General features: G+C 43.3%; 3 protein-coding genes and 11 long non-coding RNA genes across 38 annotated transcripts; 9 read left to right on the top strand and 5 right to left on the bottom strand.

The window, feature by feature from the left end:
* The first annotated feature begins 72,105 nt into the window (after positions 1-72,105).
* Positions 72,106-72,548, top strand: LOC308593967. The gene is made up of 2 exons (XR_014011160.1): positions 72,106-72,166; positions 72,364-72,548. It is a non-coding gene; the product is annotated as an uncharacterized lncRNA (long non-coding RNA).
* A 5,622-nt stretch (positions 72,549-78,170) lies between these two features.
* LOC308593934 lies at positions 78,171-452,037 on the top strand. Of its 4 annotated transcripts, none has more exons than XR_014011092.1 (3): positions 78,171-78,248; positions 450,081-450,232; positions 451,849-452,037. It is a non-coding gene; the product is annotated as an uncharacterized lncRNA (long non-coding RNA). The 4 variants fall into 4 exon arrangements; XR_014011093.1 differs by lacking the exon at positions 78,171-78,248 and adding an exon at positions 447,470-447,538; XR_014011094.1 differs by lacking the exon at positions 78,171-78,248 and adding an exon at positions 449,658-449,680.
* LOC308594001 lies at positions 169,372-192,818 on the top strand. The gene is made up of 3 exons (XR_014011207.1): positions 169,372-169,431; positions 190,394-190,545; positions 190,579-192,818. It is a non-coding gene; the product is annotated as an uncharacterized lncRNA (long non-coding RNA).
* On the bottom strand, positions 187,676-606,883 carry LOC308593732 (cadherin-10). 8 transcript variants are annotated; one of them, XM_081206334.1, is made up of 12 exons: positions 606,802-606,883; positions 237,552-237,600; positions 228,561-228,855; positions 215,960-216,079; positions 214,759-214,926; positions 207,866-208,053; positions 203,213-203,466; positions 198,776-198,912; positions 198,013-198,134; positions 194,523-194,631; positions 192,825-193,076; positions 187,676-189,161 (listed from the first exon to the last, which is right to left on the bottom strand). In XM_081206334.1, exons 1-12 carry the CDS (start codon positions 606,816-606,818, stop codon positions 188,668-188,670), a joined length of 2,205 nt encoding a protein of 734 aa, XP_081062460.1. In that variant the 5' UTR covers positions 606,819-606,883; the 3' UTR covers positions 187,676-188,667. The 8 variants fall into 8 exon arrangements, with proteins under 8 accessions (XP_081062460.1, XP_081062456.1, XP_081062457.1 ...); XM_081206330.1 differs by lacking the exons at positions 237,552-237,600; positions 606,802-606,883 and adding exons at positions 268,700-269,075; positions 326,622-326,745; XM_081206331.1 differs by lacking the exons at positions 237,552-237,600; positions 606,802-606,883 and adding exons at positions 268,700-269,075; positions 324,611-324,842.
* Positions 303,952-304,968, top strand: LOC308592625. The gene is made up of 2 exons (XR_014010585.1): positions 303,952-304,028; positions 304,722-304,968. It is a non-coding gene; the product is annotated as an uncharacterized lncRNA (long non-coding RNA).
* Positions 434,836-446,995, bottom strand: LOC308593993. Its single transcript, XR_014011197.1, has 2 exons — positions 446,837-446,995; positions 434,836-435,121 (listed from the first exon to the last, which is right to left on the bottom strand). It is a non-coding gene; the product is annotated as an uncharacterized lncRNA (long non-coding RNA).
* Positions 545,019-575,500, top strand: LOC308594010. Its single transcript, XR_014011219.1, has 3 exons — positions 545,019-546,447; positions 570,745-570,819; positions 575,336-575,500. It is a non-coding gene; the product is annotated as an uncharacterized lncRNA (long non-coding RNA).
* Positions 564,782-575,618, bottom strand: LOC308594049. 2 transcript variants are annotated; one of them, XR_014011265.1, is made up of 3 exons: positions 575,542-575,618; positions 573,415-573,579; positions 564,782-565,462 (listed from the first exon to the last, which is right to left on the bottom strand). It is a non-coding gene; the product is annotated as an uncharacterized lncRNA (long non-coding RNA). The 2 variants fall into 2 exon arrangements; XR_014011266.1 differs by lacking the exon at positions 564,782-565,462 and adding an exon at positions 572,209-573,030 and having other exon boundaries at positions 573,072-573,579.
* On the top strand, positions 580,311-584,367 carry LOC308594033. Of its 2 annotated transcripts, none has more exons than XR_014011247.1 (2): positions 580,311-581,412; positions 584,072-584,367. It is a non-coding gene; the product is annotated as an uncharacterized lncRNA (long non-coding RNA). The 2 variants fall into 2 exon arrangements; XR_014011248.1 differs by lacking the exon at positions 580,311-581,412 and adding an exon at positions 581,536-581,918.
* On the top strand, positions 590,803-603,497 carry LOC308593987. The gene is made up of 5 exons (XR_014011191.1): positions 590,803-590,883; positions 593,176-593,314; positions 596,098-596,170; positions 599,556-599,650; positions 601,673-603,497. It is a non-coding gene; the product is annotated as an uncharacterized lncRNA (long non-coding RNA).
* An 84-nt stretch (positions 606,884-606,967) lies between the features above and the next one.
* LOC308592626 lies at positions 606,968-610,299 on the top strand. The gene is made up of 3 exons (XR_014010586.1): positions 606,968-607,112; positions 607,625-607,739; positions 610,191-610,299. It is a non-coding gene; the product is annotated as an uncharacterized lncRNA (long non-coding RNA).
* A 196,746-nt stretch (positions 610,300-807,045) lies between these two features.
* Positions 807,046-808,973, bottom strand: LOC308592606. Its single transcript, XR_014010578.1, has 3 exons — positions 808,872-808,973; positions 807,688-807,873; positions 807,046-807,136 (listed from the first exon to the last, which is right to left on the bottom strand). It is a non-coding gene; the product is annotated as an uncharacterized lncRNA (long non-coding RNA).
* Positions 808,974-826,898: 17,925 nt separating this feature from the next.
* On the top strand, positions 826,899-1,015,839 carry LOC308593896 (uncharacterized protein). 13 transcript variants are annotated; one of them, XM_081206694.1, is made up of 9 exons: positions 826,899-827,544; positions 837,756-837,854; positions 876,304-876,426; positions 923,576-923,759; positions 992,864-993,107; positions 994,055-994,277; positions 997,389-997,492; positions 1,014,222-1,014,324; positions 1,015,478-1,015,839. In XM_081206694.1, the coding sequence occupies exons 6-9, from the start codon at positions 994,272-994,274 to the stop codon at positions 1,015,703-1,015,705; spliced, it is 441 nt and encodes a 146-aa protein (XP_081062820.1). In that variant the 5' UTR covers positions 826,899-827,544; positions 837,756-837,854; positions 876,304-876,426; positions 923,576-923,759; positions 992,864-993,107; positions 994,055-994,271; the 3' UTR covers positions 1,015,706-1,015,839. The 13 variants fall into 13 exon arrangements, 6 of the variants coding, with proteins under 6 accessions (XP_081062820.1, XP_081062819.1, XP_081062821.1 ...); XM_081206693.1 differs by lacking the exon at positions 923,576-923,759 and adding an exon at positions 952,440-952,511 and having other exon boundaries at positions 992,868-993,107; XM_081206695.1 differs by lacking the exon at positions 923,576-923,759 and adding an exon at positions 945,198-945,296 and having other exon boundaries at positions 876,304-876,421.
* LOC308593579 (tigger transposable element-derived protein 1-like) lies at positions 893,226-896,644 on the bottom strand (the record flags this gene model as incomplete). Its single annotated transcript, XM_081206041.1, has 3 exons — positions 896,470-896,644; positions 894,712-896,291; positions 893,226-893,258 (listed from the first exon to the last, which is right to left on the bottom strand). Exons 2-3 carry the CDS (start codon positions 896,263-896,265, stop codon positions 893,226-893,228), a joined length of 1,587 nt encoding a protein of 528 aa, XP_081062167.1. The 5' UTR covers positions 896,266-896,291; positions 896,470-896,644.
* Positions 1,015,840-1,061,165: the final 45,326 nt, after the last annotated feature.

A 1,061,165-nucleotide genomic window follows, 5' to 3' on the forward strand; every position in this document is an offset into this window, starting at 1 on the left:
TGTTTCAGGCCTTTTTGGGGATGGATACTTCAGGATCAACATATGGAACCCAGTGAGGCTTCGGATTAGACCTGAGTAGGACTGCACTGTAAATATCTGAAAAAAAGAAGGAAGTAAGTTGCAAGCTCTTCCTTCCAGTGGGTAGAGACAGAAGGAACCATTGCAGGTGAACACGGGTTGTAAACAAAACAGAGAAATGTATCTCAAAGATGCTGCAAAGGATGAATGTCTATTATTAAATCAACCCAACACATTTTGGATCAAGTACCATATTTTTAGGGACACGGGTGGCACTGTGGGTTAAACCACAGAGCCTAGGGCTTGCCGATCAGAAGGTCGGAAGTTCGAATCCCCGCGATGGGGTGACCTCCCATTGCTCGGTCCCTGCTCCTGCCAACCTAGCAGTTCAAAGTGCAAGTAGATAAATAGGTACTGCTCTGGTGGGAAGGTAAACAGTGTTTCCGTGTGCTGCTCTGGTTCGCCAGAAGCAGCTTAGTCATGCTGACCACATGACCTGGAAGCTGAACGCCGGCTCCCTTGGCCAATAAAGCAAGTAGAGCGCCGCAACCCCAGAGTCGTCCGTGACTGGACCTAATGGTCAGGGGTTCCTTTACTTTTACCTTTTACCATATTTTTTAATCTGTCCCTATGTATTTTGGGGGAGACAATTTTAAGAAAATGAAGGGAGATGGCCCAAAGTTGTTGAGCTTCTCCCCCCCCCCCACAGCTGTGGGCAGGAAACACTCCCTAGATCATTTTCTGTGCACAGTGGCATTGGGGGAAATTGCACTCCTGCCAACTGGCTGGTGGGTGCGCTGTTTCTCCCCCCCCCCATGCCATTATCCATGTATAGGATGACCCCAGTTTTTTGAAATGATTTTTGAGTCAAAAAACCTTGTCTAATACACAGAAAAATATGGTATCTATTTCAAGGGTTTAGCAGAAAGGAAAGGAACAAGGGTTGCTAAACCATGCCCAAAACCTTTAAAAAGCTTTTAAACTCCAAGTGTGCATCATTATAAGTATTTTTAAGTCACGTTAACAGAAAGAAACCCATTTCAACCAGAACCAACCAAATCTTGTGGCACAAACAAACGTACCATTTGTTTCTTTACAAACTGCTTAAAAACCACCCATTTTGATTGCATTGCAGGACAAAACTACCAAGAAACTGACCTCAAATTGCAAACAGCTTGCAACCAGACCAAGATGTCTTAACTTTGCAAGAAAGGGGGGGGGGATGGGACCATTTGCAAATTACCAAGCACTTGCAGTGGTTCGAATCCCCACAAAGGGGTGCGCTCCCGTTGTTTGGTCCCAGCTCCTGCCAACCTAGCAGTTCGAAAGCACGTCAAAGTACAAGTAAATAAATAGGTACTGCTCCGGCGGGAAGTTAAATGGTGTTTCCGTGCGCTGCTCTGGTTTCACCAGAAGCGCCTTAGTCATGCTGGACAGATGACCTGGAAAAACTGTCTGTGGACAAACGTCGGCTTCCTCGGCCAGTAAAGTGAGATAAGCGCTGCAACCCCAGTGTTGTTCACGACTGGACTTAACTGTCAGGGATCCTTTACCTTTTTAATGTGTTCTGAGATATATATATATAGTCTTTTTATATACAGTGGAAATTGGTTTATCCATACATTGCATAACCTTACTGCTCTTTCACTCAATTAATATATTAATTGAGATAAAATGGGGTGAAGGAAAGCTCCTCATTTTGGTGCTGGGGATGGCTGTGCAGTTGGTTCACTAATTGAATTTCTTCCACACCTGTGGCAGAAGCTTGTGTTGGAATTCTGCCTGGGTCAGAGGAATGTGCCACAGCGTAGGCACCGGCAGATATTCCTGTCGACCTCCCCGCGTCTCCACTCTGCTGATAAGCAGGCGAGGTCCCGGCGATTCATCTCAGATGTGTGAGAGGAACACACCGTTCTTCCTCTCTCCCCTTTGGTGTCCCCCAGAGAGGGGAAAGAAGCAGACAGATAACTATTTACATCTTTTATTTCTGTCTCTCATATCAGTACAGAGAAACATGTCTGCACTCGACAACAGCAAGAAGAAACTCCACCCATGTACTTCCAGTACAGGTCATATGACACACACACTGAGCTAACATCCGGTGCTCAGTACGGATTGGACTGCCCCTTTGTTTCCATGGCAACAGTCACAAACATCCTGTCTGGCTTTCCAGCCACAAGCAGCTGACTGAGCTGCTGGAGCCTTTGCTTGCTGCAGCATTGGTGCTTTATGGTAACATACTCCCCCTAAAGTATCAATGCGTGCCGCGAGCAAAGCGTCATCCAGAGAAGAAAACAAACAGTTGTTATACTTATAACATTCCCCTGTTGTTTCAGTTCCACCCTTGGAACTACCCGCCACTGGTTTTACCAATGTACCTCTCTGGTTGTGTGACTTCACATTTCTTTGGTTAACAACTCTCTGTTGTGCCTTTGTCTCTGACTCAGACACAGCTTCAATCTGTCCTTGATCGTTTACAACAGCAACATATGCAAGGTTAGCAAACTCTTTTGAATACCTCTTGGGTGGTACACCCTTCGTTGCTCTCTCAGATCTTCGTAAGAGCTGCTGCTCTTCTCTGCTTTCTGGTTCAGCCTCTGAACACTCTGGAGAACCAGTAGTAAGCTTAATCAGTGGTTTATCCTCCTCTTCTGAGGGTCTAGTCATTATTTGAGATTTCCTCTCAATGACTGTGACAACTGAGCTGTCTGAGCTATCAGTGTCATCATCATCAGTACCACTGAACTCAATAAGATCAAACTCATCATCATCATCATCAGAATCATCTGTGGAAAAAGTGTGAACAATCACTCTCTCCCGTTCAGGAGCACTCTCTAGAAATTTTGTGAGAATCACCTGACCAGATTCAGACAAAATTACTCTGTAGAGACCCTTTTCATAACCCACAAAGATGCCTCTGGCATTCTTTACACCACTTGGAGCTTCTGTTCTCACATGAGACCCGAAAACCTTGAAATAGGCAACAGAAGGTTTTCTATTAAACAGCTTCTCAAAAGGAGAACATCCCAACTCTGTTGAGACTTTTCTCAACCACACATGAAGATAGGACGCTAGAGATTCGGCCCAATAATCATGTGGCAAATGTGAACTCAGCAATTGCGCATGCATCCCCTTTTGCAATTCTTTGTTCACCCTAACACAGACACATTTCTTCCATGCTTCTTCGGAACTAGCAAGTTTGTGTCTTATCCCTTTTCCATCCAGGAACCTCTGGAAATCCTGTAAAAGAAAAACTGGCTTGTCATCTGTGAAAAGACAATCAATGTTAGCATCATGCATACTTTTAACCTTGTCACAAAACTCCTGAAACTTTTCTAAAGTTTCCTGCGGTTTCTTCATCATATAAACCCAAGAATAATTAGTGTAACAATCAACACACACAAGGTAATATTTTGCACCGCCCCTAGATGGTTCTAGAGGACCAATCACATCAGCATACACCCGCTGAAAAGCTCTGTGGACCTTCTTAGATACCTTCCTGGTGTCCACACTGGTCAGACCTGCAAGAGAAATTTCGTTAGAACCAGAAGTATTACATTTCATGTAATCACTTTGATCAAAAGTCAACAAATACAGTCCATCTTTCTCTTTGGCAGTAAGAAACAGTTCTCCATCTTTGTAGATCTTGCATCTTTTAGCATCATAGTACAGTTTTAGTCCCTTCTTTGCAATCTGCGAAGCACTCAGCAGACTAAATTTCAGTTCTGGAACCAGATAAACATCGTTTATAGTCAAGTTCAGACTCTCAAGATACACAGTTCCAATTCCGGTCGCTTCCAGTTCTTGACCGTTGGCTTGTTTCACAGTGAAGCTTTGCTTCTTCAACGTCGAAAACAGTTCTCTGTGTGGGCAGAGATGCTTTGTGGCACCCGTATCGATTATGAATGCATTCCCAACATCTGGCGTGGTTCCTTTCGCCATCATCACCTTTGCAGGTTTCACCTGGCACTTGGTACGGCTTTTGCTTGACGCCTCAGGCTTCGTAGAGCTGTTCTTGGCTCCTTTTGACTGTCGCGGCTTCTTACAGTTTCGCTGTAGATGCCCAGTCTGTCCACAATTGTAGCATCGGACGGCACTCAATGCTACGGCATGCTCTCCAGTAGCATCAGCAGTGAGAAGATTTGAACTCTGTTCTTGCCTCCCTCTGTTGTTCACTTCCAGTGCAGCAAGTCTGTCGTGTTCGTTCAGGACCACAGCACACACTCTTTCCGCGGTTAGCTGAGCCGCCGGTAGGGAACCAAGCTGACTGGCAACAACCTTATAGGTGCGATTAAGGCTGTTTATCATCATGAAGCAAAACACTTCCTCCTGTAGACGGAAATTGCGTTCCACCATCTGTTGACGCAGGAACTTCATTTCTGTCAGGTGCGCTTGAACATCTCCATCAGGCGCTAATCTCAGATTGGTCAACTTCTCAAAATACAGCAACGCTGAAGAACCAGCATCTCTCTGATGCGTTGTACGCAGCGCGTTCCAAACCTCTTGCGCAAATTCCAAATGCTGTACATGCACAAGCTGCTCATCTGAGACACACAGAATTATAGCAGTCCTAGCCTTCACATTCTGTGACTCCCAAGCACGCGTTGGTGCTGCTGGGATGGGATTCTCAATCACCCCAAACAGTCTCTGATTCTGCAGCAGGGCCTTCATCTTTACAGACTAAGATGAATAATTGTCATTGGTCAGGAGGGGTGGAGAAGGCAAGCCTCCCCCCTTCTTGGCATCCATTTTGAGTCCTTGCATTGACTCTAAAACACAAGCCTCTAAAATCCAATAGCTGGCTTGTTTACACTCTTGACACCTGGCAACTCTGACACTGGCTGCGTTGGAAAGTCCCTTCCAGCAGTTCGTGAGGACCTAGTCATAACAAAACTTTGTTTTCGCCTCTCTGAGGCATAGACTGACTGTCCAGCCCTCTCGAGTTTCTTTCCATTTCTCCTCTCTGAGGCACAGCCTTCTGAAGGATGTTGCTTAGCAACAGCGCATTCCTTTCCTTGGACAGGAAACCACAAAAATGCCTGGTATGCAGGCCTCTTCTAAGTTGGAGCTACTTTCCCACACTCGCTCTCCGTGAAGCAGAGAATGAATCAATCTGCATTCACACTTTTAAGCCTTTAAAGTCTCATACCTTGGGCATCGGCTTGGCTGTCAGCTTCTTCTGGTCAGCTTCTGGCTGCAGAGAATCAGCCTCTGAAATCAGGCTTCCATGGAGCAGAGGAGGACAATTCACAAGCCTCTCATTCAGATGTCCGATGGATCGAAGAAAACAGCAACCATCCGAAGGCTGCCACTGTTGGAATTCTGCCTGGGTCAGAGGAATGTGCCACAGCGTAGGCACCGGCAGATATTCCTGTCGACCTCCCCGCGTCTCCACTCTGCTGATAAGCAGGCGAGGTCCCGGCGATTCATCTCAGATGTGTGAGAGGAACACACCGTTCTTCCTCTCTCCCCTTTGGTGTCCCCCAGAGAGGGGAAAGAAGCAGACAGATAACTATTTACATCTTTTATTTCTGTCTCTCATATCAGTACAGAGAAACATGTCTGCACTCGACAACAGCAAGAAGAAACTCCACCCATGTACTTCCAGTACAGGTCATATGACACACACACTGAGCTAACATCCGGTGCTCAGTACGGATTGGACTGCCCCTTTGTTTCCATGGCAACAGTCACAAACATCCTGTCTGGCTTTCCAGCCACAAGCAGCTGACTGAGCTGCTGGAGCCTTTGCTTGCTGCAGCATTGGTGCTTTATGGTAACAAAATGCATTTCCAGTTGGACTCCATAATGTTGATTGATATGGTAGGGAATGAATATCTGTATATTCTATCTGCCACCAATGTGTGTGATTTTTTAAAGAACACAGAGAGAGAGAGAGACACACAGAATTAGTTGTACACAGCATGTTTTGTGCATAGCTTTTTCTGAATCAGGGACCTTTCCTGCTTGCGTTCAAGAAATGCTCCTGAATGGCAAATATCTTGCTTGTATGTTCCCTTTCTACTTAAGTATGAACTATTATTCTGATGGTAAGGTGACCACTGGCTGTCATTACTTTAAGCAAAAATTATGACACCGTCACATTGTGCCTTATGAGAAATGGTGTGTTCTCACAGGATATGAATGTCAGCCCCAAATGCTTAATGCCTGAGTAAAAACACTTCAGTACCTTTCTATTTTCAAGGCACTTAGCTTCCATTTGCAAATTGCACTTTACCATGATTTCTTATATATATTTCCAGTTCATTTTTAGCACCTCATCAGGACACTGCTAGAATTCCTGAAGTCATGTGTAATGAAAAGTGCTGCTATTAAGCTAAGAGCGAGTCTTTATCATAATTCTCCTATGGTGAAGTTTTCTTATTAATATAGCCCAATGCAACCCAATTTGTGTTTAGCCATGTCTTAAACAAGACTCATGAGTTACCCTTGTCACAATGGATAAATATACCTGGCTGCATCTCACATTATGAAGGAAAAACACAATAGTGGAATGCTACCAATCAGTGACTTTCTGCAACCCCTCCCCATTAAATCACCGAGCCATTAAATGAAACTTTCATTTCATTAAATGAAACTTTCAAGGGCCTATCTATGGTTGCAGTTTGATTTGCTAACAATATCATACCAGATATCAGATATAGTGAGAAAAAAGTATTCATAACCCTTTATTGGGGAAATTCAACAATGAGGATGAATTAGCAGAGAACTTGGGTCTGTCTCACTGCAGGCCCTGTACATAGCAGGAAGACATTCAACCAAACATACAGAAGAAAATCTTCCTCAGAACTACACTACAGGCCAATCTAAATAGGTGCCACCACACTGAAGATCATGCCACTCTGGTTCCCGAGCAACATTTCCTGTACTCCTCTCTTGGTTACTATTAACAGAAATAACCCGTAAGTTAAAAACTGCTGCTACACTCCCAAAGTTATTTACATCGTTTTAGTTACATTATTATAATGTTTTATACCTGGAGCCACCTCTGAGTAGTGTTTGGAAACTGCATTTAGTGGGGAAAGTTTTACTCAGACTGCTGTATCTTGGATTCAAACAGAAAAAAAGACATTTGACATCTATCACGGAGTCACTTTCCTTTGTTTCATTTAATGGCACATCACCCAGGCTATTTCCTGAACACAGGAACTTAGCCTGCTTCCTCCCTAACAAACTCATAACAATTATTTCAGCTTTGTTTCCCCCAACTATTCTCTTTAAATTTGGGATATTTTATATCATTCCTTTTTTTTGAGAGACTTTGAAAGTTTGTCCCAAGCACTGCATCAAAATGACACACCACCCCCAATGTCAAGGGCACTTGGAGCAGCCTTTCAATCTCTTTCCATATTTGCTATAGAAGGAAGGAAAAGGCAAAACAAATGAAGCGCTCCAATCTATTTCACCCTTTGATTCTACATGAATAGAAATGGAGATCTAACTACATTATTTCTCCAAAGACCCATTGGAAGAAGAAGAAGAAATGAGAGGGAAAGGTTTAAAGGGGAGCACAATGTTTCCAAAAATCAAGACAGGACATAAAGCAATCTTTTTAGCTTTTGTTCTACATGGCTTATTCTGGTAAACAACAGGATTTCAAAATGTATGAACGATTTTGTTTCCTCCTAGAGTGGCTAGTCCTAGCACACAAAAGGACAACCATCAGCAGCCAAAATAAATCCTAGAACTGGAGATGTTTCAAGGATCTGATCTCTGCGAATTTTGATATGAATTGAGCTGACTTCCACTAATGTGCAGATTTGAACTTTCGGATCCACTGGCTTTCATACTGCTTGATACTCCTTGGCTCGAAACAGAACACATTTCAGTGATCACTTGCTGCTGTCAATGAACAGTCTCCAGTCTTTGGGTTCATACTGTGGCACTCCAAGCTTGAGCAGAAGCTGCACAATATCTGCACAGTACACCAAGTCCTTCTCTTCCGAGAAAAAACGGAGGTACTCTTGATGCCTGTTGCGGAAGAAGCTGATGCGAGCACTGTCAGAGAGGAGGTTTTTTTCCTTCAATCTGGATGCCAACAGTTCGGCAGAGTCCTTTGATAAGCTGAGGTCGCGAACTAGATCATTCAACTCCTTTTTGGGAAAATGGATGTGGAGCATCATCTTCAAGAACCACTTCTTCTTCTTCATCTCCTTCAACAACTGATCCCTTTTTGACATAATCACCCAGAACTATCGGACCTGAATACTTCTTGTCATTAAAATAATCATTTCCAATCAAAACAATTATTCGGAATGGCATTTTACCCCCACCAACTTCTTCTAAAATGCTCCACACAAGCGTACATGTGAACAAAAACGTAAAAAAATGACATGTGGCCATAGCTCAAAAACTTGACCTGATTGAGCAAAACCAATGTGATTTTTGGATTCAGCGCATTAGATTCGTCCTAAATCAACTGAAAAAACGCAGACAACAAATTTGTTGTTGACCAGTGACACTAAAGTCATAACTTTATAAAAATATATTATAAATATATAAACAGGATCATAAATTAAAATATATTTTCAAATATGATCCTGTTTAAGTTCCTGTGATATAAATTATTCATTATAACAGCAATGAAAAAGCTTTAAATAATTCTAGTAGATGTTGTTGTTTCATCTCTTTAATAAAGGAGGACCATGAAGCTCTTAAATTGTTCATTTCTTTTTCTCCCTTTAATTTACCCATTTTGGCAAAGAACCAATTTTTATTAAACCACTCTTGTTCTGTTCAAACTGTTGGGGGAAGCCATTTGGCTGCTATCACTGTTTTGGAAGCAGTTATCAAAACCCATATAAATTTCAGTGTTCTGATCTCACATCTTCTGTAAGATTTTCCAGCGCAATCATTAAAGGATTCATACGTATGAAGTATCCAATTATTTCTTGCATATGCCTAATTAACTTCTTTTTTAAAAAATCTTAATCTTCACACATGTCACCAAATGTCCAACACACTCGCCTAATCTATGGGTATATATTTCAGAGATAGAATCAAAAATTATGACACATACACCCCACCCACACACCACATGGTAAACCTACTGTGGACGATATATTTCTTTCCAGATTTCACCTGAGACTTTTATTTCTAAGGACATCTTCTGTAAATCCGGGACTGTCTCTAGAAAATAGGGATATTTGAGGGGTCTGCAAGCTTATGTGATTTATCTGAGGCTAGAATTAATCGCTTTAGATGACAAGCGACCAAATATTTGGATGGTTCCCTACCAAAATACACAGAAACACACTCCCTACAAGTATAGAAATGGTACTTTGGGGGGCAGGCTAGGTTAAAACCTTCTCTCTAGCATGCTTGCTTTTTAATTTTCTGCACGTTTTCACCTGGTCTGCTTAACATGAGAGCTGCATTTGTATGATTCTTTTTAGCTGCAGCACAAAAGCTTGCCATCAGAAACAGGTCACGGGAGTCTACTGAAGGCTGTTGTTGCATTAGCTGAGGACTTGAAGTTCTCAGGTTACCTAAACCACATAGCGTAGAGATAGGATTGCCATACATCTGGATTTTCCCAGACATACCCAGGATTTCAACGGTGGAATTGACATCCGGGAGGAATTTCTGAAATGTTACGCTTTGTCCCAGATCTCAGGCAAGTAGAAAAATCGCGGGGTCTTTTATGGAAAGTTTTGGGGTGTGCTGGTTTTTATTTTTTTTAAATATGGCAAACCTTGCAGAGATGTTCGCTAGGAGAACTGTGACTGTTTTCAGGAAGCTTTTCAGCTTGGTAGTGAATCACAGTGATTTAAGCAGACACATACAACTTGTTGGATGAAAGGTGAGGATATTTGGAAACGCTTTTCAAAATGTAGAGCATGTTTCACTTTCATTTCTATTAAGTTTCTAAATGCCCGTATTGATTTAATCATTAGACTTGTGATGACCTCTGAAAACCAATATTCTTTTCCTTTTCTTTTTTTTCAAGAGAAGAATGATATCAACATGGACTTTAGGGAAGGACAGTTTCCCCTCTCCTTGACAAAAAATATAGAATAATTTCCTCTTATATTGTGAGCTTGGGTGATTATGGAAGCTATTTCTCAAACAGGTTGTAAGCCATACTTGCTTGAAGCCAAAGTCGCCTGGATGAGAAAAAAGTCAGGTACACAAACATGGTTAAAGTGCAGGTTTATGCTGAATGTTTCAGTGATACATTTCAGCCAGCCAAATTGGAGTACGAGAACAGTCATACCAAGCACTTTCAGGGACACAGGCCAGATTACCCACTAATAGAGGCTCTGTGAGTAAAGAGCAAGATTTACTAGCAGAAAAAAAGAACAGTTCTGTAGCTTTGTTTAAATGCTGCACGTACGGTTCTGTCAGAAGCAACTTTCTGGGAATCTAAAACTTAACACTTCACCTGTGCTGACATGCCAGTTCTGATTGAAAACAGCAGACCCTCCAAGTGTCCCACTTTTCCTTAGGATGTCCCTATTTTCACTGGAGAAATGTTGGAGGGCAGGAATAGGCACACTCGGCCCTCCAGATGTTTTGGGACTACATGGGATTTTTATCCATTTCCACAGTCACACAATCAATCAATCAGTAGCTGAACTGGGTTCCACACAGTCACAAAAACAAATTAACTGAAAAAGCCTCAAAAACACAAAATAAATGGCAAAAACAGAAGCACCAAACTTAATCCACTCCAGGAGTCGGTTTTGAAATGTTCAAAAACCAAGGCACAGCTTCTGATTGGTGCAGGTGCCCTGGAAACAATAGCCAACAGTTGCATCAGATGATCAGCTTCTGGAAAAAGTTCAAAAACCGGAACACTTACTTCCAGGTTTTCAGCATTTGAGAAAAGAGGCGTTTGAGTATTAAGGTACAACTGTACAAAATCATTGTAAACAGGTTAAAACGTTAGCAGGATTTTAAATACACTTGTAATGTAACAGAATGTATAGACCGGGGATGTCCAACAGGTTGATCATGATCTACTTGTAGATCCACGTTAGGTTTTGGTAGATCATGGTTGCTCGCTGGGTCCCTTTCCTTAGTGTAGGTAAAATAGAATCTGGACTTGCCCCGTCCAGATTCTCTGGAAGATGGAATTTACTCAGTGAGACTGTTTATTTCCCCAGAGATGTGTTGGTGAGTGGCCATTCACCTTTCTTCTTCAAGTTTAGGCTTGAATTCCCCAAAATAGCTTTTCCTCCTCCCTAAAAAAAGCTCAACAACTTTGACCTGAACCCCCCCCCCCAAAAAAAAAAAACACCAGGGTTTTCCTTCCTAAAAAAGGGGGGGTAGATCACTGCCAGTTTTTAATTCTGTGAGTAGATCACAGTCTCTTGGGAGCTGGCCACCCCTGGTATAGACAACTAAGGAAGATGAAAAATTGGAGAAGTATTGATATACATTTGGAAATAGAATCAAAAGGACCCATGGATGGGATGGGGGGGAGTCAAGAGATTCAGAGTAATCTTGATATTGGATTCTGTACAGTTTTGGTATGTTTTTGTTTTTTATTTTATTTTTGTTTTCTTTGAAAATAAAATAAAAAGATTTAAACACGACAATAGGATGAAAAGTCTCTTCTGTTCCCTTGGGATGTCAGTACCTACAATCAGTGCTTTTTTTCTTTAAAAATGTTTAGGGGTACTCCCATTTTGACTCAAGATAATCACCATTTTATAGTTGAAATCGGGAAAAATAAATACAGTAAATGGACAAAAGTACAAAGATTCACAAAATGTTTGGGGTATGCTTACCCCTGCATCCCCCCAGAAAAAAGCAATGCCTACAATTCCTAATAAGAAGGCCTCTGTGTTGTTGTTTTTTAAAACAACAACAACAAAAGTTAGCACCCGATAACAAAAGTTATTTTAAACATTTATTTCAGTTCTTTATATATCATTTCCCAGAAAGCCTTTATTACTCTACATGACCACTACATATGATAAAAGGTGCCTTTTTTCTTTACATTTCAAGCAGATATTTGTTCTTGTTCTATACATTTTTGCTAGCTTACTAGGAGTCAAATACCACTGGTAGATCAATGAATATAACCTTTGACCAAATACTCAATTTGTCAAATCTTCATTCCGGGTGTGAGGTTAGCAGCGTTAGTCTGTGGAAACCCAAACCACTGATCTTTCTCTCTGTGTGCTTGCATGACAAGTTATATTCATTCTGCAGACCTCATGCCGAATCATATTTAACATTTTAAATAAAGATTGGACAGGGAAAGTTAGAACAAATGTTTTCTTTTCCTACTTAACACAAGTATGTGTTTTGTTTTGACACACCATCCATCAACTGTTTGCACCCCAAAGCAGCATGCCTGGTGTAATTGACTGCATGTTCAGAAAAGGTTTGATGTTGCAGTCATCGAGTGATGAATATGCACATGAGACTCAACCCTAAATGTCAGCCGGAACTGTCTTTCACTAAAGCATTTTCTCCTTCATGGAGAGCATGTGTTGCGGTGGGAGCCGCCAGGACACTCCAAAGTTGTGGGGCGGGCTAATTGACCGCTGACCACTGATGTGAATGGGCTTCCCTTGTTGTTGGGAAGAAGTTAATGTTGCCATTTGTTGATTGACAGCCAGAAATGCTAAGACTCCTTGCATGAGGCTAGGGCTTCCTCTTTTCACCTGTGCATCGGATTGACCGTCCCCCCCCCCCCGTCCCTAGAATTAGGGTTGTTCGCTTGACCTTGCTATTCCTGTCATGGGGTCGTCTGCTCTTGGGGCAGGGGCCCAATAGGAATTTTGTCCCTCTGGCTGATTGGCTGGGGCCATTTGGTTTTGGCCTACTGCGTAGCTAATCGTCACAACTTGTAAGGTTGCGGTTAGGCATTGGTTTATGGTTTGGTTGCTTGAGGGGCATGGATTGGCCTGCCCCTCTAATGCTGCTGCTGCAAGGGATTCCTTTAAAGGAATTGGGGGCTAACTATTGCTTGTCCACCCTGTCAAGGGGGCTCGGGCCACTGCAAGAGCTCCTGGCTGCATTTGGGGAGGGCTGAGGGCAGGTTCCCTGCTCCGTCGCTACCCCCAAGTGTATTCCCCTTTTGTGACTTTCGCAGGTGTGCCGAATGTCAGACTGTCCCCCACAGTGAGGGCAGCTAGTCGCAACCAATGCCTAAGCAACCACTCACATGTTTGTATTTTAATAAATTTGTGGTCAAAATTATGCCAAAAACCTTAAACAAAAATATTGGTGTGATGTGTGAGTTATTGGGGTGGCCCTGGGGACTTCGACACACAACAGACATGTGGTGGAAACCAAAAGCATGCTTCTTCTATTCTTCACATTGTATCGGTGCCCATTTACTCTACAAGCCGTTGCGTAAACCATACACACTCTTGCATTTTTCATTTCTTCACAAGGGTTAGGAAGATGTTTATCTGTCCCACGACACATTCAGCAGTAGTCAAGTTCCCCCCATATTTTGTGCTTTGTCTCTCACAGCCAATGACTCTCCAGGGTGCTATTAGGACCTTACGTATCGCAGAAGTCACCTTCAGCCGCCATGGTCTGTAAGTTTCCTGCATAATACACACTGTGCTCTCCTTAACACTGCAGGAACCATTTTTATTTCTTGCTCTCCCAGGGTGTGCTGTGAGTTAAAAAACTGGTCACCTAAGTGCACCTTCTAGGTTCTTAAGTATGGAAAACGCACAGGAGGAAATATTTCCTTTCCTTTGGGCTAAATCCAGCCCTCCACCTTCCAGCAGTCCTGTTTCCTAACTAACCCTTGGGACCCTGTTTCAAGTTCATTTCAAGGAAAATATTGTCTGCTTCCTAGATAGTGGCTCTATGTCATTTCCCGGAGGGCAAACTCTTAAAACGGAACAAGCTTTCTGTTTAGTACCGCTGGGAAACGCTAACCGCAATCTGAAATGGATGCTGTTAACATTCTGGCGGTAAGAAACTTTCAGAGAGTCTCTTTGCAATGTGGACTTCACTCGCCTTGCTTGCTAAGTCACAGGTTACAAGTCCCTTTTTTGTGTAACCTTTCCGAACCTGGTGCTTTCTCCAGATGTTTTGTGCTACAGATCCCATTATACCTGACCTTTGGCTGCACTGGTTATGGCTGTTGGAAGCTATGATCCAAATGATCCAGGAATCACCAGGTTGGGGAAGACTGGTATAGACAGAGACAATATTATTGTATCTAGAAGGCATACATGAAGCTGTGTACGCATGTATATTTATGTACAGTGGTCTCTCGGGTTACAAACGCTTCGGGTTACAAACTCCCCTAACCCGGGAGTAGTACCTCGGGTTGTGAACTTTGCCCCAGGATGAGAACGGCAATCACGCACCGGTGGCACAGCGGCAGTGGAAGGCCCCATTAGCAAAAGTGTGCCTCGGGTTAAGAACAGTTTCGGGTCAAGAGCGGACCTCCGGAACAAATTAAGTTTGTAACCCGAGTGTCAGGGAACTGACATCAGAGAGAGAGGCGAAGGGGAGGCTCCCAGATTCTGCGGGCGAAGGACCCAGCACCAGGGGGAGAAGCAGCTCGGTAGAGGAGGAAGGTAATCAGCGCAACACCAGGGATAAAGGGGGGCAAATGGGGGAAGCGGAGGGAGAGCTCCGGGATTCTTCTCTAGAGATTAGTGAGGAGAGCACAGGCCCTCCACTACCCACGCCCTCCCTGCGCAGAAGACTCCCGCGCAGTGAGAGAAGGCGGCGACTGGGAGTCAGACAGCTTTTATGCTGGAAAAGGTTTAAGAAACGCCCACAGACAGATTCTGCCAGCGACTGAGACAGCCACACGGAGATGGGCTGTGTAGTCAGAACGGTTTAACCAAGGCAATTAAGCCTAGAGAGGTGGCAGTTTACGCACGAGTAACTCATACCCATTACACCGAGGTACCACTGTACTTGTATCAACTAAATAAAGGTTAGCTAAAGTATCCAGATTTAGTTGGGAGCATATTCTACCTGTAGAAGTTTGAATTATGTTTCACATCCTTAAGCATCCCTAGAACAGGAACTGAGAACGGGATTTTTGACCTTCAAGATCTGAAATCAGTTGCCTACAGATTTCTCGCAGAAATTATTAGCCAAGGTCTGCATTAACTGAATCCCAAACTACGTTACCGTAAATGTATGCACAGGAAGGACTTAAATCTCCTCCTTCAAGCAGATGAAAAATGCATGTAAGCTGAAAAAGGATGCTTGCTGTTCTGTAGGATTTTGAAAATAGGGGTGTGTGTGAGGAAACAAGCTTTTTTTTTTTTTTGCATTGGAGGGAGAATTGATGCAAGGTTATTTGTCAATGCAAAGAGCCTTAAAACTTCAGGCTGAGATCCATCGAGTGAACCAAATTTACCAAATTGTCTCTGAGCTCGCTGATGTCCCTTTCTTGCCTATCAACCCCCCCCATCTGGACCTATCCTTTTTCACCTGTGCTGGGAGTGGCATAAAAATCAAAACCAAATGCAAGCTATTCGTATTCAGAACCAGCCTGCCAGCCGTGCTTTCCAAGGAATGGGATACGGGTGGCACTGTGGTCTAAACCATTGAGCCTTTGGGGCTTGCCAATCAGAAGCTCAGCAGTTTGAATCCCCACAGTGAGGTGAGCTCTCATTGCTTTGTCCCTGCTCCTTCCAACTTAGCAGTTTGAAGGTATACTAGTGCAAGTAGATAAATAGATACCGCAGTAGTGGGAAGGTAAACAACATTTCTGTGGGCTCTGGTTTCCATCATGGTGTTCCATTGTGCCAGAAGCGGTTTAGTCATGCTGGCCACATGACCCGGAAAGCTGTTTGTGGACAAACACCGGTTCCCTAGGCCTGAAAGCAAAATGAGCACTACAACCCCATAGTCACCTTTGACCAGACTTAACCATGCAAATTCCTTTACCTTTACCTTACCTTTCCAATGAGATATGGCAAGACTTCTGGCAGTTGATTAAAATTTCGTGTTCTGGCATGCTCCGTTTTTCCAATTGCATCTCACACCTAACTCCAGTTTTGTGTTTCTTCTTGCTCCTTCAGAGTAGATTTTTTTTTTTTTTGGTTTTTTTTTTGGACCAGCCTATTCTGTTAAGTTGTGGGTGAACATTTCAGATGACACAGAGATTCTTCAAACAGCTCTTGTTTATTCACGGGCCAGAACAGAACTGAACTGAAGGGTTCAGTCAGCCTGCTTATATAGAGCTCCAGTACAATGTAACTGTAACAATTTTCTAAAACTATCCAATCACTGAACATCACTTTTGATCCCTTATTTGCATAACTACCTACAGTATCCCCCTGCTGGCCCAGGGTGAGAACTTCAGTACATAACATATTCTATTCCCTCATCTCCCCGGATCCAGCCCATTATATATTCCTGGGTTCCTGAATTCTGCAGGGAATGACAAGGAAGCCTCATTCCAGTATATTATGCTGCAGACTCAATGACACGTTTCAGAGGCAAAGGATCAACCTTCCCCAAGGCATATTTCTGTCCTTTCTTCTCGGCTCCCGCCGTTAACTAGATGTAAATCCATGCAGCCAGATTGTATACCCTTTTGTGTCATTTTAATATGTTCTTAATTTGCAATCATGCACCTGGGCTCTCTTTCGTCTCAGACTTCCACGTTGAATTAAGATGAGGCTGACACCCTCCTTCCCCAAACGCTGGTTTTGAATTTCCACTTTCATAAGAGCAGCCACTCATCTTCCTTATTGTACATCATTGAGCTGGCCGGGCTCACAAATCTCGCACTCGCCCTTTTGACATGAGCAGACATTTCTCCTCCCAGTACTGTAGTGCAAAGTCTATTTCGCCAGAAATATGGTACTGCCAAGAGGAAGGAAAAGGATCAAGTGGACATTTGAGGGACATTTATGACATATCTCAATAACCATCCCCATCTCAATATACTCCCCGATTCACTCGAAAACGGTGCCAATCACCTGCAAATTGGCCCCTGCAACGCTTGGCGGTGCAAATGCCACATTTCCAGGTAGGCCAAAAAATGAGCCCTCGTCATCCTTACCCTTGGGTCACGGTTTTCGTCAAAATACCAACACCCTCTGATTCACTAACATGGCGTTTGCACCTCCAAATGTTGCAGCGCTCCTTTTGTAGCTGTTTGGCATCATTTTCGAGTCAATCAGACGTTGTTGTGTTTCTGACAAAAACTGTGACCCTGTGGATTATGGTGCCAAGGGCTCATTTTGTCACCTACCATGAAACGTGGAATTTTGCCCACAAAACATTGCAGGGGGCCATTTGCAGGTGTTTGGTGATGCTTTTAAGCAAATCAGACAACATTGGGGTTTTGTCAAATACCGTGACACCCCGAGATCTCATTTTATGCGCTACCGTGAAACACGGTGTTTGCACCGTCAAATGTTGCAGGGGATCATTTGCAGGTATTTGTTGCCCTTTCTGAGTGAATCAAAAGATGCCAGGTTTTTGGCAAACACCATGACCTGTGGGTCAGGGTGACAGGGGGCTCATTTTATGGCCTATTTAGAAACGTGGTGTTTGCACCGCTAAAGGTTGCAGGGGGGGGCATTTGCAGGTGTTTGGCGCCCTATTCGAGTGAATTGGAAGACGTCAGGTTTTTGCAGAAACTGTGACCCCATGGGTTAGGGTCCGAGGGCGCATTTTTTCACCTACCGTGAAGCATAGGGTCTGCACTGCCAAACATTGTAGGGGGGGTTGCAGGTGTTTGGCACCTTTTCTGAGTGAGGGTTTGCCAAGCATGCCTTCCTCTTAGCTTGTTTCTCCCTTTCGTCCTGAGTTCGAGCGTCTTCAAAGTCCAGGACACCTTTGGTAAAGGTTGTTCTCCAATTGGAGCGCTCACAGGCCAGTGTTTCCCAATTGTCAATGTTTATACTACATTTTTTAAGATTTGCCTTGAGAGAGTCTTTAAACCTCTTTGATTGACCACCAGCATTCCGCTTTCCATTTTTAAGTTCGGAATAGAGTACTTGATTTGGCAGACAATAATCAGGCATCCGAACAACATGACCAGTCCAATGAAGTTGATGTTGAATAATCATTGTTTCGACACTGATGATCTTTGCTTCTTCCAGTACACTGGCATTAGTTTCCCTGTCTTCCCAAATTATGTGTAAAATTTTCAGAGACACCATTGGTGGAATCTTTTGAGGAGTTGGATATGGCATTTATAAGTCTACGTTTCACAAGCATACAGTAAGGTTGGTCGTTCAATCACTTTGTAAACAAGCACTTTGGATTCCCAAAATATCAAAATACTCAAAGTGTATTTAGACTCTTTCACAGTGTGGGTTGTGTAAACCTCACTGGGCAACAGAAATACTGGTCAAAAGAATCAGTTCTGATATATTTTTCAGGATTATTTCCTTTTGAAATCTGTGATGGATGCAGTATTTATATGTATACTTTCATTCACATTCATAGAATATGAATGTAGAAAGTGGGGAGACCAGAACAATATTAATAGAATCCCTTAGGAATCTATTTCATGTGGAAGCACATAGGTCCCATAATTTATTATGAGACATTTCCCCTTCATGTCAGGTCATCTTTCATGAGGGTTTATGGTTCCTTCTTTTGCTACCTTGTCTTGAGGGTGATGACGTGGACATGTTTTTAGAGTTTCCATCCAGAGTTATTTTTCAAGTTCCCTCTGCCTCCCTTAATGCAAATATTGAATGAGCCAAGTTACAAAATGCATTCCGTTCTTGAAAGAGGCAATGAATAAACTCTTCAAAAACCTATATTAAAATAAATAACTTTACCGCTTGTAATGTAAGGAAACAAACAGAAATATAAAAGCATGATGAGGAGAATTGTTCCAGAGTGACATCTTGTGGTGTGTAGACTAACTGCAGTCTCTACAAAATTCAGATTTTCGGTACTGAATCACAATCCTGGAGACACAGATGAGTCAGGAAGCAGCATTTTGTGTTTTTAACCTGCTCCCCCTGCAGGAACACTGAGTATAGTTGAAAGCTCATCCTAAAATAGACTGGTATAGGGAGGGACCTCCACAGGAATATGCCCCTTCCAGCAGTGAAATTCATATCTCCTTCCTTTCCACCTCTTCCCAACCAACTTAGAGGTTTGTCTAAAACAAAGCTCAGCAACTTTCGAGTTTTCCTTAGAAAAGCTCAACAGTTCCAGGGTCTTCCTAAAATAAGTTCAACAACTTTCGGGGTGGGATTCTGAAAACCAGGGCTGAATCGTCAGCATATTGTAACCAGGCGTTGAATCATGAAATAATTTAGAAGCATGAAACGGGGCTGCTGCTAGATAGAATCTAAACTGAGCTGATGAGTGAAGAATTCAATCCGGCTTCCTGCAGGGATCAGTTTGTGCAGCTAAATAAAGCAGGATTGAACTCCCAAATTACTGGGGATTTCACTCCTGTTTTCTGCGGGGATTGGTTGCACAAAAAGTTGACGCAGTTACGTCGCTACCTGCCTTACACTGACATATATGATGTGTTGGAGAAATCCCCTTGTGGGCCAAATTTGGCCCGTCTACTTAGGTTCCCAATCTGGGGACAGATCCACAAACTATTCAAAAATAAACTATACTGTATAGGACCTGAGAGTCATTCCTGATGCGCCAGGGTATGTCATTTTAGGGGTGAAACTTAATTTCTGCAAATTTCTTCAGTGAGGGGTCTTAAAAAATTGGTTTTGGGTGCGTGGAATTCAAATCTGCTATTGTTTTGTGATTGGACGACATTTAGCTTGGTCAGCCTGCATTTGATGAAGAAGCGCACAAACTGTTTGAGGAAAACCAAAGAAATTAAATTTTACCTTCTGCAAATGTCAGGTAATGCTAAATAATTTATAATGACGAGATTTAATAGGACTGCAAGTACTTGGCAATCATTTTAATGATTTCTATGCAATTTTACGCACTAAAACTAAATTATATTAATTTGACTCAAATGATATTTTGAATTCCCAAGTCCTGTTACAACTTTTTAGCACTTCTCATTCTTGGGATGTGAAAGCTAAGAAATTTAGTACACCCCACCGATGCACTCCTGTTGTTGTTGTTGAAAGTAAGTATTCTCAAAAAGGAGCCATTATTACTGCAACACAATAATAAGCTTTAATCACTTTTAATAACCCACTGCTGCCATCTTACTTAATTTCTCCCTCAGCTTTCATCAGCCTGCTAAATCAAATGTCCCGCTGAGCTCAATGAAGGCAATGTAATTTACTTTATTATTTCCCTCATTCCATTTAACTAACCCATAATTTAATGCAAAGCCGTGATGGAGAAATGAATGCCCGTATCTGGAGCCAGTTTGCTCTTCTTGTAAAATGTTGGTAGCGCTTATCTGGAATGGAGGGGTCTTAGCATATGTTAACCATTCTGAAATGAGAGAATTTGTAATAAATGGTGCATGCTGCCCAGCTGCCCAACATAACTGCTTTGTTTTGCCACATTTGCAATTTATAGTACAAAATTCCACTCACACTTCTGGTGTGGCAGTGTTGCTGGACGGCACAGGCTCCACTGGGGTCCCAAGGAGGGAATCCTAGTTTCTGTGCCCCTTCCTGATGGGTGGCGTGGGCGTAAGCTTGTGCCACCTATCAGGAAACGGATCCAGAACTGCATTCCGGTTTGGCGAATGGGGATGCAGGATTGGACACAGGTTGTGCCAGGGGGTGCAACCAATGAAAGCCTTCCCTCCATGTCGCCACTGCTCTCTGCTGCTTAGATACCAGCGGGCATGGCTGCAATTTTTAAATGGGGCCTACAGTGGTACCTTGGTTCTCAAATGCCTTGGTTCATAAAGGCCGAAATCCTGGAAGTAAGTGTTCCGGTTTTTGAACGTTTTTCAGAAGCCAAACATCTGGTGCAGCTGTCAGCTATTGTTTCCGGGGCGTCTGCACCAATCAGAAGCTTCGCCTTGGTTTTTGAGCATTTCGGAAGTCAAATGGACTTCTGGAACGGATTAAGTCTGGCTCTTTTGTTTTTGCTATTTATTATACGTTTTTGTTTTTGAGGCTTTTTCGGCCGATTTGCTTTTGTGACTGTGTGGAACCCAGCTCGGCTACTGATTGATTGATTGTGTGACTGCAGGAAATGGATAAAAGCCCCCCATCCAAATGATGACTATCATCAGAGCAGGTAAGGAAAAGAATTAATTTTAATTTTTATCATCTACAATACTGTCTTATTTATTTTATTTTATAGTACAGGACATGGATTATTGCTTTCATTTTATGGATCAATGCTCTTGTTAGATAGTAAAATTCATGCTAAATTCCTGTTTTAGGGGTTGTTTTTAAAAGTCTGGAATGGATTAATCCATTTTGCAAAATAAAAAAATTTATTCCAGTAGCACCTTAAAGACCAACTAAGTTAGTTCTTGGTATGAGCTTTCGTGTGCATGCACACTTCTTCAGATACACATTTTGCAATACTTTCTATGGGAAAGCGCACCTTGGTTTTAGAACGCTTTGGTTTTGGAACAGATTTCCGGAACTGATTAAGTTGGAGAACCAAGGTATCACTGTAATTGGAGCAGGAGAGTGTTTTTTGTGGTTTTTTTTTTTTTTTTTGCCGGTTTAAGAAGTGAGCACTGCTTCCTGCAGCCTCCTACAGGCTGAGCCCCATGCGCCTTGGGAGGCATGTCTGCTAGCAGCCGAACATATTGCGACCCTGCTTGCTCAGTTATATTTAAAATCATGCTTGCTTGTGTCAAGCTTGAGGAATTCTCTCCCTCCCTCCGATGGCACCAAGAGGCAGGGAGGAAGCAAGAAAGTTCTTACGTATGATTTATTCAGTCATCACAGTAAAAGGCAAAGAATTCCGGTCATTCCTCCATATTGGCATTGCTCGCACTCAGCTACTCCTCCTTCCCCCTCTAGCAACAACACCTGCTTCGACGGCATCTGTCCGTGGACAATTGTCTCTTGGCTCCTTGCACCCTTAGCGAACGCTGCGTTTTAGGAGAAGGCTGTTCGCCCGTCTCTGAGCTGTTACCTTCCTCAAATCCCTGCTGTAATTCAAGACTGCCTCCTTCCACTCTGGAAGCTACAGGAGAAAAGGAGAGGGAAGACCCTCCACCAATTCCCTTCCTCTTCAGTACAATCCCTGACACTTGGTACAAAGTGGGAGCGGCCGCAGAGGCCACATAACACTGTCGTGAAAGACCTACACTGGCTTCCAGTATGTTTCCGAGCACAATTCAAAGTGTTGGTGCTGACCTTTAAAGCCCTAAACGGCCTCGGTCCAGTATACCTGAAGTAGCGTCTCCACCCCCATCATTCTGCCCGGACACTGAGGTCCAGCGCCGAGGGCCTTCTGGAGGTTCCCTCGCTGCGAGAAGCCAAGTTACAGCGAACCAGGCAGAGGGCCTTCTCGGTAGTGGCACCCGCCCTGTGGAATGCCCTCCCACCAGATGTCAAAGAGAAAAACAACTACCAGACTTTAAGAAGAAATCTGAAGGCAGCCCTGTTTAGGGATGCTTTTAATGTTTAATAGACTACTGTATTTTAATATTCTGTTGGAAGCCGCCCAGAGTGGCTGAGGAAACCCAGCCAGATGGTGGGGTATAAATAAATAAATTGTTGTTGTTGTTGTTGTTGTTGTTGTTGTTGTTAGAAATGAAATGAAATAAACAATAAATTGTTTGTGACTTCTGCTGGCATTGCGTTTCTGGTTCCCCTAGGTATGCCACATGGGTGCCTCCTTGACTGCGTCTGGTCGGAAACTGAGAATGAAATTTTGCTGGGGGGTGGCCCTTGTTTACTGCACTTTTTGAATTGAATTAATGGTGCTGGTGGTCCACTCTTGCCCTGCATTGTTTTAAATCGGCAGGGTGGTTGTAAGGCCTTGCTTTGGTGGGGGTTTTTTAGGGGATGGACGGTTTAAAGGGGCCGGCGATTATTGCTGGGGTGCATTTTTATTAATCTGCCGGTGTGTTCCTTTTACTTTAGTGTGCCGGTTATCGTTCAGAACCCTAGGGAGCGTTTTGAGGTGCAGCTAATTAATTTGTTGCTGCTACTTATCTTGGCGGGGGTTATCATTTGCAATTTATAGCTTTGGTTATATGCAAGGCGAGTCGTATTAAGTGTGCTGGTGGCTCCTGCTGGTGGTTGCTGTATTTTGTACGAGTATTGTGTAATTGCATCCACTTTTGTGGCTGTGTGTGGAGCTGTGATTGGTCTCTGCTTGAGGTTTTTTGTATTTTGTTTTGGTACCTTGCAATTGCTTCCACGTTGGCGGCTGGGAAAGGGATCAGGGCTGGAAGCCCAGTTGGGCTGCTGTCAATCAGTGTGAACAAGACTGAGTAGGTTGATCAGTGGTGCTGCTGCCAGCCAGTGTTGACTCTACTGAGCTCGGTGGATTAGTACACCTTATGCCAGTGTAGTGCTGACAACAAACAGGTTGACCAAGAGAGCTGCTTCCAGTCAGTGTAGACAATAGTAAGTTGGGTTTGCAAGCTCAGTTGCTGCCTGCCGGTGTTGACATTACAGTGGTATCTTGGTTCTCAAACGCCTTGGTACTCAAACAACTTGGGACCCAAACCCGGCAAACCTGGAAGTAAGTGTTCCAGTTTGAAAACCTTTTTCGGAAGCCGAACATGCTCCGTTTTGAGTTTTACACTTCCGTTTTGAGTGCCACACTTCCATTTTGAGTGTTACGCTGAGGTCTTTATAATATAAAGGTCTCGGATTACAGCATGGGTTGTGGGTTGTTGGTCAGTATCAGGAAGGTTCCTTGTGGGACTGCAGAGTTATCTGAGCCCTTTGAGAAGAACCTGCCTGAGAAGAAGTCCCGGAGAATCAAATGGTTGGCATGGCAAATTAAGAAAGGGAAATCTCAGAATACAATCAACAAAATCAGAACTGAAGAAAAAGAAATAGAAATAGAAAACCCAAAAGAGATAAGAAAAGGTTTCGTTAAATTTTATAGACAACTGTATAAAAAAACTGGAAAGGAAAACACAGTAAAAAAATAAAGAATATTTTAAAAAGAGAGAGGTGCAACGGATTCTGACAGATAAGAAAGGCCGACTGAATGAATCAATAGGAGGAGAAGAAATTCTGAAAGGAATTAAAAATCTAAAAAGTGGGAAGGCACCAGGACTGGATGGCTTTACTGCAAAAAATTATAAAATACTGAGTTACATCCTACTTGTACCTTGTTGTTGTTGTTATCATCAGTGGGGGCAAAACAGAAAAATGGAATGGAAAAACAGCAAAAATGGGAAAATAGCAAAAACGGCAATGCTGACTGTTAAGTTGTGGGTGAACATATCAGACGACACAGCGATTCTTCAAACAGCTCTTGTTTATTCACAGGCCAGAACAGAACTGAACTGAAAGGGTTCAGCCAGCCTGCTTATATAGAGCTCCACTACAATGCAACAGTAACCATTTTCTGTAACTATCCAATCACTGAACATCACTTTCAATCCCTTATTTGCATATGTGGACCTGAGTGAAAACTATCTACAGTATCCCCCTGTTGGCCCAGGGTGAGAACTTCAGTACATAACACCGACATGGGCTGCCACACATTCAGATTTTCCCAGACAGTTTACCCGATTTCTGCCCAGACACTGCTGCTGACTGCAGTATTCTGGATATGTCCGGAAAAATCCAGACGTACAGCAACCTTAGGATATAAACACACATTCAAAAGGGGGACACAATTCTGGTCATCTTGGGGGGAAAAGTGACAGCTGTCAATAATTCTGTTTACTGTTATGGTTTTTGGTACTTTGATTATTACACTGTCATTCAGTGTGCTTTGAATCTTGCTGCCTCAGGCATTGGCCATGCTTGCTTTCGTTGGTTTGGGCCTGTGTCATCTGAGGAGAAGCATGCCTAAGAAGGAATGGATGTGTGAGCAAATGCAGTTTCAATTGCAGAGGGTTTTTTTCCCCTTTCCAGCTGGGGATGAAGGCCAGCGGGTGAAATAAGGGTTTCATGAAAAAGAGAGGTTTTGAGATGAGATCTGTTAAGGAAGTGATACTGAGCAATGGAAAAGCTAATGGAGGATAATATTGAAAGGTGCTTCGCTTTTCCATCCCCTACGGCAAGCTGGGATTTTTTGCTTCATTGGATTTCTCACAGCGCTTCGATTTTCTTTGGTGTTGTCTTATTTTGATGGCAGATTCCTATGGATAATCTTTCCCTAAGACGGGAAATTTATCCTTAATTCTATTTCAGTTCTGCGCCAGTTCTGTACATGGTGGATAGTGCCAATTTACTGTATAACTTTCACCCTCTTCTCCCATGATGCTTTGGTGCCCCTAAAGCTGTACCATACTGAGAAAAGGAGAGGATTAGGAGACAGGAGGGGATGCAGTGAAAATCTGTTCACAACAAACACAGCTGCCAGCGTGCTCTGCATAAGCTTCCTGGAAATCTCCTGCAAAGCCAAACCGATGGTCAAATGTAAAGCAGAAAGGATTTCACGTTTCCAAGGTATTTTGCAAACAGGAGGGAAATTTTAGTGCTGTCCAGGCTTAAGTGTGCAGGCTTAAGTATGCATCTCAAAAAAAAAAAATAATTCTTTTAAAAATAGTAATCATAGGTATGGTACATTTTTTAGTTTACCTTTCATGGTGCATATCTTCCTCATTATTACACCTGTCGTTTTCTTGCTCATCACACTAGATTTGAAGGGTGTAACCTCTGGGTAATAATTTTCCTCCAATCCCAGAAAGAGATAATATAATTAAATTAATTTCATAGCATACACTCTCTCCTTCAATGTGTCAATTCTCTTCTGTTCTCAGGATAGCTTAAAAGCAAATAAAATAAATAGCATGTGATTTAAAGAAATGACATGAGAAAAGCAAGTTCAGTGGAACCTCGGAAGCCAAACACCTTGAAACTCATAAGTTTCGCCTCCTGAATGATCAAAAATCGGAAGTGACTGTTCCGGTTTTCGAATGATTTTTGGAAGCCGACTGTCTGGCACAGCTTCTGATTGCATGCAGGAAGCTCCTGGAGCCAATTGGAAGCTGCCCCTTGGTTCTCGAACTGTTCTGGGAGTTGAACGGACTCCCGGAACGGATTAAATTCAAGAACCAAGGTACGAATGTATAGCATCTGTAACAATGTAACTCATATTTATCTATCTATTGAATGATATTGCAAGAGATTGCAAGTATTTTTGTTGCTGTTTGCTTTTAGACTTTTGCTAAAAGCTATATACAATTGCGGGGATGTGGGTGGCGCTGTGGGTTAAACCACAGAGCCTAGGGCTTGCCGATCAGAAGGTCGGCAGTTCAAATCCCTGTGACGGGGTGAGCTCCCGTTGCTCGGTCCCTGCTCCTGCCAACCTAGCAGTTTGAAAGCACCTCAAAGTGCAAGTAGATAAATAGGTACCACTCTGGTGGGAAGGTAAACGGCATTTCCGTGCGCTGCTCTGGTTCAAAAGAAGCGGCTTTGTCATGCTGGCCACATGACCCGGAAGCTGTACGCCGGCTCCCTCAGCCAATAAAGCGAAATGAGCGCCGCAACCCCAGAGTTGGTCACGACTGGACCTAATGGTCAGGGGTCCCTTTACCTTTTTATATACAATTGCAAGCTATACCAAATTCTATACCAATATGTTTTTTATATGTTTATATAATAAACATATGCTTTTTAAAGACTAAAAAGCAATTGTAACAGATTTAATCAACAAAGCCATAAAACAAAGCAAGACACAGCAGTGATTAAAAACTTAAATGATTTAAAAGTGTAGTTGTTTTTTGTTTTGTTTTTAAAGACTCCTTACCTCATAACACACCTAGGGAGATAATCTTGTATACCAGGTGATAAAACTGGCTGCTTTTTAGTCAGAACCTGGAAGCGGAAGGGGCAAGGTGAATATAAAATGGAAGAATGGTATAAAGAGGTGTGGGATATAGCTATTAATGATAAATTAACATGTGCTATTAAGGTAAGACGGGGAATATGCAGGAGAAATGATTTTGAGGAGATATGGGAAGAATTTGTAGAATTTTACTGTTAAAATGGAAAGGGATCAAACCATGGCAAGAGGTGCTGAAATTTTGGGAAGCTGGATAGTTACAATGGAATGGTCTCGTTGGTGGGCTACACATTTCTATTTTATTTCTTAATTATTACTTTGTCAAAATAAATAAAGAAATACAGTGGTACCTTGTGTTAAGTACCTAATCCATTCCGGAGGTCCGTTTGTAACCTGAAAACACTCATAACATGAGGTGCGCTTTCTCTAATGGCCAGTGTGGTGTAGTGGTTATGAGCAGTGAACTTGTAATCTGGTGAACTGGGTTCGCTTCCCCGCTCCTCCACATGCAGCTGCTGGGTGACCTTGGGCCAGTCACACTTCTCTGAAGTCTCTCAGCCCCACTCACCTCACAGAGTGTTTGTTCTGGGGGAGGAAGGGAAAGGAGATTGTTAGCCGCTTTGAGACTCCTTCGGGTAGTGATAAAGCGGGATATCAAATCCAAAATCTTCTTCAAACTCTTCTTCCCGCTGCTGCCATGCTGCCGGAGCATGACTTCCACTCACACCCCGGGGCAAAAGTCGCTACAAGGGGCATCTACTTCCGGGTTAGAGGAGCGTGTAATCCACAGCATTTGTAAGGGGGACGGTCCGTAACACGAGGTACCACTGTAAAATAACCTGTTTAACTCACAAAGGTGGCGGGACAGGGATAAGTGTTTTGGGATAAGTGGGTCAAATGTAGCCTGCTTTCTCCACATTGCATGCCACGAGTGTCCTTCATCGGTGCGCTGGTACAGAGCTGCAAAAGCACTAAATATTTTGTCATACCAATTTGATTTGAGTGCAAGGCCCTTTCGAGCCTCGCCTCGGAAGCCCATTTCTCTCGTCTGACCTTGTAAACGTGCACCAAGCACACAAAACACGGGGCTCTGTAATACCCAGTGACATTATTCAAATGCCAGCAATGATCGATGAACAAAGTCTTTATATGCTCAGTGCAAACAGTGCCAGTCACTTCACTGAGGTTGCATGTTGCAGAAGTCTGAGCAAATCGTAAGCTCCCGGCCACACACGAGGGTGAACCACAAAGCATATTTCAAGTGACCCAGATGCAGAGGATAGACAAAGAAAAAGAAATGGTGTCTGACTGACACAGCAAGTTTGTTTTTAACTGTAGGTTCTGAGTGGCAGGGAATGGTACTATTGGGCTCGGGCAGGGGGTTGGACTCGATGGCCCTTGTGGTCTCTTCCAACTCTATGATTCTATTCTATGGGCTCCTCTTCAGAATAACTTCCCAGTTGTAACTTACTGTGTTTTTTCAATGGGACGGCTTTTTGGGGTTGTTGTTTTTTATGGAAAGATTTTCATGGATAACAAAAGTGCCTCTCTGTTTTCAGTTCAATGGGATAGTTTTATTGTGCATTTTCATTATAGATTTGTGCATCTCTCTCTGTCTGTATGCTTGCATAAAACCTGCTTAGAAGCTTACTTTAACATTAAGAGGCATGCTAATCAATTTCAAATGTGATAATATAGGTACAAAAAGCAACTCCTGGACTCCGTCATTCTAATACTGGAGAATGACCAAAGTAAGGGCCGGTCTATTCAGAACAACATAGTAGCAGTTTCACTTTTATATATGTATGACTGCATTTAATGGGGCAATCTGAGTCAAATGTGGGCATGAAATATACTCTCTGTCCCAGATCCTTTGCTAACTGGGAATCCCTGAAATATATGGGCAATCCTTCTGCCTCTTTCCCCTACCTGTTATCCTGACTGGGCATTTTACGAGCATTATATAATAAGGAAATAGGTGTGATGGTTCCCTAGTGGGGAAATATCTTAAGTCTTACCCATTTGCCAGAAATTGTATTCAGCCATAGCCACTCCAGCGTTAGCAAAGCTGTTTGATGTGGCTGTATTCTGCGTGCTTTATTCAGAATTTCTTACCGATGCCTGATTTATCCTGATACAAATCCTGTGTGTGTGTAAAAAAGACAAAAATCAGATTTTTTATTTGTTTTTGTTTTTTTAAAGCCACTGCATGGCAGCATAATATCTAATTAACCTAATCCCTTTATGACAATCTGAGCAGTATACGCCTAACATTTAAATACACTTCTAAATCTGAGGTTTTGTCTCTGTGGGTTATGTGAGGTATGCACTAAACTATTAGCATTCACCGTTGAGACACGAGGGAAATCCCAATTATGCTTAGAGCTTGTAGTAAACTGATAATAAATTAATCAACAGACCCAGGAAAGCTCAAGCAACAGGCATTTGAATTCCTAAGGCCAAGAGCAACTGTGTCTTTAGTGTTAATTTAAAAGCGATATCGCTCCTCACTGAATATTAACGTTTATTCATGAGACATTAAATTAATGCACTTTGTCTAATACTTTTTGCTGTAATTTCCCCCCTTGCCAGTTATGGCTCCTGGAATGATTCCATAACACAATTAAGAGGGATTGGGAGATGGGGTGGGGTGGAATGAAAGTAATCAGTAGACTGAGACAAGTATGTATGTAAAAGGCATTAAAGGGTGGGAAATGAATAAAACTACTCTGAAATAATTTATTTGGCTGACCTTGTCTGTGGCTGAGACATTCAGTTCTGTGTGCTTTTTGTGGAATTTGCAAGTGGCGCTGGTTTGAGCTAAAGATGAGTAATAGAGACCCTCATTAATTCTATTTAAATATTTACCTTGCAAGATGTATCTGCTCTGTGTGATTAAAGGGGGATAAGGTTTTTCAAGCTTAAATTATTTCAACCCGTATTTGGAATTCGAACGTGATTTTATACCAATAGATCAGTCCAGTGCTACGGTTTTCCCCTTTCCCCACTGTGTAATTGGTTGGGGCCCATTGCACTCATTTGTCAGGCTTCAGGGAACTGGAAGTAGATAAGCAGAACAAAGGAAAAGGAGTCTTCTTACCAGTTAGAAACTTGAATGATCACAGCAGTATTCAGACTGGTGTGTAATTTGTGTGGAATTTGTAAGTTTTTGGAATGCAGATTGGAAGTGAATTATCAAATCATCAATTCTAGCACCTGGGACCCCACAAAACAACAAACAGTGATACCTCGGTTTACGAACAGTCCTGTTTACGAACTATTTGGTTTACAAACTCCACAAAACCGGAAGTACTGTCCCGGTTTACGAACTGTACCTCGGTCTACGAACGGAAGCCGAACGGTGGAAGGGCAGGGAGAAGCCGAACGGAAGGCGCAGGAGGCCTCATTAGGGAAAGTGCACCTCGGTTTAAGAACAGATTTGGTTTAAGAACGGACTTCAGGAATGGATTAAGTTCATAAACCGAGGTACCACTGTAATTTGGCATCTGAACAATTGGCTTTATTAATTGTATTATAATTTGGTATTGTGACAACGAGGCTTTTACTGGGTTACTGTAACTGAAAACTAATAATAAATTATTGCACACACAAAAAAGTTTCCTGTACATAGGTTTTGTTTAGCTTCAGTAAGGAAAAAGGATTAAAGCCATTGATTTTGGGGAGGGGATATGTGGAGTTTTGAAGAGATGTTCCTTCGTTCTCCATGAGAGTAGCACCACAGAGGTGTTCAATGAAAAAAATATGATTCAAATCACAGCATGTTGCCTTCGTATAGAGGATTAAGTGTACAAATGAGGTTAAGACTTACTGGCTCCATTAAAGTCTTTAAGGACACGGGAACGGACTTTGAACTCAGGAGGAAAGTCTATTCCCACTAGAGTTGCCAGGTATGTTCAGCATCAATTAGAAACTGGACTGAAGACTTATCAGAGTGTGTGAGTTCTCATCTAAGCAAGATTTCCACTTTGTCCTTTCCTAATCAAAGTTCTTTTACTCTCTGAACCATCTGCATCTTGCTGGGATTTGAAGCACGACACAATCTCAGTTTCAAAAGTGGCTCTTTGGTTTCTCCCTCCTTGATCTAGTTGTCTGGGCTGTGGCACTTCATACCGCAGGTGTAACAGCTCAAGTGAACAAAAACGTGCTTCCTTGCAAAAAATAAAAAAAATAAAAATCCTGCACATAGGAATCCAGGAGAAAGCGTTCTAGCTTAGCCTTCTTTTTTGGTCATGATTGTTTTCTATGTGTAGGATAGGGATTTAAAAATGCACTCTTTCCCCCTCTTGCCCTGAATTTTTGCCCCACTCAGTTTGCTTTCCACCAAAAACGACACCATGTTTCTCACTGTCCACTGTAGCAGAGTTACATGAACTTATGTCAGTTACATCGTCACTATGTTATTCCACCCCCCCCCTTCATTTCAGTGCAAAGGAAATGCAATGCAAATAAGAAAAAATAAATAAAGAGTAAGTGGTCAACGCTGGCCACTTAGAATGCTAAAATTGTGTTATTAAAATGTGACAGCAGAGGGTGCTGTTGAGCTGTGAGCAATGAAAAAGCGTTACATTTATAACGTTTTACAGATCAATGTAGATCCAGCCAGGTTGCATTTCATGGATAGATTTCTGTTCCAGGTACGGGACAAATATGCAAACACCAATAATTTCCTCTCTTGATTCCTTTTTAATTGCAATTCTTCAACATTCTTAGTATAGGAAAGTTTTTGGGTCGGGGAGATTTTTCGTTCATTGGTGTCGCCTCTAGGTTTTAAACACCCCATATTCATGGCTTAGAGTTGTTGCGTGTCGAGGTCCCCAGGGCCACCCCAATAACTCACACATCACACAGAATTTTTTGTTTAAGGTTTTTGGCATAATTTTGGCCACAACTTTATTAAAATACAAAAATGTGAGTGGTTGCTTAGGCATTGGTTGCAACTATCTGCCCCCACCATGGGGGACAGACTGACATTATGCATGATGCGAAAGTCAGAAAAGGGGAATACACTTGGGGGTAGCGACGGAGCAGGGAACCTGCCCTCAGCCCTCCCCAAATGCAACCAGAAGCTCATTGCTATGGCCCGAGCCCCCTTGACAGAGTGGACAAGCAATAGTTAGCCCCCAATTCCTTTAACGGAATCCCTTGCAGCAGCAGCAGCATTAGAGGGGCAGGCACAGCCAATCCATGCCCCTCAACCAACCAAACCATAATCCAATGCCTAACCGCAAGTTGTGACGATTTGCTACGCAGTAGGCAAATCCAAATGGCCCCAGCCAATCAGCCAGATGACAAAATTCCTCCCGGGCCCCTGCCCCAAGAGCAGACGACCCCATGACAGGCATAGCAAGGTCAAGCGAACAACCCTAATTCTAGGGATGGGGGGGACGGGCAATCCAATGCACGGGTGAAAAGAGGAAGCCCTAGCCTCGTGCAAGGAGTTTTAGCATTTCTGGCTGTCAATCAACAAATGGCAACATTAACTTCTTCCCAAGAACAAGGGAAGCCCCAATCGCATCAGTGGCCAACGATCAATTAGCCCGCCCCCAACTTTGGAGTGTCCTGGCGGCCCCCACTGCAACACGTGCTCTCCATGAAGGAGAACACACTTTGCCAAATACCTTTTATTGTAGCCTTCTTAGACTGCTGGAATTTCTACATATATCGAGCTCTGTCCAAGAAACTTGACTGCTGCTGCTTCATTAATTGCTTTTGATTTCTGGTCACGCCAAGAAGAATTCCAGATCCATTTGCATCGCCTACCACAGTGCTTAACCTGCTGAGTAATTGCAGTATTTTGTCTCTGAGACTTGTCGTGCAAATAGGAGAGAAGCTGGTGTAAAGCAAGCCAGTGTAGATTATGGCCTCCTAAAATTACCGCAGATCTGTACCCTGTTTATCAGCAGACTGCTGCTGCTGCTTTGCCTAAGCCTAGCAGAGGGAGAGCAAACCTTTAAAATTGTATTCTATGCTGGGTTCCCAGGTCATGTGACTGAACTGAATGAGCATAAGTCCTTCTTCTCTGGTCCCACTGCCTTAACTTTATTGGGGGGCGGGGACTTGCATAGGCCTTGGTTCATGCAACTGAGCTGAGAAGAGGAAGTTATCACAGTATATCTTCAACTAAGCTGGGGCTGAGCCTGGCTAAGCCAGGAAGTAGCCAGCTGAGCCAGCAATCCGCTGCCTCCTGAATTGTTCATTCCAGGAGATCTTACCGTAGGATTGTTCCCTCAATTCAAATTCTTGTACCCGAAAAAGGTGGCGTGCTGGAGTGCAATGGGCACACTATGTTGCAAAAAACAAGGTGCTGCTGATTTTGTTTTTAACTTCAAGTATCATTTTGTTTTTTATAATATTTTTTATTAAGTTTTAAATAACAAATTTCAATTCAAACACATCAATCACCTCCTATTTTTTAAAACCAGCAACTGTAGAAATAATTTTTCATTTGTTTATATTGCTAATGTAATTACCTGGACGTAGTTGGGGCTGTTTGGGGAGTGGGGTAGGGGAAAACTGTATTTGATTGCTTGTATTTGATTATAAGTTGTGCTTATATTCAACTAATAAAATATTTTTTTAAAAAAAAATCACCTCCTCCTTTAGGACCCCTTGACTTCCCTCCGCCCCTCCATGGTTACCATTATCAATCCAATTTTTCATCTGCTTATCTTATTTCCTCTAAGTTGTTAAAAGAATAGTGTTGATTCTCTCTCCCCCCCCCCTTTGTACATTACAAGCATTACTCAAATCCTGCCAAAGTTTTTAGTTGTTTACAATGTTCTCTTAAGTACATTATGAATTTCCCCCATTTCTTCTTAAAATTCTTCTCTTCCTGGTTTCTGAATTTCCCCAGCCATTTTCACCATTTTAACATAGTCCATCATCTTCAAGCATCATTTTGAGTACCTCTCTTTTTCTGGCTTCCATTTTTGTAACAAGAACAACACAAATAATCCTGTGTAGGGACAGACCAATAGTATCTATCTAGGTTAGATTGCCGCAACATTTTATATGTGGAGCTTTCTTTGAAAGTGGTTTGGAAACTTCAGCTGGTGCAGAATTTGGTGATCAGGTTCCTCAGATCCAACTGCCCTGACTGCCAGTCAATTTCTAGGCCCAATTCAAATTGCTGGCTTTGACCTATAAATGACTCAGGACCACAAATACCCCAAGGACTGCCGCTCTCCATATGAACCAACCTGGACCCTCCGATCATCATCTGAGGCCGTCCTCTGTGCGCTTCCTTCGCGAGAGGCTGGAGGGTGGCAACACAAAAACATACCTTTCCCATGGTGACTCCCTGCTTGTGAAATGCTCTCCTCTGTAAGACTCACCTGATGCCTTCATTATATATCTTGAGGCACCAGGCAACACCATTCTTCTTTCCCCAGGCCTTTGGCTAATAAAACAATCTATGGTCTTTTAAATTCTTGCACTTTGACGTGCTTTCGAACTGCTAGGTTGGCAGGAGCAGGGACCGAGCAACAGGAGCTCACCCTGTCACGGGGATTCGAACCTCAGAGACCAACTAAGTTTGTTATTGGTATGAGCTTTCATGTGCATGCACACTTCTTCAGATACACTGAAACAGAAGTCACCCGACCCATATATATAGTGAGAGGGTGGGGAGGGGTATTATTCAGAAGGGTGGTGGGAATGGGTGGTTGTCTGATAGGTGTGGTAAGCCAGTTGACAACTGTTAACGACTGCAATTGGTCTTACAGGAAAAAGCAAAGGATGACATGGCCAAAAATAGCTTTATCATGTATAATGAGATAAGAATCCAATGTCTCTATTCAGACCAGGTCTCTCCGTGGCTTTAAGTTTGGTAATAAGTTGTAATTCAGCAACTTCTCTTTCCAGTCTATTTCTGAAATTCTTTTGTAATATCACAGCTACTTTGAGATCTTGTATAGAATGTCCTGGGAGACTGAAGTGTTCTCCTACTGGTTTCTCTGTCTTGTGATTCCTGATGTCAGATTTATGCTAATTTAAACTTTGGTGTAGGGTTTGGCCTGTTTGTCCAATATAGAGAGCTGAAGGGCACTGTTGGCATTTGATAGCATACACAATGTTAGAAGATGAGCAATTAAATCGTCCTGAGATGGTAAGTTTGATGTTGTTGGGCCCAGTGATGGTGTTGTCTGGGTGTATGTGGCAGCAAAGTTGGCATCTGGGTTTATTGCAGGCTCTGGTACCAGTGTCCATGTTAATAAATAACAGTTTAAAGACCAAGAAATGCAGGGTGACATGAGCTTTCAAAGGTAAGAACATACTTCATCAGCTGTATAAAGTGCACATTGAATTTCTTGGCCACATATAGACGTGGGGAGCCAGGGGAAATCTGTTTTATAAGGTGAGATTAAAAGATAGAGATGCATCCTGAGTCCTGGGATACAAGATATGACTTCATCAAGGCCTGTCTAGTCCAATTTTCTGTTTCTGACAGCAGCCAGCCAGATGCCTCTGGAAATCTTCCAAACAGAACAAGATGATGGCATTCCAGGTTGTTTCTCTCCCAGATCTGACAATCAGAAGTAGGGATGGGGAAGAAATCTGGTTCCATTGGCATTTTAACATGAAACTGCCCTATCTGCATTTCTCAAAACAATATATGAACTGCAGCCATAAATTCCCACTTTTCTGAATTTTGCGATGCAGCCCTGTATCCAAATAATATGAAAAACATGTGTATATTAAGAAAAAGTGTGCATTAAAATGCATAGGTTTTAAATGTATACAAATTAGTGTTAAGGGAAATGCCATACAGAGGTGTATATTAGGAGCTCCAACATGGTGACCAGTTGTCATGAGAACTTAAAAAGAAAAGGATAATTCTCACCTGGAAATGTGTAGAACTGAAAATATGAACTATCTTCAGTTGTGAAGATCTGAAAAATAATAAGTGGAGAGAAACTGAAACCAACAGAGTTGTTCACCCCTGTTCAAAAGTATATTGCCTTGGTTCATGAACTCCTACCCTTTTCTAGCTTCTGCTGAAAAAATGACACTGGTTTTCTGGCCATTCAGGAGGAGGTCAGCAAATGGGGGGCCCTGAATCAGCTTCAGCTTTGCAAATATTTTGGTGTATATTAGATGAGATGGACCTTTGGTTTGAATCAGCAGGGCTCCTTGGTATTCTTCAATTAAGTGTCATTTGTAGCATGCAATGCCTCTAACAAGAGTCTGATTCTATGCCAGTTGGTACGCTTCTTTAAGAAACATGACCTGGCCACAGTAAATCACCCGTTTTCTGATAACACTTGGGATTGGCTTGGTGTAATGAGCTCTACATGGGGCTGCCTAAAAAGGATGCTCAGAAATTAAAAATTACTAGGCAACAATTCTGATAGAAGAGGGCTAGATAGAACAGTGAACTGACTTGGTATAGGGCAGTTTCTTATGTAGGTGTGCCAAGTAAAAGGTACCCCTGCCGGTACGGGCCAGTCTTGACAGACTCTAGGGTTGTGCGTTCATCTCACTCTAGAGGCCGGGAGCCAGCACTGTCTGCAGACACTTCCAGGTGACGTGGCCAGCGTGACGAAGCTGCTCTGGGGTACCGGCACCAGAGCAGCACACGGAAATGCTGTTTACCTTCCCTCTATCATAGAATCATAGAACCATAGAGTTGGAAGAGACCACAAGGGCCATCGAGTCCAACCCCCTGCCAAGCAGGAAACACCATCAGAGCACTCCTGACATATGGTTGTCAAGCCTCTGCTTAAAGACCTCCAAAGTAGGAGACTCCACCACACTCCTTGGCAGCAAATTCCACTGTCGAACAGCTCTTACTGTCAGGAAGTTCTTCCTAATGTTTAGGTGGAATCTTCTTTCTTGTAGTTTGGATCCATTGCTCCGTGTCCGCTTCTCTGGAGCAGCAGAAAACAACCTTTCTCCCTCCTCTATGTGACATCCTTTTATATATTTGAACATGGCTATCATATCACCCCTTAACCTCCTCTTCTCCAGGCTGAACATGCCCAGCTCCCTTAGCTGTTCCTCATAAGGCATCGTTTCCAGGCCTTTGACAATTTGGTTGCCCTCCTCTGGACACGTTCCAGTTTGTCAGTGTCCTTCTTGAATTGTGGTGCCCAGAACTGGACACAGTACTCCAGGTGAGGTCTGACCAGAGCAGAATACAGTGGCACTATTACTTCCCTTGATCTAGATCACGGGTGTCAAACACAAGGCCCGCGGGCCGAATCCGGCCCGCCAGACCTCGTCATGTGGCCCGCGTAGCCGCCGTTCTCGCCCGTCCAGTGCACCATCGCCTGGTTGTGCGCCGCGTCGCCTTTCAGCACGAAGGAGGTGGTGAGCAGAGAGGCCGCCTCCGGAGGTCCCCCACCGGCGCGACCCCGCAGGCCGCCCGCCTCGTCCCACGGGCTGCCGCGTCTCTGGCGGGGGGGGGGGAGGCTTCGCAAGGCTAAAGAGGAAGCCAGGGCAGCGAGCGCGATCCATCCCGTTCGCTGCTCTGGCTTCCTCTTTAGACTTGCGCGCCTCTCCAGGGGGGGGGGGGAGGCTTCGCAAGGCTAAAGAGGAAGCCAGGGCAGCGAGCGCGATCTATCCCGTTCGCTGCCTTGGCTTCCTCTTTAGCCTTGCGCGCCTGGGGGGGGGAGGAGGCTTCGCAAGGCTAAAGAGGAAGCCAGGGCAGGGAACGCGATCCATCCCGTTCGCTGCCCTGGCTTCCTCTTTAGACTTGCGCGCCTCTCCAGCGGGGGGGAGAGGGGGAGGAGGCTTCGCAAGGCTAAAGAGGGAGCCAGGGCAGGGAACGCGATCCATCCCGTTCGCTGCTCTGGCTTCCTCTTTAGACTTGCGCGCCTCTGGGGGGGGGGGAGGCTTCGCAAGGCTAATGAGGAAGCCAGGGCAGCGAGCGCGATCCATCCCACTGCCCTGGCTTCCTCTTTAGCCTTGCGTGCCTCTCCAGCCGCAAGAGATCTACCAGAGGTAGATCTTAACCCTTGCCTCACCTGGGAGCTTCTCTGGGCAGGAATTCCCTTAGCTTAAGTGGGGTGGGGGAAGTGTGGCAGGTAGGGGGGTACCTGCCTAGACACTGAAGCCACATGTCTCTCAGATGAAAATTGGGAGTGGGCATTGTGTGAAGTGGTCTGATGGTGGGCATTGTGTGAAGTGCTCGGATGGTGTGGGCATTGTATGAAGTGCTCTGATAGTGTTTCCTACTTGGCAGGGGGTTGGACTTGATGACACTTGTGGTCTATTCCAACTCTATGATTCTATGATTCTAAGTGGCTGTGGATCTCCTGCTGCAGAACTGTAGGACTGTATAGAGTTGGGAGGGCCACCCGAGGGTCATCTAGCCCAGCCCCCTCACAATGTAGGAATCACAGCTAAAGAACGCCAGACAGATGGTCCCCCAACCGCTGCTTAAAAGCCTCCAGTGGTGGAGACCCCAAACACCTTCCGAGGTCATAGAATTGCAGGGTTGGAAGGGAACCCCTGGAGTCATCTAGTCCAGCCCCGGTGGACAGCGGGCACAATCCATCCCATTGCGCAAGACTAAAGATGCTGCGCAAGGCTAAAGAGGAAGCCAGGGCAGTGAGTGGGATGGATCGCACTCACTGCCTTGTCTTCTTTAGCCGCGCTGGAGAGGTTTAGCTCCTGGCTGGAGAGGTTGCGCGGCTATGGATCCCGTGCGCTGTCTTGGCTTCTTTGCTCTTTGGGGCTGGTGGGGGAACCCGGGCTTCCCCCGCAGCCCCGAGAAGCTCTGGGAGAAGCAGACAGGCTGCACGCAGCCTGTCCGTTGCTCTTTGGGGCTGGGGGGGGGAGGGATAATATTTTTTTCCTTGATTTTCCCCTGTAAAACTAGGTGCGTCCTGTGGTCCGGTGCGTCCAATAGAGCGAAAAATACGGTAAAAGCCCATCAACTTCAGGGGTCTCAGCCTGCTCAAATATTTTAGGCCGATACAACCGGCCCTTTGAGGGTGACCAAACTGCTGGTGCGGCCCCCGATGAATTTGAGTTTGACACCCCTGTACTACTGTATCATTTTTTCATTCTGCCCTGCATTCATCACATGCAACAAAGCTTCCATCTCACTGCAATGCATCTTCCCCCAGTGATCCCCAACTCATTTCTCCCTTCGCTGTGACAGCATTACATAACTTACATAATATACACAAATTACCTTGCCGTTATCTCATTCTACCCCATTCATTTCAATGAGAAGGAAATGGCATGCAAATGCAGAGAGGAGTAGGGACATAATCAATCATGTGTCATCCTTGTACTGAAAGCAACAGCAGCAAATACCAATTGTAGTCACTGGATTAATTTCTTTTTCTGGACATGGGATGAGTAAGTGAACATTAGCCATCTGCTTCCATTTCAATTTCTGTTGGGATTCTCTGACACTCCTACTTAGTGGTAAATGCAGGGATGGGCACCATTGCCACCATCTCAGATGGGCACCATTGCCATTATAAGAGAACAAGGGAAGCGTTCATGGTGAGATCCGGCACCTCTTTTTCTAGAAAGATAGCACTGGGTAATTGATATAATAATTAAAAGGTACTAGATGTGGGTGGCGCTGTGGTCTAAACCACTGAGCCTCTTGGACTTGCCAATCAGAAAGTCAGCGGTGCAAATCCCCATCACTATGAGCTCCCGTTGCTCTGTCCCAGCTCCTGCCAACCTAGCACTTTGAAAGCACAGCAGTGCAAGTAGATAAATAGGTACCACTGCGGCAGGAAGGTAAATGGTGTTTCCGTTCATTCTGCTTTCCATCACAGTGTCCCATTGTGCCAGAAGCAGTTTAGTCATGCTGGCCACATGACCTGGAAAGCTATCTGTGGACAAACGCCAGCTCCCTCGGCCTGAAGCGAGATGAGCGCTGCAACCCCATAGTCGCCCTTGATAGGACTTAAGCATCCAGGGGTCCTTTACCTATTTTTTTACCTTTTTACTTGGCACACCTAGGGATGCGGGTGGCGCTGTGGGTAAAACCTCAGTGCCTAGAACTTGCCGATCACATGATCGGCGGTTCGAATCTCCGCGGCGAGGTGAGCTCCCGTCATTCGGTCCCAGCTCCTGCCCACCTAGCAGTTCGAAAGCACCCTTAAGTGCAAGTAGATAAATAGGTACCACTTTATAGTTCCGCTTTATGGTTCCTCTTCATCCTGGAGAAGAGTGACTAGTGGGGTGCCACAGGGTTCTGTCTTGGGCCCGGTCTTATTCAACATCTTTATCAACTACTTGGATGATGGACTCAAGGGCATCCTGATCAAATTTGCAGATGACACCAAACTGGGAGGGGTGGCTAACACCCCAGAGGACAGGATCACACTTCAAAATGACCTTGACAAATTAGAGAACTGGGCAAAAACAAACAAGATGAATTTTAACAGGGAGAAATGTAAAGTATTGCACTTGGGCAAAAAAAAATGAGAGGCACAAATACAAGATGGGGGACACCTGGCTTGAGAGCAGTACATGTGAAAAGGATCTAGGAGTCTTGGTTGACCACAAACTTGACATGAGCCAACAGTGTGACGCTGCAGCTAAAAAAGCCAATGCAATTCTGGGCTGCATCAATAGGAGTATAGCATCTAGATCAGGGGTGTCAAACTCAAATTCATCGGGGGCCGCACCAGCAGTTTGGTCACCCTCAAAGGGCTGGTTGTATCGGCCTAAAATATTTGAGCAGGCTGAGACTCCTGAAGTTGATGGGCTTTTACCGTATTTTTCGCTCTATTGGACGCACCGGACCACAGGACGCACCTAGTTTTTACAGGGGAAAATCAAGGAAAAAAATATTATCCCTCCCCCCCAGCCCCAAAGAGCAACGGACAGGCTGCGTGCAGCCTGTCTGCTTCTCCCAGAGCTTCTCGGGGCTGCGGGGGAAGCCCGGGTTCCCCCACCAGCCCCAAAGAGCAAAGAAGCCAAGACAGCGCACGGGATCCATAGCCGCACAACCTCTCCAGCCAGGAGCTAAACCTCTCCAGCGCGGCTAAAGAAGACAAGGCAGTGAGTGCGATCCATCCCACTCACTGCCCTGGCTTCCTCTTTAGCCTTGCGCAGCATCTTTAGTCTTGCACAACGGGATGGATTGCGCCCGCTGTCCACCGGGGCTGGACTAGATGACTCCTGGGGTTCCCTTCCAACCCTGCAATTCTATGACCTCGGAAGGTGTTTGGGGTCTCCACCACTGGAGGCTTTTAAGCAGCGGTTGGGGGACCATCTGTCTGGCGTTCTTTAGCTGTGATTCCTACATTGTGAGGGGGCTGGGCTAGATGACCCTCGGGTGGCCCTCCCAACTCTATACAGTCCTACAGTTCTGCAGCAGGAGATCCACAGCCACTTAGAATCATAGAATCATAGAGTTGGAATAGACCACAAGTGTCATCAAGTCCAACCCCCTGCCAAGTAGGAAACACTATCAGAGCACTTCATACAATGCCCACACCATCCGAGCACTTCACACAATGCCCACCATCAGACCACTTCACACAATGCCCACTCCCAATTTTCATCTGAGAGACATGTGGCTTCAGTGTCTAGGCAGGTACTCCCCTACCTGCCACACTTCCCCCACCCCACTTAAGCTAAGGGAATTCCTGCCCAGAGAAGCTCCCAGGTGAGGCATGGGTTAAGATCTACCTCTGGTAGATCTCTTGCGGCTGGAGAGGCACGCAAGGCTAAAGAGGAAGCCAGGGCAGTGGGATGGATTGCGCTCGCTGCCCTGGCTTCCTCATTAGCCTTGCGAAGCCTCCTCCCCCCCCCAGAGGCGCGCAAGTCTAAAGAGCAAGCCAGAGCAGCGAACGGGATGGATCGCGTTCCCTGCCCTGGCTCCCTCTTTAGCCTTGCGAAGCCTCCTCCCCCCCCCCCGGAGAGGCGCGCAAGTCTAAAGAGGAAGCCAGGGCAGCGAACGGGATGGATCGCGTTCCCTGCCCTGGCTTCCTCTTTAGCCTTGCGAAGCCTCCTCCCCCCCTCCCCCCCGCTGGAGAGGCGCACAAGTCTAAAGAGGAAGACAGGGCAGCGAACGGGATGGATCGCGTTCCCTGCCCTGGCTTCCTCTTTAGCCTTGCGAAGCCTCCTCCTCCCCCCCCCCAGGCGCGCAAGGCTAAAGAGGAAGCCAAGGCAGCAAACGGGATGGATCGCGCTCGCTGCCCTGGCTTCCTCTTTAGCCTTGCGAAGCCTCCCCCCCCCTGGAGAGGCGCGCAAGTCTAAAGAGGAAGCCAGAGCAGCGAACGGGATGGATCGCGCTCGCTGCCCTGGCTTCCTCTTTAGCCTTGCGAAGCCTCCCCCCCTGCCAGAGACGCGGCAGCCCGGGGGACGAGGCGGGCGGCCTGCGGGGTCGCGCCGGTGGGGGACCTTCGGAGGCGGCCTCTCTGCTCACCACCTCCTTCGTGCTGAAAGGCGACGCGGCGCACAACCAGGCGATGGTGCACTGGACGGGCGAGAACGGCGGCTACGCGGGCCACATGTCGAAGTCTGGCGGGCCGGATTCGGCCCGCGGGCCTTGTGTTTGACACCCGTGCAGTAGTACCTCTGTTTTCAAACAATCTGTTCCAGAAGACCGTTCGACTTCTAAAATGCTCGAAAACTGAAGAATGCATTTCCGGAAGCATTTACGTCCGGAAAACTTAATATGGAAGCCGCGTGGCACGTTCAGCTTCTGAAAAACGTTCAAAAACTGAAGCAGCTACTTCTGGGTTTTGGCGTTCGAAAGCTGAAACGTTTGACTTCTGAGACATTCAAAAACTGAAGTACCACTGTACCTCCATACATCCCTATCTCAGAGTAGACCTTGGATGTCTTGCATGAATTTAGTTCCACCCTGAGTTAATACCACTCAACTTGGAACGTAAAGAATTTCTGAAATTAAAAAGGGGGTAGTCAATTTGCATGAGCAGAATATTTAGAATGAATTACGCTAGAATGTGTTGTGTTTATCATATCACATTTCTTGTTCCTTTTTGTAAAAGGGAGAGCAATTATATAACTACACAAATTTGGTTCCCAAAGAGCAGATCCTTATCTAGGTCATGTGTAAGTGGGTGGGCAGTTGGGGGGGGAGAGAAAGTTAATTGCATAGAAAGGTCAGATGCAAGGCTAATAATCACAGGGACAAGACCTCTTTAAATGATAATGAGAAAGAAGATAAACATGAAATTTCATTACCAAAGTGATAAATGACTTTTGATTGATTTAGTTTTCACAAGTCTCACATTTGGAAATGTCACATTTACACTCCGGTTTGGAGAGAGGCTTCCGGTTTGGATCGCGGACGGCGAGGAAGCGCAGAGGGCCTTGTAAAAGGCTTTCTGAGCAGTTCGGAGGCTTGGGGGAGTTGCAAGGGCACTGCACCCCCCATAAATCCCAGGGGGGGAAACCCTGGGGGATAGGCTTCCCAGCAGCGTGGGAGCGGCTTTTGCACAGCTTGGAGTTTTTTCGCAACAGTGGAAAGACGCCGAGGGTGGAGCCGCGAGCGCAAGAAAGGGAGAGCACCGACTCCGTGCTGCAATGCCCCCAGCTTCTGCCGAGAAGGGCGATAAATCTTCGTCAGATAAGAAAGGACTCTCCAGTGTGTGGTGTGCTGAGGTATTTAGAGAATTTGGAAACTAAACTGAGAGAGTCCGGGATGATTAAGGATTTACAAAAGGAATACACCCGTTGGTGAGCAGAAAATGGCGCAGTCAATTATATCGCAGACAGTTTAAAAGGGCAATATCTACAAACGGCCGGACTGAGTGAGTAGTGAATGCTGCAGCATTTCTTGACAATTTGAAATAATTATTGGCCATAAAGTTGGCCTAAAAAGAAGATATAAAGTGACAAAAGAGGGTACCAGTTGGATGAGAAGCTTGTCGGATGGATTTTTACTTTTTAATGTTTTGTAATACACTGTTTCTTTTTATGGAGGACAAAGCCGCAGAGAAATTTTGGACTTAAAAGTTAGGAGAAGGGGACCGAAGGCGGCATAGAGATAAAGGGACAAATAAGGATACTTTAATAGGAGCTCTGTGGGAGAAACCGTGGAGGAATTAAACAAAGCGAAGAGTACTAAACGCTAAGGGGACTCCCCCACGTGGGTCCTGCTTCCTTCGCCCATTTCCTCCCTAGTTGGATTTATTGTTTGCTGCTACCCGACGCCCTCGCCCACCCTGCTGGACCTTTCTCCTCCTCTGCTTTGTCCCCCTTGCCCCTCACTTCTATACTCCTCTTCCTACATTTAATTAAGGCAATGGACAGATTGGTGGACCTTTCTTTATTTGCTGAGGAAAGAGAAATGGATTATAAAACCTAAAAGTGGCTTTGCCTTTTAGACTGGAAGGAAAATAGACTTTTGGTGTGACAACATTGGCTAAACAGCTAATTTAAAACAGTCTCATAGCCTAATAGATTTATTGGCTCTCACCTTAATAGACTCTGGGGAGCTTTCACCTAATATAGTAAGCTTAATAGTCTCATTGGTTTATTATTGATTTAAGTGGACTACTCTAATAAGGGACAAAGGGACAAAGTACTTCGGTTTGAGAGTTATCACTAAGACTTACAACACCTCCCTTTACATGGATTAGGCCAGCAAGTGGCTGAAGCTTGGAGAAATCAAATCGAATCGATCAGAAGGAGATAAAAAGCATAGACAAACTTGAGAAGACACTTTAACACCTTAAGTGTGAGCCCCTAAGGGGAGAGATCTAGTGACAACATATATAGTGGAAAGAAGGTTTAAGATGTTGGGGAAAAATGGGAAAAAGGGGGGAGGAACCCCAACGGATAGAAAGACATCTAGACAAGAGGAAATTAAAGACCTTGATATTCTATGGCTTAAAATCAAAGAGGAGTTTAAACAAAATGAAAGCCATCTAGAAAGTAAACTAGAAGAAATGCAGGAGATGATAGATAGGAGGATAGAAGGAGCAGTAGGAGAACTCTCCACAAAAATTCAAGAACTATCTGTCAAATCCAAAGCATTTGAGGAAACCAATAAAAAACTGCAAAAAGACATGAGAGAACAGAAAAAAGAGACTGAAAAAATAAAGGAAGAGATGAGAGAGGTGAATAAAACGCAAGAACAAATCTGGGATAATATTGCTATGACAGAAATGCGGCAGAAACAATTACACCTAAAATTCAGAGGAGTAGAGGAAGAGACAAATGAGAACATAAAGGAAAAGATGACCAAAGAGTTAGCAAAATGGTAAGATCTGAAAGAGGAAGATGTCGCATACACAATTGAAAACTCTTTTAGAATAAAAATGAGAATAGCCCAAAATAGGACAAAAAGACCTCTTGGAGACTGTTTAGTAATATTTAACTCAATTGAGATGAAGAATTTAATATTAAAAACGAGTTATCATAAAAAGCTAATAATTGGTGGCAGGCCAATAATCGTTCTGAAGGAAATCCCAGTTAGAATTTTACGCAAAAGAGAGGGATATAGACAAATAGTAGCAGTCCTGAAAAGAAACAGGATACGATACAGATGGGAATTTCCTGAAGGAATTGCTTTCTTCTTTAAGGATAAGAAATTTAAGTTGACAGACCAACAGGAAGTGGAAAAATTTATGAGGAGATATGAGAAAGAACTTGGCAAGGCAGAAGACAATACCAGAGACAGAGAGGGAGGTAGGGGTGGGAGGGGGGAGGGGGGGAGGGAGGGAGGTTGGGAGGGGGGAAGGAGGGAGAGGGCGGGGGGGAGAGGAATGAAGAGGGACTAGAGAGCGGCGAAGAAGCGGAGGAAGCAGAGGAAGAAGGTTAGGAAGAGAAAGAGGAGCAACCAGAACTTAGTTTTAGTAATGTCTTTGAAGTTTTTGTCCTGGAATGTAAATGGCGTAAATGAAAAATCCAAAAGGAATAAAATAATGAAAGTTTCGAGGAACAAAAATTATGATGTGATATGCTACCAAGAGACTCATATAGCTAAAAAACATAAACATGTATTGATTAATAAAAAGTTGGGGGTGGAATTTATTAATTCTGATGTCAGTAAAAAAAGAGGACTGGTGGTTTATGTTAAAGAGAAATGGGAACCGACACTAATATGTAAGGATGAAGAGGGAAGAATTCTGGGAGTTCAAATTAATCATCAAGGAGAAAAATTTAACCTAATAACGGTCTATGCCCCCAATACAAAAAAAGCAGAATTCTTTAAAAAATTGGAACAAATGTTATTAGAATTAGAGAGCCACAAATTAATTCTTTTAGGAGACCTAAATGGAGTCCCCGACCCTGAAATGGATAGGAGTGAAAAAAAGAGAAAGACGAACCAAGGGAAACTCCCAAAATCTTTTAAAGATTTACAGGAAAATTTAGATCTGATTGATATTTGGAGGTACAAAAACCCAACAATAAAACAATTTACACACTTTTCAGATGCACATCAGAGTTGGGGCAGAATCGATCAGATTTGGATTTCAAGAGAGTTATCATTAAGAACAAGGAAATGTGAGATAGAACCTAGAACACTCTCCGATCACAACCCAATTATTTTGGAAATAAAAGGTAGATCATTGGGACAGTACAGGTGGAGAATGAACGAGTACCTATTAGAAAACGAAGAGATTATTGAGAAAGCAAAAAACACCCTGAAAGAGTATTTTGAATGGAATTTAAACAAAGGAACCAAAATTGACATAGTCTGGGAAGCAAGTAAAGCGGTCCTCAGGGGATTCTTGATTCAGCAGAATAGTTATAGAAGGAAGTTAAGAGAATTAAAAAAGGAAGAAATAGTGAAACAACTGAAAGAATGTGAGGAAAAATTAATAATAAACCCAGAGGATGAAAAGATGAAACAAATATCTAAAGTGCTGCAAACTCAATACTCAACATTATTAGGGCAAGAGGTAGAATGGAGGATAAAATCAATGAAACAAAAATACTTTGAGTCTGCAAACAAGACGGGGAGATTGTTAGCATGGCAACTAAGGAAAAGGAAAAAACAAATGGTGATTAATAAGATTAAAATAGAGGAACATATAATAGAAGACCCAAATGAAATAAAGGGAAAGTTTCTTCAGTTCTATGAAACCTTGTACAAAAGAAAGGAGGATGAAGATACAATAGAAATAGAAAGATATTTGGAGAAAAATGGGGGTGAGCGGCTGACAGACGATGAAAAATCCCATCTAAATAAACCAATAACGACGGACGAGGTTAAGGAGGCTATTAAAAAAATGAAACCAGGGAAAGCTCCAGGTCCAGATGGTCTGTCACAAAAATACTATAAAGTCCTGGAGGAATATGTAACACCTGTCTTATGTGACGTATTTAATAACATCTTACAGGGAGGGAGGATACCGGACTCGTGGAGAGAGGCCCATATTACCCTAATACCAAAACCAGAGGCGGATAAACTTGACGTAAAAAACTACAGGCCGATATCACTACTCAATAACGATTATAAAATATTTGCTGAGATAATGGCAAAAAGACTGAAAAAATATTTGACAAAATCAATTTATAAAGACCAAGCCGGCTTTTTGCCAGGCAGACAGCTGAAGGACAACATAAGAAATATAATAAACATCATTGAATATTTAGAGTTTAAAAATGAAATTCCTGCAGCTCTGGTATTTGTTGACGCCGAAAAAGCTTTCGACAATGTATCCTGGTGTTTCCTTATAAAGTGTATGGAAAGGGTAGGGATAGAGGGGCCCTTCTTGGAGGGTATCAAAGCAATTTATTCGAGCCAAAGAGCGAAATTAATTATTAATAATAACTTAACAGATTCATTTATGATATCAAAAGGTACAAGACAGGGGTGCCCTCTGTCCCCCCTCCTGTTTATTATGGTACTGGAGATAATTGCAAATAAAATAAGGGAAACACCGGAAATAAGAGGAATTAAACTTGGAGTGAAAGAATATAAATTAAAGGCTTACGCCGATGATTTAGTGATATCATTAGAAGAGCCATTAAAAAGCGTGGAAAAAGTCTTGGAAGTGCTTGAGGAGTTTGGGAAGTTATCTGGGTTTAAGCTAAATAAAAATAAGACAAAAATACTGACTAAGAACTTGGCGGAAGACTTAAGAAATCAATTAGAACAACAAACAGGAATCAAGGTAGTGAAAAAGGTGAAGTATTTGGGTATTTGGGTAACTACAAAAAATATAAATTTAGTGGAAAATAATTACAAAAAAACCTGGAGTGAGATTAAAAAAGATTTAGACATCTGGAGTAGATTAACACTCTCCTGGGAGGGACGAATGGCAGCCATAAAAATGAACATCCTTCCAAAAATATTATTTTTATTTCAGAATATTCCAGTAATTAGAGGAACAACAATGTTTAAGGAATGGCAGAGGACCCTGTCCAGGTTTATCTGGCAGGGGAAGAGAGCAAGAATTAAGTTTAAACTGCTCACAGACAGGAGAGAAAGAGGGGGGTTTGCCGTCCCAAATTTGCAATTATATTATGAGGCTGCATGCCTATGTTGGGTTAAGGACTGGATAGTTCTCGAAAACTTAGATGTGTTAGACCTGGAAGGATTTGATGCTAGATTTGGCTGGCACGCCTATTTATGGCAAGATAAAGAAAGGGTGCATAAGGGTTTCTCCCACCATATTGTTAGAGGAGCGTTGTTAGAGGTTTGGAATAGAACTAAAAGACTGTTGGAAAAGGGCATACCGTGGTGGCTATCTCCAGTTAATATCTCATCCCTTAAAAATTTAAACACGAGAAGCCAAAGATGGACCTACGAAGATCTCCTGACCAAATCGGATAAGGGGTGGAGAATTAAATCATTTGAAGAACTAAAAGATAAGTCAATAGGGTGGTTACAGGTTCACCAAATTAACGCCCTATGGAATGAACACAAAAAAATAGGGATGAATGAGAAAAAATCAAAATTCCAAGTGGAAATATTAGAAGGAAAGTGTAAGCTTCTATCCAAAATGTACAATCAATTACTGGAATGGGATACAAAAGACGAGGAGGTGAAGGAGGTCATGATAAAGTGGGCCATAGATTTGGGATATAGTTTAGAATATGAGAGATGGGTGAAACTTTGGACTAAGGACATGAAATTTACAGCATGCGTTAGCCTCCGTGAAAATATGGAAAAAATGATGTATCGTTGGCATATTACTCCTGTTAAGCTTGGAAAAATGTACAAGACTGGAGACAAAAGATGTTGGAAATGCAAAAAAAAAGAGGGCGACTTCCATCATATGTGGTGGTCATGTGAAGAAGTGAAGAGGTTCTGGGGTTCTATCTATGATGAATTGAAAAAGATACTGAAATACACATTTCCTAAGAAACCAGAAGCATTTCTTCTGGGAATGGTCGGTGAGGAGATTAGAAAAGAAGATCAAACCATGTTCCAGTATGCAACGACAGCAGCAAGACTGCTGTTGGCACAGAACTGGAAATCATCTAAAATCCCAACTATTAGTGAATGGCAAAACAAGCTATTTGAGTACTCTGAGCTAGCAAAAATGACACAGAAGATCAGGCATCAGAGTAATAAAATCTTTATTAATGATTGGAATAAATTTATATCATACATGGAGAAAAACTTAGGTAATATTAAAATAACAGTAGGTGAATTATAGAATCTGCGAAGTAAAGATAAAGGTAAAAAGAAGGAACTGCAAGAAGGGTATCAATGGGATATAGCTTAAATCGTGGTGGAGGGAAGTCAGAATGATGTTTTGATAATTAATACTTTTGGAGAAATGTATTTACGTCTTGATATTTTATTGTCTACATCTGTTTATTTTGTGATGTCTTTTTTCTTTCCTATTGTGATTTTAAAAGAGTGAATATTGGAAATAAAAGTTATTAAAAAAAAAAAAAAGGAAATGTCACATTTACACTCAAATAACCTTTCAGAGGAAACAAGGATCTGTACGCATGTATTTTGCTAAATGCGTTCTTGCTTCGCTGCATTCTCCACATTTGAGAGTCATTATTTTGTTAATTGAAATGACAATTGGAGCACAGTAACTTACACACAAAATGGGAAAAGTATCAGGATCACTTACTCGTTGCCTCGATGCAATGTTAAGAGAGGCTCCGCTGCTGCCTTCTCAATGGTCTTCCAGCTGCCATGGAAGACCTTTCCATTTGCCTTTAATTAGGATAGCTTTCCGTCATAATTATAGTGGTTTCGTTGTAGCACTGCTTTGCCACAGGATATTTTTAGCATTGCTTTAGCACAAAATATTTACACACAGGCATTTTCATCCTTAATGCGCTTTGCGCGTTGAGGTGCCCAAGACACCCCCCAAAGGAAAACACAATTGACACTTAATTTTTGTTTAAGGTTTTTGGCATAATTTTGGCCACAACCTTATTCAAATTACAGCAATGTGAGTGGTTGCTTAGGCATTGGTAGCACTAACTGACCCTGCACGGGGACAGCTCTGACATTCGCACCCCCCCCCCCGCAAAGTCAGCAAGGGTAAGTCACCTGGGGAGAGAGACAGGACTGGGAACCATGCCTCACCTCTCCCCAGAATGCTCCCAGGGGCTTGTGTGGCCCTAGCCCCTTGCCATGGGGTTTCGGACAAAAGCATGGCGAGCCCCTGGGTTCCTTTAACAGAAAACCCTTGCAGCAGCAGCAGCATTTTGGAGGGGTAGGCAGAGCCAAATCCATACCTCTCCACCAACCAATTCCCAAACCAATGCCTAACCGCAACCTTACAAGTTGTGATGATTTGCTACGCAATAGGCAAAAACCAAATGGCACACACTAATCAGCCAAATGGACAAAATTCCTACCGGGCCCCTGCCCCAAAGCAGACGACCACATGACAGGCATAGCAAGGTCAAGCAAACAGCCTAAAATTAGGGAAGGGAGGGCAGGTGATCCGAAGCACGCAGCGAAAAGAGGAAGTTTGTCGCTGCGTGCATTGTATTTAACAAATAGGGCTGTGAATCAATAAATGGCAACATATAAATCTTCCCAGTAACAGTCCGCCTCTGTTTAAAGATGGCCAAACTCTTTTGCCCAGCAACAGTGAGGTGTCTTGTCATCCCCAACCGCAACCCGTGCTCTCCATGAGGGAGAACACGCTTTGTTAAATACTGGTGCAAAGCCAGACGGCATTAAGGTAGGTTTATAAGGGAAGTATGCTGCTTCTCCCATTTTTTCCAACTTACCTTTTTCTCGAAGGAGCTACCAGTAGGGGCAGCTAAGCTGTGAGCCAATTCTGGCTCACCAAACCAGAGAAAATGGTTTGCCAGCCTCCAAAGGTTTATCTCCTGGTCTCTAAGGAGAAGACAGTGGTGATAAAATCCCGCTGAAGAGCAGGCAGAGGGATCTTTTATCTCCAGTCTTCTTCTTCTTTTAATTTTTGACTTTCGATTTTACACATTTCAATAATTTTGCAATCATTTTAAGATTTCAAAACTCAACCTCCTTCCCGCTCTTTCTGTGCTTCCTTAAATTTATCTTTTATATTTTCTGCATATTCCAAATTAACTTAATTTAATCATTTATTCATCTACTTTAAATATAAAACTGCAGGTTGTTGCAATAATCCTGCCAATGTTCTTATCTGTTTACAGTTTGTTTGTAAATACTCAATAAACCATTTCCATTCTTTTATAAAAAGTTTGTGTCAGGGCTGCCTCAGGTCTCAGCTCACAAAAGACCAACCCCAAGTTCTTCTTATATACAAGGATGTTTATTGCAGTTCATAGTAAGTTCCACAACCGAGGCGTGCAGCCCCCACGTCTGTTAACCTTAGACGGTAGAAGTCCCCTCTGAGTCGGTCCCTCCCCTACACCAGTTTAATAGGCTTACGCTGCTCCACCTTTTTCTCTCTTTCCTTTTCCACAGGGTCTTTCTGCCCGCTGGGGTTCCGCCCCTCCTGGATTCTCCTGACGCGGAATCTCCAGACTACTCTTCCCCCCTCCTGCGCGCTTTGGGACCTGGCTCCTCCTCCGGGCTCCCTGTTCTTCCGTGCGCCTCCTCATTTGAACTTGGCGCGCGCGCCCAACCTCTAACCTTCCTTTTGACAGTTATGCTACTCCCCTCACTGCCCTCCTCCCCTTCCGGGAGAATGGCTTGTTTCTGACCCCTCCTCCTTCTCTGCCGCCGGAGCTGCTTCTCCTGACACACTGGAACCTCCCCCCCCTTCGCTGCGCTCTGGTGGGGAGGCTGGCCCTGATTCCCAGCTGCCGCTTTGGGGTCCCCTGCTGGCCTCCCGCTCCTGACACTTTCCCCCTGGGGCTCCCCTTGCCCTGACCACAGGCGCCCCCTTCTGGGAATCCTCTGATTCGCTGGAGAGACTCATGGAATCCCTTGCGTCATTGCTATCCTCTTCCTCGCTGTCCTGGGATTCCTCTCCATCGCTCTCCATTTCCTGCCTTCCCTGTGCCTCTGTCCCTGTACCCCTGACAGTTTGTTATCTTGATTTCTTATTTTTCTGGTAAGTTTCACCATTTCTGCATATTCCATAAGGTTTTGTATCAATTCTTCTTTCGTTGGGACTTCTTCTTCTTTCCATTTTGGGGCAAATAACATTCTTGCCACTTTAGTTGCATATATGAATAGATTTCTATACAGTTTGTGTAATTCTGTCCCTATAATTCTCCAAAGGAAAGCTTCTGGGTATTTTTAAACAAATATTACTTTAAACATCTTTTTTGATTCATTATGTATCATTTCCCAGTAAGCTTTAACCTTGCTGCAAGACCACCATATATGATAAAATATACCAAGAAGGCCCTCTGCCTGGTTGCCTGTAACCTCACTTCCCACAGTGAGGGAACCACCAGAAGGCCTTTGGAACTGGACCTCAGTGTCTGGACTGAACGATGGGGGTGGAGACACCCCTTTATGTATACTGGGCTGAATTATCTAATTCACATGTCCATATCGGCAATGTTAATAAAATAAAAAGAATAGGCTGGGGAAATAGGGAAAAGTGAGCACACAAAAACTTAATTTGGGGGCTCCAATTACTGAATAAGTTTTTACTAAGAACAAACTTAGTTGGTTTCTAAGGTGCTACTGGACAATTTTTTTATATATTAAGTTTCAAAGGTTATACTAGTTGAACTGGGATTTGAGGGGAGTGGAACATAGGGCAGACTGAACCAGGAAAACCTCATCTTGAACACCTATTTGTTGTACAAAGAGAGTCTGAAACATGAAGAGACTCATAGATGTATTTCCTAAGGTATGTTTTCCTGAAATGAAAGAGTTGAGCGGCAATCTTACACACATCTCCCATTGAATTCAATAGAACTGAGGAGATGAGCAAAGGACTTCAGCCCTTTTCTGCATCTGTACCTCCAACATATACTGCTATCGTTGTCACAGTTCTTCTGGAATAAGAGAGAGCTCAGCGTGGTACACCATTGCCGGCTTGTCTCTTGGGGTTTATGACTTCTTCTTTTTTACCTTTTGAAATTCCAAGCTCATCTGCCTGCGCATCAAGACTTGCAAAACCAGTGGAGGGTATTTCTTGAATACACAAGCTCTTCTTCACGGAAGGCATCACATTTGGCAGGAAATCAATTCTAATCAACCCTATTCATACATACAGGCAGACTCTGAAGAAAAAAAAGATGAGAGAGAAGCAGTGAGCAGCGCTTTACAATAAGTAAGGCTGTCTCCCAGCTAAGGAGTGTTATTTGACTAATTAATCAAATTGTATCTGCTAAAATGTTCATATGAACCAAATCCTCATTCTGAAGGAAATGGTATTTTCCATTATTATTATTATTATTATTATTATTATTATTATTATTATTATTTAATGCAAAATGTGTAGGAACCACCTTAGAAATAACATTTCCTATTCATGAGAAAAGGACTCACACCTCTCCTGATATTATAGGTCAGGGATCAAAAAATCATAGAATCATCTTTTAAAAATATATATTTAAATACCTGTTTCAACTTTAAACATACATCATAGAACTGTAGATTTGGAAGGGATACTGATGATCATCTTGTCCATCTCCCTGCAAATGCAGGAATATGCAGCTGTCCCATACGGGGATTGCACATGCAACCTTGGCATTATCAGTACCGTGCTCTAACCAACTGAGCTATCTGGTGAGCTTGTGTTGCAGGATCAACATCATGTATGATTACTGACCAATCACGCGGGTGGCGCTGTGGTCTAAACCACTGAGCCTCTTGGGCTTGCCAATCAGAAGCTCGGCGGTTCAAATCTCCTCAATGGAGTGAGCTCCTGTTGCTCTGCCCCAGCTCCTGCCAACCTAGCAGTTCGAAAGCATGCCAGTGCAAGTAAAGAAACAGGTACCACTGCGATGAGAAGGTAAATGGTGTTTCTGTGCACTCTGGCTTCCATCACAGTGACCTGTTGTGCCAGAAGTGGTTTAGTCATGCTGGCCACATGACCTGGAAAGCTGTCTGTGGACAAAGGCCGGCTCCCTTAGCCTGAAAGCGAGATGAGTGCTGCAGCCCTATATTTGCCTTTGACTGGACGTGACCGTCCAGGCGTCCTTTACCTTTACCTTTACCTTATATGCCTGATTATTGACCATGCTGGCTCTGGCTGATGGAAACAAAAGCCCAACAAAATGCATGTCTACTCAGAATTAACGAGATTTAATGAGACTTTTCTCGGTATGTACAGTATTGCAACCGTAAACCTGCATTCCTAATGAATTTATAAAAATCCTGAAATGTATTTGTGGGTACATTTCCCTTCCACTGAAATGTGTTACACCAATTACGTAATTAATTGCACAACTTATGACCTTAGCTTCAGCCATAGCAGATAACGAGACAAATGACAGAGGATTTAGGAGAAGGCAAAGGGAGCTGAATGGAAACTGTGCTGCTTGTGATGTACACAGGATGAAATAGAAATTGTTGCCTCCTTATATCGCTACCTGAGGCTCAGTCACATGGTGACCTGTGCCCAGGCTAGTCATGGCACTGAGACAAACTTTAGGGCATTCCCTGTGTGTCTGAGCTTGGTAGACAAAGAACTAGCATGCCGATGTGGGTTTCACTTTATTAGTATTATTATTATTAAAGATTTTCTTGATTTACCAAAGTATCTGCAATGTCTCTCTCTCGTATTTCCCCCCCCCCCCCCATGTAACATTTTTACAAATCAGTTTCATTTGTTGAGACATTAGGAAGAAAAGGGGGAAAGAGGTGGAGGGGGGAAAGATGGGTGGGGGTGGGGTCGGGTGGCGATGTTTCTATTTTACTTACTATATGTAGGGTTTGATGTCAGCGCTGCTTGTGCAGGTTCTTTGCTGTTCACTTGTGTTCCTTTGGTGATGAGCGATGTTGGGGTTGGCCTAGGGTGTGGTTATTCATTTGTGGTTGGCTATGTTGGTCTTTGTTTTCATGTGTGAGTGGGGTGGGTGGGCGTTTTGGATCAGGTTAGCCATATTGATTTGTATGCCGTTGGTGGATTTTTGTCGTTGCCTTGTTGGACTGTGTATGTGATAAAGGGGAGCCATACTGGGGTAAAGGTGTCTTCTTCTATTTGTCCCTGTGTCAGTTTCAGTTTATTGGTTAATTTTTCTAGTAGGGCTGTTTCCCATACTATTTGGTACCATTGGTACATGCTTACTCCTGACAGGTCTCTCCAGTGTCTGGCGATGATGCTTCTGGCTGCTGAAAGTAGGTGGGTTATGAGTTCTTTGTGGTGTAAGTGGGCATTATTGTCTTGGAAGATGTTTAGTAAGGCCAATTCTGGGGTGATTTCTAATACTTGCTTGGTTATTTTACTTATTTCTCGTATGGTTGTTGTCCAGAATAGTTGGATTTTGGGGCACTCCCACCACATGTGGAGGTATGTGCCTGTGGAGGTGCACCCTCTCAAGCATTTTGGTGAGGTTCCTGGGCGTATTAGCAATGTGGGTTTTTACTGATGCTCAATTGTCCTGAGATCCACTGTAGTTGTTTTCTGCTCTAATTTTGGCCTAAAAAGATTATCAGTTTACATTGGAAGTGGAAGTGAAAGGTGCAACTGTTGCTTTTAAAAGTCCCAGCAGGGGTGTTTAAAAGCACACACAAACACCTCTCTAAATCTACAAATGCAACATCCTGTCTTAAGAGCCCTGCAAATAAATGCAATGCTATGTAACCGAGTCAACTCTGTGTAGGGAAGAAAGTAGACTAGGACTTTTTCAATATAGCAAATAGGCTTTCAAGAAGCGACACACTCATCTGGAAGGCTTACAAAAGCAAGAGATGGCGCTTTGACAAAGTAGGGAAAGTGTCTTCTGCTTCAAAGCTGAGACAGATTTCTGGATCTCTTCTTGCTATAGTGTTAAATGTCTTTGAAAAGCAATTGTCCGCCTGTTAAATGTTATTGGTTTTTCCCCAACTTGCAAGTTGCAGGTGTTCTCTTTTTGGTTGAAATTATATTCCTGAGTGGTCCCTAGGTTCATCGCACAAAGCAGGCGTCCCTGTGATAAATGATCTAACACTTTCTCAGACAAATCAACCTCTCTCTGAGAATATGCTTTTTGTTTTATGGTGAGCACTTTGAATACCTGTTTTATTTTATTTTTTTTTAAAAAACCACCTTTTGACTGGCAGAGATTTAAATGACGAATCCTCTGACCCCAATCATTTCATCATCATGCTCCAATGCTGTTCCACAAATTCTCCGTTAGGGAGGGAAAGTTGGCATTCCTTTTATGATGGGGATCTTCTTTCTTCCATGATTCTGGCAGCTCGCCTGTATTTAAAACCATATACACAATGCCCTTTAATGGTTGTCTAAGATAACCCTGCAACTTCTTATAATATGTTGCTGAAAGAATGGAAATGGTTTATTGCATATTTACAGATAAATTGTAAGCAGGTAAAAACATTAGCAGGATTATTGTAACAACCTGCAGTTTTGCAAGAGTATATACTTACAGTAGATAGTTAAATGAGCAAGTTAAATGAATTTGGATATGCAAAAGGTATGAAAAAATAAATTTAAGGAACTGCAGAAAGAGGGGGAAGAAAGTCAAATTTTGAAATGCTAAATGAATTGTAAAATTAATAAAATGTATAAATTTGAAAAGTATAAATAAATAAAATAAATAAATAAAAACAAGAACCTCTTTCAGCCTGAGGGCTACATTTCTTAATAGACAACTTTATGGTGGGTGGAGACAGTTGCAAAAGTGGGCGGGGCAGAGGTAAAAGTGGGTGGAGCAAAGGATGTGCCTCTTATTTTTTTGCAGTAGACTGCATTGCAGTCCTGAAAAAGTCAGATTTCTATGCGTGTATACACACCTCTGTATCTTCCATCCTGGTATGCAAAGAAGCATTATTATTATTATTATTATTATTATTATTATTATTATTATTATTATTATTATACTGCCCTATACCCGGGGGTCTCAGGGCGATTCACAGAATAAAATCAATATATATATAAGTTAAGGGCATTCGCAGATGACTTAGTATTGACCCTACAAGAGCCAAACACTAGTACGAAAAGGGTGTTGGAGATAATTCAACAATTTGGCCAGGTAGCCGGATTCAAACTGAACAAACAAAAAACTAAAGTCTTAGAAAAAAACTTAACAGTCATGGAGAAGGAGAAATTTCAAGAAGAGACAGGTTTGACAGTGGTTAAGAAGGTGAAATACCTAGGGGTTTATTTGACATCTAAAAATTTGAACCTGTATAAGGACAACTATGAAAAATGTTGGTCAGAAATTAAAAAAGATCTAGAAATATGGTCAAATTTGAAACTGTCAATGTTAGGCCGAATTGCAGTTATTAAGATGAATGTATTGCCTAGAATGTTATTTTTGTTTCAAACCTTACAGATTCTTGACAAGATGGACTGTTTCAAGAGGTGGCAGAAAGACATTTCGAAATTTGTCTGGCAGGGCAAAAAGCCCAGAATTAAATTTAAAATATTGACAGATGCTAAAGAAAGAGGGGGATTTGCCCTGCCGGATTTAAAATTGTATTATGAAGCAGCAGCGTTTTGCTGGCTGAAAAAGTGGATGCTCCTCGAGAACACAGACATTTTGGACTTGGAAGGATTTAATAATGCATTTGGTTGGCATGCATATCTATGGTATGATAAAATCAAGGTGCATAGGGCCTTTAAAAACCATATTGTCAGAAAAGCATTGTTTAATGTCTGGATAAGATATAAAGACTTGTTGGAAAATAAAACCCCTAGATGGTTGTCACCTTTGGAGGCTAAAGCGTTGAAAAAACTCAATATGGAAGCTGAATGGCCAAAGTATTGGGAAATTTTGGAACAAGATGGAGATAAATTGAAATTACAGAGTCATGAGAAATTGAAAACCAAAGTACGAGATTGGCTCCATTATTATCAAATAATGGAGGTTTACAAACAAGATAAAAAAATTGGCTTCCAGGTGGAAAAATCAAAATTAGAGACTGAACTGTTAGAACCCAATACTAAGAATTTGTCAAGAATGTATAATTTGCTGCTGAAATGGAATACACAAGACGAAACAGTTAAATCGGCTATGATTAAGTGGGCACAGGACATTGGTCATAACATTATGTTTGCTGACTGGGAATGGTTGTGGAACACCGGTATTAAATTCACGGCATGTAATGCCTTAAAGGAAAATATTATGAAAATGATTTACAGGTGGTACATGACCCCAGTCAAGCTAGCAAAAATTTATCATTTGCCTGACAATAAGTGTTGGAAATGTAAAGAAACTGAAGGTACTTTCTATCACCTTTGGTGGACATGCCCGAAGATTAAGGCTTTCTGGGAAATGATATATAATGAAATGAAAAAGGTACTTAAATGTACTTTCCCTAAGAAACCAGAGGCCTTTCTCTTGGGCATTGTCGGCCAATTGGTGTCAAAGAAAGACAGAACTTTCTTTATGTATGCTACAACAGCAGCAAGAATACTTATCGCGAAGTATTGGAAGACACAAGATCTACCCACCCTGGAAGAATGGCAGATGAAAGTGATGGACTATATGACATTGGCTGAAATGACTGGCAGAATCCGTGATCAGGGAAAGGAGACGGCGGAAGAAGAATGGAAGAAATTTAAAATCTATCTTAAGGACTATTATAAACTTGATGAATGTTAGAATGTCGAGGTTTTGAGAAAGAAAGGGTTACAGCGATACAAGACTAGACTGAAGGAAAGATTAAAAGGACAGAGACTTGACAGAAATATTTAGAAGTTGCTAAAAAATTTTGGACATTGGGATGCAGAAAGGGGAGGTATGGGGGAGTCTGAGAAACAAGGTTCATGAAAAAAAGGTTATGAAACTATACGTGTTTGTATGTCTTTTTATATGTTTGTATTGTTTTAAAAATCTTTTGTAAAATCAATAAAAAATATTATAAAAAAATAAAATCAAAATATAAAACAACAAAATACATAATAAAAACAACCCAATAGCCTACCCTCCAACCAAAAAACACATTTTAAAAGGGTCTAGGATGTAAAGCAGATCAACCAAAGGTCTGGTTAAAAAGGAACATTTTTGCCTGACGCCTAAAGGTGTGTAATGAATTTCTTCACAATTATGCCTGCAGTTCCAAAGGCCATAAGCACTGGGATTTCTCTTTTCCATTTTTAGGGAGGAATGTAGTTCCTAAATCTCTCGGGTACAAATGGGGATTTTTTTCCTTCCCACTGACTGCTGTGGGAAAATCTCATGGGTTTGTGTGTGTGTGTTCGTTCTTCGTATTTGTAATTTTTTTTGGGGGGGTTGCATCCAACTTATTGTCGGATTGGGGGGGGGCACATCCAATTTCTTGAATGTTTGCATCAACCCTGAATATATGGTGGTCCTTTGGGGTTTCTCTGAAAGAAAATAGTTAGCCAAAACTTATCTGAAGCATTGTTCACATTTGATTCATTTTATGAATCTTCCCAGTGAATAAGTGGTATCAATGATGAATTACAAGTTGTGAATTAGCAAATAAAGCAAAGTCAATTGAAATTCTGCCACAGTGTAAAAAAAGGTGCAAAGTTGTATATTTATCAAAGAGAGCAATTTATTGAAGTGAAACACTGATTAGCTTTTCATCAAAATGCTATCATCTGTGATTCTACTACCTGCCTTTAAAAATCAGACATGTACCTTGAACTTCATGTTTACACAGAAACCTGGCTAGAAATTAATATTTTTTAAAAAAAAAAAATGTCTAGATTGATCATTTTTTTAGGCCATGACTGCAATTTCAAATTACTTTTGGCTGTGATTTGTCTTTCATAATAATGTAGTCAGACGTCAGTAGCAGAACTGGAAAAAAATAGAACGAAATGAATAAAATATATATGATGCTTGCAAAATTTGATCCTCTGCCAACTGCTTACTGGATATTCTCTGAATAGAATACTGGCATCCAATGTTATTTGATTTAAATATTTGAGATTTTACTTTGATATATGTTTTCAATATTTGACACTTAACACTTTTTGGATAATAGACTTGCCATAATATTTAGACTCTGACAGCATATGAAAGCTGATGTGGAATGGAACTTGTTTGGCTTTGACAATATTTGGTGGCCACAGAGGCGAGGAAAATGACAGTGAGGTCCAAATGGCTGCAGTAAGATTACGGATATAAGATGGATTTGGGCACAGGCATTGGGTTTGTACCCTGGATGAGTCAAGCCTCTTCCTGGCTGATATCTCCATCAGGGTTGATCCTGACAAAATAATAACCCCATTGGTTCAGATCTCATGGTGGAATCCCACCAGGATGCCATTCAGCAGGGGCGCCAACTATAGGGAGCCCCGGGGGTCCAAGCACCCACAAAAAAGTTGTAGGTGCTCAGCACCCACAAGGGCCCCGGGTGCAACTTCCAGTGCCTTCACAAAGCACTGGAAGTCACATCCAAGGCTTCGTGAGACCTCGGAGATGCTGTCCAAGGCCTTGCAAGACCTTGGAACCTGACTTCTGGAGGCACCGGAGGTCAGCTTCTGAGGCTTCCAGGCGCGTGACGTCATGATGCCATGTCGCAACTTGATGTCATGACATCACAGCGCACGTGCTGGGCACCTGTAACGTGGGGCCCAAGTCAGCATCCCTGCCATTCACGGGTGTTCTATTGCACTTCAGATCCCAACTCGGCTTTCAGACAGAACCCAATCATTGTGCTTCCTCATTATTTGGGGACATTTTGGGTTGACCCTAATAAAGAATCTGCCCAATGGTGAATTCTGGCATGTTAAAGGTAAAGGTAAAGGGACCCCTGACCATTAGGTCCAGTTGTGACCGACTCTGGGGTTGCGGCGCTCATCTTGCCTTATTGGCCGAGGGAGCCGGCGTACAGCTTCCGGGTCATGTGTCCAGCATGATTAAGCTGCTTCTGGCGAACCAGAGCAGTGCACAGAAACACCATTTACCTTCCCGCCAGAGCGGTACCTATTTATCTATTTGCACTTTGATGTGCTTTCGAACTGCTAGGTTGGCAGGAGCAGGGACCGAACAATGGGAGCTAACCCCATCACGGGGATTCGAACTGCCAACCTTCTGATCGGCAAGTCCTAGGCTCTGTGGTTTAACCCACAGCGCCACCTGTGTTCTGGCATGTTAGGGTTATCCAAATTTGTTCTAAATCGTGGTTCCTTCAACCCAAGGATTTCTGCTTGTGCATTAGGAGTCCACCCCCACCCCACCCGTTTTCCTCCTAAATATTTTCTCTGGGTTCTTCCAACCTTCTGGAGCAGATTTGTAGAAAGCATGGGCTGGGAGGAGAGAGGGAGAAAATCCCATTGTGCAAGTAGAAATCATAGTTCCACAAGGACACATTAGTTGCACTCAGGGTTTTGTGGATGTAATCCACTATGGAACTGCTTCTCACAGTGGGTTGCCCCAGCTTCTGGGATGTGAGACACCATCACTGATAGTATCTGTGTCACCTGATTGTTAAACACGGCCTTGCAATTCTGACATTATGTGAGTGGTGCAGGAAAGAGAGCTGGTGTGAGAACTTTGGCATCACTAAAGTACTGCTGGAGGTTGTGAGAAGATTCCATAAACATGGAAGAAGCTGTAGTGGCATCAACTGCTGCAATTATATTCTATACTCCAACTCAGTTCCTTATAGTGCTTTTTGCAGTGCTGTGCACTGTAAGAAATTTCCTGTATGGCTTCTTCTTTTGAAACCACCAAAGATGTGGAAATACATCCTCATGTCCACAAGATGGTGCTCTTTCCATTTCCAGCACAATGTAGAAAGAACTTCTACCCAGTTAAACTTTTGAGACATAAATTACTGAGGATACCTTTGCCATAGGAGCTGGTCTTGCTCCCGAGGCTAGCACATTTACAAATAATTTGCATAACATTTCCACACGAGAGATTATAAAATGCAGCACTACTTCGATAATCTCACATTTAATAACAACTATGGAGTTGAAGTGATCATAATCCATTATCTTCTGTCAGTAGGTTGTGCAAGTATGTGTTAAGACACAGGGGGAGTGGGAGCAAATACTATTTTTGGTTTCCCATTTACTGTTCTGAAATATATATCTATTAAAAAAATCAGCATGAGATCAATCAGTCATGCTGATAGAATTAATTTATGAAATATTTTCGGCCAAGCTTTATATATATATATATATCGGTATATGAAAGATAGCTCTATCCTATATCTGTTGTGTATTCTGCATAGACAATTTTATGAATACATTCATTCTTGGCCACGGCTTTATCAAGTGCAAACACAAAGCCCAGGTATATGATGCGCATCATAGGGGGAAAAAATGTGTCCCTATCCGGTGTAATTTGAAAGCTAGCTATTAACAATCTGTGGGCTGATGGACAATGAGAAATTTCAGCTTCAGCTAAATCGTAAATCCTTCCTTCTTAACAAACTATCTGGAGGGAAAATAAAACAGCTTATAAAAATTTGAGTGCTATCAAATAAATAGGCTTACCATTTGCACATTGACACCCGACTGCAAGAAGGGAGGTGTACAATGTAAAGTGCCCTATCCCACAGCCTGGGGTAGGCCCCAGCATCTTCCATAGCAGTTGCCTTGCTTCACTGGGGTCAATAGACACAGGATCAATGATGGACACTGAGATGAGGTCAAGTTGGACTGGCTGAGGAAAGCATGATCTAAATAAATTGTACAGTGGTACCTTGGTTCTCAAACTTAATCCGTTCAGGAAGTCCATTCCAAAACCAAAGCGTTCCAAAACCAAGGCACGTTTTCCCATAGAAAGTATTGCGCAACAGATTAATCCATTCCAGACTCTTAAAAACAACCCCTAAAACAGCAAATTAACTTGATTTTTGCTATCTAACGAGACCATTGACCCATAAAATGAAAGCAATAATCAATGTACTGTACTATAAAATAAATAAGACAGTATTGTAGATGATAAAAATTAAAATGATTTTTCCCCCTTACATGCACTGATGATAGTCATTGTTTGGATGGGGTTTTTTTATCCATTTCCGCAGTCACACAATCAGTCAATCAGTAGCTGAACTGGGTTCCATACAGGCACAAAAACAAATGAACCAAAAAAAGCCTCAAAAACAAAAACACAAAATAAATAGCAAAAACAAAAGATCCAAACTTAATCCGTTCTGGAAGTCCATTAGACTTTCAAAATATTCGAAAACCAAGGCAAAGCTTCTGATTGGTGCAGGCGCCCCAGAAACAATAGCTGACAGCCGCATCGGATGTTCGGCTTCTGAAAATCGTTCGAAAACTGCAACACTTACTTCCGGGTTTTCAGTGTTTGGGAACCAAGGTGTTTGAGAACAAAGGCATTTGAGAACCAAGGAGTTTGAGAACCAAGGTACCACTGTACTACCCTTTTCAGGACGAGTGGAGGGGGGCAAGCTGAAGCTGGTGATGGAAGCTGCCACACCAGCCACAATGTTGCCTGCAAAAGAGGCCAATTGGCACAAGATAATATCACCAAGGCTCTGGGTCATTTTGGAAACTAGATGTAGGCAACATAGCCGTGATTGTGACACATGCAGTGCACTCAAGGTGGGTCCAAAAACGGGAACAGTCATCTTTTCCCTGGGTAGCGTTCTGAGCAGGTGAAGTAAATCTGATGGAAGTGCAGCGGTAAGAATGGTTTAGTTCATGGGTAGGCAAACTAGGGCCTGGGGACCTGATCCGGCCCAACCGCCTTCTAAATCCGGCCCATGGATGGTCCAGGAGTCAGCATGTTTTTACATGAGTAGAATGTGTCCTTTTATTTAAAATGTACCTCTGGGTTATTTGTGGGGCTTGCGTGGTGTTTTTACATGAGCAGAATGTGTGCTTTTATTTAAAATGCATCTCTGGGTTATTTGTGGGGCATAGGAATTTGTTCATTTCCCCCAAAAAAATATAGTCTGGCCCCCCACATGGTGTGAGGGACGGTGGACTGGCCCACGGCTGACCCCTGATTAGGGGCATTATGCTTCCATGCTGCTGTTGCATACAGAATATGCACATATACATTTGAACCCACAGTGCAAATTGTGCTAGCATTTACTATGAAGGGCATTAAAACAAAAGCAAATGGGCACAGCATTTATAAACTTAAACGTTCCTTTTTTTGAGCATTCCTGGATCCAGCACAGTAATATACCTACACGCATTTTACTTTTATCTAATTCAAATTGTGATTGTGTTGATTTTAACTCCTGGAATTTGTGTAGATATATGAGACAAGGAAATCAAACAAAACTAATTAATTTAGTGAATGTATTTTATTTTCAAACTTCTTACCACCACCAGTAATTAATAGCACTTCATTTACACTAATGGGATAAGCATACGCAGCGGTAGATATTGAAAATCTTTTACAAGTTGTGGAATGTAAGCACGACCCCCTCCCTCCCTCACCGTCACACATGCAGAGTTTTCTAAATATAGACTGTTGAGTCAATTAACTGTTGAGCGTTTAACTGATTCATCAATTAAGCAATTAAAAATTGAAATCCACTGCTAGCTTTAGCACCTTCTCCTGCTTTTGTCACTGTAATTCTGCTGCACTCTTCAAAAATGACTGCAATAGCTGTTTCGCACTGGGTTCATTTTGCAGTTCTCTTTTCTATTGAGGTCTCCTTCCGGGGCCATGCTTTTTAATTCCCTTTGCCTTATGAAAAATAATAACACTAACTTCAAAAGTGTGCACGCTGACCTTCAGTTTGTTGAACCCAAAAGCAGCTTGCAGGCACCAGAGGACGAGTTCACAAAACACCTCCTTCTCCAGGGATCTTAAACTTAAGCTGAACCTTTTTGTATCCCCCTTCCCCTCTAACCATTATTTGAGAATCCCTTGAACTTCAGCTGAAGCAGAACCCTTAAAAGAAAAATAGTTTCAAGTGTCCCAAAAAGTAAAGTAAAATAATGACAGTGTGCATTCCAATGATTGTCCCAAACTAAAATGAATCATGAGCATATATAAACCTGGACAAGTATGATGTCGGGTTGTTGAAGTTTCTGTAAAAAACTCAATCTGGGTTTTTACTCTGCCTTTTCAAAGAAGAAGAAGAGTTTGGATTTGATATCCCGCTTTATCACTACCCTAAGGAGTCTCAAAGCGGCTAACATTCTCCTTTCCCTTCCTCCCCCACAACAAACACTCTGTGAGGTGAGTGGGGCTGAGAGACCTCAGAGAAGTGTGGCTAGCCCAAGGTCACCCAGCAGCTGCATGTGGAGGAGCGGAGACGCGAACCCCGTTCACCAGATTACGAGTCTACTGCTCTTAACCACTACACCCCACTGGCTCTCCAGTGCAAGAATGGGGAACCTGTGGCCTTCAAGATTTTGTTGGACTTCCATCAGCCCCAGGAAGAATAGCCAGGGCTGATGGGTGCTCTCCATTTTGAACTGTTAGGAATCTGTCAGCACAATAAATGCTTACTGTTTGAAAAGTGGAGCCAGTCTACTCTGGGAGAGTTTGAAAATGGAAAACTTGGGGTATAGCACTTTTCGGCTTCTTCTGATCGGTTAGCATCCAGAAGCTATAGCCTTCTCATTCACTTGAGAAAGAGCGATCTCGGCTCCTTGTCGCAGGGGGAAAGCAGGGTCAGCCCTGTTTTTAAAGTAGGATGCTTCAGTTAATGGGATTTAAAGGGATAAATAAAGGCAACAATCAATGTCTGAACAGCATGGCAAGGCTGAAAAGTGCTGGTCCTGTTGTGACAGCAGGATGCCACTTTGTATTCTGCCTCAGGTTGCTAAATGTCTTGCTCTAAGACTGGTGATAAAGGGTGTTGAATTTTTATGGATATATATACTTTCGCCATCAAGGTACTCGATCCACTCAGAGATCAATGCCCAAGTAACAGGGCTGTATTCTGCCAGGAACTGGAGGTTAATGCAAATGCCTTAGTGCAAATCTGTTCTCTGGAACTTACGAAGGGGTAAAAGAAATGTATCTTGCCACAGTTCTTTATAATTTGTTTTCATGATTCGAGATTGAATCCTTACATAGGAAACAATTTCTGAGAATAAGCTCTAATGGTGTACACTTTCTCACTTATTTGCTCTTTCTCTGTCTTTCATTTCCTTTCTGCAGCAACCCCCAGCCTGTTTTTCCTTTCCACTCCTTCTTCCTGACTAGAGATGGGAAGGCCTGGAAAACCCCTGGAAAAAATGGGGAAAGACCAGGTTCCCCCCCTTCCATTCCCCCCTCCCCGGGAAAAAACGAAAAAAACCTGTTTGCTATAGTTTGAATTTTCCACACACTCCCCCCCAATCCCCCCCCCAAAAAGGGCTTTGGAAAAAACCAGGGGGGGACCTGTCCCCCCCATTTTTCTGGCTTTTTCCATGCCTTCCCCCATTCCTTCCTTCCCCCCTCCCTCCCACTTGTTTTACCACCTATATTCTATTGTTTGCTTCTTACAAGGCTAGCATCCTTAATATGAATATCACCCCATCCCTGGTATTAATAGATTATAATTACGTAGTCTGCTTAGGTAAGATGACTCTTCTCTCAAAGTCCAATCTCCCATTTCCAAGGGTAAGATTCCATTAGGAAGAGGATGCTGTAGCTGCCTAAAACTGGGCAGGGAATAAAGTTTTATTTTTTTTACCCTTGTCTTGCTATTTGTCCTCATCCTTAAATCCTCTTGCAAAGAAAGTGTGTGTCTCAGGCCTGATCACCTTGGCACAAGCAACAAGGTTGTTATTTCAAAGTTAACAATCCAGTTCTGATTTCCGAATTGGGTGATAACATACTCGGCTGTAGAGGCAAGACAGTTTGCCAGCATCATCCTGGTTCTTGGTCACATTTCTCAGAGATAGTAAAGGTAAAGGGACCCCTGACCATTAGGTCCAGTCGTGACCGACTCTGGGGTTGAGGCGCTCATCTCGCTTTATTGGCCGAGGGAGCCAGCGTACAGCTTCTGGGTCATGTGGCCAGCATGACTAAGCCGCTTCTGGAGAACCAGAGCAGAGCATGGAAACACCGTTTACCCTCCCGCTGGAGCGGTACCTATTTATCTACTTGCATTTTGACGTGCTTTCAAACTTGGCAGGAGCAGGGACCGAGCAACGGGAGCTCACCCCATCGTGGGGATTCAAACCGCCGACCTTCTGATCAGCAAGTCCTAGGCTCTGTGGTTTAACCCACAGCGCCACCCGCGTCCCCTTCTCAGAGATGGGAGGTGGCAATATGACTGGAGAAAGCATTGATGACTTGGTATCTAAAAACATAAGAAGTGCCTTGCTGATTCAGGCTAAAGGCCCATCTACTCCATCATCTGATTCTTACAGTTGGGCAAGCAAATGCCATGGGGAAGCTCTGAGGCAGGAAAGGAATACAACATTTCTTCCGCCACTTGTAATTCCCACAACTAATATACAAAGGCATATTGTCTCCACATTGGAGGGAGAACAAAGCCATCTAGACTAAACTGGAGAGAGGTGCAAGGAGCTTTTTTTCACATCTGGTGGACGTGTAAAAAGATAAAAGTGTACAGTGGTACCTTGGCACTCGAAAGACTTGGCTCCCGAACAATTCAGCTCCTGAATGCTGCAATCCGGAAGTGAATGTTCCAATTTGCGAATGTTTTTCGGAAGCCAAATTCCGGATGAGGCTTCTATGACTTCCAATTGAGTGCAGGAAGTGTTTGGGGAGTTGAACGGACTCCCAGAATGGATTAAGTTTGAGAACCAAGGTACCACTGTATTGGAAAATGATTTATAATGAATTGAAAAAAATGTTTAAAACTACTCCCCAAAAACAACAACAACAACAACAACAACAAACAGAGTCCTTTTTCTTGGGAGTAACCCATACTGAAATTCCTAGGTGTCAGAAAAGGTTATTTATGTATGCAACAACTGCACTCCATGTTTTGTTAGCCCCAAAATGGAAAGTGAGCGAGGTCCCAACTAAAGAGGACTGACAACTTAAGTTGACAGAGTATGCACAACTTGTAGATTTAACACATATAATAAGAGAGCAAGAAGAAAATACATTTAAAGAAGAGTGGAAAACATTTATTGAATATATGGGAAATCATTGCATACAGCTGAAAACGCCGGTAGCACTAAGATAAATTCAACAGAGTAAATAATTTTTGATGGATGTAAAAGTGGAAAACTGATTTGAATGGTTATAGTAAAATATGCAGGGATGTATGATATGCAAAATGAACCATGGAAAGAAAAGAAGGGAAGTCATTGGATATTTTAAAGTTTGTCAAATGTTCATTTGGAAATGTAAAATTTAAAACTTAATAAAGATTATTAAAAAAATAGAAGACATCTGAAGGCAAAATGAAAATAAACTGGGGAGAGTTGCGAGCTGGGGAAACATGCTTGGGATGTTGCCTGATGTGTCCAAATTGTTCCTGGTATCCCAAAGTATTTAGCATGCCGTTGTAAGACTGTTGTCCTGTGGAGACTCAGTAGCGCACTTCCTGAAAGAACTGCAAAGGGAAGTAAATCTGCCTTAAGGAGGAAAAGCGAGGGTGAAGGAAACAGCTGCCAAGTGCAGTTGTGTGAGTCAGAGCCACAGATTAAACCTAAAGAGAAGAGAACCTTGGATTAGTAGAACTTGATAACTGAGTTTGGAGAGATCGTGTTTCGACTGCTGGTAGGGCTTGTTGGCAGTTTACGATAACACCCCCACCAGCTGTCCTCTTTAAACTTGAACCAGGGCTCCATCTGCTTCATAGGCTTTGTTGGGTAAGATCTGCTTGGTGATGTGAGTCTTTGGCAAATTTCTGGTCTCCCCAAAGGGCACAGGAGATTGGAACAACTGGCAGGGAAATCCCAAGCACCAGATGGCAAACGAGACATTTATAATGACCAATACATGTGAAAACATCCTTGGTTGTTTGCTTGTTTATTGGAGAATGCTTGGCTTCTTTGACAAGCAGGGGGAGAGATAATGTTTGCTCGGCAACACAGTAGATGCAGCAGAGCATATGATTTCAGGATCAAGATGGTTGAAATCACAGATATCGAAGTTATCGTATTTATGAGGTTTGGGTGCCCATAACTAATATTCAGTGGCGAGAAAATGTAAAATTAAATAGTTCCTGCATTTGGAGACTAGAATAGAATCCTGTGTTATGACATGAACACAGTAGCAAAGCTTTATTCACACATGCACACGATCCTGCTTCCTTGCTCTGTTTACATGTGCTGTATGGAAATAATGAATCGGGTGAGAAAGGAAGAAGAATGGCTTTCATTTCAATGGTTGCTCCTCACTTGTACCCTTAAACCTGCTCTTGGTTTTCCCTTAAAGATCAGAAAAGCCCCATTGCATGAGCAGACCTCATTCCACTTGTGCAACAACTTTCTTTCTTTCTTTCTTTCTTTCTTTCTTTCTTTCTTTCTTTCTTTCTTTCTTTCTTTCTTTCTTCTTTCTTTCTTTCTTTCTTTCTTTCTTTCTTTCTTTCTTTCTTTCTTTCTTTCATCTCCTTTTTCTTCCAATGATCTCGAGGTACTGTACATGGTTCTCTTCCTCCCCATTTCATCCTCACAACAACTCTGTAAATGTCAGGCGCCAGAGGATCCAACCCCCACCGTAGGTTGCCAGGAAGGATAAAACCAGGAAAGTTCTTACCAATGCTTTTTAGAAATGCAGCTACAGTGATGCCCCGCAAGACGAATGCCTCACAAGACGAAAAACTCACTAGACGAAAGGGTTTTTCGGTTTTGCGTTGCTTTGCTAGACGAATTTCCCTATGGGCTTGCTTCGCAAGACGAAAACGTCTTGCGCTTTTTTCTTAAAGCCGCTTGAAGAGGCGCAGTTGCGACGGACCGTGCTTCGCAAGATGAAAAACATCGCAAGATGAAAAGACTCGTGGAACGAATTATTTTCGTGTTGCGAGGCACCACTGTACTTGGAGTAATGGCACTGTTCTGAGTGACTCTCCACCCACTCCCTCTCTCCCATTATGTGTCATCACTACAGGTGCTTCTGAGCTCTCTGCTCTCCTATTTTCGATGCCCACCGGGTTCTGGAAGGGAGGTCTGTAATGCTTTCTAAAGACACTGTGTCCATCAGCTGTTGCTTCTCTGGTGCTTCTTCCTTCTCCTCTCCCATTATTTCCCATCTTTCCCCCCTCATCTGCCTCTGAGCTGTGATCTCCCTCCAACCCCTGTTGTAATTCTGAACTGCCTTCTTCTTCTCTGGAAGGGTCAGGCTGGGGAGGTAGTCTCCACCATTCCTCCTCTGCCCAGTCCCTGACATTGAGGTGGGGTAGGCTGAGAGGTGGTGACTGGCCCAAGGTCACCCAGTGAGCTTCATAGCTGAGTGGGGATTCAAACCCTGCTCTCCCAGCTCCTAGTCCAACACTAACTGCTATGCCACCCAAAATATTCCACTCAGTTGAAATATTCACCAGTTGAATTGCACCCAAAATATGGAGGGTCATAGGTTCACCATACTTGGTATAGGCCCTGATCTAAATAACACACCCTTCAAATATGGATTCAAGATGCTGCCCCAACTTGGCCCTGACATTTTCTGGACTTACATAATTTTCCTCCAAGTTGGTAGGTATGCGTTTATAAATAGGAGCCTCTAAAATCTCTCTTCAGTATAACATTATTTGGGCAAAGGGCAATAAAGTGAAAGGCACTTTCTACAATGGTGAAGATAAATTGTTCCTTTTGGACATTGTCACTGAGGTCTCTCTCCCTTTCTCCTCCCGAAACTGATTCAAATTTCAACAATGTCTTTAAATTTAGAATGGCATCATTCAGTTCTGTCTTACATTCTTCACTTATTTTGGGGTTGTTGCAGGTCCTGGGGACTCTGAGAAAGCTCGTGCTGTGTGTAAGATATTGCACAGGCCACCATAAAAGACAGCGTTACCTCTAAGAACATTCTCCAAGGAACAAATTAAGTGAGAGTGCGTAAAGCACAGGTTCTTCCTTCTGTTTGAAAGTAGAAAGCAGAGGCAAGAATAGAGTTTCTACAAAGCTGCCAAGTTGCTGTACAAAATTCCTAAAGCAAATCCAGCGCTAGAGACAGGTAGGTAGGCATGAAAAATGCAAACTGGCTGTTACAAATGAACATACCTGGTTGGCCAGGAAAAGACAAAGGCATTCACAAGCATTATGGGTTTCAGGAGAGCCCTGGAGCACCTAAAATGATAGCAGATTTCTTGTGGCATACGCTTTGTAAGCCCATTTGGTCAGATAATGCTCCATGTAACTTTGCTGGTGGCACTTGGTCTAAACCACTAAGCCTTTTGGGCTACCACCTGTTCTGGCTGTAGAGACCAATAGAGGAGGAACATGTTTTGTTGCACCTGGGGTCAATGAAGGTGTCTGGTCATGTTGCTGCAGATGTACCCACTACCTCCAGAAGAAACAAAAGTGGTTCATGCAGTTATTGGCCACCAGTGCTCATTTTACCTCGGTAGATATTGTTAAAGCATCACGATGGACAATGAGAGAACCTATCTGTCAGGATGCTGTCAGGGGCTCCTGGCTAGTTGCCCAGGAAAGTATAAAGACAAGGAAAAGTTTCTTACCATCCTTTTTTTTATTTCAGTCTTTGCAGAGAGAGACTATAGAACACAGCCTCTTGGATAATGGTATTGTTCTGAATAATCTCCACCCACCCCCCCTTTCTGGAATGCTTTCTACTGACAATGTGTCAGCTGGGTGTTGTTCAGGCTCTCCCATGATTTCCCAGCTTTCCTCCTCATCGGCCTCTGAGCTGCTCAAACCCCTGTTGTAAATCTATACAGTCTTCCTCTTTCCTGGGTCACCATTCCTCCTCTGCCCAGTCCCTGACAATTCATTTTCTTTAACATGGAAACAGGTTTTCAGATGATATGCAGCTCTTCTTCAGGCTTTGATTATGAGAGCAACAAATAAACATCCAGTAGTCTACATAGAAACAACTGGGTAGTCAGGCTGGTGGTTACTTGGTTGCAGAGGTTTACTGGCCATTGCTGCTGGCATGGAAATAGTCTAGGTTGAATGCAAACAGGTTGTTCTGGTGACATGTGTGATGTCACAAAGAGGATATGTTTTAAGTCTCGGTAAAGCCAGAAGCAGTTAACAGTCAGACTGTATCTCAGCACAGTCAAGATGGATCTCCATAACAGGTGATGAATAGTTTTATTTGGGGGATATATTAACTTTTACTATTGGTGAAAAGTTTTAGATTGGTTTGCCAGTTTGTAACCCATCAGGTTGAGGTCAATAGATATACATTCACAACCCTTTACCTATCAAATAATCAACTTTATGTGTGACTTTGGGACTGATTCATATAACCACATTTCCTTTATGCACTCTATAGCAGCTTTTTCTCTGTATTTGAAAAAATAACCAAGAAGGAGAAGATAAGGAACCAGGAATAAGATTTGGATGAGTATGGTGAGGATCTAAGCTTTACAAGTGAGGGGGCTAGGATGATGGCTTTGTGGTCCAGCATAGGAATGATAGGTGCTTCATATTATTGAATTCCTCTTCCACTAAGAAGAAGACTTTGAGCTCTTTGCTCTCCTACTTTTAAGGCTCGCCAGGTTCTGGGAGATGGATGGTCTGGAATGCTCTCTAGTGACAACATATCAGCCAGCTGCTCTGGCTCTCCCATGATTTCCAAACTTTCCCCCTCATCTGCCTCTGAGCTGCTACCTCCCTCAACCCCCTGTTGTAAATCTATACTGTCTTCCTCTTCCCTGGAAGGGTCAGGTTGGAGAAGTGGTCTCCACCATACTTCCTCTGCTCAGTCCCTGACATTATCACACTCAGTTAGCCCAGAACCTGTTATAATTCTACCCATGAATTTAACAAGGGAAAATCACACAGAGAATTGTTCTTGAGCTTATTTTGGATAAGTAATTTCAGAGCTCCCAAAATTATTTGGCAGATTCACATACATTTTTTGGGGGGGGGGGCGGAGATATTAGAATGCCTGCATAGTTCCTGAAGTAATACACAAATTGTAATGTTGTTGTTCTATGAAATTCACAGTTCTTGTGAACTGTGGTTATCCAACAACAGAAAGAAACACGGAGATGCATATATCAGGAGAAAGCAGGTATATCACTGAAGGAAAAATATAAAAATGTATTAGTGACAACTGATGATAAAATTTACATTAGGAGAAATGCACACTAAAATACTGGCAAATCACTAATAAAATAAAATAAAATAAATGCAAACCAATGTGGAACTGTGGCAAACAGAACTTAAGGTTGATTTTTAAAATGTGAGAAACCAAAACAGTTTCATCTCTCCGTAGCATCAAGTAGAATCTCCACATTTGCTTCCAAAGACCAAACCAGTCTCCCAAAAATTCTCACCCTGTTTACAGGTAGTGAAACTGATAATACCACTTTGCTCAATATTCTTTGGGAGGAGGAGAAATTCTCTGGCCATTTCTTAGGAGCCAGGATGCTCATCTCGCATTCAAAAGCTTTTTCTCAGACCCTCCTCTTTGGTGTTGTGATGGCAATGATATTGGCAGCAGAGACATCATTTCCTCCCTACCCATGCTCCAATCCGAGCATTGCTTTGGGGCATTTCAGGTGGGATAGGGTGGTGCCTGCCCCCACAAAAATGGTGGAAAATATGCATTCAGCAAAATTCCTCCCTTTTGGGGGAAATGTTGGCTTAGTTCTAATGGTGTACATAGCTGGGATCGTCTGGTTTCTGAACTACTGTGGCTCTCCCTGATGTATGTTCGGAGAGTTTACAGATTCTGATTTGTGGTATGAAATGCTTTTATGATACGATAATCTTTATTGTCATTGTCCCATACAGAACAATGAAATTGAAAAATCTACATAAAACATTCAAAAACCAAGAAGCCAGCTATCCCAGCTATCCCAACCTGGTTAGCCCCTAAAAACTCTGATGCCCCATTTTAAAATACAATATACTCCCATACAGACTCCTTACAATGCGTTTAAAACCAAAATCGCATTTGGGTAGAAACTGTTTCTCAGGCGGCTCGTCCTAGTCTTTATAACTCTGTACCTTCTTCCAGAAGGCAGAAGCTGAAAGAGATCATTTCTGGGGTGCGCACTATCCTGCGGTACCTCTGCAGCTTTCTTATGGCACCTGGAAGCATAGATTTGATCCAAGGTGGGAAGAGTGCACCCAATTATTCTCTCTGCAGTCTTTACAACCCTGGACAGCATTGTTTTTCCCCTGACCATGCAGCTCCCAAACCACACACACAGACCATAAGTTAATACACTCTCCACAGTACAGTGGTAAAATGCCATCAACAGGTCCTTTGAGAGATTGTTTTTCCAGGGGATTCTCAGAAAATATAACCCCTGCTGTGTTCTCTTCATCAGGTCTTAAGGAAATGAAATGAAATGAAAGCAGAGCTTTCCATACTTTTCATGCTAGCCACACACTTTTTAGACATGCATCATTTTGTCACACAATAATTCAGTTTTACTAGTAAACCAGAGGTTAAACTAACCCTTTTCAGCTCCAGGAGGAGCATAGAGAGCATTCATGCAACACACCTGCGCACTGCAGCCAACACACCAATGTGTCGCGACACACAGTTGGGAAAACTTTGATGTGCATTCTGAAAGTGGAGGTTGTGCATTCTGCAAAGCGTTCTCCTGTGCACTTATCTTTAATTTAGCGCTAGCACAACTCAGAGGTGAGGGTGGCCAAATGCAAAGAGGGCAGGGAAGGTGTCGCATGCCAAATTCCCTTCTTCTACACAGCCATTAAAGATCCAAGAGCCTTGCTATCTTTGTTATGTGTCCACCCTACATGTGATATAAAATAAGTGTTATTCCCATTTCACAGATGTGGTGCTGAGTCCGAGGTAGCGACTCGCTCAAACCTGCTGGGGGATGAGTGTTGCATTTGAACTTTGATCAAGGCTTAGAAATGCCAACGTGCGATTCATTTGATTATCTTCTCTTTGCTGATTTTCAGCCTGCAGTTTTGAGTGGGTATCATCACAAATAAATGATGTATTCAGTTACTGAGATAGGAGGGAACTGAATAGGAGGGATGCGGGAAATGACAAAAGATGAGCAGCTGTGATATAGCATTGTTTGCTTTGCAGCTGACCAGCTGAGATTTTGGACTAACATGCTAAAAATTTGGATTCTATCAGCATTGCTGTTCAGTTTCTAACTGTTGGCAAAGATAATGATATTCTATGATGTTGAGAGCTAGATTCAAGGCTCCGATACCTACAGTGTAATCTAAACATATCATACCCTCCAAGTGTCCCTATTTTCCAGGGACAGTCCTGGAATTACAAAAGTCACCCCAGCTTCTGATTTGATCCTGAAGTGTCCCTATTTCTCCCACCAGTGCTTTTGCCAAGCCCAGAGAGTAAGATGAACCGGTGTTTCTCTCGTGCAGGAGCAGCAGTGAGGAAGCATCCCATTGCCTCTCCATGGCTGCTGCTGCCAACCTCCTCCCTTGGGCATTTTTTTTTTTTAAATCATATTTATTAAAATTTCCAATAATAACAGAGTAAGAAAAATAGAAAAGATAGAGAAAGAAAGAAAAAGAGAGAGAAGCTTAAATCCTTACTTTCATAACCTTCTTTCTGGGACTCCCTCCTTCCCCTCCCGACTGTATTCCCCTTTCCTTAAGTTGGTTCCACAAGCTCTCATTCCCAATTTAAAACCAATATGTTTAACCCATTAGCCAAAGTTTATACAATCTTACCATCACTCCTCATCTTTAACAGAAAGAATAAAAAGATTTTTCCCCCAAGATCTGTCCCAATTTCCTTCCACGAGCTCCCCCTTTTTTAAAAAAACATGTTAAATTAAAATACCAAAGTTATATGAAAAAATAGAAGACAAAAGATATAAAAAATCAGAAAATTGGTTACATAGCCTTTGGATTCCAAAACTCCCCCTCCCTTCCCCGGTTTGAATTCCCCATGTCCATCAGTCTATATGTTATCAGCCTGGAGATCTCAAGTCCATAGCCAGATTTTTCCCCGTTTCGCCTTGCCGGTTTTCTTTTAATTTGTTTATTTTAATGATGTTTAACTTCAAAAATCCAGTCAAATAGAGGCCTTTAGTTTCCTTAGTCTTTGTTGCTCCTCCCATTGTTCTTTCCGTGTCGTAATTAGTCCTTTGATCTTTTTATTCCTTACTTTCTCAGGTTTCTTATCTTGTTCAGCTGCTAAAACGTTCTTTTTCCGAATTCTGGTATCTCTACAGAGGTTTGTTATTCAGGAACAAAAACTTATGTCCAGTCCCTTCCTTTCTTCAATAGAAAATTCTATTGTCTCCTTTTAGTGTAAACACCTCTGTAGACAAAATACTGTTTCCGTTTTGCCGCTTTCTCAGAGAATAAGTCCTGTGCTCAGCCCAGAGTAATTTTCCACATACGACCACTTGTAATGTCCCGAAACCCCTCTAGGGGGGTTGCAGTAACTTTGTATCCTCTAATCCAAAAGTCAAGTTGTTGTTTCTTTTCTTCCCGACAATTTATGTCCAAATAATGTCAGTTTGTAACAGAGTTAGCCAACAAAATACTTGTAACAAAGTCCTCTTTATATTCTCAAGCTTTGACAGCTACTTTGACAGCTGTCAAAGTCTCCGTCTCTCTTCGCCAGGCTTTGCGAATCGCCCCGGTTCCCAGGGGGGGTTGCCTTTTCCTTCTCACCCTCCACTCTTCTCCTCCAGCACAATTCTTGTAATTTCGCATCGTGGAATTAATGATTTTTATCTGCGGTAAACTTCTGAATCGATCTTGGTTACCCAGTCCTTGTTTTAGAATGTTTACAGTCAGGGGGGGATTGACTTCCTTTTAAGATCGCCCCCGCTCGTGCCGAATCCGAAAAAAAATTTCTTTTTTTCTCCTTTTGTGCCCGGTTTCCCAATTACTCACGGGTTGTTGTTGATAGTCCGAATTTCAAATGGAAGAAGCCAGCGCTCTCCGTCGAATGGCATGCGGCTGCGCTCGGCAGGGGAAGCGATAGACCCAAAGCACCACGCCACTCCCCGGCACCCGATCCGAAGCCTTTAAAAAGGCTCTTTCACGAGTCGGGAGGGCGCTAGCGGTGCCAGCCGGGTCCCCATGTCCACGGGCTCCGTGCCCGTGGTTTTTGAGGGTCCCCGCGTCGCCGGCGCGGTAGGACCCAGCCCCTGCCGAGCAGACTCCCTCCGGAGCTCGGAGGGAGTCCGCCATTCGGCGATGGCGCCAACCCGGAAGTCCTCCTCCCTTGGGCATTTTGAAGTGGATGCTGAAGAGCAGACAAGGAAGAGGAGAGGCTGCCACCACTGAGGTCCAGCCCCACATGACACGCCTGTTCTGAGGCGGGAAGAAAGGGGGAGCAGAGTGGAATGCAATGAGCATTAAAAAACCACACACCTTTATATGTCTGCATCTAATCTATTCATCGGCGTGTGTCAGGAAGCTGTCAGCAGCTCCCGGCTGGTTGCCCAGAAAAGTATAAAGACAAGCAAAAGTTTATTACAGTCCTTTTTTATTTCACACTTTAGAGAAGCTATAGAAGCCAGCCTCTTGGATAATGGTGTTGTCCTGAGTGAATTTCCACACACACCCGTCTTTCCAACTTCCTCATTCATCATCATCACCACCACCTCCTCTAGGGGTACTGCTATGTGCCCTCTGTCTTAGAGCTCTTTGCTCTTCTACATTTAAGGCTTCCTGGGTTCTGGGAGATGGAGGGTCTGGAATGCTTTCTAGTGACAACGTGTCAGCCAGCTCCTGCTCCAACTCTGCCTGCTCCTCCTCTCTCATTATTTCCCAACTTTACCCCTCATCTGCCTCTGAGCTGCTACCTCCCTTAAACCCGTGTTGTAAATCTATACTATCTCACTCTTCCTCCTTCCTGGGAGGGTCAGGATAGAGAGGAGGTCTCCACCATTCCTCCTCTGCCCAGTCCCTGACAATGTTTTCTTTAACAGTGGAAGCAGGTTTTCAGATCATACAAAGCTCTTCTTCAACCTTTGATTATGAGAGCAACAAATAAACATCCAATAGTCTAGAGAGAAACAACTGGGTAGTCAGGCTGATTGTTACTTGGTTGCAGAAGTTTACTGGGCATTGCTGTTGGCATGGAGATAGTCTAGGTTGAATGCAAACATGCCATTCTAATGTCATGTGTGATGTCACAAAGAGGACATGCTTAAAGTCTTGGTAAAGCCAAAAACAGGTAACAGTCAGACTGCATCTCAGCACTGTCAAGATGGATCACCATAACAGGTGATGAATAGTTTTATTTTGGGAAATATATTAACTTTTACTATTGAGGGAAAGTTTTAGATTGGTTTGCCAGTTTGCAACCCATCAAGTTGAGGCCAATAGATATACATTCACAACCCTGTACATATCAAATAACCAACTTCATGTGTGACTTTGGGACTGATTCATATAACCACATTTCCTTTATCCACTCTATAGCAGCCTTTTCCCTGTGTTTGAAAAAATAACCAAGAAGAAGAAGATAAGAAACCAGGAATAAGATTTGGATGAGTATGGTGAGGATCTAAGCTTTACAAGTGAGGGGGCTAGGATGATGGCTTTGTGGTCCAGCATAGGAATGATAGGTGCTTCATATTATTGAATTCCTCTTCCACTAAGAAGAAGACTTTGAGCTCTTTGCTCTCCTACTTTTAAGGCTCACCAGGTTCTGGGAGATGGATGGTCTGGAATGCTTTCTAGTGACAACTTATCAGCCAGCTGCTGCTCATGCTCTGCCTGCTCCTTCTCTCCCATGATTTCCCAACTTTCCCCCTCATCTGCCTCTGAACTGTGACCTTCCGCACACCCCTGTTGTAAATCTACACTGTCTTCCTCTTCCTCCTCCTTGGAAGGATAAGGATGGGAAGGCAGTCTTCACCACACTTCCTCTCCTCCTCTGCCCAGCCCCTGACAGCATGTGTACTTCATTTTGGTCGACCGAATAATAAAATAAAATCAGGATTAAGGTGTTTTCTCAGGACAGTGGAAGGCATGTGTGCTGTGTCCCATCAATGAAGTGCTGGTGGTGTGGGGAACATAAAGTGGGGGAGGGGTTGAAGAGGGTCAGTTGAGGGGAATGACAAATATTTCTATTTTCATCTGTTGGAAGGTAGCACATATTTACTCACTAAACAAATTCAAACATGCTTATGTGGATGTAAATTCAGTGGTAAGGTAAAGGACCCCTGGATGGTTAAATCCAGTCGAATTTGACTATGGGGTGCGACACTCATCTCTGTTTTCAGTTTGAGGGAGCTGGTGTTTGTCCGCAGACAGCTTTCCGCGTCATGTGGCCAGCATGACCAAATCGCTTCTGGCACAACAGAACACTGTGATGGAAACCAGAGCGCACGGAAACGCCATTTACCTTCCCACCGCAGTGGTACATATTTATCTACTTGCGCAGGAGCTGAGACAGAACAATGGGAGCTCACCCCATCATGGGGATTTGAACTGCTGCCCTTCTGATCAGCAAGCCCAAGAGGCTCAGTGGTTTAGACCACAGCACTACCGGCTCTCATGTTCCTCAAAGTAAGCTCCATCGAGAATGGTGGCACTTACTTCACATTAAATATATACAGGATTAGGTTGTTCACTAGCAGTGCTATGCTGTAACTGCCTACTCAGTGATCCTGGAGTATTTATTTCCAGGCCTGAGGTTTCCCACTCTTCTTGGAGTAGGGGGAAATAAAGCCATCATAGTGACTGGGCAAATATGACTGCCCTCAACGGCTGGGATTTAGAACAAAACTGCCAATCAGCTTTCAGAAGAAGTAGCTTGTTTTTGCCAGTATCCCAAGGGCATTGCTGCAGCTGTTAGTTGCATCCCTCTGCTGATCACATGGCTTCTCCAAGGAGTCTTTCTTCTCCCAGCTGTAAAGAGTGAGAGAAAAATATCAAGGCATCATTTCCTGCCGGATAAAATAGTAATTTACAAAGGAGAATCGGAAGGCACCTGAAGAGCGATTGATAGAGAAAATTATTTATCACAGCCTTAGAATATGTCTGAAGTCTCTGCCTGATTCCCCAAGCATCTGAAAATATTAGTCTGGCACTTGAGGTTCCTCCTCCTTTGACAGCTCAGTGTCTGTTTATGCATAATAAGTCTTCCTTGTGCTGTATGTTCACCTTAAGTAGGGAGAAAACTCGATCCAGGCAGGCATCATGATTTGTTTCACCAGGGATATCATCTTCTTCTTTTTTAACAGTCACATTTATTTAATGTGTGTGAGTCAGAGACTCACAGTGTAACTGTGCGGAATGAAAGTCCTATTCCCATAACTCCTATAGGTTATAAAAGTATAGAGACCGTATACTGAACGAGAATTTCCCCCATCTGGTTCAGTACTGAAAAAATAAATGGGAGGAAAGAAAAGTAGATAACTCATGGACCAATTAATAAAAATGCTCCCCCCCACCAGTGTTATCAAAGATACAGCAGTGAACATTATATAGCAAAATTGGATACAATGCAAAATATCTGCTGAGAAAGCAATGCAAAATAGATTGAAGGCTATGTACATGTGCACCACACTCAAAGCATTTGCAAGGCATACTAAAAGCTCAAAAATATCTGACTTACCTACCTGCCAGCATGCCCAGTGGTCAGGGGTGGTGGGATTCATAGGCCAGCAATACCTAGAGAGCTACAGGTAAGCCATCCCTGATTTATTTATTTTATTTTATTTATTGAATTCATATACCCCCCTATACCCTCAGGGTGGTGCACAGAATAAAATCAAAATATAAAAAACCACAAAATACATAATCAAAATAAAAACAACTCAATAAACCCCTCCAATAAAACCCACATTTTAGAAGGTCATAGAATGTCAATCAAATCAACCAAATGCCTGGTTAAAAAGGAATGTTTTTGCCTGGTGCCTAAAGATGTATAAAGAAAGCGCCAGGTGACCTTCCCTGGGGAGAGCATTCCACAGACAGGAAGTCACTGCAGAGAAGGCCCATTCTCATGTTGCCATCCTACAGACCTCTCAAGGACGAGGCACATGAAGAAGGTAGTTTTGCATGCAGGGAGTTTCTGGTACGTGAATCTTTGTTGGAAAGGATCTGTAAGGGTGTATGGGCAATCTATCCAGAAGATAAATTTTATTTTGAGGAGTTCGTGATCTGACTTGGTTGCCCCCTTCCTGCCTCTGTTCCTTCTCCCTCTCCTTGTCTCTTAAACTCTTTGATGTAGGCACGCTGGTGGCACTGTGGTCTAAACCACTGAGCCTCTTGGGCTTGCTGATTGGAAGGTCAGCGTTTTGAATCCCCATGACGGGGTGAGCTCCCGTTGCTCTATCCCAATTCCTGCCAACCTAGCAGTTCGAAAGCACACCAGTGCAAGTACATAAATAGCTACCACTGTGGTGGGAAGGTAAACAGCGTTCCTGTGTGCTCTGGCATTCGTCACAGCCCTCCGTGCGCCAGTAGCAGTTTGATCTTGCTGGCCACATGACCCAGAAAACTGTCTGTGGACAAACGCCGGCTCCCTTGGCCTGAAAGCGAAATGAGTGCCGCAACCCCATAGTCACATTTGACTGGACTTAACCATCCAGGGGTATTTTACCTAAGTTCTTTGATGGCATGAGAACAGCCTATAATGTCCTAATCAGTTAGGAGGAAGTGATAGTGATGAGTACCTTCTTTGATGTTGGACATTATTTTGGGAAAGTGAGGCATTGGGAGGAGGTGGCTAATGAATAATCTGCACATAGCCAGTAATGAAGTATCTGCACGTAGCCGGTCGGATAAGTCACACAGGCTAGCTATCTATAAATTTGATGGTTTGGGGCAGAATTGACAGATTGCACGGACTGACAGCTGCAGAGCCATGCAAACTGAGGCTATCTGGGGGAATCACTTTGCCGCTTCTTGAGGGCTTCCAAATGGCAGACTGAAGTTCTTGCTTGGTATGTATATATTGCTTGCTGCTTAGAATAACATCTTTAATCTTCTCACTCACTTGTGTTTTGTATTACTTCCGAATCTCTTTTTTTAAAAAACACCTTGCATTTGGCAAGACAAAGGGTAAGCTAAGGAAGACCTCTGTCTGTGGCTTTGGACAACCATCTGCCTGATTTCATTTCACTGATTTCATTGATTCAGCCAGCGTGGTGTAGTGGTGGACTTGTAATCTGGTGAACCGGGTTTGATTCCCTGCTCCTCCACATGCAGCTGCTGGGTGACCTTGGACTAGTCATACTTCTTCTGAAGTCTCTCAGTCTCACTTACCTCACAGAGTGTTTGTTGTGGGGGAGGAAGGGAAAGGAGATTGTTAGCCGCTTTGGCACTCCTTAAGGGGAGTGAAAGGCGGAATATCAAATCCAAACTACTCTTCTTCTTCTTCTTTCATTTGACACAAGGCAGATTCATAAGCTGAAGTGAATTCCTTAGAACTGCATGGGTCTGCCTCTAGGTTTGTGGCTTAGCTGTTCTCTCACAGGGGTACCATTTTATTTCTTTGGTCAAAAAGGTCCCAGTTTTAAGCAGCCATGGTCATGCACTTCGTTGCAATGTCACTGGGACAATCACATGCGGCCTTTACCTGTAAGGTAAAAGCTCATGCAGAGAAGCATCTCTGCAGCAGTGCTGCCAAAGAGCAAACTTGGTGGTAGTCTTGTGTGATTCCAGTCGCTTGCAAATGAGCTGTCAACTAGTTTCAACTGGCCCTCTGGCTATTTTAATGACATCCAGCCAAGCATTTTACGATTTCCACACAGTGGCAGCAATTAGCAGTGACTCCGAATTGATAATGGATGGTTTCAAACATGCACTCCCAAATAATAAATAATAAATAATAATATTTTGCCTTCTTGTGTGGCTTTACATTTCTCTCCTCATGCCCAACGTTCCCTTTGTGCATGTGATAATTTATTGCATATTTCAAAACATTAAATTTCATCTCTCTTGAAATCAGTCCCAGAGCAATAAAAAAAAAGTTCAATTTTTATGTGTAAAATACATGCAGCAATGAAAGGCATGTTATGAATCCAGGAGGTTGGAAACCAGGAGATAATGAGATCTTGGGTAGAAACAACAAGAGCTAAAGGGGATCCGTGCATCTAGGAGTAATGAAATTAATCGTATTGCACAGAAACTCGGAAACAATCGCCACAAACAGATCCAAGAGAAATTGACTTTAAGCAGAGAGGTCTCAAACTTTGTTGCAGCAAGATGCAATAAGAGGCGAAAATGCACTTTTTCCTAAGCCAGTTGTAAATAAAGAAAGACAAGAAAAAGCAACAAGTATTTCTTTTGGCAGAAGGGAATCTATTACCAGGCATAGAGCCAGACCAATAAAGCCCCAAAATGATGGGCCAAAATAAAATGATCAGCCAGGACCAGAAGGATGGTCGCCAAAATGCCCTGAGTAACAACTGAATGGGTAAATTTAATCCCTGGCATCTCCCGAAGAGGCCAAGTAGATACAAAATAGAGATCCTCACCCATCAAAAATAGAAAATAACTAATTTCAGAGAAGAGTAGAAAGGTGTAATGTTTTATACATAGGCATTAGATGGACAGGACAGAAATTTATATATTTCTGAGTCTGGACTCAGCTACATTAGTCAAAAAACAACATTTAAACATGCAACACCAGATGCAGATGTAGAGCAAAAAACATTTTACGTGATTTTACATAGAGTTTTTTCTTTTGTTATAACGATTTAATTTATGACTTATTTATAGCGTTTTCGCCCCTGTGTGTAGATCTACCCTCTGTCTCTATGTGTGTCTCATTTTCCTCCCTCCCTTTTTCTTTCTTTCTTTCTCTCTCATATATTCTTTCTCTTTAAGAACATATGTGCAAGAACATGGTATCTAGCAGAACAGTCTATCATGGGAAAGGGGATCTATAATGGGGCCATTTTGTTCTAAATTCAATAAAGAATTAAGACTAAGCACTCTCAGAATCCACTTTCTAGGTGTGACACACCTCCTGCTTGAAGTGGGATCTCTATATATTTTTTAAAAACCTCAAAAGAAGACTGAGCTTCTAATACTGTATATCGTAACTCACCGGTGGGATAGGAAATAGGAAAAAGCCTATAGGAAATAAGTTGTGGATTTGTATAGCTAAGCAGCATTCAGCTGGTTTATATTGTAAATTTCCAATGTTGTTTTATCTCCTTGCTATGTTCATACACAGATATTACTTTTTTATGTCCCCCGTACTTTATTGTTTGATTTTTTTCATTACTAAAGATTTCTGTGGAAGATTTGATAAAATTCTCTGCTGCTTTTTTATAATAAAATATCTGCCTGTGGTTTTAAGATTACATTTAATACTTATTTCCTTGTGCTGTTTATTGAATATATCCAAACTCACTTGGAAGTGGGAAAATGGAAGCATTTGATATGAGAAATCTCATAGTATGAGAGCACTCAAAACACTGTAAATAAATTGGACACACGGCAAATCACATTGCTATTGGCTCCAAATTTGTAGTGTGTTATACAGATTGTCATTGCTGAGTGTCAGAATATACCCCCCAATGCAGCTTTAAAATCATGTCACAGGCTCAAACGTTCACATAGTGGGGCACAATTTGAGCAGATTTGAGCAGTGATTTTTGCAGTTGAGAAGACAATGCAGTGCAAATGACCCAAAACATTATTGTGCGATGTCAGTTGGCTTTGCAAAAGAAATATCCCCGGAGCACTGTACCCATTGTTCATGCATTCTTATCAAAACTAAAACTGAACGGAAGGACTGCAACAAATAAGCACATGCGTGTGTGCGTGTGAGCGAGCATGTGCAGAGCTTGAAGGAAGTACACTCGCATACCGGTCAGAAGTCCCGGTTCCTGTCTTGATAACACAGCAAGCGTAGTTAATTAAAAAGGAAGATTTATTGCAAAAACAAACAGAGTTCTCCGGATGGCTCTAACAAGCCGCCAGTCTCACCAATCATGATGACCCTTCTGAAGACTCCTTCCGGTTACAGAAGATACTGAACTTTCTCACTTTGCGCCTTTTGCCTTGTTTCCGGACTAATAGCCCTCCCCTTAGCCTATTCTAAGGAGGGATTGGCTCAGCTCCAATCTCGCGCCAGTAGAGTGTTGGCTGGGTTCCGGCTCACTCCCAGCCATTCTCTTAACCACTGGCATTCCAAGGGGCGGGAGAGTGGGCACTCGCTGATGCTCATCCTGCCTGGCAGTTAACCCTCTCTGTTCCTGGCAGCTTTCTTCACTAGTTGCAAACCTTCACTGGGATCTGGTTGCAAACCTTCAGAAGGGGTTGGCTGCAAACCTTCCTTGGTGGCTGGCTCATTCATGACAACACCCATAGCTGAATTTCATTTCCACCATCAACAAATTCTTCTTTTTTAAAGACCTCTCATAAAATATGTGTCTAAATGATTGCTTTATCACAGAATGCACTATTTAAGTGTACATTCTGATACATGGAAACTGCTAAGAATTTTGTTGGAACTTTTCAGAGAAGTGAGAAATCCGCTGGATAACCAAGTTCTGATCTGCGTATTAGAGCAAAAGGTGTTCATTACATCTTTTGCATAGGAATTCACAATGTTGAATTCCTTTAGCATCCCTGCCATAAATATATATAGACCAAGTTCCATGATGCTGTTTCAGGGCCAAAGGGAATTTTTGTGTTCTGCTCTATATTATACGGCTGTCATACAACAGGATTCATCCATCAAAAACAGCATCCTGGTGGAATCCCCAAAAATCTCAGAAGTGTTGTTTTTTTGGTGAATCCCCCCCCCCCAGCTCAAAAACTCCAACAGCTTTTGTGTCCAGATTTTCACTTTTTGAAATATGGCAACGCTAATATATTTTTCCAGAAGCAGGACATGCATACCAGGTTCCATCTAAATTTCTCAGTGTTCAAAAGAGATGTTGCATTACAAACAAATAAGCCAAAGTTTTCAGAAGTGACTAGGGTGGAGGAACCAAAGAAAATTAAATGTGGACTGAGCATGGAAAACTGAGGGAAACAGGGATGGAAAGTACTATACTGGAAAAGGTGGTATGAACGGGAAGACTCAACACAGTGACATTTTATTTAATGTCTCACTTCTTGCAATCTATTTTTCATCCCTCCTTTGAAAAGTGGGTGTCCTAGTTAAGCTAGGGTTGATATTTGAAATGGATGGTGGTGATCAATTTTTGTCCACCAACCTAAATTCCAATATCTGAATTTTCAAAGAGAGATTCCTGCACTTGTTGAAAATGGGGATGGGAGACAAATTGGGGAATCGTATCAGAAGAGTGAAATAAATATCTAAAATAATTAAATCACCTGTTCAGACCTCTCCACAACTGTCCTTACTAAATATCTGGATTAGTGACATGAAGGCTTGTCACTCTAATCAGTGTTTTTTTCTGGGGTACGCAGGAGTACGCATACCCCTAAACATTTTGTGAATCTTTGTACTTTTGTCCATTTAGTGTATTTATTTTTCCCAATTTGAACTACTAAATGGTGATTTTTCTTGAGTCAAATGAGAGTACCCCTACACATTATTATTTTTAAAAAAGCACTGACTCTAATGAACTTTGGACATGGATGTTAGCTGCAGCTAGGATTTCAATAACCCAGCAATGGAAAACCTAGAGGCTCCAGAATGCTTTTATGTCATCTGATGGGGTCTTATGTCATCTGGTGGGTTCTTATTTCCATATATATATATTGGACTTTGCTGCTGATTGCTCACCATCCATCCCAGTTCGGAAAATAAGGATTTCTTTATTTAAGTTGATGTGCCACCATTTTTTCCTCTTACTACCTTTCATCTATTTCCCTTTTTATATGGTACTATGTAATATCCTGCTACCACAGTTTTGGGTTGTTAGTAATAGTCATTAGGTTACAATGCAATTTAGAAAGGACAAAAATGAAGAGGAAGGGGGATAGCTGTCTTCAACATAACAGCAGAAAGGTCAAATATAATTCTAACAAACAAATGCTAGAGTATTATCTTAAATGTGTGCAGCAGTGTTCATTTTGAGGTCTCCGATTTTATTCTTGATATCCCTCCTCACAGAAATACCACATACAGTACATTTTCCATGTCCTTCCCTTTTCACAAAATTATTATCCTAAATGTGTGTAGAAACATAAGAAAGGCCTTGCTGCAGCCGACAAAAACTTCATTTGGGTCAGAATCATTCTGTTACTGTGGATAACCAGATGGCCATGGGAAGCCCACAAAATAATAATAATAATAATAATAATAATAATAATAATAATAATAATAATAACAATAAATTTATTTATACCCCCACCCATCTGGCTGGGTTTCCTCAGCCACTCTGGGTGGCTCCCAACAGAAAGTTGTTGTTGTTGATGTTGTTGTTATCATTATTATTATTAAATTGATAAAACATCAAACATGAAAAACTTCCCTAAACAGGGCTGCAACAGTACTCTCCCATCTTCAGCTCCCCAGCAAATGCATTTCAAAATTATCAACGGGGAAATTAAATTGTTGCAGAAAATGGTTCCCTTAAACAAAATAAGTGGGTCTGCCAAGGTCGGGCACCAATTAACAACAACAACAACAAGGCCTAGAACTTGGGTCTCTTGTCATCACTATTTGCCTCAGTTCCTCAGACTCCGTCCCAATAAAATTAGTTCAGGCAAGCGGATCTTCCCTACATGTTCCACTTGGAAGAAAGGGGCATCAAATTCAATCAGCTTCCATAAGCCTCCTGCACTAAATTTCATTTTGATACCTCATTGTCCAACACTAACTGTTATGGACAGTCTAAAAACATAAGAAGAGCCTGCTGGATCAGGCCAATGGCACATCCAAATGAGGATCCACTTTTCACAGTGGCCAACCAAATGTCTGTGGGAAACTTGAAAGCAGGATCTGAGCACGAGATCATTTTTTCCCTTTTGTAGTTGCGTGTGGAGGTCCCCAAGCCACCCCTCAAAAAAATTCACAAATCACACGTAATTTTTGTTTAAGGTTTTTGGCATAATTTTGGCCACAACTTTATTAAAATACATAATCTGTGAATGGTTGCTTAGGCATTGGTTATAACTATCTGTCCCCCCCCCCCCCCCGCCTGGGACAGAACCGACTTTCTGAACTGGTCCCATTTCAGGGATTGGACGAAATTGTGGCAAGCCTCAGGATTCCTTTAACGGAATTCCCTTCCACACCACCACTGGAGGGGCAGGCACAGCCTATCCTGACTCCTCCTCCACCATTTTTTATACCCAGTGCCTAACCTCAACCTTACAAGTTGTGACAAATTGCTAAGTAGTAGGCAAAAACCAAATGGCACCAGCCAATCAGCCAAATGGACAAAATTCCTACTAGGCCCCTGCCCCAACGGCAGATGACCCCATGACAGGCATAGCAAGGTCAACCAGAACACAGGGTGGGTGGGTGATCTGATGCACTCAGTGAAAGAGAAAGCAAAAGCAGAGTGGTCCCACCCACCCAATTTGCAACATGCAATTTGCCTCAGCAACCCGGTCATCCAATCGTTGCTTCAGGCAATCACCATTAACCTGCCTGGCAACAGAGGGTTGGCCTGGCAGACCCCACTGCAACACATGCTCTCATTTTAGGGAGAACATGCTTTTTCAGCTGCTGGTCTTCAGAAGCATTATGAGCCTAACCATCATGGATGGCAGCCATTGATAGCCTTTTCTGTCTTGACTTCATTAATTCTCTTTTATGCATGAATTAGGCCCAAATTCTGGGTTCAGCTTAGCATTGTTCATGCCTGTCAATGATGAGTATTAAGTTTAGAATGGATGGTGCACCGAGTCATCTAAGGAATGATATAAATACACCTATGACAGAAAACAGAATTTCCCTTCCTCCTGGATTATGCAGTGACGTCTATATGAGCGGATTTTAAATATTCAAATGTTTCTTTGATTTACTGCTTTCTGAACTTTTAAAAATGAAACATGAATGCACTTTTATCTGCCACCCCAATAGTGTCAACTTTTATTTTTGATATTTATTTACGTCAATATTTCTATTCTTCCTTGGATAACATTTCACCGCCTTTTGTTGTTTATAGGCCCTTCTATGTTTGAACAAGGATTGCATCTGTTGGAACTCACAATAAGTTATATATCAGGATTGGACATGAAACGAGTCCTCTCAATCCTTCAGCCACTAACTTTGTCTATACCAGGCTTCCTCAACCTCAGCCCTCCAGATGTTTTTGGCCTACAACTCCCATGATCCCTAGTTGGCAGGACCAGTGGTCAGAGATGATGGGAATTGTAGTCTCAAAACATCTGGCGGGCCGAGGTTCAGGAAGCCTGGTCTATACCTATTTTCATATTGTTTCTTATCTAATACTGCCACTCAACATATTTAGCAGCCATACTATGGGACAGAGTTCTTACTGGACACAGCAAACCTCACTCTGGCTAGTTAGCAGTGGGGCTTACTGGAGCAGTGTAGACCTGATGCTCAAGCCAGATGGGGCAGAAACCTGTGGGGACAGGGAAAACTCTAACTGGAGTTGGTGTAGCAAGTAGGCCTGGATTGAGTCTGATGCCATCAAGTAATGGCAGTGATACCAGCTTGGGATTTGGTGGGTCTCTGGTTGGTTCAGCACCTCCCCTGCCTATGGAACACCCCATTTGGGAAAATTCTGTAGGGTACTGCCAGTGAGAATTGTGTTTGTGGCTGAAATAGAGAGTTCTTCACAGGAGGTGTGATGTTGGCATCCCTTTCCAGGTGGAGAGTGGTGGGACCTGTTTTGGTCCAGCCTAAGGGACATGTGTGCCTCATCCAGCCCCGCCTCTCATGCCAAATAGAGAAGAACTTTGAATGCAGCTTAACACTGTTAGATGCAATTTCTTTTGAAATCCGTCTTATTTTGATTTCCTTCCAGCTAATGCCAAAATTAGTGTTTGCTCTCATGTTTTGGGTTTTTTGTTGTTTTTGTTTCTAAAATGTGTTCTGTTTTGCAAAGAAGAACTGTTTTGCTAAAGGCATTACAGTAGATATTACAACTAATAGTGAAATGGCTTTCTTATTAATTCTGAGATGTCCTCATTACATTTCCTGGATATTTAAAAGGCAGCAAGGGATTTCATTATGCAGACGGAGCTTCTAGCTGCTCAGGTGATGGTTCTTTGAATTAGATATTTGAATTTTGTTTGGGGAGTTGAATAATGTGTCTTACCCTTCTAATTATATACCAATAAATCAAGCTTGGCAGATTCTCAATTCTTGTCATGTAAGGAACAATTCTGGAAAATATTAAGGGAGAAAGGCAAATATCTCGGCACTGCTTTAGTGATTTAGAAAGAGTGAAAACAAGATATAATTCCTCACTGCATGTTTTTTATTAATATGTGTTTTTTCTGTGCTGTTCACCAATTTAGGACATGAGATTTGACTTTCACTTGTGCACTGTGCTGCCATAGCCCTACCCATCAGCATCATGGTAGCTGACTGCTACCAAATCCCAGACAACCTGGGAGCTGGAATCTGCAATCATGTATCCACTCCTACAGGAAGATATGGCCCTCTAGATTGGTGTTGAATGCCAACTTTGATCAGTTCCAGCTAGTTAGGGAAATGGTCAAGGATGGTGGACAGTGGAGCCCAGCAACACCTAGAGGGACTCAGGTGTGAGATTGTGAGAAGGATAGTAGGATAGATTGATTAAATATTATCCTTCCTTCACTCACGCTAGTGAGTCATGTAGCAGAGTTTGGAGAGTTTGGATTTGATATCCCGCCTTTCACTCCCTTTAAGGAGTCTCAAAGCGGCTAACATTCTCCTTTCCCTTCCTCCCCCACAACAAGCACTCTGTGAGGTGAGTGGGGCTGAGAGACTTCAAAGAAGTGTGACTGGCCCAAGGTCACCCAGCAGCTGCATGTGGAAGAGCGGAGACGCGAACCCGGTTCCCTAGATTACGAGACTACTGCTCTTAACCACTACACTACACTGGCTCTCAAGCAGAGCAGATTCGCCTCAATACAGCAGGATGCTAATTTGCAGATTCATTCAAATCTCTTTAGTTAAGCAATCCAGTCTGGCTTGATGAGACTGGATTATTCCTGGTGTCCCCTTTGATCCCTCTTAAAAGAATAAAGACAGAAGAGTCTTTCCTTAAAAGTAACAAGACGTTTACTCACATTCAGTTCACAGTATGATCCCTGAAGGCAGACTTTAGCTTGTGGTTACAAAACATAGTGCGAGTTCATCCCATATGGGGATTGAGCCCATGTGCTGCTGGCTAAGAGCCAGCAGAAAGCAAAATACATTAAGAGAACAGCATCAAGAAAACAAAATGGCTGCAGGAGAGCAGCATGGCATCAAGAGAGAAAGATGGCTGTGTGACTCTGCTCTTTTATGGAGTCAGCCAGGGTCAGACCCATCCCCCTGGTCACATGCAGGGGGAGGACACTCCAGACCAGTGGAACAGGAAGCTATACTGACTGGAGTAACATCCCCCTGCCTGTGCCCACTCTAGGGAAACAAGGAATGTTGTATTTGACTGCTCCAATGGATTACATCCCACATCAGGTTCTCCACCTGTGCATTCCTTGTGGGATAAATCAGCCTCGTATATCCAACATACTTCAATCTAATTCATGCATGGAGGAGTTAAGACCATAGAGCAAGCTGTCCTGCCAAGGCTTAGCTAGATCACTTCTCCTCAGCTTGGGAAGAAGGCTGGCCAAGCACATTGTCTTCTCCTTTCCACCATGTGAATTCTACCAGTGAGGAGGTCTAAGCTGGATGCTCCATATGGCTTAAGCAAGCCATATTTGTGTTTCCAGGCAAATAATCCAGAAATGTGTTTTAGAACCTAAGTTATAGTGCCTATCTTTTCTTGCTGTATGGAAAAGGGCATGAATCTAAAATGACATGAATCTGACCTCTGAAGAGGTCAGAGTAAGTAAACAATTTTAACTTACCAAACAGGTAACTATTTATAGGGGACTGGGGAACTTTGGAAGACTTTTAAAATGTCCCCTTCTAACAGCCTATATTTCCATGCTTTGCTTTGCTGCATATTTTGCAATTTTGAATCTCTGCTGGAGTTCCCTGACCAAAGAGTACTTGCCCCCAAAACTGGATCTAGGCATCCAGGGAATTTTTCTTTTATTTTACCATATCTATTTTATCTTTTAACTCAATACTTAAATTCCTACACTCCTAGGATGTCGTGTGTGTGTGTGTGTGTGTGTGTGTGTGTGTGTTTGCTGCACCAGCATGCGGTCAGGCAACAGGATGCTGAAGACAGGACTTGTGGATGTGGGAATTGAAACTGCCCCTTCCATGTTAATTTCACTTGGCATCAAAGTTACATTTACTACTGATTTCCTTCCTTTCTTTTTGGCCCCTGTTAAACCTTCATCTGAGCCCTGCGTACACTGATATTACAGTCAACATTTTCGATATAAGATTTGACTTTGTATAATGTAAGGAAATACTGTATGTCTGAAAAGCAGGCCTCAAACCAACAATACAAAGGCAACTTCTCCTTCACTTCAATGGTGCAACATGACTGGGAAAGTAAGTGCTCATTGATTTTACAAAATGAACAAAAGCCATTTAAATAGCTTAGATTGAGGTAGGCAGCTTGACATTAAGAAATGCCTCTAACTTATTTCACTTAATACCAGGGGCATCCTTCAAATGTATAAGTCATGAAAACACAAGACATCCAGAGATCAATATGTAATTGTTTACCATCCTTGAAGGACTGAAGAATTAATTTAATGGTGAATGTTAACATAACGTCAATTGATTTCGTGAAGAAATATTAGAAGGATTTGTGAACTATAGTAACAGAGTTGCACATTTTGGACCACAAGTTTTTTGGGTGGGGTTTTTTTTCTTCCTGTGTGTGTGTTTTAAATCTCCTTTTTTACATATCTATGACTAGCCATAACAATAAAGCTTTATCCAAACTCTAGAAGAGTCTCCCTTGAAATTACTCAGATGTTTCACCTGATGAAGAACCTGTAAAGTCTGCAAAATTTCATTGGCAACTTGTAATAGGCAGTTGTGGAACGCAGTTTAATAACGCAGTTGAATGTGGTGCCAAAACAGGTGTTAGCTTGAGAAGAAATAAAGTAAACTGATACCTTTGGCGGTTTTCACAGGATCTACTACAGAAAATTACACAAAGAGGTAACTTAGCCTGCAAGACCATATTCTGTTATCTTTCACTGTTTGTGCTCCACTTCCTAGTCCTGTCATGCAAATGTTTGCATGTCCCATTAAAGAGGCAGAAGCATTTGCATGGCAACTTGAGGCAGTCGTCACCTACTCTACCATTTTCTGCCTATTGTCCTGTCATTCTCATACCTCCATTGTCAGGAGTTATACAGCAAACTAAAGTTGGTGACCCTGAACCTATGAAAAGGTGAGTAGAAAATAAAATCTGTGCGTCTCCTTTTCATACATTTTCATGATTTGTGTATGTCAAGTGGGTGTTTGTGTTCACAAAAACAAGTGTGAGAGAAGCCAATCTGGAAGCTAAGTTCTGTCTCTACTGATGTGTTAAGTCTGCTTAAATTATTTGGTGGGTAGCATTGCGGCTGGGCCCCAAGCCTTGTGTAACCCAGCTGAGGGTTGGAGAAGAAGAAGAGTTTGGATTTGATATCCCGCTTTATCAGTACCCTAAGGAGTCTCAAAGTGGCTAACATTCTCCTTTCCCTTCCTCGCCCACAACAAACACTCTTTGAGGTGAGTGGGGCTGAGAGACCGGAGAAGTGTGACTAGCCCAAGGTCACCCAGCAGCTGCATGTGGAGGAGCGGGGAAGCGAACCCAGTTCATCAGATTACGAGACTACCGTTCTTAACCACTATACCACACTGGCTCTCGAGCTAAGGGTTGGAGACTGGCGTGCTCCCCACTGTCGCCTCCCTGCACCGTTGGCGCTGGGCGGGGCCCTTGCCAACCAATCAGCGCCAACGGAGGGGTCGTCTGCAGGGAATTTAACCTCCAGTGCAGCAGGGAGGCCATCCTCTCACACTGTTCATCAGAACTCCCACACTCCTTGCCCTTTTTTCTGCTTTGATGCGTTACAACCTTTCTATGGAGTAATCGTCTGTTGCCATATTGTTGGGACTGGGCAACCTGATCACTCATCCATTTGGCCTTCTGTGTAGCTACCATATCTGCTCTCCTTGACCTTGGACTGAGCATTTGGACACATTCCAGCAAAAGGGAGCCTGTTAATTCTCTCTCTCCCTGTTCTTCTCCTAGCTGTTCCCAGAACCGGATCCTTCCCTGACAAATCATGTAATTTCATTTGATTTTTGTAACTCTGTTCAGCTGGGTTGTTTCCAATCAGAAATGTCATGGCCTCTTGTAAATAATGGAATTAACTAATGCCATGGGCATCCTGAGGTCTGGATGAAAAGTTGACATTGTAAGCCAACTGTGATCTAGCCACTATGTTCATCTATATTTCAGGGGGAGGATAGAATTTTAAAATTACTTTGTGAGCTATAAATTCAAGGTATTACTCACCCAAGTGAAATCTGAGAACTTCTAAAAAAAAGTGGAAATGGCCTGGCAAAACGAAGCTTTTATTGAAAAGGGAGATGTACGGCCAAGATATTCATTAACAGGGTGAGGTTTTATGGAGAAGAAATAATGTAGGATCAGAGGGCTGGAAAGCCAATTAGAGAATCCAAGGGTGAAAAGCCAAACCTTGAAGAAAGAAGTGATAATCTTAGTCAGCTAGAGAAAGGATTAGCATGGAGAGGTGATAATAACAGTTTTGTGGCTGAGAAGGGGGAAAAAATCTGAACTGAAAAATGAAGCTCAGAAAAAGGTGGGGGGAGGAAGAAAGATTGGGGGGAAAGTTAGATTGTATTCAGTTTTAATTACTGAATTACTGGGGTGTTCAGAACCCTTTCCTACTTTTCTATCTGCTCAATTCATCATAATTTTCTCAGAAGGAGGGTTTGCAGCTGAGAAGTGGTGCCTCAGATTCAGCCTTTGAGCCTGCAATCATATACTTCAGAGTAAGCCCAATTGAACTCAATGAGTTTTATTTCTGAGTACTCGCATCCAGGATTGCACTGTATGGCATTTATCTCTGTCCGATTTAAGGGCAGCAGGAATCCCATTCTAAGCTCACTTATCTAAGGAAAATGTGGTTTTGTGATTAAAAGTAGGATGCTTTGTCCCAGAGAGGGTTTTTTTGTTCTAATCCTGTCATCTTTAGGAAGGGCTGTGGCAGAGTGGTAGATGCCAGGTTTTGCATGAAGAAAATCGAAGGTTCATTTCTTGGCTCCTTTAGTGCATATAACAAGGCTGAGAGAGTCAACTATCTGAGGCAATAAAGAACTGTTGCCAGTCAGAGTATGCATCCCAGATCCAGATGCATTCAGAATCAGACAGCTTCATGTACAGGTCAGTCTCAATGAGTGAATTATAAAGACTGCACAGATGTTCATGCTAGGACGTTTGTAATGATGATAGCTACATACTCTATTTCAACATACTTTGGTGCACAAGTTGCCCTAGAGAAGAAACATACTCAATATCTACAAGCTAAAAACATAACAGAGCCAGTTGGTTGTCTCTGTGCCCAATCACAGAACCTGCCAATTTTTCCTCAGCCCCACAATTTTGGCAGCAAATTTCCCACCTCATTAACAGCATTGTCAAACTGTAAATAGCCAGTGTGCTTCAGTTTTTGCATTCTGCTTGTATTCTAATCGATTCACCCATTTGCTTTCCAGAATGTACGGTAGTACCAGCGTTTAGGGGTGTGCAATATGTAGAAATCTGTGCACAGTGTTGGCGTCACTTAATCAAAGCCATCTCAAAGGAGGTAGATTTAAAAATGTCGCGTTCCATGTTCTCCAAATTGCCAGTTGCTCCTCCACAAAATAAAATGTCCAGAAGTGGCTTGAAATGAGTACGTTAATCGCTTTTGGATTGTCTACCTGGTGGTGTGGCTTGGTAGGCAGCTGTATTGGAAAGATGTTTTGTCTTACTGAGTTCCACCCATGAAGAGTATGTGGGCAAAATCTTCACTGATTTTTGTTGGGCATTAAGGATTCATAGGACATTGGAAATAACTCTCAGCAATATGCAGGTTTAGGCTCTTAATTAATCAGCACTTCCCCTAGGGCTTCTAGATATAATTGTGGTAGTTGAAGACGGGTTGAATTGCACATATCAAGCATTGAATTCATAAAACGTAGTCATAAAGAAGCTGTGCTTCAGTAGCTGGGTTCTATTAAATATAGTAAATATGCACGCTCTTCTTCTGCTTTTAAGTTACAATTATGTTACAAATGTTTTAAAATGTTTTAAATGGTTCTAATTTGGGTTCCTCTGTTTCCTTTTTGTCAGGCTAGTGTTGGTTAAATGTTTAATTGGGGTTGCTGGTTACTTTAATTTGGGTATACAGTGGAACCTTGGGTTGCGAACATGATCCGTGCGGAAGGCATGTTCACAACACACAGCGCTGCATCTGCGCACGCACGAGTCGCGATTCGGCGCTTCTGCGCATGCACAAAGCATGATTTAGCACTTCTGCACATGTGCGAGTGCCGGAACTCAGAAGTAACCCGTTTCAGTACTTCTGGGTTCGGCGCGGTGCGCAACCCAAAAATGTGTAACCTGAAACATTTGTAAACTGAAGTACCACTGTAACTGTAAACTGCTTGCTGTTGTTGTTGTTGTTGTTGTTACTGTTCTTATTGTTGTTGTTATTGGTTTCTATTGATTTATTGGTTTGTTGCTTGTATAGGATCTTTTGTTTTTAATGTTTGCTGTTTGGTTTTTTAAAACAGTGGTACCTCAGTTTTCGAACGTAATCCGTTCTGGAAGACAGTTCGAGTTCCGAAACGTTCAAAAACCGAAAACTCAAGACGGAAAACTCAATATGGAAGCCGCGTTTCCTCTTCAACTTTCAAGGCATGTTCAAAAACCAAAGCATTTACTTCTAGGTTTACAGCATTTGAAAGCCGAAATGTTTGTCAACGGAGACGTTCGAAAACCGAGGTACCACTGTATATGTTGCAAGCCGCCCAGAGTGTCTGGGGAAACCCAGCCAGATGGGCGGGATTTAAATTAAAATTTATTTATTATTTTTACAAGTGTTGATTCATGGCAACAATATTGGGCACCAGTTTTTCCTGGTAGTATATTTTTCTTTCCAGATTGATGCCAACTCTGCACGTGATCCAGCCAATGTTAAGTGCCTTCAAGCCATTTTGCTTTTCAGTACCAGAAATTTAAGCACCTGTTTAGCTCTCCTTTTTTAAAAAAAAAAAAATAATAATGATATTTATTACTTTTAGAACAGTTTCAACACAACACTACAAACAGAAAAAAGAAAAAAGAACAATACAAATACAATACAAAAACACCACATACAAAAAATAAAAACAATTTAAAAACACCTCAAACATTTTCAATATCTTATCTTTCATTCACTTATTTCCAATGACCTCCTCACACCTCCCTTTTTGTATTCCACTTCTATTAATTGTTTCAGCAATTCCTTTCCATCTTCCTCTGTTTTCTATCCTATAATTATCTCAACACATTCTTGCCTTATTTTTTCCTTTAATTTTCTATTAATCTATTTATACTTAATTCCTTATAACATTTCTACTAAAGCCATATAACTTCATTCCAACAGTCTTCTAACATTCATTAATTTTACAATATTTCTATAAATAGTCTTTAAACTTTTCCCAGTCTTCTTCCCCCGACTCTTCTCCCTGGTCTCGAATCTTGCCAGTCATTTCCGCCAATTCCATATAGTCCATCAACTTCATCTGCCATTATCCAACACTTCAGTGCTTTCAAGAAGCAACCATTCTCTCAGCCAGCAAAAAGCAGATGGTTCCCAACAAAGTTTAGGGGTCTGGCAGGGCAAGTCCACCTCCTTCTTTGGCATCCGTCAATATCTTAAATTTTACTCGAGGCTTCCTGCCCTGCCAAACAAATCTAGAGACGTCCCTCTGCCACCTCCTGAAACAATCCATCCCATCCAAAGCTTGCAATGTTTGAAACAAAAGCAACATCCCCAACAACACAGCAACCCTCATCCCCACCACAGCAACTTGGCCCAACAATAACAACTTCAGATTTGTCCATATTTCCAAATCCCCCTTCTCTTCAATCCAACGTCCTTCACAGTTATCCTTGAATAAATTCACTTGTCCAATTGTTACATAGCACAGATTTGTGGTCACTGAGCTGATGTGTTCCTGATGGTCCCGAATACATTTTTGAGGCATGGCTTCCAAGTATACCCAAGTTTTGCTTTTTTGCAAAAGCTCATCTTTTAAGAAAGTTAAATACTGGCTAAGAATTTAGATTTTACGCAACATGCAAGTTTATATGAGTACTCTTTTAAAGTTACCATAAAATAATTTGCTTGTCCTTGGTTTGCTTAGTGATAATAATTATTATTTTAACAATAATTTTATTCTTTATACTCCTCCTATCTGGCTGGGTTTCCCCAGTCACTCTGTGGGCAGCTTCCAGTGACCAATGCATTCTGTACATTTCATTCAAAACCTGAAAGTAACACTGAAATAGCTTGTCACATAGCAGTAAACCTGTTTCTGGTCTGTGCTATTGGAGATTTTTCCTTCCTGTCTTCTGCATGGTCTTTTCAGTTCTGTATGCTAAAAACTTACGAACCTAAGTTAAACATGCCCATTAATATCAGTGGGCTTACTCCAAGTATGATTGACCTTGGATATAACCCAGAGGCTTGAATCTTTTACCTGGAAAAGTGGAGCGAATTGTTTTAATCTCTCTGCTTTCTTGCAGGCCAGGCAGGGCAGAACACAACAGGGCACCTCTCCTTTTACTTGACACTTTAATGAAGCATCAGCTGAGAGGACAAAGGGCTTGCCCTGCCTGTAAAATACCTGGAACAGACAAACCTGCAAGCAAGGTTTTCTGGAATCCTGCCATCAAAAACACGATACCCTGGTTTATCAGAGGTCAGAATCTTTAAATTTTGTATGCAGTATATGAGGCTTCTGTTGTAGATGGGTCAACCGTAGCATAAAGATGGTTTAAATGAAGCAAAGAAAATGTAATCCATGTGAACTGTACTGGCACAGGGCTGGATATTTTGTCTTATTTTACTATCAGTGCTTTGACTAAACAATTTAGTCTTAGCAATGGTGCAATGCCAATTTTAAATGCCCAGCAGACTTTGGACATGAATGCTCTTTTCGGCCCCAAAGAGAAAAAGCTTAAAACTGCCGTAACTGATGAGTGTCTACCAAAATTATAAGTAATACATTCTGTTATCCAAAGTGAACTCGTGTTGAAGCTTTGCTTTGGGTAGCAAGGCAGAATATCACTGAATGCCTGTTACCCGCACAACTCCTTGTTTGATAAATTTCTCTGTTCCCATCATATTTGCTCTAGTAATCAAAATAATAAAGTTTCCTTCTCTCTTCTACTTGGCTGGATCCAATTGGAGTTGCAACATCTGAATCATTAAGTAGTAGCCAAAGTGAAATATGTTTATAAGGCTTTTTATTATTATTCAGGTATTAACTAATGGATGCACACCATCAAGCCGCATTATCTTATTTCTGCAGCAAATTGTTTAGGGGGGTTGGGTGCTTCATGCTCAGCTCAGCATTGACGGAATGTAATGCAATTCAGAATAATGAAGAACTTGGAATGGGAAGCAGAGTCACTTAGAAATGTTACGGGAGAAGCAGCAATGCTAATGCGTGGCTTTTTCATTTGCTTCCGAAAGGCAGCTGAGGGAGGATATATCCTGATGCGGCTCTATTAATGTAGAACATTTTCTCTTGATCTGTAACTACTTCTTAAAAATAGAAAAAGGCAAAATGGAAACTTCAACAGTTATCGCAGAACACAAAGAGCCTCCATTCATCTTTTGATAGAAGTAATGAGCAGCAGGCAGCCGTTAGTCATCCGCTGCAGATTTCCAGTGGAGAGACTCTGATAATTTGATTGCTCATTTTGAAATAGAATTTCTCCCTCTGTCCCTGGAAGGTTTTTCTTTTCTGTGGCAGCTTTGATAGGTAGTTGGTTTCACAGGAAGGAAATGAATAATGACTCACAGAAGCCTCCTTGTCAGGCTTGCCATGTTTCCAGTCTCCCCTATAGTCATCCTGAGAATTAGAAGCCCGAACCTGCATACCTGCAGGACACTCAGAAAGCAAGGAAGAAGGAACTCAGTGTGCTTCACCTGAGTTACTTTCAGGCCAAGGAGTGGGGGTGGTTGGGCTCTGGTTTGTAGTAACAGATGTAACTTCAAGAAGCTGCATAAGCCAAAAATGTGAAACACCCCAATGTTGTTGGCCTTACCCAAACTCCTCTGACTTCCCTTAAAACTACAGTGGTACCTTGGTACTCAAACTTAATCTGTTCCAGATGAATGTTAGAGTGTTGTGGTTTTCTGGAACAAAGGGATGCAGTGATATAAGGTCAGAATACAGAGATGACTAAGATGACAGAGGTTGGAAAGTAACAATTGGGAGTTGCTTAAAATTATGGACATTGGGATGCAGAAAGGGGGGGTATGGGAAAGTCCCAGAAAAGAGGTTTATGAAATTATGTTATGAAACTATACGTGTATGTTTGTCTTTTTAATTGTTTGTTTGTTCTTTAAAATTTTGTAAAACTAATAAAAATTTTATTAAAAAAAAAACAAACTTAATCTGTTCCAGAAGTACATTCCAAAACCAAAGTGTTCCAAAACCAAGGTGCACTTTCCCATAGAAAGTAATGCACAATGGATTAATCCATACCAGACTTTTAAAAACAACCCCTAAAACAGCAATTTAACATGAATTTTACTATCTAACGAGACCATTGATCCATAAAATGAAAGCAATAGTCAATGTACTGTACTATAAAATAAATAAGACAGTATTGTAGATGATAAAAAATAAAATTAATTCTTTTTCTTACCTGCACTGATGATAGGCATTGTTTGGATATGGGGCTTTTATCCACTTCTGCAGTCACACAATCCATGCATCCATCCATCCATCAGTAGCTGAACTGGGTTCCACACAGTCACAAAAACAAATTAACCAGAAAACCTCAAAAACAAAAAACAAAAACGCAAAATAAATAGCAAAAACAAAAGCCCCAAACTTAATCCGTTCCAGAAGTCTGTTTGACTTCTGAAATGTTCGAAAACCAAGGTGTGGCTTCTGATTGGTGTAGGTGCCCCAGAAACAATAGCCAACAGCCGCATCAGATGCTGGGCTTCCGAGAATTGTTCAAAAACCTGAAGTTTTCTGCGTTTGAGAACCAACACATTTGAGAGTCAAGGTACCACTGTACTCAAAAACTTTGCCTAAGCAGGAAGCTCAAAATTCACCTTTTCCCTGAATCCCACTTTGAGTAACCTTTTAGTGGCAATCTACAGCAGCATAACATAGTTGCTAGCATAACTGAAACATTGAAACTCCCTTGAACATGTTTCTAAACGTATTTATATTTTTGGTTTCAGGTCAAATTTAGTAGCAACTATGCAGAAAGCCACTGTCATCACTTCCGACCATCTCTTACATAGATACTTGGTCAGGAAAAGAGCAGTAACTTTGTGGCTGAGCCCATTTCCCATTTCCAACTCTCTTTGCTCTCTTTTTAAAATATTTGCTTGTATTTAATGTTTGTCTGTGTAAGCTGTTTTGTGTTCACCTTTCTGAAATGACACCATGGTCATCATCGCAGATGACCTCCACTCCACCTCCTTTTAGACAAACCAACAAGTGTTTGTTTAGATCTGCAAACACACCTGGTTTATGGTGACCAGTTATACATTGCCGAGAGACCATCCTGCATAAAATTTGCATATAGTAATTTATATGCCTGTCTAAATTTTTGCCTACAGTTAACTCACATTGTATTTTATACATCCCACCATAGCAGGGTGTCTTGCCAAAAGCAAGGTGGTTCTTTTAAAATGAGATTCAGAAGTAATACAAAACACAAGTGAGTGAGAAGAGTAAAGATTTTATTATAAACAGCCAGCAATATATACATACCAAGCAAGCACCTCAAGCTGCTACTTGGAAGCCCTCAAGAAGTGGCAAAGTGACTCCCTCAGGTAGCCTCAGTCCATGCATGAACTGCCCACACACATCCAATTTATAGATAGCTAACCTGTGTGGTTTGCCGACTATGTACAGATTATTAATTAGTCACCCCTTCCCAATGCCTCACTTTTTCAAAACAATGTCCAACATCAAAGAAGGTACTCCTCATTATCACTTCCTTCCAACAGATTCGGACATTAAAGGCTGTTCTCATGCCATCAAAGAGCTGAACAAAAGATAGGGAAAAGGAAGGAACAAGGGGCAGGAAGGATAACCATGTCATATTGCTAACTCCTCGAAATACAAAAATCTTCCAGATAGATTGCCCACACACTGGGAAAACACCATTTGACTTGCATGCCTGTTCAATGTGCTGACCAGGTACTGCAACTTTGAGTTTCCTACCTTCTATTTTTATGGTTCCTTGGCTTTAAAGCAGACTTGGTAGCCCTCAAACAGAGGACCCCTACAAATACACTACTGTCCTCTGACAGTCCTTCAAAATTGAGGGCTGTCCTTTGTAAAGTAGGACACGTAATTACTCTAGTCGTTTTTGTCCCTACTAAGCTAGATGGACCGACAGCGCCTTCCTAGGATTCATTGCTGCCTTCCCTCTTGTATGAGACAATTATTTCCCATATAAAGCCACAGTTTGAGAACTCAAACTTCAGGGACAGAATCTCCACCATCTTTTGCCCTGAGTTGCAATTAAGCTTTGATTAACAATGTTAAATAGTATGCCATTATTGTAGAGGCATTAAGAATCTTCTATCTACAAACCCCTGTTTTTGTTTTCCGTAACCTGAAAAGAACCCAGAGATTACACTAGTCAGAAGACTCTTCCCCTTCCCCAGCCCTCCACAAGATATCCCTAGTCCTGGTTTTCCAGCCCTACACTCAGGTGTGCAACATACCTGTGTGTGTGTCTTCCAGAAGTCCACTTCTTCACCCTCCTGAATCCCTGTGCATGTTTCACTGCCTTTTGGTCATCCATTTTCTAAGCTGTGTTGCAGTTGGAATAAATGTCGATGTTCTATTATGATTTTAGATTAGGGCTGTCATACTTCCAGATTTTCCCAGACATTATTGGGGGGCGAGATTTCCAAAAGGTGGCAAGTCAAAGGAAAATGTTCAACAATTTTCGGAGTGTCCTGGTTTTTACTTCTTGAAATATGGCAACCCTGCTAGAGGTAGGCTGAAAAACTGAGAAGGAAACAATATTTCAGTTTGTTGTCAGTTCATTTGAGTCCCAAGAAGATATCAGGGTTGCTTCAAGCTCTTCCTAAATTTTGGGATCTTCCTAAAAAAAAAAAAGCTGAACAACTGGTGTCCTGGTTTTTCTTTTTGAAATACGGCAACCCTATTTTAGAGGATCTTTCTGGTTTTAGACAAGAGTTCCTGAGAGGTGAATTACAAAAGTATGTATGTCCCCATGACACACATTTAGAAGAGAATTTTATAATATCTGTTGAACTGCAGCTGTACTCTTTTTTGTTGTTTCTCAATTCTCCACTGGTGCTACAACCAAGCCTAACCATCCTATGCCTCTTAGAAATAATTCTCCCTTTAATCAATGTGGTTTCTTCCTAAGTATGTGTGTTTGGAACTGCAGCCTAAGGCTGTAATCCTATGCATGCTTGCCTGAGGGTGAGCCTCATTGAACTCAGTTGGATTTATTTATGGGCAGACTTTCATGGTTTGCACTGTTAAGTCTCTCCTCTAGGTCTGGAGTTATAGCTGTGGGTGTATTCCTGTTAAGCGAGGATTCATAGCAGTCAAGCAAGCTGTAGCTAAGAGACTTTATTTTATGTTGCTGCTTCCTTCTAATGCCTGCTCTATTCTTCATGTGGCAGGAAGAACGTGAAGTGCTCCTAAATATTTCTGTTTCAGGCTTCCTGGACTCTTCCCATTCACCATACTCCCAGCACCTCTTTACATCAGCCTTGTCTGATTCATCGCGAGGACCAGTGGAATAAATTACAGTGGTACCTTGGGTTAAGAACTAAATTCATTCTGGAGGTCTGTTCTTAACCTGAAACTGTTCATAACCTGAGGTACCACTTTAGCTAATGGGGCCTCCCACGGCTGCCACGCTGCTGCTGCACGATTTCTGTTCTCATTCTGAAGCAAAGTTCTTAACCTGAGGTCATTTTCTAGGTTAGCGGAGTCTGTAACCTGAAACGTCTGTAAAATGAAACATCTGTAACCCGAGGTACCACTGTACGTGAAATCTCAAGTTCTTTGATTCTCTTCAGGAGCTTCTAGATGGGAATTGATGTTTTAAATGGGTGGTTGAGATATCCTAGATGGGTCATGGGCAAGGGTTTTTTTTAAAAAAAAAAGATTTTTTTTTTTTACAAAAGCTTCTTGGATTTTCCGTGGAAAGGGTATGTCTGAATTAAATGGCAGAGGGAGGATGCAAGATGGCACTATGATCCCAACAATATTGTGTGGTCACGGGGGGGGGGGGTACACCTTTCTGTGCATGAAAAGTCCTGGTTGCTGAATAAAACAACCATCTGTAAGCACCCTAATTATTTGCATTTGTGCCTAACAGCAATAAACCTTGCGGATTGTTTTGTGACTACCACAAAGCAGGCATTTGGGGTAGATATCTCAGGATGGAGATTTGTATAACGTTTGCATATTCTAACCTAGATGTGGAGATGCAAATTTAGAAATCCTTGCTATAATTTAACTGTAAATACAATACAGTCTCACCCCAGGGAGGAGTCTGTCAACATGTGACCAGTCAAACTGTTGATGGACAACTTCAAAGTCCCTTCTGATCTCCCTTTTTATGGGTCTTTGGCATCAAGCTGGACTTGGACCAGACAACACGTCAGGCAGAGGACTGTTGTCTGTAAGGTAGGACCCATGTCCTGTTTCCTTTATCAATCTGCCAGTTTTAAATCAGCTGTTCACTTTTGTACTTGCCGTTAAAATAATGTGGCATTTGTTGAATCCGTATAACTAAAATGCAGACAAAGCAGGTGCGTTTAAACAGCATGGAGGATTCTTTTATCTACCCACTTCCCTCTGCTTCCTAACAGTGACAAAGATGTGATTCTCCATGAACAGCACTGGGGAAGCGACACTTGATTTCTGGATTTTAAAAAAGCACTGGCAATCATACAGCACAATGTGGCATTGCTCAGCACAGATGGCAAACGAACAAAAGTGGAAAGGGAAATATTTTTTTTTTCCTGGAAAAGGGTGTCAATATGTGTGTGTGTGTGTGTGTGTGTGTGTGTGTGTATGGGGTGTTAGGGGAGGGGCAGTACCTCTGGCAGGGGACATGCTGTGCTCCTTCTGTTGTAGTTTGTCTGCCTTTGGTCCTCACCCTGTGCTCAGCTCTCACCTGTGGCTCTGAGAAGCTGTCAGCATGTGACAGTGGCCACTCCCAGGGAATGGCATCAACTGGTTGGCTAAACCAGGTGAGGATACCCTCGGTGAGTTAGGGACTTCCTTGCATGTGAAGACAGGATTCAGCAGACTAAGCAGACAAGACCAATAGTGGGTTCAATGGTCAAGGAGGTGGTTTCTGCATTTGCTGTAGAGGAAAGTGAGTGGCAGATGGATCTTGCTAGCCTGGGAAGCTAGGAAAAACTCTGATCCTAAACCTCCACTGCCTTGAGGAATATCTTCAAGAGAAGAGAAGACTAAGGAGTAAACCCTACACAAATCCAGAGTGGGATACCTAAGATGGTTGGATGGCATCTGCTACACCTCCTTCTAGCAACACGTTCAATCAAGCTGGTGCCGAACATATTGCTTTCCTTTCCTCTGAATCTCATCAGCTTATATTAGCTTTGTTGGATATTCATGTTAAAATATGCAGCACCTGGTCTCTCAACAGAGGTTTGTTTGAGAGCAAAGTTCTTTTGTTCATGGTTGGACCACTCTTGGTGTCTCTCTGCTGCAAGCTACAGCTTGATAGTGCACAGCAATGAATTGCTAGCATATTTGCAAAGCTAAGCAGGGTCCGGTGTGATTTCAAATTGGATGGGGAACCATGTGTTGAGATTCCTACATTATGGAGGGTTGGGCTCGATGACCCTCTGGGTCCCTTCCAACTCCATGATTCTATGATTAAACTGATGGTCCATAAGGATCTGGTGGAGTTATGGAATCTGAGCACGTCCTCATCACATATCCCCTATAGTGTGCATAAATGGTTAGACAACAAATAGGTTTGTGCTTTCTTAATCGGATCCACCTCCTAGATTAAATAACCAGTTCCTCTTACCTTACCCTATAAAGAAGTATATAGACTGTACAGCAGTACATTTCATCACCTCATTTGGCATTCCTTCTTTGGATGGAATGGCATTATATAATTTGTGATGACTTTGTTCTGACATCGAGTCTTCATAAAGGATGGATGGCCCAGAGTCATGGAAGTGTCACCTGTAATAAATTCTAGCTTGGCTTTAATCTTTTCCTCACTTGAGGTAACATCAAAGAAGAATATCATAGACTGCAAGATGTTTTAGACAAATTATCAGAGGAAAGGAGAAGGGGGGGGGAGAGATCAGCAACTGACAGTCTCAATGAAAATTGTATGGGTATTTTTGTTGTCATACTTCTGAGCATCTAAAGGGAATATTGCAGGTAAAATTACAAATCGAACTCAAATTTGCAATAAAAATCTCAAAACCAGATCCACTCCCTCCACAAAATTATGGGTTGTGTATCTATCTCCAGCAACAACTGCAGCACCAAGTGACGACTTGCGTGTGTGAATGTTGGGCAGGTGTTTGGAGGCAGTGATGGACTGGATGAAACCGATAAGCCCCAGAACTGCTGTGGGTAGTTGATTAGGTATATGATGTGTTCTGGGATGGGTTGCAGTCCCTCAAGGGAACATGTTCATAGTCTGGAGGTACTTCTGGATTGCAACTTGTCACTGGAGTCTCAAATGGTTTTTGTGATTAAGAGTACTTATGCCCAGTTTAGGCTGGTTAGTCAACCACGGCTATTCCTGAACCAGTACATTTTGATACCTAATACCATTGCCTTAAAATCTATTAGCCAAATTTAAAGTTAAAGTTAATACTTAAAAGACAAAGTTCCAAAGCAAAATTTTAACTTTCCTGTTGTTGTGTATTTTATTTTATTTTTCAGCTGGTCAGAAATTAAGGCTTATATTTTGGCAAATTCTGCCTCATGTCTGTAAAGGGGGGAAAAGGTAAAGGACCCCTGGACAACTTAGTCCAGTCAAAGGCGACTATGGGTTGTGGTGCTCATTTGGCTTTCAGGTTGAGAGAGCCGGTGTTTGTCCACAGACAGCTTTCTGGGTCATGTGGCCAGCATGATTAAACCGCTTCTGGCACAACGGAACACCGTGACGGAAACCAGAATGCATGGAAACGCCATTTACCTTCTTGTCTGTAGCAATAGGAAGAACAACTACCTTGGTAAAATATATTCCTTCAGTTCCTTGAAATGACAATGTGGTTTTGATAATACTGAGGGAACTCAATGAGATCCATGACAATGGTATATCAAATTATTTGGCATTTCCATCACAACTTGGTCTTCCCTTAAGCAATCTTTTTCATTACAACGAAGCATAGTGCTACATACTGACGGAGCTGACAAAATTCACACATGCATTTTTGTGTGTTTATATTACCTTCTGAGTCTGTTTCACGGTATGAACTTACACAAACAACACAATTCACACTTACAAACCATTCACACACTGCCTCAGGCACCCCCACACACTTTTTCCACACGCAGATTTAACACAGTTGGTTGCTATTGTGACAGTGCTTCTCCCTTCGCTGTCTGTACGCTTTGCAGCCAACTGCTCCATTTCGTTCCTAATGCTAATGTGCTATTAGGTTTTCTATTTCTAGTTTGAATGGAGAGGAAGGTTGTAGCCTCTGCCTGCCCTCCCTCATTAAAGATATCCTGTTAAAGGGATCCGGGTGTGTGGATCCTGTCCAATACTCATATGTGGGCTATGGCCTTGCCATGACCCCAATGGGGACCCCTCGGGATGGCCCTATTTGATTTAAGTCACAGGGCTCCCCCTACTGGTGGTTTAACCTTTAGATGGACTCCCTGAAGACAGGCAGGAGTCGAGATATAGCCTGGCTTCACCCCAGTGCCTAAGCCAAACCGTTCAAGTCTGTAACCAATAAAGTTGTGGCTTATTTGAACCCATAAGCCTAAATACTCATGTCTGTGTGTTTATTATCCACTAGGAAACTGCAGGTCATGGGGCCTTGGCACTTAAGTCTGTTCTCCTTTTCTAGTGGGCAGCATTGCGGCCAGGCATTCTGGCCCCTGCAGTGATCCAGCGGGGGGGGGGGTAGAGATTGATGCCCCCCTTTTGCTGACCCAGCCACGTCACCAGTGCTGGGTGGGGCCATGCCTAGGGGTGGCCCCCTGTCCAATTAGTGCCATTAGGGGGCTTGGCCACAGGATATGTAGACCATGGCGCGGCCGGGGGGGGGGGCTTCCTCTCTTGCTCTTCACCAGATCTCCTAACCGACCCACTGGTGATGTGGCCGCGTCAGCACAAAGGGGGCGTCAATTTCCGCCCCCTGCCCGATCACTGCAGGGCTCTGATGCTTGGCCACAATGCCGCCCACCGGAAAAGGTGAGTGGGATTTTTTAACAGCTGTAATGTAAGCCCTAGGGAAATTACATTTCAGTATGCTGAAGTTTGAGCTCCTACAAGGAATAGCAATGAAAGTTTCAAAGATTCTAACTGGTATGCAAAAGTAACATGTGTGTGCCTTACTTTGGTGAATTTATTTGACTTGAGACGGGGGGGGGGGAATTGACTAAACCAGTGTTTCCCAACCTTTTTTGGGCAAAGGCACACTTGTTTCATGAAAAAAATCTCGAGGCACACCACCATTACAGCCCCGTGACGTCAGCGCGCAGCGTCACGCCGGGAGGGACAGGAATTGCTAGCAAATTACATAATCACCTCCTTGAGGGTTGGCTCATCTTCTCCGAAGGCAGAACCCCATTAATTAACAGCACAGACTCACACCATAGCCAAGACGAGGGGGGAAAACCTCAGTCATGCACAGTCATGCACATGTGGGGGCTAAATGAGGACAAAGACCGGGCAGAGAGCAGGGTTCAAATCACCCCACCTGGCCAGGACAATCCCTGGGTGCTCCCTTGGGCCACTCGCCTGACCCACCTCGCAGGGCTGTTGTTGCGAGGATAACACGGGGAGAACCACGCGCGCCCCCGGGAGCTCCTTGGAGGAGAAAGCGGGCGATGAATGCAATGCACGAAATATATGAGAGGCGACCAGGTTTTGCAGGTGAGGGGCCCCTGCCAGCCTCTGCTTCCAACACCTGGCGCAATGACGCCGAAGTTTCCCCCCGGGCTCGGCTCGGGGAGCAGCGCTGCTCCCCCCCGGCTCCCCTTCGCCCTCCCGGCTCTCTCTGGCGCCCACTGGGCCCCCCCCTCACCTGCCAAGTCCGGAGCGCCGGTGGAAGTTGCATGCATGCATGCAGGGCGCCGCGTTGCCATTGCATTGCACTGCACTCCATGCAACGCCTGCACGCATGCATTGCCTTGCACGCCCGCCAAGGAGTCTCCCCGCGGTCAGATGCGTCCCCTCCGGTGCGGATGCAGCATTGCAAAAATAACCCCCCCCCCGACGCAGCCCTACCTGGGGGGCAGCCTCCGCCGCCGCCGCTCCGCCTCCGCGGGGATCCCCGGGCTCCATCCTGCCGCCCGATCTCCGCGGGGACGCAGGCAGGCTGCGCGGGGTCTGCGCGGAAGAGCCCCTGCTCGCCCGGCCGCCGCCGCTGTGCTCATTCCATGGCTGGGAGAAGAGCGCTTCAAACAAAACGCCCGGCCCGCCAGGCCACGCTGGGAAACGTAGTTTGCGCACCCCGCGCGGGCGCGGAGCCCAAGGGCGAGGGGACTACGGATCCCGGCAGCCCCCGCGCCGGGGACGGAGGGGGAGAGGCCAGGTGCAGGGATGGAGGGACGGGTGGGCGAGCGAGTGAGTGAGTGGCAGCCGCCAAGCCTTGGCCGAGAGCCAGGAAGGGCCTCCCCGGAGGAGGAGGAGGAGGAGGAGGAGGAGGAGGAGGAGGAGGGAGGGAGGGAACCCCAGGGGTCATCTAGTGACGGCGCCCCAATCGGAAAATTGACTTTAAAAAAAAAAATTTCCCGCGGCACACCAGGCAACATCTCGCGGCACACTAGTGTGCCGCGGAACAGTGGTTGGGAAACACTGGACTAAACCACTGAAAATTTAGTCCTCACTTTCATCTGATACCTCATGTGCCTCTTTGCAACCATACTAAGTGCTCCAAGAGATGATCCAAACTGACCCTGGCTTCATATATTATTATTATTATTATTATTATTATTATTATTATTATTATTATTATTATTATTTCATTTCTATACCATTTTATATTTTTAAGAAAAATCTCAAAGCAGTAAACAGCATATTAAAACATCAATAAAACAATCCAGAATTATTTCTGAAAAAAAGTCATATGCCTGTGATTCCATCCATATAATAGAAAGGAAAGAAAAATGCCTTAAAAAGAAAAGGAAAAGGTTTCTATATATATTGTTTCCTTTCATTCTGTCCCGTCCCCGACCCACTCCCTGTTTCATCATGCATACATTTTGAGAGGCATGGTTCTATGAATGGGAAACACCATTAAAATAATAATAATAATAATAATAATAATAATAATAATAATAATAATAATAATAATAATTGTAGATTCCTGGTGATTTTGCCCTGCTCTTGATTCACTGGATTAGGTGGGAATCATGAACACAGGACATTATCTCTCCTATAGTAATTTGCATGACATTCCCCCCCCCCCCCGCTCTGGAAGACTTGTAATACAGGTGGATGATTTGTAGGGATGTCTTAAGTGGCTTTTTCTTTAAAAGCAATTTCAACTACATTCCCTTTTTTATTTTTTTATTTTTTAAAAAAGATATATGTCGAAGCCCAAAAAGGTATTGACATTTATCAGAGGAAATGGATCTCAAGTTGCTGCCCAGTAAAATGTGGCTAGGGAAAAAAATTCTATATATTTCACCAAAGACAATGCAATTGACCTTGGGTCATTGGATAAAAAGCTACCATTATGAATTGACGGAATAGCATGCCGTCGTCTAATGCTTAGCATTCCATCTTATGCTCTGTCAAAGCTTGGTCTTTAGGTGGAAGGGAAATGCCAGAAAGGCTTGCAATATTGGGATTTGTTTCCTAGTGTAGATCGTAGAAAGTATATGCTGTGGTTTAAAATAACTGTAAAAAATTGTTTAAGAGAAGTATAAATAAACGTAATGGCACAAAACAGCAAATTGCTCCTTTAGTCCAAGTTGGTGGGGATGCATATGATGTCCAGAAGTCATTTCACCCTAGATCGAAGAAACTTTTTAATTTTCATTTCTAAGGATTGCAAGCCACAAAACATTTCTTCTGTTCTATAAAGAGAAGCATGCAGATAAGTGGAAACCGATCCACAGATCTGTGGCCAGCTTTCAATGGTTGGAACATAAAGGACTGCCATGAATATGCAGAATGATCCACGAAGAATCAGACAGCATAGTGATAACTTTTTAAATCACCTCTCAGTATTTCAAATGCCATGCTTTTCAGATGAGTCATTTCAAATGTTTATAATCTGGTTTATTCATAAGCAGTGCTTTTTTCTATATATAAAAAGAATGTTTAGGGATACTCTCATTTTCCTACTCATATTGAAATAGTGCCCCTCAATGAAGCCAAACTTAGATTCACAAAATGTTTAGGTGTATGCGTCCCCCTGCGTCCCCCAGGTAAGGTAAAGGGGCCCCTGACCATTAGGTCCAGTCAGGGATGACTCTGGGGTTGCGGCGCTCATCTCACTTTACTGGCCAAGGGAGCCAGCATGCAGCTTCTGGGTCATGTGGCCAGCATGACTAAGCCACTTCTGGCGGACCAGAGCAGCGCACAGAAATGCCGTTTACCTTCCCGCCAGAGTGGTACCTATTTATCTACTTGCACTTTGACGTGCTTTTGAACTGCTAGGTTGGCAGGAGTAGGGACCGAGCAATGGGAGCTCACCCCATTGAAGGGATTCAAACCGCCGACCTTCTGATTGGCAAGCCCTAGGCTCTGTGGTTTAGACCACAGCGCCACCCACATTTTATCTTGATATAAATGTCATATAAATGATATAAATGTCATGGGTGCTGGAAGAAAATGGATGCCTTGAGAAGCCCCCCCAAAAAGCCAGTGAGTTCCAACAGAAAAAGTGCTGGCGCCCTTCCTCTGACATTATGAGTACACAACAAGGTCTTGGCTAATACAGCAGCCCAGTGTAGCTTCCCACCCATTTTCCACTCCTGTTGAGTCAGCCTTCGTTGCTGACATTGCCTTGTTTCTTCCTAGCTCTTTGTTCCGCTTCCACTTTGCTCCCATCTGACTACATCTGAGAAGTCATGCTTCAAGTGGGTTAAAGAAACAAAAAAGTAAGAGATTCCTGGCAGCAGTAAAGTAACTCCCCGGCAGCAAAATATCTATCTATTCTGGGGTTAAAGGGGTTAAAGGGAGGGAATTCAGTGAGTGTGATATTACCCCTATTCAGGGGACCACACATGTCTGAACGTGGTCAGAGGAATGACAGAGATCTACACCCCTGTGTTTTAGAGATGGAATGTATCATTTACCCTATTAGAGATGAGATGAATCATTTATTTATTTATCATTTGATTTGAGGGGTGGTAGGCGCAGGAGAACTGGCATTTCCTACAGAAACAATGCCGTCTCATGGGGTAGTGGCCATTCCTATTCAGATTCCATCAATTAAAAAGAGGCAACAAGCTAACACATGGACTTTCTCTGCCACTTCAGGCCTCAGCAAATCATTTGCAATCCCCATACAGGTAAGCCCTCACTTCCTCCCGAAAAATGTCAAATTCACCTCTCCCTGCAAAAGTGATAGGAAATCCACCTCACCATTCACAGAGAGAGAGAAATAGGAACCCAAAAATAGGAAGAGATGTTGTGTCCACTTTTGCTCTGCATTCTTCTGGAATTGGGATTCCTTATACCTAGTTGGGGCTTATGTCTGCATAGGATTGCTTTCAAGCACAATTCAAAGTGTTTGGTGCTGACCTTTAAAGTCCTAAACGATCTCGGCCCAGTATACCTGAAGGAGCATCTCCAACCCCATCGTTCAGCCCGGACAATGAGGTCCAGCTCCAAGGACCTTCTGGTGGTTCCCTAATTGTGAGAAGTGAGGTTGCAGTGAACCAGGCAGAGGGCCTTCTCGGTAGTGGTGCCCACCCTGTGGAACGCCCTCACATCAAATGTCAAAGAAATAAACAGCTACCTGACTTTTAGAAGACATCTGAAGGCAGCCCTGTTTAGGGAAGTTTTTAATGATTGATGTTTTGATGCTTTATTATTAATATTCTGTTGGGAGCTACCCAGAGTGGCTGGGGAAACCCAGTCAGATGGGTGGGGTTTAAATAAACAACAACAACAATTGCTCTTCAAGCTTACCAGTAGCATACTGACAATTGGTAAGGGTAGACACCTGTTCAGTTGTGATTCCTGTTCAGTTGTTTTTTCCTATCTGTGTGTCCTGATTTCCAGTAGACCACCTTCTGGGCATGACACCCACTGTCAGAGGCAAAGCTAGGAGAAGAGGGCTTTCTCATTGGTGGTGGCCTGCTTATGGAATGCTTTCCTCACAGTGATCTCCCTAGCGCCATCTTTGTCAGCCAGCAAAGACCCATCTATTTTCCCCAAGCCTTTTAGACATAATTTCAGTTCTGTTGACTAATTTTATCTGGCTTTTAAGTTCCTGCAGCCCTTTAGTTCTTGCTATGTTTATGATTTGCTCGGCCTCTTTATATTTTCTTACATCAACTGCTCTGGGGATTTTTTTTGGTGAAGGCTGATCTAAAACATCTCAAAGAAACAATACTTGTGGCACATTCCCCTAGCATGGTTCCTTTCTTCCCTTCTGTCAAGTGTCATTTTCCACATGAATACTTTGGCATTGTGCCATAATTGACCTCCCCAAACCAAACAAGGGCTTAAGTACATTTTGTAAGAGAGAATTATTTCACTTCTGCAGCTCTGGACAGAAGCAAAAGGTGGGTTGGGGGGGATATGCACCTGATATCCCATAATTATCCTGCATACTTTAAACTGAAGTCCAGTCTTGAAAAGAAGGTGCAGCATGTGACCACTGTTACAAAGAGGTTACCGGAAATTGTGAGAGGATTCATTCTTCACCTGATTGAAGAGACTATTTTCATTTTCATAATTTTGTTAAAGACCTGGCTAGACGGTATCGATCAAAGAAAGGCAGTATCTGATAAATCAGTTACACGCCAGGCATTATGCATTTGCTGAGGGCAGTAAAACTTAAAAATGTCTTCTGGTAAGTGATGCAGAGAAGGGCTTTGAGTACTTGAATGCTTCTGGCACATATATCTGCTGAAATTTGAGATCCATTGATTTGATATCCTGTGTTATTTTCTCCTCTCAAGAGAAACAAAAAGAAAACAAGAAAACAGGTTGCACCTATCATAAAAGGTACATTTTAAAATATGTGCTATTTCTGCAGTTGAAATATGCATTGATGGCGTCTGGTATCCTGCTACATGATGTCTTTTGCCTGACAGCCAGATCCTAAACATTGCTTTAGAAGCAAACAACATTGATGCTGCTAGCCCAGAGATGGAAAGAAGATAAAATCCCTAGCAGAGAAGAATGACAAATTTAGTTGCTGGACTATGCCAAAATGGCAAGATTGAACGGGAAGCTCAGAAACCAGGAAGACCAAAACTTTAATAAGAAATGGGGAAAAAATATAATTTACCTAGAAAACCACTGTAAGCAGCTGAAAACACTAGTAGGACTGCAATAACACTTGCAGTGCTACAAGAACTATGGATATAATGGAGTTATAAAAAACTTGGTTTATGAGAAAAAGGTGCAGCAGAAAAGAAGTAACAACAGAACCCATAGAAGGGAAGGTGGGAAGTCCAGAGATTCAGAGGAATCTCTTAACTGTGGATTTGATGTGGTATGATTATAATTTTAAATTTGTAAAACCAAATAAAAATCATTTTGAAAAAATAGAAAGAAACAACATTGGGTTGAATCCTAAGATGCATAGCTAGAACTTCATTCTTACAACAGGGTTGTTTCCCCCCCCCCCAATCCCATCCCCCATTGCAGCCTTCTGCACCCTCTGGAGAGCCAGTGTGGTGTAGTGGTTAAGAGTGGTAGTCACATAATCTGGGGAACCGGGTTCGCGTCTCCGCTCCTCCACATGCAGCTGCTGGGTGACCTTGGGCTAGTCACACTTCTCTGACGTCTCTCAGCCCCACTCACTTCACAGAGTGTTTGCTGTGGCGGAGGGAGGGAAAGGAGAATGTTAGCCGCTTTGAGACTCCTGAAGGGGAGTGAAAGGCGGGATATCAAATCCAAACTCTTCTTCTTCTCTAAAAATCCAGTATTGAGGATTAGGGGGCCTTACAGAATATTATGGGCTGGGACATGAGAGGCTGGTGCTGGAAGGAAGGAGGGATTGATGGGAATACAAGGGGGGAACACATTTTAAGAATGAAAGTCACTGCAAGAGCAAAAACATCAATTTCAGCTAAACCTATTATGAAGTAATTGTACTTAGAATCTGGATCCTCTGGATTTTTCACTTCTCCTTTGCTTCTTGAGCATCAACACAAATATACACCATGTTCTTGCAATGTCACCTTTTGCCACCCCCAGCGTGTCACATAACGAAGCAACGTTTATTTAAACATGTAGCAGAATTCAGTTCTTATTACAGGGAGAAAGTGATTGCATGGTATATTTCCTCTTTCATTCACTTAAAAAAATATCTCTAGTGTTTTCCCACTTGAGCAGCTATGCATCTGGTCACTTCCGGCTGAAAGATGTGGGAAATGGTGTGTTATAAATCTGACCAGGTGAGGGTGCTTTTACCCCATAAGAAAATGATAAAGAAGTGTGGCTTTTTGTGGGTTTCAGTACCAAGATAAGTACCTGGATCTCTTTGTTCAGGAACAGTACACCTTTAATTGTTGGGTGCTGGGGGTGGGGTGGGGAGACCAAGGATGGTGATCACTGAGATGCTCTGCATGCGAATTCTAGAAGCATCCTGACTGCTCAGCATTGGAAATTGCATGCTGGTCTAGATGTCCTTCTAATTTGATCCAGAAAGACAATCTGTACATTCTTGCATAAACTTGGAGGCTGTTAATGTGGTTAAGAAGCAGAAGTAATGAAGAGGCACGAAGACTTCCTTCAGAAAATTGAGGTCTTGCGCAAAGCAGAACTAAAGGAAAACAAACTTTGGCAAAAGATATGACAAGCAGTCAATAAGGGATGCAAAAAAAGAGATTTCTAGAAATGCATGGCTAAAAGACCAGCAACAAAAATATATTTTGGTACATTAGTAGCAGGAAATCAGTTTGGGAAGCAGTTGGATCTTTAGATGATCAGAAGTGAGGTAAAGGGGGAAAATAAGACAGCTGGAAATCTGAATGAATTCTTTGCATTTGAACTAACTTTCAACGAAAGGGAAACTGAGGAACTAAGGCAAATGAGATGAAATTCTATGCCTAATTGTCTAAATAATAATAATAAAAAGCCCTAACAAATCACCAAATCAAGAGGTCAAGAACTGGAGAGAACTCATCATGTGAAATTTAGAATCTTCTAACAAAAATACGTAGCTTGTTCCTAAAATAACCCCTATACCTGAGGATTGGAATGTGGCCAATGTAGAACCATTTTTTGAAATAACATTTGAGGGGAATTTTCAAAATTACAGGATGATTAGCATAACATCTCTTCTGGGAAAGCTAGTGTAAAGCATTGTTAAAGACACAGTTACCAAGCACATAGACAAAGAAGATCTCCTGAAGCACAACAGTGGGACTTCTCCCAAAACACACACACTCTCTCTCCTTTTCCTAATGTAATATTTTGGTTGGAAAACTGCATCATAGAATTTGAAGAAGTGCAAATGTAAAAGGGCAACTTCTCTACCTTTCAGAGTTCTCTGAGTATGTCTATAAACATAGAGACGATCCAGTCAACGATGTGCTATCAGACTTCATCAAAAAGCTTTTGATAAAGCACATCACCAAAGCTTCCTGAGTAAGCTTAGCAGTCATGGAATAAGGAGAGGGGCCCTCTTACAAATCAGTAATTGATATGTAACACATGTGTTACACATGTGTTAACTGCCATGGGTATGGGTTCAGGTACGTAGCCGTGTTGGTCTGAAGCAGTCAAAATATATTTTTAAAAAAATTAAAAAATTGTTCAGTAGCACCTTAGAGACCAACTAAGTTTGTTCTTGGTATAAGCTTTTGTGTGCCATGGATTATATATGCCATGGATATGATTAGGGAGAAGCAGTGGATTAGTAATAGAGATTGAGGCTTGGACAGTGGTTTACTTAGGATCACCTAGGGAGTTCACAGCAAAGGTAAGATTAAAATCCTGGTTTTCCTGCTTCCCTGCTCCGTGCTGCTACTCTAGCTCTCAGTATTGTTACAGGCAACACAGTTGCAAACAGATTCTTATCACATAGCCATAGAGTTAGTTAATAGGTACAGAACATGTTTCTTTCAGCCTGTGATAAAGAGTTCTGGGAAGGCACATCGACCAAATAGCAGAGCTGAATTTAATTTTCTTGCAAGTAAATATTAATTGCATTACAGGAACAAAATGGAGGACAATGAGTGGGGTTGAGGGAGGGAGGGAGGAAGGGAACAGAAGAATGACACACTGAGGCTAGAATCCTCAAATGTTCCTTCACAGGCTTAAATATTCCCTGAAGGAAAATAACAGATTGGCTAACATCTGTAGATTTTAGTATTTCAATCAATAACTTAGCTTTAGGCTATTAGGCAAACATCTAGTAATGCTTCCACTGTGTTTTGGGTGCAGTCACTATTTTAATCAAAGCCATAAATATTGTCAAATTATTCAGGGAGGGAGAGAGAAACCCTGCAGAGAATGTTCCTTCCCTCCTTCAAAAGTTTGCTAATAACTATTGAGCAAGGCCTAATCATTACTAAATGGCCCTTTAAATTGCATTCAGGTTTTAGCCATTTTTAGGAGCTGGGGGAGGAGACCTACACACACATGAACAAATGCATTACATTCCTTTTGGTTCATCATAATTAAGTTTATATATCTGGACTCACTAAAGTCTTGAGCCTGTATTTTGAGTGTTTTGATTAGCTTGTATGTAAAGTAAAGTGTTAGGTCCAATCAAAGGTGACTATGGAGTTGTGGCAATCATCTCACTTTCAGGCCAAGGGAGCTGGCATTTGTCCACAGACAGCTTTCCACGTCATGTGGCCAGCATGACTAAACCGCTTCTGGTGCAACGAAACACCATGACGGAAAGCAGAGCACATGGAAACGCTGTTTACCATTCTGCTGCAGCAGTACCTATTTATCTTGCACTGGCGGGCTTTCGAACTGCTAGGTTGGCAGGAGCTGGAACAGAGCAACGGGAGCTCACTCCATCACAGGGATTCGAACTGCTGACCTTCCGATTGGCAAGCCCAAGAGGCTCAGTGGTTCAGACCACAGCACCACCCTTTCCCTAGCTTGGGTGTGTTTTTCTGTTGCTATGAGAGGCGGGGATGGGAGTGGAATTCAGTGTACTGCATTTCCAACTTGGACTCCTGATCCACTCAAATCAACATGTGGATTGGACCGAAGCCCATTTTGAAATTTCCAGATTCCAATATCACTTAAGGATTTCTGTTGCATGGTGGTCCAAGGACTGCCTGTGTCTTGTTGTTTTGCTGCTGTTTCTTAAAAGTATTACAGACACCTATCAGGCAGAAAAGTTAATTCAAAGGGCTCCTGCCACTCCTGTATAGTATATGTAGAAAACAATACAGCACTGCCTTCTGGGACTGCTGGGACTTGATGATATCCCCTCACTCTCGGATGGATTAGTACAGAAAACAAGATGAAACATGACATGGAGGCAACTTTGTTTTTATTGGTACAAATCATACTGAGAATGAGGGGACATCATTAAATTCCATCACTCTCAGAAGGCATTGCTATATAGTTTTCATGGAGGAGGCCTTAATAACTAGCTAGCCACTCATTTAAATGGCTGTAATACCTTATTTAAAAAACAAGAGGCAGAGAGGCAGATGTCTTTGACCCCCTTTTTATCCTAATCAGTGTAGAGTTTATTATTATTATTTTAAAAAACAAGTGGATGTTATCTGGCTGAACAATTGTGAGAGAGGAATTTCTACCACTTGCACATCTCGACTTCTGCCCCTCTTCTCCCTCCATGCGCAAGGAAGAGCTATGCATGCTGAAGAACATTGATTTCTATGGATTTGAGTACACTTAACGGTCTTGAATTGGGTCTAAAGTATGTTTGTTTTCATCTGTGAAGCACAATTAATCTGTAAAAGCCATTTTCATGTTGTAGCTTGTCATTATAATATATACCGTGAATGATGAAACAGACTGGAATGATTAGGAAAGGGTTTGAAATTGACTAGAAATCTTCTCTAAATTGTTTACTTTTAGAGGATGCTACTGGTGTTATAGTTTGCTTTAAATATCTCTTAGTGCTAAATGTGTCTTTTTAAATCATAAAGAAAACATTAGCAGAGACTCAGCAGAGATGCCCCAGATAACCCAAATGCCAATGCCTTCATGTAAAACCAAAGGTCTCAACGTGCTTATCCCTATAAAATATAATTTTATTTTCAAAGATGTTAGGAGCTTTTGTTATCGCCACATATTTAAAGAGCACCTTTTCGGAGACTAATTTTAATTTTAGCTTAGCTTGGGTTGTCAAAAGATTATGCATGCAAATGAGGAACTGGTTTATAAAGTGTGGATATTGCAAAAGGCTTGTGACAACCTAAAATTACTGTAATAGCTTTGACCATGGCTTAAAAGGCATGTTTGCACCAGAACATTCTCCAGTCTTCGGTGGTGGCGGTGGTGATGATGATGATGAATATCGCATCCTCCATCTGTAGATCTCAGGGAGGTTCTGTATCTTGGGAATGGATCTTGGTTCACTAGTTCTGTCAATAAACAGTTGATGACTGTGGCTAAAGGTGAAAGTGGATTAGATGTTTTTCAGTACTTCCAGAACTGATTCAAACATACACGTTCATCGCAATCCATATCCTGACCTGCAAAGTTGTTTTTCTGTGTTCTTCACCCTACCTGGCAATAGACCATGTTCTCTTTCCTCCTTCTTATTCAGACAGGCCTTTGTAAACTATGGGGCAGACGATGCTGATTCCTTGGGGCAAACTGTATCTTAATGCCAGTTTGAATTGCGTTTTGATGTATTTTGACTTTTGCTTTTAACCAGTTTGCTTTTATTACTTGGCATTTGATAACTATGTTCTTAAAACTTCTAAGCCATCTTGAATCCGGGCCTGGTAGAAAGGTGTTATATAGAAACGCTTAGAAATAATTAAAATTCTATACTTGAAGGACATCTTCTTCTCCCATTCTCCTTTGGCCCATCCCTGTCACTCATTCCCTGGTGGTGAATTACATGTGTGAACGAGTCATCACAGACAGAATTGCTATCTGGTGTCATTTGAAACGTGGTACTTTTTGATAGCCACTTCTCATATATAGCTGACGATCAAGTAGTGAGTAAAGGAAGGCTGTGCACAGTGTTGGGGGACATATTCAGTTTGGTTTGGATATATATGTGGACATTGTTTGCAAAAATGGGTATTTCAGTCAACATGGCATAAAAATGGTTATCTATTGTAGGATTGAATTGGGTCACAGCATCAAGTACCTTTAAACCGTTGAGAACTATTCCAGCGATGTTTTTCAGAAATATTATATTTTATTTATTTTCAGAAATAAAGCCCTATACAGTGGTACTTCAGGTTACATACACTTCAGGTTACACACGCTTCAGGTTACAGACTCCGCTAACCCAGAAATAGTGTTTCAGGTTAAGAACTTTGCTTCAGGATGAGAACAGAAATCAGGCTCCGGTGGCACGGCAGCAGCAGGAGGCCCCATTAGCCAAAGTGGTGCTTCAGGTTAAGAACAGTTTCAGGTTAAGTACGGACCTCCAGAACAAATTAAGTACTTAACCTGAGGTACGACTGTACTTTAAAGTACTTGTTACTGGACTTGAGCTGAAATTTCTCAAACACATCCCCCCCCCCAAGAAGAAAATATTTCATTTAATCCCTCCCCGTCCACCACAATGATGCAATGGGATGATGCTCGGGCCAAGGCCTGGTGAAAACTGTAGCATGGTGGCCAAGCTGCCAATAATGTTGCTGCTAGGAATGAGCTCCACCTTTAGGAAATAGATAATTTCTTATTCTTTGGGAAATTATGCCCACCTCCCCCATTTCCTCTGTTCACAGATAGGGTGGAGAATTTCAAGGAAGCAATTTGTGCATAGCTTGTCTTGGAATGGGATGCAATAACTTGTGGACCAGGAAATGTTTGATGAGAAAGGTTTGCTTAAAGAGTGGGCAGCAGCTGGGTTCAGGGGTACCAACTTGAATAAAATATTGGGGGGCTAGGTAAGCCCTGCCCCCGCATATTATGTCACAAGATGCGGTGCACATATACCTTTTGAATGACAATGCCCATCCACTTTAGGGGGCCTGACCCCTTCAAATATTTTATGGGAGGGAGCTAAGGGACTTTGGCCCCTGGGAGTTGGCTCCTATGTCTGGGTGAATCTATCTTCTTGGTTTATATTCAGGTTGACTGGGCCAGGGGGCTAACAGTCTGCAAACCCCAATTCCTATTCAGTTCAACAGAGGCGAACTGAACTTTTGATGAACTCCAGTACAATTGCAGCTATGAAGTATGTAGAGAATCTGTTTCATCGCTGTGTATGCAAGTTGCTACAGAACAGGAACCTCATAATGAAAGTGATGAGTCAGACAAAAACATTTTCAGCAAACGGTGTTGTTCGTAGATAATTCCAGTGTCGCTGTCCATCTCATAGCTGCTTTGAAACTGTGATGAAAAGGTAGAAGGAGGAGGAGCAATCTCACCATAGTGGCATCTCACTGAAGGGAATTACACATGTGCTCTCTTTTATCTGTACTTGTTATCGGCTGATAATGGATAGACTTTATCCTGATGTGTTTGTGTGTGCTTTCCCCTTTATATAGTGGTACCTTGGTTCTCGAACGGCTTGCCTCCTGAAAAAAACAGCTCCCGAATGCCGCAAACCCGGAAGTGAGTGTTCTGGTTTGCGAATGTTTTTCAAAAGCCGAATGTCTGATGCAGCTTCTGCGGCCTTCAACTGAGTACGGGAAGCTCCTGCAGCAAACTGGAAGCTGTGCCTTGGTTTTCAAACGGTTCCAGAACGGACACCCAAAATGGATTAAGTTCAACAACCAAGGTACCACTGTAATGGTCCACTATCTTGTTTTGGTGAGAGCTTTATTGGTTAACTCAGTGCTGTTACATAATTGCACTGAGCCAAGGTTTAGCATGGCAGAATTATGCTCAGTCTCCCCATAGAGTTTTTCAGTGATGACCTATGGTAGCTATGGGGTGGGGGTAGGGAGGAGAGAAAAGCAAAACCCAGCATCATTCATACATATAAAATGTGGTTCCCGGGTTTCCATCACATGCTAGTATTGCATGAAGAAACTAAATGGAAGTGGAGATAAGCAAAGGAAGGGGTGGGCACAATTCTTCTCAGATGCAAGCTCCTTCAGAATGCAGGTGCCTGGGCAGTAGACCTTTCAGAATATTGTGCCCAGTAACTTTCTCTTGCAAACTTACATGCTGTGTCTGTCTGTACAGTGGCGTTGCATTCTTTATTGATGCTCAGGATGTGGGACCAAGCGGGACCAGGGACTGGGCACAGAGGGCGAGCAAAACCTCCCATGCCAACCCAACCCTCACCACCACCACTAATGGGCAGGGGCGGAGCACAGAGGATTCACAGGGCTGGACTGTGCAGGGGGGGAGCCCAGCTGGCCAATGTGGCCCTTGGTGAGGGGCCCAGGAACATGATGGCAAGGCCTGACTCTGGGGCCCAAGATACCCCCGGCGGTGAGCAGGGTGAGGATCCCTGCCTGGGGGTGACTGCCTCGTGCCTCCTCAAACTATGTGCCCGGGCCTCCCCATGTCTCTGTTACTTGTTGTGAAGAGTCTCCATCCACAAAATATTTATTAAAGCTTTGGTAGTGTCTCTGAGTGCAAAGCTGCAACCCAACATAGAATTAAGCATGCCTAAGCCCACTGAAATCGATGGTCTTAAATGTGTGTACTCTGTGCTGTATTTTGGCCAAAGAAAACAGGGGGGGGGGCGGGTGGGTTGTGATTCAGTCTGAAAGAATAACTCCAGCAGTTTCAAAGAACATTGTAGGATTAAGATCTCCGGCGCTGTGGATCATGCATCCTCTGTTTCACCTGGTTGCACACTTTCCATTTGTGTTTGTGTGTGTGTTGAACTGGAATGTATCTTCATTTGCCATGCTTTTCGGCGTTTAATAGTTTAGCAACGAATCCAGATTATTTCAGCACTGGTATGCCTGTTACGATGCATCAAAAGGGACCATCAGTACACCACAAATGTCTGATTTATTAAATCTTACTCCAGCTGATAACCATTACCTCCATAAAAAGAAAAGCTCTGTTAAAACCAGGTGGGCATAAATACATTCCATTGCATGCAAGAATGAGTCCTGAGTTAGGCATTTGAAGCAGTGTGAGAGCAAGACTGCTTGCTGTTGGTACATAAGTGAAATTATCCCTATTGATCTTTTGCGCCTGAATTGGATCAGCAACTCTTTCCATTAAAATAGTGTGCATAGATTTTGCCACACCTAGGTAATGGTATTTGAAGAAAGACCCTAATAATTCTTTGTTTACTTAATTACAGAGTGATCCTAAGTGTAGGAAAGTGTAGGAAATTTATGACATTTTAAATGAAGTGTGTGCAAATTACCACCATTCCAAGCTCCATTGAGGAGCTGGAAAGCAATGTGTTATGCATGGGGCTGCATTAGAACACAGGTTGAACACTGCAGCTGGTTCAGAATTCAGTGACCATGTTGCTCACCAGTGCAGGGCAGTCTGAACATAATCCTAGCCTGACTTCAGTGTCTACCAATTAGCTTGCAGGCCTGATTCAGAGTGCCAGTTTTGACCTATAAAGCCTTTGGCTCAGGACCACAATACGTTAAGGACCACTTATTATTGTTGTTGTTGATAAAATTAGATAGGTAAAGATAAAGGTACTCCTGACCGTTAGGTCCAGTCGCAGATGACTCTGGGGTTGCGACGCTCATCTCGCTGTATAGGCCGAGGGAACTGGCGTTTGTCTGCAGACAGCTTCCAGGTCATGTGGCCAGCATAACTAAGCCGCTTCTGGCAAACCAGAGCAGCACATGGAAACATCGTTTACCTTACCGCCAGCATGGTACCTATTTATCTACTTGCACTCTGACGTGCTTTTGAAATGCTAGGTGGGCAGGAGCTGGGACCGAACAACGGGAGCTCACCCCGTCGCAGGTATTTGAACCGCTGACCTTCTGATCAGCAAGTCCTAGGCTCAGTGGTTTAGACCACAGCGCCACCCGTGTCCCTATACCCAGAGATCTCAGGGCAGTTCACAGAACCAAAACAAAATATAAAACCACAAAATATATAATCAAAATAAAAACAACAACCCAATAACTCCCCCACCCCCACCTCCAATTTTAAAAGTACATATGATGTCTAGGGGGACCATTGGCTGATCAGGAAGCTTTCCATAACTGTATGATCCCCGAACCCACTTGGACCTAGTATAGGTATTCCCAAACAAATCAATGTGAAAATATGATGCACCAAATATAAGCTTTATAAAGAGAAGAAATGAAGCAATTCCAAAGCTGAATTGATACGAATCACACAGTCCTATTTAACAGAATCTCACAGAAGAGTATTTTGGGATCTTCTGAGCAGACAGGTAGCCTGTGTGCAGACAGGTAGCCTTGAAGACGGGTGATGGCACTGTCTGTCACATTAAATATTCACATTGAACTTTATTTTTTTTAATTGTTCCCTCTATTCCTTGTATTGCATCGTACTGCATCTCCCCACATGAACGAACCCATACCCTTGGTTCTTCTTCTGAAAGCCCCTCTCAGAGAGGCGTGCAACCAGATTGGGCCTTCTCAGTGGTGGCTCCTTGTGCAACCAATGCGCTCCCCAGGGAGGCATGCCTGGTGCCATCGCTAACTGTTTGTAGGTGCCAGGCAAAAATCAATCTTACTTACTCACTCAGGCTTTTGCATCTTTATTTTCATTTTATAGCACGGTAGGGTGGAGTTGGATCTGGTGTGTGTGCACATGCAAACTGTTATGCACTAAGCTTGGATCCTAGAATGCAACAACTGACTGGCTTGCAGGAAAAGACCAATCAGGCTCCAGGAGGAAGTTAATCAGCCTATTAGGCTGGTAGGATCGTAGAATGCAACAACTGATTGGCCTGCAGGAAAAGACCAATCAGGCTCCAGGAGGGAAGCAGAATCAGCCAGTCAGATGGGACTCATTGTGTAAATAATGTATATAAAATCCTGAGGTTTGGGGGGCAATTCATTCACTGTTTTACAAGCTGCATTAAAGAGCATGGAATCACTACAGGACTCCAAATATATTTCACAAACACATACAAACACACAAATTACTAGTGCAGAGGTTGTCAACCTTTTGGGGTCCACTGCTCCCTTGACCAACTACATTCTTTCTGTGGCACCCCTGTGGGGCTCAGGAGCCCAGTTATGCTGCCCCTTGCCTGCAGAGCCAGCAGCCCCTCACCCCTTTTCAAACACCCTCCCTTGTGGGGTTTTCCCTCAGCATCCTCTCCCCTCTCCTTGGGAGTTCTCTGGGCAGCACACCGTCCCAAATAGAGGTGCCTCCTCACACTGCCCCACAGGGGCTTGGGAAGTACCCCCTGGCCAGCCCCAGAGGCACCATTCGCCTGCGGAGCACACTGCAGCCAGGGCTGCTGCAACAAACAGCTTTGCCAGCCTTTGGGAGGCAGAGACACTAGAGGGCATCAGAAGAGGGATGGAAGGAAAGAGGGACAGAGGCCAGTGTTGCCCGTGGCACCCCTAACCATCATTCATGCTTGTGTATTTCTGCTTGTTTCATCCTTTTTTGCAATGTTCATTTATGTCAGTTTTGTTTGGGGTGGGGGGAGGGGAGCTAACATCAATAACAAATAAACAATATATTTCGTTTCGTGTTGACCTTTAAAGCCCTAAACAGCCTCGGTCCTGTATACCTGAAGGAGCGTCTCCACCCCCATCGTTCAGCCCGGACACTGAGGTCCAGCGCCGAGGGCCTTCTGGCGGTTCCCTCATTGCGAGAAGCGAGGCTACAAGGAACCAGGCAGAGGGCCTTTTCGGTGGTGGCGCCCGCCCTGTGGAACGCCCTCCCATCAGATGTCAAGGAGATAAACAACTACCTGACATTCAGAAGACATCTGAAGGCAGCCCTGTTCAGGGAAGTTTTTAATAGTTAATGCTGTATTGTTTTTAACACTTGATTGGGAGCCGCCCAGAGTGGCTGGGGAGGCTCAGCCAGATGGGCGGGGTATAAATAATAAATAATTATTATTAATTATTATTATTATTATTATTATTATTAGTGAATAATTTGCTTTCCCTGGGCACCCTTGTTGTTGATCATACAGATCCACGCACTGCACGATTATCCTTGCAGTGATTCGGGCAGTTGAGCAAATGCTTGGGACAAATAATATGGGCTGACCGGTCACCTTCATGTCTGGCTTATGAGCTTCCTGGGACAGGTGACTGGCTTTGGACAGAGAGAGAGAGCCATGGACTTTATGTACCTAGGCCTGATTCAGCAAGGCAGTACCTATCTTCCTAAAATAGCAGGGCTATATATTCTGCTTGACTTGCGTTCTCCATGAGGTACAGCCTGCCTTTTAAACATCTTTATTCTCTGTTGCAAAATTGATATTTTTGTTAGCCAGTAAAAATCCCTTTGATAAGACTCATTGTAAAACATTTTTAAGAGCTGCTTTGGGGTCAGTAAATTTTCAACCGCGTTCCATTTTGCCACTTATCTTGCCTTTTTTCACTTATATGAATGCCGTGTTTATCCAATTGGTAAATACTGTCACGAGCAGTAATGTCGTGCTTGAAAGATGTATTTTTTTATCTTGTTTTCTTCCCTGCCAGCCTGTGCAGATTGAAATGTAAATGAATCTTCTTGTCTTCGTTTCAAGTTCACCACCGAACTTGTGTTTAAACTTCCAGTATTTCACTGTGTATGTACTTTACATTTTGAAGGCTTATTATGAATCTTGCTTGTATATGTATAGCCCTCAGGGTTTGACTTTTGTTTTATTGCTGACTTTGTTATATGGATTAGGTCACTGAAACTGATAGAATAATGGACTGGAGAATTTCATTTAAAATATATGCATAGCTCCAGTGAGATATTTGCATTCACTTTTATCTCATTTATTCCCCGTTGATTGAACTGAGATTTTTTAAATATTTTTTTTTAAGGAATAGATTAGGAGACAAAGTAAACAAAGGGTCTAACAATCATGTGAAAAACACCAGTCAGTGGTGTTAGCTCAATTACTAGCTAATTGATTTCACTTTAAAAATAGAGTCCGGCTAGATTCATAGGTGGTCGTTTTGATTTTCTATCTGTCACTGTTGAGATTCTTGCTGTATCAAACTGTTTAAATTGATAAATTAACTGGCAGCAGTTATTCCATTGACTAGGGACTCAGCTATACAGCTGCCAATAAAACAATTTGTGTTGTAAAGTGCAATGTGCAAACATGACAATAGATGGGGACGGCGAGCTATGGCAAATTCAATGTATTTTTCAAAACGTTTTTTAAGAAAGCATGTTCACAGCATTTTTTAAAAAAATATGTGTGTTGATTCCACCTAGGAATACTTTAGAGAGACAGACTCTGTTGTAAAATCTTAAATAATGCCTCTCCTGGGGGGGGGGGCAGAGCTTGACAGTTGTAGCCACATAGAACCTGAACAATATCATCCTTCCCCAAACAGAGAGGCAGTAAAAATGTGGATAAAGCACTTTTTGTGGCAGGGGTAGCCAACGTGGTGCTCCAGCCAGAATTGCCAATAGTCAGGGGGGTTATTAAAGTGGTACTTCAGCAGCATCTATAGGGTACTGTGTTGGTTATTCCTGTTTCATTGCAATGAAAATGTTGATAGCCCATTTTAGGGGATGGAAGATGAGGTGCTGGCTATTCACCCCTTCCTCCCCACTTTTAAAAATGAGTCCTCCAGCAAACACTAGTTGCTGATCAGATTTATAGAGTTAAGCTAATGGAGCAGCCAAGATAGTTTCTTGTGATTTTTTATTATTATTATTATTATTATTATTATTATTATTATTATTATTATTATTATTATTATGGCACACAAAACCAAGGCACTTGCAACTTGTATTGTTGCTCTTACGGGGTTTCTGTAACATTCAATTTTTCCTGGACCACAATGCATTCTGAAGTGAATGTTGGAATGAGCGGGGAGTACTTCAGGTGATAGATTTCAGCCATAAAGAACTCAAAACCTGGCATAAAATTGGCTTGGAAATTACTAATTTAAAACCTTCATTGGATGCAGAGAGCATGCAGTTTGCACCACACTGCTACGTCAGGCATTTTCGTGACAAGTTAAAAACTACATATTACGACTGCTGTTACGTTTTATCACAGCAGAGCCTGGTTCATCCACTGGGGTGCTTTGATATTCAGACTGCAAGCAAGAAATGTAAACTATCTCATTCAGTCTTTAGCATTTATAAGCATAGATTTGATTCTTTAAAAAACTGAATCTTGCAGTTTTTATTTCACCCACTGGCAGAGAATCCAGGATGCCTGTGAGGATAAAGGAGTTGTTTTTTGTGCAATTTAGAAACTACTGTTATGGTTCTCATGGAGGTATCCAATGCTGAATCTTGTCTGAATTTGTAGGATCTGTTTCAGCTTATGTGGCTGAAACGGGTGATATGGACAGGGTGTTTGCAAGGATGCACTGGCATAATAAAAATAAATATAAATAATATAAATATAAATATAAAAAATACCACATTGGCCGGAATGTAAGCTGCACCTGAATATAAGCCATGCCTTTAAAATTCAACTGAGGGGGGAACACAATACCCGAATATAAGGTAAAGATACCCCTGACCGTTAAGTCCAGTCATGGACGACTCTGGGATTGCACACTCATCTTGCTCTATAGGCCAAGGGAGCTGGCATTTTCTGCAGACAGGTCATGTGGTCTGCATGACTAAATTGCTTCTGGCTGGGTTGCGGCAGCCAATCTGGGAGGCTTCCAGCATATACAGAAACATTATAAAACATCAAACATTAAAAACTTCCCTATACAGCAGGGGTAGGCAACCTAAGGCCCATGGGCCACAAGCGCCCCACGGGGTTCATTTAACTGGCCCACGAGATGCCCCCGAACTGAGCCGCCCACCCGAACCAAGCCGCCTACCCGAAACCAGCGCAGCACGGCGACTCGCTTCCGCGGCACCGGAAATCACATCTGCACGTGCGCAGACGCCGGAAATCATGGGCGCAATTCAGCCCACGGAGATATCTCCACTCGAGTGAACTGACCCAGGTGAGGTAAACCTTGCTGACCCCTGCTATACAGGGCTGCCTTCAGATGACTTCTAAAAGCTGTATAGTTACTTATCACCTTGACATCTGATGGGAGGGAATTCCACAGGGTGGGTGCCACTACTGAGAAGGCCTTCTGCCTGGTTATCCATGTCACAGAGAGTCACAAACCATGGATCAACACAAACAAACCATGAACTGATGCACACTGCTAAATTGCTCCCATTGTGCCCTTCCTTTCAATGACCTGGGAGTTCCACCCTACAAACTACTATCAGTAAGCCAAAAGGAAACCGTGAGAGTTTCTTTGGAGATAAATAAGCCATGAGTGATCCTTCATGCGGCACACGGAGTCAATGCTTGCAGCTTGCAGTTCTCAGTTCAAGAGAAGGAGGGGCAAAAGGGGGCTAACTTGCTACTTGTCCATGGCAATCCATGTTTCATGGTTTGCTGGGTCATTGATTCAAAATATCCAGTCACGTTTTGAGCCATAGATGTAGGCATTGTGCCTGCTAATGTTTTTGTCTGGTCTAGTCCAATCAGATATGTCAAACTGCAGTAATTAACCTCTTTGATATTCAAATGGATTGGGCTCACCGTGTTATCTGTTTTACACATTGAGTATCGATAGATACTTAAAGCTTTGCTTTCCCTTTCCCTTTCTTCTTCCTTTCAGGGGTGACTTCTTGTGCCAACTTCCTATTTGGCTGAAAGCCAGCCCTGTATTATCAATCACAGAGGAACCCACTGTCATACTGGAATCAGTCTGTCAGGTGCTTTCTCATTTCCACTGATTAGTTATTACTTAAATATCACATCCAACATATGGGGACTATCATTTTGTGAGCTGTATTTTTTCCCTTGAGTTCTATTTCACGGAATTTACCGTATTTTTCGCTCTATAACACGCACCAGACCATAACACGCACGTAGTTTTTAAAGGAGGAAAACAAGAAAAAAAATATTCTAAACGAAATAGTGGATATATGATTTTTGTGGTTCATGCTGTGGCCACAGACATGTGATCTGACAGTGAGTTTGGAGTAGCCCAATGCAAAAATCCTGAGGATCCATGTGGATCCATGCTTTGTCACCAGGGAGGAGGGAAGGAAGGGGAACCATGGATCCTCTGCTCATGACTGCAGCAGATCCCCCCGCCAGCCGCAGGCATTCACTCCATAACACGCACAGACATTTCCCCTTACTTTCTAGGAGGAAAAAAGTGAGTGTTATGGTGCAAAAAATACGGTAGTTTTCTTCCTTTGCCAGGCCCTGATTTACCAAGCAGGGATAAACACAAGGATCATTCAAATCAGTAGAGTTGTGTGTATATTTTATAAACAAATTTTATTTGTAAATTTTATCCTCTTTAGTTACTACATTTTTATTTATTTTTAATCAACCTCCTTTCCCTTTGGCTTATAATTGGTTTCTTCTCCCTCATGTATAAGGACTCAGATATACAGGACGCCAAGACCACATATCACCGGTCCTGAAAGACCTACAGTACGTTAGCTCCCAGTACATTTCCAAGACAATTCAAAATGTTGGTGCTGACCTTTAAAGCCCTAAATGGCCTCGCTCCAGTATACCTGAAGGAGCGTCTCCACCCCCATCGTTCTGCCTGGACACTGAGGTCCAGCACCAAGGGCCTTCTGGCGGTTCCCTCACTGTATGAAGTGAGGTTACAGGGAACCAGGCAGAGGGCCTTCTCGGTAGTGGCACCTGCTCTGTGGAATGCCCTCCCATCAGATCTCAAGAAAATAAACAACTATCTGACATTTAGAAGACATCTGAAAGCAACCTGTTTAGGGAAGTTTTTAATCTTTGATGTTTTGTTGCTTTAATAATAATAATAATAATAATAATAATAATAATAATCTGTTGGGAGCTGCTCAGAGTGGCTGGGGAAACCCAGCCAGATGGGTGGGTATAAATAAATAATAATAATATTGTTGCAAGGGGATATTTACTGGACTAATCACTGATCCACTGTTTTGTAGCTCACCAGCCACAGCAGAAGGTGGTAGAAGAAGATAACTGGGCCCAGATCAACCCTGGTGGGTTCAGATCAAACCTGATGCTGTCACATAACAACAGCAATACTGCCTTGGGATCCCTCACGTCCTAGGGAGACTCAGCTGCACACCCTTCCATGCTTGAGACTACCTCCTTCAAGGCTTTCTGCTGGCCTCCACCATTGGAGAACTCACCAGTGGACTTCCCACTCCCATGCACCTTCGGCAGGTGGAAAAGGGACGTTGGCACTGACAAGAAGCCAGCTTGGTTGGGAGAACTAATTGAAGGGACATTTCCACTCAGCCTGCCAGCCCCTAAGCCTGGCATAAGGGTTTTAGATGAGGGGGTAGGGGCAGTAGCTCGCTCTGCCCATCAACATGGAAATGTGAAGACATGCCAAATTGCCCTGTCCATTAGCCTTCATGTGAACACCATGACTGTCTGTACTGTTGGGGTCTTCATGCGTAAACCAGTTTGTCCATGGGACCAGGAACTCTGATTGCAAAGGGATCAGGGCCATGGGGAAGTCTTTGTGCATGCAACTGTACAGGCAAAGGATCCATTGATACTCATGGTTGTGTTCTTTGTGTGAAGGCAAAGGGCTGAAGCCACTTGACAAGCATGTTCCCTATCCCCCTTGGGAACATTGATGTCTGAAGAGGGCCATTGTGTTTCTGGTTTCCCTAGTGGAAATCTCTCCCCCTCCCCCATTTAAATCTGAAATGAGAAAGAAAGACAAGAAACTGTCCCTCGAGGAGGTGAAAAAGGGGTAATTAGCCCAATTCATACATTCTGCTGAGGCAGATGGATCATTCTGAAAACTCCTGCTTTGCTTGCCAGGAGGAGAGGAAATCATCTTTGAAGCAGAGCTTGGCATATGAGATCAAACCTTCTTGTGACTTTCAGAGCATCTGCAGCATCTTTGAATCATATGTTTAAAAATGAAGATCTGTCTGTTTATCAGTCAACACCAATCACAGGCAACTACCTTTCTTCTACATGTGACATATCCTTTGATCTTCATGCCAGTGATCTTCACCTTCATGTATCCGAGCCTCCTGAGATTTTTAACTGTGAGGTGGCCTGATGCATTACTCAGGTAAAAATGTGAGTTATTCATCTTTTCCCCATTCCGTTGCATTGTTGAAGTACTTTGAGAAGTGGGATACGGAATTCAGTTCACACTGAGAGACCTAACCTGATTTGCACTTTCCTAAACAATATGGAAGCCAAAACACAGCCATTCTTTGAAATTTGCACTTCTTCAGAAGAGCACATAACAAAGGAAATTGTAGCAATGCATATATTAGTGAGTATAAAGCACTAAGATGCATTATATGAAGGGAAATTGCTTTCAAAAATGTGTCTATTATGTAAAATTGCATACAAAGATCTGTATATTAGGAGAAATTTGCACTACAATGCTTATGGTGTTGTTGTTTTTTAATGACCCTTTTAAAAAAACCTGATATGAAAATGAGAAGAAGTGAAATTAAGATTGGAAAAATGATAAAGAAAAAAACTGAAATTGCTAGATTGATCCATCCTCATTAGACCTTTTTTTTTGAGAGAGAGACACCTACCTCTCTATGCTTCCAGTTCTGAAGCTAAGGATATCTGGGACTGTTCACTGCTTACAGGAGAGATTGTATATGTCACCCTCCCCAACTGGTGCCCTCCAGACATTTAGGGCTGCAACTGCTGGGGCTGGCAGAAATTATAGTTCAAATCTTTCGACTGGGGCATTACTAACCCAGGCTAAAGGCTGTATATGTCAACTTTCCTCAACCCAAGTACCCTCCAAGATTCAAACTATAATATCTGCCAGAGGGTATTATGCCTGAGACAGATCTGTGAAAATAACTGGACTTTGGAGAGTATATTTTCCAGCTTGGGAAAATCCCTGCATTCAGTAAATGGGGTCTGAAAAGTAGCAAGCAGACATTCCTGTTCCATAGACATCAAGCCCTTGCCAAAATTCATGATTGGCATGCCTGAAATCCTCACTCCCAAGTCTACCTTCCTTGCATATGTGCACTAACTCACTAGGCAAAAGCCCAAGGACGGGACAGAGCACTTGCTCCCATATTGTTATTTTGCACAACCCACTATAAAGCAGATACGTTTCATGTTTTTGACTGCATGCAGATAGATTTTAGTGTTTTGTACACAATGGCGATGGGTGCAATTGTTCCATCTTGGGTTACAATTTGATGCACACTTACTTGTGAGCAAGCACCATTGAGTGCAGAGGGATTTACTTCTGGGTAAACATACACAGGGTTAAGTAAACTAGTATTTATGTGCTACAGTACTTTACAGCTGTTCCCCCCCCCCAAAGGTTGAAGCACAATGGGCCATTTTCTAAAACAGTAAAACTTGTCTTCAGCTCTTTCATCTGATTTTAAATCCCCACTTTCCTGCTTTACTAAACAACACATTGTTTGAAAAATTCCTTTTCTAAGCCATGTATATGCCATGCACACACACACAAACGCAAATCTCAGTGTATATTGTATGTATATTTCCAGGTATATATTTCCAGGTGTATATACCGTATTTTTCACTCTATAGGATACAACTTCCCCCCTCCAAACATGAAGGGGACATGTATGTGAGTCCTATGGGGCGAATGCAGGCTTTCGCTGAAGCCTGGAGAGCGAGAGGGGTCGGTGCGCAGTGCTGCGCACCCCGGGCTTTGGGCAGCTATCCGCAAGCCTTTGGAGCCCGGCTTGCGGATAGCAGCAAGCTCTGGGGGCGAAGGGGAGGTTGCACGCAACCTCGCCCTCGCTCCCGGACTCGTTCTGGGGGTCGGGGGAAGCTTGGGCTTCCCCCACCCCAGCCCCACGGCTAAAAAGGAAGCCAAGACAGCAAGCAGGATCCATCCCGCTAGCTGTCTTGGCTTCTGCCAAAGCCGCGAGCAGCCTCTCCTGGCTGGAGAGGTTGTGCATGGCTAAAGAGGAAGCCAAGACAGCCAGCAGGATGGATCCCACTGGCTGTCTTGGCTTCTTTGCTCTTTGGGGCTGGGGGGGGGAAATAATTTTTTCCCCTTTATTCCCCCCCCAAAAAAAAACACAACTATGGTCCGGTGCACCCTATAGAGCGAAAAATACGGTATACAATGAAGACATAGCATAGGAATCAGGAGAAACAAAATGACATTGGGAGTCATCCTCAAACTTTCCTCCCAACAACCCCCCAGCTAAACCCTTACCTTTGTAGGCAATTTGGGTAATGTGGTTTCTCCAGTAATAGACTTCTTGATGGGCAATGTCCCAGCAGGCTGGGTAAGGCATACCAGGGTCGTCCGAGATGTTTCAGTGCCTGACATGAAACATCCCCCTACTGCAATCATGAGGGGGAGGGGGCAGGCAAACTTTGCAAGTTGGGAGGGCATTCCACAGGGCGGGTGCCACTACTGAGAAGGCCCTCTGCCTGCTTCCTTGTAACCTCACTTCTCGCAGTGAGGGATCTGCCAGAAGGCCCTTGGAGCTGGACCTCAGTGTCTGGACTGAGCTTGAGGAGAAGCCATTACCAAATCTCCCTTTCTACCCAGCCTCAATACTGGGTGGCAGAACGCCTCCCCTCTCACCAACTTGGAGAGAGTGGGGAGTATTCTGCAAGGCGTTCCCACTTTTCTTTTCCAGCCAGGGGTGGGGAAGAGGAGCAGCTGAGTGGCACACTGGAACATCTATTGCCTACTTGGCAGAGGTGGAAGCAGTGGGCAGGGCACCAGTTCTTGTATTTCCACCGCCTGAGGCAGCTGCTTCACCCCACCTTATCAGTGGGCTGTCTCTGAAGCAGACACTCCATGTCAAAAGACAGGTAGTCAGCAGCCATTGATCATTCAGCAGTTTCATAAACGGTATGTTTAGTCAATCGGATCATGCATAGTTGTGTCCACTGTAAGTATTGAGCTTGAGTCATCTCAGGAAATACAGTGAAGGATGTTTACTATAATTAGAGTGGAATATGCTTGCAGGAAGAAATCCATTACTTGCAAAGGATAATAAATGACTGAATTAGAGCCCTAACCTGCATTAGATATGGCAGTGGTTCCGGATGATTAATTAGAGAGGTGCATAATTATTGGTTACCACCCCACTACAGCAGCCACCCTGGGGAGAATCATTGGCAGATACTGCTGGGGTTTCCCATGAATAAATGAAATTGGGCTTGAGCTGCCTCAGTTGCTTGCACTGCCACTATACTTGTAGCTCAGAGTGAAGGCAAAATAAACACATAGGTTTTGAGTTATGTGCAAAGATCCAGTCGAATCAAGCTTCTTGCATCAATGCAGCAAGGTCTTTTTGTTGCTGGCACCACTACTAGCGGGTCAGTTTCCACTGGAAAGGGAGAGGAACCCGCAGCAGCAGGAAGGCATTGATGTATTTGGAATGCTGATGGAGGAGGGTGTCAAGTCGCATGGAGGAAAAATTTAAACACATAGCAGAGTTCCCAAAAAACAGACCAGAGGCAATGGTACTTCATCCAGCAGAGCTTTACTGCTGCTGAAGGCAAATGAGCATAATGGTCACAAATCCAACGCATTCAGGATTGGCACAGTCCATAAAGTATCCAGTTGCAGAACTTACAATAAAACTTATAAACTTATAACAAGACTAAAACTTAACACTAAGCATTTCATGGACTGAAATTGCACATTCAAGAGAGGCAACTGAAACCTAAAGAATGGCAACACTGGTGATTCGTAGTAGCAAGTTGAAACAAGTACACTACAAAGACAAAATGGAGAGAAGCGGATACGGTAACAAAATGTAAATAAGGAATGCATCCAGATCAGGCATGGAGAGCCTGTTTGCACTTCATGTGTTATTGGACCACAACTCCTATCATCCCTGACCAATGGCTATACCGGCAGCGGCTGATGGGAGACACAATGTAACAATATCTAAAGGGCAACAGATTCCCTATTCCTGATCCTACCAGCAAAGCATGGAAAGAAAGAAACCACAGAGTAAGGGCTCCAGTGCTACAAATGTCTGGTGAGATGAGTCATTATTGAATCTAAAGCAGCCTTAGTAATTCACACACCCTGCATTTCCATCTCGCTTTGAAGAGATTTATATGCTGAAATAATACTGTAAACTGGGAGAGGGTTGTGGTCTTCACAGGAGAGTTATCTCTATTGTAGCCATTCAAACATATCATTTCCCCGGGATGTGTCTCCAACGAGGGCAGATGGAAACATTTCCCAGAACATCTGTTACCCATCATTCTTCTGTGCGGCAACCCAGATGCTGATGACAACTTGTATGCAAATCACACCGACAATTTGTTCAATGTCTTTCCTGTTGAGACTGGGGTGGTTCTGGTCATAGCATTTATCTGATAGAGAAGATGTTGCCATCTCAAAATAAGAGGTGCAAATGTTTAGTCAGGGAATGGGCGTGCAGCAACCAATATGTATATGAACAAATTTATGTACCTTGGTTTGATACACGTTTGATGGCAAGAAAAAGTTTCTTATACTTTTAAACATGGCCATCAGATTACATATTTCTGTCTAGAGAAATGCCATTCTCATATATATATATATATATATATATATATATATATATATATATGCACCCCCTTCTCTTTCTGACCTTGTATTTCAAAATTACTTTTATCTCCAGGATGTGACATATAAGAGAAAGAGACTGTGCAAGTATTACTGTATAAATGTCAGCCTTTTTAAGTTTGCAAATGCCTGCTATAAAACATTCGCATTACAAGAGTTTGATTTACAACCTGTTATCAGTCTAAGATCTATCTTTCTCCAGTTCTGAACTCTAAACGAGACAGGAACATTTGGATAGTGTTGAAAAACATAGATTCAAAATGGATCCCCTCTTTTAATTAACCCAGCTCCTTGGGTTGAAAACAAAACCGCTGGCATTTAACAGATTATTATGGCATCATGCATCAACCTTCGATAATATCAAGCCATCGAGAACAAGGACTTTTAATGCGCAACTATAGAACATAAGGGCAAGAAAGGTGCAGGCCTTGAAAACTAAATTATCTTTACAGCATTAACATTTACGTCTCTAAAAGTATTTCAGCATCAGAGGCCATAGTCATCAAATGGCCTTGGAGTATTCAGGCTGAAATCAGTAGAGCTACTCCAAGACAAGTGGTTTGTAGTTGGATCACTGCTGTTGATCTCTTTCAGGTGCAAACTGTACGAGCATCTTTGAGACAAATGGTTGCCTTACAGCAGTGCTGGATGGATTTGTGGATTGTAAAGTCCCCCCCCCCCTTTCAGGGAGCTCTTTGTTTATTGGCATGACTGCTAAGCAACTCTTGCAAATCTCTCATGGGAACTTTGTGACTCATGTCATTCTTTGTTTTATTTTTTAATTATATTTTATTAAGGTGATTTCAACTAAAAGAAATAAAGTGATATGGGGGGAGAAGGAGAAGCGAGAGGGAGAAAAATGACGGCAACAAAGATGCAAATGAAAGTGAAAATATGCAAAAAATAAAGAGAGCAATATACAGTATTCCCATACTTGAATCTGAAAGGATGTGCTGTAGCGGTTGTGAATTGTTCTATCAGTTGTGATGGGGCGACTTGACTGGACCTCATTCTCATGTTATTTTCTGCCACATTTAAGCTTCTACACCAAAACGCAGGTGGCGCTGTGATCTAAACTACTGAGCCTGGGCTTGCCGATCAGAAGGTCGGCGGTTGAAATCCCCACAATGGGGTGAGCTCCCATTGCTTGGTCCCAGCTCCTGCCAACCTAGCAGTTTGAAAGCACACAAAAAAGTGCGAGTAGATAAATAGTGGGAAGGTAAATGGCGTTTCCGTGCGCTTCTCTGGTTTCGCCAGAAGCGGCTTAGACATGTTGGCCACATGACCCGGAAAACTGTCTGCGGACAAACGCTGGCTCCCTCGGCCTGTAAAGCGAGATGAGCGCCGCAACCCCAGAGTTATCTGTGACTGGACTTAACTGTCAGGGGTCCTTTATCTATACCTTTTTACCAAGGCATAGCATGCACCATCCAAAAGAAAAAAGAAAAGAAAAGGGAATGGTAAGCGTTTCAGCAGCTCTTTTTAGAAACATTCTCACATGCTGTGTGTGTTGCCTATAGGCATATGTAAAATCCCATTCCCTACTGGTCTTTCAAAAATGAATGTTGTGACCTTTCCAGCAGAGAAAGTAAATTCATATGAAACTGAATGTTCTGTGCAAAGAGATTATGTATGCAGATGGATATATAATCTTGTTACCTAACCTATGGCATTACCACTGAGCTAGGTAATTTTGAAGACATTTTTTTCCTTATCCGCTCCTTAAAACTGTCTTCAGAACCCCCTTAATAGTTTGTTCTGTTGCAGTGGGGGAATCACTACCACAGACCACTTCTACCGCAAAGCATGTACCTTATTTAAACCCTCCTTCTAAAGCCATCCACTAATTTTAATTGGCTGAATTCGCCAAGATGAGCAACTGGGGCCCGGTGAATTTCTGGCAAAACCAGCTGATTCCCAGCTCAGCTGGGAATGATGGGAGTTGTAGTTTGAGATTAATATCGACTCTCCCCTCATCCACATTGACAGTTAATTGGTGGCACAATTAACGCCTGCTCGCCTTCCCTTGCCACACTCCTCAAGCTGTTGGGTGTGATGTTTTTTCTCTTGACTATCTTATATTTTCAGGAGCAGAAATCTGCATGTGGAAACTCTTCTTACACGTGTGAATAGCACAGGTTGAATCTTATATTTTCAGGAGCAGAAATCTGCATGTGGAAACTCTTCTTACACGTTTGAATAGCACAGGTTGAATCTGGAAAATTTGACTCCAATTCCAACTGATGCAATGCACACCAGTGGTTTTTCCTGTACTTTCAGGTGCTTTTACACTCTTCTTGTGGGAATCAGGAGCAGCACTCTTTGCGGTTCTCTGTCAGGGACTGTGCTGAAGAGGTCTACACTAAGGAGGAATAGTGGGAGCTTGCCCCTCCCCCTCCCCCTACTCCTGATCAGGATCCTGATTCTTCCCAGGAGCAGGGAAGTAGTATAGATTCAGAACAGTGGTTTGCAGAGGGACATAGTTCAGAAGGCAGAAGCTGGGAAGTAGTGAGTGGAGAACAGCTAGGAGGAGAAGAACTTGGAGGAGAGAGAGAGAGAGAGAGAGAGAGAGAGAGAGAACACAGATTCACTGTCACTGGAAAGCGTCTAGCTGCTAAGCCCAAGGTCAAGGAGAGCAGACAAGTTGGCGGCACATAATGCACAGTGGTTGCAAGATCAGGTTGCAAGACGCGGAAGTGAAGTGGGTGACTAGGGAGGAAGTGGGTGGAGCCCTTAATTGGGAGCACCTTCATTCTGATAAATGGATTCTTTGTTCTCTCGCTGTGATCATCAACATTTTTAACTGGTAAGAGACTCCTTCTGCTTTGTTCTGCTTATCTACTGCCAAGGGGGGGGGGAGCTGATTCCCTGAAGCCTGACATTCTCTGAATGTCTGCTCCAAGGTCACAGGGAGCAGAGCATTCAGGGCTGAAACACCTGCCTCCTAGAATTCACTTTGTATTAATGCTAGGCAGGTCCCAGATGTATGCCCCCCTGGCCAACATGGTACAATGTTGTTCTGAATTTTATACTATTATTGTTTTTACATGCTTTGATTTTTTTTATATATGTTGAGCAGTATATAACTATGTGCAGTGAAATATGTGCTCGTCAAATTTGCAGATGGCAACAAACTGGGAGGGGTAGCTAATGCCACAGAGGACAGAATCAGAATTCAAAATTACCTTAATAGATTGGAGAACCAGGCTCTAGAGGAGATATGATAGCCATCTTCAAATATTTCAAGGCCTGTCACATGGATGATGATGAAGCAAGCTTTTTTCCCTCCTGCTCTGGAGAGTAGGACTTGAACTGATGGCTTTAAATTACAAGAAAGGAGATTCTGACCAGACATATGGGAAATCTTTCTGACACTAAGAGCTGTCCGACAGCAGGGGCGCCGACTTATAAAATATATTGGGGGAGCCCGCGAAAGCTCATGAATAATAAATAAGCTCATGAATATGCAGATAAAGTGGCGCCGCCTCCTCGTGAGCGAATAGGTGAGAGCGTGCTGCGCCTATTAATCAGCTCCGAAGGAAATTGGGTGGAGCTTTTGCTCGGGAGGGAGGGCAGAAGGCATGCAGCCCGACCCTGTGCATTTTGGGCTGGGGGAGGGGCGGCAGTGGCGCTCTGCTGGAGGGGCGCCCGAGATTATTGGGGGGGCAGAGCCCCCCCAAACGAATTTTTGAGGGGGCTCGGGCCCCCTCAGGCCCCATGGAGTCGGCGCCTATGTCCGACAGTGGAATGGTCTCCCACGAGAGGTGGTGGACTCTCCTTCCTTGGAGGTTTTTAAGCAGAGGCTGGATGGCCATCTGTCATGGATGCTTTAGCTGAGATTCCTGCATTGCAGGGGGTTGGACGTGATCACCCTCGGGGTCCCTCAACATTTTGACAATTCTATGATTCGATGATTTTATGAATACATAAGCAAATAAATTACTGTAAAAAACACTGTCTTGAAAGATTTAAGGGTTTGCTGAGCGCAGAACCGATAGAAGAAGAAGAGATGCCAGTCTCTGGTGCTACCATCAGCGTACGTACAAAGGGTTTCATGCACACCACAGCTTGAAAAAAATGTGGACTTCTTTCCCTTTGACACACAAAAATCTGCTTTTCTGCAGGTCAGAGGACCAGCCTGAGGAGGAGCTGCCATCAGAAAGTGAAATCTGTGCACAGATACACACAATATGCACACAGGAAGTTCACTTTGCACATGAGACTGACTTAAATCCTGCTTAGATTGTACAAAGACTAGTGTTTAAGCTACTGTTCACCAAATTATATTTTAAATATTCATTGGTTTTTGCAAAAGGAATAAGAAACTGCATAGCTGATGATACGCATGTATCCTGCGATGATACGCATGTAGATAATTTATAAATCTTTATACACGGATATATATAGAGAGAGAGAGAAAGAGAGAGAGAGAAGTTAATCTTTACTAGGCTTCTTAAAAAAGGTTAAGATACATTTGGATGAAAGTATGCACACAAACACAGCTTTGGGGCTGATAAGCCAGGTTAACTGTGTATATATTGAATACTGCTGGACATGCAACCTGTCTGTGACTGATTCGTAGACTGTGTTTCTAAATCCTGCCTTTGACAAATGTACTAATTGAGTTATTCATTAGTTCTGTTCTCCTGGGTACTGGGTGTCAACCACAAGCCGGCAGAGGGTACACATTGTCAGATGGAGCAATGGTAGGTTTTTATGGTTCCACAGACAAACAGCGAGCCCATCAAATAATCAGCTTTTTAGATTATGACAAGGTTGAAAGCAAATAGCTCCCTGGGACTGGACCTATGAACTTAACAGTTCAGCAGTATCTGTGTAAAACGATGCAACCATATGCTGTGCTTGTGAATGACAATTTGATGATTCCTTCAGTGGCAAAGGGAGGCAGATTCGGGGTGGAGAAATTTATGGTGCCATAACACTTCACAAATTATATTTAAGTGGTTTTCCAGGGTATGAAGGTCTTTGTAACATCTGCAAAGAAAAATCCTGGCTGTATTTTATTTTATTTTGATATTATTATTATTTTGCTTTTTAATCTTTATTGTTTTACATATTAAATTCCTTCACCACAAACAGAACAAAAGATAAAAACAAATCACATCAAATACAAAGAAGATGTAACTTGTAAAATAAAGGATTTCCATATCTTAAGACTTTCCTCATCCTCAGTAGGAGTCCTCTGTTTCCTTGTTGACTGAATGTTTATATATCATTTAACTTATCATAACATCATCATAATCTTTGTATCATATAGCATTGCAGAAATTAATCGAAGCATTTCAGAGATTTCATATGAGAACAATGTTCTTTTAAACATATTCTGAATAAATCCCATTCTTTGTTAAACTTTTGGTTTGTCTGATTCCCATTTTTTCCTGTCATCTTCGCCAATTCTACATATTCAAATAATTTCAACTGCCACTCCATTTTAGTTGGTATTTTCTCTCTCTCCCACCCTTTAGCTATTAACATTCTTGGAGCAGTAGTTGCATACCTTTCTCTGTTCCTTTGGAACCTCTGCAGCTATGATTCCTAAAAGAAAGGCTTCTTTTTAAAAAATAAAAGTTAATTTGAGCATTTTTTTTAGCTCATTATAAATTATTTCCCAAAAGGTTTTTTTTTTATCTTATTACATTTCCACCACATGTGATACATTGTTCACTTGGATTATTTACATCTCCAACAAAGGTTTGAGCTAGTTTTAGACATTTCCACCAACTTGCTGGGTGTAATGTACTATCGATAAAACATCTTCATGTAATTTTCTTTTAAGGTATAGCATGCTGTGAGCTTATTTTGATATTTTAAGTATGGATAATGTGATGGTTGATACAATCAGGGCTGTACCAGTATGGCTTTTTAAACAATTCGTCATTTCCATAACACTGTTTAGTGTGGAAAGTGCTTTATAAACTCTCTTTTCAGCTCTGGGACAAGCCTAGGAAATTGACTATTAATATTTTCTTTGGAGCATTAAAGCAAACCTTAATTCGCACAGCACAACAAACATTGAGCCTTGAGCTGTTAGAAACATTTTGGGTATCTTTGTTCTGGCTGTTTATGGGGCAGTTGGTGGTGGTTCAAAATCTCCCAAATTGGTTGGGGGAGTTTGAGGAATAACCCAAAGTCTTTGAGGGTGGGATTGCCACTTATCCTATCGATATGAGCTGGTGATGGATTTTTTAACTTTAAAAGCATGTGTCTTGCACTGCCCACAGGTCCTATCCTTCAATTTTTAACACCTGCTGTGAATGGCACAGCCCCTTTTGATTTTAACGTTTACAAAAGAAAACAAAGTATCCTTTTAGAAAATGGTTTTAATTGAAGATTTTCTCGAATTGCAAAAGTACATGCAGTGTCTCTGTTTTCCGTTTGTAGAATCTTTTCTACAGATCAGTGATATTCGACATGAGACACTCATTCCCAGGAGCACCATCGCTGGACCCAGGAGGGAGCTGTCAGGAGTGAACATAGACCACTGGTACCAAGCCATATGGGAAGCAAAATACCTTCTGACACCACATATGGTTAAGATAAGTGACAGCCCTCACTCCTCCAGTATTTCAATATATGTTGTTGTTATCTTTTTTAAAAAAACCCTCTGGAAATCTACAGAATGTTGCACCCTGTTATTGTGATAATAATGTTTATTAGTGTTCAATTACAATCCAATAATAGCCTCTGTCCCTGCTCCTGCCAACCCAGCGGTTCGAAAGCACGTCAAAGTGCAAGTAGATGAATAGGTACCGCTCCGGCGGGAAGGTAAACAGCGTTTCCGTGCGCTGCTCTGCTTCACCAGAAGTGGCTTTGTCATGCTGGCCACATGACCCGGAAGCTGTATGCTGGCTCCCTCGGCCAGTAAAGCGAGATGAGTGCCGCAACCCCAGAGTTGGCCATGACTGGACCTAATGGTCAGGTTTCCCTTTACCTTTACCTTTAATAGCCTCATTATAACAATACCAATTTGGAATGCAATTATTAATAGCAATAGTTCAAGTACCGAATTATATAATTTAGATAAGGTGGCCCTCCATGTGCTAGAATTGATGGCTTGATTATTTGCTTTATTTCTGCGTTCCAAAATCTTATTAATTTCCATTACATTCCGGTCATAATAATAACCCCTTATACGACAACTGCAATATTAGTAATTTTTATTTGTGTTGACACATTACATGAATTATAAAGCTACAAGTGAGGAACTCAAACTATATCTTTGTTCTTCCTGTGTGTGGCAATTATTCTATCTGTGGTGTTTCTTCCTGTCCTTGTAAGATGTTATGTCTTTCTTTCCCCCGTTCATTGCTGTTATTCATCCCTGATGCACCCTGTTATCATGACTGCATGACCTGGAAAGCTGTCTGTGGACAAACACCGGCTCCCTTGGCCTGAAAGCGAGATGAGCGCCGCAACTCCATAGTCATCTTTAACTGGACTTAACCGCCCAGGGGTCCTTTACCTATATAAACTATGGTGTGATGGTTCTGCATATTGTTTAAGCTTCTACATTTTTCATGCATGTTGGAAAGCAGCACATACATTTAAATAACAACAACAAGGTTCAGATACATCTGACATAATTAACGCTTTGCCAGGATCAGAGATGACAAGTATTTGGGAACGCCCCTCTACCTTGAAGCGCTGGGGCTATAAACTTAGCAGCTGCCTCCTTGGATTTACCCAGAGCTAATGGTCTCCCATGCTGCCACTGGAATGCCTAAAGGCCACCAAAGTCAAGTGCTTCGTTGTGCAATGATTCTAGACTGCCAGTCATTGTTTATTAGTCTTTGAGGAATAGAGCAACAGCTGTTCCCATCGCTAAAGCAATTCAGATGATTTTATTTTTATTTTTTGGGTGGGTGGGTGGGGGGGGGAGAGAGAGAGAGAGAGAGAGAGAGAGAGAGAGAGAGAGAGAGAGAGAGAGAGAGAGAGAGAGATGTATTTTTGTCCACAATGCTTTTGTTGGTTTGTTGGCAATCATATGGTTTTGCTAATATTGCAAGCTAACGATTATGGAGAGCTGCCCAAATCTACCACCTCCTTCTCTCATGCACACAAAGCTCTTCCCTCCTTGCAAGGACTTTCTAATTCACTTCAGTGAAGTTACTAGGGAAAACATGCATAAACAGTAATGCAAAGTGGGCTCAGCATTGGGATGAGCATCTAAAAATGATTTGAAGGGCTGGCTGAATAAAAGCCTCATTTCTGAATCCAGGCTGATAAGCACGGTACTCCCCACCTACTCTCCATTGCCTACTTTCCCCTATTTCATCATTCTTAATCAATATTTCCCCATAAATCAGCTTCTCCCCACTGTTTTCTATTTCATATTTCATCATTTTGAATCAATATATTTTTTCCATAAATCAGGCTCTCCCCACTGTTTGAACCATATATTATAATGGCAAAATGTTCAAGTTCTCTGATGCGCCGAAAGGGAGGGGGGCAGAACACGATGAGTGGCTTCTAATACCAATCAGGACGAATAACCCCAGGAAAATGAATGTCTTCAACTGGTGAATTATATTTTTTTAAAAAGATGTTTGTAATCTGTTTAGTCAAAAAAATTAATTTTTTTCTATATTTCTCCAAGCGCAGTAGCCGGAGGAGGTCATTTAGCTGATTTTGTATTAGACTTTGTTTTAATGGAGAGACAAAAGCATATATACTTTTTCACGTTGTGCTAGACACGCTCTACTTTCAGCTGTGCGTCATCCGAATTCTGTAGTCTGAATGTGGCTAAGGGTTGTTTGTTTCGTACTGAAGCACAGTCCTAGCTTGTTTGATAGCACATCTGTATTCTGATGACAAGCAAAGTCTCAAATGCTCTGTGTCTATGAATGAAACAGCTGTTTGGGGCTACATTTGAGCCAGTACACATAGAACTTCTGACTCGCCAAGCCAGATGCAGCTCACTGGCCAGAGATTGTGACCTGCCAGTTTGTTAACAATGTTGTATAATTGTTAAAGTCATAGATAGGCCATAAAAGACTCTGTATGACTGAGATACTGGTTTCAGCTTGCTGCTCGTGAGATTTGCAGACTTATGAAAATACCTCAGTTTCTTGTGTGCAAATGGCCTCTCAGAATCCCCCATCTCATTTGTGGCCAGGAAGAGTGCCAACTTGCCACCACGACCAAGGGTGTCTGGGGTCATGTGTGCCATGCAGTGTGCATGGCCCTGGCACTGAAATCATGGGGAATTTTGTGGGTGTTCAGGCAGGAGTTGGCACTATGGTGGCCAGAGAGACATGGGATGGAGTTCAGTGATTTTGTCCAAGTGGATGAAAAATTTTCCAATCATTTTCTTCTTCTCTTTCTTTTGCTGCTGCTGTAAGTGGCACCACCAGACGTAACTGTGTTGGCAGCCTTGCTACTATTTTTCATCTTCCACAATGCCCTTGATCTAGTATCATTTCATGGGTGGGTGTGTGAGAGATAGAGAGGTGGAATCTACACACATACTAAAAAACACTGTGAAAATGCTTTATTTAAAAAACGTTTTGAAAAATGCATTGAATTTTGCATAGTTCACTGTCACCATCTGGTGTCACATTTGTTTATCGCATTTTGCAACACATTTAAAACGTTCAATTTGCCGCTGTGCAGATGAGTCCGAGAGAGCGAGAGAGAGAGAGTGCAGAAAATGATGGAGAATATGCAGAGAGAATTCTGCAATGTGATCTTATGGGACCAGTAGGAGTAGGAAGGTGGAAGTGAGTAAAATGAAAGTATCAAAGGGGGTTTCCCTCCTAGAAAAATGTTATCTGATAAATTTTGGCTCAGCTCTTATCTTCACATGCATAAATGCTTAAAATCACCTGCAATGCAGGAAGTCTGTTGGTACCTTAAAAACCTCAAAAGATTCATTGTTGGGTGAAAGAGAAAAAAGCTTATGCTGCCACAAATCTGTTAGGATGCCACAAGACACATTGTTGTCACTGCAGCTTATTTCCATGCAAACTTGCTTAGGATCACCCTATTGATGTATTATTATTTTTTTCCCATTCTGGTGGGGGGATGACTAAGGGGTGGAATGAAACACTTCAAAGGATGTGAGGGGGTTGTGCATTCCTTTTCTGTACAGCTACTGGGTTTAAGTTCCTGCTTCACTCCATAATCTTTCCGATGCCATGCTGTTTCAGCATAAAAATTAGGGGGGAAATGCACTCGAAAAGATTATGGTCCCTGATAAACACAATTTAAACCGTGCCAGCTGAATCAACGGCGCTAAGCAAGACAGAGATGCATTTGCAATGTGCTCTTTGTTTGATGCTTAATCCTTTCTTGAGCTGGAATGAATTAAAGCAGGTTCTACCTTTTGATGAAATTTGTTGTATGCCCCCAAATGATTGGTTTGAGCTATCTTGCACTTCTGAAGACCTAGCATTTGCGGAAGCTTAGTGACAATCTCGGCTGGTGTCAGGCCTTAGTATTCCATTAAGCTCCCTACATATGATCTTTCTACCGTGGGAGGAAAATAAAACTATGTTTCTTCTCTCCTTTACTTTTTTTTTGCTGGGGGTGGGGAGTGTATAGCTTTGGTATGTATCCTCTCAACAAGACATTTGTTTAAAAGTCAGGTAAGTGATCATATGTAAATAGGCAGTCCCTTTAACTTGCCCAGGGAGAGTAAATGATATTTTCGATATTCCCACACCCTGGTGCTACTCCGTTGCACAATGGCATGCATACTTAGCACCATTGGGCGCGGTGGAATTCCTGAGTAAAACATGCATAGAATTTATTTGAGAAGAAAAGCATAATTTGGCCTGCAACATGAGCTAGGAGACCCCTCTTGCTTTTTCTACAATACAGGTACTTTTATCTATTATTACAGTAAGAGCCTACCTTTTCCTCCAGAGAACTCCAGGTAGCGTACATTGCTTTCCCTCTCCCCATTTTATCCTCACAGCAACCCTGTAAGGTAGTTTAGGCTAAGAGACAGTGACTGTTGGGTTGACCATTGCGCTCCAGGGCTGGGGAACCTCTGTCCTGGTGGGCATACTTGGCCCATAAGAACTCAGTGCCCATATACATTACTTTGTGCATGCCGCCACATACATACAAATAAGCAGTGGCGTAGCGGGGGGTGCAGGGGGGGCCGGCCGCACCGGGCGCAACATCTGGGGGTTAGGGTTAGGGGGCGCAAATCCACGGGTTAGGGGGTGCAAATCCATGGGTTAGGGGGCACAAATTACTTGCCTTGCCCCGGGTGCTGACAACCCACGCTACGCCACTGCAAATAAGAGAGAGAGAGAGAGAGAGAGTTGGGAGTGTAGAAATGAATTAATCCAAATATATACTTTGTTGTTATAAATTCCAATGATTTGCCAGCATTCATGTTGAGCTTGAATGCTGTGCTGTACTAGTAACGTTTAGACTTTGTATTGTGGCCAAGAATGTTCTGTTTCTCTCTTTATGTATTTGTTTCTGTCCTCCTGAGCGTAGTTTCTGTGCATTTCTGCATCTTCACTAGAGGGTAAAGGCATAAAGGATATGGAGAGTTTTAACCGCCCTGAGACCTCCGGGCATAGGGCACTATATTATTATTAATAGTAGTAGTAGTAACAACAACAACAAGAAGAAGAACAACAATTTATTTATAATCCCAGCCACTCTGGGCGGCTCCCAACACAATATTAAAAAGCACAATAAAGCATCAAATTCTAAAAACTTCCCTAAACAGGGCTGCCTTTAGATGTCTTCTAAAAGTCAGATAGTTGTTTATTTCATCTGATGGGAGAGTGTTCTACAGAGTGGGCGCCACTACCGAGAAGGCCCTCTGCCTGGTTCCTTACTTCTTCCAGAGAGGGAACCACCAGAAGGCCCTTGGAGGTGGATCTCAGTGTCCAGGCTGAACGATGGAGGTGGAGACGATTAAATAACAATTCAAACTTATTGTTAGGGGCAGCATGAATAGCAACTATGTACTCCTTGACTGATCATAAGCGTGCATTCAGTTTAGAAAAGTAGGAATGTGAAACATTCATTGCAACCAAATTCAAGGTGATGGTGGGAAGATTCACACTTAAAAATGCTTGACCTAGATACATGAATTTGGCTGGTATCCTTTTCCTCTGCAGATTGCTGGGATAGTGTTGAAGACATCAGAGGAAGTTTTCAGGCAGAGCAACCAGTTCCACCACACCGGACACCAAGCCTAGGGGCACCACAGCGCATCACAACTATAATGTAGTGATTTGTACTAAACAGAAGGTGAGATGCAAGGGGTGGGATGCTGAATTCTGGGCTTGCTCAGGGCTCTGCTCAAATCTGAAAGACCAAAGCCCACCCCTCAAGGTATCTCCACCAGTCAAATCATCATCATTATTTTTTAAAAAATAAGGTGATGCTGATAAGTGGAAGAGCTTGAAATGCGTCAGGAAATGCAAAAGGGGAACTTGGTTTAATCAAGGCAGGATATGCTGGCTGGCGATAATCCATTCACTCCGAAGGGGTGATTAATTGTCAAGCGATAGGTATCATTTGCATTAGGTATGCTATTGATTTCTGGGGGGTGACTCAAGCAGATCCAGCTAGGCAGCCTTCTGACTGATGCTGACACATATTGGGATCTGTGCAGAAAAGCTTTCTCGGGCTTACCACAATGCCACTGCTCAGAGTAAAGCCAAAACACATGCATAGCCTTGGGGCACATCCATCATTTCAACTGAACCAAACTACTCAGTTACACGGGAGGGCAAATGGTCCATGAACGTCATTGTCCCACGCACATGAGTGTCCCATGAACCCCTCCATCCCCAATGTGCATGTAATGGTAAAAAAGTTTTTGTTTTTGTTTTAAAGTAAAGGACTCCTGGATGGTTAAGTCCAGTCAAAGGTGACTATGGGGTTGCAGTGCTCATCTTGCTTTCAGGCCAAGGAAGCGGGCGTTTGTCCACAGACAGCTTTCCAGGTAATGTGGCCTGCATGACTAAACCTCTTCTGGTGCAATGGGACACTGTGATGGAAACCAGAGAAGAAGAAGAAGAAGAAGAAGAAGAAGAAGAAGAAGAAGAAGAAGAAGAAGAAGAAGAAGAGGAGGAGTTTGGATTTGATATCCTGCCTTTCACTCCCTTTAAGGAGTCTCAAAGCGGCTAACATTCTCCTTTCCCTTCCTCCCCCACAACAAACACTCTGTGAGGTGAGTGGGGCTGAGAGACTTCAAAGAAGTGTGACTGGCCCAAGGTCACCCAGCAGCTGCATGTGGAGGAGCGGAGACGCGAACCCGGTTCCCCAGAATACGGGACTATCACTCTTAACCACTACACCACACTGGCTCTCAGAGTGCATGGAAACGTCATTTACCTTCCTGCCACAACAGTACCTATTTATCTACAGTGGTACCTTGGGTTACAGATGCTTCAGCTTACAGATGCTTCAGGTTACAGGCTCTGCTAACCCAGAAATAGTACCTCGGGTTAAGAACTTTGCTTCAGGATGAGAACAGAAATTGTGTGGTGGTGGTGTGGTGGCAGCGGGAGCACCATTAGCTAAAGTGGTACCTCAGGTTAAGAACAGTTTCAGGTTAAGAACGGACCTCCAGAATGAATTAAGTTCTTAACCGGAGGTACCACAGTACTTCCACTGGCGTGCTTTCAAACTGCTAGGTTGGCAAAGGGAGCTCACCCTATCATGGGGATTCGAACCGCCGACCTTCTGATCAGCAAGCCTAAGATGGTCAGTGGTTTAGACCACAGTGCTACCCACGTCCCTGTGTAATGGAAAGTGTGCATGGATAGCATCTGGAGTAAGGGAAAGTTGGCACATTTCATCTGTATATGAAAGGGACATATTCTTATTCCCTAACCCTTGTCCCCACTTCACAAACAGTTTTGCTCCTTTTCTGGAATGGGAAACTGCAAAGAAGAGGTCAGCATTTTGTGGAAAGCAAATGTATATTTCACTACCTCTGTTTTTGTTTCACCAGTCATGTATAGTAGAGTGCACACTCCTTTCAGAACCAGTTCTAAAGTTAATAATATAGGATGCCAGGAGATATTAGGAAATTTAAAAATACAACTTTATGTTTTTAACTTATGCCTCATTGAATAAAACAAAGGGAAGGATATTATGACTACAAGCATAGGTAAAAGACTCTGTCCTCACCACTACTGATATATTCAAATACTTATTTTCTAATAGTTCAACAGACTATATGTATTTTATTTTAGTTTGCTTGAGCAAATGATTTGTTTCAATTACCATGGATTTATCATTTCTCTGTTTCATAAGAGATCAGGCACATACCATTCCAACAGTGTTGTTAGAACTATCAGAGGTTGCTGCATTAGTTATGAGTCATTAGCCTGAGACAAGTAAACTGTACATTGTTTGTTTGTTTGTTTAAAAAAATATTTTAAAGACATCTTGAAATGGTTTTCAATGGATGTGAAGCTCCATCTTTACAGCAAAAATGCTATAGATAAATAAACTATGGGCCAAATTGCACCAGGAATCTTCCATGCGCAAAATGGGGCTTTTTGGGTAGCGGGTGGTGCTGTGGGTTAAACCACTGAGCCTAGGACTTGCCGATCAGAAGGTCGGCAGTTCGAATCCCCGTGACGGAGTGAGCTCCTGTTGCTTGGTCCCTGCTCCTGCCAACCTAGCAGTTCAAAAGCACATCAAAGTGCAAGCAGATAAATAGGTACCACTCCGGCAGGAAGGTAAACGGCGTTTCCGTGCACTGCTCTGGTTCGCCAGAAGCGGCTTAGTCATGCTGGCCACATGACCTGTAAGCTGTACGCCAGCTCCCTCAGCCAATAAAGTGAGATGAGCTCCGCAACCCCAGACTCGGCCACAACTGGACCTAATGGTCAGGGGTCCCATTACCTTTAGCATCCACCCCGGTGCCACCCCACAGACAAAGCCACTCCTGATACTCAGAGATATCATAAAGTTCCTTCTGTTGTAATACTGGGAGCTGAGATTTGAAAAGATATACAGTCCATTATTCCATGGAGAGGACTATCATCAGAGGGCTAAGGGCAAGAAAGCACTGACATCTACTAAAAAACCCCAGCAACAACAATATGGTCAGAATGGCACTGGATCAAATAAGCAGTTGTACATTGAAAAGTGAGGAAGCAAAGTTAAGGTTTTATACTTGGCCTTATTTGCCCAGCGTTTCCTGCAGTCTCAGTTGGGCCTTGACCCTGAGTGCACCTGAGTTCATGGCGCTACCAATGGCCATCCCTTGATTTGAAGCTAGCATCCTACTGTTAGCTGTCAGCTGAACTCTTTGTACCGTTTCAATTGACCCTGCTGTAGCCAGATAGGAAAACTGGCCGGAGGTTAAAGAGGGAGGGAGGGAGAGAATGAGAGAGAAAAAGAGGTGGCCAGCAGGTCAAGGCTAGTGCCTCTGTTCCTCTCCAAACATCCAGTTAACTTAACAAGATTAGTGTGCTGTGTATTTGCGCCAGGCATGTAGTTATCCCAGAACTGCAAGAACGCTCAGCAGCCGACACATTGTAAAAAAAAGAGAAGAAAGATGCCGCTTCAATAAACAGCCACTCTGTGACCAATTACATAAAGTGTCAGAGGCTTCTGGGACTTGTAGAAGTCTGGTTTGAAAGCATAATGCCGACTGCGGCGCCACTTGGTTAGCTTGCAGTAAAGGGATTCATATTGATTGCATAGCTGATTTTATTTGGGTTCCCCCTCCTTCTACACTTCCTCCCTTCATTTGTTGCATTTGCTTGACATATGCTCCTGAATACTGACATCCATTGGGATTTTATTTTGGCTTGGGTTTTTCTTTTTTTCTTTTTGCAGCTCTCAACTGCAAAAGATGTAAGCGATGGTTTAATCAGCAGAAAAGTAGTACTTTGCTCCTTAGTTCTAAACACCCATAGTAAACAGGGACACTTGCCATGTAGATGGTTCCCAAAATGGCTTCCCCGTTGCAACTGAGAAATCTCCTTTCATCTGATTTTTATGCAGGGGGAGAGGGAGCTAATGCTACTCTAGACTGCATCAACAGAAGTATAGCATCCAGGTCAAGGGAAGAAAAAGTACCACTCCATTCTGCCTTGGTCAGACCACACCTGGAATACTTTGTCCAATTCTGGGCACCATAATTTAGGAAAGATTTTGACAAGCTGGAATGTGTGCAACCAAGATGATCAAGGGTGTGGAAACCAAGCTTTATGAGGAACGGTTGAAGGAGCTGTGTATGTTCAGCCTGTTAAAGAGAAGGCTAAGAGGAGATATGATAGCCATCTTCAAATTTCTCAAGGGCTATCAAATGGAAGATGGAGGAAGCTTCTCCTGAGCATATGACTTGAACCGATGGCTTCAAGTTACAAGAATGGAGATTCTGACTGAACATCAGGAAAAACTTTCTTATGGTATGAGCTGTTTGACAGTGGAACAGCCTCCCCCAGAAGGTTATGCACTCTCCTTTAAAGCAGAGTTTGGATAGCCATCTGTCATGGATGCTTTAGCTGAGATTCCTGCATTGCAAGGAATTGGACTAGATTACCCTTGGTGTCCCTTCCAACGCTACAAGTCTATTATTGAGAGATGGAGATGTGGACTGGGGTGTAGAGACTGAAAACACAATGGCTTCAACTGACCTGGGAAGAGCTTGTTGTAGGGTTCGGGTTGCCTGTCTTACTCATAAGGTTGGGCAACTTTTGAGCAGGGCAAGGAGCTTCAGTGTGGTTGATGATGCAAGAGGGAAGCCAAGATATCAGGACTTGCATCCAAGTCTAGCTATTTGACAGAATGAGATGTTTTAGTAGCAACAGTCAAACATTAAGTGAAGGGTTTTATAGTTGGTCTCTTCCCCACTGCTTCCTGGAACATCATGAGGACCTGATTCTAGACTGCACCTCAGTTCATGGTTTGTTTTTCTCAGAAGTGTTCAGAGACAGCAGTCCTTATACTCTTAGATTTCTAATACACCTTCTGAACAGAGGCAAACTCCATCACATCTCTGCTTGTGGCTTCCCCAGCCTTATCATGGAGGGTCCAGAGCTAAGATGTGTGAACAATCCCATTGAATCATCTCTCCAGTTCTGTGGACTGACTTGGTGTTTTCCAGGTTGGTAGTCTCAATATGCTTCACAGGAATCATGGTCTCCCTTGGTCCCTGCCAATTCTGGTGCTCCTGAGAAGGAGGTCTCATCTAGATCTGGTCCTGATGGGAACATTTTATTGATATGTTTTAGCAGAATCATTATGGTTAATGTAAAATTTGCTGTGACCATTTCATGGATGAAAGTTGAACCTTGCATTTTACAGCAGTGACCACCTCAAAAAATCATCTGCATGATCGGGTTGTCATACACATGCTGCAAAATATTTAAATACCATGTCATATTTTCCTTTTTCATTGTACGGTATATCTCCATGTTTATTGATCTGTGAAGGGTAAACAAGCAGTTCAGGTGACAATTTCCCCACCTATTAAATTATTTTTCTTTCTTGCATAGTCAGCAGATGGTCTGGTCCCCATGAAACTGGGCTGAATGGAAGGGTTCAATATGTCGTCTATTTCAAAGCTGCTACCCTTTCAGGAAGCCTTCCATGTTGGTACAATACGCCCAATTTAAGCATCCACAGCATCACTGCTTTCATAAAAGATCTGCTTGATATCGCTTAAATTATTCTGCAGTTTTTTGCCAACATGTGTAGTAACAGCTGCTCCTGTGCGTAAGTTAAGTACTGAATACTCTTACGTCTTATAAAAGTATCCTGTAAATCTTACTAAACTAGCAATAAGGATTGCACAATTGCTGTGTAGATCTTATTAATATCAGAATAACCATTAGAGGGTTAATCTATATATCTCACTAATATAGCAGTAACCATTAAGGTATTTTAATAATAATAAAAGTGAACGTCACCTTAATATATAGCACTAATGGCTTTTGTATATACAGCGAATCTACTTTATTATTGTAATAAAAGAGGAAATACTACTCAATAAAAATAGCAGGAAAGAGAAAGAGATAGCTTATACAGCATGAAAGTAGTAAAAAAAAGAAACCCTGGGAAGAAATGAAATACCCGCATGCACACACACACACAAATTTTGCTGTAATATAAGTCTAAAGTACTGCAGGCATAAAGAGAATAAATTGCAGAACTGTGTTATGGAAGTTCATTATATGAGCACAGATTATTTCACATGTATTCTGTCCACCCTATCCATCTTTATTAAAATATTGTTTAATAATGGGATTCCTGATCAGCACCAAGAAGCAACTATAAAACCATATGACATTTTTCTTTTAATGTTCTATTTTCTGCCCAACCTGCTGTTTTTGTAACGGGACTTAAAAGAGGCATAGTTACATTGGCACTTGCCAAATTATTATTGTTATGGCCTTGAGTTTATAACCTGCAGTCTGGCAGGACTTAAAATATTAATGCCTTGTATTGATACTCTGCAAATCACCTCTATTCGACCCAGTAAGTGCTTGCATGGGAAATCTCCTGGCAGCTTGTAATGTTTGAGGTATTACAGATAGGGGAGAGGGGAAAAAACTATTTTATGTATTAGAAGGACATCTAAATCATGCTGCTTTGTTTTCCTATATGATGGAAAACAAATTCCTATATATTTCCTATATTACCAGGGCAGATTTAGGGGCACTTTAAGCCAATATTAAGGTCATGCAGCTCTCTACTGCATTTCTGCTAGTGCTAAACTGAAAGTTCTCGGGTGAAAACTTTTCTTTCAGAACTGCACATTGGGGGTGGGGGGTGGAGCACAGTGAAGTGAAATTGCTCTCCCTCCCCCTTTTTGGTGCTGCTGCTCCCAGTCTTGGAGAGTCTTTCCTGGTGGGAAGTCGCCTCTGTATTCAAGGGAAGGAGAAGAGCTCTCTTTTCATCTGCTCCTAACAGGAAGCTAGCAATGTTGTCGTCCTGAAAAATCACCAAAATGCTATTGCCCATTGATCTATCCACAAACAGGGGAGAGGTGGCCTTGCCCCTGTTTACAAAAGCATTTTTAAATTGTCAGAATCCACTGTGTGGCACGATGGGCAGAATTCAACATTGCGCACGGGGGGGGGGGGGGAGAGATTCTGTCTGCGTAAGCATTTCAGCCTGCCAGATGAGATGAGCACCCCTCTGACCTCGCTGCCTGTGCACCCTTCTCCATCTCTGTCCGAGTATGCTTTAGCGATGCTATCAGGGGCAGGGCAGGTGAACAACACAGCCCCAACACAGCCTTCATATGAAGAGCAGAGGCACCATCTTCTAAAAAACATTGAGGGAGCCCGATGTGATATCCTTGCACAACATCCTGACATCACTCTGCACCTGGCTCGGTGTTCGCCCTGAACAATGGGGTCCAGTCATGACCGACTCTGGGGTTGCGGTGCTCATCTCTCTTTATTGGCCGAGGGAGCCGGCGTAGATCTTCCAGGTCATGTGACCAGCATGACTAAGCTGCTTCTGGTGAACCAGAGCAGCGCACAGAAATGTCGTTTACCTTCCCGCCGGAGTGGTACCTATTTATCTACTTGCACTTTGACGTGCTTTCGAACTGCTAGGTTGGCAGGAGCAGGGACGGAGAAACGGGAGCTCACCCCATCGCAGGGATTTGAACCGCCGACCTTCTGATCGGCAAGTCCTAGGCTCTGTGGTTTAACCCACAGTGCCACCCACATCCCAGAAACAATGGGGAGCCACCCCCAAAAAAACCAACAACAAGGGGCCCTAGGAGCCAGTGCCTATGGTGAGGAGGCAGTATATTTCCAATTACCAAATGCTGAGGACAAACAACAGATGAACAACTTCATAGCCTGCTTCTTTGCTTTTAGAAGCGTCTAGCTGGCTGCTGTTGAATTCAGGACCGATGGGTGTCAATCTGATCTACCACAGCAAGGTCTTGAGCAAAGTGGTGGAGCTTTTTCTTTTTAGGAAGACTTCAGCTTTCTTTAAGAACAAACACAAATTGTTGATCTGGGAGGAAGAAATGTAAACCTCCCCCCAAAATAGTTATTTTAAGCTTTGGAAGTTGTTTCTGCTGCTTTTTCCATTGTGATGCCCTACATACGGGTTTTTCTGGACATTTTGCCAATTTGGCAAAATTCCACCCTGCCACCATTTTTATACCTGAAAACCAGGAGATGTTAGTAATTTCCTGACATATGGCAAGCCTACCCCACCATGATGTATGCTGTTAAATATGTGTATATATAAATGTGTATATATATGTGTGTGTGTGTGTGTGTGTGTGTGTGTGTGTGTGTATAAGAATCAGATGACAATGATGCCCTAAATATCACTTTGTAGAATGATGAGCTGATGGAAGATGGAATGCTAGCAATGTTAGTAGCCATGCAAATCAAGCTATATATGCGTTACAGATAGACTTCTGGAACCACAGCTGTGAAGAGGTTAGTCCTCGTGGACCATTTTTGCTGTGGCAACCACAATACCAAGCAATCAGGTTCATCGGATCTAAGGGTCAGTGCAACTGGAGTCTTCCATTGCTTGTCTAGTAGAAATTTATCAAACATTCAGGAAGAAGAAAAAATGTAAAATGTAGTTACTGAGCTTGGGGGGGAGAAACAGGCAAAATATAACCTACCAGAGTTTTTGTTTAAACAACACAGCAACATCATGATGTTTTAGATATCCATGATTTTCCATACCCCCACACAAGAAACCTATCAATGATGATGATCATACTAAGCCACCATAGGGTTGAGTTGCACCAATGGATTGATGGGGGGAGTCATGAGCCATGACATTTTTGCTCAGCTAAGTAATTAGACATGTGTTGTGCACTGCTTAATTGGATCTGCATGGTAGGACTGTGTAGGGGAACAATGAGCCTGAAACAATATGCATTAGCCCAGCTTGTGTTTTTGAAGAGGAAACAACTTTCAGTAGCTCAGAACGTTGTGCAATAGGTCAACCCCTTTCTCTTTGGAATGAGCCCTAGAATTTATCGGATGAGACTATTCCATTCCATTTGAAATCTCCCTTCTTTGTCCTGTTCCTGAAACCAAATTTCCAAGGTCATTCATTCAGTTTATTTTAGATAGCAACTCTGGTTTTCAATAGCTACAGCTTTAAAATTGTAGCCCTTGCATTTGCATTAATAGGACTTGATCCCGTTGAATGTCACACACATACACAGAAGAGTCATCCAAAGCTCAACAGAGACATGCCCCCCCCCCGGTTTATGGGCACCACAAGAGGGCATTTCAGTGGTGTCAAAGATACTTCCTTTATCCCATTCATTGCTGTGTACAATGTGTCCCTATGTACACCCATATACTGTGATTCATGGAGAGATGGTAACTTCCCTCAGGTAGGCTAACTTTGGCTTGAGAACTCATAGGAATATAATAAGTGCTTGCTGGATCAGGCCCATTGCCCAAGTCCAGCATCATGTTCTCACAGTGGCCAAACAAACTAACAAATACCTGTGGGAAACCCGTAAGCAGGACTTGGGCACAAGAGCATTCTCCTATCTCTTTGTGGTTTCCTGCAACTGGTATTGTGAAGCATATACCTTTTAAGTTGGAAGTTGGAAGGGAAGCTGGGTATCTAGTTCAACCCCCTGCAATACAGGAATAGGCAGCTGTCCAATACGGAGATCGAACCTGCAACCCTGGCATTATCGGTACCATGTTCTAACCAGCTGAGCTATCCAGCTGAGCTATGGAGGCACAGCATCATGGCTAGTCAAGTTGTCCAAGACAGACAACTCCCAATTTACATTATGGTTACATTTCAAGCACACATCCACACTCCCACCCCCCCCCACCTCTCCCACACACATATAATATATATATTTAATTTATATACATTGCAACAATTATTCAACCATAATTTTAAGATTTCCGACTTTGACTCCCTTCCCCCCTCTTTCTGTGGTTCTTTACATTAATTTTCGTCCTTTCCTGCATATTCCAAATTATCTTCACTTATTCTTTTATCTATCTATTTTCATATACATCTCATATAGATTTTTTGAAACTGCAGGTTTTTGCAGTAATCCTGCCCATGTCTTGATCTGTTTACAGTTTATTTGCAAATGCTAAATAGACCATTTTCATTCCTTTCCCAAAAGTTTATTAACTTTATTTCTTATTCTTCTGGTAAGTTTTGCCATTTCTGCATACTCCATTAGTTTCTGTAACCATTCACGATGGTTGCATTTCAAGGCACCACACATTTAACTGAAATTGCATATATTTGAAACACCATGGAAAAGCCTGCAAACGCCCCGTTCTGTCCTGCCCCGCCCCTTTTTGTTACTTTTCTGTGATGTTTTCAGATCGTTTCTGGGTTTGGCATGATGGATGTGTGTGCAGTTGCATATAGGTAAAGGTAAAGGTACCCCTGCCCGAACGGGCCAGTCTTGACAGACTCTGGGGTTTGTGCGCCCATCTCACTCTATAGGCCATGGGCCAGCGCTGTCCGGAGACACTTCCGGGTCACGTGGCCAGCGTGACAAAGCTGCATCTGGCGAGCCAGCGCAGCACACGGAACGCCGTTTACCTTCCCGCTGGTAAGCGGTCCCTATTTATCTACTTGCACCCGGGGGTGCTTTCGAACTGCTAGGTTGGCAGTTGCATATCAGACATGCCTAAAACGGTCGCTGCCTGTTTACAATATTGTGCACATTTTAACAGTAAACTGAATGCAGTCGATTCATAAGACCCTGATCTGGTTGCCTTCATTTGCACACAGAGCTCTATTTCTGTGGAAGCTCAGAGCCTCATATCAGGGCTGCAAAACTCTGGAGCATACGGTGGGTCTCAATCCATGAAAGTATACCTACCTCCATCAATGGATTGCCTCTCACTCAATGAAAAACCATTGTTTTCAGCAGAAGTTAGACAACGCCTTGAAGAGCAATCTGTTATGATCAAAAGGGTAGCTCTTTGCCGAGACTGAGACAAATCCATTGCTACTAACCTCCAAGCTCTATCAGGCAGCTCATGACTAATTGAAAGCTCCTTTTGATTCATGTTTCGGTGTTGCCAGCCTAGTGAGCATTTTCAGCAAAGACTCATTCTATGAGCTGACAATTCAGACCAAAGACTAATGTGTCTTCTTCCCTGCCTGTGAGTGTTTCTACGGTGTGGGTTTGCCTCCCCCCCTACCCGACTTCATATTCCCAATGGGCTCAGGTAAGGAATTTGCAGCATTTCATTTCTTATAATAGCTGGCACAATGTATTTCTGTCTCTTAAATAGCAATCCATCATACTCGTCAAGCTCCTCTCTTGAAATACTATACTGTAATCTTGCGTAGCGCTGCCTCTCTCCCATCAACAAGCCATCTGAGGTTCATCTATGCTCCTAACCTTTATCTGAGACACTTGTCTATTAATGCCTTTTTTGAGGTAAGCAACCTCTCTGGCTACAACATCAATTAATGTCCATTTAGAACATTACCCACCCTCTCGAGTTTACTTTTGGTTTGCACCCACATCATTCTCCCACTTCCCTCAATGCACACATTTCCCTCAATATGCCACACTTGTTTCTTATGCTCCCATTTTGATTCCTTAGAGGATTTCTAGAACTAAGGAAGAGAAACTCAAGATCTAAGGGATGGTACTTATTGAGGGAGGAAGTCTGGAAGAGTTGGGATGGAGATTAGTGGGTAATGTGTAGAACTCTGTGAGCAAGAAAATGGAGCCTGGCTCAGGGCTAAAGCCTGATAAGACATGGGGGCTCAGCTAATAGCAAATAAATAAGTAAATTTCACAAGCCAGCCATAAAACTGATCGGACCCGCCTTTGAATTGTCTCCTACTCAGGAGGAGGGGCTGGTGTAGTGCAGCAGCCCTGCAGAACTTTGTCATCACTGCCACTAATCTGGATGATGTGGGTGCCTTGCAGGGCAATGATAAGGTTGGGAGAGGGGGTCATCCGTGTATCAGTGCATGTCAAACATCACAGCTGCCCTGCCCAGCCTCTGCATTATCCTTTTAAGTGTCAATGATGCCTGTGTCAAGAGAGTGGCTCCGTATCACTGCTCCACTGTACCATAATAATAATATTTTATTTTTATTTGCATGATGCCCCTCTGACTGGGTGGCTCCCAACACAATATTAAAAGCACAATAAAGCATCAAACTCTAAAAACTTCCCTAAACAGGGCTGCCTTTAGATGTCTTCTAAAAGTCAGATAGTTGTTTATTTCCTTGACATCTGATGGGAGGGTGTTCTACAGGGTGGGCGCCACTACCGATAAGACCCTCTGCCTGGTTCCCTGTAACCTCACTTCTCGCAGAGAGGGAACCACCAGAAGGCCCTTGGAGCTGGACCTCAGTGTCCAGCCTGAGCGATGGGGGTTGAGATGCTCCTTCAGGTATGCTCCTGCTCCCAAGAGATCTCATACTTTCTCCTAGAGACCATGAGAAGACAGCTAAGAACTCCCTATGTATAATCTTACCATTTAAGTAAGATTTGAGTTCTAATAAATATTTATATCATTTCACTGTAGTATTTCTGCCCCAAGTACTGGTGCAGATTCTTAGGATGAAAACTCTGGATTCAGCCATTTTTCAGACTACAACTCCCATCATCCCTAGCTAGCAAGACTGGGAGTCAGGGATGATGGGAATTGTAGTCTGAAAAAAACAGTTGGAGACCCAAGTTTGGGAACCCCTACCGTAGATCAAGAATAGGGAACTTGTGGCCCTTTGTATGTTGTTGGACTACAACTCCCATCCTTCCTGATCATTGGCGGTTCTTGCCACAGCTAATGGGAATTGTAATCCAACAGCATCTCAAGGAATGCAGGGTCTGCATTCTTGCTTTAGACCATAGACTTGGAGTCTCACAACCATCAAGTGACAGAAATGAAGAAAGGTGAGTGTGACACAAAAGAACAGTGGGGGAAAATACAAGGTGAACATAAGGAGGGGAATCTGGGTCAATAATTGTTATCACACAGTGGAAACTGAAGAAGGTACTTCCTATTAATGGGGGTGTGCAGATGTCATCGCTCAGTCTTTATTAAACAGATGGCTTCTCCTCTTCAGTTTCCGTCAGAGAGTTTGCTGAGGCACAGAACAGTGTTCAGGAGAATTCACTTTGAATGGTTGGGGGACCATGGAAGAAGCAAACCCTGAACATTGTTGAACTTGACTTGACAGATGATGTGTGGTCTCTTCCCATTATGATCAAATTATAGCTCTATTATAGATAACTCAAATGTAGGTATCTATAACTCTCTCAGATAACGATGGCACAGACAGGCTTCAGGGAAAGGTCTAGCATAATTGTATCTAATACAAGTTATAAATAGCTTCAGTCTCCCAACTGTGCCTCAAATATTGGGACTGGCTCCAAGTACAATATTGTACCCTTTCTCCTAATCAGAAAAAGTAAGACAAAGCACATTAACTTCTTGTTTATATAGTAGATTGTCAAATAGGCAAATTCTATCCTACAACTGTTTTACAGAAGAGAAGATTTTGGCAGGTGTGGGTGATCAGTTTCAGACTTGCTGAATCCACTAACTTCTACAGGGGTGGAGGGCCTATTGTGATGGCCTTCCCCAAGAGATAAACGGATCCAAGTGGCTTTCTTGTGGCTCTTGGGAATTATCCCATCATTTTTGGAGGTAGTCTTGCTAAAGCCCTGATGGACCTCTGGAATGGGGTAATGACCCCAGCAGTTAACATGATGCTCTTGGATATCATCCTTCCATTAGCAGAGCAAAACTGGTTCTCTTGTGGTCTAAGGAGCTAATGAAGCAACAGGGTTCTGATGACAGAAGACTTGTGTTAAATCTGATCCAGCGTGGGCCAGAGCTCACCTTTTAGTGCTTACTGTGTGGTAGTGATCACGGGAAATAAATCTTCATTTTCAGTCACCTTTGTGTCCTCCTCAGAGTTGTCTAATGGAGACTTTGCAGGTACAGTGGTGCCTCGCAAGACGAAATTAATTCGTTCCGCGAGTTTTTTCGTCTAGCGAATTTTTCATCTTGCGAAGCACGGTGTCGGAAAAGTTTTGGAAAAGCTTCAAAAATCACCAAAAACCTCAAAAAAGGCTACCACACCGCGTTCTATGAGTTGCTCCTCGAAGTCAAGTCGCAACTGTATTAACGGTGTTAAGAAAAAGGAAACAAACTTGCAAGACGTTTTTGTCTTACGAAGCAAGCCCATAGGGAAATTCATCTTGCGAAGCAGCTCAAAAACCGCAAAACCCTTTCGTCTAGCGAGTTTTTCATCTTGCGAGGCATTCGTCTTGCGGGGCACCACTGTAGTCAGTTGACCATTATATGCTGGGCCCCAAGTAGGAAGAGGGGGAGCTCTTGGTAGCCTTTTGTGACCAGTTTGCTAGGCAATTTGCAGGTGAAGTTGCTCACATCTATTCTGACTTGCACAATGCAATTAAGGCAGGTCTAATAAATGATGGTGATGGTTATGCTTATTATTATTATTATTGAATTTATATACCACCCTATACCAGGAGGTGTCAGGGCAGTTCACAGAATAAAATCAAAATGTAAAGCCACAAAATACATAATCAAAATAAAAACAACAAATCCAATAACCCCCACCCCCCAAAAAACACATTTTAAAAGGGCATAGGATCCTCACAACATTTAGAGTAAGACAATTAACAAACCTGGACAGGAGCCACTCATTGGAAAGACCATGATTTCAGAAATGTCTGCAGCAATATTTATTGGCAACCAAATTGGCCGGGTGCCTTTCTGATACAAAGACAAAAATAGCTTTGAAATAAGAGTGGGAGGGGGAAAGATTAGCTTTGGTTGTAGGGCAGATGTAATACTAATGTTTCATCTTCCGCAAGGGAAAGGCCTGTATCTAATGTTGCAAACGAGTCCTTCGAAACTTCCTTATATAGTTTTCTGAGATACTTTGTAATTTGTGCAGCCTGAGGATATGCAGAGAGACCTTGGAGAAATAAGAACAACCATTTGTTTTCTTGATTCTTGCCTTTCTTGGCTTTTACAGATTGCCAAAGGTTGATTGGGTGATGGGAATGTTTAACACTGCCGTGTGTGAAGAATTAGCTCCGGCAAGACTAAAAGGAAACATTAGTTGGACCATGGGGGGGGGGTATTCCTTGGTCCCACCACAATGAAGAACTTTCAGCTTTATCAGTTGCAGGCATTCCATGCTTCGGCAGGCTGTTTGCATGTGTGGAGTCTTCTACATATTTCTGGAAAAGACAGGTTATTTCAATCCATTCCAGTTCAGATCGAGGGCAGTTTTGGTCTGGAGGCAGCCCATTGAGGATTTTTTGTTAACAGTCCAGCTCTATCATTTATGTCTACTCAGAAATATTCTGCACTGAGGTCAAAATGGGTTGTGGCCAACTAAATGTGCATAATGTGTCACACCACCCAAATCTCTGAGTGGGTTGAGATTCCAGGAATTCCAGCCACCTTTGCAGTGTTTGTGTTTCCAGTTAAGACTATGGTGTTTTTATGGTGTATGGTTGATTTACACATATATACAACCTGAGCCTATGGTGGAGGGGTTCACACCATTAACACTCAAAGAGGTCCTTGCTTCTTCCATAGCCTTGGATTCCAGCATAATTCAGTCCCTCTGCCTTTCCAGGCTGCTGCCTTGCTTTTAGTTTCTAGAATCTCCTCTTTGTCTTTCCAACCACCAGTGCATTGAATGAAGGGGCCCACCCATTTGCAATCTAGTAGAGAGCTACTCTTCTCATTTCCTAAATTTGCTACCTAGGATAGTGCCTAGATGTTACGTACTCAGTTGCTAGATTTTGTGCTGCCATGATGGATACTCGCCAAAGGATGGTTTGTGCTACAAACTAGGCCCCGAATGGAAGGCCTGCGCTCCTTTACACTCCTGCCCTTACAGTCACTTTTAACCGTTTGTCCTTGTTTCTATCTTTTTATTATGTAGGATATAATCTATCCATCTATCTATCTATCTATCTATCTATCTATCTATCTATCTATCTATCATCTATCTATCATCTATCTATCTATCTATCTATCTATCTATCTATCTATCTATCTATCTATCTATCTATAATATTTTTGCATAAACAAACGAATTAAAAACATAAACATATAATCCCCTTTGACTCCCCTCCTCCCCTCCATTGTGGATCTTAATAGAATGATTTCCCCCTCTGCATCTCTTTCATAACTCTATTCTTATAAGTCATTTTACTACAAGTCTTCTGTCAATCCTACCAATGTATGTCATTGTTTACAATAGCTTTTCAAATAAATCATAAACTTTCTCTGTTCTTTATTAAATACCTCCTCTTTAACGGCTAGTTTTTATCCTTTACCTGATTTTAGTCTCGTGTGTTCAGTTTATCCATATGTTTTATCTCATGCTGGTCCATGACTGAAATATAGTTTGGTACTGATAACGATACTATAGGCTATCACCTCACCAGGCAATTCCAGGAATTTGAATCACTGCTGAAATTTTAACACTTGCAGGATCCAGGAATCAGAAAGGTCTCAGCATACAGCCTTACTTACCCCCTCAACCCATAACAGTATCACAGCCTTAACAGAGCAACCCAACCTCCCTTTGTGCTGGGTGTGGGAGGAAGTTGGAGTAGAAGGCAATACCCCTCTGAATACTGAAACCCTTTTACACTGCATTTGAAGAAATACCAACTCTTCAAGCTCAATGTCTCTTGGCCTGGCTGGGCAATAGTGATATTTAGACTGCAATTGACTTCCCTGGGAGTGAGGTCCATTAAACCCAATGGGGCTTAGTTTTGAGTAGACATCGCTAGGATTGTGCCATTAATAAAACCACGCTACTTAATAAAAGGCAAATGCAACTCTACCCAGTTCATCATACAAATGAAGGAGGTAGACTGCATTATAAGAAGATTAAAACACCAGTTCAAAGGGAACGGGGAATGATGAAAGAGAGATAAATGGTGCAATAATAAAGCTATAAAATAGGGGGCTAATAGCAGATAATCATGACATAAAAGGTTTCCAGACGACGCCTTTGGAAGTCTACGACTGTAAAGGTAGCAAGCAGGCTCTAGTTAAAGCTGCAGGTGGAAACAATAAATTTATGATTATTATAGCAATTATGCCCTCCTGTAGAGCAGAAGGAACCCTTTTTACCAGTCTTATGAATCAACCGTCACTTGCAGATAAAGCTGTCCCACAAAGAAACTTTATTGCAAAAATCTGTGTGTGTCTTGGGCATCTCCGATCTAGTTTTACTAGCTTTTCTCCCTCGTTCTGTTTTTATATCTGTTTCTGCTACAACTGTGATTTTCAAAGTGAGGCAGCCTCTCTAATGATGCGGACAGGGAAGAGGGCCCCTATCCTGTGTGGCACTCAGTCACTACCCTGAAAGATACCCCAGATTCCGTCCTTGTATTCCTTTCTTCTGACATCAAAGTGCCTTTTATTCAGGAAGAAGCATTTTTCTTCTCGCTGTTTTTAGTGTGTTGCTAGGTGGCTGAGTTGAGCTTTAAATGGATATTTTATTGCTGCTGGTTGTAAATGACAGCTAGTTTAAAGTTTTGTTTTGTTTGTTTTCTGTTTTATGGTTTGCATAAAATATGGGGAGCCGCTTCGGTTCTGAGACAGACCACTGGTCCATCGAACCCAATATTGTCTACTCTGATTGGAAGCAACTGTCCAGGGTTCTCTGGAGCTGCCAGGAGACTGAATGGGGAAAGTCAGACAGACAGAGAGCACTTTAGATGTTGTTTTAGCATTAATCACTCTCAAACCCATTCTGACTCATATATGCTCATGTGGTCTGAACTGGCAGTGACTGACCAGGAAAGAGACATTGAAATCATGGTAGATAGCTCCATGAAGATGTCACCCCAGCTGTGAAAAAGGCAAATTCTATGCTAGGGATCATTTGGAAAGGATCTGAAAATAAAAATTGCAGATGCACAAGGCCGTTATAGAAATCCATGCTGTAAAGGTAAAGGACCCCTGGACGGTTAAGCCCAGTCAAAGGTGACTATGGGGTTGCAGTGCTCATCTCGCTTTAGCTGGATTCTTTTTCTCTGGAAGTCCTGCAGCACTATGGGGGCCAGGCGGAGAGGAGGACTGCCGTTAGGGAAAAGCTCTTTCAGAGTCTTAGCAGATATTATGGTGAGGGGTTCCCTCTATCTTGAGTTGTACCTTAAGCTTATTGGACTCCAGGGACGGAAGTTCAATTACCCTGGCTGGAGAGGTGGACTGTAACTCCTTCTCTATGTAGGCCCCATGGACTCGTTGCTTGGAGGTCTTGGAGTGGCAGACTCGACCAATGTGCCCAGTCTTCCCACAGCAGCGACATGTGGCGTCCCGAAACCTGCATGTCCGATGCTCATGGTTTTCTCCACAGCTGGTGCAGGTTCCTTGAGGTGCATCAGATGACCACTGGTTTGACAATGCGCTCGTAGCTTGGGAACAGTGGTGTTGGTCAGATCGGGTCCAAAGCTCAGTGGACATCCTCATTGTGGGAATCTACAGAAGACGACCAGTCTCGCAGGATGCAGTGAGTTCTCCTTTCGGTACACGGTCTGTGGGCTGCCTCATGGGCGTTATCCTTCTCAAAGACCGTGGCCATATTCATTCCTTCCATCATCATGATGTCGTCTTTTGCCAGCAGCTTGCAGCGGAGATGGCTGTCGCGCACGCCACTGATGAACCTTTCGAGAAGTCGTTCCTTGATGTCAACAAATTGGCAATACATTGCAATAGCTCGAAGCGCTGTGATGTATTCACTCGCTGACTCTTCCCCCCATTTTTTTTCCAAATTTATAACAAACATATCAACAAATATCAAAAAACAAACAAACAAACATAGATCCTAACTGTAATAATTCCACTTTTGTTAACATTGTTAGGTGACTTCCTTGAATCCCCCTGGCTGAGTTTCCATGTATATCATTGTAACAGTTTTCCAAAACTATTTTCACATAAAATTTACTTAGTCAATTAACATCTTTCTTTCTTTTCATTTTAACTTTAAACATATTATTCTATAACATCCCATATTTAAATCCTAGGCCAATCTAGTACTTGCAAGTAGTTCTATTTAAGTTATCTTAGCATATATAGCTAAATAGTCTTTAAATTTCTTCCATTCCTCCTGGTGCTCCTCCTCCTTCTGGTTGCGGACTCTTCCTGTCAGGTCGGCTAGCTCCCAAAAGTCCATCATCTTCATCACTGACTCTTGTGCTTGTTGCTCTCCGTGTGCAAAGTCGTAGCGGTAGTGGTCCTTAGTTGGCTGAGGCGCAAGGTGTCTTGTCATAGCCTATGTCAGCTCATCGAAAGTGCATGCCTCTATGTCCCTGGGTGCCATCAGACCTTCCAGTAGAGTGATGGCGGAACTTCCCAGCACCGTCAGTAGCCCATCCATCTTGTCTGCCTCCCTAGTGAAGCCTTGTAGTAGGACGTAGCTCCTTATTTGGTGGAACCACTGCGGCCATTCTGCAGGATGGCCCATATCGAAGTCTGGTGGCGGCTGACTATGGCTGGTAGCCATCCTCAGACCTGGAGCAGTCATTTGTGCTATTGTGGGTGGTTGCGATGATGCGGCAGGTGCGGTCTCGTTTACGGGACTATTTGCTGAGTCCAGCATGGCGGTGAGGTTGTGCTTACTGCGAGGTGGCAGGCACCGATGCTGCGGTGCAGTCTTGGGCCTCTGGCAGCCAGCGGGAGCTCATGCATCCCATCCTCATTGCCAATGTTAAATATTCAGAAAAAGTCAGAAGCCCAAGGCAGTATAAGTTCCTCAACTAAGTTTATTCAACATTTGTCAGTGACAACAGCTCACCCATAGGAACACAAGAACCAAAACAGACTGGACAACACAATAATAATCCCGAGCATGAACTGACCATTGACAGTTGACAGTTGGAAGTGGATGCGCTTACTTGCCATTAGAATGTTCATCTCCAACGCTTAGAAGAAGAAAAAGAGTTTGGATTTGATATCCCGCCTTTCACTCCCCTTCAGGAGTCTCAAAGCAGCTAACAATTGCCTTTCCCTTCCTCCCCCACAACAAGCACTCTGTGAGGTGAGTGGGGCTGAGAGACTTCAGAGAAGTGTGACTGGCCCAAGGTCACCCAGCAGCTTCATGTGGAAGAGCGGAGATGCGAACCCAGTTCCCCAGATTACGAGACTACCGCTCTTAACCACTACACCACACTGGCTTATACGATTGGTTAGAAGGCACCTTATAACATGAAATGTGTTAAACCCAATACATAGCAGTTAGTAACTCAGAGAAAGTTTGGGAACCTTCAAGCTTCCAAGAGGTCCAAAGTTTAACCTCAGAGGGTGCTGAGCCAGGGTTAAATGCCATGAAGGCTGAACTTCATTCCTTAGAGACGAACAAGACATGGGAACTAGTTCCAGGCCACAAAAGGTTTACAAACTTCAGTTATTGCAAAGGTTTTTCAGTGTTAATTTTATGCATTTTTAAAAATCACCATGGTATTTAACAATAATATCTTATTATTCTTAGAGGAGAAATTGTGAATTGTAGAATTTTAAATACCCGTCATCATCCTTGGTTTCACTCAGTTTTGTTTATAACACTCTTCCATTTTTTTTCTAGTTGTGAGGGTGGGGGATGGGGATGGGCCTCACAAGTGGAGTAGCCTAGGGCCTCTCTTCATCTAAATCTGGCCCTGGCTACAACCATTTTCTGTCTCACATAGATTCCTTTCCTTAGTTCCCCTTAATGGTTCATCACCCAGGTTGTCTCCTTATGAGGAGGCTAGCCTGGCTATTCCAAGAATTTGAAGCCTCAGTTATTATTATTATTATTATTATTATTATTATTATTATTATTATTATTATTATTATTATTATTATTATTATTAAAAACCAACAACAAATTTTATTGGTTTTTAAACAAATACAAATACAATAACCATTATCCACTAGATCCAGGGATTAGAAAGGTCTCAGCATATATCTTAACACCACAAACTCATTCATTCACATATATGGCTCTTTTGAGCCTTTGGCACGTGTCAGGGGCATGCCTGTGAAATTATTTCAAGCCCTGCAGTTATGGATCATTTCACTCTTAGCACAAAAACAGTGTGCCTCTTCACACGCTTGCCAATAACTTGCTTCACGGTACGAATTGTGTGCCTCGGAAAAGTTCGGCACGAACCCTTTCTCCTACCCCATACTGTGTTGTTGTGACTTGGTCTGCCTGAGAATGAGAGAAGAAATGACCCAAGACAATCAGTCCCATTGTGTTGAGATCAAAGGCAGCGAGAAGCACCCGAAAAAATAGCAGCATGAAGGGAAATAATTGCTTGCATTCCCAGGAAGATACTGCAGGTGGTGATAGCATAATGGGATCTGTCCCATATACAATAAAAACCCATACGCATGTCGCACAGTGCTGTGTTTTTGACGCTGTAAAATAGGCTTTCCATACATCAGAAAAATTCCTGGCATGTCCTGGTTTTCGGGTGTAAGAATGGTGTCAGGGGAAATTTTGCCAAAATGGCAAAATGTCAGGGAAAACCCAGATGCGTGGCAATACGATGGAAAAAGCAGCGGAAACAGCTGCAAAACCTTAAAATTACTATTTTGTGGGAGGGAGGTTTAGGGTCTTCCTGAAACAGCTTTGCTGGTGTCAGGAATGTTACTTTTTAAAATATGGCAACCCTATATAAGACCTTGCTGTGATAGATCAGATTGACACCCATCAGTCCAGAATTCAACAGCAGCCAGCTAGATGCTTCTGAAAGCAAAGAAGCAGGCTATGAAGTTGTTCATATGTTGTTTGTCCTCAGCAATTGGTACAGTGGTACCTTGGGTTACAGACACTTCAGATTACAGATGCTTCAGGTTACAGACTCTGCTAACCCAGAAATAGTACCTTGGGTTAAAAAAATTGCTTCAGGATGAGAACAGAAATTGTGTGGTGGCGGCAGCGGGAGGCCCCAATAGCTAAAATTAAGAACAGTTTCCGGTTAAGAACAGTTAAGAACAGTTTCCGGTTAAGAACGGACCTCCAGAATGTATTAAGTTCTTAACCCAAGGTACCACTGCAATTGGAAATATACTGCCTCTTCACCGTAGGCACTGACCCCTAGGGCCCCTCATTGTTGTTGTGTGTTTTTTTAAAGGGGGCCAGGCTCCCCATTGTTCAGGGTGAACATGGAGCCAGGTGCAGAGTGACTTCAGGATGTTGTGCAAGAACATCACATCAGGCTCCCTCCATGTTTTTTAGAAGTTGGCGCCTCTGTTCCCCATATGGAGGTTTTATTTGGCTTAGCTATCATAGCTAATCACTCTTGATAGGCAAATTTTCAGAGGAAATGTCTATCAAAAAGTCATCTAAGGTAACTGGCACCGCCAGTGAAACCAAGGATGATGGCTGGTATTGAGAATTCTACAATTCACAATCTCTCCTCTAAAGGACATAAGATATTATTGTTAAATACCATGGTGACTGGCACCGCCACATCTTGTGGCACTGAAAGCCGCACATAGACTTTGCAAGATTCTGAAGATGGTGACATCATGCATTTTCTTTTGGCTGTCCGTACGGTTTATTGTCAAATTTGTGCTTCTTGCATTTGATGGCATATGATAATAAGGTCTTAAGACTTAAAGTCTAAAGTTGGCTTTTATAAAATGTTGTTCAGATACACCACACTGTTGTAAAACCATTCAGTTGAAAGAAAGAGGAGAAATGGAAGCAAGGAGAATGCTGTTTTTCTGCAACCTGGACATAAGACAGCTGGGGATAATACCATTAGTCTTAATAACTCCATGGCTGGGGGTCTAATAAATGAGCGATGAAGACCACATATTGATGTCTTCTGAAAGAGAACAAAGTAGGATTTCTAGCATGGTTCTTTCTACGGTCTTATTTAACTTTGTACACTTGGTGTCCTTTGCTCTTAGTCAAAATGGCTGTCCGTAGCCAGACAACTGAAGCCTGGGAGCACTTTTCTTCTTGATGAGCAATCTGCTAGAAGACCTGTGCCTCTGCATGTATGAAGGACTAAGGCCATCTGTATATTAAAAGGCAGCAGTTCAGGGAATGTCCCTCAAAGAAACCAGGCTGGCACATCCAACCCCCCTGTGGTGATAGCTGTGAAATGCACATTGTAAAACAAAAGATTAAAGGCAATGCAAAATGTAATATCTTTCCTGGTAATCTTGCCATTCCTGTGGAGAAAATTAGCATTCTCTTTTTTGGGGTGTCAAACTTCAATCATAAAGTTGATAGTTAACGCTGCAGGTGAACTCCCGATTTAGCATCCTTGTAACTAGAAGGTCTAATGGCTTTTTCAGATAATTCAGGATATGATCAAACCTTTTCTGTAGGAAGGGAGAGGTGGGGAGGAGGGGAAGGCCTGGAAAAGCAAGTCAGGAAGATTGGAAGCTGCCGATAAAAGGTGGTTCCTTTGCTTTCATGCGTAACGCACTATTATTTCTGCAAATTGGCTACTTCTTCTTGGACCTGTTCAATCACTTCCCATATTGAAAAATGCAAGACAGCGAATGAGCAAAACTTTGAGAGTCAATTAATCTTATATCAAATGAATAGTACTTTGATATATAAATCAGCATATGCACATTTTATGCAAATCCCTGCTCACTCTCATTCCCTTTGTGTTAAGTTGTCACCCTGTATGTTAGGTATATTAGAGCATTTGCTCCATCCCCATGTGGGAACACTAAAACATACAATCCACCCTCCTGAAGTGCCAGTACATGATGTGTGGGTTCTGTGGACAGGTTCCTAAACCAGAGCAACACATTGTATGACATTATTCCCAACTAGTGATGCTAGTATTCATTTCCTTCTTTGCTCTAGACAGTGTGGTGTAGTGGTTAAGGGTGGTAGATTCGTAATCTTGGGAACTGAGTTCGCGTCTCAGCTCCTCCACATGCAGCTGCTGGGTGACCTTGGTCTAGTCATGCTTCTCTGAAGTCTCTCAGCCCCACTCACCTCACAGAGTGTTTGTTGTGGGGGAGGAAGGGAAAGGAGAATGTTAGCCACTTTGAGACTCCTTTGGGTAGTGATAAAGCGGGATATCAAATCCAAACTCTTCTTCTTCTCTAAGATCCAGATCCAGCCTCTTTTGTGGGGAGATGGAAGCAGTTGCAGAGGAAGGGGCTTCGGTACCCGGGGCGGTGGGGACATGGCACGTTGCACGTGGGGGTATGGCATGTCACACATGGGGGCATGGCACGTTGCACGTGTGAGCGTCCCAAGGGGGAGGCATCCGCCCGTCCGAGCATCATCCCAATGGGGCAGTGCCTGCCTGGGCGAGCATCCCAAGGGGGAGGCGCCTGCCCACAGCTATGTCACCCCCCAGGCTGGCACCCAGGGCTGCCCCCACACCCTTCCTCTGCCACTGGGTGGAAGAGACGAATGCATTTCAGAAATAACAAGAACTTAAGTTTTCACAGAGAGTCTTTCATTCCCCCTGCCCGCTGGCTCTGGGATGGAGAGTGAGACTGGAATCACAAAGTTTATAAAAAGGACTGAGCTGATGCCATCTGTGCCCCAACTCAGATATATATATATATATATATATATATAGAGAGAGAGAGAGAGAGAGAGAGAGGGGAGACATATATTCAATCTCCTGGAAAGTTAGATTTCATACAATTTCCAGGCTTCTTTCCAAGCCTAGCACTATGCTTTCTCTGACACCTTCAATCAGAGTTAAAGGAAATAAGGAAAAGCTGCAGGATTAGACCATAAAAGGGTTTAGATAAGCTTCAAATTTAATCAGGCACACTTTGGAGTGCTTATCAGAACTGCACCTCTGAAGTGTTTGAGGTTCACCCATCACTAACATGGGAGAAATGTGATAGAGGAAGCCATCTGTCAGTAATGCAATATGACCTTCCATTGTCACCTTAATGCTTAGTGTAGCTTCCTGCCACCCCCTTCAGTAAAACGTTTACCATAAGTGCAGTGCACCCACACAAAATGAGACCATTCAGTTTATTAGCCAGTGGTTGGAATTCGTAGTGTGTGGATAGGAGTAATTATTTTGAGATCGAGTTGCATCTTGAATCGGTGCTGGTTTACTTTATAATGTTCCAACACTGTCTGCAAGCTCTACTGTTTTGTGCCAGAGCAGAAGGGCTGGGATGAGTGTTTCTTTTAACTTCTGGGCTGGGTTGCTGTTCACTTCATTAAATACAAAGGCAGTGAGCACGGGCTAAGGAGAAAAGTTACCATGAAGTGATATGTAATTAGCACAGGGGTCGGCAAACTAAGGCCCCCGGGCCGGATCAAGCCCACCTGGCTCCTAAATCCAGCCCGCGCCACGAAGCCGAGACTCCTGGCAATGGTAACAGGAGGAAGAGGCCGAGCGGCGGTGGCTCTGCCTGGTCTACCTCAACGATGTTTGATTGGCAGAGTCACCACTGCTCGGCCTCTTCCTCCCCCCACCGATCCTTGCCCTGGTGCTCGTGTGGGCCAGAGAGTGGAGCAGACATGCTTGCTCTGCCTACCCGCTTCACTAGAAGCAGCGGCAGCAGCAGTGGTGGTGGTGGTAGCCCCTGGGAACGTAAGCGCACTGCCTTCGTTCTCTAGCTGGGGAGGAAGCCTGTTTCATGCCACCAGCCCTTTGGCGAATGAGGCAGGTGGCAAACCAAGAAGGCAGGTGGGGGTGAGGACTACTTCCCCCCTCTGTGTGCATAGGAGCATAGGAATATATATATATATTCTGGCTGTAATGGGTATGAGTTACTTGTCCGTAAACTGGTGCCTTTCTCGGTTAATTTGCCTTGTAAAACTTTCTGACTGCGCAGCCCATTCTCATGGTGGCTGCCTCAGTCACTGGCAGAATCCGTCAGTGGGCGTTTCTTGAACCTCTTCCAACATAAAAGTTGTTTGACACCCAGTCTCCTCCTCCTCTCACTGCGCGGGAGTCTTCTGCGCATGGAAGGCATGGGTAGCGGAGGACCTGGGCTCTCCTCACTGATGTCCAGTGAAGAGTCCTGGAGCCCTCTCTCCAATTCCCCCGTCTGCCCCCCTCTATCCCTGGTGTTGCGCTGATTGGCTTCCCCCTCTACTGAGCTGTTTCTCCCCCTGCTGCTGGGTCCTTCGCCAGCATCATCTGGGAGCCTTCCCTTCGCCTCTCGTTCCGATGTCAGTTCCCTGACACCGGCCTTCTACAAGGTCTGAGGGACAGTGGACCAGCCCCCTGCAGAAAAAGTTTGCTGACCTCTGAATTGGCATCTCTGTACTCAGCAAACAGATCCAAGGAGCTGTTAAAGATGCACATCAATGCAGCCAAACTGAGGGGCCCAACGACATGCTGACGTGGCATGTGACATTAACACCCAATATTGAGGGCTTCTAGCCTCCTCCTCAAGAACTTGGGGGGGGGGCAAAGCACCTCCGCCCCCCCAGCTAGCATGCTCGATTCAAATCAATATGGAAAATGCATTACCTAGATTATTCTCTCCCCCCCCCCGAATTATCTGTTTGGCCGTCATGACTTTGGTCTCCATGGCTTCCTGCTTCCTAACAGGTGTGCTGCTTTTACATACCAGTAAGTTTAGGGGCAAGGTGGCGGGGAGGTTGGTAGTGTGTGAACACATTGGTGGAACAACTCTTCCTGCCAGCGTGTTTGCACTTATCTGACTTCCTTACTGCCTCACCCCCACCCCCTGGCGTTCCTGTATGTATTTGCCTTAATTGTCTCTTACTGCACGTGTTTATACAGGTCCCGCTAATGTTCTAATTCATTTACAATGTATCTTCAAATAGTCAATAAATTTTCCCCGTTCTATTTTTTAAAAGTCTCTCTTCTTGATTTCTTATTCTTCCGGCATGTTTAGCCATTTATCCACATTCTGTTACTTTTAATTGCCGATCTTCCTTTGTCAGAACTGTTTCTTCCTTCCATCTTTGGGTATAAATCATTCAAGCAGCCGTAGTAGCATACATAAACACCCCCCCCCATTCACTAGGTACTTCTCTACCAATTATATCCAGTGCTTTTTTCTGGGGGGACACAGGGGGACGCATACCACAAATCATTTTGTGAATCTTCGTACTTTTGTCCATTTACTGTATTTATTTTTCATTATTTTAACTACAAAATGGTGATTTTCTTGAGTCAAAATGAGAGTACCCTTAAACATATTTTTTTAGAAAAAAGCACTGATTTTACCTAAGAGAAAATCTTCTGTTCTCCCCCCCCCACACACAAAAGTCATCGTCATTGTTTTCTTTCAACTCATAAATCATTTCCCAAAAAGCTTTTGCTGTCTTACATAACCACCACATATGGAAAAATGTAACTTCTTACATTTCGGACAGGTATTTGATTCCGACTGATACATTTTTGGAAGTTTGCTGGGAGTCAGATACCATCTATACATCATTTTCAAACATTTTCTTTTATCACATAACATGCTTCAAATCCACATTCCACAATCTTTCCCATTTCAATATTTTGCCCTATACCCCCAACACTCCTTTAAATACCAATGACCCACTTTGCTGTGAAATTAGCCCAGCAGTTTTGCAACACCCACTGAGCTGCTTCTCTTTCTTGGGATGGTTGGGGCTGGGATTCATTGGGTTCACATGTTAATGCAAGCCTGTTTAGTTCACACAATTCATAAACTGAAATGGAACTGCCCTTCTGAATCTGCCGTACTCTGAATTTTGTGATGCAGTTCTTCAACCCAAAAACATGCACAGGAAAAACATGCACACGTAAGGGGAAAGTGGACACGGAAACAAATACAAGTAAAAATAACATTTAAAAGTGTGTTGTGTTGTGGGAAATGGCTGCAAAAATGCATACGTTAGGGGAAATGGCTCCTGAGAATTATACCGGCTTTTCTGCTTTCAAAAAACATAATACTCAACTGGTGAAGAAAGGGGCCAAATGGAACTTATGGTGAGAAAACATGAGAAATAGCTTGACTGATTCACCCATCCTTTCTGCCTTCCAGCCCTCAAATCATCCTCATCTATACCTCCACTTTTTCCCTGTCTCTTTACAACTCTCCCTACTTTTCAGTCTCCTTACTATTGGATTTCAAATTATTTATTATATTTATAACTAAGTTTTTCCTGTGTTTATATACACCAGTTGTTTTATATGGGTCTTTTTAAAATCAAGTTGTGATTCATAGGAAGTGATTAATAAATACTGGGTAGGAACCAAGTAACTTGCTTAACCAGTGCAAGGATTTACACTTGTGTAACAAAACTTCCCCTTTTTCTACCCACCTGCCATGCAACCTTTAAATCTGTTTTGGGTTCTCCCCAATCTACTTAAGAAGACATTATGAGGGCATGGAGTTCTGCTGCATGCACTGATGAATAATGCCTGAAAGATAATAGCCTCTTCATCCCAAAATTCTCTTTCTCACCTACCCCTCTTTCCCTGAATTTCGCCTTTCCTTCTTCTTTCTCCTTCTTTTAGCTACCTTCCTCAAGGTCTCCCATTCCTTATCTTCCTAACTCCTGAGCATCTCTTCTCATGAGACTCTCCATCAGCACAAAAAGCACTTGACAAACATTTTGACCCAGCTGAATTCTTGAAGTTTTCAAACAGCCGGGAGGAAAGACTACTGAAAATTGTTGCATTCCTCCTGTTGCCATCTTTCCTCTCCCATATTATGCCTCAGAATGAGGCTAGGCCTGGGCCATTGTAGCGGATGAAAAATGGTGGTCAGCCTGCCAACACAGTAGGGGGGAGAATACAACAGTGGGGTGGGGGAAGCAGATTTTCCACTGCTCCAGCTAAATGGTAAGCAACATCCCTGAGAAACTTCTAGAGAATTTCTCTTACCCCATGAGGAGTTTGTGAAAACCCCAGCACAATGCTTCATCTCACCACAAATAAGGTGGATAGTTTTGAGAGGACAATTGCACACAGATTTACACGTGACTGAGCAGACTTTATAGTTAGCCCATAATGATTTGGGAACACTGTGAAAAGCTGCCGCTCACTGCTGGCCATGTGTAAGATGAGATAAAACAGAACCATATTTGCATAAGTCTGACACCAGATAAAAGCCATAGTCTTTATGAGCTGAGGGACTGGAGAAATTTCAGAGCTGCTTCATCCAACTGTTCCTACTTTGATATCCCTGTGCAATTCCTGTCATCCTAATTAATGAAGTGAGTCCTGTGAGACTTAAAAGGATTCTGTTACAGAGACCAAATTGCCCTTTATGAAAGTTTTTGTTAAAAAAATAATAATTAAAAAATGCATTTCGCAAATGGGCTTGGGCGAGGAAAGCTGACAGCCTGGTATCTCCCTGGTATCTGTGTGATGTGTAGTCAGAACGTGGCATCAGGAGTGACTACGGTTTCCATATTTCAAAAAAGTACAAACCAGGACCTCCTGAAAGCTGTTGAGTGGTTTTTTTTTACACAAATGAGTTGCCTAAGATCCAGAACAAAGTGCTGCCTTCTGGAAATCCCAGTAATGTCTTGGAAAATATGGACATATGGCAGCCCTAGGAGTGGTGGAGAACACATGGCTTTCTGGTTACTGCCATCAACACAACTTCATGAAAAGGATGAAACAGTGGGGTAGTCTGCACTCTGAGGACACAACAGCAGAGCCATCTGGTGCTGCACAAGCCTCACTGCCACCTTGTCCCTCTGTCAGGTGACCTTGTGATTCTGTAACCTTTGGCCTTGTAGTAATAGCTAGGAAAGTCCTACTAATGATCCATACCATGATAGAACAGAAGGCTTTATGCTACTTAGACCTGGACTATTGACCTTCATCAAGCTTCATCCCCAGATGAAGTTCTTTAATTTTGAGAGCCAAATAGACATGCTGCAGAGAAACAGTTGGGGACAAAAGGAAGGAACAGTTAAAGAATCTGAGTAGTAATGGTAAGAGAAGGCCAGTGAATCTGAAATATGGATGTGTCAGAATGAACGATTTGTTGGAATTATGAGGCTGAACTCACTGATCAGAACTCCTTCATGTGATAATATTTTTACCGGTGTTGGGCACAAGTGTTATGGAGTTTCATGTGATGCTTACTGCTGAGTCATTTCTCCCCCCCCCCACACATTATATTTATTAATTTTTCAAATGATTGCAAATCAAACTTAATTAAATTAATTTAATACAATTTCTTAAAACCAGGTTTTCCACTCCTGTTCCAAACATATTGTCAGGGGTTCAGGAGCAGAGGCACAGGGGAGAGAGGAAATGGAGAGTGAAGGGGAAGAATCAGAGGGCAGCGTAGGGGAGTATGGCAGTGACCCGAGAGATTCCATGAGCTTCTCCAGCGAATCAGAAGATTCCCAGAAGGAGGCGCCGATGGTCAGGGCAAGGGGGGCCCCCAGGGGGGACGCACCAGAAACAAGGGGCCAGCGGGGACTCCCAAAGCAGCAGCTGGAAATCAGGACCAGCTTCCCCACCAGAGCGTAGTGGGGGGGAAGAGTCCCATGTGTCAGGGCCAGTGTCTCCTCCAGCAGGGAGAGAAGGTGAGTCAGGGCTGACCACGCCTCTATCGGAGAGTGGGGGAACGGAGGGGAGGTCAGGTCCAGCTAGCCTCCCCGAAGGGGAAAGCAGTGACAGGAGCAGTGTAACGGTCAGGAGGAAGGTTGCCGGCTGGGCGCGCGCGCCAAGTTCGAATGTACAGGCGCGTGGGACAGCAGAAAACCCGGATTGGGAACCAGGTCCTAAAGCCCGCCGGAGGCAGGGGGAAGACTCAGGGGACTCAGCGTCAGAAGAGTCTAGGAAGGGCAAGACCCTAGCGGACAGGCGGACCCAGAGGAGGAAAGAGCAAAGGAAGAGGTGGAGCAAGGCTAGAGTCTTAAACTGGTGTCTGGGGGAGGATATTCAGACGGAGCTTCAGCGGTCTAGAGTTTCAGACGTAGAGCTGCACGCTGCGGCTGTGAAAGTGGAACTGAACTTCAATAAAGACTTTTGTATATAACAACGAACTGGCGTTGGTCCTTTGTGAGCTGGGACCTCGGGCAGCTCTGACACATATGATCATCATTTCCACACATTGCTGCATTGTTTCTTATTTGGAGTCCAACTGATATCCTTCACTTGCTGTTAAACCATTTTTCCAGCTGACCGTTCCCCCCCCCACCTTACGAACAGCACCTCTGTTACATCTTATAAGTAGGCATACACATACACATACACATTGTTGTTCCAGATCTGGTGTGCTGGGAGCTGTGGCCATAAAGAACTCACAGAGTGCATGTCTGGTCTCCGCCAGTAAAATTCTGCTCTGGAGTTCTTCCTCGGCACACAATTAAAAACAAGATCTTTTTTCTCAAATTCAGCCTTTTTGCCAGATCTGTTCAGCTGCATTTCATTCACACTCCTGGTCCAATCCAAAAATAATTTTAAATAAAGTCCGTTTTTTTTGGGGGGGGGATTTAATATCCTGCTTTATCACTACCCTAAGGAGTCTCAAAGCGGCTAACAATCTCCTTTCCCTTCCTCCCCCACAACAAACACTCTTTGAGGTGAGTGGGGCTGAGAGACTTCAGAGAAGTGTGACTAGCCCAAGGTCACCCAGCAGCTGCATGTGGAGGAGTGGAGACACGAACCCGGTTCACCAGATTACGAGTCTACCGCTCTTCACCACTACACCATACTGGCGCATACACCATACTGGCTCATACTGGCACCATACAAGGCTGGTTCAGCCTTGGTTGAGAGGAGAGGGCATAGTAAAACCTTGTTAAATTCCTTGTTGAGCATAGAAAAGCTAAAGCACAGAAAGAAAAGCTAAAGCACAGAATGAACTCAGGCTTGCTAGAGAGGTTAAAAGCAACAAAAAAGGCTTTTATGGGTATGTTCGTAGCAAAAGGAAGAACAAAGAAACAGTGGGGTCACTCAGAGGAGAAGATGGTGAAATGCAAACAGGGGACACAGAAAGGGCTGAACTCCTCAATGCCTTCTTTGCCTCAGTCTTCTCCGATAAAGAAAACAATGCCCGACCTGAAGAATTTGGAGCAAATGATTCAGCAAAGGAAACACAGCCCAGAATAACTAAGGAGACAGTACAAGAATATTTGGCTAGTTTAGATGTATTCAAGTCTCCAGGGCCAGATGAACTGCATCCAAGAATATTAAAAGAACTGGCAGATGTGATCTCAGAACCACTGGCAGTCATCTTCGAGAAATCCTGGAGAACAGGCGAAGTCCCGGCAGACTGGAGGAGGGCAAATGTTGTCCCTATTTTCAAAAAGGGGAAAAGAGAGGACCCAAATAATTACCGCCCAGTCAGTCTGACATCAATAGCAGGGAAGATTCTGGAGCAGATCATTAAGCAAACAGTCTGTGAGCACCTAGAAAGGAATGCTGTGATCACCAATAGTCAGCATGGATTTCTGAAAAATAAGTCATGTCAGAGTAACCTGATCTCATTTTTTGACAGAATTACAAGCCTGGTAGATGAAGGGAACTCAGTGGATATAGCCTACCTTGATTTCAGTAAGGCATTTGACAAGGTGCCCCATGATATTCTTGTAAAGAAGCTGGTAAAATGCGGTCTTGACTCTGCTACCACTCAGTGGATTTGTAACTGGCTGACTGACCGAACCCAAAGGGTGCTCATCAATGGTTCCTCTTCATCCTGGAGAAGAGTGACTAGTGGGGTGCCACAGGGTTCTGTCTTGGGCCCGGTCTTATTTAACATCTTTATCAACGACTTGGATGATGGACTCAAGGGCATCCTGATCAAATTTGCAGATGACACCAAACTGGGAGGGGTGGCTAACACCCCAGAGGACAGGATCACACTTCAAAACGACCTTGACAGATTAGAGAACTGGGCAAAAACAAACAAAATGAATTTTAACAGGGAGAAATGTAAAGTATTGCACTTGGGCCAAAAAAATGAGAGGCACAAATACAAGATGGGTGACACCTGGCTTGAGAGCAGTACATGTGAAAAGGATCTAGGAGTCTTGGTTGACCACAAACTTGACATGAGCCAACAGTGTGACGCGGCAGCTAAAAAAGCCAATGCAATTCTGGGCTGCATCAATAGGAGTATAGCATCTAGATCAAGGGAAGTAATAGTGCCACTGTATTCTGCTCTGGTCAGACCACACCTGGAGTACTGTGTCCAGTTCTGGGCACCACAATTCAAGAAGGACACTGACAAACTGGAACGTGTCCAGAGGAGGGCAACCAAAATGGTCAAAGGCCTGGAAACGATGCCTTATGAGGAACGGCTAAGGGAGCTGGGCATGTTTAGCCTGGAGAAGAGGAGGTTAAGGGGTGATATGATAGCCATGTTCAAATATATAAAAGGATGTCACATAGAGGAGGGAGAAAGGTTGTTTTCTGCTGCTCCAGAGAAGCGGACACGGAGCAATGGATCCAAACTACAAGAAAGAAGATTCCACCTAAACATTCGGAAGAACTTCCTGACAGTAAGAGCTGTTCGACAGTGGAATTTGCTGCCAAGGAGTGTGGTGGAGTCTCCTACTTTGGAGGTCTTTAAGCAGAGGCTTGACAACCATATGTCAGGAGTGCTCTGATGGTGTTTCCTGCTTGGCAGGGGGTTGGACTCGATGGCCCTTGTGGTCTCTTCCAACTCTATGATTCTATGATTCTATGAAAGCCTCCCCCCCCCCTCTTTTCCACGGTAACAGACAGGATAAAGTAGCAGTGGCTACACACATCTCTTTATGGCTGAGTCCTTTCAGATGTTCCAGAGCATGGATAACTTTTGCTTTCCCTCCAAACATTTCCAGGTGTTGTCCAACAAAGGAAGTTGGGAATTCTGTTCTTGCTTTCTCGCTTGCCAATTGTGTGGCTATTTGGAAACAATGCATAGGTAAGCTATGGTATCCACTCCCACAATATTTAGTGATGGCCACCAACTTGGATGGCATTAAAAGAGGATTAGGCAATTTCATGGAGGATAATTAGACTGTACCAATTATCAGAGGCAAAATGCCCCTGAATACCAGTTGCTTGGAATTGCGGGTGAGGGGAGTACTGTAGTGCTCACTTTCTGCTTGTGGCGTGACGTAACATGGGTTTCTGGCACCCGGGGCAGGCAAGCCACCCACACTATGGAGCGCCCCTGCCCCCACTGGAGTGAAGCAGGGCCAGGCTGCACTGCCTGCCTGCCTGCCCATATATAAAAGAATAACTTTCCTATAGATGTCCTCTAAAGATTGTATTGTTACTTATCGCCTTGGCTCAGGAGTTGCATAAGTCCATTCCCTCCAACATTTCTCTGATGAAAATAGGGATGTCCTAAGGAACAGCGGGATGTTCCGGGGTCAAATCAGAAACTGGGATGGCTTCTGTCAATCAGGGAGTGTACCTGGGACACTTGGAGGGTCTGTGCTCACAAATATCAGGTGGCAGCCTGATCATCATATAGTTTCTTCATTTGCAATTGATTGATTAGCCTGGAGCGCTGTTTGAGGCGAGAAACATTTTGAGGTGAAGAAATTATCACCATGACAATTGCCCATGTGAAGTGTCTCAAAGTGCAAGGCCCAAATGAGATTTCAGAAAGAGAAAGCTGCTCTTTCAGGGGTGCTCCCCCTCCATAACATTTCATATAATTAAGGATCCGAAATCAGGCTCCTTTCACTGTGACTGTCGTCTTCAAAGGTTACTATGACATTTCCAAAACATTCTGTTGCACATATGAATGAACCATGTTTGTTCCTTTGCCGTTGCTATATCTACAACACCAGATCCTTTGGAATGGAACTTGACATTTTACATGGCAAAACAGATTTCTTTTTTGTTAATTAAATTTGAGGAATTAATGGTCTCAAGTTGTAATGTTTAATAAAGTATAAAACAAACATGACAGAATGCTTGCAGTCAAAGCAGCAAGGATCCAACTGCAGCACTTTAATAGCTAATCCTGAGGAAAGCACTATTATTGATGGGAGGTATATCTAAATAAGGGAGAAAACCTAATTTTCCAGTAAGGACAGTGGGAAGGCTGAGTTAGAAGGAGGTCTGCAGTCAGAGGAAGGGATTTGAGGTGTGTGGTCATTGAAAAGCTCAACCACCATTGCTTCTTATCCTCAGTTTCCCAAGTCAGTATGGCTAAAAAGGGAGCATTACGGGGCCAGGGCGGGGGGCAATTAAATTGTCAGGGACAGTGCTGAGGAGCAGGAGGACAGTATAGATTTGGAACAGTGGTTTGCAGAGGGACATAGTTCAGAAGGCAGAAGCTGGGAAATACTGGATGGCGAACAGCTAGGAGAAGAAACACTGGGAGACAGGAGATTAACAGATTCACTGTCTCTGGACTGCATTTCTCCACTCTTCCCAAGGTCAGGAAGAGCTCAGAAAGTGTCAGAACAGAAAGCACACAAAGCACTGAGGGTACAAACACAGATTACAATACGTAGAAGTGATGTAGATTAATGGGGACATAAGGGGGTGGGATCCATCACAGGGATTCAACCTGCCGACTTCTGATCGGCAAACCCAAGAGGCTCAGTGGTTTACATCACAGCGCCACCCCCATCCCAGCCACACTAAATGAGCTCCATGCCTATACTTTAGTATGTGGATGTATCTTGTGCAGGCTTGCAACCTCCTTTGCATGTTTTTCCAATGTGTATGGGTAGGGGGTCATCTCTACTTCCTGAAATTTAAAATATATTAGAACGGCTAATTCTGCTCTTAAAATACTTCATATCAAACTGGCAACCTTCCCTCTCAATATGTTTGGCATTTGATAGCACATAAGTGTTCAAAATAATTTATCTTCATAAGCAGAATGGATTGAGCCCTCAGGTTAGAATCATGTCCATCTGAAGGTGTTCTTTGTTTTGGCCCTGAAGCAGGATATTTAATTTAGTTAGCAGACGTGAAGTTCCTCATTCTCTGTGGGCTTAAGCAGTTATTGAAAAAATGATAAACGGGCTTGAAAATTTGTACAGTGTTTTATTCCACTGCATGCACAGTTACAATATTTGTTTCAAATGACCATGGTTTGATTCTGTCTCTTCAGAAAGTTATTCTGTAACTGACGTTCGCTTTATAAGAAAAGGCAAGAAGATTTTCCCACCTCAAAAGTAAATAGTATAGATGAACATTCTTAGATTGAATTACCTAATGTAATTGCCAAAAAGTAGTAGTAGTAGTAGCAGTAGTAGTAGTAGTAATAAATTTATTTTTTTATACCCCACCCATCTAGTCATCAGGCAAAGTCAGTGAGTGATCCCTTGTCAAAAAATGATTGCTCATCCTTCCATTGACAGGAATATTCAACTAGAGAGCCACCAGCATTGTCAGATCCAAAACATGACTTGGGCCAAACCACACATTCTGCTAATACAGTGGTACCTCGGTTTTTGAATATCTCAGAAGTTGAACGTTTCGGTTTTCAAACACCGTAAACCCAGAAATAAATGCTTCGTTTTTCGAACACACCTCAAAAGTCAAACATGTTTTGCGGCTTCTGCTGAGTGCAAGATCCTGAAGCCTAGCTGTCAGCTATTGAGTTTTCAGTTTTTGAACATTTTGGAACTCGAACGGTCTTCCAGAACAGATTACATTTGAAAACCGAGGTACCATTGTATACTATACTACCTCCAAATGGTTCTACAAGGGTGTCTCAGCTACCTCTACAGCACTTAACTTCATCCTCTCTTCCAACACACATCAGAACTGCTAGATTCAGACTATTGGTGGAAGACAATATATCTGCAGAAACCTGCTTAGAGGAGGAAGTGAAGTCTCTCGACTTGAGGTAGGTTTGTTCTAAATGGTCTTGTCTAAATGAACACCAGATACAGGTAGTAAAACAAAGCACATTAGGAGGGTTGGAGTCCAGTGCCATCACTATGCTGATGTCATCTAAATCCACTTTTCTGAATCACGAATCAGAAGAGGTTGTACATCCGAATCATGAGGTCTTAGCCTGGTGTTTGGACACAGAGGTGTGCTGGATGACTGAATCCTGGTAAGATGGATGTCCTGTAGGTGTGTGTGTGGTTTCTGGGTTCAGAAGTTAAACATCTTACTTGTCCAGGATGGGATTGCACTGCCCTTGAAGAAACAAGTCTGTAGTCTTGAGGTGCTCCTAGAGCTATCATGTCACCACAGGCCCAAGTGATGAAGAGCCCCTCTTATCAGCTTCAGTTGGTGTACCAGCTACAGCTTTTCCTAGGTGGGAATAGCTTGGCCACAGTGACCATTGTTATCTCTGTGTCTTAGTTACTACAATATGCTTTTTGTGGGGCTCTAGAAGCTGGATCTAGCTAGGCTGTTGTGTGATGCATCTGGCCTCTGCCATGTAACACATTTAATGAAAGAACTGTACCAGCTGCCATTTTGCTTTTGGATCAAGTTGAAACTTTATGTATGAATAAGCCCCTGAACAACTTGGGACCAGAATACCTGAGATAATGGCTTCTTCCATGTTGACCTGCCCAAACACTGTGTTTACCATCAAATGACCTCCTGTTTATACCACAACTTGCAGACATCCATCTGCTACCAACCATGAAGAGGACTATTTCTGTGACAGCCAAACTCTGAAATAGCCTCCCCCCAAAAAAACAAAGAATGTGTACCAATTGTGTTGCAGTTCAGGATTTGCTGAAAATATGTTTGCCTCACGGTTTGATGGTTCAGTTGCTAGGATTTTAAGCTTTGGATAGGGTTAGCATTTGCTACACTCCAATTAGTTCTGCTATTAAATTCAGGGTAAATTGTTCTAGGCCAGTTTGGGGTAATCTGGCTCATCGGCATTCATGAATGGGAGCAACATGTTGGATGTAGTCCCTCCCTCCAAGCAAACATACCTTCTGCTGAGTAGTTCAAAGCTGAATCAGGGCCACTATTTGAGATGGCTTCTTATATTGGTTAAATAATGGGATCCCATTTTTTCACTTCCTTCATACCAGATTCCCTTGTGGAAGAGCTAAAGTGTAACCATTTCCAGGCAATATGGTCAAGAGTCAGACCAGCGATTAAATTGGGTTGTGATCCTAATCCTATATCCATTATTTGCCTGGCAGTAAGTCCCATTGCAATGCATAGAACTGCACTTAAGCTAACATTGCAGTATAACTAGTATACAGCCACTAGCTGTATTGCATGACTTTTTTTGCATAGTTATAATGGGATACACATAAACTCACATACATTAGATGGTAAGGATTGAGTGGGAGTCAGCTTCAAAATGAGGTTGCAATTCCTTAATATTTTCAAGGTCAGTGATTCTATTTTTCTTCATAGATATAGATACTGTATATCTATCTGCTGAAATTTCCCATTGAGTTCAATGGGGCTTATGTGCACCTAATTGCAGCTGCTATTAGATGAGTTCTGTTTTACACTATGATTTTATGCTTGGATTATATTGTATTTAAATATTTGCGAGCTCCTTGGAAGGACAAGTGGTCTAGAAATAACAAAATAAATGTGTATAAAAGCACAACCCTCTAAACTGATAAAAGGCCATGTTCTTTATAAATCAGGCAGGCAACAATATCGTTATAAAACTGGTTTATTTCTTAAAAATAAATACAAAAATATAAATATAAAACATTGGCAGATAGAATCTGATGAAATGAAGTTGCACAAAGTTTTTTTTTTCTTTTTTAAACCAGCTGCATATCACATTAACACCACGTGTATATTTTCAGGGAAATTTGTAATGTACAGAATAAGGACATATGTTTTCTTCTTCTTCCAGGGCCACAATCTCTAAAAAGAAGTGCACAGAGGTCCCGTGCATTCATTTTAATTGTTTTCCACTTCCTTTTTCAGAAATTGCACAAACAGAACCCACAAACTAGAAGTGCCACTGAAATTTCACCTATAGCAAAATTCAAAGAATTTATTGGAAAATCTGATGGGTTTTGCACACTGGGCTGTTATTCAGAAGATTAATTTTTTTTTTTTGTAACAGAAAAGGAAGCCCCTTGTTTTCTAGGCATGTCGATTCTGGGGAGAATGCTCTCTATGCAAGATTTTGGAGAGCTCCCCAGGGGTCTTGTGTGGGCAGTTCCTGAAAAAGAAATAAAATTCTAAGGAAAAACATAGGAGTGCATGTGGAACGTGCATTCATGACCCTCTGTGGATCACGGTCTGGGTCTTTTAAAAAAGCTGTATTTGCAAGTGTAGAACATGTATTTAACGAAAGCAACTCAAATCTATGGTTGCTTGGGAGATTATAAACCTGCACAAAGGTAGTGTATCCTTTATTTCATAAATTGGACCACACTGAATTTCAATAGCTTTGGCTTTTGGAAAGGGGTTAAATAAAATGCTGTATATATTCCATGTGACATTCTACGAGAAAGAATAAAGGACATTAATGAGCAAATTCGAAACGAAATGAGAAAGAAAGGAAAGGAAAAAAAACCCATTGTGCTGAGTGGCAGGAAAATGTTCCTGAACATCAAATATTGTCACGTGGAGAAGGTGTCTGTAAAGTTACTTCCTCTCAAATGAACAAAAACTGTATATCCTACGGTCGGTTAGGAAGTGTCTTTATCGCTTTCGCCTCCACCATACATCTCAGCAAGCTTATTAAACCGAGGCCCCCATTCCTTGAGGTAATCATAGTTTTGGTCTCCCTCAGTAGTGCCAGACTCTAAAGAACTCAAGGATTCAGCTATAGAATCATTTCCTTCATAGGCGTAAGTTGCCAGGGAATCGTACGGTGGCGCAGAGGGGTCATTATCATGCTCTTTCAACCTTTGGTTAATGAAATCCCGGACATCCGTGTTATCTGGGGCAGAAGGAGTCCTCCGTGGTATAAATAATGTTTCCGGGATGATATCTCGGCGTAGCTTCTTATCTTCGATAGCCGCAGGATTCCTCAGTGTGCCAATATCAAAAGCCTGTGTGTCTTCTTCTCCACCACCTTCATCATTATAACTCACAATGTTGTCTCTGATATCTTCCTTAGACAAGATCAGAGGCTCTTTCTTTCGCTGCCTCTTTAGAGCCGCAAACAACACCACTATAACTTGGAAAAAAGAAAGAATACCATTAAGAAGGAATTGCAGTTTGTGATACTAACAAACATGTCTGTCGTGTCCATCTTTGTTGTTATTATTATTACTATTTTTTACCAGCTCAGTGCAAGACTTCAGCCATGCTCTATTTGGTAATACAGTGGTACCTCGGTTTTCAAACGTAATCCATTCCAGAACACCATTCAAGTTCTGAAACGTTCAAAAACTGAAAACTTAATAGCTGACAGCTAGGCCTCAGGATCTTGCACTCAGCGGAAGCCACGTGGTATATTCAACTTCCAAGGCGTGTTCGAAAACCGAAGCATTTACTTCCGGGTTTACGGCGTTTGAAAACTGAAATGTTCGTCAACTGAGATGTTTGAAAACCAAGGTACCACTGTACTCTATGATGTATTTGGCATCCTGTATCAAATCAGCACACTGTTGTTGTGTGTTTTTATACCAAATATATGAATATTGGACCATATTGTTTCAAAAGTCATGTGCCTGCCCCTCTCTCTGCCAAGCGGTGGCAAGAGCCCAGCCATGCACTCGCCAAAGGTCTGTCCTTCTTTGGAGAATTGAATGTGCAGCAGAGACTGCCATGCCTTTAAGAAATATGGTTTATTAGCCTTTTTACACCCTCAGTCTGCATGGAGGGAGTCCAGATCTCATGGTATGGTCATTTCAAGAGGCAGCAGGGCAAGCAGCCTCCCCCAAAGATGGATCTCAACTCTTCTTCCTGCTTCTTCTTCCCAGAAATCCTTTTCCTGTCCCCTCAAACATACACCCCACCCCCTTGGTAACATCTCACTCTCCAGTGGGCCATCAACACCTTTTGTCATGTTATCAAGTTTGCTCTTCAGCCAGCCAGCCAGCCAGCCAGGCTGGTTTGCATAAGTCAGCCCAGGAATTCCCTATCTGGCACAGTTCTGCACTTTAATCCATATCCCAATTATTTGAAACCCTGGCATGTATGGGGTTTGGGGGCATTACCCCCTTAAATCTATAACAATATTAATCTATGTGCAACCATTGGTAGAAACCTACCAAGAAACATCATGGGGGATTTGTAATCCTGACCTTTGACGTCCAGAATAGATGAAATGAGAACATATGAAATTCCTTGGATTAATCAAACCAAGAAGGTCAATCTGTTTTGTTTTTTACCGCAATACTTCTGGAAACTCACAGGAAGGGTGTGAGGTTTCATTATTTATTATTTATTGCTCTAGCAATGAAGATGTTGTTATGCATTTGCAAGGGCACAAGACTCCCCTAAATTTAATGAAGGGTAGAATTTGGCAAATATTTAGATTATGAAGGGAAGATGCCAGGCCAATGAAAAACGCAGGTTGAACCAATTCTTCTGTTCAGAAGATTGCTGACAGTGATGCCATTAAGAACCCAAAGGCAGCTAAGCACCAGGCCATTAAGAACACTTGACTGTGTAGATGCCATCCTTCTTCCCAGCTGAGAAGTGGACAGTAACAGAAGAACTGAGAGGGTGAAGTTACCAGGGGTAACAGAGTGTGTTTGGAATCAAGTTTGCTGAAGCTATTAGAGGAACAACGAGAGACACTCTTGGGGTGTAATGTTCTCCACACCCTCCACCAAATCTCAGGTTGTAAATATGTGCAAAAATAAACCATATTTCATAAAGACACGGCAGTCTCCTCTGTGCCTCATTCCCAAGAAACACAAACCCAGGTTAAGTGCCAAGACCCCTAAAATATGGCTTCTGCTCGGGACAGATTGGGGTGGCCTGTAACAAGGTATTTATTCTGAACGTGGATGTTTCTCTTAGCTATCCTAACAGCTGAGAGTTCTATCCCCCTTGAATAAGACTAAACTTTTTTTTAAAAAAAAAAAAATCATCTGTATGCCATCACTGCATATTTTGGTCGTGAATTCCTTAAATTACTTATGCATTATGTGAAAGAATTTCCTTTTGTCTGCCCAGAACCTACGGCAAGTGCACTTTAACCAAATACTGAAAACAGTCTGCCCAAAATAGCCTTCTTCTTTTTTAGTGCTATAGTCTGTAAAATGCAACGCTTAACTAATGCTTCCTTTGTTCTTTTGCTTCGAAAAGTAGCTGCTAATTGTCATTTCAAACTTGACAGCTGTTCTTTGACATATCCCATCTCGTTTCCCTCAGATCTGCTTGCTGAAGCAGGAACTATGCCTTCTTTTGAGGAAATAAGTGACAGCAAAGCTAATTGGAAATCCACAGTTAAAAAAAAAAGTTTAATTGACCCCATAATCCCTATTAAAGAGTGTACTATTTTCAGCTAGGGTGGCTTGGTGGGGCTGTTTTGCGCACCTGACCTCTGTGTGGCTGAGTCACTGCAGTGTACTGGGATGGTAAGGAGGGGGCCAGGATGGAAGAAAGGTTTTTGCAATGCAAATTTGCCAGCAGAGCCAGTCACCTTTCTACTGGCACCATTTTCCCTCCCCAAAGTGCTGCAATTGGTTCCACCAGCCAGCGGTAAGGTAAGCAGCATAGCTTCACCGTGAAATCTGCTGCTGACTATTTTAAGTCATTCACTCATTTCTTCATACATTGCACAATTTGTTTACGTGGATAAAGTATTCCTAATTTAGGCTGAAAAGTGCCCTGGAAGTTTATTTTAAAGGAGGGGGTAGGAAACTTAGGATTGTTTTAATTATTATTTTGTTAAAGGAAGAAAGAGAGAGAATAAAAGAATTCCACTCGAGCTTGTTATCTCCAAAGAGTAGAGGCTGATTCACACTTTTAATTCAATTTCCTCTTTTCTTTTTTAAGGTATGGCAGCATTTCTTCTCGTCTGCTCTTTCCTTTACTCTCTAATGCAAAAGTTCCCCTTGTAAAAAATGAGGTGCTCGATTCACCAAATGATTCGGAAATAAATGCGTGAATCTTGGAAGAGGCACACTTTTTACTCTATGTGAAGCTCTCCAGAGAGGTAATGGTGTGTGCATATTTTATATCTATATATAGTTTTAATTCTATGAATGTTCAATTGTGTTGGGTTTTTTTTAGTTGTTCCTATTTTTTCAGTAAGTAGCCTTGATTATTAATGTCCTGGGACAAAAATGCCTCAAATTTGATGCCTGTGGGCACCTTGCCAGCCCCTTGTTGCCCACCAAGGCCCCTTGACCCTCTCATTTTTTGTTAAATAGGGATGTTCTTCAGTTTTACTTTTTGTTGTTGCTTGGTTGGGGTTTTTTGGTGGTGGGGATGTTGCCTGTTTCATTCATTCATTCATTTGCTTTATTTGCTTATCTTGCCCTGTATAAATGTATTGCCTGTTGCTTGGGCTGGTTCTGAGCACCGCCAGTTTTTCTTCTTCTATGAAATGGGTGTTTTGTGGTGCCCACAGCAGTTGCCTAGATTTCCTAATGTGCCCATGCACCCGACAAAAAGGTTGGCGATCTCTGGAGCAGCAGCTTGCAACCTGGAACGTGCTGAAGTGGTTATGCAGTTCCGACTTCATCTGTGCAGATAAGATAATATTGTACCCTAATCCAATTTCAGGGACAATCAGTGTATCAATTTGATTACTGAAAGGTGGTGACAAGTAAGTAAGGCTGAAAAAAAAAAAAGACTGCAGGATGCAGCTTGGCAGGGCCTAATATCTCTTTATAGTGCCATTTCATTTAGCAAAGAGTAGCGTTCCCCTGCAACTTACCCAGGAGAATCACGATGCAGAGCAGAATGGCAATGAGTGCTCCTGTGCTAAGACCTGCTGGAAGGAGCAAAGCTTCAGCATTGCAAGACTGCATGTTTCCCCGGCTGTCGCAGGCACACACCCGAATAGTCAGTGTGCCAGTGCTGCTTTGGATGGGGTAGTCATTGTCGGATATCACCACTGGCAGAAGGTAAGTACTGATTTCATGCCGGCTAAAGCCATTCCTCCTCGTCAAAATCCGGGCAGTGTTATCTAGACCAGTTAGCCACAAACAATGTACACATTACAACAAAACCACAGAGCCATGCACTCAGTGTTACATTAAGAAAACTTGAACAGACTTCCCATTAAATATTTCCCCTGAAGCAAGCAGTCGGCTATCTTGTGTGCGCAGCCTTCTGACCCAAAGCCACAGTTCCACATTTATTGACATTTCCCCTTGCCATTGTGTTTTAAATGAAGAACAAAACCCCCACAAGTTTGCCGTTAATAATGCGAGCTAGCATGAATAATATTCAAGGCCATGAATGTTCCCCTCCATTTCCCCTTCACTCAAAAGAACCGGTTTGTTTCCTTAATGAGCAATTTTGTTGTTGTTGTTGTTTTGTCCCCTAACAGGAATTGAGTGGTGTGGGACATGGGATATGACTCCATAATCAATGCATCATAGACAAAACGCAATGAAAACCCCAAGAAATTTCTAGCTAACCCCATAGACTATCTGAATGATTGAAGGTGCACACTAGTAACTGAACGTTTTCTGGATTAAGCTAGGTAGATGACAGATATCCATTATTGGGTCTCTCATCTCTGAAAAAAATGGTGGCTGATGTGTTGCTGGGGGATGGATTTTTCACTGACTATTATATATGATGATTAATCGCAAGCAAGAACAGTATACATTCACTGATCACATACTAGGTAGGACTCTGCCGTCATACCCTGCTTGTGGGTGTCTCAGAAAACAAAAAATAAAGTAAAGGTAAAGGACCCCTGAACGGTTAAGTCCAGTCAAAGGCGACTATGGAGTTGTAGCGTTCATGTTGCATTCAGGCCAAGGGAAGCCAGCATTTGTCCACAGGCAGCTTTCCGGGTCATGTGGCCAGCATGACTAAACTGCTTCTGACGCAACAGGACACCATGATGGAAACCAGAGCACACGGAAATGCTGTTTACCTTCCCACTGCAGTAGTACCTATGTATTTATCTACTTGCACTGAAGTGCTTTCAAACTGCTGGGTTGTCAGGAGTTGGGACAGAGTAATGGGAGCTCACCCATTGCAGGGAATTCAAACCACTGACCTTCTGATTGGCAAGCCCAAGAGGCTCAGTGGTTTAAACCCAGGGTGTCTCAGAGGCAGCCAGCTGGACACTGTTGGAAATTAAATGCTTGAGTAGGTGGACCAGCCCACCATTTTGCTACTACAAAAATCACTGCGGAATGGGAAATAAGAGTTTATCTGGAGCTAATCTACGGCAACTTGAAATGATGGGATAGGTTTTGTTCTAGAGCACTGTTCAGTGGTTCAGTGGGCCAGAATAGTGCCTATTCGTCCTTTGAAAATGAGTTGAAACGTGTCTTTATTTCTATGCCGTGCTTCTGAATCCAGTTACCCAACTACACAAAAATGGGAATACTGCAGAAATGTGTGCAAAGAATCACTCCTCTCAGATCCCCAGATGTCTTATTCATTATACCTTCATTGTCCTGGACTGTGAAATTTGGATTAACAGCAGCTAAACTGAAGAAAAACTTTTGTCCTCCGAGGGGATCATCTTTGTCAACTGCACTTATGGTTTGTATTAGCTGCAGAGAAGGGCAAGGAAAAACAAGTTGACATTTGTAAGAAGGTTGTCTGATTGCTCTGAGAAGTACAAGTGGCCTTGAAGGACGCTTTCAAAATATGTTTCTGTGTTTGCATGGTACGTAACATTTATCCACCCCAAACAACACAGTAAAGTCAAATGCACATTACATTGTTTACTTGGTTTCTTTTTATTCCCCAGAGCTTTAGTAGGCAACTGGAGGCTCAGGGGCCAAATCTGGCTTCAGAAAACTTTGCATTTTGCCCCATATCCTTTGTGGCCCCCCCCCCAACACACTATTATTCACTTGAGCTGCTTTCTTCCAAAAGGAGATATAGGCAATCTTTAATCTATCTTCCTGCAGTAGGAACACGTAAGACACGTTTGGATAGTTTATCCTTGCCCCATCTCCCACAATGTTATGCCTTTCAACTCCTCTGCACAAGAAAACAGATGGGAAAATGTAGTAGGAATGCCTAAGGGAAGGACTTTGGCTACCATGATTCATCTTTATGCAAATCAACTTCAGATTTATCTTAACTATGATTTACTGAAACAAACCAACTTCAAACTGTGATTTATGAAGCCAACCTGTTTCAACGAGCCATAAGCTGAGATTAATCACAGTTTAGGCTTCACATGTAACACTAAATGGCGGTAAAATGAAAATTTCCTCTCTCCTCCTTGCGGCTGCTTTGAAAAAGGATAGGGAAAGCGAGAGTAAATGAAATCAAGCCTTAGTCACATAATAATAAACCATGGTTGAACGTTCTATTCAAATGATTTTGTTATGTCAGAACCTAAACAAACTGCAATTAATCTTAATTGTGAATTAGGGAAACAAGCCAACTTTAAACATTGGTTTACAGTTCTGGTTTGTCCCCCTATATCATACTTGAGGTTCAGCTAACCACAGTTTCCGGTTCATACATAATTATAAACCATGGTTAACTCAAATCAGAAGCAAAAGTTTCTGGCCTTTTTGCAACCCCAGCAATGGAACTCAGTGGGTGATATTGGGCCAATAGCTGTCTTTCAGCCTAATTTAGCACATAGGATTGCTGTGAAGATAAAATGAAGAGAAGGAGAATAATGTGTGCCACTTTGTGCTCCTTAGAGGCAAGACAGAATAGAAAAGTAATAAATAAATGCATAACTCCCAACTAAATCAATATGGAAGAGGAAATTAAAATGTCTTTGCCTATTTATCCATTTGGGAAGAATGCAGTTGTGGACACAGTCAAATGCTACAGACTCTTTAGCCTTTGTTCAGTTCAAAATATGAAATCTGTTGAAAATTAGTTGTAAACCAGAAAAATCAAAAAGCTTTTTTCTGCCCCGCACAGGTATGTGACTTGCAATTTGTTTTGTAGCCTGGTCATGTGTATCAAATTCAACAGGCATGGCATAAACTTAAGACCTCAAATGTGACATGGGAAGTAATGTAAATACATCTAAATCTTACTCTATTTGTCACCCTATATCTGAGAGCTTATATTGGGGTTTAGCTAAAGCAGCGGTTCTCAACCTGTGGGTCCCCAGATGTTGTTGGATTACAACTTCCATCATCCCTGAGCTCTGGCCTTGCTAGCTGGGGGTGATGGGAGTTGTAGTCCAACAACATCTGGGGACCCCCAGGTTGAGAAAGGCTGGGCTAAAGGAATCCAAAGTGCTACCCAAGATGTTGATAGCTGGGGGATGCAGTCTGTTCTCTCTACAGGTGAACTCAGGGGTGATGTGTCCCTTTACACCATCTGAGGTGAAATGAGAAAGTGCTGCTCTCTGCCAGCCCCTGCCATTGTGCCCCATCCCCTATTTCCACCATTGCCGGGGAGTGCCCCCACTCTAGCCAAACTTGGCAAGAGCTGAGGCGTCCCTCAAAACATTGCCTCTTGTCTTCTCCACCCAGGGGCAGGGGGAAAGATGAGCAGCAAAACTGTGCACACGGATGCTCCTTCTCACCAGTGAGAAGTGGGTGTTCCACCAGCAGCACCAGTGATGATACAGGTGGGACAATGCCACATGCTTCCACCACCTGAAGCACCACCTGAAGCTTTCTCATTGGTGTGCTGACTCCGGGTTGAGTAAAAAGGGAGATGGTTGCTCTTTCTGGCTTCAGGGTGCTGCTAAATCACCCCGAGGACAGAGAGTGTGGGACCATTTTTTTTTTCCTGTCCCCAACCTGCCTGCTGCTCTGTCTGCATGGGGAGTGGGTGGCCGGCTAATGATATTCCAGTGCATGCCTTAGCTGCTGACAGAAAGTGCCTGGCAGCATAAATGAAAATGGTGAGTCGAGGGAGAAGTTTGTCAAATTCCCCCTCACCCTTTCTGAGTAGAAAACTCTGGCTCAGCCTCCGATAGAAGTAAACCCTGTGGAAGGATGGAGCACAAAAGCTTCCCTTAGATACTCCTCTGCTCCCCTCTGACACGAAACATAATAGAAGCAATGTCACATTATTCTCCCTGCCAATTCTGGCAAACCTTTTAAAAAATCCTCCTCCCTAAAGGTGAGACTGTGTGCCCCTCCATCACCCCCACAAAAGTGGGAAAGCGGTTTGGGGGGAGGAGTGATTTGAGCAGACAAACAGCAGGAAGTGAAAGAGTTAAGGTGCCCCTGTTCTCTCACTCTTCCCATTTTCTTTCTCCTCAGGAGGCACAATTGTGAGTTGCAAGAAGCCCTAATGGCCGGTACTTTGCTGCTCTTGACGGCAAAGTCATTTCACATTGATCCGAGTACAGTTCAAAGCATCTCCTAAAGAGGCAAAGCAAAACAAATGTTTGTCCTTCTGATGCAAACAACTTTTTATGCTGTTGTGTGATTTGCCCACAGAAAGCCTTTTGAGATAAAAACCGGCATTTGCATAAAAATAGAAGGCTGACAGTGATGTTTTAGAACACTATCCATGTCAAGTCAAAGCGCAATTGAGTTATGTAGCAAAGGATGCTTAAAAAATGATTACAAATTACTGTTTGTAACATATAACGCTTTCCTCCATGAAGGCGGCACTGAATGCAATTAAGAGGGTGGTTTTTTTAAGGGCAAATCCGAGAAAACAACTGAAGAGAAACTGTTTTCTTTTGGGGGGTGGGGGGAGGGAGAAAGGAGCTTGATGTCTTCCGAGCACAAAGCTTCCTTTTGTGGATCTGCAAGAAAGTCATTTGGTAATTTACATGTTGATGTAGCTGGGAAGCATTGCTGTACAAGGCTGGAGTCTGATTTGCTGGCAGCCATTTCCCCCCTTTTCATGTTAAGTTCCCCAAAATGCTCTCAAAAGCAATCTTTCACTCTTAAGGAATAGACACATTATTGTAAATGAATGACTTGGTGCCTGTTCCCATAACAGAACCAAATAGCTTTAAACATTTCCATAAATTGACTTACTTGGCCCGCTCTCGCATTTTCACACACAAAAGTATCATAAAACACAGCAAACTGTGGTGCGTTGTCGTTCACATCCAATATCCGAACGTAAACAGAAACGCGAGTCATCTCTTTGGGGTTATCTGTCAAAGCAGGGGGGAAATCAGTAATCTTTTAAAAAAATAGATTCTCTTTGCTATCAGAACTAAACTAGGAGGCCATGGATACATGGCACTTTAAGAACAAAAATGGGGGGGGGGGCGACCCAGCAGTTTCACTATATGAATTTCTACCAGCTAAGGCAGAATCTTCGATGCCACAACTTCAACACACAGAATTATAGATGACTAAACTAGGAGGTCCTTTAATGTGTTACTCATACTTTTTGAGGGAGAGTCTCACCCTTAGGGGACCCTCTGACAGCATCTGTAGGATGTGGGATCTGCTGCAATCCATGCTCCTGTCACGCTACTCTGCTCACACAAAAGGTATGGGGGGCCCCCTACACCATAGCTCCTTCCCAGACCAGCATTGACCCTCCCCTAAACAGAAACAATTCTGACATGGCGAGAAGCTCCTAAGAGCCTACCTACATGGACTTCTCCAGTGTGGGTCTACCAGTGTCCTGAAGGAACAGACACTGCAGCAGCTCCCACATACTGAAGCTTAACATCACATGAGGTACTGGGTCTTCCACATAAATCCAAAGAAAAATTATTTTGCACAATATTCTCTTCTCATGCAAACATGAAGAAAACACTTGCGTCAATAGCAATGAGCTTACTGATTTCAGCTGCTATCACACTAAGATTGTGCCACTGTGATATTTCTCGGTCAAGCATCTTGGAAGTATAAATAGATCCATTTCCAGAATGTATGTTGAAGATTCGGTCAAGGTCAGTGTGGCGATCCAAAGAAAACCTAAATTGGATCAAGTAGAGAAAGATTTGCCAACTGAACACTTTCATCTTCCTATAAGAAACAGCCATTCCAATTCAGTGTTCAGACAGATGTTGCATCACTAGAGTCATGGAGCCACCGGGAAGCTCCCGATCCAAATTCTATTCAGACCTATCTCTTCCCAAGATTCTTAAGAAATCATGAAAAGCTCTCTGCACCCCTCCCCCATGACAGTTCCTGAAGCCATTTTGCATGATGGATCATGGACTCGATGATACAGAAGCACTTCCAATTCCCACTTGACTATTCTCATGCATGAAGCAGAAGAACCATGAGGAACGGAGCAGCCCCACAGGCGGCCATCAGAAATGCCTCTGAAATGTTACTGAGTCTATGTTCCCTTTGCTGAAAAAGTATCCAGCTCGTTGACATGTGATACGTAAATTGTAATGCTGGGCTCACACCGGTGGTGGTATAAAACCTGCTTCAACTTCTACTTCAGTGATATGTCTGTCTTTGCTCTCTCTTCCTCCTCATCTCTTATACTGACTATGATAATTTCCTCCCAGCTTTGTCCTCAATGTTATTTGCTTTCTTAATCTTTGCTCCCTTTCATTCTCTTCTCTTTTGGTGACAGATCCCTGTTTGCCCTAAACAACAGAAACTCAGTTCCATATAGCATGTGCAACTTTGGGTTCTGGGCTGTGCATGTGCTTTTAAGATGGAGGTCTTTCTCTATTCTTGATGTTGGCCTTTCTAATAAAGGTCCAAAAAAATGTTCAGAGTATCGATGCCTCAGAGTTGCACTTCCATGAAGAAAGCAACCCAAAGAAGGCGGCAGCATTGTCAGTATGAAAAAGAATTATTGCTCCATTTGCCGAGGCAGAAAAGATGTGTGCAAGCCTGTGTGCCAAAGACTTGTGTTAGCACAAATATATATAATCATCACTGAGGAAAATTCATAGTTAATCTCTGTTTTTTTATATGTACAGTGTTGCTGCATCAAGTGTTTTCTGCATTCTGTTAAAAGGTAGAACTGTAAGAACCAAAAACTGTGCTTTAATAAGCAAAAAGGTAACTTTTCTTTCCCTGTGAACTGAACAAGATAAATACAGTCATTTACCTTTATTAGCTCTATTATCTCTGTGGTCCAAAAATATTTAATTAGAATGGTACAGTGTAACCCTGCTGCTCCTTCCTCAAACCCCAGATAATTTCATGGAAAATTGCAAAAATTGTAGGGACAGTTTTTCCCCCGTCCATTACTATCAATAGTTCTAGTTAATTATTCACCTGCAGCTTATTTCACAGAAAACAGGTGATTTGGCCATACTGAACAATGGATTGCAACTGACATCAGTGTCAATGTTTCCTCTTCATTATCTTCTCACAAACCACTATTTATTTTGGCATGGCCGGATTGTGTTGGGTAGGGGTAAGGGGTGTGTTGGCAGGGAATAATTACTGTTAAATTCTTTGGATGCGAAGACCTACCTTACTATATAATAAAAGCGCAAAGCTGTCAACATGCAACCTCCTCCATTGGAGGATTTGTCCTGCTGAACCACAGTCCTGGATGTGCATGAAATCAGGGAACCCGCTATGATATGAAAGTTGTTTTTCACTTTGTTCTCTATGCAGTAGGACAGCTCTTAAGATAACATAACAAAGTTTTGCACAATAGCTCCAGAGATTACGGAGCAAGTGTTTGTCTATGTTTGGTGGGAAATTGACTGCCATTTTAAATCAAGATGGGAGACTGCACCTTTCAAAACTGCAGTGATTTTTTTCTTTTTTTGGTTTCTTGGTGCCTGCCATTAAGCCTCTCCTCCGTACAGAGGGGAGGAGTTGTGAGCAGGAGCCGTTTCCCGCGTTGGCAGGGGGCGTTCCAGCCCCTGCCCAGCTGGCCTGGCCTGGCTGCTGTGCCATGTCCCCAGGCAGCCAACCAATCAGGTGGAGGTTTGGGGGCGGGGTTTTGCTGCTCACATGTGGCCACGGCAGCACTTTCCTTTCATTCCGCTGCTGGTTTTCATCGGATCAAGACCTCTGGAGGAGCTTGTTGTTTTTCGGCTGGTTTGGGAGTGTGGCCAGCGAGAGCCAGGAGGAGCCAATCCTGCAGGGAAGCAGGGGCTCAAGCATTTTGTCTTGGCAGCAGATTTCTGAGTGGAGTGCCTCAAGGGAAGCGGAATCATCAGCAGTTTGGAGACCGTGAGGTTTGGAGACTGGCTTGGGGGGCGGCGGTTGCCTTGCATTTTCTGTGGGTTTCTGTTGCTTTGTCCCCTCTGGGTTGAACTGGCAAATTGGCATCATCCACTTGGTTTTTCGCCTACCTCATAGCAAATCGTCACAACTTTTAGGTATAGGCGGTTAGGCATTGGAATATGTTTGTGTATTGGAGGGCAGGGTGTGGCCACCGCCTTCCCCTCTACTTTATGGGTATTCCGGTAAAGGAATCCGGTGGTCGTGGATCCTGTCTGATGCCCTTGCTGGTGGCTAGGGCCATGGCACGACCCCCGCTGACATCAGGGGGAGCTTTCAGTTGTATTTGCATAAACAGGCTCCTCCCACTGGTGGTTAACCCTTGTTAGACTCACCACTCCCTGAGGGGGTGGAGTCACGCTCTGTTATTTTATCCAATGCCTAAGCCAATACCTCTCACATGCTGTAATCAATAAAGTTGTGACCTTTTTTTAGCTCATTAACCTAATATACTGTGTCCATGTGTCTTTCTTATCCCCATGTGGGTGGCAGGTCCTTGAATCACAACTTAGAAATTATTTCTTCTTGTGGATTCCTAAATAGTGACTCTGGATAGCTGGATTTGAGGAAAGATGTATCTTTTCTTTTATTTCCTAGGAAAAACATCAGGTAATATATCCTATAGAAATATTAACTGGTTTTCTGATGCCATATCCAAGCTTGCTGAATACATTTGCCAGTACTTGTTTGCCCATTTTTTCTGCCATACATTCACATCTTTCATTAACTGTTGCTGAAATTCCTATTGTCATTCCAATAAATAACCAAACTGCATGGACATACATTAATAAAGCTGTCATATAATGGAAACAATAGAACAGGATGAGAGAGGAGCTTATACCAATACAGAGCTTCAGGTCTTGGCATGGCCAGCTAACCTTCCTTTTCAGCTCATGTTTGGCTTATGCTATTGTCAAATATGACTGAAATTGATGAAGAAGCCAAACCAGAGTTCTCGTTACTTCTTGGTTGTATAAATATCACATATAAACAGTTGAGGAGGAGAAGTAAAATAACATGCTTCTGAAAACAAAACAAATCCATAGAGCTGAACCAAATATTCATGATAATGCTCCATTGTTCTCTGAACATTCATTGAATATGTAATAGCTGCAAAATGATATCTAACAATTGATTTTGAGATGTGTTTTCAATAATTACAACAATATTTGGCAGTAGATGGTATGCTATACTTAAGTCTTGGACTGCATTTGGAAATTGATATGCTATGGCATAAGTTGAGTTTGGAGAAGCATATCTGCTTAATAAGCTGAAATATCAGTGAATTGATTAGTTGTGCTTATGGGTCTTTGCTCCTGCTTTTACTTGAGGAATGGAATGAATAAACCAGCAACTCTTCCATTAACTGTAGTTGCCTGGTAACAGCTTCAGAATAAGCCAGGACAATATACAGTGGTTTGGTTGAAAACCTAGCATGTCCTGAAGCTGTTAACTATGGTTTTCCAATTAGTAAAAAATGGCAAATAATGAAAGATTTCATTGTTTGCTCCCACTGCGAAAGGGACATTCTAACTCACCCATTTTGAGATTTCATATTTGATGTTTGTCAAAACATTTGAATGTCAATTTTAGATTTAAAGTTGCATAGTCAATTTCAAAATTCTGCGTTTCAAGTTTAGTTTTTTTGGGGTAACATTTTGGCTCTACAAAATAAGCTTGGGGGGGATGACACAATGTTGTTTTGTCTTGTGTAGTGAGTGAGATATATACCTATAGACTAGTTTTTTGGCCAAAAGTAAGTATCTGTCCCTAATCGTATCAGAGCAGAGACAGAAATGAGAGACAGAAAGTCACAACATTGCCTTGAAGTTTCATACTCTGGCCTGATAGGCTTCTGAGAATGTCATTCTACATGATCAAAACAATCTTCTTCAAGAATACAGTATCACTCAGTCCAGGATAGAATACCTTAGATATTCCTCTTTATCAAGTACCTCATGCCTACATTTCTATGCATCTCGCCAGTCAGAGTAACAATATCAGCTGAAATAACTAGATATAAAGATGTTATCAATCTAGGGTTTTTGATTCTGGCCTTTACCTGATAGGACCTGCAGCAGAATCTGGATCTCGGGCCATCACAGTGCCTATGATTGTGCCCACCTCAATATCTTCATGGATCTCAAAAAGGTAAGAGGATCTGCTGAAAATGGGAGGCTCGTCCACATCTTCCACTGATATTTTCACAGTGGTTGTATCTTTGAAAGGTCCGAGGTAATAAAATCGTGGGTCGACATATAGATTCTCTGCCTCTACTTTCAAAGTATATAGCCTTCGATTCTCATAGTCCAGTGGCTGTAAGACAACATAGGGGGGGGAACAAAGTCAATAACATGATGACACAACAATGTGTTAGGTGTCAGAAAGTCACACTGTGAAAAGTGGGATAGCATAGCAAGCACCATTTGCCATTTATGTAATGGCAGCAATATCCTAGGTACCAAAGCACATACAATAATGACATATTCCAAGATACATATTGCTTGCTTTATGGTGTCGCACAGGAGTGGCTAACATGTGCCACTCCAAAATGTTGGGATACACCTGACTGTTGACCATGGGTTGGGTGGGAGTTTAGAGTCCCGGATGTAGTGGGTTAAGTGTTGGGTCTCTATCCTGCTTTTGCCATGGACAAGTAGTCATGTATAACAACTAGTGACTCTAGATGGGGAGGGCAAATTTGTATTAAACACAAACACACACACACTCATCTAGCCAATTTGATGAGGACTGGGTGATCACGCAACCGAGGATAGGATTTTACATGTGCACTGGAAGGCTTTTCTTGAATACTGATTTCCCTTGAAGAACTGGAACGCTGGGTTTAGACTGGTAGGGCTAGCCCAACCGTTAGGCAGAGTTAAACATGCAGCTCAGATACACCCCGGTTCTTCCTCCTGAGCCATTCCCCTCTGTCAGATGACAGAGTTGTCCATGCACAAGGCCTGTCCTAATTAGCCAGTTGGCTCTCACATATTGGAAAGAGATTTTCCACTGTCGTGCTTCTGTATATGAAATGGTGAGAGGGCACCATCTTGTCACTAGGCAAAGCAGTGGCAGACTTTGGGCTCTCAAATTTCAGCAGCACCTTTTGGAACGCTAACATTTGGTGGTGCCCACCACCTCTCACAGTCCGTTCTGCAGCATCACTGTGGTGTCCTTTGCAGTGTTCTGCCCAGCGCCACCGTACCGACAACATCACCCTAAAACCAACTCTGGGAAAGAGTGAATAGGCCCTCTCCTCCTCCTCCCCACTTGCCATCTCCCTGTGGACACAACCTGCATCACTGCTCAGAAGAAGAAAGCAATTTGAGTGGAGACTGCTATTATTTTCCCTTGCTTTTGGAACTGCTCGCAGAAGAAGCAGAGGGTTCTGGGATGTGGCCGTAAGCCTCCTGCTGGGATCTGAGTAGTTGCCCAATGGTGCCAGTCCTGAACTTGGCACTGAATCAGACTCTTCTTCCAATTGGGGGAAAGGATGGGTGTGCATTGTTGGGAAGATGTCCACCACTAGAACAGTTGCCTGGCCACTGAATCAGCTACTCATGTCCTCCTTGCCCTCAATAGTACCGCAGCTGAAGCAGGAGCACTGCATAATTGTTCAGACCATGAACTGGCACCCACACTGTGGAGAATGCACATGTGCCAAAATGTTATGATCCAGTTTAGTACCTAGGGATCTGTTTTTCCCAGCCATTTGCCAAGAAAGTTTGAAATGAGTGTCTCAAATGCAATTTGAGAAGAGGCAGATCTACACATCATTGCATCAGATCAGAGGTGGTGACATGACTGAATGCCATTACACCTGGAAAACTTGATTCCAGAGAAAAGGATTCAAGCTTTCCTTTTGATACACTAGCTTTGAAAGTGCAGGGTTCCTCCCTGCCCACTGGCAAATAATTTTAGAAACACTGTTCTCAATGAAATGACCTGGTCTAGTTTTATCAGCATATCAGCTGTTTTTGTGACCTTGGATTCATTGGGCAAGTCACTACTTCCTAACTACCTTCTAATGCAATGGAGTGGTTGCGACTATGCAATGAGACAATCCCATCCATGCCTGTATGAATCAAATTGTCAGAAGGGTTTGATGTAAAAACAAATACTTCACTTGACTCTTCTTTTGCGAATCTTTAGGTAATAGCAGTTTCCATGCAAAATCCAGGGTTTCATCATCAGCACCATATCAAGCAGTTTTATAGTCCACAACATTGGTCAAGTGACCACCATAAGGTTAATTTTATGAATATATATATATATCCTGAATTTAGATTATCTTATGGAAAATCTCTGCATAATCTGGTTCATTTACATTGCATTTCATGAATCTGACATCAGTGAAATTTTGGCAAAATATATGTGACATTTTGTCAGCAAGTGCTTTTTAAAGGGAGAAGATGAAAAGTTTGGAGTTATAATTAGAATACTTCTTTTTTTTGGGGGGGTGGATAGACAAGAGATTCCATTCTCCGATTTCTCTGTGACTGCAGATAAAAAGTGCTAGCTAATTAATGATTTCCAGGGAATGAACAAGCTGAGAGAAAGTGAAGCTTGTCTGACATTGGAGCAAAGCTTCATTAGCATGCACAATATAACAGAGAGATATCAAAAGGTGGACCCAAAATGAATTCTGGAGACATTTTTGAATTTATTTCCCCTCAAATCTTTAAAGTTAAATTAGTGCTCATGAAGGATGCCAGACTGTCTTGGTGCTTAAATCTTCTATTTACTCTGAAGTTACGTTGGCAACAGACACTCCCTTCCCGCATTATTGAGACTCTCCTCCCTCCATCTTAACCTTGTTCTCAAGGAGAACTTTACGTTGTACATGCTAATTATGTCTCAGATATATTCTCAGGTTTTCAAACTGCCAAAGGTTCTGCACCTCAATGCAACAATCTGTCTTCCGAATAGATACTGAGAGGGTGACACAGAATAGCTATGTGGACACCCATTCATTGTGGCTATGCAGGACCTTAACCCCTTGAGAAACTGCTCTGGAACTATGAAAACTGTGTTGGCTTCCCACAAATCTCTAAGGCAGTGTTTCCCAACCCGTGTTCCCCAGCACACTAGTGTGCCATGAGACGTTGGCTGGTGTGCCGTGGGAGGGAGGCGGGCGAGTCGGGCGGTGAGAGGCGGCGGCGGCGAGGATCCGCGTCGAGCCGGGGGCGGCTCCGCGGTGGTGGTGCCGAGCGGCGGGGCAGCGCGTGCAAAAGGGAGGAGCGCGAGACAGCGGAGGAGGAGGAGGCCGGCATGTCCGGGCAGCAGCAGCAACAGCAGCAGCAGCAACTCCCGGCGACGGCTCCTCAAGCCCCGCCGCCGCCCCCTCCTCCGCCCGCTATCGCCACCACCACAACAGCCGCCGCCGCCTCAGTTGCCGCCGTCCCTCAGTCCCTCGCTCTGCTGCCTCCTCCCACCCCCAAAGCTTGGAGGTTCCCCGGCAAGGGGGAGGGAAAAAACTTTCACTTTCGTGCGTCCCTCCCGGCGTGACGCTGCGCGCTGACGTCACGGGGCTGTAATGGTGGTGTGCCGCGAGATTTTTTTCATTAAACAGGTGTGCCGTTGCCCAAAAAAGGTAGGGAAACACTGCTCTAAGGCACTTCCTCTCAAATTTTCCCTGAATTTTGCTTTGGCAAAATATGACAACATCTCTAATGATGACAGCCTTTCCTCTTTTGATACAAATATGAAATACTTTGCATTTGGGTCCACTCTTCTACCTCTGAATGCATTACTGTTAAAATATTTTTCCTACAATAAGCAACCTTTGCTAAATTGAAAGGTATGGCAAATAACTTATGGTTACCAGACGTCCCCGTTTCCTGGGGATAGTCCCCAGATTCACAAAATCCCTCCCTGGAATGTCCCCAGATTTCATTTAATGTCCCTGGATTTATATTTTAAGTGTTCCAGATTTATTAGTCGGGAATGAATGTTGCATGATTGGTTCAGTGGCACAAGACCCATCATATGAGGACTTCCGGTGAGGCAAAATGGCAGGCGCCACATCAGCAAGCAGCTCCTGAAGCCAGCCAGAGCCAACTGTGCTACCAGTCTGGCTCCGGACTGCTGAGACTGCTGCTGCTGCTACTGCCAAGGGGGAACCGGGGAAGCCTGGCACGTCCACTGGGGGAACCGTTGACACGCACACCCCGCAACCCAAATCAAGCCAGGAGCGAGAGCACCCGGTCGACTGCCCAGCAGTGCTCCGGGGCCAGGAAAACCCTGGAGCCGACACAGGGAGAAAGGGGAGAGGAGAAGGAGAAGGAAGAGAGAGAAAGAGGAAGGAGAAAAAAGAGGGGATCCCTGACCTTGCCGCACTGCTGCAGGCGCCACCGCTGAGGAGGAGAGGTAGGAGAGCACCGAGAAGACAAGGACACGTGGCCAATCCCAGGCCTGACCTGAGCCTACTTCATGGCACCTAGCGCTCCAAGAGAGCAGGCCGAGACCCAGAGGAAGGTCTGGCAACAAAGGAGACCACAGAAGAGAAGTGTCCCCGGATTCTTTGAAAAAAATCTGATAACCTTAAAATAACTGCACAGCTATAACTGTGGAATCTAAAACAGAGCTACATGGCATTTCTGGACAACCAACAAACTTTTAATAATGGTTCCAAACCTGCAAAATATAAAATGTAATTTCAAAGCTGATTATTTTAAAGCGCCCAGTAATTCATGGAGATAATACACACCTTTCGCACTGTTATAACTCCTTCCTGTGTCTCCTTCTGTGTAACAATGTCAAACATATCCCTTCCATCACCATCAATAATGCGGTATTCAAGTTCTGCGTTCCTCCCAATGTCTGCATCAGAGGCTTTTATAGTTCCAATGGCAGTGCCAACCGGGGAGGATTCTGGGATACGAAGGTGGACTGAGCCTGTAAAGAAGAAACAGTCAGAAATACATAAGCATTTGTTAGTTACAAATCATGCGGGATTAACAGCAGAATCCCATAATGTCTACCCAGAATCAGAAGAATATCCCACTGAATTCATTGGAGCTTACTCCAAGGTATAGGATTGCAGTTTCATGACTCCATAGCTTTAGCCATTAATTCAAGAAAGTAACGCTTTGGGTTATACTGATTTCATTCAAGAGACATAACTTTGGAAAACCTTGTATGTGAGAAGGCTTATTCTATCTGTCCAACTTCCCAATGGGCTTTTCCAACAGCGAGCCCCTATCATAACTTTAGGTTTGAACATTTAAAGTGGATTAAAGGGCTCTTCCACCCTACTGCAACAAATCCAGTTAAAAATGGACTTTTGCGGTTTGGAAAGTGATGTGAAATGTATTGCAAAGTGTGGAATGAGTGAATGATTAATGGGAAGCCTTGAAGCAGGTCTTAGTTCTGGAACATTAGTTTTCCACACCAGAATTTATCCTATATATGCCAGTCTTTCTCATTTTGAAGTTGACTGAATCCACGAAGTCATGCCTTTAATCCAGCAAGTTTGTCTTATTTGAAGTTCACTTTCAAACATGGCATTAAAGCACTTTTAACAAAGGAGGAGCAGATGAGTTGCCCAGCAGCACCAGCAGTTGCTTGGCTGCAGGTAAAATTTCACCTAATTATGTGTATATTCAAACACATACACATGCTTCCAAAAATGCTCCCCAGTTATGTTTAACATTGATGCTGGAAAACAGTTCTCATGTCTTTGGGAGCTTCCCGTAAGTGTGAATAAGCCTTCCTCATTGATATTAATATTACAGCATTCTGATAATAACTGCCTAAGAGGTGTTCAATTTCATTAGTACCCTTGATACATGGTCAAGTCAGCAAATCAGATAAGAGATAAGAGCAGTTTAGTGTACAATTTCACATTTGACATGAATTTTATTGATTCCTCTTTTAAGAAAGAATCAATAAGGCCTTCAGCACTTCCATGAATCAAGCACTTTTTAGGCCCTTTCATGAACCCATTAGTTTTGTTACTTTTAACGTGATATAAGTCTCCTTAATAAAGAGTCTGTCAAGGGAAAGGGGAGGAATGCTTAATAAAAAAGATGACCCATTGCAGAAGGAGGGAGTTTGGGTTATGTATGCATCTGTAGATATAAATTTGCTCTGAGGGGACTTAGCAAACATCCTCTACAGTAGATGGAAGGAGCGTGTGACCAAAATAACAATGGAAATGAAATGAAATACAGGAAATCTATTTAGAACAGAGAGTGAACCTTCAGCTGATAACATACTGATGTCTAGAATACTGTATTATTCGCTTTCATACGAATCACAATCCCAGTACCAAAACATATGCAGGGAAATACTAAATAAGCTATGTCAATCAGTCAGAAGAAAACATTGTTTTCATAGGAACTAAGCAGACTTTCCTCTGAAAACAATGTACACTGCAACAATTTTTTTAAAAAATCAAAATGCTCATGGTTAAAGGGTTATGATTGCAGCTATGCAGATTACAGTTTACTTTCCATTAAGTTGTAGGAAAACTTGATTACAATAAGATCAGAAAGCTGAAACATTATCCCACTTAACCCCCCCCCCTTTTCTGCTGCCGGTACTTAAAATTGGTCTAAACATCTGAATATTATTGTTGATTGCCCGCATTCTATATGCACATTTTATGTGAACTGTGCAGAAGTAGCAAATGGGTTCTCTCTGTGTGTGCATGGAGAACCAATAATATGGCATGTGTCATTCCCACATCTTGTCACCGATAGACAAGTCAGCCTTCAGAGATGAAGCACACATTACTAAGATGAAAAAGGTAAAGGACCCCTGGATGGTTAAGTCCAGTCAAAGGCGACTATGGGTTTGTCACGCTCATCTCACTTTCAGGCCAAGGGAGCCGGTGTTTGTCCACAGACAGCTATTCCGGGTCATGTGGCCAGCATGACTAAACCGCTTCTGGCACAACAGAACACACAGCGGTACCTATTTATCTACTTGCACTGGTGTGCTTTTGAACTGCTAGGTTGCCAGGAGCTGGGACAGAGCAACAGGAGCTCACCCCACCGTGGGGATTCGAAATGCCAACCTTCTGATCGGCAAGCCCAGTGGTTTAGACCACAGTGCCACCTGCGTCTTTACTATTGCCTCCTGGTTGTAGACATGCCCCATCCAGTGAGCAGCATTTAGAAGTACTTATCTAGTGACTCATCATCACCATCAGGTTGGCCATCTCCATGCCTCAAGTTGACCCTCTTGAAAGATGTCTGGGCCTATGCTCACCTGTTGAATACATGCAAATAGTATGTCCCTTGCCACAGGGACCATGTATGATAGCATTGCTGGGATAACCCTGGTCTGTGGCTCCAACTCTTAGATATCTTCCAGATTAGCCATCCCATCTGGAATCGCCACCCTGTGTTCATTCACGTATGGACACAGACACTATTCTTGCAAAATTCTTTATCAACTCTTTTTTGTATTGCATTCCTGTTGTTTTTCTTGTTGTTGTTTTCAGCCCTGACTCGTGGCAATTTTTGTATAATTTAAACAAATTTTTTAAAAATCCTTCCAGTAGCACCTTAGAGACCAACTAAGTTTGTTATTGGGACGAGCTTTTGTGTGCATGCACACTTCTTCAGATTGGTCTTCAGAAGACATGTGCATGCACACAAAAGCTCATACCAATAACAAACCTAGTTGTCTCTAAGGTGCTACTGGAATAATTTTTTTTTATTTTGTTTTTACTATGGCAGACCAACATGGCTATCAACCTGTATAATTTAAAATGCAATTACCACTCCAACCTGTCCAATGTGGACAAGGAAAGCACTGTCAAGTCTTTAAGTTACTTGTTTGTTGGCAGTTCAATGATAAGTAAAGAGCCAAGTCTTTATCAAGAGGAAACAATACAAATATGTAAGACCATTCAATGGCAAACTTTTAAATACACTAGAAAGGAACTTTGTTGAGTGGAACTTACTTGTAGATAACAGTACAGAAAGGGTCTTTGTCATAGAGAATTACATTGTGGCATTATACACCATGACAGTGTGTAAACTCTATTCCCTCGTATGTTATTGCAGTGGTGCAGAACCTGCTATTCTGTGGCTTGATCTTGACACTGGAACGGGAAGATCTAGACCTTCCTTTCCTATCAGATGCACCCTTCCTTCTAAAGCTTCTGAACAAGAGTCAAAGTCAATGTTACCATAGTAATCTCAGATTTTTGTATTCCTTTTGACACTTGGGAACAATAATAACTCAATTTAAACAAGCAAAATCATCCAACTGATAATGGTGAAATAATGGGTACTGCAAAAATCAGCCACCTTTGATATGTTATCAAAGGGTTGCAGAAGAATGTGACGGCACCAAACAAATGGAAAACAAAAGGAAACTGTTTCTTGATACCAAGAGTTTTCAGTCTCTAAAATATGCTTTCTAAGGGGGTGGGGGAAGAGAGAAAGATTCAATATATTACAAAGTACAAACTCCCTCTGTTTTCCTTGTGCTTTTTCAATACAGTCATACCTTGGGTTACAGACACTTCAGGTTGCGTTTTTTCAGGTTACGGACCGCCGAAACCCGGAAGTACTGGAACGGGTTACTTCCAGGTTTCGATGATTGCGCATGAGCAGAAGTGCTAAATCACAACCCGCACATGTGCAGAAGCGCCGCTGCAGGTTACGAACACTGCGAGCTGTGAATGTGCATCCCGCATGGATCACGTTCACAACCCGAGCATCCACTGTATAGACAATGTTATTCAGGAGGCATTTTTAAGCCTGGTTGTCATTGTTTTCTTAAAAAAAAACCCCTTGGTAGCTCAGGACGCAGGGTTTAAAAACCTGAGTAGTACTTTTACTAATGTGCTTTTAGTAACATTTATTTACTTTAATTCAGTATGCATATGTTACACCTCCAACAATATTTTTAAAAGGGATTCTCTTTTCCAGATATTTCACCAAAGAAGGATTGAACAGGCCTTTTGCGGATCAATAAATATGTCAATACAAATATTCTGGGCACCTCTGTTTTATGTTATGGTATGCTAAGACTGAATATCACCTCACACAACTTGCAGCAGATCTTAAAGTTGTTAAAAACCATGACACATAGAATTTGCATCCATGGGACAGCTGGAGGTGGGGGCTATGCTCCTACTTCTTCCTCTCTCAGGCTAGTCTCTCTCTCTGTGTGTGTAATCTACAAAGTTAATAAGTCAAAAGAATTATTCTAGAGAGTGCAAGTCTAACCAAAAGTGACACGTGGATGCTAAGTTCAAATGAGAATATGTGTGTGTGTGCAAGTGTGTCTGTGTAGAGGAGGGAGGTTTGAAATATCCATTGAAGCCTATGTTTGACCATGACATGAACCTCAATATTACGACGGGCCTTTCCTCGCAACTTGAGCCAATGCGTGGTAAAAGCTGCACAGAATTAGGTGGGTGCTCAGCCAGCGCGCTGGTGCTTCCAGGGCAGTGCCTTGCCAATCGCCTGGGTGGTGCTCAGTAATTTTCAAAAAAAGCATATGGCGAGAAAGATGGCAAGCAAGTTAAGAGAGCGTGAGAGGAGTTCTGTGCAGTTCAGTAGGCCAGATACATGTCTTTATCCTGCTGTGTGTTGTGTGTATGTCTGTAACCTCATTGACTTTAGCACAGTAACCTGATTATTTACTAGGTCGGAAGCACATACAGAAGAATGTGCCTTCTACACCCATCCCACTGGCTTGGGTGCAGCATCTTCATCCATGACCCAACTAGCGTGCTGCTGCGATGTCACGATTTGGGGGCCAATTTGGTGCCCCTGCCTACCACAATGGCTTCTCATGCAAAGTCATTGTACGATTAATAAAGGTGCAATTTCCTCCTTTGCATCCAATCACCCTATTCTGGAAAAGTCATTTTTGTCATATCTATTTCTTTAGTATGGAGTCTAGTGAAGAGCTTACAAATTAAAATAAATGTAAAAGTTTGTGTTGTTTAGTCTAATCAGAGGAATTAATCTGCTGAGAGTAGGAATTGTGGTGCTCTGTACTTTATCTTCTTTCTTTCCTCCTCCTCCTCCTCCTCCTCCTCTTTTTTCTTCTTCTTCTTTAAAAAAGTTTTTCAACTGTAATCCAGCTTGGTGTTAGAACCACTTTGGCCTAGTAAAAAGGTAAAGGTAACGGACCCCTGACAGTTAAGTCCAGTCACGAACGACTCTGGGGTTGCAGCGCTCATCTCACTTTACTGGCCAAAGGATCCAACGTTTGTCCATAGACTGTTTTTCCTGGTCATGTGGCCAGCATGACTAAGCTGCTTCTGGTGAACCAGAGCAACACACAGAAATGCCGTTTACCTTCCTGCCAGGGCGGAACCTATTTATCTGTTTGTACTTTGACGTGCTTTCAAACTGCTAGGTTGGCAGGAGCTGGGACCGAGCAACGGGAGCTCACCCCGTTGCAGGGATTTGAACCGCCGACCTTCCGATTGGCAAGCCCTAGGCTCAGTGGTTTAGACCACAGCGCCACCCGCGTCCCTTTTGGCCTAGTAATGATGCTCAAATTCAGGAGTCAGAAGTGAACTCTCCCTGCTCAGAAAAACAAGTCATTATTAACCAAGCCCCCAAATTTGGGTTTGGCTTGTAATGACCCATCTTGGTGCCAAAACTCATTGCCATTCTATTGCAATTCTCCACTTTCCATGGCAAAGGACAGGGTTGTAGGAATGATAGGGCGAGCTAGTTTGGTGGGCTTCAGCAGCTTTCAAGACCTCATCTTTTAAGGTATTGTTGGGTCTGGATAATTCTGAGTCTTCTCAGAAAGAGCCCGTTGCTTCTGGGGAGCTTCTGGGGAAATGGAGTTTCCAATGCCTCTCTGCTTAACAGATTGACAGGTGTGAGTTTCTCAAGTTCTTCCATAGCAATTAACTGAATCCAGCAGCAACCAAGCCTTACATATGCAGTTTCTGCAGCCCCCCCCCATACCGACCCATTGGTGGGAAGGGCTTGGGTTCAGCCGCAAGGGCTTGATTTTCCCAAACTTCCTTGGGGAAAGCTCTGAAGTAAGATCCACAAGCTCTTCCTGAGACCAGAAAACATGGGAAAACTTCAACAAATTGCATTGCCATTGCAAAGGAGCTTTTCCACCAGTACTCATGCCTCCATGATTTCAATAGGCTTAAAATGCACATAACTGTGAAGTGGATAGCCTTGTATTTACAAAGTACCTTAGCTTTTTAAAAAGCAGCTTTTGCCCTCAGGTTAGATGTGTCCTGCTTCAGCATTTAATCAGGGAGTTCATTGTACTCACCCCTTCCTCTCTCTTTTTGTTTTGTTAATTCCATTGATAAAATTATTAATCTCCAGGTCGCAGCAAAGGATGATTCGTTCTTAAAGCTGTGCTTATTTCCCTCTCCCCTTCTCGATTCCCACCTTCACCCCAAATACCAAGAATTATTGTGGGGTTCCTGCAACTGTGTCTGCTGCTGCCCCTCCCCCAAACAAGGATGTCCCCGTTTCATTAAATTTTTGTTTTTAATAACAGTGAATAAATCCGTGTATAAGCCTTGTGTTCGAGTGTGTGCCCCATAATCTAGATTTGCTTTAAATTAAACCAGATGGCAGTTGCCTCACTCTTTTATTCTGATGCTTTTGTAGTACAGAAGGGCTATTAAAGGAAGCTTACTCTGGGGGAATCGAGGCGGATTGTCGTTGACATCAGTCAGGGTGATGTTGACTGTCGTGGTCCCCGATAATCCACCCATCTGGCCTCCCATGTCTTTTGCCTGAATGACAACTTGGTACTGCTCTCGGTTTTCCCTGTTCATGTTTGGTAGAGCTGTCCTGATGATGCCTTGGAAGAAAACAAGCAAGCATTTGTTAACATTGCTGGCATTCACTTTGCACGGCAAGTCACACACACAAACACACAAATAATGTACCCATTATAACATTGAGAGGGTATATTTTAAAATATCAGGAATGATTCAGCAAAAGATTGGCCAACACGCTGAGAGATCAAAGCAAGACGTAGAGAAAAATCTATATATTAGTGGGTACAAAACTCTTTGCATGTATTATTATTATTATTATTATTATTATTATTATTATTATTATTATTATTATTATTATTTCATTTTATATACTACCCTTTAACCAAAGATCCCAGGGCAGTGTTTAACATTAAGAACATAATTTATGCAGCATAATAATAAAAACATAATCATAAAATAATCATAATAACAGCCCCCACCCTGTGTTTAACAGGCCATAGCTTATTTAATGGCTGATGGCCTGGGTAGAGAGGAATGCTTTTGGCTGGCATGTAAAGACATGAAATGATGGCACCAAGCAATCTCTTTGGAGAGAGCATTTCATTGATGGGGAGCCACCACAGAAAATGCCTGTTCTCATGTTCTCACCCTCCAAACCTTTCAGGGAGGGGGGACATATAAGCTAGAACAGTGGTACCTCGGTTTTCGAACCCAACCACCGATCCGATTTACTAGTTTAGTAAATGCGGATGACATTTTACACAGGAGAGCATTAAAAAAAACCCCCCACTCCTTCCTTGCTTATAAATCTGAAGTGGTACAGTCCAGAAATCTACCACCTCTCGCTGTATACTGTATATAAATTAGCTCTTACGTTGCATCCCCTATATTTTTCCCACCCCTTTTCTGTTTTCAAAGTAGAAAATTAATACATCCAGGATTTATTCAGATTACAGTCATCAAATTTGCATTTTAATACTTCTCACACTTCAGAGTTTCTGAAGTTACCAGAATATGGCATGCAGCTATAGGTACTCTGCTTCACTGAGTGACTGGCAAAAAGGCATTTGAGTCCTTCTTGAAATATAGAAAAACAGCAACAGCATCCCTGACCTGTTTCTGGCTCCACGGAGAAATATGGTTGGCCTTGAAGTATGCTATAGATGATTCTGGCACTGTTGCCATAGGAAGGGTCATCCGCATCAGTGGCTGTAACTTGCACAACAGAAGTACCTATTCAAATAAAACATAGTTCCGTCATCTCGGATGCTGAAAGCATTATACACTGCATTCAAAGTAGCCCTATTAACAACTCCAATTTTCCGTTCTGCCTCTGGAATCTCTTGTCATAGAAGCCCACATTTTAAAACAAAGAATCTTGGGTGGAGAGTCAAGGACATCTGGGTACCAATTTATATCATCAGTGCCTCTGCATGATGCCCGGTGGGTCATGGACACTCCAGAAATCTTCAAAGCATGGAGGCTAGCAAAGGTCTAAATCAACACAGTTTTGAGCTGCAGGACTCAAGGTTACCCAGATGCCTCTCCCTGCATAAATTAACTCCTGAAACACCCCCTCCTTGCATGAATTAGTTGAGTGTCACCAATTTCCCTTGTAAATGCTGAACAGAGTTTCAAGGCTGTATTTCATTTCACATTGACAAAAATATATCGTGGTGTGAGCAAAATAAAAATGGGTTGAGACACCACTGGTGGCAGACCATGGGGTCTCAAATTTCAGTGGTGTGCTGTGTAATACCAAATCTATACACACACACCGGCTTCTCATGATCCATTCTAAATAATAACTGTGGCAACTCTTGCAGTGCCCCTGAGCTTTGGCACCCAGTGTGACAGAACCTGCCATGCCCCCCTAAATCCACATATGATACCATCACCCGCATACAGAAAAGAAGGTTCTTGTTTTCAGTTCTAGGTGGTTTTCCCTGATTATAATATATAGGGGAACTCAGTGCTGAAGGAGCATCTCCAACCCTATCGTTCAGCCTGGACACTGAGGTCCAGCTCCGAGGGCCTTCTGGAGGTTCCCTCACTGCGAGAAGTGAGGTTACAGGAAACCAGGCAGAAGGCCTTCTCAATAGTAGCACCCGCCCTGTGGAATGCCCTCCCATCAGATCTCAAGGAAATACACAACTATCTGACTTTTAGAAGACATCTGAAATCTGCCCTGTTTAGAGAAGTTTTTAATGTTTGATGTTTTATTGTGTTTTAATATTCTGTTGGGAGCCGCCCAGAGTGGATAGGGGAACCCAGCCAGGTGGGCAGGGTATAATTAATTTATTTTTATTTTTATTTTTATTTTTATTTTTATTTTTATTTTTATTTTTATTTTTATTTTTATTTCTACTACTACTACTACTACTACTACTACTACTACTACTACTACTACTACTATTATGGGACCTCTTTTTCTAGTAAGATAGCACTATTGGTATGTATTTTAGATGTCCCTCTGCCTACAAAACCAGTATGTCACAGAGAATGCCAGGACAGAAGTCTCTCCCTTCCCATGCTAGCTTCCTAGGTGGAGGATTTTTAAAAAAATATTTTGTACATTCAGTCATCTGCAGCCTCACCTGATGTCGGAAGTGGCAAAGGAATGTAAGGATCTGCTTTACGCTTGCATGCTCTCCAGATATTTGGGACTTCCATTGCTGACTGGAGCTGAAGTTGTAGCACAAAAGATCTAGAACGTATCAGGTTGAGGAAAGCTGACTTACACTGCTCCAGAGGGGTCTCTCTTTTTTAGATCTACCTATAGATACCCAGGTAGGGACACGGGTGGCACTGTTCAAATCCCTGTGATGGGGTGAGCTCCCATTGCTCAGTCCCTGCTCCTGTCAACCTAGCAGTTCAAAAGCACATCAAAGTGCAAGTAGATAAATAGGTACTGCCCCGGCAGGAAGGTAAACGGCGTTTCCGAGCGCTGCTCTGGTTCGCCAGAAGCGGCTTAGTCATGCTGGCCACATGACCCAGAAGCTGTACGCCGGCTCCCTCGGCCAATAAAGCAAGATGAGCGCCGCAACCCCAGAGTCATCTGCAACTGGACCTAATGGTCAGGGGTCCCTTTACCCTTTACCTATAGATACCCAGATAGCCGTATAGTAAAAGCTATGGTTTTCCCAGTATGTATGGAAGTGAAAGCTGGACCATAAAGAAGGCTGATTGCCGAAGAATTGATGCTTTTGAATTATAGTGCTGGAGGAGACTCTTGAGAGTCCCATGGACTGCAAGAAGATCAAACCTATCCATTCTGAAGGAAATCAGCCCTGAGTGCTCACTGGAAGGACAGATCGTGAAGCTGAGGCTCCAGTACTCTGGCCACCTCATGAGAAGAGAAGACTTCCTGGAAAAGACTCTGATGTTGGGAAAGATGGAGGGCACAAGGAGAAGGGGACGACATAGGACGAGATGGTTGGATAGTGTTCTCAAAGCTACCAGCATGAGTCTGACCAAACTGCAGGAGGCAGTGGAAGACAGAAGTGCCTGGCGTGCTCTGGTCCATGGGGTCACGAAGAGTCAGACACGACTAAACGACTAAACAACAACATAGATACCCAGAACTGAACTTGGGGACCTTTTAGATGCAAAGCACATTCTCCAGCACTGACCTACAGTGATTTCTGCTGAAAGGGCCTTATGCAAGTTAGCTACCTATGCAAGACCCAAGCCATGATGATTCTGATGGAAAGACGTACCCCTCCTGTTGTTGTTCTTGCTATTCAGCAAGAATTAGCTTTCTAAATTCCAGCTCAAGGCTATCCACTTTTTCTTCATCATTTATACTGTGCCTTGTGAAATCACTGTTTCTTTAAAAGAAAACCTCTTCAGCATCTTCCTTGGAGGTTAATACGAAAGAAAAATGGTGCAGTATCTAAACGTTCCTAAATCCGCCGCTGAACAGTGCATCGTATTTCTTCCCTCTTACAATGACTGTGATTTTGCCTTATGTTGTGGAGTAGACATTTTAACGAGGAGATTGAATTAGTGGCCACAAATGCGAAGTTACCGTGCTAATGCTTGCATGTGTTTCTTTATTTCTCCCTGTGGGATTTGAATGCTGAATGTAGTCTTTTCACGCATTATGTGACAGCAAATCTGGGTTTGCCAAAAGATTTTGCATTCAATAGGGAGCTGCAGCACATTCGGGCTCTCGGCTGAGTGTGCCTGTAAGGTAGATGGTTGTTTCAGTCACACATAAGTTTTGTGGGTATGAATCAGCCCTCAGTCAGTCTCCAAGACTTTATTCTCATTGAAGAGAATGAGGCATCCCTTCCTCATTTGTAACCTTGTGTATACTTGCTGAGAATGGTGCAGACATGGATTGATGACCTTTGCTCTTTTTATTGCAATTTGTGCCCATATATGAAATATACTGAAGATCAGGTAACATGCAGTTTCCTTATAAATAGTAGAAAACACTAATGAGATCCATATAGATGCTATTATTTTAAGTACAGTGCTACCTCGGTTTTTGAACGTCTCAGAAGTTGAAAGTTTCCGTTTTCGAATGGCGAAAACCTGGAAGTAGCTGCTTCGGTTTTTGAACACTTTTCAGAAGTCAAACATTCATGCTACATGAGTTTTCCATAAGTAAATGCTTCTGGAAGTAAATGCTTTGGTTTTCAAATGTTTCGGAAGTCAAACAGTCTTCCGGAAAGGATTACGTTCGAAAACCAAGGTACTACTGTATAGATTTAGAATTTGATTCAGGAGGCAAAAATAATTGTCCCTGGGGATGCAAGGTGGCTACAAAAAACTATAGGCTCGTGCCTCCTCCTTCTCTCTTCCTCTCTTTGTGGGATATGACATCATAGAATCATAGAGATGGAAGGGACCCCTAGCGTCATCTAGTGCAACCCCCTGCAATGCAGGAATCTCAGCTAAAGCATCCATGACAGATGGGCCTCCAATATGTGTTTAAAAACCTCCAAGGAAGGAGAGTCCACAACCTCCTGAGGGAGACTGTTCCACTGTCGAACAGCTCTTACTATCAGGAAGTTTTTTCCTGTTTCTTAGTCGGAATCTCCTTTTTGTTTTCCTGCTTCCACTCTTCACTGGTTTATCTTTGTGGGTGAAATCAGTGATAGTACCACATCATATCTGACACATGGCAAGGGGAGCAGGGGGAGGAAAAGATGCAGGGCTACTACTTTTGATGGTTCTTTTGTGTCTGAGGAAAGGCTGTGACTCAGTTGCAGAGCATGTGTTCTGCATGCAGAAGGTCCCAGTTTAACCCCCTGGCATCTTTGAAATATTGTGTTTTAATGTTGTAACCTGCCTTGGGACCTTCGGGTAAAGGGCAGGCAATTAGTTAGCTAACAATATTGTTGGGGCAGGACTTTGGGGCAAATGTCCAGGGTTTCACTCATCACAGTACGCTAGGGCTACCATGTTTCAAGCAGTGAAAATCCGGACAGAAAAGTTGTTGAGCTTCTTTAAGTTTTGCCTAAAATTGCTGAACTTTTTGGGCAAAATCACAAAAGCAAAGGCCAGGAAATGGGGGGGGGGACGGAACTCCCAACATGGGCTGTCATGTGTCCAGGTGTTCCCAGATATTGGACTGATTTCCACCTCCACACTGCTGCCAACTGCACTATTCCGGATATGTCCAGACACATGGCAACCCTAAAATATGCAGAAGAACTCCCAAAATAAAGCAGAACACTACACTCTGGGGAAGAAACCTCTGCAAAGCAGGTAAATCTGAAGACTAAAATTACCTAACTGCATTGCCAAGTTCTGCTTATTCATCAGTCAATTTGCAATGGGTATTCAAGGTAGAAAGTATTTATTCCTAAACTTTAGAGTTGGGGTCTTTTGCAAAGAAGTCCTGAAACACTACCACTTGCCTCCAGAACACTTGCACTCTTGCTAGAGGCTCAGGCAAAGCACAGTTTCATTCATTGCCGATAAAATGATGGATAATTAAAGCAGGAGATGGGATTCAGTCTATTGAATTCGATAAGTTTGTAATGAATAATTTGGCCAGCTTTAAAGGCATGGTGGGTTCTTTGCTGTAGCTTCCTTGCCTTCCGCTTTGCCGTGCTGAAATGTATGAGCTTCTAATCAGCTGGAAGACTTAATCCGTTCCAATCCATTTGAATACATTAAGGGCCTTTCCCTTCTGTTTCATCTCAACATTTAGCCGGTTTAGAAACCGCACAGCCTTCAAAGGATTCTGAGGTACAATTAAAGCGAGCCCTGACTCACCCTTGCAGCACCACCCGGCTTGTTACTTTTCTGCTTATTATACTGTTACCTTTTTAGAAAAATCGTTTTATTCCTTGCCTTGCCAGCCAGTTTCTAATCCCTTTCAGTGGCGCACCCAATGCCCCGTGCTTTGTAGATCAAATCTTTTGAATAATAATAATAATAATAATAATAATAATAATAATAATAATTTATTATTTATACCCTGCCCATCTGGCTGGGTTTCCCCAGCCACTCTGGGCGGCTTCCAAAAGAATATTAAAATACTATGGTACATCAAACATTAAAAGCTTCCCTAAACAACGAGTCAATCAACGAGTCCTTTAGCAATGCATCGGAGGGTATCAGAAGCATTTTGGAAAGCCAAACAAATTGCAAGACACCATTTCCCACTTCTTCCTTTTCGTTTCGTTTCGTTTTTCTCAGTTCAGGAATAAGCTAAAATATTATTCTGGCTCACCAGGCAGGTATCGCTTAACACTCTTCCTCATATTTGCTGAAAGCAAATTCTGCAGCACAATGTAACACTTCTTCTTTAGAAAGCTGAAGTGTACTACTAAGCTATGGAAGGAGGCAGGGGGTCAGAGCTTCCTAACACAGCACCTATTTTGCAAAGACAAGATCCCAGGATTCAGTCTCTGCGATTTATCTCAACATCTGAGGTAACACAGGGGAGAATGGATTGCATCCCATGAGGCAGCAGTGGTTGGTGGGAAATGACATTTTAAAACATTCTTCCCTGTGTTAAAAACTCTCTGAAACACCAGCGCAGGTGGGAAAGGGTTGGAACAGCATGTTTCTCTTGCTTTCAAAGATTTCTAGATTCAGGAGGTGCATTCAGAACTTGAATCCCCAACTAGCAGGCTGAATTAGTGCAAGCCATATGGTAATTGTCACCTCATTTCCACCTCATTTTTCTCTCTCTGTGTGTGTTTGTGTGTATTTTGCCCAAGCTTAAGTCTTTCGAGCTTCCAGAACCAAATTACATAGGATGAGCAGGTATAACGACACAACTAAGTTAGTTCTTGGTATGAGCTTTCGTGTGCATGCACACTTCTTCAGATACACTTCTTCAGATACTTCTTCAGATGTGTATCTGAAGAAGTGTGCATGCACACGAAAGCTCATACCAAGAACTAACTTAGTTGGTCTTTAAGGTGCTACTGGAAGGAATTTTTTTATTTTGACTATGGCAGACCAACACGGCTACCTATCTGTAACTATAACGACACAGAAACAGATACCTGGATGACACCACCGAAAACTGCAGATTGGGTGAGCGCCAAAACTATTTTTGAATGCTCTTTAAAATCAACAACACCTTGCATGCAGCAAACGAGTATATATTAGATGGCCCTCTTTCTGGTGCAGCTACTACATGCAATAAACTTTCTTTGAAACAAAAATGGAAGAGCATTTGACAACTTGACACTCTGCCTCCAGACAGCAGCGCTACAGTGTCAAGAGTCTGCCACTTATTCTTATTTCCCTCCTTATTCTGCAAAATGGAGAGCTCTCAAAAAGATTCTTTCAGGTCATTCTTTAAATGAGATCCCTGTGATAGTCTTCTTAATGTGACAGGAATGACTCCAAGCGTGGTGATCATAGCAGATAGCCACAAATTCAAAGGGGGTGGTGGTGGAAGGAGATGAATGTCCCAGGCCACTCCTGTAAAATGCAGAGTAAGTATGTTTTAAGTCTGTTTGTTCTGCCTTAAGGGGCAGAGCAGTTTGCTGGGTGGAGAAGGGATGCACTGTGCTTGCATGTCCCCCACTTCAGAGCAGTGCTGCAGTTCTGTAATTTTAAATTCTGGACCTAATGCTCCTGTTGGGAGGGGGCAGGGGTGCCAACTTGAATAAAAGATTGGGGAGGGGGTGTGTAAGCCCCACCCTATATAATTAATCATATGACACGGTGCACAAACACCACTTGAATGGCAATGCTCATTAACTTTGGGGGGCACAGACCCCTCAAATATTTTATTGGGGGGGGCAATGCCTCCTTGGCCCTTAGGAGTTGGCTCCTATGCAAGAGGGGTGATGTTCTCCTTAGATTGCAATATGCATTACTTGTTCTCTGGTCCATAGATCAATATTGAAATATAATTGGAATTATTGTTTTTCAAATGAAATGCGATAGGTACATCAAATGAAACAAGGATTTTAAAGGGAGGCTAAAAGGGACGTGGGTGGCACTGTGGGTTAAACCACAGAGCCTAGGACTTGCCGATCAGAAGGTCGGTGGTTCGAATCCCCGCAATGGGGTGAGTTCCCATTGCTCGGTCCCAGCTCCTGCCAAGCTAGCAGTTTGAAAGCACGTCAAAGTGCAAGTAGATAAATAGGTACCGCTCCAGCAGGAAGGTAAACGGCATTTCCGTGCACTGCTCTGGTTCGACAGAAGCAGCTTAGTCATGCTGGCCACATGACCCAGAAGCTGTACGCCGGCTCCCTCTGCCAATAAAGTGAGATGAGCGCCGCAACCCCAGAGTCGGTCACGACTGGACCTAATGGTCAGGGGTCCCTTTACCTTTTAAAAGGCATTTTAGAAATGGACAGTAGGGAAAAACACAACTGGGTACATCGTACCTCCCGAGTGCCCTGGGAAAAATGGGACAGCCCAGTTTTTTGTGCGCGATCATAGTGGCCATTTTGGGTGGCTTAACCTCATTCTCTTGCCTCAGAAAAGTGCTTTCTAGGGGCAAGAGTGAAGCACGGCTCCCAGAAGACAAACATCCTAGTTTGGGGCTTGAAAAAGTAGACGTTATGGGTACAGGTCCTACATCTGAGTGGGCAAAGAACAACAGGTTATTAATGCCTGAATCTCTCTTTGTAGTTGGCATTGCCATTTTAATTGTTTCGTTTGAAGGCACACTAACTGCGGAAAGTGCTGCCCCTACTATTGTGCAGGTTGAGGAAGAGCGCTTCAGGCAGCAGATTTTGGCCTAACGTCAAAGAGGTGAATGTTATCATTTATTTAGCATATTACTTGACTTTTATTGCCATGGAGTGGGGCATTTTGAGTGGGGTTCACCCCACTCCCACATGCACCAAAGCATACTGAGCTGTCTCTGAAAAGTGGTTTCACAGTTGCCAGTTTCCTTCCCCTGTAACTGGGCTGAATTCTTTTTGGAGAGGAAATATACAGTAAGCCCCATATATATTGCATAAGTCAGAGGTTTTCAACTTTCTGAGCCCACGGCTCCCTTGACTAATTACCTTCTTTCTGTGGTACCCCTGTGGGGCTCAGGAGCCCAGTTATGTCACCCTTTACCTGCAGAGCCGGCAGCCCCTCACCCTTTTTTTAACACCCTCCCTTGTGGAGTGTTCCCTTGGCCTCCTCTCCTCCCCCATCTCTCTTGGGAGTCCTCTGGGCAGCCAAGGCTGCCACCCCTGGTCTCTGAACTGCCCCCCACCCCAAAGAGAGGTGCCTCCTCACACTGCCCCACAGGAGCCTGGGAAAAGGATGTCCCCATTCCCCTGGGGAGCTTGTAGCCAGGGCTGCTGCAAAAAACAGCTGTGCAAGCCTTTGGGAGGCAGAGATGCAAGAGGGCATCAGAGGAGATAGGGAAGGTAAGAGGGACAGAGGCACCCCTGACCATCATTCAAGGGTGCCACGGCACACTGATTGAAAACCACTGGCATAACACCATTAATACCCCCTGATCTGAAATCGTGCTCAATGCATAAGGGGATTGATAATATGTTTTGCTGTGGATTTTTGCTGTGTATTGTTTCTTAGTTGTGTGGTGGAGTAATAATAATCAAAGAGCACTTGCGCAAATGAAGGAAATATGATGGGTGCCCAGTTGAGAAGAATTATTGTGCCTTTGGAAACAGGAAGAGAGGACATATCATACTAATGATGGAGTGAATGAAAAAGCCTGAGGACCAAAAGTATGCGGTAGCTGCTATAAATAGTTGGTGGGACTTCTGAAGAGAAAGACAAAGGGAACGCTAGGTGGAAATGATGGCAGGATAACGGCTGCAAACCGCCTGTGAACCCAGAGGGAGGTCACACCTGTGTGAAGTTTGCATTGATATCCCTGAGGTAGGAGGGTAGAAGAGATTAGAGGGCAGAGGGACCAACGAGGAAGGATGACAGCAATCAGCAATGCTGAGAAACGTAGGTGGGGTAATTCATAGGATGAGCTGCTAAAGCCCAAAGATCCAAACGTAGTAAAAAGGTGGGCAGAGAAATTAAAGACAGAGAATAAGTAGGTTAGGAGAGATGAATAGAAGGGACACAGTGAAAGAACAGCGAAGGATAAAAATCCTAAAGAGTTTTCAAAGCCGCAAAGTCTTTCATTGGCCTTAGCAAGTCAACAGAAAAGCCGTGGTGAAGATAACTCACCCAGAGATAATAAAAGAACGGGGGCGTCGTGTTGCAGCCAAGGAAGAAAAATCATATCCAATATATATTTCTCTACAAGTTGCTGCCATGTGAGAGACAAATTGCACTGTGGAGGGGGCTCCTCAAACCAGGGCTTAGACTAGAGCTTCTAGATCTTTTAATCCAGCCCTGAGACTCCCGGGATAATCACCGATTGTTTCATAGACAGTGGATTAATATTTAGGACATAAGTACTACTTGTTGAGTGATGAGACAGAGAGAGAGAGAGTTAAACAGCTGGTGTGGCAGGATCTTGTTAAGAATGCAACCGTAATGTGATGTGTTCCAAATGTAACGTGTTCCAAAACAACTGTGCCGTGCTATACGGGACTCTCCGGAAACATAAGGACACACAACCTGCATCCCATTTTAGTGCATAGAAATAAAATGAGACTTGTGAACTAGGGAGAATGGAGGAGAAATTCAATTTGTTTGGATTTTAATGAGAAACTACCTAATTTGCACTTGTCAGATCAACACGTAAACCAAAACACAGCTGTCTCTTGAAATTCGCACTTCTCTGAATTTTGGGGTGTAGTTCTACAACTAAACAGTGAGTACTAAAATGCATATACTTGGGGTAAGTGTGCATAGAAATGCATTATATTAGGGAAAATTGTATGCAAAAGTAAAAACTGCATAAAGAAATATGCACCAAAATGCTGACAAGTTATGAGAATTTTAAAGCAACAAATCCCAAATTGCTGCAGAAATGTGGAGAACTGTATTGAAGACTGGAAAAGTGAGAAGCTGCGAGAAAGCAAAATTGAGGTTGTCCATACCTAATTATGACCCTTCCTCACACTGCTATTTATCTGGCAGACTCCTGAAATATTGGGATGCCAAGTTTGTGGCACATCATGAATTATTTGTTTTTAATTGGCCCGTTCAGAATTTTTGAGGGGTGAAACCAAACAGCATTGTGGCTGCCTGATGCTACATGTGAAAAGCTATTCATGGGAAGCACTCAGCCATGTACAGATAGTTCAACTGGTAAAGCATGAGACCCCTGAATTTTAGGGTCATGAGTTTGAGTCCCACAATGGGCAAAGGATTCCTGCCCTTGCAGGAGGTTGGACGAGATGATTCTTGTGGCCTCTTCCAACTCTACAATTTGATGACCCTTTGATCCTATGTCAAACAGATCCACTGATTTACTTGTAAATACAGTTTCCATTCTACAGGCACAGACTCATGATCTAGTATGCTTCTGAGAAACGCCATTAGTTCAAAACCAAGTAAAACAAATACAAAAAATGAATGAAGCTTACTTATTGTTGTTAGCTGCCCTGAGCCTGGCTTCGGCTGGGGAGGCTGGCATATAAATTATTATTATTATTATTATTATTATTATTATTATTATTAATGCAACAACTAATGGTGTAACAGTGCAAATCCATGAAAGCTCATTCAGAAGCAAGTCCCAGTAGGTTCAGTAGGGTTTACTCTCTACTAACCAAGCTTGGGACTGTAGGCTAAGAAATCTAGTTTCCATACAGATTGCAACATGAAATTGAATCTCCTTCCATGGAGCACACTCAATGTATATGGGAATCGGATTGAATGACTTGCCACCAGATTTGCTCTGTGACACAGATGTGCACCTGCAGCTATTCTCTGTGCATGGCTCCTAGTCCAGAATGGAAATCTGCACATCAAACCTTGCTTCCACACATAGACCTGCTTTGCTGGGTCAGTGTGCACTAATTTGCCATTTGTGTCTTGGTGACGGAGGTCTATTGAATTAAGGAGCATCCCGTCCTGCGTTCTGGGATGGCTAAAAGTGCACAGCTGGGATTTTACACCAGATAGCTAAGAACATTTTCTGTTAGGGAACTCTGAGTGAACAACTCATGCTTTTATGCTCGGGATGTAATTGGTTGCGACATTTGCAAATGGGGGATGAATATTCCTTCTGGTCAAATAATGTTTTAGAATCTTTGTTTTATGGCTTCCAATGGGTTGGTGCACTTTCTCCTCTACGCATGCTATGGACATATCAGTGAAATGTATCTGAAGCCTGATCCAGGAGTTTATGCTAGATTACCTTCCAGTTCTGTAATACTGTGACAATAAAAGTTATATCCTAGTACTCTGGTACGTGCATTTATTCATTAGTAACCACTATGGAGTGATGGATTCTCACTAAGTTTTAATCACAGCCATTCTCCCAACTAGCTGTTTAGTCTCAAATAACCGTCTTTTTTGCTCTATAACACTCACTTTTTCCCTCCTAAAAAGTAAGGGGAAATGTGTGTGCGTCTTATGGAGCGAATGCAGGCTGCACAGCTATCCCAGAAGCCAGAACAGCAAGAGGGATCGCTGCTTTCACTGTGGCTTCTGAGATTCAGAATATTTTTTTTCTTGTTTTCCTCCTCCAAAAACTAGGTGTGTCTTGTGGTCTGGTGCGTCTTAAAGAGCAAAAAAAATACGGTATCCTCTGTTCCTTCACTTTTTATGGAGAATATAGATCACTGGGATACAAGTAATAGGCAGGGATCCATAATGGATATAAAATGCATCACAACAGCAGCACTACTACCATAAGGATATGAAGTGTGTCCCCAAATACATGTTTGGGTTAAAAGTGGATCCCAGATCCAAAAACATTGAAAACTATGGATCTAGATCTGTGGTTCCCAATGTGGGGCACGGGGTTCCCGAAGCGAGCACGGGGGCACATGCCCCACAGGGGGGCAATTTGATTTTTAAGGGAGGGCGATTTGATTTTTAAGGGGGTTAATTTGAGAATGAGTTATTAACAGTGAATGGCCTTTTAGGCTTCCTCCACGTGAATAGGAGTCCATGAATAATAAGAATTATATGTCATGGGGGGGGCATCAGGATTTTAGAGACGCTTAGGTGGGGCATGGCCCCCCAAAAAGGTTGGGAACCACTGATCTACATAATGCAGTTCCTCATTCCATTCCATTCCACTGTTTTTCCTTAAAAAGAAAAAAAAAAGACCTAATTTATGGCATCTCCCCCGAAAAACGCAATTCCCACCCTGGCTGCCTGAATTTACAAGAACAGGACATATGTGGCATCTCACCTTTGCAGACATTTATTTCCATTTGAATGTAACACTCACCAACAACTGACATTTCAGGAACACTTGCGGTGTAAACTTCTTCAGGAAATGTTGGTTCGTTGTCATTGATGTCATGGATTTTGATGACAAACTCTGATTCAGGCTCCACCGGCCTGAGTGTTCTCCTGTTAATAGCCTGGGCACGTAGGGTGTAGTAAGCTTTCTCCTCCCTGTCAATTCTTCGTGTGGCATGAATGTCACCTGTTCGCTCATCAATAACAAAAAGAGTGCCAGCTCCGTCTCCTGACAAAATGTACTTGAGGGACCCATCTCCTTTGTCTTGGTCAGAGTGAAGCTAGGGTTGGGTGGTGGGAGGAGAGAGAGAGGGAGGGGTGTTTAATAAAATGGGTCCACTTCTTCAGAAGACAGCGAGTCACACAGGGTGCTTCAAACAAAATATGCATTGACAAAGGCAAGTCCCTTTCAATTTATGCTGACTCAATACATCACCAAGTGTGTGCGTAGAGCATTGAAATTTTCATTTCCCAATAATGCACAGAATATTCGTTAAGAGCTCAGCTCCCATGGCAGATTTTAGTTTCTCCGGCAACACCTGTTCCGTGCTGTGGAACATTTCTGTCACAAATCTTAAAGAAGAATTTTATGGTAATGCTGACCTTTTCTTCCCTTGGAAAAGAATCTATTAAACATTCACAACCTGCTGTGTTAGTTGTAAATTCTCTAAACAGATAAAGGACAAGGCGGGGTATGTGATAATTAAGAAAAGCTGCATAACTAGTGCCGGAACTGCAAAATTTTCGAAAGAAAGCTTGTTATTTCTTCCCAAAGAGCAAATGGGGAACAAAATCTTATGGAGAATCTTGCAGTCTCCCTAGGTGCTCTGCCTGTGATCTTAAGGTTAATATATTTCCTCGGCTTTCTCATTCACCAAACAGTGCTATCTCCCAAAGAGCTGAAGCTGGCTAGTGATTCATAAAGCTGTTTCAAGTATGGTTCAACACATGTTCTGCATGCAGAATGTCCCAGCTTCCATCTCAGGCATTGCTTATTAACAGAATTCAGAGGGCAGAACCAAGAGGACCATGACCTGAAACTTTTCATTCCTAGTAGACAATAGCAGTGTCTCCATCAGTATGGTCCTCCAGATTAATATTATTTATTTATTTATTTATTTATTTATTTATTTATTTCTCATCCATCTGGCTGGGTTTCCCCGGCCACTCTGGGTGGCTCTCAACAAAATATTATTAATAATAAAGTGATAAAACATCAAACATTAAAAACTTCCCTAAACAGGGTTACCTTCAGGTGTCTTCTAAAGGTCAGATAGTTGTTTATTTCCTTGACATCTGATGGGTGGGCATTCCACAGGGTGGGCGCTACTATGAAGAAGGCCCTCTGCCTGGTTCCCTGTAGCTTCACTTCTTGCAGTGAGGGAACCACCAGAAGGCCTTCAGCATTGGACCTCAGTGTCCGGGCAGAACGATCGAGGTGGAGATGCTCCTTCAGGGATACAGGGCCAAGGCCATTTAAAAGTCAGCACCAACACTATGAATTGTGCTCGGAAACGTACTGGGAGCCAATGTAGGTCTTTCAGGACTGGTGTTATATGGCCTCAGCGGCCGCTCCCAGTCACCAGTCTAGCTACCGCATTCTGGATTAGTTGTAGTTATATGTGGTTAGACTTCACATCCCAACAGTCCTAGTCAGCATGAGTTTAGTTGTAATCTGAAAACAGAGAGCCACAGGTTTCCCCTCCTGTCCATAGAGACACATTTTATCTTACAAAGGAAAAAAAAAATTCTCCCCTCTGTTATTCTTCTAACAGCTTGGTCAGACCTCACTTGGAGTACTGTGTCAAGTTTTGGGCAACACAGTTCAAGGATCCCAATAAAGTGGAACAGGGGATAAATAAAGTATGACCAGGGGATAGTGACAAAGCTGGTTAGGGGCCCAGAGTTTGAGTCCTATGAGAAAAAATTGAAGGGGGGGGGAGATATTATTCCTGGACAAGTGATTATTAAGAGGCAATATGATCTTCAAATATCTGAAGGTCTGCCACATAGATGTGGAAGCAGATTTGTTGTAAGTACCTCCATAGGGTAGGGCACAAACCAATAGGTTCAAATAACAAGAAAGGGGATTTAGGGTAAGCATTTGGGGGGGGAAAACCTCTTGATAGTAAAAAGACTACTCTGGTTAGAGGTTTCCAAACTTGGCCCTCCAGATGTTTTGGAACTACAACTCCCATCATCCCTAGTTAACAGGAACAGTTGTCAGGGATGGTGGGAAACGTAGTCCCAAAACATCTGGAGGACTGAGTTTAGGGATGCCTGCACTAGATTTTCAGGAGGGGTTCTGATGTTCTGTGAAAGATCACATCAAATGTGGAAACCATCAAGGAAGGAAATATCAGGAAAACGGAATAAAGTGTTGTCTGAATGCAGTCCACAAACCCAATTCCCTTAATTATTCAAAATGGAGGTCCCTGGAAATGTATCAGAACCCTTCCTCAAATTCAGCTGTTATTTGCCATCAACCTCATGCATCTTCTGCTACTCAGCATATCTTAAGATCTAAGGCATCCTTCCATATCCGATACCTTCATGAGAATGTGGCAGCATTCTTTTCCCCATTTTATGAGCTTTTCATGCATCAATACAATAAAAAAGTATTTGACAGTGAGGAAGGACAAATCTTTAATGTTTTCTACACCTGTCTACTCAGAAATAAGCACCATAGAGTTCAATGGAGCTTCCTTCCCAGATAAGTGTGAAAAGGATTAAAGATTTAATGGGCTCAACTCAAAATTGAACTTACGCCAAGGAGACCGATTTCATCTCACATTAGTAACACTGATGCAGGAAGAAATACATGCAGAAGAAAGAATGTAGCTTTCATATTATGTGCATCAAGCAAGTTCAAGCAAACAATCTGGGGTTTCTCCCCCCCCATACAAATAATCAGCCATACGGTTATGTCCCTAATGATCATATTTGCATACTGATTTCATTATATTTAAATGTTAACAGCAGCAACAACTTTTTCTGTGTGTAAGCAATCTGCTAGACATTTGCATGCTATAAAATGCATCCTGGATAATGTGCTTAAGGAAATATGTATCAACCTTATGTGGGGGGGGGGAGAATATATCAGAAAACCTATAATGAGTGAAGAAACCATTGCAGGCTTTTTTTTAAAAGAGCAGATTCTTTGAGGGGCTGCCCCCATCCCACCTCGCAACTTCGATTAAGAACAGAGGGACGCTAATCAAAAACTGGAGCAGTGATTTGCATGATCATCTTCAGTCATATCAGCCAATATAGAAATTAATCACACAATCATTAATTCAGTTTTGAGATGAAGGATGGGATAGGAACGGGGGGACGGACTACATTGATACCTCTTGCTGCCTCAACTATTTTATAACCAGTGCTGTATTTTGAAATAACCACAGGTTTCAGGACCCAGTAACATCAGCCGTGTCCAATGATAACTTATCTCCTCCACCAACAACAACATCAACTGAGGTTTTGGCAGAGCCTTCACTTTAAACAAATCAGAATCCGCATTTGCCCACCCTTCCAAATGGGGCATACGGGGCAAAATCTGCTCAAATCTTTCCGGATCTGGCCCAATCGCCTTCTAAATCCGGCCCATGGACAGTCCGGGAATCAGCATGTTTTTGCATGAGTAGAATGTGTCCCTTTATTTAAAATGCATCTCTTTGTTATTTGTGGGGCATAGGAATTCGTTCATTATTATTTTTCAAAATATAGTCCGGCCCCCTCACAAGGTCGGAGGGACAGTGGACCGGCCCCCGGCTGAAAAAGTTTGCTGACCCCTGCTCTAGTCCCACATCCACTGTCAGGGCCATCCCACCCATGAGGCAAGGTGAGGTGATCGCCTCGGGCAGCAGGATACACAAGGGCAGTGGATCTAGCCCACTGCCACAGGGACAGCTCCTTGGAGGTCAGATCTGCCACCTCCTTGGCATCTCCCATGCTTCCTTTATAGTGAGCTCTTGGCAAATAAGAAGCACTGCTGGTCTTTTCCCACTGCTTGGGAAGAAATGGCAGAGACTTTCCTCTGGGGTCTCCCCCTGCCTGGCCAGATTCAGAGAAGGACCCTCCCCAACGACAACAGCCTTTGATCACCTTTTCAACCATAAGGTAAGGATGATTATTTATTTATTTATTTATTTATTTATTTATTTATTTATTTATTTATTTATTGTCATTGTGTCTTTTATTAATGAAATTCATTAATGTCATTACAGATTTAACTTCACCCATACACGTACATACTATATATACGGTATATATATATATATATATATATATATATATATATATATATATATAGTATATATATATATTCTTAAATTAGTTTAACTTAGAATGTAAATTAGACCTCCTAATTCCACTTAGATTTCAGCTAAGCTAAACTTATATAATGGTACATAAAATAAAATAAAACAACAACAAACTGAAGTAAAATAAATATAGACTTCCCATCATTCCCTGATATAGTTGACATTTGTGATTTTGAATGTACTTATAATAATTATCTTACATTTAATATACTTTCTAATACTTTCTTGCAACCTAGTGTACTGATTTTCCTTTATTTCTTAATATTTTATGTACACAAGGGTCATTTAAACACCACCATAGATAATATGTTGCTGTTATTTTTTTGTAAGTATCTCTTAAACATTTCCCATTTTTGAGAAAATAATTGTTTGGTGTTACCTCTTAACCTATTTGTTAGTTGAGCCATTTCCACATAGTCTAATAATTTATTTTGCCATTCTGTTAGCGTTGGTATCTTTCCCCATAAGGTAAGGATGATTTGACCCCCCCCCCCCGTTCCTGAGGTAGATTTTCACGCACCTCTTTCTTCCCAGTATAGATCTCTATAAGAGTGTGGGTTGGAAAGACCTCAGTTCAAAGTTCACCTCTGCCACAAACTCATTAGCCAGCTTTTGTCAAACCCGTCAAGTTCTTTTTTCAGCTTCCTTCTCGTGACTGCAATATGTGCAGCATTGACCTAATTTAGGACCCAGGCTGGTAAATTTTATTCAGGCGCAGCGGTACATCACTGCTATTTGGTGGTGATGGTGCTGTTTGTGGAGCTTCTTTATGTTCCTTGGAAGCCATTCTGTAATGGGAAGAGAAGGTTTTCTTCCCCTGTGCCTGTTCACCTTTTCTGATCATTTTAACTCTGGGGAGGCAAGTAGAAAGACAGCTTGACAACATGTCATACATGGGAAAGCAGGTATCTTTCCTCCCTCAACTCAATTCAATGAAAGAAGGATATTGGTTCTTTGGGTACAACATAAAGTGTCCATTGGCCATCTTAGGCTGTGGTCTAAACCACTGAGCTTCTTGGGCTTGTCAATCAGAAGGTCGGTAGTTCAAATCCCTGTGACGGGGTGAGGTCCTGTTGCTCTGTTCCAGCTTCTGCCAGCCTAGTGGTTCAAAAGCATGTCAGTGCAAGTAGAGAAATAAGTATTGCTATGGCAGGAAGGTAAATGGCATTTCCATGCCCATCATGGTGTTCTATTGCACCAGAAGCAGTTTAGTCATGTTGGTCACATGACCCGGAAAGCTGTCTGTGGACAAACACCAGCTCCCTTGGCCTGAAGCGAGATGAGCACCACAACCCCATAGTCACCTTTGACTGGACTCCAGGAGTCCTTAACCTTTTCCTTCTGATGTATGCACATTATTAGAGAGCAGAGGGCATATCAGTGCCCTATTACCTATAAAGCTGAAGAACCACACACCCCTTTCTGCAAAATAGCTATAACTGTGACAGGTAGGGTTATTGCAGTGACTGCTCAAGGGTGAATTGTATCTTTGAGTGCTCCTCAACAGAATAGAATCCTCATTGACGGATCTCTGTCAGTGAAGACCATACTGCATAGAATCAGTAGTAGGAATAGCCACGAAACTGGCTGCAAGACGGTGATCTTACAACAGTCCCTGAAGTCATGGAACCTTGAACAATCTGGTCATTCAGAGATCTCCCCCAAGGAGATCAAGAGATCACACCAAAATATAAATTTCATTTGCCAGTGGGCCACACTGCCGAGCCCCTAATTATGCCTGTGATTATTTACTGCTAGTACTATCTATTTACTAGTTCATATTAAAAAACACACAACTATTTTCTTTCTCTGTCAGAACAACAACAAAACAAAAGGGGGGGATTAAGCTGTCAGAAGGAGCAGGGAGCTCACAAATAACAGTGAAGTTCTCATTTTCTGTCTTACACGTAAAATGTTCACACACGTCTTTTGGCTAATGGGCATCTGCGATTTATGTCAGCCAAGCTGAGAAAGGAAAAGACATCTGTTTCACTTAGCAATTTTGTTTCCCAAAATGATCTGCTGTAAAGATGTGGTTTTGTTTTTATATCTGTCTCGGATATTTTGCAAACTGTTATTGCAATGAATTCCTTTCTTCTCTCCCCAATGGTAGCATTCCATTCTTCAGCAGTCAACACCGCATTTTCCTCTGCGGAAATTTGAATAAATCTGAATATTTTGCACATTCATTACCCACATTCATTTCTTTATCATCGGGACTTCACCTACAGCAACCGCAATTACTGAACGTGATAGCCCTGCATTCCAGTAATAACATATGGTTCTTCCCTATGAATATATTAATTGGTGTGATCTAACATAGTGTTGTTAAGATGAAAACTATTTAAGTGTTGTGACTCATAAATGCTTCATAACGTCAGGAAGGAGATTGCATGAAATGGGTTCTTGCATATTCAAGTTCAGTAGAGATCTGACAAGGAAAAGTGACACAGCGGCTAGAAAATTTAAATGTGTTTTTTTTTAGTATGCTTTCTAAATTAATTTTTCATCCTTTTCAGAATATTCAATTCTCTTGATGCTGGTTGTTTTAAGCGCTGCCCAAATCATATTTAAATTGTCAAACTTTTTTCTTCCCATCGGCATAGATCTTTTCGAATGTGCTTGCCTCCTGTTGTAAATCCTTGCCTCTGACCCGGGTGGAATCTACAGGCACATAAAAACCATTCTGAAAATGCTTTTTTTTAAAAAAGCGCTTTAAAAAATACATTGAAATTTCCATAAGGATCGCCATCTAGTGTCACATTGTATATTGCACTTAAAACACATTTAAAACGTTTTATTTGAGCTGTGTAGCTGAGTCCCTGGTGTCGAGATGCTGCCCCTTAATCCTCTGGGACTGCCTTGCGGGCAGGGGAGGCTTGGTAATCCAACAAGCTGACTGGAGCTTGGTTGTCTCAGCTGCATCCAAGCAGCAAACAGAAAGGTGTGTTCTAAGGTTGCCACCTTTGTTCTGGGAAAATATAGGACAGAGCAGGGCAGGATGGTTGGGGGACACCCCCCCCCAGTGGCGTAGCGTGGGGGTGCCAGGGGGGCCGGCCGCACCGGGCGCAACATGGGCGGGGGGCGCGCTCGCACTAGCAGCTCTCTGCCCCTACTAAAATCCACGGGTTAGGGAGCCCGCGCTCGCTCGGCTTGGCGAGGAGGTCGCGGAAGGGGGAGAGCGAAGCCTTCTGCCGCGGGCAAAAAAAGGAGAGGAAGCCGGGCGGGCGGGCTGGCTGGCTGGCGGGGGTCTGGCTGCGCCTGCTGCTGCCGTTGCCGCTGCTGCCGGGGCTTTGACAGCTTGGCGAAGCGGAGGGAGAGGAGCTTTATGGTAATTGCGGCTCTCTCTCCACTGGCCGCCTGGGTAGTGAGCCGAGCCAAGCAGGGAGTCTGGCGAGGGGGCGGGAAGGGACTTTTCCACCTCGCCTGGTCAAAAAGGAGAGCGGCGTCTCCTCAGGGCGCCCTCAGGCAGGGCAGGGCAAGGCAAGCAGAGCGAGGAGGAGAGAGAGGGGAAGGGGGGAAGCAGCCAGGAAACGCTGCGGTGTGGAGGAGGAATCAATTAAGGAGAGAAAGCGAAAAGCCTTGGAGAAAGGGAAAAAAGGAAAGAAAAGAGGCAGCTCCAGGAGAGCGCGGGGGAAAGAGAAGCCTCGCTGCTGCTGCTTGGGAGAGTAAATTACTGTACTTGCCTTGCCCCGGGTTAGGGGGCGCAAATTAATTGCCTTGCCCCGGGTTAGGGGGCGCAAATTACTTGCCTTGCCCCGGGTGCTGATAACCCACGCTACGCCGCTGCCCCCCCCATCTGGTGCTGAAGTGACCAAAGCAATCTATTGCAGCCTAAGAGGATGGCCTCTCTGGAATTTGTCGCACACAGACATGTGTGGCATTTTACATGATTTTGTAAAACTGTCTGTGCTCAGCTATACAGAGTTTAAATGCATGATCTTTTGCACATCCTTTCAAACAGATGCATTTGGAGAGGATCCCTAACTTGGCAGAGAGCGAGAGAGCGAGAGAGCGAGAGAGAGAGTGCATGAGCGACGGAGAGAAGACCTAAAATTCAGGACAAAACGATCAATACAGGACATAGCATATTCATAGAATTGTACTGGGAAGGGACCCTGAGGGTCATTGAAAAATGGGACAATCCTGTATTTTATGGGATAAGGGGCAAGCCTAGATGCTTACACCAAACTTCAGCAAAGAATAGCTGGTATGAGCACTGCTTGACAGATGGTCCTCTCAAGATGTCTGATTTCCACTACCAGAATGATAAAGGGATGCAGGTGGCGCTGTGGTCTAAAAACCACTGAGCCTCTTAGGTTTGCCAGTCGGAAGATCGGCAGTTTGAATCCCCGCAATGGGGTGAGCTCTCGTTGCTCTGTCCAAGCTCCTGCCAACCTAGCAGTTCGAAAGCACATCAGTGCAAGTAGATAAATAGGTACTGCTGCAGAGGGAAGGTAAATGGCATTTCCGTGCGCTCTGGTTTCCATCATCGTGTCCCGTTGCACCAGAAGCGAATTTGTCATGCTGGCCACATGACCCGGAAAGCTGTCTGCGAACAAACGCTGGCTTCCTTTGCCTGAAAGTGAGATGGGTGCTGCACCTCATAGTTGCTTTTGACTGGACTTAACCATCTAGGGGTCCTTTACCCTTGCCTTTTTACCTTTTACCAGGCAGATGGCCTTCTCGGTAGTGGTGCCTGTTCTGTGGAAAGACCTCCCATCAGATATCAAGGAAATAAACAACTATCTGACTTTTAGAAGACATGTGAAGGCAGCTCTGTTTAGGGAAGTTTTAATGTCTGATGGTTTATTGTATTTCTAATATTTTGTTGGAAGCCACCCAGAGTGGCTGAGGAAACCCAGTCAGATGAGCAGGATATAAATAATAAATTATTATTATTATTATTATTACCTTGCTGTTCTGCTCTCAGAGATCTCCACCCCTTCCCACCAATTATGATGTACCTGCCAAGGCTGTATGCATGTACCTCGGGATTGCTGTCATATTTCACAAGCTCTCTTTCCCGAGGCAAGAGGTGTGTTGTCAGTGTATGGTGGAGGATACTCTCTCTCTCTCTCTCTCTCTCTGTGTGTGTGTGTGTGTGTGTGTGTTCGAGAGAGAGAGAGAGAGTTTTAAAAATAATCAGGTGGTGGCTAGCTTGGCATATATATGATTACAGAAACTCACTTTATTATTTTCTACATTTTTTAAAAATGTATTACTTTTTCTGCAACAAGATAACACCTATCCCCACGTTAAATCAGTTTAGCACAGGGCAGCAGAAGCAGCATCCATTTTATGTCTGTAGCCCTGCTGCTGCCATGATCAAAGCAAGTTTACAATGCAAAATGGCACATGCTCTGAGTATTTCTCTTCTTCAAAAATCAGGATTGGTAAAGTGGGTTCTTGTGTCAGGGACTGGACAGTGGAGACAGCCTCCCCATCCTGACCCTTCCAGGGAGGAGGAAGAGGAAGACAATATAGATTTACAACAGGGGTTTGAGGGAGGTAGCAGCTCAGAGGAAGGTGAAGGGGGGAAAGTTGGGAAATCATGGGAGAGCCAGAACAACACCTGACTGACACATTGACATTAGAAAGCATTCCAGACCCTCCATCTCCCAGAACCCGGTGTACCTTAAAAGTAGGAGAGCAAAGAGTCCAAAGACTTTGTGGCTTCTTCTTTGTGGAACAGGAATTCAATAATATGAAGCACTAATCATTCCTATGCTGGACCACAAAGCCATCTTCCTAGCCCCCTCACTTGTAAAACTTAGATTCTCACCATACTCATTCAAATCTTATTCCTGGTTCCTTATCTTCTCCTTCTGGGTGTTGGTGTTTTTTTTTCCAAATACAGAGAAAAAGCTGCTATCGAGTGAAGGCAATATGGTTGTATGAATCAGTCCCAAAGTCAAACATAAAGTTGATTATTTGATGGGTACATGATTGTGAATGTATATTTATTGGCCTCAACTTGATGGGGTACAACCTGGAAACCAATCTAAAACTTTTCCCCAGTAGTAAAAGTTAATATATTCCCCAAATAAAACTATTTATCACCTATTATTGAGATCCATCTTGACACGGCTGAGATGCAGTCTGACTGTTAACTGTTTCTGGCTTTACCGAGACTTAAAGCATATCCTCTTTGTGACATCACACATGACATCAGAATGGCCTGTTTACATTCAACCTAGACTATCCCCATGCCAACAGCAATGGCCAGTAAACATCTGCAACCAAGTAACCATCAGCCTGACTACCCCGTTGTTTCTAGCTAGATTATTGGCTGTTTATTTTTTCCTCTCATAATCAAAGCCAGAAGAAGAGCTGTGTATGATCTGAGAACCTGCCTCCACTGTTACAGAAAACTAATTGTCAAGGACTGGGCAGAGGAGGAATGGTGGAGACCTCCTACCCATCCTGACCCTTCCAGGGAGGAGGGAGAGGAAGACAGTATAGATTTACAACAGGGGGTTGAGCAGCTCAGAGGCAGATGAGGAGGAAAGTTGGGAAATCATGGGAGAGGCAGAACAACACCCAGCTGACACGCTGTCATTAGAGATCCCCATCTCCTAGAACCCGGTGAACTTTAAAAGTAGGAGAGCAAAGAGCTCAAAGACAGAGGGCATGTAGCAGCACGTGTAGAGGAGATGATGAGAATGACAAATGAGGAAGGGAGGGGTGGAGATTCACTCGGGACAACACCATAATCCAAAAGGCTGAGTTCTATGGCCTCTCTCTGTAAAGACTGAAATAAAAAAGGACGGTAAGAAACTTTTTCTTGTCTTTATACTGTTGTTCTGGGCAACCAGCTGGGCACCCCTGACAGCACCCTGACATGTTGTTTGTTTGTTTCATGCTCAAGCATATCAGGAACGTAGAAGTCATTGTGAGGTGGCAGCTGATGATTGGTGAGGGAGAAATTATAGTTCTGTCTTGCACAACTGAAGTCATGCATATGGCTGTGTCAAGAGGGCTCCCTCTGTTAGATTGTTAAGTCCAGAAGTGGCTGATATGCTTGGGTGTGACTCCCTACCTAACGCTGGCCTTGGAGCAGCTAGCCTGGATGGGACAGGGGGATGCAGGGGCAAACTGCAGCAATTTCAGTTCTATTAGGGGTGGGTAGGTAGTTCTGTGAATCTTTCCAGCCACCCCAGTCACTACTGACTTAAGTTCAGGGTGTCAAAAATACTTAGGTGGAATCTAGACACATAAAAAACACTGTGAAAATGCTTTTAAAAAAATACAGTGGTACCTCTAGATACGAACAGGATCCATTCCGGAGCCCCGTTCGCATCTAGAAGTAAACGTATCTAGCGACAGCATGTCTGTGCATGCGCACATCGCTTTTGGCCGCTTCTGCGCATGACATCATTTTGAGCGTCTGCGCATGCGCAAGTGGCGAAACCCGGAAGTAACACGCTCCGTTACTTCCGGGTTGCCGTGGAGCGCAACTCGAACGCGTTCAACTCGAAGCGTATTTAACCTGAGGTATGACTGTAAATTGAAATATATATTGAATTTGCCATAGCTCTCCATCACCATCTAGTGCCACATTTGTATAATGCACTTTACAACACTCTTAAAATGTCTTATTTGTAGCTGTATAGCTGAGTCCTTAGTTGCAGCAATGACAGTGTAATCACACAGGCATATTCAGCATACAGGTCATGGCTTCTCCTTATATCTATGTTCATAGATAGAAACATATTTGTTCCCTTGTAGTGTATTAAATGGCCTTTAAGCTACCCAACAATCAGAAGCAGAACTGTGTGTGAGAGAGATAGTCTAGATATTCTGTTTCTTTGCCACACATTTGGTCATTTTTTCTTTTCACTTCATAATTCTCTTCGCAGGACATATACCCTCTCCATCTCTTCTATGACATCTCACTTTTAATGTGACTCAGCTTGGTGCCAACTTTCACTCATTTGTACCGCGAATCACTTATTCCAACTTTACACTGAAAGGCGTGTTAAAAGTAACTCTTTGGTGATGAAGAATTTTACACTGTATTTCAAACAGACACTTAAAGTCTCACCCTTAATAGACTGAATTCTCACTCATTTATGCTGCGATACTTTGAAGTTCCCTTTAATTCAAAGTTGAAGAGAGAGAAAAGAAGAAAAAGAATCATACTGGTGTGGGGGGGGGTGGGTGTGTGGGTGTGGGTGTGTGTAGGAACAGGCCTTGATACCTATCAATAATTGTGAGCATCACAACACAGACAAAGCAATGCTTTCCAGAACTGATAATGGGGGTCAGCATCCCACAATAAGACCCCATACAAGCTGCGAAAAAATAAAATAAAATAAAACAAAATCTCCATAATTCGAAAGCACAAGCAATAAGCACATATATTGTGGGGGAAATTGTGTGAAAAACATCTTCATGGGGTTTTCTGATCCCCACTTTTTTGTTTGTTTGTTACAATGTCATTATTAAAATATCTGCAGCACAACTGTAACATTTACAACTTGTGATGTAGTACAGTACTATTTTTATCCTGTCCTCATTTTCTTACTAAATTGCATCCTCCAATTCCCCTTGAAAGCATGCTAATCATTCAATTTTACTCATTTTTAATTACTCAGGACAGCAAGCTTTAGTACTGGACAATTAATTTTAAGGGTGTTTTCACACATTGTGCAGAGGCAGCTCCTATTTTATCACTGTTATTTTTAAAAAAGCAAGTTTCAGCCAATATTAGTTTCCAGGGTAGTGTGCCTGCAAGAGACAAACAACTGCATGTTTATAGTTCTGCATGTACACTTACAGAATCTCACATGTACACACACGAGCACAAAAACAGAGTTAGAATGTACAAGGTAAAAAGGTAAAAGGTAAAGTACCCCTGGACGGTTAAGTCCAGTCAAAGGCAAGTATGGGGTTTCGGAGCTCATCTCACAGGTAGCTGCTGTTTGTCCACAGACAGCTTTCTGAGTTATGTGGTCAGCATGACTAAACTGCTTCTGGTGCAATGGAACAAGAGCTGGGACACAGCAACGAGAGCTCACTCCATGACGGGGATTCGAACCACCGACCTTCCGATCGGCAAGCCCAAGAGGTTCAGTGGTTTAGACCACAGCGCTACTCGCGTCCCTTTTTAGAAGGTATAAACAACTCCCGTACACATTGAAAACATGTGGAAGCAGTCACAGGGCCATGGGGTTGTAGTCCATACCCTACAAGTGTCCCAATTTTCCAGGGACAGTCCTGGAATTATGAAAGCCACCCTGGCTACTGATTTGATCCTGGAATGCCCCTATTTCTCCCACCAGTGCTGTCTCTGCTGAGCTTGGGGAAGAGGATGAGCTGGTGCTTGTCATGAGCAGCAACCGTGGCAGCTGCAAAGGAGCACCCTGCTGCCTCTCCATGGCCTCTGCTTCTGGTCTCCTCCCTTGGGCATCTCATAGTGGCTGCTGGAGAGCAGGTGAGGAGGAGAAGAAGCTGCCACCATTGAGGTCCAGCCCCACATGATGGGTTGGCTCTGAGGAGCAGGCAGGGGGCAGGGCCACGCTGAGCAAGAAAAAAGGGAGAGTGGAACAAAGCGCTAGGAGTCTTGGTTTTTTAAAATGCTTTGCAAGTCCGCATCCATGTCTAATGTTGCCCCTTTCTAAAGTTTATTTTTCTATTTAAATAATAATAATTTTCCAAACTATTACGGCATACAAGCTGCAGCCATAAATCTCACAGAATGCACATCCAAACTCTGCCATTAAAATTCCGCTCTGGAGTTCTTCCTCAGCACACAGTTAAAAGCAAGGTCTTTTCTCAAATTCAGCCTATTTACCACATCTGTTCAGCAGCAGTTCATTATCTCCCTCCCCCCCCACTGCATTCCTCCAACAGCAGTCCAGGAATAATTTTAAATAAAGTCCATTCAGCCTCGGTCGAGGGGGGAGGGCATAGTAAAACCTTGTTAAATACCTTGTTGAGTACAAATCAAAAGCCTCCCCCCTCTTTTCCGAAGTAACAAACAGAATAACATAACAATGGCTACACACATCTCTTTCATTTTGCAAGGAAGGACAAGAAGAAAGGAGACCATTTGAAAACCATAAAAAAGCACAAAGCGCCTTGTCTTCCCCCTTTCCCAGCTGTTGCAAGGATTCTTAAGCTTCAAAGAAAACATTCAGATACCTTCAAATGGCGAAGCCCAGTCCTTTCGGCAGCTGATTGCGGCCTGTTAGCATATGTCAGTCAAGGAGCGCCTCTTGATTAATGCCAATTGTCCAAATTATAGAGGAACTACAAATCATGCCGGAGACTGAGACGGAGGCTCATCCATGGTAGGGACACACTCCCAGGTTGCACCCATTCTGCCTTTCAAGTTGGCAGACATAGGCTTGAGCGGCATAGTGGGATGCAGTGAGCTGCCCAGACTCCACTGGGCAACATTGTCATGATTTTTGCCTCATAAATCCTGTTTCCCCCCTTCCTGAACCTCCTTGCTACCCGCAGAGTGCATTGAGGAGCTATCACCACTGACTCGTGATGTAGCCAGGAACCATCTAAGGTTTATTTACTGGTGTTTTGATTTTTGTAAATCTACCAAAGAACAAAATATAATATAATTGGAGTTAAGGGGCTTTCTCCAGACGGTGGAGGGCATGTGTGCTGTGTCAGTTTGGTGTAGCAGTGATGGCAATTGCCCTTCTTCTGAGACCAAATGCTCTGTGGGGAAGGGGTTAAAAAATGTGGGGTCAAGGAGGGTCAGTTGGGGGGAGTGACAAAAGTCTCGATGCTAGTCCTGCCCATCATTAATCAACAGTGCTGCCCTCCCCTTGCTGAAAGCCCCTTTGGTGTTTGTTGGAATTAGTTCTTGCTGGGTACAGATGTATGTGCACATACGAAGCATCTAAGTTATCAAAAAGGTGAACAGATCCCTGCAAGAATGTTATTTGCCCCAAAATGGAAAGATGAAGAGGTCCCAACGAAATAAGATTGGATACAGAAACTAAAGGAGTATGCAGAAATGGTGAAACGTACCGGAAGAATAAGAAATCAAGACAACACACATTTTAGAAAACAATGGAAGTGGCTTATTGAGTATTTACAAATAAACTGTAAACAGAGTAAGACATTTGTAGGATTATTGTAAAAACCTGCAGTTTTAAAATATATATATATGAGATATATATTAGAGTAGATGAATAAAAGAATAAGATAAGAAGATTTGGAGTACACAGGAAAGGACGGAAATAAATGTAAGGAACCGCAGAAAGAGGGGGAAGGGACTTGAAAGTTAAAATGGCAAAATAATTGTTGTAATGTATGTAAATGAAAATTATAGATAAAATTGTTAAAAAGGGGGAGGAAGGTGAACAGATCCTGTGTAGTGGTTTCAGCTAGGTGGACAACAAGCAGTGATTTTGGAGATAAATTTATTTCCTTTTTTCCTCTGTTTGCAGGAGGTGGGAATTCTTTAAATTCTGTAATGCTTACTCATTGTAAATTGTATTTCCAGTTCACACCAAAGCACACACCACTCTCCCTAAATTCACTGACCTTTTCTCTTCAAGATTCTCCTCCTTATGGTTCTGCTTTTATAGAGGGAAAGAAAATATCGGGGTGCTCATTCATTTCCTGTCTTTTCCTTTATTACTAGATTATTCCCCCCCCTCAATAATAAGGCAATGAAAATTCTGCAAACAATTCATAATTTAGACATCATTGGGGGGGAAACCCAATCATCACCTGGCTGGGTAATATTACTTCTAGGCAGCAGATATTTTAATTGAAGAAAACATGTTCTTGCAATCCTCAGGAGCCTTCCGTTTGTCACATCTTACCATTTTCCTTGCACCTTCACTATTTAATATCCATCATTACCCATTTAGTCATTCATGTCGGGCAAAATTTATACCTTGTTTGCTTTTAGAAACATCATTTTATTTCTACCCCCCACCCTCTGGCTAGTACTGAAATATTCTCCCTAATTGTGTGTATATTATATCCACCACTAGCTCTTTATGTGTTTGTATGAAATGAGAAAACCACAGGATGATTTGCCTAGCTACCAGCGGGAAACATTTATACTATAATCAAATAAATTATAAATCACTCGTTATTTTTGTCATGGCTTCAAATCAGTTACTCTTACTTCCAGGTAAGTGGGTAATGAGACAGAGGGAGACGTTTGCTTGTTTACTGCTCAGCCTCATTGAGCAGACTTCTCATTTTGTTAAATGTTGCCCTGCTGACATTCAGCATCATTGTTTATTATCTCTTTCTCACTTTAGCACTCATTAAACGGGCAAGACTGGAATCTATTTGCTTATGCAAAATATCACTAGCAGAAGACACCAAAGCAGTGAATTCCCAGTCACTGAATCAGGTCATTTTCCATGATTTATAGCAGGTTACAGAATTCACTGGGCACTGAAATTCTTCCATGGCTCGTGGAAATGTAATTTTTTGTTACACGTCACCCCGGCTCTGGGTAGGGTTAGATTCCAGGGGTTCCAGGCACTTATCAAGGGTTTGCTTTCCTTGGAATGAGGGACAATGGAAACTTTGATGTTCTTGTGATACAGTTGTACATTGGATCCCGAATGCCTTGCAAGTCAAACATTTTGGCCCCTGAACACTGCAAACCCGGAAATGAGTGTTCCGGTTTGCAAACGTTCTTTGGAACCTGAAAGTCCAATGTGGCTTCTGATTGGCTGCAGGAGCTGTGGCGTGTTTTCTGAATGTTTTGGAAGTCAAACGGACTTCTGGAATGGATTCCGTTAGACTTCCGAGGTACCACTGTATATGACCTATTTATACATACAATCAACCTGAGCCTATGATGGATGAACATCACCCCCAGCATTAACACCCCAAAAAGATCTTGCTTCTCCCATAGCCACAGCCTTGGATCCCAATAGAAATCAGGCATGACTCTGCCTCTCAGCTGCCCAGCCTATAGTCTGCTTCTGGCATCTAGCTTCTAGCTCACATGCCTGAACTCTGGCTTTGTCTTTCTGACTATAAGACAGTTGAGTGAGGTAAGCTGTTACCATACTGGATAAAAGTGCAATTGTGTTTTTACTATCTGTTTCAGTGCCTTGCTCATTCTTTCCTTTGTTTCTCTTTGTGCCCCCCACACACCAGAACAATTCCTAAGCAGCTGGCACCATCTGTTACTGGAGTATCAACCTGAATTGCTCTATGGGTTTTTCTGTTCCTCCCTCTATTTTGGCTCAGGCACAGCTCACCCAAAGATCCTCCTCCAGGAAACACAAATCCCACTTCTAACGCCAATGTTGCATGCTACCCAGATATCTGAACTGGACAAGATTCCAGGGGTCCCAGGTGCTTACCCAGGGTTCAGATTCCTTGGAATGAGGGACAGCAGAAACGGTGGTGCCTTTATGATATATGGCTTATTTACACATATGTGCAACCTGAGCCTATGATGGAAGGGATCACAGCATTAATACTACCAAAAGGTATTATTTCTCCCATAGCCATAGCTTTGAATCCCAGCAGAAATCAGATGTGGCTCTGTATCTCAGCAGCCCAGCCTGCAGCCTGCTTCTAGTTCACACACCTCAACTCTGGCTTTTGTCTTTCTAACTACCAGACGGTTGTGGGAGTGGGATCGACCCATCTGATCTCTGGCACAGAGCCATCTCCTTTGTTACCTTGATGACTCATACTTATGGGCCATTACCAAAAAACTTATCTGGCTATTCCAACAATTGGATCCTTGTTTGCTCCAGGGACGAGAAGGAAATCAGGCATATAGCCTCCCTCCCTCCAAAAAAACCACAAGCATACTTCACAACAATATACCCATGTTTTATTCAATTAATTTTAGTCCTCAGTTTCAGCAGAATTGCGTCCTAAGTTCCCCCCTCTCTCCCACACTTGTACTTTCATGCTCTGAAGAACAATCTTTATTGTTTCTGGTATCTAATAGAGAATGTTACATTGCACTTTGAGAATTTCATTCATTAAAACAAGCTCCTAATCTTCACGGCTTGAGAGGAAAGGTTAAACTGTTTTCTTCAGCCATGATGGGCATGAGCGTTCTTTTAATGAAATAAAACTGCAACTCTCAAAGTTCTTATATGGATTATATACATAGCTACGTATTTAGTCAGAAGAAAAGAGAGCTTTTGGGAATGATTCAGACAATGCTAAGCACCTTTATCGTTTTCTAGGGGGAATAAGGGAGCATGTGCCCTATTTCTCCAGTTATATCAATGGGAGCGGAACATGATTCTGAGGTAACACTGTACAAGTGACAAACAAACCAATAAATCAATAAAAACCAATAACAATAATAATAGCAACAACAATCATAATTGGTTTACAGTTATACCCAAATTAAATAACCACCAACCCCAACAAAACATTTAACCAACATCAATCTGACAGAAAGAGTTTGGGAAATGATGGACATGCTTGCATGAGATGCCTGAGAAAAGGGCTGATGTGCTCTCTCTCTTTGCCACCCATCCTTTCTAAGTTTTGCTGGTTAGGGGAGGCCAACTGAAGGACTCATTTTCAATACAGTGGTACCTCAGGTTACATACGCTTCAGGTTACATACGCTTCAGGTTACAGACTCCCCTAACCCAGAAATAGTGCCTTGGATTAAGAACTTTGCTTCAGAATGAGAACAGAAATCGTGCTCCGGTAGCGCAGCAGCAGCAGGAGGCCCCTATTAGCTAAAGTGGTGCTTCAGGTTTCAGGTTAAGAACGGACCTCCGGAACGAATTAAGTACTTAACCCGAAGTACCACTGTATGTCCAAATCAACCGTCTTACTGCCACTTGCCTTCAAGGTGCCAGATACAGCCCAGTGGTTGCTATCTGCTGATCCTTCTTTTAGGGCAAACCATTTTACACAACATGGGAAGCTTCGGGGCTCTATGTTTATTATAAGCCTTGCTGTTCTGTACAGAAGGGACAATGAACTTGATCCGTAATTATACCTTGAATCACAACAGAAAATATGCCAGCTGGGAGCAAGCCCCCAAAACAAAGCAAAAACCCTCTGCTGTAATCATTAGTTAACTTTTTTTCCAGGCTCCATGGACAAAAGAATCCTGACAAACATACACACATAAGCAAGGCTTCCAGCAGAGAGACATTATTTTTAAAAGAGAAGCAAAGAAACATTCATTCTTTAACTTTTTCGTTGCAGTCAAATACCCACAAGGGATATGTAAGTCGCTGATTTCCCCCCGCACCGCCCCCCATCAAACAGCCCACACTCATCCCAAATGCCCAAATAACTAGGCGATTTAAAAGATCAACAATGCTTGAGAAGGAAAGGGGGGGGGAATGGCCCTTAAGCACCGGATTTAAAATCGCTACTCAAATAACTGAGCTGCAGCTATTGCAGCCAAATATAACTTAGAACAACCATTTTGGATGACCTCTCTCTATTATTATTTTATTCATTCTTCTTATTATTGATAGTTGTGTCGCAATGGATGTTTTGCTTTTCCCCTCCCCTCCTCCATTAGCCGCCGCTTGAATACCAATTATCCCATTTTAATCTTCTCTTGTAGAGGGCAAGGGAAGGCTTTTGCGATGGGGAGCCACCGACTCAGAAAGAGAAACTTGTTTCCCAAGACATTGATTTAAGCCATGAATACGGTTTTACATAGTGTTTTCTTCCCCTGAAAGGGAGAAAAGGGAAAAAGAGACTGCCTATAGTCTCACATCGTTTGCAAGGGAGAGTCTGGCTGTTTCCCAGCGCAACAGTAGCTAAGTGCATCTCACTAATGATCCTCTTGTGTTTCTTGTGGAAAGATGCCCATTGCTTACACTGCCCCTACTCTAATTCTCCCGGCCAGCTGATCAATGAGATTCCATTTCTTTGCTGGCACTCGGCTGCACCAATTGTCTCATTTAGATGTGAGAAGCAGCCATGGCAGATCAATGCCACAATGGGGGCTGCGGTGGATGGGCTCAGGAACTTTTCAAAAAGGATTCCTTGGAAAAGGTCTGTACGGAGCAAGCCACCTGATGGCAAGGGAGACACCGCTGGCGTTTCTCAGTTGTAAAAACGTAGCTGACCGGTCTACTGACTACCCTAATTAAAGCCCACGAGCCCAGTTTATGTCAGAGCACCCTAAAATTCTCAGTGCTTGGAGCTGAATGAATTAGCAACTAGCTCCCCCGGACACTTTCTTCACTATCAGACATTCTGGAAATACTGAGAATTGCTGCTGATAATAACCATGGTTACTTGCTTTGCACATTATCCTTTGCCTTGTGAGTCTGTACTGCGGGGGAATAATTGAGACTGCTTGTAAGAAGCACAAAAAGTGCGAAGAAGCCCACTGTTGCTTACTAGCTTCTGGAAATCTTCAAACTGACCACAACTCCCATCACAACATCCAGCTTAGCAGCCTCTCTCTCTCTCTCTCTCTCTCTGTGTGTGTGTGTGTCTGTGTGTGTGTATTCTGATTAACATAACAGAAGATTTCTTATTTATGAGGCACAAAATTTTGGCTTCTGCCTTCATTGGCTGCTGTTTGATGCTTTCCTACACATCATACTGCCCGATCTCACTGATAAACCAAGACAACAAGATATTCACATCAATCTAGGCTAATTGCCTAAAAAAAAATCCTGCACAAATTAATAGCACCAGACAGGCTTTGTCCCTGGTTGCAATAGTGTAGCAGACCCCATTAGGAAATTATTGAATCTGATTGAACATACCAAAGCAATTCAGCTCCCACTGACAACTATGTCCCAAGATACCCTCAAGGCTTTTGATTGCTTAGAACGAAGCTGCCTATCACGGGCTTCAATTCTGGGTGCAGACAGAGGACAGATGGAACAAGCATGGAGTTTCATGTACAGAGGTGGTTTTGGGTTGCTCCGGGTGCCACCCTGCAGGGCGCGCCAAAACAAAGTTGCAGAATAGAGCACAAGAGGTGGGGGTGCCTATTTTTTTGCATCGAATGGGGCACCACTGAAATTTGCAAGCCCAAAGTCCGCCATTGTCATGTGCTTGTGTGAATGAAGTTTCTTAACACTACTAGGCAAGTGCTTAGACACCAGGCTTATCCAGGGCAACTCTTTCTCTCTGTATTTTTAAAAAACATCTTTTTTATTAAAGATTTCCTTGAATTACAAAAGAACGTGCAATGTCTCTCTTCTTTTTTTCAGATCATAGAGTATCATAATTATGTTCAATATTAGACAGTGTTGTATCTAGTATAGGGTTGAAGGGGAAGAGAGGTGGGGTGGAGAGAGAGGACGCTAAACCTACATATTCTTATTCTTTTTTCAAAATTGGTATATTTGTGAGGTTTTTGTGTCAGCGTCAGTTGGGCAGGTCCTCTTTCTTTTTGTTTAGGGAAGTTTTTAATGTTTGATGTTTTATCGTGCTTTTCATATTCTGTTGGGAGCTGCCCAGAGTGGCTGGGGAAACCCAGCCAGATGGGCAGGGTATAAATAATAAATTATTATTATTATAAATTATTGTTATTTGTTGGTTTCCATTGACAGTGAGAGAGGGGGGCAGGTCATCAACCAGTCTGGTGAGCCAGTGTGAAGTAGTGGTTAGAGCACTGGACTACGACCTGAGAAATCAGGGTTCAAATCCCCACTGAGCAAGGAAGCTCACTGAATGACCTTGGGCCAATCACTCATTCTCAACCTATCTTACCTCATAGGGTTGTTGTGAGAATAAAAAAGGGCAAATGAGAAATATGTATGTCAAACCTTGAGCTTCTTTGTGGAAAGATAGGATACCAATGTAGCAAATAAGTAGTAAATGAATCTCACTTCCAGTTGCATTTCTTAGACAAGACGGCATGTGCTCACCAAACGGAAACACTCTATTTCCCTTTCCAGAAAGTAATTTAAAAGTCTAAGAATTATTAACAATAGCTACAATTAATACTACACAGTAAGAACCAGGGATCCTTGGTTTTCAAAGGAAGATTCTGCTTATTGCCACATTGTTTCTAATTGAGATTAAATAAGATTAAAGGGGCAATTATCTATGTGTTTAATTATAAATCAATACTACTAATCTCAAGGGATCTTACATCATAGTATGTGTGAGTCTAAATTATACATTGCCCCATGCGTACTTGGACCATGCAATGAGAATGTTCAACACAATTCTGGCATCTTTCCTATTACTTCTCATTCCTCTGTGATTTGGGGAATGGGATGTGATACCAGAGAGCTTGCAGGAATTATTGCAGTGGAGTGCACCTCTAAGGTTCCTGTGCCCTGGTAAACAGCAGCGATGGCATCACTTCGTGGCAGCACCCATTACGGACCAGAATTCAAAGTCGGCATTGTCTTGCGAATATACAGCTGGCATTCATGAAAACAATAACTTTCCCCAAAGTTGTTTCCTGAGTGGAATGGGTTTTATTCCACCACAATCACTAATCTGGAAGACCAATCCAGCCAACGTTAAGCATCATAATAGTTAGTTGGAAGTTAGTCATATTGTTTGAAGCAATGCTCATTTGAGTACAATCATAAAACATTGTTCAAACGACAACCACAAAAGGCCGCAGAGCCTCTTGTTTAACCCCAACTCTCTGAATTCCCAAGCAAACGGTCTTCTTTGCTCTGCAACTTTGAGAAAAGCCATGCAAAATTGTCCTTTCAAACTATAGTGGCTAAAATGTCTTAATTAAGTGGAATTGTGTTCTGAGCACTTTGTCGGGGGCATTGAAATAGCAGAAGGTTCTTTCAACATTTTCACAAACACAGGTAGCATTTCATAATCCTAATTATTCAGAAACACGCCTTCTGCCATAGGAAATATAAATGCGGAATTTCCAATGAGATCACTTACTGAAGCGCTCTCTCTCTCTCTCTCTTTACCTCATTATTTTTTATGAATGATGGAGAGAGAGAGAGAGAGAGAGAGAGAGAGAGAGAGAGTTTACCTTTTAATGATTTAGGTCAAGTGAAAGGCCGTTCAGTATGAATATTCTCCAAAGAACTGCAAGCTGGAACAACATGCCAGGTGATATGTGTGAAAGGAAACCCTCTTTATTTGATCATTCTGGATAGACCAAATGTGTACAAGAGGAGGAGGAGGAGCAGGAAAACCAGTGCTCTTTATAAAGGGGGGGGGGGAAATGGTGCTGGTGCTCACCAGAGCCGTCTTTATTGTGCCAGGGTGCCAGCCTCTTGGGGCACCCCAGCGAGTGGGGGAGCTGCACGGCTTTGCCAGTGGCCTCCCCTTTCCCTCCTGCATGCCTGCCAGCTGTGCCCCATCACCCATATGGCTGGCGGGCATGCAGCTTGCCTCCCAAGCCTCCACAGGAGGAGAGTGATCCCCGCAGAGGCTTGGGAAAAGGTCAACAACTCTGGGAAACAGGGGGGATGGTGCTGGAGGGATCTTTGCACCACGGTGCCAGATATGCTTAAGACAGCCCTGGTGCTCACCATGAAGTTGTGACAGTAAGTGTCACACTTTTAACATGGGGGGAGGTGCCAGGGCAGCGTACCCTTGAGTACCCCCTGGAAAAAATGCACTGAGGAGAACATTAGCTAGCCTTGCACCCACCCTGATGTACTGAATGATTTCTATAAAGAGACTCTGTGTGCATGCAAACTAAAACTACATAGGTTTCATGGTTGGGGAACCTTCAAAAAGCAGAGCAACACAGCCCCTCAAATCTCGCCTGCAGATTTACTGACCCTGCTAAGAGCACAAACCATCATTATTAGCCCCCAATAAGTTATTGCACTAATAAAACCCCATGAAACTAATTTTCCTCAGTGGAAACCAACAGACAGATTGCTTCCTTGCCTTGTTAGGATACCCAGAATTAACAATAAATTTTATTCCTGGCACAGTAGCCCATTATTTTTTGATCTGCTTGTACGATGGTGCTGAAAATAAGTGGATGCTTTCAGCATACATGCTAACTAAGGAGGTTCAGGGAATCTGAATATCTTTGCATATCCCCAAGCAAGCTCACCTGATCCACTCCTCCTGAGCCAATCTGTGGATTGAAACATAGTTCTCCTTTAAAATGGTTTTAACTTCCACACAAGACTTTTTGCTCTCCCCCCTATTTATTATTATCATAAATAAATAATGATAATTTAATAAGAATAAAAATGTGCACCCCACCACTGAGTCCATTCCATTGTAACTATCCAGCCTCCCAAAATTTCAACACCTCTTGCGATGGTTTGATCCTAACAGTACAAATTCTACAAACACCTTCCCTATCTCCTCAAAATCATTTCTCCTGCGTATTCCCCTTCTTACCTTAATGGCACATGTTAATTTATCATTAATAGCTATATCCCACACCTCTTTGTACCACCCTTCCATTTTATATTCTGTTTGTCCCTTCCACTTCCTAGCTATCATAATTTGTGCAGCTGTCAATAAATTTGTGAGCAAGTCCTTCATAATGCCTCTGGACTTTCGGTCAGCTTTAATCCAGTGATTTTTGTTCTCTCTTTAAACACCTTTTGCCAGAAAAATTGCACATATTCACACCCCTACTACATGTGTACATAAGTCCCGGTTTCCTGGCATCCCCTCCAACATAACACCAAATATTCATTGTTTATTTGATTTCATCTGACTGGTGTTAAATACCATCTCCAAACTAATTTATAATAATTTTCTCTTTCTGTATGATTAAATATTTTTCTGGCACATATTTTTTGCTAGGCTTGATCATTATTGTGAATTGTTCATATTTTGCTGGGTTTTGCTATTTTTTAAAACTAGAACCTAGGAAGCTGGCTTATACTGAGGTAAACCGTGGGTCCATTTCGCTCAGTATAGTTTACACACTAGGCTTTCATGCATGAAAAATATCCATTTTTAATGGATAAATAAATTTATATTCAGCCCTACCTGGAGATGCCAGGGATTAAAGCAGATGTTCTACCACTGAACTTCAGTGATTATTGTTTTTTGTTTTATATTACTGTTGTAAATTGCCTGAAGGCTTATTGCAGGAAGTGACTGCTAAATACAACAAATAAATGAATCGGAAGATTGGGGGGGGGTGTGCAATTGCAGGGAGAATAAAATTTAAGATATTAACTGATGCCAAAGAAAGAGGTGGATTTGCCCTGCCAGACCTGAAACTTTATTATGAATCAGCTGCTTTTTGCTGGCTGAGAGAATGGCTGCTTCTTGAAAACACTGATGTGTTGGATTTAGAAGGTTTCAACAATGCATTTGGCTGGCATGCATATTTGTGGTACGATAAGGTAAAAGCACATAAAGCGTTTAAAAATCATATTGTTAGAAAAGCATTGTTTAATGTTTGGATAAGATATAAGGATTTGTTAGAAAAGAAAACCCCAAGATGTTTGTCACCAATGGAAGCGAAGGCACAGAAAAAACTCAATATGGAGGCTAAATGGCCAAAATATTGGGAAATTCTGGAACAAGATGGAGACAGAATAAAATTGCAGAGCTTTGAAAAATTGAAAAACAAAGTGCGAGATTGGCTCCATTATTACCAAATAATGGAGGCATACAATTTGGACAAAAAAGTTGGTTTCCAGGTGGAAAAATCAAAATTGGAAACAGAATTGCTAGATCCAAAAATCAAGAATTTGTCAAGAATGTATAACTTGCTGTTGAAATGGAACACTCAGGATGAAATGGTGAAATCAGCTATGATTAAATGGGCACAAGATGTTGGACATAACATAATGATGGCTAACTGGGAACAGTTATGGACCACAGGTGTGAAATTTACGGCATGTAATGCCTTAAGAGAAAATTTAATGAAAATGATTTATAGGTGGTACATGACACCAGTCAAGCTTGCAAAAATTTACCATTTGCCCGACAATAAATGTTGGAAATGTAATGAGACTGAAGGTACATTTTTTCACCTTTGGTGGACATGCCCAAGGATTAAGACATTCTGGGAGATGATTTATAACGAAATGAAAAAGATATTTAAATATACTTTCCTGAAGAAACCAGAGGCCTTTCTCCTGGGCATAGTCGGCCAAATGGTGCCAAAGAAGGATAGAACTTTTTTTTATGTATGCAACAACAGCAGCAAGAATACTCATTGCAAAGTATTGGAAGACACAAGATTTACCCACCCGGGAAGAATGGCAGATGAAGTTGATGGACTATATAGAACTGGCGGAAATGACTGGCAGAATCCGAGACCAGGGAGAAGAGTTGGTGGAAGAATACTGGAAAAAAATTAAAGACTATTTACAGAAATACTGTAAAATTAATGAATGTTAGAAAAATGTTGGAATGAAGTTATATGGCTTTAGTAGAAATGTTACAAGGAACTAAGTATAAATAGATTAATAGAGTATTAAAGGAAAAAATAAGGTTAGAATGTGTCAAAATAATTATAGGATAGAAAACAGAGGAAGATGGAAAGGAATTGCTGAAACAATTAACAGAAGTGGAATACAAAAAGGGAGGTGTGAGGAGGTCGTTGAAATAAGTGAATGAAAGATAAGATATTGAAATTGTTTGATGTGTTTTAAACGGTTTTTGTTTTGTTTTGTTAGTTTAATGTGTTAGTGTTATGTAGTGTCTTTGTATTGTATTGTATTGTCTTTCTTTGTTGTGTTTAAATTGTTGGAAATGTAATAAATATTATTTAAAAAATAAATAAATTGCAGGGAGATCAGCTCCTAACAGAAGAGGATGAATATTCATCCCCCCCTTTGTTGCCAGCATTTTCAGAAGCAGGACAGGCAGACACAGAAGCTGCACAGTTGAGAGAGGAGATACCCAGCTATGAGATAGTAGCTAATCAACCAGAAGGGAGGGAGCAGCTAGGAGGTACATCAATCAAGAGGGGGGGACCCCTCCCTTCCCCCAAACTCGGAGGTCCGAGCAAGTCAGAGAACAAAGGAGACACGGGGGGGGGGAGGAACTTCCCATTGGTGCACTTCTTGTTGAGGAAGTGGGGAGGAGTCAGAGTAGGCAACTTGCGGAGGGTTACCTGTATGTGCTTGTAACAGAATGCTGCAATAAAAGGACTATAAATTTACCAAATGCTCATTCATTCTTATCAGTGAGCCACCGGAAGGGAAGGGGAACTCCCGTACTTGACAATGAAATGCAATAAATTCTCCAAAAATTATGAGGGTTAGGGCGGCCAAAGGTATTCTTTAGAAAATAATAATCCAGTCTGGTTTCACAGGTAAGAGCTGACCCAAGTAACTAGGAAGCCTAGTTGCCAATGGCTCTATGATAAGACAAGATGGTGCCAGCACTCTTTGGAGATCTGCATAACGTCATGGAACTTTGCTGCTGCGTAAATGTCTTGAGGACTTTTATTGCACAAAACCTGTTTAAGGACAGGCAGCAAGAAGGGCAAAAGGATTCTAAGCTATATTAGAGTTTGGTATTATTATGTTTGCACTGCAAAATGTGCTTCCTACACTCAGAGTCAAAGTCAGTGAGTAGTCGGAGGATGCAGAATATATTGCTTTTAAGCGTTTCCCTCAAGAGTCAACGTACCTTTTCACAATGTACAAAACGCTTTGGGCAAAGGTTTCATAAATGGATCTTAAATATCAGATTTCAATAAGAAATTAACTAGATTCCTAGTTCTATATTTAATCACTGTTGAGGGGAAAGTCTCAGTTTGACAAAGTTTGAGAGATATTACTGATGCAAGATAAGGTTCAAGGATTCAAGTCCTTTCTAAAAACTATATTTTCAAAGAGGATCACAAATTGTACTGAGAGATGGTAGATTCTCATTTTTCAATTCTAGAGTTTATTTGATTACCGGTATTTCCTTATAACAAATCATGCCAGTAAGTCCATCTAGTTCAGTGTTGTCCCCTCTGACTCACAGTGGCTCTCTAAGGTTTTATAGACAGAGAGTCCCTTCTAATCCTACCTAAAGATGCTAGGGATTTAACCTGAAACATTCTTGCTCTGGCACTGCTTCATAATGTGTTACCACTCACACATTCTTCCTCCTTTCACCCCCCCCCCCCCAGTTTTAAAGAATCTTTACTTTGCCAGTTATCCCAATGGGAAAGGCACAGAATTCAGTGGCCAAGTTGCTCACTGGAGCCAGATGGTTTGAGCATATTACACCGATCCTGGTTCAACTGCACTGGCTACCAATTAGTTTCCGGGCCCAATTCAAAGTGCTGGTTTTGACCTATAAAGCCTTAAGCAGCTCAGGATTGCAATACCTCAAGGACCACCTCTTTCCCTGTGAACCTACCTGAAGAAGAAGAAGAAGAAGAAGAAGAAGAAGAAGAAGAAGAGGAGGAGGAGGAGGAGGAGGAGTTTGGATTTGATATCCCGCCTTTCACTCCCTTTAAGGAGTCTCAAAGAGGCTAACATTCTCCTTTCCCTTCCTCCCCCACCACAAGCACTCTGTGAGGTGAGTGGGGCTGAGAGACTTCAGAGAAGTGTGACTAGCCCAAGGTCACCCAGCAGCTGCATGTGGAGGAGCGGAGACGCGAACCCGGTTCCCCAGATTACGAGACTACCGCTCTTAACCACTACACCACACTGGCTCTCACCTGGACCCTGAGATCATCTTCTGAGGCCCTCCTTTGTGTGCCTCCTCCTCGAGAGGTCCGGAAGGTGGCAACACGAGAATGAATTATTATTATTATTATTATTATTATTATTATTATTATTATTATTATTATTATTATTATTTATGTATACCCCAGCCATCTGGCTGGGTTTCCCCAGCCACTCTGTGGCTCCCCATCTGTGGAATGCTCTCCCTGGGGAAGTTCGCCTGGCGCCTTCATTATAAACCTTTGGGTGCCAGGCAAAAACGTTCTTTTTTAACCAATCCTCTGGTTGATCTGTTTGACATCCTGTACCCTTTTAAAATATATCTCTTTGGGTTGTTGGTTGGGTTGTTGTTTTTATTCTGATTATATATGTTGCTATTTTTCTTGTGAACTGCCCTGAGACCTCCAAGTATAGGGCGGTATATAAACTCACTCACTCACTCACTCACTCAATCAATCAATCAATCAATAAAATAAGTATGCCAATCCCAGGGCTAATATACTTTGCTCCTATTCCAGGAGCATTGCAGGGAACTTAAAGTGCCCTCAATCTAGTGGGTCAAAGACTACTTCCCATCTGTTACTGACATGTCCTCAGAATGCCTCACTATGGCTTATTGGGACAAACCTCTTGTGGAGATAATGATCCACAGAATTTTCTGGATCCTGGGATGTCCTTCCAGGGACCACGGGATTGTGCTGTTCAGCTATAATCCCCAAACCAGCTATTCTGACACTGCCATGGCACATCTTAGGGTAAACAATTTCATGCTTATGAACAGAATATATCTACTATGTCAGTTATGAATTCTTGGAATGTCCCCCGCCCCTTCATCCAATGACAGATATTGCTATAAAAGTTATAGTCCAATAATAAAATCCAATATACCTCCTACATGTATATGCCCTACAGATTCATCACTGTTTTCATTAGCTGGGGAAGCATATTTAAATATATCGATTTTCATTTACAAAGAAAAGAATCAACTCACAGCTGAACTGATGAATATCATATTTCTAGAACTCTACTCTCCTTTTTTTTAATTGACTTGTATTACTCTACACAGCCTTTAAGTTTGAAATCTTTTACTTGGACAATAGCTTGTGCTTCTAGACTTTAGCACTGTTCGTGAAGCCAATCTGGGTCAACTGAATGTCCCTGTGGAAGGCAGAAAAAATATGCGTCCACGGGCACATTCACTCTGCATACAACCATCCATTTAAAGCACATTTAAAGCAAAAACAGCCCCAAATAATCTGGGGAACTGATTCTGTACCCCTGCAGCAGTTCTGTCCCTTATCACTTCCCTCGCTTCTCCTAAACTGGCCGAATGACCCAGATCCTGTCAAGACTTGACCACACACTATCAAAGGAAGAGGCCAGGATTTAGCTCATCCTTCCAACTGAAGCTCTCAATGCAAAACATCTGTGAGGAACATGGTTTTCAAGTTTTCTAGTGCCTGAAAAGTCTGGTTCTGTCATGAAACAAGGCGAAGCAACTTTCTTCAGGCAGCAGGAGAGGGGAGATAGAGGAAGGCAAGAATTGATGTCAGACTACCACAGCAATTTTTAAAAATTATTCAGGGGGCACTCTTTGGATGTCTCTTCGGGAATGAAAATGTCTGGGGCATGTACCTCACTACTGAGCTAAGTGGACAGTCTAGAATACATGAAATGTTCCCCAGAATAACAGTGTCTGGAAGAATTGGTGGTCTGAGAAAGCTGTCTTCAGAGATGCATATTGCCCATTGCTGGTATTATCTAGAAGCCCAATGAGCTTCTAAAAAAACCAAACAAACCAGTATTCCTCAAACACCTTGTTTTAAAACCATTGGATTAGGACATGAATGCAAGGATATGGCCTAGGAAAGAACATTTTGCACAGTCCTCAAATCCATTTGCACATATCAGTTTGCATTGACAGCGGACAGTATAGTGTGTGGGGGTGCTCATCCAAACTCATGAGGTCCAGCGCCGAGGGCCTTCTGGCGGTTCCCTCGCTGCAAGAAGCCAAGTTACAGGGAACCAGGCAGAGGGCCTTCTCTTTTTTTTTAAAAAAAAATAAAAATATTAACCGACCAATCAAATCAAATCACATCACATAAATTCCGAATTACAGAGCCGAATTTTAATTTTTTGTTGAAGGCAGAGGGCCTTCCCAGCAGTGGCACCCACCTCGTGGAACACCCTGCCAACAGATGTCAAAGAGAAAAACAACTACCAGACTTTTAGAAGACATCTGAAGGCAGCCCTGTTTGGTAAAGGTAAAGGGACCCCTGACCATTAGGTCTAGTCATGGCTGACTATGGGGTTGCGGTGCTCATCTCGCTTTACTGGCCAAGGGAGCTGGTGCACAGCTTCTGGGTCATGTGGCCAGCATGACTAAGCTGCTTCTGGCGAACCAGAGCAGCGCACGGAAACGCCATTTACCTTCCCGCCAGAGTGGTACCTATTTATCTACTTGCACTTTGACATGCTTTCGAACTGTTAGGTTGGCAGGAGCCGGAACCGAGCAATGGGAGCTCACCCCATCGCGGGGATTTGAACCGCGACCTTCTGATTGGCAAGTCCTAGGCTCTGTGGTTTAACCCACAGCGCCACCCGTGTCCCAGCCCTGTTTAGGAAAGCTTTTAATGTTTGACGGACTATTGTATTTTAATATTTTGTTGGAAGCCGCCCAGAGTGGCTGGGGAAACCCAGCCAGATGGGCAAGGTATAAATATTATTATTATTATTATTATTATTATTATTATTATTATTATTATTGTTATTGTTATTATTATTATCATCATCATCATTATTATTGACAGCTGAATCACTGCTGCTTACAGGAAGGAAGAGGGAGAAGGGCCAAACAGCAGGGAGGTGGGTGCAGTGCAAACGCACCAGTAGAGCCAGTCTGATATTTCTGCTACTGCATCAGAACTGCACTGCCCTTCCTGACACCTTCCCCCCCCTCCAGGTTAGCAACAGTGCTTAGTTGCTAACGATGGCGATTTTTCTATTTGTACCCTGCCCATCTGACTGGGTTGCCCCAGCCTTTTCGGGTGGCTTCTGGCAAAATATAAAAACACCACAAAACATCAAACATTTAAAAAATCCCCTATACGGGGCTGCCTTCAGATGTCTTCTAAAAGTCTGGCAGTTGTTTTTCTCTTTGACATCTGGTGGGAGGGCGTTCCACAGGGCGGGCACCACTACAGAGAAGGCCCTCTGCCTGGTTCCCTGCAACCTCACTTCTCACAGTGAGGGATCTGCCAGAAGGACCCTTGTTTTGTTTCCTTATTGTTCCATGTGTTGGCGGTGTCCAATGTGAGCACTGTGCATATGCGCATTCACCCACAAAAAGAAGTCATGATGTGATTTCATCATCAATGGTTCCTCGTTGCACAGTAACCTAGACTGCACTCCAATACACAGTTGCTTGGAATGTACCCTAGTGAACTCAGTGGGGTTTTACTTCTCAGTAGACGTGCAAAAGATTAAGTCACAAAACAAATATATGATGGGATTGCATGATGACAACAATTGTCCTTTGTGTGGTAATTGCATTCATATTGCTCATATTTGTCTGAAGGAAAGTGCCCAGTAGTCTCAACAAAGCTTGGGGAGAAAAATAAACAAATGAACCCCAAAGATTGACAATGCTTTTCAATATACAGGTAGTTTGGTATCCAAAAATTTAGTCAGGAAAATGATGGGGGTAATTTGGAAAGCATCCTTAAAAAGAACAAACGAAGGCAAGTAAATATTTTTTAATACAGTGGTACCTCAGGTTACATACGCTTCAGGTTACAGAATCCGCTTACCCAGAAATAGTGCTTCAGGTTAAGAACTTTGCTTCAGGATGAGAACAGAAATCATGCTCCGGAGTGGCACGGCGGCAGCAGGAGGCCCCATTAGCTAAAGTGGTGCTTCAGGTTAAGAACAGTTTCAGGTTATGGACCTCCGGAACAAATTAAGTACTTAACCTGAGGTACCACTGTAAATGAAGCCATCAGCCAAGAGCTTTTGTTCCTTGTTATTTTTCCTCAAAGTAAAATCTATGCAACCAAGTTTCTAAAAGAAGCTGCAAACAACCAAATAGGAAGAAGAAGTCACTTTAGATCTTGGGTAGGAAGTGTCGATCAGAATTGTTGATTACTAACACCAACTTTCACTTACAAATAAGCTGTAGCCTCTGAGAATTTTGCCGCTATCTAGTGCCATGTTCCTTTGGTGTTAATGAATGAGAAACATTCAGCTTCCTTCCTACTTCCTTGCACCCCAGCGCCTCATTATCTCCGAGTACACTTTATAGATGGGAAACTGAAGGCCTCTTGTAGAACACTTACAAACCCATTAACATTTACCGTATTTTTCGCCCCATAAGACGCACTTTTCCCCCTCCAAAAATGAAGGGGAAATGTGCCTGCGTCTTATGGGGCGAATGCAGGCTTTCGCTGAAGCCTGGAGAGCGAGGGGGGTCGGTGCGTACCGACCCCTCTCGCTCTCCAGGCTTCAGGAAGCTCTGCGCAACCCTCGGGAGACCGGCTCCGAGGGTTGCGCAGAGCTGCCTGCAATCCCGGGACCAGCGCAGCTCTGCCCGGCCACCGGGAGCCTGGGGAGAAGCTCCGCCCCGCTCCCGGTGGCCCTGCAGAGCTGCCTGCGCTCCTGGGACCAGCGCAGCTCTGCCCGGCCACCGGGAGCCGGGGGAGAAGCTCCGCCCCGCTCCCGGTGGCCCTGCAGAGCTGCCTGCGCTCCTGGGACCAGCGCAGCTCTGCCCAGCCACTGGGAGCTGGGGGAGAAGCTCCGCCCCGCTCCCGGTGGCCCTGCAGAGCTGCCTGCACTCCTGGGACCAGCGCAGCTCTGCCCGGCCACCGGGAGCCGGGGGAGAAGCTCCGCCCCGCTCCCGGTGGCCCTGCAGAGCTGCCTGCGCTCCTGGGACCAGCGCAGCTCTGCCCGGCCACCGGGAGCCTGGGGAGAAGCTCCGCCCCGCTCCCGGTGGCCCTGCAGAGCTGCCTGCGCTCCTGGGACCAGCGCAGCTCTGCCCGGCCACCGGGAGCCGGGGGAGAAGCTCCGCCCCGCTCCCGGTGGCCGTGCACAGCTGCCTGCGCTCCTGGGACCAGCGCAGCTCTGCCCGGCCACCGGGAACCGGGGGAGAAGCTCCGCCCCGCTCCCGGTGGCCGTGCAGAGCTGCCTGCGCTCCTGGGACCAGCGCAGCTCTGCCCGGCCACCGGGAGCCGGGGGAGAAGCTCCGCCCCGCTCCCGGTGGCCCTGCAGAGCTGCCTGCGCTCCTGGGACCAGCGCAGCTCTGCCCGGCCACCGGGAGCCGGGGGAGAAGCTCCGCCCCGCTCCCGGTGGCCGTGCAGAGCTGCCTGCGCTCCTGGGACCAGCGCAGCTCTGCCCGGCCACCGGGAGCCGGGGGAGAAGCTCCGCCCCGCTCCCGGTGGCCCTGCAGAGCTGCCTGCGCTCCTGGGACCAGCGCAGCTCTGCCCGGCCACCGGGAACCGGGGGAGAAGCTCCGCCCCGCTCCCGGTGGCCGTGCAGAGCTGCCTGCGCTCCTGGGACCAGCGCAGCTCTGCCCGGCCACCGGGAGCCGGGGGAGAAGCTCCGCCCCGCTCCCGGTGGCCCTGCAGAGCTGCCTGCGCTCCTGGGACCAGCGCAGCTCTGCCCGGCCACCGGGAGCCGGGGGAGAAGCTCTGCCCCGCTCCCGGTGGCCGTGCAGAGCTGCCTGCGCTCCTGGGACCAGCGCAGCTCTGCCCGGCCACCGGGAGCCGGGGGAGAAGCTCCGCCCCGCTCCCGGTGGCCCTGCAGAGCTGCCTGCGCTCCTGGGACCAGCGCAGCTCTGCCCAGCCACCGGGAGCCGGGGGAGAAGCTCCGCCCCGCTCCCGGTGGCCCTGCAGAGCTGCCTGCGCTCCTGGGACCAGCGCAGCTCTGCCCGGCCACCGGGAGCTGGGGGAGAAGCTCCGCCCCGCTCCCGGTGGCCCTGCAGAGCTGCCTGCACTCCTGGGACCAGCGCAGCTCTGCCCGGCCACCGGGAGCTGGGGGAGAAGCTCCGCCCCGCTCCCGGTGGCCCTGCAGAGCTGCCTGCGCTCCTGGGACCAGCGCAGCTCTGCCCGGCCACCGGGAGCCGGGGGAGAAGCTCCGCCCCGCTCCTGGTGGCCCTGCAGAGCTGCCTGCGCTCCTGGGACCAGCGCAGCTCTGCGCCGCCATCCCGAGCGGGGCGCTAAGTCCCGCCCCGCTCGGGATGGCGGCACAGAGCTGCCTGCCGTCGCGGGACTGCAGGCAGGTCTACGCCGCCATCCCGAGCGGTGCGCTAAGTCCCGCCCCGCTCGGGATGGCGGCAGAGATCTGCCTGCCGTTGCGGGACCGCAGGCAGGTCTACGCCGCCATCCCGAGCGGGGCGCTAAGTCCCGCCCCGCTCGGGATGGCGGCACAGAGCTGCCTGCCGTCGCGGGACCGCAGGCAGGTCTACGCCGCCATCCCGAGCGGTGCGCTAAGTCCCGCCCCGCTCGGGATGGCGGCAGAGATCTGCCTGCCGTCGCGGGACCGCAGGCAGGTCTACGCCGCCATCCCGAGCGGTGCGCTAAGTCCCGCCCCGCTCGGGATGGCGGCAGAGATCTGCCTGCCGTCGCGGGACTGCAGGCAGGTCTACGCCGCCATCCCGAGCGGTGCGCTAAGTCCCACCCCGCTCGGGATGGCGGCAGAGATCTGCCTGCCGTCGCGGGACCGCAGGCAGGTCTACGCCGCCATCCCGAGCGGGGCGCTAAGTCCCGTCCCGCTCGGGATGGCGGCACAGAGCTGCCTGCCATCGCGGGACTGGTGCACTTCTCCCCATCGCCAGCCCCACAAGCTCGGGGGACAGCGGGGAGGCAGAGCGTGCCTTCCCACTGTTCCCCGACCTGGTTCTTCCAGCCCCGCACCTGGGGGGGGAAATAAAATTTTTTTTCTTTATTTCCCCCCAAAAAAACTAGGTGCGTCTTATGGGCCGGAGCGTCTTATGGGGCGCAAAATACGGTACACACAATATGTTATCCTTTAGGCACTCCTGTGGTTAGTTCTATTACATTTGCGAGAATCATCCCCCAGGGTCCTTGTTCATTGGCCTCATTGGACGTGTTAAAGCTGTCAAACCATGAACTCCACTCAATTGCGGTGAGAGTTGGCTTGGATTTTGCAACCATTCCTAAGAGTAAGTGTGGCTCACCACATTGTGATCTTCTGGCAGGGCAAAAATAAGGAAGACGTTATGAGAAAATGGCTCAAATTCCTTGCATGGGCCAAGTCAAGGCTTGAATTTTCTACCTCCTATGCCTATATTATCCAATTGTTTTATAGTGCATAGTTTAACAATATATTTAAGACCAAAGTACAGTGTTACCTTGGTTCCTGAATGGCTTAGCTGACAAACAAATTGGTTCCCGAACTCCACAAACCCGGAAGTAAGTGTTTGGGTTTGTGAAGGTTTTTCAGAAGCTGAACGTCTGTTGTGGCTGTCGGCATTGTTTCTGGGGCCAATCAGCCAATCAGAAAAACCTTGGTTTTCAAATGTTTTGGAATTTGGATGGACTTCCAGAATGGATTCAGTTCAAGAGCCAAGGTACTACTGTACACATTCTGTATTCAAGAAAAAGCCCAATTCTGGAATGTGCTCCCTTGCTCAGATCAGGACTCCACTCCTGTTACCTGCTGAAAATCCTTCCTCTTGCAGTTGTTCACTCTCAAAGATGTTTTGAACATTGTCAGATCTTATGTTTTAGCTCTGGAGTACTCAATAAATTGATTTTTTATGAGCTTCCTTAGCCAAAGAGGACAAAATGATCCCCCCCATTCAATTTGGCCTATCTGAATTAATAAAGCATATGTAATATGGCATGTTACATTACATTATGTGAGGTTATTTGAGTTGAGTGTCTGTTCTGGAGCAAAGCAACATAATGCAATGTGGATGTTTAGTCAGGGTAATGTGGCATAAATGGAATGCTTTCAGGCTAGCTTCCACTGTTATATGACTTATTGCAAATCCATATTTATCTATTTTTGTTCCCTTCCAAGAGAATCTGCTGCTTATCAAAAGGCATAAAATATAACATCTCCATTCATAGATGCAAAAATATTTTGCTAATTAACAATAGAGATGAACGGTTTGAGGAAGGAGAGATCTCCTGTTTCAAATGCCAGAGTTTGAATGCGCTTGAATAACCTCAGCTAGAAAATTTGCACAGGAGCACAAAGCCTTCTGGCTATCCCTGAATGGCTCCAAATGAGTCGCTGATGCTGAGAATGGCACACTAATTTGTAGGCATAGATCTGTGTGAATAGCTCCCCCAACTATTTGAATTGTTTTGTGGTCTAGTGGCCTTATACCAAAACACAATTCCCTGGAAGTTTTCTACTAATTTCATTGGGGCTGAAATCCAACTGCACATAGATTTGAAGCATGAATCTACTTGAACTCAACAAAAATAGAGAAAATGTCCACAAAGCCAGGCAGCAAGTCCACCATAATAACTAATTCTGATCTTTGTTTTGAGTCTATGTAGCTGAGCAACAAACCCAATATATGAAAAAGAGAACATCACTGTTTTAGCCAGACAGTCTTCATCAAGACCTGCTAACATGGTTAGGATCAGGCTATAGGAGCATGAAATGTCTTCAGACCTGTTCTTGGATTATTATTATATTTTAAAAAAACAATGACTTGTCATTTCTTCCCTTGAAATATCCCTTTGCCAACGTGTATAGAGATTTATCTAGATATTATATAATTAGGCCATCAATATTCTCTGCATAATGCTGGGACCCAGTCCTTCTATTTGATTCCAAATAGGTATTATAAATACTTGTGGAAGTATTTACTGTGGAAATAGGTATTATAAATACTGTGGAAGACAGGAGTGCCTGGCATGCTCTGGTCCATGCGGTCACGAAGAGTCGGACATGACTAAACAACAACAACAACAACAAGGTATTATAAATATCAAAAGAGTTCCATCCAGAGCTTTTTTTCTAGATAAAGATGTGCCGGAGATTACCATGAACTTCTCATAGATTGTTCTCATAGATTGGCAATGGTGCCCACCTGAGAGGTGCTGGAGCTGAGCTCTGGTGAGTTTTGGCTGAAAGAAATCCCTGGTTCCCACAGTCCCAATCTAGTTGTGGAATCCTCTTCTAGATTTCATGATGCCATAATTGTGGCCCTGAGGGCAACTTATGGTTGCTACAAGAAATGCACCTTCATAGGACACACAAGTAACTCACAAGTGTTTGTGTGCATTTCTACTGTAACACTGGAAGTGGTGTCTCTTAGATCTTCCTGACAGCGATATGCAAGAGTCATCTCCAGAATCTAGGGATTTATCCATAGGGAAGATACACACGGCCACTTCTGACATAGAATCACTCATGTATCATCTCTGAGTGTTTCTAAGCATGGATTTTATCTGACATTCTACTATGGAAGATTACGCACTGACAGGACTTTGGGTAATGTAAGCTACAGGCCTCTCTGCACTTCTAGTGTAGTAGTTTTCAGACTTTCTCCTCCAGCGAACCCTTTCCAGGTTGACTCACCCAATCAGAAATCGCTAAATGTACTGCACAGAAAAACAAGCATATTGCTGAGAATTATGCTCACTGAGATCATAGGAGCGTACTCCTAGGGGCTGAGGTCCCTTCACCCCCCAATAAAATATTTGAGGAGGCTGCCCCCCGAGTTGATGGACATTACCATTTAAATGGTGTGTGTGTTGAGAATTTGGTTTTCTAGCAGCTTTTGGAGTGAACAATTAGTGGGTTGGCAACAAGCCAAGTTAAATGAAGTACATGAGAGAGTCTGCTTGGAGATAAAGGAAGCCTAGCAACAGGTGGTAATTGGCTAAGTTCTTCCTTATAAGCAGAATGACAAAGCAGTTTTCTTGTTGGAACATTGGAGTGTTGAAGTTTGGAAAGAAGTTTGAATCTGGTCTGTGTATACAGTAACTTGTACAAAGCTGTGCTTTACTCTGCTGTATATAATAAAGCTAACTAAAAATCAAGTTACTAGTCAAGCAAGTTCTGCTCCTGTTCGTCGTCCTGGAATTGTACAATTTGGCAGCTGGTAGCAAGAGTTTTGGTTGAGATCCATCAACAGTGTGCACACCACGTCAAGTGCTCCGTTATGTCAGTGTACCTGGACCCCCCAATATTTTTTTCAAGTTGCTACCCCTGAGGGACAATGGCCAGGTCTGTTCAGCCTTAATGTTACTTTGATTTGATTAAGAATGAACCCTACAGCATACCATGTATTTGTTTGTGGCCTGTTCATTGCAGGGTAATCGATAGACACCATTTATGAAAGTCTGGGTAACTAATTTTCCAAGGAACCCCCACCAGGGCTTTCCTAGTGTATGGCATGTTGTCATAATGGAGTGGTAGGGATGGTGTCAGCTGCTACGCAAACTTTTCACATTTGAGGAAGATTTAATAAATCTAGGTCACATGCAGTTTGGCTATAGGTATTAAATCACTGAAATGGCCACCTACTGCAGCCAGATTTTGTGATACATAAATGATACTTAGGATAGGGTCCTATAAAACATACTTGGAAAACTATACTACTACACTAGAGCTGCAATTTTCTTTCAAACCAGGCGAAAGTACTTGAGAATAAGGCTTTGTCCTTTTTTTAAACCTATGCTTCAACTGAACATAAAACTCTTTCACTCATGAAATTACTAATCCAATTTTTCACTTCATGTTAAAACAAAAACTCTGAACAGGTTTGTTAGCAAGGGTCACCTTTTTCATCAGAGGAAGAGTCAATGTTGGAAGATGAAGGATAGTTTGTGTTCCAGAGGAAGGTGTACAAAGTATAAAAGTTAAGTCATACTCAAAAATGCTGCTTTTTGTGTATAAAAATCAAATAAAAAAAATCAAAAATCACATGATTATTTATCCACATTAGAACATGGGTGTTTCAATCCAATACTCCCATTTCCAAAGCTTTTGGTTTTATTTTTTTCAACAGAACAAACAAAAGGTCTCTATATACAGTGGTGCCCCGCAAGACGAAATTAATTCGTTCCGCAATTTTTGCCGTCTAACGAATTTTTCGTCTTGCGAAGCACGGTTTAAACGGTTTAACAAAGTCGCAAGACGTTTTCGTCTTGCGAAGCAAGCCCATAGGGGAATTCGTCTTGCGAGGCAAATCGCGAATGAAAAAACCTTTCGTCTAGCGAGTTTTTTGTCTTGCGAGGCATTCGTCTTGCGGGGCACCACTGTATTTGAGAATGAAGTCCTCAAAGATAATTTCCTACCATTAAATTGCTGCAATGCATAAGAAGAATAGGAGAAGATATACATATGGCCTACCTTGCCTACATATTGGTTATCTGAGCCAGTATATTCCTCCAGCAAGAAGAACTGGTTCCACATCCAGCCTCGCTTCTGGCGGTGCAGAGCTTTTCCTTCATTCCCTATTCCACGTGCAGCAAAACTTTTGGGCTGCTGGTCCGTAGTCCTGCTGAATACCATTGCTGTTAAGCAGGGGTGGAGGAGGCACACCCAGAGTAGTACCACCAGCAAGCCTTGTTGTATTATCATGGTTCTCCTCTGCTGACTGTCTTCTCAAGTGCCTTTGGCTGCAAGTTGGACACTTTGCCTTCAACTGAGCTCTAGATATTCTTCAGTGGAACGTGAAGCCAAGCTGTTTATACCAGCTCATCTCTCGTCTGGGCATATCCAAAATCTGAAAAGGAAACAGCAAGAGAGAAAGAGAGAGAGAGAGTGCAATACAGTTACAGATATATAATTGCAAGCTAAAAATGTTCCCTTTGTTTGCATTAGATTTCACATTGTTCCTGGCAGAATAGCTGTAAAATCTTACAGCAAATTGGTTAGCTCCCCCAAGCATAAAACAAACAGCTGATGTGGCAAGTATAAAGGTTATCTAGAAACTGTCACCTAATCAGAGCTTTGTAAAATATATTCAGCATGAAATGCTCGGGAAAAATGAATTGTGCAGATAAACGTGTTTTCCTCTGCCCCTCACCAACTACCCTTACCTTTAACTTTTGTATTTACATTCATCATGTAGACTAGGGGATCTGCACCATTGGCACTTACATATTAAATACTGCAGTCTTTACTTGAAATGTTTTCCACCTGATTTGACTTACAAGTAACCCAGTGTTTTATTAATCTTGTTACCAAGAGGCACTTAAAGGCTAATGCAAAGGCCGTTTTCGAAACCACAGAAATGGTGGAATACTAGTTCCCCAGGGTGCTTTAAATGGCAAAAGAGGACATCATATGCATCGGAAGAAATACAACATGACAAGAAGCAAACTTTCTAAGAGAGAGAGTTTCTGGGAAGCAAAGTTCTAGCAAAATCCAACGCAGGATACAAAGCCAATGTAAATGGAAGGACTGATGAAATGGAAGGTGGCCTTTGTTTTTTGCCATATTGGATATACAGGGTCAAGCACTGCATACCAAAGACATGTCTTTACTTGTTCCTAAAATATTTGTTAGGGAATTGTCAAATTGGAACTCCAATCTGTGCTCTCCTGTCCGTTAACTTCTTTGGCAACACTAGCTCACAATGGTATTAGAATCCCTAAAATGCAACTATCTTTGTTAAAGTCAGACTTAGTGGTCAATCAAACCTTTGACAGCTGCCTATTGTTGAACTTCTTGTTGTACTATAGATAGGTTCTACGTGATTATGATATGACATTAATGGATGAACCTAAATTGAACAGATTCGCTCCATGCCCACCCAGGAGCCCTCCCTAAAAGCTGAAGCTCAACACTTCTCCCCACATCCCTCTGCACCCTTCCGTAACTTTGGTTATATTTGAACTTGCATAGCCCAGCTGGGTAGAGTGTGGTGCTGATAATGCCAAGGTTGCAGGTTCATATATATGAATTTTCTGTTTTACATTTTAGAATATTCATTTAACCAAAATTAAAATATCAATGACTTCCCTTCTCCTTTTATTATTGATTAATATCTCCATTATTACATCCATCAAAACTTATTTACACTATTGAATTTATCTTAATGCTGCCAACATTTTCCATAGTTTCCCCTCATATATTCAATAAATATTTTCCAATCTTTAAATGTATGTTCTTCTTGTTCTCTTATTCTATATGTTAGGTCTGCAAGCTGCTCATATTCCATCAGTTTAAGTCACCATTCTTCTTTGGTTGGAACCTTGCTTGTTTTCCATTTTGCGGCTACCAAAACACGGGCCGCAGTAGTGGCATACATAAATAACCTTTTTTGACGCCTGGGAATTTCCGTCTGAATTCTCCCCAACAAAAAGGACTCTGGGTTGTTGTTTTCTGTTTTGTTTTTTGGAAAAGTATACTTTTAAATATTTTTGAAATTTGTTATGAATTATTTCCCAATACTCTTTTACCCTTTTACAGGTCTACCACATATGAAAGAATGTACCCTCAGCCACATTGCATCTCCAGCACTTATCTAATTCAGTCTTATACATCTAAGTCTACTCAGAGTTAAATTCAGTCTTATACATCTAAGTCTACTCGGAGTTAAATACCATTGGTACATCATTTTCGGGTAGTTCTCCTTCGAGGAATAACATTCTGTAAACTTCAGGTCTAAGTCTACTCGGAGTTAAATTCAGTCTTATACATCTAAGTCTACTCGTAGTTAAATACCATTGGTACATCATTTTCGGGTAGTTCTCCTTCGAGGAATAACATTCTGTAAACTTCAGATCACTCTTCCAAAGTTTCCCCCAGAGATTAAAATCTATATTACGTCCTATATCTATTGCCCAATGTGTCATAGAGGCTTTGACAAGCTCGTCTTTTGTTTTCCCCAATGTTGAAGGTTTGAACCCCATATGGAACAGCTGCATATTCTTGCCTTATAAGGAGGTTGGACTAGATGATCCTCAGGGTCCCTTCCAACTGTACAACTCTACGACTCTCCCTTCTGATGGTAAAGCCATTTCTCCTTCCTGGGGAGATGATGTTGAAGGCTGGGAGCAAGCCCTCCCCACGCGCATGTGGTGGGATAGCCCCTGCGCCATTGGTTGGTCCTTGGCCACATCATCCTTAGGCCGTCCAACCCGGATGGTCCGGGGGTGTGGCACAGGCTTTTTAAACTGTCCGTGGCTGAGGACTCACCCCTGTTTTCTCCCTGCTCGGTCAGTTCTCCCGCCATCCCTCCCTTAGGTTAGGCTCTTTATTTCTTGACCTTGCTAAGGACCTTGGTTGGTCACCTTGGTTGTCCAAGGGGCCTGGTAGGAATTTTTTCCACTTGGCAAATTGGCACCAGCCATTTGGTTTTTCACCTACCTCATAGCAAATTGTCACAACTGTGTAAGGTTTGGCAGTTAGGTATTGGAGTATTTGGTCGAAGGGGAGGGGAGGTAGTGGCCATCACCTACCCCTCCTAATTCAAGGGTATTCCGCTAAAGGAATCTGGGGGGCATGGTCTCTGTCTGAAGCCCCAGACGGGGGGGGGGGGGTTGTGGCACGACCCCTAGCAGTGACCCTGGGGGAGTTCCTAGTTGATGTGCATCAGCAGGGCTCCCCCTACTGGTGGTTAACCCTTCCAAGACTCCTGCAGATGGGCAGGAGTCAGATATAGTTGTGTGGTTTCCAATGCCTAAGCCAATACCACTCACATTCTGTAACCAATAAAGCTGCGGCTTTTTTCACCCATTAACCTAAAATACTGCTTCATGTGTTTTTATTCCACTTCCCGGGTGGGTTTGGGACCTTGCCACACAAAGGAGGAGTCACGGAAGCTTGTGCATCTCATCCCACTCTCAATGACATACCTGGGAGTACACAGGGCCACAATTTAATATAGAGTTATCTGAGCTGGATTAAATTTAGAGCATCAAGCAAATACTCTCCAAAGGAATCCACTTTAACACCCCCTTCTGAATCAGATGAGGGAGCTATGCCCATTATTACAGTACTTCAAAAAAAGAAAAGAAAAAAATAATGAGGCTTGCCTTGACCGATTAACAATGTATACGCTTTGCAAATCGTTTTGTTCCCTAGAAATGAATTAGCAATCAGTAGACTCTGTAATTCTAAGTGCAAAGCCCTGACCTTTATCACTTTATATCTACACAGAGTATTAGTTAGAAATTACTGCTGTTGTGTTTTTTTTTTAAAAAAATGGTTTTGTGTTTTCCTGACAAACTCACACTTGCATTTTCAATAGACTGTTTTGCAATGAGTTTAGTACTATAACCAAACCATGACAACCACTTTGCCTGCTTTGATCATCATATTTTTAGAGCAGTGTTTGTGAACCAAGGGGGAAGCTAAGCCCAGAGAGAGGGCATACGAAAATCTTGCAGGGGGTGAGTGTTCCTCCCAGAAAGTATAAGTACAGTGGTACCTTGGTTCTCAAACTTAATCTGTTTCGGAGGTCCGTTCCAAAACCAAAGCATTCCAAAACCAAGGTGCGCTTTCCCACAGAAAGTAATGCAAAATGGATTAATCGATTCCAGACTTTTAAAAACTACCCCTAAAACAGTAATTTAACATGAATTTTACTATCTAACGGGACCATTGATCCATAAAATGGAAGCAATAAACCACAGTCACACAATCAATCAGTCAATCAATCAATCAATCAATCAGTAGCTGAACTGGGTTCCATGGTAAAAAAAAAGAGCTGCTAAAACAAAAAGGCAAAATAAATAGCAAAAACAGACTCAAAATGGAAGTTTTGCGCTCAAAAGCAGAGCACGTTTGGCTTCTGAAAACAGTTCGCAAACCGAAACACTTACTTCTGGGTCTGCAGTGTTTGGGTTCCAAGCTGTTTGAGTACCAAGGCGTTTGAGAAACAAGGTACCACTGAATAAAATTAAAGTCACATTTTTTCAATCCATTTGAAAATTCAGATGAAGTAATCTGGGGAGCCAGGTTTGAAGAGTGGGGGTTATGTTAGCAAAAGGAGGCATGGGTTTAAAAGATTGAGAAGCAGTGTCTTAGACAAATCAGAGGACATGCAATAGTAAGCTGGAAATCCACCTGAAAGAAATAAGAAAGGTGCACATCAACCTGAGACAACTTCACCCTTCCTGGAGTTCCAGGAACTCTTCTTCCTGGATCCAGTTTTGGACTACAACCTGTGAAACCAGAGTTCAAAAATGCACTCAGCCACCAAGCTCACTGGGTGACCTCAGCCTTATTTATTGTGGGAATAAATGGGGAGGAGTATCATGTATGCCAGGGACGCGGGTGGTGCTGTGGGTTAAACCACAGAGACTAGGGCTTGCCGATCAGAAGGTTGGCGATTCAAATCCCCACGACAGAGTGAGCTTCCGTTGCTCAGTCCCTGCTCCTGCCAACCTAGCAGTTCGAAAGCAAAAAGTACAAGCAGTTAAATAGGTACTGCTCCAGCGGGAAGGTAAACAGCATTTCTGTGTGCTGCTCTGGTTTGCCAGAAGCGGCTTAGTCATGCTGGCCACATGACCCAAAAGCTGTATGCCGGCTCCCTCGGCCGGTAAAGTGAGATGAGCACCACAACCCCAGAGTCATATGTGACTGGACCTAATGGTCAGGGGTCCCTTTATCTTTACATTTGCCATGTATGCCACCTCAAGGTCCTTGACAGAAAAGTGGGATATCGTGATCTAAAAAGTAGGGGTAGCAGCTCCCAGTCTTGGGTAAAGGTAAAGGTAAACGGACCCCTGACCATTAGGTCCAGTTGTGACCGACTCTGGGGTTGCGCGCTCATCTCGCTCTATAGGCCAAGGGAGCCAGCGTTTGTCTGCAGACAGCTTCCAGGTCATGTGGCCAGCATGACTAAGCTGCTTCTGGCGAACCAGAGCAGTGCACGGAAATACTGTTTACCTTCCAGCCGGAGTGGTCCCTATTTATCTATTTGCATTTTGACGTGCTTTCAAACTAGCATTAAATTCTGGTTGGTGTAGCTTCAGCTGTGGTTATTAAAATAAACCAGAGTAGCTCTCAGAGTATTCAGTCACTCTCTTTCACACACACACAAATACACACAGGCATTTACAAATTACTGCCATTTTTTTATCTGCATGTGACTTAAAGAATTAACTACAAATTAGGAAGCTTCAGGTCTTGCATCTGCTTAGGTGGCTTTGAACAAGGCACCCTCATTCAACTGAATGGTTGTAAGAATTGCTGGGGCAATTAAGAGAAAAGTGTTTCAAATATTCTAAAAAAGCAATGGAGAACCTTTGAACTACAACTCTGTTGAGCCCTGACCACTGGCCATACTGGCTGGGGCTAATGGGATTTGGAGTCAACAGCCTCCGGATTGCCACAGCTTTCCCACCCCTATTCTAATGCATGGGATAAATGCTAAGCATGGTTGTGCTGCTGTGATACATACTGGACTGAATTCATGTTAACCGTACCCTTTTAGAATCATAGAATCATCGAATCATAAAGTTGGAAGAGACCACAAGGGCCATCGAGTCCAACCCCCTGCCAAGCAGGAAACACCATCAGAGCACTCCTGACATATGGTTGTCAAGCCTCTGCTTAAAGACCTCCAAAGTAGGAGACTCCACCACACTCCTTGGCAGCAAATTCCACTGTCGAACAGCTCTTACTGTCAGGAAGTTCTTCCTAATGTTTAGGTGGAATCTTCTTTCTTGTAGTTTGGATCCATTGCTCCGTGTCCGCTTTTCTGGAGCAGCAGAAAACAACCTTTCTCCCTCCTCTATGTGACATCCTTTTATATATTTGAACATGGCTATCATATCACCGCTTAACGTCCTCTTCTCCAGGCTAAACATGCCCAGCTCCCTTAGCCGTTCCTCATAAGGCATCGTTTCCAGGCCTTTGACCATTTTGGTTGCCCTCCTCTGGACACGTTCCAGTTTTTCAGTGTCCTTCTTGAACTGTGGTGCCCAGAACTGGACACAGTACTCCAGGTGAGGTCTGACCACAGCAGAATACAGTGGCACTATTACTTCCCTTGATCTAGATGCTATACTCCTATTGATGCAGCTTCTTACCCAACTCATCTGTTGATTAAATACAGAAGTTGAGCTTCACGCATCATCTGAAAGTGACAGGGATATTCACACCAAAACTACTGAAAACAATGTGCATTTTTGCATAGGCCAGAACTTGCAGCAATGAGTCATTCAGCTTAACGTTGAATTGTAAATGATTTGTCGCCTTGTATAACGTGCATTTTTTTTAGGGAATCAACTGAGCTGTCTTCTCTCAAAGAAGATGCCTGTAGACCATATCTAATGAGTATAACAGCTTGAATGACACAGATTGGAATCCAAAATACTATGCCAGTTACAAGTGGTTACATTTCCCCTGAAGTCAAAATTACTTGATATATGGGGGGGGGGCTGTGTGCCCATAAAAATGTGTGTGTGCGCACACACACATATACAGCTCTAATGCAGGCTATAAAAAAGGTAAAGGTAAAGGATCCCTGGATGGTTAAGTCCAGTCAAAGGCGACTATGGGGTTGAGGCACACATTTCGCTTTAGGCTGAGGGAGACGGTGTTTGTCCACAGACAGCTTTCCGGGTCATATGGCCAGCATGACTAAACCGCTTCTGGCACAATGGAACACTGATGGAAACCAGAGCACACAGAAATGCCATTTAGCTTCCTGCCACAGCGATACCTATTTATTGCACTGATGTGCTTTTGAACTGATAGGCTGGCAGGAGTTGAGACAGAGCAATGGGAGCTCACCCCATCGCACAGATTTGAACCACTGATCTTCTTATCAGCAAGCCCAAGAGGCTCAGTGGTTTAAACCAGTGTTCCTCAACCTTGGGCCTCCAGCTGTTTTTGGACTACAATTCCCATCATCCTTGACCACTGGTCTTGCTAGCGAGGGATGATGGGAGTTGTAGTCCAAAAACAGCTGGAGGCCCAAGGTTGGGGAACACTGGTTTAGACCACAGTGCCACCCACTCCTTACCATGCCTGACTAATATATTGGGCTGCAGTCCTAACAGCCCATGTGGGACAGAGCCAAAGAGATGCCCAGCAGATTGTATCCACTCTTCCCTGGCACCCTCCAGAACTTGGCACCCTGGCGCCCCACGCCACTAGCCTCTATGGGTAAGACGCCCATAGCAGGATATCAAATCCAAACTCCTCCTCCTCCTCCTCCTCCTCCTCTTCTTCTTCTTCTTCTTCTTCTTCTTCTTCTTCTTCTTCGCCATGCTGACTGGGGATGATGGGAACTGGAGTCCAACAACATTTGGAAGGCTACAGGTTCCTCGTCCCTGTATCAGTGATTAAATTTATTACATTGTCCTGCAACTAATTTTGTTCTCTCTAAAGGTTATCACCAATGGTCATGCATCCTTCATTACAGAGCATTATCCATAAAATACCTGTAGCTCACAGCCATGGTGTGAATCTTATTACAGGTGTGGTACTAATGCTGTTGATAGATAAGCTTTGGACCGAAATAACTCATTGTGGTCTTCCTAGTAATCTTGCGAGAAAAAATGGGTTTGCCAACCATGCCCTTGCTTTTTCTGTAGGGATATTATTGAGAAATTTACATTGGGGAAAACAAAGGCTCTTTGGTTTCAAATAACCATTATGGTACAACATCACTAAATTATAAAGTGTGATGAAACATTTATGTTGCCCAAAACAGATGTAAATTGTTAAGTACCGTATTTTTTGCACCATAACACTCACTTTTTTCCTCCTAGAAAGTAAGGGGAAATGTCTGTGCGTGTTATGGAGGAAATGCCTACGGGTGGCATGCCTACAGATTTTCCTCCTCTAAAAACTACGTGTGTGTTATGGCTGGGTGTGTGTTATAGAGCGAAAAATACGGTATAATGGTTTAATTCACACAGAAATGAAAAATGTATACAAATTAATGAAGGTTTAAAATGGAAAATGGGTAAATGTGGATTTCTGAAGGGTTGCTAACAATGGAGTTTTTCCAACGTTATTTTCTAAAGGACTCTGAGCTCCTTAATGGGTTAATGATTAACTAACTGTTCTCTGGTAACTAACATGTGAGGGTTGTAACCTGGGATCATATGAGAGGTATTGAGCCTCGATCTTCATTTTAAAAGGAGTTGCCTTGAGTCTTTGTCTTCCAAACTCAATAGAGTGAACATGCAGATACAGTTGTCTCTCTGAATGCTACAGGGAGAACAATGCAAGGAAATGGTTGCTCTCCTGAAGGGAGAGCAAACAACCCGGAGGCTGGAAAGTAGGCTGGAGAGAAAGAGAGGGGCCTTTGCTTATAAATTCTTTTGGATTATTTCATATTTGTAAGATGCCGAGCCTGTGCTGGACAGCACATGACATTGTATAGGTATTTTTGATGTTTTAATTCTGTTTTAAAGAAAGTTCTATCAGAAAGTTTAAAGAATATTTCCATGGGCCTGGGCAATGTTTCATTTCCAAAGGAGTCAGTTCTTATGCTTCCAGTTGCTTCAAACTGCAATATTCAATCTGCAGCATAAATGAAACAATATAGGGATTTTTAGTCAAACTATCGTGCCAGAGAGCATACATAGTCAGACATATATGCCCCTATACATCAAGGACAATTTGTTCATGGAAACAAGACTCCCATGTGTGGATCATTTGTCTGGGAAAATGACATCCAGCGATCTGAGAACCGCAAGCACATTCTACCAGAGAGATGGTCTCTGCTGTCATTTCTGACAACGTCCATCACTCATTGTGAAGTGAGGGGGAGCCAATTCTAGGTACCCTCTCTCCTGGTCCTGCCAAGTGATAATCAGCTCTGTTCACAATGACAGCAGCATTGAAGATTCTCGTGTCATCATCAACAAACACACAATCTCCTGCTGCTCATGGAGATCTTTGGAGGAAGTTTTCATGTGGCACAAAGATTCTGCTTCAGGAAAACATTTCCCTGACAGGTGGTGTACAAATAGATGCACATTTTTAATATTTATATAGCAGAAAACACTTGGCTTTATTGCTCAGAGTTCAGTATGTGGCAATAAGGACTGCCCACTATATCTATAGCTTTTTTTAAAAAAAGCAACAACAGATTAATCAAATGGAGCACTTTTTGGACTACCAGTGTGAGAGGGATACACTTTACACAGGTCTGTTTCTTCGCTCCTAGCTTCATAGGCATATATATTCTACTTTCCGCACTTTCCCATTTGATGTCAAAGTGTTGTTAGATTTCTCTGGGGAAATAATTCTTGGATGTTAGCAGTTGTTATTGAATTTCCTTCTTGTTAAATTAGGTCAGTGGAATGAAAGCTTGGATGGAATTTGTCGAAGTTACAAAACTAGCTAATGCACATGGAGATGGCAGGCAAGGCTGCTTAATGGATTCCTATAGTAGTTTCACGTCTCTCTTCCACCCCTGGCCTGCCATATCTACCCCTTTTGAGACTCCTGCTTGAATTCTGTTTGTTGCCTTAAGTGCAGGAACTTTCATGATCACCTAGCTGAAAGCAATGGTGTATTTCTGTGCATTTAAAAAGCCCTGGTAATCGAGAGCAGCCGTGTTCGTATAGTGAACACAAGGGAATCTTTCCCTTAGAAAACTCTTAAAACATAAAAGAGTTGCCATAAAGTCAACAAGACTCACTCTGTGCTGTATTACATTGTAAGTACAGTTTAGGTAAGCAACCTTTAACGCACTAAGCATTATTTTTTTACAGTACAAAAATAACTTCTGGATATTTTCATTCTGTACTCATTAAAGTGTATGCATAGTATAGAATTAATTTGACAAGTTAATAATTTTAATCTACAGCAAGACTGGGTAGTGTGCAGCTCTGTAAGGCCTAGTCCAAAATATTCATTTTTCAGAGTTTCCTGTTTCTGTTCTCTCTTGAACCCATATACACCATATACCCGGGGATATTTAACCCCAACCCCACTGACCCAAGGTATTTCATTCATCTTATTGAAACTCTTTTGGCTTCTTTCAAAATTCTTCAAATTTTCATCTGAGGGGCAGTCTTCAAAATTATTATTTTTTTCCAGTGACCTAAGAACATATGAAAAACCCATACAGAGAAATTCTGCTAATTGCATCAAATGAAAATAAATTCCTCAGATTCTCCATCTGAGGATAAAATCCCACATTTATTTCAAAACTGGTGTGTGTGCATGCAAAATGTTTCTGTTAACCTCATGTGCATTCCCACTTTCTCTCTTTGTTGTGCACCTACACAGTACTCCATATATTTCCCTCAGCCCACCAGCTGAGGTCCGGGTCATAAAGGGATATGTACTGCAATGGGAAGTTACGGTACATGGCTGCCTCATCTTTGCCTCATTCCCATATGTCAAGTCTGGAACAAAGCAGCTGCACAGTTAACCACATATGAACCAGCATGCTGCTCACGCAGCCATAAATTTTCCATCTGTGACCTATAATATGCTTATTTTTTAAAAAAGACAAGCACAGCATACAAGCATTTATGACATTATTTGCATTCTTATGCACCTCAGAACATAAACCAGTCTCCATCTATAGCTACTAAAATTCGCACTGTTACTTTCCAGTACAGGCAAAACCCTCTAAAGGGCTTGATTTCAGCTTCGTAATGCACGCATCCTTTAATCAATGTTTGCTAACAACAACAACAACATGAAAGTTACAGTTAGGATGCACAGTTTCTCATCTTCTGTGTAGGAACGAAAGACAGTGGTAACTCGGTTCTCAAATGTAATCCATTCTGGAAGACAGCTCAAGTTCTGAAATGTTCAAAAACTGAAGCAGAAAGTGCTGTCTGCAAATTCAATTGAGAAAATTTAAAAACATGCAATGGAAGCCATTCAACTTCTGAGGCACATTAAAAAATGGAAGCATTTACTTCCGGGTTTTCGTCGTTCGGGTTCTGAAATGTTTGTCAATGGAGACGTTCGAGAACCGAGGTACCACTGCAATTATGATTATAAACCAACCACCAACAGAAGGGTGGGGAAGCTAGGTCCACTGGCTTCTCGCAACAACCTTGATCCCATCTGTAAGTCTTGCACACCTTTTTTCTGCATTCTGAGAGTCTCCATTTATTTTCCTCCTTAACTTTATAGTTGCAAAGAAAACCCTGAAGTCACGGGGCCTGTAAAAATGACACAGGCTTGCCAAAACATTTGAAGTTATCTATGAAAGTATATTGTAACAAACATACCTCGGTATACCAACTGTAGCAATTATTTCTTGGGCCAAACGTATACATAAACTGAATCTGCAATTTTGTATATAGACCTCCACCATCCAGTTTTGCTTCTGATATCCACTAAGGCAATGCAGGCTAATTATTAAGTATATTAAAGTGTTGTCTGATGTAAATCAAATATGATAATTAACTGCACAATTCTTATGTCCATAGGAAAATTAATACAAATGACTATGGGGAAAGGTGTGGAAAAATGTTGAACCAGTATAAAAGGATATAATAATAATAATAATAATAATAATAATAATAATAATAATAATAATAATAAAAAATTTATACCCCACCCATCTGGCTGGGTTTCCCCAGCCACTCTGGGCAGCTCCCAACAGATTTAAAACAGAATAAAACATCAAATAATAAAAACTTCCCTAAACAGGGCTGCCTTCAGTTGTCTTCTAAAAGTCAGATAGTTGTTTCTTTCCTTGACATCCGATGGGAGGGCGTTCCACAGGGATGGCGCCACCACCAAGAAGGTCCTCTGCCTGGATACAGGTAGTTTATATTTATTATAGGAAGTAACTTGGATGATTATAAATTTGACCCTTTAAAAACAAAAAGTGTCTGAAATAGTTGCACCTGATATTTATTCTGTTTATTGAGCATTTTTAATTTATTTTTTTAAATGGTGGATGCCCTAGGATAGAGAGGGCACAATATGCTAGCATGCTTTCAACAATCTAGATTAAAACTGAATGAACCAGGTTAACATTTCCTGTGTCCTCCAGGTAATTTCCTGCCCTGAAGTGTGATTTCCATTGAATGACACTGACTGCCTATAGAAAGACACTTTCTCCCTCCAGGGGAGATAAAATGTGGAGTCTCTGGGCATTTGCTTTTCAGCACTCTCACCCTGTCAGTCAGCTACTGAGTTTATCAGAGAAATGGAAGCAGTATAAAAACTTGGCAAGCATCTAAAAACCAGCCCTTAGCTCATCAAGAGTTTGCAGCGTCTGCTCAGGCTGAAGCCTTGCAGCTTCAGAGAGCAGAACCGGCTCACCAAGGCATGAAGAACTGGGGCACGGAGAAACAGTGCATGCTTAGGAGACTGTGTAATTTAATAATGTGCTCACTGATGTCTGTATGCAAGCGTCTCAAAGTTGTGCTACAGCCCAAGCATAAACCATGGAGAATACCATTACTGCTAATTAGATGGTGGCAGTACGAGTAAGCTCTCTTGTATAGACAGACAGGTGCCAACAGAACAAGTCTCACGATGAAAATAATCATCTTCCAGATGAAAACACCTTTATAAAGCTGAATAATTATTCTTCCAGTGAAATGCAACTTCCTCTTTATTTTTACTTTCAAAACCTTTCCCTTTATCATTCCCAGGGATGCTTGAGGAAATTGGAGTTATATGAAAGTACCTGACCTGCACCTCTTGGAATAATGTGGAGATCAGAATTTAGCTATGGGTATGATTTTGCACTCCTCTGCTCATTGCAGCACGGATGTGAGTGAATCAAAAATGGCATTTGTGCTTAATGGTACATATTTTGATACAAAAAGTCAGTAAGACTAGTGAATGTTTTTCAAGAGTATTTTGCATATCCCCGCAGTGTCACCAGAAAAGTGTTGCCAGGATAGCATGCTCCCCTGTAACTTTGAGTATTATCTCAGCAACTGAGTTCAAAACTCATGGAAACCTCTCAGGATCCATCATCCAGTGACAAGAAAGTAGTTTACACTGGCTATACTCTATTAGCATAGACCATGCGAGTGGTTCTCCAGGGAGACTGGAACCTCTGGAATCTGTATCCGTCTATTGATTGGCTATCGAGGGCCCCGAAGCATCACATAGACACAACCAAGCATCGCATTAGCATGACAACACAGTACAGTGGTACCTTGGGTCAAGAACTTAATTCATTTTGGAGGTCCATTCTTAACCTGAAACTGTTCTTAACTTTAGCTAATGGGGCCTCTCGCTGCTGCCGCACAATTTCTGTTCTCATCCTGAAGCAAAGTTCTTAACCTGAGGTACTATTTCTGGGTTAGTGGAGTCTGTAACCTGAAGTGTCTGTGACCTAAAGCATCTGTAACCCAAGGTACCACTGTAAATGCACTTGCACCCACTCAAGTTAGGGACCTGAAACCAAAAGGATGCACACACATTCCCCCCTTATTTGCATCTCACTTACACCCTTTTTCATAGCAAGAAAGGGGACGTCCCATTAACTCAGAGGTACCCACTGTAGTTCTTTTCAGATGTTGACTACAACTCCCATTATCGCTGGCCATTGGCCATACTGGCTGAGGCTGGCAGAAACTGCAGTCTCAAACAATTGAAGGACACCATGTTGACAACCTCTATATTACTCTTCCCCTCCTTTGTTCCTCTGAAGAAAAAGAAGAGTTTGGATTTGATATCCCACTTTATCACTACCCGAAGGAGTCTCAAAGCGGCTAACATTCTCCTTTCCCTTCCTTCCCCACAACAAACACTCTGTGAGGTGAGTGGGGCTGAGAGACTTCAAAGAAGTGTGACTAGCCCAAGGTCACCCAGCAGCTGCATGTGGAAGAGCAGGGAATCGAACCCGGTTCACCAGATTACGTGTCCACTGCTCTTAACCACTACACCACACTGGCTCTGCAACTTCGAGCATTCTTTCTCTTACACACGTACCTAAGCCCTTAATGGGATTCCCAAGCTAGAACTGGCATGCAGTCTGGGTCCTTCTCCTCCCCTCTTCCGTATTTATTATTTGCATTTATTATTTGCAAGGGCTTCAAGAGACTACATAGCTTGTCAGTACTTGTATTCCCCTTCATAAACTTTAAGCAAGTATTTTTTGAAGTGCAGAGGAGGCTCAAGGAGTCTAAATGAGTTCAGCCTCCCTTTATTCCCCCATCATAAACTTTTGACAAGATGCATTAGAATTAGATTGTGTATGCAACTGAGTATTCATTAGGAACTAGGGAAGGGGAAGAAATTTGATTCCGTTCAGATAAAAAGGTGAATCTAACTAATTTGCAGTTTCTGAAAAAATGTCCTAACTGAAACACACCCATCCTTGGAAATTCGTATCTCTCTGAATTTGTGACGCAGTTCTTGAGCCAAGTACTGCGTACAGAAGTACATACACATTTGCCGGGATAACATTTGCATAAAAATGCCTATATTAGTGGAAATAAGTTAAAACATTGCTTTGCAAATATGTGTACATCAGAGAAATTGCATAGAACCAATGTGTATTAGGATAACTCATACTGAAGTGCTGGTGAATTTTCATGAGGATTTTTAAAAGAAAAGAAATCTCAAACTGAGTCGGAGGATTGAATTTATAACTGGGAAAATGAGAATCTGAAAAATGGACAGATTTGCCCATCCCTAGAAACAACCTAAGCAATCCCAGGGCCCAGGAGAATCATTTTCTTGCATGTATATGCCCATATTCAAATATTGCTGGGCTTACAGTCAGTCTGCCTCAATCATCTCCAGATCCAAATCTCAATGGGATGTGTGGCTGCTCCCTTGTATGCTGCCACCCAATCATACTCAACTGGAAGGCAAAGAGTCATGCTCAGGGAGGTTAGAAAATTAGAGCTATGAGATGTGCAGAAAAATTGCAAGTCATACTGAGCATCATATTGGGAGGAACAATATGATACCTACCCACCCTGCAATGTGATTTCTAGAGTCCCGATAATCAGTATCCCAAAGCCAGTGAATGTCAGATTTGGGAAAGGGTGTTGCATGCAGCTAAAACCTGCTGCATAAGCATCAACAGGCTTTTAAATCCAAGGACTAACACAATCTAATTGAAGCTGGTTCAGGTCTTATCCAAATAGGAATGCAAAATGGATCCTTTGGGGTTACGTATATTGTCTCCTTGTTATATTTCTAAATATTAGCCATTACATTGGCCTAGGCTTACAAATCCCACTACAATTTCACCTAAAGTCCAAAAGGCACTCTAAAGTGAGCTTGGGGTTTTCCTCTTCACGAAATCTTAATAATAAAGAAAAGCTAAGACTATACTGTACAAATAATACCATACTAGCAGAACTTGAATGATACCCGTAAGTAAAAAACATGTAACAAATATTTTCCTGGAGTATATGAAAAAATATGATATAACGCAAATCTGTGTGAGAAAACCATGACGATATAAATAGTATAATAAGACAATTGGAAGTTTTATACCCAAAATTTTTATTTGATTGTTATCCTTTTGTATACAGTTTTTGTTTTTCTTTCTTTATCCTGATTCTTTTTCTTTCTTTTTTCTTATTCGCTTCTGTTGTAAATAATCTTTTGTGTCTTTATTTTAAACAAAAAAAGATTTACTAAAAAAAAACAAAAACAAAGGAAAGCTTTAAACTACTGGAATTTCCTCAGTGTGTGAACACATCTGCATGAGCATTTTCTATGGCAAAATCCAACTGTGGAAGGACTGCCTGAGCAACAACAACAGATGAATTTCAAGGGAAACAAAAGCATTTTGGAAAAGGGGTAGGAAAATTGCTCAACTGGGAAGTTTGTGTGTGTTGCACATCTTGCAAATATTTGACTGCATGTAACTTTCCAGAAGTAAAATAGGCATCGATCCATAGGGATGATAATCTTATTTTTATATTGCAATGTAAAACTTCAAGGTTAGAACTATGGGGGGAACGCTGCCAGAATCCATGCCACATCTGAACCATTTTGAACTTAGAAAAAATGATGCTGAAATCCAGAAAAGGAGACGAAAGTCACAGTGGGGGGAGGGGGAGGGGGAGGGATATGGAGCATCCCTTGGCAGCAATTTGCTAAACCAAGTATGTAATATCAGGTAGCTTACTAGTTATGTGCCTTACATCAGTTTGTCACTAGTCTCCAGAGTATGCTTAAAAGGGAGAGAGGGAGAAAGGGAGATTAGGAGTGCTTATATCTGCATGTACTCCATTAAGAAATTATCCTTTAAGAAGCTTTACAATGAAAGATTGCATTCTCCAGAGAAACTCTGGGCACATGAGTCATTTTTTAACAAAAGGGAAAGCCACAATCTAGAAATCAAACTAACAAAAGTGTGCGTAGGTTCATTGCAAATAAACGAATTCTTACAGAATGTTAATTTCAGTGATGTGGGATAATATGTATCTAGATCTGCGCATTGTTATTTTCATTATTTTGAAAAGAAACAACAACCTATTTTTGTCTGAGTTGCTCTGTGCTCTCTCCACTTTGAACTATGAAAATTCACTATACTGGAGAATTTGAAAAAAAGCTCTAACTTTCCCCCTTCTGGCTGAAGTGGGTGAATTTATAGGTAAAAAAGGTAAAGGACCCCTGGACGGTAAAGTCCAGTCAAAGGCCACTATGAGATTGCAGTGCTCCTCTTGCTTTTCAGGCTGAGGGAGCCACCGTTTGTCCACAGAGAGCTTTCCAGGTCATGTGGCCAGCATGACTAAACCGCTTCTGGCACAACGGAACACCGTGACAGAAACCAGAGCGCACAGAAATGCCATTTACCTTCCCTCCACAGCAGTATCTATTTATCTACTTGCACTGCTGTGCTTTCGAACTCCTAGGTTGGCAGGAGCTGGGGCAGAGAAACGTGAGCTCACCCCATCATAGGGATTTGAACTGACCTTCTGATTGGCAAGCCCAAGAGGCTCAGTGGTTTAGACCACAGCGTCACCCGCATGAATTTATAGGGCCAGTAGTCACTTCAGAATAGATTAAGCCTGCCAAATTGTAGGCAGAAGCACGCAGGGGTTTTCATGCAAGGCACCTTTAAAGTTTGATTCTTTCTTTCATAAAAAGGGGCCAGGGAGCCTATAACTTCATTATTATCCAAACTGGATGCAATTCACTGACACAGTCGACCCTTCTGAGGAGATGAAGCCCGCCAAATTTCAAAGCGGTAGCTGCAATGCTTCTTTCACAAGGGCAGACTTTGTCATTTCAGGATGAGTGTAGTAGAAATCAGAGGAGGCTGAGACACTGAAGGCGGGGGTGGGGTGGGGTAGCATTGATTCCCAGGAAAAACTGGGGTGGGATGAAGGGAAGGAAGAGGAGGGAGATCTGTGTTTGTGCATATGTTGGTAGAGGAGCAGGTCTCCCCATCTTTCCCAGTCTTCTTATGATCTCTGTGAATATTCCTAGCATTTTAAACCTGCAGTTTGAATCCTTCGTGCATAGTGCTGCTTAGTTTGTAAATCTAAATCACCAGCGGAGGGCCTGTGTTTTCCTTTGGCTGTTTGAACATGCTTATTAGCATTCTCTATCCTTTTGACTTTTCCTTTTTCTCTGACTCACGCTTCTTTCAGAATTAAAGGATCTGGAAATGTTACATGGGCTTACGCAAGATGATTGAATCTCACTGAGGATAAATTATTGTAATTAAAACAAAAAAACCTTAACAGTACTTTCAAGAGTTGCTATCCCCCCCCCCCCAAGTCCAGGAACAGGCCTTTGTGATGGGCCTGGAAGCAAGAGACCTTGTGACAACAGAATCCCATAGTGCCTTTAAAAACTAGCAAATTTATTGCCGCATATGCAAATCCACTTCTTCGGATGTGTGAACCATTATCCTAACTTGCAAGAACACAGATCCCTGGTTGGGAAGGACGTTGAACACAACAAGACCAGAAAAGTACAGCTAGCACCAGGGTGGTTATCATTAACATTATCATGTTAATTTACAGTGGACATTCTCAAAAAACAGTAGTTGACGACACAGAAATCCTAGCATTGGTAATCCAGTTAATGGGGCAAGTGTGCAGTTGTTTCACACTTTCATCCCCAATTTTACATTGGTTGGGGAGATGGAGCTGTGTATTGACCTGTGTGTTTGATCAAACACGGAAGGGATTTTGACTTAAGTCAATCCCTACTTCTATAAAACATAAGAAGCTTAAATATATTTTGTGTGAATATCTGACTGACTGCACCAGAGGAGTAGTGATTAAGGAACTTGCTATTACACTACTTGGAACTGATGGTGATGATGGTGATTTATATTTATATACTGCCAGTGCTTTTTCCCCCCTTAATTTTTTTTTAGGGGTACTCTCATTTTGACTCAAGAAAATCACCATTTTATAGTTCACATCAGGAAAAATAAATACAGTAAATGGACAAAAGTACAAATAGTCACAAAATACTTAGGGGTATGCATACCCCTGCGTACCCCCAGAAAAAAAGCATTGTATACTGCCCTTCATCACAAGATCTTAGGGTCGTTCACAATATAAAAATAACAAGGTAAAAGCACAAATAAATACTTAGAACAAAAACAACAAAATATTAACCCTCCTTTCCAGAAAAAAACATTTAAAAGGCTGTAGAATGTTAATCAGTCAACATATAATATTCTTTAATATTGCTTCCCTCCAAAACATTTTGGCTTCTTGTAACTCCCCAACTCCTGTGTCTAGGAGCTTACAGTTTGCAGTATGGACTTAATTTTTTTTCTTAAAGGAACTTTGGAGATCTTTGGTCATTGTCTATTTCTTATGACACTCTGCTTCTGTTTTCTAGATCTGTGTACCAGGGAATAAGCCAGCTGTAGCTTAAATGAAAATAGATATTGCTAAAGGTAGCTGTCAGAGCTGCTTCCAGATCCTAGCTCACAGAGGATCACGCTAGCCAGCGTTCACTTTATAAAAGTCTTTATTGAGTTACAGTTTCCATTCTCAAGCTGCTGCGTGCAGCTCTACGTCTTATGGGTTAGACCGGCGAAGCTCCATCTGAGTCTCCGCCCCCTGTACACCAGCTTAATACCCTAGCCTTACTCCACCTTTTCCGCCTGACCATTCTTCTCTGGGTCCCTCTGCCCCCCGCGGTCTCTTCCTTCCTGGACTCTTCTGACGCGGACCCCCCGGACCCTTCTGTCTCCTTGCGTCGGGCTTTAGGACCTGGCTCCCTTTCCGGGCTGCTTACTGCGCCACCTTCCTGTGCATTTGAACTTGGCGCGCGCGCCCAACCTTCCACTTTCCGCTTAACCGTTTCTTCGCTCCCCGATGGAGGTGTGGCCACTCCTGACTCATGCCCTCCCCCCTGCTGTGAGCTGCCAGAGCTCGATACCTGGCGCCCTTCCTCTCCACTGCGCTCTGTTGGTGACGCTGGCCCCGATTTCCAACTGCTGCCCTCTGAGCCCCCTCTGGACCCTTCTTCCTGGGGTGTCCCCCTAGGCTCCCCCCTTGCTCTGGCCACTGGCGCTCCTTTCTGTGAATCTTCTGATTCACTGGAAAGACTCGGAGATCTCGGGTCGTCGTCATCACTCATTTTCTCTTCGGACTCCTCCCCCTCACTCTCTGTTTCCTCCCTTGCCCTCGCCTCTGCTCCTGAACCCCTGACAGTAGCATTTGCTCTTTATAGGTCTGATGTTCTCACATATGTAATGGTTAATTGTATCGTGAAGCTATGACTTAGCTGTGGTTACTAACACAATTCTATTCATTTTACTCAGAAGTAAGTAAAACCCAGTGGAATATTTTTTAGCGAGTATGGGACCAGAGAACCAAATTGAATCTATTTCCCTTTCTGTTTCCTCTTTGTTGTATTTTCAAGATGCTCAAGGCAGGGGCCTGTGACAGGTACATTAAGGGTGGAAGATAACTTCTGTGCTGTTTTTCCCCATTGTATACAACTTCACCGTAATGACACAATAATTATATTAGTTGTCACTGAATCGATGTTTTCATTAATCATCTTTATCATTAAGATATTATCATTGCAATAATGTTAAATAACTCACTGGCTTCACCCCCACTTAGCCAACAAGCCACTCATTCTGCCCCCTGGTCCAAAAAGTAACAACTACCATTAACAATTAGTGAAAATAGGGTTGAGTCAAATGTATTTATCAGCATAGTATCTACTACCCCAAGATCCAATGAAAGGTAAGAGAACTCGAAGGTGACTTAAAAGGAAAATGAGTAACGACAAAGAGTTGAGAAGATGGGACTGAAAACATCATTGTAAACATGAAAGCAGCAGAAATATAGATGATTGGACTCCTGCCGATCGCGAAGCATGGGTACCCCCCACAAAAAATTATAATTTGGAAAACATTTGGACTTTATGATGTGTATTGATATAATTTGGACTAATTGGTATGATAAGTTTAATTTGGTAAATGGAAACTTAATAAAAATTATTTTTTTTAAAAAAGATCCAATGAAAGGTTACATTTATTACAATGGTGCTGCAGTCCCAACTATTGCAATATAAGGTCTACTTCTCACATTCATTCATTATGCCAAAAGTAATTTTAGGGTTATTTGGGGAAGTTTTTATTGTTTGATTATTTGTTTGTTTTTAATATTCTTTTGGGAGCCACCCAGAGTCATTGGGGAGGCCAGATGGGTGGGGTATAAGTAACAAATAATAATATTATTATTGACATTTTCCAACAGTGAGGTGAACAAGCAGCCTCCTTCTTGAGCAACCCTCAGAATATGTTATAGCATGACCACCTGATGTTGAGCTATATGCACAGGTGAGGAGTCAGTACTTCAGGCCTGTTGAAACCAAAGAGTGTCAGTTTCTGGGTGTAGATAGCTAGGACTTTACATCAACTCTAAATGCTAATACAAATTATACTAACTGTATCTAGTGATTTGCATTTTCAGTATCATAACTTTGTAAAAGTTTGTTTGAAAGAAGTAATCAAGGAAAGAGTTGCATTTCAAACAGAAAAAAAGGATCAGAAGGATGAAAGAAATCATTGTAAGAGACTTTAGCATGGATGTAGCACTTTATACTATCAAAGGATGTTGCAGAATATTCACTAATTAACGCCCTCTGTGCTATTAATTACTATCAACCTCATGTACTAGTATGAAAGAAGTATATTCAACGTACATTTGTAGCAAAAGGGGACAAAATGAAGGAATTGTGTCTCATTGTAATTTGTCCCCCAAGAATTCAAAATCAGGTCTCTGCATGGCTATACAAGTAAAAAGGTAAAGGAACCCTTGATATTTAAGTCCAGTCAAAGGCGACTATGGGGTGCAGCACTCATCTCTGCTTTCAGGCCGAGGGAGCTGGCATGGGTCCACAAACAGATTTCTGGGTCGTGTGGCCAGCATGACTAAACCGCTTCTGGCACAACTGAACACCGTGATGGAAGCCAGGGTGCATGGAAACGCCATTTACCTTGCCACCACAGCTGGAAGCATGGTTTCAAACTGCTAGGTTATCAGGAGCTGGGACAGAGCAATGGGAGCTCACTGTATCACATGGTTTTGAACCTCCCACCTTCCGATCGGCAAGCCCAAGAGACTTAGTGGTTTAGACCACAGCACCACCCATGTCACCAATTAGCGATCTCTAACAATTTATCCCCAGAGCAGTCCTTTCTTTTACTCAAGGTTCCCCTTTGATACCTGAAGGAGCATCTCCACCCCCATAGTTCAGCCTGGACATTGAGGTCCAGCTCTGAGGGCCTTCTGGCAGTTCCCTCACAACAAGAAGTGAAGCTACAGGGAACCAGGCAGAAAGCCTCCTTGGTAGTGGTGCCCACCCTGTGGAACGCCCTCCCATCAGATGTCAAGGAAATAAACAACTATCTGACATGTAGAAGACACCCGAAGGCAGCCCTGTTTTTAAAGTTTTATTATTATTATTATTATTATTATTATTATTATTATTATTATTATTCTGTTGAGAGTCACCCAGAGTTGCTGGGGAAACCCAGCCAGATGGGCGGGGTATAAATATATTATTATTATTTGCTTCTCCAATGTTATCACCTCTCACAACATCACGTGCAGATCCTTGAGAAAAGAGAACATAAAAATGGCAAATCTGTGAATGCTCTTTCGCTTTTTCATTGTTAGAGGGTTTTTGTTGCAATACTACTACTAGCAGGTTGGTGTAGATGGGGAGAGTTGTTGTTGTTGTCAGAGGTGGATTTATACCAATGTGACCAGTTCTGCCAAACTGGGCGAGGGCATAACATGGTGTCACATCCATGACATGATGAAATGAACAGAACGGAAGGCGAGAGGTGGCATGCCCAATTTTGGCCTTGCACAAGGCACAAAGGAAATTGGAAAGACCAAAGTCTGCCCTGTTGTTGTTTTCGAAAGGAGACAGTCCAGCTCTATGTCAACACTTCACTTCTATCCATCTCTATATGTAAGTGGCTTTACGAGAGCGCTGCAAACCACTAGCAGTCGAGCAGCATGAATGCTACAAAGCTTTCAACAAGCCTAAGGTAGCTGCATTATTCACTTGCACTGGCCATTTAAAGATAACCTGGTAGTTCTTTAATGCAGGATGACAACTTGAAAGCGGAATGTAGCATGGCAACTTGAAGCCTGCTTGTGTAGTCAACATCACCTCCACCCGAACCCACCCTATGACACCAGCATTTGGGAATTATGGTTCTAGGGGGGAATAAAGATCACTTGACCGAGATTCAGCATCAGCTGCTCAAAAAGCCTACCTACTTTCCCCCATGCCCTGCAGGGTTAAATATAATTTGACTGCCGAAAGATCCACTCCTATTATGTTTAAAGGTAGCTTGCTTGGCTAGACTTGTGGTTTAAATTGTCACTTTAAACTACAAGTTTTTGAGGAGTACCTTTTACCATTATGGGCAACGGGAAATATAGCTCGAGGGCATGACTGTACAACCCTGTACAATGCCTACATATATCGTGTAGTCAAAAGGAAAGTGGAACAGTTCCAAACGCATGGAAGAGATGCAGTCTGAAATACACAGGAGATTATCCGATATAAATACATCAGTGGTGCCACTATTACGAGAAGAATGTCATGTCTTCAGTATAACGGGTGACTTTGAATTTAAGAGTGTAGCTCAGCCCTTTCAAATCACATTTAATTCAAAGTTGCTAAGTAGGGACATGATTCAGGCACTTCGTCCCCCTAACTTCAGGGAGAGCTCAGTAATCCGCTCCCATTAAATTCTAAAGCACACAGAAGTGCTTAGAGTCTGCTGGATCGTGTCCTAATAATTATAAACAGACCAACGCAAATTTGCTTTCAAAAGGAGATGATTAGTACAATTAGATTTCAAAGAAAAGCTGATTTTCCCCCACCTCTCTCTAAAACACAGTGACTTATTGGAAGAAATCACAAAACTCAGCTATTCAGAACAAGAGTAGCAAAGGAAACAAAGTTGCACAAAATATATTTAATTATGGGGAACAACAGCATCAATTGGAAAAGAAAAGAAAAAAGAAGCCAACAAAATCGGGTCACCATATGTAAGTGTGTAACAATATTCAGCAGGTGTCTAGAATAATTGGAAGATTCTGATTGTTCGTTGAAAAGAGTTTTATCAAAGCATGCATGGCATCTCCAAGTCAGTAACTGTGACAGAACTCTGGCAAGATTCTACAGCTTTGCCCTGGACAAAGATTGCTTAGCAACCATGACCCATGAATTGGTAACCTGGCAATTGGATTATTGCAATGTGCTCTATGTTGGGCTGCCCTTACATTTGGTTCAGAAGCTGGAGCTAGTCTAGAAAGTGGTGGCATGTTTTGTAATAAGGGTTGGCCCCTGTCCACTGCTGAGAAAACTCCTTAAATCCAGATTGTTTGGCTATGGACAGAGGACTGACAGACGACTGTAGTCTTGGTCATTCCTGCAAATTGTGTGTCTCCCATTGCAAACCTACTTTCAACATCACATCAGTCACAACAGCTTGCAGTGCAACACGCAGTGTTACTGTCTAAAGCCCTGAGCAACGTGGGATCAGGATATCTCAGCGAGCGTCTTACTCCCTATATATTTGCCTAGTCTTTGAACTGGTCATGTTGTTCAGATGCCTGATTATCGTCTTCCCAAGCAACTACTGTATTCCGAACTCAAAAATGGAAAGCGTAATGCTGGTGGTCAACAAGAGAGGTTTAAAGACTCTCACAAGGCACATTTTTTAAAAAAAATGTAGGCTAACACCGACAATTGGAAAACACTGGCCTATGAGCGCTCCAGTTGGAGAACAGCCTTTACCAAAGGTGTCATGGACTTTGAAGATGCTCAAACTCAGGAAGAAAGGGAGAAACGTGCTAAGAGGAAGACACACTTGGCAAACCCTCACTGTGATCAACTCCCATCTGGAAATCTATGACCCCACTGTGGAAGAACATGGGGATCCAGAATTGGCCTCCACAGTCACTTACGGACTCACTGTTAAGACCGTGTTCATGGTAGGCAATCTTACTGGGCTACAAGTAATAATAATAATAATAATTTATTATTTGTACCCCGCTCATCTGGCTGGGTTTCCCCAGCCACTCTGGGCAGCTTCCAACAAAAACGAAAGATACACTAAAATGTCACATATTAAAAACTTCCCTGAACAGGGCTGCCTTCAGATGTCTTCTGAATGTCAGGTAGATGTTTATCGCTTTGACATCTGATGGGAGGGCGTTCCACAGGGCGGGCGCCACTACCGAGAAGGCCCTCTGCCTGGTTCCCTGTAACTTGGCCTCTCGCAGTGAAGGAACCGCCAGAAGGCCCTCAGAGCTGGACCTCAGTGTCCGGGCAGAACGATGGGGGAGGAGACGCTCCTTCAGATATACTGGACCGAGGCCGTTTAGGGCTTTCAAGGTCAGCACCAACACTTTGAATTGTGCTCGGAAACGTACTGGGAGCCAATGTAGGTCTTTCAAGACCGGTGTTATATGGTCTCGGCGGCCACTCCCAGTCACCAGTCTGGCTGCTGCATTCTGGATTAGTTGTAGTTTCCGGGTCACCTTCAATGGTAGCCCCACGTAGAGCGCATTGCAGTAGTCCAAGCGGGAGATAACCAGAGCATGTACCACTCTGGCGAGACAGTTCGTGGGCAGGTAGGGTCTTAGCCTGCGTAACAGGTGGAGCTGGTAGACAGCTGCCCTGGACACAGAGTTAACCTGCGCCTCCATGGACAGCTGTGAGTCCAAAATGACTCCCAGGCTGCGCACCTGGTCCCTCAGGGGCACAGTTACCCCATTCAGGACCAGGGAATCCTCCACACCTGCCCGCCTCTTGTCCCCCCAAAACAGTACTTCTGTCTTGTCAGGATTCAACCTCAATCTGTTAGCCGCCATCCATCCTCCAACCGCTTCCAGACATTCACACAGGACCTTCACCGCCTTCACTGGTTCTGATTTAAAAGAGAGGTAGAGCTGGGTATCATCCGCAAACTGATGAACACCCAGCCCAAACCTCCTGATGATCTCTCCCAGTGGCTGCATGTAAATGTTGAAAAGCATGGAGGAGAGGGCAGAACCCTGAGGCACCCCACAAGTGAGAGCCCAGGGGTCTGAACACTCATCCCCCACCACCACTTTCTGGACAAGGCCCAGGAGGAAGGAGCAGAACCACTGTATGACAGTGCCCCCAGCTCCCAGCCCCTCAAGACGGTCCAGAAGGATGTTATGGTTGATGGTATCAAACGCCGCTGAGAGATCCAGCAGAACTAGGAAACAGCTCTCACCTTTGTCCCTAGCCCGCCGGAGATCATCAACCAGTGCGACCAAGGCAGTTTCAGTCCCATGATGAGGCCCAAATCCCGACTGGAAGGGATCCAAATGGTCCGCTTCTTCCAGGCGTGCCTGGAGTTGTTCAGCAACCACTCGCTCAATCACCTTGCCCAAGAATGGAAGATTTGAGACTGGGCGATAATTGGCCATCGTGGCCCCATCTAAAGATGGTTTTTTAAGAAGCGGTTTAATAACCGCCTCTTTCAGCGGGTCTGGGAAGGCTCCCTCACGGAGGGAAGCATTCACCACCCCACGAAGCCCATCGCCCAGTCCTTCCCGGCTAGCTTTTATAAGCCAGGATGGGCAAGGATCCAGGAGACAGGTGGTTGGCTTCACTCGTCCAAGCAGCCTGTCCACATCCTCGGAGGTAACAGATTGGAATTGATCCCACACAACTTGACTAGACAGGACTCTAGCACTCTCCCGCCCTGGCCCTGCTCCCACGGTGGAGTCTACTTCTTCCCGAATCTGAGCGATTTTATCTGCAAAAAACTTTGCAAAATCATTGCAGGAGATCATGTGGCCCGTATGCAATAGAGTCTTCTTTGCCGTCACTATCGCCACTTGGTAGGCTCGACATTGAGCTCTAACCTGTGTCCGGTCAGATTCGGAATGAGTTATCCGCCACCGGCGCTCTAGCCGTCTCAACGATTGTTTCATTGCCCTCAGATCCGTGGAAAACCACGGGGCTGTCCGGGCTCCATGCAATCGGAGAGGGCGCTTTGGAGCCAAATAGCCCTAGTTCACATTCCAGCGGGCCACCAGGGAATCAGCTGAAAGGCCATCAACATGGGATAAAGCATCCCCTACCACTCTCTGGAAACCATTTGGATCCATTAAGTGGCGGGGGCAGACCATCCGAATCGGTCCCACCTCCCTGCAGAGGGGATGGGTGATCGCCAAAGAAGAAGAAGAATATATTTGCTAAGCACCATGGTCATTTACAGTCTCTTTAGGTGCTACGTGTGCTGGAGTTAAAACTCCATGGGAGTTAAAACTTGATCCTCCAGTGCAATGGCACCTGCCCTGTAGAACACGTATCTGATTGAAATTAGAAAGGCCAAATTCTCGTAAAATATCTATGTTGGTTCCCAGTACATTTCTGAGCACAATTCAAAGTGTTGTTGCTGACCTTTCAAGTCCTAAATGGCTTTGGTCCTGTATACCTGAAGGAGCATCTCCACCCCCATCACTCAGCCTCAGGTCCAGCTCCGAGGCCCTTCTGGTGGTTCCCTCCCTGTGAGAAGTGAGGTTACAGGAAACCAAGCAGAGGGCCTTCTCAGTAGTCGCACCCACCCTACTGAGTGGGTGGGTGGAATGCCCTCCCATCAGACCTGAAGGCCGTCCTGGATCGGAAAGGATTTAGTGGATGAAGTTATGTTGTGTTTAGGTATATTCTGTTGGAAGCTGCCCAGACTGGCTGGGACAACCCAGTCAGTTGGGAGGGGTACAAAAATATGTCCTCCTCCTCATTGATACCTTTGTTGTTATTTAGTCGATTAGTCATGTCCGACTCTTTTGTGACCCCATGGACCAGATACCTACATCTCGTTAAATGTTTTAAAAAGCCATTTTATTTTTACAGGCTTTCCTGGAAGAGTGTCTTGACTTGTGGGCACTGTTTGATTTTGTGTGTGTGTGTGTGTGTGTGTGTGTGTGTGTGTGTGTGTGTTAGAAAAGTTCATCTGTTTTTAATTGTTTTCATTGCTGTGCATTATTGTGGCACTATCTTTAGCAGTTTATAAATATTCCTGATAAATAAATGATAACATTAAAAAATTGCACTACTCAGGCATAGGGATGGCCAAATACACCAATTCTGGTTTCTCTCTGTTTCTCTTTTTTCTTCTTCCAATTTTCAGTTCAGTTCTCCACATTTCTACACCACTTAGCAATTTTTTAAGTCCTCATGAACAGCCACCAACATTTTTGTGTGAATTTCCCCAACTATACATGTTTGAATACACAATTTTGCTTAGAATACACATTTTTGCAAAGCGATTTCCCCTAATATATTGCTTTTTTGTATGCTATTTTCACCAACATACTTATCTGTACGCTTTCCATAATATATGCATTTTTTATTTTTGTAAATGGCTTGGCTAGAGAAGTGTACTGCAATAGACAGATAAGAGTAAATTTTGAGTGATAGCAGTGTTTTTGGTTTGCATGCTGTTTTGGAAAATGCCAATTTGGAAAGTTTGCTTTTAAATGCAAACTGAATTGAAATTCTCCCCCATCCGTGTTTGACAAACACCCTGCACCTTAGGGAAGTACCAAACCTTCCCACTATTTTATTCAACGATTCTGATCTCATGAATATTGGCAATGTTCAGAACCGCTATCCACCAAAAGGATAATTGATTTTCACAATGGTATGATTTTTGCAGTTCCAGAATGGTTTCTACACATGTTACATACTGCATGCATAATTAACTTGATTGCATATCATTCCCTATTCAAAAGAACAAACTTGGCTTTTTCACAGTTTTCCCCATTCATACTCACTCATATGGATGTACATTTCACCCTCAGATATTTTTGCCTTCCCAAACATTGGCATTATATTTTCAGGACAATTTTCTCCAATACCCAATTTTAGCAAGTGACACAATTCTCCATTTAAATAATTGCCAGCTTTTACAAATTGTTCCTAGCTCTTGTTCTCCATGCAGAGTCCAGCTATTGCACTTTGCTATTACAATTTCTGTCAGCCCTATTCTGATCCTTTCTTCCTATTTAAAAAAAATCAAGCATGGTGAGATATTGTGCAAATGCTGGACTTTGACATCAGTTCCCCCATTTAAAGCCCAACTCCAGCAATATTTCACACCACACTGTTTCTCATGGAATCACATAACTGCAGAGTTGGAAGGGATCTGTAGTGCAGGAATCAGAGCTAAAGATACCCTGACAGATGGCCGTCCAACCTCTGTTTCAAAAACCTCCAAGGAAGGAAAGTCCACAGCCTTCCGAGGGAGTCTGTTCCACTGTCAAACAACTCTTACTGTCAGAAAGTTCTTCCTAATGTTTAGCTGGAATCTCCTATCTTGTAATTGAAATCCATTAGTCTAGGCCTACCTTCTGAGGCTCCAATAATTTGGCCACCTCATGAGAAGAGAAGACTCCCTGGAAAAGACCCTGATGTTGGGAAAGATTGAGGGCACAAGGAGAAGGGGAAGACAGAGGACGAGATGGTTGGACAGTGTTCTCTAAGCTACCAGCATGAGTTTGACCAAACTGTGGGAGGCAGTGGAAGATAGGAGTGCCTGGCGTGCTCTGGTCCATGGGGTCACGAAGAGTCAGACACGACTAAACGACTAAACAACAACAAAACAACCCTTTGAAGCAGCAGAAAGCACACTTGCTCCATCTTCCATGTGACAGCCCTTCAGACATTTTAAGATGGCTATCACATCACCCCTCAGTCTCTCTTCTCCAGGCTAAACATACCAAACTCTTCCAACTCTTCCTCATAAGGCTTGGTTTGTGTGCTTCTCACATTACACTCCCATTCAACACATAGCCTTACTTAGCTATAACTCTTTTTGTTTGGCTATTACTAATTGGGGAAGCGGATGAGGTTTTCTGCTTGTTAAAATTTTGGGAAACACACCAGCAACCCCGTACTCTAGCCTCCATTAATTAAGTATTGTTATAACTTTGGAAAGATAATGCCCCCCCAGTGCTTAATTTTGGAACCTTTTGTTTTGATAATTTGATAACTGGCCAAGACAGTTAATGAACCACATGACTCAAAATCTCAAAATCTCTGTCTGACATGCCAGTTGCCCCTCAAATTACTCACATCTTTCCTAGTTTTTCTCTTTTTGAAAGTCTGCAGAATCAGTGCGTCGTGGAACATTACAATACGGCGCTGAGGCTGTCAAAGAGAGAAATCACCAGCGAGAGAGCTGGGCTCACTTTGCATAAGTATATTCATTCATTCTCTCACTCGCTTGCAAGCGAGCAATGTTAAGAGAACAAAATGGAGAGAACTATCGGAGCTTCCTGAGTTTCCCACTGGGCAGCTTGGGACCACAAGAAATGGAATCAAATCATATCTGAGACGGCAGCCATGATCACACCAGGGGAACTAAATGTGCCCCGGGATTGGTGTTTGATGACATCTGGGCTTTGTAAACTCCTTTCTTCCCAAAGGGGCTCCATATGTAAAAATCTGATTCTGTTTCAGCCTAGCCGCAAATATTACTGACAAGCGGGATGTTTGGTAAGGCATGTAGCGCATATGGCACAGCAGAAAGCCTGATTATAAAATAAATACAGAAAATGAAATGGAAAGCCTGTAACAGGGCCATGTGGCACTACCCGAGTCCTGTAAAAGCTTTCAGGTCAGGCTTGCATGTCGATCGTAGCAGCAAGGGAATTCTGTTGTAAAATCACTCGCTTCACTTTGTCCATTCCCAACTTGAAAGGACTCAGAATGATACAGTAACAACCTGTGGCTACATAGACACATTTTATTCCAGAATCAATGGAGGTCAAGGACTTGGTATTTTGCTTCTAGGTTAGGTAAAGGGTAAAGGGACCCCTGACCATTAGGTCCAGTCGTGGACGACTCTGGGGTTGTGGCACTCATCTCGCTTTACTAGCCGAGGGAGCCGGGGCACAGCTTACGGGTCATGTGGCCAGCATGACTAAGCCGCTTCTGGCAAACCAGAGCAGCACACAGAAATGCTGTTTACCTTCCTACCTATTTATCTACTTGCACTTTGATGTGCTTTCGAACTGCTAGGTGGGCAGGAGCAGGGACCGAGCAACGGGAGCTCACTCTGTCACAGGGATTCGAACCGCCGACCTTCTGATCAGCAAGTCCTAGGCTCTGTGGTTTAACCCACAGCGCCAACCGCATCCTGCTTCTAGGTTACCCACACCCAATCTAATTCCATTGTATCTTCCCTCCCTCCCTCTAAAGAATACTTATTGAGAAACTCATTTAGTTATTGGGGCAGTGGTGGGGAGAAGGTTCACTGCATTGATTCTGCATTACCCTGCAGTGTGTCCATTTGAAAACAGGTGCGGGTGGTTCTGGCAATGGGGGTGTGTATCTGCCCAAAGATGTTGTGGTTGGGTGTAGACTACGATAGCAATCGCCACTTTCTTCGTTCTTCACTCGGGGCAACTGCAAAGAGGAAAAGGCATGGATAACCTAACTGAGGAGGGTTTTCAACTGTGTCCAACTAAAATCAATCTAGATTGAAAGCAGCATACAGTGGTACCTTGGTTCCTGAACTCAATCCGTTCTGGAAGTCCATTCGACTTCCAAAACATTCACAAACCAAGGCATGGCTTCTGATTGGCCCCAGAAAGAATGCTGACAGCCAAAACAGATGTTCGGCTTCCAAAAAAATTCGCAATCTGGAACAGGTTTGCAACATTTGGGAGCCAATCAATCAATCAATCAATCAAATTTTTACTATGATCATAGACCAGCATAAATAGGGTGGGGTACAATCATTAAAAATCTGTAAAACATTTTGGAAAGTTAAAATTCTTCAAACAGAAGGTACATATAAAAGGAAGCTAAAAGAAGGGTTAGGAGCATTAAACGGATATGGAAGAGCATAAAAGGTTAGTATATAAAGGGCTATGGTTATCAATTTACAAAGCACTCTGATATGAGTGTTCATTAAATCCAGTTTGTGGCACAGGTCTTCATCTGACGAATTTTGATCGCTGCTATGCAGAACCTGGCAACATTGTATCTTGCAGCAGGGTTGGTATCTGAAAGCAGCAGGGAGGTATAAACTTGTCCTGTGCGCCCTGGGTACTTACGGAGTAAAAGTAAAAAAAATGTAGTAGACCCCTGGACGGTTAAGTCCAGTCAAAGGCGACTATGGGGTTGCTGCACTCATCTCGCTTTCAGTCCAAGGGAGCAAGAGTTTGTCCACTGGCAGCTTTCTGGATCATATGGACAGCATGACTAAACCACTTCTGCTGCAACCGGTCACCGTGATGGAAACCAGAGAGCACCGAAACGTTGTTTATCTTCCCGCCACAGTGATACCTATTTATCTACTTGCATTGGCGTGCTTTCGAACTGCTAGGTTGGCAGGAGTTGGGACAGAGCAACGGGAGCTCACTCCATTGCGGGGATTCGAACCGCCGACCTTTTGATCAGCAAGCCCAAGAGGCTCACTGGTTTAGACCACAGCACGACCCGCGTCCCTACTTATGGAGTAGTGGGGAGATGAGGCTAATATGGATGCCATTCGGTAGCCAAGCCATTCAGGAAGCAAGGTACCACTGTATTCCATCCATATTTTTTTTATGATATTTGGATAACTAAAGGCAGATAGGCGGGGTTTCTTTGGGGGGGGGCATGTCCTTTAATGCTAGCAGTCTAACAGACCTTCGCCTTCAAGATAAGTGGGAAAGAAACACACCCTACAATCATCATGGTACTTCCACACTACCCGGAATACTAAAATAACCCAAGACGCATTGGTTCTTTCAAGAGTCTGAATATGGGAGATACACACACACACACACACACACACACACACACACACACACACCCTTCAGAAGCATAAAGATTACCACAAAATAGCAGTCAGTATTCTAGCACAGAGCAAGTCAAAACTTAACATGAGATGCATTGTTGCCATGTTTTGTTGGATTTGGAGGAGGCTGAATTTCCAGTAGTATCCAAACTCTATGCATCTATGCTTGCAGAATGCAAGCTTCATTTACTGGGAGTCTATAAACCAGTTTCCAGCTCTCTCACACAGAGCTATATACATATGCATATTTCTGAAGGCTTGGAAGATAAACAGGAATTAGGGTCATATTTTGTCAAGAGAACTTTGCCGGGGTGAGAAAATGTAACCTATAAACTGAAAATCCCATGTTAAATTGAAATGCCAGATGTTGTATCATATCACATTTACTAGCAAGCATCTGCATGTTAATATTGGTTTATTCCTCTTTGGCTTTCTGTATGTGTAGCCTCTGGCTAAGCAGTCAGCTGTAATAAGGGAAAGCAACATCCACAAACATTGAGAGATTTCTGAAACAAATGAAGTTTCCTAGAGTTTTCCCTTCAATGGATATTTATGTGCCCTTCAAATTGAACGGGTCAGATAGAGTCCTGGTGATTAGACTTTTGCAAACAATTTTCACAGAAAAGAGAAACTTGGTTCCTTGGTTTCAGGAACGGTGATATAGCAAGGAATCATTATATTACAGGGTTGATATGTACATCATTCTGAGAACGCTTCATTAAGCACAGCTAGATCCAAGCAGGGGGTATGTAGCAGAGTATTTTAACCTATATATTTCTACAAATATGTCCCATGCCAACAAGAAAAAATACTGGGAATTATAGTTGCAGAATATCTGAGTGTAGAGATGAAATGAAGGAATTCAGTCTTTTTTAATTCTTTTCAGAAGTCAACATTTTCCCTACCATACGTCCTTCTGACATACAGCCCTCAGTTTGATGACCCATGCACAAGACTTTTGTAGAGGTTTCAACAGACACTGAAGAATTAAACTCTAGAACAAGCAACACAGATGACCTTTGAAAGAGGATGGTCTAGGCTGATTTGCCTAGAATGTATTTAACCTACATATCTGGTGAAGTAAGGGACTGAAAGTTGCTAGTTTTCTCTTCCATTTGGAAGACTGATTCACCGAGAAAAGTCACATCCCAAAAAAACTAAAGGAAAAGACACATACCTTCTTTAACTTTTTTTAAAAATGTATACTACAGTTATTTAGTTTGTGCGTCACAATATATCACAAGCACAAAAGTTCAGTGATCCCCACACTGAAGGTTTGTAATCTAATCTATATAACTATTTATCACCAGGTTTTTGAGAGAGCATGAGGTTAGAAATTCAAATTTTAGCTTTGGGACTGGAACTAATGTTTCAGATTCATAATGTCCCATTAGCCTAATTAAGAACAGTCAACATTTTCCACCTGATGTGGAATTACATTGCAAACTTTTGTAATGAGATCAGAAGGAGCATGCATGGTTTGTAGGCTTCTCATGAGTACCTGGTTGTCCACTGTGGCAAGGAAGTGTTGGGCTAGATGGGCCTCTGGCTTGACCCACCATGCCTCTTCTTATGTTCTTATGAACATTAATTATGAGTCCTGCATTATACACTGCATAGGCCTATTGCTAAAGATAAGGACCAAGCAGGCAAAGCAACTGTAAAACACTCTTATCTGCAATTAAGATAAAGCAATTAGGATGTCCTTTTCTCCAGCTTTAACTTCTTCATACGGATATATGAGATCAATCATATTAAAATCAGTAGCACTACTGTAATATAGCCAGTTACAGATTGACTTGTGCCTCCATGGACAGCTGTGAGTCCAAAATGACTCCTTTATCATCCCATTGTCAGTGGAATCATGCACGTATTGCCCATCCCACTGGTCCCACTCTAGTGCTCCTTGCTGCCATTGTTGTGGACATTGCCTAGGCAACTCTGACAATCCACACGATGCAAAAAGTCAAGTGGTATAGAGGCAATGTGGGAGCCAACCACAATGAGAGGCAAACACATCACAAAGATGATGCTTGAATCAGGCCTGAGAGACTCCTATTGATTTCTATATTTTTCCTGGAGTCATCATCTTAGTCATTTCATATTTTCGGAAATTTTACAATATGGCACATCTCCCATCCTATGATATGTTTAAAAGAATTCGATAGTTACATACTCCTCAAAACATATTCCTCTCAAAAACTGTTATGCAGACCACAAGATGGCACCAAAGGATTTAAAATCACAAACCTTGAAGGAGGAAGCAAGAAAGAAACCTTGATGGAAATTTCATCAAGAAACTCTACTGTTCACCTTCAGGTGGGTCAATACATTATTAACATAACCCTGCCTGCTCTGACATGCCACTATAATGCCTAATTTAGATTCATTTAACATGCTTAATGTTTCCCTTTTGTGTGTGTGTTCAGAGAAACAGTAAGACTTTTGAACGAAGGGCTTCAATTGTTAAACCGTGGTATGTATGGGAAATGGCCGATTTCAGGGAGAGGTTTCAAGGGTAGCCAAAGAATGTATCATTAGCGTGGCTTAAAGGTAAGTGACTTTTGAAGAAAGGATTGATTTAAATGAGAATTTAGCTAGTGTTGTTATCCTACGACAAGACACAGAGAAAGACAAATTGCAATTTCTATAACCCAGCGATAATGTAAATTGTCTCATTTACACACATACACGCTCACACATTACAGCAATATCCTTTTTCCTTGGAACTGCATCACAATCCCTACAATATTTTGGCGAATAAAGGGTTAAGTATCCATAGCAATGTTAAAGAAAATTATTTCTAATACATTAAAAAGAAAACTGGCTTGCACATAAGCAGGAGCTCCTTGTCATTGGATCTGGGCTTTGAAAAGTACAAGGCAATTGGGGGAGGGGATTGTTTAAGAAGAACTTTCTGTTGTAAACACAAGGCTTTCACATCTTGATACACCCTGTTTTATGGTATTCCTTGGACTGCAAAAACATGAAGGGTTTCACACATCTGGCTGCACCACAAACATAATTTAAGGCGACAGACAAATACAATTTTGTAATTTTATCCACATGATCTTTTGTCTTCTCCTTCTCTTCTATCCAATTTAAACCGGCTCTGGCATCCTGATCTCTGTTACTCAAAGCACAGACTTCTGAATTGGTCTGAATATGTATAGGTAGCAAACCTTTAATAGGATTATTTCTACAGTACTCCAGATCATCATTCAGTTTTCAATTCTTATTTCTCAGGGCTCTGCAGAAAAGTCTCTCTGTGACTGTAGAGACAGGCACTCCTTAAGAGAAATATATGCATAAATCATTCTCCTTTGAACCAGCGTATTCGTAAAAGCTGAAAAAGATTCAAGGTTGTAATCCTGCACAGAAAATTAGATGCAAAGATACTGTCAGAAGCTTTTGCACTGGGTCTCAAATCTTATGTGTCTTCTCTTCCTTAAAAAAAAAAAAAAGTAAAATTTTTACTATTTACAATGCTGCTTTGCATGCTAAAGAACATGGTTGTGGTGAGACTCCCAGTCACCCATCATCTTAATTTGCTCAGAGATTGTGTGGAGCGAGTTGTGTGTTTGTGTATGTGTGTGAAAAGCTAGCTGGCAAATTTGAGAGATCATGTAGTTCACTGATATGATTGATTGATTTCAAATATTTATTTGCTGCCCTTCATTATAAAATTCCTGGTCAGTGTACAAGGTACATTAGCAAAACAAGGAACTAAAATTATAGTGACAATCCACAGAAGAAAGCATATCAACATAGTCATACCTTGGAAGTCGAATGGAATCCGTTCCGGAAGTCCGTTCGACTTCCAAAGTGTTCAAAAACCAAAGCGTGACTTCTGTTTGGCTGCTGGAAGTTCCTGCAGCCAATCAGAAGCTGCAGAAGCCCCATTGGATGTTTGGTTTCCAAAGGAACGTTTGAAAACTGGAACAGTCACTTCTGGGTTTCGATTGTTCGGGAGCCAAACGTTTGAGAACTAGGCTGTTCGAAAACCAAGCTACAACTGTATAAAAATCACTTAAAACTGGCCATTTAATTCAGCAGGTGTTTTGTTGACTATACAGTGGTACCTCGGGTTAAGAACTTAATTCGTTCTGGAGGTCCATTCTTAACCTGAAACTGTTCTTAACCTGAGGTACCACTTTAGCTAATGGGGCCTCCCGCTGCTGCTGCGCAGCCACCACACGATTTCTGTTCTCATCCTGAAGCAAAGTTCTTAACCTGAAGCACTATTTCTGGGTTAGCGGAGTCTGTAACCTGAAGCTTCTGTAACCTGAGGTACCTGAGGGAAGCGTCTTCATCAACAAGCCCTGAAATACAACTAAGATTGAAGCCTGTCATCCTTCAGGGGTGAGGCGATGCCACAGCAAGTAATACCCCCCCCCCATTGCCACAAGATATACATGTGCAGATGATTGAAGAACAAGGAAGTCCTGATCTCTTGTTGTCTGTCTCGAGAGACAATGGAATATGCCTCCAAGGGTGAAGTCAAACAGCTGCATTTGCAGTGACCTCCCCAAGGTATACCTGAAGGGACAGGTTTGTAAGGGGCAATGCATTCTCTTGGATAGCCAGGTCGCAAGTCGCTCAGGACTTCATATGTCAGCAGCATTGCTGTGAACCTGGCAAAGTTGGAGTTCAAGTTGTGACTTCTCCTTTTGCCAGCATCCCAATTTCAAGAACATTTGTGCTGGCACAGAGTGGCCAATTATGCCTCATGCATGCAAGAAGAGGTCACAGGTGCACATAAAATTCACATATGCTATATATAGCTACACATTTTAAAGTACCTACTATAATTTGAAAAGAAATAGAATCCATCACACATGGTGATGATTGAATGACCTGTGACCACTCTGTCTACTCATACATTCTTTCATTCATTCAGCCTTTATTGGCATAATTTAGACAATAAAATCATAAAAGAGAGAGAGAAAAGGGGGGGGGGGACCCAACTAACCATAAAACGTTGGTAATCCAGATATTTTAAACACATAAAACATGTTAAAGATTCAGTAGCCACCATTAAGTAAAATTAAGTTGTTTTAAATTTGACTTTAAAAATCTCCACTAAATATCCTAAAACAATCTCAGTAGTTCCGGGTATATCATCCCTCAACAGATACTGGATTACAAATCCTTTGCAAGTAGATACTTTAAGCTTCAAAGGGACCATGAGTTGGTCTTTCCGAAGAATGTTGAAGAAAGGGCAGTCCAAACTTTTATGGTATATTGTATCTGGTGTATTCATACCACAAGAGCAAAGTCTATTCTGGAAGGGGATGTTTGGCAACCTTCCGGACAATTCAAATGAGAGGGATGCATTTAAGAAGGCTGACATAAAAACTCGTCTCTCTGTGTGCAACTTCAAGGCCCTGTTCTTGGTTCTTTGCTTCAAACCAGATTTGGATTGGAAGGTCCTTCAAACAGAGAGGATACTTTGAAGTAGAGGACTGTCTCTGCCATGTGGTACTTGTAGCCACTCTGCATTGGCATGTTAGCGGCTGAGGTTGCCCCATGTTACCCTGGCAGCGAAAGAATTGGCAGTGCTGCAGCAGCTCCCATGCCATCAGAAAAGCATGGGGTGGGGATGCCTTGGTGATGCACCTGAAAGCATAAAGTAGGCATGTGACAAGTAAAGGTAAAGGGACCTATGACCATTAGGTCCAGTCGTGGCCGACTCTGGGGTTGTGGTGCTCATCTTGCTTTATTGGCCGAGGGAGCCGGCGTACAGCTTCCGGGTCACGTGGCCAGCATGAATAAGCCGCTTCTGGTGAACCAGAGCAGCACACGCAAATGCCGTTTACCTTCCCGCTGGAGCGGTGCCTATTTAACTACTTGCACTTTGACGTGCTTTCGAATTGCTAGGTTGGCAGAAGCAGGGACCGAGCAACGGGAGCTCACCCCCTCGCGGGGATTCGAACCGCCGACCTTCTGATCGGCAAGCCCTAGGCTCTGTGGTTTAACCCACAGCACCACCCGCATCCCATGTGACAAGTAGATGCAAATACATGCTCATGCTACACAGGAGTTGTGCCAAGTGAGTGCACCCTCCGCAGCAATCCTAAGAAGCTGGAAGGATGCATTTAAATTTCACAGTTTGAAATGTTTGGGTATGGCACACTGGCTCCTAAAATACGCTGTCACCCTGTTGGTAGCTTATTGCATAAAGCTACCTAAATACCCCTAGTCAGGATCACCCTTGCATCTTCCCTCACCTAGTTCCCATGCCATAATATTCTGTTCAGTCTATTTTAAGCAGTAAGCTCATCTAAGGCCAGTTAAGGCAAAGAAGAACATGCCAAAACTGTGCATAATCTAAATCTATGTCTATATAAGTATTAATGCTCTCAGGTTGTTAGTTAGTTTTTTTAAAAAAAAAGAATTAACTCTACCTGCAGTAGATATTCATAGTCAGAGCTAATCTCCAGAAAAGTAGATCTGGCCTATGACTTACTGAAAATAAAATAAATCTACTTCATTCCCCATGTATCCATTAGTCTCTCTCTCTCTCTTCCCCCGCCAACGTCCTTTAAAATTTATGCTTGCATTTTGTCACTAGCTGAAGATTAGCATTAATGGACAGCTATGTAGCACATTCTCTATCAGAGGAGGAATCCCCCCCCCAAAAAAAGTCAAAGTGCATAAGACTTTAAAACTGCAAGAGGTGTATATTTAACCAGAACTTGCGCCAGAGAGCAAGGACTATTTTTGCTATGATGTCTCTCTCCTTTACAGGGCTATGACTCTCCACATGGCTAATGCAATGCCCTGTGTCACCAGCAGGGGTGCAATTTCAAGTTTCTGTAGGGGAGGCAAGATTCGAAACAAGGTTCAAAGCCCTGTTCTAGTATATATTCAATATTAACCTGCAAGAGGCCTACGTCATCTTTCAAAACTCCCCTCAGGTAACCAGTTAGTTTAACCACCGCTTTGTATTGCTTTTAAACGTTTTTGTGTTGTTGTACACTGCCCCGATGATTTGAAGATATGCCAGTATATAAATACTTTACTAACTGAATAAAAAAAAAGTTTTAAAGTCTGCATGCTAATATTGATTCAGGTTTTCTCAGAGTTGTACTTCTATCTTCTTCTTTGGCGATCACTCGTAGCCAAGTAAGATTGTCTTCCATAAACACGGGTTTAACAATGAGTCTGTAAGTGACTGTGGAGGTCAATTCTGGATCCACACATCCTTCCACAGCGGGGACATTGGTTTCTGGGCAGGAGCTGATCACAGTGCGCATTTGCCAAGCGTGCCTTCCTCCCAGCACATTTCTCCCTTGCGTCCTGAGTTCGAGTGTCTTCAAAGCCTGTGGCACCTTTGGCAAAGGCAGTTCTCCAACTGGAGTGCTATACAACAACTGATACACAAGAGAGAAGTACTGGCAGATTCAGGATAACCCCAAAATAAACACAATTGCCCACCCACCCCCAACAACAAAAGAAAAGTCTGTAGGGTAAAAAGCTTTAAAACGCCAGTCCCATAATAACTCAAGGGAATGGAATGGGGAAAACTTGCAACCAGGTAGGAGGTGGGAACAGAATGTAATGCCTGGATTATGAGAGGAGAAGATTTAATAGACCTGTTTCACACATCATCAGAAGCTGAACTATGCAAATACATGAAATTGTGGTCTCCAGGAGAGGAAAACACAGCCTTTCTGCTGAGATCCAAGGTATGGATCAGCATGTTATCCTAACTGAAGCTCATAGTTTCCTGGACACCCCACCAGTTGTAAATTATAGGACAAACTTGGGTAACAGCATATGGTTAATCTGTCTAAAGGTAAGCCACAAGCTGATGTCTGGACAAAATACTAAGCCACATCATGTCTTAGTGTGGCACAGTAGACAACAAGCAGGAAGGATCAAACTGAGCATAGAATCATAGAATCATGGAGTTGGAAGAGACCACAAGGGCCACCGAGTCCAACCCCCTGCCAAGCATGATGTCTTCTGTATGCTTGCGCATTCACAAAATGCCATGGTCTGGCTTAGTGTGATATAAAAACCCAAGAAATGTCTGAATAACCCCGCTTCCTGAAATCTCTGACTAGCCCAGCTTCCGGCCTCTGGGCTGGGTCATTTGAATTGGCCTTCTTGAAAAAATGGCCCATCTTGGGCTCAGAGGTGGGCTCATTCGTAAGGTTGCCATATGTCCTCTTTTCCCAGGACACGTCCTCTTTTTCATGGAGATGTAAAATGAGAGCTGTCATAACAATCCATAGTTAAAAGGAGAAGTTGGCAAATGTTTCCTTTTGTTTGCTCTTCAAAATATGGCAACCCTAATTGGTGGGTGGGGTAGACCTGACAGGGTCCACCAAAGACTTCATTCAGGTCCGCTCCTGTAGGGCAGTGTTTTTCAACCACTGTTCCGCGGCACACTAGTGTGCCGTGAGATGTTGCCTGGTGTGCCGCGGGAAAAATTAAAAAATTCGAAAGATTTTTTTTTAAAAAAAGTCAAATTTTCAATTGGCCCGCCTCCCCGGAGGGAGGCGGGAGAGTCGGGCGGAGAGAGGCGGGGCGGTGGCGGCGAGGAGAGGCCGCCCAGCGCGGGGCTCTCGCCGTCTGCCTGCCTGGCTGCCTGTGAGCTCGGCGGGCAGCGCCTCCGTCCGCAGCGCCCGCCTCGCGGCTCTCATTCCCTGGCCCTGCCAAAGCTCACCCAGCCAAGCCGCGCTCTCCTTCCTGCCTCGCTTTGCTGCCTCCTCCCCCCCCACCCCCAAAGCTTGGAGGTTCCCCGGTGCCGACCCGCAAGTTTGACCCCCTTCTCACACCTGTTCGCGCTCCTTGCACGGAATGGGGCGGATGGGGAGGAACGGGGCTCGCCGCTGCCTCTGCTCACCCTCCCCCCCTCCGCCGGCGGTCCCGCGATTCTTGGCTTTTTGGCGGTTAGCACAGAAGGAAGGCAAGGGGGAGGGAAAAAATTGAAACTTATACTTTCGTGCATCCCTCCCGGCGTGACGCTGCGCGCTGACGTCACGGGGCTGTAATGGTGGTGTGCCTCGATATTTTTTTCATGAAACAAGTGTGCCTTTGCCCAAAAAAGGTTGGGAAACACTGCTGTGGGGATAAAAGTAGGCCTGCCTCTCACAGGGCACTGCAGTCATTCCTGAATTTCTCACCTACCCTCCATGTTGCTGTTCTTGTAACTACACATTGCTGTGGAGTTAATTGGCCACCATATTTAGGGCCAGGGAGCAGTTGGCCGACCTGGGGTTTTGTTTTGTTTTTGTTTTTTGTTTTTTGCCTTTCTCATAGCAATTGTTACAGCTCTGGGAGGGAAGACATTGGGTGAAAACAAGTTGTTGGAGGGGAGGTTATAAATCTCTGCCTGCCCCTCCAAGGGAATAGGGGTTTCCCATTAAAGGGATCATGGAGGAGATGTTTCTGTCCAGACACCCAGGCTAGAGCCATAGCACTTCTTGAGTTGGTTGTTCTTGTGAGGTGGCACCTATTTTATGCATGTCGTAGGGCCTCCTCAACATTTGTCTGACCCCTGGGTCAATCATCCACCAGTTGGGCATGACTTGGATTTGATATCCCGCTTTATCACTACCTGAAGGAGTCTCAAAGTGGCTAACAATCTCCTTTCCCTTCCTCCCCCACAACAAACACTCTGTGAGGTGAGTGTGGCTGAGAGACTTCAGAGAAGTGTGACTAGCCCAAGGTCACCCAGCAGCTGCATGTGGAGGAGCGGAGACGTGAACCCGATTCACCAGATTATGAGTCCACTGCTCTTAACCACTACACCACACTGGCCGGTTGTTACCCAATGCCTTTGCCAAACCTCTTACGGTTGTGATCAATAAGGTTGTGGCCTAAATTGAACCATACAATGTCATCTTGAGTGGTCTTTTGGTCAGCAGTGACCTACAGGGTGGTGGGCACAGGGTACCTGGACGTTGAAATTCACCAAAGGACTGACATTAACTAATGACAACCTGAGATCTTTTATCTGATGGGCCAGTTCACATGCTTATACAACTTGGTACAGTGATACCTTGGTTCTTGAACTTAATCCATTCCGGGTGTGCGTTCAACTCCGGAAAATGTTCGAAAACCAAGGCGCGGCTTCCGATTGGCTGCAGGAGTTTCCTGCAGTCAAGCGGAAGCTGCATCGGATGTTTGGCTTCTGAACAATGTCCTCAAACTGAAACAGTTACTTCCAGGTTTGCCACATTCAGGAGCCAAAACTTGTGAGTACCAAGGTGTTCAAGAACCAAGGTATGACTGTATTACTCTTACTCTGGTGACAAAGAGGATGAGTCCCTTCCCACCTTGGACAAGCAAGCAGTTCACTTGGAAACTAGTGCATGAAGAGGTCCGACTGGCAACAGTTTGCAGACAGATGGAACTTATTATTACTACTACACCTGGAGAAAAAATGTTGAGAGACAACAGATGTTTTACTCTGTCTTTTTCTCCCTTCCTTCTTATCTGCATCTGTTAAGAAGAAATGTGATTCTTTTTTAACCTTTCAAAATGGCATGTTACATGTTTTTACATATTTGAAAATATTTTGCAGAAGGAAATTAAGCACACACACAATATGTTATGTATTGTTGTGGAGCAAGGAACATTGGCTCTATCCTGTGCTATGGAAAGAGAATTACAGGGCCAATCAAACACATGAACCAAAACGAATTGTAAGGTTATAAGAAGATAGGTGGATTATTATGACTCCTAAGAAAATATTGGTTTGCAAAAGTGCCATTTGAGCCCATTGCACATCCACAGAAGCAAAATGCTCTTTTATACATGCAAGCAGATTGGCAGATATAGATATACAGTCCCAGTTCCCGAAAGTTCACTTTGCTTGCCTTGGCTCAGAAAAAAAATCCTTCGAAACCAAGGTATATTGCTGATAAATTTAATAACCTGGCATACTGCAGAATTATAAGACTAGAGGAAAAAATGTAGTAATTTTTCATCTGATATTTTCACTTCCATTCCTTTCATAAGAGCACACCATCTAAAAATAATGCAGTTAACAATAGCAAGTTGCAGTGTGCATTTTATGTTGCTTCTCTCAGTGAATTAAGCATTCTAATTAAACTTCATCCACCCTTCTGGAATCCAGTTTGCGGGCCATTCCACAAACGCATGCTGTGATCCAGTTCATGCATAAAATGACTGCATGCAAGCTAGCATTAGAATAGCTAAGCAAGAGGAAGAGCCTGCATAGTTTGCAGCCTTCACCAACCCGGTGCCCTCCAAGTGTTTTGGATTATAACTCCCAATATTCACAACCTGTATGGCCATGCTGGCTGGGGCAAGCAGGAAGAGCACCAAATGTCTGGAGGGAACCAGGTTATCAAAGGTAAAATGCCAGCAATGTGAACATTTATAATTGATATCCGAGAGAGGCCTGAACAACCTATTATCCACGAAGGCAATTTCAGCCCACAAATCAAGTATGGTTGCCACCAAAGTTTCACTTAGTCCCATTAAAGGAGAATTCAAAATATGACCTGTTTATAAAGCAAAGACGAACTGGATTGTGTGCGGGAGAGGGAATGAGCAATGCAGGGAAACCATAAAAAATGAGGAGGAAAATGGGATTCCTTCAGGAGAACAGCAGATAAGTTCTAAACATTAGTGGCCAAAAGGACACTTCCCATTTGTTGATAAAGGCAGAATCAAGTAGTAACTCAAATGTGTTTGCATGATCACCCCGTTCCCCAAGACACCACACAAGATACTGGTTTTGGGATCAAATAAGGCCACAACTTTATTGGTTACAGATGTGAGGTTTGGCCATAGGCATTGTGGTAAGCAACTTCACATGTCACTCCTGCCCATCAACTGGGAGGGTTTCTAGGGATGCAGCTGGTGGGGGGCACACCCCATGATCTATGTCAAATTGGGTAATCCCCCGAGAGGTTCCTGTTGGAGGAATAGTATGGCCCTAGCTCCCACCTGAGCATCGGACAGAAGCCACTCCTCCTGGAACCTTTTAACATGATACCCTTATCCGTGGAGGAGCAGGCAGAGGCTACAGCCACCCCTCCAACCATGACTAGGCCTACCCAATGCCTATCCACCTTACAAAGTTGTGACGATTGCTATAAGGTAGGTGAAAACCCAAATGGTGGTGCCAATTAACCAAGAGGGGGAAATTTCTGCCTGACTCTGAGAAGGTTAGGTGACCGACATTTTCCATAGCAAAGTCCAAGCATCCATGAAAACCCTAATCTGAAGGAGGGTGGGTGGAAGAACCGGCACAGCGAGAGAAAAAGCCAAAAGGTCCCACCATCCGGGTAATAATAATAATAATAATAATAATAATAATAAATTATTTGTACCCCGCCCATCTGGCTGGGTTTCCCCAGCCACTCTGGGCAGCTTCCACAAAGACCAAAAATAAACTAAGATGTCACACATTAAAGATGCCTTCTGAATGTCAGGTAGTTGTTTATCTCTTTGACATTTGATGGGAGGGCGTTCCACAGGGCGGGCGCCACTACCGAGAAGGCCCTCTGCCTGGTTCCCTGTAGCTTTGCTTCTCGCAATGAGGGAACCGCCAGAAGGCCCTCAGCGCTGGACCTTAGCATCCTGGGCATGGTCGGGGGAAGCCCAGGATAACATCCCCTTACTCCTGCTGCAATTGGCCCATTTGGTGTCAGGAAGACGATCCAGCCTGCGATAGGCCAGTTTTGCGGGGAGGACCAGGGCTCATCCGAAAAGCCACCCACCCGAAAAGGTACCAAACGGACATATCAGCAATCGTAAGTCAAAAACACAAAAGATGGACGTTGCAGAGCATCTCTGCTGCTCTGTAAAGTCTCACCATTGTGGCCAGCCAGTGTCTGATACACAACTTCACAGAGGGGTAGTGTGTGATAGGCACAGTGCACATGTGACAAAGAGCTGAGAGAAGAGGGGAAGGATTCAGTTAATGGCCTCTGTAAAATGTGGCACTGGGCACGTGAAATAGAACAAGCTTTCTTTCTGTACAATGCATTTGTTTGACTTTGCCGGGAATTAGCACCTCCCACTGTGACACACCCATCGTTGGGAAACTCTTACAGTTGTGCAAAAACGAACACAGACAGAACCCCTGGTGAACACGTGTGTTTTTTCTCCCCGCCCCCTGCCGCCATAGGGTAACCTCTTGCAAGACTGACCCACAAAGTCATTCCCTAAGAGCATCAAACAAATTTCTATTTTGTAAACCGGTTCCCAGTTTTAGTTGACGTATGATGTGGGTTTTCAGAGCCTCCTCTATCTGTGCCTCTATCTAGTGCTTTTTTCCTAGAAAAATAGGTGCCGGTACTCACCATGAAGTTGTTACAGTAAGTGCCATGCTTTTAAACAACAACAACAAATGGTGCTGGTATTGAGTACCGGTACCCCTGAGTACCCCCTGAAGAACAGCACTGCCTCTATCCCATGCCAACTGGATCAACTATGTGATATGTTTGATGACATTATGCTCCTAGGACTCAGCTACATTGGCAAAGAAAAAGAGCTTTATATGCGTTGTTTTAGGCATTCTAACACAATGACACCAGATGGCGCTGTGGATCTCCGCTTTTGCCAACCCGATTTCTCATACAAAGTTTACAACGCGTTTAACTGAAATGCTTTTTTGATGTGTCTGGATCCAGCCTAGATCCAGCCCTTGTCTGCATATAAATGGGAGTTAAATGTGCTTAACTTTGGCTAGATATGCCCCAGAGTGGTAGGTGCTGATGAGAAATGATAGCATGTAATATGTAATGGGAAGACAGTAAAAAATGGTCCCCAGTGGAGTATTTTTGCAGTAAACACAGTGAAATAATATGAACACCCTATAACCCAATTTGCAAAACAGATGATAGGATGTATTCATGTTTATAATTAGGATTGGGTCATAACTATTCAAATGTCCATTTAATTAACAGAGACTCTCATATGCAATGTTAATGCTTAGGATGAAATCAGGACAAAAGTGTTATGCATATGCAAACTGAAACAAGCATCATGTTATTCAACATATTTTGAATGCTTTGCCCCCAAGAGAGAGGACTGCATTGTCACCAACCATTTATGACTTAAAAGCTCGAGTGTTATAACATCTGCAAATATTATAAGGCTACATCAATTTAAAATCATGCAGTCTAGGCACACTGTAGAGAGGTATTCTATATTGTTTATAGGGTGACACAAAGCATCAAGACAGGATAAATGTAATACAGTCAGCCTGTAGCACACGACGTGGCCAGTGATAAAATCATAATAGCAAAAAATAATAATAATGCATATATAGCGATATAAAAATGCATAGAATCCAAAATGGTGCAATGACTTCTTTGTTCTTCAAAACAAAACAAAAAAAGTCCTTTATCTTTTGAGCACTAGCAAAACCTGGAAGATTTTTTGGCCGTTTCATTTCCTGATAGGATTTCTTTTTCTTTTTCCACGGGCTGCTTTGCAGCAACCATTTTCTTTTCATATTTTGATTTATGTGCACTGCCCACAAAAAAGGAGAGAAAGTATAAAGTTTAGGTTGGCAACAAAGAAAGTTCAGAAAGGCAGTAGCATGTTGCTGGGTAGGTGGGGGGAAGCATATATGTAGAGGCAATTCCCCCACCTCACTCCATGTTTTATATTCCCTTGACTCAAGCTACTGGTGCTGAGAAAATATTACACACTGCCAACTAGCAGCCTTTAGTTCAGAAGCTGCTTCTCCAATCTTATCCACTCTGCTAGAGCAAGCGAAGCAATATCTCAAAAGATACTTCCCGCACTCGTGCCACCTGCAGCACACAATTCTTCCTTATCAACTGAGTGCACAAGAATCTATTCCACATACAGTCCTGGGAGGCATTTTTTTTTTTTTTAAAAAAGGAGGGGGCGAAAAAGAGCTGCTTCTAGCAAGATACCAGAACTGGATGCAGATTGTAAATTAAAGAAAAAGAATATGTGAGTACTTCGAATGCAACTTAACAGCTGACTCAGACCCGATTCTTGGTATGGGAGATTGACACGGTTCCATCTCATGCCTGTTTAGCAACAAGATAATGTAGAAAGCACAGACTACGGACATATTTATGCGGACAGGACTTCAGAAACATCAGAGGTAGAATGGGCAGATGAGGTTGGAGTGGTTCATCTCTCATTATCCCCTTCCCTCCTGCGTGGTTTATGCAACACTGTATCTCTGGGGGGGGGGGGCAATGGGATTGCCAACCATGCCACTCTCATAAGAGTTAAGCCTTAGCCTGGCCAATTTATACAGTCAGAATAATCATCTGATACAGTCCTGTGTGAATAATACCTATTTGCAATTGGGGGGGGGGTCTGCATTTCAAATGCTCCCATGCATTAAAAAACAAAACAAACAGAAAGTTATTCACATGTAGAAGAGGACTAGGACAGACCCCAGTCCCTGATGTGCCAGTATAAGGGATTGTGGGCTTTTAAAAAAGGAAACAGAAAGACAGAAAGAAAACAGGAATACAATTGAAGTGTGTTCCATTCCTCAGTAGTCTGAAGGGGTACTATCTGAACAGGACTGTATTAACTCCTACATGAGAGTTCTTACTATAATTATATGTGTTATATTAAAGAAGTAATATTTGATCTATTGATCTATCTAAACCATGGTTCCCAAAGTCTATTGCCATTTTGAGAAAAAGTCTATGGGGGTTTGAGTGGCGTAAGGGATGGGAACACCTACATTACAAAATCAGAATGGTTCAGCTGTCACTGGGTTCTGTTTGGTATTCTTTGTTGCAGATAAATAAGCTTGCTTACAAAGTTCTAGGTTCCAGGTACCTCAGCCGACAATCATAACAATAAGAGAGTCTGAACCTGGTTAAAACCAGTATTTCAGGTCGAATAAGGAGCATAGAAGCACAAATTGTAGACCGTCTAAAAACAAGTGAATTGCCATAGCTTCCTCCAAAAACTCCACCTCCATTTCCCTGCATTTTCCTAATCCTACAGTTTCTAGGAAGATCTAGGTTCAGAACTTTGGCAACTAAACATATCTGAAACTGATTAGAAGTATGTGAGGCAGTGTAAATGTATTGAATGGTTCAATAGGCCTTGATTTAAAAGATTTCTCAACATAAATGGCTGTACTCCAAGCACACTTACTTGCAGGTAATACTGTTTGCAATGAATCGATTCCCCTTAATTGTGTTTAGGGCAGGCACACAAAGAAAAACAGGATGGACTTCCATGGATTAGCAAATGTGCTAAAGGATAAGAAGCAAGAAATCAGCCTAATTCAGGGCCAAATTTAACAGCAAACAAAATACACCTATGGCCTTGATTTTTTTAGATGCTCAATAGTCTCTGAGGGAAAATGAATGGGTTCTCACCCAAAACAATCCCCTTTATTAAATAAAAGGTTGAGAGTATAGTGCAAAAAAAGCTATTGGTGGTTGGTTTTTCAAACCAGTTTCACAGCAGCATCAAAATAATCCAAGTTACTTTAGTGGGGAGGTCAGCTCTGATACCTTGGACCAGTCAAGCCAGAATTGAGACTTCTTAAAAAAGCAGATCTGATTGCTATAGGCATGTTGTAGTCAAAGGTTAGCATTTTAAGTCTCTTTGGACTTAATGGAAAATGTAAGCCTAAATTGAACTATCTACCAATGATATCAGTGGAACTTAAACATGCTTCATTTGGGTTTAACTGTGTGCCCTGTATCTTTCATTATTTTGAGGCAATAATTAGATACCACATGAGTGAGTTAGTCTGGAATGAGGGCCTCAGTTTGTAGAACAACAAGCATCTCCATATTAAAAAAAAAATGGAAAAAAGATTTCATACTTGGGAAGAAATAGTCTGCTGCACTGAGAAAGTACTGGGATAAAAAGTTTAGGGGTTATACTAGATAAGATAGTTGAAAAACACATCTGCTTCCAAAACATGTCAGTCGTACACCTGGTCTTCTAACTTATTTGATAACACCACACCAGTTCCGATTTCCCCATCCACATCTGCTATAAACAGTCAGTGATGGAGTTAGGGAGCCGAGAAACATATAAGATCATGTAAAACCAACACAATTTATGGGTTGAGAGGTCTCAGTCTTAAGACTTCTTCTGCCCATCATTTCATTGGCCTGTTTAGTGAATTCATTCGTTGAAGGATGGGCTATATTTTGGAGATGCTTAAACTTGTGGTGGGAAACAAGTTCAGCATCAAGTAACCCTGCAATTTCTTTACTATCGTATGTTCAAGTTATAAGGAATGCCTTTCAAATGGGAGGCAAAATTTGTGCAGGCCACAAAGAAGACCCATGGAGTCCACCAATTGTGTACTTCTCACCAGTGGCAAAGTATATCTTATACACTTGGGAGCATGTGTGTGTATCTTGTATCTCTTCCTGAAAGTATTCAAGCACATTTCTAATTCTGAGATGAAAGCCCAGGAACAAATGGATATGACAAAGTGATAGGAAGAGTTTTCAAATGTGTTTTTGGGGAAGGCCATGTACATTGACATGCTGCATGTGGATGTATTTATTTTTGTTTTATCATGGGTGATATCCAACGAAATCGTCAATAACTTAGGTCTGTTGATTTCAGTTGGTCTTCAGTTGGACTAACACTATATATCACTCATATTTTTAGACCATCTTTTTCAACTGAAATTCCCAGGGTGCCACAGAATCAGAATACAGAATAGATGACCAACAAAAAGCACCATAAAATAATAATAATATAATAATTTATAACAATATACAGTTTATAATAATTTATTATTTATACCCTGCCCATCTGACTGGGTTTCCCCAGTCACGCTGGGTGGCTTCCAACAAAATATTAAAATACAAAAATAAAATAAAATAAAATATTAAAATGCAGTAATCCGTCAAACATTAAAAGCTTCCCTAAACAGCCAACAGCAGCAGATTGCATAGTCACACGACAGCAGATGATGAGCCTTCAATGGCTAAGCAAAATAAACAGGTCTTCAACTGGTGAAATGTTATCAGAGGAGGGAGTCTATATGACTCCAATGAAGGGAATTCCACATTCAGGGAATCATGACCAAGAAGGCTCTACAAGATGGAACTCTTAGCATCATTAGCTTCAGTACTGTCTAAAGTTAACCTCTGACATCAAACCTAAGTGACTGCTCAGAGAATGCAGGGCAAATGGGGTGACAGCAGAGTATGAGACTATTAATCTCAGGGTTTGGGGTTCGAGTGCCACATTGGGTAAACGATTCCTTCATCACAGGGGGTGAGGCTGGATGGTACTTGTGGCCTCTTCCAACCCTACAAGTCTATGATTCTGTTTATCACCTGTTCTGCCTTTTCTGTTGTATCAACTGCACCTCATTGTACAGAGTACAGTGGTGCCTCGCAAGACGAAATTAATTCGTTCCGCGAGTTTTGTCGTCTTGCGATTTTTTTCATCTTGCGAAGCACGGTGTCGGGAAAGTTTTGGAAAAGCTTCAAAAATCACCAAAGTCTTTAAAAACCTCAAAAAAGGCTACCACACCGCGTTCTATGAGTTGTTCCTCGAAGTCAAGTCGCAACTGTATTAACGGTGTTAAGAAAAAGGAAACAAACTTGCAAGACGTTTCCGTCTTGCGAAGCAAGCCCATAGGGAAAATCGTCTTGCAAAGCAGCTCAAAAAACAAAAAACCCTTTCGTCTAGCGAGTTTTTTGTCTTGCGAGGCATTCGTCTTGCGAGGTACCACTGTATCCTGATGGATTGCTTTGAACATTATGTGGAAGTGAGAAAGCAAGAGGAAGGTGTGCAAAGGGGCAAATCGTGCATCTCTCCCATGAGAGATGTGCCTGTGAAGCAAAGATAGCTTGCAGCAGATGTGTGACTCCCCTTTGAGATGTTGTCCCCAAAGCATGGAAACTGGAAGGACTCACTTATGCTTCCTGCTTCAATGCTACCATGCGCCTTGTGGGAATTCTTTGTTCTCCAGTGTGTAGAGATCCACAATGGATTAAATCCTACATGTCATTTCTTTTGGGGCACCTGTAAAGTTTTCAGATCAGCCATAAAGAGTCCTTCACCTGATGGTTTCTTGTTCAAAATCTGGTCTTTCTGCAGCATTAGCTAAGATGTGAACCAGTCTCCCTGTCGCCTATTAAATAAGAAAAACTCTGGTGCATCTACAGTGGAAATTTTATAGCTGAGATGTATGTTGCATAAGTTGTTCTCACTTCTGGATGTCTCTGTCTCTTCCCTCTGTTGCTTTCTCCAGGTCATCTGGGCCAACATTGGTGTTACATAGAAGCCAGAACTTGTGGAGGAGTCCAATGAGGAGAGTGGGCAGAATATTTCAACCACTGACAATAAATCAATTGGCAAATGGACAGTACTTAATACAGTACAATGATACAAGGCATGTCACTTTGTTAACACTTCCTCAAGCAGTCGTCCAACCCTTTACTGACCCTTGTGAGCTACTGCTGCAGCCTAGTGGCATTATATGGGATGATTTTTTTAAAAAAACAACAACACAAAAACAAAACATTTTTAATCAAAAATATCTAGACAATAAGTCATCTGAGCAAGTATTGCAGAGGGAGAGAGAGAGGGAGAGAGAGAGACCCTCATCACCTATTTCCCTAAGATATCACACTGAGATCAGGAAATGACTTTCTGAGTGCTAGAAATGCTTACCATTTTCAAATTAACCCTCTCTGCCTTCAGCACTGAGTCCTTTAATGAGAAAGATGAAACAATGTAGTCTTTGTTTAACAGCCACATTCATTGCAGAGCTCCCTGGATTGCTTTTAACTTTAACAACAAATTACTTTGGACGATATAATACAAGAGAAATGATGCTCATCTAGGGACCATGGCACTATGTGTAGTGTTTCAATTTTTTAAAATTGCACTTCTGTTTTTGGCACACAAACCCTTTTGAAGCTATGTATTCCTGTACTGGGAAGATTCCTACATATTTTTGAAGTAACAAATGACTGCGACTCCAAATAAAAATCAATACACTGTCAAACATTGCTTAAGTATGCCCACACATAACATTCTGCATATCATGATAGCTACAAGGGAAAGGTTATGCCTTTAAGACTAGTCTGTTCCACCCAAAGTTGCCAACCTAAATTGGAGACAGACATGCCAATATAAAATGAGTGCAAAGCAAGCAGCAAGAGCTGTATTCTCCCCCATAGTTACCCCCCAAAAAATCAATCATATGGTATGACAAACATAAAATGAAAACAGTGTAAGTGACGTCATTTGTTGTGACATTGAGCCTCTAATAAAATTAAATCCATCTATTTAAATGCCATATTGATACTCAGAACCAACTAAAATCTTAAAAGAGAGGCATTGCATTATGGAACGGTCACCCACACTCACTGAAACACATTGCACAGTAAATCAGATTCCTTCAGCAGGGCAGGCTTGAAATTGAGGAGTTTGCAGAGCTAGAACCAGGTAATTTGATTATGTTCCAAAACACAGCATCTCTCTCCTCACCCAACCACACTGACGGCATGAATCTAGAGGAGTCTCTTCTCCTCAGAGTAGAGAACTTCTCTCACTCATTCTTTCCTCTCAGCCAGCTTTTACACCCACCTTTCCTTTCGCTCTCATGCAATTTCCCTTTGGAACAGTTAACAAACAAAAACAATCACAGCAGAGGAAGGTATTTCGGATGAAAGCATATTAGCATGCAGGGTGATATGCAAGAGTGCTGAGCAGCAGCTCTCAAGAACAAAACATTTCTGGAAGGAGGTCATTTGGAAATTTGGTACTGAACCCTAAGCCAAAATTTGGCCAGATATGCATATGAAGCCAGCTGCCACACACACAAAAATGAAGTAAATGCTTTCTCCTCCCTCCCTCCCGCAGAATCAAAATAATGCCCCTCCAAGCATCTTGGAAGTAATGGATATGCAGTTTTGAGCAACACAGATGCTCCTCTCTCTCTCTCTCTCTCTCTCTCTCTCTCTCTCTCTCTCTCTCTCTCCTTTACCAGAGTGAAAGACGAGGACAAGAGGAAATGGCTCCATTTGTGTGCAAGCAAACAAAGATGATAGGTCAGGTTCCACTGGCTGCCGTTTGTCACAGACCGCACGTGCGGTCGGTGGCATCCTTTATGCTAAAAGCCCTGTTAGGTTTAGGTGGCTACATCTGGCACTGTGTCGCACGTTCGCTTGCTGCTAATTTTTGCAGCGCAGCCGTAAGAGCAGCTGACAATGCCACCAACGGTGACTTGTCAGGAGCATGGATGGGGACTTGCAGCATGCTGCATTAATTTAACACCACATCAAATATGGATTTTATTGCAGCAACGACAGTAAAGACTCGCACAACTGCTGCCTGTATTCCCACATAATGTGTTCTCTCTCTCTCTCTCTCTCTCTCTCTCACACACACACACACACACACACACACACTGCTTTACTCTTTCTCAAGTACACAAAGCGCGATGGGTACACACGCTTAGCATTCTCTGCGTATCCTACTAGCCATCAAGACAGGCGCATAAGTTTAGCCCATGTGCATCAATCCATCCCCACTGTCTACAAGGAGTAGCCTGAAGCAGGATTCGCACTGTGTGTGTGTGTCACATTTCACAGTGAGATATTACTCAGAAGGAGGAGGAAAACTATGATAGTGTTATTGATGGAAAAAGAAAGCCATTATCCGCCGTGCAAGGATGCTGCAAGACCTGGCTTGTGCGTTTGCAACTGAAGCTCTGACCATGATAGTTACCCTTGTGAGAGATTAAGCTTTTCAAGTGCACACAGAATTTATCTCCCTCCTGGTTACCCTCCTACCAATTCCTTCACAACAGCAAAATGCCGGTGGGCTGTGTGTTGTAAGGAATTATATGTTACTCTGACTCTAGCTTGGCAATTAATGAACCGGCTTTGCAAACTGCATAGCTCTGTCATTCTTGAGCAGGTAGAAATGCAGCCCAGCTAGAATTGCACAGATATATATATATACGGTATATGTGCAATTCTACCTGGGCTGCACACACACACACACACACACACACACACACACACACAAACACACACAACTTCTCTCTTACGACCATCATGCAATCCTGGAGAAAGTTACATCTTTCAGATCTCTGCTGTTGCCACAATAAACCACACTGCTGTTAACAAACTCTCTCACACACATAATGAAAGCTAGAAGCAAGAGCGTTCCTACCTTCTGCCGCGAATGAAGTAGCGTCCAACAACCTATGCAAAGCCGTGGGATAATTGCAATAGCTTCCTTCCTCTTTGTTTTAGTGGTTTTCTCCTATTTCTCTCTTCCCCCCGCAAGACTGATCCTACTTGAATTTAATTCAGGCTTATTCTCCGAGCATCACTTAACTCTGGACAGCAGGGAAAGGAGGGGCGAGGGGGGGAGCATTAGCTCTCGCTCTCTCCCTCTCCTCTCTGACTGGCTTTCATTCAGAGCGCCTGATTAAAAAAAAAAAAAAAGGAAAAAAGCCACCACACAGGAAGAGAGAGAGAGAGAGAGAGAGAGAGAGAGAGAGAGAGAGAGGTTCTGATGATAGAGGCGAAGCACTTGCCATGGGAAGGTTACACAGACTGGAAGGAAGAGAAGGCTTTTCCAGGCTCACAGTGATTTGCAAGTGAATGTGGTGGGAGGGGAAGAAAGAAAGGAGGGCTTTCTGTGGAAGACTCCCTCCTCCTGCTCCTGACAGAATGGCACTCTTCTGCTTCAAGTCCAAGGTAATCAGTTCATCTATTCCGCTTGCTGTAATAATACACAATCACAGCATCGCCACTCCTGGGCTTTTCTTGCCGGTTTGTTTTTAAAACCCCCTCACCCCACACTTCCTCGTTAGATATCTAATTTTCCTCCCTCCTCACCGAGAGAGAGAGAGACTGCGGCACTTGTCATGTCAAATCCAACAGACACCCCCCCACCACCTCTCAAATTAAATTACAGCCCTCTCAGAGATGATATCGAAGAAATTGGTGTTTCCAATTCACACACACTCTTCAACTGCCTGGTCCGGGAGAGATGGGGTTTATCTGCTGCTCATCCTCAGCTATGTTACGATGAGTTTGCTCCCCCCCCCCCGTTATTGCAAGAAAGGAGTTGTACTGGACGCCTTTCTGGCAACCTCTGCCCCTCCAAAAAAAAAAAAAAAAAAAAAAAAAAAAAAAAACCCTACACACCAAACAAACTTAAGTTATTCCGACCTCTTTGGGGTCCAGCGTTTTTTTGTTCCAGCTGATCTCTGGCATCACATTGTGCTGGTAACGTTTACTGGGATCGCCGCCCTGTAGCTTTCCATTCTGCGGATGTAATCCTTTGCGCAGATTAAATCTGTAACAGTTGATGCTCCCTAATGCAACAAATTGGACTCAGCACAATCCCTTCTTGGATCCCACTGAACCCAAACCTTCAGCAGTGGGAGAGAGAGAGAGAGAATTGCAGAGACTCCACGGCACTTTGGGGGCAGATGCTGCAAACACTCCCCTAAGCCTAAACCAAAGGATGTCAGTGTTGCTCCATCCACTCTGTGCCATGAGGAATATTTTTTAATTTTTTATTTTTTAAAAAAACCCTCTTTAAAATATGAGAATTGGTTCAAGTGTCCACTTACGATGGAGGGAATTTTCCAAACAATAAGGTAGGCTGTGAAGTACTGCTGTATTTTGCTCCACACCACCACATAATTTAAATTGGCTACAGACATATTTAATAATTTAATTTGTTGGTGTATGTGTTATATTTCAGATCCTGTCGGTGAGAGCTCACAGTAATATCTATATGGCCCACAAAAAAGGAAACAACGCCTATTAAATAATAAGCCTCAACAAAGAGAGTAGACTTGCCAGAATAATAAACAAACATATCCCTAGAGGCCCTCTGAATGAATGAATGAACAAGGATCAATTCTGCCCTTTATCCTGTAAGTCAAAAGAGAACAGATCCGAGATTACTTGTCACATGGGGCACAAGTAACCTATAGAATAGTGATTAGCAGCTGGAAGTCCCTAGATCAGTACCCATCAGGAACTGGGAGTCATAGCAAAGGCAATAATAGGATCTCCAAGAATCACAACTGTCGCAATAGGACTATCTCAAAAAGCTACATTTGGAGGTCAGTTTGCTATCTTGGTTTTGAACATCTCCATCCAATTGTCAAAGTGGCCTTCTAATTGCTGACCAGAGGACAGCTGGCCTGTGCAACAATACGCATTTCTTGTCCTCCCAGGCTGAAGTGCCTGAAAAGTAAGAACACATTCTGTCATTGCAATTTTATAGAATTTTATATAAGGTTAGGCGGCACTGGTTTGCACTGTTCTGAGGCGAGGTAGAGACAGCACCCTTGTCAAAGTTATACCTATTTGAAGGACTGAGGAAACACCACAAGCAAAATGCTGTATTTGTCAGAAGATGCTAGCCATAGTTGATGCCTGGCAAATAGATGGCAAGGAAGAAGCAACAAAATAGTCAGGTAAGGCTGAAATCCACACACTTACCCGGGAGTAAATGCCACGGAATTTACTGAAACTTCTGTCTAAAAGTACACACTGTAAAGGATCTGAGTCTGGGAAACCCACTGTGTGTATAGCAAAGAGTTTGGGGCTGAAATCCCCCCCAACTTACTCAGAAGTAACTATAATTTAACATAGTGATACTTACCTCTGAGTTGTATATTGTACTTTAGGATTTGGAGTAGGCAGACTTGAGTTCAAATTCAGCCACACAACACAGCGGGATGGTCTTAGACAAGCTACTATCTCACAGCCCAACCAGCACACCGGAGACAGGGTGACATTTGTGCGACTATAACATTGAAAAAGTCTCTGCCCTAAGCTTTACTGAGGAAAGGCAGGGAAATTTGCTTGTAACTGATAAGCAAAGCTTGCCTGTAAAGCTATTCACCATGAGAAGCAAGCTACAAACACATAAATGCTACAACTGAAGTGTCATGAATTGGTATACTTCAAATAGTTCAACTGAAGGAGGAAAAATATCTGAGGGAACTGGGGGCGAGGGGGATACATCACATCAAAACACAGTTCCTACTTATTACGTCGTGCTGGCTCCACACCCTACAACAGACACCTCAAAATCTTGGTCTTTCCTTAAAAAAAGCAAGGCAAAAATTGCAACCACTTTTCCTCAAGGACACACAGCCACTTGCCATACTCTCTCTCTTTCCTTTAACTCCAAGTTGCATCAGTCACACAGACATACCTGAGCAGTCCACCTCCTCAAATCGTTTCCCTCCATTTACCCGAAGCTCGGAATGAAACAGTCCTTGGTTTTTTGTAAATTCTCCACAGACAGAGTCAGCCATGTGAAGTCCTGCAGAAACTACAGGCGTTTCCAGCAAAGCCTATTCTGCTTCTGTTTCATAAAGGCACCAGACCTGCACACTTTCTCTCCGTTGCATGAGGTCAAAGCAGCCTCTTCAAGCAACAGCTACCGCAGCTCAGGACTGGGAGTTAGCGAGCGCTGAATTTAGGAAATATGGCACACCTGCAACAGAAAAAGGATCAAGGATGAGAGCTGCTAGGGCAATTCTGGTCCCCTGGGAGATACTGCCTGACCCTTCAGTTTCCAGCGCAGGCAAAGAAACTGGATGAGCTACAGTCATGACAATGAACATTTCTGCCATAATTTGTGATATATCTGTTTGTGACGTATATGTAACAGTGAATGCCCTGGATATGGTGAATGCTAAGACTCATATATGAATGTTGATGCCCCAGGATATCTTGAAAAATTGTCACAGCCCTAATTCCCCCCTCCCTTTCAGACATGCCGGTGAATGTCAGTAGGTAGCATGGAGCAAATGCTAAATGTTAGCTATCAACATTTACTAGTATGTCTGATAAGGGGGGCAAATTAGGGCTTCGCTGCATTTATTTTATTTTTTAAAAAAATATACTCCTCCTTTCCTCCAGTGAACTCAAGGTGCCATGCATGAATCATCCCTCACCTCAAAGCTTTTCGTGGGCATTTTGACATGCTGTGAAAACGACCCCTTTTGGTGTGTGTGGTTTTTTTTGAGGGGTGATAGAGTGTCTTTAGTCCCAAGGTAACTGTCTCAAAAAAAGCCCCACCCCACATTTTAACAGTGTCCTTCCTTGCAATTCTTTTCCTTTTACTAATTCTACACACCACCTCCTTGTTTCTTCTCATTGTGATCCCAGCCAGTGTGTTCCTTGTGATGTCATAAAACCACGAAGCAACTCATACTGGATTATGTGTCAACATTACTGAGGGCAAAAAAGCCAGTCCTATTCCCTAATCATCATCATCATCATATTAATAATAATAATAATAATAATAATAATAATAATAATAATAATACCCCACCCACCTGGCTGGATTTCCCCTGCCACTCTGGGTGGCTCCCACTGAATATTAAAAACACAATAAAACATCAGAGATATCTCTGCTGTTAATACCTGCATTTCCACAAGGTGGGATCATAACAAAGTAGCCTGAAGGTGACAAGTTATAGATAATAATAATAATAATAATAATAATAATAATAATAATAATAATAATTTATTATTTGTACCCCGCCCATCTGGCTGGGTTTCCCCAGCCACTCTGGGCGGCTTCCTACAAAGATTAAAAATACATTAAAATGTCACACATTAAAAACTTCCCTTAACAGGGCTGCCTTCAGAATGTCTTCTAAATGTCAGGTTGTTGTTTATCTCTTTGACATCTGATGGGAGGGCATTCCACAGGGCGGGCGCAACTACCAAGAAGGCCCTCTGCCTGGTTCCCTGTCACCTCACTTCTCATAGGGAGGGAACCACCAGAAGGCCCTCGGAGCTGGACCTCAGTGTCTGGGCAGAACGATGGGGTGGAGATGCTCCTTATTAGAAGGGGAGGAAACACTGTTGCCAAGGCAATTACAGCGCTCTGAAAAGATAGAAAACATTAACACAATCCTAGGGTTGCCATGTATCCTCTTTTTCCAGGACACGTCCTCTTCTTCAGGGCTAAAATTTCTGTCTGGGTGGATTTTTAAAATTTGCCAAAATGACTTTGGCTAAACTTTCTGGATGAGACCAAGGCATAACTGGTGGTTGAAGACTTGCTTTCCTCTTCTCTTCTCCTGCCCCCCTCAGCAATATATCACATATTCTATAGCCTACATATAGTAGGGACATTTAAAATGAGAGTCGTCATAGCACCCTCTTTTTTCATCTTCGAAATATGGCAGCCCTAGCCCAATCAGCTTTTGGGATAGAGGATGGCTGCCATGTCTGGGGCACCCCATCCACCATACTCAAAAAGATGGTTCATAAAAGTACCATAGTTTTTGCACCATAACACTCACTTTTTTCCTCCTAAAAAGAAAGGGGAAATGTCTGTGCGTGTTATGGAGGGAATGCCTACGGGTGGCATGCCTACGGATTTTCCTCCTCTAAAAACTATGTGCGTGTTATGGTCGGGTGCATGTTATAGAGCGAAAAATACGGTACCCATTCCCCAACTGCAGATCAAAACTTTCCTAAACAGGGGAATGAATGTTCAAGCCTTACATTTACACATTTACACATTTACATCACTGGGTTGCAACAGCCAATAGCTCTCCAGGTGTTATATTATTAAATATAATATAATAGTTCCCCACTTGGTGCTTAATTTAATTAATATTAATATAATGTTGTAACTAAGGTCCAAAACCCACCTGGAAGCTTTCCTGCATCCTAACTGATCCCTGAAGGCAGCGGTGAAAGAAAAACACTCTGCATATGTTCAAAGACACTGTTTCCCCTAAAATAATTCAACATTTGTCCATGGATGAACCTTGGCATTGAAAAATTAGCTAAACTTTGATCAGGCATTCTCAGCCTTGGTTTAAAATGAGAAATGGCTAAGGGGGCAGTAATATCCTTGCAGTAATGAGTTTGTGTGTGTGTGGAACGTGACATTTTAAAATATTCTCATTTTATGTCAAATGAACATAAAATGGGTATTTTTGTTTGATAAAGGATCACGATCAGGAATATCCATTATGTTTCCAGAGGTGGGGGCAGGGGGCCTGAATCAATAGTTTGACATTCACCTCAAGCTCAAAAGCACATTGAGTGAGAAAGGACGCATATATGAACTAAATATCTGGTATTTTGTCTTCAAAGTAGTTCTCCATGTCTCCAGGCTCACCCATTGGCAGTCATCAAAGCGTGTGCTGCCCCAGCAGTGTGGAATTTTTTCAAGGTCCATAAATTTAAAGGACAAGTTGGAGCCAAATATTGCTGTGATTTGGGCACATTGAGATGTTAGCTACTGTTGCATGCCACCCCAGTCTCTGATCAAAGACACACCAATCTCCAAGTGGCATGAGATTCCAGGCACTTACTGAGGGCTTGTGTCTCCTTTTGGAAATGAGGCACAGTTGAGACTGTGGTGTCTTTAGGATGTAAGGTTTGTTAACACATAAAGGGAAGGTAAAAGTTGACGGACCTCTGGACGGTTAAGTTCGACAATGGGGTTGTGGCACTCATCTCGCTTTCAGGCCAAGGGAGCCAACGTTTGTTCACAGACAGCTTTCCTGGTCATGTGGCCAGCAGGACTAAACCACTTCTGGCACAACAGAACACCGTGACGAGTGCCAGAGCGCACAGAAATGCTGTTTACCTTCCCACCGCAGTGGTACCTATTTATCTACTTGCACTGGCATGCTTTTGAACTTCTTGGTTTGGCAGGAGCTGGAACAAAGCGATGGGCGCTCACCCCATCGTGCGGATTCAAACCGCCAACCTTCTGACTGGCAAGCCCAAGAGGCTCAGTGGTTTAGACCTGCAATGGAGGGGTTCACCCCCCCCAATGTCTTGCTTCTCCCTCTCTTCAGCTCGCTGTTTTGCTTCTAGGTCACATCCTTGCAAAATCTGCTCTAAAACACTCAGGTTTTTTCTAAGAGTTGAAGGAATTTGACATCTGGCCCGGATCCCCCATTCCTTTGTTATCTTAATGACCCATCACCCACATGATCACCACAACAGGCAGCTAGCCTGGCTTGATTAACATTTAACACTTGTTGAACCCAGTGATAAGAATGGTCTGGCATCCACAAACTCGTAACAGTACTATTTTAATCCTTTTCAAGGCTGAAAAGCTTGATAGTTCCCATTTATGTATTTTTATTCATATGGTACGAAAAATGAAATTTCAGAATTTTTAAAATGCAGATGAGGACATTTTATAGATGAACGTGGTAGGGAGAGGGGAAGAGGATGTTCCTATTTTACCAAGAGAAATGTTGGAGGGTATGAAGTCATGTGACCACTGAGCCAAGGCAATAAGTAACTATACAACCTTTAGAAGACATCTGAAGTTAACCCTGTATAGGGAAACTTTTTAACGTTTAGTATTTTATTATGTTTTTTATATATGTTGGAAACCGCCCAGAATGGCTGGGACAACCCAGTCAGATGGGTGGGGTATTATTATTATTATTATTATTATTATTATTATTATTATTATTATTATTAATACCCCACCCACCTGCCCATTTTCATCGGAGAAAAGTTGGAGGGTATGAAATCCCCCCTTCTGGAACTCTGTGAGGGGAAGAGAAAAGTTAAAGAGAAATGGCAGCGGAGAGTGAAATAATTTAGTATCCCATCACCTTATTTTCTGCTGAAAATCACCTAGTTTCCCCCTCTGTTTGGCCCCATCAGTTTCATTTGTTGGTAGGTCAGTGTGCTGTGGGTGGGTGTTGGGTTATTTATTTTAAGACTATGTCCCATTTCATTACAGGATTACTGTAAATGACTTTCGTTGTATAAAAACGCCATCGCTTGATGGAGCATTTTGAATATCAGGGACACAGTGTTGTTCTCCCAAGTTTTTTCAGCCTTTCCTTAACTCCAGCAATGACAGTGGCATTTGAAAATAGCAAAGCCAGTTTGCTCAACCCGTTTACTCGATCCTTTCCTAACGTAAATAAATTACCCCCATTCCAAGTGTCAGCGTAGCATTTTTCAGAGGGAAGATTTAATCAAAAGTGTATTTTAGTTGGCACGGCTGTAAATTTTAGCGCATTGCTTCAGTAGTGTTGCGAATGCATCTCTTCCTGAAGAGGTGACAGGTAGTAACACTGCCATCCCATTATGCTGAAATAAGCATATATGTGCATATGCAATTGCACGGAAATGAACAAACGAGCAAACCCTCCTCCTTTGATAAGGTTAATCTGTGTTTTCCCAGATACATTGTCTAAACTTTGCACTTGCCAAAATGCGATGGCTTAAACGATAGAAAACGACAGCTAACTAGCTCCAGTCCCATCGCTCACACGAGGAAGAAGCAGAACTTGTGCAGCGAAGCGTTTGCGTGTTGAGTCCCACAAGCCACCCCCCAAAAAACTCACACTTCACACTTCAATTTTTGTTTAAGGTTTTTGGCATAATTTTGGCCACAACTTTATTCAAATACAAAATACGTGAGTGGTTGCTTAGGCACTGGTTATGACTATCTGTCCTTGCCCTCAGGGACAGAGCTGGCCTTCCGGACACCAACGGAAGCCAGTGTGGGAAACAAGTATTGGGTGAGAATGAAGCTGGGAATCAGACTAACACCTCTCACCCTCATGTTCCGGTGGGGCTTGCCCGGCCCAAGTCCGACTCCGGGGACAAGGACGAAAGAATGGCAAGCCCCTGGATTTCCTTTAACGGAATTCCCATTCGCATCATTTGGAGGGGTAGGCACTTACCCCTCCAAGCACCATTTAACCAATGCCTAACCGCCAACCTTACAAGTTGTGACGATTTGCTACGCAGTAGGCGAAAACCAAATGGCACCAGCCAATCAGCCAAATGGCAAAATTCCTACCAGGCCCCCGCTCAAAGGCGAACGACCCCATGACAGGCATAGCAAGGTCAAGCAATCAAAACCACCCTAATAAAAGGGAGGGAGGGCGGGTGATCCGGTTCAAAACGGCCAAGAGGACGTTCCCTCGTCTGGCCCCTGTATTTATAGCCTCTGGCCCCTCCTTCAAATTGCCAAATTAGAACTCCCCAGCAACCCAATTAACCCTTTAGTGCTTGGGTTGCTAACAATTTGCCGAGTCACTGTAGGGTGGCCTGTTTCCCCAACCGCAACACGTGCTCTCTGTTAGGGAGAACACGCTTTGCGTGTTGAGTCCCACAAGCCACCCCCCAAAAAACTCACACTTCACACTTCAATTTTTGTTTAAGGTTTTTGGCATAATTTTGGCCACAACTTTATTCAAATACAAAATACGTGAGTGGTTGCTTAGGCACTGGTTATGACTATCTGTCCTTGCCCTCAGGGACAGAGCTGGCCTTCCGGACACCAACGGAAGCCAGTGTGGGAAACAAGTATTGGGTGAGAATGAAGCTGGGAATCAGACTAACACCTCTCACCCTCATGTTCCGGTGGGGCTTGCCCGGCCCAAGTCCGACTCCGGGGACAAGGACGAAAGAATGGCAAGCCCCTGGATTTCCTTTAACGGAATTCCCATTCGCATCATTTGGAGGGGTAGGCACTTACCCCTCCAAGCACCATTTAACCAATGCCTAACCGCCATGGAGCCCTCAGCTCCCCGCCAACCACTCACAGCCCCAGCCAAGACCTCCGCTTGGCCACCACTGCACCTATCCAAGCCTCATTCCCAGAAGCCGACAGGTGCACTCCATCAGCCCTAAAAAGGGCTGCCGCTTGAAAGGTGATTTCGGGATGAAAAATCACCTCTCCACCCAACTCCACAATCCTTCTGGAAACAGCAGCATTGAAAGGATGGCCTCTCAAAAAGAATCTCGGGGTGGGAAATTGCATCGCCACCCAGCTCCAAAACTTTTCTGACCACAGCAGAATTGATGCGTTTTCTGGCCCTTTCAGTGGCAGCCGGGCAACGACTGCCCTTCCAAACGCAGCGTTGCAAAAGCTTTGACCAAAAATTTTTCGCTGTCGGCACCATTGCACGCAGCGTCTCCAGGTCACCCAAAATTGCAGCACGTAGTGACAAACAGTCCATGGGCACCAGGTCGTTCTCACCAAGCTGCACCACAATAGCAGCTGGCGGCCCCTCCAAGAGCAACTGCCTCCGGATACTTGGCAGGAACTCCGACCAGCGCATCCCACGTCTGGACAGCCAAGACAAGCGAATATGTGGAGGAAAGCCGAAATCTGGACCCAATCCAGATTGCCGTGCTGCGACGCCAGCCCAATGGACGATACTGTGCCCCACAATCCAAACACGGGTCACCGCTAAACCTGATAAATAAGATAAAACAAGCAAAAATTGTAAGACACCAATAATGTTAACGAACATAATCTTTGAATGCATTCGATTTCCAACGACCTGTATTTTATTTCCACTGCCTTATTAACATGCTTTCCGGCCTTCTTGGTGGTACGTTTGTCTAGGAATTGGTTCCCAACTAGCTGCACCTGACCTCAGCAGGGCAGCACTGACGACTGGGCCCCACCATATCGTCAGTACCAGCAAACATTGTGGGGGAGCAATGAATCCCAAGGCAATCGCATCCCGCCAGGTGTCGTTCCCCATAGGGGAAAGATGCACCCCATCTGCCCTAAAGAGGGCAATAGCCTTTAAGAAAATTAGGAGGGTGCAATATTACAGAACCACCTAAAGCAAGGACCTATTTTATTTTATTTGTTATTTTATTTACTTTATTTATTTTATTCTATTATCCACCACCTTATTAACATGCTTTCTGGCCTGCTCGGTGGTAGTTTGTCTAGGCATTGGTTCCCGACTAGCTGCACCTGACTTCAGCAGGGCAGCACTGACGACTGGGCCCCACCATATCGTCTGTTCCAGTAAACAGTATGGGGGAGCAATGAACCAGGATCAGACTCAAGCTCACCCCAAATGCTCCCAGGGACTCTGGCATGGCCCTAACCCTCGAAAGGGGTCGACAAAAGCATGGCGAATCCTTGGATTCCCTTAATGGAACATCTTTGCGCATTGGAGGGGACAGGTGCTCCAACCCCCCCTCCAAACCACCTTGAACCAATGCCTTAAATTATTTTGAGTCCAGGGAGAGCTGCCATCAACTCAATCCAAGCCCTCTTGCATGCAGGAATGCAAACTTATGCTGGAGGAAGACAGCAAACATTCTCGCCCAGCTGTACCACCAGCACTGCGGGAGGACCTGCACAGGTCACACTCGACCGCACCAAAGGAAGGATCTCCTCCCAAAGCATTCCCCATCTGGACATCCAGTATATGTTCACATGGGCAGGAAGACTGAGATGGCGCCCGAGTCCAAACTCGTCAACATGCTTGCCAGCCTAGTGTACAATGCTGTGGCTCAAATGTGCACAGCTGCTCCTATGAAAAAAGGAAATAACAGACAAGCATCAGCACAGACATCATTGTGACACTTCCTGATATAACCCTTGTCAGCGTCAGACTTCCAATGACCCATATTCACAATCCTGTCTACTGACAGGCCCCCAGTGTGCAGCCTTTGCAGCAGCACCTAATCGTAAGGAATGAGGAGTGTTCAGCGGTAAGCAAGCCGCAGGCTGTAATAACTGGTGCACGATGTAAGCACATTGATGCCGGGCTAACGGGAACCCATTTTCATGCACTAGGAGCGGGCCAGCCCCCAGGGAATAAAAAGCCAAATATTCTGTTATCCATAACAAGGCAAGGGCCCTCCTCACCTGTGGTGGGAAGCCTGATTGTGGCACTCCTGCCCACTAAGTCTGTTTTAGAGTTACCAACTCTAATGACAAGCTCCAAAGGATAAGGAAAAGTCCTGAAGCAATAAGCCTCCAGACTCTCAGCCCCGTGCTGGCTCCAACAACCATTTCCCCAACCCTCAGTGCGAAAATGCAATGGACTACTGAAAGGAGTCTCACCTTGATCTTTAACCCGCAGACAAGTTTTAACTTGTTGCAGATACTGCATAGGTAAAAATTGACCGACTTCCTGCCCACTGTCCTATGAGGTTGGAGCCTATTCCAACCTTCCAAGGCCCTGCGCACTGCAAACTTTATACAAGGGTCTCTGAAAAATAAAGCTTCAATGTAACAGACATTGCAGCGGACTGAATTCGGATAGTTATAACCGCATGCCCAATCTGCAGCAGGTGGACCAAATACTGCAGGATCTGCTCAGAGGATGGGGGCCAATTCTTCTGAATGGCCGAGAACTGCCAGCTTAAGGCTAAGAAATCCATCCAGGCCTTCCCATAAGAGGTAAAAGCAGAAGGGGAAATGGAAGCTGCCGCTCTCTGAAATTACTAATTGTTGTCAAAATGCCACAGGTCTGGAAAAGTCTGGCAATAGCTGAGTCTGGAGCCCAGGATCTGAAGCGCTTCATCTGAAAATCGGATAGTGTCAGCGTAATTTGGAGAGTAGAAAGCACAATATTAAACCTTAAGTGGCGCAGCTCGAAAGCATGAGCGGAGGGGCAGAGACTGTGCTACAGCATGAGGACTGTTTTGCCAAGACGCTCACCACTACCTGGTTATCAGACCAAAAGCAGATCCGATGGTCACTGAACTCCTCGGGCCACGTGAACTGCTACTACAATGGGGAAAACTCAAGAAAAGTTATGTCACATGATTGCCTCACCACACCAGGCTTGAGGCCATAGCTTTGCACACCAGCAGCCCTTGAAATAAAAACCAAAGGGCAAAGATCCAGCAGCACCAGCATGAACCTGAAAATCCCTGAGCGGGTTCAAGGTATCCTGCCATGGCGAACTACTATTGCATACATTCAGGAATTGCTACCATCGCCTGATATCTGCCTTCACCACACTTGGTAGGCATACACAAAGGTAAGGGGACCTCTGTCAGCATCGCCCTTGAGCCAGTGCCACCAACTGGACTCATCCACTTCAGCCCCAACTGGGCTAGGCGAGCTGGGTAGCACTTCCAGAGACCACCTTCTGCACAGGAACAGGTCAAAGTGCTGTGGACTCACAGCTTAGAGTTGCGAGCACCGGATTCACTCCAACAAAAGACAGTCATCGCACAGCAGAGTCTAGCAGAGTATATAAACAACTCGGAGAGCAGCTCTGTAGAATATCTTCTTTATTCTATCTACAACTATACAAACTATATACAGAGCTTAATAGGTCTAAGTATAAATAAACGCTGCACTGCACTGAGTGTCTGCAGCTGCCCTTAGCAGCAACCTTATCTCTACACATGATCTCTAACACTCAGTCTCTCTCCCTCTCCGACACTCACTGACTGACTGACTGACTGACTGACTGACTAGGTGCTGGAGCAGAATAAGTAGAGACCAGAACACGCCTCCTCCTCTCTGGAGAATCAACAGACTCCTCAGGAGATTCTTGGATATGGGAGGGGTGAAATCTAGGCAGCCTGGCCTAGTGGGAAGATTAGTTAAGTGACCCAGCAAGATCGGATCTGGTGAAGCATCACTTGCTACAGAGGAAGTATTACAAATTAACTTCCTTCAAGGCAGACAGCTTCTCCATAGCCAAGTGGTATGTTTTAGCAACGATATCCAACTGGATCCCTAAATAAAATGGGAATAAGGGCCAAAGGTATTGAGCTATTGCTTGCCAGCTTCCAGCCCCCGCTTGGGCAGGGGGCATCTTGTGCTGCCATCATGATATGTAAATTTACAGGGCCGCGCTGGCCAGAACCCCTAAAGAAGTCCCAACCAAGCTGCCGCCAAGCCAGCTTCCTTTTCAGACACACACTCTGTGCAATGCAAAAAACACACTCCGTGCAGTGCACACACTCTCCATGCAATGCAACTACACACTCCGTGCAATGCCAAAAGCACGCTCTGTGCAATGCAACTACACACTCCGTGCAATGCACACACAAACCCTCCGTGCAATGCAACTACACACCCCTGCAACTACACTCCATGCAATGCAACTACACACTCCGTGCACTGCACACCCTCTGTTCAATGCAACTACATACTCCGTGCAATGCACACACACTCCGTGCAATGCAAAAAAAAACAACAACACACTCTGTGCAATACGACTAGACCCTCCATGCAATGCACACACACTCCATGCAATGCAGCTACACACTCCCTGCAATGCACACACCCTTCATGCAATGCAACTACACTCCATGCAATGCAACTACACACTCCGTGCACTGCACACCCTCTGTTCAATGCAACAACAAACTCCGTGCAATGCAACTACACACTCCGTGCAATGCAACTACACACTCCGTGCAATGCAACTACACACTCCGTGCAATGCACACATACCCTCCATGCAATGCACACACCCTCCGTGCAATGCAACTGCAAATCTCCTAGCAATGCAATGCAAATGCAGCCCGTGCAGCGCCGTGCTCTGCAACGCACAGAGCAAACTGCAATGCGGGCACGCAAAGGTGCTTTCTCCCAGTTGCATATTGCAAACATGGCACCCGTTACATCCCTCGCAGTGAGGTAACCACCAAAAGGACTTAAGTGTCCAGGTAGAGCAATGGGGGAGCATGCAGCTGTCCCATACAGGGACCAATCCTGCAACCTAGGCATTACCGGCACTATCCGCTGACCCAGTGAAACCAATGCTTCATGGACCACATGGGGACACTATTGAGGCCGGAAACGCTTCCAGGCCATCGAATTCTAGGGCAAAGCCCTAGGATCACCTGCTAGGCCAGGCATAAATGTTTCCAGTGAAATAGCAGAGTTGAGGTAGCCCACAGCTTGTCCAGGTACCCCTGCTTGCCCTTTTAGAGGGAAGCACCCCTTCAAGAAACCCAAAGTTCTTTTATCACAAATGGGCCGAACTACCCAGCAACAGAATAGCTCAAAAGGAGCAGTTTGTTTTGTTTTGTTATAACAATGGCTAAGAGGGGTATATGAACCCTGTCTCCCAGGTCCTAGTCCTACACTTTAGCCACTAAGTCACGATGGCGCATCTCTAAAATGGCAGTCGCCACTATCAGGGCAAAACAAACTTAAAGAAAATAAACTTGTTCAGAAACAGCATACTTCAAGAGCATATACAGAGTGCTCATAGTCCTTGGAGGCACAGGGAGCCATAAAGCCAACCTTCAGGGATACTATAAATGAAAGTGATACCAGCTAAGCTGGGAACAGCCCTGACTAGCCCCACAATTTCAACAAGAGAAATGGGGGAAACCTTTTTGCGAAAGAAAGCCCCTAACGGGGGCTCTCTCACTATTGGGAAAGGCAAGCCACAGATACAGGGAGAATCTTCCTACAGGGCAGGGTAAGGGGTGGGGTGGGAAATTGAACAGGAAAAGGGGGGAATTAAATTATTTAAGGGACTAGAGAGGATTAAAAAGAAGGGGAAAATAAAGAAATAAAGAAATGTAACCAGACAATGAGAAGATTGTCCAAGTGCTCCATGTGATCCGGTTCAAAACGGCCAAGAGGACGTTCCCTCGTCTGGCCCCTGTATTTATAGCCTCTGGCCCCTCCTTCAAATTGCCAAATTAGAACTCCCCAGCAACCCAATTAACCCTTTAGTGCTTGGGTTGCTAACAATTTGCCGAGTCACTGTAGGGTGGCCTGTTTCCCCAACCGCAACACGTGCTCTCTGTTAGGGAGAACACGCTTTGTCATCAAAACAACATCACAAACATTTTTCATTTTTAAAAAATGTAGTGTGTAAAATTAGGACGGGTGCAGCTACTATACTATATAATTAAGAAAAGGGATGGGGAAGAGAGACCAGTTACTTATATGAAAGTAGTTCTTTGACTGGCTATCTGTACAGTCACACATATGGACTGGCACCTGTGCAGAGCAGCATCTTAGAAACTTTGCCCCTATAGATATTTTTGGACTACAACTCCCATCACTCCTGACATTTGGCCGTGTTGGCAGGGTCTGTTGAAAGCAGGAGTCCAACGAAATCTGGAGGCCCATGCATTTATTTCATTTGTATTGTGCCTTCCATCCAAAGATTCCAGAGAGGTTCACAACATAAAAATGAAAACACAATCATATGTGGTGGACTTCTAAAAGGGTAAAAGAGTACAGTGGTACCTCAGATTACATACGCTTCAGGTTACATACGCTTCAGGTTACAGACTCCGCTAACCCAGAAATAGTGCTTCAGGTTAAGAACTTTGCTTCAGGATGAGAACAGAAATTGTGCTCTAGTGGCACGGCAGCAGCAGGAGGCCCCATTAGCTAAAGTAGTGCTTCAGGTTAAGAACAGTTTCAGATTAAGTACGGACGTCCGGAACAAATTAAGTACTTAACCTGAAGTACCACTGTATTGGGAAATGATCCATAATTAATTGAAAAAAAAATGTTGGAAAGTACTCCCCCCCCGAAAAAAACAAACAAACAAACAAAAAACAACCAGAGTCCTTTCTGTTGGGGATAATTCAGACTGAAATTCCCAGGTGTCAAAAAAGGTTATTTATGTAATCCATTACTGCGGCCCATGTTTTGTTAGCTCCCAAATGGAAAACCAGCGAAGTCCCAACCAAATGGCAACTTAAGAATGGCAACTTCAGTTGACAGCATATGCGCAGTTTGCAGACTTAACATATAGAATACAAAAACGAGAAGAACATGCATTTAGAGAAGATCGGAAAACGTTTATTGAATATATGGGAAATAATTGTGTACAGCTGAAAACACTGGCAGCATTAAGATAATTTCAACAGTGTTATTAAGTTTTGATGGATGCAGTAATGGAATACTGAATGGTATAGGGTTTTTTTCTTTTTGTAAAATAGGCAGGGATTTATGTTATGTAAAATGAACCATGGAAAGAGAAGAAGGGAAGTCATTGATATCTTAAGGTTGGTTAAATGAATATTCTGAAGTGTAAAACAGAAAATTCAATAAAAATTATAAACAAAAAAAATATGAAAACACAAAATACATAATAAAACAAAAGTGAAAATGAAAGAAACCAATAACCCCTCTCCTATAGACACATTTAAAAGGTGATAGAATGTTAACCAGTCCAAGGCCTAGTTGAAGAGAAACATTTTCGCCTGGTGCTGAAAGATATGTCATGAAGGTGCCAGTCGAGCATCCCTGGGGGAGAGCATTCTGCAATCAGGGATCCACCACAGAAAAGGCCCATTCCTGCAATGCTACTCTCCAGACCTCTTGTGGATAGATTTCCCCTTTCCTCCCATAGATACCCCATCTGTGTCCTTGAGCTTGAAATATTTTGCAGCCCCTGTTCTAGAGCAGGAACCCCCTCCCCCATGTCACTGCATATCTCGATGTCATGACCAAAACATTCTCCCCAGTTGCTTGGAGAATGCCACAAACACAAGACAAAGGCCCATGGGGTGGGAGTGGGGAGAATGGGTTGCACAGAAGTCTGCTAAGAAAAGTGTGCTGGAAGTCTGCTAAGAAGTCTGCTGGAGGAGACTCTTGAGTCCCATGGACTGCAAGAAGATCAAATGTATCCATTCTTAAGGAAATCAGCCCTGAGTGCTCACTGGAAGGACAGATCCTGAAGCTGAGGCGCCAATGCTTTGGCCACCTCATGAGAAGAGAAGACTCCCTGGAAAAGCCCCTGATGTTGGGAAAGATGGAGGGCACAAGGAGAAGGGGATGACAGAGGACGAGATGGTTGGACAGTGTTCTCGAAGCTACAAACATGAGTCTGACCAAACTGTGGGAGGCAGTGGAAGACAGGAGTGCCTGGCCTGCTCTGGTCCATGGGGTCACGAAGAGTCGGACACGTCTAAACGACTAAACAACAACAACATAGCTGTCGTTCTTCTTAATGGGTTTTGAGCAGTCGCATATATGAGAGATTAAGAAGCTGACCAACTCGGAAGTGGGTGCACTCAGGTCACCAAAGGTCCTATGACAAACATGGCATCCATGAGACATTGGATTCTCTGGAGGTGTATTTTCTCAGCCTATTACAGCAGCATTAGGGTTGGTTTGGACAGACAAAGATGTCAGCTCAAAGGTGTTTAATTCCCATAATCCGAGAGGCATGTGGTTTTTAGCCGATCCTGTATTGCTTGTTGGAGAAAAATCAAGCAGTTCAGGTAGAGAGTTGATGGTATGAATCCAGGTGGCGCACAACACTGAGAATTTCCTTCAGGTGCAGGGAATTCTCTACTCAAGTATGGCACCTTGCAAAGGAACAGAAGACACCTTTTCTTCCTTTTTTAAAAAATAAAAATGGAGGAAATATCAACAAAGGGCAGTGGAAACTGAGGAAAAATACTCATGAAACTTAGCCCACCCATTCCCCCCTTCCTCTCCCCCTTTTTGGTTGAAGGTGAAAACTGAGGCAAAATATACCAGAAGTGGAAGGAGGCAACTGAGCGCCACAGAGTGTTTTGTATTGTGCAGGAAATGAAAAAAGAAACTGAGAAATGTGTCCTGGCCCTGCTCTTGACTCATGCCATGTCGAAAGAGCTCCTCCATTTGAGGACAGGGACTGCAAGCTCTTACAAACTCCAGAAATGCTGCTCTACTGCAGGCCCAGATACCATAATTCTGACTGCACAAAGCCCACAAAAAGTGCCTGTGAGAACATTTTATAGAATTATAACTGCTGCTCAACAAGAGTAGGAGGAATACATTTACATAGTCATGTTTCTACTCTGTGGTGGTGACAAGTGATTTCATCTCCAGGGATTCTTGACTAGTGGGTGGTTCCCCCAAGAGTAAGGGCAACTAACTCACCACCAGATCCTGAAGAAAAAATGACACCCCGAGGTGCTGCACCTTTCACAACCCCCCACGAATTTACATCTGCCTGTCTGTGAGCTGAAGATGGTGAACTCCACTATTATGAAACAGTGACACCTTTTGTCTTGAAAGAACACCACACATGCTGTTGTGATTTGGCTTTGACTGTTGTATCAGGGCCTATCATTATGGCAAGGAGCAAGACAAAAGGTGTCACTGTTTCATAATAGTGGAGTTCACCATCTTCAGCTCACAGACAGGCAGATGTAAATTCGTGGGGGGTTGTGAAAGGTGCAGCACCTCGGGGTGTCATTTTTTCTTCAAACATGCTGTTGTGCTGTTCTTATATATATTCCTGTGGATGGTGTCAGGTGATTCTGACTCATCATTAGCAGAGCTTGTAATGCTCATGCTGATCTCAGTCTGACTGAGAAGGTGTTGGCACTCTGATGATACTGCAGAAAGTCACCCAATGGTGGAGAACACTGTTGTGTGAAACCGCCCACAACAAGCCGTGCCTCAGGACCTTGCTGAAATGCAATGAATCATTTTATCCATTCCAAAATCAAAACACAAAAAGGAGCTGTGACGTTTGTTCAAAACGTTTGTGTGTGCGTGTGTCTTCATATACACTTTTGTTCTGCTGCAGTTTAGAATCGTCATGAGCTCCAGCATGATGACAGAACAGCAGGCAGGTGAGCCAGCAAGAAACATGAGTGTCAGGCACCCCGGGCGAGCTGTTTAATGGATGCAGAGAGGCACTTCAGAGGGAAGTTTGGCAAACTTCTCTCTGAAGCACCTCCAACTCGCCTCAAATGAGTGCATCACGTAGGGATAAAAGGTAAAAAAGGTAAAGGACACCTGGATGGTTAAGTCCAATCAAAGGCGACTATGGGGTTGCGGCGCTCATCTTGCTTTCAGGCCGAGGGAGCCGGTGTTTGTCCACAGACAGCTTTCCGGGTCATGTGGCCAGCATGGCTAAACCACCTCTGGTGCAACGGGACACCGTGATGGAAGCCAGAGTGCATGGAAATGTTGTTTACCTTCCTGCTGCAGCGGTACCTATTTATCTACTTGCACTGGTGTGCTTTTGAACTGCTAGGTTGGCAGGAGCTGGGACAGAGCAACAGGAGCTCACCTGGTTGCAGGGATTCAAACCACCAACCTTCCAATCGGCAAGCCCAAGAGGCTCAGTGGTTTAGACCAAAGTGCCACCCGCGTCCCTTGCCATGTAGGGATAGGCCAAGGTGGGTCAGGTGTAAATAGAGAAGTGGTTGTGCAGGTGCACAAAAAGTGGGCTTGGAAAAGGGATCGACAGGATTGCTGAGTGGATAAAGCAGGAGCCGCATGTTAAAATGAGAAGTTTAATGTATACAACATGTTGGGTTTGAATTCATTGCATTTGGAATGCTGCAAAGAGAAGTGTACCTGAAGCAAGAGTTTCCACTTAAAGCAGAAGGCTGGCATTTTCCCATTTCAGCGAGCTAAACTACCTGATGACTTGTCTGCCAGAAACAAAGCTGCAGCTCTCACAGCAGGAGAGGAAACTTGAGATGGCTGGCAGTATTTGTTGCAGACAAGCTCTGCAATGTTGAACAAGCTCAGGAACTCTCTCTGGGACCAGAGAGAGGAACGTTGACTGAACTGCATAAAGAATAGAAAGGGCTGAAACACATTTCATGTTTGCAATGTGCTCCTTGTTTATTTTGTTCTTAACAATATTTAAATGTAGTTAATGTTAAAACTATTCTGCAGGAAAGCTTTGAAACTCATCATTGGGGTGGAAAGCTGATTTGTTTCTACAGAAGGTCCAGATCAGGGATTCCACTGAACAACTCTAACACAGCAGTCCCATGTGTTTATTTCATAGAATCATAGAATCATAGAGTTGGAAGAGACGACAAGGGCCATCGAGTCCAACTCCCTGCCAAGCAGGAAACACCATCAGAGCACTCCTGACATATGGTTGTCAAGCCTCTGCTTAAAGACCTCCAAAGAAGGAGACTCCACCACACTCCTTGGCAGCAAATTAATGTGTATCATTAAACATTTACAATTCATAAATAAAAGTACAATTTAACAAACCACAATGAATCTGGAGCAGCCAGACAATTCTTAATGGCCTGGTGTCAAGAAGCAGCAAAAGCATGGGTGAATAAATATGTATTCAGGAGGTACTGAGAACCTGGAGGAATTGGTGCCTGACTTATTTCAGGGACAAGACTATTCCACAAATTAGGCACCACAACATAAAATATCTCCCCCACCCCCATGTTGTTGTTGTTGTAGTTGTAGTAATAAATTTTATTTATACCCCGCCCTCCCCAGCCAAGACCGGGCTCAGGGCGGCTAACACCAGGGATAAAAATAATTGATTAAAATACAACTTAGAAACAAGATTAAAATGCAACATTAAAATGCAGTCTCATTTCAATAGAAACTCAAATCAAAAACTTTTTGGGGATGAAAACGTCAAATCTTCACCAAGGCCAACTACCCAGACTGGTCCTACATGGGCCAGAAAAAAGCCAGGGAAGTCCCCAGTTAGGAATTCCATTGCAGAAGTAGAAAGGAAAAAGGAAAGAGGGGGAGGGGATCAAGTTGATTCCAAGCCAAAGGATGAGTCAAGGCAATTCTCTCATACACTTTCACAGGCTGTCCACTGCAGACATAACCTTTTTATTTCTTTTCCATACTCCAGGGAACTTCGGTCTACTGTGCCCATACTGTTTAGGGAAGCTTTTTAATGTTTAATGTTGTATTGTGCTTTTTAATATTTGGTTGGGAGCCACCCAGAGTGGCTGGGGAAACCCAGCCAGATGGACAGGGTATAAATAGTAAATTATTCTTATTCTTATATTTGACCCTTGTAAACAATGTTCTGTGTTGTTAAATAATGGTTTGATTTTGTTGCTAGATGTCTTGAGGTTTTTAAGGAGAAATAGTAGAGTATTAATGTTTTAAAATAAATCAACATTATCTCTGTGGTTCCTATTGCAATCTCTCTCTTGCTTCCTCGTGGTCCTAATTTGACTCCAGTCCTGTCAGCACCCAATCACCTAAGTCTGCTGTTGGAGAACTTGGTGATGGTTTTGATGGCTATATGGAACCTCCAAGTTTAAATGTCTTATGATGCTGAACACAAGTTGCCAGGAAGCAATAGCTGGAGAGAGCTATTGACCTCCATACCTGCTTCTGTACTCCCTTGAGGGATTTGACTGGCCACTGTGGAAGACAGGATTGTGGCATTGACACATCTTTGATCTGATCCAGAGGTTTTTATGTTCTCACACATATGGTCCTCAGATGGATGAGGCTGCCACAACCATGAGGCATGCAGGACTCACGATACAAATTCTAGCTAAGTTAAGTATGTTTCCCAAAACAAAAAACCCCCACACATTTACTGAGATTCTTGGACTTTTAAAAAAGCATTTAGCATTGTTTAAAAAAGAAACTATTCAATCTGGAGCAATGAAATAAAACTATGTATCAGATACTTCTAAAGAATGAAAGCATATGAGAGGAAAATATATGCCAGTAGAAACAAATGTGTTTGTTTGTTTTGTTTTTTAATGACCTGATGCACAGATGTTGTATTGAGAGCAAACTGAATAAAAGCAACTGCTTGTGGCAAGGGCAGGTATAAAGGAAAATTGACCCAGAGCCCACACAATCCATAGGGCTCTCAATAGATTAAATGGAATTGTACCAGACACATGATCCATTACTTAAAATATAACCATCAGTCAATACATTTTCAAAGCCTTTGCCATGTATGTGCAGTTCAAATCCTATCACTTGCCAATGAGTAAGAATCATTTCAACTGGGATTTTTTCTTTTCTTTGTTGTACTTCCCACTATGTCAATTTCCTTATGCTCACTTTCTAACATTTCCAAACAAGGATATGAAAACATCTGAAAGAACAGCCGAAACACAAAGTTGAGCGTCCTTGGGATGACTCAGTCATTGGCAAATGATAAAAACCTGACAAAGAGAGGGGAAGAAACGCTGAGGAAGAAAACCAAAGCAATTGACAAAGGTCACCAGGCAGATGAATGACAACAATCCTATGGCCTAAATTATCCTAATGTCAAAGGGATGGGAACACCATCACCCCCAACAATCTGTTTTACCCTAAGATCCTGTCATCCCTTATTAATCAATACCCACAGTACTGATTGCCGAAGAATTGATGCTTTTGAATTATGGTGCTGGAGGAGACTCTTGAGAGTCCCATGGACTGCAAGAAGATCAAACCTATCCATTCTTAAGGAAATCAGCCCTGAGTGCTCACTGGAAGGACAGATCCTGAAGCTGAGGCTCCAATACTTTGGCCACCTCATAAGAAGAGAAGACTCCATGATGTTGGGAAAGATGGAGGGCACAAGGAGAAGGGGATGACAGAGGATGAGATGGTTGGACAGTGTTCTCGAAGCTACCAGCATGAGTCTGACCAAACTGTGGGAGGCAGTGGAAGACAGGAGTGCCTGGCGTGCTCTGGTCCAGGGGATCACGAAGAGTCGGACATGACTAAACAACTAAACAGCTAAACAACAACAAATCCAGAGAATTCACCTTTTGTTGTGGGGTGTGTGCCTGTGATAGTCACCCAGGACTCATCTACATTAGTCAAGAAACAGCGTTTTGAATGCATTATAAACATGCAACTCCAGATGGTGCCAGAGAGCAAAAATAAATAAATCCCATAGTGTTTTTTCCTTTTGTTATAATGATTAATTTCTGCCATTATTATTATTATTATTATTATTATTATTATTATTATTATTATTATTATTATTATTTCTATACTGCCCTATAGCCGAAGGTCTCAGGGCAGTTCCTTATTTATAGCATTTTTCCTGTGTGTAGATCCAGTCCTTCACTTTGCTTACGAAAGAACACAAGATTCACACAACCGTTGAATCACTGGGTTGAGGGCATGAGCACAAAACACCCAACAAGGTCTACATGCGTACATGGATTCTCCTATACGCAAGCATTTCCAAGTCTTGAGCTCAGAATCATGGCATGCCATAAAAGAAGTTATATTTAGTGCTTAAAAGTTTTCATGCATATTTTCCAACCGTTCTCCATCAACTAATGTGTGTGTGGTGTGTGTGGAGGGAGAAATTTCATTAAAAATTATTGAACATAAGAATTTTGGTAAATTGTCAGCTTGAAGGAGAAAGACATTGAAAGAGACTTGCTTAGCCAATGAGGGTACATCTTTGTGGATTAATGTACCGTATATGGAGGGCAGCACATAACAAGTGTGGCTTTCTTGCCATGTATACCTAAGTTTTTGCTTTCCTCAGTTTTCCCTCAAACCTGGACATTTCTGGAGTTAAGAGATAAGGGGCATAATCAAAATTAATAGAAAGGCTAAATTCAGTAACAATCTGGTTACTCATGAGACACCAGAACGTATATTCTTCCCATGATGCATTAGCCATCTTGATACAACCCATGGTCACACAAAAAATAATTGATGGGATACATGACATAGGGTTGCAATATGTCCAGAATTTCCTGGACATATCTGGAATACTGCAGTTGGCAGCAGTGTCTGGGCAGAAATCAGTAATAATGTCGGGGAAAATCTGGACATATGGCAGCCCATGATGGCAGTGTCATTTTTGCTGATTTGCCAAAAAATTCATTATTATTTTTTACTACGACAGCCCTACATGACAACGCCATCATTCCCTTATAACAGTTTCAAATCCTGTCAACGCTAATTTCATTTCTTTCTTTCTTATACCAACATATTTCTCCCGAATTACTGTATTTTTTCCCCTTTATTCTGTCTGAAAACAGATGATCATTTACCAAGTGGTAATTTATCATGTTATCATGTCATCAGTTTGGTAAGCTGGTTGTCTTCTGCATTGTCCTGACAAGTGAGCTGCAGAATATTATCATGATTCTGCACCTGATTGGAAATTTGGGGAAACAGGAGACTGGTGAAATTATTTTTACCACTTAGGAGAACAAAAGAAATAGCCAATTTGCCATGTGGGTCTGCGAACTAACTGGCAAGTAACGATATCTGATGAATAGGAGTCTACATTCAGCCACTGTGAGTCACTGAAGTGACTCACAAAATGATATCCTTACAGTGATTTAGAAGACTCAGAAGCATAATTTCTCATTTTAACGACAAGTAATTGAGAACTGAAAAAATCAGCCCACAGATGTAAGTGCAAGGAGATGAGATGGGTTTTTTTTAGGGGGGGGGATTTATTAAAAACGGAGAAAATGCTTTGAGGAAGGGGTTTTCTGAACAAATGGTATTTACATTTTATGAAAGAAAGAAAGAAAGAAGGGGGGGAGGAGGAGGAGGAGGGGAAGAAGAAGGAGGAGGAGGAGGAGGAGGAGGAGGAGGAGGAGGAGGAGGAGGAAGAGGAGGAGGAGGAGGAGGAGAGCCAGTAAAATGTCCAGGATGGAAGACATTTTTGCAAAAATTTGTACACAAAACCACTACAGGTGGTAAGATGTTGCAATCCACTCCAATCTCTGAATGGTGTAAGATTCCAGGGGTTCATGTTTCCTTTTGGAAATGAGGTATAGTGGAGAGTGTGGTGTCTTCATAATATATGGTTTCTTTACACATATTTACAACCTGAGCCTATGATGGAGGTGTGCACAGCATCAACACCCCAAAGGGGTCTAGTTTCTCCCATACCCGCAGCCTTGGGTTCAAACAGACATCAAACACCTTGCTCTGCCTCCCTGGCTTTACTTCTAGGTCATATCCCTACATACTCTGCCTTACACTCTGGCTTTTGACCTAATTATATACAAGATGGAGGAGGAGCCCCACCTATTTTCCATCCAGTCAATAGCCCCCTTCCTTTGTTCTCAGAATGGCCCATCTTCCAGGCGATTACCTCATTCGGAAGCTGGTGTAGCTTACCGTATTTTTCACTCTATAGGACGCACCAGACCATAGGAGGGGGAGAACAGGGGGAAAAAATTCTCCCCCTCTCTGCTCAGCGCTCCTTCAGCGAAGCAGCAGGAGAAATGGAGCCCTTCCATTTCTCCTCCCGCTTTGCTGAAGGGGCGCTGCTCAGAGAGGGAAAACTGTGCAGTGCCTCTCCAGCGAAGCGAAGCCTGGAGAGCAAGAGGGATCGGTGTGCACCGACCCCTCTCACTCTCCAGGCTTCAGGTGGCTATCCGCAAGCCTTCAGAGCGCAACGGGAGCTCCTGCATGGAAATTTACATGGGAATTTATTATTATTATTATACCTTCATTAAATTTGTATACCACCCTTCATCTAAAGTTCTTGTTGCAGTTCACAGCAAAAAATACAAGACAAACACACGAAATACATAAGGGAAACGAGAACCAAAACAAATCAAGTTAATACCCACAAACACATTTAAAGGGATATAGGATGTTAGGCCTGGCTGAAGAGAAATGTTTTTGCCAGGTGCCTAAAGGCACATAAGGTACAGTATAAGAAGGTGTAGACTGAACCTCCCTGGGGGAAGCAAATGAGGAGCCACTGCAGAAAAGGTCCATTTTTGGGCCACCCTCTCAACCTCTCACTGCAGAGGCATAAATAATGCTAGTACCTCCTTTTTTATTTCGGAACAAATGTTGAGTAAATCTGAATAAATCCACGCACCGGAGACAAATCAGCATGAGAAACAGTCAAAGGGACAGATTGTATGGCAAAGGTGTGGAACCTGTAGACTCCACGCAACTCCCAATTGTCCCCACCAGTATGATGAAGTCAGGGATGGTGGAGTGGTAACTAGTAACCTTATGATATATGTTGTACAAACTCCTATCAGTTTATGGTAGATGGATGAAGCACTAAACATATTAAACTGACTGTTCAATGGGGCCATCTTTGAAGGCCTGCTTCTGGTATTGCACTGTCTGAGTTGTGGCAGAACACTTATGGATTTCTCGGCCAAGAGGGGGACACTTTAGTGTTTGTTCAGCACTGGTAAGAGATCTCTTCCCCCCCCCCCCATGCCCTTTCACCTTTTTAAATCTCATTGTTTTCTTCTGCATTTTCTCTTTTCTTTTTCTTTCCGTTTGAACTGCCATAAAAAATATCATTGTTTTAGGTGTTCCCTATTCCTCTCTCTCTCTCTTTTTTAATGTTCACTGCCCTGAAAATTTAAGGGCAGCATACAGATTCATTAAAAATAAAACGACTAAAACGAATCCATAAGGGGCAAGGATATGAACACTTGAGGTTCAAATTGTCACATGAAATGGAATGCCTGAGGGAACTAAGAAGAATTGACTGGCGTAGAAAAACGGAATAGCTTCATTAGTAAAAACTTGCCCTGTAATTGAAGCTTTGTTCCAAAAGATGTCTTTGATTCCAGCTGAAGCAAAACAAAAAGTGAAACGGCACATTCTGAGTGAGGCTACAAGTGAGAATGCATGTCCAAACCACACTTTGTGCTGCACTGACATCCTTCATTTGAACTGACAGAAAATATGGCGGCTGTTGTGTACCTGTAGCTGAAAGAGAGAGGTTGTAACCATGCTACCTGCTTGGACTGATTCCTTAATGCCTCCAGCAAAACAAGGCACAACTGGCTGTGGTTGTTTTTAACAGCCCCACTGAAATCTAGGGCATATGCAAGTATTTTCTGCCCTACATTAAAGCCCAGCTCTCACAGGGAGGTGCTTCAATCACCACAAGAACACCAAAAACTTTGGGTTCTCTTTTTCTCTTAATTGCAGTTTGTCATATTTTCCAAACCTGACAAAGATAAGATGGACTGTGGTCAGCCTTAATGATAATTTGTTTGAAATAAGCCAGCTTTGAACCATAGGTTATGCAGTGGGGCTGTTTGCATGTCGAGGTCCCCAATACACCCCAAAGGAAAACACAATTGACACTTAATTTTTGTTTAAATTTTTTGGCATAATTTTGGCCACAACTTTATTCAAATACAGCAATGTGAGTGGTTGCTTAGGCATTGGTAGCACTAACTGCCCCCGCACGGGGACAGCTCTGACTATCGCACCCCCCGCGAAGTCAGCAAGGGTAAGTCACCTGGGGAGAGAGACGGGACTGGGAATCATGCCTCACCTCTCCCCAGAATGCTCCCAGGGACTTGCGTGGCCCTAGCCCCTTGCCAGGGGGTTTCGGACAAAAGCATGGGGGAGCCCCTGGGTTCCTTTAACGGTAAAACCCTTCAGCAGCAGCAGCAGCATTTTGGAGGGGCAGGCACAGCCAAATCCATACCCCTCCACCAGCAGCAGCATTTGGGGGGGCAGGCACAGCCGAATCCATACCCCTCCAGCAACCAATTCCAGACCAATGCCTAACTGCAAACCTTACAAGTTGTGACGATATGCTACACAGTAGGCAAAAACCAAATGGCACACACTAATCAGCCAAATGGACAAAATTCCTACCAGGCCCCTGCCCCAAAGCAGACGACCCCATGACAGGCAATAGCAAGATCAAGCAAACAGCCTAACATTAGGGAAGGGAGGACGGGTGATCCGAAGCACGCAGCGAAAGAGGACGTCCGTTGCTGCGTGCCTTGTATTTAACAAATAGGGCTGTCAATCACTAAATGGCAACATCTAATTTTCCCCAGTAACAGCCCGCCCCTGCTTACGAGTTGGCCAAACCATCTGCCCAGAAACAGCAAGGTGTCTTGGAATCCCCAACCGCAACAGGTGCTCCCCGTGATGGAGAACATGCTTTCAACAAAACATTGCTAAGGTTTACCATAATTTAGACAATAAAGGTAAAGGGTAAAGGGACCCCTTACCATTAGGTCCAGTCGTGGACGACTCTGGGGTTGTGGCGCTCATCTCGCTTTGCAGGCTGAGAGAGCTGGCGTACAGCTTCCGGGTCATGTGGCCAACATGATTAAGCCGCTTCTGGTGAACCAGAGCAGTGGACGGAAACACCGTTTACCTTCCTGCCAGAGCGGTACCTATTGATCTACTTGCACTTTGACGTGCTTTTGAACTGCTAGGTTGGCAGGAGCAGGGACAATAAACTGCAGTAAATGATAAACTAGTGTTGACCTTTTTTTTTTTTTTTTTTTGAAAGGAAGAGCAGCAAAAATGATACTGATGATACTGCCGACACGGGTTGCAATACAGCCAGATTTCCCCAGACATTTTAGGTGATTTCACCCGAACACTTCCTCCAACTGAAGTATTCCAGGTATGGCCAGGAAATTCCGGACATATGGCTGAATCAGAAACTTCTGATGTCCTAACAGGTACACCAGTGAAGAGGGGAGGAAACAGTATGAGACCCCACAGCTCACTATGGTTCATTCTCAACACAATAAACTTTACTTGGTTGGGTATGAGCTTGTGGTCAGGGTGTTCAAGCATTTCCCCTGATCCTGGCTGATTACTATTCTCAAAGTAACAGGATTGATCAAGCACGCGCTAAAAAATAAATAAATTACAGAAATCCATCCTTCATTCCCAATGAAATTCAAGGTTTCGAGTCAGTCATCAGTCAAACCTGCTTATTTGTACTATCCACTCAATGATCACTGAAAGGGTCGAAGGCTCAAGAAGCCTTAAATCTTCCTTTAATGTATGTTTAAGTCAATGAAGTTGGAATCCATTCATATTCGCTTCAAGAGAATGACTGAAAAAAGTCTGTTGGAAAAAAGAACGAACCTCAACATCACCATCTGTCCTGTGGAATGTTTTCACTGTATTTCTTTTGCCTCTTGGTTTAAATGTATCTGTGTGGGGTTTTTGGATTGGTTGGTTGGTTGTAAGTTACTTTAGGTTGCTGTGGGCAAGATAAAGTGACTAACAAATTTCTTGAATAGAAAAAAGAGCAAGAGAGCAGGAAGACAAAGATGACATTTTTGTGGAGCCATCTTCAATTTGGACTGAAAACCTTGGGTCTACCTTATATCATGTATTAGCGAAAAAGGTGATATACATACAAAAGAAATAAAATGTATTCAAATTAAGGATCCAGACTTTTTCTATACAGTTAGTGATGCCTGATTATCATGGCTGCTATTTCCCTCAGTTTGGAGCAATGGTTGGTGATTTGGGCCAGAATGATAAATATAACCAAATCTCCATATCACTGTGTGTGAAGAGCCTTTCAGCTCTTTTTTTGTCTGCTCAGCTGCTCGGTGAAGTCAGTCATTATTATTCCCATTATTCTCAGGAGCACAGACTGACACCAAATCTACATATGCTAATGGAGATTTAATCTCTCCCCTCCCCCACCCCAAACTGCACCACTTAGATGGCAAGTGGCTTGAGATTATGCCATCTCTCTGCCATGTTTGTTTTGCATATGCAAACAGCTTTATTTGCATTTGTTGTTACTGGAGCAACCTCGAACTTTTCCTGTTATCAGGAAAAGATCTCTCATGCAAGACTGCTGTATACAAAGTTGGGCATGATCATGAATTTCCCAGTGCCATTCTGCAAATTCACCAGTCAGACATGAGTCTTAATGCCAACTGCTTCATTCTAGCCTCAAAACATTGCCTTCTCGTTTTTAATTCCTTGGCTCAGAATGCAAACCTGACTGACTTGTAATGAAGTGAGTATTACAACCAACATCCGGAAGTGATCTGATCATGGCACTTCTTTTGTTTCACTTTTACTTAATGTCAGATCACCAACATCCATTGAGGTGAGCACCAGGTCTAATGCATGTCCGCAGCTATGAGTTGGGCCAAACTTATTCAGGGACAGCCCCATGGAGGCCATGTTTTCCACGAAATGTCAATGTATTTTTAAAACCGCTTACAGTGGGACCTTGGGTTACAGACACTTCAGGTTACAGACGCTTCAGGTTACAGACTCCGCTAACCCAGAAATAGTACCTCGGGTTAAGAACTTTGCTTCAGGATGAGAACAGAAATCGTGCTCCAGTGGCACAGCGGCAGCGGGTGCCCCATTAGCTAAAGTGGTACCTCAGGTTAAGAACAGTTTCAGGTTAAGATCGGACTTCCAGAATGAATTAAGATCTTAACCTGAGGTACGACAGTATTTTTAAGCACTTTGTGACTTTTTATTGGATCATATTATTAATACTACTGGTTTGAGCTTTATTTTCTATTATGTTGTTTCTTCTACTTGTCAATCTTGTGACTAGTGATGCAGAAAGGCAGTATACAAATTAAAAATGAGATTAAATGAAGCAACAGCCACAGAAGGAGTTGCTGCAAAAGTCACCAAATAAGGTGGATTGTGAAAAAGGAGGAGTTACAGTGGAAGGGTTAGCAGTTTTAATAAGTTTTGTGCTACCCCCCATCTTTCCCCCACATAGTATTTTTGACCATTTCTCCTTGTTATTGCCTACCCTGATTCAAACCAAGCTAGAGGGAATTTGCCTAACTCTGCTGTAACCCATAAGCCATGTTGCCTTTCAACGTCTGGGTCTCTTTGTACACTTTGAGAATCTTTGCTGGACAATATCTGAATGTGACAATGCAGTCACAACTCCATAGCCAGGTGATGAGCTCCTAAACTCATCATGCACAAAGTTACGCATATATGCTACACTTCTGGTTTTCCACAGGCTGTTGCTTATATTTGCGTGTTGAGTCCCACAATTGCCACCTCCCAAAAAATTCACACTTCACACATCAATTTTTGTTTAGGTTTTTGGCATAATTTTGGCCACAACTTTATTCAAGTACAAAAAATGTGAGTGGTTGCTTAGGCATTGGTTATGACTATCTGTCCATGCCCTCAGGGACAGAGCTGGCATTCCGGACACCAACGGAAGTCAGTGTGGGAAACAAGTATTGGGTGAGAAGTGAAGTCGGGCATCAATCTCCCACTACTCACCCTCATGTTCCTGTGGGGCTTGCATGGCCCAAGTCCATCTCCATGAACAAGGACGAAAGAATGGCAAGCCCCTGGATTCCTTTAACGGAATTCCCATCGCATCATTTGGAGGGGCAGGCACTTACCCCTCCAAGCACCAATTTAACCAATGCCTAACCGCCAACCTTACAAGTTGTGACGATTTGCTACGCAGTAGGCGAAAACCAAATGGCACCAGCCAATCAGCTAGATGGCAAAATTCCTACCAGGCCCCCGCACCAAGGCGGACGACCCCATGACAGGCATAGCAAGGTCAAGCGAACCATAGAACCATCCCATTAAAGGGAGGGAGGGCGGGTGATCCGATGCAAAACGGCCAAGAGGACGTCTAACGTCTGGCCCCTGTATTTAAAGACTCTAACCCCTCCTCCAAATTTGGCAACAACAAAACTGCCCCAGCAACCCAATCTTAACCCCTTAGGAGGCTTGGGTCTCTCACAAATCATGCCTAGTCATGGCAAGGTGGCTTGTTACCCCAACCGCAACACGTGCTCTCTGTTAGGGAGAACACGCTTTAGGAGCGTGAGCAAAGATGAAAGCACCCTCTTTCTTTTCCTACCAGATTTTTCTTAATGCACATATAATAGGGTTGCCATATTTCAAACTGTCAAAATCTGGTCATTTTCAGATTTCCGCATGGATATGTCTGGGAAAATCTAGATGTACGCAACCCTAACACGTATAACAGTCCTGCTTGCTCTTTCTCACACTTGAAACCGAAGGATTGCTGCTTTTTTATATCATTCCAAATCATCAGATATTGAACTCTGCCGTTTTGTGGCTGCAGTTTAAAAAATTCAGTACTGTTGCTACGCCGTTCTCATCCATTAGTCATCCTTTCATAAATAAACTCTGAGGTATCTAATAGGAAACAGTTAAGTGAATAAGCAAAGCACATTTCAACCTGTTTTCCTTCCTAGGCAGTGATTCCATCCCTCATTGAATATTTTAAGGGATTCTTAGTATCCTTATAAGAGGTCCTGCCTTCAAATTTTGCCAGCTGTCCCCCCCCCATAGGAATTCGCATGGCAGTCGCTGAGCTTGGCTGTTTATTGCCCTCTCTCATCTCTCAAAAATGTCACCAAGTAGCATGAAATGAATTTTGCATAAAGACTTCTATGAGACCATACTGTTTTTGCTTCAGGTCAGTAGCATTCGAGAGAGAGCGGGGGATTAAACAAAACATATCTCCCTTACAAAAAAGAAAAGGGATTTCGAAATTCAGCTGGAAACCTGACAGCAGCCAAGGGGCTTGGTTTCAGTCTCTCGTTAGGTCATTTAGTACATCTTTCCCCTCCATCTCCTTCCAAGGAAAGCAACTATTCAAGGAGTTAGGAGTACTGACATTTCCCAATTACGCGACTGTACAGCATAATACAGAGTTATGAGTTATAATGAAGGCCTACGGGAGACTATTAGCACAGTTTTTTGGGAGATAGCAAAAGGCTTTCTTTAAATATTTATTTTAGTCACTAACCTATATGTAGGAGCAGCAGTTGAAAGAGATGTTAGTGAATAGGCATCATCTTCTAATGTAAAGGACAGAGTGGAGCAGGTGAGCAGCTGCTTCCGCTGCTACAGTAAGGATTTTTATTTTCTCTTAAGCATCGTGGCAATTGAAAATAAATCTATTCTTTCATCCTCCTCGAAGACAAACTGGGAAATAGATTGCTCCAAGCAGAAGCACACCGAGAGCAGTGCTCTGGTGGGACAATGTGCCAGTTTGCCCATCCCATAAGACAGATTTCCAAATGTTCATTGATAGTCAATGTGACTTTAGAATACTTGATAGTTAGAAATAAATGCAGGGGGCCATATCGAGGTTTGTTAATTGTCTTACTCTAAATGTTGTGAGGATCCTATGCAGTATTAAAATGTGGGGTTTTTGGTGGGGGGATGGGGGATTTTTGGGTTGTTGTTTTTATTTTGATTATGTATTTTGTGGTTTTGATTTTATTCTGTGAATCAACCTGAGACCTCCGGGTATACGGCAGTATAATAATAATAATAATAATAATAATCTTGCTCACATTTGTTTTTGTTTTTGTTCTGAAGGTCTACAAAAGTGTCTCAGAGCACAGTTCTGATTCACACACTTTTTCTTTTTCTTTTTACTATCTCACTAACTGATGATTTGTCACAGATATATACATATGACTTGTCTGCATTGCAAAATATGCATCTGAGGGAATGTGGGAGCTATGACTAAGGTGTCTGACACGGCGCTTTCATGCAGGCCATCACTTGATATTGTGTGTCCCACTATGTAAACCCACCATTTGCTCCATCTAACATGCCCATGTTCGTAATTTCTCAACATCAGACAAGAGCTTGCATGTGTGAATGTGCAGACTGCAGACTAATCACTTCAGAAAGAAAAATATCACATGTGTTATTATTGTTGGGATACTGCCAGGGAGACAAAGTCCATCATGGCCCCAAGCCGTCTGCCGGACGATCCATCGATCTCCCATAGGCACGCAGTATCAGCAATTAGCGACATAAGTTTCTAGAAAATATCTTGCCACATTCTACAGCTCATGCACACTCTATCAGCAGATAGTCACAGCAAAAGTCACACTCAGGAGAGCATTATTTACAAGTTTTAATAAGCGTTGATCAGAACAAAGAAAGACATGACTGCCTGCGTCAGTGTCTCCAGCAGAGAGTGAAACAAAAGCAAAGACACAACAGAAACATCCTGTGAAAACAGGAAATACACAGGCTGTGACACAAACATCCTGCTCCTTTTTAAGGTGGAACGGAAATATCCTAACAATTATATCGATATGCTATATGTGTGAATCGGGTCCTCCCTTAAAGAGGGCACGTATTGCAGTGAGACCTGGACAACCAACACTCTGTGTTGTGGGTGGGTACAATTGGTAAGCCACAACACCCAATTGGTAGGTCCCTCGAAGCTGGGTACAATCTGGTCAATGGGACACAGTTCAAATTGTTTGAGAGACCTATTTATGCCCATGCACGTGACCCAGAGCTTCCTCTTTCGGTGTGTGCATTCAGAACATCGGCCCACCTCTCAATGCTTTTAGGGCTTTGCGCTTGACCTTGCTATGCCGTCGTGTGTCATCTGTCGTTGGGACAGGAGCACAGGAGGAATTTCCCCCACTTGGCTGATTGGCTGGTGCCATTTGGGTTTTGCCTGCCGTGTAGCAAATTGTCACAGCTTGTAAAGTTGCGGATAGGCTCTGGTTCAGGTGATAAGGATGGGAGAACGCTCTCACCATCCCTATGTGAAGGGTATTCCATTAAAGGAATCCAGGGACTCGATGGTTTGGTCAACCCCTGTGAGGGGGTTGTGCCTGTGCCTGAGTCCAGGGGAACATTTGGGTGGCGGAACTAGCCCGTTCCTGGATTTCCACTTATCCCAGTGTTCACCTTTGACTGACCTATGCTGGAACCCTGGGTCAGCACTATCTGCATGGCAAGGAGCTAGTCGAACCGGAGCCTATGCATTCAGTCACTTTCTGTAATCAATAAAGTTGTGGCCTAAATTCTGCCAAAAAACCAAACCAAAATTTTGAGTCAACTGTGAATTTATTTAGGGGGGAGGTCTCTGGGTCTGAACACACAAAGGACTCCCACACCTGCGGGGGAGTGGGGCATATCCTCAAAACGCCCCGATTTTCTGGGGGCGGTCCCAGTATTACAAAAGCCATCATGGCTTCAGATTTGATCCTGGAATGTCCCTATCCCCACCCCACCCCCGTGCTGCCACTGTCGAGCTCAGGGAGGAGGAGGACCCAGTGCTTGTCCCGAGCGGCAGATAGGGAGCATCCTGTGGTCTCTTCATGGACACTGCTGCTGGCCTCTTCCATTGGGAAGTTTGTGTCACGATCTAGTTGGCTCCTTGGCTTAATTAGGCAGCAAGCAGACATCATCATCATCATCATCATCATTTATTTATTATTTATACCCCGCCCATCTGGCTGGGTTTCCCCAGCCACTCTGGGCAGCTTCCAACAGGATATTAAAAACACAATAAAACATCAAACATTAAAAACTTCCCTAAACAGGGCTGCCTTCAGATGTCTTCTAAAAGTCAGATAGTTGCTCATTTCCTTGACATCTGATGGGAGGGCGTTCCACACGGCAGGTGCCACTACCAAGAAGGCCCTCTGCCTGGTTCCCCGTAGCTTTACTTCTTGCAGTGAGGGAACCACCAGAAGGCCCTCGGAGCTGAACCTCAGTGTCCGGGCTGAATGAAGGGGGTGGAGATTCTCCTTCAGGTATACTGGGCCAAGGCCATTTATGGCTTTTAAAGATCAGCACCAACACTTTGAATTGTGCAAGGTAAGCTGCTGCCCCTCTCCTTTCTCAGAAAGTTGAAGCCACCTCAATCCACTGTGGCTGGGCTACACAGAGCCATCTGGGTAGCTTGGGGTCATCAATCTGCGCCTGCTTGTCCAGTCCTAGCAACAGAATTGTCACTCAAACCCATGACTTCTATCAACACTTTTTAAAAAGCGGCAGATGCTATATGCAATCTTTGTGTCATATCTGGATAGTGACCTTCTCCTTTCCTTCCTTCCTTTCTTGAGCACGTGAGGCAGCCAAGATACAAGGAAAGAAGGAAGGATACATCTGGGAAACTGCAAGCTAACAGGCAATAAATTGCTGAAGAATTTAGGCACAAAAAAGGCTGGATAATTTTTTTGTAGGTTTAAGGAATAGGAGGGCAGAGTCACAGGATGTAGGGTTGCCGTTCGTCCACCATCTTCATACAACCCAAGTTCACACAAAAAATAATTGATGGAATACATGACGTAGGGTCTCAATACATCTGAAATTTCCTGGGAATAGCTGGAATACTGCAGTTGCCTGCTGTGTCTGGGTGGAAATTGGATCAATGTCCAGGAAAATCCGGCATCCCATGTTGGCAGTGCCATTTTTCCATAAAAATATCTGAAAAATGGAATTTATTAAAGCAATTTTGCCCAAAAAGCTCAACAACTTTTCCGTCTGGATTTTCACTGTTTGAAATATGGCAGACTTACAGGATGTAGAGAGGTAGAGGGGTCCATGAAAATACAGCTTCCTTTGGGACAGAAGGGCTGCGTATCTCATTCCAGCTGAGATCTCCTTGAATACTTGAATGCTAAGAACCTATATTTAGTTTTGGTCTCTGCTGATCACTGTGACACTTCCTCCAATTTAAAAGAATTCCCCTTTGGTCTTAGCAAATGATGAAACAGAGTGAATAGCATTGAAGGAGGAGAGATTCATGACATCCTTTGAAATGCAACGGTACCTAATTGCACCAATAATCTACCTTGAATATTTTTTTCAAGATCTCTCAAAACATATTGATCCAAGCATTACTTATTCATCCATCTGAACGTTTCTCTCTCTCTCTCTCTCTCTCTCTCTCTCTCTCTCTCTCTCTCTCTCTCTCTTTGCTTTCCCTTCAAAGACAGAAGGAAGCCCCACACAACCCCTCCCCATCGTTCACAAAATTAGCTGCAAACTGTAAGGTTATTGCATTATCCACTTAACGTTCAGTATAAACAGATCAGCTCCATGTAATAATGCACCTCTGTAAGTCACCACTGACTGTCAGATTCGCAAGTTTTGAACAGGATTTGTATTCACCTGAGGAGGAATATCAGAAGGAGGCTGCATTAGTGTAAACAGCTTTCTTATTAATCCAGGAGAGATGACATTGACGTGCTAAGCCAGATTTAGCAAATACCTTCATCTAAATCACACAGTGAACTCAAAATGGATCATTTTTAATCTAGGCAATTGTACACAAATCATCTGGCACTCAGAGACATTTTGAAATTAAATCAATAGCTAAGCCTTTCACAAGGGAAGCGTAATTATCGCAGGCAAAATATTCCAACTAACTTGCTGCTAGTCACCATGGCCTGTTTATATTTCATGACAAAAGAAACTGGTGTACAATTGGGAAGCACACAGCTAAGTACAACCGGGATGAAAGCAACATCCTGCATTACAGAACACAAAATTATTATTATTATTATTATTATTATTATTATTATTATTATTATTATTATTATTATTATTATACCACCCTATACCCAGGGGTCTCAGGGCGGTTCACAGAATAAAATCAAGATATAAAACCACAAAATACCTAATAAAAATAAAAACAGCAACCCAATACACCCCCCAAAAAAAAACATTTTAAAAAGGCATAGGATGTAAATCTGATCAACCAAAGGCCTGGAAACGTTTTTGCCTGGTGCCTAAAGGTGTCTAATGAAGGCTCCAGGTGAACTTCCGTGGGAGAGCATTCCGCAGACAGGGGGCCACTGCAGAGAAGGCCCTGCTCTTTTGTTGCCACCCTCTGGAACCTCTTGAGGAGGAGGCACATGAGGGAGGGCTTCAGAAGACTATCTCAGGGTCTGGGTAGGTTCATATGGAAAGAGGCGGTCCTTGAGGTATTGCGGTCCTGAGCCGTTTAAGGCTTTACCAAGGAAAGATAATTTCTGCTAATCACAAAGTTTAAGCAAACATGCACAATTCCATTCATTTCACACTACATTCTGCTTTCCCTTTTTACTGGTACTGTTTTGTGTAATACCTTCCATTTTTTTCCAAATATAGCAAGGAACACGCTTGAACTCTCGACAACTCAAGAGTTCCACAAACGTCCGCAAACTTCCGAACATATATCAGCACCCAGGAGCATTAGAAACTTAGCTTTCATGGATTCTGGGATTTTATAGGCATGATATGCTCAACCATACATTCTCCTTTTCCCACGCCACAGGATCCCACAAGATTGCAGCATACAGAGAGCTCGTACAAAGATCTGCTTTGTGTTGCAGACATGTGTGCTGTTTCTAAACTGCTGCAAACACACAGTGTGTGTTCGGAGGGCAGACATGCATTCCCAAGGAGTCCTAGCGAACACGATTGTAGCATACAGTGAGAAGCAACAGCATTTCTCAATTATCCGTTTCCAACTCTCCCAAGCTATCAGCCAGTTATCTAGGATCCTTGCAGGTACTTAATAAATCATAGATAGAAAAGCCCTTTGGGCATACTTAGCCCATATTGAATGACCTCTATTATCTTACTATATGTATTTCCTATGCCCACGAGAAATACAGCACATCTCTAGTTCCCTTTAAATAATAATGTGTTAAAGAAGAAGGGGGGAAAGCTCTTGGCTGCTAAGATTAATGTGATGCACAGAAAAACTGCAGCAATCCTAAAGCACACCAATTTACTCCCAAATGCTTTCGCCGTGTGGGGCTAAGAGAACGTTGGGCAGGCATCAGAGTTGCTGGGGTTATTTTATTGTATGCATTAATGCACTTACTATTATAGTAAAAGGTAAAGGTAAAGGACCCCTGGGCGGTTAAGTCCAGTCCAAGGCATCTATGGGATTGCGGCATTCATCTCACTTCAGGCTGAGGCATTTGTTCACAGACAGCTTTCTGGGTCATGCAGCCAGCACGAATAAACCACTTCTGGTGCAACAGAACACTGTTACAGAAACCAGAGTGCATGAAATGCCGTTTACCTTACTGACGCAGTGGTACCTATTTATCTACTTGCACTGGTGTACTTTTGAACTGCTAAGCTGGCAGTAGCTGGGACAGAGCATTGGGAGCTTATCCCATCGTGGGGATTCGAACCACCAACCTTCTGATCGGCAAGACCAAGAGGCTCAGTGTTTTTTTTGAGTTAAAATGAGAGTAACCCTATATATAGATGTGTGTGGGGGGGAAAACATTTGCAGAGGCCAGGACTAGAAATACTAGGTGGAAATTGGAGAGGAGCAGATTTAGACAAAATTCAGAATAAACTTCGTAATTGTAGGAAGCTGTTCACAGCAGAACAGTGTGTCTTGAGGGCTGGTCAGTTCTCCTTTGCTGAAGGGTGGACAGATCAAAACATACTCAAGAGGATTCAAAGGGAATGCAGGACAAAGCTCCCAAGCAGTTTATAGTGTCAGGATTCAAGCCCAATCTGGGACTTGAGGGCTGTCAGGTGTGGATTCAATTCAAGCATCTCTGCCAAAAAGGGGAAACTGCAGATGCCACCAACAAGCCAAAGGTCATAGTGCATTATGGGATATTCCTTGATCATTCCAATGTCAGCAATGCTTGCTCATTAATCAGAGCAACTTGACTACATTGCTCCTGGCTTCAGAAATCATGTTCCCTTTAGGGCTTTCCTTGAAGAGGGAATATTGGAGGGTATGGAGTCATCTCACCCCCAACCCATTTGAAGGGAGCCCTATATAGGGAAGTTCTTTCATGTTTGATGTTTTATTATGTTTTTATATATGTTGGAAGATGCCCAGAGTGGCTAGGGCAGGCATGGCCAAACTTGGCCCTCCAGATGTTTTGGAACTACAACTCCTGTCATCCCTAGCAAACAGGACCAGTGGTCAAGGATGATGGGAACTGTAGTCCCAAAATATCTGGAGGGCCAAGTTTGACCAGGTCTGAGATAGAGCAATCCAGTCAGATGGGCAGGTATAAATAACAACATTATTATTATTATGGAATAAAGGTAAAGGTAAAGGGACCCCTGACCATTAGGTCCAGTCGTGACCGACTCTGGGGTTGCGGCGCTCATCTCGCTTTACTGTCTGAGGGAGCCGGCGTACAGCTTCTGGCTTATGTGGCCAGCATGACTAAGCCGCTTCTGGCGAACCAGAGCAGCGCACGGAAACACCGTTTACCTTCCCGCCGGAGCGGTACCTATTTATCTACTTGTACTTTGATGTGCTTTTGAACTGCTAGGTTGGCAGGAGCAGGGACCAAGCAACGGGAGCTCACCCCGCCGTGGGGATTCGAACTGCTGACCTTCTGATCGGCAAGTCCTAGGCTCTGTGGTTTAACCCACAGTGCCACCCGCATCCCTATTATGGAATAAGACGTCCCTATTTTCATCAGAGAAATGTTGGAGGGCTTGACATTGCACCTTCCACACAAACAGTTTATTTGTGGGAGCAAATGGCACAAATGCGATGGCTAAAAGATGGCTGAAATACTATAAGACCCAGGCAAGGAACAATATATATATATGAGAAACAGAAAGCTGGGTGTAGCCATTTCTATCTCAGTGATGCCTGTTCTGCTGCTATCACAATTAAGAGAGACCAAGCTGAACAGCCATCAGGTGTGTAGACATGTGTACAGTCTACGCCTGTTCTCAGCCTAGAGAGGTGATGATGGCTCTCGGCTTTTCTCTGCTTCCTCTTGTCTATTCTGTGCTGGATAATTAAGCCCAGAGTGAATTTGCCAAGTGATCATTTTATATTACCTTTTAAGATAGGCAAAAATCACAGAATTTCTCATTAATGAGCCTCTGTGATGTTTCTGTATTTTAATCAAGGGCAAACCAAGCACACAGGTTTACGGTAGCCTATTCCCCCCCATCCCCACCCCCCAACGTTCATTTAGATTATCCTGCTTTTGTTTTACTAATTGTGTATCTTTCTTGAGGGACCAATATATTTATTAGCAAGCAGGTGGCAACATACCTGAGAGTCACCGTGCCTCTTAGACCTGTTGAGATTGCAAATCTTAGCTGTCATTTTTTAAATAATTGATTCTCTTGAAGCGGCAATTTTATATTTTATTTAAAAAAATGCCTTTTGGTCAGCTTGCAGCAATGAAACACAAGATGGCTGGCTGGCTTTATTGTTAGCAACCATACCTTGGTTTAAAGAGCAACATCATTGTCTTGGGAAGTAATGAAAATTACTCTTGCCACACTGCAATTAGCATCAGTGGGGTGAATCCCATTTGAAAGCAATGAGAGCGTTTTCGTAGTGCAAATGTTTATTGCAGCATGGGTGGATTTTTGTCAGGCTTCTGGAGCCACCAAAAGGCTACCAAAAGCCGCATGGATATCCACACCAGTGGTAATTCGGGAGAGGAGATTCCTGAAGCAGGGCAGAGGAGAGATCAAGTTCCCATTCATTCATCCAACTCAGTCTGGATTGTCTGTCTTGCCAAACACAAGGTGGCTCGTTTAAAATGAGATTCAGAAGCATGGGCAGGCAAACTAAAGCCCAGGGGCTGGATCCGGCCCAATCGCCTGAGGACAGTCCGGGAATCAGTGTGTTTTTACATGAGTAGAATGTGTCCCTTTATTTAAAATGCCTCTTATTTGTGGGGCATAGGAATTCATTCATTTCCCCACCCCCCCAAAAAAAAATATAGTCTGGCCCCCCACAAGATCTGAGGGACAGTGGACCTCTGCTGAAAAAGTTTGCTGACCCCTGTTCAGAAGCAATACAAAATACACACGCGAGTGAGAAGATTAAATGTTTTATTCTAAAACAGCAAGCAATGTATACATGGTTCTGACCTATAAGGTAAAGGTAAAGGACCCCTGGACGGTTAAGTCCAGTCAAAGGCAACTATGGGGTTGTGGCACTCATCTCGCTTTCAGGCCAAGGGAGCCAGCATTTGTCCTCAGACAGCTTTCCAGGTCATGTGGCCAGCATGACTAAACCGCTTCTGGCACAACAGAACACCACAGCGCACGGAAACACCGTTTAACTTATTGCCACAGTGGTACCTATTTATCTGCTTGCACTGACATGCTTTCAAACTGCTAGGTTGGCAGGAGCTGGGACAGAGCAACAGGAGCTCACCCCGTTTTGCGGATTCAAACTGCCAACATTCTGATCGGAAAGCCCAAGAGGCTCAGTGGCTTAGACCACAGCGCCACCCACATCCCTTGACCTATAAAGCCTTAAACGGCTCAAGACTGCAATACCTCAAGGACCGCCTCTTCCCAAATGAACCTACCCAGCCCCTGAGATAATCTTCTGAGGTCCTTCTTCATGTGCCTCCTCCTCGAGAGGTCTAGAGTGTGGCAACACGAGAACGGGTCTTCTCTGCAGTGGCTCCCCGTCTGTGGAATGCTCTCCCCAGGGAAGTTGGCCTGGCGCCTTCATTACACACGTTTAGGCGCCAGAAAAACATTCCTTTTTGACCAGGCCTTTGGTTGATCTTATTGACATCCAACACCCTTTCGGAATGTGGCTTTCTTTTTTCGGCGGCGGCGGCAGCGGGGGTGTGTGTGTTATTGGGTAACTGCTTTTGCTTTGATTTTATATGTTGTGGTCTTGTCGTGAACCGCCCTGAGACCTCTGGGTATAGGGTGGTGTATCAGTTGAGTAAATAATACATACATACATACACACATACACACATACACACATACATACACACATACACACATCCATGTTGTTGTTTAGTCATTTAGTCGTATTCGACTCTTCGTGACCCCATGGATCAGAGCACGCCAGGCACTCTTGTCTTCCACTGCCTCCCGCAGTTTGGTCAAACTCATGCTGGTAGCTTCGAGAACACTATCCAACCATCTCGTCCTCCATCATCCCCTTCTCCTTGTGCCCTCCATCTTTCCCAACATCAGGGTCTTTTCCAGGGAGTCTTCTCTTCTCATGAGGTGGCCAGAGTATTGGAGCCTCAGCTTTATACATACATACATACATACATACATACATACATACATACATACATACCAAGCAAGCATTTCAAACTGCCACTTGGAAGCCCCCAAGAAGCAGCGAAGTGACTCCCCCGGGTAGTCTCAGTTTGCATGGCCCTGCAGCCAATCAGTCCATGCATGAGCTTCAGAGAAACTCTGCCCAAACCATTTGATTTTATTGATAACCTGTGTAGCTTTCAAGCCCGACCATCAAGTGCAGATCATCCATGAGTCACCCCCTCCCAATGCCTTCCTTTCTCAAAACAATGTCAAACATGAAAGTAGTTACCCTTCACTATCCCCCCGAACTGATAAGACACGGGGAAGGGGGCTTCCACCTCCTCCCAACGTTCCCAAAACATTTAAGACTGCTCTCAAAAAAATCAAGAGAGAGGGAGGGGGAAGGAACAGAGGCAGGAAGGACTCCGTGTCAGACCACTAACTCCTCGATACATTTTGTCTTCCAGGTGCATTTCCCATACACTGTGCCACTGCAAACTGCAGATGGCAGTAAACATGACTGACTGCTTCTTCATACAAATAATAATAATAATAATAATAAATTCCTGCATGTGGAAAGCTAGCATGTCAGGGGAAAAGATTCCAGGCTGGCCTCTGTAAAGACAGGTCACGTTTCTGCTCAGAGCACCTGTCCTTATATTGATCAACCCATCATTTCTGTCCCCTTGAACATTCTGACGTTGTACAAGCAAGACTGAAATTTATTACCCTCAATGTGAAGTAAGGGCAGAGAGCTTTTTGTTGTAGAATCCACTGCTTGAAGCATCAAGGGTTGCCAAGTGTCGCTTTGACAGAAGTTTGATCTGCAGCAGTTAACTGCTGATAACATTTAGCCTTGTACCACTGGAAGTTTCACTTGTTGATTTCATTGCAGCAAACTTCCTCTGCTCCAAGCGACAGAAGCAAGCGAGCCTGCTTTTTAATAGTCAAGCAGCATGCTTTTGTGCCGCTATATATCTAGTGCAGTGTAATAGTCCAAAGAGATTCAAAGGGCAAGTCCAGTTCACATGAAACCTGCTGATCATGGCACATTTAGTGCTTCTTCATATTGCTCAATAATCCCTCAAACCCTCATTTAAAACAAAAATGATACAGAGGCTGTTTACAGAGTAAATTAATTTTTCACAAATACTGTCGCATCAGCTGTTATTAGACTCTCATCCTAGCAAAGTACCCAAAATTGTTGTGCTGCTGGTAGTCATGACTGAAAACACAAATTTGCCAATATAACTATATTGTTTTCAGAGTCAATGAACTCTACATGATATGGAAGAATGCAGCTTATCTGGGAAGTCTGAGGAGATTACGTGCACTCAGAGATAACAAACAGCATAAATTATGTTACTTGGACACTTAGAGAGACGAGGGCTGAAGAGAAAGGACAGTGTTTATCCTTAGTAGGAAATAGAATTATACAGAAATATATAGGAATGAGGAGCATGAAGTTTGCTTGGTGTAGTGCATTTTCTGAAGGCAGTCACGTTGGTGCTAAATAATCCTGTCAAGCAGATACACAATACCTTCCGACATTCTCTTCTGTGGCAAATAGTTGTCTGCTATAAGAAACTAAAATTAGCAAACTTGAGTGAGACAGTCACCAACGCACTAACACAAAATGTGATGAAGCAAAAATTAGAAGAGGCTATATTGGAGACAGAAGAATACACAAGGGCACAATTTCAGACCCTCCTAGTCTCCCTATTTTCCAGGGACAGTCCAAGATTTACAGAAGCCCTCTCAGTTTCTGATTTGATCCCCAAATGACCTGCTTTTCCTTAGGACGTCCCTATTTCCTTTGGAGAAATGTTGGAGGGTATGGAATTATGTGACCCCCTGAGCCGAGGAGAAAAGTAACTATACAATCTTTAGAAGGCGTGTGAATGCAGTCCTGTATAGGGAAGTTTCATCAGAGAAATGTTGGAGGATATGGCAGGATATCCCTATTTTCATTGGAGGGTTTGGAATTATGTGACCCCCGAGCCAAGCAGATAAGTAACTATACAAGCTTTAGAAGGCAACCATGCACAGGGAAGGGTTTTTTTTATGTTTAAAGTTTTATTATGTTTATTGTGCTTTTGCTGTAAACAAAAACTGGTGAAGGATCTAAGGCAGGCTTCTTCAACCTCGGACCATCAGATGTTTTTGGCCTACAACTCCCATGATCCCTAGCCAGCAGGACCAGTGGTCAGGGATGATGGGAATTGTAGTCTCAAAACATCTGGAGGGACAAGGTTGAGAAAGCTTGATCTAAGGCGCTCTCCAGAGCACACCCACCAGCCTCCTATGTTGCATTTGGAACAGACAAGAGCATATTCACTTCAAGAAACATCATAGACCACCGGTCTTCAACTGGTAGGTTAGGACCCATCAGTGAGCCACAGCCTGGTCCAAGATGGATCGAAACAGGAGCACAATCATCATGCAAATTATATGGTAAAAGATTAAGGAATTGGGTCCCCAAATGTAAGTTTGAGTTAAAATTGTGTCCTGGGTCTGAAAAGGTTGAGGATACCTGCTGTATCCTCATGCAATGAACCAATTCACAAGCCAGTATAACATATTCTGTTATTTGTTTTAACAAATTTTATATACCGCTGGATGTTGGTAAAATCTCTAAGCGGTTCCAAGGGGATGTACAACTGTCACAACTTCCTGTATCGGGAAGTTTCTAATGGTTGACATTTTATTGTGCTTTTATTTGTGCTGGAAGCTGCCCAGAGTGGCTGGGGAAACCTATTATTGTTGTTGTTGTTGTTGTTGTTGTTGTTGTTGTTGTTGTTGTTGTTGTTGTTGGAAGCCTCCCACAGTGGCTGGGGCAACCCGGTAAAATGGGTGGGGTATTATTAGTAATCGTATTAGTATTATTAAATAGGACATCCCTATTTTCATCGGAGAATTGTTGGAAGATATGTTATATGGGAAGGGAGATATGGGGAAGCTGTGAAGATGTGCTGAACGGGAGGATGACTAAGAGGGTGCTGTTGTGAGTGTGTTGTTGCTTTGCCTGGGAATTAGGTGGGTGACATTCTCTGAAGGGGGTTGCACTCTGGCTGAGGGAGAATCTCCATACTTTGTAAACACTCCTGGATTTCAGCTTGTCACTGGAATGTATAGTGGTTTCTGTGACTAGGAGTGCTTATGCCCAATTTCAGCTGGTCTACAGCTTTGGCTGTTCTGGACTGGAATAGTCTGGCCTCAGTTGTCCAGTTGCTCTCTATTCTTTATTATTCTTTATTTAATTTGTATACCACCCTTTATCAAAAGATCCCAGGCAGTGTACAACATTCTGAACATCAATGATAAAAAGCATAGTGACAGACAGCCTAATAATAAAATAGTCACCATAATAACAGTCCTCTCCCCCATACTTTCACAGGCCATAGATTATTTAATAGCCACAGGCCTGGGTAAAGAGGAATGTTTTTGCCTGGAGCCTAAAAACATGCAATGATGGCGCCAGGTGAGTCTCTCTGGGGAGAGTGTTCCACAATGGGCCTACCCTTGAAGAAGGTCTGGGGGCTAAGGCTAGTGCTTGGTTGATAAGCAGGGCAGCCTATGGGACCACGAGAGCATTGCATTGTCTGCAAGTGAGCCACTGGACCCAATTTAAGAGGCTGACATCTTTCCGCAGGGCCTGCAAGACAGAGCTGTTCCACCAGGCCTTTAGCCAAGGCAAAGTCTGATCCCCCTCCTTCTGTAATCCTCATAGAACTCTAGCCCAATGGTTGCCATTAATTTGACTCTGAATTGATTTTAGAATGAATTGATTTTAGAATGTATTTCAACTAATTGATTGTGATTTTATGTAAACTGTGTTATTTTTACTGTTGTTAGCCACTCCGAGCCCGGCTTTGGCTGGGGAGGGTGGGATATAAATAATGTATTATTATTATTATTATTATTATTATTATTATTATTATTATTATTGTAAAGGGACCCCTGACCATTCGGTCCAGTCATGACCGACTCTGGGGTTGCGGCGTTCATCTCACTTTATTGACCGAGGGAACCGCTGTACAGCTTCCGGGTCATGTGGCCAGCATGACTAAGCCAATTCTGGCGAACCAGAGCAGCACACGGAAACATCGTTTACCTTCCTGCCGGAGTGGTACCTATTTATTTACTTGCACTTTGACGTGCTTTCGAACTGCTAGGTTGGCAGGAGCAGGGACTGAGCAACGGGAGCTCACCCCCTCACAGGGATTCGAACCGCCGACCTTCTGATCAGCAAGTCCTAGGTTCTGTGGTTTAACCCACAGCGCCACCCACGTCCCATTATTATTATTATTATTATACAAATCCCTAAATGACAAAGTACCTAAAACAGTACTTTAAATTCAACCATCTTGGGTCCTATGATCTGCAGGGGACCTCTTGTGGCAATGTCACTGGGGAGCTGTATAAATGGCATTGACTCATGACAATAAGTTCTCGGTTGCAGTTTTCAATTTGTGGAATACCCTTCCTAGTCGAGGGCATCTGTCACCCTCTTTATTAACTTTCAGGGAGGATTTAACAACATCCCTGCACCACCACCAGCAGCCCTTGCACGGACTTCTCCTGGCAGACTGGCCCAGTTGACTTTACTACCAAACTCAGGAATTTGTTCATGCCATGAATAGATGTGTATACAATTGGGATGCAAGGATCTGACTGGCCTGGAAGGGAGGGGGCATTTAAGTTAGAAAAGCCTCATTTATGAGGAGCAAGAAGTGGCTAGAGCAATCCTTACGCATTCTTTATATTTGCTCTTAATCGTTCCGACAGGTCACCGGTTCTCACATTAATGTGAAGTTTTCTAGAATTCTGCCGACATCACCTTTCTAACCATTAGTGGGCTCTGGGGCATTCTGGTTCATGTGAGAGGCATTCCAGAACTGGGAGCAAACTGCACAAAATGTCAACATATCCTCTTCTTCCCCTGCCCGCTGCAACACACAGTACTTACAAAACGATTTCGCCCCTGTGGCAAAGAGGAGATAAACAGCTGGTACGCTGCTGTCTTTTATACAACTGGCTGTAAGTTTTCACAGGGACCTCTATAATGGCTAGCCTATAATTTATCTCCCAGGACTGTGAAACCATAAGGGCTGCTTCAGTTGTCCTGCCTGGAGGTGATATTCGAAGAAACGTAATAGCACATCAGAATAAGCCATTGGGGAGAATGACACCTATGGAGAGGTAGAAAGTTTGCAGTGTGGAAAACAATCTGTGGAAACCAGCAGTCATGTTTTTCTGCCTGTTTCTTTCACATATTTCAAGACCTATAACTGACTGCCAGCATTGTACAGAATTGCATGTGCCTTATTTATCCATAATAATAATAATAATAATAATAATAATAATAATAATAATAATGCAGTCATACCTTGGAAGTCGAACGGAATCCGTTCTGGAAGTCCATTCGACTTCTAAAATGTTCGGAAACCAAAGCGTGGGTTCTGATTGGCTGCAGGAAGCTCAGAAGTCGCGGAAGCCCCATCGGACACTCAGCTTCCAAAAATAGTTCGCAAACTGGAAGAGTCACTTCCGGGTTTGCAGCGTTTGGGAACCAAAATGTTCGAGAACTAAGCTGTTTCCAAAACAAGATATGACTGTAATTATTATTATTATTCCACTCTGGGCAGCTCCCAGCAGAATATTAAAAACACAATAAAACATCAAACATTAAAAACTTCCCTAAACAGGGCTGCCTTCAGATGTCTTTTAAAAGTCAGATAGTTGTTTATTTCCTTGACATCTGGTGGGAGGGCGTTCCAGGGGGTGGCCGCCACTACCAAGAAGGCCCTCTGCCTAGTTCCCTGTAACACACCTTTTTGCACAATGCATATTCTCCATCACTTCTCTGGTGCATCTTCCACTGACCTAAAGAAATGATAGCTGAAACCAGCAAATGGACAACAGAAACCACCATCATCAACAGCTGCTAGTCACAATGTCTATATTCCACTTCTGCTGTGGAAGGCAGTAAAACCTCTGAATACCAGTTGCTGGAAACCAGAGGAAGGGAGCTTGTGGGTTTTCCATGGGCATTTGGTTGGCTTCTATGAGATCAGGATGTCGAACTAGATGGTACAATGCCCTAATCCTGAACTGGCACATGGGTTTTGCTTCCATTGCAATGTCCTCAAGTCCACCCATGTGACTCTCCAGTCTGAGGCCGGGGACAGATTTCACCTGCAAGATTTCAGCCTGCTTGCTTTTTCCAACAGAACTCGATGGCCTTATATGTTGGTGCCCTTCGTTCGCGAAATCAGACTGAGGCTACCCAAGCAGTTTATCCAGCATTTGTTTTACGCTTCAGAAAATGTAAGCAGGGGGGAGAGATCAGCCCAGCTAGTCTACTCTTTTATAAAAAGTCGGCAGAAAAATCCTCTTTTGTACACTTCAGATCAGCTGAAGCTGCACTTCAATATTGCACAAAACCAATTTTATGTCCCTGCACAAATACACATTTTCCAGGAACTGAGACTCCACAGAGGGAGAGAGCGTTTTCTCAAGTAATTACTTAAACATTGGTTTGCAAAAAGTAATAAAAAATGCAGGGTCGATGCACTGGTTTTATTTTATTTAAATGCTGAGTCATCTATAAAACTAAAGAAATTAAAATGTTCTATGCCAGTTAATTAACTTTCCTCCATTCTGCATCTTTTCAGACCCACAAATTATTAGAGATTAACAGTGTAATTTCTGAAGATTTGTGCAAGTGCATTTGACTGCTGCATGGGAGTATTTGTTACGTTCTGCAATATTATATGGTGAAGCTGACAGTACAGATCACCTTAGGAACCACTTACCTGCCAACGAAATGATATTCATGAACGGGCCAGAAAATGGTTTGTTATATGAACAGCTGAATGTAAATAATATATTGCAATGGTCTGAAATGTTTTGAGTTTCGTGGTGAATTCAGGTGCTTTGCTTGATCCAAGGTTCTCTGCCATCACTGAAGAGTGTGCGTTAGGATACATCATAGAAGCCCCCTCCTCCCAGAATCTATTCCAAGAATGACTGGGGTGGGAAGGGAGGGATGGAGGGATGAAGGACTCAGAATGACTTCTGAATGGAGACTTCTGGGGTGGCGCCATCGGCAAAGGCGGACTCCCTCTGAACCGGAGGGACCAGCTCCGCGTCAAACGGGTCCTTTCCGCTGCAGCGAAGTGGGGACCCTTTCAGAAATCACAGGCGGATGAAGCCTGTGACCGTGGGACTCGGTGGGCACCCTTAGCGCCCCCCCAACCCGCAAAGGAACCCAATAATGGGCTCCGAAGCGAAGAGGGGGAAGTGGCGCGGTGCTGTGAGTCAATTGCTTTTTCCGTGGAGCGAAGCCGCATAGCCGTTGCCAGAGAGTGCTGCCTTTTTCCTGGGACAATTTGGCATCTAAAATAATCACCTGTGAGTACTTAAACATTGAACAATTGGACTTCAAATAAGAACTGGCGATTAGAAAGGAATTGGACTTAAAATTCACCTTAATTTGGTACTGAAACGGGAAGGTCTAAACAGGAAGTCAGCCTTCCGTTTCCTTGTAGTTAGAAGAAAGCAAAGATAACGCGCACTAGAGCTAAGAAAATCACTTTCAAAGGATCGGTTTTCACCATTTAAAATCGTTGAACCCCCCCCCCCTTCGGTAGCAGGAGAAGGGGGATCTTTCTTGGACTGTTTAAACCTGCAGGAGTAAGTTTAAAGTAAAGTAACTTTCCACCGTCCTGACCCTGGAGCGGGGTGTCAGAATTGACGTTTTGAAGCTCATTGACCAGAGACAAAGGTTTCTGACAGATAGTTAAAAGAAGAGTAACATTGTGATTCCATTGTTTCCTTTCGCATCTTAAAGGAACAAATATTGACAAAATATTTTTAAAAAGAAACTTTGTTGCTATTGTTCTTAAAAGAAAGAACAACCAGAACTGTAACCAATTCTAGGGAGCTTGCAGCTGCTACAGATTACAACCGTGGGAAAGGACTTGTGACCTTGCTGGACAATGCCTTCAGAAGCACTGTTGGGTGCTTTCTGTAAAATAAATGCCCTATTGGATCAGTTAAGTCAGAAGACGGATTTGATGACTAATGCGGCCAGAACATTTGAACAGGTAGTGGGAAAATATATGGAACCCACCCAGGAACTTAAACAGGAGTGTGTCCTGACAGAGCAGATGAGAGAAGAGGATGTTGCAGAATCTGGGGCGCCAGAGATGGAGGGACTTTTGGCCCAGCAGGAAAATAAGCCTTTGGATTTGACAAATGAACTTGGAAAAAACCAGACTTGGAAAGACAAAGTTTGGACTGATTTGGAAATGGGGGGTTGGATTGACCCCCCCCCCTGTGCAGGGATGTTTGGACTTTCCGAGTCTGGCAATGGGCCGTCAGAGGTTTGGAGCTGTTGGGACTTCCAAATTTGGAGGGAATTTGAAACATGTCTTAAAATACCACATGGAGCCTAGTCTGGACTATGGGAAAGGGGCTGATTTGTTGAAAAGGGTCGAAAAAACTACCAAGCTGGAGTTCCCACGAGTGAAAGGAAAATATGAAGAAGAGCTGCGGAAGGGACATGGAAGAGATTTGAAGGCCTCGGATATAAGATCACCAGGTTAATGTGCCAGACTAATGGGATAAAAAGGACTGACAATCCCGGGACCGGGGGGAGGGGACGCTGGAAGAAGATTGGATTGTTTTTATTTTCGTTTTTTATCATTAGAAATGTTTTATAAAATTGATGAACGTTGGAAAAATGTTGAAATGAAATTACTCGGCTCTTGTAAAAATGTTTTAAGAATTAGGTAAAAAGGTAATGGTTATGAGAAGTTGGTAAAAAATTAAGATTTAAGTCTTAAGTTTTAAGGTATTTTATAAGATAAGATGAAAATAGAGTAAGGTAATGTAATGACAGAATATTATGAATTATGGAAAGGATTTGCTGCAACAATTATTAATTAAGATACAAGAGATGGGAGGAGGAGGAGGTCATGGAAAGAAGGCAATGAAAGTGGAGAATTTGAAAATGATGGTTTTATTTTTTCTTTTTCTGTTTTTGTCTTTTTTCTTTGTAACTTTTTTAAAAAATCTTTTTTTCAATAAATATCATTTTAAAAAAACAAAAACAGAATGACTTCTGAATGTTTCACTACAAAGGAAGCCTTTCACCAGAAACGAGCCTCAAGGCTACCTCTTGAACTTGACAGGCTAACTACCTTCTTGAATAAATCTATTGATGGAAGGTAACCTGGATACAGTGGTACCTTGGTTCTCAAACTTAATCCGTTCCAGAAGTCTGTTCCAAAACCAAAGTGCTCCAAAACCAAGGCATGCTTTCCCATAGAAAGTAATGCAAAATGGATTAATCCATTCCAGACTTTTAAAAACAACCCCTAAAACAGAAATTTAACATGGATTTTACTCTCTAACGAGACCACGGATCCATAAAATGAAAACAATAATGTACTGCAGTCACACAATTAATCAATCAGTAGCTGAACTGGGTTCCACACAGTCACAAAAACAAAACAAAAAGCCGCAAAAACAAAACGCAAAATAAATAGCAAAAACAGACAGACCTCAGTGTAACACTCAAAACGGAACACGTTCGGCTTCCGAAAAAAGTTCGCAAACTGGAACACTTACTTCTGGGTTTGCAGTGTTTGGGTTCCAAGTTGTTTGAGTACCAAGGCATTTGAGAACCAAGGTACCACTGTGATTTATTTCCATCAGATGAGTGTAGCCAGTGACATGGGATAGAAGGCAGTACACAATCTTTACTACCTAGTTGTTTGGTAAGCAGAGGGAAGCCTCTGGGCAGAAGTAGGTACAACAGCAGCAACGTCGTGCTTCCCAATGCTGTGCGCACCATCAAACAGGTGAATTGGCCAGGTACAAAAGAGAACATGGCTTCTACAACTTTTAAGAGTGCCAATTTCAAGAGGTATAGTTTGTCACTGTTGTCTGGGTGGGTGGCAGTGCTGTCATTGGGAGGGTGCCCCTTCTGCTATTCCTTCCCTCATGTGCAGTGGCTGTTCTGAACATGCACAGAGTGTGCTTTTTCCCCACGAGTGAACAACAGCAACAAGTAACGCCAGCAACTTCAGAATTGAGCACAGGTGCTCACTATGTATGTGACTGGAAGCAAAACATACATGCTCAATAACCTGTTGAGCGAGCTTGCTTGCTTCCTTTGACTCAGTAGACACCTGAGGAGTGTTAAGAGTAAGGCAGATCTTCAACATAATTTGTCAGCTGATGAAGAAGAAAAAGAAACTAGGAGTACAGTGGTACCTCGGGTTAAGTACTTAATTCGTTCCAGAGGTCCGTTCTTAACCTGAAACTGTTCTTAACCTGAAACACCACTTTAGCTAATGGGGCCTCCTGCTGCTGCCGTGCCGCCAGAGCACGATTTCTGTTCTCATCCTGAAGCAAAGTTCTTAACCTGAAGCACTATTTCTGGGTTAGCGGAGTCTGTAACCTAAAGCGTATGTAACCTGAAGTGTATGTAACCCGAGGTACCACTGTAAATGTATCCAAGAAGGCTGTGGGGAAACAAACTAGCTACGAAATTCTCCAGGTAGGTTCTGCATGTACCAAACATTTCCTGCCCCCCGCCCCACAATTTCTTGAAAGGAAAATTTCCCCAAACCATCCACAACTTATTGGCTTATTGGACAATACTGGATAGGCAGCATGTTTTTAAAAGCTTTAGATCACTTTAAATAGCTTTGAAAGCTATTTTTGAAAACTTGTAGTGCATCTTATTTTAAAGAACAGGGAAATATTTAACAAAATAGGAACAAGGGTAGATTGGGGATAAATGGCAGGGATTGCAGTGAATTAGCACAGTCTTTTCTTGAACTTCCATTAATTTATATTACAAGTCCATTGATTAATATAAATTAAATATTTTGGTGGAAATACATAAGACATACTGATTAGGAATATGGGGGGACTACCTTAATTCTGCCTGATACTTTAAAGGAAATTTTGCTCAGAAAAATACTCAGTTTTCTCAGCGCAAATTAAAACCACTAACAGTCATCATATAGACATGGCTATCTATGTATCACCTCTTGGCAAATAGAAGGGGAAGAAATGGAGGCAGTGAGAGATTCTACTTTCTTGGGCTCCATGATCAAGAGACGCCTGCTTCTTGGGAGAAAAGCAATGACAAACCTAGACAGCATCTTAAAAAGTAGAGACATCACCTTGCCAACAAAGCTCCATATAGTAAAAGCTATGGTTTTCCCAGTAGTGATGTATGGAAGTGAGAGCAGGACCATAAAGAAGGCTGATCGCTGAAGAATTGATGCTTTTGAATTATGGTGCTGGAGGAGACTCTTGAGAGTCCCATGGACTGCAAGAAGATCAAACCTATCCATTCTTAAGGAAATCAGCCCTGAGTGCTCACTGGAAGGACACATCGTGAAGCTGAGGCTCCAATACTTTGGCCACCTCATGAGAAGAGAAGACTCCCTGGAAAAGACCCTGATGTTGGGAAAGATGGAGGGCACAAGGAGAAGGGGACGACAGAGGACGAGATGGTTGGATAGTGTCTTCAAAGCTACCAGCATGAGTTTGACCAAACTGCAGGAGGCAGTGGAAGACAGAAGTGCCTGGCGTGCTCTGGTCCATGGGGTCATGAAGAGTCAGACACGACTAAACAACTAAACAACAACAACATCTATGTATCATGTGTGTAAATGGCTGAATTTTGCATTATCCTGAGCATCCAATTACACATACCCTCCCCAGGGATCAGATGATATCCCCAAGCCTGTTTCCTATTTGGGGCACTTCTTCATAAGAACAATGTGCAGCTTTTGCAATGGAGCGGGAAATCATGGCCATCTGCAGCATTCTCCGTACTATTCATGTAAGTTGTACACAATTGTTTAAAATACAATATGCATTTCTATTAATATTTTATAAATTCACTGGTTTCCCCTTTTATAACAGGGCAGATAGATAGTCACAGCTGGGGGAAACTATGGGAGAAACATATGTTGAAAATGCTGTCTATAAGAATAAAAGAAAATTATTATAAATTAATCTGGAGATTGTATTTAACACCAGTCAGGTTAAATCAAATAAACAAGGAATATTTTGTGTTACGTTGGAGGGGATGCCAGGAAACAGGGACTTATGTTCACATGTGGTGGGGGTGTAAATATGTACAATTTTGAAGAGCATCATCTTGATTATTTGACTTTGGGTTTAGAAGTATCTAGTGCCACTGCAGACGAAGGAAGTTAAGTAGCTATCTCCCACTGGCATTCAGGAGCAGTTGGCTACTGCCCTTGTTTGAAAATCACACCCAGTGAGATTCAAATATATTAAAATTCAGCATTCAATGAGTTGAAATGTGACTTCATTAACACATACTGTGAAAAGGTATTGGCAAAATGAAACCGATGAGCCTAGTTGGTTCCCTTAGTACCCCAAGATGAATGAACTGCTTGAGCTTTCCAAGATATGTGTGTGTGTGTGTATTTATATTCACCCTTGGGTAAAAAAGGAAGTCTTTAAAAAAATCAGCTTGGTAGATAGGAGACCACAACTACAGCTCTCATTTAATGTAGTTATTGCTCTCCATATTCCGTTTAGCCTACCAGTGTATTAGCAGAGTCCCCTGGAATCGTGTAATGGCAATGTTTAAGAGACCTTGCTTAAAATAGAGCCCACAGTTCTTTTTCTGTCTCGGAAAAGTAAACGGTCAATGCACTGTGCAACTTCAAAGAGTTATTTTGATCTCCTTTGAAGTTTCCCCAATTCACTTTTGTTAAATAAACTTAACACAGACTCCTAAATTTGGGCTCTTGCAGGAATTTTCCTTCCCCTTGGCAGCAGCCTACCATAGACGATTATGTTGATTCTGAAACTAGGAGACTTGCATAAATATGCCCTGTAGGGGAGCGAGTTCTTGATGAAATCGTAGATGTTCCAGCCGTCATTTTCAAATATGAAAACAGAATACTAGAATATCACTACCGGCAAGTTATGTTTCAAATCAATATGTGACAGGGCATATCGACACCATATACTTGAAGCTCTCTTATACTACTTTAGCAGTCATGGGAAATCCTGGGAACTGTAATGTGTTAAGGGTGTTGATCCAGCACCCTTAGCAAATGCAGGACTTTCCAAGGCTGTTCAGGTGTTATAAGAGTGCTTTAAGAATACTCGAGGCAACAATAACAGAGCCTCCATGTGTCCCTATTTTCCAGGGACGTCCCAGATTTACACAAGCCGTCCCAGTTTCTGATTTGACCCCAGAATGTCCCACTTTCCCTTAGGGCATCGCTTATTTTCACTGGAGAAATGTTGGAGTGTATGGAGTTATATGACCCCCGAGCCAAGGAGATAAGTAATTATACAATCTTTAGAAGACATCTGAAGGCAGCCCTGTGTAAGGATTTTTTTTAAAAAAGTTTAATGTTTAATTCTGTTTTTATATATGTTGCAAGTCACCAGGGTGGCTGGGGCAACCCAGTCAGATGAGAATAATAATAATAATAATAATAATAATAATAATAATAATAATAATAATAATAATAATAATTATTGCTGTCCCTATTTTCATCAGAGAAATGTTGGAGGGTATGACAGGTTTCTTCACATCAGCATGCACTTCACCTCCATTCTCTCCCATGCTCTCTCCCCTTCAGACTGTTCCTTCAGGATGTTCTCCTCTTCTCTCAGTCCCTTGGGACCATTATTCTCACCAATATCCTGTAATGGCTTGGGTCTCTCCCACGGACACGAGACAACTCCAGCAGTCAATTATTTCAGATCTATTGCTCAAACAAACAAATCATGATGGGGCTCAGCTACTCAGCAACCTCCCCAATGAAGCAGTTGCTGGGACTGAGCTATGCCCCCTTTCCCCCCAACAGGAAAACACCCACTTTTTGCGCCTCTCACAAAGTCTCGAGAGCCTATGAGTTTTTGGGGAGGCTATTGTCGGTCTTCCTGTGTCTGATTCACTGCTGGAGTTGACAGGCTGCTTATTCTCACTTGGACTTTCCCCTCCCTGATCTCTGTGCTCAGAGAGCAAGTTACGGCTGCAGCCTGCCATCGCCTCCTCCCTGCATTCCAGCCTTATCTGTTCCCTCTGTCTGCCAGTGTTCCTATTTCCTGTCAGCAAAGGGCCATCGCTGACATTTTCCTTTCCTAGGTCCAGGGCTTTTTTCCAGCCACAATTCACTGGAACTCAGTTCCTGTTAGAATTCCTGCTCCATGATTGCAGTCATAGGATTGTTGTCTTTCACATGACGGTGTATGTTTTGACTCCACAGAGTGGAAGTGACAGAGACAGGATGTTTGTGTTACTGTGTTCTGTGAAGTGGGACTATTGTCCTTTGTTCTTTTTCTCTTTGCTGTCTGATGCTAGAGAGCGAGAGAGCCATGTTGCAGTGCTCCGTGTGTGTTTATATGTAAATAAAGTAGATTAGCCAAAATGCTGAGTTGCTGAGGTCTGTCAAGCCCATGATGCACAAACTCTGTGGATCCCTAAGTGTGCCGGTGTCGGTTGGCATCGGTCGCTGTGATGTTCAGGCTGAAGAAAGCTTATGAAGCTCCCGAATGATCGACCAGGAAGGAGAGAACATGCCAGTCAGGCATGTGTCTCTGCCAGGGTCCTGAATTCCTGACAGTTCCAACCCCTCTCGGTTGGGTGCCATTGCCATGATAAGAGAAGGGGGGGGTGGTTCATGGTGAGTTCTAGCTCCTCTTTTCCTAGAAAAATAGCACTGCCTAGGTCCTGTGCTTGTCTAAGCCTGTTACCTCCTCAGCCTCCACATTTTCTCTGCCCCTGCTACTCTTAACTAGTTCCTTTAGTCAAGGATGGCTAACCTGTGATCCTTGAAATGCTGTGGGACTACAACTTCCATCATGTCTGACAATTGGACATGCTGCCGGGGGGCGGGGAGTTGGAGGGCCACAGCTTTCCCACCCCTGATGTAAATGAAGAATAACCTTCATTCTGAATACATTTCAGAATCCATGTTACAGAGGCAGGAAGAGGAAGTAAATTATACAGAAACTGGAATAAACCAGGCTGCTTCTTGCATGTTCTCCGAGAGCTAACCTTTTTAATGAGTGCTCCATATTTTCCTTCTTCTAACATAATGTCTCCTCACTGAGAGAAATGTCCTTCAATCTACGGGCACTGCACGGTTCGGAAAACTACACAAATATCAGATTTCTATTGCTAATTTTGTGAAATGCTGGAAACTGTTGTTGGAGAAGCAGTGTGAAGGGTGACAAATTACAGCACATATAAGCGGTGAATTTCTTTCTCTGCATTTAATAATGTTGACATTAAACTAGACATTCTACTGTCCTTTAAACAATGGTAGCTGAAATCAATAAAATGTCATGTTCACCTTAGTTTTGATTATTATGTTAATGTATGTGGTAGTTGACAAAAGCACACTATTTTTGCAACCTTAAAATGTTGTGCTAGCTTGTGGCTGGATTTGTGCCTCTTCTTTACAACCTATTTAGCATATCCCATCACCTCTCACTTCTGTGCCTAAAGCAAAGTTTGAAAACAAACTAAAGCCTCATGCTCAAAGATTTCTTTAGTAGCGCACACGCTAACAAACAGAAGATCTAGTGACCAAAGAAAATGAAATCCATGTTCATTTGGGGAATGAGGTGGCTTACTAGGCATAGAAAGAGGATATCAGGGATATATGAAGTTTTTTTTCATTATTTCCAGGACCTTAAAAAACTCAGCTAGAGTGGGGAGAAAGCATACATACACTGAAGCAGACAGACCTATTGAATCAAATTAAAAAACACAGCATTTCCGCTTAACCAGATATTGGATTGGGTTCAGAGCTTATCAGCCTATTGACAAATTGGACATTTAGCTGCCCAGTGGGAGGATGCTAAGCAACTGAGCCCCAGCCATCCTCACCATTCCTGATCAATGTACTTTTTCTCCTCTGTCCATCACTTGTGCCGTGATGCAAAATTAAAAGGGAAGGATATGGAATGAAGGAATAGGAGAGCAAAACTGGACACTTGGACAGAAGAGGACTAATGGGACCAGAGGAATAACGGGACTAATGTGTGAGCAGCTTAAAGCTTAACCCATAACAAACTACAGCTCCCTGGATTTTGAGGGGGAAGTGACTTAAGTGTATGGTGTGCAGATACCTCAAATAAATAGAGAAAAGATTTTTAAAGCCCTATGTTGGAAACAATATCTGATGAATGGCTAATTATTAGCCAGACTTAGCTTTCATTTACACAAGATCAATTATTATCGAAGTTAGCAAGAACTGCCATAGGCAGCATTTAGCTTAATAAATAGGTCGGTTTTCAGGGTCAACTGCTGCTCTAACATCTTCCAGCTCCCTATAATCTCGTTGCCACCTCACCCCGCCCTGTCTCCATCCTGACCAAAAGCAGTTGGAACAGCCCTCCTCAGGTTTTCTCTTGCTTCGTATTTGCACAGTTTACAAGGTACAGTGGTACCTCGGGTTACATACGCTTCAGGTTACATACATTTCAGGTTACAGACTCCACTAACCCAGAAATAGTACCTCGGGTTAAGAACTTTGCTTCAGGATGAGAACAGAAATCACGCGGCAGCGCAGCGGCAGCAGAAGGCCCCATTAGCTAAAGTGGTGCTTCAGGTTAAGAACAGTTTCAGGTTAAGAACGGACCTCCAGAACGAATTAAGTAACCAAGGGTACCGCTGTACTTGCATTTTCTCCCCTTGGTTTTAACAAACCTGTATTTGGGATGTGGAGAACGTAATTCATTTTTTTCTAGAAAGCGATCTCCCTGAAGACTACCCAGACTACCTCCTTATGTGCACGGCGCCATGCGCCCCTGCCTGGCACATGAGTGTTTGCCTGATGGCAGCGGGGGATGGGAAACTTCACCCTCCGCATGTCCTACCCCTGCCTGGCGCACCAGCACTCTCCATTTTGGTGGTGGGGAATGGTGGTCCCCTGCCCACAAATATTGAGGGCCCCTTCTGCCCCCCATAGTTGGCACCTCTGGCTCCCACACTTATTCTAGGAAGCCACAACTGTTTACAATGGTATCATATCACAGTGCTTTAAATATATAGTGTGAATGTGGCCTATATCTGGTCTTAGAAGCTTACAAAAAGCTTGGCCTATTACTCAACATCCAAAACACCAAAGTGCTGCACGGGCAAGCACAGAACAACCCATCTGCAGTGCCACAAATCCAACTCAATGGTGCAGTGTTGGAAAGTGTCGATCACTTCTCCTACCTGGGCAGTTTCTTTCCACAAGGGCCGACATTGAAACCGAAATCCAGCATCGCCTGAGCTCTGCAAGTGCAGCTTTCTCCTGATTGATGTGCAGAGTGTTTGAGGACTGGGACATTCACAGGGAAACCAAAATGATTGTTTACAAAGCTATTGTACCACCAACCTTTCTGTATGCTTGTGAAACATGGACCACTTATCAACGTCATCTCCAACTCCTCAAAAGATTCCATCAATGGAGTCTTCCTATTCTGGGCTTCTGGTGCACCGGGGTTTACACAAGCGTAATAGAGTTAGCCAGGATGCCAGAAGGGATACAATTTATGAGCTTTCTCCATTATCTGCACTGCAGGGGGTTTTCAGTCAACAGTGCAAAGGCTGAGCTGAAGCATTCCCTGCTGGTTACCTGCTTTCAGCAATAGAGGTTGCTATTTGATAGTACCTGTGATGGGATGATGAGCTGCTTGTGCGTAAAATCCAAGTCCCTCAGAGTTTGTTCAAGTCCGCAAACCTCTGTCTGTAACGGAGCCCCTTAAGCATGGCTCCGTCAGTCACTGGCAGATTCCGACAGTGGTTGCTTTCGGAATCGCTTCCAACATAAAAGCTCCTTAACGGAAACACGTCTTCTGGACTCACGGCGTGACAGTTTCCGGCGAGGCGTGGGTGTCCCTATAGGAGGTCCAGAAACCTCCCCACTGTTCTCGCTGGAAGTGTCTCTGAGCCATCCCTCCTGCTCACTTTCCCTCAGAGACCCGCCTCTCCCCCTGCTGGTTCCCTCCTCATCTGCTGAGTCTCTCCCAACCTCCGTGAGCCCTTCCACCACCTGTCTTTCCGATGGCAGTTCCCTGACAGTACCCAATTGGTTAACTGTCAGATTCTAGAGCTCCCTATTGGTGGCTCTTAGGTAATTCACAAAATACAGAGTTCATTCATAAAACAGTGTTCATTCATAAAGCAGTAACACAAATCTCCATTGCTACATATTGGGTGTATATTTCAGCAGTTCAATGTACAAGTTTATGGCCGTGCTGTAGTGTAGTGCTTATGCAACTATGAATAAAAGGTGGCTGGGCTCATTGTCTCAAGGTCTGGGGGGGGGAGAGAGGTGACAAAACTGATTTCCAATAAGTGCCCCCCCCTTTATTTCCATAACAAGTCCTTGAGTCTGTACTCTGAATGGTGACACCAGTGACCTAGAAGGTGCAGGGCTTGTCAGTCCAACCCTTGCACAGTCTCATCAGGGCTGACCTTAAGGCAATTGGAGCAACTGGGCCAAATTTGGCCCTGTGGGCTGCTCCCAAAAAGGCCCCCACACCAGGGCAATCTAGATGGATTTTATTTATATCTATAAGATTTTGCAGACTTTGGCTGTGAACTGGGGCCCTACCAAACCAAAAACATAAAATAAAATAAATGAAGTTGCACCCCACTGCTTCAATTTGGGCCCCACTGGCTAGCCCTGAGTCTAAGAGTTCCTGGGCCTGAGTTGCTCAGCCCTTGCATGAAGTCTTGGGTTTCCATTTTTCGGAGAGGGGAGACTGAGGCACTGGGGAGCTGGCAGGCTGGCGAGGCCCCCTAGATTTAGAGGCCCAAGTTGTCCTGCCCTCACATGAATATTGGGTTTGCAATTTTGGGAGAGGGAAGACTGCGGCACTGGGGAGAGGGCAGGCTGGCGAGGCCCCCTAGATTTAGAGGCCCTAGGCTTCAGCCTACTTAGCCTATACATAAATCTGGCACTGCCAGTAAGCAACAGTGATCCACCTGCCAGGAAGCTGATATAGCACTACATCCCCCCAGCAAGCCACCTCTGGCTATTATTTGCAGGAAGGTTTTGCTCCAGTCAGCATTGAACCTGAAGTCATCCTGATTTACCTGCTCTCCATTTATTTGTATTCCTGTTGATGGTTTGTTCATTCCACACCTTTCGCCCCATCACTTTTCTAACTGCAAAAGAAACCATTTTTGAAATGTAGGTTTGTTGTGCTAGGGTAGCAGAGATTTAGTCTACTTTAATTGTGCAAATCTAAACTTCCAGGTATGCTCACAAATCCCTTCTGGAACAAACTGACAGTCTGGAGGCACCCAAAGACCCAGCAAACTAATGATCACTTTTGAAGAAGCCAGCAGGTGGATCAACTACCTGCAGTGAGAATGCAACAGGGACAGAAAAAGAAAAAAAAAACACACCACAAAATGGGACCATCTCTTTGTTAAACTCTTCAGTTTGCCTAATGAAATCCTGACACTGCAGCATTTTCAAAGCTCCACTCTGGGCAACATTCCGAACCGTTTTCCAGATTGGCTGACCCACTGCTTGGAGAGTAATTTATTTATTGAATTTATATTCCACCCTTCCTCCTGAAGAGCAGGCTGGGGAGCTGCATGTGATGGATTGCTTAGTTGCCCACTGGGAAGATATATATAACAGACTCTGGCATATGTAGCAGGAGGAAAGAAACTGTATTTTCCTAAAGCTCTTCTCTTAACGTGATGAAAGAAATATGCATAGTTCTTGCTACACATTCCTGGTATGGCAAGTTATTCAATTGCAGCCATTTCCCAGGTTTCCCCAGGTGAGACTTCAGGCAACTGAGAGAAGCAGCTGTGGAGTTGGAGGACTCTTGCAATTTATGGACCTGGTTCAATATTAGCATGATTAACCAGATATGGGACTGCAGTTATAGGTATTAAAAGGGAGAGGGGAGCTATGCTGAACATGGGAGATCTTGAGTTCTAGGGGACAAAGCATTTGTTGGAGGAGACCCACACCCCACCCCACTCACAGTGTTCCTAAAAACACACCTTCACTTTGGTACATCTTGACTTTGACACATACAAGTGAGTAGAGTATCTGTCATTCATGCCTTTTGTTGTTGTTATTGTTGTTGAGTCGTTTAGTCATGTCTGACTCTTCATGACCCCATGGACCAGAGCACACCAGACACTCCTGTCTTCCACTGCCTCTGCAGTTTGGCCAAACTCATCTTGGTAACTTCGAGAACACTGTCCAACCATCTTGTCCTCTGTTGTCCCCTTCTCCTTGTGCCCTCAATCTTTCCCAAAATCAGGGTCTTCTCCAAGTAGTCTTCTCTTCTCATGAGGTGGCTAAAGTATTCATGCCTAGAGGGGCAGAATAAAAAAGGCTTTGGGATGGCATTGCCCTTAGTCAAAACTTGCCCACTATACCTGAAAATGGCCAATTCAGCCTCAATAATAGGTGCTCTGAAATATCCAACAACCCCCCATCATAATGAATGCAATTTTGCTAGTTATAAAGATAAAACACATCTACAAGGTTTGCTTGTAATAGGACATGCTGTTTTCTGTGGGCTGGCTGTGATTATGAAACAAAATGGGGAAAAAATAATAATAATGTGAAATCCATCACCTCTTTAAAATGGGCAATTTAACAAAAGCCTTATTAACAACAAAAATTGAAGTTCTAAAGAAGCTGTTCTTGGTGAAACTGTAACTCTTGGGGTGGGGAAAGGGGAGGGGGGAAAACAGTGCTGGCAATTAAAATTCAAGTCCAATCTGCAAGTGTTATCAAATTAGAAAGACAGGAATTAATTAAGTTCTAGGAATGAGAATCCAGCATTTTTAATGATAAGCTAGGAAAGAATTTGCTTAATCAAATGCCACACTGACATTGGTTTTATTGATCCTTTTGCATGGCTGCCTTATTGAACCTCAGTTTTAAGGAGAGAAATTGGAGGATCAAAACAGCTGCAGTGTTGCCAAAGGAATGATCTGCATACCGGTGGGTGTCAAATTCCGGTGACATTTAGGTTTTCAGCATTGCAAAATCCATTTTTTTGATTTTTCTCAAAAGCTGCTGGCTATCCTTGTTCTCTTTTCAATGTTGTCAGCTCTCTTCAACAGACACTTTGCACTTTTCCCTTACTTGGTAGCTTGATAAAAAGGCATTCATTTTTCTTCCTTAATGGCATTGTTCTCGTTTTTCTCCCTTCTTCTTCATTTTATTCCCTGGATGATGTCTGTACAACTTGCAACCCACTGAGTTGAGCAGAACCAACCCAACGTGGATTTTGGTTTGCCAAAGAGGTGAGTGCCATTGTGTTTTGTAGTACAGTGGTACATTGGGTTAAGAACTTAATTTGTTCTGGAGGTCCATTCTTAACCTGAAACTGTTCTTAACCTGAAGCACCACTTTAGCTAATGGGGCCTCCCGCTGCCGTCGTGCCGCCGGAGCACAATTTCTGTTCTCATCCTGAAGCAAAGTTCTTAACCCGAGGTACTATTTCTGGGTTAGCAGAGTCTGTAACCTGAAGCGTCTGTAACCTGAAGCGTCTGCAACCTGAGATACCACTGTATTCAGTTGCACACATAGGGGTTCTTTATCCACATTATGATGCACATGCATAGGTCAAGGCAGAATTTGTTGCCTCAATGATGCTTCCACTCATTAATTTCTTTTCTCTTGAATATCCTTCTGAAGAGAGCAATGGAAAGTCGGAAGCTAATTTTTTCTGCCTGTGGATTCTAACATATCTATTGCTCTTTATTGCAAGCACTTATTTACACGGATATAAGAAGAAGAAGAAACACCTCTCTCTCTCTCCCTGGCGTATGTTTGTTTATGATCACAGAAAATTTCGATGGGCATGTTCTGAGCTCCGGAATACTCTACCATATTCTGCACAAAACAGGTGATTACAGATAAGAACACCCAACATGCTTAGCTTTGCAGTATATAGATTTCCATTCATTTTGAATGAATGGCGCTGCGAAGGAAAACCCTGCAGACATCCTGTCATGTGGAGGAACACATCTTTTACAGGTACCTTTCTAAGAGCTTATTGCTGAATTGGCTCCTTTTTTTATTCCTCCTTCAGGAAAGCATTGTTCTACTGAAAAATAGCATCCCACCCATCCAGAGAGTATTTCTGAATATGCTCCAGGATACATTTGAAGATTCAGATCTATTTACGAGGTGGAAGATCAGGAGGAGAGCACGGGGGGGGGGGGATTATTACCCAATTGTTTGCCTGTGTCCCCAACTGCACTTCTTAAAGTTGATGCAAAGCTCTTAGATTTCTGTTCTTCTGTGCATACATTTACAGCTAAAATGCAGGTGCTAATTACAAACTACCTCACAGTTTAGCATCAGCTGAAGGAAGAAATTTGAACAAAAGCAACTAGCGAAAGGGTATAAAAGGCATAGCATGAACCAATAACCTCGTAGGCTTTCCACCATACTCTTTTCTAAGGCCTGTATTGTTTTACTGCTTAACATCCATAACATTTATTTTAAAAGCTAGGCTAGCGGGCCTTGATTTCATGAAGAAAATGGTCCAAAAATAGCTATCAGCCATAGATTCAGTGGCAGTGTGAGTCTGAGTACCAGCCGCTGGTGAAAAATAACAATGGTTCCCAACTATATTCATGCTGTTGTGAGTCTGAGGATTGCACAAAAGAGTGTTAATAGGCTGGGATGACTAGTTAGCGGCTCTTAATAGCTCGATAGGAGAAAATGGTTGAGTTGGACATACCTCATCCATTGAGAATTAGGAGAAAGTATGGAAAGGTGAGTTATCTTCCTTGTTCCCTATGTTTGGGAATGGGGCTATGGCTTGAAGGGAGGGGGACTGACATTTATAGGGCAGAGATAGAGGCAGAGTGAGTTTTAAGCCAAAGGCACATAGGAACTGCTTGTATTATTATTATTATTAATTGAATTTATATACCACCCTATACCCAGGGATCTCATGGCTGTTCATAGAATAAAATCAATATATAAAAACACAAAATACCTAATAAAAATAAAACAACACCCCAATAGACACCCCCCCACACAAACTTTTTTTTAAAAAAGGGGGGGCACAGGATGTAACTCGGATCAACCAAAGGCCTTATTAAAAAGGAATGTTTTTTGCCTGGCACCTTAAGGTGTATAATGATGGCACCAAGCGAACTTCCCTGGGGAGAGCATTCTACAGACGGAGAACCACTGCAGAGAAGGCCTGTTCTAATGTTGACACCTTCCGGACCTCTCAAGGAGGAGGCACATGAAGGAAGACCTCAGAAGAGGATCTCAGGGTCCGGGTAGGTTCATATGGAAAGAGGCGGTCCTTGAGGTATTGTGGTCCTGAGCCGCTGTATATCTCTCAGGGGGTCTGATGAGTGTCAGTGGAACTATTGCCTGCTAGAAGGGCTTATGCTGTTTGTTCCACCTCTATTATTCAATAATTATAATTCTTTTTTATTAATTATTATTACTATTATTTAAATATCAATACCGTCCTTCACCCGAGGTTCACAGGACAATTTGTAATAATAATAATAATAATAATAATAATAATAATAATAATAATAATAATCATACATACATACATACCATACCATAGTAACAAACAAAAAGCAATAAACCCCTCACTGTTGTTGTGGTTGCTGCTGGCATCTGACTACCTTGGGAGGAAATGGAACAGTGGAGCCAGTGTGGTGTACTGGTTAAGAGCAGTGGACTCGTAATCTGGTGAACCGGGTTTGTGTCTCTGCTCCTCCACATGCAGCTGCTGGGTGACCTTGGGCTAGTCACACTTCTCTGAAGTCTCTCAGCCTCACTCACCTCACAGAGTGTTTGTTGTGGGGGAAGGAAGGGAAAGGAGATTGTTAGCCGCTTTGAGGCTCCTTAGGGTAGTGATAAAGCGGGATATCAAATCCAAACTCTTCTTCTTCTTCTTTTTTGGGGGTGAAGTCAAACTGCTGAAGAGTTTAAAAGGCCATAGATTGCTTACTTAGTCAAAGGCCTGGGAGAAGAGGATGTTTTTGTCTGGAACCTAAAGATATGCAACCAAGGTGACAGGTAAGCCTCCCTGCGGAAAACATTCCACAAATGGGGAGCCACCACAGAAAAGGCTCCTTCTTGTGCTGCCACCCTCCAGACCTTTTGAGCGGAAGGCATATGAAGAAGGGCCCAACATGATGATTGCAGGGCCCTGGTCAGTTCTTTTGGGAATAGGCGGCCCTTAAGGTATTGTGGTCTTCAGTCATTTAAGGCTTTGTAGGTCAAGACCAGCTCTTTGAATAGGCCCCAGAAACAAATTGGCAGCCAGTGCTGTCGGGCCAAGACAGGTGTACCACCTTGGCCCATCATGACAGTGCTGATGTCACTACAGCGTCAGCATGCCCTGTGGCATGCTGATGTCACTTGTACACACCGGGGGAGGGCTTGCTACACATGATGTGCACATGGCCCAAGGCATGTGCACGCTGCCGAGTGGAACATTGGAGGCCCTGGCACCTTCATTTAAAATTTGAGGGTGCCCGGGCAGTCAGGGCACTGCATAGTTGACGCCTGTGGGCCAGGATTGGCACTATGTGCTCAAACCATCTTACCCCAGTGAGTAACTTGGCCACTGAATTCTACACCAGCTGAAGTTTCTCAACTGTCTTCAGAGGCAGCCCCAGATACAATGCACTGCAGTGATCTAACCTAGAGGTTACCAGAACATAGATGACAGCATCTAGATCAAGGGAAGTAATAGTGCCACTGTATTCTGCTCTGGTCAGACCTCACCTGGAGTACTGTGTCCAGTTCTGGGCACCACAATTCAAGAAGGACACTGACAAACTGGAACGTGTCCAGAGGAGGGCAACCAAAATGGTCAAAGGCCTGGAAACGATGCCTTATGAGGAACGGCTAAGGGAGCTGGGCATGTTTAGCCTGGAGAAGAGGAGGTTAAGGGGTGATATGATAGCCATGTTCAAATATATAAAAGGATGTCACATAGAGGAGGGAGAAAGGTTGTTTTCTGCTGCTCCAGAGAAGCGGACACGGAGCAATGGAGCCAAACTACAAGAAAGAAGATTCCACCTAAACATTAGGAAGAACTTCCTGACAGTAAGAGCTGTTCGACAGTGGAATTTGCTGCCAAGGAGTGTGGTGGAGTCTCCTTCTTTGGAGGTCTTTAAGCAGAGGCTTGACAACCATATGTCAGGAGTGCTCTGATGGTGTTTCCTGCTTGGCAGGGGGTTGGACTCGATGGCCCTTGTGGTCTCTTCCAAGTCTATGATTCTATGATTCTATGACAGAAGTTAGGCTGCCCCTGTCCAGATAAGGGCACAGATGGGTCACCAGCTGAAGTTGATGGAAGGCACTCCATGCCACTGAGGCCACCTAAGGCCTCAAGAGATACCAATGGATCCATAAATACCCCCAAGATACATACCTGCTTCTTCAGAGGGAGTGTAACCCCATCAAGAGCAGGCAACCTCACATCCATCTGCTCTGGGGAACCACCCACAAACAGTATGCAGAATACTGAGAGAGCCAGTGTGGTGTAGTGGTTAAGAGCGGTAGACTCGTAATCTGGGGAATCGGGTTCGCGTCTCCACTCCTCCACATGCAGCTGCTGGGTGACCTTGGGCCAGTCACACTTCTTTGAAGTCTCTCAGCCCCACTCACCTCACAGAGTGTTTGTTGTGGGGGAGGAAGGGAAAGGAGAATGTGAGCCGCTTTGAGACTCCTTCGGGTAGTGATAAGACTCCGCTAACCCAGAAATATTACCTCGGCTTAAGAACTTTGCTTCAAGATGAGAACAGAAATTGTGTTTTGGCGGTGCAGCAGCAGCAGGAGGCCCCATTAGCTAAAGTGGTGCTTCAGGTTAAGAACAGTTTCAGGTTAAGAACAGACCTCCGGAATGAATTAAGTACTTAACCCAAGGTACCACTGTACTTTACCCTGTGCATAGTTAAACTATGGAATTCACTCTCAAGAGATCTAGCGATGGTCACCAACTTAGCATTTAAAAAAGGATTAGACAAATTCATGGAGGGAAAGGCTATAAATGGTTAGCTACAATGGCTATGCCCTACCTCTGTGGTCAGTGGCAGTGTGTGGTCCAGCTTGTGGGCTCCCCACAGGCATTGGGTTGGTCACTTAGAGTTGGCCGTTGGTGTGATCCAGAAGACTTTATGTTATTAACCTTATGCTCCACACCCACAATGCTTAGCCTGTATATTCTGGTGTATTTCAGAGACCTATCACTGGAGAAGCAACAGAACCACAACAATGTTAATGCAGATCAGGCTTGCACAAGTTGTGATCCATCAAGACAAATGCATACCACCACCCATGTATTGTGGCCCGACAGGTGTTTGATTTGAGGTTTACCAAGCCCTTTTTGCGTCATGTTTGGCTTAGCGTCTTGCAACTTGCACAGGGTCGATGCTGACATTAAAAATATATTTCACGTCCCTCATCAATCTATGACAAGGAAGAATAGATATTTAGTATCTTACTAATTCTAAACTAGACTAGTGGGAAATAAGTAATTGATAAGAGTCTGCTAATTGTTTCTTGAAAACAGCTGTGGGAGATCCTAATGTCATTTTGAAAGCTTGTAAGCTACACATCAGAAGACACAGTGGTAGGACCCACTGTTTTGGTGCGCTGGGTTCCCCCCCCCATTCCAACTTTAAAAAGACAGAGTGCAAAGAGCTATGCACCATAGTTAGAATCACTGCATTTCTTCTAGAAAAAGAAGTGCCAATGCTGCGTACCCTTGAGTACGCCCAAGAAAAAGCACTGGCTAGAATGTTAGCTGAAGCTAACATGACAGTTCACTGAAGGCTCCAGACTAAACCAGCATGTGAACCTAAGGCAGGGTTTTCCAACCATGTACAAATTTGGATTTTTGGAGTGACTGCTGTGGGTTCCAGACCCAATAATCAGGACCAGTGGTCCTAGCTAGCAGAACCAGTGGTCAGGGTTGATGGGAATTGTAGCCCAAAAAATAGCTGATCTAAACTGTCTGAAGTCTCCACTGTGTTGGAGGGACAGAGGCTAAGAAAAATGAATCAAAGACTGAAAAACACGGCTCCCAAGTAAAGGATTAAATGAAACTGAAGTAGAGTCACTTGATAGACAGCAAAATCAGAAGAGGAAAAAGTGTGGTTATAGTAGAGAACACTGACAAGTTCTTTAGATGGAACTTTGGGGCCATGGAATAGAATCCTAGAATTTTAGAGGTGGAAGGGACCGCAAGGGTCATTGAGTCCAACTCCCTGCAGTGCAGGAATATTTCACCCAGCATGGGGCTCAAACCCACAACCCTGAGATTAAGAGTTTCATGCTCCACCAGCTGAGCTATCCTCCTCTGCAAGAATTCTGTTGTCCTTTCTTCCTCTCCTTCCATTGATCTCTTCTTATCTACTTCTGCTCTAAATTGCCTCCATTTATTTCCACCAAATTCTCTTTCCCCCATCTCTTATTCATTTTCATCTTTCCTCCACCTGCTTCTATCCCCTGGTAGTATCACCGTTCCTTTTGAGATCCTCAAAGCTGTCCCATGAACCCGTTCATGACTCTGACTCATCTTCCATGTACCATCACATTTGTCACCTTCTCTTTAGCTTCTAATTCATTTTTTCAGGAGGTATATGGATAAGGTCCTGAGGTACCCTGCGAAATTGGGGCCTGAAGCTCAACGGTGCCCCACTTCAGGGTGGTAAAAGAGGCTTTATTTGAAAGCTCTTGATCCTGGAGAGAAAGGTGCAGAAACTCCATACTACTACTTCAACTAGGCATCTCAGCAGATTACAGTCCAAAACACCACATCCTCACTTAGTACAAGAAAGAGGTCTGTAGTGTAAACACTGACAACTGGGAAACACTGGCCTGTGAGTACTCCAGTTGGAGAATAGCCTTTACCAAAGGTGCCATGGGTTTTGAAGATTCTTGAACTCATGATGAAAGAGAGAAACATGCTAAGAGGAAGGCACATTTGGCAAACCCTCACCATGATCAACTCCTGCCCAAAAATCTATGTCCCCATTGTGGAAGGACATGTGGATCCAGAATTGGCCTTCACAGTTGCTTACGTATTCACTTTTAAAACTGTGTTTATGGAAGACAATTTTACTCAGTTACGAGTGATCGCCAAAGAAGAAGAAGACAGAAGAGAGGGGTTTGGAGGAGACAGTACTGTGGGTAAAGAAATGGGCACATGTGCCATTGGATGGCATCAGCATGCTTCCTTTCTTCTGCACTAAACAATTTATTGTGCTTTTATCTATTTTATTTTAGAAATGTAATTAAGTTTGTGTTTGGGTACCTCACATCATTTACTCAAAGCGATGGAGATGGCCATCCATTTTGTGCAGATACAGATAGCAGCAATGATGAATTAAGAGGGAAATTAATCATAAAGGTAATTAAAATATATTTGTTACTCTCATAAAGCTGTCACGGAGAAATGGAATTTGTTTGTGCAAATTCTTTAATTGCAGGCTATACAAGACTAATATCTCCGTACGTATCTCTCGTTCATTATTCACCAAGCAATCTGTTGCCACTGACGTTCCAAACGAGCATTTCAATGAAGTTTGCTCTGCATACAGTATGGCGTTTCAAGACACATTTCTGTAACCCAAACCATTCGCCTTCCCTGAGACACAGGCTGAGCACATGAGTGGAGTCAAACAGGTTTTTTTAAAGGCATTAGTTGCGGCAAAATAAATAAATAACTCGGTGGCAAAATTCTAGATGCTAAAGGGTCTGTGCTAAAATCCTCTTTAGGCTTATCACTGAGAGCCGTACATGGAAATTTTGACTAAAGGGACAATACAGAGTGCCACCTCTCCCAAGTCTTTCCAGATATTTGCACATAGGCACTGGGGCTTTCAAATCTCTCCCCCCCCCATCTCCTTTGGGCACCAGATCCCTGTGCTGCATGAGAGTGCTCCATTTAAAAAATAATAATAAATAAATTCTTCCAGTTCTGAAAAGTGCCTTTTTCTTTTTTGAAATAATTTTCATTTGATTTTACAAGCATAAAATTATAACAATACAACTATACACATCCATATTTAAAGATTCCTCCAGATCTCTGGACTTCCCACCTTCTCCTCCATGGGTCCTATTGTCAACATTTTCAACTGCATATTATTCATTAGTCCCTATTTTATATCACTCCATTATCTCCATAGTATTTGCTACATTGCAAGTGTTATTGCAATCCTGCTAATGTTTTCATCTGCTTACACTGGTCTCCAAGATAAATTATTAATTTAGAACCAAAAAGACCAAAACTTTAACAAAACTGAAAAGTGTCTTATTACTAAGTGTCATGGGGGCTGCTTTTGAAAAACGGGAATGTAGTTTGTGGTTTATAGTTGCATTTGGATATTTTCATCATTATTAAGCTGCTTGGAGAACCATAGTTTAACCCTCGCAGAGCTACAATTCCCAGGTTCCTCAATGAACTATAGATCCAGGATTCTTTGGGTTCATCCTGCTGCATTCAGCAATGTGTTCATCATTCCAGCTTTCTAGATTCTCTCTCCTCCTTGGTTTCTGTGGGTCTAGCTTTTGACAGTCTCCTTATATCACTTCCATTTAATCATTTCAGTGTTCTGTAAGTATTCCTCCAGTTGACAGATCAATGTATTCCAAGCAGGACTTGGGCTCAGCCTCTGGCAACTCCACTTAAAAGGATCTCTGGGACACGCCATGAAGAACCAATCAGAGTGCTGGGCTACAATGGGATAGGCCAATGGCAGGACTTGCTGTAACTCAGGTAACTTCAAGAATTTCAATGTGTCCCTTTAGGGCTCTGTTAAGACATCTTTTCCACAATCTGCATCCTCTCTAGGTTTTCTCACTTATGTCAATGTCTTCAAAGCCACCTGTCTGCTGATTAGCCCCAAATCCATCTCTACACACCTGCATTTTCATCAATTTTTGAATCTAAATGTGTCATTTAGATATCAACATTTATTATACATTGCACTCATTTTAAAATGGCTCTTCGCAAACCAGATGGCATGGTAATGCACAAAATAAGACCAAAAATGGTGAAACCAACATAGATGCAACCCTCAAACATAAAACCCTAACAGGCAGGAAAACACAGTCGGATAAACAGAACTCAGTAGGACACACTAAACAACAAAAATGCCCAAGGGAAAGCAGAAAGGCTCTGGTATCAAACTACATGAACAACAGAGTTAGTGCCAATTGAGCTTCTCTGGGGAGGTTGTTCAATAGTTAGGGTGCTATGACAGAGGCAGCTCTCTCCTTTGTCAATATAGAATGTGTAGAAGGTACAGACAAGGGAGAAATTTTATTCAGCTCACATTTAAAGGGAAACCTTCAGAATTCATACTTTCCGAATCAACACAAGAACTGTAACACACTGTTCTGAATTTTGCAGTGCAATTCTCCAGTTAAATAGTGAGCGAGATAGGCAGGGGAGCAGGGTTTATAAATTAGTGGGAATAAGAGAAAATGCATTATATTAAGGGCAATTGCTTTGCAAAAATGAGTTTGTTGATTAAACCTGCATAATAAAATTCTATATTAGAAGACGTTTGAGCTAAAATGCTGGTGACATTTCATGACAGCTTTGCCTTTTTAAAAAATAATAATTGCAAACTGATAGAAATGCTAATAAACACATTTATTACAGTGTGGTGTAGTGGTTAAGAGCAATAGACTCATAATCTGGGGAACCGGGTTCGCGTCTCCGCTCCTCCATATGCAGTTGCTGGGTGACCTTGGGCCAGTCACACTTCTTTGAAGTCTCTCAGCCCCACTCACCTCACAGAGTGTTTGTTGTGGGGGAGGAAGGGAAAGGAGAATGTTAGCCGTTTTGAGACTCCCTAGGGTAGTGATAAAGTGGGATATCAAATCCAAACTCTTCTTCTTCTTCTTCTTCTTAAAGAGTGGAGAAATTAGAAACTGAGAGAAACTAAAATTGACAGGTTTGCACACCTAGGAGCTGACGGTATATGTTCCTCGCCATGGCTTCTCTCATCTTTTCCACAGGGCACATGCGTCTTTAAACAGCCCCTGAGGAGGTGAGAAGGTGGTTGTCTGAGCTGGTCTGGTCTCCTGGCATCTCTCAAGAGTGAGCTCACTTTCCTGGGCTTGTATCAGTGTGACAAAACCATGATCTTATGCTGATGCACTATTGCACTCAAATGTTTGGGCTCTGGATGCCAGAAGACTTCGTTATCGCTAAATCATCTTACATTGTAAGATGTACATTGTAAGATGTATCCCTAGCCTGGTTTAATGTTTCTTAAAACACCTGGAAAGAGCAAGAACTGGAATTTCCTTGATGTCTTTGTTTTATTGCTGCTTGCTTTCGCTTAGGCCCAGTTCATACATTATACAAGGACATAGTTTCTTCTTCCTTGAGGCTGCAGTAATGTATGAACTAGCAAAATCACGTTGGGGAGGAGACAAGTCGCATAGGAAGCTGAAGGGGAGAGCAATTCAAACTGAGGAAATTCTCACACTGTCTGTCCCACCTGCTCGTGTGATTTTAGCATTTCATAATGTTATGCTGGCAACAGAAGATGCAGCCACAGGAAAGCAACAATCTCACAATTTGAGTAGCTTATGAATCAGGCCTTTGTGCGTCACCTTCAGTAGATAATAGTACATTCCTCAATTTTAAATACAGGATCTTGAAGATTTCTGGCTCTTGGTTAATTTCTGGGTTGGGGGGGGGGATATTTCACTCAGTCTTGTACGACTGAAAAATCTGGCCATTGTGTTAACACTGCAAAGCAATGCCATATTACAGGAATTCCAAGATTGCTTTTGTCCAAGCTACTTTGCTTTAATGAGCAAAATCACTTAAAACCACCACAAAAAGCCCTTATTGTATAATAATGGTAAGAGTTCATGAGCATTCTGAATCTATGGTGGGGGTGGGTGGGTACCACTTAGGAGCCAGACAGAAAAAAAAAGTTTTAAAATATATGGCACTGTTGCCATGTCGGAACATTAAGCTTGTGTGATTGACATAATGGCCTCATTGAAGCAAAACATTATTCATCTCTGGTAAGACACATTAGAATTAAGGTTAGCCCCATTTGGGGCTGGGGGAGGGGAGGCAGCAAATTAGCTCCACAATCATATAGTCAATTATATTATTCATTTTGCCTTCCCTGTTTAGTTTTCCTTTGTCAAATATAGTTTTAAGAGTTTTTTCGATAAAAAGAAAGTACAATGGCATATGCAGGATAGCGTCAGCTTCCACCCCAATCTACATAAAGAAGCTAAATGATCAGCTGAATCTTACTTCAACACTCATGATGGAACAGCCATTCCACTACACTCAAGGGCAGAAGGATAGTGTAGAGGATGCAGGCCAGCCCACATGGCATACATAGCTATGTATCTTCTTTTCTGGCGATCACTTGTAGCCAAGTAAAAATGTTTTCCATAAACACAGTCTTAAAAGTGAGTCCGTAAGTGACTGTGGAGGCCAATTCTGGATCCACATGTCCTTCCACAGTGGGGATATAGGTTTCCGGGTGGGAGTTGATCATGGTGAGGGTTTGCCAAATGTACCTTCCTCTTAACACGTTTCTCCCTTTCGTCCTGAGTTTGAGTGTCTTCAAAACCCATGACACCTTTGGTAAAGGCTGTTCTCCAACTGGAGCACTCGCAGGTCAGTGTTTCCCAGTTGTCAATGTTTATTCTACATTTTGTTAGATTTGCCTTGAGAGAGTCTTTGAACCTCTTTTGTTGACCACCAGCATTACGTTTTCTATTTTTAAATTTGGAATAGAGGAGTTGCTTTGGAAGACAATGACTGCTCCCCACTTAAAAAGGGGGGCGCCCTTTGCGTGGACGCGTGCAGCCCCGAGATCTGGAACGGCCCCAACAGCATAGGCTTGGCTTTGCCTTCCCTCAGGTGGGATACCTGGAGGTCTCCGCCTACCTCAGTCAGTTGTCCAATCCCACCTCGGGGAAGCGTTGCCAAGGAGACCAGGTCAGGTAGGGGAGGGATTACCTGCCCACACAATAGAGGGAGGATCTTACCTAGGAATCCTCACTTGGCTCCAGAGCTTCTCCCACCCTTCCCACCCTCAGTTAATGTCTTATTTTGCAGGTTAACTTTTCTTCACAGGTTTTGCAGGTTAACTTTTCTTCACAGGTATGCGGGCGCTGCTACGTTAAGGTCGCTGTTAAAGGGCCGGAAAGGAATTTCCCTGCATTGGCAGGTTTCGCCTTTCCCGTAGCAAAACGTCACAACTTTGGTGGTATCAGGCCTTGGGCGGAATCCTTTTGTCCATCTTCCTCTTGTGGCGGCGATACCAGGGTTCCCCGTTAAAGGGGTTTTCTGAAGGGAGGCTTTGGCCGTACACCGAAAGGTCGTCATTGCTCTCTCCTGCGGCGGCGGCGTTACGGGGGCGGCCATCTCTGCTTGAACATATGTTCTCCAGAGCCGGCCCATCCCCCCACACACTGGATAACCCTGATGCTCCCTAGGTCCCCGGCTGGGGACCGGGGAGGGATAACGCCCAATGCCTGAGCCAAGGTCTACCCACATTTGAAATTTAATAAAGTTGTGGCCAATTTAATCCCATAGCACGTTGTCTTGAGTCGTTATTCCACATGACGGGGGGACCGTGCAGGATCTGGGGACTCCGCCTGTCCACGCAATAATCAGGCATCCGAACAACATGACCAGTCCAGCAAAGTCGATGTTGAAGAATCATTGCTTCGACACTGATGATCTTTGCTTCTTCCATTACGCTGGCTATGTGTACCAGTAGAGGGGGAGAACTTGCTGGCTCAGGAAAAATGACTGTGAGCTGCCACGGCTGTCATTCTACATCTTTTCAGCATCTCCTTGAGACAACCACCTCACTATGCTCAATGGTAGGACCGGCCCTTAAAGTAGCCTCTAGAAGGCAAATGAACTGGCTACATGAGCAACAATAAATAGAACCCTCAGGGAGTAGGGCATATTGTCTATGAATTCCCCCTAAGCCCTGATTTTACCATCATTTTCTACCCAGTGGTCCTGGATATACATGGAAACTTTGAAGAGTGTCTCAGGTAGTTTTGATTTTAAGAACTGCGATTGTAAATTCGCAGCAAAAAAGCAAATCAAGCAAATCAAGCAAAAAGAAAGAATGGGATAAATGTCTGAAGAATATCACAGTATCCCTAAACAGAAATTATATTCTTATTTAAAGAAGAAGAAGAAGAAGAAGAAGAAGAAGAAGAAGAAGAAGAAGAAGAAGAAGAAGAAGAAGAAGAAGAAGAAAGGAAGGGAAGGAAGGAAGGAAGGAAGGAAGGAAGGAAGGAAGGAAGGAAGGAAGGAAGGAAGGAAGGACTCAAATGATGCATTTCTGATGATGGTAAGAAGCACGATGGCCAATGTATTCACAAATTCTGGCAGTATTGGTGGGTTTGGGTTTCTATCCCCACCCTCCATCAAAATCTAATCCTTTCATGCCGAAGTACAGCTCATTATTATTCCACCGTTGGCATTTGGATGACAATGTGACAACTTGTTATTTCCTGTACAAAGCGAAGCAGGCTCATTTCATTACAATTATTGCAAGACAGGCCATTTTGTATAGTCTTTTTTGTTGTCGCTGTGTTATACTCTACTCCACATACCCTGGGGCCACAATGCAGCGCTTCAAGCACAGCCTCTCTTGCTAAGAATTGCGCACACACTATACGGCTGAACACGTCGTTTTAATTTGCCTAAGAATAAAGAATAGAGAGGAACAAGAGGCATCTCCCTCTGCCACCCGGTGGAAAATAAACCTATGGGCTTACTGACGCACTTGAGCCCAGAACACCCTGAACATTTGCTGGCCCATGGGCAACAGCACCGAGCCAGACATAGCACTGAGGGCCAGGGGCAACAAGGAATTTGGTATGTGAGCCTCCAAGGGCAGCATACTATGTTCACCCTGTCAATTTGAAGAATCATGTTTTGGTTGGATGCAGAATGGCCTCCAAGGTCCCTAAGTAAGCAATGTATGAGTGAGCAGCCAGCGTCTCTTTTGTCACAGGAAAAGGACAAGAATCTCCCTTCCAGGGCCAGTCTTCTGCAATGCTCACATCAGGCTTGGATGGGGGCTACTTTCCTTTTAAGCACTGTAGGCAGAGGTCATGCCAACTCATGTCTTCTGTGCAGCAGGCACATTTAAGTTAGTTGTAGCAATGGCACCACCATTACTAATAAGAGAGGAATCTTTTTATTTTTAAAAAATATTTTTATGTGTTATTATTTATTATTTTAACAAATTAATAATAATAAATAAATATAAATAAAAATGTGCACCCCACCACTGAGACCATTCCATTGTATCTATCCAACCTCCCCAAAAATTTCAACACCTCTTGCGGTGGTTTGACCCCTTTCTGTTTTAGCAGTACAGATACCTTCCATATCTCCTCAAAATCCTGCATATTCCCCATCATACCTTAATAAAGGTAAAGGTACCCCTGCCCGTACGGGCCATTCTTGACAGACTCTGGGGTTGTGTGCTCATCTCACTCTATAGTGTCCGCAGACACTTCCGGGTCACGTGGCCAGCGTGACAAAGCTGCTCTGGCGAGCCAGCGCAGCACACACAGAAACGCTGTTTACCTTCCTGCTAGTAAGCAGTCCCTATTTATCTACTTGCACCCGGGGGTGCTTTCGAACTGCTAGGTTGGCAGGCGCTGGGACCTTAATAGCATGTGTTAATTTATCATTGATAACTACATCCCACAACTCTTTATACATTTTTTCCATTTTATATCCACCTTGCCCCTTCCACTTCCTCGCTAGAATAACTCGTTCAGCTGTCCATAAATTTGTGAGCAAGTCCTTCATAGCCTGTGAACCTTCCACCCTGCTGTAAATTGATAACAATGCTACCTGTGGAATTTCGGTCAGCTTTAGCCCAGTGATTTCTGTTATCTCCTTAAACACCCTTTTCAAAAAAATAAAATAAAATGTGCATATTTAAACCCCACCACATGTGAACATAAGTCCCGGTTTTCTGGAATCCCCTCCAATATAACACTGAATATTCCTTGTTTATTTGATTTAATCTTGCTGGTGTTAAATACCATCATACTGACTTACAGTAATTTTCTTTTATCCTTAGAGACAACGTTTTCGAAGTGTGTTGCTCCCATATTTCCCTCCAACTTTGACTATTTATCTGCCCTGTTGTCTCCTTTCCCCACACCTTTTTTAATTGATCTTGTTGATCCTCCATTTTATAAATTTCACTGGTTTTCCCTTTTATAAGAGAGAGGACTCTTATAGGCTTATCTGATGATACTCGGGGCTGCAGTCTTGTGCATGTTGTTCACTAAATCTACCTACCCATGGACCTCCCCACTTCCATTGACATTCCCTTACAGCTGCCCCACATCACTCCATCCCTTAGAAAACAATAATTGCTCTTTGTGTGTAGGAATTATGGTCCACTCTAATAGTTCAGAGTATTTCACATATATAGGTCACATTCACATCATATACAGTGGTACCTCGAGTTAAGTACTTAATTCGTTCCGGAGGTCCGTTCTTAACCTGAAACTGTTCTTAACCTGAACCACCACTTTAGCTAATGGGGCCTCCCGCTGCTGCCGCGCCGCAGGAACACGATTTCTGTTCTCATCCTGAAGCAAAGTTCTTAACCTGAAGCACTATTTCTGGGTTAGCGGAGTGTGTAACCTGAAGCATATGTAACCTGAAGCCTATGTAACCCGAGGTACCACTGTATTTGAAGCACTCATATCACTAGTAGTCATAGTTTCCCCCAAAGAATCCTGGGAAACGTAGTTTTTAAAAAGGTGCTCACCTCACAGACCTACGTTCCCAACTACAGTTCCCAGGATTCTCCACGACGGCATGGAGAAGTGGTATAAGAGTACTTTAAATGTATGGTTTGGATGTGACCATAATCTCAGTAATTGTGAAAGCTCTGTCAAGGTTTTGAGAAAGCTTTTCCTCTCCCGGCTACAGCAAGAGCAGAGAAAACAAGGCAGAGTCCTTTTTAATGAGTTATATTTAACCCTAATAGTGAGAAACAAAAGAATGCAACAAGCCTTAAAATGGCGTTGCTCCAAACTGGGCTCCCCCTCCCTCCCTAGGAACAGTACCTTCCTTTACGGTGGCCACTTGTGATGGCCTGGGATTCGGACTCAGAGGCTGAACCTGAGGAATCCCAGCCTGCACAGGATTCCCCGCCTCCAGAACCAGCTGAGCTGGGGCTGGGGCCTGAGCCTGATGGGTCCTCACCTGTGCTGGATCCTCAGGTGCAGGCACCAGCTGAGTCTGCTCTGGCCCCTGAGGGGATGAAGGACCCATTGCCTGCAGGTGCTCCACTCTCAGCCCCGTCAGGGGAAGAGGAGGTTGCCTCTGGGTCCAGTAACCCTCCAACCTCTCCTGAGATGCAGAGGCTCAGGGAAGAGATGCAGAGGGAACCAGGTTCCTGCAGGAGGAGTGCTCGCCTCCAGGCCAGGAGAGGCAAGTCACTGGTGGACAGTGACCGCCCTATGCCTCGGGGCAGATAAAAGCCAGCAAGCCCCAGTCCCAGGTTGCGGGAGCAACGTTGTTGCTGCCTGCTCCCTGTCCTGCTCTTCTGCCAGAGTTCCTGACCCACCCGACTCCCCGCCTTGGACCCAGCTACAGCTTTGACGGACAGCCTCCATACTACACCATCGACCTTAGACTGGACTCAGACCTCGCCTCTTGGTTAGCCCCCGGGACCAGCACACCACTCATGGCCAAATGCTGCTGATTTCATTGTTCCTGCACTCCTAACGAACACCGAGTTCTGGGAGAAGGGGGATCAGAACTACTCTCCAGTGACAACATGTCAGCTGGTTGCCCTGTCACAGTTTTGCCCCCTCCTTCTCCTAACTGTGCCCGACTCTTCTGTTCATTTTTCTCTGAGCTATATCTTCCCTCAGATTCCTGCTGTAACTCAATGCTGTCTCCCCCTTCTCCTGCCGCATCAGGAGAAGGGGGGGTGGGATCTCCACCACTCCTCTTCCTCTATCTTGCCCTCTTGAGTCCAACCCCTGACAGAAATCTTTAAAATGACCATGCATGTTAAGGTCAGGTCACTATCATTTTCTTCATATTGTCCCTAGATCAGCGGTTCTCAACCTGTGAGTCCCCATATGTTGTTGGACTACAACTCCCATCATCCCTGAGCTCTGGCCTTGATGGCTAGGGATGATGGAAGTTGTAGTTCAACAACATCTGGGGACCCACAGGTTGAGAAAGGCTACCCTAGATGAAGGGTTGGTAGATTTTAGGGTGCTTAGAGCCTACATAGGAACACAGGAAGTTCATACTGAGTCAGATCATTAGAGTGTCTACACCATGGGTAGGCAAACTAAGCCCTGGAGGCTGGATCCGGCCCAATCACCTTCTAAATCTGGCCTGGACAGTCCGGGAATCAGCGTATTTTTAAATGAGTAGAATGTGTGCTTTTATTTAAAATGCATCTCTGGGTTATTTGTGGGGCCTGCCTGGTGTTTTTATATGAGCAGAATGTGTGCTTTTATTTAAAATGCATCTCTCGGTTATTTGTGAGACATAGGAAATCATTCATTCCCCCCCCAAAATAAATAAATAAATACCGTATTTTTCGCTCTATAACACGCATCTGACCATAACACGCATGTAGTTTTTAGAGGAGGAAAACGAGGAAAAAATATTCTAAATGAAACAGTGGATGTATGATTTTTATGGTTCATGCTGTGGCCACAGACATGTGATCTGACAGTGAGTTTGGGGTAGCCCAATGCAAAAATCCTGAGGATCCATGTGGATTCGTGCTTTGTAACCACATTTTAAGTGGGGAGGGAAGGAAAAGAACTCAAGGGACAAGGAGCTTTTCCGCGGGGAGGAGGGAGGGAAAGAGCACTGTTGCTTTAAAGGTATACTTAAGGTATTTGCCCTGTGCCTGGGTTTTTTTTCCATTTAACAGTTTGCAGCCTTTTCCTTCCGCTCCTTGTTTTGAGGCCGAATAGATTTGAGCAAGTGAGGAGGACTTGAATTGCAGGGGATTTGCCATTAGCTGTGTAAAAGTGCTCCTCCTTGCAGCCTGAATGATAAGCAGCCACCAGCAGCAATAGAATGGAGCACAAAAAAGGGGTAGGGGCACTAGGACCCAGACAATGCTCAAATCTATCCTGCCTGAAAACAAGCTGCTCCATCCAGGGACGCGGACTTATAAAAAATATTGGGGGGGCCCGGGAAAGCTCATGAATAATAAATAAGCTCATGAATATGCAAATAAAGTGGCTCCGGCCCTAAATAGGGCAAGCCACGCCCCCCCAGCCAGCCGATTGGCTGGCTGGGAGGTGTGGCCAGTCGGGATTCCCCTGTTCTCGCGGGATTTCCGGCAGTGCCTTGGCAGTGGCGGTGGTGCTGCGAAGCAGCGAGGCAGGAGCCCCCGCCCCCGGGGATTCCCTAATCTCGCGGGGGACGGCCGGGGCTCTCCGATTAGGGCGCGCGGCTGGCTGGCTGGCTGGCGAAGGAGCAGGTGGGGAGGAGGCGGGGGACGGCGGCGGCGCTCTGCTGGAAGGGCGCCCGAGATTATTGGGGGGGCTGAGCCCCCCCAAAAATTTTTTTGAGGGGGCTCGAGCCCCCTCAGGCCCCATGGAGTCGGCGCCTATGGCTCCATCCCAGCCGATCAGCTGAGACGCAGGGATTTGCGAAGTTTCCCCCTCTCCCTCATGCCCTCCCCAGCCTTTTTTTTTACTTCCTGGTTTTCACTGCGCTGGCTCAGAGCTCGAGGTTGGTTTTATTTTGCTGCTGGTTGCTTAAATTTTATCTTTCCTGCCGTCTCTCTGCAGCCTCATTGCTCTGTTTAGAGAGCGTGCAGACCTTTGCTAGCGTCTGTCCCTCCTCCCGTGTAAGCGGCTGCTGCCGGCTTTGCTGCTATGGCTCTCCTTCCCTCCCTCCTTCCTGGCTCCAGGTCGCTTTAAAGAAAGCAAAGTGAGAGCCTCGCAGAGCGTGTAAGTGGCTCCCGCTTTGCCTGACTGACGGCAGCCATGGCTCTGATCTGTGCATTCGCTCCTTAACACGCACAGGCATTTTCCCTTACTTTCTCGGAGCAAAAAAGTGCGTGTTTTGGAGCGAAATTTACGGTAAATAAATAAATAAATAAATAGTCCGGCCACCCACAAGGTCTGAGAGACAGTGGACCACTCCCCTGCTGAAAATGTTTGCTGACCCCTGGTCTACACTGTCTACACTGAGTGGTAATGGCTCTCTAGGAGTTCAAACCGGTGGTCTTTCACAGCCCTACCTGAAGATGCCAGAGATTGAACCTGATACCTTCTTCATGAGAAGCTGATGTTCTACCACTGAGCTACAATTCTTCCCTTATAGGTATGGTCACAGCTGATGTGCTCCCCCCCCCCCCCGAACTCAAGCTCTTGGTTATTGTCATATACGTGCTCTCCATGGTTCACAAATACCTGATCATGGGCAAAAATTCCAGTCCCTTCCCCCAGTCTTTTATATGTGCTTCTTCAGCAATTAATGAGAATCTTGTCAAGGAAATGAAAAATGCCACTTTCTTTTACACCAGCTTTCCCAAAGGAGTTTTTTAAAGAAGAAATGGCTAGAAGTTAATTACTTATGAATGTTGACAGGTTGGCTGGCCTGAGTAGCATTTTTCTCTCTGTGTGTTATTTATTGAAGATCTACAAGAGGTCTCTGGGGAGCCATGCACAATGAATACTCTCTTTTGACAAGCCTTATTTTCCTTTCATTTTAAAGTGATCATTGTATAGCAAAACTCAGATATACACAAGAACTGGTATCTTAAGGGAGCATCCCCAAACACAGAAAGCCCATACATTCTCTTTCTGAAATATACTTTGCTTATATAAAATATTTTCAACTAAGCAGACTACCCAAAGAACATTCTGAGTCTAAAGTCATATGCCAAAAATCTGAATTCTCTTCCTCTTATACTACGTTTTTCTAGATTTGCCTTGGGAGAGTCTTTAAACCTCTTTTGCTGTCCACCACTATTTCGCTTTCCATTTTTAAATTTGGAATAGAGTAGTTGCTTTGGAAGATGATAATCAGGCATCCGAACCACATGGCCAGTCCAACGAAGTTGATGTTGAAGAATCATTGCTGGTGATCTTTCTTCTTCCAGTACACTGGCATTAGTTCACGTGTCTTCCCAAGTGAAGTGTGAAAGGTCAGAAACTATAGACAGACAAAAGAAAGTACTTCTGACACAGTGCACACTATAGAATTAATATTGTCAAACTGTGGCTTGTACAAATGCCTGTATATTCTGCATCCATGCACTCCCACTACTGGTTTAGGAAGCAGTGTATTCATGTCATTAGCCTCCTTTTCTTCAAGGAGCTCACAACTGCATCTGTGGCTCTCTCCCTCTCCATTATTACACTCTCAACAATTTAGTGAGGTAGGCTAGGTTGGGAGTTGGTGACTGCACCCAGGTCACCTAGTGAGCTTCATGGTCAAATGAGGATTTCAACCCTGGTCTCCTGGATCCTAGTCTGACACGCTAATACACCACACTTGCATGTACTTGGAAGCAGGGGAGGCACAAATGAGATAATGCTATTCCATCATGCATTTATTGTACCTAGCTTGCCATTCACAAGAAAGCCTTCTTCTCTGTTCATATTGCCTATCGGACAACCCTGTAGGAGTCAAGAAGGAAAACAAAAACATGGACAGCAACAGTCATTCTTGCTTCCCTATTCTTTCTTTTCCTCTTTTGAAACCAAGGGAAGTGTGGGGTCTGCTTGGGAATGTTTATGAACCTTCTTTCCGGAATAAGACCCAGGAGGTGACTCATTTCAGCCTAATATTGTAGATTGAGGAGTTCCATTTTGTATCCATTGGAACTATTAGCGCAATTCACAATTTGAAGAAAGCCCTGTGCTGATGATAAGTCGTACATTCTCAAACTATCAGTATATGGTTGCAGAAACTAGAATCAATTCAATCCAAGCCATTTCATTTGCAATTCAAGGAGGTAAAAAAGTACAAGAAACCCCAGAGGTCCTAGTTTAGTGGTTATATGGACATAAAACTCCTAGATGTTTATGGGCAGAGCTACACATGAACTTATTTTGAACTCCTTTTCCAGGGATGATTAAGTGTAGGCTTTCTGTAGTTTGTTGCAATATCGATATGAATGGCCACAGGTGATTGGTGTTGACAGGTCAAATATACATATCTTCCACTTGGGTTGCCGTTGGCAGCCACAGTGAACAGTGAAAGCAACCCTAGTTTCTATCATGAAAGCTTGATGGTATTTGCTCCCACTTCCTGTAACCTGCAGGTGCCTTTTTAAAAAACACACACGATGCCATGCACTTTTTCCTGATCTTAGAAGCTGAATCTCTAAGTGGGAGTTCAGATGTACACATACATTTTACACATGCACACAAACACATAGTAACAGTGCATTCCATCCCTGAGATTTTCCCCACCTCTCTCTATTAGATAATAAATCTTGAGACTTGCACCTGACCAGACTATTTGTGAAATTTAGTCAGACTTGCATTTAAGGACTAGCCTAATTATTTCAGAGAGAAATAATTCCATGCTGGGGAGTGAAAGGGCTGGCAGAGGAGAGCATTTCTACTTTTTTCTGCCAACCCCAAGTGGATAAGGGTTTCTTTTAGGACTTATTATTTACAAATTAAATATTAGAATTAAATATTCTATGAAAAAAACAAACAAACAAGCAATTATGTTGAAAAGCACTTCTCAATACTCAAGGGGGTACAGACCTGGTTATTGTAGAATAAATGTCCATGATAGGCAGCTGTCAGAAAAGCACCTTTAGCTATGTTTAAGCATTTAAACAGTAATCTCGGTATAAGAACAGAAGCATTAAAATGAACACAAAAGAGAGTTTCTGCTTGTAAACTGTGAAATTTTGTAAGCTAGGCACAGATCAAAAGCCGGTTATGAATCCCAGAAACAAAGTCAATATTAATAAAACAAAACAAAAACCCTCAAGAACTAATGAAACACAAACAGCACAATGCCATTTTGTTAAATGCTTCACACCATTCCAAATGTATTCTGAAAAAAAGTTCTTCTAGTCATTCAGTGGCTCGGGCCAAAAGGAGTCTTCCAAAAGGAGTTCCGTACCCATGGCGCCATGACAGAAAAGTTCCCATGTCTTTAGACCTGCCAACCTAGCCTCCAAAGGTGGGAAAGTTTATGGAAAACTGATTTGAAATTCTTGGTGTGCTGTATGTTGAAAGAAAACTACAGTGGTACCTCGGGTTAAGAACTTAATTCGTTCTGGAGGTCTGTTCTTAACCTGAAACTGTTCTTAACCTGATGTACCACTTTAGCTAATGGGGCATCCCACTGGCACCGTGCCGCCATCGTACGATTTCTGTTCTCATCCTGAAGCAAAGTTCTTAACCCGAGGTACTATTTCTGGGTTAGCAGAGTCTGTAACCTGAAGAGTCTGTAACCTGAAGAGTCTGTAACCTGAGGTACCAAGAAGACCAATATTTCAACCAAAAATGGGGGGAAATTATAATTTATCTTGGAGACCAATGTATGTCGATGAAAACACTATCAGGATTGCAATAATGCTTGTAATGTAGCAAGTACTATGGAGATAATGGAGTTATATAAAACATGGACTAGAAAAGGTTTAATAATAGGACCCATTGAGGGGAAATTAGGAAGTCCAGAGATTCGGAGGAATCTTGTAATTGTTGATGTGTATGGTTATATTGTTATAATTTTAAATTTGTAAAATAAAATAAAATAAAGAGTCAGTGGGGCTTTTTCTCTGTGTGTGAGAACATACTGACCCGATAATATCTATGTTGGTCAAGTAGCTTGATATGAAGTTTCCAATAATCATGTGCGGAGGGAACCTGAAAATAGAATTTGGCGTCCATAACCAACAATGAGAAAGTTCTCTGGAAACACTTGAATATGTTGCTACAACCTCCACCTCCCTTTTATTGACCTAACAAATTGCAAGTTCCAAGGCCAAGAAGATGCCATTGTGGTTAATGAGCAGGGTTAAGGAAGCGATTAGAGGCAAGAACACTTCCTTCTTATCCAAATGAGAACAAAAAGAAGCACGACCTTTGGCAAAAGAAATACAATAATGGATGCAGATCTGAGGAGCACATTACTAAAAACATGAAGACATATATATATATATATATATATATATATATATATATATATATATATTAGAAGAAAACTGGCTAAGGAAATGTTTGGACCTTTAGATGACAAGGGAATTAAAGGTGCACTAAAGGAAGAAACTGAGATTGCAGAGAAGCTGAGTGATTTTTTTATTTTATTTTTTAAAAAAGATATTTATTAAAATTTTCAAAATATTACAAAATGAAAAAATAAAAAATAAAAATAAAAAATAAAAAACAGTTAAAAACAACTCAATCTTTCCATTACTTATTTTTCATTAGCTTGTTTCCCGGACCTCCTCGCGCCTCCCTTTTTTGTATTCCAGTTCAGTTTGTTAGTTCAGCAAATTCTTCCCCTCTTTATTTATCCTAATCTTTAATCTTAAAATATTGTGACATTAAATTTTTACCTATTAGTAATCCATTTTTCATATTCCCTTATAGTATTACAGCTAAAAACCACTTAATTTCTATTCAACATCATTCTAACATTCATTAATTTTACAATATTTCTGTAAATAGTCTTTAAACTTTTTCCAATCTTCTTCCACCGACTCTTCTCCCTGGTCTCGGATTCTGCCAGTCATTTCCGCCAATTCCATATAGTCCATCACCTTCATCTGCCATTCTTCCAAAGTGGGTAAATCTTGTGTCTTCCAGTACTTTGCAATAAGTATTCTTGCTGCTGTTGTGGCGTACATAAAAAAAAAAGTTCTATCCTTTTTTAACACCAATTGGCCGACTATGCCCAGGTAGCTGAGTGATATTTTTTTCTTGTGTCTTCTGTGATGGAAAAGTTTGTGTGCTGGGTAGTTTGGGTCACCAAGTGTTTCTTTTTTCTTCTGCCAGCAAATGGTTGACTGGCAACAGCGTCTGATTGGCCAGAGTTCTGGGGGAAGGATATGGTTGGTTTGGAGAGGTTAGACAGGTTTCAGACTGGGAGAGAGGGTGAAGGGGTTCTGAGGGGAAAAGGAGATACACACTGAGGAGACTATCCATAGGGAGAGGACAGAGCCTAACAGCTGGAATAGGGAGACCAGGCTGAGGGTCTGGGGAAGGTATCCAGACAGGAGTTTGCTGGGAGGGCTGAGTCTGAACCAGGAGGGACAGATCCTGTGGGAATTCAGGCTCCCTGGGTGTCAGTCTAGCTAGGAGGGGAGAATTCTTCTAGGTACTGAAGACTCCCAACCCAGTAACAAGGGGAGAAGGGATGCCCTGGGTCTGTAATATCATTTATAATACCTCAGGCATGGGATTGTTAAGAGAGGGGGTAACTGAGGAAAAATGCCCCTCGCTCATGAACCAAAGTATTAAGCTGGGAAGGAAGTGGTATAGTGTTGAGAGTATTGTATTATCTAAGTCAGTGTTTCCCAACCACTGTTCCGCGGCACACTAGTGTGCCGCGAGATGTTGCCTGGAGGGAGGCGGGCGAGTCGGGCGGCGAGAGGCGGGGCGGCGGCGGCGAGGAGAGGCCGCCCAGCGCGGGGCTCTCGCCGTCTGCCTGCCTGGCTGCCTGCGAGCTCGGCGGGCAGCGCCTCTGTCCGCAGCGCCCGCCTCGCGGCTCTCATTCCCTGCCAAAGCTCACCCAGCCAAGCCGCGCTCTCCTTCCTGCCTCGCTTTGCTGCCTCCTCCCCCCCACCCCCAAAGCTTGGAGGTTCCCCGGCAAGGGGGAGGGGAAAAAATTGAAACTTACACTTTCGTGCGTCCCTCCCGGCGTGACGCTGCGCGCTGACGTCACGGGGCTGTAATAGTGGTGTGCCTCGAGATTTTTTTCATCAAACAAGTGTGCCTTTGCCCAAAAAAGGTTGGGAAACACTGATCTAAGTGACAGACACTGATTTGAACATTTTACCATCTTTTCTGGAAACCTGAATATTTATTTACCTGAAGTGTTCCAACTGATGTTTAGTAACTGAAGTTTAAGAAGAGTTGTACCTATAATATTGTGTTTAAGCCTGAGACATCTTATAGTTAAAGTAACTGAGTTGATTTCTACCTGAAATAACTCGTTTCCTGACCCACTTTATGTCATAAACTTCCTTTGTTTAATAAAACCTTTTGTGTTTGTTTGATCAACTCCTGCCTGAGACTCCAAATCATTAAGTTTTCCCCTCACACAAGTCCCCCACTAGATAATCTGGGATAAATTGTAGAAATTCGTGTAATTGGTGTACTGTGAGATGGCCACACTGTATTTCATTGAGGGCCAGCCCAACGCAGACAGGGTGAGAAAGTGCCATTGTTATAAGAAATGTTATAAGGAATTAAGTATAAATAGATTAATAGAGCATTAAAGGGAAAAATAAGGTTAGAATGTATTAAGACAATTATAGGTTAGAATGTATTAAGACAATTATAGGATAGAAAACAGAGGAAGATGGAAAGGAATTGCTGAAACAATTAATAGAAGTGGAATACAAAAAGGGAGGTGTGAGGAGGTCGTGGAAATTAGTGAAAGAAAGATAAGATATTGAAATTGGACAGTGTTTTAAATGGTTTTTGTTTTGTTTTGTTAGTTGTATGTTAGTGTTTTGTAGTGGGGTTTTTGTATTGTATTGTTGTATGTTTTTTCTTTTTTGGTTTTTTGTAGTGTTGTGTTCAATTTGTTGGAAAACTAATAAATATTATTATTTTAAAAAAAGAAGAGAAAGTGCCATTGTGTTGTCTCATCTTCACTGTCAAATATGTAGGGCAGATCCTTCTATCTACACTTAACTTTATTAGGAAGGGAGTCTGAAGAACTGAGGCAAATGGAAGTAAGAAGTGACAAAGTTCTATATTGTATCAACACATTAAAGGGGGGGGATAATCTGGTTCAAATGGAACCCCCAATAATTCTTTAAAAACCTCATGTGTGAATTGCTGATCTTCTACCAAAAAAATGTACCTTGTCTCTAAGATCAGCCTCTGCACCTGTAGACTTGAAAGTAGTCATTTTTTCCCCAAAGAGATTCAAGAATGCAGTCCAATCAGATTAATATTTGCCCTGAGAAAATTGATGGAAAGTTTTATGAAAGATAGAATTACCAACCATATAAAAAAGCAAGCCTTGCTGAAAAAGTAACAACTGCCTTTGGAATTGACTATTATTTGTGAAAGCATAGAATGAAAAACAATATTCTTTTCCCTTTGGACAAACGTCATATTAAGCCCCCCCCCCAAAAAAAAAAAAAAATGTTACAAAACAAGTTGGCTCCAGAGATATAAGAATGAGAGCTCTTAAATATGCATAGGAGGGAGAATTTGATAAAGCAACACAAGGTTTTCATTTTCATATTTATAATTTATTACTTCTTCCTACCACTAGGTTTCAGTGTGAATGATATACACTAATGAATGATTAGGTCCAAGAAATTATTATGAACTGCACGACTCAGACTTGAGTTAATAAAAAAACCCACCCTTTGGCAAAACGTACTAAGTAACTACAATGTTTCAGTATTATGCAATGAGCTGCAGTGGTCAAACTGCAGCTTCTTAATAATAAGCTAAAGGTTTGCTTTGTTTCCAAACTAACCAAAGTTCAGGACTTGGTTGGGGGGGGGGGTATGTGGCTCTCCAAAACTCTCTATCTTGTCCTGAGGCCACACCTGTTGGTAGAGTAGCTAAATTGCAGCCCGGAAGCCAAATCATGTGCAATTTAATCAAAGCTATTGCAATACTTCAAATTCATGACATTAGTGTTCCTGTTTGAAATTGGGTTCTACAGGGTCCAAAATTGGTTAATCTGCCCCCTGCTCTTACATGTACTGGGCATTTTACTCTGTCCATCATGTGTACTTTCTTAAACAACATATTTCTCAGCCCAGCAGCAATTAATTTACTTGTAGGGTGAGAATTTTCAATGCATCAGCATCAGAGTAGTTTCGATTCCCATTTCCTTTTCATTATCGCCTTACTACTTGACAGTGAGCATTAATTAAACAATGATGCTGGAATATCGAAGAACATTTGAGCCTTGGGTGTGGGGTTGGTTTTTGTTTTTTGGTTTTTGAAAACGATATAAAACCTGTGAAAGACATGATGGGCAGTTTGCAACAGCCTTAAATAAGAGTATTTTGGAGAACCAGGAGCCATCAATTCCAGGTGGCCTAGATAAGAAGAAACATCTTTTGTTATCTGGAGATGGCAGTTGGTATCACACCTTTTGCAGAGACAGGGGTTCAATTCTTACTGTGGTTCTTGCAGGCTGGGTGGGGTGGCAGCAGCAACAAGAGAGCAGGAGACAGAACTATTTCCAACATGCTTCTCAGGACTGGGTCAATACAGTGGGTTGCTTAAGGCAAAAGATGGTTCCCCTCCTCATTCAGCGTGGGAAAGTCAACTAGACTGGCAGTAGACTCCAATACTGTAAAAGAGCCAGTGTCTACTGTACTTGAGAGCAGCCTCTCCATGGCTGCCAGCACCCTCGGTATTTGTGAAAGGTATGCTCAGACCTGACTATTCCCTCAGCAGTGAGCAATGCAAGTTCAAAGAGCCATTGAGAATGATCTCATGGAAGAGTTATAGGTTGAGCAACTGGGTGATGTCATCTGTTTCACTCAATTTTGTGCTGCTGCTGCTGCTGCTACAACAGCAAGGAGCCCCTGCAGACTGGTGCTGCTCGCTGATGTATTCTGCAACATGCCAGACACTGCATTCACATCAGATACATAGATCACAACAATGCCAATTTAAACAGTCATGGCTTCCCCCAAAAATTCAGGGAGATGTACTTTGTTATTTCCCTCGCACAGCTACAGTTTCCAGAGTTCCCTGTAAAGAGAGACTGACCATTCAACTCCTCTAGGGATTGCTTTGCAAAAATGTGTGCATTAGGAAGAAATTCACACTAAAATGCCGCTGAATTTCCATCAGGATTATTTAAAAAATAATAATATCACAACATGATATGGATATATGATTAACTGCTCTTAAGAATGGAAGAACGAGAAACGAAGAGAAACCAAAATTAACCGATTTAGCCATCCCCACCAGAAAGGGGTAAAAAAAGGTAAAAAGGTAAAGGACCCCTGGATGGTTAAGTCCAGTCAAAGGCCACTATGGGATTGTGGCGCTCATCTCGCTTTCAGGCTGAGGGAGTTGGCATTTGTCCAAAGATAGCTTTCCAGGTCATGTGGCCAGCATGACTAAACTGCTTCCTGTGCAATGGAACACCATGACGGAAACCAGAGTGCATGGAAACACCATTTACCTTCCTGCTGCAGTGATACCCATTTATCTACTTTCACTGGCGTGCTTTTGAACTGCTAGGTTGGCAGGAGCTGGGGCAGAGCAATGGGAGCTCATCTCATCGTGGAGATCCGAACCACCGACCTTCTGATCGGCAAGCCCAAAAGGCTCAGTGGTTTTAGACCACCGCCACTCCACCTGTGTCCCACCAGAAAGAGGAGTGCAGGCTGCAAGTGGTAATGGGATGGAGGCTTCTGCTGTAGAGTGAAGCAGCTGCAGCCATCCCTACCACAATTTTGACTTTCCTCTTGAGGACTCAGAATGCTCAGACCAACCTTATCCACATTAAATTAATTTGCACCATGCTGTGTACTTCTGCACTATAGACACTGCAGCCAGATCTGCAAGTATGCCATTTCTAACGAACCCCAAATGTGTGCAAAACCTTTTCACTTTGCCGCTTGGAAGGATGCATATATAAAAATACACAAAAGAGAGAGCTGTTGCACAATCCTGTCATTTCTATCCAGCAAAGGCAGAAAAGCATTAATCTGTTTGCTTCGCAGGTGCACTTATCAAGTTTCATATCAGGATGATTTGAAGCAGAACCAAATTTAAACTCAAGGACAAAGGGTACTGATTCACAGAACTGTCATTTAGTGCTTCGGGCGATGCCTTTGCCTGCCTTACACACCTTCAGCATCTGCTTGTTACTCACACAGTTATGTTGCATTCCCAACATGTCCACATTTCCCTTCCAGCACATTGATTTGAGGATTGGATCTGAACATATTCTTTCAGCAGAGATAGTATCTGCCAACCAAACCGACCCCCCTCCCCACGAGAATGTGACTCCACCCACAGCCAGACAGCAATAAAAGAAAATGACTTCTGGGAACAGAAGCTTCTGGAGGGAGGTGAATTGGAGCACAAGCATGCATATGGATGTTTCAATTTTTATTTATTTTTAACACTCCAGAGGACGAAATGTTACGACGGGCACCGAAAGCCCGATACATAATATCTGTAGCAAGCTGCTAGGGTTAAAAGAGAAGAGACGTTTCATAGCATGTTTGAACAAAATGCAGGCAAGGAACTTGTCACACATGAAAAGGAAACAGCTATGGAGTGGGGATGATCTCTGGAAATCAGCAGCAATGCCAGACCTCTGCCCCGGCAGAGAGGGAGAGAAAAATAACTTGCCAGTGAGAACTGGTACCTCATTGACACTACAAAGTAACTGCCGGGAGAGGAGAGACAATGAGAGCTTAGACCTAAGATGTGGACTCGTGAACCTCAGCATCAGCCAAGTAATGTGCAGAGCTGAGTGAATGCTGTGTCTGGATTTTAACCTTTCCCAGGAATACTAGGAAAGGGAACATGAACTATCTAATGCTTCAACCCTGTAATGGACACTGAAGGGTTGTTACACGCCACCAAAATCTCTGAGCCATGAGAGATGCCAGGGGTTCTAGTGTTTACCCACGATTTGGTTTCCTTGGAATGAAGGTGTCTTTAGGGTATATTGTCTTTATTTACACCTATATGCAACAGGAGCATAAGATGGAGGGACTCGCAGCATTATGCTGACTGACCCTCTGGTCCTCCGTACAAGGGAAGCGGGTGGCGCTGTGGTCTAAATTACTGAGCCTCTTGGGCTTGTCAATCAGAAGGTTGGCGGTTCGAATCCCTGTGATGGGGTGAGCTCCCATTGCTTTGTCCCAGCTCCTGCCAACCTAGCAGTTCGAAAGCACACCAGTGCAAGTACATAAATAGGTACCACTGTGGTGGGAAGGCAAACGGCATTTCCATGCACTCTGGTTTCCATCACTATATTCTGTTCTGCCAGAAGCAGTTTAGTCATGCTGGCCACATGACCCGGGAAGCTGTCTGTGGACAAACGCCAGCTTCCTGGTGCCACAACCCCATAGTCGACTTTGACTAGACTTAACCGTCCAGGGGTCTTTTACCTTTTCGTTTCTTTTTACCTCCACCCCCCCCAGCCAAAAAAAGACCCGCAGCAATATAAAAAGCAGACATTCCTGAGAGTGAAGGTGTTTCAAGGAGATGGGAATGCTTTAGGTCCAGGGGTGCATAATCTTTTTTTTTGGCGGGGGGTGGGGAGGGAGATAATATGCTTTGTGTATATGCTCGCAGAGCTCAAGTCAGTCGTGGGTAAGGCCAGAGTCAAAGGAATCTCTCTCTCTCTCTCTCTCTCTCTCTCTCTCTCTCTCTCTCACACACACACACACACACACACACACTCACTCACACATACACAGAGCCCATCTTCCTTCTCTCCTTTCTTGCTCTGTCCCTTTCCCCCTCTCTTTGTTCCTCTCCACCCAGCAGGCTGCTGGGAGAAGAACAGGTCACTCTTTCAAGTGTTCTGAACAGATTGCTTGCAAAGGTCTTTTGAAATAAGGCTGAGGGACACATGCAGCCCAAGCCTGATTCAGGAAGATTGCTTGATACCTAAGCTGCCTATTTACAAATCGCCAGAGAAAGAAAGCATCACCGAAGGGAGGGCACAGATTTGCATGAATTTGCTTATGCTACTTGACACATACATATGTGAATTAAGAAATATGTTCTATTATGTAAATAGAAGTATAAAACCTCTCACCCTAACAAAGGAGACTCTTATCCCAATGCTTACTGGTGCTGGGCAACTACCAGAGCCCTGCTGCTCTCCATTTTATGGTAGTTTATCTTTAATCTGGACTTGGACCAGACAGCCCTTCAAATAGAGGACTCTGAAGACAGCCAACTCTATTAGTATATAACATCTGAATGAAGAGAGGCTATGCGGGCCCTGGAGCAGGGCCTGGACTCTGTGGTGAGCTGGATAATGGCCAAGAAACTAAGTCTAAATTCTGGCAAGACAGAGGAGCTGTGGGCAAGTGGTTCCTGAGTGTGGATAATTGGTCAATTGCCTGCTTTAGATAGGGTCATAGTCTGGGTGTGCTCCTCCATCTATCTCTGCTATTAGAGGCCCAGGTGACTTCAATGTCTTGGACTTTGGCTACAATGACAGCTATGGCTGTTTCTGGACTGGGACATTCTGACCACTGCCATCCATGTACTAGTATGCTCCACATGGGATTACTCCAAAGTGTTCTATGCGGGGCTGCCCCCGAGGTTGGTCTGGAAACTGAAGCAAGTGCAAAATGCTTTAGCTGGTCTGCTCACTGAGGCAAAATAACACAAATCATGCCAATCCTGTTCTATAATGTCCTCCTATATCTTTTTATTTGACAAATGCTCTGGTTTGTTTTTGTCCCACATTCACTGAACAAGAGTGAACCTCCAGATGGCAATATAGTTGTACCTTGGCAGTTGAACGCCTTGCAAGTTGAACATTTTGACTCCCGAACACCACAAACCCAGAAGTGAGTGTTCTGGTTGGTGAACATTCTTTGGAACCTGAATGATGTGCGTTCTGCGGTTCTGGTGTGGGTTCTGCCGCTTCTGATTGGATGCAGGAGCTTCCTGCAGCCAATCAGAAGCTGTGCCTTGGTTTCCAAATGTTTTGGAAGTCAAATGGACTTCCAGAATGGATTCCGTTTGACTTCTGAGGTACGACTATAAAGTGCTGGGGAAGCATCACAGAACAGCTAATCAAGTGGAATGACGTGGGGACAGTCCAGTAGAAGTCCACCACTAATGCGCTCTTATGGCATCACTGACATATTGCAGAACACATTCAGAAAAAATACACCAGTCTGAAGGGACCCTCAGTGAATTACAATTAATTGCTAGTCAGATCAACCACAACTACTTGTTGAAGGTCACTTTAAAGAGGGGGCTGGTAGGAAATCCTTCTTTAATGATTTGTAGCTGTTTGAGACCACTGGTGGGAAGTAGCTTCCTCCTTAAGGATTTGAAGCATATGGAGGACATAGTATTACTTAATATTATTGAGTGATTGCATTTATTTCCACCTTCTTCCATGACTTTTAGAGAGAGGGGGGGGGCCAGGCCCCCTTTTGTTCTAGTGAGGTATGTTAGGTTGAGTTTTCATAGAATCATGGAGTTGTAGAGTTGGAAGGGACCCTTTGGATCATCTAGTCAAACCCTCTGCAATGCAGGGATCGAACCTGCAACCTTGGCATTATCAGCACCACGCTCTCACCAAGTAAGCTAACCAGGCTGACAGTTCTACATTGCCTTCTCTGAAAGTTAGCTGCATTAAACTCTTGTGAGTATATCCTGTGATATTGCTCACAGATTCACTGGCAACATGTGATTTGAGCTCATGATGAATCTTTTCTATAACTAGCTTACAACAAACACTGCAACCCAAGTTCAGAACGATACCCGGGCAAATCATCTCAGAGTTAGCATTAATTGACAGTTGCAAAGCAGAAAAAAGTCTCTTTGTTCTCTCTCTCTCTCTCTTTATAAAGTGGTGCTATGCACAGCCAGCTGTATTATAATCTCAACAATTACTTATTGGGCTGAAAAGTGTGTCTCTGAGAATGCCCTCAGTGCAACTTGGAGCTTGAATACATTATATTGTACTGCAACCCACAGGCAGATTTGTTCTACTTCCAAATATGTATTCTAGTTGATATATAGTGTAAGGTGCATTGTTACTATGTCACTGATTGTCAAATTTATTGAGTTAACAAGGAAGAAATATGTCAGGTAAAACCTTAGAAGTTGCTTCAAGGTTCTGGGTAGCAGATGTTTAATGGCTTCATCTATAGCCAGAGGATTTGTTTGGAGACTGTCCTGGAATTAATGGAGTAAGATCTTTTTTCTAGCAATATATTGTGTCCTTTTTAGTGACTTCATATCAAGGGCTTTCGGAAGCTGAGAGAGCTATTTAAAAAAAGGCATGTGTGTGTGTGTGTGTGGCCTGTTCTATAGTTTCTTCATGCATTCAAAAGAACAAATGCAGACATCAAATCTAGTATTGGGAGTGGGCACAGTGTTTGCCACTCAGACCCCAATGTCCCTGCTGATGTTGAGTACGATTTCTGTAGCCTCGGCCTTCCCAAGTTGAGCAGGAAGGTCTGAAGCGGGCTTCTAACTGCATTCGCCTAAACATGCTTAGTAGCCTCCTTTCAACTCAAAATCCTGAGCGTGTAGGTATCACAGCACTGTCAACAAGCCAGGACATCCCCAGGGCAGGCGCACACACAGAAGGCACAGAATGCTATTAGCTATTTATTAGCAGAAATAACAACCCTGGTTCATCTTAACTCAATGAAAGTGTTGCTGAAACTAAGCTCTAGGCACACCTGTCTGAGGACGATTGGTGGGAGCCACCCCCTCCCACTGATCCTGAATCTTCCCAGGAACAAGAGGACAGCATAGGTTTGGAACAGTGGTTTGCAGAGGGGCATAGTTCAGAATGCAGAAGCTGGGAAATGCTGGATGGGGAACAGCTAGTAGAAGAAGAAATTCTGGGGGAGAGAGGGTTAACAGATTCACAGCGATTGGACAGCATTTCTTCACTGCCCTCCCCAAAGTTGAGAAGTGCTCAGGAAGTCACAGATTAGAAAGTGCAGAGGGTATAAACTCAGATTCCAAGATGTAGGTGTGACGTAGATTAATAAGGACAGAGGGGTGTGTGCTTTAATTGGGAGCACCGCCATTTCTAGGGAGACGTGTTCTTTTATCTCTCACTGTGATTATTAAAGAAGCTAACTGGTAAGACGTTCCTTTTGTTTGATCTTCTTATTTACTGCCATGGGGGAGGAAGCTGATTCCCTGAAGCCTGATAATGCCCTTCCCCTCTAGCCTTTAATTCTGGATCCCTCCCAAGCAGACAAAGGCTGCGTCGAGCGGTGGTCTCCTCCTCTGGACCTGTCTGGCACATTGCTCAACAACATGCAGGAGCCTCCTCAAGCGGGGTATCCTAGGGGGAGGAGAGTCAGCAGGACTGGGATTGTCTGCATGCATGCTGTGACTTTCATGTTCTAATCTTGTCCTGGGGGGCCCTCCTGACCCCCCTTAATCACTCAAGTCTCCTGCTTCTATCAGCTCCCAGCTCATCCCTTCAATAATCCATAATCACTTCATTCCTTTCAGAGAACATTTGGAGGGATGATATAAACATTTTATTTTTGGGGCTGGGTGTTTTTATTCTTTTTTAACTGATGTCTGCTTTACTGAGCTGTAATCTGATATTGGTCCAATACGTGGGAACAGGTAGGATCAAAAGAGAACAGTACAAATAAATACATATGAATCTTTCCAGCTGGACACACAGAAGGCTTAGCTCATTCCACAAATTAAGCCAAACTCATTACTACTTTCTTTATCAGTCTCCAGCTAATATTATTCACCATCATTTATATTATTCATTGTTGATAGCTCAGCCTTCCTCCAAGGATCTCAAAATGACGGCTTGGCTCACAAGAACTTTACGAGGTCCGGTTGGGTTGTAAACGAAGGCTTTGTCCAAGGTTAACTTCAAGGTGGGCGGCTGCATACACATTGCCAGAAAAGAAGCAATTCATCATCAAAACCAGGGGACAATAGTTGAAGATTTATGTATATTAATGCATAGGCATAGAGGAGAATTGGGAAATGATTTTCATAATTTAAAATGGAAAATGATCCATCTTACCATCCCCACCACAGTGGGGAGGACTGTGATCAGGTGACCTGTCTGCTTGCTCAGTTTGCTATCCAACAAACTGATGGTGAGCCATTTCAAAGCCCCTGGCTTCTGCTCTCCCTTCTCATGGCTCTTTATGCATCAGCTTCACTTGGACTAGTCACTAGACAGTCCTTCCAATATGCAGGGTTGTCCTCTGTAAAGTATGACACATGTTCCACCCCCTGTTCAAAATTAGCTGTTCCACCATCTGGAGATGCATTCCTGGGAATCATAGGATCTTGAATGTTTTCACACACTAATACCCCTACTATATAATTTTATCAGTTATATGAATTATTATTATTATTATTATTATTATTATTATTATTATTATTATTATTATTATTATTATGCCACCCATCTGACTGGGTTCCCCCAGCCACTTTGGTCAACTTCCATCAAATCAAAAGACAATAAGACATCAAACATAAAAAGCTTCCCTGAACAGTTCTGCCTTCAGATGTCTTCTAAAAAGCGTGTTCTCCTTCATGGAGAGCACGTGTTGTGGTGGGGTCTGCTGAGCCACTCCTCTGTTACCAGGCAGGGTCTCTAAAGATGGCCTGGGGCAGTGATTGGTTCACTGGATTGCTGGGGTAAAAGTTATGTTGCAATTTTGGTGGGAGAGGTAAAATGTTTAAGTACTCTGCACGCAGCCTGGAGCTTTCTCTTTGCTGCGTGCAACGGATCACCCGCCCACCCGCCCTTGAGTAAGGGGTTGTTGCATTGACCTTGCTATGCCTGTCATGGGGTCATCTGCCGTTGGGACAGGGGCCTGGTAGGAATTTTGTCCATCTGGCTGATTGGCTGGGCCATTTGGTTTTTGCCTACTGCGTAGCAAATCGTCACAACTTGTAAGGTTGCGGATAGGCATTGGTTATAAATTGGTGGAGGAGGGGTTAGGATAGGCTGGGCCTGCCCCTCCATGGTTGCTGCGGAAAGAGAATTCCGTTAAAGGAATACTGGGGCTTGCCATCTTTTCGTCCAATCCCTGGAATGGGACTAGGGCTGGCAAGCCTTCGGGGAGCATGCGGATGAGAATTGAGGGTCTGTGACTCAGCTCCATTTTTCCCCGACTTGCTTTCCCCCCGCACTGTCTTTCGGTGGTGCCCGGAAGTCAGTTCTGTCCCCAGGCGGGGGGACAGATAGTCTTAGCCAATGCCTAAACAACCACTCACGGTTTGTATTTAAATAAAGTTGTGGCCAAAATTATGCCAAAAACCTTAAACAAAAATTAAGTGTGCATTGTGAGTTATTTGGGGGATGGCTTGGGGACCTCGACACGCAAGTTAGATAGCTGTTTATTTCCACAGGGCAGGTGCCACTACCAAGAAGGCCCTCTGCCTGGTTCCCTGTAACCTCACTTCTCTCAGTGAGGGAATCATCAGAAGGCCCTTGGCGCTAGACCTCAGTGAGCAATAGGGGTGGAGAGACTCCAGCCAAAGCCGTTTAGGACTTTAAAGGTCAGCACCAACACTTTGAATTGTGCTTGGAAATGTACTGGGAACCAATGTAGATCCTTTTGGACTGGTGTTATAAGGTCCCGGCAGCTGCTCCCAGTCACCTGACTGGCAGCCATATTCTGGATTAGTTGTAGTTTCTGAGTCACCCTGAAAGGTAGCCCCATGTAAAGTGCATTGCAGTAGTCCAAGCGGGAGATAACCAATGCATGCACCATTCTGGTGAGACAGGGCATAGGCAGGTAGGGTCTCTGCTGGCGTACCAAATGGATCTGGTAGACAGCTGCCCTGGACACAAAAGTGGCCTATGCCTCCATGGCTTTTAATGGTTTCAATGGCTTGTAAGCTGGCTTTCAGGAGCTCTTGTTGATCCAAGCAGCTCCTATGGAAATGCATTGCTGCTCTTGTTTTGATCATTGTTGAAAATATTTTCTTGAAAGTTAAGGTAAACATACTTGCAGTAAACAAATAAGGAAACAAAAATGAATAAATGATGCACTTGCTAGCTAGCACATTTGGCTAATCCATGGCATTTCATCCATTGCTCTGACTGAACCTTCTGCTTAGTTTAAAAATGATTTCTTAAGTTAAGCAAACAGAGTGCTAAGTTTTAGAAATAAGAGAGAGGTTTTACTTCATGGATATAATTTTGCAAAATCAGTCTTTGCTTTGTCTATGAATCAGGCAGACCCATTCAAATGATATTGTGAATAAGGCAGAGGATTTACTTAATTAAAATCATACCAAGGCATTTCCTATTTCATGAAAAAAAGGCAATTGCCTTCTTTCACAAATTAAGCAATTCCACTAGTTCAGCACAACATCTATATAGTGCACACAATGGATAACTATGAACTAATGAGCCAAAAACTCTGCGTTGTTGTTTTATGTGAATTACCAGAATAAAAGTGTCTTGCCCTTTTCCTAAACAGAAGAACAGAAATGTGTAACAAATGACAAAGACAGTCCGCATGCACATTGCAGGTAACCTGCAGATAAGCTGGAAGTTCTTCTGTTATTATTATTATTATTGCAAGGGGGGGGGGGTTGGAGGGTTCCCTCCTTACTGCTTTTGCTGTCATCCCCACATATTTTGCAGCTGTGGTGTTTTAGCAATGGTGTTTCATGGAACCTGGTTGGCTGCCATTTTTCTTCTTCTCTGCACTCCCTGGAATGTGGGCAGCAAGCATTCTCTCTGATAGCCTTTGTAGAAACTGCTACCTCCCTAGGTATTGCACTTAAACCTTGTGAGTCAAAGAGTAAGAGTAGATGTTTCTTTGTCTTGTGGCTCTCAGCCAAGGGTTCCCAGGCTGAGCACAACATGGTGGCCAACAAGACATCAATGGAGCTTGAGATGGAGCAGGCAATGTTGCTGGTGGTGAAGGGGAACCTAGCATCTGGTTGGCTGCAACAGTATGAGTTTATGGTAACCTTCAAAGCCACCTTCAGTATGAGGTTGATGTTGATGTCTGCTACCAGTACTGTTTGTTTGTTTATCAGGTGTTTATCAGGTTGTGCCTGGCCGCGTCTCCCTAGCCACTCCGGGCGGCTTCCAACAGAATATTAAAAACACAATAAAACATCAAACATTAAAAACTTCCCCAAACATTGGGCATATTGCCTCCTTGCATGACTTAATACATATTTGGTGAATTGGCCAAATAAAGCATTTTTCTGTTTCTCTTCCCGTAGATCTTGCAACATTATTCTTGGCTTGCTTGCTTGAAGAAGAACAGGAAAAAAGAGAACTGTAGGTTTCCCAGAAGCAAAAATTTTAATTGCTCAGCAACAGAACTATTAAAGGATGCTGCTTTTTGATTCATTGATGATTAAGTAAGTTTTGGGACAATGCAAACATTCATTCCGTAGGTAACTAAAATGATAACATTCAAGGAAGATATAATAGCAAATCTTGGAGTGTCTTAGACAAGGAGCGGACAGCGTTTTTTTCAGCCGAAGAGTCACATTTCCTCATGGCCAAACCTATGGGAGTAAACATGCCTGTGTGGATGGGGACAAAGCCAAAAAGGGGGCATAGAGCAATTGATGTGACTCTATCCTTTGTAAGGCTATATTCCAGCCATACCAAACTCAGACACAGATCCATCTAGGTAAGCAAGAGTTCAGAGACACATTCCAGACCATTAAAGCACCTGAAGAGAATGCAGGGTTAGTCCAGTAAGGGACATGGCTTGGGAAGAATCCTGAGGTTCACACAGACAGGTCTGAAGAAGTGCATTTGGTCCCCACACCGGAGGATCCCATCATTTCCTTGGCTTTAAGCCTTGCTCAACTCTTCAGTACCTACAGATACAGAGTATGGAAAGAGGATTCCAAAGAAGCAGCTGGCTAGCCTCACTGTCAGGCTTTGTGGGATCAGCTTCCTCCCCAGTGACCGTAAATGAGCAGATCAAACGAAAGGAAATTATTACCAGTAAGTTTCTTTAATAAACACAGCCAGGGGCAAAGGAAAGCATCTAACCAGAATGGTGGTGCTCCCAATTAAGGTTACTCCCCCCTCCACCCCTATTAATCCATGTCACTCCTATGTCTTGCAATCTGAGCTTGCAGCCTCCGCGCTTTCTGTTCTGACACTTTCTGAGCTCTCCATGACTTTGGAGAAGGGGGGTGGATGTTATCCAGAGACTGTGAATCTGTTAACCCTCTCTCTTCCAGTGTTTCTTCTGCTAGCTGTTCGCCATCTGGTATTTCCCAGCTTCTGCCTTCTGAACTATGCCCCTCTGCAAACCACTCTTCCAAATATATACTGTCCTCCTGCTCCTGGGAAGATTCAGGAGCACGGGGAGGGGGTGGATCTCACCATTCTTTCTCAGTGAAGCCTTCCTCAGCACAGTCCCTGACACACATATTCCAAAACAGGGATGGGGATTTGGATCAAGTCAGCAGGCCAGTTCTGATATCCACAAGTATGACACGAAGCCACTCACCTGTCAAACACTTTATGTCCTGATGATATCAGGTGAGCCATTTTGCCTGCGTGGCTTGAAAACAAATTTCAAGAAATATGTGCAGTGCTTTCCAAGTGCCAACAATCAGCTGAGTGTTGGTGTGGGTGCCAGGGAAATCCTAGGAAGACTCTTCCCAAATGATACCTGTGCTTGGGATACACTGTGCATAAGGCTTCTTAGTGGTGATAATCAGTGGACTGGCAGTGTCTGCAAAGCTGATTTTGTCTAAGCCCTGCCATGACCTGCTCCATACGTGGCCTAATATATGACATCATTACTTGGCTGAATTGGCCTGCAGGCCAAATGGGGAGGCCTGGTGGGCCCTAAGTGTAATGATCTCTGGCAGGCAAATAACCCTCAATAAGAAGCAATGACTCTGGCAGTTTTATTTATGTTTATTTACAGAAAGACACATCCAGAGCACGCCTGCTCGCCTGCTCACATTTACGATAGTTGGTCAGTCTGAATTTTCACCTCTCCAACAGCAGGAAGGACTCCAAACTCCCGCTTTCCCCCTCTTGCCCTTCCTTTGCCATCTGATCTTATCCATATGCCTAGAACAGAGACTAAGAGGCTGGGCCTGCCCCCTCCCCACTTCCACTCGACACAGACTCAGACCTCTGCTTATCTGCTGATTGCCTAGCAATGCTCTGGCTGCCTTCCAACTCTTCCTCTTCTTGAGAGCTAACAGAGTGTTCCCCGAGAAGGGGGGTTTACTGCCCTTTCTCTACTCTGTCAGCCACCTGTAGAGTAGGTCCCTCATTCACTGAGTTCAATTTCTGAGTCTTACACTTCCCCTGTGCTCTGGGGGGCCACGTTCCTGACCCTAAGCATATATAGATGTGTGCACTTAGGACCATTTTCATGGGAATGCAAACTCTGATCAACCAGAGTTTGTGTCCTCATGAAGGATACCTTACATAGATGCATTTATATGTGCTTAAACTCCTTCAGACTGATGCTGATCACATGATGGCCAAGGTGAGTGGCCATCAGAATGCACATTGACGTTGAGAGTGGGACGAGACTGGACAGTTTTTTAGAAGCCCCTTTGTGCTGTCCATGACTCCTTGATACTGAAGACCTGACAGGGCTTTGGTTTTAAAACTAATCCGGAATAAGGACAAATGTCTGTTTACATGTTATATATGCAATTTATCTTCATCTCTGTAGTGGACTGTGAAAGTGGAAAGCATAAGATAAAAGATAAGATAACAAAGGCCTCCTGTCGGCCCGTTTAGATTGCTTTTTTTACATATAACCTAATTTTATGGTAATGGAAAATAGGGCACAGGTTCTGTATTGCATTAGATAACAGAATGATTTGATAACAAAATGATACGCGAATGACACTGTTGCAGCATTTAAAGTGTTAAACCTGAGAACAAGGGCTTTGAAAATGTGCTCATAGTTTTTTCAAGAAATGACTTGGATATATTTTAGCCCCTCTTTTTTTACCGCATTATAAAACATTTTGTTTGTTTCAATGAGTCTAATTTCTATTTGTTCAATTTCCTGCTGTCCCAGGTTTTCTTTTGTATTTTGCTCTATTCATTCCTGTGCCTTTTCAGCAGTCCCTTGTTATTTTCCTTTTCATTTGCATGTTATCTTGTTGCATCCATACTTTTGATTTCAGTTTTATTTTCTCCCCAGCCTGGTTTCTTTTTGTTTATCTTGATGCCTTCTTTTATTTTACAAATTGTTCTCTCAGAGTCTTTTGTCTTTTGCTTTCTAGCTTTAAAGTGTGTTGCTTCTCCCTCTCCTAGTTTAATACACATCTGACCATCTAGAACGCCATATGGCTGACTGATGTAATTCCAATAAAGTTACTGTGTGCCTGTGTGTAAAATGGTAGGTACCCAGATATCATTTATCCTTTTCCTTTGTTTACAAAGCTATTGTACTACCAACCTTACTGTATGCTCATGAAACATGGACTACTTATAAATGCCATCTCCAACTCCTCAAAAGATTCCATCAACGGTGTCTCCGAAAAAATTTACAGAACACTTGGGAAGACAGGCAAACTAATGCCAGTGTACTGGAAGAAGCAAAGATCACCAATGTCAAAGCAATGATTCTTCAACATTAACTTCGTTGGACTGATGATGTTGTTCGGATGCCTGATTATCTTCTTCCAAAGCAGCTACTCTATTCTGAACTTAGAAATGGAAAGCATAATTCTGGTGGTCAACAAAAGAGGTTTAAAGACTCTCTCAAGGCAAATCTAAAAAAATGTAGTATAAACACCGACAACTGGGAAATACTGGCCTGTGAGCGCTCCAATTGGAGAACAGCCTTCACTAAAGGTATCATGGGCTTTGAAGACACTCGAACTGAGGAACTGAGGAGAAATGTTCCAAGAGGAAGGCACGCTTGGCAAACCCCACCATGATCAACTCCCGCCCGGAAACTTACGTCCCCACTGTGAAAGGACGCGTGGATCCAGAATTGGCCTCCACAATTGCTTATGGACTCACTTTTAAAACCGTGTTTATGGAAGTCAATCTTACTCAGCTACAAGTGATCACCAAATAATAAGAAGAAGTCTGCCGTACTGTAGATTGTGGCTTCATGCATTTTGTAGCTTGTTCAAGGTGCCAGCAAATTTTGCATGAGGAATAGAAGTAGCAAACCTAACCCCAATGAGCTCTAGGTTTTACTCCTTAATAGACATGGTTAGTGTTGCCCTGTGGGACTCTTGTGCCTCCTTTGCCAGCTGCCTTCAGTTTGAGTGTTTGGTCACCTTCAGTGCAAATGGCACTGGGAGCATGGAGGTCAGATCTGCTCAGAAAAGATAGCTGATACCAGGAGCCTCTCTCTTTCTTCTCTTTGTGAAATAAAGATCTGATTGGGGGGTTCATCCACACTTCTGCTTGTGCCAGCTGTTTTCTGCTTGACTCACATTTTCTAGTTTAGCTTCTATGATGTGGGTGGGCAAACTAAGGCCCGGGGCCCGGATTCGGCCCAATCACCTTTTAAATCTGGTCTGTGGATGGTCTGGGAATCAGCATGTTTTTACATGAGTAGAATGTGCCCTTTTATTTAAAATGCATCTCTGGGTTATTTGTGGGGCCTGCCTGGTGTTTTTACATAAGTAGAATGTGCCCTTTTATTTAAAATGCATCTCTGGGTTATTTGTGGGGCATAGGAATTCATTCATTCCCCCCCCCCATATACTCCAGCTGCCTACAAGGTCTGAGGAACAGTGGACCAGCCCCCTTCTGAAAAAGTTTGCTGACCCCTGCTCTATGAGAACAGGATGCTGGAACTGAGGGGCCTGAAGTTCTTACTCTGCCTGCTTTTTGGAAACCAAAACAAGTGGTAAATGCAAAATGGTGCAACAATATTTTATATAATGCAGATGATCATTCATCTTGATGTGTTTGAGCCAAAGATTGTCATCTGTGATTTATGATTCAATGGTCTTTCATAGTAAATAAAAAAGGGGGGGCGTTGTTCACAACTTGCAGGTAATTTCTGGCTTGAAATATGTTAGGATAAACAATCCCCATGTCACAGTCAATATTTTTGGATCTTTCTGATTTGATGCAACACCTATTCTTTTGGACTACTTCTTCTGGTGCAAGAGACCATGGCAAAACCACATTGGCTGTTGTATGTATAATGTAATGCACACTTAAGTGGTATACTATCTCATCCTTTCATCTTGCCCTCTGACTCACATGTAAAAAGCTTGGCCACTTCCACTGATATATGCCAAATATCTTCTTTGGGATTGACATCTCTAGAATGCACAGAAAAGGAAACAGGGGTTTGCATCTAGGATTCCATTTGGATTCTTTTTTCCCAGACTTAAAGCAAGACGCTCTCAACGCAATCATGTAACATTAACTTATATAAATAACCTAGGCGTTTTACTGTGACACAATATTCTGCAGACACAAATTGTACATTCAATCATCTTGTCAGCCAAAGTAAAGAAAAACATATTTAATAGAGCCCAGAGCCTCAGGGACAGAAATAGATGCCCTTGCTAACCAAATTTGCCAGCAACAAGAATGTTTGTATAGAGTTTAAATTCAAAACAATTTTTCTCAGACAAGTTTTCTCCGATGCAGTATGCTGTGCCATTGGAGTATGTAGTGTTGTATAGTATCTCAATATACAACTTCAATATAACTTTTAGTAAAGGTCTGTCTCTGCATCAGTTGTGGTACACTTTTCCATTTAATGTAGCCAAAGTGCTTGAAGTGTCAAGAATAAATGCTTAAAGTGTCAATAGAGGAATCAACTGTTATAAGGGGAAGAGAAAGATGCACCACCACACAGCAGTTTTGATTGCCTTTGTTCTCCTTGCTTGCTTGTTCCCCAGAAGATGCTGATGTAGTCATTGGGATGATAGGTTGAGTTCATGGCTGAGAATAGGGACGTGAGTGGCGCTGTGGACCAAACCACTGAGACTCTTGGGCTTGCTGATCAGAAGGTCGGTTGTTCAAATCCCCATGACAGGGTGAGCTCCCGTTGCTCTGTCCCAGCTCCTGCCAACCTAGCAGTTCGAAAGCACACCAGTGCAAGTAGATACATAGGTACCTCTGTGGTGGGAAGGTAAACAGTGTTTCCATGTGCTCTGGTTTCCGTCACAGTGTTCCGTCGTACCAGAAGCAGTTTAGTCGTGCTGGCCACATGACCCAGAAAGCTGTTTGTGGACAAATGTCAGCTCCCTCGACCTGAAAGTGAGATGAGCCACCACAACCCCTTGGTTGCCTGTGACTGGACTTAACTGTCCAATGGAAAAGTCAAAATTGTGGTAGGGATGGCTGCAGCTGCTTCACGCCACAGCAGAAGCCTCCATCTCATTACCACTTGCAGTCTGCACTCCCCTTTCTGGTGGAATGCAGGTGGTGTTGTGGTCTAAACCATTGAGCCTCTTGGGCTTGCCAGTCAGAAGGTTGGCGATTCGAGTCCCCATGACAGGGTGAGCTCCCATTGCTCTGTCCCAGCTCTTGCCAACCTAGCATTTCAAAAGCACACCAGTGCAAGTAGATAAATAGGTACCACTGCTATGGGAAGGTAAATGGCATTTCCATGCGCTTTGGTTTCTGTCATGGTGTTCCGTTGCACCAGAAGTGGATTAATCATGCTGGCCACATAACCCGGAAAGCTGTCTGTGGACAAATGCCAGCTCCCTCGGCCTGAAAGCAAGATGAGCACCGCAACTATTTAGTCACCTTTGACTGGACTTAACCATCCAGGGGTCCTTAACAATTAACTTTACTTGGCTGAGTGGGGATATGAACCCTGGTCTCTGAGGTCAAAATCTGATACTCTAAATACTACATTTCCAGCATATGTTTTCTGCACCAAGCTCTGGCTGATGGATCTTAGAAGCCTGAAGTCTGTGCACCCTTGACTGACATCCTATTGATTTCAGTGACAAAGGAATCCTTGGCTTTTTAACTAGCTGAAAGTAAAGTTTTCGGGCAGGATGATGCTTCACTCCAACTCCCATCAACTCCAACCAGCTACCAGTGGTCTGAGATGAAGGATGCAATAGTCCATCAACATCTGGAGGTCCGCAGGTGTCCTGTCCCTGTTTGGGGAGAATTCTCCAATTTGGCCTTGTCGCCTTTGATTCAGATATGACTTAAGTAAATCTTTTAGTTGACATTGCTGCATCACAGGGTCAGAAGGGATGACCCTCGGGGTCCCGTCCATCTTTAGAGATCTGTGATTCTTTGTTGCCATTGATTACTGAAGAAAGAGAAGTAGCAGGTGAGTCATGAATGCCAATGGATTTAAACTAAAGACAACCACAAGTAGGGATGATTCAGTTTCTTCAGGAGCAGAGCAGATAATAGGACTAAGTTGAATCCCACCCTATGTACAGCCTTACCTTGGAAGTCGAGCAGAATCCGTTCTGGAAGTCCGTTTGACTTCCGAAACATTTGACTTCCAAAACGCGGCTTCTGATTGGCTGCAGGGAGCTCCTGAAGCCAATCAGAAGTGGTGGAAGCCCCATTGGATGTTCGGCTTCCAGAAGAATGTTCAAAAACCGGAACACTCACTTGAGGTTTTCGATTGTCTGGGAGCTGAAATGTTTGACTCCCAAGGCATTCAGGAGCTGAGATACAAATGTATTTATATGCCTGTAATATTAAAGTCATACTTCATGGGTAGGGAAACTAAGGCCCGGGGGTTGGATCTGGCCCAAATCGCCTTCTAAATCCGGCCTGCAGACGGTCTGGGAATCAGTGTGTTTTTACGTGGGTAGAACGTGTGCTTTTATGTAGAATGCATCTCTGGGTTATTTGTGGGGCATAGGAATTTGTTCATCCCCCCCCAAAAAAAATATATTCCTGCCCCCCACAAGGTCTGAGGGACAGTGGACCGGCCCCCTGTTCAAAAAGTTTGCAGACCCCTGTCATACTTGAGGGTCAAACTTGATAGGCACTAAAATAAGCAGCAGACACCTGTGGGAAATTTTTCCTCAAAGGCTTCTATCCCCACACAGAAATGGAGGTGCAGAAGGAAATATCCATTCTAATGTTAGTGGATAAATTCCACCTTCACAGTAAGAATCAGAGTGCATTCAGATATGCAGGTTATTGCATTAGTTTTCTTGGTCATAATCTTAGTGCTTCTTCCGGCTTCTAGTATTCCTTTTACACTGCATTACCTTTTGTATTATGAACCTTTTGTCAATATGCAGCCATTTGCACCGCATTTCACTCACATCAGTGGACATGGCAGGACACAACAGCAGATATTATTGGACATGTTGGCATCTTTTATTCCCCAGATTCTGGTCATGTAAAGTAATAAAGGCTTTCTGGGTGAAATGAAAAAAAAAAAAGTTTAAAATGACCTTTGTTAAAAAACCAGAAGTCTTTTTATTAGGAATTCTAAGGTACTGACATCCCAAAGGAACAGAAAAGACTCTTTATGTATGAGACAACAGCAGCATGGTTGCTAGTAGCGCAGAGATGGAAAGAAGAAAGAGTCCCCATCAGAGACGAATGGCAAACCAAGCTGTTAGACTACACCGAAACAGCAAAAATGACAGGAAAGCTCAAGAACCAAGAAGACAAAAACTTCAATAAAGAATGGGGGAAATTTATAATTTACTTGGGAGACCACTATAAGCAGATGAAAATGTTAGCAGGATTTTAATTTCACTTGTAATGTAACAAATACAGTGGTACCTCAGGTTAAGTACTTAATTCATTCCGGAGGTCTGTACTTAACCTGAAACTGTTCTTAACCTGAAGGACCACTTTAGCTAATGGGGCCTCCTGCTGCTGCCGCACCACCGGAGCACGATTTCTGTTCTCATCCTGAAGCAAAGTTCTTAACCTGAAGCACTATTTCTGGGTTAGCGGAGTCTGTAACCTGAAGCGTATGCAACCTGAAGCGTATGTAACCTGAGGAACCACTGTACTATGGACAATATGGACAAATATAAAATATAGATTATGGTATAATATGCAGTTGAAAATGTTGGCATTAGGACCCATGGAGGGGACGGGGGGGGAAGTCTCGAGATTCAGAGAAGTCTCTTTAAATGGATATGTATTTGGCTTTGCTAGAAATTTATATCTGTAAAATCAAATAAAAACATTTTAAAAGGAATGCTGCCCCAAATTCCATGGTTAATGAGGTTACAAACAGAATTTCTTACTGGAACCAATTAACATGACAACAAGCACTCAATTTCCACTGGATCCTGCTAGATCTCCAGACTTGGCTTTTAAGCCATGTGAAAAAGCACATAAAACATGGAAATTATCAGGTAAAGAAAATTCAGGAAAATGGAATAAAATGTTGTCTGAACAGAGCCTCAGGGCTCCCTTTCTCCTGTAATTAGTTAAGGGGGAAAAACCTGAGCTGCCTGTTAGGCTCATATCTAGTTAGAGAAAGAAAAATAAGTGCCTACTGAGAACAGAGAGCTACTGTATCATAATGACAAAGAACATTTGCACGGAACATAAACATTTTTAAAAGCGCAGAATGTTACATCCTATTACTTAATTTCGTTGACCTGTGACTTTGTTTAGCAGCAGCAGCACAATAACAGGGAAATGCAGAGTTTCAATTAATGAAATATTAAAACAAATGGTCCAATCAACAGCACAGTTGTTGCATTATTTAGAATAATATTTAATTCATCACAATTGCTCCTCTTTCCGAATTATGTTGATATTTTTATATGGTGCACTTCCTCGGGAAATTCACCTTCCTGCAAAAGGCTGCAGCAATGACGATGAGGTACCACTGCCTGAGTATGTTCGCACAATTGTCAAGGAGAAGTGGGAAACTTCAGCCTTGGCAGAAGGTGGGTGGGATGGAAGACCCTCTGCCAGCTTCAGTGACAGCTCAAAGCATCGGAGATGAAGGGAGATACGGGGGGAATCTCTGGCACCTCAAACAACAGAGTACATTTTGTCATGCAAGCTTCCACACAAAGTGATCCTCAGCTCCCAACTTTTGTTTGACACTCAGAGAGAATAAATTACATAAGGCATATGTGTTTGCCCAGACAGGCGCATCATGTGACCCATGAGAGCAGCAAAATAACCAGACTGTACAACGGTGGTGGGATAAAATCAGGCCAAATCTTTATCGACAGCAGCAGGCAGGGCAAAGCTTGGCATGGCATTGGGTCCCAGGATCAGTTCATCATTCAACAAGCCCCATGTTGATGGAATGGATCCGCTGGGTTTGGACCGCTCCAAATATGTATGATGGGAGTTGGCCAGTGTTGAACCTTGCCATGCTGCAAGCCAAGCAAGCAAGGTCTCACAGGGGACCAGGGTGCAGATTCCAACCAGGCAGATATCGAACCCACGCTTTGGTTTGCCATGGCCAGTCCTCTCTTCAGGCCCCTATACAGTGGTACCTTGGGTTAAGAACATAATTCATTCTGGAGGTCAGTCCTTCACCTGAAACTGTTCTTAACCTGAGGGACCACTTTAGCTAATGGGGCCTTCCGCTGCCGCTGTGCTGCTGCTGCACAATTTCTGTTCTCATCCTGAAGCAAAGCTCTTAACCTGAGGTACTATTTCTGGGTTAGCGGAGTCTGTAACCTGAAGCATCTGTAAGCTGAAGCTTCTGTAACCTGCGGTACCACTGTAATATGTTGATCCTGACCAATGCCAGTTCTGCCCTCATACAAACAATGTTCTTCTGCCTAACAGAGGAAAGCCATAATTTCATTAAGGGAAAGGGGGGGGGACAACCAAGTGCCAATCAGGGGGGGGGGGAGTTCCTTTCCAGCCCTGTCAACCAGTGACCCAAAATTGTTCAGTGAAGGCTCTAACTTGAGGCTGGGTGGGTGGGAAGCTCTCAAAGCAAAATGGTTGTGAGTTCGAAGGGAAGCAGCTTTTTATAGCCTTTCCCCTCCCCTCTTCAGCAAGGGCTCATGGGACAGTTTCCCCCCCCATGAGGCCATCATACAGAGAAGGTAGACCAACTGTCATTCTTGCCTCATGGTGTTGTTTCAGTTTCTCTCAGACAGTATGTTATGGCGTTACCATTTTCTTTATTATTCAAGCTTTGTCTGACATAGACATTAGCCCCTTGCTTCGCTGAAAGGAAAGAAATGCTGCAGAAGAATGGTGGAATATCCTACACTGGGTGTGTGAGGGGATATTCCCAGTCTGACAGGAGGACTGTTTTTTTAAAAAAAAAATCACCCCCACCCTCCACAAGAGTCATCCTAGATGAATCAACAGCCATATGTTGTGTGGGGAGGGCACAGATGCCTAACAGCATCCCTGCTTCCCCCCATACCCTCCAACATTTTTCTGATAAAAATATGTACATCCCATTCCATAATGATTTTTTTTTTAAAAAAAACAACCCCTTCCCTATACAGGATTACCTTCAGATTGCTCGGGGGGGGGGTGTGTGTGTCAGATAACTCTATACCCTCCAACATTTCTCCAATGAAAATAGGGACATTCTAAGGAAAAGCGAGACATTCCAGGATTAAATCAGAAACCGGGACTGCTTCTCTAAATCAGGACCATCCCTGGAAAATAGGAAGACTTGGAGGGTCTGTTTTCAGTCCTGACAGGAATGGCTCTGCCCTTGTGAACTGAGGAAGGGAACCCTCCTAATGAAAGGGGAGCATAATGGCATCACTGTCTTTGCTTATTTTGGTCCAAATCAGCCAGCAGTCATGCAGCAAGGAGTGAAGCCTGCAGTTAGTCACATGACAACCCAGAGCTATCTAATGTCTAATTGGAATATAGTCAAACTACAATGCCCACACTATACTTTTAGAGCACATTTCCACCCTTGAGAATTCTGGGTATAGTAGTTTATCCCTCACAGTGTTACAATTCCTAGCACCCATTAACCATAGAGGATGGGGGTCAGTGCACAGGAACCAGAGCAGCAGGAGCCATCAGCATAGCCAGAGGGGACTCTGTCTTCATGAACATGGTGGGCTCTGAGGCATAGGGAGCAGTGGGCAGAGAGCTCCAGGAGGCTGGGGTAGGCAAGAGCCCACAGCCCAGTTCCCTAGTTGGCCAGGTGGGACTTGCTAGCTCTGGGAGGAAGTGTGTGATTCCTCAGCTGTGGTCGGCTTGGAACAGGTGAGGGTCACCTGCCTCATCAAGCCCAGATGCTGCAATCAGCAGGCAAAGTATAAAAGGGCAGCACAGCTGAGGTCTGCTTAAGTGCCCAAGTTGAAGAATCTCAGCTCTGATACTCCATTATCTCTGTGGGACTGAGCTTTGCTTTGGACACCTGGATTGAGAGTGGAATGGAGACTTGACATACTGACCTGTTGCCAGGTAGGCCAGAGGTTCAGAGCAGCTGCTGAAAGACGCTCTTGTCCCATGGATTCTGTGTTTTCTTTATTGGTCACATGCTAGCGTGACAAAATGCAGAGAGCTTTTTTTTAATATAAAGATCTTGCAAGAGAGGGCTGCATATTCTTGCATGGCTGAGGATTGGACCAGGTGGTCCTCAGAGTCTTTTCCAACTCTACAATTCTGTGATTCTAAGTGAAAAAATAGCATCCAATAACATACTTCCTGCCTCTCATTTCTTCTTGTGCACATGAATTTTGCTCCGTAACAAAATATATCGTTGTGGGTTGCTGGTTGGGGGAGGCTGTAGGCTTGAGTCCTCTCTGATTCCTGGATCTAACAAGGCTCTGACTGCAGGAATAGCCAGACAAGTTTCTTTGGAATGGCTCCCAAAGTGTGGGCCACAAATGTAACAAAGGAAGTAGCTCTGTGCCACAGAACAGATGGATGGGACCCCCATCTCCCTGAACTGTCTGGTAGTTAGAAAGACAAAAGGCCAGAGTTTGGTGGGCTAGAAACTAGAAACTAGAAGCTGGAGGCTGTAGCCTGGGCAGCTGGGAGACAGAGCCATGACTGATTTCTGTTTTGAATCTGAGGCTGTGGCTATGGAAGAATCAAGACCCTCTTCAGGTGTTAATGCTGTGAGCGCCTCCATTGTAGGCTCAGGTTGTTTGTGTGTGTGTGTGTATATATATATACACAGTGGTACCTCGGGTTAAGTACTTAATTCGTTCTGGAGGTCCATACTTAACCTGAAACTGTTCTTAACCTGAAGCACCACTTTAGCTAATGGGGCCTCCTGCTGCTGCCGTGCCGCAGGAGCACAATTTCTGTTCTCATCCTGAAGCAAAGTTCTTAACCTGAAGCACTATTTCTGGGTTAGCGGAGTCTGTAACCTGAAGCGTATGTAACCCGAGGTACCACTCTGTGTGTGTGTGTGTGTGTGTGTGTGTGTGTGTATGTATGTAAATAAACCCTATATCCTGAAGACACTATAGTCTCTGCTGTCCCTCATTCCAAGACAGTATGGAATTTGATACTGCTCAGAGATGCAACTATATGTATACAGCTCTATTCTCATGCGCTCTAAACATCTCTGCAGCTAGAATGGAGTTATATTGTTTTTATTTTCCCTAGCTCCCTATTTCTGATGTTTTTGTTTTATTTTCATAACTCCTTTCAGGTTGATTTGTTCTATCATTTATCTTCTGACTATGCCAGAGGCAGAAAAGATGGAAAAGGAGTGAGTTTTGAGGGGGAAGCATTATGGAAATGTATATATAAAAAATTGAGCTTAAAAAGATACTAGTTGAAGATTTCTGGAGTAAAGCTTTAATTCTCTCCTCTAGGCTGTATTGTGTTGTGAGTTATGTACCATATTTCTAGCAATAGATTTCCCTCTGATGGAGGGGGGGGGGGAATGAACAAACAAATAACTTTACTAGTCCCTTGTACCATTCAAAAATAGTAAACTACTAAATATCTAAGGAATATTAAAACAAATATTTTATTGCAATGTTGTGCAAAGGGACACAGAAATAGCAAGGAAAACAGTAGGGTAGAATAAATTAAAATAAGTTAGAGGCCACTGAGGCACCGTTATGTTTTGTTTAATTTAAACAAAATATGAAATTGTTATGGAAAGATTCTGATGTGATGAGTACCATCTGCTGTTATTTTGTTATATAACAATTTGCATAAAATCTATTAAGTTTGTGTATTGCATGCTTCGGGAATTTAATAACCTAGAATTATGTGCGACATGCATTACATGCCAACAAATTGGAACAGTGTGGATGGTCCTAAGTCAAAACACATCCAGGAAAGAGCGTTGGGGGTTGCTATAACTGGAACTCTCCCTGCTCCAGAAGTGGTACCTTTATCGGAGACTGGAGAGACTGAGGACTCATCTAAACTTTGCATTTAAAGCAGTATCATAGAATTGTAGCGCTTGAAGGGATCTTGAGATTCATGTAGTCCAACCACTTTAAACAGTCATAGCTTCCCCCATAGAATTTTGGGAACTATAGCTTGAGAACTATAGTTTAAGGGTCCTGAGAGTGGTGGTGAGATTTCTTTTCCTGTCAGAGCTACAATTCCCCCAGTTTCTTGGGAAGAGGGACTGACTGTTAAACCAATGTTATGAGAATTCTAAGGTCTCAAATATCAATTAACACACATAAGTATATAAACCACGTGTCTGAAATAGTAGGCTACAGGAGAGCAATCCTGAAGCCATTTTGACTCTCCCAAATTGACCTCAAATATTTCTCTGCAAGGAGGGAGGAGGTGGGAAAGCCTCCCCATTGCCTTTTTTGCTTGCAGATCCTGTCTTAAGGGCGTATTTATCTATGAACAGGGTGAGCCTGTGACCTGGATTCAGGAACTAAAGTATTAACTATCACAAAAAGAATGGTCAGGCTGCCCATGTAATGCAGTCAGTGACCATTATCAGGTATCCTGGCAGACAGGATTTCTGTTGAAGACCGCCTTCTCTGCTGTAGACCGCCTCCTTTTGTGATGTATGTATGATTTTTAGAGGGGTAGTCTTGGGCTATAGGGTGGGCAATTTCAAAAGCCTATATAAGGACTTGTGCACCATTGTTCAGGGTTCTCCTCCCTCCAGCATGTGGTGAGTGGGGACCCTGTTGCAACAGTTTAATAAAGATCAGGCTTACTAGCCGCTTTGCTTCTCAGTATGCTCTAGCTGGCCTCTGTTATTTTTTCCTACCAATAGGGAACCCACTTAAGGACTCTATATGGGCTCTTGGATACCCCATAAGGGAAAAGGAACAGTTTTTTTCTTATAACACCAGTTTGGGAACTGTAGCTCTGTGTGGGGAATAGGGTTCTCCTAACAATCTTTGGCACCTTTAACAAACTAAAGTTTCCACGTTCTTTGAAGGAAGCCATGGCTGTTTAATATCCTCATTGGTGTGAAATTTCTTTTTGCCCCCTACCCTGGTCACATCCTCTGAAGTGAGGAGGGCAGTGACTGGAGAAAGGGCCTTTTCAGTTATTTTCAGGGGTTTTTATCAGCCGGAACTAGGCTTTCCTTTTGGGAATTACAGGGACAGAACTTCTCAAACTGTACAGAAACTTATTCATGTTTCTTGCCGCTACTACAGCGGCAAGAATGTTACTTGCTCCAAAATGGAAAGAAGTCCTAGCAAAGGAAGAATGGATGCAAAAACTTATGGAATATGCAGAAATGGTGAAAATTATTGAAAAAATATGAAATCAAGATAACGAACTTTTTATTAAAAAATGGGAATCGTTTCTTGAATATTTACAGATAAATTGTAATAATAATAATAATAATAATAATAATAATAATAATAATAATAATTTATATCCCACCCTCCCCAGCCGAAGCCGGGCTCAGGGCGGCTAACAACAATCAAAATAGTCCAACATTCTAAAACATTCATTATAAAATTAATTAAATCAAATTAAAATCAAATTAATGGCAACCATCAAGCAAAATTTTGTGCAGATTGCCAGAGGAGGGGGTCAGGATGCGCCCTGACAAAAGGCCTGGTGGAAAAGCTCTGTCTTGCAGATAAGAACATGGCAGGATTATTGTAATAACCTGCAGTTTCATAAGAGTATATATTTAAAGTAGATGAATAAATGACTAAGTTAAGTTAATTTGGATATGCAGAAGATATTAAAAATAAATTTAAGGAACCGCATAAAGAGGGGAAAAGATGTCAAGTTTTGAAATGGTAAATTAACTGTAAAATTATTGAAATGGATAAACCTGATATATATAAACATATGATCAGCCAGAACTCATCAGAACTCAATTCTGGCACATCTTAGGTATGCACCATTGTCAGAGCACCTGTTTTTGTAGAAAAATAGCACTGATTATGTTAACTAATTTATAAGTGCCTTTGTATACATCTCTGTAGTTGTGGTGCGCTGCATGTGGAATGTCCTCCTCAAAGAGGCTCACCTGGTGCTCTATTCAAAGTCTTTGTTTCACCAGGCGAAAACCTTTCCCTGTTGTTGTTGTTTTTTAAATAAATAAAAATAACCTGACCTTTCAACATAATACTTAAGCTGGTTTGAAAACAACTGGTTCTACTCCTTTTTAATTACCTGGGCTTTTTCTTCTTCTTGCTAAACTATGTCAATATACAATATTATTATTATTTTAATTGATACAGCAAGAAAAAATAAAAAAACCCACAAATACCAAATTACACACTGGAATAACCATAGACACATAATTTTCTTAACAAACAATAAAAAAAAATTGGTCTTAACACTAAAGACCCAACCTCCTGTCTGTTCCATATTTCGATTTCATATTACTTATTGCCAATACACTTTTATGATAATTAAACTTTTTCTAAATATATCTAATTTCTTATATCTACCTTGCAACTATTACTGAAGTTCCTCAAATGCTGCAACAGAATTTAAACTGCTTTATTTATTTTTTAAATATTATTTGAAATCTCCCATTTTGAGACAAATACCTGTTTTGATTTATTCTTTATTTTTTTTCCTGATAGACCGGCATGTTCTGTCAGCCTTTGGATCCAATCTTGTATAGAGGGGATTTCATTACTCTTCCATTTTGCCATGATCAGAACTCTGGCATATTAAAAGGTACCCTTCCTCTTTTGCGGAATATCCAGATCTGTTATTATACATTACAATATACATTATTTTAAATTAGTATTAGTTTTACTCATCAACCACTTTGGGACCTTTGTTAAAAAGGGGACATCCTAAAACATCAGAAAGAAAGGAAGAAAGGAAGCTTTGTCCTCCCTTCCAACCTTTCTGCTTTTTTCCAATGTCGAGCCCCTATGTAAAGTTGAAGAGGAAGCAATCTCTGTCCTACGCTTTCTCAAACCTGAGAGGTGAAGTATCCTGTGATTCTAAGCACGTTCACTCAGAAGCAAGTCACACCGAGCTCAATGTTACTTTCTCCCCACTAAGTGCGCTGAAAACTGTAATCCTAAGAACATTTTCTAGGGAGGGTTTCCTATTAGACCCAGTAGGACTTACTTTTTGGTAAATATAGATAAGTGGTTGGCGTGTTGTTTTAGTTCCATATACTTGGCGGAGAGAAAGGGAGAAAACATCTGATAGGCTCCCCTATTCATCCTTTCTTTTCGTTTGTTTATAACGTGCAAATGCTACTTTTGTCATATTGGATTTTGTGCAGTGTGCAGACACGAAACAAGCAAAACCCTAAAACATAGTAGTTGAATTATAATAATAATAATTTATTATTATTTATTCCCCACCCATCTGACTGGGTTTCCCCAGCCACTCTGGGCGGCTTCCAACAAAAGATTAAAAGTACATTAAAACATCAGTCATTAAAAGCTTCCCTAAACAGGGCTGCTTTCAGATGACTTCTAAACATCAGACAGTTGTTTATTTCTTTGACATCTGATGGGAGGGCATTCCACAGGGCAGGCACCACTATTGAGAAGGTCCTCTGCCTGGTTCACTGTAACCTCACTTCTCACAGTGAGGGAACCACCAGAAGCCCCTTGGAGCTGGACCTCAGTGTCTGGGCTGGATGATGGGGGTGGAGACGCTCCTTCAGGTATACTGGGCCAAGGCCGTTAAGGGCTTTAAAAGTCAGCACCAACACTTTGAATTGTGATTGAAAATGTACTGGGAGCCAATGTAGGTCTGTCAAGACCGGTGTTATGTGGTCTTGGCAGCTGTAAAAAACAGTAGATAACATCTTCGAAAAGGCAGAGAACTCTTTGATCTGAAAAGTGTTTTTGTCCGGTACACAAGGGATGACATTTCTAATTCTATTAGAGTTTAATTGCTTTTTTAAAAGACCATACTTTATGTTTTTAGCCTTTTGGATTTTATTCATGGCGTTTTAATTTGTGCAAGGCGCATGGAGTCTGGGGAAGTTGGTGCCAGGCAAATCCATTTGGAGAGGGCATCCCATAACAGGGTCAACACTGCCATTTAAAAAGTCCTCTGGCTTGTTCAAGTCTACCTCACCTCTAATGGGAGAGGTGCTTGGAGAAGGGCGTCAGCAGATGTTATTATAATATGAGAAGTATACACTTCACACATCTAGTCACCTACTCTGTCTTCTAGACCAATGGCCTGGACAAAGGAAAATGGCCTATAGATAAGTTGATATTTTAAAATTTGTGAGAGCTGCCTGGGGTATTGTTTAGGGGGCGTTGTTGTTGTTGCTGCTGCTAATTTTTTGTATCTTAAGATTTATGTGGAAAGTTTCTGATTTTGTTGTATACTTTTTGATGTTCATTTATTGTTTAACTACTTTTGTAAGCTGCCTTGAGCGTGGCTACAACTTTGGAAAGTTCAGTTTTCCACATTTCCTCACCATTTTGTGACTTGTTTGTTTCTTTTTTTAAAAGGTCCTTATGTAATTCCATCAGGATTTCAGAGTGAATTTCTCCTAACAGAGAAACGTTGAGATGCAATGCTGCCTACCATAAACATTTTTGCAGTGCAGGCTCCCCCATTGTAATGCATTTCTGCATACTGTTTTTGCGAATATATGCCTGTTATGCACACTTTACCTCAGGTTGTACAGAAAGAAGAAGAACCACACTGCAAAATTTGGGAAAGGTGCAGATTTTGCTGGGTGGCATTGCTTTGTGTAGGTTTTTCAGAAAGTGCTAAGTAGGCTTACCTTTAAATGTGATCTGAATCAGATTTTTCCCCCACCCCATCCCTTCTACAGGGAAAGAGACCGACCAAAAGAAGAATATTTCACTATACAACGTTGTACACATCTATCAATGTGTTTAATGTAGTTGTTTACAGCTAGCCTTTTCTGACTAAAATGGTTACATGATGTCTCATCCTGGCTTGGCAGTCTTACAGACAGGCAATTTTGTTTCAGGCTACATGTGAGCATTCCTCAGGAGCATATCTATTTGTGGTTGTTATGAGGAAAAGTAACTGAAACACATGTTTTGGAACTGCACTTCTCTCCCACCTTCAATTTAAACAAATACATTCAAGAACAGACCTTGGATTGATACAAATGACATTGCTCCTCCCCTCCCCTACTGCGTTTTGACTACATATCATTATTTCTTAGGCGCACATATATTTCTGGTTGTCATGAAGAAATGCAATCGCAATAAACATTCTACAATGCACTGTATTGTTGAAATTTAAATATTTTTTTCATCTATACATCTCTGATCCAGTGAATACTGTAGTTTTAAAAGTGTAAAATAAAGCTGGATTGAGGGAGCAATTCTTCTTTTTTTAAAATGGATCTATTGCAATTAGCTTCCTTAATATATTAGTAATTAGTTTATTCTAATGGCCGAGAGACTCCATTCCACAGTTCCGTATTTGGAGTACAGTAGAGTATAAAATGATATTAGATTTACTAGGGTTTTTTTAATGACTGGACAATAGCCACATTACTGTTCATCAAAAAAACACACCAAACCCCACCCCCAGAAAGCACAGCTTACTGAAACATAGTTATGGGGAAAGAGCTCTTCATGGGGAAAGATGTCACTTCATCCCCACAGTAATTCCAACAAGTGTGAATTTATAATTAATTGCAAAGAATTTGAGAAGTGAATATTTCAGTTTAAATTAGATGGATCAGGGATGTCAAACTTGTGGCCTTTGGGGCTCTGCAATCTGGCTCTCTTGGGTGATTTTGTTAATTAAGCACATATTTTCTTAAGGGGGAAAGAAGTGTTTTGCTTGCAGTCGCGGCCTGACTGTGCAAGAGAAGTGTTTTCATCACCCGCTTGCCACAGGGAAGCTATAGGGAAGCTGCTTCGCTTTACTTTCCCCGAAGGCTCAGGGGACAGTGTGATGATGTGAGCTACGAGTCCATCGAGCAACTGCCATCCCTGCCCTTGTACAGATGTTCAGCAGCTTCCAAGGAAACCAGCCTGTTGCATAAAAAGGAGAAGCAAGATGAGCATAGGCAAACAAGGTGATCTCAGTTCAGGTTTTTCTGCTGGCCACAGTGAAAGCCACTTCTTCCCTAAGGAGTAGGTGAGGTTGTGGGCTCCACGCGTGCGGTGGGTGGAGGCTAGCCCTGAGTGATTGGGGGGATTCCCGGCCGTGTCACCCCATGGCCGGCCAATCGGCTGGTTCAGGGGGCGTGGCCTGCCCTATATAGGCAGAATGCTGCTGGGGATTTCCCTCTTTGCCGTCCACTAGCTGTTCCTGTTTTTCCCACCATCCTGCCCTATAAGGTTTTCGTTCTTTGACCTTGCTATGGACCTTGGTTGGTTGCTGTTGAGGGGCCTGGTAGGATTTTTTCCACTTGGCAAATTGGCACCAGCCACTTGGTTTTCGCCTACCTCGAAGCAAATCGTCACAACTTTCTGGGTATTGGCGGTTAGGCATTGGTATAGTTCTGTAGATGGAAGAGGGGATGTAGCGCCATCACCTGCCCCACATATTGAAGGGTAACCCGATAAAGGATTCCAGGCACGTGGCCCTTTCCGAAGCCTAGGGAGGTTAGGCACTAAGGCACGCCCCCTATCGGTGACCCCGGGAGAGTTCCCAGTTGAAGTGCACCAGCAGGACTCCCCCTATTGGTGGTTAACCTATCCTGGACTTCAGGCAGATGGGCTGAAGTCAGATATAGTCAGTTAGGAACAATGCCTAAGCCAATACCGCTCATCACCTGTAACCAATAAAGCTGTGGCCTTTTTTAACCCATTATTTCCATTGGGGGGGGGCGGGAACTCGCCATGCAAAACACGATGCTGGAACCGAGGGACATTTGGCGTGATCTCACAGGGATCCACCCCCATTGTTCAGCCCGGACACTGAGGTCCAGCTCTGAGGGCCTTCTCGCAGTTCCCTCACTGCGAGAAGTGAGATTACAGGGAACCAGGCAGAGGCCCTTCTCGGTAGTGGCGCCCGCCCTGTGGAACGCCCTCCCACCAGATGTCAAAGAAATAAACAACTATCTGACTTTTAGAAGACATCTGAAGGCGACCCTGTTTAGGGAAGTTTTTAATGTTTGATGTTTTATCATGTTTTTAATATTCTGTTGGGAGCCACCCAGAGTAGCTGGGTAAACCCAGCCAGATGGGCGGGGTATAAATAATAAAGCACAGTGATACCTTGGGTTACAGACGCTTCAGGTTACAGACACTTCAGGTTACAGACTGTTCTGGGAGATGGAGGGTCTGGAATGCTTTCAGCTGGGTGTTGTTCTGGCTCTCCCATGATTTCCCAACTTTCCCCCTCATCTGCCTCTGAGCTGCTCAAACCCCTGTTGTAAATCTATACTGTCTTCCTCTTCCTCCTCCCTGGAAGTGTCACCATTCCTCCTCTGCCCAGTCCTTAACAATTAGTTTTCTTTAACAGTGGAAGCAGGTTTTCAGTTTATACACAAGCTCTTCTTCAGACTTTGATTATGAGAGCAAAAAAAATAAACAGTCTAACTAGAAACAACTGGGTAGTCAGGCTGATGGTTACTTGGTTGCAGAAGTTTACTGGCCATTGTTGTTGGCATGGAAATAGTCTAGGCTGAATGCAGACATGGCATTCTGATGTCATGTGTGATGTCACAAAGAGGATATGCTTTGTTGTTGTTGTTTAGTCGTTTAGTCGTGTCCGACTCTTTGTGACCCCATGGACCAGAGCATGCCAGGCACTCCTGTCTTCCACTGTCTCCTGCAGTTTGGTCAAACTCATGTTTGTGGCTTCGAGAACACTATCCAACCATCTCGTCCTCTGTCGTCCCCTTCTCCTTGTGCCCTCCTTCTTTCCCAACATCAGGGTCTTTTCCAGGGAGTCTTCTCTTCTCATGAGGTGGCCAAAGTATTGGAGCCTCAGCTTCAGGATCTGTCCTTCCAGTGAGCACTCAGGGCTGATTTCCTTAAGAATGGATAGATTTGATCTTCTTGCAGTCCATGGGACTCTCAAGAGTCTCCTCCAGCACCATAATTCAAAAGAATCAATTGGATATGCTTTAAGTCTTGGTAAAGCCAGAAACAGTTAACAGTCAGACTGCATCTCAGCCCTGTCAAGATGGATCTCCATAACAGGTGATGAATATTTTTATTTGGGGGATATATTAACTTTTACTATTGGGGAAAAGTTTTAGATTGGTTTGCCAGTTTGTACCCCATCAAGTTGAGGCCAATAAATATACATTCACAACCCTGTACCCATCAAGTAATCAACCTTGTGTGACTTTGGGACTGATTCATGCAACCACATTTCCTTTCTGCACTCTATAGCAGCCTTTTCTCTGTATTTGAAAAAAATAACCAAGAAGGAGAAGATAAGTAACCAGGAATAAGATCTAGATAAGTATGGTAAGGATCTAAGCTTTACAAGTGAGGGGGCTAGGACGATGGCTTTGTGCTCCAGCATGTCCTGCTGGGGATACTGGACCCGCAGATCCTCGACTCAATAATGCCTCCTGTTTAGTATACCTCCCATTTCCTCTCCCTATCTTCCCCACCTATCTTGACTCCATGCTAGACTGCCATTCCCAAATGCCAGTCCCAGTAGTGTGGACTAGTTGAAAAATGTGAGACCCAAACAAGGATTTCACATTTATTGTTGCAAGGAGAGGGGGCAAATGTCTTTTTCCCCTCTTGCGCAAATCTTCTTTCTGATGCAATAAACATCTGAATGGGGCCATCACAGGTCTGTTGCTGAATATAAGAAGAACAGGCTCTAATTCCCACATATAAGTCTCCCTATGCTCTTTAGGTAGAATGAAGGCTTATTAAATGCATACTTGACATGCAGCGATAATGGGAGGCCCCATTAGCTAAAGTGGTACCTCAAGTTAAGAACAGTTTCAGGTTAAGAACTGTCCTCCAGAACGAATTAAGTTCTTAACCCGAGGTACCACTGTATTAGTATTAGTATTAGTATTAGTATTAGTATTAGTACCCCACCCATCTGACTGGGTTGCCCCAGCCACTCTGGGCAGTTTCTGACATACCGTACTTTTCTCTGTATAAAACTAGGTTTTTTCCTTTAAAAATTAAGCTAAAAAGGGGGGGGGCGTCTTATACATGGATAGTGCATAGTGCAAATTTCTTAAATTTGAGTCTCCCAAAATAGGGGACGTCTTATACATGGAGCATCTTATATACAGAAAAATACGTTATATAAAAACATAATAAAACATTAAATGAGAAATGCTTCAAACCATAGAACCACCTCTTTTGCCAGGCTTGAATGCACTCCTCTGCCTGGTTATACGGCATATTCTTTTCCTCTGCAGCAGCCTGTTTTCTGCTGGTTTTAAAAAGCCAAGGGAGCGTTTGTTCTTTTTGGGTAAAGGGATTTGCAAAACATCTCCAGTTGGCAAGATGGTATCAACAGTTCAGAATATGCCTAAGCACTTGCGGGGTTTTGTGGGGGAATGGCAGGCTGTGCACTGCGTGGTGCTTTTGCACACATTTGCAGGCGCTCATATGGGTGCACACTAAGACAAGATGCATCCAACCCACTGAGATTTAACACTGAGAGTCCCCAGAGAAGCAAGTCAGCTGGATTCTGGATCAGAACGCTACCAACTAACATGAAACATTGAAAGCCACCTTTCGAAGAAAAAGGGGGCAGGGAGATCAAGATTTTGCCAGGGATAGTCCCTGGTCAACAGGGATGGTCCCTGGTCAACAGGGATGGTTGGAACACATGCAACAGTTCAGTTTGAAAGACAGATACAGTATATTGATGCTGAGCCAGTAACTGCACATGTTGCCAAAATGCATGTGAGCAGAATCCAATGTGAGGGAATTAAAGAGAGCAGGCAGCTGCCTGGTGGGGCACACCAGAAGAAACACCGCCTTACCTGGAAATGCCAAGGATTCAGCCTGAGACCTTCTGCAAGCAGAGCGGATGCTCTCCCACTGACTCACAGCCCCTTCCCATCATGCCAGCAGCAGCTCTGGTGCTGCTTCTCACAAGGCCAGCTCCTGATGCAAACTGGGGCTTCGCTCCAGACATGGCAGGGGATGTGGGGCTGCACTGTCAAGGGCTGTCAGCACGATCAGGCCATGCGCAGGTCAGAGGGAAGACGCAAGACTGAAATGCAGTTAAGTTCCTTCTTTAGAGGGTGTTGCACTTTTGGATCCTCATGCTGTTCTGCCAACCCAACACCACTTTGTGAGGCTGGAACGAGTGGTATCAAAGGGCTCATGGCTGTTGTGTCCTTCTCACTAGTAAGTTTAAAAAATGATTGCTAACCCGGGTTATTAAAGCACAACAGTACTTTTTCAGGAGGTGGGGGAAGTGGCTGGTGGAGCTTCCTGTGGGCCCCGACCCTTTTGCACCTTGCCCCGGGCGCGGCAACTGATGCTACACCACTGCCTACAAGTAACCTTCACAGGAGAGGCCGAACTCATACACTGCAACCAGGCTGTGAATTTCAGCATATGGAGAACATAAAGACTTTGTAGGTGAGTGTAAAATGTGAAAGCTTTGCACCAAAATCCAAGTAGACTCAGTACCCTTTCACAAAAATAATTGATTGCTCAATTATCTGGTGTACACTTGGTATGCAATAGCAAACAAGGAAGCTGAACTGCTGATTAATTGTGCGGCATTGTCTCAATTGTGCAGCTGCCAATTGTGGCCAAGAAAAGCAACCTGATGCCTCATGGATTATACAGAATGAAAGGTCAGCCCTTAACACAAACAGCAGGAGGCAAATGAGCAGCCAGTCACAAGCTTGTAGGTGGGCTGGAAATTCTTCTGATTTGTTGGGGTAACAGGTAAATTTTTCTTTAGGCCTTATGCATTCCATATTTCCCATACGGCATCATCTTCCCCTCCAAGAAAGATCACTGCGCTGGCAGTTTGCCAATTCATTTAGAAGTCACCAATTCAAAGCTGGATTTCCTTCACATATTCCTCTAGCAGAGGCCATATATAATGTTAATCAAAGAACAAGTGGGAAATGCAACAAAGAATATGGTGTGCTGCTGTTCACTATCAGCCAGGCCCACCCCTGTAACAGTCCATTCCATTCCAGGGATGTGGGTGGCACTGTGGTCTAAACCACTGAGCCTCTTGGGCTTGCCGATCGGAAGGTTGATGACTCGAATCCCCATGACGGGGTGAGCTCCAGTTGCTCTGTCCCAGCTCCTGCCAACCTAGCAGTTCAAAAGCACACCACTGCATGTACATAAACAGATACTGCTGTGGCTGGAAGGTAAACGGCATTTCTGTGCGCTCTTGTTTCTGTCACGATGTTCTGTTGCACTAGAAGTGGTTTAGTCCTGCTGACCACATGACCTGGAAAGCTGTCTGTGGACAAACACCAGCTCACTTGGCCTAAAAGCGAGATGAGCACTGCAACCCCATAGTCACCTTTGACTGGACTTAACTGTCATGGGGTCTTTTACCTTTACCTATTCCATTCCCCCCCTCGTTCATGATGACCCATCACTCTGCACGGCACCACCACCAAACGACCCATCAGCATTCTGTGTCTATAAATTGTGCTCAATTCTTAGTGGGTTTTTGAGGGGTTCACTGCATTTTGGGTTACCCCTTGAACATTCTTTCATATTTCCACAAACCTTGGGGTTTCTGAGTCTGTCTATACTAGTGCTGTGACAAAAAAACAAACAAAAACCTCCCACATTTGTTTCTTTGACCATTATTCATCAGTAAATGAGGCAATTTGCACTCAAAAATGATCAAGGTGTGTGTGGGAAATGGTGAACTTCTCATTGGTGGGGTGCTTACCTAACTTTTGTGGTGTTCTGAGTTTGTACCTCAATATGTGGTTTATTGTTTCCCCTCTACCCAAACAAAAGTTTGCTACTGGTGAAGCAGGTGCATTGCTGTCCGCAGCGCTAAGGTTAAGTCAGGTAAAGCAGAAATGCTGCCCCTTCCTGAAAATTTTGGAGAACCCTTTTCCTCCCCACTTTATTTTTTTTTTTGGGGGGAGTTTTTATTTCACCCTGCTCTAGCCTACTCAATGCATTGTCACAAAAGACATTTCCACCACAGCTCTAATTTTACCTGCTTTATCTGGCTTTCGAAAGCCATCGTTGTTTGCTATTGATTTGTCTCTTTTTCGTGTTTGCTTTAAGGTGCCCTGAAGTTTTTTGTTTGTTTGTTTTTTAAGGTGGGGTATAAAGAGTTGAAATAAATAAATAAATATCTACTGCACTACTCCAGCCTTCTCTCTCTCTCCCTCCCTCCTTTCTGTGCATGTGTGTGGGGGCACATATGCACACACACCTTATCCTGCAGTTTGAGCTATGTTATTACCAATGCAGTTAAAAACTGCTAATCCAGGCATGAATTGTTCTAAGGAGTGCTTTTCTTCAAAACTATATATCATCCGACTTGAACTATCCATTGTCATCCTCCTTAGACATGAGATGCTACAGGCTTACTATGTCAGAGAGGCAATTTCTGCCTAACACAGTATCGCACTCCCGTCACCAAGAAAGACGGCTATAGAAATCCTTTGTGCACTCTTTGTGCCTTCGTGTCTTTTCACCAGCACCTGGAGAAGTACTTTTGCGATACAATTGACTGTTAAACATAGGGCCTTGTTTTGCAATTGGGAAAACTTGAAAATGAACAGCAGACAGATTTGAAAGAATGAAAGTGCCTGCACAGAAGAAAAGAAGGAAGATACTAACCTGGGGAACATAACAAGGGTCAAGGGTCAGCAAATTATGCCCAGAGATGTAGCTACTCACCTACAGGAATATATTAAAAGTGCCTCTGAACACATGCAGAGTCGTCTTTTTGCCAAACAGGCTTCACCTGCCCCTTCCGTTCCCACACAAAGAAGGGCTTAAGGGGCAGGTGTTGTTTCTTCCCCCTAATTCTGAATCCCTGAACTTTTTGTCAGAAATTGAGTACAGTAGTACCTCAGGTTACAAACGCTTTGGGTTACAAACACTTCGGGTTACAAACTCCGCTAACCTGGAAGTAGTACCTCGGGTTGAGAACTTTGCCCCAGGATGAGAACATAAATCACGCGCTGGTGGCAGGAGGCCCCATTAGTGAAAGCGCGCCTCAGGTTAAGAACAGTTTTGGGTTCGTAACCAGAGGTACCACTGTAATTCTTCCACTTCCCTTGCAAGTATTCAAAACTAGAGAGCACTGGACTCCCCCACAAAAAACCCCCGGTCCTAATTCTTCCCCCACCTCACCAGCTCTGATCCAGCTGCTCTTTGCAGTTCACAGACATTTCCCATGACTCTCTGGCTCTCTTGCTGCAGGCAGAGTCTTCGTTCTGTGCCAGAGCACATTGTAGTTGAAATATGTTTGCCTTCTAGGTTAAATACAAATTAAATGCTTTTATAACAGCTAGTCCCCTAGAGATGCATGGAAAGGGAGAGTTGAACAAGGACGAGGCAGAGAAGGGACATCAGGACAGGACAGAGTGGAACCCATCAATAGTAGTGGCAGTGAGAGGACCAACCCAGAGATTTGGGTGCTTGCCAGGAGACTTGAAATCAGGGACTAAGGCTTAGAATTTCTGGGTGAAAGGCCGATAGCTGGAAACCTAATAATTCATTGTAATTTCTATCCTGTTCTTCCTTTCGAAGGAGACCAGATTGGCATACAATAAAAAATAGTAACAGAAAAAGAGAGGGGGGGGGGACTATAATATACAGTAGAAATAGGGAATGTAGCAGCCAAAATATCTAGGACTCAAAAGGCTGATTAAAAATAAAAAGTTGTAACTGTCCTCCTAAAGCTAAGCAATGAAAGCCACCCCAAAAGGGCACAATGTCACCTTACAAATACCTTAGGGACAGGGAGAAGAGCCTCTGTGGAAGATATCGATTATCACGAAGAACTGGGCGGTATATAAATTCAATTAATAATAAAAAATAATAAAAATAAATAATAATTTTGGGTTTTATAGGCCAAAACCAGCACCTGGAGAATTGCATCTGGGAACAAATAGATAGCCAATGTAGTCAGTATAAAACAGGGAGGGTTTGCAATGTGAGCCCTACATTTTACCCCTGCAAGTTCTTGGATTTAAAGGGATCTTGCCCAGCATTGTAAAATAATTTCTTACAAGACATCAGCAAAAAGTTCCACCCAACTTCCATGGGAGATGTGCTTCCTAGCGTGCAATTCTGGGTGAGGGGTGCTTTATTCTCCAACACTATTCTCTCTCATTGAAAAATCTGCAGTCACCTTATATCTAGTTAATCCTATGCATATGTTGATTCCATGTAACATTTCAATATTGTGGAACTATGGCTTATATTTCATTGCTAATTGGAATTAGTTTTATCTTATGACATTTATTGTCTTTGTAACATGTTTTGAACATTTGGGAAGGTGAAAACCTTAAAATAGCATTTGGAGTAAACAGAGAAAACCTTCAAATTTCGTAAGGCACATTACCAAATTCATTATGCCAATGGAAATTTCCAGTAAATCAGCACTGTTTTTGCCATTAACAGTGGCAAAACAGTGCAGGTGAGCTAATGATCACCTCTGTTTTCCTCGTCTCTTATTTAGGCAACAGTCTTTGAGTTTTTCCCTCTACACTGCAACCCTTTTACAATGAGGCAATAACATGAAATCCATTTGTAATGGCCCTTTAAGCTCCAACTAGGTACTCAGACAAAGTGATACACTTACAGTCATACACTCTGAACATTATAATGCCATTATGAATGCTACCGGTCCTATTTCTGGATGCATTGCCAACTATTGACATTTGTTGTAATCACGCATCCATTTTAAATATCACAGAGAGAGTGAGTGCTGGAGGTGGGTGAAATTCACACTTCTCGCTACTTTTGTTTAAACACGGGATGTCATCTGTACACAGGTTTTTGCAATCTGTTCACATCTGAAAAAAAATGTTTCTGGCATATGGACTAGATACTCTGCTCTTGCTTCTGCATTTGGTTTTAGTAGCAGAAGACAACAGTGAGCCACAGACATTTGAAACTGTATTCCCCCCCTTCCTTCACAAATTGTCAAAGCAGCATCCAATCTTGCAGGTTTGGTTAGTCATAACAGTGCTTCATCACTAGGGTTACAGTGGAACCTCAGTTTTCGAATGTAATCCATTCCGAAAGACCATTTGACGTCCGAAACCAAAAACTGAAAGTGGAAGCCTCAATAAAGGTAAAGGTAAAGGGACCCCTGACCATTAGGTCCAGTCGTGGCCGACTCTGGGGTTGTGGTGCTCATCTCGCTTTATTGGCTGAGAGAGCCGGCGTACAGTTTCCGGGTCACGTGGCCAGCATGACTGAACCAGAGCAGTGCACGGAAAACGTCGTTTACCTTCCCGCCAGGCTGTACCTATTTATCTACTTGCACTTTGACATGCTTTCGAACTGCTAGGTTGGCAGGAGCTGGGACTGAGCAACAGGAGCTCACCCCGTCGCCGGGATTCGAACCGCTGACCTTCTGATCGGCAAGTCATGGGCTCTGTGGTTTAACCCACAGCGCCACCCACGTCCCTGGAAGCCTCCATACAATAGGGAAATTCAAAACGGAAGCCGTGTGGCACGTTCGGCTTCTGAAAATCATTCAAAAACCAAATCAGTTATTTCCCGGTTCTCGGCATTTGGGTTCCAAAACTTTCATCAACGGAAACATTCGAGAACTGAGGTTCCACTGTACTACAAAATAATTTCTTCCCTGAACTTTCCCCCTTGTGGTTAGAGAAGAGGTTCTGAAGTTCAGTATGATCTCCTTTTTCTTTTCACTTTTGATGATGAGCTATGAACTTGATCTATGAAGGGCATTCTGGTCCATGGTCACACTTAGATAGGATGATGGGTGAGTTATACTTACAGAATAAGGCAGGGGATCTGTGGACTTCCTGATGCTGTTCCACTCCCATCAGCCTTAGTCAGCATGGCCCAATGGCCAAGAATGATGGGAGTTGAGCAACATCTGGTGGTCCACCCCTCCATCTTCTGATACAGAAGGAACTTAAATGCACATCATAGGTTGCCTGTAAAAGCTTGGCAGGAGGGGTACGGAAACTTGTTGGGACATCTTTATTGTCACCATCCAGTTCTGAACTTCTTGCTCTGCTCTTGAACGCCTGAATTATAACTCCTGAGCCCTGAGCCTGCTGTCAATTCAATACACCTTTTCCCTCAAAGGTCTCTTGCTTACTCATAAGTAAGAACGTCTGTCTGCATGTGTTGGGCAGGAGCCAGGAGCAGGTCGCAGGCACTAATCTCTTATTGCAATTGGAATAGACAAGAACTTTCATCTACGTGGCATCTTTCTTTAAAAAATAAATAAAATCCTATCTCTTCCATCCCTTATCCCATTTGTTCCTTGACTGCTTGATTACAACCCACATTTTATTTAGTGTTTGTTTAGCATCAATAACTGAAGGGCATCTGCACACTTTCAGAGATGTCTGAAAGGCCACTGTGGAGGTTTTTAAGCAGAGGCTGGATGGCCTTCTGTCATGGATGCTTTAGTTGAGATTCTTGCATTGCAGGGTGTTAGACTAGATGACCCTTGTGTGCCCTCCCAAATCTACAATTCTATGATTCTATATTCTTTAAGAAAGCAGTTTGTGGAATTATCAAAATACATCCAAACAAAGGAAACAAAGCAAACAATTATAAGGAATACTAAAACACCACCATCTTATGATCAAGAGCAGAGTTTCCAATGCATAAGTGCCCATTTGACAACAAGTTCCTGTAATTCAGAACTCCAAAACCAGGGGAGGCATAATTAGTCTGGAAGCATCCCTAGATGATAGGAACTTTATAAATAGCAATTAATGCTACTATGTGCACAGGTGAAGCTATTAAAGAATATTCTATTTTGGTAATAACATATTGCTGTAATTAAAAGAGCAACATCTACAGTGGTGCCCCGCAAGACGAATGCCTCGCAAGACGAAAAACCTGCTAGAAGAAAGGGTTTTCCGTTTTTCGATGCGCTTCGCAAGATGAATTTCCCTATGGGCTTGCTTCGCAAAATGAAAAAATCTTGCGAGTCTTGCAATTTTTTTCGCTCCCCCCCTTTTTCTAAGCCGCTCAGCCGCTAATAGCCTTTTAGCCGCTAAGCCGCTAAGCCTTTAATAGCCGCTAAACCGCTAATAGCGCTAACCCGCTAAGCCGCTAATAGGGTTGCTTCACAAGACGAAAAAACCGCTAGACGAAGAGACTCGCGGAACGGATTAATTTTGTCTTGCGAGGCACCACTGTATAGGGTAAAAAAAGTCATATGCTTTTTAATATAACCCCCCCCCCCTTTACTGGTACGTTTAATTATATTTCATATATTTATCCATTTCCTCCCCTCCCATTTCAGTATGATACATTTTCAGTAGGAAGCTGCTATCTTTTTAATTGTGTACAGGGCACCCAAACACCCACCCACCTCTCTCTCTCTCTCTCTCTCTCTCTCTATATATATATATATATAAATATATGGGAAAGCTGTTAGCAAACCGGATATATATGAAAAATATCCAGTTTGCTAACAGTTTTCCTTTCTGTGATGCATCTCTGAATGACTGTTGCTAAGTAATCCTTTTTGTCCTAAAGACAAGGGAAGTAATGTGAGATTATATATATATATATATATATATATATATATATATATATATATATGCATAAAGTAGGTTTTAACTTGGAGAGATTTCCCCCCCCCAAAAAAAAAAGTCCAGTGGTACTGTTTCTATAGGCTCCTCAAGTGGTTTTACTCTTCAACAAAATATAGTGCTATAGTGAAGGAAGTACATTACTATTACTATTTTATAGTCTAGTAATAGTAGGATGAGTAACAGCAGTAGTAAAATGTGCCTCCCACTTTTTCCTGAATAGACCTGTACCCAAAGTTCATTAAAAACTCTTTCCTTACAAGGAAGAATAAAAAGAAATAGACAGGTGCAATGGATTAGTGCGGCAAACATTAATGTGCAGCTTTGTTGCAATGTGAAAAGATGTTAAACAAATGGAAGATGTGCGCTTCCTGACATTCATGTGTTTGATCCACTAAATCAAACCACATTTCCTAAAGTGGCTATAGAAACAACATGTTGAATCCCTATTCAGATTAATTAGTTTCACATGATGTATGAAATGACTGAGAGATTAATCTGCCTTCAATACATTATCCATATCGGTGGTCAAATTAATTCATTGAAACTTTTGACCACCATTACAGATAATTGATTTAGGAGGCATTAACCTGCTGAACATTATGTATCATTTTCTACATTGACATTGCTCATAAGGAAGAGGGTTGTTCCAGAGAAATCCAGTCACTTCAAACCATTATTGATGCCTGTTCATATTTTTGCTAGAATTAGTTCTACAGGTATTATATATTCTATTCTCATATTGGATTGCAAAGCTGTGGCGGTGATGTATTATACAGAAATGCCAAAATGACATTGGATTGATAATTGCAATGTACAGTGTTCTCCTATAAAATGCAAAACAATGCATTTGGATTTCCGTGGGGATGAAACGAGTTCTGGAGTTATGTAACACTGTGGGAACAAACACAAATCTGATATGAAATATTGGAAGCATCAATGAACCACAGAAAAAGCATAGCTGAGATTGAGTTATATATCTGATTAGATGTTATGATGTCCCAAATTTACAGCACAAACTTATGCGTTTCTACTCAGTAGTTCTACTGAGTTCAAAGAGGCTTACTTGCAGGTAAGTGAGTATTAAGCTTACAGCCTTAAATTTCATCACATTAATTGAAGGTGCGCATTTTATATATTCATCTCAGTTTGTGGCTCCGAAAGTTAAGATTAGTACTGATATATAGCAGTATTAATTACATTTCACAGTAAATTAATTAAGTTAGATCAACTACAGCATTAATGACATGTTTATTCTACCATACCGCTTCTCAAGCAGAATACATGCTTGCTCTGTCTCACCAGCTTCTGTATCAGAACCAAATAAAACCTTCCCACATCAGGAGAAATTAATTGCTAGTCCTACCTTCTCTGGTCTCACAGAGAGGCAGCATATTTCTCCACCTCCAGTCAGCACATTTTCTCCTCTGCAGAGGCGGCAGACCAAGAAGGTGGTCTGCCTTCAGAGGCTGATGAATCCAATGGATTTCCAGATATCTCTGGGGGATTTTTTGGCTGATATGACTGGTGTGCCAGTCAAAGCCCTGGCCAACCACTGGAACATCCAAGCAGCTCAGACCATTGACATGATCATCCCTGGGCACCCTCTCCCACGTTGTGCAGCCTGTTTAGCTCCCTGGTGGAACTGTGGTATAAACCACTGAGCCCCTTGGGCTTGCCGATCAGAAGGTCGGTGGTGTGAATCCGTGTGATGGGGTGAGCTCCCGTTACTCTGTCCCAGCTCCTGCCAACCTAGCAGTTCGAAAGCACACTAGTGCAAGTGGATAAATAGGTTCTGCTGTGGTGGGAAGGTAAACAGCATTTCCATGCACTCTGGTTTCTGTCACAGTACTCCGTTGCACCAGCAGCCGTTTAGTCCTGCTGGCCACATGACCCGGAAAGCTGTCTGTGGATAATGCCTGTTCCCTTGGCCAGAAAGTGAGATGAGCGCCACAACCCCATAGTCGCCTTTGACTGGACTTAACCGCCCAGGGGTCCTTTACTTTTTTACCTTATATCCCAAAGCTTCTGGCAAGGAAACAAGATAAGAGATGAACTGTTAAGTCCTGTTATCCTGGATAGTAAGGCCATGGTGCTGGGATCGGTCCGGGTGACTACTTCACTCTTGCCCCTCTTGGCTGATACAGAGTAGCAGGAAGGGGACAGCTGGCTGGGCCAGGGAAGAGATTGATGCCTCCTTATGAGTAGCGGCAGCTCCTGCCTGCTTGAAGGAGGCAGCAGTACAACCGCTTCTCAAGAAACCCTTCCTGAATTCAGAAAATCTAAGTTGCCACCAGTTGCAAATTTCTTCTTGGGCAAGGTTCTTCAGCAGGTGTTCATGAACCAAATCCAGGTCCTCTTGGAGGAAACTGGTTTTCTAGATCCATTTCAATTGAGGTTTTGGCCCAGTAACTTCTTTGGATGCCCAGTTTGATGACCTCTGTCAGGAGAGAGTTAGGGAAAATGTGTCCTTGTTAATTCTCCTCAGTCCCTCAGCAGCTTTCAATACCATTGACCATGGTATCCTTCTGAAGCAATTGTCTGTGTTGGAGGCAGGTGGCACCAATTTGCGGTGGTTGCAGACCCACTTGGATAGCCATTTCCAGAGGGTGCTGCTTGCGGAGCGCTCTTTGGTCCCGTGGAGCCTTCTAAGTGGAGTTTCCCAAGGTTCGATTTTATTGAACTGTTTCAACATCTACATGAAACTGCTGGGTGGAGGAAGGCCGCTCGTACAGAGAGCTGTAAATTGTGGACTATGTCCCCTCTACAGTGGAATAAGTGGGCATCCGGTTTTTTGGAAGAAAATAGAGGTGTGTCCAGTTACACGTTAAGAGTGGGACTGTACATGTAAGCTGTGTCAGTTTGCATTTCTTAGTGCAGAAAGTATTGATCTCATGTGTAAAGATCTTTCCTATTCTTTCCTATTCTGATTAATACAAAAAACTATTGGAGGCACCTCTGTGTGAGAGAAGCAGAGGCAGAAGGGTTAATGATTGTTTGGGTTATACCTTCTGGGAAGGTGCTTTCAACTACAGTGGCAAAGAACATACTTTGCACTCAAAAGATAGTTGGCTTAATGTTCTGTTGTGGGCTCTGTGTAAGAAAGAGAAGATACACACTCTGGCTGAGTAACAAAGAGCTACAGTGGTACCTGGGTTAAGAACTTAATTCGTTCCGGAGGTCCGTTCTTAACCTGAAACTGTTCTTAACCTGAAGCACCACTTTAGCTAATGGGGCCTCCCGCTGCCACCGCGCCGCTGGAATATAATTTCTGTTCTCATCATGAAGCAAAGTTCTTAACCCAAGGTAATATTTCTGGGTTAGCGGAGTCTGTAACCTGAAGCGTATGTAACCAGAGGTACCACTCTAGTTCTCTTATCTCTATTTTTCAGAGTCATGCTGACTAGAAATATAGGCCAAAAGGAGCCTGGGTCTTACTTTTCTCTTTCTCTCTCTTCCTTCTGGTGTGGTGTTTCTGTACATAGGATGCTCAGTGCTAAGGTTTAGTCTTATTATGAGTTAAGTTTATAAATGCTGCAACTGGATTTTTGTGTGGACTGAGCCAATCCTGATTGTATTGGATTTGATAACCATTACACTACATTTGCCTTCAGCACAAGTAAAGCTGTGCTGAATGAAGTACTATTGCCTCTGGTCTATTTTTGGGAACTCTGTTGAACTCTGCAACATGTTTAAGATTTTCCTCCACACGTATGACAACATATGACAAGCTGTTACTGTTGAACCCAATGTATGGGCAGGATTCGACCCCTTTTCACTTTACCCTTGATGCAGCCTATTGATCTACCCAGCAGCAGCTCTCTGGGGTCCTTTCTTTTCTTAGCCTCCTAATCTAAGATCCTTTCACTGGAAATGCCAACTATTGGACCAGGGACTTTGCGTGCACATGTGCACAAATGTGCTCAATCAGAGAGCTAGGCTCTCTCCCCACACACACCTCAAGAGGCATTCAGTAAACAGAGCCTAAACTGACTGCTTCCCTTCATTTTTAGATGCCACCCACTTTACATTTCAGAGGGAATGCCTAATCTGTAGCTGAAGAGATAGCATGGAATTGCCAGCCCTGTGAAGGAATGGTCAAACTGCCTTCATTTCTTCTTCCAAACTTCAATACGTATAATAGCCTTCAGCTCTCCTATTTAGACATAAAAGTCAATAAATGTGACTACGGCTAATACAGTAATTCTGTACAGCACAAATCTATAATGTAGCCACTGACTCATACTGAAAAAAAAGGAAGAAAATAACTGGCACACTGAAGGTATATGGAGACATGTCCGCGACTTTAATTATAGCTTTGATTTAAAGAAGTTAATGGAGTTGGCAATAGACTTCAGTTCTAATAAGTTTGAAGCATGGACCTATAACTTTTCCTAAGGCCAATTCTGGCTGTATGTAAGACACTACAAGAATAAAAATGATTACTGCACCATCTATGAGTTCCTATGACATAAATTGTAATGGGCAAAAACAGAGACTGCAGCCTGAATCCCAAAAGCCTCTTCAGTTGGCACAGAAGAAAGGAAAGGGGTGCATATTCTGGTGGGGAGAATAGAAGGAGAATGAAGTAGGCGTTTGTGTTCAGCTCTTTCCTTCTCTGAAGCTGCAGTGCTGATTTGAGAAGATGTGCCGCTCTGAGCAATAATCAAATACTGCGCCTTGAACATGGTGCGCACTAAACAGCAAGCAGATTTCTCTTTTCCTCCCCTCCCCTGGCACATGCATGCACACAAACACAAAGAAATGAAGCTTTGACTTAATCAAAGGCTTGGATAAGTCCTGTCATCCTTTAAATGGTCTTAAGGCCTAAAGGAAAGAATGTTTCAGGAGTTTCTCTAAAGCATCCGATGTGTTTATAGTACGTAGCAAAGCTGATCGGTTGTACGATGGGGTTAATGTGACCAGATCTACAGAACGACAAAGCTCGTGCACCCTGTCAATATGAGGAAATTTCTGCAGGCACAACTGTTCTCCCTCCTGTATGATGAGCTGTCAAATTGTCCTTTCCTACAAAACGATTAAAGGTATAGGAGCCTCTTCCCCCAGCATATCCAGACATTCTAAAAGGCATTATGTAAATCCTGTGGAATTTCAGAAACTTAAAAGGGCTCAAGGGACGATTTGGAAAGCTTGGCAGACAAGTGATCCAAAGCTTATCAGACACCCTCTCTTGGGGTAGTATCGCAGGTTTTTGCCTCTGCACGGAGGCAGCAGCAGCTATGTTGTTGCTGTGGTAAGAATTCACTTCTACAGCACCTTATTGTAGCCCAGGTGAGGGAACAACTTTAAATATGCAGGCTGACTGCCCGCAGACTGTCTCACCAGAGTGGTGCATGCTCTAGTTATCTTCCGCTTGGACTACTGCAATGCACTCTACGTGGGGCTGCCTTTGAAGGTGATCCGGAAACTACAACTAATCCAGAATGCAGCAGCAAGACTGGTGACTGGGAGTGGCTGCCAAGACCATATAACACCAGTCCTGAAAGACCCACATTGGCTCCCAGTACGTTTCTGAGCACAATTCAAAGTGTTGGCACTGACCTTTAAAGCCCTAAATGGCGTCGGCCCCATATACCTGAAGGAGCATCTCCACCCCCAGCATTCAGCCCAGATACTGAGGTCCAGCTCAAAGGGCCTTCTAGCGGTTCCCTCACTGCTAGAAGTGAGCTTACAGGGAACCAGGCAGAGGGTCTTCTCGGTAGTGGCAATTGGCAATTGGCTCTCCAGGATTCCTGTCCAGGTTCTCGCCCAGTCTCACCTGAAGATGTTGGGGACTGAATTAGGGAATTAGATGCTCCACACACTGAGTTATGGCCCTTCCCTGATTACAGCTTTCAAAGAACTGCAGTGTTGGAAGGGACTCTGAGGGTCATCTAGTCCAACCCCCCTGCAATGCATCCTCTGTAAACACAAATATATTTACTTACTTGGAGAAAATCACATTTTAAAAAAAACTAAAAAACTCTCAGCAAAGAACATCTGGTGAAGGGAAAAAAATCCCAAGAGCTTTCTTGAATGTTTTTGATCTATTTCTCATTTTACTTACAGCTCTTGTCCTTGGGAAGAAGGATAAAAAGTTTAAAAACTTCATAAAATTTATGCTTCATACCATGTTAACCTTTTAAGTATGATGTGTTTTGATAGGCCAACCATTTTTTCCCTTTTATCTTTCGCTGGTTTCAAGCATTGTAAAAGCAAAGTACATGAGTGGGCACCCATTAATACAAAGAATACTGAAAAGGTCAGTATAGCTTTATAGAACAGGATTTTCACCTGCTGATCTAGCTGTCTCTCTCTCTCTCTGCAGGTGTCTGTGTATTTCTGTATATATTTCAAAACCTTGCTTGTAATGATAGTAAATAGAAGAAAAACAAGCTTTTGTGCATGTAAGAGTGTAGTTGGGACTAGTTCTCTGCAATCTGGACCAGCAGTCAGATTTGTGTGTGTGTAAAGCTAGCAGTTTTGGATCGTTGCTAGAATTTGTTTTTAGTAAAATACAAATACAAGCACATTCTTTAGCTGTGCAATGCACTGAAAAGCTCAGCCCAAACTCTGTTCATGCCATGTTGCCTGGCCTACACTGAACACCTGGGCTCCCTTGTATTCTGGCTAATATATAATAACCATTTTAAGTTATTTTCTTTCATTTTCTTTATGCATTCTTGTATGCATTGCTGGAGAATTGTGTTGCAAAATTCAAAGGCTAGTTTTGCTTTGTCTCTTGCATTATTTTAGGAAGTACAAATTAGGGAGGTCCGCCTTTAAATGCAAACTGAATCTAATCCCCTCCCCCCTTCTCTACTGAAAGGTAAGACCTGCTGAGTTCCATGCAATCGCAGCCTTAACTACAAAACATAACTTGGTTTCTTTGCCAATACGAAGACAGGGGAAGCTGAGTTTAAAATTTCAGTAATCAACACTGTACAAGAGAGGTCAGGTGCCCCACATTTGGGTTTTATTGCTTCCCCAAGCCTTGTCCTTGAGGCAGCATGTTGTAGCTGCCTCACAAGTGCATCCTATGTCCATTGAGATAAAACAACCAAAAAATGCAGTAGCCCTGCCCTTGATGGCACTGACAATAAGGCACTGTCAGTTCAACTTGTTAATTTGCAGTCCTTGCCAAGAACACATTCTGTATACAGTGGTACCTCAGGTTAAGAACTTAATTCATTCTGGAGGTCCGTTCTTAACCTGAAACTGTTCTTAACCTGAGGTACCACTTTAGCGAATGGGATCTCCTGCTGCCGCCGTGCCACCGCCGCACGATTTCTGTTCTCATCCTGAAGCAAAGTTCTCAACCCGAGGTACTATTTCTGGGTTAGCGGAGTCTGTAACCTGAAGCATCTATAACCTGAAGCGTCTGTAACCCGAAGTGCCACTGTACAATTGTGGGTGCCACTGAACTTAGGTTCACGGCACCCAGGGATGCACAGAAAGTGGTGTAAATGGCCGGCGAAAGGTGTTTCTACAAAGCTTCAGAATAACCAAGAAAACAAAGTTCTCTTGGGAAACGTTTATGGAAACAGAGAACCATTCAAATGGAATTGTGGCATTTCATTATCAATCTTGTCAGATACGCACAATGAAGACCCACGCAAGGAATCGTTCTGCTAGGAATTTTGTCCTGAAATGGATAAAAACATTACCAGGATAAAGTTGCTGTTTCCATCGGTTATCGGTGAAGGATAGTTCAACTTTAGGTCGAGATGATATTTTCCAGAATTTCCCACTTGCTCGATTTAGATGGAACCAGAAAGTGATAAAGCAAGTTCAGGTTTTTATAGGACTCATAGTTTGGTAATTACAAACTGCAACCTTGGGGGACATATCCAGTATTTACTCTGGGAAGAGGTGGCCAAACTTAAGATAAATTCATTTGTTTGCTACCCATGGCCTCTTCCTGAAAGGCGTACAACAGTACACAAGATCTCTGCTTCTTCTAACGTGCTGGGAAATCATTCTGAGCTGCCCTATTTTTCTTTACTGCAATTTCCTTCTGTTCCTTTTAGTTTCCCAGAGGTTGATGAGGAGAAAAATTGGACTTAATTAACGAGCCTATTGCATTTTACTTTGAATGCTTAGCTGCTATTGTAATTAAGGGGCTTTGATGGTATCAGCAGCTGTCCCGTTTCCTTTGATGGCCTCAGCCATTTGGCACAACGGCGGGATATCGGGAGAGGGAAAGTATGAGGGATGTAAGCCACTTTAATGCCAGCTTGTTCCAGCTCACCCCTGAAAGAGAACTCTCCTGCCAACTCCCCTGAAGAGCCATTTCAATCTGGGACCATAGCTTCCAGCCTAATCCAGAGAGATGGAGAGGTTCCCTGGCTGAGGACCAAGCTGGAAGAACATCCACAAACTCAGTGCAAAGGCCTAGCCTAACTTTCGATAATGGTGGGTGAATACAGACAGCCACTTACCCAGTACTAACACTGTGAAGGACATACTGAATCAGTGGGGACCTAGTTTCCTCACTGAAAATGATCCAAGGAGAGAGAAAACATCAGTGAAATTCTCATGGCGGGTGGAGGGGCGTAGGATTTTTCTCATATTTACCTTGCTTTTGCAATGTTGTCAGTGTCTTCCCGTCAATTTTTGAAATCATCTCACCAGTGATATGCACCGTTCAGTCTCCCTGGGTGCTTCCATTATAAAGTAGCTCCTCCCATGGGGATTTTCAGACCAGAAAGCACAGGCACCTGGAGAGGCTGAATAAAAACACACACGCCACCCTTTACTATGTCTCAGCAACCAGGTGACCTCAAAACCCCACCCCAATGGAAAAATCCTAAGAATGCAGCCCGCGGAGGGGGGTGGGAAACCTTTGGAGAAATTTGAGGACGCAGAGCACTACCCACAATAAATAGAATCATCAAATCACAGAAATTCTGCTTAGAAATCTCCAAGGAAGGGAGAGTCCACAACCTCCGGAGAGAGAGCGCCAATGATTCAAGTCTGACCTGATCATAGCTGTCAACTTACAGATTTGAAAATAAGGGACCAGCAGCCTTGAAAATAAGGGACCAGCAGCCAAAATAAGGGACCTGCAGCCTCACCTGTTCCAGGCACTCCAGTCTTCCTGTCCTCCTGCAGTCTGGTCAAACTCATGCTGGTAGCTTCGAGAACACTGTCCAACCAACTTTGTAACCAGAGGTTCAACTGAATAGAATCTGAATCACATGCACCACAAGGCCTATGCAGCCTCAACTTAAGATGGCTCCCCGGCCTGGCTTTGCACTGCAAAGTTTGCAGCAGCACGTGCAACAAAATGGCGTCCAGCATTCAAAAACCCTCTCAGCTTGCATTAACTAGCCACACACAAGGCATGCAAGCTCCACCCCCCAGTCGTTCTTAGACTTCTTATTGGGTGAGCAACACAGCCAAGCAACACAGTTGGAGCCTCCCTCCTCCCTGGCCGGCAGGAAGGGAGGGAGAGGAGCTGCTTCCTTTGAAATTTAAGGGACATCATTTAAGGGACATTTAAGGGACATCCATCAATAAGGGACAGCAGCGGGACATGGCGCTGGAATAAGGGACTGTCCCTTCAAATAAGGGACAATTGACAGCTATGGACCTGATCCTATTCAGATGCATCTTCAGGAGTTACTGTGGGAGCTGCTACCCTGTGGAATGGGTGCATACATTGGAACAACAATGGTAGACCAATAGGATGAGTGTTATCCAACCTTTCAGAGTCTCTGCCACCTTTCAGAAAGAAAAGATAGCTCCACTTTGTGTATTGAGATTCCCACATCCAGCCTAATTACCAGGACTGGGGAACGCAGTGTTAAGAAGGGAAAGGGAGAAAAACAAGAGAAAGGAAGGAGTTCATAAAAAGAAAATGGGTGGCACCCTGCCCCACCCACTTTTGGCTTTGGCCCTGCTCATCACCAATGTTTGCCCTACCAATTAGTGGCATGTGCCCTCTAAGAGACTTACCTGTGGGAAGTTGTTGTTGTTGTTGTTGCTGCTGCTGTTGTTGTTATATCCCACCCATCTGACTGGGTTGATTCAGCCACTCTGAGCAGCTTCCAACGTATATAAAAACATAGTAAAGCATTAAACATTAAAAAAACCCCTCCCTATACAGTGCTGCCTTCAGCTGTCTTCTAAAGGTTGTAGAGTAAGGTTACCAGATTTTTTTTCAATGAATCCGGGAACACTTTTCAACTTCCTACTAAATAGATGGATTTTGTCAGGGGACTGATTTGTAAATCCGGAGACTGTTGCTGGTAAACTGGGATGCCTGTTAACCTTATTGTAGAGATGCTATATCTCCTTGACAGCTGATGAGAGGGTGTTCCACAGGGCAGGTGCCACTACTGAGAAGGCCCTCTGCCAGGTTCCCTGTGACATCACTTCTCACAGTGAGGGAAAAGTGCCAGAAGGCCCTTGATGCTGTATCTCAGTGTCCCAGCTGAACAATTTGGGTGGAGACGCTCCTTCAGGTATACTGGGCCGTGGCCATTTAGGGCTTTAATGGTCAGCATCAACACTTTGAATTGTGCTCAGAAACATACTGCGAGCCAATGCAGGTCTTTCAGGACTGGTGTTATATGCAGGAATGCAATCCTTGACTTTAAAAGAAGGTTTGCCATTCCCTGCTCTGACATTTTTCCAGTAGCAATGGTAGGTTGAGGTGGAAACACAGATCAGTGGTGGAGCCCATTCTTTCCATACAGAAGATGTATGGTTTAATCCATTAATTTTATTGTTTGTTTGTTTTACCTTACTACTACTACTACTACTACTACTACTACTACTACTACTACTGGTTCAATCTATGGGATCTTCAGTTAAAAGTATCAGGTCATAGGTGATAGTAAAGGCATCTGCCTGGTTCAAGACTTTAAAAGACTGAATTCACCTACTTTACTGACAGAGACAAAGACAGAATTACCTACGGTAACCATTTCTAATGATTATATAATCCGGTTAATCCTACTGCTCTTCATTCGAGAAGCGAAGACTGATGCCAGACTGATAAAAATAATGTTATCATTGGCCAGTAATAACTGTACCAGATTGTCAAAATGCTTTTACAAAGTGAGACTTTCCTCCTATCATTCGGGAACAGCCACTCTCAGGGAACATGCTGATGGGAAGGAGTGAAGATAATAGTCAGCCATAGAGTTTAATTTATCAGCAAAACATTTGATTTCTCAAGCGTGCTTTTAACATACCTCATTAATTCATTTAATTTCTCCCTCTTAACACTGAGAAGTTCCTTAATAATGTTAGCTGATGTTGTCTTAATGTAAGTAAGGAATGTGTACCTCCAATTCGTAAGTCCCCCTGCCCAACCACAAACAGGCAGAAATTGAACAGGAAAGGCTTTCTCCTTCCTGCTTCATCTCCATGGCTAGGAAAAAGCAGCATCTGTTGGTATCATGCCTGTCATGCAGCTAAGATGGCTGACAGTTTAGGGGGGGGGGAGAGCAAAAACCCTACTTCTTTTAGGCTTTCTTGTAACAGGGAATTGATTTGAGAGGGCAATGCTGTTCACTTGATGCAAAAAAGACTACATAAGATACACTGGGAATCTTATTAATCCTAAAAAAAGCTGCATAAATCCCAATGCACCTGGGACTGCTGAGGCCTTCTTCAAAAGAATGACTTGGGAGGGGGAGATCAAATACTTATATTAAAACTAGAAATGAGTGAGTTTATCAAACTTCCCCTTAGATTAATTTGGAGATTATCTGAGATATTCTATCCCCACCCCCATCTTTCAGAGGCTAAGTCATGATGAATGCAAGCAACCTTACCCTCAAAGTATCTTGCATATGCAGCACAGCAAGTTACTGAGATTAAGCCCAATATACTGATTCTACATTTGAAATCCTATCCCTGAAGCTGTGTTTGGCCAAAGAGGTGAAGACATACATGTATCTCATTGTATCAGTGTATCTTCACCTCTGCAGTTAATAGCAGCTTTGGGGTGGAGTGGGGGCTTGTTGTTTTATATTGGGGCCGAAATACAACTTTCTTTTCTTTTCTTTATAAATGCATTTATTTGGTTTTTCAAATTATCGTTTTACACTCACGCGGGTGGTGCTGTGGTCTAAACCACAGAGCCTAGGGCTTGCCAATCAGAAGGTCAGTGGTTCAAATCCCCACGAGGGGGTGAGCTCTCAGTCCCTGCTCCTGCCAACCTAGCAGTTCGAAAGCACCTCAAAGTGCAAGTACAGTGGTGCCTCGCAAGATGAAATTAATTCGTTCCGCAAGTCTCTTCGTCTTGCGGTTTTTTCGTCTTGCGATGCACGGTTTCCCATAGGAATGCATTGAAAATCAATTAATGCGTTCCTAGGGAAACCGCCTTCAGACCAGGTCCGGGGACAGTCTGTCCCCGGACCTCTTCTGAAGGCTGGGGGGGGACAAGGGCTTTTCTTCTCACCCCCAGCATTTTAAAAAACCCTGGGACAGCGGAGGACTTCTCCGCTGTCCCGGCGATCTTAAAATGCTGGCGGGCAGCATTTTAAAGTCGCCCCGGACAGCGGAGGACTTCTCCGCTGTCCGGGGCGATTTAAAAGCCCCTGGGAAGGCAGGCAGGGGGGGACAAAGACTTTCGCCCCCCGCCCGCCTTCAGAAGGTGTTCCCACCCCCCAGCCCGGCTTCGCAGCAGCGCTACGAAGCCCGGCGGCTGGGGCAGGTGCTCCCGCCCCCCCACCCCGCTTCGGAGCAGCGTTCCGAAGCGGGGTGGCTGGGGCAGGTGTTCCCACCCCCCGCCCGGCTTCGCAGCAGCGCTACGAAGCCCGGCGGCTGGGGCAGGTGCTCCCGCTCCCCCACCCCGCTTCGGAGCAGCGTTCCGAAGCGGGGTGGCTGGGGCAGGTGTTCCCACCCCCCGCCCGGCTTCGCAGCAGCGCTACGAAGCCCGGCGGCTGGGGCAGGTGCTCCCGCCCCCCACCCCGCTTCGGAGCAGCGTTCCGAAGCGGGGTGGCTGGGGCAGGTGTTCCCACCCCCCGCCCGGCTTCGCAGCAGCGCTACGAAGCCCGGCGGCTGGGGCAGGTGCTCCCGCCCCCCCCACCCGCTTCGGAGCAGCATTCCGAAGCGTGGTGGCCGGGGGCAGGCGGGGGGAAGGCAGGCAGGGGGGGGAGCAAAGACTTTTGCCCTCCGCCGGCCTTCAGAAGAGGTCCTCTTCTGAAGGCCGGCTGTGGGCGAAAGTCTTTGCTCCCGACCGCCAGCATTTCCCTATGGGCTTTCGTCTTGCGATGCAAGCCCATAGGGAAATTCGTCTTGCGAAGCGCCTCCAAAACAGAAAACCCTTTCGTCTTGTGGGTTTTCCGTCTTGCGAGGCATTCGTCTTGCGGGGTACCACTGTAGATAAATATGTACCACTCCGGCGGGAAGGTAAACGGCGTTTCTGTGAGCTGCTCTGCTTTCTCCAGAAGTGGCTTAGTCGTGCTGGCCACATGACCCGGAAGCTGTCTGAGGACAAACTCTGGCTCCCTTGGCCTATAGAGAGAGATGAGCGTGCAACCCCAGAGTCATCCGCGACTGGACCTAACAGTCAGGGGTACCTTTAATAGCCAATCAGGCTTCTGGAGGAGGTGAATCCACAACCTGATTGGCCTACAGGAGCAGCCCGGAATTAGCCAATCACGTGGGGCCCATTGTGTAAATAATGTATATATAGCTAGACGTTTTGGGGAAAGTTTCATTCATTGCTACTATGAGCTGAACAAAGAGCATGAAATTCACACTCAACTCTGAGTATATTTCACTGGCGACAAAGGTGGGATTCTGCTGAGCTGACTGCCACACACAGCGCCACAGCACTGCCGCCTGCCACACCACTGCATCGCACCATGCATCCAGGCTTCAGCTTTTGGACCCAAGGAACTCAGAATGGCAACTGACAGCAGCTTCTCGCCATTCAACCCAGCATCAGGAGATTGGGTAGGGTATGCCATCCGTTTCAACTTCCTCCTAGAAGCTACAGAGGTCACCAACGATGCCAAGAAGAAGGCGACATACTTCAGCATCTGTGGAGAGGAGATGTTCGAAATCGCCCGGGCTCTCCTTGCACCTGAAGATGTCGCTACCCTTTCTTACAAAACAATAATGGAACGGCTGAAGGGGCATTTCTCACCGCAGCCCTCAGTGGTAGCTTGGCAAAATGCCTTTTACACAAAGCGGCAAGACCCTGGGGAAACCTGGGGAAACCATAACCTGATTTGTGACCTCGGCCAAGCCACCCGGCTCTGCAACTTCTCATAGGCTCCCTGACACCCTCGTCTTGGACAACAGAACCGCATTTAAGTCAGAGGAATTCCAGACCTTCACAGCACAGAACGCCATCCGCCAATCCGCTCGGCACCATTCCACCCCACCACCAATGGCCAAGCAGAGCACATGGTGTGGACCAGCAAGGACACCCTTCGCCGCATGGCACAAGGGGACTGGGAGTATCGCCTCGCTGCATCCTTCTAGCACAACACAGCATCCCAAGCATGATGATGATGATGATGATGATGATGATGATGATGATAATAATTTATTATTTATACCCCACCCATCTGGATGGGCTTCCCCATCCACTCTGGGCGGCTTCCAAAAATATATATTAAAACACTGCAATACATCAAACATTAAAAGCTTCCCTAAACAGTGACTGGCTGGAGTCCAGGTAAACTACTAATAGGGGGTTGGACTTAGATGAGCCTTGGGGTGTGTTAAATAGTGGGTTGACATAGCAGCCGGCACAGCGATTTCTTCAAGTAGCTCTTTATTAAGATAAGCTGGAATAGAACTGACTGCGAACAGCTCAGCCGGCCTGTATTTATAGGCAGCCGGCTGTCAACATTGTAACAACAACAGCTCAGAGTTCCCGCCTAAACTAACTGCCGCGGACCTGAGTGAAAACTATCTACAGACCTGAGTGAAAACTATATACAGTATCCCCCTGTTGGCCCAGGGTGAAACTACACTACATAACACCCCTCCCCACCGAGATAAGGCGTTAGTTACAATCGTAATGGTTTCCTTATATACAGCACTACGCGTAATGGTTCAATTAGGCACAAAAGCATATCGGTTACATTTCCCATACTTAGACCAACAGTGATACCTGTCCAACAACGTAGTCCTTTAAATGAATTGGGCGCTTGGAAACTCTGCCAGACCGCCGGGGACTGGTAGCCAAGTCCGGAGGGCCACACAGTTCTCGCTGAGGCTGTGGTGCGACCCTAGGTGGCGTTGGAACCAACTCCCCTGGATCCGCTGCTGTGGGTGGAGCCTCCGCAAGTGGAGTGGTCTGAGTCTGTTCTGAGACGGCTTGGTTCGGCTCCACGCTGGCAGTTTGCGAGGGAGGTGTAGGTGGGGCCTCGCCATCTGTACGTGTCTCTTCTGGAGCCGCAAGCGCAGTTGGGGGCACCTCGGTAGTGTCTAAGTCGCCAACCCTGCGCCTAAGCTGGTCTATGTGCCGTTGCCACAAACGTCCGTCTTCGAGTGCCACCTGGTACGAGCGAGGTCCAGTGACTCCCACTACTGTGGCTGGCACCCAAGGAATGTCCCCCACATAGTTCCGGGCAAAGACCTGGTTTCCTGGGACAAATGACCGTGGTGCGTTGGCACAGCCTGGGGGTTCAGCCACGGCAAAGTCTGGGTGTAGCCGGTCGAGCGGTGACCTGAGGCGGCGGCCCATAAGCAGTTCAGCAGGACTCCTCCCTGTGGCCGCATGAGGAGTGATGTGCTGCACGAACAAGTATTCGGCGACCCGCTCATGCCAGTCTCCCCGGTCCAGGCGCGCCAGTGCCTCTTTTGTCGAGCGCACCATTCTTTCCGCTTGCCCGTTGCTGGATGGATGAAAAGGTGCCGTTAGGGCATGGCGGATGCCCAGTCCCAAAAGATACCGCTCAAACGTGCCTGACGTGAACTGCGGTCCGTTGTCAGAGACAAGGACATCAGGACACCCATGCGTTGCAAACAGGCCTCGCAGCACCCGGATGACAGCTTCGGTAGTGGTGGAGGGCATCAGGGCGACCTCCAGCCATTTGGAATAGGCGTCCACCACTACCATAAAGGTCCGGCCGTGAAAGGGGCCAGCCAGATCGATGTGCACCCTCGACCAGGGTGTCTTTGGCGTCTCCCAGGTGTGTCCCTTAGCTGCCGGTGGTGCAGGCCTCGACTCTTGGCACGCTTGACAGGCGGATACCCAGGCAGTGATGGCATCGTCCATATTAGGCCACCAGACGTAACACCGAGCCAACGCCTTCATTTTGACAATTCCCGGGTGGCCAACGTGCAGAGCCTCCAGGACGCGCTGACGGAGTCCCTGGGGAATCACGACGCGGTCTCCCCACAGCAGACAGCCGCGATGAGCTGAGAGTTCATGTTGTCTGGTTGCGAAGGGCTGGAACTCCGATGCAAAAGGCCCTTGTGGCCACCCCCTCCACACCCAGTTGAGCACCCGGCTGATGGTGCGATCCTGGGCAGACGCGGAGGCCACAGTGGCAGCCGATACAGGCGCTGCCAGAAGATCCTCAATCAGAAGGAGCGATGAAGCTGGAGCCGGGTCTTCCACAAATGCTGGAAGAGGGCAACGGCTGAGGGCGTCGGCATGGCCCATAGATTTCCCCGGGCGATGGATGAGCCGGTAGTGGTAGGCAGCCAGGAAAACAGTCCATCGCAGCATGCGTGGTGAGAGGACCGGTGGAGTTGGACAATCACCGGCGAGGAGGCCCAGGAGTGGCTTGTGGTCAGTGATGAGGTCAAAAGTCCTGCCATAGAGGTATTCATGGAACCTCTTCACTCCAGCCACAAGTGCCAATGCCTCCTTGTCGAACTGGCTGTAATTCCGTTCCGTCGGAGATAGTGTCCTGGAAAAGTAGGCGAGCGGTGCTTCTCTTCCATCTGGGAAACGGTGACTAAGGACAGCACCGATGCCAAAAGGTGAGGCGTCGCAGGCAAGGACCAGCGGCCTGGATTCACTGTACTGTACCAGCACACTGTCTGAAGAAAGGAGAGCCTTGACCGCGTTGAAGGCCGCCGTCTCTCGATGACCCCAGGCCCAAGGCATCTTAGTGCTAAGGAGTCGGTGAAGAGGCTCAGCCACAGTGGCTTTGTGGGGCAGGAACATGTTATAAAAGTTCAGCAGCCCCAGGAATGCCTGCAACTCCGTTTTGTCCTTTGGGGTGGGGGCATGCTGGATAGCGCGGATCTTGGATGTGGTTGGATGAAGGCCGGAGGCATCGATAAGATAGCCCAGGAACTCTACCTGTGGAACAGCAATCAGGCACTTCTCCCTCTTTACCTTGAGCCCGGCCTCCTGGAACCTGGTCAGCACGGCACGGAGGCGCTCGAACAGCTGCTGGTGTGATTCTGCAGACACCAAGACGTCATCAAAATATGGTACCACGCCCGGAAGCCCTTGCAGGAGACGCTCCATAAGGCTTTGGAAGATGCCAGGAGCCACACTCACCCCGAACTGCAACCGGCGGCAACGGAATGCCCCCCGGTGGGTGACGATCGTCTGGGCTTCAGCAGTGGCGTCATCGACTGGCAGTTGTTGATAGGCTTGGGCAAGGTCCAGCTTAGCGAAGACCTTACCCTCACCCAGGGAATGCAGCAGGTGTTGGACAACAGGAACCGGATAAGCGTGCTGCTGAAGTGCCTTGTTGATTGTGCACTTGTAGTCAGCGCAGATTCTCACCGACCCATCTGGCTTGACAGGCGTGACGATGGGGGTTTCCCACTTTGCGTGGTCAACGGGCTCCAAAACTCCTTGGGCGATCAGTTTGTCCAGTTGTTCGTCTACCTTAGCCTTGAGAGCAAAGGGAACCCGGCGTGGCTTGAGCTTGATGGGGGCGACTTGTGGATCAAGGCTAAAGGAGATGGGCGTACCAGTATATTGTCCCAAGGTGCCGTCAAAAACCTCGGCAAAGTCTTTGACCAGACCCTCAGTCTCTGCGTTAGAGATGCAGTTGATGCCGGTGACTTCCAGGCCGAGGGCATCAAACCAGTGTAGCCCTAGGAGGCTTGGCCGCTGACCTTCGACCACCACCAACCGGAGCAGGCCCGAAAAACCCTTGAAGGCGATCCGGAACCGGCCAACGCCTACCACGGGAATGTCGTTTCCCTGGTAGTCTCTCAGGTGTACGCGGTGAGAGTCGAGTTGCCTTTTGGATACTCTGGGTACCAGTCTTTTGATGGTGCTCCATGACACGACGGACAGGGCAGACCCGGTGTCGATCTCCATGTCACATGGAGCTCCTTCAATGAGCACCGTGACGTTCAGCTTGCGTCGCGTAGACGAGTCGGTTTGGCCAATCGTGGTTCCAGACGGGCAGCGGCAGTTGGTGAGAGCGAAACAACTTTCCTTGGCAGACTGGAGTGAAGACTTGAACTTGCGAGTCGATGAAGGGGGGGTGTCAGACGGAGCCGATCGGCAGACCTTAGCGATGTGGCCCCTTCTGGAACACCTCCTACAGATGGCGTCTCTGAATCGACACTTGGCACGGGAATGGTCGCCTCCGCAGCCAGCACATTCCGGTTGGCCCTTGGACTTCTGTTGGAGCTTCCTGCGCTCCCGCTTTGTCTGGTGCACGTCATCGTCTTCACTGGAGGATGCCTCATCACTGCTGGCCTCTTCATGATGCACCGGAACTGGCCCCCTAGCAAGACGCGGGCTGCTGGACTTGCGGATCTCCTGGGCGGAGCGTTCAGCAGCTTCTGAGGCCACAGCCTCCTCAATGGCTTTCTGTAGCGTGAGGTCTGGCTTGGCTAGGAGACGCCGTTGCAGATGGATGTCCCGGACCCCGCAGACGATTCGATCCATCAGGGCATCGTCTAAGTCTCGGAACTCACAGTGCATTGCAGCCTGTCGCAGGGCGGTGGCGTAGTTGTTGATTGACTCCCCCTCTGCCTGGTTCCGGTGGTAGAACGCATGGCGGGCAGCAATCTTGGACGGCTTTGGTGCGTAGTGGTTGCGGAGCTTCTCTTGGATCGTGTCCCATGGTGCTGCCTGGACTGCTTCAGGCGCAACCAATGCTCGGGCCGTCTCAAACACCTCAGGCCCACAGAGGCTGAGGAATAGGCCCCGCTTCCGATCCACTGATACTGCTGTCAGCTCGTTGGCTTGGAGGTAGCAGTCGAACCGAGCGAGGTAGGAGTCCCATGACTCAGAGGCTGGCGCAAACGGCGGTAGAGGCACAAATGAAGCCATGATTCCGATGCCGGCGTGAAGGGCGATGGATGGAACACAGTGCTCTAGCCAGAACAGTCAGCTCTGAATTGGTTCTGCCCAGTGATTTCGCTCAGTGATTTCGCTCAGTGATTTCGCTCTGTGATTCAGCTCAGTTCAGAGGCTTCCCACCTTCGTCGCCAGTGTTAAATAGTGGGTTGACATAGCAGCCGGCACAGCGATTTCTTCAAGTAGCTCTTTATTAAGATAAGCTGGAATAGAACTGACTGCGAACAGCTCAGCCGGCCTGTATTTATAGGCAGCCGGCTGTCAACATTGTAACCACAACAGCTCAGAGTTCCCGCCTAAACTAACTGCCGCGGACCTGAGTGAAAACTATCTGCAGACCTGAGTGAAAACTATATACAGTATCCCCCTGTTGGCCCAGGGTGAAACTACACTACATAACAGGGTCCCTTTCAACTCTTCAATTCTATGATTCTGAATTGGCCACAACCGTGGTCTCTTGTCTCTTTTAAGTGACATCAGTAGCTCACAGCCAGCCCATTCAGCCCTCCATCAGTGGAGAACAGGAAGGCCTGGCAATCCCTGGCAGGTTCTCATGTGTTTTGTGTGCCAAATATTTCTTGTGTGTTATCTCAGTAATATTTACAGTACTATCATGCTCTTATTGCACTTTAGGGGGTTAAGGGCATAGGGCCACCTTGTGGGGCTACCTTTGGAGGTGACCCGGGAACTAGAATTCATCCAGAATGTGGCAGCTAGACTGGTGACTGGGAGCAGCTGCCGAGACCATATAACACTGGTCCTGAAAGACCTACATTGGCTCCCAGTACATTTCCGAGCACAATTCAGAGTGTTGGTGCTGACCTTTAAAGCCCTAAGTGGCCTCAGCCCTGCATCTCCACCCCCATCGTTCAGGCCGGACACTGAGGTCCAGCTATGAGGGCCTTCTGGTGGCTCCCTCCCTGTGAAAAGTGAAGTTACAGGGAACCAGGAAGAGGGCCTTCTTGGTAGTGGCACCCACCCTATAGAACACCCTCCCATCAGATATCAAGGAAATAAGCAAAGACTTGACTTTTAGAAGACACCTGAAGGCAGCCCTGTTTAGGGAAGTTTTTAATTTTTGATGTCTTATCATGTTTTTAATATTCTGTTGGGAGCCTCCCAGGGCGGCTGCGGAAACCCAGCCAGATGGGCGGGGTATAAACAATAAATTATTATTATTATTATTATTATTATTATTATTATTATTATTATTATTATTATTATTATTATTATTATTTATTATTACTTGCGAGTTTATAGCACAGGTAATACTTGGACCAGGGACACCATGATTTCTTTCCAGCTCCGTCTGTTAGCCGCTGTAATACATAAGCCACAGTGGCCTGCTATGCTGCTCTGTATTAGCATCAGAATATCTGACAGGAAGATGGTGTTTTCATGTTTGAGCTGTAGCTATCTATAAAGGTGCACCATCAGCACGAGCAGCATTTGCAAAGGTAAGACTCATTTTGTTTTCTCTCAGCACCCAGCTTTTATCATTGTGAGCCTGCATGCGCACACACTCAGGAAGTAGCTTCTATTCAAGATGGGTATGAAGCATGAGGGGATTTAGTCAGCTATCATTCCAAGAAGTAAAAGCAGTAGGATTTCATGTTTATGTATTGGAAATGTGTGTTCGAGAAAGACTGTTAGCTGAACATAATGTATTCCCGCTGACTGTGCAAGCCTGCAAATTTGAATTGTAGCCTTTTTGAGAACACACAGAAATAGATGCATTTGCATTTCTAGAATTCCTGTCATATCTAATTCACTGTTTGCCTCTGGGCCTATATTAATTAGGGAGCAAATCCAAAGGCTAGAGACAGGGAACCATATTTTATTAACAAAACACAGGTATTAAATATAAACTATATAAACTAACATTTTAATTAAATATAGTCTCTTGAACGTTAAAGCCACCTAATGCATGCTGAACTCAAGCCACTGAAAATAACTACCACAGGTGAACATCACAGTATTTTCACCAGGAACATCTGAATTTAGTTAAGAGCCTGCAGTCTGAGGTAACAACATAGTCATTAGCGAAGGGTAAGCATTTGCGATCTGAAGAGTTTCAAAGGTTTCAATGATGCCGTTTCAAAATAACTCAGCCCATTCTGAGCGAATACCACCAGAATGCATTTCCTACCAGCTCCCTTGTCCTAAACAAGCAAAAAATTTTTGAAGGTAGGGAAGATTCGCTAGAGGTACGTAGAAAACATTGTCTTGCTTCTCCCAAATGGGAAATGATGGTCCTGAAACCTATACACAAAAAAATGGGTAAAGGACCCCTGGACAGTTAAGTTTGGTCAAAGGTGACTAAAGGGTTGTGGCACTCATCTCGCTTTCAGGCCGAGAGAGCCAGCGTTTGTCCACAGACAGCTTTCCAGGTCATGTGCCCAGCATGACTAAACCACTTCTGGTGCAACGGGACCCCATGATGTAAACCAGAGCACAAGGAAATGCTGTTTCCTTTCCCACTGGAGCGGTACCTATTTATCTACTTGCACTGGCATGCTTTCAAACTGCTAGGTTGGCAGGAGCTGGGACAGAGCAATGGGATCTCAACCCGTCATGGGGATTCGAACCTCTGACCTTCTGATCAGCAAGCCCAAGAGGCTCAGTGGTTTAGACCACAGTGCCACCTGTGTCACACACATGGGCTAGCCCTCCCTGTTCTCAAAATGTTAGGCTTGCTTTAAAAAAGGGGAGAAGGCAGTCACACTATGGTCATTTGGTCCCCACCCCCAAGTATCACAAACAGATCCAACAAAAGTAAGTCCAAAAGCACTGATGGTTTTCAGGGTGAGCTGACAAACCATTGCTTCTACCACCACACGACTGCTACTGATTTCCACAGTTTACATTATTTACTTATTTATTTAGTACATTTATAGGCCACCTCCTCTTCCCCATTTCATCCTCACAATGACCTTGTGAAGTAGGTTAGGCTAAGAGATGGTGACTGGCCCAAGGTCACCCAGTAAGCCTTGTGGCTGATTGGTGATTCAAACCCTGCTCTCCCAGCTCCACGTTCAACACTGTAACAATTCTGCATATGTAAACCTGTACAAATCTAGTATGCATATTTCTTTCAGGTGGGGTTTAAATCCATAACTTCATTCCACTTCTGCATCAATCTGCAAATTAAATATTTCTCTCAAGACACATATTTCCAAACATTTCCCATTTTTTAAAAAAATATATATACACAAACTGTTGAGATGTGACATTCTATGATCAAAGCAATAACTGTGTTCTGGTGTTCATATTAGACTGATAGGTGGAGTCCAGAACATTTTTTTATAGGTATTCACAGAGATTGAATTACTCAAGCACTACTGAGATTTCTGGAGCTAAGACCCCCAGAGATGCAAGTGCAATAGTATCAGCATTGTGGACAGGGGGCAGGATAAAACAGGATGTCCTGTGGCACCTCACAAACCAGAAAATGTCATTGTGGCAGAAGCTTTCATGGACTAGAGCCCATTAGAGTCCTTGAAAACTTATGCCATAACAATTTTCTCTGTCTATGAGGTGTGACAAAGCTTTGTTGTTTTTGCTGTGACATATCAGCATGGTTGCACCCTAAAAATATGATCTCCCTGAAAAAGAATATTCTGAATAGGGTGCAAGGGATCAGGCATCTGTGTGGATAAGTTAGTTGATACATTACTTTCCACATTCAGCACATGGATAAGGCTGCTCCATGTGGGGAATCTTTTAACATATGGCCTTAATAAATCCTACAAAAATCAGTGGGCTCAGTACAGGATGAAATTGTACTGTTTTAAAGGTATGAACCTGAGCTATGGATTGTAGCCCAAGTAATGATCAAAACAGTGGAATGGAAGTGTAAGAAACTCCTTAAAATGGATTAAAATTGAACAAGATTTTTTTTTAAAAAAAACCAAAACCAAACATTAAATACAAATGTTGACAAGAGGTGTTCTGCTAGGAATAAAATTGCCCAAGGATAATTGTCATCAGGACCAGAAGTCTTCCTTCTCAAATAACCATTCATTGGTATTTTAGACAGATGGCACAAATTGCAAACTTGCTTTAGTAAAAAGATTAAAACACCAGATAAGTTTATAACGGATGACTATAAAATTAAACAGCAGTTAGTAATAAATGAGATGAAATAAGTGTAGTACATAACACAAATACCATATACATATTGCAATGATCCATATCCATCAAAGGAAATGCTGAGACGCATCTGAACATATAGAGAATAAACAGACAAACCACTTTCTAAAATATATAATCAATATTTTATAAAAAAAATTCAAAGGCCCAGGGCAAAGAGGTATGTCTTCAGCGTATGACATAGCTGGCCTGTCAGAGTGAAAATACATACTTACAGTCCTTTTTCTCTTAAAAAATATTTAGGGGTACTCTCATTTTGACTCAAGAAAATTGCCTTTTTATAGTTCAAATTGGGGGGAAATAAACACTCAGGAAACACTGTGACAGGAAAAGAGGCTGCCATCGGGGTTGCAACAGAACTGACAATTCACCATGCTAGAGAAGAAACTTTATTTATGTTTTTTAATTTAGTTTCTTCTCCTGTTAGATTCACAAAATGTTTAGGGGTATGTGTACCCCTGCATCTGCCCAGAAAAAAGCATTGTGTACATTCGTACATACATAATTATATTTGTATGCCTTCTTTCCACAGTTCAAACTATGCTCAAGGTGGCTTGCAACAAGAATGCATAACTGTGATGGAACAAAAGTAGTCCTAAACAATAAACAAAACATAAAAACCAAACTGAATAATTTCCACATAAATCACAAGATCTGAAAAAAGGATTCAAGAAACCCAACAGCAACTCATCAAGAACATCCCAGCCCACGAGTCTGTTCAGTACACATGCAACCCCAACCAACCAACCAATTTGTTCATGTTATTCGCAAGCCTTTACTTGTGGGTCTGCCTGTCAATTCACAAGAAAGGTTAGCAAATATATTTAAGGACACCTCACAAGTTCTTTCAAAGCATTGCAAAAGAACTGAGAAATGTGTGTGCTTCAGGCTATCCAGCAAAGGTCTGGTGCTGAACTACATTTCAGTAAATCTGGAGTGAGAGGAATGTAAACATTGGTACCATTCCAGCTATTGACAATATATTTACTTGCACTGTACAATGAACACCTCTGCAAACACATTTTATTCCTGCCTGAATACTTTTGACCAGAAGGGTCTAATTAATTGCCTTCATGATTCTGTGTTTGGTCCATTATTTTTCACTTGCTCACTGCGCGGAACCCTTTTTAGTGGATGTTATTGATCCCTTGATACTGTTTTCTTATCTTTCCTTTATCTAACAGGGAGTGAGAGAGAGAGCGAAATGAGTAAGACGTATATATCAAATCAAACAAATCAGGTGTGGTTAGGAATATTGAAAGAATGACAAAGAAAACAACGGAGGGGGTTAGTTTCCCCCCCAACCCCAATAGTAGCTTTAAAAGGTACCAACCGCAATAGCCCCAGACCCATTCTTCTGCAATTAAGCGGACAATTTTCAGATCAATTGTCCACAAAACACTAGGGGAGATTAAGTGACTCCTGTTTCACACGCTCCAAAATGGTCACAGCTGTCTTTCCAGGCAAACCACTGCAACGATCCTTCTGAAATTTTGCAGGATTCATGCCTCAAAAGGGGTGACCTTGTCTGAAATGTACATATATCGGCCAGAGATAAGGCAGCTGTGGCTTCACCTGCCTGTTCCCTCTCTGTCCCTGTTATCCACCCCTCCTCCCCAACTTGCTGTAATTGATCAAGCCTCCACTGTAGGGCTTCTGCAAGGGCAGCCCACTCTTAGTTTCCGGGTGCCAAGGCAAAGGAATAGTTGGGAACAGAGTAAACAGAGTCTGAGCCAAACTGGACTCCTTTCTTAAATGCTTTCTGAAGAAGAAAAGAACATGTAGCTTGCCACGTAGCAGAACTCTGACGCTAAGAGAGAGCTGCACTAAATGCCAGTTTGCTACTGGGTCAGGTTCAAAGCAACTACTCCACACAGCCCTAAACAATTCAGAACCAAAGTTCAAATTGTGCCAAAGAGAGCCTGATTCCTTATCCTCCACCTTGATCGCCGGGGTCCTCTGATGGGTCAATTCTGGTGGTTCCACACACTCCTGAGATTTGGGTGGCCTTCACTGGGGACCAAATCTTTTGTGTGGCAGACCTTGCCAGCTGAGGTTCAGTAGAAACCACCCCTCCCTTCTTTCAGACATCTTTTGAAAACGCTTCCCCCCCCCCTTAGATAGACCTTTACAACACAATATTCTTGTAACTAATCAGTATTTATTGATTTTTTTGGAATATTTTGGATTTTTAAAATTCTTAATTTATGATTTTCAATTTTATACATTTCAATAATTTTACAATCATTTTAACATTTTAAAACTCTACTTCCTCCCCCCTCTTTGTGCATATTTCAAATTATTTCAAATTAACATAATCATTTATTCATCTACTTTAAATATATACTATCATAAAACTGCAGGTTATTACAATAATCCTGCCAATGTTCTTATCTATTTACAGTTTGTTTGTAAATATTCAATAAACCATTTCCATTCTTTTATAAAAAGTTATCTTGATTTCTTATTTTTCTGGTAAGCTTCACTATTTTGTGTATTCTATAAGTTTTTGCATTCATTCTTCTTTCATCAGGACTTCTTTCCATTTTTGGCTAAGTAACACCTTTGCCGCTGTAGTCACATACATGAATAAATTTCTATACAATTTGGGTAGTTCTGTGCCTGTAATTTTTTTGTTGATATTATTCTATAGCTATGAAAGTGTGGGTTACAAATTGATAAATGACTAACATGTAGTTTGAAACTTAAATCAAGGTACAGTCATACCTCGGGTTACAGATGCTTCAGGTTGCATTTTTTTGGGTTACGGACCCACCGAAACCCGGAAGTACCGGAACGAGTTACTTCTGGGTTTGGGCAGTTGCGTATGTGCAGAAGCGCATTTCTGCATGTGCAGAAGAGCCGAGTTGCAACCCGTGCATGCGCAGACGCTGCGCTGCTAGTTGCGAATGCCGCGGATTGCGAACTTGCCTCCCACACAGATCACGTTCTCAACCCGAGCGTCCACTGTAATTTAAACAACAAGGAAAAGGCCAATTAAAATTAACCGTTTTTCTGATTTTTGGTTTTCTGAACAAGTGTTCCAAGAAAATACATTGGTTTGCAGCCAAATAGACTCCAGAAGGCTAATCCAAAATATCTGGTCATGTAGACCATATACATTTTCTCCCACAGAGTTTATCATGTATACAAATGGCAGACTCAAGTTTCTGAGTGTTATGTTTATTAGAGAAAATCAGGGAGGTAGCAGAAGGCTTGGGGGGAACAAAAGGTTTGCAGAAATAATAAGAAAAAATATTTAGAAAAACCAAAGAAAGCTAAAATAAAATAAAAATTCCTTCCAGTAGCACCTTAAAGACCAACTAAGTTAGTTCTTGGTATGAGCTTTCGTGTGCATGCACACTTCTTCAGATACACTTCTTCTGTGTATCTGAAGAAGTGTGCATGCACACGAAAGCTCATACCAAGAACTAACTTAGTTGGTCTTTAAGGTGCTACTGGAAGGAATTTTTTTTATTTTGGCTATGGCAGACCAACACGGCTACCTATCTGTCAAAGAAAGCTAGGGAGCATGCCCTGCCAAATAGCCCTGTGACGACTGAGCATGCTCAGGGATTGCAAAATGCTGAGTGACTGTTGAAAGGAAAAAATGAAGGCCTGGGGGGCAGAAGAATGTGAAAGAGCAACTAGAACCTTTCTCAGAACAATTCCAAACTGTAACATTTTATACAGGTGGTTTTTTAAAAAAAAAAAATCCCTTGTTTAATTCAGTTTTCAACTATTATGAATGTAGACTTTAATAAGCTTGTTTGCATTAGGTCAAAGTTCTTTTTCATTTTAAAGCAGTTTGTTTTTAAGGGATAAATAATATGCTTCTTTTTAATAAAATTTTAAAACGTTATTCACATTCTTAAAATCCTCAAAAATATTATTATTATTATTATTTATTCCGATCCATCCTACCCAGATAGCTTCAGGGGCAAGTTGGGATTTCAAACATTAGAGACATGTGCTATTTCCGAGCGCTGAATATTTGGTTCATTTCCCCCTTTTTCCTTTTCACTCAGCTAACTTGAATAGAAAGCTATGAACTGCTTAAAAGACTTTACAAATCCACACAGCTGGTTATCCCCACCCCCCTTTGTATAATGGGGATGCTAACTTCTTTTGTCACCTCAGCATATACCTGACTGTCTCATATGACAACTGCTTGGAAAAACTAACAGCTGTGCAGCGTATATGCTTAAATTCTTCAGCAGGGAGCCATCAGTGCAGTGAGTTCAGAGCATCATTTCATGATCCTCCATTAGCTCATACAAGCAGCTGTCCCAAATGAAAAGGAGACATGATGATCTGGAACTAGTGACATTAGTTTACAACCTGCAGATACCAGCATGTTGCTGCTTGAGCAAAGCCACGCACATCAAGTCAACAACTCAAATACAATCTCTGTATCTATTCACATAAAACAACAATAACCCCACTGCCTAGCCTCTCACCTAATCAAGACCCAAGACTCTGTGTTTAACATGACAATAATCGTCAATAATAATAATAATAGTAATAATAATAATAATAATAAATAATAATAATAATGGCAGACCCAGATGTCATGCTCCTCAGTCCCCAACCCCCCCCCCCCCGATAAATAAAAGACCACTAAGACTGCTTTATCAGGGAGACTGGTGGCGCTGTGGTCTAAAACCACTGAGCATCTTGGGCTTGACAATCAGAAGGTTGGCAGTTTGAATTCCCGCAATGGAGTGAGGTCCCGTTGCTCTGTCTTAGCTCCTGCCAACCTAGCAGTTTGAAAGCACACTAGTGCAAGTAGATAAATGGGTACCGCTGTGATGGGAAGGTAAATGGTGTTTCCATGCACTCTGGTTTCCGTCACAGTGTTCCGTTGTGCCTGAAGTGGTTAAGTCCTGCTGGCCACATGACCTGGAAAGCTTTCCGTGGACAAACACCGGCTCCCTCGGGCTGAAAGTAAGATGAGTGCCGCACCATAGTCACCTTTGACTGGACTTAACCGTCCAGGGGGTCCTTTACCTTTTACTTTTTTTACCTCATGGGATATAACTCAATACAGCGGTACCTCGGGTTACAGGCACTTCAGGTTATAAACGCTTCAGGTTACAGATTCCGCTAACCCAGAAATAGTACCTCGGATTAAGAACTTTGCTTCAGGATGAAAACAGAAATCGTGTTCTGGCGGTGCGGCAGCAACGGGAGGCCCCATTAGCTAAAGTGGTACCTCAGGTTAAGAACAGTTTCAGGTTAAGAACGGACCTCCAGAACGAATTAAGTTTTTAACCCGAGGTACCACTGTATGTGTATAGGTAAGATAACCAAGAAGGTAGAAATAATAGGTAGCACTGTAGATGGAATGATTTTTAAACTTCATTTTTTCCCAAGATTGTAGAATCATAGAATTGTAGAGTTGAAAAGGACCCCGGAGATCATCTAACCCAACTTCCTGCAGTGCAGGAATATGTGGCTGACCCATACGAGGATCAAACCTGTACCCTTGGCATTTTCAGCTCCATGCTCTAACCAGCTGAGCTATTATCCTATTTATGGCTGATCGCCGAAGAATTGATGCTTTTGAATTATGGTGCTGGAGGAGACTCTTGAGAGTCCCATGGATTGCAAGAAGATAAAACCTATCCATTCTGAAGGAAATCAGCCCTGAGTGCTCACTGGAAGGACAGATCCTGAAGCTGAGGCTGCAATACTTTGGCCACCTCATGAGAAGAGAAAACTCCCTGGAAAAGACCCTGATGTTTAGAAAGATGGAGGGCAGAAGGAGAAGGGGACGACAGAGGGCGAGATGGTTGGATAGCGTTCTCGAAGCTACCAGCATGAGTTTGACCAAACTGTGGGAGGCAGTGGAAGACAGGAGTGCCTGGTCCATGGGGTCACAAAGAGTTGGACACGACTAAACGACTAAACAACAACAACAACAAAGTCAGGGAAAACATTTTGCTGAAGATTCTCTAGCAGTGGATAAATGTTCTTAACAATTTCTTGCTCATCTTATCATCCAGCAGCGACACGCCTTCTTTTCCTCATACATTTTTTTGCTTCTGCTGCTGCTGTTGTGTGACAAGGTCCCAAACCCTCCAAGGAAGTGGAATAAAGACACATGAAACAGTATTTTAGGTTAATGGGCAAAAAAGGCCACAACTTTATTGGTTACAGAATCTGAGTGGTATTAGCTTAGGCACCGGAAACCTCACGACTATAACTGACTCCTACCCATCTGCAGGAAGTCTTCAAAGGGTTAATCACCAGAAGGGGGAGCCCTGCTGATAGGAGAAAAGGAACATAATCTCGGCCGTGGGCAGTTTAAATAGCCCACGCCACACCCCTGGACTGTCCAGATTGGACAGCCTTGGGATGACGTGGCTGAGGACCAACCAATGGCATGGGGCTATCCTGCCCCATGCGCGTGGGAAGGCCTTGCTGCCCGCCCACAACGTGTGGTGTAGTGGTTAAGAGCGGTAGACTCGTAATCTGGGGAACCAGGTTCGCGTCTCCGCTCCTCCACATGCAGCTGTTGGTTGACCTTGGGCCAGTCACACTTCTCTGAAGTCTCTCAGCCCCACTCACCTCACAGAGTGTTTGTTGTGGGGGGAGGAAGGGAAATGAGAATGTTAGCTGCTTTGAGACTCCTTCGGGTAGTGATAAAGTGGGATATCAAATCCAAACTCTTCTCTTCTTCTTCTTCCTGGGGACGGGAAATGGCTCTCTTGCAACTCTGACAACAACCTTGCCACTCCTTTTCATCCTCCACAATGTTTAGCACAGTTCCAGGGAACCGGGTGGAAGAGAGCAGAAACTGCAGAGATCTTTTGGCAAAATGGCTTCTCTTTTTCGGAGGGGAAGAGAGGAGAAAAGATTCAGAAGTCTATTTTCAGAGAAGTTTCAGCTTGGCTCTAATTTGCACTAATCAGCCAGTTCTTTGACAGGAGTCTCTAGCACCATTTCCTATGTGAAGCAAAACCACCCCTCCTGTCATGAAACCCTTTATAAGGGAATAGCTGTTACTGTGTAGTCTCACATCAGGCACGTATGAAATTTCTGTAGCTAACCCTAAATCCTTTGGGACCGGAGGTGGTGATGAGAATCAAGGGGCTTATGGAAGAAATGTAATAGAAATCCTACACTGAAACAAGGCAGAGGAAAATTACATGGAGGGGGTAAGGAAAGCAATATATTTCAACAGCATGGATATGCATTGAACAAGTAGGTAAATGACAGATTACCTCAAATCTGCATTAATGTCATTCCCAGTTCTTCATTCAGTTGTTGAACTGGCTTGAGAAAACAGATATTTCTTGTAACCTCAGAGTAGCATAAATAGAAATTGGATTCTGCATGAGAAATAATGTGGGTAATATTTAAAACATGATTCTCATTAAGAGCATACCCATTTGGCTCAAGAAATGCAGTTTTGATGGGGAAGCTTCCCAATGTGGATTTGATCATCTGTCATTTCTCTGTATTTAAAATATTTTCTACCCACATGTTCCAAAGGCTGTTTCCTTATAAACACACTTGTTTGCAGTGCAGTACCACCACTATTTTTTCAAGGGGAACTGAATTATGGAAATTTAACACCACAAAATATGGCGTGACCAGTAGATGAGATGGCTTTAAACTATAAGTGTTTTCTTTCAGTTTCCACGTTAATATTTTCTATAATATATTCCAGTGAAGAAGAACCATTTTCCTTGTCTACCAATTGAGGAGCTTATTGCTATAAGAAAAAAGCCTATAAGGGTGGAGCTTTGCTACAGCCCATAATATTAAGAGGCTCTAAATGTAACCTCTAAATGAGCAGATTACTACAGTATGCTTGAAGGTCTTTTAATATTGAAAAGTTGTACTCATTATCTCTGAAGCAGAATCTTGATTTCCAGGTATAAATTTGTAAACAATGGAGGACTTTGCAGGCATAAAAGCAACCCAATTTTCTCTTTAAACAGCCAAGCGTTTGTTTCCCTAAGAGAATGAATCCAAACAGAGGGGGAAATGTTTTAATGACTTCTTTGAAACAGCACCGTTATCACTCGGTATGAATAAACTTATAAAACTGAGAACATTGAAAATGTAACCATCTCGCTTCCTAACCAAAGAGCCTGGAAGTAGTAAGAAGCCAGTGCAGCAATGCATGGGGGGTAAATTGGGATCAGTTTTACTTCCACCACTAATTTTGACAAAACCAACTGGTCTTATTGCAGTTCACTTTAATGCACATTTAAAGATGCAAGCAATTTTCTTTCTTTCTTTTGTATATATTTTTTTTATTAAATTTTATGTTTTACAATTTAAAATACTCATTTTACATCCTTAAGATATCAATGACTTCCCTTCTTCTCTTTCCATGGTTCATTTTACATATCATAAATCCCTGCATATTTTACAAAAAACTATACCATTCAGTATTCCATTATTGCATCCATCAAAACTTCATTACGTTGTTGTACTTATCTTAATGCTGCCAGCGTTTTCAGCTGTACACAATTATTTCCCATATATTCAATAAACGCTTTTTCTTTAAATGTATGTTCTTCTTGTTCTCTTATTCTATATGTTAAATCTGTGAGTTGTGCATATTCTGTCAACTTAAGTTGCCATTCTTCTTTAGTTGGGACCATTTTGGGGCTAACAAAACAAGGGCCAGAGTAGTAGAACACATAAACAACCTACCGTATTTTTTGCTCTATAAGATGCACCAGACCATAAGACGCACCTAGTTTTTGAAGGAGGAAAACAAGAAAAAAAATATTCTGAATCCCAGAAGCCAGAACCACAAGAGGGATTGCTGTGTAGCGAAAGCAGCGATCCCTCTTGCTGTTCTGGCTCCTGGGATAGCTGCGCAGCCCGCATTCGCTCCATAAGACGCACACACATTTCCCCTTACTTTTTAGGAGAGAAAAAGTGAGTCTTACAGAGCAAAAAATACGGTATTTTGACACCTGGGAATTTCAGTCTGAATTATCCCCAAGAGAAAGGACTCTGGGTTTTCAGGGAAAGTACTTTTAAAGATTTTTTTCCAATTCATTAGCGATCATTTCCCAATTCTTTTACCCTTTTACAAGTCCACCACATATGAAAGAACATTCCCTCCACGTCTTTGCATCTCCAGCACTTACCTGATTCAGTCTTATACATCTTAGCAAGCATACTCGGAGTTAAATACCATCTGTAAATCATTTCCAAGTAGGTCACCTTCAAAAAATAATGAGAAATTTTCCCATGTTAAGCACTTGGTCAGTTGCTTGTCCGAATTTACCTTGTGTTTGCAATAGGTACTGAAAATCACTGGAAAAGAGAGTCACTTCCTTCTTTGTTTCTTATCATTGGACTGGGTAACAAGGGACAAACAAAGGTCCGTATAGATAAAGCGATGGTTTTCCCAGTAGTGATGTATGGAAGTGAGAGCTGGACCATAAAGAAGGCTGATCGCAAAAGAACTCATGCGTTTGAATTATGGTGCTGGAGGAGACTCTTGAGAGTCCCATGGGCGGCAAGAAGATCAAACGCATCCATTCTGAAGGAAATCAGCCCTCAGTGTTCACTGGAAGGACAGATCGTGAAGCTGAGGCTCCAATACTTTGGCCACCTCATGAGAAGAGAAGACTCCCTGGAAAAGACCCTGATGTTGGGAAAAATTGAGGGCACAAGGAGAAGGGGACGACAGAGGACGAGATGGTTGGACAGTGTTCTCGAAGCTACCAGCATGAGTTTGACAAAACTGTGGGAGGCCGTGGAAGACAGGAGTGCCTGGCGTGCTCTGGTCCATGGGGTCACGAAGAGTCGGACACGACTAAATGACTAAACAACAACAACAAGCGACATTTCAGCTTTAAACGCTTTTTGGGGGGTAAGGGGTAGAATTTTGCATATCGGTACTATTTTTTGTACAACCTGTTTATAATATATACAATATATAGCCTTGTAAATGTAGAAGTGAGGAAATGGACAAACCAGAACTGTTTTTCATTCAAGAGTTTCTAAATGCAACTGCTGCTTGTCACATTCAAGCCAATTTTACATAAATTACATTTCTTAAGTTGGTGTGCTATAAATATTGGATAAAACTGCTTTCCTGCTTGTTGGTTTACAGTTCTAAAGATATCTCACTTATCAACAAAGTATATAAAAAACACTTTAAAAAGACTCAGGCACATCACACATGGAAAACCTCTCATTTTCTTCTGAATATTTTTGACAGCAAAGCCTTCTTACATTGCTTTTGAAAAAGAAATGTTTGCCAATTGTATTTGCATTTTCTTAAAAGCTATAAAATGATATGTTTGGTATTTCTCTTAATTTGAAAAGTGATAAATAAAAAGTCTGAATCTTAACATTTAAATAGGTGCTTTCTTCTCAGATGAAGAACATGAAATTCATGCACATCTACATTACGATTTGGTACAGGAGAACTATGTTAAAATAAACAGGCATAGGTTCGATATGGGAAGATATAATCTTTACTTACTGTGGGTTGGATCCCTTGAGTAATCTTATACACAAGAAGATGGTGTAAAGCAAGCTGGTGTGAGTTAAGAAGGCCTCGCGGATCCAAATTCCATTCTGTATTGGGGAAGTAGTTGGATGAGCCAGCCTAAGTTACACCACCCTTTTGCCAGCTTAATTTGTGCTGGGCTGCCAGGTCATGTGGCAAAGCTGAACAGGTTTAGGAACCAACTGAAGACCCTAATCTCAACCGCAGCAATGCCCTCAGAACGCTGCTTTTTCAGGACTTAAGATCCACTGTGCTCAGCTCGGCCATCTGGGTCGTGGGATGTGTCTTTTCCTCAGCATATCTCCAGCTAAATCAAGCATGAAGGAGTTAAACCAGCATAGCCCGGTTGTGCGGAGAACCTCCCACCTCAGCCAGAGATCTGATGAATCCTTACCCATTCATCCCAGCAGATCTTGTTATAGGATTGTTCCCAATGGTAGGAATCCTGTACCTACTAACCTGGACATAAATCTGTTGAACTCACTGCAATCGTAAACAGGTCTACTCAAAAAGTAAGTTGCATTAGTTCTCATTTAAACCTGTTGAATGTCATTCATGACTAGCCTGTCCCATTGATTTCTGTGGTATCTCAATTTAGCTAAACGTCTGGATCCAATTCTCTGTCTATAGCAGGATTTCCCAAACTTTGGTCTCCAGCTGTTTTTGGACTACAACTCCCATCATCTCTAGCTAACAGGACCAGTGGTCAGGGATGATGGGAAATGTAGTCCAAAAACAGCAGGAGGCCAAAGTTTGGGAAATCCTGGTCTATAGTAAGCCCAATGCTGACTCCAATGAGGTAACACCATACATGTTCTCTCACTGTGTGTGGTGCACGCAACAGTTTCTTTGGTTTGTGGTGGCCGAAAAATTGTTTGCACTGGTCAAAAAAAGTTGGCAACTTCTGGATTACAAATATGGTTTGTGGGTTGCATTTGTCCTGGTGAGGCGATGTTGTGAGAGTGTGGGTTGTATTGACTGACACATTCCTTTATTCTGCAAATAAATGTAACATTGTTAACTGCCTAGATGACATTGTTAATTGGACAGCATAGACATGATATAAATAAATGCATAAACATATCTTTTTGCTTTTATTCAGTTGCTAGCTAAAGAGACTTGACTTATTTTCCCCCACTTGACTTACTTTCCCATCACACCATCTGGAATCCTTGTGCAAAGGCTAGAGTGGCAGAGGGAACAAAATAGAGTGCAAGGAGTGAAAAGAGGAAGCTCTACGCCTCGTGCAGGGAGTTTTAACATTTCTGGCTGTCAATCATCAAATGACAACATTAACATCTTCCTAACAACAAGGGAAGCCCAATCACTACAGTGGCCAATGATCAATTAGCCTGCCCCACAACTTTGGAGTGTCCTGTCGGCCCCCACCGCAACCCGTGCTCTCCATGAAGGAGAACACGCTTTGTTGTTTAACTCTTTGACGTATGCTGGGAGAGCATTCCACAGAGTGGGTGCTACTACCCAAAAGGCCTTCTGTCTGGTTCCCTGTAGTTTCATTTCTTGTGATGAGGGAACCACCAGAAAGCCCTCAGATCTGGACCTCAGTGTCCGGGCTGAATGATGAGGATGGAGATGCTCCTTCATGTGTGATTTAAAACAACAACAAGGTCTCCATGGCACATAATTTTGATTTTATTGTTCTGTCTTTTGCATGGCCCTCTACTTAAGGTCGTCAGCTTTCTTTCTGCTCCAGTGCTTTTAACACTGGCATGACAAGCATATATTCTGAAACATGATATTCCTGGCGAGAAGAGGCCATGATGCGAAAAACCCCTTGACTTCTGGCTCTCAAGCTGCTGTTAAAAGCACAGGTGCCCTGCCAAAAAGGAAGTTGGCTGCCTTACGTATGAGTAGAACTTTCATTACCATGACTTCATGCACTATTTGGCAACGTATTGCATTGAAAATGAAAAGCAACATGCTCCATTGCAGACTCAACAGTTCCGCCAAATGGCCTGTTCCGTTGCTCTCTTGTCAGCGGAACATCTGACTGTTATTCAATCAATACGTTTTAGAAGTTGCTATGTCCTTCCTTTCACAAAGCATCCGGTTAAGGTTGAGAAGGTGAAATATTCGTGAAAGTTCTCTTCGATGCAAGGAACAAAATAATACAAGGGTGATTGTGCTCCAAAAGAGAGCATAAAAGCACAGCTCCAGGTGGTTGAAATAAAATTCAAGAAGAAAACTGTGAAAGCCACGGCCAAATTGCAGTGAAAACAACTGCGGTCAACAGCTGAGCTAATTAGTACAATATTCTGTGGCCAATTAGGCTCCAAAAACTCCTCACCCAACTTGTGAGTGGTGAAAATGCTGCTGGATATTATCTGGGGGAGAGTAGCAGAATTCACCCCAACCGTTTTGGGGCAGGTCGTTCTACAAAAAGGAAACATTCAGGAAATTATCCTCAGCGAAATTTTGGCTTAGTCAATGCTGAATGTTAGAGTTAGTTCATACTGCGGGATGAAAGGAATGATGTGGTGAGGGAGGCAGATTGAAAGGAGCAGGGGGCACGTTTCTTCCTTCCATCAACAATATGAAAATGATACTAAACATTGAAAATGGATCCACAGATGCAGCTTGAAGTCTCTGTCTTATTTATGGGTGGTAGAAGGCATATGTTCTCTGAGGCGGTGGGAGTGAGGGAACTGCAGAAATTCACCAACAATTCAAAGTTTCACCTGTTATCAGTATGTGATTTCCTTCCATGCAGAAAATCAGATGCCAAAGAGAATAGTTTCAGCCTAGCCTTCCCCTCATAACAACAGTTTTCTATTTTTTATAAGTATGGAGGCAGATTTGTGACCTCACTAAGAATTAGACATTTCTCTCATCCTCAGAGCAATAATTAAATTAGCATACTTTACAGAAGTGTTATGATGATCACCTAAATAAAGTACAGGTAACTCACCTCTCATGTGGGGGTTACTTGCCCGGTTATTGTGAGTGTCTGCAAAATCACAAAAAACCAGAACAACCACTAGAAAACCTTTAAAAAAATAACTGGACTTACCAGTGAGGGATGAAAGCAGCTTAGTCTGAGGAGATTTCACCCCTCCCATACCCAAGAATCTCCTGACCATCTCCTGATGGTCTCTGCTGACTCTCCACAGAGAAGAGGAGACGTGTCCTGCCTATTTACTTATTCTGCCCAGCAACATATCTGTGTGTGTGAGAGAGAGTCAGTCAGTCAGTGTATCGGAGAGAGTGAGAGTGTTAGAGAACCTAGAGATTAGATTGCTGCTAAGAGCAGCTGCAGACTCTCAGTGTAGCATTGCTTTATGCTCAGAATACTTAGCTCTGTATATAGTTTTGTACCATAGTTGTAGTTATAGAATAAAAGGAAGATATTTTACAGAGCTGCTCTCCGAGTGGTTTATACTCTGCAAGACTCTGCAAAACTCTGCTGCGCAACGACTGTATTATTGAGACAGTGAATCCGGTGCTCTCAGCTCTAAGCTGTGAGTCCACAGCACTGTGACCTGTTCCTGTAAGAAAGGAGGTCTCTGGCGGTGCTACCCAGCTCGCCTAGCCCAGTCGGGGTTGAGGTGCAAGAGTCCAGTTGGTGCACTGGCTCTAGGGCGATGCTGACATCGGTTATGGGCCCAGTCGTTGTTCCAGTCGTCTGACCTGGCGTTGTTCCAGTCATCCAAGGCGTCCCAGTCGTCCCAGTTGCCAGAGGCTTCTGTTGCTGATTGCTGGACGGTGGAACGGACGCTGCATGCTGGACTGATTTGTGGTGCCCAGAAGCAGAGCTGTTTTGGAGCAGAGTATTCAAGCTGCCGCTGTTGCTGTTGCTGCTGCTTGATTTATGGAGGTATGTTGCTGACTGCCAAAGGAAGAAGATAGCATCCCTGTTTGCCTGTTAATTGCGCTCTGAGTGGGAGAGAGAGTGGCTGAAGGAGTCAAGGCTTTATCTGTGTTGCACGAGGGAAGTGTCTTGCTCTAAGTAATAGCAGACATGGCCTGTGCACATTCTGGCCAGATGGCTCTGTCCTTTCCTCTCCTGACGCCTGAAAACTATGCAGTTTGGCAAGTAAAGATGAAAGCGCTTTTACAGAGGGAAAAGCTATTTCACACGATAGAAGATGACCCTCCCGATGAGGATGCAGATAATTGTCCTGAGTGGCATGCTGCAGATATGAAAGCCCGAGGGACAATTGTTTTGAGTGTTTCAGACCACTTGCTGGTGAACTTAGAGGGTCAAGAGACTGCACAAGCTGTTTGGCATAAGTTGAGAGATATGCATCTGAGGCAGAATGCTGGTTCCAGTGTGATTTTCTTTAAGAAGCTGTGCAGGCTGCAGTTGGAGAAAGGTGGTGATTTGCCTAGCCATCTATCTCAATTAAAGCGTCTCAGACAGGACCTTGTTCAGCGAGACCTGGCTATTTCAGAGGCTGTGTTTGCAATGCTAATGATCAATAGCCTAGATGAGTCTTATGATGGAGTAGCTGCCCAGATTTCCACAATGCCTTCTGACCGGCTAACAGAAGATTATGTGTCTAGTGTGCTTCTGAATGAGTGGGATCGCAGACAGGCTGTTGGAGAGAGCCGGGAGAGCTGTGCTGTTAAAAATGTGCTTGAAAATGTGCCTGAGTCTTCAGCAGGGGAAAGTGAAAGTGAAACTGCTGCTGTTAAAGCTTTGAAATTGAAGCGGTGCTTTTCGTGTGGAGCACAAGGCCATTTGAGTTTCCAGTGCAAGAAGTCTTCAAAGAAGAAGGGAAACTTCAGAAGCAGAGGGGGAGGAGGAAGAAATCCCCAAGCACCTGCTGCTTCAAAGGCCTTGATCTCTCGCTGTTCCAGTCAACGTGGGCGGAGTTTCTTCGTGGTCGACTCTGGCTGTTCAAACCACGTGGCCAAAGATAAGAATCTCTTTGTTCAGCTTGAGAAGCAAGAGAAAGCAATTCATCAAGCAGATGGGACAGTTCTCACGAGTGTGGCTCAGGGAACTGTGTTCTTAAAGAGCCTGAATGCAACTATTAAGAATGTCCTGTATGCACCTGATATTCAGGACAATTTGTTGAGTGTTTCCCAGCTTGATCGTCAAGGGTTTAAGGTGGTGTTTGCTAAATCTCGCTGTGAAATTCTTAGAGATGGCAAGCTCATTTTGTATGCAAAATGTGTAAATGGATTGTACCAATTGCCTTTTGTTTCAGGTACAGGCCCTGCAGAAGCAACTGAGAAAGAGTGTTGCAATTTATCTGTGGATAAGAATGAGAAGTTGCATGACCAATGTATTCATTATTACCACCGTATTTATGCTCATCTGAATTTCCAGGCTGTGGCAAAAATGCCTGATATGGTTCAGGGTATGAAGTTGAAAGAATGTCCCTACCACATGAAATGTGTTTCTTGTGCTGAGAGTAAGGCAAGGCAAGCTCCCAAAGGTAGAGTCTGGGAGAGAGGCCAAGAAACCATATGAAGTCATTCATGCAGACTTAGTGGGGCCTCTAGCGCTCTCTAGAGGCAATTCAAGGTTTTTCATGGTTCTGATAGACTCCTATTCGAAATATGTTTGGGTCTATGTGCTGCAGAAAAAGTCTGAAGCCTTTACCAAGTTTCGCCAGTTTTGTAAATGGCTCAGAAATGTACATAATGAGAATGCACATTGTCTTTTCACAGATAAGGGTGGAGAGTTTTGTTCAGAAGAGTTTGAGAGTTTTCTTTCTGAACAGGGCATTGAGCATAGGACCGCCACGCCCAGATCACCCTGGCAGAATGGTTTATGTGAGAGAGTAAACCAAACTCTGCAGCAAGGAATCAGAACACTGTTACATGATTCGGGGCTGCCCAATCCCTTTTGGGCTGAAGCTCTTTCGTTTTTCTGTCATGTGTATAACAGGAGGTACCAGTCTAGTGTAAATTGCACCCCATATGAGATGCTTCATGGAAGAAAGCCATGTGTAAAGCATTTTAAAATTTTTGGTTCGGAGGTTTGGGTGCACACCTCGCAGGGTGACAAACTGAGCAAGTGTGGAGAACATGGTATTTTCCTAGGATATGAGAAAGGGTCTTATCGTGTTCTGATCACAGACACGAAAACCATAAGGCTGACCAGGAGTATTGATGACAATCCACAATGGGACAGAGTTGGCGTTTTTCAGTATCATCCCATTTGTGATGATGGTGCAAAAGGGGCAAAGAAAATTAAGAGGGAGGCAAGTGTTGTTGGTGGTGATAATCCTGATGCCAATGTAATTCCAGATGATGGCACAGATTATCAGAGCCCAAAAGCCTCAGGTGAGACTGACGCTGACTCAGACTTAGCAGCTTCATATACTTTAGCTCCCCATTCTCCCAGAGAGGAGGAAGCACCAGAACAAGAGGATCAGAGAATTTTGTGCAGGTCCGAAAGAACAACCAAGGGTGTACCACCGAAAAGGTTTTCTGAAGAGTTTGCAAAGACTGCAGTCACGAGCAACTCTGGTGGGGTTTTTAAACCTAGCATGAAGTGTGCTGAGAGTAGTAGCACAAAATGCTTTATTTATTTCCTTACCTGATATTTGAAGGAAAGCGTGTATTTGAGTTCTGAAAAAAATGGTTTGTTCAAATCTGCCTAATTAGAAATGTCAATTTGTATCTGAAAGGAAGAAATGTATGTGAAGATTTTTCCAGAAGCTGCTTATTCAATGATATTGTAAAAGTGTGTTATATGCTGGGAAGAGAGATACCTGCAAATATGTTAACTAAGGTTGTAAGCAGAGAACAACTTTTGGAGTGTGTGTGTAAATTGCAGTTATGTTAAAGATTCTTGAAATGGTCGGATGAAATGGGGGAGGATGAGGAGATTTCACCCCTCCCATACCCAAGAATCTCCTGACCATCTCCTGATGGTCTCTGCTGACTCTCCACAGAGAAGAGGAGGCGTGTCCTGCCTATTTACTTATTCTGCCCAGCAACATATCTGTGTGTGTGAGAGAGAGAGTCAGTCAGTCAGTGTATCGGAGAGAGTGAGAGTGTTAGAGAACCTAGAGATTAGATTGCTGCTAAGAGCAGCTGCAGACTCTCAGTGTAGCATTGCTTTATGCTCAGAATACTTAGCTCTGTATATAGTTTTGTACCATAGTTGTAGTTATAGAATAAAAGGAAGATATTTTACAGAGCTGCTCTCCGAGTGGTTTATACTCTGCAAGACTCTGCAAAACTCTGCTGCGCAACGACTGTATTATTGAGACAGTGAATCCGGTGCTCTCAGCTCTAAGCTGTGAGTCCACAGCACTGTGACCTGTTCCTGTGAGAAAGGAGGTCTCTGGCGGTGCTACCCAGCTCGCCTAGCCCAGTCGGGGTTGAGGTGCAAGAGTCCAGTTGGTGCACTGGCTCTAGGGCGATGCTGACATAGTCTTCCTCCTCGTCTCCATCAGGAGATGAAATTAAATTATTATTTGGCAATACACAGAAGTATAAGAATAAGATGTGAGTTACCTGTAAGTGAAATGGGCATAATAAGCAGGTTTTTGTCTAAAAAAAATGTTTAGGGGTGCTCTCATTTTGACTCAAGAAAATCACCATTTTATAGTTCAAAGCAGGAGAAATAAAAACTAAGGAAACACCTTGACAAGAAATGAGGCAGCCATCGGGGGTAGCAATGGAAGTGACGATTCACTGTGCTAAAGAAGAAACTAAAAAAAATATTTTTTAACATTTCTTCTTCTGTTAGATTTACATGTTTAGGGGTACGCATACCCCTGTGTAACCCCAGAAAAAAGCACTGATGATAAGTATTATCCTTCATTCTGTTTTCCGAAATGGCATGTTTAGATGCAAAGTGAAGAGGGTGCTCATTCTTTGAAAGTTGTGTAGAAAAAAATAATAATCTTAAGTATGTGCAGCTTTTCTTCAAAGTTCTTGGTGACAAATGATGCCTCTTGAAATTTTCACTTCTCCACAACTAAAAGGTGCAGGGACTCTGTTGCCCTTTGCAGGTGGTTACCTTGCACGCTAAGGCTGTCTTAACTCCTAGTCACTGGCATTTGTCCCATTCTTCGTAGAATCAGATAATTCAGATGAGTTCCACCAGCATATCTGCTTCAAGCCAGTTCCATGTGTACATTGCGTGCAGTTGTGGAATTTTCCTTTTGCTGTTTAATTAAATATGGTAAACATTTGTTTCACTTGATGCTAACCAGTGTTTGCAACTTTCAGAGGGTCGAAACAGCTCTTTTTGTTCCCTTTCTTTCAAACCACCCTTTAGAAAACTCAACAGATTGAAGCGCTCTCCCATCAACGTACTCATTAGGACTGGGCAATATAAAGTGGTACCTCAGGTTAAGTACTTAATTCGTTTCGGAGGTCTGATCTTAACCTGAAACTGTTCTTAACCTGAGGTACCACTTTAGCTAATGGGGCCTCCTGTTGCCGCCGTGCCGCTGGAGCACGATTTCTGTTCTAATCCTGAAGCAAAGTTCTTAACCTGAAGCACTATTTCTGGGTTAGCAGAGTCTGTAACCTGAAGTGTTTGTAACCTGAAGCGTATGTAACCCGAGGTACCACTGTATTGATATATTGTCCCAAACTGGTTTGAAGTCCATATGGTGATATCGGTTTCGTAACTTTTGAGCCAGCAATATTCTGTAAATCAGGGATGTCCAACTTACAAGAGACTGTGATCTACTCCCACTTATAAAAAACTGCCAGTGATCTATCCATTGGATTGACAAAAGTTGTTGAGCCTTTTTTTAGGGACCCAAAGTTGTTGAACTTTCTTGGGGGGGGGGGATTTCATGATCGACCGTGATCTACCATGGACCCACCACGATCTACCAGTAGACTCCGATCCACCTGTTGGACATCCCTGTTGTAAATCGTGTTTGTGTGTGTGCCAGCAAATGCCTCTACATAGCTCCATCCTTATTTCAGACACTCTGATACATTGGTATATCATGATGTTTAGCTAGTGATGCATCACGATGCTGAAAACCAGATATCGCCCAGCCCTTGTACTGATTTGATCATCAGTATCTTAATGACAGCAGTGTGACTGGATCAGATTCTCCCAGGCTATTCATTCTTGTATCCTCTCACTTGTTCTACAGTTGCCAAATATTTTACTGTTTATATTTTACTGTGTCATCAAGAGCAGCTGGACACAGAAAAATCCAGCTCATGAAGCTTTCCCAACTGGCTCTCTTGTTGCCAGAAAAATCTTCATCTGCTAAGGACCAAACTAAATGTTGTATTAATATCATATTTGTTGTGCAGTGTTTTTCTAATTAAAAAATGCAGATAACACTAAGTTGGCGAATGGGCTATTAATTATTATCCCTGTACTGTTCACCTTCAAGCCTGAGGTCAGTCAAAGAGGGCCTAATCCTCTTTTCACTTTTGTAAAAGATGCTAGAAAAGGGACATGGGACAGCCCCCCCTTTTTTTAGTGCTCCTCAACTCTGGAACTTCATTCCTAGAGAAATATGGTTTGTCCTTGCAGTCCTTAGAAATGAGCAAAGATTTGTTTATTTTTTAATTCCTCCCAGGTCTTCATTAAATAACTTTTACCATTTTTGTTCTCTGATCTCTTAGCCTGTTCTTTGTTCTGTAAAATTCTGGGGGTTTGGTTTTTGGTATTTCACACATATGTGTGTGTGTTTGTGTGTGTGTGTGTGTGTGTGTGTGTGTAAGCTGCCATGGGCTCCAAATTGAAAGAAAGGCAAGGAATAAGTATAACTAATGAATAACTAAATATCTCTGAAGCACCCTGGGATCTCTTGATGAAGGGTGGCATATGAATTTAATAAATAAAATAAAACACAATATTAAAATTGCAGAAACAAACTGGGGCAGTAAAAAAGAAAGAAAGAAAGCTGATTCCCTCAAAAACCCAGACTTGCTCCTGTGCCTTTTGCAGCTGCTTAATCTACAGACAGATCCTGAAGCTGAGACGCCAATACTTTGGCCACCTCATGAGAAGAGAAGACTCCCTGGAAAAGACCCTGATGTTGGGAAAGATGGAGGGCACAAGGAGAAGGGGATGACAGAGGATGAGATAGTTGGACAGTGTTCTCGAAGCTACCAGCATGAGTTTGACCAAACTGCAGGAGGCAGTGGAAGACAGGAGTGCCTGGCGTGCTTTGGTCCATGGGGTCACGTAGAGTCGGACACGACTAAATGACTAAACAACAACATCAACAAATATACAGAAAACATCATGTGAAAGTTTTCTCAGCACAGCTGTGGGCTTTACCCTTTCCTAATGTCTGCCATTCAAACTGCTCTGAAAAACACAGCAGCGGGGGAGCCAGTAAAAAGTTGGCAACCTTACCTTGGCCATCTCTCCTCTGAGATAAGGAGCAGAAATCTTAGTAGTTTATTGCATGGCCTAAATTGTGCCTAAAGTGATTTGTTTAACTGGGATTATATTTGATTGTTTTGATGTTCTCCTTGAAATAAAGGACACCTGAAGTTATTCAACTCTAATAACCTGTGCAGCAGAAATAAAAGGGACAATAAAGCCTTGAATTTGTTCCATGCATGGTCAGATACATATGCTGTTCCACTTTTGAATAAGTGTCTTCTAATAGACCCTACTATGCTTACGGGCATATTCTTATTAGTGAGGTTTTCATGGGTGCCTTTCTTGCCTAATCTTTGAGCCAGCAATGTCTAGCAAGTGTTAGATAAGCTATACTTGTAGGACTATCATTCCACTCTTCCCGCCAATATCTTTAAAGAAACTCCTTTCCTGTTTTAAATCAGAGCAGGACAGCCAGTGGTGGAATGCCCTGGTACTGACACCACAGAATAGTGATAGATGCGGGTGAAGGTGTGGTCTAAACCACCGAGCCGCTTGGTCTTGCAAGGTCGGCGGTTTGAATCTCCATTATGGGGTGAGCTCCCATTGCTATGTCTGAGTTCCTGCCAACCTAACAGTTTGAAAGCACGCCAGTGCAAGTAGATAAATAGGTACTGCTGCAACGGGAAGGTAAACGGTGTTTCTGTGCACTCTGGCTTCCGTCACAGTGTCTGCTGCACCCCAAGCAGTTTAGTCATGCAGGCCACATGACCCGGAAAGCTGTCTGTGGACAAACGCCGGCTCCCTCGGCCTGAAAGCAAGATGAGCGCCGCAACCCCATAGTCAAATTCAACTGGACTTAACCATGCAGGGATCCTTTACATTTACCATTTACCTAGTGATCTTTACAGCCCTACTCTATCTGTGTTTATTCAAAAGTCAGAACTGTTCAAACCAACAAGATATGCTAGTGCATTTCAAGTGTAAAGCTGTATCAAAACTCTTCTTGATACACGTGGCCTGGGATGAATTTTCAGTTACACCTGAAAAGTGTAGTGTGCATGGGGGAGGCAAGATCAATGGATAAAGGAAGGGATGCAGCAGAAATTAGTTCAAGCCACTGCCTAGATTTCCCCACTATGGAAGTAATGGGACTGTGGCTTCTCTTCTAAACTCAGCAAGGATATGGTAACTTTTCTCTAATGACAGCCATTTTGTGGTCAATGTGATGGTGATTTTTAAGGCATTGTGTACTGTTTTTCTTGTAAGTTCAGAGTGTGTCGATGACAGATTTAAGTTGTATTTTTGTGGTTGGAAACTTTATATCTCAAATTATATATTTGATCTCCTCCCTCCAATTGCTGTAGTCTATTTTGAGCTGCAGATTGTGGGACAATATGTTGCCTCTATTTGTGGGTGCCTATTATTATGGGTCATGTGTGCTCTGTTTTTAGAATAATTTCCATAACTATATAAAGAAAGATTTATGTCAGTAATTAAAAAATTACAAAACGTGACTTTGAATTCTGCCTGAGTTGGGTAGAAACATATTTTTGTGAGTCTGACTTAATTTATAGTGAACTTCATTTAATTTTAAACAGGTTTGGTTGTAGCTCTGCTGGAAAACCCATATGTATTTTTTAATCCACATATTTAGCAATTGTGGCACTTGTGAGTGTGTTAGATCCTAATTTCTTACATTACCGTTGAGCATGTGAGATGTTTTCGTGCTGTGCAAGTGGAAAGAAGAGAAATATTAATTGGTCCCAGACTGGAAAATGGTTTTGGTTTCTTTGAAGAATAAATGTGTTGTGGGGAAAATCCTCATCTGGTTTTTTAAAATTATTATTATTGTTCTACTTATGGGCTTGGAAATAATAATAATAGAAAATACACATTCAATAATGTATCACACACTGATGAAGGTTCTGCTTATGTGGTGCGTTCTCCATTTATGTTGCAGTAGTTCAGATTGTACTTGATTCTGGAATAATAGCAGCTAAAAGACATCCAGCAGTATTTACAATCTGGGTAGTCTTATTAAGGGGTTGGGCATTGGCTAAGAATATGGTTTGGGTGTTCTGGTGAAGGTGAGCAGGGGTACACCTGGTCCCTTAGATGAGAGAGGCTGCAAACCCCATATAAGAACTTGGTGAAGGCGAAACACATGCAACACTTATTTATTTAAAAAGCACTTTCAAAATGTCCCCCGAAGACTATTCAGGGAGAGTGGTTTACCAGGAAACAGGTAGGGGAAAAAGGTTGAGCTGTGTCAAAATGTCTCAGAAGACATATTTGAGTAAATGTTGTTTTACAAACCCTCTACAGAAATGGCACTTTGCACAATCTTCTTTGATTATTATTATTATTATTATTATTATTATTATTATTATTATTATTCAGTGGCCATCATTCTTTCCATCCCCATATGCCTTGGAATGGTGTAACGTCCAGGTCACTATGGAAATCCAGTTGTGAAAGCCAGGGCTTTGAAACATTTTTGAGGTGTGACGCTCTGAGGAAGACATTGGAAACAGAACCTTACCCAGAAACCTGTCTGTTAGCAGCTTATCACATTCTTTAATATAGGCACCTCCCCATCAAATTCTTCAATATAGGCACCATTTTTGGCACCCAAAGAGAGCATGGTGTAGCAGGTCAGAACGTAAAATGGGATTCCCCTGTAATACCATTGCAATAGTCCTAAATTATAGGTAAAGCTATGAAATATTTTGTGTGTGTTGTCTAAACCACTGGGCCTCTTGGGCTTGCCGATCGGAAGGTCGGCGGTTTGAATCCCTGCGACCGAGTGAGCTCCCGTTGCTCTGTCTCAGCTCCTGCCAACCTAGCAATTCAAAAGCATGCCAGTGCAAGTAGATAAATGGGTACCACTGTGGAGGGAGGGTAAACAGCATTTCCGTGTGCTCTGGCTTCCATCACTGTGTTTCATTGCACCAGAAACAGTTTAGTCATGCTGGCCACACGACCCGGAAAGTTGTCTGTGGACAAACGCCGGCTCCCCTGGCCTGAAAGCAAAATGAGCACTGCAACCCATAGCTGCCTTTGACTGGTGCTGTGGGTTAAACCGCAGAGCCTAGGGCTTGCCGATCAGAAGGTTGGCGGTTCAAATCCCCAGGACCGAGTGAGCTCCCATTGCTCTGTCCCAGCTCCTGCCAACCTAGCAGTTCGAAAGCACGTCAAAGTGCAAGTAGATAAATAGGTACCGCTCTGGCGGGAAGGTAAATGGTGTTTCCGTGCACTGCTCTGGTTCACCAAAAGTGGCTTAGTCATGCTAGCCACATGACCCGGAAGCTGTACGCTGGCTCCCTCGGCCAATAAAGCGAGATGAGCGCCGCAACCCCAGAGTCAGTCACGACTGGACCTAATGGTCAGGGGCCCCTTTACCTTTGCCTTTAACCATCCAGGGGTCCTTTATCCCTTTTCATCTTTACCTTGTAAGCCTTGCTGAAATGTGCACTTTGCAGTTGGTAACTCCTCATCATCACTATATCGTTGCCACAGTCATGTATCTTTCAGCACTTTTTGTGGTTGCTGTAAAGTAATGTGCCCTTGTATGCAATTTTGTACTGCTCGACATCATTTAGTAGGTACATAGACCAGTGGTTTCAAATTGTGCTCTTCAGCTGGATCCCAGAAGCTTGCTAGGGATTTGTCATTAAAACAGGTAATGCCAATAAAGGGAGACAGGTTTTCCGGAGGGGGCGGGCAGAGGACAGCTTGGCTGTCACTGCTGATCTTGGGACATGCAGCCACAGCGGAAGCTAGGAGTGCTTTTTATTGCATATTCTAAGGTTACAATGGCTTAGCCCAGGAGGTCTCGGTGATACCCTACAAGAACTGAGTAAACATCCTGGAACATGCTGTAGTATTCTCAGCAGTGCTCAGGACTCAGTTAGTTTTCACCCGTAACTCTCTTTTTGGTGGCTGATTTTCTTTGCTACTCCCCTTCCCAACTCCACTGGAAAATTGGTTTCTGAGAGAAGAGACAAGGAGAGATAAACGATGGTTGGAGAAAGGGAACCGGGAGCTGTGTGTCTAGTTTCTATTGCCACAGGCCGTTGGAGATTTCAGAAGTCTCAGCAGATACTCTCAGTTTTAATGTATAGCCAGGATTTCTGTCATTGATGGGAGGACACTTCCCAGTGCTTTCCAAACTCAGATCTCCAGCTGTTTTTGAACTACAATTCCCATCATCCCTGACCACTGGTCCTGCTTGCTAGGGTTTATGGGAGTTGTAGTCCAAAAACAGCTGGAGACCCAAGTTTGGAAAGCACTGACTTAGCCTTCCAGATGTTGGTGGACTCCAACTCGCATCTGCCCTAGCCAGTATGGCCATAGGTCAGTAATTATGGAAGTTGTAGTCCAGCAACCTATCGAGGCCAACAGATTCTCCATCATGTAGACTCCATGGTGCAGGTCCCCTGATATTCTAAGTTGTTAACATGGAAATATATTAAGTAAACTGCCCAATGGAGGAAATACCTACTCTGAAGTGTACAATTTTAGCAAGTGTAGCAGAATTGTCAACTGTTTAGGAACACTTGCAGCACATTCTCTTGTACCCTGGTGTTCCATAACAGGTGTTCACTTTAATTCTTCCTAATTTTAATGGTATCATTTTTCTGCCTCTTCTGAAAATTACCTTCTCCTTTCTGTAATTTGGGCCACTCGAGATCTCCCATGCTGTTCCAGTGGTGGTTGGAGTGATTGTTTTCTTTGAAGTGGGACCATTAGAGTGTCAGCTGGATGACGTTAATCATACTCCCAATTTAGGAGCATGGCTGCTTGTGTCTTAAAAAAAAAAGACCTGCTTGATAGTTGATGACAGAAGAGGCTGCCTTTTAGCATAGCTGATGTAGGCAACTAAGCAGGCCTTTGCAACTGCTTTAATTCCGATTAATCATCAACTTCTGGTACCCTTCAACAATGTCACCTGTATCCACAAGCCATGGTAACAGCAACACACACACAAACAAACAAACAATTTGGGTCCTGGAGTTCCACAACATATCAGTGATTTTACTGCATCTGTTTGTTGATTTATAGCAACAGGGAATAGAAATGGACTGGCCTGTGTTGTACTATTGCTCCCCGTACAAAAAAAAAAAAATTCCCACCATAAATTGATGTGCCAAGCCTGTTCTTTTCTTTCTTTCTTTCTTTCTTTCTTTCTTTCTTTCTTTCTTTCTTTCTTTCTTTCTTTCTTTCTCTATCACACACACACACACACACAGAGAGAGAGAGAGAGAGAGAGAGAGAGAGAGAGAGAGAGAGCGCGCAATTGCAACTGGAGCCAGGAAGAAAGAGATGAGATGCTTGAAACTGTTTGAACTAGGGCCAGATTATATTAATAACAAAAAGGTAAAAAATATAAAAGTAAAGGACTCCTGGACAGTTAAGTCCAGTCAAAGGTGACCATGGGGTTGTGGCACTCATCTCACTTTCAGGCCAAGGGAACCGGCATTTGTCCACAGACAGCTTTCTGGGTCATGTGGCCAGCATGACTAAACTACTTCTGGCACAACGGAACACCATGATGGAAGCCAGAGCACATAGAAATGCCATTTACCTTCCTACCTGACCTATTTATCTAATTGCAGGGATTCGAACCGCTGACCTTCCAATCAGCAAACCCAAGAGGCTCAGTGGTTTAGACCACAGCGCCACCCACACCCCTCATTTACCATTACCTTAATAACATACACAGGTAGAAATGAGGAGTGCAAGGAGTTATTTCCGCCATCGACCTTGAGTTGAGCACAACCTTGTGCATGGGAAGGAGCACAAGAAGGGAGGTCTTCTTGCCCCCACTCTCTCCTGGGCCCCCACAATGCTGGGCAGGTGCAGTAGGATGCCCTCAAGAATGGCCCCTACACCTAGAGCAGCTGGTTTCTAGAAATGCCCTTCACCTTCAAGGGTGCTTCATCTATTCCGCTCTCCGCTTTTTACTTTCATTGTGCCTTCCTGACACAGGAGCTTGGCAAACCACTGTTTAGCTCAACCACCACCTCACCTCCTGGAACACGATTATTGTAGGCTCCCCTGCAGGTTCAGCAATAAAATAAAAGAAAATAATAAATGTCATTGCTCTGTCAATGCTGAACCACCTAAGGGTCTGACACTGGAATTTGCAAAGATCCATTCATCAAGCACCCCTAGGCAAACTGTAGACAATCTGGTGTTGGGGCTTGTGGCAACCACAGCAAAGGCACAGATACTGTGTCCAATTTGAATTGAGTATTGACAATACTCAGTAATACAATAAACGGTATCCTTAAATGTGGCAATGGAAAACTGGTAGTGAATACATAATGGTTGTCTTTCAGCACATCAGTTTTGCTTTTCAGAGCTGGCAATACTAGTGATGTGGCTGAGTATTTAAAAACAAAGGTATGTATCCCTAAGTAAAGGTAAAGGTACCCCTGCCCGTATGGGCCAGTCGTGTCCGACTCTAGGGTTGCGTGCTCATCTCACTCAAGAGGCCGTGAGCCGGCGCCGTCCGAAGACCCTTCCAGGTCACGTGGCCAACGTGGCGAAGCTGCAGCTGGCGAGCCAGCACCAGCGCAACACAAGGAAACGCCGTTTACCTTCCCGCTATAAAGCGGTACCTATTTATCTACTTGCACTTAAGGGTGCTTTCGAACTGCTAGGTGGGCAGGAGCTGGGACCGAACGACGGGAGCTCACCCCGCCGCGGGGATTTGAACCGCCGACCATGCGATCAGCAAGTCCTAGGCACTGTGGTTTTACCCACAGCGCCACCCTCGTCCCTATTTGGTGTTAAATTGGGCAGTGAAGTCCACAGCAAGGTTGTTTCTACCAAGAAAGCCTCACACTTTGTTCCTGCCTTTGAAAGGGCAATGCATGTTCGTAACAGCCTCTCAGTGCTGTTCTCAGTGGCTTGGGAAATGCCTACATGGTACACCTTGTGGGAACACTCAAATTTTATCCTATCACTTTTTCCCTCTCCCGGATCTTAACAGGCTACTGTGATGAGGGTGGGAACAGGCTGGGGAGGAAAGATCAGGTTTTATGTTGGATGGAATATGTGGCGTGTTTTCATGCTGCTTTAGTGCCTGCCATGGAGACCATGTAACAGAACGTCAGAAGTTCCCTCCAAGTTTCTCAATATACTTTGCGCCCTGCTGGGAATGTTTGTAAGAATGGCATTATTAAATAGAGCATTCCAGTGATTTCTTGAATGAAAGATTGAGGATGGCTGCTATATTTGTTGCCAGCATGGCAAACATGTATTATAATCTGATGCAGCAAATTTATGTGAGCTCCTTTATTTAACACAATATTAGTTGGCCAGACAATAACTATTTTGTTGAACTGTCAAACCGAGATAGCTGGAGGCTGTCAATAAGTGATGTCATGTGTTTCCCTACGCCCCTCTGAGGATTACTTGTTAATGAATGACATTGTAGGAACAAAATTGGAGAGGGTGCTGCTGCTGAGAGTTGGAACCTTCTCTGTATAAAGTCTGTATGGTCTTTTCAGCTTAAATTCCATTTCTGCTGGCATCCCACATGCTTCTTTTAAAAAACGGCTGGTAGGAAGGTGGCGGGGAAATAACATTTCAAAGCAATTCTTTCTATGCTCATATTTCTGTTGCCTTCTTCATCAGCTTCTCCCCACCCCAAATCTCCAAATACAAGCAGGTGCCCTCGAGACATCATTAAATTTATTCCTTTTCACTTACATTTTTTAAGACAACACTTAATCTTCCTTTTTGGTTTAATGACTAATGGAGCACCTGGCCTTGCCATTGAAAAAGCAGATGTCAGAAGCTGCTTATCCTAAGATTTACGACCTGTAGAGGTGCCCAAGCTGTGCTGTTTTTGCAACAGCATGGTATGAATGTTGGTGAACAGACAGGCCCATGCTGCTAACCAAGGCTGCTGTAAACAGAAGAACCACCTTGCTAAGTCAGGCCCATCTTGTCTACCCATGGTTCCCCACATCACGAACCCTGTGAAACTTCCACTATTTTTATCTGACTATCTTTGGCTTTCCATTGGAGTCGCTCAGATGTTCAGCCTAGGGACAACCATCCCTCACCTAGCCTGGGATTTTGTTAACAAGCAACTCTAAACAGCAGGCTGATAATTATTTGTCCTTCAAACATGGTTCATGGATGTGAACCTCATATCCTGGCTCCTGCACAATATCTAGTGGACCATGCTGGCTTTTGGAGGGAGTCTAGCAAAGATTGCAAAATGAACAATCTTGTTTCCTGATCCTTAGCATTCTAAACTTCAGGCTGATTCTGTGCTTTCTAACTTTCAGAGATTTCTAAAACTGCCCAACCAGTTTTTTTCAATCTGTTTAACACCAAAGCCAACGGAACCCGAAAGATGGCTAATGTATTCTGGGATATATTCACTGATACTGACATTTCATTTCACAGGTTCAATGGGATAGCTTTATATATGTATATTAAGTAAAGAGGGCAACAGGCTGACTTATCCACATATGGTACTCTTGACAGTACTGCAATGCTGTAGGGTTGGCAGATGGTGCAATTACATCTTTCTGAGCTAGGAAGTAACCTTAAAAAAAGAAAAAAATAAATGGGGGGGGGATGGAATGTGCAGTATTTCAAAGAAATACCTTCTTGTATTACCAGTGTAGGTAGTGACTGTTGGAACAAAGACTTTTGAAATATAGCTACATTTATTTTTGGAGTGTGTAAGAATTATCCAGCTGCAGTGTTTTTGTTTGTTTGTTTGTTTGGAGACCACTATCTCTGTCTTTTAGAGGGCTTTCTAGGGCAGAGAACCACATTGCCCTAGTGCAGGGTTTCCCAAACTTAGGTCTCCATCTGTTTTTGGACTACAGCTCCCATCATCCCTAGCTAGCAGGACCGTAGTCAGGGATAATGGACTAGATCAGGGTTTCCCAAACTTGGGTCTCCAGTTATTTTTGGACTACAATTCCCATCATCCTTGACCACTGGTCCTGCTAGCTAGAGATGATGGGAGTTGTAGTCCAAAAACAGTTGGAGGCCTAAGTTTGGGAAGCCCTGCTATAGACAGAGAATTGGATCCAGATGGTTAGCTACATTTAAATACTGCTGAAGTCAGTGGGACAGGCTAGCCATAAATTACATCCAATAGGTTTAAATGGGAACTAATGCTAACTAACTAGCTAGAGATGATGGGATTTGTAGTCCAAAAGCAGCCAGAGACCCATATTTAGGAAACCTTGATCTAGTCAACCTCCTGCAATGCAGGAATATGGAATTGTCCCATATGGAGATAGAATCTGCAACCTTGGCACCACACTCTTAACCAACTGAGCTATCTTCTGAATGTGTGAGAGAGTAGTACCCTCAATCTCATTGACGCTTCCTTCTGAACAGACCTACATTGGAATTCTAATCTCAGGGAGCCATGGTGAAAATTGCAGCTGAGTGGTTTTTATTTCTGACTCCACTCAGAAAGCGTGTTCTCCCTAGCAGAGAGCACGTGTTGCGGTTGGGAACAGGCCACCCTCCAGTGACTAGGCAAATTTAGTTGAATCCCGGCCATTTAAATGGTTAAACTGGGTTGCTGGGGTGTTTTGATTGTTGCCAATTCGGAGGAGGGGTCAGAGTCTATATATACAGGGGCCAGACGTTGGCACGGCCTCTTGGCCGTTTTGCATCGGATCACATGGAGCACTGGGACAATCTTCTCATTGTCTGGTTACATTTCTTTATTTCTTTATTTCCCCTTTCTTTTAATCCTCTCTAGTCCCTTAAATAATTTAATTCCCCCCTTTTCCTGTTCAATTTCCCACCCCACCCCTTACCCTGCCCTGTAGGAAGATTCTCCCTGTATCTGTGGCTTGCCTTTCCCAATAGTGAGAGAGCCCCCGTTAGGGGCTTTCTTTCGCAAAAAGGTTTCCCCCATTTCTCTTGTTGAAATTGTGTTGCTAGTCAGGGCTGTTCCCAGCTTAGCTGGTATCACTTTCGTTTATAGTATCCCCGAAGGTTGGCTTTATGACTCCCTGTGCCTCCAAGGACTATGAGCACTCTGTATATGCTCTTGAACTATGCTGTTTCTGAACAAGTTTATTTTCTTTAAGTTTGTTTTGCCCTGATAGAGGCGACTGCCATTTTGAGATGAGCCATTGTGGCTTAGTGGCTAAAGTGCAGGACTAGGACCTGGGAGTTCATATCCCCCTCTTAGCCATTGTTATAACAAAACAAAACAAACTGCTCCTTATGGGCTATTCTGTTGCTGGGCAGTTCGGCCCATTTGTGATAAAAGAACTTTGGGTTTCTTGAAGGGGTGCTTCCCTCTAAAAGGGCAAGCAGGGGTACCTGGACAAGCTGTGGGCTACCTCAACTCTGCTATTTCACTGGAAACATTTATGCCTGGCCTAGCAGGTGATCCTAGGGCTTTGCCCTAGAATTCGATGGCCTGGAAGCGTTTCCGGCCTGAATAGTGTCCCCATGTGGTCCATGAAGCATTGGTTTCACTGGGTCAGCGCATAGTGCCGGTAATGCCTAGGTTGCAGGATTGGTCCCTGTATGGGACAGCTGCATGCTCCCCCATGCTCTACCTGGACACTTAAGTCCTTTTGGTGGTTACCTCACTGCGAGGGATGTAATGGGCGCCATGTTTGCAATATGCAACTGGGAGAAAGCACCTTTGCGTGCCCGCATTGCAGTTTGCTCTGTGCGTTGCAGAGCACGGCGCTGCACGGGCTGCAATTGCATTGCATTGCTAGGAGATTTGCAGTTGCATTGCATGGAGGGTGTGTAGTTGCATTGCACGGAGTGTGTAGTTGCATTGCACGGAGTGTGTAGTTGCATTGCACGGAGGGTGTAGTTGCATTGCACGGAGTTTGTTGTTGCATTGAACAGAGGGTGTGCAGTGCACGGAGTGTGTAGTTGCATTGCATGGAGTGTAGTTGCATTGCATGAAGGGTGTGTGCATTGCAGGGAGTGTGTAGTTGCATTGCATGGAGTGCGTGTGCATTGCAGGGAGTGTGTAGTTGCATTGCATGGAGTGCGTGTGCATTGCATGGAGGGTGTAGTTGTATTGCACAGAGTGTTTTTTGTTTTGCTTTGGTTTTTTGCATTGCATGGAGTGTGTGTGCATTGCACGGAGTATGTAGTTGCATTGAACAGAGGGTGCAGTGCACGGAGTGTGTAGTTGCATTGCATGGAGTGTAGTTGCATTGCATGAAAGGTGTGTGCATTGCAGAGAGTGTGTTTTGCATTGCACGGAGTGTGTAGTTGCATTGCACAGAGGTTTTGTGTGTGCATTGTACGGAGTGTGTAGTTGCATTGCACAGAGCGTGCTTTTTGCATTGCACGGAGTGTGTAGTTGCATTGCATGGAGAGTGTGTGCACTGCACGGAGTGTGTGTTGTTGTTTTTTTGTTGTTTTTTTTTTTGCATTGCACAGAGTGTGTGTCTGAAAAGGAAGCTGGCTTGGCGGCAGCTTGGTTGGGACTTCTTTAGGGGTTCTGGCCAGCGTCGGCCCTGTAAATTTACATATCATGATGGCTGCACAAGATGCCCCCTGCCCAAGCGGGGGCTGGAAGCTGGCAAGCAATAGCTCAATACCTTTTGCCCATATTCCCATTTTATTTAGGGATCCAGTTGGATATCGTTGCTAAAACATACCACTTGGCTATGGAGAAGCTGTCTGCCTTGAAGGAAGTTATTTTGTAATACTTCCTCTGTAGCAAGTGATGCTTCACCAGATCCGATCTTGCTGGGTCACTTAACTAATCTTCCCACTAGGCCAGGCTGCCTAGATTTCACCCCTCCCATATCCAAGAATCTCCTGAGGAGTCTGCTGATTCTCCAGAGAGGAGGAGGCGTGTTCTGGTCTCTACTTATTCTGCTCCAGCACCAAGTCAGTCAGTCAGTCAGTGTCGGAGAGGGAGAGAGACTGAGTGTTAGAGATCATGTGTAGAGATAAGGTTGCTGCTAAGGGCAGCTGCAGATACTCAGTGCAGTGCAGCATTTATTTATGCTTAGACCTATTAAGCTCTGTATATAGTTTGTATAGTTGTAGATAGAATAAAGAAGATATTCTACAGAGCTGCTCTCTGAGTTGTTTATATACTCAGACTCTGCTGTACTCTGCTGTGCGACGACTGTCTTTTTGTTGGAGTGAATCCGGTGCTCACAACTCTAAGCTGTGAGTCCACAGCACTTTGACCTGTTCATGTGCAGAAGGTGGTCTCTGGAAGTGCTACCCAGCTCGCCTAGCCCAGTTGGGGCTGAAGTGGATGAGTCCAGTTGGTGGCACTGGCTCAAGGGCGATGCTGACAGAGGTCCCCTTACCTTTGCGTATGCCTACCAAATGTGGTGAAGGCAGATATCAGGCGATGGTAGCAATTCCTGAATGTATGCAATAGTAGTTCGCCATGGCAGGATACCTTGAACCCGCTCAGGGATTTTCAGGTTCATGCTGGTGCTGCTGGATCTTTGCCCTTTGGTTTTTATTTCAAGGGCTGCTGGTGTGCAAAGCTATGGCCTCAAGCCTGGTGTGGTGAGGCAATCATGTGACATAACTTTTCTTGAGTTTTCCCCATTGTAGTAGCAGTTCACATGTGGCCCGAGGAGTTCAGTGACCATCGGATCTGCTTTTGGTCTGATAACCAGGTGGTGTTGAGCGTCTTGGCAAAACAGTCCTCATGCTGTAGCACAGTCTCTGCCCCTCCGCGCATGCTTTCGAGCTGCGCCACTTAAGGTTTAATATTGTGCTTTCTACTCTCCAAATTACGCTGACACTATCCGATTTTCAGATGAAGCGCTTCAGATCCTGGGCTCCAGACTCAGCTATTGCCAGACTTTTCCAGTCTTGTGGCATTTTGACAACAATTAGTAATTTCAGAGAGCGGCAGCTTCCATTTCCCCTTCTGCTTTTACCTCTTATGGGAAGGCCTGGATGGATTTCTTAGCCTTAAGCTGGCAGTTCTTGGCCATTCGGAAGAATTTGCCCCCATCCTCTGAGCAGATCCTGCAGTATTTGGTCCACCTGCTGCAGATTGGGCATGCGGTTATAACTATCCGAATTCAGTCCGCTGCAATGTCTCAATGTTTCATTGAAGCTTTATTTTTTCAGAGACCCTTGTATAAAGTTTGCAGTGCGCAGGGCCTTGGAAGGTTGGAATAGGCTCCAACCTCATAGGACAGTGGGCAGGAAGTCGGTCAATTTTTACCTATGCAGTATCTGCAACAAGTTAAAACTTGTCTGCGGGTTAAAGATCAAGGTGAGACTCCTTTCAGTAGTCCATTGCATTTTCGCACTGAGGGTTGGGGAAATGGTTGTTGGAGCCAGCACGGGGCCAAGATTCTGGAGGCTTATTGCTTCAGGACTTTTCCTTATCCTTTGGAGCTTGTCATTAGAGCTGGTAACTCTAAAACAGACTTAGTGGGCAGGAGTGCCACAATCAGGCTTCCCGCCACAGGTGAGGAGGGCCCTTGCCCGGTTATGGATAACAGAATATTTGGCTTTTTATTCCCTGGGGGCTGGCCCGCTCCTAGTGCATGAAAATGGGTTCCCGTTAGCCCGGCATCAATGTGCTTACGTCGTGCACCAGTTATTAGAGCCTGCGGCTTGCTTACCGCTGAACACTCCTCATTCCTTAAGATTAGGTGCTGCTGCAAAGGCTGCACACTGGGGGCCTGTCAGTAGACAGGATTGTGAATACGGGTCATTGGAAGTCTGACGCTGACAAGGATTATATCAGGAAGTGTCACAGTGATGTCTGTGCTGATGCTTGTCTGTTGTTTCCTTTTTTCATAGGAGCAGCTGTGCACATTTGGGCCACAGCATTGTACACTAGGCTGGCAAGCATGTTGACGGGTTTGGACTGGGGCGTCATCTCAGTCTTCCTGCCCATGTGAACATATACTGGATGTCCAGATGGGGAATGCTTTGGGAGGAGATCCTTCCTTTGGTGCGGTCGAGTGTGACCTGTGCAGGTCCTCCCGCAGTGCTGGTGGTACAGCTGGGCGAGAATGTTTGCTGTCTTCCTCCAGCATAAGTTTGCATTCCTGCATGCAAGAGGGCTTGGATTGAGTTGATGGCAGCTCTCCCTGGACTCAAAATAATTTAAGGCATTGGTTCAAGGTGGTCTGGAGGGGGGGTGGGAGCACCTGTCCCCTCCAATGCGCAAAGATGTTCCATTAAGGGAATCCAAGGATTTGCCATGCTTTTGTCGACCCCTTTTGAGGGGTAGGGCCATGCAAGAGTCCCTGGGAGCATTTGGGGTGAGCTTGAGTCTGATCCTGGTTCATTCCTCCCCCATGCTGTTTATTGGAACTGACGATATGGTGGGGCCCAGTCGTCAGTGCTGCCCTGCTGAGGTCAGGTGCAGCTAGTCGGGAACCAATGCCTAGACAAACTACCACCGAGCAGGCCAGAAAGCATGTTAATAAGGCGGTGGATAATAGAATAAAATAAATAAAGTAAATAAAATAACAAATAAAATAAAATAGGTCCTTGCTTTAGGTGGTTCTGTAATATTGCACCCTCCTAATTTTCTTCAAGGCTATTGCCCTCTTTAGGGCAGATGGGGTGCATCTTTCCCCTATGGGGAACGACACCTGGCGGGATGCGATTGCCTTGGGATTCATTGCTCCCCCACAATGTTTGCTGGTACTGACGATATGGTGGGGCCCAGTCGTCAGTGCTGCCCTGCTGAGGTCAGGTGCAGCTAGTCGGGAACCAATGCCTAGACAAACGTACCACCAAGAAGGCCGGAAAGCATGTTAATAAGGCAGTGGAAATAAAATACAGGTCGTTGGAAATCGAATGCATTCAAAGATTATGTTCGTTAACATTATTGGTGTCTTACAATTTTTGCTTGTTTCATCTTATTTATCAGGTTTAGCGGTGACCCGTGTTTGGATTGTGGGGCACAGTATCGTCCATTGGGCTGGCGTCGCAGCACGGCAATCTGGATTGGGTCCAGATTTCGGCTTTCCTCCACATATTCGCTTGTCTTGGCTGTCCAGACGTGGGATGTGCTGGTCGGAGTTCCTGCCAAGTATCCGGAGGCAGTTGCTCTTGGAGGGGCCGCCAGCTGCTATTGTGGTGCAGCTTGGTGAGAACGACCTGGTGCCCATGGACTGTTTGTCACTACGTGCTGCAATTTTGGGTGACCTGGAGACGCTGCGTGCAATGGTGCCGACAGCGAAAAATTTTTGGTCAAAGCTTTTGCAACGCTGCGTTTGGAAGGGCAGTCGTTGCCCGGCTGCCACTGAAAGGGCCCGAAAACGCATCAATTCTGCTGTGGTCAAAAAAGTTTTGGAGCTGGTGGCGATGCAATTTCCCACCCCGAGATTCTTTTTGAGAGGCCATCCTTTTTCCAAGCTGATGGCATGCACCTTTCCGCTTCAGGGAATGAGGCTTGGATTGGTGCGGTGGTGACCAAGCTGAGGTCTTGGTTGGGGCTGTGAGTGGTTTGGCGGTGAGCTGAGGGCTCCATGGCGGTTAGGCACTGGTTAAATTGGTGCTTGGAGGGGTAAGTGCCTACCCCTCCAAATGATGCGAATGGGAATTCCGTTAAAGGAAATCCAGGGGCTTGCCATTCTTTCGTCCTTGTCCCCGGAGTCGGACTTGGGCCGTGCAAGCCCCACAGGAACATGAGGGTGAGAAGTAATGGTCTGGTGCCCAGCTTTATTTCTCACCCAATACTTGTTTCCCACGCTGGCTTCCACTGGTATCCGGAAGGCCAGCTCTGTCCCTGAGGGCAAGGACAGATAGTCGGAACCAGTGCCTAAGCAACCACTCACATTTTTGTATTTGAATAAAGTTGTGGCCAAAATTATGCCAAAAACCTTAAACAAAAATTGATGTGTGAAGTGTGAATTATTGGGGGGCTACTGTGACTCAACACGCAAAGCGTGTTCTCCCTAGCAGAGAGCACGTGTTGCGGTTGGGAACAGGCCACCCTCCAGTGACTAGGCAAATTTAGTTGAATCCCGGCCATTTAAATGGTTAAACTGGGTTGCTGGGGTGTTTTGATTGTTGCCAATTCGGAGGAGGGGTCAGAGTCTATATATACAGGGGCCAGACGTTGGCACGGCCTCTTGGCCGTTTTGCATCGGATCACCCGCCCTCCCTCCCTTTAATAGGGGGGTTTTATATTTAAGCTGATCGCTTGACCTTGCTATGCCTGTCATGGTGTCGTTCGCCTTGGTGCGGGGGCACGGTAGGAATTTTGCCATCTGGCTGATTGGCTGGTGCCATTTGGTTTTTGCCTACTGCGTAGCAAATCGTCACAACTTGTAAGGTTGGCGGTTAGGCACTGGTTAAATTGGTGCTTGGAGGGGTAAGTGCCTACCCCTCCAAATGATGCGAATGGGAATTCCGTTAAAGGAAATCCAGGGGCTTGCCATTCTTTCGTCCTTGTCCCCGGAGTCGGACTTGGGCCGTGCAAGCCCCACAGGAACATGAGGGTGAGAAGTAATGGTCTGGTGCCCAGCTTTATTTCTCACCCAATACTTGTTTCCCACGCTGGCTTCCGCTGGTATCCGGAAGGCCAGCTCTGTCCCTGAGGGCAAGGACAGATAGTCGGAACCAGTGCCTAAGCAACCACTCACATTTTTGTATTTGAATAAAGTTGTGGCCAAAATTATGCCAAAAACCTTAAACAAAAATTGATGTGTGAAGTGTGAATTATTGGGGGGCTACTGTGACTCAACACGCAATTGACTCTGGCTAAACTCATTAAATCAGCCCTGAGTGCTCACTGGAAGGACAGATCCTGAAGCTGAGGCTCCAATACTTTGGCCACCTCATGAGAAGGGAAGACTCCCTGGAAAAGACCCTGATGTTGGGAAAGATGGAGGGCACAAGGAGAAGGGGACAACAGGGGATGAGATGGTTGGGCAGTGTTCTCAAAGCTACTAACACGAGTTTGACCAAACTGCGGGAGGCAGTGGAAGACAGGAGTGCCTGGCGTGCTCTGGTCCATGGGGTCATGAAGAGTCAGACACGACTAAACAACTAAACAACAACAAAACTCATTGCCAGCATGCAGCTTCCAACAGATATCCCCACCCGCCAGGGGAAAAGCTGTTGAGAAAAGAAAAATTACCCACCTAATGGTGGTATCTTGGACAATCTGTCCACTTGGTGCAGTTTTGTGTAATCTGATTGGCTGAAGCTCCTTCTTTAACTGCAGATGGGCGGGACCAAACCCTGGGACTTCCTGTAAGAAGAAGAGTTTGGATTTGATATCCCGCCTTTCACTCCCTTTAAGGAGTCTCAAAGAGGCTAACATTCTTCTTTCCCTTCCTCCCCCACAACAAACACCCTGTGAGGTGAGTGGGGCTGAGAGACTTCAAAGAAGTGTGACTAGCCCAAGGTCACCCAGCAGCTGCATGTGGAGGAGCGGAGACGCGAACCCAGTTCCCCAGATTATGAGACTACCGCTCTTAAACACTACAACAAAGCATGTCTTCAGTCACTGATCAAGGATTTCTCCGTTTACTCTGCCATGTGTTGCCAAAGCATACTCTGGCTGTTACTGGGACGAGTGGGTGGGGGGGGGTTGTATGTTGCATGAAAATGTTAATGCATCTATGTTTATGTTTTTAAATGTAAGTTGCTTGGGGATGTTTTAGGTGGCAGTCTAATCAGTAGTGATAACAACAAGCAACGATAAATGATAAATTGGAAGAGGATAACGAAAGCCTTCGGAGAGGATTCCTTTAAAAATAACAAAATGAAAGCAAAACAAACTACTACCAGATACTATACCAATCTTGGTCCAAGAGTCCTTTGAAAATGCATGTGTGTATTAAAATAGGTTTTTGAGAAAAGAATTAAAATAAATGAAGAGTTGGGAAGCATTCTCACAGCTTGGCATGATTTGAGAATCGTTTGGTCTTCCTGTAGCGCCTTGTTTGTTTTTCCTGTGACAAGAAGGCTTAAAAGAAGCAGAAAATGTTTGCTTTAAAGGGTACTGTATAAATAGAGAACTCATCCGTTCTGTCTAAAGAGCCCTTATTAATGTGGCGGCTCCATAGCCGGAGTACATGCATATGTCATATTATATGACAGGGCATTGTTTGCTATACAGCCTTCTGGGTTCAGACATATGTCATTTCAAATAACCAAGCTTGGAGGGCTAGTGCAAACAATTCCTTTTGACATTAGGTCTGTGGTCAGGAAGTCAGCCTATTAATGCACACTTGCAAATATTTTTCTTGTGATTTGCTATTCATGTGGGCCAATTCAAACCACCTTTTATAGATAAAATGAAGAAGTCCTCTCTCTTTCCAGCTGCTGTTGCACCAAAACCAACTTGCTTGTTTTCCTCCTGTGCCTGTCTTATACCGCTCTGCACATGAGGAAATACTGAACAGCACGTGAATGTGCAGTGTGAGGTGTCTTGCCTCTGCTTATCTCTGTAACTCCCTGTATGCCCCCCCAAGTATGCTGGAATATCCACTCCCCGCTCTTTGGGGCAGATTTTTGCTGCATATCATCTAAAGGTTCAGGGCAATCTTATTTCCCCATAAAAATCAACACAGGGCAATGGTTTACATTGACCATAGGGAACACCATATCCATATGATTTCACCTGCTTTTTTGAAATGGGGTTATTTTTTAGTAATGGGGAGGTGGGCACTTCTCAGAGTACCCACTTTCAGAAATAGGTATCCGTTGTAGAGGTAAAAACTGAGGCATATTGCCTATTGGTATCCATAAATTATCTGGAAGACTTTGATACTATGAATTGTCTTTGTATGGGCTTACAACTGAGCTTTAATTGAATAAGGCATGCTTTAGAGTGATTTATAATTGCCCATTCAATGTAATCGCATGCTATTTTCATGCAGAACATTTGTAGTGACACCTAGATAGTGTAATTTATAAGTGCAGGTGCAAATTTAGAAACAATTAATACAATTTTAATGGAAATGCAATAATCTAACCCTAGTGGGGAAGATACCAGGTGATTTGTGTGCCTGCTTAGTCTTATGATCAGGTGATGCTAAGTGCTGAAGTGTTTATATTGTTTCTTATCTTCAAATCAGGCTTGAACTGGACAGCTCTCAAGCAGAGGACACCTTCAAAGAGGGGGTTGTCAAAGAGAAGGCATTCTAGTGTAGCGTGGAAGATATGAAGTTACAGTCAGGTTTCGTTTTGAAAAAAGAATAAATATTGATTCTCGTGAAAATTTCTCAGTATGCCATCTTTCAGTTAACTATTAGGTGTCCATCATTTGAATCCATGAACTGGCCATTAATTAATTGTTTAATGCTTTTTTACCCTGCTTTTCAGCTGAAAAGGCTCCAAGAGTGGATTACAGAACAAGGCATTATGACTTATAATGCTGTCTAAAGACAGAGCACAAAAGAAGAACTGAACAAGGAGACAGTTGCTTCTAAGGAGTGATGAGCTGTGTGCTTCTGATAAGAATAGCTTTCCACATGCAAATTACTACTTGATATTGCAGCATCATGTGTCAAGCATACATGTGTGAGCTTGTCCCTGAAAAAAATGATGACCTCTAATTTATAGCAGCACAGCCAGGAACAAATCTGGCTCGTTATGATCCACAATTCATTCTGAGAATTGCAAGAAACTGAAGGATTTATTTATGTCCTCTTGCTTCCTTTAGCAAGGTCCTTGTGTTTCTGGGCACCTGATGCATATTTACAGTGAGACAGGGCCACACAGCATGCATGTATATTCCACAGGAATGGCAGTGCCATTTAGATAAGAGGTGGGCAGAAGTTAGATTAGAATCTACTGACAGATCTTTTGCTGCTTTGCAGTAGAGTGCTAAAGGGTTCTTAAGTGAGAAGGGGACTCACCTCCCTCTTTGCTTTTAAATGAAGATGAAATCAAGAAAGCTTGAGCTGGCTGGGCAGAGGGGGAGGAGAAGGTAAGGAGGGGCAGGGGCTAAGGCCCCTGCCAGGGCGGAGTCCGGGCTCCCGCCCACAACCACTCCCCTCTCTTGCAGGGAGGAGAGTCTTTGTGTGAAAGGACTATGAAGTCAATTCTGCTACTGAAAATGAACTCCTGGACTAAACATGTTCTCAGGGGCACCCTGTTCCTTAATTCTGTGTCCCACTGAGCCATCATTTTGCCCCTAGCTGCAATCACTGGGCCTTTAGAGCAATAGTATTAAACACACAAGCCTTGGATATGTTTTGGACATGATTTCCTGTCCCTGGGAGATAGCATCAGCTCTTCTAACCATACTGGAGACCAGAAACATAATTCATGTTGACTCACTCATGTTCTGGGGCCAGCAGATTTTGTCAGCAGCATAAGATCTCATTTTACCTGGGATCTTAAGTTTACTGTACCAGATTGCTGGTACAGCAATCCAACTACCTGGTACAGCAATCTCCTACTACCAAACTCATCCTGCTTATGCCTAATAAATACCACCAGGAACCTAGGTTTTCCTGTACAAACACATGTTCCGATGCACGCAGCAAAGAGAATGGTCAGTGTTGCGTATCTTACATTTAAAACCTTTTAACCCTTCCCCTTAATTGGCAACATCAACATTTCCCTAGTAACAGGAAACTACCCAATCTTTGCTAATGGCTATCCAAACGATCCCGCCCAGCAACAAGGCGGTGGCATGCCAGACCCCACCACAACACATGCTCTCCAGGAAGGAGAACACGCTTTGTTTCCATGTATGTGCTAAATGTGTGGGAGAAGGCACAATGGGATTGTTTATGTTTGCTTAGTCCTGGCATCATGTACCCCATGCCCATGCATCCTCTCTTTGTCTTAAAAAGGCAGCCTATGTGCATATAGTTCATTTTTAATGCAGTAAAATATATTTCATGTTAAAAGGTAAATCCTACAATCAATTCTTTCCCTTTAAAAGAACCGGTGTCAATCTCACATTCTGAGATGAGTCAAAAGAGTGAGGAACTGTAAATGCTTTATGTACTTAAGGTGTTTGCTGGCCTACAAACAAAAACACAAAGGTGAGTGCTGAAGTGTGTCTGTGCTCTTGTTGCCGAAAGCCTCAGCCATTCCTCCCTGGTGAGTTTGTAAACATGCATTTCCAGGTCACATTTTATGGCATTTGCGACTCTACACACAAGTGTCAACATGCCTGGAAACCTTGTTGTGGAAAGTGTGAAGTGGCACTTAGTTTTTGAACTGCATTTTACAGCGTTGAGCTTTGAGAACCCTTGTGCAAACAAGTGAGCCTTACGAAGGCAGCGCTTATAAACTCATCTTTCTGATCACAAGGCTTGCACTTCTGAGGAAGAAAATGGCTCCTGCTAGCAGGCTATTTCTGACAAGGGACTGACGGAAGCCACCATGTTATGCAAAAGACTCTGGATACTGTTACTTCTGGCTAAAACTTTTAAGCAGCAGTCAGTTATGTCAAGCCCCTCTACGTGAAACAAATGTGAAGGGAAAGCATCAATTTGAGAAGATAATATGGATGTTCTGAAAATAGGGTTCTACTCTTTTTCATGCTACTTTTAAAGAGACCCTTAATCCTCAAACGACCTTGTAAGATAGGTCAGTATTGTCTGCCATTTTGATTTTGCAGATTGGGTTGTGTGTATGAAGCTGATGGCAATCCAATGAGCTGTTGGGGAATTCCCATCACCATGTGAAGCCTAGTTAGTGGATGGTACCTGGAAGACACACTCAACCTCTGAATTTGTTTATATTCATGTAGCATCTAGTAGAGTTTCTCTACCTGTGAGCAGTGACTTGCAAGTGGGTCACGACGTCTGTGCAATTGGGAGGAGGAAAGACACAAAGCCCAAATAAACATTGCTTGTAATCCTTAAGTGGTATGATGAAAACCTCTTCCAATTCCAGACTTATACTTAAAATGAACAAAACTGATAGCTGCTGAAGACCTAAGGTCCAAAATCAAAATACCAATTTTTTGGTATTTTGGTAAGTGTTTCTATGAGAGATAATCAATTCCAGGTGATATGGCCCGTGAGGCACACCGTGTGTGTGTGTGTGTGTAATTTATTAATATTTTTATTATTTTTCTTAACCAAGGCAGCTATTGGAATAAGGTAGCTATTGAAAAACTTCTTTTCCTTGGCCTGGGAAAGAGGCCCACTACATCAAAATAGTAATACTGAATTGTGGCATAGCTGCCTTGTTTTTTGGTATTTTTTATTTTGCATAATATTGACCAGGTGTAGTACGTCAAGAGCAGTATAATTACACACATTTTATTTTATTTATACCCCATCATTTCTCACACAGTTCAAGGAAGTGTCAAAAATGTAATAAAAGAAATTACTGCTTTGCCTACTAACACACCACCATCATCATGAACAGGGCTATAGAAGTGATGTTTCTAAAGTGCTTAAGAAAGTGAAGTGTTTGGAGTGCTGCGGAATCAAATTTCTTTTTAGCATTTTTCGGCAGCTTACCAGACAATGGTGAGGAAATATATGGTTGCAGTATGCTAAAACTCCACTGAAGTGTTGGAGATCACTGTTAAGGAGAATGTGGTCAAAGGTATCTTTTCTATGCCACTCCAGAATGTTTACTTGGGACGACGACAACATATTTCTGTTTTCATTTATAATTGCATTGTATTTCTTTGTATAGTCACAGAGTGACTCAAGTAATGGTCCAAGGACCTTTTTTTTCAATGGCAACATTGAATACAGGGGTGCTTTTAGATGTCAGTACCATATGAAAGGAAGCTACTGGAATCTCTTTTTTAATAGTATTTTTAATTAATTTGTACATAACAAATTTAAATTCAAAGACATCAATCACCTCCATTTAGGATTCTTTGAATCCCTTGACTTCTCTCTGCCCTTCCATGGTTACCATTATAAATCCAATTTTCCATCTGCTTATATTATTTCCTCTATGTAAAAAGAATATGGTCCATTTTCCCATTGTTTTTTGTACATTACAAGCATTACTCAAATCCTGCCAAAGTTTTTAGTTGTTTACAATGTTCTCTGAAGTACCGTACATTATAAATTTTCCCCATTCCTTCTTAAAATTCTTCTCTTCCTAGTTTCTGATTTGCCCAATCATTTTAGCCATTTTGGCATAGTCCATCATCTTCATCATCCTTTCCTCTCTAGCTGGAACTTTGTCTTCTTTCCATCTCTGCGCCAGTAGTATCCTCGCTGGTGTCGTCACATACATGAATAGTCTTTTCTGCTCTCTCGGAAAATGTGTACCTAAAATGCGTAACAAAAAAGCCTCTGTTTTTTTCCACAAATTTTATTTTAAACATTTTTTTAACTCATTAGAAATCATTTCCTGAAAGCTACTGGAATCTCGGGGAATTAAAAGAAGTGGAAACACATTTCCAGAGGGAAAAAATAGCAGAGCAGAGCAACAGGGACACAATATGTCAATTGGTTTCCTTAGTACAAGCATGACCATCATTGAATCCATTGGTGGAGCTTCATGCTCCGGCACGGGGGGGGGGGGGTGGAGAGCAGGTGGGGGCGGGGCTGGTGTGTGTCCTGGGGGCTTGGTGTGCCGCCCGCAGGGGCGTGGCGCACCACCCGCAGGGGCGTAGTGTGTGTCCTGGGGGTGTGGCGCTCAGCACGGGTGGGGGGCAGTCACAATAGCACTCCACCAGGATCACACTGCCGTGGGTGGTGCGCTCCCCTCGCACTCCTCTTCCTCTGCCAGTGATTGAATCACAAAGATGGCTGTTCTCTAGGCTAGTCCTTTCTGTGATTTGTGCTGCATTCATGTTCTGAATTTCTGTGCCAGAACTGATTAGGATTTTGTTGGAAGGGGAATGGATTACTAAAATGTGGTCCAGGGGTTGAGCTGTGCATGCTTCCATATGCAGGAACAGATCAGGTACAGTGGTACCTCAGTTTTCGAATGCCTCTGGTGAACATTTCGCCTTAAACCTGGAAGTAAATACTTTGGTTTTGAAACACACCTCGGATGTTAAACATGCCACGCGACTTCTGCTGAGTGCAAGATCCTGAAGTCTAGCTCTTGGCTATTGAGTTTTCGGTTTTTGAACATTCCAGAACTTGAGCAGTCTTCCGGAAATGGGTTACATTGGAAAACCAAGGTACCACTGTACAACCCAATGCCTTCTTGCTAATGTTGATTCGTGATAAGATTAGTTTTACTGCCTGGTCTATAAGGGCCACTTACTGTCTTGCCAATGCAGCCCCTCCTCTCTAGCCTGGACGGGCAGCACTATTTTAGAATGTTTTCCCATCCCCTCCAGCCACCATGGAGCCTCACAGGTTCCCACCAAACTCATCCTTCAACTGAGCCAATCCGTGGTGGCCCTGGGTGGGCGGGGCATTGCCATCTACTTATTGGTTGTTTTTTAAAAGGTCCATGCATTCACATTTAAATGCATATTGAGGCATAATCTCTGACCCTACTCTTTTGTGTTAGGACACCCATGTAACAGCGGTGAACATTATAGCAAGAAATACAACAGTTATCCCTAAAGCTGGAAAGAAGAACAGTGGCATTGCAAAAACTATTGTTAGCCTCAACAGAAAGAGTCTGTTGCACTGTCAAACAGCTCTTACTGTCAGAAACTTCTTCCTGGTGTTTAGTTGGAATCCGCTTTCTTGTAATTTGAAGCCATTGGTTTGAGTCCTATCTTCCAGAGCAGGAGAAAACATCCTTACATAATGTCCTTACTAGAACCTTGTAAATAGCCATTTCTGTGATCACCTGTCAGAAGTAAGCAAGTGCCTACATGTTACCAGGCAGAAAAGCTTAGGCCAGGTCACACATAGCTTTATTAGAAGGCAGGCAATGGTTTTTTTTTTAAGTGTTTATTTAGGGCTGCCATTACGTTCAGAATTTCCAAGACATATCTGAAATACTCCATTCACCAGCAGCATCTGGGTGGAAATCATCCCAGACATATGGCAGCTCATGTCGGCAGTGCTGATTTCCCCTTAAAATAGCTCCTAAACATCAAATTGGTTTGTGGTCTTGCCCCCCCCCCCAAAAAAAAAGCTCAACAACTTTTTTGTCCGAATTTTCACTGTTGGAAATATGGCAACCCTAGTTTATTTGCAAAGCTGCCCAACATATTTCAAGCAGGGCTCTGCATCTGAAGCAGGGTTGACACTGTCTCTCTCATGCTATAGCCAAGGAACTATCCTGCTTCATGTATTTTCATGAAGTTGCCACACGATGCATATGGGAGCTCGCCTGTTGAGCGTCTTTCAGTGCATGTAAATTGCAGTTCATGTGCAAGTTGTTCATGGCATGGAGCTTGTGATGTGATGTCGTCCATGCTATGGCTGTGTGGAGGAAACGCTTAGATTCCTGTAGTGAGATGAGATGCTGTTCGTGTGCATATTGTCACGTGTTAACAATGCCCTATTAATTGACTGTTGGTGACCAGAGCATTGTAAACCATCCCTTGATAATGTTATGTATGATATTATGCGTGGAATAATAGAGTGTGGGCACTGAATGAATTAAATCCAACTCTAGAGAATTCTGCAAGCTCCCTATGGCAAATAATAAATTGCTTATGGATACAAGAGCTGAATAAATAGTAGGCCAAGCTTATTTATCCTAATCAGAATAAAATGGAAGCTGGAATACTAGAAGTTCTCAGTGGTGGAGATGTTGGGACTTTAGAAGCAACTATTGTGGTTGTGCTTTAGCCTTTGCTCATTCTGATATGCTCATTTCATAGTGGCTTGTAACTGGTTGATTCAGAAATGCAATAGCGTGCCTTGTCCGGTCAAAATTGCATTGTTTAAATCATATTCCTGGTAAATTTTCATTAGGAGCCTGTGACGATAGTTCAGTCAGCATGGCATTTCCAAACTGATTAACTACTCCAAAGTTAAAAAGAAAGAAAGAAAGTATATGCCGTAGGTAACCTATTAAGGTTTAAATTGCATCTTTCTATCTTCTGCATGATATTTGCAAGTTGCAAATAAATTGGAACAAACATCAGAAGACTAACACATAGGCATTTGTAACTTAGAAGTCTGTATTGCTAACAATTGATGCTCGTACGATAAATTCTTCCAAGTTGCTTACCTTCCATAGGTTAATGATGAACCCTGTGGTGGAAGGTCTACATCTCTGCTGTAATTTGCAACATGGCTTTTCATCATGGGATGGAATTAGAAAGCTGTGTCAGAACATATAGCCAGAGGGATTGCTGAAGATATAAAGGCAGTCTGCTTTCTTCTTTTCCATAAACAAGCCAATTGTCTGCCCTGTATAAGAGCCTGTTATGTGTCATTGACTTTGTAGTACTTTCTTACAATATGGTATTTGAATTCTGGTGAACTTGGGAAATGACTTCCTTCCTTTTGTAAGCAGAACTATGTGACCTTGTCTAGCCTTGCTAAAGAGGATAGGTCCTTCTTGGTGGGGGTGGGGGTAGGAATGCTTCTGTATGAATGTTGTTTGAATAATATGCTTAATTGCACCAAATTAGTGACTTTTGACAGAAACACATGTATTAGGGGAAAGTATGCATACAATTAGTGAACATAACATACCAAAACGTATTCTGTTAGGGGAAATAGCTCATAAAAATGTATAAAAAGAGAAATCTGCACCCAAAGGGCAGATAATTTTGTGTGTGGAGTGTTGTTGTTGTTGCAAACTGATGGGGAAATGTGGATAACTGAACCGATATCTGGAAAAATGAGAAACTGGAAAAACAACAACCCAGAATTGTCAGATTAATCTATCCCTAGATGAAGCTCTACTTCCTTTTATGTCAACCCCCCCCCTTTCTAAGTTGCCTTTTTCTTTAATATGATGAAACGATTAATTGGAATAAGTCATAATGTCCTGCCTCACATTGCCTCACAAGTTTCTTAGTTACTGAAATCTAAATTAGTTTCCCTACCCAGCTGTCACAATTTATTCCCTCTATCACAATATTTTCTTAGTCATTAATTTTAGCAAGCATTTGTGAGGCTCCGGCTTAGGGAATCTGAAGTGGAATTACAGTGTATTTGTATGGATAGTAATATCATCTTAGAGGAGCACTGTGACACCAGCATCAAAAGATACCAAATTCAATTCTGGAATCCCCAAATGGAGCTGAAAAAGACTCCAATCTTAAATTTCAAGTATAGACATTTCGTGTAGACATTACTGAACTAGATGGGTTGGTGGGTTGACTCAGACAGATTCCTATATTCCTGACCCCAAATATAAGCATTTTTGAAATCAGATTACAGCGGTACCTCAGGTTACATACACTTCAGGTTACATACGCTTCAGGTTACAGACTCCGCTAACCTAGAAATAGTACCTTGGGTTAAGAACTTTTCTTCAGGATGAGAACAGAAATCGTGCTCCGGTGGCGCAGCAGCAGCAGGAGGCCCCTTTAGCTAAAGTGGTGCTTTAGGTTAAGAACAGTTTCAGGTTAAGAACAGACCTCCGGAACGAATTAAGTACTTAACCCGAGGTACCACTGTAGTGGCTGGCACATCTTGGAGCTCTTAAATGGACAATTCTCCCAGTGGAGTTCCCCAAGAACTGGTATTGGGACCAGCATTTTTAAAGTTGTTCATACATGACTTAGAGTGGGGGATGAGCAATGTATCCCACTTTGCTGATGGTAACAAATTGTTTAGGCTGTGTGCAGCGGCCGGGAGTGGGGTGGGGCAGAGGCTGGACACCCACAGAAAAAAAAATTGTGGGTACCCAGGGCCTCTTGGAGTTGGCATCGCTTTGCTCAATGTAGGAAAATTGCGGGCATAGCAAGTGTGTGCAGTCTCCTTCTCAATTTTATGCCCATGGATATTATTTTCAATATAAGAAGACTGCAAAATTGGAAAGCATTTCTTCTCCTGGAAGTTTTTAACCATGAAAGGAAACCTACAAGAGCAATGTTAGACATGTCTACACAAAGAGAAGGGCCATTGAGTTTGCTGGAGCTTACTTTTAGGTAAATGGTCATACTTTTGCAGCTTGTCAGTGCAATCCTCTGCATGTGTATTCAGAGAGAGAGAGAGAGAGAGAGAGAGAGAGAGAGAGAGAGAGAGAGAGAGAAGTTCTGATTTCAATGGGACTTATTGCCCTGTAAATGTGCATAGGATTGTGGCCTGCATTGCATTGCTGTGCTCTCTCCAAATTTGTCTGGCTCTTGCTCTGTCTGCATTCAAATCACCTTAGACCTATTTGCAAAATGAGAACACACCAGCTGCAGAAATCTGAACGTACAGCCATCTCCTATTTGATCTGTACGGCAGCAGCTCGCTTCAAAAGTAACCTAGTTTGATTTCCAACTTTGCTGTGTTAGAATTTTCTTCCTTTCAGGGGGAAGAGTATGCTTTGACATAATTGCAAATGACATCAGAGTGACAAACATGGAGCCAGTTACTGTATGCTTGGGTTGCCAGGCAGGAAAGAGGCACAGAACAATAGTTCGTTGTTAGTGCTGAAAGGAATCTGCTTTTCAAGTCCTTGTATACTCAAATTCCAATGCATGCTCCTTGAGAACTGAACTTTGAACAAGCTGAGCTTTAGGCTACATTTTGTGCCAACTTTGTTGTTAGCTTTGTTCAGTTCCTTTCCTTTCGGGCAAGAGAATAAATAAATCTTCTCCTGCACCTTACCCTCTGTGGTCTAGTAAGCAGCATTTGAGATATAAAACATAGTTGCAAGGAATCAGCTCAGTTTTGAAGGGGACGCGGAGAAAACCACATGTATAAGGTGGGCAGAGCTATCTTGACATAACAAAGCACTTCTATCGAAGTGCACAGAACAAAGAAAAACAAGTGGGTTGAGAGATGATTGACAAGGACAATGCCATCATACAGAACAATGCTGTATCCTTGAACAGGTATACACTGAATTCAAAACTGAAAAGATAAACAGATGAATGCTTTCTAGTAAGGACTCCATTAACCTATTAAGAGATAAATACTCATGAGCCTACACTATGGTTCTTAAATGAGTTCATGTTCTTTGGTTGATGCTGCATAACAGTGATGAGGAAACCGTAGCCTTCCAAATATTATTGGACTACAACTCCTGACATTTCTAACCATTCTCTGTGCTGGGACCAAGAGAATCCAATAATACATGGAGGGGCCACAGGTCTCTAGCCCTACTCTTCAGAACAATATTGTTGTGAGTTTGGGGGATTCCACTGTTGAAGCAGCCAGGCCAGCTTCTTGGTAATGGCCCCAGGTACAGGTCTTTAGTATAAGAGAGGAGTTTACTTTGTGCTGGAGAGCAAATGGGTGGGCCGCCTCCCTCACCTGGCTGGTAGTAGCTGCACTAGAAGCAGGCTTCAGGCAGAAATCTGAGAGTGAGAGCCATGATTGATTTCTGCTTGAATCCAGGGCTGTGGCTTTGGGAGAAGCAAGACCTTATGGGGTGTTGTGAGCCCCTCCATAATAGTCTCAGGTTGCACATGTGTTTAAATAAACTATATATCATAAAAACTGCACTCTCCCTCATTCAGGGAAATAGACTCCTGGGTAAGTGCCCAGAACCCCTGGTTTAAAAAAAAAGAAAAAAAGAAAAAAGGTAAAGGGCCCCTGGACGGTTCAGTCCAATAAAAGGCAACTATGAGGTTGCAGCGCTCATCTCACTTTTAGGCCGAGGGATCTGGCATTTGTCCACAGACAGCTTTCCGGGTCATGTGGCCAGCATGACTAAACTGCTTCTGAGTCAACGGAACACTGTAAAGGAAACCAGAGTGCATGGAAACACAGTTCACCTTCCTGCCACAGTGGTACCTATTTATCTACTTGCACTGGCATCCTTTTGAACTGCTAGGTTGGCAGGAGCTGGGACAGAGCAATGGGAGCTCTCTCTGTTGCAGGGATTCAAACCGCCAACCTTCTGATCGGCAAACCCAAGAAGCTCAGTGGTTTAGACCACAGAGCCACCTGTGTCCCATGAATCCCTGGAGTCTTGCATCACACAGAGATTGAGGTGGTGTACAACAATATAATATTTAATTATAAAAGGAGATAAAACCATTATGTTATAAAACAAGTAAAACCATTATAAATGGAACAGAATGGTTTGGCCAATTCTATTCAGTCCCAAAATATGGAGTCTTTCCCTTAAGCACCATCTCTGTCTTGCAGTCTACTATTGGTCCACTCTCCCCAAAATGGGGGCTGTGTCACTGCCATCACCTTTGGCAAAGATGGTGCATGGTAGATGGGAGGACACTGAGTGAGAGGCAGGGTATTGTAGATATCCCAGGGAGACCTGGGAGGGTCCACCATTTTCTGTGGGTGACAAGGGTTACGAGCTACCTTGGAGAGAGTAGCTTTTATTCAGATTAGTTTCTTTCATCTTATTGCATTATGAAAAGGCTTCAATAAAATCTTATAAATGAAGTCTTTCCTTGGCTCAGAAGGACTGTAGACCTGAGGGTTTTGTAGTAGTAGATTGGGGGGCGGGCAGGGGAGATGATAATCAGTGGAAATGGTTGAGCTAATGGAAGGGGTCTTATAATTTCCACAGATGTCTATACAGAATAAGTGAAAGAGAAGGTGTAGTCGGTGAGGATCAATTCCATGGTGCATTAGGAAAATGGAAGAATAATGTAACAATGTGAAAGGGAAAATGGATTATGGCCAGGAGCCAGACCAGAATGAACACTTTCCCACTCCGGTCCACCACCCAGGCCCTGCTCCCTAGCTTGCCCCTGATTGGGCAGTTTAAATTTGTGGGTGGTGGGCTATCCCGAGTGGCCAGCCAGGAAATGCACAAGTGGACAGCCACTATGGAAGAGATTGTGAGGCGCCACCATGCTTGGCCTCAACCACCACCCACCCCCTCTGGACTGGGTGAGTGGTCATTCCATGGTGCATTATCTAAGTGTGGAAGGGAAAGTGGAATCGGATGAGATGTTTTCAGTATAAGTGAATTTTGGAGGGGCTGGAAGAAGATAAATCTGTGTTTCCTACCTCAAGTGCAATAATTTCATTGGAGCTGCCTTGGTTTATTTGCCTTTATCTCTACAACATTTTGCACGGTATGGTATTTATATATGTGTATATGATTTGTTTTGTTTTGTTTTGTTTTCATTTGCTTTATTGCCATTTTAGCTTTGTGTATGGTGGAACCCTGCTGAAGGGTGAGGCATGAAATCTATTTGATGAATGAATAAATAAATAAATAATCCAGATCATAGGCCTACAGAATCAAAGGATGAATGATGGAAAACAAGAACAGAGAGGTGAATGAGGAAACCTTGAAAAGCTTCAGGCCTCAACTCATTCCCTGGGGCTCATGATGTTTCCTTCCCAATGTGCTAAGGGAGTTATCCAGCCCTTTTCTGTGCATGCTGATTCAAAATAAAAGTCCCACGTATTACACTGAGGCTTGTTCACAAGGGAATGTACATTGGTTACAGTAAAGGTGACGCACTCTTAAGAAGAATAAGAACAAGTTGCAGCACTCTAGACAAATGCTATATTTGTCATTCCCATACAGTGGTACCTCGGGTTAAGAACTTAATTCGTTCCGGAGGTCCGTTCTTAACCTGAAACTGTTCTTAACCTGAAGCACCACTTTAGCTAATGGTGCCTCCTGCTGCCGTTGCGCTGCAGCTGCACGATTTCTGTTCTCATCCTGAAGCAAAGTTCTTAACCTGAGGTACTATTTCTGGGTTCTCAGAGTCTGTAGCCTGAAGTGTCTGTAACCCGAGGTACCACTGTACATCTAAATTGGACTTACATTGTAAATGTATGAATCTTTCCACATATACAGTGGTTTGAAAAATGCTTTGATTGTGATTTGCAACAAAATCCTCTAGTTTTGATGCAGTTTTTTTAATGCATAATGATATGTCAGTGAAAACAATATCAGATGAAATGCTACATGTGGTATATTAATTATGCATTTTTGGTGTATTAACCTAATTGTTCCAGCTGTTACAATGCTTTTTGCCTTGCCAGTACTAAATAGCCTCTAATGTTGGTGTCAAAAATGCTGTTCCTGACAGATGTTTTCTCATGACTTCTAAAAGCTATCTGCATTTGTAGCGCAAGTATTTGTCTTATCAAAGACACCAACATGAAATAGCTTTATATTTCGTAATGCCGCAGAATGTTAATGCAAACAACAAGAGAGGCAACATCTTTCATTGGACATCTTTAAATGAAATACTGGGACTCAGCTAGATTGGTAAAGAAAATGTGTTATAACACTGTGACACCAGATGGCGCTGTGGAGTCCCATCTTTCCCAACCGGATTTCCCTGTATGAGTTTACAACCCATTTAACTAAAACACTTGTATGATGTGTCTAGATCCAGCCCTGGCTTTTAGGTTCCACTAAACTTTTCTTTAGGTATAGGTAATAATGAGCGCTCCCCACATTAAACAGGGGGCACCCTTTGCGTGGTCATGCGCAGCCCCTGGGACCCTATGTGGCACCATTAGCACAGGCTTGGCTTCGCCTTCCCCAGGTGGGATACCTGGAGGTCTCCGCCTAGCTCAGCCAGTTGTCCAATCCCGCCTGGGGAGGCATTGCCAAGGTGACCAGGCCAGGTAGGGGGAGGGACCACCTTGCCCACACAATAGGGGGATGATCTTACCTGGGAATCGTCAGTTGACTCCAGAGCTTCTCCCACCCTCAGTTAAGACTTCTTTTGTAGGTTAACCTTTTCTCCACAGGTACACAGGTGCTGCTACGTCAAAGTCGCTGTTGAATTCTCTTGCATTGGCAGGTTTGGCTTTCCCATAGCAAAACGTCACAACTTTCATAGAATCATAGAATAGAATCATAGAGTTGGAAGAGACCACAAGGGCCATCGAGTCCAACCCCCTGCCAAGCAGGAAACACCATCAGAGCACTCCTGACATATGGTTGTCAAGCCTCTGCTTAAAGACCTCCAAAGAAGGAGACTCCACCACACTCCTTGGCAGCAAATTCCACTGTCGAACAGATGTTGCCGGTATCAGGCCTTGGGTGGAATCCTTTAGTCTATCTTCCCTAAATGGGGGTGGGCGTGCGGTGGTGACCTACCCCCTCTTTGCAGCGGCGATACCAGGGTTCCCCATTAAAGGGGTTATTTGAGGGGAGGCTTTGGTCTTAGAGGTTGTCATTGCACTCCCCTGCAACAGCGGTGTAATGGGGGTGGGCTCTCTCTGCTTGAACATATGTTCTCCAGAGCCAGCCCATCCCCCCCCCACAGGATAACCCTGATGTTCCCCAGATCCCCAGCGGGGGACAGGGAGGGATGAACGCCCAATGCCTGAGCCAGGGTCAACCCACATCTGAAACATAATAAAGTAGTGGCCAGTTTTAATCTCATAGCACGTTGTCTTGAGTAGTTATTCCACATGGGGCCACCCAGGGTTTGGGGGACTCCACCTGTCCATGCAAAATAAAATAAAGAAATATCAAACCTGCTAAATAGACCAATAGCTAATGAGTTGCAGATGCTTATTGGCCACTGCAGTTGGCATGGAGACAGTGTAGGGTGAATGCAAAAAAAATGACATTCTGATACCATGTATGATGTCACAAACAGGATAAGGTTAAAGTCTTGGCAGAGTGAGAAACAGTTAACAGCCTGTCTGGCTGTTACACAGTCAGGATGTACATTATTTTGGGGCTATATCAGAGGGAGAGTTTACACTGAAGTCCAGCTCCGAGGGCCTTCTGGCGGTTCCCTCCTTGTGAGAAGTAAGTTTACAGGGAATCAGGCAGAGGACCTTCTTGGTAGTGGCGCCCACCCTGTGGAACGCCCTCCCAATAGATGTCAAGGAAATCAACAACTATCTGACTTTTAGAAGACATCTGAAGGCAACCCTGTTTAGGGAAGTTTTTAATGTTTGGTGTTTAATTGTGTTTTTAATATTCTGTTGGGAGCCGCCCAGAGTGGGTGGGGAATTCTTATTCTTATTCTTATTACAGTGGTACCTCGGGTTAAGTACTTAATTCATTCTGGAGGTCCCTTCTTAACCTGAAACTGTTCTTAACCTGAAGCACCACTTTAGCTAATGGGGTGTCCTGCTGCCACCGCACCGCCGGAGCACAATTTCTGTTCTCATCCTGAAGCAAAATTCTTAACCCGAATTTCTGGGTTAGCAGAGTCTGTAACCTGAAGCGTATGTAACTTGAGGTACCACTGTATTACAATTCACGACGCACCAAAAATTAGGACAATTAATACACATTATAAACATGTTGTCCATCAAAGAGTGAACCTTGTATGTGACTTTTGGAGTTGTTTCACAAAACCTTGTAGGAGATTTTGCTGCATATCTTGGTGGTATACATATACAGCAAATTGAGAAAGTTTAGCTCACTTAATCTACAATATATTTTGGAGAATGGTTTGTCAGTTTGTTTGTTTGTTCTCTCTAGGTTCAGCTGCCTCTTGAGATATCATTGGCAAATTTGACACAAGGGTTCCTGAGCTAGGTATGGTGATTTTTGTTGATGTATGGATGCTGGCCACCATTTTGAATTAAGATAGCGACCACCAAAATGCCACTTTGGTGTGACTTCACTCATTTGCTTTGCTACTTCTTGTCACCAAATTTGGTGTAATGCTTCCTAGGGTGGGGGTGGCAGACTTTGTAACTCTTTGGATGCTAGGCGCCATTTTGAATCAAGATGGCCGACCAAAACGTGACATTACTCAACTTTTGGCATGAAGGATCCAACTCATAGATTACACTATTAATTTAAAAAACAGAATACTTTGTGGTTTCTAAAAATTTCTGGCCAGGTCTGGGCATTCCTCACGAATATTGAATAAAACTCTGTTGTTTAGTTTGCATTGTACAACAAAAGCAAAGAATTCAGAGAGGAGGACAGAAAGTGTATGGGCCAAGGATCTTGACCACTTAAAAAAATATTATTATTAAAAAATGTTAAACATAGAAAAAACTGTTCTATTCATGGATAGTGAACATTTGTGCTCTCTCCTATTGAAAACCATCTCAAATAGTTCTAGGAATGATCTTTACAGACCTCACACAAAGTAAGAAAAGGAATGTGACTGCTTATTGTGAGGCACTTCAACATGATTGTGGGTCTAACACAATGCATTCACATGCAATAACAACATTTCCTCTTTGAATTTTATTCAGTTTACATTTAAAGATGATCTTAATTATTATGCACGTTCCAATACAATACATGAACTGAAACACAGAAATCCTTTGAAATTCAGTTTTCCAAATTTTGCAGTGTTGTTCTCCCGTCAATTAATGTGTACAAAAATGTGTATACTAGAATAAAGTCCTCCTAATTATGCATAAATTAGTGAAAATGATGTTACCATTAGATGGACTTGTTTTACAAAAATTTGTATAGCAGGAGAAATTTGATATAAAATGCTGAGGAAATTCCTGAGGACTTATATAAAATTCACAAACTGCTGTAGAAATGTAGAGAACTGAACCATTTAGAAAATGAGAAATTGAAAGAAACCCAAATTGAAAGTTTCATCCATTCCTATTGCTTTAAAAAGTACCTCCCATACCACACACACAGAGAGAACTTTGTCCCCAATTTTTACCATGCAAAACAGGAAATATTACATTTGAATTTGTCAGCTTCTCCATTTTCCTGTGCCTGAAACTCTCTTCCCCTATTTCTTCAGCTTTTGGTCATACCCCAATCCATGAATCAAGCTAGCAGCCCTGTGGCATCATCTGGGGTGTTACCAAGTACTTAAAAGATTTGAGACCTGGGCCACTGACACAAATTTGCATGTGCTAATTTAAATATATAGATGCAAATTAAAATGCCATGGAAAGCAAGCCAACTGGTTTCCCAGACAAATCACCCTGATTAACACTTCAATTAATTTCTCCCTCAGCTCAAATGACCCCCAAATCAGATTCTCTTCAATTAATTTAAACCAATTACTTTCCCAGCAGATCCTGCTCCAAATAACTTCAGTGCCCTTCAGTTACCCCCAATAGTAATTTTAAATTATTTCCCCAAATTAAAATACTACCCAGTAACCCTGATCACTTCCCCATTCAGTTTCCCCCCAAATTCATTACCACCCCAAAATCACTCAGGGTCCTTGTGTGCCAAGGCACCCGAGCCACAATGTTCCCAGGAGAACAATAAAACACACTGACATGGAGTATTTTGGTTTATGGGTTGAAACAGGCCACAACTTTATTGGTTACAGATGTGAGCAGTTTGGCTTAGACATTGGGGTGAAGCTAGGCTATCACGACTCCAGACATCTGCTGGGAGTCCATGGAAGGGTAAACCACCAATAGTGGGTGCCCTATGACTTACATCAAATAGGGGCACCCAGAGAGGTCCCTGTAGGGGCTGTGACATGGCCCTAACCTCACAAAAGTTGTGACAATTGCTAGAAGATAGGTAAAAACCAAATGGCCAAGTGGGGGGAAATCCTACCCAGCCCCAACCATAGCTGTCAACCTTTCCCTTTTTTTAAAAGGGAAATTTCCTTATTCTGAATAGGATTCCGTGCAAGAAAAGGGAAAAGTTGACAGCTATGGCCCCAACATGGCGACCAGCAATTGCAATATAGTGGACGCTTGGGTTGCGAACGTGATCCATGCGGGATGCACGTTCGCAACCCGCAGTGGCGCATCTGCAGTGACGCAGCCGGCCATAACTTAGGGGGGAGGTGGTATACCTACACCCCTAAGCCATAAAACTATGAAGGCACGGCTGCCTGGCCACAGCACCGCCCACTGATAAAGATCTGGGGCATTATCCCTATGGATCCACTTCAGCAACTCCCCTGTACATCACCAAACCCTGCCTTCTGAAATCAGCGACTCCTGACTCTTGGTTCTCAGACTGTGAATTTTTTTATCTAGAATCCTAACCCACTATTGAAAGAAAAGAGAAATCTCCAAGAAGGGTGTGTTCACAGCAATGTTTCAAGGACGTGTTTTAAATTAAATTGTTTATTTACAATTTAGTACTGCATTCCCCTTTAAAATGGATGCAACAAGGAGGAGAAAGGGTCCATTAATTTATCTTTATGTTTTCTTTACAGCTTTTCCATCACCATGAATGCCCAAGGCAATGTATAGCAGTAATTTTTTTCCCCTAAAAAAACCAACTTGCCATAAAAAGCAATTATCCCTAAAATCACAACTTTATATGTTTTGTGGTTTTATATTTTTATTTTGTTCTGTGAACCACCCTAAGACCTCCGGGTATAGGATGGAATATAAATTCAATAAATAAATAATAATAATAATAATAAATAACTTTATCAATAAAATTGGCGTCTTTCCAGTGTTGACAACCAATCCTGGTCAAGTTGCTGAATTCTGCATTAGCTCTATAGTGATAAAGTTTCGAGCTTATGAAGACATGAGAGTGATGGTATTATGGGATTCCCAATAAGGTAGGACATAACTGGGGTGGGAATGTGGCAGGAACAGTCACTAGCAAGTATTTCAAGACTGTTTTAAGGAAGAGAGGGGAACCTGCCCCTTTGTATATCGGGGGGTGGGGAGGCTGTATGGAGAGAGTCTCCGCCTTTAAATTCCTGGGAGTTTACCTTAGTGAGGACCTCACTTGGAAAATCAGTATAACTCAGGTGGTCAGAAAGGCCCAACAGAGACTCCATTTCCTCAGGGTCTTGCGAAAGAATAATGGTAAACAACAAGTGATGAACTCCTTTTAAAAAGTTTCCTTTCATATTGTATCACAGTGTGGTATGCTGGCCTGACAGCCATGGACAGAAAGTCTCTACAGAGGGTGGTGAATACAGCACATGATATCATGGGCTGTCCCTTGAGTCCGCTAGATGACATTGCAAGGGATCGTTGCCTTAGGAGAGCGAGAAAAATTCTCAGGGATGACTCACACCCCAGCCATCACCACTTTAATCTTCTACCCTCGGGCAGGAGATATAGAAGTATAACCAGCCGTACCAACAGGCTAAAAAATAGCTTCTATCCATGGGCTGTTAGGCTGTTGAACGGAAAATAACATCGCGAAATTGACTTGTGAGGTGGTGTGTTGTTTGATAAGAGATTGAGTGTTTTTTTGGGGGGGAGGATCATTTAATTTCATTGTACACAGGTTGTACATCATGGAACTTTGGAGTGTCAGGCATAGCCCTATTGGCTTTAGCCCAAACGTAGCAGAGTTTTCCTGCACAGCGAGGAAGCTAGTTGCGGCAGTAATGACTAGTCAGCTAGACTCAGAATAACTATTTACAGGATTTATTAAAAAGGGAAAAAATAAAACCAGCAGAGTTTCTGCATACAAATAAAAGCAAAATAAATCCTATCTTTCTTTCTCTCTCTCTCTCTCTCATAACCATACACAGCACTTCTAACTCCTAACACACCTCACATCAAACTGTGCTAGCAATCCCTAGATAACAGAGTTGAGTGCTGCTCGTTAACCAATCAGAGTGAGTAGTTTCTAGGTCAAGCAGACCTGGGCTTTCTGCCAAGAGTAAATTGACACCAGCTTGAGTTAATTGGTGAAGCTAGAATCTGCAAGTTTCCCACGAGAACCAATTAACAGAAACTGAAACAGAAACTGAACACCCCCTCACAGATTCTGCTGAACAATTAACACCAAATACACCTATGTAGGAGATCATTTTTCCAGCAAACCTAAACCCTTGCACATTCGCTTGTTCTTTATCTTTGCCAATGGTTTAGTTAACACATCTGCTACATTTTCTTCACTTGACACATAAGTACAGGTGATTACATTGTCTTGTACACAGCAACGTACATTTTGGTATTTTACAGAGATATGTTTGGAACGCGATTTGAAACCCTCTGTTTTACTTAAGGTTATACAAGCTTGATTATCAATGTAAACTTGTACTGGTTCTCCACAATTTACATTTAAATCTGCCATCAAATGCTTGAAATAAATCACCTCGTTGCACAATTCACTCAATGCGGCATACTCTGATTCCGTTGATGACACACTTACAACGTCTTGCTTGCGTGACCGCCAGCTGATTAAAGCTCCACCGACCATTATGACTAGTCCTGTGACAGATTTTCTATCTGGCAAATTTCCCCAGTCACTATCACAGTAGCAACTCAACATTTCATCCTCTGAAGAATTTAATTGTAACATATAGCCAATTGTCTGTTTGAGATACCTCAGAACTTGTTTTACCCCTTTCCAGGCATTTAGTGTGGGTTTTGAGACCAATCTACTTAATATGCCTACTGCATAGCTAATATCAGGTCTGGACCACTGTGCTATATACAATAAACTTCCAATTACAGAGTGATATACATCAGGATGTTCAAATTCAGGACTCTCATCTGTATGAAGTGTTTTTATGAAACCTGGATCCATAGGCACCGCTGCCCCTTTGCAATCCTGCATCCTGTATGTAGTCAGTAGTTGTTTAACTTTGTTCTGCTGACTAATTAGGCAGCTGCCATCTTGGGCCCAGCACACTTCCAACCCTAGATATGTCCTAACCGGACCTAAGTCTTTTGTACACCCACCTGCAGCCTACAATCTTTGCCCCCTCAGGCGCTGCTACTGGTGTAAAGACCTTGTGCTCATTCAGAGAGGACATCTCTTCCTCCATTGCCTGTTTCCAGCGCTCTGCCTCCTCTTTTGGTAACTTTAACACCTCCTGAAAACTCTTGGGCTCTGCACTTACACTAAACACATTTGCAGTATCAGGAGAAAAACGCACCGGAGGCACTCCTTTATTTTGTCTTTTAGATCTTCTGGGAGAAAATTTTTCTTCTGACCCACTTTCCTCCTCAGAACTACGACCTCTCTTTTGTTGCTTAGCCACTGGTCTTTGGCTAACTCCACTTTCTTGAGAGCTCTTATCTGAACTTTCCTCCCCCTCAGACTCTGACTCTCTGTGTCTACCTTCAGAGTCATGAAGCTCCTGGGAAGGTTCAAACCAAACCTCAGTATTGGCATGTAGTCTCTCCCAGCCACTATGTTCACAAAAACTGGCATTCCTGGAGATCACAATGCCATTTGTCCCTTCAGCAAAGCGGAAACCTTTTCCCAGCTCCTGGTAACCCACAAACACTAACTGTTTGGTCTTAGGATCTCCCTTCTTTCTCATTTGTTTCGGAATTAATACCCAGGCTTTTGATCCAAACACATGCAAATGGTCAATTTTGGGTTTTTTCTGAAACAATTTAAAGTACGGGGTTGTACCTATTGTTTGATGAAAGAGCCTATTTTGGAGATAACACGCGGTGAGCATGCTCTCCCCCCAATAAGACATGGGTAAATCAGCATCATCAAGCATGGCAAACATCATATCTTGTAAAGATCTGTTTTTTCGTTCTGCAACGCCATTCTCCTCTGGGGAAAAAACGTTCGTTTTTCTATGCCCAATGCCACGCTTTTGTAACCAATCTTTAAAGGCATTTGACATAAATTCGCCACCTCTGTCCGTCTGAATCCTTCTGAGTTTAATGGACAGAAATCTTTCCACAGATGCCACCCAGCCTTTAAACTTAGTGAACACGTCACCCTTATTCTTCATGGGAAAAACCCAAGAATAACGCGTGGCGTCATCCACAATTGTTAGTGAAAAACGCGATCCACCCCTGCTTACAGCAAATGGACCAATTACGTCCATGTGAACCAGCTGTAGCGGTGCCTCACTAACTCTGTCACTTCTGGGGTAAGAGACTCTGTGGGTTTTAACCTTTTTACACACATTACAATCAAGGTACTTGTTACAACTCTTTAAATTACCCCCATCAGCCAATTCAGACATTTTTAGTACACTTTTCCAGCAAGCATGCCCCATTTTCCTATGCAATAAGTGCACACAGTTGTCATGTATAGCTTTGTTATTCACTGCAGGCTGAGATTTACTGACTACTGCTGCAACTTGAGATCCTGCTTTAAGCCAAAACAAGCCTCCCTCTGACTTAGCAGTGCCTAAAATCTCACCAGCCTTCTTAATAATGCAACTGTCTCCTTCAAAATGCACTTTAAACCCAGCTTTTAGCAAACAATCTACAGACATCAGATTGCTCCTTAATGACGGCACACAAAGTACATTTTGCAGGCATTCACGAAGACAAGGAACATAAACTGCACCCCCCGAAATCACTTCGGAAGTACTTCCGTCTGCTAGAGCCACCTGGCTGCGCTGTGCTGAGTTCTTGGAAACAAACAATTCATCTGAATTCACGATGTGGCGAGACGCTCCCGAATCGACCACCCAGACCGCTTGTTTCTCATCAGCAATCTTGACCTCGCCGGTCACCAGCTGAGCCGACTGTTTTTGTTTGAAGAATTTCCTTTTACGCTGCTGCTGCTGCTGATCTCGTCTCTGCTCCTGCACCGGCAACTGAGACTTGACCAACTCCGGACATTGTCGTTTTAGATGCGCTGAAGACCCACATCGGAAACAACGCCTAACAGCAAACGCTGACTCCTCACCAGTACGCTGCTTTTGCTTCACCTCTGGCACGGCATGAGAACTCCCTCCAAACCGCCCACCTGTAGAAGCCTCTGCAGCCACTGACCTTTCTTGCCTCTTCTGCCATTCTTCAATCAAACGCCCAGTAACGTAACTGACTGATAAATCACGCTCCTGTATGCCTTCTAGAGACAAAACTAAATTATCCCAGCTTTCAGGGAGAGAACTCAAAATAATAGCCACCTTCTCCTGCTGGTCTAACGCACAGTCTCTTTCCTGTAGCGCAGAAAACTTTAACTGCAAACTGTGTAGGTGTTCCTGCATTGTAACCCCAGGCTGTAACATTGCCTTGTACAATGCCTTGCGAATGAACAGCTTGGAAACCGCTGTCTCACGCACATGGAGTTCTTTAAGTGCTTGCCACACACCTCTAGCTGTCTTGATTCCCCTCACATACGGCAACTGGGAATCTTCCAGCCCCAAGACAATTGTGGCCCTTGCTCTTTGGTCTTTATCGAGGTCTTCATCATCAGGCTTCGTAGGAAACTTACTCACCACTTGCCAGAGACGATCCCTCTGCAGCATTGCCTGCATGCGTTCCGACCACAGCAAGTAATTGAAGTCATTCAGACGCTCAAAAGCCATCTGAACTGGTTGTGAGGCCATCTTGAGAGCGATGTCCCTGGAACCCGGAACCAGCTACTCACGACCACCGAGAGAGAAAACAGGAACCACAGCACCCAGCACTCACACGCTGCAGCTGTTGTCCTCGTGTCCGCTGCGTCACCAGCTCACCACGGTCAGGAACCAGCCAGGAACAACAACCTCTGGAACTACTGGAACCAACGCCGTTGATGCTGACACCACCGCAACTCAGGCTGGCAGCACAATGCCCATAACCTCATGGAACTTTGGAGTGTCAGGCATAGCCCTATTGGCTTTAGCCCAAACGTAGCAGAGTTTTCCTGCACAGCGAGGAAGCTAGTTGCGGCAGTAATGACTAGTCAGCTAGACTCAGAATAACTATTTACAGGATTTATTAAAAAGAAAAAATAAAACCAGCAGAGTTTCTGCATACAAATAAAAGCAAAATAAATCCTATCTTTCTTTCTCTCTCTCTCTCTCTCATAACCATACACAGCACTTCTAACTCCTAACACACCTCACATCAAACTGTGCTAGCAATCCCTAGATAACAGAGTTGAGTGCTGCTCGTTAACCAATCAGAGTGAGTAGTTTCTAGGTCAAGCAGACCTGGGCTTTCTGCCAAGAGTAAATTGACACCAGCTTGAGTTAATTGGTGAAGCTAGAATCTGCAAGTTTCCCACGAGAACCAATTAACAGAAACTGAAACAGAAACTGAACAGTACAATGACAGTAAATGATTATTATTACTATTATTATTATTATTATTATTATTATTATTATTATTATTATTATTATTAAATATGAAACATAAGGGCACTTGATTCTGTTGAACAGGAGGTCAGGTAATTTATGTTTTTTAGTATGTAATCATTTTGTATCCATTGCTATAGAACAAATATTTGCTTCCATTTTAAATGTGTAAATATTTTGTTTTGCTCCTTAGGTTCTAATCCTAAATGCCAGTGCTTTTTTTCTTTAAAAAAATGTTTATGGGAACTCTCATTTTGACTCAAGAAAACCACCATTTTATTGTTCAAATCTGGAAAAAATATATACAGTAAATGGACAAAAATACAAAGATTCACAAAATGTTTAGGGGTATGCGTCCCCCTGCGTCCCCCCAGGATAAAAAGCACTGCTAAACACATTTACTAAATAACAAGCCCCATTGAATAAAATGGGGTTTATGTCTGAGGAAGCATATGTCAGATTGCATAGTTAGACCTGTTAAATGTTATATTAACGGACAGCCATGTTGAATTTCATGTTCTCTTAGGTAAAGGTAAAGGGACCCCTGACCGTTAGGTCCAGTCGTGGATGACTCTGGGGTTGTGGTGCTCATCTTGCTTTACTGGCCAAGGGAGCCGGCATACAGCTTCCAGGTCGCGTGGCCAGCATGACTAAATCACTTCTGGCAAACCAGAGCAGTGGTTTACCTTCCCGCCGGAGAGGTACCTATTTATCTACTTACACTTTGACGTTCTTTCGAACTGCTAGGTTGGCAGGAGCAGGGACTGAGCAACAGGAGTTCACCCTGCCAACCTTCTGATAGGCAAGCCCTAGGCTCAGTGGTTTAACTCACAGCGCCACCCACATTCTCTTACACACACATAAACAAGCAGTTTATTCTGCTTGCTCCCTAACTCATTTTTAACCTTGCACCGCTATCTCCAAAACACCACATGGACATTAGTGGCCATGTGATGATTTTAGCTTATGAATTTTATTGTTTAATGTCTTGATTTGTATATTGGGGTACTTTTATAGCTCTGTTTAGAGTACATAATGTTTTGATAATATAAATGTTTTAAGTCTTTTGTATCAATTCAGTATATTTTCTTTTAACTGTCAAATGATTCTGTGTACATTGCAGCAGCCTTTGGCTACGTGCAATAAAACTGACTGAGACTGAGACTGAGACACATGGACATTACTTAACTCAGAGCAGTTAATTACATCAATGGCAACTCAGCCATGATCCTACTCACACCAGCTCTGGATGATATGAATAGGGCACCTGGTGAGAACTACGGTAATACGACAAAATTAATATGCAGCTTGACCTGTTTGTGACTGCACACACCTCATTACAAAATGTAGTCCAAATTGAGTGGGGGAAATGTCCAAAATGTTCAGGGAGCCATGCATTTGAAGAAACAATAATTTTTGTTTTGCATAGGCTTTCAACAACGTGATGGACCCTTTATGAATTTTGCAAAATTTTACAAAAAGATTTCAAGTAGAGGGGTCGTGATTTTGCCTTCTCTCAAACAGAAGTGTAAAAAGCAACAGAACGAAATAGAAAATGAGCTTTTGAAGATGCACCCCTCCAAATTGTGGAATGTTGGCATCCAAAATGCATGTGTAAAGGGTTTGTTGCAAGAGCTGTAGAACTCTATAGCTTCTTCTTCTTTGGTGATCACTTGTAGCCAAGTAAGATTGTCTTCCATGAACACAGTCTTAAGAGTGAGTCCGTAAGTGACTGTGGAGGCCAATTCTGGATCCACACGTCCTTCCACAGAGGGGACATAAGTTTCCAGACAGGAGTTGATGATGGTGAGGGTTTGCCAAACGTGCCTTCCTCTCAAAATGTTTCTCCCTTTCTTCCTGAGTTTGAGCATCTTCAAAGCCCATGACACCTTCGGTAAAAGCTGTTCTCCAATTGGAGCGCTCTCATACCAGTGTTTCCCAGTTGTTGGTATTTATACTACATCTTTTTCTGTGGCATCATACACTCTGTGGCAGTTGGTTCAGCTGGTAGAACAGTCTTAACCAAGGCTCTTTTGAGCTGGAACTCTGCCATCTCTTATAATAGCAATGGCTGTCATTGCCATTAGAAGAGAACAGGAGAGACAAGACATCCATGGTGAGTTCTGGCAACTCTTTTTTCTACAAAAATAGCACTGGTTTTAACAGTTGGAGCAAAAAGCATGTTGTGTTGTGCTGCTGTCTGCCTCAGAGTATCAGTTAGTCTTTAAATGTTAGTCAGTCTTAGATATATATCTATGTAAGTTCCCAATATTCGATTGGGAGCTGCCCAGAGTGGCTGGGGAAACCCAGCCAGATGGGCGGGGTGCAAATAAATTATTGTTATAGCATCTTAAACATCCCCTGCATTGTAGATTTTAATCTGCAAGTGCAAGCGCACTAAGTAAAAGTTATATGTTATTTAAACGTTAAAAGAGAGTGTTTTGTGTCTTTTTAAAAGAAGGTGCCATTTTGTGGCAAGGGATCTTCAGAAAATGGTAGGTGGATGCAGCAGATGTTGGGGGAGGCCTCTGAGTGAGCATCTCCACTTAAGTCATCTGCAAGGTGCTACTAGAGACATTCCAAGGCTATCTGCTATCACATGCAAGTTCCCAGAAAACTTGCCACCAAAGGTAGAGTATCTCATACCAAGTCACTTTAATGTTCTCAGTGTCACACAGTTCATCTTGTCCTACCCCAGAAGGTGTACAGATTACCCCAGAAGGAGTACAATTTGTCCCCCCACCAGAGCTACTACCCCTCTTCTAACACCCTAAATGGAAGGTATATAGTTCTGGTATTGTGTTGATTTGTTTTTACTGGTTTCACACTTTGAATGGTTTTTAAAATGTTATTGCTGCCTTGGAAACTCAGGGATAAATAATATTTGTATTGGAGTAAAAAAGACAAATGTCCTTTTTAATCCACTGAAATGCACACACATACGGATGCTTCTAATCTAACATGAAAAATAATTGAGCTGTTAGAACTCTTTCTCCATATTAATACTGTGTTTTCATTTATACTTTTATGTTCTATATGTAGTTCTCCTTGCATCTTCCTGCTGTTGCTTTTATCCAAGCTGGGCTGAATACTGTTCCTTCCAAGGGACCATTTCATTCCCTGCAAAAGTGGGGGTATATGTGACTTCTGATGGGCAAAATTAATGAAGTTTCCGTGGGTGGGCTTGCCTTTAAAGATGAGTTAGCCAACTTGTTCCATTTTTGAAAAAGCAAAATAGAAACTTTGCCACTACTTTAGGCTGTTGTTTGAATGCCTTTAGCAAACAGACAGTGTTCACTTTCTAACTTTAAATATAATGTGTCTACTTTTCTTCTTGCAAAAAAATAATATATCAGTAATAAACCTAGTCCAGTATATATATATAGTACTGCTTTTAACAGCTGGCAAACTGGTACAGAAAGTGGGAGGAGGGGAAAGCAACACAGTCTCAGAGAAGAGCAACAGGCAGATTGCAAAGGCATGTGTTGGACTGTTCAGGTTAAAATACATGCAGCTGATTGCTTGAGCAGATCCTGCACAACTTTCAATGCATTTTTGAGGTTGGCTTGAACTTTAACTTGCAACTTCAAGGCCATCCGGAAAAATAGAAAATAAAATCAAAATGGAGTTTAAACTACTCCTACTGGAATTTATTCTTAAAAAAATGTTTTGTGTTTACATTTGGGGTGGGGCCATATGAATGATTGTGATTGGCTGTGATATCTAGAAAAAAGATGGTCTAGATAAATGATTGTAAAGCTCATCTTCTGGAATTGCCCTCTGACGTGATTAACGACCTGAGCCTTTGATGAGGCTCCAAGCACATTCCCATTCAGCAGAGAATCAAAGCAGCACACGGAAGTGATGAGATTTATGGCTACATCGCTATGCTTTATTTTCTAGCTACGCAAACAGAAAAGAAATCATCCTCTCTCTGTGAAAGGCAGAGAGCAACTGAAAAACAAAGGAACAGGGAACCAGTAAAGTCACATCCATCTCCCGTGAGACTTCCAACATCCTGGAATGTCTCTGGAATGTAAACAGAGTCTTGTGACTCCAAAGCACTGCACAGTGGCAAACAGAAACTAACAGAAGGAAGTGAAGAGGAAGGGGTTGAAGCTGCAGATCCATGGTGCGAGACTGAAAAGGGGTGATTCAGCGTTGTGCCATGGTTTAAACTGACCCCAGCCATGCCCCCAAGCTGCCTGATTGGCTGCTTGGCTAATTGGCATGGCCAGTCTTCCCAAGCATAAGGCGGGACGCAGCCCTGCCCCCCACACTGAGGGGGGAGGCTTGGTGGCTTGCCCACAATGTGTCCCCACAAGGAGGTGGAGCCACTATGTCAAATTTTGTGGGGGGGGGGGGGACAAACCTAGTAAAAATTATATATATGAAATAGAAAAGATTGTCCAGTACCAGAGATTGACAGAAGCATAATTGTCCACCCTGCCCGCTGTTTAAGAGCATGGTTTTGGTGGGCTCCATGCAGTAGATACAACATTAAAATCAGCCCATAGTCAGTTTTGCTTTTGTATCACATATTCCATCACCTTTTATTTCAGTTCTAATAGCGTATTCTCAGATTTAGTGCCGGCTGCTCTAACTTGTATGTGTCTTAATATATATACTGATATAAAACACTTCTGAATGGCACGGTGCTGGCTGGAGCCTTTTAAAAAAAATATTTATGCCCCCTTCAGATTTTTTTTTTTTTAAAAGCTTTTAAGTTTGTTATATAGCTTTGCCATTTCTGCCACAGTGTTATACCGTTTCTAGAAATCATTGCAGTAAAACTTCATGTTAACGTCACTGAGATATTAAAAGTGAGATATAAAATGTCTCGTGATATTTGATATGTGTGTGTATACCAAAATAATTCTATGAAATGTTTGCAACACTTTTTGTCCCTGCTGAATGGAACTTTTAAAGTTAGGCCTTTGGAGAAAAGTACTTTTAAGTGAAAATATGAATTGTGTGCATTGTGTTACTAATTAAGTAGTGCTTAAGTCCCCAAGAAAAATTAATTGCTTCTAGGCAAAACTACATGTTACGTGCATATAAGTAACCAAATTAGGGACACCCCTTTTGTTTTAGGAAAAGTTCCTTCACGGTGGGGTGATTTAGAAGAAAAAAGTGACGGGGGAGGGATTATCAAACCCCACCCCACCCCATCATCCTTCACTTCAAATAGCTCTCTCAGAAAAACCCTTTTTTAAAAAACCAAAAGCACTGTCAGAACTTCATTATATGCATTTCTGTGTAAGTTATAGTTAGCCCCTTAGACATCTTATAAACTGAAGTATGAACTGAGCCTTTGCCATGCTGTGAGTTCTTTTTAAGTGAACAATTTGCCAACTGAGACTTGTTGACCAGATTGGTATATTGGTGGAGAAGTAAATTTGGGGAATGATTGAATGAATGCAGGAATGTAGAATTTTAAGAATTCTTATGAATAAAGAAGATACCCTCCTCTCTTCTCAGCTACTCAAATGTATGTGGAAACTCACAAGGGGGGGGGGAGAGAGAGACACACTGGTGTTTTTTGCAATTTCACCATAATTGAAAAGTTGAGGCGAGATGCATATGCAATATCTGAGGTATCACAGAAACCGGGCTGTCTTAAGCATATGCGCCGCCGGGGTGCAAAGATCCACCCAGCACCCCACCTCTAGTCCCAGGTGTGCAGGAGGGTGGAGCTGGCCAGCCGCCTCAGTGTCTCGCTGGCTCAGTCGCTCCTGAATTTGCAACACAGAGCCACCCCCAGCAGAAGAGCTGGCTGCAGCGCACCAACCGACGGGCAGGCTCTTCCCCAGACTCAACTCTCGGACCCCAGACTCTGGGCCTGGCGCCCCAGAGAGCCTGGCGCCTGGGTGCCCTGCACCCCGGCACCAATGGGTAAGATGGCCCTGCACAGAAATTAAGTTGTATGTCCTGCTATACTCATTTACGTAGGCACAAATCCTATTGAATCCATTGAGGCTTAGTTCTGAGTAGATTTACAGTATATTTTTGTTATTTAGTCAATTAGTCAATTAGTCGTGTCCAACTCTTCTTGACCCCATGAATCAGAGCACGCCAGGCACTCCTGTCTTCCACTGCCTCCCAAAGCTTGGTCAAACTCATGTTCGTAGCTTCGAGAACACTGTCCAACCAGCTTGTCCTCCGTCGTCCTCTTCTCCTTGTGCCCTCAATCTTTCCCAACATCAGGGTCTTTTCCAGGGAGTCTTCTCTTCTCATGAGGAGGCCAAAGTATTGGAGCCTCAGCTTCAGGGTCTGTCCTTCCATTGAGCACTCAGGGCTGATTTCCTTCAGAATGGATAGGTTTCATCTTTTTGCAGTCCATGGGACTCTCAAGAGTCTACCACAGCACCACAATTCAAAAGCATCAATTCTCCGGCAGTCAGCCTTCTTTTTGGTCCAGCTCTCACTTCCATACATCACTACTGGGAAAACCATATAGGATCACATAATTAAAGTGATATGGTTAATCAATCAAATTTCCATTAATCAGGTTGCAGCCTTGGGTAAAACAATGCTCTTTTAACTGAAAATGCAGAGTTAAGAAAGTATTATACTAAAGTGGCTGAAATAGAAGGTTCCTCCTAAATTCATAGTTAAATGTTACATTTGAGAATCCCAGTGGAATTTTTCACATGTGGGAAAATGGCCCTTTCAAACCAGAAAAAAGACTTTCTTATCTAGAATGCTTTTCTTTGGTATGAAAGTGCATCTCTTCCAAGGACATTTTATTATTATGTGAATTATTTAGGCTACTGCCCTATATCCATTTACCTGGGAGTAAGCCCTCTTGAACTCAAGGGGGGTTTACTTCTGAGTAGACTTGTGTAGGATTGTGCTGTTAGTTTGTACACCATCAGAAAATGTTGGGAAGTTGTAGTGAAAGTAGAAAGCTTGACATTGGCTAACAGTTAATAGAAACAGAAGGTTATACTATTTAGCTTCATATATTGCCTTACTTCATGACACTCATGCTTCTTCAAGCCAACCACCACTTTTTGACAACCAAGTTAATATTATAGCAACAAGAAAAATAAACACAGTTTTATTCTGCAATCCTATTCATATTTACATAGATGTAAGTCACACTTGGGGGTGGAGGGAGATAACTCTCTAGTTGTTGGATTGTGTCCAGCGTTGTTGCTCAGCCGACAATAAGGTTTTTCTCAGCAAAACATGAAGGGAAGCATCAAATGACCCATCAGAACAGAGTTTTGTTGTTTAGTCGTTTAGTCATGTCCGACTCTTCGTGACCCCATGGACCAGAGCACGCCAGGCACTTCTGTCCTCCACTGCCTCCCGCAGTTTGATCAAACTCATGCTGGTAGCTTCAAGAACACCATCCAACCATCTCATTCTCTGTCGTCCCCTTCTCCTTGTGCCCTCCATCTTTCCCAACATCAGGGTCTTTTCCAGGGAGTCTTCTCTTCTCATGAGGTGGCCAAAGTATTGGAGCCTCAGCTTCACGATCTGTCCTTCCAGTGAGCGCTCAGGGCTGATTTCCTTCAGAATGGAGAGGTTTGATCTTCTTGCAGTCCATGGGACTCTCAAGAGTCTCCTCCACCACCATAATTCAAAAGCATCAATTCTTCGGCGATCAGCCTTCTTTATGGTCCAGCTCTCACTTCCATACATCACAACTGGGAAAACCATGGCTTTTACTATACGGACCTTTGTTGGCAAGGTGATGTCTCTGCTTTTTAAGATGTTGTCTAGGTTTGCCATCGCCTTTCTCCCAAGGAGCAGGCGTCTTTTAATTTCGTGACTGCTGTCACCATCTGCACTGATCATGGAGCCCAAGAAGGTAAAATCTCTCACTGCCTCCATTTCTTCCCCTTCTATTTGCCAGGAGGTGATGGGCCCAGTGGCCATGATCTTTGTTTTTTTGATGTTGAGCTTCAGACCATATTTTGCGCTCTCCTCTTTCACCCTCATTAAAAGGTTCTTTAATTCCTCTTCACTTCCTGCCATCAAGGTTGTGTCATCTGCATATCTGAGGTTGTTGATATTTCTTCCGGCAATCTTAATTCCAGTTTGGGATTCATCCAGCCCAGCCTTTCGCATGATGAATTCTGCATATAAGTTAAATAAGCAGGGAGACAATATACAGCCTTGCCGTACTCCTTTCCCAATTTGGAACCAATCAGTTGTTCCATATCCAGTTCTAACTGTAGCTTCTTGTCCCACATAGAGATTTCTCAGGAGACAGATGAGGTGATCAGGCACTCCCATTTCTTTAAGAACTTGCCATAGTTTGCTGTGGTCAACACAGTCAAAGGCTTTTGCATAGTCAATGAAGCAGAAGTAGATGTCTTTCTGGAACTCTCTAGCTTTCTCCATAATCCAGCGCATGTTTGCAATTTGGTCTCTGGTTCCTCTGCCTCTTCTAAATCCAGCTTGCACTTCTGGGAGTTCTCGGTCCACATACTGCTTGAGCCTTCCTTGTAGAATTTTAAGCATAACCTTGCTAGCGTGTGAAATGAGTGCAATTGTGCGGTAGTTGGAGCATTCTTTGGCACTGCCTTTCTTTTGGATTGGGATGTAGACTGATCTTCTCCAATCCTCTGGCCACTGCTGAGTTTTCCAAACTTGCTGGCATATTGAGTGTAGCACCTTAACAGCATCATCTTTTAAAATTTTAAACAGTTCAGCTGGAATACCATCACTTCCACTGGCCTTGTTATTTGCAGTGCTTTCTAAGGCCCATTTGACGTCACTCTCCAAGATGTCTGGCTCAAGGTCAGCAACCACAATACCTGGGGTGTACGAGACATCCATATCTTTCTGGTATAATTCCTCTGTGTATTCTTGCCACCTCTTCTTGATGTCTTCTGCTTCAGTTAGGTCTTTACCACTTTTGTCCTTTATTATGGTAATCTTTGTACGAAATGTTCCTTTCATATTTCCGATTTTCTTGAACAGATCTCTGGTTCTTCCCATTCTGTTGCTTTCCTCTATTTCTTTGCATTGCTCGTTTAAGAAGGCCTTCTTGTCTCTCCTTGCTATTCTTTGGAAATCTGCATTCAATTTCTTGTATCTTTCATTATCTCCCTCGCATTTTGCTTGCCTTCTCTCCCCCGCTATTTGTAAGGCCTCGTTGGACAGCCACTTTACTTTCTTGCATTTCTTTTTCATTGGGATGGTTTTAGTTGCTGCCTCCTGTATAATGTTACGAGCCTCCACCCATAGTTCTTCAGGCACTCTGTCCAGCAAATCTAAATCCTTAAACCTGTTCCTCACTTCCACTGTGTATTCATAAGGGATTTGGTTTAGATTGTATCTTACCTGTCCAGTGGTTTTTCCTACTTTCTTCAGTTTAAGCTTGAATTTTGCTATAAGAAGCTGATGATCTGAGCCACAGTCAGCTCCAGGTCTTGTTTTTGCTGACTGTATAGAGCTTCTCCATCTTTGGCTGCAGAGAATATAATCAATCTGATTTCGATGTTGCCCATCTGGGGATGTCCATGTGTAGAGTCGTCTCTTGTGTTGTTGGAAAAGCGTGTTTGTGATGACCAGCTTGTTCTCTTGGCAGAACTCTATTAGCCTTTGCCCTGCTTCATTTTGATCTCCAAGGCCAAACTTGCCAGTTGTTCCTTTTATCTCTTGATTCCCTACTTTAGCATTCCAATCCCCTATAATGAGCAGAACATCCTTCTTTGGTGTCACTTCTATAAGGTCTTGTAATTCTTCATATTATTGGTCAATTTCAGTTTCTTCAGAACAGAGTTAGCGGGGGTTAAAAATTGCAGGGAGAAGGGAGTTGCTGAAAAATGCCTCCCCCCCATCCACTGATACAAGCTTTACTGTCAGTTGAGCAACTCTGTTGGACAGTGGCATATTTATGGGCAAGGCTTTTTATCAGCCGGAACTTGCTGGAACTCAGTTGTGGCACCTCTCAGGTGGGTGCATTCATGGTGAGTTCCAGCACCTCTTTTTCTAGAAAAATAGCACTGTTAAGAGGTATGTGAAATTGTCAGTTTGCATTTCTTAGTACAGAAAGTACTAAGTGATCTGATGTGCAGAGATCTTTCCTATTTGACTTAATTCAAGAGGGTTCTAGAAGGTTTGTTTATTTGTGAAAGAAGCAGGCAGAAGGTTTCTGATGTTTGGGTTGTTTCTTCTGGGAAGCTGAGTACAGCTGATTTAAACTGGTTCAGGGCCTGTAAGACAGTTGTTCCGTCTGGCCTTTGGCTTGGAGCCAATTTGATTCCCTCCCTCTCTTTCTTTTTTCCTTTCCTTCTCCTCCTGCGATGAGGCTACATTTTAATATTTTAATGTTTTAATATTTTAATGTTGTATTTTAATTTTGTTTTTAAGTTGTAATCATTCAACTTGTTTTTATTACTCCTTGTAAGCCGCACTTGTAAGCCTTGGCTGGGGAGCGCGGGGTATAAATAAAAATTATTATTATTATTATTATTATTATTATTATTATTATTATTATTATTATTATTATTATTATTATTCTGTTGTCCTTTCTGTCAAGGTTATGCTGACTATAATAGTCAGCCCAGGAGGATCCTGGGTTTCTCTCACTTTCTCTTTCAATCTCTCTTGTTCTGCTGTGGTGTTCTGTATGATACAGTGTTAAGGTTTCATCTTATTATAAGTTATTGTTAAGTCTGCTGCAACTGGATTTCTTATGGACAGTGCCAATCCTGAATTTATTGGATTTATGACCATTATGCTCATTTGTCTTCAGTAGCAGTAAAGCTCTGCTGGATGAAGTACAATTACAGTGGTACCTTGGGTGGGTTGAGAACATAATTAGTTCTGGAAGTCCATTCTTAACCTGAAACTGTTCTTAAGCTGAGGTACCACTTTAGCTAATGGGGCCTCCTGCTGCCGCTGCGCCACCTCCGCACAATTTCTGTTCTCGTCCTGAAGCAAAGTTCTTAACCCGAGGTAATATTTCTGGGTTAGTGGAGTCTGTAACCTGAAGCATCTGTAACCTGAGGTACCACTGTACCTGTGGTCTATTTTTGGGGAACTCTGCAACGTGTATGTTTTTTGCTCCTCTGAAGAGGCTGGGGTGACCGAAATATGCACAGCAATATGGCTCCATGCGGTTGAGACCCTCCAGTTTATTAGTATACATGGTTAACCTTCTTGGTTATTAGTTTATTAGTAGACAAGGTTAACCTTCTCTGCCTTCTCGGTAGTGGTGTCTGACCTGTGGAACGCCCTCTCATCAGATGTCAAGGAAACAAGCAACTATCCTACTTTTAAAAGACATCTGAAGGCAGCCCTGTTTAAGGAAGTTTTTAATGTTTAATGCTGTATTGTGTTTTTAATATTTGATAGGGAGCCCAGAGTGGCTGGGGAAACCCAGTCAGATGGGTGGGGTATAAATAAATTATTATTATTATTATTATTATTATTATTATTATTAACCAAGAATATACATTTGACTACAAGCAACATATTGACATTCCAGTACAGTGGTACCTTAGGTTAAGAACTTAATTCGTTCCAGAGGTCTGCTCTTAACCTGAAACTGTTCTTAACCTGAAGCACCACTTTAGCTAATGGGGCCTCCTGCTGCCACTGTGCCACCGCTGCACGATTTCTGTTCTCATCCTGAAGCAAAGTTCTTAAGCCGAGGTACTATTTCTGGGTTAGTGGAGTCTGTAACCTGAAGCGTCTGTAACCTGAAGCGTATGTACCACTGTATTTAGTTAATTGCCTTGTTTCCACTCTTCATTTCTCCTCCTCCTGCATTAAAATCAGGAAAGGGTAGTTTGTAAAGGCAACCAGGGCTTAGCCGACCAACTGAAATATCAAGTAATCTGTCAACTTAAGTTGTCATTCTTCTTTGGTTTGGACCTTGCTCCTTTTCTATTTTTGGGCTGACAACAGTAGTGACATACATAAATAACCTTTTTTTGGCACCAGGGAATTTCAGTCTGAATTATCCCCAACAAAAAGGACTTTTTTGGGGGGGGGTACTTTTAAACATTTTAGCCTTATGAATCCTTTCACTATTTGTTGAGTTCCACTGACCACACTGTGACTCTCTTTTTTGTAAATGACTTGCTTATTTTGTTTCACTTATAGCATTTTTTTGAAATGGATGGAGATGACAAAATATTGTTTAAAAAGGTTGTGGGGGTTTTTTGCTACACTTCCTGTAGCAGATGTCTGCAGGAAACCCATAAGCAGAACCTGGGTGCCAGATCATTCTTCCTTCCTGCAGTTTCTAGCAACTGATATTCAGAAGCACAACTGCCTCTGACAATGGAGAAAGCCCAGCAGAAACTGCTTTGCATGATGCTAGGGTCGATTAAGGTTCCTGAAACAAAATTTTAAATCTTCCTGTAGAATATGTAGCCTCTCCAAACCATTTGATCCTACTTTCTGTGAATTGACTTATCAGCCAAATTCAAATGAGCTTCCATGTGAAAGGAGGTTGTGTTTGGAGCATTGCAGATTGGATCGATATCTAGGCGAAAAATTCCCCTTTGTTTACTATGAGTCCAAAAGCTATTTAATTCAAATCTCTCCAGCAGGACATTAATCTCTGGGACATTAATTGCCTATTTAATAACTCTACATTGCTAATTAGGCTACTAGAGTGATAGCTGGTATTTCTGCAGTTTCGTTTCTAGTGAAGTGTGTTCATCAAGGGAAATTTGGAAATTTTCATTCCACTCCTTGCTTGAAAGAACATGGATCTACTACTTAGTATAGTTTTGTATAACTCAGCCCTCTTTAGATATTACAGCTGCAAAAGGGCAACAAGAGTAGAAAAGAGCTACAGAACTGCACTTTTCATCCTCCCTTCTCCCCCCATGTTCAGCCTCCCCATATCCATCTGTAACTCCTACAATGGAGACCCTTTTCTACTTTTGGGGGCTCCATGTGTTCTTGATGAAGGACCTTGATCTCTCAGGCTTCAAAAAACAAATGGGGAACCTCCCTGCTGCAGAAATTGCACCAAGCACAGAGAAGCTAGAAGGAGCCATGCAACGATGAGGCAGGATTTGATGTGGGGACCCATGGCCATTTTCTACTTGTGTTGCCCTTGACATCTATGAGGGCTGAAGCAGCTGGAAAAAAGAGGTGGTTTTGAATGCAGAGCTGCAGGTGGTGTTCCGGGCACTGGGAACACCATGGTGGGAGTCCTCTTCCTACTTAAACTCTGAGGCAGTAAATGCCGTATTTTACAACCTCACATCTGAGATGAATAGCTAAACCCACTAACCCCCCGCAGCTAGTGAGCAAGAATAAGTAAATCCATAAATAAAACATCTTGAATGGAAAGGTCTTGGTTCATCCTTTAATTTGTGTTTCTAGGATTTATAAACAAAGTGGAATTTCCAAATTCAGAACTGTGAATGCAAAATCCTTTGAAGTTGTCTGCTTATGTTAATTGTAATCTAAACTTGATTAAACAAAATATACTAAGCAGAACTTTCTCTCCATCTACCTACTAGTTGCACTCCAAAGGAAGCCTAAAGTTAAATTCTCTTCAACATGGGGTAAGGGGATAGCTTTTATGTATCTGCTTAATCCAAATATTCATGGGTAAGATCAATTTGTGGCATTCACTTCTTTTTTAAAAAAGAAATGTTAGGTAACAATCAGATTCAATACACATGCTTAAAATACATTTGGAAGTGAAGTCTGTTTTCATTGATGTAGCAGATGGGTTTCTGGAAAAGATAAGAGGAACTCGGTTGGAGGTAGACCAGAGGCTATTTTTGACATCTTGTTAGAGGGACAGATGATGCAACAGTAACTTAAATAAAAATTTTGTAGCCTTGAGTCATGTTTAGCAGAAATCAATTCAGAGTTCAAATGAGTTGAAAATGCTTCATGTGTGTTTTCAAGGTTGAAATTGTCTTTTACATTGTGAAAATTCCTTGAAGTTTCCTGCCGTACAGTGGGATTTAGCATTCTTGTTTACCCTTCACTCATCCAAATTAAAAGCACAAATGCAATGTTATGTTTTCAGAATATTTGGTAACCAAACTTATATTTATGTTTTCTGCTCCAAAGTATTGTCCAAGGTCTGCAGACATGTGAATAATAAAGTTTTGTGTTTGTTTTTTTTTTAAAAAAAGGTGAAGACATTCTTGCTCCTGGCTGCGTGTGGGATATGTGGATAATTGGGCTGGTTTAAAATTAGAACTCTTAACAGGGGTTGACATGTACACAGACTGGGGAAGTCTATATATATGATTGAAAGAAACCTCTTATTTTCTAGAGTTCATTATCACATGGCAAGAGCCCTGCATTATGCACACACTTGTAGTATATACAGTGGTACCTCGGGTTACAGATGCTTGAGGTTACAGATGCTTCAGGTTACAGACTCCACTAACTCAGAAATAGTACCTCGGGTTAAGAACTTTGCTTCAGGATGAGAACAGAAATGGTGTGGCGGCAGCGGGAGGCCCCATTAGCTAAAGTGGTACCTCAGGTTAAGAACAGACCTCCAGAATGAATTGCGTTCTTAACCCGAGGTACCACTGTATACACATGTTCTGTGAAATCAGGGTGTAGTACAGGGGTGTAGATGATGTGCACATATCCTCTCACCTGCCTGCCATGTGTTCAGTGATACTTTGAACTATCCATTGCACATTGATACGAATGTTGCATCTTGTGGTTTATTTACCTGTGGTTTCACCTATACAGATTTTCCTGTGACTCTTGTCATCAGGTGATGGACTTGCATGTGTGAACATGCATACTTTCCTTACGGATACCATTCTTGTTTCTTGTATGGGATTGGAGGAAGGCTACCCAGTTCTTTATTTCTTTCATAATTTTCGATCCTTCCCTTCCTCCCACAGGAGCCCTGAGTGGCAGATAAGCTATTAAAAAGGCAAATAAAATGAAATAAAGACATTGAAAAACAATAGGGAGTCCTAAAAGCAGTCACATACCCTTATTAATAATAATACCAAGGTTGCCAGCAACAGTTTTTTTAAACCATCAAATACCTGGTAATCAGGGTGAACATTCTTCCTGAATGAAATAGACACAGGCACAAGATGGTTTCTATTGGAGGGGGTGGTACTCTTTTGGGTACTTGGACCCTAAATCTTTTAAGACTTTATGTCCTAGTCCTGACACCTTGAATCGAATCTGGTAGCTACCTTGCTGACAGCCAATGTGCTGCTTTCAGGTTTAGTGACACATGGTCCCATCAGGTTACTCCAATCACCAACCTAGAGATGATATTGTGCACTAGCTGCAGCCTTCGCACCATTTTCAGGGGTAGCCCCATATACAGCATGTTGTATTATTCCAAGAGGGAGGTCACTAGAGTATGCACAGCTGAAGCCAGGCTGTTGTGGTCCAGGAATTGACATAGGTGGCAAACTAGCCAAAGCTGGGCTTAAGCACTCCAGTGGGACTCCAAACACAGATTGGATCCTCCAGTTCCTGCAGAACGAGTGCAGCTCCTTCCAGAACAGATTGCACTGGTCCTGATACCAAAATTAGAAGTGTGGCCACAAATGTCTAGACCACCTTTTCCCCATCCTGGTGCTGTGCATTTTACAAATCCCATCAGCTCCAGCCTACGACGTCATCAATGGTAAAGGGTTATTGGAGTTGTAGTCCAAAGCCTCTGGAAGATATCAGGTTGAGAAGACCGGTCTTCACTGCTCTGAACCAGTTAATGACAGAAAAGGGGAAATATGCCATGAATTGGGGCCAAAGGATTCCCCCCCCCTTCCACTCACATTTACTAGTGAATGTGACAAATGTGAAACCCAGCTGTGGTCACCTGATCATGTGAAACAATATGTTTTGAAACCAACTGGATCTGCTTAAGTTGTTGGAGTTTTCTCTTCAGAATTTATGACATCTCCTCAATCAATCAACCAACCAACCAACCACCAGTGTTGAAATCAATGCCACCTTCTACTGTGATGTTTGGACAATGGATTTATGAAGTGGGGTGGACTTCAAAATAGCCACTTGCTAAATCATCTGTGATGAGTAAAACAGTGCTTTTGGTGAACAGGCAGAAAAGGAAAACATATAAGATTGTTGTTACCTCAGCTCCCACCAGCTTGAAATGACTAACATATGCAGGTATGGCCCAAACCCATAAATCCTCATATAAACCTCCATACCTACCTAAGTGCAAACTTAAGCAATGGGGAATGGATTCATTCAGATCCTCTCAGAACAGATGATTAGGCCCAAGTCAATATTCCTAAATGTCTTGCTTAATAAACTCTCAGGTATGCATCCTCAACAACAGGTCGACTCTAGTCCTTCTGATGTGCCAGGTTCCAGAAGCTTGATTCTTTGAACACTTGTGCTATCATACAACTGACTTATACTCCTGTCAGAATCCCCTGTGACCATTTGAAGAGCTGGGTAATGTGCAGGTTTTGCCCTGTCTCACATTAATTAGATTGCTCTACAGAGGCTACTTTTTTTTTCCTGGAGGGCTGCCTAATGACATTGTAAAGAGCAGAAGTGGTGGTGCAACCATTTAACTCCTGCATGGTTAATTAATGATACAGAGGCAGCAGAGCTTGAAATAATAATAATAAAAATAGCCCCTTCACTTCGCTGCAAAGCCAGAACAAGCTGAGGTGAAATGGGCAGGTGGAAACCCAAACTGTAATTATTTGCTGTGTTTGCAGTTGGTGCAGATTTTGTTCACACAGGGCGTGTTTGGGTCTTTTATCTGAGGGCAGGGAGAAGGGAGCCTCTTAAAGCTGCTGTCTTGTTCCCTCACTTTATTCGCACTCTGGTACTCCCCTTAATGAGTGCAAGAGGGGATTCATCGTGTGGAATAATAATCTGAGTATTTGGTAGTTGAGAGCAGCTTCCCATGACAACTGTGTACATGATCATGAAACATAATTGCTGTTGCTTCTCCACTCTGAATCTGTTTGTTTGATTTTCAAGGCATTTTGTACAGCTTTGAAAAGCAATGTTCTCTCTCTCTCCCTCTCCCTCACTCTCTTGCTTTTGCTTCTCCCTGCAACCCCTGTTAATGCCATGTTTTTGACAGCTGATTCTTATATTGCTGATAATGGTTCTTACTCTTCCATGGATCCATTTCATGCTGCCTCCAGGTGGCATGGAAAGAAACTGCATTGGTATCTTCTCCCAAGCCATCTCAGCCATTCTACAGGTACTGGGGCAAAGTAGGAAATGGGCGGGTGGGAACTGCCATTTCCATGCTTCTCAGAAGAGAGAAGTCCACTTGCTAGTTGTGGATCATAACAGAGGCCATAGAGCATTCATGGAGAAAGCCGTTTAGGTTCAGTGATGTGTTTTGGTGGATTCAACCATTTAAGGAGGAGCTGGAATCCTCATTGTGCTCATTCAGTGCCCATTAATGCTAGCCAGCATGGTCAACAGTCAGTGAAGAGAGAAGTTGTAGTCTAGCAACTGGGGTGGGGATGAGGGGAGTGGCATTCTGGCAATTCAACCAGAGTCCATACACCTTGTCCAGCATGAAGGAGGGACAACAGCGATATCTTATCAATTTTTGTAGAATTTTTACTTGTTTTCTGTCCTTGTCTTACTTACATACGGTACCCTCTTTCCCTTTCTTTTGAGGAGCATACTCAGAAGATTGATACATTTTACTGGCCCCTCTTCTGTTGATTTAAAAAACCCCCAACAAGCTCACATCTAAACCTATTGGCAGAAATATCAAGGAGATTTAAGGTTTATGTAGTAACCCAAAAGATTAAAGCATTGAATCAATAACGATTTATATTAGTAGCATCTTCTTCTTCGGCGAGCACTCGTAGCCAAATAAGATTGTCTTCCATGATCACGGTCTTAACAGTGAGTCTGTAAGTGACTGTGGAGGCCAATTCTGGATCCACATGTCCTTCCACAGTGGGGACATAGGTTTCCGAGCTGGAGTTGATCATGGTGAGGGTTTGCCAAATGTGCCTTCCTCTTAGAACGTTTCTCCTTTCTTTCTGAGTTTGAGCGTCTTCAAAGTCTATGACACCTTTGGTAAAGGCTGTTCTCCAGTTGGAGCGCTCAGAGGCTACTGTTTCCCTATTGTCAGTGTTTATACTGCATTTTTTAAATATTTGCCTTAAGGAAGTCTTTTAAACTCTTTTGCTGACCACCAGCATTACACTTTCCATTTTTAAGTTTAGAATAGAGCAGTTGCTTTGGAAGATGATAATCAGACATCCGAACAACATGACCAGTCCAACAAAGTTGATGTTGAAGAATCATTGCTTCGAGACTGATAATCTTTGCTTCTTCCAGTGCACTGGCCTTAGTTTGCTTGTCTTCCCAAGAGATATGTACAATTTTTGGGAGACACCATTCATGGAATCTTTCGAGGAGTTGGAGATGGCGTTTATAAGTGGTCCATGTTTCACAAGCATACAGTAAGGTTGGTAGTACAATAGCTTTGTAAACAAGCATTTTGGTTTCCCTGCAAATGTCCCAGTCCTCAAACACACTGCACTTTAGTGGGGAGAAAGCTGCACTCACAGAGCTCAGGCGATGCTGGATTTCAGCATCAGTGTCAGCCTTTGTGGAAAGATAACTGCCCAGGTAGTGACCAACACTTTCCAGTGTTGCACCATTGAGTTGGATTTGTGGCACTGCAGAGGGGTTGTTTTTGTGCTTGTTGGTGCAGCACTTTGTGGTTTTTTGGATGCTGAGGGATAGACCAAGCTTTTCATAAGCTTCTGTGAAGATATTTAGGATGGCTTGGATGTCATCTTCTGAGTGTGCACACACTACATTGTCATCAGCATATAGAAATATGGCAGTAGTTTAAGTACTAGCCAGTGCTACCCTTGTGGATACATCTAAGTGGGGAATATTTCTATTTGCTCTTTTAACAGCACCATTGTGAATTTGAATTCCTGGGCATAGATTTTGATAGTGTACTTCAAATGTGGGATTAGATGAATTAATCATTTAAGATACATAAACTTAACAAAAAAGTATTTCTCTTAGTTGCAAGTTTCTTCTTTCTCATTTGCTGTTAGAAGAAGAGTAATGTTGCCAGACTACCATTAAGAAGGGGCTGTGGGAGTAGTGTTGTTGAGAGATTGTGGACCCGAGTTATGTGTTGCAACATCTGATATTCAAATAATAGTTGAGAGATAAGCTTCTAATTTAGGCAAGTCACTGTCTCCCTCAGGGAGCCACCCGACTGCCATGCAAAATTTGACGAAAATTATAATACTGGCCTACTCCACAGGGTTATGGTGAGGATTATAGATATAATATATATAACGAAACCACATGGGGAAATGCCCACATAAATGCTAAAGTTTATTTCATTGCGGCTTGCTTTTCTGAACTTTGACTATCTATATTATACTGTGCTCTGTTGTGCTAGGTGTCTATCCTGGGAGATTTTTTTTCCTGCAGCCTTGCATGGATCAGGATTTACACCAATGTGAATGAGAGTAAAATTGGGCCTTTAATTATCTTTCTCAAAGATAAAAAGGTCTGTTGACTTGGAAACCATGGATAAAAGCATAAAGCAATTAGTGGAGACAACATGGAGGTAATTCCTAGCAATGTCTCTAGGGGGAAAAATGTTTGGCTTCAATGCACAAATTGTTTATGTACATTGCCCTGAAGTTTCTACTTCTGTACCAAGAGAAGACTGATAATAAATGCTGTAATAAAATTCAACCCCCCCTCCAAAAAAGGCCTCAAAAATTGGCAAAGAACAAGCAGACATACACAAAGTATTAGTCTTGTGTATTAACAGACCTCTACATCTCATGTGTATGGTTGGGTAGACATGATAATCTCACTTTTAAGATCACACAGATTAGCAAGGGAAGTCGTTTGCAGGAATGTGTGAATACTTTCCACAGATATTTCTGCTTTACCAAAAATATTTCATATTCAGGGCATTTATCCACAAAAGTGAATGCATAATTTTCAGAAGGGTGGCATTTTTCAAATGTTTTTCTCAGTTCATATCCTATCATAAGATCAGCCCCTTTCAAAATATTAATTGGTTTTCTCTGTGTTCCTACCTTTCCTTGTCCAAATGTTGTCTGTCTTGCTGCTGCAGATGACATAAGACTGTTACTAAAAGAGCACTTTTGTGTTCTGTTGACGTATTTTTTTCCTTCCCCCCCCCCAATCCACAACAACAGTTTGGAAACATGCAGTTTTATTTGGGATGCTAATCTGTAGTTGTAAATATCTTTATTCTAAAAATTGAACCCTAGAGGTACACATGGCATCTGCATCCCTAGACATTTGGGAATTGAAGAAGGAGAAAGTTGGTTTGTTGAAAACCAGATGCTTGTGAAAAGTTGTACAAAGTCACTGGTTCTCATTGGTGGAGAGGGAGCCTGGCTCAAGATTAAATCGGGTGTCTTCCCATAATTGGGCAAGTTGTGTAACTGTCACTTCTCTATTCAATGTATTGAATAGGGTTGCCGGACTGTGGCAGCCAACATATGAGTGTCATTTATCAATGATCATCTGAACCAGCTCTGAAAACTTTGCTATCTATAATGCACTTCACATTATGTTGTGTTCTTGGCTTTGTATAAAAACTGGTTAACTTGAAGGCCTGGAAAATGCAGCCATATTTTTCTCAGTGGGTGGCATTCTGGATTGAGATACCAGTATATGCAGGGTGAGTTAGAGTAGGTTAAATTTATCCCCCCCCCCTTGTTGGTTATAACAAATGTAACAAAATGCAAAGCTCACTCTTTGACTGTTGCAAGTAAATCCTATCACAATCCCACATTGAGGCTACTAGCCTTTACTCACTTACCTGGAAATAATCCCTACTAAACTCAGTGGGTCTTGTTTCTTGTAGAAAGCAGTAGAGGTATGGGGATATTCCAGAGTACAGTGGTACCATAATTTAAGACCGTAATCCATTTCGGAAGTCCTGTTTTAAAACAAAGCGGACTTAAAACAAGGCATGCTTTTCCATAGAAAGTAATTGAAAATGGATTGATCCTTTCTAGACAATGAAAAACACCCCCTAAAACAGCAATTTAGCATGAATTTTACTGTCTAACGAGACCATTGATCCATAAAATGACAGAGATGGGTTGTCAAGAGGAGATTTTTGGATTTGTGAGACACTGGGGAACATTCTGGAACAAGCCAGACCTGTACAAGAGAGACAGACTTCTCATTGGCCAGGATGGAATTGGGCTACTGATGGTTTAAATAAAGAAGACTGCAAAGCAACTTTTAAGCTGATTGTAGGATGAATATATTTCTTTCTTATGACGATCTTGAACAATGGGGCATACCTCATACAATAAATTAAATATACCTAAAGAGTACAGGTTACTGGATGTGTACAGTGGAGTTTTACAGTATTTTCTGTTTTCACATGCATTGTTGACAAAGTTCATAAGGAAAATCTATTTTGTAACAGAAATAAAGATTACAGAAGTGCATTAACAATGTTAGCGCTAAATGTAAGAATGAACAGTCGTGTCGTTTTACCCAGCAACACTTCATATGACAAATTCCATAATAGATTATGAATCAATGAGAAGATCTAAACTACTATCTGGCAGAGCTCTTTTAATGGCTAATAAAAGATGCTTTTTGAGTCGAAGTATGTAAAGAACTGTAGACTCAAGCGTGAGACTGCAATTGTTCATAATGAAATAAATTGGTACGCTAAGCTCTGCAGGGCTGGTGGAACCATTTACGCTGTAAAAAAGAAGAGGAAAAGAGGTGAATTACTCTGTTTTCAGTGTACTACTTTACTGCTCTGTGAGGTAGTGGGAAAGCATAAAGGAACCTGGAGTGTGAAGGTTATAAAGCTTTGCAATTTCTTCATTGAGTTCTGACTACTTCTAATATGTAATTCATTTGTTACCATTTTGCTTGAGACACATGTTTATGTGCCATGGGTGGGGCACCTGCCAGGCATATTTCCAAGGTTTTCAAAGCCAAGGGCTTTCAATGCCCCTTGCTCTGTGGGTCCCAAGCTTAGGAACCCCATGCAAAGGATTTTGACAGATGGGCATGGCAACGCACCTGTCTGTCGTGTGACATTATTATGACATCATAAATATTTGGATTAAAAAAACCTTTTAAACCTTTTAAACAAGGCCTTTGGTTGATTTGATTGACATCCTATGCCCTTTTAAAATGTGGTGGATTTTTTTTGGGGGGTGGGGTATTGGTTTTTTATTTTTATTATGTATTTTGTGGTTTTATATTTTGATTTTATTCTGTAAACCACCCTGAAATCTCCAGGTATTATTATCATCATCATCATCATTATTATCATTATAATGTATATCTAGCCCTATACCCAGGGGCCTCAGGCCAGTTCACAGAACAGGGTGGTATAGAAATTCAATAAATAAAATAAAATAATCCAGAAATAATGCTGGCTTTGATTCAGTCGCAAGGGGCACACATTGCTCTGAAGACCAGTTGTTGGAAAGGTAGGATGGAATATGTTTTAAATAAATAAATTTTCCATTGGGGCACAAATAAAAGATGAAAACTGTATGGGTCATACCCAGCGTTAGTCAAACTCTAAGTATATGCACCAAAATCAAATTTAATCCACTTATGTTGATGTGTTTGCTTTGACTATGACAGTTGGAAATCATCCTATGAGTGTCAGGGGTGTCCATCTGAATTTGTATCACTATCTGCATGATTCATTAATACATTTTTGTAATTAGGTGCCTGATACATAATTCAGGACCGATGACTTGTGTGAGCAAGCCATTACAGATCAAACACCAGATGTGCACATTCTGAACAGTGCAAAGACTGGTCCCTTGTTACTCCAGAGGGCAGGACTAGACATACTGGATTTAAAATACCTGGGATAGATTTCAGTTGACCAATGGTTGCAATGGTAAAGCACTCTGACAATGAGGCCAACTGCATACACGGCCAGTGGCTGTGCTGAAGGTTTTTCAAGCAGAGGTTGGATAACCTGTTGGGGGATGCTTAAGTTGTGGGTTTTTTGTTTTGTTTTTAAGTTAGCAGAAAGATTAGATTAGAGGAGTGGACCTTCAGGGTCCTCTGCAACTCTAAGATATCAGTGCAATCAGTTGAGTACCGTATTTTTCGCTCTATAAGATGCACCAGACCAAAGGGTTTTCTTGTGTGTGTGTTTGTGGCTGATTAGCTGCTCTCGCTGTGCAAAGGTCAGAGGGGGCAGGGTTTCTGTTGAGTAAGGTGATTAGCTGTGGGAGGAGCTTATCAGAGCTTGCAGGGCAGATGATCATCCAAATGTCATAGACCAAATGGAGCAAACAGCATGCAGACCTAGTGGTGGGAGGAAAATATCCTTAAATAAGAGACACGGGGGAATGATTAATGGACTTCAATGTCTGTACACTAATGCGCAAAGTATGGGAAATAAACAAGATGAGCTTGAGCTCTTGGTACAGCAAACTAAATATGACATAATAGGCATCACTGAAACCTGGTGGGATAAGTCCCACGATTGGAATGTAATAATGGAGGGATACAATCTATTTCAGAGAAACAGACCAGACAAGAAAGGAGGAGGAGTGGCGTTATATGTCAGGGATGTGTATACCTGTGAAGAGATCCAAGATTTAGAACCTCAAAGCCAAAGTGAGAGCATTTGGGTCAAAATTAAGGGAGAGAAGAATAACAGAGGCCTCATTGTGGGAGTTTACTATAGATCCCCAAGCCAAACGGAGGACATAGATGATGCCTTCCTGGAACAGATGGCCAAGCATGCAAAAGGAAGGGAGATAGTAGTAATGGGGGACTTCAATTACCCGGATATTTGTTGGATGTCAAACTCAGCCAAGAGCATAAGGTCAAACAGATTCCTCACTGGCCTTGCAGACAACTTCATTGTCCAGAAAGTGGGAGAAGCAACAAGAGGAACAGCCATTTTAGATCTGGTCCTAACCAATGTTGATGACCTGGTTAGTGGGGTAGAGGTGGAAGGATCATTAGGCGCGAGTGATCATGCTCTTCTGAAGTTTACTATACAGCGGAAAGGAGCAGCCAAGCATACTAGGACTCAATTTCTTGACTTTAAAAAAGCCGACTTCATAAAACTTAGGGAAGTGCTGGGTGAGATCCCATGGACAGTAATACTAAAAGGAAAGGGAGTTCATGATGGCTGTGAGTTTGTTAAGAGGGAGATAGTAAAAGCACAACTTCAGGCAATACCAATGAGACGGAAACATGGAAGGTGCCTAAAGAAGCCAGGGTGGCTATCTAAAGAACTTTTAATTGAGTTAAGATTAAAAAAGGATGTGTACAAAAAATGGAAAAGGGGGGAAACCACCAAAGAGGAATTCAAACAAATAGGCAGCACGTGTAGACACAAAGTCAGAAAAGCTAAAGCACAGAATGAACTCAGGCTTGCTAGAGAGGTTAAAAGCAACAAAAAAGGCTTTTATGGGTATGTCCGTAGCAAAAGGAAGAACAAAGAAACAGTGGGGTCACTCAGAGGAGAAGATGGTGAAATGCAAACAGGGGACACAGAAAGGGCTGAACTCCTCAATGCCTTCTTTGCCTCAGTCTTCTCCGATAAAGAAAACAATGCCCGACCTGAAGAATTTGGAGCAAACGATTCAGCAGAGGAAACACAGCCCAGAATAACTGAGAAGATAGTACAAGAATACTTGGCTAGTTTAGATGTATTCAAGTCTCCAGGGCCAGATGAACTGCATCCAAGAGTATTAAAAGAACTGGCAGATGTGATCTCAGAACCACTGGCAGTCATCTTTGAGAATTCCTGGAGAACAGGCGAAGTCCCGGCAGACTGGAGGAGGAGAAATGTTGTCCCTATTTTCAAAAAGGGGAAAAGAGAGGACCCAAATAATTATCGCCCAGTCAGTCTGACATCAATACCAGGGAAGATTCTGGAGCAGATCATTAAGCAAACAGTCTGTGAGCACCTAGAAAGGAATGCTGTGATCACCAATAGTCAGCATGGTTTTCTGAAAAATAAGTCATGTCAGACTAACCTGATCTCATTTTTTGACAGAATTACAAGCCTGGTAGATGAAGGGAACGCAGTGGATGTAGTCTACCTTGATTTCAGCAAGGCATTTGACAAGGTGCCCCATGATATTCTTGTAAAGAAACTGGTAAAATGCGGTCTTGACTATGCTACCACTCAGTGGATTTGTAACTGGCTGACTGACCGAACCCAAAGGGTGCTCATCAGTGGTTCCTCTTCATCCTGGAGAAGAGTGACTAGTGGGGTGCCACAGGGTTCTGTCTTGGGCCCGGTCTTATTCAACATCTTTATCAACGACTTGGATGATGGACTCAAGGGCATCCTGATCAAATTTGCAGATGACACCAAACTGGGAGGGGTGGCTAACACCCCAGAGGACAGGATCACACTTCAAAACGACCTTGACAGATTAGAGAACTGGGCCAAAACAAACAAGATGAACTTTAACAGGGAGAAATGTAAAGTATTGCACTTGGGCAAAAAAAAAAAAAAATATGAGAGGCACAAATACAAGATGGGAGACACCTGGCTTGAGAGCAGTACATGTGAAAAGGATCTAGGAGTCTTGGTTGACCACAAACTTGACATGAGCCAACAGTGTGACACGGCAGCTAAAAAAGCCAATGCAGTTCTGGGCTGCATCAATAGGAGTATAGCATCTAGATCAAGGGAAGTAATAGTGCCACTGTATTCTGCTCTGGTCAGACCTCACCTGGAGTACTGTGTCCAGTTCTGGGCACCACAGTTCAAGAAGGGCACTGACAAACTGGAACGTGTCCAGAGGAGGGCAACCAAAATGGTCAAAGGCCTGGAAACGATGCCTTATGAGGAACGGCTAAGGGAGCTGGGCATGTTTAGCCTGGAGAAGAAGGAGGTTAAGGGGTGATATGATAGCCATGTTCAAATATATAAAATGATGTCATATAGAGGAGGGAGAAAGGTTGTTTTCTGCTGCTCCAGAGAAGCGGTGGAGTCTCCTTCTTTAGAGGTCTTTAAGCAGAGGCTTGAAAACCATATGTCAGGAGTGCTCTGATGGTGTTTCCTGCTTGGCAGGGGGTTGGACTCGATGGCCCTTGTGGTCTATTCCAACTCTATGATTCTATAAGACACACCTAGTTTTGGGAGGAGGAAAACAAGAAAAAAAATATTCTGAATCTCAGAAGCCAGAACAACAAGAGGGATCGCTGCGGTAATTTAGTTGCAAGGTGCAATCATTTAGTGGGCATTCAAATGATGAGAAATCAAGTGACATACATGCATCTGCAAACTACCACACTGTGGGAGTGTGGTTTAGCCACTCAAATGCGGCTGCGCCAGCTCTCCCCACCACTGCGTAGCTGTTTTCCACAGGTCACCCACCCACCAATCCCTTAGTGCTTAGCCTCTTGCTTGACCTTGCTATGGACCCATGGTTGGTTGCCCTGCTTGCCCGGGGGGGCTGGTAGCTTTTTCCAATTGGCAAATTGGCACCGGCTTCTTGGTTTTTTCCGCCTATCTCGTAATAATTGTCACAACTTTCTTGGTATTTGGCGGTTAGGCATTGGAATGTGTTGTTGGTGTATGGAAGGGCAAGGTGTGGCCATTGCCTGCCCCTTCAATTAAGGGTATTCCGTTAAAGGAATCCAGTGGTCGTGGATCCTGTCCGATGTCCTGTGTGGCGGGGGGCCATGGCACGACCCCCGGTGACATCGGGGGAGAGCTTATAGTTGTATTTTCATCAACAGTCTCTCCCTACTGGTGGTTAACCCCTCATCAGACTCACCCCTCTACGAGTGGGTGGAGTCAAAATTACAGTTGTCCAATGCCTAAGCCGATACCTTCTCACTTGCTGTAATCAATAAAGTTGTGGCCTTTTGTAGCCCATTAACCTAATATCCTGTGTCCAAGTGTCTTTATTATTCCCAAGCGGGGGACGGGTCCTCGAATCACAATAAAGGCAGGATGGTTTATTTTGAAATCTCTCTCTCTCTCTCTCTCTCTCTCTCTCTCTCTCTCTCTCTCTCGATAGTCAACTGTGCATTTGAATGTCACAATATTATGTTTTAAGAACATGAAAAAACCAATCACATCCAGTGCTTATAAAGTAAGTTGAAAAACAATGCAATATGGAGAAACCCAACTAAAATCGGTCCTTTAAAATTCAGAACATTTCAAAGCTGTACTGCATCTTTGGGAGAAGAAAGTTCTTTTGACAGTGCTCAAGAAAGGGGATCCAATTTGGTACAAAACTATTTCAACTTTGTCCTGAATCTTTTGATGTCAGAAAAATGTGCCAGCTTAGACTTTGAAGTGAATTCCCAAATTTATCTATTCATCCATTCATTAATAATGGGTGTTACATGAAACCTCCATTTCCTTGCCAACAGCATTCCTCCTGCTGCTACTATGTATGAAAATAGTTTTTTTGTGTTCTTTCCTTATTGAGTCATCAGCATAATTTCATAATAATAGTAGAGGATCATATGGGATTTCATAACCTAATATACCAAATTGCACTTCCACAGCATGCAATAATAGTATCTTCCAATATATCCAACACTTAGTTCTTATTTATTTTACTTTTATTTGTGGAGTTATAGATCATCTTAGCATTGCTTTAGAACAATTTCCCCTTATATGCATATTTAAAGAAGACCTTTGTGCCCTTCCAAGTCTTCATATGTACAGTATATTATTTGCTACATCTTGTTCCCACTTAGTCATGGTCCCATTTTCTGGCATTTCTTCAATGGCCACTGCTTTATTTGTTGGGAAAACTCACAATAATGCCTCATCACACATTTTGCATTTTCAGATGTTACCAAAAGAGAGAGTAGAAGATACCATGAGCTAGCTGTTGCATGCCTCTAACACTGAGTTATTTAAGGAAAAGAATGGGCTTCTTTTCTATAGATGTTATATGCCTAGTTATATTACAATAAAGAACACCGTATTTTTCACTCTATAGGATGCACCGGACCATAGGAGGGGGAGAACAGGAAAAAAAATTCTCCCCCTCTCTGCTCAGTGCCCCTTCAGCGAAGCAGCAGGAGAAACGGAGCCCCTTCCATTTCTCCTCCCGCTTCGCTGAAGGGGCGCTGCGCAGGTCTCCCTCTCTGCTGAAGCCGGGAGAGCAAGACTCTTCTGGCTTCAGCAAAAGGAACCCAAAGCCTTTGGAGTGCAGCGCGAGGACCTGCTGCACTCCAAAGGTTTCAGGCGGCTATCCCTGAAGCCTGGAGAGTGAGAGGGGTCAGTGCGCACCGACCTCTCTTGCTCTCCAGGCTTCAGTGAAAGCAACACGAAGCCTCCGGAGCGCAGAGGGAGTGCTCCCTCTGCACTTTGGAGGCTTCGTGTTGCTATCGCTGAAGTCAAGGTGCCTGCATTCGCTCCATAGGACGCACATACATTCCCCCTTAATTTTTGGAAGGGAAAAAGTGCGTCCTATAGAGCGCAAAATACGGTATATTATTGTTAATAGTACTTATTTAGTGCCTACACTGCTAGCCACTGCAAATCAATAAAGCACAATAAAACAAACCACTCTGTCATTTGTTAACTGCACTTACAGTTTTATAATAGATAAATAATAGATAAAATTATTAAAGAAGAGAAAGAGGAAGGACAAAGAAAAATGGTAGATTAATTGATGGTGAAGAGGAAAAGTAAATGAGCCAGAAACAGAGAGGAAACTTCAGAATGTATCTCAAAAAAATAATTAATAGTAATAGAATATGCTCAGGCATGAAATGAATGTTGAACCAATGAGTTTTGAAGTGTTTTTAAGATATAAGGTAGGGCAGGTGCATGTCGTGGGTAGAATTCCTAAAACAACCATTTCCATTCTAAATGTCAAAAAAGCAAAGTTGTGTTCAGTGTATTAAATTATCAGTCTAAGTTGTTAAATGTATTGACCATGAAGGATAGAATGACCAGCAGAATTCTGAGATGGCAGCTTGCTACCCAGCAGCCAAACTACATTAATCATTTGAGGCTGGTGGTGGTGAGGTTGGGAACAACCTTTGGAAAGGTTTCCATGCCTAGTGCAGCAAATGTCTGTAGGGAATCCATGGCGAATATACTCAGAGTCAAGAGTGGATTTCATGCTCTTTATTCAGCTCATAGTGGTGAGGAGGAATGAAAGTCCCCTCAAAGTATCTGCTTTATATACATTATTTACACAATGGGCTGCACGTGATTGGCTAATTCCGGAATTCTCCTGTAGGCCAATCAGTTTGTGGATTCACTTCCATCTGGAGCTGGATTGGTGGCTCCTGCAGACCAATCATACTGCTGCATTGATCTAGGACCAATCAGACTGCAGCATTCTGAATCCTATTGTTCTGGGACCAATCAGACTGCTGCATTTTGGATCCTATTGTTCTAGGACCAATTAGGCTGCTGCATTTTGGATCCTATTCAACTCGGTACATAACACCTGGTATCCCAATACTCCCCCAAAAACCTGCCTCCAGAGAGGAGGTTGAAATTGGCTGTCACCTTGAGCCCCATTTACCTTACAGGATTGTTGTAAAGAATAAATGTGCGATGGGAGGGATCATGTACAACACCTTCAACAGAAAAATGGAATGAAGTAATATTTCAGCCATAATCTATCTTGAGTCCCTGTCAGGGGAAAAGGCAGGATATACAGTGGACCCTCTGGATACGAACTTAATTTGTCCTGGGGGTCTGTACTTACCCTGAAAAGTCTGTATCCGGAAGCGCTGCTTCTGTGCACGCGCGGAGCGCGCAAAGCGCTTCTGCACACACACGCATGGCGAAACCCGGAAGTATACACTTCCGGGTTTGCCGCGTCCGTAACTTTAAATTACATTACCCGAAGGTAACGTAACCTGAGGTACCACTGTAATGATAAAAACAATGATAAAAATAAATTAATAATTATGTAATTGGCTCAAGGTGACAGGTATATGACACATTTTTGTGCCTTGAGATCATACATGAGAGGGACACGGGTGGCACTGTGATCTAAACCACTCAGCCTCTTGGGCTTGCCGATCAGAAGGTCAGCAGTTTGAGTCCCCATGAAAGGGTGAGCTCCCATTGCTCTGTCCCAGCTCCTGCCAATCTAGCAGTTTGAAAGCACACCAGTGCAAGTACATAAATAGGTACTGCTGCAGCAGGAATATAAACGACATTTCCGTGCGCTCTAGTTTCCATCACAGTGTTCCATTGCACCAGAAGCGGTTTAGTCATGCTGGCCAAATGACCCGGAAAGCTGTCTGTGGACAAACATTGGATTCCCTCGGTCTGAAAGTGAGATGAGCGCCGCAACCTCATAGTCGCCTTTGACTGGACTTAACCGTCCAGGGGTCCTTTACCTTTATGTTTACATGGGAATTTACATGGGAGAAGCTTCTTGATGTAGAATAGGATGTCCCTATTTTCATTGGAGAACTGTTGGAGGGTATGTGACCCATCTCCATACTAGATCCTTTTTTTTTTTTTTTTTTTTTTTTGGTTACAAGCGACCAGGCAAGCTTTCATATGTTATCATTTTGTTACAGTGGTACCTCAGGTTAAGTACTTAATTCGTTCCGGAGGTCTGTTCTTAACCTGAAACTGTTCTTAACCTGAAGACCACTTAAGCTAACGGGGCCTCCCGCTGCCGCTGCATGATTTCTGTTCTCATCCTGAAGCAAAGTTCTTAACCTGAAGCACTATTTCTGGGTTAGCGGAGTCTGTAACCTGAAGCGTATATAACCTGAAGCGTATGTAACCTGAGGTATGAGAACAGAAATTGTGCTCCAGCGGTGTGGCAGCAGCAGGAGGCCCCATTAGCTTAAGTGGTGATTCAGGTTAAGAACAGTTTCAGGTTAAGAACAGACCTCCGGAATGAATTAAGTACTTAACCCGAGGTACCACTGTATTGTAATTATCATTATTATCTACAGAAATGAGCTCCCTATAAGTTCTTGTTTGTGGCTATGCATCTGCATGTGAAATCTCTCCTTGCTGTTTGCAGTTCTGAACAGTTTCTCAAAAGCAGAAAGGCTTTTAATATAGTATCCTGCTGCTCAAAATGCTAAATATGGAATTTCCCCCTCCATTAGTTTAGAAGTTAGCTTGTGTGCAAGTGCTTAGAAGTTGTTGTGGCCAGGCCATTTGTGTACTTCGCTTTAGTGTCTTTGTGTGTGTTCTCAAGCTTTTCCCGCAAGCTCACAATTGATCATGGCTGAGATGTCAAATACCTTGAGAGGACGAGGGAGGGAGAGATTGTTTAAAGATAGGAAATAAACTGCTGCACAAAGTGCACAGCAGGAGGCAAAAAGGGAAATTGAGTTCTAAAGCTGCTTAGAAACTCTAGCTTAACTGGGAAGAATGAGTTGGTTTGTGGTAAGATGAAGGGGTGCTGAACACTGTAGAATCACATTTATTCCTGTGGGCTGGGAAGCCTTCATTAGAAAGGAATATGTGAATTAAATTGTAAACAATTATGGAAGGACAAATGTCATAAGGCTGTGAAGAACAGGGTAGCTTTGTGCATGTGTGTACAAGGGCAGAAATGATAGAAGGTCACTCTCAACCAAGTCCCATTGAAATGCTTCCCTGATTCCCTCAGCTGTAAGACTTACAGAAAATATGGTTTTTGTCACCAGGGCAGAACTGTGGAGCAGAAGTACAGGACCCCACTCCACAAAGTGAGCAGCTTAGCTCCCGAAGAAAGCAGCATTGACTTATCACATTGTAAGGCAAGTAAACATATTGTTAAATAAGTTACATAATGCATATTACTTTTTGAATTGGAGAGGGGTGGCTGCAGGGAGGCTAAGACCATTAAAAGTCCAGAGTAAAAAATAATCACCAGAATCTCATGGTCTTGGTTTCCTGATGGGAAAGTGGTTGAACTTCGCCAGTCCTAAAAGAGATACTGTTTTGGAATGCATCAATAATACAAAATCATTGCAGTGTTAAGTCTGGAAGGAAGAAGCACGGTTATAATTTTAGCAGTGCTGTTTTCTAACATGTTGTCATCTCATAACTGCCGCAAAGCTGCATTAAGTTTGAGATGACATCCGCTCGCGCCCTTCTGCATTAATCATTCAAAGTGATGTCACCTTCTTGTTTATAGCTGTAAATCACACAGTCAGATTGTGACTGTTCTTAATCTAAAAAATCTACCAGGCATTTCCCTAAAGGCATATTAACAGCCTGGCGGGGTACTGGGAGGTGGTATTGCATGTTTGCTTGCCTACAGGGTTATTTAGCATGTGCACAGTGAGTGGAGTTACCAATTCTGTTGTTTAGTCATTTAGTTGTGTCCGACCCTTTGTGACCCCATGGACCAGAGCACGCCAGGCACACCTGTCTTCCACTGCCTCCCGCAGTTTGGTCAAACTCATGTTTGTAGCTTCGAGAACACAGTCCAACCATCCCATCCTCTGTCGTCCCCTTCTCCTTGTGCCCTCCATCTTTCCCAACATCAGGGTATTTTCCAGGGAGTCTTCTCTTCTCATGAGATGGCCAAAGTATTGGAGCCTTAGCTTCAGGATCTGTCCTTCCAGTGAGCACTCAGGGCTGATTTCCTTCAGAATGGATAGGTTTGATCTTCTTGCAGTCCATGGGACTCTCAAGAGTCTCCTCCACCACCATAATTCAAAAGCATCAATTCTAGGGTGTTCCAAAACTTTCTCAAAAAGTTTTCTTTCCCAACAAAAAGGCTTCTGCTTCTCTGTCTCTTCCAGTGGGTGTGACACTGGGATGACTGGAAGTGGGGGTGGGGCTGTATAGTCTTTCTTTCCATTAAGCATACATCCATTGCTCTGTAGCCTCCATGGCCACCCCTGTTTTTTGACCTGTGGAAGTCCCAAGATAGGAATTACATCATAATGTCTTCCCTGGGTTTAACTGAAGCATAGGAAGACAGCAATGAAAGGCCTAAGATCTGTGGCAGAAGAACAGCACATTGGAAAGCCTTTGATTCAAGCCATTGTCATCTCCTGGAAGCAGAGCTACTTTTCTACAAACAAACAAACAAACAAATGAGGTACCGGTACTGTGTACTGTTGTGTGCTGCCAGGAAAAAACCAAAAAGCGCACTGCTTATAGGAAACCCCAGCAAGGATGTCATTTGGTTTTCAGTAAATGTGCATATCCAGGAAGGCTGTAGAATGCAGTTCATAAGGGAGATGATTTGCTGAATGGGAAAAGGTGACTTATTAAATTCCTCTGCTACCTCAAAAGTAAAGTAAGTTGAACACACACACATCCAATGTATGAAAATATGTATAATGTGCTGATAACTACAATAAACTACACCAGGCTTCCTCAACCTCGGCCCTCCAGATGTTTTAAGACTACAATTCCCAGCATCCCTGACCACTGGTCCTGCTAGCTAGGGATCATGGGAATTGTAGGCCAAAAACATTTGGAGGGCCGAGGTTGAGGAACCCTGAACTACACTTACAAAACAGAAATACTAATAACAAAGAACACTCCAGGTCTGACAGCTGAGCTAATAAAATATTATTTCTCATTGTGGATTTAATATTCAAGAAAACATATTCTCATATTTGTCAAACAAAGGAAGTTAAGGCATCATGGAAAATGTTATCTGATGATAATTTCAAGACACTTGAATCATTAATTATTATTATTTTTCCAAATCATTGCATTGGGCTAGATGTGTCCTTGTCCTGACAGACTTACCAGTCTTGGGAACGGGAACCCTACACCATTCTGCAAAAATAAAAAATAAAAATGCTTTTGCTTGTCCCTTAGTAATGCGGATTTTATGCATGCAATTCTCAATGCAATTTTCCAAAGTTCCCCTCAAATCTATTGTAAAAGTCCTATTGCTCTTCCATGATTGTGTTCTTAGAGGTCTGGAAGCAACTGGCATGAATCTAACCAACTCCTTAAATAGTATATTCCCCACCTCCCAAAAAACCACCAGTAATAGCAGTATTGATTTTGGCATTTTGACAGTGCCCAGATACAGTATGACATTCATCTTTTTGAGTATCTCATCTCAAAATCTTACTACTATACTTGTAGACACTCCCGCCACAGATGAATGTAAGTGCCCTGCTGACTGCAACCCCTCCAGCAGCTCTAGGGACATTTTAGCCATCATGTATATCAGTCTCACTGGATATAATACCATTTGTGAATTGTTTGCAGATACACATCGCAGTGGCTTCACATTTCACATGCCGTCCCAGTTTCTTTTATCATTAATTGATGGAGAATGGTAAAAAAAAATATCAGCACAGCCGTTGTTACTCACCCACACTAGTAATTAGCTTGAAGAGTCTTCTGTAATTGGTCCAAACTCTTCCTGAACTTCCTAATATGCATTTAGACAAATTGGCGAAGATAATTGCTAAAGCAGTATAAATTACAAACAACAATTAGTAAAATATTTACCAAGCTTCTGCAATAAAAAATACAAAAATAGAAAAGAGTGTGCCTGCTTCCTTGACTTAAACAAAATATTCATTCCATTTTCTCTCTCTTCCACCAACATGTATTTCATGAAATCAAGCTAATTAAATTTAAGAGACTGAATAGAGGGAAATCTTTCTCACTTCTCAACAGGTTAAAACTTGAGGTCACAGGAACTTAAGGGCTATTCACACCACTTCTTGTCTCCCCTGGGGAGAACTGCTCTTTAGTGCTCAATCAGAGCAAACAGCAACAGGTTTCCCACATATTGTTCTTTATTCCAATTTAGAGCTAAAGAGCAGGTTTTCACTGCAAAAGTTGCAGGGCAAGGAGTACTCCTCTCAGACCTGTGCCTAGAAAGTACAGGTCAAATACAGAACCACTCAAACCAATACTTCCTGGGCATGGGACAATTTTTACAGAGGATCTAGCAGTGTGCAGATTCCAAAGCAGACCTCCAGACCAATCCACACATTGCTAGGGAGTGTGATTGAGTGATGCCTTTGCTTCAAAGTTGCCTTTTGCCAGATCCCTCCCTATCTCTAATGGCACAGCAAAAAAACCCTACTGTATGAAATGGTCCAGATTTAGGCTGGAGGTAAAGTTAGGTGAGCGGGATGCAGATGGCGCTGTGGTCTAAACCACAGAGCCTAGGGCTTGCCGATCAGAAAGTTGGTGATTCGAATCCCCACGGCGGGGTGAGCTCCTGTTGCTTGGTCCTTGCTCCTGCCCACCTAGTCGTTCAAAAGCAAGTCAAAAGTGCAAGTAGTTAAATAGGTACCACTCTGGTGGGAAGGTAAACGGTGTTTCCGTGCACTGCTCTGGTTCGCCAGAAGCGGCTTAGTCATGCTGGCCACTTGACCCAGAAGCTGTCTACGGACAAACACCTGCTCCCTCGGCCTATAGAGCGAGATAAGTGCGCAACCCCAGAGTCGTCCATAACTGGACCTTATGGTCAGGGGTACCTTTACCTTTAAGGTTAGGTGAAGCTATGGAAACCCAGCTTGCAAGCAACATATGGTGAATTAGTAAAAAAAAAAAGATTGTTTAACTTACATACTACTGGATATGTAAATTAAAAGATCTACAAATCTAAATGAACTTCTTTGGGGATGTGTTGGATAAATCCCGCTGTTCTATACAAATGTTTTAAAATTGATGCTGAAGTACAGTTAAATGAAGCTGTTATGTGTACTACAGTCTATATTTGCATATTTGACAGCATCATTACCATGTGCTGAAGACAGTTGGATGGGATTAGAATGTATTGGCATTCTAGTATTACATATTCTTCTGGTAAAATTTTATTAGTAATGTTGCTTCTTCTTTTGGGATGCCCCAGCTGCACACTGGAGTGTTACATTTCTGATGTTAATGGAGTTTTTATAGAGCTAATTTCAGGCTGTCAATCCCAAATCAGGAGCTAACCCATGAAAAATAATCAAATTGGCTTAAAAGTGATCAGATTTCTCAATTTCAATATAGCATCTTTAGTCTGCCTTGGCACAGTGACATGAAAGCCCACTGCAGTTGTTTTCATGTCTCTGCCATTATTTTTATATGAAGTTATCACAATAGTTCATAATGAAAAACTTAAGAAGGCTACAGTGGCTTGATGTGCCATTAAGTCACACAAGCCAACAATATTGTATTGCCCTTTTGTGTTGGCTCAAAAATTCAGCAACAAATGCATATGCAGTGGTACCTCGGGTTAAGGACTTAATTCGTTCTGAAGGTCCGTTGTTAACCTGAAACTGTTCTTAACCTGAAGCACCACTTTAGCTAATGGGGTCTCCCGCTACTGCCGCACGATTTCTGTTCCCTCACTGAAGCAAAGTTCTTAACCTGAGGTACCATTTCTGGGCTAGGGGAGTCTGAAGCGTTGTAACCTGAAGCGTCTGTAACCCGAGGTACCACTGTAGTGTGGCATGCTCATTTCTCCCAATAAAGGGACGCGGGTGGCACTGTGGTCTGAAACACTGAGCCTCTTGGGCTTGCCAATCGGAAGGTTGGCGAGTTGAATCCATGAGGGCGAGCTCCCATTGCTCTGCCTCAGCTCCTGACAACCTAGCAGTTCAAAAGCACTCCAGTGCAAGTAGATCAATAGATGCCGCTGTGACGGGAAGGTAAACGGCGTTTCTGTGTGCCCTGGCTTCCATCACGGTGTTCCGCTGCACCAGTAGCAGTTTAGTCCTGCTGGCCACATGACCCAGAAAGCTGTCTGTCGACAAACGCCGTCCCCCTTAGCCTGAAGTGAGATGAGCACCACAACCCCATAGTCACTTTTAACTGGACTTAACCATTCAGGAGTCCTTTACCTTTACCTTTTATCTGCCTATAGGGATTCTCTTTTTGTGAGCAACCTTGATGCTGAGTTCTGGGGAAAAGAATAATCACCATCACCATATATTCTTACCTTTTGTATTTGACCAAATGTATGTCATGTCCTCCATGCCAGGGATGTAAATCTGATGGCACGAAAGAGCAAAGAGCAACAGGATTTTAAGTCTGTCAGATGGACTGATGCTAAGTGTTGTTGCTGTTTTTGTGTGTGTGTGATCGCTATATCAGGGCTGCAACACTTTAAACAAAACTTCATTAAACTCAGGAGACAGCCTGAAATAAACTGTTTGTATGAACACAGCCTTTATTTATTTATCATATTTGTTAGCCATTTTTCTTGCCAAGAAACTCACTGCACCTTTCGTTAACACCCAGACTGATTTTCATTAAAAGCTTTCATCTGAAACAAGTCTGGGAGATATATTGTACCATGAAACTGTATGATAAATATTGGCAGAAGGGGGAAAAACTTCATAGTCAAAAGTAGGCCACTAACATTTTGGGAGACAACACTGCAATAAATATGACATTAATGGCCGTGTCTTAAAACTTGGCTGTCTGAGCAGATAAGTACTTAAAATGGGGGGTTACTGACCACTGTGTCATTGCAATGTCACAAACCATGAAGTTACACTAGCAACGAAGGCAGACAATGTCAGCGCAAATGTCATCAGTCAGGGTGGCGGCTGTACTGCTGAGGAGCTGACAAACCTACTGACAAGGCATTTAGAAGGATGGCACATTAAGATTTCACTTAGGAAAGGAGGAGGAAATGGTTCAAAATTCGATTGTGCAAACCTTGTTTATAGTCTGGCCTGAAACTGAGCTGTAAGAAGGAAGCTGTATCCATTCTGATAGCTACTCACTTGGGTTCATAGGCCATCTCAGAATGTTATTTAATTCTGTTTGGCAGCTGCCACCTGCTGCGTCATTGTGAGTGACTCAGGTGAGTGGGCACATATGATCAAGATTAATACCAGATGCTGCCCACTATGACTGATGCCTTGTCTGTTTTGAAATGCTTTTTTAACCTTTATTCACAAAGAGGGTTAACTTCACCTGCTTATGGGAGCCAGTGTGGTGTAGTGGTTAAGAGCGGTAGTCTCGTAATCTGGGGAACCGGGTTCGCGTCTCCGCTCCTCCACATGCAGCTGCTGGGTGACCTTGGGCCAGTCACACTTCTTTGAAGTCTCTCAGCCCCACTCACCTCACAGAGTGTTTGTTGTGGGGGAGGAAGGGAAAGGAGAATGTTAGCCGCTTTGAGACTCCTTAAAGGGAGTGAAAGGCGGGATATCAAATCCAAACTCTTCTTCTTCTTCTCTTCTTCTTATGATGATTCTCTGATGCATTTTTCGTTGGCCTCTGTCTGTCTTGAGAGACCGTAGAGTTTGCCTCCAGGGGTGAGGCCAAACAGCTGGAGAATCGCAACACCCGCAGTGGCTGCAGAAACTGGTAACTCATAACTGCTGCCTCCCATGTTGTTTTTGCTGCATTAGCATCAATGTGATCTTTCAAGGGGTGCAAGCCTGGGCTGTGTGTACGGGCTGCCCAGATGACAACAACTCCCACCTGGCCTCTCTAATGTGGTCCAAAGGAAAGCAGAGCAGTACATTTGGCACCAGCTTGGCTGTGGGAGTTGCTGGAAGGAGGAGTACAATAACCTGACTAAATGCATGAGTTAAAACAAGCAAGCAGCTGAGTTGAGGCAGAAAAAGCCCCACAGAGCCATACAAGTTGCCTGTTCTTGGCTACGAATTTTGGAGATCTAAAAATCCCTTTGTTCATTTCCCTCTAGCTAACGGATTCATTGCTTAAGATTCATCCTTTGAGTTGTTAACATATGAGAAAAGCTGATGGGCTCTTCATATTGTATCTGATTTGTTCAGAAGGGCCCTTATTAAAATGTGCACCTAAACTGAGATAACTCCCACTGTCTGAATATATTGAGTGTTTTGAAGTTCATCAGGTTTCCTGAAGTCATCCATATTGCTGGTTGTCAGGCAGTACCACATAGGTACTAGTAAATTCCAGGCCATTTAAATTCTGTAGCAAACTTGCACACTTTTGATGCACAGAGTTGAACCCAATTCTCTGTATATGGCAACTAACATGAGGCTGGACAAACTACATATTTTCTGCTGACTTTCCTAGGATAGTTCAGTGAGCTGTGTTCATCTTGGTAGGTTAGAATTGTGTAAGGGTGCTCTCATAGGAATGAAAAGAGGAGAGTCATGAAGTACCATAAAAAATTCATAGACAGGGTGAGAGTGGGTTTGGGACCCGGTGAAGAAAGAAAAGTAAACCCCACCCAGCAAGGGTGAACCAGCTAAAAATTCTTACTCTGGGATATAAAATAAATGTGTTATCTCATTTTTATGTTAATAATAAGATAGTATTTGTACCTGTTGAGGATATTAAGATCCCAATGGTGAATATCAATAATACAATGGAACCTCGGTTTTCAAACATAATCCATTCCAGAAGACCGTTTGACTTCTGAAACATTCAAAAACTGAGGATCAATCGTCGGCCGGCCAAATCCATTGAAAAAATGGAGAAACACTCCTTGGAAGCCATTCAACTTCTGAGGCACGTTCAAAAACAGAAGCAATTACTTCCGGGTTTTCAGCGTTTGGAATCCAAATCATTTGGCTTCTGAGAAGCTCAAAAACTGAGGTTCCATAAGCACCCAGACGATTGTTACTGAACTAACTGTACACTTCAAACTTGTATGTGTAGCACCACAATAATGTGTACCATTCAACAACTTTGTTGCAGTCACATGGTGTTCGCTTGCTAAAACGTACAAAGATGATAAGACGACACTGCAATGTTGTACTGTCAAAGTGCAAAAGCGAATGTTCGTGTAGAGTTGTGAATTCTCGGAAATGCTCAGTGCATGCCATAAGCTTGCAAACCGTTATTCAGAATTGTATGTGCATTGAACATGAAAGACATATTTTGTAAAGAATTACATAAAATAGTTGCAAGATAATTGGGCGCTGGAGCCCCACCCACAGTAGCAAACCCCAGTAATTTATACCAGCTCTCCCACCCTATCTTGTCAGTCCTGTATATTTTAAAGGCCATACGTTGTTTATTCAGCTGAAGAGGAACATTTTCTCCTGGTGCCTAAAAATAGGTCATAAAGGCATCATACAAGTCTCCCTGAGGAGAGCATTGCACAAATGGGAAGCCACCACAGAAAAGGCCTGTTCTTGTGTTGCTAACCTCCGGACTATCAGCCCCGTGCCACTCAATGATGTTCTAATTTGCCATCCATTTACTTTGCCCATGGAGCTTGCCAGAAGCCACCAAGAACCCGAATGAACATTGGTGTTATTTTCGCCCTCCCTCATCCCCCATGCATCCATTTGCACTTATCAATGTGGATTATCATTGGATACTGGAGAGAAAATGCTGGTCCCAGTATGTGCTTATTAATCATCTCTCCCTTTAAAGATGTGTCTGTATAAAAATAGCAGTGATAAGAACTTGGAGGAATGACAAGAGCAAGGGCTATTACTCCAGTGAATGTGTTATGCTGTTAGACATCCTTTGGCTTCTGAAAATGTGATGTGATTTATCTCCCTTTGTTTTTGCAGACCTTTTAAAAGTGAAAGCATTCCTATCACATAATGTCCATGTTCCAGGAGCCCAGGAATCCATTTTCACCTAAATAGGACCATATGTAGTCCAGAGGCACATTTTCTGAACCTGTTAATGCGCTGTCTGACAGAAGAGAGGCTAGAGAAGTGTGGATTCCAATATCTGCTTTTCGATTTCTGCACTATTGTTCTACAGAAATTAGTATTGCCTCTTTTTAGCTTCTCGGGGGAGGGGGGGAGTTATGTCCAACTGTCAAGCTGTTCGCAAGGAATAAAACATCCCTTGTGCTTGATTCAGACCTGAACGCATGATCTAAAAAAACAAAACAAAAAAAACCTCCAACAACTCTCTTAAATGAGAGTATTCTGCATACAATTGCAGTCCTCTAATGTCCAAGGTGTGTTTGATTCCCCCTTGCACTACAATGTATTCTTTGAGATGAAATGTTTCACCAAGTTATGTCTAGGGACAGATACAGCATTTCCCCCCATAAAATAGTTCCTTTCAGAATTTGTTTTTCTTGTCGGTGATCATAAATTTGTTTATACATCCAAGGAAACTCTGTAAGAAACGTTAAGCTAATGATAAGAGAGACGAAACACCTGTATGTACTAAAAAAAAAAATGACTTCCAGAATGCCAAACGAAACGTATATCGTGCTTATTGAGGTAATATGGTGACAGCTGTAGGTTTGCGACTACAATGCATCAAATTGTTTTGAGCAGATGAAACAAACAAATAATTTAGAGAGACTAAAGCAAACCCAGTATTGCCGCAAGCCACCCCTGGAGTGGTCTCTGAGACCACCCTTCATAGCCCTGCTGTGGGTTTCTTAAACTTTAATGCAGGCATAAGCAAACTCAGTCCTCCAGATGTTTTGGGACTACAACTCCCATCATCCCTGGCTAACAGGACCAGTGGTCAGGGATGATGGGAATTGTAGTCTCAAAACATCTGGAGGGCCGAGTTTGCCTATGCCTGCTTTAATATATTTTTCTACCTTGATTTCCCGCCTTTGTCTTAAAATAGCAGGAATCAAGTTACTTTGCAAAACATTAGAGCTTCCTCGTGCTGTCTTTTATCTTTCTAATATGTTGTTGGTCCACGAGAGCAATGTAACATCTGATACGAGGCAAGTAACAGAAGACCTAGTGGAAGAATGATTGACAGGAGTAGAGTGGGATGCTGGGTGGAGGTGGAGGCAGAGTTAGAGCATGTCAGTTGTGGAATGGTTACTACTGCAAATGACACATTATGAACAAATGCAGGCTGTTTGTCTTACTCTGGAAAGAGAGAATTTGGATTCCTGCCCGGAAGAGTGGAGCAAGTTGCATGAAAGACTGTGACCTCTTGGAGTTTGGGGAAGGCCACTTGCCAAGTTTAATGTGACATGTCCACCATAGGCATGAAATGTTTGTATGACCATATGGCCAAGAGTGTAAATACTGGCTATGTATGAATCAACAGATGGTCTGCAAAGCCTTTAAAGCTGATGCATGCTACATTTTGTGCCTAAATTAAGTATTTGGGGCTGACTTTCATGTTTAAAAATTAAACCTTCCCCTGAATTCATTCACATACTAGTATGCAAAGAGTGTGGGGGAGATGATCTCTCAAGAGCAACGGATTTTTATGTGACAGAAATGAAGTTGAGACTTATTTCCCTGAATTGCCTGAATTTGATGGGGGCAGGAAAATGCACCAGAGATTTCAAGGAGAGCGGCAACAGCTAATTGCTCCCAGTTATGTGTCAGAAGAGGGCCTTTTAACTTTCAATAAGTTTCCTATCAAAACCTCAAAACAATTAGAACTGGCCTCCTTTTTTTTGTCCTTTAATTATTATTGAACTCGGCTTCTAAATCCCATCAATCAATGGCAAGGAAGGCTATGCATAAAGGGAATGCATGCCTTGCATTTGCAATGATGCACAAGTGCTTTTTGGAAATCATCTCAAAACTTAGAAAGTACAGTGGTACCTCGCAAGACAAAATTAATCCGTTCCGCGAGTCTCTTTGTCTTGCGGTTTTTTTGTCTGGCAAAGCACGGCTATTAGCGGCTTTTAGAAAAAGGAAACAAACTCGCAAGAACTCGCAAGACGTTTCGTCTTGCGAAGCAAGCCCATAGGGAAATTCGTCTTGCGGAACGACTAAAAAAACGGAAAACTCTTTCGTCTTGCGCGTTTTTCGTCTTGCGAGGCATTCGTCTTGCGAGGTACCACTGTATTACATCAGGCTAAATTTCGAATCATTCTTGGCTACAAGGTAAATCTATACACCAATAATTCTTGTACAAGACTCCTGGGAGGGCGGTAACACCATTTTCTTTAAACACCTATGCACAATAAGTTTGTATCTCTTTAACATTCACAGAGGTGAGTTGCAGTAGGAAAGCTGGCAGTTTGGTAAAGGCAAAGGTAAAGGGACCCCTGACCATTAGGTCCAGTTGTGACCGACTCTGGTGTTGCGGCGCTCAGCTCGCTTTATTGGCCGAGGGAGCCGGTGTATGGCTTCCGGGTCATGTGGCCAGCATGACTAAGCCGCTTCTGGCGAAGCAGAGCAGCACATGGAAACACCATTTACCTTCCCGCCGGAGCGGTACCTATTTATCTACTTGCGCTTCATGCTTTTGAACTGCTAGGTTGTCAGGAGCAGGGACCGAGCAACGGGAGCTCACCCCGTCACGGGGATTCGAACCGCCGACCTTCTGATCGGCAAGTCCTAGGTTCTGTGGTTTAAAGGACTTTGGCCTATAGCAGAAATCGTCATGGATAAAGTTGCCCTATCCCTCTCTTCTGAAATGAAGTTGGCAGTATGGTTGTGGATAAAGTCAGGTGTTGCCAGGGGATGAGGAAGGGGGGCGGGGTGTCTTCGCTGAGGGGGTGACATTTGGCGTGCTGCCCTTCCGCAACTCCTAAGCCTACCCCGAGCAGCAACATTCCTTTTGCTGGCGGCATTCCCCTCTTTCCCCTTCATTCTGATAGCTCGGGGGAGGCTTGGGAGTCATGGGTGGGTGGCGTGCTGAATGTCCGCTGTCGGTGGCTTGGTCTGCCCCCATGGGTGGCTCGCTCTGCCCCTGGCTGCAGGGCGCACATCCCACTCTATGCACCCAAGCGGTTATCCGGCGTCTGGGCGGGCACCCTCCACCCCCCCTTGGGAGCACACCTGCCCTGGGCAGCATGGGCATATGCTCCACCACTGGGTGTCTCCAGCATGTATCGGCCCAAGGAGCAAAAGACCAAGGTAGTATCATGCTCGGTGCCATCTTCTAGATCACTTCCAAATGAACGATTTTAAAATCTCTGCCTGGGCTGGGAAACGCTGCTCATCCTCCCCCTAGAACACATCTCGAGGTAACTGTCTTTCTAGTAAGCACCGTGCAAAACTATTTTGGATGCTTTCATCTCTGCGGTTGCTTTGCCCTTGGCGGCAGTGAATTGAGAACGAGCCAAATTAATCAAATCAACCCTAAGCCCATGTCTGAACGCTGCACAAGCCAGTGCGGAAGGAGTTCTATATTAAATCCCTGCAGCAGCTCCAAGGCTGTATAAACTCCGAGGCTTTAATCCGCATGTCTTTACACTGATAAATAGGAGCCATTGTATCAGCAGAAGACTTGGGTTGCTTGACCTCAAGGTGCAATTGTGAGCTAAGGGAATAATAAGGTCAATAGCATAGGGTGGATTGATTTGATACAGTGTCTTGTATGTAAAAAGAGCAATTTTAGGCTCACCAGGTCAGAACTTATTATTCTGGGCATCTACAAGGGGAATAGAGCACAGTGGTGTTGATAGTGCATAATCAGGGCAAGACTTATGGTTGCAAAGGTTCTCAACAAAGCAAAATGTGTAACGGACTTCTTAAAGTGAGCTCTATTTTGCCTTTGTATCATCAGCTTGCGAGACCATTGGAAACCCAAAATGGTGAATATACTGGGGAATTTAAAAAGATCTAGCACACATTGTTGTATTGATGCCTGGGAGTGCAATGGAAATAGCCACCATTTTTGTCTCCTTATTTAATCTTATGTAAATGACTTTGTATTCCTTCAAAATTGCTTGTATGTTCAGCCCCAATACCCATGTTCCAAATGCATCTTGAAATTTTGCTTTAGGTGGAATCTGGCAGCAGCCTGGAGATGTGTAAAACCTCCCAGGGAAATGTTACTTGTCTTATGAAAATATTTAGCTCACCCTCTCTCAGCTGCCACCACCTGAGGTTTGAGTCAGTGGATTACATTGTGGATCACCAGTGGAAACAAAACATGGCAGATCACTGTATTTTTCATCAGTAAGCACCAGAGCTTGCCTCCTCTTTGTCTGGCTCATTATGGTAGTTTCCCCACTCTACCTGCTTGCTACTTTTCAGCGCTGAAAGTCTTTCCAAAGCAGTTCACAATCCCTCTAGTCTAGACCATCAAAACCACATTACTGCTGGGAAGTGTGATGGGCACACGCATTGGCAGCCATGGCTAATGGGCTTGATCCCCTTCCCACTTGTGAATTTATGCACATTGCGTTGCCAACAGCATCTGGCTGAAAATATACATTTCTGGGAGAAACGTTTGACTCCATAACAAAGAGACAGATACACTTAGGTGTGGTGCCTCGTTTGTCTACCAAAGTGTTAAATCTTCATGGAACATTTTCTTTCGATAACAACAGTTTTTAACGGTGTGCCTTATAATTCACCAGCTGCTATCTGATCTCCTATCACACCTCTAATTAACAGTTAAAAAGGAATATTACTTCATATTAATGACATGCACAGAATATGAAGCACATGTGAACAACAAAAATACATTTGTTTCTGTAATGCTTGATTAATAACAGTTAAATGTTCCTATCTGGACACGGCAGATCTCCAGACGGCATACGCCTCATGTAATAATGAGGCACTCCTTTTTAAAATGCTGCACAAAATTATTGTGTGTGGGAAAGCCTTATAATGCTGCCTGCATTGCAGCAGAAATACCACAACAAGCCATGTTTTTGCATTGACATTTACATGTAAACTATATGGCACAGGTATCTAAATATCACAGGGCTACGTGAACAAAAGGGAAGTTAAGATGATACTTGATAACTCTCACCTTGAAGTCGAACAAATGCACCCAACACTAAAACAGTTATCTATCATAATAAGCAACAATTCCAATCAGCTGCTTTACTATGGGGACGCTGGTGGTGCTGTGGGCTAAACCACAGAGCCTAGGACTTGCCAGTCAGAAGGTTGGCGGTTCGAATCCCCGTGACGGGGTGAGCTCCCATTGCTCGGTCCCTTCTCCTGCCAACCTAGCAGTTCAAAAGCACGTCAAAGTGCAAGTAGATAAATAGGTACCGCTCCGACGGGAAGGTAAACAGCGTTTCTGTGCACTGCTCTGGTTCGCCAGAAGCAGCTTAGTCATGCTGGCCACATGCCCCAGAAGCTGTACGCTGGCTTCCTCGGCCAATAAAGCGAGATGAGCGCCGCGACCCCAGAGTCGGTCACGACTGGACCTAATGGTCAGGGGTCCCTTTAACTTTACCTTGCTTTACTATGAGCAGTTTTAAAGGTGCAGTTGGGTGACTGTTTTATTCCAACAGACCATTGGGAACTGACTGGTTGTTGTTGTTTTTTAATGCAAAGGGCTTTTAATAAGACTTTGCTGTTTTTATCATCTATTTTAATAATTTTGATTTTTATATTGTTTTAATTCTATCACAATTCACAATTATCTTTTATGTTTTATCTTGTATGGAGCTCAGCCACACTTCCCTTTGCCATACTCCTCCTCCAACCCCTCAGAAAACCTGCTCTTCCATGCTGAACAGGAACAAATGGCAATTGGGCTTTCTATGGATAGCCATTGTTTCTGATTTAGCACTAAAGAGCAGGTCCTCCAGGGGAGAGCAGTGGGAAGAGCAAAACTGCTCAGACCCATGCCTAGAAAACAGGATAAGTAGTTCAGGCCCGTTTTTTCTAGGCATGAGAAAAGTAGAAGTGTATACAAGCCTCTTGGGTAGGGTTGCCATATTTCAAAAACTAAAAACCAGAAAACCACCAAAATTGTTGAGCTGTTTTTAGACAAACCCCAAAGCTGTTGAGCAGGACAAAGCCGCCTTTTGGAAATCCCCCCTGGATGTCAATTCCACCTTTGAAATGCCAGACGTCTGGCAGCTCTACACTTGGGTGCTGCCAATGCACAGGTTTGACTTCACTGTAAGAGGCACACTCTATTGTCTCTTGAGGCAGATGTATGCCCACAGCTCTCCCTCTGATTGGCTAAAAGGCTGAGGAGGGAATTGAAGGGCGTGTGTTTGTGTAGCTGGAATATGGGAAAGGGGGAAGAGACTTGAAGTGTTGGAATTGAAGGGCTGCAAGGAAAAGAAAGGACTGGAACCAGTGGCGTAGCGTGGGTTGTCAGCACCCGGGGCAAGGCAAGTAATTTGCGCCCCCTAACCCGTGGATTTGCGCCCCCTAACCCGTGGATTTGCGCCCCCTAACCCTAACCCCCAGATGTTGCGCCCGGTGCGGCCGGCACCCCCTGCACCCCCCACGCTACGCCACTGACTGGAACACTTTTAACAAATTTGGAATACTGGAAAGTATCAGTGGGCATGGTTGAAGCTCGGCAGCAGAAAGGAGCATGGAGAAAGCTGATGTACACAAATTTTGGGCAAGGTGCTCGGGAGAGTAGTGTTGATTCAGCTGCAGGTGCTCTTGAATTAAACTCATTTTTTGACTCATTTCAGTGTGGATTCAGGTTTCGCTTGGGGACAGAATTAACCTTGGTTGCCCTGATGGATTACGTTCTGCAGGAGGAAATCAAGGTAAGTGGTACCCTGTTGCTTCTGTTCACTCAGTGGCCTTTGATACCATCTCTGGTATCGATCATCTCAGGAGGTTGAGGGCATTGTTTTGTGGTGGTTTCATTCCTAATTGCAGGATTGGTGCCAGAAAACGTCATTGGGTGACTTGTCTAATCTTCAGGCACAGGACTAATGAGAAGTTTCAACACTGCCACATTGTCTTGTCCCTTGGCCTACCTGAGACTCTGAGAGTTCTGATATTTGACCTTTTCACCTGCAATCTGAAAAGAGGTTTAATTACTCCAGATTGAAAAGAAAACTCCGTGAGTTTTAAAGTTACCTTAATAATGACACTCTCTCTTTTTCTTTGTTTTGTCCATCTTGCAGTTCTGCTCAGGTTGTAAGCCAGTGTAAGGCATGGTTAATTGGGAAATGGGGGGAGTGAGTGGCACTGTAGTCTAAATCACTAAACCTCTTGGACTTGCTGATCAGAAGGTTGGTGGTTCTCATCCCTGCAAGTAGATAAATAGGTACCGCAGCAGTGGAAAGATAAACAGTGTTTCCATGCTCTCTGGTTTCTGTCACGGTGTTTTATTGTGCCAGTAGCAGTTTAGTTGTGCTGGCCAAATGACCCAGAAAAGCTGTCTGCAGACAAACACTGGCTTCCTCGGCCTGAAAGCAAGATGAGCACTGCAACCCCATAGTCACCTTTGACTGGACTTAACCATCCAGGTGTCCTTTACCTTTTACCTTTTATAATTAATACTTATGGTGGGCTGATGTGCTTGTCTTTGATAACATCATTAACTTTGCTCCCTTCCAGTTCCTGATATAAGTTCTTCTTCTTTTTCTTCTTCTTCCATCCTGATGCACATTATTTTATGAATTGAAATTAAAAGAGCACTCTCAATTTCTTTTCAGTTTAACTTGAAAGTAAAATATTCCCCCTTGTCATCAGAAGAAATTGTCTTGTGAAGGTAGAGTGATGTGAGAGAGATAAGAACATAAAAGACAGGGGTGCCATTAGGGGACAGGGACCAAGCCCCCCTAAAATTTTCAAGGTGGGGGCCAGGCCTCATCAACATTCTGCAGCCTGTTTTACATGATTTTGATCCAGTATTTCATGGGGAGCCCCCTCTCTCACATGCATGCACATACACATGCACCCCTACACCCATGTGTTAAGTTTTTAAGGTGAGAGACCGTGTTCCACATTGCTTCCTGAGACTGGTTTGAGAACTACAGAGAGTAAGACCCTTTCTGTAGGACAGTGTTGCAGTAGTTGCAAAATTACAAAGGCAACTCCAAAGCCTATTCCAGGACAATTATGCGCATTTCTGCAAGTTTGCAATATGCTAGCCTGCCATAATGCACCATAATTCAAGAACTGACTTGGCATCACTATAATTCTGGGGAAATGTTGCATATGAATTGTTCCCATATACACAGAAAAAACAGGTTCAGGTTATTTTTCTTGCTCCTGGTTAGTGGCTAAGACTTGTACAGTGGTACGTTGGTTTACGAACTTAATCCGTTCCGGAAGTCCATTCTTAAACCAAAGCATTCTTAAACCAAGGCGTGCTTTCCCATAGCAGCGGGGGACTCAATTTACACTCAACAGGAAGCGGAACATGTTCTGCTTCCAAGGCACTGTTCACAAACCAAAACACCTACTTCTGGGTTTGCAGCATTCTTAATCCAAGTTGTTCAAAAACTAAGCTGTTTTTAAACCAAGGTAGCACTGTACTGTGTTAGTTTTGGCTAGGGGTATGAATCTCTATAAAATGGTGAACAGCAGTGTCATTAACTTCATACCTGCATAACTCCTTCATGGTAGTCCTTAAGACTCCATTTGAAGTTCTCTCTATTGCCACAAAACTCATAAGATATGAAATGGAAATGTAAGTGACAACAGTAATAAGAGAAGCAAATGACAAGAAGCAGAAGCTCAGGTTATTTAATGTAGTCTCTGATTTATATGTTTTTGTTAGTTTTGTCTGAAATAGAAAATAGCATACATGAAAGCAACCTTGTGTTATGTGTGACCTTTTTCAAAAGTTCTAAGCGAATTGTTTAATTTTACACCCACCAGTTTAGAGTATATAGACATCTGATCTTTTACTTGTGTTTTAACTGACATATTTTATATGCCAAAGTCTATTAAATGTAGCACTGCTTTTGCAAATAAGGTTGCTTAGAATTTTAATCCCTCTCCCAATATGCCACTTAGCTAATTTTTTTTTGTTCCGTCAAATCCTCCTTTTAGACATTTTCACAGACTTTTCTGAGAAATTCAATTTCTTCCTATTATAGGTTAATGCCCTTTTGTAAGGCAAGTGGGGCTTATTTCCCCCCACCCACCCAGAATTTGTCAGAGGAGTTCTTGGCTATTAAACATTTCTGTCAGAAAGCAGGAATAACATTTTGAAAAGATCACTTACACATAAAAATGGTGAGCATTAAAAATGGTCAGTGAGCAGTTCCAGAGATAACCTTAGTGTCTGATTTCTTAACATGGTTGGGGTGGAAAGAAAGCACACACATTGTGCAGCCCAAGTGATTTATGCCACACAGGATTTTGGGTGGTGTAGCAGGCAGATGCAAAACTGAGAAGGTCCATTGGGGGACACCAACTTTTGGCCTCACTCAGGGCGCCATATTATGAAAGATTACCCAAGTCCACTCCTGAGTTTATGTGTGGAAATAGTGTATTGAGGTGAGAACTTGACACCAGATGAGCAGCCCTGGAGAGTGAAATTTCGGCATCAGAAGCTGAAGCGCTCAGAAAGAATTGGTACTCTAGCAATATTAGAAGTTCAACTTCCAGTCTGCTAAGATTTTGTTTAAGGGTAAGTTGTCAAAGCGCAAGTAGATAAATAGGTACCGCTATGGCGGGAAGGTAAACTGTGTTTCCGTGCACTGCTCTGGTTCGCCAGAAGTGGCTTAGTCATGCTGGCCACATGACTCGGAAGCTGTACGCCGGCTCCCTCGGCCAGTAAAGCGAGATGAGCGCCGCAACCCCAGAGTCGGTCATGACTGGACATAATGGTCAGGGGTCCCTTTACCTTTACCTTTAAGTTGTTACTGTACATAAATGGTAGCAAGGTTGTCATCCTTGGTGGTCAGTGTTCAGAAAGGTGTTGCTGACATTTCTTCTGTGCCACGTTGTCCACTAGCGGGTGCCCATTCATGGGTGAAACTTGGGGGTTTTTTTGAAAGGGGCATTTTTTAAATATCCTTCAGTGGTCTATAGGACTCCACCGGGGGACTTGCACAAGGTGTTAATAGCTTTACAAAAGCTGACATTTGAGCTGCTGAATAGTGTCATTAAAACTGTTGTCCTTTAAGGTTCTGCTCCTAGTGGCTGTAACTCCTGAAATTAGAGTTTCTGACCACAAAGCATTTTTGGTGGCTAAATATTTGTTCCTCATTTAGATAGGGTAGACCTTGGGATGGATCTTTCATTCATTCTGAAGGTCAACTCCATAATCCAGTGGCTTTAAACCAGTGTACCGTGGCACCCTGGGGTGCCTTGAATGATGGTCAGGGGTGCCGTGGGCAACACTGGCCACTGTCCCTCTTTCCTTCCCTCCCTTCCTCTGATGCCTTCTCATGGCTCTGCCTCCCAAAGGCTTGCACGGCTATTTGTTGCAGCTGCCCTGGTTTCAAGCTCCCCAGGTGAATGGTACCTTTGGGGTTGGTCAGGGGGTGTTTCCCAGGCCCCTGTGGGGCAGTGTGAGGAGGGACCTCTCTTTGGGGTGGGGGGAGGCAGCTCAGAGACCAGGGGTGACAGCAGCGGCTTCCCAGAGGACTCCTAAGGAGAGAGGAGAAGAGAGGCAGCTGAGGGAACACTTCACAAGGGAGGGTGTTCAAAAAAGGGTGAGGGGCTGCCAGCTGTGCAGGCAAAGGGTGACATAACTGAGCTCCTGAGCACCACAGGGGTGCCGCAGAAATAACGTAGTTGGCCAAGGGAGCCAAAATGGTTGAAAACCTCTGCCATATCCCATAGACAGCATGAATTAATTTTGCCAATTTTTTGGTCCTTACATTCCCCTGAGAAAGAATGGCATGCTTTGGATGTGAAGTGAGCACTTAATGTATCCATCAACAGGATTCGACCAATCAAACAGATTCATTTTTAGTTTCATTTCACCCAAATTCGCTTTAGGAAGAAAGTGACTAGTTCATCCTTGGCAAGTTGGATCTGGGATTGCACACAGCTTGCTTCTGGAAAATTTCACTTGCTCGTTCCTTAACGTGTTACAGCACGTTCTACTATGTCTGTGGCAGCATTTGCTTCCAGTGCTCCTCTGCAAGAGGTGTGTGTCAGCAGCTGTGTGGGAAAACTCATCAGCATTTATCCAACATGACAGAAGTATGCCTCAGCAGAGGCAGCATTTGGGTAACAGATATCACAACAAGTTCTTTAGCAGTGGCCACCTGTTCCCACCCAGTAGGTTCCATAGCTTTAGTGTAATTCACCATGATATGTGTTCATCACCTCCAGAGAAGGAACAGTTGGTTCTCACCTGAACTTTGTTTCTCGGAGGTGTTGAATACAGTGGTATCTTGGGTTACAGACACTTCAGGTTACAGACTCAGCTAACCCAGATATAGTACCTCAGGTTAAGAACTTTGCTTCAGGATGAGAACAGAAATTGCGCAGTAGCGGGAGGTCCCATTAGTACCTCAGGTTAAGAACAGTTTCAGGTTAAGAACAGACCTCCAGAACGAATTAAGTTCTTAACCCAAGGTACCACTGTACATGGAATTGGCCTACCCAGTCGGCCACTCTTCCATTTTTTTCTATAAGCATGTTCCCCCCCCCCAAGTTATCATTTGATAGGTTGTTGCTGGTTTATTTTTTTTTAGATATTAGTTTCCTTACATGAGTTTGAAGCTACTTAGCCTGTTCATGTAGCTTGTCATTCAATGGGCTGAGATGATGGGAGCATGTTATCTGGACAAAGACCAGTCTGTGTTTCCCATCTTTTGATGCAAAAAAAAAGCAGCAATGCAAAATAAATAAATAAATAAATGAGAACCCATAGTGCCATGCGTTCAACACCTCATCTGTTCCTTTTGTCAGATTTTAAGACTTATTTCTGCCTTTACGGGCTATCAGCTTCCTCAAAAGTAACTAGACTCCATGGACCCAGAGACTCTCTTGAGACCCATTAAGTTCTCCTAACCCTGCTACACAGCATGATAGAGCTACACATGGTTTCCTTGCAGATGGACGAATGAACGTGGAAATGTGAGGGGGGAAACATGATGAAGAATGTTGACGAAAAGAGCCTTTGACGAGGTGAGTTGCTAAAATGTGATGTTTTATTGAGTGCAATTTGGCTGTGATGTACAATGTATGCAGCAGTTGCTGGAGAATATATATGGTCCGTAATGTAAAGAGTGCCCAAAATGAAGCATCTGTTGAAAGATTTCTCTCTCTCCAAAATACACATTTCAGTGTGAACATATTTTGTTTTGGCATGGGATAATTTATCCCTGTGCCTGGTTTTTCTCAGCTGTCAGCTTCCTATTACAATATTAGCTAAAGTACAGTAATTCAGAACTGTGAGGAGTGTGCTCATTTTCCCGCAGAAAGCTCCCACCTTGCTTTCATGTGTCTGTAGTACCTTTTATGGACCTTAGAGTAATGCTACACATTTTCCTCAACGGTACTTTAACGACTCTCAGGAATTACACATAGGTTGTTCTGCTTTATACTTTTCTTCTTGTTTTCTTTCCCCCTGTAAATTAGGGAACAGAAAAGACCTAGAGTCTCTGAACTGCAATATCTCTTCCTTTGTCCTTTAATTTATTTCGTTGCCCCTTCCCTCCCCACAGTACTATTTCCAAATACTGGACCTATATTAACACATTCCATAATATCACACTATGATTTTGCTACTAAGTTTATAAATTTTGCAATACATTTTGTCAGAAATCTTCTTTCTCCAGTGCCAGTTTTGTGTTGACATTTTAATGCATCAGTCTTGTTTTGGTTAAGCGACACTGAAAATGCACATCTAAAACCCATATCTGCACTTTGACTGCTGTTCGCTTTCTCATCCAATATTAGACCGTCAGTGCAATTCGTAAGGGCTATGTCACTTTGTATTCTGTAGAAAGCATTGTAAGCTGGAGATCTGCAAATATTCAATAAACTGGAGCAGGCTCATGCACTCATCTGGCCAAGAACCATTGTTCTATGGGGAGATTGTTCTCTCTCTCTCTCTCTCTCTCTCTCTCTCTCTCTCTCTCTCACACACACACACACACACACACACACAACCATTTTCCAGGCATTCCACCTGGAGGCTTGTATGTTTGGAGTTTGTCTTGCATGGTTCTGAACTGTGCCATTGATGACTATTACATACTCTCCTACATTTCTCCGATGAAAATAGGGACATCCTATTTAAGCATTATCTTCTTCTTCTTCTTCTTCTTCTTCTTCTTCTTCTTCTTCTTCTTCGGCGATCACTTGTAGCTGAGTAAGATATTCTCCCATGAATATGGTCTTAGCGGTGTGTTGGTAAGTGACTGTGGAGGCCAATTCTGGATCCACACATCCTTACACAGCGGGGACAAAGGTTTCTGGGTGGGAGTTGATCATGCTGAGGATTTGCCAAACATGCTTTCCTCTTGTTTCTCCCTTTCATCCTGAGTTCCTGCTTCTTCAAAGTCCATGACACCTTTGGTAAAGGCTGTTCTCCAATTGGAGCGCTCAGAGGCCAGTGTTTCCCAATTTTCCGTGCTTATAGTGCATTTCTTTAGATTAGCCTTGAGAGCACCTTTAAACCTCTTTTGTTGTCCACCGGTATTTTGCTTTCCATTCTTAAGTTGGGAATAGAGTAGTTGCTTTGGAAGATGATAATCGGGTATCTGAACCACCTGACCAGTCCAATGAAGTTGATGTTTAAGCATCATTGCTTAGTCACTAGTAACATTAGTTCACCTGTCTTCCCAAGTGAAATAATAATAATAATAATAATAATAATAATAATAATAATAATACCCACTCATCTGACTGGGTTGCCCCAGCTGCTCTGGGTGGCTTCCACTATATATAAAAACATAATAAAACATTAATTTTTTTTTAAAAAAATCTTCCCTCTACAGGGCTGCCTTCAGATGTCTTCTAAAGGATGTATAGTTACTTACCTCCTTGGCTCAGGGGTCGCTTAACTCCACACCCTCCAACATTTCTCCAATAAAAAGAGGGGCATCCTAAGGTAAAGTAGGACATTCTCGGATCAAATCAGAAACTGGGATGGCTTCTGTAAATTTGGAATTGTCCTTGGAAAATAGGGACACTTGGAGGGTCTGCATATTAGCTAAATAGACACCACAGGTTCTTCCCACTATGTTTTTTATTCTTATTCTTCTTTCTACAACTTGCCTTACAAAGTAGAGATTAAGTACTGTGTTTTATTGCAACATAGTTGGTTACGTACCTAATTCGTTCCGGAGGTCCGTTCTTAAGCTGAAACTGTTCTTAACCTGAAGCACCACTTTAGCTAATGGGGCCTCCCGCTGCCAAAGCACAATTTCGGTTCTCATCCTGAAGCAAAGTTCTTAACCCGAGCTACTATTTCTGGGTTAGGGGAATCTGTAACCTGAAGCGTATGTAACCTGAGGTACCACTGTAGATAGCAAATAGGATCACAGTATTTTCAATAACTATAGCCTAGCTGTATTCTTGTTTCGGAATGTCAAAGTATGAATAGGGACCATCAAGTTCCTTTCACAGAGTTCAGAAGTAATGAAGATCTCCCACCTGCCCCCAGCAATAGATCAGAGGCCTTTGGGCATGAGTAGGGTTGTCAGAGAAATTATCCACATTTGCATATATGCATGATTTTTGGGTGTTATGGCACCCCAGAGTGCATCTTGGAGCTAACATCCTCATCTTATGTCAGGGGTCAGCAACCTTTTTCAGCCGTGGGCCAGTCCACCATCCCTCAGACCATGTGGGGGGCCAGACTATATTTGGGGGGGGGGAGTGAACAAATTCCTATGCCCCACAAATAACCCAGAAATGCATTTTAAATAAAAGGACACATTCTACTCATGTAAAAACATGCTGATACCCGGACCGTCCATGGGCCGGACTTAGATGGTGATTGGGCCGGATCCAGCCCCCAGGCCTTAGGTTGCCTACCCCTGTCTTATGTTTTGTGGTGAATTAATGAGTGGTGGCTGGTTCTACAAATTGAAATTTTCATTCATAAGTTATCATACTATACATTATACTGACATGACTGCTTCCAAACAATGCCACTGATATTAGCTATCATGGCAGCAAGTCACCTGTACTTGGTCAACTTCTTAGTTATACAGAGTCCCATTCTCCCAAGAAAAGGAAGTGTACCAGAATATCTACTTCAGAATGGAAACTGGTTTGACAGGTGGTGGGAGGTTTTTGGGTGTGTGTGTTTTGCCACAATCCTCTTCCTCTTGAGCAGCAAGCTTTATGACCTGTAGGAAAACAAATCATTTGCTGCATGGTGGGGATAGCGGATGGAGGACCAGCTAAATCCAATTTTTGCATGTAGCACTGGACAGATGGAGGGGGGAAAAAACTGGTCTGCGTGCAGGATGGAACTGCACATCTCTAGGTGTGAGAGGAGTCTAAATCTGCTCCGCCTTGTTTATCCCACTGAATCCAGGTATTTCTGTCTTGACAGGGGTGTGTTTACTATCTTCTTGCTGGATAGGAGAGTGTCTCAGTGGCTAAACTAGAAACCTGCCTTACACACTTCAAAGCTTCCAGGGCAGGGAGGTAAAGTAAAAACCAGTCAATCAACCAACCACCTCTTCCATGCTCCACATGGCTCATTTGATTACCTGAACCCTTTTGGAGCCTGCAAGAAAGTAGCACAGAGAGTAGATCTGAGAGCCAGTGTGGTGTAGTGGTTAAGAGCAGTGGACTCGTAATCTGGTGAACCGGGTTCACTTCCCCGCTCCTACACATGCAGCTGCTGGGTGACCTTGGGCTAGTCACACTTCTTTGAAGTCTCTCAGCCCACTCACCTCACAGAGTGTTTGTTGTGGGGGAGGAAGGGAAAGGAGAATGTTAGCTGCTTTGAGACTCCTTCGGGAAGTGATAAAGCGGGATATCAAATCCAAACTCCTCCTCCTCTTCTTCTTCTTCTTCTTCTTCTTCTTCTTCTTCTTCTTCTTCTTCTTCTGCTTCGGAAAAGTTTCCACTCCTGCCAAATGCTGTGATTCTCAGATAAATTCTGTTATTGGCAGTAGGGGAAATGTGGCTTCATTTGGTGTATTCAGTTGACTCTATTGTTGCCTTGTAACAACAGAAACTTTGATTCTCCATTCTGTGCTTCCCTTTCTTTGCAACCTCCTTACAGCAGTATTAAGGTGCTGATGATAAGTAGAATTTTCGCCAGGAATATGTAGTGACTCAATCTACACTTTGAATTGAACTGATGATTAATGAAAGAAGTCACTTGCTAATGCTGGAGAAATTCTGGAAAAGTAACACTACTGTCACTTGAGACCCTAGTCTAGTGAAAATGTTGTTCCCTTAATGTTTAGGATCAGTTAATCATGACATGATGTCATCCGGCTGTGAATTTTTCTTTTGTGTGGGATAACTCATTTGATGGCTTCACAACATTGGGGGAGGGATTGTAGATATGTCATGGGGGTAGTGTTGAGCCCAACACTTCAGAGGCAAACATTGGTAATCTTTGGTGATATGGTGCCCTGAGCGAGCCCAAAATATAGTGCCCCCAAATGGATCTTCTCACTTATGGATCTTCTCAATTTTGCACCCCCTTGGCTTGGCACCCTGCGCAAGGCAACCAACCACACTGTCCTAAATCTGACACAGGGCTATTGAAAACAATGGCTGTCTCTTGTCTCACCCAACATGTAACTCTGACCTGCTGTGAGGCACCCTCTTTAGAACACTTGTCTCTTCCTGTGTTCCTTTGCATTGCTTTCCTCCTTAGAATAAGAGCCAGAGAGCTACAGACATACATTCTCAGAAGTGATTAAATGCACCTGATAGTTCTCTCTCTCCCATGAAGAAATATGCTAATCTTGAGCATACAGACTCAGAAAAACTAATTGTGGCTTCCCTGGGTTGGCTTTTGGGTTAGCTTATTCCCTCACCCCCACACTGCTCCCTGTGCCTGTTTAATCTATCAATAATATAGGAACTGGATGATGTGCTTGTCGTAAAAAGGCACGAGGAAGCTCCCTTCTCAGCAGGCCTACAGATTGCTTTGTTGGGAGCTCTTAGCCTCAAACTCTTATTACTGCAGTCTGTGGAGAGAGGAAGGCACTTGCTTAACCCTAAAATGCCAAAAGCGTGCCTCCCCAAAGAGTGTTTTGAATGTTATTTCATGCTGGCAATGATTATGCATATGCCAAAGTACCCTTGGAGCTACAGATAACTTGCTTAACGCTGAGCCTTTATCTAAGGGATTTTAAGATTGCAAATAGGTACCCTGAGAATGATTTTCCATCATGAAAGCATTACAGCAGCACGCACTGATTCCCCTCCCCATATTGAAGATATTTATGATCACTTATTGAACATATTTATGACTGCATGTTGATCGTTCAATGCCCAGATATGTAGCTTGCTTAGCAGCGTGTCCTCCAAAGCTCATTGTGGTTATTGATTTATCTACTCATTAAAGATGACTTAACAGCTGAGTCAGAATGAAACAGTACCACAAAATACTTGCTGCTACTCCTAATTTTGTTTGTATTAATGGTTTAGACAAAGGTTTAATAGTGATGCAATAAAAAATATATATTTCTGTTTTCACAGTATATGGGAACAGATGAAGCTGTCTCATACCAGATCAGATCACTGGTCCATCTGTTGGCATCCAACTGTTTCGAGAGACAATGGAGTACACCTCCAGGGATGAAGTCAAACCACTGTGTTAGCAACACTGAAGTGACCTCCCTTAGATGGAAGACTGGGCAGTGTGTATGGAGGTCCTGGACTTCCCAGATGACAAGACCTTGCTCTTGGCTTTGCTGATCTGATCCAAAGGAAAGCAGAGCAATACGTTTGGCACCAGAAGTTGCTGGAAGAAGGTGTACAAGGTGCAAGCCAACTGTCTTAGAGACTCCACTCTGGATTTGTGTAGGGTTTACTCCAGGCACAGGCAAAGTCCAGCCCTCCAGATGTTTGGGACTAGAATTCCCATCATCCCTAGCTAACAGTACCAGTGGTCATGGATGATGGGAATTGTAGTCCCAAACATCTGGAGGGCTGGAGTTTGCCTATGCTGATTTACTCCTTAGCCTTTTCTTCTCCTAAAGATATCCCTCAAGGCAATGGAGGTTTAAGATCAGAGTTTTTCTTCTCCTAGGTGGGCTCCCTTCCCAGATTGGTGATCCCCATCTGCTCCTCACTTCTCTCTACAGCACATGCAGAAACTGTCTTCTTGTCTGTAGGATCCATTATTATTCCCATACACTCAATTTTCTAGAGCCTGTCTTCACATGCAGAGGGAAGTCCCTAACTCACTGAGGGTTGGAGACCCATCAACTACCCTCACCTGGTTTAGCTGGCCAGTTGAAGCCATCTCCAGGGGTGTGGCCACTGTCGTATGCTGACAGCTTCTGGGAGCGACAGGTGAGAACTAAGTGCAGGAGGGTATCTAAGGTGGCCAAACTACCCTAGAAGAAGGTTGTGTTTCCCACCAGAGGTACTACCCCTCCCATAACACCCCATGCATGTCATCTAGCTCAATATCAACTATGGCAGGAGTAGCCGGTGTGATACACTTCATATGTCGCAGGACTGCAATTCCCATCAACCCCAGCCAGTATGGCCAGTGCTCAGGGATGATGGGACCTTATACTGCAAAGCCATGCCCTGGAAAAAAGGACCATCACAAAAACCCTTAAGTCATAGCTTCTAACTTTGTCAGAGCCCTGAATTAAACACCCAGGCTGAGGGGGTACCAGCATGGCAGGTTCCACCACCATCTTGCCTCACTGCCACCACTCCTGCTCCTCTTGCCCATCCCGACTGCCTCCCCTTTTTCCTCCGTTCTGCAAGAGGCCAGCACCAAACGCATAGCACAAGATGGTGGCTGAGTGCCTGCTCAGCTAGTTGGTGCCAGTGGAAGTGAAGTACCAGGGCTGCAAGGAGAGGTCAGTTGCCTGGCATGGCTCCCCTGAGTGCAGAAAGGGGGCCTTCTGTGGACTTTTCTCTCTCACTTCATAATGGGATACATGCTGGTACATGTGGTGTTTCCTATCATAGGCCAGTTTCACCTGCTGAACAGCAGCCTGAAGGGGGAGAAGACAGAGTGACTCCACCTGCAACTGATCAGCCTTCAAGGACTCAGAGGAGAAGGTACTAACGAGATGCAGCTGGCTTCAGCCTTCTTAAGCAGAGATTCCAGCAGCAGTCAGATGCTAGTAAGGACGCTTGTAGTTCCTGGTCCTACCTTGCTGCTTCCTTTTGTTTTGACCCTATGATCATCAGATTCCTTGACCCCTGGACTGTCTGACCATGTGGATTGTTGTTTGCCCACCCCTAGGACTGGACCTGACTTCAGATGCTGAACCTTCCTCCAGGCAAGTACACCTCAGAGACTCTTCTAGTTGGTTGCTCTCTCACTCCACTGAGCCCTGCACGTTGTTGCTCAGCAACAAGACTATGACATTTGCCCCCCTCCATTACTTGAGCTGCCCTCTCTCTGTCTCATGTCCTGCTTTAGGCCACACTCTGTCACCCCCAGCAGGCAGGTGGTTGGCTGGTCCCCAGACAGGCCCAGGAGAGACAGGATCCCTTAAAATGTGGCCAGTGGCCACACACCCTACTTTTCCAGACAAGTTTCCCCACACAAGACCCTCAACAACTTTTAAAACTGGAAAGCTGCAAGTTTCTGTAGTGTGACTGGTTATTGGTGTTTTTGGTTTTTTTGTACCCTACCCCTTTGCTAAACTTTTGTGTGGTCTTTTAAAAGACTGGCATAGATGCCATCGGGCCGGTGTTGTGAATAAGTGTGTTAAGCTTTTGGATTAACCACTTTTGAGGTTGCAAATAAATGTTTGTGTTAGGCTTTAGAAGCAATGCAAGGCTTTGAATGCGAGGGCACTGAAACAGACTCGGAAGCATGTGTGAGAGAGTGTTGTCCATCTGAGTTCAGTTGCTAGGAGGCAGGCATTGTACCAGAGCCGTCGGCATGTTGCCTGTGTTAATCCCCGTCCAGTGTGTGAATATGTATGTCACCATCATGTATATAGATATATGCAAAGCTAACCTTGAGCATATAGACTGGTACTGCCCCTCCAGCAGAGTAGATGTATGACAGGCAGAAATTCAGCAGCTCAGAACCAAAATTTTGAGTCTTATTCCTTGGAAGCCTATAGTATCTAAATTCCCACTTTTAACAGTTTAAGGGGGGTCACAGATCCATTTGTGTGTTCACTGACTTGAATGAGAGAGTGTGTGTATAAGATTTCAGACTTGAGCAAACTTGTCTTTGAACTTGGCGCAGTCTACAGCTTGGACCTTGCTGATTTTGAACCATGTGTATTTGCTTAAAAGTAAGTCCCACTGGGGTAGCTCAGCCAGCAACACCCTTTTCCTGTATTCTATCAGTAGTGTGCTTTTTTGGAAGGCACATGGGAGGACAGAGATGTAGAATAGAACGAACCTGTTTTCATCTGAGGAATGTTGGAGGGTATACAACATATAGCCAAAGTAGGCAAAGGCAAAAATATGCAGGAGTGATGTTCAAAAAGTTTCCTTAGTCCTTTTAATAAACAAGAGGTAAGGAACAGAAGTGGTAAAAAATAATGATTCAGACTGCCAACTTATGCTCCCATGCCTGTAAAACAGACATTTGACCTTCAGCATGTGGAAGGCTGGAAAAAAGTGTCCGTTTATGTACCAGATGGGACAGGGCTTGGCAATGCACACTGGTTTCCTCCGTGCAATGAAAGACACACGTGCAAAATGAATTCACAAACATAGTTCTCAAAAGTCCCATGCCTACCTTCTCAATTTGCAATTTTGATTGAAAGCCATCTCACTGTGGGGGTAAGTAGTTTTTGGTGCTGTTCCAGTCTGAAGGCCTGTACTTAACTGTGGCATTGGACTTTGCAAACTGAAAACGGAAAAAAACTTTCCCTGTGTGTGTGTTTTTGTTTTTTTTAATATTGGCTTGATTGACAGAATTTCAGTAAGTGAAATGTTTTAGGGCATGGAGTTATGTATGGTAAATTGTGTAATAGCTGTAGACATGTGCCTAGGGAAAGGTCAGGAAAGGGCAGTTCTATACTGTTTTGCCATATATCTGGTTTCTACAATTGCTCCAAATAAGCATGAATTAGTTACAAAATCCATGTCTCACAGCAAAAGCTTCTTCTGTGTGTAAACATGACTTTAATCTAAGTGGAAACCATTTTAGTCGCAACACATCATTCCAGACAAGGCAAAAGATCAAAGTCCAAATTGAAAGTCGAAATTGCATCCTTGCTTACTATCTGCGTTTATCAAGGTATTTCAATGCTTTTCTAAGCCTTGGTGCTCACAACTTCCTGAACTCTTCTCACCACTGGAATTGCTTAGATAATGTGCTTACTATGATTTTCCTTGTAAAGATTTGGTTCTCTTTGACACTTGTCTGCCTTAAAATATGTCAGGGACAGGCCAGAGGAAGAGGAGTGGTGGAGACCACCTCCCCATCCTGACCCTTCCAGGGAGGAGGAAGAGGAAGACAGTATGGATTTACAACAGGGGTTTGGGGGAAGTCACAGCTCAGAGACAGAGGAGGGGAAAAGATGGGAAATCATGGGAGAGGAGGAGCAGGCAGAGGCAGAGCAGCAGCTGGCTGACACGTTGTCACTAGAAAGCATTCCAGACCCTCCATCTTCCAGAATCCGACAAGCCTTAAACGTATGAGAGCAAAGAGCTCAAATTCTTATTCTTTGTGGAACAGAAATTCATTAACATGAAGTAGCACGCATCATTCCTATGCTGAACCACAAAGCCATCTTCCTAGCCCCCTCACTTGTCAAGCTTACAGGTGAAACTCAAAAAATTAGAATATTGTGGAAAAGTTCATTTATTTCAGTAATTCAACTTAAAAGGTAAAACTAATATATGAAATAGACTCATGACATGCAAAGCGAGATATATCAAGCCTTTATTTGTTATAATTGTGATGTTTATGGCATACAGCTGATGAAAACCCCAAATTAACAATCTCAGAAAATTAGAATATTAAATGAAATCAGCAAAACAAGGACTGCAAATAGAGCAATATTGGACCTCTGAGAAGTAGAAGCATGCACATGTACTCAGTACTTGGTTTGGCCCCCTTTTGCATCAATTACTGCCTCAATGCGGCGTGGCATGGATGCTATCAGCCTGTAGCACTGCTGAGGTGTTATGGAAGACCAGGAAGCTTCAATATCAGCCTTCACTTCTTCTGCATTGCTTGGTCTCACGTCTCTCATCTTTCTCTTGTCAATGCCCCATAGATTCTCTATGGGGTTCAGGTCAGGCGGGTTTGCTGGCTAATCAAGCACAGTAATCCCATGGGCATTGAACCAGGTTTTGGTACTTTTGGCAGTGTGGGCAGGTGCCAAAGTCCTACTGGAAAATGAAATCAGCATCCCTATAAAGTTCGTCTTTGGAAGGAAGCATGAAGTGCTCCAAAATCTCTTGGTAGATGGCTGCATTGACCCTGGACTTAATGAAGCACAGTGCACAGAGAAAAAGCTGCTATAGAGTTGAGAAAGTAAATGTGGTTGTATGAATCAGTCCCAAAGTCACACATAAAGTTAATTATTTGATGGGTACAGGGTTGTGAATGTATATCTATTGGCCTCAACTTGATGGGTTACAAACTGGCACACCGATCTAAAACTTTCTCCCAATAGTAAAAGTTAATACATCCCCCAAATAAAACTATTCATTACCTGTTATGGAGATCCATCTCGACAGGGCTGAAATGCAGTCTGACTGTTAACTGTTTTTGACTTTACCAAGACTTAAAGCATAATCTCTTTGTGACATCACACATGACATCAGAATGGCCTGTTTGCGTTCAACCTAGACTATCTCCATGCCAACAGAAATGGCCAGTAAACTTCTGCAACCAAGTAACCATCAGCCTGACTAACCATTTGTTTCTCTCTAGACTATTGGATGTTCAGTTTTTGCTCTCATAATCAAAGCCTGAAGAAGAGCTTTGTATAATCTGAAAACCTGCTTCCACTGTTAAAGAAAAGTAATTGTCAGGGGCTGGGCAGAGGAGGATGGTGGAGACCCCCTCCCCATCCTGACCCTTCCAGGGAGGAGGAAGAGGAAGACAGTATAGATTTACAACAGGTGTTGGCGGGAGGCCACAGCCCAGAGGCAGATGAGGGGGAAAGTTTGGAAATAATGGGAAAGGAGGAGCAGGCAGAGCTGAAAGTCTTTATACTTTTCTGGCCAACCAACTGGGAACAGCTGGCAGCACCCTCACACAATATTTCTGCTTTTTCAGCTTGTGGTTCACTGTGGTGGAATCTAGACACACACAAAAAAACCACGGTGAAAATGTTTTGGGGTGTTGTTGTTTTTAAAAAATATTGTATTTGCCCTAAGCTCACCATCTCCATCTGTTGTCACATTTCTATAAGGCACTTAAAATGCAATATTTGCAGCTGTATAGCTGAGTCCTATGTTCAGTCTTTTCAGCGGCTTGACTGAGGGATCTTTGTTTCTACACATAGTTTGTTGTTTGTTTTTATGTGTTAGTTTAAAACAGCATCTGACACAAGCATGAAAGATCTGCATGAGGGAAATCCAAACCATCATGTTGAGGTGTTCATGAAAGATCCTTGTTAATGGTTTCTGAAATCCCAGCTAACATGTAATTGAGCAACCTGCCTGGAGTTGACCCAGTGCTGTTTCATTTTCTAAAAATGTTTGATTAAGATTAAGTTAAGGTAACAGGTGTTGGGGTTACTGGAAAGGCTAGATTAGTGTCTGGAATTTGAAGGTCCATTGAAGCTGGTCTCCCCATACATCTGACCATTTATAATTCTCTGATTTCAAACACGAGAAGAGGAGTTATACCCATCAGAAATCTGAGAAAGGCAATGGGGAACAGCATGCTAAGTGTTGCTTTTTGACCTGCTTCACAATTCATGGAAGGAAACTTGTCCAGATTCTGGACACCTTATAAGCTTGGTCATCGTGGATGAGGAAGCTTTGCAGTTTCTGACGCAGTCCAAGAGGGCAAAGTTCAGGGACATCTCTATGAATCTTCCTGAGGATGTTGCTGCAAGCACAAATTAATGATCTGTGGTTAGCAATGCTTGTGGTCTACTGCTTGCAACTACATCAACTAAATGTTTTGTTAGGTTAAAAAGCTACTAGCGGAACAGACTAGCCCAAGGTCAATTGCAGCATTGTGAATTAAATCAACACAAATATGTTGGTTGTGCGTATTTATGATGATGGTTTTCTGTAGTACCATCAATATTCTGTGATACTTTATGGCATAATATAAGCAAAGCAGCTAGGCTCCTGCCCCAACAACCTTACAGTTCAAATATTGATGATGTGGAGAGAAACAATTTAAAATATTGGCGAAGTTTTCCCAAGCCAGTCTTGAGTAATGAATGGATGTGAACCCTAGAAAGCTCCCAATCTTTCCTTCACCACAGATTTTGATCCAAGCCGGGCGAGAATGCCAGAGTAGAAGAGGGAAATTCTGAAGGTGACGTCAGAACCCACTCTTGAAATTTCCCATTACAATCTGTTTGTGCCATTCCTACTGGACCCAGTGAACTGAAGCCATTCCGTTATGCCAGCCTTCCCCAACCTGGTGCCTTGTAGATATTCTTACACTATAACCCACACCATCCCAGTTCATTGGCCATGCTAGTTGAGGCTGATGAAAGTTGTAGCCTTGGAAAGCCTTATAATAATTAAAAAAAATATTTGTACCCCACTCATCTGACTGGGTTGTCTCAGCCAATAGGTTTCAGAAGGCTGTTTTATGTCCTCTTTGGAAGGGGCAAAAGAGGCTGCTGAGGCAATTTCCAGCATCAGGAAGAGAGCAATTTCCACTGGTCATAAGTGCCGTTTAAGGTCCCTTTCCCCAACTTTCTAGGCTTCCTTCCATTAGTTGATTGCCCCATATGGAACCATTAAAAAAAGCTCCAGAGAGGGGCATAATTTTCAAAGCCCTCACTTCAGATTAGCTGTGAATAAATATCAGAGTTGGTCAGGGGTCCCTTTACCTTTACCTTTAAATATGAGAGTTGTGATATTTTCCTCCTCCCCCAAAGAACAGGTAATTTCCAGGTTATTCTGAGGGGAGCCTTGGTATGCTTATCTATCTCTCAAAACAACAAAGTGAGCACAGAATGAGAAAAGACAAGGGTGGTGGCTTGAATATAAAGCACGAGGCATGAAACGTAGCAAATGCATACGATGCCTGAAACATCACTTATGGAACTTGAGTAAAAATATACTGCATGAGAAACCAGCCAGTTATATGTACAGCCGTACCTAGGAAGTTGAACGGAATCAGTTCCGGAAGTCCGTTCCACTTCCAAAACATTCTAAAACCAAACCGCGGCTTCCGATTGGCTGCAGGAAGCTCCCACAGCCAATCAAAGCCACAGGTGCCCTGTCAGACATTTGGGTTCCAAAAGAATGTTTGCAAACCAGAACAATCACTTCTGAGTTTGCAGCTTTCGGGAGCTAAAACGTCCAAGTTCCAGGGCGTTCGACAACCAAGGTACGACTGTAATGTCCTTTGATTTAGCTATTGATCTAGAGCACCCTAAGGACCAACTATGGGAGCCAGTATCACTGACATGGAAACTTTGCACATTTTTCTGCCCATCCCTTCCAGAAGTACTTGTCTCAACATGAGATCCATCCATAGGCATGCTGGTATGACCTCAAACCTGTAGCATATGGATTGGGCCTTAGAGCTCTTGGGATTTGCTTTAATCTTGGCAGAATAGTGATACCTCTTAAACTGTGCTGTTTTTACTGTGTGCACTTTCCTACAGAGCTATTAACCATCCATAAGAGCAGCATATAACCGTATATGTTTATAGAAATCTGTTGGAAATTTTAAGCTGCATTTTTTAATGGCTTCTACTGGTGTTTTAACTACTGCAGTTAATCACGGAATGAGTCTCAAGTCTACTGGAGTGCGGAGTGATATTGAATTTTAAAAGTATGACTAGGGAGAAAAAGGGAATACTGTGCCTTTGGAATTAAAGTCCTAGCATGGAATCTATGAAAGTAATTTTATAGGAAGAATCAATTTTGGGGATCCCTTTTCTTCTCTGTATAGGTTACACTGAAGGACCAAAAATGAGCGTCTCCAATGACCTACTGAGGAAAGCTCATAATGATGTCTTTGATTTTTCTGTTCTCCAGTGTCTAAAATTCTCCATATAAAATGAATCTGTTTCATAGCAAAGTGTTTATTGCCAGCTTTCCCAAACTTGCTTACTTGATTGCTTTGGGGTTTTGAGGAATCACACGGCAGGGAAAATTGCCCTTCTGGGTCTCATTACAAACACCATCATTAGCCAGTCCTTTTTGACAGGCCTGGTGGTTACGTAGTTTGATAAGCTTGGTGTGGTTTTCTGCTAATCAAAGTGTTGTTTGGCAGTCATAACCAGCAGACACACACAGGGGGTATTTGATTATGTAACTCTTATGGAAGACAGAAAGATGTCTCTCCCAGGGTGTATACAATCAGTCAATTATCCCCCACCCCCACTGGAACTGGACCAAGATTTGCTGAGATCAGGATGAACGCGAATTCTAAAAGCAATGACTATTTCAGCTGCTGAACCTTTATAACTGCATAAAAAATCCAACAGGCTCCTTTATGTCTGCTTATAAATTCATTACATCTTTCATTAATTATAATTCTACCATTTATTTATTTTTTGAAATTCAGCTCGTATGCAACATAATGCAGAACATAAGCCAATTCATGCCACATGCAGCTCATGAATTAAACTTTGACTGCATGGAGAATTCCTTCTTCCAAAATGTGTGGCTTTCTAGTCCAATTTCTGTAAATCTAGAGGTTGCTCAGATGATGATGATCAAATTAGTATACCACTTTTTAATCCAAAGACCACAGGGTGGTTCACAGCATAAAAATACAAGATTGATTGATTGATTGATTGATTGAATCTATATACTGCCCTGTACCCAGAGGTCTCAAAAGAAAATACATTATAGAACAAGAACAACAACAAAAAAGAAACCAAGATCTTCACTCCCACAAACGTATTTAAAAAGCCAGAGAATATCCTTACTGAAATACAATATGAGGAAATGTTAAATGAGGTAATAAAACAAGAGAAAAAGAAAGATATGAAAGAAATGGGTAAAAAGGTCTTACTGCTATCTATCTGTCAGTTATGTATACAGTAATTCTTCAAATTCGTCAAATGTTTAATCTAGATTAATATTCAGCTGTTCCTCCCTCTGCTGAACATACTTTTCCAATCTTCATAGAATCTCTGTGACCAGGGCTTGGGCTGATTGAATAAACACTTTTGCCTGGCACCTAAAGATATGTAATGAAAGATCAGGCAAGGGTTCTTGGGGAGAGCATTCCACAAATGGCAGCCTCGTAAGACTTGGCAGCTTCCTTGAATTTCTTTCACAGGAATAAACTGGAGGGTTTGTGTGCAAGCACATGCTTCTGTACTAGCTTTTCAAATTGCCAGCTCCTGGGTGCAATCGAAATGCAACTTTTTCTACAGCTTCTCATTTTTTAAAAAATAAATAAATGGTAAAAGTAATTTTCTGGCCTTTGGGTATTTTGGACTACAATTCCAATTAGCATTGCTTAATACACAGAAATGATGAGTGTCATACTACAAAATGTCTTGAGAGGTCACTGGGATGGGAGAGATTGCTATGATAGATTCAGGGTGGCAAGTTCTCTTATTCAGGTTTGATTTTGCTGCAAACCACCTCCTCCTCCTCCTCCTCCTCCTCGCTCAGTTTATGGTCACACAGGTGGCACTGTGGGTTAAACCACAGAGCCTAGAACTTGCCGATCGAAAGGTCGGCAGTTCAAATCCCCACGACGGGGTGAGCTCCCATTGTTCAGTCCCAGCTCCTGCCAACCTAGCAGTTTGAAAGCACATCAAAGTGCAAGTAGATAAATAGGTACCACTCCGGCGGGAAGGTAAACTGCGTTTCCGTGTGCTGCTCTCGTTCGCCAGAAGCAGCTTAGTCATGCTGGCCACATGACCCAGAAGCTGTACGCCGGCTCCCACAGCAAATAAAGCAAGATGAGCGCCACAACCCCAGAGTCGGTCACGACTGGACCTAATCGTCAGGGGTCCCTTTACCTTTACCTTATGCTCTGAATGCTACATGATAACTCTGTCTTTAAGTAAAGTACAGAGATGATTAAGCCAGTAATCTGTGATGGAGATAAGATATTTGATGAAGCATCCCACCTAGTTGCTGAGAACTGGCGAAGGACCTCCTGCAAGAGTGGTATACATTCCTTCATTACAATTTGTGGGAAGAAGCCATACCTATGGAGAACGATTGTTTTGGCACAGAATTCTGTCGGTGGTGATAGTGCATCCCTGCACGTCGTTGCTCATTTATGCTTTCATTTCTCGAGAGATGCAAAGTGGCAAGCAGAAATTAGCATATGTCAACCAAGAAAATCCGGTCCGAGGGGCAAATGAAGGCTTTGCCAGCATATTTCTGTACGTGGTAAAAGAAGGCAGTGCTGTGTTTGAAAGTGAAGGTGCATGATCTACTGCTGGTTCCGATGACAAGAAATAATGATTAAACTGGACTGGTGACCAATAAAGCACACACTGTCACATTATCCTTACATTAACAACTTCAATATGCCTCAGAGAACCTGACATCATAAGTGCAATGGTGCAGTCATATTTGGTATAATATGCTCAGTACTCAGAAATGATATCTCTGAGCTGGGGGGGGGGATTACAGAAAAGGATTTTTAAAAACCACTCAGAGGGTTGAATACTTTCCCTTTGACAAAACAGTAAGCCACCTCATACCCCTAAAGACACCCTGTATCGGAGGTCACTGTGAGGTCTAGAATAGGGATGGGAAACCTCAGGCCTGGGGGCTGAATGCATCCCTCTAGACTTCTTTTTTTGAAAATACGTTTATTATTTTACATTGATTTACATTCAGATCTTATAACATACAATTTACATCAAAATCTATTTATCTTGGCGGCTTCTCATCCTTACATCTTTCTCCTCCCTGCTGCCTGTTCAACCTCTTAACCTTACCTATTTACCTAAATCCCATATTACAATATTTTCTATTTTCTTGCCGTTGTTCATAAGTCAAAACCTGTTTGAAATTTTGTTTGGCTGCATTGCGTTTTTAGACAGGAAAGGGTCTCCATTTATATATATAGTCTTTCTGATTCCTTATTTTAGCTATGACTTCTGCCATTTCTGAGTACTCTGGTAGCTTGAGTACTCATTCCTCCTTCGTTGGGATTTCTGGTATTTTCCATTTTTGCGCGTAGATTACTCTGGCTTTTAAAAAAATCTCTGCACCATGTATTCCCAGAAGACTGGCACACACACAGAGAGAGAGAGACTTCTCTGTATGGCCCTTTGGAATCTCCCTAACCAGAGACATGTTGTTTTCAAAAATTAAACTCAAATCAACTTGCAGAAAAAGCTCAAATATCCATCCTATCCACTGCCCCACCCACTTTTTGCCTCTGGCCTTTCACATCCCTGACATGTACCCCCTAGGAAGTCATATAGCACTCTGGGTGGAAAAGCTTCCCCATCCCTAGTCTAGAAGAATCAACTTGCTCACACATCTCCTGTCTTTCTTCTGCTATAGGACATCCATTAGCAGTCTCCATGGCCAAATCAGGCATGAACCCAAACTCCTCCTCAGTCTCATCTGCGCATGGCTGGAATTGTATGCCACCCATCCTCATGAGCATGGGAACATGAACAGAATATTTGCAAATGACAGATAATTATTTAATGCTTTCCGAAGTAAGCCTTAGAAGAGGTAGCGGTTCAACAGCTTCTCAGAAACTCCAAGTGGCATTCATCTTCTCTTGGACCGAGCTGGTCAATCCCTTTCTGCTCAATGCAATGAGCCGAGAGGTGAAAAGGTTGAATTTACATGAAGTGGGTTTCACCTTGTCTGTGTCCTCAAGCTTCAATAATTCAAATTTATCCAACCGCACAGGAACAGCCAGAGCTCTGGATGTGGCTATAGAGTGACCTGATGTGAGTGGTTTTATCTTTGAAATAGTTTGCAAATGTATCATAGTGGGCCTCCTTGGTGTCACTAAGTGGGCCAGATTGCAGAACCACTTGGAGAAGCTCCACAGTGTAGCAATGTGAGGATGCAACTGCTGGCACCACAGCCACTGGATAGGCTTGGTAATTAACTCAGACTACCATGTACTCACATTCACAGCAAGTTTATAGACTTCCGAGAATCACCTGAGAGTCTGCATTGGCTAAAGATAGGCTTCAATCTTGCTATTGTGATTTCTGCTTCTAATGAAGCCTATATTCTTCAACTGTATGCTAAAATGTTTATATCTGCATATGTTACCAGTGCTGAATGCCTCTGCCTGTTCTCTGTGCAGTTGCTGTATTGTGTTAAACAATTGTGTTAAGGTTTGCAATGCACCCTGGACCACTGGTGATGCGAAAGCAAGGTTTTGGCCATCTGTGTTCATATTAAAATGGAGCCCTCTTACTATAAGCTTCGTTCTTTGATTTCCTTCCACGGTTTGATATCTTTTTGAGACATATTTAACTGCAGTGATTGCATAAATAAAAAATAGATGCAAATGGGCAAAATGTTGCTTCAGAGCAGTAGTTTTGAACAGTATTGTGAATATTTGATTTTTCTGTTGAAGCAGAACATCTCAAAGAGTATTGCTGTAGATTTTCAAAGTACTTTATGAGCCTAACACTGTCTCGATGAAGAGAATCATTTGTTTTAAAACTGAGCGTCAATACGCACAATCTTGCTCATGTAGATCCACTTTTCTTTTTGCTTCTGGCTGGTACGCCATGGGTCAAACGTCTCGCTTAAAAACTCAAATGTGTTTGATTTCAAAAAAGATGCAGACACTGTGGAATTCCCCTGTCCTATGTATAAATAAACATCCTTTTTCAGAGAAGATCTGTATGAACTTATTCCTACATTAGCTCCAGATAGACCAAGCAGCTGAGCATGTCTACACACAAAGGCTACAGATGTCTACACAGAAGTCCTATTGAATTCAGTGGGGTTTGCTCCCTGGAAAGTGAGGTTGGGGGTTGCTGCCATAGACTATTAAAACTGATAGGATTCAGCCAAAACTGGTGCCAGCACCCAAAATATTTGGGTAGTTTCCAGGACACCCAAAAGGCCCTCTGCTGATGCCTCCCATGGGTTGTGGTCTTCAATTACTTTGAATATATATTCTTCTTCCACAAATCTGGAATGGAATTCTAGAAACTGTACTTCTCTATGGGAGGACTGGGGATCACTTATTGTGGGATTCTCAACACCCTTATGAAACCGTAATTTCCAGATTCTTTGAAGAAATAAATGGCATGAAACTGCTATGTCGGTAGATATCATCTCTGTCACAATGCATGGTCAGAATTTCCCCTCATCCCCTTCCAAGAGGTGGTGTGGAGGTTTACGACACCACGTGGGCTTACCTGGCTAGGTAACACCCACCTTGCAGGGTGGCCATTGCCCCACCCCCATCTTGGTAGGACAATGGGCTGCTGGCTGGGGGTGGCGCGAGGGCCTGAAAAAGGGCCGATGCTTTTCGGCCCAGACTCACTTCGTTTCTTCCTGCTAGATGTACCCACCTGACCCGCTCCAAAAATATAACATGGTTTTCTTTTGCAGGCTAACCTCTTGCTTCCTAGGTCATTGGACACTGCTATGGTCATAAGATGGTTGCTGTATTCAGAACCGGGAAGGAATTTCCCCTGCATTGGTAGGTGTGCTGGTCCTGGGGGCTAACTGAGAGGTGAGGTCCGAGTCCAGTCTGAGGTCGATGGTGCGGTATGGAGGCTGTCCCTCAAAGCTGTAGCTGGGTCCAAGGCAGGGAGTCGGGTGGAGTCAGGAACTCTGGCAGAAGAGCAGGACAGAGTGCAGGCAGGAACAGGCTAGCAACAACATTGCTCCTGCAACCTGGGGTTGGGGCTGACTGGCTTTTATCTGCCCCGAGGCATAGGGTGGCCCCGGTCCACAGGTGACTCGCCTCTCCTGGCCTGAAGGCGGGCACTCCTCCTGCAGGAACTTAGTTCCCTCTACCTCTCTGCCCTGAGCCTCTGTAGCTCAGGAGAGGCTGGAGGGTTACCGGACCCAGAGGCAACCTCCTCTTCTCCTGACGAGGCTGAGAGTGGAGCACCTGCAGGCAATGGGTCCTCCATCACCTCAGGGGCCAGAGCAGACTCGGCTGGTGCCTGTACCTGAGGATCCAGCACAGGTGAGGACCCTTCAGGCTCATGCCCCAGCCCCGGCTCAGCTGGTTCTGGAGGCGTGGACTCCTGTGCAGGCTGGGATTCCTCAGGTTCAACCTCTGAGTCCGAATTCCAGGCCATCACAGTAGGTTTTGCCTTCCCCATAGCAATTTGTCACAACTTTGGCGATTTTGTTCGGTATCCTATAGTCTATCTTCAAGATGGGGGAGGGGGGTAACATCCTTACGTACCCTCATGTGGCGGTGTTTGCAGGGCCCGTTAAAGGGCTGATTGTGGGAGTCACTGGCCCTAGAGCGGTGGCAAATAGGTCAAACTGTTGGCTTTGAAGTGGGAGGGGCACACTGTGTAACTTCATGCTTTACAGTCCCCTCCCACTGCACTTGACTACCCTGCACATCCTCAGCCCCTGTGGGGTTGAGAGTGGTACCTTCCAAGGCCTAAGCCCATACATTGTTGTCATGTCTCATTTGGGGGGGGGGTGTAGGCTCCACGGACATGGTTTAGCACATGGCCTTGCAAACAGCCCTGCAGCTGTGTATATGCATGTGTGTGTGATATGAATTCGATAGCCATGGGAGGAATGGGTTGGGAATTAATTCAGCCACTTTTTGCAAACTACTGACTAGATTCAACACTCCCAAATGTGACTTCTGAATCAGAAGCACAACTCCCATTCTGACTGCACACTTTTCCGGATTCTGCAAATCGTGTCCTCCCTTAAAGAGGGCACGTGTTGCATTGAGATCTGGCAACCAAACCCTGTGTTGTGGGTGGGTATGATTGACAGCACGTGTTGCATTGAGATCTGGCAACCAAACCCTGTGTTGTGGGTGGGTATGATTGACAGCCACAACACCCAATTAGTGTTCACTCAGGCCAATGGGATGCAGGCTAAATGGATCAAGAGACCTATATATACCTATGCACGTGACTCAGAGCTTCCTCTTTCGGTGCGTGCATCGGAACACCCGCCCACTTATCCCTACTTTTAGGGCTTGTGCACTTCACCTTGCTATGCCGTCGTGTGTTGTCTGTCGTTGGGACAGGAGCACGGCAGGAATTTTCCCAACTTGGCTGATTGGCTGTTGCCATTTGGGTTTCGCCTGCCGCGTAGCAAATCGTCACAACTTGTAAGGTTTCAGATAGGCTCTGGTTCAGGTGATAGGGATGGGAGAACGGTCTCGCCATCCCTATGTGAAAGGTATTCCGTTAAAGGAATCCAGGGACTCGATGGTTTGGTCAACCCTGTGAGGGGGTTGTGCCCATGCCAGAGTCCAGGGGACATCTGGGTGGTGGACATAGTCTGTTCCCGGCTTTCCACCTATCCAGGTGTTCACCCTAGGTTGACCTATGCTGGTGCCCTGGGTCAGCGCTACCTGCAACGGTGCAGGGAGCTAGTCGAACCAGAGCGTATGCAACCACTCACTTGCTGTAATCAATAAAGTTGTGGCCTAAATTTTGCCAAAAACCAAACCAAAATTTGTGTCTTGTGTGAATTTATTTAAGGGGAGTTTTAAAGGTCTGAACACGCAATGTAGTTTTGGTGCACAAAAAGTGCACACAAATGTAGACTTTTGTGTGTTCTTTCAAAAGAGCTACACAAAACGGAATGGGACAGACCTGTGATTGAGTGGAATCAGGTTGCCAACTCCTAAGTGACGTATAAAATTATGATGGATATTTTAATGGGGCTGTTCCTTCCAAAAGGAGAGACATCACCACCACCACAACTAGTGTGTATATTAACTGCAGTATTTATTAACCTGCGTTCCATGCTTTAGCATCTTTCAGCAAGCTGCTCTGATTATGGCGCAGAGAGAAAACCCTGCCATGATGATGTTTTCGTCATGCAGAGAAACTCATAAAGAGAAATGTAATGCTTCCATGCGCATGATGGCTGGCACTGTCCACTTTAATCAGCCTCATTGACAAAAATGCAGCCACTACACGGCCTTAACTAGTAATTTCATTACAGCAGTGTAATGGGAATATTAAATGAGAAAATTGTGGGTGATCCTCTTAGCTACTGAGCAATGGTCTACTGTGTAACATCCAGACTGCTGTGTTTATAAGAATCTGCCATCGGAAAGAAGAATCCATAAGCATATGAATCATCAATTGCGCTCGGTGATGCTGGCGTCTTACTAATAGAACTCCTTTCAAACTAGACTAGTTTTAATCATTTATAATATTAATATCCTGCATTCTTAGGGAATGCAACAAACAGCTGGATAAAGAATTACAAATTGGCTTCATTATTTTTTTTAAGCGTATGTGTAATATAAACAGAACCTTCACATTGTGAGGAGCTGCTGGGGGTGGGGGAATCTCTATTTATTCTGAATATACAGTCTATTCAAAGCACGGAATAAAAAGAGAAGATTAGACAAGTTCTGATTACTGGGCTCTGAATGAAGCTGCCTTGAATGATTTTGTGACCTATGTGGTTAGGGGCAAGTTTCTTTTAAAGAAAATGCCCCACCAACTTGTCACTGATAGCCTTTGAAGAGATGAATGCTATTAAATTGTTCCTGCTTCCTAAAGGTTATTTTTTTGCCCACTGGGAACGAGGAGCACAGCTGCAAGGATGTGATGAGGGAGAATCAGCAGTTGCATAGATAATACCAAGGCTTTGAATTGCCAATATTGTCAATCAAGTGTGAGTGCTGGAAATCCATATGAAATAAAAATTCAGATTTAAATTCTTGCCTCTCTTCATTGCCCTTCAGTTACTCTACCTCATGTTCCTAAAATGCCACACATCAAACGATTTGAGGTCTGTATCGAGAATATTGAGTGAAGCTGCAACTTCCTTTAAAAAATAAAAATCAAAGGGAGGCGTTTCTGTTGGCCCATTCCTTTGTAATTTCTTTGTTGCCTTCTCGCCAGTAAAGGCCCAATTTTTAGCTATTTCTCCCCTCTTGCTTATCCATCAAATATATAAAATGTCATGTATTCATTGTGTAATTGCCGTTTACTTGACATTTTACTCCTCCCAGTGAAGGACATGGCAAGAATAAAACATCAGGAAGCTCTGACATTTCTTTTCCTGCCCTGTATTTGAAGGGATGGAAATGCAACCGCTACATCAAGGAAGACAACGGGACAGTGGTTGGGGAAATGGAGGTTAAAAAGTGTTGCGGCGGTGAACAGGGATGAAAGCAGGTGGTTTCAAGTTAACTTAGTGATTGGGAACAGAGGGGCTGTATCTCCTAGCAGTTCTGAAACTGTTCCCCTTGACACCCTCTCAAAAGATGCCCTACGGCAGGACAGAGGAATCTGTGGGCCCTCCAGATCTTTTTGACTACAACGCCCATCAGCCGCAGGCAGCTTGGCCAATGGTCTGGTATGATGGGAGATGTAGTCCAATAGATCCCCCACCCCTCTCTTAGAGCAGGAACAAGGGACCACTTGCCATTAAGACATTTGAACCCTGCTTTCTATTTAGGAAACACTTCAAGAGTGGATCAGCAATAACTCACATGGCATCAGTGAAGCTGTCTGTGGACAAGCACCGGCTCCCTTGGGGTGAAAGCGAGATGAGCGCTGCACCCCATAGTCGCCTATGACTGGACTTAACTTTCCAGGGGTTCTTTACCTTTGCCTTTTACATTTGAGGACTACTTGATTTTTTGGGCCATATTTATGCGGGTGGCAATGTGGTCTAAACCACAGAGCCTAGGGTGTAATGGTTCTAGGGGTTGCTAGTGTGTAAGCAGGTGCCTATCTCCCCGGCTGGGTGCAAACACCTGGCTGGATTGCCTGAGTGAACCTTTTCTGTCCGGACAGCCACTCACCCATGGCTGACTCAATCACTGGCAGAATCCGTGAGTGGGCGTTTCTTAAACTTCTTCCAACAAAGAAGTTCTTTGATGCCTAGTCTCCACCTACCCTCTCTGCGCAGAAGCCTTCTGGAATCCCTCTGGCTTTCGCTCTCCCCCTCCAGTACTGATGGCAGTTCCCTGACATAGGGCTTGCCAATCAGAAGGTTGGTGGTTTGAATCCCTGCAACGGGGTGAGCTCCCTTTGCTCAGTCCCTGCTCCTGCCAACCTAGCAGTTCGAAAGCATATCAAAGTGCAAGTAGATAGATACCGCTCCGGCAGGAAGGTAAACGGCATTTCCATGCTCTGGTTCGCCAGCAGTGGCTTAGTCATGCTGGCCACATGACTCAGAAGCTGTACGCCTGCTCCCTTGGCCAGTAAAGCGAGAGCGCACAACCCCAGAGTCTGTGACTGGACCTAATGGTCAGGTGTCCTTTTACCCTTTTTATGCTGGCAGTGCTGCTGCAACCTAATATTGGGTCCTCATCCATTAGCTGAAGACCAATAACTGTGTTTACCTTCCCGCTGGAGTGGTACCTATTTATCTAGTTGCACTTTGGCGTGCTTTCGAACTGCTAGGTTAGCAGGAGGCGTTTGATTAGGATGCTCAAAAAAGCCCTAGATAGAACCCACTGATTCTTTGCCTTCCAAATAGCAGCAGCAGCAGCAGCAGCAACCTCTTACCTTGAGAAATGGGGAGGTAGTGGTAGTGGGTGCTCCTACGGGTGTGTCCAGCTCCTCCCAGTTTTGTACAGCCAACAGCAAGTGGGAGAGCATTTTGGGTAACTTTCTCAAAGTCATAACAATTTTGGAGTTGGTGGCCTATGACTCCATTGGGAACTGGCTCTAGAGTGTGTTCTTTGCCCTTGAAAAAGTAGTTCCATGGAGCTTCATTGACAAATATATATATATTTTAAAAAAGACAACCCTGATACACAGCAGATTTTAGGAGGAACTGATGCTTGTAACAAAATTCTGTATCCACGGTGGGAAAGGATACTGCTTCATGCATCTATGGGAATGTCCATCTATTTTTCTCCCTTCCTAAGCCCCACCCACCCCCATAAACATTAAACAACTCATATTTGCAAAGTTCAGGCTAGTGGTCTAGTGGTAAGTGTTCCATGGGTGCCTGCAGAATTGAGGCAGGCAGCTTGCTTGAGGCTGGCACTGCCTCCCTTGATTTTGCTTGTGTAGTCAATTACTCCTGCTTCAAATTCTCAACCCATCCCATATCCATTACAGCTGTACATTGAGCTAAGCTTTATTTTTCAGGAGTAATGCTAACCTTTAGGCTTCCCCTTGAATGCTAGAGTCATTAAGTAATTTTGAACCCTGCCCTGGAAGGAGTATTCATCAAAGGTAATTGAGGTAGTCTCCTCAGTGATGGATAGTGTAATAACCTACATTTTTGATGGCGACTATTCTTCGATGACCTCTGATCTCTTCTTTGTCAGTAAGTCACTCCAGGCAAGGTAGTGGATCTCCTTAATAGGAGAGAAAATAAATTAGGGACTTGCTATCAAGTCCGGTCATCTTTTGTGTGTGCTTAAGTATTTCCAAGGCTAAGGGCACATCACACTGTTTGATTATTTGGCCAAAGGTAACTACATTATGCACTATGGTTTGCTTTAAATGTCGCAAATGAAAATAACCTTTCAACAGGTGATAGAAGCTGCTATCTTCTAAAATGTTGCTCACAGTAAACGGAAGCAAGCATTTTTCTCACTTAATAGATTACAAGTGGGGAGTGAGAATTGCCCAGAATCATGTATTTTCTTAATACAGGGTGATCATGGGATGGGGTTTTTTTCATAGAAAGGGAGATGATGAAGAAAGTGTGTATGTTAAAAATTGTTTTTTAATTGGTGGGGGGGAATCCACCCTCCCGCCTGGGGTTGTCTTTTTTTTTTTTTAAAAAAAAGCACAAAGCGAAGCCAAACTTTTCTTCTTTTTGCAAGCTACTTGTTGTTGTTGTTTAGTTGTTTAGTCGTGTCCGACTCTTCGTGACCCCATGGACCAGAGCACACCAGGCACTCCTGTCTTCCACTGCCTCCCACAGTTTGGTCAGACTTATGTTGGTAGCTTCGAGAACACTATCCAACCATCTCGTCCTCTGTCGTCCCCTTCTCCTTGTGTGCCCTCAATCTTTCCCAACATCAGGGTATTTTCCAGGGAGTCTTCTTTTCTCATGAGATGGCTAAAGTATTGGAGCCTCAGCTTCAGGAACTGTCCTTCCAGTGAGCACTGAGGGCTGATTTCCTTAAGAATGGATAGGTTTGATCTTCTTGTAGTCCATGGGACTCTCAAGAGTCTCCTCCAGCACCTGCAAGTTCCTTGCAAGCTGCTAGGAACTGGCAAATTGATTGGCCAGGGAACGGACTTCTTTGGAAGTCTGTGGATTTCTTCCATTGAATGTTTTTTAGGCATCTGCCTGGGATGCTTGCATGGAGATTCCTGCCTTGCAGGCAGTTCTACCAGATCATCCTTGGGGTCCCCAATTCTACATACAGCCCTAACTGTTCCCCTATGAAAAATTTCACAGCACACCACTGCTCAGAGCTGAATTTGTGGTGCATGTTCATGGTGATCTGCAAAATGCCAGTATGGAAGATTGAACGAGACAGCAGAGAAGGCTTAGATAAGCTCTTTTCTTTGTGTATTATTGGAAAGGGCCAGAATAAGTAGGCAGTAACTTTTTTTAAGGCAAGAAGCAGGGATATCTATAAGTAACAGCTAAAATAAAAATAGTACAATCCTATGCATGTTCATGCAGAATTAATTCCAGGTGTTTTCGGTGGGGCTTACTCTTGGGAATGGCTGAATGACTGTTTCAGTTTCTCTTTTTCAGTCCTCAATTCCCTACATTTACGTACCGTTTTGTAACTCAAAACCAAAAGAAGTCAGCACTAAAGTTCTGGTAATGCGCATTTCTGCAAGAAATTTCACCTAATGGAATGCCTTTTTGTATGTTATGTTCACTGACATACCCATTCTAATGTATACTTTCCCCTGATAAACACGTTTTTTCTCTGCAAATTTTGGAAGGATAGCTGTGTTTTGCTCCATGTTTAATTTTGGGGTGTGGGAATAAGGTATCTTTACTTTGAATTGCAAGCCAAGCCAAATTTCTCCTCCATCCCAGGTGTTTTTAGAATTGCAGGCATTTGAGAAAAGGCTTAGGGCTTGTTCACAGTTCCACTTGTGCCATGTCTGAATGGTTTTCCACTTGCCCTTTGCTTGCTAATCACGGGTCCAAGTGATTTTCCATTTGCCCCACCACTTTCCCTGGGAAAAACCCGCTGAATCAGAGCAAATGTCAATCCATGGAAAACCACAGGATTTTCCTGGAAGAAACCAATGGGGCAAGCAAAAGCCTAGAGGAGCCAGTAATAGAAGCAACCAAAATTGAAGCAAGCCAAATACTACTTCTGTAGATTGGCCACGACATCTTTATACCCTCTCTCCTTTGGGCTTGGTTTCTTGGTGTGACACCAGAAAACAACCAGAAGAGACTGACCAATGCATTTATTTTGTTTGCCTGCTCCACCGAAAATAAAACAGGCTGCCAATATAATGGGGGACTGCAGGGGGTAGGAATAGACCTCTAGACCTGTTCTCAGAGAAATAAAGCTGGTCTTGCTGGTTTTAAGTGCCCTCGTTTACTGTAAAAAATAAACACTTCCATCAGCAACTATGTACCATGCTGTGCTCCACTGATTTCATTTCAACTCCTGCTATGTCTACTTCCAATAGTGTGGCGGTGATGGGTTGCTGTAAGTCTGGCCTGCTCTCTACGTACCAGTGTGTACCCCCCCCCACCTCCCTAGCATTGTTTCCTAGTTCAGTGTGGACATCCACACTTCAGTTACTGCAGAGTTACTTGGATTTAATCCAATGTTGCTCCCAAATGCAATCAATGCTATCTGGATTGAATAAGCAGTGGACTCGTTCAACATGCGTGGAGGAAATCCACCTGAGATAAAAGAGATGGTGCTATACTTTCAGGTCCTTCAAAAAGATAGGGCAGAGCTCTGAAAATGTGGAAAACGCTTCCAGTGGTGTAACATGGGGGAACCACTGGGGTTGTTGACCCGGGCACAAAACTGCTAGGGGCATAAAATGTTGATACCCAGTGCTGCCTCAATACAGCTGTGCACTTCCGTTGCTGGGCTCTGTTGAAAATGGCTTCTCCATGTGAACCAGGAAGTGACTTCTCCAGGCAATGGAACAACTCTTCTTTTCTTGTCTCTGCAGCTGCAATCTTCTGGGTGATGTGGGCACCGTTAGGCAATTGAATGTGCATGCATACTCTGTTTCCCTCCCTCCCAGTCACACTCCGTCCAGCCCCAGGTGCTGGCAGCCCACGCTACACCACTGCTTCCACCTACTTGCCAAATGACCTGGCAGCAGGGACTATTAACAGGGCCCTAATTTGTGTTTTTATCTTATATTTTTATGCTGTGAACTGTCCTAAGATCTTCAGATGAAGGGCAGTATACAGATTTAATAAAACAAACAAATAAATAAATTTGGCCTGCAAGGCCATTTCCCCCTGCCCACGCCCCTCATCTCACTCCTGGTGTTGCATGTGACCCCAGGGGAAAGACACAATTGTAAGGCATCAGTTGGGAGCTTAAAGTATGATTCTGGCAGTTCTCTGGCAAGTGGGGCTTGCTGACAGCAACTGTCAACTGATCAACACTGACCACAAAACCCCTTGAAGTTGTCTATTTTGCAGGAGCAGCTTAGGTGTGCATGTCTTCACAAAATTCTGCTGTCATCGTCATCAGCTGTCCACCCTCCCACCTCATGTCTAAAGGTGGTTAACAACAATTTTAAATGCAACGTTAAGGGCAATATTAAAAATTACAAAGGAAGCAATCACAAGAAATAGAGTGGGTACCAAAAGTATAAATCTCTGGTATCAAATGCCTGGGTAAAGAGGTGTCTTCATAATAAAAGTTGCTTTTTTAGTGGTACTCTGCCTTTTAGAGGTCTACTTTTCAAAAAGTAGTTCTACTTAAGTAAAAAAGAAGAAGAGAACTTGAACCACTTTCCATATGTCTTCCTACCTTTCAAACTTAAGAGCAATAAATGGATTTTTCAGAATATGGATCCTGAACAATGGTCCCTTTGCTTCCATTTGCACCCTCACCTGCTAATATCTTTGGGGGACTGCAGTTTTTCATGAATTTAAAGCCACAGATATGTTTCCATCCTTCTTAATATACACTCCAAGGGCATTCTTTCTTTTATACTACTTCAATTTCATGATGCCAATGGTTCTGTATTTCATAGTGCAGGGAGCAGGATGAGATTACAGTGCTCTCAGACTTCAGCAAATATCTGCTTGATGTGATTCAGGACCGGCACTCTGAGGAGAATGCTTTCTGTAAATCTGGCTTTTCTGGAAAAGTCCATATGAAGAGTATGATTTGTGACATGTGGGACCTTATGCAGCAAGAAGAGAATTTCCCCTTCTGCCCATCACCTAAGGAGCGGTACAGTACCAGGGCTACTGAATTGTGAGGTTCCTACTCAAGCAATATTTAAGTGCTAATGTGAAATGGCCTATCCGTTGTGGTTTTAAAAAGCTGGGATAATTTATGTTGATGTCACTCATTGTAACGTTGAATTCAGTGTACTGGCAAGATTGGAGATAAAATTAGGCCAAAGAGAAACAATAAGCTGTTGCTGGCACGCAACAGTTTACAGAAGTATGACAAAACATGTGCTGGGAGGCAGTGGTGTAGCATGGGTTGCTAGTGCCCAGGATGGGGCAAGTGTTGAGCACCCTGATGGACTGAGCAACTGGGGTGCAGGCATGCACTGGGGGGACCATCCCAACTTGGGTGCTTTCCCACCTTCCTTTCCCTCCCTTCTCCTTTCCTCAATGGGTGTCAGACGTGGAAAATCCTCTCCTCCCCTGGTAACATCAAAGGCAAGAAGAACAAACAAGTTTGTATCTATGGTTTTTATTCAGTCACCGGGGTGCAAGACAAAGAATCCATGTCTCCACGCAAGGGAGACATTGCCTACTCATAGAGTCCCTCCTCTTCCAACCCCAACAACATTCTGAGCCCCTACGGAAAGTCGCAGGAGTCTCATGCCTCTGCATTCTCTGTTCTTGAATACAGAGTGACTGATGAGCCCTTGGAAAAGGAGGTTCTCCAAGGAGGTCTCTGCTGGCTGCTCTCTCACTCCCCACTCCTCCCCTACTATCTCGTAACTTGGCAGATCTTCATTCAGCTGTGATTCATCCCTATCTCCTTCTCTGCTTGAAACAATGGGGTGGGGAATCTTCCCACTCCCCCTCCTCTTCCGAGAGGAGTCATGGAGACACGGAACACTTCCCAGTCTTCCTGTTCCATCCAGTCCCTGACAGCAGGCAGCAGTGGTGAGGTGCGAAGGTGGGGGGCACACCGATGGGCACTCACGCTGGGAGAGCTTTGGGCTGCCTCCACAGGCCCACCACCACTGATGTGGCCCACTGTCTATGTCCCCCCCCAAGCTGTTGCTGTGAAACACCAGGGCGCACACTGGGGAAGAGATGGGAGCAGTTGGATTTGAGCAGAGGCAGGTGGGCAGATGGTGAATGACTGGCAAGGTAATTTGCTTGCACTCCTGCAATGGCAGTGGCTTCTGGCATGTCTGCAGAGCTGCCATGTTCCCTCCTTCCCTTGCTTGGGACCAAGCAGGCCAGGCCAGGGGCGGGGCATGCGCAGGTGTCCCTCCATTGGCGCCAAGGAGAAGGAGGCACCACTCTGGCCCCAAAGGCCTGGCCCAGGTGCAGCTTGCCTTGTGGCTCCAGAAGGCGGCCGGAGCTCAGCCACACAGCTTGGCTGAGGGAGCCTCTCATGGGGTTTCCTGGTTGTGCACCTCTCAGAATTCTGCACTTGGGGCCACTGCCCCTATGGCTTCCACGTGATTCCACTGTTGGGAGAAAGACCACAAAGGCCATGAATGATTCAATTGAGATTCCTGCATTGGAGATGATCTTCTGCATCCCTTCCAACTCTATAATCCTATGATTCTATAAACACTTTGACTTCTAGGTTGCAATCCTATGCATGCTGTCCCACAGATATGCTTGAGCTTGGTAGTACTTAATTCTGACTGGACATTCATAAGACTGCATTGCAACCTGTGAAATGATGTGGGAAGCTAGACCAGCATTATTATCGCCATACCATATCGCTGTGGGACTAAGGCTCAGAGTAACAGCTTGCTTAAAGTCACCTAGTTCCATTGGCACTGACATCTGAACAAGGGCTTCCATCTCACACATTTAATAATGGAACTGCCTTCAATTTCACAGAAAACTTAATGAGACAGAATGGAAAAGAAGCCCAATATCTGGTGCATTTATTGATTGATTGTGTATATATATTTAAGCATGGGTTACCTTTCAAAATTGGGCAGGTAGCATTCAGAAACATGCAATCACTTTAACTAAAAATGCAAATGCCTTCAATTAATCCAGATAGCGGCTTTATTCTGGAAGCTTTTAGCTCTCAAATAGAAAATGCATTGATTAGCAGGGGGCTACTGACTATTGTAAGAATGCAGAAACGTAAGCTCTGCCTTTAGCCTAAATTCATTTCTCCATAGCAATCACTTGAATTGTAATTTCAAGGTACGTCTTTAAAGGTGTAGTGCAGGTTAGGTGAAGGATTGCAAGATCATCAGAAAGAGGAAAGCTAGGCATTAAGTCTGTCATGTTAAATGTCCATTTTCCATTAAGTAGTAGTATTTGTTCACAACCAGAGGTCATCACAAAATGCATTTACAGAACAATTTCCAAAAAAGGAAAATAACGATCATTTCCATTAAGAGAGGGGAAAAAACACCCAGCAACTTCTCTCCCAGGATGGAAAATCAAAAAGTGAGATCTGAATAAACAAGGTGACAACTTCTTTTTCCCTTATATAGCTTCAAAATTATTCTAAAAGTCACCTCAGTGACCTCGGCTTGGCTGACTTTATAAACAAAGGGCAAGTATCTGTCAGAAGGGGTAGTTAAACATGCCGATCAGCCAAGAGTTTGTCTAAACAACATTACTTGCTGCAGTATTGACCACACATGTTTTAAAAGAATCATTACATATCTTCTTGGCTCTGAGGCTTAGAATGAGGACCCATAGTAATGTTGATGGTTTTACTACTCACTTAGAATGCCAATTTCCAGTTCATGGACAAAGAGAGCAAAAAACAAAACAAAACATAGAATCTGTGCCAATGTAGCAGGACTGATGTGGCCTCATTTTCTGCATTAACTTTGGGAAGTAATGGGGTTGAAGAAAGGAGTGCCTGGCGTGCTCTGGTCCATGGGGTCACGAATAGTCGGACACAACTAAACAACAACAATGGGGGTTAATTGTCTGATGGCAACCCTACCTCTCCAGATTACAAATATATAAAAGGATTGCATGGGTGATGAGCTTTTACTATTTACTTCACAAATCTCTCTCTATAGTAATAAGAATAATAATCTTACTATTTGTACCCTGCCCATCTGACTGGGATGCCCCTAAATGTTCCCTTGGTGCCTCCTTTGCAAAGCCTGGGAAGCTTCTGCCCATCCTAGGGAGGAAGACATGATGCTCATGCGTGCAACATCAGGACGTCACAATGTCACACGCATGACATCAACCCCCCCCTTTGCAAGATAGCACGTCTAGCCCAACTGTTCTCCTATGAAAAATTTCACCACATACCACTGTTCCTTAACTCCTCCTATTTCCGTTGATCAACATAGATTTAATGAATGTCAGCTGAATCCATCAGAGATGGTGAATGAACACAGGATTCCTTTGTGTGGTGCCATTTAGATTTTGCAAGTCTTCTCAAAACTCTGAATTTTGCTTCAGAGTGAAATATGGTGACCAAGCTAATCCTATATGCCCTGTTCTATGCCCAATAATCATGGGACGCCTCAGCTTGGCGGCACTGTGGCCCATAGATTGCAGCAAAATGCTGGGCAAGGTTTTTGCCCAGTATCTTCTCTGTGTGATGGGCTCATGGGAAAAAGCTGTCCCATGAGCCATTGCTGCAGAAGGGGAGGGAAAAGTCCATATAAGGCTGCTTCCCTGGAGCTCACAGCCATTTTGCTTGAGAGCTTGCTGCCTACCCACCCTTGGCACCCACCCTAAGCAATTTTTGGTCATTTGTTTGACAGGGCCAGAAAGAATTCATTTATCCCAACCTGATTGACACTTGGTTGGGTTTTTCCCCCACCTTTACCTCAGTGAAATTATGGCTTTCCTTTGGGAGGCGGAAGAACATTGTTTTTATGAGGGTGGAAATGGCATTGGGCAGGATCAACATAATATTGGGAGGGGCATAAGGGGCCTGAGGGGGAGGACTGACCGTGGCAAACCCAAGTGGGTTCAGTATCTGCCTGGATGCAATTTGCACCCTGGTCCCCCCGTGAGGCCTTGCTTGCTTGGCTTGCAGCACGGCGAGGTTCAACACTGGCCAACTCCCATGGAACAGATTTGGGGTGCTCCAAACTTGGCAGACCAACCATCAGCATGGGGCTTGTGGAATGACGAACTGATCCTGAGACCTAATGCCATGCCAACTCTTGCCCTGCCTGCTGCTATCAATAAAGATTTGGCCTGATTTTATCCCACCACCGTTGTACAGTCTGGTTATTTTGCTGCTCTCACATAATGTGCCTGCCTGGGCAAATTATTCATTTCTTTGCATGTGCAATTTCTTAACCGACCATAGACTGCCAAGATAAACCCACAATTATGCTTTCTGTGGGTCCTAGCTTTGGATGTGTGAAATCCTCCTCAGAAATGTCCCTGGTTATATCAAAACTCTTTGTGAACAGGCCACTGTATCTCAAACAGGGCGGCGGGGGGGGGGGGAGCTATCTGAAATTGTTAGCTGATGGTAAGCTTTTTGTTGTTGTTATTACTATTTTGATTATGTAAAACGCACAGGGAAGACTTAGTACAAAGGGAATTAGTTCAGACATTGGGAATAAGGCCCACCGAACTATGTGGGGATTTACTTCTGAGTAAACAAGTCATAGGATTTTCACTTATGACACTAGCAAATTTTTGTTCCTTCTCACCTCAAATACTGGGGACTAAAATCCCTAATGTGAATGCAGCTATTGTTGTGTAAAATATGCAAGTTTAAATGGGACAACCAAAGAATTTCAGTTTGAATGATAAATTGCATTGAATTAACAACAGAAGAGATAGCTAAAGCATGGGAGGAAATAAGTGCATTCTTTATTATGAGGGAAAACTGAGCTATAAAACAGGATTTCCTTTACAGGGAGGAGACTTTCTCTGATACTAATTTAAAGTAAGGGGCTTGATTTACATAAAGACAGACTGGGCTTTAAAATATTGCACAAGTTCTCCTAACTCCTCTCTCTCTTCCCCCCCCCCCCCATTATTATTTTTTAAAGCAGTTTTCCAATGAACTAAGATGCCTTGAGACAAATTGCAGATACAGAGCTTGCTAGGCAGGAGGAAGTACTTCACTAAACATAGGAGATTTGGGGCAGAACTAAAAAGAAGAAGAAGATGGGGAACTTATGCCTCACAAGTTGTTCACCTTTGTTCTAGGATGTTTTTGAGAGATAAACAATGGAGCAAGTATGGATAGGATCAGAGTTGCTGTTAGAATTCTGTACATATGTGGGTTCCAGCACAGGATTCTGGGACCAAATGGACTATGGAGAGCCATTGTGGTGTAGTGGTTAAGAGCGGTGGACTAGCAATCTGGTGAACCGGGTTTGATTCCCCACTCCTCCACATGCAGCTGCTGGGTGACCTTGGGCCAGTCACACTTCTTTGAAGTCTCTCAGCCCCACTCACCTCACAGAGTGTTTGTTGTGGGAGAGGAAGGGAAAGGAGAATGTTAGCCGCTTTGAGACTCCTTCGGGTAGTGATAAAGCGGGATATCAAATCCAAGCTCCTCCTCCTCCTCCTCCTCCTCCTCCTCCTCTTCTTCTTCTTCTTCTTCTTCTTCTTCTTCTTCTTCTTCTTCTTCTTCTGTGGGGGGATAGTAATAGAAATCCTGAGGATGGGCCCAGGAAGCACCTAAAAATTCCTCCATTGATATCATCAATTAATATGTGTCAATACGCTACGCTGGGGCACACATTACTGCATTAGGATTTTGCAATGAGGTTTGCTAATTTAGGAGTCTGCTAGAAATGCAGCAGCCATACCAGACTTCTTTTTATTCTTTTTATTATTATTTATTATATTTAAAAGCTACTTGTGTTTCTGTATAGCTTAGTTTTCCTAAAAAAATGAGGATTTCCATTATAGTTGCTGTAGACCCACTCTAATAATTGCAATTAGCGTACACTTAATGCTTTTCGTTTTCTGCTGAGCAAGACTGAATTTGCCTCTAAATAATCTAACACTGATGCTCTCTCTAATACTCCTCTTACAAGAGTGTGCTGTTGGCTTATTCCTAATGCCCTCTAGATATTTTGGACTACAGCTCCAATCATCTCCAAAACGTCTAGAGGGCACCGGACTGAACTAAGGCAAAGGCTGATTTAAGGAAATTAATGACTTCACATTACTCTGAGAGAAAACAGTGTTGTTCTCATAGTGGTATATACTTACCTGGGGAACTGTGCCATAAAAAGTGGATGTGAAGCAGTGAAGGAAGCCTCAACCTCTTTCTTATTTCAATGGTGCGCAGGGAGAAAACAGTTCAACATGCAGAAATATTTTCCCCATTTATGGCAAACAAGAAACTGTAAATCCCTGATTGCTTTGGCATTTCAGAAGTTGAGATAATTGTTAATGCTCAAATGTTTTTCCCCCTTATCACCATGTTTATACGGCAGTCAAAATATTTATATGCCTGTTTTTAAAACTGTTATTTTTTTGTGCTAAGAACTGGGTGGGAATTTGGACCAGCTTTCCAATATTTTTGAAATGGACATTGTGAGATTCTAAGTGTATTTCAGGCTGGCATGTCTCCATGTATCCTTTTTTTTGGGGGGGGGAGGTAGATCTTACATCCTTAAAAGAGCAGGAAAAGCAGCCTTCAATTTTGTGTATGGAACTAAAGCAGAACGTGTCATCTAAATTTACAGAAATAGCTGTTTTTAAAAGTGTCTGTTTTATATGAGCCACAGTAGAATCCCCTTTCCTGCATTCAATTTGCTGCTGCTATTTACTAGCCGACTTTCAGGTGCAGATGTCAGGACTTCCTGCAGCACGCAGTCCAGCTCTCTGCAATGCAGAATCTCATCTAAAGTCTCTTCAAATATCTCTCCCATTTGGTTCATCTCTCATTACATTTTGTGATGTTGTGTTGAGCAATGATTCTCGAATGTTTGTTAGGTAAGGCACATGGCCGTCTTATACCCAAAGAGGGCCTATTACAACAGTATACGAGGGAGCGATCCTATGCCTGGGGAGCTGGCGTAAATAAAGCTGGCATAAAGTTACACCAGATGCAAAACTCTTCTGCGGCAGGAGGAAAAACAAGCCTTTAAAATAGTGTTCCATGCTCCGCTCAGCCAACTGAGCAAATTATGGAGGCATGTCTTCGATTGAGCCAGGGTTGGGGATTTAGTGCTGGCCAAGCTAGAGATCAACTGCATTCTAAGCTGCTCATTCTGGCAGATCTTGCCATAAGAATGATCAACCATCAGAGGAACCCACCTCCTGTGTTTCTGCATGGGAATGATTGAATAAGTGGCTTACACCCTGGAGTCTTAAATTCTAGAAATTTATCTAGCAGCCCTGGGGCACGGTTTGGGGTTTACTACTATCCTAGAGGCAGAAGACAGTCTGCAGACCTCATCCAAAATCATGACACAAACAACACCTCACAAGAGGAGTGATTCAGTAATAACAGGTGTCATATTGTGATGTTGTTGGTGGAATTGCATGCATCACCATCACAGCCAACAAGTGTAGTGCTGTCAAGAAGAATAAGAAGAGGAGGAGTTGTTGTTTGCATTTGACATCCCACTTTATCACTACCCGAAGGAGTCTCAAAGCGGCTAACAATCTCCTTGCCCTTCCTCCCCCACAACAAACACTCTGTGAGGTGAGTGAGGCTGAGAGACTTCAGAGGAGTGTGACTAGCCCAAGATCACCCAGCAGCTGCATGTGGAGGAGCGGGGAAGCGAACCCAGTTCACCAGATTACTAGTCCACTGCTCTTAACCACCACACCACACTGGCTCTGCTGTGGTGGACTTTCTCCCAGGTCCCTAGTAGGTTAAATATAAAGTCTTGGAGATTTCTAAGAGCTAAGGATACTTGAAGGATCTGATGAATTTCTGTATAATCCACAACTCTCAGTTATATGCTTTGTTCCTAGATGTGGTGAACTGAACATGGATAGCCAAATCCCTTTACCATGAAGTTGTGGATGCCCACCTTGATTTATTTTACTTTTTTGAAGAGATATTTGCACTAGATAATAATTCATACTGTTTTACCAGTTTGGTGATACCTGCAACTGCTCAGAAGACTGTCGCTAAATAGAAATGTAGTTTGAGAGCGTTTGGTTAGCCATTTGACTTTCGGCTTTCATAATTTCCTCCTCCCTTTTCTGTGGTGTTACCCTCCATTAAGGGAAAGGTGAAGGCAAGTTATTTTTCCAGCTGTTTTCAGAAGCCACCACTTTTCTCTAAGGATGAATTGAGAGGACCTTTGGGGCTCATTTCTGTCCTGACGGAGTCAACCCTGAAAGGAAAGTTATGAACTGTTTATATGATTTCTTTACTTTCCTTGAGTCTACAGGTTGCAATTTACCATGTCACAGTTTCAAGGTTCTGGCAATAAAGAATCTGGAAACATGTTGAAACAATCTCAGGCTATTTCACTCAGGGTGACTATACCAAGTTAAGAATGAGCTGGGAATGGTGTGAATGATATATGTTTGAAGAGGAAGTCTATGGACCTTTGGAAAAGTCTGCAAATTATCACATTCCAAATCCTGTTTCTGCAGATGAGGAACAGATATACCCTTTTTTTTTTTGCTAGACATCTGATGAAGTGTGCGTTGTGAGGGTACCACATGTATTGATATGTGCCCGATTTGTATTATCTCCTTTTGGTGTGTGGGAGATTCACGTAAATCAGGCTTGCATACATTATTACCATCTTCACAAAGCTATTGTAGTTCCTGAACAACATAGCATGTATGAGTTTCCCCTGGTTTGTTCATTTGTTTATTATTTGATGTATATACTGCCCTATGCCTGCAGGTCTCAGGCAGGTTCACAGAATAAAATCAGAATAATAAACCACAAAATACACAATAAAAATAACAATGTTTGCTGCCTAAAAGTTGAACCAGTTTTGAGATGAGAGGGCGAGGCTCTGCTAGTTTGGTCCTGGATCTGTGAGCGAGAGAGACATGAAGCAAGGCTTTCTCAGTGGTGACACCCCCACTATGAAACTCCCTCCCTTTTATTATTTATTAAATTTATATATTGCCCTATACATGGAGGTCTCAGGGCAGTTCACAGAACAAAATCAAAATATAAAACCATAAAATACATAATCAAAATAAAACAACCCAATAATCCCCCCAAAACCCCACACACATTTTAAAAGGGCATAGGAGATAACAAAGGTCACCCCAAATCTTGCATATGGCCCTCATGGTTACAGTATTGTCTGTCTAAACCTTTCTATATGCACTTTCTATATGCCAGTAGACAGTACTGAGATCAGGCTGCCCCCCCCCATTTGTTCCTTCAGGCCTTTGTAACACAACGAAAGTGGCATCAATGGTATAATTTAATAACCATTATTTACATTGAACTATACATTGAGTTTTGCTTTGTATATAGCTTAATTGTGCTTTTAATTATGCAGTTTTTTTTAGCCACCCTGGGATCTTGTGGAAGGATGAGCCAGGATATAAGAAAACAAGAATAATTAAAAATCCACTCCATGCGAAATTAAAAAGCCCCATGAACAGCAACCACTGTGCCACACAGGGCTATGGTAAGAGTGCATGATTTCTATATCTGAGATTCAGTCTCCAGGAAGCATCATCAGAGAGAAGCAAGCAGTTACACTTCCTGGAATAGCTTCAGAGTGATAATACATCACATTGTTCTGAAACCATTGTAGGAAGCATGGATGGGGGAAACATGCACAGTGGGTCTGGTTCTATTGTGAGCAGACCAGGACCCTTGTTTTAAAGGTTTAAAATGGAGTGAGTGAAAATGTTCTGGGCCACCCCATCCATTTTAGGTAAGCAGCAGACTTACCTGCCCACTCCCTGCCCATTCCAAGATTGGAATAACCATCTTCCTGCCTGAGAAAAATCATGAGAATGTTGCATCCCATTTTCGTGGGGCTGAAACAGTTTTGCAAAAAGAACAAGAGGATTTTGGCCCAGCTCTGCTCTTAAGCCCTCTGGGGTGCCTAACATGTCGATGCTAAATAAGTAATTAGGATGGGGAGAAATCGAGAGCCTCTTGTCACATAACGGGGAGAGGGGTGCATAATAAGCTTTCAGGGGGATCGTTTACAGATGACAAATCTGACACCGGCACCAAGGTCAGAAAGGTGTGCTGCCCTGGGAGTCTTGATAGAATTTGATTGCACCTACTTAGTGTGAAATCATTTTAATGGGGGAATTTAGCACACACCGTGTACTTCAGAATATTCTCCAAGGATATAGCTGAGAGCTGAAGGGTTTTTACGTAGTCTCATTTCCTTTAAAGCTTCAAAAGGTATGAGCATCCCCCCACCCCGGACTGCTAATAGATTTTGCTCTGCAGATTGTTCTCCCTTCCCTGAATGCAGCACAGTTGATTCCAGGGAAGCAGAATTACTTCTAAGCCTGAATTTTCAAAACTCATGGGAATGTGGGATTAGCAAGGCATATGAATGCCTTGAGCATTAAGTTCCTCTGAATCTGTAACCCTGTGGCACTGAATCTTCACTTTATTGCCACACAGTCAATGAAAGGAGGCTATAGAGTAGCCCTCTAGCACTTTATCTTTTAAAGCCCGGTTTTAACAAGCTTACTTCTTAGCAGATTTGCACTAAAATCAACGCAAAGCACTTTTAGGAGCATTTACGTTTGAGGGGGAGGGCAGGAATGAATGCAGCTGTTTTCCTCTTTGGTGCATTTTAAGGCACATTAAGGCATAGCTTTCTAGAAGGTAGATAAACCTATAGAACGGAGAGAAGTTACATAACGGGCAGAGCACACAGGCACAGCATGAGGCACTGAAACTGGGGAGAGAGGCCTGCCGTGATTTTTCCAAAAAGAGTAGGTTGGGGAGACCACCCTGCTTCTCTCCATAGGCCCAAACATCCTTGGCAAAGCTGGATGACTTAAGTCCTATCCACCCTTCTTCACCTATAGGCCATCTATCTGAAGAGGAACGGTATATATGACAACCACATTCTGGTTCCCTGGCCACCTATGGAACCAAAACAAATCAGAATTGGCTAAATATGACTAGATAGTCCTTGGACACAGGTGGCCCTCTTGGATGTGGGTGGTGCTGTGGTCTAAACCACTGAGCCTCTTGGGCTTGCCGATCAGAAGGGCAGCGGTTTGAATCCCCACGACGGGGTGAGCTCCCATTGCTCAGTCCCTGCTCCTGCCAACCTAGCAGTTCGAAAGCACACCAAAAAGTGCAAGTAGATAAATAGGTACCGCTCCGGCAGGAAGGTAAACGGCGTTTCCATGCACTGCTCTGGTTTCAGTGTTCCTTTGCGCCAGAAGCAGCTCAGTCATGCTGACCACATGACCCAGAAAAACTGTCTGCAGAGAAACACTGGTTTCCTTGGCCTGTAAAGTGAGATGAGTGCCGCAACCCCAAAGTCATCTACTACTGGACTTAACTGTCAGGGGTCCTTCACCTTTTAGATAGTCCTTAATTGTACAAGCTCTCAACAGGATTCCTTGGTCAGAAGGAGGCCTTTTCCTTGACACCTTCTTCACAGGCTTCCCAAACCTCTTATCCCGTGGATATCCTGGCCTCCTGGTTGACTGTTTTCATAGACTTTGTTTGTCAGCCATGTGCCCCTCCCCTCAGACTGCAGTATTAATGATGTTTTGAGATTTAAAATTCCCCACCCTCAGGTGAGGGTTGTGCAATCCTGCACATACGCAATGGCGGATGCCTTGGGACATGGCTAGTTAAGCCTAATAATCCTCCCATGAACAAACCAGAATGGTACACATCCCCTTACCAGGGGCAGGAAGACCTGAAGTAAGATTAAAAATTCTATAATATAAGCAAGAATATGCACAAGCAGTCCACCTGGCCACCCCATCCTCTTGATGAGAGCATGATCTCCACAAAGAGGTGTCTACATCTGACCAACTATGGGTGCAGCATGCAGTTGAGATGGGAAGCACATGGATCAGCCATGTATTTGACACTGGGGCAGGGGCAGCAGTATGTTCCAGCTCCCCTCCACACAAAAAACTCACTAGTTAGCCCTGTGCACAGTTAGATAGTATGAAAGTCCAACATTTCATAAAACTTGGCATTCACATGTGTTGACAATCAAAGGTGATATTTGTGACTGTCCCAATCCCCAAATGACACACCTGTGGTGCTGTGGTCTAAACCACTGAGCCTCTTGGACTTGCCAATCAGAAGGTCGGCAGTTCGAATCCCTGCAATGGGGTGAGATCCCTTTGCTCTGTCCCAGCTCCTGCCAACCTAGCGGCAGTTCGAATCCCTGCAATGGGGTGAGATCCCTTTGCTCTGTCCCAGCTCCTGCCAACCTAGCAGTTCAAAAGCACGCCAGTGCGAGTAAATAAATAGATACTGCTGCAGTGGGAAGGTAAATGGTGTTTCCATGTGCTCCATCATGGTGTTCTGTTGTGCCAGAAGCAGTTTAGTCCTGCTGGCCACATGACCCGTAAAGCTGTCTGCAGACAAATGCCAGCTCCCTCGGCCTGAAAGCGAGATGAGCTCTGCAACCCCTTTACTGGACTTAACCATCCAGGGGTCCTTTTCTTCTTCTTCTTCTTCTTCTTCTTCTTCTTCTTCTTCTTCTTCTTCTTCTCACCTGTCAGCACTGACCCTCACCTACAGGAGATAGCCAGCATTACCAGCATATGTCTGATAAGAGAATATGGTAGTCAGTGCCAAGATTCCTAAAATGGATATGGGACTGCCAACATTCACCAAATTGTAGACATTTGCTGTAACATAGGTGTACTCCCCCCCCCCCTTTATATCATGGTGACATCCTGCAAGCATACAATTTAAGTAAGCTATGTCATAACACTGCACTGTGCTAATGGCAAATCCTTGTTCTGGTACAAAATGTTTATTCATGTGACCTCAAGAAGTGTTTATGAAAGCTGATGATGCCAGCAACATACAACTGCAAAGTGTTCCATATACTGGGCTGGATCCAAAGAAACACATGTGTGTAATGGGGCTGGTGAAAACTGATTTCCTTGTTTCTTCCCCTCCCCTGACAACCACCCCAAAAAGGGGACCTCTGATGGTTGGTGAATGGGGTGAGCAGTACAAAGGAAGCTATCTTATACAGTGGAACCTCTGGTTATGAACTTAATTCGTTCCAAAGGTCCTTTCTTAACCTGAAACCATTCTTAACCTGAGGTACCACTTTAGCTAATGGGGCCTCCTGCTGCCGCCGCACAATTTCTGTTCTCATCCTGAGGTAAAGTTCTTAACCCGAGGTACTACTTCCAAGTTAGCAGAGTCTGTAACCCAAAGTGTTTGTAACCCGAGGTGTTTGTAACCCAAGGTACCACTGCACTGAGTCAGACCATTGGCCATTTTTGCTCATACACTGGCTGGCATCTTCTTCTTTGGCGATCACTCATAGCCAAGTAAGATTGCCTTCCATAAACACGGTTTTAACAATGAGTCCGTAAGTGACTGTGGAGGCCAATTCTGGATCCACACGTCCTTCCACAGTGGGGACATTGGTTTCCAGGTGGGAGTTGATCACGGTGTGGATTTGCCAAGCGTGCCTTCCTCTTAGCACATTTCTCCCTTCTGTCCTGAGTTTGAGTGTCTTAAAAGCCCATGACACCTTTGGTAAAGGCTGTTCTCCAACTGGAGCGCTCACAGGCCAGTATAAGCTTGCCACGGCTTCAGACGGGAGCCTCTCCCAGTCCTATGAGGAGAGGCCAGGGATTGAACCCTCTGCATGCAGAGCAGAAGATCTACCAGTAAGTTACTCCCCTTCCCTACATTATAGTAGTGTAGGTAGGTGAGAGGAAAGGGGAAACCTCATATAATCAGTTGGAGGCAGCCTCAGCAAATGGACACAAAGATTGTGTCAATCTAGTTTTCAGAGATCTCATCTATCTCCTCTTAGGGGCTGTGGTGGAGAGGGAAGTCAGTTTCTGCCAGCTCGGTTATGTACATACTTCTCTGAATCCATCTCACTGTTTTTGTTTGTTTTGTAATGCGAAATTGGTGGTGGGAGTCTGCGTCCCCTACCACAGAGCATCCAAATAAGTCCCTGTAACGAGGGACAACCTTTACTTTCAGCATGCATAACAATCATTATAACCTTATTATTTTTATTTTAAGGGGTGGGGAGGAAACCATATCCTTTCAGCACTAGCTAGTTTGGCATTTACTACTGCATTTGAATGCCACATCTTTAAAGAGGTGATATATTTAAGTAAAACTATGCCATTTTAACTTTGAGATTAAATCGACACTTTCAGCTTTTAGGCTAATGAGACGAAACACAGCATAGGCACTTAACGTAAGAATATCTACTGCTGTAGAAGCCAAGTTGGTCAGGGAGCACGTTGTCATAATTTGGGTGATCTTTTGGACTGCATTAGTAAATGTCCCCTGGTGTGAATGATAGAAATCTGCAGATGTTATAATTGCCTTACTATAATTTCCTTGGCACAATTTCTCTTGAGCATTCCTATTGGTCGGTAGTCACTACTGAAGACATTTTATTTACTACAGTGCTAGGTGAACTCTGTATATTTTATGCAGGGATAGGGCTGTCTTATGGTCTATGCCTCTAATGGCAGGCTGACTGAAATTCATCAATTCTGCCCAGAAGATAAAGCGATAAAAAAGCAAGACCTGTATAAGAATTTTAAATTTAGTTGTGTTTTAGAATATACAGAAGTAGGGACGACTAGTCATGATGATGATATGCTACCTCACAGGTTAGCAAATGGTGGAGGAGAAGCATGGAAAACCTACAATATGAGAAACATGGTTGCATGGTGAGTAGGTTCACATTTGACAGACTTGCCTACCACGAGGAGATTGGTTTTCATGACATCCTGTGTCTACTGCAACATGGGGCCTTCCAGATATTTTGGACTACCCCTCCATCTCTGGGCCAATAACATCCGAGCAACCATGAACACATATATAAATAATATTTTCGGCTCCATTGGGATTTCGGCACCTAAAATTCCTAAAAGAAAGGCTTCGGGGGGGGGGGGGTAAGAAAAAGTTATTTAAAGCATTTTTTTCCAATTCATTATATATCATTTCCCAGAATTCTTTTACCACCTTACATGTCCACCACATAGGATAGAAGGTGCCAGTTGTCTTCTTGTATGTGTGAACCAGGCCTTGATGACTGGAAGCTGAGTGTGGGACATGTTCAAGGTGAAATGAAACTTCAACTTGTAGTGGTAGAGGTCAGTGCTGGAATCACACAGATGTAAGTCCTTATGCCAGTGGTGTCCAAACTTTTTTCAAAGAGGGCCAGATTTGATGAAGTGAAGCGCCGTGAGGGCCGACCAAAGTTCTTAACCTTTTTTTGGGATTGAAGTTGTCAAGCTTTTACCTCAAAGTTGTTGAGCCTTTTTTTTTTTTTTTAAGGTTGACGTTGTTGCGGATTTTTTGATTGAGTCACAAGGGCCGGATTAAATTGACTGGTGGGCCGGATTACGCCCCTGAAATGGACTTTGGACATGTGTACCTTATGCAGTCATCCTAACACCAGAGCTTATGGACATCCAGTGAAGGTGAACATTGGAAGATGAAAGACAGATAAAACAAAGTATTTCTTCACACTCTGCATAGTAAACATATAGAACACATTTACACAGGAGGCAGTGGTGGCCATCAACTTGCAGGGCTTTCAAGGAGAGTTACACAAATTCATGGAGAATAAGACTATCAGTGGCTACCAGCCATAATGGCTTGGCTTGGCCTCTGCAGTTGGGGGCAGTACTGTTTCTGGGTACCAGTTGCTGCAAACAGGAGGGGAGATTGCTCTAGTGATTGGGTCCTGCTCACAGGTTTCCCACAGTCATTGGCCTGATCCGGTAGATTCTTCTTATGCTCTTATGTGATTAGCATACAGGTGTGTTTCAGTCCCCATAATCCACCCAGCCTAACCATTCCAATGCGCCAGTCCTAATAAAGTTCATATTTACACCACAATGGGGCATACAAAATGTTTAGATTCAAGAGCAGGTATTGCAAAAAAGAAAGAAAGAAAGAAAAAAGGGTAGCCTCTCCCCTCCCTTGCCTGCTTTTATAAATACATTATTACTTTCAAAGTGTAATGCCTACATTTTCAGATCCTTGTTTTCTTATTTATTTGCTTCATGGTGGATTATAAAATATGCATCACTTTACCTGTGAAGACTGAACACAGCTCGTGCATATTTAGGCAGCTAGTTTTTTTGAAATGCATGCCCTGAGGAACAGAATAGCTCAGGAAAAGCTTTTACACTCTGTCAATTAAATGCATATTTATCAAATACATGTATTATACATTTTTATAAACAATAGAGCCATGCAAAATCATTCTCATGCAAATTGTTTTATTACTGGCACCGAACAGTCATCTAATTTATAAGCTAGTGTTTGTCTTAAAATCATCTCGGGGTATGCTCTTTGCTGTGGTTTTTCTGTGTAATCGCAGGAACGGGGAAGCAAGATGCTCAGAAGCCCAAGGCTTGTTCATACAACAAGCATAATGCTAAGCTATAGTTCACTGTTGTGTCCAAGGAACATAGCCAGTGTTTAAAATCTTCAGAGTGGACAATTCCCAGAGTAGTTTAACCATCAATTCTTCTTCCCAGAGAGTTCTGCGCATTGTAGCTCTGTGAGGGGAATAGCAGTCTCCTAACAACTCTCAGAACCTTTAATAAACTACAGCTCCCAGAATTATGGGGAAAGTTATGACTGTTTATAGTGGTATCATAGTGCATTAAACGTATGGTATGAATGTGGCTTTAGTAGCACCAAAATTTGCCTCAAAGGACATAGACAAAGCGTGTTCTCATAGAAGAGAGAGCACGTGTTGCGGATGGGGCCAAACAAAACCCCCAGTTAGCCAGCCCATTGAGGGCAATGGGATGGAGCAGATTGGTTAAAGCTGTTACTGGGGCAAAATTGATGTTGCCAATTTAGGGGTGGGTTTAGTCCCCTTATATAAGCAGGGTCCACAGCTTTCTCTTTCTCTTTTGCTGTGGACATCGGATCTACCTGCACCGAGTTCCTTCAGCGAGAGTCTGGTTGTATACCCGTGATTGTCCCTTTCCCTTTGCCTTTTCTTTTCTCCTTCTGATTTCCCCTTCCTTCTGAATTTTCTTCCTTCTTATTCTTTTGGGGCAGTAGCGGGGCCTAGCTGTATCGCTCCCGGCGGGGGGGGGGGACGAGGCCTCTGGCCCTGGGTGGCTGACGGCCCGGTTCTCGGCTGAGCCTGAAGGCCGGGGCCGGTTGGGGGACGGCCTCCCTTCCTCCCTCGGCCTCCCTGCAGCTTGGGGGGGGGGCTTTCGGATCTCTGACTGCTCGCCCTGGTCGGCCGCGGCCGGGCCTGGTGATCGCGGCTTCGCTGGGGCCTGGTAGGCCCTGCTGGGGGCCTGCCCCTTCCGACCCCCCCTTTTTTTTCGGCCTTTCGGCCCGGTGGGGCCTGATCCCCGGGTGCGGGGGTTGTTTGCCCAGGGCGGCGCCTGCCCGTGGCGCTCCGGCTGCGGGTGCGGCGGTGCCGCCGCGGCCTGATCGGCTTGGCCGGGGCCTGCTGCTGCTGCCCCGGGGACCTGGTCAGGCCTTGGGGACCCTCGCGGGGCCTGGTGGGCTGTTGTCGCGGCCGCCGCGGGCGTCGGGCCGCATTGCGCCGGCCTCGCGGCTCGCGGGGCGTGGGCCTGTGGGCGCCGCGGCGCGGCGCGGCCTTGTCGGCCCGGCCGCGGCCTCTCCGCTCCGCCCGCTGCCCCCGCGGAGCCCGTTTGGCCTTGGAGGCCCGTGTGGTGCCCGGGCTCCTGCGTGGGGAGCGCGGCCGCCTCGATCGGCGGGCCGCGCTGCGCCGGGCGTCGCGGCTTGGCGCGCGTCGGGCCTGCGGGCGCCGCGGCTCGTCGCGGGCCCGGCTGCGGCCTGGGCTTCGCCCGTCCGCCCCCCTGCCCCGCCTTGCGGCATCTTCTCGGGCCCGCGAGGCCCCGATTCACGACGCGGGGCGTCGTTAGGCCCCGGCGGGTGCGAGCCAGCGGCCTGCGACGCTTGTGGCCGGGTGGGCCTGGCTGGTGGGCCAGTCGCGGCCTGTAGGGCTTTGGGGCGCCTGCGGGGCGGCCTGGGCTCGAATTAACTCACCTGGTTCGGGTGGGCCCCCCCTGGTTGCCTCCTTCTTCAGGCAAATTTGGCGGGAGCGCCATTTTGCCTTTTTTATGTATTAGCGCCATCTGGTGGTCAGTCCCTGTAATTGCAGGGCCTTCAAAATAAAATAAATAAATAAATAAAATTGAGTGGCGGCCTCTGGTGGCCGCAGGAGGTATTTACAGGGGATTTTTCTCTTCCAGGTGGCGGCCTCTAGTGGTTACTAGTATATTGCATAGGCCGCATTGCCTGATACCTGGTGCCTTTGGATTTGGCTTGGCTGTCTTAGGTTCTGCCACGCCGTTGTTTATCGGTGCCGGGCGGGTTGTTCGCTACTACTTGTATCCGATCTGATTTTATTTGTTTACTTAATTTTATTTCCTCATCCTTTTAGAGCCTTTACTGTTAAATCAACAATAATCCTTTATTCGGTCCTTCTGGTCGATTCTCAATTTTATTTTCTTTTAATTTAACTTAAATTTCTTTCTTTATACCGGTAGTAGGGATGGCCCCAAAGAAGGCGACGAAGAAGTCTGCTCCGGCTTGCGCCACAAAACGGCCTATAAAAGGCCCGTCTCAGGCCTTACGTTCCCCTGAACCTGGCCAGTCGGTGAGACGCCTTCAAGCCATGGTCTCCAGTTTGGCTGGTGACCCGGCGGCTCTGTCAAGGATGGAGGCGGAGCTAGATGGTCTGATGCATCGCCACTCGACCCCGTCAACTTCTTCTGCCATGCTGGCTCCCCCTGTGGATGCTTCGTCTCCACTGTCTTCATCCAGCGACGAAGAGGGAGAGCCGCTTCCAGCCAGTGGCTCCTTGCCTGACGCGCCTCAGGCTCGGTCCTTGGTGCCGCCTGTGCCGCAGGTTGCCGTGCCACGGGGTCGGGTTTCTACCCGGGCGGGGACTGGGAAGAGGGCACCTGCACGGGGTCTTGTCGTGCGGGGGTTACCTTTGCAGCCCGCGGGGGTGGGCACCTCGATCCCTGGTCACTCACAGGTTGTGTCTCTCCAGTCACTCCCAGCTACTTCGCAGCAGGGCGATGCATCAGAGTCATCGGTCGAGGATAGCCTCCCTCTTCCTCCGAGGGCATCCTCTGGTGGTCATCGCCGCCGTAAGAAAAGTTCGAGGAAGCGCGCCAAGAGGAGGCGTAGAGACACCTCGTCATCTTCATCAGGTGAGTCATCCCAGAGTGCGAGTAGTGACGAGGAGGCGCCCCTTAAGTTATACTGGGGTTATGGGGAAACCTCGGGGCTCCCAAAATGGGTTTGGGAACGGAGGGCGAATTCCCATAGAGCCAGGTATGGTGCAGTGCTAGACTGCCTTGATGGGGTCCTGGTGCCGGACGTAAAGGCCTCCACCAACTCGGCCAGGGACATCATTCCAGGGGCTCACCTGTCCGCCAAGTTGCGTTCCAGGATATTGGACGGCCGCTATGTTGATATATTTAGCCTAGCCCCCCCTTTGGAAGGCCAGGAGCCTCTGGACAAGGGCCTGCCTGCTCCAAAGAAGCGATTGATCATAGCCAAGGCTGACAGGACCTTTGAGCGTTGGCTAGATAGCTTTCAGGTTTTTGCTGGAGTTGTGGCCGCGGCCTACCCCAGGAGATCATTGCATCTCTGGGTGTATCTATCCATTGTCCGTTCCGCCTTCACAATGGCCGGAGAAACTGCCGCGCTAGCTTACGACCAGAACTTTAGGCGTAGGGCGGCTAAGATCCCTACGGCCCGCTGGGATCGGAAGGACTTGGATGTCTGGACCACTTATGTGGCCCCCCGAATAGAAAAGAAGGCCCCTGACTCCCAGAAGTTTAAGGCTGCCCCTACCAGGTTGGGAAAAAAGCTTTTTTGCTGGGATTTCAATAAGGGTGCTTGCACACGGCAGTCTTGTAAATACGCACATGCGTGTGATAAGTGTTCAGGGAACCATTCCGGGTCCGCGTGCCAGTCTGGCCGCCGCCCCTTTCGGAAAGGGGGGGGCTCTCAACAGCCCCCAAAAACCGCAGCCCAGACCCCTGCCGGGGGAGCAGGGAAGTAGCTTGATCTCCTCTTTAGCTTACACCCCGGTAAGGCTACAGCCGCTGCTTTCCTTGTTGGAGTTGTACCCCGATGCCGAGGCGGCGTCTTATTTGCGCGAAGGTTTTTCTTTAGGTTTTAGAATCCCGGTGGTCGCTACCCCGGTTGCCAGAAACCCAGCCAACCAGAAATCAATTAGGGATATGCCAGAGGTGGCATGAAGAAAAATTGGTAAGGAACTAGCTTTACGTCGCATGGCCGGTCCATTTGCCGTCCCTCCATTTCCCAATCTGCATATTTCACCTTTGGGCATAGTTCCCAAAAAAGCCCCGGGGGAATTTCGCCTGATACATAATCTCTCACATCCCAGAGGCACATCAGTAAATGATGTGATTCCCCCGGAGCTTTGTTCGGTGAGGTATGCTTCTTTGGATCACGCAATCAAGATGATCCGAAGATTTGGGCCAGGCGCCTTGCTGGCAAAATGCGACATTGAATCAGCATTTCGGCTGCTTCCTATTCATCCCGATGATTTTTGGTTGCTGGGGTTTCAGTTCGAAGGAAGTTTTTACTTCGATAAGGCCATGCCCATGGGTTGCTCAGTTGCCTGTGCGGCCTTTGAGTGTTTTAGTTCATTTTTGGAATGGGCTTTGCGTGAAAGAACCGGTTTATGCGGTGTCACGCATTATCTTGATGATTTTTTGGTCGCCTCTGCAGGCAATACGGGGGATTGCGTAGTTTTATTGCAAGCCTTCGCTTCCTTAGCGGAAGAGCTGGGCGTCCCGTTAGCGGCTGAGAAGACCGAGGGTCCTTCTACCAAGCTGACTTACCTGGGTATCTTGTTAGATACCGTGGCTCAAACATCTAGCCTGCCGCCTGAAAAAATAACCAATTTAAGAATGGTCATTGAGGAGATGATTCCTTTAAAGAAGGTCTCCCTGCGGCAACTTCAGTCTCTGCTGGGCCACCTGAACTTTGCGTGCAGGGTGGTCGCTCCTGGGCGACCTTTCTGTTCACGCTTGGCCAGGCTCACCTCGGGCTTGCAGGCCCCGCATCACAGGGTCCGCCTTCCTTCTCAGGTACGGGCTGACCTTGCTATTTGGCTGGAATTCTTGGAGGAATTCAACGGGGTGTCCTTGTGGCAGGACACTTTGAACCTCCACAACGACTTCCAAGTCCATTCGGATGCTGCGGGGTCCTTGGGGTTTGGCTTGTACTGGGATGGCAGGTGGTGCGCCGAGCGCTGGCCTCATGCATGGCGGGGGCAGGCTATAACTAGGGATTTAACCTTTCTTGAGTTTTTCCCCATTGTAGTGGCAGTGCACTTGTGGGTCGAACAGTTTAGGGATCATCGTGTTTGTTTCTGGACTGATAACCAGGCGGTGGTGAAGGTACTGGCCAAGCAGTCTTCACGATCCCCTCGGGTATCTGCCCTTCTTCGGGCCTTTGTTTTGCATTGCTTGCGTTTTAACATTGTTTTTTCTGCCCGCTTCGTCCCAGGAATTTCTAATGAAATTGCTGATGCTCTGTCCCGTTTTCAGATGGAGCGTTTCAGGTCCCTGGTGCCAGTGGCTCGAGACCGTCCGGAAATTTTCCCGGATCATCTCTGGAACCTTGGCAGAACTTAGTCTTACAGGGAGTAGCTGCATCTGTTGCACCTTCTACCTTGAGGTCCTATAAAAAGGCCTGGGCGGACTTTTTGTTATTTAGTGGGCAGCCTGCAGGGGAGGTTACCACCCCCCATTCCACCTCTCAGGTGCTCCGGTATCTGGCACATCTATTCCAGATGCGTCGGGCAGCTAGGACCCTACGCCTGCATTCTGCAGCAATTTCCTTTTTTAGTAAAGCATATTTTAATAAGGATCCGTGTAGGAAGTTTGTAGTGCGTAGGGCCCTGGAGGGATGGGGGCGACTCGCTCCTTCCAGGCCCGTCTCCAGACGACCCATTACATTTGAATTGCTGGCGCAGATGCGGTCTAAGCTGCGGAGCATCTGTTGGTCGAAATTTGAGGCTCGGCTATTTTCAGCAGCCTTTTCGTTAACTTTCTTTGGGGCCCTGAGGGTTGGCGAAGTGGTCCTCGAACCCAAGCAGGATGGAGGTTCTAGGGGTTTGCTGATGCAGGACGTGAGTGTGTCTTCAAAGGACCTGCAGGTTCACGTTAGGAATTCAAAGACGGACCAACTAGGCAGGGGCGCTGTCATTACACTTCCTGCGACGGGTGAAAGTGGCCCTTGCCCGGTGAAGGACCTTAAGAAGTATTTAGCCCTGCGCCCTGGTGGCGAAGGGCCCCTCTTCATACACGAAAATGGCCGCCCGCTGGTGAGACACCAGTTTGCTGGAGTGTTGCGAAAAGCTGTGGAGGCTTGTGGCCTCCCGGCTTCTGAGTTTGCCCCTCACTCATTTAGGATTGGGGCGGCTACAACTGCCGCTCACTGGGGTTTGTCAGTTAAGAGGATAAAGGACCTGGGTCGGTGGCGTTCGGACGCATTCAGAACCTACGTGCGAAAATAATGTGTTGTGGTACTTACATATGTGTGTTTTACCCTAGGTCGGGCTGCTATCCGTATTTGGATAGTAGGGCACAGTATTGTGCACTGGGCTGCGGACAGAGCTCGCCAGTCCGGACTGGGTGACGGCCTGGGATTCCCGCACCACGTTCAGGTGTCCTGGATTTCCAGAAGGGGGATGCTGTGGAGGGAATTGTTACCTCTCATGCGAAGGCGTGTCTTCCAATGTGGCCCTCCTTCAGCGATCGTGGTGCAGCTCGGGGAGAACGATATGGTTTCCTCCTCCTGCTACGGGCTGCGTGCTACCATATTACAGGACCTTGGGGAGTTGGCGGCACGGGTGCCGTCAACTAAGCTAATTTGGTCACAGCTGCTGCAACGCCGCATCTGGCGTGGTAGTCCTTGCCCAGTCGCCACTGAACGTGTAAGGAAGCGGATTAATTCTGCAGCAAGCAAGCTGGTGGTGAATCTGGGTGGGGCTGTAATCCCGCACCCTCTGATTTCATTCAAGGCGATTGAGTTTTACAGGGATGATGGGGTTCATCTCTCGCCATTGGGGAATGATGTGTGGTTGGATGCTCTAGTGTCCAGGCTGAGGGTGTGGTTTAATTTATGAGTGGTTGGCGGCGAGCGTAAGGGCTCGAATGGCGGTTAGGCATTGGTTAAAATTGGTTGGTGGAGGGGTATGGATTGGCTGTGCCTGCCCCTCCAATGCTGCTGCATACGGGTATTCCGTTAAAGGAATTCTGAAGCTTACCATCCCCCTCGTCCAAACCCTGACGGCAGGGTGCGGGCCGTGTAAGCTTCAAGGAACATGCGCGGAGCAGTGAGAGTCTGTGACGCAGCTCCATCTGACTTTGACCATGTTTCCTCCGGGACTGGCTAAGGAGTCAGTGCTGTCCCCCCAAGGCGGGAGGGGGACAGGTAGTCATAACCAATGCCTAAGCAACCACTCTCAATTTGTATATAAAATAAAGTTGTGGCCAAAATTATGCCAAAAACCAAAAACAAAAATTATGTGTGATGTCTGAGTTATTGGGGTAGGGGCTTTGTGGGACCTCAGCACGCAAAGCGTGTTCTCATAGAAGAGAGAGCACGTGTTGCGGATGGGGCCAAACAAAACCCCCAGTTAGCCAGCCCATTGAGGGCAATGGGATGGAGCAGATTGGTTAAAGCTGTTACTGGGGCAAAATTGATGTTGCCAATTTAGGGGTGGGTTTAGTCCCCTTATATAAGCAGGGTCCACAGCTTTCTCTTTCTCTTTTGCTGTGGACATCGGATCTCCCGCCCGCCCTCCCTTGTTGGGCTTGCGCTTTGACCTTGCTTTGCCTGTCATGGGGTCGTTCGCCTTGGTGCGGGGGCCCAGTAGGAATTTGTCCAATTGGCTGATTAGTGCGTGCCTCTTGGTTTTGCCTACTGCTTAGCAAATCGTCACAACTTGTAAGGTTTGCGGTTAGGCATTGGTTAAAATTGGTTGGTGGAGGGGTATGGATTGGCTGTGCCTGCCCCTCCAATGCTGCTGCATACGGGTATTCCGTTAAAGGAATTCTGAAGCTTACCATCCCCCTCGTCCAAACCCTGACGGCAGGGTGCGGGCCGTGTAAGCTTCAAGGAACATGCGCGGAGCAGTGAGAGTCTGTGACGCAGCTCCATCTGACTTTGACCATGTTTCCTCCGGGACTGGCTAAGGAGTCAGTGCTGTCCCCCCAAGGCGGGAGGGGGACAGGTAGTCATAACCAATGCCTAAGCAACCACTCTCAATTTGTATATAAAATAAAGTTGTGGCCAAAATTATGCCAAAAACCAAAAACAAAAATTATGTGTGATGTCTGAGTTATTGGGGTAGGGGCTTTGTGGGACCTCAGCACGCAAATAACTATCAACTGAAGGAAGTGGTTCTCTCATTCCTGGAAGCAATTCCCCATCAACGCGAAGGGTGGTTCTCAGTTGTAATATAAACAGCCATTCTAGCTATTTATCACAGGAGGTAAAAATAGCACTGACAATAGGCATAAACGGAATTCAGATTTTGTTGTTTGTGATTTGATAATTAGAAAACTAATTTAATTTATGGAGGCTGACAAACTAGATAATGAAAACTGCTATTACCAATGCACTAGAAATAATCTATTCATCCTGTGGTAGAGGAATTAGCGTTTTTGATTTGATTAACATAAACTTTAAAGAGTGATCTGCAAGATCTATAGTATCTCAGAATGCCACAGTCATAAATTAACCTTTCACTGTAAGTTAAACAGTCCGCCTTTGTATTGAAAGAAAACCGTCAAAAGTTTTCACATAATACCATTTTTCCAAGTGTAAATTATTATTATTATTACATTAATTAATTAATACCCTACCCATTTGGCTGGGTTTCCCCAGCCACTCTGGGTGGCTTCCAGCAAAATATAAAAAATAATGAAATGTCAACATTTAAAAGAAAGAAATCTTCGTTTATTGACTCAGAATTCTGAGTGCAGCATTCACTGAGGAAAAAAGTTTCATTAATTAGTTTCCTCTTGCCACCAATTCGTGTCTGATGAAGGTGGCATCCAGGTCACGATGAATGTGCAGAAAATTTGTCTGATGGCCACCATGTTGAGGTCATGAGTTTCTGGTTCAGTGGGTTTTGTAATAGTTGGTATTAAGGTGAAGCAAGCTAGCTTTGCTATTTTCTATGCTGCACTCAAATTCCCAAATGTGTCCTTACATTGATGGCCTTATTCTTAATTGTATTTTTATTGGCAATGGGTTTCTGCATCTGTGCCTATAAAATATTGCATTTATTCTCATGTGGCTCCTTGGAGTAAGCTTGGCTTTAAATCTCGTATCTGGCTGCTTGGTGCTGTGCAACTGGGTGATGTGTTAGCTTGCGGCTCAAAACCCCCCAGAAAGTAGCCCGTTTGGCTCTTGTTTTTGCTACTCCCAACGATGTCCAGAAACAGCCTAAGTTTTCCCTGCCTCAGGTCAGGGGACTAATAGAAGTGATGGGCAATACTACATGCCAGGGTTGGTTTTCACCCTGGTTATTCAACATCCCATTACATCTCAGGAGGTTGGCATCCAAGGTTTGGGTATAACACTCCTTAGGGGTAGGGGGTGTTTTTAGAGTATTTAAGTAGGCATCCTCTCTACCTTAACACCCGTTCTTTCTTCACACCAAGTAATTTTGGGTTCTGTCAACGGCATTCATAAATGTTTCATCTCCGTGTTCTGCAAGGTGGGTAGATGTAATTAATCAACGATTATAACAAGAGGGATAACACAACTGAAATAAATAAGATGAGATCTGTAAATGTTTTGAAATTCTATCAGCAGTTGCAGAAACAACTTCGAGCAACATGCTTGCTTTACTGAAGAATAGCTCACAAATTATCATAGGTGGAATTTGGTGTTTCACTGTGATGAATGAAACATTCTGCTTGTCAGATGGAACAATCTCCCTTTCCTCCTCCTGTGTGCCATTCTGGGGCTTTGCCTAAGCCCCACAGCTAAAAACTTTTTTGGGGGGGCACCAGGGGCATATGGCAAGATGAGCGAGCGAAAGGCCCCATTGTTTACGGGGCTTTGGTGAATCCTGCCCCATATTTTCTATTCATCCGGGGTTCAATTCAATATCATTGAAAATGAATGTTACAGAATAGCAAACTGATGTCAATACATATTAAAGCGTAATATTTTAAGCAAAGCCTGTACAACTGTTAGCTTCCGGCTTGTGGAATGCTCTCCCCACCCAGGGAAGTGACAGGCTAGAGCACTTCTCTTCTCCCAGGACTTTGGATAATTAAACAATCTATTGCCTTTTAAATTGTGTGTTGTGGGTGGGGATTATATTATGGTATGCATTTTTGTGCGTTTTGTATTGTAAACTGCCCTGTGATCCTTGGATGAAGGGCATTATAGCATAGTAAATAATAGCCAGCCAGATGGGTGGGGTATAAATAATAAATTATTGTTATTATTATCATCATGATCTTCATCATCATGATCACCATCATTATATTGTTCAGGTAGGGTGATTTGATTGTTTTTTATTGTTCATTTTAGTGACCAAGTTGAATAAAATAGTATCACCCGAGTAACGATTAGATGTGTCAGATATTAGGTAGAAAGATGATAGATTGATTTCTGCTATTACTTCCAAAATGTCCCTTTAAATGAGTTGGTTTAGCTACCATAAGTGAAATGCAGAAATTGCTTTCAGTGGCAGATAGCACATTTTTTACTGGGACCTTACGTATGTACGGATGCCAAACAACCACGAACAAAAACGGGATAATAGTTATCTCAGTAATATGCAAATTTTGCCTAAACGAACAGGCATTGCAGCAATGTTTCCCGGTGCCAACTGTTAAAAGGAATGAATGGAGTGGCTTCAACACTGAAGGGAGAGGTTAATTGGAACAAATTTGAAGCTGAAAAGAATAACTAAAGGGAAGGGGGAAAAACTTTTCATCTCCTTTTCAATCTTACATCCACTGCAACTATTAAAACTAATTACACATTGGAGTGTACGTAAATTAACATTATAAACTTAATGAAGTGGCAGTAGTCACTGAATAGTCTAATTTGAAATTAGCTCTTTATGCTAAACCCAGTATTTGAATCCCTTCTGTGATTAGGTGGGGAGGCTAATTTAGACGGAGTGACAGTAGGTAAAATGAAAGAAATTGCAAAGGGGATTTTGTGCTGGGTCGACTGTGGCTGAATCTTGAATGCAATTCACTTGTGACCCCAGCTTTACTGTATAAGAAAGAAGTTGTTTAATCGGTGCCATGACTTGCAGTTTTCTATGTCTTGGATACTTTCCTCAATATACCATAGATGATTGATAGATAGATGATAGATAGATAGATAGATAGATAGATAGATAGATAGATAGAGTGGTGCCCCGCAAGACGAATGCCTCGCAAGACGGAAAACCCGCTAGACGAAAGGGTTTTCCGTTTTGGAGGTGCTTTGCAAAACAAATTTCCTATGGGCTTGCTTCACAAGACAAAAATGTCTTGCGAGTTCCTGCGGGTTTTTTTCCTCCCCCCCCTTTTTCCCAAGCCGCTAAGCCGCTTATCAGCTGATCCGCTAAGCCCACTAAGGCGCTTAACAGCTGATCCGCTAAGCCGCTTATCAGCTGATCTGCTAAGCCGCTTAACAGCTGATCCGCTAAGCTGCTAAGATGCTAATAGCGCTAATCTGCTAAGCCGCTAATGGGCTTGCTTCACAAGACAAAAAAACTGCAAGACGAAGAGACTCGCGGAATGGATTCTTTTCGTCTTGCGAGGCACCACTGTAGTAGATAGATAGATACACACACACAGAGAGAGAGAAACACACACAAACACATCACAATGTTCGCCCCTTAACACATTTCGCCCCTTAAGTTTGGGAGTATATATATAAAATAATCACTAAAGGGTTTTTTAAGGGACGCGGGTGGCGCTGTGGGTAAAACCTCAGCGCCTAGGGCTTGCCGATCGCATGGTCGGCGGTTTGAATCCCCGCAGCGGGGTGAGCTCACGTCTTTCAGTCCCAGCTCCTGCCCACCTAGCAGTTCGAAAGCACCCCTAAGTGCAAGTAGATAAATAGGTACCGCTTTATAGCGGGAAGGTAAACGATGTTTCCATGTGCTGCGCTGGTGCTGGCTCGCCAGAGCAGCTTCGTCATGCTGGCCACATGACCCGGAAGTGTCTCCGGACAGCGCTGGCCCCGGCCTCTTAAGTGAGATGGGCGCACAACCCTAGAGTCAGACACGACTGGCCCGTACGGGCAGGGGTACCTTTACTTTTACCTTTAAAGGGTTTTTTAATGGTATTTTTTAAATAATGTGTTTCCCCTGCGGCAACACCCATGGAGACTTGCAATATTTTTGGTGACTTAAAATGGTTCTGGTTCCTGCCACTGACTGCTCAGCTGTTGGAATTGGAGGGCAGGCAGTAGGATGGATTCCTTGATCTGTCAGTGCCTATGCCATCTTGTCTCTCTTAACCCTTTCCCCAACGTTTTACTCCTATAAAACATTAGGCATCTGGAATAAAAAGGGACTTAAGGCTTGTGTTAGAAAAGAGAAAATGCTATTTTCTTTTCAGTATCTGGCTGCAGCACCTTGATCTGAGCTGTCCCAGCTGTATTGATGTGAAAGTTTTTTTTTCCTTGTTCAGAACAATTGCATGGGAACATCATTGCATCATCACTGCAAAACACGAGACTAGATCAGTAATTGGTCAGCTTCATAAGGCTCTTATGTTTTATTATGTTTCAGAAGTATGTTGTATTTCATTAATTTGGGCTTATTCCCAGTGGATTACAGACTATTCTTTACAAAACAGTTAATTCCAAAGAGGTGCTCTAGTTCATCTCTTATGTACTTTGAAATCTGTTTATCAGAACTTAGGGACAAACAGCAGGAAAAGCCTGTTGCCATCATTATCTGCTTGTGGGTTACCCAGAAGTACCTAGAAAACCTAACCAGAAACAGGAAAATCGTCGTTTTCTTCTTCTTCTTCTTCTTCTTCTTCTTCTTCTTCTTCTTCTTCTTCTTCGAGTTGCAGATAGTAGCCGTGTTGGTCTGCCATAGTCAAAATAAAAAAATTCCTTCCAGTAGCACCTTAAAGACCAACTAAGTTAGTTCTTGGTATGAGCTTTCGTGTGCATGCACACTTCTTCAGATACACTGAAACAGAAGTTGCCAGATCCTTCTACATAGTGAGAAGGTGGGGAGGGGTATTACTCAGAAGGGTGGTGGGAATGGGAGATTGGCAGATAGCTGAGATGAGCCTGTTGACGACTCTTAACGACTGTAATAGGTCTTACAGGAAAAGGCAAGGGGTGAGAAGGTGAGAAATGGCTTAGTCATGTATAATGAGATAAGAATCTAATGTCTCTGTTCAGACCAGGTCTCTCCATGGTTTTAAGTTTGGTAATGAGTTGCAATTCAGCAGCTTCTCTTTCCAGTCTATTTCTGCCAATCTCCCATTCCCACCACCCTTCTGAGTAATACCCCTCCCTACCTTCTCACTATATAGAAGGATCTGGCAACTTCTGTTTCAGTGTATCTGAAGAAGTGTGCATGCACACGAAAGCTCATACCAAGAACTAACTTAGTTGGTCTTTAAGGTGCTACTGGAAGGAATTTTTTTATTTCTTCTTCTTCGATCACTCATAGCCAAGTAAGATTCTCTTCCATAAACACGGTCTTAAAAGTGAGTCTGGAAGTGACTGTGGAGGCCAATTCTGGACCCACACAGGAGTTGATCACGGTGTGGATTTGCCAAGGATGCCTTCCTCTTAGCACGTTTCTCCCTTGCGTCCTGAGTTTCAACACAAAGTCCCATTGAGTTTAATAGGGTTTATGTAAGGGGGTATAGGATTGCAGACTGAGTGACTTTTTAAAAGCAGGGGCTTTTAAAATATTCTTTCCCTCAGTTTTCTATCTTAATTGACTACTTTGTTTTTAAAAAGCCATAGTCATCTGCTGTGGCAAAAATCATTATGACAAAAGCAGCCGGCTATAGAGCATAGAAACGATAAATAATTCAGAGATAACTTCACATTGTATAAAGACGTTAACTGAGCACATTGTGTCCCAGTAGACTAAATATATTTGATCTAAGTAATTTTCTCTTGCATTGAAGTGCGTAAAGTTGATTAAGGGTTCTATCCTCTCTATTAGAACGGGAAATATCCAAGTGTCCTGATCATGAACTGCAAAGCACCAGAAGAAAAATGGGACTATGAAAGCATTAGGCCCCGGGGCATTTTTTTCCACTGCTCTCTTAAAAATCACAACACAATGAGGAAATTTTCTGTCTTGAGGTTGAGGAAGCCTGCATTAGATTGTTATAAGATGTACATTTTTTGTTTCTTCAGCTTGTAAACTGCCTTGAGTATTGTAAGAAAGACGGTATACAAATTAAAAATGATGATGATGATGTCTATTTTTCTGCTTTCTCACTCATAACTTCTAAATTGGATCTTGAATTTATAATATTATTTATACAATATAGTTCCCACGTCTAGGTACAATTCTAAATAATAATAAAAGAATTACATAAGCAGTTGCATTATATTATCTTACATATAGTAATATTTTATTATTCAAAGCCCTTCACTTATGCTAATTTAGGCATTGCTACAGTAATCCTGCTAGGTGTTGTGTATGTTCTGCATGTATGTTGAGCTCCAGTCAAGCGATTAAGCTCACCACATGAAACAGTTGTTTAGCACAGTGTTTCCCAACCGGTGTTCCGCGGCACACTAGTGTGCCGTGAGACATCGGCTGGTGTGCCGTGGGAGGAAGGCGGGCGAGTCGGGCGGTGAGAGGCGGCGGCGGCGGCGAGGATCCGCGTCGAGCTGGGGGCGGCTCCGCGGTGGTGGTGCCGAGCAGCGGGGCAGCGCGCGCAAAAGGGAGGATCGCGAGACAGCGGAGGAGGAGGAGGCCGGCATGTCCGGGCAGCAGCAGCAACAACAGCAGCAGCAACTCCCGGCGACGGCTCCTCAAGCCCCGCCGCCGCCCCCTCCTCCGCCCGCTATCGCCGCCACCACCACAACAGCCACCGCCGCCTCAGCTGCCCTCGCTCTGCTGCCTCCTCCCACCCCGGCAAGGGGGAGGGAAAAAACTTTCGCTTTTGTGCGTCCCTCCCGGCGTGACGCTGCGCGCTGACGTCACGGGGCGGGGCTTTAATGGTGGTGTGCCGCGAGATTTTTTTCCGGCTCACAGGTGTGCCGTTGCCCAAAAACGTTTGGGAAACACTGGTTTAGCACAGCTGTATTTTACTTGGCACACACAAACATGTACTTTATGTACATAAACTCTGCACACAGTTGTTACAAGTAGGCATCTCTCTAATCCCAGAGAGGGCTCTTTGTTTCAAAGTTCTTGCTGCCCCAAATTCCACAGCAAGTCCCACGTTCAACTGGTTTCAAAGTCCTTGCAACTCTTACCAAAGTGCTCTGTTTTCTTCCACAGTTCCAATCTGCCAGCACTGCTCAGCTCTCTCACATTTCCCCACTGTAACTTTAGCTGTAACACATAACTCATGTAGAATTAAACATTAAACACTTTCCTTAACACAAGATAGGCTGGTATTGTTTCCCCCCATATTGCACATGGAGTAACAGTAGCATTAACAATATATATATATATATATATATATATATATATATATATATATATATAATGTGCTTTCGTAGATTTTCACGGGTACAGGAATGTAGGTTTTGGTGTCTTCGGGTGTCTTCCCGTGTAAGAGTTGGGGTGTCTAGGCGACGTTTCGACGAGGTCTCACTCGTCATCTTCAGGCTGGTGCTTTCGGCTTCTTGGGCTCTGTTCCAGTAACAAGAAGCCGAAAGCACCAGCCTGAAGATGACGAGTGAGACCTCGTCGAAACGTCGCCTAGACACCCCAACTCTTACACGGGAAGACACCCGAAGACACCAAAACCTACATATATATATATATATATATATATATATATATATATATATATATATATATATGCTTTCGTAGATTTTCACGGGTACAGGAATGCAGGTTTTGGTGTCTTCGGGTGTCTTCCCGTGTAAGAGTTGGGGTGTCTAGGCGACGTTTCGACGAGGTCTCACTCGTCATCTTCAGGCTGGTGCTTTCGGCTTCTTGTTACTGGAACAGAGCAGGATCTCAGTGTTTGAGTTCCTATAAATACTGTTGAGGGGGTGTGGTGTATAGCCTCCAACGTTCTGGGCAGAGAGGAAGTTCCCAGGTTAGTGTGTCTTTTCTTCTTTTGTTCATTAATTACTTGAGGGATATCTTGAGTAATTTCTTGAGTGATATTCTGAGTACCACTTAGGAGGGTCATTAGGTGTGGATTAGTTGCTAAAGCTTTCGTGTCTTGACCTCTTGACCTTGTGAAGAGTTTTTTCTGAGAAGATGGCTGTACTGCACTTAGTTGTGCTCTGGCTTGGCTTCGTGTATAGGGGCGAGCTGTGGTTTTGTGCCCTGTGCCAGCCAGATCTGTGTAGGGGTTGCAGGGGGGCTACACCCCAAAATACAATTCACTATGGAAATAGAAGCCAACAACCAACTTCCCTTCCTTGACGTCCTAATCTACAAAAAACCTGATGGCTCCCTAGGACACACTATCTACCGGAAAAAAACACACACCAACCGCTACTTACATGCACAATCACACCACCACCCTGCACAAATAAACTCCGTAGCCAAGACTCTCATCTCCAGAACCAAACGCCTGGCTGACAAAGACCACTTGACAACTGAGTTACAGAATCTTTCAAATGTGTTAATCGCCAACGGATACCAGCAAAACAGGGTTACGAAGCTAATCCAAAAAGAAACACCCCCCAAAAAGCAAGACACAGAAGAAAACAATGGCATGGCCCTCCTTCCTTATATCAAGGGCACTACAGATAAAATTAGCAAAATCCTCCATAAACACAATATCAAAACAGCCTTTTGCACCAACCAAAAAATAGCCAATATCCTCAGAAACCCCAAAGATAAAATCCAGTTAGAAAACCAAGGGGTCTATGAAATACCCTGCAAAGTCTGCCCAGCCATGTACATTGGACAAACAAACAGACGAATAAATGCACGTATCGCAGAACACAAGAATGCCGTCAAAAAAGAAGAAAAAACTTCCTCTCTTTACCAACACATGAAAGAAACAGGACACGAAATTAATTTTTCAGATTCCAAATTGCTCTTTAACATGGAACACCACCACAAGAGAATAATCATGGAAGCCATCGAGATAGAGAAACACCCTCACAACATGAACAAGCGTGACGATACGTCCCGCCTGCCAGACATCTGGAAATTAGCCCTCCCCACAAAAACCGACACCAGAACCAGAGGCACACAGAACGCCATCTCCAATCAACCACACCAGACCCAAACCCAGACCCTCTCCACAGATAAATTACAGACACCATCCAGTAGCCAAACCATAGTGGCACCTCCGGATGCTGCACCCCCCTGCAACCCCTACACAGATCTGGCTGGCACAGGGCACAAAACCACAGCTCGCCCCTATACACGAAGCCAAGCCAGAGCACAACTAAGTGCAGTACAGCCATCTTCTCAGAAAAAACGAAAGCTTTAGCAACTAATCCACACCTAATGACCCTCCTAAGTGGTACTCAGAATATCACTCAAGAAATCACTCAAGATATCCCTCAAGTAATTAATGAACAAAAGAAGAAAAGACACACTAACCTGGGAACTTCCTCTCTGCCCAGAACGTTGGAGGCTATACACCACACCCCCTCAACAGTATTTATAGGAACTCAAACACTGAGATCCTGCTCTGTTCCAGTAACAAGAAGCCGAAAGCACCAGCCTGAAGATGACGAGTGAGACCTCGTCGAAACGTCGCCTAGACACCCCAACTCTTACACGGGAAGACACCCGAAGACACCAAAACCTGCATATATATATATATATATATATATATATATATGACTAGCTTGCTTAAAGAGAGGTGTCAAGAGATAACCAAAATTAAACAGTATTTTAACTAGGGACTTTCTGATAGCTACGGATGGGCAAATCTGTCAATTTCAGTTTATTAGTTTCTGATTTTTCCAATCTTAATGTCAGTTCTTAACATTTTTAAATCAGGGTAAGGCTTGGGCTTAATAAAAGTCATTGTGAAGATTCATTGGCTTTTTTATATGCAAATTTGCTAATTCCAAAGCAATTTTCTATAACTTAATTCATTTTAATGTTATTTTCACCACTACATGATTTTTTTGCATACACTTTACCCTAACATACACATTTTTGTATACATAATTTGGCCAAGAAAACTGCATTGAAAAATTCATATCTGAACTTCAGTTGTTGTATTGTTTTGGACAATGGGAATTTTGTAGGTTCACCTTTAAATGTGAACTGAACTGAATTCTCCCCATCCCTATATAGCCACTAAACTATGTAATAGATCTAGACTGCAAGTGGTTTGTTAATGGGCCCATTAACACCTCGAAAGCTTCATCCAAAATGGGCCATATGTTTTGTCCCTCCCATCAGGAGAATTTGCATCTTTCCTCTTCAGCTGAGACTTGGACACACAGGAAGGGGAAGATATTTTGTCCTTTGCGTGTCGAGGTCCCCAGGGCCACCCCAATAACTCACACATCACACAGAATTTTTGTTTAAGATTTTTGGCATAATTTTGGCCACAACTTTATTAAAATACAAATTTGTGAGTAGTTGTTTAGGCATTGGTTGTGACTATCTGCCCCCACCATGGGGGGCAGACTGACATTCTGCATGATGCGAAAGTCAGAATAGGGGAATACACTTGGGACGAGCGACGGAGCAGGGAACCTGCCCTCAGCCCTCCCCAAATGCCACCAGGAGCTCATTGCTATGGCCCGAGCCCCCTTGACAGAGTGGACAAGCAATAGTTAGCCCCCAATTCCTTTAACGGAATCCCTTGCAGCAGCAGCATTAGAGGGGCAGGCACAGCCAATCCATGCCCCTCAATCAACCAAACCATAAACCAATGCCTAACCGCGAACCTTACAAGTTGTGACGATTTGCTATGCAGTAGGCAAAAACCAAATGGCCCCAGCCAATCAGCCAGATGGACAAAATTCTTACTGGGCCTCTGCTCCAAAGCAGACGACCCCATGACAGGCATAGCAAGGACAACCCTAATTGGGGGGGGGGACGGGCAATCCGATGCACGGGCGAAAAGAGGAAGCCCTAGCCTCGTGCAAGGAGTTTTAGCATTTCTGGCTGTCAATCAACAAATGGCAACATTAACTTCTTCCCAACAACAAGGGAAGCCCCAATCGCATCAATGGCCAACGGTCAATTAGCCCGTCCCAACTTTGGAGTGTCCTGTCGGCCCCCACCGCAATACGTGCTCTTCATGAAGGAGAGCACGCTTCCCAAAATGCCTTTTCCATTGAACACCTGAAGTGGCTTTTAAATGTGGCAAACTGATGGACTTTTCATTTTTTGCTTTCATAAGATGTCACCTGCGGATTTCTGTGAACTGAATGCTACACTAAAGCAAATGGACAGGTTATTATAACTGTTATGTATATAAGCCTGACAGATTATTAGGAGATGGTTTAGTTTTCGAGTACCCAGATTTCATAAAACATGACATTGTAGCTTGACCCTGGATTGCAGAGAAGGGAACTGCAGTTGCCTCAGGTATTCTCGATATTATCTATCATTTGGATTATTCCAGAAGCCACTTAACCGCATTACTCAGTCTCCACCAAAGTCTTCAAGAAACTATTGCAAAGATTCTCAAAAACCTTAATCTCTGTCTCTGCAAAACAAAATCATTCACAGTGGACAGCTTGGAGATGTGAAATTTATTTTTAATTTGCTTTCTTTCTAAAGAGAAATTAGACTTCAGCAAAGCCTTTTCAAATGCCATCTCATATTAACAAAAGCTGACTGCTGTTTATGATTGCTGTGAAAGAGAATAGGTCATTAATGAAAAGAGGTGAGTTGTGGATTGTGTGTATATGTAGTTAATGGTCATAGGCCCCTACCTGAAACATTTGGGTTAGTGCTGTGCCTTCCTTTCACCTGTAAATATTTTGCGCCCTGAAAAATGTGTGCTCTGTTTTCCTGTCTTTCTGACAGGACATAACAACAACAACAACATAAATAATTTATTTATTTATACCCCATGTGTCTAGCTGGGTTTCCCCAGCCACCGGGCAGCTCCCAACAGAAATAATAGTAGTAGTAATAATAATAATAATAATAATAATAATAATAATAATAATAATAATAATAATGCAATAGAACATCAGACATTAAAAACTTTCCTAAACAGGGCTGCTTTCAGATGTCTTCTAAAAGAGACAAGAAAACTTTGCCCCCCCCCACCTTCACACATACAAAAACTTCCTATGGGGAGAGTAGTGGGGTTGCATTTCACTTATCACAAGACAGAGTTGCCATATTTCAAATAGGAAAACCCAGGACACCCTGACATTTTTTGATTGATTTAGGACAAAGCGCCACCTTTCAGAAATTCCCCCCAGATGTCAATGAAATCCCAATAATGTGTGGGGAAATCTGGATGTATGGCAGCCCTATCATAATAGCAAGGTGGCCAGCAGGTCTGGTAGGTCTTTCCATTTACAGTGTTTAGGAAAGCTGATTCCAATTGGAATCCCTTCTATTGCCATGTGATCGCACAGTGCATTACGGTCACATAACCACACTCAGAAAAGATCTCAAACTGGAATGCAGTCCGGCAAAAGCCCTGTGCTGCTGCAAGCGAGCATGAGGTGTTCCTAAAATATGAAGATCTTTTCCCCCTCTTAAAAAATTAGGAAGTGAAATCAGTTTATGGACCAGAGGCTTAGCTAAGAAGACAAATGAGGCTAGCTGGGTCTTCAAAGTCAAGGAAGCAACCATGGAGCAGGCAGGATTGGGTAGCAGGCAGTGATTCATTGGGAAATGGGAGAAGTTTGCTAAGGCTCTCCTCCTTTGTGCTTCTTTCTAAGCTCCGTCTCCTGCTGCTGCTTCTTCTTCTTCCTCTTCCTCTTCTTCTTCCTCTTCCTCTTTCTCTTCTCCTGGGATAATGAGGGTTGAGCCTCAACCAGAGATGGAGAAGAAATTTGGTTCAGTTTACATTTAAATGCAAACTTACACTTCCTGAAACAATATGTGAACCCAGTGGAGCTGCCCTCTCATATTCACAATTCTCCAAATTTTGCATTGCACTTCTCCAGTCGTATACTGTGTTTAAAAATGCATTTACTTGAGTTGAGTGCATGTATTGTTGACAGCAGTATACAAAATGCATTACGTTAGAGGAAATCGCTTGCCATATGCACACATTAGGCAACATTGAGGAAAATTCACACCAAAATTCTGATGAATTTTTATGAGCGCTTAAAATAAATCACGAACTGATGTGGAAATGTCAAAAACCAACTTCAAAACTGGGGGGGGGGGGAGATGAGAAACTGCGACAAACTGAAATTGATCAATTCACGCATTCCTAGCCCAAATCAATTGCAAATACAGTGGTACCTCGGGTTAAGTACTTAATTCGTTCCGGAGGTCCGTACTTAACCTGAAACTGTTCTTAACCTGAAGCACCACTTTAACTATTGGGGCCTCCTGTTGCTGCCGCACCACCGGAGCATAATTTCTGTTCTCATCCTGAAGCAAAGTTCTTAACCTGAAGCACTATTTCTGGGTTAGCAGAGTCTGTAACCTGAAGCGTATGTAACCTGAAGCGTATGTAACCCGAGGTACCACTGTACCTGTAGCAGCTCTTGGAAGCAGCTGTTGTGGCAGACAAACTGAAATACAGTACGTGTGGTTCCACCTTAAAGGTTATCGTTTTACTTTTACCAAATAGTTATTCTTTTATCAGGTAACAGGACCACAGTTTTTATAGTTGAGCCCTGATAAGTAATGACAGCACTGACGCTGGTCTGGATACAGGAAAAAGGTGCTGTTGTTGCACAATGACTGTAAGAAGAGAAGGAACAAGGAACTGTTGAATTGTTGTTCACCGGTGATATAACAAGAAGTTGAGAGCACAGAGGTGCAATTCCCCTTTGAAGTTAAGTGTGAAGTGAAACAGTGATATGGCTTCTAAGTCTACTGAAAACCCTTCTGACACATTTACCCACCAAATTGCATGTGAAGCTTTCACTTAGTATACCTTATTCTGCACTTCCCCACCCCTTTGTTATACAACTTCATCAATGAAAACAAAGTGTGACACAGAGGAATTTAACCCAGAGGCCTTGCAAAACTATCAGTTCATTGAAGAATGTGAAAATCAGAGGTATTGACTTTCTAGGCAGATAAAATATCAAAGAGAATAAGTTCTTTTACAGTAACCTCCCTGGCTTTGGACTTAATCTTATTTTTCCTGTCTGTGAGGAATCAAAAAGAATAAATACCTCTTGATTACCAGCATTAGTTCATCCCGTGTTGCTGCCGTGTTGCTGAGCTTTATATCTCCTTCCCACAATAGCTAACTGGCAAACAATTCGACAGAGGTCACATATGTGTGAAAAAAGCCAATTGCAGAGTTCTCTGTCTGGAGTTCACAGCTTATTTACAATAATTGATGGGATTCCCTCACCCCTCTGTAGTGTTCATTGCTACTATGCAATAGGCTGAAAGAGGCTTGCCATACGTCAGGGGAAAAAATTGGGTGTAAAAATGTCATTGGGGGGGAATGTTGCCAAACTGGCAAAATGTAAGGAAAAACCAGAAGTATGGCAACACGATGGAAAAAGCAGCAGAAACAGCTCCAAATATTAAAATCACTATTTTAGTGGGAGGTTTTCTTTCTTTGGGGGGGTTGTTCCCCCAAAAAACTCAACAATTTTGGTCGTTTTCTAAAAAAAAAATTAACAACTTTGCGGGTGTCAGGAATTTTACTTTTTGAAACATGGCAACCCTAGGTTTAAGTAGCCTATGTGATTCCAAGTTTGGGAGTTTTCTTTCTGGCCTGGTATACTCTGAGACATATAGAGTTTGGCCCAAAATCACCTCACAACTAAACCTCACCCTCTTGAATGTAGGCCTGCCCTTGAAGACTGTTCAGAAATGTATCTGGTCCAGTAGAAGGTGGCAAAACTCTTGTTGCGGCCACATCCATGATACATATTATACCATATTGAGAGATCCCCATCACTTAACAGCTGGCTACCTTCCAAACATATATATGCTGTTTTAAACATTTAAGGCTCCAGGTCTGAGATATTTGAGATAGCATCTACTCCCGTATGAACCTTCCTAATACACATGCCCACATTGCAAGTTTTGATACGGCGTCTTGCACATATTACGTCACAGGTGAGGATTGGGAAACTTCCACCCCAATCTGCCATATCACGTATTTCAAGAGGTCTGAAGGTTCAAAAGAACCTTGTATCTCAATGTTTGAATAGGTTATGTTTTATATGTATAAAATGATCAAAAACTTAATAAAATTATTATTTTTTAAATTTCAATATGTTTGCCTTTTGTCAGGCCTTTAAGAAATGGACTATTGGTTCATGAACTAATGTTACCATCTGTTTTTGTTTTTTTTGTTTTGTTTTTTTACGTTTCTTTGATTTCTGGGGTGAGGGCTGTAATTTTGAATTAAGTTTTGTTATTTTTAGCCTGCAGTCCTACACACATTTATTTTGATGGTAAAAACCATCAAACACAGTTGGACTTCCTTCTGAGTAAACAAGTTACCAGTAATTGGCTAGAACATGGGTAGGCAAACTAAGGCCTGGGGGCTGGATCCGGCCCAATCACCTTCTAAATCCACCCCGCGGATGGTCCGGGAATCAGCATGTTTTTACATGAATAGAATGTGTCCTTTTATTTAAAATGCATCTCTGGGTTATTTGTGGGGCACAGAAATTCATCCCCCCCCCAAAAAAAAATAGTCCGGCCCCCCACAAGGTCTGAGGGACAGCGGACCGGCCCCCTTCTGAAAAAGTTTGCTGACCCCTGGGCTAGACAGTTTGTGTACCTGTAAGCATTAGCAGCGAGTGGGACAGCATGGGTAGGGCTGCTCTGCTCTCCTGCCTTTCAAACAGAACACCAGAACACATCCCTGCTCTCTCTTGACACCTGCAGCAAAGGAGGGAATGGCAAATTCCCAATCTTCTGGTGGAAATGAGTCTTGGACTTTTTCCAATTGGTCCAGGGGAAATGCATCACCAGCAAATCATTCAGATCATCTGGCAGTCTGTTGCTCAGAGAATTCAAAGCCTTGTTTCCAGTAAACACAACTGTGTCATATTGTTCTCGCTTGGCTATTGTTTGTGTTTTCTCTTCCCTATACACCACTTTCTTCCTGAACAACAATCTTTTGATCTCCTGTACTTTCATTAATTGATTCATGACCTCAGTATAGCCATGCGTTATTTCTTTGATTATATGCAGTATCTGCTACATAAACGGTGTGACACAGACAAAAAAAAAAAGCATTTCAAGTATCTATGTGAAAGCAGATCTCCCTAAAACATGGAATAAAGCAGCAATCTTAAACCGATTTACTAATACCCCACTTCACCCGACTTCATCCTATGAAGATTATTTTGACGTTTATCTTACAATCACAATACTTCCCAACTTTTCTCAAGGTTTATTCCTAGTTCTGCCAACTTTGCATGATCATTTTAGTCAGTTCAAACTAATTCTGAATTGTCAGCATCTGTTCAAGACACAACCTGCTTATTATTATTATTATTATTATTATTATTATTATTATTATTATTATTATACTACACCTGTCTGTGTTCCTGTTGAAGGTAATGGGACGCAGGTGGTGCTGTGGTCTGAACCACTGAGCCTCTTGGGCTTGCTGATCAGAAGGTCGGTAGTTCAAATCCCTAAGGCAGGGTGAGCTCCCGTCGCTCTGTCCCAGCTCCTGCCAACCTAGCAGTTCAAAAGCACACCAGTGCAAGTAAGATAAATAGGTACCACTGTGGTGGAAAGCTAAACAGTGTTTCTGTGCACTCTGGTTTCCATTACGGTGTTCTGTTGCACCAGTAGCAGTTTGATCTTGCTGGCCACATGACCCAGAAAGCTGTCTGTGGACAAACACCGGTTCCCTCAGCCTGAAAGGGAGATGAGCGCCGCAACCCCATAGTCGCCTTTGACTGGACTTAATCATCCAGGGGTCCTTTACCTATACCTTATTCCTGTTACAATAAGAAATAAACTTTACACACATTGCTCATAACAGGCTGGCATGGCTAGAGCATCACAGCCTTTTTGCCCACTCCCATCTCTAACACTTGAATCTACCTTAAGCAACCATTTCCTCTTTCATTCCTGGTTGTCTGTCTCCAGCTGCTCCCTCAGACACTTCAAGAAAGCCATTATGAGCATTTGCACACAGAACCAAACTAAAGAGAACAACAACAAACGAGTTTTCCTTCTCTAATCCTGCATTACTCTTGCTTAAATGCCAGACTTCTCGTATCTCCCCCTGTGCATTGCTATGGCATCTTCTCAAGGTTCACTACATGTGAGATTCAGAGGTCACCATCCTTGAATCAGAAGCATACAGAAGCTGCTGGTAGAGCTTTGAAAAGAAATAATCCAACCTGTCCTTAGCAAAGCCGTGAATCAACAGAATTGCTTTCAAAGGAAGGGGGGTGCGAACAGAGGCTAGCTTAATGTTCACATTGATTTCTTGGTTGGAATTTGCACATTTTATCTCAACGAAAACAAAGACTGGTTTATCCCCCCCCCCTTCTGCCATTTTGTCTGGGTTCCCCCCCCTCTCCTAACAAATCTTTGAAATCACAAATTTTCCTCCTTGACATGCTTTTGAATAAACTATTTTAATTCTGACCACAGTCAAATATATTTGCTTAGGGATTAGCTTGTTCTTTGTCCACAACTCTCCAAACAGAGCAGAGGGCCGACATTTCTCACTCTTAATCTTCAGCAAATAATGTACCATATTGAAATCAGCAAACCTGTTCCGATAGTCTCTCATAATTTTCTCAGATCTTGTAGTCTATCCAAAAGGAATAGTGCTGTGATCTCACATAATCACTCCTCCTGATAGGGCTCTCAGGTGGTTTGAGACTCTGCCCATCCAGAAATGAGATGGAGCCATCAAAAAGTAGGGAAGGTATGCAAAAGTAGAAACATTTCCAAATTAGAAGAGGGCTGGGTGTGTATTGTGAGGCTACAAACCTTCCCTTCTTGTACTATATGGGGAAGTTGTAGGATAAATAAAAGGGAAAAGACACCGTTTTTCTTTACTCACTCTCCAGAGCATTTTTCACCCTCCATGCCAGCCACTATATAGCAATACTATGCTGATTTTGGGGGTGGTAGCCAACTTCAAATCTGAATTCTCTAGCAATTCATAGCACAACAATGGAAGGCCTCAAGGTGCGAAATGTGTGTGTTTGTGTGTGTCATTTTTCCTTCCTTAGCCTGAAAATTTCAGTCCTGCCCACACTTGCTACTTAGACACCAGATGGAATTTATCTTGCTACACAAGATAATATTAATATCAGTGGGGCTTTTTGTGTGCAGTCCTCATTGTTACAGAGTACTGTTCCCTCTTCAGCAGCGCCATGTTTATGGGGCTCAAGGGTCATCAGCCCCTCAATATTTTGAGGCATGGTGTGCAGCTCCCCCAATATAGAGGCGAAAACCAGTGCACCAGGTGGGAGACCTGGGGGGAGATTTTCACCCTCCAGGCTCCCTGCCATGATCGCCAGGGTGCTGGGCTCAGCGAGAGGACTAGAGGACGATTTCTGCCCTCCATGCCACCGGCCACAATAGCCAGAGTGTCTCAGCAGGCACAGTCCAAATTGGGTGGGTGAGTGTGTGTGTGTGTGTGTGTGTCACGCATGTGACATCATGCACATGTGACAGCACCTCCATGTGGGGCCCAGCGCACCTGCCCCTCTTTATTTTTTTCTACCCATGACAGCCATTTTGTGCCAGCACACATGACACATTTATGAAGATAGGGGAACCTCATTTTCTTTTCTTTTTCTAAAAAAACCAAAAACTTGTTCAGAGCATAACAGAAAGCTCTTCTCTGAGTTTCTTCAAAAGTGGTGCTTGCCTGGTCCCAAATCTGACGTCTTTTGTTTGCCCAGGCCTTCTGACATGTCATCTTTGCTGTTAGTGGTGGTGATTGATGATGATGATGGTTATTATCTTTTTATAGCTGTGCTCGTTTTATTATTCTTAGGGAAGATGGCTTATTTATATATTTATTGGTATTTAGATATTGTAGTGGCATTTATTGTCATCAAAGTGGCTTCATTGGTTGCAAGCTACTCTAGAAACTGAAGGCAACATTTAAAATAATTTCAAATTTCACGTTCTACCTTTTTCTTAAGTCTTTCTACTTATCGGTATGTAATGACCACTTTAGGCTTCCCATCGGTCAAGTGCAGCTTCACCTTTCATCTGCCGGACAATGCTTCTCTTCAATGGGGCATAATTTTGTGTCTGTGTTACCAACTTTGAAGACTCCACTGATCTGATCCTTTGTTAATGAAGTTGTGACTTGCTTAGATCCAGATGTGTCCCTGTGGTCTGCATTCGACCTCCACCTGCAACAGCCCTTTGCATGAACACAATTGAAGTAAATGGGGAAGATTTAGGGCTCTTCCAGACATCCTCCTCCTCCTTCTACTTCAGGATGATTTGTGCTCATGACAGTATCAGCATGGTTTGTACACAATAGCTTTTCTGCCTGCAAAGCTTTGGGGCATATACACTGCTTCACTTCCAGTAGGGCACAACAGGCCGAATGGTAATGTTTGTAACAAATTTCTTTACTGGTTACTTCCTAACATAGGAATCAAGTCCAGGGTGTACACTATATACAATCCTTAAGCAAGATATATAACCTATTTAATTAAACCCAATGCAGATATGTTTCTTTCTTAATACATTCTTGTTTGAGTTCATATATTACACAGTCCTAGTTGTAACTACGGCATTGCATCTGCGTAACAAGGTATTGTATTTGTTTTTACTTCCAGTAGATGCATGTTCTATAACCTCAGACCCTCCAAGTCTCCCTATTTTCCAGGGACAGTTCTGGGTTCACAGAACCCTAGTTTCTGATTTGATCCCAAAATGTCCCACTTTTCCTTAGGACATTCCTATTTTCATCAGATAAATGCTGGAGGGTATGGAGTTATGTGACACACACACCCCGAGCCAAGGAAATAAGTAACTGTACAAACTTTAGAAAACACCTGAAGGCAGCCCTGTATAGAGAAGTTTTTAAATGTTTTATTGGGTTTTTAGATAAGTTGGAAGCTGCCCAGATGGACTAGAACAAACCAGTCAGATGGGCGGAGTACAAATGACAAAAATATGATGATGGAATAAGGTAAAGGGGACCCCTGACCATTAGGTCCAGTCATGACCGACTCTGGGGTTGTGGCGCTCATCTCGCTTTACTGGCCGAGGGAGCCTGCGTACAGCTTCCGGGTCATGTGGCCAGCATGACTAAGCCGCTTCTGGCGAACCAGAGCAGTGCACAGAAATGCTGTTTACCTTCCCGCCGGAGCGGTACCTATTTATCTACTTGCACTTTGACATGCTTTCGAACTGCTAGGTTGGCAGGAGCAGGGACCGAGCAACGGGAGCTTACCCCATCGCAGGGATTCGAACCGCCGGCCTTCTGATTGGCAAGTCCTAGGCTCTGTGGTTTAACCCACAGCACAACATCCCTATTTTCATCAGAGAAATGCTGGATGGTATACAACCTTCCTGTTGAAATCCTGTTGCAGAATACACCTGAGGAAACCATGGGTCTGTAGAGGCCCTGCATGGGTAAGGGAGATTCTACACTCAAAGAGCATTGTTTTACTAAAGCAAATGTAAATAGGATCCAGGGGTGAGACATCTTTTTTGCCTACTGAAGTCCATGGGACATAAGCATGCCTATCTGCTTGAATTCAGGACTGGAGTTTCGTCTTCCATCCATAGCTGTCAACTTTTCCCTTTTCTTGCAAGGAATCCTATTCGGAATAAGGGAATTTCCCTTTAAAAAAGGGAAACGTTGACAGCTATGCTTCCATCTCAGAAATGTTTGCCTCTCCTTTCAGTGCCATGCAAGCTTTTCCATAACACCCTATTGCAGTATGATTTCTCAAAATGCTGATTTTGTTATTACTCAACTGTTCCAGTTCCCACTGAGCTCACGCGTAAGCAATCTATAAAATGATACTTTGCCACATGTATTGTGAAGAAACTCCATCTGACCAGACTATGAAAATAAAAAATAGCAGGCAGCAAAATTCTGCATCTTATTACATGGTCTGCGTTCACCGAAACAATACATATTTAACAAAAAATATTTTTATGGACTCTGAAGAATTTTATTTTAATTTTTTTTTCAAAAAAAACAAACACCCACATCTTTATCTCACCAATATTTTTGCAGTCGCAGCATCACTCTAAATCTTCTCTCCAAAGGTGTGGGAGTGAGATGGTTTGGGGAAGAAGCAATACTGAGCTTGAAAAATCTGTCTTAATTGGAGTTAGCTAGCCAAAATTCTTACATTTAAAATATATGTTAACTACTGCATTTTCAGCCTCTATAAAAGATTGCAGAGGATTGAAATATTTAATGATTTCAGAGGAGGCAGGTAAAGCCATCCTAAACATAGGATTATACTTAAAAGTGGAGTAAGTTACCCCTATGCCAGACTCCATTCAGAGCAGGGCTTTGGTTGGTTGAGTCAGCCAGAGCCTGACAGTGGAGGGGAACCTTTAAAATTGGGTTTGACTTACACTGCCCTTGTCATCAGTGCAAATTCCACCAGAATGTCAGGTTGTGTGACTGTGCTGAATGAAGTTTCTGCCAGCTGAAGTTCTGCTAGCTGAGCCAGCATAAGCCAAGATCAACCAGGCTGAGGGAGATGCGCTGACATAACCCTGGCTCAACTGGCACAGCCCAAGATCCATCTCTTCTAAACTTGCTCAGCTTAGCAGATCTTGGTTTGAGATTGTGCTGTTAAGGGTTTTGTTACAACAGAGCTGTTCTATGCCAGTGGTTCTCTCACTGCAATCTAGAGAGGGCAGTATTTTTTTTTTTTAAAAAAAAATTCTATTGAATGATTTTGTTACAAAAAAATACATCCATACTACCACTAAATATAATGAATAAATAAAAATTACATACATCAATATTTAGTTTGTTATTTGTTATTTACCGTCTTATTTCCTCTCAAACATTGCATACAACAACACACATATGTGCAGACACCCACACACAAAATGATAATAATGAAAGTAAATATTTTTTCCCCTTTTATCTTCCAAAATCTTTCCTTCAACTTTGACTTCCTGTCAAGTCCCTTTGCATATATTTTATCTTACATTTGAATGTGCACAAAACAATAAAACTTTCTATATAATTTTTCTAATACATTCTGAAAACATAATAAATCCTTAATTGTTGTCCACCTCCTTTTAGTTCCTTTATCATTCGAATGCTAGAACGGAGTCAAAACTATTATTGTATTTTTGAACATATCTTCTATAACCATCCCAATCTAGAGAGGGCAGTAAGGGAGGGAGAAGATGGCTTGGAAGGCAACTTACCCATCCGTGCTTATCCTCCCCTTCCATACATTAAACCAGGGACTAGCTAGCTTGCTTTACATGGGACGGTGGTGTTTCCTTTTATTACTGGATCCACAAGCTCTACCAACCTGAACCTGGTGCTGAAAGAAAAGAACTAAGACATTCTAACAGGGATTTATTTTGAGTACCAGAACTGAACTGAGCTCACAGCCCTTCCACACACAAATCCACCGTTGGTCACTCATGCTCCAGCACTCATAAGAAGCTGCAACAGATTAGTCACCTGTGGTTTAAGGCAAGGACGGGGAATCTGGTGACTTCCTAATGTTGCTGGACTCTGACTCCCATCATCCCTTAATATTAGCCTTCCCTGCTAGGTCTCATGGGAGTTGGGAGTCCTATAACGTAGGTTACAGGACTACCAAGGTTCTTTGGCCCAAATATCAGGGAAATGACCTATATTCTTGTGCATCAATCCACCATACAGTGGTACCTCTGGTTGCGAACGGGATCCATTCTGAAGGCCCGTTTGCAACATGAGCAGAACACAACCTGCATCTGCGCTTGCGCTGGTCACAATCCATTGCTTCTGCGCATGAGCGTGACGTCATTTTGAGTGTCTGCACATGCACGAGCAGCAAAACCCGGAAGTAACGTTTTCCGGTACTTCCGGGTCACCGTAGGATGCAACCTGAAAAAGCTCAACCTGGAGCAAACGTAACATGAGGTATGACTGTAAATTCAATATTCAAAGCTTAAATGCAGAAGACTTGAGTGTTGTAGTTGGAGCAATGGGTCTCAAATTATTGTTTTGAGAAAGACCCAGAAATGGGCTTCTCTCAATGAAGAATTGGACTTGGTTATGGTCCCTGCGGCTTTCGCTGGATGTTTAAGCTCATACCTGCAGCAAAGTTTCCAGAGACCAAGAGAAAATAAGATTGGGGAAACATTTCCAAACAGTCATACCTAAAAATTCTGGGGTGGTTGTTGTTTTAGCAAAGTATAGAGTGATTTTCAGCACAAGAAATGACTGATCATTTGCCTTTTAGAGAAAAAGAACAATTTGATTTACCACATACAGTCAGGCTTTCACATATATTAACCTTGTGACACACATTATGTTTATTAAGATGGTAGTTTTTCATAGGATTGTGTGAGGAAGTAGGCTATTTGAGTTGTCTCTGAAATACTACTTATAGTGAAGTTCAAGAAAGGGTGTTAGTTACACCTCAGATGAATCATCTGAGGAATTTTAAGGGAAGTTGATAGTGCTTCAATAACAGATCCATAGCATGAATGGGAAATCTGTGGACTAGAATTGCCATAACCTTTAATCATTAGCCATGTTGCCAGAGGCTAATGGGAATTCAACAACATCTGAAAAGTCACAGCTTGTTTGTTCCTGGTCAATGACCAGAGCAGGGCAACTGAAATTCAAAAACCTCAAGATTGGGCTGTTGCAGGCATAGGCAACCTTAGGCCCTCCAGATGTTTTGGACTACAGTTCCCATCATCCCTGACCACTGGTCCTGTTAGCTAGGGACCATGGGAGTTGTAGACCAAACATCTGGAGGGCTGAAAGTTGCCTATGCCTGGGCTACTGTAATACATTCTCCGTGGGGCTGCCCGTGAATAGTGTTCAGTAGCTGCAATTGGTGCAGAATGTGGCTATTATGGGGCCAGATGGCCAGAACCATATAGTGGCATTTGGGCTATAAATATAAACAAACAAACAAACGAATAAATGAATGTCCAAATAGTCCCATTAATATTAGCTCTCTGACTGTCACCTTTCCCTTGATAGCCCAAAGTGCCAAAATAAGATCAACTTTTCTGGTGGTGCTAGGAATTATATTTCCTTGACAAGTATTAGCAGAAGCTGAAATAAGATATTCTCAAGTTGTACTGACATGTGCATGTCCCCTTCAAGTTCATTATAGGAAACACAATTTCTGCCTATAAACTGTGAAGTCACTGTGAAGTTTAATGACCTTAGAGCACACGTTTTCCTAGTCTATGACACATATGCGTTAGATATTTTATGTTTGTGAGTTCCTAGTCAAAATGGACCAATCCTTAGACTGCAGACCAGAATTTAGCTCTCTGTCTGACTTTGTCCTTCTTTGAAGGTTGTAATTCAACTCCTTTAAGTTTACAAATATATTTATTTGCAAATGTGTTTTGAAAGAAAATAAACATTAGATATGTATTGAATTGTGTATTTATTTTGCACATGTAAATGCTTATTTTGAGAGTTTTCTTATAATAATAATAATAGCTGCAGCTTACTGTGAAAACAGATCAAAAGGCAATTATGAGTCAAAATATGCAAAAGTGGCGCAGACTAGAAATACACAGATTTGCTCTATGAGTGATTCACGGATGCATGTGTTTAGTGTACACTAAGTGCTGGCAAATAACAAAAGAGGTGCTTGTGAATTTGGTTCACATATGAATTTTCATCGTTTAATGAATATCCACAACACCAAGAGATGCTTTGACTATATGGTAAACACACACGTAAAGGCTCCCCTCTCCCATTTAACAAGACTAGGAATGCAAGCGAAGCCTGTACTTCTGGGGCTTGGAGACTTTTGTGAGCTTGTAATGTTCACCTCAAAGAATAGAAGAGTCTTAGGAACCACAAATTTTATTTCTTGAAACATAGAATGTTTGGGAAGGAAGGGTGGACAACTAGATTTCCCCCAATCTTTAATTCATTTCCACAGCAAACTGCAAATTTTCTTTCTCCTAATAAAATAATAATAATAATAATAATAATAATAATAATAATAATAATAATAAAGTTATTTATACCCGGACCATCTGGCTGGGTTTCCCCAGCCACTCTGGGCGGCTTCCAACAGAATAATAATAATAATGATGATAATAATAATAATAATAATAATAATAATAATGCAATAAAACATCAAACATAATTAATTTCCCTATTCAGGGTTGCCTTCAGATGTCTTCTAAAAGTCAGATAGTTGTTTATTTTCTTGATATTTGGTGGGAGAGCGTTCCACAGGGTGGGCGCCTCTACAGAGAAGACCCTCTGGTTCCCTGTAACTTGGCTACTCGCATTGAGGGAACTGCCAGAAGTCCCTCAGAGCTAGCCCTCAGGGTCTGGGCAAAACGATGGGGGTGGAGACGCTCTTTCAGGTATTCTGGGAAGAGGCTGTTTTTTGTGTGGGTGCATCTTTGACAAATATACGACTTTTGCACACAATTTCTCCCAACACAATAATTTTTTTGTATCTTATTTTCATGAATGTTTGCATTTGGGGGCCACTTTACTCTAATATATACATCATACTTGGCTCGGGAACTATATTGCAAAATTCAGAGAAACATGAATTTTGAAGGATGGGTGTGATTTCACAGAATCACAGAACTGTAGGGTTGGAAGGGACAGTTGGTGTATTGTTCTGGAAAGTGTGAATTAGGTAAGTTTGCCTCTCAATGTGAACTGAATTAAATTTCTCCTCATCTCTAATTGGAGAAAGGTGATTTAGTGTCTAAATTTAGGAAGGCTCACAAATGTGCAAAGCCATTTCTCTGTCTCAGTATATTTGGAAAATGGATCAGTTTATTTCTGATCTATTTCAGAACAATCCATGAGCGGGCAACACATCTCTACCTTTTTAACAGAATGCATTTCAATGGAGTCAGTCATCATAATCAGCTTTCAATCAAGAGGGCTAGAAAAATTAAGTGAAGTGCATGTGTGAACCAGCCCATGTTTAGAGCTTCATCCTAACCACATTTACTTTATGTCCTGTTCATTTAAGCTTGACTTACTTCCAGCTGAGTACGCTTAGGACTTTGTGAACACCCCTTTGAGAATAACACCTCCCCACCCCCAAATCTCATAGAAATTTGGAAACAGCAATGCACATTAAAATTACAGGCTTAATTCCGTGTGTGTGTGTGTGTGTGTGTGTGTGTGTGTGATCTGTGTGCTTGTGTTTGTGTGTGTGTTCTGGCTCATTGGAAATATATTTAATTGCGCTGTAGGCTTTTCACTTTCCTCCTTTCTCACAGTGAATGAATGAATGAATAAATAAATAAATAAATAAATTCAATGCTTGTCTTATTGTTTGTGGCTTTGAAAAGGAAGATGTTGCATATTAATGAGGAAATAGCGCCTTGCAATTGCTAAGCAGAAGAAAACAAGCTCTGATGCTTAAAATAGAAAATGATTATCAAATATTGCAAAGGTAGAGGAAGGAATAATCAAATTATAGCACGCCTAAAATATCCTAATTGGAAATCAGTTCTCTCTCTCTCTCTCTCTCTATTGTTGGGCAACTAGCCTTTTTCTGGCTCTTAATTCCCCTATATAAGAACTTATATATGGTCAACCACATGCCTATGGGAAGCCTGCAAGCAAGACTTGAGCATGGCTGCAGTCTCTACACCTGCAACTGGTGTTCAGAGCTATATGGCCTCTGGCAACTGAGGCAGAGCATTGCCATAATGGCTCATAGGCACTGATAAAGTGTGGAGCTCCCTCTCCACAGTGGTGTGCCTACTATATTTGCTGTATACCTTTTGCTGTATGCTGAAGATGTTAATGCAAAAGGGTTTAAGCATGTAGAGAAAAGGGACAAGAAGGGGTTAATATTGGTGTGCTGTTTAATTTGGGTGTGTATCGTCCTGCACCTGCAGCTAGTTAAGCATGTGGGAATGACTCAGCACAAACTACAGTATAGATGCTGTTGGGTTTAAGGCAAGCTTATATTTGACCCCTATTCTTGGCCAGAGAGGCTGTATACTGTAAGGAGACCAGGGTGGAATCTATACACACACACACACACACACACACACACACATACATATACATATACATATACACATATACATATACATACATATACATATACATGCAGTGAAAATGCTTTTTAAAAAACGTTTTGAAAAATACATTGAATTTTGCATAACTCACTGTCACCATCTAGTGTCACATTTGTATATTGCACTTTACGACACATTTATAACCTTTTATTTGCAGCTGTGCAGCTGAGTTCTGCATCTACAACTGTATGTAGCTGATATACTGTCAGTCAAGCAACTGACTCTTCCTGGAGCTGTTGGGTGTTTGTTCTTTTGGCACATTCTCCTGTCATTAGGATGAGCACTCTGCACATGCTCCAACAGAAGATACACTTCTGTTTTTGGCCTTTGAGACCTGATCTATATCCAGGGCTATTTTTCTAGAAAAAGAGGTGCCAGAATTCACAAAGAATGCCTCCCTTGTTCTCTTATAATGGCAATGGTGCCCACCTGAGAGGTGCCTGAACTGAGTTCTGGCAAGTTCCGGAAGGAAAAAAAGTCCTGTCTAGATCTATATGTATCTCCTCACCTTATTCTTCTGATTGTAAGTTGCTTTAACTGATTTTTTAATATTGTTGTATTCTGCCCAAGGACCTTATGGCAAAGGATGGGTAAGAAATATTATTAATACACTGGTATCTCTGGTTACAGAAGCTTCAGGTTACATACACTTCAGGTTACAAACTCTGCTAACCCAAAAATAGTACCTCAGGTTAAGAACTTTGCTTCAGGATGAGAACAGAAATTGTGCTCCGGTGGCATGGTGGCAGCAGGAGGCCCCATTAGCTGAAGTGGTACCTCAGGCTAAGAACAGTTTCAGGTTAACAGATCTCCAGAACAAATTAAGTTTTTAACCCAAGGTACCACTGTATTAATAATACTAATCCAATGTTTTCCATAGCAAGGCCTCAATGATGCCAACCCTGTGGCTAGCCCTATGAGACTAACTCCATCCACAAATTCTCCATGCTTTGAAATGTGAATTATTATTATTATTATTATTATTATTATTATTATTATTATTATTATTATACCCCACCCATCTGGCTGGGTTTCCCCAGCCACTTGAAAGTGTGGTGAAAGTCTTATTTCTTGCCCACCATAATGCAATATGCCCCTCCCCATTTACAGTAATGTATATAGCATTTTAAGATTGATGGGGTCTCCCAGTTTGTGCTGGCTATCTGAGAGCAGGTGATTTACCAGGAAAAAATAATAATAATCAGCATTGCTTGCCATCTGGCAACTGCATTTACCAAACATACTCCCAATTTTCTCTTAAAGTTGCGTTTGTGCGGGTCCAGAATAAAGAACTTTGGAGCTGTCAAGATTAATATAACAGAAGGCCTTAAGGGCTAATAAAGGTATATAAATCGCAGTATTTTTTACTTGTCTCATGAGGAACATGTATTTTCCTGGTGTGTGTTTATACCTGATAATACTGCTTTTGTACTGGTGGTTGTTTTTACACGGCTCTCTTGTAATAGTAACCTTTATTGACAATGTTCTAAAAGCACTCTTGCTATGATCCATCTTGTTTAGACTGACATTCTCATTCATTAACTTACCAAGGCAGTAAATTATCACAAAGACAGATTGCTATCGGAAAAAGGTCACAGGCTGTATCTAGCATGACATTTTTTTTTTGTGGGTTCTTTTCTTCTTGTCACCAGCTTCAGTGCCTTACTTTTCATTACTAGTATGACGTACGGGATTCCTAGGGCATATTTTTTGTGTAGTGGCAGGACAGGATAAATCCTTTGGCTGTTGAGTGGTTGCAATGAACACCAAGTGCTCAGTCTGTATTTCAATATTTTGCACCCGTGTATGTGTATATACAGGCATCTCCCCACATGTGACCGGCACATGTGCACTGATACATGTGCCGTTTGGGGGGCTGAAATGGGGTGGGGGCAGAATGGGATGAACTTGTGCATGTCCCATTGCCATATGTGACAGCCAGTTATGGAACGCTCATGTAAGCGGGGATTCCCCTTTATAGGTGTGTGTGATTTCGATTTCGATTTCGATTTCGATTTCGATCTCTCTCTCTCTCTCTCTCTCTCTCTCTCATGTGTGTGTGTGAATAAATAAAAAAATTAAAAAAAATAGTCCAGTAGCACCTTAGAGACCAAGTTTGTTCTGGGTATAAGCTTTCATGTGCATGCACACTTCTTCAGATACACTGAAACAGAAGTCACCAGACCTGTGTGTGTGTGTAGATTCTTCAACATCAACTTCATTGGACTGGTCATGTTGTACGGATGCCTGATTATCATCTTCCAAAGCAACTACTCTATTCCAAACTTAAAAATGGAAAGTGTAATGCTGGTGGTCAACAAAAGAGGTTCAAAGATTTTCTCAAGGCAAACCTAAAAAAAATGTAGTATAAACACCAACAACTGGGAAACACTGGCCTGCGAGCACTCCAATTGGAGAACAGCCTTTACCAAAGGTGTCATGGATTTTGAAGACACTCAAACTAAGGACAAAGGGAAGAAACGTGCTAAGAGGAAGGCATGCTTGGCAAAGCCTCACCATGATCAAGACCCACCCAGAAACCTATGTTGCCACTGTGGAAGAACGTGAGAATTCAGAATTGGTCTCCACAGTCACTTACGGACTCACTGTTAAAACCGTGTTTATGGAAGACAATCTTACTTGGCTACAAGTGATTGCCAAAGAAGAAGAAAGAGAGAGAGAGAGAGAGAGAGAGAGAGAGAGAGAGAGCGCAATATTGTGTAAACAATATTTGTGTGTGTGTGTAGCTCAGTTCTGAAAATAAAATTAAAGTGATCTGTTTTGTGCAGGTTAGCGTGCTTTCACAAAAGGAACACCTGTCTCTCACACTATCTGCCCCTCCCCCGCTTTAACACCTGTGAATGCTGCTGATGTATACTGGAAGTGAGGATTTTGTAACACATTTCAAGGTGTCGCCTAAGGTGCAGGAAGCTCTCCTGAGAGATTTCCCTCATCAATTTTGAATCAGGCTTTCATTTAGACAGAACTCAGCGGCAACCCATGTACATAGGCAGGAAACCAGGAGCGATCAGCATTTGGGAGTGGTGGGCCTTACCTAGCTTTTTGGCATGGGTGTCACTGTGTTTTTCCAAGAAGGAGAGGTGAAGAGGCAGGGAGGCCCCCAGCCACTCCGGGTGGCTTCCAGCAAAGTAGAACCGCCCTGAGACCTCCAGGTATAGGGCAGAATATAAATTCAATTAATAATAAGCACAGCACAACATAGCAGACATTAAAAACTTCCCTGGACAGGACTGTCTTCAGATGTTTTCTAAAAGTTGAAAGTTGTGTAATTCTTTCTTTCTTTTTCTGATTCCAGTAAAAAGATTGCCCTTTATTGCACTGATATGACTATCTTCCTTTCATTCCAAGATGAAAAGCAACTATTACAGTGGTGCCTCGCAAGACAAAAAGAATCTGTTCTGTGATTCTCTTCGTCTAGTGGTTTTTTCGTCTTGCGAAGCAAGCCCATTGAAGGATTAGCGGATTCGCGGATTAGCGCTATTAGCCCTATTAGCAGCTTTTAGCGGCTTATCTGCTGATCGGATCAGCTGATAAGCGGATTAGCGGCTTAGAAAAGGGGGGGGAGGGGAAAAAACCAGCAGGAACTCGCAAGACATTGTCGTCTTGCGAAGCAAGCCCATAGGAAATTCGTTTTGCGAAGCACCTCCAAAACGGAAAACTCTTTCGTCTAGCGAGTTTTCCGTCTTGCGAGGCATTTGTCTTGCGGGGCGCCACTGTACTTACAGCTTAAAGTTGAAGGAAATATTTAACTCTTATTCCTTAGAACACCTCTAGGGAAATGAAGGTTCTTTTTAACTGGTTAAATTCTAACAAAATTGAATATTGAAAGAAACTTTCTTACTTCAGAAAATTTCTACAAAAAACTTTCCAAAGGTTCTCAGTGTGCTTCAGAATCCCTCATTAAGAGTTATCTTGGTCCTTTCCCCATCACACCTTTAATTAATTAAAGTTGTGTAATTCTTTATCTCCCTGACATCTGATGGGAGGGTGCCACTGCCGAGAAGGCCCTCTGCATTGTGCTAGCCTCCCTGCTGCCTCCCCCTACTTATAAACCCGCTGACCTCTCCTGAAGGAAACTTTCCTGAGGACTTACATTAATCTTACCGGGTTGCTTTCACAGAGCAATCTTAAATGGGATGGAGGGCGAGGGATGCAGTGGGTGATCTGATGAAGACTGCAGGCTTGCATTCACCAGGGCAGGGAGTGGTTTCTTCATTCTAGCAGTTATTGGTGTGTATTTGTTTGTGTGTGTATTTTAATTTTGCCCACTCACTCTAGACTAGTGTAGTTGGGGGGGTCCCCCATCATGGAACTTCTCAGTGCAATAAAGGGACTTTTAATCCATCAGATCGTAAAGTACCTGTGTCCCAATCTGAAATACCCCATTTCAGCGTCTATGTCCATTGTAAATAAATGCCCATGGGGATTACCATGGGCATACCTGCCAGAATATAGGTACCCTCCCTCCACACACTTGTGGTGGTCCTCCCTGCCAGTAGAGGGCCACTGCCAACACATCTTAGACCCCTCTAGCCAACAGATATGAAGGTTATGATTGTTCCTTCAAGATTTCATGTTGTTTACAAGGATGATGCAAACTCCTTGTTTGCTTTAATTATAATTTGAAACAATCATCAGGTCAAGTCTGCTGTTAGTATCTGTGATTGTTTGATGCTTTCAAATTGTTACATCTCTACAATCTCCTAATGTGCTGCTTGAATGGGAAAGAGCACTTCTGCAGAGACAAGTGGTACCCTCACAGAGAAAGATCTGCTATGTTTTGTTAATTGCTACATTTGCATGACCTCATGTTATTAATAATTGGCTGGCTTCATCATGGAATCCCCTTTGAGAAGCATCTCTTTCTGCTATGCAGCTTTTGTTTACATAGAGTTGTCCCTCTCATAAGTGGGACAAAGGAGTCTAATAGAATATGTGAAACAAATTTTTAATTTGTCTTCAATCTCAACAGAGGCTCTGATTCAGTAGCCTTTATGGAAGATCGATGTCTTAGACAATTTATTCCATTTAAAATACTCTCAGCTGTGTATCATTTCCAGCGTTGACTGCCAAATATTCCTAAGAAAGAGAGAGTGCCAGGAGATTTAATGCTAAGGACTTTTGCTCAGTACACAGCCAAATCAATTTCCTCTGAAACATCCAGTATTGGCCGCTATCAGAGAGAGGATGCTAGCAACGTAGAGAATTGAGTTGACGTTGGTTTGACAGTTGCTTTGAGCGTGCCTTGGGTTTTATGAGTTTAGGGAAAGCTCTGAAGGTAAATATAAGTGGATATGGATAGGTAAGCATTTTTAATGAAAGACTGCCTGGCTGTGGGTCCCCATCTTCCATGCAGAATATATTGTTAGTGAAGTTAGAAAGTGGTTTTAGATAGTGTCCTTATAATGTTCCCAGGAGGCAAAATAGACTCTAGACTTTTTGACTTAACCAAAAACAAAAACTCCATTGAAATCTTTTAAAAATTCTAGTTATATAATGTTTACTGAATCACCCCTCTTGCCAATGTTTTTTTTTTAAAAAAACAACAACAATAAAAAATAGCAAAGGTTGGTGAGACAGAAGGTACCTTTGAAGAAGCCATGTTGCTTGTTCCTAAGCACAAAAGTTTACAAAAGAAAAAGTTTTAACAATGATGGAGGGTAATATTATTTTTGGTGTAGACCAGTGTTTTTCAACCACTGTTCCGCGGCACACTAGTGTGCCGCGAGATGTTGCCTGGTGTGCCGCGGGAAAAATTAAAAAATTCGAAAGATTTTTTTTAAAAAAAAGTCAAATTTTTGATTGGGGCGCCGTCCCCGGAGGGAGGCGGGCGAGTCGGGCGGCGAGAGGCGGGGCGGCGAGAGGCGGGGCGGCGAGAGGCGGGGCAGCGGCGGCGAGGAGAGGCCACCCAGCGCGGGGCTCTCGCCGTCTGCCTACCTGGCTGCCTGCGAGCTCAGCGGGCAGCGCCTCCGTCCGCAGCGCCCGCCTCGCGGCTCTCATTCCCTGCCCCTGCCAAAGCTCACCCAGCCAAGCCGCGCTCTCCTTCCTGCCTCGCTTTGCTGCCTCCTCCCCCCCACCCCCAAAGCTTGGAGGTTCCCCAGCGCTGACCCGCAGGTTTGACCCCCTTCTCACACCTGTTCGCGCTCCTTGCACGAAATGGGGCGGATGGGGAGGAACGGGGCTCGCCGCTGCCTCCGCTCGCCCTCCCCCCCTCCGCCGGCGGTCCCGCGATTCTTGGCTTTTTGGCGGTTGGCACAGAAGGAAGGCAAGGGGGAGGAAAAAAATTTGAAACTTACACTTTCGTGCGTCCCTCCCGGCGTGACGCTGCGCGCTGACGTCACGGGGCTGTAATGGTGGTGTGCCTCGAGATTTTTTTCATGAAACAAGTGTGCCTTTGCCCAAAAAAGGTTGGGAAACACTGGTGTAGACTACAGTACGTGGACCAGGAGTGGTTTTTCTCCTCTTGTATTTAATAGTATCTGTGACATCCGATAGAATTGGTGGTAGATTCAGGAAAGAAAGAAAAAGAGCCCTTCTTCGCACAACACATCAACTATGGATTTCACTGCTACAAGATGTAATAATAAAAATATTTATACTCCTCCAATTTGGTGGGTTTCCCCAGAAATTTTGGGTGGCTTACAGCATATTTAAAAACATGATAAAAACATCAAGCATTAAAAAACCTCCCAATACAGGGCTGCCTTCAGATGTCTTCTAAGGGTTGTGCAATTCTTTATCTCCTTGACATCTGAAGGGTGGGCACAGCCCCTGGGATGAGACTGATATCTCTCCAAGCATCTTCCTGATGAAGCGCAGCCCGGGATGTTCACAAATCTTCAGTCCCGGTATGCACTAGCGATACATATCAAGACATGTGCACGCTCACTCAGCAGAGTATGGCAGAAACGATCGTGGAGTGTGAGTGTGTGTATTCTAAGTCATTCATTAAGCAATATATACAGGACAAAGCAATCATGGCATCCTCTCACATCTTCTCCGAGAGAGAGCGAGAGAAAAGTACAAAAGTATAGTACAGCGGAAGAGAGATAAGACTTCCGTTCTCACACTTTCCAAGCCTAGAAAGTAAACACTGACATGTGATGTAACAATCACACATCCAGCAACGGAGGATTGGAATGCTAACAGGGTGCCACTACCGAGAAGGCCCTCTGCCATGTATTGAGGATCACTAGCCTAGATGGCTTTAAACAAATTCATGAATAAGGCTACCAATGGCTATTAATCACAATGACTGTGTACTACGACATCCAGAATCGGAGGCACTGTGCCTTTGAACACAAGATGCTGGGAAACAGCAGCAGAAAAAGTCTATTCTCATGTCCTGCTTGTGGGTGTCTAAAAAGCATCTAGTTTGTCATGGAATGAAACCGACTGCTGAGTTAGATGGTTCTAGCAGGTCCCGTCTTATTTCACACCCAACTGTAGGAACAGGCACATAGACATATGTATTCCTGAAGTCGATAAATAGTTCTGAAATCCTATGGTCAGGCTAGAGGCTTCTGATCCACAGAAGCTTAAAAATCAAACTAAAAGAGTGTGCTATATTTAATTTTTCCTGGAATCAAGCATAAGCATTCTATAAACGCACTATCAGAAATGATGGCAACTGGGTCAACACGCCTCACCATGAGAAGTTTGTTTCTGTATGTTTGTTTTCATCGGTCTCGAAGACATTTATAAGCAGCTTCTAAAAATAGTGGGACCTTGAGCCATCAGTTGCGAGGCAGTGCAAATATGAATTTCAGATGACATATGGTTGTTCATGACTGTCCAGTCAAAAGCTGTTCTGTCCTACTTTAGACTTATTTTTTAATGATGCTGCAAAATTCACCAGAGGGGGAAGCAGTGTGTTCAAATTAGATATTAAAACAACATACAATGAAGAAGAGAGATGTGTTGGCATTTTGGGTTGGCGTGGAATCATTGGTATCTGTTGGGATTTCTGTATATAGAATATTCACCATCAGCAAGCTGGGGTTTTTGTGTTCTCTGTAACTACAGTATGTTAGAACAGCCTCAATTAACTTTTGTTTGTGTAGAAGCATCTCAAAGAAAAACTAGGGGGACAGTTTACCAGGAACTAAATGGACAACTGCCTAGTTTGGACAATTATGTCTTAGCTGAAAGATTAACAGACCTTTTGTTCACTTCTCCATGAAAGTCATAATCAGATGAACTCTCCAATTAAGCCTAGTTTCTTGGTCCCACTAAACCAGGAAACTATGGTTACTGGTTTTGGAACAAACCAGGATATTAACTCGCTGTTTGAAGCTGGTGTAAGATCTTGGCTTGTTCTGATATTAGAAAATATAGTTTCCTGGTTCAGACAAAACAGAAAGACTTCCTGGTTTGGTTGGTGCGCACTGCAAAAGGAGCATTGAAGGTGTTGATTTGTGGGCAAAAAGTCCTGCTAATACCTCCGTTTAATAAGCCAGTGTATGATCTTCTGAATGCGGTCATGGTATCGTGAACTCCTTGTTTGCACAAAATACTTCAAACTGATTTCAAAAGCCATCTGCAATAAATATTTCTTCATACTCTCTATTGTAATCTTGATAGGATAAGAAGCTGCCTTTATTATGTTGGTTAGCAACCTTGTTTGCCTGTTATATTTGGAAAGCGTGTCTTAAGGCTATGAAAACACCTGTGCTATAAGTATAAAGGTAAACACATGACAGGTGGTTAATTTAGATGGAAAATGGTTTCCTGGAGAATAGATTCCAACCCTTGATCATGTTAAGCCTCTCTAATACATTGAAATAGGTCCCATGGATTTCCATGGTAATTAATTCCCACTAAGTGTGTTTTCTGCTGGGTGTAAAAAAACCCCCACTAAGAATTGCTCCAAGGTTATCAAAGGAAGTTAAAGATTAATAACTCTGCTAAAAGCTACCTGTCCCTCACCCAGTTTGATGGGCAGATGGCTTTCTAAACAAGGAAGGGAAGGGAAGCAGATCCACATGGTCTCACAGATTTAGAAACCCAATATAGTGGGTCTACTTGCTTCTGTTGCGTGTCGAGGTCCCCAAGCCACCCCCCAAATAACTCACAACACACACATAATTTTTGTTTAAGGTTTTTGGCATAATTTTGGCCACAACTTTATTTAAATACATAACCGTGAGTGGTTGTTTGGGCATTGGTTAAGACTATCTGTCCCCCTGCCTGGGGACAGAACTGACTTCCGGGCACCACCTAAAGCCAGTAAGGGAAAACAATATCGGGGAGAAATGGAGCTGAGTCACAGGCCCTCAACTCTCACCAGCATGCTCCCCAAGGCTTGCTGGCCCTAGTCCCATTCCAGGGATTCGGACGAAAAGATGGCAAGCCTGAGGATTCCTTTAACGAAATTCCCTTTCCGCAGCAACCATGGAGGGGCAGGCCCAGCCTATCCTAACCCCTCCTCCAACCAATTGATAACCAATGCCTAACCGCAACGTTACAAGTTGTGACGATTTGCTGCACAGTAGGCAAAAACCAAATAGCCCAGCCAATCAGCCAAATGGACAGAATTCCTACCAGGCCCCTGCCCCAACGGCAGATGACCCCATGACAGGCATAGCAAGGTCAATGCAACAACCCCTTACTTTAGGGCGGGTGTGCAGGTGATCCGTTGCACACAGCAAAGAGAAAGCTCCAGGCTGCGTGCAGAGTATTTAAACATTTCACACACCCCACCCAAATTGCAACATAACTTTTACCCCAGCAACCCAGCCATCCAATCGTTGCCCTAGGCCCTCTTTAGAAACCCTGCCTGGCAACAGAGGGGTGGCTCGGCAGACCCCACCACAACAAGTGCTCTCCATGAGGGAGAACATGCTCTGTAGAAAAAAACCCAAAACCAAAACAAAACAAAACAGAAGAGCTGGATTTTTGAGCTGGATTCCCATCAAACCTTCCTCACTATGTCTTTTTCTTGTTTTTTATTACAGCATGAGAAGTCCTACTCTGAGCATTCCTTGCACATGGGATAACTTTGCCCAGTGGCACAAGGGTTCAGAACACATTGATGGAGGTGGGGTTACACCTCTCCTCACTATGTTCTTGCAGGATCCCACAGGAAGGTGGATTGTCACATTGGATCATGTGAGAGGAAGGGGGGGGCTAAGACCTTAAAAGGCCTTATACATGAGGGTTCAAAGCTATTTTGCCCCCCCCCCAAAAAAACTTCTCACCCACCCTCATTGTAAGTACATCACTGGGCTACTTTGGTTGCTGGTTGATGGGGCCAGTTGGCCTTTGGTTGGTGGGACAGGGGTTGCCTTTCCCTCATTGAAATGCTTCATTTATTCAGGCCATTACAAGAGTTTTGTCACAACTTTGGGCTGAAATGGCATTGGGCAGGATCAGCATAGTAAACATGGGCCCCATTAGGAGACTGGAGGGAGGATTGGCTCAAGGCACATCCTAACCTCAAGTAGGTAAAAAAGGTAAAGGAGCCCTAGATGGTCCAGTCAAAGGCAATTATGGGGTGCTCATCTTTACTTTCAGGCCAAAGGAGCTGGCATTTGTCCGCAGACAGTTTTCCAAGTCATATGGCCAGCATGACTAAACTGCTTCTGGTGCAATGGAACACCATGATGGAAACCAGAGCGCCTTCCCACTGCACTGGTACCTATTTATCTACTTGCACTTATGTGCTTTCAAACTGCTAGGTTGGCAGGAGCAATGGGAGCTCACCCCGTTGAGGGGATTCGAACAGCTGACCTTCTGATCAGTAACCCCAAGAGGCTCAGTGGTTTAGACCATAGTTCCACCTGCGCCCCATGCACCTCAGGTAGGGCCCCTGCCTGGCTGGAATATCTTCCCCCTGTTCCCCAGTGGGATCGTCAATGCTTGACTTTATCACACCAGACTTCAGCCCTGACCAAATCCCCTGGTGGAGGCTCAGTTGCTTCCCAACCCCAAGTAGAATGTTATTTCATCGGCAAGAGCTGAGAGGAATAAAGAATTAATCCTCGCCCTGCTGCCATGCCAACCCCACTTAACTGCTGTTTATGCAATAATGTTGTGGCCTCATTTTTCCCAACATTGGTCTCCAGTTTGTTATTTCCATCATGGGTAATGTATAAAGTGGAAGAGGGAATTATGTTTTGCCCGAAAAAGGGGAAAGCAAACTCTCAATGCAGCCTTATGAACCTGGAGAAAAACATGGTGGTTCATGAATGATTGAATTAAAGAAGACGAATTTGCTTAAGCCAAGTCAAAGTTCATAAATATTGCTGTAGGAGATTGCATGGTCAGAGGGCCCATCAGCGATAGACTTTGAGGCAGAGGTCAAGTATTCAATTCAGCAGAATGAGTAAGAGGCCCCAAAAATTCAGCGTGTCTGGCTTACACTATTATTTAAAGAACCCCCTCCTCTGATTAGAGGAGGTAAGTGAAGTAATTCAATTTACCCTCTAAAGTGGTCCTGCATAAGATGATTAAATCCAGAGTGGGACCCTGGTAAGCCCAACATGTAAAATTACCTAAATGTACAATGGTGCATGGCATAGGGGAAAGGGGGGAAAAGATCACACAGCTATGTTTTTCTCTCTTGCATATTACCAAATCTTTACAACCGGGGCAGAAAGAAGCATCAGAAATCAAGCAAATGGGTTTCCGTTGATACTCTTTTCACTGGAGTCCTTAAAACTGAATCTGTTCGCACCCAAAAGTGTTTCAAATTAACATATAACCAGGTGCAATTTGAATCAATTTAATCAATCTCTCATGATAACAATTCAACTTGAAATATAAGTTTCATCTGCTAAGGTCATTAATGAAGTGAGCCTCATCACTGCTCATTAGAATGTGCCCCCCTCCCCCGGGTTCTGAAATAACCCTTTAACATGAAATGGACGATTAGACTCCAGTGGAAGATATTACCTGGCGAAGAGTCATTATGATTCATTTCCCTTCCCATCTCATCATTATGCCTTCTGTCCACTAATATCTGAGAGGTTACTTTTCTGATTAATTTCCTTTCCATTGTACAGAGTCCGCAGAATATTAAGGGCATGGGCACTTGTTGAAAGCGAAAGAAAGATAAGAAAAGGCCCTTCCCATCTCCATTATCTCAGGTAAAAAAAAAAAGCCGTTGTCCACATAGCGCAAACCCAATTACATAGTTAATATTAATGAAGGCAGTTAAGGTTATCAGTCAATCACACTCATGCAGTATTGTGAAACAGGTTTTGCAGGTAGAATGGGGCTATCTCCCTTCCCTCTGCTGCCTTCCTGATGGTCCTGTTTCATAAAGGCCTCATGCCAATCCAACCGCAAGGTCCTCAAGGAATAATGTAATCATTCAGACTCATGACGACCTCAATAGCGCTGAACTTCATAATAGAAATAAAGGCCAACGTTGAATTTTAAATAGTCCCTCACAGTTCCGCTGACTATGCCATTGACAGGCAGGAATCACTTACATCTCTTTTTGCTGACAACTGAAGTCTAGGCAGTGTCTTCCTTCTCCTGCTGTGCTGCAAATTTAAAGCTAAGCAAAGGCAGAGATGTTTCTCAAAAGTTGGAATAGGACTAATTTTGCAGAAATAATTAAATCCAAGGGAATTTTCAGAGTTCAGTAATCTTTAGTGGACCTGCCTCAGAACGAGTCTACCCAAGTGCACTAGAGGTTTGCTTGGTTTATATATATATATATATATGTAAAATAATAATAATAATAATAATAATAATAATAATAATAATAATAATAATAATAATAATAATAATGCTTGGTGATTTTGATCATTGGCTGCTTAAGTGTGCATAAAGCTGGCAATTTGTGGGTGCTTTCCCTTTAAGTTCTTGTCTCAATGGAAGCCATATTTTTAGTTAATGCACTTAAATTATATGCATATGTATGCTGAGACTCAAATATGTTTTCAACCTGCATATCCCTTTCACAATTCACTAGTGAGGAACGGGCATTTCTCTGTTAATATAGTGGAGCTGCTGGGAGCAGGGAACATTGCCCCAAGAGTCAATGGACTGCCAAAGTTTGGTTAGTTCTCCCAACCCTCAGGAGCCCCATGTGTTCTGAGAGTGGAGGAGAAGCAGACTGCGAACTTGCCTTCTGTGAACTTTATTTACTTAACTTTCCATAGGATCCAGGCCGTGGTGTGTAATTAATCATCAACGCTGGTAGTTTGACTATTCTTACCCAGAAATTGACCAAGTCATGTCATCTTTGATATAGCAGGGTTCCTTCTTTTTCCAATTCAAGATCTCTGATGCCCATACTGATGTATCCAAAGACACACAGCCCATGCACTCAAGAGGGATATTGTAGCAGACTAGTGGTAACCCTAAGATTTTCAGGGGTTCAAAAAGCCTTTAGGGAAAACAATCTAAAGGACGGGGGGTCGTGAACTTTCCAAGATAGCTATGAGATCTTTGTGCGCTCCAGGCAACCTAGCAGTTCGAAAGCACGTCAAAGTGCAAGTAGATAAATAGGTACCACTCCGGTGGGAAGGTAAATGGCGTTTATGTGCACTGCTCTGGTTCACCAGAAGCAGCTTAGTCATGCTGGCCACATGACCCAGAAGCTGTACACTGGCTCCTTCGGCCAGTAAAGCGAGATGAGCGCCGCAACCCCAGAGTCGTCCGCGATTGGACCTAACTGTCAGAGGTCCCTTTACCTTTACCTTTATATTCATACAATATTTAAATAATCCTAGGCCTGAACAGCTACAAAGGTCTTCACCTGTCACCAAAAAGACCCAAGATTCAGCAGTAGATTAGCATTCCTGACTGTTGGGTACTGTGACCAAAAATAATGAGAGTTGCCTCATACCCAGTGGGAATCTGGCTTCTTCGCCCAATTTCTTATTGTTGCTGTTTTGCAATAAACATTTGCTTTTATTTTCTTCTTGCCAGAATGTGTCAGTATGGCTCCCTCCTTGTAGTGGTACAGTAGCACATTGACACTGACACTATTGAGAGGCACCTCAAGCTTTCCACCTCATGCTCTGTGCTCATAACATGTATCTACTGGTTCCACAGCTATTTCCTCAGGAATCTGTCATCATTTCCATTCCATCATCTCAGAATTTCGGCTGTCCATGGAGACCTTATGACGCAATGTACATTGTGTCCTGGCTGGAAGTAGTGTACATCGCACTAACTAAAACCATAAACTCTCTGCAACATCAACAGGATTAAGTTGGCACATGGTACAAGAGCCAACTTAAGATGCCTGCTTCTTGGGAGAAAAGTGATGATAAACCTAGACAGCATCTTAAAAAGCAGAGACATCACCTTGCCGACAAAGGTCCATATAGTTAAAGCTATGGTTTTCCCAATAGTGATGTATGGATGTGAGAGCTGGACCATAAAGAAGGCTGATCACTGAAGAATTGATGCTTTTGAATTCTGGTGCTGGAGGAGACTCTTGAGAGTCCCATGGACTGCAAAAAGATCAAACCTATCCATTCTGAAGGAAATCAGCCCTGAGTGCTCACTGGAAGGACAGATCCTGAAGCTGAGGCTCCAATACTTTGGCCACCTCATGAGAAGAGAAGACTCCCTGGAAAAGCCCCTGATGCAACGGGAGCTCACCCCATCATGGGGATTCGAACCGCTGACCTTCTGATCGGCAAGTCCTAGGCTCTGTGGTTTAACCCACAGCGCCACCCGCGTCCCTATTGTATGACTATAGCTGATTTAATTGGTGTTCAGATTATGGAGGTGGCCGTTGACCTCTTTGCAGGATTTTTCTAATGTCTTCCCATGGTATGCATTGATTCTTTCAAGCTTTGGTTTCCCCTTGCTGACAACTGACCACATATGCTGTTGCATTTGCACTCGATCAATTTTGCTATGGGTGTGCTTGCAGCAGAGAAAGCTACTCGTGAAGCAGTTGTGCTCTGATTCTCCTCTCTCCTCAGCACTCTTTTATGTCTTTCTCTTTAAAAATAATAATAATAAAAATTCTCATGGTATGCCATCAGCCCAATGCTGCCTCTGACCCTGTCCTGTTCACCTACTCCCTGTTTCATATGTTATATCCCAATGGCACTCTCTTCTTTTAATTGGCTGTTCTCTTGAGTTTCCATCACCTGCTACTATTCAACTATGGCTTGATGCGCAGTAATTGCATATTCGAGTTCCTCAGAATGGCTTGGGAGGTGCGCTGTCCCGTTTTCTGCCATTGTCTCTATGGAAAAAACATCGCCAGACACTTCAACAGGACTTTGCTCCCTGCTGTGCTAATTAAATGTTTAGTTATGACAACATTTTATGTGCAGCAGTGTGGGCGGGCAAGGAAGAAGAAAAAGGATGTGCATTCTCAATGGAAAGGGATAAAAAGGTCTGCCAAAAACTCAGGATAGGGCTCTGATGGCATCTTCCTAAGAAACAACCACTGGACTTTTCTGCAGGCTCACAAGCAATGACAGTTAATTTATGTGCACCACAATCTGGCTTCAGATGACGGTGATGAATCTATTGGGAATATTTAGTCATATTGGAGTGGGTGGAGGACAGCAGGCAGTTTGGGCAATGGAGAAGTCTGAATAATATCCTTACTCAAATAAGACTTCATGCTATGTGTGATTCACACCATAGGCTAATATCTCATAATTGTTTTCATGCTGAAATGTTGGACTGTAAGGATAACTGCTAGGAGATTTAGTTATATTACAAAGGATTTACAGAAGAGGAAATTGAATGCATTGTATTTTGTCCCTTCACTCGTGGCCTGAAGACACAGGATGCTACCATTTTGCTGAAGCTAAACAGGTCCGAATCTGGTCAGTACTTGGATGGACCATCATTTCGGAACCCTGTGTATGTTGTCTTGGGTTACAAGATAGAAAAGAAGTTGGATATAAATATATTATATTATTTAATTGAGGAGATTCCATCGGGTGGTTAGCCATTGCTGCCTCTGAGTTCTCTGGGGAGAAATTTGATTTCATTTGCATTTTAATGAGAAACAACCAATTAGCACTTCTTGGAGCAGTATGCAAAGGGAAGCACAAGAATTCTTCAAAATTTGCACTTTTCCAAATTTTGCAATGGAGTTCTCCAACCAATGTGTAGAAAAATGCATGTATTTGGGGAAAAGGTGTGCAAAGTGTATGCAATAGCGAAAATAACAGAAAAATGTATTATATAAACAATGATTGCTTGCAAAAAAAAGTGTGTATATTTTGAGAAATGTGCTCTAAAACATGGACAAATGTTCATGAACATTTTTTTAATAAATAAATAAATAAATCACAAATTGCTACAGGAATGTGGAGGATGGAATTTAAGACTGGGAACCTGAGAAAAAGCGAAATTGACACATTTATCCATCCCAAGCCTTAGGTGATAAACTTATAAGCTGTGCCATTTGAGAATGCATGGCAGGAGCTCCTGTGTGGAATCTCTCTTTCTCAAAACAAACAAACAAATCCCAACCACTGTTCACAAAAATGCTGCACGTTATGGATACCTAAAGCCTTTCTTTCTGACAAACTAATTGTATGTGTGAATAGATTTTATTTATTTATTTTTGTACGGAGGAGCATTCAGTTAGGAGAACCCCACCTACACTCTGAAGTGGTACAGTCCACACTTGTTTAACCATCTCAATTATATCTAGGCTGCAGAAAGAGAAGCCATGCACTTATAATTTGGCTCCAATTTCCATAGTGAACTGTTCATCACCTTTAAGTGCTCCTGAAACAATAAATAGATCCTCCTTTAACCACTGTGACTGTGAGGAAAGCAGGAGGAAAGAGCATTGGGTAACTTAAAACAAATATTTTCGATATCATTTTAAGCCCCCAACCCCAGCCTTAAGCACTATTTTCTATTAGATTAAAGAGTAGCTTCCCCTCAGGTTCATTTAAGCATAATAGTTATTGTGAGCATGAAACTGAAGCTGGGGAAAGATTAAATGAGGAGAGCTGTGCAAATCGGGAGGGTGGAGTTCGAAGGACTGTTGGGTCTGAAGCTCAACATAAAAAACCCCTAAGATCATGGCCACCAGTCCCATCACCTCCTGGCAAATAGAAGGGGAAGAAATGGAGGCAGTGAGAGATTTTACTTTCTTGGGCTCTATGATCACTGCAGATGGAGACAGCAATCATGAAATTAAAAGACACCTGCTTCTTGGGAGAAAAGTGATGACAAACCTAGACAGCATCTTAAAAAGCAGAGATATCACCTTGCCAACAAAGGTCCATATAGTTAAAGCTATGGTTTTCCCATTAGTGATGTATGGAAAGGAGAGAGCTGGACCATAAAGAAGTCTGATCACCGAAGAATGCTTTTGAATTATGATGTTGGAGAAGACTCTTGAGAGTCAAGATGGTTGGACAGTATTCTCGAAGCTACAAACATGAGTCTGACCAAACTGCGGGAGGCAGTGGAAGACAGGAGTGCCTGGCGTGCTCTGGTCCATGGGGTCACAAAGATTCGGGCACGACTAAATGACTAAACAACAACAAGGGGAAGCAACAGATGCCACCAATATGTATTTCTAAAACAACCACCCAGAATTGTTCCCATTGTCAAAATATTTTTATTCTTTAAATGGATGCTGTCACATCATCAACTGCCCCAATCTGAACCAGTATAAGGAATGGTCCTGATGGGAGAAGTTAACTTCCCAACACATTGAAGGCAACAATGACAACGATATAGAGGTTATTGTTCTAATAGGGTCATCCTTGCTCATTGTGTAATGCTAGAATGCCTGACATCACCTTACCATATAGTTAAAGCCATGGTTTTCCCAGTAGTGATGTATGGAAGTGAGAGCTGGACCATAAAGAAGGTTGATCGCCGAAGAATTGATGCTTTTGAATTATGGTGCTGGAGGAGACTCTTGAGCGTCCCATGGACTGCAAGAAGATCAAACCGATCCATTCTTAAGGAAATCAGCCCTGAGTGCTCACTGGAAGGACAGATCGTGAAGCTGAGGCTCCAATACTTTGGCCACCTCATGGGAAGAGAAGACTCCCTGGAAAAGCCCCTGATGTTAGGAAAGATCGAGGGCACAAGGAGAAGGGGACGACAGAGGACGAGATGGTTGGATAGTGTTCTCGAAGCTACAAACATGAGTCTGACTAAACTGCGGGAGGCAGTGGAAAATAGGAGTGCCTGGCGTGCTCTGGTCCATGGGGTCACGAAGAGTCGGAGACGACTAAACGACTAAACAACAACAACAGAATGCCTGAAGTGGGCTTAGCTAAAGGATGTGACTTTTGGACACTGCTGAAGCCACGATGCTGTGAAGTCAGTGGCTCTCCACTGCTAAATGTTAAATACATGGTCTTCCAAAGGCAAAACTATCACAAAATCATTAGAAATGCTTTTAGTAATTAGTGCAATATGACCTGTCTGCTGCCAAACCATGCCACATCTATGCATATATTCTACATAGAACATGTATAGGATCAGACCATAATATACCTCTCTGTGTACGGAAATGGCTTGAGATATATCTTACCCTGTGAGGTTTATACCCTGTGAGGTTTGAAGATGCTGTGGTTATACCCAGTGCTTTTTTCCTAAAAAATATATGTATAGGGGTACTTTCACTTTCCTACTCGTATTGAAATACAGCCCCCCAATGAGGCTAAACTTAGATTCATGAAATGCACCCCTCCCCCAGAAAAAAACACTGACTATACCTTTTGGATGTAACTGGAGCAGGAGATACACCCATCATGCCTTAGGATGTACAATATATGCATTTTTAACCCTAAGTGAAAACAAAAATCCTTTCCATAGGAAAAACGTGTGATAGAAGTAGCAGCCCCCAGGACACAGCTGATTTCAACACCAGTACATGTGATTTTGTCTGTTGAGGGGGGAATCCCCCTCGTTATGTTCACCTTGAATTTGGGGCACTTTGCCACAAAGGCTATATTCGTTGTTGCTTTGTATTTGCTTACAGCAGAAGAAAAATAACAAGAGAAATATTGACAGATCTGAAGTGGCACAAGTGGTTAGCTGAATTGAATTAATATTGGAAAGGTTTGTTTATTCATGAATCTTAGAAGCATACCCAGAGAATATCAGCAAGTATATGTAATTCTCTCTCAACTTTCACAAAGGGCTATGGTTACGGGAGCCACTGGAGTTCAGATGGTAGCTCAGAAGTCCCTCATTCAAAGGGAGAGTGGAAACAAAGAATTATTATAGCATCATATAATTGTAGTATTGGAAGGGAGCCCAAGGGTCATCTTAATTATGTACTTGATTTTTTACTGGTTGCAGAAAATGTCTCTCAATGTGAATAATTCCCACCTCCCAGCAGGGTGGTAAAGAATTCTATCCTAATTTGCTCTTCTGATGGACATTGGGGTTTGAATTTACCAACCCAGTTCCCTGTTCTACAAAGCACTCACCTCATATAGCTTGGATGCAAACTAGGGATGGTGAATTTCTGTCCCTATAATTGCTGTTGCACTAGAACTCTCATCATCCCAAACCATTTGCCATGGTGGCAAAGCTGGTTGGGAGTTGGAGTCTAATATCTGGAGGGCCACAGGTTCCCTGTTCCCAATTTAAAGGAATTGGAAAATCAGTAACTCAATGTCTTGTTTTCTAATTATGATCATTAAGAATCAGTCTTACACTTATAGCATCTTTGGTCATTTCACCTTGTTAAATACATACAGACTGTGAAGCTTGAAAGACCAAAAGGCAGAATGAAGACAGAGCATGACTGACTGAAAAACGTGAGCACATCTAATACCAAAATAACTTTATTTTTGAGGAACACTGATCACGACATTTTCTAGTTCTTCAAAAAAATTAATTGTCTGCTCATACAGCTCTGAAATCATCAGCAACATACTCAATGATCTCATTCAGCGAGGTTCCTTGAGACCATCCTTTTATGGGCAATCAATTTATCAAGCTTCTTGTAACTCTACATTCTATTGCTTTTATTCCATTGGGATTGATCCGAGGAAAACTGCTTATTTTCCATGTAAGCCCACAATGACAGTCCTATGCATATTTACTTGGATGTAATACCTAATGGATACAATGGGACTTCCAGGCAAAGGTGCATATGCTAGCTTTTTGTTTTGTGTGACTCAAGAAATGCAGGTATAAAAGCCAATGTCACACTGATTTCATTATTTCATCTTTCTCCTGCATAGATCCCACCCCCATATCATGCAGAAGGTCTGCATGGCCTACATATATTTAAGAGAGATGTTATGAATATAGTGTGAAAAATGTTAGGTAGATTATATAGAGGACACCTTTGCAGGTTTTTCTGGTTGCTGTCATGGTCTTTGGCTCTGATCTCCACTTAAGTTCAGAGGACAACCAGGATGAAGTGCCACTTTCCCCACCTCCCTATTAGGGCTTGCCGATTAGAAAGTTGGCAGTTCGAATCCCCGCAACGGGGTGAGTTCCTGTTGCTCGGTCCCTGTACCTGCCAACATAGCAGTTCAAAAGCACATCAAAGTGCAAGTAGATAAATAGGTACCGCTCCAGCAGGAAGGTAAATGGCATTTCCATGCGCTGCTCTAGTTCACCAGAAGTGGCTTAGTCATGCTGGCCACATGACCTGGACACTGTACGCCGGCTCCCTCGGCCAGTAAAGTGAGATGAGCGTTGCAACCCCAGAGTCATCCATGACTAGACCTAACGGTCAGGGGTCCATTTACCTTTACCTAGCCCAGAATATGTGGATTTTACAGACTCATCAGACTGAAAGGACACTCTCCTGGCATGGTCCCCATCACCCCTTTATCATTAGAACCAAAGACTATTGAATAAGGCAAATAAGACCATTGAAGATCCCTGTTAGCTTCCCAGCAGAAACACAACCAATAGCGCTGTCTGATTATCCACCATAGGTGCCAATTCATAGGGACTGAGTTCCCTTTGCCCCCCCCCCTCAAATATTTGAAGGGACTGCCCCCCCCAAGTTGATGGGCATTGTCATTCCAGTGGTGTGTGTGTTGCATCATGGGACCAATTATACAGGGTGGGGCCTACCTGGGGGCCCCAATATTTTATTCAAGTTGGAACACCTGTGACCAACCTCTTTATCCCTAACCAGGGCATAATAAAACAGCTGCCTTGTTCAGGGCAGCAAAAAGTTACATTTAAATTACAGTGCCCAGGTTTGAAATTTGGTTTCTTTTTTTAAAAGAAAACTATATACTAATATTAACTAAGGATTAGTTTAGCTGAAATGCTAAAATCCTAATTTAATTAGCACAGCCGACCTTAACATAATCCCCCCAATTCTCCACTGATTTTAGGTTCTGGCACTGCCTCCTCTTGTTTGCATTAATGATCTGATTCTGATAACCAGACTGGGTTCAGACAACTACACATTTGCCCTCATTCAGCTATTGCTAAAAGTAGAAAAATGCACACACAGAGATTGTTCTTCCCAAACTTAAATTTGAAATATACCATGGAAAAGGAAGATAGGAGTTGTAGTCCAAAACATCTGGGAGTTCTATGATGGCGGGACTCATGTCTGAAGAGTGTGAAGTCCAAATATGAATAAAATTAAGCATGGCAGCACACAGTAGCCAAAGTCTGATGGGGCCAGTTATATTTTCTGTAGGAGTCTGCAATCCTAGGGTGGGAAAGTAAGTTGATTTCATTCTGGAACTCCCTCGACCATTTACATACACTCCAATTTATGGCAAGAATTGGCTCAAGGGCTTAAAAGTTGAACTCTCTTCTTCTTCTTGAGTTCAGCCTACATCAAAAACATGGGTAGCTGTCTGAGCAAAGGGGAAATGTGTGAAAAACAAAGTGGAAAAGATATCTCATATTATTAGATGCCAGTAAACTGCCATTTTCTAGCCCTGCTGCAGTCATGTCTGGTGACATGTAGCTTTGGCTGTCTAGCTGTCTGGGGAACAGCAGCTCAGCAGGAAGGGTAAAACAGCCAGAAAGGTGGCTTCCTGGACAGTAGATCTGAAGATGGTTGGCAACGGAATATTGACTGGGAGGAGCATGGCAAATCAGAGCCAGAGGGGGAACAGAAGTGTTTTTGTGTGTGTGAAGAAGAAGGGCCAACAAAGGAGGGAGGATGCAAAAGGTAGCGAGGAGAACAATGTAAACAAGATGAAAAGACATCTTGGAGAAAGGGGAAGGCAACATCCTTTAGTTGTGGCTGAATAAAAACATAGCCTTTTATTTAAAACAGGAAGACCTAGATGTCAAGTTTCAGAAACAGAGTTTTAGAAAATTTGTTTTAATTCAGCCTGTGTTTTTCCTCTAGCCCAAAGTTCAAGCGAGTGCTTTAGAAATGCTTAGAAATGTCACAAAATGACTTTCTTTTTCCTTTGCGCCATTCCATCCAGTTTTCTTTGACGAGAAATGTAATTAAAAACTGACACATTTGCCTTCCATATCCTGCGAGGAACAATCCCATGCATTCCTTCTGTGGAGTAAATTTTTACCTTTGTTCTATCACACTTAGAAGACAATTTGAGCAGCACTGAGCTTGCTGTCTCGAGTCAAAAGTGTTAAGTGGTTGCATCGGCATATCATAGCATGTTGATTCTAATGGAATTTGCTTCTAAATAAACATTCTTACATAACAACCTTTGCCCAAACTTCTCAGTTGGCATTGTGGGTTGGAAATATTCTGTCAAGAGAACTGTCCTCCCCACTTTCCCTGAGATGTGAATGGATACTGGAGGTTTAGAAGGTTGCCAGGGTAACTGGGTATGAGGTGGCAGGAAGAGAATCCTGGGGGAAAGGGGGAAAGAAGAAGGACTGGAATCCATCTTGGGCAAGCTGGCTGCAGAGCTGGCTGAGAGAGATGACTTGGACTCCAGGGCTGCACTGTTGTGGGGGACAAGCCCCCCTTGAAATGATCATGCTATAAGATCTGGAGTCCCTCCTTGCAGACTGAAGGTGTAAATAGGGCAGCTGTCTACCAGCTCCATCTGGCACGCTGGCTGAGACCCTACCTGCCCGCAGACTGTCTCACCAGAGTGGTGCATGCTCTAGTTCTCTCCTGCTTGGACTACTGCAATGTGCTCTATGTGCGGCTACCTTTGAAGGTGACCCGGAAAGTACAATTAATCCAGAATGTGAAAGCTAGACTGGTGGCTGGGAATGGCCACTGAGGCCATATAACACCTGTTATACTGGCTCCCAGTACATTTCCGAGCACAATTCAAAGTGTTGGCCTTTAAAGCCCTAACCGGCCTCGGCCCAGTATACCTGAAGGAGTGTCTCCATCCCCATCGTTCAGCCTGGACACTGAGGTCCAGCTCTGAGGGTCTTCTGGCGGTCGCCTCACTGCGAGAAGTGAGGTTACAGGGAACCAGGCAGAGGGCCTTCTCGGTAGTGTCACCTGCCCTGTGGAACACCCTCCTATCAGATGTCAAGGAAATAAACAACTACCAGACTTTTAGAAGACATCTGAAAGCAGCCCTGTTTAGGGATGTTTTTAATGTTTGATGTTTTATCATGTTTTTAATATTCTGTTGGGAGCCACCCAGAGTGGCTGGGGAAACCCAGCCAGATGGACAGGGAAATAATAATAATAATAATAATAATAATAATAATAATAATAATAATAATAATAATAATAATAATAAAAAAAAAACAACCATATTTCTTAAAGCTATGACAGTCTCCACATGTCTCATTTCTGCAAAAGGCCACAGACCCTGGGGGAGTGCCAGGAACCCCCTGAGTTCTTGCCACCACAAGGGAAAGGCAACCAACTTTTCTACCGACATTTACAGTACTTTTTGCTCTATAAGACTCACTTTTTCCCTCCTAAAATGTAAGGGGGAATGTGTGTGTGTGTGTGTGTGTGTGTGTGTGTTATGGAGCGAATGCAGGCTGCGCAGCTATCACAGAAGCCAGAACAGCAAGAGGGATTGCTGCTTTCACTGCGCAGCGATCCCTCTTGCTGTTCTGGCTTCTGAGATTCAGAATATATTTTTTTTCTTGTTTTCCTCCTCCAAAAACTAAGTGCGTCTTGTGGTCTGGTGCGTCTTATAGAGCGAAAAATACGGTATTGTTCCATCCACTTTTGCCATTGAACCTCCCCATCACTAGCAGGATTCCTGGGACAAAAAGTGGCCCTCAGGCTGAAAACATTCTCCATCTGTAATCTACCAGAGTGATTCATAATGAAAAGCCTTCATAGCCTCATAAAGAAGTCCCTCTTTTACACCTGAAGAAAGGAAGATTGGCATCTGTATGTTACCCTGAAGGGCAGGGTGGAAGATATAAAGAAAAGAGCTGAAATGAGGTGCCTCAACTATTTAAATTTACCTTTTGCCGTAATACCATCATCCAGATTATGAGAGCCCCAAGGGTGTTCTTCCAGTCGTAGCTTCCCTCTCATCTGAATAGAGCAGCTGTTTCCATTTCCTGCTCATCTGTTGGGATGAGCGTCATTACTGCTCAGGTTGTCACAAGTCATTCTTCATCCCTCCTTCTCCCGCCTTGCCCCCATAACAATGGAAGTTTGTGTGACGGGGGTAGGGGTGGGGAGACTGTAATTTGTTGCATATGCTCTGGTATCATAATGAACAAAAGGTGCCTTGTGTCACTTAGCTTCTCTGTCACAAAGCATGTTTATAGTTTCTGACAGTTACAAAGGGCTTTTAATTTCTGATAGCAATTTCCATCTGGTTCATACTAATCACTAAGGGCTCCGCTTCAGTTATAGTTTAAATAAAAGAGAAGGCATTCTTAGTTACATCTGTAAAACAAGCCAGTGCCTTTGTCTCTCGGAAAAAAAGCCATCTCCAAATGTTCAGGTCTCTGGCATGAGCTCCGTGGGGCTTTCATGGAACATAGAGACATTGTCTTTATTTTAAATAGAAATCTCTCCCAGTGTAATATGGATGTCAAGAAGTTCTGGTAGCAACGACCTTGAACTGCTGAATAAATTAATGCTATAATTCAGTTACACTACAAAAAAAGAAAAAGAAAAAAAATGAGTCAATCGGAGAAATTAAACGCTCACTTCTTGTTACCTTGAACAAATGGCCTGGTTTCCCACAATTCCTTTCATACTTGAACAAACAAAGGAATTTGATTGGGCACAAAAGAAGCAGGAAGCAAGGAAAATATGCAGGGCCTTGGTAACATCATTCCTTCTACAGAACAGCTTCCGTTCTGCAGTCTTAGGGTTCATCCACACCTCTTCTTGTCTAGCTAGATAGATTGGTATATTTCCAGGCTGCATGAGCTTTGCGTGTGTTGATTCATGAGACCATTGCATTGCATTTGCATATTCATCTGCTAAGACATTTGTTTTTTAAGTGTTTGAAAATTCACATTTAAATACTTGGAACATTTTCTCTCTCTCAGAATGTGCATTTATCCAAAAGTATGCATTTCCAAATACATATATTGAATATACAGAGAGCAAGAGAGCGAGAGAGATGTGCAGTTTAATATTCAGTTTAGTACGTTTTCTGAGCTGCAGACTGCATTGAAAAATTCAGAGGAAAAGTGAAATGTGAAGGGTTACTGTATTCCAGTCCTGAACATTAGTCCAGGAAGTGTACATCGGGTCACTCTGTATTAGAGAATGGAAAGAATTATTTCCTCAAGCATCTTTAATGAGAGCAAGGTGAAGTGCAATTGCAGCGTCTGATCCTTACTCCCTGTAGTGTACTTCCTGGTGCACACAGTACAGCTGCCCTGCATAATCCACTTTATTGCTGTGTGCTTTGTGAGATCATTGCCCATGTAGAGAACGATTCATGTGTAATGGCTTACTACATAGACTGGAGGGATTTTCTCTACATCAATGCAAAACTCCACATGATGACCTGCTGAAATGCTATCTGAGATGCTAATCTTAGCACCTACTTCTCCTTTTGTGTGAGTTACTGTATTTGACAACAGAAATATAGGAGCGTCCATATTTTTAGATCACACCACTTTCCTAGTGTCGATCAAGATATATTTTGTCGCTGTCGTGAACAAAGAATGTGTGCCATCTAGCTGCTCTAGCATATGACTTTCTTATGTGACCACAATGGCATGGGAATCCTCTGGGGAGAATAGCGGCAAAAAGACAAAACTTTCTTAGCATGTGATTTCAAAAGACAGGGCATCTGGACAGAAGGAGGAAATAGGGAGGACTGGGTGAAGGGAGGATGCAGGGCCGTCTTACCCATAGGCGCCAGGGGTGCTGGGCACCCAGGCACCGGACTTTCAGGGGTGCCAGGCCAAGAGTCCGGGGCCCAAGAATTAAGTCTGGGGAAGAGCCCACCTGTCTGTCGGAGTGCCACAGCGGGCTCTTCTGCTGCAGGCAGCTCTGTGCTGCAAGTTCGGGGGTGACCGAGCCAGCGAGATGCTGAGGCGGCCAGCTGGCTCCACCCTCCTGCACGCCTGGGACTGGGCAACCTGGGGGGGGGGGTGCCAGCAGATCTTTGCACCCCAGTGCCGCATATGCTTAAGACAGCCCTGGGAGGATGTTGTGGATAGATGGCTGGTTCTGTGGAGGGAGTAGGGATAGCTATCAGAGACAAAGACTTTTACCATCTGAAAGGTCTTCCTGATGTTTAGTTGGAACCTACTTTCTTGTAACTTGAAGCCATTGGTTCAGGTTCCTTCCTTTCTGAGCAGGAGAAAAGAATCTTGTTCCATCTTCCATGGAACAGCCTTACAGATATTTGAAGATGAGTATCCCATCTCCTCTCAGTCTCCTCTTTTTGAAGCTAAACATACCCACTTCTTTCAACTGTTCCTCATAAGGCTCAGTTTCCAGATTCCTGATCATCCTGGTTGTCCTCTTCTGCACATTCCAGCTTGTCAATATCCTTCTTAAATTGTGGTACCCAGAACTGGACATGGTCCTCCAGGGCAGGAGGGTGCATGCCAAATCAAGGACAGGGGGGAGAGTTTGGTGGATCAGGCTTAAATTGCTTGCCACTGCCTCTCCCCACTGGGCAAAATCAATTTTCTCACCATTGGGATGAACAACCTTTCTTCTTCCAGGGACAGGTGGGAAATTTGCCTCCCAAAAAGAGAAAATAGCAGTACCCTACCCCAACTGGTTTCAGAGGGTTGGGGGAACCCTAGACGAAATTTGGGGAAAACATGGGGGGAAGCTTGGGAGATCATTCCATTGCTTAAACAGAAGTCCTTGCACTGATGTGATGGGGCAATGGCAATTTCAGTTGAAGATCAGGATTTCTCTTACAAAAAATGATGAGGACATCAGTGCAGTCTCTCTCATTTTTTACATGCTCACGTTACCATGGAGTAGCTGTTTCTCTGTAATTACATGGTGAGTACATAGTAATTAAGTGTGCTTTGCTGCAGGTTTATTACCATTAACATTTGAAGTTAACCACTTCTGCAAAGTTTAATTGCATTTGTGACTTTCAGCTTCAGTATAATGCATTTTAGAAAGACGAAACAACATTATAGTTGAGCAAAGAATACATAATTCCTTTTTGTTTAGGAAGAAATGCTTTAGATGCTTTCAAACAAAAGGAAAACATTGAATGTAATCAAATTTGCATACTACTGAGGAGATCTTCTATGGGTGGAGAAAAAACTTTTTGGGGAAAAGCAAATAGCTATTTAATTATTCTTTCCACTCAGCGGCATTGAATATCTGACAATTTATGTATTTACCATCTTAGATTTTACACATTTGACTTGCATCATGTTAGTAAATAATGAAAGCATTTTTTTTTATTTGCATTGGATTATTCATCTGCACACCAAAAAGGTTTGCAATCAATCAGGCAGATAGGATTGTGCTGGATGTTCATGCACATTTTGCAAATGAACAATATATACAATAGATTATTTGTTCAGGTAATCTGTTGCATGCTAGATGTTTTGGGGAGGGTAAGTTCATGAAGGGGACGGTTAAACCACAGAGCCTAGGGCTTGCCGATCAGAAGGTCGGTGGTTCGAATCCCCGTGACGGTCCCTGCTGCTCGGTCCCTGCTGCTCGGTCCCTGCTCCTGCCAACCTAGCAGTTCGAAAGCACGTCAAAGTGCAAGTAGATAAATAGGTACCGCTCTGGTTCACCAGAAGCGGCTTAGTCATGCTGGCCACATGACCTGGACGTTGTACAGCGGCTCCCTCGGCCAATAAAGTGAGATGAGCGCCGCAACCCCAGAGTCGGTCACGACTGGACCTAATGGTCAGGGGTCCCTTTACCTTTACCTAAGTTCATGAAGCTGCAATGTAGGACGAATCACCTGCTGAATCAGGACCATAGAAGATTCTTCAGTTTCAAGAAAGTTTCAGTGGGACGTGCTATGACGAATCATGCTTATTGTACAGAAACCCAAAGTTCACTTTCTCAGGATTGCAGAAATAAGTTGGAAGGAGAAAAGTAGAGGAAGGGATTTCCGAAATCTGAGTGATGTTGTAGGGATGACAAGTGGTCTGGTCCCCTCCCAATATTTCAGACAGTGATGTGTGGTCAATGGACTAAGGGGACTAGGCTAGTCTTCTAAATGTTCCTGGTAAATTAAAGTATTATAGCCTGGCACCTCCTTTCCAAAGCCCAGGAAGCTTCTGCCCGTCTTAGGGAGGGACACACACACACACACACACACACACACACACTCCCTTTGCAAGCTGGCACCTCTTGTTCTAACTGTTCCCCTACGGAAAAAAATCACCGCACACCTCTGATTTCAGACCACATGCAAAAGTGTTTCAGGAGCACCACTCATTATCAGGAAACAAAAAAGTAACCATAAGAAATATCCATAAAACATTCTGCTTTATGAAAACTTACTCTTTGCTATATCTAAGAGCAGACCTTTAAACCTTGGCGTGCATTCTCCTTCACACCTACAAAATCTAAAATGGCCCACCTGCCTGTCCTGACTAAGCTGTGCTATTGTGATTTGATATTAAATCGATAGCCCAAGGCTGCACCAAGTAGAAATGCAGAATTGCTTTAAGCTTTTATCTAGATGAAGTGTGAGGATAGAGGAAGGAAATATGAGCAAGATGGGCTTCCTCCTTTCACCTACCTCTTGAACTCTGCCATTCTCACTGAATGTGGCTTATGTGGGTGTCCTCCATTCTTCCTAACGCTTAATGCCCTGTACTTGCTTATGGTAGTTGTGAGCTGGATGTGTCATTATAGGAACTAACAAAGTGGCTTTTGAAGCTGACTCAGATCATTACTTTATCTCAGTATTGTCAGCACTTTGATACATAACTTAAAGGTAAAGATAAAGGGACCTCTGACCATTAGGTCCAGTCATGGCCGACTCTGGGGTTGCGGCGCTCATCTCGCTTTAATGGCCAAGGGAGCCGGCATACAGCTTCCAGGTCATGTCGCCAGCATGACTAAGCCACTTCTGGAAAACCAGAACAGTGCACAGAAATGCCGTTTACCTTCCCGCTGGAGTGGTACCTATTTATCTACTTGCACTTTGACATGCTTTCAAACTGCTAGGTTGGCAGGAGCAGGGACAAAGCAATGAGAGCTCACCCCATCGGAGGGATTCGAACCACCAACCTTCTGATCAGCAAGTCCTAGGTTCCGTGGTTTAATCCAAATCGCCACCTGTGTCCCTGATGCATAACTTAGGGGTTGGCAAAACCGGACCCTGTTGGGGGCACAGACCTGGGGAGGCCCCGAAAGCACTCATCAGTCAATGGAGTGTGTAACGTCTATGTGTGTGGCCATGTACTGCCGCAACAAGATCAAACACTGAATAAGGGCCTGAGAGGTTGGACTTTCTCCTCCCCGCTTCCACTATACACAGTCTTTGTCCTTTTCCTCTCTGCTGGTTGCCTAGTAACACTCTGACTGCCTCCTAACTCTCCCCCTGCTTGAGAGCTACTTGTGTCTGTGACTTCTTCGTGAATGGGGGATGAGCTCCCCCTTCCCATTTCTATTAGCCAGCTTTTGTCTGCAGAGCCAGCCTCTCTCTCACTTGGCTCAATTACTGAGTTTGACTGTTCCCCTGTGCTCGGTTGAGCCACATCCCTGACATCACCTTGCCTTCACTCCAGAAGCTTTGAGTACTTGTGTCATGTAAAATGTTGTAATTTCTAATGTGGCTATTGTGGTAAACTGATATTTTTAGTGGGGTTGGGGAGGGCCTCCTTGCCCTCTTCCAAGGCACCCTAGGGATGCCTCTTTCAACACTGACTGGGAGTGCTTTCCCAGGTTTCATACACGAATCTTTTAGCCCTATTTGGAGATGCCAGGGATCGGACCTGGGACCTTCTACATGTAAGGCAAGTACTATACCATTGGGCTACACCTCTTTCCCACATGTGTTTTTTTGTGGGAGAAGGGGTGTTGTTGAACCAGTGCAAAACTGCTCTGGGGGTTAGGGAAGAAGGTTGTGTATGCATGGGTCTGGAAAGGAGGCTGAGGTTGTGGTTGTCACTAGCTTGTGGTTGTCACTAGCCAATCAATACTATCAAAAATAGGGCAAATCACAGCCCCACTACCCAACCTGGGATCCAGATCCAGAGGACTCCTGCACCCGAATTCAGTCCTGAACCAATTCCAGGGTGGGGCTAAATTTAAAATAGGGGGTATGCAACTATAGCCGCAAGAATCCTCATCGCAAAATATTGGAAGACTCAAGATTTACCCACACTGGAAGAGTGGCAAACGCAATTGATGGACTATATGGAATTGGCCGAGATGACTGCCAGGATCCGAGATTTGGGAGAGGAAGCAATGGAGGAGGACTGGAAAAAATTTAAGGACTATTTGCAAAAATTTTATAAGTTATATGAATCATAAGAATTCGCATGTTTTGGAAAGGTTAGCTCCAGCAATGAGAGTGGATGATATATGAAACTAAGTAATATCAATGAAAGGACTAATGTTTAAATGTTTAAAATAACATTATATTTGTCTTTAGAGTAAATTAACTAAGTAATTTAAACTTAAAATGCAATTATCTGAAAGTACAAAAGAAACGCATGAAACAAGGTTATAATTTGCTGATATTTTTATTATTAAGAATGCACGGTGAGGGAGATGTGGGGAAGTCCGGTAGAAGACTGAAAAAAGCTTCGAAATGATTCATCTTTCTTTCTTTTCTTTTCTTGTTGTTCTTGTTTTTGTTTGTATATCTGACTGTATATCTCTATCTGGAAAAAATGCAATAAAAATATTTTTTTAAAAAAAATAAATTTAAAATAGGGGTGTTAAGTCTTGATTATGGTTGGGATGGAAGCAGGGCAGTGAAGGGGACACTGTGTCTCCTTGCCCCCCTTCCTGCCAAGATTTGGCCTGATTTGATTTGGGATTCAGCCGAATCTGGTGCACAGTCCTAGTCAAAGACCAGATTCTGCTGAACTCCACACTGAACTCCACACTGGAGGAGAGAGAGGTCTAAATTAAACATTGTCAGTTCCAAAGATGTCTCACAATTGGTTCTGTTGCTGTACAAGGGTTATCCTGTCTATTTTCAATGTAAACTGGCCTATGGATTTGAATCCTCTTTGCATATTGCATATGTATCCTTCTCATTTTTCAATGTCCTCAGGGCTGCTTACAACACGAGTTATCCCATTTTATCCTCACAGGAATCGTTTGAGTCCACCAAGTGTCTTGCCTATGGCCTCCCACTGAGTGTGATGGCTTTGATTGCAAAGATAAAACATTCACAACATTTTTTTAAAAGAAGAAGAAGGGAGGGAGAGAAAATAGAATGAATAAGCTACATCTTGAGTAATTTGGAAAGTGCCTTCAACACATTTATTATGTAAATTGCAAAAAATGGGTTTGCAGCAGGGGGCTAAAGAACCCACTGTGACTTCTGCTTTAATTGGGACTAAGGGTTAATGGAAAAGAGCAGTTTTCAAAATTCACTAGCCTTGTTGTGAATCTAAAACTAAGGGAGATTAGTCTTTGTGAACTCTCACTGTTAGACTTGATACCTGTCAATAAAACATGATGTGGATCATATTGTTATAAGCATGTGCTTTTAAATCTTGCCCAATATCTGATTAATAATATTAGCCAATGATTAGTTATTCTGTCAACCTAGGATCAAGGGCTTGGTGGAAAACTATTGGAGGCCACATTTCAGTAGGGGGCAGGGCCAGACCCACCCACCTACCCACAAAGACAAAATCATTTTCACAAAATCTGATTTCCCATGGAAATTCTTAGTAGCTGTGCTCAAGTTTTACCTTCCATTTTTCACATAGAAACAACTGTAAACATTTCTTAATGTTGCCCAGCGTCCTTTATATGTCTCAGCAGAAGAATGCAAATAATGTCAATGCTCAGCTGAACTGCAAGCCCTGTTTTATAGGTATTCAAACCCTCAAATTCCATAATGAAAATGCATCCCAAGAATTGCGTGTGTGCAGTTGGAAAACACACAGACAGCTTTTTGCATATTTATGTAGAACACACCTACCTATCTGCCGCGTTGCTTTCACCTCTGATCTATATTCTACCTGCAGATGAAGGAGCTGCAATTGCACACTTTGCACAACATCAGTGCCCCATTCCTTGCTCCTCCTAGTGAACAGCTGATGGGTGGGAAGGAACCTACAATGTTGACTATAATTTGGCTGGGAGACAACTGCATCCAGTCTCTGTAATGTCCCCATCAACACTATTTCTCAGCAGCCCTGTAGGGATTCAGACTTTCACAGCCATACATGGATATGTTGGGGATTGAACCTTGGGCATTCTGTATGCAGCACATGAGCTATGGATCTTGACTAGCATTTCTAGTTTTCCAGTGGAATATACTGAAATTGAGGACCATGATCTGAAATTCAGTTTAACATATGTAGTGTAATCTGAGGCTCTGATTTTGTCAAAATGTCTACCAGCAAAATTTCATCTTTCCCCCCATGGAGATGTTCATTTATTTCACACTCAGCATCTGGGCATATCAGATGTTTTGTGCTACAAACCATATATCTTTAAGTCTTATCTGATCTCCCCATATGCTCTGGCCATCTGGAGCCTTGCCTCATGCCCAGTATAAGTGAGAACAGCCTGGAAGCCTCACTCAAATGTTCATATTTTGTTCTGTACAGACACTTCTATGGAATTAGTCACTGCAGAGTTTTGCAGCCCTCTCCAGATATTATTAGCACACATTTACATGACTATCTCGCACAATTTCAGATGCCTAGGTGTGCTGTAGAGCATTCTTCTGCTGTACTGGTGCTGCTCTGCTGACAACTTGTCCCATGATCGTTTATTTCTTAAAACGTTTTCATTTTAATTATAGGAACATCCGAAGAGCCTACTAGATCATACCAGTGCTCCATTTAGTCCTGCACTCACTATGGCTGACCAAATGTCTAAGGGAAGCCTGAAAGCAGGATGTGAGCACAACACTCTGTGCACCTGAAATTCCCAACAACTGATATTCAGAGAGCACAACCATTGATAACTTTATTATCCATGAATTTGTCTGATCCTCATTTTAAGCCATCCAAGTTGGTGGCCATTACTACATCTTCTGGGAGTGAATTCCATATGTGGTTCTATTATATGTGGGAAAGGAGCCAAATATATTATTTCCTGGGCCCAGATATACAAGCTTCAGATGATTGTGCTTGTCTCACAAAGTAAGTATTGCAAATCTATAATCCTTCTTGGATTAAAGTCTTTGCTTCCCTGGGCAGTGCAGTGCTACATTGAAGCCATCTCCTTCCACTCATCTGCCCTTAACGTAGAGGTTTTCAACCATTTTGAGTCCATGGCTCCCTTGACCAACTACATTATTTCTGTGGCACCTCTATGGGGCTCAGGACTCCAGTTATGTCAACCCTTGCCTGCAGAGCTCGCAGACCTTCACCCGTTTTAGAACACCTCCCCTTGTGGAGCCAGTGTGGTGTAGTGGTTAAGAGAGGTAGTCTCGTAATCTGGTGAACCGGGTTCACGTCTCCGCACCTCCACATGCAGCTGCTGGATGACCTTGGCCTAGTCACACTTCTCTGAAGTCTCTCAGCCCCACTCACCTCACAGAGTGTTTGTTATGGGGGAGGAAGAGAAAGGAGAATGTTAGCCGCTTTGAGACTCCTTAGGGTAGTGATAAAGTGGGACCTGGGAAGCACCCCCTTGCCAGCCTCAGAGGCACCATTCGCCTGTGGAGCTTGTAGCCAGAGCTGCTGCAACAAACAGCTGTGCAAGCCTTTGGGAGGCAGAGACACAAGAGGGCATTAGAGGAGGAAGGGAAGGAAAGAGGGACAGAGGCCAGTGTTGCCCACGGCACCCCTGACCATCATTCAAGGCACCCTAAGGTGCCACAGCACACTGGCTGAAAACCACTGCCTTAAGGAACAGCTGAGGACAAGCAGCCTCATAATTACAGTGGTACCTCGGGTTACAAACACTTCAGGTTACAGATTCCGCTAAGCCGGAAGTAGTACCTCAGGTTAAGAACTTTACCTCAGGATGAGAACAGAAATCGTGCGGCGGGAGTGGGAGGCCCCATTAGCTAAAGTGGTACCCCAGGTTAAGAACGGATCAGGTTAAGAATGGACCTCCAGAACGAATTAAGTACGTAACCAGAGGTATCACTGTATATTTTCCCCTGAGCTTATCTCCCATTTCTTAAGGTGAGCTGAATATCCATAAACAGCACTTGGCTTGTGACTGGGTCTATAAGATTACAAGCAGCCACTTGCTGACTGTTAAGGTTTCCTCTCGGAACTAGGTAACCTCCAGTTTCCCCAACTTCCTACCACTGGGTTAGAACCAAGTGCCCCTTGCTTCCAGCAAAGGGAAAGAGAGATTCTCCTTTGATCCCTGCCATTCACCTGGGAGTCACCAAGCTAGGCTGAGTGTCTGTAGCCATGCTTCTTTTCCCTTGGTGCAGACCCAACCTTTTTCTGTTCTCCAGGCTGTAAATTTCTTCCAAGGTTTACATGGCCTGAGGTCAGCCAATGACACACCTCCCCTCACTCAATGCTTCCTCAGACTCTAGCCATGTGTTGGAGGGAAGGGAGATGCACATACTCTCAGTGCCCACTTGTGGTATCAGGAACAGGTGTCAGGACTTGCACCTACCCCAATATTTTGCAGAATCAGCAGAGGAAGGAAGAATCACAAAGCTCTAGCAGTTCCTTAGATCATGCCAGATAAGATTTCTCCTCCATTCTCCCCATGCACTCACAAACACTCTGCCTCTCTACTCTCATTATCAGTCAAACAGCATTCCATATCTCTCCAATTTCCTAATCTGACTGTTACTGTTGCTCCAGTAGTAAGAGGTAGGAAAGGGAGAGACCCTGCTATCATCATGGGGACTAATATTCAGTGCAAGGCACAAGTAGTCTTAGGAAAATTACATTTCCACGTTCAAGTATGCTTGGGGGACCAAGTGTCAGAGGATGAAGGAGGTAGACCATGTTTCTTCACGCAGGAAGATGTACAGATGGGAATCCTTGGAAATGTACATGCTTCAGAATTTTGCAATGCAGTTCTCCAACCCAAAAATGTGTGCAATGAAAAGCATATAATGGGTTTTTACATAAGAGCTTACATAATGAAAAGAAAGCATTGGATTAGATTGCTTGCAACAATATGCATATGAGACCAAATTGCATATAAAACATATTGGTGTGCATATCAGGAAAATGCACACTAAAATGCTGATGGGTTTGCATTGGGAATTATTTTATTTTTAAAAAATGCAAATTGATATGGAAATGAACAAGTGGAATGTATCACAGGAAAAATGAGAACCTGAAATCGACAGATTCATTCAGCCCTATTTGGAGAGAATGATGAGGACCTTTTCCCCACAATGTTTAGATTTTTCTGAGTTTTTGCAAAGAAAAAAAATGCACAGCCTTGAATAAGAAGATCTGCGTCATAAATTAGGTATCAGAGAGAATAAGGAAAGCAGGCTGCAAAAAGCAATAGAATTAGACAAAGGAAAAGAGAATGTAGGATAAGATTAACTGTTATAAATAAGGGAGGTTTAAAAAAGCATTGTCCTTTCTTCTATTATTAGACAATTTCAAAATTGGAAAAATAATCAAGGCTGCATATGCCCTGGTCTTCATCCCAGCAGGCACTGGGTGAGATCAGTCTGAAAGAAGGTGCAAGGATCAGTAATTTTACTGATGGCCAGGGGCATCAGACCTCTGAGTAAACATTTGCAATTGTTTTCAGATAAAAGTTTACACAATAATGAAAAATACAGCAATGTCTTGCAATGATGGTGCTGGGGCCCGAAGTTAAGCACAGCGGGAGAGGAAACTACATAGTCATTATGAAAACTGCCACACTACAACAATAGTTAGAGAGCTTTCGCAAAAGGAATATCATGGGAACCAAACTTGATGTGTTACACAAATGACTCTCGCAGCTTCCTTGAATTCCTAAATATTGAAATACGAATGTGAGCTTTGGAGCATTTGCTATCTGGCAATAGAAGTAATGTTGCTTTGTGTGCTTAATGTGGATGCTTTTCAATTAAAATTAGCTAGATGTGAATGCATCCAATCATACAACAAAAATGCAGAAAGTCTCCTGTGATGATATCTTTTCACAGCTATGCACAACATAGACCTCCAGTAACTGATGCTTTTCATCTCACGAAGATCTGAGCTACTGTCAACTGAATCACAAGGTACAATCCTAGCTGAACCATGTTTGCAGGAGTGGGAATAAAAAAGGTAAAGGTAAAGGTAAAGGGACCCCTGACCAGTGGCGTAGCGTGGGTTGTCAGCACCCGGGGCAAAGCAAGTAATTTGCACCCCCTAACCCATGGATTTGCGCCCTCTAACCCGTGGATTTGCACTCCCTAACCCTAACCCCCAGATGTTGCGCCCGGTGCGGCCGGCCCCCCTGCACCCCCCACGCTACGCCACTGCCCCTGACCATTAGGTCCAGTCGTGGCCGACTCTAGGGTTGCGGTGCTCATCTCACTTTATTGGCCGAGGGAGCTGGCGTACAACTTCCAAGTCATGTGGCATAAATCCCTCCTATTAACAATTATTATTATTATTATTATTATCATCATTATTATTAATTACCTAGAAAATAAGCATGGCGTGACTAGGTTTTCAACGTGAACTTCTTCCTGTTACTTTTCTATATACAGAAGCTTTGGTGTTTTAGATGTGGGGAAGCTATCAGGTATATGAACCCCCACCTGCTCTCTGCTGTCCCAGGAAAGGGATGCAATATTTCACTGCACTGACTGTCCTGGGCCTCAGCTATACAGCTGCAAATAAAACATTTAAAGTGTGTTTTAAGTGCATTATGCAAATGTGACACCAGGTGGCGATGGGAAGCTTAATGGCAAATTCAAAATATTTTTTTTAAAACGCATTTTTTTTTTTACTGATGAAGCCCAGGACAGCAAAATAAGGCCAATATTCTGGAAATCCTTGTCTAGACTCTGTAAAAGGATTTTATGGAACTGTAACAACCTTTCATGTGGATTGTTTGGACTTTATGAACAGCCAGGTGGAATAGACACCATTACACAGATGGACCTTATGCATGAACTGACTAGAAAATGATCTGATCCACTGGGTCTTCTGCTTTGTTCGTTTGTTGAACTTTATGAGTTACTTCTGTTGAAATTTGATACAATGAATAGTGTACCTTATTTATCTAAGAACACAGCCGGTTACATCTCGTGTGTTTATTGAGGATGCTTTACGTGACCATAGGTTGGTTTGTTGTTGTTCTGTCAGTTCTGCAGCCTGAGGCGGACGTGTATGGATGTGACAGTTTTTAAAAGTCTCAAGACCTAGAATGCCTCATTCCCGATTTACTTGTTTGTATGTTGTGGAGGACATCACAGATCTGGCCCTTGTCTAGCATGGTTTTGGAGATCTCAACTTTTTAGCTGCTGCACAAAATAATGGCAACCTGCCTTTTGGCAGAGGTGATCTACTAGAACATATTGCAAAGTTCCTCTACGCTGGTTCCATTTTACCTTTCAGGTCCAGAGTTCACATTTGCACGAAAATCTATCCTTCCTTAAGTTCCGTCACAGCCCTGAGGATCCTCTTGACCACACAAACCTTTGCCAAGGGCACACAATGACGACAAAGAGAGAATTGTTCTTAGCGTTATTGCTCCTCTTGGAGGTTCATGGAAGTTAGAGCTTGAGTATTTTCTAGAACCAAACACTAAGATATTATGTGAGCTGGCTTTTACTGACCGAAGTTAACCAGAAACAGTCAGTTTAAGGTATTATAGGGTGCGTTATTGAACTGCTATTTTAACCATAGTTGTGAAACCCAAAGAGAGGGTGGGCTGGGGTGGGCTGGAGCTCTAAACTAACAATGGTGGTTAATAGCAGACCGCCGAGACCACATAACACCAGTCCTGAAAGACCCACATTGGCTCCCAGTACGTTTCCGAGCACAATTCAAAGTGTTGGTGCTGACCTTTAAAGCCCTAAACGGCCTCGGCCCAGTATACCTGAAGGAGCATCTCCACCCCCATCATTCAGCCCAGATACTGAGGGCCAGTGCTGAGGGCCTTCTAGCAGTTCCCTCCCTGCGAGAAGTGAAGCTACAGGGAACCAGGCAGAGGGCCTTCTCAGTAGTGGCACCCACCCTGTGGAACGCCCTCCCATCAGATGTCAAGGAAATAAACAACCATCTGACTTATAGAAGACATCTGAAGGCAATCCTGTTTAGGGAAGTTTTTAATCTTTGATGCTGTTGCTTTATGATGATGATAATGATGATGATGTTGGAAGCCGCTCAAAGTGGCTGAGGAAACCCAGCCAGGTGGGCGTGGTATAAATAAATTATTATTATTATTATTATTAAGCAACTAATAATTAGATTAGATTAGATTAGATTAGATAAATTTATTGTCATTGTCCGTATATACACAGTATACACAACAATGAAAATCAAACACCCACCCAAAGACCGGGTTCACATATACATTTGCACGTATCTCCGACACTCTCATCCTATTCAAACATAATCTATAAAACATAAAATCCAGAATATAACATAACCTATTAAGGCATAACATAACCTAAAACCTAAAACATAACCTAAAACCTATCTCATTCCTTCCTACTCTCTGCTTGCTAAACCTTGCAACTGGCCCTGAGATCATTATTTAGTGCAGTCAGAGCTCTTGGATAGAAACTATTCAGAAGGCGTGTGGTTCGTGTTTTCATTGTCCTATATCTTCTGCCCGAAGGCAATAGTTCAAAGAAGTTGTGAGCAGGGTGGGTGGGATCTCTTAGGATATTATGTGACTTCTTCAAAATGCGAGACGTGAAGATCTCATCCAGGGTTGGTAGTCGGAGCCCAATAACATTCTGGGCAATTTTAATTGTTCTCTGTAAAGCTTTTTTATCCGTTTCAGAGCTGCTCCCATACCACGATAATATACTATAGGTTAAGACACTCTCAATGGTACTATGATAATAGGACAGAAGTAGGTGCTGGGATAGATTCAGTCCCCTGAGCATTCTCAGGAAATACAACCTCCCCTGCACCTTCCTCACAACCATATTAATATTTACAGTCCATGAGAGGTCCTCCGAGATATAAATGCCCAGGTATTTAAAACTACCAACCCTCTCCACTTCCTCGCCATTTAGGTGCAATGGTAAAAATATACTTTTCTTTCTCCTAAAGTCAATTATGAGTTCTTTGGTTTTTTTGGTGTTAAGCATGAGATTATTTTCTTTACACCATTGAATTAACCCCTGTACTTCTTTCCTATAAGCAGTCTCATCGTTCTCACTGATGAGCCCCACCATAATGACCAGAATGCTGTTTTGTTGCTTCTTTGTCTCTTCCCACCTCCCCATATAACACTTCTTGCAACATTCCTGAGAAGGATCACTCCATGTACGGCATGCAAATCTTATTACTATTTCTATCATCTGTGTTTCATGTTAACAAGCCCCAAAGCTGCCTGGGAGTCTCATGGGAAGTTATATAAAATCCACAAACACAAGTTTTCAATGGTGTGATATAATTCAGGAACCCAGAAAAGCCTATCAACAGGAATGGAGTACAACCCAAGGCATGGCTGCTAGCGCTTCTCCTAACAAATTATATCTAGGATGGGACTATCCCCTAGAGTTTGTCTTGCTATTCCTTTGCCATCTGAAATTAAGTTGGAAAAGAGCCCTTTTTGGCAAGATGAACTATTCCTCTGACAGAATTGTTTGGGGGATATTTTTCTTAATGAATTCCTCGATATCCTTTTTTCCCTCCCTCTTAAAAATATGTTTTGATCAAGATGAAAAGTAAAGTTTTTGATCAAAGTCTGCTGCGATTAAAAAAAAAATGTCTATGAAGAAATGCAAATTCCTTCTTTTAATCAATCATTTAAATAAAAAGGACTTGCTGTCTGTCACATGCTCATTTTTTATTGATCATTAAAACAAAGGTTGCGAATAGATTCATGATTTAGCTGTTTTAGAACTTAATTGACGTACAGTTTTTGTAGAAAATATAGTTAACATTTTTAATAGTGTGGTTGTACATTTAGAACAACAGTTCTGTTGGCTTAGGCATTCACCTGCATACTGTGTCACAAGCAGAACACAGGATTAAATAGGTGCTTGCGGATGACTCAAAGAAGCAAGTCATGCTGCAAATACGTAATATTGCCCCTCCCCAGTATTATCCCTCCCCCGAAATACCTTCCAGGTTTTTTTTAACCAACAGCAACTGGGAATGCATTCCTTCATGGCACCCATTACAGTGGTACCTTGGTTCTCAAACTTAATCCATTCCAGCTCCAAAACCAAAGCATTGCAAAACCAATGCAAGCTTTCCCATAGAAAGTAATGCAAAATGGATTAATCTGTTCCAGACTTTTAAAAAACCCCTAAAACAGCAATTTAACATGAATTTTATTATCTAACGAGACCAATGATCCATAAAATGAAAGCAATAATCAATATATTGTACTAATTATTATTTTTTCTTCCCTACACTGATGATAGTCATTGTTTGGATGGGGGGGGGGCTTTTATCCATTTCCGCAGTCACACAATCAATCGATCAGTAGCTAAACTGGTTTCCATACAGTTACAAAAACAAATTAACTGAAAAAGCCTCAAAAAACAACAACAACACACAAAATAAATAGCAAAAACAAAAGCGCCAAATAATAATAATAATTTATTATTTGTACCCCGCCCATCTGGCTGGGCTTCCCCAGCAACTCTGGGCGGCTTCCCAAAAATATATATTAAAATACTCTAATACATCCAACATTAAAAGCTTTGCTAAACAAACAAACAAAAAACTTACGGTAATCTCTTCCGGAAGTCCCTTTGACTTCCAAAATGTTCAAAAACCAAGGCACAGCTTCTGATTGGTGCAGGTGCCCCGAAAACAATAGCCGACAACCGCACCGGATGTTCAGCTTCCAAAAAACGTTCTAAATCAGAACACTTACTTCCAGTTTTTTGACGTTTGAGAACCAAGGCATTTGAGAACCAAGGCACCACTGTATATTTCTGGCTTTTTAAATGTATTTCCTTTAGTATAGAGCCGATGAGGAAAGCCTACCTTCAGGAGAAAAGAGGGCTAATTGTTATTTTCAAAGAACTGGGCTAATTCAAGGAGGACAAGACTATCAACATCTATTTTCTCAAATAGTTGGAACGATCCATCCTCATTGTTAATCCGTCAATTAACTTGTAACCGGTAGAGACACAGAGTGAATGATAAACTGAGTGCTAGATTAGTATTCAGTCCCGTCGATGCTTTCTTAAGTATCTAGAGCGGGATGCTGTTGGAGGAGAAAGGCACAGTTCTTGAGAATGAACTGTGTCTCAACCAGCAGCACATGCATACTGAACTGAATCTTATGCTGATCTCATGCTCCAGCTCCATTAATCGTGGTGCTTGCGGAAGGTATTTCTCATCCATTATTCAAAAGAGGGAAAATGTTCAGGTCTTTCTTTCAAATAAAAATTAATAATGATTTCCAGAAAATGCAGACAGTAACATGACAGTAATTATTATGTCCGGTATGAATCATGATGAACACTAGATGCACACATTTGGTACAATGGATAACAAACACAATTTCTAACATTGTTCTTTTGCATCATCTCTTTTCCAGTTATTCTATTTTGCTTCCTGCAACAGAATTTTAACATACACTGAAAGAGCAGACCAAACAGTATCAAACTTGTTTTATCACTTTCTTGTATTTTTACTTATGATGGCTGACCTGTTCATAGTCTGATCTGCCAAGTGGCAGAGCAGTCCTCTGTGACATTCATGTTTGGTTTAGATCCTGACTTTGCTTCCCATGAATGGAGACTATTTCCATCTGTGAAAGGTTTTTGATCCATTGGAGGAATCCTTGTAGTGTAAGGAGGGAAGAAGAGGAAAGAAGAGATATTTGTTGATTCCTTCCTCCATCTGAAGCCCTCTATAACCTCAATATGTCTGCTCCTGAGGTTCAGGAGACCTTTCAGAACAGCATAGGTTCAAGGGGTTGTAGGGGAAAACTGGCAAGCATTTATTTCCTCCTCTCCCCCCCCTTTTCTGCCACTGAGAGCATCTTGAGCAGAATTTCATTTTAAGGGAGGGGAAGTCTTTGGTGCAACCCAGTGTCTCTGGTCTTGAAATGGATTCCTTTTGTCCATTGTGCCCCAATAGTTATTGACATTGTGATGGAACTAGAACATCATAGTGGTGTCAGGGAATGGTCTGAAGATAAGGACTGGAGAATGCATTCTATGGTCGACCAGCTTCTCTCCGATGGAGAGCTGGATGGGGAAGAGTCAACCACCTTGTCCACAGAGTGTTCAGAAGCAGAGAGAGAGAGAGAGAGACAGAAGCTGAACAGCTTAGGGAGGAGTTACCCAGTTTTGAGATAATGACAAGAGAACCAGAAGGGAGAGGACAGCTAGTTGAGATGTCTCTTGAGAGTGTGGGGGACTCCCCGCCTCACCACAGACTTGGAGGTCCAAACCTATCAGAGAGCAAAGGAGTCAGAAGGAGGAAGGAGCTTCCCGTTGGCGCCCAAAATGTTGCGGAAGTCGGAAGTCGGATTAGACTGGCCAACTGCCCTCCTTGCAGAGAGCTGTGTATTTGTGCTAACAACATGATGCTGTAATAAAAGGACTATAAATCTATCAACTGCTCATTAATTCTTATCTGTGAAGTTACTGAAGGGAGGGGAGGACTCTCCACGCCTGACAAGTGGAAACACAGCTGCCGTTAAAAATGACAGCCCAATTTCTCACACTCACTCTTTCCTCAGTAACAACTAATAAAATATCTGTTGATAAGAGTGCAAGAAGAGCTCTTTTGTATGAGATGCAAACACCCTGTACTCTCAGTGGCCAACCAGATCTCTATGGGAAGACTGTAAGCAGGACCCTGGGTGCAAGAGGCAGAAGATATCTATCATGACCATTAGCCAATGATAGATGACACAGAGTTAATATTGTATGGTGGTAGTCAGTCCCAGGTCTGGCTAATGGAACCCTGACTATTTGCAGTTGAATGTTACAAATCAGCAAGAGTGTGGTCAGTTGCAAAGTTGTCTTCACATTTCTCTGCAAGGTTGCCAATCAGGTTCTGCTGCAAATCAGATTGGGTGTTTTGAAGAAGCCTTCAAAATTTAATTTTCCGCTCCGAAGAGATTATCTATCCTACTTATTTCTTCACCACAGGACACTGGAGCAAATGACATTTTTATATTCTAGATGGCAGAAGGTGGGTTCAAATATTATTTGGCAAGCATGATAAAAAAATTGATTTGATTTATGTGGTCCATCCATCTAGGGAGTCAGACACTGGACAAATACTTCAAGATAATGTTTTGAGGTGTCAAATTCAGTGTAAAAGCAAACAGAGAGGTTGCAACTGTTGAATAGGGTAGTTCATCTATGGGAGAAATGTTTCTCCAGATGGTTATATGTTATGATACAAAATGCCCTGACAAATACTGCAAACTGAAAAGAAAAGAAAAGCAGAATGTGGTGGAATTCGGTACGGTATATTCTAACAGAAAACAAAAGCCAATGTAGATTTTTCTTGTAAAAGAAAATATTTAATTGACAGGAAATAACATCTTGTTTTAAGATAAAGTTTAGGGTTGCCATATTTTAAAGAGAGAAAAAAGAGGACACATTTGCCACCTTCTACTTTTAACTATAGGGATGCAGGTGGCACTGTGGTTTAAACCACAGAGCCTAGGGCTTGCCGATCAGAAGGTCGGTGGTTCAAATCCCCGTGACAGGGTGAGCTCCCATTGCTTGGTCCCTGCTCCTGCCAACCTAGCAGTTCGAAAGCACGTCAAAGTGCAAGTAGATAAATAGGTACCACTCCAGCGGGAAGGTAAACGGTGTTTCTGTGCGCTGCTCTGGTTTGCCATAAGCTGCTTAGTCAGGCTGGCCACATGACCCGGAAGCTGTACGCCAGCTCCCTCGGCCAATAAAGCGAGATGAGCACTGCGACTCCAGAATCAGTCACGACTGGACCTAATGGTCACAGGTCCCTTTACCTTTACCTTTTACTTTTAACTATGGATCACTATCTTGACTCTCATTTTACATACCCATGAGAAAGAGAATGTGTCCTGGGGAAAAAGGAAATATGGCAAGCCTAACAATGTTTGACTTTTAAATAACTGGGTCAACTGTTAGAATGTATTGGCTGAGTATTTAAAAGCTTTTTTGTTTTTTAAAACTTTTCTGGAATGAGTAAGAGAGAGGGTTTTTTCCTTTTCTTTTCAATATGTGTGGATCTCAGGAATAAAGGGGAAAGATAGCAAGTGCCTACCTATTTATTCTTCCTTGTTGCTAATAGCATGAATTGGGGTTTGTTTATGAAACGTTCATATCCCTATGGAGAGCTCAGGAAAAAAGCCAGCAATCATCAAGTGCTATAGGGCTATAAACTGTCTCAAGCTTTGTGCAAGCCTAACTATAATCTAAAATAAATTTCCCATGACCAGTAAGTGCTGTCTCCAAATTGTGCCTGTATCCAAATGAGCCAGCAAAACTAATAAGCCAAAATATAGCTATTTTTGTTTCTGTTAGAATAATGAATGATGCCCATACTGTGTTTATGTCTTGTGCTTCTCCCGTGTATAAAATCAGGGATGAATTAAAGCCTCAAGATAAATATTTTATCGATTGGATAACCAAGCTTTGCAAATGTTGTTTCTGCTATAATCCGGCTACATTATCACATGTGTAATTTGAGAACTGAAGATCCAGAAATACTCAATTCCTTCCCTTTTGTAAAATTTTCTGTGCTCACCCCTTTTTTTTATCCTCTCACTTTCACATCTCCCGCATGTATCTCTCTTTTATGTGCACGGTTTGTTGAGGCCTTAAGCTACTGAAGGTAACGGGGCCCTTTACTGTATATGTCCAGCTGTCCTTTATCAAAAACAAATTGTCACTGTTTCTTTGTCTTAAATATATGCTATATGGTAATTTATGGACCTAATAGGTATCTAAAGCCATTTGCACATGTTGCCATGCAACCAGTCCATGCAGAATGTAGGCGCCCTATATATAGAAATGAGCAAACCAGTGATATTTTAGGGAGCAGGCTAGCAGGCGGGGCCCATTACTTACATCATAGGAGCCTACACCACATAAAACACTATGTAGGTTTTATTTTATTTGTGTATGGTGCTGTATGTATTTTTTTTGTTTTTTTTTATATTATATTTTGGAAATGTACATCCAGGTTTTTTCCCCTTTAATTTTTTGGGGGGCCTCTGAGAGAGTGGGGCCCTAAGCTATAGCTTGTTTAGCTTATACGTAAATCTGGCACTGTGCACACCCTTCACACATTAAGTCAAGCAATTTCAGTGTGATGTTGCAGGCTACTCCCTTCTTTGCAAACCTTCCTCAAACAACTCCATCTGGTTTCTAAATGTGATGTGTTGGCAGATTTCTCTAAAAATGTATGAGCGACAGCAATGTTTGCAAACATTCCATAGCACCTCAGCAGCTGAGCCAGTGGCTAGGGAGGGTTCACTGCAAAAGACAGAAGAGATAGCGCTGATAAAGCGTGTTCTCCCTAAAATGAGAGTGCAGGTTGCGGTGTGGGCCGCCAGCCCAGCCCTCTGTTGTCAGGCAGGTTAATGGCTATTGCCTGGGCAACGATTGGCTGACCGGGTTGCTGGGGCAAATTGCATGTTGCAGATTGGTGGGTGGGACCATAGTCTTTAAATATTGGGGCTCTCTGCCTTTTGCTTTCTCTTTAGCAGAGTGCATTGGATCACCTGCCCACCCGCCCTGTGTTCCGGTTGACCTTGCTTTGCCTGTCATGGGGTCATCTGTCTTGGGGCAGGGGCCTAGTAGGAATTTTGCCATTTGGCTGATTGGCTGATGCCACTTGGTTTTTGCCTACTACTTAGCAATTCGTCACAACTTGTAAGGTTGCAGTTAGGCATTGGTTATAAAAAGTTGGTGGTGGCGGGGTCAGGATAGGCTGTGCCTGCCCCTCCAATGGTGCTGGAAGGGAATTCCGTTAAAGGAATCCTGGGGCTTGCCACAATTTCGTCCAATCCCTGAAATGGGACCAGGGCCGGCAAGCCTTGGGGAGCTGGTTGGGTGAGCGGTGAGGGACTGACGCTCAGCTCAACTGATCCCCAACATTGTCTTTCCCTTCACTGGCTTCCGATGCAGTTCGGAATGTCAGTTCTGTCCCCAGGCGGGGGGACAGATAGTCATAACCAATGCCTAAGCAACCACTCACAGATTTTGTATTTTAATAAAGTTGTGGCCAAAATAGTGCCCCAAAAAACCTTAAACCTAAATTATGTATGAATTATTTTGAGGGGTGGCTTGGGGACCTACACACGCAACCAATCGATATAGAAGCTTCCAAGAATGCAGACTGCATTTAGTTCAATTCACTTCTCTTATATATTTATTTGACTTTTGAACTAAGTTCTTCTGCATATCTACATAGTGCAAATTTATTTATTTATTTATTTTGCAAAACAGTTTACATAAAACAGCACAGACCAAAAAAAAAAGAACAGTACGTCAATAACAACCACACACACACTAACAACAAATCTTCTAACTTCACACACATTTTTTACTTCCGATTCACCTTATTGTGCTTTCTACATATTCTTATAACTTCCTGTTATATCTACTGCATATCACAAAGAATTTTTAAGTTTCTAACATTCCTTAATATTCAAGATTTGATCTAAACCTGCCAGGAGATCTGCATTTTCACAATACTGTTTTATATATTCTTTAAATATTATCCATTCTTTGCTCACTTTCTGATTATGTTTCCTCTTACTCTCCCAGTAAATTTTTGCAAGTACCAAGAACAGTGGTACCTCAGGTTAGACGCTTCAGGTTACAGATGCCTCAGGTTACAGACTCCGCTAACCCAGAAATAGTACCTCAGTTTAAGAACTTTGCTTCAGGATGAGAACAGAAATCGTGCACCAGCGGCATGGAGGCAGCAGGAGGCCCCATTAGATAAAGTGGTACCTCAGGTTAAGAACAGTTTCAGGTTAAGAACGGACCTCCGGAACGAATTAAGTTCTTAACCCGAGGTACACTGTACATAGTACATATTTTAATTTGATTCATCTGTGGCAGACCCCGATTTGTGGAATCTCCTCTATATGAAAGTGGATCTAGCCAGAGGTGTAGCATGGAGGGGCTGTTACCCTGGGCACAGGTTTTTTTTGGGGGGGGCACATTCCTCACAACGCCCTGCCAGCCTGCAGGGTGAGTGAGGGGAAGTCCCTAAGTCACCAAGGGTTTGAGACTTATTAACTACCTTAACTTGGTTTAGCTGGCCAGTCAAAGCTGTTTCCCAGGGTGTGGCTACTGTTGAATGCTGACAGCTTCTAGGAGCCACAAATGAGAGCTGAGCACAGGGTGAGGCACTCAGTATTGCCCCTCCCCTAACTCCTAAAAACATTGTGTGTGCGTGTGCGCGCTACAATATTGCATAAAATGAGCAAAACTGCAGAGAAACAAGTAATTTTCAGCAGTACAGATGGGTACGGCACTGCCACTCCAAATGAGCATCCATCTTTCCTTTCATACTAGATGGATTCTACAACATGAGGCTTTTTGTAAAAGCTGCATTCTGCAGCACTCTGGAAAATCTTTGCTTAGGTGCATCCCTTGCTAATTTGCCGTTAGTGCAGATAAAAGAAAGAAATGAATAGTATACGGCAGTAACATCTAGCTCTCTTCATTCTCCATCTATGGTTCTTTAGGCTTGGGGAAATTACACTTTAGTTATCTTGTGACTCCATCTGCTTCTAGTGTAGTGATATAGCTTGAATTGCTGCTTTTTTAAAGGTTTCTTTACCTGTTCAAACTGAAATGGATATCTTGCCAGAGTAAATGAGTCAATTCTGTACTGGACAGTCTTCAAGTCAGCCAAAAATGCCTCTCTGATGATGACGATTTGTAAGCGCTATCCTGAAGTTTTTTGTTCATTTTTCTCTGCAAAGGGTAGGCAACTGGTTGCTCCAACCCTTAATTTTTTGCAGGTGAAGGTTGTTCCCTCCATGCTATAGGGCAGGGACGTCCAACTCCCAAGAGACTGCAATCTACTCACGGGAAAAAGAACTGGCATGGGGGGAGGGGCAGACCGAAGACCGAAGTTGTTGAGCTTTTTTTTTAGAACTTTTAGAAACAGTAAGTGTGCAGAATAATTTTAAATCGCTCACCAACAACACTATGGCTAACGGACAGACACAGCGCTACAGCAGACAACAATGGAACACACACTAAACACGATGCAGGGAAAGACAGAAGGGGAGCAGAAACATGGTACTGAACAATGAGAGCCATAAGGTGACTGCGATCGACCGCGGTCATCCAGGGATCGACCTGTCAATCACGGTCAACTTTTTGGACACCCCTGCAATAGATTATTTGTTCAGGTAATCTGTTGCATGTTAAATGTTTTGGGGAGGGTAAGTTCATGAAGCTGCAATGCAGGATGAATCACCTGCTCAATCAGGACCATCAAAGACTCTTCAGGTTCAAGAAAGTTTCAGTGGGACGTGCTATGACGAATCATGCATATTGTACAGAAACCCAAAGTTCACTTTCTCAGGATTGCAGAAATAAGTTGGAAGGGGAAAAGCAGAGGAAGGGATTTCCGAAATCTGAGTGCTGTTGTAGGGATGACAAGTGATCTGGTCCCCTCCCAATATTTCAGACAGTCAATGTGCGGTCAATGGACTAGGGACCCCTGCTATAGGGTGTAGAGCTTTAGAGTCTCAGCTGATCATTAGTTCAGAAATTGATGAGGGTTCAAAATTCCTCTCCAAATAAATAATTGGCCTTGCTTGCTATTATTCCTACTCTGTATGTCTGTGCAGAAGTATGTTGGTCTTCTGTCCAAATTAGAATACACTGCTTTTTTCTGGGGGGACGCAAGGGAACGCATACCCCTAAACATTTTGTGAATCTTTGTACTTTTGTCCATTTACTGTATTTATTCTTCCCGATTTGAACTATAAAATGGTGATTTTATTGAGTCAAAATGATAGTACCCCTAAGCATGTTTTTAAGAGAGAGAAAAGGCACTGAGAATACAATTCCAGTTCTTAAAATTACATAATGGAATGCTAACTCTGCCATCTTCATGTTTGGTTCCTATAGCTTATGGCTCACTTTTCCATAGCAAGTCACTGATTTATATACACCCGTTAGAGAATGTGATAGTAGCTGACTGTGATCCAATCAATGTCTTAATCGCAGTCAAAATTTCCTGTGTATGAGACACTTATGTGACCAACATGTTAAATATCCATTCTACAAGATTTCCTAGGTTGTACCCACCTTTTAGGACAGCCCATCAGAAAGCTATCTAGTCAATTATTTTGGCTGTACATAGAATTGCTCTTACAAAATAAAGACTTAATGTTATGCCCTCTGCCTTTCTGGGTGACTGTTATGAAAAAAAACCCATAAAAGCCTATCCTTGCAACAGCATTTCTGTGTGTTTAGTAAAATAGCTATAGAGAATATTGTCCACATTTTTAACCAGTGTCCTTTATATAAAGATCCTCATGAAAATACCTACTTGAGTTTAGCACAGGAATGATTTTGTTTAAACGGAATGAGTTTTGTGTGCTTTTTGCTATTAGACAAGGAGAATTATGTCACCTGCATGTTTCTCTATTTGCGCAGGCAGCTAGAAAGTTAAGAGCCAAATTTGTAGCTCAGCTCTGATGGTCTTCTACCTTTGTCATGGCTTATAGCTAAGAAAATAAATTTGCAGCTACCACTACTTTTGTTTGGCTCACTGGGGAGGGGTGTGTCAGTGTGCGTTGAAACCAGCCTACTCTGTACAAAGGCAACCTGCATATTCATTGCTGCATCCATTCTCACCTCTTTCCCTGCCCACCACTGTTATGCACCCCCCCCCCCAGAAAGTTTCCCAGAAGGGAATGTGGGCCTTTGGCTGAAAAATGCTCCCTATGCCTGCCTTATGTACATTAAAACAACACCTTAAAATAATTATCAATATTTATTGTCGGTGATAGCACCTTTCCAACAGGATTTAGGAGTTGGCCACACAGTCTTTGTGACATGCTGGTGGGGTGGATGCGCATATCGTTCTACCCGGACACTGAGGGCCAGTGCCGAGGGCCTTCTGGCGGTTCCCTCACTGTGAGAAGCCAAGTTACAGGGAACCAGGCAGAGGGCCTTCTCGGTAGTGGCACCCGCCCTGTGGAACACTCTCCCACCAGATGTCAAAGAGAACAACAACTACCAGACTTTTAGAAGACATCTGAAGGCAGCCCTGTTTAGGGAAGCTTTTAATGTTTGCCGGACTACTGTATTTTAATATTTTGTTGGAAGCCGCCCAGAGTGGCTGGGGAAGCCCAGGCAGATGGGCGGGGTATAAATAATAAATTTGATATGTACTGAAGTTCTCACCCTGGGCCAGCAGGGGGATACTGTAGATAGTTTTCACTCAGGTCCACATATGCAAATAAGGAATTGAAAGTGACGTTCAGGGATTGGATAGTTACAGTAAGTGGTTAATGTTGCGTTGTTGTGGAGCTCTATATAAGCAGGCTGGCTGAACCCCTCAGTTTAGTTCTGTTCTGTTCTGGCCTGTGAATAAACAAGAGCTGTTTGAAGAATCGCTGTGTCGTCTGATATATTCACCCACAACTTAACAAAATTATTATTATTATTATTATTATTATTATTATTATTATTATTATTAGGCATGGAGGGAGACTTGCATAGGATGCAACAGGACGGACAAGCATCCTTCCAATGGGTCCAGTCGCATGACTGTTGAGTCCTCCTGATGCTGCCCTGCCAGCATGGGCTGGAAGAGCCACATGAGGATGCAGCATGGCAGACACTCCAATCAGTCTGAGTGGAAGCATGCATGCCTGCTGTGGCCTCCTCATGCTCTGCCAGCCCCATGCTGCTTGGCGAGGCTGGGATGTGGGATTGGATTCACAATGCAGCTTGGGGCTGGCAGGGGTGGTGTGAGGAACAAAATGTGCCCTTGGAAAAACTGTGTCCGGGGCAACAGCCCTCCTCACCTTGCCCATTCTACACCTCAGCATTTTGATGTTGTGGAGCATGAGCAACCCACTCTGTCCCAAAGAGTTTAATATTCAGCCACATTTTGCTTCTTGTTTCCCCCCCCCCCAAAGTCGGAGTGCTGAAATAAAACATCTAAACCAACGGGGTTGGGGACATCAATTGTAAGGAAGCTTGTGATCTAGGAAGTGAATTGTGCATTAGAAATATTCTAAACCATGCAGGGAGAAAAGGAAAGACCTCTGACACACAGATTATAGGCAAGAACTAAAGGCTACAGGAACTCTTGGAATGTTCAGCATAATGCCAACAAACTGTGACTTCAAACATATTCCTTTGACATGCAGAAAGCTAATCTCTCTTTCTTAAAAAATAAAATAAAATCCTCATTTCTTTTCTATAACAAACAGCAAGCAAAAAGATCATGTTCTTCAGTTTTGCATAGGTGGGAAGTGCAATAATGATGGCCTGAGCCCTAAGAGGATTATACCTGCATAAAAATCCATGGAGATTCTCTTATTTTGAACAGCTGGCTTCTTTTCTGTTTGCCAGGAAGAATAGTCAAGACCACCAAATGTAGATAAACAGATTATATTGATTAAGTATAACAACTTGAGGATCAGCAAAACAAATTAACTAGTCAGATTCAACCAAGGTAACCAAATCCAATTTAGTTTGGGCAGGTGTTGATAATAAATGGGGTAATTTATATCCTAGTCATTTGGGCAAGTTAACAGCCACACACTGTCTGCATGCAACAGGGTTTCCTAAAATTCCCTCAACCCCTCTGCATACACATTGGGTGTAAGTGTCCAACAGATACGCTGTGACCCCTTTAGCCAACGTTCATCCCAATGTGTCCATCAGGCTAAAGGGCACCCCCAGTTCCTGCAGACCATGACTGAAGACAGTGACTAAGGGATGCCCACAATTCAACACTGCTTCAGGTAAGGGTTCCAGTCTTCCAGCCAGTGTGGTGTAGTGGTTAAGAGCGGTAGTCATGTAATCTGGGTAACCGGGTTCGCGTCTCCGCTCCTCCACATGCAGCTGCTGGGTGACCTTGGGCCAGTCACACTTCTTTGAAGTCTCTCAGCCCCACTCACCTCACAGAGTGTTTGTTGTGGGGGAGGAAGGGAAAGGAGGTTGTTAGCCGGTTTGAGACTCCTGAAGGGGAGTGAAAGGTGGGGTATCAAATCCAAACTCTTCTTCTTCTTCTTCTCACCTCCCTAGACTACATGCTGGTTAGCTAGACTGAAGGAACAGCACTCAGACGGACAAACATCACCCAAATGCGTGCAGTAGGAGAAAAGATCCAAAACCAAGTGGGGTCTCCCAAAAGAATTCCTACTCAGCCCCTAGAAAACTGACAACTTGCTTGTAGGCCCTTACTGTGAAAGAGTTTGGAGCCAAATAAAGGGGTAGAGTGGGCTTAAATAGCCTGTCACCACATCTCCTCCTTGGATGAAATCACCCTCAGGCCATAATGTTCTCTCCTAGGGAGATACCATCTCTCCTCAACTTCCAAGGAAGAAGAGGTGTGTGAAATTCATCTATCCCCCTCCCCCATAAACGGAGAGGATGGCATTGTTGCAATCACACGCATTTTCTCATTGTAATACATCATGCTGCACCAGACTGAGAGCTCACTGAGAGTATAGTCCCCGGAAATGATTGCACTGGGACCACCAGCTCTAATGATGGGCCCTATGAATTTGAAAACTGACCATGCAATTCTGCACACATCTACTCAGAAGTCAATTGCGCTCAGGGGTGCCAACTTGAATGAAATATTGGGTGGGGGGGAGTAAGTCCCACCATCTTAAAAAGTAGAGACATCACCTTGCCAACAAAGGTCCGTACAATAAAAGCTATGGTTTTCCCAGTAGTGATGTATGGAAGTGAGAGCTGGACCATAAAGAAGGCTGATCGCCAAATAATTGATGCTTTTGAATTATGGTGCTGGAGGAGACTCTTGAGAGTCCCATGGACTGCAAGAAGATCAAACCTATCCATTCTGAAGGAAATCAGCCCTGGGTGCTCACTGGAAGGACAGATCCTGAAGCTGAGGCTCCAATACTTTCGCCACCTCATGAGAAGAGAAGACTACCTGGAAAAGACCCTGATGAAGGGCACAAGGAGAAGGGGACGACAGAGGATGAGATGGTTGGATAGTGTTCTTGAAGCTACCAGCATGAGTTTGACCAAATTGAGGGGGCAGTGGAAGACAGGAGTGCCTGGCATGCTCTGATCCATAGGGTCACAAAGAGTCAGACATGACTAAATGACTCAACAACAACAACAACAAGTCCCACCCCAGATAATCAATCACAAGACACACCCCATTTGAATGGCAATGCCCATAATATTAGTGGGGGACAGGCCTATTTTGTTGAGGGGTTGAAGAGACCTCGGACCTAGGAGTTGGCTCCTATGATTGAACTGAGTTCAATGGGTGTTACTTTCAGTTAAGTGTGTCCAGGATTGCACCCTAAGGCTGCAGTGCAATGTACACTCACTGGGGAGAATTAAGACCCAGGACTGCACTGTATTGCATTCCTCTCTCTGAGACAATGGTGGAATCTACGCACATATGGCTGCTTAATGTGTGCTCTTTAAGCAAAGCAAGCACCTGCACTACACTTCATACCTGCAACATAAAGCGAATTGGGTTTCACCCTTATTGATTTCTATAGGATTAGATACAGTTAACTATGGATGGGCCATAATGCACAAAGCAGCACGAATTATTTGAAAGGTGATGCACTGTTCCTTGACCTGTGCATTGAAGCCCCCTTCATAATGTTTGCATGCAAAGAGGCATCATGGGATTAAAGGGACAGTGGGAGCACACCTCTGGCAACATCCTTGAGGTCATGTGGTTTTCTTCACCTCCAGCATCCATGCATAAGGTGTTCCTGTTTGAGCTGCAGTGGCCTCCAAGTATAAACTTGTCCAGGAGATGGAACCTTGATTATCTAGGGTCCCAGCTCCAGGGTATGCATGCACAGGGTTCATGTACACAGACTTCTCCAGCTCTGGCCTCCATGTCTAATGTGTGGACATCAAGGGCAGAACAAAGGGAAGCCAGAGAACACAATGCCTTCAACCACATGAAGGGGGATACATAGCTTAGCAGAGTGACATGGTAATATTAATTGGGCTGTGGTCTATGGCAGAGCTAAGTGCCTCATAAGCTTCTTGGGGCTTCCTAGGATTTTATGCCTGGCTCCTGAATTGCAAAATGAATGAATAAATAGAAATCATTCTGTTTACTCTGGGGAATAGCTGTCCATTACAAGCAATGTTTGTAAGAGTGCCCTGGCGTATTATCTTTTAAAGCTAAAGTGATTCATCCAGGAGTATGCATAAGTGATAATTGTGCCCTTCTCTCCAATCCATTTTATATTAGAAAACACAGTGTAGTGTGGGAAAATTCTGCAAGTGAATAATTAATTAGTTGGCATATTTTGCTCTGTTCCCTTCAATTTTATATTTTATACACCTTCCTGACCAGCATAACTTATCTCAGTTTATTAAGCTGAGAAATGCACAAGCGTTATGCCTTGTGCAACCATTTCACTTCTCATTTCTTGGCGTACTGCAGCTGAAGATTTATAGGGCTAATTAACCATGGTTTCTCATTACACTCAAATGGGGAAACTATGGTTATGAGAATTGGGGCAAACCAGGGTCTGAAAACACAGTGTAAAGAGTTTCAGCTACATGGGACATTCTGAAACTCATTCTCAGAAAGTCCCAAGTGAGTGATGTAACAGGCCCTATACAATACAGTAGGTTGGTTTCCTATTAATTTAGGTGGATTGGTTCCTTTTTCTGCTAAATTGCAAATCAATCAATAAATAAATAAGGCTGTGCTCAATGACTTTTAAATGGTCATGTGACTGAATGGATAATTTTGATTGGATGGCTTCCAGGTTTTGAGCTTTTTTTGAAGTTTAGATATTTTGCCAAGGAACAGAAGATATTATAAAATAAGTTAGGTTTGGTAGGGGAAGAGGTGCTCATTTTTTATTTCAATCCTGACTGTTTGCCTATACTTTCCAGAATTTTAGAATATATTTTTTCCTGTTGGGTGCCCACCATTTCCTTGAGTTATTTCTACCTTGGTAAAAATATTGCTAAAGCTAGTTTCTCATTCTGGATTTCTGGCGAGGTGTGGGTGGGGAACTAGCATACAAACATTTGCAAAAACCAATGGTATTCATCAGCTCAGCCAGAACATCAATCAAGGCAGGCATTTGTAAAAATAATATAGCTATGCATATATGCTCTTGTAATTGATTTATATGCTTCCATCTCACATGGCTCTCTACACTTGTATTTCCACTGCACTTACCTGCTGGTCTCTCACAGATGAATCGTGACTATGTCTGTTTTGACAAATGTAGTTGTGGCATATTAAAGTAGATTTTGGAATATAAATACAGTAACTTGGCTCAGGCGGGCCCCTTCGCCTCTAAGAGTAGCTTGCCACCAACAATGAATCACTAGCTGGTTGTCTGTGGGTTCTGCTGAGTCTTTAAAATTGTGTGTCGCAAAAAGGTGATGATTTGGTCCCTCAGCACAAGTCCGCTCACACTTTCAGGTGAGGCGGCAATGCGGGATGGCAGGGGCTCCTCACATGGGCTTAGTTTTACTTAATTGAAGGTTACAGCTTCTTCCTTAAACATTCAAACAAACTGTGTCTTTCTCTCTTTCCAGTTCGCACTCTCAGCCGTCTGTACGTGACCCAGCCAGACCATGCAACTCCTTCTGAGAGGTTTCCACTTTCTCCTTCTGGCAGACTTCTCCCTACTGCTTCTTTGGGAGATCATCAACTTCTGTACTTCTTTCTGCCACTTACACTCACAGAGAATCATTAGCTCAGATCTCCTCTATTGTTTAGAGAGAGATGTTAGTTTCTGTTTGCCACTGAGCAGCTGCTTGGAGTCACAGGACTCTGTTTACATTCCAGAGACCTTCTAGTCTCACGGGAAAGGGAGACAGGATGTGGCGTTAGTGGTTTCCTGTTTCCTTTGTTCCTTTGTTCAGTTGCTCTCTGCTTTCATAGAGAGAGGATGTGTTTTTCTTTGCTCTCTGCGAAGCTTAGAAATAAAGCATAGTGTGTAGCCAAACCTCTCGTCTCTTCCCTGTGCTGGATACTCTGCTGGAGAATGTGCCTTGGAGCCTCATCAAAGGCTCAAGGTTGTTAATTATTCGTTGGAAGCGATTCCGGAGACTCGGGCCGGAAAATGGAGCTTTATCAGCTTGGCCGAGTAGTGATTCCGACAAGAGAGTTATCTAACACTTTCTCTTCTTCAGTGTTCGTGGAGATGCAGCCATTGCAGTGAAGTCCCTCACGCACAAAACAATATGCCTCTCATGTGACCCAAATTAACCAATCACATGAGAGATACTGGGGAAGATTCCAGAATTAAACACAGTAATGCATTTGAACATTCCCAATTTCAGTAAATGAAGTCACTACACTTAACTGGCTGATGGTCAGAGATTGGTAGGAATTAGAGTCTAATGGCATTTAGCAGACCACCAGGTTGAGGAAGGCTGGACTAATTTGACAGACACTTGGGCAAAGGCATTTTAAAGGTAAAGGTACCCCTGCCCGTACGGGCCAGTCGTGTCCGACTCTAGGATTGTGCGCCCATCTCACTTAAGAGGCCGGGGGCCAGCGCTGTCCGGAGACACTTCCAGGTCACGTGGCCAGCGTGATGAAGCTGCTCTGGCGAGCCAGCACCAGCACAGCACATGGAAACACTGTTTACCTTCCCGCTATAAAGCGGTACCTATTTATCTACTTGCACTAAATAGTGCTTTCGAACTGCTAGGTGGGCAGGAGCTGGGACCAAACGACGGGAGCTCACCCCGCCACAGGGATTCGAACTGCCGACCATACGATCGGCAAGTCCTAGGCGCTGAGGTTTTACCCACAGCGCCACCCGCGTCCCTAAAGGCATTTTAACTGGAGATAAACCATGCTCCGGCCCTGAATTAGATCTCTTTCCCACAAACAACCAAGCACTGGAGATGCACTGAGTATGAGCAGCCAGAAGGCATGCTAAAGCATGCAAAGATGCTCTCTCGATCCCCTTGCCAATCAACGTCATGCTGTTTTACTCTCCCCCTGCAACTGATCTTACAAGCAAAGGGGTCAGGCAGGTGAAGTTTGAGCAGCTCCTGTCAGCTATCCTGGACTCCCCCCTTTAAGAGTTGCAACTCCCCACATGATTTATCATGCTTGAATAGGGCCCTAAATATTCCACGCTATTAAGGAGGCAAATGATAATAGGCTAGTCATTGGCGGTGAATGTCAAGCCGAGTGGAGCGTGGCTGTCAGTGATGTCAATTTCCCCCTCACCACATGCTCCCTGCTTTGCCATTAAGCTGGGATTCCCTGCCTTGACATGTCAATTCAGACTGCATTAATAGCAGTGTTGGAGCTCCCTTAAATTGCCTGCCCCGGCACCAAGCAGATAAATTCCAAGGGCAAAATAACCTGCCACTGGACCAATTCTCTGAGTCTGAAAGATAACCACTATCATAGGGATGAAAACAGGGTATAAAAACAGTTTAACATTCTCGGGAAACTGCACCTGTTTTCTCCCTTTTTAGCCTTGAGGAAGCCATATATTTGCATGTGTGTATTGTGCTTAGACTACCAGCAACTTTTACCCTTTCAAACTAGTTCTATCAGTAATATGGTAGCAGATGATGTATTTTCTTCCACAATTCATTCAGCCTGCTTCCACTGAAACAGCATTCCACAACTTAGGGCCTTTAGATCAGGGGTCAGCAACCTTTTTCAGCCGTGGGCCAGTCTACTGTCCCTCAGACCATGTGGGGAGCCGGACTATATTTTGAAAAAAAATAATAATGAATGAATTCCTATGCTCCACAAATAACCCAGAGATGCATTTTAAATACAGTGGTACCTTGGGTTAGAAACTTAATTCGTTCTGGAGGTCCGTTCTTAACCTGAAACTGTTCTTAACCTAAGGTACCACTTTAGCTAATGGGGCCTCCCGCTGTCGCCGTGCAATTTTTGTTCTCATCCTGAAGTAAAGTTCTTAACCTGTGGTACTATTTCTGGGTTAGCAGAGTCTGTAACCTGAAGCGTCTGTAACCCTAGGTACCACTGTAAAAGGACACATTCTACTCATGTAAAAACACCAGGCAGGCCCCACAAATAACCCAGAGATGCATTTTAAATAAAAGGACACATTCTATTCATGTAAAAGCATGCTGATTCACGGACTGTCCGTGGGCCAGATTGAGAAGGCGATTGGGCTGCATCTAGCCCCCCCGGGCCTTAGGTTGCCTGCCCCTGTTTTAGATAGCTGGTACTGCAACTCCCATCCTCCCTGGCTATTGGGCCATGTGGCTGGGAGGGTACCAGGTTAGATAGGGCTGCATTAAATGCACCAGAAAATGTCAGTTGCATATCACCAATTCAGATGAATGAGCAGTCTAGGCGAGTTATTGTCCCACTAAGTTCAGTCTGCCAACCCACACCTGCTTGCCTTCCCTCTCCCTCCTAAACAGTGCTGTCCTTAAGAACTCTCCATTTCAGATTTAACACCAATTCCCCATATCTCAGCCCTGTAGAGCATTTGATTTTAGAGATAAAGATCACAATAGCTCGGTTGATTAACTGCCCGCCCTTTGAATGGAAGAACATATAGCTGCCCAGTAGAACCGCCAGATATTAGTTTGCTTCCAGATGGGGTTTCCATGATGACTTTCCATAATCCTAGATATTTAAATCTAGGTACTTCCTCTAGGGTGTGACCATCTAGAGTCCAACTCGACTTGGTAGTCCTCTTGCCAAATACAGTGACCTTGGTTTCCTTGAAGAACTCAACCAGGAAGAGGAAATAGTTGATTGTGCCGATCGCTGGCTTTTCATACCCTCCTTCCACCCTACTAGCTTCAATGGGCACCGACCATCACTGTCAGTAAGCCATTTTAGTTTGGACTAATAACAGAACTGATTGATATCATTTATTATTCTTATTAAGCAGCAAAACATCAACATCACAGGAAGGCACAAGACATGTGAATGGTGGCCTGGAAGGCACAAATTCACAGCTCCAGGCCAATACCATTTGTTTGGAGGGAGGAATTTTGGTTGGTTTGCATATGTTACATATTTTGTGTTCTCATTTTGTGTTTTTATGTCATGAATCATCCTGTGATCATCAGGTGAAGGGTGGTATACAAGATAAGGAATTAAATAAATGCCTCAATTTGTCTAAGAGGTCGTTCATAAAATAGAGGAAAAATAGCATGTCAGAACTGGCTTTCATTGTTCAGCAGATAACAAACATAAGGAGCTGCTCTCCCTCCTCAGACATGCTTCATGTGCATTTCCTATAGCTTGGATGCGTGTTATATCTTGCGTGTTACATCTGCCTATTTGCTTTTCATGGTTCCCCTATTTGAAGAAGGAAATGTGCGAGCTCCAAATCTTGGCAGACCCCCCATCACACCAGAAGAAGGAAAAATGGTTTCTGTGCTGTGTGTCCTGAGAAGCAAAAGTTGCCTGCAAATAGTCTTTAAACAGAAGCCGCTGGCAAAATGATACTTTTTAAAAGGGGTGTGTGAATTCTAGATTCTATTCTGAGGATTAGCACTACAGCTTGGTAGTGAAAAAAAGATTTGTGCCATTGGTGTATATAGATATGTTTTAAGGTGCATGCTTCCAAGTAGTACTTTTTTCTGAGGCAGTGGGAAATTGATTTTGAATCTGCTCCAGGGAAGCCAGATGGCATCGCAGCATGAATCCTGTGCCTTAGTAGAAGACTATGGTACAATCCCAAATTGTTGACATCTTCTGTGAAGGGGGTGTTAAAACTGGGTCAGTATAAGATGCTGCTACATTTTCTTTTTAATGGGTCTCCTCTCACATTGTGCTTTAAAGGACGGCCTGAACTTATCCTTGCACTCCCGTCATTATTACAAAGAGTGTTTTCTGAACCTTTGATAGACACTTCTTGCCCACAGCCATGAGAGCTAACAACCTGAACCCGAGGTTTTCATGGTTCTTGACTGTGTACATCAATATGCTGAAAACTTAGTTTTGTATATAAAGGTGGTGGAACTAGTACAATCAATATAACAGTGCTTGCCATTTTTAGGAAAAACATGGGTAGGGCATAGGTTGTTTTGGAAGATCCGGATATCTGCAACTGGGGTATTGCCAGCCATTCCTGAAATCATTGCTGTCCATTGTAATTTGCTGTTTTAATTGATGCATTAAAGTGAGATTTAATTAAGTTTACATGGCATGCACTGAACAACAATTAGGAAGTGAGAATCAAGTTTGAATGAGAAAAACCCAGGAGGTTCTTGATGTACTGTTTTCACATTTTAGAATGCAATGCATTGGAATGCTGTGCAGATGACAGAATTGGCCTGGTTTCAAAGTACAAACCATTAGTGCAATTATGGGATAGATGAGACTGGAGACATCTAGACCTCTCTCTTGGATGTGCTTGGGACTTTATTATGAATTTAGTTTATGAGCTTAGAATAAGTGCTTGTGGCTTAAGTGCTGTTTTATTTCAAGTATCAAAATCCTGTTTGATGTTTCGCCTGTATGCACTTACTGCCGTTAAGGATCCACTTAGCATACATACAACTTCTTAAAACCATTTTCATTTTTTCTTCCAAATGCAGGTATTTTGGCTTATGGTGTTTGCTATACATTTTATGAATTAATTCAACAGAGCATATTCTGTGCTCCTCCCACTTTAATATTGGAGATATTGCCAGCACCAGGCATTAATAAGCATAAGAAAGCAAATGTAAGGGGAACCTGCTAGCTAGTAGAGCTGTGTGTGCTCCCTTGCCTTGATCCTATTTACAATCTGATCTGGTGATCCACCCTGAGATGATTTGGGGTTGACCCAACCTGACTCAGATCCAGGCCCTAAACATAATGGGGAATTTGCACCGACATGCAATGCAGTGCCGCAGGTGAAGGGGAGAGAAGGAGACGTACCCCTCCTCTCACCTCCCAACCATAGGTTAAGATAGGGTGTGCTGAAAAACTCCAGGCACACCTGGAAGAAGCGGACCATTTGGATCCCTTCCAGTCGGGATTCAGGTCTCATCACGGGACTGAAACTGCCTTGGTCACACTGGTTGATGATCTGCGGCAGGCTAGGGACAAAGGTGAAAGCTGTTTCCTAGTTCTGCTGGATCTCTCAGCGGCTTTTGATACCATCAACCATAACATCCTTCTGGACCATCTAGAGGGGCTTGGAGCTGGGGGCACTGTTATACAGTGGTTGCGCTCCTTCCTCCTGGGCCGTGTTCAGAAAGTGGTGGGGGGGGATGAGTGTTCAGACCCCTGGGCTCTCACTTGTAGGGTGCCTCAGGGTTGTGTCCTCTCCCCCATGCTTTTCAACATTTACATGCAGCTGCCAGGAGAGATCATCATGGGGTTTGGGCTGGGCGTTCATCAATATGCGGATGATACCCAGCTCTACCTCTTTCAAATCAGAACGAGTGAAGGCGGTGAAGGTCCTGTGTGAGTGTCTGGAGGCGGTTGGAGGATGGATGGAGGCTAACAGATTGAGGTTGAATCCTGACAAGAAAGAAGTACTGTTTTGGGGGGATAGGAGGCAGGCAGGTGTGGAGGAATCCCTGGTCCTGAATGGGGTAACTGTGCCTCTGGAGGACCAGGTGCGTAGCCTGGGGGTCATTTTGGACTCACAGCTGTCCATGGAGGCACAGGTCAATTCTGTGTCCAGGGCAGCTGTTTACCAGCTCCATCTGGTATGCAGGCTGAGACCCTATCTGCCCACGGACTGTCTTGCCAGAGTGGTGCATGCTCTGGTTATCTCTCACTTGGACTACAGCAATGCACTCTATGTGGGGCTACATTTGAAGGTGACCCGGAAACTACAACTAATCCAGAATGCGGCAGCTAGACTGGTGACTGGGAGAGGCTACCGAGACCACATAACACCAGTCTTGAAAGACCTATATTGGCTCCCAGTACGTTTCCAAGCACAATTCAAAGTGTTGGTGCTGACCTTTAAAGCCCTAAATGGCCTTGGTCCAGTATACCTGAAGGAACGTTTCCCTCCCATCAGTCTGCCCGGACACTGTGGTCCAGTGCCAAGGGCCTTCTGGCAGTTCCCTCACTGCGAGAAGCCAAGTTACAGGGAACCAGGCAGAGGGCCTTCTCGGTAGTGGCACCCACCCTGTTGAACACCCTCCCACCAGATGTCAAAGAGAACAACAACTACCAGACTTTTAGAAGACATTTGAAGGCAGCCCTGTTTAGGGAAGCTTTTAATGTTTGACAGACTACTGTATTTTAATATTTTGTTGGAAGCCACCCAGAGTGGCTGGGGAAACCCAACCAGGTGGGCGGGGTATAAATAATAAATTATTATTATTGTTGTTGTTGTTGTTGTTGTTGTTGTTGTTGTTGTTGTTGTTAGAAACACCAATTAAATCTGCAACCGGGGGGTGGGAGTTGTGCATCTCTTCTCTGCCAACTACATGTTTAATCAGGGTTTAATATTCTGGTTAAGCATCCTCACTGACAGTCCATCCTTCTTTTGACAGCCCTGGATTGCTGCAGGTGGGCACAATTCAACCTGGGGAAATCCATGGTTGCCTCAGCCCAATCTGCCTGAAACCCAGGTTGACCTGAATTTCATTCAACATATTATTTCTAGCCAGATGCAGTGCACAGCCTTACTAACTAAACCTGTCCCTACCAATGGCATGAGAGGCAGCCAGAACCTTTGGCGGCCATGCACTTTTGCATTTAGGGCTCCTTCACTGTGGGTGGTGTGGGGCAGGGACGCCCCTCCTGTATGCTCTTAGTGCATTGAGGAGGTTGTGTGAACCTCCCTACTGTCAAGCCGTAACTGTCTGAAGCACTCCAGTGTTCCTGTTCCTTCAGATTCCTGCTGCTCAAGATGCTGGGAATTGGGACACAAACAATGTACTCAACCAAGCTACAGCTAATGCCCCCAGCTGGACCAGTGTTTTAGAAAACTTCAACTTCATTCCACAGAATCATCTTAGCACAATCTGTGCATGAGCCATTCTAAGAAAGAAAGAAAGAAAGAAAGAAAGAAAGAAAGAAAGAAAGAAAGAAAGAAAGAACCTTTTCATGTGCATTGGAAGAAGATGTGTTACAAAAGCAAGTCCATGTGCCACGTTAGAACTGGCCTCCAATTTTACCCCCAAACTATGCAAAAGTCACAATGCTAAAACCATCAACAAAGTAGCAATAATAAATGGGTTGCATGCAAATGCACAGAATAGATTACACAGAAAATGATATTGTTCTCATTATTCCTTTTTCTTCATCCCAGGAAGGATGCCCAGGTGGTAGATCTGACTCAGTTAAACCAGGTGAGAATGGCTTTTGTGCCAAAGATTCGCAGGGAAATGTAGTCAGGTTTAGAATTCCCCCTAGAGAATCCTTAGCTCCTCCCTCCTCCTTTAGATTAAGTATGTGATATGGTTATCCCCAACCTCAATTTGAGGTTTTGCTTTAGGAAAATGACATGACTTAAGCATGCGTGTTAATCTCCTTTCCCCTTTCTCTCTCCTATCTGCCCCGATTTCAACTCTGGTTTGGTCTGTCCTGTGGGTCTAAGAGCTAAAGTTCACATGACATTAGCCATGCTGCATAAGGTTGCATGCATTCCTTGTAAAATGTAAATAGCACCTAGCAATCATGTCTGGAACCACAATACACACAGTGACTTTATCACCCCCCCCCCTTTTGCTGTGATGAAAATCCCTCATCCCACCATATCTGGTTTCTATTTCATATGTGAGGGAAGTTTTCTTTGGTGCCAGAGGGGGTTGTCACCAGGACCATTGCACAGGAGGAAAGGATTGGTCCTCCTTCCCCACCTCCAAGTTATACAATGGCCAACCAGAAGGTTAAGAAAGGATTTTCATTGGGACCACAATGGAGGCGGAAGAGGTTAAGGCCTTCTTCCTACATACTGTCATTCCAATCTGAAGTGGGTGATATTTATACTTACCGTATTTTTCGCACGATTGGACGCACCGGACCATAGGACGCGCCTAGTTTTTTGGGGGGGAAATAAAGGAAAAAAATTTTCCCTTTATTTCCCCCCCAAAAGCAGGTCAGGGAAACCGAACCAGGTCGAGGAACAGCGGGATAGTGGCGCTGCGCCTCCCTGCTGTCCCCCGAGCTTGTGGGGCTGGCTGATGTCTGCCTAGCGCGCGGGGCGCTCTGCTTCAGGGCGCCCTACCCGCCGGGCGGCAGGCTGCTATCCGCAGCTTGGGGAGCCTTGTGGGGAACTGCTGCAGGGCTCCCCACGCTGCGGATGTATGCCTGGCGCGAGGGGCGCTCTGCTTCAGGGTGCCCCACCCGCCGGGCGGCAGGCTGCTATCCGCAGCGTGGGGAAGCTTGCGGGGAGCTCCTGCAAGGGTCCCCATGCTGCGGATGTGTTCCCAAAGCGCCGGGAGCTCTGCTTTCAGGGCGCCCGACGCTCCGGGAAGCAGGCTGCTATCCGCAGCCTAGACACGGCTAGCGGAGCGCTAATCCCGAAGCTTGGGGCGTGCGGAGCTCAGCGTGCCCCAAGCTTCTGGGCGCCGGCAAGGTCTCCGCTAGCCCTGGGAGAGCCCCGCGACGTCGCGGGGCTCTCCCAGGGCTAGCGGAGACCTTGCCAGCACCCAGAAGCTTAGGGCGCGCTGAGCTCAGCACGCCCCAAGCTTCGGGATTAGCGCAGTGGTCCGCTAGCCCTGGGAGAGCCGCGCGACGTCGCGGGGCTCTCCCAGGGCTAGCGGAGACCTTGCCGGCACCCAGAAGCTTGGGGCGTGCTGAGCTCCGCACGCCCCAAGCTTCGGGATTAGCGCAGTGGTCCGCTAGCCCTGGGAGAGCCGCGCGACGTCGCGGGGCTCTCCCAGGGCTAGCGGAGACCTTGCCGGCACCCAGAAGCTTGGGGCGTGCTGAGCTCCGCACGCCCCAAGCTTCGGGATTAGTGCAGTGGTCCGCTAGCCCTGGGAGAGCCGCGCGACGTCGCGGGGCTCTCCCAGGGCTAGCGGAGACCTTGCCGGCACCCAGAAGCTTGGGGCGCGCTCAGCTCCGCACGCCCCAAACTTCGGGATTAGCGCAGTGGTCCGCTAGCCCTGGGAGAGCCGTGCGACGTCGCGGGGCTCTCCCAGGGCTAGCGGAGACCTTGCCGGCACCCAGAAGCTTGGGGCGTGCTGAGCTCCGCACGCCCCAAGCTTCGGGATTAGCGCAGTGGTCCGCTAGCCCTGGGAGAGCCGCGCGACGTCGCGGGGCTCTCCCAGGGCTAGCGGAGACCTTGCCGGCACCCAGAAGCTTGGGGCGCGCTCAGCTCCGCACGCCCCAAACTTCGGGATTAGCGCAGTGGTCCGCTAGCCCTGGGAGAGCCGTGCGACGTCGCGGGGCTCTCCCAGGGCTAGCGGAGACCTTGCCGGCACCCAGAAGCTTGGGGCGTGCTGAGCTCCGCACGCCCCAAGCTTCGGGATTAATGCAGCGCTCCGCTAGCGGTGGGAGAGCTGGGTCTCCCTCTGCTAGCAGATAGCTTCCTGAAGCCTGGAGAGCGAGAGGAGTCGGTGCGCACCGACCCCTCTCACTCTCCAGGCTTCAGCGAAAGCCTGCATTCGCTCCATAGGACGCACACACATTTTCCCTTGCTTTTTAGGAGGGAAAAAGTGCGTCCTATGGTGCGAAAAATACGGTATAAAAAGATTCATTCACATGTTTAAATGACTCCTCACTGTGGTCAGATATGATTAGGAATTAAATTTAAAACTTTGTGATGCATTGCAGGCTAAAGAGTTGGATCAGGCTTATCAAGCTTATCATTACTGAATAAATTGTTCATAGATGTTAGTAAAATATTTTCTTTTTGCTGCCTTTTTAACTGTGTGAGACAGGTTGTGTAGAAATGGGCAAAGGAATTGTTTTAGACATTCATTTGTTCCTTATTAAATAGGCCACAGGAAGCCTTGAAGTTACAGAAAAAGTGTTTTGAATGCTAATTTGACTTTCCTTTCCCATGGCACATTGGAGCTAAGGGTCAAGGCAGGAAAAAATATCTAAACCCAAATATTTTATCATACAAACAGCTGTAAATGGATAATTTATAGCATGTGGTTTGACCCACTCAGCTAATAATGATGATTGCCAAATGATTTAGCTGAAAGAACTCTTCCCATCTGCTCAGTCAACAGATGTGACTTGGGTGTGTTGGCACTTGGACTGAATGAGTAATAGTTAAAAGTTCTCTCATTTGTCCCAATAACAAGAGATGAGCAAGTTGATGACATTGAAAGTGTATCGGAAGGACTCAACCCGTACAGATGTGCTTGGCAGCATTTCACAGAAGTTGGTAAAGATCATGCTATCTGGCCTGCTTGGCTGAAGATGGTGCCAGGTGGGATAAAATCGGAACTCTGGGCTCTTTTCTTTGCAGAACAGCTCAAGGAGGTTGGAATACAGTCAGGCACAGTGCGAAGCTAATTGTGACCATTTTTCAACCACACTGAAAAATGTGAGAAAGGGATAGAGACATTTTTAAGCTTGTCCTTTGTAGATGCGTACACTGATTCCAGCAAGAACATTTTTGGGACTACAATTCCCATCATCCCTGGCCACTGGTCCTGTTAGCTAGGGATGATGGGAGTTGTATTCCCAAAACAGCTGGAGGGCTGAGTTTGGGGATGCCTGATATAGCGTATGTGTTGGGTTTTGTGTCAGCATCAACTGGGTAGGTTCTCTTTCTATTCATTTATTACATTTCCTTGGTAGTGAGATGTATCAGGGGGTAGAATATGGTTAGTTGTCTGTGGTTGGCTACAGTGGGGTTTGTTTGCATTTGTGGAGGAAGGGCTTGTTGGGTCAGGTAAACCAGATTGATTTGTATGTGATAAAAAGGAACCATACTGGAGTGAAGGCATCCTCTTCTATTTGTCCCCAAGTCAGTTTCAGTTTATTGGTTAGCTTTTCTAGGAAGGCATACAATTTGATACCATTGGCTCGTGTTTACTACTGACAGGTCCCTCCAGTGTCTGGCTATGAGGCTTCTGGCTGCTGAGAGTATGTGGATTATAAGGTCTCTATGATGTGAGTGGTCATTATGATCTTGGAAGATGTTCAGTAGGGCCAATTCTGTGGTGAGTTCTAATACCTGCTTAGTTATTTTGCATATCTCTTGTAGGACTACTGTCCAGAAGAGTTGGATTTTAGGGCATTCCCGCCACATGTGGAGGTATGTTGTTTGTGGACTTGACCTGACTTTGACTCACCTTCACCAGATATTGCCTGTTATCCCTGAGAGCCCCCAGCTCTGAAGAAAATGAATAGGAACACAGGAAGCTGCCTTATACTGTGTTAGATCATTGGTGAATCTGGCTTAGTATTGCCTACATTGAGTGGCAACAGCTCTCCAGGATTTCCAGAAAGAGTCTCTCTCAGCCCTACCTATAGATTCCAGGGATTGTTCCTAGGACCTTCTGCTTGCAAGGCAGATTCTCTGCCAATGAACTATGATCCTTCCTCTATAAACTAGTAGGGGCTGCATAGTATCTTGTGGATAGGCATGGAAAACCACCACCTTGATGGAATCCAAAGCAGGAGCATTTGATCATTGCAACTGAACTGTTGATATTTATTATGGGCATTTAGTAGACAGAAACATGCTTGATGGTAAAATCCTATGCATATTTACTCAGAAATGACAACCAATACAAGCTTTTTCTCTGAGAAGCGTGCATAAAATTGCAACCTCAGTCAATTTTTCCTAATGACATATTTTATAGATGGGCATCTGAGCCCAAAAAGTGGTAGGTACAAACTACATATATTTCAGGCATGTCCAATGAGTTGATCAGGATCAATCAGTCGATTGTGTCCCTCCCTCTTCCAGAGACGTGCCTAAAGGGCTGTTTCGATGCCACGCACACACGCATGCACACCCAGTTGGGGAAAGCAGGCACCATGTGTGCCCCCCCTGCACCCATCCCTGGATGACAGATCACTGCCAGTTTTTTATATTAGATCATTGATCACATCCTACTTCAAGTTGGACATGCCTAATATATTTGGTCCAGGGATGCAGCCGCAAAAGGGAGACAGGAACAGTTGTTGTGAAGAGGAAGAAAATGCCATTTGTGTTTTAGACTGATGCCCATGCCAGTGTCATGCTTAGGATTGCACCTCTTCCTTCCCATTTTTGTGTTAATTGGAAAAAAGTAGGATTTTCACTGTGTCTTATGTAGGAAAGAACTAAAATGTATTGTAATTGTTATGGGCATTTTAATGCATTGGGATGTTGTTTAGCCTGTGCTGAGTTTGTGTGGCAAGGTCCCCAGACCAGCAGCTCTTTAAATAAATTCACACGGACAAAGAATATTTAGTTTAAGGTTATTGGCAAAAAAAATTAGGCCACAATTTTATTGAATTACAAAAATGTGAGTGGTATTGGCTTAGGCATTGGCTTAGACTATATCAGACTCCTGCCCCCTTTGCAGGAAGTCATTAAAGGTAAACCACCCACAGAGGAAGCCACATCGGAGGAACCCACCTGCAGCTTTCCTCGGTGTCCCCAGAGGCCTGGCATGGCCCTAGCCCCTCAAGCGGACTTCGGACAGGAACCAGGCCCTGGATTCCTTTAACGGAATACCCTTGGTCACTGGAGGGGCAGGCGATGGCTGTCCTTCCCTCCCCCACAAATCAATGAGCCAGTGCCTAACCGCCAAACCTTACAATGTTGTGACGATTGCTAAGAGGTAGGTAAAAACTAAGTGGCCAGTGCCAATTTGCCAAATGGAAAAAAATTCTACCTGTCCCAAGACAGGCAACCAACCAACGTCCAAAGCAAGGCCAAAGAACACATAAAATTACAGGGTGGGAGGGCAGGTGTTCGGCAGCGTAACGCAGGTGCTTAGCACACGTCACACTGCCCCTTTTAAACCCCCCACAATCACCCCGCTCAAAACGATTGGCCAATAGACCTGGGGTGATTGTGGTGCCATCCTGGCATGAAAGCGTTGCTCTGCCCATGCCAGGGTGGGGAGAGGAACCGGGCTGGGGGCCTGCCAGCAACCAGGACCATTCTAAAGATGATCCCACTTCAAGGAAATATGTTCATATGGAATTGCCATTGTTCCAAAGGTTGCATAATTATTCCAATCATACTTTTTGGAACGTGGCCTCTGATGACAATTTTTTACTTAAATAGAAACTCTCTAAGGGTTTGGTGTGGTTTTTTTAAAGATATTTATTAAAGTTTTTTAAAATATAACAATGAAAATGAAAAATAAAAAGAAACAAAATACGGAATACAACATAAAAACAGTTAAAAAACAAATAATTTTCCATAACATATCTTCCTTACACTTATTTCCCCAGACCTCCTCATACCTCCCTTCTTTGTATTCCACTTCAATTTGTTAGTTCAGCAAATCCTTACCATTAAGCTTTTACCCATTTGTAAACCTTTTTTTTTCTCGTATCTCCTAAAGCATTACAGCTGGAAACCCCTTAGTTTCTATCCAACATCCTTCTAGCATTCATTAATTTTACAATATTTCTGTAAATAGTCTTTAAATTTCTTCCAGTCTTCTTTCACCATCTCTTCTCCCTGGTCTCGGATTCTGCCAGTCATTTCTGCCAATTCCATGGGCACGTCCACCAAAGGTGAAAGAATGTACCTTCTGTTTCTTTACATTTCCAACATGGGTTTGGTGTGGTTTTTAAGGGTGGGTGGGTGATGTGTTTTATTCATCCTCACCCTTGCAACCTATATGCATAAAGTACATTTCCAAATATAGCTTCCCATATCTGCAGATATATTTAATGCATTCTGAAAGGGACAAAAAGAATAGATTTTTTGAAGAGATAAATATAACAGGAGGCAGATGCAATGGAAAATAATTTGATTAAGTGAGAGCTGAAGAGTCACACTTTTTAAAACATGTGCATTGCTGGGAAAGTCTCAGTTGTACAGAAGCCACATGTGCAAATGACGGCATGATCTTAAGGAGTAAAGTAACAGCTCTGATTCATAATAAATCTTCCCAAAGGTACATCTGTGCATCTGTTATGTGCTAAATCCGATTTAGAAACACACTTTTGTATGTATGGTTGGATGTGAGTGCCAATATCAAATCTGATAAAGCCACTACATAAAAATAGCTTTGTGAAGGAGGTGTAACAAATAATAATGCTTATTTGAATTTTATTATAATATCCATAAATGCCCCTTCTAAGGAAATTGTTGAAAGTGATATATTTTCACTTTATGTGCTTGGCTGTCAGAGGATCCTGAGGCCCCCTTGGGCTTAGAAAACAGTTGTTTAACAGATTTGTGCACCAGATTTGGCCAAATCATAAAGCAAATTGACCAAGTCTGTGTACTGTCTAGGTCAAGTTGAAGTGGATACAGAGCAGATGGAGTAGCCCCAAATCGATTTGTGGAGACTTGTGCCAACCTGTAGCTCAATACAGGCTCTTAGAAAGCCAGACAGAGTGTCTCTAAAATGTTGCATTTAATAATTATAACACCATTTCGTTATTATTTAAAGCAACGGTGGTTTTGTTAAGAACAGCTCTTGCACAAAGCCGCTATATTAAAAATAAAAGTAAACATTCTCCTTGAATGTAAGTGAGGTGGGAGAGGAAAGGAAGCAGCGAGCTTTTAAGCAAGTGACTCCAAGCCCCTGCTAAGCTTGGAGCTCTGTGAAAATCTGGTATACAGTGGTACCTTGGGTTAAGTACTTAATTTGTTCCAGAGGTACGTTCTTAACCTGAAACTGTTCTTAACCTGAAGCACCACTTTAGCTAATGGGGCCTCCTGCTGCTGCGCCGCCGGAGCACAATTTCTGTTCTCATCCTGAAGCAAAGTTCTTAACCCGAGGTACTATTTCTGGGTTAGCGGAGTCTGTAACCTGAAGCGTATGTAACCTGAAGCATATGTTACCCGAGGTATCACTGTACTGAAAAACACGCATTTAATAATAATAATAATAATAATAATAATAATAATAATAATAATAATAATAATGTGCTTGTTTACAAATAAACAAATTCTTGCATAAATGTCCATAATGGGCCTGATGTTTCTGGAGCTTGGGGGGGGGGCAGTACTGATGGAGTGTTGGGTACAACAACTCACAGTACAACTATATGCCATCAGGTTCTGCTCACTATTGTGGACAGGAAACACCAAAATTGAAAGTGCTCATTTATGAAGGCACAGTGAGCACTTTTGCCTGAATGCTCTGATGTGGACAAAGCTGTCAATTAGTGGAATTTCCAAGGCAGTTTACAAAAACAAAGATGCAATGCATTAATAAGATTTAATAAATAACATATTTACAATTGAGAAGCTTCTCTATATAGCTTTTCTGCCCCAGGACTCAAAGCAAAATAATAGGAAAAGAAAAGAAGATCAAAAAGGGCTATAATACTTTTTTTTTAATAAAGATATTTATTGGGGGGGGGAAATTGAATATAAGCAAAAATAAAAAATAAACATACAAAATAATAAACAATTAAAAACACACATTGATTTTCAATAACATAACTTTCATACCCTTATTTTCTCCGACCTCCTCATACTTCCCTTCTTTGTATTCCAGTTCAGTTTGTTAATTCAGCAAATCCTTACCATTAAACTTTTACCCGTTTTATACTCCTTTTTTCATATCTCCTGAAACATTACAGCTGGAAATCGCTTAGTTTCTATCCAACATCTTTCTAACATTCATTAATTTTACAGTATTTCTTTAAATAGTCTTTAAATTTATTCCCAAAAAGGGCCATAATACTACCTGATTTTCCCCGCACCAGTCATTTGGTACTCTGAAGGATATCCTGTGTGACTGTATGCAAAGAACCCACAACTCTGCTCTTAATCATTCTCTTTCAATCCTGATTTAATTTTCCGCAATATTGTTTGGAGAAGGAGAAGGAAGTCATAAATACGCACATTGCATTCCTTCATTGACAGGACCATTCACAATCTGCTAAACTGCTTAGCTGATTATATCATGAAGTTTTCTTTCTGGCAACCAAAGTAATAAAGCATGTCCAAACAGTAATTGTTTCTTGCGAAATGCAATTGTTTATGTGCCCCTTAATTAGATAAAAATAATCAGATAACCATAATTACAAGCAAATCACACACTGAACACAGGTTAAGTATATCTTACGTTAATTAATATATTTCTCTTCTGTTAAAACTGGGATGGCTTGTTTTGCGGGAAACTTTGGAACCTGATAACAGGCAGCCAGGAAATCATAAGAGCATCTAATGATGTAACAACAACAACAGCAACAGATGATGATGATGATGATGATGATGATGATGATGGAACAATGGCCCAGCAAGACCTTTGGTAAACTGAAGAGATATATCACCATTGTCATTTGTTGACCTCAAACTGGATCCGAAATACTAGCACAGTTACTGGACTTTGGACAACTTGCTATGACCTTGGCCATGGCATCATCATCATCATCATCATCATTATTATTATTATTATTATTATTATTATTATTATTATTATTATTAATTTCATTTATGAATCACTTTCTTCAGAAGCAATTTCACAATGTAATAAAAACCATTAAGATACGGTAGATCACTTTATGCACTGATCCAGTTAACCATATCCAAATGGGGTACGAGCCACATTGCTGGGCAATGTCCTTGGGCATTTGGGACAGGCATGCGGGAAGAGGCTGATCACCACTGAAATTATCCATTTTTTCCCTTTTAGGTCTTGGACAAGAAAACAGCAAACTGTAAGAAATGTTAATGCAAATTGCCTGTGATTTCCGAACAAAGCCCCAAAGAACTATAGACTCATGAGGTATGACTAAAATAGATGGTGTTTTCAGTTTACCTTTCTTTTGTAGGCTGTTCAACTCTAGATCTCTAAGGCCCCTACTGTTTACAGAATGACAGGTAATTTGTCATAGATGAGCAAACATTAGCATTGCTGGTACTCAAGGGTTGTTTCTTAGGTCGGCTGCATTTGCTCCTTACTAGTAGTGAATCTTTTCTCTTTTTTTCTTATGTTTGTACAGACTTTCAAGTAACAACTGCTCTGGTTACATAGACTTGTCCTTCCTTTCAATCCTGCTTTCACTTTAAGGTGTGTGAAAGAGGGGAGGGTGGGTTTCAGCAACGCAATAGAAAAGAGTTTGGGACGAGAATTATGACGGAATTATTGGAGATGTTTCTTCGGCGTCATTCACAGGAGCGCATGACTTGTCTGAGAGGAGTTCTACTTACCCAGGCTGCGTGTAACAGAACACTTCAACTCCCATCTTGATCATTGTAGCTGTATGGTAGTTAAAAGTTACATCAAGCATTACCCTGGAGCAATTATTGTTGGAACCCTTTAACACATCCATCTTCAGCCCTGGCGCTTGCAAAATCTGGTTGTGTATTAGACAGAAACCTCCTGTAGGGCAGCCAGATGTTTTCCACTGGGGCAAGCTTCCCATATGTACTCCATTTTAGCCAAGTAAACTGATATGATGTTTGTTTATTCCTGCTGACAGGAGCCTGTTTGAAACTGTCTGTCTTGGGAATGGCTGATGGAAGTGGGGCACAGGAGATTATGAATATTAATCTTGTTCCCCTTGAGTCATTTACACATTGCCATCCTTTATTTGTGTGCGTAAGAGGACGAGATTCTGTCACACTTTCCCAACATTTTGTTACACTGTAGAGTGACCAAGAAACAAGAGTGAGGGTAGGCCTATTCTGATGAATTTGTGGGATTATACAGGTAGAGACAGACCACATCTTAATTGTTGTGTAAAACATGTTTCCTAAATCAAGGCTGTTACCAAGTCCACTCCTTTATTTTCACTTATATAAAGACTCCACCCCTATATATATATATATATATAAATGTAGGTTTTGGTGTCTTCGGGTGTCTTCCCGTGTAAGAGTTGGGGTGTCTAGGCGACGTTTCGACGAGGTCTCACTCGTCATCTTCAGGCTGGTGCTTTCGGCTTCTTGTTACTAGAACAGAGCAGGATCTCAGTGTTTGAGTTCCTATAAATACTGTTGAGGGGGTGTGGTGTATAGCCTCCAACGTTCTGGGCAGAGAGGAAGTTCCTAGGTTAATGTGCCTTTTCTTCTTTTGTTCATTAATTACTTGAGGGATATCTTGAGTGATTACTTGAGTGATATTCTGAGTACCACTTAGGAGGGTCATTAGGTGTGGATTAGTTGCTAAAGCTTTCGTGTCTTGACCTCTTGACCTTGTGAAGAGTTTTTCTGAGAAGATGGCTGTACTGCACTTAGTTGTGCTCTGGCTTGGCTTCGTGTATAGGGGCGAGCTGTGGTTTTGTGCCCTGTGCCAGCCAGATCTATGTAGGGATTGCAGGGGGGTGCAGCATCCGGAGGTGCCACTATGGTTTGGCTACTGGATGGTGTCTGTAATTTATCTGTGGAGAGGGTCTGGGTTTGGGTCTGGTGTGGTTGATTGGAGATGGCGTTCTGTGTGCCTCTGGTTCTGGTGTCGGTTTTTGTGGGGAGGGCTAATTTCCAGATGTCTGGCAGGTGGGACGTGTCGTCACGCTTGTTCATGTTGTGAGGGTGTTTCTCTATCTCGATGGCTTCCATGATTATTCTCTTGTGGTGATGTTCCATGTTAAAGAGCAATTTGGAATCTGCAAAATTAATTTCGTGTCCTGTTTCTTTCATGTGTTGGTAAAGAGAGGAAGTTTTTTCTTCTTTTTTGACGGCATTCTTGTGTTCTGCGATACGTGCATTTATTCGTCTGTTTGTTTGTCCAATGTACGTGGCTGGGCAGACTTTGCAGGGTATTTCATAGACCCCTTGGTTTTCTAACTGGATTTTATCTTTTGGGTTTCTGAGGATATTGGCTATTTTTTGGTTGGTGCAAAAGGCTGTTTTGATATTGTGTTTATGGAGGATTTTGCTAATTTTATCTGTAGTGCCCTTGATATAAGGAAGGAGGGCCATGCCATTGTTTTCTTCTGTGTCTTGGTTTTTGGGGGGTGTTTCTTTTTGGATTAGCTTCGTAACCCTGTTTTGCTGGTATCCGTTGGCGATTAACACATTTGAGAGATTCTGTAACTCAGTTGTCAAGTGGTCTTTGTCAGCCAGGCGTTTGGTTCTGGAGATGAGAGTCTTGGCTACGGAGTTTATTTGTGCAGGGTGGTGGTGTGATTGTGCATGTAAGTAGCGGTTGGTGTGTGTTTTTTTCCAGTAGATAGTGTGTCCTAGGGAGCCATCAGGTTTTTTGTAGATTAGGACGTCAAGGAAGGGAAGTTGGTTGTTGGCTTCTATTTCCATAGTGAATTGTATTTTGGGGTGTAGGCTGTTGAGATGTGTGAGGAAGCTATCTAGTTTTTCCTTCCCGTGTGGCCAAATTACAAAGGTGTCGTCAACATATCTGAGCCAAAGTTTGGGTTTGTGTTCTGACTTGTCTAAAGCATTGGTTTCAAAGTGTTCCATGTACAGATTTGCGATGACCGGTGAGAGGGGTGATCCCATAGGTGCTCCTTCTATCTGTTTGTATCTTTGTCCATTGTGGATGAAGTACGTGTTGGTTAGGCAGTGGTTGGTCAGGTCCAGGATGTATTCGGGGGGATTGTATTTGTTTTGAATGGCTGTCAAGGCTTCATTAATGGGCACTTGTGTGAAGAGAGATACAACATCGAAGCTCACCAGTAGGTCATCGGGATGTAGGTTTTGCTTCTTTATTGTTTCTATGAACTGGAAGGAGTTTGTAACGTGTGAAGCGATAGATTCTGCATAGGGCTGAAGTTGCTTAGCGAGAAATTTAGCGAGATTTTGTAGAGGTGAGCCTATGGAGCTGACTATTGGTCTGAGTGGTGTTCCTTCTTTGTGTATCTTGGGGAGACCGTAGAGTTTGGGGCATCTGGATGATTTTTCTCTGGGGATGATTCTTAGCTGGATTTCTTCACTGATAGGAGAGGCTTTTATTTTGGATTTGGTGGTTTTTTCCAGATAGGTGGTGGGATCTGTTTTTATAGGTTGGTAGGTAGGGTCTTGGAGTAGATTTGATAGTTTTGCTTGGTAGTCCGATGTGTTCATCACAACAGTGGCATTACCTTTGTCTGCTGGGAGAATGATTATGTTGTTGTCTTTCCTCAGGTTGGTGAGTGCTTTCTGTTCTTCTTTGTGTAAATTGCTTCTGGGTGGTTTGCTGGAGCAGAGGATGTTGGTGACTTCAAGTCTGATTTTATTGGCTTCATCTGGGTTGATTTTGGTTAGGCTAGCTTCGACTCCGCATATGATGTTTTCCGTGGGGATGCGTCTCGGGGCGACTGCAAAGTTGAAACCTTTGGAGAGTACTTTGGTTTCAGTTGAGGTGAGGATCCTGTCTGATATGTTATGTACTGTTTGTTTCATGGGTTGTTGTGGAGGGTGGCTGGGCTTCTGGCGTTTCTCTAGTTTGTGGAGTTTGTTGGTGTGTATGTCTGTCTTATGTGAGGACTCTGTTTCAGCTCTCCAAACGGCTAGTTGTTTGCATTTGTCCCAGAGTGCAGGGTGGATTTTGTTACAGAGTTTGAGGTGAAGAGTGAGCAGATCTTTGTTGGTTTGGTTTAGTAGGTATCTTTTCTTATGTAGTTCGTTTCTGATTAGGGATAGTTCAGTTCGTTTCAGGATCCTTTCGGTAGCTGGGGTTTTAGAGTGGAATTTAAGTTGGAAGCATGTGGGAATTAAGTTGTTGTCTCGGCAGTTGCGTAGGAACAAGAGATCACATAAGATGGTGGCTCTTCGGATTTCTAGTTTCTCGTAGGTTCTTGTCAGCTGGAAGGTTTCCTCCCCGTAGAGGTGAGATATTTGCTTTCGTAGATTTTCACGGGTACAGGAATGTAGGTTTTGGTGTCTTCGGGTGTCTTCCCGTGTAAGAGTTGGGGTGTCTAGGCGACGTTTCGACGAGGTCTCACTCGTCATCTTCAGGCTGGTGCTTTCGGCTTCTTGTTACTAGAACAGAGCAGGATCTCAGTGTTTGAGTTCCTATAAATACTGTTGAGGGGGTGTGGTGTATAGCCTCCAACGTTCTGGGCAGAGAGGAAGTTCCTAGGTTAATGTGCCTTTTCTTCTTTTGTTCATTAATTACTTGAGGGATATCTTGAGTGATTACTTGAGTGATATTCTGAGTACCACTTAGGAGGGTCATTAGGTGTGGATTAGTTGCTAAAGCTTTCGTGTCTTGACCTCTTGACCTTGTGAAGAGTTTTTCTGAGAAGATGGCTGTACTGCACTTAGTTGTGCTCTGGCTTGGCTTCGTGTATAGGGGCGAGCTGTGGTTTTGTGCCCTGTGCCAGCCAGATCTATGTAGGGATTGCAGGGGGGTGCAGCATCCGGAGGTGCCACTATGGTTTGGCTACTGGATGGTGTCTGTAATTTATCTGTGGAGAGGGTCTGGGTTTGGGTCTGGTGTGGTTGATTGGAGATGGCGTTCTGTGTGCCTCTGGTTCTGGTGTCGGTTTTTGTGGGGAGGGCTAATTTCCAGATGTCTGGCAGGCGGGACGTGTCATCACGCTTGTTCATGTTGTGAGGGTGTTTCTCTATCTCGATGGCTTCCATGATTATTCTCTTGTGGTGATGTTCCATGTTAAAGAGCAATTTGGAATCTGCAAAATTAATTTCGTGTCCTGTTTCTTTCATGTGTTGGTAAAGAGAGGAAGTTTTTTCTTCTTTTTTGACGGCATTCTTGTGTTCTGCGATACGTGCATTTATTCGTCTGTTTGTTTGTCCAATGTACGTGGCTGGGCAGACTTTGCAGGGTATTTCATAGACCCCTTGGTTTTCTAACTGGATTTTATCTTTTGGGTTTCTGAGGATATTGGCTATTTTTTGGTTGGTGCAAAAGGCTGTTTTGATATTGTGTTTATGGAGGATTTTGCTAATTTTATCTGTAGTGCCCTTGATATAAGGAAGGAGGGCCATGCCATTGTTTTCTTCTGTGTCTTGGTTTTTGGGGGGTGTTTCTTTTTGGATTAGCTTCGTAACCCTGTTTTGCTGGTATCCGTTGGCGATTAACACATTTGAGAGATTCTGTAACTCAGTTGTCAAGTGGTCTTTGTCAGCCAGGCGTTTGGTTCTGGAGATGAGAGTCTTGGCTACGGAGTTTATTTGTGCAGGGTGGTGGTGTGATTGTGCATGTAAGTAGCGGTTGGTGTGTGTTTTTTTCCGGTAGATAGTGTGTCCTAGGGAGCCATCAGGTTTTTTGTAGATTAGGACGTCAAGGAAGGGAAGTTGGTTGTTGGCTTCTATTTCCATAGTGAATTGTATTTTGGGGTGTAGGCTGTTGAGATGTGTGAGGAAGCTATCTAGTTTTTCCTTCCCGTGTGGCCAAATTACAAAGGTGTCGTCAACATATCTGAGCCAAAGTTTGGGTTTGTGTTCTGACTTGTCTAAAGCATTGGTTTCAAAGTGTTCCATGTACAGATTTGCGATGACCGGTGAGAGGGGTGATCCCATAGGTGCTCCTTCTATCTGTTTGTATCTTTGTCCATTGTGGATGAAGTACGTGTTGGTTAGGCAGTGGTTGGTCAGGTCCAGGATGTATTCGGGGGGATTGTATTTGTTTTGAATGGCTGTCAAGGCTTCATTAATGGGCACTTGTGTGAAGAGAGATACAACATCGAAGCTCACAAGTAGGTCATCGGGATGTAGGTTTTGCTTCTTTATTGTTTCTATGAACTGGAAGGAGTTTGTAACGTGTGAAGCGATAGATTCTGCATAGGAAGGAAAAACTAGATAACTTCCTCACACATCTCAACAGCCTACACCCCAAAATACAATTCACTATGGAAATAGAAGCCAACAACCAACTTCCCTTCCTTGACGTCCTAATCTACAAAAAACCTGATGGCTCCCTAGGACACACTATCTACCGGAAAAAAACACACACCAACCGCTACTTACATGCACAATCACACCACCACCCTGCACAAATAAACTCCGTAGCCAAGACTCTCATCTCCAGAACCAAACGCCTGGCTGACAAAGACCACTTGACAACTGAGTTACAGAATCTCTCAAATGTGTTAATCGCCAACGGATACCAGCAAAACAGGGTTACGAAGCTAATCCAAAAAGAAACACCCCCCAAAAACCAAGACACAGAAGAAAACAATGGCATGGCCCTCCTTCCTTATATCAAGGGCACTACAGATAAAATTAGCAAAATCCTCCATAAACACAATATCAAAACAGCCTTTTGCACCAACCAAAAAATAGCCAATATCCTCAGAAACCCAAAAGATAAAATCCAGTTAGAAAACCAAGGGGTCTATGAAATACCCTGCAAAGTCTGCCCAGCCACGTACATTGGACAAACAAACAGACGAATAAATGCACGTATCGCAGAACACAAGAATGCCGTCAAAAAAGAAGAAAAAACTTCCTCTCTTTACCAACACATGAAAGAAACAGGACACGAAATTAATTTTGCAGATTCCAAATTGCTCTTTAACATGGAACATCACCACAAGAGAATAATCATGGAAGCCATCGAGATAGAGAAACACCCTCACAACATGAACAAGCGTGACGACACGTCCCGCCTGCCAGACATCTGGAAATTAGCCCTCCCCACAAAAACCGACACCAGAACCAGAGGCACACAGAACGCCATCTCCAATCAACCACACCAGACCCAAACCCAGACCCTCTCCACAGATAAATTACAGACACCATCCAGTAGCCAAACCATAGTGGCACCTCCGGATGCTGCACCCCCCTGCAATCCCTACATAGATCTGGCTGGCACAGGGCACAAAACCACAGCTCGCCCCTATACACGAAGCCAAGCCAGAGCACAACTAAGTGCAGTACAGCCATCTTCTCAGAAAAACTCTTCACAAGGTCAAGAGGTCAAGACACGAAAGCTTTAGCAACTAATCCACACCTAATGACCCTCCTAAGTGGTACTCAGAATATCACTCAAGTAATCACTCAAGATATCCCTCAAGTAATTAATGAACAAAAGAAGAAAAGGCACATTAACCTAGGAACTTCCTCTCTGCCCAGAACGTTGGAGGCTATACACCACACCCCCTCAACAGTATTTATAGGAACTCAAACACTGAGATCCTGCTCTGTTCTAGTAACAAGAAGCCGAAAGCACCAGCCTGAAGATGACGAGTGAGACCTCGTCGAAACGTCGCCTAGACACCCCAACTCTTACACGGGAAGACACCCGAAGACACCAAAACCTACATTCCTGTACCCGTGAAAATCTACGAAAGCAAATATCTCACCTCTACGGGGAGGAAACCTTCCAGCTGACAAGAACCTACGAGAAACTAGAAATCCGAAGAGCCACCATCTTATGTGATCTCTTGTTCCTACGCAACTGCCGAGACAACAACTTAATTCCCACATGCTTCCAACTTAAATTCCACTCTAAAACCCCAGCTACCGAAAGGATCCTGAAACGAACTGAACTATCCCTAATCAGAAACGAACTACATAAGAAAAGATACCTACTAAACCAAACCAACAAAGATCTGCTCACTCTTCACCTCAAACTCTGTAACAAAATCCACCCTGCACTCTGGGACAAATGCAAACAACTAGCCGTTTGGAGAGCTGAAACAGAGTCCTCACATAAGACAGACATACACACCAACAAACTCCACAAACTAGAGAAACGCCAGAAGCCCAGCCACCCTCCACAACAACCCATGAAACAAACAGTACATAACATATCAGACAGGATCCTCACCTCAACTGAAACCAAAGTACTCTCCAAAGGTTTCAACTTTGCAGTCGCCCCGAGACGCATCCCCACGGAAAACATCATATGCGGAGTCGAAGCTAGCCTAACCAAAATCAACCCAGATGAAGCCAATAAAATCAGACTTGAAGTCACCAACATCCTCTGCTCCAGCAAACCACCCAGAAGCAATTTACACAAAGAAGAACAGAAAGCACTCACCAACCTGAGGAAAGACAACAACATAATCATTCTCCCAGCAGACAAAGGTAATGCCACTGTTGTGATGAACACATCGGACTACCAAGCAAAACTATCAAATCTACTCCAAGACCCTACCTACCAACCTATAAAAACAGATCCCACCACCTATCTGGAAAAAACCACCAAATCCAAAATAAAAGCCTCTCCTATCAGTGAAGAAATCCAGCTAAGAATCATCCCCAGAGAAAAATCATCCAGATGCCCCAAACTCTACGGTCTCCCCAAGATACACAAAGAAGGAACACCACTCAGACCAATAGTCAGCTCCATAGGCTCACCTCTACAAAATCTCGCTAAATTTCTCGCTAAGCAACTTCAGCCCTATGCAGAATCTATCGCTTCACACGTTACAAACTCCTTCCAGTTCATAGAAACAATAAAGAAGCAAAACCTACATCCCGATGACCTACTTGTGAGCTTCGATGTTGTATCTCTCTTCACACAAGTGCCCATTAATGAAGCCTTGACAGCCATTCAAAACAAATACAATCCCCCCGAATACATCCTGGACCTGACCAACCACTGCCTAACCAACACGTACTTCATCCACAATGGACAAAGATACAAACAGATAGAAGGAGCACCTATGGGATCACCCCTCTCACCGGTCATCGCAAATCTGTACATGGAACACTTTGAAACCAATGCTTTAGACAAGTCAGAACACAAACCCAAACTTTGGCTCAGATATGTTGACGACACCTTTGTAATTTGGCCACACGGGAAGGAAAAACTAGATAGCTTCCTCACACATCTCAACAGCCTACACCCCAAAATACAATTCACTATGGAAATAGAAGCCAACAACCAACTTCCCTTCCTTGACGTCCTAATCTACAAAAAACCTGATGGCTCCCTAGGACACACTATCTACCGGAAAAAAACACACACCAACCGCTACTTACATGCACAATCACACCACCACCCTGCACAAATAAACTCCGTAGCCAAGACTCTCATCTCCAGAACCAAACGCCTGGCTGACAAAGACCACTTGACAACTGAGTTACAGAATCTCTCAAATGTGTTAATCGCCAACGGATACCAGCAAAACAGGGTTACGAAGCTAATCCAAAAAGAAACACCCCCCAAAAACCAAGACACAGAAGAAAACAATGGCATGGCCCTCCTTCCTTATATCAAGGGCACTACAGATAAAATTAGCAAAATCCTCCATAAACACAATATCAAAACAGCCTTTTGCACCAACCAAAAAATAGCCAATATCCTCAGAAACCCAAAAGATAAAATCCAGTTAGAAAACCAAGGGGTCTATGAAATACCCTGCAAAGTCTGCCCAGCCACGTACATTGGACAAACAAACAGACGAATAAATGCACGTATCGCAGAACACAAGAATGCCGTCAAAAAAGAAGAAAAAACTTCCTCTCTTTACCAACACATGAAAGAAACAGGACACGAAATTAATTTTGCAGATTCCAAATTGCTCTTTAACATGGAACATCACCACAAGAGAATAATCATGGAAGCCATCGAGATAGAGAAACACCCTCACAACATGAACAAGCGTGACGACACGTCCCGCCTGCCAGACATCTGGAAATTAGCCCTCCCCACAAAAACCGACACCAGAACCAGAGGCACACAGAACGCCATCTCCAATCAACCACACCAGACCCAAACCCAGACCCTCTCCACAGATAAATTACAGACACCATCCAGTAGCCAAACCATAGTGGCACCTCCGGATGCTGCACCCCCCTGCAATCCCTACATAGATCTGGCTGGCACAGGGCACAAAACCACAGCTCGCCCCTATACACGAAGCCAAGCCAGAGCACAACTAAGTGCAGTACAGCCATCTTCTCAGAAAAACTCTTCACAAGGTCAAGAGGTCAAGACACGAAAGCTTTAGCAACTAATCCACACCTAATGACCCTCCTAAGTGGTACTCAGAATATCACTCAAGTAATCTCTCAAGATATCCCTCAAGTAATTAATGAACAAAAGAAGAAAAGGCACATTAACCTAGGAACTTCCTCTCTGCCCAGAACGTTGGAGGCTATACACCACACCCCCTCAACAGTATTTATAGGAACTCAAACACTGAGATCCTGCTCTGTTCTAGTAACAAGAAGCCGAAAGCACCAGCCTGAAGATGACGAGTGAGACCTCGTCGAAACGTCGCCTAGACACCCCAACTCTTACACGGGAAGACACCCGAAGACACCAAAACCTACATTCCTGTACCCGTGAAAATCTACGAAAGCAAATATATATATATATATATATATATATATATGCTTGTAACTGGATTAGATCTGAAATTGCTTTAGTTGATTTTGTACATAACATTGTTTTAATTGCTTGTATATATAAGATTGTATTTTATATCCATTGTTATTTTTATAGTTGATGTTCTTAATGTTAAATCACTTTAAGATGTTTTATAGGAAGCGATTCCTAAAAGAAACAATTAAATAAATAAATGCACATGTCAAACTTGAGATGGAATATTCTGCATAGGAGGACTGTATCACTTCAGTTATACATGTTCCAATAAGCCTTTGTATGACAGAGCTAAGCTTAACATGTTAAGGAGTTTGTTAGCTTTTTTTTTTTTTTACCTGAAATTCTGAAGTGTAAATGCAGTGAGGTTGTTTGCAAAACATATTTTTTATAAAGGCACTTTGGAAGCAATCCTATAGCACGTTATGTCTGGATGAGTGGTTAAGATCCGCTGGATCCCCAGCTGTTATTTAAGGGAGCACAAAAACTGACATAAAGCAAAGTGGTGAAAAATGCAAAATGAGCCTTTAAAATAGTGTTTGGTTTGCACCCCCTTTTTGCACTAAAGCAAAGATTCACACTGGTGTTGAGGATATGAAAGCTGCACTGGAAATCTCCCAGCTAGGCCACAGATATGCTGGATTTTAATCTGATGATTCTTGTGGATCTTTCAGTAGGATTGCTCCCTTGCTTTTACCTCTGTCATGTTTAGGCTGGCTCAGTCAGCAACAGCTCTGCCGCCAAACTGAGTTTGGATCAGGTGTAACCTTATGCCAGTTTAATTCACACTGCCATGTTTTGCACCAGCTTCTTCTGCACACCAATACTCTTTTATTAGAGAGCCAGGACTTGCTGTGACTGCAGAGGAGGAAGAAATTCAATCCAGTTTGCATTTAAAGGCAAACCTACCCAATTCACACTTTCTAAACAATATGTGAAGTGAAACACAGATGTCCTTTAAAATTTACACTTCTGCAAGTTTTGCTGTGTGGTTTTCCAGCCCAGTAATGTTTGCAAAAACGTGTGTATTTGCCGATGTGTGCTTAAAAAAATATATTAGTGAAAATAGCCTGCAAAATGCATTATCCAGTCGTATCTTGGAAGCCAAATGCCTTGGTTCCCAAAAAAATCGGCTCCCAAACAATCGAAACCCAGAAGTCAGTGTTCTGGTATTTGAATGATTTTTGGAAGCTGAATGTCTGGCATGGCTTCTGCGGCTTCCAATTGGCTGCAAGATGCTCCTGCAGCCAATCGGAAGCCGCAATTTGGTTTTTGAACAGTTCCGGGAGTCGAACGGACTCCCGGAACACATTATGTTGAAAAACCAAGGCACCACTGTATAAGGAAAGTCGCTTTGCAAAAATGGCTCCATTAGGCAAATACGCCTACAATGTGAGAAGTGCAGTAAAAAATACTGCTGAATTTTCATGAGGACTTGCTGATTTTATTTTTTTAAAATACTCAATCTGATGTGAAAAGGTGAAAAATTGCAGCGGGGGAGGGATGAGAAACTGAGAAAAATTGATAGATTTGTCTATCAGTAGCTGTGACTCCCTATCTGAGTGGGCATTGAGTGGCAAATCTGAGTATTTTGTCTCTCCTAGGGTCACATGTTGCAAAACAAAAACCCTGTGATTTTTCGATTGACTTACCTAAGATCCAGGACAAGGCACCACCTTTCGGAAATTCTCCTCTTCTGACTCACTTGGCAGAAGCCTGTAGCTTGATATTCTTCTTTCTATTCCAGATAGTGAACTGGAAGGGGAATTTTCCTTTCCTTTCCTTTATCTTTATCTGTCAAGTGGGATGTGGAGTGCAGTGACTTTAGAGGAGAATTGCTTCCTTTTGTGGTACCATGCCACTCAACTGCTGCTTGAAATGAAGAGGGAATGGTGTGTGTGTGTGTGTGAAAACCATGAAAATAAAGCTCTTGGCATTCAAAAGCCTGCAAAAATTAACTTGAAGTCAGCTTGAAGAGACGAGCCTTACTCTCTGAAAAATAATAAGAATGCTCGAGATGTGCTGCAAAGGTCTTTCTTGAAGCTCTAAATTGGACAGTTCCCTGAGTATAATGAAAGCTGAGCAAGCAGTCAAGTTTGTAATGCCCCGAATTTTAATGAAAATGGGAGAAAATGATGTGAAAAGGGGTTGGAGAGGAGTGGGGGCGAGGTTTATGGCATTTATCTTCCTTCTTTGCTAAAAATGTAACAAGAAATAGTTTCAGATGAGAAGCTTCAAAGAATGTTGCTTGCACAAGCCCACCAATACTTAGATGGACAAGAATGAAGTGTTAGGCAAGGATGTTTCATTTGTGCCATTTTTATCATGACCCTCTTCCAGGCAGCCTTTTTTTGGGGGGAGGGAGGGTCTCACATCCACGTTCATACCTTGTTTCATATGAAGTGATTGTCTGCATTCATGAATGAATCAGAACAGACCTATAATTACAAATGTTTTTTTTTAAAAAAAGATATTTATTGAGGTTTCAAAAATTATATAAAAAGAACAGTAATACACAGTAATACAAACAAAACACACACAAAAAAACAGGTATAATTTCAATCCCTTATTTTCTTATCACTTACTTCCAAACTTAAAACACTATTAAAAACACGTAAAATTTCAATTGCTTATTTTCTTTTAACTTATTTCTCAGACCTCCTCACACCTCCCCTTCTTGTATTCCAATTCTAATTATTAGCTCAGCAAATCCTTATTACTTATTTCTCAACTTTAACTTAATAGTTTATCTTAGATTTATTTTTGCTAACCTTATTTTCATTTAATTTAATTCATTTTAGAAATCCAATTTTACCTTATCCAAACTTAAACCTCGAACTTATACATCAATTCTTATTCTTAACTATAATTACAAATGTTGGCATCTGTTTGTCTCAGGAGACAATGGAGTGTGAGCCTTTGGGGGTGAAGTCAGTGTCAGCTACGGCCGTATAGACTGATATGGGAGAGAATGATTCAGATGCACCATAGCAGTTTTTCTCTCTGTATTCCTTGTGTGGTCATTCCTCCTTTGGTCACTGTTATGGATGCAAGACCTGATTGTCTGTCTCAGCATCCTCACAGCAATATGGTTCTCAAGACCACTGATAGTTAAGTCAATTTCAGACCAATCTAGTTTTGTAGCACAGAAGCGACCTCCAGAAATCCTAAAGCTTGCATATTCAGCACGCAGACAGAGACAGATCCGATCAAAGCATTGCAATACCTATTTTCTCTGTTGTGTTTCTTTGGCACAATTCGGCAACTGCTCTTTTCTTGCCAAAAACATTGAGTTGGGTTCCTTGATGTCGTTGACTAAAAAGAGTGATTTCAGCTAGAAGCAGCATGAAGACCCATGGGTGATAAATGAGACAAAATATTGCTGCTATTTACAGAATCTGCTCATTAAGTCTGAGGCAACGAGGGCTTAATGGTCGTACCTTGGCATGTGCCTAGGTGAACCAGCTGCCTGGAAAGCCTCAGCACTGTGCACCTGTTCAGAAATGATTATGCCTCCTCCAAAGTCTTGTCAGAGTTTATTGGCTTTATATTGATATTCTCTCTTTATCAAAGCACAGTAAAAAATAAAGTGACCTGGGTCCATGAAGAAAACATGGAACATAAGGTAATGCTTGTGGTGTATTCTCCTCCCTCTCTTGTAATCAGTACCATGTTAACTCATGTTATAATGTGTTATATTAAGTGTTCTCTACCGCATATCCACATCAATGATTGGGGGAATTATTGATAGCATTACTGGGGAGTAAATGTGCTAGCAGAGAGGAGTAGAACTTGGCACTGTTCTACGTGATCATAGAAATAAATTGCCAAAATCGTTGTGCCACGATTGCTGCCACAAGAGTGAGCTTGCTTTTCGATATCTGAATATTTTGTATCATGTAGCCTTGGGGTTGTTGTTGTTTAGTCGTTTAGTCATGTCCGACTCTTCATGATCCCATGGACCAGCACACACCAGGCACTCCTGTCCTCCACTGCCTCCCGCAGTTTGGTCAAACTCATGTTCGTAGCTTCGAGAACACTGTCCAACCATCTCGTCCTCTGTTGTCCCCTTCTCCTTGTGCCCTCAATCTTTCCCAATATCAGGGTCTTTTCCAGGAAGTCTTCTCTTCTCATGAGGTGGCCAAAGTATTGGAGCCTCAGCTTCATGATCTGTCCTTCCAGTGAGCACTCAGGGCTGATTTCCTTCAGAATGGATCGGTTTGATCTTCTTGCAGTCCATGGGACTCTCCAGAGTCTCCTCCAGCACCATAATTCAAAAGCATCAATCCTTCGGCAATCAGCATTCTTTATGGTCCAGCTCTCACTTCCATACATCCCTACTGGGAAAACCATAGCTTTAACTATACAGACCTTTGTCGGCAACGTGATATCTCTGCTTTTTACCAGTATCCCTGCCAGGAAAACTCCATGGGCAAAAACAACAGCCTTGGGGGTACTAACATATATTTTCCCATTGCATAATTCTGTGATAGACTGTGGAGCTTGAAATGTATTTAATTATTAAGAAATTTATACCCTACCTTTCCATTAAGATGTGTAAGTGTCATGCTCCAACACCTTTTTGGCAGGGCCATCCCAGAGAAGAACTTGGTTGCTGGCCCCAGAGCTGAGCAAGTACTAGGGGAGTCAGCAATAAACATCCCAGGAAAATCACCCAGGAAGAAACCTTGCTTGAAGAAGGCACATATTTTGAGAAAACATTGCATCCTGGGTCATCTCATTCCCTTCCATATAAAATCAGCAGTTCACCCCTTCGATCAGTTGCAGCATACCCAGCAATGGAGTCACATCTGGAAACCTTAAGTCAACTTCCCCTGAGAAGTAAACTTGATTTTCAAGTGCTCCAGATAAGAGTTCTGATGACAGGCTAGGAAGGGGTGAGGCATTAATTATAAAGCTGATAATTGGAAACCTAACTACTGCTGAAGCAAAATCTATCTTGCAGTGTTCCTTATAACTAGTTGGACAGCTCCCCTGCTAATCCAAACATCCTTATAATAGGACATTTGTTGCTGTATAAAATAATGTAAAATAGGCAAAAACATAGCCCCAACTCTATATTCACACAGCATGTTATATATATCCTTTTGAAGCTGTTCAGAATTGGCATCCTACCATCTATGATATGTAAAAACAGAAATGGGCCTATATAAATCCATCATAATTCTAAGAATGAAACAAACACAATCAGAAATTTATCAGATGGTCCCCACCCCCAATGAAGATTGAGACTGCAATTCTAGACACATTACCTAAGAGTAAGGGGGACTTACTTCTGACTAAACATGCATAGGGCATTAATGGGGAAGTTTTATCTTATCATTTCTAATGAACGTTGATTGGGTAAGGTAAAAGGTGAAGGGAAAGGACCCCTGGACAGTTGTCCAGTCAAAGGCGACTATGGGGTTGTGGTGCTCATCTCACTTTCAGGCCAAGGGAGCCGGCATTTGTCCACAGACAGCTTTCTGGGCCATGTGGCCAGCAGGACTACTGCTTCTGGTGCAACGGAACACAGTGACGGATAACAGAGCGCATGGAAACACTGTTTGCCTTCCTGCCACAGCGGGACCTATTTATCTATTTACACTGGCATGGTTTCAAACTGCTAGGTTGTCAGAAACTGGGACAGAGCAGTTGCACAGATCCAAACTGCTGACCTTCCGATCGGGAAGCCCAAGAGGCTCAGTGGTTCAGACCACAGTGCCACCCATGTCACTTGCTGATTGAGTGTGGGGAAGAAAGATAGGAGAGTTATTCTTCAGGACAGCATGAGCCAAAATCAGTTCTTGCTCTACAGGAGGGGAGAAGAAGGGGACTGGATAATACACAGCATAACCCCTCTCTCACACACAGCACCACTCAGGACAGTCCTCACTGCTCCATTTTGCTTTAGCTTCTTCTGGCCCCGTTCCTTCAACTTTTCAACATGCTGCCATGTAAGGGAAAGGAGGAAGGAGGGTTGAATAAGAGGGAAATGCCCCTCTGACCTGTCAGCTAACAGCTGAAGCACAGAGGAGAGAAGACAAAGATTTTTTTTTTTACAGTAGTGGGGTGCTGAGCAGAGGAGCCAAATTGCTCCATTTCAAATTACTCGCCCAGTGCATTTTAAAGCCATCCAAGTTATTGGCAATCACTAAACCTTGTGGGAATGAATTCCATAGTTTAACTATACAGTGTCTGAAGAAGCAATGTATTTCATCTCTCCTGGATCTTTCAACATTCAGTTTTATTGTGTATCTCTAGGTTCCAATATTATGAGAGGAGAATAACTCCTTATTTGCTTTCTTCACATTGATCAGTACACAATGTTCTCTATGTGACAATTAATAATTTTCGCTAGCATTTAAAAGAATATATCACATAGAAGAGGTATTTCAGATTCATGAGTTCCTTGAAGGAAAGGTGGGCTAGAAATATTATAAAAGAATATAAATACAAAACATTGTTTCTCCTGCCTTGCTGTTCACTTTTAATTTCTCGTCTCTGCTGTGCCATTTTATATCTGGCAGTATCTCTGTTTGTTTCTGCACTTATTTTTCCTCACAAATAGACAAGCGGTGATATGGAGTTTTTGTAGATGTTGGTTAAATAATAAAAATAAAAAAGCAACCCATAAAATGGACGGGGAAGAAGCTTTTATAAGCACTCTGTCTTTTCTGAAAAGGGATAAAGATTGAGATCTCAGTCTGAGGCTTCCACATTTTATGTCATATGCAGTACAGTAGAAAGATCTGGCTCTGCTGGTCTCTTAGAAATTGGAAATTCTTTGCATATTCAATATTGTCCTTGTGGATGAAGTGAATTTTGCAAAGTGATTGGCCTACTGTAGTTAATGATCCTAACACCTATTAGAGTTGCACTTTTGAATTACAGGGACATTCCCAATAAAGTTCTGTAAAACCTGACAATAGAATCATCCTCCGACCTCCTTTGGTCCTTTTGAGCTGCCCCAGTACCTTCTTGTAGCACCTTTATAGTACTCATGCAACACTTACAAGCTTTTGGGCAGAATTCACCCCACCAAGAGGTAATTTCAGGGATTGGAATCAAGAGGTATGGTGGAGATTGCTTCCCATTTCTCCTGTAGCTGACAGGTAGGTCAGTTTGAATTACAGCTGAGCTATGAGGGAGATAACAAGGCAGAGACTGGTGAGCTGCCAAGTTATGAAGTGTTAGAAGAAGCATGGGGAGGGAAAATAGTCCAGTCAGTAGACACTTCATTAGACAGCATAGATCAGGCACGTCCAACTCTATAGAGACCACGATCTACTCCCAGTATAATTAAACTGCAGTGATCTACCCATTGTCGTTGCCCGGAGTTGCTGAGCTTTTTTTTGGGAAAGGGTTGCATAAAATCGGTAACCCAACAGTCCACAGCCATCCCTCCTTCCCCCACTCAGCCACCAATGGAGGGAATAAAAGCTTTCACAGTGGTGGCGGGAGCAGTGATGGGACATAGCTCCAGAAGCGGGGCACATCACAATCACTCAGGAGCAGCTGGGCAATCTCTTTTTTTACTCTTGCAATCAACTGAGAGAACCCTGGAGTAGATGATCCACCATCTCCTAGAACGCAACGTTTGTTAAGGGTGCAAGAGCAACGAACGCCAAGACATTTGACCATGGGGGACCCCCGTAGGGTCAGATGCTGCTGGCAAAGACAGAAGGGGGAGGAGCCAGAGTGAGCAAAGAATTGAATTCTTTGTCTTCTTACATATTGACTGAGTAAATCTTAAGTCAGAGCTTTCTTGTTTCCTCCCTGATTCTGGAAATCATCAGTGGGAGGGAGATAATTCCTCAAGCCTGACATGTGAACATAATTCCCTGCTTCCTGACATCCCCTGCAACATAACACCAAATATTCCTTGTTTATTTGATTTAACCTGACTGGTGTTAAATACCATCTCCCAACTAATTTATAACAATTTTATTTTATTCTTATAGACTATATATATATAGTCATTCAAAACAAATACAATCCCCCCGAATACATCCTGGACCTGACCAACCACTGCCTAACCAACACGTACTTCATCCACAATGGACAAAGATACAAACAGATAGAAGGAGCACCTATGGGATCACCCCTCTCACCGGTCATCGCAAATCTGTACATGGAACACTTTGAAACCAATGCTTTAGACAAGTCAGAACACAAACCCAAACTTTGGCTCAGATATGTTGACGACACCTTTGTAATTTGGCCACACGGGAAGGAAAAACTAGATAGCTTCCTCACACATCTCAACAGCCTACACCCCAAAATACAATTCACTATGGAAATAGAAGCCAACAACCAACTTCCCTTCCTTGACGTCCTAATCTACAAAAAACCTGATGGCTCCCTAGGACACACTATCTACCGGAAAAAAACACACACCAACCGCTACTTACATGCACAATCACACCACCACCCTGCACAAATAAACTCCGTAGCCAAGACTCTCATCTCCAGAACCAAACGCCTGGCTGACAAAGACCACTTGACAACTGAGTTACAGAATCTCTCAAATGTGTTAATCGCCAACGGATACCAGCAAAACAGGGTTACGAAGCTAATCCAAAAAGAAACACCACCCAAAAACCAAGACACAGAAGAAAACAATGGCATGGCCCTCCTTCCTTATATCAAGGGCACTACAGATAAAATTAGCAAAATCCTCCATAAACACAATATCAAAACAGCCTTTTGCACCAACCAAAAAATAGCCAATATCCTCAGAAACCCCAAAGATAAAATCCAGCTAGAAAACCAAGGGGTCTATGAAATACCCTGCAAAGTCTGCCCAGCCACGTACATTGGACAAACAAACAGACGAATAAATGCACGTATCGCAGAACACAAGAATGCCGTCAAAAAAGAAGAAAAAACTTCCTCTCTTTACCAACACATGAAAGAAACAGGACACGAAATTAATTTTGCAGATTCCAAATTGCTCTTTAACATGGAACATCACCACAAGAGAATAATCATGGAAGCCATCGAGATAGAGAAACACCCTCACAACATGAACAAGCGTGACGACACGTCCCGCCTGCCAGACATCTGGAAATTAGCCCTCCCCACAAAAACCGACACCAGAACCAGAGGCACACAGAACGCCATCTCCAATCAACCACACCAGACCCAAACCCAGACCCTCTCCACAGATAAATTACAGACACCATCCAGTAGCCAAACCATAGTGGCACCTCCGGATGCTGCACCCCCCTGCAATCCCTACACAGATCTGGCTGGCACAGGGCACAAAACCACAGCTCGCCCCTATACACGAAGCCAAGCCAGAGCACAACTAAGTGCAGTACAGCCATCTTCTCAGAAAAACTCTTCACAAGCTCAAGAGGTCAAGACACGAAAGCTTTAGCAACTAATCCACACCTAATGACCCTCCTAAGTGGTACTCAGAATATCACTCAAGTAATCACTCAAGATATCCCTCAAGTAATTAATGAACAAAAGAAGAAAAGGCACATTAACCTGGGAACTTCCTCTCTACCCAGAACGTTGGAGGCTATACACCACACCCCCTCAACAGTATTTATAGGAACTCAAACACTGAGACCCTGCTCTGTTCTAGTAACAAGAAGCCGAAAGCACCAGCCTGAAGATGACGAGTGAGACCTCGTCGAAACGTCGCCTAGACACCCCAACTCTTACACGGGAAGACACCCGAAGACACCAAAACCTGCATTCCTGTACCCGTGAAAATCTACGAAAGCAAATATATATATATATATATATATATATATATATATATATATATATATATGCTTTCGTAGATTTTCACGGGTACAGGAATGCAGGTTTTGGTGTCTTCGGGTAAGACACCAAATACCCTGCAAAGTCTGCCCAGCCACGTACATTGGACAAACAAACAGACGAATAAATGCACGTATCGCAGAACACAAGAATGCCGTCAAAAAAGAAGAAAAAACTTCCTCTCTTTACCAACACATGAAAGAAACAGGACACGAAATTAATTTTGCAGATTCCAAATTGCTCTTTAACATGGAACATCACCACAAGAGAATAATCATGGAAGCCATCGAGATAGAGAAACACCCTCACAACATGAACAAGCGTGACGACACGTCCCGCCTGCCAGACATCTGGAAATTAGCCCTCCCCACAAAAACCGACACCAGAACCAGAGGCACACAGAACGCCATCTCCAATCAACCACACCAGACCCAAACCCAGACCCTCTCCACAGATAAATTACAGACACCATCCAGTAGCCAAACCATAGTGGCACCTCCGGATGCTGCACCCCCCTGCAATCCCTACACAGATCTGGCTGGCACAGGGCACAAAACCACAGCTCGCCCCTATACACGAAGCCAAGCCAGAGCACAACTAATTGCAGTACAGCCATCTTCTCAGAAAAACTATTCACAAGCTCAAGAGGTCAAGACACGAAAGCTTTAGCAACTAATCCACACCTAATGACCCTCCTAAGTGGTACTCAGAATATCACTCAAGTAATCACTCAAGATATCCCTCAATTAATTAATGAACAAAAGAAGAAAAGGCACATTAACCTGGGAACTTCCTCTCTGCCCAGAACGTTGGAGGCTATACACCACACCCCCTCAACAGTATTTATAGGAACTCAAACACTGAGATCCTGCTCTGTTCTAGTAACAAGAAGCCGAAAGCACCAGCCTGAAGATGACGAGTGAGACCTCGTCGAAACGTCGCCTAGACACCCCAACTCTTACACGGGAAGACACCCGAAGACACCAAAACCTGCATATATATATATATATATATATATATATATATATATATATATATATATATATATATTGCCTTAGCTCATTTTGGAGAAATGGCTCTAAGAAATTAATGATAATTATAACAACAACACTGAGCTGGGCATAGTAATGTGATCCTGAACCCCCATCTATGTACAGGCAGTGCTTTTTTTCTAGAAAAAGAGGTGCAGGAATTCCCACCTTTTGGGGACGGACAGCTCTAAGTTGTAGAGCTTTTGGGGGAACACCAAAGTTGTTCAGGTTTTTTTAGGGGAAGCAAAGTTGTTGAACTTTTGGGGGGTGCTTTTGGGGGGCAACAACCACCCACAGCCAAGTATTAATACTTGGTTCCTTACCCCTGCGACACCTTGACAGAGACTAAAGGAGGAAATAACACCAAGACCTTAAAATGACAAACGGTTCAAAGAAGGGGGTGGCAACGCCAGCAGAAAGGAGACCATCGAGACAAGAAGAAGGCAAGGAGACAAAAGAAATTAAAGATTACAGTAGCTTGATGGCGGAAATAAGAAAAGAATTTAAAAACAATGAACAATATATTGAAAGGAAATTTTTTGAAATGCAAAATACTTTGGATAAGAAATTGGAGGGAGTGGTGGGGGAATTGACAGGGAAGGTTAAAGACCTATCGGTGAGAGCAAAGGTTCTTGAGGATTCAGTGAAAAGGGCGCAAAAAGACACGAAAGACAATATGAGGGAGGTGGACAGGATTAGAGGTGAAATCAAAGAGATAGAAAAGGTACAGGAAGAGTTGCTGGATAATATGGCTATGACACAGATGAGACAAAATCAATGTAATTTGAAATTCCGAGGTATACCAGAGAATCTAAATGAGAATATAAGAACCAAGGTAATAAAAGAACTAGCAACTTGGTTAGATAAGAAAGAGGACGAGATAAGCTACCAGTTAGTAAATATTTTCCGAATAAGGTCAAAATCGATCAAAGTTAAAAAGAAAAAACTGCCAGGAGACGTAATCGCTATGTTCAATTCGCTAGAGATAAGAAATGATATATTGAAACAGAACCACACCAAAAGGTTGTTTATTGAAGGAATCCCAATTATTATCTTTAAAGAAATCCCTTCAAGATTTCTTCGAAGGAGAGACCCATATAAAAAAATGACAAGTCAATTGAAGAAAAACGGGATCTTGTACAGATGGGAGTTCCCGGAAGGCATTTCGTTTTATTTTAAGGAAAAAAGGTTTAAACTGTCTTCCACTTTAGAACTCCAGAAATTTGTAAGGAGATACGAGAAGGACTTTGGAAAGTTGGAGGGAGAGGAGGAAAGGGGGGAACAGCTGAGAGACGAAGAGGGAGAAGGGTGTGAGGAAGAGGAAAGAGAGGAGAATTCAGTAGAAGAAAGCGAGGAAGAACAAAGGGAAGACAAGGAACAGTAGTTCCTACTTAGATTAGAGACCAGTTAGTGTAACATAACAGATGGCTCTAAAAGCACTAAGCTGGAATGTGAATGGGTTGAATAACAAAAATAAAAGGAATCAGATTACGCATGTATTATTGAAAAAGAACTGGGATTTAATCTGCTTACAAGAGACGCATGTAATAAACAAACATAAAAGGGTATTAAGTAATAAGAGATTAGGATTGGATTTTGTGACCGCGGACAAGGTCAAAAAAAGAGGGGTAATACTATACATTAAGGAAAAATTCAATCCACAATTATTGTACAAAGATGAACAAGGGAGAGTGGTTGTAATTCAGATGGTGTTCCAGGGGGAAAAAATAATTGTGGTTGGAATATATGCATCAAATGATAAAAAATCTGCTTTCTTCTTTGAATTAGGTAATATACTGATGGAATGGATGGATCAAAAAATGATATTGATGGGTGACTTTAATGGAGTGGTGTCCCCAAATTTAGATAAACTAACAAAAAGACAGGAGATGAAAGATGGCAAGCTACCCCGATCTTTTTTTGACATGGTAAATAACCTGGGCTTAATTGATGCATGGAGACTTAAGAACCCTGCTATGAAACAATTCACTTTTTTTTCAAACCCAAACCAAAGCTGGGGGAGAATAGACAGTATTTGGATTTCGAATGAACTGGTACCGAATTTAACTAAATCTGAAATCCAACCACGAGTTATATCCGACCACAACGCGGTTACTATTGAACTAAAAAGCAAAGATGTTAAAGTAGGTAGATGGAGAATGAATGAATTCTTATTTAATGATCAAAACATCGTAAATAAGGCCATAGAAACAATTGAAGAATACTTTAAGTGGAATTTAAATGGAGAAACCCCAATAGAGACTGTGTGGGATGCAGGAAAGGCGGTTATGAGGGGATTCTTGATCCAGAAAAACAGTCAATTAAGAAAAGAAAAAGAGACAAAGAAAGAAGAGACTTTACTACAGATTATGGAAAATGAAAGAAAACTGACTATTAACCCTAACGATGAGACTACAAAACAGAATCTAAAAATTTTACAAGCCAAATTCTCCACAATAATAAACCAAGAGATAGAGTGGAAAATTAAATTATTGAATCAAAAGAGCTTTGAATCCGCAAATAAGATAGGGAAGTATTTAGCCTGGCAAATAAGAGAAAGGAAGAAACAAAATACGATTAGTAAAATAAGAGAAGGAGAAAGAATTGTGGAAGAACCTAAGGAAATAAAAAAGATATTTCAAAAATTCTACAAGGATTTATATAAAAGAGGAAACGAAAAAGAACAAGAAATAGACCAATACTTACAAAAATACCACCTAAAGCAAATCCCAAAAGAGGAAAAAGAGATATTAGATCAGAAAATCAGCCAAGAAGAGATAAAGAAGGCAATAAAAAAGATGAAAGCGGGGAAAGCGCCGGGGCCGGACGGCCTTTCGGCCAAATATTATAAAACGTTAAGTAATCAAATATCCCCAGTGCTAGGCGAGGTGATGAATAACATATTGAGGGAAGGAAAGTTGCCAAACACCTGGAAGGAAGCATATATTACATTGATTCCTAAAAAAGATGTAGATAATTTGGAAGTGAAGAATTACAGGCCAATTTCATTATTAAATAATGATTATAAATTATTCGCAGACATAATGGCGGAAAGATTAAAAAAGGTTTTGATTAATAAAATACATAAAGATCAAACAGGCTTCCTTCCAGGGAGACAACTACGGGATAATGTAAGAAACTTGATAGATATTATTGAATACTTGGATATGAAAATAGACAGACAGGCCGCTCTGGTTTTCATAGATGCCGAAAAGGCATTTGACAATATCTCGTGGGATTTCCTAAGGAAAAGTCTAGAAATGATGGGGATAGGGGAAAATTTTAGAAGAGGAATAGAAACAATATATAAGGAGCAGAAAGCAAAATTGGTAATAAATAACACCACTACGGAATATCTGAACATTTACAAAGGAACCAGACAAGGTTGCCCCCTATCCCCTTTATTATTTATAATAGTACTGGAAATTCTCAATGAGAGACTGAGGGAGGCAACAGAAGTGAAAGGAATCAAGGTGGGAAAAAGGGAATTTAAAATTAAAGCATTTGCGGATGATATCGTACTGACCCTAGAAGATCCAAAGGAGAGTGTTAAAGAAGCCTTACAAAAAATAGAGGAATTCGGGGGTGTGGCAGGACTCAAAGTAAATAAGACCAAAACTAAAATGCTGGTTAAAAATTTAAATAAGGAAGAGACGACAGAACTAGAACGAAAGGTGGAAATTATGGCGGTTAAAAAAGTGAAATATCTTGGAGTGTGGATTACGGCCAAAAACTTAAATTTATATAAGGACAATTATGAGGTCACCTGGAGGAATATAAAGAAAGATATGGAAATTTGGGGGAGGATGAAACTTTCCTTTTTGGGGAGGATAGCTGTGGTCAAAATGAGCATCTTGCCTAGAATGCTGTTCTTATTTCAAACTATACCAGTACTTAAAGGTCTAAAACAATGTAAAGAATGGCAGAAAGCCCTGGCGAGATACATCTGGCAGGGAAAAAGACCACGGATAAAAATGAAAATATTGATCGACAAAAAGGAAAGAGGGGGTTTTTCACTACCAGATCTGAGTATTTACTATGAAGCAGCATGTCTACTTTGGGTAAAGGATTGGATAAAATTGGAGAACAGAGATTTGCTGGACCTGGAAGGTTTTAACAACCGGTTCGGGTGGCATGCATACCTCTGGTATGGGAAGGTGAAGGTCCATAGGGGCTTCCTAAACCATATCTTTAGGGGACCGTTATACCAGGTTTGGGAGAGAAATAAAAACCTCCTTGAAAGAAAGACACCCTGGTGGATCTCACCAATAGAGGTATCAACAATTAAGAAGACTAATATGGAAGGGGAAAATGCCACATACGAAGATTTGGTAAGAAAAACAGAACAAGGGCTCAAAATTAAACCCTATGAAGAGATAAAACATTTATTTACTAGTTGGCTACAATATCATGAGGTGAATGATATGCTGAAGGAGGATAAGAGAAAAACAGGTTTTGATGACAAAAAATCAAGATTTAACATAGAGATAGTAGAAGGAAAGAATAAAACATTATCTAAAATATACGATATGCTGTTGGAATGGTACACAGGGGATGAGGAGGTGAAAGAGGCAACGATTAAATGGGCAATTGACTTTGGCTATAATATAGATTATGAGAGGTGGCGGGAATTGTGGAACAGTAATATTAAGTTTACGGCTTGTACAGTGTTGAGAGAGAATGTCTGGAAGATGATATATAGATGGTATCTCACACCGGCGAAGCTGGCCAAAATGTATAGATTAAAGAATAAGACATGCTGGAAATGTGGCGAAGTGGGGGGAGACCTGTATCATATGTGGTGGTTATGCAGCAAGGTGAAGGCCTTTTGGGAATCAATTTATAATGAGCTTAAAAAAATATTAAAATATACCTTTCCCAAGAGACCTGAGGCCTTTCTGTTGGGTATAATGGGCAAAGAAATAAAAAGCGAGGACAAATTAATATTCCTCTACGCCACCACAGCCGCAAGAATTCTGCTGGCACAAAATTGGAAGTCGGAGGCTATACCTGGCATAAGCGATTGGCAGATTAAAATGGTAAATTACGCCGAGCTGGATAGACTAACAGGCAGGTTACGTGACCAAGATGAACAGAAATTCAAGAAAAATTGGAGTAAATTTTGGAATTATATTGGAACAGATTTATAAGATGATCTGGCGGGGAGAGAAAAACTCTATCAGCGACAATCTTACGATTAAAAATAAATACGCAACCATGGAATTTATTAGAAACCTACCAAAAGGGTGGAGGGAAGTCAAAGATCTGACAGACTACAAAACAGTTTCTATCTTTATGAATTTTTATGTTTAATTTTTGTGTGTATAAAATGGGAAATGGGAACAACAACTTATGTAATGGTTAATTTGCTTGATATGTAAACTTGTTTGTTTATTTATCTTTTTTGTTTTTTACTAAATACGAATAAAAATTTAATGCAAAAAAAAAAAAAAACAACCACCCACAGCCACTTTCTGTCACCCTATGACGCCATGCTAATCACAGCACTGCCCTGAGCGCAGCAACGTGCTGAAACACACCAAAGAGGTTCTGGAACTCAGTCGTGGGGAGTTCTGGCTGGAAAAAAGCCCTGTGTTCAGGTATGAAAGGGGTTCATGAGGTGCTCTGTTTGGCTCCACTGTCAGAGGCACCAAGATGTCTCCTGCTGTCTCAGTTTGTAGAGGTGAAGTAACTCTTGTGGGGAAGCCTCTGGTTGGGTACAGTGTCTTCTGCCTCTCCAAAGGCCTTTGTCTCTCTGAATATCTTCACTGTGTTTGATGCATTTGTAAAGAAATAAGACAAGTGCCAAGCTACCAAGATGCAGGAATTTCCCCTTGTCTTCTACTTCTGGAAGCAATTTCTGAAGTCTTGATGAGTTTAAAATAGTTTCACCTTTTATGGCTGGAGGCCGGTAAATAACTGCAAGCCATTAGTGACGAGAGAGTACTTTCTTGCACACACACACACACACAAAAACAACCCAAGCCGCTACATTTAGCACTAAGGATGCTTCCTTTGAGTGGCAGTGGAGATGGAAGTCTAATGATAATTTTCAAAACAAAACAAAAAAGGTAGCTTCAAAGAGCCACTTAAGGCTGCTAAGTGACAAGCTTACTTACTGATCACATCCTTTAGCACCACCCTATTACTTTTACAAGCAGAGAACCAGATAAAAGCTTAATGTATATCCCAAATAAGTGAAGTCAAAGGAACTGTTGCCCATTACTTTGCTGAAAGTAAAGGAAGCACATAATATTAGCCTGCTGTTTTAAGCCAGTAGTAAGGAATTGTTTAATTACAGCCAACAGTTAAATAGCAATTTGCTTGAGAACACGGGTGTGAGTCTCCACCACAAATCTTGCCACTGCTGTGAGCTCCTTCATCCATTGTGTGGACAGACGGAGTCCCCCAAACCCTGGGCGGCCCCCATGTGGAATAACAACTCAAGACAACGTGCTATGGGATTAAAATTGGCCACAACTTTATTATGTTTCAGATGTGGGTAGACCTTGGCTCAGGCATTGGGCGTTCATCCATCCCAGTCCCCCACTGGGGATCTGGGAACATCAGGGTTATCCAGTGGGGGTGGGCTGGCTCTGGAGAACATATGTTCAAGCAGAGAGAGCCCGCCCCCATTATGCCGCCGTCGCAGGAGAGAGCAATGACAACCTCTAAACGTACGGCCAAAGCCTCCACTCAAACAACCCCTTTAACGGAGAACCCTGGTATCGCCACTGCAAAGAGGGGGTGGGTCACCGCCACCCCCATTTAGGGAAGATAGACTAAAGGATTCCACCCAAGGCCTGATACCGCCAAAGTTGTGAAATTTTGCTATGGGAAAGCCAAACCTGCCAATGCAAGAAAATTCAACAGCGACTTTGACGTAGCAGCACCTGTGTACCTGTGGAGAAAAGGTTAACCTGCAAAAGAAGTCTTAACTGAGGGTGGGAGAAGCTCTGGAGTCAACTGACGATTCCCAGGTAAGATCCTCCCCCTATTGTGTGGGCAAGGTGGTCCCTCCCCCTACCTGGCCTGATCACCTTGGCAACGCCTCCCCAGGATCCCAATCCCCGGGATTGGGCAAGTGACTGAGGTAGGCAGAGACCTCCAGGTATCCCACCTGGGGGGAGGCAAAGCCAAGCCTGTGCTAATGTTGCCGCATAGGGTCCAGGGGGCTGCGCACAACCACGCAAAGGGCGCCCCCCATTTAATGAAGCCAGCAGCTTCAAGATGGAGGCAGCAATGAAACCAAGCTAACCTTATCATTTATGGTGAGGATGACACCCAGCTAATTACATGGAGCACTTTGAACACTCAAAAGGGGTACATGGAATACACTTTTAGTATGAATGCACTATTATTTCAATAGCCTCTTTTCCTTCCTCCTCCCTGCAGATAAACATAGAAACACGGAATCATAGAGTTGGTCGTCTCGTCCAACCCTCTACAATGCTGGAATCTCAGCTAAAGCATCCATGACAGATGGCCATCCAACCTTTCTTTAAAACCTCCAAGGAAGGTGAACCCACCACCCTGAAAAGTTGAAATATCAACCCTTAATTTGGATTTGAATGGTAGCAACTTACAGGCTAACTTTATCGATTTCTGTGCTGTAATATTAAGATTATTTTATTTTATTTATTTTACCACCCTATACTCGGAGGTCTCAGGGTGGTTCACGTAACAAAATCAAAATTTTAAACCACAAAATGTATAATCAAAATAAAAACAACAACCCAATAATGCCCCCCATCAAATCAACCAAAGGCCTGGTTAAAAAGGAACGTTTTTGCCTGGTGCCTATTCTGAACAGAATAGAAAGTAAGAGGTTGGAGGGGCGCTGAATTTTGGCCTGCCACAGCTTTGCCTTTGTTCATCTACCCCCACCAAACCTTACAATACTCACCAGCTTCATAGGCTGCAAATGGGGCAGCAAGTTTGTTTGTTTTTTGTTTCTGCTCTAATGAACAGGCATTTCATATGGCAGGAAATAAGAGAAAAGAACCACAGCAGGTGGGCATGAGATAAAAGGGGAAGGAATATCTTATTTATCTTTTCCTCCCCCTCCTTCTAATTGTGGAAAATGCACTGAAGCAGCATCCATCTGTGTGTATTTTAAAGGAGACTGAATGAAAAATTTGCACACAAGCCCTTTGTACTTGGCAAGCATCCACACCCATACAAAGAGAAGGGAGAGGAGTGATCCAATTAGAATTTTGCAGTGTCCTGTGTTCAGAGGAATGCTTCATCACAGGGTCCCTTTTATGAAGAATCATGTTCACTTTCTGCTAGGGATGGATGAATCTGTCAATTTTCAATCCGCTCAGTTTCAGATTCTCCCCCCCCCCCAATCTTAAACTGAATTATGCAGCAATTTGTGATTATGATTCATCTGAAATGAAAACTATTCAGCATTTTATCCCAATATACACTTGTATGTAGTTCTGATAAATAGAACCCTTTTTTGGCAAACAGTTTCCTCTAATACAATGCATTTTTGTGTTATCTCCACCAATATATCCATTTATCTGTACACTTAACCCAAATACATGCATTTTTTCACACACTGCTTGGCTGAAGAAATGAATTGCAGAATTCAGAAAAATGTGGATTTTGGAGGGTGGCTGTGTTTCAGTTTGCATACTGAAGACGTAGGTAGATACACTGTTAAAATGTGAACTGAATCAAATGTCTCATCCATCCCTACTTGCTGCCAATGTGTGTTGCTTGGATTTTGCATTCAAACTGTTGTTGCTCTCCTAAAAATTAAAGAGCGAATGTGACTTTTTGTAAGGTTTTGAAAATACCTGCATCACTCGAGGACTTCCATCAGAGAGCTGGGGTGTGGCTGTGGACTGCTTTTGAGTCTTGCTGCTATTTGTAAAAGGTAAAGGGACCCCTGACCATTAGTTCCAGTCGTGGCCAACTCTGGGGTTGCGGTGCTCATCTCGCTTTAGTGGCCAAGGGAGCCGGCGTACAGCTTCCGGGTCATGTGGCTAGCATGACTAAGCCACTTCTGGCGAACCAGAGCAGTGCACGGAAACGCCGTTTACCTTCCCGCCAGAGCGGTACCTATTTATCTACTTGCACTATGACGTGCTTTCAAACTGCTAGGTTGGCAGGAGCTGGGACTGAACAACGGGAGCTCACCCCGTCGCGGGGATTCAAACCGCCAACCTTCTGATCGGCAAGTCCTAGGCTCTGTGGTTTAACCCACAGCACCAGCCGCGCCCCTTGCTGCTATTTGACGTCTGTGTAAAATAGCTGAGAGGGAGAAAGATATAGGGAAATGACGTCAACTGCAAAGTTTTTAAGCATGTCCTTCTGAGCAACCTTGCTGGGGGTGGGCACATGCCAGTGGTAGGTAGGGCCAGAGATTGCACTTCAAGGCCCCCAGGATCCCACTCACCTTGAAATAACTTCACACAGACACTTACTTTAGTTTAATTTGTGGGCAAATTTTGGCCACAACTTTATTTAATACAACCATGTGAGCGGTATTGGCTTAGGCATTGGCTCCAAACTAAAACTGACTCCACCTTCCTGCTTGGTGGTCTAAAAGGGTAAACCAAACGAGGGAGCAACATCAATGAAGACCAACCAAAGCTCACCCTGGCATTGCTGTGATCCTGGCATGGCCCTAGCTCCTCAAGCGGACTTCGGATGAGATCCAGGACCCCCAGATTCCTTTACTGAAATACCCTGTTCTTGGAGGGGCAGGTGATGGCCGCACCTCCCCTCCCCCACAAGTTGTGACGATTGCTGAGGGGGTAGGCGAAAACCAAGCGGCTAAAGCCAATCTGCCAAATGGAAAAATTCCTACCCAGCCCCTGTTCCAAAACAGGCGAACCAAGCCAAACCAAAGCCAAAGCAACACTTCCTAACACAAGGGTGGGGCGGGTGTTCGGCAGTGTGAAGCAAGTGCCCTCAATTACGTTGCGCTGCCGTTCTTAACAGCCCCTGGGATCACGCCACCCCTAGGCGATTGGCCCCAGACACCCTGGCGTGATCCCAGGGCTATGGCTAGGACTTGGGTTACACCCCTCCCTCTAAATTAACCCTTGGTGTGCCCGTGCACAACCAGGACCCTTAGTTAGGAGGATCCCATTAAACGTAGATGGGCAATTTTACCTTTGTACTGTGGGCTAGTTTGTACACAATTCCATCCAGACCAACCAGAGGAATGATCAGAGGTCAGAGATAAAGCCTAGCCAGGCAAAGACGCTTGGGGTGCAATGCAGAGTAAATGGGGTGTGTTTGTTTTGAGGACAGTTCTGCAGAAAGGTCCAGAGGGTGAGTTTCTGCACCCTAATATGTACCCTTGCTTGAGCGTTAGTACCACTGAATTCAACAAGGCTTGTTTCTGAGTACACAGAATCTTGGCTCCTGATACTGGAGACATCAGTACAGTGATATCTCGGGTTACATACGCTTCAGGTTACATACACTTCAGGTTGCAGACTCCGCCAACCCAGAAATATTGCTTCAGGTTAAGAACTTTGCTTCAGGATGAGAACAGAAAGCACAGAAGCAGGAGGAGGCCCCATTAGCTAAAGTGGTGCTTCAGGTTAAGATCAGTTTCAGGTTAAGTACAGACCTCTGGAACAAATTAAGTACTTAACCAGAGGTGCCACTGTAGTTGTTTTGTGTGTTTTCTAACCTTGGTAGCTTTATTTTTTAGAAAAAGTTTTTCATCACCTCTTCCGGTACCTCTTCTGGTTTACTATAGAGGTCCAAATAGAATTTTAGGAACTTGGTGTATGTCAAAGGTCAGGGCTGACCCACCTTAATGATCAACCAGCGTACATACCCAGTGTCTTTGCCCAAACCAGTTTACATCTTTATTTAATAAAGTTGTGGCTGAATTCAACCCAATTTGGATATTATGCATCTTATTTATACTCTGGGCTGGCCTCCTGATGAGTCACTCGCTTCCTGTACCCGAACCCACAAGTCCAGTTTCTCAGGAGACTTTCCGCACCTTGCGAACCCTCTTAAATGGTGGGTTTCTGGGAAAGAGCTTTTGCTTCTTGATAGGTTCTTAACTTAGAACAATAACTTGTGTTGAGGCTGGGAAATCCAGGTGGTGCTGAAGAAAACAGCAAATGAATACATATTTGCTGACTTCTTTTGTTTTCTGTTTTGCTTTTGAAACTCTTAATTGCTTACCATTTTAAAATGCAGGCATCTTTAAAATGTCTAAGCTCAATCTGTGCCTTTTGATTGTACTTCTCAAAGCTGAGCTCCTGGATTGTGGGGAAGAATGTGCATTTAGCCATTTTTCAACAAAAAAAATGATGTATTTTTAGGTTCTGATTATTATCAACTCATTTGAATTGAATAAATCTTGGAATCCAATGAACATCGCTTTATTAGGGTTAAAAGAGCCTCAGAGTTAAAGCAGCATTTATTGCCCCACAGTGACAATAGGTGTTGGAAATATTTGTACATATGCCATAGGAGTAAAAATGGTGAAGTCTGCTTTAGGAGTATTCCCTGTTTTATTTACAGTGGTACCTCGGGTTACATACGCTTCAGGTTACAGACTCCGCTAACCCAGAAATAATACCTCAGGTTAAGAACTTTGCTTCAGGATGAGAACAGAAATCATGCGGCGGCGGGAGGCCCCATTTAGGTTAAGAACAGTTTCAGGTTAAGAACGGAGCTCCAAAACAAATTAAGTACGTAACCAGAGGTACCACTGTATCTTTCTTCCTTGAGAAAGATGAGATGAAAGCTTCTGGTTTCCTTGCTCTTAACATCTCTCCCTCTCCATCTTATTCCTCAGAATTCTTGCCAGGGGGAGAGATCAATGTCCAAATGGGGAGATGCTGCAATTATTCAGATACTCTGCATCCCTAGAAATTCATTTAATTTCAAAGAGGGTTCAATCTTCCAAGGTCTTTCTCTCTCTCTCTCTCTCTCAGACTGGATCTACACTGATCTGTGAAAAGACTATTTATTTATTTATTTATTTTTAAAAATAGCTCTCAGTGCAATTTCCCATTGATGACAGATCGCTGCTCTATAGCACCCTCTGGTGTCACATTTTTATAAACACATTTTTTATGTTATCACTGATCAGTGTAGATTAGTGCCCCCCCCAACGAGATTTTCCAGTTTCGATGAATTCACCATTTTCGTTACTAAAAAGCGTTATCAGCAAAGTATTCCTGAGTCCGGTGCAGAAAACTGCAGGGCCTTGGGAAAGCCTAACACGAATGAAAGGTGGCATTTGAAAGCCTCTTGCTTATTCTACAAACAGCTAAGATCAAAATAAAAGCTATGGGAGAATTCTTAGTTTTTCTTGCCTGGTTCCTTCCAGCCTTCCCCATCACCTTTACCAGCTACTTCCTATCACCAAATCCCTCCTTCCATTCCCTTGCAAAGTATGGCAGGAGCAGCGAGGTATGAGGCGTAGGAGAACAGTCTTCCATCTTTATTGGTGCAAAAGTTAGTAGTGTTATCAAGTTAAAGTTAAAGGACCCCTGGATGGTTAAGTCCAGTCAATGGTGACTATGGGGTTGTGGCGCTCATCCCACTCCAGGCCGAGGGAGCTGGCGTTCGTCCACAGACAGTTTTCCGGGTCATATGGCCAGCATGATTAAACCACTTCTGGTGCAATGAGACACCGTGATGGAAACCAGGGTGCACAGAAACGCTGTTTCCCTTCCTGCTGCCTCAGTACCTATTTATCTACTTGCACTGGTGTGCTTTCAAACTGCTAGGTTGGCAGGAGCTGGGAGAGAGCCACAGGAGCTCACCCCATCACACGGATTCGAAACACCGACCTTATGATCGGCAAGCCCAAGAGGCTCAGTGGTTTAGACCACAGCACCACCTGCTCCCTAATTAGTAGTATACTGGGGTGCAAAGCCCTAGGGTTTGGGAGGCAAGCACAGGACAGGGTCATTTTTCCCCCAAATTTTGAATTGGCTCTTCTCTCTTATTTATTTTTTATTTATTTTTAAATATCATTTTCAAGTGATACAATGCTTGAGAGAGCAATTGTTGTTGTTGTTTAGTCGTTTAGTCATGTCCGACTCTTCGTGACCCCTTTGGACCACAACACGCCAGGCACTCCTGTCTTCCACTGCCTCCTGCAGTTTGGTCAAACTCATGCTGGTAGCTTCGAGAACACTATCCAACCATCTCGTCCTCTGTTGTCCCCTTCTCCTTGTGCCTTCCATGTTTCCCAACATCAGGGTCTTTTCCAGGGAGTCTTCTCTTCTTATGTGGTGGCCAAAGTATTGGAGCCTCAGCTTCAGGATCTGTCCTTCCAGTGAGCACTCAGAGAGCAAACTTATCTCTAAAGGGAGAAAAGCAGTGTCTAAACCAGTGTGAGATTGAAGCCTATCCCCAGTCTGCGAAAGAAGTACATTAGATTCCATCCTAAGGGTTGTATCCAAAGCTAGTCCTTTTCAAATTAGATCCATTGAAATTAATGGACATGACTTGCACCCATTCATTTCACTGAGTCTACTCTGAGTACAACTTTACTGGATATAACCATTTCATTGAATTCAAATCCAGATGTGTGTCTTTCCAAATGGAAGTCTTGGACTAACATTTCATTTCAACATAGCTTGTAACACAAAATGCTCGTTTGTTTTAGGGCAAGCCTGCACGGACTTCTTTCTTTTCATCTGATGTTTCCAATATGATACTTCAGGATAATGTGTTCTGTAGAGGTTTTGCCCAAGTTGCTGTTAAAATATTGATATTTTCTTTTTTCTCCCTATTTGTCAAAGTTTTTGTTGATGTTGTCTTTGTTTTATTCATTATGTATCATCATTCATTATTAAACTGGAGGAATTCTGAAGGAAGGGCAACAAAATGCTAAAAGGTTTTTTGAAAAATCATTTCCCACTGAGTTCAGAGAGAATGGAATTCATAATGGCCTTAAGAAAGGATTACAAGGGAGGGCACCACCTGTGTATAATTTGTAAAGATTGCAGCTAAGTATTTCCTTGGCTGAATTTCCTCTTTCCCTTTGTGCCATGGGAAATGAGCTTTAGAAAAGGACAGATAAGATAATGCCTGAGGAAATGCCATGTATTCTGCCAGCATTATTCTGGTTGAAAAAGATTTGGAAGTATTTTTACCCCACCTGAAGTTCTCAAGACACCTTTCAATGGACAAAATCCAGTGACGTCTGCCTGGAAATCCACCTATTCAATGGGATCTCTTATTTCCTTTCTCCCCAGTTGCAGTGAAATAATCTGGAGAAGTCCTCCTAGGTGTTCCATAGTTATATCAATTTTGTCTTTACCAGAGCTAAGGCTATTCTCATAATGGCCCCACTACTTTGGAATACTGTGCCTATTGAAATCCACTAGACACCTCCAATTTTGATGTTTTGTCAGTTTGTTGAAAGCATTTCTGTTTTAGAGATTTGATTTAATGTTGGCCATTTGGTCTGTCTTTTATACTTTTATAAATTTGTGATATTCTGTTGCATACCAACATAATCTTTTTAATAAATTGGTGGTTTGCAAATCCTTTTATGAATATATACAATAATTAAGGAAAGGTCTTGTTGCACAAGCTTGAACATGTGTCCACCAATGTTTAGTGTGAACAAGCCTTTATTAATTTTGCTTCTTTATGATTGACCTATGAGCCGATGGCTACTTTCTAGCAATATTTCCCTGTTCGGGTCACTTTAAGTCAATTATATCTGACATTCTAAGTCGCATGGGATTTGACGTGCAGAGTGCGAAGTCTCAGAAGTAACTTAAAGTAGACATTGTGGTCTGGCCACAGCACACCTGTTAATGGGCAATATATTTTATTCTCTCCCATAAGTGGCTGATAGCAGTTTCTCAGGCCAAGTTTTTTAGACAATACATTTCAGCTTGTCCCTGGTCACAGGGGAATGGCTTACAGGAATTATATTGTGTCTTGGGCAGTGAGGGAGGGAAGGAATCTAATGTGAGAAATAGCCCTAAAAGCATTCTGGATCAAGGTAGAGTGACATTCTGAAAGATTTAATGTTTTCTTGCAGAACACAGACTGCATGTTGCTAAATTGGTTCTTTCGAGAAGGAATTAAACAGGAGAATATGACACAAAGCCTGTGGGTCCCAGGCACATCAAAAGCCTAATTACAGCTTGTCAGTGCAATGCATTTCCCAAAAGAATCTTATGGTGCCTATATTGAGCTGCCTGGGAAGAGAGAGAGAAAAAAATATGGGTCATGTCTCTAAAAATAAGATGGAAGCTCGGTACATATCAGAGGCTGGAGGTTAGGGCCTCTTCTGTGGGGGGTAGAATAATGGGAAGAATTCGACTGGTAATTTAATCCAGCTGAATGTGGATGTTTGAGAATGGGACAGAGGAAGTATCGAGAGCTACTTTGCAAGTAACTTTTTCTGACACTTGAGGCTGGAGCTACACATTTTGGCTGACCCTAACAAATAACAATGCAAACTGCATGGTGGGATAGCATGTTGTGATGTGATTCCCTTCTCAGCTTCATTAGCTGTTTTCTGCCAGGGTTGGAGAACCTTTGCAACACAGGGGTGCCGCTCCATGCATTTTGCATTTCTAAATGGTGCAGGAAGAAAAGAAAGAGATGTTGGCTTGGACTCATTGGCAGAGTTTGAGTAAACAATCACAACTGTATATAATAAAAAATAAGATTATATGTATTGGGGAAATTTTGGAAAAACAATACGCAGGGTGAACAATATGGAAATAAAACAAAATGGGAGTATGAGAGAAGTCCAGGGGAGGGGGCGGGGAGGAAAATATGGAAAACTATTAGAGAAATATTGTTAGAGGATGTATATATGGAAAAACCGATAAAAATATTTTTTAAAAAAGAGAGAGAGAGATGCCGGCATACCTGCTGCTTTTTATGGCCATTGTAAATAGGCTGCAACATCTATTTCCAACCTAAGGTTAGGCCCATGAACAGGACATTAATAAAAACAAAATATTTTGGAACTTGCTTTGGGTGGTGAATCAGTTTAGTTTGGCACTTTGGACTGACATTTTGCTTTGGTTGGTATGCAGAAGCTCTGCTTCCTTGTTTGCTACGATGGGAAAATCAACAACGGATCATAACCATAGACACCTTCCCTCAGGTGTGATACCTGGAGGTCTCCGCCTACCTCAGTCAGTTGTCCAATCCCAAGGAGACCAGGCCAGGTAGGGGAGGGATTACCTGCCCACACAATAGAGGGAGGATCTTACCTAGGAATCCTCACTTGGCTCCAGAGCTTCTCCCACCCTACCCACCCTCAGTTAATGTCTTATTTTGCAGGTTAACTTGTCTTCACAGGTTTTGCAGGTTAACTTTTCTTCACAGGTATGCGGGTGCTGCTACGTTAAGGTCGCTGTTAAAGGGCCGGAAAGGAATTTCCCTGCATTGGCAGGTTTCGCCTTTCCCGTAGCAAAACGTCACAACTTTCGCGGTATCAGGCCTTGGGCGGAATCCTTTTGTCCATCTTCCTCTTGCGGCGGCGATACCAGGGTTCCCCGATAAAGGGGTTTTCTGAAGGGAGGCTTTGGCCGTACACCGAAAGGTCGTCATTGCTCTCTCCTGCGGCGGCGGCGTTATGGGGGCGGCCATCTCTGCTTGAACATATGTTCTCCAGAGCCGGCCCATCCCCCCACACACACACTGGATAACCCTGATGTTCCCTAGGTCCCCAGCTGGGGACCGGGGAGGGAGAACGCCCAATGCCTGAGCCAAGGTCTACCCACATTTGAAATTTAATAAAGTTGTGGCCAATTTAATCCCATAGCACGTTGTCTTGAGTCATTATTCCACATGACGGGGGGACCGTGCAGGATCTGGGGACTCCGCCTGTCTGCGCAATTCTATTTTATTTACTTGATTTAGGGAGATCAGCTGTCCCCCCTGCCCCCTGGCTATGCCCACGATTCTTTTGAGGGGAAAGAACATGACAATTTTTGTGTGTGTAGCCTTTAAAGATTTGCATGGGGGGGGGGGAGATGCCCTTCCATCTCTGTGGTTTTGTGGGCAATCTGTATGAACTTAGATATTCCCTAAGTACATTCCTTGCAAAACTTCAGAGGAATGAATGCAGGGATTAAGGAGCTATGATGACCTCACAAGATCTGAAGCCTCCTGCAATAAGCATACAAAAATACACAACGTTAGGGGGAATTACTTACATGAAATGTGTATATTAGGCAAAATTGCATTTGGAATTGTTGATGAATTTTCTTTTTTTTTTTTTAATAAATTTTTATTGGTTTTACAGCATTTTTTTAAAAAGAACAAACAAACACAAAACAAAACAAACATACAAAATGCTTTCAAAGATATTTTCATAAACCTCTTTTCTTGGACTTCCCCATACCCCCCCTCTCTGCATCCCAGTGTCCATATTTGAACTAGCAACTCCCAGTTGTTACTTTCTAATCTCTGTCATCTTAGTCCTCCTTTATTATCTAACCTTGTATCCCTGTACCCTGTTACTTCTAGCAACCACAACATTTTAACATTCGTTGAGTTTGTAGTAGTCCTTAAGATAGCTCTTAAATTTTTTCCATTCTTCTTCCACCATCTCTTTACGTTGGTCACGGATTCTGCCTGTCATCTCTGCCAGTGTCATATAGTCCATCACTTTCATCTGCCATTCTTCCAGAGTAGGTAAATCTTGTGTCTTCCAATACTTTGCGATGAGTATTCTTGCTGCTGTTGTGGCATACATAAAGAAATTTCTATCTTTCTTTGTCACCAATTGGCCGACAATGCCCAAGAGAAAGGCCTCTGGTTTTTTGGAAAATGTACATTTAAGTACCTTTTTCATTTCATTATAGATCATTTCCCAGAAGGCCTTTATCTTCGGGCATGTCCACCAAAGGTGGTAAAAAGTACCTTCAGTCTCTTTACATTTCCAACATTTATTATCGGGCAAATGATAGATTTTTGCCAGCTTGACTGGGGTCATGTACCACCTGTATACCATTTTCATAATGTTTTCCTTTAAGGCATTACATGCCGTAAATTTGATACCGGTGTTCCATAACCATTCCCAGTCATCTGACATAATGTTGTGTCCAACATCCTGCGCCCACTTAATCATAGCAGATTTAACTGTTTCATCCTGTGTGTTCCATTTCAACAGCAAGTTATACATTCTAGATAAATTCTTAGTATTGGGTTCTAGCAATTCGGTCTCTAGTTTTGATTTCTCCACTTGGAAACCGATTTTCCTATCCTGTTTAAAAATTTCCATTATTTGGCGATATTGAAACCAATTTTCTACTTTGTGCTTCAATTTCTCCTGACTTTGTAGTTTAACCTTGTCTCCATCCTGTTCTAAAATTTCCCAATACTTCGGCCATCCGACCTCCATATTGAGTTTCTTCACTGCTTTAGCCTCCACTGGTGACACCCATCTAGGGGTTTTATTTTCCAATAAGTCTTTGTATCTTATCCAGACATTAAATAATGCTTTTCTAACAATGTGATTTTTAAAGGTACTGTTAACCTTGTCATACCAAAGATATGCATGCCAACCAAAAGCATTATTGAAGCCTTCCAGATCCAAGATATCTGTATTCTCGAGGAGCATCCATTCTTTCAGCCAGCAAAACGCTGCTGCCTCATAGTACAATTTTAGGTCCGGCAGGGCGAAACCCCCTCTTTCTTTAGCGTCAGTCAGTATTTTGAATTTAATTCGGGGCTTTTTGCCCTGCCAGACAAATTTCGAAATGTCTTTGTGCCACCTCTTAAAACATTCCATCTTATCAAGAATCTGCAAGGTCTGAAACAAAAATAACATTCTAGGCAATACATTCATTTTAATTACTGCAATTCGACCTAACATTGACAGTTTCAGATTTGACCATATTTCTAGATCTTTTTTAATCTCTGACCAACATTTTTCATAATTGTCCTTATACAAATTAACATTCTTAGGTGTTAAATAAACCCCTAGGTATTTGACTTTCTTAACCACTGTCAAACCTGTTTCCTCCTGAAACTTCTCCTTTTCCATATCTGTTAGGTTTTTCCCTAAGACTTTAGTTTTTTGCTTATTCAACTTAAATCCAGCCACCTGGCCAAATTGTTGAATTATTTCTAAAACCCTTTTCGTACTAGTGTTTGGCTCTTGCAAAGTCAATACTAGGTCATCTGCATACGCTCTTAACTTGTAGTGTTTAGCTCCGACCTGCACACCTTTGACCTGCTGGTCATTTCTTATCATATTCAGCAACACCTCCAGAACCGAAATGAAAAGTAATGGGGAAATTGGGCACCCCTGCCGAGTTCCTTTTTCTATCTTAAGTTCCTCAGTCACAACATTATTTACAATCAGCTTAGCTTTTTGTTCGGAATATATTGCAGCCATACCATTCTCAAAACCCTGGCCTACCCCCATCCCATGAAGATTCTTCCTCATAAAACTCCAAGAGATATTATCAAAGGCTTTCTCCGCGTCCACAAAGATCAATACTGCTTTAGTGTTTATATTCACCTCCAGCTTTTCCAAAATGTCTATTACATTCCTTACATTGTCCGCTAGGTGTCTTTTAGGGAGAAAGCCTGCTTGGTCTTTATGAATCTTCTCCATCAAAACTCTTTTAAATCTTTTTGCCAAAATGTCTGCAAAAATTTTGTAATCCACATTAAGGAGTGATATCGGGCGGTAGTTCTTGAGTTGGGTCTTTTCAGTCTCTGACTTTGGTATGAGTGAGATATATGCCTCTTTCCACGATTCAGGTGCCCTTTTTCCTTCAAGGATCTCATTACAAACTTCTCTTAATGGTTGAATCAACCATTCCTTCAACGATTTGTAGTATCTAGAAGTCAGTCCATCTGGTCCCGGAGATTTGCCCAATTGCGTATTCTGAATGGCAGCCTCTACCTCTTGTTCTGAGATTCTCTGGTTCAAGTCCATCTTACTTTGCTGAGAGATATTTTGTAATCCATATCTTCCAAGGAATTTGTCTATATCTTCTTCATTTTGCGGGCCTTGGGTGTAAAGTTTTTTGAAGTAACTTAGAAAGCAATTTCTAATTTCATTAGGTTTAGATATACTCTTTCCATCAACCTCTAGGCTTGTAACTGTATTTAGTTTCTGCCTTTTCTTCAATTGCCATGCCAAAAGTTTACCGCATTTATTTGCTGATTCAAAAGTCTTTTGTTTCATTTGCTTTATCTTCCATTCAATCTCTTGGTTCATCAATTCCATATATTGAGTTTGATATAACTTAATCTCTCTTAAAATGTCCTGAGACTTTGGTTTTGTTCTTAATTTCCTCTCTCCTTCCTTTATCATTTCCAAGATCTTCTCTTTTTTCTCATTTTGTTTTTTCCTCTTTATTGAATTTTGTTGAATCAAAAATCCTCTCATAACAGCTTTACTTGCGTCCCAGATCACTCTTTTCTCCACGTCAGTCCTCAAATTTATTTCAAAATAGTCTTTTAAGGTCTTTTGGGCCTTCGTGAGAATCTCCTTATCTCGAAAGAGGGTGTCATTCATTCTCCATCTAAATTGACCGGTTATTGTGAGTTTCATCTCCATCTTCACGGCGTTATGGTCGGAGCAAGTTTTTGGGCAGATTTCCACTTTCTTAATCTTTGGAGCCAATCCACTGGTAACCCAGATTTGGTCAATTCTGGTCCAGGTCATCATTGCTTGGGAGAAGAAGGTTCCCTCTCTCTCCAGAGGGTTCCTTGTTCTCCAAATGTCTATCAAGTCCATGTTTTCTGTCATTTCGAAAAAAGTCTTGGGGAGTCTCCCTTCTTTAGTGACTGTTAGTCTTTGTGCCTTGTCCATATTAGTGGAGACCACGCCATTCATGTCTCCCATGATTATCATATTATAATCCAGATAGTCCGTCAAAGTTTCATGAAGTCCCTTAAAGAAGTCAGATTTGCCTTCATTTGGTGCATAAATTCCAACAACTAAAAGTTTTTCTCCTTGTACTTGTATCTCCACAGCCAGATATCTCCCTTGTTCATCTTTAAATATCATTTTTGGAGCCCATTTCTCCTTCACATATATTACCACTCCCCTCTTCTTAACTTTGTCTGATGAGACAAATTCTTGTCCTAACCTTTTATTTGTGAGTAATCTCCTGTGGGCTCTAGTTATGTGAGTTTCTTGTAAACATATCAAATCCAATTGTTCTCTGTTCAAAATATGAAATACTTGTCTTCTCTTCAAAGGCCCATTCAGTCCATTACAATTCCAACTAAGGAATTGCAGAGCCATCTTGTTATTTTCTTAAGGCTCCTCCAACAGCTCCAAGTTGTTGCTCTTCTTCTGACGGTGGTGGTTTTTGTCCAAACGAGAGATTCAGGATATCCAGTGCTCTCCTCTGTTCTGCAAGTACGTCCACAGTCCCCTTCTGTAGGTCCTCCTGATATCTTGCCAGAAATTTGTCTTTATCTTGAATTGTCTTTATTTTCACTTTCTTTGCCTTGTAGTCGAATGACAGTCCTTGTGGGAATTCCCACCTGAAGCGGATCTGATTTTTCTTTAACAAAAGCACCAAATCCTTGTAGAAGTTTCTTAAGTCCAAGATATATTTTGGTATGTCTTTAAAGATCTGTACTGCTGAATTTCCAATTTGGAGGGCTTTTCCAAAGTGTAGTCCTAAAATTTTATCTCTTTCCTCCTTAGATCTGAGTGTGATCAAACAATCTCTTGGTGTCTTTCTATCTTGCTTTTTGCCGAGTCTAAAGGCAGTTGTGATTTTAAAATCGTCTTCCTCCAAGTCCCAGCAATCCGCAAACTCCCGTGTCAAATATTCCACAAGGTTGTCACTTTCATTCTCCGGAATCAGTCTTAATTTTAAGTTTCTCTCTTTCCTCTGTAACTCCCACAAGGCCAAGGTTGCATCATGCTCATAGACCTTCTTGGCAAGTGGCTCTAATTTCTCCTGCGTCTCTCCAGCTGTGGCTTTGGCCTCTTCGGCAATTTGACGCGTGGTGGCATTTTCCTCGACCAATTTATTTATAGATTCTGTATTCTGGTTTAATCTTGTTGATATTTCTGTTAATTTTTGTGTGTTCTCTGAAGTCTGTTTTGTCAAAGACTCCAGAGTCTGGTTTATCTTAAGCAAAGCTTCTGTCACAGCTTCCATAGAAACGGCTGCTCCTTTGTCCTGTCCTGTTGTTCCAGCTAGTCCGGCTGTTACGCCTAAGATCGAACCTCTTCTCTTTGCTTGTTGCAGCTGCAGCTGTTGCTGTTGTTGTTGCTTGGTCTTGGCTCTTGTAGTTATCTCTTCTTGTGGCCCACTCATGTCAAGGTCAATTCCCACGGGATTTATTCTCCCTTGGAAAATTCCACTGTCTTAGGCCGTGCTGGACTTCACTTTATCCTCTAGAGGGAGCAAATCAAAATGGCCATAGAAGGAAATTTCAAAATACATGAACAAAGGAGACCATCCAAGATGTAGAAAGAAAGGAGATTAACCCAGTCAAAATCAATGTTACTAAAGTCTTATAGCTTCCAATTGCCACAGTTGCCCAGTATACTGTTTATACTGTTTCTTCTTAAAATGTACAAAAGTCAGGCACTGTGGAAACTTTGTATCAAGGTGTCACTTCACAGGGAAAAGTCAGCTCAATGTACTAAGAAGGCAGACCGTTTCAGACTTTCAAGTAGATGAGATAGCAGAGGTTTTTTCCTTCAAATAAGTCATGCAGTTAATGGTCAAATTCGCCTCCCCTCTGCCCTGCTTGCTAGAGGGGAGATCAAAGGTTTAAATGTCCGGTTTAGCTGATCAAAGGATGAATTTAAACGGATGCAGGTTTAGAGCTCCGTTGCTTTCACTTTCATGCGGTCGGGGGGAGGCAGACTTCCTTTGTTTAAATCTCCCCCGTTTTTAGCCCAATTTTTAAAATTAAGAAAAGTCCCAGTTATTTTTCAGTTCTTACTCACGGGGAATCAGTCCGAATTTCTTTTCAGGAAGGAATCGGCGCTCTCCGCTTATGGCGACGCGGCTTCACTTCGCAGGCTGGGTAGCGACTCTCAGCACCGCGCTCACTCCCGATGTCGATCCGTAGCCTTTAAAAAGGCTCTTTCACGGTACCGGGGGGCGCAAAGGTGCCCACCGAGTCTCCTTGTTCTCAGGCTTCAGCGCCTGGGATTTTAGGGGTCCCCCGCTTGCCGTAGCGGGTAAGACCCGAACTTGCGAAGCAGTCCTTCTCCGGAGCTCGGAGGTAGGACCGCCATTAAGCGCTGGCACCGACCGGTAGGGGAGGGATTACCTGCCCACACAATAGAGGGAGGATCTTACCTAGGAATCCTCACTTGGCTCCAGAGCTTCTCCCACCCTACCCACCCTCAGTTAATGTCTTATTTTGCAGGTTAACTTGTCTTCACAGGTTTTGCAGGTTAACTTTTCTTCACAGGTATGCGGGTGCTGCTACGTTAAGGTCGCTGTTAAAGGGCCGGAAAGGAATTTCCCTGCATTGGCAGGTTTCGCCTTTCCCGTAGCAAAACGTCACAACTTTCGCGGTATCAGGCCTTGGGCGGAATCCTTTTGTCCATCTTCCTCTTGCGGCGGCGATACCAGGGTTCCCCGATAAAGGGGTTTTCTGAAGGGAGGCTTTGGCCGTACACCGAAAGGTCGTCATTGCTCTCTCCTGCGGCGGCGGCGTTATGGGGGCGGCCATCTCTGCTTGAACATATGTTCTCCAGAGCCGGCCCATCCCCCCACACACACACTGGATAACCCTGATGTTCCCTAGGTCCCCAGCTGGGGACCGGGGAGGGAGAACGCCCAATGCCTGAGCCAAGGTCTACCCACATTTGAAATTTAATAAAGTTGTGGCCAATTTAATCCCATAGCACGTTGTCTTGAGTCATTATTCCACATGACGGGGGGACCGTGCAGGATCTGGGGACTCCGCCTGTCTGCGCAATTCTATTTTATTTACTTGATTTAGGGAGATCAGCTGTCCCCCCTGCCCCCTGGCTATGCCCACGATTCTTTTGAGGGGAAAGAACATGACAATTTTTGTGTGTGTAGCCTTTAAAGATTTGCATGGGGGGGGGAGATGCCCTTCCATCTCTGTGGTTTTGTGGGCAATCTGTATGAACTTAGATATTCCCTAAGTACATTCCTTGCAAAACTTCAGAGGAATGAATGCAGGGATTAAGGAGCTATGATGACCTCACAAGATCTGAAGCCTCCTGCAATAAGCATACAAAAATACACAACGTTAGGGGGAATTACTTACATGAAATGTGTATATTAGGCAAAATTGCATTTGGAATTGTTGATGAATTTTCTTTAGAGATAAACACAAACAAACAAATATGAATTGAACTTCAGCCTAGAAAAACGGGAACCTGAGAGGACGTGAAACTGATTAATTTTTCCATCCCTACTGAGCTATCCCCAGAATTAGGTTTGTCTACCCCACTCTTTTCTTGTCCATGAGAGATAGTGGACATACCCTGTCCCATTAGAAACAAGTAATGCAGCACTGAGGTTAATTCTAACTGCAGGAGTGGCATTTATAAAGTTCTCTGTTTATTCTGAGGCAAGTTTTGTTAGTTTAGGCTACTTTGGGTATATTTATTCTACCTTAGAATAATGTCTCAGCTACTTCCCACTATTGATAAAATATATTATACACAACAGGGTTCTGAATTAGAAACTGAGCACACTATCATGCAACCTAATAGCGTGCATTTTGAAAACAAAGTTTGCTATAAGCTAGTCTTCTATCCGGTACCTGCTGAGTCTTCTTCTAGCTTCCTCCATTTCCCTGGAAAAGCTGACCTTGCTAACAGCAATCTAGGGCATATTGTTTAAGCAAGTTGTGTTGGTGTAAGCAGTAGCAGAGCAATTATGGGATCCTTAGTGCAAGGCTTGGCAGGAGGAGATAAGCTCTGGAGCGCGATGGCCTGATTCTCCTTTCCCTTTCTGCAATGTAAATTTCTATTCAGCTCTGGAGGTTTGCATAGGATTTAAAAGCCGACGTATGCAAGTGGAGAACAGGGAACGGGTGATTATGTGCTTTAAAATGGAGCAAGCAGCAAACGCTTAAAAATCGTGGCGAGGAGTGGACAGGACTGGCAATGGTTGAGATTCACTCCACTCTGTCATCCATCCATATTGGTGGTAACAGGTTGCTTCACCAGGTTTGATGGAGTATTGGGCTTGACGCCCTCTGAACAGCACTCCTTAGTATGCCCCACAAGCTTACCAAGACCTCAGGTAATAATGGGAACAGGTGGTAGTGCTGGAAGCAGTGGCTGCAGGTAACAGACCCTCCTTCAGTCAAGCACTCTAAAGGGAAATTCTGGGTGAGACTGCTGCTGCCACCATCCTGTCATGGGCCAGGAGTTGACTTCACCTGAAGGAGCAGAAGAACTGACTCCACCTGCTGCTGATTAGCCTTCTTGCTCTTGATGAGAACCAGCTGGCTCCAGCTTTCTTCAGCAGGGTTTCCAGTCTCAGTCAGTTGCTGGAAACAACATTTGCCCTTCCTGGCCAGACCTTGTTGCTTCTTGCGACCTTGGACTTTCTTGACCCCCAGATCATCTGACAACGTGAACTGACATACTCCTGATCTTAGGACTGGACTGGACCTTGCCTACGGACTCTGCCTCCAGGCAAGTACCCCTCTGAGCCTTGGCTGGTTGGCTGGCTTCTCCCTCTACTGGGCTCTGCCATGGTTGGCAGCACAGGACTATGACACATCCCTATTTAATAAACCTCCTCCCCAGAGTCTATGGGTCCTGACTCAAATGTGTACATCAGTTATGGGGCCTAGAAGCATTGGGACTAAAGATGGCAGTAGTAGCTGCTTGACCTGCCCTCCCTTTTTTTGTATAGCACCAGGCCATTTTTTTAAGGACTTAAGGGGGAAGATGGAGCCAGCTGAGTTGGGCCTTGGTGTTTGTCCCACCATAGCTTCTCTATGTTCATTTTTTGTCATGTCACCACAACTCATTCTCACATACATCACAGTGTAGGTCTGAAGAGAAAGTGGAGTTGACAGAAGAGTGGGATATAAATGCAATTTTGGAAAGTCGTTTGCTAAGTATTTGGATATCTCTTATGATATTGTAACCAAATTTTGTGCCATGATTCCTGAGATCAAAGGGCAGGGGTGGGTTTTGTTTTTTTGGTCTGTTATGGGATACAGTGAGGCGCCATTTTGAATCCACATAGCTGGCAGAACCTTTCAAAACTGCCCTGAATTTAGTCACTGATTTTAAAACTGCACTGGTCTTTGGGGTTTCTTGATAATTCCCAAGCAATGCTGGTTATGAGGTTGCTTAGTAAGTGAATAATAATATATGCCTGTATTTCTCTCATCAAATATAGAAATGGTTAAGAATGGGTGGTTTGTGCCCGCACATTATGCAGAGACTAGACTGTTAACAGACATTTTGAGTGGAATGCCACATTTTGTAGTGGCAATAAGACTGATTTACAGAAAGATTACTTTGCAACTGTCTAAAGGTTGAAAAGTGAAGTGTTTGTAAGCAAATTGTATAGTTGCCTTTAAAAGCTATTTGCTTGGCTGATATATTAGGCTGATATATTTGATTTTGCCGTATATCTTCCTTTTGCACAGGCATTTCTTCACCAGTCCATTATTGGGTTTCAGGTCCATTTGCATTTCACTAATGTGTTTCTGATACTTAATCCCCACAAGCTATAAAAAAGGACAATTCACTTTGACTGAAATTCTCTATGAGATTGGCTACTCGGGAAACTTTGTCTTGGAAAAGACAAAGATTTAGCTCCAGATATCTTAGGCTGATGTCAGTAGACCTTGAGCCTTAGCTTAGCCTATTAATTTAATTTTAATTTATCATTTGGGGGCAATAAATAAGCCGGTGCTGCATGACGAATCAAAACTTGGCTGACATTTTGATACATTTGAAAGGCAAATGTTGAACCTGTCTATTAAAAGAAAAACAGAAGTCTGGATTTCTGCCATATATATTTAACCTGCAGTGCACATAAGTCATCCATTGTGTTTTGAGTCCATACTTACAGCTGATTAGAAAAAGGGGAATGTCCTTGAAATTGTCAGTTCATGCTTTAAGTCCCCCTGTGACAAGAAATGAAAGTGATTTTTTTTTAAAGGCACATGAGCATTTTAGGTGGATTCTGGAACAGTAGCCAGACATCTTGGCTTGATTTACATGACAGCTCTTGTCAGGGAAGAGCCCAAGGAGAGGGGGGACATGTTGGCAAAGGATGCACATGAAGCCCAGGGAAAGAAGACAGTGATTTGTGGGGTTTTGTGGCACCTGTGTAGCAGTTGCCAGGGGTGGTGGATGCAAGGAGTCAGGAGGAAGAGACCGGGCAGCTAGACTTGGGAAAAGGAGACAGGAGAAGAGCTGCAGGGGGGTGGAGAACCTATGACGCCCCCAGAAAGAGTTGTATCTTTGGAATCCCATCAGTTGCTCCCGCCCTCCGCTGTCTCCATTTTCAAGGAGGGGTGTGGCGATCACACAGGGTTCCCGGATGTTTGACGGTCTATTGATCCCTGTGCCAACACTGCGATTGCTTCCCCGCTGCCACCAACCCGTTTCTCTTGGGTACACACAGAGTCCAGACAGCTGTTAACATTAAATCAAATAAGCAAGTTTATTTTATAAGCATTAACAAGGGTATGGTTTCAGATAATTTTTCTTGTCAGTTTCTTAATCTTAGTTTCTTTACTGACCTATACCTTCCTAATAACTTCTAACTGATTATCCCAACTGTCTAACTGACTCCTCCTAACAGTTTCTCTCACTCTCTGACATCAAAACTAGACCAACCCACAGACCTATCCTCCCTCTTCCTTCTCCAACTCCCAGCTGACTTCCAAAACACTCCAACTCTAACTCTAACCCCTCCCCTTGGGTTCCCACTGGCCATTCACTTCCTACTCATTTAACCTTTTCCTTATGACCCACCTAGGAGGGCAAATGCCACAAGGGGCTTAAAGCAATGGGAGCAACTGGAGCTGCCATTGGAGAGGAGCCGTCAGGTGTTTAAAAGGAGTTTAAGAAAGCAGGAAGGGGCAGGGCCACAATATTGCTCCAACTGTCCAAGACAGAGCACAGGTCTGCAGCTAGGGCTTCTATACGTTTTTCTTCCTCCCTGAAAACTCATTCTTTAAAGCTGAATTGGAGCAAATGGCAATATGCGGGGGACCCACATTGCTGTTTGTGAAGCTTCAGTAAAGGGGCTAAGTGTGGATAAGCCTCTAGTTAGTAGTCAGTGTCATGTGTATCACTTGCATCCATTTGCTCATCCTCATTGGGTGCACTCGGGACAGCTCTACAGTAGGCATAGGCAAACTCGGCCCTCCAGATGTTTTGGGACTACAATTCCCATCATCCCTGACCACACGTCCTGTTAGTTAGGTATGGTGGGTGTTGTAGTTCCAAAACATCTGGAGGGCCGAGTTTGCCTATGCCTGCTCTACAGAATGGCTCAATCTTCTCTTGTGACCAGCTCCACGCTGGTAGCTTCTGAAGATGATGATGAAGATGACACATTACATGGGTCCTGTAAGTAATTCCTAAACTTCCCTCTGAACTTCAGCTGCTGGAAAATACAGTACAGTAGAATCCCACACTGCACGGGCAGAAAACCTCAGGCCTGAAGTGATGGGAAGCTTGTGTGTTCAGGAGAAACAAGAAAAGGAAACAGGCTTTGAACATGATCTTCAAGCCAAGAGAGCAGGCTGAAACTCCACTTCCTGAATTATGTACTCCAGAATACTGTGTTTTGTTTCTTCTGTCAGACGTTTAACAATGGGAGTGTATCCATATGCCAATGAAATCACCAACAGCAATAAATGATGCTAGCTGCACAGAGAAGCAATCTCCATATCTTGTCTCGGCAGCAGTTTAACCTGTGTCAGGGATATGTGTGCCCATTTATGTGTCAAGATTGACTTAGAGAAGCATGGCACCTCAAGTATAAAATCTAATCAATTAGCCTTTAAGTTATAAGCTGGTTACAGTGGTACCTCGGGTTACTGGCCCTTCAGGTTACAGACTCCGCTAACCCAGAAATAGTACCTCGGGTTAAGAACTTTGCTTCAGGATGAGAACAGAAATTGCGCAGCGGTGGCACGGCAGCAGCAGCGGGAGATCCCATTAGCTAAAGTGGTACCTCAGGTTAAGAACAGTTTCAGGTTAAGAACAGACCTCCAGAACAAATTAAGTTCTTAACCTGAGGTACCACTGTATCTTATGAATGTGAAATGTAAATCCATATTGAAGACCCAGCATGGCTGGGTGTTTGTGTGTGTGTGATAGTTTCCTGAAAGTACACAAACTGAAAAATAAACTTATGTATGCCCTGAAGAGATGTATTGTGTTTAACACATCAGCAACCAGGGTTATGATCATTCCAGTAATGAAGGTACAGATTGGTGAATCAACCTTAATTAAGTGTTAATTAGTATTGAAAAGGAAATGTTTAGTTTCCGCATTCCGTTGAGCAACATTGTAAATATTTTAAATAAATAGATATAATACAGACTGCCTCTCATTAAAATAATACCAAAGCAGTATAGCATAGGACAATTCAATACAAAATAATTTGAACCCAATTCAATATGCAATCAAAACAATCCTATTAAAAGAGTGTATCACAATTACTCTAGCAGGGAATTGTTCAACTGGTGTCACGGGCCGAAGAAAGCATGAGTAAACAGATATTTTTCAACAGCTGTCAAGACTTGGTGGAACTCTCTGTCACAAGAGACCAGGACCCTGTGGGATTTGACATCTTTCCACAGGGCCTGCAAGACGGAGCTGTTCCGCCTGGCCTTTGGCTTAGACTCACTCTGACCCCTTGTATGGGATTTGGCATGTAAATTTTTTTCTTGCCTTTTTTGCTGGCCCATGTAGGACCAGCATGGATAGCTGGCTTGGGTGAATATCTGATGTTTCCTCCCTTTATGGTCTTGATTTATGGGCTACACTAAAATGAGGCTGCATTTTAAGCTGTATTTTAAGCTGTATTTTATTTTATTTGTTTTTTTCTATTATGTATTATTGTAATTTATATTTGGTGTTAGCCACCCTGAGCCTGGCCCTGGCCGGCGAGGGCAGGGTATAAATAAATTATTATTATTATTATTATTATTATTATTATTATTATTATTATTATTATTATTATTATTATGAACTGAACAGACTAGGTGATTGTAAAACCTTGATGCAGTGATCACTCCACAGACTGAAGTGGAGAAGACACTCCTGTAAGTTGCTACGATGTGAGCCTATGCACATCATGGCATAACTAATAGGACCCCCTCCTAAGATCTTAGTGAATAGGCAGCTCTATATAGGAGAAGCCATTCTTAGAGATGAACTGGTATTAAATCACATAGGGCTTTAAAGGTTAAGCTAGTAACAAGAACTTAAACTTGTATTAGTAGTAGATTGGCAGTCAGTATACTACTTCCTTTAACACAGGTGTAACAGGTGTGCAGTAGGCTTTTCCATTTGAGGTGTTTCCAATGTCTACTTATACCCATCATTTGGGCTGGCATATTGAGGAACTCCTTGATGGAGGGGATCCCCCGGGCACAGCTGGGGCAGGTGGGGGGGGGGTTGCATTGTTCAACTCAATTGCAAGGGATGTCTTTAATTGTCGGTTTACGGTTTAATCTTTGTTGTTAGCTGCCTTGAGCTCTTTGGAGATTAGGTAGGAGAGATGTTCTAGATAATAAACCAATAGCCATGGAAACAGAATTCATGTTCAGACATACACCTGAATTTAAAAGGTAGAGCATACCAGGGATACACACACAGAGATAACCTTCCTTTAACATCCCATGGGCAAAGAGGATGTTTAAGCATATTTGGTTGAACAGAATTTAAAAGCTCCCCAAGATTGGGAAGGCTGACAAGGTCTAGAGAGGACCTTAAGCTCTTGAGGACATTGGGAACAAGGGCTTGCATGCACACGCTTTCCATATTTCAGGTGTAGGGAACCTTTGGCTCTCCAGATGTTGCTGAACTGCAACTCTTGTCATCACTGTCAATTGGCCATACCTGCTAGGGCCAATGGAAGTTCTAGTTCAGCCACATCTGGAGGGCCAAAGGTTCACCACTGTTGCTATATTTGCTATATTTTAAACCTTTGTATGCTCAGGCAAATCACCATGTTCAAAAATGGTGTGCAAAAGGCTTATCCATGGGCTTTGTCCCAGGACAAGGTATTAAATCTGGAAGGCAACCTGTGTTTCTCTTTTCCCTGATGCTGCCTTGGGCATACAGTTTGAGTAGTAGTAGTAGTAATAATAATAATAATAATAATAATAATAATAATAATAATAATAATAATAATAATATTATTATTATTATTATTATTATTATTATTATTATTATTATTATTATTATATTTATACCCCGCCCATCTGGCTGGGTTTCCCCAGCCACTCTGGGCGGCTTCCAAAAGAATATTAAAATACTGTGATACATCAAACATTAAAAGCTTCCCTAAACAGGGCTGCCTTCAGATGTCTTCTAAAAGTCTGGTAGTTGTTGTTCTCTTTGACATCTGGTGGGAGGGCGTTCCATAGGGAGGGCGCCACTAACAAGAAGGCCCTCTGCCTGGTTCCCTGTAACTTGGCTTCTCGCAGTGAGGGAACCGCCAGAAGGCCCTCGGTGTTGGACCTCAGTGTCCGGGTAGAACGATGGAGGTGGAGACGCTCCTTCAGGTATACTGGACCGAGGCTGTTTAGGGCTTTAAAGGTCGGCACCAACACTTTGAATTGTGCTCGGAAACGTACTGGGAGCCAATGTAGGTCTTTCAAGACTGGTGTTATATGGTCTCGGCGGCCGCTCCCAGTCACCAGTCTGGCTGCTGCATTCTGGATTAGTTGTAGTTTCCGGGTCACCTTCAAAGGCGTAGAGCGCATTGCAGTAGTCCAAGCGGGAGATAACCAGAGCATGCACCACTCTGGCGAGGCAGTCCACGGGCAGGTAGGGTCTTAGCCTGCGTACCAGGTGGAGCTGGTAGACAGCTGCCCTGGACAGAGAATTAACCTGCGCCTCCATGGACAGCTGTGAGTCCAAAATGACTCCCAGGCTGCGCACTTGGTCCTTCAAGGGCACAGTTACCCCATTCAGGACCAGGGAATCCTCCACACCTGCCCGCCTCCTGTCCCCCAGAAACAGTACTTCTGTCTTGTCAGGATTCAATCTCAATCTGTTTGCCGCCATCCATCCTCCAACTGCCTCCAGACACTCACACAGGACCGTCACCGCCTTCACTGGTTCTGATTTGAAAGAGAGGTAGAGCTGGGTATCATTCGCATACTGATGAACACCCAGCCCAAACCCCCTGATGATCTCTCCCAGCGGCTGCATGTAGATGTTGAAAAGCATGGGGGAGAGGACAGAACCCTGAGGCACCCTACAAGTGAGAGCCCAGGGGTCTGAACACTCATTCCCCACCACCACTTTCTGAACACGGCCCAGGAGGAAGGAGCGGAACCACCGTATGACAGTACCCCCAGCTCCCAGCCCCTCAAGACAGTCCAGAAGGATGTTATGGTTGATGCTATCAAACGCCGCTGAGAGATCCAGCAGAACTAGGAAACTATGTAAAGACATATTGACCCTGAAACTCTATAGCTGATCTAAATGTGGGTGGAATTTTCATAATCCTGTGACAGATCAACTTTGAAAATGTAGCTGAGTCCCAGGAGCAAGGACAAACAGGAGATGGTCATCACTATCACATCCTGCTTGTAAGCTTTTCCGAGACATCTTGCTGACCGCTGTTGGCAACAAAATGACTTGACCTTGACCATGAATCTAGGAAAGCTACTCTTATGATTTTTTTTTTGGCGTCTTTGTGTGACATCTATAACATGTAAACCAAACCTTCTCAGCCTTTTCAGAGAGTAACATTCTAATCTGAAAGCACTTTCTCAATAAGGATGACCTATGTAATTGTTGCAGTTGTAGTCTTTTCAAAACCTTTTCTTAGTCATCGACTCCGTTCATGGCCAGTGTTACTTGTATTGCACAGATGAACACATTGACTCAAGCTCTGCAAGGAGGGGGGATACAGATGTGTCCTTGATTTTAACCCTGTGTGATGCATTTGTTCATCTGTCAGTGCACTGAATGCTTTCTTCTTAGACTAGCACTTGCTCTTTCTGAGCAAAAGCTATAATTTGCTGATCTGTTCCACAGAGGTTTGTGTATGTAGCTACACTAGCTCTGTGTTTAATGACACTTGTATAATTGGAGACATATGGAATCTTAATGAAGAGTGGGGACTAATTGCCTGGAGTATGCTCTTTCTCCAGTCAAGAATTTGTAAAGTGTGTATTTTCTTCCCCTTGTGATCTCTCTTTGGCTGTAAAACAGACTTTCAGGGATCATCTTTTGTTCAATGAAAAATCAGGCTATCTCGTTTTTGTGCTGACTGATGCAATGCAATTTGTCCTCCTAATGTTTGCAATGAAGAACTGAAGGGTATTTTCAAACAGGTTGCAATTAGATCAAAACCATCCAGACTGAAGTCTGATATGCAAACTCTCCTGGTAGTGTTTATGCTCAGCTTGGTGATTTTTGTCAGCTCATTCTGATGAGTGGCAATGACCCAAATATGTTCTGGGTCAGCTAGACTGCATTTTGGTTGGATTTAGTGTGTTGAGCCAGCAGCCCTGGTATTCTTGACCTAGCAGTCTGCCATGCATTTCTAAAAGAACCCCAAAATGTCACTCAGTGGCACAGCGTGGGTTGCCAGGGCCATGCGGAGGGGGAAGGGAGGGAAACAGAGTATGCATGCACATTCAACTGCCTATCAGAGCACATGTCACCCAGGAGATCACAGCCACAGATAAGAGTCATTCTGTTTCCCTGGTTCAACAGAGTCCAGCAATGGATGTGTGCAGCTTTATTGAGGCAACACTGGGTGTTGAAATTTTGCACCCTAACAATTTTCATGCTACTTGAACCTTTTGAATTGCTTCTTCTGGTTGGTTGGTTGGTTGGTTGGCACAGTGTAGATGCTAAGAAAGTTTGGGATACTCCAGGATCTTTGTCATTAGAGGCTCAAGTAGCCTCAGTGGCAATGAGTACATTTTATGAGCATTGGTGAATTCATCTAGGGATGAGTTAAATTCCACGCTCACTTTGGCTGGTAAGGAAATTCTTTTCCCCACAAGTGTAAACATTGAATATAGTGGTGTTCTAGTAGAGCATGAGATGTTTGAGCCCCATAACCTGCATTGCAGAGAGCTGGACTAGATAACTCTTGTGGTTACTTCCAACGCTACAATTCTAATGATTCTATGAAGCCTGAGACAGAATTATAACATGTGATAAATATTTTATTCATAACATTTTGTGAATTTTAAAATGCCTTACGACTGTTTTAGGGATCAATCTTAAGCATGGAAAGCCAGAGTACATTTACAACAGCTAAAGTTAAGTTGGTGTAAAGGACAACAGATCAGTTATGAGCTTATAACTCATAACAGCTGCCTCCTGTGTTGTTTTTGTTGTGTTTGCAGCGCCAAAGTGACCTCTCCAGGGTGCCAACCTGGGTAGTGTGCATGGCGGTTCTGGGTTGCCCAGATGAGAGGACCCCACTCTTGGCCTCACTGATGTGGTCAGATTAGAGCAGAGCAGTATGTTTGGCACCAGCAGGAGTTGCCAGAAGGAGGTATGCAAGGTACCATCCAACAATCTTACGGAGGCCACTATGGATTTGTTTAGGGTTTACGCCGGGCTTCCTCAACCTCGGCCCTCCAGATGTTTTGAGACTACAGTTCCCATAATCCCTGACCACTGGTCCTGCTAGCTAGGGATCATGGGAGTTGTAGGCCAAAAACATCTGGAGGGACGAGGTTGAGGAAGCCTGGTTTACGCCTTACCCTTTTCTTCTCCTGAAGATATCCTGCAAAGCAACTAAGCTTTAGGATCATAATTTTTCTTCCCCTAGATGTGTTACCATCCCATGTTGATGAGCCCCATCTGCCCTTCATTTCTCTCTACAGAACATGCACAAACCACCTTCTTGACCATTGAATGTACTATTTGTCTCATCCACTCAATCTGCCAGATTCTGTCTTCGCATGGAGGGGAAGTCCATAAATCACTGAGGGTTTGAGACCCATAACCACTCTAACCTGGTTCAGATGGCCAGGTGAAACCATTTCTCAGGGTGTGGCTGCTGTCACATGCTGATAGCTTCTAGGAGACTTAAGTACTCAGTGGGGACCAAAGGTGGACAAACTACCCCAGAAGGAGCACAATGTGTCCCCTCACCAGAGGTACTACCACTCCCCTAACACTCCATACATCCCATGAGAGAGTTACACTGGTGAATTTCCAGCTAAGCCAGGGTTGATGACTTACACCAATGTGATGGGCTCATCTAGGAATCTGGAGATCCACCACATCCTAAATTGCTCAAACTGGTGGATCTAGGGTTTTGTTTTGTTTTTTCGTATGCTGTGTGTGAATGTTCTGAAAGAACTATCCCCACCCCCACCCCGCTACTGTGTATTTCTATTGTACAGATATAGGGATAGAGTACTGGTTGTTGAAAATGGTGGTGAGATGCTGCAGTTTTAACCCTGTGTAAAAAAGAAAAGAGAAAAAGAAATTATTGGAAAAGTCCTGCTGTAGAGACTTTTTCCATGTCATCAAAATGAAGTGTGACACTATCAAAATAAACGTTGAAAATGCACATAAGATTAGAAATTCAGTCTATAGACTGCCTGACAGGATGAACTGTTCAAGTGTTAAACTGGAGGCCAACCTCTGTTTGCCTTTCTACGTGACTTTGCCCTTGAGCACACTGTTTAAAGAAAGGTGAATTGACTCAGAAGCTCTTTAGTTAAACTAAGCATGGAGCCTTAATCCTGTAGCCAATCGACTTCAAAAATATATCTGAATTCTGGGGCTGGTACTTTGAGCACATCAGTCATACTCCCTAAATCTTTTCTGGCCTGATAGGTTACAATATTTTCACAGCCAGGTCAAGCTTTTTCTCTCTTTTTTTAATCCTTGGATCAGAAAAGGCCATACCAAAAAAAAAAGAGTTTCTCCTAAATATAGCTTGTCTTCCTGATTGCTCGGAATAAATCTAGCTGCTGCATTTAGTCATGTGTAGCTGCAAGCTTACCTTCTTTATATATTTGGCCCAAGATAATTTCCTAGAGAAATGCTTTTCAGACTTTCAGCCTTCCGGATAACCTTTTGACATGGATTTAGCCGCAGTGGAAATGCTGTGCATCTGCCCGGTAGGCTACTATCATTGTAGAAGATCCTGGAGTACAGTCTAGTGCACAGACACGGTTCACAGAGGATGCTGAGAGAGATTATTGAGCATAGCCATCATCATGCATAAAAAGGCAAACCTTACCCATGCTACCTAAATGACTGGCACTCTCATGTTGAAACAAGGCTGGATTTGCTCCTGATTCTGTTTCACCAGGCTTCCCCCCACCCCAGATATCAATATGTTGAGCACATGAAGGAAACATACAGGTCTGTGAACATCCCAGTTACATGGAACGTGTACATTTGAGCCAGGGCCGTCTTAAGCATATGCTGCACCGGGGTGCAAAGATCTGCCCTCCCCAGGTTGCCCAGTCCCAGGCACACAGGAGGGCGGAGCTGGCTGCCCGCCTCAGCGTCTTGCTGGCTCAGTCACCCCCGAACTTGCTACAGCGCTCTGACCGACAGGTGGGCTCTTCCCCAGACTCAACTCTCGGACCCTGGACTCTTTGCCTGGCGTCCCTGAGAGCCCGGCACCTGGATGCCCCGCACCCCTAGTGCCTATATGTAAGACGGACCTTATTTGAGCAGTTGCTCTCACACAGTGGAACCTTTTCAGAGGTATCCACTCAATGTGTGGATGTCAAGGAATGGGACTAGCCTGGTTTTATGACACTGAGGTTGAGGCCAGCCATGCAGCCCCACTCCTGCTGCAACATGCGAGAGCTCTGCACAGGAGTATTGCACAAACATGGATCATATCTGGCCTAGAAAACAAATTGTCCTTTCACTGCCGCTACAGGCTGCAGAGGAAGATGAGGACTGTTGGACAAGCTGTCTTCCAGGGAAGTTTTTCTGTTGCTGTCCTTTTTCATTGAGGAACCCTTGCTAATATTCCAAAGAGGTGTGCAAGTTTGAAAAAAAATGACAACAATGCCTTAGAGTTGTCCAATGATGTCACAGACCTGGAATATGGGTACCAAGTTGTGTGGGAAATGGGCGTATTGGGACAAAATAATGAGTCATGAGGGTCATGTGAAGCTGAAATGTGAGGGATTTGTATTGACTTTAGAGTTTATTCACACTTACCTTTCCTCTGTGCTTTATAGCTCCATTCCCAAGCACACTTTTTCTTTCCTCCAGAGATTTCCGTGTGGAGTTTTGCTCTTTAAAGCTAAATCAGAGCAAACAACAATTCATGGAAAACCTGAATTGACTTTTGTGCCGATTGAGCTCTAAAGTGTGGACCTGTGCCTGGGAAGAATGGGCCAAAAGGTAAGTGTGGATAGACCCTTTGTAGATTGCACTAAATAGAAAAGGAACAGACAAACACCAACCATCAGCATTCAAGTTGATCTGGTTGATTTATTATGATCCCTTCACTCATTGCACCCGGTTGGCAGTACAAAAGGTTCCATTATTGACTACAGTCAACAATGCTTGCAACATTTTTATGAATGGTGGTATACTCTCTTAACCCTGTGAGGGGTGGGGAAGGGCTTTACCTGGCTAACACTTTCATTTTTTTTCTTCAAAAAATGAGATTTTGATATGTTGCCTCAGCTTTGTCAATATCTATCTAACTGGTTGCAATGTATTATCTAAAAGAGCAGGCCAATGATCTATCAGGAGTAATTTCAGCCTCTCTGGGATTAAAGGCAAAAATGCAGTGAGATGTTCCATAAATTGAAAAGTGACACTCGCACATTTTTCTCTTCTGCTTCCCTGTCACTGTCTCTCTCCTCCCCTTCCTGAAGGCAACCCTGTTTCTGGAAGTATTTAATATTTGATGAATTATTGTATTTTAATCTTTTGTTGAAAGCTGCCCAGATTGGCTGAGGAAACCCAGCCAGATGGGCGGGATTTGAATAATAAATTATTATTATTATTATTATTATTATTATTATTATTATTATTATTATTACTACTACTACTACTACTACTACTATTTATTATTATTCCTCCATGTTGATATACTGTATGACAGTCATAGGCAACCTCGGCCCTCCAGATGTGTTGGGACTACAACTCCCATGATCCCTAGCTAACAGGACTAATGGTCAGGGATTATGGGGATTGTAGTCCCAAAACAGCTGGAGGGCTGAGGTTGCTTATGCCTGCTGTAGGATGCCTATCCTCTCTGGACCTGTAAAGTATTGCTAGGGGCAGGGGGTAGCACCACCAAGCCTGATCATCTTAACATAGAGAGCCTAAAAGTCGCAAGGCATTTGTCCCACCCATCCACAGAAATATGATAAAAACTCAAACAAATGTCTAAATGAGAAATAAAAAGGCATTGCAATATTAACAGATCAATAATATTCATATCAAATTTCTAAATACATTTGACAATTACAGAAATTTCATTCATTCAGCTTTTATTGGCATAATTACAAAATTTAATTTAAAGTCATACCCATGTGTCACCCATTTAATATTCTCTGTCAAGGGCAGGCAATGTGTGTGTGTGTGTGTGTGTGTGTGTGTGTGTGTGTGTGTGTGTGTATAATTTTCTGTTTTACAATTTAAAGTACTTATTTTGCATCATTAAAATATCAATGACTTCCCTTCTTCTCTTTCCCTAGTTCATGTTACATATCATAAATCCCTGCATATTTTACAGAAACTATGCCACTCAGCATTCCATTATTACATCCATCCTAACTTATTTACACTGTTGAATTTATCTTTTTGCTGCCAGCGTTTTCAGCTGTACAGTTATTTCCCATATATTCAATAAATGTTTTCCAATCTTCTCTAAATGTATGCTCTTCTTGTTCTCTTATTCTATGTTAAGTCTGCCAGCTGTGCATATTCTGTCAACTTAAGTTGACATTCTTCTTTGTTTGGGACCTCGCTCATTTTCCATTTTTGGGCTAACAAAACATGGGCCACAGTAGTGGCATACATAAATAACCTTTTTTGACACCTGGGAATTTTAGTCTGAATTATCCCCAACAGAAAGGGCTCTGGGTTTTTTGGCAAAGTGCTTTTAAACATTTTTTTCCCCCAATTCATTAGGGATCATTTCCAAATACTCTTTTACAAGTCCACCACATATGAAAGAAGGTTCCCTCCACCTCTTTGCATCTACAGCACTTATCTGATTCAGTCTTATACATCTGAGCAAGCCTAGTTGGAGTTAAACACCATCTGTAAATCATTTTCAAGTAGTTCTCCTTCAAAGAATAACATGCTGTGAACTTCAAATCACTTTTCCAGATTTTTTCCCCAGAGGTTAAAATCTATATTGTGTCCTATATCTATTGCCGAGTGTGTCATTGAGGCTTTAACAAGCTCGTATTTTATTTCACACTAGTAACAGAAGGGGAAGCCAATTTGACGCCTTCCAGAAGTCTCCAGCTCCCATCAATCTCATCCTCCAGAGCCAGTAGCTATGGATGATGGGACTTGTAGGCCAACAACAACTGAAGGCACCATATTGCCTGATCTTCAGACAACTTGTCCTTGTACTCGCCTCTTAAGGACCTGCAACATATTTTGTGAACATGTGAAGGAGGAGTGGGATTGTGTCAGCCACCACCAAGATTGCTTACAGCCTCAGACATGTGTTCGCAAGTAGTGTGAAGGGAGCACATGCATGATGGGTAGGCATATTTTGTCTAAGGGGGAATAGGCTCAGCCAGGCTTTCTACACAACAGAGTGGCCAAGGCATGGCCATTTCCACAAGGTAGTCTCCTCCACACTAACAGCAGATGTGTGGCAGGAGGGAATGGCTAGCTACCACAATCCATCTTCCCCCTCACAAATTCATTGAATGAACGGACATGAGTCTGAAGAGAGCTTATTGTAAAAAGAAAAAGAAAAAAAAGGTTCCAGCAAATGTGTCTTTCAAAAACTTTGCTAAATTTATCAGTCCTCTTGTTCAAACAAAATAGAAATTTGATTAGTTGGATGCAACCTTAATTTGTGTGGCGTGCTTTGCCTATTCCATTGAGTTAGCCTGTTTTAATTGAACTAATTCAAGCACATTTAGATGTGGTTAAACAAGCCGATCAAACAAATTAAGCAAAGTCACATTTTTTTGTGCCCATCCAGATTCAAAGTTAACTATTGGAAACAAACAATCAAGCTTGAGAGAGAAATTTCAAGGGGGGAGGGGAGAAATACAAGCTTCATGATCACACACATACAATCCCAAAATGGAAGAATCATCTTCCTCTCACTCCTATTAGTATACATTTCCCAATAGACAGGAAATAATGCCCTCTTCTTTATTGACTTGTGGTGTTTGAACGTGGTAATCAACTTTGATTTGAATATTGCAAAGTAATACAACTTTACTACTTGAATATGCCCCCAAGTGATAAGATCTGGTATTCCTCAAACCTGAGAAAATTAGCAGTCCTCGACATACTAGCACTATGTGGCTGTAACTCTAGGCGAGGTGTGGGAAACTTTTGGCCCTCTAAATGCTTCTGAACTACAGCTCCTATCATCCCCATCAAATACCCATGTGTGGTGGGGCTGCTGGAAGTTGTAGTTATCACAATACACAAAGTGCAACTGTAATATTTTATTGGTTATTTCTTAATGTAAAGGTCTAGCCCAGTATGTGCAACATATACAGTTCATATGTACGGTTTATAACCTATGAGACTAATTCCAGTGTTAATACATTTCTTCTTTTCTTATATTTTCTTATTGTTTGTTTGTTTGTTTATTCATTTATTTATTTATTCATTTATTTATTACATACCCCACCCTCTCTGGCCAGAGTCGGGCTCAGGGTGGCTAACACCAATAAAATTACAATAAAACATAATGGGAACCAATTTATTAAAATACAGGTTAAAATACAATTCAAAATGCAGCCTCATTTTAATAGTAGTCCATAAATCAAAACCATAAGAGGAGGGAAACGTAAGGGTCACACTGAGTCCAAACCAAAGGCCAGGTGGAACAGTTCTGTCTTGCAGGCCCTGCGGAAAGATGTCAAGTCCCACAGGGCCCTAGTCTCTTGTGACAGAGCGTTCCAGCACTGAAAAGGCTTTGGGCCTAGTTGACTGCTGGCACAAGCTGGCTGGTGCAGGTACAAACTGCTAACTTGGACAGAACAAGGTTTCCCCTTGTTTCACCCCGAAGGGCTTCCTCAGCTGATATTAGATCTATACAATATAAATAAGAATCTGGTTCCACAGATGTTTTGCTCTAGGCCAGGCATGGCCAAACTTGGCCCTCCAGCTGTTTTGGGACTACAACTCCCACCATCCCTAGCTAACAAGACCAGTGGTCAGGGATGATGGGAATTGTAGTCCCAAAACAGCTGGAGGGCCAGGTTTGGCCATGCCTGGCCTAGAGCAAAACATCTGTGGAACCAGATGCCTGCTCTAGGCTATGAATAGTGGAAGACCAGGACCACATCTGCCCATCTTGTTGCAGGTCCATATGGCATTTTCACATTGGAAATCAAATTTGAATAAGAATCCCCATAGGTCCAAGACTGAGAAATTTTGCTGCCTGAGACACAGCAGCAAGTGTTGTCATTCCCTCCCCCAAGTTAAGATGGCCACCAATTTTGCACCCGTGGTTGAAAATCCAGTAAGTGCCTTCCCCCCCAATCAGTAAATATACCATCACAATAAATAATAAATTGTGTGCTGAGGTCCCACAAAGCCCCTACCCCAATAACTCAGACATCACACATAATTTTTGTTTTGGTTTTTTGGCATAATTTTGGCCACAACTTTATTTATATACAGATTGAGAGTGGTTGCTTAGGCATTGGTTATGACTACCTGTCCCCCCCCGCCTTGGGGGACAGCACTGACTCCTTAGCCAGTCCCGGAGGAAACATGGTCAGAGTCAGATGGAGCTGCGTCACAGACTCTCACTGCTCCGCGCATGTTCCTTGAAGCTTACACGGCCCGCACCCTGCCGTCAGGGTTTGGACGAGGGGGATGGTAAGCTTCAGAATTCCTTTAACGGAATACCCGTCTCAGCAGCATTGGAGGGGCAGGCACAGCCAATCCATACCCCTCCACCAACCAATTTTAACCAATGCCTAACCGCCAACCTTACAAGTTGTGACGATTTGCTAAGCAGTAGGCAAAACCCAAAAGGCACGCACTAATCAGCCAATTGGAAAAATTCCTACTGGGCCCCCGCACCAAGGCGAACGACCCCATGACAGGCAAAGCAAGGTCAAAGCGCAAGCCCAAACAAGGGAGGGCGGGCAGGAGATCCGATGTCCACAGCAAAAGAGAAAGAGAAAGCTGTGGACCCTGCTTATATAAGGGGACTAAACCCACCCCTAAATTGGCAACATCAATTTTGCCCCAGCAACAGCTTTAACCAATCTGCTCCATCCCATTGCCCTCAATGGGATGGTCACTAACTGGGGGTTTTGTTTGGCCCCATCCGCAACACGTGCTCTCTCTTCTATGAGAACACGCTTTGCGTGCTGAGGTCCCACAAAGCCCCTACCCCAATAACTCAGACATCACACATAATTTTTGTTTTGGTTTTTTGGCATAATTTTGGCCACAACTTTATTTATATACAGATTGAGAGTGGTTGCTTAGGCATTGGTTATGACTACCTGTCCCCCCCCCGCCTTGGGGGACAGCACTGACTCCTTAGCCAGTCCTGGAGGAAACATGGTCAGAGTCAGATGGAGCTGCGTCACAGACTCTCACTGCTCCGCGCATGTTCCTTGAAGCTTACACGGCCCGCACCCTGCCGTCAGGGTTTGGACGAGGGGGATGGTAAGCTTCAGAATTCCTTTAACGGAATACCCGTCTCAGCAGCATTGGAGGGGCAGGCACAGCCAATCCATACCCCTCCACCAACCAATTTTAACCAATGCCTAACCGCCATTCGAGCCCTTACGCTCGCCGCCAACCACTCACAAATTAAACCACACCCTCAGCCTAGACACTAGAGCATCCAGCCACACATCATTCCCCAATGGCGAGAGATGAACCCCATCATCCCTGTAAAACTCAATCGCCTTGAATGAAATCAGAGGGTGAGGGATTACAGCCCCACCCAGATTCACCACCAGCCTGCTTGCTGCGGAATTAATCCGCTTCCTTACACGTTCAGTGGCGACTGGGCAAGGACTACCACGCCAGATGCGGCGTTGCAACAGCTGTGACCAAATTAGCTTAGTTGACGGCACCCGTGCCGACAATTCCCCAAGGTCCTGTAATATGGTAGCACGCAACTCGTAGCAGGAAGAGGAAACCATATCGTTCTCCCCGAGCTGCACCACGATCGCTGAAGGAGGGCCACATTGGAAGACACGCCTTCGCATGAGAGGTAACAATTCCCTCCACCGCATCCCCCTTCTGGAAATCCAGGACACCTGAACGTGGCGCGGGAATCCCAGGCTGTCACCCAGTCCGGACTGGCGAGCTCTGTCCGCAGCCCAGTGCACAATACTGTGCCCTACTATCCAAATACGGATAGCAGCCCGACCTAGGGTAAAACACACATATGTAAGTACAACAACACATTATCTCCTCACGTAGGTTCTGAATGCATCCGAACGCCATCGACCCAGGTCCTTTATCCTCTTAACTGACAAACCCCAGTGAGCGGCAGTTGTCGCTGCCCCAATCCTAAACGAGTGAGGGGCAAACTCAGAAGCCGGGAGGCCACAAGCCTCCACAGCTTTTCGCAACACTCCCGCAAACTGGTGTCTCACCAGCGGGCGGCCATTTTCGTGTATGAACAGGGGCCCTTCGCCACCAGGGCGCAGGGCTAAATACTTCTTCAGGTCCTTCACCGGGCAAGGGCCACCTTCGCCCGTCGCAGGAAGTGTAATGACAGCGCCCCTGCCTAGTTGGTCCATCTTTGAATTCCTGACGTGAACCTGCAGGTCCCTTGAAGACACACTCACATCCTGCATCAACAAACCCCTAGAACCTCCGTCCTGCTTGGGCTCGAGGACCACTTCGCCAACCCTCAGGGCCCCAAAAAAGGTTAACGAAAAGGCTGCTGAAAATAGCCGAACCTCAAATTTCGACCAACAGATGCTCCGTAGCTTAGACCGCATCTGCGCCAGCAATTCAAATGTAATGGGTCGTCTGGAGACGGGCCTGGAAGGAGTGAGTCGCCCCCATCCCTCCAGGGCCCTACGCACTACAAACTTCTTACACGGGTCTTTATTAAAATATGCTTTACTAAAAAAGGAAATTGCTGCTGAATGCAGGTGTAGGGTCCTAGCTGCCCGACGCATCTGAAATAGATGTGCCAGATACCGGAGCACCTGAGAGGTGGAATGGGGGGTGGTAACCTCCCCAGAAGGCTGCCCACTAAATAACAAAAAGTCCGCCCAGGCCTTTTTATAGGACCTCAAGGTAGAAGGTGCAACAGATGCAGCTACTCCCTGTAAGACTAAGTTCTGCCAAGGTTCCAGAGATGATCCGGGAAAATTTCCGGACGGTCTCGAGCCACTGGCACCAGGGACCTGAAACGCTCCATCTGAAAACGGGACAGAGCATCAGCAATTTCGTTAGAAATTCCTGGGACAAAACGGGCAGAAAAAACAATGTTAAAACGCAAGCAATGCAACACGAAGGCCCGAAGAAGGGCAGATACCCGAGGGGATCGTGAAGACTGCTTGGCCAGTACATTCACCACCGCCTGGTTATCGGTCCAGAAACAAACACGGTGATCCCTAAATTGTTCGACCCACAAGTGCACTGCCACTACAATGGGGAAAAACTCAAGAAAGGTTAAGTCCCTGGTTATAGCCTGCCCCCGCCATGCAGGAGGCCAGCGCTCGGCGCACCACCTGCCATCCCAGTACAAGCCAAACCCCAAGGACCCCGCAGCATCCGAATGCACTTGGAAGTCGTTGTGGAGGTTCAAAGTGTCCTGCCACAAGGACACCCCGTTGAATTCCTCCAAGAATTCCAGCCAAATAGCAAGGTCAGCCCGTACCTGAGAAGGAAGGCGGACCCTGTGATGCGGGGCCTGCAAGCCCGAGGTGAGTCTGGCCAAGCGTGAACAGAAAGGTCGCCCGGGAGCGACCACCCTGCAAGCAAAGTTCAAGTGGCCCAGCAAAGACTGAAGTTGCCGCAAGGAGACCTTCTTTAAAGGAATCATCTCCTCAATGACCATTCTTAAATTGGTTATTTTTTCAGGCGGCAGGCTAGATGTTTGAGCCACGGTATCTAACAAGATACCCAGGTAAGTCAGCTTGGTAGAAGGACCCTCGGTCTTCTCAGCCGCTAACGGGACACCCAGCTCTTCCGTTAAGGAAGCGAAGGCTTGCAATAAAACTACACAATCCCCTGTATTGCCTGCAGAGGCGACCAAAAAATCATCAAGATAATGCGTGACACCGCTTAAACCGGTTTTTTCACGTAAAGCCCATTCCAAAAACGAACTAAAACTCTCAAAGGCCGCACAGGCAATTGAGCAACCCATGGGCATAGCCTTATCGAAGTAAAAACTGCCTTCGAACTGAAATCCCAGCAACCAAAAATCATCGGGATGAATAGGAAGCAGCCGAAATGCTGATTCAATGTCGCATTTTGCCATTAAGGCGCCTGGCCCAAATTTTCGGATCATCTTGATTGCGTGATCCAAAGAAGCATACCTCACCGAACAAAGCTCCGGGGGAATCACATCATTTACTGATGTGCCTCTGGGATGTGAGAGGTTGTGTATTAGGCGAAATTCCCCCGGGGCTTTTTTGGGAACTATGCCCAAAGGTGAAATATGCAAATTGGGAAATGGAGGGACCGCAAATGGACCGGCCATGCGACGTAAAGCTAGTTCCTTACCAATTTTTCTTCGTGCCACCTCTGGCATATCCCTAATCGATTTCTGGTTGGCTGGGTTTCTGGCAACCGGGGTAGAGACCACCGGGATTCTAAAACCTAAAGAAAAACCTTCGCGCAAATAAGACGCCGCCTTGGCATCGGGGTACAACTCCAACAAGGAAAGCAGCGGCTGTAGCCTTACCGGGGTGTAAGCTAAAGAGGAGGTCAAGCTACTTCCCTGCTCCTCCAGCAGGGGCTTGGGCTGCGGTTTTTGGGGGCTGTTGAGAGCCCCCCCCTTTCCGAAAGGGGCGGCGGCCAGACTGGCACGCGGACCCGGAATGGTTCCCTGAACACCTATCACACGCATGTGCGTATTTACAAGACTGCCGTGTGCAAGCACCCTTATTAAAATCCCAGCAAAAAAACTTTTTTCCCAACCTGGTAGGGGCAGCCTTGAACTTCTGGGAGTCAGGGGCCTTCTTCTCTATTCGGGGGGCCACATAAGTGGTCCAGACATCTAAGTCCTTCCGATCCCAGCGGGCCGTAGGGATCTTAGCCGCCCTACGCCTAAAATTCTGGTCGTAAGCTAGCGCAGCAGTTTCTCCGGCCATTGTGAAGGCAGAACGGACAATGGATAGATACACCCAAAGATGCAATGATCTCCTGGGGTAGGCCGCGGCCACAACTCCAGCAAAAACCTGAAAGCTATCTAGCCAACGCTCAAAGGTCCTGTCGGCCTTAGCTATGATTGACCGCTTCTTTGGAGCAGGCAGGCCCTTATCCAGAGGCTCCTGACCTTCCAACGGGGGGGCTAGGCTAAAGATATCAACGTAGCGGCCGTCCAATATCCTTGATCGTAATTTGGCGGACAGGTGAGCCCCCGGAATAATGTCCCTGGCCGAGTTGGTGGAGACTTTTACATCTGGCACCAGGCCCCCGTCAAGGCAGTCAAGTACTGCCCCATACCTGGCCCTATGGGAGTTCGCCCTCCGCTCCCAAACCCATTTTGGAAGCCCCGAGGTTTCCCCAAAACCCCAGTATAACTTAAGGGGCGCTTCCTCATCACTACTTGAACTTTGGGATGACGCACCTGATGAGGAGGACGAGGTGTCCCTACGCCTCTTCTTGGCGCGCCTCCTCGAACTCCTCTTATGGCGGCGATGACCACCTGAGGACGTCTTCGGAGGAAGAGGGAGGCTATCCTCGAGCGACGACTCCGATGCATCGTCCCGCTGCGGAGCAACTGGAAGTGACTGGAAAGACACAACCTGTGAATGACCAGGGATCGGACTGCCCACTTCCGCGGGCTGCGCAGGTAAACCCCGCGCAACACGACCCCGTGTGGGTGCCCTCTTTCCCGCCCCCACCCGGGCAGAAGCCCGACCCCGCGGCACGGCAACCTGCGATACAGGCGGCACCGAGGACCGAGCCTGTGGCGCGTCAGGTAAGTAGCCACTGGCTGGCAGCGGCTCTCCCTCTTCTTCACTGGATGATGACGGTGGAAACGAAGCGTCCACAGGGGGAGCCAGCATAGCAGAAGAAGTTGACGGGGTCGAGCGGCGATGCATCAGACCATCCAGCTCCGCCTCCACCCTGGCCAGAGCCACCGGGTCGCCCGCCAAACTAGAGACCATGGATTGAAGGCGTTTCACCGCCTGGCCAGGTTCGGGGGAACGTAAGGCCTGAGACGGGCCTTTAATAGGCCGCTTTGCAGCGCAGGCCGGACCAGACTTCTTTGTCGCCTTCTTTGGGGCCATTCCTACTACTGGTGGAAAAGAAAATTAAACTTAAATTAAAATAAATTAGAAATTAAAATCACCAAATAGAACAAAATTACTAACAGAGATTATTGAGAAGTTGATGTTAAAACAATAATATAGAAATAAATTAGATACCCAGCAGCAGCGGACAACCCCACCTGCACCAAATCTCACTGGCGTGGCAGCACTGAAACTGAATTGGAAGGCACAAGGTATCAGAAGGCAAATTCGGCCCCCGCAATATACCAACGTCCACTAGAGGCCGCCACCTATGAGAAATTGCCCTGCAATACGTCTTGCGGCCACCAGAGGCCGCCACTCAATTCCTGGCAGGCCCTGCAATTACAGGGCCTGACCACTAGATGTCTCACTTCCAGGGAGGGGGCAAGATGGCGCTCCCGCCAAAATGCCTGAAGAAGGAAGAAGGCAGCCAGGAAAAAACCCACCCTGGGATGAGGTGAGTCGCCCCGAAGCCCAGGCTGCCTCCCACGGGACCCACAGAGGCCCCAGGCAGTGCTGGGGAGGAAGGAGACGGCCCCGGCCGGGCCGACCAGGCCGCAGCAGTCGCGGACTGCAGGCCCACGCACCGGACCAGCGATTCCCTGCGTGGGGTGGCCCACCGGACTCGGAGGCCCGCCCACGCACCGCGCCCGCGGATCAGGGCCTCCACCGGGGCCCGGGAAGGCCCGATTGGAGATGGGGGGGCAGGCGAGCAAGGAAGGACAGGCCGCAGCCGGGCTGACTAGGCCGCGGCGAAGCCGCGGCACCCGCAGGCCCCGCACAACGGGCCAAGACGCATGGCGCAGCTCGGCCCGCCGGCCGCAACGGCCCCGCGCCGCGCCCAGGGATCCGGGCCTCCCAAGGGCCTAAAAGGCCCGGTAGAAAATGGGGGGGGCTGGCGGGCGGAGGAAGGCAGGCCCCGGCCGGCGGACTAGGCCGCGGCAGAGCCGCGGCGCCTACAGGCCCACGCACACCCAGGCCGCGACGCCCGGCGCAGCGCGGCCTGCCAGTCGCGGCGGCCCCACGCCGCGCTCAGGGATCCGGGCCTCCAAGGGCCTCAAAGCCCGGTAGAAAATGGGGGGGAGGAAGGGCAGGCCCCGGCCGGTGGACTAGGCCGCGGCAGAGCCGCGGCGCCCACAGGCCCACTCACACCCAGGCCGCGACGCCCGGCGCAGCGCGGCCTGCCAGTCGCGGCGGCCCCACGCCGCGCTCAGGGATCCGGGCCTCCCAAGGGCCTCCAAAGGCCCGATGACCAATGGAGGGGCAGCGGGGGAGGACGGACAGGCCCCGACCAGGCCGACTAGGCCGCGGCGACTTCGACAGAGGCCTACAAAGGCCGCCTGCAGATGGGGTGTGTGGCAGGCTTAACACAGGCCCCAGCTGCAAGGAGGCGAAGGGAGGAAAAGGCTGTTGCCCACCTGGCCCGGGTCCCCCGGCTCGGCCGAGAACCGGGCCGTAAGCCACCCGGGGCCAGGAGCCTCGTCCCCCCCCTCCCGAGGGAAGCAAAAGCTAACAACCCTTGCCAATGAGTAAAATAAACAGGGGGGTAAGAAACAAACAGGTAAAATAAAAGTGGGGAGCGATAATAGCAAGGGGGGAAAGGAAAAGAAAAAAGCACGAGAGGGAAGGGGAAAGCAACTGATTATACAACCAGACTCTCGCTGAAAACACTCGGTGCAGATCCGATGTCCACAGCAAAAGAGAAAGAGAAAGCTGTGGACCCTGCTTATATAAGGGGACTAAACCCACCCCTAAATTGGCAACATCAATTTTGCCCCAGCAACAGCTTTAACCAATCTGCTCCATCCCATTGCCCTCAATGGGATGGTCACTAACTGGGGGTTTTGTTTGGCCCCATCCGCAACACGTGCTCTCTCTTCTATGAGAACACGCTTTGTTGCCTTTTCATGACAAACAAAATCAACTGTCTGAGGCAAATGGAGTTTGTTCGTTTATTCCGAAACTGGAACACACCCCAAGGAAGAGTGACTCAACTTTTCTATCTCCTTAAGACTTTTGATGTGTTTAAAAAAGGATCAATGGTTTCAATTTAGTTGGTACAGGACAGGGGACTCAATTAAAACAAACCAAATGCAGAGCAGCTGGAAGTAATTATCAAACTGGTCAATAGTCTCAAGACTGCAGTGTGTGGACTAAAAGGGAATTAAGAATCATTCTAGTTCAAGATGAATGGGCTGGCTGTAAGGAAATGCTACTTGTCATATGCTCAAAGGCAATTTCTTCTGCAGTGAGTTACTGGCATGGCACAGGGATGGTCCTTGATATTTAGTCCTGGAAATGCCTGTCTGATATCTTCAGAGTATACTGAGGACTATTCAGATGAGTAATTGATATCTAAAATAGTTATGGATATGAGGCACCCCCCCAACCCCCACCCAATGCCACCAAACCTGGAAATTTTGTATTGTGTCAAACTTGTCACCAACTTAGAGTCATGTGAAACAAAAGCTGAGCCAATTTTTTTTTTTTAAATGGAGGAGGGAAACGAAACCCTTCTATTCATTTTCATTTCCTCATCTTTCACAATTGCAGAGGTGATACCACACTTGGGAGCCCCCATTTATTCCTAGATGTGAACCACATGTGAACCAAGTATTACTTTATTTGATATAAATCATTCATTTTAAAGTTAAGTTTTATTATGAGTTTTTGTAATGCATCAGATTATTATAAGATGTGTGTTCTTTGTTGTTTATATGGAATTGTCCTTAAATGTTTTCATTATTGATGTGTGTGAGGGCTTTTCTTTTTCTTTTCGTGAAATCACTTGGTGATGTTTTATAGGAAGCAATTCATAAATGGAATTAATTAGTTAAAAGAGGTGTCAGGATTGTAGGCTAGCAAACTTGGGGTGGGGGGGGGACAGGTCCTCTACCTCCCTTTAAGAATAATGTTCTTTTCCGCAATTGATCAATTTTATGAAGAATAATGATGGATTTTCCTCATGAGGAGATTAATGGAAATTGGCTTCATCTTTCCATTTTGTTTTACCCAGCTCACTTTAAAGGAAGGCTGTTCATGTCAGTGTTCAATCAAACAACATAAGTTTGTTTTCATGGCTTGACAATATCCCCCTCAACACACACACACACAAACATGCTTTTGAGCACATTTTACTCACTAATTACTTTTGGCATCAAATCTATCACTGTGCCACTTAGGATGTACCTACAGATCTTCTTGTTTTATAAAAAGAACGGTACCCGTAGCCAATTTGTTATTAAATTGCCTTATCTTCAGAATTACATATATAATTATGCAAGACACAACTCAATAAATTTCATTATTAAGTATGCTTTCCCTCCCCTAAGACTTGTTGTGGCAATAAGCGTTTTCATCGCCAAGTGGCAAAATGCCCAGGCTAATTTGTATTTGAAGGCCAAGACTGGGATGTTTTCTGTTCCCCCCGCCCTTTCATCATGCAGTCACCATCACACATGCACAGAATGCTATTTGCAGACCCACACCTAGTGCCTCCATCCCACCCCCCATGGGCAAAGACATTAAGCAATGCAAGATGGAGCAAACTTGATACAACTTATTTCTGGGGTTTGAAAGTTGCCCCACAACTTTCTTGATTACAGATGTTGGTGGGCTTTGGCTCAGGCACTGGGTGTGTATTGATGATCAGTCTCCTGGCAGAAGGCTGAAGTTAGGACAGGGTCATGCCTGGGATATGGACCACCTCAAGATGCAGGTCAACTAAGGGCTCAGGCTTCTGCTGGAAGCTCTAGGACCCATTTGTACCACACTTGGTTTCTGGACAAAGGCTTCCAGTTAGACCCCTCTACTGGGGTACCCTGAGATCACACCTGCTTGAGGTTGGGGTGATCCACCAATTCGCCCTGAACCTGGGATTGGACTAAGGATTCCATCCAATGCCTTATTCATCTCTTGCCAGCTCTCCAGCAAACCAACCTATAGCTGCTAAGCAGTGGCTTGTGGTGATTTCCCCCCCTTTTTGTAGAAGAATACAGCCAGCTTGTGAGTGTTATAGGGAAGAGGCGACCTTGTGTGCATGACATCGCGATGCCACACGTGTTAGAATTGGGAAGGAAGTGTCTGTCAATATTGATCCAGAGTAGATTACAATGTATAGTTAGCAGAGCAGAAATACGTTGCAGGATTCCCCCCAAAATAGACCAGAGGCATTTGTATTTCATCCAGCAGAGCTTTACTGCTACTGAAGGCAAATGAGCATAATGGTCACAAATCCAATACATTCAGGATTGGCACAGTCCATAAGAAATCCAGTTGCAGCAGACTTAACTTAAACTTACAATAAGTCTAAACCTTAACTCTATACAGTGGTACCTCAGTTTACGAACAGCCCTGTTTATGAAATATTCAGTTTATGAACTCTGCAAAACCGGAAGTAGTGTTCCGGTTTGCGAACTTTACCTCAGTCTATGAATGGAAGCCAAATGGTGGAAGGGCACTGGTGGCGGGAGGCCTCATTAGAGAAAGCACACCTCGGTTTAAGTGTGCCATGTTTCAAGAACAGACTTCAGGAATGGCTTAAGTTTGTAAACCAAGGTACCACTGTATACAGAACACCACACCAGAAGGGAAAAGGATAGAAAGAGAAAATGAAACCCAGTCTCCTTCTGGCCTTACTTTTATAGTCAGCATAACCTTGACAGAAGAGATAACAGAACCAGTTTAAACTTGCTGTACTCAGCTTCTCTGAAGGAATAACCCAAACATCATGAGCCTTCTGCTTGCTTCTTTCACACAGAGAAGCTTCCAGAACCCTCTTGAATTAAATAGAATAGGAAATATCTCTACACATCAGATCATTACTTTCTGCACTAAGAAATGCAAACTGAAAGTGCCAGGCCTCTGACAGGATGCTTGAGCCCTGCTGCCTCCTTCCCAAAGCTGCACAGACTTTGGGAAGGTGGTGGGAGGGCTGTTGGACCTCTTAGGAGACTAGCCTAGTCCCCCATGTCAACTGACCACCTGCCACTGGCTGCAACCAATCCTCCTTTCTCCCCATGCACATCAAGTAGCCAGCTCTCGTTTCCCCCAGGAGACAAATGTACACTGTCAGGCCTGTTAAAGTCTCTTTTGTCAAACAGTCTGCCTGGGTGCAGAATGACCCGGCCACCTAAGCACTCCATCACTCGCCACAACACTTTGTTCTCTTTCCAGAGAGTGTGATTGATGTGGGCTGGTTCTTTCAACGCCCCATCACTGTTGCCACAGCAGGAGTTCTGACCATATTATTTTGAGGTTGGGTTGCGCTGTACAGTTTCTCAAGGTTGGAAATCACCACCAGGATAAGATCAATGTCATTCCAGGTGAGCAATTTTTTAAAATTTATTTTTTGCCCAGCTTTCAGACTTAACACACCAGGGGGACCATGTCTTGCCATGCTGTGCTCCATTTTTGGGATATGCACAGCCCACTGCAAGCTGTGCTTGCCCATCCATGTGACCACACAAACATGCTTTGGGCAAATTTTACTCACTAATTACTTTTGGCATCAGATCTATCACTGTGCCACTTAGGATATACCTACAGATCTTGTTTTACAAAAGAATGACACCCGTAGTCAATTTGTTATTAAATTGCCATATCTTCAAAATTACACATATAATTATGCAAGAAACAACTCAATAAATTCCATTATTAAGTATGTTTTTCCTCCCCAAAGACTAGTTGTGGCAATAAGCATTTCCGTAGCCAAGTGGCAAAATGCTCAGGCAAATTTGTATCTGAAGGCCAAGAATGGGATGTTTTCGATTCTGCTCCCCCTTTCATCATGCATTTGCCATCAAAGCTGCCCATAGTGCTTTCTGTGAACCAGTATAATCTCCTATAATCTCTGACCATATTTACCTTGCTTGGCTGGGGCTTACAGCAGCTCAATGTGAGGCCGAGATACATATACATCCATTATTATCACCAGATCTTACAGCCCAGTATTTCTTATATTTGTGCTTATCTAAACTAGCCTAATATATGTTTAGATACTGTAAACAATTCTTTTTTTAAAAAAAAGATGTTTTAAATAGAAAAAACCCTCACAAAAATATCTATTTTTGAGAGGTTCCGAATAGCAGGAGGTTCCAAACCCCTTCATTGACATAAGCACCCAGGTTTGTAATCAGTATCAGGCTATAGAATTTTCCTCTTCTTCTATCAGTTTCATTAATGTTGTGTGTGCATCAAAGTCACATCTCTGTAACCATTTTTTGCTATGTGAAATCCAAGGATCACAACACTTTAGCCTGACAGCTTGAAGAGTATATATGTTTGAGGCCATATCATAGATAATCTTCCATTACTTTGGAATGAGTGGGCAGGGCATTAGACAAGACAGAAGGAAAGATTAATTAAAGCCATACTTTGTAATTAAACTACCCACAGACTATTTCAGAAAGCAGACACAACTGAATTAAATCATATTATTAATGCAATTTTAGAGACAAAGTGATGGAAAGTTGCTTATGGAATGCCAGCGAAGCTTGTCTTTTTGATTACTTTTGAACTGAGATGTTTTTAAATGCTTTTCAAGATGTATAGGATAGGGTGGGTGCAATCCAGCCCATTTCCCCCTAACTGTATTGTTTTTCTGTGGTTTTATGTTCTTGTTACAGTCCCTTCCATTGTGTTGCACAGAGCCCATCACGTTCTCTGTTTTACTCCCAACTTTCTGAACTGTCATAATGAATTTTTCTCTCACTGGATCTTCACTTTTTCCAGGTTGTATGAGAAGGGGATATCAATCTAATTGCAATGCAGAATTACCAAAAAGGTCAACCTGTTCCATTATCCTTTTGGCATGTAATTTATAAACCTCATTTTTTATGAAACAGACAATAAAATGAATGAAAATAACTTTACTACTTCTGCAAGGTATTAGTGCAATCCACTCAGTCCTGGGATAGCTTTATCCAGGTCTTTCACACTGATAAATTCCACAGCAGACATGAAGGCAGACGTTAACCTGGGGAAAGGAACCTCACGCCTGAGGAGGTTGCTTATTCAGCCTTCTAGTCTGACCCCTGGCTCACTCCTCCTCCTCCATAAAAATGTATACCACCCTATACCCATAGATCAGTTGAGGGATCTGGATATGTTTAGCCCAGGAAAGAGGAGATCAAGATAGTCATCTTCACCTACTTAAAGGGCTATCACATGGAAGATGGAGCAAGCTTGATTTCTCCTGCTCTGGAGGGTAAGACCCAAACCAATGGATTCAAGTTACAAAAAAGGAGATTCAGACTAAACATCAGGAAGAACTTTCTGACAGTAAGAGCAGTTAGACAGTGGAATGGACTCCCCTGGAAGGTGGTGGACTCTCCTTTCTTGGAGGTTTCTGAGTAGCAGTTGGATGGCCGTCTGTCATGGATGCTTTAGTTGAGATTCCTGCATTACAGCAACTTGGACTAGATGACCCTAGGCCTTCCCTTCCAACTCTGTAATTCTATGATTCAAATGTAGTTGGCATGGAGATAGCTTGAGGTGAACATAAACACCACATTCTGATGGCATGAATGATGTCACAAACTGGACAAACCGCAAGACTTGGCAAAGTGAGAGTCAACAGTAGGACTGAGTCTTTACACTGTGAAGGCAGGGTCTCCAAGACGGGTAATGATAAGTATTGGTTTATAGGAGCTGTGAAAAGTTTATACTTTCTTGTAAAGGTCTTTTCTGACTAGATGTCAACAGTTTTCTAATGGACCATATGACTTCCATTACATTTTGGACAGCATATGTATAAGATTGAGGCCTATCATATTGTGACTTTTCCACTATGGCATTGTGAAAGCAGCCAATACTTTTTCTGGTGTGGTTCACACCCACCATCTCAGTACATAATATTCAGTATAGAAATGTTGTCAATATTGGGGCAATGTTGGTTTTGGTATGTTTTTATATGGGGGGGGGGAGTTAAAGAAACAGGTGTAGTTGAACACATGAGGATGGAACCTTTCTACAGGTGAGGATAAATAGATTTATTACATGTCTTGAGTAGTCATGCTGTTACCTACTTACAGAGGATTACTGGTCAATATAGTTGGCATGGAGACATGGAGAGTGCAAACATGACAGTCTGATGTCATGCGTGATGTCACAAACAGGATAAGCTTCAAGTCTTCACAAAGTGAGGGACAGTTAACAGTAAGGCCAGAGCTTTTTTTCAGCCATAACTCACCAGAACTCAGTTCCGGCACCTCTCAAGTAGGTGCCATTGCCATTATAAGAGAACAAGGGAGAAGTTCATGGTGAGTCCCAGCACCTCGTTTTTTAGAAAAATAAGTAAGGCTGTGCCTGGATTCAGGCTAATTCAGATTGAGTTGCCAACTCTGTACGTTGAATCTTCTGCATGTGTGCCAATCAGAGCTGATTCACAGAATCTTTGCCTGAATCTGGTTTTGACATTTTCCTAGTGAACCCAAATGGCTCATATGCCTGTGTACAGAATCATACTGGAGATCATTCTAAGCTGCGTACCTTTATCTCCAGAAATATCCATGTTGCCTGTAAATGGTGTGTCAGAAAGAGACCTGATACGCCAAGGGCAACATTACAATTTGTATCTGCTTACCTCAATTTACATGGATAAATGAGAAATTCTTACCAGTTATGCATACCCATGCAAGATGCTTGGATAATGCAATATGCCATTATCTCATGCATAATCTGGTCATCCCAGGTGCATCCTGATTTAACCTTCTTGGAGCACTGACAGAAAAGCTGAGACACAGCCGCCGCTAGAAGTCACATCAGCATGTTTTGCGTGTTCAGACCCAGAGACCTCCCCCCTAAATAAACACACATTTGACTCAAATTTTAGTTTTGGGGTTTTGGCAGAATTTAGGCCACAACTTTATTGATTACAGAAAGTGAGTGGTTGCATAGGCTCTGGTTTGACTAGCTCCAGAGTTTGACCCAGAGTTCTATCATAGATCAGCCAAGGGTGAACACTTGAGGTAGGTGGAAAGCCCGGGAACAGACTCTGTCCACTCCCCAGATGCTCCCCTGGACTCAGGCATGGGCACAACCCCCTTTCAGGGGTTGACCAAACCAAGTTGAGTCCCTGGATTCCTTTAACGGCATACCCTTCACATAGGGATGGTGAGACAGTTCTCCCATCCCTGTCACCTGAACCAGCGCCTATCCGCAACCTTACAAGTTGTGACGATTTGCTATGTGGCAGGCGAAACCCAAATGGCAACAGCCAATCAGCCAAGTGGGGAAAATTCCTCCCATGCTCCTGTCCCAACGACAGATGACAGCATAGCAAGGTCAAGTGCAAAATGCCCTAAATATAGGGAGAGGTGGGTGGATGTTCCGATGCATGAGCTGAAAGAGGAAGCTCTGGGTCACATGCATAGGTATATATAGGTCCCTCCATCCGTTTAGACAGCTCCCCGTTGGCCAGATTAAACCCAGGATGAGGGACCTACCAGTCGGGTGTTGTGGCTGTCAAATATACCCACCCACAATCAGGAGGTCAGTCTCCAGGTCTCACCACAACACATGCCCTCTTTTAGGGAGGACACGCTTTAGCATATTTACTAGCAGGTGTGAGGTGCCTTGGGCTTAGAAGCTCTATGTGCCCCTCCAGGGCTCCCTATCTGGCTCTTGACATTTTCCCCAGGCTACAACCCCTCTTCCCAGACCACACTCTTCCCAAGCCCTGGCATGCACTCTCCTTGAGTGTTTCTGCCAAATTCAAATGTGTCCTTGTACTCTGATTCCCTTGATGAAGGATAGAGAGGGGCATGTGTTTGTGGAACCTAGCCTACTGCACCAAGGTCAAAATTGCTTTAGTTGTCTTAGGCCTTCTCAGCAATTCTAGAGCTTACTCACCACCTCATATTTGATGGTTCTTCTGTGTAATGCTGAATTCTTAATGCCTGGAAGGAAATTCTCCAGCTTTCTGGAACAGATTGGAGGTCAGGATAGGACTCTGAAGGAAGAGAGGGTCACTGAAAATTGCTGCCCTTCTTGTCCTTCTTATGAATTCCCTTTTGTCAGTGGACAGTCACCACTGGATATCGACACACAATTTATTTCACTGATAGCCAGGTGATTTGAGTTTGTGTTTTTTTCAAGGCCTCTTTCAGTATTAATTTGAATCTGCCCTCCTGCAGTTTTTGCAATTCCGTTCCGGGGGGGATCACATCATGTGCTACCCACGATTTCATGGTGCGAGTGAACTTCTGAGACATTCTGTGCTAGGGAAAGAAATCTTAAGAGCTGCTCTTCGCGTCATTCAAACCACCATTCAAATAGCCGTTCTCATACATCGGGGTGGGGAACCTTTTTAGCGTGGCGGCTGCGTTCTTGTCTGGAAAACTTTCCAGAGATGGGTGGGGCCGGAGGCAAAAGTAGCCAGAGCAAATTTTTACTTATGTTCAGTGATCTACTTTCTACACACACACACACACACACCCCTCTCCTCCATGCAGACAAACAAGAGCACATTTCAGCTGGGGCAAAAACATGGGCATAAGCCAATGGAGGTGGGACGGGCAGCTGCCCCCCATCAAGTAAATAAATACTTAACAAAAGTAGAAATAATCAGAATATTTGAATATTTGAAATTGAAATGCTCACATTTGAAGGCAGCCCTGTTTAGGTAAGTTTTTAATGTTTGATGTTTTATCGTGTTTTTAATATGTTGGGAGCTGCTTCGAGTAGCTGGGGAGTCCCGGCCAGATGGGCAGGGTATAAGTAATAAATTATTTTTATTTTTATTTTATTTTATCACAAAGAGCATTAAAAGAGCTGAACGTAGCAGACCTAGTAAAAGAAGCAGAACTTTCTTACCCTACCACAAAAAAGGCTCTGCTCATCTCTCTTACTCAGGTGTTCGCGACTTGTACCCTGGAGCAGTCATTCAGTACCTTGCAGAGAGTTAAGACCTGCCTAATGTTGACAATGACAGGAGCATCTCAATGGGCTATGCTTACTGAGTGTGCACAGGAAAACTGCATTGGGGGAAAATGGAGAAATTTGACTGCTGAAAAGGTTTTTAGCAAATCCAAGAAAACTTGTTTTAGTTTAGATTTAAAATAAGATGAGAAAAGGTGTGCCCTTTGTATTTTGCAAAATATACTCGTTAACCATAGGGGACGCGGGTAGCACTGTGGGTTAAACCACAGAGCCTAGGGCTTGCCTATCAGAAGGTTGGTGGTTTGAATCCCTGCGACGGGGTGAGCTCTCGTTGCTCGGTCCCAGTTCCTGCCAACCTAGCAGTTCGAAAGCACGTCAAAGTGCAAGTAGATAGGTACCGCTCCGGCGGGAAGGTAAGCGGCGTTTCCGTGCGCTGCTCTGGTTCGCCAGAAGCGGCTTAGTCTTGCTGGCCACATGACCCGGAAGCTGTAAGCCAGCTCCCTTGGCCAATAAAGAGAGATGAGCACCGCAACCTCAGAGTTGTCCACAACTGAAGTTAATGGTCAGGGGTCCTGTTATGTATTAAGTTGCAGTTCTCACTCAGGGCCACCAGTATGTAAATGAAGGATTGAAAACTGTCCCTCCTGATTGGTTAGCTAGTTGTGAGTTGTTACTGTTTCAAGTTACTTAGTATTATATAAAGCAGTCAGCTAGAGTTTTCCGTTTTGGAGGTGCTTCGCAAAACGAATTCCCTATGGGCTTGCTTCGCAAGACGACAATGTCTTGCGAGTTCCTGCTGGTTTTTTTTTTTCTTTTCCCCCTTTTTCTAAGCCACTAAGCCGCTTATCAGCTGATCCGATCAGCAGACAAGCCGCTAAAAGCCGCTAATAGCGCTAATAGCGCTAATCCGCTAATCCTTCAATGGGCTTGCTTCGCAAGACGAAAAAACCGCTAGATGAAGAGAATCACAGAACGGATTCTTTTCGTCTTGCGAGGCACCACTGTACTCGTTAACCACACGAAAGGTACTCCCTGGTGTTATTATTTTTAACACTCAAGTTTTCAAATGTCTGAAGGTGTTGACAGATTTATTCTGAGCACTTGGGGTCAAAAGAAAGTAATTTAAAACAATTGTCATTGAGACATTTCATTCTGAGTCTGCTAGACGGAGCCAGACAGGATGATGGCAGGTGGGTGTCTTCAATCCTGGCTATGCCCATGGGCAAAAACACACCAGGAAAGTGTGAAGCAGAGCGAGTAAGGTGTGGGGCTTGGGGAGAGGTGTGTGTGATATGGAAAGAGTCCTGAGGACCAGACAGAGCAGATGGGAGGTTACAGTTGGTCTCTGGGCCTGAGGTTCCCTACCCCTGCCGTACATTCTTAAAACTGGGGAGTCGTGCTGTTGAATATAAGCATCAATTCTTCAGGAAGGTAACACACTCTATTTATATATGTGCCAACAAACACACATATATCAGCATTCACATATACAACAACAACAATGTAGGTTTGTGGGTATACGGAACTGAGTAGGAAGCTAAGAAGCTTTCTCCAGTAACTCTGAGAACATGTCTTGTTAGTCTTCTTGATACCCATAATGTAAATCCAACAGTTCCCTCACCCTGCTTTTCTGGCCAAGCAGCAACCTCTGAGAACATGTTCTGTACGTCCACCATCATATAAAACAGCCACACACAATAACAATCCAGTTGTTTTTCCTTTGAGGAGCCCTTAGGCAAGGCTATGTATCCCACAGTTTGCTTCAGTCTTCTGTTTGCTTTCAGTATGGTTCTCCTTCTAAGTGCCCCCTATGTTCCTGTCCTCTTGTTTTGATCTTCGTGTCCATTCCCCCCCACCTTCGGTTGTGCTGGAATTCAACTTTGACTTCAACATTTTTGTTTCCAGAAAATAGAGTTGGCCCTTGCCTTGGGGGTGTCATAAAAAGGCAGCGAATTTTTAGCTGTTTGATTCATATTTATTGTGTTTTTTGTCCCAAGAAGAGATACTTGTGGGCATGGCTTTTATCTTTCTTTCAACCAGAACTCAGTTCTAGCACGTTTCAGGTGGGCACTACTGACATTAGAAGAGAAAGCGTGTTCACCTTCATGGAGAGCACATGTTGCGGTGCGGGCTGACAAGACACTCCAAAGTTGTGGGGCGGGCTAGTTGATCATTGGCCACTGTTGTGATTGGGCTTCCCTTGTGGTTGGGAAGAAGTTAATGTTGCCATGTTGTGACTGACAGCCAGAAATGTTAAAACTTCCTGCACGAAGCGTAGAGCTTCCTCTTTTCGCTCCGTGCATCGGATTGCCCGTCCCACCCTCCCTATATTTAGGGTTGTTCGCATTGACCTTGCTATGCCTGCCATGGGGTCGTCTGCTCTTGGGGCAGGGGCCCGGTAGGAATTTTGTCCATCTGGCTGATTGGCTGGAGCCATTTGGTTTTTGCCTACTGTGTAGCAAATCGTCACAACCTGTAAGGTTGCAGTTAGGCATTGGTTTATGGTTTGGTTGGTGGAGGGGCATGGATTGGCTGTGCCTGCCCCTCTAATGCTACTGCTGCAAGGGATTCCGTTAAAGGAATACGGGGCTCACCATTGGTTTTGTCCAAACCCTGTCAAGGGGCTAGGGCCACGCAAGAGCCCCTGGTTGCATTTGGGGAGGGCTGAGGGCAGGTTCCCTGCTCTGTCACTACCCCTAAATGTATTCCCCTTTTCTGACTTTTGCAGGCTTGCGAAATGTCAGTCTGTCCCCCAATGGGGGGGGGGGCAGATAGTCGGAACCAATGCCTAAGCAACCACTCACATTTTTGTATTTAATAAAGTTGTGGCCAAAAAATTATGCCAAAAGCCTTAAACAAAATTATGCGTGATGTGTGAGTTATTTGGGGTGGCTTGGGGACCTCGACACACAACAAGGGAGGCGTTCATGGTGATTTTCAACACCTCTTTTTCTAGAAAAATAGCACTGCCTGGAATCTGCAACTCAGATACCAAAAAAAATTGGTTAGCAGCCTTGTGTACAAAACAACTTGACTTCATATGTTTGTGTGTCCTCTGCACCCATTAGAGGCTGATCCATTAGAGACTGCTTTTCCAGTCTCAGTTTGCCCTCAGTCAGACCCCCCTTGCTCATCTTCTTACTTACAACCAATCCAGCGTATGGCACTGCCTTTCCAGATTCCTCTTCCTCCATCTCAGTGTTGCCCTTGTAGAATTTAGCAGGGAAGAGGCTAGGAACAAAATCAGAATTAGTTGGCTCTGCCTGTCATTGGCTCTGGCTCCACCTACCTTCGGCACTCATGCTTTCCACCCTGCTAGCAATGTTAGAAACTCACACATATAAATTAGGCACCAAATGGCTCCTTAAACCAGGGTTGCAGTCAGCCAAATGCATTATAATCTGTATATAAATCCAGGACCAGTGCATGAAGTCAGATTGTTTTAAAATGCAACCTGCACAATTTCCTTCTCCATTCCTAATCTTTACAATAAGAAATGTTGTTGTTTAGTCATTTAGTCGTGTCCGACTCTTTGTGACCCCATGGACCAGAGCACGCCAGGTACTCCTGTCTTCCACTGCCTCCCACAGTTTGGTCAAACTCATGCTGGTAGCTTCGAGAACACTATCCAACCATCTCGTCCTCTTTCGTCCCCTTCTCCTTGTGCCCTCCATCTTTCCCAACATCAGGGTCTTTTCTAGGGAGTCTTCTCTTCTCATGAGGTGGCCAAAGTATTGGAGCCTCAGCTTCACGATCTGTCCTTCCAGTGAGCACTCAGGGCTGATTTCCTTCAGAATGGATCGGTTTGATTTTCTTGCAGTCCATGGGACTCTCAAGAGTTTCCTCCAGCACCATAATTCAAAAGCATCAATTCTTCGGATCAGCCTTCTTTATGGTCCAGCTCTCACTTCCATACATCACTACTGGGAAAACCATGGCTTTAACTATATGGACCTTTGTTGGCATAAGAAATGTGGTTTTATTCAAATCCACCTAGATGTAACAGTGGACACTTTGACACACTATAGCTTGGAAAGCCATTGAATTATTGTAGGATAAATCTTGCCCCTGACTTTTGCCACTGCAAAGTTTCATTTTAAAAAGGAAGCTAATCAAAACAGTGTTTCAAAGAATCCTTTTCAATTTATTTGAAGCCTAATCTTGACTAATGTACATCATGCTTCTTCCACTCTGCCCCCCCCCCTTCAAAATAACTCCTTAGAGAGTTCTGGTTTTTGCATTAGAATCCTGAAAGCCAGCAGATCCATGCTGCTATCAATTTTCAGTCAGGTAATTGTAAGGTTCAAATGAAAAAGACAGTGCTTTGGGCCTTATCGCTTTGGCAGTTGCTCCTTCCTTGCTATAAACTGGCATATCCAGTGTAGGATAGGGACGACCTGAAATAACCTTTCCTTTGTGCCACCTTGTTCAGAGTAAGCAATATGGACAATTTTGGAGGTGGGGAGCAAGGTGGGGATCTGACTTTCAGCACAGCTCTTCCAAGACACAGCTATCAGCTGGCATTTTATTTTCCATAATCCCCTTTGAAAGCCTACCTCACAGCATCGTTCCCAAGGAATTTATGGGAAATAAATATGACCATTCTACCATTGCCATCACAAAACGGAGAGGTGTTCAGGTCATTCTGAAACATCTCTTTCAGACTGGGCTTGACAATTGACTCCTTCAACAACACAATACTATATCTCTACAAACTTAATGACCCCAGCCTTTCTCTCCATTGATCTGATCATAAAATGGGTGCTCTGTTTCTTTTCTTTTGCTGCTATCTCTTATTTATTAAAAAGAAAGAAAAACTAGGTAGGCTAGATCTTTCTTCCACTTTCTTCAATAGCTGTTTCATCGTAAACTTCATTGAGATTGGGTTTTGGCCCTATGCAATTCTTTACATCTCTCCCCTCTCTTTCCTATCACTATTTTTAGAACCCAGTTCTGTGGTGGATAGGTTTTCAAGGCAGCATGTAATGTTGTTTAGCTTTGGAACGCAGTATCATTTCATGTATACTTAGTCCACACCTACACACACTTGAAAAGAGTAAGTAGAGAGCATGCCTTATCGAAAGCTTACTAATGAGGTCTTTTGATACAATACTCCAGATGTTCACATTTTGAAGTGGTTCAAAGAACTCATTAAGTCACACCAATTAGCAGAAAAATACAGCAAATGTGAGATAACTGAATGAAATAAACTGAATGTTTTCCCCCTATATTAAGGAATGCTAGACATCCCCCCACCCCCCGTTTACTAGCCCATCCGCAAGAAGAAGAAAAAGTAAATGGAAAATGTGAGCCCAGCAGTTGCAGCTTGCTTCAATAGGAGATAATTAAGGCTGCAATTCCTCAAAGGCTTACCTGTAGTAAGTCCCATTGGATTGCTGTATCTAATAGGGCCTGTGCTCAAGACACATAATTATACACCTAACCTTGAATCACTATGTTGATGAATTCTGTTGGACTTATATGGTTACTGCTCCTGACACCCCAGATTATTACTGCCCAAGCTGCTCCTGCTCAGAATCTGTTGTGTAGAAAACAAGCTGGCTGCTGATGTCCAATATCTATCCCCCCCCCCCCCAGTTTTTCTCACATCTCTCTGCTTTAAGAGGCAAATGTACTGTGCTGTGTTGCAGACATAGCTGATGACGAGCTGCAATGATGCTTCACTGCTTGGCTTACTGCCCTTCCTAAATCTCTGACTGAACCCTTTACTTTTTTGATCGCCAGATTGACAACATGCTTAAATACTTTGTATAAAATAGAAACATAACACAACAAAACGTTATTTTTATTGCCGTCTATTAACTGATGCCAGTTTTGTACCCTTGCCCAGATTGCACCCATATTGAGTGCTGCTGTTTGCTCCAAGTCAATCACACGGCTGTATTTCTGTTCCAGTTAGGGACATGAAAAAGCAATTTGCACTAGTCCTCTGTTTGGAAAATTAACAGAGACTTGCATTTATTTTTCCTTGGATGCCTGGAAATATTTATTTTTAAGGAAATAGAATGTGCTGGATCCAGACTTAGAATAAATCAAGACAGTTTTGGCAGATTCCTCCTTCTCTGTGCAGCCCCCTTTGTCCCCAAAAGAGTGATTCTGGAGCACTAGGAGAGGACTGGCAAAGCGAGACTCAGTGAAGATTCTTCTAGCAGGGAGACTTTTCTGGACCCCAATCTCTTCAGCAAATGGAGTTAGTCCTTTTGTTTGAGGTGGGGCAAGTCCCCATCCAGATTCCATTGTAATCATCTAGTTTCTGAACAGAAGAAGAAGAAGAAGAAGAAGAAGAAGAAGAAGAAGAAGAAGAAGAAGAAGAGTAGTAGTAGTAGTAGTAGTAGTAGTAGTAGTAGTAGCAGTAGTAGTTTGGATTTGATATCCTGCTTTATCACTACCCGAAGGAGTCTCAAAGCAGCTAACATTCTCCTTTCCCTTCCTCCCCAACAAACACTCTGTGAGGTGAGTGAGGCTGAGAGACTTCAAAGAAGTGTGACTGACCCAAGGTCACCCAGCAGCTGCATGTGGAGGAGCGGAGACACGAACCCGGTTCCCCAGATTACGAATCTACCACTCTTAACCACTACACCAGACTGGCTCTCAGGGGTCATTGACGGTGTGGAGGTGGGTTAATATAAAGAGATACAGAATTCAAGATATTCACCTATTTAACTTGGGGAAGGGCCATAGCTCAGTGCTATGAAGAAGGTCCTATGTTCAGTCCTCAGCATCTCCACGTAAGACTGGGAGAGAAACCATCTCTGAAACCCTGGACAGCTGCTACCAGTCAGTGTAGACAACACCCAGGGAGATGTGTGACGGGTCTAACTTAGACTAAGGCAGCTAGGTCCTTCCAATAAGTTGCCATGGAGAAGAGTTGACATCACCAGAGCAGTGAACTAATTCATTAATACAGTTAGCTGCAAACCCTAATATACAGTTGCAGGCATCTACGTATAAACAGGTCTCCTGACTTAATTTTGCTGTGAAACATTGGAGGAGCATGCATTCTTGGATGGAATCCTGAAATGAAACATTAATACAAAGGATGACAAAACACACAGGATATTCACCTTCAAAAGAGAATTTGTAAGCAAATAATATGGAGTCACACATAGCAGCCATTCCATCAGGCTATAGCAGAGTGGGAGACATGACCACAATGTCCTTTCATGAGCTCAGCTGAGAGACCAGGAACTTTTGGCTTCTTCTTTGCATGAATTCCCTCCCATTGCAGTTGGCCATTACAATAACTGTGTACTAAAATAAGAGGCAAATTTTGTTTGTTGTTTTTTCCTCCTCCTCCCCCCTCTTGATCACTTTACCTTTTGTGCTGTGCCTTTTAGATTCTAAGCCTTTAGGTTGGGGCTGACTTGTTAACAGAATGCCGTGGGAGCACTTATTATATTATTTTTGTTTTGTTGAAGTGTGGGGCAAAAAATGCTTCAGCTAGCTAAATAAATTTGTCTGCCTTCTACAGCACAGTTTCATTTCGTCATAAAGCACGACAAAAATAACACACATTCCATTTCCTGTTTCCCTACAAAAGGGACAAATAATTCAGTTTCGTTTCTTTCAGTGGCTGCTATGGCATTACGATTTACCTGAAGTGGCTGGATTAGGTCAAGAGTCTCAAAAGTAACAACAGCTTTGGAAAACTCTATTGCACATGAAAAAGGTATTGAGATGGCTAGAGAATCTCTGCTAGCTGAGGGTAGGCAAACAATGTTTTTAGCAGCATACAGCTCCTCTCATCTCACACTTGTAAGCTACGAAGGTCTTGTGGAATCTCACAGCTATAGCTCCATCAAGAAAGTGGGTTTTTCTATTTGTGTATGGTTTGAAGTGCTGAAACACACACAAAAGCATGACTGACGCCCAGATCTGGGACTCACTGACATTGTTTCCTTCATATTTTCTACAAAGAATGCTTGCTTCTCATCTATTTTCATATCTTGACAGTTCCTAGAAAGGGTTCTGCTACTAAAAATATTCTGGTGTCTTTACTCGGGGAAGGGAATGTCACTTTGCATTTCTTAGTACAGAAAGTATTGGTCTGATGTGTAGAGATCTTTCCAATTCTAATTAATTCAAGAGGGTTCTGGAAGCTTCTCTGTATGAAAGAAGCAAGCAGAAGGTTTGTGATGTTTGGGTTATTCCTTCTGAGAAGCTGGGTACAGCTGGCTTCAACTGGTTCTCTTATCTCTTCTGTCAAGGTTATACTGACTATAATAAAAGTCAGCAATATCAAAAGTAACACGATGGCCAGAAACAATTACAATGTGAAAAACTTTATGGAATAATGCAAAAATAATAAACAGAAGTCTCTGAAAGTCCTTAAATGTATCATGGTGCCAGACTTTACCTGGCGGAGAACAAGCTGTGAAGCTTTGTATAATCAGCAAATGACCAATTCTGATGTCCAACTCTGAACTCTGCTGAACAGTGTTTCCGGATAACAACTACTGTTTCATTTAATTTTTTCATTAACTGAAAATAAAATATTCAAACGATGACCTGCACATGCATAACAACTTCAAATAGTGTAGAAATTATAAACTGTAACATTAAAAAGTTACATACCCAATCTTTTTTTCATTTTTTTATATTTGTGGGGTTTTTTCATTTTTTTCCTCCCCCCCCCTTTTCTGTATTTGTGTATCATTTTGTTTTGTGGTTTGTGTTATCATTGTGGAAAATCTAATTAAAAAATTATCAAATGTTGGTATATAGCGAGGCCACATTCAGAGCAGCTAGAACCATAGTGTCAGTGACTCTGGTCTGCTCTATGTAAATATCCTGGTGAATCCTTGGCAAACTGTTGAAGAAAAAAGTCTAAGTATTTCGCTGTGGTTTCCAAAATGGAACCCGATCCCAATATTATAGGCCTGCCTGGGGGAGAATGAATGTCCTTGTGGATCTTAGGAAGGCAATAAACGGAGGTAAAAGGAACTCAAAAGTGTGTTTATCAATGACACCAATGCAATAAGCTAATGGTCAGGGGTCCCTTTACCTTTACAGGACTTCCTTTAAAATGGCAACTATAGAATCTGTAGGATCTTTAGAAATTTTCAGCTAAAACCGTGAATCAGATAACAGTTATATGGCCTCCACTACATATTGGTGTCTGTTTTGAATGACAATTCGATCTCCTTTGTCCACAGACTTTATGACAATGTTAGTCATTCAAAAGATCTTTCAAACTGTGACTTGGATAAATTATCCTTGATTTTGGGACCCTTCTTTTCTAATTTTTCTAAATCTTGTATAATCAACTGGTGAAATAAAGAAATAGATAGATTCGTGTCGTTGGAGCAAATGAAGATTTTGGTCTAAATTGGCACATTACTGAGTTACTGGTTCCAAACATGTCACACACTTTTATGTTTCATATAAGTTTAAACAGGTCGACCCTGGTCTGAAAAGCATTATAAGAAGGTTTTGGAACAAAGCCAAGTCCCAATTGTAAAGTTTGCAATTCATTAGTAGATAAAGTGTGCAACAAATTATTAACAATTAAAATTTCCTCCTTGTCCGGGAGCGACTGCCCCTTCGAAAATCCTCTCTACCAAGTGCTGCACCCTGTCTATGTGGGAGGGGATGTAAGGAGACGTGTTGGTCTCCAACGTCTGACTGGGACGATAAACTAGATTGACTAGTGGACCTGCTGCCAGTATGAGGCTGGGACTGACGGGACTATAATAAAAGGCCATAAGGAGCCTGGGATTCAATTTCTCTTTCTTTCTCTTTTCCTCCTGGTGTAGTGTTCTGTACACAGTATGCTATAGTGTTAAGGTTTAGACTCGTTATAAGTTAAGTCTGCTGCATCTACATTTCTTATGGATAGTGCCAATCCTGAATGTATTGGATTTGTCACCATTATGCTCATTTGCGTTCAGTATCAGTAAAGCACTGCTGGATGAAATACTATTGCCTCTGGTCCATGTTTTTGGAATCCTGCAATGTGCTTAAGTTGTTACTCTGCTAACTATACATTAGAATCTACTCTGGATCAATATTGAGCAGAATTTCAATGAGATGAGGTAATGGCAGCTTAACTTTCATGGTGTATTAAATGCATAACCGAATAGCTTTCATCCTGGTTGCAAATTGTGTACATTGTAGGGATTGACTAAACGGTCCATTTTGGTTTGGTTTGGTTTCTCATTTTTCCACATCTGTTCACATTTCCCCCCCTTTTAAATCTTCATGGAAATTCGCCAACCTTATAGTGTGCATTTCTACTAATAGACACATCCATTATAGTTTAATATACACATTTATTGCCAAAAATACCCCTAATACTCATTTTCTTATGCTATTTTTAGGAATATATGAAATAATCATCATCCTCATCCTGTCTTTATTTCTCAGTTCATAGAGCATGAGACTCTTAATCTCAAGTTCATGGCCATTTAATAGTGAATTTTTTGACAAAATAGAGAGGTGTTTTTTTTTTGTATTATCATAAAAGATGCTGGAGGAAATGATTGACAATAGGACCCACAAAGCAGAGGAGGGAAGTCCAAGAGATTCCTTGGAGTCTTGTGTTTATGTTGTAAGATGGACAAGTGACTGTAAAATTTTAATTTGAAAAACCAAATAAATAAATTAAAAAGTAATAATAATCTCAGGTTAATCTGTTCAAGCCCCACGTTGGGCAGAAGATTCCTGCATTGCTGGGGGTTCGACCAGATGACTCCTGTGGTCCCTTCCAATTCTACAATTCTGATTCCCAAGTAATCCACTGGAATTAGACACATCCATTAATTTCTGTATGTCTATTTTGTATCAGACTAGCATTGAATACAACCCACTGCTGAGATTTGGGGGGGAAAACACACAGGCCTTTTCTGCTGTGGTTCCCTGCTTGTGGAATGCTCTCCTCAGGGAGGCCTGCCTGCCTGCCAACATCATTTACTTATCTTTAGGCAACATGAAAAAACATTTATTTTTCCACGGGCATTTGGCTTTTAGTTATCTGTGGCCTCCTTGAGTGGGAGGGACTTTTTAATCCAGCTTTTTAAAGATCGAATTGTCTTTTAGAATTTTATTTTTTTTCTTTTTTGTCCGTTTTATGTAAGTGTTTGTTTATACATTATATGTCGCTTTGAGTTACCCAGGTAAAGGAGCAACCCATAAATCTAATAATAAATCTATAAGATCCAGCGCAGAAATTGGTGTAGGTCCATATAGCATTGTATAGTCAAAGTAGCCTTTGCTGGTCAACAGAATAGGTCTGTGCCTTGGAGTGGAGGACAAAACTTGTTCTTCTTAGCATCCTGGTAATTCTGTGCTTTGCTGCTAGAATAATCTGGTACATGGCCCAAAGGCGAATATAACTTGAATGCTTGTATGAAAAGGAGGGCCTTGGGGATACACTGATTGGGTTAGATTAAAGGTAAGCATTTTCAATTTCAGAACTTGGCAAGATTTGGTTAGGCTGGCAACCACACTGTAGGGACAAAGCGTAAATTATGCTTGAGAGTTCATCAGATTTTCAAACCTATCATAGTCATAAAGGCAGGAATCCCCACAACGGGGTGAGCTCCTGTCAACCTAGCAGTTCAAAAGCATGCCAGTGCAAGTTGATAAATAATTACTGCTGTGGCGGGAAGGTAAATGGCGTTTCCATGCGCTCTGGCTTCCGTCACGGTGTCCCGTTGTGCCAGAAATGGTTTAGTCATGCTGGCCACATGTCCCACATGTCTGTGGACAAACGCCGGCTCCCTCGGCCTGAAAGAGAGATGAGCGCCACACCCCATAATCGCCTTTGACTGGACTTAACTGTCCAGGCGTCCTTTACCTTTTAACTTTTAAAAGCAGGAAACCCAAGAGGTTTTCTTTCCCTAGAAAAATTGGGAAGATGAAAGTCTTGATTCTGATCTTTATCTTGAATGACAGGATACCCTGTCTTACAGTTTGCATGCAGCAATGCATGAAGAATGTTTTGTAGTGCTAGATTAGTTTTTCTTTTTAACGGCTCATTTTAAAGGGTGTTCATGGTGTCATTGTGTAAGGGTGTTCAGCTACAGTGTTCTGATCAAGACAATAACATGGAAATCACCCAGAGAGGAATTTTCACAGGATCTACTCTCATCATACAGAAGCACCATAGGACTTTGGAGCAAAGGGTCTCAGACCTTCTTTGACTTTGTCCACACCTCTTATTTCCAGCTTGTGATCACTGATTCTCTTTGGAAAGAGTCCTTTGATTTGTTCATTTCTACTTTTGAAATTCTACTAGTGGAATATATGTGCATTCCATTTTGAAGTTTCAGTATTAGTCCTTCTTTAGGAAAAAAGGTAGAATACTGTTTAGTTTCAGCCTAGATTGTTCATTCACATTACTGTATTGGCTCGAATATAAGCCACACTCCCCCCCCCCCCAATTCTGACCATGAAAAGTTAAAGTGCTGCTTTAAATTCGCGACCTTACAAAAATTGGCTTTTACGATATCGCTGCTGAAATGGACATACGGTAAAACGGAACAAGTGTGAATGCCTGCAGAATTTTAAGGGAGCGACTTATATTCGGGTATTGTCTTTTTTTCTCTCTCCCCCCTCCCTGAATTTTAAAGGTGCAGCTTATATTCAGGCCAATAAGGTTTTGTGGGGGGGCATTTATATAGTGGCGAATGAGAGTCATCATAATTTGTGGAAGTACTATTTTATTGAGAGAACAGAACCTTTTAAAATTCGGTTTCTCTTTTTTTGCAGCTTCAGAAACAAAATAAAATCATAAATCTGCATATTGTTACTGCGTGTGTAGAATGTTATGGACTATGATGGAATCATGATTGTGTAGGGTTAAAGTTTGGTGTAAGGGGCCACTTAGGTTCATTTAGGAGTGAGTTAATCTTGATAACCCCCCTCTCTGGACCCAGATGATGGTTTGGTTGCTACACAACTGCTGTGACTCCCAGGGCTCCTCCACCCAGCTGCAGTCCTATGGTTTCATTTGTGTCTGGGTCCAATTTGCTGAATCAGTTGGTATCATGATCTCTTTCTCTTTTTCTGGAGTTGGCACCAGACTGGGGAAGGGTGATCAAGAGAATGATTGAACAGTAGACATTGTGCTTTTTCCTTTCTTGCTGCATAGTGGTATTCGGAGTTGAGGTTTTTATGTTCATTTATTGCCGTGTACAGGTAGACTTATTGAGACAATTGCTTTAGGGCTGTAGTAATCTCTCTCTCCCTCCCTCTCTCTCTCTCTCTCTCTCTCTCTCTCTCTCTCACACACACACACACACACACACACACACACGGAGGGGGGTATTCCCCCAGTTCCTTTGTTTTCAGAAGATAAGGACTACTTCTCAACTCATTTATAACAATACGTTTTTGGAATCAACATCAGGCATGAATTACCTCTGTCCTGGGTGTCTTCTCATATATATCTATATGTATATCTATCTCTGGGTGGAGCAGATCCCGTTCGCAACCAGAGGTACCGCTGTATTCTGAGGTAGTCTGTCTCTGAATCTGGAGGTCCCATATAAGATTTTTATGCATTTCATTCTTCTTGTTTAAAAAGAAGTGTGCTTGTTTATCTGCACTTAATAATATAGAGAAGAGGCCATAGATCTGTAGGAGAGCATGTTTAACAAACAGATGTCTAGAAGTGAAATTCTCAGATTCCCTGGAAGTAAAGCTGATTAAAAAACAACAACACAACAACTATGGATTTGAGACCTTGGACAGTGAGCTGTAGACCAGAGAGTTGCAGACTAGAAAGAGTCAAGTTCTTACAGGATTAGGGCAACAGCTATACTGCATTGCTTAAATTCCTAACAACTTTGCAACTTAGCTCAACCTACTGCGCCCCCTGGATCCATCTATTGTTAATTCCATCTACTGTGCCCCCACTTTTTCCTGCTGCCACCTGCTATACTTTCTGCCCTGCTGATATAAATGGGTGCCAGCAGCCTCCTTGTTTAGTAACAAGAGGTTTATCTTTTTAAAAACAAAAAACCCCAAGGAAAGCTGATGCCCTGTTTGAATTGAATTGAATTGAATTGGGGGGAAAAACAACCAAACCCCCACCCAACCCCCACTGTATCCAAGGCACAGCTTGAGTCAAATGAATGCTTTAGTTGGAGCCAAAATGACAAAAGACCAGTGACTGGGCTGTCTGTTGCCATATTCATGCTTTTATTTAAAACCTTCATAATGACAATAATTGCTGGTGCATTTATAAAAGCAGTGTCTGAGTGCTTTCTGATTATGTGGGATGCTTGTAGATATGAATAAGGTTGATGGGCATGCTGTTCTTTAACATGTTATTCCCCTCTTCCCATGTATTTGTCATATTTGTGAAATACAGTGGTACCTTACAGTGGTAAGAACTTAATTCATTCTGGAGGTCTGTTCTTAACCTGAAACTGCTCTTAACCTGAGATACCACTTTAGCTGCCGCACAATTTCTGTTCTCATTCTGAAGCAAAGTTCTTAACCCGAGGTATATTTCTGGGTTAGCAGAGTCTGCAACCTGAAGTGTCTGTAACCTGAAGCGTCTGTAACCTGAGGGACCACTGAAATGCCAGAGGCAATCCAATGGCAGGATCCGCTGGGAGGAGCAGTTTAGGATGCAGTGAATCTCTGGCTCAGCCAGAGATGCAATGGAGTAACCTGCTCATCTCACCTCAGTGTAGGAAGCTGGTGTAGGTCCCGAAAAAGAGATGTTCCTGGTGGTACCAGATAGTGGGGGACAAAGAGGCTGGATCCTATGTCCATTCAGCTCAATTGCATGACCTGGCAACATGACACAGAACAATATTTTAAGGAAGTTTTCCCTCTTCCAGGCATGTGTTTAATGTAGGAGAGGCCAAGCTAGTGTAAACAGAAACTGAGCAGGAAAAGCCAACAGTCTCTCCTACATTGTGGATTTCTTAGGGGTGTATTTCTTATAGGCACCAACATTGGTGACCCATGACATGTAACACGGGCAGTATCAAAAACATGGCCTACTCAGCCGGACAGGCAGTGATTGGGTGCAACACAAGATGCCCTCCCTTTATGACTTACAGTCCTCTTTCATCCAGGTGTTTGCTTGTGGGAGAAATATAGGGCTTGGCGGGGGGGGGGCGGACATGAAAAACAAATGTAATGAATAAAGTAATAATTATACTGAACCAACACAGGCAATGCAGATGAGGCCTATTATGAAGTGCTTCTTGACAGCAGGCTCCTAGCAACCTCTTCTTCATTTTGCCTTCTCTCTCTCTCTCTCTCTCTCTCTCTCTCTCTCTCTCTCTCTCTCTCTCATGAACAAGGAGCCATGTGACATGGCTCCCAGTTGTAAGAAAAACCAAGTGAACTGAATCTCTTTATTTTATTGCCAACAGACTTGTATGCTGTAACTTCTGAAACAGCACTGAATCCATAAAGCTTAGTCCCTGCGATTTATTTTAGCCTAAGTGTTTTCGTGAAGAACGTTTCTTTAAATCTAGATGAGGGCAGATGTAACTCTAACCAAATTTTAATGTGCTTGGAACAGTTGTCCTTGTGCTAATTCAGCTATGAATTTCTGTTTCAAACCTCTCTCTCCAACGATTCATTCACACAAAATGAAGGTGTGAGAGCCAAACGTGGTAGAAAGATCATAACTTTGTTGACCAACAAATCTGAGGGTCTGCAAAAATAGCCTCGACAAGCATGCCGGAAGAACCACTTTGACCCATATACACTAGCCAGATCACTGCCTAATGTACACATTTACATTTTTCATATGCATTTTGCATTCATTATTCCCCTAAAATGTGCAGATATTTTTAAAACCCAAATTGCATAGCAAAATACAGAGACATACTTAAATAGATAACTGGGTATCTTCTGATCCACATGTAAGTCTAGTGCCAACTGAATCTTGTTTGTTTAACTTTTAAATGCCTACCACACAAATTTCTACTTCATCCTAATACAGATACAATGTTCCCTTCTCATCTGCGAACACTCCACAGGCTCACTTTCCCTCTCATCCATTCTTTTAACTCCTTCCCACTTGCTGATACACAAAGCTTGATCAGTTGTTTATTGTCTCTCGTTCCCTCTCCTCTTTCTGTGCCCCTACCCCTTCTCAACTGAATATGTGATGAACTTTCCCTGTGCCCCCTCCCCATACCCAAAATCTTCTGTGGAGGGTTGCCCAACCATCTAGAGCTGATTTTGAGGGCATACACAGTTCTGGAGAGGAGAGGAGATGAGGGGAAAGTTCCATTCCACTAGCATATGTCATAAGGGTTAGCATTCAACAACATTTGATGCCACCATTTCCCATTGCCTATGTTGAAGATGCAGGTCTACACTGAATCTTTAATGTTTCATTCCATTAAATTCCTGCTGCAATATCATATTCTTTCTCCATCAGTTGAAGCTCCCCCAAAAGTTGTCTGTATTCCATACTGGAGCATACCTTCAGAAGAAAAGAAAAAGAAAAAAAAGCACCCCAAAACACTTCCTACAGTGGTACCTTGGTTCCCGAATGACTTAGTTGTCAAACAAATCAGCTCTCAAACACCGCAAACCCGGAAGTGTTCCGGTTTGTGAATGTTTTTCGGAAGCCAAACATCTGCTGCTTACGCAGCTTCCGATTGAGTGCAGGAAGCTCCTGCAGCCAATCAGAAGCTGCGCCTTGGTTTTCGGATGGTTTCGGGAGTCGAACGGACTCCCAGAACTGATTAAGTTCGAGAACCAAGGTACCACTGTATATAAATTTATTTGCTGGTGCATCAAAATTTCAGATGGGGCTTCATAAAGTCTGCTGTGCTGAAATCTGTGTCTCTGGCCTACTATTTATTCCCTCTCCACATGCACATGTACTTTACTAAGGTGGCAAAAAACAAAACAAAAAAACCCCCAGCCTGGATTACAGAAATGCTAATTACCTCTGTATAATTGGAATGACTGATTGTATCTGCGTCGCTTCAAAGCTTGCCGGCTTCTTAGAAGAAAATAATAAGAGAGTGTATTCTGGCAGTGATTGTTTCAAAATGGTGCAGGCTGTTTAGGGTGGCAATTGCTGTGCCTTTAAGACTGGAATTACTGCAGGTTAAATTGTATCTTAAAATGCTGACAATTAAATGGAAAACTTTTATAGCTGGCAATGAAAAATTACACGGAATTATTCAAGGGGCTTAAAAAAAAAGATAACTTAAAAAAATGCCTAGGAGAAGATCTATTTGAAATTTTGCCATTTCCTACATCCGCCTAGGACCTTTTTTTTTTTTTTACTCTCTCTGTAATCAATGAGAGGATTTTCATATACTTAGGCAGGTTTAAAATCAGGCCTCTGAAATGTTTCTATGGTGACTGAGTAATGTTGCACTGGGAATCGTAGTTGGATTATCGTTTTATGCAAGTAATAGAAGTGACCCATTCACTTTGAGGGTCCATTTAACCTAAAAGTCAATTAAAAACACATAGGGTTTTTTAAAAAGGAAGAAAAGGAAGCCATTATAAGCAGCCCACATACCAGTTCTTTAAAGGCTGAGAATATCACAAGCCTTTCTGAAAGTCTTTTTAAAAAAACAAAACAAAACTTGATTTTATTTTATTGCACCTCAACGTTTTGTTTTCATTAAATCCAACGGCAAATCTAGTCACAAATCTTACCAAATGTATGGAGCATATCTCCAACACCACGCCAAGACTCCTAATATGATAGCCAGTGTCAGCCAGAAGCAAATGGTAGCTACAGGAGTATTAAGGGGACTTTATGGGCAGGATCCTACCAGGGATGTGTTAAAGAGCACTGAGAAATTCCTTGAGCTTCAGCGAAACACTTTTAGCATCTCTCATAATTTCTTGATTTGCTTAAGAAGATTCACCTCCCAAAGTTCGCTACCTGTGGGAAACAAATGACTGCTCTTTTTCAAAATTCTAAGACCTATAAAACATCTTGGGCCTGATGAAATTTGACCTTAGCACTTCTCAGAAACTGCTGTAGGCTGCCAACTTTATAAATTAGGAGGTTTGAGATATCGGAATAGACACATGTGTCTCATGTTGTCATAACACTGAAGCACTAAAGTTTCCCAAAATTAATTCAGTGCATGATGTTTTGTTTCATAATTACCATTTGCAGAATGTGTCCTTCTGATTCCGCTTAGCTCTCCATCTTCCTCATTCAATTCTTTCTCATTCCCTAAGGTGTTACACACATCTGTGCAACTTTCTACGGTCTCCCCTAGCTTTCTCCTGCCAACGCCTTGAGAAAGTGTTTTTGTGAGCTGAGTTTTTCTCTGTGTCTCTCTCCTTGTGATTTGAAAGGTCAATACAGAAATGTCTGCAGCTGTGAAGCATGGGAAGATGGAAGCCGTATGAAACAAGAGTTCTTCTGAAATTGACTGACAGGCCTTGTGGATAATGATCCACATCCCACAGTGCTAATGGTTGTGTTCCTTTGGTTTAAAGGAAAGCCAAAGAAAACAGGCCCAGTATTGTAATGTATGAGTTCATTTAGGTCACACGGCAAGAGCAGAAAGATCAAGGGTTGCTTTGCAGCCTTTATAACTTAGGTGAGCAAAATGATGATTGAATAGACCTGTGCTTTTATTTTTCCGCCACGGATGCCAATATGTGAAAAAAGGACTTGCACAGCTCCCCTGTGACCCCATGACATGTAGAGAAACCCCGTGCATCTTTTAAGTGGTCAGGAGGTAGGCTTCAGTTAGGCATGCCAGGGAATTCTGTTGAAAACAAAAAACATAGGTGAACATTTCTGATGTATACTTACTCATCTCTTGTTCAGAATGGAAATCAATCCAACAAACACAATTGGTATTCACTGTTGTTGTCACCTTCAGTCTGCAAATAGTATGTAATTGATTTTGTTTCTTACGTCATCCTGTTTGAGATCTGTTTCCTTTGCCCCACCGAGGGCAGCAAAAAAACCCAATGTTTTTGAATTGATGAAGGATGAACGACAGCAGAACAGAAAAGGTAAAGGGATGCCTGACCATTAGGTCCAGTCATGGCTGACTCTGGGGTTGTGGCACTCATCTCGCTTTATTGGCCGAGGGAGCCGGTGTACAGCTTCCGAGTCATGTGGCCAGCATGACTAAGCCGCTTTTAGTGAACCAGAGCAGCGCACAGAAACACCGTTTACCTTCCTGTCGGAGTGGTACCTATCTATCTACTTGCACTTTGACGTGCTTTCGAACTGCTAGGTTGGCAGGAGAGCAGAATGGAAACAGTGCTGCTGATTTCAACATAGCCACTTACAGGTCCCCATACAGTGATACATCGGGTTACAGACGCATCAGGTTACAGACTCCGCTAACTCAGAAATAGTACCTTGGGTTAATAACTTTACTTCAGGATGAGAAGAGAAACCACGTGGCGGGGGTGTGGCCGCAGTGGGAGACCCCATTAGCTAAAGTGGTACTTCAGGCTAAGAACAGTTTCAGGTTAAGAACGGACCTTCAGAACGAATAAAGTTCTTAACCCAAGGTACCACTGTACTTAGCTGGAGCACAATGAATGGTGCAAAATAATCAAACAAATACTTCTGCTTGTTTTCATCATATAATCAGATCTTAGCTAAACTTTTGCAACAAATTCCAATTAGGCAAATTTGCTTGAGGATCCCACCTCCCCAGTTCATTTATAATATGGCTTTAAACAAGTTTATCTCCTCCGATTTTAAAAGTGCCTATGGCTGTCCACTCAGAAGTTAAGTTCCACTGAGTCAATAGAAACTAGAAGTGTAGTCAAAAACATGTTTACTGAGAAGTAAATTGTGTTGAATTCATTAGGACTTAGAACAAGTGAGTTGGGGTTGGCACTTGAGGCTGCATTCCTACATGCACTTACTAGGGAGCAAATTCTCTTGAGTGCAGTGAAACCTTCATTTAATAAGCATGTATATTATTGCATTGTTGCTTTCTGGTAAGTATAGGATTGCAGCCTATAACTAGTTTTGTATCTGGTTAGATAAATCTTGCCCCTGAATGGTAAGGAGTTCATTTTGGTAACCAAGTGAAAAAGAAGACAGGATTCCTGCATCTTTATTCCTTGTAGAAGAGGGAAGTTCAGCAGAAGTCTATATTTGTGAAGTAGTCCTCATAAATTCCTTTTAAAATGTTGTTTAAATTGATTAATACAGCTACGGGAGTGTGTGTGTGTGTGCTGCAAATGACAAAGGAAAGTGCATATGGTCAAATATTGTCATGGGCTTTATCATTCCAAAACGCTGCCCCATAGTCCATTTTTGTATGAATTTGTTCTGTATCAAATTCCTTCTCAAATTTGGACATTATATCCTAGTTTCAATGAAGTCACAGTGACCCAGATTCTACAAAATCAATCTGACTAAGGCAGAGCAATAGATGTCCTCTAGTAAGAAGTAATAGGCATCATGCTCACTCTTATTAACCAAAGCTGTGTCCCACATTTTTTTGGCCCATGCTCCATCCATTTGTAAGAAAAGAAATTTTATTCGAAACTTATCAAAAGGGAGAGAAAATTTGCCAAATTTCCTTGGGTGGGGTGCAATGTTTCTGTTGTGCTTTCCTAACTTCCAAGATAGGCCAGGGACATTTGTGTGAATGCTTTCTTTAATTCAACAACAACAACAACAAACAAAACATCCCAAAAAGCCACACAAAAACATCCCAAAAAGCCACACAAAAACGCCTCTCTTTTGGCCTACACTCTGCAGCCTTCCCAGGTGCTGTTACTTCCTGTAAATGTCATGACATCCAGAACTGGGTTTTCCTATAAACATAGGAAGCTGGGGAGGCTGTCTATTGTGTAACTAACACCACATATATAAAGTCTGTGTATTTTTACAAGAAATCCATGTGGAAGGAAAGCCAAGCATTTTTCTTTTAAAAATAAAATCAGAAAGGGAACCAATATCAGATGTCCTGTAGTCAGCTCTCCCCAGCTTCCATTAAAATCAAGTGAAGACATATTGAGGCAATTTTCCCTCGTGTTGCTTTTTCAAATCAGGAAATGTGGGCAGACAGAGAGGTTGGATAGCATTGGAGAAATGCTTGATGACAAGGGCAGTCACACCCACCCACCCACCCCACAGTTATGCCACAATGATAAAGTAAGGTGAATCCCACATACTCCAGAAATGCTAATGAAATTCTAAAGCACCTGAGAGAGAGATGGAAAAAATGAAAGCCTCTTCCACAGTACAGTTGTACCTTGGAAGTCGAACAGAATCCGTTCCAGAAGTCTGTTCGACTTCCAAGATGTCCGAAAACTGAATCGCGGCTTCTGATTGGCTACAGGAAGCTCCTGCAGCCAATCAGAAGCTGCGGAAGCCGCATCAGATGTTCGGGTTCCGCAAACCAGAACAATCACTTCTGGGTTCAGGTGTTCGGGAGCCAAAACGTCTGAGTTCTGGGGCGTTTGGGATCCATGATACGACTGTAGAAGCAAATTTCTGAGAAATTGGAGAATACCACTACTTAAACCATCTGGATACGATGTTTTATAAGGACAGGGGAAAGTGTTCTTGTCTTCACATCCTGCTTGTGGACTTCTCATAGGTACCTGATGGGTCACCGCAACATCTAGAGGGCTGGAGATTTGAAGTTCCTGACCTAGGAACAGTCTGTGCTAACCTCATCTTGTGTTCTTCTGCCATTTTTAACCCAATCTTCATAATCTGATCCCACATTGGGTTACAATATAATTTAAAATAATTTAAAACAAACAAGACAAAATAAGAACAGGTTATGTTTTGGAGTCTGCAGGCGGGTGGAAGGGAACCGTAAAGCATTGTTCTATCATTGTGGTGTCCAGTAGGCTAGAATGTACTAAAAATCAGGATGCGTCCTTTGGGCCGTGAAAACAATCCAAATTATATTGCCATTTTTTCAACACAATCTTTCAAAAACCATCCCACTCCTCCTACTGCAATGTAGGCTGCCATTTTATATCACAGTGAACAAAAATAATGCTAATAGAGATTGCTATATCCAATATGGCAGCACAAAATCATTCATGATTTTAAGGTGCTAAATTCTGTTCCTGAAAGTAGACGTTCATGAAAGATTAAAGACTCCAGGTAGAGGAAAAGGTTACAATGCAGGCCAAGAGATAGCCGCAAATAGAGGGAAAGGTGCTGGAAGACTCATTTAAAACTGTTGGGAATTTGAGGTGAGTACCCACGCAGTGGCAGTTGTCCCCAGTTCCACTCACCACACAGAAGCAGCTTAAGGTCCAAAATAGATTACTGCTGTAGAAGCTAAGGCTTCAGTAATACAGTTCCAGATGTTGATATATGTATACAGCTTGTAGGCTTTACAGACACAGATACATACAAGCACAAAGGATCTGTTGTTCCAACTTCAGGGCATAACACAGACTCCGACTCACAGACAGGCTCACTGACTGACATGCCTTAATCACTTACGTATATAGTCGTACCTTGGTTGTCAAACAAAATCCGTTCCAGAAGTCTGTTCGGCTTCCGAAAACATTTTACAACCAAGGGGCTGCTTCTGGTGACAGCAGGAGCTTCCTGCACTCAACCGGAGGCCACGGAATCCCTGTCAGATGTTCGGCTTCCAAAGAACGTTCGCAAACCAGAACACTCACTTCTGGGTTTGCAGTGTTTGGGAGCCCAAACATTCGAGTCGCAAGGTATTCAAGATCCAAGGTATGACTGTATAGCCATCTCTGGGCTATTGCCACAGCAACTGGCTTGGCTGATGATGTACCTCTTGGCTTGTATAATATATGGAGTAATTTGTGCTCATGAAGGAAATTACCCCCTTCCTCCATGTCCAGTTCCTTCAACAAAAACTTCTTTTCCTATCACTGACCGTATTACTTGAGAATTCAACATATTTTTGGAGTGATTTAGGTTGCTTTATTCCTCAAAATATTTTTTATGTTAATCTTGGCATGACATTGTTGTGTGGCTTCTTTAAAAAAAAAAGAATCACTATTGTACCATTGTGCTCTTTAAAAAGGATACATTTTCATTCCCACACTTTGAGAGAAATCTTTTTATTCTGAATAATAAATTGAGGGAATCAATTACTTCTGAATGCAGAAGAACATAATTTTGCCTTTACAGATAATGAACTGAATAGAGATGAAACTGAAAACGAATCCATTACTAATAATGAAGATGAGAATGCAGCAGAACTATGTACCTCCTTTTGTGGCGAGGCATTGTATAAATCATGGGTTAGAAAAATGGAGAATCAAGGACACTGAACAGAAATGTATGCCTCTGTTGTAATATATGAAGGGAGGATTTGAGAGCTGACATTGTTAATATTACTTATGTAGCTGTAAAAGAAATTAAACAGCCCACTCTCCACTGAAGGACCTTGACGCAAGTAACAAATTGTGAATTGCTGCATTCAAAACACTGCAAAAGCATCCATTAAATTACGTTGGCACATGTACACTTCCTATTAAAATGTCAATAGAAAATAGGCTTAATGGTACTGCACTGTAGAGAATATTCAAGTCTATAATCCAGGCAAAATATTTTCAGAGTGTTTTTGTTATTTCTCGAGTTTCTAACTCCCTCTAGCTAAGGGCCTTTTGAATCATTACTCCACACACATTTGTTACTTCCATGTGTGATGGGAATGAAAGTGGGTTTCAGGCTCATTTGCTTTCCCTTGCCTGGAGATCAGGAACCTGACCACCCACCAGATGTTGATGGGCTACAACTCCCATCCTGTCTGCCTATTGGCCATTTTCTCTGGGGTTGATGAAAGTTCTAATCCAACCTCTGGAGGGCCACAATTTTCCCATCCTTGGCTTTGTTCTTCCTCTGCCTGTCCTTCACTCCACTTACCAATGTAGCTTCCACCTTCTTCTTCTTTGGCAATCACTCATAGCCAAGTGAGATTGTCTTCCATAAACATGGTTTTAACAGTGAGTCCGTAAGTGACTGTGGAGGCCAATTCTGGATCCACACATCCTTCCACAGTGGGGATGTAGGTTTCCGGGCAGGAGTTGATCACGGTGAGGGGTTGCCAAGCATGCCTTTCTCTTAGCATGTTTCTCCCTTGCAACCTGAGTTCGAGCATCTTCAAAGCCCATGACACCTTTGGTAAAGGCTGTTCTCCATTTGGAGTGCTTGCAGGCCAGTGTTTCCCAGTTGTCGGTGTTTATACTACATTTTTTTCGATTTGCCTTGAGAGAGTCTTTAAACTTCTTTTGTTGAGCGCCAGCATTACGCTTTCCATTTTAAAGTCCAGAGTAGTTGCTTTGGAAGACAATAATCAGGCATCCGAACAACATGACCAGTCCAGTGAAGTTGATGTTGAAGAATATTTGCCTTCAAACTGGTGGTCTTTGCTTCTTCCAGTACACTGGTATTAGTTTGCCTGTCTTCCCAAATGATGTGTAAATTTTTTGGGGGACACCGTTGATGGAATCCTTTGAGGAGTTGGAGATGGCGTTTATAAGTGGCAATGTAGCACCCCAACACTGCCTCTCCTCATCCCTGGATACGGGGATATGGCCACTATTATTCAGGCACCCAAGTCAATTACTGTATTGCAATTTACTCTGTGTGGGACTGGTGGTGAAGATTTGAGAACTCCCACTGGTGCAAAATGCACCAAATCAAATTGTAGGGAATGTTTTGATACTGTATTGGTTCAACTGTGCTTCATTGCCTACATTGGTACCTTTGGTTACAAACTTTATTCGTTCCGGAGGTCCGTTCTTAACCTGAGGTACCACATTAGCTAATGGGGCTTCCCACTGTCACCGTACAATTTCTGTTCTCATCCTGGGGCAAAGGTTTTAACCCGAGGTACTACTTCCAGGTTAGCGGAGTCTGTAACCCGAAGTGTTTGTAACCTGAGGTACCACTGTATTTGCTTATGGGCTCAATTCAAGATGTTGGTCATCACCACCTTTAAAACCTTCAGTTGCTTGGGCTCACATATCTAAAAGAGTGTCTGATCATACATGATGATCATGCATTGTGATTGGTGGGAGGCATTCTGTTCCAACTTGCACTTGGGATCCTTTTGGCTTTGTGGCGGTCACTGAAAACTTTGAAACTTTGGCTTGTCCAATATACTGCAGCTTGTTTAGTACAGGCTGAGACCAGACACACAGAACATATCTCACCCACCTGCACTGACACCTCCTTTACTTCTGAGTGAGGATGGATCTGTCCCTTTTGGTTCTCTCAGGGTTGAGCCAGGTGCTGACCTGAAATAAAGCAGGACTCTTCATATCACAACCCCAGACATCCTGAAGGGACTTTGAAGAGCAATACTGGGACTCCTAGATATACCCCACTACAGTATTTGTAGACAAAAACAGTATCCTTTGTTCAGTCCCTGGCGGTTTCTCAGCAGATATTTGCTTATTAGCTAAAATGCAAAGGAATGCCAGAGCATTGTCTTGTAAAATTATGCTGTTTGGAACAAAGTTAGCTTTCAGTCTACTGAGAGAGAAATCTTGGCATCAAAACAGATGCTTACTTCAGAAATTTGGCTATTTGTAGACCAACATTTTTCAGAGACCTTGTTATAGCCAAGAAGGAGTTCACATTATGTACAGTTGTTTATATAGGAAGATTGTGCATCTCTTAAGTCTGTAAAGATACCACCTTGGTGTAATTTACTTAAACATAATCCAGGCCCAGTGGACTACTCATTTAAAATAAATAAGTTTTGTTTGAGGAAGGAACTCACTTTTGCTAGGTTCCAATTAACGCCTCTTTAGCAAAGATAGCATACAACCTTTGCCTCTGCTGTTGTGGATTAGATAAGGAAGAGGATCTTCCTCATTATCTCTTTAATTATTTCTTGACCCAAGATATTAGGGGGGGGGGACTGATCAGTTTAAAATTGGTATCAATAGGTCAGTGTGCCAAAGATAGATTTCTCCTTTGTGATAATAATATTAAGATACTGAGAGCTGTTTCTAATTTCTTAAAGGCATCGGTTAACACAAAAACCAAATTTTATGAGGCAAAAATTACAATTTGTATTGGAGAAGCATAATCATTTCAATTCTCTTCATTCTATTTTTGTATGTTTTATTAGTTATGACTAATAGTTACTTATCAAAAACTAAAGCTGGAAATTGGCCTGAAAGAATTTTAAACCTCAGTACAAATGGATTTAGTAATTTTATTCAGTGGGTTGACTGACAGGCTTTAAACAATTTCAATTGATTTATGCTTAACTTTAATTTTATTTCTCATCACATTTATCCCCTGTTTTATATTGTTATGAGCAAAGATGATAAGCAGTAAAGTTAAATGGAACTATATTTATTTACTGTATTTGTTCTTGTTTACTGTCACATATGAACTGCTCTGGGGGTTCTTCCATGGCTGAAGAGCAGGATAGAAATATATAAAATAAGTGCCCATATGCACATGAAATAATATTGACTAGAGCAGCTTTCCCCAGCTTGGTGCACTCCAAACCTTGTTGGATTCCAGTTCCCATCAGTCCCAGCCAGCATGGCAAACAGCCAGGAATTACTGGAGCCATAGGCTGAAAATCTGGTGGGTACCAGATTCAGGTAGGTAGCCATGTTGGTCTGAAACAGTTGAAATATTCTTCAGATACACTGAAACAGAAGTCACCAGACCCTTATATATAGTGGGAGGGTGGGGTGGGGTTTTTCCTCAGGAGGGTAGTAGATGAGTGTAGAGGTGGCTACCAGGTTGGGGAAGGTTGTATGAAGCAAGACCTTATCTCTTTTGGTACCCGTTATTTGAAATATAGTCTTGGCATCCATCTGTGTCAGGAAACAATGGAAGAGTGTGCCTTTGGGGGGTCAAACTGTTGGAAGGTTACAGCGCCTGCTGTGGCTGTAGAGAACAATGTGGGAGAGACGTATGTTGTTGCAGTTAGGGCATATGAAGGCTTGCAGTTGTGCCGCTGCAGATGCACCATAGTGTTTCTACTCTCTGTGCTCCTCCCAGGGGCCGTGTCTCCTCTGGTCACTGCTATGGATACACAAGTTGACTGCCTATCCCCAAGCAAGGCATGGCAGGGGTGATGTTGCCAGCCTTCAGGTCACATTTGCTGAAACCTTCGTCTTCACTGGCACATTGTCTGGCATTCTGCTGGAGATCACTCCTTGCCTTAATGAGCATTTGTTTGTTGTTGTTGTTTAGTCGTTTAGTTGTGTCCGACACTTTGTGACCCCCATGGATCAGAGCACGCCAGGCACTCCTGTCTTCCACTGCCTCCTGCAGTTTGGTCTAACTCATGCTGGTAGCTTCGAGAACACTACCCAACCATCTCGTCCTCTGTCGTCCCCTTCTTGTGCCCTCCATCTTTCCCAACATCAGGGTCTTTTCCAGGGAGTCTTCTCTTCTCATGAGGTGGCCCAAGTATTGAAGCCTCAGCTTCAGGATCTGTCCTTCCAGTGAGCACTCAGGGCTGATTTCCTTAAGAATGGATAGGTTTGATCTTCTTGCAGTCCATGGGACTCTCAAGATTCTCCTCCAGTACCGTAATTCAAAAGCATCAATTCTTCGGCGATCAGCCTTCTTTATGGTCCAGCTCTCACTTCCATACATCACTACTGGGAAAATCATAGCTTTAACTATCCGGACCTTTGTTGGCAAGGTGATGTCTCTGCTTTTTAAGATGCTGTCTAGGTTTGTCATTGTTAATGAGCATAGCAAGTGTCTTTTTGCAGGGTGCATGCTACCTTAGTTCTCAAACTTAATCCGTTCTAAAAGTCCGTTCCAAAACCAAAGCGTTCCAAAACCAAGGCACACTTTCCCATAGAAAGGAATGCAAAAAGGATTAATCCGTTCCAGACTTTTAAAAGCAACTCCTAAAACAGCAATTAACATGAATTTTGCTATCTAACGAGACCATTGATTCATGAAATGAAAGCAATGATCATTGTACTGTACTATAAAATAAATAAGACAGTATTGTAGATGATAAAAAATAAAATGAATATTTTTTCTTCTTCCCTGCACTGATGATAATCATTGTTTGGATGGGTTTTTTTTTTTTATCCATTTCCACTGTCACACAATCAATCAATCAGTAGCTGAACTGGGTTCCACACAGTCAGAAAAACAAATTAACCGAAAAGGCCTCAAAAACAAAAACAGCAAATAAATAGCAAAAACAAAAGTGTCAAACTTCATCCATTCCAGAAGTCCGTTTTGCTTCTGAAATGTTTGAAAACCAAGTTGCGGCTTCTGATTGTTGCAAGTACCCCGGAAACAATAGCTGACAGCCGCATCAGACGTTCGGCTTCTGAAAAATGTTTGAAAACCAGAACACTAACTTCTGGGTTTTCGGTGTTTGAGAACCAAGGTACCACTGTAGTACAGAAGAGCCTCACACTTTGCAATGTCTTTTGTGCTGGTCTCACACCAGTTTGGGGTCTGTTGCTCTGTTTTGTCAAAGGAGGACATAGCTGTTTTATAAATTGCCTCTTTGATGTGGTTCCACCTTGCTCTGATGCTATCTCAGGGGAGAGCATGTTTGATGGACTCAGTAGAGCATCTCAGTAGAGCATGTTTGATGGACTCAGAGAAGTGTTCACAAAGTTCAGGTATGGCTGTTCTGGCAGTGTTGATGTGAGGGCACACTTTATGCTTTGTGTTATGGACCCTCTGTATAGAGATAGATCTTGCACGCCACCAGGGAGTGCTCTCTGTCAGTAGTGCCAACTTGGAAGTAGGTTGGGAATAACTTAAGATATTTTCTCATTATTTGAAATAAGAGCTCTGTTTGTTGGACAGTATTCTGAATGGGGTCAGCATGCTTCATCTCTTTATGCCCCTTCCTAATGGTAAATATATATTTCAAGAGCTTTTTAGGTTGTAATCTGTTCCTATCCAGGAGTGTTTCATTCCCACTGGGTATTGGTATTAAGAGTTTTATTTTTAAGCATTGTATGGTTTATTGGACTATTTATTAGGAAAGATGTCTCACCAGAATCTTTTATGAATAAGTAAGCTTCTAAGGGAAAAGAGAGAAAAAACTACAATCCAGAGTAAGAGGAAATCCTGCATTAAAAAAACAGCCATACTTGTGGATTTAGGTTGGAACTAATATTTGCTGTAAAGGAAAGTGCAGCATTTGGAATTAAGGCATTGACGTTCCTCAGTCCCTTTGCCTTGTTTGCTGAACACTTGAATGATGGAATTTGTCTCTGTGATTTCCAATTCCCTAGCATTTCAATGACTTTATCTCTGTCTCAGTTCCAGGACATAATTCAAAATGGATAATGATGAATACAAGTATTTTAATTGTGCCTATTTCAATGGGAATTTGCCATGGTAACCTAGCACATGAAGACATTTCTCTATTTCTGTATTCGGAACGAGGTTTAACGATTCAGTGTTAGATGGTCACACAATCATATTAGCATAGCAGTCTGAAATGATACAGCACAGTAGCAAATAAATGAGATGGGCTGCTCAGCTGTGTGCAGCAGTCCTTAGCAGGGAAGAATTAGAGGTCTGGGCTCCATGAGAATAACAGCTGCTGCACTCAGCTTGTCCCCTGCACTCTTACATACCCGGGACCAAGGGATGTAGATACTGGGAAAGGGCATTAGGATCCTAACCATCTTCCATTTTTGAACTGAAATGGTGAGCAAATGTTTGGGCCAATCTTTTACTCTTCTGCTTTTGTAATTATCACTGTCTTTAAAGCAGACATCCGACTCCTTCTTGTGTCACTTCATGTTACTTATATTCTTTGATAAATGGGTTGATTGTTTGTGTGTTTCAAATCTCTTCCCTTCCCTTTACGTTATTTCTGCATTCTAAGATTGGGAGCAGTTATCCTCCAATTAATAATGTGACTGGGGGGAATTCCAACACAACCTGTCTCATGTATTGGGGAGATCCACCGGGGGAGGGGGGGAGGACAATGTTTCTGATGCAGAAGTGAAGCCAAGAAAGTGTTTACCATTTTCTAAAAGTCATCCATCTAATAGATTTTAAGTGGAAGCAAAATGCACAAATAATGTTTCATCATGAGAATCATTAAGGTCCTAGCTACCATCCATACAGCTGTTGAACCGCTGAATTACAAACAATAACTTTTAGCATTATTGAGTATGTTATATTACTTTGCAGCAACTGTCATGAGATGTCTCCTTTTTTAAAAAAAAGAGCAAAACAAAAATCAAAGACCAAAGTGGGATCAATCTGTCTCTAATATCTGATTAGTAAAGTACTTTTTACATATTTGGGAGGCTTTATTTCCCCATCAGAACTGTCAGTTAATATTTGCTACATATATCTGGAAAACATCAATTAGACACGTATAGCTAAATAGTGAGCTAATGTACTGTGAACTGGAGGGATTCTGTTCAAAAAGAAAGTATCTTTAAGGTCTAGACAGTTTATAATGATTAAAAAAAAATCAACACAATCCATAAAGCAGAAAATCAAAAATGGACATTTGCGAAACATTTCAGGCTTGCAACAATATGCCAGGTTAGGACTACAGTATGTGGATATGTGTATGTGCTTGTATATGTATATTTATATGTATATATGTATGTCTGGGGCAAGTTGGAGTTAAAAACAACACCCACCCAAAAACACTCCCAGACAATTAAAGTGCTTAAAAAATGGGGAGGGTGGGAGAGAGAGAGAGAGAGAGAGAGAGAGAGAGAGGGAGAGAGAGAGAGAGTCTGACACTATATAAAGAAAACCCTGAGGGGAATGGAGGAGAGGAACTAGAGTTTGCTCCTCAGGAAAGACTCCTCCTGAAATATTCCCATGAAGGACTCTGCTGCCCCGAGAGCCAAGAGAGAGGAGGAGGCATGCTATTTGGAGTGATCTATGGCCAAGGTGAGGGACACGGGTGGCGCTGTGAGTTAAACCACAGAGCCTAGGGCTTGCCAATTAGAAGGTTGGCGGTTCGAATCCCCGCAACGGGGTGAGCTCCCATTGCTCGGTCCAAGCTCCTGCCAACCTAGCAGTTCGAAAGCACTTCAAAGTCCAAGTAGATAAATAGGTACCGCTCTGGTGGGAAGGTAAACAACATTTCTGTGCACTGCTCTGGTTTCGCCAGAAGCGGCTTAGTCATACTGGCCACATGACCCAGAAAAACTGTCTGTGGACAAACGTCAGCTCCTTCAGCCACTAAAGCAAGATGAGCATCGCAACCCCAGAGTCGTTTGCGACTGGACAACTGTCAGGGGTACTTTGTCTTTATCTTTACTTTTACCTTTATGGCCAAGAGAGAGTTGAGAAAAGTAAAGAGGAGGATGGAGAGAAAAGCAGAATGTGGGTGAAAATGAGTTGCAAAAAAGCAGAAGATGAAGGCAAGGGCATGAAAAAGATCTGAAGAGTAGGGGGGATGATTGTTTCATAGGTCAGCAGAAGGTGAAAATGTGCTTAGTGGTTGTATGGGCGGGGAGGAAGTTTACCATGATTCACGGCTGCCATACATTTGGATTTTCCCAGACATTACTAGGATTTCAAAGGCAGAATTGATGTCTTGGTTGAATTTCTGAAAGGCAGCACTGTGTCCTGGATCTTAGACAAGTCAAATGTTCTTTTTGGCAATGAGGTGGGTTTACAATTATTTTCGGGGTGTCCTGGTTTTTACTTCCTGAAATATGGCAACCCCACCATGGGGGTGCTTTGTTTACAAGCGGAGTTTCACAAAAAAGTGGGGAGGAGGCATGGACATGGGGGTGAAAACAAGGGTGAAAAGTGAAACTGTAGAACAGAAAAGTAAAATGGCTTTGGGAAGGTGAATAGCAAGCATAATTGCATGGTGTGGGAAGGCCTCTCCTCCTTCCGGAGGGGAGGTGTTGTGGGCAGGAGACGATTCCCGCATCACGCAGGGGGGCGTTACGCCTCCTGCCCCATCCACATGGCTGGCGCGCCACCCCCCTGGTTGAGCACCCAATCAGGCGGCTTGGTGGGGGGCGTGGTTTGCTGCTCAAGATGCAGCCGCGCCAGCCATTCAGCCCATTTGCTCACCTTCTCGTCGCGAGTCACCCACCCAACACTCCCTTAGGGCTTAGCTTTTTCTTGACCTTGCTGTGGACCTGTGGTTGGTTGCCCAGGTTGCCCAGGGGGCCTGGTAGGACTTTTCCCAACTGGCATTAGGCCTCTTGGTTTTTTCGCCTACCTCGTAGCAATCGTCACAACTTTCTTCGTATTTGGCGGTTAGGCATTGGAATGTGTTGTTGGTGTGTGGAAGGGTAAGGTGTGGCCATCGCCTACCCCTTCAAATTTGGGTATTCCGTTAAAGGAATCTGGCGGTCGTGAATCCTGTCCGATGCCTGAGTGGTGGGGGGCCATGGCACGACCCTCGGTGACATCAGGGGAGAGCTTATAGTTGTATTAGCATCAACAGGCTCCCCCTACTGGTGGTTAACCCCTCTGCAGACTCACTCCTCTTCGAGTGGGTGGAGTCAAATCTTCCATGGTCCAGTGCCTAAGCCAATACCTTCTCACTTGCTGTAATCAATAAAGTTGTGGCCTTTTCTTGCCCATTAACCTTATATTCTGTTTCCACGTGTCTTTATTCCACCAAGCGGGGGTCGGGTCCTTGAACCACAAGGGGACTTTCTAGGGGTCTAAGGGTGGGGGGGAAAGGCAGAGGGTTTGGTAAATAGAGCAAGCAGAGGCACAGCCTCTAGTCTATATACTGTAGACACACACACAACATATCATAACTTCAACACCTCTGAAAATAAATAACTGTGCTACCACTCTGAATAAATTAATATCTAAATATATGGGTTAACATTTTGAGTAAATGCAGGGCTAATTCATTTTTGTTTTGTTTATGACACTCTAATCAAAAGGAGATCAATGGAACTGTGGTTGCCATAGTGGTATGGATGTCAAAATGTTCATGCATTCATTAGATTTCAAGAAACAACATGTTTTCTGGGATAAGTAATTAGAGGTACCTAATCTTTCCGACTGAAAACTCATCAAACTATGTGGTGTGTGTGTGTGTGTGTGTTGAACATAAAAATTGAGCAAAAAACAATATATTTTTTAAAAAAAATGAAAGTGAGTGCTTGCTCAGATCCAAGTCCTTGTTCTTCCTCTCTCTTGAAATCAAGGCAGAATGGAAGCTCACAAAACAATGTGACACACACACAAAAAAAATGTAATGAGATGTAGAGAAGAATTTAATATTGAACAAATCCCAAGAAGCACAGAATGGTTTGTCTTCCTAGAATAAAACTTCATCCACAATTCCCTTGATGAAAAGCCAATAGGTTTGAAACTTGCTGGGTTTTGTTCTACATCAATAAATTTTTCACTGCATTCCATCATGGATTATTCTGCTCTTTGGGGGGAAAGTAACTGACAGCACAATCTTATACATGTATACTCAGAAGTAAGTTGTATTTCGTTTACTGGGATGACTCCCTGGTAAGTGGGTATAGGATTGCAGCTGGAGACTCCCTTCCTTTGGGGGAATGGAGAAGTTAAGAATGTTGATGTTCATTTATTTGCCTTTTGTAAGATAGAAAGTGAAAAATGAAGATTATGCAAAAAAGGTGGGGAAAGCCTCCAAGCGATTCATGCATGGGTTGCTTCAACACATCAGAAACAAGCTAAAGGAGCGCTAGGGTAACTCTCAGAACTGTCTCCAAAAAAAGGTCATTAGATCCAGTACTATGTAGAAAATGAAACTCTTTATTACCACAAACGATGTGAAAATAATAAAATGGTAACACTTCCACTCCCATACTGTGCATTTCAAAAGCCATTTGTGTGCAGTTATGTGTTCACAGGAAAAACATGTGAAGGGCAGCAGAGCGCAGACATGTAAGCCCCAGTTCCAAAGTCTCTAGATCCATGGGGAACTTTCATGTGTTGAATGTGGAGGCTTCTAATTGCTTTTAGCTGAACAAACTTAGAAGCCACCACAAGAATTTGCATTATCAGGGCTTGCAGTCCTGCAAAGCCTTGCTGCTCCAGGCATCGTGCTCCCTAGTCTCCAACCCGCAGACAAATAAAGGACCACATAGACTGGTTTGGATCGAAACAGGTCACAACTTTATTGAATACAGATGGGCATGAGGCCATCAAAATACTTCCGGCCCACACACCGGAAATGATGTGTAGTTCAATCCAGGCAGTGGGGTTCCTAAGACTTAGATCAAATAGGGTGACCCCCCCCCCACAGGGACCGCCATCTGAGGGAGCATCCTCAGCCCTGGCCCCACCTGGGCATGTGGACATGATCACTCCCCCCCCATAACTTTAATGTAGTGTTTCTCAACCTTGGGTCCCCAGATGTTGTTGGACTACAACTCCCATCATCCCTGAGCTCTGGCCTTGCTAGCTAGGGATGATGGGAGTTGTAGTTCAACAACATCTGGGGACCCAAAGTTGTGAAAGGCTGCTAACGGGATACCCAGCATTTGGAGGGGCAGGTGGAGACTACAACCTCCCCTCCATCCAAGACAAAGGATTGCCCAATGCCCAACCACCACTCAAGCAGAATGCTCACGGCCAAACCACTCACATCTGCATCCAGGCCTTGATACCATCCACAATGTCTGCTAACCAAATATTTCCTGTTGAGGAAAGGTGCATGCCATCAGACCTAAAGAGAGATAATTCCGAGAATGTAATATTAGGGTTCTGAATCACCCCAATCATTGCAGTATGCAGCGCCTAACTGCGCGGTTGATTCCCACAGGGTTAGGGTTGTGTCATAGATGTGTCTCAAGCATATCGGACCAGCTGAGGCATATGGTGGGGTATAAATTGTACAGTGTCTGCAAGTTCTCGATTATAACCCACGTTAAGTCAATTCCCTTGCATTGGCCCAAATCATTTCCCCCTAGCTGAATAATCAGGGCTTCCGGGGGCCCTTGCGACACCCCAATAACTCCATTTTTTATGGCTCTTTGGACCATAATAAAGAATGTGTGTGTGTGTTTTGGGAGGTGATACAAATCCTACCAGGCACTTAGGGTGGCATTCATCCTCACAACTCTGAAACTTAGGCTGATGGTGAATCATCAAACCACGGAGCTTCACAGAGGACTCATGATTTTAACCCTGGTATGCTGCACCCTAGTCTATTTAATATCACCCCAAACTCTGGAAAGAAGGCATAGAAGTCTGGTGAGGGTGGGTCAAATCTTTTCCCATAGGGCTTTCAATCACACTAGAAAAATTGTGACAGCAGAGACCCCTTTTAAACCTAGGCTAGACACTTTTCAGTTTAGATTGGCACCAAGGACTGCAGTGCTTTGGTGTTCACCCCTTTGCAAGTGGGGGGGGGGGGGCAAAACAACTCAGCTCTGCCCATGTGATCTCCTTGGTCCCACCCATGTGACCTTATTGTATTTGTCAATAGGGACTTGACCTCAGGATGCACTGCAAGGCCCAGATGTTACCGGGTGGCTCTGGGTACAGGAGGTTGGTTGGGGGAAAGGAAAGCCTTGTGGCATGAGCAGAGTTCCACTCAGCACTCTCTCTGGATCTTTCCCAATATGTTTTCCAATGTAGATTACTTGTAGCTAGATGGAGCTTCCCTATATAGACACCGGATACATGAGAGTACTTGAAATTCAAGCAATTTACATTTAATGTTGTCCAGCAGAGCTCCTGCTGAATTCTGATTCATCTGTAATTTATTATTTAATCTCAGGATGAAACGCTGTGGGGAGAAAAAAAGTTGCATCCAAAATGTTACTCCGTTTCAAAATTAGCCATCTGCCCAGTTGTATGAGCTCAGCCTTTTCCAGTTCCAAAACAACCCATTCTTAATTAAGGTCTGCTCAGAAATAACCTGTGTGAAAGGTGTTCCTGAACTCTTTGTTTAATGCTCAATGATACTGATTCCAGCAGACCTTGCCAATTTACCCGTCACAAATCAAACTCTCCAAGTGTCCCTGTTTTCCAGGGACAGTCCCAGATTTACAGAAGCTGTCCAGGAATCTGATTTGATCCTGGAATGTCCCACTTTTCCTTAGGACATCTCTATTTCCATAATAGATATGTTGAAGGTTATGGAGTCATGTGACCCCCCAAGCCAAGGAGATAAGTAACTATACAACCTTTAGAAAACATCTGAAGGCAGCCCTGTATAGGGAAGTTTTTAATATTTTTTTAAAACGTTTTTATATATGTTAGAAGCCACCCAAAGTGGCTGTGGAAACCCAGTCAGATGACTGGGGGTATAAGGAATAAAATGATGATGATTGTTATTATTAATACTATTATGGAATAAAGGTAAAGGGACCCCTGACCATTACATCCATTCGTGACCGACTCTGGGGTTGCAGTTCTCATCTTGCTTTATTGGCCAAGAGAGCCGGCGTATAGCTTCCGGGTCATGTGGCCAGCATGACTCAGCCGCTTCTGGCGAACCAGAGCAGCACACGGAAACACCGTTTACCTTCCCGCCGGAGCGGTACCTATTTATCTACTTGCACTTTGATGTGCTTTCGAACTGCTAGGTTGGCAGGAGCAGGGACCGAGCAATGGGAGCTGTACTGTGCACAATGAAATTATACCATGCATGCCCTTTTCCCATCCACCGGGTTCACAAGGGAGTCAATTTAAAGTGATTGTCAACACCACCAAACATCAGTGGGGTTTTGCCCATTGATTGTTTTTATTTGTGCTCGCACCACAGCATGGTCTGATTACTGTATAAAGCACTATTATGAAGTCATATTTTTTAATACTGCATGTTTTATCAATGGGCCTGCAGCAATGTCAAAACCATTAGTGTCCTGATCTCCAAACCATGGAGAGAATGCCTAGGATACGAGAGGACAAGGTACATAGATTTCAGAACTGGTTTACATCAAAGTGTAAGCAATAGAAACAGCCGCATTTAAAAGCAGTCAGGGTGTCTCATGTGATGGTAGTGACACTTTAATTAGAACTCAGATGAAAGAAGATGTGGAAGAGTCGCAGGACGCTGTTTGCCGCCTCCCCTTCCTTCTTTGCCATTGTTCTTCTCATTTTACGAATATGCTACTTGGTAACGAACTGAAATTTAATATGTTGTTTTCCATATTTCCACCTAGGACTGGCATAAATATGGTACCCTGTTTCCATTTAATGAATAGGTTTCTAGGAATGATTGCAATTTCTTTTATGCGATTAGAGAATTGGCGGCCATGTAAATGATGGTGCCATTCCCCATTTATGACGTGCCAATTTTCTGCCAGCATAGAAAAATCTGGGCCATTTGCTAGTAATAGAGTGATTTGCTAATTAACATTAGAGCTCTCTATTGCCATTCCCTAAGTGGCTAAACAACAAATGGCTATATAATTTATTATTATGTAAAATCCATCCATCCCCCACCTCCCAGCCCAACCTTTCCTTTTACTCAAAATGTATTTATGTTGACAGGATCGTCAATGATTTCCAAGAAATCTACCCAATGAAACAAAGCTGTTTTCCCTGTGTTGATAATATGGGCACAGTTCAGCCAAAGTTAAGCATTTATGCATTTTGTTAATTTCAATACGAAAGTTAAGCATTTGCTTCACTTCTTCCCACTGAAATGACACAATGAGATTGGATATGTACATTTTGAGGACTATGGGGTGAAATAATAGTGAATGGATTATCCCGTTTCCTTCTGCCTTTTTGTTTATAAGTCTTTTGGGTGGTCTTCCCCCTGTAATTCGCTTGATTCCCCCCCCCCCCTCTGTTTAACTCTTGCTAAATAATTTTGTTTCCAAAACAGCAATATTAAGCTCTGCTTTCTTCATGCTTTCATTCATTTCAGTGTTTACAGCCCCACTGTTCCACTGAAAAATGTCCACCATTACAAAATTTTTAAAAAATAAGAAGAAACAGTTTATAACAGAAATGAAATGGTACTTTAAAAAACTAAGTCACAAAGGAAAGCCAGGAGTTAACAGCAACAGCTATGAAATCAGGCAAAATACTTTCTTTGGGAGCAATCCTATATGCAAGACACTGGTATAAAGCAATACAGTGTGAATTAAGGCAGCATAAAATTACACTAGATCCCAACTCTGCCAAGCAATGGGACTACTGAGCTTGGACTAAGCTAGCAAAGAGGACACGTATTTAAATTTGTGTTTGCGTTTTTTGCTGGCTTAATTTATGCTGGGTTGCCAGGTCATGCAACTGTTCAAGTTGGGATTAGGATCCATCCTACATCCCCAGTCCCTATTCCCACCATGGTCACATTCCCAGAAACCTCCTTTTCAGGGATGAAATCTGGGTCACAGCTGATCCGAAATGAGAAAAATATACTGCTGTATCTCCGCCTGAGCTGAGCATGGGGGAGTGAAGCCAGTGAGCCTGGTTATACTGGGAGATCCACTGGATTCTAACCCCATTCTTCCCAGTGGACCTTGCTGCCATAGAGTTGCAAGGATTACCTGTTTGCCAAAGCAAGCAAGTAGTGAGGTAGACAATGTTATTCACAACTGAGTCCCAATTCATTATTCAACTACAACTCCCATGATTCCCAGAAACCTTAGCCAATGGTCAAAGATGATGAGAGTTGTACTCCAGCAACATCTGGGTACACATTGTTGAAAGACTGAAAAAAGGCAGAAAAATGGGTCTCCATGGAGAGACATAGTGAATTGAGCAGAGCAGACTCCTCCAAATCTATGATTCCATGATTTTATGATAACGTCTCTTGGAAGTGTCATACAGAATTAGAGAAAGCAAAGGCACAGAAAACCAGTGATGAAGTTCTATGAACAAAATGCTAAGCTCTCTACCATCAAGGGTATCTGCAGCTCTTCTTTGTACAAATGCCAGGTGGCCAACAATTTAGGCAAGAGCAGACTCTACTCGTTTGTTGTTTAGTCGTTTAGTCCTGTCTGACTCTTCATGACCCCATGGACCAGAGCACGCCAGGCACTCCTGTCTTCCACTGCCTCCCGCAGTTTGGTCAAACTCATGTTGGTAGCTTCAAGAACACTGTCCAACCATCTCGTCCTCTGTCGTCCCCTTCTCCTTGTGCCCTCTATCTTTCCCAACATCAGGGTCCTTTCCAGGGAGTCTTCTCATGAGGTGGCCAAAGTATTGGAGCGTCAGCTTCAGGGTCTGTCCTTCCAGTGAGCACTCAGGGCTGATTTCCTTAAGAATGGATACGTTTGATCTTCTTGCAGTCCATGGGGCTCTCAAGAGTCTCATCCAGCACCATAATAATGGCTTTGTAACACACAGAGTAGCCCTGTGTGCACGGGCTGGGGGGGGGCAGAAATAATCAGAGAAAAGTTATACAAAATTGCTATAAATTGTTGTAGCGATTCAGAGGTTTGATCTGAAATCAAGCTGGGTTCGAGTTTGCTGGTGTCTCTGGTAACCTTTCTCTGGATGTTGGCTCATGGTATAGCTATATGAGCTATATTGTTTTCTTGTACTGTTGCTGGGGGTTTGTCATGGCATTTGGTTAGAAAAATAAACTTGTTTGCTTGATTGATTATTATAGCATTGATTATCATATTTGTACTATTGGCATCCTATTATAATTTTCCGTTCTTGATCTTTCATCATTGCCCATTTTCTAATATTCTTATTTGTAGCGTCTTAGCTACCCACTCATCTTTTCTTAAGTTAGGCAAGATGACATTCCTCATTTTTCATTGTCTCCTCTTTCGTATATTTCTCTCCCTTTTTTGTTGGCTGTTTATAGTGTCTCTATTTTTCTTTTGGCAAATGTGGATGTTCTATTTGATTTTTCTCTCATTTACTCCCACATTTTTATGTTGCTAAACATTGAATTTTTCAACTTTTAGGGCCTCATCTACACCTATATTTAAAGTAGCATGATACTACTTTATAAATTATTGCTTCCCCCCCAATAATGGGAAATGTAGTTTATTATGGAGGTTTAAAATTGTTGAGACTCCTATTGCCCTCACAAAGCTACAATTCTCAGAGTGCTTCAATAATCAACCCCTCTTCCCAGGATATTCTGGTATAACAATGCTCTAAATGTATGGTGTGGGTGTGCTCTAAAACTTTATAAAATCCATTTTTATATTTATATACTTTGATTTTCATCTTCATTAGCATCCGTTTTCCTTTGCTACTACTTCCATCTTGTCATTGATGTCTAGCTGTGCAGGTTTCCTAAGACATAAGCCCCATTGTGTTCAGGCAAAGTGTGCTTAGGATTGCCATAATAATAGCAATTGTTGTTGTTGTTGTTTACATAGCTGTCAACTTTTCCCTTTTCTTGTGAGGAATCCTATTTGGAATAAGGGAATTTGCCTTAAGAAAAAGGAAAAAGTTGACAACTATGGTTGTTTATCTGGCTGAGTTTCCGCAGCCACTCAGGGTGGTTTCCAGCAGAATATAAAAACATAACAAAACAGCAAACATTAAAAACTTCCTGTTACAGGGCTGCCTACAGATGTCTTCTAAAAATTGTGTAATCCTTTATCTTCTGTATTATTATCACTTTTCACATAACTGTTCACCTTAACATTTTAATGCCCTAAATTTGATCTCATTATTCATCTTCTCTCTCTGTTCTCTGATGTTTTATCATTTTGGCAATTAGCTCAAGATTCTCTTATTAATTTTGATGCATTCATTCTACCTTCCCTTGTCATTTTTTTACTTAAATGCTACTCTCCCCCTCAGTCCTTAAATTTCTCTAATTATTTTCAGTTTTTCAAATCCTATTCTAATCATTTCATTTACAACACTGAGTTATTGTAGGTGTTTCAACATATAATAAACATAATCTTCAAATTATTTTAAGTTTTTCAAACCACGTTTTAATAATTTCATTTCCAGCACTCAGTTATTGTAGGTGTTTTAGCAGTTAATAAACATCATCTCCTAGGGGTGTTAAATGATTAAGTGATTAAGAGCATAGTATATATGGAGTGTAGTGAGCTTTTTTTTGGGGGGGGATGCCTATAAATATCAATAATGATCTTTACCAGAAGGTCGTATACCATTATCTGACAACATTGGTTTTCCATCCTCTTCCCCTCCAACAACCAGAATTTCATGGCCACTGAGCTTGCTAAGTCATCACTGGGTTATTTTGATGTTTCCTCCCTTCTAGAAGGATCATCTTCACTTTATATTTCTGCAGTACTGGGGTTTCCACAAACCTGGATACTGCCATTTGGGGTCAGGATTCACATTTGGATAATACACTTCAATGGCCATATATATGAGGGATAGGGAGCCCTTCAGAGCCCAAGTTTCCTTCTAGCCAACGTTCTGAGGGCCACATGGCATTGGTGGGTATGGCCAGAGACAAAAGTGGGTAGGGCAATGGGATGTATATTTTACCTATATACAGCAGGCTAGTTTCTGCACATCCTCAAACATTCTTCTCTATCCTCCTTCCAAGCCTGCAAGAAGCACTATCAGAGTTTAAGGACACATTCCAGCTGGGCAAAAACCTACCAGGAGGGTGCAAAACAATGGCAGTGAAAGATGCAGCCTGGGGAGTAGGGATGTGGCTGGGAAGAGACCTGAGGGCCAGGAAATGAGTGTGAGCGGAAGTTGTTTGATGACCAGTGTTGAATGCCTTCAACGGCTTATCACATGGGTATCCTGCTTGCCGGTGTGAGATGTACCGCTGTCTGATTTATAATGAGTGAAAGACGATCCTATTCAAACATATGACTTGCTCTACTGACCAGCTATGAAAAGGCAATTTTTCCCAATTCAAAATTTGGGCTATTACCGCCAAGTAAGTGCCATTTCATAATTAGTAGCTATAGCTGTGCCCATTCTCCTTTGGCCTTTGATGATCACAATTCTTCATAGTCCGTTTCACTGACATCCATGCTCATTAGTAATCATTTTAATATCTAGTTTAAATTGAATTGGTTATGCAACTCCTGTATTTGAGTCTTCCTTTCCTCTGCTTTATTATCCTCTAGTTCTTATTCCAGAGATTTAAGGCAGACTATTTAGATCTCATCTAATGGTGACCTTTCTCTATATTATGAATGCTCCACTACGTTCCGTCGTGCATTTCAGTATTCACAAAGCTATGGGTTACTGTGTTTCTAAATATCGAAATAATCTGCCTTTAGAAATGAATTTTGTACAGGAATAAGCAGTGAGCGTAAAGATGGATGACTTTATTTACTCGTATTTGTGTACATTGGGCTATCATTTACATATGAGTAAATGAGACGTGTAAAAAACACACAGGCAAATTCAAATAGTAACCAAATCCAATGCTGTGTTGCACTTGGTCAAGTTCACCAAAATCAATGAGTTCAAATAAGTTTAACCCTTTTACAGCCCACTCAACTTGGCAACCATAACATTTCAGGGAGGCAGTGGGTGCCATTTTGTGTTTCAGAGGTGCTTATGTGCTGATTCTTTCTGGCTACTGTGCATGTTCATTCCTGAGTGGTCACTGCATCCCTAGCTAGTTCACTGGTTCTACGTCCTGGATAAGTAATATTTAAAGAAGCAACGTGCTTTAATGGTTAGAATGTTGCACTAGGACTAGGCATCTTACTGTTGGGAAAAGAAGAATAAATTATGGTCATATACTAACCCAATACAAAATTCCCCTGATTATTAGAAATCACATTTCCTCCTCCCTGCAAAAAATGTTTACCTTTAAGATACAGTACCAAAAATGAACCTCTCCAGCTATATAACAGATAATTTGGACTGAAATGCTGAATTTAGGCTAAGCTAATATTTGATCAAAATGTAATGTGCTCTTTCAAATTAAAATTGAATTACAAGATAGATTTCAAGGGGGAGGGAATCCTTCTGACAAGGTCAAGAATGAATTCTGCAGTCCATGAAAATTTGTGCCACATCAAATTAGGTGTTCTTACAGCATCCCACCCTTTCTTATGCATACAGTTAATATGCCTGCTTTATGGCATGGTTCTAGTATTCTCTCTGTTCTCAATTTGAGTCTCCATGTTCTTGTGTAGACATAGCTAAAATGGTACCACCCGTACAAAAGACAGCTGTATTGGTGGGCTTGGGGTAACCTCCAAGTTTACAGAATAGGCAACAATTCTTCAGGGGGTACTAAAACAGTTTTGTGTAGACTCAGGTCCCATCTACACTATACATTTAATTTTAAAGCAGTCTTACACCACTGTAAACAGACATGACTTCAGCCAAAGTATCCCAGGAACTGTAGGGTTTGGTGGTGGTGGTGTTGTTTTTAAGAGTGCTAAGAGTTGTTAGATGACCCCTATTTTCCCTGTTGTTGTTGTTTAGTTGTTTAGTCATCTCCGACTCTTCGTGACCCCATGGCACTTCTGTCTTCCACTGCCACTGCCTCCCGCAGTTTGGTCAGACTCATGTTTGTGGCTTCGAGAACACTGTTCCACCATCTTGTCCTCTGTCATCCCCTTCTCCTTGTGTCCTCCATCTTTCCCAGCATCAGGGTCTTTTCCAGGGATTCTTCTCTTCTCATGAGGTGGCCAAAGTACTGGAGCCTCAGCTTCACAGTCTGTCCTTCTATTGAGCACTCAAGGCTAATTTCCTTAAGAATGGATGTTTTTGATCTTCGTGCAGTCCATGGGACTCTCAAGAGTCTCCTCCAGCACCATAATTCAAAAGCATCAATTCTTCAGCGATCAGCCTTCTTTATGGTCCAGCTCTCACTTCCATACATCACTACCGGGAAAACCATGGCTTTAACTATCCGGACCTTTGTTGGCTATCCTTTGTTTAACTATCCAGACCTTTGTTTTCCCTACAGAGTTACAATTTCCAGAGTGGTTTAACAAATGAACCCTATATTTATATTTGAAGTGTTTTTGTTTTTTTTTTGGCGTTTTCACAAATAAAAAGAACAAGTAAAGGTAAAAAGGAGAAAAATGAAAACTTCCCTTCCTCTCCTTCTCTGGTATCTTTTCGTTACCCTCTCTTCTGCATATTCTAAGTTACCAAGTTCTACTCTTATTACTGATTAATTAAGTCTTGCTAAACTGTTCACTTGTTTATACAGTGGTACCTCGCAAGACGAATGCCTCGGAAGACGAAAAACTTGCAAGACGAAAGAGTTTTTCATTTTTTGAGTTGCTTCGCAAGACAAATTTCCCTATGGGCTTGCTTCGCAAGACGAAAACGTCTTGCAAGTTTATTTCCTTTTTCTTAAAACCGCTTGAAGAGGTGCAGTTGCGACTTGGCCGTGCTTCGCAAGATGAAAAATTCACAAGGCGAAAAAACTCGCAGAACGAATTAATTTTGTCTTACGAGGCACCACTGTACTGATTTTTAAAATACTCTGCAAACATTTTCCAATCCTGTTTATATTCTTGGTCATCTTGTTCTCCTGTCTTACTAGGTAGACCTGCTAGCTCTGCATATTCCAACAACTTAAAGTGACATTCTTTCTTGGTCGGTACTACTTGTTGCCGTAGTGGCATACATTTGTATACATATTTAGACATATATTTACACACACACACATGACTTACGTTGTTACTATTCCCAGACGAAAAGCTTTTGGTTTCTTGGAATTGAATTTTATTTTGAAAGAGCACATTACATTATGATCTAATATTAGCTTATTTCTAATAATCAAGGGAATTTTGTACTGGGTTAGCACATGACCATAATTGATTCCCCTTTCCCCCAACAGCAAGATACTATGGACTCGGCTACATTGGTGAAGAAAAATGAGTTTTAGGTGCATTGTATATGCAATATAACACTGTGACACCAGATGGCGCTGTGGAGTCCTGTCTTCCCCTACCGGATTTTCCTGTATGAATTTACAATGCATTTAACTGAATCACTTCTTTGACATGTCTAGGTCTAGCCCCAGTCCTTGTACAACATTCTAACTATTAAAGCACCCTACAACTCCCATCAACCCCAGTATACCTGAAGGAGCGTCCCCACCCCCATTGTTCAACCCGGACACTGAGGTCCAGCACCAAGCGCCTTCTGGCAGTTCCCTCACTGCAAGAAGTGAAGTTACAGGAAACCAGGCAGAGGGCCTTCTCGGTAGTGGCACCCGCCCTGTGAAATGCCCTCCTATCAGATGTCAAGGAAATCAATGACTATCTGACTTAGAAGACAGCTGAAGGGAACCCTATTAGGGAAGTTTTTAACGTTTGATGTTTTATTGTGTTTTTAATATTTTGCTATGAGCCACCCAGATGGGCAGGGTAGTAGTAGTAGTAGTAGTAATAATAATAATAATAATAATAATAATAATAATAATAATAATAATAATAATAATAATATATTTTTATTTATACCCCCGCCCTCCCTGGCCAAGACCTAACACCAAATATAAAATACAGTAAAAACATTAAACAAACAAACAAACAAACAAACAGTTGATTAAAATATACGTTAGAATACAGCTTAAAATGTAGCCTCGTTTTAGTGGTAGCCCATAGATCAGATTATTATTATTACTCACAATGGACAATGCTTAGAGATTGTGAGAGTTATCATTCAGCAGTTTATGGAGGGTCACAGACCCTCTGTTCCTCAATAACAATTACCACCACCACCCAACATTCTCTGGCCGATGTGCTTGTGCCTCTATATGTTTATATAGTGACAAACATACAGTGATAAACAAAGTGATCAACATAATTTCATCTTGAAATTATACAATTGAATATAAATATAGATGGGAAACGGCTATGTATTGTGAGTACTTATCTACCTTTAAAAAATTTTCACTTATGATCTTTTTCTTTTACTTCTTTACTCTTTCTTTGTTCTTTTCTTCTTTTTTCTGATATCTTATCTTTCATTTCACTGCTTTATTGTGAATAGCATTTTATAGAGGTATAAATAACTGTAAATATGAAAAAAGACAAAATATACTCTATTTTTTTTCCCTTGGTTAGATGTATTTTCTTTTTCTTTTGTATTTTCTTTTGTTGTGAATAAAACAACAACAACAAAGCAATCAACATATTACCTTTTACCTATATAGTGATATTCAGCTGGGACCTACTGATCTAGGGGGTCACAAATAGTTGCACAATTGCAGATTCAGCCATGGGTCGGGAATTATCCCATTCTTGTGTCGCTTGGGACGCACACACTCTTGCACGCGAAGGTTGGTTTGAACATCACGCCCAGTTCGACACGGAATGAATCTTCCTTCTTCTTTGCTCAAATATATGTATGTCATTGAAAAGGGGAGAGGGGAGCCTAGCTGTTTGCTTTGTTCTGGACTTGTGATATGCTTGGAATGAATTACTTAATATCGAACTATTGGGACTAAGACGCATGTGGTACCATCTGCCTGATTTGTTTCCTTTCACTCCAGGGACAGAGCAAGTCTAAAGCTGCAGTGTGAGATAGCCAATACAAGGCTCGGCCAGCTATCAATTCCCTGCCACAGGTGCTGATGTGGATAAAGCCTCTCTGCGGCCTGCTCTCCAAACGTAAGGTAACTTAACTTTGAAGTATCGAAATCTACTTCCCTCCCTGTGCTTGCTGCAGCTTCGAGCTATTTCTGCTGTCTGGCTCAGGGCACAGGATCTTGGAGTTCTTTGGAAGTACAGTGGTACCTCAGGTTAAGTACGTAATTTGTTCTGGAGGTCCATTCTTAACCTGAAACTGTTCTTAACCTGAAGCACCACTTTAGCTAATGAGGCCGCCAGAGCACAATTTCTGTTCTCATCCTGAAGCAAAGTTCTTTACCTGAAGCACTATTTCTGGGTTAGCGAAGTCTGTAACCTGAAGCGTATGTAACCTGAAGAGTATGTAACCTGAGGTACCACTGTATATCAGAATGTTCCGCAGTAAGAAGATCAGGAGCATGGATGTAGTCGGGGGAGGTCTGCCCCCCCCCAAAAAAAATCAAGTAAAAAAAATACTTAACTAAAAGTAGACGTCGTACAAAGATTTTGACAGATTTTTCTGAGCACTTGGGGGTCAAAAGAAAATAATTTTAAGCAACCTGTTGGGACGTCTCATTTTGAATCTGCTAGACAGAGCCAGACAGAGGATGGTGACAGGTGGGTGTTTGCACGCCCCGCAACATAAATCCTAGCTGCTTCCATGATCAACAGTGGAGGAAAAATTGTCTGAAACCTTAGATTGATTGAGATCTCAGTTCTGCACAGAGGTAAATGTACACAGGAGGATGTGGGAGGATAGCCTAGCGGCCTCCCACAGCACTAAGGTGCTCAGACTAAAGGATCAAAGCTGGGAGCTTTATATGAGGTAGTGGCATAAAATTGGCTTTCTGGAGCCATCTGAACAGGAGGATTCTGAACTGTCAACATGTCCTGGCTTACATCCTCTGTGCAGTGGTTCCAATACCTTGTGGAGTACAAATGTAATGCTTAAATGACCAGATCACCTGGTTTAGCTCCAGAGAAACTGGCACCAGAAATGTGCAATTCTGTATGTCTATTCATGAAAAAAAATCCATTTGAGTTCAATGGAACTTGCTCCCAGTCCGAGTGGTTATAGGACAATGGTAAAGGACCCCTGGATGGTTAAGTCCAGTCAAAGGCAACTATGGGGTGTGGCACTCATCTCGCTTCAGGCTGAGGGAGCTGGCATTTGTCCATAGACAGATTTCTGGGTCATATGGCCAGCATCACTAAACCACTACTGGCGCAGTGGAACACCATGACGGAAACCAGAGCCCACGGAAACACCGTTTATCTTCCCGCCACAGTGGTACCTATTTATCTACTTGCAGTGGTATGCTTTCAAACTGCTAGGTTGGCAGAAGCTGGGACAGAGCAATGGGAGCTCACCCCATCACATGGATTCGAACCACCAACCTTCCAGTCGGCAAGCCCAAGAGGCTTGGTAGTTTAGACCACACCCTAACGTATGTAATGTTTGTAGCCTTAGCGATAAGAAAGGGTGCTTTTGCAAACTAGCTGGCTTGCTTTCTGACACATACACGATATTCCGGAAGTGTAGAAACTTTTCCCCAAGCTGTGCTTCGTTTGAGTTACTGTCTGTGGAAAAATCAATCAATCAAGCCAAAGCTTGTGGAAGCCAGTCAGATGTTTTAAAGAGAGGAGGATGATACTGCTTTAAATGTATATCACATATAATGTCTTGTAAGGACGTGCAAATGTTGGTGGCTGGGATATCACCACAGCTGCCCTCTACTCCAAAAGCAAATACAAAACAAGATGACTACAAATTGGAAGGTGTACCCATGCTTTCTATGTTTTCTCACTTGATCTAAACGTCATGGATGTTAACTGTGCTTTCATGGTGACTTGTTTGTTTGCTTGCTTGCTTTTAAAAAGAGGGAAAGACTCCTGCGACATATACCTCACTGCCAAGTATCGTTGGGAAGAATTGTTCAGATTCTCTCCCTTAGCAGCCACAAGGAAGTTCTTGAGGGGTGTGTGTGTTGCATTTACTTAACTTAAGAAGCTAAGTTTGGCGTCTTTATTCTGCTCCCACCTTACGAGAGATAGCTTTTTAAATGAAAAGTTAAGACTTTGAAAGCAGCCAAGATTTTCTGTTGAGTGGGATGGGAAGACCCGTGGGAAAACTGATTATAAAACTTTGACGGCATTTGCTGCTGAAGGCACTGGAAATATCTTGAAGTCATTATCGATGCTGTGCGAGGGCTATGCGCAGGAGAGGGTGAAATTGTTTTAATGAGTTTTGAACTCATCTGGATGGCACCAGTACTATTTAATATTCATTTGCCAGAGTGGGCTTTGTGAACCTCACACTGCTGAATTTTCAAAATCGCCCAAGGGAATGTCCTAGGGGAAAGAGATGCTAGCTTTTCCCTGGGATACTCGCTATATTCCCAGTGTGTTCTTTTCTTTTTTTGCATTTTTTACCCTATGTTTGTATAAGGACTTCAGTGTGGCATAAATCTATCCACTCATCCTCCCATATTATCAATGTAAGAGGGAGGTCAGATAAAGAAAGGATCACTTACCTAAGGACACTCAGCAAGCTTCATAGCTGATCAGGGATTTGAAGCTGAGTTCTAGATTAACTCTATATACAATACACCAGTGGTCGCAACCTGATGGGGCCATTGGGCACACTTGGAATCTGCAGGAAGTGCTGTGGGTGCCAGTCACAAAATGGCTACCCCAGAGTGTGTGGCATAACACAAAATGGCCACAACATCTTAAGGAGCAGTAAATAATGGATCACAAAATATGCTGGGCATGTCCCCACCCTCAGCCAATTTTCCTCTAATCAGAGCAGAAGGGAGGGAGGAAGGGTGTCCAGTTCTGGCACCCTTTCAAATGCCATGTTTTAGGGAGTATGTTTAGTGTAGGAGAGGCCAAGCCAGTGCAAAGAGGAATGGAATAAGGAGAATAAACAGTCCCTTGTGCATTGCAGACTGCTTAGGGGACATTTACAGAGACCTTTTGTGGGTGCCACAGAAGGGAGTTGAGGCTACACGGTAATCTGCAATGTGCCATGTTGTTCGTGGTTGTGTATTCCTGCATGGAGCCATGAGTGTACAGAGAAACTACATGCGGCGAGGATGCTACATGACAAGTCAAGGGAGTACAGCTTAGTAGCAGGGCATGTGCCTTGTGTACAGATGACTCTCCATTTGGATCCCGGAATTTCCTGTTAATAATAATAATAATAATTTATTATTTATACCCTGCCCATCTGGCTGAGTTTCCCCAGCCACTTTGGGCAGTTAAAAAGAGTGACAGAGTGGGTGAAGAGAAAAACCTCTTACTGAGATACCAGCTGCTGAACACGGCCGGAGGGGAGACTTCTCTTTTGCTCAGGTCCTACTTCAGGGTTCCTCATGGGCTTCTGAGAACACGATGCTAGACTAAATGTGCCATTGGCTTAACCCAACAGGCTCCAGCTGTGGAGGCAGGGCATAGGCATCATGACTAGTAGCCATTAATAGCCTCGCCCTCTACGAATTTGTCTAATCCTCTTTTAAAGTTTGTGGTCTGTGGGAGCAAACTCCACCGCTTAACTATATTCGGCATAAAGAAGTACTCTATCTGTCCTGAGCTTTCTGACATTCAGCTACATTGCCTGCCCATGAGGTCAAGAGATGAAGGAAAACTTTTCTCTCATGCCATGTGTAATTTTATAAACTTCTGTAATGTCACCTTTTGCTTGCCTTGTCTCTAAACTAAAAATTCTCAAAATCTGAAACTTCCCCCCATGGAGTTTCATTCCATCCCCTTGATCATTCTGGTTGGACTTCTGTTAATCTCTTCTGACTTCTATCATGTCACTTCTTACTTGCCTTGACTCTATGATATCTTTTTTTCAGGTAGGGAGCTCAGAATTATACACAGTATTTAAAATGTGGTCTCGCCATAGATTTGGATAATGGCTTGAAGTTAGCGGCATCTTTCCTAATGATTGGCAGGATTTCCCTTTTTCACACTGGGTCAATATCTTCATCTTGCTGTCCTCTATGATCCCAAAGCTTTATTTCTGGTCAGTCGCTGGCAGTGAAGAAATCATGTGCATTTATGTTAACTTAAGTTTTTTTGCCCCAACATATGTGACTTTGCACTTGTTTACACTGAATTGCATTTGCCATTTCCCCTCCCATTCTCTCAGCTTGGAGAGGTTCTTTTGGAGCTGTTCATAATCTCTTTTTGTTTAGCAAAGGTGAGCAAAAAAATAAGGCTAATGTGGTTGAGGAACCACATTTTACCTCTTTGCTATCCTTCTCCACGGCCAAAGCTTTGCTCACCAGTCACTATCTGTTTGTAATTACAGTACAAGACAATAGAGTGAATCCACTCACCCAGGAGTGTGTGTGTGTGTGTGTGTGTGTGTGTGTGTGTGTGTGTGTGCAATGCCAATGTTGCCCTTCCAGTAGTCTGCTGTTCTGCTCCCCAACAAGCATTTGTGAAAAGATTGCTAACAGTTGGTTTTGTACTTTGCAGCAAAACAAGCAGGTGTGCTGACCCTGTTGCATCATTGATGGTTTCTGTTAAAGCCCAATGAGAGAGCACTTTGTCTTCAGAATACCACATCATCACAGTTTTGCTTTCCACAACCAAAGGTGCTGATAAATAGGTACCGCTCCGGCAGGAAGGTAAACGGTGTTTCCATGCGCTGCTCTGGTTTGCCAGAAGCGGCTTAGTCATGCTGGCCACATGACCCGGAAGCTGTCTGCAGATAAACGCCGGCTCCCTCGGCCTATAGAGCGAGATGAGCGCGCAATCCCAGAGTCGGTCATGACTGGACCTAATGGTCAGGGGTCCCTTTACCTTTTTATACTGATAGACCTTTGCTTTTAGTCAACAGTGTGCCACCCCACTTTAAAAATAAATGGTTTGCTGCAAACACAGCTACTGCAAGTTCTGCTTCACTTTGTGGAACATAAAATGACTGTGGAAGGGGGAACAGGAATTGGAGCATGACTGTGTGACAGGAGTATAGTGTACTTCAGTTTGTTTTCCAGCCTCAGGATGGTAAGTTTGTCTACTTTCCCCCCTTGTAAGGCTCCTGTGTCTTTAACCACACAATCAAAATTGGAAATCATCTTGGCATTGATCTGCAACAAGGATGGAAGAAGTGTTGGTTACCTTCTGGGTTTCTGCATTTTTAAATAATACAAGCTGGGCTTCAGTTCCAAGCACGCTTCCATCCTGATATTGTGGATCTTGACCCTTGTGTCCTCTTACAGAATTGCAGTCTGATTTGTAAGCTCATTAAATTGGAATTGGTGTGTTCAGAACCAGTGCTTTGGGGGTTTTTTGGAGTGAGTGTTTCACTTTTGCCTCCAATGTGTACCGTAATTTCAGAACTGCTCTAGAGAGGTAAGGTGTGTTGCAGGTGTGAAGAACACCATCCATGGAATTGAATGGTAACTTGTGGGCTCTTTTGCATGGTAAGAGTTGGACAATGCTGGTTTGCCAAAGATGTCTTTAAATTTTATTTTTTATTTTTGTGGAAAGCCACTGAAGAGAAAAGGTGTAACACCTACGGTTGCCAGCTGACCAGAAAACAATAGCCTGGCCTGTTTCTATGCTTGACAGCAACCTGACCTATAAAAAAAAAAATCACTTGGTTTCCCAGAACAGAGAGGAACGTTGGCAGATCAAGATATTTAACCAAGGTCTGGTTAAAAGGAGAAAAATAATAAAGTTGGCAACCGTAACATTACCTCTGCAGTCTTTTTAAAGCATGGCTTCACACTATATATTTTTGTGAGGTAAATATTAAAAATGACAAGAGAACCACTTTGTGAAGGAAGAGAAGCTAAGTGCCTCTGATAATTCAGATTTGAGGAAGACTATGCCACATTGCTTGCCAATTCCCTGTCAAAATCGTGCAGCGGGTAGACGCAAGCCTTTTTAGCCAGAAGCTTGTACAACAGTTTTTGGGTTGCTTAATAGAGGAGTGGAGGTGGCTGGGATGTGTTGGGGAGGCAAAGGGTTTTATAACACACACACACACACAACAAAACAAACACACACACCAGAAGCGGCTTAGTCATGCTGGCCACATGACCCGGAAGCTTTACACCGGCTCCCTCGGCCAGTAAAGCGAGATGAGTGCCGCAACCCCAGAGTCGGTCACAACTGGACCTAATGGTCAGGGGTCCCTTTACCTTTACTATATAGGACCTTAGCACATTGTGACTGAATGCCAGGTAAGGTAGAAGGCATTATTTAGGTGGAAAATCTTCAACCAACCTTCCCCAAATATGAAGGCATATGAGGTAATCACTCCACCATCCTTACCAGAAGTAAATTAATAGATAATTTGGGTATCCATGTGCTGCTAAAACAGTCATGACTTAGGTCTGTGGAGAGTCTTTTAATGTTTCTCCAGTGGTAAAGAGTTTCTCAGATGAAAAGAACAGAGCACTTCTTGGTCTGCCCTTATATCCTATCTTGGTGCATGAGGAGCATTGCTAAGGGACTACTTGTCCTTGTCCTTTGCCATTGCTATTGTGATGACACTTAAGGGTAGCACCAGCCTTTCTCCAATATGTCAGATGCTGTTCGCTGGCATTTTTTATAAACATAAGTCATATTTAATTATCAAATTCTCTAGCAGTTCCAAGGAAGCTAAATCACAGGTTTGGGTGAGTGCTTCAAAATACGTACCTAAATAACCTCATCCATGTGATTCCAGTAGGAAAACACTAAAATACATATAGGAAGGAAGTCTAAATAATAGAAATGCTTTTAAGTAGACCGAAGGAAAAATAGAAGAACCCATTGCTCTACTGAAGCACACTTATTTCGTTCCATTTGCTACTGTTTTTATGAAGCCATTTCCAAAAGTCATTTTGACATTCTCTTTGAATGCTTGACGGTATTCAGTCCCCCGCTATGGCATGTTTCTGCTTAGTTCCAGCCAGCCGTTCAGAGAGCCCTTATCTCATTGCATCTCTGAAATAGCATGTAGGAGCTGTAGGGCTTGCCTTTTATGTTCAGCACGATAAGAAGGGCAAAGCGCCACGGAAGCTTTTGTACCCTAAATCTTTCTCCTTTCATTAAGGGGGGGGGAAATCTGTCTCCTTCTTTATCTGCACTTCACCATTCTCTGAGAGAGACACAAGTGTGATTGTCTGACATTCAAGTTGATTTCCCCACCCCTAAGAGCCTAGCATCCCCAGGACTGTCCATGCTTCTGAACTCTTTGTAATAATGACTCTGGATTTGTGGTATCAGAAGTGACAATGATGGGCCCTCCTAGCGTTCCTAATTTCCAGGGACAGTGCTGGATCTACAGAAGCCATCCCGGTTTCTGATTTGATTCCAGAATGTCCTACTTTTGCTAAGGACGTCTCTATTTTCATCAGAAAAATGTTGGACGGTATGGTAGGACATCCCTATTTTCATCAAAGAAATGTTGAGCTAAGGAGATAAGTAACTATACAACTTTTAGAAGACATCTGAAGGCAGCACTGTATAGGGAAGGTGTTTTTTTTTAAGTGTTTTATTATTTTGTTATATATTTTGGAAGTTGCTCAGAGTGGCTGGGGCAACTGAGTCAAATGGGTGGAGTATAGATAATCATGTTGTTGTTGTTGAATAGGACATCCCTTTTTTCATCTGCGCAGCCCCATGCCACAAAGTCTATGCCTATCACCCATATCACACATTAGGGTATATATAAATATATTGGCAGCTCTATATACCGTATTTTTCGCCCCATAAGACGCACTTTTTCCCCTCCAAAAATGAAGGGAAAATCTGGGTGCGTCTTATGGGGCGAATGCAGGCTTTCGCTGAAGCTTGAAGAGCGAGAGGGGTCGGTGCGCACCGACCCCTCTCGCTCTCCAGGCTTCAGGAAGATATCCGCCGCCCAGGCAGCCCTGTGGGAGGTCCCACAGGGTTGCCTAGGCTGCGGATAGCAGCCTGCTTCTCGGAGCGTCGGGCGCCCTGAAGGCAGAGCGCCCGACGCTTCGGGAACAATTCCGCCGCCCAGGCAGCCCTGTGGGAGGTCCCGCAGGGTTGCCTAGGCTGCGGATAGCAGCCTGCTTCTCGCAGCGTCGAGCGCCCTGAAGGCAGAGCACCCGACGCTTCGGGAACCACTCCGCCGCCCAGGCAGCCCTGTGGGAGGTCCCACAGGGCTGCCTAGGCTGCGGATAGCAGCCTGCTTCTCGCAGCGTCGAGCGCCCTGAAGGCAGAGCGCCCGACGCTTCGGGAACCATTCCGCAGCCCAGGCAGCCCTGTGGGAGGTCCCACAGGGCTGCCTAGGCTGCGGATAGCAGCCTGCTTCTCGCAGCGCCGAGCGCCCTGAAGGCAGAGCGCCCGACGCTTTGGGAACCATACCGCAGCCCAGGCAGCCCTGTGGGAGGTCCCACAGGGCTGCCTAGGCTGCGGATAGCAGCCTGCTTCTCGCAGCGTCGAGCGCCCTGAAGGCAGAGCGCCCGACGCTTCGGGAACCATTCCGCAGCCCAGGCAGCCCTGTGGGAGGTCCCGCAGGGTTGCCTAGGCTGCGGATAGCAGCCTGCTTCTCGGAGCGTCGGGCGCCCTGAAGGCAGAGTGCCCGACGCTTCGGGAACAATTCCGCCGCCCAGGCAGCCCTGTGGGAGGACCCGCAGGGATGTCTAGGCTGCGGATAGCAGCCTGCTTCTCGGAGCGTCGGGCGCCCTGAAGGCAGGGTGCGCAAGGCTTGGGGCGGCAGCGGACTGCTTGCGCGCACCTAGAAGCTTGGGGCGTGCTGAGGTCAGCGCGCCCCAAGCTTCTGCATGCCGGCAAGCAGTCCGCTGCCGCCCCAAGTCTCCCGCACCCGGCAGGAGGTCCCGCCGGGTGCGCAAGGCTTGGGGCGGCAGCGGACTGCTTGCGCGCACCTAGAAGCTTGGGGCGTGCTGAGGTCAGCGCGCCCCAAGCTTCTGCATGCCGGCAAGCAGTCCGCTGCCGCCCCAAGCCTCCCGCACCCGGCAGGAGGTCCCGCCGGGTGCGGGAGGCTTGGGGCGGCAGCGGACTGCTTGCGCGCACCTAGAAGCTTGGGGCGTGCTGAGGTCAGCGCGCCCCAAGCTTCTGCATGCCGGCAAGCAGTCCGCTGCCGCCCCAAGCCTCCCGCACCCGGCAGGAGGTCCCGCCGGGTGCGCAAGGCTTGGGGCGGCAGCGGACTGCTTGCCGGCATGCAGAAGCTTGGGGCGCGCTGACCTCAGCACGCCCCAAGCTTCTGGATTAGCGCAGGGGTCCGCTAGCCCTGGGAGAGGCGCCGGCTCTCCCACGCTAGCGGAGACCTTGCCGGCACGCAGAAGCTTGGGGCGCGCTGAGCTCCGCACGCCCCAAGCTCCTGGTGTAGCGCAGCGCACCTGGGGGGGAAATAAAAATTTTTTCCTTCATTTCCCCCCCTAAAATCTAGGTGCGTCTTATGGGCCGGTGCGTCTTATGGGGCGAAAAATACGGTACATGACATGGGGCTGTTCTTTTCTGCCATACAGGTGACCTGGAGAATACTAGAAGGGTGTTCTAAGTCTGGGCTTGGGCCAAGCAAAAGCTATGGTTAGACAACGAATTATAGACACCGAGAGACAACAGGACTGTTTAAGGTGCTCCGATTACAAAATTGTAGAAATCACTAGCTATATAGCTGCTCCAGCAGTATACCTCTTTTTTCTTGTATCCAAAAATGCAAGAAGGGCTTTTAAACTTACCAGAAGCTTGGCTCTGCCCTCGCCGGTCTTGGAAGGATCCTTTTAAAAAGTCCCATATGACCAGAGAATTTGTGCCTGTCCATTGGGGGATATAGGAAGCCCTGAACACATATTTTTTAGATGTCCCTTTTACGATGAGGCATGTAGAGAAATCATTGACCCCCTGCTGGTGAGGCTTGCTGACCTCCCGGTAAAGCAAAAATTCGATCTTCTGTTAGGCAAAGACCACAAGACGACCCAGATTGCGGCCAGATTCTGTGCACAGATCTCTAGGCACAGACCACCCCCTGATTCAATCTAGTTTGTTAAGAAAATTCCCAAACTCGGATCCATGGGCGACTCTGGGTCATTTCTCTAAGGTAGTCTATCTTAAAGTTTTTATGTGTTTATACGCCGATCACACTTTTAAACTTAAAATCCATTGTTGTATTTTGTTTTAAATGTTTGTTTTGCTATTGGGATTGTAGTTCCATTTGTGTTTCACAAGCTGGTCTCTGACCGTAATAAATTTCATGTTCTTGTACTAGAAGGGTGAGGTTAGGGCTTGAGCCATTTATAGTAAGTAGATCTTCAGAGCCTGATTTGGAGGCTCAGCCTATCAATGACGTTCATGGTTACAACCCACCTTTAAGGATGAAAACAGCAGAAAGTAAGTGGTCTAGTGTTGCCTGCTAGCCTTCATTTTAAGAGCAGTACCGGATTTACATATAAGCTAAACAAGCTATAGCTTAGGGCCCCGCTCTCTTGGGCGCCCCCAAAAAATTTGAAGGGGAAAAAACCCTGGATGTACATTTCCAAAATATAATATAAAAAACAAATAAAATAAAACCGGCATGCAGCAACAATGTTTTATGTTGTGTAGGCTCCTTTGATGTAGGTAATTGGCTCTGCCTGCTAGCCTGCTCCCTAAAATATCACTGGTTTGCTCATTTCTGTATATAGGGTGCCTACATTCTGCATGGACTGGTTGCATGGCAACATGTGCAATTGGCTTTAGATACCTCTTAGGTCTATAAAATACCATATAGCATATATTCAACACAAAAAAGCAAAAATTTGTTGTTGACAAAGAACAGCTGGACATTTAAAGGGCCCCAATTCCTTCAGTAGCTTAGGGCCTCATCAAACCGAAATCCGGCCCTGTTTAAGAGTCATGGCCCAATACCTAATACTGTTGAATATTTTGAAAGTTTACAAAGGTAAAATTGGGATCACTTGTCCCGCCCACTTTTTTATCTCTGGCCCCACCCATCACTGTCATGAGGCACCTAGATATTTGTCCACAGGCTGAGAAAATGTTCTGCAGCCCTGCCCTAATATAAAGACATTGGAACACGACTGCTCCACAGAATCCACACAATATCCATTTCTAAAGAGAAATAATTACTTTTCTTCCCATTTTGACCCTGCAACCTCTATCTACTGGGTTATTTTCAAAACTAAAGTAAGGATAAAGCAGATAAAGGGTCACTATTTATTATAAAATAAAGGGAGTTAATCGGCTTCTCTAAATTAAACCTACAGGAAGATGCATTTAAGTATCCCAACTGTGAATTTCAGAAGAGCATTGCAAATCATGCTGGATTTTATTTGAAGAAAAAAAGTAAAATGTGTACATAGAGGTATGAAATCATTGACAAGGTTAGTCCTTCCCTGCCTGCCTGCTACTGAGCAAACAAATGGGAGAATAAATAGTAGGGCTCCCCTTACGTCCAAAAGCTTTGCCCACCCCCTCAATAGCTCAACTGCTTTTACTTGAGTAGTTGTAAGAAAGATGGATGAATCTATCCACTTCCAGCCTGTGATAATTTTGTATTTAACTATATCTTCTCCATAATTACGTTCCATTCAATTTATTCATTAAATTCTTTTTTTAAAAAAAGCTTTTCAAAATACAAATTACAAACATAAGAAGAAGCCTACTGGATGAGACCAGTGCTCTTTCTAGTCCTATATCCTGTTTTTCACAGTAGCCAACCAATTGTGTATATTTAAATTGTCCAGAACATGCAGAGAACTTCAAAATCCAATTTGTAGCTGTTTTGATCCACATACATTTATCTATATCTGTTAAGGGTAGCATAAATCGAGTGGTTAATCTGGGCAAATGAGCACATTATCCAGTTTCCAAGAAACATCCCCCCCTCCATTCTTGTTTAGAAGTGTTTGATCCAGTCCAGTCCAGTGCTTCTGGCCACTGCCTAATCTTGTTGTTGCTTAGTCATTTAGTTGTGTCCGACTCTTCATGACCCCATGGACCAGAGCACGCCAGGCACTCCTGTCTTCCACTGCCTCCCACAGTTTGGTCAAACTCATGCTGGTAGCTTTGAGAACACTAGCCAACCATCTCGTCCTCTGTCGTCCCCTTCTCCTTGTGCCCTCCATCTTTCCCAACATCAGGGTCTTTTCCAGGGAGTCTTCTCTTCTCATGAGGTGGCCAAAGTATTGAAGCCTCAGCTTCAGGATCTGTCCTTCCAGTGAGCACTCAGGGCTGATTTCCTTCAGAATGGATAGGTTTGATCTTCTTGTAGTCCATGGGACTCTCAAGATTCTCCTCCATCACCATAATTCAAATGCATCAATTCTTTGGCGATCTGCCTTCTTTATGGCCCAGCTCTCACTTCAATGCATCACTACTGGGAAAACCATAGCTTTAACCATACGGACCTTTGTTGGCAAGGTGATGTGTGGTGTAGTGGTTAAGAGCGGTAGTCTCGTAATATGGGGAACCGGGTTCGCGTCTCCGCTCCTCCACATGCAGCTGCTGGGTGACCTTGGGCCAGTCACACTTCTTTGAAGTCTCTCAGCCCCACTCACCTCACAGAGTGTTTGTTGTGGGGGAGGAAGGGAAAGGAGAATGTTAGCCGCTTTGAGACTCCTTCAGGTAGTGATAAAGCGGGATATCGAATCCAAACTCTTCTTCTTCTTCTTCTCTTCTTCTGCTTTTTAAGATGCTGTCTAGTTTTGTCATTGCTTTTCTCCCAAGAAGCAGGCATTTTTTAATTTCATGACTGCTGTCACCTAATCTTACCCGACCCCAATATGCCCTCCCACTGGTCAACCAAGCAGCAAGAAGAAGAAAGAGGGGCTTCAGATAAACATAAGTTGTCCTCCCCCCCCCCACCGCCCAAAACCAAGTTCTGTTCCTTTTTTACCATTCCCGGCTGCTCCCCAGTTAGCTGAGCAGTGCAAGTAGGATTTTATGAAGAAGAAAGTTTTAAACCTCCCAGCCCCTCATACAATACAAATGGAAACTCCCGTCCCCCATAAGGCTATAAAGTTTAGGGGGAAGGCTGTTGGAGATTACGCATAATAGCCAGCAAATGTATATAATTCAGTCCCATTTCCCAAGGCCTGTTGGAGATTATGTATAATGACTGGGAAATGTGGACAATAACCTCTTCGTGGAAGGATTATGCACACATTCTCCCTGAGGCCTGGTGAATGTGCACAGTAGCTGGTTTAGATGTAGCTGGTTTACTTTTCTTCGAAAGAGCTCAGGACAGCATACAACATTTTCTTCTCAATCTTATCCATAAAAAGAAAAGGAAAGAATGAATGATTTTTTTAAAAAACTTGTCAATTTGTGTGGCATTTCCATTTTGAGCTAATTTTTGCAAAGTCAAGATTTTCACCTCATGGCATAAGTGTGCTTTGGTCCCAGTTCAGATTCTTGTCCAACTTGCTTTTGCTGATAACGCTGACTGTCTCTCAAAGGCTGGCCAAATACTCTTCCAACTCCAAATTCACCTCAGTGTGCAACATTTGGTAGAATAACTCCCTTCCCTTATTGTTCTCACATGTTCCTGGTAACAACTCATAACAGTTCTCTCGCTTTGTTAGAAACAACTCAGCTGTGGTTGCAAATAAAATGTTCATGACTCTCGGATCCTGGCCTTAAGGCTTATGTGTATGTACTGCTTTGACTCCATCCATTCCACTTGGGTTAGAGCACATAGATGAAATTCTGCTCAGAAAGTAGTGTTCACAGGATCTGGAGCATGAAATGTTTTATAATGAAACTCTTATCAGCGTTAAATTTATGCTTAGACTGACCAATCTCTGTCTACCATCCAATCATAAAAGTGCGGGCTTTTTTGTTTTTGTTCACAGGGCTTTCTTAAAGGGAAGAAGCAACATCACAAACAATTTAATGCAGAACAGGAAAAATAATTTGCCGAAAAGTTAACACTTCCAGTGGAAATAGAAGATAAAAAATGCGCTCCATGGGCAATGGCAACAAACAGACGCTTCTTTCCCTTTAGATCTCTTTGTTCCGCTAAAGCTCATACATTCTTGCTGTCTGTACCGATTAATCATCAGAAGTGAATAACAGGCCCATTTCAATAAAAATCCAATATACAAAACAAATCACAGTTACGTAGCTGCCTATATGCAGGAGCTCCTTAATTTGACAACCATTGTGCAGCTCTATGTTCCATTTAATTAAAAGCTTAGTCAAACAGATCTGATTTCAGTTCAGTCAAAATTGCTATTTTGTATTGATGTATTTGATTTTTTAAGGGTATAATGAAGACGGGGTGCATAGTTGCTAAATGGCTTAAGCTTGATGAGCTCAATCAGAACTTCAGCATTACTAACAAAATAATATTCCTCTATCTTGCTGTCCAGAGAAGTCGATAAGAAATTATGCAAATAACACAGGCTTGAGCTGAAATGGAAATCATGCTGTAGCATATTAGTAGCAACAACAGCAATTTCCTTAGCTCCATTTGTGAAACATCCATCCCCCCCCACTTGAAAAAGTGCTTTTGGCAATTTTGTAGCAGCGAAAGGCTGGGTCAGATATGCACATTCATCACAGGATGGCTTCAGCATCACGTGGTGACTTCAGTGTGAAAGGCAGAAATTTGATTGTTACCCATCAATTTAAGCACATCGTTTTCTTCAATGGAATTAAGTCCACAAATTCTATGACCGATCCCTTCAGAAGATTTGCTCCTAATTGTCCTCACAGCAACTCAAGTGGGAGTGCTCACATACCTACCCACTCCTGGGCAGTATACTTGCCCCATCCTTAAGGAAGAAATAAAACTAATACAGTTATACCTTTGAAGTCAAACAGAAGCCGTTCCAGAAGTCAGTTCAACTTCCAAAACCAAATCATGGCTTCTGATTGACTGCAGGAAGCTCCTGAAGCCAATCAGTAGCTGTAGAAGTCCCATCAGATGTTTGAGTTCCAAAAGAAAATTTGCAAACCAGAACAATCACTTCCCGGGTTGTGGCATTCGGGAACCAAAACATATGAGTTCTGAGGTGCTTGACAAACAAGGTATGACTGTATAAGAAATATCTGAGATGCACATGATAGACTCCCTGAAGCCCTTGAGATTGCTGCAATCCAGCAACAATGGGTCATCCACCAAGACCAGGCAACCCTAATGTTCTGTCTCTGAAACTTAATAGGTGTAGACACTCTTTGGAGAGAAGACTTCCTGCCCTTCTTCACCAATACACATTGCCCTGAGATTCTTTAAGGAAGGATGAGATAAAATGTGACTATTCAATAAAACACTTGCAGAAAGGATCTAAGGGAGCCTTCAGAGTGGTGTTTAATTGCAAGTGTATTCTGAAACATGTCCCTTGACATAATAATGGTGCATTAGTGATGGATTTGCTCTGCTTTGGTTTGTTCTGCAATGCTTTCCCAGTGCTACCACATTATTGCTCTCCGGAGAGGGGCTGTGGAGCAGCAGGAGGACAAAAATAAATCAAAACTTTTGTGGTATAAAAAGTTATGCAATTTCAGCAGGAAACTATGGAATATGCATTGATTGGAAAGGAAGCAGGGTGACAGCCTCAACACTTTCACAGGTGCAAATATTATTTAAAGTGAGATCATGTATGACTGCCCAGATAGCATTGTGACCACAAATCATCATGAAAGCATAATAAAAAGGACATCGGTAGGGACCTTAAGTCAGTCTTTAAGTTTTTCTGCTTAGTGAGTGAGTAGGAATTGCCATCAGGCTAGCAGAAGCCTAAGGGAGGCAATTCAGTGAATGCAATCCAAGATTAGAGGTTGGAAAGTACAGAGACCAAAACAAGGGTACCAGTTTTCAAAAACAATTTATTTCATTTATGCAAGAGATCTCAATCACACAACACATTCACACAAACCCTGCCGAAGTGTAGCTACCAATGATAAAAGGAGCAGGAGGCAGGGATCACCCTCTTAAATAAATATTTGCAAAGGCTTCATCACAGCAGTTCGGAGATTTGCTCTCTCCCCCCCCTTTTACAGAAAATGTAAGCATGCAGGACCTCTTTCACGTGGATACACAGCGACTGTCAAATGTGCGACCATTTTCTACTAATCACATTCTACTAATGTTGAATGTGTGTCCATGTCAAATATGCACCCACTTGCAGATATAACCAGTGGGCACATAGGGGGGCATGGTCAGTGGGTGAGTTCCCATCACCACCTCACAGGTTCCCTGAACGCAAGGGAGGTTTTGTGTGAACGGGACCAGTTTTCAGGAGAAACAGGAAGTGAGAGGGCACAAGTGTTTCCTGTTTGCTTTACAACACGGCCACATTCAAAACTGCTGTGTAGCTGTGTGGCCAGTAAAGTTGTGTCATTATTAAAGCCTTCTGTGATCTCTTGAGTCTTGAGGGCAATATCATAGCAGCAATCTATGACAGCTGCAATTTCCTTTTTGCCCCCAGTTGACCAAACCAATTGAAGTGGTTTGAGGAAGGACATCAAATTACATTTCAGAGATGACTCTTACCCCCCAGGAGCCTGGCCAGATTTTACACATCCAGAAATCCATGTTGGTTCTGATGAGGGAAATGGAACTTGGGATTCTTTATTTCCCTCCCACCCACCCACCACATAGTATGTGAGCAGAATCAGAAGCAGTTTCCCGTATTTGTTCAATTCCCTATACAATTTCCATCTCTCGTTTCTCGGTTCTCCTTTTTAGCTTGGAGAATCCATATATACATTTACTTCATGTTTGATTTTCTTTCCCCGTGCAGTTTCCTCACTTTCTGTACAATAATGTACTTTGTTTGATTAATGAAGGTGAAATTGCCTTAATTGACTCCATTTCAGATGTAAAGCTCTCCTGGGATATATTTATGAGCTGTAAGCTCTTTTATGCAGCCTCATATCATGTTTCTACACTTAAAAGCTATCAGCATGGTTTTGGCATCAACTGGCATTTCCACTGAAGAGATGACAGGAGAAAAATCAGTTCAGTGCAGACTGTTGCTAGGCTCCTATGAAGATAAACCTGTTCTGCTCTGGGTGCAAAGCAGCGAAAACATGGAGGAGAGCGCGAGAGAGAGCTCTTGTGTTTCCTTTACAGCACTATGGGATAGAAAGAAAGGCATGTGAGTTAACTTAACAGAGAATATATTTTAAGGATAGGAAAACTATAAATTGATATGATGACAGATCTTAGCACCTCTTAGATCGAAGGTGTTGTAGTACAACCAATTTCTAGAGCACCACAGGTTAACACCTCTGATTTAGAGTGTTGAAATGACTTTGCATATAGTAAAGGGTAAAGGGACCCCTGACCATTAGGTCCAGTCGCGGACGACTCTGGGGCTGCGGCACTCATCTCACTTTATTGGCCGAGGGAGCCAGCATACAGCTTCCGGGTCATGTGGCCAGCATGACTAAGCTGCTTCAGGCGAGCCAGAGCAGCGCATGGAAAGGCCGTTTACCTTCCCGCCGGAGCGGTACCTATTTATCTACATGTACTTTGATGTGCTTTTGAACTGCTAGGTTGGTAGGAGCAGGGACCAAGCAATGGGAGCTCACCCCGTTGCGGGGATTCAAAGCACTGACCTTCTGATCGGCAAGCCCTGGGCTCTGTGGTTTAACTCACAGCACCACCCATGTCCCATTTGAATATAGTAGTTACTTACAATCCCTACAACTGTGTAAGGTAGTTCAGCATTGTTATCCACAGATTGAGGATGAAGGAGAGTTTCTTGCCTAAGGCTAGTTGGGATCATAGATGTCAATGTTTCCCTTTTTAAAAAAGTGAAATTCCCTTATTCCGAATAGGATTCCTCCCAAGGACTTCAGTCTCTACCAGTGTAATTCTATACAAGTCTGCTCAGAAATCCCAAATAATAGATTTTTTCCACTCCCCATCACACAAAATTTGAGGATAATCTTCATGGATCTTCTCTCTAAAGCCTGGTAAAAATGTAGGTGAAAAGTATACAGTGGTGCCCCGCAAGACGAAATTAATTTGTTCCGCAAGTTTTGTCGTCTAGCGAATTTTTCGTCTTGCGAATCACGAAATCCCATAGGAATGCATTGAAAATCAATTAATGTGTTCCTATGGTCAAAAAAAGTCCAAACAAAGCCAAATTTGGTACAACAAGAGTTTATTAACTGCTCTTTAAAGTCACACATACTGTAAAGAGCAGTTCAAAAACTGAAGGGAAAATAAATTAACTTTATAAACATGACAGAAAAACATTTTAAAATCAACAAAGTGTACAGTACATTTTCTAAGACTCTGGGGGACCACTCGAAGAAGGCTCCTCTTCCACTCTTTGCTTCTTGCTCAACAACCTGTCCATAGTCTGCTGCTTCATCCGCCTTTTCAGCACCTCCCTGAAAGGCGACATGACCCTTGTATCATAAATGTTCCCAACGTCATGTGCCACGTCCTTCTCAGGGTGGTGCTGCTCTGCAAAAGTCTGCACCTCCTTCCACTTCAGACAAATGTCCCTCAGTTTTTCGGAGGACAGCCGTTCCTCAGTTGCTTCCTCCTCTTCCAGTGAGGCCTGCTCCTGCGCAGCCTCTGCCTGCAGTTCGACCAGCTCCATGGTGGTCAGCTCATCGTCGTGCTCCTCCACCAGCTCGCAGACGTCCTCCTCCGTGACCTCCAGGCCCATGGTCCTCCCCAAGGCAACAATGTCCTGCACCACTGTTGACTCTGGTGCATCAGAGTCACTTGGTGCCACACAGTCCGGCCACAGGCTGCGCCAAGCGCAATTCAAATTTCTCTGGCTGATCCCGTTCCAGGCCATGGTGATCATCTTCAAGCAGGTGACGATGTCGAAGTGGTCCTTCCAGAATTCCCGCAGGGTGATGGTGGTGCAGTCAGTCACCTCGAAGCATCGCCTGAAAAGCTCCTTGGTGTAGAGTTTTTTGAAATTGGCGATGACCTGCTGATCCATCGGCTGGAGCAGTGGCGTGGTGTTAGGCGGCAGGAACATGATGTTGATGAAGCTGAACTCCTCCAACAAGTCCACCTCAAGGCCTTTAGGATGGGCAGGAGCATTGTCCATCAGAAGCAAAGCCTTCAGCGGCAGGTCGTTGTCCAGCAGGTACTGCTTGACAGCAGGGCCAAAAGCAAGATTGACCCAGTCCACAAACAGCACACATGTGACCCAAGCCTTGCTGTTGGATCGCCACATGACACTCAGCCGCTCCTTGTCGATCTTGTGTTTCTTGAAGGCCCGTGGGTTCTCCGAGTGGTACACCAGCAGGGGCTTGATCTTCAGGTCGCCGCTTGCGTTGGCACAGAAGAGCAGGGTCAGACGGTCCTTCATGGGCTTGTGGCCAGGCAACTTGGCCTCCTCCTGTGTGATGAAAGTCCTTTTGGGCATCCTCTTCCAAAACAGCCCGGTCTCGTCGCAGTTGAAGACCTGCTGTGGAACGTAGCCCTCTGTCTTCACAACCTCCAGGAACTCTGCTGCAAAGTCTTCAGCCGCAGGAACATCAGAACTGGCAGCCTCTCCATGCCTGACCACGCTGTGGATGCCAGATCTTGTCTTGAACCGTTCAAACCAACCTCTGCTTGCCTTGAAGACTTCTGGCTCGCCTGAGGTTCCTGGCTGTTCCCGGATGAGGTCAGCGTGCAAGGCCTTGGCTTTCTCACAAATGACGGCCTCAGACACTGTGTCCCCTGCACGCTGCTTCTCTTCTATCCAGATGAGCAGCAACTTCTCAACCTCCTCCAGAACAGCTGGGTGGTTCTTCACGATCCTGGTGACTCCCTTGGCTGCATCAGTCGCCAGGATCTTCTCCCTCATCTTCAGGATGGTCCCGATGGTTGATGGATTCCTCCCGTACTCCCTGGCGATGTCCGTCACACGCATTCCACCGTCGTGCTTCCGGATGATCTCCTTCTTCATTTCCAGCGTCACCTTCTCCTTCTTCCTCTCACCGGCCACCGCAGCAGCAGTCTTCTTGGGTCCCATGGCAGCACAGCTCTTACCTTCGTAAACTCAGAAAAAGGAAAAAAAAAAAATCAGTGATGTGCTTCAAATCAAAAAAATTCAAAAGCACCCAGCCACCCACCACACAGAAATTAAAACCCAGAACCAAGTCCTTGAATCCCAAAAACCCCAACCCAAAATCCAAAATCCAACCCCCCAAAAAAAAGTTTTAAAAGTTTAACTTACCAAATGGATGCAAGAGAAGTTCTGGAAAAGCTTCAACAATCAATCACCGAAGTCTTCAGAAACCTCAAATGGCTGCAAAATAAGTTTTGGAAAAGCTTCAAAAATCACCAATGCCTTCAAAAACCTCAACTGTTCCCACAGACACCCACCCACCCACCACACAGAAATTGCAAACCCCTCCCCAACTGCTGCAAACCCCTCCCCAACTGTTCCCCCACCCAGACAAAAAAAAAATTCAAAAAACAACAACATGGCTCAATGGTCCCAGATTCCTGCAGAAACCTCTCCAACTGTTCCCCCAGCCAGCCAGCACTCAGAAATTCAAACTCAGGAAAATTTTTTTGAAAAAAAACAAACTGGCCCAGTGGTCACAGAAAATCATAAAAATTCCCAAAAAAGGCCCACAAGCTCCCAGATTATCACAACCCCCCCCCACAACACCAAGTCCTTCAATCCCAAACACCCCAACCCAAAATCCAAACCCCCCCAAAAAAGTTTTAAAAGTTTAACTTACCAAATGGATGCAAGAGAAGTTCTGGAAAAGTTTTGGAAAAGCTTCAAAAGTGAGCAAAGTCTGAGAAAAGGCTACAAAACCACGTGCTAACAGTTGCTCCTCGAAGTCAAGTCACAACTGCAGCTGTTCAAGCTAAGCACCCTTTGTTTTAACGGTTTTAAGAAAAAGGAAACAAAGTCGCGAAACGTTTTCGTCTTGCGAAGCAAGCCCATAGGGAAATTCGTCTTGCGAGGCAACTCGAAAACGGAAAAACCTTTTGTCTAGCGAGTTTTTTGTCTTGCGAGGCATTCGTCTTGTGAGGTACCACTGTACAGGATGCAGAAAAAAATATTGGCAATATTCATTGTGTGAGGATTAAAATATTGTGAGCACTTTTCGTCGTAAAAGAAGAACTATGCTATCACTCTGATTGTCATATCAATGTCAGCTCCAAGTGGAAATGCTGCTTTGGGTACAGGCTGTGTGCAATTGTTACAATTAAAGCCCTGCTATTTTAAATATAAAGAATGGGTATAATCAAATGATCAGTTTAAAGCCTGCCAGCAGCTAGCCGGGGTACCTGCTATATGATATTAAATTAATTTGAATCAAAGCTTTTGCAGAGCCAGAAACTGTTGGATCTTCAGTTTGACATGATCTAATGTGTGAATGCCAAAAGCTTGACTTGGTGTGCTGTTAGAGCAGGAATTAATTGGTGCTGATACAGATTATATGGGCGCACACAAAAAGAGGAGGAATGGACAATCTTTCTCAATGATAGATTGAAGTTGTGCAGGTGTATAATTGTATCTGGCGTCCTGGCTTAGTGACGAGGATTGTTCTTGGTTCATGCTTGCTTGCAGCCATTTTAGATTAAGTGCAATTATGGAGTGTACATCAGATGGAAATGTTAACATAAGGTCTGATTCTGCTGCCTTTTCTCCAATTCACTTCAATTGGTTTGGTCAGCTAAAGCAAGATAAATGTGCAAAAAGGTAATAAGAAGTGAGTGAGCATGGAGCAGGGTTGTAAATACTGAGGACTCCTTCACATATGATTTTTTTTCCCTACGGTTAAATACAGGAATCGCGTTTGGAAAATGATATGCAAAATTGTTTACCGAGGAGCGTGGAAGAATGTACATGTTTATTCTGATGTCATTTGAAATGTATCACTCACTAACTGAGCAGATGTTTCACCAAACATCTTGGGGTGAAGAAAGAGGCAAAGTTGGTGTTGAGCAGTTCCAAATTCTCTCTTTCACCCAATAGTATTTCTACATCTTCTACACATAGAGGACTTCCTACTTGTTTGTACTTCCTTTTGCTTTGAACCTATGTAGCCTTTCAGACTTTCCCCATGGGTTGGGCACGCGTTGCTCCCGGGAGGGAGGAAGGAGTCAGTAGACACTGAGGGTTGGTTCAGAGAAAGAGTTTATTTCTGCTTTCCGGATAGCAGAAAGGCACTGCGTGATCAGTCACAGCAAGCACACTTGAAGAGTACTTACGTACAGCTTATATCCCCTTCAGGTTCCCTTTCCACCTCCCCAGAAATCCAGCCTCATGAGTTTATACACTTAAGTTTACCTCCTTGAGCATGAACAGGAATTCCTGTTTCTGTACTCTTATCTTGGGGTAAGAAGGTCACCAAGCTATAGGAGTACTCCTGGCGCCATCCTCAGATGCGGGGGTGACAGGCCTGTCTTGCAAGGTCTGTGTGTCAGTGTGGTCAGGATAGTTACAACTTATAAGATAAGACCCAGATCTGCCATCCCATCTCCACTCGGAACTGACAAGGCCATCCATTAAGCTTTCATGGACTGATAAAGGAGAAGGCTTTGTTTATGCAGCTGGGTTTGTGTTATACAGCTCAAGCTAATGGATTTTAGCTAATGGATCTTTGAAGAAAGAATTTGGGAATTTGGGGCCCAATTCAGGTGACTGCATAGTCAGGTTTAGGTAACTTGTTCCTTCACCTAGCCAAATAAACTTTTTTTACAAGTATTTTTAACCTCTCTTGCAAACCTGAGCTCATTCTGAGCTTTGGCCCACCTGGCCTTCTGCCTGCAACTACTGACTACTTGTGTATACTTTTCTTTCACTATTTCCCCTTTCTTCTATTTCTTATATTGGTCTCTTTAGGTGTCTCCCACTTTTCCTTCTTGTTGGAATTGTCTGCATTTGTGCCTTCAACATATCACCTTTAAGCAGTGCTTTTTTCTAGGAAAATAAGTGCCTGTACTCACCAAGAAGTTGTTGCAGTAAGTGTCACACTTTTTAACAACAACAAAAAGAGGTGCCGGTACTGTGTACCCTTGAGTATCCCCTGGGGAAAAAGCACTGGCTTTAAGAAATTCCTGTCCATCTTGGATTCCCTTCCCCTTTCTGACTGTCGGATCTCACCCAGTTGTTCTTGAAGCTATTTGAAATCAGCCTTATTAAAGTCCAGAGTGCGTGTCCAACTACACTTAGCTTTCCCTTTTCTCTGTATCGTGAAACCTAAGAGAACATGCTCATTTCCTCCCAAAGTACTCCCAGTACTTCCACTTTGTAAATCAATTCCTTGTGGTTGGTGAAGACCAGGTCCAAGATAGATGATCCCCTTGTTCCACCTTCTTGGAAATGAAATTCTCTATTAGGCAATGGAGGAATTTGTTGGACCTAACATTACTGGCAGAGCTTGAGTTCCAAGAAATATTGGGTAGTAAGTCTCCCATGATTACTATGGCTCTCCTTTTTGAATTTTTGTAATCTGTTGTAGAAAGGCATAACATCCAAGTATTCAAACTGACTTGGAGGCCTATAGGAGTCACCCACAGTAAAGTCACTGTTGTTTCCCTTACCATTTTTAACCATATTTTACTCTGCCTTCAATGCTCCAGGTCATGGATCTCTTCCCAAATGGACACATCCTTGGCATATAATGCTACTCCTCCTCCCTTCCTGTTTGGTCTATTCCTTTTGAATGGTTAACTCAACAGTAAGGCTGCAATCCTATACACACTTACAAACTCACCTGTTAATTGGGTCTTATTTGTTAGTTGCCATGCATAGGATTGCACCGTAAGTTGCATTTTGTTAAGCGGCACAAAGGAACTTGTGTTTAGAATTGCAGAGTAAATGGGAGATTTCTTTCAAAAGAACATCTGTAACCAGCAGTAATGAAGCATTGTGTTACATTTACTTGGGACGGGACTGTTATCGATCAGCTCCCTAAGCCGGTGCTACTCACAGAACTGGCTGCAGGGAGCCCATTAACCTTGCTCTTCTAAAGCCCCCCTTGGTGCTGGTCGATTCTGATTTTGGTTGATAGTCCTAATGGAGTTGGATGTTCTCTTTCTATAAAGGACTTTTCCATGTACTATCATGGCACATTCAAGGAACTTGGCTTTTTGTTTACATAACACTGATGATATTAAGGTACGCATAGGCAAGATAATAACATTAAGGTTGCAAACCATCCATATTTTATTTACTGGAGACAAAGACATACTGTAGGATTGTGCAGCAAGATTCAGCTTGAGCCTCAATTCATTGTTGCTCTTGTTTAAAAAGTCTACCTTAATCCGAAGTATTTGGAGGGACGGCCCTATTTATCACAGAATCTGAGGCCAAATCCATTTTAGAAAAATGAAGCTTCATCCCCTGTCCTGTTACTATGGGGATAGTCAGTAACTTTCCCCGCTTTTTCTAAAGGAAGCTTACAAAATATTTTAAATGCAATAAAATGCACAATGATACAATAGTATTTATCGCTTAATATTTTAAATCTCTGACTACAATTGGCATATATGATTTCCTTCCAACAAATGCCTACTACAGTCAACACCTTGAATCCCTAATGCCTCCGTTTTGGAACGTTTCGGCTCCCAAACGCCGAAAACCCAGAATTAAATTCTCCGGTTTTCGGAAGCCGAATGTCCGATGTGGCTTCTGCTTGAGTGCAGGAAGCTCCTGCAACCAATCGGAAGACGCGCCTCGGTTGTCAAACACGTTGGAAGTCAAATGGGCTTCCAGAATGGATTACATTCAACAACCGAGGTTTGACTGCATACTTATTGGGTGGGTGGACAGGTCTTTCTCAAAGTAACCAAGTGATAATAGCAGCTATTCTTAAAAAAATAATTTTGTGTTACTTTATAGGGATATGATGTCTACTTGTTACTTTGCACTATAACCCACTCTGGTCACTGAAATGGATAATCGGCAGCCATAATGTCTGTAAGATTTTAGTGATGTGTTTTCCATCAGCCCTACTAGGTGGAAAAACAACTAAGTGAACACTTAGCCATAATAAAAAGAAGGTGCTTGATATTTTGCTTGGTCACATCCACAACACACATCTAAAGAACATTTAATACGCGTGTTTTCCCCTTCCCACAAGAATTCTGGGAGCTTTAACTTGTTAAGGATGCTGAGAATTTTAGCTCCATGAGTGGTAGATGATGGTGATTAAAATTTGTATACTGCCATATACCCACAGGTCTCAGTTTCCCATATTCATTGAGGGAAGCTAAGTGTTTTAAATGAACAGTAATACCTCCGCGAATGTCTGCCTTGTCTAACATTCATTCCAGTGAACGTTCGCAGCAAACCCAGAAGTACTGGAACAGGTAACTTCCAGGTTTGCCACTCGTGCATGCGCAGACATGGCGCTTTTCCCTGCGTCCTTTTTGGCTAGCGGTCGGGGCTCCGGAACGGATCCCAGGCGCAAAACAAGGTACAACTGTACTATGTGCTTGTGGCCAGTGGAATGGTAAGACCACAAATAAGTCATAGTAAATGATATGATGGGACAGAGGGGTTTATCCAGCTTCCCAGAAAGAGAGTTGTTTCTTCTTCTTCTTGGGAGTGGGAGTGGTGAGGAGATGGTAAGCTCAGTGTGGTGCAAAAACACCAGTGGAGGCAATCCAGCATTCTTGCCAATGCATTTTCACTGTGCCACTCTCCCTGCCACCTACTGCCTACTACCTCTCCGTCCTGGTAATCAGCAGTGGCTCACTTGAGGTCAGGTAAATATTTCCGCCCCACAATGACATCTGCTGCAGCCCATAATTTGTCATATTGAAATTGGCAACCCTATCATTGTTGTTGTTTAGTCGTTTAGTCGTGTCCCACTCTTCGTGACCCCATGGACCAGAGCACGCCAGGCACTTCTGTCTTCCACTGCCTCCTGCAGTTTGGTCAGACTCATGCTGGTAGCTTCGAAAACACTATCCAACCATCTCATCCTCTGTCGTCCCCTTCTCCTTGTGCCCCCATCTATCCCAACATCAGGGTCTTTTCCAGGGAGTCTTCTCTTCTCATGAGGTGGCCAAAGTATTGAAGCCTCAGCTTCACGATCTGTCCTTCCAGTGAGCACTCAGGACTGATTTCCTTAAGAATGGATAGGTTTGATCTTCTTGCAGTCCATGGGACTCTGAAGAGTCTCCTCCAGCACCATAATTCAAAAGTATCAATTCTTTTATTTTTATTTTTATTTTTTTATAAAATATTTATTAAAGGTTTTAAACAATTCAAACAGTACAACAAACTTAAATCAAAAAGAAAAGACAAAAAGAAAGCATAAAAAACATACAAAAATACAAGTAAAAAGTACATAAAAAAGCACGAAAAGGAAAATAATTCATTTTCTTAAATATCATTTCCATAACCCTCTTTCATGACTCCCTCAGGTCTCCCTTTTCTGTGTTCCTAAATACAAAATCATATTCCGCAGTACTTCACCTTCTCTCAAAAATTGTTTTAGGTTATATATTTCAACAATTATGTCTCCAATTTTGCCTCTTATTATCAAATATTTAAATATTTAAGCTTGACATAATATTATTCAAATTTCATCTTTGTTCTTATAATTCAATTATTTTCATATTCCTTTCCACTAGTTTACTAATGCCATATTGTCTTTATATCCTGCATCATTTTAACATTCATACAGTTTACAATGCTTCTGCAAATAGTCCTTAAATTTTTTCCAGTCCTCTTCGACTGTCTCTTCTCCCAGGTCTCGGATTCTGCCAGTCATTTCTGCCAATTCCATGTAGTCTATCAGTTGCATCTGCCATTCTTCCAGAGTGGGCAAATCTTGAGTCTTCCAATACTTTGCGATGAGTATTCTTGCTGCTGTTGTCGCATACATAAAAAAAGTTCGGTCCTTCTTTAACACCATTTGGCCGACAATGCCCAAAAGGAAGGCCTCTGGTTTCTTAGGGAAGGTATATTTGAATACCTTTTTTAACTCATTATAGATCATTTCCCACAAAGCCTTAACCATTGGGCATGTCCACCAAAGGTGAAAGAATGTTCCTTCAGTTTCTTTACATTTCCAACACTTATTGTCTGGCAAGTGATATATTTTTGCAAGCTTGACTGGGGTCATGTACCACCTATATATCATTTTCATAATATTTTCTTTCAAGGCATTACATGCCGTGAACTTCACACCGGTGGTCCATAACCTTTCCCAGTCAGCGAACATAATATTGTGACCAATGTCTTGCGCCCATTTTATCATAGCTGATTTAACCGTTTCATCCTGAGTGTTCCATTTTAACAGCAAGTTATACATTTTTGAAAGTACCTTGGTTTTTGGTTCTAATAGTTCTGTTTCCAATTTCGATTTTTCCACCTGGAAGCCTGTTTTTTTATCCAAATTAAAAGCCTCCCTGATCTGGGCATAATGTGACCAGTCTCGCACCTTATCCTTTAGTTTCTCAAAACTCTGCAATCTCCATGTGTCCAAAAGCACACATCGGCGATCAGCTGTCTTTATGGTCCAGCTCTCACTTCCATACATCACTACTGGGAAAACCATAGCTTTAACCATACAGACCTTTGTTGGCAAGGTGATGTCTCTACTTTTTAAGATGCTGTCTAGGTTTGTCATTGCTTTTCTACCAAGAAGCAGGCGTCTTTTAATTTTGTGGCTGCTGTCACCATCTGCAGTGATCATGGAGCCCAAGAAAGTAAAATCTCTCACTACCTCCATTTCTTCCCCTTCTATTTGCCAGGAGGTGATGGGCCCAGTGGCCATGATCTTCATTTTTTTGATGTTGAACTTCAGACCATATTTTGCGCTCTCCTCTTTCACCCTCAATAAAAGGTTCTTTAATTCCTCCTCATTTTCTGCCATCAAGGTTGTGTCATCTGCATATCTGAGGTTGTTGATATTTCTTCCAGCAATCTTAATTCTGGCTAGGGATTCATCCAGCCCAGCCTTTCGCATGATGAATTCTGCATATAAGTTAAATAAGCAGGGAGACAATATACAGCCTTGTCGTACTCCTTTCCCAATTTTGAACCAATCAGTTGTTCCATATCCAGTTCTAACTGTAGCTTCTTGTCCTACATAGAGATTTCTCAGGAGACAGATGAGGTGATCAGGCACTCCCATTTCTTTAAGAACTTGCCATAGTTTGCTGTGGTCGACACAGTCAAAGGCTTTTGCATAGTCAATGAAGCAGAAGTAGATGTCTTCCTGGAACTCTCTAGCTTCCTCCATAATCCAACGCATGTTTGCAATTTGGTCTCTGGTTCCTCTGCCTCTTCTAAATCCAGCTTGCACTTCTGGGAGTTCTCAGTCCACATACTGCTTGAGCCTTCCTTGTAGAATTTTAAGCATAACCTTGCTAGCATGTGAAATGAGTGCAATTGTGTGGTAGTTGGAGCATTCTTTGGCACTGCCCTTCTTTGGGATTGGGATGTAGACTGATCTGGCCACTGCTGAGTTTTCCAAACTTGCTGGCATATTGAGTGTAGCACCTTAACAGCATCATCTTTTAAAATTTTAAATAGTTCAGCTGGAATACCATCACTTCCACTGGCCTTGTTATTTGCAGTGCTTTCTAAGGCCCATTTGACTTCACTCTCCAGGATGTCTGGCTCAAGGTCAGCAACCACACTACCTGGGGTGTACAAGCCATCCATATCTTTCTGGTATAATTTCTCTGTGTATTCTTCCACCTCTTCTTGTTGTCTTCTGCTTCTGTTAGGTCCTTACCACTTTTGTCCTTTATTATGGTAATCTTTGTATGAAATGTTCCTTTCATATCTCCAAATTTCTTGAACAGATCTCTGGTTCTTCCCATTCTATTGTTTTCCTCTATTTCTTTGCATTGCTCGTTTAAGAAGGCCTTCTTGTCTCTCCTTGCTATTTTTTGGAAATCTGCATTCAATTTCCTGTATCTTTCACTATCTCCCTCGCATTTTGCTTGCCTTCTCTTCCGCTATTTGTAAGGCCTTGTTGGACAGCCACTTTGCTTTCTTGCTTTTCTTTTTCATTGGGATGGTTTTCATTGCTGCCTCCTGTATAATGTTGTGAGCCTCCATCCATAGTTCTTCAGGCACTCTGTCCAGCAAATCTAAATCCTTAAACCTGTTCCTCACTTCCACTGTGTATTCATAAAGGATTTGGTTTAGATTGTATCTTATCGGCCCAGTGGTTTTTCCTACTTTCTTCAGTTTAAGCTTGAATTTTGCTATAAAAAGCTGATGATCTGAGCCACAGTCAGCTCCAGGTCTTGTTTTTGCTGACTGTATAGAGCTTCTCCATCTTTGGCTGCAGAGAATATAATCAATCTGATTTCGATGCTGCCCATCTGGTGATGTCCATGTGTAGAGTCGTCTCTTGTGTTGTTGGAAAAGCGTGTTTGTGACGACCAGCTTGTTCTCTTGACAGAACTCTATTAGTTTTTGCCCTGCTTCGTTTTGATCTCCAAGGCCAAACTTGCCAGTTGTTCCTTTTATCTCTTGATTCCCTACTTTAGCATTCCAATCCCCTATAATGAGAAGAACATCCTTCTTTGGTGTCACTTCTATAAGGTCTTGTAAGTCTTCATAGAATTGGTCAATTTCAGTTTCTTCAGCACCAGTAGTTGGTGCATAAACTTGGATTACTGTAATGTTAAAAGGTCTGCCTTGGATTCGTATCGAGATCATTCTATCATTTTTGAGATTGCATCTCAGTACAGCTTTCGCCACTCTTTTGTTGACTATGAGGGCCACTCCATTTCTTTTACGGGTTTCTTGCCCACAGTAGTAGATATGATAGTCATCCGAACTGAATTCGCCCATTCCCGTCCATTTTAGTTCACTGATGCCCAGGATATCAATATTTATTCTTGCCATCTCATTTTTGACCACATCCAACTTACCCAGGTTCATGGTTCTTACATTCCAGGTTCCTATGCAATATTTTTCTTTACAGCATTGGACTTTCCTTTCGCTTCCAGGCATATCCGCAACCGAGCGTCCTTTCGGCTTTAGCCCAGCCGCTTCATCATCTCTGGATCTACTTGTACTTGTCCTCTGCTCTTCCCCAGTAGCATTGTGGACGCCTTCCGACCTGAGGGGCTCATCTTCCAGCGTCATAACTTTTATATGCCTGTTGTCTTTGTCCATTGAGTTTTCTTGGCAGGGATACTGGAGTGGCTTGCCGGTTCCTCCTCCAGGTGGATCACGTTTGGTCAAAACTCTCCACTATGACCTGTTCATCTTGGGTGCCCTGATCGGCATAGTTCATAGCTTCTCTGAGTTATTCAAGCCCCTTCGCCACGGCAAGGCAGTGATCCATGAAGGGGAACCCTATCATTAATTGGGCCTAAATGTGAGGCAAGTGAGAGGTATCCAGTTTTGTTGGTTCATTTCATTCTTCTGCAGTTCCATTTCAAAACAATTGAATAGAGGGCATTTTCTTTTGGATCAGGTTGCTAACATCAAGGGATGTTGTAATATGTCAAACTTGATGCATCTGATCTAATGGTGGTGATGCTAATTAAAAACGCAAAGCAGTAAGTTGCTATCATACGCATGATACTTGATCCAGTGACAAATTCTTGAAAGATAATTTACTTTTTCTAATTAGCTAGGCTCCCAATTTTTTAATTACAAAATGTAATGCCAGATTTGGAAGAGGGAAAGAAATGGAGGTGCACAGGGCTCTAATTTGATTTACCATATCACAATATCTAATTATGGTGTGTATCTATTAACATATTTGCATCTGAATTTTACAATTGGATCATCATGCTTCTGACCCATGTATTGGGTCAAAGACTTACACATTTTTCTATGAATAATCTGGCCCTATTAACTATCAAATTCTGTCTGAGGACATCTCTATCACCAGGGACAAAAGAACTCAGACAGAAACTTATTCTTAGCTGTCAATGGGTGTTTGCATAAAATCAAGATGCTATGGATGTTGCACCAGTATGGTGCTACAATTAAATCTGAAGCCTAAAGTTTCAGTGTCCCTTCCCATTTCTTTTTTTGAATCAGGCTTTTTAGATTCATAGAATCACAGAATTGTAGAGTTGGAAGGGACCCCGAGGGTCATCTAGTCCCACCCTCTGCAATTCAGGAATCAATTAAAGAGTCGATGATAGATGGTGTCAAAGGGCTGTCAGGAATGCAGGTTCATCCACCAGTCAGGAAGAGGGGACATGAAGTGAAATCAAGTTTAATTCACAAAAAGCAAAAACACAAGAGTTCATCTAGGTTTATATGCCCTAGTTCAGTGGTGGCCAAACTTGGCCCTCCAGCTGTTTTGGGACTACAATCCCCATCATCCCTGACCACTGCTCCTGTTAGCTAGGGATGATGGGAGTTGTAGTCCCAAAACAGCTGGGAAGCCAAGTTTGGCCATCACTGCCCTAGTTGAAGACGTTGCTGGGACTGGCCTCTGGCGCTCCCTCCCACTCTAACCCTCTCCCAATGGACTCATCCCAAGCAGCCACAAACTCTGGTGAGGGCGAGTGATCCACCTCTGGGCCTGTCTGGCCAATTGGTCAGCAGCATGCAAGGCTCTTCATGATCTGGGTGTCAGTAGAGGAGGAGAGATGGCTGAAGAGGGGCTCTCCAGCTGTTGGGCAATTGAAGCAGCATCTGGCTCCTGCCTGTCAAAGTCTGTGCTCACACTGCAACCCTTGGCACGCAATCCTGTCCTGGAACTGCTTTCTTCTTCTGACTCCCTGTGTTCACTCAGACCTCCTGTTTCTATCACCTCTCAGCTTGTTCCTTCCACAGACCAATCCTCAGTGTCCCACCACCACTGTCCTGGGTCTAAGTCTTCTTCCTCTGTGCCATCCCGGGGGGTGGGTGTGTTTCTTGGGCTAGTGCAGGCATAGGCAAACAGGACCAAGTGATCAGGAATGATGGGAGTTGTAGTCCCAAAACATCTGGAGGGCCGAGTTTGCCTATGCCTGGGCTAGTGTCTCCAACCACACCTCATCATCCAGCTGGACCCCGACATATGGCCATCTGAGAAACCTCCAATGAACGAGAGTCTACCACCTTCTAAGGCCATTGGGACAGAGAAGCAGGTGGGTACCCTTGCCCCAGGGTTCGGAGGGCTAAGCTATCTGGGGAGCCTCACTAGCAGCCTGCCTGAGTTACACCGTCATGCCAATAATGCCTCATGCCTTCCAGCCAACCACAGATTTAATGGGCAAAACGGCCATAGATGAAACTCCCATGCCTGTCTGTATGCACTGCAAGGTTTCAATAGCAAGTGTCAGTTTGCCAGGCAAGGCTTCCCTCCCCCCTCTCTGTAGATAACAGCACAAAGAGAAAGCAGTCTTTTGCAGCAAAGAGAGGCTCATTGAACACAGCACAAACATCCAGTGTCCGTTCTCACTGTGCAGGTACTCCCAATTGAGTTCCTCCCACTTCCCTCTAGTTACTTCTGTCTTCCCGTCTCCTCACCACGTGATCCCTTCACTACTGAGCCTTTTGAGAGGCTGCACTATCCAGATGCCAGGATCTCGGGCTCATGGGTAACCTGTGTTACTGTGTACTGGTGCACAATGCTAAGTTAATTTAGCCAGTGGCGCTGCAATGGCATGTCTCATGGACTGGGAATCTGTTGGAGCCACATATCTGGTACCAGCGTTATTGTGCTTTGGCAGGCCTTGAGTTAGAATGAGGCATGTAGAATTAGTTTTGCAAGATAGCTGAGAATAATAATAAATACCCCGCCCACCTGGCCAGGTCTCCCCAGCCACTCTGAGCGGCTTCCAACAGAATATTAAAAATACAATAAAACATTAAACATTAAAAACTACCCTAAACAGGGCTGTCTTCAGAAGTGCATGATAGATACTTGATAGATTAGTGTAGAATCGAACAGTGCATAAAATGTTTTTAAACTTTCTTTCTTTCTTCTCTCTAACAAGACTCCCACTTAACAAGACAAGCTCTGCATGGGCCTTGCTGTTTTTGGTTTGGTGAATCTCAAATTGTGAAGGCTAGTTAGATTAGAACATTGTACAACTGGCCTCTCAAGTGTGAAGGTGGCATAAGGGCATCACACCAAGTTTCTCCAAGTGGATCGCATGCTTTCCAACAATTTCTTTGGGGTTAAGATTACCATTAGAAGTGTGAATAGCATAGTTTTCCCCAAACCCCCTCCCTTGCCCCCTTGCTGCTGTTTCAAATGGCAGCAACTGCATTAGCAATCCAATCACCATTTATATCAACAATACCCTGCCCCAAGTGCCGTTATTGGGCGTGGAAAGCAGAGGCTGCCCCCCCCCAATGGAGAGTATTGTGAGAAAATTCTGCAAAGTGTCCTTCTTTGGGGGTGAAGGGATAGGGGTGAATGAGAGAAATGAACATCTCAGAATTTTCTCAGAAAAAAAGTATTCTGGTAAACTTAGGCTTAGTTCTACTTCAGATACAGTCGGACACCTCTGGTCAACCAAGACTTTTCAATTTCCTGTGCATGATGGCATTGAAATGAAAATACAGTTTTTTTCTGCTCAGAACCAGGTGTTAAAATAGAAAATGGGGAATTCCCTCAGCTTCCTCCAACATGGTACCCTCCAGATGTGTTGTGCTACAACTCCCATCAGCTTCACGCAGCATGGCTGATCATCAGGGATTATAAAGTTTTTAATCCAAGACAACTGGAAGACAGCAGACAATCTCCCTGCTGCATTGATTATTGCATGTTCAAAATGCTGTACAGAAAAGCTGTACTAATGCCCCCCTCTTCTCCCAGTTATCATCAAGTCATAGAAATCAGTTCTGCTGTGTCAGTTATTAAGGTGCCAATAAACTGAATTAATCTAACTGTGCAGGCACGCAGCCCAAATCTGGGGAAAGCTACTTTGTCTTTAAACTGCTGCAGAGGGGGGAATTAGAGATTTTTTAAGAAAATGACATGCAAACAAGCTGCATATTTGTATGGGCATGTTTCAGTGGGAAAAACATGAAATATACACCCAACACTGAAACATCAGTTTCATTCACTTGTGCTAGCCCTATGAACAGTCCTTGTTAATCTGTCAGAAGCCTTTAGATCCCAGCAGTTGGAGAGTCATGCTATTACTGACCATTCATTTTGTATTTCTGCCATTTCTTGACTACTAATGGGTTTCTATCAATGCGCTGGTGTGAATTTGAGGTTTCAGCAGTGCTGGCAATTGAGATCGGAGTGTAATGCTGGTGGTGCACATTTAGGGGTCAATGTATAATAAAATTTCATGAAACATATAAACATTTGCCTTTTTTCTTTTCTGCTGATCTGCAGCAATGGACAACATTGGATACTGTAAACTGCAATCTGCCTGTTTAGATATTTCACACCTGTCAATCAGAACCTCCCTCCCTGTCAGATGATAACATTGCTCAATAAGTAGTGAATTTAGTGGGTTTCAAATTTTCTGTCCTTGGAAACCATAGGAAATTGTCTGCCAGCAACCTTCTGTGTATCCTCTATGGAACCCTTGCGTGCCATACAACTCTGCAGGATAGAGTACAAATTCAGAATACAGTCGTACCTTGGAAGTCGAACGGAATCAGTTCCGGAAGTTCATTCAACTTCTAAAACATTCGAAAACCAAATTGTGGCTTCTGATTGGCTGCAGGAAAGAAACTTCAGAAAACTAAAGGAGAAACCACAAGGGATCCTCTCAATCATGGGGAACCTTCAGAATTGAGTACTTTGTAATAACTTCCTGTGGGAATTGCTCTTAAAGATTATCTATAGGAAGCTTGATTAAATGGCAAGAAAGTTGTTGTTCATTTCCCAAATGCACAGGGAGATTCTGGAAGTAATATTCTATTTCCCACCCTAAATAATACAGCAGCTGCAAATGAGATCTACATTGTTATAAATGATCACTTTTGTCACCCATTAGGTGGCAAACATGCAACTTTAATATAATTCAAACTGAGCGGCATAATTATTTGATGAAACCAATCTCCATTGCTTATCTCATCCCCTAATTATAATGTATTAGTTTTACTCGTGATTATGGCAGGATTAGTTTATCCAAGCAAGAAATCAATAATTCAAACCAATAATTAAATTTCATGAGAAAGCTCCATATAAACGGGGACACCATGGTTAGTCACTTGCTGTCTTTAGTTAATGTCTCTCCCTGGGTATGGGGCAACCATCAGAAAAAATATATAAATGAAGACAAGTGACTAATAAGTTACATCTGGGAAGTGGGCAAAGCAAAGTTCAAAAATCATGGAACATTTGGTATCTGTTAACATATTGTGCCTCTCCATCTCATGCCCCCACTCAGTTTTTGTAATGTGTGGCAGAGATGGTTCAGCGCTTGCAGTAGATCATGATTTGAGGTAAAAATAATAAACTAGGATTATAGGAAGCTGTCTCATACTAAGCCAAATTGCTGGTCCATCTAGTGTGTTATAGTCTAGACTTACTCAGAGAAGCATCCCATGGTTTCAGGCAGGATTATTTCTCTGCTCTACTTGGAGATGTTGTTAGACTAGAAGGATTCCACCAAAGTTGTGACTATTGCTGTGGGGAAGACAAAACCTCCAAACGGGGCCAATCTGTTGGGAGGAAAATTCATTCCCAGCTCTGAAAACCAGCACCCATTATTGAACCACAACAAAGCCAATGAACGCAGTGCCCTAGAAGGAAAAGGTTAGCATACATAAACCAGCAACATCATTGAAGGGGGGGGGGAGGGTACAGAGAGTTGTTTTTTGGCTGAACACAGTCCTTGGGGTCGGCCGCAGTCAGCCTTTATAGGGTCCCAGCCCTGGATTCAAATAAACCAATGGTGTGATAGCCCACCAATCTCCAGCAGCAGGCCTGGGAATTCCCAATGGCTGGTTGCCTAGCCCTGACATTGCTCCCTAGGGGAAGGGATCTGGCATGACAGGCTGCAACAGCCACAACAGCCGCCCATCCTGTGACTGGATAAGCAACCATTTTGGTTTGTTTTAAATTGTTTTACTGAAGTTTAATGTTGCTGTAACTCACCCTGGGACCTTATGGTGAAAGGTTGGGTGGGAATTTCTTAAATAAATAAAATCAATAAGATGGTGGCTAGTTAGGCCCAAAGGACGAAAAAAGTATTTCTTGTGTTTTCCCCCTTTTCTGAAATTCTTTAAAGATAGGCTTGTGTTGCAGGTTTCTGTCTCACTGCATTCACAGGGTAATGCAATATTTACCATAACATGTCACTCTTATTGCAAGTATCTATGGAAACTAACTAAAATGGTAATATCAAAATTCTTTAGCATTACACATAGATACATACACACACACAGAGAGAGAAAAATCATTTGGATTACTGAGAGGAAACTTCTAGCGCTTTAGGCTTTGGCACGGTAATTTAGAATTTAGAGAGAATTCTCTGCATGTTTTATTGAAATGCTCAGAACTGTCTGCCTTATTGTATGAAGACAAAAAAACTCCCAGGCACCTCTGAGACTACCCAGCCGTCTTACAACTGAATCTACAAAGCTATTGTAGTGATTGCAGAGTAAGCAGCAGTTTCATTGTTTTGTTGAAGCGCTCAGAACTGTTTTGTCTCCTGTCAGGGGCAATAGTTGAGCTCTGCCAGCGTGCGAGGCAGACTCGGCCCCTAGCCAAAAGTCTGGTGTGGAATTTAGGATGACTGGGACACTTGCTCCCAAGTGCAGCTTGGACAGAGACCCAAAATGGAGTACAAAGCTGTCAAAAGAATGCTAAATTGCATCAAGCTTTCTTGTCAGTTTTGCAACATTAAAGCATGTTTGCAAAATGGTATATGGACAGTGGCGTAGCGTGGGGGTGCAGGGGGGGGCGGCCGCAACATCTGGGGGGCGCACTCGCACTCGCAGCTCTCTGCCCCCTGCTAAAATCCACGGGTTAGGGGGCGCAAATTACTTGCCTTGCCCCGGGTGCTGACAACCCACGCTACGCCACTGTATATGGAGATTTAGATGAAGCCAATAAAGTAAGCGTTTACAAATAAACAGTGTCCTTATTTTCCAGGGACAGTCTTAAATTTACAGAAGCTGTCCCGGTTTCTGATTTGATCCTGGAATGTCCTGCTTTTCCTTAGGACATCCCTATTTTCATCAAAGAAATGTTGAAGGGTATGGAATAGGGCATCCCTATTTTCACTGGATAAATGTTGGAGGACGTGGTACCTCAGCAGAAAATATTATTACTGCTGCTGCTGCTACTACTACTATGCATTATATCTATTCATCGCTTTACACACAAAAAAGAGTCTCTCAGAGATTTACAACTCATGTTGTAGCATAACATTAATGTATGAGAATGGCATTAGAATAACATCCCCCAAAGTGCTCATCCATCATTGCCTATAAAGAAGAAAAATCCTACCCACCCCACAACAAGATGAGAACCCCTCTTTAATTAGACCCTTCTTCCCACTTCTGTTCTCCTATGTAACTTGGGGAGATAATGTCACTGTAGTCTGTTAAACACTGAACTGTATCCATTTGGTGTATACACACACACACACACACACACACACAATTTTGTAGGCCTTTTTTAAAAAGGGGGGGTATTCTCTTTCAGACAATGGCAAAATTCTGGGCCTAGGTGGCCTTTTTCAGAGGTTTTCAGCTGCCTCTGAAGTGAAACAGCTCTGCTTCCAAGCAGATCAAAGCAAAGCAGACTGATCTTGAAGCTTCAGATCTGATATATTTCTGAATCTCCCACAGGCAAGCTTTCCATATAAGGAAAACGTCAGGCAACAAGGAGGGAGAGAGAAAGGAGGAGGAGGTGTGCCGTTGTGATTGACAGCTGTAGCTTCCAAACCGTAAGCTTCTACTTTTAACTTACAGCCATAATGTTAGATGTTCCTAAAGAAGATGAGAGTGCCGTAGAGCTCAAAATCCTGAGAGCCTCACATCCACCCCTTTCTTCAGAAGAGATATGATGGTTCACATAATCCTAATTAGCAGGTTTGGGCACTCTGCTCAGTGGCAAGCCTTCTTTATACAATAAAAACGTTCTGATTCCATTCTCTTGCTTCCATTTGAAACCCAATGATCCATTTTACCTCTCAGCTGCCTCTCATATGTTTCCTGCTGCTGTTGGCTCACCACTGGGTACTAGACCCAGATAACTCAGGGTCCTAGCTCTCCTCTTCTCCACAATCTTTCTCCCTTGCTTCAGTCTCTTTTGGGAAAGTAGTTCCCATACCTCCTCCATTTGCCTTTTCTTCCTCTGTTAGGTGGGCCTGCTGTTTATGCTACCTGCCAAAGAGGTGGCTGGAATGCACTGTGGTGTTTGCCCTCCTAGGTGGGTCATAGGGAAAGGGTTAAATGAGTGGGAAGTGATTGGCCAGTGGGAACCCAAGGGGAGGAGTTAGAGCTAGAGTTGGAGTGTTTTGGAAGTCAGTTGGGAGTTGGAGAAGGAAGAGGGAGGATAAATCTGTGGGTTGGTCGAGTTTTGTTGTGAGAGAGTGAGAGAAACTGTTAGGAGGAGTCAAATAGACAGTTGGGATAATCAGTTAGAAGTTAATAGGAAGGTATAGGCTAGTATAGAAACTAAGGATAAGAAACTGACAAGAAAAATTATCTGAAACCATAAACTTGTTCCTGCTTATAAAATAAACTTGATTATTTGTTTTAATGTTAACAACTGTCTGGACTCAATGTGTACCCGAGAGAAACGGGTTGGTGGCAGCAGGGAAGTGATCATAGTGGTGGCACAGGGATCAATAGACCGTCAAATGTCCGGGGACCCTGTGTGATTGCCACATGCACCAACCAGCTGTGATGTATCACTTCCACAATGACCATGTTTACTTCCACTCAGGCTCATTGTGAGGTTTAGGTGTCAGTCTCCTCCTCATACATGGTGCTTTGTGAGGGACATCGGATGAACTTGTCAGAAACTGTTCGTGTTCTGCATCGCTCTATGTGACAGCCTCTGTGGCAGGAAACAGCAATGCTGAGAGCTTCCAGGAACGACTTGTGGGCCACCAACAAGTGCGAGATGTCTGGTGTCCAGTTGCCACGTTTAGTGGGTGGTTGACACCAACTTCCCAAGGCAATATGGAATGTGGGTTTCTATTGAACCCTGGCAACCCGAGTCAAGGTCTCCCAGCACTTTCCCCCTAGAGGACAGGGCATCATTTTCCTGCTAAACATGGCTTCAAAAAAAAAAATTGCCCCTGTCTTTCTGGTGTTTAAATTCCATAAGCCTGTTAGATCATGATCCTGTGGTTCTTTTGAGGGTGTCTGAGGGTCAGGCACAGGATTTTGCATATTGCCAAAGGTATACCCTTAGAGAGAGGGGACCAATCTTGGATTCACCTTCCCAGGCAGTACTGAAAGGCACTATTCACCCTTGGCTGTTGACGCTTCTCTGGCAGAAAGGGAAGACTGTGTGTTTGATACTTCATAGGGGAAGCTTTGGTTCTGCTGATTCCAAAGTTCTCCTGTTTCTTGGCATGCACCCCACTGGAGAAAAAACTACAGGGGGGGGGGCTAACAAGGGATGTAGAGTTCCATCAAATCTCCACATCCATCAAGTAGTCCTCGTCATGTCTTGGTGCAGGTGTAGTTATACAGGAAAATCTTTTATTTAATGCTGGTGGAAGAAGGAGAATTGTGCCCCCTTCCAACTTTTGCCTGACAGATGCAAGTGTATCAGGGCTTTGGATCTGGTAGTTCATTCACCTTTGAGTCTTGCTCACTCAGCCTGCTTTGATTTCCCTGTTAGCGAACGGAAAAGTGGCGCAGAAGTACGTAAACAAAATGTAAACTTTTATTATAAGACTCTGTCCTACAATTCCCCTCTCCACCGGAGAAGATGATAACCTTCATTTCCTGTTAGATACATAGCCAGAGGAACTTAACAGTGATCTCTCAATACACTGTACAAGCTTTCATTCCTCGTCTTCCTTCCGTGTTGCTGAACAATCCTTTGGAACTGTAATGTATTGTGTGTAAACATTTATTTATTTTTACAAAATGTTACAGGAAATCTGTTTGCTCTTTCTTCATTCACACCTGGAAAAAATGTATTTCAAAGAAAACTGTGCGGTGCTTACATGAGATATGCTGGCAATAAAATTTGCCAATAAAATAAAATAAAATAAAATCCCACAAGAAACAACACCCACAAATGATTTCCATTTTGATTGCACCAGGTAGTTATTCACCTGGAGCACCCCCAGCAGAGACGCCTGCTTGGTATTCAGCTTTGTAATATGCTTCTCATTGCTTAATCTGTAGTGTGTGCTTTATATAATGCTGAGCCTGGGGCTTTTCCTGTGGCTTGAATGTTGACTTAGGAGAATAGATAGCACAAAGCATTACTATTAACAGCCTGGATCTGTTCAGTCATTCTTTGGAGGTTACGAAATGCCATGTGTTGCTTTTCATTTTTCATTTTAATTGATGGATTGAGATTTGGAACCATGGCACTGGGTCAGAGTTTCAAAGAAATCCGTTTCTCACAAAAGTTGCTTTGCAAAGATTACCACAAAAGCCACCGGGGGGGGGGGAGGGATGAACAGCCCATATCAGATACTTTCCAAAAAATTCATTTCATTTATGAATCACTGCTTATGAAGCATCTTAAAGTGATCTACAGTATAATAGAAACATAGAAAACAATTACATATAAAAACAATTAAGAGAACAACTATATTGCAATATTTGGAGAAATGCAAATTTCAAATGATGGCTCTGTTTTTGTTCGTATATTGTTTGGGAAAACGTGAATTAGGTAGCTTCACCTTGAAATGTGAGCTGAGTCAAATGTCTCCATCGCTCCTAGTGTCACATCTGCTTGGTTCAAGTGGACCAAGCATATTCTCTCCCCATCTCTAGGAAAACCTTTTCTTATGGAATATTCACTTCTCCCAGCCTGTCCAAAATTAACCTCACAGGCATTCTTTATATCAGGGTTTCCCAAACTTGGGTCTCCAGGTGTTTTGGACTACAATTCCCATCATCCATGACCACTGGTCCTGCTAGCTACGGATAATGGGAGTTGTAGTCCAAAAACAGCTGGAGGCCCAAGTTTGGGAAACTCTGCTCTGTAGCAAGGCTTTGGCTTTGACGACTGGCAAACTAAGATGAATTCTAAACAAAGGAAATAATGGAAGAATGTATACACTGTCCATAAAAAAACATAAGAAGTGTCATCCTGGATCAGACCAAAATCCTATCTAGCCCAGCATTCTGTTTTGGGTTTTTTGTTTTGTTTTAAAATTATTTGGTTTTTCAAATTAAATTTTACACTCACATGTCCAACTTACAACATAAATACAAGATTCCAAGGAATCTCCTGGGCTCCTCCCTCCCTTTGTGGGTCTTATTGTTAATCATTTCCTCCTGCATCTTTTATGACAATCCAAAATCTTCTACCTCTCCATTGTGTCGAAAATTCATCATTAAACTAAAGGTGATATTCCAATCCTACTAACAATTTTAACTGTTTACAATGTTTTTTTAAGATAAGTTATAAATTTTCCCCATTCCTTATTAAAATTTTGGTCTTCCTGATTTCTGGTTCTTCCGGTCATTTTGGCCATTTCGGCATAATTCATCAACTTGATCTGCCATTATTCTCTGGTGGAGACTTTATCTTCTTTCCATCTCTGGGCCAATAACATCCATACAGCCATGGTCGTATACATAAATAGTCTTATCTGCTCCTTTCAGATTTTGGCATCTAGAATTCCTAAAAGGAAGGGTTCGGGTTTTTTAGAGAGGGTTATTTTAAACATTTTTTCAATTCATAATATATCATTTCCCATCATTATTTTACTACCATACATTTCCACTACATATGATAAAAGGTGCCTTCTTTCCCCTTACATTTCCAGCATACATTTGACCCCATTTTATACATTTTTGCTAATTTACTAGGAGTTAAATACCAACGATACATCATCATTCTGTTCTCACAGTGGCCAACGTGATGCCTCTGGGAAGACCTGAAGCAGAAGATGGATATCTGAGGCCCTTCTCTTGGTCTGTCCTCTGTGTGAGGCTTGGAGGGTGACAAGGGAAAGGCCCTTTTCAGTTGTTGCTCCCAACCTTGTTAGGATATTAATGTTCTGTTCCACCTTAAGAGGAACAGATGTGTGGATTGTAGTATGCCGTGTGTCTGTTTACTTCCAGAACAGCCTGCTGGGAACTTCCGTTGTGTATAGCATTTCCTTATGCTCTTTGCTTGGACACAAAGGGGAGCAGACATGTTTTTCCTTTGTCCTGATGCTGAATAAAATGCTTGTAAATACGCTTTTACACAGCCTCTCTCTGCCCTTCTGCTGCGAAGAGTTCTTATCTCTGCTAGCTTGCGTGCCCAGCTTCTGACAGCTTCTGAAGCTTGGGTTGCAGAAACATGCTGATCCAAGGACCAGAGTTCACCTGGCTGCTGGCCGATGGGTTGGAGCCAGCTTGGGGGGGGGGGCTGCCAATTGACCCTGTTTCCTTGGATGCATCCCAACAGACCTGTGCAACACTCTCCCCAGTGAGGTCCACCTAACACCTTCACTGACACCTTTTTTGGTACTGTCGATCAGTAGGTCGGCGGTTCGAATCCCTGCAATGGGGTGAGCTCCCATTGCTCAGTCCCAGCTTCTGCCAACCTAGCAGTTTGAAAGCACGCAGTGCAAGTAGATAAGTAGGTACTGCTCTGGTGGGAAGGTAAACAGCATTTCCATGCACTGCTCTGGTTCACTAGAAGCGGCTTAGTCATGCTGGCCACATGACCCGGAAGCTGTACGCCGGCTCCCTCGGTCAGTAAAGCAAGATGAGCGCTGCAACCCCAGAGTCATCCATGACTGGACCTAACGGTCAGGGGTCCCTTTACCTTTGCCTAAAATTCACCCCTTTCCCCACGCCTTTGTGGGACTGAGTTGATTGTGTTTTGTTGCTTGTGTGCTGCCAAGGCTTTCTGTCACATTTCAATGAGGTTGTTTCAAATTATAACAATGTTAATGCTTTGTATTATTTTATTTTAAGGTAGGATGAATCTATGTTTATGTTTCTAAACATCAGTCACTTGCAGACCTCCCTAGGTAACAAGCAACCAACCAACCAACCAACCAACCAATCAATCAATCAATCAATCCAATAAAAAAACTGTTATCCCATTCACAATCTTGTCAGACTGTGAATGTAAAGCCCTCTTTTCCCCCATCAAACTGGAACGTTGAAAAGAATCAAATACAAACAGCTTCATTACCATTGGCTGTGAAAGAGGGGGGAGCATTTTTTTAAACACAGTCATAAACACTTATCAGCAGCTAGACAAATTCAGGGTTACAAGTACTTCATTAAAATAAATGTTTGAAAGTACGCAGAGAGATGACAGCACACAGTGTAATATAAATATGTCCGTTATGCAGCAAACGTACAAACAAAAGGATAATTAAACACAGGAGCCATATGCCTGTACATGCAGAACAGTCTGTGCAAAACAATTTAGAGAAAATGCATTAAAGCTCTCAGCCTCTTTCTTAGGACATGGTGCTTAACCTAATGTGCTAGAGTTACCTGTTTGACACTAAAGAGTCTACTTATTTTATTCTGTGGTGTTTTTTTTAATCAAACCATCTTCTTATTGCTGAGGAAAGACAACATTTATACAAGCATGTAACAAACAAAAAGTACTTGACTGCTAAAATAATATACCCCCTAACATTCCTCACATAAAAATAGGGAAATTTCTCACTGCCCCACAACTGACCTGCTGGCTCTGTCTAATCACCAGCAGGAAGGCCAACCAACCCCTGCCATTCACCAGATCACTGCCGGGCCTGTAGTGAATGGACTAGGAGAGTTAACTAGAACTAGCGCAGGTGGCACTGTGGTCTAAACAACAGAGCCTAGGGCTTGCCAATCAGAAGGTTTGTGGTTCGAATCCCCGCGACGGGGTGAGCTCCCGTTGTTCGGTCCCAGCTCCTGCCCACCTAGCAGTTCGAAAGCACATCAAGTGCAAGTACATTAATAGGTACCGCTCCAGCGGGAAGGCAAATGGCATTTTTGTGTGCTCTGGCTTCTATCCCTGCAAGAAGTGGCTTAGTCATGCTGGCCACATGACCCAGAAGCTGCCTGCGGACAAACGCCATCTCCCTCGGCCTATAGAGTGAGATGAGGATGCAACCCCAGAGTCATCCGTGAATGGACGTAATGGTCAGGGGTACCTTTAACTTTACTTTAGAAAATTGGATCTACCTATGAAGAAATGGCCCCAGGGTTCTGGTTGTTGGCGTCCATCTGTCTCAAGAGGCAATGGAGTATGCCTCTGGTGGTGAAATCAAACCACTGTGTGCACAGCACCAAAGTGACCTCCCCGGGTAGAAGCCTGGGCAATGCGTTTGGAGTCTCTGGGCTGCTCAGATAACAATACGGAAGGCAGAACAATATGTCTGGAAACAACTTGGCTACAGGAGTTGCTCAAAGGAGATGAACAAGGCATCATCCAACTGTCTTAGGGGCTCCACGCCAGATTTGGGTAGGATTTATTCCTTAGCCCCGGCATAGGCAAACTCGGCCCTCCAGATGTTTTTGGCCTACAACTCCCATGATCCCTAACTTACAGGACCAGTGGTCAGGGATGGTGGGAATTGTAGTCTCAAAACATCTGGAAGGCCAAGTTTGCCTATGCCTGCCTTAGCCTTTCCTTCTCCCAAAGATACTTCACAAGACAGCAGTGCTTTTCCTTCTCCTAGATGGGCTACCTTACCAGGATGATGAGCCCCATCTGCCCCTCCCGTCCCTCTACAGCACATACGGAAACTGCCTTCTTGACCATTGGATCCACTATTGGCCTCGTCCATTCAATCCGCTCGAGCCTGTCTTCGCATGCAAGGGAAGTCCCTAACTCATTGAGGGTTTGAGACCCATTGGCTACCCTCACCTGGTGTAGTCCGGAGGTACCACTGTAACATATGGCCTAAATAGCACAGGCTTCTGGATAGCATGAGGTTGATTTAGTAGTTTCAAATCCTTCTGAATGATGGAAGAATAAAGTTAAAGTATGCACAAATTAATGCTTGATAAGCTTTTCAAGAGTGGCAGACAAATATGTAACATTTTAGGTAACAAAATTGCATTTGAATAGAGTTTCTCCATATGCTTTCAAACTAGCATGAATTCTGTGCTTTTTTTTAAGAACAGAGGCTTTGTGTTGTATTAACATCTAGTGGAAAGAAAACATGCAGACCCACAAACATTAACAGTAGTGATACAAACAGAAGGACATTTTGTATTCTTTGCACAGTTTCATCATACCCTCATTTCCAAGAGAGTTATGTGTTCAGCTGGGCAGATAAAATGCTGCATATTAACAACTATCCACTAACTGGTCAATTAATGTTCAACAGTAGTCAGTGGGGGAAAAATAAAAATAACAATCAGTAGTACACATACACACACACAAATATTCATTCTTCTTCCCCAGCAATTAGGCTTGAACAGAGGCTTCTGTTGGTGTCAGTGGAAAGCTGTTTTTGAGTCTTATTGCCTGTGTGTTTAATATTCAGTCTCATATAACTAACATTATTAACTACAATTAATGCATGAAGGGGTTAAGACCAGAGATCAAGCTGTCCTGCCAGACTTAGATAGGTCACACCTCTTCACCTTGGGGTGGACGGCTACCAAACTCTTTGTTTTCCCACTTTCCACCATTGTGAAACCTTCCAGTAAAGAGGTCTAAGCTGGACACTCCAAGCTTAGACTATATGGCCTAAGCAAGCTATCTTTGTCTTTCAATACAAATAATTTAGAAACACTTACCTTTTGGGAACTTGCCTACGTTTTGCTGTCTTTCTTTTCTTGCTGCTGTATTGAAAAGCACATGAACCTGACCTTTGAAGAGTTTGTAAGGAAACCAATTTTAACTTACCAAATATGTGTGGAGCTTTGGAAGCAACTTAGAAGGGGCTATTTTAAATGTTTTGTCATCGAATTCTACTCAATATTGATCTAGAGTAGATACCAATGTATAGTTAGCAACAACTTAAACAGGTTGTAGGATTCCCAAAAATAGACCAGAGACAATAGTTCATTCAGCAGAGTTTTACTGCTACTGAAGACAAATGAGCATAATGGTCACAAATCCAATACATTCAGGATTGGCACTGTCCATAAGAAATCCAGTTGCAGCAGACTTAACTTAAACTTACAATAACTTATAATAAATCTAAACCTTAACACTACATTAGAACCTCTATTTACAACTGCCTCAGGTTACAAATGCTTCAGGTTACAAACTCCGCTAACCTGGAAGAGTTACCTCAAGTCTTCAGAACTTTGCCCCAGGATGAGAACGGAAATTGTGTACCAGCGGCGCAGTGGCAGCAAGAGGCCCCATTAGCGAAAGCACGCCTCTGGTTAAGAACAGTTTCAGGTTAAGAACTGACATCCAGAACTAATTAAGTTCGTAACTAGAGGTACCACTGTATAGCATACTATGTACAGAACACCACACCAGAAGGAAGAGAGATAGAAAGAGAAAGAGAAACTCAGGATCCTTCTGACCCTACTTTTATAGTCAGCATGACCTTGGCAGAAGAGATAACAGAACCAGTTTAAGGCAGCTCTACTCAGCTTCACTGAAGGAAATAACCCAAACATCATGAACCTTCTGTTTGTTTCTTTCACACAGAGAAGCTTCCAGAACCCTCTTGAATTAAGTAGAATAGGAAAGATCTACACATCATAGCAATACTTTCCGTATTAAGAAATGCAAACTGACATGTTTAACAGTCTATATTTCCATGCTTTACTTTGGTGTGTGTTTTGTGATTTCAAACCTCTGTTTGGGATTTCTCACCAAAGAGTGCTTTCCCCAACCTGGATCTAGGCATCCAGGGAATTCTTTTATTTTACCATATCTGGTATTTTTCAACAAAATATAAAAAAACAGCATGGTGTGCATGTGATCTTCTTGGGGAATGCATTCACAGAGATTGAAATTCCTGAAAGCCTGCTTGAACAAGAAGGCACTCATCTGTGGGTAGAGGGACAACAAGAAAGGAGACTGTCTACCTTCTCCAGGGAGGGAGTTGCAGTCTAGGAGCAGCCACTGACAAGCAAATGAACAAACTCTTTGGAATCTGGGGTACAGTCTCTTTTACTGCCTGAATGCCTACACCATAACCAGTTTCCCCAGGAATTGCCACAACTGATTTTAGTTTGTTTCTCAGACAGCCATTCTGTGCTTTTCAGTTGTCGCAGCAAACCAAACAATAAACAGCCATATTTCTAGGTTGGCAGCTGATTAATAAAGTAAGATGCTTCCTGCATAATTTGGGCAGTAGGGACAGGGGAGGGGGAAATTGCACAATATTATCTGTGGGCTGTGAGTCTATATCTTTGTTTCATTCTGCAGTGTTTTGATTGTACTTAGGAGTGTAAGTAGAGTTTCTGTACTGTGCTGTGTGAGGACTAAAAATGGAAGGTGTGGAAAGAAAAATGCAATCAGGCAAGGAAGATTAATTACTCCAGCTCGCACACTCAAATGATTTTCAAAAATCGTGGGACTCTTTCTGCCTCCACGTCATGAATATTAAATATGAGAAGCTACAGCCCTGGTATGTTACATCACTGCACCTCAGAAGTTCAACACTGCATTAAGATTTCTATTCTTGAACACACTGCTGTGAAACCTGGTTGCATAACAGCACACTATTTTTCTCATATATTAAGCACATGGCAAGAGAAATGAGACTCAATACAAGTTTTTTCCAGGAAGAAAGGGAGTGATTGCAAGGGCTTATGCATTCTGTAAATAACTGAGTTGGGAGTGGGGATGTATTTGGGCCAACCTTATCAGTGGCACAAGGGACACGGGTGGCACTGTGGGTTAAACCACAGAGCCTAGGGCTTGCCGATCAGAAGATCGGCAGTTCGAATCCCCACAACGGGGTGAGCTCCTGTTGCTCGGTCCCTGCTCCTGCCAACCTAGCAGTTTGAAAGCACGTTAAAGTATAAGTAGATAAATAGGTACCACTCCAGTGGGAAGGTAAACGGCATTTCCATGCACTGCTCTGGTTCGCCAGAGTCATGCTGGCCACATGACCCGGAAGCTGTACGCCGGCTCCCTCGGCCAATAAAACGAGATGAGCGCCGCAACCCCAGAGTCAGTCACGACTGGACCTAATGGTCAGGGGTCTCTTTACCTTCTTTATCAGTGGCACACTCCTCTGATTATGCTACACAGTAGCTCAATTCAACTCATGAAAGTGGCCTTCACATGCAAGTAACTACACAAATTTAAGAACTTATAATGCAGATGGGAACCCAGATTGTGTGATGTTCTCCAACACTGCATCCTATAGTATTTTTCCTTCTGCAAGGAGGCAGAGTGTCTGATATTAAACTCTGTACCTCTCCCCGCTCTCCCTATCTCAGCAAGCTGCCTTTTCACCTCCTTCTGCTTTCGCCCGTTTATCCCACCACTGCAATGGACCTCACCTCCCTCCAATTTTCCAGAGCGGTTTTAGAGGGGGGACGAGAGAAAGCTGGAGTCCTGTAACACGAGTAGAAATCTATTCCATTCACAGACAGCATTGGATGCAACCCTGTATTTTTAGTCCATCCTTCATTGCATAAACCATGGACAGGTTATCATAACAATTTCAGAACTGGGGGAAAATATATAGTATTAGAACTCAGGGCTTATCCAGACTTGCCTTTTGTTCCACACTTTCCAGTCCACACTTAAAAGCTCCATTTCTGAGCAAGGGCATAGCGGGGGAAGTGTCGGGGGAGGGCGGCTGTGGCCCCAGGCCCACAATTTTTGAGTGGGCACAAACCAGGTGCCCCCCTGCAAACAACCCCAGTGCAGCCTGGCCCAGCTCAGTGCTCCTCGCTGCCCACCAAGGTCCATGCCAGCTGGCCAAGCTCCACTCTGCATGGGTGGGCAGGTAGCTCGGCACAGCCTCACTTTGCTCCAGTGGCATCAGCTGTGAGGGCAAAGTTGGTGCCTCCCTGCCCGGCACATGCATGCTCCCAGCCAGGGGCACACCCGTGTGCCCATCCTGGGTTCAGGAAACCAACAGTATGCCACTGTGTCTGAGCACTCCCCCCCCCTTACCCCAGAACTTTCCCCTCAAAAATCCTCTCTTTAGCACTCAGTCAGAGCAGACATCAATTCGGGTTTCCCATGGGTTGCTGTTTGCTTTGATTGAGCTTTAAAGAGTGGGTTTTCACAGGGAAAGATCTGAAGCAAAAGGGGGGAGCGCTTGGACAAGGAGGTTTAAAGCACGGACTATGCCTGGAAAGAGCGGAGGAAAGATAAGTGTGGATAAGCCCTCAGTGATAAAACACCCCACCCATCCCTAGAATTGCAGGGATAATCTGGGGAACCGGGTTCACTTCCCCGCTCCTCCACATGCAGCTGCTGGGTGACCTCAGGCTAGTCACACTTCTCTGAAGTCTCTCAGCCCCACTCACCTCACAGAGTGTTTGTTGTGGGAGAGAAAGGGAAAGGAGATTGTTAGCTGCTTTGAGACTCCTTAAAGGGAGTGAAAGGCGGGATACCAAGTCCAAACTCTTCTTCTTCTGTCTCACTGGTCATTATGGGTCAAACTGAACAGTCTGAATCCTGATTTGCCCAGAAGAGTGGGGGAGGCTGCAGAGGTTTGCATGACTGGCACTTAGGGACTGTTGTTGCTTCCTGGATTACTGGCTCCGCTTGCGCACAGCAACTTTGAAAGGGGGAATCTCTGGAGTTGGCAGGAGCACTGACATCAGGCTTTTCTTTGTCAGGCCTGTGCAGCTGTACACAATAAATAGCACTTGGCTGTTCATTTATCAAGGAGACAGTTTTGCGACTGACAGTGTTTCCAAGCTGGCTAATGCATGCTTGTTATCACAAAGGGTAACCCTGCAATTATGTAGGAGTGAACATAACACTGAATATCTTAGCTCTCTCTTTCTTCAGAAGTAAGGAAAAAGCTGCAGGCTTTTGTGCATTTTCCTAGGAGTAAGTTGCATTCAGAGCTGGATTTAGGGGAGCATGACTGATTCAGTCACACTGCACTCAGGGGCGCTGCAGGGAACACCACAACTATTATTTAGACTGGAATACAAGGGGGGGGGATTTTGGTGATGCGCAGGGCACCGCTGATATTTGAGATCTCAAGGTCCGCCACTGTTCCATTAAATGCACTTACTTCTAAACAAATAAACTTGCATTAGAAGGTGCTGTTAGTGTGTAAGGGAGAAGAACTTTAAACATATAGTTTCAAATGCTTTCTAATGCAGAAAGCACATTGAGTTTATCCAAATTTCACAATTTGGATATTTGACCTAATAATGGAATGTCAAGGACATAGCCAGGATTCTGCCCTCGCGAACAACGTCTGGGTGGAAAATTGCTTAATGTCTAGGAAAATCCGGGTGTATGACAGCCCATGTAGGAATTGTAGAATTTGGTGAATTTCCTTTAAAAGCTCAACAACTTTTGTTTCTGGATTTTCACTTTTTGAAATATGGAAACTCTAACTTACGTTCAAGTGGGTTTGGATAAAAGTAAGGTGAGGAACTAGTTGAACGGAATATGGGGCATTGGACATGGCACTCTCAATGTCATGGAGGGCTTGTGGGACATGCTATATCATAGATTCTGAATTGTATGCCTGCTTTCTTTTCCATTGCTACCTGTTCAGCAAATTGGAGGCAAACCAATACCAAAGCATGGAAACTGAACATGTATTGTAAAGGTAATGGTAAAGGGACCCTTGACCGTTAAGTCCAGTCACAGACGACTCTGGGGTTGCAGCACTCATCTCACTTTACTGGCCGAAGGAGCTGGTGTTTGTCCACAGACAGCTTCTGGGTCATGTGGCCAGCATGACTGGCGAAACCAGAGCAATGCATGGAAACGCCTTCTACCTTCCCGCTGGGGCGGTACCTATTTATCTACTTGCACTTTGACGTGTTTTCGAACTGCTAGGTTGGCAGGAGCAGGGACCGAGCAATGGGAGCTCAACCAGCCAGGGGACATTCCAATCAGCAAGCCCTAGGCTCAATGGTTTAGACCACAGTGCCACCTGCATCCCAGTGCATGCTAGGGAGACACTAACTAATAATGTGGACTTCACTCATAATATTATTTATCCCATATCTTCTTGGTAACAAGCAGCTGAATGTGTAGAGTGCAATGCATTGCATATGAGGTGATGAAAGACTCTCTCTCGTGTGATATCTGTGATGGATCATGCATTCATGTAAGTCATCCAATGATGTTACATTCACTGCAAGTGAAGATATCTAAAGATATCGTCACCCAATCTGGTGTGACAATTCCAACAAGTGCCACTTGGAATGCCTTTGAAGATATTGTCACCCAACTCTGCATTGGGTTCTCAAGGCGGAAGCAACAATCTTCGTCTATGTTCGGATTTGAGGTTCTATGTTCAGTTAAGATGGCAGACCAAATATACCATAATGAAGCTCTAGCATCCATCCCTAACACCAAAAAAGAAATCATTTGTGTCCTGATCAGGTGTTTCCTGGGTCAGGTCAAAGTCCTGAGTGTGTGTGCATGTGTTGTGTGTGGGAACAGTCCAGAAACTCACAAATTACACTATCCATATGAAAATTACCTTTCTTTCTTTCTTTCTTTCTTTTTCGTTGTTTGTCTGTTTATTTTTGTTTCTTTGGATTCCTGGGCAGCACCAGGAACTCATCGTCATTCATTCAATGAATGAATGAATGAATGAATGAATGAATGAATGAATATCACATACACTTGTGACATTTGGCCTAAGTTAGATGGCTTCATTTCTCATGATGCAGAATGTAGCTCAAGACCCAGTAATGCATTTTGTCAACAGTCGTGACTCTTTCCTGCTTCTCACATATATAAAGACTGAGCAGGTCATTAATCATCATCAGCAAGTCATTCACCTACATCATTTCTTATTTACAAGATTGCGGCATTTGGGGGGGGGGAGGTTGTGCCATTAATACTTTGTATTCTTTGATAAGCATAAAGATTGTACCTCAAACTGGTTCAGTAATGACCTTTGAAGGTAAAAGCAAACAAAATACACTACAGTCCTCATAGGTCCCTCAGTGATTTCCTTAGACAAATCTAACTGGGAGAGATAATTTTTCTTCATTGGGCTCTTTGTTTTATCTGGTTATCCTTTGCTCATTAATAGATTAAAAAACATGGTTGCCATTTTGTATAGGCTATGCAAAGATCCATTCAAAACCAAACATTACAAAAGCAAGTTTGTTGTTGTTTAGTCGTTTAGTCGTGTCTGACTCTTTGTGACCCCATGGACCAGAGCACGCCAGGTACTCCTGTCTTCCACTGCCTCCCGCAGTTTAGTCAAACTCATGTTCGTAGCTTCGAGAACACTGTCCAACCATCTCGTCCTCTGCCGTCCCCTTCTCCTTGTGCCCTCCATCTTTCCCAACATCAGGGTCTTTTCCAGGGAGTCTTCTCTTCTCATGAGGTGGCCAAAGTATTGGAGTCTCAGCTTCAGGATCTGTCCTTCCAGTGAGCACTCAGGGCTGATTTCCTTAGGAATGGATAGGTTTGATCATACCTTTCTTAATTATTAAGGTTTTTCGTAGCAGCTTTTGGTTTCCCTTTGGAATTCTTGAATTTTTAAGAAAGCAGGAAGACTGCTGCTGGATCAGATAAAAAGGCCAAATATCCTGTCAATAATGTGGATATACTGGATAGATGCCCATGAGAAGGTCATAAGCAGGACTTAAGCACAACTTCACTCTTCCAATTTATGCTTCCCAGCAGCTGGTGTTTCAGAGGTGTACCACTTCTAATACAAAGACAACATGGCCCCAAACTGATAACTGGGGATTCCGCTTTTTACTTCCTTCCATTGTGAGAATCATAGAATTGTAGAGGTGGAAGAGGCCCTGAAAGTCCATTTGTTTTTATTCTTTGCTCCCAGTTCCTTAAACACTTACTGATCTACAAGAGGATTCCTCCCCTTTTATTCAATTATTGCTAACCTACTGCTAAGCAGTGCTTTCCCCCCTATAATAACAATAAAAATGTTTAGGGGTACTCTCATTTTGTCTCAAGAAAATTACCATTTTATAGTTCAAATCGGGGAAAATACATACAGTAAATGGGCAAAAGTACAAACAACATGCATTACCTTATATTACACAGCCAACAGCTCACAGTAACTTCCACACTGACATGAGATTGTGTGCACTAACATCTTCCCAATTCCTTTGCTTGCTGTTGGTGTCTGTCTCCAGATATTGTCCTTTCAAAAACCATGAATTTATATACACTGAAGGCTTAAACAAACTTGAAGAAGGGCCTATCAATTTTATAAGTATTAAGTTAGCTACAGTGTTTAACTGCAATGAAGCTCTTGTTGGAGTCAGTATTAAATGCATCTGAAAGTAGCCACGTCCACACTCACTTGTTGAAATTGGGATGTTCTTGATGGAATATTCTTTTTGAAAGGTACTCAGAAAAGTAGTTTTAGTTTCTTCTCCTGTTAGATTCACAAAACGTTTAGGGATATGCATACCCCAGCGTCCCTCCTAGAAAAAAGTTTACCAAGGGTCTGCTGGATCACTGCTATCTATTGCCTGCTGACACACTCAAAGAACTTTAAAGGTTTAGTGAGATAGGACTTGTCATTGCAGAAACCATACTATGCTTCATCAAGGCTTACTATTTGCTTTGTAATTAAATCTTTAACAATGCTTACCACCAGTTTTCCTGGAACCAATGTTAAACTAACTGGATTAGATTAGAAGATCAGCATTTTCACATTTGAGTTCTTTAATAACTCTTAGCTGGATTTCTGATGATTATATAAAATGGTCAAGGTGTCCAGAATGGGGACTGATTGTCCTCGGTTGGGGGGGGGGGTGTTGGAAACTCAATGTACAATTCAGTCTGAAACATTTCCCCTACGGTTAAAGTTAAAATAACCCAAGAGAAACATTTTCATTACTTGCCATAAAGATCCATCTAAGCAAAAGTCAGGCACAGTCTTGACTGCTAAGTGTCTCAACAAACTCTGCCTGGACTTGGGACCTTTCCTGTTTGTGACATCATACATGACATCAGAATATTGTGTTTCCCAAGATACTTTGTGTCCATGCCAACAGCAGTAGCCAACAAACCTTAAAACTAGGTAACCTTAGACTATCTAGCAATTTTGATGTTCATTTTTGATCTGATTATTTCTGCTTGAAGAAGAGCTAACGGAAACCTTTGTCTGTTTCCATTATTTTAAACCCCAACCATGAGCTGATCCAAGTATAGTTTCACTTTTTGTGTGTATTCATCCTGTTGATTAGTTCCACTTTTATGAAAAAATATACCTGCGTAATTTTGGTTTTGTTCAAAAAAGCCTCATGGTGCTACGTCCTGATCTGAATATCTTTACTCCCCCCCCCCCCTAAGGTTTTTTTTCAGTTAGTTTTTTACATGGACCATTTTTTTTATGCTTGCATGAACTGGTCCACCACTTCTCTTGCCTGATCCTCTTGAATGCAGTGTCTTACAAATTCCCCACCACAACCTCTGAAATCACTGCTGGGAAGCAATAGGTATATTTTTGCAGATTGATTGGAGCTTGTGGGTCATCACACTGAAACAAAACCTGACCAGGTGAACTTTCCCTCATTGTATCTTTCTTAAAAGGTCTTTAAGCATTGGCAACACCACACCACAGTTAATCCATCTTTTATAGTCTTCATCTGATTTATTAGCCACCTTTAGTGGGTGGTGCTGTGGCTTAAACCACAGAGCCTAGGACTTGCCAATCAGAAGGTCGGCGGTTCAAATCCCCGTGATGGGGTGAGCTCCCGTTGCTTGGTCCCTGCTCCTGCCAACCTAGCAGTTCGAAAGCACGTCAAAGTGCAAGTAGATAAATAGGTACCACTCAGGCGGGAAGGTAAACAGCGTTTCCTTGCACTGCTCTGGTTTGCCAGAAGTGGCATAGTCATGCTGGCCACATGACCTGGAAGCTGTATGCTGGCTCCCTCGGCCAATAAAGCGAGATGAGCGCCGCAACCCCAGAGTCGGCCACGACTGGACCTAATGGTCAGGGGTCCCTTTACCTTTACCTTTAGTGGCAGAAGTCTAATCTTAATGAGTCATTAACTTGATCCTACCTGATAAGAGTTTACCTGCATGCATTCATTTTTTGCCACTCCCTGTAGCCCAAACTTCAGAGAACTTCAGACAGCTTTCCCCTCCATATAGCTAAGAGAGAAACGTTTTACTTGATGATCTTAACAGGGAGTGGCAGACAACAGAAATATTGTGAGACCATGGTACTTTTACTGAGATGGAAGACATTGTAATACCTGGTGAAAATACCCTTTCTCCCCTCTGGCAAGTACACAAACATCATCTGGTAGCTGCTCATTTGCAGGCCAAAGAACTTAACTATACTTGAGAGAGAGAAGGCAAAGTAACTCAGATAGCAGGAAGTGTCCAGTGTCCCAGTGCAGCTTATTAGCTGAGCTGTGTGTCTCTGAGGACTTCCTCTGGATTTAGAAAGAGTGACTGCTGGTTGCTGAAATCTCCTTGCTAGGTAAGCAAGTCCCCTAATGAATGCGGAAAGCCTCTCCTGTGGCTTTGGCTATTTGAATTGCAAATGAAGCTGTTGCTTAAAAAACACACACACAAAACCCCCACTGCGTAAACAGGACACTTACCACCTGCATTATTTGTTTATATGATCTGACAAAGAGAGAGGGAGAGAGATGCAAATGATGCTGCAGGGTACTCCTTGTAGATTAGCTTATTAATGTAGGGTGAGGGAGCAACCTGAGAGTTAAATGGCACTGCCTAGAGATGTTGGGTGGGAAACCTCTCTTAAAAATTAGGTGTGTTGAAATGGCAGCATATGCAGCTACAAAAGATAATTTGCATATTTTTGATAGTGTTGATTGCACATTATGTATCAGGTTTCCTTCTTAGGCTCCTGGACATCTGAGAAAAAGACAGGGAAGATCGGGAAGAAGCAATCTCTGCTTGCTCGCTCTCCTAAGAATAATACCAATACCAATACTAATATTAATACCCTACCCATCTGGCTGGGTTTCCCCAGCTACTCTGGACAGCTTACAGCACAAATAAAAACATAGTAAAATGCCAAACATTAAAAACTTCCCTATACAGGGCTGCCTTCAGAGGTCTTCTAAAAGTTGTGTAGTTCTTTATCTCCTTGACATGTGATGGGAGAGCATTCCACAGGGAGGGCGCCACTATGGAGAAGGCCCTCTGCCTGGTTCCCTGTAACTTTGCTTCTCACAGTGATGGAACCAGCAGAAGGCCCTCAGAGGTGGACCTCTGTGTCCGGGCTGAGCGATGGGGCTGGAGATGCTCCTTCAGGTATAAGTCAATCTTATTGCCATCCCTTTAACTAAACCCTGAAAGTCACCCCAAGAGTTGGGGGTATACCAGAAAGCAGTTCATGATGTGGCACTTGGTTTCAATGGTATTCCTTGCCATTTCAGCATCTCCAAGAGTTTTGAGATCTCTGCAGCAATGGCTAAATAAATAATAAATATTAGTGACGGAGGAGCATTTCATTTGGGGTCTGTATCTTAAAAGTGAACCTGCCTAATTCACAAGTTTCTGGACTTCCACACAGATCAGAATATAGCTCACGGTCAATTGCACAGTTCACTGACTTTTGTCATACATTTTCAGTTCCAAAAACAAATGCGTATTTTAAGGAGGAAATTAATACTTTTAAAAATATGGATTTTAGGGGAAACAAAATGCTTAAATTTAAAACTTGATCATTATGTGCATTTTTTTGAAAAATACTCTCAGTCCACAGCATTAACTGACTTGCATGGGTGAATGCAAAGGAATCGTGATATCTTCTCACATTGTATCAGTTGACACATTTTATCAGAAGGTCAGCAAATTTTGCGTTATCAAATGGTTGATGACATGCATATGTGAACCATCCATCCATGACAATTTGAAGAATATGTGCCCACTGGTAAGTTAGAAATGTGCTAAAGCAACCACATGGCTGCTTCAACATAGACTGGTTCATAAATATAGGGTTCACACTTGGTGACTGAAAGTACATGTTAACAGGCCGGCACAGATATACTACTAGCACACAAAGAACTTCATATCACCTCAGTCATGATTCACTCATTTCACACATTTGTCTGCCAGTCGTCCACTTCACAGTAAGCAGGAACAGATAAATCAGGATTGACTCAACCCACACATTCAGCATAGAGTTTTGGTTTTATAATTCACTTTGACTTAAGTTAAATGCAATGAAGCAGGATTGGAAGTCAAACAATATGCAGTGTCTCTCTCTCTGTGTGTGACTAGTAAACATATCTCAAAGTTATCCTGGCAAATTAAATATGCCAAACTTTTAGTTTTACCCTCTCAAATCTCTTTTTGTGAGATGAAAATTTATTTTCTCACTACCATTGTCCATTAATTTGCTGAGGGAAAAGATCTCTGCAAATGAGCTTTAGATATATAGTTGGAGTAAATCCTCAGATAGCTCAGAAGTGGAAGAAAAAGGTGAAGCAGAGATAAGAATAAGGTTAAGGAGTACTCAAATGAGCTTAGAGGTGGCCCCTTAATCTCTTTTATTAGAGTGTGGACATTTAGCAGCATTTAAAACCCCTATAAACCAAAGACATAAAATTAGACTTCTGAGTCATTTGGACATTTACTGTCGGAGAGCCAGATTTCAAACTATTCTTCTTCCTGAACTAGAGTTTCACTGCTGAGACCATGATGAACATATATGAGGTCTCATAGCTGCAGTTGTGAAAAAAGCTTCTGTCAGCATGAAATTCTAACTTCTCACTGGTGCAATTTTAACTTCTCATCATTTTGATGGCTGTACTAATATCTACTCTAGATTTCAGGCAGCAGCTGGGATTATATGGACAACCTACACCCTAGTGTACTTCTGTTCCCCCTCCTCATAATATCTCCATCTTTGCTGTCATACCCATAAAGGAGAAAGGGGAGATGGTTTATGCTCCTCTAGACCCCCTGCAATACAGAAATATTTTACCCAACATGGGGCTTTGAACCCATGACCGTGATATTAAGAGTCTCAGGCTCTACTGCCTGAGCCACAAGGCTGTGATGTGCAAAATGTAAGGATGGGGGAGAAATTCAGCACAGCTCACATTTAAGGATGAACGTAGCTTCATATTTTCCAAAACAATACACTAACTGGAACACAGCCATCTTTTTAAATTTACACTTCTTCAAATTTTGCAATGCCTTTATCCAGACAATATTTTTTTTAAGCATGTACTGAGGTTGTTGTTGTTGTTTAGTCGTTTAGTCGTGTCCGACTCTTCGTGACCCCATGGACCAGAGCACGCCAGGCACTCCTGTCTTCTACCGCCTCCCGCAGTTTGGTCAGGCTCATGTTTGTAGCTTCGAGAACATTGTCCAACCATCTTGTCCTCTGTCGTCCCCTTCTCCTTGTGCCCTCCATCTTTCCCAACATCAGGGTCTTTTCCAGGGAGTCTTCTCTTCTCATGAGGTGGCCAAAGTATTGGAGCCTCAACTTCACGATCTGTCCTTCCAGTGAGCACTCAGGGCTGATTTCCTTAAGAATGGATATGTTTGTTCTTCTTGCAGTCCACGGGACTCTCAAGAGTCTCCTCTAGCACCATAATTCAAAAGCATCAATTCTTCAAATATGCATTTTAAACACACTTTGATGTACAGTGTGTTTAAAATGCATATTTGTGTGAAAATAAGAGATGCCAAAAATGCATTATAGTAAGGGAAATAGCTTTGCCAAAAAAAACACACCAAAAAACACCAAACCCTACATTAGGCAAAATGTCATAAAAATGTGTTTATTAGGAGAAAATTGCAATGAAATGCTGGTGAAATTCAATTGGCCTTTTTCAAAAAATGCAATCTGGTGTGGAAATGTGGAGTTGTGAACATAAGTGTGGGGGAAATGGGAAACTGAGAGGAGTTTTATCTACCTCTAGCAAAGTACCACAGGTTTAGAGTGATGCACATTATAGTAGCATTTCAGCATTTCCGTACTACCCTGCAACACCTACAGGGATCCCAAATTATATCCTGAATTATTATGCTGGTGGTAACAAGCTGCCACTTATTCATTCATCAGTTATCCCAAATTGCCCATGAGGTACATCTGGAGTGCCTGAAAGACACAGTTATGCCTTCCCTCCTATATGGGGAAAAAGTCAGCTGATTAGTTCTGATCTGTGTGAAAGTGTGTTACAAAAAAAATGAACTTTCCATTTTAGATGGAAAGCTGAAAAACGAGGCCTTTCCCCCCAGATGTTGATCAGCTAGCTGTATTTTTCCTGTAAATTTAAAGGGCGGGGAAAGGCAGATTTTTGCCACTACTTATTCTCTTTTTGCTTGGGAAAATGTAGGCTCCCTTTCACCTTATTCTCTGTTTAGATAAACTGCAGAATTAGGCACCCTCAGCTTTCCATAATAATCCACTATCATTCCCTGTCAAAGCAAAGTGTAGTGGGCAACCACTAATTTAATTTTCCTAAGTATTTGCCCATCTTCCAAATTCCTAAAGGCCAGCTCTAATGAAAACTCATTCAACCGGAGAAAAACTAATTCAACCATAAAACTGCATTTTCCCGTCCTATTAAAAACTGCCAAATTAATGTTAGTAGCAAAACAAACAGACAACAACAACCAAAAAAACTTGCTATTATCTGGCATTATTCTGCCAGTTTCAAATCTGGGCTTCTTTTCTCTTTTGAAGTGGTAGCAGAGTGACTTATTCAAGGGGCCTTGCTGTAGAGTGTAGCTGTATTCATTTTCCTTCTGCTAGTCCAGGCTTTTTATAGGAAGTGTGTGTTTTTCTTAGCTGAATGGATAAACTGTAGCAAAGAAGCAAAAACTGGGAATAGGTTACACACACCCAGACACACACACACACACACACAGAGAGAGAGAGAGAGAGAGAGAGAGAGAGAGAGAGAGAGAGAGAGAGAGAACAAGAACACCTAATATTAACTCACCCATTATTTTTAGCCTGACCCTGACAGATTATCCTGAGAAAGCGTGTTCTCCCTAACAGAGAGCACGTGTTGCGGTTGGGGGAACAAGCCACCCTGCCGTTACTGGGCAGATTTGGTGAGGAACCCAAGCCTTTAAGTGGTTAAAATTGGGTTGCTGGGGAGTTTTGATTGTTGCCAATTTGGAGGAGGGGTCAGAGGCTTTAAATACAGGGGCCAGACGTTGGACGTCCTCTTGGCCGTTTTGCATCGGATCACCCGCCCTCCCTCCCTTTAATAGGGTGGTTTTTTCTTGATCGCTTGACCTTGCTATGCCTGTCATGGGGTCATCCGCCTTGGAGCGGGGGCCTGGTAGGAATTTTGCCATCTGGCTGATTGGCTGGTGCCATTTGGTTTTTGCCTACTGCGTAGCAAATCGTCACAACTTGTAAGGTTGGCGGTTAGGCATTGGTTAAATTGGTGCTTGGAGGGGTAAGTGCCTACCCCTCCAAATGATGTGGAAAGGGAATTCCGTTAAAGGAATCCAGGGGATTGCCATTCTTTTTGTCCTTGTCCCTGGCATCGGACTTGGGCCGTGCAAGCCCCACAGGAACATGAGGGTGAGAAGTGAGGGACTGATGCCCAGCTTCATTTTCTCACCCAATACTTGTTTCCCATGCTGGCTTCCGTTGGTGTCCGGGAGGCCAGCTCTGTCCCTGAGGGCAAGGACAGATAGTCATAACCAATGCCTAAGCAACCACTCACATTTTTTGTATTTTGAATAAAGTTGTGGCCAAAATTATGCCAAAAACCTTAAACAAAAATTGATGTGTGAAGTGTGAATTTTTTGGGGGGTGGCATTGTGGGACTCAACACACAATCAAGTGATTGTGTCCCACCAAAATAAAAATATTCTCCACTCATTGTAGATAAACCACATGCAGACTAATAAATATACATTATTTATTTATTTTTAAAAGTGTTAAAAGGATGGGAAGAAAGCCTTACAAATCTGGATGTTTCATTTGCTCAGTGATAGGTTCTGTATTTTAAAGTTATAGCTTTGAAATTTACTGACATATTTCTTTTGAATTTGGAAAGCTCCTTCAATGCTGGTGTGTGTGTGTGTGTGTGTGTGTGTGTGTGTGTGTGTGTGTGTGTGTTTATATTTTTCTTTCATGAACTGCATTGACGAGATTTTTAACTTGTAAAAGGTGACCTGAAAATAACTTTCAATACTAGTCGGTCAATCTGAATAAGAAAATATTGCCTGCAAATCAAAACTAGAAAATAGTTTGTGCAAACGCTTTTTTACCAGTTTGTGAAGAATTAAGTCATTCCTTAATGTTCTAGCATTGGGAGAGCAATGAGAGGCAATGGGATTGTGGGCTATTTCCATCTGATGACACCACCTTGGGGGGAGGGGACAACCCTGCAGTCCTTTAAACCAGAGTAGGTGTGAGGCTCGGGCTAGTGACAAAGATGAATTGGAGGATCTAAAGGCCAGGGTCCCTTTCCCCAAAACAATAATTCTGAATGGAATATCAGAATGCTGAGGCTCTGAGATGGGGAAGGGTCTTCCTTACCATTAGCCACAATGAAGCATGTGGGAAGGTAAGAAGAGGAGGAGGAGGAGGAGGAGTTTGGATTTGATAGGGAAGAAGCTGTAAGATTTTGGAGGACAGAATTGTCTGCTGTGCCATGAGACCTGCACTGTGCTCTGTAAGCTAGCCTGCTGCTCTCAGGGTGCAGTGCAAGATGCTATTCCATCACCGCCATTGAATTATATCCAATTGCAATTCTGCAGACTTCCGGGTTGGCGCCATCGCCGAATGGCGGACTCCCTCCGAGCTCTGGAGGGAGTCTGCTCGGCAGGGGCTGGGTCCTACCGCGCCGGCGACGCGGGGACCCTTAAAAACCACGGGCACGGAGCCCGTGGACATGGGGACTCGGCTGGTACCGTCAGCGCCCTCCCGACTCGTGAAGGAGCCTTTTTAAAGGCTACGGATCGGGTGCCGGGGAGCGGCGTGGTACTGTGAGTCTATCGCTTCCCCTGCCGAGCGCAGCCGCATGCCATTCGACGGAGAGCGCTGGCTTCTTCCATTGGAAATTTGGACATTTAACATCAACCCGTGAGTAATTGGGTAATCGGGTATAAAAGGAGAAAAAAAGGAATTTTTTTCGGATTCGGCATGAGCGGGGGGGATCTAAAAAGGAAGTCAGCCCCCTCCCTGATTGTAAACATGCTAAAACAAGGACTGAGAAACCAAGATCGATTCAGAAGTTTATTGCTGACAAAAAATATCAATTCCACGATGGGATACTACAAGAATTGTGCTGGAGGAGAAAAGTCGAGGGTGAGAGGGAAAAGGCAACCCCCCCCCCCTGGGAACCGGGGCGATTCGGAGAACCTGGCGGAGAGAGATGGAGAGTTTGACAGCTGTCAAAGTAGCTGTCAAATCTTGAGAATACAAAGAGGACTTTGTTACAAGTATTTTGCTGGTTAATTTTGTTACAATTGGACATAAATATGGATACAAAATGTCGGGGGGGGGAAAGAAACAACAACTTGACTTTTGGATTAGAGGACACAAAGTTACTGCAACCCCCCTAGAGGGGCTTTGGGACATTACAAGTGGCGTATGTGGAAAACTACTCCGGGATGTGTTCTGGTCTTAGCTCCTGGGAAAGTAGCAAAACTGAAATGTTGTTTTGTCTACAGAGGTGACAACACAATAGAATCTTTCTATTGAAGCAAGGTAGGAACTGGACGTAAGTTTTTGTTCCTGAATAACAAACCTCTGTAGAGATACTAGATTTCAGAATAAGAATGGTTTTGCAGCTGAACAAGATAGAAACCTGAGAAAGTAAGAAACAAAAGAGTAAAGGACCAACTACGCCACGGAAAGAACAATGGGAGGAGCAACAATGACTAAGGGAAATTAAAGGCCTCTATTAGACTGGACTTTTGAAATTAAACATTATCAAAACAAGCAAATTCAAAGAAAACCGGCAAGATGGATTGAGGAAAATTTGGCTGTGGACTTGAGACCTCCAGGCCGACAACATATAGACTGATGGACATGGGGAATCCAAACCGGGGAAGGGAGGGGGAATTCTAGAATCCAAAGGCTATGTAACCAACTTTTGGAATCTTCTTCTATTCTATCTTTTATCTTTCTATATAACTTTGGTATTTTGATTTAACATGTTTTGGGGAAAAAAAGGGGGGAATTCGTGGAAGGAAACAGGGTAGTTCTTGGGGGGAAAATCTTTGTTCTATTTTGTTAAAGATGAGGAGTGATGTTAAGATTGTAACTTAAATTGGCTAATAGGTACAATATATTAGATTTAAATTGGGAATGAGAACTTGTGGAACCAACGTAGGGAAAGGGGAATACAGTCGGGAGGGGGAGGAGGGAGTCCCAGAAAGAAGGATATGAAATTAAGGGTTTAAAATTGGTCTCTCTTTTTCTTTCTTTTCTTTATCTTTTCTATTTTTTCTATTCTGTGATTATTGGAAATTTTAATAAATATGATTATATAATATATATATATATATATCCAATTGCAATTCTGGTCAGCATCTGTAAGCAGAATGGGAAGGCTCCACTATTTCCTTTATGCCAGACTTCACTCACCTTGCCCCCTTTTCTCCTTCATTCTGGATCCAGGAAAAAGCTTCTAAAATCTAAAGCCCCCAAGCTGCGTCCGTGTTAGGCACAAAGAATTGTCGGCAAAATCCCATCAGCTTGAATAGGGATTGATTTGGAATCGCTCAGCTTTTTCAGAAATTTCTTCTAAAAGAACAGGAAAAAGGCCTATCTTTTCTGAGAGTTTTCTTCTGGCTCATCATCCTGGTGATGTGTTTTGTCTGTGTTGTGTACATACACATTGTATTTACATTGTCATCTGGGAACCACGCACAACCGTGTTCTCAGAACCAGCCATGGTTGATATATTCAGCTCCTCCTCTAAAAATCAAACTCACCCAAGAATCAGAGAGAGTTTTACATGTGCACGGGGGACACCAATCACACAAAAAAATTGCAAGAAGCAATCAAGTACCTATCAAACAAAAAAGGTTCTTGGCAATCAGTGAGAGCTTCTTTGAGAACTAGGGTAAATATGAATTAACTCTGTAATTCTACAAAGCAATTGGCTTTGAAATGCATGTAGTTTTGCAGCCATCAATGGGCACTATACTGAAATTAAGGGGTTTAACATTGAATAACTTTTGTGCATGTACCTAGAAAGCAGCATGCTTTGGGCATCTGGGCTGCTGAATGTTTTGTTTTAAAAAATAAAATGTAATTAGACTTCACTTCACAGATGAAATTCTTTTTAGAACTGTTCATAGCTGTCTTCAGTTGTATCCATTACACCTCATGGCTTCCTGTCCTTAACTTTACAAAGCTGGGATGCAATTATGACTGGAAGGCCCGAGGTGTCAGGAGTTGCTCTAGTCTAGCAAGACTCCAGCTCCCTCTTTGAGCTTCCACCATCTCAGCTGGCCTCCACTCACAACACGCTTCTGCCATATGAGAGAAGGCTCTCCCTGAGGTATTCTATGGATGGTAGACTATACCATCTGGAACTTTCAAGGCAAAGCTACATGGACAAAAGGAAGTGCAGTACATCACTAATGTATGGACTTGTTACCACAAGGTCTGGTTATGGTCTCTATCTCAGATGTATATGGAGGGCTACCAGTCATGATGGCTATACACAGCCTCTAGATTTGAAGAAAGTACACCAGTTAATGCCAGCTGCTGAGGAATAATGGTTGGAGAGGCCTAATGACTTTTTGGGCTGTTGGAGGGTTGCTCAGATCTGTAAGAAGCACAATATCTGTGCAGGTGGCCATTTGGCCTGATTCAACAGGGCTCATCTTATGTACCAGTGATCTGGCCTAGTTGAACAATGACCTTCTCCTTAAATCTGATGTTACTGCTACCATTGTTGCAACCAACAGAAATGTGAGCATCGCTCTTTTTCCATTTCTTCTCTCCACCCCCCCCACTCTCTCCTACAAGGATTTATAAGCCCACTAAGGGCAGATGAGTCTCACCCCATTAATTGCCATTCCTGCTGTCAAGTGCATGCCTTATGACTCTTTCAACAACTCCAGCCGCTCTGCTTTACAGTTGCAACTCTGTTGTTTTTCCTCTCTTGCTCTCAGTGTGTTTTATCTAATGATCACGCCTTGGGCAAAAACAGTAAAGTGTAAGAACAATGACCAGAGAAAATGGAGATTCTGAAAGCTTTGTGAGTGCCCACTTTCAAATGCCGGTAGTCCACACAAAAATCACTTCCCCTGCCCATGGCTTAGTGAAGAAATGTAGATTAATTTTGTCTGAGTGCCTTAATGCATTACGGGGCTGTGTTGTACTGGGGTGGGGTGAATGGGAAAAAATTCATTGTTTAGACACCTCTGGGTAGCAGTGATTATGCTCTGAGCAAAGAGAAGTTAACCTTGCGGCCATATTCTTACCGTCCATTGATCATGACTGAAATGCAAAGCGATTTGTTTTTCTTTTATATGTTCTTGTCTCTGTGTAGAGTGCTAAGACCCCTCTGGCAGCTCTTTCTCTCTGCCTGCTTTTTACTTTTACAAACCTTTAAGATTCTTGGATGAAAGAGATCAGAACTTTTGTGTGTGGTCAGCCAGCAGTCCTCTTGTGGTAAAAAAGTTGCTATTGGCTTCTGCTTTTTGGATGTTTCCCTACAATGAGGTCAGACAGCAGTAATTTTTGTCACTGTATGCAGATCATGGCAGATTTCTTATCTAACATTACAGAGAATCACTCTTCTGTCAATAGATCTGAATGCTCTCACTTCACTGCAGAGTGTATTACACCACTGATAGTTATTTCAGAAAAATCTACTAATCAGCATTTACATTAAAAAAAGCCCACCCACAAACTTACTTCTTTTTTTATCCTGTATACCAAGAAAGATATGTATGTGTGCTGGTGAGGGGATGTGCTAGAAGATAAATATAGCACAATATTGTGGGTTTATTTTTCAGATTTATTTCAGCAGTTTCTCACTTACTTCGGGAATAGCTAATGTGACAGCCTCTAAATGTTTAGATGAGAACTCCCATCATCCCTTGCTGTTGGTGACATATGCTGGGGCTGATGGAGTCCAGAAACATCTGGAAAACACTTCATTGCTGTCCCTGACTTACTTTCAGATGTAAATGGCAAACCACAAATACAGTGGTGCCTCGCAAGACGAAATTAATCCGTTCCGCGAGCCTCTTCGTCTAGAGGTTTTTTCGTCTTGCGAAGCAACCCTATTAGTGGCTTAGCGGATTAGCGCTATTAGCGGTTTAGCGGCTATTAGCGGTTTAGCGGCTATTAAAGGCTTAGCGGCTATTAAAGGCTTAGCGGATTAGCGGCTAAAAGGCTATTAGCGGCTCTTAAAGGCTTAGCAGATTAGCGGCTAAAAGGCTATTAATGGCTTAGCAGCTTAGAAAAGGGGGGGGGGAGCGAAAAAAAATCGGAACACTTGCAAGACGTTTTCGTCTTGCAAAGCAAGCCCATAGGGAAAATCGTCTTGTGAAGCAGCTCAAAAACGGAAAACCCTTTCATCTAGTGGGTTTTCCGTCTTGCGATGCATTCGGCTTGCGGGGCACCATTGTAAATGGTTTGAGGAAAAACCCTATTTCACATTATCCATTATCAGTGTTTTCACTCTCCCTGCATAAATTATTCCCTTTAATATTTTTTATTTCAGCAGGGCTGAATAAAATAAAAAAGAAAAAGTTGGGCAACTTATCAGAGTCTTTGAGCATCAGTCTGTAAACACAAGCAAGCTATTACGCATGTATCTGTTGTTTCTTTCATCCAAAAATGCAGCATTAGAAAGAATTCTTCTTCACATGGGTTCCCACATTGGCTAAGCAGATGATGATGATGATGATGATGATGATGATGATGATGATAATTTATAACATATACGCTGCCCATCTGGCCAGGCCTCCCCAGCCACTCTGGGTGGCTTCCAACAGGATATTAAAAACACGATAAAAGATAAAAGATCAAATATCAAAGACACTCATAAGCAACACATGAGGACATTTGCTGACAGCCACTGTTGTTCCCCAGAAACTAGATGTGGAACAGAATAAGTTCCATCCACATTTTTAAGTGAACCAGCCTAATTTGCACCACACCAACTAATACAAAAGCAGAACATAATTAGCATTCAGATTTCACACTTCTCTGATCTTGTGATGTACTTACCAGCTCAAAAAACCAAGAAAACCAACTCAAAATGCATTAAAATGTGTATTTTAAGCAGCTTGGATGTGGGGCCTGGAACTCCTAAGTGGGAAAGATCCTTCAGCCCCACACGCCCCGTGGGGTCAGCCACCTGCCCTCAGGTGATCCATTTTCCTTTGCCTGTATGGTTTGCGATCAAAGCATATAGGCAAAGAGACAACACTTTGCAAGTGGCAACAGTCAGTTGCATACCCTCCAACACCAAGGTGATCCAAATTGGAACACTCATCTATTATTGTTATTATCCTGAGCTCTCACGGGAGCCAGCTGACCCACACCAGAGCATGAGACCAAAACCAAACATATTTTGGTCCATTGCTCTGGCGTGACACAGCTGATTCAAAAAAAGAGCACCTTGGGGTCCAACACACTGCTGTGATCCAGCTTCTTATGCCAAAACACAATACCAAAAATGGAGACATTATTCCAGGGTCCAATCAGAAGCCAGGAATGGTTTCTGTAATTCCAGGATGTATCGCTTAAATTGGGATGGTTGAGCAGTATGCAGTTGGGTTCTGCAGGCACCAATGATGATCTAATCAGCTGATAGTTGGTGTTTCAAATCTACACACACACACACACGTATATACAGTGCTTTTTTCAAAAAAAATATAACTGTTTAGGGGTACTCTCATTTTCCTACTAATATTGAAATACTGCCCCTCAATGAGGCCAAACTTAGATTCACAAAATGTTTTGGGTATGCGTCCCCCCAGAAAAATGCACTGTATATAAATTTTTATCAAATTTTCTAATTTACATTTCAAAATATTCATTTAAACAACCTTAAATCAATGACTTCCCTTCCTTTCTTCTCTTTGCATGGTTCATTTTGCATACCATACACCCCTGCATATTTTACATGAACTAAACCATTCAGTAATCAATTGTTACATCCATCAAAACTTATTTACACTCTTGAATTTATCTTAGTGCTACCAGCGTTTTTAAAGAAACACAATTTTCACCCATATCTTCAGTAAACATTTTCCAGTCTTCTTTAAACGTACATTCCTCTTGTTCTCTTATTCTATATGTTAAATCTGCAAGCTGTGAGTATTCCATCAGTTTAAGCTGCCATTGTTCTTTGGTTGGAACCTCGCTCGTTTTCCATTTGTGGGCTAACAAAACACGGGCCACAGAAATAGCATACATAAATAGTCTTTTTTGACACCTGGGAATTTCCCTCTGAATTATCCCCAACAAAAAGGACTGTTTTTTTTGGAAAGGTACTTTAAAACATTTTTCCCCCAATCCATTATATATTGTTTCCCAATATTCTTTTACCCTTTCACAAGTCCACCAGGTGGTTGCAAATCCTTGTTCCTATTGAATCATACGCAAATAACCAGCCCCACACAAACATTCTGTTCCCCAAGCTACTTGCAGATCCCTGAGCTTGAAACCTATCCCTCATGTCACACAAAAATTGCCTCCATATACCCCACCTCAAACTGAAAACCTTCCAACATTCAGAGTCCTCCCCACACCCACACCGAACTACACACATCCGAAACCCCATGCTGAACCATCAGGTCAGATTTGGGGTTGGTGCAGGGAGCATACAGGGCAAGGAGAGAGATTTAGTGGGATTCAGCCCCTTTTCTCCCTGCTGAAATATGGGCTGGCATTCTGCTGGGTCTTCAAGGCAAGCATTTTCTTGAACTCGAACTTTCTGACCTAGTTGCTTTACGTGTTCATTTAGCATTTTTAATTATTATGCTTTTGTTTTGTTGTATGTTTTAATTATAGGCGATGTTTTGACATACTTTTGATTGTGCATCTTAATTATGTGCAGACATTTTATGATTGATTTTATACTCAGAAGCCACTTAGAGGATGTCTTGGCATGTAAGTGGTATATAAATTTGATGATATTTTTGATTATGAGGATCCTAGCCATATCAAAGCTGGCTTGGAATGGGGAGAGATATTTTAAAATGGCAAGAAAATCTAAATTCAAATTTCAAGGATTCAGCCATAACATTAAAGATAGGTTCTGAAAATGGGCATTGGGAGGCAATGGCTCAAGTTCAATATTTCCATGTGTGGGGGGTGTATTCATATATAGAGTTTTATCTGGTTTGTTGTGTGTGTTTTTTAAAAAGTGGTTTGGTTTTTGTGATGTTGAATAATTTTGGGGGGGACCACATGGGGTGCTGCTGCACAAAACCAGGAAAATGCCCCACAATGTTTTGACATCTTTGATGTGTTTTTGTTGTTTTGGTTTTAGGCAATGTATCCTTCTAGCAATGCATAGATTCAAGAACTGATGTCATGCGGAAGGCCTTAAGTTCTAAATAAATGGTGCTAGGTCTTGGTTTAGTCTGGAAGTTGTGCTCATTGCCTCTCACATCAAAGCCATTTCCCCTATATATGTATATGTTAATGATTTTCAGAGGGGAGACCATTGCCCTTTACACATAATTTGAAGACACTCTGGCTTTTATTATAACTGTACTTAACTGCATTGGATTGTGATCATAGTGTTTTGTTTTCTTCAAGGTTATTAATTTCATCCCTTAGCACACTTGTAAAAGTTATTGTATGGATTTCCTTTTAGAAGAAAGGATGAAAGACTTGGACGGATGAATATGACAAAGCTTTTTCGGAAACTAAAGACTGGCTGTTACCCTTGCAGATCTTAACACATTTTGATCCTGATTTGCCAATACAATTAATGTGTGATGCATTGTGAATCCCATGTGGGGTGAGAGCAGTCACATCCCACATTATGCTCACAGTAGAGGAAAAAACCAATTACCTTTGCTTCAAGGACACTGAGCAAAGGAGGAAGCAACTAAGCTAGAATCGAATGGGAAAATAACCATTATCCTTCAGAACGTGTTGGTTTCATCTGGACTTATATGGATGAGATTTCACACTTTTGGATGATCATCTCTCACTCAAATATTGGTTGGACCTTACTTGGCTATTCCATCACCTAGTAAATGGCAAATGTGAGCTGTTATCAATATTGATCCTTAGATACAATACTATACTAGATGGTTCATCAAAATTCAATTTGCCTTTCCAAAACTTAGAAGGAAATGTTAACCGGAGGAAACCTCTGCTTTTGGGGTAACTTGAAAAACCAAAAACTAATATTGCTTAATTCAGAATTATGAACCTATGTTCCATATGGGGGAAAATATGCTAAAAGCTGTGTGTGGGTTATACGTTTTCCCACAGAACTGCAGAATTACTTATCTCTAAATGTTAAGTGCCACATGTTTAATCAATTTAGGCTGTGCATTTAGTTGGAAATAGTGCTGTTGCTGATTTGCTTTTCCTGCTAGATAACTTAAGTTCCAGGACACAACTCCAATATTGACAATATTGCTGTAAGTATTTCCATACCCAAGCATGATGGCACCTTGATGAATAACTAGGCGCCAGTGCCTGAGGACTCATTCATTCATTTTATTAAAATCTATCTGCCCTTCACCCAAGGATGTCAGGGCAGTTTGCAATATAAAAATAAAAAATAAAAATTGCATAGTAACAAACAAGCCAATACCCCCTGCCCCATAGTTTAAAATGCCATAGATCATTTAATTAGCCATTCATAAAGGATACTGAAAACAGGGAAATTTCCAGCTCAGTTTTTGAAAGAGTCAGAGATCCAAGGCATGTCTGCTGTTTTCCTAGTAAGAATGGAGCTACCATGGAGGAATCTGGAGATATGTTGGGTAAATCTAATCTTGGTCCCACGTCAGATGAAGTTCACCCCAAACTGAGAATGGATCCATGAGATTTACCACATTGATCCTCTAGCGTAGCCCCACAGTTTACCATAAAAGTGGTAGATTTCAGACACTATTAACATCTTTAAAACAGCTCTCCTCTTGGGATTTCAAGGGTAACAAACCATAGAATTGTAACTTCAAATATGGATTTTTAAAACTAAAAGGAGAGACAATCAACCTTTGTCTGGAAATGAAATGTGTTGTGCATTGTGATAACATCACCACCGCTGAAATTGGCTCACAGCAAGTAAACATTGTTCCTGGCTTTGCTGCAGTGGCATCACAACATTGCACGAGATGAGGCTTATATGCTCGCTGGATTTTAGGAGCAGACTGAATTTTACTCTCAATCACAATTCGCTCTTGACTGTGAGGGTTTTGTCTTTGTTTCTTTGTTTTGATAGACTTTAGTTGTTGTTTTTTTACCTTGCCACAATTTGGTTGGAAATGGCATTGGGCAGGATCTCAGACATAAAAGGGGACCATAAAGTGGTGATGTTTCAGCTCTAGTCCTCAGCATGGGTGGGTACTAGGCCTCATGTCACACTCCTCAGGTTGCCAGTGAGATCCCCGATTTGTCTGCAGGTATACTGGCATGGGTGATTTCTGAACTAAACACATGAAGTTCAAAGGGACGCGGGTGGCACTGTGGGTTAAATGACAGAGCCTAGGGCTTGCCGATCAGAAGGTCGGCAGTTCGAATCCCTGCGATGGGGTGCGCTCCCGTTGCTCGGTCCCTGCTCCTGCCAACCTAGCAGTTCAAAAGCACCTCAAAGTGCAAGTAGATAAATAGGTACCGCTCCGGTGGGAAGGTAAACGGCGTTTCCGTGCGCTGCTCTGGTTCGCCAGAAGCAGCTTAGTCATGCTGGCCACATGACCCGGAAGCTGTACGCCGGCTCCCTCGGCCAGTAAAGCGAGATGAGCACCGCAACCCCAGAGTCAGCCACGACTGGACCTAATGGTCAGGGGTCCCTTTACCTTTACCTTATACTGACATGGGTGATTTCTGAACTCAACACCTGAAGTTCAAAGTTGTAACAGATCCATGCCACAATGCCATGCTAACCCCACTTGTTTTGCTGTAATCAATGAATTTGTGGCCTGTTTTAACCTGCACATATGTTTCTGATCATTTTGTTGCCCAACCCTCATCTCTGGGACAGCCTGATGTACCTGCCCCACAAATAAATCTGTAGCTACTCTTTCAGAAAGCTGATTTGGGACAGATTGCATGTGAACCTAGAACAAGTGAACACGTGTGATAACTTACTGGTGGTGGACACAATTTTGCAGTGCTTGGACTTAGCCTGTTGCTCCCAAAAGTTTGTTGCATCGGGTGGTCCCTCTCCTTCCTTCTGCACTTGGGATTTGACTCTGTATTAGCTATGGCAAAGCAAAGACTAAGTGGGCCATCCCCTATCCCCCCCCCCGGATGTTTTGGTGCACTCATGCATGAACATACCTGTCCACCTTATTCCTCGTGCATTTCCTATGATGATCCATTTCAATTAGCTGCTTATTTTTGGAGCTTGCTTGTAGTTAAACATCATGTGACTTCCATCTGGCCAGATTTAATGTGTTGTCTTCTCAATTGATTTGGGGTAGATATGTCAATGTCCCTTTCTCCTTGAGGTTTTGTCCTTGTAATAACTGGGAGGTCAAATGTGTGAAACTGGTTTGTTTGTTTGGTCTTTTTTCTTCTTCTAAATGCTGCAGTTCTTCAGCAAATGATTGCCTCTTTATTGGCCAAACTACCAGGGAGTTCAGCACAGTTTTATGTGGAATATTTGCTGGGAGATAAAATCCCATGGGTGTCATTAGTAGAGGCCAAAAATTTAACAGTGGCAGTGAGGCAATTAAATATCTGAAGCTGGAAGGATTATTTTTAGACGCTGCCTAGGCCATTTGTTATATTGTATACATGCATACTTAAGCCAGTAGCATTTATATTATATCTTGCTTTGTGGTTTGCTTTAAACTTATGATTATGTTACATTGTATGGCTTTATTCCTGGTCTTATGTTTGCTCTGTTGACCATAATAAATAAATGATTACAATGAGTTGGCAAAACCCAGCCAAAGCATCATCATCATCATCATCATCATCATAACAACAACAATAATAATATATTTACCGTATTTTTTGCTCTATAAGACTCACTTTTTCCCTCCTAAAAAGTAAGGGGAAATGTGTGTGCATCTTATGGAGTGAATGCAGGCTGCACAGCTATCCCAGAAGCCAGAACAGCAAGAGGGATTGCTGCTTTCACTGCGCAGCGATTCCTCTTGCTGTTCTGGCTTCTGAGATTCAGGATATTTTTTTTCTTGTTTTCCTCCTCCAAAAACTAGGTGCGTCTTGTAGTCTGGTGCATCTTATAGAGCGAAAAATACGGTATATTTTGCCCATCTGGCTGGGTTTCCCCAGCCACTCTGGGCGGCTTCCAACAGGATATGTGAAACATGATAAAACATCAAACATTAAAAACTTCCCTAAACAGGGCTGCCTTCAGATGACTTCTAAAAGTCAGATAGTTGTTTATTTCCTTGACATCTGGTGGGAAGGTGCTCCACAGGGAGGGTGCCACTACCAAGAAGGCCCTCTGCCTGGTTCCCTGTAACCTCACTTTTCACAGTGAACGAACCTCTAGAAGGCCCTCGGAGCTGGACCTCAGTGTCCAGACTGAACAATGGAGGTGGAGGCACTCCTTCAGGTATACTGGACTGAGGCTGTTTAGGGCTTTAAAGGTCAGCACTAACACTTTAACCTGTTCTCGAAAACATACTGGGAGCCAATGTTTTGTCTTTCAGAACTGGTATTACATGGTCTTGTTTGCCACTCCCAGTCACCAGTCTAGCTGCTGCAGCATCAGCTTCAGATTTGGTATCTGAAGAAGTGTGCATGCACACGAAAGCTCATACCAAGAACTAACTTAGTTGGTCTTTAAGGTGCTACTGGAAGGATTTTTTTTTTATTTTGACTATGGCAGACCAACACGGCTACCTATCTGTATCTGGAAAATGTAATAACACTTGTTCAGTATACTGCTAACAGTTGCATCTCTGAAACTGGAGTTCCAGACAACAGGAAACTCTTTTAACTACAGAGTAACAGACAAAGCCTGAGGTTAAGCTGGATGTCAAAAGCTTGAAAGGCAAGGATCTGCAGAAACATTAGGTCATGCTCACTGCAAGTAGAAGAACGCAGGAAATTGGAAACAGCTTAGTGGGGACAGAGAAGCGCAGTGGAAATTCCCCCAAAATGCATAGTTGAGGTGGCTATCAAAGGTTATGATTGGGTTATATGTACTGCATAAAAGTGGGACAATCTAGGAAGGAACGGGGGCATCAGGTTGCTTATGTGAAACTATAAAAGCACATATGTAATCTGTTATCAGGGTCTCTAGTCTGCACCATGAAGTGGATGAAATACCATTCTTGGACATGAATAAAATCCTCTTGCTTTGCTCCTTGTTGCCAAGTTATCAATTTCTGCTAGAGAATGAATGTCTAAGCGGCAAAGTTCCACAACAGTGCCAATCAGCTGATTTGTGCCAGCAGGTTTGGAAGTTGTCCCCTGACACTGTAATGATGCTATGTGATTGACAGGTGGGTGGTCCTTCCTGCCAATCAGTACTAGCCCATGGGAGATGTTGGGAAGGAAGGAAATGACCCACTTCAACAAACTTAGCTCTGTTAGTTTGTGGCCAGCCTGCTTTGTGCTTCAATAATTAAACTTTGCAGGGCTAGCCAAAGGCATTTTTCTGCCTAGACAAAAGACTGAATGGTGCCCACCCCTTCCATGTATAAAATCAATCAGAATGGCAGTTTCATATATTTCAACTTATAGAACAGCAGCATCAAATGCATCATTGGCAGTAGGGTAATTTAAAGAGCCCAGATCAGGTAATGTAGCTACACAGCTCTTATCTCCATCACCTTGTAGCTGGTCCCCCATCCCACCTCCCAGCATCTGTCTCCTGAAGTAGCCACCTCATTCTGCCTAACAGTAGGGCCAGGCATGAAACTACATAAAGTTTAAAACTGAAATATTGTCAGACTTTTCTGTTACATGCCATCTTTTCTGCATTTCTTTGTGTTCTTTTATTAAACTTCATTTTTTATTTAAAAAATATATTACAAACATTCTATTAAATAAACATGTTTGCATTGATTCAGTCATCAGTGAAAAAGCAAACTTCTCTGTTTATTCCCAGTAGAATGTGGATCTAAATTCATATCCCCATCCAATTGCACCCCATTGAAGTCACAGTAACTTTTGCTATGGCTGGGGATTTATATTCCTCACACAGAACCTGTAGTTCTTCTCTGAAGCTGAAACTAGATAGGAGCCACATTCTTTCATTTTGGCTACAGATATCTTGTCATTATATTTGTCTTTTCTTTTCTTTTTCTAAAATGACAATATTTTGTTTTAGGACTTAATATGAAACCTTCCCTTTATAAACGATTGGAACCTCTCAGACTTGACTTTTCCCACTCCAGGCCTTAGGAAAATAGGAAGCTGCCATATACTGAGTCAGGCCATTGGTCCATCAAGCTCAGCGTTGTCTATGCTACATGGGACGCAGGTGGCACTGTGGTCTAAACCACTGAGCCTCTTGGGCTTGCTGATCAGAAGGTTGGTGGTTCAAATCCCCACGACGGGGTGAGCTCCTGTTGCTATGTCCCAGCTCCTGCCAACCTAGCAGTTCGAAAGCACGCCAGTGCAAGTAGATAAATCAGTACCACTGCACTGGGAAGGTAAATGGCATTTGCGTGCACTCTGGTTTCCGTCACAGTGTCCTGTTGCACCAGAAGCAGTCTACTCATGCTGGCCACATGACCTGGAAAGCTGTCTGTGGACAAACACAGGCTCCCTTGGCCTGAAAGCGAGATGAGCGCTGCAACCCCATAGTAGCCTTTGACATGACAACCCAGGTGTTCTTTACCTTTACCTTTTACCTGCCTAAGCTAACTGGCAGCAGCTCCCCAGGGCTTCAGTTAGAATTTTGTCTGAGTCCTACCTGGAGCCAGGGGTGTAGCGTGGGTTGCCAGTAAATGTTGTGCTCCCCTGATGGACTTGGCAATGCTCAGTCCCTTTGCCAGCCAGCGTCTAGTCAAGGGGATCTCTCCTTGTAAACTAGCCCCAACCTGAGAGCAGAACTACCACCTGAATATGACTTTTTAGTCTAGATATGCTAGGAATGAAGCCCATGAATCCAAAAAAGTTGTTCATTCTTTCCAGGTCTTCTGCTATTTGGACATGGTCATGGAGCCATGGGATAATATCAGGCCTTTAATTTGAGCCAGAACTTGAGTTTAACAAAAATCCTGCCTTTTGAGACCATGCTAAAGAAGAGAGTAGCTTTACACGTTTGCAGGTTTTCTTCACCGCACAAACCAACCCCATCACATATAGAATATTCAGACCCCAATATTTTTAGAAATGGAGCACTGGGTCTCAGAAAACTGAGCTATGATTTGAACCAAGTGACATGGTGAAGCCCTTCAAAGGACTGTAAGTGGAGGGTTGCATGGCTGAATTCTTGCCCTCCTCCAACCTCAAAATAAATAATAAGAATAAATCTCATCCTGATTGGAGAAAATAACTCAGAGGGAAGAAAAGCCTGGGATTAGCATTTTCCTTTCTCTGCATGTCTGTGTTCACTTTTTAAAAGTTGTGCTTTGTTCTTAAGAACCTGTGCCTGAGCACAGCACACACAGCATGACAAGCTGCCCTTGGTGTCTCTCATCATATTCTTCCTAGATATTGGCAATTACTGTTCCCTCTATTGCTGGGCGGGATCCAGAGAAGTGATATGTGTGCTCAGGAAAGGTACAGCTGGGCTTTGCTACTTGTTGTCCCTGCAGCAATTCCCAGTGCTGTTTAAAAATACGAAAATGCCTATCTCTTCAGCAGAGGGAAATGCTATACAGGGGGGAAATAGATGAATCTCAGGCTAAGCATGCCTTTTTCTCTTCCTCCTCGACAGACACACACACAGATGTGCATATCATGGATTTGGATCCTGTCCCAGACTTTTAAGATTTAAATTGAAAGCTTAAGCTGGAACTGTTTAATTTGCTAGCTAAAGATCAAATTAGATCCAGGAGCAAAATGGTATGTGTGTATGAATATACATATATAACAGATGCAAGCCATGATGCTGAATTAAAATATAGATTCAACCATCCTTCACAATAGTTAGGGTTTTTTGTGTTCCCCTACATGACTCTTGGGAGGTGGGTGGTGCTGTGGTCTAAACCACTGAGCCTAGGGCTTGCTGATCAGAAGGTTGGCGGTTCGAATCCCCGCAACAGGGTGAGCTCCCGTTGCTCAGTCCCAGCTCTTGCCAACCTAGCAGTTCGAAAGCACATCAAAGTGCAAGTAGATAAATAGGTACCACAGGAAGGTAAACGGCATTTCGTGCGCTGCTCTGGTTTCGCCAGAAGCGGCTTAGTCATGCTAGACACATGACCCGGAAAAACTTTCTGCGGACAAACTTCAGCTTCCTCGGCCAGTAAAGCGAGATGAGCGCCGCAACCCCAGAGTCGTTCGCGACTGGACTTAAATGTCAGGGGTCCTTTGCCTTTTTTACGTGACTCTTATTGTTTTTGTGTGTCATCTGCCAATCCTGCTGCTTCCTGTACCATATGTTTAAATAACAACAACAACAACATAATGAAAAACAGTAACAATTTAATACTAATCAGTATTATTACCAGTATTGTCACTACCACATCCCCTATATCATACGGTCCTTGAAGTAAGAGGTTTTATTATTATTTATGAGAATAATTTCCGCTCACCCCCTCCAAGAGGTGGATGGGGTTTGTGACACCGCACGGCTTTACCTGTCCAGGTGCCACCCACCGTGCTGCAGGGTGTCTGTTGCGCTGCCCCCATCTTGGTAAGACAATGGGCTGCCGGCTGGGGGTGGAGCGAGAGCTGAGAAAAGGGCCAATGCTCTTTGGCCCAGACTCACTTTGTTTTCCTTCCAGATTCACCCACCCAACCCTCCCTAAAATATAACATGGTCTTCTTTTGCAGGCTAACCTCTTGCTTCCTAGGTCAGCAGGCACCGCTATGGTCATAAGATGGTTGCTATATTCAGAACCAGGAAGGAATTTCCCTGCATTGGCAGGTTTTGCCTTCCCCGTAGCAATTTGCCACAACTTTGGAGGTTTTAGACCTTGGTTGGTATCCTCAGGGGTCAGCAAGCTTTTTCAGCAGGGGGCTGGTCCACTGTCTCTCAGACTTTGTGGGGGGCCGGACTATATTTTTGGGGAAACAAATGAACAAATTCCTATGCCCCACAAATAATCCAGAGATGCATTTTAAATAAAAGCACACATTCTTCTCATGTAAAAACATGCTGATTCCTGGACTGTCTGCGGGCCGGATTTAGAAGGTGATTGGGCCGGATCTGGCCCCCGGGCCTTAGTTTGCCTACCCATGATTTAACTGAACATTCGTCACAAATTTGGCAGTTTGGGGCCTTGTTCGGTATCCTATAGTCTATCTTCGAGATGGAGGGGTAACATCTTCAGGCACCCCCATGCAGCGGTGTTTGCAGGGCCCATTAAAGGGTTGATTGTGGGAGTCACTGGCCCTAGAGTGGCGGCATATAGGTCAAACTCCTGGCTTGGTGAAGTAGGAGGGCATGCTGTGTAAGTTCATGCTTAACTGTCCCCTCCCACTGCTCCTGATTGCCCTGCGCATCCTTAGTCCCTGTTGGGTTGAGACGAATACCTTCCAAGGCCTAAGCCAAGGTTTCCTACACCTGAAATTCAGTAAAGTTGTGGCCTAATTTAAACCCATACATTGTTGTCATGTCTCGTTTCTGGGGGGTAGGCTCCACGGACAGGGTTTATCGCGTGGGCTCACAATTGGATGGCGTTTGCAAGCTATTGTTCGCAAATATTTAGGCCTGAAAGAGTAAGAAACTTTCCAAATTGCAGACTAATAGAACTAGAAGCTTAGTCCCTGATTTGCTATCTTTCAATCTGCAGGGAATATCCCTGTAGGATATATACATATGCATAAAGATATTCCCACATCTGCAAAAACGAAAGCCAATTTTGTCCCCTCGACGCTCTCTTGCCTTGCATAGGCCCAGTCAGAACTAAATGAATAACTGCTTTCATTTGGCAGACTCAAAGATCATGTTTTCTGATGAACACAACCTCTTTGACTGTAAGAAATGGGGAGGGGCCCCCACAAGCCGAGCAAAACGTATCCTAATAAATGGAATTGACTTGAATCCTCACTATAATCTTTGGGTAGTCCTTCAAGATAAAAACTGTGAAAATGACCTTTACTTTTATGCTTTTGTTGTGTTTTTTAAGTGCCCAGCTTGGATCATCATTTTTCTGCACTATTTATAATCCCTTTTTTATGGGAAAGCTGGCCTTTACAAAAATTGTAGATCTGGGCAGAATACAAATGCATAAGCAGATTCTTCCACTTAGCTAAAGAATTGAAGTGGTAAAAGGAATCGTGAGAAGGCCCTGAAAAAAGGGCAGATCTACTAAATGTTCATCATTCCGACCAGTAGTATTTATAAAGAACAGGGTGTTATTATGTTGATGACTCAAAAAGGAGAGGATGTTCCAAAAATAATCCTTGACTTGAGTTATTTAACTCTTACCTGAGATTTCCCATCTCAGCAATGTGATAAAAGAAACATCAGAGGGATTCATATGACCCCCTATATATTCAGGCCACATACCCCACCATGTTCAGGGGCCATGCCCTCTGCATTTCACTAATAGGTAAAGTTAAAGGGACCCCTGACCATTAGGTCCAGTCATGGCCGACTCTGGGGTTGCGGCGCTCATCTCGCTTTATTGGCCAAGGGAGCCAGCGTACAGCTTCCAGGTCATGTGGCCAGCATGACTAAGCTGGCAAACCAGAGCAGCACACGGAAACGCCATTTACCTTCCCGCCGGAGTGGTACCTATTTATCTACTTGCACTTTGACGTGCTTTTGAACTGCTAGGTTGGCAGGAGCAGGGACCGAGCAACAGGAGCTCACCCCGTTGAGGGGATTCGAACTGCCAACCTTCTGATCGGCAAGTCCTAGGCTCTGTGGTTTAACCCACAGCGCCACCCACATCCCTCATTTCACCAATAGGGATAGACAAATCTTACAATTTTAGTGCTTCTTATTTTCCCCCGAGTCTTAAATTTAGTTGTTTTGCAGTGGGAGCCTGATATCATCATATAGGCTCTCCATGTGTTTTGGAACCCTGGAAGACCAAGAAATTGAGTTTAGGTATTGATGAGATTGATATGCCAAACCAATGAATTATGAACTAATTGCAGACAAACAATCATAAACATCGAGAACTGCAGTCAATCATTTCTCAGTGTTCCATCTCCATTTTCTAGTGAGGACAGGTTGCAGTATCACATTAAAGATGTGCAAATCTTTTGCCTGATTGGTTTGGTCAGAAACGTTTCCTGGTTCTCTTATGTATTATGTATTTTATTTGTACTTCTTTTGCTTGTCTAAATTCTTGGGGAATACAATACAACTCCACATGTGTCTCAGAAGAAAGCCCATTGGGATCTTATGGTAAGGTAAGTGGGCAAAGGATTACAACCTTAGCGAAGAGGTTGAAAATATTAATAAATAATTGCAAATCAGTCCTGCTTTGGGACATTGAGTGGGTATATTCAGTGAGAACCTCAGGTAGTTTGAAAGTGGTAATAATTAGCTGGGTATGTCATGGTAGAACTGCTTTATCAACCATAGTTGCTCAGTTTTATTGACATAGTTTGCCTAGTGGATTAAAATATATAGCTGATTTTATCTATAGGCATCTAATGCTTTTAAAAAATGGATACATTTAGAAATTTACAAACTGGGCACCATGCTATGATAAGAATTCAATATATTGATTCAAAGTCGTAAAAGGTGGATAATAATTAGGTTGCTTAAGCAATAATTTTACCACAGTCAATAGCAAACCATGCTTTTGAGTACCACAGCAGAATATTAGAGGCCCTGCGGCTCATTCCAAAGTTTTCCAGCAGAAATAGTTTGATTATAGACATGATGTAAGAATCTTCATTAAGGTAAAGGGGGAAAATGTGAGCTCCATGTGCTACAGGAGTGAAAAGGCCAAATTAAGGAGACTGGAAATAAAATACCATATTGTCGTTAAAAATAATAAATCAATAAAATCTATGGCCTGGGTCTATAGAATCACAGAGTTGCAGAGTTGAAGGGTTAGCTAGTCCAACCCCCTGCAATGCAGGAATCTCAACTAAAGCATCCATGATAGTCAAGACATCCAACTTCTGCTGGAAAAACTCCAAGGAAGAAGAATTCACCACCTCCCAAATGATTTTGCTCCACTGTCAAATAGCTCTTACTGTCAGAAAGTTCTTCCTGGTGTTTTGTTGTAATCTCCTTCCTTGAAACTAGAAGCTATTAGTTCAGGTCCTGACCTCTGGAGTAGGAGAAAACAAGCTTGCTCTATGTCCCATGGGACAGCCCTTTAGATATTTTGAGATGGCTATCATATCTCCTCTCAGTCTCCTCTTGATTTCTTTATGCTTTCAGAGAACTTTAGGAAATATGATGTTTTGTTTTGCTAAGCTGTTCCTGTCATGCATGTGAGCTTTCCAGAAGCAGACGTCCAAAGCAAGAGTGACTAACCTACTAAGCAACAAATACCACCATCGCTGACCATTGGTCATTCTCTTTTTTATAATCTTTTTTATTCAGTTTTACACTATACATTTAAATTCAAACATTAGACATAATCATCAACATTTAGGATTCCCTGAATCCTTAGAGTTCCCTCCACCCTTCCATGGTTTCCATTTTCAATCTTTTTCAACTGCATCATATATTTTTACCTTAGTTTTTAGTACATTACAAGCGTTAGTCAAATCCTGCCAGCGTTTTTAGTTGTTTACCGTGTTCTCTTAGGTAAATTGTAATTTCCCCCCATTCTTTATTAAAGTTTCTCTCTTCCTGGTTTCTGATTTTCCCGGTCATTTTTGCCATTTCGACATAGTCCATCATCTTCAGCCATTCATTTCTGGTTGGGACTTTATCTTCTTTCCATCAGCATTGGTCATTCTCAGTAGTTATCCTGTGACAATACATACCATCTATGTGGGGCTGTGGGTGCCCAGGCCCCACAGAAATTTCAGTGAAGGAGCTGCCCCCCACCCCAAAGTGTGGAGGCCAGCTTGCTGTGGGGTGACTTCAAGCACGCAAGGTGTGATGACATCGCACGGCCCCAGGCACCCTCGGTTGCGGGGGCAAGCTGGCGATGCTACCTGTGACTCGCGGGTCTCGTCCCAAGTGAAGTTTATCAGGTTGCTGCTTTGGGTGAATTTCACACAAAAGTGTAAATATTTTATTTCAGTGGGTTTTCCATGTGTAACATTTGGCTCTGTTGTCGATAATGTATTTTCTTCTTTCTGCTTCCAGGTTTGTGTTTTACTTTGTTTTAACAGTAGGTTATATTTTGTCATAGATTTTAGAAATTGTTTGGTATAGTGGCATTTTTATGGATTCTATTATATGGCTTTATGGTTATCTTGTAAGCCAGTCTTGCTGCTCTTATTAGAAGAGCAGGATGCAAATATATTTTTGTTGATGTTATTTATTAGGGTGGGCTTCCTCAAGGATGAGTAATTCATCTTCTTTCCCACAGCATTTGGGGCTTTTTTATCGAGGGAAAAGGAGACACGATAGAAGCATATAAAATTAGACACGGCATTAGCATGAGAACTCAGAATGAGTTAGTGAAGTTGAATGTTGGAGGATTCAGAGCAGACTAAACAAAGAAATTCTTCTCAGAGTGCATAGTTAAACTATGGAATTCACTTCCATGGCAGGCAGTGATGACCACCAACTTGGATGGCTTTAAAGAAGGATTCGACAAATTTATGGAACCATGATAGCTACGCCGCATCTCTGCTGTCAGAGGCAGTATGCTGATGGTCAACAAAAGAGGTTCAAAGACTCTCTCAAGACAAATCTTTTAAAAATGTAGTTTAAACACTGACAACTGGGAAACACTGGCCTGCGAGTGCTCCAACTGCAGAACAGCCTTTACCAGAGGTGTCAGGGGTTTTGAAGATGCTCAAACTCAGGGTGAGAGGGGAAAGGCACTAAGAGGAAGGCACACTTGGCAAACCCTCACCATGATCAACTCCCGCCTGGAATCCTACGTCCAAACTGTGGAAGGACTTGTGGATCCAGAATTGGCTTCCACAGTCACTTACAGACTCACTTTTAAAATTGTGTTTATGGAAGACAATCTTACTTGGCTACAAGTGATCGCCAAAGAAGAAAAGAAGAGCTTCTCAATACCAGTTCCTGAAAATGGCAGGAGGGGAGAATGCTGTTGCACTCAAGACTTGCTTGCAGGCTTTCCATAGGCATTGTATTGGCAAATGTGAGAACAGAATACTGGACTAGATAATCCATTGACCTAATCCAGCAGAGCTGGATTTTCTTATGTTCGTCTGGCCTCCCTTGGTGCAGTGTGAGACAAGGCAGAAGGAAAGTAACAGAACATGGCATATAAAATATTGTGTTTGTTTGTTTGTTTGTTTGTTTTTAAAAAACACCCTTCAAGGCATCCTCTATAACCCCCTGTGCTCGTTCTGTTGCAATTATGTTCTGGTTTAAGAGTGTGGATTCTTTTTGTGTGGCCTTAATCAGTTGTTTCCACTGCCACCTTGTGCAGGGCCTGTACGGAAGGGTGGGGATGAGGGAATCGTACTCAGATGAAATTAGCTGGAAAAGACAGCTCAGTTTTCTAATGCCTTGAAGCCTCCAATCATTAAGGAATTGTCAACATTGATCTGTGCTGGCTGAATAAGGTTTTTGCAACATGACTTAATAAGAAAGCTGCAACTATTTCCATTCTCCCTACTCTTATCTGTATCTCTGTGCATTTTAAGATGGAGACAGACAATACTTCTTTCAGAGAGTTGAAACTAGCACGAGAAATGCTTTGTATCCTGTGGCCCCACAAACATTTTTTTTTCTTTTGTTCCATTTCTCCTCTGCTCAAGCAGGTTTTCAAAATGATGCACATGTCATGAAAACCACTTTGACCAATAACCAAAGTGAGATGAATATAAATACCACAGCTATCTTTACCTCTTTGAAACCCCCTTCAGCTCTCTGGAATGGACCACTGTTTCCAGCCTAAATTAGTACACAATATGGATGGGCAAATGATAACTCCTACCCCAGGTTTGATTCATGTTTGGAATAACCCAACTATTTCCCCTCCAGTGAAAATAGATTAGGTAAATGTAAGGGACCCCTGACCATTAGGTCCAGTCATGGCCGACTCTGGGGTTGCAGTGTTCATCTCGCTTTATTGGCCGAGGGAGCCGGCGTACAGCTTCCGGGTCATGTGGCCAGCATGACTAAGCCGCTTCTGGCGAACCAGAACAGTGCACGGAAAGGCCATTTACCTTCCTACTGGAGCGGTACCTATTTATGTACTTGCACTTTGACGTGCTTTCGAACTGCTAGGTTGGCAGGAGCTGGGACTGAGCAACGGGAGCTCGCCCCATCGCAGGGATTCGAACCGCCGACCTTCTGATCAGCAGGTCCTAGGCTCTGTGTTTTAACCCACAGCCTCACCTGCGTCCCTGGAAATAGATTGGTTTATTCCAAATCCAATGAGCCAAACTTGACTCTTTCACATCCTCATTGGGAGACATCATTGGGAGACATTGTTTAACCATTCCCCTTCACCCACCCATGAATATATGTTCTGACTGCTCTCTTTCCTTGTCACTGTAATGGGGACAGTGGGAGGGAGATGGGGGCAGATGGGAAGAGGGAGAAGGAGAGGGAGGGGAGAGCTCCTCCATCACTCCCTGATGATGCCATAGTAGTAACAATAGAATCCTGGGTCAACAGGGTGCAAACATGTCTCAGGTTGCAATTGCATTAGAATGAGGGTGGAATTGAGGCTAAATTGAAACTTCCCCTGCACCCGTGTAACTATTGTTCAGACTTTGTGAGATTTGCTGGAGCTGGTCAGAACTAGTGTTCAAGTAGATCAAGAAACATTCTGAACAGGGAGACTAGGCCAGAGAAAATATTCATTTGCACTTTAAGTGGAACTTGTAGTTTTATAGCCAGAGAGATATGCTCGTCTCCATGTGAAATGCTCTCTCAAGCCCTCTGAGTCCCAGAATTGATTGTGCATGAACTGGAGGGAGGGTTAGCTGGTGGAAGGGAGAAAGTACAATAATAATATTCAGGATCAGTGATCAAAGGGTCAGTGGGAACCAAAACTGCCGGTAAGAATTATAGCCTGTGGTCCCAAAAAACTGAAAACTTTCTGCTATTGGATGTGAATGACTAAGTCAACTAGCTATTTTGTCTGCATTGTGAACTTACAATAAAAAATGACTTTGGGGGGATAGTTGCAGGCATCTTACAGGCATCTGGCTGGCCACTGAGATCAGCATGCTGAACAGAATGGGTCTTTGGTTTCAACCAGCAGGATTATTCTTAGGTTCCTATAAGTCACTGTGGTTTATATTCTGAAACAAAGAATGCTAATTTCAATGTCATCTCTAGTGATTTTTAGCATGTGTTTCCCAAATCCTGATTCTATTAAAATAGGGATTGCTAGACAATGATATGATAAGCTGCAAATGGATTGAGACTCCAGAAGTGCAATTAAGACTAGTATTGAAGCAATCTTGGAGGAAAGTAGAAACCCGAGTCATTTCTGTGTTCCTTTTCCCACTTTATTTATGTATTTCATGGAATCATAGAATTGTAAAGTGTCTGACTCTTTGTGACCCCATGGACCAGAGCATGCCAGGCACTCCTGTCTTCCACTGCCTCCTGCAATTTATTCAAACTCATGCTGGTAGCTTCGAGAACAATGTCCAACCATCTCGTCCTCCATCGTCCCCTTCTCCTTGTGTCCTCTATCTTTCCCAACATCAAGGTCTTTTCCAGGGAGTCTTCTCTTCTCATGATGTGTCCAAAGTATTGGAGCCTCAGCTTCACGATCTGTCCTTCCAGTGAGCACTCAGGGCTGATTTCCTTAAGGATGGATAGGTTTGATCTTCTTGCAGTCCCTGGGACTCTCAAGAGTCTCCTGCAGCACCATAATTCAAAAGCATCAACTCTTCAGCGATCAGCCTTCTTTATGATCCAGCTCTCATTTCCATACATCACTACTGGGAAAACCATAGCTTTAACTATACAGACCTTTGTCGGCAAGGTGATGTCTCTGCTTTTTAAGATGAAGCGCTAACTAGGCATTTGGAAACGAGGAGGAAGGACTCTAGGACCCTGTCACAGCCCTCACACCTCCCTCCCCAAGCAAGCACTTGCTATGCTTTGGAAAGGAGGCAGGAAGGTGCCCTCCTCAGCTCAGTGCTCTGCTCAAGGAACAGGCTGTACTGCCCTAAGACTGCCTCTGCTGAGACATTTTTCAGAAAATCCAACAGTACGGGTGGTGGTGGGGAGGCTCACTTTTCATATATAAGGCAAATAAAAACCAGTCTGTTTCAAATCATTAGTCTGGAAGATTCATACCTGCATTTTATGGCTTTAAAAGGTGTCCATTATTTCAAATGGGAAAGAAATAGAATTGGCACCAAATGTCACCCTATAGTGAAATTCATGTTGAATTTTGATATTGCACCAAGAAGTAAGTGCTGCAGGAATGTCAGAGGAAGGCAAAATATTTTAAGAAGATTTTTTTCTGGTTTTGTTTTTCATTCATCTTTTTTAGAGGGTTTAAAAGAATATCCCCCACCCAACCAACTGCAGAGGCTTCTCTCTAGCACTACAACCCAGTAGCCATAGTGTGATAACTACTTAAACATTAATGAAGAAGAGAGGGGAATGTCTTGTTGCCGGAAAGCTAGCCTTGCTTTGTGCATTGGGGTGGGCTGTGATGGGGCAGGAGCCAATTCAGCCATGCAACTCATGCCTATTCAATATTCACACACAAAACTAGAAAACAGGAAGTGGGACACATATTAAAAATCAAGGTAACCCATTTAAAGATCAACACAATTGTGGAATGGCAAATCTCTTATATGTGAAGCTGAAGGCTGCATCTATAAAGCACATTGTGTGCAAAGGTACTAGAAACCCGGGATAGTGTATGCATTATACAGAGATAGAGCGTCTCATTCAATTCAGTGTTGAAGAACGGTCGCAAATTGTTGTTTTTGGCACTATCAAGTGGGCCAATAAGATGTGTGTATTCAGGAAACATTTGTATAACCAGATTCAAGCACCTACATTTCCCTTTGATTCAATGTATAAGGCAGCACAATATGGCTTGTTTTATTCAAAGAGAAGTGATACCATTCAGAGTTTTGTACAGTTTCACAATAATAGTTACCTGTCTTTTTCATGTCACAACTAAAGGTTTCATGGCTAAGTCTCTTCATTGTATCCCTGGAAAACAATGATTTAGAGAACCAGCCAAGAATCATCTCAATTTATTATTGTGTCACCTGCCAGAATGCAATCAGTTCTAAACAGAAAAGTAGGCCTCTGCAGTTTTCAATTTGCTGTTTTATTTGAGAGTTTCTGAACATGGCATGCCTTAAACTGGAGAGACCACTCCTCTACCTAGTCTTATATTGACTATTTATTCCAGTGGCAGTGCTCTGTGATCTCCACCAGAGCTATTTCTTCTTACCACTTAGTGGGACCTGGGGAGGCTCAGTTTAATACAGTACAGGCAACTCACAACTTATGCCCATTTAACTTGTTACAGGTAGGTAGCCGTGTTGGTCTGCCGTAGTCGAAACAAAATTAAAAAATCCCTTCCAGTAGCACCTTAGAGACCAACTAAGTTAGTTATTGGTATGAGCTTTCGTGTGCATTCACACTTCTTCAGATACAGAAGTCACTAGACCCTTATATATAGTGAGAGGGTGGGCAGGGTTCATAGAATCATAGAATCATAGAATCCTAGAGTTGGAAGAGACCACAAGGGCCATCGAGTCCAACCCCCTGCCAAGCAGGAAACACCATCAGAGCACTCCTGACATATGGTTGTCAAGCCTCTGCTTAAAGACCTCCAAAGTAGGAGACTCCACCACACTCCTTGGCAGCAAATTCCACTGTCGAACAGCTCTTACTGTCAGGAAGTTCTTCCTAATGTTTAGGTGGAATCTTCTTTCTTGTAGTTTGGATCCATTGCTCCGTGTCCGCTTCTCTGGAGCAGCAGAAAACAACCTTTCTCCCTCCTCTATGTGACATCCTTTTATATATTTGAACATGGCTATCATATCACCCCTTAACCTCCTCTTCTCCAGGCTAAACATGCCCAGCTCCCTTAGCCGTTCCTCATAAGGCATCGTTTCCAGGCCTTTGACCATTTTGGTTGCCCTCCTCTGGACACGTTCCAGTTTGTCAGTGTCCTTCTTGAACTGTGGTGCCCAGAACTGGACACAGTACTCCAGGTGAGGTCTGACCAGAGCAGAATACAGTGGCACTATTACTTCCCTTGATCTAGATGCTATACTCCTATTGATGCAGCCCAGAATTGCATTGGCTTTTTTAGCTGCCGCGTCACACTGTTGGCTCATGTCAAGTTTGTGGTCAACCAAGACTCCTAGATCCTTTTCACATGTACTGCTCTCAAGCCAGGTGTCCCCCATCTTGTATTTGTGCCTCTCATTTTTTTTGCCCAAGTGCAATACTTTACATTTCTCCCTGTTAAAGTTCATCTTGTTTGTTTTGGCCCAGTTCTCTAATCTGTCAAGGTCGTTTTGAAGTGTGATCCTGTCCTCTGGGGTGTTAGCCACCCCTCCCAGTTTGGTGTCATCTGCAAATTTGATCAGGATGCCCTTGAGTCCATCATCCAAGTCGTTGATAAAGATGTTGAATAAGACCGGGCCCAAGACAGAACGCTGTGGCACCCCACTAGTCACTCTTCTCCAGGATGAAGAGGAACCATTGATGAGCACTCTTTGGGTTCGGTCAGTCAGCCAGTTACAAATCCACTGAGTGGTAGCATAGTCAAGACCGCATTTTACCACTTTCTTTACAAGAATATCATGGGGCACCTTGTCAAATGCCTTGCTGAAATCAAGGTAGGCTACATCCACTGCGTTCCCTTCATCTACCAGGCTTGTAATTCTGTCAAAAAACGAGATCAGGTTAGTCTGACATGACTTATTTTTCAGAAATCCATGCTGACTATTGGTGATCACAGCATTCCTTTCTAGGTGCGCACAGACTGTTTGCTTAATGATCTGCTCCAGAATCTTCCCTGGTATTGATGTCAGACTGGCTGGGCGGTAATTATTTGGGTCCTCTCTTTTCCCCTTTTTGAAAATAGGGACAACATTTGCCCTCCTCCAGTCTGCCGGGACTTCGCCTGTTCTCCAGGAATTCTCAAAGATGACTGCCAGTGGTTCTGAGATCACATCGGCCAGTTCTTTTAATACTCTTGGATGCAGTTCGTCTGGCCCTGGAGACTTGAATACATCTAAACTGGCCAAGTATTCTTGTACTATCTCCTTAGTTATTCTGGGCTGTGTTTCCTTTGTTGAATCATTTGCTCCAAATTCTTCAGGTCGGGCATTGTTTACTTTATCGGAGAAGACTGAGGCAAAGAAGGCATTGAGGACTTCAGCCCTTTCTGTGTCCCCTGTTTGCATTTCACCATCTTCTCCTCTGAGTGACCCCACTGTTTCTTTGTTCTTCCTTTTGCTACGAACATACCCATAGAAGCCTTTTTTGTTGCTTTTAACCTCTCTAGCAAGCCTGAGTTCATTCTGTGCTTTAGCTTTTCTGACTTTGTGTCTACACGTGCTGGCTATTTGTTTGAATTCCTCTTTGGTGGTTTCCCCCCTTTTCCATTTTTTGTATACATCCTTTTTTAATCGTAACTCAGTTAAAAGTTCTTTAGATAGCCACCCTGGCTTCTTTAGGCACCTTCCATGTTTCCGTCTCATTGGTATTGCCTGACGTTGTGCTTTTAGTATCTCCCTCTTAACAAACTCCCAGCCATCATGAACTCCCTTTCCTTTTAGTATTACTGTCCATGGGATCTCACCCAGCACTTCCCTAAGTTTTATGAAGTCGGCTTTCTTAAAGTCAAGAAATTGAGTCCTAGTATGCTTGGCTGCTCCTTTCCGCTGTATAGTAAACTTCAGAAGAGCATGATCACTCGCGCCTAATGATCCTTCCACTTCTACCCCACTAACCAGGTCATCAACATTGGTTAGGACCAGATCTAAAATGGCTGTTCCTCTTGTTGCTTCTCCCACTTTCTGGACAATGAAGTTGTCTGCAAGGCCAGTGAGGAATCTGTTTGACCTTATGCTCTTGGCTGAGTTTGACATCCAACAAATATCCGGGTAATTGAAGTCCCCCATTACTACTATCTCCCTTCCTTTTGCATGCTTGGCCATCTGTTCCAGGAAGGCATCATCTATGTCCTCCGTTTGGCTTGGGGATCTATAGTAAACTCCCACAGTGAGGTCCCTGTTATTCTTCTCTCCCTTAATTTTGACCCAAATGCTCTCACTTTGGCTTTGATGTTCTAAATCTTGGATCTCTTCACAGGTATACACATCCCTGACATATAACGCCACTCCTCCTCCTTTCTTGTCTGGTCTGTTTCTCTGAAATAGATTGTATCCCCCCATTATTACATTCCAATCGTGGGACTTATCCCACCAGGTTTCAGTGATGCCTATTATGTCATATTTAGTTTGCTGTACCAAGAGCTCAAGCTCATCTTGTTTATTTCCCATGCTTTGCGCATTAGTGTACAGACATTGAAGTCCATTAATCATTCCCCCGTGTCTCTTATTTAAGGATTTTTTCCTCCCACCACTAGGTCTGCGTGCTGTTTGCTCCATTTGGTCTATGACATTTGGATGATCATCTTCATCAATTGATAGGCTCCTACCTTCAGGAGCACTGTCTCCCTCCCCCACATTAGTCAGTTTAAAGCCCTCCTGATGAGGTTTCTGAGATTTTTGGCAAAAACATTTCTCCCAACTGTTGTGAGGTGCAGCCCATCGCTTGCCAGAAGTCCATCTTCAAGAAAATGCAGTCCGTGATCTAAGAATCCAAACCGTTCCTGTTTACACCATCTGCGAAGCCAGCTGTTCACTTCCACTATTTTCCCCTCTCTCCCTGGGCCACGTCGTTCAACTGGGAGGAGAGAGGAGATGACAATTTGTGCATTTAGTTGCTTCAATTTCCTGCCGAGAGCCTCGTAGTCTCTTTTGATCTTCTGGAGGCTATTGCTTGCAGTGTCATTGGTTCCCACATGAACCAAGAGGAAGGGGTATTTGTCAGTGGGTTTTATGATTCCTTGCAGTCGTTCAGTTACATCTTGGATCTTAGCCCCAGGGAGACAGCACACTTCCCGAGACATCTTGTCAGGCCCACAAATCACTGCTTCTGTTCCCCTCAGTAGGGAATCCCCTATCACCACTACACGCCTCCTCTTAGGTTTGGTCGGGGTTCTTCCATGAGCTGTCCGTTCCAAGGTCGCCTGCACATTCCCTGAGGACTGACTTTGCTGCTCGTCTTCATTTACCTGATCGACAGAAATGAGGGAGAGATCCTCAAATGGAGTCTGCTCTTCGTCTTCCATGCTAGGAGAGAGGACCTCAAAGCGATTGTGTAATTCTAAACAATCAGAACGAACCCTGGGCCTCCTACTTCTTTGAGTCACGTTTCTCCATATATCCGGCTCCTGTGTTGGTGAACTAGCCTCCTTCTCTGGGGAGTCCCCTGTCTCCTCCTTGATGGAGACGGTGTGGTCTGTTGCTTCCAAGAAGAGCTCCAGCTCTCTAATTCTTTGGAGCGTAGCTACCCTTTCCTCCAGTTTCTGGACTTTGTCTTTTAAGAGGGCAATCAACATGCAATTGCTGCAGGTAAAGCTGCCTGCAACCTTTGGCAAGATGGCAAACATTGCGCAGGTTGTTACTCAGAAGGGTGGTGGGAATGGGTGATTGGCTGATAGGTGTGGTAAACCTGTTGACAACTATTAACAACTGCAATGGTCTTACAGGAAAAAGCAAGAGGTGAGATGGCTAAAAATAGCTTTAGCATGTATAATGAGATAAGAATCCAATGTCTCTATTCAGACCAGCTCTCTCCATGGTTTTAAGTTTGGTATCTGAAGAAGTGTGCATGTACTCATACCAATAACTAACTTACCGTAGTTGGTCTCTAAGGTGCTACTGCAATGAATACTCATACCAATGTACTCATACCAATAACTAACATACCGTAGTTGGTCTCTAAGGTGCTACTGCAATGAATACATTTAACTTTTGTGTTTTCAGGTTTATGTGCTTGGCAAAACAGATAAATAAGTAAAAGGGGTGGGGGACTGGCATCCAAAAAACTTTTTGGCATTTTCACTTCCCAATGAACCCAATTTGTTTCAGCTATATGCCAGTTTTGGCTCTAGACTTTATTGGCAGAACGTAACCCCAGCGTACGTTGAGAGTTGCCTATATATGTGATCTGATAGTTGTAAAGTAGATGCAGTTACAGTTTGCCTAGGATTGCCATATTTCAAACAGTGTAAATTTGGACAGAAAAGTTGTTGAGCTTTTCTGGCAAATTTGAAGAAGAAGAAAAGTTTTTTAGCTGTTTTTAAGGAAAACAACACTGCCATACGTCTGGATTTCCACACACCTCCTTTTTTGTCGATTTCCACCTGACATTGTGTGACCAGGCAGCAACAGCCCCAACCCCCAGGGATCATAAGGAAGGAATAAAGACTCTGACAACATTATATGGAATTAAAATTAGGCCACAACTTTATTAAATTTCCGAATGTAGGAAGACCTTGGCTAAGGCCTTGGGCGTGTATCCCTCCCAGCCCCCAGCCGGGGGAACTGGGGCATATCAGGGTATATGGGATATGGGGGTGCTTTGTGAGACATAAGTGTAGCAGGCAGCCCAGACCATATCCCTGCGCGTAGGGTAGCCTACCAGCACATATACAACCTTTCGGTGTATGGCCAGTGACACCCAATATATATAACACCTTTATGAGGGGACCCTGGAATCACCACCGGGGGGGGGGGGCTTAGTCACCACTTCACGCCCCACCCCCATTATCGGGAAGAAAAGACTAAAGGATTCCACCCAAGGCCATAACCACCAAAGTTGTGACGAATTGCTACGGGGAAGACAAAAAATGCCAATGCAGGAAAATTTCTTCCCGGTCCTTCAACAGCAACCAGTCAAAGACCGTAGCAGCGCCCGCTAAACAGGAAGAAAAAAGTTAACCTGCAAACAAGAAAACATTAAACTAAGGGAGGGTAGGGAGGGTGAATCTCCAGAGCTGACTGCCTGGCTATTGTTGGCTCCACTCCCTTATATATATGGGACTGGCCCCACCTCCCAGCAATGAAACTTGACTACTGAGGCCGGGCGTGAACCTCCAAAATTAACACTGAGAGGCAGGCCAGCCCCTGTTTGCCAGTAAGTTCCCTGGGAACTGTAGCACTGTGCACGATCCCGCAAAGGGCACCCACAATGTAAAGTGTGAGTGCTCATTGCTTCCGACTGCAGTATGCAGGATATGTCTCAGAATTTCCGGACGTATGGCAACCCTAAGTTTGCCACTAGTTGGAGGTAGTGATAACTGAGCTATATAAGATATACCACATGAAGTATAGTGGTACCTCGGGCTACAGACGCTTCAGGTTACAGATGCTTCAGGTTACAGACTCCACTAACCCAGAAATAGTACCTCGGGTTAAGAACTTTGCTTCAGGATGAGAACAGAAATTGTGCGGCGGCGCAGCCGCCGCGGGAGGCCCCATTAGCTAAAGTGGTACCTCTGGTTAAGAACAGTTTCAGGTTAAGAACGAATGAATTATGTTCTTAACCCGAGGTACCACTGTAGCTCTTTGTTACTTAGCCAGAGTGTGTATCTTCTCTTTCTTACACAGAGCCCACAACAGAACATTATGCCAACTATCTTTTGAGTGCAAAGTATGCTCTTTGTCACTGAGCTCTAATCTAGCACTAGACCAAAATTATTCACTGTAATGTTTGGGAGAAATTCCTTAGCATTGAAACAGCTTGGAAATGCTTGTGAGGGATTTGGGGGTTTGGGTGAGGTATAAAGGGAGGGGTTGGGATTGGCAAGGTTGGCAAGGCATTAGGGGGTATTAGTTGGGGTTGGGAGACAATGTGAGCAGAGGTGGCAGTGCAGTATAAATGCGGAGAATTTGGAGCGAGTCCAACATATATTTTAAAATATCTTTTAAAAGTTATGATATCCCCATGTGAGGAGTCCACATTTAGCAGGGATAGCTCAAGAGACTTTTAATCTCAGGGTTGCTGGTTTGAACCCCACATTGGACAAAAAGATTTCTGCATTGCAGGGGGCTGGACTTCACTTTTGTGAATAAAATCTGATTGAATATCATGTCTCAAGTCCTCTTCCTGGCCTGTGGATTTACCTGCATTCCTGACAGCCCTTTGACACCATCTGCCATGGATTCCTTAGTTGATTCCTGCATTGCAGACGGTGGTTCTAGATGAACCTCAGGGTCCCTTCCAACTCTGCAATTCGATGATTCTATGCATTTTCAAGCTTTCTTTCTCATAGGGCATCTTCATTATTCAAGGAAAGTAAGGGCCTGAACTACAGAGTCCCAGCTTAGACCAGGCTGCTAAGAGAGACTTCTCAGTATTTACACAGTTCTTTGTGGGGAAAAATCCAATACCACTATATTGCTTGACTCTCTCACTTGGCAGTTCACCATCCTAAAGTTATTCAAAACACCAGCTTTCTGTTTTCCTTTTACTCTTTCAAAAATTGCTCCATAATAGGCGCCCAGCATATTTCACACCGCAGTAAGCACTCACCCATACAGCCTCCACTCTTACGATCCTAGGTGACATTATTGCCTCATACAATTTCCACTGCTGGGCAGGTTATCACTTAATTAACCCTGATAATGTCAAAAGGGAAATGCATAAATGTCAAGCTATTTCCAAGCATTCTTTACTGGTCCTGGGAAGAACTGGTAATAGCATAGATTAAGATGGAACATAATATTTAAAAGTGCATTAAAAATAAACATCTGGTTTCTCTCCCGCACCACCCAAATGTGGCAAAGGCTTTGCAGGCTTACTCTACAGATCCCTCTAAAGAATGGACAGCTACCCCCACTGAGAAATCTTGAAATGGTTTGGTTGTTTTGTTTTGTTTTGTTTTTAAAATGGCTATCTAATTGGGGCAGGGAGGAGAAATCCATTTCAGAAATGTTACTGTTAGAATGAGCAAAGGGTAACGCTAAAAGCCAAGGGCAATAATTTTAAGAAACTGAGGTGAACTCTTGTTTGGATGCAGTGGTAGAGAGAATTGTGTCCATTGTTGTTGTTGTTGTTGTTTAGTCGTTTAGTTGTGACCCCGTGGTCCAGAGCACTCCAGGCACTCCTGTCTTCCACTGCCTCCCGCAGTTTAGTCAAACTCATGCTGGTAGCTTTGAGAACACTGTCCAACCATCTCGTCCTCTGTCGTCCCCTTCTCCTTGTGCCCTCCATCTTTCCCAACATCAGGGTCTTTTCCAGGGAGTCTTCTCTTCTCATGATGTGTCCAACGTATTGGAGCCTCAGCTTCAGGATCTGTCCTTCCAGTGAGCACTCAGGGCTGATTTCCTTAAGGATGGATAGGTTTGATCTTCTTGCAGTCCCTGGGACTCTCAAGAGTCTCCTGCAGCACCATAATTCAAAAGCATCAATTCTTCGGTGATCAGCCTTCTTTATGGTCCAGCTCTCACTTCCATACATCACTACTGGGAAAATCATGTCCATAGACTGAATCTAAATCCTGCTAAGAAAGAGACAATGAGCTGTTCCCAGGTTTAATAACTGGGGAGCCTGCCTGTCTCTGTGATAAAGACAGCCTAATTATTAGCTTCAGGTGGTGTGTCAACTGCACCCTTTTCCAGAGCAGTTATAGTAATAGTAATTTACTATTTGTACCCTGCCCATCTGGCTGGGTTTCCCCAGCCTCTCTGGGCAGCTTCCAACAAACATTAAAAATAGATTAAAATGTCACACATTAAAAACTTCCCTGAACAGGGCTGCCTTCAGATGTCTTCTAAATGTCAGGTAGTTGTTTGTCTCTTTGACATCTGATGGGAGGGTATTCCACAGGGTGGGTGCCACTACCAAGAAGGCCCTCTACCTGGTTCCCTGTAGCTTAGCTTCCCACAGTGAGGGAACTGCCAGAAGGCCCTCGGCGCTGGACCTCAGTGTCCGGGCAGAACAGGGATAACCTGGACCCTGTGACACCTCAACAGAGGCCGTGCCCCCTTTCACTCTGCCCCTGCCCCTTCTTGGCTTCCTCCCTTTTTCGTACTTTCACCCGTTGCCGGCGAAGCTATACTTCTAGAAGCTGGTGCCCCATTTCCAAAAGCTGGTGCCACTTCCAGAAGTGTGGTGCGGGCTTCTGGAAGTATTATGGAATTATAGAGTTGGAAGGGACCCTGAGGGTCATCTAACCCAACCACTTGCAATGCAGGAAACTTTTGCCCAACTTTTGCCCGGGTGCTGCCAACCCACGGTACGCCACTGGCTAAACATGAGGCAAACCCACAACTCTTGAGATTAAGAGCCTCATGCTTTACTGCCTGAGCTATCCGAGAATGTAGGCCAGCTGGAAAGCCATGGCAGAAGGAGGAAGTAGAGTGGGAGACATGCAGGGGCAAGGTATGTTGGCATGTCTTTTGGAGTGTGCCAATGGAATTTCGCCACAGTACGGGAACATAAAACATGCGTCTTTTGGTTCTACGTGGGGTTGGTATCAGAAGCTGGGGTGGCTTCTGTAAATCCAGGATGTCCCACTTAAAACAGGACAGCTGTGCGGTATCCATTAGTAAGTTCGCTTCTTACTAACCACACAGAAGCTATTTTGGCATGCAAGTGTCATATACATTAATGATAATGTATACTGCTTGTATTAGTAGTGCATAAATTGGGAAGCATATTATGTTTGATTAACCTCATGCATTGTACAGAGGGCTACTTTTGACACTTGTCCTAATTTTCTGATGGAGCTCTGCAAATAATGTATACAAACATGCAGGTATTATGGCAAAGTGTGCATAAAAATATTAGTAAAAAAAATAGACAAGTGCGTTATATATGGGGTTTTTTTGCAAAAAAAGTGTGTATTTGGAGAAGTACAGTAAAATGCTGATAAATTTTGGTCAGGACTGGGTTTTTTCTATTGAAAACTGCTGCAGAAATGGGGAAAACTGAATTTGATTTTGGAAAAATGAGAAATTAACCATTTTGATCACCCCTACTCACCTAGAGTGTAGAACCATTAAAAAGTCCAGAGATACAGGTGTTCCTGGGGGGGGGGGATTGTGTAGTCTAATATACCCTCACATGGGGAGGATAATTCTATCCAGTCCCTTCTTGGTGTCCATGGATACTTGGGGAAAAAGATATGTAAATTAATCCATTAAGGAAGGCAGTTCTATCAGAAACATATCAGCCCCAAACACATCACCGTCCTCACCCTGTTCATATTGCTATGCATGCCTAAGAATTTTCTGCACAGCTTTCTTTCTATAAATTGTATGGGTTGGCACCTCATACAGAGACAGTTATACATGCTGCAGCTACAAGTTACATTACACGGCATTGTATTCATCATTTCCAAGGTTGACACCTCCTGTGACAATGAGTCAACTACTCTGGCTTCAGCAGTTTTTGCAATATGTAGAACGCTGTGCTCTTGTGTGCATTCAGCCTTTTTTTTTTTTGAGAGAGAGAGAGAGAGAGAGAGACTTTTGAATATTATCTATTGCTACTGAACAGCTAGCCAATCTTGTTCTTGTCTATACACGTTATAACCACTTTCTGATTAGCTGTGGATATGCAAATCACCTTTGCCACGAGAACCATTAGGAAGCTGATTTGTTCTCTTGGGGCTATCTAGACACTTTCAGTAATTTGATTTTTTAATGTTATCGAAATTGCTCAGGTGATAACTATGAAAACAGTGCACAGTCAGTCCCCCCCTCCCCTCAGGATTCTATCCAGTTGATTGCCAAAGTTTGCTTTATTTATGCCACGAGCAAAAGGGGGGGGGGGATATCTGCAGCGCACAATCTGAGGTCAGTGCACTTGCTGTGGCCCTTAATAATCTGATGTCTGAAGTGGTAGCCTTGTATTGGAGCGTAAACTCTGATTGCCATGCCGTGACCAGTGCAACTTGAGCAGATTTTTTTTCTATGCAGCGCTATGTTCAAAGCTTCAGATCTTAACACAAATGATTAAAGCTTGCAGGATCCACACACACACACACACACACACACACACCCTCAGGGCTTAGGGTATGCAGATTCAAGGAGGAGCCAGCCTTTCACATACACACAATATTGTGCCAAGGCACCAGGTTGCTCCCAAGATTGACGCATGTGATGTCACACACAATTAATGTCGTCTGGAGGAGCCCAGTATTTTGATCACACAGGGTCCCCGGATGTTTCACCGTCTATTGATCCCTGTGCCACCACTTTATTTCTCGTGCCACCACCCAGGCCCTACCTGGTACAATATTGAGTCCAGTCAGGGTTAAATTGGAACATAAACTTCTGTTTATTTATTGCAGTTTAACAAGTGTGTGGTTTCATAAACGGTATCGGTCAATTACAATCATGGGGTGCCTATCCAGACCTATAACTTCCGCTACCTGCTCTCACTCACTAAACCACCTCTCAGATATTCACTTGTCTTCCTAGCTCCTAACTGTTCCTGACTCAGCTTATTTCACTTTACTGACTCAACCTACCCACAGACACTATCCCAATTCCCTCCCACTCCAACCAACCACCCAACTCCCAGACACTATCCCAATTCCCTCCCACTCCAACCAACCACCCAACTCCCAACAAACTCCTCCATTCACCCCTCCCAGAGCTGGTTTTATAGTCCCTCTGACTGCACCCCCCTGGGTTCTGATTGGGTAACCTGTTTAACTATTTCACCTCCAGCACTCTCATATGTTAACGTCACAGCCAGGTGCTCTGGAGGAGCTGGCCGCTGAAGCTGTGATTTGCAATGCATGTGATGTCACTCATGTGCAACACACACCGGGGCCCCTTCCAACAAATATTGAGGGGGTCAGAGAAACCTCACCCCCCTAGAGTTGGCATGCCAGGCCTTGTGATGAAGGCAAGATGCTCAAGCTCCAAATGCTCTGACTCCCCTGTGTAACTCCTTCGTACGGTATCAATACTCAGGCACCATCACAAACAACTCAGGTTACCAGTGGTGGCGGGGAATGAGTTGCAGCAGGCAAGGGTCAGTGGCAGAGGAAGCCTCTCTGGCACCAGGGGCAGGGCAAACTGCCCATAGGGAGGGATGGGACGGGGCACACAGCACCCATTCCTGCCCCCCCCACTGCTTTTGCTCACCTGCCTCCTTCCTGTCCTTTCTCCTGCCTGCCTGCCTGCCTCCTCCAGCCAGAAGCAGGGGTAATGGTGCGCTGCCCCCCACGACCCACGACCCAGGGGGGCAGGGCGATCTCACCCAGCAAGGGGGCATGATTGGGCCTGCCAGCCCAGCCAGGGGGTGCGCTCTGGCCCGGCGGCCCCAGCATAGGGTACGCTCCGCTGCGGTGGCTAGCCCGAGGGGTGTGATCTGCCACTGCGGCCAGGCCAGGGGGTGCGATCTGGTGCAGTGGCCCAGCCAGGAGGTGTGATCCAGTGCAGCTGCGATCATGCCAGACAGGATTTTGTCAACCTCACCCCCTCAGGGATGGCACCCGGGGTGGACCACCCCCATCGTACCCACCTTGCTCTGTCCCTGGCAAGGGTTTGCCCCAAATTGACGCAACCTCGATACTGATGGTGGTTCTGCTTCTCAACCGGGGGCAGCTGCAACAGGCCACATCGTGGCAGCAGAGGAGGCAGGGAGGTCATGGCCAGAGTGGTGGCAGCAGCAGGGCAAAATGGCACTTCCTGTACACCTCAAACAGCAAAACGGGATGCACTCCTGCTGACTGTTAGTCTAAAGCAGGGCTGACCTTGCTGCTTCAGACTCCTTGGAGGAAGGGTGGAATCTGATAAATAAAATTTCATTAGAGCGTGGGGGTTTTGCTCTTCCAAAACATCTTGCAGAAAGAGAGAGGACCAGAAGGATTATTATTGCTTCATTTTCTCCCCACCCTGCGCGCACACACTCCTTCAATCAAAATACAGGCGTGCATGCCGCTCCTGAGACACTTCTCTCCTAATCTCATCCTGCCTCTGTGATAGACAGAGCTATGAGCTCGTCTAATACTTGAATGTAATTTGTCTGGAAAATAATCACAAACTCAAGGCAGAATGCCATTTGGACACCTGCTCCTGCCCCCAATATAGAAGCCCTGATGTCTCTGCTTCATGTCCAAGTGTTAGGATGGTATTATGTGGATGTTATCAAGGTGATATTAACTTCACTTGCAAAAAAAACCTGTAGATGTTAAGCAGAGATTAGCTGGGGTTAGGGGAATGCAGTGAATATCCATGACTTTCTGTTCCTGACGTGAAAATTGCACTTGCCATCGCAGATAGGAATGTTAAATGGGCAGCAGATTTCAAAAAAATTATTCTGGCTGGGGGTTTTTTGCAAACTGGTGGGTGGGAGAGAAATCAAGCAGCATTGGGTGTACTTGATGTTTCACAGTTAAGCATGTGATATGCAACAGTTAACCAGATCGGCATTATACTGTTTACAAGGATGCCTGCATTCTCAGTGGGGCACATAATGCACAGCTGAGTCTATTGCAGGTAATAACCTGAGCTGTGAGGTGCAGATCCAGAACTCCGGTGAAAACAGCATATCTGTAATTGAACATGCAGTGTCACAGTAAGATGGAAATATCTGTGGAAATGACAGACTTCAGATTCTGTAGTTGGCAATATTCTACTCTGGAAAGGACCAAAGGAAAGGACCTAAAATCAGGCAATTGAGCGAGGAAATTTCTCCTGCTGGTAATTGCTATTAATTTCAAAGAAAACACTGTTGCAATCACAAATCAAATCAATTGCTTATCTAGCTTACAACTCTATATTTCTCACACACCACCCAGTGATTGCCTAACATATATCAACTAGTCATATGACAGCTATTATCTATTATCTATAATCCACCCAGGACCAGTTCCTAGCAGTGTTGCGTATAGGTAGATTTTGACACCTTCCTGGACAATTTGGTTAATCGTTTCTTTAAAGTCAAGCTCGTGCTACAGAAATCATAAGTTTCTAATGAAACTAGAAAATGGTGTGGAATAGAACTTTGGTATTTGTTTGTAGCACACAGTCACATATTAAAGTTATTTAGAAAGGATATCTGTCTGCAGTTGTAAGAATCAGGGGAGACAAAATTAACACAGATGCACTCAATTTGGATATATGCCATGTCCTTGGCATGGCAAAGGAGAAATGCAAAAATATTGCTGTGAATGACTTCTGAATGTATCCACATATTTTTCAACCACATACAGTGAAATTAAACTATAAATGAGGAGTTCAACTAATAACAGCCTATGGGATTCCAAAAGCTATATCACACCATAATACTAAGTTAAGCTATTGTGCTGGATACTGTGAGAAAATTTGTCCCGCACTACTGATCCTTTCATTCTGGTGCTTATATTGTTCAGTATCTTTTATGCCCATTGATACATAGACCCTTTCAAGAGTAATGCTGTTCTGCAAACTTTTCACTTTGGGAAATATCTAGCTAGTTTTCAAGAGGAATTAGAGCACAGACCAAGCATTGTGAATAACTATAGGAAAATGAAGAGGCGAAGGGTGGTCTGTGGTGACCATTATGAAAGCGACAATTCCTCTGGCTGTGCACATTAAAGGCATGCATTGTAGAGTGGAATTAAATAATATCAATCTACTCACTTTTAAAACTGGGTGTGCTAAGACCTAGATGATGTCAAAAAGAGGGGGCAGTTCTGCTATCGAAAGCATTTCTGCACAATAGAACTTCCCCTCTCTCTCTTTGCATGCCCAATGTATGGTCCCTAAATCTGCTCTGGAAACCCCATAGAATATGTACTGGGCACATGAGAGGGGTGCAAAGACAGGAGAAGGACTAGACAGGGATGCTGCAGAGCTAGCAAAACTGTTTGGTTGAATGCCAGCCATGGCTTTTTCTGTTGTGGCAGCCAACATCTAGAATTCCTTCCATCATGAGGTATACCAAGCAACTTCTTTGGTTTCTTTTCCATTCCAAGTGAAAATACTGTGTGTGTGCGTGCGCGTGTGCGTGGGTGGGTGTATGCGTGCGTGCACGTGCCCCCTTTTAGTGTCTGGGTTTATATCTATCTCTCATTTCATTGTTCTACTGCGTGATGTTTTGTTGTGATCGTTACAATGATGTTTTTTTTAAAAAAATAAATAAATTGTGACTTGCGTGTCGAGGTCCCCCAAGCTACTCCTAAATAATTCACAATTCACACATAATTTTTGTTTAAGGTTTTTGGCATAATTTTGGCCACAACTTTATTAAAATACATAAATGTGAGTGGTTGCTTAGGCATTGGTTATGACTGTCTGTCCCCATGCCTGGGACAGAACTGACTTCTGGATTCCAGCAAAAACCAGTAAGGGAAAACAATATTGGGGAGAGCATGGAGCCGGGCACCAGACCCTCCTCTCTCCCCCCCCCCCCCCGCCGCATGCTCCCGGGGACTTGTGCAGCTCTAAGCCCCATTCAGCGGTATGGACGAAAGAATGGCAAGCCCCTGGATTCCTTTAATGGAATTCCCTTGCAGCAGCAGCATTGGAGGGGCAGGCACCGCCAATCCTTACCCCTCCACCAACCAATTTTTTAACCAATGCCTAACCGCAACCATACAAGTTGTGACGATTTGCTACGTGGTAGGCAAAAACCAAATGACACCAGCCAATCAGCCAAATGGACAAAAATCCTACCAGGCCCCTGCCCCAGAAGCAGATGACCCCATGACAGGCATAGCAAGGTCAACGCAATAGCCCTAGATTAGGGAGGGTGGGCGGGTGATCCGATGCATGCAGCAAAAGACCCCAGTCAGTGATGCGTGACTTGATTTTATAACCTTTGGTCTGTCCCCCTAAATGGCAAACCCAAAATTTGCCCAGTAACCCAACCACCCAGTCACTGCAGATGGTCATCCATACTAACCCACCCAGCAACAGAGGGGCGGCCTGTCAGACCCCACCGCAACACATGCTCTCTATGAAGGAGAACACGCTTTCTCAAAAGTGTAAGAGCACTGCTGAAAAGCAAGCTATAAGCATTCTAAATAAATAACTTACATAACACATGGGGGGCATATGTGTATTAATTTGTGGTGTTGTTTTTAATGTAACAGAGGCAAGCTCTCAATCTTGGACTTCTGTTCTTTATCGTTACATAGTTTTTAATTGCTTTTGGCAAGAGTTTCACCTCGCTTTCCATTCTACCTATATCACATTTCGTAACATTCTGCAAGTGGCTTTAATTCGATGAAGTCCTCACACTTTAAGGCAACTGACACCCACGATAACATATTTATTTCCACAACAGCTTCTTTTAAGCTTTCTAGTTATTATTTCAAGCACTGGCCACTTTTCGTTTCTTTTTAAGCACCAATATTTCTGAAGTCGTCTTTACCTAAAAGGGACTGTCCCTAAACTAAAACCTCTTTAATCACAATGTGTTCCTGAGGTTTTATAGACAGCTTTTGTCTTTTATGTTCTGTGTGAACATCAACCCATTGCCTTAACAAAAGCTATCGTAATAGCTTCCCTCCATATCTCACCAATATATCTTCTAAATCTTTTACAACCTGAAATGCAATATTTAAGGCTGACAGTGCATGAGGATCCCACTATTCCCCATGAAAGGGGTTACGTCTTTGCAGGAGTGCCAACTAGAGGTGCCAGTTTCTTGAGAGGATTAGGGGGCCCGATGTGATATCACATGATGTTGTGTGACATCCTTTGAATATTGGAGGGGCCTACCCCCTTCAAAAAAATCTTTTTTCGTGGGGGGAACTGCCTCAGTCCCTAGGAGTCAGCACCTATGGTGCCAACTCTATGCTCATAAAAGTTTGTCAGCATGCTCAACATGTCTGCCTGCCTTTCCGCATTCCGACTTCCCAGAACTTGTTGAACTGAAAGACCTTTGGACTGATTTTCTCTGACTGACCACGCTACCTGATACTTTTGTGATCTGATTTTCATGCTGCAGGAACTCTGCATCCTCTGGCTCCCCTTCTTTTCCAGTTGCAGAAAACAGCACCAACAAACACACACACACACATATATATATTGTACCATAAAGAATGTCACAGGAAAATAAAGCTGCATGGAAAAGAGTGAGGTCATGGGCCCAGTGGCCATGATCTTCGTTTTTTTGATGTTGAGCTTCAGACCATATTTTGCGCTCTCCTCTTTCACCCTCATTAAAAGGTTCTTTAATTCCTCTTCACTTTCTGCCATCAAGGTTGTGTCATCTGCATATCTGAGGTTGTTGATATTTCTTCCGGCAATCTTAATTCCGGCTTGGGATTCATCCAGCCCAGCCTTTTGCATGATGAATTCTGCATATAAGTTAAATAAGCAGGGAGACAATATACAGCCTTGCTGTACTCCTTTCCCAATTTTGAACCAATCAGTTGTTCCATATCCAGTTCTAACTGTAGCTTTTTGTCCCACATAGAGATTTCTCAGGAGACAGATGAGGTGATCAGGCACTCCCATTTCTTTAAGAACTTGCCATAGTTTGCTGTGGTTGACACAGTCAAAGGCTTTTGCATAGTCAATGAAGCAGAAGTAGATGTCTTTCTTGAACTCTCTAGCTTTCTCCATAATCCAGCACATGTTTGCAATTTGGTCTCTGGTTCCTCTGCCCCTTCGAAATCCAGCTTGCACTTCTGGGAGTTCTCGGTCCACATACTTCTTAAGCCTGCCTTGTAGAATTTTAAGCATAACCTTGCTAGCATGTGAAATGAGTGCAATTGTGCGGTAGTTTGAGCATTCTTTGGCACTGCCCTTCTTTGGGATTGGGATGTAGACTGATCTTCTCCAATCCTCTGGCTACTGCTGAGTTTTCCAAATTTGCTGGCATATTGAATGTAGCACCTTAACAGCATCATCTTGTAAAATTTTAAATAGTTCAGCTGGAATATCATCACTTCCACTGGCCTTGTTATTAGCAGTGCTTTCTAAGGCCCATTTGACTTCACTCTCCAGAATGTCTGGCTCAAGGTCAGCAACCACACTACCTGGGGTATACGAGACATCCATTTCTTTCTAGTATAGTTCCTCTGTGTATTCTTGCCACCTCTTCTTGATGTCTTCTGCTTCTGTTAGGTCCTTTCCGCTTTTGTCTTTTATTATAGCAATCTTTGTACGAAATGTTCCTTTCATATCTCCAATTTTCTTGAACAGATCTCTGGTTTTCCCCATTCTATTGTTTTCCTCTATTTCCTTGCATTGCTCGTTTAAGAAGGCCTTTTTGTCTCTCCTTGCTATTTTTTGGAAATCTGCATTCAATTTCCTGTATCTTTCACTATCTCCCTCGCATTTTGCTTGCCTTCTCTCCCCCACTATTTGTAAGACCTCGTTGGACAGCCACTTTGCTTTCTTGCATTTTCTTTTAATTGGGATGGTTTTAGTTGCTGTATCCTGTATAATGTTGTGAGCCTCCATCCATAGTTCTTCAGGCACTCTGTCCAGCAAATCTAAATCCTTAAACCTGTTCCTCATTTCCACTGCGTATTCATAAGGGATTTGACTTAGATTGTATCTTACCGGCCCAATGGTTTTTCCTACTTTCTTCAGTTTAAGCTTGAATTTTGCTATAAGAAGCTGATGATCTGAGCCACAGTCAGCTCCAGGTCTTGTTTTTGCTGACTGTATAGAGCTTCTCTATCTTTGGCTACAGAGAATATAGTCAATCTGATTTCGATGCTGCCCATCTGGTGATGTCCATGTGTAGAGTCGTCTCTTGTGTTGTTGGAAAAGAGTGTTTGTAATGACCAGCTTGTTCTCTTGGTAGAACTCTATTAGCCTTTGCCCTGCTTCGTTCTGAACTCCAAGGCCAAACTTGCCAGTTGTTCCTTTTATCTCTTGACTCCCTACTTTAGCATTCCAATCCCCTATAATGAGAAGAACATCCTTCTTTGGTGTCATTTCTATAAGGTCTTGTAAGTCTTCACAGAATTGGTCAATTTCAGTTTCTTCAGCACCAGTGGTCAGTGCATAAACTTGGATTACTGTGGTGTTAAAAGGTCTGCCTTGGATTCGTATTGAGATCATTCTATCATTTTTGAGATTGCATCCCAGTACAGCTTTTGCCACTCTTTTGTTGACTATGAGGGCCACTTACATGACTCCTATATTTGACCATTGAATCCCATCTTTGGTTCCAGGATGCAGGGGGATGCAAAATGTTCTCCATTCAGACTGTCATCTTCCATGAATTGGAAGGGGGTAGAAATGGTAACAGTGGGGGAGCTGGCATATTCATCCCTGCAGCTCCCTCTCACGTGTTTACTGTCTTCAGATAATAATACCTGAAAAGGGTTGATATTTACCTGAATTTGATACTCTTGCTAAGTTTCTATGGAACCTCTAGATTCCCTGGAATACAGTCTAAAAACCACTGCTTGAAAACTCAACTATATTCAGTGTTAATTCTTAGCAGATCTCAGTTATATCGAAAGTTAATCAACGGTTGGGGTTTTTCTGGTTGAAAAGTGATTGTATATTTCTTGCCATGGTGGTTTTATATACACAGTATATCTCATTTCAATCTTTCAAAATGAAAACTCCAGCTACGAGTTCTATTGACTTGTTTGGATCTTTTGGTGGTTGATAAAAATAGACATGTTTTGAGCACTCTTCAGCATTATTCCTCTTGAGTGCCTTATTTGTTATTTGAGTTTCTCTGGCCAACGTGTGGCATATCCTTCAGTTATCCACAAGTCTTCATTACAAATTATACATCAGGGAGTTAATATATCTGATTGAAGCCATAGAGGTTGTAGTAAACTTTTATGATTCTAGAAATTGTCACAAAGTGGAGGTCTTTTTCATAACAAACAGTTTGGTGTAGATGGGAGAGAAATTCGGCTCAGTTTGCATTTAAAGGGAAACCTAACTATTTCACACTTTCAAAAACATATGTGAACCAAACTTCAACTATCCTTTAAAATTCACTTCTCCATCTTTTGTAATGCAGTTCTCTAGCCAAGAAATCTGTCCAAAAGTATATTGTACAGAATCTGAATGAGGTTTGCTTAAGATGCATATATTTATGAAAATAACATACACAGATGCATCACATTAGGGAAAATGTGTCTGTTAGGCAAAATTTGCATACAAAAAAACATGTATATCAGGAAAATCAGCACTAAAATCCTGTCAAAGTTTCACAAGGACTAGTTTATTTAAAAATAAATAAATCACAAAAGGATGTGGAGATTTGGAGAGCTGAGTTTAGGGAATTTGAGGGAGGAATCCTATACACAAGAACCTGTTGAGAATCAAGCTGGTGTAAATTAAGCCAGTGAAAAGTTACTGCAGATCCAAACTCTGTTCAGCAGCAGTGAACTGGTGAACCGCGGTGAACTGGTTTAGGATCCAGCCTAAGTTCATCTTCTCTGGTCCCACCTGAGTTACAGAACAGACCTTTTTCAGGGCTTTCTTGTTGCTTAGTCGTTTAGTCGTGTCCGACTCTTCGTGACCCCATGGACCAGAGCACGCCAGGCACTCCTGTCTTCCACTGCCTCCCGCAGTTTGGTCAGACTCATGTTTGTAGCTTCGAGAACAGTGTCCAACCATCTCGTTCTCTGTCGTCCCCTTCTCCTTGTGCCCTCAATCTTTCCCAACATCAGGGTCTTTTCCAGGGAGTCTTCTCTTCTCATGAGGTGGCCAAAGTATTGGAGCCTCAGCTTCAGGATCTGTCCTTCCAGTGAGCACTCAGGGCTGATTTCCTTAAGAATGGGCTTATGCCATCTTAAAATCCACAAGGACTGGCTCGGCCACCTAGGTCCTGGCTGCGCTGGCATAGGGGAGTTATGCTGGTTTATCTCCGGCTGAGAAAATAAGGAAGTTAAGTCAGCATAGCCTGACTACATTGGGAAACTCCTGGCTCAGCTGGATCCTACTCTGTTTATTCCAACAAATCTTGCTGTACAATTGCTCCTTTAGATTGGATAAATAAGAAACTGAGAGAAAACGAAGTGATCTCCCAGAGTTTTGGATAAATGGTGACTAAAGTGATAAATGAGGGTTTTCAATGAATCCATGAGCATATTTTTTATATTTAAAAATATGTGAAGTATAGTATTATTATTATTATTATTATTATTATTATTATTATTATTATTGATTGAATATAGTATGAAAAACGAACCCCAAATGCAGGTATTATGTCTACTCACAATAGTGTGGATATTATATGCTAAAGGTGAGAAAGACAACAGAAAATTGACTGAAGTCAAATTGATTGGGAAGGTATTGGAAGAGCTGGAGATAATAAAACTAACTGATAATGAAACTGCAAGAGGAATATAAGGAAGCAGTGATTGACTGAGAACCTATTACACTAGACCAGAGCACGCCAGGCACGCCTGTCTTCCACTGCCTCCCGCAGTTTGGTCAAACTCATGTTTGTAGCTTCGAGAACACTGTCCAACCATCTCGTCCTCTGTCATCCCCTTCTCCTTGTGCCCTCCATCTTTCCCAACATCAGGGTCTTTTCCAGGGAGTCTTCTCTTCTCATGAGCTGGCCAAAGTATTCACGACCTGTCCTTGCAGTGAGCACTCAGGGCTGATTTCATTAAGAATGGATAGGTTTGATCTTCTTGCAGTCCATGGGACTCTCAGGAGTCTCCTCCAGCACCATAATTCAAAAGCATCAATTCTTCAGCGGCCAGCCTTCTTTATGGTCCAACTCTCACTTCCATACATCACTACTGGGGAAACCATAGTTTTACTATACGGACCTTTGTTGGCAAGATGATGTTTCTGCTTTTTAAGATGCTGTCTAGGTTTGTCATTGCTTTCCCCCCCAAAAGCAGGGTTCTTTTAAACATGCATAAGCTTAAATGTGGGCAAAAAAATATAATATAAATCCCTTAACCTACCCTCCCTGGTGTGAACAGATGTTTTAACTGAGCACTCTTCTAATTTTGCATGTGAACCACTTGTGAGCAGCTGGTGTGTGTTTGTTAAACAGTGATTTGCCTGTGCCTCTTGCCCTGCACAGAAAAATAAAATACTGGAGGTGACAGATAAAGGTGTGAGAGTCCTTGACAGCTACATTGGGTGCCACAATGGAAATCCATGGAGGCTTCATTTAGCCTCTTGCCCACCAGCTGCCTTGTCGCAATATAGACTGTCCTACTAGTCTTAGCTTTCAGTATGAAAGTCGATCATTCTGGGCTATTTGAAGAAGCTGCAAATGAAATTGCTGCTCAGAAGAGCTCAGTTTGGAATGAGCTGGAGTAAGAGGCAGCAAACAGTGTAAGACAAAGTATGTGGGCTTTTTGAAAGGACAAGTTGATCTACCTTTTGGCAATAATATTTTAAAATTTAATTCTTGAAATGTGACTTCTCAGAAATAGCATTCAAATGTTTCTATTATGAAAATAATCACTTTCCCTTTACCCAGTCTCAGGTATCTTGGTGTCAAACTCTATGGCCTCTTTGCCCCTCAGAGTTAAAATATATTTATTTCCTCCGAGAAATACTTGAAATGTCTTCTGTTTATCACAAAGGCTTTAGCACACTGTTCACTTTACCCGGCACAATATTGGAATAAACCTCATCACAGGTGTATTATCTGTTTCCCAAATTCAGCATATTGGTTGTAAATGTCCTTTGACCCATGAAGGATTTCTAGCTCTGGCAATTACAGACTCGGGATCATTTCCCAAATTGAATAAATATGTGCAGGGTTGAGAGAGAATGGGGGAATTTATAAATCATAATGGAAATACCAAAATAAGCATTCATCCGGGTGTTGTTTATCTGCTTGGGAGGGGGGAGGGGGGTTCCTGCATATCCGAAGTATAATGGGACTTTGCTGAGAACTGTCTTTGAAGAATAATATGAATGCTCAACTCATTTCTTTCCTCTGCCAAGTTCAGGGGGGAAATGTGCATGGTTATACTTGTTTATGCAAAGCACAAGGAAATAGAGCTACTTTTTCTCTGAAGGACTTTTAAATGATAAATTTTTGCGTAGCTCGGGAATTTACTGTCTTTCTGGTCCACCACAATGACAATCATAGAGGTATCTCACTCACCAGGGAACCCTTATGGGCTGTTGCGGAGAAAGCAGGTCTCTCTCAACAAACAATCATGTGGAATTTTGGGTGGATAGCTTGTCTAGCCAAGTGCACATATGCATACACAACTGACTTCTGCAATCTTTCCACCCAAAAAAAAGAAGGGAAAGATCACACTAACTGAGCAAATGCCCATAGGGATGAAAGCACACATCACATGTGACATTTTATGTACAGTGAAGGCAGACCAACTTTCTCACCACATCAATGTGATCCCCTCAGAACTGTCCTACGCATGTGTGCCACCTTGTCCCCACAATTTATGAAGCCAGGGCTGTGAAATGTCACCACACTGTGCATACACAGCCCACAGCATGCACACACGACATCCAGCAGTGTGCTTGTGCGGTGCGCACATGTACCACAACATGCTGACAACACTTGCACAGTGTGTGTGGCCACATTGCCAGGACTGGGAAGTTTCAGTATAGTTATTGCACTTTTCAAAATATATGTCCTCAAATGAAGTGTAATGATTAAGTGCTTTATTATTAAATATTTCTAGAGTGAACTTTCAGGGTAAAGCCCTCCTATGGATTGCTGATATTTTGTTTGGAAATCAGCTCATAATGAAAATCTTTCAAAGTATGTTAAGTGACTGATTACCCCAATCCATCAACCTCTTTGTTCTCCCAAAGTTACGTATTGAACTTCTATAGACCTCTGGTGCATCATTTCCATGCTGTTGGTCAGCTAGCATTAGCCCTGTGAACCAATATTTATTGTAATTCTTTCCTAAGTGCATTTTGCATTTATTTATGCATAAAAATATATTAACATGTTGTTTTTAAGGAATAAACAATACTGTTCCTTGATTATGTTCCCCTCTTTGCATTTTAGTTATTTGCGTGTCGAGGTCCCCAGGGCCACCCCAATAACTCATACATCACACAGAAATTCTTGTTTAAGGTTTTTGGCATAATTTTGGCCACAACTTTATTAAAATACAAAAATGTGAGTGGTTGCTTAGGCATTGGTTGCAACTATCTGCCCCCCCCCCAAGGGGGATAGTCTGACATTCCGCACAATGCGAAAGTCAGAAAAGGGGAATACACTTGGGGGTAGCAACAGAGCAGGGAACCTGACCTCAGCCCTCCCCAAATGCAACCAGGAGCTCTTTCATGGCCCGAGCCCCCTTGACAGGGTTGACAAGCATTAGTTAGCCCCTGATTCCTTTAACGGAATCCATTGCAGCAGCAGTATTAGAGGGGCAGGCACAGCCAACCCATGCCCCTCAACCAACCAAATCATAAACCAATGCCTAACCGCAACCTTACAAGCTGTGACAATTTGCTACACAGTAGGCAAAAACCAAATGGTCCCAGCCAATCAGCCAGAAGGACAAAATTCACATCCACACTATACATGCAAAGCATACCAATTATACCAATTTAACACACATGGCATCCCCCAAAGAATCATGGAAACCGTGGTTTGTTAAGGATGTTGAGAGTTGTTAAGAGTCCCTATTCTCCCCACAGAGCTACAATTCTTAGAGTGGTTTTAAAATTGGTCCTCTTCCCAATTTTGCCACTTTTCTGTGTGGTATTTATAACATATCAAGTGATCCCATTCAAATGTGCATATTTTGCATCATCCCTTGTTTGTGGTGGATGAAATATGTTAGCAAGGTGCCATCAAACCTAGATTTACAGGTATAGCTGTTGGATCACACAACACCAGATTTGCTCCCACATTTCAGTATGAGCAGAATTTGCTGAACTGGCCCCAAAAGTACTCTACATACATTCCACATCCTTCTCCCCTGGTACTGACAGTGGATCTTCTTTCTGGAGTGGCAAAGAAAGATGGATTCCTGTATCTAAGGCATTGAGAGCCACACAGAGCAAAGGTTCCATTTCTATAAGGATGGGGTTGAAATTAGTTCCAGCACTGAAAAGTCTCTGAGGAACTCCAGAGAAGCCAAGAATGTCTCCCCAAATGCCTCTCGTAAGCATCTTAGTACAGGTCAGGTTCACCAACCACACTGTGGGGGTTGCCGGCAGAAACTGAGCCAACTCTCCCTAGAGCCAGATGGTGAACATCATGGTAAATCGTAAATGTCACAGTTTTGTCAACAAATTAATCCAAACTATCACTGGGATGTTTGCGCTTACCTCTTTCACTCCTGGTGGTTGAACTAGGCTTGTCCTACATCAGGGAAATTTGTGACATGTCCTGGTTTTGGGGTGTAAAAATGGCCTCGGGGGAATTTTGACGAATCGGCAAAGTCAGGGGAAATGTGGATGTGTGGCAACATGATGGAAAACGCCATGGAAACAGCTCCAAAAAGCTTAAAATCACTATTTTGGGGGGAGGTTTTTTGGGGAAGCTCAACAGTTTGGGTTTGTTCCCCCCCAAAATCTCAATTTTGGTTGTTTCCTTAAAAAAAAGGCTCAACAATTTTGCGGTTGTCAGGAATTATACTTTTTGAAATATGGCAACCCTAGCTGAACTTACTTTATGCTGAAGGAGAACAATGAGTGCATGAACATCTCAGCAAGAATTTGAGGCAGGAGAAACTCGAGAGTAAGAAGAGAGAGACTACCTTGGGATATTCAGCCCAAAATGTAGCCTTACAGCTAACCCGTGGTCTTTTAAAGCAGTATGTGTGTGTGTGCTTAATGCCCCCCTTGGTTTTAATGAATGTGTGGGGTTATTGTTTGTTTTTTAAGGGTGCTTTGAGTTGCATGCAGCAAGAAAAAGCATCTAATAAATTCAATTAATACTACTAATAATATAACACACATTGATAAACATACATGGCTTGGAATGGCGGTGGAGAGAATTCTGTCACCAAAGCAATTCTGAATTTCTCCTGAGTGTAACAGAATTTTGCCACGTATTATAATACATCTTGATTCACATAATTAATAGTGTAACTGATCAGCATTTGCGAGGTGCTCCTGGTTTATGTGAGCAAAATAAGCAGTAATGCTTCCTCATAATTAACAGTGCGATGGTAACAGAAGCTCCATTTATAACTATTTTCTGGTAATAACATTTTACAAGTGCATATTGTTTCATTATGCAGCATAATAATTGCCTTTACGTACTTAATCAGTTCATTAAAAATCGGGTACCGTGCGTGGATATGTAATAAAGCCACGTCTCAAAGATATTAATGTAAAGCTGCCACTTTAAACAACTTGCTTTCCCCCCTTCAACACACACTTGGTGTGAGTGCTATTATCATGAAAATATATTAGCAGTACACAACACAATTAGTAATATGGAGCTGTTCCTTTAACTATGTGTATTTTGTGTGTGTGCCTGTGCTTTATTGTCTATTCAAATCTGTTTTGATATGTCTATGCAAGAGCACACTGACTTGCTGCTTCATTATTATTTTTTTCCCAGACTCTTGTCAAGTACACTTAAATCAGCCTAATTGCTCACTGAACATCATTTTTACCCTCATTCATTTTAATGCACTTTTAATGAAGACAGACATTTTATTAAAAAGTAACTCCCTGGAATATATAATGTGACGGTGTATAGGAATTTTGTGGTATAAATGCATAAACATTTGTTAAAATTACAGGAACACTTGTGGGTTTACACGTATTAGTTTGGGTACAAAATATATGAGAAGCATATGAGAAGCATTCTAATGCTAACTACTGGTGCTGAGTTCAGAAGTCTACAAAAGTAGGTCTGATTTACCAAGGCATTGCTCCGTGGGCTAGGATTGCAGGGAGAAAAAGATGTATGAACCAGAGGTATTTCAGACTGAGTTTTTCAGGCTCTTGTTGGCATCTGTCTGTCTCAAGAGTCAATGGAGTGTGCCTCCAGGGGTGAAGTCAAACTGCTGTGTTAGCAGTATTCACTTACCCTTCTCGAGTTGCAAACCTGGGCAGTGTGTGTGGAGGTCCTGGCCTGCCCAGACAACAAGACCGCCTGCTGTCTTGGCCTCACAGATGTGGTCCAAAGGAAAGCAGAGCAATATTTTTGGCATGAGCTGGGCTGCAGGAGTTGCTGGAAGGAGGTGGAGGTGGTACCAGCCAACCATCTTAGAGACTCCACTCTGGATTTGTGTAGGATTAACTCCTGACCCCTTTCTTCTCCTGAAGATATCCCACAAGGCAGTGGAGATTTAGGATCAGAGTTTTCCTTTTCCTAGATGGGCTACCTTCCCAGGTCGACAAGCCCCATCTGCCCCTCACTTCCCTCTACAGCATGTGCAGAGACCGCCTCCTTGACTTTTGGAGCCACCATTGGTCAGTCCACTGGAGCCTGTCTTTGCATGCAGGAGATAGACAAATCCCAAACTGACCAAGGATTTAAGACCCATCAGCTACCCACACCTTGTTTAGCCAACCAGTCAAAGCTGTTCCCAGAGTGTGGCACTGTCACATGCCGACAGTTCCTAGAAGCCACAGATAAGAGCTGAGTGCTGGATGAGGGGGGGGGAGGCAGACAAATTACCCTAGAAGGAGCATGGTGTGACCCACACCAGAGATACTACCCCCTCCTCTACCATCAAATACAGTGGTACCTCGGGTTACATAGGCTTCAGGTTACAGACTCCGCTAACCCAGAAATATTGATTCAGGTTAAGAACTTTGCTTCAGGATGAGAACAGAAATCATGCTCTGGCGGCGCAGTGGCAGCTGGAGGCCCCATTAGCTAAAGTGGTGCTTCAGGTTAAGAACAGTTTCAGGTTAAGTACAGACCTCCGGAACAAATTAAGTACTTAACCTGAGGTACCACTGTACACCTCCTTTTTCAGGCTATGACTGTAATTGCCAGTATGCTTCAGAGGGAGAAAAAATGGTGGGAAATCTCTCTCTGAACCAGGTCATCATTAGAGATCTTTGAACTGATAGTTTTAACGTACCCGCAAAATATTACAAAACTCAATATGAAACTTTGTTTTTAAAATTCCAGAAACAAAATAATCCAATATGTGGTTGCTGTTGTGCATTATTATTTACATGTTTGAAGCTGCAGAATATTGTCCTAAATAATGGGGGCAGGGATCCATTGTGACTGGGGGACTGAAAGGCAAGGAGGTCAACAGTAGGTGGAGCCAGAGCCACTGACACACACAGCCAACTAATTCTGGCTTTGTCCTCCTCCTCCTCCCTGTTGAGGTCTACAAAGTCAACACTGAGGACTAAGGAGGAGGAAGGTGACAACCAGCACCAGCACTACCCACTTTGGTTAGGGCTGGCTTAGGACAGACTGATGTTGTTGGAGCAATGCCCTTATTTACCTAATGGACCGGTCTCCTCTACTCCTCAACTAACACAGGTTTTCTATGGTTTCTCAGATCCTCTTGAAAAATAGAGGTACTCAAGGAGCAAGAGCCCAGAGGAAAACAAAAAAGCCCTGTTGTTTAAATGAGGAATTGATGGACACTAGCCTAGACCAGATCCATGCATTATATATGGCTGGGAGCAGCTTTAGGGAACCAGCTAGCAACTATATAATGTCGAATGAGCATCTGTTTGGGATGATACATAGCATATCCTGTGATCACAAAGGAATTTGTATTAGACAACCCTTGAAGCCTTCTCAGAGTTGTCTGGGTAGGTTTTACAGTTCTCTCTCATTGTGCATCCATCTGGTCTAATTAGTTCCTCATCATTCACCATTCAAATCAGAGACCAGCTAGCTATTGTGCCTGGATCCAATCTAATTAGTGCTCATCAAGAGTTATCAAGAGTTTTTCCACATAAGCTACAGCACTAGCATACACTCTATTATTGTTTTATAACCATTCATATCATGCAACGTGATCTGACAGAAATTAAGATTCTCTCAAAACATATGGCTGCTGGTGATGGCTACAGGCCACCCTGCCATGTGCCAGTCCCAAAGATATTTTGCTGTTGATTCACATTATCAGATGAAACACTGGCAACATCGTCTGCTTTATGACTTGCTCGGGATGATGTGGACTCTGCTGTATTCCACCCCCCTAGACATACATACATCCTAAGGTCTTTCACAACATGACTCTTAGTATGCCTTGAATGTCAAGCTTTGTTCTTACCCAAACTGACATCTTGTTTCTCAGCAGATTGTTCTCTATGGATATGCAGAGACATCTGCTTTCTCTTCTGTTGGCCTTGCTGAGTCAACACACTAAGCACAAATTGAGGATTCTACTCATGCAATCGAGGAATGAATTCCAGTCAGGGTGTGCCACCAGAGCAAATTTTCTGAAAAGAGTTAGTTCCTTTGAGGATCCACTTAGATCCACTCCTTAAAAAGGAGCAAGAGCATTTTCAGAAGTGATTTTGATAATGTATGGGAATATAGTTCATTCATAGTTGAGAAATGGCTATCATCAAAATGCTATTTATTTATTTATATCCTACAGGTAGTCAATGCAGCACCTTCAAGCTGTCTTTGGAGTCCAACTCACACCAGTCCCATCCTACAGGACAAACATCAAGAAAGCATCATATTGGCTAAACTGTTTGTATTAGGGGGTGCCCTGAATTAGAGGACTTTACGCATTATACCTTACTCTGCCCCTTATATAATGGTTTTTGACACCTATAATGGTTTTTGACACCTATAATGACAAGGTCGCCTGGCCAGAATCCTTCTGACATAGGTAAGTATGTGACCTGGTGTGTAGCACTTTTTGCAACTGCCGCCAGGAAAATTAGAAGAAATTATATAGCCGAGATAGTTATCAACTGTAAAGGAGATGAATTTATTTGACCCCATCTGCACCAAGCTGCATCTTTATCACTAAACCTTGTATATAATTGTCTATTGTATTATTTAACATTACTTTTAATATATTAGTGGCCCCACGGTGATTTTAACTTATAAATTTTATTGTTTGATGTTTCAACTTGTATATTAAGGAGTTTCTATAGCTTTGTGCAGATTAGGTCATGTTTTGACAATACAAATGTTTTAAGTTTTTGTATCAAACTAGTATATATTTTATTGAATGACATTGTATACATTGCAGCAGCCCTTGGGCTATAGTTATAAGAGATCACAATGCCCCAACAATCCAGCAAACTTTAGTCAAATTAAGTCCCATCACCTTCAATAGGACTCTGTTATAAGACTGACTGGTTTTCATTTACGGGATCCCAGTTCAACTTTCTGTTTGGTCAGTACCTGCTTGCCTCCAGACCACCAGTCCTGATATTGTACCTGACAGAGTGCATGATGGCTACATATCAAACATAAGACACACACATGTGTCTTTTTAGTTGGCTTCCACTTTAAAACTCACATCAGTGGAAATTCATCACTTTTTGTTGTTCCTCTTAGTGTTCTTAGAGTTGTATATTGAAACTTATTAGCAGTTTTATATCTTCAGCCATATCAGCAATAAATTATATACTTTTTAAGGGGGAAATGTAAGAGGCATAGCCATAACTGTGAATTGTATGCAGCTGGGAGCATAACCTGTAGATTTACTGCTATTTTGAATTGTTCTTTTTGCTTGAAATACTGGAAATGTAAGAGAATGATAATCACACTGGGTTACTACAATCTGCTTGTCAAAGGGTCATTTTAAAATATTTTAACTTGTTGACAGCCTTCTATTTTATGTTGCAGAAGTTACCATAAACAAGTTGATTAACAGCTCTTGGCAACATAACAGATCATCTTTATCCCTCTGCTGAGAATTATGTACCAACATTAAGTCTGGAACTCCATTGGCTCAATTGGTTGTGAATTATTCCCTCTTATGAGCCAGCTAAATCTATCTTATTTTTCTCTGGCAACTTAATACAGTCAGTTAATCAACAAAGATGGAGGTAGGAGGAAAGAAAAACCCAACCCCTAAAAAATGCAATGGGAGATGCAAAATTAATTGAGATTAATGGCAAATGCAACAAAAACTTTTTCTTTATTCTAAGTTCTATATAGAAAGAAGCATCATTAATTTGCAATTCCGCCTCTCTCATACTACATAAGGGAGTTTTATCTTCTATCACTGAAACTGTGATTACCCCAGACTTTCAGGTATTCAAACTGAATTCATGCATCTCACAACTTCATGCCATAGTTAAGTAGCTGCCTTATACCAAAATCAGGCCTTCTACCTGAATATTGTCTGCACTGACTTGCACCATCATTTGACATCCAGAATCCCATCATTACATTTGTTGCCCTTCCAGACATTAGGGAAAGTTAAACTGAAGCTGGCCCAGTTGTGGCTTGCAGCATGGTTGCCCTGATGGTGGAGACACACTAAACCCGAAGGCTGCTATCCCAGCATAGATCCAGGAGAGACTGAGAGATTTATACTTCTATAGCCAACTCCTTCTCTTCATAGTTATTAGCTGGGTTACAAGGTATACCTAGCCCCTTTCTGGCTTCTCCCTCATCCTCAGTAAGCAACTAATGTGGAGGTGTCCAATCAACTAGAAGTGTGCTCCCCTGTTGGCTCTGGATTTCCCAGCAAGTCCACCACAACCCCTTCAGAGATGGTTGGGAAGATGTCTTTGAAACTGGGTATCACATCAGCCTCTTCAGAATCCCTCACTGTGGTGGGATCTCTCACAGAGTCCCATTGTCTTCTCCTCAGACCTATACAGGGCAACTCATACCAGCTATTTTTCATTGCCAGCCAGCTCAAGGGGTTGTGGGAATGGAGCTACCCTTAGGCCATGATAGATATGTCTTATCTAAGGCTGTCGAGTTAGGCTGTGATGAAGCAGGCAGCTTCATCACAGAAAGAAAGTTGAAAAAAGAAAGTTGAAGAAAGTAACTGGTCAGGTTATCGCATGGCACACTACTGGGAGCCAGAGTGGAGTCACCAGCTAATATAGAAACAGGAGGTTCTCCCAGCTCTTAGGTTTGGAGGACACTTGTACTGGGAAGTGAAGTTAATGATGATTGTGTTGATTTTCACTGCAGATTTTTGATCAGGTTTTTTTTTGGGGGGGGAACACATTTTGGCCCTTAAGCACAATTGTTGCCTCGTGTGGGAGTGATGTGAAAAAGAAAGGGAGTTGAGGAAAAAGCTAGGAGATGTGACTATGGAAACATTGTACTTAAATGATCATTCTGAAGAGAAAAGCACATTAATGTGACATTAGATTTCAAGCAATGCCTCCTCTTTCCAGGATCTCAAAAGGTCTGTCCTTTGTACCATCTAATTATAGAGATATGTATCTACATAATGACAGCCCATTATGAAGTTCCTGCTCAATTAAGATTTGGGTCTAGCTCTTCTGTCATAGGTGCAATGTGGTTTCTAGTTCTCTATGGGTCCATCACAGAATGCCCTACTAATTTTAGCACAGCAAGCTCGCATGAAAAGAGTTGATGGTTACTAGTAATTACAGCAAGGCATGGGGGGTACCAACATTTCTTCCATAAGAACTGGGGCTTGGTGATGAATTTTATCCTGTAGGATGTATGTGGCACATCTTATTCATCTTGATGCTGAAGTGACTCAACTGGTGGGGCAGAGTTGCAATGCTAGCAACACGGGGCTCCTGCTATGTGCCTCCTAAGCATCGATCTTCCCTTCTTCCCTCTCTCCTGGTAAGAAGCAGTGATTCCATGCATTGTTGCCATGCCCCACTGGACAAACATCTTCTGCCTAGATATCTGCTTTCTGGTTTCAATATTCAAATGCTATACCTGATGTATGAAAGCCAAGTATGGAGGTCCTGTTCTTTGCCTGTGAGTTTTTTTTCAAGGGGGCTGGGAATTATAGCTCTGTGAAGGATTTCCTAACAACTCTCAGCAGTTTTAACGTTCTACAGTTCCCCGCATTCTTTGGGACAATCCTGTTAAAGTGGCATAAGATAAAGGTAAAGGGACCCCTGACCATTAGGTCCAGTCATGACCGACTCTGGGGTTGCAGTGCTCATCTCGCTTTACTGACCGAGGGAGCCGGCATCCAGCTTCCAGGTCATGTGGCCAGCATGACAAAGCCGCTTCTGCCGAACCAGAGCAGCGCACGGAAACGCTGTTTACCTTCCCGCCGGAGCGGTACCTATTTATCTACTTGCACTTTGACGTGTTTTTGAACTGCTAGGTTGGCAGGAGCAGGGACCGAGCAATGGGAGCTCAACCCGTCATGGGGATTCGAACCGCCAACCTTCTGATCAGCAAGTTCTAGGCTCTGTGGTTTAACCCACAGCGCCACCCGTGTCCCAATGTTAAAGTGGCATAAGAGTGCTTTAAATGTATTGTGTCAAAAACCCAGTGCAGAGGAGATCTTTAACTTCAAGTTGGAAATGTCCATTCTTGTGCTTAAGCTTACTCTCCTTTTCTCTCTCCCCCCCCCTCCTTTGCAACAACCCTTCAAGCAGACAGCCAATATCATTAGCATGTTGAGGCAGTTACTTCTGGATTACTTCCACATACCTCGGGTTATAGACGCTTCAGGTTACAGATGCTTCAGGTTACAGACTCCGCTAACCTAGAAGTAGTACCTCGGGTTAAGAACTTTGCTTCAGGATGAGAACAGAAATCGCACAACGGCGGTGCGGTGGCAGCGGGAGGCCCCATTAACTAAAATGGTGCTTCAGGTTAAGAACAGTTTCAGGTTAAGAATGGACCTCCAGAATAAATTACGTTCTTAACCCGAGGTACCACTGTATCTTTTTGCAGTTAATCGTCAACAAACTGTTAAGCTTGCCATTTTACCCTGGCAAACTCATGAAATCAGTTGTCTGCCCAATTTCCTCAGAAAGGTGGTTTTATCTGTACAAAATGATTCAAAGGAGTACGTTGGGGGTGCGGAGGAGAGGGGTACTGAAAGACAATTTTCCTGTTTGCACATAAATAAGTCCTAACAAATCAATTTGGGTGACAAAATATACATTATAGCAACGCATCCTGTGGTTCATAGGACATTGTACGGAGGTTTGTAACCTGAATATTTTGCTTCATCACATTTTTAACAGACTGCAAAAGGTCATATTTGCTTATTGGTGTATCCTGTCACATGGGAAGAAAATGGTTACTGTCAACATCCCCAGAAGTGTGACTTGAAAGTTATGCATATCCAGTAAGTACATTAAATAACTGCCAGCTATATTGCAGTGAGATGGAGAAAGAATTTCCTCCTCATTCCCAATTTCAGCTGTCGTAAAAGAAACAAATTAGTGGATATAAAACCTTGAGGAAAGAAGAATAAAGAATATAGGATATGGACAACCACACACTTTCTCAGAGAATTGAAGCAGATGAATAATAATAAAAAATAATGCCCAAATGCCCGTGTTTGTTTTATGAGTAAACAACCCTCGCTTCCCAATCCACTCCTACTGGAATGTTTCCAGTAATGCAACATGCCACATATTTCTGATTCTCGGCAAGGGTAAACCTTTTAGTATAAATAATGAGCAGTGTTAATATGAGAATAGGAGAATGGAGTTCAGTACCACATAAAGTGGTAGCACTGGCACCGTGACAGCAGAGGGGAATCTGCTTCAGCAACATAAGCTCAGATATTCTAATAAGGTTGGGACATGAAACTGGAAATGGTTTAGCGAAAGATGACCTTGGATCCCCAAAGGGCCCTAATGGAATAATTAGGGTACTTTTTGAATTAATTCAATAATATCTAGTTGGGTAATATCAAACTTACTCGTTGGGATTTTTAGGGACTTCAGGGAGGATTTTAATTTTACCTAATGTGGAAAGAGGGACGCGGGTGTTGCTGTGGGTAAAACCTCAGCGCCTAGGGCTTGCTGATCGCATGGTTGGTGGTTCGAATCCCAGCGGCGGGGTGAGCTCCCATCTTCGGTCCCAGCTCCTGCCCACCTAGCAGTTCGAAAGCACCCCTAAAAGTGCAAGTAGATAAATAGGTACCGCTTTCTAGCGGGAAGGTAAACGGCCTTTCCGTGTGCTGCGCTGGTGCCGGCTCGCCAGAGCAGCTTCGTCACGCTGGCCACGTGACCCGGAAGTGTCTTCGGACAGCGCTGGCCCCTGGCCTCTTAAGTGAGATGGGCGCACAACCCTAGAGTCGGACACGACTGGCCCGTACGGGCAGGGGTACCTTTACCTTTAATGTGGAAAGACTATGACCAAATAATGATGGGTTTCGGATGAGGACTATACCTAGTCGCGGGTGGCACTGTGGTCTAAACCACTGAGCTTCTTGGGCTTGCCAATCAGAAGGTTGGCGGTTCAAATCCCTGTGACGGAGTGAGCTCCCATTGCTCTTTCCCAGCTTCTGCCAACCTAGCAGTTTGAAAGCATACCAGTGCAAGCAGATAAATAGGTACTGCTGTGACAGGAAGGTAAATGGCATTTCCATGCACTCTGGTTTCTGTCACAGTGACCTGTTGTGCCAGAAGTGGTTTAGTCATGCTGGCCACATGACCTGGAAAGCTGTCTGTGGACAAACACGGCCTGAAAGTGAGATGAGCGCCACAACCCCATAGTTGCCTTTGACTGGACTTAACCACCCAGGAATCCTTTACCTGTCATACCTAGGAAACCTTGGTGCTCTCAGTGCTCTAAGACCAGGTTTAGACATTCATAAAAAGAAAAGAACCTAAGAAGAGCCTTCTGGGTCAGGCCATCTAGCCCTATGGGAAGACTCCATGCAGGTCCTAAGAGCAGCAGCACTCTTCCCTCCTATGATGTCCAGCCCATGGTCTTCAGAAGCATAATGCCTCCAAAAGTGGAAAAATAGCCCTTGATTGCAGTGCATCATTGATAGTCACCCACCTGGTTCACCACTAACCATTGCAATTCTAGGTTTCCTAAAAGCTCTTCTTTCCCTTTACACCCTAAATGCAGCTACTAGATGCCTGGAAAAATGTGTGTCCTGGACCTCTCTTTGTTTTTTTGCAGTCAGGCATCATTTAAATTTCTCACAGTAGCCTTGAATGAGGATGTCAAGGGGCAGTATGAGAAATATAGACGACAGCTGCTCCCTGAAAATTGGAGCTCACATTGAGGTTGGGCATTTTGCTCTTTTTGAATTCTCCTGTTGTGTATATATGTGCATGCCTGCAGATTAGGTCTGAGAAGGGCCAGCCCAGGACATTTTGGCACCTGAGGTGAACCACAAAATGCTGGTCCCCCATTAAAGATCTACATCAGGAATACAAGTAGGGAATAAAGATGTGCATCAGGAACAAGGGGGTCAGGGGCAAACTTTGGTAATCTTTCATAATATGGTGTCCTGTGGAAGCCCAAAATTTGGTGCCCCCAAATAGATCTCAATTATGGATCTTCTCAATTTTGTGCCCCCTCGGCTGGATGCTCTGTGCAGGGAAACTGCCTGCACCTCCCCAAATCTGGCACCAAGGGGGTAAGTGAAAATCTACATCAGTAACAGGGGGTGGGTAGGAATCAAAACAACCTTAAAAGGTAAAGGGACCCATGACCATTAGGTCCAGTCATGGCCGACTCTGGGGTTGCGGCACTCATCTCGCTTTACTGGCCGAGGGAGCCGGCGTACAGCTTCCGGGTCATGTGGCCAGCATGACTAAGCCGCTTCTGGCGAACCAGAGCAGCGCACGGAAACGCCGTTTACCTTCCCGCTGGAGCAGTACCTATTTATCTACTTGCACTTTGATGTGCTTTCAAACTGCTAGGTTGGCAGGAGCAGGGACTGAGCAACGGGAGCTCACCCTGTTGTGCGGATTCGGACCACTGACCATACGATCGGCAAGCCCAAGAGGCTCAGTGGTTTAGACCACAGTGCCACCCGCATCCCCAAAACAACCTTACCTGATTGTTTATCTGGTTATATCAAAGACCATCATGGAAGTGGGGAAGGGACTGCTCTGAATCTCACTGGGTGGGTGCAGACCCCAGGAGACCCCAGAGGGCAGCCCCCATTTCCTCCCAAGGGGTGGGAGGACTAGCAGTGCCTCCTATTTGCTGAGAGGCCACTGGGGTGGTGGCATTGGGTGGGGGTCTGCCAAGGAGACACCAGATCTAATGGGTGCTGCAGCCACTGCTGCTGCCATGGAAGCAACAGTGGGAGATGCTTTCTTTGGAGGCCAAATCTGCCACCACTATGGATCTGCCACCTGAGGCAGGCACCTCACCTTGCCTTGTGTGTGGGCCGGCCCCTAGGCCTGAGAGATTGCAAGGCAAGTAATTAAATAATCAGATAAGTCACACTCCTGAGCTGCTAACTGTTTAGATGCTGGTGAATCAGAGACTTTTGAATTCCAGATGGCTGGAAGGCTCTTATCCACATGGTCAAATGAGTATCAGAACTAGACCTATATCTATTAAGAGTGTAGCATAAGAAATAATCCTGGACTTGCATACTTGGTTAAAGTGCATTTGATGAGGAGGCAATCCTCCAGTATATACATGGACAGGTGAAAACAGCTGGCTGGATCTTCTCTCACCCTACATGGTTTTCTCTGCAAAATATTGTGATTGTTTAAACCATTTGTTAATTGGTGAATAGATGGTTTAAAGAACCATTGAGGGTTTTGTTTCTTCGTTTTCCAAAAAGATACATATAAGCAATTGTTGTAGTACCATTAGAGGCACGTCTGTAACATTATACTCTACTTACAAGCTCAGTGCATTAGTTCATATTTTTGTGGTGTTGTATAGTATGGGTAGAATGATACAACTTTCATAACATATATCAGCTTAATTAATCTCTAACATTTGGCGGGAGAAATAAAAAGCTCCCATGTCATCAATTGAGTTCAGAGACACTCAGGGCCAGGGCACATAATCAGCAGCCTGGGAGCTATTTGGTTTCAAGATTGCTTCAGCCAAATGAAAGTCATTGCTCTCTATCTATCATGTTGTATTTAAAGAGCAAGTTGCTGAAAATACAATATTGGTAGCATTTGCCTGCGGCTACCAACGTAGCAATCACTTGAGAAATTCTTATGGATCTAGACTCGCTGAGCCAAACCAGTGGCGTAGCGTAGGGGGTGCAGGGGGGCCGGCTGCACTGGGCGCAACATCTGGGGGTTAGGGTTAGGGGGCGCAAATCCACGGATTAGGGGGCGCAAATTACTTGCCTTGCCCCGGGTGCTGACAACCCACGCTACGCCACTGAGCCAAGCACATCCCCCCAGTCATGCAGGACAGCTCTACCCCCGTCCTTTTTTGGGGGTGAGGGGTATTGTGGTTTGTTTGTTTGTTTGTTTGTTTGTTGCTGCTCACCCTTATAAGGAGAGTGGGGTGGAAGGCCACAAATTATGGTTTGTAGGCTGCACTTGCCTTGGTGGATTCTATACTGTAGGCTGATCCACACCATAACTTTAAGTTGTATGGCTTCCCCGAAGAATATTGGGAACTGCAGTTTGTTGAGCATGCTGGGTATTGTAGCTCCATAAGGGGTAAACTATAATAATAATAATAATAATAATAATAATAATAATAATAATAATAATAATAATAATAATTTATTTATACCCTGCCCATCTGTAATACATCAAACATCAAAAGCTTCCCTAAACAGGACTGCCTTCAGATGTCTTCTAAAAGTCTGGTAGTTGTTGTTCTCTTTGACATCTGGTGGGAGGGCGTTCCACAGGGAGGGCGCCACTACCGAGAAGGCCCTCTGCCTGGTTCCCTGTAACTTGGCTTCTCGCAGTGAGGGAACCGCCAGAAGGCCCTCGGTGCTGGACCTCAGTGTCCGGGTAGAACGATGGGGGTGGAGACGCTCCTTCAGATATACTTGACCAAGGCTGTTTAGGGCTTTAAAGGTCAGCACCAACACTTTGAATTGTGCTCGGAAACGTACTGGGAGCCAATGTAGGTCTATCAACTACAGTTCTCAGGATTCTTTGCAGGAAGCCATGCACTTCAAATGTGCTTTCAATGTACGGTGGGGGTGTGACCTGTGTTGTAAACAGACTCGAGGCAACTGCACTTTTCTCCTGTATGCCAGGATGGTAAGCAGGCATTGTGATTCTAAGCAAATGAGTTTCCTTGGAAAGGGTCCCTGCCCTTTAGATTCTCGCAAATATATTAGTTGGAGGGAAATGATGGCAAATTGATAAGGTTTTGACTGCTCCCAAACAGAATGGAACCGAGCAAAGGTTAGAGACAATAATGATTGCAGGAAGGAAGGGCCCTGACAGAGTACAACGTGAAATGTCACACAACATTTCATGATATTTTCATTTTAAAGTATGTGTGGTTATTTACCCCCCGTCTTTTTAAAATACGGGCTTAACTATGTGTAATAAGTCATACAAAAGTGAAGAGATTAAGTCTAATGAAAGCTGGCAGCGTATACTTACGGCCAAGCAGATAAGATAGAGGAGGGGGATATTTACTTTGGGCCTGTGTGCAATAATCATAGAAATGTGAATGAAATCAAAACACTCACATTTGTTTACTAATGTTGAGGCACTGTAGCCTAAGAAATGTCCGGCTGGATCAGGCCACTAGGCTGGAAAACGTACAGAAAATGGCAATTAACACGATCAAGGGGTCAGAACACCTTTTCTTGCACAGGAAGGTGCAAACATTTGAGGCTTTCTTAGAATCACAGAATTGCAGAGTTGGAAGGGACCTTCACGGTCATCTAGACCAACCCCCTGCTATGTAGGAATCTCAACTAAATCATCCATGGCCATCCAACCTCTCCTTAAAAAAAATCCATATCTTCTCTCAGTCTCCTATTTTCCAGGCTAAACATACCCAGCTCCCTCAACCTTTGTAAATTCCCATTCTTTGCAACCTTGAGAAAATGAAAAATAATAATAATGAGGAATTAGTTGTTGTTTATATCAGTAACAATGTGTTCCTCAAAGTAGTTGTATGGAATCGACTTAACGCTTGCTACCTAAGGCCCTATCGTCACTATATGTTTAAAACAATGCCATACCACGTTAAACAGTCATGGCTCCCTCTAAATATTTATGGAAACTGTAGTCTCCATAAATAACAACAATAACAATATAATAATAATAATAATAATAATAATAATAATAATAATAATAATAATAATAATAATAATAATAATATTTATACCCTGCCCTCCCCGGCTAGAGCCGGGCTCAGGGCAGCTAAGACCAATAAAATTACAGTAAAATATAATGGGGGGGGGGACCAATTTAAAATACAGGTTAAAATGCAATTTAAAATGCAGCCTCATTTTAAAAGTAGCCCATAAATCAAAACCATAAGGGGAGGGAAACATAAGGGTCAGACTGAGTCCAAACCAAAGGCCAGGCGTACAGCTCTGTCTACAGGCTCTGCGGAAAGATGTCAAGTCCTGCAGGGCCCTAGTCTCTTGTGACAGTGTTCCACCAAGTCGGGGCCAGTACTGAAAAGGCACTGGCCCAACATGAGACCAATCTAACCACTTTGCGACTTGGGATCTCCAAAATGTTGTCATTTGTGGACCTTAAGGTCCTCCGCGGGGCATACCAGGAGAGGCGGTCCCGTAGGTACGTGGGTCCTAGGCTGCATAAGAATTGAGAGTTGTTAGGAGTCCCCCAATACCCTGCAATTCCCAAAGTAGTTTAAGAGTCTGACCGCAAAAGGAATATAGGATGTGGGGTTTTAAAAGGAGGGGGACTTCAAAAGCTAACACAGAGGTCTGCGTGGTGATTTCTTTAAGGTGCATGTACAGAGTTGAGCTGAGTGAGAGTCCTGAACATTGTGTGAAAAGAATAAAGGACTCAACAACCCTCATCTACCAAGTTCCAAAGCCCTGATTCCTGGAAGATTCTTCCAATCCAAGAGTCAGCCATGTAATCTCCCTTCCCCATCAGAATGTTACTTCTACAGAAAGAAAGGGAAGGAGCATTGTCTCCTCTGCTGAAATCTGTAAAACTGTCCCTGGCAGCAAACCTACGAGTAGCATTTTCAGAGAAAGGAGCAAAAGGCACAATAAATCAGCAAAGGCAAGACAAGTTGATTACAGCTAATGAAATGCACTAGCATGGTGTTTTGTGGTGAGCGTGTTCATTTCATTTTGGAAGAGTGATGATCAGGTACAGTTGGAAAATTATTAGTCTGCAACAGCACTACTGTTGCTGTTAAAACTAGGCTGTGCTTCTGTCTCATATACAAAACCAATGGGAAAGTGCATGTGTGCCCAGTGTGTGCACAATGGATTTCTAAGAGCTTTATTTATTTTTTTCTATGGGAGAGATACTGTTCCAACTGAGTACAGTGGTACCTCAGGTTACATACGCTTCAGGTTACAGACTCCACTAACCCAGAAATAGTGCTTCAGGTTAAGAACTTTGCTTCAGGATGAGAACAGAAATCATGCTCCGGTGGTGCAGCGGCAGCAGGAGGCCCCATTAGCTAAAGTGGTGCTTCAGGTTAAGTACAGTTTCAGGTTAAGAATGGACCTCCGTAAAGAATTAAGTACTTAACCCGAGGTACCACTGTACCACATTCTGTTATGAAGCAGAATGGAGATGGTCAGACTCAGTTTGCATGTAAAGTGATGTGAAACCGTCTCTCTATCTCTCTCATACCCTCAAACATTTCTCTGATGAAAATAGGGATGTCCCATTCCATAATGATAATTTTACTATTTATACCGCACACATCTTACTGGGTTGCCACAGCCACCCTGGGCAGCTTCCAACATATATAAGAACATAACGAAACATTAAACATAAAAACTTCCCTATGCAGGATTGCCTTCAGATGGCTTAGGGACTGGATAACTCCATACCCTCCAACCTTTTCCAATGAGAATAGGGGCATTCTAAGGAAAAGTGGGACATTTTGGGATCAAATCAGAAACTGGGATGGCTTCTCTAAATCAGGGATGTCCCTAGAAATCAGGGATGTCCCTGGAAAACAGGAACACTTGGAGGGTCTGCAAAGGAAAGGGAAGCCCAACTAAGGCAGAAATGGTCATTGATAAGGATATATAGGAAACCCTAAGATCTGGGACTAAGAGGGAGTGAATTTTGCCATTCTATGGTACAAGCCCCATCAATTTCTTAGTTCTGAAAGGTGTTTGGTATACATATGAAGGAGGAGCCAATAGGGTCTGACAGTGGACTGGCAGCAGGAAGAAGGGACCATAATAATCAAAGGATATGAGATCCCAGAGTCAATGGAAAGCAGTGCTGTTGATGAGATGCCGCAGAACATAATAACTTATAACTCTGCTCTTCAGAGTGTGCAGAATAGCTGACATTAGATCCCTGGATCTGACAGTGAACAGTGTTTTAAAAGTATTCATATACAGTGGAACCTTGGTTTACGAACTTAATCCATTCCGGAAGTCCGTTCTTAAACCAAAGCATTCTTAAACCAAGGCGTGCTTTCCCATAGCAACGGAGGACTCAATTTACAAATGGAACACACTAAACTGGAAGCGGAACATGTTCTGCTTCCAAGGCAAAGTTCACAAACCAAAACACCTAACCCGGGTTTGCAGCGTTCTTAATCCAAGTTGTTCATAAACTAAGCTGTTCTTAAACCAAGGTACCACTGTATTCTATAATAATTACTATGCATACATCTATAGGGACACGGGTGGCGCTGTGGTCTAAATCACTGAGCCTCTTGGGCTTGCTGATCGGAAGGTTGGCGGTTTGAATCCCTGCAATGGGGTGAGCTCCCATCGCTCTGCCCCAGCTCCTGCCAACCTAGCACTTCAAAAGCATACCAGTGCAAGTAGATAAATAGATACCTCTGTGGCAGGAAGGTAAATGGCATTTCCATGCGCTCTGGCTTCTGTCACAGTTTTCCTTTGTGCAAGAAGTGGTTTAGTCCTGCTGGCCACATGACCTGGAAAGCTGTCTGTGGACAAACGCTGGCTCCCTCGGCCTGAAAGCGGAGATGAGCAATGCAACTCCATAGTCGTCTTTGACTGGACTTAACCATCCAGGGGTCCTTTGCATTTTTTACTTCTTCCCCCCCCCTTTTTTTTTTTTGCATAAATGTATAGGTGGTACTGTTTTTAGCTTGTAATCCTGCCCACATTGGCAAAATGTCCCATTGAAATAACTGGGAATTCCTTTTGAATAAGCATGCATAGGATTGCACTGTGTGTGTGTGTGTGTGTGTGAGAGAGAGAGAGAGAGAGAGAGAGAGAGAGAGAGAGATGTAGTGGGGCTCTTGAACATAAGCTGCATCTCCAACTGAATAAGAGGTATAGAAATTCAGTGCCTTCTGCGTGAATTCTGCCTATATAAGCAGGCCTCTAGTCTTTTGGGATAGTTGTGGAGATATCTAACTTGTGGCTTTTATAATATATTCACATGCTTTTTGCTCTGAGGAGTCTTAAAATACTCTCTACACTTTTAATAACCTTTGCTCTTCAAAATACTTGCTAAGAGTTCAGGGTTACTAGGTAATGGCTAGTTTGGAAAGCTTGAACTAGTGGGCACGGACGGGTTTCACGATAAATTAATTTGAGGTTCCAAAAAACTTTTAACTTAAATTTGAAAAATGTCAGTACCAGAGAATATTTGAAGGATGGAGGACAAATAAAACCAACACAATTAACCTCCTGATTATAGGGTCTGGTCTTCCACTTAAAGTTAATGACTTTTACCTTTAGTCATCACAATTGGATCTAATACATTTTAAATGGGAGCAAGAAGTCAAATGAGTGTCCTCAAATTGCAACAATCATTTAAAGGCTATGAATGCAAGGAATATCAAATTGGTTTCCACGCAACTTCACATCTTGTAGTTTGAGGTTATGTGCCTTGTATTGATGATCCAACTAAGGTTCTTATTTGGCTGACAAATGGGTTTGCCTCCTTTTAAAAAGTATTCATTTGAGCTAGTCAGAAGATAAATGGCGGGCTGACGGCTTTGTGGTGCATATACCATTCTAAATATATCAGGGAACAAACACAGTTTAAGGTCTTTCCATTGGTTTTATTAATTATTCTTGCCGTCTTTATAGCATCTTTTGAAGCAATTTGGTCCTATTGTCTTCTTGGATAAATGCTCAAAAGTAATCAATGCCTCTCCACTTAGTAAGAGAAAACATGGCTAAACAAGGTTGCAGAACTACTGTGCTTTCTTCCTTTCTAAAGCACTACAAATTGTGGTTTCACGGTAGCTAAAAGATCGGCATCAGGCAATATAGCAGGGGTCAGCAAACTTTTTCAGCAGGGGGCCGCTCCACTGTCCCTCAGACCTTGTGGAGGGGCCGCACTATATTTTGAAAAATAATAATGAATGAATTCCTATGCCCCACAAATAACCCAGAGATGCATTCTAAATAAAAGCACACATTCTACTCATGTAAAAACACCAGGCAGGCTCCACAAATAACCCAGAGATGCATTTTAAATAAAAAGACACATTCTACTCATGTAAAAACATGCTGATTCCTGGACCATCCACAAGACAGATTTAGAAGGCAATTGGGCTAGATCCGGCCCCCAGGCCTAAGTTTGCCTACCCATGCAATATAGCAATGTATTCTGCAGAAAGTAAAATTAATCCAGCTGGTTTACATCAGCATAAAATTTTGAGGGAATACATTCCAGCACAGAGTGGAAGCACACCTAGGGAGCATTCTAGCATAAAGCAAGCTGGTGTAAGTCAAAGTTGTGTCAAGTTACTGTGGATCCTATCCCCGTTCAGCAGTGGGGTGCCTGCAGCTATTTGGCATAAGACTGGCAGAGGGAAAACAAGCCTTTACAATTGACAAGTCACATGACCAAGTTGAAAAGGCTCAGAATCCAGCCTAAGTCTTCTGGTCCGACTCCTGAAATGCCCCTTTTGGGAGACTTACACTGGCCTCTCTCCCAGTAAGTGGCATCAGGACGAACTGCCAGGAGAATCATAATGGATCCAGTAATGGGAGTCACCCACCAGGTTGCCTTATATAGGAAAATTATTTGGGTAAATAGAAGGGCTGCCAAAAATAAAAATATAAATCTGTCTTTCAGTATGGCGGGCTAAGGCAGTGCAGTAATGGCCAAACTTGGCATTCTGGCTGTATTGGGATTACAATTCCCATCATCCCTGACTACTGGTCCTGCTAGCTAGGGATGATGGGAGTTGTAGTCCCAAAACAGCTGGAGGGCCAAGTTTGGCCATCACTGTGCTAAGGCAATATAACGGTGCTTGCAGGAGATAAGTCCTTCCCTTCGTGACCATAATACAGGGGTCAGCAAACTTTTTCAGCAAGGGGCTGGTCCACTGTCCCTCAGACCTTGTGGGGGGCCAGACTATATTTTGAAAAAAAAATAATAAAAAATGAACGAATTCCTATGCCCCACAAATAACCCAGAGATGCATTTTAAATAAAAGGGCACATTCTACTCATGTAAAAACACCAGGCAGGCCCCACAAATAACCCAGAGATGCATTTTAAATAAAAGGACACATTCTACTCATGTGAAAACATGCTGATTCACAGACTGTCCGTGGGCCACATTTAGAAGGCAACTGGGCCACATCCGGCCCCCGGGCCTTAGTTTGCTTAAAAAGGTAAAGGGACCCCTGACCATTAGGTCCAGTCATGACCGACTCTGGGGTTGCGGTGCTCATCTTGCTTTATTGGCCGAGGGAGCCGGTGTACAGCTTCCGGGTCATGTGGCCAGCATGACTAAGCCGCTTCTGGCAAACCAGAGCAGTGCACGGAAATGCCGTTTACCTATTTATCTACTTGCACTTTGACGTGCTTTCGAACTGCTGGGTTGGCAGGAGCAGGGACCAAGCAACGGGAGCTCACCCAGTCACGGGGATTCGAATCGCCGACCTTCTGATCGGCAAGTCCTAGGCTCTGTGGCTTAACCCACAGCGTCACCCATGTCCCTCGTTAGTTTGCTTACCCATGCCTTAATAGCTAAATAACAATGAGACCTGAGTGGCATGCAAGGTTATTCCACTTCCACTACCTCTCACCTTGTTCCATACTAAGGGTGCCAGCAGTCAGGCAGGCTTTCATTTTGCTCTCTACTAACAACAAAGAATGATGTCGTCATTTGTCAGTCACCTGAAAATCAATGCCTGCATAAAGAAGTCGTTTAAAACAGTTTTATGTGGAGTCATAGGTAGAAACATATTTACCACACTTTTACATCAGCCTTTGCCTTTGATGCTGCTTTACAAGTTTAAAGGGATTAATAAAGGGGATTATATCCACCTGCAAGTATATATAATGCTTGGCATGATGTATAAGCAGCTGGTGGATTCAAGAAACTATTCCCATGCCCCAGTTTCTTTGTACTTTCCCCCCTCCTGATCAACACATAGTGGGGCTCTCAACTGAAGTCCCCAAAAGGCAGCTTCACATTTTATTTTAAAATGACTGACTCCATAAGCTAACACAGAATTAAAGGTTTTTCAGTGGTTAAGGGATAAGGAAATATTTTTGTAACTCATTGTTCCAATCTTAAGTTCAGTTCTCCACAATTTTGCATCAGTTTGTGAATTTGTGAAGTTCCCATGCAAAGTCAACAACATACTTTTCCCGATACACAAACGTTTGTAGGCAATTTCCCCTAATATAACAGATTTTTGTACCTTCTTCTCACTAATATGTGTAATGTGATGCACACTGACTTTTTTGTACACATTGCTCGGGTGGAGAACGCCATTGCAAAAATTCAGAGACATGTGAATCACATGAAATGACTGTGTTTCAGAGAGTGCAATTAGAAAAGTTCTACTTTAAACATGAAGAAAATTGAATTTGTGCTCTTTCTCTACACTAGACATTCTGGGAGATGCGTGGCTGCTGTAGCAAACAGAAGCTTCATTTTCTCCTCCTTATTTCCACCTCTTCCTTTTTCTTCTACTAATATTTAGTAATGTATAAAGTATAATATAATATTACCATGCTGCACACTTTCCCATGCCTGTTCCGTTTCATTGGCTGCTTCCAGTTAGGACGTGGAATTTTAAGGTGTCATGACATCACACACCCTACCTCATGCCAGAAAATAAAGGAGAAGGAGGCATTTACTCAGAAGTAAGTCTCACCTAACTCAATGGACTTTAATCACAGGTGAGTGTGTGTACAGTTGTAGCATTAATACTTTGTACAGTTGCTAGCACACAATAGGCGTGAAATACTGTTGTAGCCTACAAGTACAGGCCTCAGCTCTTAGAAGGGAGGGATTGAATTATGCTATTCTTCCAGAAGATGGCCTGAAGAAGAGGCCACTCCCTTGCTGAAGCTAAGCAGGTCTTGGTCTGGTTAGTGCCTGGATGGGTTACTGCTTGGGAACCACTGTACACCATCTTGGGTTCCATGATAGGAAGAGTGGTCAGATAGAAATTTAAGAAGGCAAATAAACACATTAGAGCAGTGTTCTTCAGCCTTGTGTCCCCAAGTGGTCAGCTACAATTCCCATCATCCCTAACCTTTGACATAGGATCTTAGATGATCAGACTCATAGACCAACAACATATGGTGACCAGAGGTTGAAGAACACTGCTCTAGAGTGCACCGGGAGTCACAATTCAGTCATTCTCTGTCTAGAGTTGCCTGCCTTTAATGCCTATAGGCAAGCCATCCATCCTACTGCTTCCTGCCCTATCTCCACTGTTGGACCAGTGTCAAGAGGGATGCTCCTGTTGCCATGAGTTCATACCTATGTTGTTCCCCAATCCGCCAATGGCAACAGGAGATCCAGCTCCTCTTCCAACACCCCATGGTTTTACAGAAGCAGTCATTGTGTCAGATTTTGAAGAGAGCCCCTAATAAGAACCAATTCAACAACAGCAATAGATGTACCATGTGACCACATGAGGATTTTGGAATGTTGGTCACCCTGGACATGTTACAGGAACTATTATTGCTGCTCACATCAATCCCTGAATTATATATAGCAATATGTAAGTCCCCCCCCCATTTGTCAGATGGGGAAATCTTGAAATGATATGTGACAGATGAGTGGCAGGTAATGAAAGGGACCCAGTTATTCCTGAAGCCCCATCTGCTGGTGAGTGCTTTATTTGGTGTTTGTCTGAAGTGATCAGCTGTTCTTCTAGGCAGGGGAAAATATCACTGTTGCTTGTTTTCCAATGAACAATGGCAGGGATTTCAAGTTTATCTTCTGGATTAGCCATGTTCCAAACAGGCCATGAAAATGAATGGTTGTAAACTAAAAAGATAAGAAAGTGAGGGGAGCAGAAATTATTCATAGATCCATAAATAATCTTGTGTGGTGCCCCCAGATTCGTCAAGGGAGCTCAAAGAGAGATAAGACACATGCCGTACTTCTTCAGAGATACTGCTAACCCATAATTTACAGTTACAAGAATGAGTCCCTGTTCATGATTGCTTCTGTTCATGATTAACTGCAGTTTGCTGCAGCATCCAAACCCAGACAAGCTGTGGTTAATCTTCTGGACTATGGTTAGTAGAAGCATGACACACTAAACTGTGGTTAATCTAGAATAGAATATTCCGATCTCTTTGTAGCTACACAAGAAGTCAAGGATGGAGAGGAGCATTTGAGCCCAGCAGGAGACTAGGCTCCTTCTTGCCCAAATGTAGTCACTGTAAATAATTTTAATGAAAATGGGGAAAACAGAACAATATAAAAAAGTAAGATCAGAATATTCCATGGACATAAGCAGTGTTTATCAATGGTCTAAAGAAGTTTTTGATATGGGATTAGTTTTTGATGTGGGAAAATAATAAGACATTAGGGCCTGACAAGTCAGACAATTTTGGTTTCCCTCGGTTTCCATTTTTTCCAGAGCTTTTTTTAAAACAAACAAACTCATCCATCAGCATTTCTGTGTGAATTTCCCCTACACATTTTTGTGCACAGTTTTGACTAATAAGCAAGTTCCTGCAAGCAATTTCCCCTAATATAATTCATTTTCTTTGTTTCGTTTTGAATTATTTTATATATTTGTACAAAGTTTCTTTCTGAATAATGGTGGTTGACCATAATAAATACATTGATTGATTCATTTTTAAGTCATTTTATGCTGTATTAGAATTTGAAGATGTGCAAATTTCGAAAGAAAAATGTGTTAGTTTCTCGTAAAAATACAAACAAAATAGAATTACCCATTTCCCCCCACACCAACCCCTCCCTCTCTTTTTTTCTGTGATCATCAAAAGAAACTGATGGACTCCCCATAAGCTTTTTGCTTCCTACTTAACAGGGCACTTCGCTGTGAGGGTTCCATGCAGAAAGGAGACCTAACAAAACAGGTTTCATAATGAGCCATCTGCCGGAAGGGAGCATGCTTTCTTTTCTTTTCTTTTTTTGCTCCTCACCCCTAGTTTGCAATATTTCTTCCTATGCCCCTGCTGGAGTGAACATTCTTCAGTGTTTGCAGTGCAGCAATGTGAAAATGAGTAGGAAGGGGAACTGAGCAAAGTGGCAAGGGGAGAATTGATCTCTTGTAACATTTTACCAGAAGAAAGTCAGCCATTCACCTATGAAAGAGATCAGGAAAACAATGAAGAAATAAATGCAGATTGGTTGAAAAGGAACAGGTCATAGCTGAATAGTGCTAGAGTTGAGATTCATCTGCATGGCAAGAGTGCCAGATACAACAACAGCCAATGAAGTCGCCCAACTGTGAATGTTTTACATAGAAATTATCACTCACTTCTAGAAATCGAAAACTGTGTTTGCAAAGAGCAGGTGAAAGCTAATTTTGAATCATATTGTACCATTTTCAGCAAAACTGAAGATGACAAAGGGAAGTATGGGTCCGTCTGACTTGCCAGCCTCAAAAATACCAGTGAAATAATTGCTCCATTTCCAAGAGACACTTCGCATTATAATTAACCAGTAGTGATTTCTATTAAAAATGAATCATATTATTCTGTACTATAATCTGGCCTCCCACAGCTAGCATGACAGATGGTACATTTTGTAACATTATAAATATAAATGAGAGTGTTAATGCCACTGGGAATTAAAGTGTATAAAATAAGGTAAAGAAAATCATTTTCCCCCTGCAATATGTTTTCAAAAAGTCTATCTGCTGCAGATAGAGCAAAGCAAATATATTTCGATTTACTGTGGTTTTCTAAACCATAATTGCTAGAAGAGAAATAATCAGACCTTTGTGGTCACATCTTCTTATATAAAAATGTTTGCTTTCACTGCGTTGCTTGAAGATATTATAATATATAAAGCAAAAAACAACCGATGAACCAAAGTTCATATTTTGCTAATATTGTAGCATTTTGACCAGGCTAATCACTAACACTTGTTGCTCTGGGTGCATGTGTGTAACGAATGGTTATGTAAAATGCAAGAAAACATATTACACCACTGCTGGCATTCATTGTTTGCTATGATGCCTACAGGTATTCTAGAACTGAAGTTTTGTATTGTTAAGTTGCAGCCTTATCTCTACCCAGACTCAACCGTCATGGATCCGAACAAAGAACTATTGGTCCATATGCTACAGATCATCTCTTCACAGACTGGTCACCCAACATGTAGACCAAACACATACTTAAGGCACCAGCAAAGCAGAAGAACACACATACAAAGAGATTTACTTTAAAAAAAAAAAAAGAATTTGACATTTGATATTTCAAAAAGAGCATCAAATTCATCATCGTTTTTCTAACACTGAGGAATACTACCTGCTCCATAGAATACTCATTTTCTCAACAGAAAATAATATTTTTTAAAAAACCCTTCAGAGAACAACAATGTATCAAGACAGACTCGATTTACTTTTCCTGCTGTGTGCGGAAATAGACATGCTTTGTTGAGTCAGCTTAGATGAATTTATCCAGAATTTTGCAATCAGAAAATCCAGAAAGAAGCTATTTTAATTTCAGCAGAAATGAACGCTTTGTGTTATTGCAAACAACTGCTTTTAAATTTACAGTTTAGTATTGTTTTTACTTTGAATCACATATAGGGACAGTCACTCCAAGTGCCCCTATTTTCCAGAGACAGTCCTGGATTTATAGAAGCTGTCCTGGTCTCTGATTTGATGCTGGAATGTCCCGCTTTCCGTAGGATGTCCCTATTTTTATCGGAGAAATGTTGGAGGGTATGGTAGAATGTCCCTATTAATAATAATAATAATAATAATAATAATAATAATAATAATAATAATACAGTAGTACCTTGGTTGTCAAACAGCATAGCTGTCAACTTTCAAATTTGAAAATAAGGGATCAGCAGCCTCACCTGTCCCGGGGACAGTCTACGGGATATCTAACAATCCGGGATAGCCGCGGAAAACGGCGCTGGAATAAGGGAATTTCCCACAAAAAAAGGGGAGGTTGATAGCTATGTCAAGCAGACTCCCGGAACGGTTCTAAAACCAAGGTGCGACTTCCGATTTGCTGCAGGAGCTTCCTGCACTCAATCGGAAGCCGTGGAAGCTGTGTCGGACGTTTGGCTTCTGAAAAACATTTGCAAACTGGAACACTCACTTCCAAGTTTGTGGCATTCGGGTGCCAATTTGTTCAGGAGCCAAGCTGTTTGACAACCAAGGTACCACTGTAATGGAAAAAGCTACCCCTATTTTTATCAGAGAAATGTTGACGGGATCTGGGGGGCATAATCATTTCAGTGCTTAGGACCCCTAAATGTCTTAATCTGGCCCTGCTGATGCCCTTCAGTTGTTTTGGACTATAAGTCCCATCATTCCTGACAACTGGCCATGCTGGCTGGGACTGATGGGAGTTACAGTCCAAAGCATTTGGAGGGCAGCCAAGGAAGGCTGCTGTGGATTGTAAGCCCTATGAGAAACTGTCCTGCCACATTTTGTAGAGCACTTATTTACAGAACTGCCACCATGGTTCAGTATACACTGATAGGCATTCGGCAGGATGACCAGCTCCAAACAGACTTCATATCCCCAAGAATCATGCTTGGTAAAGATGGATCTGGACTGAGACTTATGAAAAATGAAGTGGAACTTGGTGAATATAGGGAAGATTCAGTTAGCAGGGTGAGCATCCTCATGCCTTGCTACAAGAGGTTTTTGAACAACAGGTATGGCATTTTAGACATCCAGTGTACCAACTAAGGTCAAACATCTAGATAGATAGTCTAGTTTGTCTGACGTATTTCCAGAACAGCTGGGGGAGTGTTTACTGATCTATTTTTTGTTTTATTTTTTGTATTCGGTTAGCAGTAACACGTAGAAAGCCTGAGAAACTCTGAAATTTGTCTCTGATTGGCTCTGGTTCCAGACTTCCAGTTTCCTGAGAGTTCCTGAAGGAGCGTCTCCACCCCCATCGTTCTGCCCAGATGCTGAGGTCCAGCGCCGAGGGCCTTCTGGCAGTTCCCTCATTGCGAGAAGCAAAGCTACAGTGAACCAGGCAGAGGGCCTTCTCGGTAGTGGCGCCCGCCCTGTGGAACACCCTCCCATCAGATGTCAAAGCGATAGACAACTACCTGACATTCAGAAGACATCTTAAGGCAGCCCTGTTCAGGGAAATTTTTAATGTGTGATATTTTAGTGTATTTTTGGTCTCTGTGGAAGCCACCCAGAGTGGCTGGGGAAACCCAGCCAGATGGGCGGGGTACAAATAATAAATTATTATTATTATTATTATTATTATTATTATTATTATTATTATGGCTCCTGAAGAGATGACCTCCATCCATTTTCTGCAGTTTCTCAAAGTTGCCTTTGGCAACATCAATAGAGTTATGACCAAAAGAGTTGCATTATGGAGAGAAACATGGTCTCCTTTTCATGAAATGGACTGAAATTCCATTCAGTTATGAAAGAAAAGTGTTTCATTACACTAAGTGGCCTCACATTGTGAAATGGACAATTTCCCCACCATGTAATGGGCAATTCCACCTATACAGTAGGAGCTAACACAGGCAAGTGGGAATCTGAAACAAAGTGGGTCTGTAGTTTCAGGTGGTGAGGAAAAAAACAGAAGTTACCACTGAAGACAGGTTGCCCTGTTCTATCTTAGGCCTTACTTACATGTGAAAGCTGTTTTTCTTTCATTTCTATCTCAGCCCTCATCTCATTTTTGAACATTTAAAAAATACAGTGAATCTGCACAAGGCTTCTGAATACAATTGATTTGTCCAGGGAGGAGGTATGCGGGAAGTGTAAATAGATTGTGGCCTTTGTTCCAACCAGAGAGGTCTGGAGATTTTTTACTGGAATCCAAACCTGCCTGATTCTTTTAGTCCCACCTGCAGATAACACTGCAGCTTCATGTATCTTCCTGTATTCAGCCCAACCTGCAACAAGGGGTCATAGAATCATAGAATCATAGAGTTGGAAGAGACCACAAGGGCCATCGAGTCCAACCCCCTGCCAAGCAGGAAACACCATCAGAGCACTCCTGTCAAGCCTCTGCTTAAAGACCTCCAAATAAGGAGACTCCACCACACTCCTTGGCAGCAAATTCCACTGTCGAACAGCTCATACTGTCAGGAAGTTCTTCCTAATGTTTAGGTGGAATCTTCTTTCTTGTAGTTTGGATCCATTGCTCCGTGTCCGCTTCTCTGGAGCAGCTGAAAACAACCTTTCTCCCTCCTCTATGTGACATCCTTTTATATATTTGAACATGGCTATCATATCACCCCTTAACCTCCTCTTCTCCAGGCTAAACATGCCCAGCTCCCTTAGCCGTTCCTCATAAGGCATCATTTCCAGGCCTTTGACCATTTTGGTTGCCCTCCTCTCGACACGTTCCAGTTTGTCAGTGTCCTTCTTGAATTGTGGTGCCCAGAACTGGACACAGTACTCCAGATGAGGTCTGACCAGAGCAGAATACAGTGGCACTATTACTTCCTTTGATCTAGATGCTATACTCCTATTGATGCAGCCCAGAATTGCATTGGCTTTTTTAGCTGCTGCGTCACACTGTTGGCTCATGTCAAGTTTGTGGTCAACCAAGACTCCTAGATCCGTTTCACATGTACTGCTCTCAAGCCAGGTGTCACCAATCTTGTATTTCAAGATGTCTTGACATTCAGAAGACATCTTAAGGCAGTCCTGTTCAGGGAAGTTTTTAATATGTAACGCTGTACTGTTTTTAACACTGATTGGGAGCCGCCCAGAGTGGCTGGGGAAACTCAGCCAGATGGGCGGGGTATAAATAATAAATTATTATTATTATTATTATTATTATTATTATTATTATTATTATTATTATTATTATTATTATTATTTGTGCCTCTCATATTTTTTTTTGCCCAAGTGCAATACTTTACATTTCTCCCTGTTAAAGTTCATCTTGTTTGTTTTGGCCCAGTTCTCTAATCTGTCAAGGTTGTTTTGAAGTGTGATCCTGTCCTCTGGGGTGTTAGCCACCCCTCCCAGTTTGGTGTCATCTGCAAATTTGATCAGGATGCCCTTGAGTCCATCATCCAAGTCGTTGATAAATATGTTGAATAAGACCGGGCCCAAGACAGAAGCCTGTGGCACCCCCCTAGTCACTCTTCTACCTCATACCTCTCATACCTCTGGACATCACTGTGAAGTAATTTCAAACCACTCAAAGCCTCACTAGCAGTATTTAGTGTGGAATAAACCACAGAACCACCGTATGCCTTTCTTTTACAGAAACAGCTACTTCCAATGGAATCTGGGATAATGAACCACATTTGCTTTAGAATTTGCACTGGCCAGTTTTTGTTAAGAAAATTTGACACTAGAGCTGAGTTGGAAAGGGCAGAGACTTTTTCATTTTTTCTTCAACATTTTAGAGTTTTTTTAAAAGGAGATGGGTGGAATTAGATGTGGGGCCCAATTCCAGCAATATTAAAATATTGGATTTCTCCATTGATTTTGAAGAGCAGCTCTTAGTTCTGTACATGAGGACATTTCAAAACAGCTTCTCAACATGAACCAGGAAGTGGCCCATTCAGGCAACTCTGTGTGTGTGTGTGTGTGTGTGTGTGTGTGTGTGTGTGTGTCTGTCTGCCTGTCTGTCTGTCTCTGGCTGGCTGGCTGTCCTCCTTTTCCAGCCATTCTATGCTTCCTCTTACCCAGGTGTTTTCCCTCCCCCCACCCCATCCAACAGTCCATGCCTTTAAATTATTATGGGGCTATTTCTGGGACTCACATCCCTAGTACTTTCCCCCTTCTGCTTCACTCTGCCCCATGGTAGGGTCGGTCCTAATCACAGGAAGACTTGAATTGGTATTCACATAGAGATACTGTTGCTGCATTAATTTACACAGGAGAGAACAGTTATAGGATGGTATGTGCTTTGCTGAACCTATGCACGGACTTATTTTGCCTCTCTGCCAGCCCATGCCTGCACTAAATATCAGAGTTAAAGCCCTTAATGAAGGCCAAAATCACCCTGTAAGGCTTAATTACCAAGTAAAGCTAATCGTTTTGGGACCCTCCAATGGAAAAGTCAAAGGTATAAAACCGGGCTAAAGTTTCTTCTTAAAAAAGCAAAAAGAAATTGTGCTCCTAGGGCGAATGTAAGATTTATAATTGGAGTGCCTATCCTATTTAATTAGATAATTAGGGCACTAGTATTTGTGGAAATAGTCTGAACATTCTGGAAAGTCTACCAGCAATGCATGAATTATTCTAAATTCTGGCAGAGTTAGCTAATCTTGCTGAGTTGTTTGAACAACACGCTGGTTCATTAGAAGTGTGCAGGGATTGTCTTTCTCACTTTTATCTGACTTGAAAACTAATTAAAATTTACATGAATATTAAGTTTGTGAATTTAAAGTTAAGAAATGTAAATGAAGGTTGATTGAGGAACATTAATTTTGCCCTCCTGTGCATTCGCATAATAAAATCTTCCTTGAACGTATCTTATTTCTCAGGTATTACCATTTCTGTATTCCTGGGCCTCACCACTGCACCACTGGGATTCATATATATATATATATATATATATATATATATATATATATATATATATATGGCTATGTATCCTATTGTATATGCCATTGACAGCATTACCAATAATGATCTACTGTGTCTATACACAGATGTGTGCATTGCACTTCCATAGGTGCCAACTCCCTGGGGCCCTGTGTGTCACCCACAAAATTCCCCTTGAAGGGGCCAGGCACCCACAAATTTTGATGCCAGGGCCATGCACACTTCAAGGCACCCACAGCCCCGGGCATTCATGGTTGTGGGGCCAAGCTGGCACTCCTGGTGACTTCCTGTAGACCTCAGTGATCAAGCAAGGATATAAGACATATGAAGTAGTCTAGATCCAAGTTGTCAAGGGCCCTGCAAATTACTCAAGAACCTTGAATGTGGCCCAGTAGCATACGGGGAGGCAGTAGAAGCTGTTGAGATCTGAAGTTATGTGCTGACAATGGTCTGTCCCCATCAAAGGCTAGACACAGCATTTTTCATCAACTGGAACCTCTGGACCAAATAATGCAATGCAATAGTCAAGTCCTTAGTTTACCAATCCTGGCCAATCACTGAAATCTATGGGAAAGGCTTTGTTGGTTCCTCTGCGGCTCAGATGCATGGCTCGTAACTTCTAGAAGCCATGCATTCCTGGGACTCAGTTCTACAGCTGCAAATAGAATGTTTTAAGTGTGTTTTAAGTGCAGTATGCAATGTGACACTAGACGGCAGTGGTGAGCCTTGTGGAAAATTCAATGTATTTTTTAAAACCTTTTTTTAAAAAAGCATTTTCAGAACGGTTTTTATATGTGTGTAGATTCCACCTTAGTTGAAAGTAGACAGTTGTTGAAGGTGCATAGTAAAGCCTTTCTTCTTTCAGCAGGCGTTTTAAGAAAGCGTTTGGTTTTATGATTTGCTTGTTTTATTCTCCTACTTTTGGTGGATTGTTTTATGTACACTGCTTAGAAATGCAAACAGTTTAATGGGATATAAATGTCTTCAATCAATAAACTTTTCTGAGGATCCAAACCACTTTTTCTAAATATTTAAAGCCGTGAATTTTTCAAATATTAAAGGAGAAGAGGTAGTAGCATGCTGCTTCTGTTGAAAGAGTGGCTTGGGTTTGCTTGAGACTGTAATTTGTTTATTTCTTGTGGCACACACATGTACATCAGCACACAGTACGGGAATTAATTGAACCTATAGCATTACTTGGTGTTTTCTTTGGGGGGTGGGTTGTATAAAAGTTTTGGAGGCTATTGTTTTAAGTTACAGTTAAGGTAGGGGATAATTATTAGTTAGTTATGTTATCTAATTGTAATCTAAACAGTTAAGGTAGGGGGAAATTATTAGTTAGTTATGTTATCTAAAGGTAAAATGCAGAATTTCATGACCCTTTCTTTTCAAGTTATAACCCACATGAAGATTAAATGACTGAAACTATGGTTGTGTGCACACTACAATACGTCTCTCAATACATTTTCGAGCACAATTCAAAGTGTTGGTGCTGACCTTTAAAGCCCTAAACGGCCTCAGCCCAGTATACCTGAAGGAGCGTCTCCACCCCCACTGTTCAGTCCGGACACTGAGGTCCAGCACCGAGGGCCTTCTGGTGGTTCCCTCACTGCGAGAGGCCAAGTTACAGGGAACCAGCCAGAGGGCCTTCTCGGTAGTGGTGCCCGCCCTGTGGAATGCCCTCCCATCAGATGTCAAGGAAATAAACAACTATCCGACTTTTAGAAGACAACTGAAGTCAGCCCTGTTTAGGGAAATTTTTAATGTTTGGGGTTTTTTATCGTGTTTTTAATATTCTGTTGGGAGCCACCCGAGTGGCTGGGGAAACCCAATATTCTTACCTTTTTCTATTGTATTTTGTACATTACAAGTATTAGTCTAATCCTGCCAAAGTTTTTAATTTACAGTGTTCTCTTCAATAAATTATATATTTTCCCCCATTCTTTCTTAAACTTCTCATCCTGGTCTCTGATTCTTCTGGTCAATTTTGCCATTTCGGCATAGTCCATCATTTTCGATGGCTATTCTTCTCTGGTTGGAACTTTATCTTCTTTGTATCTCTGGGCCAGTAATATTCTTGCTGCTGTCATTGCATCTCTGTACATAAAATGCCTAACAAAAATGCCTCTGTTTCTTTCACAAATGTTATTTTAAACATTTTCTTCAATTCATTATATATCATTTCCCAGAACACTTGAGTTATCTTGCACATCCACCACATATGATAGAATGTGCTTTCTTTTTCTTTACATTTCCAACATACATTAGAAACACTTCTATACATTTTTGCTAATTTTTACTGGTGTTAAACACCGTCTATGCATCATTTCCATACAGTTTTCCTTCAATGAACAGCACGCTATAAATTTTAAGTCTTCCTTCCATAATTTTTCCCAAAACAAAAGTTGGATAAAGCTAGCTTTTTGGGGACCACAAATGCAACTATTAGAAAAGAGGAGAGCAAACAATGGCAATTTTCTACATAAAGAAATAGAATACTTTAAAATTATAGAGCCAATTAGTTTATGGGACAGATTTGCACCGGCAGTGATGAAGTTCCCATCAGTCAAGTAATTTGCTCCACAACGTGTTTTGAAGATGTTCAGCAAAGAATGAGCTCATGCTGGCAGGAGGATTGGACTGATTGATCTAATAGGTCATTTAGCATTCTTCAGCTCCACTACTATACTTATGCCTGTTCACGCATTGTTTTCTTTGTGCTGCTATTATATAAAACAAAACACAAGCTCTGATTGCTTGCCTGTGAAATGAGGAGTTTTGACATTGAAGGGAGCCTTGTCCCGGTGATTGGCATTGCTTTGGAATGAATTGAACGATGTAGGATTTTCTGTGAAATCTTGACCGTGGATTAGGGCGCTAAGGGGCCATGTTGTGGGGTGCCTTAAAACATTGGGTTTCAACCACCAAACATTGCAGGGGTCTTATCCCGACGTTTCGTGCTGCTTTGGAGTGCATCTGACGACAATGGATTTTCGGCGAAATGTTGACCTCGCGGGTTAGGGCATTGAGGGCTCATTTGCGGGGGCACTGTGAAACGTGGAGTTTTCAACACCAAACATTGCAGGGGGCCTTCTCCTTACATGTGGCCAGGCCATAGTTCATAGTCTCCTGACAGATTATTTGGTCTGGAGCCACAATGTGGAAATAAAGGATGAGATTGCCCACCAATCACTCTACTATTACTCTACTAATCACTCTACTAATCACTCTACTACCAAGCACTCTACTATTCAAATTAGCCCCCAGTGTTTTTCTTGCAATCCTCTTCTCAATCTGCCACGGTTTTTGCCAAAATTCCAATAACGCCCAATTCTCTCAAAAACAGTGCCAAACATTTGCAAATTGCCCCCTCCAATGTTTTGCACCACATATGCCTGTCAGTATTGCATTCTCTCATCGCTGGATCATGTGATCCCCTGTTTACATTCCTTACCGTTGTATCTGTGGGAACAGAAGTAAGGCTTTTGAACTTCTGTTCTTTGTTCTCTGCTCTCTGACAGAGGAGATGTGTGTGTGAGAGAGAGATGCTGTTCACACTAGCCACGTTATTTTGTTTTAATTTGCTGTAAATAATACATATTTTCGTGAGGCCACATTCCTACATAGTCTGACTTCCTGCTCAACTTTGCTAACGCGTGCACACAGGTTCCACTGGATGTGTGTCGTAGAAGTCCTGTACAGAATGGCTCCCTCCAGAGGGGATGCACAGAAAATGCCATGTTTGTATGTAGACCAAAAAGTGAACCCTTGTGCCCTTACTCGCAGGTCACAATTTTTGGCAAAATTCTGGCATCGTCTGATTCATTCCAAAACGGCAACGTTTTGTACTGCATATGCTGTTTCTATGTAGACCAAAAAATGAGCCCTTGGTGCCCTTACACGCGGGTCACATTTTTCACCAAAATACCTCGATCACAGTTTTCAGCAAAATTCTGACATTGTCTGATTCTCTCGAAAATGGTGCCAAACACTTGCAACTTGTGCACTGTAAAGTTTGTCGGTGCAAACGGCGCTTTTCCAGGTAGGCAAAAAAAAAAAATGAGCCCTTGTACCTGTACAGTGAAGCACAGTGGACCAACACCAGCTGATGACATGGCTCCCCAAATCAACACAGACTGTGGAAACTTCACACTGGACTTCAAGCATCTGGCATTGTGTACCTCCCCATTCTTCCTCCAGACTCTGGGTCCTTGGTTTCCAAATGAGAAGCAAAAACTGCTCTCATCAGAAAAGAGATTTGGGGAGCCATGTCATCAACTGGTGTTGGTTCACTGTGCTTCATTAAGTCCAGGGTCAACGCAGCTGTCTACCAGGAGATTTTGGAGCACTTCATGCTTCCTTCCGCAGATGAGCTTTATGGGGATGCTGACTTCATTTTCCAGCAGGACTTTGGCACCTGCCCACACTGCCAAAAGTACCAAAACCTGGTTCAATGCCCATGGGATTACTGTGCTTGATTGGCCAGCAAACTCGCCTGACCTGAACCCCATAGAGAATCTATGGGGCATTGCCAAGAGAAAGATGAGAGACATGAGACCAAGCAATGCAGAAGAGCTGAAGGCTGCTATTGAAGCATCCTGGTCTTCCATAACACCTCAGCAGTGCCACAGGCTGATAGCATCCATGCCACGCCACACTGAGGCAGTAACTGATGCAAAAGGGGCCCAAACCAAGTACTGAGTACATATGCATGCTTCTACTTCTCAGAGGTCCAATATTGCTCTATTTGCAGTCCTTGTTTTGCTGATTTCATTTAATATTCTAATTTTCTGTGATTGTTAATTTGGGGTTTTCATCAGCTGTACGCCATGATCATCACACATAACAAATAAAGGCTTGACATATCTCGCTTTGAATGTCATGAGTCTATCTCATACATTAGTTTCACCTTTTAAGTTGAATTACTGAAATAAATGAACTTTTCCACTATATTCTAATTTTCCGAGTTTCACCTGTATCCTTATAGATGTTTTCAGAGTGTGTTTCTCCCATATTTCCCCCCCAGCTTTGATGTTATACCTTTCTTAACCTTTTACCACAGTCATTCTGATCTGAAGCACAACCTCTCATATCTGCAGTGAGAAGAGACTGGGCTGTAAAATTGTTTTCCGTTCTCTTGTACTTCATGTATAATATACTCAAAAATAAAAAAATAAAAAATGTCATTGTTTTGCTTTCATTACACTTTTTTTTGGGGGGGGGGAGCTAGCTACCCAGTCAGCAGAAACAATTGTATTATTCATTGGGAGAATCTGATCTGCTGAAATGATTGATAGTATTGTGTCTTAAACTGCAATGAGCTAGGATAGAATATTTGTGTTTTCATTATTCAAATAAGCAAGGTTTTCTTGGTGGAGATCACCATGCAGTGCTTGAAAGCAAACAATACAAATAAAAAGAAACCCAAACATATTAATTTCCCATAGAGATGTTTACATTTGAATGGGAGCACAAAATGCTAGAAATTTAAAATTTTAAATTCCTGTTTTTGTATGATACGCGCCAAAATAATCTCCCCTTTCAGAAGTGATTACAGTGTAAAGATGGGTTGCAGTCCTTTTCATGGTCCATTAAAGGCAATATGAATCTTCACAAAAACATTGGGCATGATCCGGCCACGTCGGCTCCTAATGCTCCCCCTGTGCATAAGCAACGCAGCCAAGCGACTAGAATTGAAGATCGCATCCTTAGAAACTTGCCTGTGGAAGCAAGTCTTCAATTATTGGTTATCATTGTGGCATAGATTACCAGACCATTACCTTGTCCAATGCTTATGGCGAGATGAATTCTCCAGCCTTTGGACTAGTAGAATTCATGCCAAACTCCTGAGCTATGGAATCTCTCCCTTAGATTCCCTAAAACTAGATCAAATCACTGCTCAAAGACTGATCCGCCAAAGACTGGATGACATCGATTTACAGCGAAATTATACGCTGGGGGGAGGTGTTTGTTCGCCCCAGAACATTGGTATCACTTTAACTTACTGCGTTCCATCATACCTCTCCTCCCTTTCGACTGTTGCCCATAGGCTGGCCTTCACCAAAGCGAGGTTTTTAACGTTTTTCCCTCCAATGTCCTGAGACATAGATTCTCAAAGGGCCAAGCCTCCGCCATGTGCGAATGTGATAAGGAGACGCCGGAGTCGCTTCAGCACATTATGTTCACTTGCCCCTTATTCAAGGTGCCACGGGCAAATTTGTTGGGATCAATCATACAGAAACTAGAGGGTACCCCACCAAAATTCCACCTTGCCCAAATCTTGCAGGATCAGGATACCCATACGACCCTGAAAGTGGCTAGGTTCCTGGTCGCTGTCCTTACCCAAAAGCGTTGCCAGGGAGCACCACAAGCTAATTAAGGCGTAGTATGCCATTCCATCTTATAGTATTTTATTGTTATAGTAGTGTTTTAGCGGCTGTTTTTTCCCACGTGCACAGGCTGTTATTTATGTCTTGTTTTTATCTGTATGGGCCTACGGCCGTAATAAATTATTATTATTATTATTATTATTATTATTATTATTATTATTATTATTATTATTATTATCCGGCCACAGACAAGTGCTTCTTAGGGTTTAAAACAGCCTTCCCCAGTGTGGTGCCCTTCAGATCTTTTGAACTGCAACTCCCATCATCTCCAACAATTTTCCATAGAATGATGGAAGTTGCAGTCTAAAACTTTGGGGAAAGCTGATCTGACAGCACATTACATATACCGCATTAAAAAAGTAAAAAATTCTGAAATATGCTTTTGTTAAGGGACGCACCCACTCCAATTTGGGCAAGATTTTCCAAGGAGGTCGGTGGAGTGTATCCCCTGATTTATTTCTTTTTTATCATTATGCTTTATTATCCATAATTGCATCCAAACATCAAAGACATATTACTATCTGTTAAACAAACTTATCAGAACAAAAATTCCAACAAAAGAATATGTCTTCCTAGTATAAATTTAGTACATAAATTTGACTTTTCAGCATCTTTTCACTCTAGTAAACGTATTGCCTAAACTTATCAACATATTAATTTTTTTAAAAAATGTACGTGTGTATATATATCTATTTTTTACCCTTTTAACCTTAATTATTTACAGGGATTACTCAAAAGCTGCAACCAAATTTAAATTGCAACACCTATTCTTTAAATAACTCAGAGGTTCCCAGTTATCAATGAACTCCTGTTTTGGCTTGTCTTTGATCTTTTCCAAGAGACTATCTAATTCAGCATACTCTACCAGCTTTAATAACCATTCTGATCTGGTGGGGATTTTGTCGCTCTTCCAGTGTTTTGCTATTGAGTACTCTTGCGTGTCTAGGGACACGGGTGGCGCTGTGGGTTAAACCACAGAGCCTAGGACTTGCCGATCAGAAGGTCGGCGGTTCGAATCCCCGCGATGGGGTGAGCTCCCGTTGTTCAGGCCCTGCTCCTGCCCACCTAGCAGTTCGAAAGCACGTCAGAGTGCAAGTAGATAAATAGGGACCGCTTCAGCGGGAAGGTAAACGACGTTTCCGTGTGCTGCTCTCATTCGCCAGAAGCGGCTTAGTCATGCTGGCCACATGACCCGGAAGCTGTACGCCGGCTCCCTCGGCCAATATAGCGAGATGAGCGCCGCAACCCCAGAGTCGGTCACGACTGGACCTAATGGTCAGGGGTCCCTTTACCTTTACCTTACTCTTGCGGCAGTGGTGGCATACAGAAAGACTTTTCTTATCTTCCTGGCTATATCTGGTCCTGTAACACCCAATAAAAATGATTATGGGGTGTGGTTTTTTGGAAAAGAGACATTTAACATTGTTTGGAGATGGATATAGATATATATAATTCCAAAAAGTTTTGATCTTTTTGCAGACCCACCACATATGGAGCATGGTTCCACCTGGTTCTCCACACCTCCAGCATGTATTAGGGACGCTTTTATACCTTTTGGAGAGTTTACTAGGAGTTAAATACCAACAGTATAACATCTTTTGAAGGTTCTCCCTTAATGTATAGCATGCCTTAAACTTAAACCCAATTTACTTTCCATCAGTGTTCCCATTGGCTCATCTCTATATTGTGACCGAAGTCTTGGGCCCATGTAATCATTGCTGATTTGACCATCTCCTCCTTGACTTCCCAGTCAAGGAGGAGTCAATATGTTTTAGAAAGGGTTTTAGATTTAGAGTTTACTAGATCTAATTCAAATTTGGAAATCTCCATTGAGAATCCTTTCTTTTTATCACCCTTAAAGGTTTCAAATAATTGATGATATTGAAACCAATCCGAGACTTGATCTCTTATTTCTTTGATTATTATTTTTTTTAATTTTAACTGGTTCTCTTCTGCTATTAATAATGATTTATAGACAGGCCAATTTCCGTTTGTGTTCTTCCTTTTAACTGCAAGTGCTTCAGTTGGCGAGATCCACCATGGCACCTTTGGTTCTAGAAGGCCTTTATACTTTTCCCAAACAGTGTAAAGGGATTTTCTGTTGATGTGGTTCAAAAAGTTCTTATGAACTCTGACCTTTCTGTAGCCCAGGTACGCATGCCAGCCGAACCTGTTGTTGTACCCCTCCAAGTCCAGCAGTTCTGAATTTTTGAGTGTGCACCACTCCTTTAGCCATATGAGACATGCCACCTCATAATACAGTCTTAGATCCAGCAGGGGAAAGCCTCCTCTGTCCTTAATATCAATTAAGATTTGGTGTTTAATTCAAGGTCTTTCCCCCTGCCAGATAAATTTCGAAATATGCCACTGCCTCTTCTTGAGGCGGCCCATCCACCCAGTATTGGAATTGATTGGAATAGAAATAATAATTTGGGGAACACACTCATTTTTATAATCGATATCCTTCTCATAAAATTTGGGCAAGATTTTCAGTGGAGGTAGGTGGAGTCCATCCCCTGATTTCTACATGGTCTTCGTGTTCTGAACTATCAGCTCCAATTTCAACCAACTGGCTTTTCCCGAATCATTTCTTGGTTTCTTTTCTTTATTTCTTTTCCTTTTTTCTTTTCCCACAGAGGGTGGTGCAGGTGCAGTTTGTCTTAGCTTTCTGTATCTTTGGTTCATTCATCTCCTCCCCCCTAAATTATGCATGTGCATCCCAAAAATCAAACTTACCCCACTATATCAATAATATGTTTCTGTGGTGTTTTACTAATTTACAGGAGCACTTGTGGGCATCAGGATAATGTGGTGCTGGGCCAAAGTACTTAGCCTTGACATTTCAATTGATTTTGGGAAGTGGGTGAGAGGTAAGAAATGAGTCAGGAATGTGATGGTTTTTGAGGGAATAGGGAACGTAGCTTACCATTAAAAATGGGTTAGCAAAATGTTTCTCCTCTTGCACACACAGACACATGCATGCTCACACATGCATGCACGTGTGTGCGCACACACACACACACACACAGAGAGAGAGAGAGAGAGAGAGAGAGAGAGAGAGAGAGAGAGAGAGATTTGCAGCTACAGCAAACAGCACCAAAGAGGCCTTCAGCAGCCTATTGTTTTCCCTTTTAATTTGGAACAGAATATCCGAAACAGAATGCCACTCTCACAAAGTGATAGAGAATCATCGGGGGGGGGGGGGGAGCGGTATAAATTTTCATCACAGAACTGGTAGTTTTGCTTCTTTTCCAAGTGGTACAGGCTCAATCTGATACCACTTCTGAGATGCTTTCAGTACCAATGCAGCCAGTGAGATGCATGCTAAATCTCTTTTGCTTTGGCACTATACTTCATAAACACAATGAATTAGCACCGCAGTCAAGCTCAAAAGCACTGCAGATTTGCTGTCCATTTCTGTGCTTTGGTTAATTTGAACGATACTGATTTCCCACCTCCTACCCACCCCCAAATGTTCTTTTATGCCTTCATTTACATCCACTGCATCTCTTTTTTCCCCCTCAACAGTGAATCAAACACATTGAGAATGGGCTCTTATGTGTTGCGGCTGTGAGGGCTAAGAGATCCCGTGGTGTGTTCTGTTTGGCACAATGCTCACGGAGTTCTGTGTGTGCCACACACTCTGTGATTATACTTTATTCTATACTGGAAAGCTATGACAGACAAAAGAGTGTTCTGCTTCCTTTCTATTTTCTCTCTGTTTCTTTGGGGTTTGCTTTGTTTCATTCTTTTTGGAAGCTGACAAACTCTGAACTCACAATCAGATAAGTGACAGAGGCTCCAGTTTTCACAAACTTTCATAACACTTCAGTTATTGTCCTGTTTTGTTTTGCTTTGCATTTACTCACAAGGATCACTTAGGCCTCCAAGATAAGAACAAATTTTAAAATTAAGAAAATCCCTGCAAGGACTATCTCCGGGTGTTATAAACCTCTGATTATTCCTTCATCAAGCATATCCACATGTAAATGGTGGTGCTAGGGATCTTGACTCCCTGCTGAGATTTATAGGGTCCCCAATTATTTCTGTTAAGAGTTACCAGCAAAGTTCAACCTAAATTTGGGGTTTCTTCCTAGGTAAACATCTAGGGAATTTTAAAGGAAACATAGAATTTTTTTTCCTGTTTTTATTCTGTGAACAGCCCAAACTCGCTTCATGCATTCTAGGTTAGTGTTAAGTAATCATGTAAGAGTGGGCTGTCTAGATGTTCCCACAGATGTTTCCACAGCTAGAAGAACACTGTTCTGAAGCAGACAGTTTCATATACTCACAGAGGCTCCCTGAGAATTTTAGAACCCTAGAAAACCAGGAGGTCCCTCACTTTGGAAGATCTCATTCCACCTCATGCAAGACAATGATGGAGGGGGTGGAACTATTGCACTTAAACAAACCCATGAGAAGGGCAGATGGATAACTTCTAATCTAGTTGTGATTCCCAAAGCTCTCCTGCCAAAGAAATCCTGCACTTAGGAAGTCCCTAAATCACTAAATCACTAAATAAATAAATAGCATTGGTTAGGCCATCACAATTTCTTAGACTACTAAGGCCTGGAAATATTACTAGAATATTGAGGATAATGAACACACCATATGAGGTGGTAAATACTACAGTAGTATTTATATATAATATCTATCTGTATGTATTTCTACAGCTTGGCCAACTCTATGTGTCTCTGAATTACTCTTCCTTGAGGTACCAGCGTGCCTTTTCCTGCCTTGAAAGTGCACCGCCATCATCTTTTCCAAGTGTCGGTGACTTATCTATGACTTTCACTTAACAGTAATAATCAAAAAATCCACTGGGGCTCATTTTTCCATTATTCACTTATGTCCCCACCAGATGCTTCCCTAGAACTGCAAAAGCTGACAGTCCCTCTGTCCAAATGATTAACTTTGCTTTTAGGAGGAAAACAGAAAACCAGAATAAAGGGTAACAAAGAGCTGGATGGGTGGCCTTACACAACAGATGTCAGGTGTAACGAAAGTTATAAGGTCAGTTCATAACTTTGTTTGCTTTTATCTGTGAAGGGGTTCTGGCATGTTTATGATGGAAAAGTTGGAAAGTATTTGCAGCGAGGGGGGGAATAGTTTTCTTTATTGTAAAGAACAATAACCTTGAAAACATTTCAAAACATTTCACTTAAAATAATAATAATTTGTTGTTTAGTCGTTTAGTCGTGTCCGACTCTTCATGACCCCATGGACCAGAGCACGCCAGGCACTCCTGTCTTCCACTGCCTCCCACATTTTGGTCAAACTCATGCTCGTAGCTTCGAGAACACCGTCCAACCATCTCGTCCTCTGTCGTCCCCTTCTCCTTGTGCCCTCAATCTTTCCCAACATCAGGGTCTTTTCCAGGGAGTCTTCTCTTCTCATGAGGTGGCCAAAGTATTGAAGCCTCTGCTTCAGGATCTGTCCTTCCATTGAGCACTCAGGGCTGATTTCCCTCAGAATGAATAGGTTTGATCTTCTTGCAGTCCATTGGACTCTCAAGAGTCTCCCCCAGCACCATAATTCAAAAGCATCAATTCTTCGGTGATCAGCCTTCTTTATGGTCCAGCTCTCACTTCCATAAATAATAATAATTGAAGGCTAATGGAAACACATTGGATTTATGTTCTTAATGTCCTGCTGACCTGGTCTTAAACAAACATTGGGGAATTGGAGATTCCAGCTTGGGACAATAACTCCTTCACGGGCAAATAATACAGAGTAAGCCAGATAGAGCATAAAAGTCCAATTTTGCTCACTTTCCACTGGGATCCAGTTCTTTTCTGGGTACAATTCTAGGAGGTGGTATAATAAAGTCCTAAATGACAGGTGAGCAACTTGCAGGCCAGCAGCCACATGTGGCCTCTGACACATCCTGAGATTGACCTGTTCCTCCATCCCAGCAAGTTCCCTACTACCAGTCCCCCACTTGCATCTGCATAAATTATTACAAAAGCCATCTAGAACTGAGAGCCATGGTGGGGTGACACTTAGAGAGTGATGGAGTGGAGCTGGAGACTTCCAGATGCAAGTCACTGATCTGCTCACTAGGTGGCCTTGGGGCAGCAACATTACATTGATCCACCTAGCCTATCTCACCAGTTGGTGTGATGATAAAATATAGGAAGTAAGAACTATGTTGGTGGCTCTGAGCTCATTGGAGGAAGAACTGGATAAAAATAATAAAATACACTTTATTGAAGGTCAGGATATAATTAATAATCTTGTTGGTTGCACTCATCTTCTGCTGGAGAAAGACACCTTACTTTGGAGAAAGGAAATCTCTGAATGCACCCAATACTTGCTATGTATTCTCATTATATTTCTAGGTTTGTAGGATGGCCATCCTATTATTCAGTGATTTATTTGTTTAAAAAAAGAAATGTGATCAGATAATTCCATAATACTTGATCGGTTCTTGGGGATCAAATCCCAGTTTGCAAAAAAGCCAGGACTGTAATTCTTTAACAGACTGATACAGCTCACTTTATATATGGAGAGAGCATTTCTTTTCACAGCAGAAAGCAAGCAATAAAGGATATACATGTAACAGAACTTTTATTTTGACGTTAAACTGTCACCGTATTTCATTAAGATGATGCTCCAAGGCATGTTCAAGTTTACTGCTGGCTAAGTAACTTACTGAATTCAAGGAAGTATTCTGCTTCCTTCCAGTTTATTGAACTATTGTGGTCTTTTGTGATTAGGTCACAGAGTTTTGAAAGGGATAAATAAGTTATGGCAAAATCCCACGGTTTAGAGGCTAAATAAAATCTTGTAAAAAGAGTCTTAGAAACATATATAAAATGTTTATGGGTGGTATGTAGATGACATTTTGTCAGTGGGTAACTAGCTAGCCATATATTTTGACATTCATTCTATTGGCTCTGTTCAGCCTTCTTACCATTCCTTATTGGAAATAACCAAAATGATCTAATCTATTCCAATACAATCTAATCTGATCAGATCTAATCCCGATGTGGTGTGATCTTATTTTATTTGGTCTAATCTAACATGTTCTAATCTCATCCTAAGGCACATCTCTCACCAGTCCCACATTGTATCCTCGTTGAGTGCTTTTGCCTGTCTGGAAATTGTTCCAGAGGTCAGCCTGGGCTTTGACAGGATGAAAGTCATATCACCCAGAAAATCCCCCAGAGCCATTTGGAAACCCATTGGATCCATCAGCCTCTGAAGGTGGATCATCGTAATAGGTCCCCCCCCCCTTCTGCAGAGGGGAAAAAATGTTTTACGCAACCTTTGGAGGAAACCTATGTGATCATCCCTGAGAAACATTGCTAGACTTATGTCTTCCCCACCCCTTTGCTTGATTGAAATTCCATAGATGTTACACTCTTGCAGGACCCTCCAAACTTTTTCCAGCATTGGAAAAATGCTGCAATTTGCAACAATCATGGAAACAGGAGCCTTTAAAAATCCAATAGCAGCAGAAAATAATAAAATCAGTCACTGATGCTTATAATGAATGATTGAAAGAGAGGGGAAAGGTCACACATACCCAATCACCATATATTCTAAGTTCATATGCTATGTTCATTCACTGGTTTATCTTGAAACATTTGCTTGGACCCAACACTTGATTCCTCCATGTGTCTCTTAAAATGCAAGGGATTGATAATAGCTCCCCTTTCACTGCTTTAGCAATTTGGAAGTGCAAAGCTTCTCAGAGTTGAACACCTCAATGGGGAAATCATGCAATATAAAAAAGACACTGTGCTGCCTCTGCCAGAAACAGCATATTGCCGGCTGCTTTGGTGATGGCAGTCCACCAGGGCAGAACATCAAGGACAGTCAATTTCAGACAAGACAGCTGGTAACAATTTTTACCTGTTCTGCTACAAGCAACTGAGAATGTCAGCTGAGACCTGTTACTCTCGTCTTCTGTATGTGAAATCCAAATCAAGGGTTTGAAAGCTCTCGGCCGCCATGTGCTGTCTTGGCTATGTTCTCTCTTTCTAGCAGCTTAGCACACCTACGCATGCACTCTGCCACCAGGAGTGTTAGTCAGATATTTTGTGGGTTGCACTATTCATGTTCTCACTGATGAGTCATTCTTTAGAGGTGTTAGTCAATTCATAAAGCAATTAGAATTAGAGCTGAGTGCAATATTATTAATACACACGGGATCCATCATGTTTACAGTTGTGGTTGTCCTTTATAGTGTCTTCTCAGAACTGGTTTTTTGTTTGAAGGCAACCACCAGTTAGCTGACGACTGGGAGAAGGTCCAACAATGTTCCATTTGTATGAAACAGCACTTGTTTGCATATAGGGGCAGTGGCTGTATCCAAGCCACTACGATTTGCTTAATCATGGTGGTCCTCTTCAGTGCTGACACAGATATGTAAGCCCCAATCACAGAATTGTAGAGTGTGAAGGTAGTTCAAACCCTTGCAAGGCAGGAATCTCAACTAAGGCATCCATGACAAATAGCTATAAAACCTTTAAAATGTTTTTAAACCTCCAACGAAGGAGAGTCCTCCACCTTCTGAGGGAGTCCATTCCACTGTTGAACAGCTTGTACCATCAGAAAGTTCTTCCTGATATGTAATTGGAATCTCCTTTCCTGTAACTAGAAGCCATTGATTCAAGTCTTACCCTCTGGAGCAGGAGAAAACAAGTTTGCTCCATCTTCCAAGTGACAGCCCTTTCAGTATTCAAAAAGAGGTATCATATCTCCTTCCAGTATCCTCTTATCCAGGCTAAACATACCCAACTCCCTCAACCGTACCTCATAAGGCTTGCTTTCCAGACCCTTGATCATCTTGGTTGCCCTTCTCTGCAAATATTCCAGCTGGTCAATACACTCACTCTCTTTCCTCTTATGCCCAAACTGGGCCAATCGTTGAAATAGGCATGGCCCTAAATTTGGGAGCAGGATTGTTGCCACAATTTTTCTATAGTGGTATAACTGGTTTTTTAAAAAATAAAAAGATGCCGGGGGGGGAGAGATTCATCTGCCCCACAAACCGTTAATACTGCCTGTTAAAACCATCAGTCAACCATAGGCACCGACTCCATGGGGCTTGAGGGGGCCCGAGCCCCCTCAAAAATTCGTTTGGGGGGGCTCCGCCCCCCCAATAATCTCCGGCGCCCCTCCAGCAGAGCACCATCGCCGCCCCTCCCCCAGCCCAAAATGCACAGGGTCGGGCTGCATGCCTCCTGCCCTCCCTCCCGAGCAAAAGCTCCACCCAATTTCCTTCGGAGCTGATTAATAGGCGCAGCACGCTCTCCCCTATTCGCTCACGAGGAGGCGGTGCCACTTTATTTGCATATTCATGAGCTTATTTATTATTCATGAGCTTTCCCGGGCCCCCCCAATATTTTTTATAAGTCCGCGTCCCTGCAGTCAACCATCCCATGGAGTCTTAAAGTTTTGCTCTAGCCCATTTCTGAATGTGTAGAAGCTGCCTCTCCATTGTTCCAGGCTGTGAATGGGACTGCCAAGGAGCAGGGATGGAGCTGCAAGGATATGCAGACTCTCTCAGATGAGCTCTACTCTGACCCTTCCTACTAATGTACTCATGTGAAGGAAAAGACAGTTTGTTGGCAAGACAAGATGAATCCTATATTTGCTGCTGCTGCTACTACTACCACTACTACTACTACTACTACTAATTATTATTTATACCCCGCCCATCTGGCTGGGTTTCCCCAGCCACTCTGGGCGGCTTCCAACTAAATATTAAAAACAGTACAGCATCAGACATTAAAAACTTCCCTAAAGAGGGCTGCCTTCAGTTGTCTTTTAAAAGTAAAATAGTTGTTTATTGCTTTGACATCTGCTGGGAGGGCGTTCCACAGGGCAGGCGCCACTATTGAGAAGGCACTCTGCCTGGTTCCCTGTAACCTTACTTCTCGCAATGAGGGAACCGCCAGAAGGCCCTCAGCGCTGGACCTCAGTGTCTGGGCTGAATGATGGGGGTGGAGACGCTCCTTCAGGTATACTGGACCGAGGCCGTTTAGGGCTTTAAAGGTCAGCACCAACACTTTGAATTGTGCTTGGAAACGTAGGCTACACCAAGTCAGGAGTCAAATTTAGCAAGACAACCAAATGTTCTCCAAGACTTACAATTACTCACTTGAGCATTAAACTTACCAAATTGAGGATAGTGTCAGCCACTCCAATCTTTTGTGAAATGTAGGTGCTATATAAAGGGATCTGAACAAGCCTGTTTGTATTTATGCCTCATGCTGCATGACATAAAAATCATGCACAGTTAAACACACACACACACACACACACACACACACACACACACACACGAATGTATACCTCAGCTTGGTTCAGTCCTATGTCTATATTTAAGTGCTTCCCTGAGCTTCTGACCTAGTTCATTTTGCGTCCCCTGCCATCCCCAGGAATACTAGTTAGAGATACCTAATAGTGTGGAGGTTTCAGGGTCAGGATAGATGGGAAAAATAATTCATCAGAGTTGCCCTAAAGGAGCTTTTTGCAGAGAACAGATGAGGGGAAGTCAAGACGAAGAATTACAAATCTGGTGCTTCCCCTGATTTTCCTACAGAGAGAAATGAATTCTTCCTGCAAAATGGTACTGGGCTTTGTTAATTTCCCTGCTGCTCAATGCATTATACAAAGCTGAACGGAGAAAGTTTAGCAGCGCTCCAGTGCACAGGTGGGTATGTCTGAGTGAGACTGGCAATGCGCAGCTCTGCATAAGAATGTTGCCCCTTCCATTTCCAGACCAATTTTAGGAATGGTAATTATGTGACACCATAGATGAGGGACTCACAGGATCTACTCTGTGTTCTACTAGAACAGGAATCACCAAGGTAGTGCCCTGCAGATGTTTTGGAGTCCAATTCCTACAGGCCCCAGCCAGCATAATCAATGATTAATATGAGTCCATAACATCAGGGGGAGAGGAGAGGCATTTCATTGGCAAACCCTAAACCACAGGCCTGAGATCCACCCTGTAGAGTCAGGTGAAAAAAGGCATCCACTTAGACTTAAAGAACATGGTGCAACTGCTGAGCACAGGGTTTTATTTTCAGTAGCAGAAACAAGCTGAGTTAATAATCTTTCAGTTTCTGGTTGCCTACACTTTTCTTCATTTCAGCAGTCTAAGTGGGGAGTGTGTGTCATTTAGGTGTTGATATTTTTAGAACAACTGGGAGCCAGAAATGTTTGCTGGTCTACTGAAAATCAACAAGTGTCAGGGACTGGACTGAGGAGGAATGGTGGAGACCACCTCCTCCTTCTCCTGAACCTTCCAGAAAGGAGGAAGTCAGTATAGATTTCCAGCAGTGGTTTGCGGAAGGTCGCGGCTCAGAGATAGAAGAGGGGCAAAGCTGGGAAACAATGGGAGAAGGGGAAAGGGGGGAGAAGCAGAGCCAGAACAGCTGGCTAATGCCTTATCACTAGAGAGCATTCCTTTTTTAAAAAAAAAATATTAAGAATTTCAACACAATAATTTTAACAAAAATACATCATCCACATTGTCCCCCCGTTTTTCCCCACCCCTCCCCCCTGAACATATGCCCACCCTCCAAATCCCTCCCCGCGACTTCCCTCAGCTCCTATCTATGCATGTTTTTATCTGCATGTTATGAAATTGTAATGATCCTCAATTTATCTATCTGTATATTACCCATAAAGATTTTGTAAATGTTTATTCAAAACCTGCCAAGGAGTCCAATTCGTATTGTTGTTTCTTCAGATATTTCGTAAAAGGTTCCCATTCATCTTTAAAATCACAGTTGTTTTTGTCACGTAATTTGTGTGTCAGTTTTGCCAATTCCGCATAATCCATCAATTTTTCTTGCCACAGCTCTTTCGTTGGGGTTTCTTCATTCTTCCGTCCTTGTGCTATTAAGACTCTTGCCGCCATTGTCACATACATTAAAATGTTTTTAAGTTTCTTTGGCAGGTCTTTCCCCATAATCCCTGACAAGAAAGCTTCAGGTTTTTTCACAAATGTGAAAACATTCCAGACCGCCTTCCTCCTGGAACCCAGAGAGCAGTGAAAGTAGGAGAGCAGAGAGCTAAGAGGAAATTGGCCATAAGCAGCCAAAGTAAGGGGAGTGACGACTGAGAAGGGAAGGTGGGGAGGAGATTATTCGGAGCAACGCCATTACCCCAAGAGACAGAATTTCTAAACCTCTCTCTGTGAATATTGCATAAAAGCCATCAATAAGAGCTTCTTGCCTGTCTATTACTGGCAGCCTGGCATGAGGCGGAAGGGGGCGGGATAAAATTCCCTAAAGCCTGGCAAGAAGAGATACAGTGGGTAAGGCATAAGTCGTCCACATCTGCTGTGCAAATTGATGGGCACTACCTACCAGAAGATGACAATAGGATGAACAGCATATAGACCATAAACATGGAGACCATTGATAGGAGACCTGTGGCGCTCCAGGGGTTGCTCAACTCCAACTCCCATCCATCCCATAAAGCATGGTCATGGATGATGGGAGTTGTAGTTCCACAACATCAGGAGACCTACAGGTTTGCAACACCTTAAGAATCAAATGGAATAAGCAATTCTAAAGGAAGCCCTGTAAAGAGATACCTTGGAAAAGATGCTCTTAAAATAACCAACTTTATTTCACAACTACAATATGATCTTTTCAGTTCCCTGATGAGGAATTTTGTTTGTAACGCAGTATGTTTCATGAATGGTCTTAACAGGGATTGGTCTAATAAACAATAAAATGTTATCTGATATTTTCAGCTTCCAATAAGAGACTAGAAAAGAGGATTGTACTGTATTACACTTTTTAACATGCATAAAATATGATGCAAAAATAGATTAAACAGGACAGCTGAGATGAGGTCATCTGGATGTTCCGTTAGTATGGACAAATAAGGCAGCAGAAGGCTTCTTTGGTACGCAGACATGCTTTTATCTGTTTTGTTGATCATTTTATAATTATTTTATTATTTTTGTAAACAGCTTTCAGGGCTTCTTCTTTTTAAACTCAAGCAGTATATAAATTTTATTACATAAATGAAATACTAAGTTACTGGTAGATAACGTAATATGCCACAGTTTGGCACAATTTTTGAGTGAAGTGGAAAACGGCCAATTTTTTATGAAATTGTGACTGTGCGGCTTAGGGATTTTTTCAGAAAAATCTTTTTCCGCAGGTGAAGTAGTTGAGGGCTGATTTCTTGACAAGCTCCGCAAGAAACGGGTCTTTTCTGCTGCGGCGTAGCGGGGACCCTTCTGAAAATCACAGGCGGATGAAGCCTGTGACCGTGGGACTCGGTGGGCACCTTTAGCGCCCCCCCAACCCACTAAGGAACCCAGAAACGGGCTCCGAAGTGAAGAGGGGGAAGTGGCGCTGTGCTGTGAGTCGACTGCTTTTTCTGCGGAGTGAAGCCGCACAGCCGTCGCTGGAGAGTGCTGCCCTTTTCCTGGGACAATTTGGCTTTGAAAATAACTAACTGTGAGTACTGGAACGTTACATAATTGGATTTTAATCAAGCATTGGCGAAATAAAAGGAACATGGACTCTAAAAAATTACCCTAATTTGGTACTGATACGGAAAGGGTTAAACAGGAAGTCACCCTTCCGTTTTCTTGTAGTTACAACAAAGCAAAGTTAATGTAAACTGGAGCCTTAAAAATCACTTTTAAAGGATCGTCTTTCACCATTTAAAACTGCGGAACCCCCCTTCGGAAGCAGGAGAAGAAGGGGGATTTTTACTGAGTTGTTTAAACCTGCGGAAATAAAGTTAAAGTAAAGTAACTTTCCACTGTCCTGACCCTGGAGCGGGGTGTCAAATTTGACGTTTGAAGCTCAATGACCAGAAATAAATGCTTTGACAGATAGTCAAAAGGAGGGAAACATTGTGATTCCACTGTTTCCTTTCACTCTTTTATGGACAAAATATCTTAAAGAAGAAACTCTGTTGCTATTGTTTTCAAGGAAAAGAACAATCAGAAGTTTCTCCCCCTAGAGGGGAACTATGAAACTGTAACTAATTCCTGGGAACTTGTGGCTGTTTACTGTACAACTGTGGGAAAAGAATTTTTGTGACCTTGCTGGACAATGCCTTCAGAAGCACTGTTGGGTGCTCTCTGTAATATAAGTGCCCTATTGGATCAGCTAAGTCAGAAGATGGATTTTATGACAAAAGCTCCCAGTGCCTTTGATCAAGTAGTGAAAAATTACATGGAGCCCACTGAGGAACTAAAACAGGAGTGTGCCACGACAGAACAACAGAAAGAAGAGGATTCTGCTGAATCTGGGACGCCAGGGATGGAGGGACTCTCGGTCCAGCAGGAAAATGAGCTTTTGGATTTGGCAAATGAACTTGGAAAAAACCAGACTTGAAAAGATAAAGTTTGGATTGAACTGGAAATGGGGGGTTGGGCTGACCACCCAATGCAGGGATATTTGGACTTTCCGAGTCTGGAAATGGGTCGCCAGAGGTTTGGAGCTGTTGGGACTTCCAATTTTGGAGGGAATCTGAAATATGCTTTAAAACACCATATGGAGCTTAGTCTGGACTATGAGAAAGGGGCCGATTTGTTGAAAAGGGTCAAAAACACTACAAAGCTGGAGTTCCCGCGAGTGAAAGGAAAATATGAAGAAGAGCTGCGAAAGGGACATGGAAGAGATTTGAAGGCCAAGGATATTAGGGCACCAGGTTAATGTGCCAGACTAATGGGGAAAAGAAAGGACTGACAACCCCGGGACCGGGGGGAGGGGACGCTGGAAGAAGATTGGATTGTTTTACTTTATTGTATTTTTTTCTGTATTATTATTATTAGAAATGTTTGATGAATGTTGGGAAAATGTTGAAATGAAATTATTTGGCTCTTGTTAAAATGTTTAAAGAATTTGGTAAAAAAGGTAATGGTTATGAGAAGTTGGTAAAAAAGATTTAAGTTTTAAGCTCTAAGGTTGTTTCTATATGATAAAATGAGAATAGAGTAAGGTAACGTAATGATTAAATATTATGAATTATGGATTTAAGTCTTCAGGACTTTCAATAGAATTGAGAGTGATCATCTTCCTATATCAATTTCACTAATTCCCCGTGGTTTGGAGGATCCGCAATACCGCAATCACTGTGCATACCCACCTCCAACTTTGGCCCTTCGTAGGCGTAAATGGAACAGCGACCTGGAATCTAAAATCAAACAACACCTGCATTCATCAGACTTACTGGCCTTGAGAGACCAGTGTATCTTATCTAATTCTGACCCCTTTTCAACATTTCAGCAGGTCTCAGAGTCGCTCTTCCCACTACTCACGAACTCCAATCCTCCCAAACAACAAAACAATTCGGGGGCCTGGCTCGACAAAGACTGTAGGAATCTAAGATCTTTGCTTAGGAAATTACAAAATAAGGTAAAGCAGGAAGGGACCCTGTCCTCAGTGGAAAACCTGCACAGGTGGCGTTCTCATTATAAAAATACTCTAAAATTTAAGAAATCCCTCTACAGAAAGGAACAATGGGAGACACTTGATAAAGCGATCAAATTGCGGGACGACAAAAAGTTCTGGGAAATAATTGCTCAGGGAGTTTCACCCAAAGGGAAAATTGTAACCAACAGTATTTCATCTAACTTATGGTACCAACATTTTCCCCAGCTATATACAGCTCCAAACATTGCTAAACCAAGCCAGTTTCCTCCTCTTAAAAACGATCTATTAATGGGCTGGGATCCTGTTACTGAATCAGAATGTTTACAGCTAATTAAAACACTCAAGAATGGCAAAGCTCCCGGTGAGGATATGATTCCTCCTGAGGTGCTTAAACTAAATGCCCAGTGGTGGGCTGCTATTTTGGCCCAACTTTTTACGGTAATAAATGATACATGCAAAATCCCAGAAAACTGGAAACTGAGCCTGGTAGTTCCCATCTATAAGAAGGGAGACCCCCAAGACCCCTCAAACTATCGCCCCATAAGTCTCCTGGACATTGTGTATAAACTTTATACTCGTTACCTGCTAAATAAACTGGTTGACTGGGCTGACCACTGTAACTTGCTTAATCCGGAACAGGCATGCTGGAGGGGCTCGCAGCTTATTGTTCCCAAAACTCTCTAAAGATAAATTATGACAAAACAAAAATTGTGGCATTTACTAGAGCTCGCCACACATTTAGATGGTCTAAAGATGAACACAAAATTGAACAGTGTCTTTTTTAAAAATATCTTGGTATCACTTTCCAAGCTACATCTAGCTGGCTTGCCCACTTCAAGACTGTAGCCCTTCTAACACGTAGGACAATCGGTGCTCTGCTCAGCTTTTTTTATTCGAGGGGAGGGCAACTGGTGATCCCGGCACTAAAAGCTTTTGTTGGAAAAGTGATTCCCCAGATGTTATATGGAGTAGAACTCTGGGGATGGAATCAGAAGCTGTTAGAACGGCTTGAAATCTTCCAAAATTTTTATCTCAGAAGAATTCTAGGCCTCCCTCAGAGTACTCCGGCAGCTCTCCTAAGAGTGGAAGTAGGATTACCTTCTGTGTCTGCCAGGGCCCACTTAAGATTCCTGCATTTTTTCACCAACCTCACAGATGCCCCGAACACCTTATTGGCTAAACAAGCCTTTGTATCATTACAAAATAATACTACTTGGCGTAAAAACCTACTAGATATCCTATCCCGATACAATCTACCTGAGTTTAATACTCTCAAATTGTGGAGCCCTGATAAAGTTCGGGAATGGATCTTTGAAAAAGACGCCTTTTTGGACTCCACAAAGATAAAAAACTCTGGGTTTTCCTACTGGTTTCCCCGAGGAAAAGCAGTCAAAATCTGTGCCAACTACTTGGTGGAGATCACTGATCCCACCCTTCGGAGAGCTTTCACTATGGCACGGTTTCAAACATTGCCAACTGCATATCTGACCGGTAGATTCACAAATACCCCAGTAGAACATCGTTTATGTCCTTGCCTTATGAAAACTAAAGAGGATCTTACACATTACCTCCTCTATTGCCCCATCTACTCGGGCTTTAGAGACGCATTGCTGCAAATTATACCCAACTCTATAACCAATCCTGAAGATAGAGTAAAATTTTTGTTAGTTGATTCAAACCCACGTATTACCCATGTGGTAGCGGTTTTTGTGATGAAGGCCATGAAAGCCAGGGAAAGATTTATGGATGACAATGTAAAGACCCCTTCATCGTCTGTTTAACTCATTGCTTGTTTTCCCTCTCTTTCTATTTTGTGGGATGAAGGTTTTGTTGGCATAGTATCTAATGAATTTTAATATTTTTAACTATTGTTGTGTTGATGTTTGTGTACAGGCATGGTCCTCACAATAAACGGATTTGTTGTTGTTGTTGTTGTTGTCTTAAACATTAAGGGTTTTTTATGATAGGATGATAATAGAGTAAGGTAAAGTAATGACAGACAGTGGCTTAGCGTGAGTTGTCAGCACCCGGGGCAACGCAAGTAATTTGCGCCCCCTAACCCGGGGCAAGGCAAGTAATTTGCGCCCCCCCCCCTAACCCCTAACCTGTGAGTTGCCGCTGGGGCTGCTGCCCAAACGACGCCGCTTGCCCGGAGGAGGAGGGGGGCAGAGAGGCGAGGAAAATGCAACGGCCCAGCAGCTGCAGCAGCACCGGCGGAGGCGGGGCTGTGAGGAGGGGCTGCCTGGCGCGTCCTCCGCGGCGAGCGCTGAGAGCCGCTGCCTGCCGGGCGCCTTCAGCCTGGACACGTGCACAGCTCGTCGGTTCCGCGAGACATGCGGCTCCGCTACAGCCTGCGCCCGAGGCTCTTTGGCGACTCCGGAGGCAGCGAGCGCCCCCCCCAGATGTTGCGCCCAGTGCGGCCGGCACCCCTGGCAACCCCCACGCTACGCCACGGATGACAGAATATTATGAACTTTGAAAAGGATTTGCTGTGTCAATTAATAATCAAGATACAAGAGATGGGAGGAGGAGGAGGTCATGGAAAGAAGGTAATGGAAATTGGAGAATTTGAAAAGGAAGGCTTTATTTTTCTTTTTTCCCCGATGTTTTTTTTCCTCTTCTTCTTTTTTGTAATTTTCTCTTTGTGTGTGTGTGTGTGTGTGTGTATTTTCTTTAAAAAAAATATTTTGTCTCAATAAATATTATTATAAAAAAAAAAACCAAACAAACCTTTCAGGAGAGAGTTTGCAACAGTTTGGCACCATTTTTGAGCAAAGTGGAAAACGGCCGATTTTTGATGAAATTGTGACCGCGCGCCTTAGGGATTTTTGAGAAAAATCTTTTTCCGCAGGTGAAGTAGTCGAGGGCTGATTACTTTTCCTATGATCAAAAGCCTTCCGTTTCCACGGCAAAAACTTTCAGGGGAGAGTTTGCAACAGTTTGGCACCATTTTTGAGCAAAATGGAAAACGGCCGATTTTTGATGAAATTGTGACCGCGCGCCTTAGGGATTTTTCAGAAAAAACTTTTTCCGCAGGTGAAGTAGTCGAGGGCTGATTTCTTGGCCTATGATCAAAAGCCTTCTGTTTCCACCGCCAAAAACTTCAGGGGAGAGTTTGCAACAGTTTGGCACCATTTTTTGAGCAAAGTGGAAAACGGCCGATTTGTTATAAAATTGTTACCGCGCGCCTAAGGGATTTTTCAGAAAAATCTTTTTCCGCAGGTGAAGTAGTCGAGGGCTGATTTCTTGGCCTATGATCAAAAGCCTTCCGTTTCCACGGCAAAAACTTTCAGGGGAGTGTTTCCAACAGTTTGGCACCATTTTTGAGCAAAGGGGAAAACGGCCGATTTTTGATGAAATTGTGACCGCGCGCCTTAGGGATTTTTCAGAAAAATCTTTTTCCGCAGGTGAAGTAGTCGAGGGCTGATTTCTTTTCCTATGATCAAAAGCCTTCCGTTTCCATGGCCAAAACTTTCAGGGGAGAGTTTGCAACAGTTTGGCACCATTTTTGAGCAAAGTGGAAAACGGCCGATTTTTGATGAAATTCTGTCCACGCGGCTTAGGGATTTTTCAGAAACATCTTATTCCGCAGGTGAAGTAGTCGAGGGCTGATTTCTTGGCCTATGATCAAAAGCCTTCTGTTTCCATGGCCAAAACTTTCAGGGGAGAGTTTGCAACAGTTTGGCACCATTTTTGAGCAAAGTGGAAAACGGCCGATTTTTGATGAAATTGTGACCGCGCGCCTTAGGGATTTTTCAGAAACATCTTTTTCTGCAGGTGAAGAAGTTGAAGGCTGATTTCTTGGCCCATGGTCAAAAGACTTCCGTTTCCGCCCACAAACCTTCCAGGGGAGAGTTTGCAACAGTTTGGCACCAATTTTGAGCAAAGTGTAAAACGGCCGATTTTTGATGAAATTGTGACCGCGCGCCTTAGGGATTTTTCAGAAAAATCTTTTACCGCAGGTGAAGTAGTCGAGGGCTGATTTCTTTTCTTATGATCAAAAGCCTTCCGTTTCCACCGCCAAACCTTTCAGGGGAGAGTGTGCAATAGTTTGGCACCATTTTTGAGCAAAGTGTAAAACGGCCAATTTTTGATGAAATTGTGACCGCGCGCCTTAGGGATTTTTCAGAAAAATCTTTTTCCACAGGTGATGTAGTCGACGGCTGATTTCTTGGCCTATGGTCAAATGAATTCCATTTCCACCACCAAACCTTTAACGGGAGAGTTTGCAACAGTTTGGCACCATTTTTGAGCAAAGTGGAAAACGGCCGATTTTTGATGAAATTGTGACTGCGCGCCTTAGGCATTTTTCAGAAAAATCGTTTTCCGCAGGTGAAGTAGTCGAGGGCTGATTTCTTGGCCTATGATCAAAGCCTTCCGTTTCCACCGCCAAACCTTTCAGGGGACAGTCTGCAATAGTTTGGCACCATTTTTGAGCAAAGTGTAAAACGGCCGATTTTTGATGAAATTGTGACCGCGCGCCTTAGGGATTTTTTAGAAACATCTTTTTTGGCTGGTGAAGTAGTCGAGGGCTGATTTCTTGGCCTAATTTCAAAAGCCTTCCGTTTCCACCGCCAAACCTTTCAGGGGAGACTTTCCAACAGTTTGGCATCATTTTTGAGCAAAGTGCAAAACGGCCAATTTTTGATGAAATTGTGAACGCGCGCCTTAGGGATTTTTCAGAAACATCTTTTTCCGCAGGTGAAGAAGTCGAAGGCTGATTTCTTGGCCCATGGTCAAAAGACTTCCGGTTCCACCGCCAAACCTTTCAGGGGAGAGTTTGCAACAGTTTGGCACCAATTTTGAGCAAAGTTTAAAACGGCCAATTTTTGATGAAATTGTGACTGCGCGCCTTAGGGATTTTTCAGAAAAATCTTTTTCCGCAGGTGAAGTAGTCGAGGGCTGATTTCTTTTCTTATGATCAAACGCCTTCCGTTTCCACCGCCAAACCTTTCAAGGGAGAGTGTGCAATAGTTTGGCACCATTTTTGAGCAAAGTGTAAAACGGCCAATTTTTGATGAAATTGTGACCGCGCGCCTTAGGGATTTTTCAGAAAAATCTTTTTCCGCAGGTGAAGTAGTCGAGGGCTGATTTCTTGGCCTATGATCAAAAGCCTTCTGTTTCCACCGCCAAAACCTTCAGGGGAGAGTTTGCAATAGTTTGGCACCATTTTTTGAGCAAAGTGGAAAACGGCCGATTTTTGATGAAATTGTTACCGCGCGCCTAAGGGATTTTTCAGAAAAATCTTTTTCTGCAGGTGAAGTAGTCGAGGGCTGATTTCTTGGACTAATTTCATAAGCCTTCCGTTTCCACCGCCAAAACCTTCTGGGGAGAGTTTGCAACAGTTTGGCATCATTTTTGAGCAAAGTGGAAAACGGCCGATTTTTGATGAAATTGTGACCGCGCGCCTTAGGGATTTTTCAGAAAAATCTTTTTCCGCAGGTGAAGTAGTCAAGGGCTGATTTCTTGCCCTAATTACAAAAGCCTTCCGTTTCCACCGCCAAAACCTTCAGGGGAGAGTTTGCAACAGTTTGGCACCATTTTTGAGCAAAGTGGAAAACGGCCGATATTTGATGAAATTCTGTCCACGCGGCTTAGGGATTTTTCAGAAACATCTTATTCCGCAGGTGAAGTAGTCGAGGGCTGATTTCTTGGCCTATGATCAAAAGCCTTCCCTTTCCACGGCCAAAACTTTCAGGGGAGAGTTTGCAACAGTTTGGCACCATTTTTGAGCAAAGTGTAAAACGGCCGATTTTTGATGAAATTGTGACCGCGCGCCTTAGGGATTTTTCAGAAACATCTTTTTCCGCAGGTGAAGAAGTTGAAGGCTGATTTCTTGGCCCATGGTCAAAAGACTTCCGTTTCCGCCCACAAACCTTCCAGGGGAGAGTTTGAAACAGTTTGGCACCAATTTTGAGCAAAGTGTAAAAAGGCCGATTTTTGATGAAATTGTGACCGCGCGCCTTAGGGATTTTTCAGAAAAAAAAATTTCCGCAGGTGAAGTAGTCGAGGGCTGATTTCTTTTCCTATGGTCAAAAGTACTCCGTTTCCACCGCCAAAACTTTCAGGGGAGTGTTTGCAACAGTTTGGTACCATTTTTGAGTAAAGTGGAAAACGGCCGATTTTTGATGAAATTGTGACCGCGCGCCTTAGGGATTTTTCAGGAAAAAAAATTTCCGCAGGTGAAGTAGTCGAGGGCTGATTTCTTTTCCTATGGTCAAAAGTACTCCGTTTCCACCGCCAAAACTTTCAGGGGAGAGTTTGCAACAGTTTGGCACCATTTTTGAGCAAAGTGGAAAACGGCTGATTTTTGATGAAATTGTGACCGCGCGCCTTAGGGATTTTTCAGAAAAATCTTTTTCCGCAGGTGAAGTAGTCGAGGGCTGATTTCTTGGCCTATGATCAAAAGCCTTCCGTTTCCACGGCCAAAACTTTCAGGGGAGAGTTTGCAACAGTTTGGCACCATTTTTGAGCAAACTGGAAAACGGCCGATTTTTGATGAAATTGTGACCGCGCGCCTTAGGGATTTTTCAGAAACATCTTTTTCCACAGGTGATGTAGTCGACGGCTGATTTCTTGGCCTATGGTCAAATGAATTCCGTTTCCACCACCAAACCTTTCACGGGAGAGTTTGCAACAGTTTGGCACCATTTTTGAGCAAAGTGGAAAACGGCCGATTTTTGATGAAATTGTGACCGCGCGCCTTAGGGAGTTTTCAGAAAAATCTTTTTCCGCAGGTGAAGTAGTCGAGGGCTGATTTCTTTTCCTATGATCAAAAGCCTTCCGTTTCCATGGCCAAAACTTTCAGGGGAGAGTTTGCAACAGTTTGGCACCATTTTTGAGCAAAGTGGAAAACGGCCGATTTTTGATGAAATTGTGACCGCGCGCCTTAGGGATTTTTCAGAAAAATCGTTTTCCGCAGGTGAAGTAGTCGAGGGCTGATTTCTTGGCCTATGATCAAAGCCTTCCGTTTCCACCGCCAAACCTTTCAGGGGACAGTCTGCAATAGTTTGGCACCATTTTTGAGCAAAGTGTAAAATGGCCGATTTCTGATGAAATTGTGACCGCGCGCCTTAGGTATTTTTCAGAAACATCTTTTTCGGCTGGTGAAGTAGTCGAGGGCTGATTTCTTGGCCTAATTTTAAAAGCCTTCCGTTTCCACCGCCAAAACCTTTCAGGGGAGACTTTCCAACAGTTTGGCATCATTTTTGAGCAAAGTGCAAAACGGCCAATTTTTGATGAAATTGTGACTGGGCGCCTTAGGGATTTTTCAGAAACATCTTTTTCCGCAGGTGAAGAAGTCGAAGGCTGATTTCTTGGCCCATGGTCAAAAGACTTCCGGTTCCACTGCCAAACCTTTCAGGGGAGAGTTTGCAACAGTTTGGCACCAATTTTGAGCAAAGTGGAAAACGGCCGATTTTTGATGAAATTGTGACCGCGCGCCTTAGGGATTTTTCAGAAAAATCTTTTTCCGCAGGTGAAGTAGTCGAGGGCTGATTTCTTTTCTTATGATCAAACGCCTTCCGTTTCCACCGCCAAACCTTTCAGGGGAGAGTGTGCAATAGTTTGGCACCATTTTTTGAGCAAAGTGGAAAACAGCCGATTTTTTATGAAATTGTTACCACGCGCCTAAGGGATTTTTCAGAAAAATCTTTTTACCCAGGTGAAGTAGTCGAGGGCTGATTTCTTGGACTAATTTCATAAGCCTTCCGTTTCCACCGCCAAAACCTTCTGGGGAGAGTTTGCAACAGTTTGGCATCATTTTTGAGCAAAGTGTAAAACGGCCGATTTTTGATGAAATTGTGACCGCGCGCCTTCGGGATTTTTCAGGGAAATAAATTTCCGCAGGTGAAGTAGTCGAGGGCTGATTTCTTGGCCTATGATCAAAAGCCTTCCGTTTCGACCGCCAAAACTTTCAGGGGAGTGTTTGCAACAGTTTGGCACCATTTTTGAGTAAAGTGGAAAACGGCCGATTTTTGAAGAAATTGTGACCGCGCACCTTAGGGATTTTTCAGAAAAATCTTTTTCCGCAGGTGAAGTAGTCGATGGCTGATTTCTTTTCCTATGGTCAAAAGCCTTCCGTTTTCACCGCCCAAACTTTCAGGGGAGAGTTTGCAACAGTTTGGCACCATTTTTGAGCAAAGTGGAAAACGGCCGATTTTTGATGAAATTGTGACCGCGCGCCTTAGGGATTTTTCAGAAAAATCTTTTTCCGCAGGTGAAGTAGTCGAGGGCTGATTTCTTTTCCTATGATCAAAGCCTTCCGTTTCCACCACCAAAACTTTCAGGGGAGAGTTTGCAACTGTTTAGCACCATTTTTGAGCAAATTGGAATACGTCCGATTTTTGATGAAATTGTGACCGCGCGCCTTAGGGATTTTTCAGGAAAAAAAAATTCCGCAGGTGAAGTAGTCGAGAGCTGATTTCTTTTCCTATGGTCAAAAGTACTCCGTTTCCTCCGCCAAAACTTTCAGGGGAGAGTTTGCAACAGTTTGGCACCATTTTTGAGCAAAGTGGAAAACGGCCGATTTTTGATGAAATTGTGACCGCGCGCCTTAGGGATTTTTCAGAAAAATCTTTTTCCGCAGGTGAAGTAGTCGATGGCTGATTTCTTTTCCTATGGTCAAAAGCCTTCCGTTTTCACCGCCCAAACTTTCAGGGGAGAGTTTGCAACAGTTTGGCACCATTTTTGAGCAAAGTGGAAAACGGCCGATTTTTGATGAAATTGTGACCACGCGCCTTAGGGATTTTTCAGAAAAATCTTTTTCCGCAGGTGAAGTAGTCGAGGGCTGATTTCTTGGCCTATGATCAAAGCCTTCCGTTTCCACCACCAAACCTTTCAGGGGAGAGTTTGCAACTGTTTAGCACCATTTTTGAGCAAATTGGAATACGTCCGATATTTGATGAAATTGTGACCGCGCGCCTTAGGGATTTTTCAGAAAAATCTTTTTCCACAGGTGAAGTAGTCGAGGGCTGATTTCTTTTCCTATGATCAAGAGCCTTCCGTTTTCACCGCCAAAACATTCAGGGGAGAGTTTGCAATAGTTTGGCACCATTTTTGAGCAAAGTGGAAAACGGCCGATTTTTGATGAAATTGTGACCGCGCGCCTTAGGGATTTTTCAGAAAAATCTTTTTCCGCAGGTGAAGTAGTCGAGGGCTGATTTCTTGGCCTATTATCAAAAGCCTTCTGTTTCCATCGCCAAAACCTTCAGGGGAGAGTTTGCAACAGTTTGGCACCATTTTTTGAGCAAAGTGGAAAACAGCCGATTTTTTATGAAATTGTTACCGCGCGGCTAAGTGATTTTTCAGAAAATTCTTTTTCCCCAGGTGAAGTAGTCGAGGGCTGATTTCTTGGACTAATTTCATAAGCCTTCCGTTTCCACCGCCAAAACCTTCTGGGGAGAGTTTGCAACAGTTTGGCATCATTTTTGAGCAAAGTGTAAAACGGCCGATTTTTGATGAAATTGTGACCGCGCGCCTTAGGGATTTTTCAGAAACATCTTTTTCGGCTGGTGAAGTAGTCGAGGGCTGATTTCTTGGCCTAATTTCAAAAGCCTTCCGTTTCCATCGCCAAACCTTTCAGGGGAGATTTTCCAACAGTTTGGCATCATTTTTGAGCAAAGTGCAAAACGGCCAATTTTTGATGAAATTGTGACCGCACGCCTTAGGGATTTTTCAGAAAAATCTTTTTCCGCAGGTGAAGAAGTCGAAGGCTGATTTCTTGGCCCATGGTCAAAAGACTTCCGGTTCCACCGCCAAACCTTTCAGGGGAGAGTTTGCAACAGTTTGGCACCAATTTTGAGCAAAGTGTAAAACGGCCAATTTTGCATGAAATTGTGACCGCGCGCCTTAGGGATTTTTCAGAAAAATCTTTTTCCGCAGGTGAAGTAGTCGAGGGCTGATTTCTTTTCTTATGATCAAACGCCTTCCGTTTCCACCGCCAAACCTTTCAGGGGAGAGTGTGCAATAGTTTGGCACCATTTTTGAGCAAAGTGTAAAACGGCCAATTTTTGATGAAATTGTGACCGCGCGCCTTAGGGATTTTTCAGAAAAATCTTTTTCCGCAGGTGAAGTAGTCGAGGGCTGATTTCTTGGCCTATGATCAAAAGCCTTCTGTTTCCACCGCCAAAACCTTCAGGGGAGAGTTTGCAACAGTTTGGCACCATTTTTTGAGCAAAGTGGAAAACAGCCGATTTTTAATGAAATTGTTACCGCGCGCCTAAGGCATTTTTCAGAAAAATCTTTTTCTGCAGGTGAAGTAGTCGAGGGCTGATTTCCTTTACTATGGTCAAAAGTACTCCGTTTCCACCGCCAAAACTTTCAGGGGAGAGTTTGCAACAGTTTGGCACCATTTTTGAGCAAAGTGGAAAACGGCCGATTTTTGATGAAATTGTGACCGCGCGCCTTAGGGATTTTTCAGGAAAAAAAATTTCCGCAGGTGAAGTAGTCGAGGGCTGATTTCTTTTCCTATGTTCAAAAGTACTCCGTTTCCACCGCCAAAACTTTCAGGGGAGAGTTTGCAACAGTTTGGCACCATTTTTGAGCAAAGTGGAAAACGGCTGATTTTTGATGAAATTGTGACCGCGCGCCTTAGGGATTTTTCAGAAAAATCTTTTTCCGCAGGTGAAGTAGTCGAGGGCTGATTTCTTGGCCTATGATCAAAAGCCTTCCGTTTCCACGGCCAAAACTTTCAGGGGAGAGTTTGCAACAGTTTGGCACCATTTTTGAGCAAACTGGAAAACGGCCGATTTTTGATGAAATTGTGACCGCGCGCCTTAGGGATTTTTCAGAAAAATCTTTTTCCGCAGATGAAGTAGTCGAGGGCTGATTTCTTGGCCTATGATCAAAAGCCTTCTGTTTCCACCGCCAAAACCTTCAGGGGAGAGTTTGCAACAGTTTGGCACCATTTTTTGAGCAAAGTGGAAAACAGCCGATTTTTTATGAAATTGTTACCGCGCGCCTAAGGCATTTTTCAGAAAAATCTTTTTCCGCAGGTGAAGTATTCGAGGGCTGATTTCTTGGCCTATGATCAAAAGCCTTCCGTTTCCACGGCCAAAACTTTCAGGGGAGAGTTTGCAACAGTTTGGCACCATTTTTGAGCAAACTGGAAAACGGCCGATTTTTGATGAAATTGTGACCGCGCGCCTTAGGGATTTTTCAGAAAAATCTTTTTCCGCAGGTGAAGTAGTCGAGGGATGATTTCTTGGCCTATGATCAAAAGCCTTCCGTTTTCACCGCCAAAACTTTCAGGGGAGAGTTTGCAACAGTTTGGCACCATTTTTGAGCAAAGTGGAAAACGGCTGATTTTTGATGAAATTGTGACCGCGCGCCTTAGGGATTTTTCAGAAAAATCTTTTTCCGCAGGTGAAGAAGTCGAGGGCTGATTACTTTTCCTATGATCAAAAGCCTTCCGTTTTCACCCCCAAAACTTTCAGGGGAGATTTTGCAACAGTTTGGCACCATTTTTGAGCAAAGTGGAAAATGGCCGATTTTTGATGAAATTGTGACCGCGCGCCTTAGGGATTTTTCAGAAAAATCTTTTTCCGCAGGTGAAGTAGTCGAGGGCTGATTTCTTGGCCTATGATCAAAAGCCTTCTGTTTCCACCGCCAAAACCTTCAGGGGAGAGTTTGCAACAGTTTGGCACCATTTTTTGAGCAAAGTGGAAAACAGCCGATTTTTAATGAAATTGTTACCGCGCGCCTAAGGCATTTTTCAGAAAAATCTTTTTCTGCAGGTGAAGTAGTCGAGGGCTGATTTCCTTTCCTATGGTCAAAAGTACTCCGTTTCCACCGCCAAAACTTTCAGGGGAGAGTTTGCAACAGTTTGGCACCATTTTTGAGCAAAGTGGAAAACGGCTGATTTTTGATGAAATTGTGACCGCGCGCCTTAGGGATTTTTCAGGGAAAAAAATTTCCGCAGGTGAAGTAGTCGAGGGCTGATTTCTTTTCCTATGATCAAAAGTACTCCGTTTCCACCGCCAAAACTTTCAGGGGAGAGTTTGCAACAGTTTGGCACCATTTTTGAGCAAAGTGGAAAACGGCTGATTTTTGATGAAATTGTGACCGCGCGCCTTAGGGATTTTTCAGAAAAATCTTTTTCCGCAGGTGAAGTAGTCGAGGGCTGATTTCTTGGCCTATGATCAAAAGCCTTCTGTTTCCACCGCCAAAACCTTCAGGGGAGAGTTTGCAACAGTTTGGCACCATTTTTTGAGCAAAGTGGAAAACAGCCGATTTTTTATGAAATTGTTACCGCGCGCCTAAGGCATTTTTCAGAAAAATCTTTTTCTGCAGGTGAAGTATTCGAGGGCTGATTTCTTGGCCTATGATCAAAAGCCTTCCGTTTTCACCGCCAAAACTTTCAGGGGAGAGTTTGCAACAGTTTGGCACCATTTTTGAGCAAACTGGAAAACGGCCGATTTTTGATGAAATTGTGACCGCACGCCTTAGGGATTTTTCAGAAACATCTTTTTCCGCAGGTGAAGTAGTCGTGGGATGATTTCTTGGCCTATGATCAAAAGCCTTCCGTTTTCACCGCCAAAACTTTCAGGGGAGAGTTTGCAACAGTTTGGCACCATTTTTGAGCAAAGTGGAAAACGGCTGATTTTTGATGAAATTGTGACCGCGCGCCTTAGGGATTTTTCAGAAAAATCTTTTTCCGCAGTTGAAGTAGTCGAGGGCTGATTACTTTTCCTATGATCAAAAGCCTTCCGTTTTCACCCCCAAAACTTTCAGGGGAGAGTTTGCAACAGTTTGGCACCATTTTTGAGCAAAGTGGAAAACGGCCGATTTTTGATGAAATTGTGACCGTGCGACTTAGGGATTTTTCAGAAAAATCTTTTTCCGCAGGTGAAGTAGTCGAGGGCTGATTTCTTTTCTTATGATCAAACGCCTTCCGTTTCCACCGCCAAACCTGTCAGGGGAGAGTGTGCAATAGTTTGGCACCATTTTTGAGCAAAGTGTAAAACGGCCGATTTTTGATGAAATTGTGACCGCGCGCCTTAGGGATTTTTCAGAAAAATCTTTTTCCGCAGGTGAAGTAGTCGAGGGCTGATTTCTTGGCCTATGATCAAAAGCCTTCTGTTTCCACCGCCAAAACCTTCAGGGGAGAGTTTGCAATAGTTTGGCATCATTTTTTGAGCAAAGTGGAAAACGGCCGATTTTTGATGAAATTGTTACCGCGCGCCTAAGGGATTTTTCAGAAAAATCTTTTTCTGCAGGTGAAGTAGTCGAGGGCTGATTTCTTGGCCTATGATCAAAAGCCTTCTGTTTCCAACGCCAAAACCTTCAGGGGAGAGTTTGCAACAGTTTGGCACCATTTTTTGAGCAAAGTGGAAAACAGCCGATTTTTTATGAAATTGTTACCGCGCGCCTAAGGCATTTTTCAGAAAAATCTTTTTCTGCAGGTGAAGTAGTCGAGGGCTGATTTCTTTTCCTATGGTCAAAAGTACTCCGTTTCCACCGCCAAAACTTTCAGGGGAGAGTTTGCAACAGTTTGGCACCATTTTTGAGCAAAGTGGAAAACGGCCGATTTTTGATGAAATTGTGACCGCGCGCCTTAGGGATTTTTCAGGAAAAAAAATTTCCGCAGGTGAAGTAGTCGAGGGCTGATTTCTTTTCCTATGATCAAAAGTACTCCGTTTCCACCGCCAAAACTTTCAGGGGAGAGTTTGCAACAGTTTGGCACCATTTTTGAGCACAGTGGAAAACGGCTGATTTTTGATGAAATTGTGACCGCGCGCCTTAGGGATTTTTCAGAAAAATCTTTTCCCGCAGGTGAAGTAGTCGAGGGCTGATTTCTTGGCCTATGATCAAAAGCCTTCTGTTTCCACCGCCAAAACCTTCAGGGGAGAGTTTGCAACAGTTTGGCACCATTTTTTGAGCAAAGTGGAAAACAGCCGATTTTTTATGAAATTGTTACCGCGCGCCTAAGGCATTTTTCAGAAAAATCTTTTTCTGCAGGTGAAGTATTCGAGGGCTGATTTCTTGGCCTATGATCAAAAGCCTTCTGTTTTCACCGCCAAAACTTTCAGGGGAGAGTTTGCAACAGTTTGGCACCATTTTTGAGCAAACTGGAAAACGGCCGATTTTTGATGAAATTGTGACCGCGCGCCTTAGGGATTTTTCAGAAAAATCTTTTTCCGCAGGTGAAGTAGTCGAGGGCTGATTACTTTTCCTATGATCAAAAGCCTTCCGTTTTCACCCCCAAAACTTTCAGGGGAGAGTTTGCAACAGTTTGGCACCATTTTTGAGCAAAGTGGAAAACGGCCGATTTTTGATGAAATTGTGACCGCGCGACTTAGGGATTTTTCAGAAAAATCTTTTTCCGCAGGTGAAGTAGTCGAGGGCTGATTTCTTTTCTTATGATCAAACGCCTTCCGTTTCCACCGCCAAACCTTTCAGGGGAGAGTGTGCAATAGTTTGGCACCATTTTTGAGCAAAGTGTAAAACGGCCGATTTTTGATGAAATTGTGACCGCGCGCCTTAGGGATTTTTCAGAAAAATCTTTTTCTGCAGGTGAAGTAGTCGAGGGCTGATTTCTTGGCCTATGATCAAAAGCCTTCCGTTTTCACCGCCAAAACTTTCAGGGGAGAGTTTGCAACAGTTTGGCACCATTTTTGAGCAAAGTGGAAAACGGCTGATTTTTGATGAAATTGTGACCGCGCGCCTTAGGGATTTTTCAGAAAAATCTTTTTCCGCAGGTGAAGTAGACGAGGGCTGTTTTCTTTTCCCATGATCAAAAGCCTTCCGTTTTCACCGCCAAAACTTTCAGGGGAGAGTTTGCAACAGTTTGGCACCATTTTTGAGCAAAGTGGAAAACGGCTGATTTTTGATGAAATTGTGACCGCGCGCCTTAGGGATTTTTCAGAAAAATCTTTTTCCCCAGGTGAAGTATTCGAGGGCTGATTTCTTGGCCTATGATCAAAAGCCTTCCGTTTCCACGGCCAAAACTTTCAGGGGAGAGTTTGCAACAGTTTGGCACCATTTTTGAGCAAACTGGAAAACGGCCGATTTTTGATGAAATTGTGACCGCACGCCTTAGGGATTTTTCAGAAAAATCTTTTTCCGCAGGTGAAGTAGTCGAGGGATGATTTCTTGGCCTATGATCAAAAGCCTTCCGTTTTCACCGCCAAAACTTTCAGGGGAGAGTTTGCAACAGTTTGGCACCATTTTTGAGCAAAGTGGAAAACGGCTGATTTTTGATGAAATTGTGACCGCGCGCCTTAGGGATTTTTCAGAAAAATCTTTTTCCGCAGGTGAAGTAGTCGAGGGCTGATTACTTTTCCTATGATCAAAAGCCTTCCGTTTTCACCGCCAAAACTTTCAGGGGAGAGTTTGCAACAGTTTGGCACCATTTTTGAGCAAAGTGGAAAACGGCCGATTTTTGATGAAATTGTGATTGCGCGACTTAGGGATTTTTCAGAAAAATCTTTTTCCGCAGGTGAAGTAGTCGAGGGCTGATTTCTTTTCTTATGATCAAACGCCTTCCGTTTCCACCGCCAAACCTTTCAGGGGAGAGTTTGCAATAGTTTGGCACCATTTTTGAGCAAAGTGTAAAACGGCCGATTTTTGATGAAATTGTGACCGCGCGCCTTAGGGATTTTTCAGAAAAATCTTTTTCCGCAGGTGAAGTAGTCGAGGGCTGATTTCTTGGCCTATGATCAAAAGCCTTCTGTTTCCACCGCCAAAACCTTCAGGGGAGAGTTTGCAACAGTTTGGCACCATTTTTTGAGCAAAGTGGAAAACAGCCGATTTTTGATGAAATTGTTACCGCGCGCCTAAGGCATTTTTCAGAAAAATCTTTTTCTGCAGGTGAAGTAGTCGAGGGCTGATTTCTTTTCTTATGATCAAACGCCTTCCGTTTCCACCGCCAAACCTTTCAGGGGAGAGGGTGCAATAGTTTGGCACCATTTTTGAGCAAACTGGAAAACGGCCGATTTTTGATGAAATTGTGACCGCACGCCTTAGGGATTTTTCAGAAAAATCTTTTTCCGCAGGTGAAGTAGTCGAGGGATGATTTCTTGGCCTATGATCAAAAGCCTTCTGTTTCCACCGCCAAAACTTTCAGGGGAGAGTTTGCAACAGTTTGGCACCATTTTTGAGCAAAGTGGAAAACGGCCGATTTTTGATGAAATTGTGACCGCGCACCTTAGGGATTTTTCAGAAAAATCTTTTTCCGCAGGTGAAGTAGACGAGGGCTGTTTTCTTTTCCCATGATCAAAAGCCTTCCGTTTTCACCGCCAAAACTTTCAGGGGAGAGTTTGCAACAGTTTGGCACCATTTTTGAGCAAAGTGGAAAACGGCTGATTTTTGATGAAATTGTGACCGCGCGCCTTAGGGATTTTTCAGAAAAATCTTTTTCCCCAGGTGAAGTATTCGAGGGCTGATTTCTTGGCCTATGATCAAAAGCCTTCCGTTTCCACGGCCAAAACTTTCAGGGGAGAGTTTGCAACAGTTTGGCACCATTTTTGAGCAAACTGGAAAACGGCCGATTTTTGATGAAATTGTGACCGCACGCCTTAGGGATTTTTCAGAAAAATCTTTTTCCGCAGGTGAAGTAGTCGAGGGATGATTTCTTGGCCTATGATCAAAAGCCTTCCGTTTTCACCGCCAAAACTTTCAGGGGAGAGTTTGCAACAATTTGGCACCATTTTTGAGCAAAGTGGAAAACGGCTGATTTTTGATGAAATTGTGACCGCGCGCCTTAGGGATTTTTCAGAAAAATCTTTTTCCGCAGGTGAAGTAGTCGAGGGCTGATTACTTTTCCTATGATCAAAAGCCTTCCGTTTTCACCGCCAAAACTTTCAGGGGAGAGTTTGCAACAGTTTGGCACCATTTTTGAGCAAAGTGGAAAACGGCCGATTTTTGATGAAATTGTGACCGCGCGACTTAGGGATTTTTCAGAAAAATCTTTTTCCGCAGGTGAAGTAGTCGAGGGCTGATTTCTTTTCTTATGATCAAACGCCTTCCGTTTCCACCGCCAAACCTTTCAGGGGAGAGTGTGCAATAGTTTGGCACCATTTTTGAGCAAAGTGTAAAACGGCCGATTTTTGATGAAATTGTGACCGCGCGCCTTAGGGATTTTTCAGAAAAATCTTTTTCCGCAGGTGAAGTAGTCGAGGGCTGATTTCTTGGCCTATGATCAAAAGCCTTCTGTTTCCACCGCCAAAACCTTCAGGGGAGAGTTTGCAACAGTTTGGCACCATTTTTTGAGCAAAGTGGAAAACAGCCGATTTTTGATGAAATTGTTACCGCGCGCCTAAGGCATTTTTCAGAAAAATCTTTTTCTGCAGGTGAAGTAGTCGAGGGCTGATTTCTTTTCTTATGATCAAACGCCTTCCGTTTCCACCGCCAAACCTTTCAGGGGAGAGGGTACAATAGTTTGGCACCATTTTTGAGCAAACTGGAAAACGGCCGATTTTTGATGAAATTGTGACCGCACGCCTTAGGGATTTTTCAGAAAAATCTTTTTCCGCAGGTGAAGTAGTCGAGGGATGATTTCTTGGCCTATGATCAAAAGCCTTCTGTTTCCACCGCCAAAACTTTCAGGGGAGAGTTTGCAACAGTTTGGCACCATTTTTGAGCAAAGTGGAAAACGGCCGATTTTTGATGAAATTGTGACCGCGCACCTTAGGGATTTTTCAGGAAAAAAAATTTCCGCAGGTGAAGTAGTCGAGGGCTGATTTCTTTTCCTATGGTCAAAAGTACTCCGTTTCCACCGCCAAAACTTTCAGGGGAGAGTTTGCAACAGTTTGGCACCATTTTTGAGCAAAGTGGAAAACGGCTGATTTTTGATGAAATTGTGACCTCGCGCCTTAGGGATTTTTCAGAAAAATCTTTTTCCGCATGTGAAGTAGTCGAGGGCTGATTTCTTGGCCTATGATCAAAAGCCTTCTGTTTCCACCGCCAAAACCTTCAGGGGAGAGTTTGCAACAGTTTGGCAGCATTTTTTGAGCAAAGTGGAAAACAGCCGATTTTTTATGAAATTGTTACCGCGCGCCTAAGGCATTTTTCAGAAAAATCTTTTTCCGCAGGTGAAGTATTCGAGGGCTGATTTCTTGGCCTATGATCAAAAGCCTTCCGTTTTCACCGCCAAAACTTTCAGGGGAGAGTTTGCAACAGTTTGGCACCATTTTTGAGCAAACTGGAAAACGGCCGATTTTTGATGAAATTGTGACCGCACGCCTTAGGGATTTTTCAGAAAAATCTTTTTCCGCAGGTGAAGTCGTCGAGGGATGATTTCTTGGCCTATGATCAAAAGCCTTCCGTTTTCACCGCCAAAACTTTCAGGGGAGAGTTTGCAACAGTTTGGCACCATTTTTGAGCAAAGTGGAAAACGGCTGATTTTTGATGAAATTGTGACCGCGCGCCTTAGGGATTTTTCAGAAAAATCTTTTTCCGCAGGTGAAGTAGTCGAGGGCTGATTACTTTTCCTATGATCAAAAGCCTTCCGCTTTCACCCCCAAAACTTTCAGGGGAGAGTTTGCAACAGTTTGGCACCATTTTTGAGCAAAGTGGAAAACGGCCGATTTTTGATGAAATTGTGACGGCGCGCCTTAGGGATTTTTCAGAAAAATCTTTTTCCGCAGGTGAAGTAGTCAAGGGCTGATTTCTTTTCTTATGATCAAACGCCTTCCGTTTCCACCGCCAAAACTTTCAGGGGAGAGTTTGCAATAGTTTGGCACCATTTTTGAGCAAAGTGTAAAACGGCCGATTTTTGATGAAATTGTGACGGCGCGCCTTAGGGATTTTTCAGAAAAATCTTTTTCCGCAGGTGAAGTAGTCGAGGGCTGATTACTTTTCCTATGATCAAAAGCCTTCCGTTTTCACCGCCAAAACTTTCAGGGGAGAGTTTGCAACAGTTTGGCACCATTTTTGAGCAAACTGGAAAACGGCCGATTTTTGATGAAATTGTGACCGCACGCCTTAGGGATTTTTCAGAAAAATCTTTTTCCGCAGGTGAAGTAGTCGAGGGATGATTTCTTGGCCTATGATCAAAAGCCTTCCGTTTTCACCGCCAAAACTTTCAGGGGAGAGTTTGCAACAGTTTGGCACCATTTTTGAGCAAAGTGGAAAACGGCTGATTTTTGATGAAATTGTGACCTCGCGCCTTAGGGATTTTTCAGAAAAATCTTTTTCCGCATGTGAAGTAGTCGAGGGCTGATTTCTTGGCCTATGATCAAAAGCCTTCTCTTTCCACCACCAAAACCTTCAGGGGAGAGTTTGCAACAGTTTGGCACCATTTTTTGAGCAAAGTGGAAAACAGCCGATTTTTTATGAAATTGTTACCGCGCGCCTAAGGCATTTTTCAGAAAAATCTTTTTCCGCAGGTGAAGTATTCGAGGGCTGATTTCTTGGCCTATGATCAAAAGCCTTCCGTTTTCACCGCCAAAACTTTCAGGGGAGAGTTTGCAACAGTTTGGCACCATTTTTGAGCAAACTGGAAAACGGCCGATTTTTGATGAAATTGTGACCGCACGCCTTAGGGATTTTTCAGAAAAATCTTTTTCCGCAGGTGAAGTCGTCGAGGGATGATTTCTTGGCCTATGATCAAAAGCCTTCCGTTTTCACCGCCAAAACTTTCAGGGGAGAGTTTGCAACAGTTTGGCACCATTTTTGAGCAAAGTGGAAAACGGCTGATTTTTGATGAAATTGTGACCGCGCGCCTTAGGGATTTTTCAGAAAAATCTTTTTCCGCAGGTGAAGTAGTCGAGGGCTGATTACTTTTCCTATGATCAAAAGCCTTCCGCTTTCACCCCCAAAACTTTCAGGGGAGAGTTTGCAACAGTTTGGCACCATTTTTGAGCAAAGTGGAAAACGGCCGATTTTTGATGAAATTGTGACGGCGCGCCTTAGGGATTTTTCAGAAAAATCTTTTTCCGCAGGTGAAGTAGTCGAGGGCTGATTTCTTTTCTTATGATCAAACGCCTTCCGTTTCCACCGCCAAACCTTTCAGGGGAGAGTGTGCAATAGTTTGCCACCATTTTTGAGCAAAGTGTAAAACGGCCGATTTTTGATGAAATTGTGACGGCGCGCCTTAGGGATTTTTCAGAAAAATCTTTTTCCGCAGGTGAAGTAGTCGAGGGCTGATTACTTTTCCTATGATCAAAAGCCTTCCGTTTTCACCGCCAAAACTTTCAGGGGAGAGTTTGCAACAGTTTGGCACCATTTTTGAGCAAACTGGAAAACGGCCGATTTTTGATGAAATTGTGACCGCACGCCTTAGGGATTTTTCAGAAAAATCTTTTTCCGCAGGTGAAGTAGTCGAGGGATGATTTCTTGGCCT

Source organism: Podarcis bocagei, assembly GCF_964188305.1.
Source record: "Podarcis bocagei genome assembly, chromosome: 8".
In the NCBI taxonomy this organism is placed as follows: Eukaryota; Metazoa; Chordata; class Lepidosauria; order Squamata; family Lacertidae; genus Podarcis; species Podarcis bocagei.

Excerpts from the sequence above, each read along its gene's own strand:
- LOC308593732 (XM_081206330.1), bottom strand. The coding sequence starts at position 268,930 with ATGATAATACAACAAGGCTTGCTGGTGGTACTACTCTGGGTGTGCCTC. Across the intron at positions 228,856-268,699 it reads ATAACCAATATGTAGGCAAG|CTTCACTCTGACCAAGACAA; the intron begins GTAGGCCATATG and ends ACCCAACCCTAG. Across the intron at positions 203,467-207,865 it reads GAGTTATAACAGTGCGAAAG|CCACTGGACTATGAGAATCG; the intron begins GTGTGTATTATC and ends GTTGTCTTACAG.
- LOC308593896 (XM_081206694.1), top strand. Across the intron at positions 997,493-1,014,221 it reads TTGAAAGTTATGCATATCCA|AGACAGTCCTGGATTTATAG; the intron begins GTAAGTACATTA and ends CCTATTTTCCAG. Across the intron at positions 1,014,325-1,015,477 it reads TATCGGAGAAATGTTGGAGG|ACTTCCAGTTTCCTGAGAGT; the intron begins GTATGGTAGAAT and ends CTCTGGTTCCAG.